This window comes from Lobosporangium transversale, assembly GCF_002105155.1.
Source record: "Lobosporangium transversale strain NRRL 3116 chromosome Unknown BCR41scaffold_17, whole genome shotgun sequence".
Classification (NCBI taxonomy): Eukaryota; Fungi; Mortierellomycota; class Mortierellomycetes; order Mortierellales; family Mortierellaceae; genus Lobosporangium; species Lobosporangium transversale.
Genome location: NW_019028995.1, coordinates 1 through 811,349, shown reverse-complemented (window position 1 = coordinate 811,349; position 811,349 = coordinate 1). Strand labels below are relative to the sequence as shown.

At 41.7% G+C, this 811,349-nt stretch overlaps 241 protein-coding genes and 5 non-coding genes across 246 annotated transcripts; 112 read left to right on the top strand and 134 right to left on the bottom strand.

Moving 5' to 3' along the window:
* Window positions 1–1,104: 1,104 nt before the first annotated feature.
* BCR41DRAFT_57780 (hypothetical protein) lies at window positions 1,105–2,353 on the top strand. The gene is made up of 5 exons (XM_022030917.1): window positions 1,105–1,398; window positions 1,511–1,580; window positions 1,683–1,734; window positions 1,833–1,926; window positions 2,074–2,353. The coding sequence occupies exons 1-5, from the start codon at window positions 1,219–1,221 to the stop codon at window positions 2,257–2,259; spliced, it is 582 nt and encodes a 193-aa protein (XP_021881791.1). The 5' UTR covers window positions 1,105–1,218; the 3' UTR covers window positions 2,260–2,353.
* A 433-nt stretch (window positions 2,354–2,786) lies between these two features.
* On the top strand, window positions 2,787–5,029 carry BCR41DRAFT_57806 (hypothetical protein). The gene is made up of 3 exons (XM_022030918.1): window positions 2,787–3,027; window positions 3,180–4,304; window positions 4,431–5,029. Exons 1-3 carry the CDS (start codon window positions 2,839–2,841, stop codon window positions 4,860–4,862), a joined length of 1,746 nt encoding a protein of 581 aa, XP_021881790.1. The 5' UTR covers window positions 2,787–2,838; the 3' UTR covers window positions 4,863–5,029.
* Window positions 5,030–5,114: 85 nt separating this feature from the next.
* BCR41DRAFT_353292 (hypothetical protein) lies at window positions 5,115–7,497 on the bottom strand. Its single transcript, XM_022024116.1, has 8 exons — window positions 7,306–7,497; window positions 6,918–7,074; window positions 6,654–6,748; window positions 6,400–6,491; window positions 6,154–6,252; window positions 5,915–5,983; window positions 5,628–5,814; window positions 5,115–5,496 (listed from the first exon to the last, which is right to left on the bottom strand). The coding sequence occupies exons 1-8, from the start codon at window positions 7,438–7,440 to the stop codon at window positions 5,161–5,163; spliced, it is 1,170 nt and encodes a 389-aa protein (XP_021881789.1). The 5' UTR covers window positions 7,441–7,497; the 3' UTR covers window positions 5,115–5,160.
* Window positions 7,498–7,802: 305 nt separating this feature from the next.
* Window positions 7,803–9,245, bottom strand: BCR41DRAFT_305432 (ribosomal protein S5 domain 2-type protein; the record flags this gene model as incomplete). The annotated part of the gene is made up of 6 exons (XM_022020793.1): window positions 7,803–8,028; window positions 8,145–8,227; window positions 8,354–8,491; window positions 8,595–8,697; window positions 8,817–8,936; window positions 9,085–9,245. The coding sequence occupies 6 exons, from the start codon at window positions 9,243–9,245 to the stop codon at window positions 7,803–7,805; spliced, it is 831 nt and encodes a 276-aa protein (XP_021881788.1).
* Window positions 9,246–9,865: 620 nt separating this feature from the next.
* BCR41DRAFT_322422 (beta-1,4-mannosyl-glyco protein 4-beta-N-acetylglucosaminyltransferase-like protein) lies at window positions 9,866–11,121 on the top strand. The gene is made up of 2 exons (XM_022021470.1): window positions 9,866–10,652; window positions 10,736–11,121. Exons 1-2 carry the CDS (start codon window positions 9,881–9,883, stop codon window positions 11,089–11,091), a joined length of 1,128 nt encoding a protein of 375 aa, XP_021881787.1. The 5' UTR covers window positions 9,866–9,880; the 3' UTR covers window positions 11,092–11,121.
* A 720-nt stretch (window positions 11,122–11,841) lies between these two features.
* On the bottom strand, window positions 11,842–12,700 carry BCR41DRAFT_353288 (hypothetical protein). The gene has a single exon (XM_022024115.1). It carries the CDS (start codon window positions 12,619–12,621, stop codon window positions 11,953–11,955), a length of 669 nt encoding a protein of 222 aa, XP_021881786.1. The 5' UTR covers window positions 12,622–12,700; the 3' UTR covers window positions 11,842–11,952.
* Window positions 12,701–12,857: 157 nt separating this feature from the next.
* Window positions 12,858–16,382, bottom strand: BCR41DRAFT_386386 (hypothetical protein; the record flags this gene model as incomplete). Its single annotated transcript, XM_022027786.1, has 10 exons — window positions 16,068–16,382; window positions 15,750–15,954; window positions 15,609–15,638; window positions 15,456–15,523; window positions 15,236–15,373; window positions 14,880–15,133; window positions 14,537–14,783; window positions 14,338–14,453; window positions 14,026–14,229; window positions 12,858–13,928 (listed from the first exon to the last, which is right to left on the bottom strand). Exons 1-10 carry the CDS (start codon window positions 16,240–16,242, stop codon window positions 12,858–12,860), a joined length of 2,508 nt encoding a protein of 835 aa, XP_021881785.1. The 5' UTR covers window positions 16,243–16,382.
* A 48-nt stretch (window positions 16,383–16,430) lies between these two features.
* On the bottom strand, window positions 16,431–18,232 carry BCR41DRAFT_353286 (endoplasmic reticulum-golgi intermediate compartment protein 3-like protein). The gene is made up of 6 exons (XM_022024114.1): window positions 18,068–18,232; window positions 17,815–17,973; window positions 17,610–17,726; window positions 17,342–17,508; window positions 16,798–17,230; window positions 16,431–16,706 (listed from the first exon to the last, which is right to left on the bottom strand). Exons 1-6 carry the CDS (start codon window positions 18,159–18,161, stop codon window positions 16,513–16,515), a joined length of 1,164 nt encoding a protein of 387 aa, XP_021881784.1. The 5' UTR covers window positions 18,162–18,232; the 3' UTR covers window positions 16,431–16,512.
* A 493-nt stretch (window positions 18,233–18,725) lies between these two features.
* BCR41DRAFT_353284 (malignant T cell amplified sequence 1) lies at window positions 18,726–19,514 on the top strand. The gene is made up of 4 exons (XM_022024113.1): window positions 18,726–18,767; window positions 18,858–18,955; window positions 19,085–19,289; window positions 19,385–19,514. The coding sequence occupies exons 1-4, from the start codon at window positions 18,733–18,735 to the stop codon at window positions 19,464–19,466; spliced, it is 420 nt and encodes a 139-aa protein (XP_021881783.1). The 5' UTR covers window positions 18,726–18,732; the 3' UTR covers window positions 19,467–19,514.
* A 399-nt stretch (window positions 19,515–19,913) lies between these two features.
* On the bottom strand, window positions 19,914–22,316 carry BCR41DRAFT_57586 (hypothetical protein). The gene is made up of 5 exons (XM_022030916.1): window positions 22,177–22,316; window positions 21,978–22,089; window positions 21,631–21,885; window positions 21,290–21,519; window positions 19,914–21,185 (listed from the first exon to the last, which is right to left on the bottom strand). Exons 1-5 carry the CDS (start codon window positions 22,197–22,199, stop codon window positions 20,003–20,005), a joined length of 1,803 nt encoding a protein of 600 aa, XP_021881782.1. The 5' UTR covers window positions 22,200–22,316; the 3' UTR covers window positions 19,914–20,002.
* Window positions 22,317–23,202: 886 nt separating this feature from the next.
* On the top strand, window positions 23,203–23,879 carry BCR41DRAFT_353281 (hypothetical protein). The gene has a single exon (XM_022024112.1). The coding sequence runs from the start codon at window positions 23,256–23,258 to the stop codon at window positions 23,871–23,873; it is 618 nt and encodes a 205-aa protein (XP_021881781.1). The 5' UTR covers window positions 23,203–23,255; the 3' UTR covers window positions 23,874–23,879.
* Window positions 23,880–23,902: 23 nt separating this feature from the next.
* On the bottom strand, window positions 23,903–25,218 carry BCR41DRAFT_353279 (hypothetical protein). The gene is made up of 2 exons (XM_022024111.1): window positions 25,058–25,218; window positions 23,903–24,941 (listed from the first exon to the last, which is right to left on the bottom strand). Exon 2 carries the CDS (start codon window positions 24,900–24,902, stop codon window positions 24,027–24,029), a length of 876 nt encoding a protein of 291 aa, XP_021881780.1. The 5' UTR covers window positions 24,903–24,941; window positions 25,058–25,218; the 3' UTR covers window positions 23,903–24,026.
* A 373-nt stretch (window positions 25,219–25,591) lies between these two features.
* On the bottom strand, window positions 25,592–26,044 carry BCR41DRAFT_353277 (hypothetical protein). The gene has a single exon (XM_022024110.1). The coding sequence runs from the start codon at window positions 26,030–26,032 to the stop codon at window positions 25,781–25,783; it is 252 nt and encodes an 83-aa protein (XP_021881779.1). The 5' UTR covers window positions 26,033–26,044; the 3' UTR covers window positions 25,592–25,780.
* Window positions 26,045–30,674: 4,630 nt separating this feature from the next.
* On the top strand, window positions 30,675–31,895 carry BCR41DRAFT_396113 (hypothetical protein; the record flags this gene model as incomplete). The annotated part of the gene is made up of 4 exons (XM_022028783.1): window positions 30,675–30,940; window positions 31,084–31,144; window positions 31,255–31,268; window positions 31,376–31,895. The coding sequence occupies 4 exons, from the start codon at window positions 30,675–30,677 to the stop codon at window positions 31,893–31,895; spliced, it is 861 nt and encodes a 286-aa protein (XP_021881778.1).
* Window positions 31,896–33,672: 1,777 nt separating this feature from the next.
* On the top strand, window positions 33,673–34,389 carry BCR41DRAFT_396112 (hypothetical protein; the record flags this gene model as incomplete). The annotated part of the gene is made up of 2 exons (XM_022028782.1): window positions 33,673–33,791; window positions 33,876–34,389. The coding sequence occupies 2 exons, from the start codon at window positions 33,673–33,675 to the stop codon at window positions 34,387–34,389; spliced, it is 633 nt and encodes a 210-aa protein (XP_021881777.1).
* A 1,015-nt stretch (window positions 34,390–35,404) lies between these two features.
* Window positions 35,405–36,271, top strand: BCR41DRAFT_336304 (ETC complex I subunit conserved region-domain-containing protein). The gene is made up of 3 exons (XM_022022027.1): window positions 35,405–35,491; window positions 35,696–35,970; window positions 36,074–36,271. Exons 1-3 carry the CDS (start codon window positions 35,450–35,452, stop codon window positions 36,138–36,140), a joined length of 384 nt encoding a protein of 127 aa, XP_021881776.1. The 5' UTR covers window positions 35,405–35,449; the 3' UTR covers window positions 36,141–36,271.
* Window positions 36,272–36,303: 32 nt separating this feature from the next.
* BCR41DRAFT_353270 (Golgi pH regulator-like protein) lies at window positions 36,304–38,809 on the bottom strand. Its single transcript, XM_022024109.1, has 10 exons — window positions 38,454–38,809; window positions 38,243–38,343; window positions 38,067–38,162; window positions 37,868–37,988; window positions 37,658–37,775; window positions 37,479–37,551; window positions 37,305–37,393; window positions 37,130–37,222; window positions 36,681–37,045; window positions 36,304–36,588 (listed from the first exon to the last, which is right to left on the bottom strand). The coding sequence occupies exons 1-10, from the start codon at window positions 38,744–38,746 to the stop codon at window positions 36,354–36,356; spliced, it is 1,584 nt and encodes a 527-aa protein (XP_021881775.1). The 5' UTR covers window positions 38,747–38,809; the 3' UTR covers window positions 36,304–36,353.
* Window positions 38,810–39,435: 626 nt separating this feature from the next.
* Window positions 39,436–41,078, top strand: BCR41DRAFT_370588 (nucleoside phosphatase GDA1/CD39; the record flags this gene model as incomplete). Its single annotated transcript, XM_022026546.1, has 3 exons — window positions 39,436–39,553; window positions 39,637–40,101; window positions 40,207–41,078. The coding sequence occupies 3 exons, from the start codon at window positions 39,436–39,438 to the stop codon at window positions 41,076–41,078; spliced, it is 1,455 nt and encodes a 484-aa protein (XP_021881774.1).
* Window positions 41,079–41,492: 414 nt separating this feature from the next.
* On the bottom strand, window positions 41,493–41,870 carry BCR41DRAFT_396108 (hypothetical protein; the record flags this gene model as incomplete). The annotated part of the gene is made up of 1 exon (XM_022028781.1): window positions 41,493–41,870. The coding sequence occupies one exon, from the start codon at window positions 41,868–41,870 to the stop codon at window positions 41,493–41,495; it is 378 nt and encodes a 125-aa protein (XP_021881773.1).
* Window positions 41,871–42,349: 479 nt separating this feature from the next.
* BCR41DRAFT_421999 (major facilitator superfamily domain-containing protein) lies at window positions 42,350–44,417 on the top strand. Its single transcript, XM_022030094.1, has 3 exons — window positions 42,350–43,001; window positions 43,124–43,791; window positions 43,903–44,417. The coding sequence occupies exons 1-3, from the start codon at window positions 42,466–42,468 to the stop codon at window positions 44,244–44,246; spliced, it is 1,548 nt and encodes a 515-aa protein (XP_021881772.1). The 5' UTR covers window positions 42,350–42,465; the 3' UTR covers window positions 44,247–44,417.
* Window positions 44,418–44,550: 133 nt separating this feature from the next.
* Window positions 44,551–46,922, top strand: BCR41DRAFT_353264 (P-loop containing nucleoside triphosphate hydrolase protein). The gene is made up of 7 exons (XM_022024108.1): window positions 44,551–44,864; window positions 44,963–45,040; window positions 45,151–45,390; window positions 45,492–45,850; window positions 46,010–46,249; window positions 46,373–46,645; window positions 46,740–46,922. The coding sequence occupies exons 1-7, from the start codon at window positions 44,607–44,609 to the stop codon at window positions 46,825–46,827; spliced, it is 1,536 nt and encodes a 511-aa protein (XP_021881771.1). The 5' UTR covers window positions 44,551–44,606; the 3' UTR covers window positions 46,828–46,922.
* A 142-nt stretch (window positions 46,923–47,064) lies between these two features.
* On the top strand, window positions 47,065–51,179 carry BCR41DRAFT_421997 (Retinoic acid induced 16-like protein-domain-containing protein). The gene is made up of 2 exons (XM_022030093.1): window positions 47,065–47,354; window positions 47,561–51,179. Exons 1-2 carry the CDS (start codon window positions 47,244–47,246, stop codon window positions 51,146–51,148), a joined length of 3,699 nt encoding a protein of 1,232 aa, XP_021881770.1. The 5' UTR covers window positions 47,065–47,243; the 3' UTR covers window positions 51,149–51,179.
* Window positions 51,180–51,281: 102 nt separating this feature from the next.
* On the bottom strand, window positions 51,282–52,882 carry BCR41DRAFT_305343 (cytoplasmic protein; the record flags this gene model as incomplete). Its single annotated transcript, XM_022020788.1, has 4 exons — window positions 51,282–51,428; window positions 51,522–52,515; window positions 52,618–52,645; window positions 52,756–52,882. 4 exons carry the CDS (start codon window positions 52,880–52,882, stop codon window positions 51,282–51,284), a joined length of 1,296 nt encoding a protein of 431 aa, XP_021881769.1.
* A 321-nt stretch (window positions 52,883–53,203) lies between these two features.
* BCR41DRAFT_353261 (GDP-fucose protein O-fucosyltransferase-domain-containing protein) lies at window positions 53,204–55,010 on the bottom strand. The gene has a single exon (XM_022024107.1). The coding sequence runs from the start codon at window positions 54,900–54,902 to the stop codon at window positions 53,304–53,306; it is 1,599 nt and encodes a 532-aa protein (XP_021881768.1). The 5' UTR covers window positions 54,903–55,010; the 3' UTR covers window positions 53,204–53,303.
* Window positions 55,011–58,302: 3,292 nt separating this feature from the next.
* On the top strand, window positions 58,303–58,849 carry BCR41DRAFT_386374 (hypothetical protein). Its single transcript, XM_022027785.1, has one exon. It carries the CDS (start codon window positions 58,353–58,355, stop codon window positions 58,746–58,748), a length of 396 nt encoding a protein of 131 aa, XP_021881767.1. The 5' UTR covers window positions 58,303–58,352; the 3' UTR covers window positions 58,749–58,849.
* Window positions 58,850–73,829: 14,980 nt separating this feature from the next.
* Window positions 73,830–76,519, top strand: BCR41DRAFT_386373 (hypothetical protein; the record flags this gene model as incomplete). Its single annotated transcript, XM_022027784.1, has 2 exons — window positions 73,830–75,867; window positions 76,491–76,519. Exons 1-2 carry the CDS (start codon window positions 73,842–73,844, stop codon window positions 76,517–76,519), a joined length of 2,055 nt encoding a protein of 684 aa, XP_021881766.1. The 5' UTR covers window positions 73,830–73,841.
* A 114-nt stretch (window positions 76,520–76,633) lies between these two features.
* BCR41DRAFT_353247 (P-loop containing nucleoside triphosphate hydrolase protein) lies at window positions 76,634–80,092 on the bottom strand. The gene is made up of 6 exons (XM_022024106.1): window positions 79,550–80,092; window positions 79,377–79,454; window positions 79,026–79,265; window positions 78,560–78,918; window positions 77,959–78,471; window positions 76,634–77,846 (listed from the first exon to the last, which is right to left on the bottom strand). Exons 1-6 carry the CDS (start codon window positions 79,787–79,789, stop codon window positions 76,748–76,750), a joined length of 2,529 nt encoding a protein of 842 aa, XP_021881765.1. The 5' UTR covers window positions 79,790–80,092; the 3' UTR covers window positions 76,634–76,747.
* On the bottom strand, window positions 80,047–80,894 carry BCR41DRAFT_396097 (hypothetical protein; the record flags this gene model as incomplete). Its single annotated transcript, XM_022028780.1, has 5 exons — window positions 80,047–80,113; window positions 80,213–80,337; window positions 80,439–80,518; window positions 80,645–80,726; window positions 80,868–80,894. 5 exons carry the CDS (start codon window positions 80,892–80,894, stop codon window positions 80,047–80,049), a joined length of 381 nt encoding a protein of 126 aa, XP_021881764.1.
* Window positions 80,895–81,038: 144 nt separating this feature from the next.
* BCR41DRAFT_396096 (dolichol-phosphate mannosyltransferase subunit 3) lies at window positions 81,039–81,543 on the top strand (the record flags this gene model as incomplete). Its single annotated transcript, XM_022028779.1, has 3 exons — window positions 81,039–81,161; window positions 81,297–81,404; window positions 81,493–81,543. 3 exons carry the CDS (start codon window positions 81,039–81,041, stop codon window positions 81,541–81,543), a joined length of 282 nt encoding a protein of 93 aa, XP_021881763.1.
* Window positions 81,544–81,909: 366 nt separating this feature from the next.
* On the bottom strand, window positions 81,910–82,521 carry BCR41DRAFT_353241 (dolichol phosphate-mannose biosynthesis regulatory). Its single transcript, XM_022024105.1, has 3 exons — window positions 82,432–82,521; window positions 82,195–82,284; window positions 81,910–82,101 (listed from the first exon to the last, which is right to left on the bottom strand). Exons 1-3 carry the CDS (start codon window positions 82,432–82,434, stop codon window positions 81,937–81,939), a joined length of 258 nt encoding a protein of 85 aa, XP_021881762.1. The 5' UTR covers window positions 82,435–82,521; the 3' UTR covers window positions 81,910–81,936.
* Window positions 82,522–83,184: 663 nt separating this feature from the next.
* On the top strand, window positions 83,185–83,421 carry BCR41DRAFT_305145 (hypothetical protein; the record flags this gene model as incomplete). The annotated part of the gene is made up of 1 exon (XM_022020779.1): window positions 83,185–83,421. The coding sequence occupies one exon, from the start codon at window positions 83,185–83,187 to the stop codon at window positions 83,419–83,421; it is 237 nt and encodes a 78-aa protein (XP_021881761.1).
* Window positions 83,422–83,742: 321 nt separating this feature from the next.
* On the bottom strand, window positions 83,743–84,384 carry BCR41DRAFT_396093 (hypothetical protein; the record flags this gene model as incomplete). Its single annotated transcript, XM_022028778.1, has 2 exons — window positions 83,743–83,783; window positions 84,144–84,384. The coding sequence occupies 2 exons, from the start codon at window positions 84,382–84,384 to the stop codon at window positions 83,743–83,745; spliced, it is 282 nt and encodes a 93-aa protein (XP_021881760.1).
* Window positions 84,385–86,709: 2,325 nt separating this feature from the next.
* Window positions 86,710–88,767, top strand: BCR41DRAFT_370580 (cation efflux family-domain-containing protein; the record flags this gene model as incomplete). Its single annotated transcript, XM_022026545.1, has 3 exons — window positions 86,710–87,226; window positions 87,339–87,579; window positions 87,696–88,767. The coding sequence occupies 3 exons, from the start codon at window positions 86,710–86,712 to the stop codon at window positions 88,765–88,767; spliced, it is 1,830 nt and encodes a 609-aa protein (XP_021881759.1).
* Window positions 88,768–89,022: 255 nt separating this feature from the next.
* BCR41DRAFT_57032 (hypothetical protein) lies at window positions 89,023–92,240 on the bottom strand. The gene has a single exon (XM_022030915.1). It carries the CDS (start codon window positions 91,988–91,990, stop codon window positions 89,108–89,110), a length of 2,883 nt encoding a protein of 960 aa, XP_021881758.1. The 5' UTR covers window positions 91,991–92,240; the 3' UTR covers window positions 89,023–89,107.
* Window positions 92,241–94,046: 1,806 nt separating this feature from the next.
* Window positions 94,047–96,118, top strand: BCR41DRAFT_353238 (hypothetical protein). Its single transcript, XM_022024104.1, has 3 exons — window positions 94,047–94,254; window positions 94,346–94,523; window positions 94,649–96,118. Exons 1-3 carry the CDS (start codon window positions 94,131–94,133, stop codon window positions 96,000–96,002), a joined length of 1,656 nt encoding a protein of 551 aa, XP_021881757.1. The 5' UTR covers window positions 94,047–94,130; the 3' UTR covers window positions 96,003–96,118.
* BCR41DRAFT_353234 (hypothetical protein) lies at window positions 96,009–97,052 on the bottom strand. Its single transcript, XM_022024103.1, has 3 exons — window positions 96,953–97,052; window positions 96,732–96,850; window positions 96,009–96,639 (listed from the first exon to the last, which is right to left on the bottom strand). The coding sequence occupies exons 1-3, from the start codon at window positions 97,041–97,043 to the stop codon at window positions 96,163–96,165; spliced, it is 687 nt and encodes a 228-aa protein (XP_021881756.1). The 5' UTR covers window positions 97,044–97,052; the 3' UTR covers window positions 96,009–96,162.
* A 116-nt stretch (window positions 97,053–97,168) lies between these two features.
* Window positions 97,169–99,359, top strand: BCR41DRAFT_380919 (hypothetical protein; the record flags this gene model as incomplete). Its single annotated transcript, XM_022027283.1, has 9 exons — window positions 97,169–97,245; window positions 97,381–97,438; window positions 97,552–97,723; window positions 97,840–97,986; window positions 98,117–98,226; window positions 98,390–98,556; window positions 98,749–98,893; window positions 99,051–99,190; window positions 99,319–99,359. The coding sequence occupies exons 1-9, from the start codon at window positions 97,227–97,229 to the stop codon at window positions 99,357–99,359; spliced, it is 999 nt and encodes a 332-aa protein (XP_021881755.1). The 5' UTR covers window positions 97,169–97,226.
* An 891-nt stretch (window positions 99,360–100,250) lies between these two features.
* Window positions 100,251–101,318, bottom strand: BCR41DRAFT_336277 (Sedlin, N-terminal conserved region-domain-containing protein). Its single transcript, XM_022022026.1, has 4 exons — window positions 101,026–101,318; window positions 100,828–100,913; window positions 100,526–100,673; window positions 100,251–100,359 (listed from the first exon to the last, which is right to left on the bottom strand). Exons 1-4 carry the CDS (start codon window positions 101,215–101,217, stop codon window positions 100,267–100,269), a joined length of 519 nt encoding a protein of 172 aa, XP_021881754.1. The 5' UTR covers window positions 101,218–101,318; the 3' UTR covers window positions 100,251–100,266.
* Window positions 101,319–108,318: 7,000 nt separating this feature from the next.
* Window positions 108,319–110,037, top strand: BCR41DRAFT_421979 (ribonuclease H2, subunit B). The gene is made up of 6 exons (XM_022030092.1): window positions 108,319–108,404; window positions 108,495–108,548; window positions 108,688–108,792; window positions 108,910–109,272; window positions 109,409–109,490; window positions 109,648–110,037. The coding sequence occupies exons 1-6, from the start codon at window positions 108,362–108,364 to the stop codon at window positions 109,853–109,855; spliced, it is 855 nt and encodes a 284-aa protein (XP_021881753.1). The 5' UTR covers window positions 108,319–108,361; the 3' UTR covers window positions 109,856–110,037.
* Window positions 109,935–113,315, bottom strand: BCR41DRAFT_353224 (kinase-like domain-containing protein). The gene is made up of 9 exons (XM_022024102.1): window positions 112,904–113,315; window positions 112,580–112,690; window positions 112,297–112,450; window positions 111,968–112,156; window positions 111,782–111,846; window positions 111,407–111,666; window positions 111,173–111,277; window positions 110,910–111,091; window positions 109,935–110,784 (listed from the first exon to the last, which is right to left on the bottom strand). Exons 1-9 carry the CDS (start codon window positions 113,116–113,118, stop codon window positions 110,068–110,070), a joined length of 1,998 nt encoding a protein of 665 aa, XP_021881752.1. The 5' UTR covers window positions 113,119–113,315; the 3' UTR covers window positions 109,935–110,067.
* A 1,363-nt stretch (window positions 113,316–114,678) lies between these two features.
* On the top strand, window positions 114,679–115,429 carry BCR41DRAFT_353223 (hypothetical protein). The gene has a single exon (XM_022024101.1). It carries the CDS (start codon window positions 114,717–114,719, stop codon window positions 115,086–115,088), a length of 372 nt encoding a protein of 123 aa, XP_021881751.1. The 5' UTR covers window positions 114,679–114,716; the 3' UTR covers window positions 115,089–115,429.
* Window positions 115,430–117,549: 2,120 nt separating this feature from the next.
* Window positions 117,550–118,744, bottom strand: BCR41DRAFT_353222 (hypothetical protein). The gene is made up of 2 exons (XM_022024100.1): window positions 117,856–118,744; window positions 117,550–117,707 (listed from the first exon to the last, which is right to left on the bottom strand). Exons 1-2 carry the CDS (start codon window positions 118,679–118,681, stop codon window positions 117,646–117,648), a joined length of 888 nt encoding a protein of 295 aa, XP_021881750.1. The 5' UTR covers window positions 118,682–118,744; the 3' UTR covers window positions 117,550–117,645.
* A 201-nt stretch (window positions 118,745–118,945) lies between these two features.
* BCR41DRAFT_386364 (hypothetical protein) lies at window positions 118,946–119,935 on the top strand. Its single transcript, XM_022027783.1, has 2 exons — window positions 118,946–119,056; window positions 119,148–119,935. Coding segments are annotated over exons 1-2 (759 nt in total). The 5' UTR covers window positions 118,946–119,054; the 3' UTR covers window positions 119,905–119,935.
* A 1,781-nt stretch (window positions 119,936–121,716) lies between these two features.
* Window positions 121,717–122,602, top strand: BCR41DRAFT_405645 (hypothetical protein). The gene has a single exon (XM_022029384.1). It carries the CDS (start codon window positions 121,788–121,790, stop codon window positions 122,355–122,357), a length of 570 nt encoding a protein of 189 aa, XP_021881748.1. The 5' UTR covers window positions 121,717–121,787; the 3' UTR covers window positions 122,358–122,602.
* Window positions 122,603–122,704: 102 nt separating this feature from the next.
* On the bottom strand, window positions 122,705–125,769 carry BCR41DRAFT_322369 (hypothetical protein). Its single transcript, XM_022021469.1, has 3 exons — window positions 124,804–125,769; window positions 123,303–124,703; window positions 122,705–122,942 (listed from the first exon to the last, which is right to left on the bottom strand). The coding sequence occupies exons 1-3, from the start codon at window positions 125,763–125,765 to the stop codon at window positions 122,864–122,866; spliced, it is 2,442 nt and encodes an 813-aa protein (XP_021881747.1). The 5' UTR covers window positions 125,766–125,769; the 3' UTR covers window positions 122,705–122,863.
* A 2,514-nt stretch (window positions 125,770–128,283) lies between these two features.
* Window positions 128,284–128,354, bottom strand: BCR41DRAFT_t66. The gene has a single exon. It is a non-coding gene; the product is annotated as a tRNA-Gly (tRNA).
* Window positions 128,355–132,515: 4,161 nt separating this feature from the next.
* On the top strand, window positions 132,516–132,596 carry BCR41DRAFT_t67. Its single transcript has one exon. It is a non-coding gene; the product is annotated as a tRNA-Ser (tRNA).
* Window positions 132,597–133,908: 1,312 nt separating this feature from the next.
* On the top strand, window positions 133,909–135,026 carry BCR41DRAFT_370570 (hypothetical protein; the record flags this gene model as incomplete). Its single annotated transcript, XM_022026544.1, has 2 exons — window positions 133,909–134,358; window positions 134,940–135,026. The coding sequence occupies 2 exons, from the start codon at window positions 133,909–133,911 to the stop codon at window positions 135,024–135,026; spliced, it is 537 nt and encodes a 178-aa protein (XP_021881746.1).
* Window positions 135,027–137,269: 2,243 nt separating this feature from the next.
* Window positions 137,270–139,413, top strand: BCR41DRAFT_353215 (hypothetical protein). Its single transcript, XM_022024099.1, has 7 exons — window positions 137,270–137,464; window positions 137,601–137,761; window positions 137,854–137,934; window positions 138,060–138,409; window positions 138,511–138,675; window positions 138,765–138,984; window positions 139,126–139,413. Exons 1-7 carry the CDS (start codon window positions 137,360–137,362, stop codon window positions 139,313–139,315), a joined length of 1,272 nt encoding a protein of 423 aa, XP_021881745.1. The 5' UTR covers window positions 137,270–137,359; the 3' UTR covers window positions 139,316–139,413.
* Window positions 139,414–139,496: 83 nt separating this feature from the next.
* Window positions 139,497–141,552, top strand: BCR41DRAFT_353214 (hypothetical protein). The gene has a single exon (XM_022024098.1). It carries the CDS (start codon window positions 139,593–139,595, stop codon window positions 141,531–141,533), a length of 1,941 nt encoding a protein of 646 aa, XP_021881744.1. The 5' UTR covers window positions 139,497–139,592; the 3' UTR covers window positions 141,534–141,552.
* Window positions 141,553–144,136: 2,584 nt separating this feature from the next.
* BCR41DRAFT_336263 (RNA polymerase I-specific transcription initiation factor RRN3-domain-containing protein) lies at window positions 144,137–147,453 on the bottom strand (the record flags this gene model as incomplete). The annotated part of the gene is made up of 5 exons (XM_022022025.1): window positions 146,976–147,453; window positions 146,219–146,504; window positions 145,811–146,082; window positions 144,790–145,671; window positions 144,137–144,658 (listed from the first exon to the last, which is right to left on the bottom strand). The coding sequence occupies exons 1-5, from the start codon at window positions 147,279–147,281 to the stop codon at window positions 144,137–144,139; spliced, it is 2,268 nt and encodes a 755-aa protein (XP_021881743.1). The 5' UTR covers window positions 147,282–147,453.
* Window positions 147,454–147,651: 198 nt separating this feature from the next.
* Window positions 147,652–149,014, top strand: BCR41DRAFT_56677 (hypothetical protein). Its single transcript, XM_022030913.1, has 4 exons — window positions 147,652–147,783; window positions 147,946–148,001; window positions 148,114–148,213; window positions 148,328–149,014. The coding sequence occupies exons 1-4, from the start codon at window positions 147,718–147,720 to the stop codon at window positions 148,949–148,951; spliced, it is 846 nt and encodes a 281-aa protein (XP_021881742.1). The 5' UTR covers window positions 147,652–147,717; the 3' UTR covers window positions 148,952–149,014.
* Window positions 149,015–153,295: 4,281 nt separating this feature from the next.
* On the bottom strand, window positions 153,296–154,884 carry BCR41DRAFT_56704 (hypothetical protein). The gene is made up of 2 exons (XM_022030914.1): window positions 154,534–154,884; window positions 153,296–153,957 (listed from the first exon to the last, which is right to left on the bottom strand). Exons 1-2 carry the CDS (start codon window positions 154,717–154,719, stop codon window positions 153,490–153,492), a joined length of 654 nt encoding a protein of 217 aa, XP_021881741.1. The 5' UTR covers window positions 154,720–154,884; the 3' UTR covers window positions 153,296–153,489.
* Window positions 154,885–155,408: 524 nt separating this feature from the next.
* BCR41DRAFT_353207 (hypothetical protein) lies at window positions 155,409–156,059 on the bottom strand. Its single transcript, XM_022024097.1, has 2 exons — window positions 155,965–156,059; window positions 155,409–155,830 (listed from the first exon to the last, which is right to left on the bottom strand). Exons 1-2 carry the CDS (start codon window positions 155,998–156,000, stop codon window positions 155,423–155,425), a joined length of 444 nt encoding a protein of 147 aa, XP_021881740.1. The 5' UTR covers window positions 156,001–156,059; the 3' UTR covers window positions 155,409–155,422.
* A 439-nt stretch (window positions 156,060–156,498) lies between these two features.
* BCR41DRAFT_353206 (hypothetical protein) lies at window positions 156,499–157,577 on the bottom strand. The gene has a single exon (XM_022024096.1). The coding sequence runs from the start codon at window positions 157,185–157,187 to the stop codon at window positions 156,603–156,605; it is 585 nt and encodes a 194-aa protein (XP_021881739.1). The 5' UTR covers window positions 157,188–157,577; the 3' UTR covers window positions 156,499–156,602.
* Window positions 157,578–159,389: 1,812 nt separating this feature from the next.
* BCR41DRAFT_322359 (arginine-tRNA-protein transferase) lies at window positions 159,390–162,837 on the bottom strand (the record flags this gene model as incomplete). Its single annotated transcript, XM_022021468.1, has 9 exons — window positions 159,390–159,689; window positions 159,809–160,399; window positions 160,518–160,850; window positions 160,948–161,085; window positions 161,225–161,606; window positions 161,730–161,753; window positions 162,068–162,106; window positions 162,233–162,267; window positions 162,717–162,837. Coding segments are annotated over 9 exons (1,762 nt in total), but the record flags the coding sequence as incomplete, so codon positions are not given.
* Window positions 162,838–163,235: 398 nt separating this feature from the next.
* On the bottom strand, window positions 163,236–165,080 carry BCR41DRAFT_370562 (hypothetical protein; the record flags this gene model as incomplete). The annotated part of the gene is made up of 2 exons (XM_022026543.1): window positions 163,236–163,258; window positions 163,775–165,080. The coding sequence occupies 2 exons, from the start codon at window positions 165,078–165,080 to the stop codon at window positions 163,236–163,238; spliced, it is 1,329 nt and encodes a 442-aa protein (XP_021881737.1).
* Window positions 165,081–175,870: 10,790 nt separating this feature from the next.
* On the top strand, window positions 175,871–176,452 carry BCR41DRAFT_56571 (hypothetical protein). Its single transcript, XM_022030911.1, has one exon. The coding sequence runs from the start codon at window positions 176,017–176,019 to the stop codon at window positions 176,362–176,364; it is 348 nt and encodes a 115-aa protein (XP_021881736.1). The 5' UTR covers window positions 175,871–176,016; the 3' UTR covers window positions 176,365–176,452.
* Window positions 176,453–180,104, top strand: BCR41DRAFT_56572 (hypothetical protein). The gene is made up of 5 exons (XM_022030912.1): window positions 176,453–176,911; window positions 177,045–178,137; window positions 178,312–178,916; window positions 178,995–179,665; window positions 179,819–180,104. The coding sequence occupies exons 1-5, from the start codon at window positions 176,540–176,542 to the stop codon at window positions 180,057–180,059; spliced, it is 2,982 nt and encodes a 993-aa protein (XP_021881735.1). The 5' UTR covers window positions 176,453–176,539; the 3' UTR covers window positions 180,060–180,104.
* Window positions 180,088–180,799, bottom strand: BCR41DRAFT_353199 (mitochondrial ATP synthase g subunit-domain-containing protein). The gene is made up of 2 exons (XM_022024095.1): window positions 180,682–180,799; window positions 180,088–180,441 (listed from the first exon to the last, which is right to left on the bottom strand). The coding sequence occupies exons 1-2, from the start codon at window positions 180,710–180,712 to the stop codon at window positions 180,149–180,151; spliced, it is 324 nt and encodes a 107-aa protein (XP_021881734.1). The 5' UTR covers window positions 180,713–180,799; the 3' UTR covers window positions 180,088–180,148.
* A 627-nt stretch (window positions 180,800–181,426) lies between these two features.
* On the top strand, window positions 181,427–185,173 carry BCR41DRAFT_386352 (hypothetical protein). The gene is made up of 4 exons (XM_022027782.1): window positions 181,427–182,156; window positions 182,344–182,453; window positions 182,575–182,695; window positions 182,848–185,173. The coding sequence occupies exons 1-4, from the start codon at window positions 181,709–181,711 to the stop codon at window positions 185,046–185,048; spliced, it is 2,880 nt and encodes a 959-aa protein (XP_021881733.1). The 5' UTR covers window positions 181,427–181,708; the 3' UTR covers window positions 185,049–185,173.
* A 68-nt stretch (window positions 185,174–185,241) lies between these two features.
* Window positions 185,242–188,049, bottom strand: BCR41DRAFT_353196 (lysine-specific permease). Its single transcript, XM_022024094.1, has 3 exons — window positions 187,568–188,049; window positions 186,832–187,044; window positions 185,242–186,610 (listed from the first exon to the last, which is right to left on the bottom strand). Exons 1-3 carry the CDS (start codon window positions 187,752–187,754, stop codon window positions 185,337–185,339), a joined length of 1,674 nt encoding a protein of 557 aa, XP_021881732.1. The 5' UTR covers window positions 187,755–188,049; the 3' UTR covers window positions 185,242–185,336.
* A 2,258-nt stretch (window positions 188,050–190,307) lies between these two features.
* On the bottom strand, window positions 190,308–192,276 carry BCR41DRAFT_322350 (PLC-like phosphodiesterase). Its single transcript, XM_022021467.1, has 6 exons — window positions 191,880–192,276; window positions 191,667–191,743; window positions 191,517–191,570; window positions 191,264–191,409; window positions 191,016–191,118; window positions 190,308–190,870 (listed from the first exon to the last, which is right to left on the bottom strand). Exons 1-6 carry the CDS (start codon window positions 192,172–192,174, stop codon window positions 190,472–190,474), a joined length of 1,074 nt encoding a protein of 357 aa, XP_021881731.1. The 5' UTR covers window positions 192,175–192,276; the 3' UTR covers window positions 190,308–190,471.
* A 3,071-nt stretch (window positions 192,277–195,347) lies between these two features.
* BCR41DRAFT_353189 (hypothetical protein) lies at window positions 195,348–198,720 on the top strand. Its single transcript, XM_022024093.1, has 4 exons — window positions 195,348–195,471; window positions 195,572–196,426; window positions 197,033–198,318; window positions 198,445–198,720. The coding sequence occupies exons 2-4, from the start codon at window positions 195,622–195,624 to the stop codon at window positions 198,472–198,474; spliced, it is 2,121 nt and encodes a 706-aa protein (XP_021881730.1). The 5' UTR covers window positions 195,348–195,471; window positions 195,572–195,621; the 3' UTR covers window positions 198,475–198,720.
* A 354-nt stretch (window positions 198,721–199,074) lies between these two features.
* BCR41DRAFT_353187 (hypothetical protein) lies at window positions 199,075–199,646 on the top strand. The gene has a single exon (XM_022024092.1). It carries the CDS (start codon window positions 199,138–199,140, stop codon window positions 199,609–199,611), a length of 474 nt encoding a protein of 157 aa, XP_021881729.1. The 5' UTR covers window positions 199,075–199,137; the 3' UTR covers window positions 199,612–199,646.
* Window positions 199,647–199,870: 224 nt separating this feature from the next.
* BCR41DRAFT_386347 (RNA polymerase III RPC4-domain-containing protein) lies at window positions 199,871–202,334 on the bottom strand. The gene is made up of 7 exons (XM_022027781.1): window positions 201,997–202,334; window positions 201,842–201,888; window positions 201,653–201,704; window positions 201,409–201,532; window positions 200,894–201,223; window positions 200,711–200,772; window positions 199,871–200,592 (listed from the first exon to the last, which is right to left on the bottom strand). Exons 1-7 carry the CDS (start codon window positions 202,210–202,212, stop codon window positions 199,915–199,917), a joined length of 1,509 nt encoding a protein of 502 aa, XP_021881728.1. The 5' UTR covers window positions 202,213–202,334; the 3' UTR covers window positions 199,871–199,914.
* A 252-nt stretch (window positions 202,335–202,586) lies between these two features.
* On the top strand, window positions 202,587–204,461 carry BCR41DRAFT_353185 (hypothetical protein). Its single transcript, XM_022024091.1, has 5 exons — window positions 202,587–202,833; window positions 202,958–203,095; window positions 203,198–203,271; window positions 203,374–203,680; window positions 203,803–204,461. The coding sequence occupies exons 1-5, from the start codon at window positions 202,660–202,662 to the stop codon at window positions 204,136–204,138; spliced, it is 1,029 nt and encodes a 342-aa protein (XP_021881727.1). The 5' UTR covers window positions 202,587–202,659; the 3' UTR covers window positions 204,139–204,461.
* A 2,349-nt stretch (window positions 204,462–206,810) lies between these two features.
* Window positions 206,811–208,806, top strand: BCR41DRAFT_56339 (hypothetical protein). The gene has a single exon (XM_022030910.1). The coding sequence runs from the start codon at window positions 207,019–207,021 to the stop codon at window positions 208,384–208,386; it is 1,368 nt and encodes a 455-aa protein (XP_021881726.1). The 5' UTR covers window positions 206,811–207,018; the 3' UTR covers window positions 208,387–208,806.
* Window positions 208,807–209,117: 311 nt separating this feature from the next.
* BCR41DRAFT_353178 (40S ribosomal protein S14) lies at window positions 209,118–210,083 on the bottom strand. The gene is made up of 3 exons (XM_022024090.1): window positions 210,056–210,083; window positions 209,331–209,715; window positions 209,118–209,208 (listed from the first exon to the last, which is right to left on the bottom strand). The coding sequence occupies exons 1-3, from the start codon at window positions 210,056–210,058 to the stop codon at window positions 209,141–209,143; spliced, it is 456 nt and encodes a 151-aa protein (XP_021881725.1). The 5' UTR covers window positions 210,059–210,083; the 3' UTR covers window positions 209,118–209,140.
* Window positions 210,084–210,195: 112 nt separating this feature from the next.
* On the bottom strand, window positions 210,196–211,957 carry BCR41DRAFT_336238 (nucleophile aminohydrolase). The gene is made up of 7 exons (XM_022022024.1): window positions 211,790–211,957; window positions 211,550–211,632; window positions 211,328–211,451; window positions 211,076–211,177; window positions 210,838–210,981; window positions 210,468–210,713; window positions 210,196–210,370 (listed from the first exon to the last, which is right to left on the bottom strand). The coding sequence occupies exons 1-7, from the start codon at window positions 211,808–211,810 to the stop codon at window positions 210,332–210,334; spliced, it is 759 nt and encodes a 252-aa protein (XP_021881724.1). The 5' UTR covers window positions 211,811–211,957; the 3' UTR covers window positions 210,196–210,331.
* A 1,190-nt stretch (window positions 211,958–213,147) lies between these two features.
* BCR41DRAFT_353175 (actin interacting protein 3-domain-containing protein) lies at window positions 213,148–216,619 on the bottom strand. Its single transcript, XM_022024089.1, has 5 exons — window positions 216,389–216,619; window positions 216,113–216,294; window positions 214,957–216,014; window positions 214,609–214,857; window positions 213,148–214,511 (listed from the first exon to the last, which is right to left on the bottom strand). The coding sequence occupies exons 1-5, from the start codon at window positions 216,494–216,496 to the stop codon at window positions 213,262–213,264; spliced, it is 2,847 nt and encodes a 948-aa protein (XP_021881723.1). The 5' UTR covers window positions 216,497–216,619; the 3' UTR covers window positions 213,148–213,261.
* Window positions 216,620–218,980: 2,361 nt separating this feature from the next.
* On the bottom strand, window positions 218,981–219,865 carry BCR41DRAFT_370550 (hypothetical protein; the record flags this gene model as incomplete). Its single annotated transcript, XM_022026542.1, has 1 exon — window positions 218,981–219,865. One exon carries the CDS (start codon window positions 219,863–219,865, stop codon window positions 218,981–218,983), a length of 885 nt encoding a protein of 294 aa, XP_021881722.1.
* Window positions 219,866–220,613: 748 nt separating this feature from the next.
* On the bottom strand, window positions 220,614–223,619 carry BCR41DRAFT_370549 (WD40-repeat-containing domain protein; the record flags this gene model as incomplete). Its single annotated transcript, XM_022026541.1, has 10 exons — window positions 220,614–220,711; window positions 220,807–220,939; window positions 221,037–221,513; window positions 221,623–221,731; window positions 221,840–221,941; window positions 222,058–222,120; window positions 222,245–222,435; window positions 222,531–223,155; window positions 223,258–223,399; window positions 223,472–223,619. 10 exons carry the CDS (start codon window positions 223,617–223,619, stop codon window positions 220,614–220,616), a joined length of 2,088 nt encoding a protein of 695 aa, XP_021881721.1.
* Window positions 223,620–224,259: 640 nt separating this feature from the next.
* BCR41DRAFT_396054 (hypothetical protein) lies at window positions 224,260–224,590 on the top strand (the record flags this gene model as incomplete). Its single annotated transcript, XM_022028777.1, has 2 exons — window positions 224,260–224,301; window positions 224,420–224,590. 2 exons carry the CDS (start codon window positions 224,260–224,262, stop codon window positions 224,588–224,590), a joined length of 213 nt encoding a protein of 70 aa, XP_021881720.1.
* A 687-nt stretch (window positions 224,591–225,277) lies between these two features.
* BCR41DRAFT_353171 (hypothetical protein) lies at window positions 225,278–227,123 on the bottom strand. The gene has a single exon (XM_022024088.1). It carries the CDS (start codon window positions 227,114–227,116, stop codon window positions 225,344–225,346), a length of 1,773 nt encoding a protein of 590 aa, XP_021881719.1. The 5' UTR covers window positions 227,117–227,123; the 3' UTR covers window positions 225,278–225,343.
* Window positions 227,124–227,195: 72 nt separating this feature from the next.
* BCR41DRAFT_386341 (hypothetical protein) lies at window positions 227,196–228,783 on the bottom strand. Its single transcript, XM_022027780.1, has 5 exons — window positions 228,748–228,783; window positions 228,100–228,291; window positions 227,860–228,015; window positions 227,618–227,779; window positions 227,196–227,490 (listed from the first exon to the last, which is right to left on the bottom strand). Exons 1-5 carry the CDS (start codon window positions 228,748–228,750, stop codon window positions 227,206–227,208), a joined length of 798 nt encoding a protein of 265 aa, XP_021881718.1. The 5' UTR covers window positions 228,751–228,783; the 3' UTR covers window positions 227,196–227,205.
* Window positions 228,784–230,114: 1,331 nt separating this feature from the next.
* On the top strand, window positions 230,115–231,556 carry BCR41DRAFT_56129 (hypothetical protein). The gene is made up of 4 exons (XM_022030909.1): window positions 230,115–230,209; window positions 230,336–230,975; window positions 231,088–231,158; window positions 231,266–231,556. Exons 2-4 carry the CDS (start codon window positions 230,420–230,422, stop codon window positions 231,443–231,445), a joined length of 807 nt encoding a protein of 268 aa, XP_021881717.1. The 5' UTR covers window positions 230,115–230,209; window positions 230,336–230,419; the 3' UTR covers window positions 231,446–231,556.
* A 1,466-nt stretch (window positions 231,557–233,022) lies between these two features.
* BCR41DRAFT_56122 (hypothetical protein) lies at window positions 233,023–233,766 on the bottom strand. Its single transcript, XM_022030908.1, has 2 exons — window positions 233,697–233,766; window positions 233,023–233,582 (listed from the first exon to the last, which is right to left on the bottom strand). The coding sequence occupies exons 1-2, from the start codon at window positions 233,703–233,705 to the stop codon at window positions 233,253–233,255; spliced, it is 339 nt and encodes a 112-aa protein (XP_021881716.1). The 5' UTR covers window positions 233,706–233,766; the 3' UTR covers window positions 233,023–233,252.
* Window positions 233,767–234,727: 961 nt separating this feature from the next.
* Window positions 234,728–235,866, top strand: BCR41DRAFT_353168 (hypothetical protein). The gene is made up of 4 exons (XM_022024087.1): window positions 234,728–234,972; window positions 235,071–235,395; window positions 235,508–235,695; window positions 235,800–235,866. The coding sequence occupies exons 1-4, from the start codon at window positions 234,912–234,914 to the stop codon at window positions 235,850–235,852; spliced, it is 627 nt and encodes a 208-aa protein (XP_021881715.1). The 5' UTR covers window positions 234,728–234,911; the 3' UTR covers window positions 235,853–235,866.
* A 60-nt stretch (window positions 235,867–235,926) lies between these two features.
* BCR41DRAFT_336226 (hypothetical protein) lies at window positions 235,927–238,713 on the bottom strand (the record flags this gene model as incomplete). Its single annotated transcript, XM_022022023.1, has 8 exons — window positions 238,467–238,713; window positions 238,291–238,325; window positions 238,087–238,156; window positions 237,788–237,972; window positions 237,634–237,706; window positions 237,049–237,559; window positions 236,465–236,928; window positions 235,927–236,302 (listed from the first exon to the last, which is right to left on the bottom strand). The coding sequence occupies exons 1-8, from the start codon at window positions 238,598–238,600 to the stop codon at window positions 235,927–235,929; spliced, it is 1,848 nt and encodes a 615-aa protein (XP_021881714.1). The 5' UTR covers window positions 238,601–238,713.
* A 3,799-nt stretch (window positions 238,714–242,512) lies between these two features.
* Window positions 242,513–242,743, top strand: BCR41DRAFT_305333 (Homeodomain-like protein; the record flags this gene model as incomplete). The annotated part of the gene is made up of 1 exon (XM_022020787.1): window positions 242,513–242,743. A coding segment is annotated over one exon (231 nt), but the record flags the coding sequence as incomplete, so codon positions are not given.
* A 469-nt stretch (window positions 242,744–243,212) lies between these two features.
* BCR41DRAFT_56041 (hypothetical protein) lies at window positions 243,213–247,965 on the top strand. The gene is made up of 3 exons (XM_022030907.1): window positions 243,213–245,828; window positions 245,940–247,673; window positions 247,926–247,965. The coding sequence occupies exons 1-2, from the start codon at window positions 243,420–243,422 to the stop codon at window positions 247,551–247,553; spliced, it is 4,023 nt and encodes a 1,340-aa protein (XP_021881712.1). The 5' UTR covers window positions 243,213–243,419; the 3' UTR covers window positions 247,554–247,673; window positions 247,926–247,965.
* A 100-nt stretch (window positions 247,966–248,065) lies between these two features.
* Window positions 248,066–249,794, bottom strand: BCR41DRAFT_386336 (inositol monophosphatase). The gene is made up of 5 exons (XM_022027779.1): window positions 249,553–249,794; window positions 249,318–249,422; window positions 249,105–249,189; window positions 248,666–249,015; window positions 248,066–248,589 (listed from the first exon to the last, which is right to left on the bottom strand). Exons 1-5 carry the CDS (start codon window positions 249,774–249,776, stop codon window positions 248,358–248,360), a joined length of 996 nt encoding a protein of 331 aa, XP_021881711.1. The 5' UTR covers window positions 249,777–249,794; the 3' UTR covers window positions 248,066–248,357.
* A 173-nt stretch (window positions 249,795–249,967) lies between these two features.
* Window positions 249,968–251,465, bottom strand: BCR41DRAFT_353162 (hypothetical protein). The gene is made up of 6 exons (XM_022024086.1): window positions 251,238–251,465; window positions 250,949–251,185; window positions 250,742–250,856; window positions 250,556–250,682; window positions 250,348–250,497; window positions 249,968–250,263 (listed from the first exon to the last, which is right to left on the bottom strand). The coding sequence occupies exons 1-6, from the start codon at window positions 251,437–251,439 to the stop codon at window positions 249,994–249,996; spliced, it is 1,101 nt and encodes a 366-aa protein (XP_021881710.1). The 5' UTR covers window positions 251,440–251,465; the 3' UTR covers window positions 249,968–249,993.
* A 6,765-nt stretch (window positions 251,466–258,230) lies between these two features.
* BCR41DRAFT_370541 (hypothetical protein) lies at window positions 258,231–259,844 on the top strand (the record flags this gene model as incomplete). The annotated part of the gene is made up of 2 exons (XM_022026540.1): window positions 258,231–258,281; window positions 258,393–259,844. The coding sequence occupies 2 exons, from the start codon at window positions 258,231–258,233 to the stop codon at window positions 259,842–259,844; spliced, it is 1,503 nt and encodes a 500-aa protein (XP_021881709.1).
* Window positions 259,845–259,907: 63 nt separating this feature from the next.
* On the top strand, window positions 259,908–262,283 carry BCR41DRAFT_353153 (hypothetical protein). The gene is made up of 10 exons (XM_022024085.1): window positions 259,908–260,072; window positions 260,185–260,228; window positions 260,327–260,384; window positions 260,519–260,586; window positions 260,711–260,855; window positions 261,056–261,244; window positions 261,406–261,441; window positions 261,533–261,616; window positions 261,694–261,765; window positions 262,045–262,283. Exons 1-10 carry the CDS (start codon window positions 259,994–259,996, stop codon window positions 262,161–262,163), a joined length of 894 nt encoding a protein of 297 aa, XP_021881708.1. The 5' UTR covers window positions 259,908–259,993; the 3' UTR covers window positions 262,164–262,283.
* Window positions 262,284–265,551: 3,268 nt separating this feature from the next.
* Window positions 265,552–266,928, top strand: BCR41DRAFT_353152 (hypothetical protein; the record flags this gene model as incomplete). Its single annotated transcript, XM_022024084.1, has 3 exons — window positions 265,552–266,192; window positions 266,295–266,510; window positions 266,732–266,928. The coding sequence occupies exons 1-3, from the start codon at window positions 265,839–265,841 to the stop codon at window positions 266,924–266,926; spliced, it is 765 nt and encodes a 254-aa protein (XP_021881707.1). The 5' UTR covers window positions 265,552–265,838.
* Window positions 266,929–267,747: 819 nt separating this feature from the next.
* On the top strand, window positions 267,748–269,235 carry BCR41DRAFT_353150 (hypothetical protein). The gene has a single exon (XM_022024083.1). It carries the CDS (start codon window positions 268,171–268,173, stop codon window positions 269,146–269,148), a length of 978 nt encoding a protein of 325 aa, XP_021881706.1. The 5' UTR covers window positions 267,748–268,170; the 3' UTR covers window positions 269,149–269,235.
* A 477-nt stretch (window positions 269,236–269,712) lies between these two features.
* BCR41DRAFT_55850 (hypothetical protein) lies at window positions 269,713–274,985 on the top strand. The gene is made up of 2 exons (XM_022030906.1): window positions 269,713–269,732; window positions 269,839–274,985. Exon 2 carries the CDS (start codon window positions 269,906–269,908, stop codon window positions 274,841–274,843), a length of 4,938 nt encoding a protein of 1,645 aa, XP_021881705.1. The 5' UTR covers window positions 269,713–269,732; window positions 269,839–269,905; the 3' UTR covers window positions 274,844–274,985.
* A 283-nt stretch (window positions 274,986–275,268) lies between these two features.
* BCR41DRAFT_386330 (hypothetical protein) lies at window positions 275,269–275,774 on the top strand (the record flags this gene model as incomplete). The annotated part of the gene is made up of 1 exon (XM_022027778.1): window positions 275,269–275,774. A coding segment is annotated over one exon (483 nt), but the record flags the coding sequence as incomplete, so codon positions are not given.
* A 2,681-nt stretch (window positions 275,775–278,455) lies between these two features.
* Window positions 278,456–281,829, top strand: BCR41DRAFT_55839 (hypothetical protein). The gene is made up of 2 exons (XM_022030905.1): window positions 278,456–281,624; window positions 281,727–281,829. The coding sequence occupies exons 1-2, from the start codon at window positions 278,619–278,621 to the stop codon at window positions 281,769–281,771; spliced, it is 3,051 nt and encodes a 1,016-aa protein (XP_021881703.1). The 5' UTR covers window positions 278,456–278,618; the 3' UTR covers window positions 281,772–281,829.
* Window positions 281,830–282,011: 182 nt separating this feature from the next.
* Window positions 282,012–282,576, bottom strand: BCR41DRAFT_353146 (hypothetical protein). Its single transcript, XM_022024082.1, has one exon. It carries the CDS (start codon window positions 282,508–282,510, stop codon window positions 282,049–282,051), a length of 462 nt encoding a protein of 153 aa, XP_021881702.1. The 5' UTR covers window positions 282,511–282,576; the 3' UTR covers window positions 282,012–282,048.
* A 3,225-nt stretch (window positions 282,577–285,801) lies between these two features.
* Window positions 285,802–290,299, top strand: BCR41DRAFT_286576 (P-loop containing nucleoside triphosphate hydrolase protein; the record flags this gene model as incomplete). Its single annotated transcript, XM_022020285.1, has 6 exons — window positions 285,802–285,962; window positions 286,095–286,477; window positions 286,594–287,348; window positions 287,421–288,388; window positions 288,421–289,737; window positions 289,852–290,299. Coding segments are annotated over 6 exons (4,032 nt in total), but the record flags the coding sequence as incomplete, so codon positions are not given.
* A 337-nt stretch (window positions 290,300–290,636) lies between these two features.
* On the bottom strand, window positions 290,637–291,545 carry BCR41DRAFT_377690 (calcineurin subunit B; the record flags this gene model as incomplete). Its single annotated transcript, XM_022027119.1, has 3 exons — window positions 290,637–290,872; window positions 291,010–291,246; window positions 291,527–291,545. 3 exons carry the CDS (start codon window positions 291,543–291,545, stop codon window positions 290,637–290,639), a joined length of 492 nt encoding a protein of 163 aa, XP_021881700.1.
* Window positions 291,546–291,858: 313 nt separating this feature from the next.
* BCR41DRAFT_353142 (acetyl-coenzyme A transporter 1-domain-containing protein) lies at window positions 291,859–294,116 on the bottom strand (the record flags this gene model as incomplete). Its single annotated transcript, XM_022024081.1, has 6 exons — window positions 292,979–294,116; window positions 292,735–292,874; window positions 292,538–292,613; window positions 292,256–292,367; window positions 291,999–292,160; window positions 291,859–291,904 (listed from the first exon to the last, which is right to left on the bottom strand). Exons 1-6 carry the CDS (start codon window positions 293,729–293,731, stop codon window positions 291,861–291,863), a joined length of 1,287 nt encoding a protein of 428 aa, XP_021881699.1. The 5' UTR covers window positions 293,732–294,116.
* Window positions 294,117–297,809: 3,693 nt separating this feature from the next.
* BCR41DRAFT_353125 (hypothetical protein) lies at window positions 297,810–299,252 on the bottom strand. Its single transcript, XM_022024080.1, has one exon. It carries the CDS (start codon window positions 298,874–298,876, stop codon window positions 297,851–297,853), a length of 1,026 nt encoding a protein of 341 aa, XP_021881698.1. The 5' UTR covers window positions 298,877–299,252; the 3' UTR covers window positions 297,810–297,850.
* A 1,190-nt stretch (window positions 299,253–300,442) lies between these two features.
* On the bottom strand, window positions 300,443–300,737 carry BCR41DRAFT_353124 (hypothetical protein; the record flags this gene model as incomplete). The annotated part of the gene is made up of 2 exons (XM_022024079.1): window positions 300,570–300,737; window positions 300,443–300,547 (listed from the first exon to the last, which is right to left on the bottom strand). Coding segments are annotated over exons 1-2 (188 nt in total), but the record flags the coding sequence as incomplete, so codon positions are not given.
* Window positions 300,738–300,848: 111 nt separating this feature from the next.
* On the bottom strand, window positions 300,849–302,909 carry BCR41DRAFT_353123 (hypothetical protein). Its single transcript, XM_022024078.1, has one exon. The coding sequence runs from the start codon at window positions 302,493–302,495 to the stop codon at window positions 300,972–300,974; it is 1,524 nt and encodes a 507-aa protein (XP_021881696.1). The 5' UTR covers window positions 302,496–302,909; the 3' UTR covers window positions 300,849–300,971.
* Window positions 302,910–303,896: 987 nt separating this feature from the next.
* On the top strand, window positions 303,897–305,212 carry BCR41DRAFT_55612 (hypothetical protein). The gene is made up of 4 exons (XM_022030903.1): window positions 303,897–304,313; window positions 304,485–304,874; window positions 304,991–305,055; window positions 305,168–305,212. Exons 1-3 carry the CDS (start codon window positions 304,225–304,227, stop codon window positions 304,995–304,997), a joined length of 486 nt encoding a protein of 161 aa, XP_021881695.1. The 5' UTR covers window positions 303,897–304,224; the 3' UTR covers window positions 304,998–305,055; window positions 305,168–305,212.
* A 61-nt stretch (window positions 305,213–305,273) lies between these two features.
* Window positions 305,274–307,217, top strand: BCR41DRAFT_55647 (hypothetical protein). The gene is made up of 9 exons (XM_022030904.1): window positions 305,274–305,368; window positions 305,470–305,634; window positions 305,728–305,847; window positions 305,939–306,058; window positions 306,142–306,270; window positions 306,376–306,522; window positions 306,611–306,787; window positions 306,876–307,036; window positions 307,118–307,217. The coding sequence occupies exons 2-9, from the start codon at window positions 305,621–305,623 to the stop codon at window positions 307,123–307,125; spliced, it is 876 nt and encodes a 291-aa protein (XP_021881694.1). The 5' UTR covers window positions 305,274–305,368; window positions 305,470–305,620; the 3' UTR covers window positions 307,126–307,217.
* A 362-nt stretch (window positions 307,218–307,579) lies between these two features.
* On the bottom strand, window positions 307,580–310,032 carry BCR41DRAFT_353118 (Alpha/Beta hydrolase protein). The gene is made up of 8 exons (XM_022024077.1): window positions 309,693–310,032; window positions 309,502–309,599; window positions 308,925–309,402; window positions 308,569–308,820; window positions 308,332–308,457; window positions 307,993–308,195; window positions 307,754–307,864; window positions 307,580–307,648 (listed from the first exon to the last, which is right to left on the bottom strand). The coding sequence occupies exons 1-8, from the start codon at window positions 309,984–309,986 to the stop codon at window positions 307,585–307,587; spliced, it is 1,626 nt and encodes a 541-aa protein (XP_021881693.1). The 5' UTR covers window positions 309,987–310,032; the 3' UTR covers window positions 307,580–307,584.
* Window positions 310,033–310,155: 123 nt separating this feature from the next.
* On the bottom strand, window positions 310,156–311,417 carry BCR41DRAFT_353114 (emp24/gp25L/p24 family/GOLD-domain-containing protein). Its single transcript, XM_022024076.1, has 6 exons — window positions 311,216–311,417; window positions 311,018–311,100; window positions 310,805–310,942; window positions 310,628–310,697; window positions 310,470–310,540; window positions 310,156–310,365 (listed from the first exon to the last, which is right to left on the bottom strand). Exons 1-6 carry the CDS (start codon window positions 311,358–311,360, stop codon window positions 310,216–310,218), a joined length of 657 nt encoding a protein of 218 aa, XP_021881692.1. The 5' UTR covers window positions 311,361–311,417; the 3' UTR covers window positions 310,156–310,215.
* A 3,729-nt stretch (window positions 311,418–315,146) lies between these two features.
* On the bottom strand, window positions 315,147–317,711 carry BCR41DRAFT_353110 (mitogen-activated protein kinase HOG1). The gene is made up of 11 exons (XM_022024075.1): window positions 317,621–317,711; window positions 317,132–317,468; window positions 317,002–317,045; window positions 316,734–316,833; window positions 316,487–316,534; window positions 316,336–316,377; window positions 316,134–316,248; window positions 315,958–316,029; window positions 315,759–315,838; window positions 315,539–315,617; window positions 315,147–315,446 (listed from the first exon to the last, which is right to left on the bottom strand). The coding sequence occupies exons 2-11, from the start codon at window positions 317,210–317,212 to the stop codon at window positions 315,184–315,186; spliced, it is 924 nt and encodes a 307-aa protein (XP_021881691.1). The 5' UTR covers window positions 317,213–317,468; window positions 317,621–317,711; the 3' UTR covers window positions 315,147–315,183.
* Window positions 317,712–318,336: 625 nt separating this feature from the next.
* Window positions 318,337–320,442, bottom strand: BCR41DRAFT_386321 (kinase-like domain-containing protein; the record flags this gene model as incomplete). Its single annotated transcript, XM_022027777.1, has 2 exons — window positions 318,337–319,188; window positions 319,291–320,442. 2 exons carry the CDS (start codon window positions 320,440–320,442, stop codon window positions 318,337–318,339), a joined length of 2,004 nt encoding a protein of 667 aa, XP_021881690.1.
* A 1,226-nt stretch (window positions 320,443–321,668) lies between these two features.
* On the top strand, window positions 321,669–323,063 carry BCR41DRAFT_336205 (armadillo-type protein). The gene is made up of 5 exons (XM_022022022.1): window positions 321,669–321,817; window positions 321,928–322,084; window positions 322,192–322,319; window positions 322,427–322,607; window positions 322,707–323,063. The coding sequence occupies exons 1-5, from the start codon at window positions 321,701–321,703 to the stop codon at window positions 323,018–323,020; spliced, it is 897 nt and encodes a 298-aa protein (XP_021881689.1). The 5' UTR covers window positions 321,669–321,700; the 3' UTR covers window positions 323,021–323,063.
* A 106-nt stretch (window positions 323,064–323,169) lies between these two features.
* BCR41DRAFT_305385 (XPA protein C-terminus-domain-containing protein) lies at window positions 323,170–324,031 on the bottom strand (the record flags this gene model as incomplete). Its single annotated transcript, XM_022020790.1, has 2 exons — window positions 323,170–323,729; window positions 323,836–324,031. The coding sequence occupies 2 exons, from the start codon at window positions 324,029–324,031 to the stop codon at window positions 323,170–323,172; spliced, it is 756 nt and encodes a 251-aa protein (XP_021881688.1).
* A 2,381-nt stretch (window positions 324,032–326,412) lies between these two features.
* Window positions 326,413–328,774, top strand: BCR41DRAFT_55382 (G protein alpha subunit). Its single transcript, XM_022030902.1, has 9 exons — window positions 326,413–326,799; window positions 327,034–327,379; window positions 327,478–327,606; window positions 327,728–327,857; window positions 327,980–328,133; window positions 328,232–328,316; window positions 328,422–328,449; window positions 328,602–328,606; window positions 328,698–328,774. Exons 1-9 carry the CDS (start codon window positions 326,682–326,684, stop codon window positions 328,762–328,764), a joined length of 1,062 nt encoding a protein of 353 aa, XP_021881687.1. The 5' UTR covers window positions 326,413–326,681; the 3' UTR covers window positions 328,765–328,774.
* A 1,627-nt stretch (window positions 328,775–330,401) lies between these two features.
* Window positions 330,402–330,935, bottom strand: BCR41DRAFT_396024 (hypothetical protein; the record flags this gene model as incomplete). Its single annotated transcript, XM_022028776.1, has 3 exons — window positions 330,402–330,519; window positions 330,652–330,684; window positions 330,838–330,935. The coding sequence occupies 3 exons, from the start codon at window positions 330,933–330,935 to the stop codon at window positions 330,402–330,404; spliced, it is 249 nt and encodes an 82-aa protein (XP_021881686.1).
* A 556-nt stretch (window positions 330,936–331,491) lies between these two features.
* BCR41DRAFT_421926 (hypothetical protein) lies at window positions 331,492–332,913 on the bottom strand. Its single transcript, XM_022030091.1, has 2 exons — window positions 332,341–332,913; window positions 331,492–331,969 (listed from the first exon to the last, which is right to left on the bottom strand). The coding sequence occupies exons 1-2, from the start codon at window positions 332,818–332,820 to the stop codon at window positions 331,544–331,546; spliced, it is 906 nt and encodes a 301-aa protein (XP_021881685.1). The 5' UTR covers window positions 332,821–332,913; the 3' UTR covers window positions 331,492–331,543.
* Window positions 332,914–333,580: 667 nt separating this feature from the next.
* On the bottom strand, window positions 333,581–334,286 carry BCR41DRAFT_353104 (hypothetical protein). The gene has a single exon (XM_022024074.1). It carries the CDS (start codon window positions 334,211–334,213, stop codon window positions 333,662–333,664), a length of 552 nt encoding a protein of 183 aa, XP_021881684.1. The 5' UTR covers window positions 334,214–334,286; the 3' UTR covers window positions 333,581–333,661.
* A 1,446-nt stretch (window positions 334,287–335,732) lies between these two features.
* Window positions 335,733–339,580, bottom strand: BCR41DRAFT_386315 (armadillo-type protein). Its single transcript, XM_022027776.1, has 4 exons — window positions 339,020–339,580; window positions 338,870–338,927; window positions 338,666–338,734; window positions 335,733–338,414 (listed from the first exon to the last, which is right to left on the bottom strand). Exons 1-4 carry the CDS (start codon window positions 339,415–339,417, stop codon window positions 335,844–335,846), a joined length of 3,096 nt encoding a protein of 1,031 aa, XP_021881683.1. The 5' UTR covers window positions 339,418–339,580; the 3' UTR covers window positions 335,733–335,843.
* A 1,531-nt stretch (window positions 339,581–341,111) lies between these two features.
* BCR41DRAFT_353097 (serine hydroxymethyltransferase) lies at window positions 341,112–342,872 on the top strand. The gene has a single exon (XM_022024073.1). It carries the CDS (start codon window positions 341,332–341,334, stop codon window positions 342,643–342,645), a length of 1,314 nt encoding a protein of 437 aa, XP_021881682.1. The 5' UTR covers window positions 341,112–341,331; the 3' UTR covers window positions 342,646–342,872.
* A 160-nt stretch (window positions 342,873–343,032) lies between these two features.
* Window positions 343,033–344,354, bottom strand: BCR41DRAFT_377683 (P-loop containing nucleoside triphosphate hydrolase protein; the record flags this gene model as incomplete). The annotated part of the gene is made up of 5 exons (XM_022027118.1): window positions 343,033–343,562; window positions 343,662–343,737; window positions 343,872–343,949; window positions 344,067–344,200; window positions 344,300–344,354. The coding sequence occupies 5 exons, from the start codon at window positions 344,352–344,354 to the stop codon at window positions 343,033–343,035; spliced, it is 873 nt and encodes a 290-aa protein (XP_021881681.1).
* A 2,568-nt stretch (window positions 344,355–346,922) lies between these two features.
* Window positions 346,923–348,672, top strand: BCR41DRAFT_377682 (serine/threonine-protein kinase 25-like protein; the record flags this gene model as incomplete). Its single annotated transcript, XM_022027117.1, has 7 exons — window positions 346,923–346,999; window positions 347,391–347,560; window positions 347,644–347,681; window positions 347,786–347,936; window positions 348,043–348,110; window positions 348,196–348,429; window positions 348,529–348,672. The coding sequence occupies 7 exons, from the start codon at window positions 346,923–346,925 to the stop codon at window positions 348,670–348,672; spliced, it is 882 nt and encodes a 293-aa protein (XP_021881680.1).
* A 223-nt stretch (window positions 348,673–348,895) lies between these two features.
* BCR41DRAFT_55147 (hypothetical protein) lies at window positions 348,896–350,247 on the top strand. The gene is made up of 4 exons (XM_022030901.1): window positions 348,896–349,030; window positions 349,138–349,208; window positions 349,301–349,427; window positions 349,514–350,247. Exons 1-4 carry the CDS (start codon window positions 348,998–349,000, stop codon window positions 349,952–349,954), a joined length of 672 nt encoding a protein of 223 aa, XP_021881679.1. The 5' UTR covers window positions 348,896–348,997; the 3' UTR covers window positions 349,955–350,247.
* A 306-nt stretch (window positions 350,248–350,553) lies between these two features.
* Window positions 350,554–352,738, top strand: BCR41DRAFT_353089 (WD40-repeat-containing domain protein). Its single transcript, XM_022024072.1, has 5 exons — window positions 350,554–350,683; window positions 350,833–351,194; window positions 351,305–351,455; window positions 351,565–352,410; window positions 352,521–352,738. Exons 1-5 carry the CDS (start codon window positions 350,594–350,596, stop codon window positions 352,638–352,640), a joined length of 1,569 nt encoding a protein of 522 aa, XP_021881678.1. The 5' UTR covers window positions 350,554–350,593; the 3' UTR covers window positions 352,641–352,738.
* Window positions 352,739–352,912: 174 nt separating this feature from the next.
* BCR41DRAFT_396016 (P-loop containing nucleoside triphosphate hydrolase protein) lies at window positions 352,913–358,135 on the bottom strand (the record flags this gene model as incomplete). Its single annotated transcript, XM_022028775.1, has 5 exons — window positions 352,913–355,885; window positions 355,980–357,327; window positions 357,412–357,649; window positions 357,753–357,885; window positions 357,995–358,135. The coding sequence occupies 5 exons, from the start codon at window positions 358,133–358,135 to the stop codon at window positions 352,913–352,915; spliced, it is 4,833 nt and encodes a 1,610-aa protein (XP_021881677.1).
* Window positions 358,136–359,914: 1,779 nt separating this feature from the next.
* On the bottom strand, window positions 359,915–361,425 carry BCR41DRAFT_353083 (B-cell receptor-associated protein 31-like-domain-containing protein). The gene is made up of 7 exons (XM_022024071.1): window positions 361,297–361,425; window positions 361,154–361,177; window positions 360,946–361,043; window positions 360,761–360,783; window positions 360,529–360,643; window positions 360,306–360,414; window positions 359,915–360,201 (listed from the first exon to the last, which is right to left on the bottom strand). The coding sequence occupies exons 1-7, from the start codon at window positions 361,339–361,341 to the stop codon at window positions 359,965–359,967; spliced, it is 651 nt and encodes a 216-aa protein (XP_021881676.1). The 5' UTR covers window positions 361,342–361,425; the 3' UTR covers window positions 359,915–359,964.
* A 271-nt stretch (window positions 361,426–361,696) lies between these two features.
* On the top strand, window positions 361,697–363,512 carry BCR41DRAFT_353081 (Yippee/Mis18). The gene is made up of 4 exons (XM_022024070.1): window positions 361,697–362,224; window positions 362,470–362,513; window positions 362,648–362,756; window positions 363,010–363,512. Exons 1-4 carry the CDS (start codon window positions 362,117–362,119, stop codon window positions 363,091–363,093), a joined length of 345 nt encoding a protein of 114 aa, XP_021881675.1. The 5' UTR covers window positions 361,697–362,116; the 3' UTR covers window positions 363,094–363,512.
* Window positions 363,513–363,638: 126 nt separating this feature from the next.
* On the bottom strand, window positions 363,639–365,181 carry BCR41DRAFT_386308 (SNARE domain-containing protein; the record flags this gene model as incomplete). Its single annotated transcript, XM_022027775.1, has 5 exons — window positions 364,891–365,181; window positions 364,735–364,781; window positions 364,310–364,589; window positions 363,923–364,190; window positions 363,639–363,796 (listed from the first exon to the last, which is right to left on the bottom strand). The coding sequence occupies exons 1-5, from the start codon at window positions 365,123–365,125 to the stop codon at window positions 363,640–363,642; spliced, it is 987 nt and encodes a 328-aa protein (XP_021881674.1). The 5' UTR covers window positions 365,126–365,181.
* Window positions 365,182–366,122: 941 nt separating this feature from the next.
* BCR41DRAFT_353075 (oligomeric golgi complex component, COG2-domain-containing protein) lies at window positions 366,123–369,642 on the bottom strand. The gene is made up of 10 exons (XM_022024069.1): window positions 369,527–369,642; window positions 369,249–369,424; window positions 368,905–369,060; window positions 368,591–368,784; window positions 368,397–368,514; window positions 368,096–368,302; window positions 367,517–368,006; window positions 367,218–367,402; window positions 366,365–367,117; window positions 366,123–366,267 (listed from the first exon to the last, which is right to left on the bottom strand). The coding sequence occupies exons 1-10, from the start codon at window positions 369,627–369,629 to the stop codon at window positions 366,163–366,165; spliced, it is 2,487 nt and encodes an 828-aa protein (XP_021881673.1). The 5' UTR covers window positions 369,630–369,642; the 3' UTR covers window positions 366,123–366,162.
* A 52-nt stretch (window positions 369,643–369,694) lies between these two features.
* BCR41DRAFT_353072 (Alpha/Beta hydrolase protein) lies at window positions 369,695–371,650 on the bottom strand. Its single transcript, XM_022024068.1, has 5 exons — window positions 370,928–371,650; window positions 370,628–370,748; window positions 370,438–370,523; window positions 370,252–370,342; window positions 369,695–370,133 (listed from the first exon to the last, which is right to left on the bottom strand). The coding sequence occupies exons 1-5, from the start codon at window positions 371,424–371,426 to the stop codon at window positions 369,740–369,742; spliced, it is 1,191 nt and encodes a 396-aa protein (XP_021881672.1). The 5' UTR covers window positions 371,427–371,650; the 3' UTR covers window positions 369,695–369,739.
* On the top strand, window positions 371,471–372,239 carry BCR41DRAFT_353071 (hypothetical protein). The gene is made up of 2 exons (XM_022024067.1): window positions 371,471–371,787; window positions 371,883–372,239. The coding sequence occupies exons 1-2, from the start codon at window positions 371,529–371,531 to the stop codon at window positions 372,164–372,166; spliced, it is 543 nt and encodes a 180-aa protein (XP_021881671.1). The 5' UTR covers window positions 371,471–371,528; the 3' UTR covers window positions 372,167–372,239.
* Window positions 372,181–374,730, bottom strand: BCR41DRAFT_380893 (tubulin, alpha, ubiquitous). Its single transcript, XM_022027282.1, has 6 exons — window positions 374,289–374,730; window positions 374,156–374,171; window positions 373,956–374,029; window positions 373,687–373,775; window positions 373,505–373,562; window positions 372,181–373,402 (listed from the first exon to the last, which is right to left on the bottom strand). Exons 1-6 carry the CDS (start codon window positions 374,303–374,305, stop codon window positions 372,304–372,306), a joined length of 1,353 nt encoding a protein of 450 aa, XP_021881670.1. The 5' UTR covers window positions 374,306–374,730; the 3' UTR covers window positions 372,181–372,303.
* On the bottom strand, window positions 374,104–375,943 carry BCR41DRAFT_54648 (hypothetical protein). Its single transcript, XM_022030900.1, has 6 exons — window position 375,943; window positions 375,210–375,853; window positions 375,061–375,114; window positions 374,829–374,945; window positions 374,289–374,730; window positions 374,104–374,171 (listed from the first exon to the last, which is right to left on the bottom strand). The coding sequence occupies exons 2-5, from the start codon at window positions 375,743–375,745 to the stop codon at window positions 374,577–374,579; spliced, it is 861 nt and encodes a 286-aa protein (XP_021881669.1). The 5' UTR covers window positions 375,746–375,853; window position 375,943; the 3' UTR covers window positions 374,104–374,171; window positions 374,289–374,576.
* A 497-nt stretch (window positions 375,944–376,440) lies between these two features.
* BCR41DRAFT_353067 (Translin) lies at window positions 376,441–377,891 on the top strand. Its single transcript, XM_022024066.1, has 6 exons — window positions 376,441–376,540; window positions 376,617–376,719; window positions 376,806–377,018; window positions 377,147–377,235; window positions 377,339–377,482; window positions 377,571–377,891. The coding sequence occupies exons 1-6, from the start codon at window positions 376,478–376,480 to the stop codon at window positions 377,685–377,687; spliced, it is 729 nt and encodes a 242-aa protein (XP_021881668.1). The 5' UTR covers window positions 376,441–376,477; the 3' UTR covers window positions 377,688–377,891.
* Window positions 377,742–378,710, bottom strand: BCR41DRAFT_396009 (HotDog domain-containing protein; the record flags this gene model as incomplete). Its single annotated transcript, XM_022028774.1, has 6 exons — window positions 377,742–377,894; window positions 378,003–378,055; window positions 378,148–378,253; window positions 378,328–378,393; window positions 378,527–378,575; window positions 378,679–378,710. 6 exons carry the CDS (start codon window positions 378,708–378,710, stop codon window positions 377,742–377,744), a joined length of 459 nt encoding a protein of 152 aa, XP_021881667.1.
* A 490-nt stretch (window positions 378,711–379,200) lies between these two features.
* BCR41DRAFT_305418 (PIG-P protein) lies at window positions 379,201–379,511 on the bottom strand (the record flags this gene model as incomplete). Its single annotated transcript, XM_022020792.1, has 2 exons — window positions 379,201–379,327; window positions 379,426–379,511. Coding segments are annotated over 2 exons (213 nt in total), but the record flags the coding sequence as incomplete, so codon positions are not given.
* Window positions 379,512–382,784: 3,273 nt separating this feature from the next.
* BCR41DRAFT_353060 (hypothetical protein) lies at window positions 382,785–384,056 on the bottom strand. The gene has a single exon (XM_022024065.1). It carries the CDS (start codon window positions 383,974–383,976, stop codon window positions 382,873–382,875), a length of 1,104 nt encoding a protein of 367 aa, XP_021881665.1. The 5' UTR covers window positions 383,977–384,056; the 3' UTR covers window positions 382,785–382,872.
* Window positions 384,057–384,141: 85 nt separating this feature from the next.
* BCR41DRAFT_305237 (P-loop containing nucleoside triphosphate hydrolase protein) lies at window positions 384,142–385,663 on the bottom strand (the record flags this gene model as incomplete). Its single annotated transcript, XM_022020782.1, has 6 exons — window positions 384,142–384,364; window positions 384,480–384,894; window positions 384,995–385,044; window positions 385,137–385,207; window positions 385,304–385,388; window positions 385,491–385,663. The coding sequence occupies 6 exons, from the start codon at window positions 385,661–385,663 to the stop codon at window positions 384,142–384,144; spliced, it is 1,017 nt and encodes a 338-aa protein (XP_021881664.1).
* A 1,745-nt stretch (window positions 385,664–387,408) lies between these two features.
* BCR41DRAFT_353056 (microsomal signal peptidase 12 kDa subunit-domain-containing protein) lies at window positions 387,409–388,184 on the top strand. Its single transcript, XM_022024064.1, has 4 exons — window positions 387,409–387,487; window positions 387,629–387,688; window positions 387,799–387,885; window positions 387,966–388,184. Exons 1-4 carry the CDS (start codon window positions 387,470–387,472, stop codon window positions 388,098–388,100), a joined length of 300 nt encoding a protein of 99 aa, XP_021881663.1. The 5' UTR covers window positions 387,409–387,469; the 3' UTR covers window positions 388,101–388,184.
* A 376-nt stretch (window positions 388,185–388,560) lies between these two features.
* Window positions 388,561–391,187, bottom strand: BCR41DRAFT_54507 (armadillo-type protein). Its single transcript, XM_022030899.1, has 4 exons — window positions 390,818–391,187; window positions 390,542–390,695; window positions 388,729–390,451; window positions 388,561–388,616 (listed from the first exon to the last, which is right to left on the bottom strand). The coding sequence occupies exons 1-4, from the start codon at window positions 391,116–391,118 to the stop codon at window positions 388,605–388,607; spliced, it is 2,190 nt and encodes a 729-aa protein (XP_021881662.1). The 5' UTR covers window positions 391,119–391,187; the 3' UTR covers window positions 388,561–388,604.
* Window positions 391,188–408,184: 16,997 nt separating this feature from the next.
* On the top strand, window positions 408,185–408,257 carry BCR41DRAFT_t68. The gene has a single exon. It is a non-coding gene; the product is annotated as a tRNA-Arg (tRNA).
* Window positions 408,258–408,541: 284 nt separating this feature from the next.
* On the top strand, window positions 408,542–409,851 carry BCR41DRAFT_54385 (hypothetical protein). The gene is made up of 2 exons (XM_022030898.1): window positions 408,542–409,639; window positions 409,838–409,851. Exon 1 carries the CDS (start codon window positions 408,675–408,677, stop codon window positions 409,434–409,436), a length of 762 nt encoding a protein of 253 aa, XP_021881661.1. The 5' UTR covers window positions 408,542–408,674; the 3' UTR covers window positions 409,437–409,639; window positions 409,838–409,851.
* On the top strand, window positions 409,607–412,887 carry BCR41DRAFT_54381 (hypothetical protein). The gene is made up of 6 exons (XM_022030897.1): window positions 409,607–411,660; window positions 411,769–411,894; window positions 412,003–412,105; window positions 412,194–412,341; window positions 412,425–412,595; window positions 412,704–412,887. The coding sequence occupies exons 1-6, from the start codon at window positions 409,776–409,778 to the stop codon at window positions 412,830–412,832; spliced, it is 2,562 nt and encodes an 853-aa protein (XP_021881660.1). The 5' UTR covers window positions 409,607–409,775; the 3' UTR covers window positions 412,833–412,887.
* Window positions 412,888–413,144: 257 nt separating this feature from the next.
* Window positions 413,145–413,789, bottom strand: BCR41DRAFT_421907 (hypothetical protein; the record flags this gene model as incomplete). Its single annotated transcript, XM_022030090.1, has 1 exon — window positions 413,145–413,789. One exon carries the CDS (start codon window positions 413,787–413,789, stop codon window positions 413,145–413,147), a length of 645 nt encoding a protein of 214 aa, XP_021881659.1.
* A 1,883-nt stretch (window positions 413,790–415,672) lies between these two features.
* Window positions 415,673–417,092, bottom strand: BCR41DRAFT_353031 (Ctr copper transporter family-domain-containing protein). Its single transcript, XM_022024063.1, has one exon. It carries the CDS (start codon window positions 416,990–416,992, stop codon window positions 415,775–415,777), a length of 1,218 nt encoding a protein of 405 aa, XP_021881658.1. The 5' UTR covers window positions 416,993–417,092; the 3' UTR covers window positions 415,673–415,774.
* A 454-nt stretch (window positions 417,093–417,546) lies between these two features.
* On the top strand, window positions 417,547–419,515 carry BCR41DRAFT_54260 (hypothetical protein). The gene is made up of 2 exons (XM_022030896.1): window positions 417,547–418,468; window positions 419,387–419,515. The coding sequence occupies exons 1-2, from the start codon at window positions 417,834–417,836 to the stop codon at window positions 419,427–419,429; spliced, it is 678 nt and encodes a 225-aa protein (XP_021881657.1). The 5' UTR covers window positions 417,547–417,833; the 3' UTR covers window positions 419,430–419,515.
* A 58-nt stretch (window positions 419,516–419,573) lies between these two features.
* Window positions 419,574–421,412, top strand: BCR41DRAFT_353028 (histidine kinase-like ATPase). The gene is made up of 2 exons (XM_022024062.1): window positions 419,574–420,298; window positions 420,405–421,412. Exons 1-2 carry the CDS (start codon window positions 420,007–420,009, stop codon window positions 421,403–421,405), a joined length of 1,293 nt encoding a protein of 430 aa, XP_021881656.1. The 5' UTR covers window positions 419,574–420,006; the 3' UTR covers window positions 421,406–421,412.
* A 161-nt stretch (window positions 421,413–421,573) lies between these two features.
* BCR41DRAFT_336149 (hypothetical protein) lies at window positions 421,574–423,489 on the bottom strand. The gene is made up of 2 exons (XM_022022021.1): window positions 423,042–423,489; window positions 421,574–422,950 (listed from the first exon to the last, which is right to left on the bottom strand). The coding sequence occupies exons 1-2, from the start codon at window positions 423,139–423,141 to the stop codon at window positions 421,758–421,760; spliced, it is 1,293 nt and encodes a 430-aa protein (XP_021881655.1). The 5' UTR covers window positions 423,142–423,489; the 3' UTR covers window positions 421,574–421,757.
* Window positions 423,490–424,551: 1,062 nt separating this feature from the next.
* Window positions 424,552–426,886, top strand: BCR41DRAFT_421902 (hypothetical protein). Its single transcript, XM_022030089.1, has 3 exons — window positions 424,552–424,871; window positions 424,965–426,656; window positions 426,756–426,886. The coding sequence occupies exons 1-3, from the start codon at window positions 424,772–424,774 to the stop codon at window positions 426,773–426,775; spliced, it is 1,812 nt and encodes a 603-aa protein (XP_021881654.1). The 5' UTR covers window positions 424,552–424,771; the 3' UTR covers window positions 426,776–426,886.
* Window positions 426,887–429,648: 2,762 nt separating this feature from the next.
* Window positions 429,649–429,721, bottom strand: BCR41DRAFT_t65. The gene has a single exon. It is a non-coding gene; the product is annotated as a tRNA-Thr (tRNA).
* Window positions 429,722–442,100: 12,379 nt separating this feature from the next.
* Window positions 442,101–443,605, top strand: BCR41DRAFT_353007 (hypothetical protein). The gene is made up of 2 exons (XM_022024061.1): window positions 442,101–443,227; window positions 443,310–443,605. The coding sequence occupies exons 1-2, from the start codon at window positions 442,127–442,129 to the stop codon at window positions 443,577–443,579; spliced, it is 1,371 nt and encodes a 456-aa protein (XP_021881653.1). The 5' UTR covers window positions 442,101–442,126; the 3' UTR covers window positions 443,580–443,605.
* A 402-nt stretch (window positions 443,606–444,007) lies between these two features.
* On the top strand, window positions 444,008–445,697 carry BCR41DRAFT_353005 (hypothetical protein). The gene is made up of 6 exons (XM_022024060.1): window positions 444,008–444,104; window positions 444,229–444,316; window positions 444,465–444,797; window positions 444,917–444,976; window positions 445,079–445,435; window positions 445,517–445,697. Exons 1-6 carry the CDS (start codon window positions 444,057–444,059, stop codon window positions 445,624–445,626), a joined length of 996 nt encoding a protein of 331 aa, XP_021881652.1. The 5' UTR covers window positions 444,008–444,056; the 3' UTR covers window positions 445,627–445,697.
* BCR41DRAFT_54130 (hypothetical protein) lies at window positions 445,624–446,581 on the top strand. Its single transcript, XM_022030895.1, has 3 exons — window positions 445,624–445,658; window positions 445,800–446,384; window positions 446,462–446,581. Exons 2-3 carry the CDS (start codon window positions 445,916–445,918, stop codon window positions 446,473–446,475), a joined length of 483 nt encoding a protein of 160 aa, XP_021881651.1. The 5' UTR covers window positions 445,624–445,658; window positions 445,800–445,915; the 3' UTR covers window positions 446,476–446,581.
* Window positions 446,582–446,744: 163 nt separating this feature from the next.
* Window positions 446,745–448,393, top strand: BCR41DRAFT_305368 (triose-phosphate transporter family-domain-containing protein; the record flags this gene model as incomplete). Its single annotated transcript, XM_022020789.1, has 5 exons — window positions 446,745–446,947; window positions 447,081–447,169; window positions 447,247–447,400; window positions 447,481–447,826; window positions 447,932–448,393. Coding segments are annotated over 5 exons (1,254 nt in total), but the record flags the coding sequence as incomplete, so codon positions are not given.
* A 325-nt stretch (window positions 448,394–448,718) lies between these two features.
* BCR41DRAFT_370499 (hypothetical protein) lies at window positions 448,719–450,634 on the top strand (the record flags this gene model as incomplete). Its single annotated transcript, XM_022026539.1, has 5 exons — window positions 448,719–449,599; window positions 449,718–449,861; window positions 449,993–450,096; window positions 450,180–450,339; window positions 450,433–450,634. 5 exons carry the CDS (start codon window positions 448,719–448,721, stop codon window positions 450,632–450,634), a joined length of 1,491 nt encoding a protein of 496 aa, XP_021881649.1.
* Window positions 450,635–451,031: 397 nt separating this feature from the next.
* BCR41DRAFT_353001 (hypothetical protein) lies at window positions 451,032–451,734 on the top strand. Its single transcript, XM_022024059.1, has one exon. It carries the CDS (start codon window positions 451,192–451,194, stop codon window positions 451,411–451,413), a length of 222 nt encoding a protein of 73 aa, XP_021881648.1. The 5' UTR covers window positions 451,032–451,191; the 3' UTR covers window positions 451,414–451,734.
* Window positions 451,438–452,715, top strand: BCR41DRAFT_370498 (Dymeclin; the record flags this gene model as incomplete). The annotated part of the gene is made up of 5 exons (XM_022026538.1): window positions 451,438–451,551; window positions 451,642–451,755; window positions 451,868–452,038; window positions 452,132–452,575; window positions 452,662–452,715. The coding sequence occupies 5 exons, from the start codon at window positions 451,438–451,440 to the stop codon at window positions 452,713–452,715; spliced, it is 897 nt and encodes a 298-aa protein (XP_021881647.1).
* Window positions 452,716–454,159: 1,444 nt separating this feature from the next.
* Window positions 454,160–455,956, bottom strand: BCR41DRAFT_352999 (peptidase S8/S53 domain-containing protein). The gene is made up of 3 exons (XM_022024058.1): window positions 455,395–455,956; window positions 454,999–455,277; window positions 454,160–454,862 (listed from the first exon to the last, which is right to left on the bottom strand). Exons 1-3 carry the CDS (start codon window positions 455,916–455,918, stop codon window positions 454,169–454,171), a joined length of 1,497 nt encoding a protein of 498 aa, XP_021881646.1. The 5' UTR covers window positions 455,919–455,956; the 3' UTR covers window positions 454,160–454,168.
* A 4,655-nt stretch (window positions 455,957–460,611) lies between these two features.
* On the top strand, window positions 460,612–463,098 carry BCR41DRAFT_395989 (protein-tyrosine phosphatase-like protein; the record flags this gene model as incomplete). The annotated part of the gene is made up of 3 exons (XM_022028773.1): window positions 460,612–461,215; window positions 461,389–461,819; window positions 461,953–463,098. The coding sequence occupies 3 exons, from the start codon at window positions 460,612–460,614 to the stop codon at window positions 463,096–463,098; spliced, it is 2,181 nt and encodes a 726-aa protein (XP_021881645.1).
* Window positions 463,099–470,427: 7,329 nt separating this feature from the next.
* Window positions 470,428–470,891, top strand: BCR41DRAFT_336136 (hypothetical protein; the record flags this gene model as incomplete). The annotated part of the gene is made up of 1 exon (XM_022022020.1): window positions 470,428–470,891. A coding segment is annotated over one exon (462 nt), but the record flags the coding sequence as incomplete, so codon positions are not given.
* A 97-nt stretch (window positions 470,892–470,988) lies between these two features.
* Window positions 470,989–472,161, top strand: BCR41DRAFT_352996 (hypothetical protein). The gene is made up of 2 exons (XM_022024057.1): window positions 470,989–471,428; window positions 471,546–472,161. Exons 1-2 carry the CDS (start codon window positions 471,061–471,063, stop codon window positions 472,081–472,083), a joined length of 906 nt encoding a protein of 301 aa, XP_021881643.1. The 5' UTR covers window positions 470,989–471,060; the 3' UTR covers window positions 472,084–472,161.
* A 1,617-nt stretch (window positions 472,162–473,778) lies between these two features.
* BCR41DRAFT_370495 (hypothetical protein) lies at window positions 473,779–474,608 on the top strand (the record flags this gene model as incomplete). Its single annotated transcript, XM_022026537.1, has 2 exons — window positions 473,779–474,453; window positions 474,561–474,608. The coding sequence occupies 2 exons, from the start codon at window positions 473,779–473,781 to the stop codon at window positions 474,606–474,608; spliced, it is 723 nt and encodes a 240-aa protein (XP_021881642.1).
* Window positions 474,609–477,053: 2,445 nt separating this feature from the next.
* BCR41DRAFT_386289 (hypothetical protein) lies at window positions 477,054–477,893 on the top strand (the record flags this gene model as incomplete). The annotated part of the gene is made up of 1 exon (XM_022027774.1): window positions 477,054–477,893. Exon 1 carries the CDS (start codon window positions 477,192–477,194, stop codon window positions 477,891–477,893), a length of 702 nt encoding a protein of 233 aa, XP_021881641.1. The 5' UTR covers window positions 477,054–477,191.
* Window positions 477,894–481,499: 3,606 nt separating this feature from the next.
* BCR41DRAFT_305167 (glycoside hydrolase superfamily) lies at window positions 481,500–482,997 on the top strand (the record flags this gene model as incomplete). The annotated part of the gene is made up of 4 exons (XM_022020781.1): window positions 481,500–481,738; window positions 481,866–482,578; window positions 482,675–482,758; window positions 482,870–482,997. 4 exons carry the CDS (start codon window positions 481,500–481,502, stop codon window positions 482,995–482,997), a joined length of 1,164 nt encoding a protein of 387 aa, XP_021881640.1.
* On the bottom strand, window positions 482,898–485,748 carry BCR41DRAFT_421891 (PP-loop family-domain-containing protein). The gene is made up of 4 exons (XM_022030088.1): window positions 485,131–485,748; window positions 484,629–484,999; window positions 484,292–484,514; window positions 482,898–484,167 (listed from the first exon to the last, which is right to left on the bottom strand). Exons 1-4 carry the CDS (start codon window positions 485,534–485,536, stop codon window positions 483,119–483,121), a joined length of 2,049 nt encoding a protein of 682 aa, XP_021881639.1. The 5' UTR covers window positions 485,537–485,748; the 3' UTR covers window positions 482,898–483,118.
* An 878-nt stretch (window positions 485,749–486,626) lies between these two features.
* Window positions 486,627–487,141, top strand: BCR41DRAFT_395983 (hypothetical protein; the record flags this gene model as incomplete). Its single annotated transcript, XM_022028772.1, has 2 exons — window positions 486,627–486,865; window positions 487,132–487,141. 2 exons carry the CDS (start codon window positions 486,627–486,629, stop codon window positions 487,139–487,141), a joined length of 249 nt encoding a protein of 82 aa, XP_021881638.1.
* A 509-nt stretch (window positions 487,142–487,650) lies between these two features.
* BCR41DRAFT_421889 (translation protein SH3-like domain-containing protein) lies at window positions 487,651–488,907 on the bottom strand. Its single transcript, XM_022030087.1, has 4 exons — window positions 488,702–488,907; window positions 488,325–488,420; window positions 488,039–488,148; window positions 487,651–487,928 (listed from the first exon to the last, which is right to left on the bottom strand). The coding sequence occupies exons 1-4, from the start codon at window positions 488,822–488,824 to the stop codon at window positions 487,661–487,663; spliced, it is 597 nt and encodes a 198-aa protein (XP_021881637.1). The 5' UTR covers window positions 488,825–488,907; the 3' UTR covers window positions 487,651–487,660.
* On the top strand, window positions 488,700–489,896 carry BCR41DRAFT_352987 (mitochondrial ribosomal protein L37-domain-containing protein). The gene is made up of 2 exons (XM_022024056.1): window positions 488,700–489,192; window positions 489,479–489,896. The coding sequence occupies exons 1-2, from the start codon at window positions 489,060–489,062 to the stop codon at window positions 489,718–489,720; spliced, it is 375 nt and encodes a 124-aa protein (XP_021881636.1). The 5' UTR covers window positions 488,700–489,059; the 3' UTR covers window positions 489,721–489,896.
* An 87-nt stretch (window positions 489,897–489,983) lies between these two features.
* BCR41DRAFT_421887 (kinase-like domain-containing protein) lies at window positions 489,984–491,797 on the bottom strand. Its single transcript, XM_022030086.1, has 4 exons — window positions 491,717–491,797; window positions 491,341–491,601; window positions 490,671–491,210; window positions 489,984–490,586 (listed from the first exon to the last, which is right to left on the bottom strand). Exons 2-4 carry the CDS (start codon window positions 491,558–491,560, stop codon window positions 490,048–490,050), a joined length of 1,299 nt encoding a protein of 432 aa, XP_021881635.1. The 5' UTR covers window positions 491,561–491,601; window positions 491,717–491,797; the 3' UTR covers window positions 489,984–490,047.
* Window positions 491,798–493,367: 1,570 nt separating this feature from the next.
* BCR41DRAFT_352983 (UNC-50 family-domain-containing protein) lies at window positions 493,368–495,173 on the bottom strand. The gene is made up of 7 exons (XM_022024055.1): window positions 494,714–495,173; window positions 494,562–494,608; window positions 494,401–494,426; window positions 494,213–494,278; window positions 493,993–494,113; window positions 493,614–493,858; window positions 493,368–493,513 (listed from the first exon to the last, which is right to left on the bottom strand). The coding sequence occupies exons 1-7, from the start codon at window positions 495,011–495,013 to the stop codon at window positions 493,386–493,388; spliced, it is 933 nt and encodes a 310-aa protein (XP_021881634.1). The 5' UTR covers window positions 495,014–495,173; the 3' UTR covers window positions 493,368–493,385.
* A 245-nt stretch (window positions 495,174–495,418) lies between these two features.
* Window positions 495,419–496,992, bottom strand: BCR41DRAFT_352982 (hypothetical protein). The gene has a single exon (XM_022024054.1). It carries the CDS (start codon window positions 496,617–496,619, stop codon window positions 495,468–495,470), a length of 1,152 nt encoding a protein of 383 aa, XP_021881633.1. The 5' UTR covers window positions 496,620–496,992; the 3' UTR covers window positions 495,419–495,467.
* Window positions 496,993–498,701: 1,709 nt separating this feature from the next.
* On the bottom strand, window positions 498,702–500,877 carry BCR41DRAFT_352981 (hypothetical protein). The gene has a single exon (XM_022024053.1). It carries the CDS (start codon window positions 500,763–500,765, stop codon window positions 498,735–498,737), a length of 2,031 nt encoding a protein of 676 aa, XP_021881632.1. The 5' UTR covers window positions 500,766–500,877; the 3' UTR covers window positions 498,702–498,734.
* Window positions 500,878–500,988: 111 nt separating this feature from the next.
* On the bottom strand, window positions 500,989–502,695 carry BCR41DRAFT_352979 (CDP-alcohol phosphatidyltransferase-domain-containing protein). The gene is made up of 6 exons (XM_022024052.1): window positions 502,556–502,695; window positions 502,202–502,336; window positions 502,029–502,068; window positions 501,599–501,712; window positions 501,367–501,448; window positions 500,989–501,250 (listed from the first exon to the last, which is right to left on the bottom strand). Exons 1-6 carry the CDS (start codon window positions 502,647–502,649, stop codon window positions 501,017–501,019), a joined length of 699 nt encoding a protein of 232 aa, XP_021881631.1. The 5' UTR covers window positions 502,650–502,695; the 3' UTR covers window positions 500,989–501,016.
* A 196-nt stretch (window positions 502,696–502,891) lies between these two features.
* BCR41DRAFT_395975 (Gryzun, putative trafficking through golgi-domain-containing protein) lies at window positions 502,892–508,372 on the top strand (the record flags this gene model as incomplete). The annotated part of the gene is made up of 13 exons (XM_022028771.1): window positions 502,892–503,493; window positions 503,589–503,653; window positions 503,741–503,861; window positions 503,947–504,328; window positions 504,408–504,869; window positions 504,986–505,218; window positions 505,313–505,458; window positions 505,547–505,681; window positions 505,793–506,211; window positions 506,306–506,541; window positions 506,623–507,657; window positions 507,775–507,872; window positions 507,960–508,372. The coding sequence occupies 13 exons, from the start codon at window positions 502,892–502,894 to the stop codon at window positions 508,370–508,372; spliced, it is 4,347 nt and encodes a 1,448-aa protein (XP_021881630.1).
* Window positions 508,373–510,524: 2,152 nt separating this feature from the next.
* Window positions 510,525–513,532, top strand: BCR41DRAFT_352974 (tryptophan synthase beta subunit-like PLP-dependent enzyme). The gene is made up of 7 exons (XM_022024051.1): window positions 510,525–510,653; window positions 510,845–511,008; window positions 511,136–511,368; window positions 511,462–511,751; window positions 511,843–511,911; window positions 512,018–512,064; window positions 512,147–513,532. Exons 1-7 carry the CDS (start codon window positions 510,608–510,610, stop codon window positions 513,380–513,382), a joined length of 2,085 nt encoding a protein of 694 aa, XP_021881629.1. The 5' UTR covers window positions 510,525–510,607; the 3' UTR covers window positions 513,383–513,532.
* A 6,410-nt stretch (window positions 513,533–519,942) lies between these two features.
* BCR41DRAFT_305324 (kinase-like domain-containing protein) lies at window positions 519,943–521,512 on the top strand (the record flags this gene model as incomplete). Its single annotated transcript, XM_022020785.1, has 3 exons — window positions 519,943–520,392; window positions 520,742–520,856; window positions 521,040–521,512. The coding sequence occupies 3 exons, from the start codon at window positions 519,943–519,945 to the stop codon at window positions 521,510–521,512; spliced, it is 1,038 nt and encodes a 345-aa protein (XP_021881628.1).
* Window positions 521,513–523,432: 1,920 nt separating this feature from the next.
* Window positions 523,433–527,518, bottom strand: BCR41DRAFT_395971 (hypothetical protein; the record flags this gene model as incomplete). The annotated part of the gene is made up of 4 exons (XM_022028770.1): window positions 523,433–524,914; window positions 525,017–525,532; window positions 525,724–525,908; window positions 525,985–527,518. The coding sequence occupies 4 exons, from the start codon at window positions 527,516–527,518 to the stop codon at window positions 523,433–523,435; spliced, it is 3,717 nt and encodes a 1,238-aa protein (XP_021881627.1).
* Window positions 527,519–533,687: 6,169 nt separating this feature from the next.
* BCR41DRAFT_352969 (hypothetical protein) lies at window positions 533,688–535,936 on the bottom strand. The gene is made up of 3 exons (XM_022024050.1): window positions 535,310–535,936; window positions 534,410–534,620; window positions 533,688–534,241 (listed from the first exon to the last, which is right to left on the bottom strand). Exons 1-3 carry the CDS (start codon window positions 535,509–535,511, stop codon window positions 533,761–533,763), a joined length of 894 nt encoding a protein of 297 aa, XP_021881626.1. The 5' UTR covers window positions 535,512–535,936; the 3' UTR covers window positions 533,688–533,760.
* A 126-nt stretch (window positions 535,937–536,062) lies between these two features.
* On the bottom strand, window positions 536,063–538,961 carry BCR41DRAFT_352968 (hypothetical protein). Its single transcript, XM_022024049.1, has 6 exons — window positions 538,477–538,961; window positions 538,298–538,376; window positions 537,932–538,047; window positions 537,660–537,755; window positions 537,348–537,531; window positions 536,063–537,226 (listed from the first exon to the last, which is right to left on the bottom strand). Exons 1-6 carry the CDS (start codon window positions 538,819–538,821, stop codon window positions 536,193–536,195), a joined length of 1,854 nt encoding a protein of 617 aa, XP_021881625.1. The 5' UTR covers window positions 538,822–538,961; the 3' UTR covers window positions 536,063–536,192.
* Window positions 538,962–544,778: 5,817 nt separating this feature from the next.
* Window positions 544,779–546,386, top strand: BCR41DRAFT_395968 (hypothetical protein; the record flags this gene model as incomplete). Its single annotated transcript, XM_022028769.1, has 2 exons — window positions 544,779–544,839; window positions 545,212–546,386. 2 exons carry the CDS (start codon window positions 544,779–544,781, stop codon window positions 546,384–546,386), a joined length of 1,236 nt encoding a protein of 411 aa, XP_021881624.1.
* Window positions 546,387–546,786: 400 nt separating this feature from the next.
* On the bottom strand, window positions 546,787–549,671 carry BCR41DRAFT_336109 (armadillo-type protein). Its single transcript, XM_022022019.1, has 8 exons — window positions 549,320–549,671; window positions 549,073–549,224; window positions 548,782–548,963; window positions 548,610–548,676; window positions 548,240–548,476; window positions 547,986–548,100; window positions 547,301–547,884; window positions 546,787–547,205 (listed from the first exon to the last, which is right to left on the bottom strand). The coding sequence occupies exons 1-8, from the start codon at window positions 549,480–549,482 to the stop codon at window positions 546,945–546,947; spliced, it is 1,761 nt and encodes a 586-aa protein (XP_021881623.1). The 5' UTR covers window positions 549,483–549,671; the 3' UTR covers window positions 546,787–546,944.
* Window positions 549,672–551,118: 1,447 nt separating this feature from the next.
* On the top strand, window positions 551,119–554,536 carry BCR41DRAFT_352962 (kinase-like domain-containing protein). Its single transcript, XM_022024048.1, has 9 exons — window positions 551,119–551,472; window positions 551,613–551,686; window positions 552,173–552,417; window positions 552,523–552,740; window positions 552,837–552,997; window positions 553,116–553,201; window positions 553,330–553,516; window positions 553,623–553,890; window positions 554,030–554,536. The coding sequence occupies exons 1-9, from the start codon at window positions 551,373–551,375 to the stop codon at window positions 554,308–554,310; spliced, it is 1,620 nt and encodes a 539-aa protein (XP_021881622.1). The 5' UTR covers window positions 551,119–551,372; the 3' UTR covers window positions 554,311–554,536.
* Window positions 554,537–555,489: 953 nt separating this feature from the next.
* BCR41DRAFT_386270 (hypothetical protein) lies at window positions 555,490–557,067 on the top strand. The gene is made up of 3 exons (XM_022027773.1): window positions 555,490–555,703; window positions 555,795–556,821; window positions 556,904–557,067. Exons 1-3 carry the CDS (start codon window positions 555,601–555,603, stop codon window positions 557,016–557,018), a joined length of 1,245 nt encoding a protein of 414 aa, XP_021881621.1. The 5' UTR covers window positions 555,490–555,600; the 3' UTR covers window positions 557,019–557,067.
* A 114-nt stretch (window positions 557,068–557,181) lies between these two features.
* BCR41DRAFT_395964 (major facilitator superfamily domain-containing protein) lies at window positions 557,182–559,382 on the top strand (the record flags this gene model as incomplete). Its single annotated transcript, XM_022028768.1, has 4 exons — window positions 557,182–557,801; window positions 557,935–558,689; window positions 558,794–559,058; window positions 559,169–559,382. 4 exons carry the CDS (start codon window positions 557,182–557,184, stop codon window positions 559,380–559,382), a joined length of 1,854 nt encoding a protein of 617 aa, XP_021881620.1.
* A 2,173-nt stretch (window positions 559,383–561,555) lies between these two features.
* BCR41DRAFT_53291 (hypothetical protein) lies at window positions 561,556–562,017 on the top strand. The gene has a single exon (XM_022030894.1). It carries the CDS (start codon window positions 561,591–561,593, stop codon window positions 561,861–561,863), a length of 273 nt encoding a protein of 90 aa, XP_021881619.1. The 5' UTR covers window positions 561,556–561,590; the 3' UTR covers window positions 561,864–562,017.
* Window positions 562,018–566,860: 4,843 nt separating this feature from the next.
* On the top strand, window positions 566,861–568,749 carry BCR41DRAFT_352956 (hypothetical protein). Its single transcript, XM_022024047.1, has one exon. The coding sequence runs from the start codon at window positions 567,129–567,131 to the stop codon at window positions 568,725–568,727; it is 1,599 nt and encodes a 532-aa protein (XP_021881618.1). The 5' UTR covers window positions 566,861–567,128; the 3' UTR covers window positions 568,728–568,749.
* A 2,126-nt stretch (window positions 568,750–570,875) lies between these two features.
* On the bottom strand, window positions 570,876–571,361 carry BCR41DRAFT_289305 (protein-tyrosine phosphatase-like protein; the record flags this gene model as incomplete). Its single annotated transcript, XM_022020327.1, has 1 exon — window positions 570,876–571,361. A coding segment is annotated over one exon (486 nt), but the record flags the coding sequence as incomplete, so codon positions are not given.
* A 3,889-nt stretch (window positions 571,362–575,250) lies between these two features.
* On the bottom strand, window positions 575,251–576,152 carry BCR41DRAFT_352952 (hypothetical protein). The gene has a single exon (XM_022024046.1). It carries the CDS (start codon window positions 575,926–575,928, stop codon window positions 575,332–575,334), a length of 597 nt encoding a protein of 198 aa, XP_021881616.1. The 5' UTR covers window positions 575,929–576,152; the 3' UTR covers window positions 575,251–575,331.
* A 1,084-nt stretch (window positions 576,153–577,236) lies between these two features.
* Window positions 577,237–579,684, top strand: BCR41DRAFT_336100 (T-complex protein 1 subunit alpha). Its single transcript, XM_022022018.1, has 6 exons — window positions 577,237–577,370; window positions 577,546–577,631; window positions 577,718–578,055; window positions 578,211–578,519; window positions 578,648–579,140; window positions 579,245–579,684. Exons 1-6 carry the CDS (start codon window positions 577,292–577,294, stop codon window positions 579,596–579,598), a joined length of 1,659 nt encoding a protein of 552 aa, XP_021881615.1. The 5' UTR covers window positions 577,237–577,291; the 3' UTR covers window positions 579,599–579,684.
* Window positions 579,685–580,100: 416 nt separating this feature from the next.
* On the bottom strand, window positions 580,101–580,973 carry BCR41DRAFT_53163 (hypothetical protein). Its single transcript, XM_022030893.1, has 2 exons — window positions 580,889–580,973; window positions 580,101–580,770 (listed from the first exon to the last, which is right to left on the bottom strand). The coding sequence occupies exon 2, from the start codon at window positions 580,716–580,718 to the stop codon at window positions 580,359–580,361; it is 360 nt and encodes a 119-aa protein (XP_021881614.1). The 5' UTR covers window positions 580,719–580,770; window positions 580,889–580,973; the 3' UTR covers window positions 580,101–580,358.
* On the bottom strand, window positions 580,546–581,882 carry BCR41DRAFT_53156 (hypothetical protein). The gene is made up of 4 exons (XM_022030892.1): window positions 581,809–581,882; window positions 581,515–581,579; window positions 580,891–581,415; window positions 580,546–580,770 (listed from the first exon to the last, which is right to left on the bottom strand). Exons 2-4 carry the CDS (start codon window positions 581,554–581,556, stop codon window positions 580,729–580,731), a joined length of 609 nt encoding a protein of 202 aa, XP_021881613.1. The 5' UTR covers window positions 581,557–581,579; window positions 581,809–581,882; the 3' UTR covers window positions 580,546–580,728.
* A 323-nt stretch (window positions 581,883–582,205) lies between these two features.
* On the bottom strand, window positions 582,206–584,728 carry BCR41DRAFT_395958 (Carboxylesterase family-domain-containing protein; the record flags this gene model as incomplete). Its single annotated transcript, XM_022028767.1, has 4 exons — window positions 582,206–583,493; window positions 583,600–584,083; window positions 584,213–584,329; window positions 584,473–584,728. 4 exons carry the CDS (start codon window positions 584,726–584,728, stop codon window positions 582,206–582,208), a joined length of 2,145 nt encoding a protein of 714 aa, XP_021881612.1.
* Window positions 584,729–587,489: 2,761 nt separating this feature from the next.
* Window positions 587,490–589,026, top strand: BCR41DRAFT_305303 (Carboxylesterase; the record flags this gene model as incomplete). Its single annotated transcript, XM_022020784.1, has 2 exons — window positions 587,490–587,629; window positions 587,739–589,026. The coding sequence occupies 2 exons, from the start codon at window positions 587,490–587,492 to the stop codon at window positions 589,024–589,026; spliced, it is 1,428 nt and encodes a 475-aa protein (XP_021881611.1).
* Window positions 589,027–589,334: 308 nt separating this feature from the next.
* Window positions 589,335–592,200, bottom strand: BCR41DRAFT_421865 (Oxidoreductase, molybdopterin-binding domain-containing protein). Its single transcript, XM_022030085.1, has 8 exons — window positions 591,610–592,200; window positions 591,425–591,505; window positions 590,868–591,034; window positions 590,691–590,724; window positions 590,441–590,575; window positions 590,311–590,340; window positions 589,610–589,931; window positions 589,335–589,480 (listed from the first exon to the last, which is right to left on the bottom strand). The coding sequence occupies exons 1-8, from the start codon at window positions 592,027–592,029 to the stop codon at window positions 589,365–589,367; spliced, it is 1,305 nt and encodes a 434-aa protein (XP_021881610.1). The 5' UTR covers window positions 592,030–592,200; the 3' UTR covers window positions 589,335–589,364.
* A 1,496-nt stretch (window positions 592,201–593,696) lies between these two features.
* On the top strand, window positions 593,697–596,488 carry BCR41DRAFT_421864 (Oxidoreductase, molybdopterin-binding domain-containing protein). The gene is made up of 8 exons (XM_022030084.1): window positions 593,697–594,287; window positions 594,392–594,472; window positions 594,863–595,029; window positions 595,172–595,205; window positions 595,321–595,455; window positions 595,555–595,584; window positions 595,892–596,213; window positions 596,343–596,488. The coding sequence occupies exons 1-8, from the start codon at window positions 593,868–593,870 to the stop codon at window positions 596,456–596,458; spliced, it is 1,305 nt and encodes a 434-aa protein (XP_021881609.1). The 5' UTR covers window positions 593,697–593,867; the 3' UTR covers window positions 596,459–596,488.
* Window positions 596,489–597,113: 625 nt separating this feature from the next.
* Window positions 597,114–599,993, bottom strand: BCR41DRAFT_421863 (Carboxylesterase family-domain-containing protein). Its single transcript, XM_022030083.1, has 4 exons — window positions 599,605–599,993; window positions 599,264–599,380; window positions 598,622–599,114; window positions 597,114–598,535 (listed from the first exon to the last, which is right to left on the bottom strand). The coding sequence occupies exons 1-4, from the start codon at window positions 599,879–599,881 to the stop codon at window positions 597,248–597,250; spliced, it is 2,175 nt and encodes a 724-aa protein (XP_021881608.1). The 5' UTR covers window positions 599,882–599,993; the 3' UTR covers window positions 597,114–597,247.
* Window positions 599,994–605,396: 5,403 nt separating this feature from the next.
* BCR41DRAFT_352944 (hypothetical protein) lies at window positions 605,397–607,397 on the top strand. Its single transcript, XM_022024045.1, has 3 exons — window positions 605,397–605,677; window positions 605,844–605,976; window positions 606,121–607,397. Exons 1-3 carry the CDS (start codon window positions 605,482–605,484, stop codon window positions 607,268–607,270), a joined length of 1,479 nt encoding a protein of 492 aa, XP_021881607.1. The 5' UTR covers window positions 605,397–605,481; the 3' UTR covers window positions 607,271–607,397.
* A 69-nt stretch (window positions 607,398–607,466) lies between these two features.
* On the top strand, window positions 607,467–609,577 carry BCR41DRAFT_352943 (HAD-like domain-containing protein). Its single transcript, XM_022024044.1, has 8 exons — window positions 607,467–607,674; window positions 607,819–607,868; window positions 607,974–608,064; window positions 608,164–608,388; window positions 608,504–608,612; window positions 608,748–608,908; window positions 609,007–609,145; window positions 609,245–609,577. Exons 1-8 carry the CDS (start codon window positions 607,516–607,518, stop codon window positions 609,442–609,444), a joined length of 1,134 nt encoding a protein of 377 aa, XP_021881606.1. The 5' UTR covers window positions 607,467–607,515; the 3' UTR covers window positions 609,445–609,577.
* Window positions 609,578–610,016: 439 nt separating this feature from the next.
* Window positions 610,017–611,297, bottom strand: BCR41DRAFT_305275 (Mechanosensitive ion channel-domain-containing protein; the record flags this gene model as incomplete). Its single annotated transcript, XM_022020783.1, has 3 exons — window positions 610,017–610,291; window positions 610,399–610,582; window positions 610,680–611,297. 3 exons carry the CDS (start codon window positions 611,295–611,297, stop codon window positions 610,017–610,019), a joined length of 1,077 nt encoding a protein of 358 aa, XP_021881605.1.
* Window positions 611,298–625,598: 14,301 nt separating this feature from the next.
* Window positions 625,599–627,022, bottom strand: BCR41DRAFT_322183 (PQ loop repeat-domain-containing protein). The gene is made up of 3 exons (XM_022021466.1): window positions 626,668–627,022; window positions 626,397–626,555; window positions 625,599–626,307 (listed from the first exon to the last, which is right to left on the bottom strand). Exons 1-3 carry the CDS (start codon window positions 626,857–626,859, stop codon window positions 625,657–625,659), a joined length of 1,002 nt encoding a protein of 333 aa, XP_021881604.1. The 5' UTR covers window positions 626,860–627,022; the 3' UTR covers window positions 625,599–625,656.
* A 919-nt stretch (window positions 627,023–627,941) lies between these two features.
* BCR41DRAFT_305434 (ribosomal protein S5 domain 2-type protein) lies at window positions 627,942–628,521 on the top strand (the record flags this gene model as incomplete). The annotated part of the gene is made up of 2 exons (XM_022020794.1): window positions 627,942–628,179; window positions 628,301–628,521. The coding sequence occupies 2 exons, from the start codon at window positions 627,942–627,944 to the stop codon at window positions 628,519–628,521; spliced, it is 459 nt and encodes a 152-aa protein (XP_021881603.1).
* Window positions 628,522–628,930: 409 nt separating this feature from the next.
* BCR41DRAFT_395945 (hypothetical protein) lies at window positions 628,931–632,426 on the bottom strand (the record flags this gene model as incomplete). The annotated part of the gene is made up of 8 exons (XM_022028766.1): window positions 628,931–629,201; window positions 629,359–629,515; window positions 630,194–630,536; window positions 630,648–630,716; window positions 630,810–631,170; window positions 631,274–631,421; window positions 631,517–631,575; window positions 631,687–632,426. 8 exons carry the CDS (start codon window positions 632,424–632,426, stop codon window positions 628,931–628,933), a joined length of 2,148 nt encoding a protein of 715 aa, XP_021881602.1.
* An 859-nt stretch (window positions 632,427–633,285) lies between these two features.
* BCR41DRAFT_322178 (hypothetical protein) lies at window positions 633,286–635,685 on the bottom strand. Its single transcript, XM_022021465.1, has 4 exons — window positions 635,397–635,685; window positions 635,018–635,255; window positions 633,680–634,709; window positions 633,286–633,567 (listed from the first exon to the last, which is right to left on the bottom strand). The coding sequence occupies exons 1-4, from the start codon at window positions 635,654–635,656 to the stop codon at window positions 633,536–633,538; spliced, it is 1,560 nt and encodes a 519-aa protein (XP_021881601.1). The 5' UTR covers window positions 635,657–635,685; the 3' UTR covers window positions 633,286–633,535.
* A 793-nt stretch (window positions 635,686–636,478) lies between these two features.
* BCR41DRAFT_352924 (peroxisomal biogenesis factor 11) lies at window positions 636,479–638,190 on the bottom strand. The gene is made up of 3 exons (XM_022024043.1): window positions 637,951–638,190; window positions 637,219–637,345; window positions 636,479–637,141 (listed from the first exon to the last, which is right to left on the bottom strand). The coding sequence occupies exons 1-3, from the start codon at window positions 638,122–638,124 to the stop codon at window positions 636,603–636,605; spliced, it is 840 nt and encodes a 279-aa protein (XP_021881600.1). The 5' UTR covers window positions 638,125–638,190; the 3' UTR covers window positions 636,479–636,602.
* Window positions 638,191–638,415: 225 nt separating this feature from the next.
* On the bottom strand, window positions 638,416–640,407 carry BCR41DRAFT_370458 (hypothetical protein; the record flags this gene model as incomplete). The annotated part of the gene is made up of 2 exons (XM_022026536.1): window positions 638,416–638,869; window positions 638,963–640,407. The coding sequence occupies 2 exons, from the start codon at window positions 640,405–640,407 to the stop codon at window positions 638,416–638,418; spliced, it is 1,899 nt and encodes a 632-aa protein (XP_021881599.1).
* A 3,183-nt stretch (window positions 640,408–643,590) lies between these two features.
* BCR41DRAFT_377662 (Mg2+ transporter protein cora-like protein) lies at window positions 643,591–645,019 on the bottom strand (the record flags this gene model as incomplete). Its single annotated transcript, XM_022027116.1, has 4 exons — window positions 643,591–644,006; window positions 644,104–644,315; window positions 644,446–644,699; window positions 644,840–645,019. The coding sequence occupies 4 exons, from the start codon at window positions 645,017–645,019 to the stop codon at window positions 643,591–643,593; spliced, it is 1,062 nt and encodes a 353-aa protein (XP_021881598.1).
* A 1,156-nt stretch (window positions 645,020–646,175) lies between these two features.
* BCR41DRAFT_336071 (hypothetical protein) lies at window positions 646,176–650,312 on the top strand. The gene is made up of 4 exons (XM_022022017.1): window positions 646,176–646,358; window positions 646,476–646,622; window positions 646,725–647,805; window positions 647,914–650,312. The coding sequence occupies exons 1-4, from the start codon at window positions 646,269–646,271 to the stop codon at window positions 650,235–650,237; spliced, it is 3,642 nt and encodes a 1,213-aa protein (XP_021881597.1). The 5' UTR covers window positions 646,176–646,268; the 3' UTR covers window positions 650,238–650,312.
* A 25-nt stretch (window positions 650,313–650,337) lies between these two features.
* Window positions 650,338–652,400, bottom strand: BCR41DRAFT_352918 (nucleotide-diphospho-sugar transferase). Its single transcript, XM_022024042.1, has one exon. It carries the CDS (start codon window positions 652,343–652,345, stop codon window positions 650,570–650,572), a length of 1,776 nt encoding a protein of 591 aa, XP_021881596.1. The 5' UTR covers window positions 652,346–652,400; the 3' UTR covers window positions 650,338–650,569.
* Window positions 652,401–657,648: 5,248 nt separating this feature from the next.
* BCR41DRAFT_370454 (Tetraspanin family-domain-containing protein) lies at window positions 657,649–658,796 on the top strand (the record flags this gene model as incomplete). Its single annotated transcript, XM_022026535.1, has 4 exons — window positions 657,649–657,868; window positions 657,999–658,049; window positions 658,166–658,404; window positions 658,539–658,796. The coding sequence occupies 4 exons, from the start codon at window positions 657,649–657,651 to the stop codon at window positions 658,794–658,796; spliced, it is 768 nt and encodes a 255-aa protein (XP_021881595.1).
* Window positions 658,797–659,098: 302 nt separating this feature from the next.
* Window positions 659,099–660,907, bottom strand: BCR41DRAFT_421851 (hypothetical protein; the record flags this gene model as incomplete). Its single annotated transcript, XM_022030082.1, has 1 exon — window positions 659,099–660,907. The coding sequence occupies one exon, from the start codon at window positions 660,905–660,907 to the stop codon at window positions 659,099–659,101; it is 1,809 nt and encodes a 602-aa protein (XP_021881594.1).
* A 2,467-nt stretch (window positions 660,908–663,374) lies between these two features.
* Window positions 663,375–664,185, bottom strand: BCR41DRAFT_52805 (hypothetical protein; the record flags this gene model as incomplete). Its single annotated transcript, XM_022030891.1, has 1 exon — window positions 663,375–664,185. A coding segment is annotated over one exon (714 nt), but the record flags the coding sequence as incomplete, so codon positions are not given.
* A 2,085-nt stretch (window positions 664,186–666,270) lies between these two features.
* On the top strand, window positions 666,271–669,266 carry BCR41DRAFT_322162 (glucose inhibited division protein A-domain-containing protein). The gene is made up of 6 exons (XM_022021464.1): window positions 666,271–666,718; window positions 666,817–667,149; window positions 667,258–668,347; window positions 668,471–668,677; window positions 668,770–668,830; window positions 668,931–669,266. Exons 1-6 carry the CDS (start codon window positions 666,379–666,381, stop codon window positions 669,093–669,095), a joined length of 2,196 nt encoding a protein of 731 aa, XP_021881592.1. The 5' UTR covers window positions 666,271–666,378; the 3' UTR covers window positions 669,096–669,266.
* Window positions 669,267–669,708: 442 nt separating this feature from the next.
* BCR41DRAFT_352909 (hypothetical protein) lies at window positions 669,709–672,133 on the top strand. Its single transcript, XM_022024041.1, has 7 exons — window positions 669,709–669,900; window positions 670,130–670,359; window positions 670,536–670,713; window positions 670,818–670,974; window positions 671,071–671,128; window positions 671,254–671,528; window positions 671,660–672,133. Exons 1-7 carry the CDS (start codon window positions 669,808–669,810, stop codon window positions 671,947–671,949), a joined length of 1,281 nt encoding a protein of 426 aa, XP_021881591.1. The 5' UTR covers window positions 669,709–669,807; the 3' UTR covers window positions 671,950–672,133.
* Window positions 672,134–676,336: 4,203 nt separating this feature from the next.
* BCR41DRAFT_380874 (SNF2 family N-terminal domain-domain-containing protein) lies at window positions 676,337–683,427 on the bottom strand. The gene is made up of 5 exons (XM_022027281.1): window positions 683,376–683,427; window positions 681,354–683,284; window positions 680,611–681,249; window positions 677,086–680,516; window positions 676,337–676,981 (listed from the first exon to the last, which is right to left on the bottom strand). Exons 2-5 carry the CDS (start codon window positions 683,103–683,105, stop codon window positions 676,351–676,353), a joined length of 6,453 nt encoding a protein of 2,150 aa, XP_021881590.1. The 5' UTR covers window positions 683,106–683,284; window positions 683,376–683,427; the 3' UTR covers window positions 676,337–676,350.
* Window positions 683,428–683,767: 340 nt separating this feature from the next.
* BCR41DRAFT_352904 (hypothetical protein) lies at window positions 683,768–686,877 on the bottom strand. The gene is made up of 11 exons (XM_022024040.1): window positions 686,338–686,877; window positions 686,172–686,233; window positions 686,039–686,077; window positions 685,928–685,948; window positions 685,677–685,816; window positions 685,372–685,578; window positions 685,194–685,258; window positions 685,029–685,101; window positions 684,608–684,925; window positions 684,235–684,491; window positions 683,768–684,142 (listed from the first exon to the last, which is right to left on the bottom strand). The coding sequence occupies exons 1-11, from the start codon at window positions 686,830–686,832 to the stop codon at window positions 683,828–683,830; spliced, it is 1,992 nt and encodes a 663-aa protein (XP_021881589.1). The 5' UTR covers window positions 686,833–686,877; the 3' UTR covers window positions 683,768–683,827.
* A 1,719-nt stretch (window positions 686,878–688,596) lies between these two features.
* On the top strand, window positions 688,597–689,903 carry BCR41DRAFT_352903 (hypothetical protein). Its single transcript, XM_022024039.1, has one exon. It carries the CDS (start codon window positions 689,069–689,071, stop codon window positions 689,885–689,887), a length of 819 nt encoding a protein of 272 aa, XP_021881588.1. The 5' UTR covers window positions 688,597–689,068; the 3' UTR covers window positions 689,888–689,903.
* A 519-nt stretch (window positions 689,904–690,422) lies between these two features.
* Window positions 690,423–691,935, bottom strand: BCR41DRAFT_336053 (3,4-dihydroxy-2-butanone 4-phosphate synthase; the record flags this gene model as incomplete). The annotated part of the gene is made up of 3 exons (XM_022022016.1): window positions 691,736–691,935; window positions 691,491–691,608; window positions 690,423–690,897 (listed from the first exon to the last, which is right to left on the bottom strand). The coding sequence occupies exons 1-3, from the start codon at window positions 691,794–691,796 to the stop codon at window positions 690,423–690,425; spliced, it is 654 nt and encodes a 217-aa protein (XP_021881587.1). The 5' UTR covers window positions 691,797–691,935.
* Window positions 691,936–692,069: 134 nt separating this feature from the next.
* Window positions 692,070–696,283, bottom strand: BCR41DRAFT_352901 (hypothetical protein). The gene is made up of 12 exons (XM_022024038.1): window positions 696,088–696,283; window positions 695,931–695,980; window positions 695,707–695,818; window positions 695,484–695,614; window positions 695,305–695,394; window positions 695,162–695,206; window positions 694,866–695,065; window positions 694,410–694,721; window positions 692,978–694,319; window positions 692,701–692,842; window positions 692,529–692,607; window positions 692,070–692,428 (listed from the first exon to the last, which is right to left on the bottom strand). Exons 2-12 carry the CDS (start codon window positions 695,968–695,970, stop codon window positions 692,309–692,311), a joined length of 2,613 nt encoding a protein of 870 aa, XP_021881586.1. The 5' UTR covers window positions 695,971–695,980; window positions 696,088–696,283; the 3' UTR covers window positions 692,070–692,308.
* Window positions 696,284–706,043: 9,760 nt separating this feature from the next.
* Window positions 706,044–708,342, top strand: BCR41DRAFT_370444 (hypothetical protein; the record flags this gene model as incomplete). The annotated part of the gene is made up of 2 exons (XM_022026534.1): window positions 706,044–706,837; window positions 706,950–708,342. The coding sequence occupies 2 exons, from the start codon at window positions 706,044–706,046 to the stop codon at window positions 708,340–708,342; spliced, it is 2,187 nt and encodes a 728-aa protein (XP_021881585.1).
* Window positions 708,343–708,794: 452 nt separating this feature from the next.
* BCR41DRAFT_352897 (histone acetylation protein-domain-containing protein) lies at window positions 708,795–711,057 on the top strand. Its single transcript, XM_022024037.1, has one exon. The coding sequence runs from the start codon at window positions 708,820–708,822 to the stop codon at window positions 711,031–711,033; it is 2,214 nt and encodes a 737-aa protein (XP_021881584.1). The 5' UTR covers window positions 708,795–708,819; the 3' UTR covers window positions 711,034–711,057.
* Window positions 711,058–711,233: 176 nt separating this feature from the next.
* BCR41DRAFT_370442 (hypothetical protein) lies at window positions 711,234–713,236 on the bottom strand (the record flags this gene model as incomplete). The annotated part of the gene is made up of 4 exons (XM_022026533.1): window positions 711,234–711,366; window positions 711,479–712,352; window positions 712,460–712,886; window positions 713,072–713,236. 4 exons carry the CDS (start codon window positions 713,234–713,236, stop codon window positions 711,234–711,236), a joined length of 1,599 nt encoding a protein of 532 aa, XP_021881583.1.
* A 1,042-nt stretch (window positions 713,237–714,278) lies between these two features.
* Window positions 714,279–718,836, bottom strand: BCR41DRAFT_352894 (rab-GTPase-TBC domain-domain-containing protein). Its single transcript, XM_022024036.1, has 4 exons — window positions 718,368–718,836; window positions 717,254–717,621; window positions 716,558–717,154; window positions 714,279–716,383 (listed from the first exon to the last, which is right to left on the bottom strand). The coding sequence occupies exons 1-4, from the start codon at window positions 718,693–718,695 to the stop codon at window positions 714,383–714,385; spliced, it is 3,294 nt and encodes a 1,097-aa protein (XP_021881582.1). The 5' UTR covers window positions 718,696–718,836; the 3' UTR covers window positions 714,279–714,382.
* A 3,202-nt stretch (window positions 718,837–722,038) lies between these two features.
* BCR41DRAFT_336045 (hypothetical protein) lies at window positions 722,039–724,315 on the bottom strand (the record flags this gene model as incomplete). The annotated part of the gene is made up of 9 exons (XM_022022015.1): window positions 724,287–724,315; window positions 724,059–724,087; window positions 723,840–723,908; window positions 723,646–723,747; window positions 723,383–723,503; window positions 723,140–723,266; window positions 722,849–723,036; window positions 722,579–722,692; window positions 722,039–722,470 (listed from the first exon to the last, which is right to left on the bottom strand). The coding sequence occupies exons 1-9, from the start codon at window positions 724,290–724,292 to the stop codon at window positions 722,039–722,041; spliced, it is 1,188 nt and encodes a 395-aa protein (XP_021881581.1). The 5' UTR covers window positions 724,293–724,315.
* A 171-nt stretch (window positions 724,316–724,486) lies between these two features.
* Window positions 724,487–726,294, bottom strand: BCR41DRAFT_352891 (alkaline phytoceramidase family protein). The gene is made up of 2 exons (XM_022024035.1): window positions 725,984–726,294; window positions 724,487–725,296 (listed from the first exon to the last, which is right to left on the bottom strand). Exons 1-2 carry the CDS (start codon window positions 726,078–726,080, stop codon window positions 724,560–724,562), a joined length of 834 nt encoding a protein of 277 aa, XP_021881580.1. The 5' UTR covers window positions 726,081–726,294; the 3' UTR covers window positions 724,487–724,559.
* Window positions 726,295–727,334: 1,040 nt separating this feature from the next.
* On the bottom strand, window positions 727,335–729,496 carry BCR41DRAFT_352890 (biotin synthase-like protein). Its single transcript, XM_022024034.1, has 4 exons — window positions 729,158–729,496; window positions 728,315–728,601; window positions 727,595–728,157; window positions 727,335–727,495 (listed from the first exon to the last, which is right to left on the bottom strand). The coding sequence occupies exons 1-4, from the start codon at window positions 729,437–729,439 to the stop codon at window positions 727,398–727,400; spliced, it is 1,230 nt and encodes a 409-aa protein (XP_021881579.1). The 5' UTR covers window positions 729,440–729,496; the 3' UTR covers window positions 727,335–727,397.
* Window positions 729,497–730,215: 719 nt separating this feature from the next.
* On the bottom strand, window positions 730,216–732,469 carry BCR41DRAFT_352887 (PAXNEB protein-domain-containing protein). The gene is made up of 3 exons (XM_022024033.1): window positions 731,844–732,469; window positions 731,275–731,735; window positions 730,216–731,177 (listed from the first exon to the last, which is right to left on the bottom strand). Exons 1-3 carry the CDS (start codon window positions 732,352–732,354, stop codon window positions 730,272–730,274), a joined length of 1,878 nt encoding a protein of 625 aa, XP_021881578.1. The 5' UTR covers window positions 732,355–732,469; the 3' UTR covers window positions 730,216–730,271.
* BCR41DRAFT_352881 (hypothetical protein) lies at window positions 732,469–735,932 on the bottom strand. Its single transcript, XM_022024032.1, has 3 exons — window positions 734,114–735,932; window positions 733,435–734,012; window positions 732,469–733,349 (listed from the first exon to the last, which is right to left on the bottom strand). The coding sequence occupies exons 1-3, from the start codon at window positions 735,618–735,620 to the stop codon at window positions 732,564–732,566; spliced, it is 2,871 nt and encodes a 956-aa protein (XP_021881577.1). The 5' UTR covers window positions 735,621–735,932; the 3' UTR covers window positions 732,469–732,563.
* Window positions 735,933–736,096: 164 nt separating this feature from the next.
* Window positions 736,097–737,705, bottom strand: BCR41DRAFT_352876 (P-loop containing nucleoside triphosphate hydrolase protein). Its single transcript, XM_022024031.1, has 4 exons — window positions 737,615–737,705; window positions 737,397–737,471; window positions 736,781–736,898; window positions 736,097–736,658 (listed from the first exon to the last, which is right to left on the bottom strand). Exons 1-4 carry the CDS (start codon window positions 737,646–737,648, stop codon window positions 736,247–736,249), a joined length of 639 nt encoding a protein of 212 aa, XP_021881576.1. The 5' UTR covers window positions 737,649–737,705; the 3' UTR covers window positions 736,097–736,246.
* Window positions 737,706–738,427: 722 nt separating this feature from the next.
* BCR41DRAFT_305416 (hypothetical protein) lies at window positions 738,428–738,732 on the top strand (the record flags this gene model as incomplete). Its single annotated transcript, XM_022020791.1, has 2 exons — window positions 738,428–738,492; window positions 738,582–738,732. Coding segments are annotated over 2 exons (216 nt in total), but the record flags the coding sequence as incomplete, so codon positions are not given.
* Window positions 738,733–738,819: 87 nt separating this feature from the next.
* BCR41DRAFT_370434 (hypothetical protein) lies at window positions 738,820–740,884 on the top strand (the record flags this gene model as incomplete). Its single annotated transcript, XM_022026532.1, has 2 exons — window positions 738,820–738,850; window positions 738,948–740,884. The coding sequence occupies 2 exons, from the start codon at window positions 738,820–738,822 to the stop codon at window positions 740,882–740,884; spliced, it is 1,968 nt and encodes a 655-aa protein (XP_021881574.1).
* Window positions 740,885–741,491: 607 nt separating this feature from the next.
* BCR41DRAFT_352874 (hypothetical protein) lies at window positions 741,492–742,096 on the top strand. Its single transcript, XM_022024030.1, has one exon. The coding sequence runs from the start codon at window positions 741,573–741,575 to the stop codon at window positions 741,981–741,983; it is 411 nt and encodes a 136-aa protein (XP_021881573.1). The 5' UTR covers window positions 741,492–741,572; the 3' UTR covers window positions 741,984–742,096.
* Window positions 742,097–742,965: 869 nt separating this feature from the next.
* On the top strand, window positions 742,966–744,887 carry BCR41DRAFT_52249 (hypothetical protein). The gene is made up of 4 exons (XM_022030890.1): window positions 742,966–743,495; window positions 743,670–744,028; window positions 744,171–744,282; window positions 744,395–744,887. The coding sequence occupies exons 1-4, from the start codon at window positions 743,129–743,131 to the stop codon at window positions 744,715–744,717; spliced, it is 1,161 nt and encodes a 386-aa protein (XP_021881572.1). The 5' UTR covers window positions 742,966–743,128; the 3' UTR covers window positions 744,718–744,887.
* Window positions 744,888–745,859: 972 nt separating this feature from the next.
* BCR41DRAFT_t64 lies at window positions 745,860–745,931 on the bottom strand. Its single transcript has one exon. It is a non-coding gene; the product is annotated as a tRNA-Asp (tRNA).
* Window positions 745,932–748,146: 2,215 nt separating this feature from the next.
* Window positions 748,147–751,577, bottom strand: BCR41DRAFT_405432 (ABC transporter transmembrane region 2-domain-containing protein; the record flags this gene model as incomplete). Its single annotated transcript, XM_022029383.1, has 12 exons — window positions 748,147–748,624; window positions 748,743–749,025; window positions 749,139–749,453; window positions 749,593–749,658; window positions 749,751–749,785; window positions 749,884–749,981; window positions 750,094–750,227; window positions 750,331–750,416; window positions 750,508–750,701; window positions 750,792–750,872; window positions 750,980–751,094; window positions 751,258–751,577. The coding sequence occupies 12 exons, from the start codon at window positions 751,575–751,577 to the stop codon at window positions 748,264–748,266; spliced, it is 2,088 nt and encodes a 695-aa protein (XP_021881571.1). The 3' UTR covers window positions 748,147–748,263.
* A 554-nt stretch (window positions 751,578–752,131) lies between these two features.
* On the bottom strand, window positions 752,132–753,299 carry BCR41DRAFT_305159 (eukaryotic porin/Tom40; the record flags this gene model as incomplete). The annotated part of the gene is made up of 2 exons (XM_022020780.1): window positions 752,132–752,899; window positions 753,177–753,299. The coding sequence occupies 2 exons, from the start codon at window positions 753,297–753,299 to the stop codon at window positions 752,132–752,134; spliced, it is 891 nt and encodes a 296-aa protein (XP_021881570.1).
* An 849-nt stretch (window positions 753,300–754,148) lies between these two features.
* Window positions 754,149–756,304, bottom strand: BCR41DRAFT_352865 (UEV domain-domain-containing protein). Its single transcript, XM_022024029.1, has 8 exons — window positions 756,203–756,304; window positions 755,969–756,056; window positions 755,567–755,805; window positions 755,291–755,428; window positions 754,867–755,151; window positions 754,630–754,763; window positions 754,428–754,530; window positions 754,149–754,294 (listed from the first exon to the last, which is right to left on the bottom strand). The coding sequence occupies exons 1-8, from the start codon at window positions 756,251–756,253 to the stop codon at window positions 754,214–754,216; spliced, it is 1,119 nt and encodes a 372-aa protein (XP_021881569.1). The 5' UTR covers window positions 756,254–756,304; the 3' UTR covers window positions 754,149–754,213.
* A 188-nt stretch (window positions 756,305–756,492) lies between these two features.
* On the top strand, window positions 756,493–757,484 carry BCR41DRAFT_352864 (Endoribonuclease L-PSP/chorismate mutase-like protein). The gene is made up of 5 exons (XM_022024028.1): window positions 756,493–756,709; window positions 756,821–756,898; window positions 756,978–757,077; window positions 757,180–757,251; window positions 757,367–757,484. Exons 1-5 carry the CDS (start codon window positions 756,570–756,572, stop codon window positions 757,415–757,417), a joined length of 441 nt encoding a protein of 146 aa, XP_021881568.1. The 5' UTR covers window positions 756,493–756,569; the 3' UTR covers window positions 757,418–757,484.
* BCR41DRAFT_352861 (zinc knuckle-domain-containing protein) lies at window positions 757,440–758,644 on the bottom strand. Its single transcript, XM_022024027.1, has 3 exons — window positions 758,388–758,644; window positions 758,211–758,276; window positions 757,440–758,116 (listed from the first exon to the last, which is right to left on the bottom strand). The coding sequence occupies exons 1-3, from the start codon at window positions 758,609–758,611 to the stop codon at window positions 757,498–757,500; spliced, it is 909 nt and encodes a 302-aa protein (XP_021881567.1). The 5' UTR covers window positions 758,612–758,644; the 3' UTR covers window positions 757,440–757,497.
* A 204-nt stretch (window positions 758,645–758,848) lies between these two features.
* On the bottom strand, window positions 758,849–760,452 carry BCR41DRAFT_352860 (hypothetical protein; the record flags this gene model as incomplete). Its single annotated transcript, XM_022024026.1, has 3 exons — window positions 758,849–759,144; window positions 759,231–760,298; window positions 760,450–760,452. The coding sequence occupies 3 exons, from the start codon at window positions 760,450–760,452 to the stop codon at window positions 758,875–758,877; spliced, it is 1,341 nt and encodes a 446-aa protein (XP_021881566.1). The 3' UTR covers window positions 758,849–758,874.
* Window positions 760,453–761,828: 1,376 nt separating this feature from the next.
* On the top strand, window positions 761,829–762,532 carry BCR41DRAFT_352856 (hypothetical protein). Its single transcript, XM_022024025.1, has 2 exons — window positions 761,829–762,223; window positions 762,251–762,532. Exons 1-2 carry the CDS (start codon window positions 762,107–762,109, stop codon window positions 762,308–762,310), a joined length of 177 nt encoding a protein of 58 aa, XP_021881565.1. The 5' UTR covers window positions 761,829–762,106; the 3' UTR covers window positions 762,311–762,532.
* A 4,402-nt stretch (window positions 762,533–766,934) lies between these two features.
* BCR41DRAFT_352842 (hypothetical protein) lies at window positions 766,935–768,387 on the bottom strand. The gene is given in 2 exon segments (XM_022024024.1): window positions 766,935–768,275; window positions 768,286–768,387. 1 exon segment carries the CDS (start codon window positions 767,999–768,001, stop codon window positions 766,976–766,978), a length of 1,026 nt encoding a protein of 341 aa, XP_021881564.1. The 5' UTR covers window positions 768,002–768,275; window positions 768,286–768,387; the 3' UTR covers window positions 766,935–766,975.
* A 908-nt stretch (window positions 768,388–769,295) lies between these two features.
* BCR41DRAFT_352841 (hypothetical protein) lies at window positions 769,296–769,889 on the bottom strand. Its single transcript, XM_022024023.1, has one exon. It carries the CDS (start codon window positions 769,802–769,804, stop codon window positions 769,592–769,594), a length of 213 nt encoding a protein of 70 aa, XP_021881563.1. The 5' UTR covers window positions 769,805–769,889; the 3' UTR covers window positions 769,296–769,591.
* Window positions 769,890–774,414: 4,525 nt separating this feature from the next.
* BCR41DRAFT_395911 (hypothetical protein) lies at window positions 774,415–775,043 on the top strand (the record flags this gene model as incomplete). The annotated part of the gene is made up of 2 exons (XM_022028765.1): window positions 774,415–774,926; window positions 775,016–775,043. 2 exons carry the CDS (start codon window positions 774,415–774,417, stop codon window positions 775,041–775,043), a joined length of 540 nt encoding a protein of 179 aa, XP_021881562.1.
* A 137-nt stretch (window positions 775,044–775,180) lies between these two features.
* On the bottom strand, window positions 775,181–775,940 carry BCR41DRAFT_395910 (hypothetical protein; the record flags this gene model as incomplete). Its single annotated transcript, XM_022028764.1, has 3 exons — window positions 775,181–775,435; window positions 775,527–775,670; window positions 775,764–775,940. The coding sequence occupies 3 exons, from the start codon at window positions 775,938–775,940 to the stop codon at window positions 775,181–775,183; spliced, it is 576 nt and encodes a 191-aa protein (XP_021881561.1).
* Window positions 775,941–775,950: 10 nt separating this feature from the next.
* BCR41DRAFT_51927 (hypothetical protein) lies at window positions 775,951–779,315 on the bottom strand. The gene is made up of 3 exons (XM_022030889.1): window positions 778,792–779,315; window positions 776,250–778,679; window positions 775,951–776,135 (listed from the first exon to the last, which is right to left on the bottom strand). Exons 1-3 carry the CDS (start codon window positions 779,114–779,116, stop codon window positions 776,071–776,073), a joined length of 2,820 nt encoding a protein of 939 aa, XP_021881560.1. The 5' UTR covers window positions 779,117–779,315; the 3' UTR covers window positions 775,951–776,070.
* An 88-nt stretch (window positions 779,316–779,403) lies between these two features.
* Window positions 779,404–781,124, bottom strand: BCR41DRAFT_352836 (hypothetical protein). The gene is made up of 4 exons (XM_022024022.1): window positions 780,849–781,124; window positions 780,519–780,700; window positions 780,182–780,396; window positions 779,404–779,997 (listed from the first exon to the last, which is right to left on the bottom strand). Exons 1-4 carry the CDS (start codon window positions 781,099–781,101, stop codon window positions 779,460–779,462), a joined length of 1,188 nt encoding a protein of 395 aa, XP_021881559.1. The 5' UTR covers window positions 781,102–781,124; the 3' UTR covers window positions 779,404–779,459.
* A 1,909-nt stretch (window positions 781,125–783,033) lies between these two features.
* BCR41DRAFT_305325 (PLC-like phosphodiesterase) lies at window positions 783,034–786,496 on the top strand (the record flags this gene model as incomplete). Its single annotated transcript, XM_022020786.1, has 7 exons — window positions 783,034–783,409; window positions 783,529–784,362; window positions 784,494–784,548; window positions 784,645–784,949; window positions 785,068–785,403; window positions 785,530–785,669; window positions 785,783–786,496. The coding sequence occupies 7 exons, from the start codon at window positions 783,034–783,036 to the stop codon at window positions 786,494–786,496; spliced, it is 2,760 nt and encodes a 919-aa protein (XP_021881558.1).
* A 42-nt stretch (window positions 786,497–786,538) lies between these two features.
* BCR41DRAFT_352831 (hypothetical protein) lies at window positions 786,539–790,065 on the bottom strand. Its single transcript, XM_022024021.1, has 12 exons — window positions 789,884–790,065; window positions 789,702–789,733; window positions 789,531–789,615; window positions 789,071–789,355; window positions 788,860–788,977; window positions 788,436–788,773; window positions 788,095–788,334; window positions 787,910–787,999; window positions 787,576–787,818; window positions 787,321–787,452; window positions 787,045–787,240; window positions 786,539–786,946 (listed from the first exon to the last, which is right to left on the bottom strand). Exons 1-12 carry the CDS (start codon window positions 790,027–790,029, stop codon window positions 786,731–786,733), a joined length of 2,121 nt encoding a protein of 706 aa, XP_021881557.1. The 5' UTR covers window positions 790,030–790,065; the 3' UTR covers window positions 786,539–786,730.
* A 1,446-nt stretch (window positions 790,066–791,511) lies between these two features.
* Window positions 791,512–794,557, bottom strand: BCR41DRAFT_352830 (mitochondrial carrier domain-containing protein). Its single transcript, XM_022024020.1, has 4 exons — window positions 794,091–794,557; window positions 792,836–793,587; window positions 792,535–792,737; window positions 791,512–792,426 (listed from the first exon to the last, which is right to left on the bottom strand). The coding sequence occupies exons 1-4, from the start codon at window positions 794,327–794,329 to the stop codon at window positions 791,605–791,607; spliced, it is 2,016 nt and encodes a 671-aa protein (XP_021881556.1). The 5' UTR covers window positions 794,330–794,557; the 3' UTR covers window positions 791,512–791,604.
* An 820-nt stretch (window positions 794,558–795,377) lies between these two features.
* Window positions 795,378–798,026, top strand: BCR41DRAFT_352826 (beta-tubulin). The gene is made up of 4 exons (XM_022024019.1): window positions 795,378–795,988; window positions 796,775–797,024; window positions 797,170–797,631; window positions 797,742–798,026. The coding sequence occupies exons 1-4, from the start codon at window positions 795,467–795,469 to the stop codon at window positions 797,849–797,851; spliced, it is 1,344 nt and encodes a 447-aa protein (XP_021881555.1). The 5' UTR covers window positions 795,378–795,466; the 3' UTR covers window positions 797,852–798,026.
* Window positions 798,027–798,157: 131 nt separating this feature from the next.
* On the bottom strand, window positions 798,158–800,623 carry BCR41DRAFT_352825 (septin). The gene is made up of 7 exons (XM_022024018.1): window positions 800,390–800,623; window positions 800,147–800,278; window positions 799,246–799,580; window positions 799,055–799,150; window positions 798,856–798,955; window positions 798,616–798,763; window positions 798,158–798,514 (listed from the first exon to the last, which is right to left on the bottom strand). Exons 1-7 carry the CDS (start codon window positions 800,493–800,495, stop codon window positions 798,286–798,288), a joined length of 1,146 nt encoding a protein of 381 aa, XP_021881554.1. The 5' UTR covers window positions 800,496–800,623; the 3' UTR covers window positions 798,158–798,285.
* Window positions 800,624–801,116: 493 nt separating this feature from the next.
* BCR41DRAFT_352824 (DnaK-type molecular chaperone bipA) lies at window positions 801,117–803,755 on the bottom strand. The gene is made up of 2 exons (XM_022024017.1): window positions 803,534–803,755; window positions 801,117–803,143 (listed from the first exon to the last, which is right to left on the bottom strand). The coding sequence occupies exons 1-2, from the start codon at window positions 803,658–803,660 to the stop codon at window positions 801,279–801,281; spliced, it is 1,992 nt and encodes a 663-aa protein (XP_021881553.1). The 5' UTR covers window positions 803,661–803,755; the 3' UTR covers window positions 801,117–801,278.
* A 3,547-nt stretch (window positions 803,756–807,302) lies between these two features.
* BCR41DRAFT_322099 (3-oxoacid CoA transferase 1) lies at window positions 807,303–809,870 on the bottom strand. Its single transcript, XM_022021463.1, has 5 exons — window positions 809,663–809,870; window positions 809,121–809,435; window positions 808,793–808,964; window positions 808,331–808,569; window positions 807,303–808,197 (listed from the first exon to the last, which is right to left on the bottom strand). Exons 1-5 carry the CDS (start codon window positions 809,735–809,737, stop codon window positions 807,364–807,366), a joined length of 1,635 nt encoding a protein of 544 aa, XP_021881552.1. The 5' UTR covers window positions 809,738–809,870; the 3' UTR covers window positions 807,303–807,363.
* A 759-nt stretch (window positions 809,871–810,629) lies between these two features.
* BCR41DRAFT_395898 (hypothetical protein) lies at window positions 810,630–811,290 on the bottom strand (the record flags this gene model as incomplete). Its single annotated transcript, XM_022028763.1, has 2 exons — window positions 810,630–811,119; window positions 811,193–811,290. The coding sequence occupies 2 exons, from the start codon at window positions 811,288–811,290 to the stop codon at window positions 810,630–810,632; spliced, it is 588 nt and encodes a 195-aa protein (XP_021881551.1).
* Window positions 811,291–811,349: the final 59 nt, after the last annotated feature.

Below are 811,349 nucleotides of genomic sequence, written 5' to 3'. Positions count from 1 at the left end.
AGAGGAAGAGCAACGTACAGCCATACTCAAACTCTTATCAGCAAATAAGGATTCCTCTGTTGCCAATTTAATTCCTTCAGTAACCACACCAATAGAGACTGCTCAAGAATTGACTTCTGTATCCGATACTGGATCAAAATCACCGCCATCCAAGAGATTAATGATCCAAACAATGACCATGCCCATCCCTTTCAAGTCATTGACGTCATTGTCATCGCCTGCTCTTAGTCCTGGAATTCATACAAAGCCGTCGAGCAATGAAGGATTACTTTTTACCGCCCAATCCGCTCAAGAGACCGCTGTTCGCAGCAGAGGTGAAGAATCGTTTCATGTAAAAGTAGTATTAGTTATTATCATGATGATTATGGCGTATAATTGTGATATGATCGATGTCTTTGATGTAAAAATTATATTCAGAGCACATCTCACAAACTATGGCAATTTGCAGGATAGTAATGAAAAAAAAAAAAAAAAAAAAAAAAAAGAAAAAAGAAAAAAAGAAACAAGGATCAAGATGTAGTTGTTCCTTTTATTTTTTAATTTTTAATTTTTAATTTTTATATTATTATTATTATTATTATTATTATTATTATTATTATTATTATTATTATTATTATTATTATTATTATTATTATTATTATTATTATTATTATTATTATTATTATTATTATTATTATTATTATTATTATTGTTATTGGTATTATTATTAGTATTGTTTATGACTCTCTAAAGTCGATTGGTCATAGCAACGAACAATGAAGATGATTTGATATATGTCCTGAGTGTTGAAGGGGAATTGGTTGGGTTAGAAACACTAGGACACGTAGAAAACAACCACTTCGAAGGTTCATTGTCTTGAATACCGTCGATTGAAGAGAGCATTGCAATCAAGCCTTATATTTTGAAACCATTTTTTTTCTCAAATCCACTGGCAAATGTTGGCTCATGATCCCAAGGAGTTACGCCAACATTCACCTGCATGTTTGAAGGCCCTTACTTGTGATATTTATACATTTCAATCACCCTACTAAAGCCCGAAAAAAAAAAAAAAAAAAAAAAGAGGGATTGTGGCAGGACAGAAAAGAAGAAATTCATTTCACAATATAAACTTTTGACTGACCAAAGAAAACATTTTTTTTCTTCCTTATTCATCATTTACACACATTTTGCCGTTCATGTTTACGATTCTGTTGTTTGCACTTTCTGGGTTACTCTTCTATGGGAAGTGTAGTTGGTTCTGCAAGTACAACAGCAACCGTTGACGAGCCCCATAAGCCACGATTTAGGCTTACAGAGGAAGACCTAGCAGTATTGGAGACTTCTTTCAAATCCAGTGCATATCCAGAAAAGACTGTCAAAATTGAGCTTGCAGGGCGTGTTGGATGCACAGAGAAGCAGGTATTAATTTCTTTATTAAGCTTCCAGTAAGATAAATTATAGAGGGAAGAGAGATAGGAGAATTTGCTCATTGCTGATGCCCATCATTATCTATCTTTCTGCATTCTGGTAGATTGCGAATTGGTTTGATCGCCGACGCATTGCTGAAAGGAAGGGAAAACCGCTCTACAAGAGCCTCTCAGGTAATCATTTCTTGTTCCATTTTTAAATCAATAAATATGTATTTTTCTTCGTATTTGTCGTGACATTCATATTGATCGGCTTTTCTTCCTCTTCTTCTTCAGTGGAGCAAAGTAGTCATAATCATACACCAAGTCCGCCTCCCTCGACGTCAAGGTAGTTAAGCTAGATAGTTGATATTAATTGACATCAGAGATGAGAGATTTATCAACTGCTTCATATACTGACCATTTCGTCGAATATATTCAAAATAGTGATGATGAAGATCCAGCGGATGGCGTCTTAGGAACTGCAGCTGCACATACAGTCAAGGATAATGTTGTTATACCCAGCAATACAGGGCCTCAGGTAGTGATCTATATTCAATTTTAATTACTAATGAATATTGAAGAGTGGTCGCCCGCATCAAGGCAATAAGGACATGTAATTTACTCTTCTTTTAATGGTTTGTTTATGAATTAAATACCAAAAAAAAAAAAAAAAAAAAAAAAAAAGCCGCTCTCCCACACAACTGTAGCGCTCAAACTTGCCCGTCTCACACAGGGGAATATGATCCGTAAGCCGGAGAATGTTCTAGGCATTGTTGAACTGATGAAAGTCGCGTCAGATTATAAAGGTCGTTTATACATTTTGAATGCGCTCTTATCCTCTAGAAGAGTCACGCCTGTTGTCAACGAGTAAGTTTCTTATGTTTAACATTATTATTTGCTTAGCATTTCAAGGAATCTGTAAACGGTGTGTCAGAAAAGTTGCTTGATACATCAATATAAAATATTGACCATGGTTATTCCAAAAAAAAAAAAAAAAAAAAAAAAATACAAATAATAGATTTGTACGCTCGAATGGACATGCTTTCCTGAGTGACTGGATGCGTGAAGTGCAAGAAGGATCTCATCCCTCCGAGTACTCTGATTTGCTCACCAAAGCTATCGATATCTTGGATGATCTCCCGTTAGGCATAAAAGATTTTACTATTCATGATTTAGGCAAGGTGATGAATCGGATTGCACAAAACAAAAAACAGAATATTGAGCAAGGTAAGAAGTGAAAATAAAATAAATGTAAAAAAAAAAGAATTTATTGAGCGATAAGTTTAGTACTTACAGACATTTTGCAAGGACGATGACAACATCAAACCAAGAAAACAATGGCCAAAGAAGAAAAAAAAAAAAAAAAAAAAAAAAAAACCCCCCCCCCCCCGTGTTTGTAAAGTAGCAATAAATTGGCCCAGTGCATTAATGATATTGAATATATAATTCTATGGTGTTTTCAAAAAAAACAAAAGACATAGCAGATCAGGCTTCCAAAGTTGTAAAGAAATGGAAGAAATTAGTTGCAGAAGATGGCCGAGCAGGCTCTTCCAATCCACCCAGCAAGCATGATGGGGACAAAAAAAGCAAGAAACGATCTAGGAGTGACGAGGAAGAAACACGTCCTAGTGTCCGAGATGTAAGCCTGCCATTCCACAGCTGTCAAAAATCATGAGTGATAACATTTTGGTTCACAAGTTGTGGGTCCATGAAGAACATTTATTAACCCTACTTATATTAATTTTTATGGTTATATTTTTATGATTGTTACTATTCTTTTGTTATGATCAGACCCCAGATCTTCCTCTTCCAAAATTCAACAAAAGTAAAGTAGTACCTCCTGTGGATACGATCAAAAAGAGCAGCGTGACGAGCAATGCCAGCTTCTTTGATCAACTCAGAGGCGACTCAGGCATGTCAAATCGATCAGCAGCAGCAGCACACTCTGCCAAGACTTCTTCATCAGCAAGTAGCATGCCGTCAAACAAACCAACGCCATCCTCAATCACGCTCAAACTAAAAGGAGAGACTGCTACAAGCACAGCTACAAGCACAGCTACAAGCACAGCTACAACTATAGAAATTAGCACACCCCAATCTACGACTCCGACCGTGTCAACCATAGTTGTCCCTATTAAACAGGATTCGCCACCCCCAGCGCTCGAAAATCCTGCATCTCCTATAGTAACCAAATCAAGCTCGTCTTCGATCTCAACGACACCGGAGGTGGCTATTGAATCATCCTCACCTGATTCTCCACCGAAGAAAAATAAGGTCAGACGTGTCACATGGAAAGCTGACTGGGAATTAGTTTCAGTTCGACTTATTGAGCCACGTGGAGAGATCCAAGAGCACAGTGAATCAGAATATGATCAGGAGGAGTTTAATAACGATGAACAAGGGGGTGGTTTTGAGTATGAGTCGGCCATTGAAGGTATCTCTTCCTCTTATAGTTCATCTCATCATTCCCAATATGGTCATGAGCAGACTCGTCCACAGTTCGAGATGCCTACACAAATTGTGGATGCGCTTATCCGAGGCGATCTTTGGCGAGCTCCTCCAATGCTCAAACTTGAAATTTTTGGGTATCCAGAAAGAGGCTTTAAGAGTACAGAAAAGGTAGTGCAGGAGGCAAGGGAAGCGGAGACACTTTCTGCAAACTATCTTCAACTTGCTTATATCCCTCCATCACCAGCAGAGCCAGATGAGGATCCAGAGACCGTAAGGCAGACAGGATCAGGGGTAGGGTTGGTGTCTGGATTAGGGGTCAGCTCTCAAGCATCTACATCGTCATTGACATCATCTTTGTTGACTGCAACTCCTGCTGCTGCTGCTCTGCTCAACAACAACACTGCCGCAGTCCTAGCAGCTCTAACAGCAACAGTTGCAGCAGCTGTATCCAAGCCCAATGCTACGGTAATAAGTATTTCTATTATATCACTTGAAGCGCCAGTTTAATGGCAAGGGAATCTTTTTTTTTTTTTTTTTTTTTTTTTTCCCTCTATGCTAATATTTAATATCGTTATATTATTGTTTTTATAGGACACGGCAAGTCATGGCTATGGGTCATTATATGGTACGGCATTTAACGCCCAGCAACAGCAACAACAGCAACAACAGCAACAACAACAACAACAACAGGAACATGCTGGTTATAATCAACTGTATCACCAGCAGTATCAACAGCCTCAACAAGCTCAGGTAAATCCTCTTGGAGCTATGTTCACTAATGAGGCTGTTGAGCGTACTCAACAGCTCTTAGCAATGCTTCAGCAAACCACACAGCAGCAGCAGCAGCAGACCCAAATCCAGGCCCCTGTACAACAGCTATCACAACAGCAATTAGCTTATCAACAGCAGCAAGCTTACTACGCTGCGTATCAACAGCTGTATCAACAGCAACAGCAACAGCAACAGCAACAGCAGCCAGCATTTGATTTCGCTGCGTTTATGCAAAACTATCAACCAAAGTGATAATGGTAGGCGCAACACGCCTCATTGAAATTTGAAGAGACTATAGTCTACATTTTTGCTTTCTTATTTTCTCTCGTCCTCATGTATTTTACCTGAACTGTCCTTCTAGCATTACGTTATACAATAAAAAAATAAAATAAAATAAAAATTACATTACACATGAGAATATTGTGCTAGACATTACAGAACCCAATCTTCTTTATCTTCTTTTTGGAACTTCAAGACTATTTTTTTTTTTTTTTTTTTTTTTTACTCAAACTCATCCGCAATTCTTCTGCTGTGTCCTGTAGTCAGTCATCTATTGTCTTTCGATTTCTAGTTTAAGAGAAAAGAACACGAAGGGTTTATAATCCTTGTCGTTATATCCAGCGATAGTCTCTTCGGTGTGGTCATCTCCATGGTGAACATGACCGGCTCTGCTCGAAGGAGATCCTCCCAAATGACCATATTGTGCTGTTAGAATATCCAAAATCTTTTGATCTTGCTTGGGTTTTGGCTTGATCGTAAAACCAACAAAATCTGGAGGCAAGCCATATCGAAGTACCGATTCGACAAATACGCGAAGCGACTTCAAATGGGTCCATGCCTGGAATACCTCACCAAAATTTGTCTTGGCTAAGCGCAAGATGGTCGCCTGCATAGAGGAAAGAAAGGAAGAAAAAGGAATTCCAATTAGTGAATATTATAATTAAAAAAAAAAAAAAAAAAAAAAAAAAAATCGATGCATAAAAGATGTCGCTTGATAATGCTGTTGCGAGTGCCTACCCAGAGCTCCTTCTCAGATGCATCCACTTCCTCTAATTCGCGCCTTTGCTCCTCAATGGCATCCGGACTGTACTTGAAATCACGAACAATGAATCTCTCCTCTCGGCATTTATTGGTAAAATCTTCCGCAATACGCCTAAATAGAGTCACGGTAAACAGCCCATATTCATCATCTTCTGCGATTTTCCTAAAGATAATATTTTAGTCGAATCAAATAACAATAATAATCAGTCCCAAGTTGTATCTTTATAAGCAAGTTTTGAAAGTTAAGAGTGCAGTTGACTTACTGAGATGACCGAGGAACAACCATCTGTGTGAGTCTTTCGTATTTGTTTTGCCAGTCTTTATAAAGTGTCCTGAGTGACAGAAGATTGATGAAGACATTTTTTTATAAAAAAAAAAAAAAAAAAAAAAAAAAAAAAAAAATCGTAGCATTGGGCCTAGCTGTTAGCATTGTGATATCCGCTAAAAGTTGAAATGTGAAGTAACATTCAATATTTGCTTACAGCAACAACCATGATCGTACTTTGGGACAGCGACAATAAGTGTCTCTAAGTATTCCGAATCCAAAATTACATGCTCCTTCTTAACAAAGGGAACAATGTTTCTTGATGCCAGATTACCACTAAGATCGTCGTCACCCCCCAAAAAAATAAAAAAATAAAAAAAAAAAAAAGCATAATAAGAGAACATCAGTATTTCTCCAAATACATACCATCTTTAGTCATTAAGTACAAGTTACAATACAAAAAAGAGTATTTTTTTTTCTTACACCTCTCGCCTTTGAATTCCTTGCAAGTTGCCTTTGACCACACTATAGTTGGCCATCTTGTTCTTCATCAGGGTATCAATCTGAGCAACCTCCTATTAGCTCAAAAGTATATTATACATTTCTCGTCAGTAATCAACGAGAAAAAAAAAAAAAAAAAAGGATTATACAATATTTGATTCCAGTAGGCCTTTATGAAAGGTACGAAAAACATAAGTGTATATTTTTGCCAGGTTGTTTTGCTCATGCTCACGTACGTTGTTCAACAGCTCCGCTAGTTCAGGCAAAGACTTGTCGGTACGATATTTCATTGTGTTCCATTGGAAAGTCTTGAGATAATTGACAATTGTCTCTGCAATATCAAAAAAAAAAAAAAAAAAAAAAAAAAAAATCAGGACTTTGGTTTTTATAGCTCTACAAGGCCACTCATGTAGATTTTTTCGTTATGAGAAGATGGGAAGCTTTAACGTTGTCTATCATAATCGTTTTTATTTCCCCTCATATAAAAATGCTTTACTTACTCTCGTTGACAGAAAGGCTGCCTGCCAGCTTTGTCGCAGCCTCAGGTCCAAGAAGTGAACGGATAATGTCTACAAGCTTGTTGGCGGATGACTCGAATGCAGTATCCTGCTTAGCTAGGTCTTCAGATAACAGCACAAGTGCGTCCAACGTTCCAATCTAATATTGGTCAAGTATAAATTGTGCCAGGAACAAGAGAAAAAAAAAAAAGTAGTGACGCGTTGAGATACTGAAAATCCTATATGACCAATGGTGTTGGCACGAATTCTCTTTTTGTATGGTCTCTTTTTTTTTTTTTTTTCTTTTCTTTCTTGTTTCCTTTTCTTCAGTTGTCCTATTGTCCTGTTTCAATAAGAAAGGAAAGTGTGTGAAATGAAAACTACAACACACCTTAAATTCTGGAATGGGCAAGGGTGAGACCTCGCTGAGGTCATTCTGGCTACTCGCGATTTTCGCCTTGAAGTTTTGAAAAGTTACTGTGCGATTACCCTCGCCAGGGATAGACACGAACCAGTATTCGGGCATATTTATATGTAAAATTGTTTTAGGTGAGGGGAAAAAGGAAAGCGAAGAGAGAAGGAGAGAAAATAAAGGAATCAAAAGTCAGAAGTGAGATGAGCAACCTTCATGAAACGAATGGCGTGTGACTGGCAGCTGTCTGGTCAGCGGAGTCAAGTTCGATCCCCTAGCGTCTATCGAAATCACTTCATTTTTATTAAAATTACTTGCTGTATTTGTGTTTGTACAGAATATGTCATGCTTATCACTTTCTCACTCATTTCCTAGCAGCTTGCCTTGTAGGGCATCAAGTTAATAAGAAATGGACGAGATCAGATCACTATTCCGAGTTTTATAGTGATAAAGACATAAAAAGAAGTAGAAAAAACTTACCGCTTTTTGGCATCTGCTGCTAATGCTGCCTCAATTTGAGCAGTAATCTCTGCAACCTTAATAACAGCGATTTTTGAGCACTGTATAATCTGATCCAGCTCCATTGGGATACCTCCAGCCTTAGATAATGCACATACTTCTTTATGCACGTTCAGTGTGATTGTCATGTCACCTTCCTTGATTTGTTCTTCTAAATGTGTTGGATCAACAATGACATGGTTTCTAATCATAATGCAAAAGATATATACGAAAGTCAACAAACAAAAATCATGAGAATGGAAAATAGCTTGAAGAGTAATGAAATCATAATCCCAAAAGCAGAGGACTTTTTTGCGTACCCGTTATCAAAGAATGCGAATGTAACACAGATCGGGATATGGTGAATACTGAGAGGCACAGGATTTCGTTGCTCCAATGTATGCTAAAACAGTTTATAAATATCAAAATAGTTGTTTTCTCCTGCTTTAGCTGTCGATTTTTTTTTTTTAAAAAAAAAAAAAAAAAAAAAAACCATAGAAGCAGTAAAAAAAAGTCTCCTGAGCCTTACAATGGTGACATCTTCGCCTACAACTGTCACGTCTGGCCTCCTGAAATGTTGTAATGCAGTGATCGCAGCAATGCAGGCAGCATCGACAAGGTTTCCGTCATGATCCAAAAAGTGAATATCTACACGGATCGACCAGACCTGTTTTAAGCAATAAGTAAATCAACAGTGTCCTTAGTCCTTCACTCATCGCTGTTGAAAACTCATTAAAGCTACCTTTTTTCCTTAAACCTGTCATATATACCTTCTCGCCTGCCACTATGCACAAGCCTTCTGTATCCAATGCTCTGCTTCTCTTCATTGCCTTTTCTATTAAGCGACTCACAAGCACTTCTTCGTCTGTTTGTCTAATAGACCAGTGTTATTAAAAAAGTTGCTATTGCGTTAGGCGTCATTATAATGTGGTAACAATCAGCAGTGCTATTTGTGCTCCAATGTAAGCCAAGTGCGCAATTTTAAGGTTTACCTGCCGACCTCAAATGCAGGTGAGGCCATCGGTGAAAGCTCTGTGTTGAACATGAGGAATCCTTCTGTCGGTTTATCAGGGAAAGGTCTAATCACCTCACACGATACCTTTGCGAGAACCCTGTCCAAAGGATAAAGAAGAAAGAATTAAAAACTAAGTCGACCCATGTCTTTTATTTTTCTCCCTTCCTTCTTTCTTTAGTCTCTAAGGCCTTCGCCTTCGGTTTGAATTTGAGTTTGGATCGAGAGAGAAAAAGTACGAAACGAACCTAGTGTTGCCTAACTGGACTTCAACCGCACCATAGTCTGCACCAAACGAAAGGCGTAATGTCCTGAAGTCGTAAAAGTTGCGTCCATCGATGCGTGCTCCGTCCCTTAATGCTGCCAAAACGAACTCCCGTTCGTTTGTTGATGGTTCCAGCTCCTTCATACCGAATGCTGCTCAATGCGGATGTGAGAAAGAAAAAAGATCAACCATTCTTGAAAGCATATTGATAGTTGCAAGCCACAAAACGAATAAGTTGGTCAATGCGCACGTGGCGTAAACTTGAAAAAGGAGCCATTTTACACGCAGGGATTAAAACTGGAACAATGGGACAATGCAACTGTTATACAATCACAGTCCAAAAAGAAGTCGATACATCACTTTGGCAACTCGTTGTCTCCTCACGATATATACTTTGTCACTATTGCATTTTATATTACTGTTATGATTCCTGAAACGAACCTGCATACCGATCAATGCTTTATCCCAACTCCAGTTAACAAAAAAAAGAATGAAATTGGAGCTTCCTAGGCTTTTGCTTAATATTGCAAGAGAGGAAGAGAGGAGGCGGCGACTCATTTCCCGTTTTCAATGGGCTGACTGCGTGGACTAAAGTCACTAGTTTTCTCTTTTCTTTTCCTCTCTTTCCTCACTTACCTTTCTCTATACCTTCACTCCCACCTTCCTTTCTAGTCTTTCCTGCCCCTATCAAAGGCAACCCTATTTCACATCAAAAAGTATCCGCCATGGGGCTCACTACTACAGTGTTAGCTACGCGGTATACTCGCAGACAGATCCTAATGGCAACCTTGATGCTTTGTATCTTCAGTATATCCATCACTTTTTTCGCCTTTCCATATCTTGTTGTCGATTTTGGATACCTTGTTCGCCCCATTTGGGACAAATCTCTATCCAAATGGGACCAGATCATTGTCCATTATTATGCTCCTGGCATGTCCATGAAAGAGCGCTGTGAAGCTCATGGATGGGTCTTGGCCGAACCTGTAGTACCCACAGCAACAATACCAAAAACACGTATTGTCTATGATGCCGTTGTCTTTAGTCAAGAGCTGGACATGCTTGAAATCCGAATAAACGAACTTTGGGATGTGGTTGATAAGTTCTTGATCCTTGAATCCAATTCAACATTCACAGGCTTACCCAAGCAGGAAGTTTTCAAGCAAAATAGAGATCGCTTCGCGTTTGCAGAATCCAAGATCGTTTACAAGTCCATCCCTCTTTACCCATTAAAACCTGACCAATTACCCTGGGTCAATGAAGGGAGGATGAGAGGCGAGATGACCTTGTTCTTGCAAGAAACTGGCGTTCAAGATGGGGATCTCGTCATCTTTGCAGATGTGGATGAGATCCAGGCTCGCCACACTATCGAGTTGATCAAATCATGCGAAGGAGTGCCTGACGATCTCCATTTTCAACTCAGAAACTTCCTTTACAGTTATGAATTCCCTGTCAATGACGAAGGAAACTGGCGCTCAAGCATTCACAAATGGAGTCATGGCAAAACCCGTTATATGCATGGACAATCTTCTACTATCCTTTTGAGCGATGCAGGTAAAAAAAAAAAAAAAAAAAAATAGTGAATGATTGGCATGATATTGACTGATGCTGAGTGGGTTATTTATCGTTTTCGTTAGGTTCGCATTGCTCCTTCTGCTTTCGAACCATTGAGGAATTCCGATTCAAGATGAAGGCGTACTCCCATGCAGATAGAGTCCGTTACAGCTATATGATGGAGCCTGAATGGATCCAACAAGTCATTTGCGAGGGCAAGGATCTGTTTGGTATGTTCCCAGAAGCCTATTCCTTCCGGGAACTGTTCAGTCGACTGGGAGCCATGCTTAAATCCACTTCTGCTGTCTATTTACCGAAATATGTCCTCGAACATCGAGAACGATTCAAATTTCTCCTTCCTGGAGGATGCATTCGTGAAGGCCCACTTAAAGAACAACCCCAGCTACAGCAATATCAACAAGAACAGCAACAAGAGTAAATACATAACTAATAGAAATAATATGTCTAAAACAACTATTCTTGTCCCAATTTATGAATAATTCAGGTTCAGATAAAGAAATCAGGAACAGGCTATTGTTTGTTGCAGCCAACAGCCTTGGGCTGAAAGTGGCGTTGATAAACTTAAATTTTTTTCGAAGGTCTCAACTTTCGACTTACAAAATCCCATACAGATTACACATAAAAAGTTCTTCGACAAATATCTCGACTTCATCCAAGTAAGGTATGGCGGCGATGTTAGTGTTAAGATAGAAAGGTCCACAAGGGAATATTACGAATACAACACTTATAAGCAGCAAATCCTATAAGAATGATATCGGAGCAAGAATGGCCTTTTAAATGGATTTTTGATTACGTTGATTAGTCAGATTTAAATGAATAGGTTTCTCGATTAATAGCGAGGTTGTTGAGGATGTCCAAAGCCATGACCCAGTTTCAGGCAGTATCCCAGGTGGAAGGGCAGTTCTACAACTAAAGGATTTTGAAATATGCACCAGCTGTCATTAAAGCACTTTGTCACTTCAGTACAGTCCGGGCTTGCAAACGGGCTCTGTTATAAGTCTGAGACCATGATTGGCGTAGAGGGCACTCCAATTCAGAGGCGTTCGTTGAGTGTGTGAGACTCGATAGGCTGAGTATTGAACAGAGTCATTTTCACGTACAGCTGATGGTTCAAGTACATCCATGCCTTATTACCATAAAAAAGGGAGCCTCTCTTATTTTATGGAAATTCACGGAGGATTACTTTTTTTTTATTATTTCGTTCAATATGAAACATGGCTGCCATCGGCGTCAAGTAATCAACTATCGTTTGACTTTGCCATGATGGTGCATAGTAACGCTAGTAGTGACCTTTCCAACCCTTGCCCCATCCCTTGCCCCATCCCTTGCGATACAAAGAATGCTCAATCTCGTCATGATCTCCTACATGAGTATCATAGTCCGCCATATTTGTGTCCGATGAGGCTTCATTCGCCGCGATATCCTCTCGTTTGTAGTAACGTCCACGACCACCACCATAGTAACCTCCACCATAGTAGCCTCCGCCATATCGACCTCCATAATGACCTCCTCCATACCGATACAGCTCATGGGCATTGTCTTTGCCGTCATCGATATGCTCGAGTGAGGCTACATCTTCATTCGCATCTGCAGCAGCAACATTGATGTCTGAGAAACCTTCGTTTGATGTGATGTCGCCGCGCCGGTAGTAACGTCCACGGCCATATCCGCCTCTATAGTAACCTCCTCCTCGATAGCGGCCACCATAGTAACGGTAGAGGCCGTGCGCGTCATCAGAGTCCTCGGCCAAATCAACATCTTGTGCATTAGTTGTTGCAGTAGTTAATGTATAAACGCTAGTGCTGGCCAGGTCGCGCTTATGGCAGTGTCCATTATGAATGTGGCACTTCTCTGTAGAGACGGTCTCAGCAGCAGCAGCGGGCGCTGCTGAAGCAGACCCAGAAATAAGGACCAATAGACCGATCCAGGCAAAGAAGCGATGATGCATAGTAGGCAATTCAAAAGGGACTGTCTGTGATTCTGTTGAAGGGTGCTTTGAAAGAGAGAGAGGGGCGGTTTGAAGTAATATTTAAAAGCCTTGATTTGTTTTTTCAACAGCGCGTTTTTATATACTTCTTGAACGGTGACATTTGAAAAGTAATGTATGAAGCTTTTTATTATAAATTTTTTACTTTACATCATACTCGCATTTAAGCAATAGGAATGTAATTTATATTTAGTTATTTATTTACTATTCTGATGGGTGGTAATAAGCACATCCATCAATTGATCGATCTTTGATTCAATTTGGTTCATGTGTATCCACATCTCTTCAAAGCGTGTTTCCATTAATTGAACTAACTCCTGTGTTCCCTCATATTGCTGGTCTTGTGACTGATATTGATGATGTATCCCATTCATATTGTCTCCGATCGACGCTGACATATCCTCACCTCCTATCTCATTCCGATATGATGGTAAAATACCCTGAGATGTGCTTGCCAAAGTCGCGTCTGCTCCATAGCGCGGTTGACAATTTACTGGCATACTGCTTCGTCGGCGCGTGCGCCTAGTTGCCATCTTAATGGGTGCTGGTGAATAATATGAATACTGTGGTTGATCTAAAACATCTTTGCTTTCACTTCTCATCACTGGAGTTATAGAGTTTGTTGCCATCATTGAGTTTATCATATTTGGGTCTCCAAATCGCCGCATGTTTTCCATGAAAGGTGACGAAGCTTGTGCATTTGCTGCAAGTTCCCGTGTGTTGAGCTGATCAAGTTGCTGTTGATGGTATTGAGATACTGAGCTAGGCATAAAAGCACGAGTTGATGCGTTTTGGAAAGGATCCGTCATAGGATCACTAACATCTAATGGAGAGATCGCATCTCCACGCGTTGATTCTACATTAGATGCCTTAAACCCTCCATCATGCGCTCCTTCTTCTTGTCTCCGCTTCGCGGCGCTTCCAGATATTGCCATACTATCTGTTCGGGCTAGCTCAGATATGGAACCATAAGAAGCTTGATGACCAATCCACCCTGGCCGGACGGAGGAGGACTGGCCCTTTTTCTTGATTGCCAAAGTTTCGAAGACCCATATGCAGACCAACTCAGGGAAATAGAAGAAGCGCAAAAGAACACGACTGACTTTGCCAACTACTTCCGGAGGATAAAGGAGACTGCAGGGCCAGATTACAATGCTAGCTAAAATATTGAAGGGCGGCTGGAACTCATATAGGGCATCTGATTTGACTTCTTCCATAACCTTGACTGAAAACAGAAACATAAACTCTTCTTTCGCATTGGCGCTAACCTGATGATTGAACAAAAGAAAGAGAAAATACTGTTAACTATAGATACCTAGACGAACTTCCTTCGCAATACTGTATCTGAGCGTTATAGTTATTTACCTCTGCAAATGTTTGCGAGAAAATAGAAATCAAAAGAGTATAAAGCATGAGGACTGATATTGCTACGAAGAGGACCATAAGAGGAGCCCCAAACCTTTCTGAAAGCTCGGATGCTTGCTCGAAACCCAGAAATGCCGACCCAAAGAACACTTGGAGCAGTAGCCATGCAATTTCTCCATAGCTCTGTGTGTTGTCATGGAGAGCCTAGCATTATATGGATGAACGCGTAGAGTTAGTGAAATGATTCTTCAATGTAGAGTAGTAACGCTACGAGCCTACATTATGATTTCACCTAGTAGTGACAAGACTTACATAAAATGCTTGCTGGAACCCAACGTAGAATATAAAAGAGAGTGCTAGGAACAGTGTCGCATCGATAAGCATCTGTCTCAGAACAATGAGCATTGTTCCAAAAAACTTGTAATGATCTAAAAGAAGTGTCGAGTCAGTTCCCTGTTTGTTGTGGATATATCACCCTTACGGGCCCTTTGAAATATATGAATAAACTTACCAAGAGCCGCAAAGAGTCTTGGCCAAAGCAAGATTGAATTGCAGGCCAAAAAGTCGTAGGCAAAATATGTCAATTCAATAGATCCATTGAAGAACGTAGTGATCCGCAAAATAATAAATACCAAGAAGATAATGTAGATTGGCACGTCAAACAGGTTCCAGACGGTCTCAAAGTAAAATGATGGTCCAGAGTCTTTGAGCTGAACAAGCTCATCCAAAGTTAATGAAAGTGCCCATAGGTCCATAATCTAGTTTATACGATGCATGTCAATAGAAATTATTTCCTATTACACATCTATCTGACAGCAACAAAATGACGTCTTCAGTTTATCTTAATCTCTTACCATCTCCATGGCTGTGAGCTCTGGTTTTTTTGCAAAAGTGACGAATGTGTACACGATGATGAACACTGAGGAAGAAACCATTTGGAAAGTTGTCTTGTACCTCGGCACTCGTAGTCTTGAGAGCCTGAGAAACTTTATGTCACTTGAGTAATAGACAGTGACCGTCCTGATCTCGGATGGAGATGCATTATGACATGACTGTGGATTATCGATTGCGTTTGAAAAAAAAACGATCTCTCCTAGCCAGATTTGGTCTATTCCCGATGATCAAACAGACTTGAGTCAACCGACAATGACACTTTTATCCGGCTTCCATTTTGAATCTTTAAAATACAAAAGAATCGAGATAGGCCTACTTATGATTTCTTGTACTAAGGGATGCGAAAGAAAGTGCTTTGCTTTTCCAGAGATTGCGACCTCGAGTGCACTCATCGGCTCTGTTGAAGGCTCGCCATCGAAATGCGGCAGGTATAATCTAAATCGAGTGTCCTTTCCTAAAACAGCATTGTTATAGTGAGCTCTTAAAGCAAATATGGTGTATTGTGGCTCCTTTCCTTAATGCAATACAATTCTTACTTTTCACAGGCGAAAAGTCATAGGTTAACACGTCGATAAGCTGGCGCATTGAAAAGGCTTTGAGAATCCTATAAAAAGGTGCCTTAGCACTTAGTATAATCCATATCAAGGCCAAAATCGGAAGCTTTTCACTCACGTTAAATTCATTCTTACTTGATTGCTACTATCTCGCATGCATGCGCTCTATTTCAAAAGTATAGCACAAAGAAAATATCAGTTGCATTCACTATGGCTTCTGAAGCAGGTTACGTCTTCATTTAAAGTTCAATTTTAGGTCATATTAATGTGTTATACCTGGTCTCGTTTACCCGTGCATTAGCAATATCACTCTCAGCGTCCTTGAGAAACTGCCAGCGATTGAGTAAGAAGGCATACACCGCAGCTGTCTCTCTCCTTTCTTCACGGTATCTCCTGACTATGGGTAACAATAGTGCAAGATAGATTTCTGGAGATCCGAGTTCATCACGAGTGAGAGACGTGTCTAGAGCATTGACGATGGCTAAACAAATTGTGTGCACGTATAGTACAGATTTTTTAAAAAAGCGAATGTTATCAGCCTTTAATGCTCTTGTTTCCCAAGTTTTCGTCTCTAATGTCTCTATTTGTCATTACCATATCGTGCTTCTCTCACCAATGGTGTGACGGGTGCGGTCGGGAATGGTCGTGGTGATCCATTGTTATCATAACCATGAAAGTGTGCAAGCAGTGGTCTATCCTCGTTATGGATCTCTGGGGAATGGAATGGATTATGGCTATTTGGTGAACTTTTGAAGTGAAGCGACACCATGAGTATCTCCTCTCGGAGGAAGTTAATGAGACAATAGGAATGTGTAATGTAGAAAGGGGAAGAAGATTTGCGGTTAGCACGACAAACAGAAAAAGGTAAGAGTTGGAATGAGGAAAGGAATGGATGGAATGCAAAAAAAGAAAAAAAGCGGAGGTGAAGTCAATAGAGCACAGACATTATTTGTTTGTGTTTGAGTGATGTGCGTCTGTCATCATCTTTTTTTATTGAATTGCCAATGCCAGCTGGATTATTGTAATTAAAGTTTTCTGACTACAGGGCCTTGCCAAGTTCCATCTTTCGCTTTAATGTCCTTTCTGCTCGCCAAATCGCACCGTCAATGATGCTTGCCACCGTGAAAATACCTCCAACAATAGCACACACTCCCGTCAAAAACGATGTAAACGACTTGCGCTCCTCAACTTGAACTACCATCATGGGTGAGATATCAAAATTGAAGAATACACCTAAAAAAAATAAAAAATAAAAAAATAAAAAAATTAAAAAAGCTTCATCTACGATACATTTCCGTTTAGTTTATTGTTCCCCGATGCTTACCAGGCAATCCGTTTGGCTGATGAACACGACCATGCTCATCTTTATAATGCAGGTTTCGATTGAACTGAGTAACAGAATATTGATTCGTCCTAACAGGAGGCTTGTTCATGTAATGGTGCGTAGTACCAACAACTTTGATATAGTACTGGAACATGTATAGCCCCTCTGCACCATCAACATGCTGATCATCCAAAGGGTTCTGAACATTGGGGACATGTTGTCCAAATGTCAAACGCCGGATGTGATGCGAAAAGTCGAGTCCATGTTCGAGGTATTGCTGAATATCATGCACATGCATATTGGCATTCTGGAATGAACGACCAGGTGCAATATGAAAATTTCCTGTGACCTTATTAACAGTAAGCATACCATGCACTCTGCATCCTTGATTCGCCTGTTCCTTCATCTTTTCCATGTAGCCCTCGCGAACACACTACAGTGACAAGGGAGGGCACCATGAGAAAAAACACTCAAATCCATAGGAACAGATCCACAGTCGCTGATTTAAAAGGCCCTTGATAAAAAATTGTATTCAACGCCTTACCTGCTCAATGCCTTCAGGATGATTGAATGACCATCCAGAGCGAACATATGCCTGTCTGACATCTTCACACGTGTTACAGCACCCACTCTCTGGCCTTGCAGCCCCTCCACAATCTCCACAGTAATTTTCGCCAACTTCCTTTGGGTCAGGTCCCGTATTGCCCAAATCTAAAATTCGTAAATTAATGGATGAATTCAATAACATTAGCAAAAAGGGTTTAAGGTGACTAAACTCAAAAAAAAAAAAAGTAGCCATAAGTCATCCTTACTTTGCGACCTTTCACGTTTAATTTCAGTGCCATCAGGTGCTAGTTGGACTTTGTAAACAGAATGTGTGATATCGCTTTGGTGCTCTCCTGCAACGTCCATGACGTCCAGCGTCAAGACTACAATGTATTTAAACTTTAGCCTCAAACATATGCAAGAGAAAATGAGCCAGTGGCAGATACTACACAATCAAAAGAATGGCCTTACTGTAACAAGGGATCTTTGGGAATGTGATATCAAAGTCGATAGACATCTTCTCCTTCCGACCACCATCTACGATTAAGGAAGATTCTATACGAACAGATCTGTAGTCGAGGAATTCTCCAATTAATAATACGAGGATGATGAATGCACTCAGAAAGGTGACTAGATGAAATAGAAAATCGCACCAAACAGTTAGCATGAGTATGTCATCTGCCCAAGGAATTTGACACTACCCAGCATCTCTTTTTTTTAATACCTGCAGCACCAGTCGATGTCTTGACTCTAAAATCATCAAGCGTTTTGGCATAGGCATCAAAGCTCTTGAAGCGGCTCAGCGACGATTTCACCATCTTCGGGATTCGCCACTTGTAGCGCGGATGAAAAGAGAGGGATTGAAGAGGATGGGAAAGCTTGTTACACGGATGGAACAGAATCTCTTCCCTACAAGAGCTTAAAAAAAAAGCGAATTTTTGAGACTTGACTTGTGGAAGATTCAATTGTCGCATGGGCTATTGTAATAATAATAAAAATAAAAAGGAATCATCAAGGAAACACAGCAGAGCAGGAAAACACCATGTTTAAAAAGTATGCGCAAACAGAAATGCAACAAAGAAAAAAAAAAAAGGATTTGTCGAAAGCATGGGAAAAACATCATAGCTTTCCTCTAATTCTGTGCTAGTGTGCTACGTCTGAATTAGTGTCCCACCAAAGGTGCCGGTTGCACAGTAAAGCTGCAGTAACAAATATCAAAACTGATACAAAAAAATCTCTCCTTTGTCAACATCATCAAACACTTGTAGGTTCAATATCAAAGAAGATGTCACAGGACATACACAGGTCAAGTCCTCAGTCCAGCGCGGTATTCGTGCAAAGATCCTGGAGCAATACAAAGATGGTATCGAAGGAATCATTGACGATGTCATGCCAAAGAAGTCACCATTGATCTTGATGAAATGGTAGAATATCTTTACCTTATTTTCTGTATTCTGAAAACACCACGCTATCTATAATTTAATGTTAACTTTTTTTTTTTTTTTTTTTTAAAGCCATGAACATATCAACCTGATCGTCATGAACAATGAGGTTCTATTCTTTAACCACTTTGATGGACCATACTATCCAACCCTAAAATTGCTTCATAAATGTAAAGAGGAAAATACTGCATCAAAGGAAAAGATGACGATATGAAAATTATGAGCACAGAAACAAGGCAAGACTGATTATATTATACGTTAACAAATATCTTTGCTGAATGATAAACTGCTGTCGTTAGATCCGAACATGTTACCAAGGTTGCAGGTGGATCGTGGTGCAATTAAATTTGTTATAGGAGGCGCTAACATCATGTGTCCAGGATTGACTTCAAAAGGCGCTAGAATGGACGTTTCAGTACCTGCAGATACCGTTGTCGCAATTACAGCCGAGGGCAAGAATGAGATTTTGGCTGTTGGAACCACGAAAATGTCGACTGACGACATGTAAGTGTTGCTCAAGTGATAATTGTGCAACATTTTTATAATTGAATACTTTTACTGATGAGCCTTTTTATGAATGCTTATTACTGCAATGTTAGCAAACGCATCAACAAAGGCATTGGTGTCGAGACGGTGCATTACCTGAATGACCATTTGTGGAAGACAGTGGTGGATCTCTAAGATAAACAGCGTCGTAACATGGAATAAAATATTTAGCTTATACAGTCCATATTCTTTCAAATATTGTTCAAAAACCATATCTTAACCCTAATTTTATAGCAATCGTTGCTGGTTTTTTTTTTTTAACTATTTATGCTAACTTTTTTTTGACACCAGAATGTCATTCTCCTGGGTCAGATCAACTTGGTGTTTCGAGCACGTCCATCAAAGGCTCAGAATACTCAGTTTCATGGACTTTTTGCTCATTCTCTGAGCATACCGCTGGGTTCCTTCTCTTACGCTCGTTTATATGAACGCTGGTAGATTTTCTAAAGATGTGTTTGACTTCCTCTTGTAACGTTACTTTTCTTGACAGCATTTTATTTTCTATTCGGGTTCATTAATAAAATATACTTGTTTTTGACAACCAAGTCTGCGAAGAAATGTGCAGCATTGGGTAGTTGATGAGATACAGGGGCTGCTCCAGAATGATAAAGGCATATCCTTTGCAGCAAAGGAGTCTGGTGATATTATAATGAGTACAGCTAGTTTCAACCCTATACCCCTTGCTTTCGTTTCTTGTTCCCTCCAGTTAGCGCATCGACCGTCTTCTTTGCGGTATCCATATGTAGCATCCCTACCAACATTGGCCACATGAATACAGCTTCGAAACGCTCTGCCAACTCTATGTATTCTGGGCTTCGCTGCTCTTCTACAGAAAGAGGTAGCGTCTTCAATGGATAGATTTTAGTTGCTTTTGTCTCTCTCACATGCTTCAGCCTGAATCGATAATCCGAGTGCTCCCCTTGCTGAATCAATCGCGAAAAAGCATCTATGGTCGCTAAACAGGGCGGCACAGGTCGGACTTTGCCCGGCCGCAGTACGGATGCGGGATCTGGAACTTTGTTTCTACTTGTATAGTTAAAATCAGGTTCTGGCTCATCCATATGATTCTTCATCAACTGCGTTGACGACATGACTGGGATGCCGATATTGAAGACATGTTCGATGGGATCTAGATATTGTCCCCAGAGAGTATTCCACATATTATAGATGTAGCATTGTCCTTCAAGGAACTGTTCATAGTCTAACTGCATAGTAGCGTCCTGTTGCCGAACAATCTTTATCTTCTCCAAGTCCATTTGTCTTTGTAGGTGTTCATCAAATCTTTTCTTTCTTCTAATTTGCTCTGCAAGTCTTCTGATGACTGCCATGTCTTCCTCGGTATCCGGTAGTTGGGAAATTGTTGTCCGACCTTTTCGACGGTTCGCAGACCAATAATTATTCTCTCTACAAGCGTGCCTGTAACGTCGTGCGCACTGATTGTCGGTTCGTCCGTCCATCTTGGAGGCGATTAGAGCCCATTTTCCTTCACCATGTATTTTGACTAGGTCCAGTAGCCGTTCAACTTCTTCTGGGGTCCAGGCTCCAGATTTGATGCTTGGCGCGAGTACATTCATATATCTTTCTCGACACTGAACATCTGTCCGTCCTGGAACATGCTGCTGAATCTTAATCCAGCGGTTTTCCCCATACACAGCCAATGCTGCCCTGAGAGCACCATCCTCATCCTTCTGCCAGCGTCCACGTCGAATACTTGGGTTTAAACACTTTGTCCAGTGATGCATACATTGAACTGCCGTACGATCCTCAAAACAGTAGGATACCTGTTCCCAACTTTGTTCACCTAGGACTTGAACTACCTCCATTAATAGAGCGTCTTCTTCCTTTGTCCATGTCCTATACGATATAAAGCATAAAGCATCATTGAATTTATGTCTGTCTGAGTGTCTGTTTTTTTTTTTTTTTTTTTTTTTTTTTTCATAGTAACAGACATAACATACTCTTGTGATATGGCTCTTGTCATTCGTGACTGGTATTTCTTGAAGCACTCGGCACCTGTTCGATTCGTATCAAGATCTAGCGCAATCTGAATCCAATTACGCTCCTGGTGCTTCTTTGCTAGTTTGACCATCTTTTCGAGCTCATATCTGGTCCAATCATCCTTATTGATACCTGGATGGTCATGTCCTGTCCACCGAATAAGACATTCTGACGGCGATCTAGTTTCAACCTACTCGAGTGCAGGGAACAGCTCTCTATAAGCTCTTTTGCTATCTATGTTATTATGTAATCGAGTGGCCATATTGCCTGTCTTAAAAAATGAAAAGAGTTCATTACTTACGAACCGCTGTGAAATGCGTATCCAGTCGAGCCCCTTGGTATTTAGCATCATATCTAAATCCGGTGCCTTATCTAGTGATTGTATGCCAGCAATATCTCCATCTGCTAGAAACTTTTCAAACAGTATCCGTTTATTCTCCGATATTACGCCTGTCTTAAGGCTCATACGTTCCTGCTGCGTCCATTTTCTGGGTTTTACATTCGGAATAACGGGTCGTTTCTTTTGCAATAGCACATCTTCGTTATCCGGTGGTGCCTATCAGAGTAAATCAATTATGGAAAACATGAATATCTATTCCTTGGCCTTTGGTCATTTGGTTTATCTCTTAGAGGCTTTGTTTCCAATACCTCGCCATTCTGGTCAATAAAGTAAGGAGGACCTAGCCGACTTTTGCTTGATTCTAGGATCAGTGGCGCTTGTTCGTCTTCTCTGAGTCTGTTTGAGACTTCCTGGAGCTGTCTCTAAAGTGTCAGCATTTTAGGTATGTCAGTTAGTCTTTAAAAAGTAGTTGCACCTGAAACAATGAGCTCTGGTTGAAATCCATACTTTGAGCTTTTTATTCCTGACATAAGCTTCCTCAACTCTTTCTAAATGATGTTTCAATGCCCTTTGGAAACTTCTGTTAATCTCAAGGGACTTTGTCGACTGTTCCCGGATCAGACTAGTTAGCTCGACTCTTTCTTCTGGACTTAATGTCTTTGGATGAGGCTCTTCTGTGCTATCCTCCGTGGGTGGTGGAGAATCACCACCTTGTTGCTGGTCATGGTCTAGTATCATTTTGGCCCTAGATGATCGAGATGATCTTAGGCTACCTGACGATCCAGGAGTAGATTTTTTAGGCACAACAGCCCGAGCCTTTGGGGAAGATGCCGGTACAGTTTTTTTGAGTATATTGGGAAGCATAATCTGCCCAGATAATGATGCTTGGATCCCAGTTTGAGACTCATCCAGGTATCCTGTTGGATCCTCGGCATTGGAAGACATAGGTATTTGGTCTGATGCTCGAGGAAAAACAGCGGTAGGCTCTGATTGCCTTTTCAAGGCTTGGTCCTGATACTGGGCGTGTAGTTGCTCTGCGGTTACAACTTTTGCATGACCAACCGCTTCACGGACACTTAAATGCATACTCTGAAGTTTGTTGGCCTGTGCTTTCGTAGGCAGGATGTCATCTATAGACAGGTTCTGGCTGCGAAGAAGTGACTCTAGTTCACCTTCATCATCAATTACATCATCATTGTCGCTCTCATCGCTGAAGAGGTCCTCCATGTCTAATGAATGAGTCATGGTTGAAGTCTCTAAACTATCCTGCACTACGAGTTCTTGTTCCTGTTCTTGCTCCTGCTCCTGTTCTTGTCCTTGCTCCTCCTCTGAACCGTTTGACCGCACTAAAGAACGTTTGAAGCCCATTATTTGCAGTATGAGAAGTTTCGGTGATCATGAGTCTAACATTAACCCTTCGGCCAGAGTGAGATCTCAATTTTAAGCATTTGCCCAAGGCAAAGCTTAGTGGCTTTTTTCTTGGCGGCGAATTCGTCACCTCCACACAGAGGCCAATGCATACACCATCGTATCCTTTTTTTGACTTCCATCCCAACCAAGTTAAAAAAAAAAATAGAAATAGCAAAATGGAAACAGAGTATCTTGATGAAGTTAATAGGGAGCTGCGGACAATCGAACGCTTCTTCCAGAAGTATTACGGCCCTGCTTTGTCAAGCTTGTCAAGCGTCTATACTCCGGAACTACTGCCTCTACTTCACCCAGAGAGTGTTCTGGCTGGCCATCAAGTAGGTTCTGCCTTTACCCATACAACCCAATCAACCTCGAGCCCTATTAGCAACGATAGCCGCCTTGAGAATGAGATATTGGGAGAAGAACGCCTTGTCGAAAACCTAAGGGCAAGATATATGCAATTAAAGGCTGTTCAGGATCAGCTTCATCTTGAGCTGACTCGTCTGCGTATCTGGAGCCTCACTAAGCAAACCTCAGAATCCCATCAACCACCTTTTACTGATACTGTGGCAGCTACAATTGCTGCTGCTGCTCCTGCTTCCAGCCCTACTGAAGTGAGAAGCAAGGAAAAGAAAAGTTGTACCCAAGTATACCGAAGGGTTTGCAATTTATCCTTTTTAATCAATGCTATTCTAATGGCCTACATTATAAACCAGATATTATCAAATGCACTCCCGTTGCAACAGTCCTCTGAAGGTTCGCACAGGCAGAGATACGCTTGGCCAAGACATTAAAAAAAAAAAAAAAAAAAAAAAATTGTCCAATATTATTATACTACGTTTGATAGCACTTTGTTTAAATAAATGATGATAGGAGTTCCTTTTATACTATTTTTCAGAGATCTTGACTCGGCATCTCGGCATCAGTTGATACAGCTTCTAACTAGATCATTGTGATGGCTCTGCTTGCTGTACACTCAACGTGCTTTTCGTCGTAGTAATCTTGGCAGCACCCTTGCCCTTAGATTTTACACTTTGACTCCTCTTCACGCTCGCAGTTGTACTAACACTCACAATACTACTATTACTTGTGTTTGCACTCGATTTAGATAGCTTCTTCTTACGCCGCAGTCGCACTACTTCCACCTCAGAAGCGAATTGGGTTGATAGATTTTTGGATGCTTCGTCGTCTTGCGCTGTTGATGAAATCTGTGGAAAGCGGTCGACTCTCTCAGATAATTGCTGTTGCTGGACATCGGAATCATTTCCACCTGTTAGTGACGACGTTGGAGAATTAGCAAAATCTCTGCCTGGCGAGGCAGCAGTAGCTGTGGTGCGTCCTAAGAGAAGTGGGGAAAAGTGGGGTGATATTGAAAGCGGTGGAGATTCTGACCTATTTGACGATCGCATAGTAGAAATAACCGGAAACGCTGGTTTTGCAGGCAAGGGAAAAGGCAAGCCTGCTGAGGGTGGAGGAGGAGAAGGTGGAGGAAGACGAGCCGCCGAACTACTAGCATTAATGTCGAGTTCCAAAGATTTGGATCCTGTGCTCCCAAGCAATGCTAACGGATGATCCTGACTCTGAGCATTAGCCATTAATGGGGATATGGGCTTTGATGGTGACGATGATGAACCAGACCATTGGGGATGTGATGATGTTGACGTTGATGTATGTACTGCTGCCACCGCCTGATCGTATGCTTGTTCCTTCGCTCTAACGACCTTCATTTTAGCCGCTTGCTTCTCTCGCCCTATAATAACTTGATCAACCCGGCGTTGGAGTTTTCTGGACAGAATTGTAGTTGAGGTAATCATGTTCTTCATAGCTGTCAGTTTGGCGATATAGTGAGGCAATCTCGCAAACTATTTATTTCAGATGGAATGTTTAATATTTTAATATCCGTGGATTCAAGGATCCTAAATATTTTTTTTTTAAAAAAAAAAAAAAAAAAAAAAAAAAAAAAAAAAAAAAAACTAACAGTATCATGGGCTTTATCGAGTTCTGTTTGCGTCAAGTCAAGCTCTGAGGATAATTGTGCGACATTGCTTTGAAGGATGGTTTGACCCTGTCTGTGCCATTAAATGTATTAGGAAAAGTCCATTTACATATTTCTCCATCACCATTCGAATGATCTTATAACTTACGTCAGATCTTTAAGCTGACACTCAAGGGTGCTAACAAGAGGCCCAAGCTTCTCAAGTATTGCTTGACTGAAAAGGTGCTCCGCGGGTTCATTCATCGCAAAGTAATTGTAATTGACAACAGTTTAAATATGTATTGAACAATTTTTTTTTTTTTTTTTTTTTTTTTTTGCTTTGTCTATAAACAATATGAAATCACATGAAATTCTGCATTGTGCGAATCCTTCTAATCCTATTCCCTGACGTTTTAGTGGTTAGCGTTTGAGGGCTTTGGATTGCTCAGGATAGTCTCTTGCAAAGACTAGCTGTGAATTGGCGGCCTCACGGAAACCGAGCGCGCTCGTCAACTCTGCCTCTGTCCTAGCCATGTCAATCGACTTATTGAAAAACTCAATAGCTCGCTCAATCTTTCCTTGTTGCAAAAAGAGCTGTCCAAGTGTGGCGATTGCAACATCACACTCAGGATCAGCTATGATGACATATGAAGAGAAAAAAACTCGTTGATCAGATACTCTCATAAGAAGTGGATTTAAGAAACGAGCCCAATCATTCAAGATCAGCTATGAGAATAACCTACCTTCCAGCGACTGAAGACACAGACGCTCTGCACCAGCTGGATCTTGCTTCCATTGGAATACAAGGAGAGCCTTATTGATGTATGGAAGAGGGTTTGAAGGCTTCAATTTGATCGCCTTGTCAAAGCGCTCATATGCCTGATCAAACTGCTGTTGATCCAGTAGCAACTCTCCGTAGTAGTTGTTAACATCGCCAGATTCAGGGAAATCCTTGAGAGCTTTTTTGAAAATATTCATGGCTTCTGTGATGTTTCCGAGCTTGTACTGGGCAACACCATACTGAATGTGAGAGAACACAAACTTGGGTTCGAGCTCAATGGATTTGATATAATCCTTAGCAGCATTGTCGTACTCTCCAGTGATGAAGTAAACCTGACCGCTATAAAACATCACCAATTAAAGTTACCCAATGCTATTAGTGAAAACTTCTGGAACCCCCATGGCGAAGCCTGAATAGGTTGTGCGTATAAAACATACCGATGGTAATAGATATTGGGATCCTCAGCATCAATTGAAATGGCGGTCTCGAACTCCTTGAAGGTCTTTGCGGCCTCACCCTGTTCCATAAAAATGCTGCCACGCTTAATGTAAGTCTGAACATAGTTAGGGTCCAACTCAATCGCCTTGTCGAAATCAACCATTGCCTTCTTGCCATCGCCCATCAAAAAGGTGAATGTTCCGCGCATGTTGAGAGCTTTGGCCATGTGAGTAGTGTCGAGCTCAATAGCCTTATTATATGCTTCCATAGCTTTTTGATATTCTCTTTGCCCGAGATAGTATTGTGCCAATTCAAATTGCGCGTCGCCAGTCTCCTCAGATGCGGGCTTACTTTCAGGAAGATTTGTCTTCCTGAACGAGTCCAGATAAGCAGACATAAATGTCTTTGAAGGAAGACGCTCCTCACGAGTCTTTAAGATTTCTTTTGCTTTGACATCGGCTACTTTCTTCAAGTTGCGTTCCATGGACTGAGCGAACGACTCGTTCTTGAATCCATCCAAAATACAAAGGGCTGTAAAGTCGTGCATAGCCTCCTGGTGTTTGCCAGTATTTTCATATGCATGAGCACGTCGTCCAAGTGCCTAGCGGAAGATTATGAAGTGACTAGTGAGCAATTCCATTTATCACTCCACTATAAAATAAAGAATAAAAAAAAAAAAAAAAAAAAACTAGTTGATAATGCATGAAAATCACAAATACAATTATGTTCCTATACCTTGACATAGGTGGGCTTCATCTTCAGCGCCAAGGTAGCATCTTCAATAACCTTGTCGAATTTTCCGATGATAGAATAGCAGGCAGCACGGTTACTATAGAAGACAGGATCGGGATTAAAGGCAATCGCCTGAGAGTAGAGTCGAATAGCTTCATCCCATTTCTTGGCCGAGTACATGCTGTTGCCGCGAGTTTTCAATGTGTTCGCATGCTCCAAGCGTTTCTATGAACGACATAAAAAAGAGTGTGAGCGTTTACCTAGTATGTCAACAGGAACAGGAACAGATAGATCTTAAGGCGATTCGGGATATCACGGCTGTTGCTTTATTTTACCGTCTCAGAAAGTCCGGCAATAGTTTCGGCGCTCATTGTCTCTACATTCTCGTCAGATTCCTTGGTAGCCTCCTTGGCTTTCTCAGACGCAGAGCTGTCAGCTTTTTTTTTTTTTTTTTTTTTTTTTTTTTTAATTCATGCAGATCGAGTTAGATCGATAATTCCATGACCATGTTTTTATCTGCTGAACAATACGATTGTTGTGTGAATAATAACAGGTGAATGATATTGAACACAACAACTACAACAACCCGCTACCTTTTTCCTGAGACATGGAAGTGTCCTTGTTTGCAGCTGATTTTTTCTTATTTTTTTTCTTCTTATTCTTTGATTTTGAAGACTTTGGTTCGTCTGCCTCATCTGTAGAGGGAGACCGAGTAAGGTAGTAAATGCCAGCACCAGCAATCAAAGAGACAGAAGCGAGTGCGGCATAGAACTTCCAGTCTTTCTCCTGAATAAACTTTTGAATGGCGCTCGGTCCATTTGTGCCAGAGACAGGCACAGGAGCTGGTACCTTGGCAGGAAGAGTATGTGTAGAAGACATGGGTGGCAAAGGAAAATGAGAAATAGACTGAAAAGAGGAGAAGGGGTGAATGAAATGGCAGAATGAAAAACAGATCAGAGACCGATTTGATTTCTTTCCCCAAAGGTTATTCGAAAAAGGGAAGAAAAGGGACAGCCGGGTGTGTGTAAAAATGTATGCATGTGTGCCGTGCGCAGGTTTTTCTTACAAAAAACAAAAGTGTAACGTCACAGAAAATTGTGGAACGCCTCTCGTCGATTACATTTCTCAGATCTGCTACTGAGTCTTACATTTCCTTCAGTGTGCGCTTTCTTTTTTATCTACTACATGTTATACGTCCCAGCTTCTTTCATAGAACCAAAAATTCTTCCTCGCCTCTTCTTTTTTTCCCCTCTTTAGCTCTCACCACATTCAGCCCGCGCAGTAAAGCCGGTGAGATAAAGCTCTTGAGAAAGGGACCTAAGTCGAACTTACGTACTTGTCCTGATGTTCAATATGTGACATTTTGAACATTGAAGCCGTCGTAGGTCCTTGACACCAGATACATGTGCTTGTAAGGGATCTTATGTCGGACATAATCGGGCATGAACATGACTGAAGAAGGCGCCACTCTACATCCGCGAAAGCGTAGTACTCTACTCTGGAATCCGCGGACGACTTTACCACGAACTGTAAGGATAGAAGAATGATTAAACTTCATCCATATACAATCAGCCTTATCAAGTTGTCAATCTCCGACACATACCTCTCTTTCGATCAACTTTTCGCATACCATGGCCCTTGCGTTCGCGGGATTTTCTGCCATTGCACTCGCCAGTCTTTCTTGGTCGTACTGAGAAAGCGTCGCGGGTTGTATTCCATTTTTGACCTTGAAATACAGTGTCCTGAAGTTCTGATCAATAGACCCCTGCAATTCGTAGATTAGGAAATCAATTCGTAAATCGCGTTTTCCTTCCAACGCATGTGCCTTCAAACCTTGAAACAAGATGCCAGAAGGTTGTTTGTATCTACGTGCTGGTAGTCCTATTAAATGAACTAGAGTGTCAGAAATATGGATTCCTAGGTTAGTACTATAAATGCCAAAGAAATTTCTCTCTCAATAAAGTCTTCATTTTTCACCCATATTTCATCTTGCTGCCCATCTTTGCTTTTCCCCTTTTCACAAAAAGCCTTGACTTCTGGTAACTTAGTTCCTGAGCCCACAGAACCAATGCCGGTATTTCGATCTACTCGATACGTTTTTTATTGAACTGAAGAGCTGGGACGCTAATAATGAGTGCATACCATAGGAGTAAATAAAAAATTTAGAAAAAATTGCAAAACCGTGTATATATCAAACTGTATCATCACGATGCAATACGTCCTTCTTTCACTTGCCACCACTCCTGTTCTTCCATCTCCTCCCCCCAGCCTACTTCTGTCCACATCACTCCGCTTTCTATTGATCTGTAAATTCAAGGGCAAAAGATCAGGTAGAAGGATACAGGAGACGGAAATAAACAGAACTTACAAATTTTTTGTGGGTGTGCCGGTACCCAAATACTTGTGTTTAGCGTCGTGCGCGCTTTGCAGCCAGAGCAGGCGACTCTTCCGTGGATTTGTACTTTGTAGGTCTCTCTTGCCTCTCAATTTGAGCAAGACCGATTCTTGCGATGAAAACAAAAAAAAAAAAAAAACGCCGCGATGCAAAATGTGTTTCTACATGTGCAGAAACCGAAGAGACACTTCAGCTGTTTATTCAATAGCCTGGTGCATGGGTGCATGTTCGTGTACACACAGCTGATAGTGATTGATGGACAAAAAAGGAAACAAGATCTGCAAAAAAAAAAATTCTCGGCCCCATTCCATGCATGTACCGCCAAATATTTTCGCGATGCAAGAAGGCATGTGCAGACAACAACAACTGTTTGCTCGCATACATTTTTTTTTTTTTTCACCGTTGGTGTGCCTGTATGTCTTTTAAACTTTCTGTCTGGCCGCTTAACACAAGGAACCCCCAGAAAAAAAATACCTCGCATGATCGGTGCCAAGTCCGAAAACAACAAAAATGTACATGCCGTGCATGGAAGATAGGGCTTGACACTATGACTACTGTTATGCGGACTCACCGAAATCAACTTGTGATCACAACTGCTACTCATGCTCTGTTGTCAAGAACTTGAAAAGGGATACAAAACCCTTCTTGCTCTCATAATTGCTCGCATCCTCTTAATACTTTCTTTCGCTGTAAATGTCCATTATATCTGAACCACACACAGGCATTTCACCATTCACTCCAACATATATATATGTATCACCTTGGGTATGATACGTTGGTGTGGTTCCTTCTGGTTTCAACAGGCCCAAACTCTATTAGCAGTGTTTACCAACCCAGATATATCAAGGGAGCGCAAGAAGACGAGGAAGCAAATGATGTGACAAATCAAGTCTCGCCGAGTTGTAAGGAAAAGATCAAGTTAGTCAAGCTCTATGGTGTGGTAGAATGAATCAACTCAGATTGCACTCCTTTCAAGTCGAGACTACGGCGGCGAATATTATCACTGTTATATTACACCAGTCAATAAATAAACGATACAATGGGCCCCAAGCGGACGCTAAGGTCATGCGAAAGTCTTCATGAGCTTTTTATTTGCACAAATAAAGAAGCCAGGATAGCTCCATGACAATTTAGTTTTCGGTCATTTATTTCGACATCGAAATAAAATTTCAAGACAATGCCCATGGATTGCTGGATTTTAAGCCCATTTATAGCTAGCCTACGATGAAGTAGGTTTAGCCTTTCAAGTCATTAAGAAAGTTAGATACCTGAGTATGTCTGAAGTAATCATCGATCGGATGCCTTCCAACTTTTTGAACGACGACACAGACAAATCCAGTTTCCCAAATGTGACTAGGCTAAGCTTTGTTGATGTCAAAATACTTGATTCTGAACATTATACACAATCGTATTGCCTCGGGATGTTGGCCAGGAGATGTCCAGGATTACGTTCACTGTATTTTAATGATATCATTGAGAAAAGCAGGTTTAAGCGGCAAACACATATTGATTTCTACAAATCAGCATTCCTTCGTCGTCCGTACGCGCTGACGAGTGTATCAGATTTATGCCTCCCAACTTTGGGAATAGAGGATGGGGATATGGCGGCGCTTCTCAGTCAGATGACTGAACTAAAACGGCTAGACGCTCCATATTGTAATTTCGGTCCACTCTCTATTCGAGACTACTAGCAGATGAACACAAGAATTTGGAGGATGGACTGCACCATATTGACCCATATAGCGTATACGATAATTTAAATTACCACTCACGTGGGGCAGATGATATCTTTCAGTACATAAGATATCGTCTGCCCAGAAATAAGAACCCTCTCTTTGTCCTATTGAACTCTAGTTCCATATTACATAGTAAGTTATATCAATTAGGTTAAAACATTGCATGGACGTATAGTACAAAAGAGAAGGGATCGGAGACTCTGCGATACAATTGAGGTTCTGCGATTGTATCACTACAGCGAAGAGGCTGATGGTACTGTTCAAGCGATCTTGTCTAATTGTCCACGTTTGAAGGAACTGATAGGATCTAAAATCACAGTGACAGAAATCGTCAAAGGAGTAGAATGGGTTAGCACTAACCTCATTCTTTTGGCCATCCAGCTTGAAGCTGATGTTGAGAGATGCACGTTGGAAGGCATGGAGAAGCAGCGTATTGTGTTTAGACAGCTAGGCAGGTTGACCCGATTACAGAAACTTGCTTTGACAGGGGCATACACATACTATTATGATAATGGAACATTAGACTTGACGTTAAGAGCAGGTCTGGATGAATTAGTCAATTTGAAGCAGTTGTCAGAATTCCCAAATGATCGCCGCCAGTTTATGGAATATGGAGATGCCACATGGATTATATACAATTGGCCAAGTATTTCTGAGCTGAATGGCCTTGTGAATTGCGAGGATTCGAAGGATGAAGTAGCTGACTTACTCCGTTCGCACCATATTGCGTTATCCGATTCTTCTTACCAAAAGGAATAAAATGCAAGCTATCTATGATTTTACAGTCTGGTTTAGGGGACATGGCTCTTAAAGATGCGCCTTTTAATGGATGACTTTCTTACTAACAACAATCTTGTGGATATGGTACTGTTAAGGGAAAACAAAAGGCACCTTCATAACTCAGGCGACGCATAGAGAATGGAAACAAGTGGTGCTCTTCTATAGATACTCCAGCTCCATATATTAACATTCCTTCTTACCTCCTGTAAATATGAGTTGTCGCTACATCTCTGATTGCTTCAAAGATTCCTCCGAAGATTTTTTGTTTATAAGGAGTCTTTTGTTGCATAATAATAAATACGGCTATTCGACGCAGCTTTTCTTTCTGTTTCTTTAAAGTCAAGAATGAAATGATTTGAGCGGTGGTCTGAATGGTAGATCGCTGTCTCCATAGTTCCAGAGGAAAAATAAATACGAAAGCTCTACTACAGTCGAAAGTGGTTTTTACGACCAAATTCATAGTGAAATCGGTCGTAAAATGGATGAATTGACCTCCACAAAAGATGTATTTTAAAACGTGCCACGTATATTGGCGTACATCAACTTTATGCTGATATATCTCCCTCATGACAGTACTCAAGTGGTGTCATAATATCGTTTGGATTTCTTCCAGTTCGTGTTTAATGTATGCTTTACCCTTCTTGGAAGAGAGGAAAGGGGGGAGGGGGCTTCAGTTTTACGGCTCATGCCTTCGCCTCAAGCGAGAATGGCTGCGTCTTTTGTTCATAATCTTTTTGATCATGGTGTTAATTGCCTGAATAAAGAGTGAAGACATATTTTGTTATGTGCACCAATATATGTGATTTTAAATTTCACGTTTTAAAGGATATCTTTTGTGGAGGTCAATTCAGTCATTTTTACAACCGATTTCATAATGGATTTGGTTATAAAAACCACTTTCGAATGCAATTGATGCATTTTTTCTAAATTGTTCATCAGCTCAATCCGTGTATGCGCTCCAAAAAAAAAAAAAAAAAAAAAAAAAGTAAGAAACACGAGCCATGGCCAAGGCCTACTCACTTAGTTTATCCCTTGGACTGTAAACCAGGCAAATTTGCCCATTTACCTTCCATCAACTCTGTGATTTCTACTTACAGAAAACAACCATCTATTACATGCCAAGGAAGAAAAATAAAACAGCAAAAACTATATATCAAGCTATATCATCACGATGCACTGGCTCGGACATAACGTCGTGGTACAACCGAGCTCGAGTTGAACAAAATCTAAACCATAACGATGTAGGCAGAATTGCGTATGCCATACGCCTGAATGAATTTGTTTTTGAGGATTGTCATCTATATTCTAATGTGGCTTTCTTCTTACGCTTCTCGTTCGCTACTACAGCCTGTTGTCCGGCATCCTGCACTTTTGCGACAAACACCACGACTTTGACAAGAAGCGATGGCGTCGATCAGAATGAATGCCTTAGTTCTGTCTATACTTCAGAGGAAGAGGACATAAGGAGAGCAAGCAGTTTCTAGCCAATAGCACTGCTGGGTGGAGGTACGTCTATATTTTTGGGACTTCATAATAGCTGCATTCTTTTTTGTAAAGGATTTTCAGACAGTAGAACCTGCATTCACACCTTTATATAGGCTTTACGCTCTCTGGCCTTTGATGAGATGTGGCTGGCTGAGAAGGAGGACCGCGATCCCAAACCCATCTCGACATTGAGCTTAATGAGAGAAGTCTTGAGTTCTTTCGACCATTGCCAGGAGGAAGCGATAGCACCTATTTTTTTGTAGGACTGAACATGTTTCGAAAGTTTAACAACCGGAGGATTTCATGGTCCGAGATGAGTTGGACGGTGTTGATTGTTGTACCTCTGCTTGAGGAGTTCTTGTCCGTCCAGCATGAGATCATGTTTAACTGGTAAGCATAAACGTGCAGCAAAGGGTGTTTATTATGGGATAGCTAGCTTCATTGAAATCTTATTTTATTTGACTCCTCCAATAGCGTGAACTCTAGCTCATCAGCCGGGAGTGCCAGAAGAGCCCAAGGAGGGCAGAGTTATTTGCCTAGTCGCCCTGATGTGATTGGACTTGCGGCCGAGGGTCAATCCGAGGTGTTCTATAGCGAGATTAAGCTGGAGAAGGCCACTGCAGAATCCCAGAACATCGATCGTCTATGGCTAGCCATTTTTTACAAGGATGCATTGGATTTATATGGGGGGACTGCCATTCCTCCAGTAGTATCATTCCAGGTCATCGGGAAGCAAGTGGCGATCTTTGCGATGAGTAAACAATACGACCCTGCACTGCAAGTTGTCGTCGTTTTCGCTGCCCGTGACTCTAGGGAAGCTAGATCTACACGAAGACGTTTTCTTTTCACTTTCCAAGTGCAGACATTAATTAAGACGACACCCGAAATGCTGACCAGGAAACGGTCAAAGCCTATCGCCATTCAAGGTATCCCCACTATGACGACTCCTGATAGAATGGAAATCATGGTGACAGGTGACAGTAAGTAGAAGACCGAGATCTGCTCTATTTGAATAAGATTTTATAGTTAAGTAGCTACTTCAAAGTCCCAATAAACACGAAATGGAAGTGTAAATCACCGTTATTCATACTTGAACCTTCCAACCTCGAAGCTGAAGCCTTGAGGTCCTCATGCTCAGGACAATGATGCAAGGCTGTATCTGAAAAAGCCTAATATAGTCAAGCTGACGTGGATCTAATCGTTTATGAATATGTCAAAAAAAAACTTGAAGAAACTCGAAAAGTCTGTAACGTTACACCGAGAGACGCCAAGAACGCGATAACTAATAATTAAAGAAAAAGAGTCGCTCTTAAAGCGATATCGACAACACATCTCCCGCTAGGAGGCACGTTGCGACTGTGCTAAGTCCAGTGATTGTACACACACGCCTTCCATGGTCCTCGCTAAAACGGACTACAGTTGGTTGATGATGCGGCTCCTTCAAAGGAAGAGGCCCATCACCCGCACGTACAACCAACGCTCTTTATCCACAGCGAATACTAAATATCCGAATGTGGTGAGTTCACAACCACACATTTCCTTCAGCCCAGATTGATGATTCGTCTTAAATTGTGGGCGAGCTTACCTCAATAGCCTCCATACTTTCTCAATTCTTGTTGTCCAGGTAAATATGTTTACACCAATTCGGTTACACTACGACTTTTAGAATAACCTTGACACCGTCTTTAAGTGCTCTTAAGAGAGATCCTGTTGCCTTAAGTAGCCGCTCGGAATCAACACTAGCCTCCATGATGATGCGCCAGAGCATCAAATCATCGCTCAATGTGTCATAACGCACTGTTTTTTTTTTTTGCCATTGCCTCTTTGAGCTGCATTCGAGGCTGGTTCATTAATAATGCGGTTTGAAATACAAGGCGATATCCCACTGAAGGAAGATCAATCCATCGCGAAGGCTGCAGGTATTTCTGCTTTATCACGTGACTGAGCTTAGTGAAGCAGCTTCAGCCAAAATAACTTTTGTTGAAGGCGTTAAGGCATTAGGAGTAGAAATACACATCTCTTCATTCCTCCCATCATTGATCCTCACCATGTTCGCAACTAGACGTCTGCTAAGCGCCGTGACCAAGAAGGTACAGCTCACAGCTGCCAGATTGCTAGTTTGTCAGAAAACTTTGGCTTGCAGCAACACGCATTGTATTTAAAAAAAAGACAAAGGATAAATCACCCGAACTCTGCAGATCTCGGAGACTCGTTCCGAAATGTATGATGCATTTTTGTATATCATAATTTGCAACATCTAATCTAATTCACAACGTTTATAATGACAATGATAGACTACTGGTCTCTATGGTTTGCCTGTTCATCCTGATCCTCGTCCTCACCTCATCACCATTTATAATGATACCCTTAAGACCTTGGAAAAGTTTCCTGATCATGCTGTCTATCGTCAAGCTACCACTGCACTGACCACCCACCGCTTGAATATTGTTCAGAGTATTGAAGATATTGCCAAGATCGAGGAGGCTTTAGACGCTGGCCAGATCGAAGAGGTTGTTGTTCAAGCCGTGGAAGAGCTCAAGTTGGCGGACAAGATGCTCGAGTGGAGGCCGTAAGTGCGACTATCGAAATACATTAAAAAAAAAAAAGCCAGCCACATGTAGCCTACCAACTTGTTACTAATATGTCACTTGTCTTGCACTCTTATAATATAGTTGGGAGCCATTAGAGACTCCTGTACCAAAAGACCAGTGGAACTACAAGTACAGCGAGCACAATTAATATATGAATCAGACAAACAGGGAAGAGAGAAATACGATTATGTTACAGAGAGAAAAATAACACGAGTGCATTTTTAGAGCAACATTAGGACAGTATGATAAATTCAATACACATCATGTCTTATTATACTTCTACCCTGTAAGCATCTACTATCTTGCGAATGGTTGATGTTATTTTTGTTATTTGCTATTTTAATTCAAATTTATTCTACAATCAAGATCCACGCGAGCGCCATTGCGCCGTCAAAGATATACTGTAACGTGAATCTGAGGATTTAGCGGACTGGAAATCGTGAGATTTGGAAAGACGATAATCAGAAATATCATGCTCAATCATAAGCTCAAAGGTGGGATCTTTAGCAAGAACATTACTGCTACCACTAGCCTTGTGCACAAAATATAAGAAAGCCATGCTGACTATTCCACTAATAAGGAAAATAACATCAAACCTATTAGGCCCAAAAAAAAAAAAAAAAAAAAAAAAAGTTAGCAATGGAATCAATGTAATCCTGCAACCAAAAGTATATATGTATAAATATACCATCGGTGATAAAAATCAAATTCCAGAGCGCCAAGTGAATCGGAAATGATGGACCTGTACTCGATAGGGAGACTCTGGCGCATGGTAAGAACAGAGCTCAAGAAATAAAGGCCCATAATATGTGCCAAGAATAAAATGATATTGTTGGAAGAGATATGTCTTGAAAAGGCACGAAAAAACTTGGATAGCACCTGCAACAGTCCACGTATTGATAGAAAGATCATGAGTCCAACAAAAAAGAAACTGAGTTGCTGCGACCAAAACCGTACATCAATCTTCATATTAGTGTACGAAATAAACTTGCTGATAACAGCAGTGATAGGATCTGTTGACCCAGCTCTACTGAACAAAGTGTTTATGAGCGCCTACATTGTGTAAAATAATCTGAATGTTAATTGAACTGACAGTATACCAAGCACAAAAAAAAAAAAAAGGTAAGTGCAAATTACCATCGCCAGTTTATAGACGCAGTAAATTGAGAAAATATAACCCAGGAGGTTACTATATTTGCCTTGCCATGTTTTTGAATACTCTAATCGCGCCTGGAGAATACAGAAAACAAATTAGATATTTTGCAACAAACTGGGAGTTATAAAAAGGACCCAAAGACAGTATTGTTCGGACCTTTTCGACATATAGGTCATCAATATCCAGGAACAATTGCCTAGATATTCCTTCCAGGGCAGCCAGTTCCTGTTTCAGACCCTGCAGATCTGGAGACAAGTAGAAAGTCAATATGACGTTACAGACCATAAGCAGAACAATAAAGGTTATAAATGTTAATCAATCACATCTTACCCTCCATTCCAGAACTGCCCGAAACGGTACCGAAAATCTTGCGTACAAAGCCTCCAACTTTGGACGCGTTTGGCTATACCGGAAGAGTTGGCAGATATTGTTTCAATGAAGACTTATTCATGTTATTACATATACGTTGACCAACAGCTATTACCAACTACTTCTTATGGTTGACTCACATCAAGTGCTCCAAGCCTAGTCTCCTGGAGCATAATTTGCTTCTTTTTCCTTGCAATCATCTCCAGGGTTTGCATACACTTTTTTTCTGCAAGTTGGATATCGACATCCGTGACTTGACTAGATTTTTGACAAATTGAAACAGTATGTGGATTATAAGCTCTTTGTCAATAAATTTGGTTTGAATCTCTTAATGTTCGTGGTATAATTACCGTAAAAAGAAAAACAAGTTTGAATACGGGCCATTGACAGCTCCAAATCCAGAGAGGATGGCGCTTATTGTCACTCCGATAATTCCAACCCGCGACATCCCCCATTCCATAGAGAATATTCCTAAGGAAGTATTATACTTGTAAGCGCGTGTAATCTATAGATCATCATGCCAATGACCGATCAAATACGTTCGCTAACCTGGAGTAGGGAACCCATTCCCGACCTTGATAAAGAGGTAAAAGTATATTGACCATATGGCAGCTGCGATTGGCAGCGCTTTTTGAGTTGATATCCCTAAAACGCATGCTCAGTAGATGTCAGCATCGGGAATATGGCTGAATCCTGATCAAGACATGGCTAATATTTTAACTAACCTGTATTCTGCACAATGAGGACGCATTGATAGTACGGAATGATCACAATGACAAGTCCTAGCATGGCATACAAAATGAGCCTCCAAAAATACCAGCGGGATCTATTTGGTTATATGAGTACAGACCGATTGAAATTTGTAAATAATGTTTCCTTTCTTTTAGCCTCATCTTGTCCATCAATCCATGGACATTTCAATGACAGAGAGCATACTCGCGACTGAACATTCCGAGGATTTCGAGAATAATGAGCTCAAAAAGCAGACAGCTCCAAGTCAATGTGAGTGCAAACACAACTTGAACGAGCATGCCACCTTGCCACCATTTTTGCTTGCGCCTGTATGTACTTGTGGGGAAGACTGAAAGAAGGAATTCCTGGTCGGAACTGTTGGAAGCATAGTCACGCACAAGACCCTGAACGAGAAACTGCCATGCGAGTGAGAAGAACAAGACCTGTGAACCTAGAAGGAGCAAGGCTTCAAAAATGGAGCCAACAGAGAGTTTCATGGATGAGAGTACATGGTGCAAATGAAGAACCAAAACCTACAAAATGTTTATTAAATAATCCAGTCGTAGGTGTTACAAATGCTCGAATCCATATTGACAAGTATCACCACCAACCTTTAGTGTCAGCAACAAAGTACATGTGCGGTTCTATTGATAGACATGCCCGTCACAGCAAAAAAAAAAAAAAAAAAAAAAAAAAGATAGCACCATCGCTTATTTGTTTCATCAGTCTCATGTCCTGGACTGTCGGTGGACGAAATCCATCATTACCATCTTTCATCTCAACATCAAATCGCTTCTCTAATTCATCAAAAGAGAACCACACATCATCCGCAGCAGATCCAGTTGCTTCATCACAGATACAGCTCAGCCAGAAACAACACACCTTGTTGACCAGCAAGCCAGGCAACAGTGCGACTTCTGTTCAACCAATTGACCGGATATCATCCGAAGCTAATTGGCAACAGCAACAGCAACAGCAACAGCAACAGCAACAGCAGCGGATCAGAGAATCTTCAAAGCTGTCCAGACGGAATTCTTTCAAGCTCGCCAAGAGAATAAGTTCTAGTTCGCTGCTTCCGTCCAACTATACCAATAGAAAAAAAAACTTATCTTCCTCTTCTGCGCAGAGAAAGCCCCTCTCTTGGTTGTCCATCTGCTCATACGTAATGGTCTTGAGAGATCAAATTATGGCACGTAAAGGTTATTGGCTCCGCAATGGTGCAATTCTGGCCTTTTGTCTGACTTTATTCTTCTTCGTCATGCTTCCTCGAAGACAAACCAACACCCACGACGATAGTGCTATCGGTACGTATGGAATGCCTCAAGATAAAAAGATTCAGGGGTACAATTTTCCAGCTATTAATTAATTTTGATTCTTAAAATCTTAGACTCTTTGCATGATAAGGCTTTGGCAACGTGGCCTGCAGATATCACATCAGAACACTGCACACTTCCTCATCCAGGACGACCTCTAATTCAATATGTGCTCATGATCGACGCAGGATCATCAGGATCACGTATTCATGCCTACAAGTTCAACTACTGTAAAGCAACGCCTGAGCTAGAGAGTGAGCTTTTTGAGCAACTCAAGCCTGGTTTGTCATCTTATGATGAGGATGCAGAAGGTGCTGCAAGAAGCTTGGACCCTTTACTCGAGTCTGCTCTTAAGGCTGTGCCCAAGTATTTGTATAAGAGCACACCTATTGCAGTTAAAGCTACAGCTGGACTAAGGCTCTTGGGTGAGGCCAAATCCACAAATATCCTAACAGCTGTTCGCAGGAGATTAGAGACTCAATACCCATTCCCTATTATTAAGGAGCAAGGTGTTGCCGTTATGGAGGGATCTGATGAAGGTTAGTTTGAGGCAATTCAATATCAGGAGTTATAATACGGCTTTTTTTTTTTTTTTTTTTTTTAAAAAAAACTCTTCTTTATTGATAATTGCATTTCTATGATAGGCGTATATGCATGGGTTACTGTAAACTATCTTCTGCGAAGAATCAGTTCGCTCGAAAAGAGCCCAACTGTCGCAGTCATGGATCTAGGTGGAGCTTCTACGCAGATTGTTTTTGAGCCCAAGTTGATCAATGGACATTCTATTGCGCAGGGTAACCACCGTGTGTCCAAAAGCTTCAATGGAAACGGCTATGTTTTATTCCAGCATTCGTACCTTGGCTATGGACTCAATGAGGCTCGACGACAGATTCACCGCTTCGTCGTCGAGAACCCCATCCCCAACGTTCATAACATCAACCTGGAACAGTATGAGTATCTTCATCCCTGCATGCCTGTCCACACACGTATAACATGGGATTATGATGGCAATGATGTCACACTAATTGGAGTTTCAGATCCCGCTGGAGAATGCAGGCGCGTTGTGGAGGCTATCTTTTACAAAAACAAGGCTTGTAACCAGAGTCCATGCTCCTTCAATGGTGTTTATCAGCCATCGCTCACTACATCTTTCGATTCCGACATTTATGCATTCTCATACATTTTTGACCGAGTCGCACCTTTCCGTCTCGGAAGCGACACTCCAACGCAGGACATGACCTTGGGAGAACTTGCAGAGTTGACCGATCGTGTATGTGTAGCGGATGAGAATGATTTTGAGGAGTTTGAGAATATTGCAGAAGCCAAGAAGGAGCTTGGTGAAGTTGCAGAAATGTGCATGGATCTGAGCTACATCTATGGGTTACTTGGATATGGCTATGGCATCTCTAAGGAGCGTAAAATCAATTTGGCCAAGAAAATCCGAGATTATGAGACAGGCTGGTGTTTGGGTGCTAGTATTGAGGTTCTACAAGATCGCTGGTTTGTTGGCGCATAGACTTCTTGACATTTAATGACCTTTGATAAAGATAGATTGATTCTCTAAGTGGAGACTCCCTTTTGTGAATAAACGATAACCTAATTATTTCTAAAACCTCTTTAGCCTCCACCATCAGTGGTGCTTAAGTATAAATCATTGGTATCATAAGTCGCCGATGATCTCTGGTAATCAGTATATTGTAGTACATTTTGTAAAAAGCAATAATATCCATGGTTCTTGTTCGCGATCCTTTACAAGCGCAAGCATTAAAAGTACATAGAACATGTATCCTTTAATTAATCAATTTGACCGTGAATTGCTATTTGAGTTCTACCATCTTTATTGCGTTGCTTCACTTATGTATTTGGTTGATCCTCCATAAGTACGCTATTGCTGCCTGCGTATGTCGCGGTCATAAGGGTCTATCATAGGTCATCTGTTGACATCGGGAATACAATAAAGACACCACTTATTATGTCTGATCAGAGCATGAGGAGCATGGCCATAAATAGCGCATTCGCAGGCCGAATCAGAACAGTCGTTATAGTCGGTCGGTAATAGATTGACTATGGGCTTGACTGTCGTGACAGGAACGATGTCTGTTATGGGAGCAAATGTTGTGTGTGAGGTGATCACAACAGCATTCTTCGCGGGCTTGATGTCACCGACATTAAGACTATGCCTCAGCGAGGGCTCATGTCTAGCTCGGTGGTGAAGGATGGGTGTTGCGGCTGCAGTGAACACGAATGTGCTCAGAATATCGAAGAGAAGAATTGCTTTAGCAGTTATTATTGAAGGGAAAAACGGCATGATGCTGAATGGTTGAAAAAAGTGTTAATGAAATAGTTGTGCAGTAGTAAAGAATGAGTTTATATGGTATCCTATGGCAAATCCAATTTAACAAACTTTGTGTTTGATATCAGATACCAGTAAGAAACCACTTCCGACGGAGCATTGGCGCCAAGGATTTAGCTGATCGTCTAGTGAGTGATCCTCGTCCTTCTGGTGGTGATGAGGGATGATATGATAGAAGAATGGGCTTGATGGCTTTGCACCACTTAGAAATAGGCACACGTGTGCACGTCGAGTTTTTGTTCATGTAGTTCATGTAGTTCATGTAGTTCATGTACAGTACATGTAGTTCATGAGTGCATTCCGGTGGCACAGACAAAAAAAAACTGGAGACAGATATTTTGCGGGGTTAAAATATGCTCCCCACAGCAGCAATTATTCTTTTGCGGGCAAAACATTGTCATGAAATTTATAGTCACCAGCATGCTTTTTTTTACTTCTTTTTCTTTTTGTTGCTTTCTACATTCATTCCACATTCATTATTCTCTAAATTCCTCTTTACTTTCCAAGTCTTTTTTTACCCTGCTGCCCATTTGTGTAATGAAACAGGTGTATGATGTTGTTCACCAAAACTAATATCACCAACACCACCAAGGCTCCCAAATGGGTTATCCTAGTCGTATTTTGTCTCGCCCAGTTTATTGATGTCGCCAACCTGTCCGCTGTCAACATTTCCTTGCCGACTATCAAGACAGAGCTCCACTTCTCGGAGAACCAGCTGCCATGGATTGTCAATGCATTCACATTGACCTTTGGAACTTTTTTGTTGATTGGTGGCAAACTTGGTGACAAGTATGGCCATAAGCGCTTCTTCTTAATAGGCCTCCTTTGGTTCTCGGTCTGGTCCTTGGTCTGTGGTCTGAGCCAGAGCGTCATACTTTTATGTATCGCCCGTGCGATGCAAGGGTTAGGCGCTGCTGCTACCATCCCCAATGCCTTGGCACTGATTCAATTCACTTACACCGAAGAAGTGGAGAAATCGAGGGCACTCGCTGTGTTCTCAAGCAGCGGAGCATTAGGGTTCGGCATTGGTTTGGTTTTGGGTGGTGTCTTTACAGCGACCATCGGCTGGAAATATATTTTCTACATGTAAAAAATTCTACCATATCACTCCAAACACCACAACATCAGCTCGCTATTGCTCATGGTCTTCATTGCTACAGTACAAGAATTAACACAGCAGAACTTCTTACTTTATCTATTAACAATAGATCAGCTATTATGGGCGTATTGGTTGCTGTGGTCGCATTTTTTGTGATTCCAGAGTCTAGTCCTGAACTACGTGCCAATGTCAAATTAGATATTGCTGGTGCCATCACTATTACTGTCGCTTTGCTTGCCATTGTCTATGGCATCTCCGATGGCCGTTGGTCGTCTGTTCCTGTGATTATCTCCCTTGTTTTGGGCATACTTCTATTGCTTGCCTTTGTTTGGATTGAAAAGAAGGTTGTCTCGCCCATGCTTCCCATGTCAATCTTCCGTACCCGTATGTTTTCTGCGATGTTAGTTGTGGGGGCACTGTACCAGACTTGGTATTTAGTTTATAACTTATACTGCACCCTCATCTTCCAGGAGGTGATGGGCTATGGAGCCTTGAACACCGCGTATGCATTCTTCCCTCTGGCTTTCCCAGGATTAATTTTAAACCCTTTAGCTGGTCATCTGATTCCGAAGGTTGGGGCCAAACCCTTGCTGATGCTAGGAACTGGATGTATGGCAATCTCTGCCGCGCTGTTTGCAGTCGCAGATGCCGATACAGGATATTGGCCTTTGCCATTTCCCTCAATGTGTATTGGCGAAATTGGTATTGCAATGACATATACCTCCGCCATGGTAGCGGCCCTGACTATGGCTAAGTCTGGCGAGCATGGGCTTAATAGTATGTAAACTATTTGGGCTTTTGGATGGTTGCTGAGTTTAATCCTGTATTATAACCTGACATCTGAATATTTCCCTTTATTTATTGTACATGCTTTCTTGTCTATTCAAGGCGCCGTATTCTCGGTGGCTATGCAGGCTGGTTCTGGTGTCGGGCTCGCCATAACTAACGCGATTTCTGAAGCTGTCATCAACTCAACGGGAAGTCATCTTAAAGGCTATCAAGTTGGTTTATGGGTGGGATTTGCCGTTACGTTACTTTGCGTCCTGATTACCTTAGTATTTGTCCCCTCGAAGGCAACACTAGAAAGGAAAAGATTGGCTAGGGCAGAGGCTGCTTCTGAGAGGGAAAGAGTCGAGGATGGTGAAAATATAGAAGGCTATAGAAACGACATCGAGCAATCGCCGGGGAAAGAGAAAAAGGATCCTATGCTCGAGACGTCTTTCCAGGTCTAAACTGGGGTTAGGGATGATATGTTTTTTCAGGAAACTTTGTTGGCATGAAGACTTTTTAAGGTCCACATGAACGCGAGTTTCCTTTTTCTCATCCCTAGTCTCCTTTGTACTTTATCATGTATTTGTATTAGTGTTCTCCTCGTTCACACACTGTATAAAATATAATTTGATCCACAAAAAAACCACTTCAAATGATGTTATTGTCACGAAATTGTGGCTTGCGAAATTTGTGACGTTCAACGTAAACTCATTCTTTATCATTTATCACTTGCCAAAAAAGAAGCTTCCTTCTTCATTTTTGTCCCTTCCCCTTTTTCCTCACTTTTTATTTTTTTATATTTCTGCTTAAAAGAGCCGACCATGTCTGATGAACGCGTAGGAAACTGGGTGAAAAGAGAAAACGTCTTTTCTCAGGACCCCCTTTCGTGGGCCTCGGAACAAAGGGTGTACGAATGGCATCCAAGCTACACTTTGGGAAATGCTCCAAGCGATCCTGCCCTTGAGGAGGAGCTATTTTCTGAAGAAAGCAGAGTAAATTCAGGAATAAACTTCAAAAATTATGCGCATATGAAAATCTCGATTAAGGACGGGCCGCCGGATTTATTGCCACTTCAGACTGTTAGTAATTATGCGGATGTATCATGTTTGTTAGAGCTTCACACGGTGTATCCTCTTTCTTTCTTTGACCACTAGATTTTTCTAAACCCATTATACAGTTTAATGATGCTAGCCTGCATCCAATAATCGCGGAAAATGTCGACAGGATGAGATATAGTGAACCAACTCCAGTGCAGGTAAAAAAAAAAAAAAAAAAAAAAAAAGCTTAAGCAATCATTTATTTTTTGCCAGGTCATTCATATCTGTGACTAAACGTTATTACATGCCCTCATATACTGCTGGATAGAAAAGCGCCATTCCCATAATCCTTCAAGGATATGATATCATGGCTTGTGCTCAAACTGGCTCCGGTAAAACAGCCACTTTTTTAATTCCTATTATCTCCAACCTTGTATCTAAATTCGAACGAGGTCGCTTAAACATCATCCGACCCCAGTCAAGAATGCCATTCAAATCATCACCTTTACTCCTGGTAATATTGCCAACCCGTGAGCTGGCTATTCAAATATTCAAAGAAGCACGAAGAGTAAGTTGTACAATCCTCAAAGCTTGCTATCGGCCCCTTACGATGAAAACGTGACAGAAGAAATAAGAAAAGTAAGTTTAATCTTTCACCTGTTTAAACAGTTCACCTACAGGACGCCATTGCGTCCCGTAGTAATCTACGGTGGGGCAGAGCCTCGGGTCCAAAGGGAACAAGTCGCCAAAGGCGCTGATATACTCATTGCCACGCCTGGTCGACTAAAGGATATGATGGAAAGAGGCATCATTTCATTAAGTCATGTCCGTCATGTTGTTCTGGATGAGGCTGACAGAATGCTAGATATGGGATTTGAACCCCAAATCCGTGCTATCATCCAAGCTTCCGATCTCCCACGAGACGAAAGCCTTCAAACATTAATGTTTAGTGCAACATTCCCCAGACAGATCCAAAAGCTCGCATGGGATTTTCTGAAACACAATTGCTGCAGGATCAGAGTTGGACGGTACGGTTGCTTGATAAGTTTGACATCTTACTCTTCTTTCTTTGCTTGAGCTGACCTGATGAACTTTTCGTACTTTTTATTTTTTATTTTATTTTATTTTATTTTATTTTATTTTATTTTATTTTATTTTATTTTATTTTATTTTTTTGTATTGATTAGTATTGGAGGCACAACGAGCGACATTACTCAACGTATCATTAAGCTTCACGAATATCAAAAGAAAGAAGAATTGGAACATATTCTTCTAACTTTCCCTCCTGCAAGAACAATGATATTTGTCGAAACAAAACGGACAGCTGATAATCTCGATGACTATTTGTACAACAAAAAATTTCCAACGTGTTCCATCCATGGAGATCGTACCCAAAAAGAGCGAGAACTTTCGCTTAAGGCGTTCAAGTAAGAATTATTATATACGGAGCGTCTATATCCATACCTCATGCATATCGAATAAGATGTTGCAGAGTCATAATTGCTGACACTACTTCCGATGCTTTTTTTTTACCGTCTATAAAACTGTAGGGAAGGCAAAAGCCCTATCCTTATCGCCACAGCAGTAGCATCTCGCGGACTAGATATAAAGGATGTTATGCATGTTATCAATTACGACCTCTGTAACGATATCGACGAATATGTTCACAGGATCGGGCGCACAGCCCGTGTTGGGAACCAAGGGCTCGCTACATCATTCTATACAAGTTACAACGAGCCCTTGGCACCCCAACTTACCAAGCTCTTGATTGAATGCAAACAGGAAGTTCCAGACTTCTTGAGAGATTTCATCAATCCAAACACGTAAGTATACAGGATAGTGCATTTACTTGGCTGGATATTTGTTCACATCCAACTAACCAACCCAACCTTCTGCTTACTGAATTTGTATTCACAGAACATATGAAACGGAGGACTTTATTGATGAACCCACCACTTCAAATGCTGACTTTCATGGTACCTGGGATAAAAATCCTAATTGGTGATGACTGTCTTTTGAGTCGCCTAGTCATTCAACATATCTGCATCATTGAAGGCTACCCTGCTGAATAAAAAATAAAGAAAAGCTAGTGTTTCTGTGTGTATGACACCACCACTGTCTGATTTCCTCTGCCCTCTGCAACGCGTGGATGTCATCTGAAGGCATAGCCAAGTGTGTGTGACATTGTGACTTCCTTAAGAGCGTGCGAAATGAAATTGAACCTGGGCACTTTATTTCTCATCTTCCATCTTCTAAAGCTCCATAAAAGTCTTCAATTGCTCGCACCATCTCTACATAAAAGGGAATAAGAACAAGAGAAAAGAAACGAGAGGGCAAGACGGAAAGGCCGCTTCTCAATCTTTTTTGTTTGTTAGTTTGTCTGTAGTCATTTCCTTATTTGCATTCGACAATACCATCGCCATGGAGACGAACGTTTGGGCCAAGCTGTACTCTGTCATGGCAACGCACAAGGTGCAGCCAAACAGTACGACGCCACAGATACGATTCGGCAAATGCTGGAAAGCGGTCCAGGTACGTGCTCTTCCCCTCTTTCTTTTTTTTTTTTTTTTTTTTTTTTTTTAAAAAAAAAAAGGGACTTATCAATAAAACGAGAAGCGTTGTCGTAGAGGCTGCAAACTATTTCATTATTATTTTATCCTGTAATACTGGGGTCAACGCTTATTGATTTTTTTTCTCATACTCCATGTAATAAATATTTCTTCTTTTCTCCACTTCAGAATGGATTCTCCACACCTGCGAAGCGTAGTCTTCACGTTCAACAAACAGAGATCCCGATGCGGTTAAAGAACATGGTAGATCTTCTTGTAGGCGAAGAGTCAGGCCTAGGTGATGCAGGGGCAACAGGCCCTTGCATGGAATATCTGCTCAAGCATGATGTCCTTGCCGTGCTAGTCAATAATTCAGAAGGCGATCAACCTAAAGGTATCATGGGTGAGACCATCAGAACCATTGCATCCATGATCAACCTATTGGATGACCGGTTTCTAGTCCACAATGCGGTCCACAAACCCACTGTCAAATTGCTGCGGACATGCGCGTCAGGAACTGAACCACAGGGCGAGAGTTATCATGAAGACTTGATCGAGCTCATGTACAACATTTGCTCTAAAATCCATGGATATCCCGAGCTCCTTAACATCTTTTTCCATGACAAGCAATGGCTCACCGTCCCTCAGAGAGTTGCTGCAAGGCGGATTCAAAAAAACCTGGAGACAATGGAAATGCTAAAAAATTTACGAGTATCTACTAGTGAAGGTTCATCAGAGGAAGAGCTAAAAACAAAAGAACATGAGGTGTCATCTTTAGACCAGGAATCAGCAATCGGGCGAGGAAAGGGATCCCCAAAGTCATCAATAACATCCACAGAAAACACGCATGCTATTCCCCAAGTGGCCCCAACCCCTAAGAGTGATTATGAATTTCTTTTATTCACTTACCTCTCGAAGTTTGTACATCGTGAAGGCAAAGGTGGTGATTTTGCAAGGACTGGTCTACTCTTCATCATGGAGCTCGCCACTGGGTCATTGGGAGAGTATATCATGGAGACAGACTTCACCTCATTTTTGAGCGCAGGCGTTGGAGCTTCATATTCTCAGCTGCCACGTAAGCTGCTTGTCCGAGGTGGTCCCAACATCATTAATAGCATGGTTGGCACTCTAAACGATCGCATGCCGCCAACGGAATCGGCCCTATCCAGGAGAGCCGATATTGAAGTGTCTACCTCAACTGACTTTCAATCCAGACTGGATGCCTTCTTGAAGCTTCTTGAATTCTGTCAAGATATCATGATGCGCTGCCCCAATAGTGAAATAGTGAAATCACTCCTAGTCACATTCAAGGCAGTTTTTCTAGAAAACATTTTGTTTCCATCTATCATGGAATGCTCCGATATGGATGGCAGCTCTGTTGCCGTAATAAGCTATATTGATTTGATTCTTCAGGTACTGGAGCACGAGGCTTTGGTTGATTTGGTTCTTGGGTTCCTGATGTCGTCTGAGGACGATGACAATCGTGCCAAGGCCACTCCACAAAATTTGGACGATGCCTTTGCCGAGGTGCAGAATCTACAAAAAACATCACCCTATTTCACTGCCACCAACCGTTTTACACTTAAGGATCTGATCCTGTCGCGTCTCAAATCCCGATCTCAGCCAACTGTCATTGCAACATTGAAGCTCTTAAACACCCTCATCACTCGCCACTGCAAATATTCACTCAAGTTGCTCAGCATTCAACTAGATAACAAGGCTACATCCTTCCGTGACTTACCAGGTCAGTCGAACTTGCAGGATACAGAGCTGCCGCTTATCAACCACCATATCCACGAACTTGATCTCTTTTACGCCCTCATCTCTACTATCAACCCTCGCAATACTTCTGAAGTTTTCTGCAATGGATATGAATCGTATCTGCGGGATGCTGAGGCTGCAATCGAGATGCATCAATGCTTTTTGAGGAGCAAAGAGATTGATGGTAGTGAGGTGACTCCTGGTCAAATGTCTGCTCTGGAGCACAAGAAACTTCGGCGTCGCAGTATGAAATATGGACAAAAGATGGACCTTCCTGATGATTTGTCCGGAGAGGCTTTCATTCGTGACAAAGAAAAGAATGTGGAGAGCAAGGCAGTATTTGACAGCTGTGATAAACCCAAATCACGCCCTGCACCTATGCATCGCCTTCTTCCCACAGATCCCCTGCTGCAGATCTTACTAGGAATCCTGTCACACTTTTTCGCCCATAGCGTGGAATTGAATCTGGCTCTGACTGGTGTCATTACCTCCCTGGCTGTGTGTCCATACCGATCATTGGAAGGTTGGCTTTTGTTCAAGAGTTCTGATGTGAGGGAAATAAGAGAGAGTGAAATGTTTACCACGGATCCCAGCGCTCAAGGAGAGACCCCTACAGGAACTCAGTTCGAACTTGGTGATTCGGAGGACGAAGACACGCTACCTTCGTATCTGGCTCGAAACAACAGTACTAAATTCAATAAAGCCAGTGCTGAAGCTACATTCCAAGCTGAGGAAGCTTCTAGCGTCACTCCCTTCAAGTCATTCCCTCCTTTCTTCACCATGCTCAAGACATTGACACAGCAAGTTGACTACTATCGCAGTGAAATCGATGGGTTTGATGATTTCTTAACAGATCGACGTCGCACCTTACTGGTCGCAACAGAGCTCAACAGCGCAATCCACAGTCCAGGACTGGCGGACCCGTATCCCGCCACGGACTACTATCAGCAATCTCACCCGAGTGCCCCCTTTGGATCTAACGAATCTTTTGTCAACAAGGCCGCAGGGAGCGGAATTAGGTCAGGAGCAGGGACTCCAAATATGCCAACAGGATCACCAAACAACATGGCTGGATTCATGAGTCCACGTTTCACAGGATCATCAAACGTGCATAACATTATGCCTCGCACCAGCAGTCTTCCGCTGCATGAAGCAGCGCAGGCTTCATCGTCTCATCCACTTAATACTACTCGACCAAGAAAGAGCAGTTCACCAGTCAGTCTGATGTCGTCGCCCTCCAACATGTCCTTTTTAGACCCCTCTAGCGCTAAGTGGACAATGGGAAAGCCTTCTAACAATGTTACATCCAGTAGTAGTATAAACACAAGCAACAGTACTTTGTTCCAGGGCAGAGCAGACTCAGATATGCAACACGGGGGCAGTGCATCTACCACAGCATTGCCAATCCCAACCCATCCATCACGAGCAACAACAGTATACTCTGCTTCAGCATCCTCATACTCGTCCTCTGTCCAATCATCAACTTCCACGCGAAATACAATGGCTAGTGGAATGGTGGGTGTTACTGGCGAGGCGGTCACATCAGTAGCAGGCACTCAGCCTTCGTCATGGGGATCTTTCGGATCGAAACCCAATCCTGTCCCTAACCCCATACTCCTCAAAACCATGGAAACTATGATGATAAAGCCTCTGTTCCCAGATGGGTTTGTGAATGACTCGGACAGCGAGGCCGAAGAAATGGATGAACTAAGTGAGGAAGGCGACAATACTGAGGATGGTGCTACTGTAACAACGGAAGATGGAAGTAGCTCAAAGAGTTCAAAACGTCCGAGTCGTAAGACGCGTGATCCATCAACCAGCTCCATTGGCATTGATACAGCTGATTCTCAGCAGCAGCAGCAGCAGCAGCAGCAACAGAGCGCCCATCGTAAAAAGACTGTGACATTGGGTCAGCTACTGACAAATGTGGTGATCCTGGAAGAAGTGGTCAAGGAAGTTGTGGCAGTTGCGCAGGTGCGTAGAGGTCTGGGTGTGGATAAGGTGCGATTTTTGTAGATCAAGACAGAACAACAACATCCAGAACAGGAAAAATAAAAAAAAATAAAATAAAAAAAAAATAAAAAAAAAATAAAAAAAAAAAAAAAAACTGTAAAGTGCTATCAACTATGTTGTAAGAAATAATAATGCTTCATTTCTTCTTACTAGTGACATTAAATTTGAAGTAAATTACATCGCCATCCTCAATAACATAGTCTTTGCCCTTGGAATAATATTTGCCGGCCCCTCTAACTGCAGCCTCAGAACCTAGTTCTTCCAAATCCTCCATTTTCATAACCTGTTACGATGGAAGATGCAGCTTTGGTGTTAAAAATAAATGCTTTGCCTGGAAATTGGCTTTGGCTTTTTCTTTTTTTTTTATCAAATTTACCTCGGCCATGATGAACCCACGTTCGAAATCACTATGGATGACGCCAGCGGCCTGCGGAGCCAAAGTATTTTTTCTGATGGTCCAAGCTCGAACTTCATCTGATCCGGCAGTGAAGAACTGTTGTAGGTTCAAAGCTTCTCTGCCTCGGACGATGATCTCTGGAAGAGCTGAGACAATAGTAGCGCCGGCTTGGGCAGAGGCGTCGTCCAGGACTGTCTGTTTGTCTTGGGGTGAATCGTTGAACAAAGATAATTGGTTTTCGAACGATCCAGAGAACGGGATTACCAGATCACCAGGATGATGCTGATCAACCCACTCTCGGACTCTTTGGATCGATTGATGCGATCCCTTATGTAGGTTAAGGTAGTCATGTTCGCTGATATTGACGAGATAGATCATTGGTTTGGCTGTCAGGAGATACAGTTGATTGATGACCTCAATCTCCTTGTTTGTCCAATCTCCTGTTCGGATGTCCTTACCCTGGTTAGCCACCCAATCCAGCAACTTTTCAATCACAAAGAAGTCATCTCGTTTCTTTCTTTCGACTACAGATCCCGCAGTTCCAGATGGTCCTAAACGTGTCGCGGCTGGCCTATATTCTTGAAGGACCTTTTCTAACCAATCGATATCCTTCAACAATAATTCATCGTGAATAGTTTCCAAATCTCGAACAGGATCGACGGATCCATCAACATGAGTCACTCCAGGGTCTTCGAAACCTCGGCAGAGATGAAACAACGCATCAACAGACCGAACATGATTCAAGAATGCATTCCCGAGCCCTTCACCTTGAGCAGCGCCTCGGACAAGACCCGCAATGTCAATGACAGTTAAATAAGCCGGTGTTTCTTTTTGTGGTTTGAAATGGCTCACAAGCCATGCAAATCGTTTATCTGGTACCACTACACGAGCTTCTGATGGGTCGATAGTGCAGAATGGGAAATTCTCGGCAGGTACAGCACTGTTTGTTAAAGCATTGAAGAACGTCGATTTCCTGACAGTAATAATTACAGTAGCAAATCAGAAACATGTCTTGTGAGGTCGCATTACTTTATATATATATTTTTCCTCTTTTTGCTTTTTCTTCCTCCTTTACCCGATATTAGGTACTCCAAGGATCCCGACTAGTAATATAAAACAACACATCAATCAATAAATGCTCTATTAATGCACTGATTATACTTCATCTCCTTTCCCTATATTGTAATAAAATGCTTAGTGTTCCCTCACTTACTTTTCAAATTATTGGAAGGTCTACCTAGAAGTGCCTTTTCTTCTACAGGGGACGATCCTTTCTTGGAAGCCAGTTTTGCATAATAAAGATGCGTGGAAGTTGTAAAAAACAGCAGTCTTTGCCCCATCAACATATGACGTCGCAAAATTGATCCATGTCCTGATTCTGAGCTTAGTCGCAGTCCCGACCGCAGTCCCGGTCCTATAGAATGATGTGCTCGGCTACAGTTCACTGGCCAGATCCTGAGGGCCTCTCCAAATACTGTTTTAATACTTAAAGATGACATTTCTAATAACATGTAGTTGTATCAAAAGAAACTGTCGAAGTGAAGAAAAGAAAAAAAAAAAAAAAAAAAAAAAAAAAGCTATTCCAAAGCCACAAAAACATGATTCCGAGACGATTTTTTAAGACTGAAAACTTTTTTTTGGCAAGAAAGGGCATACAAAGATAGAGGTCGGTATTCATTTCATTTAGAGTTATCGTAAAAAAAAAAGTCTATATGCTGGCTAAAAATAAAAAAATGTATATATGTGTAGATAATAGCTATTTTACATGTACTCAACTTCACGACCGTGCCAATCTCTCTGTCTGAGTGCACCCACTCGTGAGAATGTGCTCATTTGGATACCAACAAGAGCCTGTGCATGTGCCATAAAAACTTGATCGACCATCATAGGCCCAAAGACACCCAGTTTCTCGGCCGTGCCCATCTGGTCATGATCCAGATATCGCCATCCAAGATCTGAAAACTTCTTAAGTTCCTCTGGTCTCCTTTCATTCGTTGCTACAAAGACCGGTAGAATCTTGGAGAGCTCCATAGTCGGATTGAGTCTCTTTTGAACTTCATCAATCCGTTCTGCAATCTGCTCTGTCGACGGCAAGCAATGAACCATCCTAGGACCTTGGAAATTACCCTCACAGTAGGCTGCAAAATCGCCTCGTCGTACATGGATCGCCAAGTAGCGGTATTCTTCTGACTGAACAAGCTCCTTGGTCTCAGGATCGATCGCTGGATCTGGCTTGACTATATTTTTGCTCAAGAAATCTCGTACATGTGATTCGAGTTCTTCAGTGAAATACAAGTGTTGGCCAAAATGCTCCCATTCTGACTTGTCCTTGACTACAATCTTGTAAGTGTTTGAAATGCAGAGGTACTTTTCATCCGAACGTGGTTTCAGAAGCGAGGTAACAGCTTCTAGCCTGGTGACGTCCTGTTCCAGAGGAGAGAGCGTCAAATTGAATTTCCACTGTTTCAAAAACCCCTTGGCTGTGAAATCGATCGTTCGTTTCGAGCCAAAGCCGCAAGTGATCCCGCACTGCAATTGGTTTAGCTCGGCAATCTCTACATCCCTCAATTCATGGAATTCAATCACTTTGATCCCCGTCTTCTCTGTGAATTTTTTCAAGTCCAAGAACTTTGACCAGGGCTGATTCTGTTTGGATTTGTCGTGGGAGGAGGCAGTGATGGGTGGAAGAATCAAGGTCCGGTCTAAAGCCCTTGCAACCTCCATTCCACGAAGCATACCATAAAATTGGTTTGTGATGCCTGCATAGGGTAGATAGGTCAAGTATTTTGTCGAGTCTTGCTTGTTGAATGTTTCCTCAAAGGGTACGGCTGGGGCCATATTTTCTACTTCCTCATCTTCTTCTGTAGTGTTGGTGCTACCATTGTTGAGAACGTCTGATAGTGGGCTCTGTGATGAATCATTGGACGTTTCATTAGAAGGGAATTGGTTCTGCTGCTGTTGTTGCTCCTGTTGTTTATCAACTATGTTATTATCAACTGGGCGAGGTAATGCTGCGCGGGGTCGACCATGGCTCATATAGGGATTGCTGTCCTCTTCTTGACTGATATAGATATTATCTGATTCCTTATCTGATCTCCAGCGAGATCTTATAACAGCAGGACAACCTTCTGATGATGATGAGGATGAGGATGATACTTGGCAGGATAACGAGTCGGATGTGGCTTGATTGAAAGGCGAAGTAGTGGTGATATGAAGGATAAGCATGGACCCAGAGGAGACAAGAAGGATGAGTGAGAAAAGGAACAAGATACGACGTTGACCATGACAACGTCTCCCTGAGGATGGATACTTGGCAGGTAACCCAAGTGTATACTTCGATGTTTTTGGTGAGGAAGTCATATCTTCTCTCTCGATGGATGGATGGATGTATATATGCGTGAAGTGAGAAGTGGAAGATTAGAATGAGAGGAAGGATAAATGGTGAATTAAATTTATGAATGAATGAATGAATGAATGAATGAAAAGAAGGAAAAAAAAAAAAACTGAATCATGGACTAAATATGCGATCTATTTCAGGAACACAAACGCTGTAGACCCTCTTCCTACCACTCACATTCCACTTAGACTCCTCAAATACATGAATGATAAAAAAAGAGTAGGTATAGAAAAATCATGCAGAAAGGGGTCCGAACTTTTTTTTTTTTTTTAGTCTAAGACTATCTAAGCGATGAATTCATTGTTGATCACGATGATGTTACCTTTATCTTCCCTTCCTTCATCCATATCGTTTGTTCATCGTCCATACATACGCACCGGACTGTCACTGTCATTCCTCGGAGTGAATATCCATCATTGACAATCTTGCCTAATCAAGTCAAGCCAAAAAGTAAGGAGAATGTGTTACAAGTTTTTGAAATTAATGAAATGTAATTTCTGTGTCCAGAAGAAAAAGGGGCAAACGGGATAGCCAATGGTACGCCAGTTTTATATCTTTTTGCCCCTTGCACAAGGCAAAAAATACCTCTCTTCCTGTCATGTAATGTACAGTTTATGTACGGCTGTACAGGTGGACTCGTAACACATCTTACACATCTGCTCCAGACCAGATAAACATGAACATGTATACAACGTTACCCAGAGCCAGGTGCAAGCACAACAAAAAGCCATTTTACTGCCTTTTTCTTTTTTCACACATCTTCCCCAACATTGCTTTCTTTCTTTCATCATCCTTTCATTTCATTGCTATCTTATCTACGTAAGTAAGCGTCATCGGAATGTTAATATTTGCAATTATTTGGTAGAGAGCCTGGGGACAACGATAAAAAATATTATCATACCCTTGTCCTTCGGAGGCTATTTGGATGATATGTGAAAGACCATTGGAAATTACCAGTTGCTACAGAAGACAGAGCTGACTTTCCTCTTGTCTGCCGCCGTGGAAAATCCTTCGCACTGGAAAATCTTGACCCAACTTCCTCTTTTTGAATCTACCAATCACTTAAACAGGCTCAACGACTCATGAACGATATAGATCCAACATCATAATGAACAGGCAGGACAGGACAGATTGACAAGATGTACCTGTATTTGGAGTCCCGAGTTGCAGCAAGACTCAATCAATGGTCGAGATACTCTGTCTTCGTTGAAATTTCCATTTCAACACATCAAATAAGGATTTGCTCTGACGGTCTCAGCAAACTTATCGAGCTCATTGATGTAAAAGTATCAGATGAAAAGGTTCGAAACTGCCCACAGCTTCTACAAGAGATGTGGCTCCATTACTCTTCCTCTCTCGGGTCTTGATCTTCAATTACTGTTACGGGTACCTGGCTGCCGCCAAACGATTTCAAGCGCAGGCCGCGCCATACTTCAGATTTGTCAAAGATGTATTCTTGGCACTATTTAGAAAACTAGATGACCAGCTGCAACAACATATGCAACCACGTCGCAACAATTTGATGAGAGAGCTCGTTGGAATTCAGAATAAGATCGTCAAACATCCGGGACAGTTTTCATCATGTTCCTCTATTGGGAACGTTGAAGCAATTCCTCGGTCCCTTTATTTGTTTCAGCGGCGAAACGAGCGATGCTATCATCAAACGATGCATCTGTACATGGAAACATGTAGGAAGCCATGGTGCCATCAATTTTCGTGGAAACATTTAAGGGTCGCCTTTTTTTCTTGACCGCCTCCTGCCTAAGCTGCCAAACAATTACCTTCCTGGGTGTCTCAAGGGTGAGATAACGACGGTAGAATACAATGAGCATGAGCAACTTGGAAATACATATAGGGACATCGCAACCCATAAATTCATGGAAGTATATTTCAATGCTAATTCAAAGCAAGGAAACAACAGCGTTCTTCCGTTTTACTTTCTATCGCCATATACCTTGGCCTAGATATCATCTTTACTGTTCGCATTAACGAGCAAATCTATCTCATTTTTGTGTAGGCAAGAAGCTTCTCATCTTATCCGCATTATGCTTTTTTTTTTTTTTTTTTTTTCTACACGCCGTCCGACTCCAATTAGAATTGTTGTATTAAGGGAGCAGGAGAGACATCACTTGTACTAGGGGCTATACTGTCCAGGAAAACTGATGAGGAGCACTAATATGAACAATCAAAAAAAAAAAAAAAAAAAAGATACAGCTACCAAGCTTTAGAATCACTGTCTTCCAGGAGCCTATATCAGTGTGAAATTATTTACCCAGCAGAAGTGATTAGTTACCAAGCGATGTGCCCAAGTCCTGACTTAAAGATTGAAGGGACTCAAAGAGTTGCCATCGATGTCGACAACGGCTTTGTACAAATCTTTCCTCATCATCCATGTCAAGACCCTCAATAAACTGAAAAAATTCATGGGACGAGCAGATACTGAACAAGATAAAAAAAAATAGTAAGAAAGCAAGGCCAACATGATACGACTAAAAACTAATCTGGAATAATCTGTTCAACAAATAAACTGTATTTTACTTATGAAAAAAAAAAAACTTCAGTACGTATGTTAAGTACATCAGTATAGGTTACTGTTATATAGAGTCCTCGCCAGAAAGTCATGAACAAATATATTTGTCACGTTTTTATATTGAATAGAATACTTCCATTTTTGGACATCAAGAATTTTGAGAATTTTTTTTTTTTTTCTATTGTATCTAATTCAAAAAAATATGTGCTTTTCAAGCTTCGTACGTAAAATTATGTTTTTGCAAATATTAATTCAAATTGAGTACTTTAAAAATATATTTGTTCATGACTTTCTGGCGAGAACTCTACGTTACCTTTGAAAACCTTTAGATCTAGAATGATGGTAGAATTAAACGTATAAAAATTTGCATCATCAAGGGTAGAAGCGGCGTTGCTTTTTGATCCATCGATGTCGCCTCTTTAGCTCCTTTCAGTAAATCCCAGTGCATTGTTGAAAGCTCGCACTTTTAAACTTATGGTTTTTAAGGGAGAGATCTGAAGGGATTTTGAAGGGCTACAGAATCATGATGCATTAAATTCATGGTTAGAAGGCTCTAAAGGTTTGAGTCGGTTCCCGTGTTCCTTTCTCGCTTGTGATTTTGCGTATAATCGCGCTTTTTGTAGGCAACAGCCACGAATACCAACCAATAGAAATTCATAAGCGAACACGATAATCGAGAAAGGAACGCGGCTAATTATATCGAGGGCGAGGGATCGAGGGCGAGGGATCAAGGGCTGAGAAAAAGCCAGTAGGAAAAGATTGAGAGTGATCCTCGACTATTCGAGTATAAATATGTATCCCATGAGCTTCTTTTTCTTTTTTTATTGTTATCACCCAAGCTCACCTCCATCGGATTTCTAAACTGCCCTAGTACTTTAAAACAATGAAAGTCATAAAGTTCTGCTCCACCAACATCAAGGCTTGCAACTGGACCCTCCTCAAGTATGTCATCCCAATGGCTGCTATTGCTACAGTTGTGCTGGCTGCAGGAGCAGCCCGACCATTCGTCACTGTAGTGGACCGACCATTCGTTACTGTAGTGGACCGACCATTCGTCACTGTAGCGGCAGGAGCTGACCCTGTTCTAGAACCAAAAGGCAAATCTGCTCTCGACTTTCAATGTCCCGTACCGCATGGATTCTTCAAAAACCCAAAAGATTGTCGAACCTATTATCAGTGCATATGGGGCACTACTCACCTGAGAGAGTGTCCTATTCACCTTCATTGGGACGATAACATTAAACGATGCGGCAATCCAGAACATGCTGGATGTGACTAACATGGACTCCTCACTTTAGTCATTACAGCCACAAGGCCACATAGACTATCAAATAAACATCATCATAGCAGGGATAAAATGGCTTATAGCAGCTTAGCGTTCATAGCGACGTTGCTTTTTGATCCTTTGTTGTCTGTCCCATCACCCATACAAATGCAGAATTCTAGTCATCAAAAGTCATTCAATGATTTCGGAATTTCGACATTCTCATTCCTTTCTCCAATTTGATCTTGCTTGTCGACAATGAAACTTACGTAGTGAATTCGACCATCGACAATGTCACTAATACTACAATGTTAATGAGCTCCTGTCGCTAATTGAAAATTTAGATGAATGCCAATTATTGACATCTCATTGAATGACATTTGAAGAAAATCAGAACTTTGCTTTATTGTTTTTTTTTTTCTGTTCTTCAGTAATGTACGACCTCCTTTCTTGCGATGAAGCTCCTCTACCCTTCGTGGCATACTTTCATATAGCCCATGAAGGAAGTCAGGTGGAATAGTTGTCCTGATATCCTGTAGTCTTTCCATAGTTCATCTAGATCCTTGGCACCTTCTCATATCCCTTGAGCCAATGATCCATGTAGGCCCATACATTCTCGATAGGGTTGAGGTCAGGAGAATTCGGAGGCCACTCCAAAGTGGTAATGTGTGACTTAATGAAGAACTCTTTAACCATCCTACTCGTATGAACACCTGCATTGTCCTGCTGAAAAATTAACTTTTCAGGGTCCTGGCCATATCACTTCCACGAGCCGAGGACATAATCTTGTAGAACATTAACATATAAAGAGGAATCAACCGTGACAGGGATCCTGCAACCATCGCCAACACCATGATAAGTGATACAGCCCCACCACATAAGTTTGTTATGCGCTCCCCTTGATCTCTCTCTAACATCCCGATCTTCTAAAGTCCTGTGGCCGGGTCGCCTATATTGTGTTCTTCCTCCTAAGGACCCCAGCCTTTCAAAAAGCTTTTCGTCCGAGAACATCACTCGCTTCCAGTCATCAACAGTTCAGTCAAGGTGATTGAGGGCAATATTCTTCTTTTTCGCAATCTGCATTTTTGTCAGCCTAGGCTTGAATGGGCGGACATAGTTTTTCAAACCCTCTGATTTTACATAACGTCGGGCAGTCTCTATACTGACATGCACTCCATGGCTCGATCTGATGTATTGTTGAACTGCTAGAATGGATCTAAGTTTCCCCGTATCAACCTCGCGTGCAATTATCCTCTTGGTAGCAGGGGAAACCAATGAGGGTCTGCCCATTCTGGGTTTAGGAATATTGTCCTTGACGTCTCTCCTGATCCTTATTGCCGATGAAATAGAGATACCAAGTTGCCTTGCCACTTCGCTTGTAGACTTCCCTTGTCGAAGTAAGGCCTGAGCATGTTGTACTTTTCCCATAGAAAGCCTCCTCATAATGAATACTAAGCGATGTGGAATGTTAATTGTAAGTAGAGGTGTATGAAGATATAGCTGAAGGTAACCTTGGTAGAAAAAAGAGAAGTGAAAAAGCATTTTTTGCAATCAATATTCAGAATCATCAGTAGTCATTCAATAGACAGGTCAAATTGAAATTGGTTTTATTTCACAATGAAGTCATAATTAGGAATGAGACATGAAAGTAATCATGAGGTGTGGGGAACAAATGCACTACTCCAAATGTATTAGCCACATGCTAGATGAGAATGAAGAAAAGGAATGAGAATGTTAAAAATTCAAAATCATTGAATGACTTTTGATGACCACTGTAAGTACAAAGATTTTGGATAGACAAATAGGTAGATAGAAGAGTAAGTGAGAATAAGATATGGGTCTATACACTATCAAGTATCTATTTGTCTACCTTGGAAACGATACGGGTCCATTCTGTAGTCCCATGTTGTAGGTAATGGCGTGTATTTTGTCACGTGGCTCTGCGTGCTGTGAAATGTGGAACACTGAAAGTTAATCTTATCATGTTCAAAAGAGGATATATTATATACGTTCCTTAGCTATTTCCCATGCAACGCCAGTATTTTTTACTGTACCTGGCATGTCATGGATGCATGGTAATGGAAGTATGGCTGTTCTAGGAAGTACTGCTTTCTTCAGGCATCTTATCCACAATAGTGACATAATGATACAGCATCACCAGCATACAATGCAACAAAGCAAGGACGAAAATGTATCGTGCTGCTTCCCATACAGCAAATGCGCTTCTCCTTCAAACATTTGATGCAATGATTATCTGCGCATGGGAGCTTAGCCTAAGATGTGATGATCTAAATGAAACCGCGCAGGGCCTATCCACAAATGAGCTGAAAGGCTATCCGAGGAGCAAGTGAATAAGCGATCTCAGTTTAACGGGATCCTTTTTAGCAATGCTACTCTACATTGAGTTTTTACCTACCACCAAGCTAAGAATTTTGGGCACATTGGGGAGCCTTGGTATGAATCACTATTATTTGTCAAGCTAGAGGGACAAAGAATTACATGCAGAAGCTCTTGCATCTTCATTGCAACTTCAATCACGCCTGAACTGAGCAGATATTTCATGCTGTCATGACTTCATGGCTAGTGGGCGCTCCTGACCAGAAAATCCGCTGGATACCTACAAATCTTCCCCAAGGGTATAAAACAAAAGCGCCTGCCTGGGAGGGCTAGGTAAATCAATGTCAGTCAACATTTACTTGCTCGGACGAAATGAGGATCAGATGGGGGCTATCGTTCACGTGGGATAGAAACTAAAATAGGAACGTAAATGACGCGACGGAGGTTAGCGAGGCTGAACTATGGAACATTGAGGAGTATTTGCAACAAAGAAGGCGCCTTTTTTTTTTTTTTTTTTTTTTTTTTTTTGGTAACGACAGAATGTCAGTACGAGGATTGTAGAATCGAGGATCGGGTTTTTATTTTTTACGCCCTCTCTAATCACAGGACGCAAAATAAAAACCCGATCGCTAGCTTTTGTCCTGCAACAGCTAATTGCAGAACTTTAGACATATTCTACCTGTAGCCGTTGAGGTCGATCTCGGATAAACGGAGCCTCTAGTACTAACTTTAAGAAGCAATAATTGTAAGTCTATCAACGTCACTAGATAAAAGTATATAATTGCATCATTAACTGTTGCAGTACTTGCGAAGCTTGTTCCTTGGGTGGCTGGCGATCACTGGTCCGCCGCCTCTTTGACACAATGTCTGCGTTCAAGCTCGCTATGGCTTTCTACAAGGCTGGTGCACGCTCAAGCTTAAAAAGCGCACGACTTGTAGCAGAAAATAAATACATTCTGGCACCATAATATCAACTCTCTTGCTGCCAAGCTTCTTGAACGGATTACCCAACATGACAGCGCATTGATCGTACGATAGAGATATGTCACCGACCTTGTCGTTGAACGTATTGTCACTCCATTGCTTGTGATATACGCTCTTGTTCGCCATACTCCGTGTCGCATAGCGTCTGTACTGAATTTTGCATCAACCATCTCCGCGTCTTATGTAGCCTCCAGTGATGGCGGGAACTAACGCATGTCCAAATCACGATTGTAGTAGCAGCGCCCAATATTTCCTGTACCCTGTTCCATTCACAGATATTCATTGATATTACATCCTATGCCTGCCATCCCGGTTGACATACAAGCACCGATGTTGCTGCTTTTTCTCCCATAATTCCACTTGTTAGAATCATAAGCAACGACTATGTCGTAGTCTAATATATATCCGAGATAGTTATTAGCGGTCGGTTCGCTCATAAAAAACTAACTATCGTATATACACTACAATAATTTATAGAGATAGATTGCATTGTTGAAAGTTGTTGAAGGTCTTCAAAAGGCTGTTAGTTTATGAAAATAGGCTCGTACAATATTTGTAATTTGATAATGCAATGTTGCAACTGATCACACAGATCATTTCTCTCCTCTCTCCGGTTTACCTTGTCTTTTCGATTGTCATCTATCTTCTCAAATAACTGGATATTCTTCATCGCGGATTGGCTGCTGCTACGAGATCCAACAAAGTCACGATTGAGTTGACCCCTGCAAATAGTATTAATCGTGAAGTGGTTCCCATGTATTTATTCACAGTATTTGTCTTGTTGCAGTATCGTACAAGTTCAATCGGAAGCTGAATCTCAAGGACATGTTGAGTCAAATCTTTTAACTTATCCAAATACATTTCCAGATGCATGGTGTCGCTCTTCCTGGGGAAACCCTTACTTGTCTGTGCAGGGAATGCCAAAATGCTCTCTTTGGGGTTTTCAGGGATAGAAAAACAGATGAAGCGGTATAAATACAATTTACTGTTATTATTTTTATTATTATAGTGCTCCTGGAATTAGACGCGAATATTGTTACCTTGCTTGCCTGAGTGGGAAAAAGATTGCTTTTCTCAATTGGAATTGTGTCGATCGCCTATTGTCAGTTATAGATGAATGCTGAATCTGTTGGATATCATCAAACGTAACCTCAACCGCACTCACTGTTGTCCTATTGCTGCTCTCCATCTAATCAAGTCTATCGCCGAATGAAACCAATAACTGAACTTGCATTGATTCGGTGCACAGAATTGACAACCATGTAGTTCTCTTTAAATACTACGTTGATGTGTCGTACCTGTATTAACTCAGTCTGTTGAGGAAAATTGCTTTAAAAGGTGGAAAGTACTTAAATGTGGACGTCTCCCGATCGAAGACTAGAGGACATGTTGCTCGCATGATCTTAATTTGGATGCAGCAGAAAAAAAAAAAAACATCGATATTTTTTTTATGTGGCCACATCGAGAAGAGATGAAGGGATGATGCAATGTTGGTTGCTCATGCAATCAAAAGTATGTTTGTGCCTGCATGTTACTGCAGATTGGAAATGAAGTTGGGCAGGATACAATAGACCACACATATACGCATGCGCAGACATGCATACGCGCACACGCATTCTCTTTCCTTTCCTTTCCTTTCCTTTCCTTTCCTTTCCTTTCCTTCCCTTTCCTTTCCTTTCCTTTCCTTTCCTTTCCTTTCCTTTGCCTTTTCCTTTGTCTTCTTTTGCCTTTTCCATTCCTATTCCCATTCCTCACCCCTTTCTCTTTCCTCTTTTTCTTTTTATTTTTGTCGCTCCGACTGCTTGGGAAAAAGAGATGCAAGTGGCTGCAAACGCGTATTAAACAATAATAATATGATAATTAATAATTAAAGAACAGCTCATGATAGATGGACTTTTTTTTTTTTTTTTTTTTGATGGGGAGAAGAATGGTATACGAATGGTTGTGCAAAGTTTATATTTTTTTAGAGTGGTACAAATATGATTGACTGAGTGATACACGATGCAAACATGCATGCACGCGTGTTTGTACACTTCAATTGGTGCGATGATGACCCATGAAATCTCCTACTGTACTTTGATTGTCAATTGCCATGCACTATTGCGTTGCATCATTTATATTATGTACCGCCTCTCTCTCTTTCTCTCAAACTAATTGAACTCTGGAATTTCCCTTTTATTTTTTTCAAAGATTTCAAACTTCCTCCTTCTCTTCTTCTTGTAACAACCAATTTTTTATGATGTTGGAAACATTTACTTGAATGCTCCCTCTTCTCCGACTTTGATAAATTATTGTAAATAAATAGCGCCTTTTCCATAGATGAATAAAAAATTAGTTAAGCGGCATACATTTCGAGGTACTTGATGATAAGGAAAAGAAAATATCTATATACTTAGTCTAAAATGTAAAAAGTCAGTATAAAAAAAAAAAAATAATAATAAAAGTTGAAGTATTCAATCCGGCTCACAAACTCGTACAACTGTACTCACTTACACTTTTATTTCAATATGGTGGCCCAAGCTTGATGGGCTTTTATAGTGCAAACTCCAATCACAATGGACATCGTAACGCCCTTCTGCTGGTTTTTTACCTTTTTTTTCTTTTTTTCTTTTTTTTTTTTTTTTTTTTTTTTTTTGAAGTTGGTATAGACTATGAATACATATAAATGTGTAAATGTGTGTATATATTTGCTTTTTTTTTTTTTTAATTGCTCCTTTCACTCAATTTTTTTTTTTTTTTTTTTTTTGTAAAGAGTAGTAGCTCTTATAGCATGTAGATGATCGGTTGAAAGAGCTCTTTCGCTCCAAAAAAATAAAAAAAAAACTAGTTTTTTTTTTTGTCCTAACATTGGCTTCTTAAACGCAAAAATCGATTTCAGTTCACACCTTTTTGGCAAAAAATATCAAGTGCACGCGCCCATCAAGTATAACGTGAATATATATATATACATTAGAGCAATTTTTTTTTTTTTTTTTTTTTTTTTTTTTGCTCCTGATGAATAGATTGTTTATTGCTTTGCGGAAGAAAAAAAAGAAGAGGAAGAGAGAGAGAGAGAAAAAGAATCTAGATTGAATCATGACAAGTGTAAAAAAGAAAGAAGAAAAAAAAGAATAGCCCATAAACCGGAATTGAAAAATAACAATAATAATAATATATAATAATTAAGAATAACTAGGCGACAACGTAGTTAACCAACTTTTAAAACCTTTAACGTTATCATTGATTGTCCTCATACCTTCCTCCCATTGCGTGTTTTTATTTTATTTTATTTTATTTTATTTTATTTTATTTTGTAGGTGAATCCAACACAAAGACACGACTGTACCTAAGATATTTGTTGCATGCTCTTTGTATATAACATTCAAAGGTTGTTGCAGCTTGACGAAGCCTTGAGGATTCGGCTTTGTAAAATAATAATATTTATAATAATAAAATGCAGCTGTAGTTTGATTTCTTTGTTTTAGTAAGCTTATGTAAATGTTGAAATATTTGAAATCATTAACGTGAATACGACTATCCAATTTATCGTCTCATTTGTAAAAAAAAAAATATTTCAATTTCATTTTCAAGAAAGGAAACGTTCTTTTCCCGCCAGTTTGATTAATTTATCCATTATGCCTTCCCTCTCCTTCCTCCGTTCCCCTTTCTCCTCCCTCCCTTTCTCTCTTTTTTTTTTTTTTTTTTTGTTGTTGTTGTTGTTGTTCAGACAACAATCCTTGCAAAAATGAGAAACCGTTTGTTCAATAGATGGTGTTGTGATGCATGGGTGTGTGCTTTGTGACTAGATTGAGAATGTTTGTTTTGTGTTTGTTTATTTTATGTATGGCATGGGAATCAACAATCAAAATGGTCGAATAAGGCGTTGAAAAAATAAAAAATAAAATAGTGGCAATAACACAAGGAAAGGATGTGTTTCGACATCTGCAATGTTTGTGAGACCATGCAATCCCATTTACAACTTGGTGTCCTCCTCCCTCTCTCTCCTTCTTCTTCTTCCTGGCTCTACCCTTATCTTGTGGCCCATGGGTCCATGGCGATTACACACACCCCTGAAAGACCCATTAACTGTATCTACCTTCTGTACCCCAATGCACTCAATGCACCCAATGCACCCAAAGAGCGGGAAAAGAAAAAAGCAACAGTGAAGGTGAATGGAGAGCAATGACCAACCATGCGCTTGTAACACTGTATGACAAGAAGGCACAATTGTTATGGTATGCCAAATACTCCGCGGATCTTTCACTAATGCATGCAGGATTTTTTTTTTTTTTTTTTTTTTTTTTGCTGGACTCTTATATGCAGGACTCTGACTTGAAAGTCATGCATGATCAGCACAGAGAATGCCATGGGTTTGCCATTAAGACAGTGGAATTCAAAAAGAGTAAAAGCACAGCATGGCAAAGTTTGATGTGGGTACTTTGAAAATAAAATAAAAAATAAAAATAAAAGTTAAAAAAAAAAAAAAAAATACATTGATGGACGTATAAATGTAATGAGGGTGGTGCACCGTGAAGGGATCGGGTGCGTTTTCGGCTATGATTTCAATCCAAAAAGATAAAATGAAGTAAAAAATAAAAATAAAAAAAAAAAGCTCAGTAGAGCCATGTTCTCAAAACAATAAAAAAAAAAAAAAAAAAAAAAAAAAAAAAAACCAATGCCGAGTGCCCGGTTCTGCCATTCTGGTGCATCAATTATAACAAGTTTTGTCTAAATATATGAAAGGTCACCAGACACGCGCCAAAGCTCCTGCCAATTAGAAAAGTATAAACAAATGAAAGTCTACATTATATATAACTCTATAGATGGAGGCGATAGAAAGGAACTCAAATTATATGTAGAAAACAACACTCGACTCGTCTCAATGCAATGTGCGTTGCCCAGAAAAGGTCCGTGATTGGTCAAGCGCCCACTTCGTCAATGAATAGGAAAAAAAAAAAAAAAAAAATGCTACGACCCCATGCTCATCAATCAATGGTCCTTACACAGAAAATCTCAGCAAAAGTACTATCACTGATCCTCCAAAACGAAAGAGATACCTGCAAGAAACCACACAATTCATTCATCCACTCATTTATTTATTTCTCTTTAGTTTTTTTTTTTAACACGATGACTAATAACTGAATCCTTGAAGCATTCAGTTATACACATTTATTGATATTGATGTAATGTTAAATATACACAAGAAAAAATGTTTGCAGAAGCCTGTCTCGACTCGCTATTGGACTATCATAACTGAATTGGCGGGAAAAAATAAGTACAAGCCGGTTTATAAAACTACGGGAAAGCAAATTAAGGAGACTAACACTTCATTTTGGCAAACCCAAGTGTCCAGACATGAGGCAAGAAAAAAAAGAAAAAAGACATCCAACGAATGAGAGGAAGAAGAGGAAGGAGGAAGGATCGTCTAAACGACGGCAACATTGATCACGCAAAAGTGCCTTGGCCTTCATATTGAATATAAACTTGCATCATCTTTTTTACTAACCTCCTGAAAAAACGGCGAGAGAGAGAAAGAGAGAGGGAAAAAAAAAAAAAAAAAAAAAAAAAGAGCTGGCTCGCCAACAAAGAGCGAGCGAATACATGCACTTGGGCTTTTCTCTTTTTTCTTTTTTGCTCTTTTAACTCTCATGTCTGATTGAGCAAAAAAAGAAAAAAGCCCTTCACCATTCCTGAATGCAGTGCTACTTGGCTCTATAATTTTTGTATCAATCTATTCTATCTTTAAGTCCAAGATCTTCGACGACAGAACAAAAAAAAAGGCCTCGTTCAAGCTCTCATCCATCTATCTACCTATGCCTATGCGTTAAAATTTCCATCTGGCGTTTACTTCATGGCTCATTCCCAGTTCTCGGATTTGAGAGCATGAACTGTCCTATTTTTTGTATTTTTTCTACGCGTGATCCAGTCATTCATTGGTCTTCTCTTCCCCTAGTATCCTAGTATCCTCCCACTATTTCCGATGCTTTGCTTGTGCATTGCTTATGCTTAGTTAGGCATTCGCTCTTGAAGCCTCCTTTCAGCCCCCATCTCCTCCCCTCCATCATCTCCTTAATCCTCATTAATGAGCAAGTAAAATAACAGGCATAAAAGTGAAAAACAAAAAATAAAACAAAATGGCTCGATCATTTCTCCTCAAGGATGTTGTGAAAAGGTTAGGCTAGGATGAAAACAAGCACGCGCATAATAAGAATTACTTCATTAAAAAAAATTACACGTTTACAATTTGATCTCGACTGTTAAAAAGAAGAGGCGATGCATTAAATAAAAGTATAAATTTGTTAATCATGATGGATAATAATTGAAGAACATCAATCCTTTGCCAGAGAGATGACACGCGGAGTCCCACATGGTAAGGATATCATCCATTCGCGTGCATTTTCTTACTTTTTAGCCTTTCATGCAAATAAAATGGTTGGAGATGTTTTTTTCTTTCTTTTTCTCTCTTTTTTTTTAAAAAAAAAAAAGGTGGAAGGAAAGAGGAAGAAGGACTAACTTTGATTATAGGAGATTGAAAGAACTGGGAATAAGGTCTTTTGTTTGTTCCCGCCAATTTTATTTCACCCGCAATATTTCTTAACGAAATTGACCTCTAGTGTAACAAACATGAAGAAGACCCACCAATTGGCGATATGGTTCCCTTTCCATATTTCCAACCTCTTCACCAAAACGGAGAATACAAGTTCTGAAGATAGGAAGCCTTTGTCCTTTTTTTTGACGCCACAGAAGACTGGAAGAGGTCATTAGTCAAACCTTCAAACCTATTCTGTTTTTAATTAATCCTAACCTGGCTGCCCGATTTTTTTTTTTTTCGAACTTATTAACTTTTATCTGAAGTAAATGAACATAGTTTGCAAAAGGACGCACTTGCCTACCACTAGCGTTTTTTATCCAAAGTTATTTTTCTTCCTCTCCTTTAAAATTATTCTTAAGAATACGGACAACAACACAACAAGCAACAAATAAATAAAAAATGGACAAAAAGGTGGAGTGAAAATCTCGTCAACACGAACTTTTTTTTTTTTTTTACTTCATTGATCTGACTCATTTTTCAACCCATACCGAAACATGGAAAAATCTTTCAGTACGCTCAGGCCATTTCCAATGTGTCAACGTGTTTGTTCTTTTTTTACTCCCTGATTGTTATGATACAACGAAGAAAGAACAAGTACAACTCATTTTTTATTTTTATTTTTTTATTTTTTTGGCGGGAGGATGTAGATAGTTATCCCGCTGTTTGGTAAGCTTTTTTTTTTTTTTTTTTTTTTTTTTTTTTGGAAAGGAATGATTTAGACAATCTGATTTTTATCCGGAAATGGAAGCAGAAAAAACGTGGTATCTGTAACCTTTTTTTTTCCGTATCTATTGGATATGCTTCACTTGGTGTAACAGGTTCAGCAAATTCTTTCAAAGTTCGTGTAAAGATCATGCGGATGACAACACTAGGCATAACCTTAGCATATCCTAAACATGCCTGTTACGGTTCAGACCACCATTGTCATAGTCTAATCCAATAGCGTGAGACTAAGCCTGACGAGCCTGCGTGCTTTTCAAGCCGACGAGAGAACGGAGAAGAGGAAGGGGGATGGAAGGAGGTGAGGGGGAAGTAAGTGCCTGTGGTGAAGGGAGCCTTCACCAACTTTATCAAAAAAAAAAAAAAAAAAAAAAAAAATTCGGCAATCGTGCAGGTTCATGGCGGCACAAACGAATGGCCCCTGTATATACACATTCTTTATACCTGAACCGCTCTTTTTTTTTTTGAAATGCAAACATAAAAAAAGGCATTGCATGATCCGTTTTACGAGCCAAGCATTTTTTTTTTTCTGATCGCTGTTTAGTTTACTGCATGGGGCAATCACCCTGCATTCTCGAGACATCCCCGACAATGACCACGATCAACGTACACAGAGCAAAAAAAAAAAAAAAAAAAACTTGAAGAATCTCCGCATTTTTTTTTCTAATTGTTTGTCTTTTTCTATTTACAATTATCTGCTACTGAACCATCAGTAATCTAACTGAGTCACTGCGCCTGCGGTTATAATTTTTCTCTTTTTTTTTTTTTTTTTTGTTATTGTTATTGTTATTGTTATTGTCATTGTTGTCATGTTTTAAAATATTGTTTTGCTGCTGTTTTGTTGATCCTGGCTGAGTAAAAAAAAGAAAAAAAACACACAATTACGATTGTTGGTGCACGGCGCAAAAAAAAAAAAAAAAAAAAAAAAAAACTCATGCATCTCACCTTATTTTTGGACATAAAAGCTTTCTTGAGCCATGCATCCATTACAAATGACGGATGTTTCAACCGCCCAAACCTTTATATTTTATCTTTACACGTTTTTTTTTTTTTTTTGTTTTTATCTAATAAATTATAAAGCAAGAATAACGGCGGGAAGTTAAGATTACGTGACTAGTTTGCAGCCGGAATGAATCACAAGAAAAGTGAACGAAGGCAAATGTGGGGAAGAAAAGGTCAGTGACTTTGTTGGGAAGAAGGGAGGAATATACATGTACTTGTATATCATAATAAAAATAACAGAGTATAGATTTGCGTAAAATAAAATAAAATAAAATAAAATAAAAGGAATGAGTGCTGGTTTCCCAATGTGCGCTTTGCAACGGACTAAATTCAATTATGGATATGTATATATAAATATACTTTATCCGCTCTGCAACCCTTTGCCGCCCTTTTTCCTATTCTTCCTCTATCCTTTTGTCAAAGGCAAAATAAACAATATTATATACACATGCATGACAATTGTTTAGTTTTTAGTTCAAGTACTTATATAACATTATTGTTATAATATATATGACTATGCTAATGACTACAAACTCTTTTGATACTCTCTCGCTCTCTTCAAGACTTTTTTTTTTTTTTTTTTTTTTTCTCACTGCTCATTTTGTCCATGACATTCCTCTATAATGCTCGCGCAATCTATTCAATCTTTAGTAGGCCGAGCGTATTATTTGTATTTAAATATATGAATAAAATGGTTTTATATTTAAAAATGTAATAATATTGGTTTGGATTGAAGGGGGTTGCAAGTATATAAAAATATATTTCAATTTACATTTGGTTGCCTAAAGGAGGTTGGTATTCAATAGAAAAGTAAATGGTCCTTTTTTTAACACTTTACCCCTGTTAAATGAGTGCATGTATAAAGTTTTTTCTGTGTTTATTTATGACATGCCATGTCAATTTGACGGGAGTAATGGAGAAGCATATGCAATATATATATTCATAAATATATATCTGTCTATTCTATCTATTCCATATATCTAGTTGAATTCTTTACTCTTCTCTTTTCTCTTTATTCTTTGCTGCTTACTTTTTTTACTTTTATTTTTTATGACCATGCTCCGTGTATAAGATCTGCCGTCGAATTGAAACAGATTCTCACTTTTCTGTTTTTCAATACCACATATTGGAACGCACAAATAAAAGAGGACGACATCTTTGGTCGAGACAAAGGTTATTCACGTCCATTCTCGGTCAGCAATTGTGAGTGGATTGACATCTGGCTCGTTTCACATTTGCGGCGTACCTGAATTGACATCTAAATAGAAAGGAATGGGAATGAGAAAACGAGATTGGATGGACAATAGATTAAAAAAAAAAAAAAAAAAAAAACTATTGCCATTGTGATGGTCAATTTGTCTGCTGAGTATTATTTTATAAGGATTAATCTGGAGTGGATCCAGTTTAAAGATTTCATGACCCACTACAAGTTTTTTTTTTGTCAATCGCTAGTTAAAGATGGCCCAGATTTTTTTTTGTCGCCAACTTTCCCTTTTCTTTTTCTCCCACCTCAACTACACTCTTCTCCCCTTGCTCTTCTCTATCCGTCTATCTTGCTCTATTTACCGACGAGCTCCTTCCCGTAAACTGTGAATAGAGCGCACTATCAGTTTTTTTTTACCAAAAAATAAAAGATAAAAAGAAAGAAAGAAAAAGAATATAATAGGTGCTCGTTGTCCGTTATCCTCTCACTATTGTACACACAAACATCCCATTGCGTTGGCACACAATCACCCATGCGCACATGCAGAGAAGCACCTTCTGTCCATCCTTATTCATTCTTTTCCCACACCAACACCAGCGCTTTATTCAAGTTTATTATTCAGTTTTTTTTTTAAATGTTCATTAGAATCAATTGAATAAAAATTGAATAAAACTAACTGAAGTAAGCATTCATCTTTTACAATACTCAATCAATACCCTCTCCTTATTTTGCTCAACGAACGCTGGAGCCTCTTTCCTCTGAGTATTCTTTCTCTTTTATGCCTTTTATTGGTGATCCCTCTCTTCACTATAAAAAGTCTTGCCATTGTGCAAAAAAATCTTTTGGCACCTCTAATCCTTTCCTTTCAATCTCTCTTGTCTCCCATCTGTGATCCCTGCAAAGGTATTTTTTGATTTTTGTCATTTACTTTTGCCTCTTCTCAACTGGGCGAGGACCATTATCCGCTTCATACCCACTCAACCATTATCTACCCATCCTTATCGTCATCCTTGTCCCCCCCCCCCCCCCATTCATCATACAAAGACAATTCCACACTTTTATTCACTACTCAAACACGGAACCCACTTCTATTTTCACACTCACACAAGCGACCAAACAGTTTTATATTCATGCCCCCATCCTTTCTTTGAATATCCAGGCAAATAAGATTTTGTCACGCACTGTGAACACAGAAAATAAGGATGGGAACACAAAAAAAAAAAAAAAAAAAAGCATAGTGTCCAGAGTGTCGGTTGAGACTTCCAAAGATTTTTTTTGCAATCAAGGAAGTGTTTCCCTTGGATGGAGACGCGGATTTGGATGTTAGTCGGACACTAACGTTCATGACTCTGATTTTTATTTATTTCATTTTATTTATTTAATAATGTATGTTTTTCTTAATACAGCCATCAAGCAAGTCAACTAGCCAGTGACCAGCCCCCCCGCGTTTGACCGAGATTGCAATAACAGCCATTACGAACTCCTCATCACTAAACAACCAAACAAGTTCAAACGAGACAGAGAAGAACCCAGCCTCTTCAGCTCGATAGATATCATCATCTATCACATCATTATCTTTCTACCATTCACCCATATTAATAACAAGAACAGTTGTCAACCAATCCAACGCGTTGCACACCTAATTGTCGATTTTCTTTTTTTTTTTTTCTTCCTCTCCTTCACTCATTCAATCACAAGACATTTCACACTCCAGCATTTTTATTTTTTTTTTTATTTTTTTGCTCTTCTCCTTTTACTTCGCCTCTTTCGGAGCACCGTTACGGCTTGCCTTACGTTGCACCCACATCACCGCCAATCATCATTTCCACCAGTATCACAAGCGACAGGCAAGGCAGTAACAATAGCAACAACAACAACAACAACAACAATCTCATTAATCATATATTAGAATGATCTTATTGTTATTATAATATACCTTTTCTCCTCTATCCCATTGCATAATACAAATCTCACACACTTCCAACCTCTCCTCGCTTTTCTCTTTAACAAGCAATTGCTATTCATCCTTTCATTTATCCTAATTAGTCCATATCCCCGGCCCAAAAACGGTTGAACTCAAAAAGAAAAAAAACGGCTCTATCCTCTTTCCACGTTTATTTTTTTATTTTTTATTTTTTATTTTTTATTTTTATTTTTTGCAGTGTACTACCGCTCTTTCTTCTTTAATTCCCTGCATCAATTTGTACGACTCAATCTAAAAACACAACGGTCTTTTTTTTTTTTTTTTTTTTTTTTTACCTCCAAAATCCCTTTCCGTCCTACAATCACCATGAGTAGTACATCTAAATCTACAGCCATTTCCACCACATCCAGTTCCTCACATTCTTTAGCAACTCCACCTTATACTGATCCACATACACACGGTACATTATCGTCATTGGATGATCTCAGAGAGACCATGTCTGCATTTGATGATCTTGGGTTCAATCTCCCAGAACCATTTAGTCCTAATTCTCATGATCAACAATCACAACTTCCAAGCTCTCTCTTCCATCCTTCGTCGCCTTCATCGTCATCTTGCGCAGCCGACCTGATTTCGTGTGATTTCCCTTCTCAAGGTGATCACAAAGATGAAAACAACCTGGCGACTATGGAATTGTTTTCAGAACAAGGATTTGATTTTAACCTGGCTGCTACTGAGCTCTCTGGCCCTTCATCTACAGCATCCGCTGTTGATTCGTTACAAACAAACGGTGGATCAATGTTTGATGACTTCACGTTCCATGAAAGTTCGTTGGAATCAACATCAACATCAACATCAGTATCTGCATCAGATCTTAAAACTGGTCCTAGCGACATTAATACTCAGCCCTCGATTTCAGAATTTGTGGACATCAACTCCACAACCTCAGGTTCTCCATCTCCTACGCGCTCTTCCACACCGTCTTCATCCATCCCTCCTTCGCCTTCAACACCATCAACCCCCTCATATGAGGATGCCATCGTCCCAGTTGTCGCTTGCTTCAACTGCAAGCGATCCCATATCAAGTGTGACCATGGAAGACCATGCCAGAACTGTCTCAAGCATCCCTCCAAGGCTTCGACCTGTCGTGATGCAGTTCCAAAACCTCGAGGACGACCCAAGGGTGGTAGCAAGACCGCTGTGAGTGATGCAGCAATGATAGCAGCCAGGCTTCAACATCAAGGGTATCAACCCCTCTCTGGAAATTCCTTCCTTCCTCTTCATGGCCAACCAGAGCAGCCATACCGACCCCGAGCCATGTCATTCCCCCATATTTCTCCGGCTCAACAGGGAGGATATCCTGCTACGACGATGCTGCCTCAGCATGAGCATCAACAACGAGAGCTACTCTTGCAGCACCAAGAGCAATATCAACGCTCACAATTCCCTCAGTTATCGGGTCCATCTCTTGAATATCGTTCTCATCATCCTCATCAAGCAGGCCATTCACTTTCGCCCCCCCATTGGAGCCACAGTGCCCCTCCTACTCCAGGTGTCCCAGAGATGTCTGGTCCGTCCATGGGTGTTGTTGAGACTGGGCATCCAACCAGCGCTGGTCCGCAACTGATGTCTTCAGACGGATATAACAACGCCCTAGGGCTTGATGCATATGAATATGAGCAGCTTCAAAAGCATCGCCAGCAGCATCAACAGCATCAAGAGATGGAGAAACAACGCAATGGGGTTGCACAAGAGGTACCTATCCCACATGATGTCGCAATGGCTCACTCTCTGAGCGATCACTACAGCAACTCCAGAGCATCGATCCGGCATTTCCATACAGAGCACCATGAGCTACTGCAGATGCAGCGACGACAGCATCAATATCAGAGACCACGCCCACACCCAGGTCATAGTCTCACACTGATGATCCCAAGCATCACAAACGGTCGATTGGTGCCAGCAGGTACCACAGTCTCTAATCCTGCTACGCCTGCTTCTTCCTTTCCGGTCTCCCCAGGGTTCCCACAGTCACCAACAGCGATGCTTCAGCCTCCGCCGCTCTCACCAGCACAGTCGATTCAGTCTCCAACACAACCTTATCATTCCCTTCATCCTCATCATCATCCTCATCACCATCCCCATCAACAACAACAACATCATCACCATCCTCATCATCATGTACTTCATCCACTTCAGGCCCAGAAGCCTTCATATACCCATACGCCCATGTCTCCCATGTCTCCCATGTCTCATGGCCCTGTGATGCCCAACGATGCCACTGCCAATGTTGGTATCAGTCTGGCCCAACTTAAGGAACAAGAACTAAAGATCCAACAGGATTTGGAGATGCATGAAAAACAGAGTCTGCAAAAGCAACAAGAGCTCGTCCGTATCAAGATGCAGTTGCAACAACAACAACAACAGTTACATTTGCAGCATCACCAATACCAACAACAACAACACCATCATCATCACCACCACCATCATCATCAGCTGGTAATGCAACAGCAGCATGAGAAGCAAAATCGACTTCGGGGTCCTCGCCGGTCCTCGCTTCAACTTGGTGTGACTCCAGTAGGAGCTTTGACTCCCATGACACCTCCGACACCTTTGACAAGCATATCTGAACCATTGTCACCTATATGCGATGTAGATATGATGTGAATGGGAAGTGACTGATATACATATTGCACAAATATACATGTATAAAGAAAAAACAAAAAAAAAAAAAAAAAAAAAAAAAAAATAGATAGACTTTCATATTTTTTATTTCATTAATTACTGTCATAGACATTTTTTTTTTTTCTTTTTCTTTTTTGTTCTATACCACTTTTCATCCTTTCTTTTCTTTTCTTTTTTTTTTTTTTTTTTTTTTTTTTTCTTGCTGTTATTCTTTACTATTATTTTATTTTTATTTAAATTCATAATTTTCTTTTTTTTTGCTTTTATCATTTTGACACAGAGCTTAAATAAAAACGTTAATCTAATATATAAAAAATAAAAAATATATAGTCAATCAGATTGTATCACATCACTTGTAAAGAAAAGCGCTTACTGCTGTGTTGCCCAACATTTCAAATCGGAGCCGATATTTGTTACACACATTCAGGATGTGTGAAGAATGGACTAAATAATTAAATAAACAATTAGCAATATGGCAATGATATCGGTTTATTTGCAGTCTAAAAAGAAAGAAAAGAAGAAAAAGAAAGCATAGCTATTACGATGGACTATGTAGTATATCAAATATCGAACCAAATTCATCACATTTAATTCCATCCGAGGGCAAGTGCTTGCGCTCGCGCATCCCAGTCACTTGTGCGCATTTCTTGGCGATATCCCGTAGGAGCCTTTAACCATGCATTATCTCCAAATCCCTCCTGCGTCTCCTTTGATGGCGAAACAGGTTCTTTGAATGGCTTATTTGTCGAGCTAAATGAAGCAGGATAGTCATCTCTGCTATGCCTGTCATCGCGTGGAGCCCAATTATTGTTTGATGGCGTTGCGCCTTGTGTAGGCTGACTGTCATGATTGGTTCCATTCGAGTAACGATTGTTGATTGATGCCTTTTCAAAGGAAGGCACCAAATCATCAAGTGGATCCATATTACGACCTCCTGTTCCTGTTCTTTGGGAAGAATTATATTCATTGCCCGCATCTGAATTACGATTCCCTGGTCCTGCTCTCTGGAGAGGTGAATGATGACTATCCATACTCGAGAGACGGTCCCCTAATCCTGCTCTCTGAGGGGATTTGTATCCATTATCTGCATCTGAGTAACGATCCCCCAACCCTGCTCTCTGAGAAGATGAATATTGACTGTCCATACTCGAGAGACGATCCCCTAATCCTGCTCTCTGGGGAGATTTGTAACCATTATCCACATCTGAATAACGGTCCCCCAGCTCCGCTCTCTGGGAAGACGGGTATTGACTGTCCATATTCGAGAGACGATCTCCTAATCCTGCTCTTTGGGGAGATTTGTAACCATTATCCACATCTGAATAACGATCCCCCAGCTCCGCTCTCTGGGAAGATGGGTATTGGCTGTCCACATTCGAGAAGCGACCCCCTGATCCTGCCTTTTGGGAAGGGCCATATTCATTATCTGCTTCTGAGTAACGATCCCCTAATCCCATTTTCTGGGAAGATGAGTACTGATTATCTGTGCCTGAATAGCGATCTCCTAACCCTGCTTTCTGGTAAGATGGGGACTGGTTGTTTGATTCTGAATAGGAAGACTGATATCTATCATGTACGCCCGCGCCGTTATGAGTGTCATGGCCGTTATAACTCTGATGATTCTGTTGTTGTTCCAACTTTAATGTATCATACGTATCTGGGTCCACAAAGTCATTTTCCTCAGATCTATTGACAAAAGAAGGGGGGGGGAGGAAGAGGAAATGTTGTTGTTGTTTTATATATCTGTTAAGCGGACCAAAAAAAAAAAAAAAAAAAAAAAACACGACGTTAAACTTACGATTCTTCCGTAATATACGGCTGCAGGAACTCCGGGACCTCCTGCTCACATTCAATTAGCAGCTTCACCAGATGTGGCGCAATCACATAGTTTCTATCAGTATAGAAGGTCGTAGCAAGACCTGGGTTACCAGCACGAGCTGTGCGACCAATGCGATGCACATAGTCATCGATATCATCACAGAGGTCATAGTTGATAACATGTAGCACGTTTTTGATGTCTAGGCCACGTGCTGCAATGGACGTCGCAATGAGAATAGGGCTCCTGCCTGATTTAAACGCTTCTAAAGCTTGTTCTCGCTCCCGCTGACTTCGGTCACCATGAAGTGAAATACAAGGGAATTTTTGGTTGTAAAGAATGTCGTCCAGATAATCAGCCATGCGTTTCGATCCAACAAAGATCAATGTGCGTGATGGTGGCTGCGAGTATAAAAGATCGACAAGCGTCTGCTCTTTATCGAGCTCATCCACTTTAATGACCTTTTGCAAGATATTCGTTGTGGTGCCTCCAATCCTTCAAAAGAAAATAAGAAAAGATAAAACCTTAGTGCATTCGAAAATAATCAGGTACAGGAGTGACTTTAAACGGCCATGAATAATACCTTCCCATCCGAAGTCTGCAATAATCCTCTTTCATAAAGTCACGCGCCAAGACTTGGATTTGAGATGGGAAAGTGGCGCTGAACATCATCATGTGCAGAGTCTCATCTCGAGGGAGATCGGAGTTGCATAAGATTTCTCGAATAGTTGTTTCGAAGCCCATATCCAGAATTCTATCTGCCTCATCCAATATTAATTGCCTGACTTTATCAAGAGCCACCATACCTCGCTCCATAGCGTCTACAAGTCGACCAGGTGTGGCAATCAAGAGGTCGCATCCTTGTAATAGTTGTTCTCTTTGAATTCGCAAGTCCGCACCACCATAAATGACTACCGGACGAATACGGCTCATGTATGTGAACTATAAAAAAAAAAAAAAAAATCAAGACCAAAGACTAAAAGATATATAATAAAATGTGGCATTAAAAAAAAAAGTGGAGGTTTTGGGAGCCTAAATGAACAACTTACTCGTCTTGCTTCATCGAATATCTGTATGCCAAGCTCACGTGTTGGAAGAAGAATTAAAGCTTGAGGCGAAGCTTTGGTCCATCGTGCTCCAGGACGAGGGCGTGTTGGTGAACTTGAACGAGCAATCTTTGAAAGGATTTTTGACAACACCGGGAGTAAAAAAGCAGCAGTCTTTCCCGAACCTGTCTGAGAACAGGCCAGGAGATCGTAACCTGCCATTAACAATGGAATTGCATTTTTCTACATTATATGTTTGAATGTAAAAACCAGTTGAGCAAATTTTAGCTTTTTTTTTTTTTTTTTTTTTTTCATCTCACAAAAAAAAAGGAAAAGCCTCTTCTTTCAACTTGCCTGGATAGGCGTTGGAGCTACATATTTCATCCGCCGGATATTATCCATAATAGTTGGATGAAGCCCTGCTTCCTCAAACTAGAATAGCATTCGACAATACAAAGTAAAGTTTGATGGGTAAGCGACTAGTTTTTTTTTCTTTTTTCTTGGCGCAGTAGATTTCCAATTCATACACTAGAGATAGGAGTATGCCTATCTGGGCCACCCTTGCGGCGCACGCTAATCCTGCTGTATTTATCGAAATGAACCCCAGCTTGGACACGCCTATCATCGCCAAATAGCTCTGTTTCAAGTTCAAGGTCAATGGGTGCAGAGCCTTCAGTGAACTCCTCCTTCCATTCATAAACAGGCTTTTGGCATGCCCAAAGACCATTATAGTCCTCAATCTTAGGAGGATCCTCTGGTCGAAACATTATAATGAGTAAATTGTAAGACACGAAAATGAGTGGTGGGAATAGGTTTTGTTGAGTTTGTTTAATTAGCAAAAATAAAAAGAAAAAAATAGAAAGAAATAAAGAGGGCGCCTTTGTATGTTTGTTTGTGTGGGAAATACTAAGAGTCTGAATGTGCACAATGAGTGTTGCTGACAAGGCGCAACAATAAAAAAAATGGTCAGTTTCTCTCTCTTTTTTTTTTTAATTAGTGACTGTTAATTACAAGACCTTTTAAGTTAGAGTCCGCGAGTCAAATTCAGGTAGGTGACGGTGGAATCAGTCGTAATGAGACCAATTGTTATCCTAACAAATTTTGGGAAATATTCACGTTCAATTTTCATCTGTCAAGAATCAAGTTAATACCACACTCTATCATCAGAATGTGGATAACACTAAACGTACTTTGATTTCGCTGCATCTTTCAGTCGCAGGTCCTGTTCCTGTTGTAGAGCATCGAACAAAAACTCCATTTTGGCAACTGACCATTCCTCGGATGTATGCGCGGGTAAAATCATGTATTGGAGGCCCTGCAAAAAAAAAAAAAAAAAAAAAAAAAAGTTCAATCCTATTTTGCCCCAAGTTCAGAAGCTGCTTCCTCTAAGCCTCTTTTTTTTTCTTTCTTTTTTACATTATCAGGATGCGTTCCTTCAATTAAGCATCTTCCAAGCAAGGGCGCTTTAATAACATGCACGTTCTCGAAATCCTTGGCTAACAGTTGCATTCATAAAAAGTATCCCGATTCATATGATCGAAAAAAAAAAGTTAATTTCATTCGAGTTTGCTCAAGATAATACATGATTGTCAAACAAACTTTGGACAGATTTTTTTGTTTACCCTGAGTAAGATCTAGATAAATCTGGAGCAACTGTTCAGCGTGATCCGGAAACGATAAACATTCTTCTCTTATTTCATGAAACTGTTTTACAAGTGGAAGAAATGCAAACGTTCATATTAGTACAGTAGGAAGGCTCGAACTTTTAGTTTCCAAGTTCTATAGGAAAACTAACTACATGTCATCAACATGTCATGAGGGTAACTAAATTATTCTCCCCCGTACCTTTGGATGCAATGCAAGGCACTCCATGATTCTTTGCCAAAAAGATTTGAATCTTTTTAATTATTTTATATAAATTATATCACATGACCAACCAAGGATTGCTGGCTTTTGCTTTCATTTAGTTCATTGACATCCCTTTTTTTTTTTAACATTCAACCATCACATCAAATCATGACTCGCGCAACTGAGGCTGCTACCTTCTTTGGTATCACCGCGGCTATATACTTTGCCCTGTTATTCCAGTGGCTTCCCATTACCCTGCCCAAGACCGTTCAGGAATTCACTCTCCCTGTTGTACGACAAAAAAAAAAAAAGACAGCCCCCCCTGTCATCATTTCTCTTTTCAATGCAGGCTAGAATAATGAAACATACGACGCGCTCAAATTCATAAACCAATATTTCTTTAATCCCATGTATCGTATTAAATAGCTTCCTTGGTGGGCGCTGGTCACCTTCGGCGCTTACAGCCTTGGTAACATTGGATATCATGTCCTGACTTTCCGTGATTGTCCTGAAGCCTATGTTGAGCTACAAACGGTATGTTTCTTTAGAGGCAGCATGACACTTTTTAAATTTTCAATTTAAGATCCATCCCTAACGCCACCTTAATTTCCTATCAACACAGCAAATTTCGCAAGCTCAGAATGATTTGAGGAGCAAAGGCGTCACAATTTGAACTCCCATTTACCATGCAATGTCTTTTTTTCCTGTCATATAATAAAAAAAAAATAAAAATAAAAAAGTTTACATTCCAATTTTTTTTTTTGTCTGAACGGCAAGAATGTCTTTAGTGTAAATTATATCGCAAATATACAGAAAATAAAGTGAATGAAAGCAGATAAGATCCAGAATCATCTGGCAAGGATCCTTTTTTTCTTCATTTTTTTGTTGATGGATGTGTGCCGGAAAAAAAAAAAAAAAAAAACCAAATGTATCTTCTGATCCAGGCTGTGGCTGTAACTGCGGCTGTAGTTGTAGTTGGAGTTGTAGTTGCAGCTGCTACAGCCCAATTCCAATTGTGGTTTGTCTCTCTCATTTTTATCTTTATTCTGATTTTTTTTTTTTTTCTTTAGGCTGCCTTTTTCTCAACCTTCTTCTTGCTCTTGATCATAACCATGGAGAGGAAAGTCAAGACAACTGTCAATCCAAAGACTAAGAGCACACAGGGAATACGGATTGCATATTCGCGTGGAGGGAAATAATCATGAAGGAAGTAGGTCTCATCGACAAAAGGCTAAAATTGCAAAAAAAACAAAGTTAATTTAATCGATCGATCAATCATTAGATAAAGGATACAAAGGTATCAGATCGTTTCTCTAATATTTACCATGACAATCGCCCAAAGGGTATAATAGACAAAGACAACGGTACTGAAAGTCAAGAGGGACGCACCCACGATTTTATCCTGTCCACTAGCCTAGCGTGTAAAATAGATCGCGTTCCAATAAAAAAAAATAAAAAAATATTGTTACTGAATGAACTAAATGAATGCTGCCTGCTTTCCTGAGCTACGGGTGTGGTCAAGAGATGATTGTAATGTTCGTTTATCCCTCCTGAAGCATACCATGGCGACTGTTGGATGATGTAATATCGAATAAAGAAACGAAGTAGGAATGGATGAAAAAATAGAAATGGAGATGGTCCATTAATAAAGTAATGGAACTCTCATGAGACAGTCCCATAAATGAGTGTCAAAAAATTACTTCCATACTAAGAAAAAGCCACAGAAGACAGAGAGAGCCGCTGTCCAGTGTTCGGGTTTTTTTGTGCCGCTCTACGGATGGTCAAAGACATTCATCAATCAAACTTTTAAAAGCTTTAACACGTACACTTCACATACTTCACTATGGCCACCACTGCTGACAGCTGGGAGTACCCTACTCACCGTAAATTCGACAATGTCGTCCCTCTTACTGAAGTTGACCCTAATGACAAGGCCGGTAAGAATCTTTCTCATTCCTTACTACGCCCTGATCACAGATATTTCGGCATTTAGGATGTTTTTTTCAAACCACAAATTGGTTGACACGCAGTTCATTCAGTAATATCGTCCCTATCAACATTCGGAACACTTTATGTTACTGCATTGTACATAATAATAACCAACTAGGAATTGGGATGAAAATTTATAGAATGGAATCAGGACCATCAGTCAGCATTAGCGTTGGTCCGAAATATCAACACTATGGACCACAAATTACCGGCTTTAAGCTCGGAATAGGTTTAGACCAAGATTAAGGCTGCAATTCATCATATGGAACACAATATCACATCTTTTTCTATCTTGGGATATTTAATAATCACTCACAACAATATTATGAACAATTATTTCATAGCTGTTCTCCGCTCGCGCGCTCTTGCTGTCCGCGAATCCTGGATCAATGCCATGGAGGGCCGTATCATTCAAAAGGAATTGAAGAAGTGTCATCGTGCTGAGGGCGTTAACCACTACCAAAACTGCCGTCACCTCGTTGAACTGTACATGAATGCTCTCAAGGAGAAACGTGTCGAGGGATGGAGAAAGGTTGAGAAGCACCATGAGGAGTCTGCATAAAAAAAAAAAAAAAAAAAAAAAAAAGGGAAGAATAAACAAAAAGAAAGATAGAAAGATGATATTCTACGGAAACAACTAAATAGAAGACCAACCTTGTGTCGAATGAAGAAACTCCTTCCAAAGTATTTTCTCGATTTTTTTTTTTCTTTCTTTTTTATTCATCAATTTATCACTTCCTGTTATTCAAAAGAACTGGTCGATTTCAAAAGATGCGGACAAAATTATTTGATTAAACGAGCAGTAGAAGCTAGTGGCAATAATGCACTACATAACCACGCCATAAACTTACAACATGGGACTACAGAAGGACCCATATCGTTTCTAAGGAAGACAGACATAGATACTTGGTAATATCCATTTACCTAGAAACAAAAAAACACCGCATGCATGTAGTGTATGGGCCCATATTTTATTCTCACACTCTTCTATTTACCTATTTGTCTATCCAAAGCCTTTGTACTTAGTACTAGAATTCTGCACTTGTATGGATGATGGGGCAGAGCGATAAAGGATCAAAAAGTAATGAACACTTGGCTGCTATAAGCCATTTTACCCCTGTTATGCTGATGTTTATTTGGTAGTCTGTGTGGCCTTGTGGCTTTGATGACCAGGGTGGAAGTGGCATCCAGCATGTTCTGGATAGTCGCATCGCTTAATGTTATCGTTCCAATGAAGGTTATTAGGGCACAATTTCAGGTATGGAATGCCTCAAAAGCACTTACAATAGGTACGACAGTCCCTTGGGTTTCTGAAGAATCCACTCGATGCGGGACATAGAAAGTGGTGAGTGAATTCGCCTTTTGGTTCTAGATGAGCGTCAGTCCCTGCCGCTACAGTGGCGAGAGGTCGGGTTGCTTCTGTAGCCAGGACAGCTGTAGCAATAGCAGCCATTGGGATGGCATACTTGAGGAGAGTCCAGTTGCAAGCCTTGATGTTGGTAGAGCAGAGCTTTATGACTTTCATTGTTTTCAAGTACTAGGGCAGTTTAGAAATCCGATGGAGGTGAACTTGGATGATAACAATAAAAAAAGAAAAAGAAGCCCATGGGGGTACATATTTATACCCGAATAAGCCAAGGATCACTCTCAATCTCTTCCTACTGGCTTTCTCATCCCTTTTCTCATCCCTCGATATATTATTATACCCTTCAAGTAGGGTTGGGAACCGACTCAAACCTTTAGAGCCTTCTAACCATGAATTTAATGCATCATGATTCTGTAGCCCTTCAAAATCCCTTCAGCTCTCTTCCTTAAAAACTATTAGTTTAAATGGTCGGCTCTTTCCTCGTGATATAAACATGGATAAAACTTTGACTGCAACAGCAAACGATAACAGAATGCCACACAAATACTTGGATAGTAAATATATGAAAATGATTAAAGCCTCGGTTATTTTACTACTGCCAAAAAATAGAATAAAATTTAGAAATAAAGACAAAGTAAACTACATGAAAGAAGAAGATTATTTGGCAACCACAGCATTGGATGGAGGACCAACAGATAGGTAGGTTTAAAACCCGCTGTAGTGGACGTGAAGTTGAAGAGGCGATAGAATAACCGAAAACCAAAAGGCATTGTGTCTATATAAACTGTGACCAAAGGGTAGATTACCTTTGCCTTCGCGCAGGTCGTTCGCTTTCGCCAAGGTCATCAAGGTTCCTGCTACGTTGACAAAACCGAAATATTGAATATGGAGCTCTTCCTTTATTGCTTGGACATGTACTTTGGTTGTATCCTGGGTGATCGCAAATGCAACATGCCTTCGTTTTAGAGACGCTACAGTGACATGCATCTAGTCGCAGATTTTTTTTAGAAAAAAAAAAGGCTGAGAGGGGCGCCAGTTAACATCCCAATAAAGGATCAAAAACAAAAAATAGCGCTGCTATCCTCTTCATCTGTCATTTCTCTTTGGCAGGACAGAGTGATTTAGAACGCGGATCCAGGACTCGGCTCCGGTCCGGTCCCGTTCATATCGCCAGTTCTGTATCAACCCCAGCAAAGTTGATGTTCAGAGATGTAAACAAACGTGGGTTGGTCGAGACACGAGAGAGAGTACGCTTGATTTTATGATAAATCTGACTTAAAATCAAGCGTGGAGTGTATATAAACACATACAAACATGTATATAGACTTTTCCACTGGAAAGAGTTTATAGTAATTGTTAATAGGCGAATCTCTTGTCTCATGACACGGTTTGTACCTGGGATCCCATCAGTATCCAATTCTGCGCTTGTGAATATGCAACGGGTCCATAACAAATGTAAACAAACAATTTGTTTTTTTTCCCATCAATTGCATCAATTGCATCCACCCATGAATATGAAAAGGCCGTTTTGACCATTGTACAACTAGTAGAATATCACTCCCTAATGGATCACAATGTATGACAAAGCTATTGGCATTTCCCACAGTTTTTCACTTTGAAGGTTAAATTTTTTTTTTTCTTTGTTTACACGCGTAACTGCTGGCCACAACTGCAACCATTCTGAATAAAAAAAAAAAAAAAAAAAAAAAAAGAAGTTGTTCTTTTATAAAGCAAACAAGGTCATATATCTAACGAATATAATGAAGAACTGAAAAAAGTCCTGGAAGAAGAAAAAAAAAAAAATCGATGGCGGTGATGGTAGCAGAGAGAGAGAACATGGGGATCATCAACACAAACCAGTAGTGCCATGTACATGTTTGTCTGTTTGTGCACGGGCATTTTAACTTTGTGTTTAATTCAGCAGAAGTTCATGTCAAGGCCCTGAGTGGTCACCTGCGTCTGAACAAATCGTCTCTACGTCTCTAGTGGCGAATGGCGCATTGTTTCTATTCTTGTAACCCAAATGCCATGTGCATGTGTTTACTTGAAAAAGGGTGGTTTGTCTTTTTATTTTTTTATTTTATGCGTACTGTGTATTTTTACTTTTGTGAGCAATTGAAAGGGGTCCTTCTCCCTTCCCGATGCACCATCAGCATCTTTCTGTTCTCTGCTCTTCTTCTTTTTGTTCTCTTTTTTTTTCCTTCATTCTCCATCGGATCATCCTCTTTCCTTCATTCTCATTCCTATACCTTTTACCCTCTCCACTCTCCTTTTTTTTTTTTTTTTTTTTTTTTTTTTCTTACAATAAAAACTTTTCATTCATTGCTTATTTGACTAGTCATCTTATTCTTGAACTCTCCAAAAGAAGAATTTTTTTTTTTTTTTTTAAAAATAGTTTTGATCTTCAAACTCCCCTCCTTCTCTTCCCTCCTTCCTTTCCCTTCCTTCCCCCTTCTCTCTACTTACTAGATGGTGAACCATGCCATGGCTCATGAAGATGATGAGCCGTTGTTACCACTGATGGACCACGACAACACCAGTATTGGTCGCACCAAGGTTTCTTCAGCACAGCACGATTCACAACATCAGGAGGATGATATTGTAAAGTTTTCAAAGTTATCTGGATCAACTGTAAATGATTCTATCATGTCAACATCTTCAGGACCTGAGGATGAACGCTTGGAACACCACCACCATCATCATAGCCACCTTCGCAGCCATACTTCACACTCACATGTACATAAGGATATAGGAAAATCATCAATGTCAACAGAGGATCATCACCATCATCATCACCACCAAGATGATGCTGCTTTTTTTCACGATACGGATGAAGAGGATGAACCTTCATTATTACAATTGCAAAAGAAAACAGAAAGGGACCAAAGACGTCTTAAAATTGCAGTTGCCCTGTGCGGTACTTTTTTCATCATTGAGCTCTTGGGTGCATTGTGGTCAGATTCATTAGCTCTTCTTAGTGATTCTTTCCATCTCTTATCTGGTAAGAAAAAAAAAGAAAAAAAAAATCCAGCAATTTTTTTTAAGGTGGACAATGCATACTAATAAACTTCTTTCTATTTTATCTTCTTTTTAATCACCTATCATCATAATAGACATTGTATCATTTGCGATCTCATTGGCAGCCATCTATCTCTCTCACCGTCCCTCAACTGCTGTACATACATTTGGATATCATCGAGCAGAAGTATTAGGTGCACTTTTCTCCATCTTCTTGATCTGGGGCTTGACATTAGCGCTGGTTGTTGAAGCATACGATCGAATCAGGAACCCAATTAATATTAATGGCAAGACCATGGCTATTATTGCAGGCTTAGGCGTCTTTGTGAACATCATGTAAACCACCATTCCCTCATTTGTCCTTCCTTACAACATGGATGAATGATAGAAAGGAAAAAAAATACTGATTAATATTGTTTTTTTTTTTTTTTTTTTTTTTTTTGCGCTTATAGTTTGATGTTCGTATTAGGCGGACATCACCATCACCATGGAGACGATCATGAGCATGGACACTCGCATGGATTTGGACATAGCCATACACATCAAGGGCATGTACCTCTTCAAGCTGTAGGAGAGCACGATCATGATTTGGATCCCCTCACTCACAAATCACACTCACATCATGAGCATGATCATGATCACAGCCATAGCCATAGCCACGACCACGGCCACTCCAATCATCATCACCACGTCAATCTAAATATCACTGCAGCAACACTCCATGTCTTGGGTGATCTTTTATCATCCATTGGCGTCCTTATCTCATCGCTTTTCATCACCTTCTTTCCAGATTGGACCTATCTGGATCCGATCTGTACATTTGTCTTCTCAATCCTCGTGATCGGAACCACTTTGGGTGTCTTTAAGCGATCAGTCTCTATTTTGATGGAGAGTGTACCCCGAGGCATGGATTCTGAAGAGATCAAAGAGGCCATCTGTGATGTTCCTGGAGTTTTGGAAGTCAAGACGTTATATGTATGGTCCTTGACTATTGGACAGGCTGCTCTTGCTGGTGAAATTTATTTACAACCAGAGATCAAGGACCTACGAAAAGCTGCTGCTATTGTCACTACTGTACGGAGGATGATCAAGAAACGATATGGGATTAAGAAATGTACTATCCAAGTAGCATTGTACACACAGAGGGCCTCATCATCATCGCTTGCGAAACACGGTACTGTCACTGCCACTGCTACTGGCATTCATAATGGTGACAATAGTAGTGGCAGTGCTCATTCAACGACTAATTTGCCGGCAAAGCATGACCATGATATTATTTTTTCAATCGAAGATGAGGATGAGGATAATAACAATAACAACAACCCCTTTACTCATCCTGGTGATTCAGAAAACAAGCATCTTTATACGCACTCACATGTCTTTTCACACGAAACTACACGTGCAGGGACACCTCTAAGTCAATATCGCAACAATCGTCACAAGCTCGACAATGGCGATGATGAGAGTGAAACAGAAATGGAACAGGAAACACCCCTACGTACAGAGTCTACTCGATGGTCTTGAGTTTCAGTCTTTTTAAATATTACTTTTTTTTTTTTCTTTTTTTCTTTATCATTGATCATCATAATAAATACTATTACGAAATAGAATAACAAGGGCAGGGTTTATAAATACAGATTTGTTGTTTTGCACTTGGATAACGTAGAATCAAAATAATAATAATAACGGACGAAAAGAAATAAGGCATATGTGAATAGAAAGCATTAGGTGACAAGAGAAGAAGAAGAAGGGAAAAAAAAAAAAAAAAAAAAAAAAAGTCAAGGTATATGAAATTAAGTAAAAGAGGAAAAAAAAAAAAAGAAAAAAGAATGAGAATAAGAATAGTGGTTGGAAGGTAAACAGATTACTTGAATAGACTCGTAAGCTTTTGAATCAGATTACGGTGCTCCTTGCCTCCACCATGATTGCCATTCGCGCCTCCTGACCCGTGTCCAGGGCCATTATGGAACGGGCCATAGAAACTCTGGCTGTGAAGTTGGTTGTATCCATAGCTGCCTGTACCATACAGGGTTCCTTCTTTCAACGTTACTTCAGGTCGAGATAACACCTGTAGACAGTCATTGTGGCCCAGGTCCTTCGCTAATGTCAATGCTTGAAGTAATACCTTGGGTGTAATCACATAGATTGGGTTTGAGCCTCCCACCATATTAGGATTAGCACTGGCATTGGTGAACGAGCCCACATGACCACTGCCACCTGGGAGTGTTGCCAACTTTGGAGACCCTACACTGTCTGCTGCATTGGCACGTTGGCTCATGTATCCAACCAAGGCTGCTGACCCCGGGGAAGATTGAGCTGAGGACGGTGAAGGGATTGATGGTGGTGTTCCAGGACCACCTACGCCATTTCCTGCAAACGGCATAGGCACAGATGCTCCATGTGGTATATTAGGGATATTGATGTTGGTACTACTGCCATTGTTGGTAGTAAAAGACGATGCAGATGAATGATGCAGAAATGAGTGTTGAGGCCCGAAAAAAGACTGCGAAGACTGTGTTGAAGATGGAGAAGGCGACGGTGAAGATGATGTTGCTGCTGCTGTTGCTGCAAAGCTAGTTGGGGCATAATAGAATTTGAGTAGTAGTCTAACCAAATGGACTTTATCATCATTCACTGCTTCCCATAAAGGATCGTTGAAATAGCTAGTCGTAGTGGCTAGAGCTGTGAGCGCGTTGTTATTGGTGTTGCCATTCGTAATGGCTCCAACTCCATCCATCTGTCCTAATCCTATGCTCTGTCGCCGATCTCTGCCCCAAATCAAGTGGGGATTTGCTCCATAAGCCATCAAAATTTCAACCTCTGCCCAAAGTTCGCGTTCGACTGCGATCGATAGCGGTATAACTCTTTTGTCATTTGCGACACAATTGACATCTGCCTTATTCTCACACAAGAGATGAACAACTTCTTCTGCTAATGTATCACCTTTGGTCATGAACAGCAACACAACGTGCAAAACCGATAGGCCGCGTTCATCGTGCACATTCGGATCTGCTCCCTGAATAAGCAGCTGCTGCGCTGCCTTCCATGAGCGGAAGCGCACCGCCGTATAAAGTGGACTGATAGGAGATCCATGTTCTAGACGAATATCTGGTGCATTCAGTAGAAAAACAAGACTGGCTTGTGAGTGTGCAATGATCGCCAGGTGCAACAACGAGTTTCCGTTTGCATCCACAATATTAGGATCGCCCTTCTGAGCTAAATATAACTGAAGAATTGCATCCTGGGCTGGCCTATCCTGAAGAGCCCGTATGACTTGTTCTTCCGTCACTGTAGGTGACGTTGCTCCATTATTGTTGTTGCTATTACTGCTATTGTTGTTGTTTCCATTCCGCTTTCCATCATTTAAGCTCTGAATACTAGTACGATTAGGGTGGGGATTAGTGCGTGAAGATTCTGTTCCTGAGAGTGGTGATCTCGCTGAAATGATGGGGGGCGATGCTCGATGGCTTTGTCCAGGAGCAAAAGGCGAAGATGTGGGTGACCCTGGTAGTTTGATGGTGGAAGTTGAACTATTTATACTGCTGCCATTGGTATGGTACTGTAAAAGATGACCACTTGAGTTTTGGTGACTATACAAAGCGTTATAAGGGCCCGTGCTGCCGTTACTTTCTTCTCGTTGTCGAGAAAGTTTAATGAGACCAATGTCTTGTGCCGTTGGAACAAGAGGGGAGCTTCCATGCCTCTGTTTTGACGGAGAAGAAACTGAAGCAGCAACAGCTCCTGCTAATGTTGCCCCTCCTGATGCTGCGGCCAAAGACTCCAAGACAATGGCAGTGACAGGCTTAGCAACGGAAGCTGGGAACGCACCCACTGCAATGACAACTCCTGCATGATCGATCTGCTCCCCGAGGACCCAGCCGTCATCAAAGACATGAATGAGTCGCACTTGATTTCCTGGTCGAAGCGTCAATTCATCCTGAGCTGTGGCATTGAAAGGATGGACGATGCTTAATCGGCCACCTGGTTCTGTTCCTGGTATTGTTCCTGAACGAGCAGCCACTCTGGTAGCAGGGACATAACATTGACTTTCTAAAGAGCAATACTGTAAAGGAAAGAAACCATGCCGTGCGCTTGTCCGTTTATCAGGCCTCATGACTGAGCCTAAACACCATAGATCATCGAATTCACGGCTAACTAACAGAATATCACCCTTTTTGAACGAAAGTTCATCATGCTCTCGTGCAATGTAGTCCCACCAGGCATAGTACTGAGCTACATATTGAAAAGAGGATGGCCTTCCATTGATCTTTGGACTTGAACTAGTGTTGTTCATTTTGGCATGCAGCTGTAAAGGAGGTGGGAGTGGAGTTGACGGCGAATAAGTAGCATTTTGACGGGACGTTGGATCTATGTTCTTTTGGCTAGCGTTGTAAGAGTCTGCAAGGTTGGTATAGGATGAGTTGGGAGAATAACTGGTGGTTGAAGCGGAGGTGACTGGGGCTAAAGCCAGGTTTGATGATGACGATGCTGGACTTTGAGTTGTTGGGAGAGCAGAAGTAGACAAGTTTTTATGTCGAAAGAGTCCAAAAGGCGTTGTTTCCTGACTGAGTGGTGACCGTGCGGATGGCTGATGAACGTTGTAAAACGGAACAGGCGTCGTACTGGATGCTGGTGAATTGCCCACAGTCCCAATATTAGCATTGTTTGCAGAGCTGCTACCTGTGCCACTTGAAGTTGATACTGGTAACCGAGGCCGCTGTGGTTGCATCTGTGGACTGGGTATCATGCTTAGCTTTTTTGTTTATGACTCAGTGTGGCCGAGTGATTAAAAGGTGCGTGAAAAGAGAGAAGAAGAAATAAAAAAATAAAAAAAAGGAGTAGAAGGGTGCTTTGATCTGCTTGACCTTTTCAGTCGTAGGTCAAATAGTGCGTTGGTGAAGGTGGTTATCCACGTCGAGCAACGAGGCTCATGGCTGGAGAGACAATATGGCCTAATTGCTTATGTCTCCCCTATTTTGCAATGATGATCCTGTATGCACTTGGGGATGTCCTTGAACTTTTTGTCACACTCTCAACTGCTTCTGTTGATTCCTGGTCCGATGCTCTATGCCACTGTTAGCCTATGTCTTTGTGTTGTTGATGTGATAAGCGTCAGCAATATTTAGTCCTTGCGCGGAAGATCAAGTCTAGTAGAAGGACTAGCGGAAATGGGGATGAAAGGCTAGAAGGAATGATAAACGGTCCAAAACAACAATAATATTAATAATTGCAGTTTTGTGAGTGTGAGATGCAGATATTGTGTTTACATAACCCGTATGACATGGTTGTCTAACCATTTCTCGACAAATGGTGTCTCTCCCTCGCACAAGCACACACACTCACGATAGACATGTCAGCCAATGGCTCAATCACCCTCCTTTTTTTTATATGTCCGCGTCGTCATAGCAACCACTAATTGGCAGTTGTCAGTTGACAAAGTTCGGTCTTCACTGAGAGCAAACAAGAAAGGGGGGATAGAGAGAAATACCATGGCAGAAAAGGAGAGGGTTACAAGAAAAGGGGATTATAATAGCAATTACATAAAAAAAAATTAAAAATGAGGAGAGAAGGAAAGGAAGAGAAGGGACATGCGATGAAAAAGGCTTCATTGCCATCGAAAGAATAAAGAGTGTATGTGTGTGCATTGTGTGATTATAATTTTTTCTGTTCCATTGCTTTTAAATTGTTTTTTATTATTATTACCAGCTGTGATTTATTTTCTTTTTTAAGCGTTGAGGCAGAAGAGCAAAGAATGAGAGGCAGAAATAGAGCGATGGAGGCTGAGGCTAATGAAGACAAAGAATGAATAAATAAGAATAGGTAGTGAGGAAAGAGAAGGAATGAGCAATGTAGAGTAATGTGATTGGCAAGGATCGTTAAGAAAACGCTGTGAGAGAAAGTGTGTGTATGAGTGAGTGAGAATGAGTGAGAATGAGAATGAAAATGAGAATGAGAATGAGAGAGAAAGAGAATGACAGTAGAGAGAGAGCAAGAGAAAGAAATGAGGAAGGAGCATGCAAAGAGATGAGGGGGTAAGGAAGGGGAAAGGAGAAAAAAAAGGAACAAGAACAAGGAGCAAGAGCAAAAAAAAAAAAAAAAAAAAAAAAAAAGAGCCAGAGTTGAGCTGGTTTTGAGGGTTGTTGTGTTCGATAGGATAGAAACAAACAAAATGTAATTACTACAGCGGAATGGCCATGGCCCACAGTCCTCTTTTTACCTTTACATCTTTGTTGGATGTGGTCAAGAGCCAACATGTCAGCTCTTGCTTACTTGCTTTTCATTCCTGTCTCCCTGGATTTGGAAGAGGAGTGTGCCTTTTTCCGATTTCTCTGTATCCACAACCATAACCAAAACCGTTGAAAATGAAAAATGGCCTGATCTCATGATACCATGTTTACAAACATGTGCAAAAGTCCAACATCTGGGATTGCCACTCAACCAAGGTCGACTTTCGATCAAACCAAAACATAAAATGACATCAAAATGTTTCCTCATATCTATTCTCGTCCTCTTTGATCACCCATCCAGGAAACAGCAAAGCGTTTGACACTAGTACGTACCAATTACTACGAGATTATGTACCAATTTCGAATACTAATAGAATCTTAATGTACATCGTTTTCTATGTTTGCCACTTCCGGACATGACACACAATAGGTAATAAGCCGGATGAGCATTTTATTCGTGGCCAAGATACGTCCACAGGGCGCGTCTTCCTGAATGATTTAAAAAAAGAAAAAAGCTCATGTGGCTTTGAATAAAAGAGTTAGACGGCGGCGCGGTTGTTTAAGCTCTTTTCCTTTTTTTATTCATTATACATATTCTTAAAAAAAAAAGCTCTCAGCAAAGCCAAGTTATTCCTCGTTAATCTCTTCCACTGCACCATTATGTCGGGTCAGATCTGTACCTTCTTCCAACAAGGAAGATGTAAATTTGGTGACCAATGCCGAAACATTCATCAAACAGGAACACGATTTGGAGGCGGTTTTACAAACAACAATTCTTTTAGCGGTAAGCTTCTTCCTCTATTCACACTTTCTGATTCCTTTTAATGAACGACAGAATCTTACTCATATGTAACTCTTTTTTGTCCCTTTAACAGCCTTGAGCGGAAATAGCGGTGGAGGCGGTTTTGGTAGTGGCGGTGGCGGTTTTGGACAACAGCAGAAATTTGGTAGCGGTGGCGGATTTGGTAACAACCGAAATTCCGCTTTTGGGACCGCTGCCGGTGGTAATGCCGCGGGAACAAATACGGCAGGAACTAAAAAGATTGCTTTCGAGTAAGTATACAAAAGCAACCTTAAATATTTTATTCCATGAGCAACAATGGAAATATGTTTTTTTTTTTTTTTTTTCTAATACCCTCTCAATTCCTATTTCTATCTTTTCGAAACGCCTTGATTAGTGCAAATACAATCCTCAACGATCTTATGAATGACAGGCCTATACATCAATTTTCGTCTTATGGTCCAGGAAAAGAGGAACCCAACTTGATCCCTGGAAAGGATTTGCAACCAGAGGAACTTCGGCTGATGTACTACGAAGCTCAGAACCCAGCATTACCGCCAGCGACAGGAGATTACTCTGGTCTCATGGCAGCTGCTACAGCAGCCGGAACAGGGCCGGCGGGGATGCAGAATGCATTCATGCAAAAGCTTCAACAATTGACCGTGAGCATGGATCAAGAAATCCAAAAGATTGCCAAAGACCCACAAGGCGCCTACAATTATTTTATGAATAATATTCGGCCTAGTGGAGGCGGCACCTTGCCTTCCACTTCAACCTCAGTCTCAACCTCAGGAGCTGGAAATAACGCATTTGGAGCTGGCGCTGGCGCTGGAACCGGGACGTCCGTATTTGGTCAGCCTTCAGCGTTTGGCCAAAATTCTGCTTTTGGACAAACATCAACATTAGGACAAAATTCGGCGTTTGGTCAGACATCAACCTTGGGTCAAAATTCAGCGTTTGGCCAGACATCAACGTTAGGTCAAAATTCGGCGTTTGGTCAACCCTCTGCATTGGGACAAACCTCTGCCTTTGGTCAACCATCGTCCTTGGGGCAGAGCTCTGTATTTGGTCAAACATCAACTCTGGGACAACAGAACTCTGCATTCGGCCAGACATCAACTTTGGGAGCAGGAACAGGGCAGAATTCTTTTGCCGCGGCAGGAAACTTAAGCAGTGCATTTGGCACTGGTGGGAATAGCGGTGGATTTGCAGGAGCGACAGGTCAGAGTGTCTTTGGTACAGGAGGAAATGCGTTTGGAACACCCTCTGCACCACAGACTACAGCCAGTGGCTTTGGGACTGGATCAGGATTCGGTCAGCAGTCAGCCTTTGGAAACGGTGGAGCTGCACCAACAAGCAGCCCATTTAGTGGATCGGGTTCCTTGGGAGCTTCCCAACAACAACAGCAGCAGCAGCAGCAGCAACAGTCTCAAAATGCTTTTAGCCAAGGAGGCAATAGCGTGTTTGGAAATTCTGGCAACTTTAATGCATTTGGACAGTCGGCACTAGGTCAAAGTCAAGGCCAAGGCCAAGGAGGGGCTTTTGGAGTAAACGCTGGCAATTCCGGTTCTACAAAAAAGGAAAAAGAATCAACAGTGAATGATAGCACACTCAAAATGGTCCAGGCAACAGGGATTAAATTCTCTGTCAAGGGTGAACCATTAACCCCAGAAGAAGTTGCTGCATACAGGGCGCCAGCTTTTGAGCTTAAGTGCATTCCAGAACAAGAGCCACCCGTCGAGCTGCGGTGAAAATCGCTATCAACAACTGTTTTATTTTTATTTTTGCTTCGCTTTCTCCAAAATTCTGCATATTCTCTTTTTACACCATTGTATTGTACATATTATCCCCCAATAAAAGACAAAAAAAAACAACAAATAAAGTAACAATAAAATAAAGCGAATTGGCGTATTAGTTGTCTTCTTTGGGATCGAGTTCTGTTCCAACAACAAAGAAATTGCCCTTTACTCGCTTGGGTCTCTTGAGTAACATGTCTCGTCTTGTCAAAAGTTCTTGTTCATTCTCTTCATCGTTATGTGCATTGTGTGACCCATGCGGGTGGAGGCTCTCTGATGTTGATGATACCGGTGACGGGCGGAGCCGTAAGCCCACGCCATCATCAACCAAAGACCTCAAGTTCTCAACAGGAGTGGTTTGATTATGTTGGGATCCATCGGTGGATCGGATATAGTTTAAAAAGTTACGCATCCGTCTCACATCTCTCTCAAGACGTTTCAACTCCTTTGGATCCTGAGGTTTACAGAGATGAGCGAGTTTCAAAAGTCGATCGATAGTCTCTGGTGTGATGTCGTTGCTATGATCATCGGTCGTGTTGAATGCATCGCGTTTTTCCATGAGAGTTTTAAGGGACCAAGAAGGAGTTGAAGGCTAGATATTTTAATAAAAATAACAATGTTTTAGTAATCATACACAAGGTTTTTTATTTTATTTTTTTTGAATACGATGAAGAAAGCACTTACGAGCTCAGGACATTCAGGCTCATTAGATACAGAAGCATCACTCTTCCCATCTGCGCATGAATATGAGCGTTGTTGCTGTTGTTGTTGCTGTTGCCTTCCCAGAGATACTGTCACCCCTGCTAAACGTTGTAATACATAATGATAAAATCTTTTGTTAATGGCGTGCTGGATCAGTTTTTATTACATTATTATTATTTCTAAGGTCGTTTAGAGCGCCATACCAAAGTGGACATGGCGCGTAGTACCAAGAGTCCTGGTGATGGGAATGCTGTAGAATGAGCCTGTCCTGGCAAAAATCCCTATTCTGCGCATGCTTTTTCCGGAGGAAAAAAAATAAAAATAAAATGGTTAATTGAGGGCTCGATGCAGCAATCACTTCTGGTCAAAGTTGTGACTGTATTACATCCACAAAGAGAGGAAATTGTTAAAAAGCTTTCAATTTTGCCACTTCTTTTTCTTACCTTTGCTCAAGACGCCAACGTTACAATATTCAACATGGAACACATTACTGAAGGTCAGGAAGAAAAAGAGAGAAAAAAAAAAAAAAAAAAAAAAGTTAAATCACATGGCAATCTCTACATGTGGGAATTATCATTTGAATTCATAGTCTTACGCGTCATGTCGTGTCTATCTTGATTTCGCTATGCAGATGAGGCCGCACTCTATGACCGCCAGATTCGCCTATGGGGACTTGAAGCTCAACATAGGTAAATAATAATAACAATAATAAAGATTACTGGTTACTGTCGAATATTTATTTATTAATCTATTAATTTTTATTTCTGATCCAAATTTCGCTTGTTTAATAAAATCTGATAAGGATGAGAAACGCATCCATCTTGATCGTAGGGATTCGTGGCTTAAGCAACGAGGTCTGCAAGAATATTATCTTGGCTGGTGTAGGATCAATCACATTGCTGGACCATGAAATTGTAACAGAGGAAGATCTTGGCGCTCAATTTTTAATTCGTCAAGAAGACATTGGCCGTAATGTGAGTTTATTATTATTATTATGTGTCTATTTCATTTGCTGTTCTGATCAGATTATTTTAAATGCTGCTCTATTGTATTTAATACGAACCTTTTTTTTTCCCTCCCTTATTATTAGCGAGCAGACGCAGCAGCAGAGAGAGCAAGGCTTCTTAATCCTAGAGTGAAAGTGATAGTGGATCAGGATGACATTGCTCAGAAAGCGGATAATTTTTTTACAGAATTCAATATTGTGTGTCTCACAGGATGTAGTCCTAAGCAGATGGTATGATGAATGTGTTGCTAATACTTCTTTTTTTTTTTTTTTTTTTTTTTTTTTTTCTTATTTTTGTGATGATAATGTTTAATAACATTTACTTATTTATTACTATTACTACTAATACTTAAACCCATAGATCCATATTGATCATGTGTGTAGAAAGTCAAACATTGGATTGTATATTGCGGACGTGCATGGATTTTTTGGATATATTTTTTGTGATCTAACACATCATGAATACTGCGAGTATGTAAAGTTCAATGTTTTGTTTGCTTATTGCCGTTATTTCTCTTCAGACAATAAGAAATACATTTTATTAGAATCCGCATTCAGTTAAGGGTTTTTGTTGATTGATATCTTTATTATTATTATTTCTTCTTTCCTTCCCTATTACATCAATGAACAACAGAGAATCGCAAGAGCCAGCGTCAGAGAAGCGAAAAGAAGCAGAAACTGTTATTAGCAAGAGGAGTCAGGATTATGATAGCTTATTGGACACAATGGAAGCATCATGGGGCAATCCTAAACCAAAAGCATTGCGACGAAAAGTATCTCCACTGCTTTTTGCCATTCAAAGTAAAGAATTAAAAGTGGATACAGAAGCAAATATCTTTCAGATCCAAAAAAAAAAAAAAAAAAAAAAAAAAAAAAAAAAAAAAAGTGTCGGATCAAAATATCAAATGTCGCTCGGGTAATGAAAAGGAAGAAGATACTAATGAATTATCTGCACTCTTTTTTTTTCTTTTTTTTTCATCCCCTGGTCTATAGCGCTATGGTTGTTCCGACAGGAAAACGGAGGTAAACTACCTCAAAGCACCAGTCAGGAAGATTTGGATGCCATGTTTAGGATAAGAGACGAGAGACTCAAATCTGCACAGGTGGACGGAGCCTTTTTGGACAATGAACTGATTCAGTACGTTTCTTTTCTTTTAAGTTCCATTATTATCAACATTACTATTTCTTAAAAAAAAAAAAAAAAAAAAAAACGTATTTATATAAAGAGAAAAAGCGATGGATTTGTTTATTGATTTTCTTTATTTTATTTTTCCTCAAATGTTCCTTCTCCCAAGGACACTTGTCAGTACTGTCTCTGCGGAGATCTCTCCTGTTTGTGCGATCGTCGGAGGATTTCTTGCCCAAGATATCCTGAAGACACTTTCTGGCAAGGATGCTCCTCTACTCAACTATTTTCTCTATAACGGCTTGCAAGGTAAATTATACATAAGAAACGAAAAACAGTATAGAATAATGGACGGATCCATGTCTTCCTTCCTATTAGGGTTCTTTACAACCGTATTAATTTATTTTATTCTATTTTATTTTATTTTTTATTATTAGGAAGCGGATTGGTACATCATGTTCAAAAAGCTAATAAATAAATAAATAAATAAATAATAATAATAATAAATATGGCTATAACCATGCTATTTTCTTGATTTTGGAAAGAAAACTGTTGTGTCCTTTGTTGCTGTTGATTATTTTAACTTTTTGTACTCAACATTGATTTCCGTTGATCAGGAAGAGCAGCAATGGCATAGGCTACTCCATTAGAGATCAAGCTCAGCCCAGTCGAATAATTAGATATGTAAAAAAAAAAAAAAAAAAAAAAAAAAAAAAAAAAAAAAAAAACATGGAAAAATTGCGACGATATAGAGCGGAATGTGGGCGTAGGACTAACGAAGAAGGAGTAAATGATAATCTTTGGAGAAAAGATATGGATCCAGGGGGTGATGGTGGATTGGATTCTGAGCTTGCCTTTGTGCTGGAAGGCTTGAGTTTGAAAAGTAGATCAGAATATTCAAGAGTCTATTTGAACTTTTTTTTTTTTTCTTTGTTAGTGAAGAATGAAGAACGTGTGCTGAATTCACCCCATCTGCGGTGAGAGCGACGTTTAATCATTTACTGAAAAAAAACTTCTTACGATATGCTGTTCCAGTGGCCTGTGCTCAGACTTTTCGGAGTGTCAAGACCTGGTTGTGGTACGTCTACAAGACTACGGTTGTTCCGATGGCTTCTGCTGTTGCTATTGTTATTATTGAAGTACTTCTGCTAATGACTGTCATTGCTCTATTATCGATGTTTGAGCATATTGCATCTGTCTCCCACATAACATACCCATTACAAGTCCTCGTTGCTGTCGCTGCTTTTTTTAATTAAAAGGCAAAACAAGAAAAAGATCTAATCATATTAAACACTTACTATGCAAATCTCACCTGGATTCAGGACGATTTTTTTTTATACTATTATTATTTATTTTTAATTATTTATTTGCTCCATCTCTGCTTTCTAAAGACATCTCTTTGCACTAAGTCTTACTTTTGCATCGAATGCCGGTGAACTGATGATACTGTTGGGCTCGTAAAAAGGATTCAATAAAGTCTTGTTTTAAAAAATACAATAAAGCAAATAAAAAAAAAATACCTGATTAGCGACCAGTTCTTTTTAGCACATCAATCCCCCTTATTCACATTGAAAATCCTAGAATGCAAAGTTAAAAAAAAAATAAAATAAAATAAAATAAAAAAAAAAAAATGTACTTGCTTACTTTGATGTACAGCTCATAACAATCATTGAAAAAGTTTCGAATAGATTCTTCACTCTTGGCATCATGTAATAACAGTAGTTTGATGTTTCCTGCAGTGAGATATGCAGAGATGAACCGCTCATTAAACTTGTCGATTGACTTGAGATACCTATTTGTTGCATGTTTTTGCGATCCCCCAAAAAACACAAAGAATGAGTAAGTAACTCTACAGGCCCTTTTTTTTTTTTTTTTTTTTTTTTTTTTGAGAATTCCCATTATATCACATCATGTCATTTCATGTTCAAACTAGCTTTTGGACATACATTTGGTTGGTGCTCCATTGAATATCTTCAATCATATCCAGTGCTGAGTGGGCAATAAATTGATTCAAGTGGCGAAATTCTTCTTTCTTGTGAAGGAAAGTGTCAAGAAAAAAATAAATAAATAAAAAGTTAAAGAATAAGTATCGAGCATCATTGTTGGATCGTGATAAACCTGATATAATCCTTTTCTTTCCTTACTTTAGCTTCCGGAATACCAGATGTTCCTGAAGATGACCGTGCAGTGGTAACTGAGACAAATTCTGCTTCGTAGATGGGATTGTCTTTGGTACCAATCATTACAAAGTAACATGTCGGTGTGTTGCCATAGCCAAGGGCTGGATTCCCGATGCCAGAACCGCCGCTACTTGACGAAGAATGTGTTGCGTTCATGTGATGTGATTCTACTGTGCCTCAATGTACTTTCTCTGTGTTCTAACCGCTTTTCTCCTGCTCTGGTTTTAATAAAAAGACGCTCCTTGACTGACGTAAGAGTTTGGTTTTGAAGCGTGTTACACCACACGCTGGGGGATTTATAAAAAACGAACTTCACTGTCTCTCTACTCACGTGGTGAACATGAAATGATATGTGCAAAACTGCACTCGCTACAGGCACTGTATTTGAACTGGTAGTCTTTGATCGACCTACTTGATACCATTGTCGTCACCAACGACGCTTCTTTCCTCGATCTCTCTTCCTCTGCAGCTGTCCCTATCTGTTGGTCTTGGTAAGGATCTACTAGATCGGAGGCTGCCTTGGGCTTGGATGACCGCTTATGGTGAGGAGCTTGCTCACGTTTAGCTATAGCTCCACGTTCCACCAGGAGCTTCTTGTTGACTCCATTCAGCTCAGATACGTCTCGAATGCATGCATTATGAGCATAGAGAACTGTTTGTCTCGTGCTCCACTTCAAGTGATAAAGACATTGATCCTCCTCCTGTACAATTCGCCACATCCGAACAGAAGCATCTTGAGATCCTATTGCCAACGAGTAACCATCTGCGGAGACATTCCATACAAGCGCTGTAGCATATCCACCCACAGATGGAATAACAGATAAGCATTGGCCTGACTTTGAGTCCCACAATTGTACTGTCATGTCTTCACTACTTGAGGCAATGTACTTGCCATCTGGCGAGTAAGCAATTCCTGTAATTAAATCGGTGTGTCCTTCCAGTGTATATAATACTGCTCCTGATTCCGTATCCACCACACTAAACCGCCTTTTATTACCCCCGACAGCCATCTGTTGTCCACATGGGGAAAATTCTATCCACTCTTGTCCCCATTCGAATTTTGTTTTGTAACAAGGCTCCCCCGTCTCTGCGTTCCGTACATTCAGCGCCATGTCATGTATAAATACTATCTTCTGGCTGTCAGGCGTATATATGATATAGGTACTACCCCTCGCTCTGCTCTCAATCTCATACAAGAGATTCCCAGATTGAGCTATCCAAACTCTGATCCTACCACCTCTGTCACGCAAAGCAATCTGATGGGCATTAGGTGAGAATACTACACGGATGACTTCTCTACCTTGGCCTTGTAGAGTACGGATAAGTTGCCCTGTTGCCGTGTCCCAAACACTCACGTCTCCTGATTTGTGCCCACAGGCGATTTGGTGGTCAATGGGCGAGAAACAAAAGACGTAGACTTCATCATTCTGTTTATCTCGCAATTCCAAAGCGTGGATGACTTGACCTGTTTGAGTATCCCAAAGGTAAACACACGGAGTACCATGCCGCGTGGCAAGTAATCGGCCATCAGGTGAATAAATAACGTCGAATGCTGCTCCCTCGTGTCTTTGTAGAAGATGTATAGGCCGCCCTGTTCGTATGTCCCACACACGCACTGTACCATCTTCACTGCATGTGGCTAACTGCTGTCTATCCGGCGAGCCCCTGATGCAACTGACCGGCTTCGTGTGGCCATATGAATCATGGCTAGATTGCCGTGCTTGGGTTTCCCAAAGACGTATCGTGCCATCATCACTGAAGGATGCAATCTGCTGACTATCTGGTGAGTATGACACCCAATTTATGTACTCGGAATGACCATAGAAAGCATTGATAAGTTGTCCTGATCGCGCGTCCCAAAGACGCACTGTGCCGTCGCAGCCACAGGTGGCTATCTGCTCTCCGTTTGGTGAATATTTTAGATCCTTGATTGCATCAGAATGTCCCTCAAGAGTATGAATAACTTTTCCTGTCTGCATATCCCAAAGAAATGCTTTTAAATCGGTGAACGAAGCGGCAAACTTTCCGTTGGGTGAATATTGGATTCCTTCGACATAGTTATGATGCTTTAAGACCCGCTTCTTTTGACCAGATTCAACATCCCACACACGTAGTGATTCAGATATGCAGCGAGAGATAATTTCTTGACCAGTAGGTGAATACACAACTTGTACAACTCGGGATTTATGGCCCTCCAACACCAGTATCTGTTGCCCTGATGTCAAATCCCATACCCGCAATGTCTTGTCAGAGCCACCGGCTGCGATCTTTTTTCCGTCTGGTGAGTACGCCACGCTTCTCACACCACCAGTGTGACCTTCTAATGTGTGCTGAAGCACACCAGAACGTGCATTCCACACACGTACTGTCTTATCATCACTGGCGGAGGCGAGATGATGACCATCTGGTGAGTATATTATGCAATAAATCCAACTTGTATGACCCATTAAGCTGTGAACCAATGTTCCTGATGTTGTATCACAAACTAAGATTGTATGCTGATCATTCCAGGAGGCAATGTATCGACCGTCTGGTGAGTATATAAGCGTGTAGACTTCATCATCGTCACACAGAGTCAAGAGCTTTTCCCATGTCGATGTGTCATAGACAACGACCAAGCCACTCTTGATAGCTGCAGTGAGCGTCTTGCCATCAGGGGAATACGATCCTCGGCATACTACATCATTTTCTCTAAGAAGTGGCCATTCACCAAAATGTACACCTGTCATATCTGCTTCACATAAGTCCGCCTCACGAAGCCAACATTTCCGAAGATCGACCTTCCTCAGATCCGCTCCTTGTAACTGAGCATATTCGAATATACCGTGACTAATATTTGCACCAGGGATCTGGATGCCTCGCAAGTCTGCCCCGATAAACGACTCTCCTGCTTGAACCAAGATTGTCATCGCATTAGCTGCTGCTATCCGCCACTTGCCATCACTTTTCGAAAGCTCCACATAATCATACAGCTGCTGTTTGAATAAAGGTTCAAGACGGACGCGATCTTCCAGAAATTGTAGGATAGATGTCTCGTTTACAAAGCTCCTCCATACCAAAGGCGAATTCTCATCTGGTAGGGTCGAATCAATATTTTGTTCATCTCCCCCCATCTCAATAGCTCCAAAACTATATATTGAGCTGATGCTTTGTCTACGCGGAGTTGAAGTCGGTGTCTTTGCTTCTTCACCACTTGCGGAGGCGTCCATTGCTTTTTGCGGTTCGAAGATTGCCCGCGCCAGACTATACTCCAGAAGAGAGTGGTGAATAAAGTGGTGCTGATTGCCTGTACGAGCGAGCGGGGAAGCCTCGCGTAGAAGGTATCTTTTGTTGCCTCTGCTAAAGTACTCTTCCTTCCACGTGCCCTTGTCTTTAAATGGGGAGTAGTCCACCACTGGATTGCCATCTTGGTGCCTGTATATTGCTATAGCTAGCTCTGCCAAGTATCTGATTCCATTCTGCGCAAATCCCTCATCTGTCAGGATTCGAAACATCCTCCTGTCCTCTAGTCCTATTGTCTCACCCAATCTCTTTTTCCCCCGCTCGAACCACAACTCCACAAATTGATCAAATAGCGAGACACGCTTGACCTGCGTGTTGGAGATATCTTTGCTTGGATCTACCATTCGTGGTAGAACTTCCAGCGCTAACGACAGCAAGAAAGGGTTCCTCACGAGCTCATGTAGGCTGGGTACCATCTTGAGTGCACGCTGGTAGTTCTCAACTGGCCACAGTGGATCCACGGCGGCAACATATTGTTTGATATATTCATCGATCTGGATCTCAGAGAAAGGTAAAATTGTGAGCTCTTGAAATAATCCAGAGTCTGCTTGGTGGTTGCGGTCTATCGGTCGGAAGCGATCTCGATAATCCAACCCAAGATACTCACTGCGACAACTAATCACCATTTGAGCCGTCCACTGCCCAGGCTGGTTAAGCTGATTGGTCACATACAAATTGTTGGTTTGCAGGCTCTCATCGTATCCATCACAAATCAAAACGAATGACCGATTCATCTTTAACTCCTTTATCTGTGAATCAGTAAAATCATATCTTCGCAGGTGCTTTGCGACCAAATCCTTCTCTGGATTATCAATGGTTGCCAGATTGATAAGCAATGGAATCCGGCCATGCCTTTTTTGGTACGCTTCCCATAAGATGCACTCGAGGGTCTGGTTGAACGTCGACTTGCCTGCTCCTGAAGTGCCTTGGATGAGCAACACTCCCTGGCCGCTGACTAAACACTCCTTTGCCTTGTCCATCAGCAAAAACACTTTATCATCACATGCTTGGCGACTCGCTTTGGCGTATTGTTGGATGTAAAACCTCCTGTCATCTTCGTCCTTCGTCCGCTGCCGCTTTAATAAACGCAGGCTCTTTTCGACATCAGGTATCTTCTGCACGCGGTTGAGCAATGATGGAAATGCAGATGGAGGTGGTGTGATAATATAGGGACACTGAAGCAGTGGTTCTCCGAAACAGCTTCTGTATAGTTCTTGCTTTTCAAGGCTTCCATCCACCTCCAGACGGTTTAAAAGGGCTTTTGCAGCTAGAAAGAAATAAAATAACGGGAATGTAGAGCAATAGGATTAATAATCACATGTTGAGTGCTCACCATCCTAAAGCACACACACAGAAAAAAGAAAAATGGCCGACCTGATAGACCTCCCATTGGCAACGAAGCTAGTTTCCTAAGGAGGTTTATGACCCACTGCTTGATGTGCACATGAAAGCCCCACTCCCAATCATTCTTATAAATCTCACCCAGAAAAGCAATCGCATCCTGACGGATATCCATAACCCACCGTTGATCGGCTCCAATTTGTCCAAGCCGCTGGCATAGTCCCCACTGGAATGCTGGATCCATTCGACATGGCGCTTCACACAAAAGAGCTTTGAACTTGGTGAGCTCCCCTGCCTGGAGTAGTGCATCAGCTCCATGTAGTGTAGGATACCATGCTGTCTTGCGATCAAAACTGAGGCCTTCTTCCAAACACTGCTTGAATATCACGCCACTTTCGTAAAGTGGAAGATGTATACCGACAACGCCAATCGTCGACGGAAGCCCCTTCTGGATGTTGCCTAATTCATCCATGAAAGCGTTCATATCCCAACCTTTGACTGCGCTTGCCATTCCAAACAATCCTCGAGATACTGCTGATGTCCGCCTGAGCATTGATTGTGCTGTTGTTTCATCGTTTGGGATATACAGCAGAGCTTGAGAGGCATAAGCTGCTTGATAGACTAGATGAGGATCTGAGCTGGCTTTCAACCCCTTGAGGTATGCAGCGAGTGGTTCATGGAGTTGTTCCCGCTTAAGGCCCTTGATCTGGTTGTTGACCATTGCATCAAGAACATGTGAGACTGTAGCAGTTAAATTATAGAGATGGCTGTCAGATTGGTTGTGAGTTTCCTGCAAGCGAGAACTGAGAACATTAAGGATTGAAACAAGGTCATCCGAGTCGAGATATCCAAGTGGAGCGCGCTGCATCAACTGAGCCAGCCCTTCCAATAAATGAGTCTCTAGCATGATACTCTGGCTGATCCCATTGACTAGAGCCATGAGTAGTGTCCTATACTGATCATGGCTGAGGGTTGGAGCCAGAGACACGGCTTCAGCGACAGTGGCCCTGGTCTTGACTCCGTCATTAATGAACAATGTAATCATATCCGATGCAATGTTATGTAATCGCTCTTGCTCATCATGATCGTTTGATCTGGCCAAAGCCCACTCTTGCTCATGATCATCGAGATCTTTTGTTGGGACAGGCGCCGTAGGAAGCAGACTAAGACAATGTACAAGCTGCTGAACATCGTTCAGATGGGCATCAACGTTTGGTAAGACGTATTTGATAACCACATGAGGTACGTTATAGTTGAATATATCTTTTGGAATAGTTGCAGTGCCTTGAATTGTTGCGCCTCTTGCTAGTTCAGCTACCTCCCTAGATCGATTACTACTGCTACTACTACTATTATTATTATTGGTATTGATGGCGATGTCCTTATTCCTATTGCTATCGATGCTATCGATACTGTTCCTGCTGCTGCTGATGTCGCTCATGCCGCTGATATTGCTAATGTTGCTGGTGTTGCTGCTGATAGAAAAGTCAAAAGACAATGCCCTTTGGCGGGTGATGTTGCTTCCATTGATGTATCCCCATTCTTCAGCTGCTCTATCACGTATCTGAGCATCACCTGAGAGACCCAACTGCTCAAACAAGCGAGCGAGATCATAGAAGGCTGAAGCAATGTCTTGGCGCAGAGCCATATCCTCGTTAGAAAATGGAAAAGTTGATGAAGTGAGGACCTTTCTTGCAGATCGTTGAATTCGAGATAGCACAGAATCTGCATCGAGACAAAGCTCCATCACTACCTCATCATCATCATTTATTTTGCGAGTGCCTTCCATGTAGATATCGAAGAGTTTCAGAGCCTTCGCTGGAGAGAGTATACCCCGTGATGAGGCACGCTTGGTACCAAACTTGGTACCAAACATTGTTTGTTGCTCTTTTCTTTTTATTGATTTCAGCAAAAGAAGACGAATAACACTTATTAGCATTGATGATATGGACAGAAAAATGCAATTGAGAGTTCCAAGTGTATGTTTACAGGTACCTGTTTGAACAAAATATTAAATTTGAGGGCGAAAGATGAGAGCAAGTATGAATGTTATTGTGGCAAAAAGTAAAAGAAAGTGAAAAAGAAAGGGAGAATATTTAGAAACGAGACTAGATAATAAATACCCGCCATGTCCCCCCTTAAGAAATGCATGTAATTGCCCAAAAAAAAAAAAGAAAGAAAGTACATGTCATGTTGATCCTAGGATTTTTCGCTCTATAGCCATACCATGGTAATATCTATTTATTTATTTATTTATTTTGAGAAAACTATTCACTTGAGCTGTGTAGACACGCCCACCATTTCTTATGAGATTCCATGTAGTAGGTTTGCCTGATCGATTTCTATTAAATGTAGTTAAGAAGAGGTTTTTTTTTTTCAATAAAAGTATACATATACCAACATCTCTCATCCTTAAATCGCTTAATAAAGCTCAATGATGCGTATGTATTATGGTTATTACTATTATAATTACTAAGAAGTTTGTCTTGTTGCTTGTTGAGCTTACCTCGCAAATCAAGTTTGTTCTCTTTTTTTTCTGAACACCCCTTAAAAAGTCTTTTTGCTGTTAAACAAATCATTCAAGGGTCGTTGCACGCTACTTTTTTTTTTTTTTTTTTTTGCCACTCTACAATTTATTCTACCATCTTTTAAAAAAAAAAAAAAAAAGTCATTCACCATGTCAGTAGAAATGCAACAGAGGATCTGTATAGGTCCCAAAGGTAGACACAGAAGAAGAATAAGCAATAATAATAAAAAAGATAAATAAAAGTAATATTTTAAAAAGCACCTCAACTCATATTGTTTTTTAGTATCACAGAACTCAGAGAATCCTATCAGCATACTCCTCCCAAATCCTAGTTCCGGTAATTCATCTCATAGATCATCGCACTGAACTGCCAAAGAAAAGGAGAAGGGAGAGATCAATATAATTGATCAGTTTATTTAACTCTTTTTTTTTTTTTTTTCTGTTAAAAAAAAAAAAAAAAATCCTGGACTAAATAGGGCTTCCATCTCGATACATCATTCAAGAAGGTCGGCTCTTTGAAATGCAAGTAGTTGATACGGAAGGCTTACGGTCATGGTTTGTTGGAGATACAGTTCAATCAGGTACCTTTTTTTAATAATTTTATTTTATCGCGCAAAATGCTTAATAAATATGAGTATAAAGATTAAATAAAAATAAAAATCACCATTTTGTTTAATGTATTTGTGTATAAATATTAGATGGATCATTATACATTACCACACCAATCGACCCTGTCTTCATGTTCATCCCCATTCTAGATATAATGCGTCAAAAAACCATTGATTCGGAAGGTCGATTTTTGACCATTGATACCATTTTTGAAAGCGATCAGTATACTTCTTTAAGACACCTTTCACAACTTCACAAAATTGAGCTCTCTCTGGCTTTGGTCTGTGAAGTACGCGGATCAAGCATAATGAAGACATTTAGATTAGATGATGATAAGACTATGAAATGGTTGAAACAGAAAGTAGAATTAATAGTCAACAAGTTTGAATCTGTCCCTGCCTTGGTCGAATCAATTGCCTATACAGAATCATTGCCTGAAGTTTGCAGAAAAGGTTAGGATGTGATGGAGCCTAGGAGGGCCGACTTTCCTCTTTTTTTAACCTTATAGCCTTGACGCGGCAAGGCCATGCCTTTTAAGTTAGCGGACTAAATTTTTTTTTATCTCGACGTATTCTTTTCTGTAATTAGAGGCTATTGTACAGTCTGCCCTGAGACTTGTATCCGCATACTTGTCAGACAGCTGGGACGCCAAATTAGCTGCTGAATATCAGTAAGTAACAAGTATAAATCATTCAAAGACAACGATAGGAGTGATCTGAATGATCCGACGCTATCTCTATAGTTGCATTGCAATGCATTGCGCTAGGTACCATCTCACTCAATAACTCATAATTAATCTTAAACGTAAAAAAACCGTGCTCCTATAGATTTCCTGAACTTGATAAAATGCAGAGTAGGACTCAGCTACTATCGATTTCCGACTTTGGCAAGCGATCTGGAATGGATTTAGATGAAGACTTTAAAGCAGACAAGGAGATAAAAAAGCCGAAAATGTCTGTTGGACAGAAAAAATTGGCCAAGGCTAGCGCAGGAATGAAACCCATCTCCAGTTTCTTTGCCAAGAAAACCGCGTAGAGCATTTATAAAATAGATTCCCATTGTTCGTGGCGAGGGGTTTGCTGACTTGCTAGTTTGGTTTCGTCTGTGTACAATACAAATGCTGTCGAGTTTTTATTGCAATGAATCAACTAAATGTTCATATCATGATGATGAATGACGGAACTTTTAGGAAATGTCAAACAAACTACCTCGTGATTATAGGATTGATACAATGGAACACGGATAGGCTATGGGTCATGTTGATCGGCCTTTAGTCTCTTGTTTGACTGGTCATCGTTCTCTGACGCTGATATTCTTCGTGAAGGCTTTAGCGCATTTGTATTTGCATTTGGGTCGGCATCAGCTTTGGCGTTAGTGTCGACCGTTTGCTCATTCTCATGAACGCTATTCATACTAGCCTCTATCATGCTATAATCTCTTTGACTTGCTTTATGACTTCCGTTAAAGCTCTCCTGGGCGCTCACGAATGATCGATCACTATCATTGCCCGCAACAGCATCGGTAGTCCCAGTATCCGATTCGGCATCGCCTGCGGTCTTTTTCAAACGGCTTCCCTCCTGGACTGAAAGATCCTCTGAACCATTTTCACACTCTCCCTCGCTATCTGTATCCATGCCAGTGTCTCGAACCATACCCTCCTGAGAGAAGAATCCAATGCCCGATCCGTTGTAGTTTTTGTCCATGGATTGCATGCTATAGTCGCGATCTGTCTCTTGCAAATACTCATGTGGCTTGAGCTCTGGCGATTCTACAGGTTCTTGTTGCTCATCTTCTTCAGGTAAATCCGGAATATTCTGACTAAAGGGAGTAGGCTGCGAATAGCCAATCCGTACTCCGCGCTGCATTGCTCTATCAGCCCTCTCTGTCATAACACGCGAAAATAGTTGGTTAACTTGAGGCATAGGTTCTGTCCTCGCTTCTGATGGCATTGTTCCTGCATCATCCTATTTTTACACAGAAAAAAGCAAAAAAAAAAAAAAAAAAAAAAAAAGTAAATAAATAAGCATTTTTGATGAATTTCCTTCTAGATCACAAGTCTGTGATTCCTAACAAGGGTCGTTTATATTACCTCCATTGTCATCCAAACATGGTTGAGCGCCTCATCCACAGTAAGTCTATCATCGGTACTTTGTGCCAGCAATCCTTGAACCAAATCAACTGCTTCGTCGCTGACTTCGTCCCAGTATGGCGAGGGGAACGTATACATACTTTGTAAGACTTGAACCCTTAGCTTTGGTGGGGCTAGGTCATCTACGGGCAGGAAAAAAAAAATCTTATCAGTTACTATGCTTTATGAACCAAAACATCGCAACTTAATATATTATTACATACCACTGAATGGAGGGAAGCCACACAAGCAGATGTAGAGAACTACACCCAGGCTCCACATATCGACTCCCTTGCCATACTCCCCATTTCTGATGACTTCAGGGGCCACTGAGTAAAAGATAAATAGTAAACAAGAAAAAAAAAAAAAAAAAAATCAATTTTTGATACCATTGATGACTAATTATCCAGAACAGACCATAACAGAGGCCAAATGTTTGTCGAGAGCCAAGTAGGTACCATAGCTGGGAGTGCCGCAGACAGTGTTGAAGAAAACCCGTTCCCCAATCATCTTGGCAAGACCGAAATCAGAAATCTTGACAATCATAGCCTCCTTGTCCATCACAAGGATATTCTCTGGCTTCAGATCACGATGAACAACACCTCGATCGTGCAAATATTTCACCCCCTCGAGAACCTGCCGGAATATATGTCGGGTTTCGCTCTCTGTGAACTTTTGTTTATCGATGATCTGATCAAACAACTCTCCATCGGGTGCACTATAAAACATTAACCATACAAGTAGAAGCCATAGTTTGAGAATTGGCCCTATATCCTTGGTCTGCATTGGTATAACCTACTTTTTGTAAGAAAAACCTCTATCATCAAACGTACAGCTCTGTCACTACATAATAAAAGGCTGGCTCGTTGAAGACCTGACAAACTCTCAAAAGATTTTTCTAAGGTAAAAAAAAAAAAAAGATTCCAAGACAAAACGTTAGCCATCAGTATCTGGTAGGCGATATGGTACAATAAATTATTAAAATCATTTTCCTTTCATCTCTCGTATATATGCCATACATGGTCAATACTCATGAGGATTCCGATTTCCCTTTCCAAGCTAGCTTCCACTTTGGCGTTGAAACTCTCATTCTTTTTAACGATCTTGACAGCATAGACAACTCCTGATTTTCTGTTTGTTGCCTTGAAGACCGTTGCGAAATTTCCTGAGCCTAATTGAGGTCCGCGCTCATATTGACTATCAAATGTCTATGAAACATTATTACAAAAAAGGGGAGGAGAAAAAAAATAAACAATTAGTCATTAGACGAAATGTGGAGTTGGAGTAGAGTTATTGGTGTTTATGAATGATCTCTTTGTTTCTCTATTTTTTTTTTTCTTTCTCTTACTAGGTCATCTGCTGGTTCTCCTTCGATAAAAATGAAGCGGCTCCGATCTTTAGAATTGCGCATTTCATGCAGATAATTGACCTTGTCTTTATGTTTGAGTTGCACTCTTCTATTGACCCCGACTTTTACTCCATTAATAAATGTTCCATTGGAACTAATGTGAATTCGATAGTGTCCAACGGAAAAATCAAGGCATCGAGTTTTAGTGGTCTTTTTCATCTTTCGAGTCTCTCGCTCAATCTTCAGAGTTTTGAAGAATAAAGAAATATATAAATGTATTTACCTGAAATCTTTCAAAAAAACGCGTTCGACAGGTCTCTTCAACGCTGGATCGTGGACCATCTCCTTATAAATAAGGAAATGACGACCACTGACCAAAGGACTACCGGGAATACTGAAAGAGATATATATACATATGTGGTTGCCAGAGTGTAATTGGATTTGGAGCATTAGAGTATCAGAACACCGTTAACGAGAATAGCCAGGTTGAAGAGAAAGCAAAGCGAAATTGTGTTTCATCCCCACATTAGGAATGTAAATGAATGGTACTCATTTCTTTTTCCCACTCTTCCACGAGAGAATGTGATTCCATTCCGATAATACCTACACAAAGTCGCAGTCGTGTCGACGGCCAAAGACATATCCTCCTACACCAGACTCGCCGTCATTCCCTTCTTTGGTGAACTGGATGATGTGCTTTGTGCCATCTTTTTCGTACTCAAATGAACCCCAGCATCGCGGTTTCTCTTGTTTCACAGGTAATGAGCTTGTGTTGAGAGCCTTTGTTGAGGCTGTAGCTGGATGGGATCCTGATTCCGACATGGATGTAGCAGAGGATGTGAAAGAATGAGAATCTGAACTGGGTTTATACCGAGAGTTGCAGGGCCAGCTCAAGAAAAAAATAAAAAGTTGGAACCGAACTGAATCAGACTAAGAAAAATAAAAAATAAAAAGATTTCGACAGTTGAAGAATTAAATAAATAACTATTGGTCAAAGGACTGGAGCTATTTTGTAAGGGCCATGGAGCGAAAAATAATAATAATAATAATAATAATAATAAAGCGCGTTGTGTATTTTGTGTGTTTTGTCTGGTAAACTATCCCTCTTTTCTATGCTGATTGTGTAAGGTTGCATGAAGTTTTGTTTTGGTGGCAAATGAGGGTCATTCTTCCTTGATGTTGTGTATATGCATGAATAGTATACATGTCCATTTCAAGTCCTTGATACTCCTCATTTCATAGAAACTCCATTATATGTGTACATCCTTCATGCCATCCATATCAAGCCAATATTATCCTGTGCACTAGCAACTAGATTGAACGTTACCGAAGCTCCACTGTTCACCATCCACTATATAAAGTACAACAAGTTTACATTAACAACATTACTTCTGCCTCCTCCCTTTCTCCTCTACTTTTTTTCTCCCGCTTTTCCTCCCCCTGCCTTCGATCACATCGTCACATCATGCTACCCAAGTCGTGGCGGCTATTTTAGTTTGGCTGTCCCAACCACAAAGTCTCAATTGAGTTTGCTCTGGTGGCAAACCAAACAAACTCTCTCCTATTTTATTCACACAAAGTTTATCGTAACGGGAGGACCTTACTGTGACGAACTAAAGTTCATCACGCTGCTGAAATGGGCATGCTACAGGAACTGGGACAATCAACACAGCAGATCGAGATGGTTAAAAATATTCAGAACACAGTCATGTTGTCCCTGAAAAAAAAAAATGCATCCAATCTAAATGGATGTGTTTTGCCACCACATCATAAAGTGTAGATAGGAACTTTCTTTCTTCCCCCTACTACACCCCGGTAAATACGCCTGTCACGAAAAGGGAGGTTAGTGGATGTTGCGTAGCTTTAAGGAATTTGAAGGGGCACTGCCTGTCGAGATCATCCGAATAACGACAACTACATCAACTCTTGCATAGGCGATAAAAACAATCGTTACTCAATTGCGCTAAACGCAATCTGCACTAAGGTTGCAGCCTATGTGTTCAGACTCAGTCGGAATACTTTCAACGGGATGTTTCTGTGGACACAAAGAAAGATGCTGAATATTGCTTCCCTACTGGTTCAAGTATCAATTGCTGTGCTGCATTTCTTTTGCTCTCACAGAAAAAGTGGCTGCGCATTGCAATTGTTGTCTCTAGAAACCACGAGAACCTAGAAGAAACATTTTTCCAAAGGACTGCTTCGGTGGCAAAGCATTTTTTTTTTCCTTCTTGTAAAAGAGATGCCTCCACCAGAAGCATGGGATCCTCCTCCTCTTCTCTTTTCTTTTTTTTTCACAATCTTAAAACAGTTCATCGATCTCTGCCCCTTTTGATTGATCCTTGTTCTGCTTAAAAAAAAAAAAAAAAAAAAAATTCAAAACAGTTTTCTTTTTTTTTTTTTTTGCTAATTATTCAACAATCATGGATTCCGATTGGTGCCTCTTCTGCGAAAAACATGTCATGGATCTCGGCGCTGTATACTGCTCCAAAGAATGTTCACGAATGGACAAACTCATGTCAGTTGCCAACAAGCCTTCGATTCAGCCTTCGATCTCTTCGTTGTCGTCCTCATCGTTGTCCTTCAAACGCTTTGCTCAATCATCAATGACTGTTACTTATCCCTCCATGTATCGGTCCTCGACATTGGTGCCCACCTCTATGTCGAGCCGTGGTGGCATCAGCAAGACTGGATACACACCTGTCCCTGCCCCAGCAGTAGCAACTACTGCCAACCGTTGCCTACCTCATAATCGCAGTGGTCGTCGTCAACCCTTGGCTCTTCACGATCTATAATGGCTTCAGCAATTGCTGTAAGCTTTTTCATGTCCTTTTGCCTTCCTCACTCCCAATCTTATGATGTTATAAAAAAAAGAAGAAAAATTAAGAAAAAACGTGTACACCCTCGATCTGCCAGAATAAGCTTTCTTTGTTCTTTTATGAGCCATCGTGAATCGTACACTGCCTTTCTCCCCCTTTGAAAGGAGCCTTGCCGAACCCACCCAAGCTATGGTCGTACCGATCCAGTTATTCTGGACGCCGGCCACTTGTCGTCAAGTAAAACATTTCCCCTCTACTCTTTCGTCCGCCTTACTTTTTAAATAAGAAATAAAGATAAAGGATTTTTTATTTATAAACTTGTCATGTCCTCACGCATTGGCCATGTCAGCTGCCATTTCATTTGTACATGTATTTTGTCAAAGTTTGTGCTGTGCTCCAAGAAAGAAAGCTCATTAGACCCGACAAAGTGGAGGATGCCATTATTATTCTTATAGATTTTGATCAAGAGATCACTTTAGGAATCATACCCTTTTACTAACATTATTCATTTTCTACAGGGACGTTGCTTGTAAACCTACATCCATTGATCCGTATTGGATTAATCTAGGCTCGTTCCCATCCCTCTTCACTTTATAAAGGTGACAGGAAATTCCATTTCCTTTTTGAGTCACCTAAAGTGAAGGGGCTGGGAAAAAATCTTCGCTTATTAGCTGGTAGCTCAAAAAGGAAATAAATAATGCACTTGAGGGAATATTCTTCCGTATATGCAAGGGACAGAACTAGTGGCTGTATTTTTTATAAGTATTTATACTTATAAAAAATTCATGCACAATAATAATTTTTTTTTTTTTTTTTTTTTTTTTTTAATATCGCGTTCCACCTCCAATCCCCTTCACAGTCTGAGTCCTGAGCTCAAGGTGAATATTCTATTCACAATTGCTGCATGCCATAGTTTTCTAGCAAAAAAAATAAAAAATAAAAAAAGTCTTTGTTTATTTTTGTAACATATTGTGATATTGTTTCATAAACCTGAATGGGCTTGACTTCTTAACCTCACTTAATCGCTTCCCTTCCGCTTCTCTTTCGCACTTCTCTTTCTCGCTTCCCTTCCGCTTCTCTTTCTCGCTTCTCGGCTTACCTCTCTCAAACACTTATCTCTTCACTTCCTACACTCCACCCCTCTACAAACAACTTACGATGAATCCTAGCAACACTCCTTCGCTGGTCGACCATAGGAGTTACATTGGCTTGTGCGTTTTACGTCGCCCGAATCGGTAACATCAATTACCGGTTGGACCTTTATAAACGACGACATTTTAACGGAACTCGCCAATCTCCTTATCAATTTAAATAAGGACATCGATAGTGCGTGCCAGCCTGAAATGCAACCGCAGCTCCAAAAGAAGGAGTCCCATATTGGCCGGAATGGCCGTGTTCAAAAACCACGGCCTACCGCAAAGCCAAAGATCGCGTTCCATAATATGACCTCTTTTGACTTCTCCAAACGTGGAAACCCCAATGGCAGCTAACATAGTGTCATCTGTCCCAATTGATTGTTGAAACATTTTAGTTTGTAATAAAGCGTACTAAATCTCAGAAATCTATCAGGAAAAAGCTTAAAAAAAAAAAATTAAAAAATTAAAAAGTTAAAAAATTAAGCATAGCAATCGCGATCCTTCTTTGAGTCTAATCTCAAACCGTTTCTGTGCCTGGAATGCGTGCCTCATTCCTCAATAAAAGGGAAAGTTGTTGCATATTTCAATATGCAATAATAATGGTCCGACTAAAAAACTGATCGATAAAAAATAAAAATAGCGGTAGAAACCAGTGGCAATAATGCGTCACACTAAGACGCGACAAATCGCTGACATGCGAAACCATGTTGTATTATTACAGATAGATATGTAGCTATCTGATACAAGTCTCTCTACCAGAAATGAATAAAATAATCCATGGGTGTGGTGTGTGGACCCACGTCTTATTCTCACTTACTTTTTGACAGTCTACTATCTATCCTAAATATTTTTCAGCGACAACGCACTGGATTGTGGAGTAAATGATGACCTGTGGCCAATTTTCACTTCACTCTTTTTGTGCTTCAAGGGAAGAGTCCGTTTAACATCCACCCAGTTGCAAGAAAATTTGTCAATAGTCTGGCTAGTGACAGCCAAGAAACAACATTGTTTTTTGATCTTTTGATGTCGGATCTTCCTACTAAAACTGAAGCAGAGTTCAGCAAGCGTCGGATTGTTCCCCCACAAATAGGGAAGATGAGTTGGGCTTAGACTGTCGTGATACAAATAGGTTTATTGCAAGAGGAAGTGAAGTAGTTTACAGCCAAAACAACTCATGCAGGACAAAAGAAAGTTGGCTCCGAACCGCTTGTTTGGCAAACTCCAAAACAAGCTCTGATATTAAGTAACCGTTATCTTTAATAAAACGCCTGTATCCCATGAAAGGGGCAAACATGAGAGAAGTCCATGTCCGCAAAACACAGATTTTTTATATTAATAAAAAAAAAAAGAAAACTAACGAGTTAGTCGAACTCTCCTAAAATCATCCATGCTTGGCCTCAGGTGCGGTCATTTTTTTTTAGTTCGCTTAATATGGCGCTTTGCATTCTCTTCATCTCAGCTGTGCAGATCACAAGTAGACATGGCAAAGCACATTAGGCAAAAATAACATTAAAAAAATTAAAAAAATAAAAAATAAAAAGTACAGATATCAGAAAGCTTGTTCTCTGTTGTTCTCAACTGAATCGAATTGATATCAACTAACTTACAGATACCCTCTTCTAGTGCTCTTAGACGAGATGCAGTTTCACTACCACACTTGCTGGGGGTTTCAGAACGCCCTGGTGGAGCCACGCGGGGTGCCAAGTCCATTCCATCTAATATACGCTTCTGTTTTCGCGACAGGAGCTCATCCGAACAGGGGGTGACAGAGCGACTTGCCCAGGGTTGGACTGTGAACTGTAGCTCTTCTGAGGTGAGATCTGGCGAGACAGCTTCCGTGATGTGATCTAACTGAGGAGAAAATGGGTCTGGAGGAGAAGAGGATGTCTTGCTAGGATCTGGGGGAGGAGAGGATATCTCACTGGGATCTGGTAGAACAGAGGATGCCTCGCTGGAATACGTTGGATTAAGGAGTTTTGTGGATATGACGATCGGGTTCGAGTCGAGATAATGGTGGTTCCGGCTCTGGTGGTCAGGCAGTAACGCAAACGAGGCGTTTTTTGGACCTTTTTTTTTCTTCGTCAACATTTCTTCAATCATCGTATGGCACGCATGGCATTTGTGGACATGCCGAGAAAACCCTGGTTGCCCAATTTCATCACATCCTTCCCCGGGCGGTTTGAACATGCCATTGTCTGTCAGTGTAGCAATGTAGACGATGCACAGCTTGTTGCCAAAAAGTGGTTTGATGTAAATGTTGGCGGTTGCAGAGGAAGAATGGCTTTCTTTACCATCGTAAGAAGGAGGGGCTGCTCCATGCGTGATAGCCGTGATAGCCGTGATAGCCGTGATAGCCTTGAGTTTTTTTTGTTTAGCTTTAGGCATCCCAAAACTTGATGTGGATGAGAAGGTGAGAGAGTGAATTTCTTTCATGTTGGCCTTTTTTAAATTTTAAATTTTAATTTCTAGACTCTTTCAAATACAAATGGTTTACTTTACAAAATTCTTATAGTTGAAAGGATTAGCCTTCTGGTTAAAAAAGTTGCGTGCGTATACCCAACTTTTTTACACCAGTAGTTTTGAGAAAAGCGGTACGTACCCAACACTCTTACACCACTTTAGTCCGTCGGTTGATTTTTTTGCACGTCCACTAATATCTTTATGTGAACTTTTTTTTTATATTATTCTCTTGACCAGTTAACTTGGCCAGCAAAAATCGAAACTTTGTCATCGGCTCCAGAAGAGAAATATGGGGCCCAGGCTAGAAACAGAAAAAAAAAATTTTTTTTCTTAGAAACCATTTCGCATGTTGTAACAGTATATAGCCTTAAGCCTATAAAAAGGCTTGTTTTAATATTTATAATAAAATCACCTTTTGTCTTCACTACCTATTACACATGTCTTCCACTAACAACATCGTTTCTTCTTCCTCTGCAGTTAGCACTAGCAGGAAACGTACTCGTGACGAAGTAGAGAGCACTCCCAACGTTAACGAGGTGTCATCGAGTACTCAATCCGATCCAAACGAGTACCGTGGCAGGCTAGTGCCTTTCAAACCAGTGTCCACGGAAAACCTGTTAAGTGTATATAGTAAACTTTTCCTGGATCCGTACCAGTGTTCAATCCGCGGGCGGTCTGACCCTTTGCCAGCCGAGTATCAGGACGGGGATGAAGTCTATCCTCGAGAATGGTTGGTACTCGAGGGTCAAGAGGCAAGGACACCCAAGGGCCACGTGCTAAAGCGTGAAGGCTTCACGCTATTCCGTCTGCATGAGCCATCGTTGTTCAAGCAGTTGGAGAAGCTCAAGCTTCGGCTGGTCTCGGAGGAGGATTGGGAGACCGCCAAAAAAGCAAGGGCTACTCTGCAACAACAACATAGAGTGGCTGAGGCGCCTGTGGTTGCAAGCACCACAGAGTCAATGCAGGAGTTGGCAGCTAGGGGTCTGCGCAAGGTTTTCACTGAGCTGACCGCTGTTGGCGTGGAAGCGCCTCATAGTAAACGCTTGGAGGAAAGGGCAGCTCTATGGATAGAGCTATATAAGACGGTTGTGCCAGCCAAGCATCCTGTCGATCAAGAGGAGACTGCTAGCGAGCCAAACAGTTCTCCTCGTCATAGTAAGAGAGCTCGAACATCCGTAGAGCCATCTACAAAATAGTATTTTTTTTCATCGACATTAATAAAAGTGCAATTTGACAGAGTTAGAGGTCACACTCAGGCACCAGAGTTTTGAAGCATAAAAAAATATATTTGTGGTATCGATCGACTGAAACAACTCACTACTTGAATTGAATCAGGTTTGGCACATGAATTTTTCCACCTTACGCTCAGTGGAAGAAGAGGCTTTCAAAAGATCGGCCTTGCTTTCAGTGTCAATGGCTCAACTCTGAAGATAAAATAAAGCTAAGCTACAAGTATTTAAGTAAATGCAACCAGTGTAAAGTCTGTATGTATAAATGGTTAATGAGAGATGCCTGTCCCTTTAATATTACAGACAATGTTAATAGAGCACAAGGTATCCTTTCCATAACCTAAACCCCACTACTCCTGTGGACAAGATAAAGGAGAGTCCAGCTGGCGTAAGCAATATAAGAGGTCCAACGAAAACCCAGCTACCCGAGTATGTCCGCAATATGGACCATCCGGCGCAGTATACCGTGTATGGTATTGCTAAGCAACATGGCGACCTCGAAATCGAGTTATAACCAATTTCCGCTGAGAAATAAAATCCTTAATTATTATTTATTATTTTTTTATATACTATAAAATGTAATTATTTTATGACAATGGGGGACTCATGTAGTGCGTGTAAAGGTGCTGAAGGCTGAAGGTTTGAGCCTAGTGACGAATGCAAGCTTGGGAAAGGATCACTCACAAACTCGTCTATTGCTGTAAGCTTTAATGACTAGAAAAAAGAGAGGACTTCAGTAGAGTTGAATTAGGTCGTTGGACATGTAATCGGAAAATGAGGAAAAGAGGTGCATTGGGTGAGAACGTTAGGTGTCTGCTGGAAACATGACTGAAGGTATAAAGCGCATTAACTGAAGCGTTAGCCGAGATGTTAAAAAAAGAGTGTACCATATCAAAAAAAAAAAAAAAAAAAAGGTGTAAAAAAAGGTGTAAAAAAAGGCGTAAAAAGGCGTAGGTGTAAAAAAAGGCGTAGGTGTAAAAAAAGGTGTAAAAAAAAGGTGCAACAAAAAAAGGGGTGAAGCTGAGAGTGTTAGAAGCACATCGTTTTTATTAAAAAAAAAAAAAAAAAAAAAAAAAAAAAAAACAATAATGTGTAAACAACACGCATTCGCAAGATCATACACGCATTCAAACATGGATTGACGAGTGTCGTATAAACTGGGGGCACCTTCATCTGACCTATTGGACCCATAGCTAAGTTTAACGCCAAGGTTTTTTATCTTTGTATGAGTGGGCTTTCCTCGGCCCTGTCTCTTCGCAACCATCGGAGTGAGTCGCACGATGGATCCCGCGGACGAATTCTACCCTCAAGTGTGAATGCTACGACCACTCTGTCCAGACCCACAGGTCACTGAAGGACCATCTCCTTAAGTGTCCAATGGTCAGCAAACTCGTGTTCCCGCGGCCGTGTTCGTGGTGCAAGGAGCCGATGAAGATGACAGAGAAAGCGAAGAAACAAAACTCCTTGAAAGACGTTGCGGCTCTTGCGAGCCACTCCCTCAAATGCGAATCATGGCCGGTTAGCGTGTCTCAGGAGGACTGGCGTTTATTTGAGATGGAGCTTATCGACAACGTGAAGCATGTTGCTAGTGCTGAATTTGCCAAGAATATGTTTATGTCAATATCGATAAAGTTAATGGACGGCGAGAAGCTGTTTGGTTTTGCGCTTGCTCCCCGAGCCTATATACTTAAGAAAGAAGGGAAGTCGCCTTGGTGAGCCCTTTGAACCATCAACAAGAAAGGACACTGGAGGACGCGGACTTGGAGATGGCTCTGAAGCCTCAGCCTTACGGTCGGCTGGTGAAGCTGGAGGAGTACGAGCTGGCGAAGGATAACGACTAGTTTTGGCACATGCCGTTCTTAGGTAACAGCGAGCAGGTGGCAAGGAAGTTGCAGAGCTGTCTGATCCAGTCTGGTAACGACGTTATCATGTGTCTTAAGGTGGAGGTGTACAGCCGTCTTCAGTCCGAGGACCCCCATGCCGATGCATTCGTGGCTTTTCCAGGTAGCAAGGTGGTCAAGGTCGCCAGTCAGTTGTTCAATCGTACCAGCCAGCTGATGATTGGAACAACCGCATGGAGTGCTCTAGTGACGATGGGAGTTGTGCTGACGAGTGGCAAAGTTATTGTGGGGCCACATAACATCGTTTTCAATCCTCACAGTGAGTCGCACATATGGCTCAAGAAGGTAGTGAGGAATACCTGTACAACAATGTGGAGCGTCAGACGCGGTCCAACTTTGACGAAGAGGCCACGTACGGCAAGCACGCTGCCGTACATCCTCAGTTTAAATCGCCCTTCACCAGTCCAGTGCTGTTGGCGACTTTGTGGCATTTCAAGCATCAGCAGAAGGGATGGTCAGGCCTCAAGCTTGCTGCCTATATTTTCTACGAACTCTACAGTGACAAGGGCGTTGTGCTGAAGAAGCAGGTGGAGGATTACTTGGCCCTGATTCCGCATGCCAAGCAAGGTAATGGCGGGATTTACAAAAATCTGGAGCAATTGGTCAAAGTCATGAAGGCGGAAGAGACAAGGCCTGTCTCGGCGGAGGTTGATAAAAAGCTGAGCGGTCTTGCAGACAAAATACAAACAGAACTGACTCGTATCAACACCGGTACTATCACAGTCAACGTTGAGGCGCAGCTAAAGAGAATACTACAACCGTGAAAGACGTATGAGTAATTTTATCATCATCAACGCGGAGTCCTTTACATTTTTTTTCATATCAGATTATGTCTCCCTCCCGCCATGCTTCTATATTATCTTTCTGCGATTTTTATTAAATGACGACAAAGACGATATTTATACAATAAATAAGACTAAATGGGTGAAGATAAAAGAACCATTATGAAAAAGAAGGAACCTAGTCTACACTGAATTATATACAATAGAATGGTATTACAATAAACTACAATGTGATGAACATGATTAGGACAATAGATTGCAATATGATACAGACAATAATAAATTACAAAATGATACAGTAGAAGTGGTACTTGAGATGATACAGGCTGGGACGACAAAAGTGCGAAGGTTCTCACAAGGCTTATGCTGATGAGGATGATATTGGAGCAAAGAATAAGAGCAGAGAAAGGACCAGAAATGAGAACATAATTGGAGCTGGAGACAGGGCAGGGGACGAGGTATAAATGCGGGAGGATTGATCCTTGCTCCTGTACAGAGTAAGCTTCTATGTGAAGCTACTGTCTGGATTCAAAGAAAATGGACCTCCATGACGGGGACATTGCACTATTCCCTAAATGCCTCATCTAGGTCAGAGAAGTCGTATTCATCATCTGCTATCACATCTAAATCTGGGCTATCGTATCCATCTGTCTGCATGTTTTCAGGGAAACAGGAGGTAATATACGACTCCACCTGTTGATCTTCTATCGCAAGGCTTGCGAGAACAGTCGCCATGTCTTCGGTACTATTTCGTTCGGAAATGTGCTTAACAATGTTTTGGAAGCGTCCTGCTACCAGCTTTTCAAAGCCTTCGCAATACAAATCTGTGGTAATCGGAATATGGCTGCTGCCCAGACAGGAACCTCTGCCAAGAATATTATAGTCACGAAGATGAGCTACAATTCTTATGATATCTTCATCGACAGAAACTGGTGAGTGTCGAGTACTGTTGGGAATCATGTTGTACTGTGACTCGAGCACCGACTTGAGCTTCGAAAACAGACGAATGTTGGTAGATATTGAATTGGCCAATGTCTCCCAGGACATATTGCTTTCCTTCGCTGCATGAATGACTTTTGTCAGCAGGTTATTGTGCTCTTGGTACAAATCCGCAGGGATCCACCCATTCTCCTTGCCCTTCGTATTTATCAGCAAGGAGGACAAAATAGCCTTCCTCCGTTGTGCAGACCAGCCGTAGTGGATCCCATATGTCAAACGCAAGAGCTCGCCTGCATAGTTTTTCATTCCTCCAGCTTGAAACATGACGGTTATCGTTCCCAGCACATCTTGGATGCGTCCGATGTCCCCAGCCTTTATGGCTGCACCCAATTCGATATAAACAAGAGCATCCCTGATAAACAAAGCCGCGTTTGCATTCGCACTGCCGCTTTCCTCGGCGATCTGATGTGCGTTGCGCAACCACTTTTGTATGACAGCGTCGACCCCTTCGCAAACTTTGCCTAAAATATTGTCCGACTTGCCATAGTTCTCTAGCCTGCACTCATAAGCCTGCATGTCGCTGATATTTAGCCCAAACTCAACTTCCCATAGCCGTCTTACCATTGCATCGAAAGTATGCCTTATCAGTTCGTCTGCGGCGTGAAAGTTGGATGTATCACGGCCAAGTCGCTTTCGCCCCAGCATGGATATAATAAAACCCAGAGACCCTGGTGATGAAAAGGACCCATAATGAGTACGAAGGATTGTACCACAGAGAACCATTTGGAGGTGAAAGAGCTGTATCACAGGAATCGCCCATTGCATTCGATCGAAACTTGTTCTATCTTCTCTGCGTAGTTCTTGCAAGGATGCTATTCTGGATATGGTAAGCTGATCCCCCGCAACTATAACTTTTGTATAGTCGGTGAACCACTCTTCAGGCAGCTGAAGCGTGTCTCTCATTATTGTCTCAAGGATCTCAATGTTGCCTGATATAGTTGATTGATCGATCTTCAACGCAGGCAACGGGTATGTTTTTGTCTCCTTTACTTCAAGGGGCTCTATTGAAGGGGCATCCATCGAGCAGCCGTAGGTGGTGAAATGCCGCTGAAGAACGTCGATCAAATGGAACCGAGTGACATCTCTACGGCATTATCAGAACGATTAGCTAAAAAAAAAAAAAAAAAAAAAAAAAAGGTAGACTGATTATGCACTTCAGTCGTGTTTTTGTGTCTGTGCCTCACCTTGAGTGCAATTGCCTTGGAATAAGGGTGCAAATGGAGATGGGAAGTACATCTTGATCTTGATCTGGCCCAATATCCTCGCCGAGCACGATGGTCGCGGTGGTCCCATTATCGAAGGAGTCTAAGTTATTGCTGCGCTGGTCATATTTCCGATTGGCCATATTAATGTTATCATACAGCAAGTACCATGGGCGCTTCCTAACTTGGGAACGAACCTCCTGAAGAGAATTCCTTGTTAACGATCTGAGGGCTGTGCAGATCGTCATATGTGACACCGATAGACCACTCACAGCGAGCAAATTTATCACACGCTTTGGACATCCCGAGGCATGCAGATGAAGTCCCATCATCATTTGCAAGTAGTTCGACTTCTGGGAACAGAGTTTCACCAACATGCTAACGATAGTGACACGAATTGCTGGTGCTTTTTCAATGGAGTAAGGGTTGACCGATGTCAAATTGGAGATGATTTTGAAGAGCAGGGGTGCTGATTCCAACTTCTTATTTAAATTTAATGAAAATTCCTGGACCACCTTGGGGGACAAATTCTTGGCTGGAAGCCTCAGGTCATCGGCCTTGGTGAGCTCCTCGAGTTCACGTTTTGCGCCATCAACGACAATGTCTGCTGCAGCCCGACCGAGATCGTCGTATGCCTTATTATGAGCCTTTTCGGATTCCAATTGCGATTTCCACGTCTCGACTATGGAAGCAGGACCGCTATTAGCATAAAATCTCCTGACGCTTCCTTGGACGACCCTATGGCGCGATTCAAATACATCTGATAGGAATTGACGTAACGATATTTTTTTTTCCTCTACCAGCACTTTAAAAATATCGACCAAGTAATCATCATTGGAAGGATAGATGGAGGGAGTTTCGCCGATAATTTCCAGCTCCTCCTGCTGTTCCGATGTAGGCGTTGGGGTTTCTCCTTCTTCCAATGCTTTCCACATCTGGCGCATTGTGCTAGAGATGAGGGGCATGAAGAGATATGTGGAGGATAGACGTGAGATTTGAGGACACATTGACATTTGACACTAACATTGGTTCCGTTTTAGCAATAGTATACATACATGTTTCTCAGCGGCTCAGGAACCGATGGGGTAGCCTGGTTAGGTGTGCGATAGCTCTTAGGAAGCTTGATAGGTTTGAAATTACGAAATTTGATAGAATCCATCGTAAGTTGTTTGTAGAGGGGTGGAGTGTAGGAAGTGAAGAGATAAGTGTTTGAGAGAGGTAAGCCGAGAAGCGAGAAAGAGAAGCGGAAGGGAAGCGAGAAAGAGAAGTGCGAAAGAGAAGCGGAAGGGAAGCGATTAAGTGAGGTTAAGAAGTCAAGCCCATTCAGGTTTATGAAACAATATCACAATATGTTACAAAAATAAACAAAGACTTTTTTTATTTTTTATTTTTTTTGCTAGAAAACTATGGCATGCAGCAATTGTGAATAGAATATTCACCTTGAGCTCAGGACTCAGACTGTGAAGGGGATTGGAGGTGGAACGCGATATTAAAAAAAAAAAAAAAAAAAAAAAAAAAATTATTATTGTGCATGAATTTTTTATAAGTATAAATACTTATAAAAAATACAGCCACTAGTTCTGTCCCTTGCATATACGGAAGAATATTCCCTCAAGTGCATTATTTATTTCCTTTTTGAGCTACCAGCTAATAAGCGAAGATTTTTTCCCAGCCCCTTCACTTTAGGTGACTCAAAAAGGAAATGGAATTTCCTGTCACCTTTATAAAGTGAAGAGGGATGGGAACGAGCCTAGGATTAATCTATTTGGCAGCCCATACCAAATATAGTAATTTTTGCCTCTATTTGGCTGCCTACTTCTGGGGCTGCCACTTAACTTCGCACTCTTGGGTGGCAGCTGGGCTGCCAAATACATTGCTTTTTTTTTTTTTTTTTTTTTTTTTTTTTGATAACAGGGTCATAACATCAGTGGTAAAACAAGCAGCGTTCTGTGGATACATTGCCTTGCATAGCTAATTCCGCCGGAGGTACTAAGGGCAGCGGCGATGACATCTTCACAAAACAGCCTTCAATGTACACGGTTAGAGAATGATTTATTGAAGACGTCTAGGTAGCAGGTGAGACGCGTTTGCTCCGAGCGAAAACCTCTCATAGGCAATGATCTCCAAATGGCACCTCCAAAACTGTATGAGCGACCTACTTTAAATTAATAAAACTCCCGTCTTCTACGTCATAGTTATGTGTAGTCTTGTCTCATTTAGAAAACTAATGACTTTTTTTTTTTTTTTTCAAGTATGAAAAAAAAAAAAAAAAAAATAGTTAGAGGCCAAATAACGCTGGGTAGGCTGCCAAGTAAATAATGAATGTTATTTGGCAACTGGGCTGCCAAAGAGGAATTAAGGAAAAATGCACCCCCCCGTCAGAATAAAATTTTGACCCCCGGTTGAGAATTCCCTTGACCCCCCCGTCAACATTTCTCTTTCCGGAATTCTCATCCCCCCGTCAACATTCTGGAGCTGATTTTCAAAAAAAAAAAAAAAAAAAAAAGAGTACTACATCCTATGATTTCCACACAACTAGTACAGTATTTTAATCTTAACCTCTATTAATTGTAAAGATGGTTTAGGATCGCCAAGCGTTGACGCTGAATAATAATGCAATGTTTTTTTGTCTTTTTCTTTTAAGACTATGTTGGACGCATGTGGTGTATGTTAAGTTGCCGAGGGTTCTGAACCTGATGAATACGAATCTAGGAAGAGATCATTCATCAAGGAACTGATCCACTGATCTACTGTCATGCTTTGATGGCAAGATACAAAGTAAGAGAGGATCAATGGTGTCGAACTAAATAGCTAGTTAGATCTAGGTATAACCAAGAACAGAAAATCTTCTCTTAAAAACAGCTTCAAAATGTTGACGGGGGGGTAAGGATTCCCACAATTAAGATGGTTGACGGGGGGGTAAAGATTTACATTTTGAAAATCTTTACGGGGGGTGTACCGGAATTCTGACGGGGGGACAGGGGTAAGAATTCCGAAAAAATGAATGTTGACGGGTCAAGGGAATTCTCAACCGGGGCTCAGAATTTTATTCTGACGGGGGGGTGCATTTTTCCTTAATTCGCCAAAGAGAGTCTTGAAAGTTGACTACATTTGGCAATGGGCTGCCAAATAGATTAATCCATCCGTATTTTCATTAAAATAAAATAAAATAAAATCCTGCATGTGCTTCACTCGTTGCTCTGTAGAATGGCGCACGCTTCTGCCTCGGTCGCACGCCTCGATCCTTCTCCTTGGCGATGGTTTTTCTACAGTGCGACTTCCAAATCAATTCCGTAGCCTGCTCAAGGTAGTCAACGAACTTGTGAATCACTTCACACGCAATAGATCGCACTATAGAAACACAGAGGACGACATTCGTTGATCAAACTAAGCGGTGTAATACCTCTGTTGAGATCGCTTTTTTTATCTTCAATAACGAGGACCTGTATAAGCTTTACAAAATGAAAGTGCCGGGACTCGAACCCGGTTCTCAGGCTTGGAAGGCCGGAATGATACCCATATACTACACTTTCTTGATTTGTTAGCCATGACGTGGAAAGATCTGTCAATGATCCCAAAGATTGACAGAAAATGAACAAAATGATAATAAAAAGTTGGACGAAGTGCCAAAAGATAAATTCATAAATGGACAAAGTGCCAATCGTCAGGGCACCCCCCTGTCTAGCCCAGGGGCCGGGTTCGAGTCCTGGTTAAGGCACATAAAGTGAAGCAAACATGTGCCAGGTCAGGGATTTGCTTGAGTTTTTATACTTTCTCTCCGAGACAGCCTAGTGTTCTCCGCTAAGGCTAAGATCGTGGGTGCACTACCCTAAGTCGCCTGGCTGGCCACATGTCTTAGGTTTATATTCCACCCCCCAGCCGAACCAGCGGTACATCTGGCAGCACATCCCCCCATCCACCCACTTGACTAGGACAGCGATGATCACAAAGTTTGACGGAGTCCAAAGTAGAAATTTCAGACCAATCCCGCAAGATTTGGGTCCACATGCCAGTGGATTTGATCGAATAGAAAAAAATTAAAAGTCGTCCTTAGCTAGAGTCGGCACGCCAGCCTCCGCGGCTTTTCACGGGCGCAACAGGCCACATCGGAAGGATGGACTTCGAGTACCGATCACGGTGTACATTGGTAGAGAAAAACATGGATACGAATTGGCTCTTCACAGCCATCCCGTGCGAACTTTGAGAGTTTCGCTTGTTTCATAGTTGAGGGCGATATCATTACTTTAGAGTGAGATTATGAAATAAAATTCCTCACCTCTGTGGGTTCTTGTTAACAGGAAAAAAAAAAAAAAAAAAAAAGAAAAAAAATAAATGGACAAAGTGCCAAAGCGAGCTATGGGATATCAACATAACGGAGCATAATGACATGTACTGCCATGCAAAGTTCAACGGTGTACCAGCGGAAGATGACTTAAGGCAGATCCTTAAGTTACAGTCAACAACTCGTACACATCACACGTGGATCGCTCAGAACAGGACGCAGGAGCATGTTAAGGATTGAGGGCCAGAGAGAGAGGTGTAGACCCACCAAGGACAAAAGAGCCAACTTTTACTGCGGCAGAGGAGGACTACATTTGGAAAACTCTGGAGATGCATATCGATGGTGTGCGAGAAGTACGACGCCATGGTGATAGGAACGGCGATGATGAGGAAGAGAGAGAGCACGCACCAGATTGGTCTGTGCAGGACATTTACCATGGACTTACGCCCAAGTCCATTGCTCAGAGTTGGAAAGTTGGCTTCAAGACAACAACAAGGATAGCTACATATATGGCAGGGCGCTTCGTCAAGGCCATAGAAGAATTCGGTCGTACAGAAATCTGGAACAAACGGTGTAAAGTTACTGTTGAATGGGAAAAGGCTCGTGGAATCACTGCTATGAGCAAACGCGCTAGAGGACGCAACTGTGTTGGGGAGCACAGACGTAGTAGCAATGATTTCCTTGTCCCTTCCCTCAGACAAAGACAGAAGCTGAATGTAAAAGAGATCTACAAGATCGCGGATGACCGAGTCCGGGACATTTACCTTGGGAAAGCCAAACTGGACGTGATGGAGCGGCTAGGTGGAATGAAGTTTTTGATGACTATGGATAGCGGATAATTTGTCGCGTTGCGCAACAGGCCACGTCGGAAAGGTGGACTTTGAGTACCAACCACGGCGGTCAGGGTTTATGAAATCATGGATACAGCGGCTCTTGTCGTTTGTGCAGTAATAGCTGTTTATTGACTATAGTTTCTGGAGCATTTTGTTCATAGAATGTAGAAAATAAATCCCATGACCCTGAGGGTCCTTGTTATCAAAAAAAAAAAAAAAAAAAAAAAAAAATGGACAAAGTGCCAAAGGAGGATAATCTGACAAATAGATCACTAAAGGATCATAAATCAACAATGATAGTCCTAGAGAATGCTGCAAAATAGCATCAAAAGTGAAAAGAGGGATCCTTAATAAATACTGATAAGAACGAGCTTGACTTAGTAAAACTACAAATAATAATAAAAGTCGCTCACCTGCAAAATAGCATCAAAAGTGAAAAGAGGGATGCTGTTTTGCAAAGAAGCCAAAGTGATTTAAATACTAGGATTGATAAAGGAAATAATGATAAAAGTACTGAATGATGATGGAAATAATGAAGAAGAGGATACGTAAATAGCAGATTTACGACAGCCATTGTCCTAAATCGAGGCAACTTAAGCTCACGTCCTATAACAAGTTACGTCATGGTAGGTAGAACCAGGTATACCTATAGCGGTACCGTCAAACCCACCCCGTCCTGCCTGGACGTGAGCTCAGGCACCCGATCCTCCTCGCTATAATAAATAGTGGACTCTCCTTCCCTGAAGTGTTCCTTACCTTTATCTTGGGCGGTTGTCCGAATCCTGTATGGATCTAAGTGCCTAAGTATATTTTATATCTATCAATCATTCTTTTTAAAAACAGGTCCCTCGTTTACACCTGTAGCCGACAACGTGATTTGGGGCTCTTTGGAAGCGATGTTCAAGGGCGTCAGAGAGATTCGACATGCAAGCACTCTGTTTGGTGAGGAAGATGTGGATATGGGACGGAGGAACGAGGGTGAGGATGCCTACTGGACTGTCCAAGACTTGTACCACGGTTTGGTGCCAAAGGAGCTGATACAAAAATGTAAGACGATCTTCAGAACCACAGCATCGATCTCAAGGTACATTGTTTGCCGCTTTGTCAAGTCAATCGAGGAACTCGGCAGGACTGAAATCTGGAACAGACGCTGCAAAGTCACCGTCAACTGGGAAAGAGACAATGGTATCACCTCTGTGAGCAAACGCGCCAGGGGACGCAACTGTGTTGGGAGGCACAGACGTAGCAGAGGTGAATTCTTTGGCTCTCACCAGGGACAACGACGAACAGCAGATGTGAAGGCGATCAGGACTGAGGCAGACCGGCGAGTGGCGGCAAGCTACCGGCAGCAGGTGGAATTGGCGATTATGGAGCGCCTGGAAAGCTGTAAATTTTTGATGATTGAGGACAGCGGCTAAAGGATGACCTTCGCGCGCAACAGGTCAAGTAGGGAGTAGAGCCGTGCCACAGGTCCTCTGGGACCAAGGAAGTCTACTCAATGCTGACGTGGTTTATGAACAGGATGTAGTACTGTGGCAGTATGACGATGCGGCTTCGGTCGATTATTGGATACCGCTTTATTTGCGACCCCAGTAATGGGGCAACCCATTTATAGAGCTAACATCTAAATAAATCCTACATGACCTCATGGGTCCTTGTTATCAAAAAAAAAAAAAAAAAAAAAAAAAAAACACAGCGAGACGCAAATACAGGGAACACACTGAAATGTTGTACCATGATAAAGGTCTTTATTAGTTTATGATATAATACTATACAAGTAACTAGTGCTGAGATGAATGAGGCTGCATATACCTGATGTTGTACCAAGGCGGTCATCCGAATCCAAGTAGTCACCCAAGATCCAAAGAATTGAGCAATATCCAGAAGTTGGCGAAACGCGCATTGATATCGATGGAAACATCTTTGAAATATATTTAAAAAAAGTATGCAGTTTGAGGTAGTGAGGGGGTTGATCTTGTAGTTTTAAACACGTTGATCCAATATAGTTGGACAGGTAGCTCGAGAATGGCGGTACATGGCTCACTCCACTTCCACATCCAAGCCAAGATATTAAAGTTCAATTGCCATAACTATGATTCAGGATCTCTTATTTTAGATATCTATGATTGCCGCAGCATGCTTTATCGAAACTCTATTTGTTTTTAAAAAAGAATGATTTTTTTTTTTGATAACAAGGACCCACGAGGTCATGTAGGATTTATTTAGATGTTAGCTCTATAAATGGGTTGCCCCATTACTGGGGTCGCAAATAAAGCGGTATCCAATAATCGACCGAAGCCGCATCGTCATACTGCCACAGTACTACATCCTGTTCATAAACCACGTCAGCATTGAGTAGACTTCCTTGGTCCCAGAGGACCTGTGGCACGGCTCTACTCCCTACTTGGCCTGTTGTAGGAATCGCTGAAGCTCAGATTTAAAAATACGTGGCTTTTACCTTTAGGAATGTGGCTTTGGTGGCTATTATGGCGTCACATGGTTGTAGAGAATCAAAATTTACCAAATACAAGTGCTTTAGAAAAGGCGGACCAATCAGAGTACACCTTTGAGCTCCAAATGTCAGCTTGGCCGAGTGGTTAAGGCGTATGACTTGAAATCATATGGGATCTCCCGCGCAGGTTCAAACCCTGCAGCTGACGACACTTTTGCTTCTCATGGAAATCAAATTATCACTTCAATGGGCCCCCTCATTACCATTACCCTTTGATCCTCTCCATCCTCAGGAGGTATTTTTTGGGGCTGCCAAATAATGTTTTGCAAAACTAATTTGAAACGGTTGATCGGCCACACACTACACCCAGTGCTCCTATTCGAACTGAAACTTTGTCAATTATAATGTTTCAGATTAAAATAATAAATATCAATTGACAAAGTTTCAGTTCGAATAGGATCATTGACTACACCTTGTTGCACCCATCATATAATTACAAATATTAGTATTTGTCAGAAAGAGTAAAACTCATATGAATAAGTTGCGCTTCGATGCCTGTTAGCAGCTTCGGATGGAGCGACGACAATTGGGTTCGAAATGAGTGACTTTGCTTACAGCACCAAGGTATCAACATGTCCATAAAGAAACACTCCGTTATAATTTTTTTTTTATTTCCACGGGAGGAACAGTGTGTATGGGACCGTGCAAATACTTTTTTTATGAGGATGCTATTTGGCAGCTGGGCTACCAAAGAGAGTGATCATTTTTGGTAATGGGCTGCTAAATAATATTTGGCAGCTCGGTTGCCAAATAGATTAATCCTTTTTTTGGAAAAAGATATTTGTACGGCCCGTGCAATTAACTTTATCCATATAGATAATAAAGAGAACCAGATTTAATCAGATCTTAAAACGTATTCCGTGCCCCATATTTCTGTTTGCATCTAACATTGTCACTCTATCACGCACTCCATCGTTTTTATTTTAGACATTCACCCCTTCAGGACAGTGTTCACGAGTTGTTCATGACTGAAGAAAAGGTGTTTCACGAAAGTGACTGGGCGTCACAAAACCTGGTTACGGATACAGGATGGTCGCGAATATCTATGCCATATTCAGCGCAACTGAGCACTATTAAGAGCTGGATTAGGAGGAGCGTTTGGGACAGATAAAAAACACCGCGTCCTCTAAATGTATAGATGTAATCGCTGACATTCGAGGAAGACAGCTGCGGGTGTTGACCGTCGCGGCAAAAAGGAGGTACTGAATATGAAGATTTCTTGTTCTTTTTCTTACGCGTCAAAACCTCAATCATTCATTGGTCAATTAGATCTGATAATCATGCCATCGCCTTTTCATGGAAAGAAATCTCAATGCTGAAGAGAAAAAGATCGAAACAAGCACTTGTCCCGCTAGTCTTCTACCCTTACTCTCAGCCGCTTTTTACCACCTTTTGCACAAAAAACACTTCCAACGCTTTACACATACACTTTTGCCAAGCTCCTAACACTTATTTCCACAATGTCTTCCAAAGCTATTTCCGCTGCTCAGAATAAGAGCAAAAGTCACGCTATTCAGGAGAAGGGTGTAAACCATGCCACTCTTGATTATTCGCTAACCAGCGGTGGGGAGAGTAATGGAAGTGAGGAGGAACGTGGACGTAAGAGGGGTCTCAAGCTCAGGAGGGATCCCATACTCAGTTTGGGTCCTTATGTTGATCCTGCCTATGAGCAGTTCAATCGACACTGCCGTATGCTAGAGAAGGAGCTAGGGAATATATCTCGATCCTCTTCTTTGGAGATCGGTCCTTCCGCTCACACCATTTCTTCCAGTGCCACCGACACTGTGCTCGGTCGAAGGAGCCGAGGCGAGAGCAATGATGAAGAGGTTGAACCTTCGAGGCGTCGTCAGCGCATTAGCAAGACGATGCAGGAACACCTTGAGGACACTGTCGAGGCCCTCTGCGAGCGGGTGAAAGATGGTGCGCATGAAGCATACCATCAATTCGCTATGCGGTTTGATAGGGATGTCCGAGTTTACGGGGTTCGTGGCGATAACGACATGGTCATCTCGATGCTCCAGGCAACCATGAACGACCATACATTGCACACCATGGTGCCAATGCTACAAAATTATAAAAAACAATACGTCACATCATTCACCCACATATCAGACTTCATAAAAATTTTGGGTGATCTACAGAGTCCACGAAACCTAATAACACCGGTGTCCTCTGATGCCATCGAGGATATACCTCGTCAGTCCGGTTCCATGCGGTATACTCGAAATAAGCAAAGAGATAGCCCCATGAGCAAACCCGCCCCTGGTGAAGAGTCAAACAACAAACGATTCTTTGATTGTCAGCAGTGCGGAAGAAACACTACACACAACACAGAAGTTCATAAGCAATGCTTCAAATGCAAAATGAGAGGCCATGTAGCCTCAGAATGCACACGAAAAACTGGTGAATACCTTACTCAGCCTGCAATCAGCTCGTTGACAATTAAACCTCTAGCTTACATAATGTATCATGTTGTTCCTTCTCTTCATAGACAACATTGGAAACCGCACACACACAAGGCCATAATCCCTCTACGATGAAAAACAAGGATCATGACAATATTCAAGAATATGCCTAAACCATTCAATATGCAAGCGAAATTGCTAGAACATGGCTTTGAACGACACAGCATTTCGCCCAATTTTTCAGAGCATTCCTTGCAGCAGGACGTAAGCTAACATAAATAGGCTCTCTTTCATATCTGGTTGTGGAGCATTAGTTCCTCGAATAAAGCACCTTTACCTTACCCTTAGATCCTCCAGATAATCCCCCAGAATACTACCTTGACTTTCGCACAATAAATTGTTTACTTTATCTGAATGCATAAATATTTACACCAAACCGTCATGTTCTCCCAAGATGCTTATTGATACTCAATCAAGGATTGCTATGGAAACAATAATAGACGCAAATGAGCTACTATTGCGTGATCAATGCATCACCGCTATATTAGAGTCTGCGCCAGTCATTGTACCTTATCGTATCACAATTTCATCTTTATCAATGTCGAATGCTACTCTTAATAATGATGTCCATACATTAGCCAGACCTCATCTCAATCATGGAAAGACTAACAAAAGGATCGTTGTTTATGTCAATTTTGAAGGATACAGGAGCCAGTGTCGCCTGCATCCGTAAAAATATTGCTCGTAAGCATAATAAATGTATTACTTCTGTACAAGGCGTCATTACTCTAGCTGAAGCCTAACTGTCCCCTGTATAGGCTTAGTTGAAAATGTAGAACTCGCCTGGGGTAATAGAGTAGTATCCGTGACAATTGAAGTTATCAATAGATCGTACTCTTCCATTACAGGCATGGATCTATTCTACCAACTTGGATTCGGGCTTTCTGGATGTCATAGCCACTTATTTGTGGAGTAGACATTTTGATCTGTACACAGATCATCGTGCATTAATGTCTATTCATTCTTAATCAGATATGAATGCCATGATGACAAACTGACAAGATCTAATCTTACGTTATTAATTTACAGTACACTACCGGGCAGGGGCACTCAAAATGTATTGCCCGATGCCTTGTCTCGATCATTCCTACACGCATGACTAAGCGTTGTATACGCATCATGAACCTATACTAGCATAAATTCATGCTATACAAAATTCTGATAAACAAAGAGAACTTGTACCTAAAGAAAAACGACAAGATACCATGTATTGCGTTCGTAAAATGGGCCATATCATTACTAACGCTATGGTAAAATCTATCCACGCTGAAGACAAAACCTGGCAAAAGATTGCACCGATTATATTAAAAGATGTCATGCATGCCAACGGATGAATATTGCTAGAAAAGGATATTATCCACTAAAAGCTATTCATGCGCAATTACCAGGTGAACATGCGATAGACATAACTGACTATTCACAGTCTCTGAATAAAGCAACTCTTATTTGCTGATTATCGTTGGTGCTTACACTCGTTTTGTATTGCTTGGTGCCATACTTGATAAGCCCACTCTTACAGTTGCAACTGTGCTGTTTAAGCAATTTTCAGACATTGAATTTCCACGGGTCATTCAATCCGATAATGGTAAAGAATTTGTCAATCAGTTAGTGGAAGCTATGGCCTCACTAATATTTATCGCTCGCCGTTTAATCACTCCATACCACCCGCGAGGTAATGGTGTTGTTGAGAACCACGTAAAAACTATTTGTCAAATGAACAGAAAACAAATCAGGCATGATAGTAAACACTGATAATCACGTTCCATTTGTTCAACTAAGTGTCAATACTCGAATTGTGAGCCCTCATAACTCCTCATCCTTTTCTTTATTTTTTGCACGAGAAGCAAATGGCTTCAGGTTAGCAGAGGGCCTTGATATCTTGATAGCCGTCCGTGTAGTTATTTATTTTATCTCCTTTGCCTTAATCTTAGGCATGCCTGTGCCACGTTAATTGACTCCATTTACTTCGGCATGAGCTTAGCTAAGGCAGCTTGTAGCTGTATGATGAAGGATGTCAAGGAGAAAGGCCACTCTCTGTTGAATTTATTTTTGTTTAAAAATAAAAATGAAATAAAGTCTTTTATGGTTTATATGATCCCTCACCAGTTAGTAAGTCTGCCACGAGGCAGACCGAGATTTACTGATGGCCGTGATCTGGTGTTGTTGATAAAGCAGTCTCTGGCCAGGCCTAGTGAACTGGTAGGCAGGGCAGTGTGAGCAGTAAATTCGATAGGATCAAAGATCGTCAGGGCTTCCAGAGGTTGCGAGGGAGGTCCACGTGATTCGTATGGCAATTTTTTAGAATACAACGACTCAATCAAGCCTATATGAGCCAATCATTTTATATCAACTATCACTTGTAACAGACTAGACAACGCGGCATTGCTTTGATTACCGCAGTAGAAAGACAATTTTCAAACAGCATCTTGCATCATCAGCATCCATCATGGTTGACACGGAGACAATTAATGAAAATGAGCGCTGGGCTGGGGTTTACAAGCTTCTTGATAGGAATAGTCTGATTCACCCTGAATTTGAGCCTCAGGAAGAGGTAAATTGCTATTGCCACTAAGTTTTCATGGACACTTGCTCATGCAAAAAAAGGACCCATGTGAGGTTAAACATCATTCTTTCTACTTTTGCCTCACTGACTTTTTCTCTATGCCTGTACTATATTTCCATGATAGATTAAGGAATTCATCAAAAGCTGCAAGATTCTGGTTATTGGTGCTGGAGGCCTTGGTTGTGAAATCCTGAAGAACCTGGCTCTATCTGGATTCTGTGATATTCATGTCATTGATATGGACACAATCGATGTCTCAAACTTGAATCGCCAGTTTCTCTTTCGGTAAAACATAAGCCTGATATATATTCCTGACTTCAACACTCCGACATGTCAATATGTCAACAACATTAATACCTCGTCTTTTTTTTTTTTAGACGCGCAGATGTGGGGAAGCCCAAAGCTGTTACAGCAGCTGCCTTTGTTAATAAACGAGTTCAGGGTGTAACTGTCACACCGTAAGGTTTTGTATTGGGCTTGTATTAAGAGTCTCATCGCCACAAAAAAAAAGAAAGCATTTACATTTGTGAGCTATATTCTTATCTGTCTAATACGATCCTGCACTGGGGTATCACGGTTTTAGTCATTACTGCAAAATTCAAGACAAGGACGAGAATTTTTACCAAGAGTTTGCTCTCATTATTTGTGGCCTTGATTCTATTGAAGCCAGGCGCTGGATCAATGCGACACTTGTGGGCATGCGTGATGAAGATGACCCAGACACAATCAAGCCGTTGATTGATGGCGGAACGGAAGGATTTAAGGGTCAAGCCCGTGTTATTCTCCCTGGGATTACTTCTTGTTACGAATGTTCCATGGACATGCTGAGCAAGCCCACAGGCTTCCCTCTTTGTACCATCGCCAATACACCTCGCCTGCCAGAACATTGTATCGAGTGGGCATCTGTTCTGGAGTGGCCAAACAAGCATGGAGGTAGAAGGACCTGCTTTCCATCAAACTGATCATGGCTTTATGGCAAATGGCAGATGTTCCTAATTGATTTCGTATTTGCTATTATCATCTCATATATATAGACCGTAAGATGGACACGGACGACCCAAAGGATATCCAATGGTTGTATGAAACAGCTCTTGCGCGTGCGAAGCAGTATAATATCCAGGGCGTCACATATAGCTTGACGCAGGGTGTGGTCAAGAACATTATTCCGGCTATTGCCGCAACCAACGCCATTATTGCTGGTATAAAAGTTGATTGCTTATACATGTCAAAGGATTATATTTATGGAAGCCTTGTCTTAAAACACAATATATTTTTGACAATATCATAGCATCATGCTGCAACGAAGCTCTCAAGATTGCGACAACTTGTGCAAAGAATTTGAACAATTACATGATGTACAGTGGAAATGATAGCGTTTATACTTATACCTTCGAGCACCAGCGTAAGGAGGACTGTCCTGTGTGCAGTAATTCTGCTACAAAACTCGACTTCAAAGGCGACAAGACCCTGGAGGAATTCATGGATTATCTTAAGGAGAAGCCAGACATGTAAGCTCCTCTTTTTTTTTTTTTTTTTTTTTTTTTTTTGTTTTCGGATCATTTTATTGTAATTCATATCAATGAAAAGGAAAAAAAAAATGCTTTAACCTTTTCTTTGTCGTTCTCACGCGTTTCGGGATTTCCTTATAGACAACTGAAAAAACCAAGCTTCACACTTGGAGGCAAACTTTTGTATATGCAAGCGCCTAAGCAATTGGAAGAGACAACACGACCTAATCTCGCCAAACCTCTCAAGGAACTATTTGCTAGTGGAGACGAAATCACCATTACAGACGCAACTCTTCCTTTCAGTCTGCAAGCCATTGTCTCATTCTTGTAAAAAAAAAAAGGATATTGCAGTCAGTCTAAATAAGTAGAAAAATAAAACATGTAAAGCGCATTTACTGCTCCTTAGAAGGAAAGCAAATGCAAACGCACAAACAGTAATAATATGTCTTGTACTACCATCAATCCCAAATATATCATATGCTTCGGCTGCCACTTTTGTATTTCCTGGCCTACATGCTTTTCAATCCTGTTCCATGTAACTCTTTCTCCATTGCTTTCCATCACCCATCCTACCTCAATTGACAACACATGCAGCAGGAAAACATTCAATGCATCAACATCTAACTGACGACCAACTGCACCCTCTAATTTATAGTCCCTCGGTACATAATGGTGCCTCTTCCTCTTTCGATTTACAAGTGAACGGCGGTAACTCTGGTACTAATTCTGGTTCTGCCGCTGATACGGGTTCTAATCTCGACTTCAATGCTCAGTATCATGATAATGGCCCAACCCTCGAACCCCCACCACCTTATGAACAGTCCTTATCAACAGCCCACGCGCCACTATCCCTGCCAAATCCTACATCTTCTAATCCGTACTTGCGCAATAATAGCCGAACACCAACGGCTCCTCCGCAGGAATTGCAGCATCATGGCCACATCTTTGAACCCACAGCAGCGTCTCAATATCCTCCCTCAGCCCCACCATTGACACTGATAGCTGCCACTTCTGGACGACCAGGACCCACTCATTCTGGAGAGACGATGAGCCTTATCAATGACACAACAGATGATCAACTATCAAACACATTCACCTCTACATTGCCTGTATCGCAGGGCAAAGGACCCGCTCATCGCCGACTCGCACGAGATCTCATTGAGAATGGAGAAGATACGGCTTCAAGGGGACAAACAGCTACATCTACCTCCTCCACGCACTCGGTTTCTTCATCTCTCCATCATCAACATCAGGTACGCAGCCGCTTCGGAGTTCAAAGTGCATCCACACAAGATCTGAGGATCACCAAGCGCCTAGAGCATAAACAGGAGACCGTTAGACACACAGCCTCTGCGCCTGAATTATATCAACAGCGTCCATTATCTTCACAGATGCCATCAGCTATGTTACCCATTATTCCTTTATCGCAGTCTGTAATCCCAGCACCTCCACCTAGATTGCTGCAATTTCGTTCTAGAGACCCAAGTACAGTCCCAGCATGTCCTTTCCTCCTCTGCCAAAAGCCGATTGCGTATACAAAGACGCGTCGAGAGCGTGGCGTAACTGTCTGGATCGTTTGCGGCCTGCTCTTCCTTTGTAATACATATTGGACTACTCAAGTGATTTTGTCCCAATTCTCTGGCTCCACTCAGGGTCGAGTCTTATCTGAGGAAACACTTGCAGCATCTTCAGCTTCGGGTTTCTCGGCCCGCAAAGAGGCGACTCATTGGCTGAAAGGATTCTTGGGCATGAAGACTTATCGGTACAAGGATCCGATACTCAGAAGCCAGCAGCGACATGTTTGGGGAGTGAGGCGGCCCACTGTTGCTACAATGGGTGTTGTGCAGGACGAGCAGAGTTTATTAGGGATGATTTTTAATTTTTCAATGATGGCATTGATGGCGATTATACGATGGTGGCTCTGCCTAGCGCCGCTACTTTTCCGACCTCTGTTTGACACTGTTCACAGCTGTCCACACCCACATCCATACCCATATCCTGAAGAGATCGAGGAAGAACGGCGCCAACTTGAAGAAGCGGAGGATAGTTTAGTTGTCGCTCCACTGGAACACCGGCAATCACAGTCAAGCTTTCAACCCTCTGAGCGGCCCCCTGGAGATGGAAATAGTCAAGCTCACGAGAAAGCAGAGCCACTTGGTCGACAGCAACCACATGGAGTGGGCGATTTTGTCTCAACATCAACATCAGAGTCAGCAACACTTCCCATATCTGTAGATCAACTATTTTTAGAAGGAACACAGGGTCGTCAAGAGGATAAGCAACCAAATCAACAGGATATGTCAGCTAAAATGACACAAGCTGAAGCCAAGACTAGGACGAAGACCAAGTCTAAGAAGAATAAATTGTCTTGGTGGAAGAAACGAGCAATTAGGAAGGCACAAGAGCGTCGACAACGTATCATCAAGGAGTCACAGGACATTGGTCGGTACAGCCTTCTGTACGAGCTTGGAGCATTTTTGATGATGGACAAGTGGAAGCATATAGTGTTTTCTTCAGACAATGTCGTTCCTGATTCAGATGAGGATTAAATCCCCTTTTCATTTCCCTTTCCTTTTTTTTTTTTTTTTATTTTTATTTTTTATTTTTATTTATCCTGGCTGGGTTGAGCACTAATTAGCTAATGTAGAGCTCTTAGCAAGCCAATAAATATTAATATCCAACATATATGATAATTTGTTGTTGAGCGGGTTTCTGAACGAATAGGCATGGGTCAAGGCAATAACTGTAGTAATTATCGTCCCTACTCGTCAATCCTTCCTCCTTGTTATACTCCTTAAACTCTTCTTTTCATTGCTCTCGATCAGCTGCTATCCGATCAAAATCAGAATCATATTAATGCTGTATATGTAATAGCCTTATGGCACATAAACGAAGAAAGAGGGAGCGTACGGTCATCCTAGTTCGTCATAGTATCATACCAGGCCTTTGACTGCACGTGCACTCGCATTCATTCTTAAACAAATATCCGATAGAGCGTCAACTTACAGCGATTGAAAAGCCGACTATTATTGAGAAACTGACCCCTCCAGTGATAAAGAAACGTGCGATGACAAAGAAAGGTTAGTTACTTAAGATGGGAAGGCCATAGGGTGAGGAACTTGGATAGTAAGGGAAGCGGATCAAAAAAAGACGACAGGTACATATTTGACTGTTGATGACCGGTATGTCATTTGATTAATGCAGTGATTGTACAGATCCGTAGCTGTACGATAGTGCATAATAGAGATAATAAAGTACTCGCGGCAGAGATGATGCCACACCGTAGAGTTTTAAGCGAGCCATCGAGTAAGACAGCATTGAGTTTTAGTAAGGCTATGAAGGAGGCAAGAACGAAAGTGAGGAAAAAAAAAAAAAAAAAAGCAAGTTCATACAGATACGCAGAAAGTGTTTATTCACTTTCGTCAATAAAAGGGCAAAACACATCAGCATGTCCGACTGTAGGGTATTATGGGTTGATTATGATCGTTTTGCCATTAGTCTATTAATCTACTTTTTTCTGAATACTATACCACGACGGAGTACTCCAGAGACTTTAGGTCGATATCCACAATCCTCCACGTGTTTAAAAAAAGAAAAAAAGCAAGCAAAATTGTGGAAATTGTGGAAATTGGTCATGATATTGCTTTTCTCTAACGGCTTTTCCTCCAAGGCAGTGTTTTACTTGAGTGCCAAGCAAGATTTGCCCAGTATTTAATGACAGTACGGGTGATCATTAAATGAATGATCGTTTCCCATTCAATGGGATTTCACATGATCATTTTTAAATGATCACTCAGGCGACTCGACAACCGGGACTCGTTTGAGAGCGGAACTGCAGCAACGGTCATTATCATTTAGCGTTGCTGTAGAAGAAGAGCGAAACAATGATCTCGCTCACCCGCCTCGTGTGAAGGAGCTATCACCTACGCCAGCGAACGAAAAGCACCATCGAGAGACAATGGTGCTCCGTTCTACAGCGAAAGCTTGCACGTTTACAAATATTATATCGATGTTTGTCCCTTCAAAATCGGAAGTCGATACTTCCGATTAAAAGACTCTTCTATTGCCACCAATGCACATCAACCAAGCCATGGTTGATGGAAATAAGGAGGTCCTGGAGACTATTATGGAACATGCACTAGCTCTGACCACAGCAACCACACAGCATTCGAGACTTTATTCGAAAAGGTTTGCAAGGTCTGGTGAAGACGAGAATAGAGGGCTGTATAATTCATATGGATGGAGCTTCATAGTCCTGATAGGAGGCTAAACTCATGTATTCTTGTGGAAAAAATAAAGTTGCTTGGAACTCCACCATATCACTACGAACTGCGCCCAATCGAGATAATGGGGTGTGGTCAAGAATATGGTAGTCTATAACGCCAGAAGATCGATGAGTGCTGATGAACTCATGAGGATACCGACAGGATCGACGTAGCTGTGCCGGCATCTTAGTTCGCTACGTGTTTTGCTTGAGCCCACCGATGACGGAGATGATACCTGAAGTATTCTAAGAGTCGAGGGAGATCAAAAGTTGTTTTTATTATTGTTAGGCAGGTGCCTTATATTAAGCTCCGTGGTGAGCGTCATCAAATATTCTGATCTTATGAATAAAGAATATATGCGCCCTTTTGGGTGCATTTCCAATTAACAATATCGACGATGATGACTATCTCATACATTTTTAAATCCTAATTACTCCAGTTATAAGTTGCATGGATATGGATGTACAGAGAACCCGGTCTTTCGTGGTAATACATTTGCAAAAGGCATTGGGGGTAAGACTGAGATCTTTTGACGGAAGGGTCAAAGTGTTGCAAGCCAGTAACACATCTCTTCCTCAAAAACAAGTCTCGCTTGCCGATACTGCAGCGGAATCTGTAACGGATCCATGCACAAGAGATCTTGTTTATCAAATGGGATGACAACATCCCTATCCATAGCTTGTTAATCAATACTTTTTCATTAGCTTTCTGTTATTCTTTTTTTTTTTTTTTTTTTTTTTTTTTTTTTATTTTTTTTTCTTATTGATCCGCGTGACCTTTATGGTCTTTGTTACCATCAGGTCAAGTGAGGTGCTGATTGAATAGAGTAGACACCAAGCTTTTTCTTTTTCTTTTTCTTTTTCTTATTATTTTATATTTTATTAATATTATTTTTTGGACGCCAAATTCGAAGTCATTCCTTGTACCAAGAAGTGTGCAGGGCTTGGACTAATGCTCATGGCCATGATAGAATTTTTCATCGTTGCCTCATCTTCCTCGTCTTCGTCTTCTTCTTCCTCAATATCCTCTCGAGGGCTGTGGCGTCCAACAAAATTTAATTCATCCTCTTCTTCTTCTCCTTCCTCCTCTTCCTCCTCTTCCTCCTCTTCTTCATCATCATCATCTTCATCATCCTCCCACTCCTGATAAATACCGTTCATAAATGTTGCACTCTGACGCAGGCGATATGGATCAAATGGGAAAAATGTCTCCAGTTCCTGAGGAAGTATGCCTCCATTCACCTGCCCATTCGCATTGGCTCCATTGCTATCACTTCCTGGAATCGATGCTGGACTATATCTGCGGTGAATAAAGGTTTTCTTATTTTGTTCAAGAATAGGATAAACATACATAAAATCAAGATTGTTGGAAATCCTTGCGAATTGCTTCACAACATTGCCAGAGCAGATCTATTTTTTTTTTTTTTTTTTTTTTTTTATAAAAAAAAGTGCCATGGATTAGTAGAAAGGCAAATCAAAACAGATCGATATCTGATAAAAAAGTGAATACATTTTTATACTCGGGGGAGGGGGTTTAATACCTTTAAAGGATTCAGCCGACTTGTAATGATTCTTTGTAGGGACGCTAATCCAGAGTGCCACTGACGCGTCGCCGACAACTCTGAATTTGGTCCGGGGGCACCATCCATGCTACCAACAATCATCCCCGCGCTATCGAAATCATCCCTGTTGTTCAGCTGCTTTGACCCTCCAATGACCAAAACCTTCCATCGGAAGCAGAAAATATACATCAAGGCCTGGACAACGGCATAGAACACCGCATGACGCTCTGGATCAGGAACAACATTCGATCCAGTGTCCACTTCCTCTATTGTCCCAAGAGCAAACCCACCCAACATGTCAACCACCATCCCAACCTGCCGTAAATCCAAATATTTTGCTCTAGCTACAAATGACGACATGTACGCTGCAGCAGCAACACGTATCACTTGCGGTTGAGACTTGTCCAAAATTTGTTGTCCGAGTGCGCCCAGGAAATAATCAGAGAACTGAGGCGAGAGCGAAATACAATAAAAGAGTAAAAATTGCGTATGCCTCGATTTGAATGTCTGAAGGATCGTCTTCATAAAGATTGACAGAAGAACCAAAAACAGTTCTTGAATCGGTAATGGTACTTCTCCATTCATAGCCGTGAGATCTTGACAACTATTGACATATTGCTCAAGATAGGAGAAAACCAAGAAGAGCATTCCATCTAGCTTTTGGGTCATATCCTTGATATTGAGTACTGCTACTTCTGCTCCAGATTCAGAGTCTGAATCCGATCCACTATCTGACCCTGAATCATCATCGTCATCATCGCTCTCTTCTTCATCCTCGTTGGCTTTATCATTCATATCGAAGTCGTAAACCACCTCCGTATCTGAATCCTCCAATTCCTCCAACTCGACTTGAATCTCCACCTACAAAAAAAATAAAAAGCAAATGCAGTCGTGGAAATGTATCTTGTTAGATATTGGTTACATTCGCATTAAGAATTATCTGTAAGCAAATCTACAAAATGCTGGATGAAACAAAAGCAAAAAATAAAAAGATGCTTACATCTACTTGGATTATTCGATCAATGACTACGCCTAAAACCTGAGTCCGAAGAACCGGTGCGTATTCAAGCACTTTGAGAATATTCTTGACATATGTCACATGAGCATTGATGGATTCGCGCTTATGAGGAAACTCGGCCGCGAGAAGAGGAAAGAGGGTCGTGGAGCCAGTGGGTATAAGATTGAGAATGTACTTCAGTGCTTGATGAACTCGATCGTATTGACGCTCACGTGAAATATCCAGTGTATTGTCAGAGGGCGAAACCTTGTAACCTGTCAATTTTTTAATGAAACGGAACAACTTTCTTTAGAGGACGAGGGAGACGGAGGAGCTGAGGTAACATGTAGGTTGTCAAACAAAGATAGCAAGAGGCTAACACGTTCATATAAACTGTCATATAAAACGTACGAGTAGTAAGCCTTTTCACCAACATAGATTGCACCGGGACCACGTAAACCGCATGGGCCGATACAGCATTGCCCAGGAAAGAGAGGTAATGCTGAACAAAGTTGTCATCTTGTACTATCCAATCAATTTGCAACATGGCATCAATCAATGAAATACATGACTTGTCCAGCAATGAAATGCACTGTGACATCGCTTGAATCCATTGTAGAAGCTTTGCTGGAGTACGTGGCACCGGTTTAGATACTGTAAGCTGGGCAATGAGTTCCTCATAAGGAATAGGGTTTCCCTGTAAAAAAAAAAAAAAAAAAAAGGACAAGAACGCTATTAGATAGCTGACAATGGAGTGAACACAGCGAAAGATCAAGGTCACAAAAATAAAATAATAGTAATAATAAATATAACAGCAACAACAACAGAGCTCCATCTATGTCTGCAACGAACAAATAACTCTGTATTATCCTCAAAGGGACTTTGAGCATGCTGTAGTGTCTCACATACTACGGATCGAGAATATAGAGGGTTTCTATGCCATTGGAATTCAATTGAGCAGTGCTCAGCTCTATAGCAGAGAACAAGAGACCAGAAGAGCACGAGCAAAAAAGGCACATACAGAAGAAAGGAATGTATTCATATATGATTTTTTTTGTTTTGTTTTGTTTTTTTTTTTCTTTCTTTTTCAAAGTAATAATAATAAAAAAGAGTACAATTGGTGGCAAAATACATCCATTGCATTTGACACACTATTTATTCTACGTACTTGTTTCTTTTCCCGAATAGAGCTGCTGATATAGGCCGTCATCATCACCTGACTCTGGCGTTGTCGTTCAAAGTCAGCAACTTGTTCAGTTGTAACCATGGAGGCCGAGGCCGCCACAGGCGTTGAAATGGATCTCTGCATGGGTGGATTAGTATTCACGTGAACATCCGATCCGCTAGAACGTTTATGGTGTTTCGGCCTTGTTGGTGATGAGGTAATATCAGCAGGAATAGTTGAAACAAGAGTAGGGGCAAATGCAACCTTGGACGGTGCAACGGTGGTCGAAAGGGAATTTGAGACGGGCATGTGAGCGGACAAAGAAAAAATTGTTGTTCTTATGAGCGAAAGAGAGGACAGGGTGGCGGGGTCGTTGATAACTGCGGCTCAAGTTGTGTAAATGCGATTGCGAATAGGCAAGGATAAACAAGGGAGGAAGAGAGGGATGCCGCAGTGAATGGAATAAAAGGGAGACTAAGCTGGCGCAGAAGAACAATTTATGAAAGTGTTGTTTGAGCATTAAAAAAAAAAAAAAAAAGCGTGGCTTAGCTAAAACAGTCGTCCTTAATGGAAAACATCCAAATTTGTGCACGGACCAAGATCAAAATACCCTTAATGTCAATTGTTCCATTTGGCGTTTTAGTTCGGAGGGGAGGTCATCTTTTTTTCTTTTCGCGACATCAAACAAAAACGCATTCAATTACTCTCTATAAAAACACAGATCTTAAACACCGATCCAGTCATCATGTTGCAACAACAACCTCCACGTCCGCTTATTGCTGAAATTGAGCAGCTTAAACGTTCTGTTGATGTATGAACCCTACGAAAAAAAAAATAGAAAAATAGAAGCCTCCATCACCACTATCACAACGATAGCAATGAGAACAACATGAGCACTTTTATCGTGACCTTTTGACCTTTTGACCTTTTGACCTTTCGACCTTTTTTTTTTGTTACACCTGTTTATCTATAGAGCATAAATTTACAAACCGCAGAGATGCTCAAGAATCTAGAAAACTTGCGACATATGTGAGTGAACCTAGACTTTTTTTTTTTTTTTTTTTTTTTTATATTAAAAAAATGGCTGCACATACCCATTCCTTACCCATTCCTTACCCTTATTATAACACAATTTGATTAGTGGTGCAGACCACATAGCTCTTCCATCAACACAGCAAGAAAAACTCGATCTAGAATGGGAGTATTTTGAGACCGTATGCGACCAAGTTTTCTTTATCCTAGTATGTTTAATTATCACTGTGTTGGGACCGAACGATTTTATTCTCTCTCTCTTTCCTTTGACTAACTTTCATACTCCTCCTCCTTCTCCTCCTCCTCCTTTAATGTATCTAAAGGAAAATGCTAAATACAAACTTCGACGACAGCAGGACGCTCTTTCTTTACAACTGAACCCACCACTATCAGCACCAGCACCAGCACCAGTAACAGCACCATTACCTCCTTCTCTTCCACTCCAGGAAACGCCCGCTGCTCCAAATTTTACGGATCCATCGATCACTACTCTAGAAATCAATCCCTCGACATCAACAACAGTTACTTCAGCCCCTATTACAACAACAACTACTACCATCACTGCTACCAACACTAATGCTAATGCTAATGCTAATGCTAATGCTAATGCTAATGCTAATATCACCACTAACACTAACGCCGACACTACATCGACCACAGTCCAATCTAGTACATCGCCATTTATTGCAGCTATACAACAACAGCCACTTGACTTGGAAATGTTGAGTCCACCCAATATGTTTGATATTAATGCAAACACAAACAGAATATCTACAGCACCACTCTTGTCCTCTACCCCTATTGTAAACGAATCAGACAGGTCTATTATGGATGACGATGTATTAGCTTCACAAGAAAATAAGCTACAGGACACTATGCTTGACTTGGGGGACATTGGTAGCCTGGGTGACAATTTAGGAGATATGGATGACATGATCAACTTTTGAAGTTTTCTCATCGTTAAATGGATCCATCATTATATGCTTTTTATAAATTATTATCGGTTATTCAAGATTTTGTCAAGGAAGCGAGCGTGTGCTCCACTTAGAGCTTTTATTCATTTATTTCTTTCTTACAAAAGTCTTGGATTCTGCTGAACCGATTGAGGAGCATAATGAAACGCTTCAAAATTCATATTTCCATTCGATTGATGAAGTTTTGGATACCGAGAATACGCCAACGCATTATTGAGTGCTATAATGCCAGGCGACAAAGGCTGATGATGATTCTCAGCTCCAGTAATAGGTTCTGTTGCATTATGATCGATATCTGTATTTGCTTTCATTGGCTCTGCAATGGTTGTTGCAGGCACAAGACCACTCCTAGAGGCATTAGCATCCCTCACATTGTTCGTGGATGAGGTAATGGAGGACGACGCTGGTCCAGCAGCTAATGACATGTGTGAGAAGGAAGCGAACTCTGAATGCGGGTTCGATGTTCCGTATGGGCTAATAGCATAAGTAGACGATGGCATGTCATAGGGCTCATTATGCAGCCGAGTGTTTGAATGGTCAATAGACTCTCCGCCAGTGTACCATAATGCATCGCCAATATTACCATCTTCACGATCATTAACTTGCGCGGAAGTAGGTTTCAGTTGGACGAAATTCCCATTGATCATACTATCACGGGCGCTAGGGTTTGAACCTGAGACAAAATTGGACAATAAGGAGTGATTTGCGCTTGGCGAACTGAGAAGGTGCCCTACAAATGGTTGCATATGAGCATCCTGGTTGATAGGGGCTGTCATTAAAGAAGCGCCTGACTGTTGCGTTTGATATAAAAGTTTGTCAAACTCATATTGGTGATTTGGATTCCATTGATGATATTCACCGTTGATTGCCTTCCTCATGGTTAAAGGACTACCTTTCTGAGATGGCGAGGAAGACCATGACTGGCTTAAAGCGGAAATATCTTGGGTAAACGAGCCATATCCCCACAGACTCGCCATTGGGTTACGACTGGCAGATCCTGAATGACTCCTTCCTTCACCAACGGCTATCGAAGGCCGTCCAGTATTCTTTGCTAACGAGCCATTTGGTTCCGCAACTGAGAGCTCTGCAAAGGTATCCTGAAGCTCGTCGGGTTCTAAAGCCCCTGTCATTGCCAGCACATCTTTAATCATGCCTTCGTTAACGTCACCAACATCCATATCCATATCCATCTGACTGTGTAAGAGCATGTCATTCATACTTGCTGCTAACAAAGCATGCGACGGGGATCCGATACCCAGAGTAACAGCAATTTGTGAGGGAGAGGCGAGAGCATGCGAGCTGATATCAGTCACGAAATTAGTTCCGGGTTGAATATTTGATCCCCAAAAAGCATCCTGCACCCTGGACAAGTCCTGATGAGATCCGGACTGAGTATCCATTGCAACCGGTGTGATGATAGAGCTATTTGAATGCGATCCCCAAGATTCTTTTGTCTCTAAAAATCCAGGGTCGCCAAAACCCGTAACGGTCATAGATACATGATGAGTACTCTCAAGTGAAGAGATTGTATTGGTTATTGGGTCAACGTCGGGCTGTAATGGTAATGATGCAGCACTTATCCTTTGAGCGTCAAAATTGTCATGAGGAGTATTAGCCACGTGTGCAGTGGTCGTTGATGATGTCGTGGGTAGGTTTTGAGAAGATGTAGATTTATATGAGTATGGTGCTCTTATGGGCGGTGTTGGTGGAACGGTGCGTGGAGTTAAGAAAGGCATCACTTCAGCTAGCTTTGTATGGTCGATGGGAGTCTGTGGTGGTAAAAGTGAGTCCTTGTTGAGTTGAGAGTCCTTGATAGAATCCTTGGCTGTCGCTGTAGCATGTGTCGAGGGTCGTTGCAGAACTTGCGTTGGTACTGATCTCATTGGGACATATGAAACTGCAGCTGGACGTTGGAGAATCTGGACTGGGTGTGTTACAGATGTTTTGGGTGTTTGAGCGCTGCTGGAGTTTTGTTTAGTGGCTCCTGTTGGAGCATCTGACAAAGTCTGTCGTGACGCTGATGATTTGGACATTGATGGAGTTGATTGAGACTGGGCAGGTTGGGTAGGCTGAACATTCGATGTTTTAGTCGTAGTTGTAGCCTTCGGTAGCTCTTGTTTTTTCGTCGATGGCGTTACACTAGCTGGCTCTGATGTCTTTGCAGCTGCTTTCTTTGCAGCCAATTCTGCGGCCGCTCTTTCATTTTCATCCTCTGAATCATCTGCAAGCGGCGCGCCACTTGTCAGCAACTCGATAGCCTCTTCGAATTTTCCTTCTGTTTGAATTAGAGCCTTCCTTGAATCGCGTACTGGGAAGCCCATGTCTGCCATCCTGGCAACCACCAATTGCGATGGTCGATAGCTCGTTTTAGCTTTTGGATGCTTTGAAGTTGATGTCTTAGTTGCGGGTGCCACCGTAGATGGTATGGTTACCCCTGATGCAGATGTGCTCGGAACAGCTCTTGGTGTAGCAGGAGCGGAAATAATTGTAGATGATGAAGGTTTTGATATCATCGGCGTGTTGGACATTGTCGGTGCTGGTGTTGGGGATTTAGCAAGAATAGATTGTTGGCTAGTTGCCTGGTTTAAGGGCGCCTTAAGCGGCGGTGAAAGCTGAGCGATTACAGGCGAGCTGATAGGTGAAAGTGAAGCAGATTTTGTAGAGACATTCTGAGCTGCCACTGAAAGTGCCTTGGTAGAGGATGTCTCCTTGGAGGTAGAAGCTCCTGTGTCGGCATTACCCTTGCCCTTTTTCTTTTTCTTCTTTTTACTACTTCCACTTGCATGATGGCCATGTGGGTCATTGGCCAATGCCTTTAGTCGTTCCAACTCCTTCTCTTCTTCTTCGCGCCTTCTCTGATCAGCTTCGAGTTTCTCCTCTTGTTTCCGACGAGCAACACGATCCTTCTCAGCTTCCTCTCTTGCTAACTCCTCATCTTTCTTCCGTTGCTCCTCCAGTAAGGCGTCCTTCTGTTTTTGAGCTTCTTTGATGGCGGCTAATGCCTTTTGAATGTGATGCAAGGTTGCGCGGTACTTTTGCGCTTTTGCCTTGGAGGATTTTTCGCGATCAAGTCCAGCTTTAGCAAGTGCCTCTGGCGTCTGTCCTTGAGCATCCGCGGATGTTACCCTTGCATTATGCTGTAAAAGTAGAGCTACCAATTCGCTATTTCCGTTCTGGGCTGCATAATGAATTGCTGCTTTTCCTGTGGGTGGACTAGTTCTGTCGATGTGATACGGCACTTTTTCCAATATAAATTTGCAGACAGCAAAAGAGGCCCCGTTTGAAGCTGCAGCAGCGTGAAGCGGCATTCGTCCTTCAGAGTCAAGGTCTTCGAGAGAAGCACCTACAGACAAGAAGCAATGAAGCGTCAATTATTCTGATAGCTCTATTGTACAGCATCATGACACAATAAGGACATACCTTTGTTGACAAAATATTCTACCAAATCAAGACATCCTACACGGGCTGCAGTATGTAGTAGAGTTTCTTGCATGCCGTTTGTTTTGATAGTACCAGAATTGGTACCAGATTCTGAAATGTCTTCCCATCCTGAAAGGCGCACAGCCGCTAGTGTGCTAAACCGAGGAAGTCCTGGTATTGCAGCAGACTCTTCAGGTGATGCTTCCACCATTCTCTTGACAAGATCAACTTGGGCCTTTGAAGTGATTGCAAATAGAAATGACCGCGCTCCCTGGTCGGTTTCGACTGTTGTAATGAGTATTGTTTAATCAACGGAAATTAAAATAAGCATTCAGGCCTCATCCATATGCGTTTTTTTTTTTTTTTTTTTTTTTTGAACCATCATCACTCTCAATGGCCAATCAACGATAATAAACGTCAACGGAGGGATGATTTGCTTACGGGCTTCTCGCTTTTTGCGCAATTCAAGTTCTGCCTGCTCTTTCCGCCGTTTTTCTTCCTGTTCCCGCTTTCGGCGTGCTTCATCCTCTAGTCGTAGTCTTTGAAGTAGCTGTATCCGCACTGAGATGAGTGATGGCAACAATACGTATATTATTGTCAGTAGCTATGACTATTTTTTCTCTTTTTTTTTTGTTACCGGTGTTGTTGCTTCTTGCTTCGTCTTTTTCAGAAATAAGAGTAGCTCCATTCAGATAACATTCTACTCCAAAGTTTCTCACCTTCTTCCTGTTTCCGTTTCTGGGCTTCATGAAGTTGCCTTTTTTTGAAGCATTCATTCAACAATTTTTTCTCGGTCCTGGCTTGGAAAATGGCTGCAGACAAGTTGCCTGCCCCATAATGATGTGAGTATCCGTCTAATACATCATTTCCAATATCATCCTCGTCTTCGTAGTCATCATCATCCTCGTCTAAACTATCTCCTTCTTCTTCCTCTTCATCGACGTCCTCATCATCATCATCGTCATCGTCATCGTCATCGTCATCATCATCAAAATCTTCATCGTCCAGATCCCGATCATCTTCGTCCTCATCGTCCTCAACATTGAAATCGTCTTCATCAGGTTCATCTTCATAACTATCATCAGGAAAGCCTAAAGAATTTTGATCCTTATGATCAAATCCACAGCCACATTGTTCATTTTGCCTAGTAGCTTGTTGTTGTTGATGTTGTTGTTGCTGCTGCTGGTGTTGCTGTTGACGTGGATGTCCCAATTGTTGCTCAAGCTTATCAGCGAGGCTGGCTGCAAAATTTGATACGATGAATGACTGGTCTGATAGAACCTCCCTAATTTTAGGTTCTGAAACGGGAACAAATGATGAAAATAGGGAAGGTCACTCAGTTCTATGGAAGTCCAATAACATTGTTTCATAGTGATTAATGACTTTCTTTTTTTTTTACCCTTTTTATCACGCTGTACTCTTGTGTAGAGCTCTATCAACGCTTCTGGGGATGGCCAGACAATATGTTCCTTGCCTGAGCTGAATACCAACTCCTTTGTATTGTTTTCATCCGCCGCAAATGTACCGTTTGCATGATTCGTTAGTGCTGTCGCAATTCTCTAAAGGGAAGTATAAAAAATCATGGGTTAATTAATATTAATACATGGCTGCAAAAAAAAAAAAAAAAAAAAAAAAAAAAGGTAATGGTGTAAAGCGGATAATATCGTTGTGTCCTGTCAAAGCATCCCTTTGTCTTTTATAATGTTATAGCCGCAATGGTATGGAGGGAAAAAAAAAAAAAAAAAAGAAAGTCAAGTCCAAGTACGTGCCTGAATACTTTAGTGGATTTCCTCTGTGATAATGGTAATAAAAAGCTTGCCAATTCCATATATCAATAAAGTCAATTCTCAAGTTAGCCCAAAGTCTTGATGTTGGTCGGTTTAAACGTCCATGGGATATATTATGTGGCTATTTAGCAAAGTGATTTGATCAATGTCCTGACTTCCGTGCTCCTTGTTCTACTCCTCCATACGATTCTCGTTGTATTTCTTTTTTTTTTTTTTTTTATTCCTGAGAGATCCATGATTATAATGTACAATTCCAGTTCTCAAAAAAAAAAAAAAAAAAAAAAAAAAGAATTCCAAGGGTCAACAGGACAGCGAATGGATCGAAAAAGTGAGGAAACATTGTTATACCTTGGCATATTCACGACAAAAAGCATGAATGGAATCGTCCTTGTCCTTTTGTGGGTCGTTTGATGAAAGGTTTTCTGTTGAAGGTGTGTTGTCTACTACTACAGAACCAGCTGCGGTTGTTGTGCTAGGTGGACCAGAAGGAGTGATCGCGGACATGACAGAAGTTGAGTTCCTCTGTGTTGACATGAGATCACGAATCTGCTTGTTTGAACGGCGAGAGTTTAAAAAAAAAAAAAAAAAAAATTGAAGCTTATAATGTATTCGCGATATTCGCGATAGAGGAAAGCTTCAAGTCAAAAATGCACCAGAGTCTCGAGGACTGAAAACAGAAGAAGCAGGTGAGAAAAAAATGTGAGTGTCAAATATAAAAAAAGATAATCATAAAAAAAAAAAAAAGGGCGAAGGGCTTTACTCCTTCTTCCACTTCTTCCAGGAACGTTCAGACATGACCCCTTAAACCAATCAATTGTTTGTTTAAAAAGAGTCCTGCGTTTATCCTTTCCTTGTAAAAATAAAAAGCCAGATCAATTGTTTATAAATATGTGCTGTGATGGTGTAACAAGAGAGGAATGAAGCTTACTGTTTATTTAAATAGTATACATCTACCAAGGCTTTTTTTTTTTTTTTTTATTTTTATTTTTATTTTTTATTTTTATTTTTTATTTTTAAAAAAAATACGGATCTACACACCTCAAGGATTGTGGTGATCTTTGTTTCTGCAAACGAAAGAAGAGATTGACTACATTTATTCGATAATTCTTGCTTTTGACAAATGATATACATTTATTATTCTAATACTGAGAGTGTTGTTACAATTGTTTTTGACATGCCTAACATGTTTACATATCTTTATCCTTTTTTTTTTTTTTTTTTTTTTTTCTTCTACTTTTTAAGTAGACATGATCATGTCGAAAGCAATCTTGCCAGTCAAACCCAAGAGTCCGAGGTCACCAATGTGACCAAAGGCACCCCACTGACGCTTGGCTGGATCGCCACTGGTGTATCCGTAGCTGTAGGCGACACGTCCGGCGCACCACACTAATCCCAATCCGGCAGAGGCAACAGGGTAACGAAGTCCAGCAATGAGGAGCGTCACCAAGTAAGAGCCGAAGCCCTCAAGTGTGTTCTGATGCACGCGCTGCTTGCAGTTAAAGATCTGCTTCTTCCTGTCCTTCTTGGCCTCCACCTCATCCGCATACATCTGAGGAAGAGGAACACCTGCAACCTTGCGGTATGCTCCGACCTTGAACCCAAAACCTGTGACTAGAACACTCGAAAGGACGGAGACGGCGAGAGTCTAATATAAGATATTCCCATGTCAACATAAAGAACATTTATGAAGATCATAAGATAGTATAAAGGCATATTAGCATTGATATTCCTATTTATCGCAAAGAGGATAATAAAGGCTTTGTGGAATTTTTCACATACATATCCGTATTCGGGAGCGATGACGAGAGTAACCATGATGTGTTGGATAGTTTTTTGTGTGTGTGGTTTCTTTGTGGTTGTAGTTGAAGGATTTTTTAAAAATGGAGGAGGGGGAGGAATGGGTTATTAAATACTTTTTTTTTTTTTTTTTTCTTTTCCGTCCAGATTCGATCCGATCTTAATGACAGGAAGGATACGTAGTTCAATGTACATGTACTGATCTTCCCATACAGAAACCGGATCTAAAAGAGGCATAGGATAGGCCCCAATTACCCAATAACAAAGCGACTAGTCATCTTTTAAACAACAAAGTTGGCTCTCTTAAAAAATTTTTTTTTGCTGACGAATTGTTCGTCAACTGCCAACGCGTCCTCTATTTTTCCATCGATCACTTTTTTTTTTTTTTTTTTTTTTTTTCGCCCAACTGGCTAACATAGTTTCATAAGCCACACTTAGTACAGTAGTTGGTCTGTTCCATCATATTTAAAAATAAACCAGATATTATTATTATTATTATTATTATTATTATTATTACATCTCTTGTAACTTTATTCATGGTATTGACAAGGAAGTATATCACAAAAAACTATTGAATCATTCAGATCATACTAAAAATTCTCGACTCTTCAGTGGAAAGTTCACGACGATCCAGTGTTCATCTTTTCATCATCAGAAAACTGGGACGAACTCAGAGAGCGAGGCATGGCAGGTGATCGAACAGTGCCACTGCCATTAGTATTGGTATGGTGCAATAGACAAGGATTCGAGACAGATGTCTTTCGGTTATACGAAGGTTTAGTTGGGACATCAGCATCCGTATTCGCACTTGGATTCATATTTGCAGTCGGATTTGCACTCGTATCTGCGCTTGGAATCTTTGCAGGGTCTGTTCCATGGTGTGCTTGGTGTGACTGATGTGAACGTTCTGTGGGTGTCGCACCCAGTGAAAAATAGAAGCCTTCGTTTCCCTTGCCGGATGCAGGCAAACCGCTGCTGCGGTATTGTTCATAATTCTTTGTGTTGCTGTGGCTGTCACCATGACCAGAGCCATGAAGATGACGTCCCATATCCTTTTCGAGACCTGAGGATGCTCGACGCAAATGAGCGTTGGCTTCAGAGCCATATCCTTGGCAAACACCCTCATGTGGGAAATGAGATGAATTTTTAGGAAGAGGAGACTCTGATCGAGCGTCACGTCCGTATGCTTCTGCATAAAAATCCATATTGATATATGTTGATAGAATGTGTGTGAAAAGAAGAAAAGATGCGATGTGATGTGAGTGGGAAAATATGAAAAGATAAATAGGCTGAAAGGAGAGTGATTAATTTTTTATTGATGCAATCACTGGGTATCAGTGCACTTTATGCGATTTTTTTTTTCCCCTTTTGCGTTTGATTTGCAATAACTTTTAGGAAAAAAAATTCTTGAAGAACAGACCAGTAAGATCTTGGGAAAAGAGGACTCGTGCCCTTTTCAACCAAGAACTCCCTACACCACTGAGAAGACTTTACTGATTTATCAGGGTTGATTGCCTCAATAGGAGATTTGTCTCCTGCGGTTTGATTCCAACCCTCCGACCCGATTCCCAATATCCGGACAAGACAAAAAAAAAAAAATCCCTTCAGTTATTTATCACAAGGTCATCATTCTATCGCTTCTTTTCCACCCTCATTGTTATCGAATTGCAAACATGCTTGCTTGTTCAGTCATGGAACAGGTAGTCAGATGATGTGTAATGGAACCAAAAAAAAAAAAAAAGAAAGAAAGGACGGTATACAGGAAGTTGCAGCTCTTGTTGCAAAAGAGAGATGTATAGATAAAGCAAGGCCAAGGAACAGTAGCAGCAGTAATAAAAAAAGAATTAATCATTATGGCCAGAGGGTCTTATTACAAAGAATCTTTAGACTTTCGGGCAAATGATCAAAGACTCCCAGTTTGTTATAAGATCCATCAATAGCCATAAATAATAGACTTTTTCCCTTTTTTTATTACTCTGCCATCAATCCTTATTACCAACTACCTCTCTCAAAGAGCATGTGCGTTACCTATCCTGTCCTTCTAAATATCCTTCTTTTCTTTTGGTTCATCGACACAGTCATTAGCAAGAGGTTCACGTTTCTGATCTTCAAATGCAAAGACCGTTGCGCCTTCGATTATCAATGAAGTAGGAACATCATGATGCGAATTCAAACATGCCTTTCCATTTTTACATCATTAGGGAGGTTTTTTTTTTTTTCCTTGGAAACAAAAAAAAAAACTCTTCGTGGTTCTTCCTCTCCTTCCTTCTCTTCAAGCTACATACCAACTCTTTGTTATTAAGCTCTTAGTCCAAAATTATAACAATAATAAACAGTAGATATAAAGGAAAATAAAAAAATAAAAAGCAAAAACGGGTATTAGACCGCTTTATAAAAGGCGCGATATCTCCATCCGATTGAAAACTTTTCTGGTGCCACATTGTTTCTTCTTCTCGGCATCATTTGCTAGTTGTCGTCATTGGCGCAAACATCGATTATAGTCGGAAAAACCCAGTTATTGTCGTTATTATTATCATTATTTTTTTCCCTTTCCCTTCGTCTACTAGGATAGGATTTAAGAGGATGACAAAGGGGAGAGGATGGGGAGTAGAAGGAGAAGTCATATGAATAAAGAGAGAGAGAGAGAGAGAGATACTCCCTTACACTCCTGTCAGATTTCTGTTCGACTCTCATCGGCCCTTGACCTCATAAGAGGTTAATATGGACACTCGTCATTGTGTGAGAGGTTATCATCAACCAGGAGAGGCAAAGACAGCATCAAAATAGAGAAACAATGAAAAATAATAGCCGTGGGCATCACATCGCAGGATCGTATTACAGAATGAAAGGAAACAGGAAATTGAATATATCAGATTCACGATAATCCATTTTTTTATTGATTGAAGAATTATATTGATGGTCAGAAATGAGGTTGAATCAAGTCTTTATACATCGCTCGGTGGAAATCACAGCCACATCTCAAAATGTGGCTGATTGCGTAAAAAAAGAGGCTCCAGAACTTTATCCAGTTCTCAATAACACAGGCTTGCTTGAATGCTACAGCTTCGAGCATGCTAAAGGCAATCCTGTCGCTAACAGCCGACATGGTAGCATTGAAAATCCCACAAATCATCCTACAGGAGCTCTTGTGCTGTACCTATACAAAAATGGCTATGCTATCCTACCCAACTTTTTATTATTCTTCATAGATGCCTTTAAATTTTGATATTGGTGGATGAAGAAGATAGACCATCGAAAAATCGATAACAGGTAATAGCCTGATAAAGGTGAAAAGTAATAGTTTAAGGAATAGTATATACGCAGAGTAAACATGACTGACAACGTTTAGATAAACAACATCCACAAGAGACTCATTTGTCTTTTATTAAAAGCAATATTATGCTATACTACGAACTTGGGATCTGTGTAGAGGGTATAATTATCCTTGGATCAATGGTTAGCTGTTTAGCTGCTGCTGCTATTGTTGTTATTGTTGTTATTGTTGTTGTTGCTTTTCCTAATCTATTAGAAAGCTCCTCGATGCTTGTTCTGCTGTTCTTGTCGATTTGTTGTCTCCATTCGTCCAGATCGAAGCTCATTATCAAAATCTACTGGACAAAAATAAGCATTTTAGGAGCCAAGGCGGGGCCAATAGCGGCATAATACTCGCGCATTGCTTTTTTATCCTTTTTGAAAACTTCTGAATCCTATTATTTTAAAAAAGAAAATAAAAAGTCAGTTTTTTTTTTTTTTTTTTTTTTTTTTTTTTTTTTTTTTTTTAAATTCAGAATATTGGTAATGACATGAATAATGATGATCCTATTACCGTAAGTATCATCGCCTTGTCACCCTGAAAGACGACAAGCTGCGACAGATCTTGGTCCGTGACATCATCAGGATCCATCATTCCTGGAGGTGGCATAGAGGACGACGACGGCGGTGGTGTGAGCGAAAGTCGTTTACCACTACGCATATATTCTAATAAAGAAGGTGATCCCCCATCCTGGTAAGGCCTCTTGCGCTTACAATTGCCTTCTCCCTCATCGTTGCTTCCTGAATTTGAACCCGAGGATGTGCCTAAATCCGATCTCGATTTAGTCCTAGACTCATCCTGAATTCCTAGCTTCTGCACATCCTCAGATACATCAGTCTCCATACGACAACAGGACGACTCTGTCATTTCCACTTCAGGTAAAAGCTGTTGCTGTTGCTGCTGTTGCTGCTGTTGTTGTTGTTGCCCTTGACAATTCTTTGATTTTTCACGCTCTCTTTTCTCTGCAGCCCTCATCTCTGCAGCCATTGTGATCAAGAGTCCTTTTACTCTTGGGTTAAAAAGTTCAGAATTGCTGAATGGAAAATATCTTTTTGACTGCAAGAGATAGATACATTTTTCAAATGGTACCCAACCATATGTCTCCTATTCATCCCAAGGAAAAAAAAAAAAAAAAAAAAAAGTTAATAAACAATGTGGATACTTTGCCCTTCACATTCCAATATACAATATACTATGCAAATGTTGTTCATAGGGTGCATACAGGGTCCAAAAGGTAAGATGGGTGGTAAAGAGCCTTATAATGAGTCTTTGGTGCTGACGACACATAGTGTCCCATTGTATAATACTCCATGTCCTGAAAGCCTGGGATCATTTTGATCTCCTGAACCAAAGCAATCTCCCGTAATGTACTGTATTTCCCCAAAGACAGACTGGACAGTGTTGGATCATAGTAAAAGTATCCAGATGAAACACAACGCGGTAATATGTCCAAGACCGATACAGCAATTAGTTTGTCATCAACATAGTAGCACTGATGGAATGTTCCGTAACCAACCAATCCGAGACGATCGTGCTGTGGAGTTTTGATCTCGGCCTAGAAACGAAGAAATTGAAATACGTATATTAGCCCAAACGTGAGAAGATATTAGTGTTTTTAAGCATTACTATGTAGTACGGAAAGCACATCTTACCACAAGAGGTGTACGCGTCGCATTGCTGTCAAAGGCCTCTCGTGAGAGCATAGATGAAGGAACCTGATGAATCACTTGCTGATAATGGCAATAAAGGTCATACTTTTCTTGTGTAAACGTCGCAGGTTCCAAAACAACCTTTAATAATAATAACAAAATAAAATAAAATAAAATAAACAGCGTGTTAGATAGTGCCTTGAAGGAGCCAATGTACTATTTTAACTCTCCAAATCATAATATCATACAAAGATCTCTTAATATATATATATTTACTAACCTTAAACCGCTTCCAATCTATTTCCCCGGCATTACGCATCCGATCCACATCTGCGGCATAGATACTTTGAAGAAAGTCCGCAGGCTCACCATGGCCACCACCATTGCTGCCTTTGACGCTGATTGGGGGAGTGCTTGATTTCCGGCGAAGACCATGACCATGATGGAGTGAGGGACTTCGTTGGGTAGAAGTAGAAGGAGTAGTAGCAGTGGTAGGCTCTGGACTGGGACTGTGGCTGTGTTCATCATTTAAGCTTGCATCTTCTCGAGCAACACTTTCGCGAGAGATCTTCAATGGAACGTATTGATTCTTGATGTAGCGATTAAGTCTAGCAACTGCACGTCGCTGACCCTTGGAAGGAGTAAATTCAGACGTATTAACACTTTTGTAGGAGGAACGAAATTAATCAAAGGTGGAGGGAAGATTTTCAGAGTTAAATTTAGAAATGCGGTAATTGCGGGCGCGTACAAAATATTTCGCAAATCCTTTTGGGCGAAAAACTTACCGAATTGTGTACTGTCGACAACAACTAGACAAGCACAAAGGAAATAAAAGAGCATTTAGAAGAGAAAAAAAAAAAGAGTGGGGAATAACCAATGTCAATGAAAGACAAAAGGATTTTGCTTTGAATGGGGAAAAGACAATTGTTTCGAAAATGAAAATATAATTTCCAACATGTGGCGGATCTCTCCTAATAATTGGATCATATTGATCTATTTCCTCCATGTAAGCCCAAAAGAGTGTGTGTATGGTCATGTCATATTTTATTTCATGGCCCCTCCCTTCCCCCCTAACAAGTGGACCGGACCAACCTCACTAACAAATAGAATCTGTTGGACCTACCTATCTCTTAGATTAGGCTTATACAGATACAGACCAAACCTAATAGAAAGATATAGAAGGAGGGTTTTGGTTAAAGATTTGTTATGGGCTTTCTCTGGTGATATTCTTCTCTCATCCTTCTCTTCATGGCATAGTAATCTCTCTTTTTTTTTTAGTATACAATACCTTCTCCAACCTTGGTCTAGTAGTTCTTGATAATCCTATAATAATAATAATAATAATAATAATAATATAAATAAAAAGGTCAGAATAAGATAGCAGACATGAACAGACATTAACAGGTCCATATCCCATGTTGAAAAGTTTTAACAAGACACCCACTGCTGTGTTTCTTTTCCCGACATTACACCCATTACAACATGCTCAAAATTTCCTCTCTTCCTCCCCCCCTTTTTTTTAAGAAATGAATGGTCACGAAATAAAAGTGTGCGCGTTTGCTTCGCCGTGGAGAGAATGAATGTTAGAAGACATGGACAAGTTGAAACGCGTACTCATGGTATTGCATGCGTAAGTTATACCCACTCTTCCCATCCCTCCCCTTCACCCACTAAAAGAGAAAGAAAAGTAGTAGTAAGAGTAGAAGGACTACTAAGAGTAGTCGTAGTAGTAGTGTAGTAAGCAACAGGTAGTAAAGTACAAGTAAAAGTACCTTGCACGTCAGCTTGTAGGCGAATGCACCATACACATGAGCCGAGTTTTCACTTCCACAGTAACCACATGAAGCAATGGTGAACCCAACGGGTTTGATGATGCTGTAAGTTTCTGACATTTCTTTTTTTTTTTTTTTTTTTTTTTTTTTTCTTTTTTTTTTTTCTCTTATTACTTTTTATCGTATGGAATATGTATGTGAATATGTTGGGCGTAGTGTAGTAAACCGTTGATAAATAGGCTGATGGATTGTTATATAAAGTATCGGAAGAGAAACGTCAACGAGCAAATTGCTAATGTTAATGCTTAGTAGTAAGTATTGTAAGGTATGTGTCTGTGTGTGAGTGTGTGAACAAAAAAAAAAAGGGTCGAAGGGAAAAAGAAAAAAGTACCCATGTTCTCTACACTTTGTCTTCTTGGTATGAGAGAAAGGATGGAGTCTGTGGAACAAATTCGTTAATTCAATCACATGATTTTATTTGACTTTTTTTTTCTTATTACATTCCATTTTTTTTTTTTTTTATTCGGAAAAAGTTAATGGCTCTACCAAAATATAAGGAAAGGAAAAAAAAAAAAAAAAAAAAAAAAAAAGGGATTCCCCCATTTAAGGGTAAAAAGCATGGCGCTGCATCGCAGGGTGTGGATTCACCTGTGTATGCGGAGTCTCTGAGAGATGTTGTGTCTGATGTGAATATGAATGTGGATGTGATCCTCGTCGATGCAACATCTGTTCCTGTTGTTCTTGTTGCTGGCGTTGAAACACCTCCCGTTTATGCTCTTGTAGTTGCTGGATCTCATACGCATTTAGCCTAACTGGACTGGTTGCTAAGGGTGAATGCAACTGTGATGGGAGTGAGCCAAACATACTACTGGTCGCCGTTGGTTGACCGCTACTGACCCCTCGAAGAAGTCGGTCAGAGTTATGGCTCCCATAGACAGGGATCGGCTGCGAATGTGCCACCGCCGCTTGAACCTCAAACATGGCCCCGGATGAAGAGATTGTCGGTCTTCTCGATAATGGCATAGACTTGAGCTCAGGCACAGTTGGAGAAGTATTACCCCAAGAATAAGGAGACGAAGGAACAGGGGATGGATGGCCAGGGCTTAATCGCTGAAAATCCACCGCGGAGGGTGAATGGCCCTCAGGGGTGGAATAGCGTGTCTGTGGATGCGAAACCGCGCGTTGGTGGAATTGAGACATCTGTGGATGCTGTGGTTGAGCATGCTGATAAGGATGATAGTGCAATGAATGCTGCTGAAGTGTGTCCGGTCGTTGTTGCTGGTGCTGTGGCTGTGGCTGTGGCTGTGGCTGATGTTGATGTTGATGTTGGTGTTGCTGCTGAGACTGTAAGATACAGGGCGATGGCTCATGTGGATCATGAACAAACGAGATGTGCGGGAATGACATGGCTCGCTGGCGGTATAACTGTGAATGCTCAGATACACCACGCATGTACTGATATGGGCCTGGCACTAAATGGAAACCTGAGTACTGATGAGGATGGTGTAGATGATACACGCCCCTGTTGCTGCCGACCGTTGCCTCGGCTGCGGCTGCCTTGCTACCACCCTTTGGGCGTCCTCTAGGCTTTGGAACAGCGTCTTGACAGCTCGAAGCCTTGGAAGGGTGCTTGAGACAGTTCTGACAAGGCCGTCCATGGTCACACTTGATATGGGACTTTTTACAGCTAGCACATGCCACTACAGGCGTCATGATATCATCGTACGAAGGGGATGTCGGTGAGGGTGGATTAGAGGATGGAGGGGTGGAGGAAGGAGAGGGAGAAGGAGCGTCGATCATATTGGCCAGCGTAGGTGTGTTTAAGCTGAGATTCAATGTAGATCCTTTGTTTGTGTTCATGTCTGTGTTCATGTCTGTGCTCAGGGATAGAGTCTCTGGGATGTGCTCAAAATCGGAGACAACCTGAGACATTGTAGACCCAGGCGTAGGGATCGGGAAGACAGATTGACCACGACATGTTTCTAGCGGTGATGGTTGACAGGGACCGGGCACACTGCCGAGTGACGTTGAGGAGCTGACAAAGTCAAGGTTCAACTCGTGGGGTGAAAAGATTTCTTTCAACTCCACTTGAGATGGATGTGATTGAAATGACCCAAATCGTTCACTGAGATCAAGCGGGGATGTCAGTGTGGATGAAGGTGACGCGGACGAGAAGATGGGCGTTAGATGTTCTTGCTTGAGAGTATTATAAGGAGAAGTCAAACCAAGTCCCAGACCATGTAGGGCTGCCATTGTGGTATCCAATCCGTCAAGTGGGCCTTGTTGCTGAGCAACAGCATATGAAAGAGTTACTGATGGGGCCATGGATGTAGGTGTGGATTCGAGGACGATTGTATTACTCATAATTGCCTCTGGGATGAACGATGAAGCCGATTGAAGGTGTTGGTACTGCTGAAAAGTATTGATGCTATTGTCAGGGATGGTTTGTGTGTTGAATGTAAGGGTTTGAGTGTTGACACTATTTTTACTATTATCAGTGAAGAGAGGGAACGATGACGATGTATTTGGAGACAAATCCGAGCCGATGTCCTGTTCCCAATTCATAAAAGTTTGATCAAAAGCTTTAGTCTCCAGAGGACTTTGCTGTTCCCAGAGAGGATCAGCAAATGGATCTATTTGGAGGTTGGGATAGAGTGAAGCTGACTGTTGTGAAGAAAAGAAAAAGGCAGGCGGGAGCAAGTAGTAATTATGCTGTTGCTGTTGCTGTTGCTCTGCAAACTGACTAGAATTTGATTGAAAAGCGAGATCTGACTGATGTACAGAGGTATTGAAGAGATACTGAGATGGAGGAGTAATAACCAGTTCGATGTCAGAAAAAAAGTCAGAGTCGGTGTGGTTGTTGTGGTTATGAAGAAGATCGATTTGTCGCGTCTTTTGGTATTGGTGTTGTTCTACAGAAGGGTCAGGCTGTGGATGAATGATAGAAGGATGGATGGGAGAGTATAAGAAGGAGTGGTGTTGTTCCGGGGTGGCTATGGTCTGGAAAGTGCCGATGAGGGTCTTGTGATCACTCTCCTGAGCGGTACTTTGGTCGCGAGGGTTTTCTTGAGAAAGGCACGGGTTGAGGTATTCTGTGGCAGGGCCAGAGATGTCTTGTTTACACTCGAGGTGATGAGTATGACTGGTAGTGCTACAGTAGCGGATATTAGGATCTTTATTGATCGTAGGGTATGGCTGAAGCTGCTGGGAGGACCAGAAGGAGGATGAAAAGAAGAAGAAAAGGATCAGTAAAACATGCTGAATCTAAAAAAACCTGTATGATATGTATGTGGTGTACAACTGACAAGGAGGGGATTTCTCTTGAAACTTTTTTAAAAAAGCAGTAGCAAGTCAAGTCGACGCTATGCTTCACGTTGTTTTTGTTTGTTTTTGTTCCAGAGAGTTTTTTTAAAAGAAGGTTGATGGGGAGTGAGAAGGAGGGACAGCGCAAGTACCTTTGCCAGAAACACAGAATGAGAGCGGAAAATATAAAAAGATAAAGTAAATAAAGATATGGAGAAGGCTAGTAGAGAGAGAGAGAGAGAGAGAGAGTAGAGGAAGTAGGGGAAGTAGAAGAACGAAGGGAATTGTGGTCCTTTTTATATTTCTGAGATGAGCTTTAAGAAAAATAAGCTGTTGAAGTGTCAATGGGTAAAGAGCCGATTGGATTGAGCTGCTGCTTACTTCAGGTTTTGACGTTGCGGAATAAAAAAGTTTTTTTTTCCTTCTTTAATGAAGGAATAGAGGAAAATAGAAACGAGAATTGGAAAGAGGAAGGGATTTTCAACTCAAGGAAAGATTTGCATTTAAGGTAACGGTATAACAGCTCACTTGAATAAGCAGCTTTTTTTTTTTTTTTTTTTTTGTGAATAAAACAAGTGTAAACAATACAGACAGATGGAATTGAGAAGCAAAAAAAGTGACAAAGACAGAAGCGGTTAGGAAGGTAATGAATGAGACTCGATACCCTCTCTCTCTATCTTTTTATACGATTTTTCTTGTTCTTTCTTGATCGCCCATTCTACAGGGTACCGTCACTGTGAATGGTCCAAATAACCATGACCACGATCATCCTCCCCAGGCCATGATGACTCAACGGTGTGCTTGCCAAGATCATTCAATGAATTTTCCTTACCAATGATCCCCATCGACTTTTTAAAAATTAAAGAGGCCTAGCAATTTCATCAGCACCCTCCATGCATGTTGACTTGAACATCATTAATGGAGTATCCTTGGCATGTGTCCCACACAAGGGGCAGAACGCTTAGTGAGAGAATAAAGAATCATTGTTGCCATTTTGTGCTTTTTTTTTTTGTGAAACACTGCTACCCCCCGCCAAAATCCGGACGTCGAAATGTTTGTGTAAATGAATAGAGACACCCAACCCAACCCTTGGATTCTTTTTTTTTTTTTTTTTTTTTTTCAATTGAATTGACAGGAATGTTATTATTCAGAATAAACTTTTTGAAGTGAAAGGGAAGTCGACAGAACCTATTCAACTGTAACCAATTGACTCAAAGGGCTCAATTGAATATATTATATATAATATGCATATATATATATATATATATATACATTATATATTTTACAGATTTTACATATTATACGTACAATATATTCATGTATAATATATATTCCATATTTCCAATAATACAACTCAATTGAATATTATAAATTATATAGAAGATGGCGGCAAGAAGTCTCCTCGTAATCATTTTACTTTTGCATGAGCTGAATTGAATCAATCTCTTCAATTTTCTTCTCAATTCTCTCATATCTCATATTCAAGTGTATTCAGGGCTAGAGAAGAAGATAAAAGACAGATAGATTGCACTCATCCTTTGGCTTATATTCTAGTGTACGTATCAAGAGACTCCGTTTATTCCTTCTTGGCCACTCCTTTGAGTCCTTCGATCTTTTTTTTGTGTGACACGTTACAATGTTTCTCTTCAATATTCTATAATACTTCATTAAATATCATCTCAGCAACCATGATCCCCTTTGTTACTCATTGTAATAAAAATAATAATAATAATAAAAAAAATGGCATGAACAATTGCACAGAATAATATCAGATTATAAATGAAATAAATGAAAATGAATAGAGGAGTAATAGTAAATAAAAACGTATACGAATGTAACATTTTTTTCCTTCTCTTTGTGCTATAGTAATCATGAATAAAGCGTTCATGGAAGATGCATTAAAGGGATTCCAATGTACATGTATATTGTGTGTGTTCTGTGGTGAGTCAGAATTGAATCAACCATTCAATTGACACGTTTAAAATAAAATATGAAACTGAATTGGTCACAAGACACATCCACCCTAATCAACATATTCATCTTGAACATGTGTCATGATATACCGACCTTCATCTTCATTGCAGATGTCTCGTGAACAATTTTTCCATCGCTACTGCTGCCACTGCTGCTGCTGCCACTGCTGCTGCTGCCACCTTCGCTCTTGGGCATTGCTGTATGTCTTATGACTCAACAGCTAGTAGTTACCTTGAGGAGGGTAATGAATAAAAAAAAAACAATTAAAGAACATTTAGCCAATCTATAATACACTACAAGCACATGGAAGATCGGGTCACTCAGCAATGCTAAGATAAAAAAAAAAAAAAAAAAAAAAAAAAAAAGGTATTGGGTCCTAGCGTTCAAAGTGGGCGAAGCAACTAAACGAGGAAAAAAAAAAAAAAAAATCTGAGGGACGTGCTTGGATGGGATGAGTAGCGTTTGCATAGTAAAGTCTAGGTTGCCTTCGCAAGAAGCTTTTTTTTTTTTTTTTTTTTTTTTTTTCAATAACGATTGTGAGACTTCAACGTCTAGTGTAAATGTCAAGGAAATCTGTCAACCATTCCTTCCCAGCATTAAAAAATATAAATTGAAATAAAAAACCAGATGTTCGGAAAACAGCTCTACCAAAGCCGGTATAAACACGATAAATGAAAAAAAATCAAATGAAGACCCGATAAAAGTATATGATTGGTGAAACCCTTGTACCCTGCCTGAACGCATAATTAATGCTACAGGCTGTTATCATATTTATTTGTTCATCGAGCCACGCGTATCGTTTTTTTTTTTTTTTTCATGGTTCACCCCTGAATGGCCCTCCATTTAAACGGGCAAATTAAAAATAATCGACTGTATGTGACGGCCTGGACGAATAAAATTGCTTTGCAGATCGCGTTTTTTGAAGGCATACAAAGACATACACAGCACATGGAATGGGCTTTGGCAAGAGTAAGGGCGTTTTTTTTTTTTTTTTTTTTTTTTAGAAATGAACTCACATTTTCTGTGTCCATTTTTCGCTTGCTGATATTGTTGTTGTTTGTTAAAAGTGTGACAAACATAGACGAACTTACCTTTGTCACTCGGGTCACCGAGAGATCGGGACTGTTGTATGTCAGCTTTTTTTCCTTTTTTTTTAATAACACTGTTTTATTCGTCCAACAGTGAAAAAATAAAAAATAAAAATAAAGCGCCGTGCAACTACAACTTGGGTACATGTACTTTGGTCAATCAAGATGGTTTATGCGGGAAGTCGCCCCCAGTCAAAACGGGACTTTCATTAAGAAAAAAAAAAAAAAAAAAACTTTAGAGCACAGGAAGAAAAATAAAAAAAAAAAGGTTAAAGGATTATAAAGGTCGGTGTTGGAGAGAGCCAAAAAAAAAAGAAAAAGGAAAAAAAAAAGAAAAGGTCTCTAGGAAGAATGTGCGACTTGAACAACTGAGGCTGTTTATTCCTTATCTTGATTCATTACCTGACCCATGTCTAAAATAAACCCAATGTTTCTCCCTATGGTTCAGCACCCTGTAATCCCAAAGAGATTCTATTCTTCTCTCAAGCATCAGTGAACTAAACAATGATTAAAGCAATAATATTTGGGTCAATATAACCATCTTTCATCAGTGATAAATGAATTGGGCTACTCTTAAAGTGGTATTGCTTTGTGAAGAAAGGAAAAGGGGATAAGGGTAGCCCAAGGTTTTTTCTATGCAATTTTTCCACCCTCTCCCTTTCATCAGGAACAGTCCCCATAGCCTTGATGGGATATGAAGAAGGAAAAGCCTTGCATTATTACTCTTTATTTAGACAGACCTTTGTCCACGGTTACATTGCCATAGCAAAACAAAAAGCTTTGTTTATTATTTGCTCTGTGCAAACCGTTCCAACTTGCATTAATGCTGCGGACTAGCAGACATGTTGTGGACATAATCATGCGATACCCTTTTTTGTAAGATAACAAGATAGCGATAAATAGATAGTTCATGGGAGGAAACGGAGTAATCGAACAGAAGCGACTGTGCGTTCCCGCCAATTTTATGCGTGTTTTTTTTTTTTTGAGTCGCATAAAAAAACTCTCACGCCTTTGTACCAAAAAAATAAAATAAAAAATAAACCCTAGGAAGATCTTTTGTTTACAATGGCTTTTCTGGATTTTGACTGGTTCTGGTCCTAATAGAGTAAAAAAAAAAGGAGCAGCCCCCCTCCTCCTTCTCCATCTGTTCTGTTTATGTTTACATTAGGGTCGTTGACTAAAAAAAAAAAATCCCTCTTCTTGTTCCTTCCTTCTCTTCAACATGGTCAAGGACCTATTTCACAGGGACGAATCATCAACGTGCCCTGAGCATGGATCGCTCACAACGTTGTTTTTACATGCTATAGTTGCTGTATGCTTTGCTGTTCATGCTCTTGATTCATGCAAAAAAAAGCGTTAATAACTGTTATCCTGTAGTTCTTCTTTCTTCGGCGAGTTTTTATGAATGGAAAGAATAAATAGGGAAGGGTGGGAGTAAAGTAGGGAGACGAAGGACGTTTGGAGCCGTTAATACTTTAAGGAAAGGGAAAAGGGCAATGTTACAGTAACGTGGCCGATCAAAAAAAAAAAAAAAAAAAAAAAAAAAAAAAGCCCTTTTGTTGTTTTTCTTTTCTTTCATTTTTTTTTTTTTTTTTTTTTTTTTTCCTGCTCAATTGAAGCTTATCCTAGAAGAGTGCAGGGTTGCCGAAAAATCAAGGTCTTTCGTTTTTTCCCAAAAATCAGATCATGCATAATACAAATGTAAGGTGGATTCAAATGCTTCTTGTACATGTAGTTCTTTGCCGGAGGTGGTGACCCTTGCATTGACTGAAATAAAGTAATCCAATAAAACAAAAAGACCAAAGTTTAACCCCAAGGGTAGTATTGCAATTTCATACACTAAAATCCATCCTGTATTCATCCTTCCCAGCCCCAGACTTGCATTGTTATGCTTTGTATTTTTATACTCTATTTATTAAGCGGCTTCCTTCAACAAATACCGTCAAAAAAAAAAAAAAAAAAAAAAAGGTCTATGTTAATATATCATGCACATACATTCTGCTATTGAGAAATAAATAAAGCAATTGGGCAATTAAACAAGAAAAAAAAAAAAAAAAAAAGAGTTTTCATTCGATAGTTAGCATAAAGATTATACTACAGAAAAGAAAAAACACTTCAAGGGAGAATAGAAGGTTTCCTTCTTAAGAACAGCTTAAAAGTCAAGTGTAGAAAGTGTTACTATTATACTGACGCGTATTTTTATATATAAAGAAAAGAAAAAGGCCCCGTACTAAATTGATCTAAATAAAATGAGATGGGAACTGACCAAGGGGAAAAAGAGGGATGGATTGGGTCACAGTGGCTGATACCCTAGACGCCATCCTCCAAAGATGCTTATCTGGTGCGGTGCAACTGGGAAATGTAAAAATTATTGGTGGCAGTGACTTGTTTGTTTTTTCCGCACTCGTCATGCGAACTAAACAAATTGATACGCGACAAATTATATAATTGGTTCATCATTGGGAGAGGATAGGGAATCCGCAGCTGATCATACTGTACTCCTCAGCTCTTCCTTTCTCCCACTCTTCTTCCCATCTTATTTATCATTCATTGCTGCATAAAAACAAGGCTCCACTCTTGCTTGGGAGACATATACTAAGAGAAGCAAGTATTTTATTTATTCTATTCTATTTTATTTTTTTTAGAAAACAAAAAAAAAAAAAAAAAACTTCGAACCCGAGTCTAGCCCAAGGTTGATTTTCAAAGACTAAATCTGGGGATCGATGTCATTAAAAAAATAAAAAAAAAAATCGCAAAAGTCTTTTTTTTTTTAACTTTACTAACATAAGCAGATTCCAAAGTGGATTGAGCAAGTATGACTAAGAAGAATAAAAATATGAATAAAAATAATAGGGATAATAGTAATACCAATAATAATAATAATAATAATAAAAGAGAACTTTAGGACCGTTGCAACTAGTCAGAGAGGCTGTAGAATGTAAATGGACCTGTGATCGTCCATCTCAAAAAAAAAAAAAGAAAAGTATTAAGCATAGACCCATATCTCTTTGGTTGTACAAGAATTGAGAGCCACTCGAGTCCGCATGATGGTCATGTTACACACCGATAAAACTGATATTCCCAGCTTGGAAGATTAAATAAGCAATTTTTCTTCTTCCCTCCACATAAACAACACACCAATATCTACATTTATATATATATATATACATATACACGCACATGTTTAAACATATCAAAACACCCATATACCACCTTTTTTTTTTTTTTTTTTGCTCCGCGCTTGCATATGTACTGAGCATTTTCTTTTTTCTTTTTTTTTTTCCTTCTTCCGCCCTTGTTTCTCTGCCTTGTTCTGGAAGGCCTCGATACCGTTTACGGTCTAATGCTTGCTGTTCCACTACAGCCTTTTCATTTGATGTTAAAAAAGGATTGAGCTTTCATACGCTGCAGATTCAGAGCCGAAATGAAAAACAGCATTGGGGAGAAGAAAAGAGGAGGGGTGACAGGGGGTAAAGGGAGAGGGGGGGAATGCAAATGAAGTCATGGGATCGATTGAATGCAATTTTAAAGGAAATGGGAAATGGGAATTTGGAATTGAAAGGGGTAATGCATTCGTCTTTTCTTTTTTTTTTTTTTTTTTTTTTTTTTTCAAACTTATACATGTACTCAAAATCATTTTGCATTAAGTGTTGTCGCACAGAGGAAATGTCGCTGCAGGATGATAGATAGTCAATAAACGTAAATTTCTTTTTTTTAAACCATCGTATTCAAATATTCAATTGTCAATATTCATTACCATATTGTATTGTCATATTCCTTCCCTCCTATACCTGTACATGTAGTAGGGTCAGCACGCTGGAAAGAGGGTAAGCATTCATCTTGCATTATGAGCAAAATTTTTTTTTGTCCGACATGCATCTCAAAAAAAAAAGGATGTTCTTTCTTCTCTTGTGTTACATTCACAACCAAGAATTTGGGAAATCATTACCCTTTTTTTATTTTTTTACTTTTATATTTTTTAGAGAGCCGCTTGAAAGAGCATGAAACTATCAAAAGGTTGAATAACCCGTTATTAAAAATACTTTACCCATACATAATGAGCATGAATGAAAGAAGGAAAAGAAGAAAAAAAGAAGGGAGGAGACGATTCTACTTTCTCCTATTCTCTTTTTTTTCAGGTGAGCCGAACTATCATCGATTCAGTCGAAATATTTCATTGCTTACTACAGACAAAAGAATGGACAAACCAATCCTTTTTTCTTATTCTTTATAAATTTATTGCAATTACACTGCTCTATTGCACTGTAATTATGCCTCACCATTCTACTAATACTTCACCAATTGACTTGAACTACGCCGTTGTATTTATACTACACTAATCTAATTATTCCATTGATAATCAATTCTCGAAGCTCTCTCAACATTTAAATCCATTAAGCCCAACCCTTCCTTTTTTTTCGTAAGCGTCTGAGTTGTACTTGATCTTTAGGTTGTCCGTTAGTCATATCTCGATAATAATAGTAATAAATCATGTGTTCCTTGTAGCCGACTAGTTTCAGCTTCAACCGGATGAAAAAAATAGCGCCGTAAGGGATACAGGCTCTTTGTTGATGACAAGCAACGCCTATCTTACAAAGCGGCAAAAAGGGCGGAGGAAAAAGCTCCTATGATATCTAGTATTGAATATCCTCAAAACCATCAAAGACCTTTTTGTTTTTGTTTTTGTTTTCTGTTTTTTTTAGTAGCAGGAAGCTTACCTTAGAAGATATTCACTTATTTGTATATATTTAAAATTGCTTCTAATGATATATACCCAATGGCAGGCGACTACCATAATGACGAATAGATGGCAAAACAGTAGAAGACATGCATTTAGTGGTTCTCTCTCCATTTTAACGGGAGTTCTTTTTTTACATGGTCTCCCCCTAATATTGCTTTTATTAGCAATGAGGTGCCTTCTATCGTCGGCGTACAGTAGCATCCATTTATAACATCAAATACAATTCACGCAGAGGAGGTTGACCTATTCGTCTAGGCTTTTTTTTTTTTTTTTTTTTTTTAAAAAAAAAAAAGCTCCCCCCCCCTTCTTGTATTTGATCATACCTTATATTTGTTTTTTATTTTTAAAAATAAAAGCGCCTAGGGTGTATTATATCAACAAGTAACGTCTTCGACCTTCTCTTTTTCCTAAGGCCTAGGTACTCATTAAAGAAGTAGCAAATAAATGATATTAGACATTAAGCTTGTTTTAATCTTTATTTTTTACGACCTGACACAAAGATATTTTATAAACGTACGTGATACGCGTATATTCTTGTGTAACCATCAATCGTTTCAGGGAAATGAATGAGCAAAACCCATAATGTTCAAGAGCTCACGTTACTTGTTGACGACAATAAATTTTCTGTTATAGAAAACCAAAATTGTTATGTATATCCTTGTCATTGTGTCCAAAACCATCACAGATGGGTAGAAATAGAAAGAGGAGAGAGAGAGGGGGGGTAGGGACAAAAGGGGCGTCCATTCTCGTGATTATTGAGAAGCTGTCTCCTGTAGTGTGGTGCATACATACACTGATTGCCATTATTTCGCATGCCCAACAGCATCTACACTCATATAATGAACCAATCAGGACAAATGGAATTATGAAAACTACTGTTTCTGATAACGTGATCATGTCCAACAGGTCAGTTAATCTATTAAAATATAGGAAATGTAGGTGGCTGGCACTTGCTCGTGCCCCCTCTCCAATATTACCTCAAGGTCATTTATGGTCAAAGAGGTGCTCCAGGCACAAGGCTATAATCAAATAAGAGGGCGCATTTGTTTATTACCATGCAGTGAGGGCCTTTAGACTCGTTAATAGTTAGCCCTTGCTTCATTCCATATCGACAAATTGAAGCCTAATGGCACAATCATTAGAGGTTCACTTTAAATAATTTCAGCTACAAGAGCTTGGAATCATTTCCACAGCAAATCCTTTGAGCTAAGCAATATCACGTTAAAGATATAACGCTCTATATGGAAGATTGCTCACCACTTTTTTTTTTTTTTTTTTTTTTTTTTTTTCATTAGTTGTGCTTTTCAAGATTCCTTACAAAAGTTTTCTTCTTTCTTTCTATCTCTTCTTCCTAAACTGTCATCCATTTAAAGACGACAAGAATCCATAAATGAACGAACATATCATCCGCCAAGCTAGCGGGTATCAGACAGTTTAACTTATGAGCATGCGACAGTTTCTATAGAATCTATCTTCTACAGGATTCAGAATGACCTAGAAGCCTCCTCGGTGGCTCATTTATTTTTATTTTTATCAACCAAACGCCTATACATCCTGCATGGTCGTTCCTATCCTTGTTGAGACCCTGATTATAATTCATATTTAGGAGTACGTTACTCCTGCTTCTCAATTAGTTAGACCAGCCAGTTTACGTCGGATATATGACAGATCGTCTACTAAGATAAAAAAAAAACTACACTGTCAGTGTCAAGACAACTTCCTCGGTAGAAATCTATGTGATATTCTCCACCACATCTTCGTTCAGATGATGAGGACCGAGGCAAAGCTCAGGATTATGTGGAAGAAGCGTTGCCAGAAGATCCAGGCAGATCAAATAAGCAAGGTGACGGCATTGGTGCACTATCAGGCAAGACACCAATCGCCGATTTGGAAGCAGTTGATCCTCTCCTTTTTTTTTTTTTTTTTTTTTCCTCCTTCAACACCATTTTGGCATATTTAATTAGGGCTTTGTATTCCTTAAGGGGGAGAGAGCCAGACAATTTATTTTGAATACAAAATAATTGAGAACGTGGTTCAAGAAAGTTCACAGCAGTTTGAGATTTGGCGAATACGAGCCGTGCCGCAATTGTTGATTTAGCCACACCCTCATCGTCACATTTACTGCAATTACAAAAAAAATATAGTATAAACATGGCATTGACAGGTTGTAGATGGTTTCTCTTCTGCGTAATGGATGTGTGCTGTGCTTTTGACTCATTTTAATGTCATCATTTTTATTTGGGGTGCCGCCTTTATTTTTTCCCCTCATCATCTGTTCGTGTTTTTTTTTGTTTGTTTGTCCGTTAGTTGGTTGTTGTTTTGCTCACTTAACTTTACTTGCTCACCTCTCCCCTCTCACTTTTACTCTCACTCTCACACCTCTCACTCATTCACCCTCACTCTTACTCTCACCCTCACTCTCACCCTCACTCTCACTCTTACTCTCCCGCCATCTTACATCCCTCATCTTTTTTACCTTCATCACCCTTCGCCAACTCTCCCACTTCCTCCAGGAACGATACACACAGTACTTATGGCCTGACCCTCTTCCCTTCCAATTCCTTTCGCCTTTGCCTTAAGACTCACATTCCATACACGAAACGACCCCATTTTGCTTGTTGAGTTGCAATTCTTTGCTTACGGTCCACAGTTTGCACTCATTTCGGCATCTGCTTCATTTTTTGGCCATCTGAAGCATTTCTTTCTTTCTTTTTTTTATGACATCCGTGGGTTTACATCACTTGGATTCCTCTCTACCATCATCAGCTCCAACTGCTCGGTCAGTGTCAGTGCTTGCTGGAAAGCACACTCAACCGTACTATATATCTTCCAGCGACCACACACACGGGCATTACAATACAGGATCGAGTTCAATGATGGCACCTGATCAAACCCGACCTCGGTCTGCATCTAGCAGTTCAAAAGCGCTTCTAACCAGAGCCTTGGTGGAAGCCCAGTCTGCCGTCCAACTCGACAATGCCAATGATATCCCTGCAGCGCTTGAGGCATATAACCGTGCTGTAGCCTTATTAAGCAAGGTCATGGATGCTAGCTCTTCACCAGAAGAACAGGAACGCTTAAGGACGATTGTAGGTTGGCTTTCCGTTATTGTGTCTATCATTGGCGCCCATGCCAAGCCCTAAAGTAAATAGGATTGTTGTTTGAGAACAGTAAAAACTAATTTCCCATTTTTATTGTATTTCTCAATATATTCATATACAGCACGATTCGTATTTATTCAGAATTCATCTCCTATCAACCCCGCCAGCCCCAGCGGCGGCTCCTACCACGCCATATCCTCAGCACAACACCCCACCGATACCGCAACCTCCTCAGCAACCTCTCCCGCCCGCACCACGCCAAACAACTCCATTACGCTCTGCTGGCATTTCATCATCTTCTTTAGGTTCTTCGTCCAGTAGCAGCTCCTCTCAGCACCACATAGAGGATTCAGATAACACTACAAGATCTAGCTCCGCTGCAAAGGTACCTCCTCCGCGTCGCATCAGGAAACATGTACCTGTTCCTCTTCACCCATCTTCGATGGCGAATTCGGGTATTCATCCCCCCTTGGAACCTCGCACACCACGCCAGCGTTCAGATTCAACATCTGCCAGTGAGCATGGTACATCTTCTGGACATACCCGACACCATACACGATCACACACAGGAGGATCAACCCCTCGCATGACAGGAGATCTTGTTTACGCAGCAGAACAGCTTCAGATCCAGGCTCAACAGCGTCTGTTAGGCCCTTCAAAGATCAGGAGTCGAGATCATCTCGGTGTTCCAATGTATTCAGCCCCGACGGTACCTTTACCACCTACACCGACAGCTCTTGGCCCACCACCCTCTACCCCTCCACCTGTACCAGTGTTTTCACAGGGGCAGGGATCTACAATGTCGACTCCTACCCATTCAAATCCTCCAACACCCAATATGCCTGGAAACCAAACCTTCCTTACATCTTTGCCTTCTTCACCGCCGCCCAAAACATCCCTTCCACCTGGACCTCCGAACATAATTTCACCTCCAGGATCCCCTGCCAACACTTCTCGAAGGATTTCCCCTTTGGTTCCAGCTTCAACTCTATCAGGACAACAGTTACAGTCAAGTCAACGCTCGCTCCTTTCACCATCAGAGAACTCGCCAGATGATGAAAAGACACATGGGGCAATTCTCAGCAGATTCTATGACGATGATCTTGTCTCAGATGAATGGCTCCCTAACCTATCTTCAAGTAGCTTTTCAACAGCAGAAGTATTAGATCATTCTTCAGAAGACCCGTACCCTCGTGAACGAGTTAGTTCGAAGGGTAGGTTATTTAATCAAAATTTAGTTATACAGTTTGTTATTATTATTATTATTATTATTATTATTATTATTATTATTATTATTATTATTATTATTATTTTTTTGCAATTAACTTTTTTTTTATTTTTATTTTTATTTTTATTTTAATTTTTCTTAATTGATGGTTCCAAATTAGGATCTTATACTTTGAACCAAGTAGAGCAGATTAGATCTAAATCAGCACAAAGTCTCAACACAGTACAGGAGGTACATAAAGCAGGAGGAGATACATTGTCATCTCAACAACGACAACAAATATCACAGCATCAGAGATCATTTTCCCAGTCTTCAAATCTCTCAGCTCATCAATCAACAGCATCGCAATCGAGATCGCCTCTGTATAATGTTCAACAAGCAGCTTCATCCATCAGCTCACTACATGCTCTCGAAAGCGCCACCAACAAACGGATCTCTGATTCTTCTCGTTCGTTGAAGGAAGGTAGCCCATTAGCGCGATCCTCTGGGGGCTCTGGCGTCACAAACGGAGTAGGAGCTGGCAGCTCATCTTCCTCACTTTCATCCTTACCAGGACAATCTTCAGTTACGCGACCAGCAGTCCTCCAACATCAACATAGTAGCTCCAAGCTGAGTACAACGCTCTCCAATTCTACCTCAGCCTCACCAACGCTCGATAAGACGTGGAGCCCTAGTCTGAATGGCAGTACTCATAACCATGGTTCCTCAGGAGGCATGACTCTGTATGATGTGATTTCTGATGATCCATTCGCGGGAATGAGCTTTGTAAGCTAAAGTGTGAGGATTTGATTATCTTATTTTTGTAGAGTAAAGTGAGCTTGTATTTTAACCAGTCTTTTGCAGCCTCTTCCACCTCCTTTTGTAGAGCCTCCACCCACAGATCCACATCTACGTTGTTTTTGGCTTATGCGCAAACTGGAGCAGACCATGACAACAGGCGGGTTCCTTACCAAGCGCATGTATGTTCCACGTGCTATCTGGTATCAGTCCTTGGTTCGCCTACCTGCAGCAGGCATTAAAATAGAAGCTTGTCGAACTCTGTATGATCGCTTTGACGAGATGGCCAAACAGTCACAAAATGGGACATTGAACCTATTGGTGGAGGGCGGGCCCGAGGTGGATGCTGAGCGGATGGCGATCCTTAAAGAACTTGAAAGCTTGGAGGCAACGGCGCATAGTGTCCAGTCCAAACTGAGTAAGAAGCTGTCATTCATCAATCGACCAGGCAAAAATGGACTCAACCTCACTATTACAACAAACCAGGGTTATCAGGAAGATATGCAAGGCCCTGTAACGGGTGGAACAGCGAGTCTGTATGGGGCAGCGAGTCTTTATGGCACGGACAGCTATAATTGGGGGAATGGAGATGAGCCGCCTATGCCAAATTCTGAAAAGACTAGCAAGAAAGGAGGTGTGTCCGTGGGCGGAAGCACTGCAGACGCTGGTTCTGGTGGACTGAAAAGTCAATGGAAGAGTTTATCAAAGACCTTTCAAAAAATTGGAAACGATAAAGTGTAAGTTTTTTTTTTTTTTTTTTTTTTTTTTTTTTTCTTCTTCTTCTTCTTCTTCTTCTTCTTCTTCTTCTTGTTTTCTTCAGTAATATTATATCAAGACTAATTCGCTTTGCGGTATATAATTATCGTTTTGTTCTGTCTTATTTTTAATAGGGAGGACACATCAGCTTATACGGAGAATGTTGTCCACCTTTTCCAGTCAAGTTATATTCTGGAGTCCATGTTACGTCATTACAACGCCCATTCACATTATCATGTTCATCTCCAGATTGTAAACCGGTTACGTCGTCTATGCGACGTTCTAAGTCAAGTGATTTGTGCCTTTGTGGTTCGCGACCTTGGCGAGCTGATGGGCAAATACGTAAAACGCGTTGGAGCCTGGGTAGCTGATTAGAGTTTTAATAGAAATTATAAAAAAAAAAACCAGCCATTCTTTTTTTTTTTATTGTAACAATAGTCTTAGTCTGAGGTAAAGAACGCTGATTAATGATGATGGGTGTCGGCGCTCTTGACGTTATAGCCAATGAGGTTCCTACGTCCAATGATCTCGCCCAACATAAAAAAGGTGTATGCTTCAGCAGCGACCAAACCAGCTCTCACGTATTGATCCTTTGAGATATTCTTCCAGGTGTTGAGATTACGAGCATTCCAGATAAACTTGAGAGTAGCATCTTTAGCAGCCTCGATCTGAGCTCCTGAAGGAGGAGCCATTCCTTCACGGATATAGACTTGCTTCGCGATCTGAGCCGCTACTTTGGTGTTATACAAAAGAGGGCCTACGCGCAAAGCAGAAGCAAGGAAAAATAAAAAATAAAAAATGAGAACCTCTTTCGTGAACAATTCACCTCCATGGTAAGAAAAAGATGATTGGTGCCGTGGGTTTTTGCCCTGTACGAAGCTTGGATAATGTTTTGACTTGTTCCTTGAATGAAGTACTATAGAGACACGTTTTTTTTTTTTTTTTTTTTTTTTGCAATGCTGTCGTAGATTTATAAGTATCCAGGATGGATGATTACCATAGAGTTTAGAGACGATGGATGAGTTCATGGTGGGAATCTAATCGGGTTGAAGAGTCAATATAGAGCTGCCTTGAGGATGAACGTGTCAGTAATAAAAAAAAAAGAGAAGTAGAATGTGAATTGGACTGTGTTTTTAACTCTTTCCCTAATTTCTTATATATTTTATGGCCCCCACTTTGGGATGCCAGGTTAGTGACTGTCTTTTTTAGAATATAAAACGATCCGTTGCTTACCAATTTTATATTTTTCTTCTGCAGTTGTCCTTGTCCTTGGAACACTTGGTGTTAAACTAGGTGAGTAGCTGTTCTTTGTAATGAGAGAGTGGTCTCCAATGGGTGGGCACAGAGCAAACAAAAGGGAAGGGTAATGTATCCTTTCCTTTGCACGAGATAAGCCGGTCAATGGACGAGAGCCTGGGGACGGGCTCCATGTCTTTCGACGACTACTTGTGCTGATATTCATTCGACTAAATGAACTCTAATAGTTTGTTGAGAAAGGAAGAAGAGCCATCTGAATAAACATTTTGTGTATTATTGTATGTGCATGTTATGTGGCATGTCCACGTTAGCTCGTTAGTCGTCAGTAACACATCATCATTCACATATTTGTTTATAAATAATTCACCATGTGGTATAGAATGAACACTCCAAATGATAAGTGGCCAATGTGAGGACTGCACGCAAAAAAATAAAAATAAAAAAATTGACTGCGCCTGTGTGTGTGTGTGTCTCTCTCTCTTCTAATCATGTTCTTTTTTTGCCTTTTACTCTAATCATCCACCATCACCATTCGTCTTTCACCATTCTTTTCTTACTTTCCTTTCTTGTTTTCTTTCAGCTTGAAATATTGTTATAGTCGGAGAATAATCAACCGTTATTTGGAGTGAAAAAGTGAAAATACAGGCAACAAAAAAATAAAAAAAAAAATTCTTCATTTTTTTGTTGCCCTGTTTTTCCTTTTCGCAAACTTCATCACTCTCATCTTCTCTCATCCCGCTTTATCATCGCCTCACACTCTTTCAACCATGACGGTTCAGGAGATGTTGCAGAAACTACTTCATCCGCCACCACTGGCTGTCGTTGTCCTAATTGTGTCATTCATCGTCTTGTTACCTCAAAAACATAAACAATGGATCTCCAAGTCAATGGCGTCTATACTAGTATTCGATTTAATGATGCTCATGGAGACACTACCTATACCAATACAGACGCAGGAAGGATTTGTCTTCTTCAAAGCTCGTATCCTGGACCCATTGACTAGAATTCTCTTGGGTTGGGAAAGCGACGATAACGACACCAGGGGTCAATCAGTTTCAGGAGCTGATCGAGCCTTCACATCATCGTCGTTATTGTTTCCCTTACTTCCGGAACACTTTAATGCCACCAGATCTCACTCATCCGATAGGTCAAAGATCACTAGCCGAGCTCAGTTGCAACAGCTTCGTCAGGGCAACACAAATACATCTACACAAGGTAAAAATAATGTTATTCGTAAAATTTTGAATTCCCAACTGATGATTTTTTGTTTTGCTTTTTGTTTGTTTACTACAAAGTAACAAACACTCTGGTTCATTCGGGGCGCAGTGCTACTCTTCTTTTGACCACTTTGCTCCATAACAAGGACAGTAATAACAAGGGCAATACACTCTGATAAATATAGGTTTATTTGCTGCTCTTGAAGATACAAAGATCTCCACAACCCCCTCGTTTCCTTATGTCTATGGTCTTGTCAATACCGGAAATTCTTGTTTTTTAAATTCCGTGTTGCAGGTAAAAAGAAAAAGATCAATTACGTCTGGTGTCAAAAAAATATCAAAGGAGTCAAGCTGCCTCTCTCAAAAAAGATTTATTAATATTTCGGAATCATTTTATAATCTCCGTATTCATTTAGGCCCTTTCTGCCCTAACAATTCTACCACAGTATTTGGAATCTATCTTGAGCCGCTCAGATGGATTACACTTGGAGGATGATGAAGTCCAAGTAACCGAGGCATTGCTAGATACCGTAGAAGGTAAAAAAAAAAAAAAAAAAAAATTACAAGACTTTGGTTAAGAATATATGAGTTGAGACGTCTCTTTTTTCAATGTAGCCCATATATGTTGACGATGCTCTTTTATCCTTTATGTTTTTTAATGTTGCTTGATCTTAATATCTCGGCTTTAGCATTGCAAAAACCACTTGGCTCCCACCAATCTTTCCGACCAAGAGCCATTGTGTCAGCTCTAGAGGAATCACGTGCCAAGGATTCAAAGTCATCTCGGTATCATATCATGAATCGGGAACAGCAGGATGCACAGGAACTGTTCCAAATCATCTCGAGTGCCTTGAGCTCTGAGGAGATGACCATTCAGAGGCTTCAGGCTACTCGCCCTTTATTGAATCTGGACTTTTTGAAGAAGCTTATTCGGCTTGGACGTGATCAAAATGAGCATCAGCTCAGGAAGCAGGATTCAAACCCAATGATTGGGATGTTAGCTAGTCGACTATCGTGTGTACAATGCGGCTATACAGAGGCAGTTCGACACTTCACATTTGACAACCTTTCCTTATCGTTACCTTCGTCTCACTCTTGTAGTATCGAGGACTGCCTCAGGCAATATATTAATCTTGAATCTCTTCACGATGTGATTTGTCGCAAGTGCTCCTTACTTGCTACACTTACAAGGACCATAAATGAGATCAAGCGACTGGACAGTCAATTGCCCAGCCCGTTCAAGAATGTATCTCGACAGTTGGATCGAAGTAGCTATACCGACATCTCATCAGAGGACGATAGCAATGACTTGTATTCAGAAAGTGACGAAGGATCGATCATGGATGACTCTGACGATGATATAGTGATGTCAAAAGTGACACCGAGAACCTTTCAATCAGATAAGACCATGGCGACAACAATATCCAAGTTGAAACATCAAAAAACAGTCTTAGAGGATGCTCTCAAGTCAGACGTGGAGAGACCTCTCCCGGACATTAAGCTTTTAAAAGTGGTTTCTCGCCATTGCACCAAACAGGTCATGATTGCCAAGCCGCCACCAGTATTATGTCTTCATTTTATTCGCTCTCAGTACTCCGACTATGGGACTGTATCAAAGAACAGTTGTCAAGTTCGTTTTCCCGAGTATCTAGATATATCTGCATTCTGCACAACAGGCGTTCTCTTGACGCATCCAACGTTGCCCTTGTCCATCTCGGACCAAGATTTGGAGAGGATGGGTTATGATTGGGATAGACCCGTGGCAAAGACCAAACAACAATCGAAGCAGACAAAGCAAGGACATAATCATCAGCAATCACAACCACAGCAACAACAGTCTTCACATAAACATACAAGGGTCATATACAAGCTGCAGTCGATTGTTGTCCACTATGGCGGGCACTCATACGGTCATTTTATTGCATACCGTCGGAAACCTGAAAACATGTTGTCCAAGATTGGTACTGTAGGCCTTGGGTTGGAATCTATGAAGGCATCAAGGGCTGGGTCATTTCATGGCGGCAGTGGAGTGGAAGATTGGTTCAGAGTGTCGGATGAAATGGTCGAATCTGTAACGCTGGATCATGTTCTGAGATCAAACCCTTATATGTGCTTATATGAAAGAGTGGAACTGCCAGAAGACAGGATAGAAAAGGTTTCAGGGACGGTAACTTCGAGTCTATCATTGCAAGCTGTAGAACTTGGTCTCCGGAAACTTTTGTTGCGTAATCTCAAGTCTTATGAAGACGGCAGCAGGACGGCAGCTAAGGAAATGGAAGAAAGTCAGCAGGATCTTTTAGGGTTGCTACTGGACCCAAATCAAGTCGATCTGACAACTATTACAGAAAAAAAATATGCTAGCCTGTTCAGAGAACAACCTAAAGCCATATCGGCATTATCACGGATGGGGCGTTCTGGGTATGATGAGGACATGTCAGATATGGACAGCGTTCAGTCCTATGACGAAGACCGAGCTTGGAGGTCTTTTGTATCGTCACCAAACTCAACCATGCCACCGTCACCAAACACAGGCTCATCCGATTCTTCAGCGGCCTCATCTTCATTCGCATCTCCCATTTTAAAGCAACGCAAAAACAAAAACAAAAAGAATAAGACTTCATCATCAATGTCTACTTCACGGACCCAGTCGATTGTTATTCCGGACCTGGATTTGGCGTTCAATGTTATTGAGGACTCTATACCATCACCACACTCGTCACTCTCCACACCTATCAATATGCCAAAATCCACAAGTCCAGCAATATCTTTCAACACCACAACAAAAAGTGATTTATCATTACCATCAAGTTCTCCAAGGACACACGCATCATCAACAGCAATTTTGCATTCACATTCTTCATCAAAGGCACGAACTCGCAGAAAGAATTAGCCAATCCTACCTTTTGTATTGAATTATATCAAAAAGCAACATTTGAGAAGGAGGAGGATGGAGGCCTCATAGTAATAAAAAAAAACAAAAAGCCTCGATTCTTGGATTTTATTAGTCACTGCAACAATTATAGCATTTCTCCGTGCATAAACGTTTGACTTTTTTTTTTTTTTTTTTTTTAATTTTTTTTCCTCTTTGCTCTATCGCACTATGAATTCATGAAAATGAGTGGATAGGAAAAGAAATAATGATGACATTTATACTTTTTATTGTTTACTATTATTTTATTTAAAAGATCGAAGCGAGCACTCGACGGAATTTGTTGGGTTTTTTCTGATTACATTCAGACTCACTGTCCATGATTGGAGGGGCAGTTTCCAAGAAGCTGCGACCGGTGTCGAGATCTACATCAACCAATTTAAGGATCTTTGTCTTTGCCCAGAACTTGTTTCCGAAATAGAGAATGACAACAAAGGGTAGGGTCACGTATGCGGACAAGAAGGCTTTTACATTAAAAGGGGTGAATGCAGTGTATCCTTGACCAAACAAGATAATTAAGCAGATCACGATGGTATAGATGGGACCAAATGGGTATAGACGAGAGACAAAGGGAAGATCCTGGAGAGAACGGCCTTGGGCCTTGTAAGCCATTCGGAAACGAATGTGGCAGAATGCAATACCGAGCCAAGCAATGAATCCCGTGGTGGAGGCAAGAGCCAGGAGCCAATTGTAGGCTTCACCTTGACCGATCTGACGAAGCGAGACAATGAAGGCTAAGCATCCAACCAGGGCAGTGGCAAGGACACAGTAGACGGGCACGCCCCAACGATTGACATAGCCCAAGAACTTGGGTGCATTTCCTTCCTTGGATAAAGTGTGGAGTGCACGGGAAGAGGCATACAAGCCCGAGTTACCGGCCGAGAGAACAGCGACCAAGATGATGGCGTTCATAATATCACCACCGACAGAGATTCCAGCTTGAACAAAGACGCGGGTGAAGGGCGAGGATTTGATATCGCCTTTTTCGTTAGCAAGAGACTCGTCATCATAAGGGATTGTCATGCCAATGATTAAGATGGTGAGGATATAGAACATAATAATACGCCAAAAGACCTGTCGAATCGCACGGGGTACATTCTTGCGGGGGTTCTTGGTTTCACCCGCAGCGATACCCACAAGTTCTGCTCCTTGGAAAGAGAAGCCGGCGTTCAAGAAGATGGAGAACAGAGCCATGAATCCATTATGGAAAGGGTCCATGTTAAAGACCTGAGGTCCTGGCTTGGGTGCACCTTCGATCGGCGTGCCCACTGCTCCACCAATATAGAGGAAGCCGACAATGATGAAGACGACCACTGCAAGGACTTTGATCAGACTGAGCCAATATTCAGTCTCACCATAGGCTTTTACGGAGCTGAGATTGAGGGTGGTGAGTATGACAATAAAGACAAGAGCCCATACCCAGCCTGGGCATGTTTCAGGCGGAATCCAATATGAGATGATGAGAGATGACGCCACTAACTCTGTAGCTAAAGTGACAGACCAAGAAAACCAGTAAACCCAACCTGTAGAAGGAAAGGAAAAAATAAAAAAAAAAAAAAAAAAAAAAAAGGTTAGAAATGGTGATGTATGACACAGAAAGGTTGATCAAAATACGTAAAGGTTCACAAGAAGTTCATAATCTATTCTCCGAAATAGAGAATGAGCTAAATGTGGAAGGACATTTCTTATTCTACTAAAAATCCGAAGGAATAAGAATATAAACATAACATTGAAAGCGACTTACCAAGCATGAATCCAAGGGCAGGGTCAAAGAAGCGAGTACCATACGCATTGATTGATCCAGTGATGGGAAGATATGTCGCCATCTCACCAAGTGAGGACATGAAGCAATAGACCATAGTACCAATGAGTGTGTAGGCAACCTGTGAGAAGCCAGGACCAGCTGTGGCGATTGATGAGCCTGATGCAAGGAAGAGTCCTGTGCCGATAGTTCCTCCTAAAAAAGTAGTAACAACAATGGCAATAATAACCAAATAAAGATTGAAATGTGAGATGAAATCATACTTTATTAGGTTGAGTCGTGGACGATCCCAAAGAAGAGGGGGAGGGAAGGAGGAAAAGGAGGAATAGATCCTAGCTGCCCGCTTATAGTTATTGTAGCGTAAGCCTAGTACATCTTATTTAATATGTTGACCAGGTGGGGAAAAAACTTTTCGCATAACGGTGCTATTTTTTTTTTTTTTTTTTTTTTTTTTGGCCGTTTTGATTTTTGACATGTATTGATTAATTGAGGCCGACATTCTGATTTTCAAGTTTGTTTGGAAAGTGACAGGGCAATTGTCTGCAAATATGGGCAGTTTTAAAAACGGAGTAAAGAGAAAAGGGTCGAATGTTGGTGGTGTAACAGCAACGGCAGGTTTTTGTAATTTGTCTTGTATGTTTTCTCTTTTGTTGGTTAACGCTATGCTTCTTGAAACGACGGTTTCAATCGTGATTTCATGAAAAAGAAGGAAACTTACCAAGTGAGATCATGGTCAAGTGCCGCGCTTGCAAGTTACGCTGAAGACCTTGTCCAACCTCGCCTGCAATAGGGCCGCTGAAGTCGGCAGAGTCCTGAAGTGACGACGCATCATTCTTTTCTTTTCCTTCCTCAATGCAAGACTCCTTGTCTCCTCCATATGTGATGATATCATCTCTGTTCATCATCTTTGTGATGACTTTAGAGATCTTTATATTAGCTTGTATGAATAAGGAAATGGACTGAAAGCACAGAAGAGACCAGAGATAAAGACAAAAGAAGGACAAAGAGAGAAGGAGAAAGACAAAGAGAAGGAGAGGAAAGAATGTGTATATGTGTTTGTGTGTATGTATGTGTGTATGTATGTGTAGATGGAGAGCAGAATGAAAATCGATATAAAAGGGCAAAAGGGTATATGTAAACAAGCGTGCGAAAGAAGATCGAAAAGGGAAAGCAAAAGAGGGTGAAAAAGAGAAACAAATAAACAAACAAGCAATAAATCGGGAACATGGATGTATACAAAAAATATTTATTTGTTAATGGCCCATAGATGTGTATTCATCCATTGCCCTAATATGTATTTACAACACGAATATATATACAACGTACATGTACCCTACAGTTCTAGGCTGCAAGACCAATCGGAGCAAATCGTAAAAACGTATGGACTTGCATCCAGACAGCGAATCTCTTTTTTGCATAAAAAAAAAAAGTGAAAGCGGAGAAAGTTGAGTACAAACTCTCTTCACTTTTTTTCTACCTCGTTCACATAATTGCCCAAGTGGATGTTTTCCCAATCAAGCTTACATGTCATTTAAGCTGTCTCCTAGCTCCGATCCGTTTATAGCTCACACTTTAAATTGTCCTTCGCGTATCTTCCAATATCTTCACTCAATTGTTCTTTATATTTTATTTTATTTTTTGATAGAAGACACTAACACTAGACTATGAATATGGCTATGCATGGATCCCAGATAAAATGAACAAGATTTATACTAAATGCGGTCGAATCTGATTTTTATAGGCGGTCCTTAAGCAAAACGCATACATATATTCTTAACTTCAACCGTTGTATTCTAAAATATTCGTTGCTGCTGCATGACATACCAGTGCCCATTACACCCTTTTAGGCTACACAGATACGCACCAGGCCTCTAAAGATGAATACGCACAAGTTTACTCCAATAAAGCACATCCACTACATAGCCTCCATCTTGTATTCAATGGCTCATGACGTCGCTCGCTGCGGAGAATCTATTCTGTTTTCTCAGGAAGTATGAAGCATGAGGACAAAGTTAAAAGGCATTGTATTTGCAAATGTTTAGGTAGAATGTAAGAATAAAGTGAAGATCAAGAGCAAGGGCCACAAGAGAAACTATATGAATACACAAATGTAGCTCCAGTATGGAGACACTATTATAAAGTGTAATATCCTTATCCTAGCAACTTTTTGATGGCTGTCTGATATGATGAATAAGCTTATTGCACTCGGCTTTGTTCGCGTTTTTTAGTGCATTCAAGGCAGCATTGCGTTCTGGAACACCCAGAGTTGGGGATGGAGCTGTTGTTAACGGGATCAAGCGTTTTTCTTTTAGATGTTCATTTGTAACGTTGACCAATGCCTGCGCTTGAAAGAGTCGAAAAGGGATTCCTGATCTAAATCCAACCCCTTTAGACCATGTCGCAGTTTGGGCCAGCTGTCATGTTCACGGAAACATGTAACGCAATATACAAGGCTGGCGAAATGTCTTATTTGGTACATGCATCCAAGCTTCTTTTGTCATACACAATACATTTAAGCTCTTTTGACATCGATTGTCCTCCTGAAGCTCCAACTTCCGTCTCAACACCATCGGTTTCAACTATGTCATAGACCATACCATGTTAGGAAAATAGAAACATTGACAATATTAAATACACTCATCCTCATATTGACCTGAACTAGACCACTCCAATAGACCGCTGCGTCTTCTGCACGCTTCAGGTCCTCTTCCTGCGTCTCCAAAGTATAAAATCTCTTAAGTACATGTACCTCATTTGTAATTTTCTTTGTTTCCTGGGTAGTCAAATAATAATCTAGAACGATGAACTATTCCAAATCTCGTTAGAACAATAATGATTCACTGAAGATGTTCAACGAAAACGCGTCTAGGCAAAGATTTGGCACTATCTAGTATCTAGTTGAAAATGAACAAATCCTGTTAAAGATCTTCAAGCCTCCATACTTTCTGAATAGATAATAATATCCGGATGCTACCAGGGATAAACAGGTCATCATATGCCCAAATACCAATAGGTCTATTAAAAAACCATGTCTTTTTTTTTTTTTTTTTTTTTTTTTTTTCAGCTTTACGTATATGAAAACACGATGAAACGATGTCCGATCTTTTGAAACCAGGCCTTGAAATATAGCTATGGCTAGTAGCTACCGTTGATGCCGCGGGTTATGAAGAGAAACGATGTATGAGAGTGTTTTGTATATTCTAACACTGAAAGATAGAGATTAAAGGATGTCATCAATGAGACAGTTAATATTACCATCGACATGTTCAAAATAGTGGTTAACCATATACGCAAACTGGAAAGATAATGACCATTCTTGTTGCAACTTTTTCAGCATAAACATGGGTCAAAAAAAAAAAAAAAAAAAAAAAAAAAAAACTCAACTGTGCACACACACAATAAAAGGCCATTGTCAGGTCTCATTTCAACATCTTAAATGTGTTGTAGGATAAATTAAACGGGATATTTATTGAATATTATTATTACCAACTACCGTTACGACCCAGAGTTAAGATAAATAAATAAATAAAAAGACTTGCCCAATTAGAAGAGAGCAACAATAACTACAACTACAAAATAAAAAAGGTGAATAGTCTACGTATGCGTGTGAAGTATTATTAAATTAAAAAGCCATCATAGCAATACCCCCCGCCAAAGCAACTACAGTCATGGCTCCAATGTTGGTATACCTTCGTCCTAGAGCTTCATTCTTGGACCCTGATTCTGAGCCACTTCCCGACCCTGATCCAGCTCCAGACCCACCCGTTACTCCCTTCTGGGTGGGCTCTTGGCGGTTCCACTTGACTCCATTGATTTGGGCTAATGCCTGCATAACTGATCCCTTTTGATAGAAATCCACAGCAATAAAGCTAGGGATCTGCTTAAATGTCTTCTGACAGTCATTGATGTGGCTCGTCAGATCAGCACTGTTCGTTTGATTTGCAGCACCCGGTTGAGGTATGCTAATGGATTCGCCACCCAATTCGAATTGTCCATAAATAAAGTGGTTCAGGACGTACATCTTTTTCATCATCAAACAGATCGAATGAGAAGCAAAGCATAAAAAATAAAAAAATAAAAATTAGAGATGGGTTTGTTATACTTGATACTTGAATCAAGAAACTTTTGGCTCTAGAACATAATCTATGTCAAGATCACCATCGTACCTGTTTGCGCTGATCCTTAGGGCGATCAATGGTACAAGGATAAGGGCTATCTTTAGTAACGTGCCATGGAGTCTCGAAAATAAAATTGTACTCTGCCATTAACCTAAAATAAATACGTAAAAACATGATCGAGAGGAAAAAGATAATTAGATTCTACACCCTTTCGCTATTATATATTACAGTTATTATATGATGAAGTGGGAAAAACAACTAGAATTTTATATGGATGTATCTCTGGTGCACTATACCATGGAACAGAGGCATCAGCGCCTTTATCAAGAAAAGTAACCAAACGCTTTCCACTCGAAATCATCTGGGCAAGCGTAGGCCATGCAGTGGTACCAGCAGTCTGAGCATGAGAATACTTGTCCATTCCTGCGGCAGTGTAGGCGGCCTATAGGATAGAGTGGATAAAAATAATAAAGAGCAACAGAGCACATGAATGTCTAGAATAAAGGAAAAAATTAAACCCTCCATTGAACGCATTTGAAAAAATCATACCCGAAATTGAGCAGGCTTCAAGTTGCCAGCGTTCTCCCAAAGAATTGTAATGACCTAGAAGGACAAAGACGCGTTAACCAATTATGTACTTGTCAACAAACTCGATCAAGTTTGCATTATAGTCTATCCCGAAAGGGGGTGGGGACATACCTCATTAGGGTTCTCGTCCATAAAAGTTTTGATCTGTCCCAAAACCTTAGAAAGTGGACCAGCATTTAGCATATCGCCTGTTTTTTTTTTTTTTTTTTTTTTTTAAAAAAAAAAAAAAAGAAAAAACTGTCAGTAATGGATTCAAAGTGAAGGTAGAGAAGGAAAGAGAAAAAAAAAGAAATCTTTAAAGTAGATAAAGCTGAAGGTCATTACAGGAAGTGTGGCACAGCTGAATGTCGTTTGGACTGTTGGGGGTCGTAGGATAGCCGTCTAACATGAAGGCGCGGATGCCATCCTTCAACTGAGTGGGAATGTCGTTATCCTGGTTAGTAGCTAATGACCCTGGTGGTGTATATGCATAGGCATTGTGAGTAGTGGCGTATGCGACCTTGTCATAGGTCTTGCCACACAGTTCTGCATAGCCATTGCAAAGCTGTTGTGCCTCCGAACGGACCACTAATGTGGACACAAGTAGAACACTTAAAGGGAGAGCAATAAAGGATCGCATGAGCTTAATATACTTGGGTGGATGAAGCAAAAGTGAATTAATGTAATGAGTCGAATGAATTGTGGTTTAAAAAAAAAAAAAACAAAACAAATGATGTTAATGGTGAGGGGTTAGATGAAAGATGGGAGACATGGTGTAAAATTAATACCACTATAAATAGATTAATAAAATGAAAGAAAATAAGGTTTGTTCGTGTAACCAGCAACAGTCTGATCTTTTGGTACCTGCGCACATCAGTTTCAATAATGAACAAAGGAGTTGCCGAACGTGGGAGCGCGTTGCTGGAGCCATTAAATGAAAGTCCAATAGGGAGGAGGAAAAAAACATCACTAAAACCAAAGCTCTTGCTCCACTTTTTTTCTTTTGTCCAAAACTCTTTCTATTATCACGCACGTAGGACATAGTCGGGACTTCAAGAATTTGTCTTTGTTTTATTGAAAAAGTACACCATGTAATATAAAACATTTTGACTGGATATCGCACGACTCAATAGCCTTGCAGGGCTTTGTAAGCTCCTGCTGATCGCCATATCTCTCATGATTCTCGGTTTGTTTGCTTGTTTTTTGTTTTTGCAACGAAAGTAATGTGGCTGATACTGCAACATAGTGGCGCCCTGTTCTTTTAACCACATGCTCAACACATTCATACGTATTGTGGAGGATTTCTTGCATGTTAAAATATTGTGGCTCCCTCATACCCACGGCTAACAAGAAACACTCTTCTTCAAGGCTCAATAGACCTTGGGACCTTTTCACTTGAGACATTTGATTCCTACCAAGACATATGCTTTTCCATCTGCGTTGTGTTTCAAGACCGAATCCTTAAGAGAGTAACGAGCCGTATCCTTGATCTCTCGCTCCACGGATGGATCGGACACCCCACTTGATTGGGCAGTTTACTCCTTAAACTCCTTTTCCTTCAACTCTTCTTACTTTAATCGATTCTGTGTAGCTTATAAATTCAAAAATCCAGGTTATAGTAAGAAGCATGCTCTGTAGCTCAAAGACTGATCCCTCCATGAATGTAACTGAAAACATCCTGATGATTCATGAAAATAAGATCTGTTTGGCATAGTTGGAAGAGTTCTACTCCGTATGAAAGCCTTCCTTCTTGATTCAATTTGTCCTATACTTCTTGGTAATCTTTCTGGCTGGACTGACCTACCAGCCCCGAGGAGAAATAGATTCATAAGGTTGGCTTTTAACACAAGTTCACCTTGTAGCGTGTTGGATGCACATACTTTGACCTCAGGACGGAAGAGATGATGGCTGATGGCAATAGAAAACAGTGGCGATATGAGTGTAATAAAGAGTTTGAGATATGATACGTTAGCATATCAAGACTTTAAGCTTTAGGCTTTAGGTTGGCTAGTTTATTTTTTTTAAGAAGTTCAACTTGGGTAGTATCTATCGCGACATTCATGATGTGTATGAATGTAAAAACAACGAATGGATTCTATTATCGTTTAATACTTTAAAAATATATATTTTAGTTTCGCGACCAAATGAGCTGAATTCGTAGTATCATTAGGGCTTCATGTAATTATTTTATGTATGTATTTACCTATTTTTGTGAGCAAAGATCACGTAGATAGAGCTACAAAAAAATTCTGGGATGCTTCAGCTGGATGGCTGTGCAGGCTTGAGTCTTTCAAAGGTCTGAATACTTTACTAATTTACATAATATGTGATACATCTGTGTTACCATTCAAAAAGTAAGCGTCGTGTGTATATTTTTTATACACACACATGTATAAATATATACATTTATAGTGAACCCACTGTCATGGCATTCGAGGTTACATTTTTTTACTGGCAAAAGTTTAAAATGTCGGGGTCGCTGCTCCAGGGTTTATCTGTGAGAGCATCCAATCGTAACGCATCACCTGTAAGGTTACAATTACACCAGCACATGCATATATATTTTTATACATGGAATACGTATATTAAGGGAGAAGAGGAGAAGGAATGTTTGACATCCTTTTTTTCATTTTTTCATTTTATGGATCTACATTTGGATCAATAATCCTCAATAGAACATGACCATGGGGAAAAGTATGGAGAATGTGAGAGTAAAAAGGGATAAGGAGCCTTTTCAGAGAAGGATAAGCATGTACAGTAGAAGGATGCGTATTTCATAAGATTAAGGAGGATTAGAAAGAAAAAGTTAGAGCGACAGGAGCTGGCGGCTGCGGGGCTCACAAATTTTTAAGCAATTAAGCTAAGGTTGATCCAATCGTGCCAAGCTCCAACAATGTCGTGTTGGTCGAAGCGACCAAGATTGAAGGATACATTAAGGACTGGAGATATTTCATGAGCTGCAATAAAGAGGACATCTGTGAGTAAACTATAACTTTTTATTTTTTATTTTTTTATTTTTTTTATTGCCGATGAGATGGGACACAGTACCTCTTTTAATGTCATTTCTTATGGCCTTCCTCGCCTTGTCCGTTGCAACGAAGCTTGAAGCAGAAAGGGATGAGGGAATATTAACTTATGACATATAAAAAAAAGGTTAGACAAAATACCGGGTCCAGTTGGAAGTCCATCAATGACAAAATAGCCTAGAAAAGTAGCCCAGAGAATGAATATGAAAGCATATGATGATTTGTCCATACCTTTCTACGATTATTTTATTTTTTATTTATTTTAGACCAACCAGATTACATTAAACGTACTATTTAACCGGTATTTCATTCCATTGAGTCAATAAAAAAGCTCCAAGACGTGGATTTGGAATCAGGTCTTCTGGATGATTTCTTTTCTACTGAGTAAGTAGGGAAATGGGCTGGTTTGGCGATGTCAGTGGCGATGTCAATGGCGATGGGTAGAGGGGCGGTGTCAAGGTCATTGGTCAATGGTCAATTGTTAATGGGGGGAGTATGATCGTACCGATGGGTTTTTTACATCATACAAACAGTAAAATCTATTCTTATATTTCTAATATTCTATGTCAACTAAATCATGTAAAAATTGGTCCCTGTTGTCTTTAATAAAAAGAGGTCCTTACCTCTTAGCTCTTCTTCCTCTTTCTTCTACGATCTGCATCTTCACTTCCCTTCTTCTCTTCCCTTCCCTTCCTTTCCTTTCCTTTCCTTTCCCTTCCCTCCCCTCCCCTCCCCTTCCCTTCCATCCTCTTCTTCATTCATTCATTCATTCTTTTTTATCTGTCTCTGTCTCTGTCTCTGTCTCTGTCTTTGTCTTTGTCTTTGTGTTTTTTTTTATCTCTATCTCCCATCCTTTTTTTATTGTCTTGTCTTTGTTTCTCTTGCCTTTTGCTTTTTTAACACTATAGCAGGTAAAGATATCCCCTCTATCTCTTCTGTATCTTGTTTGGCATTGTTATTAAATATGTATCTTTACTTAGCCCTTATTTCTCTTTCTTTTTCTAATAGCAGTTCTTTCATTCACAATTTTTTATCGATCGGCAAAGCAGTTTTTTACAGCAATGTCCTCAATATCACAGCAGAGGTGTCCTACACCAGTACACCCCTCCACATCCTCACAGCATCTGACTCCACATACCCACTCTCATACAACATACTCTTATACCTCTTCCATTTCCTCTGCACCGTCAAGGCCATCTTCTCCAGCCTCTATGCTCTCCTCCACTTCAGCTGTCCTTACACCACCACAATCACCCAAACCATTTCAACTCAAGACATTTGCAAATATTCCAGGTTCACCACCTCCCTCCACTAGCCATTTCACCAATAACAGCAGTAGCGCTGTGATTACATTAGCATCCCAAAACACTTCTCCTATTGCTCCAGAGTTCCCTAGCTCAGTAACTGCTGTCTCGAGCAATGCATCACTTGCATCGTTGCTCACCCAACCCGTTACCAGGATTGTTTTGATGTTGACAGTTGTACAAAGCTTGATCGCATTAGCTGGACATTTTCCAGATCACTGCTCAGACCCTTCGCATGTTCTCCATGCAGCTCAGTATCCTGCACTGGTGGCGTCGCCTTTTATCGTTCCGCTATCATCAACACTCTTGAGCTCAGCTCAACAGACCATCGGCACGTCTTTACTATTAGGAATGTCGAACATCATCTCGTTTGCACTGTTCGAGGAGCGTCTGACAACAGTCTTTAACGGTAATGGCACTAGAATCTTCCGCAATCTCTTTCTGGTGATTACGATCCTTGTACTGGCACTGCGACAACTTTTGGGCTTTTTGTTCTCCAGAGCACTGGGCTGGCAATTTCCTCAACTGTTTTTCAGTGATTCGATGTATGAATGTAATCTTGGTAAGTCATAATTCTTTCATTCATTAGCTATTCTTCATTCAAATGTGTACCGAACAGGGGAAAGGATCTAGATCAGATCAGCTTTGCGGTTTATTATGATTATTGGTGTTGCAGTGATTTTTTGTTTCAATTTGTCCCTTTTGAACAACCTCATGCTCAATCATCCCAACTTGTTGGCCAGATTTGACATGCTGCCTCACAATTCTGGCAATGAGGTGCAAATGCGGACAAAGATTCAACTGTCAAGTTAGTTGGTGGCAGTGCGAGAGAGGGGGCATCTATGCTCATGGCTGTGTTGCCCAACCTCTGGGAAAGGCAAGCGTTTATTTTTATTTTAAGCTAATAGCAGCACAACTGCACGGACAATTTTTTCGCTTATTCTTGTGCATTCACACCGCCACAAAGAAACAAAAAAAGAAGCATGTCATATCCAAATGTCAACATGAGATGACAAGTGACATCAGTATCTCTGCACTTTGTCGCATGTGAGGCCATTGAAGTTGGATTTGACCTGACATCCATATGATATCGTGTTCTTCGAGCTTCTTTTGTCAATCTTCATATGGACGTTGCACTAATTATTTCTTCCGTATATTTACATTTTAGGATTGGCACCGTTCCTGTTTGCATTGTTGGTCGTGCAAGCACTCTTTCCTCACAATTCGACTGTCGACGTCAATAGGACATCTATCCGGAACATCCGTCGAATATATATCCAAGTTGTCCTTTGCCTCCTCAATGTGATTCCAAAGACTATTGTATGGTGGGCTGGCAGTGGTCTTATTGTCGGATTTGTTGTCGCTCTTGTGATTTCTTACCAACGTAGGATGGGTCGATGGGGAGGCAAAGTAAAGACCTCAGCGTTTGAAAAGGAGCAATGGGAAGACTCCGACCCGATCGTGAATGTTTGCGAAGAGGAGCAATTGTTTATGACCCTGACCAAGGAAGCTGATAGCGAATTTTTGGTTGTACAACCAGCAACTGCATCATACAATGATGTCACCCCTTCAGGAGGATCATCTGTCAGAAGAAAATCTGTCTTGTTCACCTTCTGGAAAGCCATCACCTACATTGTTCCTATGATCATTTTGCTTTTTGTGGTCCTTATCGGATGTAATCAACTTCATACCTACAAGCCTGATGTCACAAGCCAACAACTGAACACAGCTATCGAACCCCAGATACCCTATTTGCTCACCCTTGTCTTGATGACTGCACCTCGCAGAAATGGTGTTGCCTACATCAAGGAAACATTGACATCATATCTAGACAATTTCCCAGAAGAGTATGTGGATCCTTTGTATTCTCGAATCCAAATTGTTGTCTACACTCACTTCACAGACTTTGAAGCATACGATCAAGCCAAGGGCTATTTCGATACTATCCCAAAGGCACGCAAACATGTCAAATGGGTCAGAGAAGAGGGATCTGAAAAGAGCCAACGCAAGCATCTCATCAGCGCAATCCGCAAAATTGGAACATCAGAGGATACAGTCTATCTGGGCATTATGGAGGATGACTTTCCGTTCTGTAAGAATGGCTGGCAAGAAATGCTCAACATCCTGTATGAAGCCAACAGACAGGTGCCCGATCACTGTGGCGCTTTTATTGCGACTGGAGGTAGTGGCTTGATTTTTAAGCGATCAGTCGCTTTGGCAGCGACGTTCATTCTCGAAAACGATGTTCTAGAACATGAGCGTGGCGGAATTGCTTCTCCTCCAGACGTTACACTTCAGAACTGTATGCTGGGCAAGCATGACTATTGCTCCAGCTGTGCAGGTACTATAGTCATCAGCAAGGCTCTCTTGCAAGGCCATCTCGGATATAATTCCTCCACTAGCGGCGAAGGCTATCATAAGAGTCAATTTCAGTGTGGCTGGAGACATCCTTTTGTAAGTATAGTAGTGTGATGAGTATAGAGTTTGTTAAAACGACTCTACATTCGTTGTATGCACGAACCAGGCTCTATCTAACACTGTGCTTGCTATTTTTTTTTTTTTTTTTTTTTTTTTTTTTAGAATGGTTTGCCCGTCGTTCACGCTCTCTAAGTCCATTCGTGCAGAGACCTATTCTTTTTTTCTTTTCTTTTTTATATTCAACATATCCCAGTACCTTAATAATTACTTCTATTCCTGTATTTTTATCCGTAAACCCCGTAATTTCCATTTCGACTATAGCTCTTTGCCTACTATAGATAGATGAATCGAACTATTGTGATACCATACCCTTTTCCAAATTGTCTCTTCCCTGCTCATGAATGTATATATAATATCAAAAAAAAAAAAAGTTCAGCATAATTTCCATAAATATAATATCTCTCAAACACAGACCTTTCTTCAAAGATTATGGATTTGTTTATGATTTCATTGGTTGATTGCTTGTCAAATCACGAGCGAAAAATAAAAGAGGTTCTTATTGACAGGCTTTCCAGATACCAAATATGCACAACGTGACAATGAAGTTGATCTAATAGGATTCCTGATTATGCGTATATGGGGACTATAAGGATATCCTACATCTTTCAGACACTGGCACCATGTCTGCATTTTGTTTCAGCCTCCTTTTTACTCTTACTGAAAATTCACCGCTAAAATGAAATCACTTCGTCACAACCAGCCACATTAATTTTTTTTTTTTCTTTTTCCCAGCGCACAACCTCAATGACTTTTTTTTTTCCTTCTCTTCCTCCCTTATAGATACCGGATACCATCATGTCAGGCAGATCAACAGCACCAGGAGTAGGAGTAGGAGGACCTTCGTCATCGACTCATCACATTCACAGTGCAACTATGCCTTCTCCTTCATCCACTCTGCCCTTGTTACAGGCTCCACCTGGGAAACGGATTGCATTACCTGTTCGAGTTGAGCCCAAGGTCTTCTTTGCAAACGAACGCACGTTTCTTTCATGGCTCAACTTTACAGTCATCTTGGGGACACTTGCGATCGGTCTATTGAATTTCGGTGATAAGATTGGACGTATCTCTGCAGGCGTCTTCATCTTGGTCTCCATTATCGTGATGATCTACGCATTGGCCACTTTTCATTGGAGAGCAAACCGGATTCGAATGAGGGAGCCAGGCCCATACGACGATCGATTCGGCCCTACAGTTCTCTGTCTCATCATCCTGGTTTCTGTTCTGTTCAATTTTGGATTGAGATTTGCAAATGACAAAGGCTTGTTTTGAAGCTTCTTTCTTAAGAAAAAGAAAGTACCTTTTAGCCTTATGGTTTTTTTTTTTTTTTTTTTTTTTTTTTTTTCCTTCCTCTCTTTGTCAATACGTCAAGTGCGTTAGCTTTGGTTTTGAGATAATAATAATAATAATAATAATAATCTGAAAAATATATGTCTATATTAAAAAAAAAAAAAAAAAATGGAAACAAAAGATCGATGTGGAAATTCTTATCTCAGCAGCCAACTGTTTTTTTTTTTTTTTTTTTTTTTCTGTTTGGCAAAATAGAAAGAGAAAGAGAGATTAGGACTGTAATGTCTATACATCCGATGCTTCCAAACCGCTCAAAAGGTGTGTTAGGTTAGGGACACAGATTAAACGTTTATCAACTGTTCCCATCACGAATGCCTGCTTGTTAGCCGAATCGACCACAACCACATCCTGCAAAAATGAGCAGTCTGCACCTGAAGATACATCCATCACAATGTCTCCGATCTGCATCTTGACCTTGCCAGACTTATAGATTAATAAACGTCCAATCTTTCCCTCTTGCTGTAGATGGCTTTCTGTTACTTCTTCCTTTTCGACAGGGTTTGATCCGTTAAGAGTATTGCCACCACCAGTTGTTGTTGACACTTTCGGTTTAGCACGCTGGCCTACCGGCGCTGAGGATGATGACGACGACATTAAGGCTCCTCCAGGAATTGGGATCCCAATTTTACTCTCAGACTGCTCGGTCTTGATTTGAGATAGATCTGTATTGTCTGCAATCAAAGTGGATCGATCCACATCCATAGGCTCGGCCTTTACAGCTAAAAGACCATCTTCAGAGTCTTCAGTCTTCTCAACGTTGTCCGGTGTACTATATGATGATCTTTCAGGAGATGAAACTGAAGAAGAGATGACAGAAGACATGGGAATATCGGTCACAACCCGAGGTTTGAATGCAGGCATTACACTAGGAAATTGGAAGAAAAACAGCCTATCCGTTTCAAACTGAACGAGAGGGAAAAAAAAAAAGGACGCATTGAAGTAATTCAAATATTAGTCAGTAGATTGTGTGGTCGTAAATGTAAATCGAACTAGGCCAACAGAATAAATACAAAGCACTTACTGAAGGCAAAAGATCTCGGGCTGGACCTTCAATTTTAGGCTTGATGTCTTCATCGTCACCATCTGTATCAAGTGACATCGATTAAATCCAGTGTGTAAATCATTAGCAGATACATAAATATCTAATTACAACGTAGTAACCATAAAAAGGACACAAAGTCCAAAGTTGCTAATTTGACTTTACCATATACACCTTGGTTATTGCCCTCAAAAGTCTTGGTATGGCCAAGTTCTGTCTTGGTCTTTTGCTCCAACTCCTGTTCCTTCATCTTATCTTCTTTGGTTCCTGTTGTAACACCCGATTTAGTTTCATCTTTAGGGCTTTCCAATCCTGTTGGCGCTGAGGCATCTGTTGCTGTCGATCCAAACTTCATATCTACAGCTGCAGCACCGTAATATTCCCGATCTTCACCAGACAATCCTTCGCCTTGCTCTACTTTGACCGCCTGAACACCTGTGTAGCTCGAATGCGCACCACTGGTGCCTCCTCCTGAGGCAACAACCCTTGAACGGGCTAATGCAATTTTGAAGATTATTTTTATTTTTATTTTTATTTTAAAAAAAATAAAGTAAAATAAAATAAAAGTTTGGGATCAGTTGTAGGTCACCATGAAGTTCATAAGAAAACACAAAAAAAAAACTCGGTGCTTTTGAGGAAGATGACGAAGGGTAATGACGTGACTCTCAATATTTGCTTACCGAATGCTGCTGGACCAAGTGAAAAAGGTCCAGATGCCGTTGCAGCAACATCTTCGAAGCGACCACGTCCACGTCCACGTCCTCTTCCACTACCCCTCTCTCCACGTTCTCCACGTCCACGAGACTATTTTTTTTTTAAAAAAAAAAAAAAAAAAAAAAAAAAAAAAAAAAGTGAGCAATGTCGCCATGCCGTAATATTCTCAGGTAAGGGTATCGTTCCGCCGTAGCATTTTTCTTTCTTTACCGATCCTCCTGCTTCTGACCCGGCTCTAGCTTCTTCAAGTAACGAAGGTGCACTATTCAAGTACAAAAAAAAAAAGAGAGATCGAAATCAATATCGTGGCCAAGTTCACAGTTTGAATGTAAATATCATATAATGCTATCCTATTGAAATTAAGGATTAACATAGACAAAGATCCTTAACGAGACATACACATCTTTTTTGTTACGTTTTGTAGGAATAGTTGGTGCAAATTTCATCTAGCAAAAGCAAAAGGTAAAAAAAAAGTAAGAATCCCAGCTGATCTATCCAGTTCATTTCGAAGAGGGAGACACAAACTATAATGTATCCTTCCACCGATTCATTACTTTCATGGTCCCGCCACGGGTGGAAGCAGAAGATCCGATAGCGCCCCCGCGCCCTCCACGAAGAGATGATAAACGCCCTGCTGGTGTAGCTGTAGGTGTATGGATGGACCCGATACTTCCTAGCGCTGATGTTGTCCCTGAAGCTCCTGCGCCCCGACCAACAGGAGTACCTGGGCGTGGATTATTGGTGCTTGAGCTTCCAGTATCTTCAGACATTATTATCGATAAAAGAATTATATAAAATAGAATAAAAAAGGAGGCTGTAGTAGAAAAGATGGCCTGTATGGTTCCTGTAGAGTTGGAAGAGGCAGAATAGGAGACAAAGAGACAAATGTCAATGTCAAAAGAATGTCAAAATGCTTCAAGTCTCCATTGCACTTTTTTTTTGTTGTGATGCTGACTGCTAATTTCCCTGTGTGACAGGCCGATCAATGAGTCTGAACGTCTTATTGAGTTTCAGCTTCCACTGAATATTGGTCAGGGGCTGCTCGGAAGTCAGATGTGCATAGGCATTAAAGACACATCTGACCGTTTCACCAAGGTTAAATAGGGGTGAAAGTGTTGTCAAGGGAAAGCTGCCCATCTTTTGATTTCATTCTTTTCTTTTCTTCATTCTCCTTGATATCTACCACCATCTACTTTTTACAGGCTGTAATAGCAGAAATGTGGATCCATTCAATAAATACCACTCTATATGAACTTGCAATAACTCCACCATCTTCACCAAATCTCCAAATACAGCCACAAATAGAGCACTGTAAAGCCCGACGGAACAATCATCAATTATCCCTCTCAATCATTGTCCTAATTGGAGTAGTAATCTCCTATCTGCCCCAGGTAATTTCACCAACCCACGACAACTCAAGCGCTGACAATAATAATAATAATAATAAAAAACGAGCAATTTCGGTGTCTTGCATCCACCTTTATTAACAGTACTTTATATATTAATACATCTTAGCATCACAGGATTATCCGCAAGGGCAGCAGCGATGGCTTCAGTTCATGGTTCCTGCTCCTCGGCTGTCTATCAACATGTTGGTCTTTCTTCAATATCCTCATTCTGCAATGGCGTAGGATTCGGTGCTGCAAAGTTGTTGTAAAAACATCTGCTGTCAAAAATGAATCAATAGTAGAGGGCACATGGCCGCCTAGCAACTGCTGAATAGAACCACCTCTCCTTCGTCATCCTGTATATTAGAGCACAAGTCTTTGCTTAGAGAATACACTAGGAGTGGCACAGCTCTTTGTTCAGTTTGTATTGTTCACACTCATGTAAGAGGATCATTCTTTTTTATTACTATTATTATCATTATTAATATGACTTTGATAACTATTTTGTCTTTGACATTCAGATATTCCTTAATGACCAGATAGATTTATCCTATACATGATCTATTTCCCACCCTATAAGAAAGTCAACGCCTTTGTCCATAAGATGCGTCTGTTTTGTCTACCTTCACGTTCTCTTGCTTGGACAGTTTCGATACTCTTCTCAAAGATTATTTTCGGAAACATTGCTGTATCCACATTCTTTACTATCATCATCCTGGCAGCTGTAGATCACGACCAGGAACATCACAGTGCTTGGACGTTATTGTGGGTAGGGTTCTTGGGTGTCATGAGCGCTTTGCTGACCATGATCCAGTATTTACCCCAGATCATCGAGACATATCTCCGGAAGGTATGCGCTCTATAACCCCTGGAAAACTATACATCTTAGACGGCATGCAAACCATGACTTTTTCAGCTAACTATATTTATTATACGCTGTGGTTCAAAAAAAAAAAAAAAAAAAAAAAATAGTCAGTTGGCGCTCTCAGTATTCCCATGTTGTTGATGCAGACACCTGGCTCCATCCTGTTGACTGTCTCTCTGGCATTAAGTCCTGGTGCAAATTGGTCAACTTGGCTTCCTTATGCGATTGCTTCGTTTTTCCAATCCATGCTTCTAGTTTTGTGTCTTGTCTTTTTCATCAGAGCTAAAAAACGAGGTGTTAGTTCCTTTCATAGTCCGGAGACTGCACCATTGCTTGTAACTCGAGGAGCAACACAAATGTATGGCGGTGATAGTTCTGAAGAACATGGATTAGCAGGGACAAAGAAGCCAAGTCTTATAGCTCAGGACCAAAATCAATCCTAATAATTATATCCTATCCAAAGGCGTTCTTGATGGATGGTTCGTTGATAATATTTAACGATGGCCATTGGCCGTATTTTCAAAAAGGGGGATTTAGATAAACTTCAATTGCCACTTCTTTCCGAACAACACCCTTGTTTTGATCTGGCCAACAATGAATCCATTGGGAACACCACCCCCGTTTGGTTCTATTTAGTTCTTATTGGCTCTTTATCCTCTGTGATAGTTGACAGCTATCGTCAGGACTCGTCTCGAATATGCCTCGCGAGAGGTCTAAGTGATCATTTTAGTTTTGATTTATTTTGGGGAATAACGAGGCCAAATAAATTCATGCTCATACAACAGCGTCCCACGTCGCGTATCCTCTTCTTTGACCCCCTTTCCTTCCCCTCTCCCTTGGCCACAAAAATACATTCAGCATAAGCATTGACATTAATGCATCATTCATCCAGATATTATCCACAAATGTTGTCTCACAAACACTTCTTCGATCAGGCTTGTGGCTACAGCTAATATAAAAACCATATTTCAGAGCGTCCTTGCAGGCCAGGATAACAAATGAAGAAGGATAGGAGTTTAGGACTCAAATAGAAACATGGATCCTGTATCAAGGCGAGAAGAAACGTTTATATATGGAAGAATAGATAGTAAGAATGAGCAGTTGCATGGAAACTCTTTCAATCTTCTCTTCCCCCCTCTTTTCCAAAAATGCCTGAAATGTAATGTTCAGTCCTCTCCCATTCGCTTTCTACTTTCTCGCTTCCAAATTTCTGCTTCTATCAAAAACTGGCGACCTGCCCAATGTCAATATCAGCATTGCTTTTCCAAGGGACAAAAAACCACCTCCGTCTTTAAAAAGAGTTTAATATCGCGCTTACTTTGACCTTGAGCCAATTCCCTTTCTTTCTTTCTTTCTTTCTTTCTTTCTTTCTTTGCTCCTTTTCCCTTTTCTCCCTTTCTTCTCCTCTTTCTACCTCTCATCCTCTCTCTTTCCTTTTCTATTTCTTTCGTTTATTCTACTTTTTCTTCTTTGACTTTGACTTTCTATTTCCCTGTTGGTTAGTCTCATCTTTTGTTGTTCTCATTGATTAAGCTTTACTCCACCATTGCCCTAGGTCCATCATCAGAATAACTAATACTCAATAACCAGCAAGTAACTTTCATCATTACAATAAACAGTATAGACTTTATTTTATCTGCATATATCCTTATAATATCGACAACTCTTCCTATTCTTACTGTTTCTTATCCTTCCAATCAAAAAAAAAAAAAAAAAAAAAAAAGAGCCATGCTGGCACTCCAACAGCCAGCCAATGGCGCCTCAGCAGTGCTTCGCCAGTCTCAAACAGACCTTCATACCAACCACATCAACCACACATCTGAACAGCAACATCAATTTCAACAAATCCAGTGCCAGCAACAACATCAACACCAGCGACAGCAACAGCAACAAACTTTGGATATACAGTTTCAGTCTTTGAATAAGTCCTCCCAAAACTCATTTCAAATGCATTTGCAGGAGCAACAGCTTCAAGCGCATTTGCAATTACAGCAGCAATGTTCTGTTATACCTCAAGAGAAGTCAGAGTCCCCGTGGGCTGTTGGTGATTTTCCGCCATTGCCGAGGTAAAGAAGAGTCATTTAGATAGATAAAGTAACCTGGTAGACAAAATGACAAGAGCATGTGGGTAAAAAAAAAGCCATTAGCTCATGTATGCGTCGCAGGACCTGCAACTGGGCGAAAGGGGGCGGAGGTTTATTCAAAATGAGTACGGTCACAGTGAGTGTGGTGCGACGTTTAGAAAGAGCAGTCCATCATTCTGCACTCTGTATCTTTGCAACGAGTTATCCACATTAGGACTCAAAGTAAGCGGTTATGGTGTGGAAGCTCAGCCCAGAGTCTTTCAACAGAACCCTGGGCCGGGTTCCATGGGTATTTTATGTCAATGTTGAGTTGACTGTTGGCGCCCTTGCTTCTTATTTTGTCGTTCACAAAAAGTGTCATACTATTTCTTCACCAATCACCCCTTTTTCCATGACTCCTGTTATTCCATCCATGTATCGTGTTGCCTTTTGGTATTTATCACCCCTGAGGAGGACAAAAAGCTCTAACAATTGTTCTAGAAGGCAAAAAAAAAAAAAAAAAAAAAAAAAAGAGGAAAGAAAGAGTAAGAAAAGATGGAGAGGAGTTTGTAATATGTTCGAGAAGAGCACAATAATTTATTCATTTGTGGGATTTTTACACGACGATGGCGTTGCTAAAAAAAGTTCTTGAATAACTTGACCTTTTACTAGTAATTATCCTGGTCAATCGACTGTCAGCCAAACTGCAATGAGCCAGCCATTCGGCTCTGTCTACCCTCCGCATCAGCAACAGCAAATCCAACTTGAGCCTCATAATATGCATAATCAGATAAATTTTATACAACAGCAGCAGCAACAGCATCAACAGAATCAGAACCAGCATGCACAATTTCAGGGTCTTGAGGATGGACAAGGAATAATGAGCCCATCCATACCGTCGTCTTTGTTAGACTTGCCTATCGGTGCGCATGGACAGTATTTCCATAACTTAAACCAGGAGGATTTAACAGGAGGGTTTGACAATAATCGCTGGAACGACTTCAACAGAGGCCCTCCCACTTCACGGATGGATTTGTTCCGAATTGCCTCTCCTCCAATCACCCCTTCAGGAGCGATGGTCCGCTCGCTCAGCCCCCACAACAACTATGGGATGAACAACACTATCAAACGACCCCTACAATGGCCTATGGATGCCCGTGCCCCAGTCCTACCCTTTTCCAGGCAAACAACCGCATTATCACAATCTTCTAAAGGTATGCACCTGTGGCCTTGCCACTTTGGCTTTTGTTTACCACGAATATGAGCACGGACCATGTTGTTGATGCTTTTCGTCCATCTATTATAGCATCAAATCTACAGCACATCCCATGTAAATTCTTCAAAAGTGGAGCATGCACTGCAGGCAAGAATTGCTTGTTTTCTCATAGTAGGGATCCGATGTCTGAGAATTATGTCTGTAAATACTTCCTGAAAGGCAACTGCAAGTTTGGGGCCAAATGCTCTCTGTCACATTCATTCTTGGCGCTGGATCGTAAGTCATCTGCACTCTTTCCGGGTGGAACAAACAGCAATAGTACTGCCAATGTAACTTATAACTTGGGAAACCGATCACGACTTGAGAGGAGAGCATCTAGTGGTGCTATTCTCAACAATAATGTATGGTCATCACCACCTGAACTTCTTTCTCCGCCTCGCAGGACGCTGCCTCACCAACAGCACCATTTTCATCCACTGCAATATCAACAACAGCACGTCTTACAACTAAATAGCAATAATGTTGAATTTACTTTGGGACGATCTTCTAGCCAGCAGGGAGGAGGAGGGGGGATAGGGTTTTCGAAACCTACAACATCGGAAAATCTAAGAGGCACATTTTACATGAATACACCTCAGGATATGCTTGGGAACAGCGGCTCTCCATTCTCCGAAGACGAGTTTTCTTGTCAAGATCACAGTAGCGACCGCACCTCAGGCGCAAACCCCCTAAATCCTTTCGAAAGTCGCGTTCGACAGCATCTAGCAGCACCTTTGCCTATCCGCCAGCGATCATTACCGAACATATTCCGGTTAACACCTTTATTAAATGATACTGGGAACGCAGTTGCAACATCTGCAGCATTACCAACATCTCCATTTTATCAACCTGGTAACAAGGCTCTATTCTTGTCAGTTTCGTGTGAGTCAACGGATATGTCAAGTGTATCCTCGTCACCGTCGCCTTTAAGATTACATTCGATCCCAGAGTTACATGACCTTTACATCAGTAGTAACGGAGAAAGCGTTGCTGGCGGAGAAGCCATGCGGCGACGCGGCAGTTATGCAGGAGTATTACAGCAACAGCAGCAACAGCAACAGCAGCAACAGCAACAGCAGCAACAGGCAGCCGAGACTGATTACTCTGATTCTGAAGACGATATGAACATGGACCAGGGGTTTTTGCCCTCATCTTTAAATGATTTACTGACAACAAACGAGAGGCAGCGACGAGAGAGCAGACAGGAAGATACTGTTGATGCTATCCTCTCCAGTAAACTTCCGTCCTCTGACTTGGGGTTGCAAAAGAAGGAAGATTTTTATCTCAACTTTGGCACCTCATCTTCTGGTATACTCCTTTACTTCATACATTTTTTCCCCTCCCTTCCGTATCATGAACCGTGTCGAGTCTAATTATCATCATTTCTTTCCACTTATTATCATAGATATACCTCATGGAGCTTTTGAAGATGCGGCGGCACTATCTTCAGTTAATCTCAGTCCAGGGACTGGAGACAAGCTTCAAATGCAAAGGCCATATTATAAAGGAGGGAGCAGTACGCCCGATCCATTTTGCCCCTTCCCACATGATGCAGAAGATCAGGTTCAATTCTTGATGGATGATGACACGATCGCTTCATCAGAAGCAGACACGATTATCAAATTAAAGAGAGCGTTGACGACTTCAAGTCTGGACAAGCACAATGATGAAATAGAATCCATGAACTTTTTGTCTCTAACCATCACTGAATAGACTATCTTGCTGTTTCACTTTTTCTTTTCTCCCTCTTTTCTGAAAATGAACGCAGTATCAACAGCACAAAGAGAAAAATAAAATAAAATCATAGTACATTTTTAAACATGGAAGTTTTGTATAGTGTAAAGAGGGGTATCTGTCTCATGTGTTTTGGCTGACGATTTAATTTAAAGACCTTGAATATAAGAAGACTCCTACAGCTTGCAAGTTCCTTGAACAAAATCCAATTCTCTTGAATCAACTCCTGACAAAAAAAATTATATAAATTCGGGCAAAAGCTAGGAGCGAAGGAGGAAAGGCCACAAGACTCTCGTTGCCAAAACATTTTTTTTCTCCCGACCAGAATGTAAAAAAAAAAGAGAAAAAGAGATCTTTTCCTTTTGACCTTTTTTTTTTTTTTTTTTTTTTTTTTTACAAACGACGACCACGACGACCACCCTTCTTGCGAGTGGAATCGGTGGGAGTAGGGGTGACATCCTCTATAAATTGGTTGAGAATTTATAGAGGAAGGAGGTGCATAAGTTATTTTTGAGTACTAAAAAGAGGACTCAAAAACAAACAAATGGACGTCCGACATGTAGATTTTATTTATATTGCTTACCGATACGACCAATCTTCATGCCAGCACGAGCGAGAGCACGAAGAGCAGCTTGGGCACCAGGACCAGGTGTCTTGGAGCGGTTACCACCGGTGGCACGGAGCTTGATGTGGAGAGCAGTGACTCCGACTTCCTTGCACTTGGCAGCAACATCCTGAGCAGCTAACATGGCAGCATAAGGTGAGGCCTCATCACGGTCAGCCTTGACCTTCATCCCTCCAGTCACACGGGAAATAGTTTCACGACCAGTCAAATCTGTGATATGGACAAAGGTATCGTTGAACGAGGCGAAGATATGAGCAACACCAAAAACTTCCTCGTCACCACGGACCTGGGGACCGAGCGAGATGTTCTCCTGAACCTTTGGGGCAGATTTGGCCTTCTTGGACTATTTTATCAAGTGATGTATTATTCCTGGTTAATAAATGCGTCTGTAATATAAATACGAGTCGTGGCGACAAAGAGTGCTTTAAAGATCCTTCCTGTTGAGCTTATAGTCAATGCCCTTTTTTTAATAATGAATCTGATCACCCAGCCAGCCACATTCCAAATCTTTAAAAACGATCAATGCTGAAAAAAGAATATAAAAGTGAATAGTATGAGATGCCGATTTCATTAATAGTCCAATACTAATATCGTGAACAAATGGTTGGATGGATGATTGTTTGGTTGACTGGATGGATGCAGGCGATAGACAAGGCGGATTTACATCTGAAGTAATTACTTGCCATTTTGCTGAATTATTGAGAGAAAAAGGAAGTCTCAATTAACTCACAGTAATTAATTTTCTATCCATTTTTGACGCCACAATCATTTATATCGAATTGAGGGGCGTACAAAATATCTTTTAAAAACGTATATGTGTTATGAAAATGATACTTTTAAAATTTATTAGCCATCTGGATACAACGAAACTGTTCTTTCTCATGCTATCCATGCACTTTCAGGGGTTTTTTTTTCTTTTTCTTTTTCTTTTCGGTGTTTCCCCACAAAGCACGGTCTGTTTAATCTTCATCCATGTCGTCGTCATCGTCTAGGGCGGCCTATATCACGAGGAAGTCAAGAAAAAAGCGTAAAATGAGTAAAGTAGACATCTAGGATGTTTGCCATAAAAGAAAAGCGGATAAAATCATAAAGTACCTTTGCCAACTGCTCAGCCTCATCCGCAATCTCTTTAGGCACAAATTGGTGCAGACCTTTAGATTCTTCGCAAACCCAGCTCAGCTCAAGCTCAAACACCTTGTCTTTTGCGTCACCATGCACATTATAAATGATACGTGCAGCATGCTTCACAGCCTCACGACAAGTCATTTCTTCAAGATTCAGCTTCTCAATTTCGGTCTTGGCAACCTGGCGACCCTTTCCAATAGCTGTTCCGTGATAACCCTACAATTCAATTTCATAAGCATAAACAACAACAGCGAAAAAAAGAAGGAGTTAGAAAGTGAAGATGAGGCCAACAGATGAATACAATAATGCAATCTGAATAATTATAATAAAAGGAACGTACCCAGTAAAGACCTGAAGGTTCCACCATGTAAAGCTTTGGTCCAGTATTATCCATTGTTGCAATGATTGTGCTGCTTCCAAAGGGGCGCACGCTTGAGTACAAGGTATATGCGGCAACGTAATCGCCTACACGCATTGCAATGTCCTATATATATATATATATATATAATCAGAACTACTAATTTATTTTGAAAATGTAACATCTTATTCCAGGAAAAAAAAACTCCATTAGCGCTTACGGGCCCGTTAATGGGACGTTTGTAGATGTCTCTCCATGCTTGTGCTTCCTCACGAGCACGCTTGACAATATGACGTCCATCTGCCAAGAGACCAGCAGTGGCCTATTCATTAATTGCGACAAAGAAAAAGGAATATTTTCAATCTTAATCAATAATTCGCTATGTGTAAAAAAAACCTTCTTTTTTCGCTCGATAAGACCATTTTATATACTCGCTTAACGGTAATAACATTAATAATAAAAAGAAACTTACAATTCCGATGTGACGATCCACGTTCTGGATACGACGATTGGCGCCAGGAACAAGGAGTTTGGATTGAATCAGTTTCTCCACTGCCAAAACAACACCATCTTTGACACGGATACCGATTGCAGTTCTTATGGTGTTAAAAAAGATATATTTAGTGAGACAGGTTCGTGAGTTGATACCGTGAGCGGTTGTTGAAGAAGTAGAGAAAAAGAAAAAAAAGCCTACCCGCTGTTCTCGACAGCTTTGCCAGCATATTCGACTTGAAAGACTCGGCCATCCGGCGAATATGTTGAAACAGATACATCGTACTGTAGGATAGATAGATAGAAAAAAAATAAAAAAAAAAAAAAAAAAAAAAAAAAAGAGAGAGATGTTCACTGAAACTGCATTAGATATGATGCAGGGGGTTTTCCTTTTTTTTTTTTTTTTGCAATTTTGTGCACTCTGTTTACATGTCTCCATTACCCCTGTGCCAATGGAACTCATGGTTGAATGTGAATTTTGCTCTTTCTATGTACTAGTCTATTATGTGGTTGTGTATAAAGAGTAGGAATAAAGAAAAGGGACAGGTGCGTAAAGAGATGAATTAAAAGTTTGGTTTTGCCGCGTTTGCATGCAAAAAAATAAAGCAGAGCGTGTCAAAGGAATTGCGTGGACTCTAATACGCGTCCGCTCTCTGGATTAGACATCAGCATAACTTTAGCTCAAACTGCGTTACCAAAAATCCTTAAAACACTACAAAATTTGTGGCTCGTGACCATATAAAATTTGGAAAAGTTTATTTGCCACATCAAATACACCAGCTCGAGGGCTGTCAGAAGTATTTTCAAATACGCCGTCTATTTGCTCGAAATAAGATATTTTATTATTATTATTTTTTTAAACACTCTCCCTGGATCTTCGCATCCAGCTTGAAGAAGGGGTAGGTCCCTCAATTTATTTCTTTTGGGTTGTGAAATCCGCCAAGGGATACTCGAAATCCGTCATTTCTGGAGTCGCATTTCTGATGTGTCAATAGCCAAGTTTGAAATCCCCAATAATTTTGCGATTTGTAAAACTATACAATGTCTAGTAGACTATTCATATCAAGAAGCTTTACATTTCAGGCGTATTTTGATTGTGTTATTAACCGTATATCTTCCAGACTTGTATTGCCTTTCATTGTCTCTCCAAAGGAAAGACTTGATTTCTAGTATCTTATGCAGGAGATATCGGTTTATGACGCCAAGGTTATAAGATAGAAATGAGTCGGAGAGAAGGCAGATGAGATACAGGGGATCGAGAAAGTCTTTGAGAATACCCATAACTTGTACGCCATCAGTTGTTCTTGTCCTTGTGATTGCTACACATTACTCTATGACCCTAATATATTCTCTATTCATGATAGCTGCATGATGTTGACCATTTCAAGGCAACTTGACCAGAAAATGTCGGAGATTACTTGTATCTCGTTTTGGCGCCATGTTTAGGTTTTTCTACATTTGATATAGATTTTTTTTTTTTTTTTTTTTTTTTTCCGATATGGGGGTGTTGGCGTCTATTGTGGCTAAAGCTGATATACAAACCATTGAGACTTTATTCGGTACATTATTACAGACTAGCAGTAGCAGAACGGACAGATCGGTGGAGTGCAACAAATGACCAGTGGAGCTACTAGTTTGTTTGAATGTGCAGCAAACGACCACAAACCCATGCACGCTAGCTCTAGATGCCTAGATACATCCACCCACCAAACCGAAAGTAGTCCTTAGAATCGACATGGTAGGGGGTGAACGGAGTAGAGATGATAACAATAATGAAGGTATATAACAAAGGGTTTAGTGGTGACAGCTTTTTCTATTATCCCATTACCGCCTATTTCTATTTCTTAATAAATACCAAATCCTACAAACTTCAAGGACGTTTACATTTTTAATTAAAGAATGCAGACGCATCGTTTAACTGTCATCTTCCACTTTCTCCTCAATAGCCTCGACAGCAGTGCTACCTTTAATGATCCCGGGCACTGCATTATCAACCCCTTCTGCTTTATCCTTGCTGAACATTGCTTTCAAATTCTCATGGTCCCTTTGTTGTCTCTGCCGCTCAATTTCCATTGCTCCACCTGTCTTTCTCAACTTGCTGGCCCCAACAAATGTTGTCAATTCCTGCTCAAACTCATCAATCTTATTGGATAGCTCAATATGTCTCAGCTTCTCCATCTGCGCCATTGCCTTCAGACGCTTTTCCGAGTCGGGTTCAATTAATTTAACTTCTTCCATAACTGTCTTTAGCCCTTCAAAGTTTTCATCTAAAGGCGCAGGTTGGAACACAATGCCCCCATTTCCATTACCGCTAATGCTATTTCTAGCCTGAAGCGCCATAACCTTCTTCAGATTATCTAGCGTTTGGAGTAAAGATATCCTATCTTCTTTGATATCCTCCAGCAATGCCTCTTGCTCCTTCAAAAACATTTGCTCTTTTACAATCGTTTGCAGCTCGGCTTCCCATGTTTTCTTCCAAGAAGGCCTTAACGTATGTATATAGTCTGAGAGCTTCACGATGTCTTTTTCAATCTCCTCACACTGCTTATCTACGAACACCATCGAGCTGTCACTCGGCCGTCCACGTCTCTGTACGATGTTGATTTTCATGTCTTCCACAACATCCTGAAGGTCTTCGATCTTATTGGTCAGATCTTCCGATTTTTTGTCTAATTTGATTTTTCCAGACTCAATAAACTGTCTCGAGGATACTGGAGACTCCTGCGCGTGCTTACGCAGTTGGCTTGTATAACTTGCTAGGCTTCCAAGTGTGGATTTTGTTTCGTTCTGGAGTTCTGTATAGAGTTGTCGAACAACTCCAAGATCCCTTCGCAATGTTTGTATTTCATCGTAGTATGGCCTGAGATCCACAGCCTTGATCTTATTTAACTGCTCGGAGCTGGGTGTTGACATGTCGCCCTTATTCTTGGTAATGGCTTTATTAACTAAAGAGCGGAACATCTGAGAATTATTATCAGATCCACTTGGGGGCAGGTTTCGATCAAGTGTATTGTTGATCGCGGCAGCAGCAGCAGCAGATGCGGCCGCTGCTGCTGCCTTTTGGCGTGCCTGCTCCATGGCCTCTTGTGTTTTTTTGATGTCATGTAGCTCCTTTGCAAGAGCTGCAAAGCCCTGGTCCATTTTTCGCTGAATATTCTCCAGATCTAATTCAAAGAGTTTTCATGTTAGTACAGCCTACAGTTTGTTTTCCAAAGTATAATACGCTTTAATTTTATCTTTTCATTTTTTTTTATCACTTACCATCAACGTTTAATGACAGGAATGCGTTTTGTTTTACGTCAGCTAAGGACTCTAGCTCGTAATGAATGTTGGTTTGAGGGTCTTTAACGTAAATGGCGGGGAAATCATCCTGTCCGGGATTGTATTGAAACTTTTCCATGAAAAGCATTCTCAGTCCTGAATGTGTGAGTTCTTCTTCGAGTTTGGCCTTCTTGACACTCTTCCCAACCTGAAGGAAGAGCGTGAGGCCAGTCTCTTCTGGTTCTATGGCTAGAGAATATAATATAATGATCAAAAATCATTAATCTGTACATTATCATCTTCATGCCTATAGGTATGGATGTAAACCGATTATTTGTAGTAACTTACGAGCTGGCTTCAAATCTTTTGACAATACAGGCTCTGGAATGGTAATTTCTTCAGAAGGACTAACCATGGTTGATAAGGGCTCTGTTGGGGTATGAGGCACGTCAGATAATTTAGGAGCATCAGGCGCACTTGGTGTGAACGGCATTGCAGGGTGAGGATGATGATTGGTTTCCCCTGAAGATGATGGCCCTAATGGTTCAGGAGCCAGAGACATAAGGCCCATGTTACTCATATTCGCCTCCACATTTGGGTTCAAGAATCCAGGGATTGCTGGGAACTGATCAATTGTAGGCGTTGGTAAGATTGACATTTGGCTCTGTAGTATAGCTAGGCGAGGGTCTGCAAGTGGAGAGGGTGCCATAGGAACGTTCATAGAGTTTGCGTAAGTGGGATATGTGGCCATCATATTCGAGTCCGATACGGGATGCTGTCGACGTGGCATAGGAGGCGCTGGTGTATTTTCTTCTACCAATCTTGAAAACCGCTGCGATTGGCGTCTAGAAGAGGCACGTCGAGTAATGGCATCGCTTTTGCGAAGCGAGGCCAAGGTTTCCGCATGTGAATGTTCATTCATGCGTTGTTGAGAACTAGGCGGTACAGTGAGCGTTAAAGTAGGTGAAGGAGCTGCAGCTGCAATAGTGGAGACGGGTTGATTCTGATCGGAAGCTGAAAAATAACGATAGTCTGAGCCTTTTCCTTCTAGCTGCAATGTTGAAGGCGGTTCTATAGGTCTTCCCATCCCAATCTGAGGCTGCTGCTTGGGTTGAGTGACGCTGATTCTTGTCCTGTGAGCGTTTGATGTCGATGCAGCAGCTGTTGTTGTGGCTCCAGGCGGAGGTGGAGGTGGCGGCTGTTGTGGCGGCGGAGTTTGTAGTCGAATTGCCCTAGCTTCATATTGTTCTCGATAGAGGTTTTGTTTAAGGCGAAGGCCTTGGAGCAGATTGATGATGACCTCCTTAATTTTTGGTAAGTACTTGTCTAATGATGTAGGGGACGGTTCTTCTCCAAGAGCAGTTTCCAGATAGTTCCGCAAATTGTCAGGAATATGTGCTAGCTCGCTATCGAATGTAGAAAAAAAAAAATGGTATTAAGCATAAGTGGGTAGTCTGTAAATATAAGGGGATGACTGATTTTCGACTCTGCTAAAAATACCCACCTTGTATCAATGCCTACTTCGTGGAAAGATTGACTGGCAAGGTTAAATTGTGTCGCAAGCTGAACAAATATGTCGGAAACCTGGTCCTCTGACGCTTTGCGATTTGCCCACAGTGTCAGTCCGTCAAGCAACTGCTTTGTTGCCATTAGCAGTTTGGTGACAGTTGCTTCAATTGGATTCACCTAGATTAAATCAAGGAATGCATTGTTGTCAAGTCGCGCACATCTTTGCCGAGTATTTCTTGCTATTAATCTGCAACAAGTTGTGCCATGTTACGTTCTGGTCGCTCTTTCTCCGTCGTGTGTTCTGACCCGTTGGCACAGGAAGATGCTGTGGTTCTCCTTGGTCAGAGGGGCGACCAGTGTGCTCATGGATGACATTCATATATTGATGGGGAATGAATAATGAGAACGAACAGGAGATTTTGGGAACACCTCGCAGGTAGGCTGGGGAAAAGAGGAAAAGAGGAAAAGACGAATATAATGGGGTCTTAAAAAGAAAGAAGAGAGAAGAGAGGAGAGGAATGAAAATATATGCATATAATTAATTGTAAGTTTGCTTTGTCAGATGTCGCTCTCACGCGCATTCCATCCGAGCACTGCCCAGCCCATCAATCTATCGTACAGGTTTATTCTAAGGCAAAAATGAAGAGAGGGCATAAACTAGAAACCTATTTGAAAAAGCTCAGGATTTTATGCGTTTCCGTGGAGGCTCGCCTGGCAGATCACTCACATCACTTTCTTCCTCTGTACCTCGAGGTCGGAGCAGATCTTGAGGTCCTCGGCCTGATCCTTGAAGCTGAATCGGGACTTGCTGCTGCTGTGGCTGTGATTGTGGCTGTTGCAACAACTGCAACCTTTGTTGCTGCTGCTGCTCATGTAATTGCTGAAGTTGTTGCGAAAATGAAGAGTTCATTTCAAGGCCGTGTATCCTTACTTCTTCATTCAAAAGACTCAAATGTATCGGTGATGATGTTGCATGTGAAACAGGTCCTGAAAACACAGGTGAGCTGTTTGCTCCAGGGATAGGTGTTCCTGTCACAGTATTTGTTCCGGCCAGCGTATTCATATTTAGGGCTGCTGTCACTGCTGCCTCTGTGCTGGCATCCACCTGCGCTTGAATCTGGGCCTGGGCTTGCGCCCGAGCACGTGCTGCATTTGCTAATGTTTGCTCCAAGTTATTGCTACCACTATTACCATTTGGGTGAGTATGACCAACCACGATCTGCGTTCCATTAGAATCCAAAGTATGTACTCCATGGCCACTCCCACTATTAATATTGCCTCCCCCTAGGCTTCCTCCTGAGCCCGCGATACCGGCAGCTGACGCACTTAGTGACCGATGATGATTAGATGCAGCATGGTTTGGTTGTCTATTCTGCTGTAGAAAACTATTTTGGTGGTGATGAATGGTTACGTCTCCAGACATAGGCAAGTGTGCGATGCCAGCGTTTCGAAGCGTTGGTTGGGATGTAAGTAGTGGAGAGGCAGTGGCAGACAAAGGATGTGATGATGTTGGTGTAGACGGCGCAGTTGAATTACTAGATGCTGCTATAACATGGGCGCTTGATGTTGAATGCGGCGAGACAACCGTCGGAATAGCAGTTGATACTTGGTTTACTAAAGGCTGGCTGGGTATCATATTTGCTGAGGAGTCAGTCAGCTGCACTGGGTTCACATTTGAGCCCTGCCGACTGTGGCTTTTATGCATATTGTCGCCTGTCCGGCCCCCGTGTATGTTCCCTGCCTCCGTTCTATGCAGGTGCATTATTTCAGGGGCCGACGAAGGCGCTGGCGCCAATCCATGAGCAACTGCGTCCATGGCTGATGAGCCAGCACCAGCGGCAGCTAAGTTGTGATGACGAGGAAATGTCTGCTGAGATGGATGCGGCTGTGGTTGTGGTTGTGGTTGCGGCTGTGGCTGTGGTTGTGATTGTGATTGTGGCTGCTGAGTTGGTGGGTTAGGATTGTAATTGGCTGGTAAATTCCCAACTACATCTGCTATGGCTGCTGCAGTAGCTGCGGCGCTTGCTTCAGCATCAGCGTTTCGTCCACTTACAATGGACGGAATTTGAAATGTCTGTTGGGTAATTTGTATTACTTCCATGAACGCCTTCATAATATCCTGTCGAAGCCCCCATGGCATATGCTCCACCTGCGTTTTCAGATCATCCCAAGTGATTTCACTTCTACCCATGCTTTGCAGAGATTGATGAACTTCGTGGCTACCAGGTCCAAGTGCAGAGATCACGTCATCTGAGAGGGGCACTAATGCGTTGCGGGAGGGCTCGAGTCCTGATAATGATACTTCTGGTATGTCTGGAACTCGATTAGATGCGATTAGTGGACCTTGGGGAATGAAGCCTGACATTCCATAAGTAGCAACCGTTGTAGTGTCTTCTGTTTCGTTTCTATCGACCGCTGCCTTTGAAGAAGAGCCCTTGTTGTTTGGTGCGTTGGATCGATTAGCCCCTGCTGTTGACTTGGACCGTCCACCTATAGAGTTAGCTCCAGTGCGTGATCGTGATGACTGCGAACGCGAACTGGATGAAGACAAGCTGCTTTTTTGATCTGCTGATGATACAATTTTGGACTCTTTAATGGATAGTTTCGATGGTCCTGTGGGTTCATCGTCAGGTAAAGGCTGGAGAGGATGATTATGCTCCAAATGTACTTTTGTGAAGCGGCCGCGCTTGCCATCTCGATTTCCACGCTTTTTGGAGAATCCTACTGAGATCATCCATGGACAGCCACATCGCTTCGTTCGTATGCTATTATCAGCTGGAGTTTTTGATGATCCATGATAGGATCCTTGCCTCTCACACGCTAAATCTTTCTGTGATTCATAAAAGTGACTCGTGTTAGAAGTTTATAAGAAAAAAGGGAATCTTGTTCCGTTAATTGAGCAGTAACTAGAACTTGCCTGTACGACGACACCATTCTTGTCTTTGGTTGTGCGTTTCACAATAACAACGGTATTGGCGCTCCGCGCATAACGTTCTGCAGCCTGCTGCGCAGCTTCCAATGAATCAAACTCCTGCTCTCTATTTGGAACAATAATATCTTGAAGCGGAGCATCCTCTATGTTCGACTGGATCACAGTTTGCTGTTGCTGCTGATGATGTTGTATATGTCCTTGCTCTTGATCGTGCAATTCTTTCAATTGCCGCTGATGTTCCTCATGCTGCTGTTGTTGAAGGATCAAGAATTGATGCTGTTGCTGTTGCTGTGTTTGCTGTTGAGTTTGGGGTTGATGCTGTAGTAATTGACTAGCGGGTCCTGAAATACCTGATAAATGACCCAGGCTAAGTCCAAAAGTCCCTGTAGGGACCTGAACGCTCGTATTTCCATTCAGAGAATTAGTCTCTATACCTCGAGAAGATGCAGCGACAGCATTCCCATTGCTAACCCCGTTGGCAGCTGTGGCTGTCAAATGTTGAGATGACCCTTGGTCATGTACAGATATGGGGTGATGGACATGGTGGTGATGCAATGGCTGTGGTTGTGGCTGTTGTGGTTGTTGTTGTTGTTGAGATGATGGCGGTGGGGGACGTGAAAGAGCCTGGTTTTGTGTTGTTTGGGTGAGCGTACTTAGAATATCATCTGACGTCATGCCTGAATGTTGTGTCTTGACAGATCTTCCTCCTCCATTCCCTGGAAGGTTGACTACTGTCGCCAATACGCCTGTTGCTCCATTACCATTGTTGATGCTCGCTAAAATGCGATCGCTATCGTTCATATCATGGTCTGCCATATTTAACTATGAATTGGCGTTGTATATCGTGCACTGTAGGCAATTAGAGATATTATAAGGGGTGGCGACTGGACTGTGCCTAGTTAGATTGATACTGAAAAGAGTCGCAGGCCTACCAACAGAAGGTCATCATTAGCGAAAAAGTGGATCAACAAGAAAGCATGATGGTTTAATATATGGATTCATGAATAGCTCGGTCTGCAGCAGGTGTCGGTTCTATCGTCACTTTATATCAAAAAATAAAATAAAAACACAAAACACAAGACAATGGCAGAAATAAAATAAAAATCATTGGGGCTCTGTTGCACGACATCAATTCTGATCATTAACAGGAAAATCGTGGCGCATCTTTTCTTCTTAATCATGCTGGCATTTGTCTAGAGGAAAGACGAGTTGGGATGGTAAGCTATAACTTACCTCGCAGGAATCCCTCTGCAGCTTCCGGGGGTGGGGGGTTGCCGTGCCAATAATTGCTAGCCTCGCGATGAACTTGCTCGCGTGATAAATGAGTGTGTATTGCGTGAAGGTTAATGTATAAAGCTAATTTTCTTTTCGAGTATTCCAGTTCGAAATCAATGTTAGCAAATGTACAAAGAAAAGTGCTTGGGAATTAGATAGAGTAAAGTCAATAAATGGCTAAGCCACACTCGTTCATCGATGTCATTGATGTCATAAAAAACTAGGTGTAATTTATTAATTATTATGAGCATGGTTCGTCATCGACATGGGAACTATCATGCTCGTTAGACTAATCCTGTGTAGATTCATAGCTCCATATGCGAGCACGGGTATCTCCTGATCCTGTTGCAAAGTAAGTTCCTGCTGGACTTAATGCAACAGAGATTACTACAGGTATTTCAAAAATTAGGTCAATTGCATTACATAATAAATACCTTACCTAACCTTAAATATCGAGTGAAACTTTTTGAAAAAAATCTTACCAGAGTTCTTGTGGCCCTGTAGCATAAACTGAACAGCTGTTGTGTTGGGATCCCAGAATTGAACCCCCCGGTCCTTGGATCCAGAAACAACCCATCTACCGTCAGGCGATACAGCAACTGAGAGCACGAAATCCTTTTGATGCGCAATAATAAAGATAACAAAATAATAATAATTAGAGAATAAAACATTTCAATTGAACATCAAACTAGAGAAAAAAACGAAGAGATACCTTATGTCCATTAAATGTTGCCTTGCATATGCTTCCACGCGATCCATTGGGGCCGCCTCGTCCACTGAGGTTAAGGTCCCACGAACGTAGTGTACGGTCTAAACTTCCTGAAACAAGGGTCTTGCCATCAGGCGCGAACGCCACGCTGTAGACAGAGTCCTTGTGACCTTCTAATTTATCAAGTAACTGTCCAGTGTGTGTATCCCAGACTCGGACCATCTTATCCAGAGAGCCAGCGGCGACAAGGCGACCATCTGGGGAAATGGCCACCGAGGTCACTCCTGCATCCTTCAGATCAACATCGCCCATTGTCAAAATATGTAGGCATTTCCCTGTATCCATGTCCCAAACACGAGCAGTTTGATCACCAGAACCAGATACGATAATCCTTCCATCTCTAGAGAAATCCAGAGAATAAATGTCTTGTTCATGCCCTTTTAAGACCATGCGGATCTTCTTACGGCCAATTTCCCAGATCTGTAGACATTTTTGAAGCGCAAAAATACTATTTAGTATTAAAAAAGTTTTGGCCCAAATACGCAATCGCTCATGGCCCTAAAAAAAACCCAAGGAGCAAATGGCTTACTCTTATCTGTTTATCTTCTGCGCCAGTGGCAAGGTATTTGCCATCAGGACTGAAGCAGACTGATCGAATATAGAGATCATCGTTACCTACGGTATCGTCTGCTAAGATGCTGTGACCAACAGGATCGAGTTATATAGCGTATATAACGAGCATCAGTCCACATGTCTTGTATGGCCAATCGCTATTCAGAAATGCTTCTACAAATCAGTTTACTTACCACACAGTCTGACCAGTGACAATGTCATAGATTTGAGCACTGCGATTACAGCCAGTAGCAAGGTATTTCCCATCCGCACTGAATCGAACACAGCAAACGACACTAACGACAGTATAACAGAATAAAATTATATAGGTATCCGGGTAAGGCTGTGAAATGTATGAATTACAGTTGCTCTCCATTCATTATTGTATGCAAGCGAGATATAACACACGAACCTTGAGTGCTCCATCGTATGATGAAGATCGACTTTGAGCAGCTGTGGCACTTTAGGATTCGAACTATAATTGACAAACAAAACATCAGCGGCGCAAATAATAATTGGGTATTTGAGATGATTACAAAAAAGCGTGCTATGCATACTCTGCAAAGTGAAAGACGGTTATAGCGGATCAAAAAGCTTACATTGCAAACCAATCAGGCCCTTCACGTTTCAACTGTGGCGGTACATTATCAGGATCATCGCTCCAATTCGATGATCCTGAAGCTCTCCCAGTTCGTGCTACAGTAGTGGGAGTAGAGGAAGCGCCTGTCTTACGCTTGTTGGATGCTGGCGACGACTGTGGCTCCTCTTTGGTTGATGTATAAGGCCCGCTCTAAAAGGATGAGGGAGGTACAAGAACATTGTCAGTATCGATGCTGCTTCAATGATCACAACTCGGTATTGCCTTCATAAAATTAATAAACGTACCTTTCCAGGCTTAGAAGATTGTTTTGAGCCAAGAGGGGCAGGTGTATTATAAGACCCAATCCCAGGGGGGATTTGGCTATTTGGGTTTGCATGAGGGCCAGGGGACATGTTGCCATACATGCTACCAGGGGCACCAGGCGAAGGAACATCGCTCTCTGTTTTGAAGCGTGGTCCGTCGCTCTCTGTTTTAAATCGTTTAGATGGTGCTTGGCCAGACTGTGGTGGCAATCCGCTATTCCCATTCATGTAAGGAGAATGAGGTGCAGGACCTCCTTGTGACATTCCAGGCCCACCAGGTCCACCATATGAATGTTGCTGGATATGTTGCTGATGATGTTGCTGCTGTTGAGGAACTTGTTGCATATGTTGCTGTTGAGATGAAGGAGGTTGTTGGCTGGGATGGTGCTGTGGATGTTGCTGTTGTTGCGATGGCTCGGCCATCTGAGGAGGGGCAACTAGGCCAGGACCGCCAGGACCACCATTAATGATTCCCCCGAAAAGATTCGATTGGCCTTGCCCAATAGTAGGTGGTGGTGGTTGATTATGCGGATGGGGATGTGGGGGCTGAACAGTGCCACCACGTTGCTCGACCTCACGTCGTAATCTAACAACTTCTTCTTCCCACCTAGCAACAAGAAAAAAATTTGTCAAGACAATGGGAAATCAGTTGGCATTAACATGCCACAATCAGCATGCATTATTCTATTCTTGTAGACGGTGTTCTCACATGTGATATTGAGCTTTCATCGCTTCATGTTTTCTTTCTAGCTCATAAAGCGTTCGTCGAAAGGCATCCATCTCCTGGATTTGACTGTTAACTAGCAAGATCGACAGCAAGAATGCAGGTTGATTAAAATGTCTCTGCTTTTCTATCATTTGATTACAACGATTAAAGCTAGCAATTAAAAAAAAAAAAAAAAAAAAAAAAAAAAAAAGCTTACTCTTCTGCTCATAGTCATCCCTTTGTACCTTGGCAACTATGACTTCATGGTTGAGATTCTCAAACTCCTGCTTGATCATATCAAGCCACTCTGGCACCCCGGTGCTACGTCCAGGAACCATAGGACGATGGTTGTATATTCCAGACATTGTTGACACTCTTTTTGGAACCAATCTAATTCAAGTCTTACAGTTGAAACGTGTTAGTTGCCAACTGACAGAGTCATCATGCCGACTACAGATTCTTTCCCTTCATTTTTCTTTTCTTTTTTTTTTTTTTTTTTTTTTTTTTGAACACGACGCGCAAGGGCGCATGCACGGACTTTTTTTTTGTTGTTGTTGTTGTCGTTATTGTGAGCGGTTCAAGTGGGGATGACAAAAGACACGTCTCATATCAATTTTTAAAGAGCAGCGGCAAGTGACAGGGGGTGAGAGCACACGTTTATGTTGTTTTGACAATGCTTTTGCTTGTTTGCGCACGGAAGAAAATAGACGCACACACTCGCGCACACACACTCACAAAAAAAGAAAAGCTTGGACGTATTGATATTTGCGCCGAGACAAGAAGTCTACGTAGATAGATCTGAGTCTACAATGAAAGATAATGGTACTGTGTTGGAGACTCACCTTGAGAAAACTATGCTGAAATGTATCCTGTTGGAAAGTCAATATTGTTGAAATATGAAGGAAATGTGTTAATAAAATGTAAAAATTGCTCTAATAAACAAGATGAATATCTAATAAAAAAATATAAAAAAAAAAAGAATAAGGCAGAAACAAAATAATCCAAATGACGAATATAGGGAATATAGGAGCAGATCGAGCAATCGCTGTAAGAGTAAACAATGGAATGAAAAGGAGGGGTGCGTGTGAGTGAATGTGTGAGAAAATAAAATAGAAAAGTAAGCAATCGTACTTTTAATTTAGGACGAGGAAGATGGTGAGAAAAGGATGAGGATAAGGATGAGGATAAGGATGAAGATAAGGATGAAGATAAGGATGAAGATGAGGATAAGGATGAGGATAAGGATGAGGATGAGGATGAAGATGAGGATGAGGATGAGGATGAGGATGAGGATGAGGATAAGGATGAGAATGAGGATGAGGATGAGGATGGATAAGGATAAGGACAGGAAGAGGGAGAAGAACAAATGACAAAAAAAAGGTTGTAGCAGAGGGTGCGTGTGTCAAGGAAAAGAAAGTGGACGCACAGTCGCAAACTTCCCCCCTCTTTTCTTGTACTCGGCTCATTCACACTCCACACAACTGAAAAATGTCGTCCATGCACACGTTGCTGGAAAAGATTAGCACGTCTACTCACAACATTAAACCATTGATCATTCATATCCAGATATGCACCCTCCCCACCAATACTCATGATCTTCATAATTGAGCTCAACAGATCGTAGCAGACTTCATCTTGTTTATCAGCCCAACTTACATCATATTGGTAAACCATTAGTCTTTAATCTGTGGCTGAGCCTCGTTTCTTTCTCTCTCTTATTCTCTCTCTTATTCTCTCTCTCTTTTTTCGTTTACTCTTCTTCCCTCTATTTGATCCCTCTCATTGGCCGATTCATGTGTATCGAGCAAGATCATCCTCTGTGCTCGCATTGGATACAAGGATCTTTTTTAAACTAATAGACAACATGTGGCAATGAGATGCGAGATGAGCTCAATTTCCGATTGCAGCAAGCAATTGGATAACTGACAGCGTATTGAAAAAGGACGAGAGCCCATTTCATCAGACAAATATTCTTTGCAGTCTCGAAACAAAATTTTTTGTTCGTGTGATCGGTGACTACCTCTGGAGATTGACTTTAATGTTATTGTCTATAGAATATGACAATGCCCTTGCTCACACTCAACAGATTTCACCCCCAATATATCCTCGGAGTACTCTCAATTTTCGTGTGGCAAACAACGCAATGTGTATGGTTACGGATACATCGATCACACATTGCTAGATGGAAACAAGGAGCAACCGCTCGTTGAAGAATCCCCTCTTTGCAAACTCGACAAGTCAACGTAGGATTATCGAGGCCATCCTCGTGCAGACCCCTCGAGTAATCTTGAAGGCGACCACATGAGTCTTGCCACCTTTTTAGTCGCAATTCCAGTTGCTTTAGTTCATCCAAGGTAATTGTATCACCTGTTACTAGCGAATCGCTTCGGTCTTCCAGTTGCTTCACTAGAGCATCCAATGCCATCGACTGATCAAAAGTGTGAATGGGTAATGAGGCCTTCATCCGGGGAGCATTTATCCTTTCTATACATCCGGTCCCATCATATATTAACCCAGCAGGCAATGCAAGGGGTTTTAATGTACACGGTGCGAAAGACTCGTGATTAGCTGGTTGATCCCATCCCTCTCCACCATCATCGGACTCCTGCTCGCTCTCTGACTCCTGTTTCATAGGATCCCCAACATTTAGAGAGTCGTTATCGTGCAGTGGCCTATCTAATTCATCTTCAGAGTTGGATTCTTTGTCCGCTTCAATACTGACAGTCACCTCTTTTTTAATATCATCACCAGGCTGAGCATTGTGATGCGAAGCTAACGTATGAATGGGATCCAGCGGCTGCCACCGAAGCCATTTCCCCGCATTCAACACTCGACTGCAGCCTCTCTTACCATCCTCGAGGCGATATGCACAAAAATATGAAATCGCTGAATCATGTCCTCCAGGATGCGATAGCGAACATTTCATAGGCCTGCCACAGAAGCATGCTGGTGCTCCTCCTGATGGGGAGCTTCTACGATAACATACTTTCTCTCTCCAATGAGTCCATCGGCCTATCGTTTGGGCATGTGCATCACACTTTGTCTCTTCTGCCATCCTTATAAGCTGATCGTGCATATCTCGATGCTTAAATACAAGCCCGTGGTGCTTTCGAGCACATACCCGGTCTCTCTGTAGCAAGGCCAAGGCCTTTTTTTCTGAAGAAAGCGAATGCTGCCTATTGTCACGTGTGGGGTCCCAGGCAAGGTCCTTGAATGCCTCCCAAATAGAGGCATGCATATGAAAACCACATACTAATTTTTGATGCTTGTGCTTGGGTGGTAGTGAAAGTGTAATGTTCTGAAGTTTCCACTCTATGAATAGCTGATCGAATGTACTGCTTGTGTTATGGTTTTTGATGGTGGTATTGGTATTATTGGTATTGTTATTGTCATTATTATAATTTCCATTTGTGCTCCTGTTGGTTGGACGCTTTTGTAAAAATATTTCCCAGCTGGACGCCAATTCTTCATTCGTATGAGCCGCAAGGTCCTTAATGATTTCATTCACCTCTTTAAAAACAGGAGACCTATCATGTTCTCCTGCAGATAATGATCGCGTATAAGTATTCCTGCTAGCCGTATTAGCTGGTGATGCAGGCGAATGCGCCGATACTGGAGAAGATTGTACAGTAGATGTAGTTGAGCTGTTGCTTGTGGTATCCTGTTGCGCAGCTGGAGACGAAACCAAAACATGGCGCTCCAGCCACAGGTTCAAGTTGGTATAGTGACATTCATAAACAATGCCCTCAAGTTCAGTATAGATGACTGTTGATGGTTTTCGACAAAAGCAATGGGGCGGATTCGCTTTGCCTGAAGTAGATGTCATAGTTTTGGAAGGCATGAATGTGCGATGTGGATTCATGGAGTTTAAATGCAACGTGTGTTTGAGCTTAATACATAGCAATTTTTAATATCCGTAATTTAGTCACGTTTTCCTACTGGTTTTAAGTTCTATAAGATGTAGACAGTAGGCTCGTACTCGTCCTCGACATATTCTGGCAAATCATGGTATCCGTACTGTCCATCATAGGTATCCTCAGCTGTGTATTGTGGTAGTCCCCCATCCGTATTCACCTCTGCCATCAAGGAAACTCCCGAGCCCTCATCCTCAAATTGTTTCTCGTTCTTAAAGAACCGCGACTCCTCGTCTGTCTGTTGGCTTTGTTCATTCTCCTCAGTTTGCTCCAAGACAGTCAGATACTTGAAGAGAATAGACAACAAGAAAACACCTGTGAACTAGATATAAGAAGAAATAAAATAGAATTCTATATCAGTATCAGATTATAATTACTATAGTCAAGCGCTTTTTTTTTTTTTTTTTTTTTTTTTTGAAAGTTTGCATCATGTATCAACTGCCCTTTACTTGTATTAAACGTATGCAGAGGATATAGAGACTAAGGCCTCGAAGCCGGTGGCCAAAGTGTCTCTGTAAAATCTCAAGACATGGCGACAAGTGAGAATCTGATTCTTGTAACATCATCCTGACTGCACGATCCTCCTGTGTACGGAAGCCTTGGCAGTGAAACTAACAAGGTTTTCAATCCATGTAATCAGTAAAGTGGACACATGTCAAATCTTTTAAAATGCTCTTGTCTCCACTTTTACCTCTCTTTGAAGATCCCAAATAGTACCCTTATCCATATCGTAAGCTTTATCCCATGAATTCTCTAATGTTTCCTCGACCCAAGGAGACCCTGACATAAAGCTGATAGTAGCATGGCCAACTTGAATGGCAATGAAGCACAACACCAACACAAAGTACTAAATAAAGCAGGGGCATTAAAGTTAAGCGAAAGAAAGATATCTGTGTTGTTATCTTGGACAATTGCACTTGACTTTACTTACAAGATTCATGAGTCGAGTGCACCCTTTGGCAATACCACAGAGGCCCATGATGGAGACTAGGACGACACCAATACTCATGAGGTCAACGCCGATTGAGAGTGTTGGAATCAGAATTATATCATGAGGATGCATTGCTTTGATATTTTGCTTCTGGGTCTGCAGAATCTGGGTTAACAAAACCAATGCTGGGATCTAATAAGTGGAAAGTTTTCTTTTAGAGGTTAGAGCTTGCGGGAAAGGAATGTAAGACAAAAAGCAAAAAATAAAAATAAAAATAAAAATTAAAAAAGTGCGTTGAAGGAAAGTAAAAAAGTCAAGAGTGTTCTTGTGAATGGAATGGAGAGCATTATATCAGCAATGTCAATGATACACATTTTCAATCAGTTCACGCGGTGTACTTTTGATCTCTCTGGTCAAGAAGCTTTTTTTCCCCCTCTCTGAAGAATTGTATCGAAAAGAATAGTTAAAGAAAGGTGGATTCCCCAACTTTATATATCACCCAAATATTCGTTTAATTCCTGCCTCTGATATGATGGGCGAAAAAACAGCCATGTCGCAAGCGCTCAAAAATGATGTATTAACACGAAGAATGACAGATGTTTTCAAGCTCGGACACAGTATGGTGGCGAGAAAGAGCGTTTTACATGCCATAGTTATAACAAATACTAATGGGGCAAAGCACCATTGCAGTGTCCTTGAAGGTAGCTCATACAACTTCTCTTGTCGTAACCGTTCCATAGATTCACATGAATACTCGATTAACAAAGGACGCGTCTTCATATTCATCCTGCACCGTGATGAGTACATCTTTTTTTTTTTTTTTTTAAAAAAAAAAATCCTTTGAAATAGAAAAGTTGTCTGAGATCGGTATCTATTAAGCTGTATGTATGAAATATTTAAAAGAGTGCGTGTGTGGGTGTGTAGCGCGGAAGAGCCGAGGCAAAAATGTTAATAAAATAAATAAAAAGGGAACGGAAATTCAAAAACAACGTGTGTCAGATGGATGAGAAAACTAAGTGAAGAAAAGAAGTGAGAGAGGAAAAGGATAACACTTGTCGACATTACCGGACAGATCATAAATGCCAACCCCTCTAAGTGTGAACTGGAATTGATTCGCTTTTTGTTTTGTGTTTTCAATAGCTCCAAGACAAACAATAATAATATAAAGAATCGGAAGCGAGATAGGCGTTGTCTTTACGTTGAGCCACAATGTCTGTTTAATGCTAAATGTAATATGGGATCTTGTTCAGCCCTCACTCAGACAAAATGGTGCAAAATATGGTCCTCAATTAAATAAAGATTTAGCATATCAAATTGATCATGGTTTAACCACTCCACTTATACTTCAAAGCGTCGCTATGAGTTCCAAAGCATTCAACTTCGATTAACAATGTCGTCCGTGCGAAAGATTTGATTGGGACGACATTCCTCAATAAATACATGCGCACAGACATGTGACACGCAAATTTGATGGATTGAAATGCATGAGCATCAGTCTTTCTCCATCATCTTTATTGCATCCTCCGTCTACAGCAACGTTTCTGTTAGAACCCATCCACCCTCGCTTGTCTCTCGGGACTCGGTCTCTGCCATCTCTTACCCATGTTCAATACGCTGCTTAAAAAGGCTTCCGAGTCCTCATTTGCAGCCTTGGCCAGTGAAGCCTTGGAAGCCCGACCAGGGTCACCTGCAACAAACAGGCGCCCACCTGGTTCACCCTTGGCGGTTCAGCAACAGCAACAAAATTTAGCTGGCAACCCAGCACGGAAGGCAAGCTCAATAATAAAATTTATAATAGTAGCAATTTCTTTAAAGAGAACTACTGCTTTTGCATACCTACAACACATTTATATACACTAAATATCTATACTCACTATTATTTAGCCAAAGAACCCAAATACGAGGTCAAACGCGCCAAAGTATGGGCTACCATAGGTTTTATGGGTTGAAGCGATAATATCAAAATCTCAATACTAATTTGAATTTAATCTCAAACATTCCCAGTCCACACTCTAGTAACGCACAACTTGCTTCGCAATTGGATGAAGCACACAATGACATTGAAACATTTCAAAAGTTGCTTCAGAAAACCAATCAGGAAAAATCCGAGGCAAGTGTCTATGGAATAAGGAACACGGTTCTGTACTTCTCACCAAAGGGTAAACAATCCATTGGACTATAAACGAAAACTGATGGCATTCTATCATACTAATCATGTTATTTTTATCTGAAACAGATCGAAAAGGCAGCAGAACAGCTCAAGGAAGAAAATGAGGCGTTAAATGAAGAGCTGCAAGAGGCTAGGCAGGTTATTAAAGCAATGAGGGCATCTCTTGAAGAAAAGGCTACAGGGGAGTTTCTATCACCCAAACTAGATGGAGAGAAGGATTCCTTTAATGTGATGGAAGGACACTCATCACCGATAACTACTAGATTAGAAGACCCGCTTGGTGTAGTTTCAATTGATCAAACTGAAGAGAAGGACCTACCGAGGAAAAAGGTGTCAGATGCAGCTTCTTTCACACTCAAACAGACAGGAGGAGAGCAGGCAGGTGACGTAGTTGTTTTACAGGCTAATTCATCAGGTACAGATGCGTTGGATGAAGCGCTCAAAGATCTGATGCAACAGCTTGAAGCTAAAACAAAGCAATGTGAGCAGTTACAAAACGAACTGGGCCAACGAACTGCCGAACTAAGCAAACAAAAGTCAGATCATGACGAGAAGATGAAAAAGATGAAGGCGATCTTTGCGGCTGCCAACAAGAATCTGAATGAATATCGACAATCAATAGCAGCGAAAGACGAAGAAATTGCAGAACTGAAAACTAAATTGGAGAACCAGCAGTCTTCAGAATCCCAAACCGTGGAGCAAACCCGTACGTGTTGACAAAGTAGAGCATGTTATTTGCCAAACTGCCAAATGAATGCAATGTCTTGCTATTATAGCATTCTAAAGCTAATGATTTATTACATTGCTTGTCAAAACAGAGGCGATCCAGGAATTAGAGGCAGAACTTAAGAGCCAATCAGAAGTGGCTGCAATAAAATTGCAGCAAATGGTAAGAAGAAAAAATAAAAAAGGTGAGAGTTGATAATTAATCACCATAGGATTCTCTACTATCTCTGATGCTTTTTTTTAAAAAATAAATATAAAAATAACTACCAGGAGAGTAAAAATCGCCAAGTGAATACACAGCTTGAGAAGCTCAAAACGGAGTATCAGCAGTACAAGCAGCGAGCAAATTTATTACTTCAACAACAACGTGAATCCGTCCAGACAGATGATGTAGGCAGATTGAAAGAATTGCAGGAGCAGTTGGACAATCTTACAAAAGACAACAGGTAAGAGAGTTTACGACTATTGACTATTAGGGAGTATATGTGGAACAGACAACTGATATGCGCATAAAAAATTACCTGGACTTTTCAGATCGATTGCAAAAGAACTTCAAGAGTCAGAGGGACGAAGATTAGCACAGGAGAATGAACTACAAGTAGTTCTGGATCAGATAGCCAGCTTAGAGTCGTCCATTGAGATAAGTCGTCGTCAAGAACGCCAGCATGCACGTCAATTGAAGGATCTAGAGCGGTCACTTAAGGATGCGCAACTGGAACGCGAAGCCGCTGAATCGCGCCTCGCCTCTTTGCAAGAGCTCAGAGCAGTAGAAACACAGAGCTTGAGGCAAGAAATAGGTGGCAATACAAAATATATTGAGGAGCGTCTCACCAAGAAAGAAGAAGAGAACGCAGAGCTACATAGGATCATTGATCGACAGAGCGATGAGCTGACGGCCGCAAAACAGGAGATCCAGACGCTGAGGGACCTTGTTAGCAATCCTGAAATAGGCAATAATGGTACCAACAGCAATGATGCCAGCGTAGTTACATCGCCCAACGTTGAGCAAGATGGTAAAAGTCAAGGACAACAGCTCTTGATTTCAACAGCATTTGGTCCACGGTCTTCATTCTCGCTTAATGAGCAGGAATCACCCATATCTAGAGCTTCGTCATCTCTTTCTCTTCCAGCAGAGAGGGCACCAGTATACTGTACGTTGAGATCATTACGCCATGATGTTTTAAATAGTATAAATACTATTTTTTTTTTTTTTTTTTTTTTTTGGTGACCATGCTAAGACTACGTGTTGGCATTACCCTCTTGTAGCAACGCTATCGGATCTCTTGGCCGCAAAGCCCTTAGTGGATAGATCTCCATTTAGTGATACCACAGCAGGCCTTGGAGCAACAACTCCAATGTCTACTACGAAGGAAAGAGAATACCAGATCAAGCTTCAGCACTTGACTGAATTACTGAATGAGAGCGAAGCAAATCATCAACGACTACTTGATCAAGAGAAGGTATATGTATTCTGTTTACTTGAATCTTTTCCCATATGTACAACAGTTGTTCAAAGGTTTTGAGTCAGATATCGATATCTTGTTTTCTTTTGCATCCGGTTGAGCTAAAGCGTTTTGATTTTTTGATACTTGATAGGTTCTAAAGGAGGAAATTCGTAACCTCGATAGGGCAGAAAGACGACAGAATCTTAGTGTTGATTATCTTAAGAACATTGTCCTCAAATTCCTTGAAACCAATGATCGCGAGCCTTTGCTCCCAGTCCTTACAACAGTTCTGCAGCTTTCGCCGGCCGAGGTTGCCTCGTTACGTAAAAAGACAGCTCCGCCGTCTGCGTCATCTCTAGTTTTAGGAAGTCTGTTTGGTGGAGGAGGCCATTAAACTTATAATGTGTTTAAGTCGCGTGAGTGAATAATGTCTTGATTAGGTTCCTTTGAATGAAAGGCGTAAAATCTATCAAGTTATCTTTGAATCATTTAACCTTTCCGTTGTTTGTACCAGCAGGAGCCCCTGCTGACATGTGACTTAAAGGTCTATGAGATATACAAACTGCAGTTAAAAAAAAGGGAACGTTAGATAACGTTCCAAATCGAGAGCGGATCATGGACCTTACAAGGAGGTTCTGGGCGGGAGCAAACAACTTTAGAGTTTGAGAGAGAGTATGAGAGATAGATGGTTGTTTAACTAAGTGTAATGTTTTAATTGTACAAAAGTTTTGCGACGCGTGCAATCATATGCACTATATAAAGATATCATTAAGTACAAATAGAGAACGTGTGTTCAAAGAATTAGTTGCGATCTACTTCATGCTTAGCAGTCTTTCAATCGCTGGAGAAGGAGGTGCTCTAGAGGACTCATTGGGTATTGCTTGGCCAGAAGGAGTTGAATCAGTCAAAGTGCCTGGAGTGACAGGCACATTTTCCTTCTCATGCGCTAAAGGAGCGAACGACTGAGAATTAAGTGGCTGACTGGATGACACCGATGTCATTGGTTGCTGTTGACCTGACATGTCTATATTGGTCTCATTCCTGATAGGGGCTGTAGGAGCGACAGTGGTTGCAACATCCTTATTTGATCCAATTGAAAGTGTCCTTGGAAGGAAACTCCGTGTACGAGCAAAGATATTACGCTGGAGGTACGAAGGCAAAATGGGACCGCGGGTCTGATAAACATAAATGCGCCAGGCAATAAAGGCTATGACAATGACAAGCAATGGTATCAGCCATGCTAAAAGAGTAGTTACTTCAGACATAGGTACAGTAGGGAAAGCGTGCTGGAATAGGACGTAATTGAGATGGTAGATCAGAACAAAAAGTGTGAAAAAAAAAAAAAAAAAAAATCGAAGGAGATGGGGTATTGCGCCTCTTTAATCATGATCGCTATTAAGGTATCGATGGGGTCGTGTGTTTTATTGAATGGGGGGAGGGATTAAAAAAAATCCCTCGTGCTCGATGTGTGCTTAAAGCACTCAGTTTCTGAGTTGTAATCCAAACAAACTATGGACATGACGCACAGTGGCCAAAATTTGAGCGTCCCAAATCATTTCTAAAAACCTACGGAACAACGAAGCTCCAGTAAGGAAAAGATTTCCCTTGTCGTAGCCTCCAAACATTACGCACAGTAAAGTTGACCACGAGACCTAACATGCGTTCGTTGAGAAAGCATCCAAAGCATCCTTAGAAAGACTGAAACCAAGGGAGCTGAAAAGAATCTTCATCATCAAAAGACTTTGTCTTGCCAAGAATTGCTGGAAATAGTCCGCAAAAAAGAAAAAATGGCGTAAAGACTGCATTGATGTTCGGTCTGTCCAGAAAACAGCGCACGGATCACATGGTTGATGACAATAAAATGGTCTTTTTTTTTAGTGCCAATCTGTGAACAGAGAATGCTTGTAAATGTTTATCTTGCGAATGTGTTACTCAAACTGCAACAATCATGATGGTCCTTGAGCAGAGACTTTTTTTTTTTTTTTTTTTTTTTTTTTTTTCGATAACAAGGATTCTCGAGATCATGGGGTTCATTTTCTACAAAATGCCTAGAGACCATAGACAGTAAACAGTTATTACTGCACAAACGGCAGAATCGTTGTATCCAATATTCCATAAACCCTGACCACCGTGACTGGTACTCAAGGTCTACCTTTCCAACGTGGAATTCAATATATTCCATGTTGCTTTTTTTTTTTTTTTTTTTTTTTTTTTACAGGAAAAGCTATGTTTGGACTACGTTAGACGCGTGACAAAAATGGGTCAACCATGGTCTAGGTGACCGAGAATCATGATCGCGATGGCGATGAATTTAAGCCATTGCGCCCAGTGACTGCGAGCTCTTCTCACATACTTTTCGATAGTTGTGAAACGTGGCGCGCCATGCTTCATCATCTCTGCATCACTGATCTTTTTCTGTTAATTCCTTCATCCTTCAAGGCAATAAACCCTTCTCTCTAAATAATACACAAATGTCTGTATTTGACAATCAGGAATACGAATCCGTCCTTTTAGTGATCCGAGAATGTTATGGTCTCTTTTATTGATATTTTAGCGTGAAACCAAATTTGGGCTTGTTCTTCCTCGCTTATTTTTAAAAAAACCTATTGTTCCTTCATGAACATATTTAGTTTACAAGATCCCTCCATTATCTTCTAGCCGTGGTTATAAAGCTCAAGAATGGAATCTCGAAGGAGATCCTCTCTGGAAAGGACGTCTTCGCATCATTACTCAGGGTAAAAAGTGTTTTATCCGGCTAGAGGACGGGAAAACCGGGGAATTGTTTGCCACGTGTCCCTATGAGGAAAATAAGGGCTGTGTAGAAAGTGTCACAGATTCAAGTCGCTACTTTGTCTTGAGGATTGAGGACCAAGGACGACACGCATTCATTGGCCTCGGATTCTTAGATCGTAGTGAGGCTTTTGATTTTAACGTGGCACTCCAAGATCATTTCAAGTAAGGCGACTCACTCCTTGTGGAATTATTAGTATTCAATAGGGTATCAATGCCGTGCGAGGACACTTTCTATTATAAATTAACCTTTCTCTCCTTCTTCCTGGATTAACAGACAACTAAGAGCTGAGGAGAAAGCAGAAGAATTGAAAAAGTCTGGAGCACAGCAACCAAGATTGGATTTTTCGCTTAAAGAAGGACAAACGTTGAGCTTAACAATCGCTGGCGGCTCAGGGGCTGGATCTGGATCATCAGCGCGTCGTAATCGACCACCAAGAACTGCAGCAACTAATCAAGATGGTGGTGAGTGATGAATCAAAATTGTTTTATGTATGAATGTTCCAGTGCTATGTTGGGCGTCATGATCCTGAACTGTATATTTTCTTTTCATTTGGATTTTAAAATAGAACTTCCTCCATTACTTCCACCCCCTCCACCACCAGGAAGAAGAAGAGATTAGGTTGTTGCAATGAATAAATAGTTATACAAATAACAACTTTTATTCAAAAAAAAAAAAAAAAAAAAAAAACAGAATTATAATCTGGGAGTAAAAGCTGAAGGAACATTGGATCTTTGAGAGGCCCTAGCGTCACTCAATCCAAATAACATCATCTTATCATCCTCATATCTAGTTTCATGACATAAGACTACAATCTGATACTTGAGTTTTTGATCCAAGCCCTCGCACCACCTCTGAGCAGTGATACGGTCAATATCTGCCTCCTTTGAGGCAAGTTTGTTGAGCCTATCTGCTCTTGCTCTGTCCTCAGACCAAAGAGCATGCTGACATAACAGTGCGCCAGAGATGACATCGGCCATTGCAAACGTCAAGCCGCGTGCTGAGGCTTCAAGCAAATTGCGCGTTTCCAGTGTTGCATAGGTTGTAAAGTGATTAGAGATCAACTGGAGGCTAGACTCGAGACTTTGTGCCGACTTTGCCCATAAAGACTGTTCCTTCAAGGGGAGGATAATGCTTCGGACCGTCTATGGAGGCGAGATTCACAAAACAACGCATATAAAACAGAGGATGGGAATTAATAAGCCTTAGAAGAAAGGTTTACTACATTATTACGATTTAGTAAGTTTTTTTTTTTTTTTTTTTTTTTTTTTTTTTACAATGACTGTTACCTCTGTGTAAAGTTTTAAAGCATCACCTCCCGTTTCAGCCATTACACGAAGAACATCCAGCGAAAGGACGTTGGTAGTTCCTTCCCAAATCGTATTTACCAAGATATCTCTCATGGCACGTCCGAGACCCGTTTCCTCCATATAGCCTTGGCCACCAAAACACTCCATTGCCTCCTGAGACATTGCAAACGCATTCTTGGCAGCCCAGACTTTCAAAATAGGAGTTAAGAGACGCAGGAGCGGAATATCACGTTCCTTGACTTGTGGAAGGTTGTTGTCAAGTGATTCATTGCGACCCAGCATCGCGACACAATAAAAGACAAACTGGATAGTGGCACGATATTGCATCTCCATACTAGCCAATGTGGCCAAATGCAATGGTTGATCCTTCAATAGAGCACCAAAGACCTAGGAATAGAATTGTTGATCAAAACACTCTTCAGTATTGAAGATGATTGCTAATTCAGGATATGGCATGTACATTTTGTACACTTTGCTTTTCTTTTCTTTAAAAAAGCGATGAAATACCTCTCGTCGACGCGCATATTCTTTGGCCATTAATACGAATCTCTGCATGGCAGCAGCGCAACCCATGCCGCAATAGATACGGGTGATATTCAAAATGGCAGAAATGTTTTTGACGCCACGATACATATCACCGACTTGTTGAGCAACCATACCATCTAACTCCAGCTCAGCAGTAGGCAAGGCCTTAGTCCCGACTTTGTCTTTCAACCGATGAATACGAACACCATTCAGTTTACCATCCTCATTCCGGACATTAGCAAGGTATAGTGATAGGCCTTTACTTCCGCTACGCATAGAGGAAGTCCCGTCTGCAGCTTTAGGATCATGAGTACGAGCGAGGAGCATGGTCACATCCGCATCAGTAGCACTGGAAAACCATTTAAAGCCGGAAATAGACCAACGTTGACGTTTTTCGTCCCAAACTGCCTGAGTTTCTGTGCGCCCGACATCGCTTCCTCCTGGACGTTCCGTCATCCACTGCCCGCTAGTGATGAATATCTTAGGGTCGCGGCTGTGAGAAAAAAGAAAAGGTAAGTCGATAATATTCACTAAAGATATATGATGTTAGGTTTTTACAAATATTACCTAATCAGACGTGTAAAAACTTGATCTTTCATCTCCTGAGTCCCATTAACCTCAATGACACGTGCGCAACCGTCTACCAAAAAAGGCGATCAAGGTCAATCACTCAATAGAATAACATACTTCATTTTTTTTTCTTTTGCATTAACATCCTTACCAGTCATGGCGATGGGACAGCTGTAAAGACCGGCGCCAGATGTCCATAGCATCAGTTTGGCCATCTGGTAAATTCGAGAATATTGGCCATATACGCGCTCATACGCGATTGCAACGACTCCTTCACGAGCCGCAATTTCTTTTTGTTTGATCCAAGCCTCCGTAACCAAGAGCTCGTCGACACGTCTAAAGCAATGAACCAGAGCATCAACAAGCTACATCAATAAAGTCCAAAAAGAATAGCTGATAGAAGAGTAAATAAAATAAGAATAGCAGGAATGATATAATCAATGGATGTACCTGCACCAAGAGTCATATTGACGAAGTCTTGGTTGGTCTCCCTCCATCCGGATAGTGAGTGTTACCCCCTCTATACAAATCAAAGAAAATGTTGCAATATAGAAAGACATTTAAATATATGAAAAGTTGTGGAGTACAACCTTATCCTAGCGCGTGTCCAACAATTTTGTGGAGAAACAAGTAAAACAGTGCGGGCAAACTCACCAGTGTTGGCCCATTCACAAATGTTAATAAGATCTCTTTAAATTGATTTTTTTTTTTTTTTTTTTTTTTTTTTTTGGTAAAAAGGTAATATTAGGAAAAAAAGGTAATATTAGGAAAAAAACGCACGCACTGTAAATCATTGAGTTAATGATACAGCATATGCCATAAACACTCACGGAGTAATCTCGTTCAATATGTCTTTGGGTAAGTATCTCTCCAGGATAGACACCATAACTGGGTCCTCTAGAAAAGTGTTCCGGACTTCTGGAACATCCTGCTTAAAGCCTGTGTCTGCAGTAGCAAAGAGCATGATGCCGCTTAATTACTTATATATGTTGTTTTGAGGTGTTTTAAGGAAGTAGAGTGCTTGAGGGGAACGAGGATGAATGAATGGATGAATGAATGAATGAATGAATGAATGAATGAATGAATGAATGAATGAATGAATGAATGAATGAACAACAATGGCATTTGGATTAACAAACGCTAATAAATAGAATTCTGCCGACCGAACCGACTTTCAATTTTTAGACACCCAGTTCCTGGCATTCGAATATACACATGGTGTGCCACAGGAGTTGGGCTTTCATTCGAGCATTGTCGCGTCAAGCACCAAAATAACTTTACTTCTTTACAGGCTGATTAACTAAGAACATGCCCTAAAACCACGTATTGTTCCTTTACTCCTTGAAGCTTATTCATATTAATGAAGTAAAAGCACGTTATGATTGAAAAGTATCTGAGTTGGCAATGACGGTCAGTGTGATACAAGCTCTGTGGCCGGCTTCGTCTGTATCTGCATAAAGAATCAGACATATCAGTACGCACTTTCATCATACTCAACACTTCACTTTGCATTCTCGATCTTCCTAAGTCCATCATTAGTCGCCGCTAATTTCCACCACTTTTCTCCAGAGAGACGATCGCTTTCACTGAACATAAAACAAATCAAGTTCATCCAAGATGATCAAAGAAGTCTTGCTTTGCTCAATGCCAACAGCTATCATGCTATTCGTATCATAGCTCACTTCGTACTGGATCGTTTTCATCGCTTTCAGACATTTTATCCTATCTGTTTATTACTACTGCAGCGTTACATTTGATGCCCAAAGTAGTATCAAGATTGCAGGGCTTGGATTTGCGAAGCAGCTAACAGTTATGAGACTGTGCGCATGTTTTGTGGAGTGTCCGATTATCTGGTGCCAGAGACACTTATATCGCAGATATGATAAGTCAGCAGGTTAACAGGGTCTTCATCTTTAAGGTGTTGACGGAATATCTATCACTTTTCATGACGGTTTGTTCAAAGTGTGTTATGGGATTACAGATGTAGCAATGCATACCACAAGTGACTGCTGAAGTAACTGTTGATAAATGGCCGAACTAAGCGCCATGAGAACTTGTAGGATGGCTGCATGGTACTCAGTATCCTGCATGGCTTGATGTCATTTGAAGATCGCAATGCCCATTTTGCCTGGTGTCTAGTGGGATTACGGTTCCAGCTGTAAGCTTTCCATATTAAGCATGCTTTCATGAGCATAGAGCGAGTTTATATCGTGCGTTTTATAGACTTTAATGCTTGTCTAGAGGCGAATGAAGACGAGTATGGGGAAAAGTCACTTTGTGGTGAGGAGAACAGTTGAACATTTGGGCCTTCCAAATCTAATTCTTCATTCAAGAACAGTGACCAACTTGAAGGCGCGGGTACTGAAGACGAACAAAACAAGTTTTCAGGAAGACGGATTAGAGCGAAATGAATGGTCAGTCATCTCTCTTTTTTGTTTCCCCTGCACTCTTTGTTCATTTCCTCGGCTCTTGTTCGTGTGCGAAGCCATAGACATCTTTACAATCTCCTGTCCCCCGCCCTCTTTTTTTTTTTTTTTTTTTTTTTTTTTAAATACTGCTATACTCTATTTTCCACTCCACATCAATGGTTTGCCAATAAAAGAAAACCCTTTCACATGTCGACCAGGAGGGGCCATTATGCATGTTGCAGCAATGTCATGGGAAAAAAAGAAAAAATAGGCCTTTGTATTCAGGGAAAACAGTGAACCAATATAACTCCACCCATTTTTTCGACTTGGCCCGTTCACATTAGAGTTTCATTACTCTTATTAGTAACATAATTTCAGACGACAATAACTATCCTTTGTTCATGGATTTCCCACAAATCTATCGGTCAATCCATCTCTCAACATCGGCGACGATGACAAGCAATATCAATAGTATTAGCGACATGGCTATCAAAAAAGACTGTTTTAAGGAACGAGGCTGTGATTTGGTTTGATGGGAGAGAGCCATGCAAATTCAAACGAGTATCAAAGATGTCAGGGCGTCCATGTGTGTCTGTTGACATTTGTTTTTTGCATGGGCCACAAAAAAAAGTGTGCTACTGTAACAGCCGGAACGAGAACCACAGGAAGGGGTTAGGACACCTGTCCTCTTTTTGAAAAAAGAAATGGGCTGCAGACCAATCAGACATAGGGACACAGGAAAACAAGCATATAGGAATACAGGAAAAATAAGTTTCTTCCTCTAAAGCCCCTTGTCCTGTGTGTTCTCTCTCTCTTTTTTTTTTTTTTTTTTTTTTGCACAACAATCAACCTTGAAATCAATGAAAACTGTTCAGGCAGTTACCCAGAATCACGCGTGTTCCCGATTAATGTCTCTTTCTCATCTTACCCCTGGATCGCTGTTTATGCTCCCTATCGCGCATCTCTCTTTCATCCACATTGCTGGAAACGCTGGAACTCCTCGCTCGTGCCAAATAACAAAGCACATTGACCATTCATTTGCCTTGAAGGAATTCAACGGAACCGGGGAGTTTTTTTTTCAGTACCACTCTCTTCCATTCATTCGATGGTATATGTATATATTTTCCACATTTATTGTGTATGATGGTTTGATGCCTACTATTGTTCTTGTGGCACATTCTTTGCTCACAAAACGCAACTTCGATGGCCTTCTTTTCTATTTCTTACAATCTTTTGGCCTCATTATTTTCCTTTCCTTTCCTTTCCTTTCCTTTCTTGCCTTTTTTTTTTTTTTTTTTTTTTTTTTTTCAACTGACCATTGTAATTGTAATTTGCGATTCACTTTGATTTCTTGTTTCACAATCTGCTCACGGACTTCGCCTCAAGCACTGTGACACTTAGTGCCCTGAAGGTTGTTCTTGGGATCAAGTTCCAGAAACTCTTGTAAGTCATGATATCCATTTACCGTTTGTTGTTTCAAATCTCCTTTATGGGCTGAATACATGCCCTGGCTCAGTTCAGGCCAAGCACCACATCATAACCACATTCATCTATTGTACTGCGGCTGGCATCGCTTTTTTTTTTTTTTTTCTTTTTCTTCCAGTGGCCAATGCCATGTTTGCAATTTGTCTCTTTCTTAAATGTATCCCACACACACAAAATTCAGACTTGACTTTCGGAAGCAGCATGCATATTTTGTACTCCCTGCAATGGCTGTGAGAACGAGTGTTTGTGTCTGTGTGAAAGAAAAGAGAATATATTCTTGACATTTAGACCAACACACAAACAAATAAACAGACTAACAGAAAGATAATAATACGCATATATGGGTTGATAGATTGAACAACTGGTTGCACCTCCTCTTATGGCCGCTCAATGCTCAATCACTCAATTTTATTAACACAGACATTCAGATCATGCAAGCACGTTCCATAGCATCCAAAAACACAAGTGGGTACTCTGTCCTCTTTCACCGTAGCGCTCTTCCTCTTTTTCCCTTTCCTTCACCCTCCTCCCTCTCTCTCGCTCTCCATTCTCTTTCTTCCACATCCTTACCATCGTCCTTTTTTGTTGTTCAAGTACCATTCATTCACTCTTTTGTCTCTTGCTAACAGACACGTCTAAATCCACTATAGCATTGGAGAGCATTGCTTTTGTTGTTTTTATCTTTTTCATCATTTTTCATATCTCGTTAGTTCGTTCAGTGGGCTGATTATTATCACCTCATCTGTATTTTCCCTCTCTCGGTCTGGCGGGTTTTTTTATATCATTGTCAGAGCTGCGTATCTGCTCCTATTGAGCGACCTGTATCTCAGAACGCCTGTCAGAGTGTCTGTGATAACTATTCACACAGATCACTTTCCTTTGGAAACTTTCCTGTCTAGTGTAACCAGGATTGCTCAAGGATCATTCTACTACAATAAAGTTTTGGTACTGGTACTTGACAGCTCAAAAGCATGACAAAGTCTATGGAGATCGAAAATCAGTCTCTACATGGTGAACTTCGAACTGCCTTCTACAATCCACATGAGGTCAAGCGGCGGCGACGGACCTCTAAGAGCCAGTTCAAGATTCTAGAAAAGGCTTTTATTGAAAATCCGAAACCAGATGCTAGCACCCGCCGACATCTTGCTCAAAGACTATCCATGAGTCCACGAGGGATCCAGGTTTGGTTCCAGAATAGGAGAGCAAAAAATAAGCAGGCCAACGTTATTGCCGGCACCATTACAGCCACCATTGCTAATAGCAATACCCTCAAGAAAAAGAATGGCACTGAGAAGGGCATCATCTTACAAAATGTGTCTAATGCTCAAGATCGTTCCAATAGTATTCAGATGGATGAACTGCCATCACCAAAATCACCACTCAGTTCATCCAATCAAGCCCAAGAGACAACAGAAGGTAGCTCTACCGCAATCCATAGAAAGGATGAATCATTCAAAAATCTCGACACTCCCGTAAGCGGCCATGTGCGGACAAGCTTATCAGCTGTTGCAAATCCTTCGCTTATATTCATTCAGCAGAGCAAAGAATTGACTTTGACTAGGGGTTCAGATCAAGCTGGATGCTCGGAAGATGAAAGGCTCTGGACCCCACTATCAACATGGAAACGAGTCGCGCAATGTGATCAAGTGCTCGGTAAGAAACCTCCATTGCCACCAGTGCTCGAGCCACAACGTGAAACTGCTTCAGTAATGCAAGACAGCTTGCCGTTACATAGCAGGGACGACTGTCGCATTACGCCAGCTGCCATCCATCTCAAGGTGGAGGACTCACACGATGCTCTGTCCCTGAACCTAGGTAACTGCCAAACAGACGAGGCGATAATGTGCCAAAGCTTCCTTGCTTATATTCGAGCGGCAATCTGATGCAGCCATGACACTATTTATAGATAATAGGTCACATCACAGCATAGTACCACATGCTCCACCAACTAATCAACCCTTCAGCTCAAATTCTCGGCGACCACCAATGTCGGGCTTGATCCGTCGCATGTCTATGCCAGCTTCGCTCAAAGACAATGAGGCATCCGACTTGAATGAAATGAGTGCGTGTTGTTCTATTTTTCCAACACAAGGCCCTCAGCTCTCGCGCCTTGATACGTCCTCACAGCTTCATGCCGATCCCGAGATGCAGTGCATGAGCCTCCATTCTATCTCATCAGAGGAATTAACGCCGAACAAGGGCCACAAAGTTAGTAGCCCGGGTGAGATGCTCGTTGAGCGAAAACAGACACAGTCGTGTTCATATGCGAGTGCTCGAACATATCCATTACCACGTCAGATTTCTATTCATGCCACAAACGAACTTCACCCGAACCAAAGCGCCGAAAGGCTGGAAGTCATGCCCTCAGCAGACATTCACAGCCTACCTCCACACGATGTGGGACTTCAGGGGACGACCGGAGCTATTCGCAGGCGAAGAAGGAGTAGTACTGGCAAAGCCATTATTAGTACAACTGTTGCTGAGGCATCTTCGAAACAAACCACTACCCAATTTGGTCTTACTAGGGACATTACACACACTATGGCTGCTCCCCAAATAGATTATATACCAGCTTTGTCGCCAAATACCAGGGATTCATCGATGCTACCTCCCAAAATGGAGACGGTTCCTAGTTCCAAGCAGCTAATACAGCCCTTGAGGCCCGAAAGCAATGCAAATTCAGTGGAAAGTTGCACAAACAACAGCCATATGCTCCAACAGTCACTGCAAGGCGAGCATCAAAGTAACTCTAGACGCGCACTTGAGGTGGCTGCTGCTTTGGCTTCAGCTGGCCCTTCTCGGAGCCACCCGTATTTGAAACGAACAGGAAGCACCAAACAGCAAGAATATGATATCCTAGGTATCGGTAGAGGGGCCGCTTCCGAGCCAATGAACTCAGCTTCCAACCCAGACGAGGTTGTACCGCCAATTGACGCCAAGGGACGCAGGCGTTCATCTCTGAAGACAGCCAAGGGCAGATCCCACCCAGGGGCGCGTGTTCAGTTTGATTTGGAACAATCTACGTCCCAAACATACTCTTTAAGTGGAAACGATGACTTTCAGCACCAGCGAGGCCAGCAGAAGGAGCGCTATATAAATCAGATGTTTAACAATGCCGGTAGACATTCACGGCACCAGTGGGACAGTAATCTAGAATTTAGCCTGGCTGAAGCCAAAACCATGCAGGCAGCCTTATTCAGCAATCAGGGACACGGGGCGGCGAAAACGCAAGACTTACATAACATTCATGCACAGTCATTGCCAGTGTCTTTCGATGTGCCTGTCTCCGAACGACCCTGCACCGGCAACACAGGCAATTACAATGATAGCAGTGATATGCAAATGTGTCTAGTACAAAACCATGCTACATCCTTTTCAGTGGGAGAAGAGAAGGCAAATAGGGTTGAGGACGGGCAACAATCACAATCTGCAGCTCGCCGTAACTCTTGCCCGCCCGATTTCATTGAGTGCTTCAGTAAGGATCTGCAGATTAGTACAGCACATTCCTCTTGCGTGCACAATAGTTCTCAGACTAACGTTGCACTAATGGCCTCAGAAGGTCAAAAGTTGGCTCAATTTCAAGGCCAAATCTATTTTCAATCACAAAGCCCTGCATTTGGACGCCTACAGCAACCTGTATTACAAGCACAAGGAAGCATGGTAGCTTCTTATCAACCACACCAGTTCCAGGAACAGCACCAGTTAAACCAACTGCATGATAGTGCTCATCCGCTGCAGCAAAATCAACAAATGTATACTTCCCTTGACGCCGACACGCGTAATCCAGTTCAACATGTCAGCCCCGATCTACTCATTCCTGGTCAATCTATGCCGCCTGACGGCCTCACTGCTGAGATGATGAGTGAAATTCATCATCACCAACAAATATTAGTGACTCCGTCTACAATACAAGGGCCATCGACGTCCTTGGAGCTCGCATTCCCTGATAGGTATTCATTATCCCTTTCAAGGCAAGATCTACATATCTATCAATCAGAAATGGGCGCTGCTGCTCCTAGGGAGGCCACTGGAAATAGGATAGACAGCTCTAAGGCTGATCGAGGAGCCTCATCTAGTTTGCGTAGCGCACGGTCCTCAGAACAGATGCAACAGCAACAACAACCACTGCACCACCATCCTCTGTTATCAGATTCTTTTCCACTACCACAAATACAAACACCAAGAATGTTAGCGCAGCTTCAGCATCAAATAGAGCATGCTGCATGGTCAAGGGCTATTCCAGGGGCTAATGCTCAGAGACCAGGCCCTCGGCTTTCACAGCCTATATTCTCACACAACGTAGGTCTTCCCCCATCTTACTAGTTTTTTTTTTTTTTTTTTTTTTTTTTTACTTTTTTTCGCATCCATTCACTGAATTTCATCATATGAATGCCGTGTCTTTTTTATTAGCAAACTATGATTAGACGTTATTCAGAACCAGGGAGTGTCCCGAAGAACCTTGCGGATACCGTCTTATTGCAACAAGACTCAACCCCGCAGGTTAGCTACGCGTCATCGCTATGGAATCCTATGGTTGGCAACCCACAACAGCAGCAACAGCAGCAACAGCAGCAGCAGCAGGGTTCTCAGTATCAACAACAATGGCAACGGGCAGCAGCCTTAGGCCCATTGGATTGTCCTGAAGACGCCGCCGTACATCTGAAGGGTTTAGAGCTCCCATTGTCGCAGTCATTACACCCGCTCGACGCATCGACATCTAACAATGGCCCTGGCGCCTCATCATCTGCACCATTGCAAGCTACAGCCATCACCCCACCGCAAACATCAACGCTATCTTTAGATGACTCAAAGGCAATCATTACCATGCCTTCCACAGCTTACAGGCTATCAGACGCCTCAGCTACTTCCCCTTCATCTCAATCACCATCACCGTTAGTATCGACAGCGCAGAGTAACAATAATCCAACACGACCTCAAACGTGTATCTGTACTGCAACAATGCCATCCATAACCCTTGTAAGACACACTATCAACACATCTGCTACGGAGTGTGGTCACCTTCCAAGCCCAGAACAATCTCCATCAGCTGCCTCAATTCCAGCTCCTTCTGCCATGGATATGGTCTTGGTCAGCCAAGTGCATGAAGCACCCTCGCTGATACGTGCTCATAGTCTGGATTCGCTTATGTGGCAACAAAACACACGAGAGGTTTTGACAAGGTTTGAAGAAAACGGGGCGCCATCGACGTTGCGCAGGCATTCTGAAGGGCCTTACCCCACATTATTTCCTATTGGTGATGATATACGGTCGCAAGCGCACCAAGCTATTGCACATTCACAACAAAATCGAAAGCGACAGCAGCAGTCACATCTCGATCTACTTCCGCCAATATCCCCTCCCGTGCCATTGCCCAGTCATCCTTTCCAGTCTAGGTGTGGACCTTCTACTGAACAGCAGATACAAGAGCTGTATCAACAGCAACATTACGTTCAACAATCGCATACGTCGCTAGCGTGGGTATCTTCTTTTGGGCTACCAACGTTGTTGCAGTCTTTACCATCGCTGAATCCAGCTCAGCCACTGCCTTCACCAGATCGGAGTGCTATAAATACATCGATGCTTAATCTGAAAACACAACAGATGGAGTGCCATGATTCGTTTTCAACACCAACTCCTGACGTGCAAGAATGCATCATGGGAGGTCCGGGGCATACGGCTATTAACCGCTTTGCAGTATCACAGGAGGAGCAGTGCCAGCAGCTACAGCAGTTGCAGCGGCCGGAAGACGCCCAATCCCTCAATAAATCATGTCAGAAAGCTCACTTTCCGCACGAGAATATACAGCAGCTGCCAGCACACGCGATCCTTCCACCTTTTCCGATGGAAGCAACATTCAATCACCAAGTGACCGGAGTATCAACCATATCACCTCCTAAGGACTCTAGAGCTCTTGAAGAATATAAACATCGAATGTTTATCCTGGAGCACCAACGATTGCAACAACGGCAGGAACAGCTGAAGGGGGAAAGATTGGCAGAGTCCTCAGATTCTGTAATGGAGTAATATTAAATGCCCCTTATGTGGGTGGCACAATAAATAAGCCACATTTTAGAAAGATAAAAGAAAGCTTGGTGTTTATTTTCTTTTTTTTATTCCTTTCCACTCAACATCCTAGCCCTTATGGTAAGTTTTTTTCCCCCTCTTTCCCCTCCTAATCCCCTTTGTATTCTTTTTTATCCGTTACGAGTATGAATGATGTTATATAAACAACGAATTTCTTCACCTGAAAGACCATGTGGAGCATTTTTGACAGAGCTTTTTAACCCTGACTTACTCTTACGAAAAAACGATTCTTGAATGATCTTGCAATGAGCGATCTACTTTTTGATTAATCAAACTAATTTCATTTTTTTTTTTTTTTTTTTTGTCGATCAGTTTTCGTAAATAGGAAATAAAGTACATTGGGCTGTATCCCGAGTTTTTTTTTTTTTTTTTTTTTTTGTGGTGATTTTTAAACTATTGGTTGTTGCATGTATGTTTTCCCCAAAAGGATGAAAAAAAAAAAAAAAAAAAAAAAGGCAAATGAATGATGGGCATGATGGTATAATGGATCCAAGATGATGCTTTCTCTTTACTATTTCTGGTACCTCTTATCTCAACGGCGTCCCCGTCGAGGCTTTAGTCTCTTCCGCGACGTTCGTAATGGTCATAACTTTGACTAAACTGATTGGATCCATCATCATCGACATCAACCTTTTTTTTTCTTTTTTTTTTCTGTAGCTTTTATATGCTTTGAAATAATGAAATAAAAGATTTGAACCGCTCTAAATACTTTTTTGATAATGTTGCATGTAAAAGATTTAAGTTTTACTTGCGAGGTAACTCAAGGTCTTCAACAATGGACCAAACTTCTTGTATAATTTTCTGTTGAGCTTTGTATGAAGCCTCAGGAGAGGTGTCGCCATCTTCACCACAGCATCCGCGGACAACTAAGAATCGACGACCCGTCAAAAGCTGGCCATCAGATACCTCCCGACCGCACCCATCTACCACGATACCACCAGCCTCGCGAACAATAATGATTCCAGCACATACGTCCCTAATAAGTTGAATTAAGTAATGAGTCAGCGTTCTTTTTTTTATTTTTATTTTTATTTTTATTTTTTATGACTTACCACTCCCAGCATCCAATCTCCCAGTACACGTCCATCTGTCCTTGGGCAATAGTCATCATGTCCATAGCTGCACTGCCTAGACAGCGAATACCGTGAGCATGTCCCACTGCGCGACCAGGCGCCAGATCCGAAGGATCTTTTGCAGAGAGATTACGCAAAGATTTGACCTTTGAATCAATGATTTCAGTTTTGCGCTCTGATCCGTATTCACCTGCGATCAAAGCCACGGAAAGTGAAGGGAGTGGTGGCGGAGGGTAAGGGTACGACAGAGGTAGGCGTCGACCTTGTGTACGGGGGTTCTCATCAATCTTGGAAAGATACGCTCCTTGACCCTTTGCAGCTGTGAACAACTATAAAAAAGTAAGAAGGGCAAAAGTAAGACATTGGACATGTTATGATTACGAAAATACAAAAAAAAAAAAAAAAAACGTTACTTTACTTGATTCAAAATAGGATTATAAATAACTCCTACAACTGGCTCCTTGTTGATGGCCAAGCCGATCGAGATTGCGACAAAAGGGAATCTGAAAGGACACAGCCAACCACGAAAAAAGAAGAAAATGTTCTGTAAGTTCTAAAAACGAGCGTAAAACTCATAAATAGCCTAAATGTATGATATGTTCAAGTGAGCTTTTTTTTTTTTGTTCCTTACCCATGTACAAAATTAGTGGTACCATCAATAGGATCAACGATCCAAGTAGGAGCATCGGTCAAGCTGCAATTCTCGCCTGCAGCAACAGTTTCCTCACCAATAAATCTGTAGTTTTAATTATATAAAAAAAGGCGTTCGATTTGAGATTACCAAGTTGTAAAGCTTTTGATTTTGAAAACATTCCTTTCTAGGCTGTATTATCCTTTAAGTTGTTAAGCAAAAGGAGACGGCTTACGAGTGAGTCTTCATCTTTTCTGTAATTTCAGCGCGGACCAATTTCTCGACCCTTTGGTCCCACAGTGTGACCAGGTCCGCTGTGTTGCCCACCTTGACAAGATGCTCGGTGCGCTCTGGCGTGAAACGCGAATTGAATCCTTCAAGGATGACAGGGCCTGCCAACTTGGCAAGGTGAATGGCGAACTCCAAGTAATTGTCGAGATCAGCTGTCGTATAGTTCATGATGGTGATGGTTTTGTAGAGAAGAAAGGAAAAAAAAAAAAAAAAAAAAAAATCTCACGACACGTAGACGACACATGTATTCTGTATCTGTTGATCTGTACGGTTTTTAAAGTTAGTCCAGAAATTCAGGGGCAAAAGATTAGAGAGGATACAGGAGACGAAAATAAACAGAACTTACAAATTTTTTGTGGGTGTGCCGGCACCCAAATACTTGTGTCTAGCGTCGTGCGCGCTTTGCAGCCGGAGCAGGCGACTCTTCCGTGGGCTTGTACTTTGCAGGCCTCTCTTGCCTCTCAATTTGAGCAAGACCGATTTTTGCGATGTTTTCCGCCCCTACTGCGTCACGGTCGAAGAATACCTTACATGTCCGGCAATATTTAGAGCGAGGATACACCGTCTCTAAAAAGCTATCACAGAGGGGTCGGGGACAGCGGGCGCTGGTGTAAAATTCGTGCACTCCTACAGCGAAGTGTCCTCGTGCTTTGACCTAAGCGTTTCAAATGGTCAGTCGTTTATTAGCAAAGGTTCTATGGCTTTCCAGCTTTTCTTACTTTTTTAAAAAAAGCCATACCTGTGTGACAAGATGTCTCGTTATAGCAGTGTGCTTGCTGGGAACTCCTTTACTACTTTCAAAGGACCCTAGGCCGACGACAAGTACTCCTTTTTCCCCGAGCATCTTCAACACTCGCTGTACCACGTAGTCGAACGTAGCTCGTTGAGCCTTTCGTAGGTCCCATTTTTTTCAGGTGCCATCTGGACTCGTAGAACTCTTGAAGCACATCCAAATTCTTTGATCCTATCTGTGTCTGGGACTCCTCGTTCATCCATTGAAAGTACTCATTGTACGTATCCCTTCCAAACACAGGGATGGCGCTCTCAACCTCAATCATTCCTTTTTCACGCTTCCTTTTGTTCAATAGGTGATTGAAGCGGAGGACGGGGAGGTACAAGAACCTGCTTCTCACCTTACCGTTTGCCGCAAGTTAGGGTTGTGAGGATACAGGGAGGAAAACGTAAAGGCGTTAACAATACCAGGATCGCATCCGACGATAGTTGTGGTGTTTGCGGATGGGCACCGCCCTGGTTGTTGAATGTGAGCTCAACGTTTTCAAGCAGTTTGGAGCTCCTCTTCCAGTTTATGTTTGCTAAGTTTTCATCTGTCAGGTCTTCACCGGCTGCCTTTGAACACGTCGTGCTGAGAAATCCCTGAGAAAGCTCCAGTTCTTGGCTGGGGTCTTCTTCATCTACGTCAGACTGCTGCTGTTTCTTCGTCTGGGTTGTGTCATAGGCAAGTAGATTCAGAACTAGACCGTTGGTAGAAATCGTTCCTTTGAGTTTGAACCGAGTTAGATCTTTGTCCTGTGACTGCAGGGATACTTTGTCTCGATATCCAAGAATCATGCGATCGCCTCCAATGTCACAAAAGAGAGCCTGAATCAAAACCCCTTTTGCTCCCTGTACACTCAAACATTGCAGTCTTGGAAGGATTGTCGAGAGGCAGAATACGCTCCAGCAGCTGCTTGGTATCTTCGTTCGCCCAGAGGACGTCAACTAGGGCGTGTTCAGACAGATACACATACCTGGGTGACCAGGAGGACGTAGGAAAGTCTGAGTATTTTTTCACTTTTTTGTTCTCCCGCAAAAAAAACTCAATGTCGCTCATATCTTCGTTTGTTTTCTCGACATTAAACTAGAAAAAAAAAAAAAAAAAAAAAAAAGAGTCTGAATAAAGAGCATTTGATTGCAGAATATACATGAAAATACCCTACACAAGCTATACCATTGCGTTCCTGTAGTGCTGCCTTAATGATATCTGTACTTGGCCCATTAGTAGCTCTGACGCTCTTGGAAATGAGATCTTTTTGGGATCAAAGCCTTGCACGTCCCCCAATGTGATGTCTATTTCCTTTATTGGGGAAAGTTCAGTGATGGCCTTGAAATGTTCATAAGCGAGGAGGTAATGGGGCGTTTCTACGCCTTTCCTTGTTTTTTTGTCCTCGCGTAAGCTGAATTGGGGCCACCTTGACCACTTAAAAGAAGGGTGGCGAGACGGAAGGAGTAGTCATTGCTATCCAAGGCCTCGTCCAGTGCCTTTTTCCTCGACCTTGCTGCCCCTGGTAACCGCATAATCCTCTCAATGTCCAAGGCAATCGCCCAGTATGCATAGCGGCGTAGTCGGTTGAGGACAACAACTGCCCCTCGGGTCTGGCTTACAATACTATCCCTTTCATCTGCGTCCAGTTCGCCTTTCCTTGCCATGGAGGCCTTAAGGGACCCAATTGTTAAGGCCTTGATAGGGTACTTACTGCTGTAGCTGTGATCATCCTTCGTAGCATCCTTCAAGTTCCTAATTGGTGCACCTTCTTTTTTAGCCCTGTGAGGCTTCTTGCCTTTATGCTTCCGCTTTTGTTTTTTCTGTTGCTTCTTTTTTGCCTTTTTCCGACGTGGTGGATGCTTAAGGCCCGGCCTATCGTGCTGACGGCAGTTACTGATATCAACTGTGCGCCCATTCAATATGCTCGCCTTGTCAGAAAAGATGGGCCGGAACTGGTTCCTATGTGACCCTTTCGCTATATAGAATGATGGTGTGTCTCTACATTATCCAAGAAAGGGACTAACGATTAGTATTGGGGACGTATGGTTTCAAGGCCAAAACTATAGCTTGAGCTTTCTTACGTTCTGCGGCGCTGCGCTCGCCTTTGCTGAGCCATTCTATGGCGAAGATCCTTTCCATTGAGTAGACGCTGCTTGAAGTTATCGAACTCATTGTTCGATGGTAACGCTTGGGCCGACGTTTGATGGCCGGAAGTAAAAATGCGGAGAGCTACACTGAAACGGCCTTCCTCAGAGGCTACGTTCCTTCCCAACACCTTATTAGCTTCCCCGAGGTAATCTTGAAGTATTTTATTGTAGGTCTTGTTCCACGCAACCTTTCGAACTAATCGAAGATTATTAACCGGGCCTAACGTCTCGAGGTTCCTTGAGTAGTCATTGCCTGCGATGGCACAGAATAACACCAGATGCGCGTGTGTTGGCAGTCTTAGTGCTTGGATAACGTTGTCTACGTCGTAAACCCCAAACTTCCGTCTACGGTGTGGAAGGGGTCGCACTAGGAAGCAGACTCGTTCGTACGCAAAAAAATCAGAGTCTTGGGATATCACGATCCTATCATTCTCCTCATCATGGCACCCTATGCATGGGTCCGCTTCATATGCACACAGACAGACATCGAAGACAGAACTAAGGCCTGTTGCCAGCTGATCCTTGTCCTGGACGCTCAGGGTGTGGACTTCTCGAAGACCCTTCTGGATGCGCCTCATGACTTGAGGACGAGTCCATACCCCACTCCGAGAATTTCTCTCGAAGGTGCTCATATTGTTCTCCAAAGCGTCCATATTTTTTTGTCTTATGGCTTGCCGTTCTGTCCTTGCTTTTTCTTTCTCAGTACAAGGTTCCCCATCAACATGTATAGTCAGGTTGTCCGTTGTGAAAAGATCCTTTATCTCGAGTGCCAGGGACCTTCCTACATCAATGATGGTTTCGTTTTTCATCTTTGCATGGACGACTCTGCGGAGGATGTCGTAATAGAACGTACCGAGGAGATCTAAATGAACAGAATGGTCAGGATTTGCCGCCAAGAAAGTGCCCACGTCAGTTTCCGAAGGTAAAACCCCGCGAGCCGCAACCAGTTTGAAGAAGGACTTCAGCCCCATGGTCAATATCTAAGCGAAGGAGAAAGAAAAAAGGAAAAATGGTGGCGATGAAAAGAAATGAAAAAGAAAAAGAAAAGAGCGACAAAGGTATAAAAGGATGAGCTTTTTTATGGTTTAAAGATCCAAAATGAATAGATAAAGAATATTGAGGAAAAGATACAGGAACAAGTGGCAGTGGGACTTTGGAGTGAGCGAGCGGGAAAGGAGGAAGACAATGATTCCTTTTTATATCCTAGATTGATGATGAATTTTATCATTGTCTCATGTAGGTTTGATATCGATCCTTTGCTTCACAGGCCATATCAATCTTTATTCAGTTCCTTTGTTTGGCTTGGGGTTTTGTCCAAGTCAATAGCAGAGATCGACAAATAAATACAAGCTCTCGCATGAACGGCAGATTGGAAACAATAGCATTGAGATACCGAAAAAATCATCTCTATATACAGCATACACTGTTGATGTCGATCCTTTGTTATACAATTTTTTTTCAGTTTCTTTTTGCATTGGCCTTTGCTTTGTGAGGAATTTAATGAATAAAAAAAATATTATAGTGTTAAACAAGGGTAGTAAATACGTTGACAGATTTGACTCGGTGTGTAGGAACTGGTTTTGAAACAGGTGATTACATCCTTGTCAAAGGTAACAACTAAAGAAAAAAAAAGTCTTTTTATCATAGAATGGGTTTAGATGTCGCTCTTTGCCCCAACAGCTCCAGTACTATTGCGTTAAAGCAGAGATATTCGTTGGCTCTCAGGTTCCGGCATCAATGGTGGAGATAGGGGTGATGTAGTTGCATGCGCTTATTGCTTGTAGTAAGAACTATCTAAGTACCTTTCCTTACTAGACGACGCCCTGTTAATGGTGATATTGTGCAGCGCCTTGTGGAAGGAGGGAGAGCAGAAGCGAGATTAATACCGACGCGTTTGATCCTCTCCTAGGAGTATTTTTGATTATGGAGTGATCGCCAAAATAAAGTTTGTTCATTTCTTCTGCTTTATGCATGTACAGAAACAAAAGTTATTCGTGCACACAGTGGTTGACGAACAAAAAAGGAAAAAGATTTGCCAAATATTTTCGGAACAAAGCCCGCGATGAAAGAAGGCATGTGCAGACAACAAATAAACACAGCAACTGTTTGCTCACATTCATTTTTTTCACCGTTGTGTCTGTAAAGTCCTCGTCAAAAAGTCGTCGACTAAAATATTTTTCACATTTTTAAATTGAATAAAATCCCTCCGTTTTTAGACGAAAAAAAACGTACAAACTCAAAATTTTAATTTTTACGAGAACTATCCTCTACTAAACCAAACATGTTTCCAGTATCTGGTGCAAGGTCCTCGATCTCAGATTCCATTATTACAGCCCCAGCTTGCTCTTGGTTTACTACTCTATCGAGTTCTAGGTCCCATTCACTGCTGTCGAGTCTAATCTCCTCGCTAATGTCCTCAATTGTCTCCTGTTCATCATTGATCTCTTGGTAATGCCTCTCGTCCGCCTCATCCAACATTCCTTGGACACGTCTTCCTCGTTATAGTATTTCATACCAATTTTCACAGACTTTTTCCATACAGAATAAAATATTCTATCCGGAATCTAAGAAAACAAGCTGAGAAGCCTTTTCTTCAGCAAAAGGGCTGTCATTGTCGTCCTTGCTCTCGACGCAATAATGTTTTTAACGACGGCCCGAATTTTCTCCATAGGCTGAAGTTCGCAGTGATATGGTGGAGTCTTGAGAATTTCATGGCCACCATTCTCTTGGGCGATTTTACTGACAGAGAAATACGACTCGTCAGGAAGGGCTTTGATCAACTCCATAAGATCGTCTTTATTCGCCGCTTTTCCATTTTCCTAGGTTGGAATAGCAATACCCTTGTTGGTGAGCCACTCTTTGATAGTTGCCACAGTGTCGCTCTTGGTTGGTACTTTGTTTTTCTTATGGAAATGATATGAAGCACCATCAAGATGGATTTGGCAAGGCCCCAGTCCCATCTCATTGAGGTTCTCACAAAGTCGCTTAAAAATACTATCAAATAAATTGGCGTTGAAATTCCCATGATAGTCGTGACCTGTTGCTACAACTCCTGCACTCTTGATCTCTTCGGGCACATCGTTCCACAACTCTGCCTCCCGTTCTTGGCCCTTCTTTGACTGAGGCTTTGGCCCTTTGGATGGCCAGATATATACACTATCCTTCACGAATTTGCCCTCAACTTTTTTGTTGAGTTCATCGTAATACACAACGAATGCCGCAAAGATAACTATTATTGGCTTTCTTCCCGCATCGTTTACGACACCACCACTACTTTTCACCCAACGTCTTGCTGCAGCATGATCGATGTGACAATAAGACTCGTCTAAAAAAACTTCTGGCATTTTAGGAACCCAATTGCCGTCCACAAGTTTTAGATTACTGAGGCGACGCTTGAGGTATGTTGTTCGGAACGCGACATTTTTCTTGGAGTCATGCAAGCAATGTTGTCGGATTCCTTTACCCCAATATAAACCCATTTTGCGAAGATCACGAGTGATTGACCTTGCTAATCTATCGATCCCAAAGTCATCCTTTAGTTGGTTGGCAACCATAGAGGCCGAATTAGGGGCTCCGCACTTGACTATGACAGCCATGATTTTTGAGGTTACATCCTGATCAATTTCTTTTTTTGGGCGTCCAGTTCTTCCACGTCTGGTTCTCTCATGTCTAGCTTTACCGCGGTCTTTGAACTCGAGGACACCTGTGGTAGCAAATTTAATTGCTGTCAAACATGCATCTCTCCCTACACCCATTAAAATTGCCAAGTTGTTCGCTCTGTCTGGCGTCTGCATAAACCACTGTCAAACTTCTAATGGCCCCTCGGTAATAGCCTTGAATGTCCGAGCCATCATAACGTATTCGTTATGTATAATGGTCGCCTTATTACGGGATAATTCACCAATGTCCTGCTGAAGCTCTACAGCTTGTCCATTTGACAAGAATGGATTTGGATCAGCAGCATCGGGAAGCTGCTCTTTTGAAGGAGATCCCTTGGATCTGTTCTTAGGTGGGGTATTCCAATGATATTGTGTGGGAGATCTAGTGGAGGTGACATTGAATTTGGAGGGCGATTGTCGACATCTTCGGGGTGGAGTTGTGCGTGTTCCTAGAAACGTTAGATCGGTATCACTTAGATCATTATACATATCACTCAGATCATTATATGAGGGGTGACTATCGTATCAATAGGGAAAGACATTTGACTATTTCTTGGAGAATGAGTGAATGTGAATGAGGGTAATGAAGGTCTGCTTCGTTGGTCAGTTTCAGATTCATAAAAAAACAACGGTTTCCAATTCAGTCAAAAAATTATATGGATGAGGGAAGTCTTTGTACGTAAATCTCTGTTTTTCCGGTTTTTAATTCAAATTGAGTATTTTAAAAATATATTAGTCGACGACTTTTTGGCGAGGACTCTATCTCTTCTAAGCTTTCTGTCTGGCCGTTTAACACAAGGAACCCTCAGAAAAAGAAATACCTCGCATGATTGGTGCCAGGTCTGAAAACAACAATAATGCAATGCTGTACTGGAAGGTAGGGTCTAGAAACTATACCATTGATCACAACTGCTACTCATGCTCTCTTGCCAAGGACTTGAACAGGCATACCAACCCCTTCTTCCTTGCTCTCATAACCGCTCACATCCTTTCGATGCATTCTTTCGCCGTTTATGTCCACTACATCTGAACACACAGTTCACCACTCACTCCAACAGAGATATTTGTATCACCTTGGGTATGATATGTTGCTGTGGCTCCCTCTGGTTTCAACAGGCCCAACAAACTCTATTAGCAGTGCTTACCAACCCAGATATATCAAGGGAACGCAAGAAGACGAGCAAGCAAACGATGTGACAAATCAAGTCTTGCCGGGCTGTACAGGAAAAGATCAAGTTAGTCAAGCTCTATGGTGTGGTAGAATGAATCAACTCAGATTGCACTCCTTTCAAGTCGAGACTACGGCGGCGAATATTATCACTGTTATATTACATCAGTCAATAAATAAACGATACAATGAGCCCCCAAGCGGACGCTAAGGTCATGCGAAAGTCTTCATGAGTTTTTTATTTGCACAAATAAAGAAGCCAGGATAGCTCCATGACAATTTAGTTTTCGGTCATTTATTTCGACATCAAAATAAAATTTCAAGACAATGCCCATGGATTGCTGGATTTTAAACCCATTTATAATGGCAAATTTGCCCTTGTGACGGACGAAGGGATAAACTAATTTGGTGGCGCAGGGTTTTTCTTCTCTTTTCTCATTTCATCCAGCAGCTAATGAAAAAAAAAAAAAAATGAATGAGAAAAAACAAGAACCCTTCTTACCGACAGCAGAGAGGCTAGAAAAACCTCTAAATCCCTTTGCTTGCAGAGCAATTAGTCATGATAACAACCGGCTTCGCAAAGGGCTTTTGAAGCTTGGACTGTTGACCGTGGTAGCCATTTATCTTTTCGCATCTATATCTAATAAGCACCATAGTCACCATGGCCACCATAGAGAGCATCTGACAAGGAAATTCAAGTTTGAAAAGCATATGCAATCAGATGTCGATCAACTCGTTGCAGGTAGCTTGGAATCGAAGTATGTAAAGCTTTTCTTTTTTTTTATCTGGGCTTTATGACGAAATGCAATGCAGAATTTTGGCTGACCTTCTCACTTTATATTCCTTTGAATTCATACTAGTATTTTATGGGATCGTTTGGCCGAAATGACAGACACCTTTGGCCCACGCATCACTGGATCAGATGCGTTAGAAAAAGTAAGTATTATTATTTTGACTAACAGCATCAATAGCATCATTTGACTGAGCATGCCAATAATTCTTGTAGTTGCTACAGCTAATTTGGCCATTGACATGCATTGGTTGTAGTCCATTGATTGGGTTATACGGAAACTCAAGGCGGACAATTTGTCTGTCACAACAGAGGAAGTAGTCGTTGATTACTGGCAACGTCACCAAGAGTCACTTCATTTTCTGTCACCTACCCGTGGCCCTGTTCCGATGCATATCCTTGGTCTTGGGTATAGCGTATCTACGCCTGATCCTATTAACGGCCTCGAAGCAGAGGTTATTGTTGTGCATTCCAAGGATGAGCTGGAGCAGTTGGGTCAAAGAGACGAAGTACGTGGCAAAATTGTCCTCTGGAATAACCCCTTTACTTCTTATACTGAGAATGCTCTCTACAGAGCGTTCGGCGCTGTTTGGGCACAAGGACATGGGGCTGTTGCATCTTTGGTGCGATCTGTCACGCCATTCTCACTACAGACACCTCATACAGGCGTTGCTGAGATTGCGAGGATCCCTATGGCTGCTATCAGTGTTGAAGATGCTGATTTGCTTGAACGTTCGCTTAACCGCCACAAGCAGGATCCAGAGACATTTCCTGAATGGCCCAAAGTCAAATTAATCATGGGAGCATCAACAGAGCTCGAGTCCAAGATCTCAAGGAATATCATTATCGAATTAAAAGGAAGAGAGAAGCCAGAAGAGATTGTGGTCGTTGGTGGACATATTGATAGCTGGGATGTTGGGAGTGGGGCTGTGGATGATGGTGCCGGCTGTTTCATTGCTTGGGAAACTCTGCGTCAATTGAGCCGGCTGGAGAGGCCGCCTCGAAGAACGGTACGAGTAGTGTTCTGGACTGCAGAGGAGAACACATCTGCAGGAGGTGTGGTCTATGCAAGAAATCATCCTGAAAAAGATTCAAGTCGTCATGTATTTGCATTTGAATCAGATACAGGTGTCTTTGATCCTTACGGCATCTCATTTGCACCAGGCACAGCCAAGGACGGCAAAAAGCGCGACTCGGCCGAATTTTTGACGGCTGCTGGAGAGTATTTTATGGGACGGCGTGAGGATCTTGGATACCCTGGGGCTGGTCGACATGTCCTACCCAATCCATTTGGAGCTGACATTGAACCTCTTTGCAAACGAGGAGTTGCTTGTGCGGAGTTTGTCCCCGCCGATCCTTTCCCCCTTCCTTATTCAACTTCCCCATATGCCATCAAATATGGCACTGGAAACCGCCATCATGAGGATGACATGCAGAGCATGGTAAAAGATCATAACAATGGCAAGGAGTACAATCCTTTCCACAACTACGACTATCAAAATAACAATAGCAAAAAGCACCACCATCATCGCAGTAGGAGCAGCAATATCCATGATAAATATCGTCGACCTGTAGACACTGGCTATTTTTATTACCACCATTCAGAGGCAGACTCAATGGGGGCCTTCACACCTGACCAATTGAAGCGTTCTGCTGCAGTCATGGCTATCTGGACGTACATTGCCGCGGAAAGTCCAATTGAGTTCTGAGTTTTAGAATACAATAAAAAGAAACTTTTTTTATTTCTGTGCATCTTTCATTCTTTACCTCTTGATGCATTTACTTTAAAATCATTTCCCACGGATTTCATTTTATTCAATTTCATCCCATTAACAACAAAGCTTGCAATCTATCAATCATGCATGTCCTTGTCACCGGCGCTTCAGGTCTTCTTGGCCGTGCAGTCGTAGTTGAGTATAAGAATGCAGGACATGAAGGTCAGAATAAACTAAGGCACAATCCAATTTATAGAAAGAATAAAAACTCGCCTGGAGTTAAAGTGGACTCACAAGTCGAATAATAATATCACGCTAAAAAAAAAAATAATAGTCATTGGATTGGCGCACTCTCGTGTCAGGGACGACCTTAAGAAGGTGTGGGATAAAAAAAAAAAAAAAAAAAAAAAAAAAACTAGGTACGATGATTACTTTTATCAGCTATTTTAACTCTCGCTATTCCTTTTGCTCCACAGCTTGACTTGGAGGACGCTGCTGCTGTCACAGCCTTCATTGAGGAGCACAAGCCCGATGGTAAAGTAGAGATGATGCTGATTAATATAATCTTTTCTTTAGGTGGAATGAAAGGAAAAAAGGGGAATGACACGCGTCTTTTTTTAAGATCAATATTCTAATGGCTCAACCATATCATATGAATTTGACTTTAGTTGTTGTTCATTGTGCTGCTGAGCGTCGGCCTGATGTTGTTGAGAAAGATCCCAGCGGAGCGCAAAAAGTACGTCAGAAGAATTTTTATAGGCTTATCGTAGTGTTATTTGTGTCTGAAGGTTGAGTACATGTGCAGTATAACGGAGCAACCTCGTTACGGTCACTGAATTTGTTTTTGTTATCATGTTTAGCTCAATGTCCAAGCTCCTGGTTTATTGGCGGATCTGACCAATGACCGTGGTATTCTGATGATCTACATCTCGACGGACTATGTTTTCGATGGCACTTCTCCACCTTATGATGTTACTGACAAGCCCAATCCACTCAACACCTACGGTATACGCAGCTTTTTTTTTTTTTTTTTTTTTTTTTTAATGCTTTACTTTGTTTTGCTTGGGATTATTATGCAAGAGTTCATACGACTTCAATATGGAGTTTATGAAGGGAGAGCAGAGGAGTTTGAACAAACTTGGTGGTATTAACTTTGCTATACTAACGTTACTGCTGATGTTGCCGTAACTGTTAATGGATATTAGGTCGCACTAAATATGAAGGGGAAGTTGAGGTTAAGAACAGGAATTCTTCTGCAATTATCCTTCGAGTCCCTATCCTGTATGGGCCAACTGAATACAACAGTGAGTCTGCGGTCAATACCCTAATTGACAGCGTTACAAGCAGCAAGCAAATTAGTATGGATCACTACGCAATTCGGTATCCAACCTATGGTAAGGATTCTGGTGGTGTGGTAAATATGCATCTTGCATGTCATGGGACTCACACATGCATATAAAAAAGAGCTGCAAAGGAGTGAGAGTCTACGCACCTTCACTTGTATACTTGACTTTCAAATTGATTTTTTTTTTTTTTTCCTTCTTGTGTGACAAAGTTTATGATGTAGCGCGAGTGATCAAGGACCTTTCAGGTAGATTGGGACTTTTATGTAGATTATAGAAGCATATTCTTACTATATGCCAGAAAGGATCGAGGTTTGCGACTAACAGCTTTTTTAACAGTTAAGGTTCGCTTGGAGAAAGTTTTCATTTCTGGAGTCCTGCACTTTTCGGCACAGGAGAAGTATACGAAATATGAGATTTGCGGTGAGTGAATTTTAAATCTTTATTATGCTTTCAGTATTTCTTTTTTATTAAATGTGCCTTGATTTACCTATTCTTAGAGGTCATTGCCAAGATCCTAGGAGCCAACTTGGATCATTTGAAGATCGTAGACAGCGAACCAAAGGATAGCAGTACGTAAATTTAGCTTTGTTATTGTTGCTATGACTATGAGATGCCATTGATTCATCTGAATACATTGTAAATATTGCTTGCAGAGCATACATCTTCACCTCTCTTTTTTTGAGCCTGTAGTGTTCATCTAATGTGGAGATGTGGATATGTGGAATACCAATTTATATACCAAACCGTTGCACCTGTAACTTTTTTTTTTTTTTTTTTTTTTTTTTTTTTGGGTGTGTATATTGACGATTTTTTTTCTCTTCTCTTCTATGTTTCTCTGATTATGATAGCTATGAGGCCTTATGATTGCCATCTTACTAATAGGTGTCTTGAGGGTGTTGGGATCAATACCCAGTTCATGAAGCTTGCGGACTGGTTGCAAGAATGGCTGACGAAGAATCACCCATAGATTAAAGCTTATTGAGACATATGACAGTCTCACTTGCACTGACAAATATGAATAAGGAACAATTTTTTGTAGTAAATGGGTTTTTGACCGTTTTTTAATAAGGAATCGAAGAGCCCACTTTCTCATGTCAGACAAATGTGTACATTTATTTCATGAATGTTTTCAACAAAAGGAAGAGCAAAGTGGAGGGTATGAATGATAACCATTTACATGTATTCATTTCATGGTAAAAAAAAAAAGACGCGAACGTGCCAAATGGCGGCGCAGAAGGATTCAATGTAAAAAAAATTTTCACAGCCAGGCACAAAGAAATGAAATGAACACAAACACAGCCGAGATGGAGGTATCAAGAGCTTGGTTAATTCATCTTCACACTAGCGACAATTTTCACCTTATTTAGCCTCCTTTCTCTCTTTTACTTCATTTCCCATCTTCATTCTCCCTCTCTCTCTCTCTCTCTCTCTCTCTCTCTCTCTCTCTCTCTCTCTCTCTCTTTTTATATTTTATTTTTTATTTTTGTTTTCTCTTGACTGAGACAGCGGCAGCATTTACATATATTTCATTTACTCACTCAGGGGTCTTTTTTTTAAAGGATATTCTCTCTCTCCCTCTCTCTCCACTCCATCGTCTTCATTGAATCTTTCATTCTCAAAACCGCAAACACAACTCATTCATTATGACACGAGACACTGAACAACAGGGCACCGACCTTGACTTTGAGCAGATGATGGGCGAACTTGCTGCCATGAAGACAGACTTGGCGAATAGAGTAAGAGAATTTTTTTTATTTATTAAAATGGTGTTTGATTGTGTTACGGGGGTGTTAAATAGAATTGAGCTGTTGACAATGATTGTGGTCCAAGATTGAAAAGATTTTGAAGGATGGAAGAAGACAGAGATTGATAGACAGAGAGCTGATGTGGTCAACAAGGCATTTTGCTCTTCCCAAATGCTTCTTTATTTTTATAAAGATGGGTCAACGGATAAACATAACGGCCTAGGTGAGGAGATTCTGTGTGTGGATCAAATGAAAAAAAAAAAAAAAAAAAAAAAAAAAAAAAAAAGTTAATCTATTGGATCCCATTCCCGCCTGCTATCAATCACTTCAATGACCTTTATTGTCCTCTTAAATATATGTCTTGCTCCGTAACAAAGAATAAAAGTTTCTATTAGTATTGACACCGCCCTTTACTTGGTTTCTTATTTCGTAGCAAGCAAATCGCGCTACACGGCCATCTGCTCCTCGAACTGCAGCTGCACCTCATGACGGTGAACCTCGTCGTACACGGACACGAAGGGCACAAACTGAGCCTCGTTCGGATCATGCTCTTTCCACAGAAGCAGCTGTTGCTCAAAGCCCGCCTGTCATTGTAAGCTCAAGTCAAGCACTCTCATTTAGTGCTATATCGCCTACACTTCAGGAGTCTGGTGTGCAAGATGATGGCCATGCTAAGCTGCAGGCGCATCTGCAGATATTACGCCGGGATCAAAGCCAACAAAATTTGAGCAGCAGTCTGATGCAAAAAGGAGTGGAGAGCAGTCAATCAGAAGTGAAAATTGTTGCTGCCATTTTAGGCCCTTCAGGAAACAAAGTCGATAGCAACACCAATTCAATCATACAGGTAGTCAGTAACAGCGAAAATGACAGCACATTTGGAGTGAGCAGTCTTGGCCGCAGCGAAAGTCGTCGGAATCCCGCTGCACCTTTGCCACCAAAATCTGCTCAGCGATCGCGATCCATTTCCCAAGGCTCGACACGGTTATCCAAGACGCTTTATAACGAAAATGGCGAGGTCCTGCATGAAATAGACAACTATCCAGAAAATTTGACTGCCTCACCACAGGAGATTTCAGCACCCACCTTTGGGTCCAATGGCACATCAAAAACGGTGCGCCCTTTTCAAACATCTTCATCAACACCAGCCTCAAATGGCCAAATGACCCAAGGATTACCCCGTTTGCCTACCCGCTCGAACAGTAGAAGCCAACCCAAGCAATCTTCCCCATCATCAAGCCCATCTTCAACTTTTGAACAGACTGCTCATCAGAACTCATCACACGGCTCACAGACACCTATTGCTCCTCCCAGATCAAGATCTGGATCCAGACCTTTGAGTCGCTCCAATACATTTAATAAGTCAGATATTATTCATGAGCACGGTAGTCAATTCATCGGCACATCTACTATTGCCGAGGATTATGAAACGGATTTTACATCATCACCATCATCATCAGCTCAGGTAAAGGCATCATCGATAACTTCGACAGAAGAAGCCGCTCAGCGAGGAGAAGCCGCCCACGGTGCTGAACATATACGAAAGAAAAGCTCAAACAACACTTTGAGACGTCAAGTGGATGAGTCTTCCATTCACTTCTCTGAGTCTTCAATCCCTACTAGCTCCTCCTCAACTTCTAATCGTCAAGAGCAGCCTTCTACATTTGGAGAAAATGATCAAGGAGTTCGGCCTATTCTTCGCAAACAGAAATCCACTGACCCAGCTTTGCTGTATCATCAGTACCAACAGGGACCGAATACGATCAATGATAAACCCTCCAGTCATCATGCCTCTGAGAGACGGCCTACTCATGATCGAAGCCAATCCATTGGAGATCCACAGCACACTCTGGAGCGTGGTAGATCACAACGGCAGGAAGAGTCGTCCTCTAAAGGCGGGATGTTCAAATGGGTTCGTTCTCGCAGTAAATCTAAAGACGCCTCTGTCTCTCGTCATGCTCAAGAAACCGTAAGCTATATCTGCTGACTTGACTTCAAGATACATATGATCAAAGCAAAAAAGAAAAAGGCTAATTAACTTTTTATGTACTCTCCACCGATGAAAAAAAAAAAAAAAAAAAAAAAAAAAAAAACAGCCTTCTTACCCGGAATATAACCCTGCTCTGATTCCAAGTCGCAGTCCCAGCTCTGCTGGTCAGCGAGCCAAGTCACTTCCTAGAAAGCCATCCAACCAAAACCTTCATACTAACAATGACAACTGGCCTCCATATCCGGCTGGTGCGCTTAATGGGGCGCCTGGAACGCCCGGAACATCAGGAGCGCCAGGTTTACTACCTCAGCTCAGTAGATCGGCATCAAAACTTGGTGCTACTTCATCGTCCTCTCAAGAACCTTCTGGGTCCAATACTTCACTCAACGTTAGCACAAATACGAACACAACCCATCATGATAAGATGATTCGAGGCATGGGTATGGGAAGCACGCCAGTTGCTCCGTCCGTTCTACTTACGCCTCAACCTTCGTTCCAGACAACGCCAAATGCAAATGCCCAATCTGCTGCAGCAGGTGGAATGAGGAATTTGGCTCTGGCTATTATGAAGCAAGACAATGGGATTTCTGGTGCAAGCGAGCTACAAATGCAGCAGCGGCACCAGCAACTTCAGCAGGCTCAAATCTTACATATCCAGCATCAGCAACAACGGCTGGCTGCAACAATAGGCCATACAACGTCACCGCCAGGTACACCTACTAGCCCTAAGCAAATCAGTGCGCCACAGAGTAGTTTATCTTCCTCAGCATCTGCCTCAACATCAACAGCTGGAGCCACAGTAAATGCACAAACACAGCGTTTGGTTGCCACGCGCATCTACATTCAAACCGAAACTGATTTCAAGTCAGTCAACCTTGCACCAAACTCTACTGCTCTGGATGTCCTGCATATGCTGGAGCAGCGGGGCAGTTTTGGCGAGCGGGGAGACCCTCGTCATCATGACCGATGGACTATCTTTGAATACTCTAAAGAATTCATGATCGAACGTCCATTGCGCGATTTTGAAGTTGTATTAGACATTATGAAAGTTTGGGAGACTGATAAAGATAACAAGTTCATCTGTAAGAGCTTCCCCGCGCGAGATGAGCTGACAGCAAAAGAGGTTTTACGCTTGGTTGGGCCGGGTCAAGAGAGCTTTGTACGGCCCCATGGCTGGGTTCATTTAGAAACAAAAAAGAACAAGTGGGTCAAGCGATATCTGCATATCACGGATACGGCCGTCTATCATTCCAAAGATAACAAGGTAATAAGCGGGCTGATGCAATGAGAACAGAGTCCTTCATGAACGAATTAATTGATTTGATCTGACAAACATAAACCTTCTTCCCCGGTCTACTTGATATAGTTCAACGGAGAGAGTATGCTTTGCATGCTTCGCAATTTCGACGTGTATGCCGTACAAGTTCCACGCAAGAAAGCACCTACGAAGTTTGGATTTGCACTCAAGTCATCCGATAGCATTCATATGTTTGAGACACCAGAAGACGACTATATTCACTACATTTGTACAGAATCGGGTGAGTCGCTTCGAGAATGGTTGGTAGGTCTTCGTGCAGCTAAGGTAGGAGATATGATCTGACGACAAGCGCATGGTGGACATTGTCTTTTTTTTTTTTTTTTTTTTTTTTTGTTTACTTTATTTTATTAAAGAGGGAAAAAAAAAAAAAAAAAAAAAAAAAAAGTACTCATAAATATTCAAGGGTGTGTTTATAGATTGTCAATTTGCAACATTGATCTTTCTAACGACTTTGTACTATTTTACTTTGGTTCTTTTTCATGTAGGGAATATTCATGTATCATGCAAACCCGGAGATGGTGCGTGAAGGACAAAAGCATGCAGTAGAGCTGATGTCATCAGGAAACCAGGATGGATCAATGCGAGGGAACCTTACAGAGGAGCAGGTGAGCATGGCAGAGGCGAAGCTTGCTGGATTGGGCTTGTCTTTGAACGGCAACTTGTCAAATAGATTGCGCTAGATACTTTTTCATTTCTCTATTTTTTTTTTTTATTTTTTTTTTACGTCTTTTTGCCTTTCGCAGAAAAGGATCTAAAGAATGACAATAACATTATGAAGACAGACCAGATCCAGAGCCAAAACAAAGGCAATTTGACATTATGTCGCTTGTTTATGAGCACTTGGAACATGAAAGGATCTAAAAAAGGACAATCTATGGAGGATGATCATAAGATGCAATCATGCATGATGACTTGATCTTATTGAAGAAAAACAATCTTAATTTGCTTAACGTTGCATTCCTTGGGATAGATATTGGAGTTGGGCTATGCTGACGGTAAGACGGTACAGGGGATGGTAAACAGGCAGGGAGGCAGAAAAATTCAAGGGGGTTGAAATCCATCATCGAAAGTACAAAAGACGAGTGACCAAGTGAATATGGATTTGACAAAGCATTCTTTCTTTTTCCCCATCTAAACGTTCTATGTTTCCTTCTAATTGTACTTCTCAGCCATCACTTTTTAGTCATCTTGCTACAGAAATCTCTCCTTTTTTATTTCCTCTCTCTCACTCCCTATTGTCGCTCTACACTCCTGCTGCTCTACAGGCTCTTCTCTGCTCATGTCTATTCTATTCTAGCGCTCGTTGATGCTGATGCACACAAGTGCGATGTTTGTCTTGGAAACTACATGATATTTATTCAGCTCAACCTCTCTTTACTTTCTGACTACTTTTGAATCCTCCCTTCTCTCTTCCCCTTTCATCTTCTGTTTTCCTCTTCTCACAACCCTTATCCCTTCTCTCTTCTACCTCCAATAGCTCACCATTCAACAAACACAATCACAACCATTGACATCTATTACGAGCATATCCTCAACAGGTCTTGAATCCCCTATCTCTACTGCTATTAGTGGTACTTCTGCCTCTACGCTCTTGTCAATATCCTTGGCCACTACGGCTTCATTTATTGAGGAGAACGATTCTTCTGTGTTACCTATTGTGCATTCAATTTCAACTTCAACATCAACATCAGATTCGGCTCATTTCGCTGCTAACTCTGCAGGCTTTGCGCACACTCACTCTGGCCCAGCAGACAAAAGCCAAACTAATAATAGCAGCGCAGGATTTCCAATTGCATCAAATATTAACACGAACACAACCTCGGGCCCGCGTTTAGACTCCAGCACAGGCACAGGCACAGGCACAGATATAGTCAATAAGACATATTCAAAAACAGGCCCAATCGGAGCCAAGATCACCCAGACCATGCCATCAAGTAATAACAATAATGGCTCTAACACGACTACAGGAGGTTCTGCTAATTCAAAGCACCCCTTTATGGTAGGAAGTTTGCTCCAGCAACGGGTTGAAGCCGAGAAGCAAGAGATTGAAAACATGAAGCAGCAGCTAAAAATGCGAGAACAAGCTGGTGTCATTGGCGCTTTGCGTGGTGCTGTGGGTTCATCTGGGATAACAAACGAAAGCACGACTAGTTTGAATTATTCTCCGGGATATGTTCAACAGCAACAGTTGCAGCAACAGCAGAACCAACATCAGCAGCAGCTGTTACAACAGCATCAGCTTCAAATGCAACAACTTCAACAGCAACAGTCTGGGCCTAGATTTGGTGGTCCAGGAACCCTGATCGAAAAGGGAGAGGCTCGTACGGCGCAGTTGCTAGAAAGGTCCAAAAGTGCAGGTACGGGACTGATGCGCCCCTCAGCGCATAGTTCCAAGTCAGGCTATCAGAAGACACGGTCCAAGAGCCGAGGCGCTCCTGAGGATCGCGTACCGCTTGGAGGCAATGCCTCGCCACATTCTCAATCTCCTAAACTGCCTTCCTATTCCAACGGTGGCGCGCAACCAGTGCCACAAGGCCCCCTACTGCAGTTCGAGGATCCTAATGCTATGATTCAGCCGGGATTGTTGCTCTCAAGGGCAAAGTCCGCAAAACCAGCACTGAATAGCGGAAATAAAAATTCGGGCACAGGCAGCCAAAACTCTAACGGGAGCTCCAAAAGTAGGCAAGTTACTGGAGGTGAAGCTTTGTCGAGTCATGGCAATCGGCCTCGAATCAAACCCTTAATCGATCTGAGGAACCATAACACAGGCCAGGATGTCATCAAACCAGGGTTGCTTACGAACAGCAGCTCGAATAGCAGTAGCAATAATACGCAGGTTAGCTCATACTCACAGTCAGCAAAGTCACCACAAAGGCGTAACAAGCCCTTGCTGGAATTTTAGGCTCAGAATATTTAGTCCTGTTGCCACCAAAAATATCCTGCCTTTTAAGGGTTATAATATATTACCAAAAACAATAATAAAAGCCACACTCAAACCATTTACGCATCAAATGCAAAAATGGGTTTTGCTCCATGTACAGGGCAGCTTGGTTGTTCGCATTCAAATGCGACATCCCTTGTATGATATTGCAAATCAGCATTCAAAAAAAATAGCTTCCAGTTGTTGTTTCCCAGCAACTAAATGAGTAGTCACAATTGTTTAGAACAAGGATTTGACTTATCAAAAAAAGAAAAAGTTTCATTCTTCGCAATTGCATTTTTGCAAGGTAGAGTTGGGAAATTCACAAATAAATGGGGCAACAACGACAACGGTAACAATAATACGGAACAGCCTAATTTCATTCTGACACCATTTGTCGCCGTTACTCTCGCGTCTCTCTCTTTACACAGTTGGTTTTTAGACATTTCCACGAAATAATTAAATCATTTTAAATGTCATAGCATGCAATAATTAAAAAAGCGATCATCTATTTTGTACGCCAATATCGAGAACTCGAATTCAGCCAACCTCGTATACTATTGGAGGTATGCTTCGGTGTCCTTACTACATTTGTGTTAAGGCTCAAGGTGATTTTTCTTTTTCAGGGAACTAATAAATGCTTATAACTATGTCTTTATTGATCTAGAATAGATTGGATTTTGAACAATCGAACGATCACTGGCCTAGCTTCCGGGACATTAACACTTATCGCTACTGGATGCCCCTCCTAAGTCGGGTACTGCGCCCGGCAACCAAGCGCAAGTCGCCTATCCGAAAACAGGGGCCTTCATCGACCTATTTATTATCACCTTTTATGTCCCCAAAGGCGTCTACATTGCATACCTATTCAGATGTTTCTGCTACTCGCTCGCGGAGATCAATTGGACATTGTGTTCCCAGTAGTTGCCATCACTTGAATCAAGAATTGATGTTACATCTTCGACTATCTCGCCTTTCCCGAACACCACAATCACACTTTCAAAAAACACACATTGCAACATTCTCAGACCTCTATCCTATTTTTCGATTAATACTTGAATCAAGAAGTCATGTTGATCAACAATCATATCAACTACGCTCCAAAGGATCAGGCGCGACTTGTTTATTGCAAAGTAACAACAATCTCCGTGTAAAAGCCTGTAGGAGATCTTCAACAACCTTTACTCTGCCCAAAAATAGCTGCCAACTAATATCAGGACGAATCTACTCCAGGGAACGCAATATATCATCTCACACGCATACCTCACATTCATTACCACTTCCCTCTTCCGCAACCTCAATACAATACGACTCATCATTTCGAAAAGAAACACGATCAATAATACAGTCTGGTCGTAATCGGTCGTATACACCATGTCGGTCTATTTCTCATCAGCATAGCATGAGGACTTTAGAGGATGTCACGGATTTACGGATACCTGAAGAGTTTCTCCCAATTGACTCTTCTCATCAGATCGTCATTCCTCCTTCGCCAACCACCTTCAAAAACTGGGTTGTCTCCCAAATTTCATGTGTTCGTGATCTATTCCAGAAACAGAGCTATATGCAGGCGCTAGTTGTAATTGATAAAGCCAAAGAGCATGAGTATATGAAGGGGTTTAGTACCAATCCATCTTTGGCGTCCAACGTGACCCTTCGCCATTTACAGGATCTTCATCTTGTAGAATACTGCTGTCGTCTCGTATGTGCGCATGAAGCGACAATAGGCAATATTGACATTGTCGAAACAATGACCTATCTCAACTCGGTTTGTCTAGAGCCAATAAAGAAGCTACAGACACGGGGAATGACAGACTATAGGACAACATTTCAATTATCTCATGATCCCTTGATTGATTACACTCTGGCTGTTTTAACTAGGAGCTGGAACCGACTTTTTGCGGAACGAGAGAATGAAAATCTACCTCTTCAGGAGTTGTCAGCTGATCAGGCTGCGTTGGCGTCAACTTCTTTACCTTTTCTTAAGGCTCTCATAGTTCGTCGGCTCTTTCCTTCAAGCACCTCTATTCTAGAAGATCCCTCAGCAGTTAATGAGCCTAGAGCAAACCCACGTAGGGCCACTCTTGAGATTTGTCTGGCGTCTAACGATCGAATGAGCGCAATGCAATGTATTTGGCTGTGGGAGAGACGGGATCGAGAAGACTGGTTGTGTCTTTGGAGTCAAATAGAAACTCGACAGTGGCTATTCACGCAATTTCTTCAGGACAATAGGCCAGATTGGGTTATAGACTTGTTTAGGTTAGCTTCACGTGCTACAGGAAGACCTCAATCATGGATCCAAGATCTTCTCGATATAACGTCCTCACTATTGCCTCCTGAATCATCTTTCATCGGTATTCGGACACTGAGAGAAATTTTGCGGTTGTCAGAGATGGATGCCACTGCCTTTTCCAAAAAGAAGCAGTTTTATAACTTGGATTCGTGGAAGCGCCCAGATCAAATACGCTCGTGGTTATCAGGACTTCAAGAGTTAACTCTTGTATTTAGCAGCCACAAATATTCGACAGAAGTGCATTTGTGGCGTGAAATAGCAATGACAGGCGTCCTCTTGAATACTTTGGAAAAAGATGATATCGCTCGCTCCATCAATCCAATGGCTCTAATGACCGATGGCTTGTCCAATTCGCTTTTACAACACCATCTCACAAACAGTATCCCAAGCCCGCCTTTAGATCCTGGAGTTTATAGCGACTCTCTGACAGAACTACTGGAAGAGAAATCTGCCATTGGAACGAATACTTCGACGCTAGGTGAAGACTTTGCTTTGTTCAAGGGATTCTCACATCAAAACGCGGTGGATGCGCCTTTGTTGCTTAAGCAAACCATCCGAGACCTCATGTCACACTGTCAGCCTGATAAGACATCTACTGAGTCAATTTTGAACACCTATAAGATATTTCTTCATGATATTGCTCACCATGCTGCCTTTCGACTGGGGAATCTGGGTCTGTTATCTCAAGTCATGGAACTTAGGTTCCAAGCGCTATATGGCGATGCGAATTGGAAGAAAACAATCGCTCTAGTAAGGACTGAGGGTACAAAGGTTGTTAGCCGTCAGCATCGAGCTCAAGGCCCACACAATTTGGAGATGGTCGCCATGGATGAAGTTCGCGAGTTTGTGACGAAACACATGGGACCTACACTTGCAAAGATATGCGCTTTCAAGACCATGGCTTCAGAATCGTCTATGAAGAGCTGGGATGGGCAGCTTTCGGACTGGGTTATGGCCATAGCCAACACTTCTGTTACTGCAGGATCTATGGCAACAATCATAAAATGGAAAAGACCTCTTGAACCGGGCCATCACGCCTTCAGCTGCGTTTTGACTTCGCTTTTAGACAGTCATGAGCTTGATTTGGCAGCTAGCCTTTACACGCATGCCTATGGACCCCTACACACTTGTGAATCCAAATCTTTGAAAAGCACGTTGCTCACAACAGGAAAGCTTAGAATGTTGATTCAGGCGCTCGCGACATCAGAGAAGGATCCTAGACACCTGGAGCAAGCGCAATGGATTTTTGACCGACATTTGGAGCTCGAAAGTGCCCAGTTAGAGTCTAAAAATGAACTCAGTCAGTGCTCATCGGTAGACATCCACATCGTGACAGAGCTTGCCGGTGCCTGGTTCAGGCGTGCAGAGTTTTCCAAAGCCCGCCATGTAATGGAGATTATGTGGAAGCAAAGTATCCAGCCCAACATGGTCTTTTACAACACGTTACTCAAGTCACTATTGGATCTTACACCACAGTCAAGGGCTGGAAGACGATCAATGGCAAGCGGAAAGCAACACGGAATGCGTGATCTTGGTCGAAATATGATGGTACGGCAGTTGATAAAATCGAAGAATCAGGATGTGAGTTTTCCAAGCCTTGGGTCGAATTATGTGCGTTCGGAACTAGACGATGGATGGGATCTTTTTCAAAGCGTTATCCATAAAGCGTTGGAAGCACCATCAAAAAATGCTATTGAACCAACTGTTGGTCTTGACGCCATGTCTGTAGTTAAGAACCTTATCTCTCAATCTAGTCCTCTTTCGTCATTTGATGAGGGTCGGTTAGATATTGGTGAGAGAACATACAAGGGTGAATTTCGTCCTGATGCATATACATTCTCCATTCTTCTTGGAGCATTTGCACTAAGAGGCGAGATCGAGCCTATGTCCGAACTGTTTGTCGAGATGAAACAACTCAAAATAGAGCCGGACGCTGTAGTTTGTAGTATTCTAGCGAACGCCTTTGCCAAAAAAGGGGATCTCAAAGCGGTAGGTCGCGTAACTCAGGAGGCCAGGAATCGTAACATGGATCCTGGATTGTATCTTACCAATATGGTCTTGGACAGCCTTGTCGAATCAGGAGTCTCTGCCCAAAGATTACGTGAAGCACTGGATAGCACGATCGCAGGAATACAGAGACTTGATACGGAGATGTTGGATCTGGATTCCGAAATAGAAATACCTGTTCATAGGCCTAGTAACATCCATTCTCTGCGAGGACAGCAACAGGGGCATAACCGAAACTATGATCGGGGAGCGATGCGTTCAGAACAAACTGTTGCTGTAAATCATGGGATTGATGGGGTTACTCTCACGACGTTGATCAAATATCATACCCGTCAAAACGACTTACGCTCAGCTCAGGAAATACTCCAGCTCATGTTTCAGGCTGGGTATGTTCCGGATACACGCGCGTACATCCTTCTTTTGGCAGCAAGCATCCGAACGCGGGATATCTTTTCTGGCCTGTCAACGATACGAGCAATGAGGACACAAACCAAGGAATTTCCGGATGCTAAGGCCTGGAAAGGATTATTACGGTGTGCTCTGGACTTGGAAACGAGCGAATTGTTCCTAGTGCGGAAGAGGCAGCAACAGCAACAGGGACAAGACACGGTCCCGAGCTGGATCTCCGGATTGCTGTCCAATCCTGATGTCACTGATAGCCATGTGATGCACTCAAGGGGTCAATTTTTAGTCTTTGTGTTGAAAGAGCTTGAAGTTGTGCTTAATGAGATTAATAGAGCTCAAATGGATGCTGCTTTCGATATGAGTAAGATCCCGGTTGTCATTCCAACAAAGAGACGAGTGAGCCCTGCTGCTGACTACCTTTGGAAAATCTTAACCACATCCTGGATATCAGTAGGAGAAGACCAGAACAAGAACAAAGACATGTCGATAGATTCACGGCCAAAGGATGGAGATCAGCGTATCTTAAATCCTGAGGTTAAGGGCAAAAATGGGCTCTTACGTCGTCTGTTTAATCATCTCCTTCGAGAGCCAAATAGGACTATTAAAAGCGACGATGTCATTCAGCAGAGTGAAGGTGAAGGTGAAAGTGACGTTGAGACCGAGGTCGGGAAGAGAAATGGAAATGAGCAGAAACAAAGTTCTCAAGGCCATAATCTCCGTGAACCCCGTCGTCATCGTCGTTGTTGTGATAATCCTGATCAGCACTGGTATGCAGGGCTTACTGTCGAAAGTATTGAATCGATTGAGCAACGTTGTGAGCATGCCATCTGGCTTGTGCGATTGGTTGAAGGATCAGGGATTGAACTTGGATCACAATGGAAATGGAGTGTAGTTGGACGAAAAATTCGGGCGCTGACGGGACGCGAACCGGCAGCGGTCAAGAAGCAACTCAATCGCCATGGATACGATTGATGTGGCTGTTAATAGATATATATCGTATGTAGTAATTTTTTTTAAGATATAGCTCCGAAGCTGAGATGTCTCTTTTGTACTTTTGTACATCTTTTTTATTCCTACAACTTGTACCACCAGACTAAATATTAAAATAAAGGCACACACGCATCGCATGCATGCATATAATTAAAATAATTTAAAGTGATGAATTAACGGTTATTCAATTGTGGAATAACCTTTGTTTTTGTGGACATGAAGCCAAGTTGAATTGCTTGGCTAATAGATCACGGCCATTAGGTCTCTTCTAGCAGTCTACTGGTGTATTGAATAGGCAGGATTAGAAAAAAAAAAAAAAAAAAAAAAAAAAGAGAAAAAATCAGGGCATTTTGCATGAAATAGTGAGCAAAGTATATAGAAGAGTGAGCAAAGCTTGTTTGTTTGCTCATCATCATCCTGCACATCCTCACCATCAACATCTCATCTTCCTCCTCCTCCTCCTTCTTCTCCCTCTCATCTCTCTCATCTCTCTCATCTTTCTCATCTTTCTCATCTTTCTCACCTCTCATCTCCCTTTTTTATTTTTATTTTTTCTTTTTCATCTGTCTTTTTCACACCTAATATATCCTTCTTTTCACACATTTATTCTATTCACAGTACACACAGTACACATAATACAAACCATTTGGTGCGTTCGTTTCCACATTTCTTCACTCTCTCTATTTCTCTCTTGGTACTTCCGCTTTACTTCAGTATCTTCGTCGTCATTTCTCCACTCTTTTCCTATCTCTAGTGTAAAGAGGTTCAGCCAGAGATTTAGACCTAAATCGATCAATATCCTCCGAAGTTACAATTATAGACACCTTTTCATTTATTTGGTCATTCTACTTGCCGCTTTTTCTGACCATCTCACTTCATCACTCCTTTAACTTTATCGGAGGATTTCCAAGTGCCAACAAAGCTATTAGTCTATAGCCCATTGTGTCTCCTACACAGCACATTGACCCTTGAAAATATCTCTGTTATTTTATTTCACACTCACTCCTGTGGGCGGGCATGAGCACCTCTTTCTCACGTTCTCTTTATCACATTCATGCTCTTCCCTTTCACTCTTCCCTTTCCTTTTACAGACTTATTAAAGCTAATATTACACGTTTTATTCCGGCTTCAAATGCTATTTAGGATTAGAAATAAGAGACAGGACTTCTTTTATATAATACTGTCAATTAACAGATTAATCCACTCAGTGATTTCAACTATAAGGTATTGTGTTGCAATTGCTCAGTCAGCATTCATTTTTAATATTCGCACCCTTCCTTCTCTTCAACCCCTGAATTGGGATGAAAAAGCGCGCAACGTGGCTATAAAAAATTCTATTTGTTTCATTTGTTTCACCAATTGCCAAGGTGCATTAAAATTTTTTTTTTTTTTTTTTTTTTTTTTTTTCGGTGAAAACACAATTTAGACATTTAATCTCCGCATGGCTTCAAGACTTGGTGGTGTGAATGGACTGGCATCCTCACTACGCTCAGCAGTGACCACGTCCTCAGACATGAACAACACCAGCCAATATAATAACCATAATAGCCATGCAGGTCAACGGGGGCAATATCAGCGAGATATGGATGCAACAGTACCTGACTCAGATTATAGTACAGATGAAGAAGATTATACCTCTTATATTCAAGAACAGGAACAGCACTTTCGCAAGGGGACAACACAATCATCTGGCGACAGCAACTATGGTCATAACAATAATAATTATAATAATAACACCAGTAGTGCATCCAATCTCCGTCAAATACTTCGCGACGAAGATGAAGATCAAGAAATGTACGATGCCAATAATAACAATAACATGAACCTGGATAACAGCACCAATAATCAAATCGTAGATGCTCGTCAGAATGAAATTCTAGGAGATGAAGAGGACGAATTTGATGAGGATGAAGAAGACGAAGACATGGAAGACGAGGATGATGATCGGTCTGAGACAATGTCGTTAACTGAGGATGACATTGATTTCAACCTTGTCTACGCATTCCACACATTTGTGGCGACACAAGAAGGTCAAGCCTCAGTTGTTCGGAATGATTCTTTAATGCTTTTGGAAGACACAAATGTCTACTGGTGGCTAGTACGCGTCCTAAAGACAGGTGTTATTGGATATATTCCTGCTGAGAATATCGAGGTAAATAAGAAAAAAAATGACTAATAGTATTTCAAATTTAGTTAAAATACCCAATTGACTAATGTCTAATTGACTATATATGTGTAATGCAGACACCCTTTGAGCGCCTTGCAAGATTAAACAAGCATAGGAATGTAGGTTTGTCTGCTCCTTCACCAGAATGGGGCACATTTGATGAACATGTTCGACCACTCAGTCCAAATACACTCGCAGCGAGATCCTTCAACAGGCGGTCTGTCATCTTTACGCAACAAAACGAATATTTTGGTGCGAGCGAAAACGAATGGGGTTCGGATGAAGATGGCGAAGGTGATGAAGATGATGACTTAGGATCGTATTATGAAGAAGATGAAGGAGAAGAATACGATGACCATGATGACCATGACCAAGGCGGACAATCAGGTGGCAAGACGGCATTACAAATCGAAGCAGAGAGAGTTGAGCAAGAAATTTTACAGGAACATAAACAACAACAGCAACAGCAACAACATCATCAATCGAGGACATCATCAAAGAATCAGGGTCCTTACGGCATGGAGGACTCCGATGGGGAAGAGGATGATGAAGAAGCGATCGTAACTAATAAACATCGCAGACCTCTTTTGGATGATGATGACCTCGTGTTCAGTGATGAGCCTCGCAAAATTTCATTGACACCATCCATCGCACAGGATGATGTAAGTGCAGCAAGGATGCAGGGACCCCTTGGTAAAGCAAAGAAGCTTCGTTTGGCTGACGATGATTCAACCACTGCTTCCCATGATGACGAGGAGCGCCTTCAAGCTCAACAACAACTTCGGGATCGCAATGAAGCTAAACTGGCCGCAATTCTAGGTGAGAAAGAGCAAGCAGGAAATGGCGGCTCTCGAACAACACCGAAGGACGATGAGCCAACAGAAACTGTTAAAAAACCGGGCAAATTTAAAAGCTTATTCGGAGTGGGCAAGAGCTCAAAGGACAAGGAGAAGGAGAAGGAGAAAGAAAAGGAGAAGGAGCGTAAAGAAAAAGAGCGCTTAGAGAAAGAACGTCTTAACAAAGGCAACAACGGTATTAAGGGACCTCTATCTCCAGGCGGAAATAGTATCAACAGTATGAATAGTGGGAATAACATTGGCAACCCCAACGGTACTGCCAGAGCGAGGACCGGTTCGAATGGCTCTGTGACCTCGCTTGGTGCCGGCTCTAGTGCGCCCTTGTCACCTACATCACAAACTGAAAATGGGGATATACCACAGCAGGAAATCATCACTCTGCGAGTATATCCAGGTAACGTCGACTTTGGTGCCTCTATGTATAAGACTGTCATAGTCAACCCCACAACTACAGCAGCAGAAGTTGCCAACCAAGCTGTCGTGAAGTTCAGGCTAGCACCAGATGGCGTTGCTTCCACCACTGATTTTTTCCTTACCGTTCGTGGTGTGGATGGAGGTATGTGATATTATTTTTTTGAAAAAAAAAAAAAAAAAAAAAAAAAAAAAAAAAGTCATCTCTTATTTTGGCGGTGTATACTGCGTATTGTCAACATATTAATGGCTTTATTTCCCCACTTCTTGACTCTCTACGATCTATAAAGATGAAAATGTACTCTTGCCTTCCGATAAAGTCATGGCCATCTACCAATCTCTCACATCACACCTGACTACGCCCCTGCCTCCCAACCATCGCCTCTCCATCTCCTCTGTTTCATCTATGCTGTCTGTGAACTCTACTAGTTCCCAGCTTTCGATCTCGACACCCACAAGCCCCAGTTCGGTTCGTCGGGTAGGATCTGGGAAAACTGACCCACATCAGCGATCCATTCGCTTCTTACTCAACAAAAAAATTCGTCGCACGGGATCTGGATCCTCCATCCCTGGAACGCCCACAACTCCAACGACTCCAACAACACCTATGTCACCCATGCATCAGCAAGATGATATTTTCTGGGTCAAGGTGGTTTGCTTAGGACAGGAACTTCCAGAAACGATGACTATAATTGATGGTATGCCGACTGCGTTAGAGAAAACAGAGCCACGAGCGCAGGGTCAGATAAGGGCCTCAAAGATAGAACACTGGTTGCCAATGCAATCAACATCGAACGCTGGAGATGTTGTATTCAAAGCACTAGAAAGGATAGCCATCCGTGCCGGTGTTGTTGATGGTGTTCCGGAGCATATTATTGCTGCAAAAAGAAGCGCCATTCAAGACGGTATTGTCATCGAATATCAGTTGGGTCTGCGATTGAACACCCAGTCGTCCCGAAGGGCAAAGCAAGGAGATGAAGTCCCTTTACCGCCCCAGATGTCCTTAATTCGATGCTTTGAGGAACACCAATTGACTCCCGTGCGTCGTTCACCTAAAGCAGATGTAGCATCGATGCCACCAGCGCCAGACTATGTGTTCTATTTACGCAAGTCGGCCAAGTCGCTTGAAGCAGAGTTGGACTATGCCGATCAGCAACAAAAACAACAACAACTTCAGGCACAGCAATCGCATCAAGATCGGGAGCAATCAAAAAGAGGCCTTGCTCCTTTACAGGCTCAAGCATTGCATTCCTCTACTGCTAACGACTCACCAAGGAGTCCCTCTCAGTCAAGCCCTACCGGCATATCCAGTATACGATCCCTCCGCAATCCACGAAGTATTGAAGATATTAATAGAGTTGAGCCAGGATCGCCAGGAATGGGACCTTATCAGACTTCACGCACGACTCCTGATCATCATGTCGTAGGGGGTCGAAACAGATCTGCTAGTGTTAGTCAAAGTTCACGTCCTGGACAAATAGCATCACCAATTCCATCCAACATTTCTGGCACTGAGTATGATAATACCTCGCGCTCATCCACACCCGAAAGACCATTACGTGCAGAGCGGACGGATCGCCAACCGGCCATGCAACAGCAGAGAGCCATGTCTCCCTCGATGACGCACGGGCCATCACCGCTATCTTTAGCATCCCTTACATCACAGGATAACAATAATGGTGCTGTGGCAATGAACAAAGATGCTTTACAGAACCAGCGACTTGATTCGAAAATTGGGCCTGTCAGTATCAAAAAGAATTCCACGCAGGGCACGGATATTGTACTCAATAAGGGTGTGATCAGATCATCGCGTCTCATGAACTCAAAGAAGTATCGCTATTCATTTATTCCTGAAGGAGGGGATGAGGTGGACATCTCGGAGATTATTGAAGACATTCTTGGCGAGGAAGACGACTACGGTGACGCAGACGATGATGACAAAATCAACAGAGGCATTGAGCAAGATCACTTCGGCATTGAAGGAGATGTGGCTTCTAGTCGGTCCCCAATACGACCAATTCCGAGTGGAACCAGTGATCGGGGCAATACCATGGCATCGGCAGCTCGAGACCGTTTGGAGGTTCTGGCAGGTTCCACTCGTGGAAGCAATACATTGATGAGGCTGGAGAGAGTACTGGCAGGGGATGATGAGAAGAGATCCACATCTGCACAGCCTAGGATAGATTCCCCGCCTAGATCTCAGTCACAACAACAGGCGAAGCATATTGCCAACAAGCGTGATAGTGATGTCGAGATTCAAGTTGCATCTGTGACATCCCTGCACACTCGATCAGCGTCGCCAATTGTTTCAGAGCAACCGCCTTCTGCAAGAGCTTTCGCCAACGCCTCCGACGCTTCTGCTCCTGGATCGCCTCGTTCACTCCGGCCGACATCACCGTTTGGAACTACAGCCAAGCCTACGCTCTTATCTGGCACTAATTCTTCACCATTAAAAGAAGGTAGTATAACCGCGGACTTGGAGGCTTCAACCGCCCAGCGGTCATTCTCCCCAATTCCACGGCGATTGCAATCTCCCTCGCCGGCGGCGCTAAAACAGCAACAACTGTCTCAAGGGAACTCATCGCCCAGGTCATCGTCGCCTAATCAACGTCCAGATTCGCCTTCTTCGGGAGGAGGACGCTCAAGTCCTGGTATGGCCCCATCAAGGTTAAATCCCGATGGCTCAGTCTCTCCATCTTTTAATACGAACAGGAATCGGTCTGTAAGCGCCAGTGCTGTCACTGAAGCCCAAACACCGTCACGTCTTGCGCAGCAATTAGGAAGCCCTAACATCAAGAATATTGGAACAGCGAGCTTAAACAGCAGTGGCAAGGAATGGCTTTTGTCTTCAGATTACAATGCTGGTATGCAGGACTTATTGACACTTGTCCGAGCTGGGCGATCAAGCTCCGTAAGTTCACTTTCAGGACCACCTATGCATCATTTTCGTGGAACGAGTCCACTGATTGGCAAGGATGGGAAAGTGGTGACACTTCCGTCAACAATTAAGGCCTCGTTGATCAATGGCAGTGCACTCAATCGTAATCGATCCCCGTCATTACCACAATTATATGAATATTCGGATACCCAGCAACATGACAAACAACTACACAGCAAAGATAACATACTGCTATCATTATATGACAACAAACACCCTAATGACAACAATAATACCAACAGTTATGACCGATATAGAAACGATGAACAAACGAGGATGATGTTGATGATGCTGAATGAGTTGACGCTTAAAGATGTTCAGCGGGAGTGCCACCCAGATGTGTATGAGTGCTGGAAAGATGTGGATGCTGACCTTGATCGAGTGGAAAGGGTAAGCAAGCTTTATATATATATAGTGAGAGCATTGATAATCATGTTTTCTCCTTTCTAATTGCTTCTTTTTTATTATTATTATTTTTTTAATGCACTCTAGGAGCTTGACGAATTGCTGGTCACTGTCAAGGCATCAGCCCTGTGAATAAAAGGCCTAAGATTTCATATTAAAAAGATTAAAAAATAAATGAAAATGGTTATTGTACTCAAGTTATTGTGGACATCTATTTTTTATGATCGTATTGATTTTAGTATTTCAGTACCAGTATCACATACTCGTACTGCGTACCAAAATAACAAAAATGCCATTTTTCCACAAACAATCAATCAAGCATGCACTGATTCTAAGCACTCACATTAAAGATACATTGATACTAAAAACACGCCCGCACAAATCATATGTAGTGATACTACTACTTGTTTTATGCAATACTATTATTCTCCAATAGTTCCACTCTTTGCAGATGCTGTGATCGTGTTGCCCGCACTCCCAGTTGCTGCATGGCCACATAGTACTGCTCTTGAGGCAGCTTAGTGAGGCAAGTCTGAAGAAAGTGGTAGGACCTTGTAATAAACCACCCTTTCTTGATGTTACTTGGGACCTTGACTACAATTCTTTTAGCTTGCCTCTCCAGCTGACTATTGCAGCCCTCACATGTTGGCAACCTTCCCTTATTGGTAACGACGTCGGTGAGAACACTGAATGGATAGTTTTGCTGTGCTTTCTGTGGCTGCTTAATACAATCCACCTTTGGATCTTCTTTAGAGCTTCCGTGGCTCTCAATTGAATCCTCTTCAGAGCTTCCGTGGCTGGCATCAACATGTGGCGCCTCAGTTCTGCTCTTTTCAAAGAGGACAATAAAATATTCAACCTCATTTTGCATTGGATTTGTGCGAGCCACATTTTAGTATCATGGAAAGAAGATCTTAGTATCACTTTCCATGGGGTTTGTGCGGGTAAGTTTTAGGTTAGTATCACTTGCATGAATGTCAACTCTTGTGTTAGTATCACTTGCATCTTTGTTTATGAATGTCTAGTATCACTTCTATGTGCTCTCAAAAAAAAAAATGGGCGCTCGGGGCGGGGATGGAAATAATACTAATATGCATTTACGGGGTTCATCTCCCAAAGTGCCTGAGTGCTCCATATACGCATATTCGCGTTCTCAGGATCCATAGAACCAGATACTCTATAGTAAAGTCCCTCATTTCGGCCCCAAACGTGTTGAAACTTCTAGAGTCGATAAAGCAGCCGAAAATATATCTTTCAAAACAGGAAATTGTATTTTTGGGTAAAAATTGAAAATGTTTATATTCAAAAGTTTGAGAACTAGGGCATCTTGAAGTCAAGGTTTCTACGGAAATTGTCTAGCTTTTAGACAAAATATTGCAGAACCATCAGAATATTTCCAAAACTGACCAAACTTTCCAAAAAGTAAGAATATGTAGTGCATAATATAATGTACTAAGGGACCATACGTGTTCTTATAAAAGGAATCCGAAGTTCCTTAATGAATAAAACCGAAAAATCCCTAAAAAATGATATATTTCTCTCTTCAGCTATAAGTAAAGTCTATGAAAAATGCTTGGATTTTGGAAAACTAAGACTCTATACAAAGCTATGTAACGTATCTATCATATACTATGTGGAAAAGCGCTTTGATGTATTTTTGAGGGAAAGGCAGACACTTTGGCTTGACATTGAACCTCATTTCGACCATTTTATAACCTTTAAACGGCAATAATTCCATAAATACTTCAAGGATTAAGATCAAAAAATCCTTGCTTTGTAAGTACCAAAGCCTTATATCCCCCGATACCTCATCCATTTTTTCTATAATCGATATACATCCAGCAATAGCCTATTTTACTATTTGCGATAATCTAGCTGTCGAAGTCTTGTAAGTCCATTTTTTTACATTAGTTTTGTGCGGCAAACTTAATTTCTAATTTTAGACCAGGAGAGAAAAGTGGTTTTTTGTATTATTTGCAGCTTGTTGCTCTTTTTTGTTGGTCCTTCTCAATTATAAGATTTTTGTTAAGTAAACCATTTATATTTGAAGGAGAGCGACAAGCTCCCTCGTTTTTGGATAGGTCTGTTCGGACGTTTACTTGGTTCTGATCATTATAGCAAGTATAAATAGTTCGGTTAATACCGTCCTCAGTTAGTTTGTATATACAATTTGTTTATGTGTGAAGAATTCGACAACAGGTAGGTTTTGTGAACACTTTGCAATTGTGGAAAGGGGTTTGTATGTTTGCTAGACATCTTTCCCGTGACATGCATCTAAAGAGTGACAAGAAAATCAGCCACGCACTGAAGTACTAAATTCTCCAACATTAGTACGCAGGAGTACTAAAATCAATAAATTTTTCCAACTTTAGTACTCAACTCTAGTACTAATACTAGTATGTCATACTAGTCCTGAAATACTAAAATCTGTACACTCATTTTTTATTATGCAGAAATTATCATTACTGCAATCTTGTGGAACGTTGTCCTGGACGAGCATACGAAAAGCACAAAGTCATTGAGATTTAGCGAAGTGTTGTGTCTAAACTTTTTTTTTGCGCAGATAAAGTAAATATATATATATATTACTATGGAATAAAACTTTATTACAAAAGGGTGGTAGGTATATTTGATAATCGAAAAAGAAAAAAAAAAAATTAATATCAGGACCCGTGTGAAAATTAAAAGTGCAATAGGCTTTGCACTATCCGAACTGAAAATAAGCTTCAAAATGCATCTGCTCATACCAAAAAAAAAATAAAGTTGACCAAATTGTTAGTCAAATATGGAAATTCATCCACAAAGCATTGTGCCAGAAACCGCAAAGAACCAATCGAGGACACCGAAAAGACGTCTGTATGGTTGTAGAGGAGAGAAAAGTAAAAATGACGCGTGCTTGTGTGCGCGAATGGTATGCCACAGCAAAGAAAATAAAAATAAAAATAAAAAATGGCTGTGCCACCAAAAGTTTTTATTTATATACTACACATTTCCGCTGGTTACACCAGGAATAGACAAATGCAACACATAATATGTTGTAAACATCAAGATGCTTTTTTTGTTTGTACTCTTGCCATTGAGGCAAGCTTGATGGGAAAGAGCGTACACCGTCAATCAAATTTGACATTCGAATAAAGTCCAATATAAAAGGAAAAGTGAGAAAATTTGGCTCTTCAACCCTCCCTTTCTTGCCTCTTGACTCCCATCTCTCTGCTCTTTCTCTCCTTCTTCCCATCCATCTTTATTCACCCTTAGCCCTTCTAACCTATCCATTAAAGAAATAAGCAAGGGATTGGCTTCCCAATTCCCATGATGGTCCCCTCAATAACAGAGTAGATATAAATTTAAAGACCATTTGCTTGTCATTGCTGTGGCCATTCTGCTTTATTGCGAACCTGTCTTGGTTGCTTCTTTCGCCTTGCTAACCTTCTGTCCATGCACGTGCTTAGCCACTAGAGTGCTCTCGCTGGTTTATTCTGCTGCTTCAGCACTAGCCATACTTTATCTTTCTAAGAAGCCTGTCCATTTAGATCAATATGAGGCTTTGAGAGACCATACCATTGAAGAGCATGAGGAGGCTGTTCAGGCTCGCTCTCGACAGACTGATGCGAACCTGTCTCTTGGATCTACAATTGTTGAAAATTACATTCAAGTTCAGTATCATGCTCAGCGTAATTCGGGCTTGAGCATCAATCTTGCTCGTCTTGGCCTGACCTTCTTTCAGTTGGGCCTCATGTTGTTTTCCATTGTGCTCTTGCACACCACCTCAAACGGTATCAGCTTAGAACCCCACGACATTGACCAAGCTGCAGACCAAGATGGCCAACAGCGCTCCCTGAACGAACTAATCCAAGTCTTGGCCTGGTTATACGCCCTTATACTCGTATTCGTTCATGTTCTCAAGCCTGCAGTCTCTCATCAATTCCTGATTCGATTTCAGCTTGATTTCTACTATCTGTTTCAAATGATTTTGGCCTCGATTCACCTCTACTCAGCCAACATCTTCATGCTGCCTTTATCCGAGTGGCCCCTATGGTTGAAGCTTGATATCGTTAATTGGTTTACAGATCTGCTCTTGATTTGGATCTCACTGGTCACTCGTCCCTTCCAAACATTTGTACCTGCGTCCAAGTTGAAGCCTGGCGAAATTCCGAGGATCGAATCCCCAGAATACTCGTCCTCCATCTATTCGCAGTTGACGTTCGCCTGGATTAATCCCCTGATTTATCTCGGATTCAAAAGACCTATTCAGGATATTGATCTTCCGAACCTTGAAGAAACCGATTTCTCTTGGTTCTCGATTCATCAATACAAAAAGATAAAGTGAGTCTGTGATCATGTTGATACGGTCTACCTAAGCAGAATATTACCTGAGCTGAGCTAACTATGATGTACCACTTTTTTTTTTTTTTTTTTTTTCTCCAATAAATCAAGGGGGGAAACTTTCACAAAAAGACTTTTGCGCTCGGTTGCTTGGGAATTATTTATCCAGTTCCTTTGGGCTCTTCCATGGTGCTTCCTCGTCAACGCCTCTCCTTACTGCATGAACAAGATTATCAAATATATCGAGTGCAAAACTTGTGGTCCCCCAACGACAAGCGAATATAGTTGGGTCTTTGGTCTCTTGATTGCCTCGATCTCGGAATCGCTAACTATGCAAGCTGCGTTGCATAAAGGCAGGCGTCTTTTTGTTCATATAGCATCTATTTGTAATGCCGAAGTATTTTCCAAGGCTCTAAGGCGCAAAGATATATCCTCATCTGCTACATCTGACAAAAGTGAAGGCAGTGGTGAAAACAAGGGAAAAGACAAGAGTGAAAGTAGTCTGAATATCTCCAGTAAGGCTTTTTTTTTTTTTTTTTTTTTTTTTTGAATGTGGCTCGTAAATTCTAACTGGGTACCAGAACTCATTCTATGCCTTCTTTCTACACGTCTCTCTATAATATATTAACAGACTTGGTTGCTGTTGATATCAGGAAGCTTGAATATCCTTTCGGCTACGTCTTCTACATATACGGTTTCCCCATCCAGTTCATCATTGCAGGATTTCAACTCTATAATCTCCTCGGAAATGCTGCTCTGGTCGGCATTGTATTCATGATTATCTCGTATCCCATTCCTGCTAAGCTTTATGCTATGATCATGAAGATTTTCAAAGACATTATGGACACTAAGGATGAACGTATGGATGCCTTGAATGAGATGTTGTCCGCCATCCGTATCGTCAAGTTCTTTAGCTGGGAAGCCAAATTTGAGGAGAAGATCATCAGTGCTCGAGAAAAAGAGCTCAAACGCACCAAGGACTCGTACAAAAAGGTTATCCTCACCGACATTGTATGGATGATCATGTCGCTTTTAAATATTGTGGTGGTCTTGACAGCCTACATAAAACTGTTTGGCAACGAGATTACAGCGTCTGCAATGTTTACGACCTTGGCTCTATTCAACATTATGCGCACTTCCCTCAATACTCTGCCATGGACTATCAAGTCTATGATGCAGGCATTGGTCAGTTTGGATCGCATCAACAAATTCCTTTCAGAAGAAGAGCTTGTGAGGGATATTACCGTCACCAAATTGGGCCCTAAAGCCCACATTACACCATCTCATCCCACTATCGGATTCGTCAATGCCTCGTATATTTGGCCTAGCAAGGAGAATGCCCAAATTGAGAACAAAAAGTTTGAGAAAAAGAATTGGTTCCAAAAAGTCAAGAATGTAGTTTCAAAGAGGTCCCAACCAGTAACTGAACCAGTCGCAGAACCACAAATTGTCCAAGAGCGATTCAAGCTCAAGAACCTCTCTGTGGCGTTCCCTGTTGGTCAACTATCGCTGGTTGTTGGCCCGACCGGCAGCGGCAAGTCAGCATTGCTCCTTGCTCTTCTTGGGGAATTGGAACGCTTGGAAGGAAGCATGTACCTACCTCGTTTGGACTATAACAAGGATAACGAGCACGGTTCTGGCATTGCTTATGTTTCTCAAACTGCTTGGCTCCAAAACTCGACAATTCGTGATAACATTCTCTTCGGCAAGGAATTTGATCAAGAGCGATACGACGCTGTGATCGAAGGTTGTGCACTTGTTACTGATGTTGAGATTTTGGAAGCGGGTGATAAGACTGAGATTGGAGAGCAGGGTATTACGCTTTCAGGAGGTCAGAAACAGCGTGTCGCTCTTGCTCGCGCAATCTATTCGGATGCCAGTGTCCTCCTTCTTGACGATTGTCTCTCTGCAGTTGACAGCCACACAGGCAAGTATTTGTTCCAAACCTTAACTGGACCTCTGTTGGAAGGTCGCACTGTCATCATGGCCACACATCAGGTTCAATTGACTCTCAGCGCCGCCAGCCTTGTTATTGTACTAAATAAGGGCGAGATCGTAGGCTCCGGTGCGCCTGAGGAGGCTGTTCGTAATAAGTGGATCGACACTGTTGCGCTTGCTGTGCCTGCTTCCGATGCAAACAGTGAAATTAGCACGCTGGATGGTGAAGACAAAGGCAAGGACAAGAAGAAGGGAGGAAAGGAAAAGATTAGTATCAGGCTTACGGAAGATGAGAAAAAAGCTGAGGGCGCTGTGGCATGGAAGGTCTACAAAATATATTTTATTGCCTCGGGAGGCATGATTTTCTGGGCGAGCCTTGTCCTCATGTTCTTTGCCCGCCAGTTTATAGATATTGGCCAAAATTCATGGCTCGCTAACTGGGCCAACAAAATGGCAGAGACAACTGGCTCATTTGTTATAAAGGATTTGTTATAAAGGCTTTCCAGACTTTTACACCAAGTGTGATTGCCCTCTCCGTCTATACCGCCTTTTCTCCTATGGACGACAACAAGAAGTATGGCACTCTCACCATGAGGCTTTTCGGTCAAGGCACTCCTGAGACTATCAATATGGACTATTACCTTGGTATCTATGTTTTATTGAGCTTAACTGGGATAGTCTTTGGTGCCATGATCGGATATTATGTTGCCATGGGAGGCCTCACCGCATCACGAACGCTTCACCAGCAGCTCCTCCGCAAGATCACACGTGCCAAGGTTCGTTTCTTCGACACCACTCCTATTGGTCGGATCATCAACCGGTTTAGTTCAGACATGTCAACCATTGACGACGAAGTCAGTAATAACCTCCAGGGACTGTTCTCATGCTTTGTCACGATTGTTGGTATCATTTTCATCATTTCATTCAATATGCCCCTTTTCTTAGTGGCAGGAATATTTATCATTGCAATCTATCTGCTCATTGGAATATACTATATCGGTATCAGCAGAGATCTCAAACGCTTGAACTCCAACTCCAAATCACCGATCCTCAACCATTTCAACGAAACGCTGACAGGGCTGGCTACAATACGCGCCTATGGTTTTGAGAAGCGGTTCTTATCCACTAACTTGGTCAATTTAGATAATAACAACCGTACGTTCCTCCTACTGTGGGTTACAAACCGCTGGCTGCACTGGCGGGTGGATATTGCAGGCGCATCGGTTGCATTCATCACTGGGATATTGGTTCTCCAGAATTGGGGCCAGATTGAGCCTGGTTGGGCTGCATTAAGTATGACATACTCCTTAATGTTTACAGGCACAATCGTTTGGGTTATTCGTATCTATGCCATGAGCGAGATGAACTTGAACTCTGTTGAGCGCGTTGTTGAGTACATGGACTTGGAGGAAGAGCCTCCAGCAATCATTGAAGGGTCACGTCCACCTCCATCCTGGCCTCATGCAGGTGAAATTGTAGTCAGTCATTTGACCATGCGATATGCACCAGAAGCACCCGACGTACTCAAGGATGTTTCATTTACTATCAATGCAGGCGAGAAAGTTGGTGTAGTTGGTCGCACTGGGTCTGGCAAATCAACCTTGGCCATCAGTTTGTTCCGTTTCATGGACCCCGTCAAAGGTACGATCAACATCGACGGCATTGATATCTGCAAGATTGGTCTTCACGACCTGCGTTCCAATCTCACCATCATTCCTCAAGACCCAATTCTCTTCAAGGGTACACTTCGTTCCAACTTGGATCCATTTGGTGAACATGAGGATCGTGAGTTGTGGGAGGCATTAAGGCGTAGCCATCTGATTCCAGAGAGCAAGCCGTCATCTGCCTTACCCAGCAAACGCAATAGCCTTGAAATGATACCTACTACTACTGCTATTATCGCCTCTGCCGCACCCTCGTCCTACAATGAAGCCGCAATTGGATCATCCAGTAAGAACAAGTTGTCAGTTAGCTCGATTAAGGGTAGCAACACTGGAGGATCTGAAACCGTGGATCCATTCAAGATTACACTTGATACGCCAGTAAAAGAAAACGGATCAAATTTCTCTCAAGGTCAGCGCCAGATGATCGCACTAGCTCGTGCGTTGGTCCGCCAGTCCAAGGTCATTGTAATGGATGAAGCCACAGCTAGTGTGGATTTTGAGACAGATCTCAAGATCCAGACTACAATTCGACAAGAGATGGTAGGTGCGACAATTATCACGATCGCGCACCGTATACGAACCATTGCAGATTTTGACCGAGTCCTAGTGATGGATGCAGGCGAACTCGTAGAATTTGATAGACCATTCACATTGATGACTCGGGAAGATAGCTTGTTCCGAGCCATGTGTGAGCGTTCATCTGAGTTTGATGCCTTAATAGCAATCGCGAAAGAAAAAGAACGTAGAGATAGGGGAACTAGACATGCTTAAACCTGATATTACAAAGAAAAATGAACAAGACATAGACTATTGATAATAAAGACACTTTGGAGCATTAAGTCCATTTATACACATGGCAGGAAGTGGCATTCGTATTGGTGATTGCCATTTAAGAGTAGATTGAACCTGGCCCATAATAATCAAGCTCTATTAATTTTTATGCTTTAAGAGTTTTTAAAAAAATCGTAGACATCTCGACACTTATAAAAAACGTCTGTATAAACGTATTTCATTTTTGCCGCTGTTGTTATTGTTGTTATTTATCTTTCTAGATAGAAATTTATACATACTTTTAGAAACTCTCTAGAGTCATCTGATTAGCAATGTCAGTGTTCTCCACAGCGCCACAAAACTCCTCAAAGGAAATCTTGCCATCCATGTCTTTGTCCGCCTCCATGATGGTCTTGTCCACAATTTGCTGTAGTTGGTTATCTTGAAGATTAGTTCCGACCATCATCTTGAGGACTAGAAAGAGCTCACCGTTCGAAATGAATCCATCTCTGTCCATGTCATAAACCTTGAATGCAACTATTACATGTATATACACATTAAAAAAAAGAAAAGAAAAAAAAAGAGTTAAAAATAGCTCACATCAAATGTCTTTCAATTCCATACGAGAAAAGAAAATCAAATGCAAAAAGGAAAAAAAATGAATATCATCTTACACCGCAATTTCTCGATCTTGTTGCCTCGACTGCTAAAGGCACTCAATCCAGCAATAAACTCTTTAAAATCAACATCGCCGCCACCGTCCTCATCCATGATAGCGATCAAACGTGAGGCAAGAGGATTGGTCGCAATCTGAGGAATCGCCAAAAACTCTTCCTTATCAATAGATCCTGACCCATCCTTGTCTAGTTTCATAAAGCGCTTATACAAACGTTGGATCTCCTCTGCCGTAACTAATGTAACAAAAAAAAAAGAAAAAAAGAAAGAAAGAAAAAGAAATAAGTGTTTGCTACTTTTACATCAGTACGGAAAGGCGTAAGATATTGGTGAAGCATTAAAATAGTCGTTCTGTGGATACTCATTCGATATGAACCTGTATTATTCATAGTAAAGAGTTTGATTCTGGGCATAGCCTTCAGTGTCGAATGAATCTGAAGCGCCTCCGCCTCCACAACACCGCACTTTCTTTCTTTTTTTTCCCTCTCAATCAATGAACCTGTACATGAGACTTACAGTTCGAGTCCCTAACCATCTCCTCCAGGGGCTGTGATACACCTTGTCCCATGTTGTATAAATATTATGTTTTCCTGTTTTATTTCCCTGGCGAAGTGGAATAAGAGCCCTTGAATAGAGTAGCCTTGTTCAGATGTGATGAAAGGATGAAAGATGAGAACTGAGAGGAATGCACACATAACATGCTTACAATGCATGTCCCGTGGGCTTTTCTTGTGCTTGTGGAGCTTTTAGTCACGTGCCTACACATCCCTGCATATATTTTTTTTTTTTGACCTAAGATTCTGGATGTAGTGATTGGTGCTCACATCTTTTTATTGTGTAAAAGAGAGCTCTAGTTTTCTTCTTTTGGTAACTTCCAAAGTTTAGGATTCAAGGCTAGAGTATCAAAACAGAAAAAGGAAGTTAGATTTGTTCTTTTTAAGAATATTAAAAAGAGTAATTGATATGTTAAAAAATGTTTCCTACTTACATTCCAAATAACGAATTGTTGGTGCAATGTAAAGCACAAGTAGTATAGCGCCAGTCATTACGCAGACCGTGCTCACGAAGTAATAGCCATCTTGCTCGATCAGGCAATTGCCTCCAAGCTGCTGACACAGCCCTTTACCAGGTTCAGAAGCACAAGAGAATTCTGCTCAAAACACATAAAGATGGGAGTGAATACTTTCAGACATTAATAAATGTTATATTGATAAGACGGAAATGGCTTTTTGACTAACACTTTACCTTCGCCTTCAGCGTTCATAACAGAGCATCTTGATACCGTGAAGTAGTCAACAGCCTCAAGAACAAAGAACCGAGGCCAAGTTCCACCGAAATTGCTTAGAGTGTTAAGAAGCTTTTATGATCAAATTTTCAAGTATATTGCAATAACATTTATAATAATGACAAAGGTAGCAATATGGCGAAAGAGTAAATACATGATTTAAGATTGTGGATTATTTATATAATGAGATACTACTACAACAGACAATAATCAGAAGATAAAATATTGTCGCTGCTTCTTACCGTCATATAGGTTCCCCCGATCACAGGATCTGCGATGACTGTCATAAATGCCCCCATGCTTACAAATGCCACCGTGCTTTCAAAATCAACACAAGAAATAGTTTTTAGTAAGTAATGCATGAAGAGCAAAGTAGCATTGTAAGTATGTGCTCAATTGCCTGCTAAGTTTGCTGTCTAAAACATCTCCATCTTTTTACCTTGTAAAGGACGTTGTTACAGTTGTGGCAAGGACAATGTAAAAATAAGCAGGTGTGACAATCCCATCCTCAGGAAAAGAAGAAACAATCAACATGGCGATAACACAACAGACCAAGTGTGCGCAGTATGCCCATAGCCACTAAAAATGAACGCCATCGGATCAAATACGATCAGCAAGAGCCTCTTGCTTAGGAGACACATTGGGTTTCTCAAGTTATTAATCTACAAACAAAAAACCTATACCGGTCTAAGTGGCCGTGATCCTGAACTCCACCTCACAGCGTAGTAACCAAAGATAATTTGGAATGGAAAGTCGATAAGCACGGCCAATGCCAAATCCTCTTTGCCAAATCCCCTTTCCAGTAATTTTAAGGCTGTTACCGCTCCATTTGCGATGAACCCAATCTTTGCGGTTAGTAGAATAATCATATATGATTTCATATGGGGTAGTTGAATAATCCTGAGGATAACCTTGTACACCGATTTGATACTAAATTCATTCTGATCTGTCTGGGGACGCTCCTCCTTTTTTAAAAAGATAAGCCATAGCGTGATCGTAAAATACATCATAGACCAGAATTTGAGATATCCGCCAAGAGGTACCAAGCCAACATCTTGAGGTTCCGATCGAAAATACTTGTTACTGAATTCGGGAGAATTGAATGCCAGAAAAACAGTGAAGGACAAAAAGTAGCCCGAATTAAGACCAATCGTTTGAGCGGTCGACGCATATGACACATTGTTCTTGGATAATAACGTTAATGCCCATCCATCTACAGCAATATCCTGAGTGGCGGAGAAAAATATCAGAACAAAGAACACTGCGGTAAGTGTGCCTATTGCAATTTGATCCTGTTCTAGCCACTCATCAATGTTGGTCCCCAACCAAAAAAACATAAACCCTGTCAACAATTGAATAGGAACAATCCATGATTTGCGCCGGCCTAGCTCCTTGCTATAAACTGCGTCGACAATCGGAGACCAGAGGAATTTCATGCTGTAAGGGTAATGTGCGAGGGAAAAAACCCCAATCTGCGAGTAACTAATCTTAGCCTTGAGCAAGAATGGGACGCTGCCAAAGGCCAATCCTACTGGTACACCCTGTAAAAGATCTACTCGAAATAATAGCAATAGCAGCAATAAACACCGATGACTTTAGCTGTCTTACTTGATGCGATGGTAGCTCATTATATGCTAGAACAGGATAATCATAACAAGAGAGAGAAAAGACCTGACTATGTTATCCTTTACATAATACCACTAATAATAAAAAATTCCAGCTGTCCTTGGTTGACATGGGTAAAGTAGTAGTAGTAGCGTCTTTTTCGTCCATGGCCAACGAAGCATGAAGTGGTGTACAGTCCTCTGGGGCGGGTGAAGGCGACCCTCTCCGAGTCATCATCAGTTCTTCGCGTTCTTCATCCCCTAATAGGGTCTCCCCTCTTGATTTGCGCACCCACATTTGAAAAGAATATGCGACAAATACAGATGAAAACGACGGTCCTGGCCGCAGCTCCTCTCTCCAGGAGTATTGACTGACAGTGTTGCGAGTGTGTACAGCTTTTCTTTTTTTTATTATTTATTTATTTATCCGTTTGTACTTGACCTGATGGATAGTTACGCCCGCTGTGGGCTTGGCTAATTATGATGAATATCAGAGAGGTAGCGGACGTGAATGAGTTACAAGGAAGTAATCCCATTGGTTTTTCCCTTTTAGAAAAAACATCGGATGCACCTTCTGAGAAAAAGAGATTCGATCCTCTTATAATTCCAAGGCTACAAAATTCGAATGATGAGCACGTCTTCCGTATCCTTTGAGGCCAGTTGACTAGTGGGTTTGAACCTAAGCTTAATAGTTGTATGCTTTGAGTCAGGAATTTGTGGCAAGAGACGAGGAAAGACTACGTAAATACTAACGCAAATGCTCTTCACAGCCACAGCTAGTCAAAATGCTCTCTGTATGCCAAGATGCTTTGAAAGTCATACTCTTCTTTATTACAATATGTGATCAGAAATAGTAATCTATACAATATATATAGTCCGTCCCATTAAAAAACGAGACATTCCATCTATTGTAAAAAGAAGAAATGTATTAGAACACAGAAATAAATAAATAAATTAACCAAGAAAAAAAAGTACTATCAAGCCAATACTTTAAGACGAAGGCCTTTCTGGACCTAGTCATGTTTGTAGTAGATTGTGTCCTACTGTTGTTGCCGGCTTGTCTCTCCCCCTCCTCCTGGACCCAGCAAAGGTCCTTTCGGTGGTCTTGATCCCTCTACTCCTCCTCCTTCATCTGAAAATTTTCTTTTTGTGGGTCTGCTACTACTACCACCACTGCCACCACTGCCACCACTACCTCCACCGCCGCCACTACCGCTAGAAGCTTGGCCTTGAGTTCCTCCGTCCGGCGGCATATATTTTGCAGGTCGTTTTTGCTCTCTTATCTGCGACTCACAGACCCTTGCGATGTTCTCAGCACCAACAGCATCTCGATCAAAGTATGCTTTACAATTTCGACAGTACTTGGATCGAAAAGGAACATTCTCCAATATACTGTCACAGTGAGGCCGTGGACACTTGGCAGATGTATAGTATTCATGACAACCTACAATGGGGTAGTCTAGAGATTTTGCCTGTTCGAGCCAGATTTAATACTCGTTAAAAAAAGACTCAAAAATTAAATGTCATTGATCAAGGGAATTTTTTTTTTTTTTTTTTTTTTTTTTACCTTTTCAACAAGCTTCTTCATCAATATCCCATGCTTCGATACTTGTCCTCGGTTTGTCTTGAATGATCCTAGTCCAATACAGATCACCGCATTCGTATTGGCATCTCTTCTTCTTCCATTGCTTCCGCCCGCAAGCTTCAGAATTGCCTTGATCACATAATCAACGCATCCGTTCTGTGCTTTTCTAATATCCCAGCTATTCCGAACAAACCACCCGTCATTATAGAAATCGACAAGCGCCCTATATATAGTCTCCCTATTGTCGTCACTGGTCCCAGATCCACTGCTACTACTGGCCTCAACTCCACTACCAGAGAAACTACCTCCAGTACTTGATGGAGCTTGATTTAGCGGCAAGCTCATATAAGCGAAATACTGTGTTAAAGTAGGCCTTGAGAATGACGGAATATTGCTTTCAATCTCTGTAATTCCTCTTCTAAGCTTTCGCCTCTCTAGCTCGCCCTGAAACTTCTTGGATGGTTTGTAAAGGTACGCTCTAGAAATCCGGAGGATCTCACGTTCGTTAGGTTTCCTTGGATCCAACTTTGCAATTGTCATCGAGTACCTCTCGCCTGGATCGATCCCAATGATAATGGTACTTTCGGGGGGAGGGCATGCTGCCTGGGTGTCATATTTAACTTCTACATTCTCGAGGAGACAGGATCTCTGCTTCCAGTTGATCTCACGCCGGGGACTGGGACTCACCGGGAACAGTGGATTTGTGCTCGATGTACCTTCTTCAGCTGCTTCTTCTCCCTCTTCGCCATCTAAGAATGGTTCATCAACTTCCAGCAAGTCAATATCGCTGATGCCCAGCAAGATATCGTCATCTTCATTTCCGTCGTCGTCTCCATCATCACCACCATCACCTGCACCATGGCCTGAAGACGAGGATCCCTGCTGAGCACTTGAAGAAGCCTGGACCGCTTAAGATCTTTGAGTATCCGAAGGTTGGGCAGCTTGCGAACCTCTACCTCTTTTTTGCTTCGATGTGTCATAGGCAAGAAGTGTTAGGGTAAGGCCGTTTGTAAAGAACGATGTCCGTAGTTTCCTTCTAGGACCATCATCAGATTGCAGTCCAACGTCCTTGTATCCTTTCAAGGAAAACAGCTCCTGCAACAATATCCCCTTGTGGTTAAGGATCTTGTCCTCTGCAGCCCCCTTGGTACTCATGTTTAGTTCTAACAATTGGGCTATTTCCTCTCGAACTGTTGGGTTAGACCATAATATATCCAGGAGACAGGCTTCCGTTAGGCAAAGAGACCGAGGCGAGAAAGCAGACGTAGGGAAATCCAGATATTTTTTGGCAGTTGCATTTTGCTCAAAAAAGAATTGGATGGAACTTCTTCCATCGCCTGGAATATCTATGTCAAACTAGACATTATATTGAAGAAATGATTAGGAACATTTCTATAAACATATTATAAGATAACCTCAAAATATTATAATATTATATTTACCTGCGCATTCCGATAGTGAGACCTTAGCGCTGCTTGAACAGGGACCATGACCATCCGAGACGACCTGCTGATCACCAAATCGGGATAGATCTGGTTTAAAGGACCAAGCCCTGCCTTTGCATAGAAGTTTTCGTATGCTTTGAGCTGGGACGGCTTGGCTACGTTCCCTTCGCCTTTTTTCTTCACTTCCCTGCTATACCTAGATAATGGACTCATCACTCCGTGATACAACAACGCAGCAAGGCCGTAAATAAAGTTCCTGCTATCAAGAACTTCATCTAGGAGTTGTGGGAGATCAGCTGGATTGGATGGCCCAGTGGTAAGCAGGTTATCGATCCACAAGGCGCAGGCCCAGAAAGCTCGAATCCGTGCCTCATTCAACATTTTAATAAATGATTGAATGAGCCCTTGGATTGTTGCAGCAAGTTGCTCGGGATTGAGATTGGGATCGGAAGTAGAGTCCAGCTTGGCAACTACACATGTCTTTAACGTGCCCAGAGTTAATGCAACAGTGGGGTGGGCCCTCTTCAACCGTCGGTCCTCGGCAGTAGCCTCCTTCACTTTCCTGGTCTTATCAGTCTTTCTGATATACTTGGCCTTCCCTTTGTTCTTCTTTTTTTTCTTCTTTTCCTCCTTAACCTCCTCTTCTTTGTCATCCTCTTTTTTTTCCTTTTCCTTTTTTTTGGGGGACTTTCTTTGACGGCTGGAGCTGACGGGACGGTCGTGTTGTTTGCAGTTGGTCAGGTCATATTTCTTAGGGGAAAGTTCCTTTTTCTGGGTAGGGAAAACAGGCCGATAGCGATTCGGCTTTGCGCGTTTAGGGATATAGAATCTAATTAGGAACAACAATGTCAAGGGTTAGATGACTTTTTTTTTTTTTTTTTTTTTTTGTATATGCTTTGGAAAATGTTCATTTGAAGGAGCTTACCTGGGTTGAGGTTGATTATTTTTATTCTGGTACCTAGCAGATATCGCAGTCCTCATTCTATCATGGTAATGAAGGAATCTTTCAGCGGTTGGTTGCTGCGAGGCCTGGGTTTGGATCCCACCAAAGAAAACATTAATTGAATGGTCAAACTGGCCTTCTGCAGGAGTTCGACGGCTACGGGCATGGACCTCACGAACATATGATACCGTCAACTTTTCGGCATCAGTGTCAGTGAGCGCGGAGATAATCTCAGCATTTGTAGCAAGACCAAAGGTTGGGATATTTGGGGTGTAATCGTTATCGGATATAATGCCATAGACCAGGAGTTGACTGTTCCTTGAAAACCCAAGGGCCTGCAGGACCTCTTGTTTCTCATAGAGTGCAAACATGTGATGGCGACGAGGGATTGGACGAAGAACTCTTTTTATAGAAGGATAGATGAGAAGGTCAGAGTCCCCAGACACAGCGATACTGGTTGGTGTACATTTGGCGGCAATACACACATCAGCCTCATTTCTACAATGGCAAATCACAAAGTTATTGTATCGACCGAATGGCGCCGCGAGCTCCCTCTTCTCGTTATGACTGAATGTGAAGAGCTGTCGAAGATTCTTTTTAATGGCAATCATATGGCTTCGAGATTCCCATTTGCCTTCATTGGACTTGGTTTCCATGTTGGCTATGAGCGTATCGAGTTTTGCATCCGCTGCTGTACGCTTAGCATCTCGGTCCCTATAGGCACGCGTTTTTTCTTCGCAGCGAGGCCCATCAATGTGTATCGTCACTGTGGCAAGAGGACCAAAGATCTTTCGAATGATACTAGCCATAGCATGGCCGCAGGCAGTGAAAGAACTCTGCCAGCTGAATCTCCTTAGGATGATATTATGTATATCGCTGTGGAAAGTGCCAAGCAGATCCAGCTCAAAAGATGAATGGGGTTCAGCAGCAAGCTCATGTACATCAATCTCCTTTGGTGGCAGGTCTCTCCTTGAAAGGTATGAATAGAGTCCTTTAATACCCATCTAGAGAAAGTATAGTGTAAAACAGTGCAAGCAATGTTGGTTTAAGCGGCTAAAGATTGAAGCTGAAGTTGTTAGAGTAGAGATAGTTTACCTTTAAGAAAGCAAAAAGTTATGATCTGTGAGGGGATGAGGGTGTAAGAGTACGGGTGAGAGCGCGAAAGCAATGTCGTTGTAAAATGAGAGAGAGAGAGAGGGAAAAAGAGAAGGAGGCAGGACGTATTTATAGGTGTATGAAAGAGAACGAAACAAAAGGCTGATGAATTTGGAACAACTCGAAACAATAAGATTCTCAGCGACAGGTTTTAACTTTTTGGATTTCGAGTATTGTTTACAGCTCTTCTCCAATCATCTACATTTACCAAATCAAGCCTTCGCCATGACAATCAACAAGAAATAAAAAAAACAGACTTCCTTACGTCCCCCCTCGGTATGTGTATCTGTCTGAACACGTCCTAACTGACATCCTCTCGACAATCCTTCCAAGACTGCAGTGTTTGAATGTGTACAGGGAACAAAAGAAGTCTAGATACAGGCTCTCTTTGTGACATTGAAGGAGATCGCATGTTTCATGGCTATCGAGACAAGGTACCCCTACAGGCACAAGACAAAGGTATAACTCGGTTCAAACTCAAAGGAACGATATTACCAGTGGCCTTGTTCTGAATCCACTTGCCTATGACACAGTCCAGACGAAGAGACAGCAGCAATCTAACGTAGATGAAGAAGATCTCAGCCAGGAATTGAAACTTTCTCAAGGATTCCTTAACACGGCGTGTTTTAAAGGCAGCCGGTGAAGGCCTGATAGATGAAGACTACGCAAACATAAGCTGGAAGAGGGGCCCCAAACTTCTTGAAAACGTTGGACTCATATTCCATGAGCCAGGGCGATGCTCATTTGCAAATACCACAACTACCGTCTAATGCGATCCTGGTATTGTTAATGCCCTTACGTTTTGTTCGCTAGACCGTCACAACCCTGACCTGCGTCAAACGGTGAAGGTGAGAAGTAGGCTCGTCAACAGCCTGTGTGCCTTATATGCGTTGCACCGATGCTCACTGATAGATTGGGAGGAAAGACACCAAGCCGGCAACAACAATAGGATATGATCAGTTGCATATTTCACAGTACACGTGTTACATGAAAATTTATAATACAGACATACTAACAGCTCTATGCCCCATGGTGTGGTGCCCGAGACAAACTTGCAGTTTTATTTTGATACAAATTTGGATAAATGCCCCATGGATGTGATGTGTGAATCCACATCCTATTCTCACTTCTGCTCCCTGGTTACTACTTGTCTGTCTAAAATTTTTCATGAGCTACTACAAACATGACTAGGTCGGGAAAGGCCTTCGTCTTGAAAAAGTTGTAAGTATTAGCTTGACAGTGCTTTCTTGACTAATCTCTTTATTTCTATGCTTGGTCTAGATGATGTTTTTTGATGGGGAGGACTATTTAGACAACATATAGACCCCACATGTCTTAATCTATAATGAATTGGTTTGGTGGTATTGTTGTAAAAAATAGGTATATCTTCGCTTAAGGGACAGGAAGATAGACACAAGCAGTAAAAGGCAGGACAAAGGGTGTCAACAAGATTAACAAGAGAAAATAGAGTCAAATAACCTTGACTACAAACAGCACCATAGAATGTCAAAAGATGGGAGCTTTATAGGTGAGCTCACAAACTGAGTTACCGGAAGACAAATGCTTGTTGTGAAAAGGGGAAAAAGATAAATGGCAAGATGAACTGCGGATGAAGAATAAGACATGTGGGGAAAACTGAAGACTTTATTAAGAAGGAAGTTTCTTTGGCTTTTATACTCGGTAGTTTCTAGGTGAGGCGGACCCGCCTATGACTACAAAATAAACTGAAATTAATTTTAATGACCAGTCACACCACTTGCAATAACAAGCGAGTCAATTGGCTGCCAATACATTTAAGAGTATTCAAAAAATATAAGGGATCGCGACAAATGGAACGGGCTATACTTTATTTTCTTTTTTTTTTGATTTTTTGTTTCCGAGTAATTGTTGGCAAGTTATGATATTTATATACAGACTTTAGTTTTGAAAAGGTACGTTTAGCTCTTAAAGCGCACCTTGTGAAATCCAGAATCTTCGCGTAACAGCCTCATATCGGTCAATGACCTTTCCACCATTTGGGAACTCCCATCCTTCCATACCAAGCCTGTTACTGCCTGAACGTCCAGAAGGTAAAACCATGTACATATCAGATCCTCTATATTGTCCCAGAGCCGGAATCTTGGAGTCGTCCACTTTGACCTCAACAACCACCATACGTACACGGAGACGATAGAACGCCGGCGGAACGCGATCCTGAATACTAAGGTACTGAAACATGGTCTCTGCAGGAATGTCCCTTGCCAATACAGAGATTGTTTCCAATGTCTGGTCCAATACCAGCTCAACCATCACCTTGGCCAAAAATGTTGATTTAAGAGTGATCGAAGGAAGTTGCTGTTGAGATGACGGCTGACCCTGATTGATCTTGCTTCCTGCACTGGCTAACATCTGTGCCTGGCGTGTGTATTCCATCAGCTCTACGACACGTGCAGGGATCTTCCATTCAAGGGTATATGGTGTCAGTGTGTAAACCTTCTGGTGCAATCCAAATGTATGCTCTAGATCAAGTGGACGAACTGTGTTGGGGTATTCTTCTCTCATTTCCTCTGGTAAAAATTGGTATCCATGCTCTGCATTTGCGCCAATATAATAATCATCGTCATTAATGTCATGATGCGAGCCTGCAGTGCCTGACCTCATATCACGTGCGTGAGCCCTATCATTGACATTTTCCGCCACATCCTTTGGATCTGCTACACCTCTAGCCTTTCTTCGCGCTCTAGAAGAAATGCTGATGTCTGATCTCCGCACCACTGTTGAGAATGCATCACCCGATATATTAGACATTGATCGACCATAACTAGCACTCTTAGCTGAGATATTTTCTAGTGACGGAGTTTCGTTCCGCTGCTGCTGACCTTCATAAGGAGGTAATGAAGCAGACGAAGCAGTGATTGTGCCCGTGACCTGCTCTTGACTCCGACCACGATACAACTCCAAAATTAAAACAAACGATACTCCTTCGGGCAAGCTGACAGGCACCCTAACTTGTGCAGAACCTCGCTTGAATGGAATAAACCGTTTGAGCGAGTGGATCTTGCGGTTTGTTCTTGCGTCCATGAGAACGATGTCGACAGTTGTGTCGTCGGGTAGACTTTTGATATACTTGCGGGACCATCGAACAGTTTGATAAGAGCCAGTCTGCCAGACTGAATGCGAGTCTGGTAAGAGCAATAAGGGTGTATTGGGTATCGAGGAAGAGGACGAGGAAGATAACTCTGTGCTTTTCTCGGAAGCACGCTTTCTAAGCGACTTTGCAATTGGGGTCGAAGGAGAGGATCTTTTTGTACTAAGTGCTCTTTTGCGTGCGATGGGTGCAAATTGCTCAGAATGGTGCTGTCTGTGTTGGCGATTATGAGCCGCTGCAACGGCCGTAGAACGATAGGCTGTCGAGGAAACTCCAGTAAGGAATGTGAGTGCAGCCGTCAAGCTGAGACTGAACAATATAATGGGATGATGCAGCTTCATTATTATTGGAATGTGTTTGGTGAATAAGGAAGAAATGAATAAAAAGGAGATGCTGTCGTGAATGAATGGGTGAATGAATGAGCGAGTAAATTAGAATAAAGATTGCGAGAAAATGAATCCGCTGAAGGACATTAGAGTGCCACGAGGCTAGATAAAGATATTCTAATGGAAACGTAGAAAAATATAGAAAATCGTAAAAAAAAAAGAAAGAAAAATGATGTTGATGATGACATATAGTCACCCAGTTTTTAAACGTAGCAAAGTGTTGACATGAAAGGTTGAAAGGAGAAGGAAAGAAGGTGAAGAAGAGAAGGGAAGAAAGGTGCAATGTCAATTGCAAGGGATGGGTGTGATAGTGGTAAAAGGGTGGAAGGATGGAGGGAGTAAGAGAAGGGAGAAAAGGAATGAAGAGTGAAAGAAAGAAGTTTTTTTTTTTTTTTTTTGATTTACTTCCCTCTTCCAACGTCCCAGTTGGGCGCAGATGTAAATAACTATAAAAAAACTTCCTTTGTCCCTGTCACATATTTTTCTGGAAAGTAGAGATGGTAAAACTTCAAACATGCCATGCCACCAACTGCTGTTTCTGTATAAACAAATGTCCACTTGCACAGACATTGGTCTAATTGCTCATGAAAATGCACTTTGCTGCATGCAAGTACAAGACCAGAAGTCTCTCTCTTTTTTTATTTCGAGCCATGGTCCAGGCCCTAAGGGAGGCGCAGTCTCTCCTTTTCATTAATGTGCAACGGTCCGAAGGGTTTGACTTAACAGCTTACACAAATATTGGAAAACGGTGGCAAAACAAATAAACTATTATATCTTTTTAAAGCCCATTGAGTTGTCCAATAGACGGATGTAAATATCTATTTTGCATTATACTTGATCTACATTCGACTCATTCACAATCTATTTAACCAACGCTTTGTATAGCTTTCAAGAAGATACCTCACTACTGTTTTCGCTTTCATTGTAATATGAGTTGTAGTTGACTATTGCCGTCAACACAGGGTTCATTAATACTATACACTTTTTCCTTTGTCCAAGTCCATTATTTCTTAATTACCTCTACCATCACTGTAAATAATTGTTTTTCAATACTGAAATTGAACATGATGTGTTGAGCACTTGTCTCGCCGACCTCTGAAGAGTCGAAAGGTAAGGATAAAAACAAAACATTGCAATTAATGCTCTGTGACCCAAAAATTTATTACATTTTTAATAACAATGATGAGACAGTCTTTCACCCCCCTTTTTCCCAAACAATTAACAGACGCATATGATGTACATGTATATAAAGGTATATGTATGCTGAATACATGTATCATATTGTATATACCATGGTGTATATTCACAACTACGCATGGCATTAGTTCCTGAAATGCTTTTTTTTTTGTTCATCAAGCCATAATCATAATGCCTGATGAGTATAAAATGGGTTAAGCATCATGTTGAGCACACTTAATTTCTGATTCGAGTACATGTACCATATTGGTTCCTCTCAAGAAAATGTCTCTTCTGTGCTGGTATCCACGTGATATACACTGCGTAATCTCATTTTCAAGAATGCTAAAAATATTAAATAATAAAAATTACATCTTTTTTTTTCTCTCCTCTTCATATCAAAATTTTCCTTTTTACCCGACCCTCTCTTTTCCATAAAGTTCCCCCCCCCAAAAAAAATCATCTAAAAGGAGGGTTAGACTAGTTCACTTCACTCCAAAGGATCCCTATGGCTGAGTCGCCTATCTCCAAATGCAAAAGTTGCGGTCTTGAAGGACACTTACGAAAGTCATCCAAGCTGTGCCCAAACCACAATATGTAAGAAGGGGTGATAACTCTCCCAGTTCACAATTCAACTTGTTTCATAATAGTAACAGCGTCACACGTAGCTCCTGAAAACCCAGCCATCAAGCAATTAAACCTTCAATATCCATCGAGCATTCTGACATAAATTAATATCGCACTATCTTCTTCTCCCTCTCCTATTAGGACCCCCGAATCGACCGAAATTGTCCCAAATCCCTCGGTCAATACCAAGTCTACCCCAATATGTGCGGCCTGCGGCGGAACCGGCCACCGACGAAGTAGTCACACCGACTGTCCTCGCAACCGCGTCAACTTGGCAAGCGAGACTTTGCCTTCTAATGGCACCAATCATGATCCAGTGGATAAGAAAGCAAAAGTACAAAACTCTGCTGCTACTCCATCGTCTGTATCACAACTCGAGACCAAGCCTGCCTCTACAACAGCACCTGACTCTGATTCCGCATCCACTCCTGTAACTGCCTTAACAAATGTCAAATGCGCTACTTGCGGTGAAAATGGCCATCGACGTATGAGTCATCGGGATTGCCCCAAAAACCCACAAAACATTGCAAGGTTAGAAAGCACTTCCATGGACGATGCATTAGCCCATTGACCCATTATACCAAAATTCTTCTAACTAGGATTGCTTGCTATCAACTATCAACCCCTCAACCTCTCACAGACGACAGCAACTAGAAAATGATTCTACCGAAGCTGAAACAGATACTGCAGATACCGCAGATTCCATTAAAAAGTATTGTTTGCATGCTTAAAGACCATTACTTGATCGGTATCTCGAGATTCAGGGCCACTCAATCTTATTTTATTTTACTTTATTAATGTTTACTTACTCTCGGGAATGGTAGCAAAAAAACAGGACCATCTTATGTAAAGGCTACCACTACTAAAGAACCTCACGACATTGAGAGCCTTACACCAGAACAATTGGCCAACAATACTATTACACCAGAAACCCGACCTTCTGGAACTGCAATCATATGTGCCTCGTGTGGAGAAGCTGGTCACCAACGCAAAAGCCATAAAGACTGCAAATTGAACAAAAGAATGTAAGGGTTTATCCTGTTCATATTCGCTTTCTAAGTGCTCGAGCCTATAGCATTTTTCGCAGCAATATTAATGATACCTTACGCTGTCATAGTTCAAATAGATCTGAGAGTCCACAGACCTCTCCTAATACTCATGTTGTTACTACCAGCAATAATTCAGAATCTGATGACGCTACAGTCTTCGATTCCTCAGCAATATGTGTCTCCTGTGGATTAGTCGGTCACCGACGGAAGAGCAACAAAGCATGTCCAATGAATACTAAAAGGTGAGTCTTTCCCTTCTCTTTTTTTTTTATGTCTTTAGGTATTCTTAATGATAAATTTGAAGTGCCTAATACTCTGTGATTTTCGTCTGTCAGGCTCTCACAGTCTGAAAACCCTATACCTGAACAATCTACAGCAACATGCTCTTCATGCGGGGAGGTCGGTCACCGGCGGAAGAGCTATCGCAATTGTCCCATGAACTCCAAGGCTGAAATGTGAATATTTTGTTTTACCTTGGAATCCTTCTAGTTCCGCGCATGTATACTCGAATCAAAATCTAACGAATTATTTGATGCGCACTTGTAGACGAGTAGAAACAGTGAGAAATAACACAGCGACCACAAATCCCGCCAAAGTATGTGCGTCCTGTGGAAATCCTGGCCATCGACGCAAATCTCACGCTGATTGCCCAAATAACCCCAGCCGGTACTTATAAAATGCTCTCTCTTCTATATAAGGCGAAAGACGATATTGGTTTCCAATCTTTAATGCTATACTTCTCTCAACAGGCCAGTAGGGCCAGTAGGACCAGCAAACAGTGCTATAGCGAACAAAACTTCTACTATGACCTGCGTGTCATGTGGAGAAATTGGTCACAGGCGCAAAAGCAACAAAGCATGCAAATTAAACCATAAAAGGTATCTTAATACGTATATATATACAATGTATTATCAGGGGGAAAGTCAATGGAGCTATTAGTAAACTTATGTAAATCTCACTGATATATTAATCTGCCATCATAGACCCTTAGGCGTTGAGAATGATTCTTCGGCCACCGGCTCTGCATCCACAGCTTCTGTTATCAATGACACTGCGGAAAAATGTGCCACATGTGGAGAGACAGGCCATAGACGCAAAAGTCATATAGCATGCAAATTTAATCCTAGGAGGCAAGTTTATATCAATTCGATTCTATATGTGGGTTCATGAAGGATGTTGACTGAAAAACTCATCTGTCGTTTTGTTCATATGTTGTAGACCTCAACTTTCAGAATCTAGCATGACTACTAAGGTTGTTGAAACTGACAATTCCGTCTCTAGTGAGTCGTCTGCTAGTGAACCTTCGGTTAGTGGCTCCGAAGAGAAATGCTTTTCTTGCGGAGAGATCGGCCATAGACGGAAAAGTCATAAAGACTGCAAGTTAAATTCTAAGAGGTAGGTTATATATTGATCGTTGTCAATCGAAACCATGATATCAGAGAAATAAAAGTTAGTGCCATTTTTTTTTTCTTAAAAAAAATAGGCTTCAAAGTCAAGAACCCGATTCCGCTGCCAAGCACTCAACGGGTCAAAACTTGAACGAGGGTAGCTCAGTAGAGAAATGCATTTCCTGTGGAGAGCTTGGACACCAACGGAAGAGCAACAAGGCATGCAAACTAAATCCCAAACGGCAAGTGAGCAACGGTGCGCTTTCATTGAACGTTTGACTTTGTGATAAAGGTACCGAAAATTAATCAAAGAAATGCTTTGTCTCTATTAATACAGGGCATTGAATCCTGTACCAGAAGCCGTAGTTGACAGTCCTACAGATAAAGCTTCCATGGAGACCACAGAGATTTGCGTCTCTTGCGGAGAGCCCGGTCATCGAAGGAAGAGTCATCGTGGTTGTCGACTGAATCCCAAACGGTGAGTTTTTTTTTTTTTTTTTTAGGGGGGAAGGGAGTTTGGAGTTGGAGTTGGACTGAACTGGCCCGACCTGGCTCGAGTCGAATAGAAAATAGCTAATGTTAACTCTGTATTTCTGTCTATTTTTAGACTGAAAACCTGAGATACGATTTCGACATAGAGAAAGTAGCCAGCAAGCTATGCTGAGTCTCATCGTAACTATAGATCAGACGTTCTCGCTCAATTGTGTATGTGTTTCCATCATATTACATTTTTAAAAATAAATATGTCAGTGGAGCAATGATCCATTTGTCTTGTCTAGAACTGTTATTATTAATAACTCTTGACTATGATTTTAGCTGCATTGGTGGTTCATAACGAAGGTAGAGTTCACCTTTAAAATGGTCATGTCTTTTTTTAAAAAAAAAAAAAAAAAAAAAAAAGTGAATGTAGGCTCGCGTTTTTTTGAAATACAAAACATTTATCCTTCGATTAAAACACGTATGATGACTATACCTGATACCACGGGGCGGTCGAGAGAGCTCGAAGTGATGGAGTGCTTCTGCTACTGTATATCCTTGCTCTTCAATCAAGAAGCAACAGATAAAAAATCCTGTTCGATTGAACCTGAAAATTTTGGCGATTCAAATTCGTGATACCAAAAAATCATTAGACAAGTGGGTAACTATTTTTTTTTTTTTTTTTTTTTTCGATCAACTTCCTTTTCCGAACCTATGCCTGTCATTTAAGCTTACCCATAGTGACAATGCACAGCGATGTCTACGCCTGGCTTTTCTTTCCAGCAAGATTTGCAGTGAGATATGAAGCGCTCGACATCAGCTTTAGAAGGTGGAATTTTGCTTATGGTCGGAAGCTTGGTGTACGTGATTGATGTTGCTTCAAAATCTGTTGTTCGGTACGGTGGTTCGTCTTTCGAGATATCTACGATGAAGCCCACCTGAGCAATTTAAAAAATAATAATAATAATAATAATAATAATAATAATAATAATAATAATAATAATAATAATAATAAATATCTATATCATGTATATCGCTTGATTTCTAACCAAAAGAAAAGAGGATGAAGTTTACTTCGGGATGTCTGGCTAAGAAGGCAGAAGGAGAGTGATCGGGGTCTGTCTGTCGCAAGACCTTCATTGCTCTGAATTTTCCGGATCTTCTACCAATAGGTGACGATATAGCCGGTGTATTCATCCACTAGATAGTTCACCAATGATTACAGCGTCAAGTCTAGGATCAAACCATTGCAGGGAGTTACAACGACATATGGATATTTTTTCGTATATAAACAAACTATTGGTCATCAACCTTTTCTGTGTTTTTTAAACTCCATTTGTTCTCTTTCTGACATTTTCGGGTGATCTGCCAGGAAGGATCCATTGTCGTCATGCCACAGTCCTTAATTAGAAAATTACTGATAATTGGTGTAACAAGCTCCCATTTCTCCAACATCACTTGATGTCCTGCCTTTGGAATAATGAAAGGAAGTTTTATCCGCTCATTGGTATCTTGACACCATCTGAAGATCTGCTCCACGTTGGCAATAGGGCAAACTCGGTCCTACAAAAATCAAAGAATGATAATACTTAATTACCAGACTTTGAGTTCTAAAAAGTCATACAGTCATACTCTCGAAGAAGATATAAACACAATCAATCCGTTACATCGTCTCCCGCCATTAGCAACAATGGGCATTGAATCCGCCGAAAATCATCAGGGGTTGGCCATCGTGCGCCTAGAAGGATTCTCCTCAAGACAAATGTCCTAGAGGCTTTGTTCCATCTAAATTGTTTTCGTCGCAGATCTTCCCCTGCGCTCGTATGAAGCAACCTGTTCACACTTTTAGAATGAATACCTCCTATCCTATCAAGTCTTCTTGCAAGATCAATCGCCCAATCCGGCGTTCGCCGGAGCTGTTCGCGAGCCTTAAGCTCGTGATCTGTGATCATTGCTTTGGGGGCAATCATAACCATTGCTTTAATGGAGTTGTAGAGTGCTTCAGAAGTTTCTAGGCGTGAGTAGAGGTGTGTTCCAACCCCGCAGCCATACGAATGACAGATCAGGACTGTGTCTTGGCTCTTGTAACGTTGTAGTAAGGTGACAATGTCTTCTACATAGGCATCTGTGGTATAATGCTTATAACTGTGCAACGAAAAAATAAAATAAATAGTAATAGCGTGAGCGAAGGCAGCAATATTATATGTCTGCAATTGCCTTGAATAGACAAGTTCGCAACTTTACCTATCCGGAACATCGCTTGCGCCGTATCCACACATATCAACAGCAAGAATATGCGTGCTATGGCTAAAATACTCGATTTGTCTCTCAAACTGCTCAAGCTATTTTTAAAAGGAAAAGAGAGAGTTTTTACTTTGATCAGTAAACTGATTCGAAGCCAGTTTGATACGAAGTCGAAAGGAGTTTTTTTTTACCTGCCCCCCAACACCGTGTATAAAAACTAACAGTGGCACTTTAGACCCAAGTTCATGAGGAATATGAACTATCCTTAATTGCTTTCCATTCACTTTGACGAATTGGAAATGGTCGACAAGAACTGGACTAGTTGGTGATGGCTCCAAGGCCCTTTGCTTCTGACGCTGTCGAGCTTCTAGCAATTGAAATGCCTTGTAGCCGAGGTAGAGTGCTAAAGCGGTTGAGAGTACTGCAGCAGGGAAGGTTGTAAATCGTGACAAACGTGAGGTCACATTGGACGTATTCAGAGACATGATTCTTTTGCAATTCAATGATGGTGATGGAACAAGAGAATAAGAAGAGGAAGAAAGAGATAGAGAGAAAGGCCCGTGCAAATTGTCCTGATATATGCCAAAATACATTTAGCAATTGGTCTTTCGTACAACCAAGACTTTATCATTTATGTCATTTCTTAATGTTAAGGTCTTTATTTTATTTGACATTAATAAAAGAGTAGCAACTTTTTTTTTCTTTTTTAACCTTCTAGATCATCTTTCGGGCCTCAAAGAAGCCGCGGAGGTGACGCATCTGCCAAGCAGCAGTGATTGCCAAGATAATCAACTGGACAATCGTCCAGGAAACCGTATGTCCATTGGCAGCCTCACTTACATTACGGAAATCCATCTCATGTTCCTGTGGTCGTTCACCATAACAAATATTATTATTAATTGGACATGCAGATGAAAAGAAAAAATAAACTAATAAATAAAAATATATACAATGACACAAAATCTTACACGATGGAACGACTGCTCGCGTCTAATGTCGCCGACCTTGTTGTTCAATTCACGGACACGCTGAGCCAAATCTAAGGATCATCAACGTGGCGCATATCCATTGTCAGAATTTTATGACCATCGTAAAAAATAACAATAATAATAATAAAGACTATTACCGCTCAATTGATTCTCAGGTGTATCCGTGTCATCCAGAATATCAGAAATGTCCATGTCAAATGTGACCCTCTATCGACCAAAAAAAAAAAAAAAAAAAAAAAAAAGTAAACCATTTGGATTCCTCCGAACTCTCAGTCAATTCAAATATTGTCAGCTATTGACTATTCGCACGTTACAATTTTTTGAGTACTGAACCATCCAGCAGCCGAAGTCTGTAGACAAATTGCATGCTCTCCAGACTCGGCCGAAGTAAACGTAAACTTGCCCTTTGAAGGCAACTTTTGGTTATACATCCTAGTACCCGACGATATCTCCTAAAATTTTTAAGCAAAGTCCGATGAGTATCGCTGTGAAGAAAAAAAATTCTTCGGCACAATATAAAAACTTACATTGACAAATACTTCGATCAAAACGTCCTTGTTCAAGACAAACTTTTTTGCTTCCTCGCTCCATTCCTCAGCAGTGTAATCAGCTAAAAGAAGTTCGAATATAGCGTATTTATACAAAAAAAGGAAAAAAAAAAAAAAAAAATCAACTATAGATATCTATTTGTTTGATCAATTTTCCAGGCTTTTCAGATGTCTCACCTGTCACCATAGTCTCTTTGGGTAATTCCTCTGTGAAGCACTTTTGCTCGGAACCCTCGAGATAAAAGTACAATCCAAATACACATGGCAAGATACTAAGCAACACCAAAAGACCAATGCTCCAGCGCGCGACGTTAATAGCCATCTTTGATGAAAGAAAATGTCAAAAAGTGATGGAAAAAATTAAAGATGGAACGAAACGTCCAAGTAGAGACAACAATCGCCTCTGTCGTTGACACGGAGTAGTACAATCTCGGCTCAAAGACAAAGAGGTCAGCTGATTTATTGCTTTTTGCAGCTAGTTTGTTCAGGCGCTTGAACACCTCTCACTGTCTTAGGTCTGTACTGAGTCTTGTATATATCCTTCAATGCACACCTTTTTTGCCTGTTATATGCCATACGGCCCAGCTCCTTCCACAGAGCCATAAGCTCTTCTTCACACCCTTTGAATGCTTTGGATAGTGGCTTCTTCCCTCTCTCTTCTTTTTTTCCCTCTCTTTAGCTCTCATCACATTCGGCTCGCGCAATAAAGTTGTCGAGATAAATCTCTCTCGAGAGGACCTTAGGTTGGAGCCTACGCGCTTGTCCTAATGTTTAATGCGCGAAAGAGCAGCGGCATGTTGACCATCGAAGCCGTCGTAGATCCTTGACACCAGATACATGTGCTTGCAAGGGATCTTCTGTCGGACATAGTCGGGGCATGAACATGACTGAAGAAGGCCCCTCTACACGTCCATGGCAACGGAGTACTCTACTCCAGATATTTCGGGCGACTTTACCGCGAACTTTGAGGAGCGAAAGAACGATTAGAACCTATCCATATACAACCAAACTTGTGAAATTCTCGATTTTCGACACATACCTCTCTGCAGAAGGAAGCTTGGAGGAACACTTTTCGCCTCTGGCTCAACCTGTAAATCATGGGATGTTAGTTATGGTATAAGCAAATGCAACAACGCCCAACACCTGCTGAGACGATCATTACCAACTGGAACCTCTCTCCACTCGACCTCAATTCATTCTTTATATATTTTCAGCCATAGTAACTGGAAACCATTGACTTCATCAAGTAGTGCTTGTTAGGGTCCATGGGAGGAGCGACTCTGAATTGTATTAAGGTTTTATGCTTCTGATGCTATACATCGGATCATAGTAAGTAATGAGAGCGAAAGAAAGATCTTCGTTAAACATGTCTGCTAACAGTAACACCCATATCAAGACGCGTCTTCACAGAAGACCTTCAATATAAAAGCTCGATGGATTTACACCCAAAAGCCTCTAAAGACATCTAATAATATACTTTGCATCATTCCTGTGGATTCCGGGTGCTATGAAGCAGTTCCTGTGGACTTCACTACTAGGGATGGTTATTCTAGATTATTTAGATTTTATTTGTTATTTTATTGATGAGCATTGGGGAGGGTGCCTAACACTTGGAACGAAGGGAGCGTCAATGCAAAGACTTGTGTTCTTTGGCCCACCATTCTTCTCACGGGTATCCTTGGCATTTTGGGTGTAGTAGCAGTAATATCCCGTTCTGCACGCTAAAGTAGAGCCAGAAGCAGATGAGTTGGTGTTCACTCCGTTCAGCGGAAATCACCAGTGACTTTCGCTAGGTGATATCCCTGTTGTACCAGTGGTGGTGCGTATCAGTGTCATCGATGTTCTGTGAATCATATTAAACTATGTACTGCTTTATGATTACTATGACGAAAAGTTTGCGCCACTGGCACACCATAGCACCACTGGCGTGCAAGTACATTGATATCACTTCAAGCTATCTGTCATGAAATATGAGTTTTTATGATCGCGGATTGTGTACCTTGAGGTCATCTATTATGGGAGTCAGCAGTGTCCATGGCACCCCAATGTTTATGCCTGCAAGCACATTCAGGTGGTGTGGGTCGACGAACAGAGGATTGGCAGAAACAAGGAAAACTAGGTTATGGCCCGAAGAGCTAAGAACGGCATCAGAATAGCCCTGGTTTGCCAGATCGAGTCTCTTCCCGAAATCTTCAGATGTAATCTATCACATGATTGAGGATACCCCACCTCCGTAAGAGCGCACATTTACGGGTATTTTACCACGCATCCAAGCTTTGATTGACATACTCAGCGGTCACAAGCTGTTAAGTGGGAAATGGTTACTGCATTGGCCAAAGTTAAGCACCATGGGAACAGCAGGAGAATCGAAAAAATTACAATTGACAGATCAAAAATCAAAAATGGTACCATGTCTCACAAATGTGTGCTTGGGTCCACATCTTGGTATCACTAACTTTCTGATCAACAGACTGGTTTAGCTATGAAACCCTTCACACATCCATTTTTTCTTATTTCCCTCCTACTTCATTGTCCCGCCTTCATCACTCTTCTTCCGTCGATTCCACTGATACAATACAGCCGCTGCAATAGTATAATCCGATTCCCACAGCAATGGATATCAATGGCCTGGCCTTTCCTGAAAAAGAGGGACTATGAGCCCATTCTCCGCCCTAAACTCCATCACTACAGCACGTGTCAATGTATTGGGGGCTTTTTTCGCTCTTATCGCCCATACATATTCTTCTCATGCAGCGGGTAAAGCTCATTTAACAGTCGAACAGCAAGTACTGAAGCTTGGCCCTAATGAGACCCTAAGCTCTTTGTTTTGGCGGTGCCCCTTGTATCGAAAAAACAAGAAACAACGAATCACCGTTTGTGCCAACGAGAATTTTTTTTAAATATTGCACGCAGGGCGATGGAGACTCTGAACAGCCAAATAAAGAATAGCCTTCGCGCACGGAAACACCACTTTGTAGCAGTCGTCAAGAATTTGAAGCGAGCCTTCTACTGACCTACGGAATCAAAGTTGCTCTTGTTAAATATTAAAAACGAAAAGGATGGAATGCGACTATATGCCGTACCGAAGCGGACATCCAGACAGTGCGAGATTACCAGCCATACGACGTTGTCAGTAAGCGAGAGAGCGATCTGTTGATGTATGATAAAATCACTATGATTTAAAGACTAGTTACAAGAGATTTGATTTTTGTATGATTTTTTTTTTTTTTTTTTTTTTTTTGGCAGATGCTGAAGAGATGCTGGAGAGCTGTGTTTTACACAAAAACAAGGAGAACGAGATGTTCATTCGTTCCATAAACGTGTTTATACATCGTAGTCAAACACGGTTGGAGCTTGATCCATCTGTCCAAGCCTCAGAGTCGGCACTCGAGAATAGCCCACCATCAGTCTGGGGAAATGGCTGCAACATTGATGAATATTATAAGGTGTTTGAGGAAGCAAAAGAATCACTTTACGGGTTCTACAAAATATATTGGAGATATCAATAGGACGTTAAGAAAGCTCGTGATACGGGATTTGAGAAAACCACCAATCGTCTGCTCAAGTTAATCAGGAGAAAGACAGGATGTTGCCAAAAAAGAGTTGGATTCGGCCAATTCTCCTCAAGCACGAAGCTGTCTCCCCTCCATGGAACATCTCTCTCGTATTCCGTGCAGAAGGTAAACGTGGTGTTTGGCCGCTTTTTAATATGTCTAAAGATTTCAATTACACCAAATTGGCTTTTTATAAAATGATCTCGTAAAGACCTGCCTCCTCCCGCTCAATTCTTCTTCCTCCCTTCTCTTCAGCTCTCGCTGCTGTAGTTGCCGTAGCAAATATGGTGAGAATAAGTTCATAATTTGATCGTCGCATTAGAATATGCATATCGAAAGAATTATAATGAAATGCATTTCCCAACGTACTCTCGTGATGCCAGAGACCAAGCTCTTTTAATTTAGCTTAAGGATGGGAGAGGGTTTAACTGAGCAAAAAAAAAGAATAAAAAAGCTTGCGACTATTTTTGGTCGCACTTCAAGATAAAGGATATATAACATTTGTTGTTGTCATTTATTGTATGTGTGGAGCCGAAGCATATTTGAAAGGAAAAAACGTCAAAAAAAAAAAAAAAAACAATGCCTCATATTTTAATAGCCAGCAGGTTGCTGTTGCTCAAGGTTTGGTTGGTTCTCGTCCACATGGTGGAAATCTAAGATCTCGCTATACATCATGACCTTCCATGTATCCACAGGCAAGTCCGCGTCGTTAAAAGACCAGTCAAAGACCTCGGCAGCAACGGGCTCATCATCAGGATCATGGTATGGCTCAAGGTATTTGTGATAAAGGGCATCACCCGCCGTAATACGCTTCTTGGGGTCAAAAATCAACATCCTTTCGAGCAGATCCAGTGCTAAAAACAAAGATGACAAGATGTACTGATCAGTCATCAATCGTTGATTAACCATTCGTGATCATGACACATAGGTTAGCAAGTGTACATACCGAGTGGGTCCGAGTTTGGAAACTTTGTTGTTAATGGGATCTTCTCTCTCTTGGGAAGCGACTGGACAAATCGAAGGGTCTAAAATAGATTCAAATAGTGGTTAGTATCCGCTATTTTTTTTTTTTTTTTTTTTTTTAAAAAAAAAAAAAAAAAAAAAAAAAAAAAAGGCCTCGTTATCAGCCTTTAGCCTTTAAGCCGAGAAACTGCCTCATAACATACATTTTCGCTTCCAATAGTCTTGATAACATCATCTGGGGGCGTGCCGAGGAGCTCAGTAATGATTGAGAACTGATTGACATCTATCCATAGCCAAGTCAAATAATAAACCGTAGTTAGAAATGAAACCATGACATTCTTGCTAAAGAACCATTGAAACTTGTCAACTTCTTATGTTTGTAGATTTATAAGATTGACTTACGATCCTTTCCAGGGAATAGAGGTTTACCCTCCAACATTTCAGCAAAAATGCATCCTACGCTCCAAATATCAACTAAGAAAAAAAAAGAGAAACACACAGGAAGATGCTGTCAGTGACACAAAATAACTTGTACAAGGACTGCTCCAACTGCAAAAAAATAGAACTGAATCACTTACCAGCAACATCATATTTCTGCCAAGTAAGCATAATCTCAGGGGCACGATAATAGCGAGTGGAGACATAGCCTGTCATCTGAGGATCTTGAATACGTGCCAATCCGAAGTCACAAATCTACATTTGATGTAAACCAATGTTGGTCATTTCTCAGCTGAAATAACTTCTATACGCAAGTCATAAAGAAATTGCCATTATCCGTACCTTGAGATCGCAGTTCTCATTGACCAAAATATTGCTTGGTTTCTAATCGCCGAAGGAGATACTCGGATGTTTGTTGAGTGATAATGGTTGATGGAAAAAAAAAAAAAAAAAAAAAAAAAAAAAAATCTTCCTTTTTAATAAATACACTTACCAAGTCACGATGAACAACACCAGCCGAGTGAAGGTATTTGAGGCCGCGCTACAGTCATTCCCAGGCCACATTGGTAGAGATAGAAAGAAAGAAAGAAAGAGAGAGAGAGAGAAAGTAAAGAGGTTGCCAACCATCAGAGATTAAACTTGTAAAAAAAATTTTACACCTCATCTAGTGACGAATCCCTTGCACAGTTGCTCGGGGTCACTACAGAATATCGTAATAAAGTAATGAGGACTGAACATACCAAGATCTGATACAAAAAGTACTGAATGAACTGCTTGTCAAGGGGACGCGAGGTCAGCAGACGATGCAAATCTGTTCCAAGCAATTCCGTAACAAAGTAGCTGCAAGGCGAAATTCCATTAATGTTAATAAGATGACCTAATGCCCAATGCTGGCATTTTTTCAGGTGTATTAAAGGATTGGCTCAAAAAAAGAAAAAGGGTTTTTTTTTTTTTTTTTTTTTTTTTTTTTTCGATATGGTTTAAGGTCTTGTCATCTTTTTCACTTACATGTCCTCCAGCGGCGAAATAAAGATATCACTCAAGCTAATAATCTGTTGTTAAGAAAAACATCAGCGTTATTTTTCAATTGATTCCTCTCAACCCACTGCAGAGTAAATGCAAAACGAAAATGTCTTACATTTTCGTGTTTGAGGTGCTTCAACAGCTTCAGTTCTCTGTATGTGCGCTTTGACAAAACCGGAGTGCTGAAGGGCTTCATGATCTTCTTGATAGCCACAGGCTGGCCTGTTAACTCGTCCTTAGCAGAGCTAACATTATTAAGATCATTACAATGATAAGAAAAAGTGAGAATGTGAGAAATCCAACGCGCCGGTCATGACAAGTTAGAAATGGTTGGGTTGTCTCAGTGGCACTGTCCTTTGTTTCTTGTCAAAGAACATCCAGACGATTCGAGATTCGAAAATTACCAAACAAGACCGAAGGCGCCCATGCCCACAGGTTGAAGATCGACATAGCTATTAACCACGTACAAAGAGCATCATATTGAAATTACTAAGTCAATGAGTTCATTTCGAGGTGTTGAATTACAATAGCATCTTGATGATTCTGCGGAACATTTAATAATAATAAAAAGAGTGTGTGAAAGTATGAAAGAGAATGCACCTACCGAGTTGTGACCTCGAAGACAGTTCCAAAGATGGAGAGTTTTGCGAATTGAGCCATGGTGGGATGAATGCAAGATTTAAAGAAAGAGCTTGAAAAAAGGTAAAAAAAAAAAAAAAAAGGAGGGATGAGAATATCCCAGTTGTAGAGATAAAGAAGGAAAGACAGGAAGAAAGAAATAGAGAAAAAAAGGGTGACCCTTTTTTACCTTCTTTCTCTGAATGTGAATGCTTCAACTAGCAAACATAATCTCAGCTCCACCTATCTGAGCGCAGGAGGACTAGGTCAGGAACGGACATCCACTAAAGAGACGACCTGTTGAGCAACCGCGAAATAAACAATAAACCGTTGATAAGAAAGACAAACTCCAAACGCTGATGCCATGATGCATTTTTGCTTTCTTTTTCACCCTCCCTTCCTCTTTTTTTTTTAGTCTCGCATCATTGAATGGCTTACATCATGATGTCATCGTCAACGCATTAATTTTGAAATGCCGCCCCCCGCTGATGTGTGCGTCCATGTGTACATGTGCCTGTGCCAATGCGTGTGTGCGAATCGGCTGGGCATGCACTTTTATAATATTTAAATGTTAATGTCTAGAGCACTATGTAAAGAAAAAGGGAGATATGTCACTGCTGTAGGTCATTATTCTACACGCGACTTAACATTCCATACGGGATCTACAAAGTATCTCGATGGCGACTGCATTTTCAGGGTAACCTACTCTATCCCCCAGGCAACTGGCGGCACCATGCTCATTGGAGTGGCTGATAAAGCAGCCTTTGTTGAATTCAGGTGCTCTGATATCCTGCTCTTCTCAGCCTCAGGTGTCACTGAAAGCGGACTGTCAGCATTCACAGCCATACCCACACATGTAGTCGCGCCCATAGTCGATGACTTTGTTGTGCGTAATAATAACGATGATGACGCATTGCCCCAAAACGGACTACTTGCAACTCGATCAATATCCCACCTCTTTTCAATATCATTAACCATCCCTTGTAGAAGCTCGCTAAAGTCTCTTCCCCCAAACTCTGCAATCTTCCCCCAATTTAGACCGTGGCTAATCACCTTGGATAATACAGATCCCGTGGCTAGCTCATACAATACAGCACCCAGGCTGTAAATATCGCTCTTGATATAGTCACATGTGCGATGCCCACCAACGCGTCGGGCCTCGGGACTTGCGTAGTCTTGGGTCCCAAAGAATTGGTTCTCGGGCAACTCATGCTTTTGGCTACAAAGCCCAAAGTCACACAAAAGACCTTGGCCGTCACGGAAGAGGATGTTGGCTGGCTTGATATCTTTGTGGCTGTATCCCTTCGAATGAAGAACTTGCAGTCCTAAGACGACTGTCCTCATAATAGTTTGGATCTCTTGGACGCTGAAAACCGTGCCTAGACAACAAGATGGTGATGGTGGTTGCTGACCCAAGTCCCTGTTCGTACGACGATCAATAGTATCCCTACAACGTGTACGTAGCATCTCTGCAAGGTCCCCTTCAGCTTTCTGAAAGACCAAGTAATGGTGCTTGTTGGTGGTAATGATATCCAACAGCGGCACAATACCTGTCTAATGATTCAAAATGTAAACGCGAAATTATGATCACAAAATTAGCCAAAGCAAGGATTGCAGTCTAGCTACATCTCCACATAGATTTACTCATATATTTACCAAATCACGGAACAGCCTGCAAACTCTCATCTCTCTCTGGACCAAGCCCAACTTCTCAATTTCACCAGGAAGCTTCCGCGTAATTTTCTTGATGGCTACTTCTTCTTTTCCATAGATATGCTTGCCTTGATAGACAATACCGAAATTACCCTTACCCAGTTTCTTGGCAGTATTGTATTCAAAGATGGCAATTGTCTTGATCTTTGTTGCAAATAGCTTGCCGGAGCGGGATACTCTTGACGCGATTACTTGCTCCTGAACTGTTGGGGCCTGCTTAAAGCTGCTCTTTTTATCCGTTATCTTCGTAGAGGGTAGCATCATTGACTGCGCAAGATTGCTATCAATATTACCTGACCCGTCCGCTTCAATATCTGTATTGTGTGAGAACTCGGTCAAGGACGAAGTAGAAGACCTGAGTCGATCCTGTGGTGGCTGTAATGGCAATGACGTGCTCTCCATCGAAATGCTAGGTATCTGGATTGAGACTTCATCTTCAGACATTGATGCCTGAGCCCCAAATACCTCATATGTTTTTTCAGAAGGAGAGGAGAGTCGCCTATCTAAGCATGTCGTGACTAGCGGCGAATCCGGTATATCTGTGGCGGAAATCTTTGTACTAGCATTCAATGATTTATTAGAGCCCAACGATCCTTGGCAATCCTGACCTCCTCCTCGCTTTTCCAGAAACTGTGAGCCAGTGTAAGTCGCGTGGTAAGCAATATGCCCGACAGTGGTGCTGTCAGGATGCTGGATGTTCATGCCCGTAGACTGGTCATGGCGCCATCTTTTGGCAATAGCCTCGGCATCAGTTGAAGGTAAATTAATTGTAGGTAAATCAGTCGTAGGCGTGTGGAAGGTGCTTTCAACCGTGTGTCCAGTCATTGTCCGTGCATCTGCATTGATAGTCCTCTTACCCAGCCTCAGTATGGTGTTTTCATCGTCTGCCGTTTCTATCATGTCGACCGAGTTAATAGCCGGGGTGAATCTAATACTCATTCTTTCTTTAGATTGATGAATAGGTCCAGAGCCAGTCACTTTCTCAATAAACTCAACGTCCTCATCGTATTTTCCATGGCCCATTCCCTTCTTCTCCGGGTGGCGCTCAATGTCCTCTTCTACGTCAGAGTCCTCATCATCTTCCTTGGGCCTCATATCTACGATTCTACAATACTCGTTCAAATCGATCGGTTGTTTGACTGGTAGCATATTAATCATCGATTCCAAGTCTAGCACGCCAGGCGAGTAAGGTGAAAATGGACCTAGAGCTAGTGTTGGTGCCACATCAGCTTCATCTTGCCTGGCATGAACACGCTCTTTCCTAGGATTAATCAAAAACTGGGTGGTCTGAAATATATCCTCTTCCTTGACAAAAGTCTGCTCCCGGAAGTTCATACGCGCGATAGGCCCAATCTGAAGCTGCGAAAGAGTTGGTAAGTCTGGTTGCTTTGTTAAGGTTGGAAGACTACTGCTGCCGGCTACACCATGACTTGGTTGGGCCTTTGGATGTAGAGACCTATTGCCATCTTCATCACCGACACCGATGGCGGTAATAGTTGTGGATGTCGCTTGATCTTTCGAGACATTCCTCGAGAGAAGCGACAGCTCAGGTAGTATATATGGCTCCTTAGTTATAGTTGGTTCGATTATCATGCTCACTGACCGACCACAGTTTAAGTCTGAAGCCGAATGACCAGATAGGTGTAATAACGAGAATTTGGAAAAGGAAGTAATCAGTTGGCTGACGGCTTTCTTTGCTGTGGTCTTTTTTGTTGGTCCATTTTTGAGGACTGTATCAGCTGTGAGGATATTATTGAGAGTACTGGTGCTTTGGTCGGAGCTATACCGACTGCCTGGTGTGAAATTGTAGGGGACGATATCGTCGTGTTTATCACGGATCGCGCTGCCTCTTCCAACTCTTCCAAATGAAGCGCATCTAAGGAACGGGCTAGAGATCTTCTTCAAGCGATGAGGCAGGTTGGAGTCAGATAACATGCTCGTTGAGCCATTCATGGACGCCAAAGAGAGATTGAGTATTAACGCCAACTGAGCTAGGGATGTTAACAAAAAATAAAAGACCAGTTGGATGTTGGGTGTTTATGCGAAATGTTGTGCTTGTTTGTATACTTTCAAAGAAAGATGCAGGATATTGGGACAGGGAGGTAAAGGTTCCTTCCAATCCGTGTTTTCTTTTCATGTCATCTTCCTCCAGGGTACAGAACAATTCCTTGTTACACAGACAGCATGCATGTCACTCTGCACCATCTTCCCAGCTGCAGTGTAGAAAGGAATATAACGTCTGAATTTGTGACAGTGTTATTCCAGAAGTCAATAAAAGCTTAATTTTCCATTCATTTCCATTTCATTCCTCATTTGTTTTTGAAAAAATTGCTTCCACATTCTCACATACGACATGTCTCAACAACAAAAATCCTTGAATGAATTACTCAAATGGTCTATCATTAACCAGGCCACCGAGAAGGAAGATGCTTCTGCTGAAGGCGCTCCAAAGAAGCCCGCTGAAAAAATTGTATGGTTTTGATCAAATATTTATTATAGAATTGAGTCAAGTGTTGCACTCCAGCATGGTTACTTAGATTGCCACTCTTCTCATTTATCCGTACAACTTAAAAAAAATAGGATCCGGGGATCATCGACGCCATCCTTGGCAGAAGCGACTCCCAAATGATGCTTGAAGCTCTACAAGTGATAAAGAATCCTCAGGCGACCAATGATGAGAAGGAATTGGCATGGGAGGACTTCGAGATGTTGATTCAACAGATCGATAATGCCTCAAGTAGGTCTCCTTATATCAGTATTTCGTTGGATGTGCTAGTTATGGATAATCGAAGCCCTTAAAGAGCTATAAATACTAACAACCGAGAACTCTTTGAATATTTACAGATATTGAGAATATGAAAATGTGGCCACCAATCCTGGAGGAATTGAAAAACAGTAATCCAAAATTCAGAGAGCAGGCTGCTTGGGTTTGCGGGACAGCTACCCAGAATAATCCCAAGGCACAGGCAGCTGTAAGTACTGTATAAATCAATGATCACCTTGGCTACATGCGACATTGGGACAAAAGCTGAGTAGTATCTAATAACTTTTTTTTTTTATTCTTAAACGTTATGAATAGTTCTTGAAGGAAAATGGCCTAGCAGCAGTGATTGGATTGTTATCAGACCCAGAGATCTACATCCGTGCCAAAGCCATTTACGCTTTATCCGGTGCAATCAAGCATTTTGAACCTGCGTTGGAAGAATTTAAGAATCAGGATGGCTTCAAGACATTGGTAACGCTTCTGAATACTGAATCAGGTAAGTAGTGTCACACAAGACGAAAAACATATAACACGCACTGTAACAGATAGGGAGACCGGATACTGAAAGCTCTTCGTTTTACATTCTTTCAATCAGATCTTTCCTTACTTCGCAAGACCGTATTCTTAATCAACACACTCCTAATTCAGGACCCTACCTGTAGCAAACAGCTAGCACAGCTGCAGCTCATCCATGCACTAGACACAATTTTGAAGCAGCATATGGAAGATGAGGACATGGTTGAAAAGACGCTAGTGACACTTAGGACGTTCTTCAATGTTTCCTCAAGCCCTATCCATCCTGCGACCCTTGCACTCATTCGTCCGAAGGTTTTGGAGGCAAAAGAGAAATATGGGAGCCTTATTTTGGATTCAGAAGCATGGGCGGATCTCGAGAAGAGAACTGCCTAAACTATTTTATGCATACAATAAAAACATTTTAATGATTGTTTACTCCCTAAACTATGCCAATTTCATTATCTCATGCTTTTCTATTATAAAACCAGAGTTATCTTATTGCTGCCTGAATTATTAAATTTTATTTACAAATACACCTAAAATTAAAATTCTTCACACTCAACTTGAATACCACATTCAATGCAAGTCTGGACCGAAGCCCCCGACTCTGGATCTACTAGAGCTGTTCCAAAACTATGCGTATGAACTTTTACTCTTTGCTGCGCCTTCTTGTCCTGCCAAACTGACGTTCTTGTTTTGTTCCGCAAGTCTCGAAGCTCCTTTTTGAACTTGATCTCTTTCCTGGCTTCTTTGTCTCGCTCTCGTCTTTCGAACTCACGATCTAATCCTTCAGGTCCCCCCCATTTTTTGAATGCAAACTCTTCAACTTGGCAACGAAGATACAGCATCATATTGTTCCATGTTGCTTTCTTAGGATTCGGTCTCTCCCAATGTGGAAATAGCTCTGTGTCTCGTAGTTCCGGATCCGTCAAAAGATAGTCCAAGCGGCACTCTGTCTTTGTCAAAAGTGAATATTTTTCGGGTTGAGCATCTCGGCAGCCGACGCAGACAGGGACATGAAAATGTTGTAACAACTGAAAATCAACATCGACTGAAGTGCAGTCTTGGCATTCAAAGTTATCTTCAGCTCCAAGAAATATTGCTACAAAAAAAATTAAAAAAAAAAAAAAAAAAAAATTAAAATACAAAAATACTAATTATAAAGAAAAAAAAAAAAAAAGACGAAAAGCGAAGCGAATAAGGCTTACATGGGTCTGGAGGAGCCTTGGTCGGTTGCCACTTGCGTTTCCTGTTGTTCTCGGTTTCCGTATCTCCTCCTGCGCCAACAGTATCCTTTTCATCTAACTCTTGAATAAAACCCGCCTTTGTATCCTTCATTGATGACAAATCATAATCATAGAATTTAGTCCACGCATTCTTAGGCAGTGGTTCGACTGCTTCCATAGCCTTGTGAATCAGATTGGCATTTTCCTCGATAATCTTTGAGGTTGATATGACATGCGATGATATACTACTGTTCTTCTCGCCGGTTGTGAGGAACCCTCCACCCTCAACATCATCGCCGAACTCATAGGCTATAGCGCGTTCTGACTCAAGTTTTCGTTGATACTTCGCCCTCCGTTCAAGCGCTGCCTGTCGGTTCCTTTCGATTTTAGCTTGGACTTCTAGTGGCAGTTCGCTTTTGGCAACAGGCCTTCCTACTGTTTCCTCATGGCTGACAGTAGGTGTGATTGATGACTGAGACGAGTGTGAGACTATTTTGGATGTCGGAGCAGTTATAGACGAACTTTGTGGCGTCTCTTTAACTTCAGCTTCATCATTCGTTGCTGTCGCTTTGGTGGCATTGGTCTCTTGATCTCTCATTGCTTCAATGCTCCCAATGCTAGCGGTATAAATATATCAAAATTGGTGGCGCTAAATGTCAAGAAACTGAAATATGCAGACAAAGAGGCAAAACCTCTTGACTGTTATCGGGATGGAAAAAAGCTATATGCACATGTCACGTGAATTCCGAAACAAAAAAAAAAAATTTAAAAAAGGAGACATTTCAAGCCGTTGAGAATAGGCCTGTTCCATGTTATTTTTTTTTTTTTTTTTTTTTTGGATGTTCAGCAGTTTGCTCAACCATTTGCTACCTGTTGGTTACTGTAGATTAGGGGGACGGAAAACAGAAACGGAAACGGAAACGGAAGCGGAAACGGAAACGGAAACGGAAAAATGGAAACGAGAAAGGGAAAGATTATATACTCAAGTCAATGAATGATATGGTGAATCACCTGGCACAATCTAGATCGCTGCACTTAATAGATCGATTTTTGCTTGTTGACGGAATACAACATCTTGTTAACCGAGGCGGTACGAATAGAGCAATAGTATGAACAACCTGAGCATTGGCCATGCTTTACGCTTTTTTTTTTTTTTTTTTTTTAATAAGAGGTACTTATCTTTGGAGTGTCGAAAAGACATCAAGAAGTAAAAGAGCTTGTTACCTTAAGCAACTTTGTCTATATGGTCTTAACTTTGTTTTTAGAGCTCTCTGCTCTGCATCAACTGTTTTCTCATAAACAGCCCTCAGTGTGCCTATCCGACCATAGTGTTATTACATATAAAAAAAATTTGTAGACATGGGTGTTTCCAAGTCGTTTTTTATTCAAGAATACAAAATCAAATATCTATTCCTAATAGATCAATCATGAATGTAAAGAATCTAGAAGGGACACCTATCTGGTTCAAATGGCATTTGGACAGGACTTAAGGGTCGAGCTTTTTGATCCTTAATTCATTTCTTGAAAAAATGCATTGATTAGAGAGGAATGAAAGTGGAACTGTGACTTAAAGTAAAGGATAAGCAAAAGTAATAAGGAAATTATGAAGTGAAGTTTTGTAAGTTTTTTAACAGCAACAATACAGTAATAATAACAAGAATAAATAGTGAACGTAATGTCCCATGCAGTGGCCACCCGACCAGGATGGGAGCAGGCAAGAGCATCTATCCATTGTCCAAACAAAAAATTTTTTTTGACTCAATTGTCCTCCATCTTTTTATATTGCAAATAATGGATACAAGAGGAGGGATTTTTTTTTTTTGCTCTCTCACCTTTTTGTGTCTCTTGTGTGTCTCTTTGCATCGTCTCTCCTTTTACCTGTTCACGACGTGCTCGCAATAGAACGCCTCCCTTTTCTTCTTTTTTTTTTTTTTTTTTTTTTTTTTTTTCCTCTCTCTTTTTCTGCAGAACATCCATTAAAGAAAATATATCATTCATTAATACACAATTGCCGCCCAACATCTTTCTCTGTCTGTTTTTATTTATTCTCTTTGACACTCTAATTCATTTCTCATTTTATCCTACCATCTCATCCTATCCCATCCCATCATCCTTTTTGTCTGTTTCTATTCATCCTACTCGCACTCTCATCACCTTCTTTCTCTCGCTCTCACTCTCTCACTCTCTCTCCCTCTCTTTTCTCTCTTTGGCTCCATCTCCTTTTCTTCCTCCCTTCCTCGCCCTTCTCTCAAACATTTACGCACACACACATACATTCACACACATTTAACATACACACCAATAACACCTGTCATCGTACATTACATTCAATTCGAGCTGCCTTTTGTTTTCCTTCCTCTTACACTTGTATTTGATGCCTCAACTCTAGTTGAACCTCGTCTGGTCTATCAAACCAAGTTAAACAGCAGCAGTCCTCTCGCAAAAGCACACACATTTGCTCCATTGCTTTTTATTTTTATTTTTATTTTTTTGCATACAATTGTTTATAATCAATCCTACATTGCCATCTAGCCGACAATACTCCATCCATTAGTCACCCATACATTTCAAAGAAGGGCTGTTAGAAATATATTCGCTTTTATATCGTCGTCAGCCAACATCTGTTAAATATCTTTGACAATCTCTCTGTCAACGCTAGTTTCGTATTTTAAAAAAACCAATCCTGGCTTGGACCGGCGCGCCTTTCTGCTCCTACCACGCTTTTGCTCGCCGTTCCAATCGATAATACCACGCGCTAGTCCACTGTTGTTTTTTACATCTACACTTTCGCCCATATTAAAACTCTCACACAGCACTAACTTCCAACCATGGGACTCTGTCTTTCTGCAGAGGAAAAGGAGCAGAAGGAGATCAGTCAAACTATTGATCGAGGACTGGAAGAAGATAATAGGCGACTTAAAAAAGAGTGTAAAATCCTGTTACTAGGTAAGCAAGTGTTACCAACTCGTGTATCCCCCCATTCGCCCTTTTCCTTGTACTTCTACTTTTTTTTTTTTTTTTTTTTTTTTTTTTGGTATCTTTTCATGAATTTCATGCATCCTTTCGTTTCTTCACATCTCCCTCTCGTATTCCATCCCCCCTTTTCTCGAGATACGACAATATGAAAAGCAAAACGTAACGCTCGACGGCCACTTGCATGATTTTTGTCTGACTTTATAGGGAGTGGAGAGTCTGGCAAATCCACTATTGTGAAGCAAATGAAGGTTATTCATCAAGGTGGCTATAGTACAGAAGAATTAGCAACTTATAAGTTGACTGTATACAAAAACTTGGTTGACTCTGCACAGTCATTGGTATTGGCAATGGAAAAACTACGACTGGAGCCCGCTTTGCCCGAGAACAGAGCCAATGCCGACCGTATTCTGGACTATCGAGTGGAGGCAGACCCTTACTTTATTTTAAGTCCTGATATTGTCAACGCTATCGATTCTTTATACCACGATCCCATTACGGCTATTTGCATGGAGCGATCGAGTGAATTCTACATTATGGACTCTGCACCCTAGTAAGCTCAAAAAAAAAAAAAAAAAAAAAAAAAAAAAGTGACTGCATTTCGAATTGAGATGTTTTTGACTTACAACATGGTTTGTGTTGGTGACATAGTTTCTTTAGCCAAGTACGGCGTCTGGGAGCAGAAGACTATACACCCAGTGTACAAGATGTTCTCAGAGCGCGCTCCAAGACGACAGGCATCTCAGAAACGAGGTTTAATATGGGGCAGCTTAGCATACAGTACGTCGTTATTGCAAATCTATCTCTTCACCAAGTAGCGGCATTTGGGCATCATAGTATAGGTACCATGCATCTTTTCTTGTTTCTCACTCTATATTGTATTCATACCATATGGTTCTAGCATGTTTGACGTCGGTGGGCAGCGCTCAGAGCGAAAAAAATGGATTCATTGTTTTGAGGCTGTTACATCTATCATTTTTTGTGTGGCGTTGAGTGAATATGATCAAGTGCTGCTGGAGGAGTCTGGTCAGGTAAAATAGCAACTGTTCATTATATTTCTCATTTCTAATTTCAAGAATACGTCCGTATGGTGAGTTCTGGTGACTTTGCCGTGTTCTCATCAGCATGCTTGATCATGATTTTCTGTGCACAGAACCGAATGGCCGAAAGTCTTGTGCTTTTCGAATCAGTCATCAATAGCCGCTGGTTCTTGCGGACGTCAATCATTCTGTTCATGAATAAGATTGATCTATTCGCAGCCAAACTTCCTAAAGTACCATTGGAGAGATATTTTTCGGATTACACAGGTAAGTGCTAGTGGGTGGCGCCCCATGATGTATCGAAAATGGTCGATTGATAGTATGATTAAACTCAGAGTGCCTTACCTTGGGTTTGGATTGTCTAGGTGGCCCGGACATCAGTAAAGCAGCAAAATACATCCTATGGCGATTCACGCAAACAAATCGAGCACGACTTCATATATACCCACAGTAAGCATGCAATAATTATTGAATGCTTTCTGTCTTAGCAATTTGTCTATACCATTGGGATTAATTCTTGTACCAATTTTTCATGTCATTTTTTTTTCCTTTCAGCATGACGCAAGCTACCGACACCTTGAATGTGAGCCATATATCCATGATGCTCTTAATGATGATTACTAAAAAAAAAAAAAAAAAAAAAAAAAGACTTTGACCTCTTCCACTAACATCAAGTTCATCTTTCTATCCTCCTCCTCTCTTATTTCATAATTTAATCTATATCAATCCATATAGATCCGGTATGTCCAAGGGCGCTGGCAACGGCGAATTTTAAGCAGTGACGTGATTCATTGTTGATTAACATTATAATTCTCTCTGATTGATTTCTAGACTCGTTTTCGCTGCCGTCAAAGAAACGATTTTACAGAACGCCTTGAAGGACAGCGGTATCCTGTAAAACGGAGAAGCCTAAGCCCTTCACATCCGGGTTCTTCTATTTATTTTGGTTTCGTGCGCAGCGTCCTGATGGGCTGTGTCTATTATGAGAGCATGTGAGCAAGGAGATCCCAATGCAGCGGCACAAAAGACAGGCTTCGTTTTTTTTTTTTTTTTTTTTTTTTTTTTTTTTTCCCTTCCTTTTCCTTTCCTTTTCCTTTCCTTTTCCTTTGAGTCCTAGAGTTGCTCAATATCACCAGGAAGCTTACAGTATTTCGTCAAAGAACATCTTTACAACGTTACGTATGTTGAGATGAAAAGTGGAAAAACCTGCTGTAACAGAATTTTTTTTTAATTTTTTATATTTATTATTGTTGTTATCATTGTTGTCACTGTTATTATTGTTCAATACTCATTGCTACGTCCCACACGCTGCCTTTATGGCTCTTTTGGGCTTTGTTCCTTGCTTATATTCTAGCCTCTCCTATTTTTCTCTCACTTCTACAATATCCTGACCCTTTTTTCAAACATTGTCGCGCTCTAATTCACAAATATTTCCTTTTAGTCTAGCCTATCTTTTTGCCTCTGTTAGTTATATTTATGTCCCTAATCATGTAATATTGCTTGAGATTATCATTTTGCCTCCATCTGTCAACGTGTTCTGTCTGACATTTATTTTAGTTTATAATATTTTTCAAACAGCCTGGTTGAGCTACCCCTTTTCCGTTTATGGACAAAAAGTACTGTATTCCAAAAACCAATAAATACAGACAAATGATTACTCATGTACTAGGCTCACGGTATAGGCACGCAGACAAAAAAATTACCCGGGCGAAGTTTTTATGAGATCAACACGTAATCGTGTCATCTGAGCTCGGTATATTTGGCTGGAAACATTGAAGAACTTTTGGAGCTGTAATATATTTTGCTATTACCACTTTACAGCATCGTTTTCTGCTGCCCTCAGAATTAAATATCATCGCGTCTTTTGTCCACGAACACGACCATGTTCACAAAGCAGTTGAACACAACGGCGCAAGCACGCGACACACATGCATATATATATTTATTCATATATCATACTTATACTCTTAAGACTCGATTACATGTAGCAATTATTCCACCAATCTCTTCACTAAAGGCGCAAACCTCAAGTATAAACCTATACAAAATTTATAGTAAAATTCTTGTTCAAGTATGATCGATGAAGTCGAGGACCTCCAGTCAGCGTAAAAAAAAACACTCGGACGGGGACTAGAAATCTAGGCAGCCTATTTAAAGACTTGGAGGAAGGGGAAAAGGAGAGCCGTAGTTAGTGATCTTTGAGATTAATCAGAAGGGGTGTAAAAAAATAAGAAATACTCATACTTCTTTTCCTTAACCTTTTGCAGCATGAAATTAGATTGGGTTCATATTTGATATTTGGTAATCATAGCATGAAGTTCAAGCTTCTCGATATCCTTCTCCTGATATTCAGACATCTATGCATAGATATTCGGACAAGACAAGGCATGTATTTTTTTTTATGTGAAATTGTAAATTGTTGCCTTAGAATAGTTAACGCCTTGATGCTGTTGCTTTTGCCCCTCCATACAAAGGCGATTCCAGGCCACGCTTCAGTTTCAGTCGGGCGATACCACGACCTATCGACGGCAGATGTCACTGAAACTGAGGCAGCATATCGGGGTTCTTTAAAGTAACGGGCACCTCCATTTTATGCTGAGCTACAATAATGGTATAGCAGCGCTGAGGCGTAGCGTGCGGTCTTGCGTTGACCCTACGAATATTTATGGGATCTAAAGACAGGATTAAGATATCAGGATGTGCAGGTAGAATGAGTTTCGACTGTGTCGTGCAGCGTGTTTTTGAGGATGAACATGGAGGGAGAGCTGAGCACCTCTATGGTTACTCTGGATTCGTTTGACAGCGTGAGATCAAAGGACTGTCAGAAGTATAAATTTCGAGTTCGAGGTCAGCGATAGAACAAAACTGGACTTGACAATTTGTCGTGTCAAGCGTCGAATGACACGAAAAAGGCTCTTAATTGAGCCATCCCTTCAATGTTTGTTCACATGAACCCCTTGAAATTTTTTACCCAGGCGAGCTTTGACCAAGACTCTTGAGGGAGGTCGTTTGATTTCTATAGTCGAATCTCAATTTGGAACGTGTTGGACCCATCAATGAAACCGTCATGATTGAACTGGAAGAAATATCATTCAAGCACTACACATCCTACTCAATCCCTAAAAGATCTGCAATAATCATCTTCATCTCCATTCGTTGGTATTTCAAAACCCTTTGAAAGACATCCTGTTCCACAATATCCAGTGTCTTGTTTTCAGTTTTTATTTATTTATTTCACAAATAACACAACATTAGTATCAAGTATTCAAAAGAAAAATAAGAAATATACAGGGTTCAGAGGAGTAGGGAGAGGGACATCTTGTCTTACTATAAAAAAAAGTACATGCGTACATTTGAGATGAATGTGAACCAAACAAAGGCTAGGGAGCTAAAAAGAATCAAAGCACAAGGCATCCACAGCTTTGCTTCTTTCTCCTTATCAACTTTTTTTTTTTTTTTTTTTTTTTTTCTTTGGAAGGAACGAGATCTAGTTAGTCTCTGTCGCTCTCTTCCTCTCTTTGTTGTTGTTGTTGTTTTTTTTTTTTTTTTAAGGCACTCATATGCGTGTGTATGTCCTTTGTTTCTGTGCGAAAAAAAAAAAAAAAAAAAAAAAAAAAGCCTTCCCCTTTTTTGTTGTAGACATACAAAAAAAAAAGACCAAGGGAAGAGGTTTCCTATTAGTCCAGCATTTGTCCGTTCAGAATCATACTCCTCATTGGGCTGCTGGACCGAGAATGTTTGTCCTGGCATGAAGGTTTCAGATGACTATCAGCATTCTTGTGGATGCTTCCTGCGTAACTGTCCACAGCAATGGTTTTAACATCGTGGTCAGGTGCATGTGCAAACATGCTTTGCTCCCCATGAATGTGATGGCCACTCTTGTTCGACTGAAGACCACCCAAATTCGTAGGGCCTGCATCATTTCTGTCAAAAGGATGACCAGCGGATCTGCCCGTTGTCGAGAATTTACGAAACAATCCTCCAGCACCACTACCGCTACTAGTACCAGTATTAGTAGCACTAGAATTCGTGATATCATTTATGGAAGTTGGAGGCGACCCACTTCCAAAGAAACTACTGGCTCTTCGACCTCGTTCAGAAGTCTAAGTATACAAAGTACACAGGTGTAGTAAGGGTAAAAAGGACGCAATGTTAGATGGTTGGAAACCCTTCTGCATTAATATTTTGGTATTTTATTACTGGTGGCAACCGTCAAACGATAGGAAAACAAAAAAAAGAAAAAAAAGAAAATAGGGCAACATGCCAAGTGCCACCGTCGTCATGTAGTGGTCATCATCAAACGACTCGCATTTGTGTATTGAACCCTACACTCAGAGGAAAAGCTTTGGCCTTTCCTCCAAATACATGTGCTTTTCTTTTACTCCCCCAATAAGCTTGCTTCGACCCTCACACATAAACATCATGTCTTTTTTTTTTTTTTTTTTTTTTTTTTATTTGTTCCTAATGCCATTACCTGAGAATTGACGCCACCATTTGTAGTGGTTGGAGACCCAACAAACTGATTGAGTTGATTGAAACTAGTTGAAAACCTTCTGTGTAAAACAGGAACAGACTGAGATGAAGGGATAGTCGTCGAAGATGCTCCTGAAGGCGATGAAACTGATGTTGGTGAGGCCAAGGGTGCGCCAAAGGCGGCAGCAGAGAATGGTGTGGTGGCGGTTCCTACGGACGAACTTAAAAAGCCATAGTTCGGATTTGCGATAATAGACGAGCCCGTGAATGCTCGAGGTGAGGTTGCAGCTCTTGAAATTGAGGTTGAAAACGATCGCTGACGAGGAATGGAAATCGAGAGAGGAGTCGATACTGAGGCAGCGGAGGTAGAGTTATTAAAGGAAGAGGTAGGGGACATAGGAGGCATGGCAGTTGAAACCATGTCTCCTTTGTACTGATGATTAAAGGAGCCTGACACGGAGTTTGCACGTTGATGGGACATGTGAACAAGAAGGCAATGGACAGAAAAGGAGAGAAGTTTAAAAAAATTCTAAGGATAAGGAACGATATGAAAAGAAAAGAGGTAGAAGAAGGGAAGGAAGGGAAGGAAAAGAAGGAAACAAAGGAAAACGGACATTTTCCTTCTTTTTATCAGCAGCACGCGTGAGAGAGATAAGGGCGTGTGCAACGTTTGTTGTTGCAAGTGAAGTCCTTTCCATCCACTAGATTTAGAGACTTTGAGTCTTAGCTGTAAACAAAATAGTTGCATTGGAGAGAGTCTGACAAAACTTTCTCCATCAACAAAACCTCCACTTCGTACACCTTAGTCCCTGTCCTTGAGGGACCTTCTCCACACTTTATCAACCAATTGGACAAACAAACACAAAAAAAAAACAAATATCAACTTGTTTACCAACATAGAGACAAAAACACTCTACTTTTATTAATAGCTTCCTCGTGAAGGGAGTGTTCCTATTATATATACAATAGATGATTTTGTCAACTATAAAAATGTGTCTTTTTTTTTTTGGCCATTCAAATGGGAATCCATTCAAGATGAGACTTTGAACATGCAACCTCATGCCAATAAATGATCTTTCAAAGGTCAAAACAAGTTGTACATACTTCTTTTGCCTCTCAGCTCTGTCATGTCTTTAGTTTTTTTTTTTTTTTTTTTTTTTTTTTTTTTTTTCTTAAAAACCATAACTAATTGACATTCAAGATGAACATTTCGTAGTGCATGCAAGATGAAATGAATTTTTTTTTTTACAACTGAGGATCAATTAGGTTTTATTTTTTTATATTACAAGTAGCTACAATATTATAAGTTCGTAGAAGAGGATTTAGAGTCCTGCAAGGGCGGCAAGGCCAACGGCGGCGATCGAGAGAACATAGGGCATGTTCAATTGAACACCAGAGCTGGGCTTAGTGGTGCTGGGAGCGGGGTTACCAGTGGAAGAAGGCTTGCCTCCGGATGGAGATCCAGAGGGGGAAGCGTTGCACTTGAGAATAGGGCCCAAGGGAGCGAGCTGACCATTGGCCTCATCGACTTGGGAGGAATTGCAGGCAGGGGCAGGGGTAGTGCCGGTAAAGCAGCTACCAGCAGGGCCAGTGCCATCAGGTTTGAAGGCAGTTGTCGACCAGGAGCAAACACAAGCCTTAGTGTCGGGCTTCTGGATGGCAGCGATGATGGCAGGGACGTTGACCTCGTTATTACCAGCAAAAGCATTGGTGAGCTCAGTGAAGTCTTCCTTGCTGAGCTTGGCGCAGGTTGTATCTTTTGCGAAAGAGCCGAAAACGCACTGGGTGCAGGAGTTGTTGGCAAAGCCCTGAGCCTGAACAGTGCTGGCGGCAGCAACGGCGACGGCGACGATGGCAAGAGTCTTGAACTGCATGTTGAGTGTAATAAGTTTGGAGAGAAAGGGAGATGTATGTGAAGAGAAAAGAGTGATGAGGAGCTGAGAGGACATGGAGGTATTTATATAAACATTCCGAGGTAACAAGATGGATTTATGGGCTGTTTTTGATCGAGTTGGCTAATAGGATTATGCACAAGGCAGGGTTAGATCAAACCGTAACAACTTTGTGAAAGTTAGCCGATAGCTCTCATCTCTCATCAGAGGTAAGCAAAGCAAGTGCTGAACTACATGTACTTTTTTTTTTTTTTTTTTTTTTTGAGAGCAATTTTTTTTTTTTAGCCAATCGTGATTGCACTGACCGTCTCTTGTGGAATGCACTGTTGCTGTAAAGTAAAAAGTTTGAATGAGTGAAAAAATAACCGCCATTCTCATTGATGTTACACTGGTGATTTTCTAAGAGGGGGATGGTGAGAAGCTATGCTACTAATATAGCATATTTGTATATGTATATAAATATGACAAAAGACATTCAGTCCTTCCCTTGATTAATAACAAAACAATAACGCGACTTATTGACTGCAAACACATGGAGTGATTATGGATGCAAATATTAAACCGCATTCAATATTGATGCATTTGTGCAACCGAACCATAGTTATCGTAATGATATATCATTAAAATTTTATTTTAAGTTTCGTAATCATGTGTGGACATGTGGGGGATCTTCTCTTTGATAGCTTGGTGCCAACATCTCCATCTCCACCTACTGGCCTGCCTACGCATTCGATCTCCACGCACTTTTTTTTATTTTCAACTCAAAGAGTGCTATATTATAATGGTATTAATATGAAGAATATGGTTTTTTATTTATTGATATCGTTGCTAGGTCGCTTTCTTGTATCGCAATTCAGAAGATCTTACATGTGCTCCATACGGTTTCTTGTGACCAATGCTCCAGTGCTGTGGCTCGATCCATGGCGCTATTTATTAGTATCACAAACTTTTTGTTTAAAAGTGCTTGTCTAACGGTAGCCTGTTGCTCAAGGCATGTTTCACAAGAAATTTATTGGCTAACGGAATGGTGGCCTGATTTTTTCCTTCAAATTTGAGCGTTGCAACTGCAAGGTTCCCGTTCACATATGCCATTCAATCAATTTTCACTGCAGTCTCCAGTCGTCATTGAATTTCGTGTCACATTCGTCGAGCTCGTAATACAGATTATGAAGAATAATGCCGCGAACTAATAAAGATATTCATTAGCATAATAGCAAGGCCATTGCCCGCACAGAGGATGATATCGCCAATTTCATTTGGTCATGATACCTTATATTTTTAATCTAAAAACGATGATTGAGTTGTTCTGGTGGCATTTCACTACGTGACGGACTTGCAACAATACTCGCAACAAGCGAGCCAATTGGCTGCCAATACACTCGAAAGTATTCAAAAAATATAAGGTATCATGACCAAATGAAACGGGCTATAATTGCTGTGCAAATGTTTTTAAAGCAGCTCAAGGAAACATCATTTACAATTCTTTTTTTTTTTTTTTTTTGAAATATATTTCAGAAAATGACTATTATCAATAAGAAAAGAGGAGGATATCTACAAACAGGTCAATGCAAGAGGGGATGAGAAACAGTGTAAAGGGGATAAGTGATAGAGCTTAGAAGTCCTCTTCAGAATCAGAGACCTCCTCGCCACGCTTTTTGGCAGCAGCACGACGCTTCTGCTTATCCTTAAGCTCCTTGCGCGAGAGCTTGCGAGTAGACTTGATCTTCTCAACGTTTCCAAAGGCATCAACCTTGGTCTCCTCCTCCTTCATAACAATCTTCTCCAAATTCTTCTGGGTGTAGTTATTGCCAGTGACAGTAAGTTGACCAGCATTGACAGACCACTTCTCAACACAGACGGTATCAGTGAACTCGCGGTTGTGGGAAATAATGACAACTCCACCGCCAAACTCCTTGATAGCAGCAGAGAGAGCTCCAAGAGAGTCGCGATCCAAGTAGTTGGTAGGCTCGTCGAGAACCAGTAGATGAGGGTTCAACCACATGGCAGCGGCGAGAACAACCTTAACCTTCTGACCACCAGACAAACCGCGGATGCGGTTGTGGGTAGCGAACTCAGCATCGAGACCAAGATCACCCAAGTGCTTCTCGACCTCAACAGCAGTCAAAGAGCGAGTCCAAGCACCAGCCTTGGCAGCCTCCTTATCGTCGAAGGCCTGAAGAACCTTATCAAAGCCCCATTCCTCGAGCTTCTCACGAGGAATCCATGCGTTATCCTCGTAGGAGCGACCGACGAACTGAACCTCGTACTCGAACGAGCGCTTAGCCTTACGACGACCATAAAGATCCTCGATCTGAAGCTTCTCCATCTTCTCGTTAATCTCCCACTGAATGAACTTCTTCATCTGAGCCTCCTCCTCGGGTGAGATCTGACGAGTAGCTTTGTTGTTCATCTCACGATCCTCTCCATACTGGTAACGCCAGCGGATATACTCGTTAGGGGTCTTGTCCAAGTGTTGTTCGACGTGATGGAAAGCGTGCTGGGCAACATAAGCAACACGAACGTTGGGGTGCTTGGTAACCGTACCACCGGAGGGAATAGTCTCGCCAGTCAAGACCTTGATGAGAGTCGACTTTCCTGCACCGTTGGGTCCAACGACAGCAACACGAGAGTTAAGCGACACTTGGCAAGACATGTTGGTGATGGTCAACTTTGTGCTGCCGGGGTAAGCGAAATCAATGTTCTGGAGCTTGACAAGGGCCTTATCCTTGGACTTGACACCATCCAAGAAACCGGGCTCGGGGAGCTTGAAGGCAATGGGAGAAGCAGACAACTCATAGTAGGACTTGCCCTGAGGGTACTGCTCAACGAACTTGGACAAGTTACCCTTGTACTTCTTGAGCTTACGGTTCTCATAATGAATAATGCCAGTGCAGACAGAATCCAAGAAACCAGAGTCATGAGAAACGATCATGGAGGTGACATTGGTAAGAGAGGTAAGGTAGTTCTGCAACCAGGCGACATTGGTAACATCCAAGTGGTTGGTAGGCTCGTCCAACAACAAAATATCGGCGTTCATCAACATAGCACGGGCCAACTCCAACTTCATCTTCCAGCCACCAGAGAGAGATCCAACAGCTTGCTCTTGCTTCTCCTTGTCGAAGCCAACAGACTCGAGCATATCGACAACAGCCTTCTTATCAAGGTTCTTGATGTTCTCGTCATTAAAGATGAAGGTAATGACGGGAAGATCAGCTTCCTCGGCCTGGAGGTTGTGCTCGACAAAGACGGTGCGAAGTTCATCAGGCGAGGGGAAGCCCTCGAGTTGGCCCTCAGCAATGGCACGCATGAGAGTCGACTTTCCGACACCGTTGGGTCCGCAAAGACCGTAACGCTGACCACGGCGGAGATTGAGACGGGTCTTGTTCAACAAGATCATACCACCATAAGCAAGAGAGAACTCGCAATCGCAGAGAAGCTCACCCTCCTCAACATCAGCAGCAGCAGCGTTGGAAAGAGCGTTCTTGGCATCGTAGTCAACATAGAAAGCATTGATATCTTCAGCAAAACCAGTAACCTCAGACTCGGAGGCAAGGACAGTGAGGTAAGGAACGATAGAAGAAATCCAAGCATCCTTCTCAAAGTTGCGAGAAGCAATCAATTCAGCACAGAGAGTTGAGATGTAAGCAAGGACGACGGAAGAGAAGGAGTCATCCTTGATGAAGGTAGCCTTGGCCTTGAGGGTCTCAAGTACCTGAGCAGAGGTAACAGTGTAGGCAATGGTGACGACCTGGTCCTTGGAACCGGGCTCTCCACCGCCGACACGGACCAAAGTGGCACGAGCACGCTCAGCGACTTTGCGAAGTTCGGGGGAGGCAGCAATCTCAATCATACGGTCCAAACCAGGCAAGAGCTTGGGCAAGAACTGTTGGGCGTGAGCGGGGTTCTCAACAAGTTTGCACATGTTGTCGATAATAACAGCGGTCTGACGCTGAATGGAGGGGGTGCGCTCTGCAAGACCACGAACCAAAAGAGGGCACATGATAGCAAGAGTTGGTTCCTCAACAGTGGTGACGAAGGTAGTAGCAGCAAGCTGGTGAATGCACTCAGCTGCTTCTTCGGGACGGTTGATACATCCGACCAAGTAAGGGATGGAGGAGATCAAATCAGGGTTGCCAACAACGTTGAAGCAGTCTGTAGTAGTCTTAGTGGCCTGCTCACGGACCTAAAAGGACAAGTAAATCCAATTTGGGAAAACAATGTAAAAGTTAGACACCAGTGATCTTCACCGCTTATTTGACATAGATGTGATGATTTTAGACAATAGTCATTGTCATGCCCATAATAGTACAAGAGTACATGTAGTTGAGCTCCACTATATTGTCAGATGGTTCCAACAGTCCATATCGGATGGGCGTTTCAGGTTTCAGTGGTCTGTGTGCATTCTGATGGGACACACACAAAAAAAAATCTTACCTCAGGTTTGGAATCCCACATTGCCTCGCTGATGATAGGAATGATATCAGAGAGAGCTGCAGAGATTTGCTATAAACACACAAAATAAACCATCGAGAAAGAATGCAGGAATGCGGTAAGAACATTTGTGTTCCTTCAACGTTTGTCTGTGCTTGTCTCCTTGTGCCCTGAAATCACAGATATTTTGAAGATCTGTGCGCTTACCTGTGGAGCAGTCTGAGTCAAACCAGACAAGATGTCCAAAGCACCAATCTTAGATTGCCTAAACATGGTGTTCGAAATAAGTAGAATGCTTAGTTCTACCCAACAAGGCTCCTCAAAATACGACGATCTTTGATCTTAAACAAAGCTTACCACTTCGATTCCTTAATAGCATGGAAAATGACAGGCAACAAGAGTCGGACAGCATATCTGGTAGGAAGAGCCATGATAGCCTTTGAGGCAACCCCAGCAGCCTGACGAACGGGAACCATCTTGTCCGAGTAGAGCTCAAAGACCTTTGGCATCTGAGGAATCAAGAAAGGCTCACCAGCTTGACCGAAAGCATTGGCTAGGGAGCCAAGAGCAAGAAGAGCGCCCTCACGGTGGGGAACGGACTTCTTGTTCTCGAGAAGGGGTGAAAGGCTCTCGATGATTCCGATAGACTTGATAAGCCCTTCAGACTTGGCAAAGGCAGCAAGAGCATCGGCAGCAACCTGACGCTGGTCAGTGTTCTCAGCCTTGACGATAGCATCAATAAGGGGAGCTGACATTTTGATATAAGGGGTTCTGGGTGAATACCGGGAAGGGAGAAAAGGGGAATATTAGTTTGGCAAAAGAATGGAAGGGTGCGGATCGAAATGGATATAGAGGGAATGCGGAGGTAATGCCAGATCCCAGCAGGTATTGATGCGGGTGAAGGGGAGAAAGAAAGGGAAAGAGCAAGATGATCCCCGAAGACCTCGTCTTTTTAAAGGGGCCGTTCAAAATGGCCAGTCACACAAATAAGGAAAATTTTTTCTCGAGCGGACAACAAAAAAAAGTGGCTATTTCTAACACAATGTGAACGAACATTGGTGCGTGCTTTTGAATATTTGCCATGAATGGTTAATATTATTAGTCCAAGGCAAGACTAAGACCATTCTTTTTACAATCCATGGCGGATCGGCAAGGATAAAAGATGGCATCAAAAATTAGAATACAGCTGAATAAGTGCATGACCCTGCGTGACAATCACGCACAGAGCACATCCATGCCTTCCGAAAAAAAATAATAATAATCAGAGAGCATGTTTTTCTCAGCGTTGAAACTGTAATCTTTAATTGCTCTACTAAAAAAAGAACTCAATTAAAATCGTTAAAAGTAATCAGACAAGAGAAAGTTGAAGAGAAGAACCATTTTAGGAGAAGTAAAAAGAGAGGGCACCTAACTCGTATAGGACTGTTTTCTGCATCTATCCCTTGTCTCTCGGATGTTACTGGAGCCATTCAGCTTATTAACGATGATCCCAATGATGTCGGTACCTTAACCTGTTCCCCTATCGCCTAAAGCGGGCATTTTTTTAATGTACACGTACAAAGTGCATGCGAAGAGCTAGATACGTACAATTTCTCACAAGCCAATCATATCGAACGATGACCGATAGGGACTGCCTCTTTCTACCAAAACAACAAAAATAAAAAACACAAGCAGTAGCCAAACAAAATGCTTTCCAAAGAGTCACTATGAATGAATTGAGAAGATGAAAGTCCATTAAGGTTAAAGACACCCCGCACTTTTTTCGTCTGCGATTTGCCTTATTTAACTTGCCTGCAAAAACATTTTTCTTCTTTCTCTTCTCTTCTCTTTTCTCTTCCCTTTTGTTTTTCACCATCCTTCACCTTCCTCTTCGTTCCTTATTATACTTTTCCTCACCTCATTCTTTGCGACAAAGGTAAATATACTCATGCCATACGTTCAAGATGCCTCGATATTTTTCCCGCCATCGTGGTTTTCCTTCATGAGTACCTGAGTTTATCAAGGGAAAAGGACATATAGCACGCGATGTGTGATCCCCAGTACCAATGCAGCTCGATTGATTCTTAAGAAAAGGATTAATGTGGGTTTTATCGTTCACACATCGCTCGCCCTCCCGCGAATATCTGCCCGCATGTGTCAGGAGGAGTCATCATGGTTATATGTGGCGTCCCATCCGTTTTTTAATTCTTCTCCTTCAGCTCGCGAGTCCTGTCTCTGAGCCAGCAAGATGATCACTTTCCCTGAACATTTGTTGTTTATTCTATAAATGATCTTTCCCACGTTTCCTCTATCTCCTTTTCCTTTCTGGATATACACCCTTGCTTGCTAGGAGCATGCATTCAGCACCCAAGATATCGCGCAATGTGACTTTTTTTTTTTTTTTTTTTTTGACATAGTTTGCTAATTCTTTTATATTCATTCAATAGATACCAATACAAAAATGGCCAAAGTTGACGCCTGGAACGCTAGCATGAACACTCCTCTCGAGCAGGAGGATCCAGAAATCTTCAACTTGATTCAGAAGGAGAAGTACCGCCAATTCTCAGGACTTGAATTGATCGCTTCTGAGGTAAGTCTTGTGCATCAGACAGGAATAATATATATAAAAGAGAGGGAAGACGTGAAGGGTAGAAGGAAATTGGTCACATAAGTGCAAAGTTTAAAAGTAAATGCTTTATATGATATACAACTTTGTCAAACAGAACTTTACCTCTCAGGCTGTCATGGAGGCCAACGGATCTCCCTTGACCAACAAGTACTCAGAAGGTCTTCCCGGTGCCCGTTACTATGGTGGTAATGAGTACATTGATCAGATCGAGGAGCTGTGCCGCAAGCGTGCCCTTGACGCTTTTGGTCTCTCGGCTGAAGAGTGGGGAGTCAATGTCCAGCCTTACTCTGGAAGCACTGCCAACTTTGCTGCCTTGACTGCCATGATCCAGCCTCAGGACCGCATTATGGGTCTTGACCTCCCCTCTGGTGGTCACTTGACTCACGGCTATCAAACTGCCAAGAAGAAGATCTCAGCCACTTCGATTTACTTTCAATCGATGCCATACCAAGTTAATTCTACTACTGGCCTTATTGATTTGGACAGACTTGAGGAGAATGCCAAGCTCTTCCGTCCCAAAGTACTTATCTGTGGTGCTTCTGCTTACCCTCGTGAGTGGGATTACGCCCGTTTCCGCAAGATTGCTGACCAGCATGGCGCCTACCTCATGTGCGACATGGCCCATATTTCGGGTCTTATTGCCGGCCAAGAGGCTGAGTCGCCCTTCAAGTACTGCGATGTCGTCACCACCACCACCCACAAGACCCTCCGCGGTCCTCGTGCTGGTCTGATCTTCTTCCGCAAGAACAAGGATGCTAAAGTTGAGAAGGGCGAGGACCTTGAAAGCCGAGTTAACCAAGCTGTGTTCCCTTCCATTCAGGGTGGCCCTCACAACAACACCATTGCTGCAATTGCTGTCGCTCTCAAGCAGGCTGCAAGCCCCGAATTCAAGCAATATGCTAAGCAGGTCATTGCCAACTCCAAAGCTCTTGCTGCTACCCTTCTCAAACATGGATACAAGATTATCACAGATGGTTCTGATAACCACTTGATTCTCTGGGATCTTCGCCCAAACAAGCTTACCGGATCCAAGGTTGAGCGAATCTGCGACATGGTCTCAATCACGCTCAACAAGAACTCTGTCTGCGGAGATGTTTCTGCTGTTACCCCTGGTGGCGTTCGTCTCGGTGCTTCTGCATTGACTTCGCGTTCCTTCAAGGAGGACGACTTTGTCAAGGTCGGTGAGTTCCTTCACCGTACTGTTCAGATCGCCCTTACTGTCCAGACCAAGGCTGGCAGCAAGTTGATGAAAGACTTTGTTGCAGCTTTGGAGGGTAACGAGGAGATTGCTCAGCTCCGCAAAGAAGTTGAGGCCTTCGCCACTAGCTTCCCCTTCCCTGGCTTTGATCCTTCCAACCTTACTCCCAACCACTAAAGAGGCGGTCAGTTTATATAGGCCTTGCCTCGATCGTCTTGAGTTCCTAACACAGAATGGTTTATTTCTTATTATTACTATTGACAAGTTTTGATAAGAGGCGTATGCTCAACCATTCCCCTTTTCAATTCCTTTATCGCTTTTTCACTTTTTTACATTTTATTTTCTGTGTTATCAAGACGTGCATATTATCTTTTATCTCAAAAAAAAAAAAAAAAAAAAAAAAAGTCACATAGTCTTTGTTATTTTTTTTCATAGCGATCCTCGATGTGGTTATGGTTGGTTACTGCCACGACCGTTTCGACTGTATTATAGTCCCAAGCATCAGTTACCGATATTCAACATTATCAAATAAAAATAATGAAGATAAAAAAATATTGTATCACTCTATCCTCTTATACCTGCACCGAATTCACGATTCCATTCTTCATAGGCCTGCAGGCTTTGTGGGCTAACAGAAGGACGGATCGTTTTTAATGCCTGAACAAAATCCTGGTATAGGATTGGCCGCACTTGATCTGCAGGCGTTTCAAGCAATGTTTCCCCTAATGACCGTAATGGTCCCAAGGCTGCATCCTTGGCCAGGGCCGTCAAATCAGATCCAGAATATCCTTCAGTTTGCATCACAAGTTGCTGCATCTCTTTAGCTGAAATATGGTAGTCCTGTCCACTTAAAAGTTTTGTCAATAGTCCACAACGTGTTTCCGACTCTGGCAGAGGGATATAAATACGCTTTACAAATCGTCTCCTTGCAGCTTCGTCAAGCTCCTGGGGTCTGTTAGTAGCGCCCATTACGAGAACACGGTCGTCAGAATTGGAGCCTGTGCCATCGAACTGTAATAAAAACTCTGTCTTGAGCCTTCTACTGGCTTCATGCTCACTTTCGGAACGCTCAGTCAGTATAGAGTCAACTTCATCTGTTGCAAGGCAAAAAAAAAAAAAAAGTAGACGGTATTAGATTCTGTATCATGATGATCGATGCTCAACTACAAAGTACTTCTATATTGCCGACTAACCAATGAAAATGACAGATGGTTGAAGTTCTCGGGCGATGGCAAAGAGTGTCCTGACTAATTTTTCTGATTCTCCCACCTTTTTTTATTTTTATTTTAAGAAAAAAAAAAGAGAGAGGATTAAGTAAGTACTCATGTTAGGTAAAGCAAGAGCACGATATGTAGTTAGTCAGTGAATTCTGGATACTTTTCATTAATATTGTACAGGCTTACAAACTTAGATGTGAGTGAGCTGGCACTGATGGAAAAGAACGTTGCTTTAGACTCCTGTGCTACTGCTTTGGCGAGCATCTAAAAAAAAATAAAAAAAAATAAAAGAAATAAAAAAATAAAAATAAAAAAAGGCGTTTGTAAGTCTGATAAAAAATTCACGAGATAGTAATTATATGTCAAGGTTGAAGACATTACTGTCTTGCCGGTGCCAGGAGGTCCAAATAATAATACTCCCTTGGCTGGCGCTCTCAATCCTGTAAAAAGTTCCGGACGTAGCGCGGGTAAAATAACAATCTCCTTGAGTGCTTGTTTTGCAAACGAGAGACCAGCTGGTTTTTTTATAAAAAAAAGGAGATACAAGGTGGATTGTCATTAGACTGATAAGTAAAACGATTATCAGAGATGTTCAGCGTTGAATGCTTTCGTACCAATGTCGTCCCAGGTTACTGCGGCACCATCGATCATGACCTCATTAAGGATCATGTTTGCGAGTTTGGTATCAATATTCTTCAGCCGCGAAATTTTACTCTTTGTGTCTGCGAGGACTGAGGACTGTCCTGTCATTGTTGTGCCTCCTCCCGTGCCTCCTGCGGCTACTGTAGCAGGCCGTTTGCGCCCCCCTGTTATCATTCCTGACCGTGTTGATATCCCCCCTCGAGATGAAGAGTTGTGTGAGATGGAGCTCCGATTAGATAGGCTATTAGAGGCCGAGGCTCCTCCACTTGAGCTACCCGAAATTGAACGTCTGTAGGAGGTCGACTTTGATGCTGTTACAACATTGAACACTGGCTCATCGTTCATGGGATTTGTACTAGTAGTGGAGGCTTTTCTGGGCGGTGTTGGTGATGATTGAGATGATAAATTGACTTGAGGTACGTAGTTACTTCGCTCGATTGATGATACTGGCATACTTTCTCCTCGGGTGATGGCTGATCCAACTGCCTGTATCACGCTTGAGACTGCCGAGGAAAGATATGGCTTTTGAGCGCTTGTTTGTTTGTTATCAGTGATTGGTCGAATACTTGTGCTGTTTGTGGCTGTTCTACCCATGCGTTGTTCCAAGTATTCGACGCGAGCTTCAACTGCTTGTAAATTCTCACGCATCTTGGGTCCTAGCACTTCGGACTGTTGAAACTCTGCGTCGGTGAGATAACGGATTCTGAGAGCATCCTTCAGTACTTGAATCCCTTGTTTGTAGTAGTCAAGCGCATCTGCATAATTGCCATTGCCATCATGGGTCAATGCAGTGTCTATTAAATGATACGCTTCATTGTGTTTGAGCTTCTGCTGTGCTAATGCAGTTGCTCCGGTTGAAGGCATAGGTAATGATATCTTAGTGTTGTCTCGATTCTGTGGTAAGGTGAATATACTGCCAGGCTGTTGTCTCGATTTTAGTTTCTTTGTTATATGAGCTGGAGTTATTGCGGAATAAAGGCGACCTGAATTCCTATTGATGTTTTGATGCTTTTCAGACTTTTCAATTTTACTATGGCAGGATCGAAGAGCGAGAATAGAGAAAAATAACAGAGCAAAGACAGCTGCAACAAGGATAGAATGTTCTGTAGTGGCCAGGACTGGGTTGTTGCTGATGGTAGCCACAGAAAAGAATGGCAAAGTTATTTGCTGCCGCTCCTGTGAAGTATTAATGTTGATGCCAATAAAAGATGGAAAGGACTTGAAAGGACTCTGATGGATCCAAATCCGCAATGAGTCAATGACAGCAGGGTGTTCGCAGTGTGAAGGCTCTGGCATTCAGGTGATGATGGAGGCCGTCTTTTGTTCCTGAAAACAAAAGTAAAATCATGTTGAGCGTAACCTCAAACGGTATTCAATGTGTGGCTGGTTCAAAGAAAAAAACGTGTCCCATTTACAGCAATTCCGGACACGAAAATCTACTTTTAAAACGCGATATTACTTGGATGATGCTTTTTGTTGACCTTTAAGCTCAGCTCCAGTCTTCTTTAACCCTGTCTTTTTTTATGTCTAGACTTGGCACTCTGCTGTCCGTTGCTCTGTCATTATTGCTTGATAGTTTATTATTTTAAAAGAACACCAACCCCCTATTTTCCACGACCCGTGGAGAATGGTGACCAAATGACGAGAGAGTAAAAATAAAGAAAACGCGTGACAAGCATCCGAAAGAGAGAAGCTTCTAACAGCCCCTTTGTGCCAGCAACCGTATTTGTATAAAGTATAAACAGACGGCTCAGCATTTTTTTTTTGAAAAGCATCATTGCAAAACAGTCAGTCGGCACATCTGTTTGGATTTATGGATATGTCTCTTGATATCTCTTATTTAGAGGATGACCTATTTAGCCTGTCGTCGCAATTGTTCGTCTACTTTGACAATATCTTGGCTTCAAGAAGTCCTGGATTTTACTGTATAGATGTATGTTTTTTTTTGCGAAAGTGGATGGCGTAGATGGTGTCCTCTCTCCCCCCTTTTTTTCATGTACTCATCTGCTCGTCATTAATTTCTTGTTGTGGCCCAACTCGAGCTGATCATTGAAGCCAGGTGTTTGAAAACATTGTTATTTTCTTTGTTACTTCTTTGCTTTCTTTTCTTCCTTTTAACATCTTATCTCTTACATAGTTGTTTTATTCCCTTTTCCCCATCCATTGCATTATTCCCCGTTCACCTGCACTTTACTTGCTCCTCGATATTTCGTCCTGAGTACCTACATCGTCCTTTCTCAAGGCTGCTTCGAGCCCCCCTTCTTTCACACATCGGTCACTTTTCTTACCAAGCAATCATCCATATCCATACCCTCTCTGTCCCTTCATCTAGTATTATCTGTCGAAGTTGCAGCTATCTACCCTCAACAAACACCAGCTTCCTCTCTTCCCAAGACAAGTTAACTCCTCACCTTCAGCTCTTTCATACTATAATCTCATCGTTAACTCGTCTTTAATCTCAAGTTTGCCAAAATGGTACAAAGTTGGTTTTGGACAGCTTAGAAGGAGTTTAAATTGAAAGCATGCAAGCTAATCTCGCTTTTAGTGATAGAGAAAAAGACTAATACCATCTCTCCTTTGACTTCATGATTATAGATGCGGTCCGACCCTGATGAAGAGTATACTCTTCTCGAGAAAATTGGAACGGGTTCTTTTGGCACTGTTTATAAGGCGTAGGTGAAATCACATTCCTTCTCATCTCACTTCCTTTAGACCTTCATGTCTGCGATATGTGGGCTCGGCCAATTTTATTTTATGGCATCGCCTCATGCTTCTCCACCCCCTTTTATCCTCCCCCTTGGCGTACAAAGTTGTGCATGATAGTGCTTCGAGCCCCTGATTATTATTATTTTTCCACGAGTTGTGCATGCATTCTATTGAAAAAAATCATCTGCGACAATTGTTGGTCATTGGCTTTTAATGATTAGTAGCAGGGACCGGATTGCTTTTGAATCACACTTGCCCTTTGCTCTAGTAATATGGTGTGATATTGAGTAATTTTCCGACGAGAAACCGTTATCTTGATACAATGCGTTCTAAAAGTACACTTATTTCATGCAATAGTATCCATAATGTAACTAAGGAAGTCGTTGCGATCAAACAAATTAATCTCGAAGACTCAGAGGAGGATATTAGCGAAATCCAACAAGAGATTGCACTGCTTTCCCAATGCGATTCAGACTTCATCACCAAATATTATGGTAGCTGTGTCAAGGGTTTTAAGTTATGGATCGGTAAGCAGTCCTTGCACAAGTCAGCTCCGAGGTTAAACTTTTTCTCATTTACTAATGCCCGATCTTTCTTGTATCTCTTATAGTAATGGAATATCTGGCTGGAGGGTCATGCCTTGATCTGGTAAGAATCCAGGCAGCGAATGCTCATAGAATTGTACAACAGCTTTAATGACTATGGATCTCTGATCGGAACCTTCTGTTACCAATTTTTTTTTTATTACCTAGCTCAAACCAGGACCATTCAGCGAAGATCATGTGGCAATTGTATTGAGAGAGCTACTACTAGGCCTTGAGTATCTTCATGCAGAGGGCAAGATCCATAGAGACATTAAGGCTGCTAATGTTTTGCTCTCTGGTGCTGGAGACGTTAAATTAGGTAAGTACAAGAGCGTCTACTCTGTGTACCCTACACAGATTATATATCAGAATATTAACCTTTGTGCTTTGAACCAACACGTCTACTTCATCTTTATAAACCGTAGCTGATTTCGGAGTTGCCGCCCAGCTATCACATCAAAAGAGTAAACGTAACACGTTTGTCGGTACACCAGTAAGCAATTTTTATTGTCAGAAAGATACGACTATTACATTACTAGCATATTAGTCCCTTACACATCTGCTTTTTATTTTTCTAGTTTTGGATGGCTCCGGAAGTTATCAGGCAAGCAGGATATGACTCTAAAGCGGATATTTGGTCGTTAGGTATCACTGCAATTGAACTTGCGAAAGGGGAGCCGCCTCTCGCAGAGTACCATCCTATGCGTGTCCTATTCTTAATTCCAAAAGCAAAGCCTCCATCATTGGAAGGTGATTTCTCAAGAGCCTTCAAGGAATTTGTGGAACTCTGCTTGATCAAGAATCCTAAAGATGTAGGTCCTTAAAAGCATATTAAGATGAATACATATCAATGAGAAATTTATTTGTTTAGCTCTTTTTTTTTTTTTTTTTTTTTTTTGACATATTTGTAGCGACCGACTGCCAAGGACTTGCTGAAGCATCGATTTATAAAGATGGCAAAACGCAAGAGTGATCTTCAGGAACTGGTGGAGAGATATGATGTCTGGAAACTCGCTGCTCATCAACGCGCCGCTTCATCATTGACAAAGACGTAGGTGAACGCTCTCATACTCTAATATGGCACCCAGCTATGCAGTGAGTAGGAGCTCAGTACTTACTAAATTAAAACTGATTCTCTTATTAGATTCAGCACCTTTAACACGAATGACGAGGATCTGCCTTGGGACTTTGGGACGGTTCGTATCCCAGGATTGGCTTCTACTACTTCAACAGTTCGCAGGGTACCAGTCAGTCACTCCACTATTCGCCCATCAGTAAGTATTTCTGTCGATTATTTTGAGTTGTAAGCGCAAGAACAAGAAGAGCAGCGGCACATATACAACTTTTTTCTTTACTCTGTACTAGAAACCTGGAAATGATATGGGTAGCGTGGTAAATTTAGCTAACCTAAAGGTAATGCAGCTGATGTCGGTTCTATATGCTGCTCAGGTATTCCCCAGCATATTGATACTTAACAGAATCCATCATTTTGAACCTGACCACCTTTATTGAACCTATAGATCGATAGCTTAACCAATCTAACGTCGCAGGCGGACAAGCCTGGGCCTGGTGATATGACAATAGAAGACGGGTACGTCCATATCTTACTTTTGCTATATGAGTGAGACACAGGTATCATTAAATATTGACTTAATTCCATTTATTATTAACCGCTATTCATAGGTTCGAGACTATCAAAGCTGCGCCAGGGACCAAGAAAGCTATAAGCGAAGATACATTTGAAGCTAGCCCTCAAGCACAAGCAGGTAGACAGCTGTCAAGAGTCGCCCTCTTACCCGTCTTGAAAAATGTATGTATATTTGATTCAGGGTCTGATCTATTTATTCGAAGTGTCGGCTTGTTTTAACATTGATTTTATTTATTATCCACGTTTAGCTAAAGAGCGGCGAGCATAGTGCAGAAGACCTTGAAGCTCTCAGTGTTCTTGAGCATGGCATCTCAGACCTCAACGACATCAATCCTTCACTCCTTCTTGCTTTCTTCACGCAGGCAATGACGCAGATAAAGGAGAATAGCGACTTAATGAAGCAAATGGAAACACATGGTGGGGCGGCTGTGGCTGATGCCATTGGGGCTCTAGCTAATGGGAAGGGGCTCTCGTGCGAAGAAGGTGAATCTACGTCTTTATCGTCAACAGCAGGTTCAGACTCCTCAGACATAACAGCAGTCGAGTCAGAAAAAAAGCCTTCCGAAGCTACCAAGACAGCCGAAGAACCAGTACCAGAGGTCCGAAGTAGCCCAGCAAGTCCAGTAGCAGAGGCATTGTATGCTCGTTGGATCGAGCATCTGCGATCCAAATGGCCAATTGTCGCATGAATCTATGGCAGCGAAGATCCCAAAAATCAAAGTTCATAAGAGAGTGAAGGATAGCGCGATTCTTGTTTATTATCGTGCTCTCCCCAAGCATTCTTTTTTTTCTCTTTTTTATGTAATTTTGACATTTTCATGTATAGGGCTTTAGCCGCTTCGCAACGCCATCCATTTATTTTTTTTTTATGCAGTGATTTGGGACACTGCTCTTTAACGCTTTGAGGAGAGCATGTAGAAAACTAGCTCAATTTTTTCGGGAATGTTTAATAAAGTACTTAATAAACTTTACTTCTTTGAGGGATGTCCGTTACTTTGCAAAGCTGGGTTGTCTCGTTTCTAGGGACTTTTCTTTATAAAGGCTTATCCAAGCTGCATTCGGCCAGCCTGTCAAGCTATCGTATGGCGCTGAGTGAGCGAAAACGGGAACAATCAGTACTACACTTTCTGTGCCTTTTATACGACCTGCTAACATCCACACATGGCCTGGTAATTGTTGCCACCAATATGAATATGCACGTGGCTATATTTATTATTGTGGCTTTTGTCTCTCCCTCACTCCTTTTTTTTTTTTTAGTGCCTCCATTTATAGTCATTAAGGCCTTCAACTTTCTAGACATTTTTCACTTCCATAAAAACATCGTCGTCATGGTTGAAAAGAAGAAAAAAGACCCCATCTTGGCCCTCGTGCCCAAATATTCACGAGGGGACAGCAATGCAGCGCTTGAAGGAGTCAATGTATGCTCTTTATACTACTTGTGGCTGACTTCAGGGAATTTATGAATATTGCGCTAGAGCTAAGTGTGGGCATGTTTTGAATACCTATGTCTTTACTACTTACTCTAATACATTTTATTTCTTATTTTTTATATTATATATACTATTAGGGCATACAAGATAAGAAGCTTAAAGGATCAATTAAGCGCCGAGAGAAACAATTCAAAGAAGCAGCCTACAAGGCTGCTTCGTCCGAGATACTGTTGACAGAAGAGGCAGGATTTTTGGAAGCAGAAGGCATTGAAAAGACATATCAACTTTCCCAACGTGCGCTCCGCAAAGAAGTGGACATTGCAACTACACATAAAATGTTTTCATTGAATTTGAAGTTTGGACCGTACTCGCTTGATTATACCCGAAACGGACGCCATCTCCTTATCGGTGGCCGGAAAGGACATGTTGCGGCATTTGACTGGCAGGCAGGAAAGCTCGCCTGTGAACTTCAACTTAAGGAGACAATACGAGATGTCAAGTAGGTTCTTTTTGAAAGACAAGAAACAAAAAGAGAAAAATACACTCTAACATTTGACTGTTCATCATATTACATTTAATATAACAAAATAATATACACGATGGTATTAGATGGCTGCATAATGAAACTATGTTCGCAGTAGCGCAGAAGAAATATGTTTACATTTATGACAAGTCAGGCATGGAGATCCACTGCTTGCGAGACCATATCGAAATCAACAAGCTTGATTTCTTGCCTTATCATTTCTTACTCACAACAATCGTACGTTGGACATCGTGTTTTTCTCTTCTACTTCATTTGCAATCCAGGATCCGGGAAGACGGGCTTATTCAATAATTTTTTTTTTCTATTGTTTATTCTTCTTTTTAAGGGAAACTCTGGATATCTTAAATACCAGGATACATCAACAGGAAAACTTGTGGCAGAACATCGCACCAAGCTTGGAAAGTGTGATGTTATGACTCAAAACCCCAGCAATGCCATTATACATTTGGGGCACGGAAACGGCACAGTTACACTCTGGTCTCCTAATATGTCTACACCTCTTGTCAAAATGCAATGTCATCGAGGACCCATCACCGCCATGGCAATAGGCCATTCAGGCACTTACATGGCCACTGCAGGTTTGGATGGTCAACTTAAACTTTGGGATCTCAGGAGTTATAAAGCTGTTCAGGAATATTTTACTCCATCACCTGCATCGTCACTTTCTATCTCTCAGCGTGGCTTGCTGGCGGTTGGTTTTGGTCCCCATGTGAGCATCTGGAAGGACCCCTTTAGAACCAAGCAGGTATCGCCTTATATGAATCATTTGCAGCCAGCTTCGGCCGTGCATGATGTAGAGTTTGTGCCATTTGAGGATGTACTTGGATTTGGTCATCGCAGTGGTATCGGCAGCATTATCGTTCCAGGATCTGGAGAGCCCAACTTTGATGCATTAGAGGCCAATCCATTCCAGACAAAAAAGCAACGGCAAGAAATGGAGGTGCACTCACTGCTGGAGAAAATTCAGCCTGAGATGATTACTCTGGATGTCGATATGGTTGGAAAAATGGACAAAGCCCCTATTCAAATCTTGAACAAGGAGAAGAAGGAGGCATGGGAAGCTGCTCATCCAGAAGAGGCTAAGGAGCTCAAGTTCAAGGCTCGCGGCAAGAACTCTTCTTCACGTCGCCATCTGCGCAAGAAAGCAAAGAATGTTATCGATCAGAAAAAGGTGAGAGAAAGCAGATAAAGCCTGTTCGTCTATTCCTCTGTTTGCTTGTTCTCATTTTAGTTTTCAAATGCTGATGGCATTTTTTTTTTTTTTTTTTTTTTTTTTTTTAGGTCGAGCTATTGGAGAGGATCGAGAAAGACAAGAAAGAGCGCGCGAAGAGGAGAATGGGCAATCCAGACGAACCTGTCACAGCTTTGGATCGTTTTACAGGCAAACGGAGGAAAATGTAATCCTACAAGATGCTATCCTATTCTATTATTGTTTTATCGTCCTTCATCTCTTCTGCATTTACATTCTGATAATTTTAAATAAAGTCATAGAATCATAGCTTAGAAAATTGTTAGCATATTTATATTTATTTTTAAATTACAAAACACTGGTGAATCAATGTCTTAGTTTCTCCTTTCTTTGAAGGCAATGGACGAAATGAATAAAGATACAAAAGCGGTTGCAGGAGGAAATAGAAAGGGAAAAACTGGGAAAGAAAGAAAACAGATACTCATTATACAACAACCAAATGCATCAGTGATTTCAAGCGACTCAAATTGACCAACCAAGGAGGTAGGTAGCGTTCGCCATCAAGATCAACGTCGCGGATCTCAGGAGTTTCAAATGATCCAGCGTCCTCCAATGAGATCGCATCCAACATCAATGTATCGTTCTTCTCGTTGGCCGCAACGCGCATGGCGATCGCCTTAATCAGCTCTGGACTCACAGGAACCTCATAATCAGCAATCATGTAGTTCTGGACCAATTTCTGCACCTGTGTAGGCGTCAGCATCCAGCAAACATCATAAATAATCTCAATATCACTATGCGATGCCTTCTTGAGCTGTAACAACTTTGTTGCCTGCATCAGATGCTCCAATTGCAATGTACCCTCAGGGAGATCGTGACCCTTGCACCACTCCTCAATGCGCGTGATGTTGTATTGAATCTGCATGGCACGCTTCCATGTGCAGAAGTTGCGACGCATCAACAGATCGTTGAATCCTGTAACGCCAACCATTTTGAGGAGCTCAGTCATGACCTGGCGAACCACACTGTGTTCGACATAGTAGCAGCTCATAGCCTTCCAAATCTTGTTGAACAGCATCAACAAGTCATCCATGCTGAAGCTGGGACCGGAGCCCATAAGCTTGTTAAAGAAACGTCCAGAGTCACTGGTGATAAAGCCGGGAAGTGCTTGACTTTCGATAATGGCGGGAATAATCATCTTATTAAGTTGCTTCTTGAGCGACTTCATCCAGACGTGGAAGATGTTGTATTCAAGGCATTCCAATTCGTATTTGACTGTTGATACCAGCTGTTCGTACTCAGCCCAGTCATAATGCTCACCACAGCGAGCGACGAGTTCCTCACGAGTAATTTCTTGTTCGCTAATGCAGATATAAGATAAGAGCTCGTGCACGTTCGAAAGCCAGTAGGCGCAGGGAATGATGGTATCGTCTCCAACAATTGCCATGGACTGCTGCTGAACGGCTTGCATCACGTTGATCATGAGGCGTTCCGACTCCTTGATGTAGCCATATCTCCACATCTGCGTGGTCAAGAGGCCAATCATATGAGCGGGGAACATAATCTCCTTGATCAATGGCAAATTTGAAAGACTGGGTGAAGGAATCTTCATATTCTTGATTAAACCATTCAAAACTTCTTCCTGAAGTCCTTCCTCATCCTCTAAGATATGCATAATCTCAACCTCGGGTTGTTCGACCATACTGTGAATGCTTGGACGTGAGCGATTAATGCGTCTGGACCAGTCGTCGCCTGACATAGTCTTAGCGGTGCGACTATGGTTGTCAAGGTTGTCAAAGACACTGTTTGTTGTCTTTTGAGGCCTGAAAAGAACGCCATTCTCAAGCGAAGCAATGTCAGGTGTGCTGTTGCTGCGGTGGCGACCAATAATCTTAGGAGCAAGATTATTTGAGTGAGGAATAGGAGGGAACGCTGTAACGATCTTGTGCGGGGTATCCTTGGTGAACGAGTATGAGTTTTCGTACTTGTCAATTGTATCTTGAGCAAGATGATTGTGGGTTGGGGGGGTGGTGTGAGTCTGGGCATGCCCGCTAGTGGGTGCAGCCATTACTTTGGATGAGACTGGGAAACTAGACGTGTCGCGTCCGGTGGCCTTCGACAGTTGAGCCAACTGTTCGCGGACGTATTGGTTCTCACGTCTGAGTGCTGTGACTGTTTCGGAATCCTCTGGCTTGGCCTTTGCTTGAGCGGCCAGCTTTTGAATTTCTTCCTTGGTCTTTGCAAGGGATTCTGTAAGTTTGCTGATTTCTTGATCAAGCGTCCTCACCTTCTCGACCGATGCGTTGTACTTGGACTCAAGCTCAACGTTTGCTGCCTTGAGTGTTTCGAACTCGTTCTTGGGTACTGTCGGATTCTCAGCAGCAAGGGCGAGCTCCCTCGCACTGGTTTGCTGTGACAGTTCATACTTCTCTTTCCACAATCGGACTTGGTTCTCAAGACTCGCTACCTGGGCATCAAATGATTTGTTCTGTTGGTTCGCCAAGTCCAAGGCACGCGTCAACTCTACTACCTTTCCTTCGAGACGGTATGATACCTCCTTCAAATGGTTCACAGAACGAGCCTCTGCCTTGAGCTCCAGAAGAGCCTTGCGAGCCCTGCTACGGCGGATACAAGACTGCACCAGAATGATAGCGCGAATTTCCTTCTTGTGGTGGGCACGAGCCTGAATACCGCGCCAGACTTGCTGAATCATGGTCGCGGCGTTAGTCTCGCGCATCTTCTGGAAGGCGAGGCGAGCATGCTTAGCACGAATAGCGCATTGGATACGAAGAATGTGGTTGCGGGTTTCAACATACTTCTTGCGCTGAACATAACCACGCAGGAACGTCTGGAGCATAATGGCAGAACGTTCTTCGCGAAGCTTTCGGGCCTCTTTTTGAGCAATGATTCTGCGAGCAAATGCCTGAATCTTGATCGCGGCATTGCGCTGGCGATGATATTTCTTTTGGCAGACGAAGCGGCGCAAATTCTTCTGGATCAATGTTGCATAGGCATTCAGTTTGTCAGTACGGAGTTTCTCCATATATGCCAACAGACCAGCGCGGAAGAAAATCTTGGTAAGGCCGACTTGGTATTTATCAGCTTCCTTAATAGTTGCCTCAAGAATGGCAGAACACATTTTTTGGGTGTCAAAGCCCCAGTGTTCAGAGTTGACAAGCATATAGTAGCGCTCCACAAACTCAGGGAAGGACCAGCGAGAAGGATAGCCAGCACAACTGATACGGATTGTTTCCAAGACACCGCAGGCTCTTAACTGACCAAGCACCATGGGAGCATCAAACGCCCATGGCTGCTTAGCCTCGTTGGGTTTGAGACAACGGATGTAATGTACATTAGTGGAGTTGATAGTATCCATAAGCTGGATGAGTGAACCCTTGAAGATGGAGCCGAGGGTTGGCTTTCTGTTGATGACACTCTTACGCTTATCTTCAGTCAACTATTCAGTAGGGCAAGGTGAGACAAAAAAAAAAATTAGTAAAAGATAAGCTATCATTCGAGTGTAGTGTTAAGGTTAAACACATTATACTTACACTTCCTCCAGCGCCAAGAGTAGCACTAGTCATAAGAACCTCCTCCAAGAGTTCGTTTTCAGAGTTCTTGATGAGATTTAGCAATTCGTCAGGGAGAGTATCGCGATTCTTCTCGAGGAAACCTTCACAATCATATGTGACATCGTGGGCGTAATGTGAGATTGTGAATGCCGTATTGGAGAAGCGAGGCTTGGTGAACCACTTCTTATGCTTTTCAGTGCCAAGCTGAGTAAAGAGTTTGTTGCACCAGCTCTGATCTGAACCAGCAGGCAAACGACTCTCCTCATCAAGGAGTGAAAGAACTCCCAATTTGCCCTCAATCATCTCAATACAAGGTTGGTTATCACTAAATTCGATAAACTTCCAATCAATCTTTTCGCGGACGTACTCCTCTTGTTCCAGCTTGAAGACGTGTTGATTGAACTCCTGTTGAAGCTTCTCATTGGCATAGTTAATACAGAACTGCTCGAACGAGTTCTTCTTGAAATGTTCAAAACCATAGATATCCAACACGCCAATGAAGGAATGAATCCTGCTCGCAACGGCCTCGCTTGAAAGACTGGAGTTGATGTTATTGACGAGCCAGTCAAACAGGGATGAGTAGATGTATTTGGCCACAGAGTCGCGAACGATTAAACTCTGATCAACTTTCAAGCTGGAGACAATCTTTTCAGAGCGTGTCGTAATCTGCTTCTTGACAAGCCATTTTTTGAACTCGCTTAGAGGAATACCAAGGATGCGAGTAGCGGTAATCAAGGAAGGATCGTCTTCTGAAATAACGGCTTCATTTCTGCCTGTGACCTGAATGTTACCGATGTGAAGAAGGGCAGCTAACAGACGGAAGATATCCCATTGAGACTGGACTGAAATTCCAATCGTCGAAAGTGCACGCTGGGTGATTTCGAATTCAGCGGCATCATCCACACCATTAATGGTCTGAACACCGCCTTGCTTGAGATAATGGAATTGTGGAATAGACTGGAGGTCAAGCTCCTTCTTCTCTGATGGTGGCGCACCAGCGACAAGTTGATAGAAGATATGGTAGTTTCGCTCATGCTCTGGCTGATAGACAAGACGAGATCGCTCAAGAAGATAGGTCCTAATCTTCGCTCCAATAATATTACGCTCTTTGTCGAATTGGATCTCTGTGAATTTTCCGAAGCGGGACGAGTTATCGTTACGGGTAGTCTTAGCGTTACCAAAGGCTTCCATGATAGGGTTGGTAGCCAGGATCTGCTCTTCCGTTTCACTCATGCCAGTCTTAGAGGAATCTGTACCACGCTCGCTATCGTCTGCTGTGGCAAAGTAGCGCATGATAAACTTGGCGCTGACAGTCTTACCAGCACCACTATTTCGGAAACAACATAAAACTGATTAATACATTCGTACTAAGAAAAATTGTAATATACAATGAAAATGGAATTTGTCTTACCTCTCTCCAGAGACGACAATGGTCTGATTCTTCTCATCACGAATCATGCATCGGTATGCATCCTCCGCAATTGCAAACAAATGAGGTTCCAGTTCACCACGTCTCCTGCCTGAGTAGGCCTGGATGATATCTTGAGTGTAGAGGTTGACCCGAGCGAAAGGATTTGCAGCAATAAGGACGATTCCAGAGTACGTATAGATGTTGCAATGCGAGTAGCGAGTTCTAATGTTGCTCAGGACTGTGGTGGTTGCATAGATGAGCAAAACAAGATTACTAATCAACTCATTCTCAATTAAGCACGCATCACAAAATATACTTTTTCTAGTGGAAAGCGCACATACCGGCAGGTTCGTTGAGATATGAAAGGTTCGTAAGATCCTCTGTACCCTCAAGGAGTGGAGGATTACGCATGGGAGGGAGGTCAGCACCATTAGTTTGCTGAATCTTGGCCAGCGTTGATGAGAAGGAATGTTCCTTTATTATTGATTACATCAAAGAGAGATGTAAATTAATGAGGATATAGTCAAGGTATAAACTTTGTCCAGTATGTTTTATTCAATAAAACTATGCTTCCGAAAATTACCTTTCCATTATCATCCACAAACTTTAGAGTGACCTTGCCATCAGGAGTTTCCTCTTTGGTGGTGAGGGCAGCGCTGATCCAGCCCTCCTTATCGTCTGTGAACCAGCAGTTTGTGCCCTTGACATAAGCATCCAACGACATATTTTAATAAAAATAATGGTCTATAGATGGATGTATCGAAAGTTCAAAATTAGTCACTGCTATCATATGTGAAGCTATGCCGTTCTCAAGTGACAAAAGAATTAGAAAGAAGACGCTAGTAGGGTAAACATCTTGGGAAAAGAATAAACTGACTAGCCACGGGTTACAGCCAGATCAACAGGATCACAAGAAATCAGTGGTCCCTTCTGGTATCAGCTCTATTCATCAGTTTGTACAGGACTCTCAATCGCATGAAAACCACATTTTTAATGTGCATAAAAACACACCATGCACCCCTGCCACTAGTCATGTTCCCTGCCCTTTGACAGGAGTTGGTCATTTCCAAAACGTAGACATGGAATGGATATTGTATAGTATGACAAATGGGAACATAAAGAAATGGGCATTATTAATTCCCCTATTATTATCATTATGTACTCCTGGTACTCGTCCCAAAAAAGACATAGAAGGTGGTAAGGAAAACTTTCAAGATATTACTTTCATGAATGATATACAAAAAAAAAAAAAAAAAAAAAAAAAAGAGTAACTTCCATAATAGATTAAGAATCTTTTTACTCCATCACTTTCTAACATCCGAAATTCATTCTGTCTTGGTAGTCCATGAAATGCCAAGTACCGTTACTTCAACTGCTGATGAGCCTACTAACAGAGAAATCTCAGTCTCACAAATTTACTTCTTATAAACTCTCAGAGAGAAGTGCTCAAATAAATAAGCAGTGGCCTATTGTTCTTCAATGCTGCAGCGCACAAGCATCACTTCCACGTTTTTTTTTATCTGTTCAAAATGTTTTTCCCTTGTCCTTCCAATTAAAGAATAATGTTAATGTTATTCCGATCGCGATGTCATACCTATATTCTTGAAAACACTTCAGGAAAGAGGGTAGTGGTCTGACTCCTTGTCTCACTTGAATGTCGAGATGATGATCGACAGCGAACTAATTCGACAGGAATCACCGACCAATAAAAAATATAATAAAATAACAATAAATAAAATAAAATAAGGGAACACACACCAGGGGCTGACTACAATTGCTATAACTGTGTCTTTCTGATGGTGAGATGGTGAGATGATGAATGATGAGTGATGGTGAAGAAGGAGGGGATGAAGAGTGAAGGGTGAAGAGGAAAAAAAAAAAAAAAAAAAAAAAAAAAAAAAAGGCTAACTGGAAAGCTTTTTTTTACCCGTTTGTGGTGAACCTGTAGTATGCACTATACACTAACCGTTTGCGGGATCTTTTTTTTTGGCTTGTCTAGTTTGTATACCAGTGTAATTGGTTTACACCGTGTGATAGGAGGTCCCCCTCAAAATCCAAACAGGCGGGAGATGTTTATGTGTTTGTGGATGCGTGAATATCTCTCCATCTCTGTTCCTGACCCCTATTCTTTGAATATGCTTCCTCCTTCTTTTCGTACGAATCAAAGTGGCGAACTGAGCCCTGACCGTTGAAACAAAAAATTTGGTTTCAAGGCGTGTAAAATAACTGAATGAGTCTGTACGTGAATTGTCACGTATTGCTACAGTAGCTGCAAAGCTTATTTTGTCCAACTTATTTCCCGTTGTAGTCACGGACACACACACAAAAAAAAGGCTTGTAAACATTTCAGGTAATATTCAGTCAAATTTTTCATGGCGAATTGTTCACAATAACCAATTCAACCTGGACATTGTATTTGCAATATACAGTTGTACCAGGTTACACAAATAGTCAGCAGATAAAAGCAATACATGTAGAAAAAACCACGCATGAGGATATCGATGTAGACTTTGCTAAGTTTACTTTAGTAAAAAGGTTTATGATGCAAACTGTTCAAATATCTTTTTTCAATTCAGATTTTGTGCCTAAGAGCTTCATTTCCATGGCATTATTCTCGTCCGCCATGCGGAGATATTCTTTCTGCTGTTGTGTGGCTTGCTTTTGCAGGTTCTCAAGGTCACGTTTGGCTCCTGCATGGCTAGCAACAATTTCAGACAGATCCTTGATCTCCTTTTTCAGCTTGGTCTCAGACTCGAGCACGCGCTCGTACTCCTTACTTTGCTGAGAAGCCTAGTAAGCACAATTTGATTCATTTTTACAAGTAAGAGTGAGTTTATAAATGATAAACTTCATTGGTAAAGAATGTGTCATAATAGAGGGCATCAGCTCATTACCTGCTTCTTGATAACCTCCATCTTCTCCTCGCTCTTAAGAAGATCCAGGATCAAGAAGAATGTCCGGTTCAAAATGAGTGACAAGAACAGCGTGAATCCGGTAAGATACCTAGCCGAGGTTAAATAAAATACAAAAGTGACATATTAGACATCACGTAACGAAATCACTCAACAAAGGCTCTACTAATAAGTAACGGTCATCTACTAGGATACAAATAATTACATATTTCGCTGAGCATAGAAGCGACGGGCAGCGACATTAGTTTCCGCCCCATGGCCATGGTGCGGATAAGTGTTTTCCTTGATTTCCTCAACCTTAATGACACGGTTCAAAGAATCTATCATCGTGACAGTGATTCAGAAGGACAAATGACATAAGATATACACAACTACATACAAGCCTGAAACTAAGGCAACCATCACTATTTCTGAAGTTCAAACACCGAGCTAAATACCGATGAAAAGAATGAAGACAAAGCTATGTTCAACCAAGGAAGAACGCGGGAAAAATAAATAGATAAATAAAATAGAAAATAAAATAAAATAAAATAAAATAAAAAGTCAATGGCATTAGATTAATAAGTTTACATATCATACATCATACATTGGAATAATTGAGAGTTATAAACCTATTTCCTACATGAAAACAATTTTCATCACATATTGGACGCTTCCCATGAATGGAGACTCAGCGAGAAACTTGAGTAGCCCTCTTCTCCACTTAAATGGCAAAGGCAGCTATTATCCAAACCAAATAGAAACGCGTAAAGCAGTATATTAGTCTCTTATAATAAAACAAATAGATCCCATGCCGCTTGGAGCAGTTCATGGAATGGCAACTAACTTACAATCAGAAAGATGAAAACGACCATCTATAAATGAGTACATTCCAACAAAGAGACAAAACGGTTGAATCAGTTTGATTGCTTGTTCGATTAAGATAGGTCAAGAAAGAAGCGATAAATATAATAAAACTAGACAGCAGACTTGCCTCGGTCATTAACAAAGTAAAAACCATAGTATATGGCAGCGACATGGTGCAATGAGTTGAATGTAGAAAAAAGTTGAAGAATAATTGTAGTTAATTGAAGTAAAGCAGGAAGAAAAGAGGGGAATAGAGCGAAAGCAAAGAAGTAACCGAAACTCGATGACTTCATAATTTTCAGTAGCAGACTGACTGTTCTGTTTCAGTCGATCTGGATACAGGATTAGGACATTCTGCCGCCTGAAATGCATGTATGGTGGGTGCACTTTGGGGATCAGCAAACAGGATATGAATGTTCGGCCAATCCTTCACAGGATCACGTTAACCATGCTTGCTTCGCCACCCGTGACTTTTTTCTGCTTTTTTTGACCTTTGACACATACACACGATACTTTCCTCTTTGTTACTCCCCTCCTTTCTTCTTGCCCTTGACCCCGTCATAACTCTGTCAGCTGGGCGACTTTGCTCCATAGCCTCAGACCATCTTCTCCCGCATACCACTCGCTACTCTGCCCAACCCACTCCTTCAACCCTGATAGCGGAAAAAGAACACACGTCAAACAAAAGAACGAAACTTGATACCCTTGCTCCTTTTTCTTCAAATACAGCATACAGCGTATCCCGACCTCGATTTTCTTATACTTTACCATCCTTTACTGAACCACATTTTATTATCGCAGCCCTTTCAGAAACTACAAAACATTTTTTTTTGTCCGGAGGAGTTTAGACAAATAGAAGGAAAAGACCTCTACGAAAGCCCTCTGACACTTTTCGTGAGCCCTCCCTCGGAATACCCACGCCGCTCGTTACTATCCCTTCTTTTCCAATGGGAATTGTATACAAGAACTATCTGCACGTGGAAAGCGGAGGAAAGATCCTTGTTTGCAACTCGTGCAAGACACACTTTGCCACATACGATCACATCCTTGACAGAGTAAGTCGGTATCTTTTTTTATTTTGTATATTTTACTAGATAGTTGTGATGGGCCGTCAATTTTACTATATGTGTTGTAACAATACGAGGAGTGGAGATGCTCCTGTGTTGGGAATAAAATTAAGTTCGGGAGAATGATTTAATGAGTAAAAAAAGGCACGAGGAATATACTTATTGACCAGTATTTCTTTATTTTTCTTTCTTCCCTTCCTCTGACATTCTATTGTTGTTACTTGCATCTGTAGCGTTTTTACGGCCAATACGGAAAGGCGTACCTTTTCTCGAATGTGTAATTAAAGCTTCTACTGATGATTCGAAGCCTCAATGTGGGCGGCGTGTGTTCTATTGACTGACTGCTCTTTTTGTTGGGCTAATTCACTTCCCTTTCTCTTTCCTATCTGTCTGACTTTGACAACCAAATAGGATTAATGTCTATGCAGGCGAAGCGGAAGATAGGAAAATGAGGACAGGGTTACATACTGTCCAGGACATCCACTGTGCTGAATGCTCAACTGTTGTGGGGTGGAAATACGTAAGTTCTTAACTTCTATGGACCTTCCTTTCAGGGTTGAAGTCAAAAGAAGGAACAGCCTTTTTTCGTGATTGGAAGATGAAATTAAATAATTTCAGAGTTGTGACTAGTTCGCTCACTCTCACCACCATGTAATCTATAATACAATTTTAATAGGCGGAGAGGACCACTGACTCTAACTTTATTTTCCCATTTTCTTCTGTGTGTGCTATTCCCAATCAACTTTCCACACCTCCTACATTAATGTCAATAGCTTGTAGCATATGAGACTGACCAACGTTACAAGGAGGGGCGTTTCATCCTCGAAAGAACCCTGCTGGATTACATTCAAATGTAAAATACGCTTCCCATGGAGCGTTCCTACATTGTAGCTGCTAAGTGGATATTTGACATTCCCCTCCTCACTTCTCAGTTAACCCAATTTTTTTTAGAGCCGCATGATTGCCAAGAGTCCGCACAATTGTTTAGTTCTTTCGGTCCAAGGGGTAGTCAATACTTTTCTTCTTTTCATCATTTTCGTCACCTTGATTTTACATAGACTCTTTCTGTTCGATTTTTGTTCCGACATGACAGCAGCAATACATTCGCATTCACTTATCTACTAAGAATCAAACAAACAAAATAGGAAAGGCTCTAGAAAGGCGAAATGGATAAATGGATAAGAAATTTGCCTTTCCTATGATATGTCTTTAGCAATTAGATTGCTGTTAATCTTACCTGCATCTACTGCTACCAAAACAATCACACATCACAGAGCTTCTTCACTTCTAAAGAGGCAATAAAAAATAAAATAAAAATAAAAATAAAAAAATAAAAATAAAAAGCGCAATTCTCCCAACAGCTGTGGCCAATGCCAAGAGGCTTATTCAAAAATCAATATTTATTACGACAGGACTGACAATGTAACAGCAGATGAAATCAAGACCGCAAAGACCTTGACCATGAGCCAACGATTGGATGAGACATAACTGTAATACTTCAATAACTCTGTCTGAGCTCCTGACACATTTGACTCAATATCATCCGTGTTGGCATCAATCCTTTCATCGTCAGAAAAAGAAAAAAAAAAAAAAAAAAAAAAAGTCAAAAAGCGTCCTTTATATTCTCAAACTTTTTGTGCATACGAGCTGTTTGTTGAAAACAGTGTTTGTCGAACTTATTTTTACCTTTGAACCATATCTCTTTGCTCCGACACCATCTGCGCAAGTTGTTGAAAAATACCACCGAGTTCCTGAAGCGTGGACTCGATCGACTCCACAGCTGCTGATCGACTCTGAAGATAGTCGTTGCTTGAGTCGACCAGCTGAGCTTGTTCCTGAACTTGCTGTTGATGAAGTGTCTGTGATGGCGTTGTCAAATCCAGTGAAAGTATGTCTTTGGGTGGTTCGGTGCTAGACGTTGCACGTCGATCAAAGTTATACAAAGGAGAATCACCTAAAGTAAAAAAAAGAACCCCAGATATATATCAGATACCCATATTCATTGTTCAGCTGTAGATACTATACAATAGAAAATGGACTATATGGACAAAACAGCTAACACTATGTCCTTACTAGCAAAGGTATTGCTCTGCTGTTGCGTCGTAAACATAAATTGCTCTCGTCGATCTTTAGAAGCCTTCATATTCTCAGTACGAAGCTCTAGGACATCCTTAAACGTTGAAGTCTGTGCTGCTAATTGTGATTGGAGCATTACTACAGCATTTGAGTGGTGCTCCATGGCTTGTCGGCAGCTGTTGCTCGCCTTGTGAGTTTGCTCCTTGACATAGCTCTGTAGCTGTGCAATCTGTTTGTTGAGCTTGGCTATATCCTGCTTAACAATGTAGATGAGTTCCTAACAAATATGAGAGCAAAAAAATTCATATAAGGTTGGTATCAAGAGTATTTAGGATATTAACACATAAAACATTATTGATTAGGTTGCAAAAAAAAAAAAAAAAAAAAAAAAGGGAGAGAAAATAACCAAATGTTCAGCCTACTGTAATTTCAACAGGTCTATCATCAAACAAAGTCCTGCGCTTGGCAACTGTTCACATGTAGCCCAATAAATTCATAATTCGTCAGTTTGCTATCCTATTATCAAGTTCAAGCATAAAGTAATCGCCATAATGATGTGCTCTTTTAAGGATGATTACGTTTCGCCAGCTTTTGAAGCTTCATAGACATTGCCTGCAAATCTTTCTTGATGATCGAGGCCATTAGGGTGAATTCTGGCTGTTGTCTTTTTGAGCCATGAGCGCCTGAGGAAAGTGACAATGATTTCTGTTGTTCAATTGGCGAGAGCAGTCTGCGCTTATCCAATGGCAGATGAGGCTGAGCTCTAGACAGTAGCGACTCGACTGTCGAAAAGAATTCTGCGGTGCGATCCATGTCTGACGTGTAAGAGAGAGAGAAACAAGGATATGATAGAAATCTGGAGGTGTAAGAATGAGAGCAATGGTTTGGATGGGTTGAACAAAATGGCTCTTTGTGACTCGGCTTGCTTTGGCCATGTGTTAGCAGGTGATTAATGTCTCCGCCATCCTGTGGGCCATTTTGTGAATTTACCACTTTGGGCGAAGTTCAAAATTATAAATATTTCAGATTTCTCAGACCGTATCAAGCAACTGACTCCATACGCTCTTAACAGCCTTAAACAATAAAACTAAGGCATTATCATCTATCCGAGGAATGATCTGACTACATCCGCCAAACCATCCACGGATTCCACGTCCAAGTTCTTGCATGGAAGCGAGAAAGCCCTCGCAACGATTAACATCATATGATCCGTATTGCAAGTTTGGTGGTTACACTCATGAATGAATAATTCCATTGTCGTTAAGAGCCAGGACAGATAAAAACTAATTGATTTTCGTCAGCATCCATGATATTAGGTCTGGAGCACGCCGAATCGACCTTTCAACCAATTAGCGAACCTCTGCTTGCAGATGCGTCTTGTGCCCCATATCACAGAGCTTTATTTGATTTTCTTTCAACTATGCAATAGCTTTGACGTAAATATACATCATGATTATTGCTAAAGTCGACTATTGCGCTTGCGCTTAAAGTTTGTAATATTGGGATGGACACCGTCCAAGGTATCCTGGAAATTAAAAAGAAGTAATAAGGATACAACTGTAATGGAAAGTTAACCCTCATATCTAACACAAGCTTCGTGACCCAGGCAATCAATAAGTTGATCTAGAACAAATGTACTCATCTTGCAGGAGCCGAGGTCGTAGAGGCAAACTTTTCGAGAGTTGTTCAGTAGAATTCAGCTGCTTGACTTAATCATATATATCATCCAGAGAAAGAGGTTCTATTTACCATTAACCGCGACTAACTGCGTTCTCAATTTAAATTTTTGTAAGAGATAAACTATTTCACTATGCTGTATCATATTTCAGCTCCTGTTTATTATTTATAATCTACTGTTTACTAGAATTTTTGAGTAAACTTTCATAGGGCTGTACATTGGCTCGAAGGTCTAGAAAGGGCTGAAACGTTTGTGGGTCGATATCAAACTTTATCAGCTGCATTAAATAAAAGAATGAAATAATTATGAGGGTTATGAAATCTTAATGTCATTAACATAAATAAAAAATAATATAAAATAAAATTAAAACTTGCCTCGTTTCGATAACATTCCACATCCAATACAAATTGTAATCTCAGTTTATCGCTTGTAGACATATTAGGGTCAGCTTCGGATGTGCTCGTTGAAAAGATATTGGGCAATACTGGTGTTCTTGACATAATACCCCCTCGGGATTTAGCTGCTGCCTTCAGTTTGTTGGTTGCTTCCTCTGAGAGCTTAATATCAAGCAAGCGCTCTGCTAAAATGGCGCTATATTGGTTCGTAGTGGTGACAATAACCTCTTTAGCCCATGCATCTCTAGATTTGTTATTAAGGACTGCGCCAGATCCTGAAATATATCTTGAAAGCGGTGCCAAAACCAATGGGACAAATTGAGAAGGCTCACGAGGAACCCCTTCACTTGCTCGGACATTGATACTTTTAACACTAGCTAATGTATCAACGCAGTGCCTTGTAATGAGATCTGTGATCCGCTGTTGTACTGTGGGTACATCACGCCGAATAGCTTCTAAGCTTTGATTAAAGGATGCCGTTAAGGTCGGTTCATCCGCGATTGAGACTGGTAATTTTGGTCGAATATCCTGATCAAAAATCCCCCTGACACGAGTAACTACATGGTCAATGTCATTGACAATCATGGAAAGTTGCTGTAGCGTTGTTTCTTCAAGAGATGCTCGGCTAGCAGAGCTTGGAGGTCGAAGAAGCCCCCCTGCAGAGGGCATTGTGCGAGTTTGCTGCCAGCTCGTGCTACCACCTGACCCAGGAGCTGGCGATGATGATCTTGACTAAGAACAAAAGAGAAAAAAGAAAAAAATTAGTACAACTAGCATTAGTGGATATCGATGAAAACTACATAGATGATGCATCCCATTATACTATTCATGCCTGAACCGGTTTATCCTTCGGTGTGTCAAGGTCCTTGGCTAGATTAATAGATATCCATATGGAGTATCTTGCCAAAAGTTGCAAAGTAAATCTCCAGAATCTATGTGCTATTCCGTAGATAAACACATTCGAAGACCAGCATCGCTCGATGGCATGAATAATAGCAACGCTTGCCGGAAGATGTACTATTTTTGACAATTATCAAATACTCTGTTAGGTATATGCGCATTTCGATTTGTAGGATATCTTATCAGTACATTCTACTGCTACCTCGAAAAATATCCTTGTTAATACATTACCATTGTTACTGGAATACCGCTGACTGTTATCAGCTGTCATTTGGAGCACATCCTCTACCGGTAAAGATATTTCTCGAAACCGAAGCTGGAAGTATGCTGGAAGCTGCCACCGCTTCATGAATGCCTGATAATTAGCTTGTGACCTTAGCCGTGCTAGTGATTTGTGGGTCCCACACAACTCTTCGATTTTTGAGACAAAGTCCATAGTATCTGTATAGTTACGATGAAATTCATCTGGTATCCCAGGCAATAGGATCTGAGGGATATTTTTAAGAATAGACTGAGTAGTGATGCCCCATATGCAATTGACAGGAATGTCAAAATTTGTCCCTTTGAGCTCCTTTTGCGTGATATAAAGTAAGGTGCTGCAGTGAGAGTCAATAAAAGTGAGAATTTGATTGTATATTATAGTAAGTGGTCTCTGCTGATTTTGACCAGACTTGGCATGTTGGTTACGTGACGAATCCGTGAGAGCTGCCCGAGTGATGGTCTACAAGCAAAAAAAAGGTGTTTCTGTATTAATATGGCTGTTCTAAGCGTTATATCATTCAGGATAATGAAATCTGGCCCAATATAAACCTTGCTAATGAATGGGACAAGAAGCTCTTCAGTAATGACTTTCTCAGCCTCTGCCGTCTGATCAATCAATGCATAAGTTCTGAGGCACTGCGACATCGATTCATTTTTGATCAACATCCCTCCTTCGTCTCGATGGCTAGACTTAATGCATGAACGCAAGACAGTCGAGAGATTTTCACTCATAGTCTCTTTGATCCTGGCTAAACGCTATAACAATAAGTAAGGCAAAGCAGACAATCAATCAACAGATTAATTACGTAAATACCATAGAATGATCATGCTTTATAACTGCTCAATTTACCCAATCGATACTAGTAACAAAAGGTAGGTCGGCTCCTTTGCTAACAAGATATTGCAGCTTATTATACTCGATTGCTACACGTTCCAAGCGCTTTGCCACACTTATGCTATCGCTAGGACTATAACGTATTAGAGTTAGTGATTCGATTGTGCATCGTTCCGAGCATGGTATTCCACTTTGTTACTATTCAATACCTTCCGCTGCCATCTCTAAGTACTACACTGCCTTCAGAGGTGCTCGAGATCTGCAAAAGTCCTTCAACTTTAGCAACAGATTCAGATATATTGACCAATAATTGAAGACTAGCTTTTCTCTCCCGAATCTCAGTACGATGCTGAAGTTTTTGCTGTAAACTATCGATTACTGATTGAAAGTTAGATCTAACAATCTACTCGAATAAATTTCAATGATGGAAACAGTAATAACTTGTAATTAGGCATGGCATATGACATATGTATCTGTGTACATAAACACATAGAGATGGCTCCGCAAATTAAATACAGCATACGATAGTATCTCCTTTCATTCGATCTAGCGGTTTCCGAAGGTCCTCCATCATACGATCCACGCCATTGAGATTGGTTGAAAGATTAATAAAATCAGCATAGTCACTGTTGATTAACTCAATGAGCTCTGTTTTCAGCTCTTTCATATGAGAAATGAGCTATTCCATTAGATATAGCATATGATTATTATCATAAGAAAGAGGATAAAAGCGAAAGTTGTCAATTAAGATGAAATACCGTCCATATCTTCGTACCGAATAAACGCGAACTAAAGTCTTATAATAATGACTTTGTTTGTTTATGATGGTTACAATCTCATGATATATAGTATGTACTCCTTACATACCTGAGATTTGAGTTCCTCAAGAGGTAGATGTCGGCGTGCGGACAGAAACTCGTCAGTGTCAAAGTCTGGAGCAATGAGTGCCGCTCGGTCGATGCCAATAGTCAATGAAAAATCACTTCCAGAAGCTGAAGCGCCTTGGCTCTGCTGGGGACGGTTGCTGCTGCCACTATTCTTAGCTGCAGCCTGAATTTGTGAGTTGAGGGTATGGATGAATGCAGAGTTGGCGGTTGTGGAGTCAATGCTCAGATGAGCTGGCTTCTTCCCATGTGTCACATTACCTACTGCATTCCCATTGGTTGTAATAGGTGTACTCAAAGGGAACTGGTCTGCAGTGTTGCGACTGCTCCTGATGTTGTCAGCTACTCCTGTGGATGCTACCATCTCTTGACTTCTGAACGGCAAGGCGTGTACAATCCTGAACTAAGAGAATATTGGATTTTCTTTTTATCGCGAACAGAGCAGTCACTTTTTATTTAATTAATTTTAAGATTTTAAGGAAGGAAAGGTCGCGGTGGGAGTACAAGGCGTTCGTTTCTTTTCCAAAACGCGACCAACTCATGAGCCATACGATCAGGCTCGTCCTCTTGTATTGCGTGTCCTGAATTTGGGAATACAAGCATTTGAAATTTGCCTTGCATTTGAGCGATCGTCATGTCTTTATCTAGTCGATCTGTACCTGCAAGGACTAGCAGCCTTCCTGCTTTCGCTGATAAAAACTTCTGGGTCAATCCAGTAAACCACTCCTTCCAATATTGCTCCGATGCTGCCAAATCTGTACGCCAGATGTAACATGGATTTTCTACTGTTGAATCTTTAGATAAAATGACTAAAGATGGACATGAGACTCGTGCCGATTCGACATTACGTACCGTCCCTGATTTTACTCTATATTAAGCCAACAAGGATGGCAAAATTTGTCGCAACAAGGTAATCTTGTAAATTCAAGAAGAGAAACCAGCAGCATGCACTTTTTAGATTGACTATATGAAATAGCTCCACTCACCCCCATTGAACAACCTTATCAAGAGATCGGAACATGTTTGGTCGCTTCTCCAGCCATCCATTCATATTAGCCAATGTCTCAATAGCTACACCTGAACCACCCAAGCCAAAATAAGCATAAATAAGTTACTGTGACAAGGAAGTACAGACATTAAATCATTGAACTGAAGACAAGAAAAAAGTAAACCTTCGACAATATCAAGGACTGCAACACCGATTAGGTTTGGGATCATGCCACGGGATGCTGCCTCTGAGACGACAGCTCCACCCATACTATATTCATTTCGAGGTAAGTTGGCTTTCAATATTAGCTTAATGCCACCTGTATCAGCTACTTACATACAATGCACTGCCCTCAGATTAAAGAGAGAATATACCTGTGTCCGACAAGAATGATTTCCGGGGGATGATCCCCATATACAGCGTGAATAACATTTTTGAGGTCTTTGGCCAATCGATCTAAAGAAAGGTTGTTGTCATCGCTAGACATAGTCTCACCTTTTTTTTTTTTTTTTTTTTTTTTGGAAAAGAAGCAATATGAGTATTAATCTACGTGAAGTCATATTGTATATAAATGATGCAGACCAAACTCAATGGAGCCAATAACAAGTATATTGGTCCTCTCCTTGTAGAATAAAGGGAAAAGATCTGATTGCTATTGTGTATCATCTTCGTACCATGGCCACGACAATCAAAGCTCAGAACACTTGCATCCTTATTCACAATATTCTTAATTTCCTTCGCTGTCAAAGCAAACGACAGTGCACTAAGACCAGCACCATGATGCATGACAAATACAGGAGCTCCAGAGTTTCCATGAGTCTCATAGATATTGAATGTAATTTCAGCTTCCTCTGCTCTGTCTCCAGGTACTGTTAGATATCTTTTGTTTTCAAAGTATTCGTTCCAAGCTAAAGGCGCATATCGATCGGATAGGCTATAGTTAGCGGATCGATTCATTTTGAATGGGTGAACTGCTGTTAATGAACTGAAGCTATTGTGCAAGATATCGTCACTAGACTCGTCGTCGTCGTCTCCAAAGTGAGGTGGTAGAGGTGGAGGCCTTGATTTGTACATATTTCGGAGCATCTCGTTCGCCATTACAATATTCACAATGCCTAATGTAAATATGTTCTCTTCAATTGAAGAGCAGGAACGAAAAAAATGAAGTGCCATGGTTGTTCGCCAAATTTACAGACGCAGCAGTCACCTTACAGAGACTCATTTATTCTAAGAAACACAATGAAACGGAAGTACAGCGCATGATGTGCAAAGAGGATGGATCCAATTGCGGACGATTCAAGATCAAGATCAAGTAGTCCTGAGTCGGATGCAACTACCATATCTTGTCCTAATTCGCCTAACAACAGACCGCATAGACCTGCACTGGACGATTCAGAAGTGACAGAAGAGTTGACCTTGATCCTAGAAGAGCTACAAAATGTACTCGAATATATTGACCAAGGAATGATTCTCCAGAGCTTCAATACGCTCAGTAGACTAACTGATATGGCTGTCACCAACTGTGAGAAGCTGGGTAAATCTCATACTCATTTCATTCACTCTTTTCTTTTCACTACAAATCGTTGTCAATTGAATGTACCGTATTTTTATGTGTAAATATATTAAAAGACTTAGTGTCGGACAAAGGCCCAATGAATCAAAAAACAAGATTTTGGACAGCACTCAATAACTGCTGGCTCTTCGCTTTTTCGCACTACAACAACGCACGCTCTGAGGATCAATGTTTGCGAGAACCTCATTTACACTATTTGTATGATAATGTCAAGGCTTGGGCTGATACACTTGAAAAGTATGGCCTTGTCAATTATGAGCTTGGTCTATGGGAGCAGGACATATTAGAAGCAATTGAGTGTTGCTTGATCAACACCTTTGCAGTGACACCCACACCTTAATCACTAATCATAATACTGAATAGACTATCATTTTTATATTTTATTAGAAGTTCACACAATTAATGCAAAATAGGAATTAAAGTTAATGATCATCCACATCTTGCGAAAATTATAAAGCATCAGCTATTTGAGACTACTTAGTACTCCTCAGCAGGCTCTGCCTCATCCTGCATAGAATCAGAGGAGACCTCCTCATAATCCTTCTCCAAAGCAGCCAAATCCTCACGGGCCTCAGAGAACTCACCCTCCTCCATACCTTCTCCAACATACCAGTGGACGAAGGCACGCTTGGCGTACATAAGATCAAACTTGTGGTCGAGGCGGTTCCAGGCCTCAGCGATGGCAGTGGTGTTGGAAAGCATGCAGACAGCGCGCTTGACCTTGGCAACCTCGCCGCCGGGGACAACGCTAGGAGCTTGATCATTGACACCAACCTTGAAGCCAGTAGGGCACCAGTCGACGAACTGAATAGTGCGCTTCGTCTTAATGTTGGCGATAGCTGCAGTCACATCCTTAGGGATGACATCTCCACGGTACAACAAGCAGCATGCCATGTACTTGCCGTTCTTAGGGTCGCACTTAACCATCTGGTTGGAGGTCTCGAAGCAAGCCGAAGTGATCTCTTGGACAGAGAGTTGCTCATGGAAAGCCTTCTTAGCCGACAAAATCGGGGCATAAGTGACCAAGGGGAAGTGAATACGGGGGTAAGGAACCAAGTTGGTCTGGAACTCAGTCAAATCGACATTGAGGGAGCCGACGAAACGCAAGGAGGCAGTAATGGACGAAACAACCTGGGCAATCATGCGGTTGAGATGAGTGTACGAAGGACGAGCGACATCCAAGTTCTTACGGCAGATGTCGTAAATAGCCTCGTTATCGACCATGAAGGCGCAGTCGGTGTGCTCAAGAGTGGTATGGGTCGTCAAAATGGAGTTATAAGGCTCAACAACGGAAGTGGCCATCTCGGGTGCAGGATAGACAGCAAATTCGAGTTTAGACTTCTTGCCATAATCAACAGAGAGGCGCTCTAAGAGCAAGGCACCAAAACCAGATCCCGTACCGCCACCGAAGGAGTGGAAGACCAAGAAGCCCTGCAGACCTGTACAGGCATCAGCAAGCTTGCGGACACGGTCAAGAACAGAGTCTACAAGCTCCTTGCCAATAGTGTAATGACCACGAGCGTAGTTGTTGGCGGCGTCTTCCTTTCCGCTGATCAATTGCTCAGGATGGAAGAGACTGAAAAAAATAAGGATCAATCATTGTTAGTTACAAGTTAGGTGACACAAGAATGCATGCTTAATGTATGAATATTGTGTGTATTTGCTAAATTCCACTTACGAACGGTAAGTACCACGTCTAACCTCATCGACAACAGTCTCCTCAAGATCAACGAAAACTAAGTTGTTCACAAAAAAAAAAAAAAAAAAAAAAGATGAATAATGGGCTCATCGCTCTTTTTAACTCTCCGTGTCATTCTCTCAAAGTATTTTTCAGCCTAACAAAAGACATTTAGAGCTTACTGGCACGCGGGACGTGCTTGCCAGCACCAGTCTCAGAGAAGAAGGTGCTTGAAGATGAGTCGAACTGGGAAGATTGCTTATCTGAGGCACTATAGAAAACAGAATGAGCGACAAATAGGATAACTAAGAATGTTAGTAAGAATAATCTAACAAAGACCACTGACCATTGATAAAGTCAAATGCAAGTGAGCCAAAAAAAAAAAAAAAAAAAAAAAAATCTTTCTTCATTTGACTTGCTTGCGCCAAAATATGTTTAGATGAATACTTACACGGTACCATCAGGGGTAATACCGTGCTCTAAACAGTAGAGCTCCCAACAGGCGTTACCGATTTGAATACCGGCCTAGAGGCAAATCAGTTCAGTAGTAGAATAGATGATGTATTTCAGTTAATCTCATCATCTCTTAGAATCTTCATGTTCGAATAAAAAAAAAGTGCGGTAATGAATTCAACATTAGATTTTACTCACCTGTCCGACATGGATACTGATGAAAAAGAAATGTATTGCATGGAAAAAGCAAGGGAAGATGGTCAACAGGCCATTCCGTTATAATCATTAAAACCACAGGACAATATTAATAAACATAGGCATATTTATATACCTAATAACTTCACGCATGATTACTAAAGTTTAAGGGAAGTAAGGGTGTTGTAGGTTTGTGTGAACAAGGCGAGAGAGAATATAGGAATATAGGAGCCGGTCTGGTAGAGTCGTGTTAGGGGACTAAAGGAAACCGATGAAGAAAAACTACAACACAAGCGCGCCTTTTATTGTCGGCCGTGTAACCAATAGAATGAGAAAAGGCAAGCCACACCAGCAAATGGTATAAATAATCAGTTGATGCGCTGCTTGAAGTGTTGGAGCACATGTATAAATTTAGTGCACTTGTCTAATCGTTTATTTTCCGTCGAAGGAAGATATTCTCAGAGCCAACATTTATAATGTGAAGCTGAGGATGATTATCGGAGAGCAGGCTTTTCTTTTCTCCATCCATTGCAGTAACAATACGAGTTAGATAATCCACAGCTTGCTCTGACCTTCGACTAACAAAGAAAAAAAGTTGTATTTGAATGTTTTGTTTTGCGAGAGGATGAGACATCTGTTGCTGAAGTATATCAGGATGATATTATGAAGCATATACCTGCAACTCGGCGCCTTGGTTCCAAAATTTGATGATTCTTGTCCAGGAGTTGTACCTTTCAGAGCAGTATGCGCAGCATTGTTACTAACGACACCAGATAGCTCCTCATCTGAATCACTATGTCGGTAGAAAAAAATATATAATACATATTTTATCAGTATGAGGCCAGATGAAGATAGTCAGCTCAATAGCTGCCGGATATATGCACTCCAAACATCTATCAAGCACTTGCGAGTTTCCGAAGAAGGCGTCATCCAATCTAGTGTCTTTCATTGCTGGAGATGGCCTGCTGATATTTGAGATAACAACATAACATCAGACTTTAGTGGAGCATTACAAGTCAGGATTAACTAGATTTTTTTAATACAACACTCTTCTTGCCTCTTAATTCCCCGAATAGTGCTTGGTAAGCGTCTCTTTTTTGGAACTGATTGGGGTGACGTTTTGGGTAGCAAAGATGCGGAAATCGATTGTAGTGAGGGACTTGTATGGGACCTATGTGCCGAAGGGTTCTCTATATTTGATCGTGTCTGCCATCTATCCAAGTGACCTCCCTCCGAGGGCCCAAATCTATCATAATCACTAAGCGGAGAAGCATTTTCACGCTCCATTTGACTTTGCTTCGATAGTAAACTGAGTGTCTGTGTCTGCTCCATTTCCTGACTCTCTCTCGATTCAGGCATAGAGAGCTGCGTATCCTTGAGTGTGGATGGCCTAAATGAATGCTCCAACGAGGTAATTGGCAAGTCTGCAATCCCTTCCTCTGGCTGATGGAGATGCTTGGAAGGTGATGTCAGCGATAGTACCTTGGAGCTTTTGAAGGCATCAATTCCTACAGCCAAATTTCTACTAAAAGTTGCTGAGTCTACAAAGCAAAAGTGCTGAGCCAAATGTTTGCTATGTAGTAAGTAAAGCATAGGCGCGCTACCACGTAGTGAACACACTTCACATACCCCAACGTTCAAGTGCAGGAAAAGTTTGTTTATAACGCGTTAGAGATAAGCGTCTCCTGCCTTTAACAGAATCTATGAAGTATAGTGGCGCGGGGACATCTGATGGTTAGGTTAAAGGTCCCCTCCGCTGCTAATGAAGTCGTCTTATTTCTACTATATACCTTCTATCCAGTCTGGCCGAAGGATTTTCATTGTTGGCTTGACTCTGAAGAGTAACCCAGAAAAACATATCAGAATGTGGTTTAATGGTATGAGCAGGAGTATGAACGTTTATGATATATATGAACTATTACAGCACATACCTATCTGAGTTGGAGAGCGACCGATCATTCATGAAAGCAATATCGGCTTCTGCCAGCTCCTTTTCTTCGCCACCATTATTTTCTGTAAGAAATCGAAATTCGAATACCTATCAGTCCAGACGCAGCAATAACTTAAGTAACTTTAGAAACTACAATAGTTCTTTATCTTGCTGTGCCTTTACTCCAAGTACTTCTGTATGAAGCAAGCTCAGGTGAAAACCAAGCGCTGTATCCGCTAAACATGAGAACAAGAATGAGATGTATGAGCTGCCCTACGAATGAATGGCTTCTTCCATTGAAAAGAATTGCACATAGTCTAATTTGAACAGTCACTGAATGTTTAATGTTGTCCGATTTCGACAGGTCTCTTCTTCTTTTCTCTCAGAAACGAAGAATGTCGGACGTGGTGGATCTTAGATTTTTCGATGCAATCCAGACCTCCATGGAGGCAGAAGCTGTAAGAACACGATCCGTTTATGACAAAATGTGAAAAGAAATTACATTCGTCTCATACGAACGCGCATAAAATATAGGCTACTAAGGATAACATCCGTACAGCAGTTCGCGAACTAGACAGGACTAACAGGAACATTACAGCTGTTCTGAACAGGGTTCACTCTAGTCCCAGAGAGCAAGGTAGCAGCCAGATATTACTTTAGGAGAAGTCTATGCATAAGTCTGCCCCGTTTAGTAACAACAGCTTGATTCATTTTTTTCCATAGTTCCAGCTCTATGTGCGCAAGCCCGTATTCATTTTGGAGACATCCAGACTCATATTCAGGAAGTCGCCAAGATAGTTCCTGTCAACCAATATTACAAATACAACAGCTTGTGGTCAGGACCAATGCAACAAGCTTGCTTCCTTGCCACATTGACGATGTACCTGGAGCATGAGCGCCTGATCACGGTTGAAGAGCTTGAAGGATTTTTTGGTGGTAAGTCCTAACAAGATGAGAGTGTTATCAGGCGCAACCAATTACTATCCTTCTCTCATATTTTCATCATAGTACAATAAGCATTTATTAATTACCCCTATGTGCTTATCATGATCGCGCCTTGACAGTCAAAGTTGATCTCAATAACGACATTTCCAGATTTGAAATTTCGATCGAAGAATTCCTCCATGGTATTGTCTCGCTTACAAATGAGCTTGTATGTTTATGAGATTCAACTGTAATAAACATATGATCCAAAAAAAAAAAAAAAAAAAAAAAAAAAAAAAGATTGGCTAATCGTATACAGTTTCTGGCTGTAGTCTCGTTTAGCGGTGAACGCTGTAACAGCCGGTGATTTTACTCGTCCAATACGTATCGGGAAATTTCTAAAGGAGCTTTACAGCGGATTCCAGTTGCTGAACTTGAAAAACGACTCGCTTCGTAAGCGATTTGATGGTATCAAGGTTTGTATCACGACTTTAATTGAGAGATTTTCTTATTTTATTTTAACATCTATAAATATATCTAATGCTTTACTACAATTCTATTTAGTATGATATCAAGAAGGTTGAGGAAATCATTTATGATCTGACGGTACGAAAGCTTCTTGTGATCAACATGGAGGCAGTGCAGGGAACCCCCAATGTTGAACAGGAAATGCGAACATAAAATGGATCATATTGGACTCCAAAACACTCTGGTCCCAGAGCGTTTTTAATATTCTCATTCCTCGCCATCCATTTTCTTCTGCGCATTGGCTTTATGGGCGATTCGCACGAACTTGGTGTGGCGACCAAGGGCAATAACCTTTTCATCCACTGTGATCTCTACATCTGTGTACGCAAGAGAACCTCCAACTTTGTGACATCGAGAAATCTATAAAATCGATTAAATATAATATATGTATGTGTGAATAAAAGTAAAAAAAAAAAAAAAAAAAAAAAAAGGACAAATATCAACAAGCATGGCGATACGTCAATTTACAATGGACAAAGTATCCCCAAGCTTGGCACCGGAAACGAATGAAACATTGAGATCTACATTGGAACCCAAGCATTTGTTAGTCATTAAGCATTATTTCCAAGCATGCTACCGCGTTTCATTTTAACCACAAAACAGGATATCACACCTGTAGAAATACCGGTAGCGTGCATATCACTTGCAGCAATGGCTAGTGAACCCCCCACATCAACGATGGTGCTGAGGAGACCGCCGTGACAACCACCGAGTCGGTTCTAAAGATTGAGAAGTGCAATGGCCAATGAGTAAACCCCTTTGAATAGATGAAAAACTTTTATGTGTCTCTTACCAGGTGTTGAGAAGCAACGTTGAGCTCTGCTACACAGGTCCCTTTCGATGCGGAGATCAATCTGAGCTACAAGGATCATCACCAAATTAAAACCAAACATGTTACTCACATAAGAATCAGGCTTACATGCCAACTACTAAATAAACCATTACCAAGGGGGCTTTGTTTCATTCTTTTTTTGCTGAAGCATGAGACTTACGCTAGAAAGCGTGTGGGCTTCGAAGCCCTCTTTTTTCAGAAAATTGGTCCTGAAATTAAGTATTGGTTATTATTCAGTATAATATATTTATACCAATCTAGATGTTACCTATTTGTCTATTTTTTAGAAAAACTCCTAGTTTTTATGCTTACCAAACCTTCTGGACATGCTTTAAGGTGGGCATAATTATGGAATAAAGTAAAAAGATATGGAGAAGGGAAATAAATTACAATTGAATGAATGGAATGATCAAAAAAAAAAAAAAGATCAGGTGTAAAATTCCCACGACTCACGTGATAAGCGCTTTGTAACTAAGAATGGTTCACATCTCGGAAGGATCATCCCAGTCACTTAAGTTTGTATCATCAAAGTAGGACTCTTCATATTCACATTCGTCGACATCATCCGCTTCACCATCCTCCTCTTCATCCGAGATACCCTCGATGTGTTGGTATAGGCATGCATTAACCATTCCAATAGGTATATCCATTAAATCTGGCACAAAATCGTCAGTCAACGAGGACGCAGCGTTCATGGTCTGGAATTGATTTGCATGTTCATCTAAAGGAATATGCGTATTTATATAGTAGAGTAGCAATAATAAGAATATTTTGCAAATACCAATAATTAATAAAAAAAAAAAAAATACAGATCAAAACTGATCATTAGAAAACCTACGCACCTGTGATAGTATTAAATGAATCAAATGGCGCTGTATTGTATAGGTTGATCGCAAAGAAGGCTATGTAAAGATATATAATCAGTACAAACAACCAAATGGGAAGTGCTAATGACCAATACCTAGCGGTAGCTCAAAAATGTTAGTGAGCAGTATGCACCTACTGACATGATTGAGTATCGATTTTTTCACTTTAGACAGAAACTCCTATGTAACCTACTTGCTGGGGTAATATGTTATACCCATTGAATCTAAGACTTCTTTTGGCAAGTATGCCCAACCCAAATACATTGCTATAACACAATGACAGCAATGACAAAAAGAAATAAGAAATCTTAGAAATAATGATATAGGGAGCTCGAGAAGTGGAGACCCGTGTCAATTAATGAATGCCTCAAACTACCATATCTAACATATCAATATCACGAGATCACTTATTACCATAGGTAATTGCGGAAACTAAGTATAATACAAATCCATAATACTCATACGTTGGAGTCTTCGTAAGAGTTGTTGGCAGTGAATCATCTGGTGGGGCAGAATACACATCAGGTGGTCTTTACAATATCGGTATAATATATTAAAACAGTCAGCTGTGATGCTCTGATAAATAAAGGGAGCATTGGATGACAAAAGAGCACTTACTGAATCTGTCCACTCAATGCCCGCGTGTGCTGAAATGTGGATTTAAACATAGGACCTGGTTTTTTAGATAAGAAGCTACTATATGATGCTGTCCGTTTCATACTATCGAAGAGATATTTGATACGAAATAATAATGGATATTAAGGCTCTTTTGCTGACTGGATATCTGCGCGGATCAAATGAATCCATGGATGTTCTGATGTTATTTTAGAACACCGTCCGGATATGCCCCCAAAATGTCAGCAGTAGAAGCTAGCTACAATTTTCTTTACCTAGCGGCCTCCATAGAGTTAGGGAACTCCGAGTCATCCCATTGGACAAAGGCTGTGGATCGATTAGAAACCAAGTTCAAGCTAGGATTCTGCACATATGACAAAGTGTGCTGGTTATACTGGTGTGCAAAATAGGATGTCGGCTTTGATCTTCGTTGAAGACCAGAAGAGCCATGCACGCCCTCATGCTGGAATGATGAGCTAGATGAAGTGTTGAGTCCTGGCCCAGTAGTCGAGCTGTGTGTGTCCATGGCAATGCGTAGATTCCGTTTTCTTGGTTGCTACCAAACCAGGAATCAAAACCTTTTACCAAAAAACACGCCACAGGATTGTCCTTTCAAATATAAAGGGTTTAATTAACAATATTACTGTAATTGAGGAAACCAATTAAAATTCGAGCCGCTCGATTTGCCATTAGCACCCTGGTTATCATACCACTGGATATCATTGCCTTTCTCTACCACAATAGCTTCTTCAAGTCTAGCCATGACTGTGCCATAAACATCAGGATTGTTTTCTACAGGATTGACGAGGTGCTTCATAGGTGCTGTAAAAGTTCAACTATATGAGGAAAGCCGCAGTATAATGTAGCGTGTAAGGATGGTCAATTATTAACAAAAACTCATTAGTTGAAGAATGGGCACTGTAGCACGTCGAGAATATGAAAGCCATTTTTGTCTCACTTATAACTTGTGAGGGGAAGGCCAATGTCTTCGGCCACTGCTGCCTTGGGTGCTTTCAGGCACTACTGAGGAAGCCCTTCACAACCTGGTTGCTGCAATGGGCTTGAACTCTTTGAGTTGCATTTGAGATTACATATGTACAGGGCACTCCTTACCGATGCTATCGGCGGGATGCGCGGCTTTGAATTGCTGATCAGCTCCTATGGCCTCCTTAAGATTACCTTTGGACGCTTCTTCTGTTCTTCTACTCGAGTTTCATCCTTATATGGTCCGGTTCTTTCTAATTGGCCCTGGCAGCCTTCTTTTTAGCGCGTTTTCTTTTCGGTACACTCTTTGGTGGGGTAATGGCGGCAATGCGATGGTTCAGCGATGATTTTGTGTAGCATCAGCTCTCTCGTGGCCATAGAGCATCTCTCTTCTGTTACAAGCTGCTAGAACCTATTCGTTTTTACCCCCGTGGGATATCGCGAGCGGCTCCGCCCTCTGTTTAGATATCAAAGATGGCTATTTGGTTATCATCGTGTACACATTCATAGTTGTGATCGCTCAGTATACTAGCTGCCACGATTCTTGCGCTTACTTATCGCCGCGCTGTGGCAACAGGCTTTAGCATCATCAATACCTATAATGAATAACTCAAACGTGGAATTTGAAATGAGCGTTTTTATCGCAGTTATCTCACTACATGCGAAGTATATACCGAGGCTTAGGAGTGCACTTCAGGAGCACCTCCATTTTTATTCGTAAGGTCGGAACGTTGTGCGACGGTGATAGCGGCCTTAATAAACACTGCTACCTGGCAACAATGGTAAAAAACCTTTTTGAGCTCTTTGACTACAAATCTCAGAAAGCAACTCATTCGCAGAGCAAGAACGAGCCTCAAGACCTTGTCCGATACATTGTACTTTGCATACGATGCCGATAGCCCTCTAGCGTAGCCTTGATATAACTAGAGGGCTTTGCGAATAGTCTCACGGTTTCTAGTGAGAGCACCGCCTCGAATATTGCTACTATGGTCGTTGTCGCTCATTACAAAGAGTAGCAGGAAACGTTAGGAGGATGGGTTTCTGCATTTACAAGGCTTCATTTCTTCAATAACTGAGAACGAGTTTCGTTGGTGTGATAGAAACCGTATGGGCGTTGCGGTATTAGCGTAGGCGAATTGTCCGTGATAATGACTTTCTGCATGAGGGCCTCTGAATACCCATTGCACGCATCTGATCCTGTCGCGCCTGCAGGTTGTGAGCAACGGCCCAAGTCCCTCAAACAGCTACCCGTTGTTGCCTCGAATAAGAGCATAGATACTCTCAAGCCCTGGTAGATACGACACACAACAGAGCGGATTGTCCAAGTGCCACTCCCTTTTTTTTTCATATAATCCACTGCATCCTCAGGTGCAACCACGTGTTTTGTTTATGTCGTTTGCCGCAGTCCATGGAATCTCATTTCTTCTTCACTGGGTGTCCATAGCGCTTGCGGAAGGTCTCAATCGGAGAGTCTTTTAAAAAATCCTGATAAGCCCATGCTGTAATTAAAAATAAAAAAAAATAAAAAAAAAAAAAAAAAAAAGTTGAAAAAGGAAGCACTTGCTTCTATGTTTATTTACAGGAGACGGAAGCGAGAAGATGAAGATTAGTAGATGCGCAGAGAAGTGGGGGCAAGTGAAAGATGGATGCTGTACATCGTTCTGTTATCACTGATATAGTGATTTTGCTGATTTTACTTGGAAATGCGAACGCATCCATCTAAAAAAAAAAAAAAAAAAAAAAAAAGGTATTGAATAGGTCGAATACTGGCAGTGTTACTATGCATTAGAGCATCAGTGGCGTTGTACAAGGCAGTCAGAAGCCAATAACCGGCGGTTTTCTACGCTGCTTATCTGGTGGGCTTGATGAAAATGAATCCTCCTACCTACACAAGTAAATCTGCCCACTTAACGGTTTAAGGCATATGCTTCAAAACCTTCTTGTATTCAAATGGTCAATTTTTATTACGTTTTATTGTTTTATAGGATTTATGATTTGGTAATACAAAACCATTTTGCCTTGCATATTACCTGCATTAAACTCACGTATGCCCGCGCAATGCTTTTAATTTATGTGACATGGCTACAATTGTAATCAGCTTTTCGTCTACAATTTCGTCCAGTTCACTGATGTATTTCATGAACGACTCCTTGTTGACTGAATACCCTGTGCTCTGAGCATGAGCTGGTGACGACATCCCTAAGGTAACATTTGCCAACAGCTTAGTCTCTCGCTTCGTAAGGTCGCCACACTCCCGTAGCTGATTACGATGTTCAATCAGAAAGTCATTCATCTCCGCAACCGTCCAGTCTCGATCAGCATTCCCATTGCCGTTTACAATCGATGGCGCCGTAATTTTGGGAGAAGTAGGCGAGGCCATGATATAGTTGTTAAGGTCATTATTACCAGTTATTGAACTCATAGGTCCATTGTTGGATGGCATAGATGACTGATACCCAAGCTTAGTGTTGATCGGAGAGTGCTTAATAGGATTTGGAGAAGAAGAGGCCATTCCTGAACTGACAGTATGACCACTTCCCTTCTGGCTGACATAATCATTTGGGACTCCAGGGCTCATGACAACGTCAGACGGACTTGACTTTACTTCGCGAGATTTATTCCCCAATTGCGGAGAGGTATTGTTGGTATTATTACGACTGGAGTGGCTGGATTGTGAATGGCGATGTTGTAGTGTCGGAATGCCAGACGCAGATCCTGACGACTGAGAACTCCTTGGCATAGGTAGCCTACTAAAGGCTTCCGATTTGCGGGTCTTTACAATCTGTGGCTGTTGCGCATCACGTTCCCTCTCACGCAAAGATTTTGAGATTGATTCACGAGATCGCTCGCCTTCTGAGGATTGTGGCTGTTGCTGTTGAAAGAACCGCTGTTGTTGAAGATGGCTCTGATTAAGTTCTGTCTGTCCGCTATGCCTTGAGGTTGGATCTTCAAGCTCGTGGTCGTAACTGCTTGTAGCCAATGCATGATGCGACATCTCTTCCTGATCTAACAGCAGATCTGGGAATTCCTCATCCTCTAGTAAGTCTATCGTCACATCCGCTACATTTTCGCCTTCGGACGATAAGTAATCATCGTCATACACATTCGCTTCTAACTCTTCACCATATCCCTCGACATCGTCCATGTACTCTTCTTGTGCCGAGTTCGTGTCATGCTCCTGTATTAAACCCTTCGCACCACTTTCTGCTTTCAGCTCCTTTACACTATAAAGTTCAAACAATAGATGTGTACGTGTTGTCAGATTGACACTATTAAAATAAGAGTTATAGAATCACAACGCCAAGTCTCCCTACCGGTCAGCATAGCGAAGAGTATTAAGCGTGTGCTCACTATTGGAGTTATTTGGAGAAATAGTAGCAACCATGCAGGTCCTTGAATTGCCGACAAACGAGTCTTTGAGGACCTGAGTGAGCTTACTTTGACGGAATGGTGTATGCTTCTTGTCTTGGTCTAGAGCTCGAATACATTCCTTAAGAGCCAGTAAGCTCTTGTTGATTTCGGCACCCTCCATTCTGTTATGTGCGAAGAAAACATAACTGTGGTGAGCCAGTGTATGTATATATGTATATATGTATGTATGCATGTATATGTATAAATAAACACGATAGTATTGAACGGATCACGTACCTGGTCTTGACATCCGTTTCACCACGATCTGCTCCTCTTTCACTTCCAGCTAGGTCAATAAAGCTTAGCTTGCCTTCCACAGATTTGTTGGCTCTGTTTTTGAGTACGATCTGCATAATGGCATGTGACCGTGAAGAATCAGCATTGGCGTTGGTACTGCCTGTACTTCGAACATTGTTTCCATACTCAAAGACTTGCATCAGTCCTTGCACATTGACGATCTCATATTCCTTCAATCCTGAAATCACAACGTTACTCTTGCCATCCTCACGAGGATTTAATCGCTTGCGATTATTAAGTAGGTCGTACAAATGTCCTTGATAAATCTCATAGAAACCAATATAGGCTGATAAATGAGAGTGCTCCGGCTTACGTAGCATAATGAAAATATCACGCGCAGCCAGAACGTAAAGGCCTAGTAATGAAATGATGTAAAACAGAAAGCGGTTCACCAGTCTGCTTAACTTATATCCAAATGCTACCCTTCTTTTTTCAGTCCAGGTACTATTTCTTACCTTGTTTGTCATCCAGCATCGTGAATGTTTTTCCACTCCCTGTTTGCCCACTATCGAGTCGGTATTTATACTAATCGTTAGCTCTGATGTTTGGACAAAGTCGTGGAGGGATTAATACATGCAATATGGCCTGGCTGCTTACTATGCAAAACACGTTGCTTTCCCGCCCTCGAACAGGTACTGGACAAGAGGATAGGCTGTTCTTCTATACACCTAGGACGGTAGGGAGCAGGATACATTAGCTCATCTTTCATCAAAAATTTCTGCTAATCCATGGACATCGATGACTATAAATACTAGGCAACTTACATCTTCGTTTGTCGCGTCAGAGTCAAAGACATCATCAAATATAAAATTGTGCCGCTCAATATACTTGGTCATATCTACACGAACCCTATAAAATGGATGGTGTGTGCGAGAGAATAAGAGTTAGTACAAAGATCTGGTTTTATCGATCATAAATAAATAGAAGCTGAAAAATAAAACGCAGACATACTTTGGTTCATCAACAGCCAATTGGCACCCCAAGACTGTGGCCATGTCCTTCTCTCCTTTGTTAATTTCCTTGCTATTAAGTGGCCGCTTGCGAACACACACTCGAATTTTAGCGGTCATATCACTGGCAGTGGAGCTAGAGGCATTTCGACCCAGTGCTTTGGCGCGAGCCATCCCTGTTGGGACGGAGTATGCATCTAGGCCGCGTTGCTTGGACTCTAGCACAGGAATAGGGTCCTCCTCGTCCTCGGAAGCTTCCTTAAAATTTCTTCCATCAAATGTCTGTTGTGGTTGAATATGATGGTGATATTGTTGCTGCTGGTATTGTATTTGTGATTGTTGCTGATACTGTTGCTGATACTGTTGCTGATGAAACTGCTGCATCTGTTGTTGGTGGCGTAACTGTTGCTGTGTAGGGTCATCCTGGTGCAGCTGTTGCTGTGCTGAAGAACCCATAGAATTAGACATAGTTCTGGAATGGCCCATAGCCGACGAGTTTAGTGCGTTAGCGGTAGCTGTTCCTGATCGGCGGCCAACGGAGGCCCTGGGATCAGATTGCTTTGCGGTAGTATCGCTCATAGAATGACTACCAAAGCCTCGTGTAACGCCAGTCATACCATAACCGGATCCATCTAAAACATTTACTGCTCCAGAAGGCGCATGTGATGAAAAGGTTGTTGGTGAATGCGAAAGTGAGGGAGCAGAAGATAATGAGGGCGTAGAAATGACTCCCGATATGTCTGGGTATTCTGCTTTGATGGTTTGAATAAGCTGAAAAAGTCTTCTCCGATCCTCCATGCTTGTTACGCCCACTGAGTTATAATCTTGCATAGACAGCTATCGAGGTGTCAAACAGTTAGACAGTGAGGGTAAAAGGCATTAAAAGAGAACTTATCAAGTCGATCGAATTTCAGGCACATTACGATTTAGAGTAATATGATGCAGGATAGAGAAAAAGGCATGTCTGCAGGGCACTCTCGCTTACCTGGACAAGGTTGTCAAGCTGTGTAATTCCGCGCGTTGAAAAGCTAAAATCATGTGAATAGAAAAATGAACAAGGTCAACAAAATACACCATCGTTCATTTTTGGAATATGTATAGCAATCTATTCAGAGTAAAGTCTCTATCTGAACGCATTCATGGTCAAATCCATTGCTCAAAGTAATGTCACATTTAGAAACCTGAATACCAAACATTTAATGGTAATGTTTGTAGAATGCAGAAAGTGTGCACCAATTGTGTGAATGTGAATGTGAAAGTGAATATGTGGCATGCTTGGTCTGTGGTATGCCTATATTGAATGATTTTCTTTTACCTTGGGTAAAAGTGCTCCAGTCCGGAGCGACGAAGCATCTCCAACAGCAAAGAAGTAGACATGACTAAGTTTGAGCTTAAACGGAGAGTAATGGAGAATAAACAGATAGGACGTTTGAGGTAATATTAAAAAAAAAAAAAAAAGTAGTCTATAAGAAAACCAGCGTAAAGCACAAAGTAAAAGAGAGACAGAGAAGGGAAGAGAAAGAGAAAGAGAGAGAGAGAAGAGATAGAGAAGAGAGAGTGAGAGTGAGAGAAAGAAGGAGAGAAAGATGCAAAGAGAATGGAGAAAAAAAAAAAAGAATAAAAAAAAAAAGACAGAGCCGAATGCAAGCTTAATAAAGAGCAAGTGAATGAGTGAATGAGTGAATGAGTGAATGAGTGAATGAGTGAATGAGTGAATGTGTATGTTGGCGAGAGAGCAAGTGAGCGAGTAAGTGAGCGAGTAAGTGAGCTGGTAATGAGCAAGAGAATGGATGCCAGGCGGGTGCGAAAGGAACAGCGTGAAATGATATTCGAATAGCACAACAGTAGCTAAAATTACGATTAGTTAGGATATAAAGCCGGCAATTAGAAACGTAATTTTAGCGGAATTTGAGTTGTATCTGTACTCATGTTCATGTTGCTTCAGGTCATCACTTCATTCCCTACACTTCTTCCATTACCATGATCGAATATCATATTGTATGTCATTAAAAAAGCTAAAGAAAGATCTTTCCATTTTTTTATAATAAAGAACCATTTTATGTCTTATTTTTTATTATTTTTTGTTATTTTATTGGTTTGTCCTCGTAATCTATTAACAAAACTTTTTTTTAAAAAAAGGATTTTCAAGGTCAAAACCTTGCGGAACAAATCACCCAGGGTGTCATCTCAGCATTTGGTGTAAGTCTAATACGGAAGACTAAAAGAGACTGGAAATCGCTAACACGATACCATTAGCTTTTTCGGTCCCTCTTTAATAAGAATAAAATATCCTCCACACCACTAATTAGGCAATCGGGTTCATAGTCGGTATTTTGCTTCAGGATATTCGCGTGTCGCTGTACATTTTTTCTGCGGGCGTGATTCTGACCGCTTTGGTAGGAGACGATGCAAATACACAAGCTTTGAAACTCCATAAACCTTTTAGATGTTAAACTTTAATCATTTCATTTTGTAGCTCGTGATTCCTGCCTGGCCATATCTCAACAGGAACCCCATCAAATGGCTGCCTAGCAGAGAGAAGACAGCAATTACTGTGTCAAAAGAACATGAGACATCTACTTCAGAGGATATCAAAGAAAAATTGTCATGAACAGCTCTCTGCATTTTATTACAAAGGTCTACAACTTCTAGTTATTATAACGACAATACTACATAAATATCCGAGAAATGTCTACATTGAGATATTTCCATTTTTTTGTATATATTACTTTGGTTCAGGAATGCTAAATATTACACGATATAGAAGGGGGAAATATTAATAAGGTTGAACCTCCTCAGGACATGAACTTGCGCTTCTTGCTGTCCTTGTCTTGCTTGCTATTCTTTTTACGCCCACCATCGTCAGACTTGGATTTCTTGGATTTCTTCTTTTTGGTTGCATCGATGGCATCCAAAACTGACCCGAGATCCTTAGACACCTTCTTCTTCTTTTTTGGAGCCTCCACTTCTTCATCTTCCGACTTTGTCTCTTCATTCTCGGATATTGTGATCATATCAGTATCTTGATTGTCGTCTTTACTCTTTTTGGCGGCATTCTCGTTATGCAATCGTTTCTTGAACAACTTGTCAATTTCATCCGACTTGTACTTCTCCTTTAGCGGATTCTCTTCATCATCCTCAATTAGTAACTATAAATTGGTGGGAAATTACTTAATATTTTTTTTTTAAAAAAAAAAAAAAAAAAAAAAAGATGGCGACAATGCAATGTGACATATTACCTTATTGGGGTCTTCAGAACTCTTCTTAGATTTCTTTTTCTTCTTCTCAGTTACAGTCTTGACCCCAGCAATGCCGCCTCCGAAACCAAGATCCGCCATCTTTGGATTAGGTGCAGGAAGCTCTGCAGTTGAACTGCCCGCAGCAGTTTGCTTACCCTGAACAGTCGCCAACACAGCATCTCCGAGGATATCCTTGAACATATCCCTTTTGCGTTCAATACCCTTCTCTCGTTCCAACCACTCCTCCTTCTTGCGCTTGAACTGGTCGATCTTGCAGTTGCGAAGGATGAATTTCCCATGAAAGCTCTGCGATAGTTCTAGCTCGTGCTCCAGCAACTCGGTGGCAATCTTCTCTTTCATATCTATGTCTGAAACTGCCCAGCATTTGTCAACTGTATGGCCACCATACCGATCCAAAGCCATAGAATGGTATTTACCCAAGAATGACTTCAAAATCTTTCTTTTGATTTTGAGATTCAATGTAGGTGACGTCAGGAACGCCTCAATGACGTGCGAGCCTACGGGATCCATGGTCCATGCATACATCAAGTCGTCCTTTTGAGCAAAATAGCTATCAACTACAATTTTGCTATGTTCCTCTGGGTACTGGAGTAGGAGCTGTAAAACAACGGCGCCTTGGGGATGGAACTTAGGCTTGATCGACTCCTGTTGTTTCCGACGCTCCATCAGTGCCTCATAAGTCTCCATATGCAGGACTACATGGATAAATTCTTTACGCTCCACTGGTGTGTTGGTATGAAAGGCAGTGCAGAGCCCCTTGATCACCTCCTTATGGCACGCACCCACGTTTTTACACGCCTCAACAACTGCTCGAATGACGCCTGGACGACCATATTTCAAAAAGCTTTCGAACTCTGGCAGTACCTCCTCGACCATCATCTCTAGCTGAATCGACGTCTTAGCATGAACGAAGAGCTGCTGAATTACATAGTTGGCTATAGGATGAAAAGAGAGCTTAACTAAACGACCGCGAAAGTATAATATATAGAATTTTTGGAACAACGTTGGTGAAGCGACTTGTACGATCTTCTCCAGCAGATGGGATCCGACTTGGTCTCTAAGCAAAGTTTCAACATAGGCATCACGATCGTCATTTTTGTGCCCAGATTCCTCTTCGTGAGTGATATCTATTAGCAACTTGTCTACAAGCTGATCCTTTGCCATCTCATTGTCTTTAGCGAGGACCTCCAATAGCAGCTGTAACACAGGGTTAGCCACCTGATGGACAGCAAGGGAGCGAACAACCGAATCGCTGAGCCCATTCATCATAGTCGAAGTAATAGTACGTAACATTTCCTTGAACGAAGGTGGGACAAGACGAGTAGGCCGGAACACGCCCATATTATTAGTCTTGCTATTGTTAGCATCGTTATACTTTGCAGATTTCTTACTCCTGATATTGCCCTTTCCAGTGCCATCGTCACCAACAGTACGTCCTGAAAGCACATGAAGAATAACACGAATGATATGGGAGGCAAACGGATCAGAAATCAAGGAAGTAAATTCTTCTTGAGTCTGAGTGCACATATTTAAGATCATATCTTGTGCGCTGAGCAAGACGCCATCTTCCTGAGGCACTTCGTGTTCTTCCTTAGATTTGATATCATTGCTTTTGACTTCTCTCTCAACCGCATCTGCACACAATGTGATTAGTGTCTGGCAAACATGAGATGCGAACCGGTGTGTAAATAGTTTCAAAAAGCTATAGTGTAAATAGTGTAGGTGTTGGTCACTATGCTGTCAATTGAAACATTCGTCTGTAGTACATGATTCTCTTGTCTGAAAGACATACTTTCCATTAAACTTGTCGAAAAACACACGAAGTTGAAAGTCGTTTGATGCTCTTAATAATTTCTCAAGAACCAAAGAGCAGGAATGGTCGGTCGCAAGGACTAATTCCTTCCCTTGCACTTCTGTGTATACATTTTCCAAGAAAAGCTGTTGCTCTGTGTTGCAATGATATAAAGGAATAATAGGCATCAAGTAGTCAAAAATGTCGGTAAATGCAAAGTTTCAAATGTCTCTCAATCAACAGAAAATATGGAAAAGTAATTATTCATGTATTTACCCTGTGCAGTCTCAAAATTGAGTTCGTCTATGGTTTGCTCAACGCCCTTAAAGTACTGTTGAACGTCCGGATCAATGAAACCAAAGATGGCAGCAGCGTCGATCTGTTCTTTACGGTCAGGACGAATCGATCCGCCATTGTTTTCAGCATCCTTCACGTTGCGATCGTAGGTAGTTTGATGTGCGCGCTGAAACTTTTTATTATCATTTGACTCGGCTTCATACTTGGGTTTGCCTTTATCCTTATCTCCTTTGTTTTTCTTTCCACGTGAACCACGCACTCGTTTCTCAGCAACAGCCATGGATTGTATATTAAATGAAAGTAGGAAGTATGAGAGTAAGAAAGAAAATGAAAAGTAAATGAACTGAATGTAGGTAGTTAAAAAAAAAAAAAAAGCTTTGTTTGTATATATTTTCAAGCTGGTAGTCACAATAGTGGAATTAAGGACTCTAATTCCTATCCTTTTTATATTTTAAGTATGGAATTCATTTACTCCTAATTTTCACTCCCCTTGGTGTGAAGTTGTGACCCGATGATAGATTCGACTTCAAAGGACTCATCACTTGAAGCATCAAGTGCCTGTGTGACTAATTTGAGTTGCTCAGGGGCATAGTTGCGTAATAGCTGACTATTAGTGGCATCTAATAAAGTATAGCTACCGCTCTCTGCTCTGGCCATGACTTTGTATAGTTCATGATATTTAGGTGCAAGCTTGCCTTCCGTGATGGATCCCTCGTCACAGCAAATGACCCTAGAGGGAAATCGGTGGGTGTGATTAAATTTAGAGATCATCTTACGTTGTGTGTCTGCACTCTTTTCAGCTATGTCTGGATAAACCAAATTGGTTAAATAATCCAATCGCTCATTAAGCTCCTCGTCAGACAAAGGATGAGACTCAGCAGACGAAAACCCGCAAAGGATCTGCCATGAAATAAGGAGAATGGAGTAAACCCATGTAAACTGGCGGCCTTGACATCTAATTGAAGTTGAATTATGGGCTGATATTTGTCCCACGCTTCATCGTGACCTTCAAGCTGTTTCTGGATATTATTATCCTTGAGGGCTTGAACAAGCCGTTCTGCTACATCATTTGACCTGGGATGGTATGGAGTGGATAGTTTGTGACCTACCTTCAGCTTTTCATTCATGAGCTTGGAAAGACCATTGATAAATTCAGTGCCGTTGTCGCTATGGATGATCTTGGGGAAACCAATCATGTAAAATAATTAGAACAGTCGTACAGCAACAGTACTGGGCTCCTCATTCGGTAGTGCCTCTAGGATGACGAATCTTGTACAAGCGTCTATCAGCACTAACGCGAAATTGTCGCCCCATCGATAACTGATAGAGAACTGCATCAATGCCCGCATTAGGAGCATCTGTTGCGACATAGAATGGTGCCTTGAAGTCCGGAAATGATAATACTGGTGCGGTGGCAATGAGATTCCTTATTGCATCGAAGCTTCTTCTATGTAGATCATTTAGCTTGAATGTATCTCCTGCATTACGCAGCTAATTGAGAGGGGCAGTGACAGTGCTATAGAGAGGAATGTACTCTCTAAAATAATTGAAGGGACCAAGATATCGTTGAATCATCTTATTTTAGAATATACCCATGTTCGCACATTGGCTATTTTTTCTGTGTTGACGCTCCTACCATGTTCATTAGACAAAAACTCAATAACGTCACTTCTGTACTCAGGAACTTACTCTTTTCTCAATCAATGATGAGCTTTGCTTCGGTCAGTCTGCTTAAAATGATCTTGACATGCACAGGATGCTCATCTATTATTCTTGAGAAAATAATAATATCATCTACATAGACTCCACAATAATGATCACTAATAGTTGAGACAATCCTCTCTGGGAGATGCTGGTGAGAGGTTTAAGGGTATTGCTTGTCATTGTATGTAAAAGCTGTGAGTGGCTGACTCTGCTTAGCTACAGGCATGTGGTGATACGCCTGAGAAAGATCAATGGCAGAAAAGTATTTATGACCAGCTATCTTTTGTTGAACCTCAATGACTAAAGGTAGAAGAAAGTTGTCAGTACCCATTAGTTACCTATTCAGTGTCTTTAGATCAAGACATACTCTATACTTTATGATATTGCCTTCTAGATCCCTTCTAGCTGCCATCGTAAGAGAGCTATTGTACGAATTATCCTTTGGATCAAGTATATTAACCCCTGGATCCCGCCATTTCTGCACTGCTTTGCCGGCTTCAATCTGTGCATGAAATGGTTGAGATAACACAGCCAGGTTTGTACAATATGAGATTGGGTCGACATAGGCATTTGCCTGGAGACATGGCTCAATTGCATCTAAGAAATTCATCTATTGCCCATTGTGATGTTTCTTTAGAAATCACAGTGGATTTCTCATCATTTGGAACCTAAGGAAAATCTCCTAAAATCGCTTGGGGTTGAGCTATTCCGGTAACAGCAAAACTAAATCGGCTAAAAAGATTCATGTCAATGATGAAATCGTAGTACTCTATGTCCATGATATATAGCTGATCCTCAATTACATGATAACCACTTTGTCACACGTAATGACACTTGCAGTGTCCATGCCCTTTCTGATCATGGCGAATTAGACAATTCATCATATATAATATTGAAATTGCCTGCTACATCTAATGCGATAAGAGATATAGTAGTACCCTGATCTGGCAGGGTTGTACATGGTTGCCCCATGATATAAATAGGAAAGGCTATGCGATTGTCACCCTTTGTAGGGCCTTTGGATGCATACACATCGTTACCATTAAGGTTGGAAAATGAAGAATATTTTGAAAATAACATACTTTCGTCTTTATTGTCACTAAAATCAGCTAAAATGAGTGTCATCTATAATGCGAGAGAAAGCCCCAACTGTTTTGTTGAAGCTATTTACCTCACTCATGACTTTGAAGTTACCATTGCCTGGATTGGGTCGGCTCTTCGAGACATCCTCCTTTTCATCCATCTTTTTGTACCAGCATTGGCGAGGATCATGTTTTTTCTGTATCTCTTTACAAAGTTTGGTATAAGTATATGGCTTGAATGACAGCTTTTGCTTCTTGCTGCCGTCATCGCCTCTTAAGCCATGTACGTGAGCACACTTGTTTTTAGAACTTCGTCTCTCGACTTGTTCCATCTTTCCATGCTGAAACATCTTGTCGGCAGCAGGTTCGCCACCGGACCTCTTGATTATTCTCAGACTATGGTTGATTTTTGCACCTGGCCACGCGCCTAGAAGCAACTGGAGGTACTCCAAATATCTCATGATGGAACCTACGTTCCGGAAGGACTTGTATTTAGATTTAATGGCCTGATAATCAACATCTGACAAGCAATATGCTATGCGGCCTGGTGACTCTATCAACGGTAAAACCCGTGCCGCGAAGCCAGGGATGGCCTCTCCGCTCTTGAGACGTACCTCTAGTTACTCGATCATAAGATCGGGTTGGATTTTGTCAAACTCTAGAATCCTGTAATCACAATCCTTGACACGATCCCAAGTCATTTCAGATTGAGGGAACTTTTGGATTCACTCTTCGTAATTCAGCATTGTCCTGTCTACCTTGCTTAAAGATATAAGCATATATGTATATCCAGGCCACCTTATGGAAGAGGATTCCTGAAAGGCTGCGTCGATAAAAAGATTGGAAGGTTTTAAGAAAGCACCTGACTTTCCTTGCCAAGTCTTTCATCATTTCCTCCCGCAGGGTCCTTGAATTTCGAGCCACTGATCTGGCTATAGTCTACTTCTTTGGGTTTTGAGTCAAGTGGAGTATACTACAACTTGAAATGCTGGTAGACTAAAAGGCATTCTTTACTCAGAACTACTCCACTTAACGTGAAAACTCGTGTCCATACGGCCTTGATACCGCTGATGGTTCAAGTGGGCCAATTGGTCTAGAACCACCGTCCTGAAGGGCCAGATCACGCTTCATGTACTTGGTCTCTGCCACTAGTGAAACGATATCAGTCTCCAAACTGTCCCAAATTTCCTGTTTCTTGCCCTAGAGCCTCGTCAGCATATTGAATTTGAGGTTGAAGTCTATGTTGACACTCCTGATTATGTTGCTTACCTTGTGATACCTGGATGCAAGCAACAGCCTGACTGAAAGAAGTGTCTTCAGTCTTACTTCATTGTTCCTTAGTACCACAACTAAATCATCTTGATCTAACTCCATGTCTACATCCTCGAAAATCCGTCACAGCCCTGGCCTTAAATATCAATCAAGGCCATGAGCCTATGCACTTCCTGTACTCTATCCCGCAAATCAGGATTTTCATCAGCGACAGCTTGATTTTCATGCTGACTGAAAAATTATAGACAGACAGGTAGTAATCAGAACAAAAGTAAGTGAGAATCAGATGTGGGAACACACATCACATCCATGGGCTATTTATTCAAAATCGTATCTAAATGTAACTACAAGTTTGTCTACGGGCACCATACATAGAGTAGCCATGGTGCAAACGTGTATAATCACCACGTCCCTTCTATGCTCGTACCGCGCGAGTTTTTATGATATACAGTCATTTGTGTATTATTTTGTATATGAAACACATATTAATTTTTATGTAACCCGTGTACTGTGAAATATGCAACACTGACCTAGCTGTCGTGGACTGTGAGCTCCCTCTGAGTGAGAGCATTGGATTCTGAGGAATTATCGGATCTAAGAATTAAATCCTGCTCTCGAGAGTGATTGTCCTGAGTGATGACAGCCTTTTCAACTGAGGAAGAGTCATAGCCCGAAAAAGCTGGATGGATGTATATATGTGCTGATGTTTTCGGAAATATTGCTTTCTCTTAAACTTATCTACTTCCTTAAAAATGAAGTATTTTCTGAAACATTGACTCAAGGAGATCAAGAAGTTGTTTTTATTATTGTTGCCAAGTGGGGGCTTTTTATTAAGGTCCCGCCATGACCGCTATACAATGCTCTGACCTTATGAATAAAAATGGAAGGGCCCCTGAGGTGTACTCCCAAACCTCGGTACGTAACAGTCTGTGCTTAAAATCGCACGCACCCCACTGATGGATGGGAATCCTTGTAAATCTACGTCCCGATCTGGGCTGGCCTATCTCAGATTCATGTTCTTGTGGCCCTTCTTGTATTCGGTAGTGGCTTCATGGCCCCAGCGGTCTATGCGTGACAGAGCCTCCTCCCAAATGTTACTGTGGGTCTCACCAAGGTCTACAGCCGCACAGACACAGCAAACTCGATCTGGATAAAGAAGGAGTTGTCTAGCTTACATGACATTGGGGGTAGGTAGTATACCATGCAGCTTCTTGACATGGTGCCATCTGACTGCAGTACCCTTGGCATTACTGTAAAAAGAGTGCACAGGGCGTTTATTATATTAATTTATTTATTTATTTTTTCGTGTTAACAAGAACCCACAGAGGTGAGGAATTTTATTCATAATCTCGCTCTAAATTAATGATATCGCCCTCAACTATGAAACAAGCGAAACTCTCAAAGTTCGCACGGTATGGCTGTGAAGAGCCAATTCGTATCCATGATTTCTCTACCAATGTACACCGTGATCGGTACTCAAAGTCCATCCTTCCGATGTGGCCTGTTGCGCCCGTGAAAAGCCGCGGAGGCTGGCGTGCCGACTCTAGCTAAGGACGACTTTTAATTTTTTTCTATTCGATCAAATCCACTGGCATGTGGACCCAAATCTTGCGGGATTGGTCTGAAATTTCTACTTTGGACTCCGTCAAACTTTGTGATCATCGCTGTCCTAGTCAAGTGGGTGGATGGGGGGATGTGCTGCCAGATGTACCGCTGGTTCGGCTGGGGGGTGGAATATATACCTAAGACGTGTGGCCAGCCAGGCGACTTAGGGTAGTGCACCCACGATCTTAGCCTTAGCGGAGAATTTTTTTTTTTTTTTTTTTTTTTGATAACAAGGACCCACGAGGTCATGTAGGATTTATTTAGATGTTAGCTCTATAAATGGGTTGCCCCATTACTGGGGTCGCAAATAAAGCGGTATCCAATAATCGACCGAAGCCGCATCGTCATACTGCCACAGTACTACATCCTGTTCATAAACCACGTCAGCATTGAGTAGACTTCCTTGGTCCCAGAGGACCTGTGGCACGGTTCTACTCCCTACTTGGCCTGTTGTGCGCGAAGGTCATCCTTTAGCCGCTGTCCTCAATCATCAAAAATTTACAGCTTTCCAGGCGCTCCATAATCGCCAATTCCACCTGCTGCCGGTAGCTTGCCGCCACTCGCCGGTCTGCCTCAGTCCTGATCGCCTTCACATCTGCTGTTCGTCGTTGTCCCTGGTGAGAGCCAAAGAATTCACCTCTGCTACGTCTGTGCCTCCCAACACAGTTGCGTCCCCTGGCGCGTTTGCTCGCAGAGGTGATACCATTGTCTCTTTCCCAGTTGACGGTGACTTTGCAGCGTCTGTTCCAGATTTCAGTCCTGCCGAGTTCCGCGATTGACTTGACAAAGCGGCAAACAATGTACCTTGAGATCGATGCTGTGGTTCTGAAGATCGTCTTCCATTTTTGTATCAGTTCCTTCGGCACCAAACCGTGGTACAAGTCTTGGACAGTCCAGTGGGCATCCTCACCCTCGTTCCTCCGTCCCATATCCACGTCTTCCTCACCAAACAGAGTGCTTGCATGTCGGATCTCTCTGACGCCCTTGAACATCGCTTCCAAAGAGCCCCAAATCACGTTGTCGGCTACAGGTGTAAACGAGGGACCTCCTTTATTCAGGTTTGGCTCCTGTGTTTTCCCTTGTTTGTCTTCCCAGAGCTTCTTCTCCTTCACTAATGCTCTTTTGCCATCCTTCGTGATGAGTTCTATGGCCTGCTTCCAACCTTTCAATTGCTCGTCCAGTGTCATGGGACATCGCCAGAGGTGTTCTATGTCCTCCTGCTCCTGTTCACACACCCTGCAGATGTCAGTCTCATACAGGTCCGGTCGCCACTGCCTCATATAAGTGAGTGTAGAAAGCATACCATGGACCTTTTTTATTCTGTGCGCTCTCTTGTGACAATCTGCTGGGCTGGTGAAGAGGCCTCTAGGCGTGTTGCCATCGTGAAGAATATGCAGGCTTGCTTTCCATTCTACTTCTCGCCAGTCTGCAATATAATTCCTGACTCTGTTCTGAGACGCCCACAAGTAATGTGTTCTCACTGCTGATTGGAGCTTTAGCAGGTGTCTAAGACCATCCTCCACCACCTCGTTCTCGAAAATAGCGTGACAGCGCAGATCGTTGTGTTCCAGTCCTTTGATTGTCCACATTTCGCTAAAATGAGCATCTTTGGCGGCTTGGTCTGCCCTTATATTGCCTCTATTCCCAGCATGGCCCTTGATCCATTTCACAGTTACCTTCCCGCCCTGCTTAAAGAGCGCTCTCGAAATGGCTGCCCACCACACTGCGTACTTGGATCGCAATCGCTGCCGTTCAGTGCTTGCTTCTCGCTTTTGAGCAAGGTCCTTGAACTGAACCACTACCGCCATGTTGTCTATGTAGACAGTCGTTGGAACGTTACGGGGACTGACTAGGATGGCTGCGTACAGTCCTACTAGCTCTGCCTTGGTGGATGAAGCATACCCATCGACTCTACCTGAAACTACATTTGAGAAGCTTTCTGGGCCTATCTGAGCCACCACTCCGAAAGCCATCCGCGCCGCCCTTCTTCCTGCCTCTTCAAGGGACCCATCGGAGTAAAGTGTTAGCTGACTCATCGTTGATAGTTTCTCTCTTTGACGCAGTATATTGTCCATGTCAACCTGTGGGATCTCTACACCTAGGCACTCAGAGGAGCCAAACCACCAATGATGACCCTCTGGGATTTTATTATTCCTTGTTCTTGAGGAGTCCATCTCTTCTTGCGCTTTCGTCCTGAGCCTCCTATCGAGAGCTTGTTCATCGAGTTCATGGCGTCCACGTATCTTGTTTCGCTCTTGTGCTCTACGTCTTGCTCGGTTGAAAGCCGCTCGCCGTCGCTGTTCTCTTCTTCCTTGTTCATCGAGCCTTTGAAACCTAGCCTGTAACCGTAGGCGTTCTTGACGGCGAGCTCTTTCGATAGCCTTCGAGTGTGCGGCTTCTTGCTTGGCTTGCACCCACTGTTCACGTCGCCACACTCTCCTTCTCTCCGCCTCTTCTTTTTTCCTCTCTTGCTCTATTTTTCTTAGCAACCATTGCTCCCTCTTCCCTCTTTCCAAACGGTCGCGAAATTGAAACATTTTCCTTCCTTGAGGATCTTTCCACAGCCTATGCCTCTCGTTAGCTTCGCGCTCTTTTTCTCTCAAACGCTCTCTTTTTTCAAAATTTTCTCGCAAGTATTCTTTTTGGAGTTCGCGATCAGACTCAGTGTATCCTTCATACTCCTGCATACCCTCTTGTATGTAACACTGTGCTCTTCTTTCTCTTTCCTCCCGCTGTTCTACACTTAGGGGATCAAGTGGCTCTCTGGGGTCTTCTTCCACGTCACTGAGGTAACTTATATATCCAACGTCATCATCCTCATCATCCTCAGTGGGCTGCTCCTCCAACATATTGTCTTCTGTGAGTAGTTCATCTGCTCTCTCATTGTTTTCAGCCTCATTTAGCTGTTGGAGCTCCCTTAAATCTCTCTCTTCCTCTTCGTCTAGTCTCTGAAGAATGTTCTTTTTGTCTCTACACCATACTTCGATAAAGTTGTGTGTGTAAAGGGACTCATGAAGGGCATTTTGAACATTGTGGGACCATGCTGGAGATGCCTTAACCAGGACTCGAACCCGGCCCCTGGGCTAGACAGGGGGGTGCCCTGACGAGTATATATGTGCCCTGACGAGTATACTTTTTTTTTTTTTTTTGATAACAAGGACCCTCAGGGTCATGGGATTTATTTTCTACACTCTATGAACAAAATGCTCCAGAAACTATAGTCAATAAACAGCTATTACTGCACAAACGACAAGAGCCGCTGTATCCATGATTTCATAAACCCTGACCGCCGTGGTTGGTACTCAAAGTCCACCTTTCCGACGTGGCCTGTTGCGCAACGCGACAAATTATCCGCTATCCATAGTCATCAAAAACTTCATTCCACCTAGCCGCTCCATCACGTCCAGTTTGGTTTTCCCAAGGTAACTGTCCCGGACTCGGTCATCCGCGATCTTGTAGATCTCTTTTACATTCAGCTTCTGTCTTTGTCTGAGGGAAGGGACAAGGAAATCATTGCTACTACGTCTGTGCTCCCCAACACAGTTGCGTCCTCTAGCGCGTTTGCTCATAGCAGTGATTCCACGAGCCTTTTCCCATTCAACGGTGACTTTACACCGTTTGTTCCAGATTTCTGTACGACCGAATTCCTCTATGGCCTTGACGAAGCGCCCTGCCATATATGTAGCTATCCTTGTTGTTGTCTTGAAGCCAACTTTCCAACTCTGAGCAATGGACTTGGGCGTAAGTCAATGGTAAATGTCCTGCACAGACCAATCTGGTGTGTGCTCTCTCTCTTCCTCATCACCGTCGTTCCTATCACCATGGCGTCGTACTTCTCGCACACCATCGATATGCATCTCCAGAGTTTTCCAAATGTAGTCCTCCTCTGCCGCAGTAAAAGTTGGCTCTTTTGTCCTTGGTGGGTCTACACCTCTCTCTGGCCCTTTGTGCTTGCTCCTGCACTGCTTTCAACGCTTTCCTTCATGTCCTCTCCCCTATCACATTCACATTTTGGATTATCTCCTTCCACTTCTCGGCCTGAGTCCCCATCGTCCTTGGACATCTCCAGATGTGCGATGTGTCTTCATCCTCTGTCCCACACACTCTGCAGTTGCCGTCTTCATAAAAGTCTGGCCTCCAGTGTCTCATATATGACTGTGTAGGCAACATTCCATGGAGTTTCTTGATCCTGTGCGCTCGCTTTTGGCAGTCCGCTGGGCTGGTGAAGAGTCCTTTCGGTAGGTTGCTATCATGAACAATGTTCATAGTAGCTCGCCAATCAATTTTTGTCCAATCCTTAACATGCTCCTGCGTCCTGTTCTGAGCGATCCACGTGTGATGTGTACGAGTTGTTGACTGTAACTTAAGGATCTGCCTTAAGTCATCTTCCGCTGGTACACCGTTGAACTTTGCATGGCAGTACATGTCATTATGCTCCGTTATGTTGATATCCCATAGCTCGCCATAATGTCCATGTTTTGCTGCTTCGTCCGCTTCTTCGTTCCCTCTGTTGCCGGCATGTCCTTTGACCCACTCGACCGTGACTTCCGATCCTTGTTGAATAAATGCGTTGTGTATAGCTGCCCACCATACTGCATACGGTGATCTAATACGTTGTCGCAACGTGCTATCCACTCTGCCTCGGACCAATGCTCGGAATTGAGTCACAACTGCGCTGTTATCAAGTCGGATTGTCATAGGTCTGTTTCGTGGGCTGATAAGTATTCCTGCCAACAAACCAGCTAGCTCTGCCTTTGTCGAGGATGCGTTGCCTGCTACTCTACCAGATAGCGCAGTGTAAAACTCACCCTCTTGTGTCTGGACTACCACACCAAATGCCATACTTACTCTTTCAGTGCCAATATCTTTGAGAGATCCATCCGTATAAATGACATTACCCGGCTGGGTATTGTACCGTTCCCTTTGGCGTTGGATTTTCTCCTCGGTATTGGCACTAATGATAACTCCATTTGTGTCCCTGGCTAGGCCTCTGTTGACTTCAGGGATCACTTTTAGGCACGGTGTCTCGTTGGAATCCAGGTCGACTTTTGCTCTCCTTAGCAGAGCTTGCTCGCTCAGACCCTCATATCTCCTTGTGTTCTGGGTCCGGCGTCTCCTCGCTTCTTCGCGGGCTCGCATGCGTTCACCATGCCTTCGCTCTCGGTCCTGGTGGCGTTCTGCTCTTCTGACTATGGCATCTAACTTTGCTCTTTGTCGCCTAAGATTATGTTCTCTGGTTGCTCTGCGCGCCTCTTTCATAACAGCTTCTCGTCTCTTTTTCCGCTCCTTCTGTTGATCTAGAATCCACTTAATTCCAATTGGTGGCTCAACAGCTTGATTAGCCGGTGATACTGTCAAGGTTCTGTTCGCTGCCTCATGCTTTATGAATTGGTTGAGTGCACGAATCGCTTCTCGATCTTCGTCTTCTGTATCCCCGTCTACCGAGCTGACATAACTACTGTCGCTGTTGCTGTCATCATCACTGACGTCTAAAAGTGCCAGTTTCCTCCTGTTCCATTCTCTTGCATGCCTACCCACATAATCGTTGTCGAAGCAAAAGTTTTGAAGTTGGTTGAACCAGAATGGCGAAACTTTAGGCCCTCCGTAACGGGTCCTGAATGCGTGCCATGAGATCATGTCCTCCTTATCATCCGTAAGTATTTGATCCACAAAGTATACCATACGCTTGGTGAGCGCCTTCCATACGTGTGGTAATTCTCCGTTTAGCCATTTCCATGTCGAGAGAGCGTTGTGTGGGAGACCAAATTCGGCTGCGATCGATAGGTCGAAAGTAATGTTACGATTCTTCATTTCTTCACAAACATTCGATATAAAGTTGTGGCGATACTTTTTGACACGATGTGGCTCCAAAGTTGGCGAGACTTCCATCTTATTCCTGTGCTGCAGCATCAGTACTCGTGTCCGACATATCCGTCCCATTACATTGCTGTCATTAAGTCGAAGCGCCAGGGTAGATATTTGTTCTTCCGCTTGAGCGTTCGCCAAGTCTTTGATGGCATACAATCTATTGTGGTTCATAATGCTGTTTGGCGTAGTTGATGGCATACGTGCTTTCCGCTTACACAGTGACATATACTTACCAGTCATCTTCTGTAGGAACGTTGGTGGCAACATTTGGGCCGAAATCCTATACAGCACCTTTGGGATGAGCACATTATTGACAATATACGTTGTCTGCCGATCTGTCAGGGCTTTGGACCGGAGAATGTTACAGGTCGTTTCTATTTCCTGCTCCACTATTTGCTGTGTTGCTGTTGGATTTCCTGTTGCTGTGACCCAAACACCAAGAATCCGTACCGATTCATTCTTTTCCACTGGTCGGATCTCTTCTGTAGGTGTCCCAAATTTCAGCGTGCTCCTCCTATCCTGCTTGCTGTTGATACAGATGACCTGCGTTTTCTTGGCGTTCACTTCCACCCCGTTAAGAATGAAGAATGTCGTTGCAATGTCAAGTATCTCCTGCATATGTGCTTTGGAGTCCGATATCCATGTAGTATCATCCACGAAAGCAAGGCCAGCAACTGATGGTGTCCCTCTTGGTCCCTCTAGACTATATCCAGTGCTACTGTCTATAATTTCACACAGGAGTGCATCATATGCTATTCTCCATAAAAGCGGACATTCCACTCCACCTTGATCCAAACCGCACTCTGGATGATACTCGTCAGTTGGTCCGTATTCAGTAATCACCCTGTTCACTTTGGAAATGGCGATGTTTTCACATAGGCGTATGAACTGTTCAGGGACCTGGAGCCGTCTTAGTCCGCGAGAAAGCATCCCATCGGGGGCGCAGTTGACAGAGTCGAAACACCGTTTCATGTCTTGGAACACAATCCACTGTTCTTTCTTGAACTCTCTTGCGTCTTCCATTGCCGCTTGCAGGATATGGATTGGATCCTTAGTGGTAGTACCTTTAAGAACAGAGAAGTTTGGTCCTCGTAGAATATCGTGCCTGGCCATGATCGCGCTTAACCTATTTGTTATTACTGCAAACATTATTTTCCGTGCGTGCTCCAACAAAGCTATCGGCCTTACCTCTGCCATGTTTCCTGACCATTCTGGAGCTTTTGGTATGCAATAGAGGAGCCCCGTCTTCCAATCCTTGGGGACGTCTTCTTGCACGATAGTGGCACTTATGATTTGGAAGAGGATAAAGAGCCCCTGCGGTCCTTGGTGTTGGATCATTTCGTTCGTAATGCCTGACACACCAGCTGCCTTGTTTTTGGGTGCATCCAGGACCACAGCTGAAAACTCATTTCTGCTTGGTGGATCCATCAGACCGTCGTACCATTCACTCTTGATCCACCTCTGAGGGCTATATTGCTTCTGCCATCTCGAACCCGGCTCTAGCGGTTTTGACGGCCTACGTCCGTGCCACTTGTCGAACCATGCCCGTACCTTCTCTTTAACTTGCTGTGGCTCTAGAATATTCACTGTGACACCGCCTTCGTCGTCCTGAATCCGGTCTATTGTCACTTTACCTCCGCCACGTCCCAGCACTTTGTCTATCATTTTCCCTGTTGCCGACTTCAACTCTCCACAGCGTTTCTCTATCAGGCCATTCATCGTCCTTGTCTTTTCCAGCTTCCTTGTCGCCTGTAAAAATGATATTGACTCTGTCCATCTGTGCTTTACTCCTCTTACCCAATCTTTCCATACATCGTCGCTATCCTTCGTGTCCGGTATAGTAGTGAGGCCTTCGATCTCCCCTTGTCCTTGCAGCCTCAACCACTCAGCATTCTTATTAAATTTTTTCTGCTGCTCTACCAGTGTTGTCCATCTTGCGTCTCTTTGTACTGTTGATAATCCTCTGCGGGTTTGATTTGCCAATTTTTTAATTTTAGCGAGATCACGTATGAGGTGGCGGAGACACAATTCTTGTTCTGGCTTCACTCCAGACCGACCAACCACTCTTCCTGGCAAGTTTTCTTTGGCGCTTTCTATGAGCAGCTTTGAATACCATTTCCATGCAAGGTCAATGTCGATTCTTTGAAGGTCTTCTGGCGTCAAGAGATCCTTTTCATCGTCGTTCTGGGCTCTCCGTAGGCCCATTGTAGAAGATTCACTGCCGTCTCCAATTCTTATATTCACACCGTTCTCAAAATTCTCCCAATCGTCGTTGCTGGCATCGCGAAGTAAGAATTTGTAGCCCTTGGGTTTTTTGTAAATGATGTGATGAAGTGGTTGTTGAATAAGGCGGTGCAGTGTCATTTCTAGAGTGACCATTTTGTGGTCTGACGCCACAATACCATCCAATGATTTGTGTTTGACCCTGAGAAGCCTATCCGTGAATACACTAGATACAAAGATCATGTCTATACGGCTCGTATTCTGGCAGGTATAGTCTTCACGAAGAGGGTGTTGAGCGCGGAAAACATCATGAAGTGGCTGCGTCTCCATCCATTGAAGTAGTGCCGATTCTGGTCTTATACTCGTTGCGTTCTCTCGTCGTCGATCGAGCCGGGGGTTCCTAGTAGCATTGAAATCCCCAAGAATGATTATACCCCTCCCTTCTTCTCTCGCGTCGTTATATTCTTTTTGTATCCATTTAGTAATTACTTCTGCTTCATCTTCCCTTCCGCTTGGTAGGTAGCAGTTAATTACTCTGATTTTAAATCCCCCAGGAAAGTTGAAATCTCTCGCTTGGCCTCTGCTCCCACAAGATGAAGTTCTCGCAGCGTACTGGAACCAATGCTGAGCGATCAAAAGCCCAACCCCTGTTCCCTGTGTTGCACCTTCTTTACCACTCACCCACCACATTTTATATTTAGTTTGTTTCAAATTTCTTGCCATTTTACTCCCTCCAACATGCATGTTGGTTTCTTGGAGTGCTATCATATCTAAATCTTTCATATCACCATATTCACATAACGCTTCTATTTTCCCAGCTTCTAACGCACCCCGTATGTTAAATGATCCAAATTTAATAGCATTGCTATTAGATCTAGTACTGTCCTGTCTATTTTGAGTGCTTGCATTACTCATTATGGACTAGTGGTTTTGGCGGCAATCCACTTGAGGTTGATTTCTCTTCTTTTCTACTTTTTTCCTTACTACCTGCTCCGTTTGCTATGAGAGCCATAATCCCTGCTAGGGACTCGTTAGTAGGAGGCATGCCTGGAAAAGCAGCTGACTTACCTTTGTTTTTGGGCACGTTCCTGTGGAACTCTCCACTCAGTCCTGCTGCCTTCAGGTGCTCGGCTGCGAAGTCCATTCCAAGATGTTGGCTCATCATTCCTATTAACATTTGGATTAGTAGACTGTTTTGAGCACGTAGTTGTTGTTGCTCTTCCTGTAGGCGTTCCACTGTATCTACCAGTTGCTGGATTTTCTTATCGACTGCACCAGTGTTGCTGTTCTTTCCTATGACGTTTGTTTGACCAGAACTTTGGATATTGGTTTTTTCTTCCTGTGCCTTCTGTTGGTTGCTTTGAGTAACACTTCCACTCTTTCCCGTGGCGGCTTTGGCGTATGAGAGTTGTGGTACAACTTTCAGTGCTCCTCCCTTTTGGTATTCCTTGACAGCTTTGATGTGCTGCTTTGTCTCCTGGAGTGCAATGAATACCTCGCATTCCCTCATGATGTGTCCTGGTTTGTGGCATTGTCGGCATCGTTTGTCGTCCTTATCACCCCAGAAAGTCTCAATGCCCCCGATTTTGACTGGTTTAGTCATAGTTTCCGCCATTGCTTCTGCAGAGGGGAAATACACGAATGCTTCTCGTTGATATTGCCATTTCTTCCCGTCTTTTGAAAAATAGCGTGGCACTTTGACGAAATTCGCTTGCTTTTCTCCAAGGAGAGGCTCCAAGTCCTTGTCTGTCGTTCCAAAAGGGAGACCTGAGATTTTTGCGACGTGTGTCAATGTCCACTCGACTCGTTCATTGCCGATTTTGCGGATGCGCGCGAGTTCTTTTCCAATGAAGACGTGCTCCCGGTTGGCCAATTTGAATTTTGTGACGTCCTCAACATTGTTATAAACTACTGCTGCGGTGATCTTGACTCCCTTGGAGCATGGGCGGGTTGCAATCTTTTCAATAGTACCGAACTGCAGCATTGCTGACTTGATAAGGAATTCCGGAGTCCTAGGAGCAATACCATAAACCTCCACTGTGCGTTCCAGTTCACGTTCACGGGTGTCGGTATTCATTTCAAAAAACAATGGGACTTCGTGTTCATTTCCGTCTTCATCTTTGTGTGTAGCAGTCATTTCCAGGAGCGCTGTCAGGGATGGTTGATCCTCAACAGCAACACGGAAAGCAGTATATCCATTGACTTTGACCTTGTGTGGTCCTTCTGTGCAATAGATGGCAGCATCCAACAAGACTGTTTCCAGGTCTTTCTTTTTTTCGGCAACCGTTGTTCCATAAAGGTCCTCGAGGAAGACGCCGGCCGCCTTCAGCCTATCCTTGGTGCGTCTCACTTCCTGCCATTCTGTGACTCCCACAGTGGCCATTGCGTCATCGTCTTCGTCCATTGCGTCCTGTTCTTGTGTAGCTGCACGCAAGCCATTTGCACCCAGGCTGCGGTTATACGAGGGACGGCTCTTAGAGCCCGTTCCCTCGTCAACGCGGCTCCCGCTCGCCTCTATGCCGCTTGCGGGACCGACTTCTTGGTTGTTGGGCTGTCTTTGAGATCCGATTCCGCTATTTGGATTTTTTTTTTTTTCCTGTTAACAAGAACCCACAGAGGTGAGGAATTTTATTTCATAATCTCGCTCTAAAGTAATGATATCGCCCTCAACTATGAAACAAGCGAAACTCTCAAAGTTCGCACGGGATGGCTGTGAAGAGCCAATTCGTATCCATGTTTTTCTCTACCAATGTACACCGTGATCGGTACTCGAAGTCCATCCTTCCGATGTGGCCTGTTGCGCCCGTGAAAAGCTGCGGAGGCTGGCGTGCCGACTCTAGCTAAGGACGACTTTTTTAATTTTTTCTATTAGATCAAATCCACTGGCATGTGGACCCAAATCTTGCGGAATTGGTCTGAAATTTCTATTTTGGACTCCGTCAAACTTTGTGATCATCGCTGTCCTAGTCAAGTGGGTGGATGGGGGGATGTGCTGCCAGATGTACCGCTGGTTCGGCTGGGGGGTGGAATATATACCTAAGACATGTGGCCAGCCAGGCGACTTAGGGTAGTGCACCCACGATCTTAGCCTTAGCGGAGAACACTAGGCTGTCTCGGAGAGAAAGTATAAAAACTCAAGCAAATCCCTGACCTGGCACATGTTTGCTTCACTTTATGTGCCTTAACCAGGACTCGAACCCGGCCCCTGGGCTAGACAGGGGGGTGCCCTGACGAGTATACTACTCAGCCAATCCGATTCCGCTATTTGGAATGCGAGCTCTTTTCGAATGAGGGACATTTCTGTCCAAATTGGGTGGATCATGTTGCTGATTTTTTCCTAATGCAGGTTCCATGATGAGTGATGTCGTTGGCACTCTTGTGCGCTAACAGGGGGTGTGGAAGGGGTGTGTATAGAGAGGGAATGTGTAAATGTAGCGTATCCGATGGTGTACGGAGAAGAGTTTTGGTGCCCTGACGAGTATACTACCTAATGTATGGAAGCCACTATATCCAAACACAATACTACTGGATATAATGATAACACAAGGTAATTAGATTTTAAGGAGATCCAAAACTATGCGCAGGACACCTTGCCCGGCTAGCTCAATCGGTAGAGCATCAGACTTCTAATCTGAAGGTTGCGGGTTCGATCCCCGCGTTGGGCTAATACCTGTATCCGGTATGATATTTTTTTCTCTATTTTTGAGAGCAAAAAGTATTCCTGGACACCCTGGACACGGAGTAACATGGTTCTTTTCTTGAATTGCAACTAAAGTCAAATCGATAGATAGGGCATATCTGCTACATCTGCAGTCACTCGTATGGTTCCTGTTGTTTGTCAGGGCACGAATAACATTACTTGATAATGAAACATCATTTGAATTGAGCTCTCTCATATGCAGTAAGTAGAACATTAAATATATATTTCTATTTTTTTTTTTGGCATTCACTTCCTTTCGTCTCTCATTTCTCACCTTAGCTCTTAGACCAGTGCAGACAACCATTACGTTGCATGCTTGTAACTTTGTGCATCATCTTCCATTACAAGTACTGCCTCCTATCCTCGTCTACTTTCCACTGCGATGCATAATGGCTACTTAGGTGGTTGGCCTCCACGGGTCCCCACTTCGCCTGATACTACCACCATGTCCGATCCTTTAGCTGGACCACAGTCTTCTTGCACAACTTCCCTTGCTGGCCGTTCTCCTACTTCTATTTCTTCTTCTTCTAATAAAAATAACTTACCTAATCCAACGGATACAATCAACAGTCAACCAGATGGTATATGTTGTGTCCAGCAGAATTCTGGAACAGCTAAAGCTAAAGCTACGCTCCAGCCTACACCTACAGAAACCATTGAACCATCAATATCGGATACAGTACGGCCCCATGCTAAAAGGCAGCTCTCTCGGTCTTTCTCTGCAACTTTGATTAAAACTGATCCTATAACCTTGCGGAATACGGTATCAGGAGGCTTACTAAGTTCGCCCATCTCGGTCCCGCCTGGTGCATTCCACCCTTATTGCAGCGCCTCATTCTTACCAAGTACGATTCGCCCTCACGCACAATCAACACCGCCATCAGGTGGTATTACTACACCTTCCTCTGTAGATGCTATCGCGAGACATAACTTTGCATCAGGAACAATATCTGAAAGTCCTACTGTGCCTCCTGCTCTCTCTGGCAATAATAATGGCAGTCAAATGAAGAGATCACAGTCTCCGGAGCTTATGCGACCTCTTTATCATTCTTTTTCAAATGTGAGCATGATGCCGCCACCACGCTCTATATCTTTTGCGGGAACCTCTAGCCGACCTGTCTATTTCATCAGTGCCGTTCGCTAAGTTACCTGCAGATATCAATAACAGCCCACCCCTGTTTACGACAAACACGCGAAAAGGTCAAATAGTAGGAAATAAAACACCTAAGAAAGGGATCAAAAACAGGTTTAGAAAGCTTCGAAGAAAACAAGGATCGAGTTCGCGTGATAATGGTGGAGTAAATGCCTTCATCACAAGTGGAGAAAGTGACTCGGAGGCTACATTTGGTAAGAATCACAAAGGTGTATGGATCTATGGATGTGGTTTTGAGAGAAGGGTTTGTGGAAATATGCAAGTATGAGTGGGAGTTTTATGTTTAAACAATTAGATCTTCCTAAACATAAGCTAAGGAAAGCATGATTGATGAATTTCCCTCTAGAACCTGAATCAGATCTCATATCTAATGTTGGAGGCATCACACATAGATTTCCATCAGCACCAGAAAGCAAAAAAGCCTCATTGTCTACACGCTCGAAACTAAAGTATACCGACTCTGGTCTCCCACCACAACTCCCACCACGAAACGGCCCCAGCAGCATTATAACTCACTTCAACAATGGGCAAGGCCCAGTAACGCAAGGTAAAGGCGGTAGCTTGTCTGGATCAGAGCAAGGGCACGAAAATAATAAAGCAGTACGTTTATTATTAAAGAGCGTGGGCTTCTCAAATCAGCATTCAACTGCGCCCCTCTCAACCGCACCATCTGCTCGAGATCTGCATGGGACTCAAAACGGTGTCATGAAACCAATACAAACTCGTAGTACATTCCCCTTATTTGGAGACTTCCTTTCGGGAGATGATCAACCCTCGACTTCCAAAGGCTTCAAGCTGAAGGGTTCAGGGCGGCGTAAGAGGCGCTTCACAAAAAAAACTCACTCTGTTGCCACCGGAATGTTTACTCCTTTCGCGACAGCTGCTACAGATGACGAAGACTCATCAACATCCCGGTCGAGCCGTCACCGTCACCATCATGGGTTTCTCCATAGCTTCCACCACCGCCATCGTAGTCGGTCTGTCGGAGAAGAAGTTCGCCATCAGATACCGGTGACCTGGTGCCTGGAAGCACTCATTTCGCCTGCACTAAAGGAAGCACGTCAGGCGAACCCAGATCCAAACTTGCTCTTGGTGGAATTAGAACCATTACCAACTAGCTTTGTCAATGCCTTTGCAACGCTATCCGCGTCCAAAACTCGTTTCCAATCGCAAACGTACCAACAGCAACATCATCCATATACTCAAATACAACAAGGCCCTTTGGCACCACATGTCATACCATTTTCTATCTACAGTACACCTATTGGTACGCTCACTAATTACGAGCCTCAATCAATGCCTCAGCAGTCGAGAGCGAATGGCCTGGACATCATAGGGACAAAATCTTTTCTTTTCAGATCTTATGAAAACTCAAAGTTCCAAGGATACTATATATTTCGAGTTCTGGGCAAAAATGTCGAATATAAAAAGCTATCCTTGAAATTGGAGCCTGCATGTGCACAATATTTTCGGGAGGCATATGTGACCTACCGTGCATTAGAGAAAAAAGCAAAAACATTAAGAGAAGAACAAGAACAGAGCCGGATTGCCTCTTTCTGGCCGAATGATGGAGGTCAAGATGATACGTCTGAACAACTAGAAACCGGAATTTTAAGCACTGCCCTCTCTAAGCCAACAAAAGAGTCTGTTCGACTGAGCGGCAGTGAACGAGACAAGCAAAATCTAGGAGAAAAGATCGTCAAATCTGCATTAGCTTGGGATCAGACGCGCATGACAAGCTCAGGAACCCTAAGTGAAAGTCCCATAGCTTCCCCTGTTGGGATATCTTCTGGACGGGCACTTGGGTATTTGGATCAGCGGTACAGCCCCATAAGCAGCAGTAATTTGTTTCTCAGAGGCATTGCAGGAACACCTGATCGGTCTAGAAGCGATCCTACAGAACACCATGAGCCACCATTTTCAGTCCGACAGATAAGTAATAACAACAACAATAATTTATCCAAGACAATACCGTACTCTGCACAGCTCCTCAGCAGGAAATGGTCGTGGACAAGCGTTAAGGAGCAGCAGCGACTGGAACAGCTACAGCTACAGACAGCCGAAATTGCCAAATGGAAAGAGATGGAGCGAAAATATCGCGAGGAATTTCGACAAGCAACATTTGGCCTGGAGCTCTATCTTGGTGAAATTGCCCGTGGGCTCGAATACGAAAAATTCGATACCGCAGTTGATGTGTCCATTATGAATGATAATCGTAAGTATTTTTTAATAATATAAAACACGACAAGCGATGGGTGTCCATGAAAATTCCTTAGCTGTTGACACCACATATAATTTCTTTCTTTTTTTTGTAATTTCATAGATGCCACAGCGATATTTTCTATGCTCAATGGTGATAGGACTAACATTATGTGCCTCGAGTCCCCTTCCGTTAAGCTGAAGTGCGAATTTATAAACTGGATTGCCATAAGTGTCATGGACCACGGAGGTATGGTTAATAGCATTCAAGGAATCAATGGCGGCTGAAAAATATTTATGTAGTTGCGTTGCTAATCTTATTCCCTTTTTACATTGCTGCTATTTTTTGACGCTTTAGACGTGGAGAGCGACCATACTATTGATTCATCCAAGCCACATGGAGGGATAGGCTTTGATGCATTTATGGATTCCAAGAAACACCAGTCCGAAAACATCTCTGAGTATGCGACGGAACATGTAGAGTGTCCCTTATCAATACTTTATTTTTATCACAAATTTATTTACTCCTTTATTTCGCGATAAAACTAGGGATATGGATTTGTTGATTGATATGATTGATCTCCGTCTGGCACAACAAGAAGGCAAACTTCAAGCAAGCTATGCAAATATCCAGAACGTATCACAGCAGATTGATATGTGTCTCGATAAGTTGAATAAATTGGATGATGGTGCTAAAGTGAGTACATTTGCAAGTCTTATATAATTGAATGCCGTGACTATGAATGAATAATCATTTTTACTGTACAATATGTGTATTAGAAATTGATGACCGCTATGCTACGAGCGATCGATAATCAAGAGATTCAGTTAGCCCTTAGGCCATCACCTTCCACTGGCAAGACGTTAGCCGAAACTGTAGACGCGAAGCTCAAGGATGTTAACGAGAGAATTGTGCTCTGCACGAAGATCATGGGCGCTGCACGCTTTAATGTAGGTCTCTCTTTTTTTTCCGAAGCTTCGCTTTATCTGCTCTATGCAGGGACACTAACTGCTTTTTTTTTTTTTTTTTTTTTTTTTAAAAAAAAAAAAAAAAAAAAGCTGAATCGGCTTCGAGACGAAATCGGATTGGAACAGCGTTCAATTCGTCTGCTCCGTAAATACAAGATCATTATTGCAGCATTCATTTTGATTTTTTTCCTCTGGCTTCTATACTATTCACCGTCTTGACCTGCAGTTCTGTGTCATATGTGATAAATAAATTGTGGTACGCAAGGAGAAAATAAATATTATCGCATTCAGATGAGTACCAAACTTTGAATGGCAACCAGGTTTGTATTATTACCATTGTTATTATTAACTGTATTACGTTCAAGGTGTGAGCATTATGGATAATAGAAGCGTTGTATATGAAGCAGCGCCATATAGTCTATGATAGGATGTATAATGCGTTCTCCTTCTCGTCCTCTTCCTTTCTTCTCCACTCGCTGCCTGTTTATCTTCGCATGGTATATAGGTAAGGCTTTTTTTATTTTATTTTTCTTAAATAAGAGCGACCAAGAAGGCACCAGAGCTGATAAGAGCGACGCGGCCGAAGTTCAAGCTCTGGAAGGCGGCGACAGCAGCACTAGGCTTGCTGCTAGCGGAAGGGGAAGCACCTCCAGGGCCAGTGGTAGTTGTGGAATTGGAAAGAGTAATAACGGCTGCAGGGAAACCATCAGTCTTTCCGTTGGCGTCAGGGACGCTGGTCCAGTTGTTCCATTCGTTATTGACGCAATGCTGGTAGACCTTCCAGTAGAGAGGGCCTTCCTGAGTTGGTAACTTGAACTGCAATCCGAAATCTTCGTACATGTTATCTTGGATTAGACCATTGGACCAGGTAATAGAACCAACGGTGGTATTGATGGTGCCCGTAGGTGTGGTGATGGGGGTATCGAGAGGTACCATGGAAATGGTAGTATTCCAAGGATAGAGAGGGCGGGGCTTAACTGAGGAAACACCCTTGGGGATTTCGACAATGACCAGGTTTGTAGCATTACCATCACAACCATGAGGGACACGAAAACTAGTCTGAAAGTAGGACCCTGAGACAGCAGCTGAGGGGTTGGCAGTAACATGGGCTTCGGCCAACGGGGTGGCGAAGAGGATAGTTGAGATGGCAGCAGAGGCGACAGCAACGAACTTCATGGTTGAAAAAAACTGATGTGATGTATTACAGTAAAGAGATATAGAAGACGGATATATGACTGAGGAAGTGGTAGCAAAATGTGGCACGACAGTAAAGAAAGAGAAAGCGGGAGAGGGACCATTTTATACTGAATCTATTGACGATGATGCTTTTTGCGATAGTAACTAATTCTTGCATCTTCATTCCTTATCTAGTGCTGATAACCTTGGGAAAAATATATTAGTGGCCTTGTTGCTTCTGGATTGGCTCAAGCTCTACAACAAGAGTTTCTAAAGTGCTACATGTATTTGTTTTTGAATGTATAGGGCAACGGAAAACAAATAGAAGGCACGTTGTTTGTTTGTGTCAACGTCAAAATTGTGTACCTCAAAGGAGACAAGGATTTGTCTCTTTGTCAAACCTTAAATAATACATTTACTCAGTCTGTCAACTCTCTTTATCAACTTGACAAATATAAACTATTGACACGGCCATGGTAGTACCTGAAAGTCCTCCTCCTTCCTCTACCCCTGTCTGCCAAAATTGGCCCTATACTTTATTTTGTTGTTCGAGCAACTCTTATAACTGTCGTTAGTGAATTCATATCGATACGTCCATAAGAGACAGATCAATAACTTGAACAATAACACCAATAGATCTCCTTCACACAGCTGACCATACAGTAAAAAGAAATTTTAATCGATGCGGGGTTTACCATTAAGGATGTCATTTCATCAAAAGGAAAGTAGAAAAAAGAAAAACATCACAAAAAGCCTGTACATGTATGGGTTAAGGTACTGATGGGCGGTCGGTCCCGAGTCAGCGTTTTGACAGGTACATGAATATTCTTTTAAAGTTTGTCAAAAGTAAGTCAAAAATTAACCTATTGTGTTGTCTGGAAGATTCTTCCGCCATACAAGTACAAGTACATGTATAATATTTTTATGTGCATGTACACGAACATGCTTACTGACTCGGGATAGGTATTTGACTTCCTTGACATTGTACTTTAACATTCTTTATAGATTGCTCTCTGGCTTAATCAGATCTCCCTTGGTTTAATGGGCCATCTATCTAAAAAGTTAATAGAATTATCAGAGCTAAACAGGGAAATCCTTACAACAGATAGAAGGAAACATGCCATGATATATATATACATACGTGATAGGATGAACGACACTATTCAATTGCATATATCCCTAATAAAATCTAGAGGGTGTTTTAATCAATGGCCGTGTGATATCTTCGTGATATCTTCTCAAACAGTAAAGACAAAATGCGAGATGGCCTTGTAAAGAAATAAAATAAGTCAGTTCACTATGGATACGATGGATATACACAAATATATTCATTATACACGTGTCTTATTTCATCAATGATTGATCCATTTTAGTATCTAGTGCTAGAAGAAAGGAGTCATCTACGTTAATTTTGGCGAATACATTCATATTTTACAGTTTTGTCATTGTTGTCAAAGGCTGTAAAAAAAAAGAAAAAATACTTTCCAAGCCTTCTCTTGAGTTCAACACATGTGTTCAATGGAATTCATGTCAGGGGACTGTGGTGGCCGGTTACGAACGTTATTTATTTTTTAATGAAGCTTTGTTCGTTTAGTCCTTTATTCCAATCCAGTTCGCTCTGAACATGCAGTAAAAGCGGAGGAAATAAAGAAGGTAAAATTTTTGCTAATTTTGATATGCACTGTATATTATTGTAAATGTCCTATTAGCATGCAATCCAGAACTACGCCAAGGTAACGGATAGTGGTAAATGTACGGCAGTCTGGACTACCCTCACGTTCTTCATATTGGAAAATAAGACGCATGCATACATGTATTTGATTTGTCCGACAGTATGAATCAAAGCGTAATAGGTGGTTTTATCCGACTCAGAGGTCATAATATAGAAAGGTAAGACATGCACTTTATTTTTATTTTGATATTGAATATGACATTTATTTACATTCGGATTATAGTGGAGCTTACGAAGAAAGTAAGATGTGCTTTTAACCGCAGCCAGCACAACCAGTTCCACTGGCAGCATTGGCGTTGGATTTGATCATAACTACTGAACGTTGCCTTGAAAAGACTACTGAGCCAACGGTTAGGCTGAGAATGACGGCAAAGAACAAAGGCACATTAAAGGTCATAGTAACTAGCATGAGTGCATATCCAAGTGTAGTTTCGATAAAAGTCAGCACAGCACGGAACATGTTTTGCTTTGCCTCCTTCAGCGTCCAAGGTTGGCGCCAGATATGCATCCATTGGAGGAGGATTGGATTGGAACGCGAGCCTTTGCTAGAAGCCAAAGGAATGGAAGAATCCGACTTTGAAACTTCTTCACTTTCGGCTATATACTCCTCCGCCCATTGGGCCTCGAGGCAGTTATGGTAGGTCTGAACAGTCTGGAAAAAAAGTGTGAGGAAGAAGAGTGCAAACCAAGTACCAATGTACTGGCTCTGATTTCGAGGAACCCACTTCTCAAATAAGACATAATCCGAGAAGCCTAAATGGAAGTACATACGCATGGCAGGCGGGTTCATATCAGGACTACCGACACCAGCAGCGCAGTATTCGGAATCCTGGAAGTTGAGAACTGAGGCAGTATCAGAAGAAGAGGAACACATGGATTTCCAAGCAGCACACTGGTGCATGTCTGGCATGGCCTTGCACAGGATCGCATAAGTACCGAGGGTATCACAATCAGCCGCATAGGTATCGGGCTTGGGTTTGGGGCATCGCTCACAACCGGCCATATCCATCTCTGTGCAAATGTCAATGACGAGAGCTGAGGCATTCTTGGTGGTCGGGAACGCCGAGATCATGGGGGCCTTCTTGCAGATAGCAGGCCGAGCGGCCAAGGTCTGATTCACGGCAGCGCCACAGAGAGCAACATAATTCTTACAGTCGCGCATGTTAGGCATATCCAAGGCACAGATGTCTGCCAATACTGAGAAAGGTGTGCACCACTGATCAGCCTTGGAAGCAGCCTGACATGATTTATAGAGCGAGCAACCAGGCATGTATGGCATTTGGGTGCAGAGGCCATCTAGATCAGCTTTGATTGTCGCCTCCGGCAGCTCAAAGGAAGCGCAAGAAGGATCGGAAGGTGTAATTAGACAATCGACACTCTGTGCCTGGACATGATGGGTAATAGAGAGTGTTCCAAGAAGAAACAACAACGCCAAGTGGGGGCTGGTTCTAAGGAATGATAAGGCTTTCATTCCTTACTATTCTTTTTAAAGGGAGTGAATTAAATGAACAAGAATTTGGGTTCAAAGAGAATTCGAAAAGGACTTGGTTTTATACCGCCAAAAAAAAAAAAAAAAAAAAAAAAAAAGTGGAATGATCTTGAATGTCAAAAACGCCACGAAAGAGATGTACAGATGAATAAGCAATGAGAACAACAGGAATAACTACAACTATTAAAGAAGAAAATAGAAAAAGACAGGGAAATCTAGGGGGAATAGAAAGAGTATTATATAATATATGTAAATAAAGAGACAGGAATAACGCAGTGAAGGAAAAAAGAAAGGGGGGAATAAAGGAAGAAGAAGAAAATGTCAAAATAATGACAGTTGAACAACTGAGAGATGGATGCATGCCGGTTTCACCTGTCAAAAAGAGTGCGTCCACAAAAATAAACAGGCTGATGTTTGTCAAAATGGAACATCAGGAAAATTGAGGACCCAGGAAAACGAGTACCTCTTCGGTATGTCAAACATTCAACTGTCATTTTTTTTTTTCATATGTTGTATATACTCACTCCAATTCAATAAAAGCAAATTATCACACCAAGAATGAGAGCATTTTTGCGACTTTTAACAGAAGCCCACACCACCTGTCAAATCCATCAAGATATTAAACACCCCTTGACATTCATCTATGTCTGTCATCTTGAGAGCAAATATTAAACCAAGGATTTCGGTATAAAAGTGTCGTCCTCCTCCATTCCATGACCACTTCAGCATTTTTCTCTATTTTCATTCATCTCTTCCTTTCTTTTGCACAAGATCTAACAACAACTCACCAACCATAACCCAAAACAAACGAAACAAGTGAAAGATGCGCTCCTCTTTGCTCTTCGCCGTTGCCTCAGTCTTCGTCGCCTCCGCTACTGCTCATGATGGTCATCCTCACGATCCCCCAGCCACTGCTCCTTCTGGCTGCTTGGCTACTCCCACTGATGCCGTATGTTCAACATTTGTTGTACCAAATGCAACCATTACGGATGCTATCAAGGAGATCTGTGCTATCAACTCGTTCTTGCCTGGATGCTCACTCAACGCTGCCTGCACAGCTGATTCTAAGCTGAGTACCACCTATTGTGCACCAATGACTATCTTGGCCTCGCTCTGCATCCCAACGGAGGATGCAGTTCTCACTGGTACTGTTTGCTCAAAGAGCTACTCTATATTTTGTGCCGCCAACTCTCTCATTCCTGCATGTAAAGGTCAGCCTGCATTCCCCGGTCTTCCTTCTGGTAAGACCGTGACTGGAACTGTTTATTCTATCTGTCAGGAGATGCCCATGATGACCGATTGTAAGATTTGCCCCACGCCTGAAGCATCCGGCTACAGCAATTGTGACGAAGTTAAGGCATGGAAGGGATTGTGCCTCGATATGCCTGACATGAAGCAGTGCCCTTCTTACAATACTATGTGCTCCAATACCAAGTTTGCACCTTTCTGCGACCTCAAGTATGTTGCACCCAACCCTGGCAACGGCACTGGAACCACTACAGTACCTTCTAAACCCACTTCCACCAGTGATCACTCTGACCATGGCAAAGGCTTCAACAGCGATGCCGGTATAGTCGCTAACTCTTTTGTCAAGACGTTGGTCCTGGCAACTGCAGTCGGTGTTTCTGCATTCCTCTTCTAAAATCAATCACCGTCTCCATATTATTCCTTTAATAGTATATACTTTCCCCCTTCGCTTTTGTAATATATAAATCTGCGCACTCGCGTATAATCATTATAAACGCTTAATCTGATTAACTGTTGGTTGAAAAAGAGTAAAGAGTTGCCTGATACCCCACAGATGTCTCACTGGTTCCGGTTCCTTCTATTCGGCTGGAAACATTTTATTCATTTTTCTTTCTTTCTTCCGTAGCCTTCGCTTCCGCTGTCTCAGTCACTTCAATCTTCTCTTGCTTACATTTGGCGCTTCGTTACTTCGGCCGAAATTTCGCATCTTCTCTTTATCGCCTTTTTCTTTTTCTTCCAACCTAGCTTGGCTCAATCCTTTGTCTCTCGTGCAATGTTCATGATTATCTTTTCCTCTCTCTCTTATTCGTCCTCCAACCCTTCGCCACCGAATGGTATTCGCGTTTATCACTCCTTAGCCCTACTTTAGACGGACACAACACAGACTTACATTTACACACACTCTCTCTTTCTCTCTTCTATAACAATCCAAAAAAAAAAAAAAAAACTTAATGCCTATGAATAAAACTCAGGCTGCTCTTATCATTAAACTGTGTCGCTTCAAAGCGACTCGATTGTCTGTAAGGGCTTCTTCCTTGAGTATAACAATATCCCTACGCATTTAGTTTCTAACGAATCTATTTTGTTCAATCTTTTTTTTTTTTTTTTTTTTTTTTTGTTTGATATAAGCTCAAACAAATATACACACTTGGACGGTAATGAGAGGAAGTAAAAAGACAAAGAAAGAATCTCACTGTTCTGACTTTTTGTCTTGAAGCAAATACTCATATGACTTGTTCTGTTCATTAGACATGTCCTCGCGTCAAATAATCAAGACGCGTTGGTCATCCCTGCAGTGTTCTTACATCGAGAACTCCCTATCCGTCTGTCGCATGCCCTCAGCATGTTGAACTCAAAACTGCTGGGGACTAATATGTCAGAGATGCCGACCTTTCAGAACATCGCCAGGTCCTACTTGGAAGACATTAGGTTTGTTCCTTCAATGTATTTTATGCACTTGTTTGCCTTAATTTTTAGAAAAAGAATTGGATCGGGAAGGGAAAGATACTGCAGAGTGGAAGAAAAAAAAGATGATCTCATACAACAGAGCAGTAGGACAAGGAATACCAGCCGAATGACCATCTTTTATTACTATTAGGAGTAACTGATCCAGTTTTCCACGTTCAGTCCTTTAAGCTTTACTAAAACCGCTCTAACATACTTTTACACCTCCTGTTTTACTTGCTGATGAACTATATGAATTCATCGGTGACATACCCACAAATGATATTATTAGCCTTTTGGTCCAGATGCCGAAGCCATCAAGCCCTCAGCTAGAGAAAGAGTTTACAATGTTGCTCCGAGACCTAGGCCATCGACACAAAATCAAGATGTTGGCTCTCAGTCAGGGTTTCAAAGAGTTTACGAAGTCTCTCCAAGCTCAGTTCACAGATTATCGAGATGACGCTACCTCGACTAAAGCTAGTCTGCAATCAACTACTGATAATAAAAGGTTGCTCATTGATCCACAAATGGACAGGGATATCCAGGCCTATTTCGATAGATTTTATTCCATCAACCTTAGTACTCAACTTTTAATTGGTAAGGATATGTTTATTGTTTATTTTTTGTAGGGTCTGATTCAAAATTCCAAGTTCCTATGTGACATCATGACTGTAAATTAACTGGCTCCTTTTCATTTACGAAGGTGAGCAACTTGCGCTCCGCGATCACGAGTTAAACTTAGCGCAGCGTGTGAATCTGCTCTCGACCTCACAGCGTGCTATCAAGGATGCTCAACGTGTTTGTTCCGTACACTATGGACAACCGGCGCCATCCGTCTTGATCCAGACGTTTAACCCAGACATCACCATGACTTATGTGGATGATTTTCTCCATCGAACCATCTTTGAGCTTCTCAAGAATGCCATGAGAGCAACTTGTGAGACACATTTGAGCAAGGATGGGAACCCAATTTCGCTTGGAATGTCTAAGCTATCAAGTCTTGGTACTAGCTCAAAACTACCGCCCATCACACTGGCACTAGTTGACGGTAGTGAGGATGTGACAATCAAGATCACAGATCAAGGCGGCGGGATAGCCTTGTCACAATTAGACAAGATCTGGAGCTATATGCACTTTGCCACTTCAGTCACACCAAAGGCTGAAAATGAACGACTTGGGAATGAACAGGGAGTAGGTATGTTGCTTACAGATCCAAATTCTAACGCACTCGCGAGCGGATTGGCCGATGAGACCAAAGGCTACTTGAACCTTCCTCTGAGTCGATCTGGGCATGGTCTGCCTCTATCACGATTGATCGCTCGATATTTTGGTGGAGACCTATCTCTAGTCTCGATGGAAGGATATGGCACAAGTTCGTATCTGTCGCTGTACAGAGATGATAACCACCTGGAAAACTTTCCGGAGATGGATGAAGAGGTGCTGGGAAACATTGACATCTTCGTGAATAAGCTATTGGATGAATATCCCATAGACCTTGACAAGACCTATGCCGATGTCGCCAAGATCAGCCCCAAGGAGTTATCTCAGCCCCAGGTTAAATCATTGGCCATGAAACAAGTGCCGTCTCAAATGTCCTCGAAAAGGGTGCTAGATCTGAGAGAGAGTAACAACGCCAGTGACTCCAAGGTGCCCTTGAATATTTTCATCCCTACTCGTAGCGAGGCGTCTTCATCCATTATATGATTTGAACTACCTTTTAGCAAAAAAAAAAAAAAAATACGTAATAGAGTAGCGTAAATATAAAACGGTGTACTATACTAAAAAGAAATGACAACAATAGCAATAAACCATGGTATTTATTCGTTAAAAAAAAAAAAAAAAAAAAAAAAAAAAAAAAGGAAAAAAAAGAAAGGATATTGGATTGAAAAAGAAATCAAATAGATATTGATTGACAAATATGGGCTATATTACAATGAAACATGGCGATAATGCTACAAGTGATCTATCTGAAAATAGAGCCACTAAAAAAAAAAGTAAAGGTGAAGGAGGAGTGAGAGAGAAAAGTTCACTGTTACTGGTTTGCTACGTGTAAGCTTTACCGGCTACATGGGACCGGATAAATGTGAGGGATGTCCTGCAACCGCTGATCATCCAGTCCAGAGCCAATGACACTTCCACCATTAGTCTCATTTCTTTGATTCACAAGTCTCATCTCAAGTCTGCTGGCCTTCTCTTGCAGCATACGATTCTGGCGCTCCAAATGCTTGATGAAATCGACAGCCTTGAATAAAATCGTTGATTTGGAGCTGTTGACATCCTTGAGATCTGGAATGATGTCGGTCATATCTTTGAATCCATTACGAATTGTATTTCGACGCTTCTGCTCGGAGGCAATATGGTTGGCACGTTTCTCCTCCTCTGTCAACAACTCCTTATAAGGCTTACGCTTTGCCGTAGCCGGAGCTGTGATTGTCGTAACAGTATCTGAGACTGATCCATCCGAGACTGATGTGTTTCTCTCTCGCCTGTTTTCCACCAACTCTCGTCGTGCTCGTGAAGGTGAAGAGACCAAGGTGGGCGAGGTAGATGATGCGGGATGTTCGTCCTCATCCCGTTTATTCTTCTTCGGATTGGAAGATCCATTGGTTGGATTGTTGGTATTGATTATACTAGGATTGCTGTTGCTATTAAGTGAGAGTTTTGAAAGTTGCTGGATTGGTGTCGAAATTTTGCTGGATTCTTGGTTGATAGAGGCTGTCCGTCTTGCCTCTGCGCTCTTGGTTGGCTTTCGCTTACTAGGGTTGGTATAGGCAGATGAAGAGGAAGGAGACGCGGGTGAAGCTGGGGATTCAACGCCATCGACAGCACCATTATAGCTAAAATGAGAAGGAAAAGAATGCGAACCACTAAAACTAGATTGGGATGAAGGCGAGACCAACTCGAAATCCATAGTGCTGGCATTCATCATACTCTGGGTTGAGCCAAGAGATGATGATGACGATGAAGAGGAAGAGATAGAGCCTCCGGTGAGAAAGGAGGAGCTGCTGTTGCTGCTGTTTTCAAGATTGAACCCGTTGGGCATGGTTTCGGAGGTGAAGAGAGGCAGATTGGGAAGATTAGGTATTGAGCTCGGGTCAAAAGTGAAGTCCTGGTCGACGACCAAGGTATCGAGGAACTCTGAAAAGTAGCGCTGTTCAGAAGGGTTGAAGAGCGACATGGATGGGTCGCTTGTCAATGTAGATGGAGAAGCGGGCAGGTTGAGAAAATCCTGATTTGACAGTTTAAAATCTAGAAGTGGGCATGAAGGGAAAAAGTAAGTTAGTACAGTTTACATCACGAAAATGTACCCATTTATGGAGCATTAGCATAAGCTACTTACCATCATAAGGAAGAGACTCGCCAAAGAGGCCATGACTGGGCGGAGCAAAGTTCAAAGGGGATGGCGGTCTGAACCCTGAATCGGTATTAAACATGTTCATGGTTGCACGTTATGGCTGGATGCGGAGAACTGATTCAGGTGTCAAGAGAGAAAAGGAATAGAGAAAAGGGTGCGTGAGAGAGAAAGAGGGAAAATTTTGGTGTATTTGAATGTGTGGGACTATATTATGAATGTTTTGTGTAAAAACGTGTTTGTCTGTTGTGGAGAAAGGGGAAAGTTTGTGTACGGAAGAGAAGGGAAAGTGATGTGGAGATGGCACAAAAGAAATGGATTAGACAGAGACCGAAGGAAAATAATGAGTATTTAAATAAATGAACTGATCTGAAGGAAAGAAAGAAGAAAGGAAGGAGATGATGGATGATGTGATGGATGAAGAGAAAGAAAATGTGCCTCATAAGAAAATATTTAAAAAAGAGGCGTGAAGGCTGGGGAAAAGAGTTTTTTAGTACTAACTCAGGCCAGCCAAAGGAGAGGTCGAGTGACCAGAACTGTCCTCCATCTTCTTGACCTTGACGGGAAAGAGGACAAACAGTCTCCACTTCTTTCGATGAGCCAAGTGATTGGCTACTGGAGCAGCCTCATGGACTTATAATCTACTATTTTATTTTTTGTCTTTGTAAGAAATTTTATAAAAATAAAACTGTTTAACTCGAAAATATAACATGTACACAAATGCATGTATTCAGCATAGTTTTGGATCGCTGGATTACAGGAGAACATGTTCAGGGACAAAAACGCGTGGTATAAAAAGCTTATTGGAACTTTCTTCTTGTGATGGAATGGAGTATGGAGAAGAGAAGTAAAGAGAGAGGAGCATCGATGCATATAGCATATTCTATATTATTCACATTACCTACTTGGCAAGACTCTCCAGCCTGGGTCTGAAATTCCAAAAAAGCCACATTTCAAAGCATAGTTGCCCAGAAGTGGTTGTGTTGAAAAGTAATGGACGCATTTGTGCATAGGTCCCTGCTGGCTACTATCCACTTTTAATATTATTATATATATACGTAAAGAATGACAAATGAGAGCCATTCGAATCTTCCTCTGTACCCCCATCTTCCGCGTGGTGTTTTTTCCGCCAGCTGCAAACAACAAGTATACATGTCGCACATATTGATTTGCTCGTAAATGGATTTCCAATACGCAAAACAGGGTTCTAACACCTATATTTTACATAGATATATATATTTGTATATTTATTGTGAACAAATATGTATTCATGTATACAAATACTTTAAAAAGGACAGAATCTGTCGTTGTCGAATATCATTGGATAATTGACAACAGGCTCTCTAACCTTTACTCCACATGGAGAATATCCCTTAATTGCAAGCGAAGAAAGCTATCCTCCAGAAATGCGCCCAGCGTGACTGACACATTGAGTTGCGCACGCTCTTTTTTTGTTTTTCGGCAGATTGATTTCATGATGGTAATTACTTCCTTCCATGGCTCTTATTTAGTTAATCAGGTCAAAATTCGATAATCAGTCTTCTCTATTAATATAAGAATTTCATTATTCAATTTATTATTATTGTCTGTCAACGCTCCAGTTCTAGTCCGAAGGAGCCAGCATCAGGACGAGGGACAACTCTCCATTTGCTCCATTCCATTGCTCACTATATTACTTTCTACTTATTTGTGCTCGGTTCGATTGTTTTGTCTCAGAAATGACCTCGACAATGCGGCCACTACCACAACTCCGCATCATTCAACAGCAATTTGATCGCAAGGACAAAAGGCTGTACTCTAGTACAGTCAATTCTTCAGGTGAAATATATACTACAGCGAACATTTTTTCCTTTCATTTTGCAGTCTACAATCATTGACAATTGAAGTCCCCTAAACATAATGCTACAATAGACGAGGATGCAGACAGTCGCAAAACACTTGGGACTCGATATTCGGACTCCGCCAGTAGTAATCACACCTCATCATCTGAACCATCAGCAAAAGTAAGAAGAAAACCTGGCCGCAAGCCTAATCCTGCATCGCCTGCGGTGCGGAAGGAGCAAAATAGAGCCGCTCAGCGTGCGTTTCGTGACCGTAAAGAGAGGCATCTTCAGGAAATGGAAGCAATGATTAAAGACCTTCAAGAAAAGAACTCTCAAATGAATATGCGGATTCAACAGGACACTCAACAGTTTAAAACTACTGTCGAATCGCTTCAAAGCGAGAACTACTATCTGCGCCATGTTGTCTTTTCGTTTGAAACGACATTACATAAAGGTGGAAATATGGCGATATTGCAGGAAGTCAAGGCTGAGTTCTATCGTCGTCATTACGACAGACATGCGCGGAAACAGCTTTCAGACACAATATCGTCGAGCCAGGAGCAACGGACACCAATGCCCACAACACCATCGATATTCCTTCCTAATGGCCATCTCCCTCTCCAAGTCTTAGCAGAGGAATCGCAGCAGCTATTGCATCAAAAGGTTGTCAGCGCTCCGGTTACAGCGCCAGTATCTCCTGATTCTGTTTCCCCTCCTTCTACTTCAACTACTGCTATTATACCAACTTCTTTGCCATCGAGTCCCAAATCCACCATTTCTGCTACTCTTCCAACTACGTCCCCTACCAACTCTGCCTTCGAAAATATCTCTTCCTACTCTTCATCTCCTGTATCAACAAGAACTGTCTCCTCAACCTTAATGAATGAACCTGTGGATCAAGCAATGGATCCAGACAACGCTACATTATTCCCCATCAATGATGGTATCCTTTGTAACGAACCGTCATTGGTTTGTATGCTAGAACCTGACGACGGGAAGTCCGTTAGATCTATTACAACCTGCGAGCCGCCTGTAGCATCACGACTATTTTTCACAGAGGCAGGAACATACCTAGCAAAGAGAGCAACAGAGTATACAAAACATGCGTCCGTTTTTGATGAACTTCAGTCATCCCTTTTCCCTCCTGGCACTCTTCAATCGATTATCCGTACTGATTTGGCAACCCCTCAGGAAATCGTGAATGATGTTCCTCTTTTGGAACAACTTCATGATCATTTCAATCACCATCGTCGTCCTCCACTTCCACTTAGAGATCCCGTCATCGCGCCCGCTCAAGCCACAATCACTTACTGCACTACTGCAATAGATGCTGGCTCTCCTACTGATCCAACCTCGATCTTGGATGAGGACGGCAATGAATTTGACATGGCTACACCCACACTGGGGCTGGATGACGGCTTGAAGCAGAATGTTATCCCGAGCAAGCGGCTGCAACTTGAGATCCAGGTACTTGCTTCGGCACCACCTGTAGTAGATCCCAATATTGATCCCAAGGTCTATGCTCTCCCACATGACAGCAGAATTGATTTGATTCCATGTCCGAGATTAAGGGCGCAGATGATTTTGCATCAAAAAAGTTTTGATGTTGAAGATCTATGCAGAGTTTTAATCAATGGAGCAAGGTGCCATGGCCACCCACTCGATCCTCACAGTTGGGAGTTACCTGAAGAGTTTTTTAATCGATATGGTTTTCTTTTGGGGGAGGAAATGTTACGCCACAGGAACAAGGTTTGGCCAAAAAAAGATGAGCCTCTTCCAGGTAATAACACTACACTGTTCAGACATCTGACAGATTTCTACACTTGACAAGTAGTTATTCATTTCTAAACCTTTTTTTTTTTCTGCTGTTGTTGCACAGAGACTTCTAAGGCGCACTGAAATCGAAGACTATAATACCATGATTCTACTGTGTTTTTATTACTGTAATTTTATAAATTTATGCAGTCCATTATGTAGCGATAACGACATAATAAAGAATTTTAACAAGGCATTTCTAAAAAGAATAGGATGAAGTTATTTGTACGGGATCTTTATTTCATCTACAAGCGGCAACGTGTATCCTACATGATTCTAGCTTTTTATTTCGAAGGAAATAAGCGAAGGTGAATCTAGAGTAGAGGGGAGTCTGGAATTATTTTACTGTTGGAAGTTGCAGCGCCGTGGGAGCTGCGATACTTATCGCGCTCTGTTGCATATTTCATAGTATGCAATATTATGGCCTAGCTAGAAAAAAATTAAGAAAAATACTAATGCGCTAAAAAGATTAACAGTAGAAATTAGTGGCAATAACGCGCCACACAAAGACGCGATAAATCTTTGATATGAAATTTTTAGAACGAACCTATGTCATCCTACAGATAGATACGTAGTTACCTGGTATAAGTCCCTCTAGCAGAAAATGAATAAATACCCCATGGGTGTGGTGTGTGGACCCATATCTTATTCTCACTTACTTTTCTACTGCTTACCATCTATCTACAAAATATTTTTCACGCTCTATTCCGCTCTACAGTCACCCGAAATAAAGTCTGGTCAAAGTGGGTTATTTATTATTTTTTTATTTTAAATCTCTGACAAACAGCTCATTTGTGACATACAAAAATACTTCACCAATCAAGATGGAAATTTAGGCTTTTATTAATGAGGCCAATGTGGATAATCACTGAGGTTTGTGGGCAGTACATGCTGAGGGAAAACGGCAAGAAATAGGATTGAAGACAGTGCTTCTCTTCATAACCATTTCAAAATTTTATTTTTTTGACCAAACTTTCTTTCAGGTGATTGTACAATATGAAGCTAGTCCCTAGACGCAATGAGCATCTACATGTGCTGCTGAGTATGCGACACTGCGTGCTAAAGACGATGATAGTAAGCCTGGAATGTAATGAGACAAAAATAAGGATCTTTATCAACGCAACAGAAAAGAGTATTTATACCTCTTTTCCATCACTATAAGTCACGGCTATGCTATTAAAGTATTTTAGCTATTTAGATAGAGGGATATAGGTAATTGTGGCACGATCGGCTTTGAGTGCGAACTGTTACCAACTATCAGAATATAAGTTCTCTCGGGTTACAAACGGGTGAAAGGATAGACTGCCCACAAAATAAACTGAGGTCTACCCATTGTATTTTGGTGAATTTGGTAAACAAAATTTAGTACCGAGGGCATTTGAGCTCTTAATAAAGAAGGACAGTGATAAGGACATAGAAGAAAGAGAAAAGAAAGAGAGTAGTAGTACGGCGCGCTATGCATCGTAGCAATGAGTATGATCGTTTATATATATACCGAAACAAACTACACATTAGAGGTCCCTAATTACTGAACTCATCGTTATATGCTTAATAGCGTACGGAACACTAGAGATGTATGCAAGCGCTAAATGAAAGAAAGCATCAGGGAACCATCCACAACCTATAAGAATACGACCAACAAAAGTGCAAAGTAAAGCGGCATAGTATATTCCAATTATAGATAAATCGTTTGTAATCCTTTATTTAGTCTCAGAATCGCATAAAGAATATCAACATCTATTCTGGGCTACGTACGACTTTGATAAGATAAATATTCTGGGCTACGTACGACTTTGATAAGATAAATATTCTGGGCTACGTACGACTTTGATAAGATAAATATTCTGGGCTACGTACGACTTTGATAAGATAAATATTCTGGGCTACGTACGACTTTGATAAGATAAATATTCTGGGCTACGTACGACTTTGATAAGATAAATATTCTGGGCTACGTACGACTTTGATAAGATAAATATTCTGGGCTACGTACGACTTTGATAAGATAAATATTCTGGGCTACGTACGACTTTGATAAGATAAATATTCTGGGCTACGTACGACTTTGATAAGATAAATATTCTGGTCAATATTTGATGCTTGGGTATCGAGCTTGTGCCGTGGAAGGCTTCCTGGTAGTGGTATTAAAGACTGAAATAAAGACTCCGTACAAATCTCTTTTCCAAAGAATATGTGGGTAGTGTAAAAGAAACGCCACAAGACAATGGTTAACGCTTCGGAAATGAAATAGAAAGAGCGCCAACTTCTTGGTGACAAAAAGGTATGGATTAATCTATTTGGCAGCCCAGTTGCCAAACATTATTTGGCAGCCCATACCAAATATAGTAATTTTTGCCTCTATTTGGCAGCCTACTTCTGGGGGCTGCCACTTAACTTCGCACTCTTGGGTGGCAGCTGGGCTGCCAAATACATTACTTTTTTTTTTTTTTTTTTTTTTTTTTTTTGATAAACAGGGTCATAACATCAGTGGTAAAACAAGCAGCGTTCTGTGGATACATTGCCTTGCACAGCTAATGCCGCCGGAGGTACTAAGGGCAGCGGCGATGACATCTTCACAAAACAGCCTTCAATGTACACGGTTAGGGAATGGTTTATTGAAGACGTCTAGGTAGTAGGTGAGACGCGTTTGCTCCGAGCGAAAACCTCTCATAGGCATTGATCTCCAAATGGCACCTCCAAAACTGTATGAGCGACCTACTTGAAAAAAAAAAAATAAAAATAAAAATAAATAAATAGTTAGAGGCCAAATAGCCCTGGGTAGGCTGCCAAGTAAATAATGAATGTTATTTGGCAACTGGGCTGCCAAAGAGAGTCTTGAAAGTTGATTATATTTGGCAATGGGCTGCCAAATAATATTTAGCAACTAGGCTGCCAAATAATATTTAGCAACTAGGCTGTCAAATAGATTAATCCAAAAGGTATTTCTAGATCTAAGTTGCCCCAACTCGGAGTTGAACCGAGGACCTTCCCATTACGAGTGGGACGCTATAACCACTAAGCCATAAGGGCAATAACCAGCAATAACCAAGGACGTCATTGGAGTGGTCAGCTGATTAATAAAAAAAGATCATGGGTGAACCCTTGGCGTAGCCAAAAGCTTCTGTGAGATTGAGGACGTCATGTATGGACCAGGGCAACGGGGTCAAAGGACGTCATGTATGGACCAGGGCAACGGGGTCAAAGGACATCAGGCCCAATGGCTGAGTAGTATACTCGTCAGGGCACCCTCCTGTCTAGCCCAGGGGTCGGGTTCGAGTCCTGGTTAAGGCACATAAAGTGAAGCAAACATGTGCCAGGTCAGGGATTTGCTTGAGTTTTTATAAAACTCTTCTCCGTACACCATCGGATACGCTACATTTACACATTCCCTCTCTATACACACCCCTTCCACACCCCCTGTTAGCGCACAAGAGTGCCAACGACATCACTCATCATGGAACCTGCATTAGGAAAAAATCAGCAACATGATCCACCCAATTTGGACAGAAATGTCCCTCATTCGAAAAGAGCTCGCATTCCAAATAGCGGAATCGGATCTCAAAGACAGCCCAACAACCAAGAAGTCGGTCCCGCAAGCGGCATAGAGGCGAGCGGGAGCCGCGTTGACGAGGGAACGGGCTCTAAGAGCCGTCCCTCGTATAACCGCAGCCTGGGTGCAAATGGCTTGCGTGCAGCTACACAAGAACAGGACGCAATGGACGAAGACGATGACGCAATGGCCACTGTGGGAGTCACAGAATGGCAGGAAGTGAGACGCACCAAGGATAGGCTGAAGGCGGCCGGCGTCTTCCTCGAGGACCTTTATGGAACAACGGTTGCCGAAAAAAAGAAAGACCTGGAAACAGTCTTGTTGGATGCTGCCATCTATTGCACAGAAGGACCACACAAGGTCAAAGTCAATGGATATACTGCTTTCCGTGTTGCTGTTGAGGATCAACCATCCCTGACAGCGCTCCTGGAAATGACTGCTACACACAAAGATGAAGACGGAAATGAACACGAAGTCCCATTGTTTTTTGAAATGAATACCGACACCCGTGAACGTGAACTGGAACGCACAGTGGAGGTTTATGGTATTGCTCCTAGGACTCCGGAATTCCTTATCAAGTCAGCAATGCTGCAGTTCGGTACTATTGAAAAGATTGCAACCCGCCCATGCTCCAAGGGAGTCAAGATCACCGCAGCAGTAGTTTATAACAATGTTGAGGACGTCACAAAATTCAAATTGGCCAACCGGGAGCACGTCTTCATTGGAAAAGAACTCGCGCGCATCCGCAAAATCGGCAATGAACGAGTCGAGTGGACATTGACACACGTCGCAAAAATCTCAGGTCTCCCTTTTGGAACGACAGACAAGGACTTGGAGCCTCTCCTTGGAGAAAAGCAAGCGAATTTCGTCAAAGTGCCACGCTATTTTTCAAAAGACGGGAAGAAATGGCAATATCAACGAGAAGCATTCGTGTATTTCCCCTCTGCAGAAGCAATGGCGGAAACTATGACTAAACCAGTCAAAATCGGGGGCATTGAGACTTTCTGGGGTGATAAGGACGACAAACGATGCCGACAATGCCACAAACCAGGACACATCATGAGGGAATGCGAGGTATTCATTGCACTCCAGGAGACAAAGCAGCACATCAAAGCTGTCAAGGAATACCAAAAGGGAGGAGCACTGAAAGTTGTACCACAACTCTCATACGCCAAAGCCGCCACGGGAAAGAGTGGAAGTGTTACTCAAAGCAACCAACAGAAGGCACAGGAAGAAAAAACCAATATCCAAAGTTCTGGTCAAACAAACGTCATAGGAAAGAACAGCAACACTGGTGCAGTCGATAAGAAAATCCAGCAACTGGTAGATACAGTGGAACGCCTACAGGAAGAGCAACAACAACTACGTGCTCAAAACAGTCTACTAATCCAAATGTTAATAGGAATGATGAGCCAACATCTTGGAATGGACTTCGCAGCCGAGCACCTGAAGGCAGCAGGACTGAGTGGAGAGTTCCACAGGAACGTGCCCAAAAACAAAGGTAAGTCAGCTGCTTTTCCAGGCATGCCTCCTACTAACGAGTCCCTAGCAGGGATTATGGCTCTCATAGCAAACGGAGCAGGTAGTAAGGAAAAAAGTAGAAAAGAAGAGAAATCAACCTCAAGTGGATTGCCGCCAAAACCACTAGTCCATAATGAGTAATGCAAGCACTCAAAATAGACAGGACAGTACTAGATCTAATAGCAATGCTATTAAATTTGGATCATTTAACATACGGGGTGCGTTAGAAGCTGGGAAAATAGAAGCGTTATGTGAATATGGTGATATGAAAGATTTAGATATGATAGCACTCCAAGAAACCAACATGCATGTTGGAGGGAGTAAAATGGCAAGAAATTTGAAACAAACTAAATATAAAATGTGGTGGGTGAGTGGTAAAGAAGGTGCAACACAGGGAACAGGGGTTGGGCTTTTGATCGCTCAGCATTGGTTCCAGTACGCTGCGAGAACTTCATCTTGTGGGAGCAGAGGCCAAGCGAGAGATTTCAACTTTCCTGGGGGATTTAAAATCAGAGTAATTAACTGCTACCTACCAAGCGGAAGGGAAGATGAAGCAGAAGTAATTACTAAATGGATACAAAAAGAATATAACGACGCGAGAGAAGAAGGGAGGGGTATAATCATTCTTGGGGATTTCAATGCTACTAGGAACCCCCGGCTCGATCGACGACGAGAGAACGCAACGAGTATAAGACCAGAATCGGCACTACTTCAATGGATGGAGACGCAGCCACTTCATGATGTTTTCCGCGCTCAACACCCTCTTCGTGAAGACTATACCTGCCAGAATACGAGCCGTATAGACATGATCTTTGTATCTAGTGTATTCACGGATAGGCTTCTCAGGGTCAAACACAAATCATTGGATGGTATTGTGGCGTCAGACCACAAAATGGTCACTCTAGAAATGACACTGCACCGCCTTATTCAACAACCACTTCATCACATCATTTACAAAAAACCCAAGGGCTACAAATTCTTACTTCGCGATGCCAGCAACGACGATTGGGAGAATTTTGAGAACGGTGTGAATATAAGAATTGGAGACGGCAGTGAATCTTCTACAATGGGCCTACGGAGAGCCCAGAACGACGATGAAAAGGATCTCTTGACGCCAGAAGACCTTCAAAGAATCGACATTGACCTTGCATGGAAATGGTATTCAAAGCTGCTCATAGAAAGCGCCAAAGAAAACTTGCCAGGAAGAGTGGTTGGTCGGTCTGGAGTGAAGCCAGAACAAGAATTGTGTCTCCGCCACCTCATACGTGATCTCGCTAAAATTAAAAAATTGGCAAATCAAACCCGCAGAGGATTATCAACAGTACAAAGAGACGCAAGATGGACAACACTGGTAGAGCAGCAGAAAAAATTTAATAAGAATGCTGAGTGGTTGAGGCTGCAAGGACAAGGGGAGATCGAAGGCCTCACTACTATACCGGACACGAAGGATAGCGACGATGTATGGAAAGATTGGGTAAGAGGAGTAAAGCACAGATGGACAGAGTCAATATCATTTTTACAGGCGACAAGGAAGCTGGAAAAGACAAGGACGATGAATGGCCTGATAGAGAAACGCTGTGGAGAGTTGAAGTCGGCAACAGGGAAAATGATAGACAAAGTGCTGGGACGTGGCGGAGGTAAAGTGACAATAGACCGGATTCAGGACGACGAAGGCGGTGTCACAGTGAATATTCTAGAGCCACAGCAAGTTAAAGAGAAGGTACGGGCATGGTTCGACAAGTGGCACGGACGTAGGCCGTCAAAACCGCTAGAGCCGGGTTCGAGATGGCAGAAGCAATATAGCCCTCAGAGGTGGATCAAGAGTGAATGGTACGACGGTCTGATGGATCCACCAAGCAGAAATGAGTTTTCAGCTGTGGTCCTGGATGCACCCAAAAACAAGGCAGCTGGTGTGTCAGGCATTACGAACGAAATGATCCAACACCAAGGACCGCAGGGGCTCTTTATCCTCTTCCAAATCATAAGTGCCACTATCGTGCAAGAAGACGTCCCCAAGGATTGGAAGACGGGGCTCCTCTATTGCATACCAAAAGCTCCAGAATGGTCAGGAAACATGGCAGAGGTAAGGCCGATAGCTTTGTTGGAGCACGCACGGAAAATAATGTTTGCAGTAATAACAAATAGGTTAAGCGCGATCATGGCCAGGCACGATATTCTACGAGGACCAAACTTCTCTGTTCTTAAAGGTACTACCACTAAGGATCCAATCCATATCCTGCAAGCGGCAATGGAAGACGCAAGAGAGTTCAAGAAAGAACAGTGGATTGTGTTCCAAGACATGAAACGGTGTTTCGACTCTGTCAACTGCGCCCCCGATGGGATGCTTTCTCGCGGACTAAGACGGCTCCAGGTCCCTGAACAGTTCATACGCCTATGTGAAAACATCGCCATTTCCAAAGTGAACAGGGTGATTACTGAATACGGACCAACTGACGAGTATCATCCAGAGTGCGGTTTGGATCAAGGTGGAGTGGAATGTCCGCTTTTATGGAGAATAGCATATGATGCACTCCTGTGTGAAATTATAGACAGTAGCACTGGATATAGTCTAGAGGGACCAAGAGGGACACCATCAGTTGCTGGCCTTGCTTTCGTGGATGATACTACATGGATATCGGACTCCAAAGCACATATGCAGGAGATACTTGACATTGCAACGACATTCTTCATTCTTAACGGGGTGGAAGTGAACGCCAAGAAAACGCAGGTCATCTGTATCAACAGCAAGCAGGATAGGAGGAGCACGCTGAAATTTGGGACACCTACAGAAGAGATCCGACCAGTGGAAAAGAATGAATCGGTACGGATTCTTGGTGTTTGGGTCACAGCAACAGGAAATCCAACAGCAACACAGCAAATAGTGGAGCAGGAAATAGAAACGACCTGTAACATTCTCCGGTCCAAAGCCCTGACAGATCGGCAGACAACGTATATTGTCAATAATGTGCTCATCCCAAAGGTGCTGTATAGGATTTCGGCCCAAATGTTGCCACCAACGTTCCTACAGAAGATGACTGGTAAGTATATGTCACTGTGTAAGCGGAAAGCACGTATGCCATCAACTACGCCAAACAGCATTATGAACCACAATAGATTGTATGCCATCAAAGACTTGGCGAACGCTCAAGCGGAAGAACAAATATCTACCCTGGCGCTTCGACTTAATGACAGCAATGTAATGGGACGGATATGTCGGACACGAGTACTGATGCTGCAGCACAGGAATAAGATGGAAGTCTCGCCAACTTTGGAGCCACATCGTGTCAAAAAGTATCGCCACAACTTTATATCGAATGTTTGTGAAGAAATGAAGAATCGTAACATTACTTTCGACCTATCGATCGCAGCCGAATTTGGTCTCCCACACAACGCTCTCTCGACATGGAAATGGCTAAACGGAGAATTACCACACGTATGGAAGGCGCTCACCAAGCGTATGGTATACTTTGTGGATCAAATACTTACGGATGATAAGGAGGACATGATCTCATGGCACGCATTCAGGACCCGTTACGGAGGGCCTAAAGTTTCGCCATTCTGGTTCAACCAACTTCAAAACTTTTGCTTCGACAACGATTATGTGGGTAGGCATGCAAGAGAATGGAACAGGAGGAAACTGGCACTCTTAGACGTCAGTGATGATGACAGCAACAGCGACAGTAGTTATGTCAGCTCGGTAGACGGGGATACAGAAGACGAAGATCGAGAAGCGATTCGTGCACTCAACCAATTCATAAAGCATGAGGCAGCGAACAGAACCTTGACAGTATCACCGGCTAATCAAGCTGTTGAGCCACCAATTGGAATTAAGTGGATTCTAGATCAACAGAAGGAGCGGAAAAAGAGACGAGAAGCTGTTATGAAAGAGGCGCGCAGAGCAACCAGAGAACATAATCTTAGGCGACAAAGAGCAAAGTTAGATGCCATAGTCAGAAGAGCAGAACGCCACCAGGACCGAGAGCGAAGGCATGGTGAACGCATGCGAGCCCGCGAAGAAGCGAGGAGACGCCGGACCCAGAACACAAGGAGATATGAGGGTCTGAGCGAGCAAGCTCTGCTAAGGAGAGCAAAAGTCGACCTGGATTCCAACGAGACACCGTGCCTAAAAGTGATCCCTGAAGTCAACAGAGGCCTAGCCAGGGACACAAATGGAGTTATCATTAGTGCCAATACCGAGGAGAAAATCCAACGCCAAAGGGAACGGTACAATACCCAGCCGGGTAATGTCATTTATACGGATGGATCTCTCAAAGATATTGGCACTGAAAGAGTAAGTATGGCATTTGGTGTGGTAGTCCAGACACAAGAGGGTGAGTTTTACACTGCGCTATCTGGTAGAGTAGCAGGCAACGCATCCTCGACAAAGGCAGAGCTAGCTGGTTTGTTGGCAGGAATACTTATCAGCCCACGAAACAGACCTATGACAATCCGACTTGATAACAGCGCAGTTGTGACTCAATTCCGAGCATTGGTCCGAGGCAGAGTGGATAGCACGTTGCGACAACGTATTAGATCACCGTATGCAGTATGGTGGGCAGCTATACACAACGCATTTATTCAACAAGGATCGGAAGTCACGGTCGAGTGGGTCAAAGGACATGCCGGCAACAGAGGGAACGAAGAAGCGGACGAAGCAGCAAAACATGGACATTATGGCGAGCTATGGGATATCAACATAACGGAGCATAATGACATGTACTGCCATGCAAAGTTCAACGGTGTACCAGCGGAAGATGACTTAAGGCAGATCCTTAAGTTACAGTCAACAACTCGTACACATCACACGTGGATCGCTCAGAACAGGACGCAGGAGCATGTTAAGGATTGGACAAAAATTGATTGGCGAGCTACTATGAACATTGTTCATGATAGCAACCTACCGAAAGGACTCTTCACCAGCCCAGCGGACTGCCAAAAGCGAGCGCACAGGATCAAGAAACTCCATGGAATGTTGCCTACACAGTCATATATGAGACACTGGAGGCCAGACTTTTATGAAGACGGCAACTGCAGAGTGTGTGGGACAGAGGATGAAGACACATCGCACATCTGGAGATGTCCAAGGACGATGGGGACTCAGGCCGAGAAGTGGAAGGAGATAATCCAAAATGTGAATGTGATAGGGGAGAGGACATGAAGGAAAGCGTTGAAAGCAGTGCAGGAGCAAGCACAAAGGGCCAGAGAGAGGTGTAGACCCACCAAGGACAAAAGAGCCAACTTTTACTGCGGCAGAGGAGGACTACATTTGGAAAACTCTGGAGATGCATATCGATGGTGTGCGAGAAGTACGACGCCATGGTGATAGGAACGACGGTGATGAGGAAGAGAGAGAGCACACACCAGATTGGTCTGTGCAGGACATTTACCATTGACTTACGCCCAAGTCCATTGCTCAGAGTTGGAAAGTTGGCTTCAAGACAACAACAAGGATAGCTACATATATGGCAGGGCGCTTCGTCAAGGCCATAGAGGAATTCGGTCGTACAGAAATCTGGAACAAACGGTGTAAAGTCACCGTTGAATGGGAAAAGGCTCGTGGAATCACTGCTATGAGCAAACGCGCTAGAGGACGCAACTGTGTTGGGGAGCACAGACGTAGTAGCAATGATTTCCTTGTCCCTTCCCTCAGACAAAGACAGAAGCTGAATGTAAAAGAGATCTACAAGATCGCGGATGACCGAGTCCGGGACAGTTACCTTGGGAAAACCAAACTGGACGTGATGGAGCGGCTAGGTGGAATGAAGTTTTTGATGACTATGGATAGCGGATAATTTGTCGCGTTGCGCAACAGGCCACGTCGGAAAGGTGGACTTTGAGTACCAACCACGGCGGTCAGGGTTTATGAAATCATGGATACAGCGGCTCTTGTCGTTTGTGCAGTAATAGCTGTTTATTGACTATAGTTTCTGGAGCATTTTGTTCATAGAGTGTAGAAAATAAATCCCATGACCCTGAGGGTCCTTGTTATCAAAAAAAAAAAAAAAAAAAAAAAAAAAAAAGGAAGTCGAGCGATAGCTGCGCGGGACGATCCTGAAAGAACGGCTGAACGCTGGACGAAACAGACATAAATCCCCACCATCTACGTTAGTATTATCCCTTCATCCATAACAAGGGCAAATTTACCATTATAAATGGGCTTAAAATCCAGGAACTATCCTGGCTTCTTTATTTGTGCAAATAAAAAAACTCATGAAAACTTTCGCATGACTCTAGCATCCGCTTGGGAGCCCATTGTATCGTTTATTTATTGACTGGTGTAATATAGCAATGGTAATATTCGCCGCCGTAGTCTCGACTTGAAAGCAGTGCAATCTGAGTTGATTCATTCTACCGCACCATGAAGCTTGACTAACTTGATCTTTTCCTGTACAACTCGGCGAGACCTGATTTTTCACATCGTTTGCTTCCTCGTCTTCTTGCGTTCCTTTGATATATCTGGGTTGGTAAGCACTGCTAATAGAGTTTGTTGGGCCTGTTGAAACTGGAGGGAACCACACCAACGTATCATACCCAAGGTGATATATGTAATGGTGAAGTGCCTATGTGTGATTCAAATGTAATGGACATTTACGGCGAAAGTATTGAAAGGATGTGAGGGATTATGAGAACAAGGAAGAAGAGGTTTGTGTCCCTTTTCAAGCCCTTGGCAACAGAGCATGAGTAGCAGTTGTGATCACAAGTTGATTTCGGTGAGTCTGCATAACAATGGTCATAGTGTCAAGGCCCTATCTTCCATGCACGGCATGTGCATTATTATTATTGTTTTCAGACCTGGCACCAACCATGGGAAGTATTTTTTTTCTGGCGTGGGGGGTTCCTAGTGTTATACGACCAGACAGAAAACTTAATAGACGTACAAGCACGCCAAGAGTGAATAGAAAAAAATATTATACGTGAGTAAACTGGAGGATACTGATCAAGCAATCAAACAGTTGACGTGCTTCTTTGTTGTCTGTACATGCCTTTTATTGTTTCGAAAATATTTGGCGGTACATGCATGGGATGAGACGAGAGTTTCCTTTTGTTAATCAATCACTATCAGTCGTGTGTACATGAACATGCACCAGGCTATTGAATAAACAGCTAAAGCATCTCTTTGGTTTTTGCACGCATAGAAACACATTTTGCATCGCGGCGTTTTTTTTTTGTTTTCTAGGCAACTTCAAAACACAAGCGCTTTCCAATGGAGCCTCCAGAAGAAATAAACAAACTATTTTGGTGGCCACTCCGCAATCATCCCATGGTTATAACAATCTCAAGGAAAGAAACTCAAACGCGTCGGTATTAATCTCGCTTCTGTAATTCTATATTCATATAATTTGGCGATTGGTATCAACCATCAAATTCGCACATACACACACCAAACGACCGCCAAAAACCACCACTCTCGCTTCTGCTCTCCCTCCATCCACAAGGCGCTGCGCAATATCACCATTAACAAGGCATCGTCCAGTAAGAAAGGGTGCTTAGATAGCTTTTACTCCAAGCAATAAGCGCATGCAACTACATCACTCCTATCTCCGCCATTGATGCCGAAACCTGAGAGCCAACGAATATCTCTGCTTTAACACAATAGTACTGGGGCTGTTGGAGCAAAGAGCGACATCTGAACCCATTCTTTGATAAAAAAGACTTTTTTTTCTCTTGTTGTTACCTTTGACAAGGATGTAATCACCTGTTTCAAAACCAGTTCCTACACACCGAGTCAAATCTGTCAACGTATTTACTACCCTTGTTTAATACTATAATTTTTTTTTTTATTCATTAAATTCCTCACAAAGCAAGGGCCAATGCAAAAAGAAACTGAAAAAAAATTGTATAACAAAGGATCGACATCAACACTGTATGCTGTATATGGAGATAATTTTTTTGAATGCTCACTTTGGTATCTCAGTGCTATTGTTTCCGATCTGCCATTCATGCGAGAGCTTGTATTTATTTGTCGATCTCTACTATTGACTTGGACAAAACCCCAATCCAAACAAAGGAACTGAATAAAAATTGATGTGGCCTGTGAAGCAAAGGATCGATATCAAAACTATATGAGACAATGATAAAACTCATCATCAATCCAGGATATAAAAAGGGATCATTGTCTTCCTCCTTTCCCACTCGCTCGCTCCAAAGTCCCATCCCTTTTACCACTGCTACTTGTTCCTGTATCTTTTCCTCAATATTCTTTATCTATTCACTTTGGATCTTTAAACCATAAAAAAGCTCATCCATTTATACCTTTGTCGCTCTTTTTTTTTCTTTTTCATTTCTTTTCATCACCACCATCTTTCCTTTTTTCTTTCTCCTTCGCTTAGATATTGATCATGGGGCTGAAGTTCTTCTTCAAACTGGTTGCGGATCGCGGGGTTTACCTTCGGAAACTGACGTGGGCACTTTCTTGGCGGCAAATCCTGACCATTCTGTTCATGTAGATCTCCTCGGTACGTTCTATTACAACATCCACCGTAGAGACGTCCATGCAAAGATGAAAAGCAAATCCATCATTGATGTAGGAAGGTCCCTGACGCTCGAGATAAAGGATCTTTTTAAAACGGACAATCTGACTATACATATTGATGGGAGGCCTTGTAATGAGAAAGAAAAAGCAAGAACAGAACGGCAAGCCATAAGACAAAAAAATATGGATGCTTTGGAGAACGATATGAACGCCTTCGGGAGAAATTCTCAGAGTGGGGTATGGACTCGTCCTCAAGTCATAAGGCGCATCCAGAAGGGTCTTCGAGAAGTCCACACCCTCAAGGATCAGCTGGCAATAGGCCTTGGCTCTGTCTTCGATGTCTGTCTGTGTACATATGAAGCGGACCCATGCATAGGGTGCCATAATGAGGAGAATGATAGGATCGTGATATCCCAAGACTCTGATTTTTTTGCGTACGAACGAGTCTGCATCCTAGTGCGACCCCCTCCACACCGTAGACAGAAGTTTGGGGTTTACGATGTAGATAACGTTATCCAAGCACTAAGCCTGCCATCACACGAATATCTGGTGTTATTCTGTGCCATCGCAGGCAATGATTACTCAAGGAACCTCGAGACGTTGGGCCCGATTAATAATCCTCAATTAATTCAAAAGGTTGCGTGGAGCAGAAACTACAATAAGATGCTTCGAGATTACCTAAGGGAAGCTAGTAAGATGTTGGGAAGGAACGCAGCCTCTGAAGAAGGCCGTTTCAGAGTAGCTCTCCGTGTTTTTACTTCCGGCCATCAAACGTCGGCCCGAGCGTTACCATCGAACAATGAGTTCGATAACTTCAAGCAGTGTCTACTCAAAGGAAAGGAACTTCGTCATAGAATGGCTCAGCAAAGGCGAACGCAGCGCCGCAGAACGTAAGAAAGCTCAAGCTATAGTTTTGGTCTGAAACCAAACGTCCCCAATACTAATCGTTAGTCCCTTTCTTGGATAGTGTAGAGACGCACCATCATTCTATATAGCGAAAGGGTCACATAGAAACCAGTACCGGCCCATCTTTTCTGACAAGCCGAGCATATTGAATGAGCGCACAGTTGATATCAGTAACTGCCGTCAGCACGATAGGCCGGGCCTTAGGCATCCACCACGTCGGAAAAAGGCAAAAAAGAGCAACAGAAAAAACAAAAGCGGAAGCACAAAGGCAAGAAGCTCCACAGGGGTAAAAAAAGAAGGTGCACCAATTAGGAACTTGAAGGATGCTACGAAGGTTGATCACAGCTACAGTAGTAAGCATCCTATCAAGGCCTTAACAATTGGACCCCTCAAGGCTTCCATGGCAAGGAAAGGCAGACTGGACGCAGATGAAAGGGATAATATTGCAAGCCAGATCCGAGGGGCAGTTGCTGTCCGCAGCCGACTACGCCGCTATGCATACTCGGCGATTGCCTTGGACATTGAGAGGATCATGCGGCTACCAGGGGTAGCAAGGTCGAGGAAAAAGGCACTGGACGAGGTCTTGGATAGCACTAACTATTCCTTCTGTCTCGCCACCCTTCTTTTAAGTGGCCAAGGTGGCCCCCTATTCAGCTTACGCGAGGGCAGAAAAACAAGGAAGGGCGGTAGAAACGCCCACTATATCCTCGCTTATGAACATTTCAAGGCCACCACTGAACTTTCCCCAATAAAGGAAATAGACATCACATTGGGGGACGTGCAAGGCTTGATCCCAAAAAGATCTCATTTCCAAGAGCGTCAGAGCTACTAATGGGCCAAGTACAGACATCATTAAGGCAGCACTACAGGAACGCAATGGTATAACCTTGTGTAGGTTATTTTCATGCATATTCTGCAATCAAATGCTCTATATTCAGACTCTTTTATTTTTTTCTAGTTTGATGTCCAGAAAACAAACGAAGATATGAGCGACATTGAGTTTTTTTTGCGGGAGAACAAAAAAGTGAAAAAATACTCAGACTTTCCTACGCCCCCCTGGTCACCCAGGTATGTGTATCTGTCTGAACACGCCCTAGTTGACGTCCTCTGGGCGAACGAAGATACCAAGCAGCTGCTGGAGCGCATTCTGCCTCTCAATAATGCTTCCAAGACTGCAATGTATGAGTGTGTACAGGGAACAAAAGGGGTTTTGATACAGGCTCTCTTTTGTGACATTGGAGGTGATCGCATGGTTCATGGATATCGAGACAAAGTATTCCTACAGTCACAAGACAAAGATATAACTCGGTTCAAACTCAAAGAAACGATTTCTACCAACGGTCTAGTTCTGAATCTACTTGCCTATGACACAACCCAGACGAAGAGACAGCAGCAGTCTGACGTAGATGAAGAAGACCCCAGCCAAGAACTGGAGTTTTCTCAGGGATTTCTCAACACGACGTGTTCAAAGGCAGCCGGTGAAGACCTGACAGATGAAGACTATGCAAACATAAACTGGAAGAGGAGCTCCAAGCTGCTTGAAAACGTTGAGCTCACATTCAACAAGCCAGGGCGATGCCCATCCGCAAACACCACAACTATCGTCGGATGTGATCCTGGTATTGTTAACGCCCTTACGTTTTCCTCGCTGGACCCTCACAACCCTAACTTGCGGCAAACGGTGAAGGTAAGAAGCAGGTTCTTGTACCTCCCCGTCCTCCGCTTCAATCACCTGTTGAACAAAAGGAAGCGTGAAAAAGGAATGATTGAGGTTGAGAGCGCCATCCCCTGTGTTTGGAAGGGATGCGTACAACGAGTACTTTCAATGGATGAACGAAGAATCCCAGACACAGACAGGATCAAAGAATTTGGATGTGCTTCAAGAGTTCTACGAGTCCAGATGGCACCTAAAAAAAAAAAATGGGACTTACGAAAGGCTCAACGAGCTACGTTCGACTATGCGGTGCAGCGAGTATTGAAGATGCTCGGGGAAAAAGGAGTGCTTGTCGTCGGCTTAGGGTCCTTTGAAAGTAGTAAGGGAGTTCCCAGCAAGCACACTACTATAACGAGACACCTTGTCACACAGGTATGACTTTTTTAAAAAAGTAAAAAAAGCTGGAAAGCCATAGAACCTTTGCTAATAAACGACTGCCATTTGAAACGCTTAGGTCAAAGCACGAGGACACTTCACTGTAGGGGCGCACGAATTTTACACCAGCGCCCGCTGTCCCCGACCCCTCTGCGATAGCTTTTTAGAGGCTGTGTACCCTTGCTCTAAATATTGCCGCGCATGTAAGGTATTCTTCGACCGTGACGCAGTAGGGGCGGAAAACATCGCAAGAATCGGTCTTGCTCAAATTGAGAGGCAAGAGAGACCTGCAAAGTGCAAACCCTCGGAAGAGTCGTCTGCTCCGGGTGCAAAGCGCGCACGACGCTAGACACAAGTATTTGGGTGCCGGCACACCCACAAAAAAATTTGTAAGTTCTGTTTATTTTCGTCTGTATCCTTTCTACCTAATCTTTTGCCCTTGAATTTCTGGACTAACTTTAAAAACCGTACAGATCAACAGATAACATCATCCCATGACTCTGAGGGTCCTTGTAATTAAAAAAAAGTCTACAGACAATATTGTCTATACTCGATAATGAAAGGCGCTTAATGACTCAATAAGTCATAGGTATTTCTTAATCCCTGGAGATCCCTGTTATTAAAAAAATAAAATAAAGTACAGTGCGAAAGAGTGGCAATTAATGCTTTATATGTGAAAAAAGAGAAATATTAAATTTGCATGGCGTGCGTGGGATTTAATGGATGTGGCGTATTTGAGAGTTGGTTTTTTAATTGGAATTCACGCACCTTGCAATGTTTCTATTTCAGACTCATTCCTCCACTCTGTTCTGCATTCGCGTTCACGATGTTCCGATTGATCAGCCCTTTCAAATCTAGTATTCGTGCCTTTTCAGTATGTTAATATTTCTATTTGCTTGCATATGAGCTTCCTTATGGCCAATGTTCAAAGGGAATTCAGATACAATGATTGGAGAGATTCAATTAAAACAATTATCCTTTGCTATGCTTTCCTGTAGAGGCAATCTTACTCGACTTCTAGTAAGCCAGCGGGCGGTTCCAGCAAGTTGCTGACTGTTGGCCTTCCTCTTGGTGTCGCTGCTGCAGGTAGGTCGTCTGTCTCCTTCCTCTTTCTCTCTTTTTTTTATATCCATATGACTCTCTCTTCCCACCATGACTATTCATCAAGATGACAAATAGCGAAGATCTTAGTTCTACTTGTTATCATGATTTTTTAACATAATTTCCAATGTAGCCGCGTATATGTATTATGGTGACAAGTTGGGAGGCGCATCTACTACCGCTCCCACAGTAGAAGATGAGGCTACAAAGAAGGGCCCTGTTTCCTCTGCTTTGGATCCTAACGCCTTTGTTGACTTCAAGTTGAAGAGTGTGCAAAAGTTGACTCCAAACACCAGTCGCTTTACATTTGAGCTGGAGGAGAACCAGAAGTTGGGTTTGGATGTAGCATCCTGTGTTGTTACCAAGTTTATCAAAGAAGATGGCAAGCCTATTATTCGTCCTTACACTCCTACCTCTGATTCTGATCGTACTGGTTCATTCGACTTTGTCATCAAGCGTTATGAAGGTATGTGTTTTTTTGATAGAAATGTTTCTCACGGAAAATATCAGTCTGACTTAATTGGTACCTGTCTGTCATGACACAAACTAAAAATTTCTTCATGTCGTAAATGCTACATGTAACAGGAGGTCCAATGTCATCTCACATCCATAGCATGAAACCCGGTGACACCCTGTCTGTCAAGGGTCAGTATCGATTATTACTTTTAAGAATCTTTTTTTTTTGTTATTATGTTGGCGCCATATTGAGTAGATTTGTGTATACGTAACTTGTGCGTGCGACGCTAGGTCCTATCAGCAAGTATCCTCTCAAAGCTAACCAGCATGAGACTGTCACCTTGATCGCTGGTGGTTCCGGTATCACACCCATGATTCAGATCATCGGTGGACTCCTCAAAGATAAGGCAGATAAAACTAAGATTAACCTTATCTTCGCTAATGTCACTCCAGAAGACATTATTCTCAAGGATGAGATTGATGCCTTTGCTAAGGCCCATCCAGACCGCTTCAAGGTTACCTACGTCGTTGATAAACCCGTAGAGGGATGGACTGGCCCTACTGGATACGTTACTGCTGAGCTAATCAAGAAGTACAACCCTGAGATCGGACAGGGCAACACCAAGGTGTTTGTCTGTGGACCACCACGTAAGTTTGATCCTTCCTTGTTTAAACTGTTAGCAAAACTAGGATTTGCGTGTTAATTAATTTCGACATGTCTGTTATTAGCTATGATGAAGTCTGTCAGTGGACCTAAAGGCCCTAACTTCACCCAAGGTGATGTTGATGGTGCCTTGAAGGAGCTTGGATTAACTAATGACCATGTCTTCAAGTTCTAGAGAAGGAAAGGGATAGTCAGTGCATGAAAAGAGTAATAAAAATGTACCAACAGTTGATACACATCATAAAAGCGCGTTTAATAGATCATTTTGTTTATGTGATTGCTTGTCACTTGTTGTGTATCCTTCCTCTGCTTACTTGCCTTTTCTCTTGTTTTCATCCATCACACCAGATACATCGCATCGCATCTTCGTGACATCATTTGTGTAGATCAGTTTACTTTAATGTCCACAACCCTCAGTTATTGAGGAATAATTAGCTTATGAGGGCGAACACCCTTTTGACATCATGACAGATTCGAGTATAAATCTAATAGCTCAGACAGGCTACAACACTGAAACCACAGCAACTCGTATAGAAGGTAGTTCTCCAGGACAGGATGCTCCTAATAGACCAAAGTTATCAGCCCGTACAACTACGGGGTTTATACAAGAGCATGAGCGACTCCGCAGAAACAGCTTATCTAATTCAGAAAGTCATAGCAGCGACGATGGGATCGAATGGGACACTTCGGCATACTATTCGTCCGAACACGATTCTGAACAGGACAGTGGTGGGTATGATGGCTATAGTACTGACGCAGGGGATGATGATCGAGAGAGCACATATGAGGATCAAGACACTCGACATCTTTTGGCTACTTCAAAAAACGCTTGCCTAGGAGGGATGGGTATGGGGATGCGTGTGGGCGAGACCGGTACAGGAACCACGATTGGTCTCGATCTTGAGTGTGATTATCGACAACATTATCGTTCGGGTAAGAATATGAGTGGCGGAGACGACGACGATTATGATGTACTGCCTTTGACAAGAGTTAGTAACGATCCACGGCAGTCAAGGACCAGTAGAAGTGAGTCTGAAAGACAACAAGCAGGGAAAAGACTAAGGAAGAAAAGCCACCGGAATCGAAGTCGCGGGTTAATGCATACCGCGGTACCAGTGATGATGCTAACAGAGCAGGAGAAATTGATAGCAAAGAAGCAGCTTAGGATCAAGCTGTTCTGGAGCGCTTTCTATATTGTTGCATGGTATGTTTCCTTTTTTTAGGCGATGATATTTTTGGGAAAAATAACATATGTCGCTTCATTACATTCTGTCATGCTAACATGCTTTGCGCTTACTGGTTTTGACTAGGTATGGCTGCTCGACTTCTCTATCATTCTACAACAAATGGTTGTTCTCACCCAACCACTACAGTTTCCGATTTCCACTCTTTACAACGTGCCTGCACATGGTGACGCAATTTTTGTTATCTTCTATCACATTATCAATGATACCGTCTCTACGGCCGCAAGCAGCACCATCAGCGAAAGACTTTGGGTAACGCATTCCTGCGTGTATTTATAAGTGTTTTTATTTTTATTTTTTAAAAAAGGGAAGCAGTTTAAAAACTGACAACTGAAACTGGCATGATAATTGGTCCTCTCTTGCTTTTTTCCTCATTCAACTCTAGAACAAAGATCATGCCATGTGCTTTGGCATCTGGGCTAGACATTGGGCTCAGCAACAATAGCTTAAAGTCGATTACTCTTGCCTTTTATAGTATGTATGCAACTGATGACAGAAGTTCTTCAAGATAACGACGATAATAGGGAAACCTAACTTTTTTCTTGTGTTAGCCATGTGCAAATCTTCATCGCTTGCTTTCGTACTGTTGTTTGCATTTTTATTTAAGCTTGAGAGGCCAACTTGGGCCCTAGCAGGAGTCATTGGCGTTATATCCATTGGGCTTTTCATGATGGTTATGTCCGAGGTGAATTTCGTGCTTGCCGGGTAAGTTTATATCTCAAGTCATGGCTTTTATGCTTAAATACATATGCTATATTGATCATGGCTTCTTTTTCTTGCTTTAGATTCATCCAAGTCATGCTGGCTTCAGTCTTGGGTGGATTAAGGTGGTCTTTAACACAGCTATTGTTGGAGCGAACAAACACGAAATCTGGAAGTTTAGCCAATCCAATTTCAACCATCTTTTTCCTATCACCAATCATGGGAATATGCCTTTTCATCGTGGCTGGGGTATTTGAGGGCTATACCAACATATTCAGTTCCGAGTTTTTCCAAACTGTTGATTCAGGCTTAAGGACATTAGGCTTATTGCTCTTAGGAGGCATATTTGCGTTCAGCATGGTATTGGCAGAGTTCAACTTAATTGCCCGGACAAGCGTAGTGTCATTATCTGTGCTAGGGATTATCAAGGTAAATAGATGCCATTGATTTAAACCTTTTTAAAATGGCTGCTATATGGGCTTTCTTTGATATTAATCATTAAAGCTTTGTATATATTTTCATGTGGGCTAATAGGAGGTCATAACAATCATCATATCTTCTTTGGTGTTTGATGATAAACTCACGGTTGTCAACATTCTTGGACTTTTCATTACACTTTCAGGAATTGGATTCTATCACTTTATGAAATTGCGCGAACTCAAAGCAAAAGCCAGAAAAACCGCCAAGGAAATCGCGAGCCTAAACATTGCCACTTCTGTAAATAGTTTGAATGGAGGTGGAGCTGATCTGGCGGCAGTCCATAGCCGTCGTAGGAAGCGGCAGTCTAAAGGCATGCATCATCGCGGTAAGTCCAAGCTAGACCGGCCTATTGGTGGAGAGGTCCTCTTGGATGATGAAGCAGCAATAGAAATGGTAGGAGAATCGAGCAGTAATCTCCTAGCAGATGAGGCAATAGAGATAGATTCGTCAGATACGCATAGAATGAGCACTGATCTCTTGTTGGAAGACATGGACGCCTCTGTCACTTCAAAATAAATGAAGAGTATAATTGGAAGGATATGGGACAAATAAGTGGAGGCAGCACAAGAGTGAGTAAATAGTACGTCTGTTCCACACAATAAGTGTTTGTTGTACATGCATTTTTAATCAAATTAAATTCTATGAATAGACACGTAACAGACAGACACGAAAGAGACGTGGAGGTGTGTGGGAGAACCAGAGAATGTGTCAATGAGAGGAGTCATGCATTTCGTTTCATTTTTTTTTTTTTTTTTTTTTTTCTTCACCCATTCTCCTTTCCTTCAAACAATATAAACATCGACGATCGCGCATATTCTGCTGGTACGGTTAATGCGTCGGAATGACTACGACTTCTGGCCTTGCTCGGTCATCTTCACCCTCATCGGCTTTTGAGTCTGCTGCTGCACTTGCACCCATCGCTCAGATACATCAGCACAGCCAAGAACACGCCGCACTCCCACTTCATCGCCTCGAAAGCAGCAGTGGTATCCTTTTATCTTCAACTCAAAAGCCAAACACGACTGCAACTTCTACCGTTGGGACTCATACATCAGGATACGATATTGCTCTTGTTCACCATCGTAACAGTGTTGAATATCGCGCAGGCTACAACAGTCCATTCGTATCGGATTTGCCAGCCAGTGACAATAATACTTATACCGGACGACCTGTCCTTGACTCTAGTCGTCGTTATTCCAGCGGACAAGGCAGCATTCATCCAAGCCCATTCATTGAGGGATCTGCTACTATTGCAAGCAGGCGACAAGCCAAACTTGGTGGACAGATACCAACACTTGCACCAACACTCGAGACCCCAGCTTCCTCAGCTATTAGGAATTCGAATAGCAGTATAAACGCAGCTGCGGCCGATTTTCATTCGTCATTCGATCAAGATTTTCAGCATCACCCACACCCTCAAAGCAGCCACGGAGCATTTGGCTCAGGGCCACATTCACCTGCATATTCGATCTCGTCCTTATCTGGGATTATCCCAGGCTCGGCATCTATATCCAGCATCGCTAGCACTGCACAGACAAAGCCCCCGGCATTAGAGCACAAACATCCGATCACTATCAAGGAGTTTGAGAATATCCTTATTCTAGGACCAGCACAACAGGTCGCCATCAAAACACTTTGCTCACCAAGGATTTTGAGCAGGATTGACACCATTGGCTGGTATTCCATACTTGGTGCGCAGAAATTTCCCACAATCAATTCTAGGTAAGCAAAAAAAAAAAAAAAAAAAAAAAAATATGACCACGATCAGTCATGATGTCAATTGACTACAATGAGCTTAAAATTTGGTAACAGCCATTGTCGTATTTGAAACTAACTATAGTCAGGACGCATACGATATCGAGATGGCAACTACGTATGCAGCAATTGAGTTTGGTTCCAACAATCCACAGACCCAAAACTTCAATACACTTGTATTGCAACTAATTTCGCAACTAAAGCTTATCAAAGATCAGGACTACAAAGGGTATTGACTAAGGGCCAGAGGCCAATTGCACATATTTCAAGTGTGAATTTCCACTCTTATCCATTTGCATTGCATATAGAGTCATGCCTAGTTTTATTTACCACTCTCATGTGCTTCATACTTTATTGCAGTGATATACCCAATCATGCCTACAACGCCTTGTTTTTGACGCGGATCTTTTTAAATCACTTCATTTCGCATTTGTCATCAACGGAAATGGTCGCTTTCTTTGAAGGTTAGCAGGATGTAGTTACTTATCAACTTTGGATATTTGAATCCCTATTCAGATAACTAAACAACATAGCATGTTGTCATTAGGATCAAATCTTTCAGTTGAAGCCCAGCAGGAGGCATTGGGCATAGTTTCTTTCAAAGGATGTAAAATCGGAGTGGACCAGACTTTGGTTTCCGATCCTAGATCGTATGCGGAGCAATTAATTCAAGAAGTTCTAGGAATTATTCTGAATTTAGATGCGGGGTAAGTTAACATGAAATATCAATAGACGAAAGAAAAAAGGCTTTGTAAATAAACCGTGCATGGGCTAAATATGCAACATTTCCCACAAATTAGGTCTACCTCATCTGCATATGAATTCTACGAGGAGACGCTCAATTTGATGATTGTGATGTCATCAACCCAACTTCAATTGACTAGTGCAGAGCCAAATGAGAAAAACTATTTTTTGAACCTCGTACTCCAGAACTTTAGGTCAGCACATGTCTGTGGGAGTTATTCAGAGGCTTACTACCGCGTTAGTGAAGAGGAAGACTGACAGACTTCATCCTTTTTTCCCCGATGCATTCAGCCACCTAGCGGACCAATTAACTTTAAGGTTATTGTGGAATTTCACTGACCAGAGACCAAGCCCGCCTTTGACAGGAAGTCTTGTATATAATGCATACAATTATTTATTTTCGAAGACAGGAACATCGCCATCATCAGAGGCACATCCGATCGCAGACAGGAGTGTCCTACTTCTGCTGCTTTTGCACTCTCAAGCAAAAGGCCATCCTGGTTGGGAAGCATTTAAAAGATCGATTCAGAATATTCGGGATGAACGAGGTGATTGCGAGGTTCTGAGATAAGAAAGTCGTTCTTTTTTAATATAAATAATATTTTGTTCGTTGGTTGATTTTTTTTTTTTTTTTTTTTTTTTAGGGTCAATGACGGATGATTCGAAGGACTCCAGTATATTTATTTCATTCCGCAAGATTTTTCATATCATATGCCAGTATGGTTTTGTTCCAATTAAACATGCGCCCCCTTTCCTGCTTGGATACTCCCTTTTAGACTTCATTTGCTATTTTTTAAACTATTAACACTATTAACATGAGTGTTGCCATACTTTATCTAATCTGTAGACAAATTCATTGTGAAGAAGTCTGTTTATTATTGCATGTGTTGCTTGTTGAGAGCACGTATTTTAGGACATACGTCTTGTCACGAACAGATCCAGAAACGCTCGTAAGTGGGTTGGGGACGACCAGACCGTTGTGTTATCACCGAATGCATAATCCGGATTTTAACACCAGTTGTCTTTCTTCCGGATGAGTACAGTATCTTCCCATCTTACGTATGGTTTATGAGGGTGTCGAAGGCAGAACAAACTATTCTCAAGTCTATGTTCTGTTAGTTATCATGCTTTTGTTCAGCCAAGATGAAGTCTTTAACGACAATATCCAAAAAATCGTAAGCCGAGTGTATGAGGCTGTATGAAACGATAAAATGATATAGGCCATATTTTGCTTGCTATAGCTCTTATACCATCCTGTTTTCTAGACAATGACGTACCAGCCTTGGTTTACTGAAAGGTTGCTAAAGTCTATCTCGCTTGGTGGCCTAGCTGTTGCTATCGTCATTCGAACTATCCAGTACAACCTAGCGCAGCACAAGGTACCAATCATCCTATGTGGTTCCAATCCATGCTCCTCTTTTGAATGTATGAAAGGAAAGAGGGCTTTATTGCTTACATTATCCTCGTTATCTCTCCTTTTTTTTACTCTAGGATGTTTACTTTCATACTAATTCATTAGCAATCTTAGCCAATATGTCCAACTCATTACAGGACATGCATCCATACGTCTCTCAGAGACTTGTAACTTTATTTGACATGATCGCACGAAGATACCAAAAGCTGGCAACCAAGCAAACGCTATTAGATGAGAACATCGACAAGGTATGTCGACACTATTATACAAGCTATTGAAGGTTGAATGGTCTCGTTTGGAGTGTTGTTCCTAATTTTCATTGCTTACTTGCTCACGTACAGAACGCCGATGTAATTATCTATGGGGACATGGTCACACTCGTCCTCGAAATCATAAATTCTACTCTGACGCACAAGCTCAAGGCAAATCCTCAGCTTGTTTATTCATTGCTTCACAAGCAGGAGATGTTTACGTATTTCCGAAATGATTTGAAGTTTAAAGACCTCATTTACAACATTGAACAAGCTGTTAATTACTTTCAACAAAAGGTATCCGAGGCAAATATCAAAGCACCAACGCCTGAGGAGGTGGCTCAGGTGATTCATACGGCTTCTAGGACGTGGCCACCTAATCTTATGAAGGTATATCCAGACATTAAGTTTGAGTATGAGGAACAAGAACAGTCAAACGATTTCTTCTGTCCTTATGTATGGTCGCTCCTATACAGGAACATGTTTGTACATTGGGACGAGGAAAAAGCTAGGATTTTACATGAATATAGAACAGTAAGTTCGTTTATATTTATTAGTACTTCTGCTACACTAGGAACATCTGTACGTTATTTACTATTGCTTTGCCTTATTTTTCTTAGGCGGTGGGCGACGAGCATGCTTTTGATGGCATGCTCATCGGGAACCAGGCATAGCATTCACTTAATGCTGTAGTGATTATAGCAGAATAAAAGAAGCGCATGGACAAACAGACGAACAATCAGACAAATAAGCAATATATATATATATATTCGCACAGTTACTACTGTCATTGTTTGATAAAGAGTATAGCCTGTTTTGGCTTACGCGCATTATGTACTCCAAATGAATAGAGCAAATTTACATAGAGCACTAACTTTGACGTGTCGTCGCTTTCACTAATCATCTTATTTTTTATCTTTTATCATAATTAAACTTTGATGTAAATTGTAAATTAACAGATATGATCATTTTGGAAAAAAAGCATTGTAGGCTCAACGGTGCTTGGTGATGATGGTAGACTGTTAGCATAAGAGGACAGGTCTTTGTCATTGGTAGTAGTAAGCTCAAGAATAACTGGAGTCTAAAGTGATAAAAAAAAAAAAAAGATAAAGAAATAGGCAGCCTTTTATACAAATACGAAGAGGACCGCGGCAAGCCTTCCTCTCTTCCTTCTTCCTTCATGTGGTAAAATGCTAGAGTCTCTTGCTAAACTAGGTTTACTTTTCAAGGTTGCTGAATATAGAAAAAGAAGTAGAAGCCTAGATAGTGAATAGGGCTTCGTTATGAGCATACTCAAAACCCTAGTGAGGGACAGGGTATGATGAAGCATATCTTAAAATAGCAAGACAGTGTATGCTGTAATAAATGTTATTGTTATGCTCAATTTGCTCCCGTGCTTGTGTCTTGTTGAATAGCTAGACGACACTCTTTGTTAAGTTCCAATAAAACTCTTACTTTGGCGCGTCAGCAAAGTGCTGTAACTTATATAAGGATCGCGGTACAAGTAGAACAAACAGTAATGCTGTATCAACATCTGTCTCTAACAGTCCATTCATCATTTGTATTGTGAATAAATGCTTGTACTTCTGTCCACTCAGCAAATAGTAGGGAAAAAAAGAGGACTCCTTCCTCCATGGTGTGGAGCGAAAACGCCAAGCAGATAGGTAATTGCTTTCACAGGGAAGCGAATAGGAAGCTCATTTTATCTCTATATTTTATGTTTGGAAGCGTGCATAAAAAGCCATGACTTGTTTCCTATTTTTGTTGTCTTCCAAAAACTCGTCTCATTAACATCTTTATCTACTTTCCTCTTCCTATAACTCAAAGGTGAGCATACCAAGTTTTTTTTTTTTTTTTTTTTTTTTTGAACACGTACCATCATGTTAAACATGTACAGCCTCCACCAGTTGCTATATCACGTAAATTGGAGATTTTTTAAGGAAAAGGAATCAAATAACTTGCTCCTGCTCTCTCTCTTTTTTGTTGTTGTAATGAAGTTGTTCATATGCATACTAATATTTTTACAAGTGTGCCAGATATGAAAAATATTCTTACAGGGGTTTCTACTGTATTTATTAAATATATAAATGATTACAAGAAATAGAAAGAAGTAAGAAGGGCCTATAATCAGAGAGCACAGATGAATAAGCAAATTAGTCCTAAGAGTATATTTTTGAATAACTGATGACTTGCTAACTTTGTTGGTGCAAAAGAAACAATGGTCATTGGTGGGTCCTCAATATCCGTGCTATTGCTTCCATTAGGAGTCATTGAGTCAACATATAGAAGTTTCCTTGCAAGGACTTTCCCATGGAATTTCAGAGTATCATATTCTGTAATCTCTGATAAAATTGATGGTGACAAAGACGAATTGTGAGAGAGTCTCGTGCCAGCAACAGTCGATTGACCGTTTAGGCTGAAACTTGTCCCTGACTTCAAAATCATTTTTGCCAGTGTCCTAACGGGGATGTTATCCTTAGGTGATTCTGAAAGGAGTAAAGCCATCAAACCAGCGACATGAGGAGAGGCCATTGATGTTCCACTTTGAACATGATTGGCAGAATTAGACCCAGTCCAGGCCGAGAGAATATTCGTACCCGGTGCATAAATAGCAACACATGGGCCCCAATTAGAAAAATGAGCAACTGTGTCATCTTGGTCCGTTGCACCAACTGTTACAGCCCCAGGTGTAGATGCTGGTGAGAATTGGCATGCGTCCTTACTATCATTTCCGGCTGCGATTGAGAAATGTATACCAAGCTTCATAGCTTCTTGAATGGCTATATTGGTAAGTTCATTATATTCGGCGCCTAATGACAGGCTTTTCAAACATTTTGAAAGGAAGCAAGGATGATTAATAGATGATTTGGGTAGAGAAGAAGAGCTACATTTTTGTTGTTATTATAGAATGAATAGTGAGTATAGGGATACAAAAGGATTCGATCGAATAGGCATACTTTATGACTGATCGAGCACTTGCTCCTTGTGATAGATGCTGTTTGACAACCCATTCAATCGCAGAAAGAACGTTTGAAAGCCTCCCAGAGCCAGCATTATCTAAAGCCTTCAAGGACACAACTCGAGCCTTTTTAGCCACGCCAAATGTTGTTCCTGCGGCAACTGCGGCGACAAAGGTTCCGTGCCCATTCCTGTCTGATTGGTCGTCTGTGCCTGGTACGAAGGTTGGTCCATGCTGTGCTCGTCCCTCGAAATCCTTGTGCTCAATATTGACCCCGCTTTTGCATCAGTAAAGAAAGAATAATATTGTAAAATATGTTAATTTTTTTTTTTTTTTTTTTTTTTTTTTTTAAAAAAAATAAAAATAAACAATGAGGATTGAAAAATTTCTTTACGTATCAATGATATAGATAGTGACATTCTGTCCGGCACTGGCAGGATAATGATAGAGGCCATCGAGCCTGTCATTTCTCTGATCAATCCTGTCTAATCCCCAGTTCGGAGGATACTTTTGTACTCGTCCATACATTTGAACAGATAAGTCTGGTATTACGTATTTGATATGATGCACGTGCCTTTGTTTATGGATACGTACTGCTGTCTTTGGATCTAACGTCGTTGAATACCACACCAAGTTGCCCACAGAAGCAGGTTTGATCTTCAGTCTGGTGTATGCATCGCGTTCAGCTCGATCTCTATTGTCCTTGATATCGACAATGGCCCTGAACCATGCTGGATGTTGCTGCGAGTTCACAGCGGACCCTTTTTTTATTACACTGTGGTCTGCATTGTAGTCACATTTACCCCTGGAAATAGCAGAAGAAGGATAAGGGTGTGCTTCAGGAAGAGGGCCTGGGACCGGACTGGAGGTAAGACTATCCTTTGAGAGAATGGTATCTGGCGCAGAGGAGTGCATCATGACGATGTATCTACATGCGGAGATGTGGTCTACTGGGCAAAAGTCCTCTTCTGAGACAAAAATAAGGACATGGTTCAAGCACAGGAAATATAATTTCATGAGCTTTACAACACTAGAAAGAAGATTGTATCCAGCATGAATACCATTAAATTATTTGACATAGCACAACGCTGCATAGACAGTGGCATACTTTGGAGAGGAAAGGCTCTTATGCCTGTAACAATCAGATATAAAAAGGCAATAATATTAAAGATGTAATGAGTGTAGCAGTAGTAGCCGACCATGTTGAATCAGAGAATGAGTTGAAATGAATAAAGAGATCTAATGCTCCATCACAATCAAGGAATTAATATGATCTACCTTGCTGTGACTTTGGATGAAAGTAAGCATGGCAGCAACAGGATAAAGAGATGTTAGTAAAAGATAGTAATGTCCTTGTGTTGTTCAAGTCGTGTGGCCCTGGTCTTAAATCGCGATTTGAACTTGGCACTTACTGGAACAGCACCGACTATAGTTTTATAAATCAGTCTCAATAAAAATAGAAAGAAAAAGGCTATTCATCCATTACGCACATCGCAGACTGTTTCTCTTTCTTGCTTCTTACTTTTTTATGTTTGTATTTGGCATAGAAAAGTATTCAGCGTTCCTGAGAGAAATTTCATCTGCGTGGATTCTCTTTCTTGCTGTGTTTGTAGCCCCTTGTGGAATGTTGTGTTTGGTACACGCTGTTTATTGCTTTTTACTGCGAACTTATGAGGTAAAGAAAGAGTCTGCATAAGATTAGTTTGTTCTGCTCAAGGTTTTTGTAAGCATGGCGTATTTCACAAGACTTCGGAACTTGTTCCAATATGGTTTTCAATTTTGCGAGTCATACTCACCGAGACAAGGCACCGAGAAAGCTGTACCAGAGGGTTTTTTGTTTATTGGTTAGAATGCCTTGGACCAATTAAGCCATGGCTACACTTGTGAATCGTGTGTATAAATATTGATGAGTATCGTACGAATAGTTTTTATTACAATTTCATTAGGATGGGATATGACTTTGGCCAGGAAAAAGAGTAAGGGGTAAAAGTAGGCTCTTGGCAAAGCATAGTCTACAGCTGTGTCATATACTCACCACTACACATTATTGTCGACGGTTGCCACAAGTTTGCTCTTTTGGTTATTCTCATTGGCCTAGTATCAGACGCGTGAAATATAGACATCTACATTTCGTCCTTACGAATAACAAACAACGATAAAAACGAATTCTCGCCCCTGTTGCATGCTCGCTCCTTTTTTTTTTTTTTTTTTTTTTTGATCGTATACAAATGCTCACTAACGCATTCTTGTGGATGATCGCCTCTATTCTTTGTCACTCTCTTTGCTTACTATGCTCTTTTCTTCTAATTCTTGGTTTCCTTTTTGCTCTCTCTACCCCTTTCTACTCTATCTCCTTCTTCACTCTTCAGCGCCACATATCGTAGACTCATTCTCCTCTATTAGGGCTGGCTACCAGCACTCCATCGCGTTGCATCGCTCCACCTCACCCTATCTACGCCTTGATTTGTCTTGTCTTTGAAATATAATAACGCTCATTTCCATTCCTATCCCACCTTACCCTACTTTGCTCCATCACCCATTCGATCCTTCCAGTTTAATGACAATAGTGCCTTCGCGTGGCCCAAGTACCTCAACAAATAGTGTCACAATAGGCACAGCCTTATTACTAATAGCACCATCTTCACGTTTATTAATTCCGCCTTTCACGGGATCCCTCGCTGGCAAGGGTGTTATTTACTGAAGCCTATAAAGAAGAACTCCATGGAGTTGTCTCTAACGAGTCCACGACATCCTGAGGCGGTACATATGCTCAACGAGTGGCAAGAAAAATTAAAATATCGTCTATGTTTGAGGGTCATGGAGAAGACTTGTGCTGAAGGTCGATCAAGAACAAAGGTAGTTTAAAGTAACAACGCAGATTAGCTCGTATGAGAAATTTTTATCAGGCGCCCTCTCGCAGTTTCCTGGGGCAATATCACTCCACAGATCTATCCATGGTAGGAGCACCAGTATTAATCACCTCGAAACAGAAGCTAATATAGTATGCAAAATGCGGATACCAACCTATTAGATTCCACAGCTAGGTGCTATCCAGACGCACTTGGCTTACGCAGGAGGGACCTAGCCATAAGAGCAATATCTATTTGGTCGAGTGTTAGTGGAATGAAAAAGAGGAGTATTCACTAACACAAGTGGACGGCATGACTTAGTAGTACGCTATAAACAAGGACACCATTTCCGTGAGTGAAAGAAAAGAAGATATACTTTATAATCTGCATTACCACTTTTTTTTACTTTTTTTTTTTTTTTTTTTTTTTCGGTAATAAAATTCAGGAATACGATATATTTAGCACTTGCAGCTTTCGCATAGCCTTTGATGCACTGAAAAATTCCGAGAAATAAATAACTACATTATTGTATGGTCAGGGGCGTTCACAGCTTGGTTGAAATATTTTATGATTTAATCCGCTTTGGCAAGATTGTATTAACGCAATATGTCAGAAAAATGAATTTTTCATGCAATGTTGAATCGAAAATAGTGTATTGTAAGGATATCGCTCTCTGGCTGAAGCACTACTAGCTTAATATGATAGATATGCTACAGCACATGCAGATCAAAGGAGGATGATGAAGTGGAAACTAGCGAATGGGAATATGAGTAGTCTACTGATTATGATTCTCGTGAGATATGAATATGTAGACTAATTAGAGAAAGCATTTGATGTTAATGTCAGGCCAGGGTAGTGATATTCTTTTGATCAAGCGCAATCGGCGTCATCATGCCTTGATCGTGCACCGGAGTTAATTCAATCTAAGGAAAAGAAAATTGCGCTAGAGATGACGCCTTCCTGTTCAGAAGAAAAAGGAACGCGTAATAGGAGAGAGGAGCGAGGAGAGAAGAGAGAGGAGGGCATGATGACAGATGCAGAGCCCTAGATTATGAAAAGTAATGTGGTGAAACCTAAAAAAAGTAAAAAAAAAAAGACATGTATATATATATATATATATATATTATTATGTCCGTATCACATATGAAGGGAGACTAGTCAAGTAACTATCTAAATTCTAGCAATCAGGTTTTATGGCAGCGACTTCGGGCATGATGTCAATTGTCGGCCCCTTGTTGCGATTTTGCCCTATTGAATAATTCCAACTTTGACGAGTTTTGCTGATTTGTGCATCATTTCCTGTGTACTTAGCGCTAAAATGTCTGAAAAAAAATAATCATCAATGGATCTGGAACTTTATGTCTAATAAACAAGTACATATACACATATAATGTTTATGACGACTATGAAATATGTGTGTTGACTAGTCTAACTTTTTAAGTGTCCTGAGGTTATGCATCCATGACGCATTGACCCATTTAACAAAAGTTTTCTTTAGGAATATAATGTTCCCTTTTCTGGATCCCTGTTTTCTTCCAACAAAAAAAGTAAAAGAGTATCAAGATCCATCTTTAGTCTAATCAAATCACACTAGTCTCACGATCCTAATGCGAAATCGCGTACAGCACATGGTCGAAGGCTAAAAAGATTAATAAACACAGCTGTTGTCTTCACTAGCAAGCTCAATCTGTAGTAAACCAACCAATCCGGATATTATTTATTTCCGCATGTATTTTCTGTGATGTATGGAACTTCTTTTTATCCTCAAAATGAACGGCCTCAATCATTTCAGACTTAGCAGTGCCAAAAATACAAATGCAACATGTGCAATGACGTACATCAAGAACGTCGCAAATTCATTCTTAGTTTTTTGACTCATGTGCCTACTCTTTTTTCTTTCCTCTCAACATATAAATATTTCTTATCCTTCCTTTTGAAAGAGAATTCTCTTTTTCATTCTCAAGTGAACAGTTGCTGTTATACATTTTACCAAATAAGTCATCACCAGCTTCATCTTTTTTAATTTTATAATTTTATTTTATTTTTTCTTTAAAAGGCACAATTAGACAATTGAATAATTAAATAATTAAACAATTAGACAATTAAAGATCTCCATCTGGGATATCTTTTATTGCTTGTGTCACTTGCTGAGTGAACCTTGTGTCCACAGTTGATCTGCGACACTCCGCCTTTCATTTGTCTGCACCCTTGTCTATATCTTTATCCATATCTGTGTTGAATCCACTCCTACTTCGCCTGCAAATTTCCTTACACTGACACCCAATCTCCTTTTTTACACACTGTGCAGTCATTTTCTTTTTCATTATCATTATCATTGCCACATTTCAGTATCAATTTCAAACATCAACATTGGTATCAACAGGGTCGAGATCACCCTTATTCTCGGTCTTAAGAGCAACAATTATTAGCTGCAGCTTCTCTCCCTTAACAACAGCGTCATTACCACCTGTTCAGTATCTCCTAATTACATTCCTGATCTTGCCTACCTAAACCAAACCACAACCAAATATCGAGCAGACTACATCGCACCATCCATCCAGATCGACAATTCATACCATCACCACACTCCCTCTTGAATAATCAGTCAACACTCTGCATAGATTATTCTCGTTTGAAAATTGAAAGCTTTTTCTCGTAGTACCTCGCCTTCCTTCAACTTCATCTGCAGCTGTGACAATACCTTGTGGCTCTAGGGATTATTCAACCAAGTACCGAAGTCAGTTACATCTAGCTACTCAAATATGCCACCAGTGACACAAATCAATAACATCACGTCTGGTCCGCTTTGGGAGCCATATCCCAAAGGATCAACTATGGAGCGCAGAGGTTCGTGGCACAAATCCACTCAATCTCAAAATATCCAATTCAACTCTTCCCCTCTCTCGTCTCTCAGACTGCCACTGGCTTCAACATCATCTCTCCCATCCACACCATCAGCGTCAACAAAACCGCCCACTCTTGAAGATCTTGAGATCGAAGAGATGAGCACCGATAGGGTCTCAGAGCTAGTTAAAAGGTCCATCAATAGTCGTAATGGTGATAGGAACATTGTTCTGCTACTGGACATGCGACCGCTTACCTGCTATGCTACGTCCACTATCAAATCTGCCATCAATGTGAGTGTGCCCAATGTGTTATTGAAGCGTCCCATGTACTCTCTTAAGATGGTGATGGAGCAGTTAAGGACGGAGAGGGAGGTTGAAGCTTTCTCGAATTGGAGAAAGTTCTCCAACATTGTGGTATTTGATGCTACGGGGACACTACCCGTCAAGGGATCGCCCATTTTTTGCATTATTCAGAAGTTTCGCCAGGAAGGCTGTTCAGCCAAAATGGCCTTTATTCATGGTAAGCAATAAGCAACAAGTAATAGGCAAGAGGTGATAGTATTCTATATAGAGTAAATATATATCATGATTTCACTTCTTACTATGAGCACTGATTTCTATTCAAGGGTATCAAGTTCCTTTTATTTATTACAACTGGACTGACATATCCTTATGATCATTCTATTCGTATAGGAGGATATAATGCATTTGCTCATAGCCATGCATCTCTGTGCTATGGTGCAAACCAACAAGGGATGCTTGATGTATCAAACAAAGGTCAAGAACAGGAGGGATCCAACCCGAATTCAGTCAGCGAGACAAAAAAATCCTCAACTAACGTACGCAGTCGCCTACATCTTGGTTCACTGCCCGAGATTATGGCCAAGCCAAATACCGGTGAGACCTCCGTGTGCCAGACACCCATGATGGAGAATCCCAATATCAACCCCCTTTTTGAGAGTGTCCGTCTAGCAATGGGCCTCAATACAAGCATCACGGAAGAAGTTGCTGTCCGCCTCCCACTTGGATTTACAGCCGACAGTCTTCAAGGCCAACTCCCCTCTTGGCTAGATGAGGCCATTCATCCTGACAAAGGCAAGTCTAGATTGGCCAAATGCTTTCAGGTAAGACTACAGAAGACTATATAAAGTTTAGATGATAGTTTTATTAAATCAATCTACCTCAAAGGAACTCAAAGAATGGTTGTATTCACATCTTCTCTCGTGCAACCACCATGACGGCGATTTCTCTGTTTAGAAAATCGAGGGTAGTGAGAAGAAGAGGCTTGCTCTGCTGATGGCGCCCCAGGAAATGACATCTAATAAGGAGACAAAACTCAGTATTTCTGCCGGATTGGAGAAAGGGTTGAAGAACCGGTATAACCATATCTGGCCCTTTGATCAGACACGAGTTAAGATCAAGGAGTGCCAGGACGAGGAAGATGATTATATTAATGCCTCGTTCCTAAACTCTCCCTTCGGAAACAAATCATACATTGCAACTCAAGCACCATTACCATCGACATTTCAAGACTTTTGGAAGATAGTCTGGGAGCAAGGGTCACAAGTTGTTGTCATGCTCACACGCGAATTCGAGATGGGCAGGATTAAGTGTCATCAGTACTGGCCATCATCAGAGCATCCGATCATGGATCTTGGCCTCTTGGAGGTCAAATTTATTAACGAGCGTCGTCTCGATGGCTTCAATGACACAATCTTGGTACGTCAGATGTGTTTGAGACATCGCAATCGCGACCATACTCAGGAAGAGAAGGCAAGGTCGTCAACGCGGATAATCACCCAGATTCAATACACTGGCTGGCCAGATTTTGGCGTCCCGGAGACGCCAATGGATGTACTCAGGGTGATTTACCTTGCGAACAGCTACAACAATGATGTCCAAGCATTGGCGGGCCCGATGGTGATACATTGTTCCGCGGGGTGTGGAAGGACTGGAGCCTTTTGCACTATTGACTCTGTACTTTCTGGATTCAAGCAACAGTCCTCCGAAGTGCTTGGTATTGCGCGAACTTCATCAGACTTATCTCATCCCCGTGGTATTCACAACAATGCTTACGCTTTAAATACCATCGGACGAGCCCCTACGCAGAGTGAGTGGCTGGGGGGCTCGACAATTGATGCAGTTTATGCGACCGTAAACAGGTTCCGAGAGCAGCGACTTTCGATGGTTCAGTGTTTGCGTCAATATGTGTTCTGCTATGAGGCTATTGTTTGGCAATTGGTGATTGAGCGTGATGGTTGTGGGGAAACGTTGGTGTCGCCTTCCAAAGGTGCCATTGTGTCTCAGGCACCATGTTCTTCGTCATTACGATCCATGTCGTCGGGCCCTGCCAAGTTCTCTAAAGAAGATACATATTCACCAACAACATCATACTTTAGCTGAATAAAGTAAACAAAAAAGACAAAAAAAACTGTATTGGTCTCTGCGCACAAACCTTTCTCTCATGCTATTCTTGTACACAAGCTGAAGAATAAAATCCTCATCCTTTTGCTTTTGACGGATGGAACTAACCACAAAAGATGTCTTTCTCTTTTTCTCCTACTACTGCAGTTTGGCTGGTTTATGTAGCACTTAATTATATGTCCTTTCTATTCTTGTCTGACTCTCTTGACACCTTATTGTCTTCATCTTATTTTACTCATGTTTCTCCTTAGCATCGCATCCCTTGGCATTATAGACTAGCTCATCCAACGTGTATTGCGATTGCCACCATGTGTCAGCATGTTTATAATGTAAAAGAAAGCTCCAGTCTTTTGTGGAGCACTTTCGCACAAACTCATGTTGGCCATATTTTATTTTACATAAAAATGCTCCTCCTAGAATACCCTTGCTCTCCTACAAACACTCACCCCTTTCCTTGTTCTTGAAAGGATGATTGCCGCTTTTTTTTTTTTTTTTTTTTTTTTTTTTTTTTCTGCGTAGCGTCCCTGGTTTTGAGGCTGGACCATCTACCCCTCTGTTTCTTTTCTCACTCTCTCTTTTTTTTTTTTGTCTAGAGTTCCTTCTTTGGCTGGTACTTATCTCTTTCTCTTCTACCTCCCCTCCTCCGCCCTTTCAATCCTGCTTCCACATATTCCTTTACATCCACATATTGCATGGACTTGCTCGTCCTTCAGTAACAGCCTCTAATTCCCACATCAATAGCAGGGGTGAAGACACTTGGGTCTGCATACTTGTTTCAAACCCTAACATACTAACACCTACAACGTCAATAACTTCATAAACATAGTCCACAATCCCATTCAGTGCCTTCAAATATCCCTCCTTTCATTTATTTTGTGCTTTCTTTCCTTCTTTTTAACTCCATCCTTTTACTTTATGCAAACTTGACCAAGTTTAAGTCATTATACTCTCTCTTCATTACGATCAAAAGTCCTATAATTGCTCAAGGCGGATATTTAGTCAAGCTTTTTTTTTTTTTTTTTTTTTTTATTTTTTTATTTTTTTATTGCTTCTATTCACGGCTATTTAAGAAAGACAGTGCCCATATCCATAACCCAAGCTCGAACACGGCGTACGATCTAGCCTCAACTCTTCAAAATTTGTTTCATCATCAGTAAATTGACCTGGTGGCAACATTTTTCTACGAGTAGCAGACACGAGAACCTGTGGAAAAATAAAGCCATCGACGTAAGAACAGTTCGATAGTAATGGGATCTGATGATTCAGAAACGCGCTATAGAACGGATGTTGCACATAATAGCTTAGCCTTGAGGCAGTCCTTCCAGGAACCGATATTGATTCCCATCAGCCTTGCTAAGGTAAAAGAAAAGAAATATACGCGAATGTTTGTCGTATCTCATCTTGTGTCAATCCACATTACTGAGTTTCTTTATGATCTACGCGATACGCGACACGCGACTCTTAAATAAAATGTGTTACTGGAAACATGCCTCAGGAATATGTCAAGTAGTTGTCTACATGAACAAAGGAAGGAACAAAGGATAGTGAAAGAGTAAAAAAAGACAGCACAACGCTTACATGTAAAGATTATCTTGCCATCTACTACATCTACTTGCTCTGCAAGCATTGAATAATCGCATTTCTACAAAAAAATGATCATCCTTTTCGCATTGCTGTCTTAATACTCAATGCTCTGCTTTTTTATTTCTTTGTAGACCAATCCCCAACTGTCTTTGAATGTGAATGCGCTGAAGTGGGATGTAAGCGCTTCCATATTTTCGTGTGCTTGCTTTACTTTTTTGCCAGCCATTTCTGAAGAGAGATACTACGTTTCTCTTTCTCTCTGTCTCTCTCCTCTCTCCGTTCTTTAGCAAAATTGTTTGCCATGAGCATTAACAATGAATGATCATTGAAAGGAATGGGTTTTCTTCTGTCAGCATTTCCCACAAACATTCCCATTTCATCCATCTAACTTACTAAGTTGATCCCTTTTTTTTTGTGGCCTGTGTTCTGTGTTCTGTGTTCTGTGTTCCTTGTGCTCCTTTTTTTTTTTTGGCCCCTGATTTTTGTCTCCCCTTTCTTTGTCTACACTGCTGCGCTTGCTTTGTTCTTTGAAATTTCTGGACACTGAACATGTTATTACATTGCTCTTGCTGACATAACAAATGTATTCAAGCCAGGGTCTGCTGCAAGATCTTTCACAAAATCTGTCCAGTCAGACGCTGACGAGGATTCACCACACTCCCCACCCATGGCCTGGTCAAGAGAAGGTACGACCGAAGAGCTTTCAAAATATCAGGAGCTACAGATGCAGCAGCAGATTGACGGCCAGCATCGTCTTCAGCCACAGCGGTGCGGAGCTTCATTAGTCGAGTCGGTCCTGGATGTTAAGCCTGGACCAGGGCCTAGCTTACTATTGCAAGGTGGCACCCAAGGAGCAGAGCCGGAATCATCACCAGTGTCAATGTCGACACCAACACCAGCACTATCATCATCGATGACACTTTCTAATAGGGGATTATATATTGGTTATTTGAAGGGGCATGCTCAGCGTGCAGAGTCGGAGCACTCTTGTGGGGAGCAGACAAAACATAGACCTTCCTCTTCGGGACAGACCTTGCTTTCATCGCGCACGTCTAAGACAAGTCGGTTCAAAGAGATGACAGCCAAGTCAGCAGAGGGAGAACAGCACCACAAACTGGGCTTGTCAGTATCACCTGCTTCTGCCTCTTATAGCAATCGTACGATCTCGCTGACTGAAAATAGTGCTGGTCAATATCAGCGATATAGTGCTTCAGCACCTGAATTGATGAAAGCTCCTTGCCATTGTTCCTTATATCAACAACAGGAGAAACCTGTCACTGCCACAACAGCTTCAATACAGCCTCATCGCTATGAGCAATCTGGCAGCAACCGAAGCGGGAGTAGTGAACCTATGCCCATTTATACAGGATCCTTGGGACTAAGTGATGATGTTCCATCCCCTGCTCCCTCTCCTCCAACTTCAGGACGATCATGTACCCATATGGCGATGAGTGGCCTATCGCCCATTAGCTCGCCAAGTAACCCATCGTTTTTGGTCATGGACTACTATTCACTATTATCCATCTCACCCGACTCTTCCAATAGATCGCCTGGTACAAGAGCTAAATCCGCGCGGAAGAACCTACATGATGGCATGCCTAGGTTAAAGCCATCGTCTCAGGATGGGAGTACAAGTATAAGTTCACCTTGCGCTCATCCTATTATTACAGGGTTCCAATGCCAAGTACACGATCCCGGAGAGAGTGGCTATAAAAAAAGTTTATCTCGAACTAACACAACCATGGCCACAACAACAGCAACAACAACGACAATGACATCGATGACACCTTTTCATTTTCATACTCAAGCGCCTTTATTCACCTCTCCTCCGTCTCCTTCCTCCCCGCCATACCCGCCATTATATCCAGAATCAATCTTTCGGTCAAAATCTGACAAGGATACCTCGCCGTCTCTCTCACCATTTCTCTTCAGCAAACATTCTTTTAGCCCACCCAAGCAGACGTCACCATCTGGCGCATCAGCCTCTGCTTCACCGCCCATGCGGCCTGGCACCTTACATACTCACCAAAGGCTACATCAGAGCACCATTAATAGCTCGGTAGAGCTCTCCCTTAGCTCGCGTATCTCCAACACAGACTTCCCTCGCCTAGCGCCACCTGCTGTCCTTATAGAGTCACCTACTATGGAGTCGCTTAGAGCCATAGCTGAAGTCCCAGCAAGGACAACACATCAGCAAGCTAGCAGCAGCCCATGTTTACTCTCCCCTATTCTCATTTCACCACCAACCACCAGTATGTCGTCTTCATCGTTTACAGCGGCTTCTTTCAGCTTCTCTCCCTCTTCAGGATCATCCGAGCAGCAGCCGCTCTCAGTCGGAAGTCAGCTTGATACTGCCGCAACCCTTCCCCTGAGTCCATCGCGTGAAAAAGATAGTTCTCACCGCTCTATGCTTTCCAGTCTTGAGGAAAATGGTAACTATCCATAATCAAAATAGTATTCTGATTGGCGTCAACGATGTATTTCTGAGAACTGATGTGTTATTTTGCCACCAACATATAGAATTCGAAATATGGGCAATTAATGATGAAATCCAGGGTCACGTTATTCGAGCTTTCTCGACATTACAGTATGCATCCACTCAATTGTCTGAAGAGCCTCAAAGAGACACACCACAAAGCTTGCCATCATCGTCTGCTTCAAGTCAACATCTACAAAGCGCCTCATTATTAGTGTCGGATAGTAATAAATGGCGACACTGGCAAAGGCATGGGGCATTTACCAGCGGAAGGTTTATTAATAGAGAGGTGCCTAGTACCAATCACACAGAGGATGAAAGTGATGCTGAAAACATTGTTAATACCCGAGGAACAGCAAAAATAGACGGTGTTTCAGGGCTTGTTTTGCGGCGCAGTCGATCAGCACCAATTTTAAACTTTGGCCAACTTTCTTGTAAGTTACTGTGGCAAAAGAATTTGGGCTTTAAAATTAATTACTAGGTGCCCAGCACTAACAGCAAGCTGTTGAACTGTTTCATAATGGTTGAGGTCTTTAGATGCTGATGTACTGAAAGCGCCTACCAAGGCAACCCCGGCCCCACCCGTATCCGCCATAGGTAACATAGCCACACCGTCAATCATGACTGCTACGACTAGCATTCACCAGCCAACTTCACCAGTTTCATCTTCTTCGCCATCAATGCGCGGCTCGTTCTGTAGTAGAGTGATAACAGATGAAGCTGACCACAACGTAAAGTCAGTCATGCTCCTTACCTCTAGTCGGTCCATGAAATCACTTAAACAACGCAGTCTGTTGAGCAGCAAGAGCGAGAGCAACCTGCAAGTTAAGGTAGATGGAAACAGCATGTCGGAGACTATGAAATCTCTCTCACCGTCACTCAATGCTGGTGGTTCAGCTACGGAAACTAGCACGGACGAAGAGATATCCAAGGGCTCGAGGGCCGCACCACTATCAGGTGATCAGAAATGTGATGACTTGGTCGCAAAATTGGATCAAACTGACCTTCTCGACATCCCGATGCGAAACGATTTGGTAATTACCAGCAATGAAATATTCGACCGGAAGCGTGAGGGCATGATGTCTGTAATAGCAGGTAGCTCCGCTGAATCGGCTGTTGGCCATGGAGGCGATATACCTGAGATGTCGCCATTACGCCTAAAGGCCATTGGGGAGGCTGGAGAGCCGATATTATTACCGAACTTGGGAGCCATTTCACAGAATATCGCTTCATTGGGTATGCCAAGACTGCAGCCTGAGTTGGGTCCGGCGCCAGAGGTGCATTCGGGCTCACTGACGAGCTCTAGCTCTGACTCTAGAATATCTCATTCACCGACTTGTGAGGCTTCTGTGTCCTACAATATACGTATTGGTGTGGATAGAATTAGTGATGGCGATATAGTAAGGAGTACGACGGAGCTGGAAGAAGAGATACCGTCAATACTTGATCAAGCTGGGCCTACTTCTGGGTTTAGATTTCGAGAAAAGTTCACATCCCAGGAGCAGCCAGAACATAGCCATATCCATGGCCAAGAGCAAAACGGTAGTGAAAGCATACAAAGCAGGATCGTAGGAGCATTTAAATCACGCAGGAAACGAGTCAATAGCTCTGGCGGCAAGAAGCTTGGGTTTAATGCGGCCAGCTTGCACAGCCTCGATAATAGTCCTCAGCAGCAACAGTTATCTCAAGCCTCTTCACTCCAGCTGCTGGCAAAGAGTATTAAGTCTCATACTAACATTATAGCTACAATGGTCTCGGAAGGCTCTTTAAGCTACGTTATTCCTCCATTTTACTTTCCAATGGGAAAGCCTCTAGCTGCTGCCAAGCGCCGCCAGCGAATTCACAATGCTGTGGTGAGTAAAGTGTGGCATTGTGTTAGAAGTTCATTGCATGAATGACGGTAGTAAAAGTAGACAGTATTTTGTAGATAACATCATTTTTCTTCCCGTAGAATAAGGCAAAAGAAATTTTCATTGCATCTGAGGATGAATCATTGGCAGAAGAGGCTTTTGTGACCATCACTGTGCAGTGTTGTGGACTACCGCGCTATCTGAATCGAGCCTTGTTCCGTAGAGTCGACCTAACAGGTAGTGGTTATGTTCACTTCCGCGAATTTGAGCGTGTCTGGGAATCGCTCGCGGAAACATGTCCCGACGAGACATCGATGGTATATTTTCTTTATTTTTGGCGTCATTTGCCTGGGCCTCTTAAAAACGGGAACGCGTTTAACAAACTCCTTGCTACCTGCTTATGAAATGTCTAGATTTTCATGATCTTAAAGCAGTCCAATGTCAAGTTTTTAACCCCTACTGATTTTGAGGTGGTACTTCAGGATCTAATTTTGTACCATCCTGGGCTTGAGTTTCTTTCTGGGAATACTGTTTTCCAGGAACGCTATCGTATGTAGACACACTCTTCCCCCTCCCTCCTCTTTTTTGTCAATGCTCCCAACAGCTGTTATTCACATTTGCTTCATACTCATTTTAGTGGAAACGGTCATCACTCGTATATTTTACGACGCCAACCGTCGACATGGTAAAATGTCACTCTTCGACTTACGCCGCTCAAATTTTGACAAAACGTTGCGAAAGCTCGAGAGCAGTGATTTGAACCAAACGGAAGATTGCTTTTCATATAAGCATTTTTACGTAATCTATTGCAAGTTTTGGGAGCTGGATCAAGACCACGATTTGGTTTTAGATGAACAGGACCTAATGGGGTATTCGGGAGGTGCTATATCTTCAAAGATAATCCGTAGAGTCATGCAAGGGTATGGAAATGAGATGGGAATATTTATGGTGAATGACCAACAAGGTCTACTACTGCGGCAGCAACAGCAGCAGAATCAGGACCAACAGCAGATAGCTCAGCATGAAGCTCTACAAAAAGAGCAACAGGCCCCCGAAGGAGATTTAGAGGATGTAATTACTCCGAGTTTGGACAGCGCAGTCCCCACTGTAGTGTTCGATGTAGATGTAGAAGTAGATTTTGTTGATTTCCAAGATAGTGAGCCTAAAGCTTTGAAGCGATCTATATCTATGGATCTATCTTCTATTAAGCTTATGGATACAACAGAAGTATTAGCCATTGTCGGCACAGCCTCATCCAAAGAACCTCAAGCAGTGTCTAGTAGCGGACCACCGCTCGAAAACGCCTCAACAGCCATAGCGTCAAAGGCAGCTATGATGAACCCGCAACGAACAATGCTTACAGGCCCTGGGAGCCAATGCCAACCCCAAGGTTATCGCATGACCTACAAAGGCTTCATCTGGTTTCTTCTAGCCGAAACTGACAAACAAACAGTTACATCCATCGAGTATTGGTTTCGGTGTATGGATATTGACGGAGATGGCATTCTTACCGTTTTTGAGCTCGAACAACTCTTTCAAGAGCAAGTCGCCAGGATGGACATATTAGGCATGGAGCCGTTTGGCTTCGAGGATGCCATCTGCCAAATGCAGGATCTAGTCAATCCGAAGGAGGCGGGACTGGTTCGACTATTAGACCTTAAGCGGTGTGGACAAGCTGGGCCTTTCATCGACCTATTTTGCAACGTTGTAAGATGGAGGTCTTTTGAGGCACATCAACATCAAATCAGGATGAAACAGCAGCAGATTGCTATGCAGCGGGCCGCGGATTCTGCATGGGAAGGAGCAGCGCTTGGCGAGGATCTATATAATGATGGTGATGAAGGTGAAGGTGATGACGACATATACGCCGATCTAGATAATGAATATAGCGAGGGGGAGGAGGAGGAGGAGGAAGAGGAGGAAGGGGAGGATGATAGTAACAGCGATAGTATAAATATTGGAAGCTTTACCAGGACACCACGAGTAGCCACGCTTGCATCCGAAAAAGGATTGAGTTTTAGCTCGCTGGATATGAGTTCTGATAGTAGAGGTAACATTGGTCTTGGTCTCGACGTCAGTCTTGCCGTTCAAGTAGTAGCTGATGCTACCACGACCCTAAATAATTCTAATTATACCGGTCAGTCTGGAAGCCATTTTGATGGAAGTACGAGCGCCAACATGAATATCCATATAGCTGCTGGTAGAGGAGAAATGGAGCCAATGATCTCTAACACTCATATTGACCTAGGAGGCGCTGTTGAGATAACTGAAGTAGCTATCGAGGCAGCGCATATCAGGAAACGAACAAAGCAGAAACGTCGCAAAAGGCAGCAAGCAATGATGCACAACGCTTTGACCGAGGAAGAACGCAAGGAGAAGGCGTTATTAGCGACCATTAGGTTTGTTATGAATAATGGATCTACTTCATTCATCAGATGATCCCCATATTGAAAATTATAATAGTAGCACTAATCTGCCTTTCATTTCTCATGCGCAACGCTGGATCACATAAATAGAGAGTCGCCATGGATTGCCTATGTTGAACTGGAATATGAAAAGCTTGTTACCATTGAGAAGCCACAGAGAAGGATAGGTTGGGAGCGATCGGAAGAGGAAGATGATGACGACGAAGAGATAGATGACGACGAAGAGATAGATGATGACGAAGAGATAGATGATGACGAAGAAGATGTGGAGGAGGATGTAGTGATGAAAGAGAGCCATGAACTTATTGTCAATACCAACGAGATTGCTGCAGCAGCTGCAGCAGAGGGTACCCGAATACAACAAATTCATCAGGCCGGATATATCCAACAAGTCCAGCTACTTCGACAATTTCAACAGTTTCAGCAATTCCAGCATATCCAACAAATCCAACAGCGACAATCACAATTACAGTCGGGGTATATTCAGCAGCTCCAGAGCCAGCACCAGCAGATGGAGATAGAGGTGGAGATGCAGTACAGTCTCAAATATGGGATGATGGTCTCTGGGTTTGAGACTGAGGAGGAGCTTGAGCGGATCTCGATTGAATCTACAAGTAGAGGAGACTAGGTGTGAGCTACCTTGCAAGTGGATGAGAATAAGAACAATCGAACTTTAGCTACTGTTGCAGTCATTACTGTCACCAGGGCCGTTGTGGCCAAGGCCGCTATTGGTACCAGCCCTTTTTGAGGAACAGCAATAATAATAAAAACAGACAAACATCTATTATGCAATGAATAAGATGGATGTATTAATAAGAGCCTCCATTCAGTCACTATGAATACTGGAAATCAGCATAATGTGTAGGAATAGCTGAACATGTATCATGCTGGCTAATAAAACGGATGCATGCAATCATTGTCGAAAGTGGAAAGTGCTGCTTCACTTGCAGCAGTGCAACGTTGGAAGCGATACTATTCCAGTTCCGGAGGATGAGAGATCCAGCGCTAGATTTTGTTCACTTAATACTCGCCATGGTAAGGATTTTAAGGGCAGTCTCCTTGCTAAGTAAAAGTATATAATATACATAGCATGCAATAAAGAACAATTCACAGCTGCTAGCAAGGTAGCAACTACGGGTTGGGAAATGAGGCGCTGTCAATGCAATGGGAGATAACCAGAAGGATGAAGACAACGATCATTGCTTGCCATGCTAGGTACACCTAATTGAGCAGTATTAGATGCACTATTGCCGTGTTTCAAATAAGGAAGCGAGAGGTAGTTGTGCTTCTCAAAAAGCATCAATTGCAGTGAAGCACGGCGCCTTTTTCATGTCCAAAGCCATAAGAGACTGAATACTGGCAAGTACGCGGTCCCACAAGTATATTATTTCCTTAGACCTTATACAGGAAAACACTGTCGGCCATGCCACCATGATTCTCCTTTCTTCCAATCTGAAGACCTCATAGAGCCTGCCTCCTGATCCTAGAATGAGAAAAGAAAAAACTCGTTGCATCGTTGCATTTGTTACACCGTGGCCTATTATGATGAATGAGTAATACTCTATTATATCTGCCTCTCTTTCTCTCAGTTTTTTGTCTTTGGAACAGCCCTTGTTCGCTACTTATTTTCTCTAGATCCTCATTTGGCTCCTTTTACTCCTTGTCTCCTTTTTTTTGCATTTTCTCCTTTCTTCTCAAACGTTTTTGAAGAAATGGGCTGGATTATATTTAGGTCTCAGTTTTAGGATTATAGGGATGGAAAGCACAGGAAACGAGAAAAGACGAATCATTGTTTGCCCATTCCAGGAAAGTTATGCCTATTGTCGTTTGTAACTAGACGAATATGTTAAAAAGAACGTTAGTTTCGCTCGGATACATTTGGATATTTCGCCTGTCTATAAAAAAAAAGTCATGTTCAAACTCGATCTACACTTATGATGAGACTCCTACTTTTGGATTTCCTTTTTTTTTTTTTTTTTTTTTTTTTCTTTTTGGCCCCTTCTACCTTCCCTACCCATCTTTCTTGAGCCTCCCCCTCCTCCTCCGACTCTTACTTTCGCTCACCCTTGTTTGCTGGATTGCAATTAAGACAGCAGGGATAACAACGAGGAGAAAACCGATTCACATAATATTTGTGATTGGCTCTCCCATTTCGCAAAAATTAATACATTAGTTTGATGCCAACAGCAACAAGAAAAAGGTATAAAAAGGAAAGGAAAGTTTTTATATTTCATCCTTACCGTTTCTTTGTGATCACTGCCTGGATTTCCTGCTCGTCTACTACGCTTCATCTTATTATAGCACGCAAGTACTTGTCTAGATCATGCTCGTCTCTACCGCAACCTATACCACTATCCTAGCTTCAGCGTTGGTCCTCTTCGCTTCATCGAACTTGACCCCAGCAGCCGAGGCACACTCTTGGATGGACTGTGTCAACTGGAAGTTCCACAGTCGAACCAATCCCGACTTTTCGGATAAAGGAGGATACTGTCGTGGCTATGCCCGTAGATACCCAAAGGACCTAAACTTTGGCACGTTGGACGATGCCAGTCCTTCGCGCCACTATCAACAAGCTGGTAATCCCAATACCGCTTTGCCTTGCTCGGATCGCAGACATGGTAAAGATATAGGCTCGGATGAAACAATGGGAGACCCAGTCTCGAGTGCCTATGGCGGCAAATATGGAGAAATGGCAACGATACGATCTGGAGAGACACTCTGCGTCCGCTGGCCGGCTAAAAACCACGCAGAAGGCAACGAAGACAATACAATTGTTCAGATCAACTTGATCAAGTCTCGCAACAGCCAAGACGCGACGCAGGCAGAGTTGCTCCGAAATACTATTGCCAGATTGCCGTACAAGAACTGTAGTCGTGGATCCGGCACGGATAAAAAGCCCTGTGGGGGATGCTTCAAGATGCCGGCGCGTTCACCAGGGCTATACCTCCTTCAATGGAGGTGGATGCTTAATCCTGGTGAATGGTACACTAGTTGTGCTGTAAGCTATAATATGATAATGGTTATTAATGCTGGTTGTTTTGGATGGTTCTTATTCCTAATATGTCGTTATTGATACTTACGCGATATTTTCTTTTTTCATTTTAGGACATCCAAATTGAGGATGACAAACGTGGAAATAAGCGTCGCCTCTGAACCTGGCTGAAGAACATAAACTGAAGTAACAATGAAAAAAAAAAAAAAAAAAAAAAAAAAACTTCAATCTAAGAATAAATACAATATCATCTTATCTGACCACCATTGTTGTTCCAAAGGTAGCCAATGAAGAAGTAAAGTAGAAGCATGGGTGTTCAATCACACTATCATAGACTAATAATGAAAGGAAGTAGTTAGCCAAGTTGAATAACATGACAACTTTGGCTTATTATCTTAGAGCCAGGGCCATACATGTCCCATCCTCTGTTCCCACACTTTCTTTCTTCACGTCCTGGCTCACTATCAAGAAGATGCAGATCCATTTGGTAGCAGAGCAGATTTTATTTTATTCACTTCTATTATTAAGGGTAGTTTCTGGATTGTCGCATTATTTGGCAATAAGAGAAGACTACCTTTATGGTCCTGACTCGATGGGTAATGAAATTAAACCAAGGGTCCTAGGATTTCTAGAACTATAACGCGTCAGAGATGATCCTCTGTTTCACAAGGAGCACGAAGGAAGATGAGTTATTGTGACCGTTTGGTAGGTTCGATCACTGCTCAATAGAATCAGATTTTTATTTTTAGTTCACTTTGCTGTGAAATGCATGCGCGCGTATCGGCCCCGACGTTATTGACTACAACAAGGGTGAAAGCATGAATCTGAATCTATAAATATATATAAAAGGCCACAGATAGTATATATATATAGAGATGTAAAGTTGCTATACATTTTATATGCCGAAATGCATTACCATTGCAGCTCCTTATTTCCTTTGCCTGGAGCTTTGTTCGAGCTTCAAAATACAGCACCCTAATTATATATATTCTTAATCCATGTGGGAGTGCGAATTAAGCTCCCGCTGTTACTTTATTCAATGTAAAGTTTTATCATGTCCTCCCAGAAACAAGTCTACAAAGTCTAGGCAAATCGCCATGTTCTTCCACCTCTTTGTTTCCCACTTCATCCAACATATTCGCTGCAATGTTGAAATGAGCCTCATTGTTTATTTTATCTAAGAAAAAGAAAAAGAAAAAAAAGGGTGTTCTTCTAGATGGGCCGAATCATGACATACTTTAATTAATTAATGAACGCTTTGGCTGTTATTTCCGCTTCGTGTTCTTCCTCCATACTATAAAATATATATATACATTGTAAACACGATAGGACGAGAAAAAAAAAACTCGTAGGAATGCATGAATAGACTGCAAAATCAAAATTGGAGTTGTTTTTAATAAAGGCAGATGTATCTTGCTTCCATTGCTATACAGTACATAAATGACTACTGTCTTGAGAGGAAAAAAGACAAAAATCCTACCAGCATTCATAGGTTCCGTCATACGGTCTTATAGAAAGCAAGTATATGAATAAAATGAATTCCCATCATTGGTGTTCTGGAAAAGAAAGAAGTTCACAAACTCGTTGGAGGGATAGAGTTTTTTATTTTGCTTGTTTGTTTGCATAAAACGGTTTCTGTAAGCAACTTGTGCTCAAATAAAGCATATCTTGTTTGAGCACCTGTAAATGATAACAAAAAAGGCCTAGACTGCTAGATTAGAATTGATCAGCTGTCCCAGAGTTGACAGAAATGGACAGAGATTATTGTAGAGAGGGCAAGGGATGAAAATCAAGATTGAATTGGTGACACGATTAAAAATCTGGATGATGAAACGGAACTGCACAGCAAGGAACATCATGGATGTTGTAGCATACACAGACACATTGCCATTTATCCCACAAATGCCATGGGTTTTTAATCTATGAGCTGTAAACCTATGCTACATGTACATTCAAGTAGAGTTTTATGCGAGTGAAAGGAAGTGTTATATATTCAGTCCTTGCTTTTTGCTAATAAAAGTCAGTATAATCGTAATATGTTCCAATCAAGGTCGGCAACTCCTAGTGCTCATTCTGAAGAAACAAAAAACTACAAACCGAAAAAGTAAAAATAAACAGCTTTTTTGCGGAAGTCACGACGATTTCATTTCTTGCCAAAATGGAAATAGAAAGCCTAAGGCGCCAAAGCTCACTTAATCTTGGTTCAGGAGACAGCTACTCCCAGTGGCTCATATTATACTGCCTGTCAATGCATGCGACCTAAAATGAGACTACCTTCCATATGAGCAAAAGAAAGGGAGGAAGTAAAAAACAAAAGCACAAAAGACTATTCGAAAAACTTACAAGGTTTGTTGAACATTCCAGATCAGATAGGTGTATGTGTACATGTGTTGTACCCTAGTGCCATAATGCTGAACCGGTCAATTCATAACAGCTTTTAAGCGTTATTTTTGTCAACCACAAGACCACCAGAAAAAAAGATATTCACATTTATCCCCCAGGATTATCAGTATTGTAGACTTTATTATAAATATTGAAGACTTCCTCCACCCTAAGACTTTTTTTTTTTTTTTTTTTTTTTTTTCTCTTGCTCCTCGTCTTTTCCTCTTCTCAACTTGCTTCTGCATTGTTTACTCCCCCCACGCTACACTACCTAGCATCTAACCCCTATCCTTCCTTCCTTACTCAAACCTTCTCTATACCCCGTGTAAAACAGCTTTCATTTTCATTTAATCATTTTCATCATGGTCCTCAAGTCTTCCTTCACCTTCCTTCTTGTCGCCACTATGGCGGTTTTCTCTTCCTATACTCCTCAGGCCGAGGCCCATTCTTGGGCTGACTGCATTGACTGGAGGTTTAAGAACCAGAACCCCAGATCCAAGAAATTGGACTTTTCCAGCAGTCGAGGCTACTGCATGGGATATCCCCGCCGTTTCCCTAAAGACAAGGAATTTGGCTCCCTGGATGTCGCCTGGCCTTCACGCCACTACCAGCAAACCCACAGTAACCCCGCCCCCAACAGGGCTATTGCCTGCTCTGACAGGAAGCACGGTGTCGAGGTGGGTTCGGATGAGACCCGTGCTCGCCGCCCTCAGGATGCCTACGGTGGTAGATACGGTCGTATGACCGTGACCTCCGTCGGCAAGAGGCTGTGTGTCCGCTGGCCTTCTAAGAACCACGCCAAGAAGAATGAACCTAACAATATGGTCCAGATTAACTTGGCGCCCAGAGCTGGTCTGGAGCTGAACCAGCAGGAATTGCTTAAGAACACTGTTGCTCTCTTGCCTTACAAGAACTGCAATCCCGGTAGGAACGAGGATCGTCGTACTTGCGGTGGATGCTTCGATGTTCCTAAGCGCCGTCCTGGTATCTATCAGTTGCAATGGCGCTGGATGTTGAACAAGAATGAATGGTACACTTCTTGCGCTGATATCCAGATCCAGTAAAAACTCGTACATTGTCCTTTGCCAAGAATGGATTGCCTGTCCTCATTACTAAAATAGAATTAGAATTATAAATAAATAAATAAAAACTAGAAATGGATTCATTTGTCTGTGCGTTATGTTTAAAGATAGCAAAGTAAAATAAGATGGCGGTTTGACAACCCATCTTCTACGCTTTTTTTTTTTTTTTTTTTTTTTTTTTTTTTAAAAAAAAAAAAAACAATGATAATGCGACATCCATAATATTATGAATCCAATGAATTCAATGAAATGCAAGAACGCGTTGAATTGTTTAAATACTTGTATCTTTCAATATCAGGTGTTCTTATCTTGACCGAGTTTATTCCAACGTATATCGTTTCGGAAATTGCAAGCACGCTTGGGCGTAACAGCAACGCAGTCCAAGGAGAAGAAGCGAGCGCTTCGTCCAATATTATATACTTCTTGTAGACCTATGCTTCTCATCTAGAAGAGTACAGAAACTCTATGCCCTGGGCATCTTCGATTGATATTCTGTAAAGGGAAAAATTCGCCTCCATAGGGTTGATGGACAGTTTGCTATGAAAAGGTATGAAAGCTCGATAGAGGAATGTGATGGCTTCAAAAGCGCTTCCATCATCGTGGCGTAGCATTGATTTAGAGAATCTATTAGAGATGGTGAGAGCCAGGTAAAAAAAATGGAGTGGAAACGAGTAGCAAGATCCTCACCTTCAGATGCGCGAAATGTATCCGTAGCTGTCGAGATGAAAGACACTTTGGGCTTTAATTTTAGCACGTGTTAATGTGAGTGACATGTTGTGCTGTGCCTACATTTTGTTTAATCTTAATTGTTATGCAGGATCTCTAATACTCGAACCAATTGCCCATGATCAAAGTTCCCAGGGAAGAAACAATAGCGTCAGCACAGCCATTGGTAACGCTGAACAAAAAGAAAAAGGCAAGCATTGGGTCCTTGCGATGTCTGTTGGACATGGGCTTCTCTATAGCAAAATGAGCCCCCATATTTATCCCAGTTACAATTAAAAAATGTGAATCAAAGAATCATATGGGGAAGCACAAACTGTTAGATTAAAGAGGTGAGCCCTCAAGGAATCTTTTGTCCCCACGCAGCACCCCAATGAGCCGGACAACGTTTTGCCATCCAAATCTTATTGGCTCACAATTATTGATAGACATTAGCGTAGATAAAGAAAAAAAAGGAAAAAAGAAAGATCAAGAGTCTTAAAAGTTGATAAAGACAACGATAAGTCTTGAACATCACTTTGTCTCTTGACATTTTGGAGATTTGAACTTACAAATATATTCTCATCATCATGACAACATTGTGTTGAGTTCAACCTCAGATAAAAATGGGTCCAACAAAATTGTGGCACACTGTCAAGATAACACAAGTACAAATTTGACACATTTGTATTTGCAAAACATTTGAATCAGCTATTTTTTAGAGGTAATTGTTTATTGTGTTTTCAAAAGTGTTAATGACGAAACAGCGAGAGAGAGCATCGATGTATAAAGTGACGGGATGTTGATGTGAGGTGAAATATTTAGATAAAAATTATAGATATTTCTAAAGTTGCTAATCGTTGACAAGCAAAATATGCATTACATCGTTCATTTGCGAGTGACGCTCATTAATTTGTCCAGTTCCTGCATAAGATTAAGGCACGTTTGTTCTGATTTGCTGCGTATGCAGCTTGTTCATGAGTCTAAATGTGCAGCCTTGTTTATCTTGTTTTTGGTAATGCTTTTCACCATGTCGTCGATGTTATGGATGAGATCCTAACGATGCCTGCTAATGGACAAGAAATGGAATCATTGAACAAACAATCAAAAGCCTCAGCTTTTCTTATTGATGTCGGTACTATCTTGCAAGCCAAGATTTATTAATCAATCTGGCCTCTCACCTTTTCTGAGAACAAAAAAGTGAGCTTCAACAATATTTTATTTAGTTCATTTGGATGGCTGTCCCTGTTTCTACGTCGCATGTTACACATTTTCAGACATCTTTTTCTCTTAATTTAGTCATCATTATTTTCTTTCGACAATTCTTTATCATTCTTTCTCATCTCCTGCCTTTCCTAAGGTATTTTCTTTACCATTTCTTCTCACCTTACTTGTCCATTGACCTTTATGCCTTCATTCTCTAGCATTCTGTCCTCATATCGTCGCTGAACATTTCTTCCTAATAACATCTCCTTTTTTTCTGTGCATCATTAATTAATAAACCAAGGGACGTGCTCATCTATTTCCCTTCCCAATCTTTCTCCTTTAGTCATGAAACCAACAGAAGTTGACACATCTCTGAGAAAACCCTCGTCTAGCCTAAAAGCAATCTCAAAGCCTACATCATCCACATTGCCCATAGATAATGTATCTTCCTCCAGTTCAAGCGACAACCCTAGAGATCCATCATCATTACCAAAAAATAGCGGACAATTAAAAGTACCTGCTTTCAATAATTCACTTGATTCCTCGGATCATTATTCACGTTTTGAAGAAGGAAGCCATAGAAGAAATGTTGTACCTACAACACCAGAGGAAGAGATGGTGTTTGATAGGGGCTTACTGTTCACGTCACGTCATCGACCATCAACCCGATCAGACTCTATCAACGTTATTTCGAGCGCGCCAATACCGTCGTTGGCACCACTCAGCCAGGACGCTTCAGAACCAGGACTATCAACGGTAGTGAACATGGCCGAAAAGAATATCTCAGAAGCGCCAGCAGCAGTTGTGGCAGAGCGAGGAAGTGGAGGAGACCCACGCGAATTTCGTTCGGCACCAATCTTTATGTCCAATACCCATCATTCTTCAGCTATACATCCAATCTCTGCATCGCTAGCCTCTTCACATCTCTCCCCATCAAGGTCCTCACCACCAAACGCTTCTGCGACCACGCAAGCCTCTGCTATGTCCTCACAACAGCAACAGCAGTATCTCCCGCCTTTAGGTCCTAACAATCCCTTATCTCAGCATCAACTCACTCCTCGATACTCAACCCCAGGGACCCTCCGGCCAGATTCGGTGTGTTTTTATCCCGACAGTTCCCCTGTCATGGCACCCAATGTCCTTGCGGCAGTCGATGCAAGGTTAAGGGCGTCTTCAAGTCAACAATCCTTAACTCAGCGATCCTCTGCTCCTTCACTACGCCAACCACGTTCGCAGCAACAGTTGGAAAGTTCGCAGCAACAGTTGGAAAGCGCAACAACGTCGCATAACAATGGCTCTGGAAGGGGCTCAAGGGCCTCTAGTGTTGCGCCAGTTTTGACTCATTTATCTGTCCTGCAAAGTTCAGAAGGGATCACCAGCCGCGAGCAGTTGTACGATGTCTTGAATGGGGACGATGAAGACGAAATCAATACTACTACCGACACTAAGCATCTAGAGAAGCCCAAGCCCGTATTTATTCAACCAGGTCGTCGTTCCCTAAAGTCGTCACGTCGAAACTCCAACACTTCATCATTTGCGAGTAGTAGTAGTGCCCTCGATATTGAGCTGAATGCCAAAGGCGAGCGACTCTTAGCTGCTTCTTCGCCACGGCCTATGCAGGTCAAAGCTCATGATGGATCCATCCGCAGCTCAAAGAAGATGGAATTGGTATCAGCTGCAATGGTTACAAAAGAGCACAACAAGGAGAGCTATAACTCTGCTGAAACAGAATTTTCAAATCCTTCCTCATCCATACTCTTTGAGAAGAGCGAGTGGCTTAAGCGCAAGAACAGGGCAAGTCGTAAATGGCGCGGCATCTGCTGTGTGGTTGGACTCCTAGCCTTCATCGCTGTCATTGCAGGTATTGTTCTTGGATTTATCACACGAAAGGGCAAAGTCGATGGTCTAGCTCCCCCATTGTATGTGAACCTCGTCCTATGTCTTGTTTCCGTTATGTTTCTTTTTCTTTTTTTTTTTTTTTTTTTTTTTTTTCAAAATAAAAGGAGATATACTGACAATGTTTTTTGTTTCGGCCTTGGCATCTAGGGATCCGGACAGGCCCACGAATACAATGCCTCCTATTACACAGTTTACACCCAATCCGAACTTGCGCAAGTCGTTCTATGGCCTTGATTACAATCCCGCAAAATCACTCATGCCCTGGTGCGGTGTCACGCTCCAGAATGTAGTTGATGACATAATCATCATGTCGCAGTTGACAAACCGCATTCGCCTATATGGTATGGACTGTCAGCAAGCTGATTTGACCTTCCAGGCCATCAACGCATTAAACCTCAATAAGACCATGAAAGTAGTTTTGACACTCTGGGTTGACAACAATACTGGAACGGTGGAACGTCAATACAATACCCTTTTCAAGGTTCTGGATACTTATGGTACTGACATGGTCCAGGGTATCAGTGTGGGGAATGAGGTATTGTTCCGAAAGGATATGGATCTGACCGCACTATCAAATCTGATGACTGATGTTCGCAACACTGTCAAGAGCCGCTATGGCAAGTCCATCCCAATCTTTACATCTGAGATTGGAAACAATTTGAACTCGGAGTTGGCAGCAGTCTCCGACGAGCTTTCTGGTAACTTGCATCCTTACTTTGCAGGCACTGCTGTCTCGGAAGCTGCCAACTGGACCATCCAGCAATATAACGATGTTATACTAGGGAACCCAACAAAGACTGGCCTCAAAGGTGCTATCTCGGAGGTTGGTTGGCCTTCCGCACCTGCCAGCGCAATATACCGTAAGAATTCTTTTTTTTTTTTTTTTTTTTTTGGTCCCTAATCATAAGGTTCATACTGACAGCACACTTTTCTTTCTTTCTATACCCTCCTTCTAGAAACTTATGCTGTCCCTGGCGTGGCCAATCTGCAAACCATGATCGACACATTTATTTGTGAAGCCAACCAACAAGGCATTCCATGTAAGTCTTATTGTTTATTCTCTCTTATCTTTTGGTACAACTTGTCGATACGGTCTAATAACTCTCTTGACTTTATGATGCTTTTTTTTTATTTTTTTATTGACATTTTAGATTATTGGTTCGAATATAAGGATGAGCCATGGAAGAACGATCCCAAGGTTCCTGTCGAACCCTATTGGGGTCTTTTTGACAAGGACGGGAACCTCAAGATCAAGATACCCGACTGTATAGCTCCATAAAGTTAATAAATACCGTCCGATCCCCTATACTCTCCTCTATATACTATATATGCACTCTTACTCCCTCTTTCATTCATTATTAATATTGTTTTCAAATAAAGGTGTTTCTTTTTGTCTACATCTACTTCAACATTTTACTGAATGCCTCTTTTAAACAAGCCATATCTGGTCCGTCCACTGGGTGCTTGGATTTGAAGTAACTTTGGATGGCAAATGGCGAAGCCTTCATATGAAGGCCCAGGGTGGGTAAGGACAAAAACATCTGGCTTCTTGGCTCAGCCCCGGTATCGCCGCTGTTGCCTTCTAGGTAAACAACAGGGACAGTAAACCGACAGCTGCCTGGTACAGCCGTCATCCATGTATGGAGATCTATCGTCTTTGATTGCTCCAGCTGGCCGGATGCTTCTAGTTTTTGAATAATTGATGCATCCTCCTGACGCATCGGCTTTATGTATATCCGACCCCTTGATGGAGCATTGGGAACGCTTCTAAAGCTACTGCTTTGTATCTTGAGGAAAAAACGTTGATCCCAAAGCAGGTTAACTTCATTGCTCTGTTTACTCTCATCAAAGAAAATGTCTCTCTTAGCTTCTTCATTATCGCCCCCTATCGAAAATGCTATCGTAACGGCTTTTCGATCGGCACGGGACATTGGTTGCCGAGCAAGGGTCCAGTAATCAGGGAGGCCCTTTGTGCTTCTTGGTGGGGAGAATTGCACGCCTGCTAAATTGATGGGCGGAAGTGACATTGCTTCAGAATGACTGTCAGTCATGGCTATGGCGAACTTTGATGATATATCTTGTTGTCGGGCAGCAGATGAACGATTGGAAGCGCGCTTCTTTTTCTGTATAGACTTTGTTGAGCTATCACAGACGCTTTTCATACGAGTTGCTTCAAAATAAGAGCCAATAACAGAATAAGGTTTTTTCAGTTGCTTCAACAACATCTGCACATCTTCGGAACGGGGAGCGTGGTCTTTACAGTTCACCCAGTGTATTAAATAGGAGACAAGGCGCATGGCCACATGATTCTGGGATCTCTCCAACCATTCCACTTTTGTAGGAATCGATGTACTTCTTATAGCATCCTCTGAAGTGCTGGTCGCCTGCAATTTTACATAGCAGACACCATTTGCAGAATCAAAGAAGATGTTCCGTAACCATGGTCTCACTAATATTGATAGAGCAGAAAATATGACTAGGTCATTTTCTATTATAATGATGATATGGTAATTATGATAATGAAATAATAATAATAGTAATAAATAATTACTCTGGAATCACATAGATGTTACCTTGATCCCAGGCCGCTCGCCGATGTTGATCCATCCTTGCACGGAATTCCAACCAAGCCTTCGATGATAAAGGACTCAGCTCCGAGTTTGGGTCCTTCTCGACACACGCATCTATGTCCTGCTGAAAATGCCGGATGACATTCCGTTGATAATCCAATGACTTGTTCGAAGGGTCCTCAACCCATCGGGTTCCTGCTTCATTACATGTTGCCTTCAGGCGGTCCTGAAAGATATAAATGATATAAAATGATATAAATTAGAAACTCTAGTCCTATGATGGTTGATTCCTGTCTTTTCCGTCTATTCAACGGTCATTCCTTTGTTTTCAATTAATTACTTTCGTAGCTTTTAAAAGTGGTCTGATGATTTGGATATTTAAACCTTCTGGTACGTTTACAACGCTTAAAGGGGTATCTTCTTGGATCCCTGCAAGGCCATCAATGCCACTAGCTCTTGCGAACCGAAAGATGACAGTCTCAACCTGATCACCAGAATGGTGACCCACAAACAAATCTCTGACTCCAAGTTCGTGACACTTTTGAGCAATGACCCTATATCGTTCCTCGCGCGCTCTAGTCTCGAGGTGAACTTTACTAGGTCTATTAAGCTGGTAAATCTCATCATTATCATCATTCTGATGGTTTTGGTTCTGGCCACTGTTTTTGTCTTTGGCAATCCAATCCAACGTAAGTACATGCGGGGTGACATCTGGATATCGTTCAACAGTTTAGCTTTCAGTATAAAATAATAATAATAGTAATTATAACAATAGTCATAGTAACAACAATAGGTTCACAGATTTCCTTTCTGGTCAAATCCAGTGTACCATAACAACATACTCAGTCTTTGCACCTGTTGTGCAACAAAGGCAGCCTCTTCAGAACTGCCATCTCTTAGTTTGTGGTCGACAATTAAGGCATGTAGCTTTGTAGGGACAGTATGAAGCTGTTGTTGTTTAGTTCTATCTTGTGTAGGATAATAATGTTTTGCCAACAGTGTTACAAGAGCCATACTATCAACACCACCAGAGACAGCTATAGCAATGTTGTGGTCCTTGGACTCTAGACGAGATTGATGAATGTCAGTGGGATTCTGATCCATGGAATGACTTTTATGTCTTTCATTGTTTGGTAGACCTTGCTCCAAGCATGAAGCAATGCTGTTTTGTCGACTGTATAATGGGGAGAGCCATCTTGCAAACTCTTTGGCAGTGATGGCTAGTGCTGTGCTTTTGGACAGTGTCATTTTGCTTGTTGTCCTGTTTAAAAAAACAAAAATACATGTAGAAAATGTATAAATATGAAGGTCGCGTTTATACTGTAGATTCGTGATTGACACAACAATTTTTTGTATTCTGTATCTGTATCCTATGCGGAGCACAGGGGGTCTGTCGATCGAATGATGACAACAGGGCTGGTTATTAATGTCGACTGCTTCTGCTGTGTTATATAATATTGTTGCTATCGTTGTCATTGTTGGGGTTGATGGCGTTATTAATATTGCTATTGTTATTGTTATTGTTATGGCTTAAGTTGAACCGCATTGATATTATACGTATATATATATTTGTAGTAGATGTGATAAGTCGGGGCTATAAAATATCCTTGAACGTTTGAAGGCTGTCCCCACAGATCAACGTATTTTCTCCATTCCCCACATTTCCGCCTGTGCCCCATCCTCAAAGTCTTTTTGGACCCACTTTCTTTATTGTCTGTCTGTTCACATAAAATTGATAAGACAATCATTCACATCTCCAAGAATGCAATTGCAAAAGCGAACCCTTGTAGTTGATATAGGCAGGGTGATTTCCTTTTTCTCCTTTCTCTTTCTCTCCTTTCCCCCTCTCTCTTCCTCCTTATCATCATAAAAATAAAATAAAAAGTCCGTCGACCACTTACTGTCTTGGACCACTTACATAACAACGTGGGCAGAACAAGAGCCGATTTAATTGTGGAACGACTTGCTCATCACTGGCCTTCCACATCAACGAATGGAGTGGCCTGCGATGTTGTTTGATTTGCTTGGCGCTATTTATGGAATATTATAGAGCATGTACGCGAAGACTCGATGCGCAGAGCCGTACATGAAAATCTTGTTCATGGATTATGACTACTGGTGTAAATTCCTTTTTGCGTTGCGTTATCATGTTGAAAATATATCTCCGCTAAAAAAAAAAAAAAAAAAAAAAAAAATCTTGAAGGGCTATAAAAAGCAGCGCATCTCTTCTCTTTCCTTCTGACGATTTACTCGGTTTCTGAAAAGATCTATAACAACCACATCCTTTCTCTATTATCCTCTTCCCTCTCATCCTTACATTAAAATCAAATACATAGCCATGTTGCCTTCAATCCGCGCTGTTACTCCCAAGGCCTTTGTTGCCCGTCGATTCATCTCTCAGTCCTCAAAGGCAAATGCCGCTGCTTCGATCGCACAGAATGCCATGCCCGCAACTGCTAATGGCTCAAGGACTGCCAAGGCCGCTGCCTATACCGTTCTCGGAGGCGGTATCGTCGTTGCAGGTGCTGCTGTTCTCTTGAAGGACGAGGTCGTCTACTGGACCCCAAATGTCCGCAAGTAAAGCAAATCGATTGTCGGACTGATCGATCAAATCAAGCAGGATTTCCGAGCCATTTTTCAAGGCTGATCAGCACAATGGACAATTGTGCCTATACCCCCTCTTTTCTCTCTTTTTCACTCCGTGCTGTCACTTTTTTTCTTTTTCTTGTTCATGGAAGCATTTTTATTGTTCAAACACTTCATTGCATAGTATCCTTTATTGCCCTGGATCATAGTATTTTGCCCATAACGTTCAGTTTAGAGTATTCACATTATACACATAGAAGACATTAAAAAAAGCCTTAAATGCAGGTGTCACAATTTTTTTTTTTTTTTTCTAGTGACTCACGAATGTCATGTAGACATGTGCAGAGAATTACCCTATTAAGTGTCACACCTGCACATGCTTATGTTCATGCTTATGGAGCAATATCCATCTCTTTTTTGTTCTCCCATGCATGCTCACTGCATGCTCACTAACATTCCGTGCAGCAGTTGAAGCGAGTTATTCACAGATCTAACTCTACACGATCTCTGTGTTCTTTTTTTATTTATTTATTTATTCTCAACCGGTTAATTTTTGTGCTTGTGTACAAATATGAAAAATCTTTTTTTTTTTTATAGACGACCAAATCAACATTCCAGTTGTCTGTTCTCTATCACCAGTCGCCAAATACCTGTTGTCTTCGCCTGTTGTCTCAATCGTGAAATAATAAATGCTCTAAATCCCTTCCTCCTAATATGTTATACCGTGAATTACTTCTAAATTTTTTAAAGTCTTGGTTCTTTTTTTTTTTTTTTTTCTATTCTTTTTTAACGATGCTTGGAATATGGGTTCCTGAGCTCATCGAGGATACTACTACTAGGGAACGGTGGAATATTAATGTCAGGAATAAAGGTCACTTCTCTAGCGAGCTGAGGAGATGTATCCTTTGGACTTTCTACGCGCTCCAACTTGTATTTAGCAATATCAGCTTTTGGCTTTGGAATCTCCAGCTCCGTGCCAACCACAAAGCGCTTACGCTCCGACTTTCCACTGATAGGATCAATAACTGCGCGATAATGGGTTCTGACAGGTTGTCTATTTATCATCATAAAAAAAAAAAGTGTTGTAAGAGTCGGACCACAATGATTTTTTTTATTTATTTTTTAGTTACATGGATGTTAAAAGAAAACGTGATGTGAATTTACCTTGTTTGAGGGTCAATCAATGATACGTTTGAAACATGGATAGGTGCCTCCAATTGAACCCTTGTCGTCTTTGTAGGATCTCCGGGCTGGGGACGAATATGCTTTGTAACCTATATATGTATATATATATATAACCAGTAGGATTCAGGAGCAATTGTGTCGATGACCTTGGTCAGTTTTTCTGAAAATGCATCCAATCGGCGTTCTTAACCCTTCGCTCTCTATATCTAGGCAAATCTGTTGTTGTTTTTTTTTTTTTTTTTTTTTTTTAATGCTCCTTCCGTACCATGTTTTTTTCCGTGATCAATAACGAGTTCAAACTCCTGAGAACTTTCTTAACAACTCCAGTTTTGCCCTTTTCTTTTCCGTTGGTGATGAAGACCTAACAGTCGTATAGAAAGTATCATTATCGAAATGAATAATATAGTTAATAATGAGATCAATGGATTTGTGATAGTATGTTTTCATACCACAGTCTCACGCATTAGGACTCAATGTCAATATGTTGATCCCGTTGCTCAAAAAAAAAAAAAAAAAAAAAACTTCAAGGCATAGGAAAGAGAGTATGTTGCTGTCTGTCTCTCTAATTAAACAGGGTTGTACACCAAGTAAAATTTGCAAGGCCTTCTTTGGTCCCCTCCCTTGTCCTGAATATTCATTTACCTCGTCTCCTCGGACGATTCTCCACATCTTGATCTGATCCTTTGGTGCCACATATTTGGCTCTGGTGGGCTGGAGCTTAGTGTTGATCAGACGACGCATATTAGAGACTAGTGAAGGCTGCATGGTGGCGATTTGTTGTCAGAGCCTAGTCTAGACGGATTGAATGGATGGAGGAAAAAAAGGACGGACAACCAACAGTTTCTCCCTTCCACCCCGAAACTCACACGACTGAGCCTGTAAAGGCAGAGGGTTTGTTTTCATCTGCTGTTCACCAAGCCACACGAAGCAGGCAAACCAACCTTCCCGCTCATCTCACAATCTCCACTTTCTCACTGATTCCCTCATAAAAAAACACGCTATGCTCTTGTCCATGTCAACGATGGCCTCATCAGCCATCAGAACTGCATCAAAACAATGTCAAGTCCGTTGGATTCAGGTTTCGGATCGTGCGCTCAATGTCAAGGGAGAATCCAGTTCTGCTGCACCAAAAGGTATTGACCCCCAAGCAAAAAAAATTGATCTTTTTTTTTTTTTTTTTTTTTTTTTTTTGTTTCTTTTTGTTCGTAATCAGCCTCTCAATAGCTATAGTGTTGTAGTGTACAAATATCAGGTCTATTTCAGCGCAGGATTTTTGTCTCTTTTCAAAAGCTCTCAAGGACTTTGCCTAATACTCTTTCAGACTGACACTGTTCAGTTTTGATCATATCAATTGATTTAATCCAAGAGACAGTCAGTTAATATTTTCAACCAATTTTCAACACCTCAATCTGTACTTAGCTAAGCGCACCGTTATCTCCAGTGCGCCCGAAGGCGCGGTGCTCAAGGGCATTAACTACATGAAGGATGGCAAGGATCCAACCGCTCTTGCAGACAGTGCCTATCCTGAGTGGCTGTGGGACATTATCGATCCTGAAGTTCGGGCCGCCAGACTCGCTGATCCCCTGGACAAGAAGCATCATAAAGAAGTCAGGAGACAGAAAATCAAGGCTGACAACTTCATTCGTGACAGGAAAACGTAATCAATTGGAGTATCGCCCTGTCCTTGTCATCATTGTTTGGGGCTGGAGACATTTCGTATCATACCTGAGGACATGTCGAGTCAGAGTACGCCAAGGAAGTGTGGGATTTATGGGTCAATCGACAATGCAGTACAACAATTTGGCATCTTTTTAGAGAGCATGCAATAAAGCTCGTGTAATATATATATTATTGAACCTTTATCCAACCAGAATTATATATATGTTGTTGTTGTTGCTGGTTTTTTTTTTTTTTTTTTTTTTTTGTAACTGGCATGTGAGGGTATCCTAAACTAAAACGACGAAATAATAGGAGGCTATTTGCATTTTTTACGAATCCTTAATATCCAAGTTTGCTGTGGCTTTTTCAAGACCTTCTGTTTCGCCATCCTCGTCTTCCTCAGTCGTACTCAAGCCAAGACCCTTACTAGACAGAACTGCAACATTCACGATATCATGGAAGCTCAATGTACTTGAAGGGCGACCCTTACCGCCAATCATAGTGACTTCTTGCTGGCTTGCCATATCCTCACCCGAACCAAACGATGAGTCTGAAGAGTTGGCGTTGATCTTTCGAATCAAACCCACTGCACGAACAGCCTTCTTGAAAGTAGAGCGAGCATTGAAGTTCTTGCGCATTCCAGGCATAAGATTGACGCTGTCGGTAGGCGAGACAGGTGTCACCATGTCCTGCTCCAACACGGTACGGAACCAGGGATGGCTCAGAGCGAGAGTGGCTGTTGGCCTCTTATCAGCAGGGACCAAAAGTGAATCGATAAAGTTTTTGGCAAGATCGGAAATATCCTTCCAATATTCCTCTTCATACTCGTATTGTCCCGAAATAATGTTTTCGAACAATGAAGGTTGATCTAATTATGGATGAGAAGGCTGCTTTTAGCACAATGCTGTATTATTTAAGACTGAAGTAAAAATATAACGAAAAGGTAGCTTACCATCTCCCCAGAATGGGGTGTATCCGCAAAGCAGTGTATAAGCAATGACTCCAATACTCCACATATCAACTGGCTTGCCGTGTCCAATTTGTTCCAGAACCTCGGGAGCTACATATCCGGGCGTACCACAAGCAGTCATCAACACGTCGTTGCCTCCCGTCAGAACCTTACTCAATCCAAAATCCGTAATCATTAAACGCGCATTCTCGGACTTGTCTGCGAACAACAAGTTCTCGGGTTTCAAGTCTCTGTGGACAATACCCATTTTGTGCAAGTATTCCACACCTGATAGAATTTCGTAAACTAAGCGAGCAGCATCTCCTTCAGTGTAGAAACCCTTCTGCAAAAGTTGATCAAAGAGCTCTCCACCCTCCGCAAGATCTGTGATCAAATAGACGGCATCATCAGTCTCAAATAACTCGAGCAAGGAAACGCAATTGGGATGACGAACTTTGGACAAGATTGAGATCTCAGTCTCCAGCATAGCGGCTTTTCCCTGAAGTGTCTTCTTGAGGATAATCTTCAGTGCGAACTTTTTACCTATTTTTTTTTTTTTTTTTTTTACACAAAATCAAAAGGAAATGAATGGTCCATTGCACACAGGAACACAAACTAAAATTGCATGACAAATAAAAAAAAAAAAAAGAAATATTGAAATTGAGGCAGTTACCAGTCGATTTCTCTACAATCTCCTTCACCGTGGCAAAAGTGCCTACACCCAAGACCTTGTCTGAGACGGTGTAGAGCTCCAAAAGCTCGGGATGCATTTTGGGTCCTTTTTGCTCCTGCTCGCGCCTCTGCTGCGCTGCTGCTTCTGCTGCTGCCTTCTCGACAGCCGCGTTGTCATGCTCATGGCCATGGTTCTTGATCTTGTCGATAATTTTCATCATCTTGAGGGAGATTATTATTCTTTCAGTTTAATGATTAAGGCCTAGGAATCAAAAAAAAAAAAAAAAAAAAAAAAAAGGAACCATGTATGAGCTTATTACCGTTATTGCTCGTTCGACTGTTAGGAAGAAACAGGGGATACGAAGAATGAGTTTTACTATTGGTTCCAAGCTTGTGCTGCCTGTGAACCTTCCGTGTTGCCTCGAAAGCATTCACTATTTCTTTTTGCTTTAAAAACTACTGCTGTTGTAGGTTGGCCATGCCGCGAAAAGACTTTTAACAGTTGAATAGATTGATGATATTTATGAATAATCCACTCACCTTGCTTGTTCTAAATTAGCTAAGAAAGAGATGAACAAAAAAAAAATAATAATGAGTGAATAAATGAATGAGTGAATGAATGAATGCCAATTGTCTTGACTTTGGCCATTATCATCCGCCCTCTTTTTTTTTTTTGGACACTGGATTTGGTTGGTTGCACAAGTTTCTTTTTTATTTTGTTTTGGCGTCACGAACCTGTTGGATCTTGGTTGATTTCAAGAGATGAAGAAAGAAAAAAAAAAAAAAAAAAAAAAAAAAAGAAAAAGGAAAAGAAAGAATAACAGTAGAATAGAGGAAGGAAGAAGGAAAAAAGAAAAAAACGCAGGGGAGGCGGGGCTATTGTGCCTTTCTCAGCTCGGCACGTTTTTTTTCCAAATGTCAATGGCTGTGTCAATTATTTATTTTGGGCTGAAAACTCAAAAAAAAGCTTTTTGACAACTCCAAAAATTCATGACAATCTGAATGCCCATGCACATTCAATAATGCTCTCACTATCACGTTGTGCTCCTACTCTGCCAACCAGAATCATTAACCATGCATTTCTAAAACTGGGTTTGAACGTCTTGTCTTTGGATGGGTATCTACATCTTTCACAAGCTTTCACTCTTTGGAAACTGGGATTTGAGGATTGCTGAGCCATTTTGAATCGATGGCGATGATGGGGACGATGATTGTATGGCTTCATGATATATAGTTTTTATTCTCCCTTGGAGCCAATATTAAGTATTAGCTTGAACGGAGCATCTTCCTTCCTCCATGCTTATGTCATGCTCAGAGCATTAAAAGCTAGTCTGCACATGAAGAGCACACGGGACAGCACGCTGTGTCTTGGTAAATTGTATCGACATATTTTTTATAAACCCCAGGTCTACTATTAGGTTTTAATCTGTGTGATGAGCGTTACAAATGAAGCTTATGAAGCTTCTGCTTGTAGACCAAGAGACAGTCAAGAGACATGCAGCAAGGAAGGAAGATGGTTAGGAGGAAAGACAATGCAGTATGAAGAGTAGAAAGGGGAAAGTTTGGTGGCCTCCAGATAAGAACAACTAGTGGCTCTATTCCTCTCACTGCTTGAACATGTACTGTGTACGTACTCATGGAAATAGGGAAGGAGTTTTGTGGACCATACTGCGACAAAATACGCACAGACATACAACATAACATAATGGTACACACTGTTTATCGGTAAAGAAGCCGCCAAACGCTGTTTGAATTGACTGAGAAAAGCTAGTTGACAACAAGGTTATTGAATCCTTGGAGCGAATTCTGCCCAATAATTACACTCGCATATGTGCTTGAGGACATTTCATATTTGACAAGCCTAAAGTCGAGACACCAGACGAGAAAAATAAAATAAAAAAAATAAAAAAGCGTACAATAATTGCTTTTATTCCCTAATGTAATTGTCTTGATGTACACGGCTATATTTACCACCTTTCCAACCCCTGGCGACATGCGTTTCTGGTGAGAAATAAAAAAAAAAACCCCCCCCCCCCCTCTCGATAGCTATCCAAAGTATAATGTCAAAACTTTGGCGCTGATATTGACGCCAAGGATCAATACTATAACATAAAAGATAACAAAGATCGTAATGGGGTATAAGAACATCTCCGGGTGCCTAACAAATGGAAGAGCTATAATATATATACATAAAAGTCAGTATCACGGCATTCATACTCCATATAAAAACGAAATCAGCCAATAATAATAATACATTTCTGTCCGTTATCTTACCATTATAGCCCAAGAATGTAATATAGCAGTAGTAAACAATCGCGGTCAGATAAAGAGTATTGCCAAGTAAACTACATATCCAGAAATCCTTGAGCAGAACTTTCATGAACACCATTTGGATGATGTACAAGAGTGCAATCACAGGCATGAACGCATTGCAATGAATATCGAAGGCATATTGCCATTCAACCGTTTGGTCAGTTGAGTAAACGCTTACTCGTGTGAGGAAGCGGTTGGCGATTGTCCTTTATGAACAGATATTGCAAGGAGAAAACAATAATGGTTGTTATTAGAAGATATATTGAAGTTTAGGATCTTTCTATAAAATTTAACAAAGTATACCTACAAATTGGGCTAATAAGTTGAAAATAATACTTACCAGCAAATCGTTGCAACAATAAGTCCGATGACCACGAAATCTACAAAGACCATATAAAGCATCATGCGAAGGATACCCATCATTCCGTGTCCATAAACTAAACCCCATGCGATAGCGGAGCCTATGAAACACTCGTTAGACCAATTTTCTAACGCTACCACGTAAATATCCTTCAAGTTTATCGATATAATCATCTTTAGCTTCATGCAGCGCAACTTACATCCCAATATCCCTGAAAGAATCACCATGAATGCTGGATCATCCCGTGCCCATTGATTCTTAGTTTCTGCATGAAAACAAATAAATATTGATAAAATCCTTAGTTCAATGATGATCCTGCGCTACGCAACTGCTGTCTCCAAATAACATATAGAATCAAGGATATAAAAAAACAAACTATTGCCCTACGTTTGTGATAATGAATATTGCGATATCTATTATCGTAAAAACAACAGATCAATTTGATGGTAAGGAATATATTGTCAATTCAACGTTCTTTTTTTTTTTTTTTTTTTTTTTTTTTTTTTTAAAAAAAAAAAAAAAAAAAAAACTACAAAGCAGTAACTTACACTATCCTTGGTGATATACAGAGATAAACCATTTGCCATAATGCAAACTACAAGAATTATCAATTGAGTCAGCAGAATGGCAAGAAAGTAAAGAGATTAGTTATTCTTTCTTCCGTCCGGAACCAAAAAGCTCATATCTGATCCCATTTTACCTGAAAATCCATATGTGGAAAACGAAACAATCTCCTTAGGAACAAAGGTACAAAACCTGAAATACCTCCAGATCCATGGGGTCGTCCTCCGTGGTGAATTCTTCCGCTGCTGGAACTGTTGCTAGCGCTACTCATGCCACCAAATCCATATCCACTTCCTGCATCTGCTTTCCTTCCACCGTAAGCATCGTATGCACTTGGTATGCCAATCGTTGGCCCTCCTTGTGTAGGAAAATAGGATGCATTCTGTTGTGTTGGTGTGTTCCTTCCAGGCGTGGAGTTGAGCGGTAGAATAGTCATTGAGCGAGCCTTGTAAAATTAAATCAATGTTCTAAGCACTCTTTTTTAGACGGTAGAATATAACAAATAATAGGCGGGTGATGCAATTCGATGGCTTTAGTAAATGAGCTGTGAAGCGATGCAAGACTGTCCTGTCTTTTTTTTTTTTTTTTTTTTTTTTTTAAAAAAAAACTAAATGATTTTGATGGTGCAGATAAAAAATAAAAATGTTTCCTGCCTGCAAAAGCCTTTTCCCCTTGATAAAACAAACAATGGATATTACATTAAATATTTAAAACATTACATCACCAAAAACAATCGGACCCTACACCATTAACACCATTAACAGCAGAATTCCTGTATGAGAAACCTCAATGATGCTCGCATTGTGATCAACGATTATATTTGCACATTTGATGTATACAAGTCACGTGCAATGGCAACACAGGCCTTTTTTTATTCCAACAAAATATTTCTAGTAACGGCCACCACCACCATATCTGCCATGCCCACCAAAGTCCAGCTCTGAAGGCTCAGCACCATAGTTATCCATTGTATTGGAGTTTTGATGGCGAGATGAAGTGGTCCGTGCGACAGGCGCTGGCGAAGTTGGATGGTGTTGATAGCCATCGTATCCACCGTGGTCATAGAAACCATCATTGCGGTGATCATAGCCGCCACTGTACTGATTATTATCATACTGATTATGACCATAGTATTGATCTTGTCGCACCTTGCCAGAATGCATGTTGTTATATCCAACAGGCTCTGCATAGTATTGGTCATCATACCCACGGCCACCTCCACCTCCACCTCCACCTCCACCATTGTAATCAAACGGCGAAGGAGCATAATCACTTCCATGGGCATTGGGTCGGCTAGAGAATGGATAGTTTTCTACAGGCTTTGACGAGCCATTACGGTCGGCCATGCCATAATCAACCTCCCCAAACATCTCTGCAGGTACACCACTGCGTTGACGACGTCTCTTCCAACGAACTAGAGCAAATACGACTGCAAATGCAGCAACTGATCCAACGGCAATGCCTGCATATTTGAGCGTATTTTGCAAACTACTATCCTTGGGGTCTTTACACTCGTTAGTAGTGCCGGGGATGCCCCGTCCTGCGCAAATTCTTTGGCCCTCTACATCGGTGCAGAGTGAGAATGCCAGGGGGCAATCTGCGCTGGTCACACAAGTCAGAGCTGGACTAGATTGGCAGACATAAGCAAACTGCTGGCACGTACCCGCTGTGCCATTTGTCGCTGCACACACAAGGCCTTCAGCACATGTAGAAGAGTTTACGCAGGTATCACTGTTGCTTGGGATGGGTAAACTTGTTGTTGTGGTTGGGAGTGCGCTTTGAGTGTTTGTGGACAATCGATTCGCCGAGCTGGCTACAGTCGTCGTCTTTTGAGCAGGAGTCGTATGGGTTTGCGTAGGAGGATTGTTGGTGACAGGTACGGTTGTCGTGGTTGTGGTCGCTCTGGCTGATGTCGTGGTAGCAGGGTGGTTAGAAGAAGGTAAAAGGGAAGAGATACTTTGACCATGGACATCAGACGGCAGCGCAGCCAAGAGGAACGCAGCATATAAGGTCAGAAACGTGGTTGCTTTTGACAACTTCATAGTCGAATGTCAGTCCTCTTTTTTTTTTATGCTTCAATAAAATTAGACGTCAAGTGTGGTAAGACAGAGGTGATGCAGATGAGACGATTCTTTTCTTTTTTTGCTGAAGTAATGAATCGAAATATGACAATGAGATGATGACAAGGTTAAAGTAAACAGGGGGAAATCGTTAACGGGAAAGAGATGAAGATATACTGGAGCGATGGAGAGAGTATGTCACAAGGAAATTTGCAGGCTGGAAGGCAGAAGAGCAGCAACAAATGACGGGCGGTAGAGGAGGAAGGGAAGGAGGAAGGTCTAGGTAGAAGGAAGGATAGGATGGTAGAAGGAAGGACAGGGCGTGGGGAGGGGAAGAGGGCTCGAAAGAGTAAAGAAGGAAAAGAGGAAAAAAAAAAAAAAAGAAAAATGGCAAAGAGCAACTTGGGCCAGACCTGTCCGAACGAGTTCATCCACAGCTCTTGGTTACACAACTTCTCAACTTCTTCCTGCTCTCTGGCCTTGATCAATCGCATTTGTCGTTCTCGTTTATCGCATGGATCTTTTTTGTTCGAAGGTTCATTTATACTATTCCCGGTTTGCTCGTGCTCTGAGAAATATCTGGGTAGACAACCGACCAGGGTCCCTTTGTTTTGTCCATTGTTACTCATAGACTAAGGCCAACTTTGTATGTAAAAAACCAACCAACTCCTGCTCTTTTTTTCTTTTTTCTTTTTTTTATCCCAAAGAAAAAGGGTATGCCTTGAATGAACGCCCAAATGAATATGCTGTCTTATTTACCCGCTGGATGGTTAGAAGAAAGGACAAATCGCACTGTGTGCTTACTTACTTGCTTATTTGTTTGTCGGGTTGAATAGCTCTCAAAAAAAAAAAAAAAAAAGCAGCGAGGCACACAGACAGGTACAAATGAATTATCAAGGTTTGAGGTGCACTAAGCATGCCACTACATGTACTCATGTGGAGGGGCTGAAACTAAGCATAACAGTCGGATAAGGAACCTTTTCCTTCATTTTCCTTTTAACATTGTAATTCACACACACTCTATCAACTCTAGGGAGCCTTCAAAGATTTTATGTACTTTATTACCAATATGGTAGTTGAAGTACAAAATACAAACGAATAGGTGTGAATGAGTTAGCAATACCAAACTATGGTATAGATATGCTGAAATATTGAAAGATGCTTTCTATGAAGCCTATCTTTTTTGCAACCATGCCTTCTGGAGGACGAGTTTCATCGCCAACTTCCTTTTAGTTCGTTGATAAACATGTACCATTGTTCTCCGTAAAACCCTTCATCACCGTGTGTTTAGCATCGTCATCTGCATCCTTATAGAGCTGGATAAAAAGCTGTGCAAAATGCTGGTTGTCCCCTCTATTACCATCAATCTTCTCCCCATCCTTGACTTCTTCATTTTCTAATTCAATGCTTTGAAATAGAATTAAAAAAAAGTCAATTTAGCAGGCCGTTTACTCCTCACTGGAGCAAGCTTTCATTACAATTTATCTTTTACGAAGCTGAGCCTTCGCTTCCACAGTGACATATGCTGTCGGCTTCTCTTTGATCAGTGCTCTATCTTTTCTAAACTTTTGGTATGTAGTAGACCCTCAGAAATAGTTCAGTAAGACGAAAAAAAAAAAAAAAAAAAAAAAAAAAAAAAAGAGGATAAAGCGTAAGCGTAAGTGATTCAATGGTACACATGCTTTTAAAAGAAAAGGCTGTCTTTAGTGCTCTTTAACACTCTCGGATATGGCAGACCATGTTTGTAAGCCACGATGGCGTTGCCATACTTCTACTTTGCCTTCATCCATGGGCTGTGCTTTTATTGATTTTTTTATTTATTTTTCTACTTTCTACAATATTCCAATATGTACTTCAGCTATCTACCGCACAAGAGGATGCCGAGGAAATCAAGCGCCGCTAGCGTTAATTGCTGTAAATGGGTAGAGGGATGGAGATGAAGGAGGGTAATTAGGTAAAGGAGGGTAATAAATATGAATAGTACAGCAACAACAATAGCAATGCAACAACATAAACAAAAAGAAGAAAGAAGTAACTTTTTTTTTAAAAAAAAAAAAAAAAAAGGGTAAGAATATCAAATTATGCAAACTATGCAGATTACACTGCAATGTTAATGACAGCACCTTCGGGAGTCGAGTCCCAGAAATCAAAAAGTGCTTCTTTGGGTAGAGATCGGAATCCGATCGTCTTGCTGACAGGGCCATAGTTCCTGAACATGAATTTAAGCGCTCGCTGTCGTAGGCCGATCTGACCACTCAGCCCCGCTCGATGATAAATCCTTGATACTGTCCCGATGTCAATCTGCTGATGAAGAGCCGAGCTACAGAGCTGGACGAGACGCTTCATTACATACATGCTTCCCATCACTAGAAGGTCGGCGATCGTGTCCGTTGGCACGCCTTCAATCGAATCTGTATATAGATAGTCAACAAATGCCTTGACAGTTTCATATGGTTCTGGAAGGGTCAATGTGCTTGTTTGAGCCTCCAGCATACCCGACTGAACCATGCTGGCAAAATGAGGCCACCTAGCCATCAAGATCAGCTTATGACACATGATGGGCTCCTGCATTGGACTTGTTGCACGACTGGAAGATGGTGTCTGACGCTGTGACCGGGTTCTTTGGTGCGAAATCATAGGATGGCTATCAATCATCATGTCATGATCGCCGCTGCTGTCTGAAGGGGCATAGTATCCGTTAAAGGAGCCGACACTGTGTATCGCTGCATTTGATTGGGCATCTGTGCCTGTGCAGATGATTCGAAAGTCGGCCAGCGACATTTGATCGTGCAATAGCCGTCCAAGTTCATTTCCTATCGTCACAGGCGGCTCCAGAAAGGATCCATATTCTCTTAAGTCAATTGTAAGCACTTGCTTGAAATATTCATCAGAGTCATTGACGTCGCCAATGAGATAGAACTGTTCCCCATCCCTTGCCATCGAAAAGTAATGCCATGTGTGATTTTCGCCCAAAACCTTCCAGTCATCATGCTTTGTCCATTGAAAACAATCTAGGTTCAATGTCCAAATCCCCCCTGTGAATTTCTGAAGCTCGTAGCGCACACCTTGAGATATGACGACAACGAGGTAATTGCCGCACACCTGTGAATATTGCTGAGCAGCAACATTGGGCGCAATTTCATTTGATACATTAATCTTTGTGACTTGATTTGTTTCCAGATCCATATAAGCAATCACTCCTGTACGATCCATCTCTTCATTGTATCCACCATATGCAAACAGCTTCTGTCGATAAACAAACAGAGTATGCGTGTGCCTCGGGACAAAATCAATGGGTTCCTCCCATTCCCATGTCAAAAGATTCAGACAAAGTAGCTCCTGTGACACTCCCTCTTCTAGGCAACCACCGGAAATATAGAGTTTGTTGTCCATGATGGTTGCCGCATGCTTTGCCCTCCCAACAGGGATGGAGCCACTCGTAACAGGTGTTTCCCATGTGAGTGTCCTTACGTGAAGGACATGAACATCATTACAGAACTGGTTGCGCTCGTCGCTGCCTCCAAAGATCACGATGCGATCATCACCCCAAAGAATAGCAGAGTGGTCGTTTCGTTTCGAAGGAGGTTCACCTTTGGTATAGATTAATTTCTCCCATGACATCGTATCGATGTCTAGACGATAGAGATCATTATTGACCGCATCTGTGTATTGGTGAAATCCTCCAAAAACGTAAAGTCGTAAACGGTCTTGTTCGTCTTGACGACTCTGGCTACGATAATGACCCTGGTTACTGCCAGTCTGTCCTTTGATGGTCGGGTTACTTACTGTGTTCGATCTATCATTGCCCTCCTGGCCAGTGCTGGCGTAAAAGTTATCCTGGCGTGAAACGGTCACAGAAGCACTGATGCAAGTAATAGACGCATTAACGATGCAGGTCATGCGATCGCCCTGTGTTGGTCGAGGAACGATTGATGTATCGAGAGTTGAGCTACTGTGGGCTTGAAAGTTATATGGACCATAGCTAGGGGTTGCATTCTGCAGCAAATGACTGGTGGAGGGCGAGGAGCCATGGTTTGAGGGCATTGCATGAAATGAATGTTGGTGGGCTAAGGTAGAGCTGGTATAAACTTGACTAGGGAGCTGCGCAGGCGATACCGTTCGACGCATGAGGACAGAGGCAAAGAAATGAATTCGCCTGAATAAATGGAAGCAAAGAGAATAGTATAACGAGCAAATGTGTGGGCGAGAGTGAGTGGGTTAATAAAGCACTGTTTTTTATTATTCAAACAAAGAGCAGAGACACAAAAGGCAAGCTGTCAGGGTAGAAAGGAACTGCATGATGTGATCACGTGCACTTGATCAAAAAAGAAATATTTATTTTCATATAAATACACATTAAAAAAAAAACGTTGGGATGTCTAATTCTTCTTGGCTTGCTTGCGCTCCTCAATGTCAATCTGAGCTAGGTTTTTAGCTGCATTGGCAAACTGGATACAGTTAATGATTTGCTTTCCAGCACAGACAGGTCCTGTCAAGGCAGCCAATGTGTAGAGAACAATCTTGCCAAGGGTTGAAGTCTGGAATCCGAATGAGAGGAGATACAAAACCACAAAAAAGAGCTCATTGGCGAAGCAGAAAGCAAAAAGAACATTCTATCCCATTCAAACGAGAACAATAGGACACATGAATTAGATAACTTAATAGGCGCATTGAACGTAAAAATAAAACACTGCACAAGCAAAGCATTGCACAAGCTCTAGAGCTTTACATTGTTGCTGTAGTAGGCGCGAAGAATGAAGTTGCTTGACTCTGAAATCTTTTTATGACTGCTGGCTCCAGAGGTCAGTGAGCTATTTAAATAAGCAAAAAATAATTGGAACAAGTCAATGAATAAACCCACGAGAACGCCTTTAAATTTGCCTCAAACATATACCATTTGTGAATCATATGAAGCAAAAACATAATAAATAAATTAAGCAGGTTTGGGATAAAATCCTCACCTGTACATATGCATGTAATGACTGCTCACATCCAGAGCAATCAGAAACTGGAAAATTAGGGCATAGCTGGAGTAAGCTGAGGCAAGATAGCATAAAAGACAGGCAGTCGTGCATCTATTTTGAAATATAAAAAAAAAAAAAAAATGGAAATCACGTTGTTTTTGATCGATCAGCTTCAAGAAAGCATTTTGGTAAATGAAGGTGGAGAAATTAACTACGTGAATACGTTCACACGCGATACAAACAAGTGAAAAGGACTTTTATGAACAAGGCCTATCTAAGGCCTCGCAGCACAAAACATCAAAAGATGAAAGCTAATAGGCATCATGGGAAGCAGACCCCTCATTGTAGCCATGGACATTAGAAGCGCCACAAGCTGAACATCGACGGTGAAATGCCATTTAATATTTTTCAAGTTTCTGTTGCATACCTGTCAGTGACCATGTCGAGGACTGCTCCAAACTTGCTGCCTAAAGTAAATGAGCCAACCGATTGTTCCATTGTGTGCAAGTCAGCAATACATTAAAAATAAATAGAACCTTGTGCCCAAATCAAATATTTAAAAGCACACGGCTATCGGCTTCCTGAGATAAAAAGACTTACATTGGTTATAATACCTTGCAGCCTGTCCATCAACAGCATCCAGTAGACAAGAGATCGAATACATGAGCATGCATGTTTTTGGGTGTACTGGCATGTAGTATAACGAAAATGCTGCAAGGATAATACGGGAATACCCTGGAGACAAGAGTGGTGTGAAAGTGGATGAACAAAAAATTTCATCAGTGACTTGATCATCACCGCTACCACTAGACTACGAATTACTCTCACACAAGAAGGTCCTGACACTTTTTTGTAGTTGCTGTTGTTGTCATGGTTGTTGTTGTTAAAACATCTGCTACTGCCTCATCGAGGACAACAGAGACGAATGTATAGATCAGCTGTCTTGTCACCTACCAATCAGGTTAGGGATGAAGAGAAAGACATTCTCGTCTGCAGGTGTAGCCTTTGAGGAAACCTCTGTGGCTCCCTTTGTGTTTTTTGCAGGCATTTCTAAGAGACTATGGGAGGAGTGCAAATGAACGGATGAAGACAAGACAGGGGTAAGAAAAGTTGTGCAAGGCAAGAAAAGACTTTTTAGAGCTACATATCACGTGCTAATAAATGTTAAACACAAATGCCAACCCGACCACTTCAACACTTCATCAACGTGAGTCCCTCAATTGTTGGCTACTTACGTCCCTTTTTCCCCTTTATTGAATTCAGACACTGGAAAGGACTTTAACACGACTCATGGAAACTTATCCTCCAGAGTTCGTCATTCATCTTCAGCCGACCTTGGTCGTCACTGGCTTGACCACAACTGAGGACGCGTCTCATCAGAATAGAACAGGCAGTCAATCACATGTTAGCGTTGATACTCCACCACCACCACCACCCAGACATGTAACTGCCTCAGGATTAGAAGCACAAAAGGCTGCGCTACTACAGGCAATGTTGTCAAGGAACAATGTAACATATTGGGATAATACAAAAGGGCTTGCAGGATCTTTATTTTATGTCGTACCAGAGCACCGAAGCTACATCTTACCTCCAACACGGAAATCCTTGCAGCAAACAGGCCAGCAACATCTCCAACCTTCCTTATCCCCTTCCTCCCCTTCTTCGCCACTATACCCGGACGGACTTATCAGTCCCCTTTGGATCAGACGGCATCGTGATCAGATACCCTCCGTTTTCGTCGCAGTCGTGGACCTTTGGGATCGCGAGTCAATTGTTGATTTTAGTGAAGGCAACCACCAGCGTGTATTCTCAGATAAAGGGCCCTTGGGCGTAGTTGACCCTTTAGAACGTGAGCATGACACAGTACTGGCACAGGAACTACTAGAGCGTCGGTAAGTGTAAATGCATCTTTCTTTAATCACATAGAGACAACAATACAATAGATCAGCTATCAGTGATTGCTAATCTACTCACATGATGCCTCTAGAAAAGCTGCTCAGGAACGTCTGGTGAAGTTCGCGGTCGTCATTTTATTGCAGCGATCACACATGGGTATGCCATTATGCACAGAAGCAGTCTCTACTTATTACTTTTTTCCACCAAAGAAATGTCTTAACTCTTAATCCGTCGACCAAATAGAGGACCCTTCCATCGAGGATCGCCTGAACTTTGTGCGCAAATCTGCAGGGCTTGATATTAAGAATTCATTCTACGTGCTTCAGCCAAGTAGTAGCCAAGAAATTTCGGACTTTGCAGTCAAGTAAGGCCAGTAATGACCATGAAAACCCTGATGAAGCAAGTATCTTGTCCTTAATATATACTAATACCATAACTCTTGTCTATAGTCTTCAGAGGTCACAATATGAAGGCTCTATGAGCTATTACAAGGAGCAAGTCAAGAGACACAAAAAGAAAAAATCAAACCTGCCATCAACAACTGCGAGTGTAAAGCCGCCTCAGCAAATTGCTGGGGGCTCCCAGCAGCAGCCGCCGCATCAAGGCCTTTCAGTTCAGGGATGGATGTTGCGTTATGATTTTAAGATGGGAATGTTCTCGGAATGCAAACAAGATATCGATAATGCTGTCAAACACTACGAGTCAGCTTATGGGCTATTGATTGACATGTTTGCAGTCACCTCCACTATAACCCCGGGAGCGCCAGGCTTGCAGGCCCGTACAAAGCGATGGGCGGAAGCCAAGGTCCTGGCTGACTGTTTGTGCCTCAAGGTAAAGATACCAGAACGTGTTCGTCTACGTCAATGTCAGCAATGTTTTTGCAGCCAGTAACATTTTTTGTTGGTGCTAGATCTGTAAATTTCATCTTTATCTCGATGCTCCCTCAACAGCGCTCTTCACTTTTCGACGCCATCTGATTGTGTTCAAGGCTTTTTCCGAAAGTTGGCGTATGGGAGATGATTCCTTCGAGTATTGGGCATGGCTTGGAAAACAATACAAAGTATTCGGCGACCTGATCGATATAGGAACCAAGTTAGGCTTTAAGCTGCCGGTTCCTTCACCCAGCAGTATCGTTTATGGCTCATTTGCTGGAATGGCAGAAGGCGCGAAAGACCTCAACAAGTTTTCTGGGATCAATCTTGGCAGCAGCACAGTCGGGTTTGGTATAGGACCTAGCGGCGATGCGTTTGTGTACAATGGTAATGTGGGGGCCGGCCGTGGCGGAGGGACGCATGGCCCTGGCGCAGGAATCAATCCTATGCTGATTCTCCAACACGCTGGATATTTTTACCATCAAGCTGCCAATTGTAGTGTACAAAGGCGTCTTCGCTTTGAAATCGCTGAAGAGGCAAGTAGTATGAGATTTCACAACTTAAAGCTTTGGTATATACGTCTATGATGCTAATGGCCATACGGTTATTTCATCAGGCTTATCCGGACAGTAATGTGGCTCCGATTCCAACGACCAGTAAGCCGTTTCCACCAACACTTCAGTCTATGAATGCTGAGCGAGCCATCGACCATTTGGCATTAACTATTGAGCTGTTGACTAAGAGCTACGAACAATTTAAGAGATACAAAGCTGGCCGCATGACGTTGTTTTTAGCCTCAGAGATCGCTGGCACTTATTATTCGGCAGGAAGGTTTGAAATGGCCTTGAAGTAAGTTAGCTTATACATTTACAAAACTAGGAATGTATCTGAGAAGGTGTTTATTGTACTTATTTTTTGTAAATTGATATAAAAAAAAAAACAGATTCTTCGAAAGAATTGGAAAGACATACCGCAAGGAAGGCTGGAACTTAATTTTGACTTCAATCTTGAAGTGGTCTGTTCAGTGTGCCAAGGAATTAGGGTACTGGGAGAATGTAGTCGAGTATTTGATCGAGATGATGAGTCCAGGTAATGGTGATAGTACTTTGAGCCTGCACCAGCTGATACATGCTGATTAGTGAAGTATGCAGCTCCTGATGAACATTCATACCTATAGATATGCCATCAACGGATGAAAAGCGAAATACTATCTTTGAAGAATTAGTTAGCATTATCTATACAGGAGACCATCCCGCTAATGCTATGGTGCACAGGCCTTTAGTACTCAATATGCATCATTACAATCCGTTTGGTATGTTTGTTTTTCATTGCCATGCTAATTCTCCTGTTAATCGTTTCATATCCCTCTTAAGTAGATAATGCAGAGTTAACTTTTATGGAATATAAATTTCTTAAATTATAGTTACTTGTGAGGTCCAGTTCCAAAGACAACAAGCGTTTGTTTCTTCAGAGAGTAGATTCCAAGTACAAATTTCAACACAAGGTGGAGAAGGCGCATTGCCCAGCCCGTTCAGAATATCTTTTGTTCACGTGGAATTTTCTGATGAGGCCCTCAACCATCACTTTGTGGATACTCGGTCTCATACATCTGCCACAGCGCCTGAGAACGCTAGCAGAATATTGCAGACGAAGGATCGGACCGGGAAGAGTATTGAATGGGTTGACTGCGCTCAGTGTACATGGGAACACATCGATAGTATCAATAGTGGCAGTGGAAGTGCATCAGCTATGGGCGCGTGGAAGAAAGTTGTGGACCTAGACATTCGCCCATCTGAGACCAAAGTCTTCGAAGGTGCCATCGCTCCTACCAAGGAGCAGGTGGTAAAGGCAAGTCTATAATCTGTTTTGATAGAAGAAGAAAAAGTCAGTGAATGTTCCTAACTCAGCACCAATTTTGCATCTGGAACTGACGTAGGTAGTTAAAGTGACATTGGGCATTATCACTAAGCATTGGAACGTGTCTCTTGAGTATCCATCTCTGGAAATGGCGCTAGAGCAGGACCCAAGCCTCTCACAATCCCAGCCTATGCCTCCGCGAAGAGAATTACCTAGCCGTCAATGGCTTGACGTTCAAATGCCTACGGCTGATATTCCCCTTGGGATGCGCTTTAAGAACCTAGATAAGGGAATACGACGTGCAGCAGCACTTCGGTATGATATGCACCGTTACGCTCTTCATACGCTTTGTGCGTTAAATTGGATACTGACCTTTCCTTTATGCGTCTCTCTTAGCATTGTACCAAGAGAATCAAAAGTTGAGATCAAGGCCTTGTTCAAGTCACCGGCGTATTTAGATGAGTACTTCCCTATTAAGATCAAAGTACGGAACGGAGAAGCATATGCTGTAGCAATGGAAATGGACGTAGAGCTTCGGCCTATCGATCCTACAATTGAGTCTTTAGATAGTATTGTTCTGGATCCTTATGTCGCGGCCGCTCAGCCATTTTCTGCTGACAGGACTCAAGCTTCGTCAACATTAAACCGAATTTCCCTTACGCCCTCGGATATGTCGCATGAAATGAAAAGTCAAGAAATGAGAGAAATAGATGTAGGAGCTTGGGCGGAACGCACTGTCTTCGTAAGAGCCTTGGAAATCCCGACACCTAGAACCATCCTCTGCAAAGTTCGGTATGAGCTTTCACTGGATAAGGAAAATAACAAGACATGGACAGAAAAGCGGTACTCTTTTAGGGTTCTCTTTATTCCGCCCTTTGATGCCGAAGCCAGCTATACCCAACTACCCGTTCAGACGCTAGGAAACAATAGTTCCAATTCCCAAGGCAGGCATAAAAACCTACCGCCCATCTTGGAGCCTAATCGAATGGATGAGAAACATGAGACGATCCTGATCCCAGCCTTGACTCATAAAGAGACATATCTTATGTCGACACGCATCAATAATGAAGGTTCATGGCCAGTAGAGGTCAAAGAAGTCACGCTCGTGACGAATTCGACAGTGGAAAGTGCATTGGATGGGGCTGTTAAAGAGTCTGTTACGAACGGACTCTCTAGAAGCCTTAGTATCGGTCGTGCTAGAGAGCGAAAAAAGAGTTTACAGGAAGTGGGCGTATATGTGGATCTATTAGAATGCGGGCCTTCTAGTATTGAACAACTGACCTCTAATGATAAGGACAAGAATGGCTCTGTCCAACGCTGGAGACCAGGCAATATACAGACGCTCAATCATCTGATCCAGATTACGGCTGCTGATTTAGAACTAGCGCCTGAGCAGATCAATGTTGGTTTCTTACAGATCTCTTGGCGAAGGTCAGTAATAGAGCTGACATGTTCTTCAGGAGCGATGACATAATGTGTAAGGGTAAAAGGAATGAAGCACATTCTAACAGCCTAACCTTTTATATCCCTGGTCGTGGGACACTTTAGATGGGAAGACGAGGTCATTAAGAATGTGCCATACACAACCACTAATGTTCCTTTGCAACCACTGACTCTACCAAAGGCAGAAGTTTACATGACCGTGGGTATGTCTTTTGTATGTGCTTGAAATCTTCCTCGATGCAATACAGGCTTTATTTTATTCATTCATCTTAACTCTCTTTCAATCTTAGATTTGCCTAAGCATGCTCGGGTCAATAAGCCATTCACAGTCCGATATGTGGTCCATAATCCTACGAATAGGCTACATGAGCTCTCTATGTCAATCGAGTCTTCAGAAGGCATGGTCTATGCCGGCACCATGCAAACTGCTATCAAACTGCTTCCTTATGCAACGCATCCAATCCAGATGAGCTGCTACCCGCTCAGTGCAGGATTGACCAAACTTCCGCGTGTCAAACTGGTGGTTAACAAGCGGAAACTGTCTGGTAGACGAGGCAGGCCTGCGCCACTCACGCCGCAGCAGGAGCAGTCCTCACAAGAAGAGATGTTAGTCAAGATCAGGGACGCAACGAGGACTAGCGAAACTGTTGGTGCTAGTGCTGTTTCAATTTTTGTGAAGCCCGAAATGGGACTGATGAAATAAAAGCCTACTACGCATAAACACTATACTTACAATTTATATTATACTCAATTTAATTCCATTAAACAGTGAAGAAAGCCATGTTATGAAGGGTTGGTCTGACCGCATCGACCGCATCGCCTCAGTATCATCGGCTTTGTTCAAAGATTAAAATAATAATGTGTCATTGTTTTGTAAGTTTTTCTCGTATTTTCTTTTACTTTCCGCCGTGTCGCCCATCAGGCTGATCAGGCAATGTCGGCTGAGCACTGACATCATCATTATCGATATGTGCAGTATTGTCCAAAGTCGATGATGGCATGTGTCGTTGATTTTCCATAAAACCTGAGCATCGCTATCCATTTCCCTTTTTTTTTTTTTAACTCCTTCATTTTTGGCATATCACCATCTATTATTCGCTATTATTATTCACCCATTCACTCTTCTAGTTTCCGAGAGCGTCTTTTTTTTTTTTTTTTTTTTTTTAAAACAAGGTAAAGGAAGCTAAATCAACGTATGTTTCTAGCTAGGCTTATCCATAGTGCAAATTGACGACAATGACGCTGATATTCTTTTTTTTTTTTTTTTTTTTTTTTTTAGCACATCCAATAATGACAGACATTAAGCATCCAGCCTCCTCACCATCCATGGTATCAATGCCTGCAACTTTTAATTTCTCTAGTGCATCGTCGCCATACAGCACCGTATCAGCAAAATCTCCTCTTGGTCGACCCACTAAGACAGCTAAGCTCTCATCAGATCGAAAGCCATACTCTTCCAAGACGCTTCCTAGTCGTCACCGACTTAGCCTGCCCGTTATGCCAACGCTCTGTGAAGATGAGCTCGTTGAGACTATATCAAATCCAGGCGCTTTCCGTAAACTTGAGCTACCAACAAGATCACGCATGGTACATTTTTCTCCACGTAAGTAAAACATGGCAGCGCTTTTTTTTTTTTTTTTTTTTTTTTTTTTGCTCTTTATAATAGTTGGTAACTAACCATATCCTGAAATTACGCTACAGCTGATAACAAGACTGATGACAAATCACCCTGCTTACCCCGCACGCCATATCCTATGACTCGTGAGGAAGAAGATCAATTTTTTCAATTATCCTTCACCAGGGTCTGAAGGCCGTCATTTGCCAAGCTAGTCAAAGTTAGTCATTCGTTGGCATGTGCTCAAGGCATGACTATTGATCACCACCAAATCCTTGTATATAGCCTGTAATATTTAAATAAACATTAACACCATAGCATTTAAAATAATAATAGCAGAGATAAATATGCTTATATATTTTCCGACGTAGTTAAAGGCATTAGCTAGTGAGTCATGTAGCATCAAGAATGGATGCAACAAGCAATAGCAGGTTGCAGTGCTTGCAACCTGGAGAATACACTAGTTTAACCTTTATATCATTCGTAAATGCTTGGACGTATAGATGCAATTCAGTCGAAAGTGGTTTTTATAGACAAAGACATAGTGAATTTGTCTATAAAAACGAATGAATTGACCTCCATAAAAGATGTATTTTATAACATGAGAATTAAAGCCACATTTATATATATTGGTGCACACAATATAAACGAAAATATATTATTCTTCATTCAATATGAACACCATGGCTAAAAAAAATTGTAACAAAAGGCATTGACCGTTCTCGGATGAAGTGAAGACAGATTTAGAAAGCTGAAGCCTGCGCCCCACCCTTTGTTCTCTTCCAAGAAGGATAAAACACCAAACAGAATTCGCCGGCTGCGCTATTTTGACCTCTTGAATACCGGCACGTTGGAAGAAAATTAGCATGAACTGTTTTGTGTCATGAGCACCAATATGTATGATTTTAATTTTCACGTTTTAAAATACATATTTCGTGGAGGTCAATTCACTTATTCTTATAGACAAACTCATTATGGCTTTGTCTATAAAAACCGCTTTCGGCTGTACAGCCAAATATTTTATATTGGCGCCTCAACTTAAAACACTTTTTGTCCCACTTTTTGGCATCTTGTTCTAAGGTCGATTGCGCCCCATCAGTGCGTCAATAAATGGACAAAATCTTTTAAGGTTGGGGCGAATATAAAGAATTTGAAATTAACTCTGTCTGTTGTGTATTGTATTTCTCAGCCACTTAAAATTGATCGATGGCGCTATGATGTGACTCAATCTTAGAACAGTACACCGTATTTATACTCTTTGCTTCCTTCCAACCTCCTCCTCAAACACACTTCTCGACCTTCCACTCATCAAACACAATCATAATGTCTGCACATCTGCGTCAAGTCTTTAGTGATTGCAAAGACCAAAGTAAGCGACTACAGCTATCCCTTTCTTTCAATTGAAGGGTGTGAAAAGTTGCACAAGACTTGATACAGAAGAGAAAACACAACAACTCGGAAAGCTTTTTTTTTTTTTCTTTTCCTTTCCCTACAAGACAATGAACCATTCTCATTAAACTCGTTGTTAAACGCAATTTTACTTCATTTCATTTCAAATAGAGCGTCCTGCTTTTGTAGCATTCATCACTGCTGGATATCCACACCCTAGTGAAACGGTTGATATCATGCTCGCAATGGAGAGAGGTGGTGTAGATATCATTGAGCTTGGTGTTCCATTCACCGATCCGCTCGCTGATGGCCCCACTATTCAGGAGTCTAGTCAGGTATGAGCCTATAAATGCTTAACAAAAAAGAATCGACCACAAAAAATAAAGCTCCTATAAACAGGATGAAGGCAAATCTACAACGATAATTAACCTCATTACTGATCCAATGCACCATGGCTTTTAGGTTGCTTTGGGACATAAAGTCGATATCCCAATGTGTTTGAACATGGTCAGGGAAGCAAGAGCCAAAGGCTTGAAGACCCCTATTGTCTTCATGGGATATTACAATCCTATTCGTTGCTATGGTGAAGAGAGGATTGTACGGGACTGCAAAGATGTTGGTGTTAATGGTTTCATTGTTGTCGAATTACCTCCTGAGGAGAGTGCTATCTTCCGTGGCTATTGTAAACAATACGGGTATGTCTCACGTATCTATTACTAAAGTGATTCAGAATGTTTTACATGACAAAGCATTGATAAATGGTATCTGTTTCCGATCACTGTAAAAAGTTTGTCATATGTACCTCTGGTTGCTCCTTCCACATCCGACACACGTATTGGCCATCTGGTCCAGGTAGCAGACAGCTTCATCTACGTTCTCTCCAAGCTCGGAGTCACTGGTGCCTCTGCCACTGTTAATTCCGAACTCCCAAACCTTGTCTCGCGCATTCGCCGTCACACCAATATGCCATTGGCTGTCGGATTTGGTGTTTCTAACCGAGAGCAGTTCCATACTGTTGGAACCTATGCCGATGGCGTTGTTATTGGAAGTAAAATCGTCACAGTTCTCCGCGACTCAGGTAAGTTTATCTGCTATCATTGAATACAAAGATCGCTTATCTATTCGTTAATCTTTTCTTTATACTAATTTCTAAAACTACTTGATATTAGCTCCGGGAACTGGTGCAGATGCTGTATATAACTATGTTAAGGATGTGTGTGATCGCACTGGTGCACCTGGTAATGATGCCTTCATTTGTATCGATATTATTATACATTTTTTGAATACATGGTTGTGTAATTGTACGAAGAGAGAAACTAATTCTTTATTGTCCATACGCTTTAGATCGACAAATTGTCCATGAAGAATCTCATCTTCCACTCAATTATACTGTATGACATTCAAAAAAAAAAAAAAGCTAATTGTCTGTTACTTTAATGTATTACTAACAACTTGTACTTTTTTGATGGATAGCACTCTCACTTGTTAGACCCTCGCTTTGGAGAATTTGGTGGGCAGTATGTCCCTGAAGCCCTGGTTGATTGTTTAAGTGAGTTAGAGGCCGCATATGTTGAGGCCAAGAAAGATCCATCTTTCTGGGAGGAATTCAGGTCTTACTATCCATACATAGGTAGACGCTCAAACCTGACGCTCGCTGATCGATTAACTGAGAAGATTGGAGGCGCAAGAATCTGGTTGAAGCGTGAGGATTTGAACCATACTGGATCACACAAGATCAACAATACTATTGGGCAGATCTTGTTGGCTAAGAGACTGGGAAAGAAGAGAATCATTGCAGAGACTGGTGCTGGTCAGCATGGTGTCGCCACCGCAACTGTATGCGCCAAGTTTGGTTTGGAGTGTGTCGTATATATGGGTGCTGATGATTGTCGACGCCAAGCCCTGAACGTCTTCAGAATGCGCATCTTGGGCGCCACAGTCATTCCTGTCTCTTCTGGTGCAAAGACCCTCAAAGATGCCATCAACGAGGCAATGAGAGACTGGGTCTCCAACGTCACCAGCACACACTACTTGGTCGGCTCTGCCATCGGACCCCATCCTTTCCCTACCATTGTGCGTGATTTCCAATCTGTTATTGGTACTGAAGCAAGAGAGCAAATGCTGGAACAGGCTGGTCGCTTACCTGATGCTGTCGTTGCTTGTGTTGGAGGGGGCAGCAACGCTATTGGTCTTTTCTACCCCTTTATTGAGGACAAGACTGTTCAGATGATTGGTGCTGAAGCTGGTGGGTCTGGCACTCATACTGAAGAACATTCTGCTACTTTGGCTGCTGGAACCGTTGGTGTCTTCCACGGAACTAGAACCTACTTGCTTCAAGACGATACTACCGGTCAGATCAAGGAAACACACTCGATCTCTGCAGGTCTGGACTACCCTGGTGTCGGACCTGAACACGCTTGGTTGAAGGACACTGGCCGAGCCAAGTACATCCCTGTGGACGATAGCCAATGTTTGATCGGATTCCGCTATCTCTGCCAGACAGAAGGAATTATCCCTGCACTTGAGTCATCCCATGCACTCTATGCTGCCATTGAGACTGCTAAGGAGCTGGGCCCCGGCAAGGATGTCCTTGTTACTGTGTCGGGACGTGGCGATAAGGATGTCGAGTCTGTTGCCAAAGCTCTTCCAAAGCTAGGACCCATCATTGGATGGAACCTTGAACTTCCAAAGATCTCTGATAATTATTAAAATTTTGGTATTGTGGCGCAGCTATGCACGTGACAATACGATTAGAACGCGTAGTTTGTTGTGGCACGATCATTAAGTCTTGGGAATAATTTTAATTGTCGCGTCGATGAGCTCTTTAGCAAATATGTGTAATCAAATATGATCAAAAAGATATTTATTGCCATATGCCATAGATGTTTTTTTTCTGGTGTTGAGAACGTTGTGGGAAGATTTTTTAAAAAATTTACTGTGAATGTATAACATTTGTGAAGTCATTCGAAGTGGACAATGCCTTGGCTCTTGAATGGTCTCTTATTACGAGATAACTTTTTTAAGGAGGATCATGGGCAAGGGGGAATGCAAGAGCAGCTTTGTACAATTGTTATAGAGGTAGATGCGTTCTGGACTAAACACAACATGCGTCAACAGTGAAGCGATAGGATGAGGCATAATATATAGATATTTGGTAGGTATTGAAATATAAAAAAAAAAAAAAAATGAGCACCAACTTTGTTCCCTTTTTTTATATTTGTTTACTATCTATACATGAGTATACATAATAGAACAAAAAGTTTTGGTGGAATGAAAAGACTGCGACACTGCGATTTTGGACTGGATCTGGATATGCAATTAAATAACATTCAGGAAGGAATTGTTTGTATAAATGTTTACAAACACTTCATGTTCATGTACTTCCATTTCAATGACCAATGCAGGAGTCAGAATGTTTACAATTGAACGATGGTCAATAAGAAAATAAAAAAAAAATAAAAAATAAAAAATAAAAAGAGGGGGGCAGACATTTGTCAACAACTTTTTCCGCCCCTCCGTCTCCTCTTCTTGTGTCAACAAGAAACTTGCACGAATCAGAACAAAAGATCTCGCTCTCTCGCTTGCTTTTCTGTCTCCTTTTCTATTTTACATAATTTCAGTTCATGCGCAAGATTCTGATGAAAAGGAAAATGCCATTCTCTTCGCCTTGTACAGGGGAAAAGCAGCTTTTGGGTTTTTTTTTTTTTTTTTTTTTTTTTTTTTTACCACAAACAATGGGACAATTGGTTCTTCCAAAGGCTTTGACTATGTTCCCACCTATAAAGAACTGTATACCGATAGGTGCAACAGCCCGGTATTACGAGAAAACCTACACTCCAGCCTCGTAAAAATGCCTCAATCCTCCATGTATTTGTCTGACAGGAGCAAAGGGAAAAAAAAAAAATGGTCCAAGTGGTCAATGATTATTCTAGGTACTAAATAATGGTATATACCAGCATAAACTCACTTGATATGAGAAGCCGAAATATCAAATGTCAAATGTAAAATATTCAGAGGGGTGAATATTCATCCAATTTCCATTTTCCGTACAACGGTTAAGAAGGTAGGTTCTACGGATTGAGTTAATTCGTCATTCTTTTTTGTCTCCTTGACCGTTGTAGAAGCTTAGTAACAAGTTGGCCTTCTAACAAGTTTGACCGACTCTAACCAGCTATGCTCTCTCTCTATGTTTTCCTGGTTTTTTTTTTTACGGTCTATAATTCAGGTATTAGCGAACTAGTGTGTTTGTATTTTGAGATGAACGAAGGGGAGGGGGAGCATTTGGATGGTGTTGTTTGGGCGTAACGTAAGATGTGGTTTTAAAAAAATAAAAATAAAAATGTTGTCATTCTCAACGGTCCACTATGAGTTTGGACACTGAAGAGAGAGAGCAACCTTCCAAGGATTCAGTCCTTCCCCCCCTTGTCCCTTGTCCCTTTTTTTTTTTTTTTTTTTTTTTTCTTTGTAATGTCGGTGTATAAGTTGATCTTTAAAAAAAAATAAAAAAAATAAAAAAAAACAAAAAACAAAAAACCAAGATATAAACTGCGATTATCCAATAGGTGTAGTTGGGATAGATTCTTTGTTAGGAGCTCTTAGTTAATATCTTATATCAAGACGGGGAGAGAAGGGGGAGGGAGTGGGAGTGGGAGTGGGAGTGGGAAAGGTGAATTGAAGGGAACTACTGACTGTTAAGAATGAATGAAAGTAAAAAAAAAAAAAAAAAAAAAAAGGAACCGTTTTTGGGGGGTTTGAGGGGTGGACAGAAGTTAGCAAAAAAATAAAATAAAAAGAAGTTTCTTAAAAAAAAAATAAAAAAAAAAAAAATGATGCTGCGCTTTTAAGGAAAAAGAAAAAAAAAAAAAAAAAAAAAAAAAAGACGTTGACGATCTCAAACTGAAGCGTGTATCTCGGACATGATCAGATGTTGAAAATCATTCAGGCGTAAATGCTCGTTGAAGAGAGACGAGATGATATTCGTCTCTTCTCTCATGACGTAAATACTTGCGAGGATACGAAGCAGTAAAAAAAAAAAAAAAAAGGCAGAAGGCGGTGGTACTACAGAGCCACAACAAGACGCGTCTGAAAAACTCACCAGATTGTCCGTGCATAGTCGAAGAACAAATAAAGTTTAATGAGACCTATCCTCACCTCTATCTCTTGGCGGCATCTGATTACTTTCGAGTTGACCAACTTGGCTCGTGTTCAACATCATAAATCCGCAACAGGTTACGCGCGGCCGTTGTTCCACCACATCGCCGTTGGTTGGTTCATGCCTGGCCCCTATTGTTCACCCAAAGGCATATTGTGCCATTTGAAATGTATAAGGTCTCCGTTTTTTTTTTTAAAAAAAAGTAATGAAGCTATGGATGATTTTTGGTAAAGATAGCGCCTCAAATACACGTCAATGCCATAAAGATTACTATTGTTGGCTTTTTTCTGTATCGGATCTGACATCAATTTGGACATCTATAGAATATAATGAATGGTTCGCACAGGCCTTGTTGGCGTTCCTTCGCTAGCCTTTTTTTTTTTTTTTTTGTTTTCACTGGCCTATTCTAGCATATTTCTAGCAGGTTCTCGGACTTAGCAGTTTGCTAAACCTGCTTTAGGCTAATTTAAGGAGACGTAGTTGAGAATAAGTTTCCCAAGCCTATGGGCCAGGAGATATTAATGAATTCATTCGTGCAATCCCTTTTATTCGTTGTGGAAATTTTATACTCCTCTGATCTGCCAAGAGACAGCAGTGGAAACTTGAAGCCTCCTGGTCGATGTTAACTTTTCAGATAGGAGAAAATGTCAAGAGCTTTTTTTTTTTTTTTTTTTTTTTTTTTGACGGCATATTCCGCCATGCTTTTAGACTCCTCATTGTGGGTCCGAGGAAATAAGGGGTGATTAAACAGCTCATAAATTGGAAGATGAGATATTGGCAAAGTTGAATTGTACTTTATTCAATCAGTCTGTTCTTTCAGTACTTTGAGTGTATTCATTCATACATGTACAGAGAAAGATGCAGACAGTTCATGCTTCCGACCTTTAAGTTGATACCAAAATTCCTGCCTTAGCAATAATGCAAAAAAAAAAAAAAAAAAAAAACTGAATAACCAATATTTAATATAATCATAATCAATATAAGGCATTAAAATAAAATAGAATAGTAATGGTAATGGTAATTCAGTTATTCTTTATTTATTTTGTATTCCTTGTTGGTTACTCATGAGATCCTCAAGTTTGTCTCATTCAATTGTCTGCAAGATTTTTTTAGATTACCACCGGCGCAAAACCAATAAAGCAAAGGAAATAGTAAAAAGCATTGACAACGATTATATATACTCTGTTCCTTGACCCCGATATTCGATCCGTGGTTTCGAAGTATAAAAAGGTACCGATCATCACATCAACTTCTCTTCTATTGTCCGCTTGACATTTATCCTATCCTATCTGATATTGATCTCGATTTCAGTCTCAGTTCTTCACCTTCTCAAATCTTTGTTCAGTAGAACCAATTGTTTGCCCTGTTCCTGGACCCTCTATTTCTTTCTTCTGCACGTGCCGCAGTTTGAGGTACATTCCCTGTTTATATACCTTTATGGGTGTCGTGCTTTGTATTTTCCTCCACTCCAGATACGCCCATTGATTGAATGTTATTACAGTGTGGGAACATGCATGTGGATTTGACAGTCATCTCGAGAGAAAAAAAAAAAAAACTCTTTCCTTGATATCAACATGCAGAATATAATTACAGATGACTTCTGTTCACCATTCCTAATCTATCCTCATGTCTACTTCTTTATGGTCTGATGTCTTTGCACACGTTGTTTGTTTTCAATGTTATGCAGCTGAACACAAATACCCCACACCCTGATCAGAGCCTCCGTGCATAGCTATTGAAGGTAAAGGAGTGATGTGCTCAGAAGTGAACCCATGGCGTAACCATACTATGCAAAAGAGCGGGAGTGGTAATCATGGGTATGAGGCTCTCCCTTACAGAAAGTCATTTCCACAACCCTTGGAGGAAGCAAAGTGTGAGATTTCATTTTGTTCTATTTCAAATTTTATTTTTTTTATTCATCTCTTAAAACGTTCGCTGCGCTACCTTAATGAAACAATGAAAACATTAAAAAAAAAATTAGTCCGACAACTTTGTAAAAGTAACAGTTGCGCACCTTCCTGTGATGTGAACCACGAATTGGGTTTTCGACATCTCAGGTAATCCTCGCACTGGCCTCGAACTCCATTTTTGTGCACTATGACACATATCATCTTCTGGTACATCACTTGGAATCCACGCTTCTCCACACGCATCAAAGCCTGTCCAATATATCTTCACTATTATTCTAGGAGTTTGAAGGTGTCCTTCTATGGCGTTCGACACTGCTGCACTTGGCACCTTTAGTCACACTGAATTTCCCTTCCATTTCAGCAAAGCTGGATATCGCCATTAATATCTGTCGCGAGCACTCAAGCTCGTGTTAATCAAATATGTAAAGTCTATCCGTTAGGCAAAAAGGGAAGGGGAGAAGGGGAGAAGGAGAATTGTGTGAATGCGTGCATGGTAGACAGCTGTGTGTCTGATCTCTGTATTCCAAACATTCCACTTTTCTTGCCTTTTTTTTTTTTTTTTTTTAATACAAGGCATATAAAGTATTGTTCATAAAAGGCAAAATACTAAAGGATGGAAGGCATTCAGCAACTTCAACCCCTCACAGTCTTTTTCCTTTCTCTGTTGATACTACGCCCTTGAAAATCCTCTCTCCCCTTGATTTTCAACAACAAAGAAATAGCTATACCTTTTCTACAATAAGCATTTTCTAGTTTCTTGCATCGGCGTGGTGACCCTGGCCATTTGAGACAAATCATCCATTCCCAATGCTTTTGCAGTTTCTTGTTATGCTTACGATCCGTGGTTGATACCTTTTTTTCTAATCTGCCTTTCTCATCCTTATTGTTTTTTTTTTAAGCATAGCAGACACAAACAGACTGGGATTTATTTGTCCTAGCCCTTTGTTCACACGAACGGATACAAGCCTTTCTTTTTTTTAGTCTAAGTTGATATCACCCAGCAGTAAACGAACTTTTTGCTTGCAGGCAGCAAACTAGTCCAAGTTCGATATAGACATTCAATTGGATCATCCATCTTTCCTAGTGATCACATACACAAACATCCAAGAACGCGTTATAGTCTTAAAAAAAAAATAATAATAATAATAAGAACCGCGGGAATCGATTTGCTCACAACTCGCGCTGATTCATTTTCCCTCACCTCACCCCAGCTACAAAAGAACGATAACAAACAAAGCACAAAGCACAATAGTGAAAAGCACAAAAGCAAACAAACAAACAAACAAAGCACAAGGCGCCCACCTTTTACAATCTTCAACACCTCCCGTCTTCTCTGTGGTCATTCAGTTTCTATTCAAAAACACTACATTGCCTAACCAAAGACATGTAAGTAACAGTAATATGTATATATATATATATATATATAAATATATATATATAAAACAAAGCTTTTATATACCACAGAGTATGAGCAGAGGACCCTTCCGACAAAACCTTCTTTCTCTTTCTTTTCGTCTGCAAAGACTCCCTTGACACATACTAATACATACATACAGTACATACACTCTATACCCACATACACACCTATCAAAAGAGATTCTCACCACCAAATGTTTACACGTTCAAACAGCATAAAATATTCAACACTCAATTCAATCCATTCATACATAGAAGCACGTACACATCGCTTTTCTTGTCACCATTTCATCAACGACTATATAGATCCAGCTTTTAAACCCTCATTTCTTTTTCTCTTTTCTTTCCTCTCTCCTTTCAGTTGAAGACAGCCTATCTATCGATCTATCCCTCTTTGCTCTCTCTCTCTTTTTTTTATTTTTTTTATTTTTTTTATTTTTTTTTTTATTTTTTTTTATTGAAGAACTTAATATACCCTCTTCTTGTTAACATAACACGACTCTCATTTCTTTACTCAACTCCTTCCTCAGTTAAAGCAGAAGTAGCACTAAGTCACAGCCTCCCTCCATTGTCATTGAACTTTATTAACTTGCCTATCGCCAACCACCGACAATTGCAACAACTACACACGGGCGCTACAACGTTCACAGCGAATCAAAATACTGTTAATATTTGAGTGTTTCTCGCACACTCTTCTCCCCTCAACCAATTCCAGCATATCCATGCTTGGTGAAATCAACGCCTCAGCAACATCTTCCCCATTGACCCAACAACTTTTTCATTATCAACTGATGAGTCCCTTACAACAAGCCTGTGTTACCATCCCACAGCTACCTCAGGCTATCGACGGTGGTCGATTGATCTTACAGGACATGCTCGGTGTTGGTGCCTATGGTTCTGTATACAGAGCTGTCGACACCCAATCAGGCCAGAGTTATGCTGTTAAGAGTCTAAACAAGACGGGGCTGGACTCGAGGCAACGTGCATTCCAGAGCCACGAGGCAAAACTTCATGCCCTCGTCTCCGGTCACCCAAATATTGTCACACTCCACAGGATTATTGAAGAGAATGATCATCTCTATATGGTGCTTGACTGTGGAGTAGAAGGTGACCTGTTTTATACCATCACAGAACGTGGAGGTTTTATTGGGAACACTTCAGTTATCAAGGCAATCTTTGTCCAAATTGCTAGTGCTGTCATGCATTGCCATGAAAACGGTGTTTATCATCGCGATCTAAAGGTAAAAAAAAAAAAAAAAAAAAAAAAAAAAGAGAACTCTGTTACATACCCAAGAATGCTCCCTCTACCTATGCCCCTTCCCAACTTTTACTTCCCTACCCTCTGTATCCAGGCAACTCTTTTTGGGTCGCCCCTTCCCTTGGCCTAGCCCACGCTCTCCCTTCTGGGTTATTCAGCACACGCGTAATTGGACTGCTTCACTCCCACCTACTAAAACCGGCCAATGAGATGAAGACTCACACCATAATTAACTTACAATCAGCATAAAAAAAAAAAAAAAAAAAAAAATCTGATTGAAGACTAATTTTTTTTTTTTTTAAATATTTTATTTTTAAATGTACAAACTCTAGCCTGAAAATATTATTATGTTTGGTCAATGTACGAAATTGATTGACTTTGGTCTAGCAACGACAGAAAAGACCTCAAATGAATTTGGATGTGGCTCCACATTCTATTTGTCCCCAGGTAAGATAAAGAGACCAGGGGTTGTGACCTGTGTACTACGTGGATATTTCGGATATGTTTCACGGGGACATTTAAAATGAACAAAAGAGAACGATGGATTTAGCATTGGGAAGATTAGCATTAACGAAAAAAAAAAAAAAAAAAAAAAAATGTCTTGCATTTAAAAAATCTGTGTCCTATTAGAATGTCAAGGGGGTTATGTTGAGACGGTCAAATCTTATGATAGTGCAGCCAACGATGTATGGTCCCTTGGCGTGATCTTGATTAACCTAGTCTTTGGCAGGAACCCATGGAAGCAAGCCTGTCCTAGGGATGAGACATTCTCGGCTTATGTCCTCAATAATGACTTTTTGCAAACTATTCTACCCATGTCGCCCGAGCTGAATGAGATCATCAAGTCCGTATTTTGTCTCAATCCAAAGAAGCGTATCACTTTGTCTGAGCTAGTCAAGCGCGTACAAGCCTGCAGTACTTTCACGACGCCTGAATTCCTTGCCTTCTCCAGCGCCTCTGCAGATGCTTCTGAAACAATGGATGAAGCTGCTGTAAGAGGAGTAGCGGGTTCAGATATAAGACAGGCTGCAAGGCAGAATGACAAGCTCTATAACAATGGTGATAAAGAAGATTCTGGAGTTGATTTGCGATCACTGGCATAGGATGTTGATGCGTACTTTTATTTTTTATTTTTTTTTTCCTCCTTTGTCCCTTGGCTTTTGGCCTGAGCGAGATAATTGGAAAAAAAAAAAAAAAAAAAAAAAAAGACAACAACAAGAATGAACCTGGATTGTCAAAGCGGAACATGCACACATCTGTGCAACAGGCGAAAAAAAAAAAAAAAAAAAAAGGTTCAAATTCTTAACTATTCTATCATGTCGAAGGTACCCAGACCAGGTATCCTCCCATTCCTATCCTATCATTTTGCATTCGCTTGTTCCATACACCATTCGTTGTATTCATACCCTTTTTTTTTTTTTTTTTTTTCTCCTTTTAAGTTTTACTGCGATATTGTCCTACTGTATTGTTACATTTATATATATATATCTTCATACTTTTTATCTTTTTTTTTTTCTTTCTTTTTTTTTTTTCTCTATTCTATTCACTTCAAGGAAGGAGAAAAAAAAAAAAAAAAAAAAAACACTTGTACAAATACATTTTTATTAAAACAAAACATTTATTTCATAAATGTATATATATACATAACATAACATACATACATTTTTAATGACTCTTTCTATGGCTCGTGCCACAATATTATCGATCGTCAAACAATGAAGGCCAGGAAAGTAATATGTGGGAGGGAAAAAAAAAAAAAAAAAAAAAAAAAAAAAAAAAACTTTTGTGAAAAATAAATTTACGACTGGGTCTACAATCCAGGATAAACAATTTTTTTTTAATTGTATAGATATTATTTGTTATTGTTCCTTAATAAAAAAAAAAAAAAATGTTTCTCTAAGATTTACAGATCCATAGATCAAGTTAAAAAAAAAAAATATTGAACATGTATCAATAGGTTCAAAAAGAAAAAAAAAAAAAAAAAAAAAAAGTCCGAGCGTCCGGGCTGGGAGAACTGACCCAAACCTTGACACATTGGGCACATTGGGCACATTGGAGGACTCTTTAGCCCAAATCGCTCGCCCCGCATAAATAAAGAAAAAAAAAAAAAAAAAAGGAGGAGGATGACTTTATGTGTTACTGGATACAGCTTTGTTCTCAAAGGTCTGGGAGCTCGTGATTCACGCTTTTTTTTTTTTTTTTTTTTTTTTTTAAAAAAAAAAAAAAAAAAGCAGGAACTGTAGGAGCTGCTCGCTTAACACTTTTAACCTTTTGTATCAATCACAACTTATGCATCAATACCCTCATTTCTGAACAGTTTGGAAAGGATCAGGAGAAAAAGCAAGCTTTAGACCAGGAAAAGCAAGCTTCAGATGAGGAAACAAGAAAAAAAAAACTGCGATGTTGATGAGTTTTCTCTGTCATTCTCTCAGGGGAGAAAGATTTCCTTCCTTGAACGCCTTTAGTACTTAAACAAGGCACTAGTGGTGGTGAATCAACTATTTGAGCTCTACGCATGATAGGTAATAATATGCACTATACAGATATATATATATATATATATATATATATTTGGTATATATATATATACTTGATGGACACAATGCTCTTTCTGGTCTAGTCTAGATCAAATTGATAGAAATGATACGATGTGGTCTTTTTCTTTTTTTTTTTTCTTTTTTTCTTTGACCACTGGGTGGTGCAGAGATGATAAACTTGTTGATCTATGAGATTCACGTAATTTTCGTTACTTTATTCAGTTTCATTCATAAGATTTTAATGTATTTCATTACAAGTCGTTAAAAAAGCAATCATCTCGAGCAGTTCTGTTACCCAGTCTGCAAAACTCATAAAAAAGTAGGGGTTCTTTTTTTTTTTTTTTTTTTTTTTTTTCCTCGTTGCTGTTGTTGTGTTTTCCGCGGCAGTATCGTATTGGTTGTGTTTGTCTTTTTTTTATTCCAGTCGCGTTTTTTTTTTTTTTTTTTTTTTTGTGTGCGTGTTGCTTCTCGTTCGTACCCTTCATACTAGGGCTCCACCATGGATGAATCTTCATCGCCGTTTACCTGTTGATCTAGGTGTGATTGCTGCCTAGGCTTTTGCTGCTGATGCTGCTCTTGTTCATGCTGCTGAAGGCTCGGCAGCATAGACACCTCCGCTGTCGTTATCGGATCATCATTAGAGTTTGTAAGGGGTTCGTTCACTATTATGCCCTTCTGTGACAGGGACGACTGCAAGCTCTTGATTCCCATTCGAACTTCTTCTACCCTATCATGATCTTCAGCTCGGCCCATACCATCGACATCGTCACTATTCGTATAGACACCACCTCTAGGCCTCTCGCCTCGACTCTCCCTACGAAATGCACGGGGTCTGGGGACTGGGTACTCATATATAGCATCATTCACCTCGTACGATGGATTCCTAGGCCTAAAATGACGCGCATCTGGCTCCATATGACGTGTTTCACCTGTTAGAGGCCCTCTTTCCTTTAATATCCTTGATCCTTCAGATGCCAAGGATGCTCTCTGTCCGTCATCTTCCAGTTCGTCTTGTTCAGCAAGTGTGAAGGTTCCATGTGCGCGCTGCTGCTTGTGCTGGAACGAGACTTGCTGTCTTAGATCATGCACATGCTCATTTTCCTCTTCTTCCATAGCCGCGGTATCTGCCTCGCGATCACAACTATTGCCTTTATGCTCCTGATGTCCAGCATCATGGCTTTGGGCAGGTGCTCTAGAGGTACGCTCCCGCACACCTCGATCTTCATCCCCAGACATCTCCATGTCTTCTTCCGATGGAGAGAATGGCTCGACAGAGTTAAACAGCAGAGCTGAGCCTGCTCCTCCGAGGCGACTCTTTCCGGGATCAGGCAAAGGGGGTGCTTGAAGGTCGGATGCATAGGTGGTTTCTTGCTCAGACTGACAATGCAAGGAGTATTGACCTAGACTAGGGCTACTAACTATTTTACGTGATTGGGCTCGACTATCAGAGCTAGGGAGGGGCGAAGGAGGATTCGCGCCTGCCCCTTGGCGAGAATCTGACGATCCATTACCAGCACTACTATTGATACTAATAGTGAGCGGCTGCTTGGAGGCAAGGGGCGATAGCATCGAGTGCTGGGGTGGGGGGCTACCGATACGACTCATTAGACTATCGCTGATATGTCCCTCTCTCTTGGGACTCTGGCCGAAGATGGGAGGGGGAGATGAAGAAGGTGAATGATGTCTCTGCTGCTGGGGTGAAGAGCTCATCCGCCCAAAAGTGAACTGCTCTTCGCTCTTAAGAGGTGGGGACGTAGGCTGCTGATGTAGCAGAGAAAATGACCCAAACGACGCCGTAAGTGGAGTGGATGTCATTCGCTTCAGGGTACCACTGGCTACAGTGGACTGCCCAGGTGTAGGCGAAATGGGCGAAGATGATGCCTCATCGCCCCCGATGCCTCCAATGTCGTTCGGTCGTCTGAATTCTGGTAGGTCAGGAACCTCATCCATTGAAAGACGACCACTTGCCTAAATTTCAAGATTTTGCCACATCAAAAAAGTCGTGTTAATATAAAAATATTGGACAAGAAGCATGTTCGTGCACACTTGGATGATATTCCATCTACTTACGACTAGGCCAGCCCAGTCCATATACATTTTGATCGTCAGCTCCAGATGATAGTCCTCCGCCAATACTACACAACCCCACGGGTGTTTACGGCACCTACTTCCATACTTGGTCTGCAACTGCTGTGCATACTCGACTACTTCCGAGAACTGGACAGTAGTCTTGTTATTGCCATTGCCGCTATTTGAAATATGTTGTGGCACCGGAGGAATAGTGCCTGAGACAGCTGGGCTAGTTATAGGCGACGACACCACTCCGTTTGCCCTCCGGTGACGCTGGCTAGTTACAGAGGAGTTTCCTGTCGCTCCTCGGCTAGCAGGAGAGGTTGAACCTATTGATGAAATGGATCCTGGAGGCGAAAGTCGGCTCTGAAGATATGCGTCTGAGCTACCCCAGCGGAAATGGCCACCAGCCTCATTCTCACGAGGGCCGGGAGATGGTGTTGTGACAGGATACTCTCGATGGCTCGATTCGCTTTGTCGTTGATACAAATGGGCATCAGAAGGCATAGGATCCAACTTTTTCAAGCAAAGAGTATAAAAAAAAAAAAAAAATTAGTAATAATAATAGTTTTGTTCGCCTTTCGTCAACAGCATATTCCTTCTGTCCGTACCCTATATTTCGAAATAAGCTTTTTTTTTTTTTTTTTTTTTTTTTTTTTTTGGACGTGTGCTTATGCGTGTGTGTGGTAGCTTAAGCGTTGACTTACCGCTGATCCTTTGACTTGAATACGCAAGGTACCTGTGGAAGCATGTCGCTTCAACGCTACGCGCTCTCGGTGATCCTCATCCATATCTTCAAGGGTATCGACATCCAGCTCATCAGCGTCTCTTGTGCCACGTTCATGGTCTTCAAGTCCATCGCCTTCGAGGCTCGTTGGGGATACGAGTCGAGCTAAGCTCGTAGGAATATTTATAAAAGATTAGCATTAGAAAAAAAAAAAATCCAAGTCCAACAATATGTTTCCTACCTGCTCGTTCAGAATTAAGCTCATATCTCTTCCGTTTGACATTGGACCCATTCGACATTGATGGTGGTGATTGCTGTGCAAGCTGAATCTCTGAGCTTGACATTGGCGAGCTTGTTGTACTTGTAGAGGTGACTGGAGAAACCTCGCTTAGGGTATGGGAATGGCCTTTGTATCGTGTTTGAGGTGTATCAACAATTGAACGATCCTCCTGCATGTGGTGCGATGGTAGCTGTACAGGGGCTGAGTGAAAAGACGAGGCCCTACTGGACTCGTGAGGAGCTTGAGGTTGAGGCCGCTCAGAATATAAATGGTGCTGTTGCCTCTGGCTGTGTGATGGGGGTGGAGGGTCTTCATATTGGTTTTGATGTTTCTTCGATCCGACAGTGAACGAGGCAGAGTAGCTCTGTTGTTGTTGGTAGTGGTGGTGGTGGTGGTGCTGCTGCTGCTGAGAGTAGTGTGGCGATGGATTCGAGCTGCTGGTGATTGATAAGCTTGCAATCTTGGATGTATCGATAGGCGCGGATGTAGAGGGACGGATATGATGGCTTGGATGGTATCCAAAATTGCCACCAGCACCACCATTGCTCTCAATAGGAACTGGATGCAGTGTGAGTTCTTTCAACAACGCCACGACTTGTTCGTCATACCGGACATCGTCCCATGCAAAGCCCAGGTTTTCTTGATGCTTCTTGAGTCCATTAACGTACCAATGAAGATTGCTGGATTTGATCCTCTTGGACTGGTGATGTAAATACTTTAGAATGGCTTCCTTTGAGATTGGGTACAGCGTTCCATCTGGATTCAGCAAGTTAAGCTCCTCTGCAATTTTAGAATATGTTCGCCAGGCAGTTGCGTATGGATCTTTCCTCTTTGGAGGAGCCGTTCCTGCTGCATTTCCTGTTTGCTTCATTCCTGGGGCTGCACTTACAGTAACGGGAGCGGAGCGATGTCCCGCTGCTGGAAGATGACCTGCAGAAGCACTATGGTGTAAGCGTGGTTGATACGACTGCTGATAGTGTGAAGATGAGCCAGGCGTCGTGTATTGTGGATATGGATGGGAGGGTGAGTTGGAAGAAAAGGAACGCGAGTGAGGGCGTCGTGTGAAGGATGGATCAGAGGATTGAATAACAGGTATATTAGCAGGGTAGCGGCCTGGAAGATGCTGTGATTGATCATCAGTCTTGGATGAAGGTGAATGTAGATGATGATGCTGAGATGTATGGGACCGAGACTGGGATGATTGGTATGGTGGTTGCGAATGGTTCTGCTGTCGCTCTTGATCATGCCCATGATGTGGCTGCTGCTGCTGAGAACGCATGCTTTGTTGATGAGAACTGGATGGCCGGTACTGAATGCTTTGTCCGTCTTGTGGAGGGTTCATCGGTCTTTGATATGAAGAGGGTGCTTCTTGATCCATGTACTCGCGCTGGTACTGTTGTTGCTGGTTTTGATATTGATGATGCTGCTGTTGGTGATGTTGATGTTGCTGTGGTGATGACTGCTGTTCATGATATGAGTGTGGATGAGCATGCATCGTTGAGGCGTGACTATTGGATCGATTCATTTTGCAGACTTTTGTTTTTTTTCTTTTTGTGTTGATGTGTTGATCAAGTAGATAATAAGCAATAAGTTGAATGTTTTGTTCATGGCAACATGTAAACACATGTACAAAGTGAAGGTTAATGCAAGTGTGTCAATGATGGGTTCGTGTTTCAGGGGTTCTCAAAAAAAAAAAAAAAAAAAAGATGGATGGATATGGATGGATATGGATGGCGAATACAAAAATGTATAAATAATTTACACAAAAGAGTGGTCTGGACAAAATTTGTTTACAATTATTTCATCAATTTAATGAGCCAGTATCAATGAGATGCGCCATATAAAAAACCATTACAAGTAACGTTGAGAATAAGGCGATGGAAGATTAGAGGGAGAGAGCAAGACGAGCAGGAATGTGACAAGTTGTGTGAAGAGAAGGTATAGACATGAGGCTCTCTGCATTTTGTTTGGTGACAGGACTAGATTGGTCATTTCATTTACCTGGAATTGGGAGGAGAGTACTCAAATGGACGTGGACTCTGGTGAGCGGGTATAATGCGAATGTTTCTATTGAGAGAGAGAAAGAAAAGAGGAACAATCCAATCGATCGTTAGATAGGACTAAAAAGGAAGCAATAATAAAAAGAGAAATGGATGTCAAATGAATGAATGGGCAAAGTGTGGGAGAGGTAGAGAAATGAAGAGAGAGGAAGAGGGAGGGGAGAGCTGTTGGCGTAGGATATTACAATAAAAAAAAAGTAGATCTGTTGTACTCCTAAAATGTGACAAATGATGGTAATGAACCATCGCAATTGAGCTGCTTAAGAAATGCACAAAGCGCTATGGCTCTGTAAGGAACATCATAATGCAATTAATATAATCGCTGATTACAATTTTTCCGTTGAACCCTGATCTGAGATCCCAGACTCAAAAATTATGGTTGTCTGGTTTTTCTCTCCTCTCTCTCTGGTGTTCAAGCATTTTTTTTTTTTTTCCTTTTGCACCCCTGCATGTTACTTTTTTCCTTTTTTTATAGGCAGACTTTCATGATCAGAGAATAAACAACGAAGAAAGGGGCCTTGTCCTTTTTTTTATATTTATCTCATTGTTGCATCAGATCAAAGTATCAACAGACAAAAGCATCATGCATCATTCTCCTAAATTAATTCTTCACGTATAGCACAAAAGATAACAAAAGAATGAATGAATGATGGAGATGAAGATGGATACCTTCTCTCTGACGACAACATTTGAAAATGAGAAAAGATAGAGAAGGTTGATTTACACGCCTATTCATTGGATTGTCGTACACCAACATTTTAAAATGCATAAGCACAGAATCGGTTTTTTTTTTTTTTTTTTCCTTTTTTCTTTAAGCATGAAGCTTTGAGTATCCCATTGTCTGGACCAATGCTCACGAGTAGGCAATCAATGGTTACCATTTAGATAAATTGCAATTATCTGATCCTTTTCATCAAGCATATATATATATATTAAAGCACCTTTTTTTTTTTTTTTTTTTTTTTCTTTCAAATTCGGAAGAAGGTTAATTGTTTCAAGGTAATAATTTCAATGCCAATAATAATTAGATTCTGTTTGTTGGGCAAACAAAAAAAAAACATTGCATTTAACGTTTTTGTCACTTCCCCATTCTATCCACTCTATTTCCCATTATCTTTTCACTCCACAAAAAAAAAAAAAAAAAAAAAATGAAAACAGAGGGGAAATGGATAATCAACATGACCCGCTCTTTCTTTTTTTTTTTTTCTGATCTCGAGATAAATGGTGCCCCTCTTTGTACTCATCCAGAATCATATGAATGAAGATGTACTGATATTCATTCCTACCTGGATTGATCGATTTCCCTCCAGTCGATTGCTGTTGTGTAGTCCAGTAAGAGGTCAATGATTATAGTGTCAAAAAGAAAAAAAAAAGACAGTTGTACCAGAGGGGAATGGATTAAAAAGAACCGAACAAGTGCTGAGTGAAGAACTACTGTAGAGGGATTCTATTAAGTATTAAAACATCTAGGAATTAATATTGGGGGGGGGGGGGGGAGAGGCTAGGATAGATTATTAGTTCTGATGGATTTGGAGTTGAGGATTAGATGGTCTTCCTGAAGCCGAGGAGGATAGGAGGATAGGAGGATAGGAAGGTGGAGCGTGTATCGGAGGAAGAGGAGGTAAGAAACTCGAGTCCAAAGAGGAGTCAGAGAAGAGATAATGTGTGAGATGGATGAATATAGTGGACGTTGATTGAATAGGGAAAAGAAATAGGAGGAAAAGGTAGAAAAGGTTAGCGAAGAAAAGAAGGGAAAAAAGAGCAGAAAAGACCAGAGCGCAAAGACAGAGGAAAAGAACGATTCAAAGAGCAATCTCCAGTGCTCATTTACAGCCCGTCAGTTAAAAAAGCTCCTTTTCGTGTGTGTAAATGTGTATGTGTGTGTATTTCTTTTTACAGTGCCCCACTCCCAAATAATAATAATAATAATAATAATAATGACAACGATAATGATAATGACAATGATAATGATAATGATAATGATAAAAACAATAGTATAAAATAATAAAATTACAATAATAATAATTAGATACATTTTAACATCTTTAATTCAATACTTTAATTTGATTCTCAGAGGTGACGTGCAAAACCGCGTCTCCCTCTTGCAACTCAATTATTCACAACAACATTTAAGACAACATGGTCGTGCACCTTCCCAAAAAATGGCTTCATAAACAAAAGGTAGCAAACCAAACATTATTCAATAATTATATATTTATCTGTATGTATATGTTGTATAAGTGTAAAAGTATATGCCAAGGTTATACTTTTTTTTTTTTTTGATGGGAGCATATCGATCATTGATGCGCTTTCTTCAAAGTACAACTTTATGTCGTACATGTGTGGCAGGACGAGGCAAAATGAATAAGCCTGTATAAATGGATGAATGCCCCAATGGGCAAGTGGAGCATGTCTATACAAACTGATACAAACACAAACAAAAGTTTCGATCGCAACATCTATTTGATGGTCTATCAAGAGAATAGAAGAAAGTGAGGGGAATAGGTTACTATCTCTCCTCTGTAATGCACGCCGTTAATATTTTGTTCATACCGTGGATCATGCCTATTGTTTACTGGGTGCTTCAGCAAGAAGACATTCATGAGAGAGTTTTATCAACAACAGAACTCTGTGTTTGTAATGAAAAAGATTTATAGGTCGTATATACACTGTGAGAGCAAGGCCAAATGTTTAAACAAATGCAATGGTGCAGTAAGTTTCCTCCGAAGAAAATAAAGAAAAAGTTTAATCGCAATTTAGGTAAGGCAGTTCCTTTCATCCACCATGTTTTTATATAATATTATACATATATATATATATATTAAAAAAATAAAATAAAATAAAAAATAAAAAAAGGACCCTCACTTGAAATGTATACATGCCGTAGTATATCCATGTACCTAAATGTTTCCATCTGTCGTTGAGTTGAGGTATTCCATATTCTCCCACATTTTGAAGACAGAGATTGTGTACTATAAAAAAAAAAAAAAAAGATCATTTTTTATTTTTTACTCAATATTTTATAATTTTTTACACTTGGGAGGTTCAACATTAGTAGCACAGCAAGAGCCAATTGATTGAGTTTTGGAGGCGAATTTTTTTTTTTTTTTTTACAATTGTCAGTTGTATACGAACATGTGTGTTGAAAATGAAAAAGGCAATGGAAAACAAGGGATGTGGCCTGATATTGTGTTTTTTAAAGTAAGAGTTGATTGAGTAGGTCCTGAGAGCCGGTGCTCAATTCATTTGCTGATCGAGAGAGGGGAAGAGAAAAATGCATGAAAACATTAACATTTATTGTTCATAATATTGTACACAAAAAAAAAAAATAAATAATAAAAACCTACTGTTTACTATAAATCCTTATTGTTGATAGCGCCCAATTTCACGTCTACATCCGTTTATTGGAAAACGTTTTACAAATGTCTACATGTGTTTTTCTTTTTCCTTTCTTTTTTTTTTTTTTTTTTTTTTTGTGATGAGAACAGAAAGCTTTGGCGCGCTTTCTTTGGCAGATCAAAAGGTACTTTTAGGTGCCTTGAGAGGAGCAAAAATATTAAATTCTGATCTTTCTTTTTTTTAATTTATCTTGGTACCCAAGTACGAGCTCCAAGACTGATATATACATGTGCAGCCTTGTCAATAAGGGATTGTGCGCGCTACATGATCGAATCTATCTATCTCATGATTACAAAGACTGCGGGATAAACTATTAATAACAAAAAAATATGTGAAAAGAATCCAAGGTTGTCCACAAATGTTCTGATTTGTATCCTCAAGCCGATGTCTCTTGCGAAATGGAAAAAAAGACAAAGAGAGAAGCGTGTGTGTGCATGTGTGTGAAAAACGAGAGGGAGAGAGAAAGACACAAAGGAAATCGAATAATCGAATACAGAACTTTTTTTTTTTTAATTTTTTTTATTGTATTTATTGTATTTGAGCATTAATTAAAAAAGATTTTGTTGTTTAAAGCATTAGCTAATATTTAATTTTGGTGTATTATTCATCAATCGAAGCCACACTGAAAAGAAAACGCGCGCCACAACAAAAAGGTTTTCTGGACGCGTGCGTGGGATTCTTGCTAGGATGCATAGAATTGTGGCTCACATGCATATCCGAACATTTACACTTCATTTTCTTCTTTTAACCAAATAAGCACAAAGGAACGGAGAGAGAAAACAAGGAAAGAGACAAAAGTTTTTCATAAAATAATGTCCGGAACATGAAGTATCGGGATGCTCTATAACCCTTGTAAAAATCCCCATAACATCAATCATATTAAATAAACGAAGTCGTTAGAGCATGAAAGGAGATGATTCCATGCCCCTGTGCCATATTTCTCTAAAGTATACGCGATTACACCACACGGACCAAACGTACATTTCCGATGACATGTATTCATCAACAATAACAACAATGCTGTTTGTTTGTCACTATCAATAATACACATTTATACAAATAAGAAACCAGTGTTTTCAAGCATATATCCCGCCATTGAACCTTGGGTAGGATAGATGATGGCAAGGGAGAATTAAGCTAAAAAAGCAAATGTAAAATGTAAAATAAACTTAATAGAAAGAAAGAAGACCATTAACTCTGGTTCGGAGCCTTGATGCTCAAGTCTCTCTCTCTCAAAAAAAAAACCGGTGCACAACACAATACTTTATTTTATTCTTTTTTTTTTTTTATCTCGCAAAACAAACATTCTTGCCTATGTCTGCGGCATACTATCCATAGGATGTAGTAAATATATCCCATGACTTTGAGAGTCCTTTTGTCATCAAAAAAATAAAATAAAAAATAAAATCTTTATTCTTGCTTAGTGATCGTGTTACCATTATGGCTCAAGAACTACAAACAAGCAAAATACCCATTCCTCCACATGCAGCAACTGCGCTTATGAATGAGTGCTCTGTTCAGTATAGATATATATGTCTATACATTCTCAGAAACACAACTTTTAAAAAAAAAAAAAAAAAAAAAAAACATTATCCTGTATATATCCAAATATTTGCATTATCTAAATATACCAACAGAAGTTTGTTCTGCACTTTTTGAAGTCTTCTTTTTCTTTCGCGCTCTCTCACATGCAAACAGCTCAAAAGAAAACAAAATGAACAGAATAAATTCTGCTGTACTTACAGATCAGCAATGAATATGTTATACATTTATTATTTTTAACCTATTCAGTATACCGTACATGTACTGAACATGTAGACCACCATTGTTTTTGGCAAATCAGCAAGGAAAAAGTGTGGCTCAAGATGCAAACCACTAAATGGGGTCGCTTACTGTTGGCTCCAAACAACATCTCACTTAGGGATTGTTAGTATAGGATATATTATATATGTATTATACCTGCTTGCCACGATTTCGAGGGCAGGCCTGTAGATCAACGAAGAGCCCTTGATTAGACATCAATTAGTGAATACTATGGAATTTTTCAGTTCTGCGATCACTGTCTAAATGCATATATAAAATACCATTGCTTTCTCCTCCCTTCTTCATGGAGTGTCACTCTGTCGCAAAATGAAAATAAGGATGATGGTAATAACAACAGTAAAAGACAAACTGTGTACATTGCTCTTCTTTGTTATTTTTTTTTTTTTTTGGTTATAACAAGCTGCTTTGTTTAATAATATTGTCAAAAACATCTTTCTTCTTTATGTCTAGGCGTTTACTTGGAGCCAAGGCTAGGGAAGACCTCCTGGTCGTCAACATTGACGGCAGTACCACGGGAACCACCACGACGAGGAACCGGAGAGTTGTTGCCGCCACGGGCACCACGAGAACCACGGGCACCGCGGTCACCACCACGGCCACCACGGAAGCCGCCGCGGGGGGAAGAGGACTGTTCACGAGAAGGCTCAGTGTAGCGGATGTCAATGTCAGTGAACAAAACCTTGCCCTCCTTCTTACCCTTACGGGTCTTGGGTTCAGAGCCCTTGCCCATCTTGATAAAGTCTTCAGCCTCCTCGACCTCAAGGACACGGGCATCTTTCCATTGAGAGTCATCAGCACCGGCATTGGCGGCACGGGTCTGGGGAAGGGAGAGCTTGACAGACTTAGCAGCCTTCTCGGCCAAGTAGTCATCAAGAGTCTTGACAACGACCTCTGGCTCAACGGGCTCGGGCTCAGCAACAGGAGTCTCGGCGACCCTTGTTGCATAAAAGAGAAGAAAAAAAAAATCAAAAATTAGACAATATCCTAAAAGAAAATGATGATTTTGAAAACTTTCCAAGATTCGTCTTCAAACGTTCGTAATTGCATTGACGAATAATTGTTAGGAAGCGTGATCCTGAACTTCCCCTAATCAGTGAACTTACAAAGCGGCGTCCTTCTCAGCCTCGAGGGAGGACTCAGTGGGATCACCTAAGCGGTTGTTCTCCTTGTTCTCGCTATCGACGATACCGGTACCGGAGTGGCGGTCAAAACCACCGTGGCGACCGCCGCGGGAAGGACGTGGGCCGCGGTTACGGGGAGTGGTGCCATCGCGAGGTGCACGGTCAACGCGGTCGAAGCGGGGTCCGCGAGGAGCTTAATGGGCGGTTTTAAAAAATACAATAAAAAAAGCGGATCAATATTAATCACTTATAGCTCTGGTGTGGTTAATACGAATATCAACCGGAAACCAGCTGAAAAGCCCACTACTATGCCATTCCTGAATTCCTGGTTATATACTCAGGTAAGCATCAATTGACGAGACATCTTTAAAAGAAAGTGCTTGATAGCAATTGAGCAAATCTATCTCATCCTGATATCCATGCGCTGAAATGATTGGAGTTGATGCATTAATGTCCTGCTTGCCTCAAAATACAACCAAAAGGGCACTAAGTATCAACTGATAATGACTACTTTATAGATGAAGCGCTGTTAAGGGAACGACAACTCTTCTCTTTATACACCCTTTAGTGCTCCGGATTTTTTTTTTGCATCGCAAATAAGCTGATCCTAAATGAATGGAGACACAAACTTCTGTCCAGACGGATCGACAGCTAGAGATCAAAGGTTCCACCTAAGATGTTTATACATCTGTTGTATTTTTCAGCTGTCCCGGGTTGATGGTGTCGATTAAGGCCCGAAGTACTTTGTTCGTAGGTGCAATGGTGAATAACGTGTTTCTTTTTTCCTCAGTAACTTTGCATCCATCAATTCCTGAAAGTTGGACTGATGGAGCCCTCCTGAAACACGAGCTGAAAACTTTCCTGACAATTGCGTTTGCTTACCACGGTCATCGCCGTCTCTGGGCTTGCCACCACGGGCACCATCCTTGCGAGGAGCCTTGTTGTCAGCAGTCCTGGCGGCGCCAGCAGCGGGCTTGGCAGCGGGCTTGGCAGCAGACTTGACTTCCTTCTTGACGGCGGGGACCTGGATCTCCTGATCCTGAGCGTCGTCGTTGAGAAGGTCAAAGATATTTGTAGACGCCATTGCCTGTTGAAAAGGTCGTAAGCGAGAGTGGATGTAGAGCAATCGAGATTCGAGATGTTAATTACTAACTGTTCATTTCCCTTTAGTTCCCTTTCCTCAAAAAATAATAAATATAAAAAATAAAAAATAAAAAGGTGCTCCAGTCAGCCACTGTGTCCCAATAATAGCTAATTCAGTATCCATGGATCCAAATGGATGATGATTTGCGTGCCATATTTAAATACTGGCTCAGGATGTCTCCTAGGAATAATGGATGAATCCCGTAATGATGATGGATGCCTGAATGATAGCAATGGATGTATTGGGTCAGCAGCCACTAGCTTGGTGGATGTGATTGGCTGGAATACTGTTACAGTCGCTAAATGAATAGTCCACGCCTATTCAATCGGTGGACATACAGTTTGGGCGCGCACCTTTAATGAAAATTTCGAGAGGGAAAAGCACACATTTCTCAAAGAAACCGGGATCAAATACTGTGAATATAGTTTCGTCACATGATCTTAAATCATGCAACCAAAAAGGTCCTTTTTTTAAATAAATAATTTATTATACGATCGTTATTATAAATGATGAGGTGGTGTGAATGAATGAATGAATAATGAAGAAAGACTGATGGAATGAACAAGTTGCCAAAGATATATATTAAATGCGTACTGGTCATAAGGATAATGCAAAGTTATTTTAGATATGGCCGTCAATACGAATGGTAGGAACATACTCAGGGCTCCACATGGACTCTTCAATCACTCCCTTCAGACTGACGCCCTGACGCAAGTGAGCACGAGCCAGTCCTTGCTCATATGCAACTTCGCAAACTTTAGCAGCAACTTCCTTTGAGACCTCTCGAAGGGCCCCAACACCAGGGAAGAGGACTCCGCTCTTAAGCTGGTCCTCCGAAGCCATGTTGGCAATCGTAATTGCAGTCTCCAAGAACATCTTACTTGTGACACGACTGGCGCGCGAGACAGTAATTCCAAGACCGAGACCGGGGAAAGACATGGCATTGTTGATTTGGTTAACCTTGCGAATCTTGCCCTTATATTCAACATCCTTGAAGGGACTTCCACTGGCGAAGATGGCGCGACCGTCTGTCCACTTGAATGCTTCCTCAGCAGAACACTCAGATTGGTGAGTTGGGTTCGAGAGAGGGAAGACAACGGGCTTTTCAACGCCCTCAGCCATAGCACGGATAGCGCCCTCAGTGAAAACACCACGAGCTCCGCTAAGGCCGAGGATAACTGTGGGTTTGATTGCCTTGACAACATCCTCAAGACCCATGCGATCCTTCATATCCCTCTTAAGATAGCACAGCTGACGTTCATCCAGATTAGCACGATCACCCAATCCAAATGGAAGAGGCGTCGTGCCGTCTGTGGAGCCAATATGAGGATTACCAAGGAGACCGTGCTGATCCAGCATCCAGATCCTACTGTAAGCTTCTTCACGGGATTTTACTTTGCCTTGTTCGACCATACAGTCGATGATACCCTCGCAGACACCAACACCAGCGCTACCAGCACCAACACAGATAATTCGCTCTTCGTTCAAGGCATTGATGGGCTTTCCACGAGCCTTCAATGCCGCCAAGACGCCAGCCAGGGCGACAGCAGAGGTTGACTGAATGTCATCGTTGAAGCAGCAGATGTGGTTCTGGTATTTATGGAGAAGGTTGTAAGCGTGAGGATACTTGAAATCCTCAAATTGAATAAGAGCATCTAAGTTTTTCGTAATATCAGTTTACAATGATTAGCCGAGACTGATGAGGAAAGAGCGCTTCAAATGAATGACAATGAGTTCCAAATTAATTTGTATATATGCTAAGAGCCGATCACTTACTAGGATATCTGTTCTGGATGGCATGGACCCACTCGTCAACAAAGGAATAGTATTCTTCTCCTTCCAAACGGCGGTGGCCCATTCCAAGATAGAGTGGATCGTTCAGGAGCTCTTCATTATTCGTTCCAACATCAAGAACAACAGGTAGAATTGATGTAGGACGAATACCACCACCAGCGACATACTATTGAGAACAAAAATCACAAAACAGAAACAGACTTCAAGTCAGATAAAAGCAAATGAACAATAGCTATCGCAGATCCCGGTAGCCCGCTTCGCGCACAAATAGCTTTACAAATGAAGAATCATTACCAATGAAAGTTTTCCGATGGGGATCTGCATGCCATTGGCACCCAAATCACCCAAGCCCAACACGCGAGATCCATCTGTAACAACAATCACATCGACCTGGAACATCATGGAGTAAATAGAGGGTGAGATGTTAGCCATTAAATTGATCAGTGCTCTTTAATTTTTTTTTTTTTTTTTTTTTTTTTTTTTCATTTTTGAGCACAGGGCACAAAACAGAAGTCGTCAAGATGCTTTGATCGATTAAACACATGTCATGTTGCAAATATTCATACCTGATCGTGAGGCCAGTTGTGAACCATAGCAGCCATCTGGCCACGGTCAAGAGTACTAAAGTACATTCCTCTTGCGCGACGATAAATGGAATGGAATCGCTGGCAAGCCTCTCCAACTAGTTTTCAAGAGTTAACCATACCATGAATAAGTAAATGAGTCTTTTTTTTTTATTTTATTGGCGTGATCATATCGAGGAAAAAAAGAAACCAAGATGCGGCATTAAAAAAAAAAAAAAAAAAGTTGCTCTAAATGTCATGTTTACTCTTGTCCATGCGCTTTTTTATTTATTTATTATTTTTTTTTCACTCCAACACTCTTGCTAACAGATCAAACACCTACCCTCCATTCCATTCATATTTGCTTACCTGTTGGTGTATAAATAACTTGAGAAAGTTCCTCCAGATTATCGATCAAGAGACGGTAATAAAGTGTTTCATTACGATCCTGTTTAACCAAGGGAAAGGGGGACAGGTGAATCAGATTTGTGTCATGACTCCTATGCGTCCATTAGTAATTAACGGCCAGTGTCATCTGATCTGCCTACCTGAAGTGCCGTCATGAAAATGAACTTTTCAAGCGGTGTCCGGCACTCACGCAAATTACGGATGATACGTTGAAGTTGCTTGTCCATCTCCTGTGTCCTTGGAGGAACAAGGCCACGAATGCCGAGACGCTCACGTTCTGAGAGAGAGAAAGCAGTGCCCTTGGAGAGCAATGGATCGTGGATGACATCCATGCCATGTTTTGTCGTGGTTTGAACCATAGTCTCCATGCGCAAATCAGGAAAAGCCAAGGTCGTAAGGGCACGTCTGCTATAATCCCTTACTTGTCTAGTGACATATCGTTGTGTCGTGGTGTGAACAGTCTTGAGAACAGGATTCCTCAACATTGTGATAAACTTATTGTTTGCTGTGAACGAAGGCGAGAGATTTCGGAATGGAGCAGAAGAATTGAAAAGAATGAGAAGAGCCGAGAGGAATGAGATGGAGATGAGGGCCTAAGAAGAAATAGTTGATGAAGGAATGAAAGAGAGAGAAAAAGAGCGAGGGACATTGGTGTGGAGCGATATTTATTTGAATAGATCGAGCCTCCCCAACGTTGTTTGGCTCAGCATTTGCGCTATTGAATAGATTGAATAAACAATAGCCAGCATCACATTATCATCGCAATTAAAGCTCTTTCTCATCGTCGGAAGGATCAGGGCGAGATGGCCGCTTTGAACAGAAAAGAGAGGGCATGTACCCAGGTTCGCTGAAGCTTATATCAATCGCGGTCTACTGTTCAATGCCCGATCTCCGCTAGCAATATTCGCTTTTATCTTGTTTCCCAACTTTCAACGATGATAACGCCTCGTTTCATCTTGCAAAAAGTAATCATGTCTGAGTGCTATTTTAGCATCAACTCATCTTTGCCCGACAATAGACAACAGTTGACATGATGCAGTAAGACGTTAATCATTATATATACTATCGGGTTACAGTCCAGTCAATTCACCACTATGTCATCTATAAAGAAATACCATCCTTTTAACTGGTTCCTGAACAACACTTGCTATTGGTCTACCAATATGGATTTGATAAGTCTGAGGACTATTTTGAACGAATAGCTCTCTCGTTTTCTCTTGCTATAACCGAGCTATTGGCCAGTGCTTATTATGAAGTAGCTTGGTTCTACCCCACATTGACGCGTGTGTTGCTAATTTCCCCACGTTCTCGCACATCAAAACAATAAACATCACGTATGGCTCGTAGTGATTGATCCAAACACATGAATGTCAGTATCGGAGCCACGCGAGATCCGCTTCCCAGCCTTCCCCCACATTCCAAAATCGCTAAAAGAGGCAAATCGTTCCTGAAAAGAAAGGAGGATGCCGTTGTCTTGTCTTTGGTAGGCTGGTAGGCCTCATAGTGCTCCTTTCCACTTGAACGGACGGAAAAGCTTATCATCTTGCGATGAGGAGTTGTTGTGGCAGAGGCTCTCTTTTTTTTTTTTTTTTTTTTTTTTTCGTCTTCCCCGGTTGACCGCAGTGGATCGCCGTTCAATTATCGTAATCTAGTCGATACTCGGACCATCCAGCCATTGCCTCAATCATAATACATGAAGTGCAGCCAAGTGATGGGTCGGAAATTCCACTATGCTTTGAGCTATTTATTTACAGTATAAACATAATGACAATCTGTGGAGAAAGACGGAAGCTTCTATTCCACACCCACATTGCAACCTTTGTCAGCGACTGTGCTCACCTACAGACAAGTACATGCCGTTTCTGTGTCAATTTTGTTCATTCTCATAAACTTTGCCCGTCCTATTTGAAAGACAAAAAAGCCCGCACCCCGAACACACTATACTTGGCCGCTCTTTTAAATTTGATAACGCGGGAGACATCCATACTAAATCTAAAGTTTGAACTCCATAACATATACATGTACTGTATATAAATATATATAAATATAAAAAGTATATACAGTGGAATCTCGATAATTGTACACTTTTGTACAATTTTCGAATTTGCTATATTTCTCGGTTATTGATTGGCTAAGAAGCCCACAATTCATGAAAAACTATTCTAAAAATCCTCTGCTGATTCCTCTACTCCAGTTGAGTGTGGGTTTTTTTGAATACTTTTTTTTAAAAGAGTAAGGCTCTTAGCCAACCAATGGCCTAGAAATATATCAAATTTGAAATTTGTACAAAAGTGTACAATTATCGAGATTCCACTGTATGATGCTTTCTCAGCGGACAGCAAGTGCAAATGAAAGAGATAAAAAGCAAGACGACCAAATGAAATTCTCCATCGATTTCCGTTGTAGACTTCTGAAGGATCGTGGACCAACATGAAAGCCATTGCCACATTAGACCAGACTATAGTAAAATTCATAGATGGAATTCATGGATACGATCCAGCATCATCAGGCTCTAGGTTATTAGAACTTGAGGTAGCTCTTTACTTTCGTCAATGTATCAGTGTGAAAGATGTTACTTCGTTAACATGTAGATATCGTTTATACGGCCATGATCTTGGTATGAGAGAAGTTCATGTACATGTACTGTTCAAAACATTTATAATCTCTCGAGAGTCTGCCTACTTAACCTTCCTGATTTTTGTTGCCCTGATTTGTTGGCTAATTTTACCTTCTTCGTCTGTTTTCGGAACACTTTTGATAACCAACAAACTAACGCTCAATATCAAATTTAGGGAATAGTTTAAGGAAAAAAAAAAAAAATGGACTGGAGAGCCTGAGAGAGGGCTTTAGCGTCAACTGAAGATAGATATACATAGTATGCTTACCAATAGCCCGCTAAAAACTTTGTAGTTTGATAGTTCTCAGCTAGGAACACATGAATGCCAAATAGGTCATAACTTTGCCATCCTTGGTAAACGGCACCAGAAGGTTTAAAAAAAGAAAAAGAAAAGTATATATTGAATAGGTTCAATCACTTCATACATGTTGCGGCCAATCTACCAGTGACGATTGTGTAGAACAAGTTCAATAAAGTGCAGCATGGCTTGGATCTCGGTTTGTATTATCCTTGCCTTTTTATTATAGCAGTCATCTTTTATGTCCACGTTATAGAACAACTTCCGGACTAGTGGCCCTTTTCGCCCTAATACGGCGCGCTTCGCCTGTATATTCAAGACGTTTGTCAGATTACAATATTTCGGGCATCCAAGTTCGAATGAGAACATCGATCGTGGCAACTAGCGTCAGAACAGGGAATGCGTATATTTCCTCTCCAGTTCATTGTATTCACTGAAGTGCTCGTTCAACTGTGCCTTTTTCTATCCTAGCCATTTTGGACATTAAAGTCTAAAAAAAAAAAAAAAAAAAAAATAAGAAAGAAAGAAAGGTCAGAGCAGTGCTATTTACAAGGGCATGGGCCACTGCGGTATAAGAAGTTTTGTGCGGGTTATGTCTCAATGTCTCCAAGAGGATTGCGTAAGGCTTCATCGAGATGCTGGGATATCTGAAAGGTTCTGCACCACCACTAATCATGATTTTTGATACTTCTTGATATGCACCTTGATACATGTGTATGACTCTTAGAAATCACGTAGATATTCTGTAGCCCTTTGTTTATGTGTCGCATAACTAGACAGGACACCCATACACCTTTGGTGGATCTACACTCCACGATCATCAGATCAATGTCCTTTCTTTATATAGGCTTGGTCCATTTGCTCTGATCTTTGATGTCGAGCCCTCGCTTTTTCTTCGCTCAATGATCCGTCCTCGTGTGTTGTCATGAGGCTGTTGCCAAAAAGATCCTTCATCTCAATGGCTAGACGCCTCTGACGTCTTGGATACTTGCTCATTTTCCTTAGTTTCTGCAATGCTAGTGCTAACACCGTACAAGCGTGTCCAGTAAACTAATGTGAACAAGCACCTTGGGACCACTCTGCGAAAATGTTGAGATGTCGATGAGCTCTGATGCGACTCTTCGATCAAACGTTGTATCGTGAAAACTATTGAGGCCCATCCTCTAAGCGTGGTACACATTCAAGGGTACAGGTGGGTAAATTACCCATTACTTTTATGCCTCATGGACTTTAGTAAACAGAGCAATGCTCACCCACTGAACCCAGGCTGCATTTTGAATCCAAAAGGGTTTGGTTCTGCCGAGAACCGATGACTATAAAGCGAGGGATGGATGGTTAAGGAAAGCAGTGGATGGGCTTTTAAGTGATTGTACTCAACCTATTTGTACGAACAGCATTGTGATGGCTTTATTAGCATATGCCGCTACCAAGACGAGGCGGAGCGGAAGGGCTGCCGGCGGCAAAGAATATATAGTCCTCATCTTTTGCCCAGTAGGGGGCTATAGTAGGACCTTGAATTGGACAAATTTTCATTGGGAAAGCTGCCATGAAGAACGAAGACACGTAACAAACGAAGCAGGAAAACAGAGCTTTCAATCTAAGCGTGTTATGAAATGCTGAGGTTAAGTTCGATAGATCAGAAAGTACCGTCCTGTAGCGACGACGATCATAACCGGCTCTGGCTTGGTCAACGTGTAAGTGAACCGGCCTCCTATCAAGATATCCAATAGGAAAGGGACATTATTTCCCAGAAGACGGAAAGCTTTATTTCCAAAAGCTTGGGAATATGTAACAATTGGAGGCTCAAACCCATTTAAACAAGGTTTCGAGAGGGCTCCAAAAAACATTATCACAATCAAAATTTACATGCCATCGGTATAATATCACACTTCTATGTTTCCGCCTTTACACCACACGATTGCAGTGATAGATATTAGGTGAGTTGGATGGGGTTTTAATGGAAAGTATATTTCGATAGGTACGGAGTGCCTGACTTTCTTCCACCCTTTCAAAGCTATATCACATTGTGCATGGTAACTTTTTTCTTTTTTTTTTGTGTTCGCTTCAAATATTGCAAGAAACAGCCAAGAAACTAGTCGACATTTCATTCTTATTGATTAATTGTTAATTGTTAGTAGTCTAGTTATTCCCTGTCTAAAAATGTCTAAATAGGCACAGACTAACAGACAAAGAGACATTAGAATAAATGAGCACGGCAAACTAAAACATTAAAAGATAAATAAAATGTGATAATCTTTGTCTGGCATGAAATGGAGAGAGAAACTTTTGTTCACTATTGGAAGAGATGGTTGTGGTAAAATGATCAAGATGAAAAAGGTCTGAATGATATACATGTATCCATGTTTGAGCGAATAAGAACAACAACGAAGTCCTGAGGTGTTGTTTATGTGTGTGTGACGGATTTCAAGGTGAGGGAAAAAACTTATTAAAGGCTCTCATGAATGATTAGAAAAATAAAAGTAAAAATAAAAATAAAATGAGAAGCACTAATTTGATTTGTGTTCAAGTTATATTCATGTACAACTTCGGGGGTGCTTTTGCTTTTGGCACCCACGAACACTTGACAGTCAGGGCGAAAGTGGGAAAAAAGAAAGAGAGCAAGGTAAGAGAGAGAAGAAAGAGTACCGTACTGTTCTGTAGTAAGTACATGGAATCCATGCCTATGGCCATCTGGTAAATGGTAGTGGGTCAGACGAAGCGTGCCTGATTTTTGCATGACATGCCTTGACTGTTGTGTTGATTTTTTTTTTTTTTTTTTTTAGGTCGCCAGCATTGCTGAAGTTGTTTCTTTGTGCCTTCCTTCTTTTCTGGTTCCCCTCACCCCCTTCCCAGCTAACTGCCCCGTCCGTTGCGAACCCACGCATCCCCTTCCTCTCCGCTGTCTACCCTCCCCCACCTTTCCCTCCCTTCCTATCCTCCATCCTCCATCCTCCATCCTCCATCCTCCATCCTCCATCCTCCATCCTCCATCCTCCATCCTTCATCCTCCATCCTCCATCCGTTCATCTCCATCAGCTCATTTCTCTTCCTAATTTCCATTAATCCACCACTTAGTCTTCGGCATTCCCCCCAATGCATAGTGAAAACTCCAACCATAACAACCAACATCAATCCATTACACGTCCTTAACATAAATAATCTAGCAGAAAGAAAAAAAAGAGAAGAAAAGACGGAATCAAAGCACACTAACATACCCATCCTACAACATGTAAGCAGCTTACATGCAATTTACTTGCTTGAATGTCTTTTAAGCTTCAGAATCCCAACAACGATTTGAATCCATAAACAATTTTCTTCTCTCTGCACCATTACATTTGTTCAGCTTCCTCTCTCTCTCCCTCTCTCTCTCTTTCTTTCTGCAACAGTCAGTTCAGGAACCTTTATTAAAACTAACGAGATCACACTTGAATTTTGTTTGTATTCTGTCGCGATTAGATAATATTCAAATATTCAAACTAAAAAAAAAAAACGCCTACTGCCCGATAAAAGTAATCATCAATTTTACAATGAGAATTTCTTGGGCAATCCAGACAGTGGCCCTGTTTTACCTGGCTACATCCCACGGAGGTAAGCATTGATATACAATTACAAAATATATTAATATAAAAATTAGCACATCTTCCCAGCTGGCTCTCTTCTTATTCCGTGCAAACCGAAAGGTGATGCTATTTATTCGTCTACAAAGTCAGCCATGCGTGCAGGAACTTTGTCGCTGGGAATAGCTTATGCGACATAACATCCTCCAGAGGGAATGTTCCTGTTTAACATTAACTTTTCGTGCAGAGGAAAAAAAAAAAAACGGTTTTTAAGGGGTCATGCATCAATCTATGCATAACATTAAAAATGGTCATGGTTATTTTGAAAGCTAAAAGGGAGGCTAGTTCTTTTTTTGTTTCGCTCTAATTAACTCTTCATAATGCATACTATTGAAATTCATAGCTTCGGCCGACCGTTCTATCAATATCATCAAGAAAGACTTGACAATTAAACCTCAGCAACCCAACTATCAATCCGATGTCTATTTTTTCAAGAGAGTTCTCGACGTGACAGAGGAGCAGGACCGTTACTCATCACATTCCAACAATGTTAAGCTCTTTGCGCGAGCCGTCGGCGATGATGAGGTTGGGGTCCAGCACCGTCAGCCTAGCCGCCCTAACCATGGCAGACACCGTGGTAGAAATCCCCACCGCGGCAGAAATCCCCATCGCGGCAGGAATCCTCATCGCGGTAGGAATCCCCATCGCGGTAGGAATCCCCATCACGGTAGGAACCCCAGGCCCAAGCCCAAGCCCAAGCCCAAGCCCACGAGACCCAGTGATCCGAAACCCAGACCAACACAGAGGCCTAAACCCAGTCCCAAACCCAGTCCTTCGCCTACGCTCAGACCCAGACCACCTACTCGAAGACCCACCACCGTGCGCACAACGACGACAACTGCTACTGTCCCTACCTCCACCTCTGCTCCAGTTGCTCCAGTTGCTCCAGTCGCCCCAGTCGCCCCAGTTCCCCCAGTTGCTCCAACCGTTCCATTTGCCCCTCCTAGCAACAACAACCCTGATAACGTGCAGGGTAATCCACCAGGTGTTGTTGATCCTACGACTTCTCCTCAGCCAAATTCTGACCTGGCTGCGGGAGTTACTAGCACTACAATGTCTGGTGATTCTGGCTCCTCGCTGGGCGCCATCCTTGGTGCTGTCGTTGCTTCTGTAGCTCTTGCAGGCCTCGTTGCTCTTGGTGTTTACCGACGCCGTGAGAAACGTCGCACCATTGAGGAGCAGCCCATGTCTGGCGCTCCCGAATTGGATGAGGCCCCTCGTACAGCGTTTAGGCATGAGTCCTTCATGGCACTGGTGAAGGATGCTGCTCAGGGCTTCTATGCTCCTGGAACAGCCGCTCCTAGCGCTGGTTCTGGTCCTTCGCCTCTTGCAACCGTCAGTGCTGGCGCTGGCGCTGCAGCCTTGTCACGCCAGTCTAGTACCAGCTCTCAGAACAGTCAACACTTGGGCACAACCAAGAATTCTTTGAATGGTGCTATGCCCCCTTCGTCTGTCCTCCCTCCTTTGGCTCATCTCGCAGATGGACGTCCCTCAGAGTTTAGCAATGTTCCCCTTTAGCTGCGCTCCTATCATGCCATAGTCCATCTATCATCTTGCTGCTCTTTGCTCTCTTTCAGAGAAAGGGTCTCTTAAATAATGCAGTAAAAAAAAAAAAAAAAAAAAAAAAAAAGAATCCATTTTTGATATCTCACTACAATCAGATTTATAAAACAATAACTCTTTGGCCAATTGGACTAAACATTTATTCTTGTAAAAAAGCTGCGATTGATGCTTGACATCAATGCTCTGCGCATAATCCTGAAAATCCAAAATAGCCTTATGATCTTGCGTGGTTTGTGGTTTTGTGGTTTTGTTATGTATCAAGCTCTCCCTTTATTGTGTGGGAATAATATGCGCTCCTAAACGATGTCTAAATCTACATCTTGCTACTCTTTTTTTTTTTTTTTTTTTTTTTTTTCTTTATTTAATTGTTGATAAAGCTTGGTTGTTTTGTTTTGAAAAATTTTGAACCCTGATAACCCTGAACCCTGATAAAAGCAAAAACGACATTCCATGCCCATGTTTAAAAAATATGCCTCCTTTTTACTTTCTTGATCGTTACTTCGCCCTTCATAGCTATTGTGCAGAGAAGAGCGCCTTCTGAGAGAAAAAGCGGACATCGTTGTCAGGATCCTCGCTGAGTTTAACCAAGGCTGGTTTGAGTTGCTGTTCAACCAGAGGTTTCGTGTCTGGATTCTGCGAAAGCACAGGGATAAGGGCCTCTATGGATTTAGCAACGTTGAAGCGAATGTTGGGAATAGGATCTGACACCAAATTCGTAACAGTTGGCAAGATATAGTCGCGGATCACTTCTGGTGTTACGGCTGATGCCATCGCCTAATTTAATCAAGAAAAAAATAAAAATAAAAATAAAATGAGAAAGTGGCCATGGAAAATAGCAAAATAATGAAGTGGTTGGGTTGCAAGCCTACCGTAATAGCAAAGATGGTGGTCATTCTATATAAGTAATTGGGATGCGTCCCCATTGCAAGGACTTTAGGAATGATGGCATGTTCTGCCCACTCTACGCCAAAAACCTCTGTGAGCTTCCTCAGGTTAACTGTAGCAGCATCTCGGATTGAAAAGACACTGTCGCCCAGCCATGACATGCATAGTGCTCCCAGCTTCTCGTCAAAAAATTGGACGCCCAATTGCGTGGCCAAAAGTGGTATGTAGTCAATGATTGCCAGACGCACGCGCCATTGTTTGTCCTCTGCCAACTCCACAATAGCGGGTAAAAGAGATTGAGATAAGAGCTCGATTCCAATGACCTGGTTCACGGTCTCAAGCTTGGAAATGATGTTGAGTCGTACATCCGGGAATTCATCCTTTAGTAACTGAAGGAACAAGGGCAACAAATGCTCTGTCGTCGCCTCTTTGCCGAGAATGGGCGCCAAACCGCTAATCTGCATCGCCAAGGCTGCACGGACATGTTGTGAGGTGTCTGTCACAAGGTCCTTGACGCAAGGCAAGATATAGTTCAAAATAGTGTCCTGGTCCACCAATTTAGCGAATCCTGAAAACACGGCATCAAATCATGAATTAGAGACATTTTCTAGTTTTCCATAGTACTGAGCAAACAAATAGTCTGATTCTTTATATTTTTTATAAACTCACCAGGGACTTGTCCAGAAGCAGCTGTGCGGACCTCTGCCTCATTATCCTTTAATAAACGGACGAAAGCCACAACCAAGTCTTCACGTGTAATCTCCTGTCCTACAGCAGTACTCAGCTATAGGCAGCATTCCAACATGTAGGATAAATACTTTGGTGTTAGCATGACCGTTGAGCGCCAATATTCACATCACTACCCATGGTTATCAGCAGCCGTCCATGTCGATACAAGAGTGTGATCAAGCCATTCTTTTTACCTTGACAAAGTTGTCAGCGATCATGTAGCGAACTCTCCACGATTTATCTGCAACCATAGTCTTGAGCGTTTGCAGAAAGTAGACCTTGCATTCTTCAGGCGAGAGTTGCTCTGCAATAGCAACAAGATCGGTCACTGTCAGCAGACGTACTGAGTCCTGTTCGTCCTGTGCCAATTTATTGAAGAGAGGAATGATGTCCGAAATAAGATGTTCCTTGCTGAGTTTTTTGGAGAATGTCTGGAATTTAGGAAGAAATATATGAAAAGAAAAGAAAGAATTAAATACAGTTGATCATAAAGATAAATAGCTAGAAATCGTAGATAAATACATGACCAAAACGATGCCAATTATTTTCGAGAATAGCTCTTACCCCAAGATGTGTGGCCGCCGCTCGACGAACCATGGGTGTATCATCCATGCAAAGCTGGCTGAAAGCCCTGTTTATAAGGAAAGCAAACCATGATAAACAATAGTTGGTGCGTTAGACTTGAAATCGCAATACTATGCTGTGTTACGATAACTAAAACTATGAAGTTTCTTACTTGCGCATCTCTTCTTGGTGGGCTGACGAAACCAATGGATAACCACATGCATAGAGACCAGTTGCAGAGGTGCGACTCGTAAACCAATCACCCGAAGTAAGACGTTTAAGCAAAGGAATATAGTATTGCTCCAACTGGGCCTGGGTTAACAATGGACAGATCTTATTCAGTGACTCAACCGCCTAGCCATACACACGAAAGAAAAGTCATAGCGCATCCAGGTTAACATCGCTTCAATATCTTTATGAACACAGAGCGCTGAGTGTTGGCAATGCAGGGCACTATTAGTACCTTGTCGCGAACCATTGTTTCCTCAACTGCAGCAAGATTCTCCAGGGGCTGCAACAAAATATGAGCATATTGCGCCCCTCCAATGTACTCTACAAAGTCACCAAGCTCCCCAGCCAAAGCTAGCAAAACTTCATCCTCGTCATCGATAGATTCTGAAGGCAAAATTCAAACGAGATGTTAAAAAAAAGGAAGCGTGAGCTTAATTCAAACCAATGCTCTTTTTTAGATCCTCTTTTTTTTTTTGTACCATCTAGGAAAGGGATCAATTCCTCTCGAGCACGCTGTGGACCGAGTGCCAGGGCGATGGTATTCAGTCTTTTGATAGCATTCAAACGAAGATTGACATCGTCGTGACGCAGTTCATCTATCAAGATCGCGATAGGATAGAGTTCTTCGCTTTCAGGATTCATAGATGTAAAGAGTAAGCGAGAAAATACAGATGAGGAAGATTAAATAGGAGCAAAGTAGTAAAAAAAAAAGAGAGACAGAGAAGGGGGGAGGGACAGGAAGAGGTGGATAGAGACAAATGAGATGGTGTCTAGTTGTTTGTACGGTATTTTTCTTGTGGGAGTTAATCAAACGAATGAAATGTGGATGAGTATTTAACAAACAATTTTACAAATGTCAGAACAGACGACTCTGCTGGCGCGTGTAGTTAGGATATAACTTTTTTTTTGATTGTGACGACAGCAGTGCACAGACCAGGAAGGATCTATTTCCCGACATGATTAGAATAGCACTGCTTAAGGCGCTAGCACTCGCGCTTTTGGTAGGTCTCTGAATATCTAGCTGTTCCCAGATGTGGATCCTATCCTTTTCCAGAGCTTGAAGACATTGTAGGTCGCTTTTGTTGAACAGTACCACTGGAGAATACCCTATTGCATGTCTTGGCAGAGATTTGTATTGTTGAAGCTTGGAGATTAAAGCAAGTGCTCATCGGTGAGACATAGCTTAGGCATATAAACTCATTCATGCCGACTACGACAAGCTTAAAGAACATGCCCTGGATATTAGCTTTGATAACCTTTTGCAAGCATCCTATACGATGGAGCTTTGCCTCCAACTTTCAAATAAACTATGGAGTATTCAATCTATTTTCCTACACCCATGTACTTCGGTCATGTAGAAATCCTAGGTAGTAGGCCTCTGACTCTTGTCTGACTTCCGACAGCCGTGAGTAATCCGGAAGCAAAAATTCGGATCCTTTTTTCATGAATCGCCTTGCCACATCTACCAAAGTCCAGTTCGGTTCCTTTGTGTATCTTTGATCCAGGCTTGAGCCTCTCAATCTCTAACTTAAATAGCTTTATTATCGGCGATAGAGCCAGTAGTCTACGCCGGTTTCCGCTGACCCTGTTTAATCAGACAAACTCCACGGTTGTTATGTCCACCCTTGTATTCTTCAACGCCAATGTAACAAGCATTGTAATGATAGCAATGATGAAGTTAACTTTCAATTGCTTCTTGATCTCAGCGAATAGTGGTCTTCATATCTTATCTTTAAAAGCTACGCGTGTCAAAGCTGGGATTCTAATTCTCTTGCTTATCATATGTGTCTTGTTTCTCCAGCACCGCCTTTGTCTGTCGCATGAATGTCAAGGTCAGAGTCATTTAAACTTATGAGCTACTTCTGAAAGACATATGCGGGGGATATCCCCGTAAAGACCATTGCATATCAGTGAAGTGGTTCAATGCTTGGATACCTTTTACTATTCCCATGAGAGGCTGAATGGACACCAAACTCCTTATCTTCTTTCAATCTTCGATATTTTCCAATGATTACCTGTCAAAGTCAACAATGTTGTGTGTATAAATGTTTTTTATTTGATTTTTTTTCTAAATGGAACAGACACAGGAATAGCAGACTAGGAGCGAGTGTAATGACCCATGGAGAGTTGGCTTCGTTTGTCAGGTCTGTCAGTGTTTGAGCTTGTCAAAAGTAAGGATCAGTGGTGCATATGAGGTGCAACAGTAGAAAGAAGAGCGCCCATTTTTTGGTGTATTTATTTCATTTGTCTTTGAGATCCTGTTTTTTCTATTCCACGTCCACCTTCTCCGGAACGAGAAAGAGAAAAAAAGCTCTTTTCATCACCTTTCTTATCTCCTTTGCTTTATACTTCTTAAAAAAAACGCCACTTTTATCCACTACTTCTGCCACTACGACGGTCTTTCTCGTTTCTGTGCCATCCCCCACGTCTACTCACGCACGCATCTGTTATCCCATTAGTGTTTGCAATTAATCCTTTATTTTTTCCGCGCGTTCATACATCGCCTATTCTACACACATCATCATTACCAATATGCCAGATCCGGTCATGAACATAAGAGGCTATCAGAGTGGCTCTGGTGAATCAGATCATCCCCATGACGATGATCATGAACGAAACTATTCTCCATTCTGTACGTTTCTATTTTTCTCAAATCTGGATTGCACTTATTGCAATTCGATCTCGTATATTACTTTTTTGAAGGATAATACACTCGCCACTTTACAATACCATGCATGTATTAACGCCGCTATTTTCAATGTCTCATGCTAGCCGAGTACATTGATCATTCCAAACATGATCCTGAAAAGGTGGTCGAAGAGAGCCCAAACGGAAGATATGCTAAGGTAACATATGAGGAATAAAATAGGATCATGAAAAACTGGAGAGAAGGAGAAAAAAGAAAGAAAAGAAAAAAGAAAGAGAAAAAATATAAAATAGAATAAAAATAAAGAAAAAATAGAGTAAGGAGGGACGGAGACAACATTATCTGTGTGTGAAGTAGGCGCCATTTTGTTGGGATGGTGCCGCGGTTAGCAATAAGTTTATGTCAAAGTCAAAGACTATGGCTTCTATCGACCATGTTTAGCCTTTTTTCTTGGCGAACAGCAGATGGGATGGATGAGGAGAAAATGCCGCACTTGTTAAATATCTTGCAAGCCAACTCCCATGTTGTGAAGAAAAAATCCCTCATGTGAAGCCCAAAAAACAAAGTTTAATTGTCGCACGGCTTGCAAACACCCTCTCACGACACAGACCAAGTTTAATGGACTGGACTCGACCTGGTTGTAAAATCTTTTATTAATTTAACCTTTCTGGTTTTATGCAAATAGCTCAACTCCGTATTGGGCAAAGGAGCTTACAAGATTGTATACAAAGGCATTGATCGTGAAGAGGGCTACGAGGTAGCATGGAACTGCTTCCAGACCACCAGACAAGAATATGCAGAGCTATCACAAGAAGTTGAAATTCTCAAGCGTGTTCGACATCCAAACATTATCAACTTTCATGACTGTTGGTATAGCAATACTGAGTTTATCTTCATCACTGAGCTCATGACTTCGGGCACCCTTAGAGAGTAAGGAAGTCGCTCACAACGCCCTGAAGAAGATGGTCAGTCATTTGAGAGCATTGTTAATGAAATCTTTTGACTCAAATCGTCCATGTCTACTACTTTTCCTAGATATATCCGCAAGCTGCAGCATCCTAATGTCAAAGTTATCAAACGATGGTGTAGACAAATTCTTAAAGGCCTCATTTATCTTCATTCGTACGACCCACCAATTATTCATCGTGATATCAAATGTGACAACATCTTCATCAACGGCGCTCATGGTGAAGTCAAGATTGGTGACATGGGGACGGCGAAAATGAAGATTGGCAAAAAATACACAGTCATTGGTATTGTCGATGTTTCGTTTCTTGCAGCCTGATTATTACTGGGATGCATTATTCGGCTTAACTCTTTTGAACCGTAAATATTGCGATCAAACATAGGCACACCTGAGTTCATGGCGCCAGAGATGTATGAAGAAAAGGGATACAGTGAAAAAGTTGACATCTATGCTTTTGGCATGTGCTTGCTCGAAATGGTCACAGGCGAGTATCCTTATGGCGAATGCAAAAACGCTGCCCAAATTTACAAAAAAGTCATCCAGGTATCGTAAGATGAGCTGCCAGTTTGTCACAGGCGTGTTTTGCATTAGCAGTTGTAGCTAATATGACTAAATGGACAAGTCTTCATATCCAATCTCTTTCCCTGCTCATTTCTAACAGGGCCTTAAACCCGATTGCCTCGCCACTGTTACGGATCTCGAAGTGCTAAGCTTGATCAATCATTGCATAGCTCCTGAACAGGAAAGGTAGATAGACTGTAGAAACACGCACCACACACACTGTGCTGTTAAACTTTTCAAAGTCCTTGGCAAGGTTAATATTATATTGGATTCGACTTCTTAACTTGTTGACCCTTTGCATGCTATGTGTCTAGATATTCTGCGCAGGAAGCTATCGAAGATCCCTTTTTAGCGGTAGAGCCCGAAGTTGTGGTCTTGACAACGAACGAGGCCAAGAACCATTTGACATTGCAGGTTGTATTCAAGGGTATGGACAAGCTATCGGTGAAGTTTGAGTTCAATGCTGACACAGACACGGCAGAGGAAGTGGTCAACGAAATGGTGAGAAACATATATGACATATATGCAACATAGCGAAGCTTGTGATATAGGTCATGCTCTATTTAAGATGGCTCATATGGCCCGTATACTTTTGTTTGGATATTAGATCGAAGAGCAGGTCCTTCCTCAGCAATATCAGAGGCTGATCACTCATGACATCAATAGGATATTACGCGAGCTGGCAGGACCAAATGACAAAAAGGACATTTCAGGGCACCATGTACCGAATTCACCCCTGATGTTACACAATAATCAGTCGCAGGGAGCTATCTCGCCCATCACTCTTGACGCTACCAACCCTATAGTTCAACCAGGCTTGAGTCGTAGGAATTCAAATCCTGACTACAGCGGTGACGTAGAGCTTCCCTTCAAAGGTAAAGTCCTTTTCCTCCTGCATTCTCTCACACATTTTAGTACATTGGTTTTATTTATCTGGTTCGTGTACACTTGTATAATATATATTTATCTTTTTGCTTTTTGCTTTTTGCTTTTTTTTATTTTTATTTTTTTTAGAATATTTACCGGATACACCCATTGAAGAACTTGTCCAAGACACTGCAATGGCATACCACCGTGGGCCAGACAAAGCAAATGAATGGCTCGCCAAGCTGAAGAATCAGGATATCATGACAGTAGGTGACCTTAAGGACTTGCAGGACTCTGACTGGGCTGGATTTGGATTGACGGTTTTTGCGTCTAGAGCACTCAGGAACAGATTATTTGGTAGAAACGTTAAACGTCCTGGTGCAATGACAAGATCTTTAAGCCATGGTCTCGATGATGGAAGCAGTTGAGAATGTGATTAAGCCAGGCGACTTTCGAGTACCGTTTGCTGTGTAGATACGTTTACAATGCCATTTTAGATCCCCTTTGTCACCCACTACTTAGTATTTCATTTTTCCATTTCGAAATGGGAGTTGTTTGGCTGTCTTTCGTTCAGATTAATCTCCACTCCTTAGACACTTATTATATTGTATATGCAGGCCGTAAAACAAAAAAGAAAGGCATGATAGAATGAAGCGTCATAACATTGCACGCAAATTTATCCATGTCAAGAATATCCAGACACTTTGAGCAGTGTGGAATGAGGCTACAGTCGTACACCACCTCATCTTTGTATATTGATTACAGATAATGTGTCGCTGACCTTCCTTGTTCACACTCCATACACCTGTCCCACTCGACACGCTTTTGTAGCGCTACTATCCTCCTGTGAGTGTGAGTTGATCCTCGGATGGTTTCAATAGCATGTTGCGACATCGATCCACAGGTTCGTCGAGTCACAAATTAATTAGAGAACTGAAGAGCCACAATGTCATCTCCGGTATTGTAGCCTCAGCTTTGGGTGAAATGATCACCTATCAGCGTTTATCTTTCATGTCAAAGGATTTGCGTTCAGTTGTCATCACTCTATCGGACTATGACCAATAAGCGTTGGTGGTGGGAATCCAGGAAGGTCAGGAGAGCCTAGCATGACCCTTGTGGGGGGCAGCGGGTCCAGAGAAAGGGGCGTAGTGGTAGACCAAAGTGTTGAGGAGATGCCGCGTCTACTTGAAGTACGCGAGATTGATTGATAAGGATAGAGTAAAGGCACACAACCTGACCCTAATCGGACCAAAGTTGACAATCAAGAGTGACTATGTCCCTTGTTGGTCTATTGCTTTGTCCGAAAGACGCATACAGCAAGTACAAGCATACTACAGTCTGCTCTCAAGAAGCGGGTCAAAATGGCCCGCTTGCCAAAAATAGGGGGTGACATCGGTCAGGTTGGCCACCAACGACTAATGTAGCTTTCTTGGTATTCAAAATTTGGTCATTAAAAATAAGGGGTGAACAAAGGAAGCTTACATTACGTTCAAGCTGTAATTTGGTCATTAAAAAAAAAAAATAGGGGGGTTGGCATCGGTCACGGTCACGGCCGCCATGACATGATGAAGGCCTCTTTCTTTTTTTTTTTTTCAAACACTTCAACACAACTTTTTGTTTTTCCATTTCCTCCTATAGTTTTCATATTTAGAAGTCTGCCTTGACAAAGAAAAAAAGAAAAATAGCATTCATATATCTCTGCATTATATCCCGAAACCATGGTTTCCTTTCGAAACATCTTTCTGAGCGAAACTCAGCGGCAAGTCGAAGCTGAGGCACGAAACATTGGATTGGCTCACACTATCCGGGATCTCATCACTGGTAAAAAAAAATAAAATAAAATAAAAATGACGAGGCTTGAGAATGTAGACTAACTTACTACTCTATCACTTATTCTTGACCTTTTTTATAGGTGCTAATCATGAGATCCACGTTGATAGCTATCAAAAGAAAAAGGCTGTTAAAGCGCTTCAGAAGGCGAAACCAGCCCAAGTGAATGAATTGATTACAATCTTGAAGGCGATGCCAGATCCAACCGTTGGAGAGTTCAAGACAGTACACAATCGGGAGCACAGCAAGCAGCAACAGCATTCTATTCAAGATAATGCTACAAGGATGAAGATAGCTATCGATTCTTCTGATCATGGCGAATCAAGTTTAAACGACAAAGCGAATCAAAAAGTGGACAACACAAATAACGCCAGCTCTGAGTCCGAACTAGCGCCTGATGTGAATCAGCAACCTGCATCAGAACCAGAGTCGGATGTAATAAAGGCACCATCATCTTGGTGGGCGATCTCATTTTCTTCGCTTATGACAGCATTTGCATCATCTACGTCTCCTAAGGAGCAGCCTTCTGTAAGAACGACTACGACAACTATCACAACCATCACCATGGCTGAAGAAGACACAGAGCAAAAAGAGAGAGATGAAGTAAAACCTCCAGTAGAAGGATCATCCACAGATTCTACAACGAAAACAACGGCACAAACTGGAAGTACAGACAGTGCAGAAAGCACAAAAAATACAGAAAACATTGAAAGCAACAGCAAAAAGGGAACGGTGACCAAGACAACAACATCTTCCACTACTATCGCTACCAATGCAACAGCAGACAAGACAACTCTTGTTTCAACCATTAATTCCATTAAGCAGCAAGTTCTAGCATTGACCAAAGCGCCCCCAAACGATGTCATCAGCGCTTATACTTATTGGTGGGGTTACGAGATTTATGTGCCTCACAATTGCATGGCTAAACTACAACGAGTCACCAACACAAGTCAGATCTTTTTCGGGTTCCTAAGTGGAGCCGTATCCGGAATTCCAGGATTGGCCGCTCTAGTTCCCCTTTCGAGAATCATCTCTGCATGGGTTGGGTTTCAATGGGCGTTGATTCAAGCAGAAGATCTTGGAAAGGGCGTTGTATTATCAGCTACATGGTAAAAAAAAAAAAAAAAAAAGGTTATGCTCATCATTGCAAGCAATGGTATTAAACGTTGCTTATCATATTAATATTGTTAGGGTACTCCCGGTGGCATTGGCGCCAAGATCGTGGGATTATCTAGGAACAGAGGATGTCCCAGCACCAGCAGGAAATCCGGTCACTAAGAAGCAGAAGCAGATCAAAGCTGCATAAGATCGATAAACTTGTATATACCACTATTATTCCTAAAGGACTGTATCCCTGAATAAACTAATTGAAAAGACATTTACCTTGCACTGCCAAACTCATTGCTTTTTTTTTTTTCTTTCTGCTTACATGAATACATCCAGTTGATATTTTCCCTTTTTCTTTTTACATGAGCAATATATTCCACCATGAGGCAAGACCACTTTGGAGCGAGGGATCATCAGATATAATCTTGGAAGCGAATCCAACATCACAACCCTGTGGCCTAGCTCGTCATGCCTCACAAGATTCCTTCTCATCAACTCCTTTTCCCCATAATGCAGCAATTCTCACTTCATCCGCCAACACTAATGGAGGGAATGGACAGATTCGATGGGCGATGCTCGCCGCAGCATGTCTCGTCATGTTTGGCAATTATTATGCCTTTGATAATCCGGCCTCATTGAATCAGCCACTACAGGAATACATGCAAATGACAGACGAGATTTATGCCTATTTTCTCAACATCCTTTACACTGCCTATTCCCTACCAAATATTGTCTTGCCTTGGTTGGGTGGCTATGCCGCAGACAAGTTTGGTCATAGGCGGCTTCTTCTCTCACTGTCCGCAACAGTAGCATTCGGCCACTTTGTAGTATGTCTTGGGGTTGAGAAGAGAAATGTTCCCGCCATAATCCTAGGAAGGGTGCTCTTTGGCGCTGGCGAGAGTTTGGCGGTTACACAATCTGCTATCACTGTCAAGTACTTTCGAGGAAAGGAGTTAGCGATGGCGTTGGGATTTAACCTTTGGTATGTTTTTTTTTCTTTATCTAATGAACCATGCGCTTGCCATGCACATTAACATTTATCATAAAAACTAATGGGTTTCCTAGGGGAGGAAAAAAAATGTTTTTTGATGAATCCATAAAAATATTTGAAATAGTGTTGCTCGACTAGGGAGCGTTTTGAATGATGTGCTTACACCATATATTTGGTCAAAGTCTTCAGTCCCTGCAGCATTCTGGGGTGGATTTGTCTCCTGCGTGCTATCGTTCATGACAGCGTGCGTGTTAGTGTTACTTGATTATCGTTTTGAATCGACTATTGCTACAGGATTCATGCGTGTGCCAACAACTTATCCCAGCAATATAAGGCTATCTCATGATTCAGTGCTGCTGACAAGAGAGCGCAGCAGTAACGCCAGTGTAAATCCAATGTCCAGAAGACACTATGATCCTCTAACTCATAGCATTGGAACCAAATCATCCATAGACGAAACAATAAATATGGCAGTATTACATACATCAGGAAGGACAATCAGGGGCAGCTCAGAAGGATATGCTCGAGAGCAGGTTACAGAATATACTATGGTAGATCCAGAAGAACCGGATACCAAGGAATTAGCTTGTAGGGCACGTGAGAGTGTGGAGCTCGGATCTGATAATCAGGATGATTCGGATACAGAGGAAGAAGTAGCAAAACTAGCATCATCCTCTGAAACGGAGGATCCCAATCGGAATGGTAGAGTCTCTCCCTTCTCACAATGCTTAGCAATTATGGTGGCAGCCAGTAACTATACTCAGTCCTTTTGGACATTGTTTGCAATGACATTTTTACTTGTTGGTGTTCAAGTGCCGTTCAACAGTATCCACGCAGGATTTCTGCAGATGCGCTGGTATCACAATGATCCCCAAAAAGGTAGTTCACTATTAAGTTTTTTAATATTCTTATTCTTTTTTAATCCTACAAGGCAAGCAGTGTCCAGTAAGGTCTAACACATGCTTCGTTACTGATTTTCTTAGCCGCTCAAATCATGACAGTCCCAGATCTGTTGTCAGCGATCCTTGTACTTCCTGTTGGCTACTTTGTTGATCACTATGGACAAAAATCATGGTTGTTTATGCTCTGCGGCCTTATCATCGGATTTTCACATTTCGTGCTTGGCATCATTCCCATCGTGACGCCCGTACCAGCGTTGATGGCTTTGGGTATCTCCTCGGCCATTGGTGCCATTTTCACAAGTGCCATCCCTGCCTTGGTTAAGAGCCATCAGATGGCGACAGCTTAGTAAGTAGAGGGGACGATCAGTATAACCAAGGCTTTTTTTAGTTAAAAAAAAAAAAAAAACTATAAATACGGATGAATATTAATATGATAATCCTCTCATCTGGTCATAGTGGGATCTCGGTATCGTCAATGAATCTCGCGTTTTCAGTATTTCCATTGATCGTGGCAAAGCTAATGACCGTGGATCCGTCTATTTACACATACGTTGAGATTTTCTTTTCATGTTGCGGATTCGGTGGGTTTTTCTTGGCCATTCGATTGCGATGCCTTGATATTTACGGGGATCTGGACCGCAGAGAGATTGACAACAAGGCTAACATGTAGAAAGTATATATATTGATAAAGATATCACCTGTTTTGTATTTATTTGAAATATCTAGATGCAGAATTAAAAATCTATAGATCTAGTCAGAGTTGATACTATTGCTTTCTTTCTTTTTGTTTTGTTTTGTTATTGCCTCTTGGCATATAACGCAGATCTCATTATTCTGTAGAGCGAACTTGTATATAAGATTACCAAAAAGCAATATCAAATATGTTATAGTCATTGTCTTATTCATAGTGCCATTAGATTTGGTAACACTGAATCCACTTATCATAAAATATCTTCATAAATGTCTTGTCTAATTGATGAAGCTCAATGTCGGACCCTCAGTTGACAAAAGCATGAACGCCGCCGCATAGTTTATTGGAGGGTCGCCGCCACATGCAGTAATACAAGTATATGGAGACATCTATTCTGTCTGTCTTTTTTTTTTTTTTTTTTTTTTTTTTTTGCAAAAGCACATCCTAGTCTGCTTTTTCGTTGACGAAAATTTATCCATTTCGATGGCGTTACAAGAGATGAAGAATGTATGGAAAGAAAACAAGGTTGACCAGATATCTCCGCACAAAGTGTTGGTTGTTCTTTTTTTTTTTTTTTTTTTTTTTTTGTTTGCTGGATTGAATCCGCGGAGAAGCTGGGCTATAGAAGGATTTTCTGTTTACAAACACATATAAAATATATATATATATATATATATAATACATATATTGAGTTGAAACTTTATTCAGTCTTCGAGTTTATATTTATATGCGCCACAAAATGAGGAATTGAGTTTTTTTTATTTTATTTGACATTGTTTAACTCCGCCACGTCAAGGTTACATTTTTAATTTTATATATAAACTGAACTTTTTTAAACTTCAGTGAATGACGACAATGTTGAGATGGAGATCCAAACACCAGATGATATGAAAAAAAGACAAAAAAAAAAAAAAAAAGAAAAAGAAAAAGAAAAAAGCATCAAATTTTCAAAGGTATACATATATATATATATATATATATATCTCTTTCTAGTTTCCTTATAAAAGCACTTTTTTCTCTAAAAAAAAAAGAAAGACTTCACATGGTATTTGACAACTATTTTATTTCTTATTGTATATTACAAAAAGAAGCTTCAATTCTAGTAGCAAGTAACGAAACAGTAAGCTTCACATGAATATGAGGAGTTGACATCCTGTGCTGTGTCCAATAAATCAAGGAGGGGGGAGGGTTTTTTATTCTTGTGACTGAACAGAAAGTAGGGAAAAAAAAAGAAAAAAAAAAAAAAAAAAAAACTCGGATCCATGATCCTTTTCTCTGTTATTGGACAAAAGAAACATCTGCTCATCGGCTAAATACTTTTCGAAGTTTCCAATTGCTCCGGATTACCTGAAGAAGTGAGTGCTGTATATATGAAGGAACGTGCGCATGGAGAAATTTCTTGATTGACCTTCTTTTTTAAAGAATTGTTGGTTAAAATCAAATCTCCGCCAACGGGAAGACGGGAAAAAAAAAAAAAAAAAAAAAAAAAAAAGCACGATCCATAATCCGTAAACAATGATGCATGATGAACAAGCAATTGTAACACATTGTTCAAGTTTTTTTTTAAAAAATCGTTGCCCAATTCAGTAGGACTGAATTGATTAAAATGAAAGAGATTAATATTCCAATCGCTCGGAACTCCTATTTAGCCATTCAGCCGAATTTTTTGTGTTACAATCAAAAAGGCCTACATTTCTATTGAAAAAGAAAAAAAAATGATACATTGACCTTTTTTGTTCCCCCTTTTCAAAAAGTAAAGAAGGAAAAAAAAAGAGTATCATGTTCTTCTGTCCTAACGACAAGGTAGGAGGAGAGAAAGAAGATGCTGCATGCTTTTGGAGATAGCATACATCTATATGCCTGCATAAACCCGATCTATGCATGGTTGAAGGATGTTTGTATCCTGCACGCTGTCCTCAATCGCTCGTTAGCCCTTGTAAACACAGGCACAAAAAAAAAGAGCTAAAAATCATTTTTGCCAACAGTAATGTTTAAGACGTAAGAAGGAAGGTATGTATAGAGAAGGAAGCAGAATGTTTAGCACATAATTGTTCTGTAAAAAAAAATAAAATAAAATAAAAAATAAAGAAATAAAAAAAACCTCTTTCAGGTCCTTGCACCAAGGTAAAACAAGAGGAAAAAAAAAAAAAAAGTGGGATTTTATACTTTTTCATTGTTTATACGCTTATGGCTTTGAGGGAGGCGATGCAACACCACAAGTCCAAAAGACCAACAATCACATATATATTTCAACTGTACACCAGAATACTTTTTACTTTGCTTATCTCACCTTTCACTGAACTTTCTCCTTTGCTCTTGTCTCACCTGTGTGGAATGTGCACAAGTTGTTACAAACACTGTTATATGTGCAAACTTTGCATTCGAATGAAACTCGTGCCACTGTGGTATGTGGCATGTGGTATGTGGCATGTGGCATGTGGCATGTGGCGCGTGCACTAAATGATTGTTATACCAAATCACAGGGAAACTCTTTCTTTTTTTTTCCTTTTTGCTGAGCCTGCTTTTGTTTATGATCCAAAGCGTTGGTTTGAGTGATTGTCGTTACGGCTTGCGAAGATCAATCAACTCTATAACCAAGAGTATCAGGGTTTATGAAGAGATGGTGGCTCTTATTCTGGTTCTTACCATGGATTCAAGTTACTCCTAAAATATAAACAACGAGAGGGCTAGGCTCCTCTTCCTGCCCTCTCACCTTGAGAGAGGACGAAGGAGCATTGCTCTTCTTTGGATCATGCAGCTCCTCATCAATGATAGCAGTAGCTCTTTTTTTTTTCTGTCAGTAAGATTAGGATATAATATCATCAAATGCTTATTAGCCTTTCCTTCTTCAGTTGATACTCGGCACAAATAGATTGGATTGAAATAGACATACCATTATTTTGCATTACTGCTATCTCTCTTTCTCTCCCTCTATTATGTCACTTTATCAAGCTCCTTTACACATACATATAAAGATCCTGTTACCTAAAAAGCATGCATACATGATATACAACCCCCCTATGGGAACATTAATCCCTGGATCTACAGTCAGATTACAGTATACCAAGTTTAAAAGGCTAATTTGACGTCATGAGCGGATCCACATTGTGAGGATATCTTTATTATATAACATTGCAATCGCAGAAGACTGCATTGCATGCTGCATAACCTGCACATACTTGCAGCACTATGACGCAGAAAAAAAAAGTATCCATTCTCGACTGCATATCCCCTAAAGTTCTTAACGTTTTTTTTTAAAGCTATGTTTATCTAAACATTATCTAACCAAGCTTGCTGTTCATCCCCAAGTAGTCCCGAGTTTTTTTTTTTTTTTACTGTAACGAAAGAATGAGTAAAAATACATGTCAAAGTTAAATGCGATGCCATGAATCCCTTTACCTTCCCTTCCTTTTTTTGAAGATTAGCTATGGAAGAGGGAGAGGGAGAGTTAAGGAAGTGTATTTAAGAGAAATCCAAGAGCTGCTGAGGAATGAGATAGTGCAGGGAGGGAAAGAGAAAAAAAGACAGAGAGATAAAGATTGACACCAGAAGCCGGTCATTAACTGCACACTTTTTTTTTTTTTTTTTTTTAACCCGGATCCATCATAAACAAAAATAAAAAGTACGTGTTTGATGCAATGCCCAGATTAGATCCCCGACTAGCATGCGTCATGCAGCAAGTGTGACAAGGCATATAAATAAAATAGAATAACAGATTCAATTCAAAGTAAAGTTTAAAGTTCAGACCAGTCCAGAATTCCAAAAAAAAAAAAATTTAAGGCACTGACGCGTGGCCGAAATGCCCGCTCAACTTATTTTTAAACCAAAAATCAAATAAACAAAGCGGGAATGCATTGACGCCTGTGACGCATCAAAAGACACTAGCTGAGAATGAAAAAAAAAAAAAAAAAAAAAAAAAAGGCAAGGATTTTTTTTTGTTGTTTGAGCTCAGCTTTGTCTGTGAGATTCAATCCATGTTCATATGAGTGTAACCAAAACAGAAGCAATTGAGCAATTGAGGAAAACTCCACACATGAATGTTAGACCAGGGGATGGAAAGCCTAATGTAAACTGCTCTTCCCTTTCTCTTTTCTCCTTCCTCTCTCCTAACCTCGTCTCACCTTCAGGTATATATGTACAGTCGAGATAACATCAAGTGCTATGGCATACTGTACGACCAAAGAAGAAGCAAATAGGAGAGGGAGAGACCTTACATGATAGAGATGGAAAGATAAGGGCAAGAAGTTATGAGCAGTATATAATATTACTTTCAATTGGATCAAGCTGTATACAATGTTGTTGACGTTTTCTTTTCTTTTTTACTTTGACCAAGGAGAAGTATTCAAGATCTAACAAAGGAATGCTTCTACATGGTTACTTTAGTATGGGAGAAAGAACCCCGAATTTAGATAACGCACACGGCATTATACATATTTAATATAAATAGTTATATAATTATATATAGTTAAAGATCGACTAGTCATCTGTTCAATGCATGGCTGAGAGCAGTGTTAGACCGAAAGTCCAAAACTCTGAAAGTACGGAAATTGGGGCGGATGTGGCTAGTACGTATGCAAATGTATTCTTCATAGGGGGGCTGTGACCCTCTATGCAATATGTGGACCAGGAAATTGTATACTAACCAAATTCTCCTGTCGGACATTCAATTAACATCAGTGCATCAGTAAAAAAAAATTTTCCTTAGTGCTCCTGATCAGTGTTTAACTCCTTTTTTGTGCTGTAGGATCATAACAAAGCCGATTTGAAGGTAACACAAAAAAGAAGCAAACAGATTATTTACACACTTTGTATGAATGGACTAATATGGACGTGTAAAAAAAAAAAAAAAAAAGGGCCAATGTGTGATAGATCTGTAAACATTCCTGACACGATTACTTCCTTTTACCTTGATCAGTGCGCCAATCTTCTCCCGCGGAACTGTGGTATTGTTGCACCCTTCTTTGTGGCACAGAATATCTGGTCCTTATGATTGGATCCACAGACATTTTTCTCTAGACATTTCCGTCCAATGTGATACGGTACATGCATACTCATTTATACACAGAAAAAAAGAACCATTGATACTCTCGTGGACACCCTGTATCTTCCGATCACACGCATACCGATCTTTTTTCCTTATAGATTACTTGATCGATTTTCCCATCTTCATAACTCACATGGATCCATCATGCCCCTCTCAAGGGAGATGCAGGATGTATTCCATGTGATAAGCTAGAAAACCAATGTGCTGATCATACGAAGGGTCTCCTATGGATTTGCCTATCTGCCAACCTTTTTTTTTAAGCTAATCAAGGAACAAGATATGCTCAGCTTTAACCGTCCTCACTTTCCCTTTCTCCTTTCCTCTGAATGCTGTATGTATGACTATCATATGCATTATCTTTCCTCATAGCCATGCTCTATTCTAGATGCAGCAACAGATCAAATAACTTTCGTATTGTGAATAAAAACGAATGAAAAACATGTTGATAAGGCGTGATGCAGCTATGGATCTAGTAGAGGAATCAAAAAAAAAAAAAAAAAAAAAAAAAGAGAAATGAATTTAGATAAAGAATGCATGGAGTTTCTTTGCCATTCCATTAATCATGTTTGTTTTTGTTTAAATGAAAAGACGTTACGCGTCTTCTTCTTTCCCCTTGTGGGTCTCATTCATTTTTTTTTTTTTTTTTTTTTTTTTTTCATGACCATTCCCCTAATCATGCTGCCGAGTTCTTTCCGCTTCCTTTTCATTCGTTCTTTTCATAATGATCTGGGCACCTCAATTTCTTTTTCCTTTCCTTTTCTGTCCCCATGATTCCTTAATTTCTGGGACTTTCTAAAGCCTTCGTGTGGACGTATCGTTTTTTGTGGATCAGGGACAAACTTCGAAAGTAAATGGACCAACGAAAGAGAAATGAAGCATGATCTGCATGCTTGAAATGAACCAAGGTTTCCTAGGGGAAGGAAAAAGGCATTAATCTTCCTTTATCACACATGTCGCCTGCACATGATTGGTGCTTGAGATGCCAACGAAGAATGCTTCTGTTGTTGTGACCCGCCTCCCTTTTTTTTTTTTTTTTTTTTTTTTTTTTTTCTTCCCGCTCGGCGGTAAATTATTATTATTAATATCCAATGCTATTTTTTGTGGCCAAGTCATCATCAACTGATCATTTTCGGATTATTGGAGATTAGAAATTGAACCTGTGAATGAGGCACAGTCTATGCATCAGATGGAATGTTATTTTTTTTATCCTGCAGAATAGTAATTTCTAGATGAATAATAATGACATCTCTTGGCTTTATTTTTTTTAATTATGCTTAATTCATGTGTCCCATGACAAAAAGAATGAAGTAGCTAGCTGTAATGATAAATCGAGCCAAAATACTCGTACATTCGCGACTCATAAGGATAGGGATAGACTAGCATACAACAAGGAAAAGAAATAAAATTGTTTCCGATCATTCGCATGATCTTGTAGTGCTAATAGCAATAGCTATAAGCGGATGAGGTGACACTGGTGTGAATGCCAAGAAAGGAAGCTACTGCCACTAATCTCCTTTTTATGGCATAGTCCAGACGGATTGTTGTACAAAAAAAAAGGGAACCAGTGAAACGTTGGGATGAACGGACGTTGACAGAACAGACTAAAAAAAAAAGTACACGGATTGACCAAAACTACATAAGCGCGGAAGGGCTTGAGAGAAGGAGAGTGCATCCGATCGAGATGATAGTCCCTTTTTTTTAATCTCCATTACCGTAATAACAGAAACACAGCTACTTTGGTAACGACAACCAACCAGCGAGCAACATATGCAAGGTGCAAAACGAATGGCCTTGTGGTTTAATCAGCCACGCAAGGGAGGAGATCAATGTTTTCGCAGTTTTGGTTTGCACACCCTGCTGTTGCACACAAGAGGGGAATTTATTTTTTTACTTTGACCATGATCCTGTCCCGGAATGAATAGGAGTGAATAGGGATGCATTTGAATAGAAATGTTATTGAATCAGAGGAATTTATAATATTGACAAGTCATTGTGTCTCCTTTAAAAATATGTTAGTAATATATCCTTAATAATACAATTTTTGAATAAGTAATTGAAACAAATGCATTCTGACATAGTGGTTTGCTTCTAAAAAAAAAATAAAAAAATAAACAAATAAACAAATAAACAATCCAGTGAGTTTGAAAGTATATTCATCTTGTACAGAAAATTTTTATATATAAACTCAGGATGTGCCCACATTTTTTTATTTCTCTTCAGCATTTCTTTCTACAACAACAACAACTTTTTTACTAACTAACTAACAAACTACAGCTTACTAGTGCAGCCAAGCAAAATACATTCAAACCAACTCTACATCCAACATTGAAATCCATCCACTCCTTATTCTCTTCCGCTCTCTCTCTCTTGCACCTCCCATTACTCTACCGCGCTTCAAACTTTTTTTTTTTTTTTTTTTTTTTGTGATCTATTTGTTTCAAGATACAAGGTACAGATGGAAGACTCTGCCACCGTCTAATTTGAAGTCACTTCTTCCCGAGCTGTGCCTGATTTTCCTTTTTCGGGCCAATGTCTTACTCAGCCATTCACTTCAACTCACTCAACTTCACCTTTCCTCTTTTGAATACATGATTATTAGCAACATAACGCATTAGGTCTTAAACTCTTCGTCTATTATACCCCTTTTATTGTACCACAGTCTGGATAAGAAGCACAAAGTCATGCTACAGAGTGTTATGGTGTACCAGAACAACAACGATTTCTTCCACATGCAGCCCTCGATGCTCGACGACAACATGACCAAGCTCATCAACTCTGATCAAGTCGAGAACTACATCGCCTCCGCATCAACATCCCCTGTCCAAGGCTACGTCATGGCCCCTTCATTCCCTCAACAGCAGCACCAGAACCAGCGCCAGCATCAGCTCCAGCAATACCCTGTATCTTCTATCGTTTCTCATAGCGCTCCTTCTTCGCCACCCTATGCCATCATCAAGACAGAAGAGATTCCACAGCAACCCAACATGGACTATCTCCAATTATTCCCAAACACATTCGATCTCTCATCTCCATCATCGTCCTCGGTACAGCAGGACCAACATATTCTTCCTTCACAGCGCTCTCAAACGATGCATTATGCAGATACGACTCTCTTTCAACAACAACGCCAGCGCCACCAACGCCAACAACAGAAGCATCACGAGCAATTGAGGATGCAACAGTTGCAGCAGCAGATGTTGTATGAGACCAGCCATTCCACAACTACCAGCATGGCCATTCCAGCCACATCTTCAATGATGTCCTCTATCATCTCTGCCGACACCTCTAGCTCTTCTCTCTTTGCACCCTCTGCCATCACCACTTCCTCACCCTTCTTCAACCCTTCTACCCTTGCACATGACGACTCCTTCTCACGTCAAAACACATATACTCCTTCTGCACACCCTGCAGCACCCAAGCGTAAGCTCGAGCGTCAACCCTCGCCGCAACACTCGGTCGACGCTGCAGCTGCCGTCGTCAACAGCAGCGCCATCTCCTCTGAAGACGCCACTGCATTTGTGACGATGAAGAAAACTTCCGCGGCGACAGCCAACTTGGCGGGTAGGCCCTCGACCAGCTCTCGCCTGGATAAAGTCAAGACCACCCGCTCAACCAAAGTTACAAAGTCATCCACTCTTTCTTCCTCTCCCTCCTTCAACCCCGACATGATCGAATCAGAGACCAAAGCCCACTCTCCCAAGAAGATTGCTAAAAAGATTGCTGATTCTCGCGAATCCTCTGAACAGCCAGAGACTAATGCCACCATCACCACTACCACTAGTGCTACTAACGAAACCACCACCCGCGCACCCAGCCACACCGGTAATGTGACTCACCCACGTCGCGCCGCTCAGAACCGCGCGGCCCAGAGAACGTTCCGCAACCGACGCAAGGCCTACATCAAGGAGCTGGAACAGAAGGTGAATGAGATTGACCGCACCCGCGAGATGATGGAGGCCATTCACCTCGAGAACCAGGAAGTCCGACGAAGACTCCAGATTATCGAGAGCTTTGCCAGCCAGAATGGTCTTTCAATGCCCACTTTCCCACCATTGGTGCCCTTCTCTATCACTAGCAACGAGTTTGCAGTCAATGTAACTGATATGACTGGAAATGGAAACGGAAATATCAGCAGCAGCAGCAGCAACGGAATTATGATTATGAACAACAACAACAATAACCTTATGGGAGGCATGATGTTGAGCAGTAACGATGAAGATGATGAGGATGATATGAGCGACTCTTTCTTGCCCTCCAACAATAACTATCAACATGTTTAAAAAAAAAAAAAAAAAAAAAAAACTTGAATATTTATTCATTACCACCACTTTGTTCTCAAATTTTATATTCTTTCCCCCTCTCCTCCGTCCTCTCTCTCTCTACTTTTGTATATAGAATAGTACAGTTTTTACATATACCAAAACCTCAAAAAAAAAAAAAGAAATTTGACATTTTCCCCACCTTTTTTTTTTTTTTTTTTTTTTTTTTCTCCTTCATATACCACTGCCTTCTGTTTATTGCTCTCTTCAAGTCGTTTGTATATAGCAAAAAAAAAAAAAAAAAAAAAAAAAACAAACTCTTTTTCTTCTCCTCCCGAATCCCTGATATCGAGTAAATAAATCAATAAAAAAAAAGCCAACAGAAATACTTGTGTTGTGTAGTGATTTTTTTTTTTTTTTTTTTTTGACCATGTACAAAAAGAACGTGCAGTTTGTAATAACAGACTTTTATGAAATCAGCCCAAGCGTGTAACGCGTTCTAGCCCAGTCCACACTCAATCTTGCGAATAAAAAAAAAAAAAATAGTTGCTATTGATCGTTATGTATTTGAGTATTGTTACAATATGATAATAGATAGTTTATTCGTGTTTCTCAAGGGCATGTCATTTCATTTCATTCACTTCATGATAAGAAAAAAAAAAGAAAAAAAAAAAAAGCTAAATCTTATGTACATCTCAGTTGCCAATATTTAAGAGGCTTCTGCTAATTAAATGGTTTGTATGTGTGTTGTTGGCGCTATTAATGGATAGATAATAAATGCTTAAGGGGAAGGAGGGAAGAGTAGAAATAAATGGCTTTGTTCATTAAAAGACCTTTTGCATGTAGCAAGCAGTGTGTTTCCTACCCTCGCTACCTCCTCTATGCAAAGAGGGCTTGATAAAATTCACCAAGTGACCTTGTTCCATGGCGTGCAGGTGTATAGGGTCTTGGAGAAAAAATAATGTCCGCCCCCTTAGTTTTGGATTTGGATGGAGTGATAGTCAGAGTAGAAGCAGTAGAAGTAGCAGTGTTTACAGCTACATCAGTTGAGATTGGAGGAGAGATCGGTGAGGCCGGTGTAGGTGATGCATCAGCGTTTCTGCGCATGTCCAAGCAAGTTATCCGGGATGATGAAGAAGAAGAGGAGCAGGAGGTAGACGCTGTCTCCGTCACGGTATGTAGGGCTTTCAGCCCAGACCAAAGAGCATGCATCCTCCTTTTCCTCTTCGGTTCTGCCATTATCAATCGCTCTTGGTCTTGCTGCTGACGCACGTGGTGGTGGTCATGTTGATCGTCATGGTTCACAACCGCAGTGTCTTGTGAGGAAGACATGGACAAGATTGGCAAAAATGACCACGTTCCAGAATTCCTTGGCGAATGCACCCTATCACCGTCATGATCATCTGAAAGTACATCCTCATCATCGCAAGCAGTAAAGTACGTTGCTGTGGATGAAGATGTGGATGAGATCGAGTGTCGTGGGCATGCCTCAAAAGACAAAACCGAGGATGCAGACGAGCACGTCGAGGAGCACGAGAGTGATGGTACCATAAAAGATGACTGAAACAATGGTGTCGGCGGTACCATCTCAACATCGCAAGAGAGCGTCGCTTCCAAGCTATGTGTTGTGAAATTCTCAGCAGTTGGCGTCTTGGGCAACATCATAGTCTCCTCATCCTCGTCCTCTTCTGCAGCAAAGCCGACAGTTTCTGAGGTCATGGAGGTCGTAAGAGGCGAACTCTGATACCGTGGCCGGGAATGATCCATCATCCAAGAGACTTGGGTCAGACCCAAATGACCTCGACGTGGTGAGAGTGGCTTCGGTTGTCCCAGTCTGCTCGGACCTTGAAAGGGCTTTGTGTTCGGATGATCATCACTTCCATTGTCAGGTGTCAGTGGGCGTTTACAAAACTCTTGCCTCATAGGTGTTGCAGGAGGCAAACTGGAGTCAGTCATAGCTACCCAGGGGTTTGGCATATGTGATGCAGTCAATGATACATCCGACGGTGGTGGAAGTGAACTTAAGGATACTCCGGTAGCATTGGAGGCAGAGAAAGCGGCAGAAAACGGATAGGGTGGTTCATCATCATCCAACTGAGAGCTCCACGAGTTCCTACTCCGAACAGAGGCTGTATCTGATGTGGAATCCAAAGCAGATGTAGTGCTGCTTGGGTTCTTTAGTCTTTTCTCATATTCTGCAAGTTGATACATCAGACTCATGTTGGGTGAGATGACACCTGAGCGTTGCTTCACAAAGTCGTATGCCTCAGTGAGTCCCATGTTCAGGGATCGCATGACATAAGCAATCACGAGGCTGGCTGACCGTGATACCCCCAATTGACAGTGCACCAATGCCTTGCCTTGACCATTGTTGCAGGCTAGAGATTCATCAATCAGTTCAAATGCCTTTGGAAAGTCATTGAGAAGGTTTTTTTGGTGATGACTCCAGGAGAGACTCCTATAAGTAATACCACCACGGACGGTTGCTTCCTCAGTCGTGACTGAGTAGGCCGATGAAGAATCCTCTCGTGCGATTTCGATAGCCACGTTCAGTACAAACGTAATGCCCAGTCTCCGAAGTGTCTTGGTATCAGTAGCGTTATGTTCCGCTCCTAGATAGAGATTGGGGAGTACACAGACAGGTTCTGTAGTGTATGGTGAGGCAGCGCCACATTCTAGGCTATAGTCTGAGAAGTAGGCTGAAATCGACCGATGGTTGCTGGTGGCTGGCAGTGGCAGCCGTGGGGCTGGGAGAGCATCGTCAAGAAGCAGCTGACTATGCCGTTTTGAAGTCGGTGCTGGGATGCTTGACAATTTAGGGGAAGAGGCTGTTGTGGAAGGTGTAGTTAGGGAAGCGGACAATAATGGGGCGGGTGTGAAGGGTCTGCGAGTTGAAAAAGACGAGGATGGTGTTGGTGGGACCATAGAAAGGCTAATACCGTTGTTCTTTTTGACTACTGTGGTGTCAAGGTTGCTAGCACTGTTGCTATTGCTACAATTACTGGCGGCGATAGTATGGCTCGATGATGAAACTTTCAGAGACAGTTGTTTGGTATTACGAATCTTCTTGATGTCGTGGGCTGGCCGTGGCAAGTGTAGAGGAGGTGACAAAGGTGTGGAAGGCATAGAATATGAGGGTTGATGCGGCTCGCCCGAGGCTGAGCAGAGGCTATGAGATGGCATGATGGTGGATGTGGGTGTAGATGTGGACGATGTTGTTGAGGAAGCAATTGGGACAGACAAAGATGACTATGAGAAAGAATAAGATGATAGGTTTCTTTTGTTAATTTGGTATCGTTCACAACGGATATTGAAATGGAAGCTTGTTTGGATTCATTTACAAACAGATAGACAGACATTAACAAGGAAGAATGAAAGAAAGCAAGAAAGAGACAACGCGTAGTGCGAACGGACACATTCGGAGCCCTTTTATATTAGGACTAAAATAACATCACCTCATTTAAGAGTGTTCAGGGACAGGTAGAGTTTTACAAACAAAAACACAGACAAACGAACAACAACAAACAAACAATCCATCGATGAAATTAATCAAACACAATAGGAGTTTTTTTTATAAAAAGGAAATCACATCTCGTTTTTGATTGTTTGTTTGATCCTTGAAGTCTGTATGTTGGAAAAGGATGTAAAAGGATAATTCGCTTTTATGTCGCTCTCACACTCTCACTCTCACTCTCATAAGTGCTTCTACAGTAACATGGTGTCGGAGAGTTGATCCATTGACGGAAATAAGGCTCGAGGAGTCATTTATTGAATAGTTTGAAGAATGCAGTAACAAGTAAAGGCTCACCAAAGAGAAAGAGGAGTCCTATGCAAGGGTCGAGTGAGGGTTAAGAGCCAAACAGGGGTGGAGGGAAAGAGAAGAAATAGTCGTCCTAGTCCATCCATGACATATACCTCATATTGAGCACACAATCATAAACCTATTGAACGCCCATCGATAAAAAAAAAACCCCCCCTCCTTTCTAACTCTTCAGTCTGATGGTCATACAGCAAATATGGTAAGGTAGCATCTTATTGCCTGTCCATAATAAAACGTAGTGTATTTCTGCTCCAGCTCAACAAGATCAATTAAAAAAAAAAAAGAGCCCCCGAAGATATTACAAATATAATAAGCATAATAGTAATGATATCCCCTCTGAGATGAGGATTGGCCGTGTTTTTTAAAAAAAAAATCCTTACCACTGGGTATACATGATGGAGATGAGAGAAAGAGAGAGCAGAGCAGAGAAAAAGGGGGAAAGGGAAAGGGAAAGGGAAAGGGAAAGGGAAAGGGGAAAGGGAAAGGGAAAAAGGGAAAAAGGGAAAGAGCGTTTGACGTGTCTGTTTTTTTTTTTTTTTACATTTTATAAGGGTTGGAAAGAAGTAGCCAACCCAAGCCAGCGGACATCAACATCCATTTCTCCCGCGCTTCATGTCCAGATAAATACAGTAAAGAAAAGCAAACCCATACTCGCTTCTTTCATTATAATTATTGTTACTTTGTATAGTGCTTTCACTTTTTTGGTGCATACATTTAACATTTACTTGACGTCAAGAGTGATGATAGGTGTAAATCTGATCAGGGGAGTTGGACGTAAAATATTGTTCACATGCACAAAATAATAATAATAATAATAATAATAATAATAATAATAATAATAATAATAATAATAATAATAATAATAATAATAATAATAATAATAATAATAATAATAATAATAATAATAATAATAATAATAATAATAATAATAATAATAATAATAATAATAATAATAACAAAAATGACTGAAAGCATTTAATCAATAGCTCAGAATAGATAAGACCCAGTTTGGAGCCTTTAAACTGGGTCAAAAAGTAAAAAAAGATTGTTAGAAATAATGATGAATCAAGGGCAAATAGCCATGTTGTTACACTGTTGATTTAAATAGCTTAGTTGGTCGCTTTGACCAAAAAAAAATGTGATGTTTACGATGAATTGCATAGCGCCAGATGGGACACAAACTTTTTAGTGCAAAATTTGGTGCACAAGCGTAATTAAATAAAATTCACCGAAGAAAGAGTGCGTGGAACATCAAGGGGAAAAGGGCACAAGCGATGTGCATGATGCAATTGACACTAGGGGCAAATAAGTATATCAGGCATTGAGGTGTGCAAACCACATCATTAAGAAAAGAGGGAGAAATAAAAAAAGGAGGGGGGAAGTAGCTTGTCTCCATGCAGCTGATCTCTATTCCTTTTTTAGACTGTCTGCATGTGGGATGTTACGTAGTAACGGTGATAGCGACGATAACAATGATGGTCATAGAGCCAATAAAAAAAGGTGTAAGACCTACCAAAGACAGACTCGCTGCGAAATGTTTGTTCCTGTGGGTGAATGCAAGGGTGCAGAAGATTGGATTGGGAGCCGAGCAGAACTCACAAGAGCTGGTGAAGTGAATCTGTCTCGAAGGCTATGGTGGTTGTGTAATATGCCAGGTTGTTGGTAAGGGTCAGAGCTATGGATATAAGTGTATGTGCGTAAGTGTGTATGTATGGACGGGATAGGGAAAGTGAACTGTGGAGTCAAGATGGTGAATGAGATTGAATATGAGATTGAATGTGAATGTGAATGTGAATGTGAATGTGTGTGATCAGATTGTGCTTGTTCGATCGAGTCGATAAGAAGGGAAGGAGAAGAGGGAAGGAGGGGAAGAAGGAAGCGTTCACTTTTTCCCTTGTTCGCTTCGGATAGAGATGGATGACAAGTAGTAAGTACTTCCTCTTCTATGAATAACACAAAAAATATTTTTGTTAATTGACCTTCTTTCCTCTCATGGTCTAATATCAATAATGACCTGCATGTAATAAATAATAAAGTATAACATGTATATATCGCCAATTTTATTTGGTCACGATACCTTATATTTTAATCTAAAAACGATGATTGAATTGTTCTGGTGGCATCTCACTACGTGACGGACTTGCAACAATACTCGTAACAAGCGAGCTAATTGGCTGCCAATACACTCGAAAGTATTCAAAAAATATAAGGTATCGCGACCAAATGAAACGGGCTATATATAATAATGCTAAGTTGGGCGCCACGCGGGAAATTGCATTTTTTGATATCCAGTCCAAACGTAATTAAATTTTATTCATCTTTTATTTTTTTGTCCTCCAATCAGATTCATCTCATTCAAATTAAAAAAAACCAGTCCTACATTTAATAACAGTCCTGTGATTTGGTGGCCTTCTCCCCCTATAAATATCTTTGTTTAATTTGAAGAAAATTTTTCTTTCATTGAGTACAGCAATGTGCTCGTTGTTGGTTGTGAGATTCCTAGCGGCATCTCTAGACCAGATCGATGCTCTTCTTACTCGGTATATGATTTGTGTGATTCTTTTTTCTTATATCGAGAGGTAGCCAAGCCTTTCTCACACAAACACCTTTTTTTTTTAAAAAAAATTTTCAAATGGGAAAGGGAGAATGGTAAAGTCAAGTGTGTAGCATAATTGTAATACACATGATTGATTTTACATCGTTTTTTTTTTGTCAATCGATTTTATTTTCCATTTGTAAATGTCCTGCATCCATAAAAACAATATCTCAAAGGCATCCTCCAAACTAAGCACCATTGCTAAGAAGTTATGATCGGCAAATAAATCTGGAAGCAATGCGTTGCAAGGATGCAAAAGCCACACTATGGCCATGCTTCCGATCTTGTTTGGTTTTCAGGGTTATAGAAGTAGCAGCAGCAGAAGAACCAGGGTCGCTGACAGTGACGGAGAGAATATGCTTTTCTTTGCAGAAGAATACATCATCCTCACTTAAGAAACCACTATCCTTGCGGTCATGACGGGTCTTATCGTCTAGCCGTACCTTCATGGGGCGACCTATCACGTAAACAGGGCGGATCATCGACGTATCCCATCGTCTTTTGACATTCCCGTTTTCTTTATCTTCCTCTTCTTCATACGCCTTCATGGCGCCGTAATTTTTATCGACTCCTATAGACGGGTTGTCATCAAGCTCTAAAAAGCAGATCATATCATGGTCATTCTGCTTAGCAGACTCCGTGAAAACTCTTTCCCGCCTCGCCTCTTCTTTGTTATATCCGTCTATTCTTTTGCAAAAGAAAGCCTCAGCCTGATTTCTAAATGGAAAGGAGCATGGGGTCTCACAGTGTGCTTCTGTCTTGAAAGATGGAGAAGCACAGGGTTCCAACAAATTATGTGAGATCATGTCTGGGATTTCACCAAGCTTGAGCTGAATTTCCCAAAGGTTTGAGTAGCTATAGGGACTCGCATCGGGTTCGTCCTCGAGTGTGACATAGGAGCCGTATGAGTTGACCTGAGAGGACAGTGAACGGAAATGAAGACTAGTAGAGCTGCTCCAACTAGGTGCGTTGCCGCCATTGGCATGGAAGTTGACCCAATAGTCTGAGCGCAATTTGTTGTTATTGTCTGAGTGCGTGCATTTGAGAAAGCAAGATGTTTGAGCAAATGTAAAAGTATCAAATGCATAGCAAGAGTTTGATCAGAGCAGAGTGATACCTGGATACATTTTTTTTGTTGTTTTTGTCGTTTCTGTACATAGTTCAATGATGGATGTATGGTTTGTCCTTATCAGTTGAGCCCAGTGAGAGTGGCTGTCGTCAAGAAAAGGGAAGCGACCACTATTATTATTATTATTAATTTTTTTTTTAAAAAAAAAAAAAAAGAAGAGTAGCCTCTTGTAAAGAGTATTTATTGCAAATGTCCAAGTGTTCACTTCTTTTGTACAAAATATCCTTTATGTATGCCTAGAGAAACAAGAGTTGGTACATGTAATGTAGGTTTGTTCTACAGGTTTGCCTGCCCCATCAGTGTGGATGTGGTTTTAAGCATAACATTGCCATTGTATAACTTCTCATTCATGCGCAGAACAAAAAAAAAAAAAAAAAAGCACAACCGCATCAAACACAAGCTCGCCCAAAATGCCTAAATGCACTCCACGCAATTGTCTATGTCTTTGCTTTCGTGTCATTGCATTTTATAGAAGGCTTTTGATGAGGTGTAAGAAAATAAAATGTGGTTCTGCTACCTCAGTTTTTCCTTTCTTTTATTATTGTTTTATTTTTTTTGCAGATAATCCAATTGACCAAGAAAGCGGTGGATTCTAAAACAAGAAGAGATCATCCCTAAACCTCTGTCACTACAGTTGAAGGTCGAATACAAAGAGTTTGGACTGCCCTCCAATCTAGGATACATTGCGCTTTTCTTTACTGCTTTTTTTTCTCCAGTGAAAGTGTGATTCAGGGTTCTTTATCCACTCCAACCTGTCATTTCCTTTTTATCTAGAGTGCATAAATATTCATAGCGCGAAACCACGAGTGGGACTTTTTTTTTTTTACAACGTGTCGTTTTCGCGTGCGCGGAACTGTCGTGTTTGTTGAATCCGCCTACGGATTTCTCATTGGTTGTCACTGAGTGACAATAACCCTTAATAAATCGTCAATGCTTCTTCTGCCTTCTATGAGTTCAGTGCATGGTTTAAAGTATTGTGAGGCAACGACATTAGCTTTCATTCTTCAACTCATCCATCGAGCCATATTAAACATCATATCATGTATGCAGCACAGCAGAGCGCCAGTTTGTTCCTTGGAGGAGAGCGCACCACAGGACAGAACATCAGGGATCAGAATGGTATTGATTATACTTTGAAGCTTTTTTTTTTTTGTTCGAACCAGAGCTGTCGACGAGGAAACATGCTGTAGATACGACGTGATGCCATACATTCAACCCCACTATTGCCTGCCTTATAATGTGCGTTACGACTGACTCTCTAATTTTTTTTTATACAATTACGCGCTCATGTTAGTCCTTGCTACGTCCTCGATTGCCAACATTGTCAAGTCATCTCTTGGACCCGTTGGTCTGGACAAAATGATTGTCAATGAAATTGGAGTAGGGAATTTTTTTTCTTTTTTTCATCCTTTTCTTTAAGTTGAAGAAAGCCGTCAATTGCTAAAAATAGATTCTTTATCTGTTAGGATGTTACTATCACTAATGACGGAGCCACCATCCTCAACATGCTGGAAGTGGAGCACCCTGCAGGGAAGATTCTTGTCGAGTTGGCTCAACAACAGGATAAGGAGGTGGGTGATGGTACCACATCGGTTGTAATCATTGCTGCCGAACTCTTGAAAAGAGCCAATGAGCTTGTCAAGAACAAGATTCACCCCACTACCATCATTACTGGATACAGATTGGCATCAAAGGAGGCATGCAAGTTCATTGCTGATCAAATGTCGATCAAGGTTGAGGCCCTTGGACGCGATTGTCTTGTCAATGCTGCAAAGACTAGTATGTCCAGCAAAATCATTGGGTCGTAAGTCGGAAAAGTTATTTTATTTTATTTTTTTGAAATTCCCAAAGGAAGAAGGGAATGCTGCTGGGAAAATCCGGGTTGCTTGAAGTTTATGATAAGTGGTCTGAAAATGAAGTTTTTTTTTCTTGCTTATTCAACCATGTTCATAACATTAGCCATGATGAATTCTTCTCAAATATGGCTGTGGATGCTATGTTGGCCGTTAAGACGACAAACAGTCGTGGTGAACACAAATATCCTGTTAAGGCTGTCAACGTATTGAAGGCTCATGGAAGGAGTGCAACCGAGTCTATGTTTGTCAAGGGGTATGCCCTCAACTGCACAGTTGCCAGTCAGGCAATGAAAACCAAAGTTACCAATGCCAAGATCGCTTGCTTAGATATCAACCTTCAAAAAGTTCGCATGAACTTGGGAGTACATATTCAAGTAGATGATCCTGATAAGCTTGAGGATATTCGCAAGAGGTAAACAAAAAAAAAAAATCTTCATGCTGGCTTCCAGAACCTGACAAAGAAAAAGATTACAATTAAGGGAAGAAGAATGTTACCAACGATTGCCTTTTTTCTATCTATTTATACTATCAACTGATCAGGGAAAGTGATATTACTACGGAGCGTATCAAAAAGATCCTTGCTACAGGAGCCAATGTTATTTTAACGACAAAGGGGATCGATGACATGTGCTTAAAATTGTTTATTGAGGCTGGCGCCATGGCTGTTCGTCGCTGTAAGAAGGAAGATCTTCGTCGCATTGCCAAAGCTACCGGCGCCACCTTGATCTCAACGCTGGCAAACTTGGAAGGTGAGGAGACATATGATGCTTCCTACCTGGGACATGCAGAGGAGGTTGTTCAGGAGAGGATCTCGGATGATGAGTGCATCTTGATCAAGGGTACCAAGGCTCAGTCGTCCGCATCGATTATTCTCCGTGGTGCAAATGACTTTATGTTGGATGAAATGGAACGCTCGCTACATGATTCGCTCTGCGTTGTAAAAAGGACATTGGAGAGTGGAAGTGTCGTTCCCGGAGGCGGTGCAGTGGAGACTGCATTGAACATTTATCTTGAGAATTTTGCAACTACTCTGGTTAGTAATGTCTGGAGCGAATTTTCTTTGTTTTCATTGACGCACATTCGTAAGCTACACTAAGTGTTTAACACCGTTTTCTTTCGCTGACAATATGCATATAGGGCTCGCGTGAACAACTAGCTATTGCAGAGTTTGCTAGCGCCTTGCTTGTGATCCCCAAGACGTTAGCAGTCAATGCTGCCAAGGATTCCACGGATTTGGTGGCCACACTTCGTGTCTACCATAATGCCTCTCAGAACGATAAGGCGCGCCAGGGCTTGAAGTGGTATGGTCTAGACTTGATTAAGGGAGAGCTCCGTGATAATGTTCATGCTGGGGTTCTTGAGCCAACATTGTCCAAAGTCCGAGCGCTGCGGTCGGCTACAGAGACTGCACTATCCATTCTACGTATTGATGACATGATCACAGTAGCACCTGAGCAAAGAGGAGAGCAGGATGATGGCCATGGACATTAAAAATCATAGACATTTATTACATGGACTTTTTAACGGTAGAAAAAAAAAAAAAAGTGTTTTTCCCCTCTTTGTTATGTATTTTCGACTAAAAGATACCGATTTTTTTTAATGAGATGGTTTAGTACGAAGTGAGCAATAAGACAAAGTGAGAGTTTAGCTATTAATAACGGGGGGGGGGGAAGATGGATACGACCTTGTTATCGGTTTGGTTCATGGATCTGATAATTGAAAGAGATATTGCGAGTGCTATGCCGTTGTTGCTGTGGATCATGTTGTTCCGAACATTAAATTGGAATGATACATTGGTAGAAGGATCATGCAGAACATTGGAGTTATGGCTGGTGTTTCCTGCCTTTTCAAGGGCTGTACTGAACCCGCTTGAGTTGGGTAAATCGCATGTCGTCGTCGGCTAGTTCTGAGCACCACGAGCCGCTCTGATCACTAGCACAGAGACAGCTTATGCCCTGGAGTTTCGTCTGAATAGAGGACATAATTATTAAAATGCTGCTCAAATTGCTTTATTAATACCATAGTCCCTTTGCTTCCCAAAAATATGTGACACCTTTTATTTTTATGTCCTTTACAGTACTATCTAGAGAAGGAGGAGTAAATATATTTGATGTTGCTGTCGTATTGTGCTGACGACCCATGGATGTGTGATAGTATGCAGAAACAAACCGAATAGAAAGGCTACAAAAAAAAAAATTATTATATGGGGCAGTAATAACGGAGACAGCACGATCATAATACTTCGCATAGCTCATTCCGTGCGCTGCTTCTTGGCTGCATGGGGCTCCAGCTCATCCATCTTTTTACGGAGATCCTCATATTCCTTCTTAAGTCTCTCATGTTCCTTACTGAGGCCTTCAAAAGTCGCTTCCGAGACGCTTTTCTCTAAAATGTAACCGTTCATCTCCGCCCTAGTTGCATCCAACAGCTCCTTCTCTGCAGCAAGGCGTTCATTCTCTGCAAGGATCGTTTGAATATACTTGACCGCCTGTCTCAGAATTGAACCCTTATTTTTATCGCAGTTAGGCACTGCCTTGGCGATTTCATTGATGCCCTCGTTAATAGTTTCTCGGCGTCTACGCTCTACTTCCTTGTGGTTATCGCGGCGCATTTTGTGCCATTCATCTGATCCTGGAACAGGCTTGGCAGGCGGTGCTTGCGGACTATAAGTCAAAGATCAACAGATAGGTCATACCACATTAATATAAAGCTTTGTATATAGAAAGCTACACCAAATACGTCGCCATTTCTCCAGCAGTTTGGATCAACTGTATAGCTTACACCGATACTGATGTGATAGGAACGGTAGCCAAGGTGCTTCCAGTATCCACAGCAACACTAGCAATTTGCTGCAGCACTTCATCTTGGTCTACTACTACCTGCGCGGCGGTTTGTTCTGATGCTTGAGTCCGGCCCTCTTGTTGCTGTGCCTGCAATTTCTGCTCCTGTCGATACTGCTCTGCAATGCGCTGAAGTTCTTCGCGTCCGTTTAGTTGTTCTGTGATGGTGGTTGTAGTGGTGGTCCCGCTAGTAGTTGCAGTAGTATTAGCAGTAGTGGTATTCTCATTTACTTCTGTACTAGTAAGGGTAGTAGAGGTTGTTGCGCCAACATCAATGGCAGAGACATTCCCTGAAGACGCTACTCCAGCACCGGTAGTAACTGGCGTTTCTACTGCAGCAGCGAGCGCAGATGCCGCAGCGGCGGCCTTGGCCGCAGCCTCTTCCCTATCGTGCTGGGCAATGGCTGCAGAGAAAGACTCTACAAAAGCCCTGTCATTATCTCCGCTAACACTTGCTATCGAGTCAGTCTTGGTATAATTATAAAAGTGAGATTTTGAATCATGCTTTGCTGCTCTTGAAGGGAGCAACAGTTTTCGATTGTTGATATAGTTAATTTGGGCCCCTACCAGAGTTTTAATTGCTTCTTGAACTTCCTGGTTTGTCGCCATAGCAACTAACGTCTAGTCAGAGACTATTTCAAAGATATATCAGAGGGAAAAGATAAAGTGATTGCTTAATATCTAATTTTTTTTTTTTTTTTTTTTTTGAAGTGTTGCCATTTTCTTTTTCTTTTTTTTTTCTGAGATGTTATTCCATGCTAACGACCAGAAAAAAAAAAAAAAAAAAAAATGAACGAAGCGCGTCATTTCTCCTGTCCATCAAGCAGTTATGTCACTTTGGTTCTTTGGAACAAGACTTACGATGCTGTCTGCCCTTTTAGTTTGCTCTTGTATCCAAAAAGAGAAAAATGGTTATTCCTATTGTCCTATTGTCGAAAGGAAGAGCAAAGAAAGAAGAGAGAATGAAAAAAGCCCCGTGATGTTGCAGTTTCCTCCCGTGACAAAGTATATCTAAGCCACTTCCATTCATCAGCCCGGTGGCACTGCACACACAATTGTAACCATTTTAACAACATTGGTCTATCAACACCCATCAACGGCAGAAAGAACGGCAAATAGCATCAAATTTATTTATAGTCTACTTCTTGTACCGTTGCAACACGTGTCGACCTTCATTTTACTTTAAATTGTTTTGCTATGTTATCTGTTAGGGCCCTGATACTTTAACTATGAGTCTGATAAATCGTTCGGCGCTTGTTCATGGCGTATTGTCGGAGATCCTGAGCCAGAAATCATATAAAAACTCTGTATCAAACCAGGTGCAGACATCATTAAACGCCTTCCGTGACACTATACTCGTTATATTCAGTTCAAGAACTGGATCGGTGCCGTCATATGGTATCCATTGCACACTGGTAACATCTGGATTAGTAGCCTCAAACCCTTGAATGTCTGGTTTGGGATTGGGATCTCCGGTCTTGGCAAATGCTGTGAACCGATCCACAACCTGGCGGGCGAATCGCGCATCATCTCCCTTTTGTGAATGTCCTGGGACAGAAGCACCACTCGCAAACACAGGTTGGATATCACTACCATGACAGACACGACCTGTGTTTACTGAACAATAGGTACAACCAACAAAAGGAAAGTTGCGACCATAATTGAATCGGGCTTTGTATATCTTCTTGTTCTTGGCGATTTGACGGCTGAGATAGCGAAGAGGACAGAAAAAGAAATATTGGGCTCCAGCATAGTTGACCAGATTACGAGCCCCGTCTGGGTCATTGGGGTCAGGTTGAAAGTACTCTGACTTCAAGAGCTTGTCAGCTCGGCTGGTATCAAAGAAGAGGTCCAGAGTCACTGACGCATTCTTTGGATCGATGACTTTGGGGAAGTGATGGGGAATAAACCGACCGACCTCATCCTTAGTACTGCTCCACATGATATTGGCCTTGGTATTGTACTTGCCTGTCTTGACCAGCTGTGAGAACTCTGCGGGGATTAGTTGACCATCAATCGTAGGTCGCTGCACAAGGATTTCAGTAGCCCATTTGTTTTCTGCAAGCATCCTTGAATTGGCAACGATCTGCGCTTTTATGATTTTTTCCATGCTTCTGGAACGAGCACAGTTCAGATCCGTGACACCGCAACCGAGAGCCTCCATGAAGTAGTTAGTGACTCGTGCAGATGTCAAAGGAAGATCAAATGGGATATTGATGGGATCACTTTGGGCGATGATACTCTGATAGAGCCCCCAGGTGGAGGGAGCTGAAAGCAAGGCACGGATACTAGTCGCACCTGAACTCTCACCAAAGACTGTCAGTCGATTGGGATCTCCTCCAAACGATGCAATATTCTTTTTCACCCATTGGAGAGCTAAAATTTGGTCACGAAAAGCTTGGTTACCAGGGATGGATGACCTCGGCCATACATCCTCATTCTCCAAAAAACCAAGTAAACCAAGACGATAGTTGAAGGTGATAACAACAACTCCTCCACGAGAGACCATGTTACCAGGCTCAAATACGGCTGTCGAACCAGAAAAGCTATAATGCCATATAAAAAATGGTTGGTTGTTAGACATCAATACCACTGATTGAGGCAAACTAGCTACAACAGTTATAGTAAGCAAGCAGGATAATAAATGTTTACCTGGTATAACTCCCGCCATGGATATAGAACATCACTGGCAACAAAGGTTCGTTAGGGCCCTTTAAACTAGGAGTATAAACATTCAAATATAGGCAGTCCTCACTTTCTGGGGCTTCGTTTTCGAGATAGCTAATGATTTTAGGGGTAATTCCTGTAGTTTGAGGACAAACACTCTTGTAGCGGATTGCATCCCAAGTTTGCTTGAAGGGAGCTTTGGCGACAGGAGCGGCAAATCGCAGATCTCCGACAGGTGGCTCAGCATAAGGGATTCCCAAGAATCGGAATGCATTCTGGTCACGCCAACCTTGGATGGAACCTATAGGTGTGTTGACCCTGATTTGACGGGAAGTATCTTTTGAAAAGTGCTTACAGCGCTTTACGCTGTTGAAGCAGACCGTGGGTAGTTGTGTAGTGCATGGAATCCAATCAGTTCTCCCTGTGTTTCTATTGACTGCCAAACAGTTGTCCACCACACCGGGCATAGCTGTGTATAGTTCCCAGAAACCACAGTAGTGGATGGAAATACAACGAAGTAAGAATGTATATGAAAGCATATCGCACGATAATACAAAGAACTTTTTCAGCATTGATTTGAATCGTTGATTAGATCTACCATTATAAATCCAGAACTGAGAGAAAGCAGACGCTTCCTTCTGCGCAGGTGCATTCTTCTTCAGCAACGAAACTAGACTGTTGGCACCAACTGTTCCAGGGACGAAAATGTATCCACCTAAATAAATGAAGCAACAAATAAATTAGGCTAAAATGAAAAATAAGCTGCTCGGGTTGCTCTGTAGGGCATGCGTCGTGATAAACGCAGCAGCAGATTTTTTTTATTATTATCATTACCAATCGCCACTTATATAAACATACTATCACCCATAGACGCGCAGGCTTCCATGCCATCATAGTATCCTCTTGGCTTTGAAAGTAATAGGAATGCATGCTTGGCTGTGGAAGAGTCGACATCATTTTCCAGAAGCAGATGGGCCCCACCAATGTCGCTCGCTAGAGGTCCTGCTAAAAACGGAGCATGACCTACGGTTGGTGCTGCAGCATCTGAGACTCGAAAGTGAGATGCTACTAGGCATAGAGCTAAAGTTGCGGATGTTGATCTTAGCATAAACATAATGTTGAAGTTACTGTTGCTCTTGTAGTAATTTATAGCCGCCAGTACAGCGGAAGCAGGGAATGAAAGAAGATTCGTTGGGTGTGCCAAAAGGGAAAAGCTTGGTGCTTTTCGTAACAAATAGGTTTGGGTAAGAGGAAAGAGGGAAAGAAAAAAGAGAAAAAAACTCTTCAAAATAGCAAGACAGGGCTGTCATGAGGGTGCTTTAAAAGACACTAGGAAAAAAATGAGAGAAGAGGTGCCCATAGTACCAAAGGCAGTTATGGGGGCAAGAGATTGACCAAAGCTTGCAGCATAAAGCAGTAAATACAGCAGAAGAAGCCTAAGGCACTGAAGCAGTAGCAACGGGGAAATTATGACAGCTTAAATCACGGATCTATCAGTAACGACAAAAACAGAGTGCTATGTTGGCAAGCGCCCTCTGCAGTAGGTATATTGTAACAACCATTACAATGATATATATAGGGCCTGGATATACAACGTGCGTTTGGAGTATCTGTCGAAGATTAATGTTCATGGGAATGAGGTTACTGCTAGATCCGGTAACGGGGCGATAGCTAAATCTGGTTCTACCCGGATGACTCTGTGATAAACATTGGTATAGACAGTTAACATCGCATCTGGTGTGGCCATGCCTATCTAGAACCAAGACTTTAAAGATACCATTCATGGACTTATGGACCTATGGAAGAGTAGCAGAGTACGTACCATCAGCATACGCCGGATTCTGTGACTTATTTGCGGAAACCCACATTACTCCCAGGAATATATTTATCAATGTATTCGTAGCCGTTACCCGTCTGTAGCTTCATTGCCGGCGTGTTCCGCATGGTCACGCGCCTATTGGGCTCTAGTTCCCCTTCCCTTCACACACTGTAGGATTGTTAGGCTACTGCCCGCCATTGTGCGCCAGCGCCATTCAGCTGTTTATGGCTGCTAGTGCTGGACTAACAAGTTGCAATTGTCTACGGCACCGCTATTGCCTATGAATACATTGATGAATGTACTCCTGGGAGTAATGTGGGTTTCCGCAAATAAGTCACAGAATCCGGCGTATGCTGATGGTACGTACTCTGCTACTCTTCCATAGGTCCATAAGTCCATGAATGGTATCTTTAAAGTCTTGGTTCTAGATAGGCATGGCCACACCAGATGCGATGTTAACTGTCTATACCAATGTTTACCACAGAGTCATCCGAGTAGAACTGGATTTCGGTATCGTCGCGTTGCTAGATCTAGAAGAAGCCTGTATGCCTCTTATTTTCTTTAGTATCAATAATTTTCAATGCTCCAAGAGTATGCTCAATATATCCAGCTCCTATACTTGAACCATCGAAAAGGCCGCCACAGGTGTGCCTACATGCAAAAGGTTCGCGCTGCCGCGCTTTCCTCGCCGGACTTAGTAATCCCTGCTGCCTTTACACTTTCTATTACTGCTGCAGTAACACATGGTGCTCCCTCTGTTGCTCCATTTGCCTTGGTGTTTCAAGCTTCGTTCGTCTCTTTTGCTCACGCAACTGCCTCTTGCATTACAAGCATCTCTCCTGTCATTTATTGCCTAAAGTCTTTTGGAACGCTCTCTTAACAAACCCGTATTACAATTTCGCGGAAGGATATAGTCGCCTCTCTCCCGCAACGCGTCATCCACGCGACCACTCCGTGGCCTTTTTTTTTCTTCCGCTCTCTTATCTCCATTGTTAAAGAGCATCAAGTTCTCTTCCCTATCCTACACAGTAAATCCTCATATACTCCCTCGGTCCACTGCACAAGCGATCCGAAAACACTTACAAGCTTATGATTTTACTCAAACCAACGTCCACAGGTCTAGCTACATGGCTAGCAGCTATTTGTTTTCAGGTTTCGAGTGCTGCACCGACGCCTCCTAGGCCATCACCACCATCCGTAAAATTTGCTCTGCTCCCAAATGCTCCTCTAGCAAGCGATATTGGCGGAGCCCATCTGCTCTTGAAGAATGACGCTGACTCTTCCACAGCCAAGCCTGCATTCTTGTTGCTTTCAAAACCCAGAGGATATCATGGTGGCATGAAAGCCTGCTGGTCCATAGGCGATGGTATGCCTATATGCATGGTTAATAAGCGATGATTATTGGTAATGATCATACATATACCTAACTGTTAATTACTTTACTTATTTAGGTGGATACATCTTCATCCCTGGGACAGCTGGCGCCAACAGCCTAGTCTCATTGTTGAAGAGGAATGCGCCTGCGCAAATGGAAGTGTCTAATTCCTCTCAATTCTGGGTTTACAACGGTAATGTACTGATTAGATCTGGATTAGATCTGGATTAGATCTGAGCAACGATCCAAATCGATACTAAAGAAGTTATTTGGATTTCCACTTTTTCCTTATTTCCCACTCATTCATCTCATTTTCACTGTTGGGAATTGTACACAGCTTTTCCCGGTGTACTGGGAAAATGCTTGGCAGTCAATAAGGAAACTGAGGGAACTGATTGGATTCCATGCGATACACAACTACCCACGGTCTGCTTCAACAGCGTGATGCGTCGTATACGTTTGTTTGATGATGTTTCTCGCCAAATCAAGGTCAACACGCCTGTAGGTCCCATCCAAGGTTGGCATGATCAGAATGCATTCCGGTTCTTGGGAATCCCTTATGCTGAGCCACCTGTCGGAGATCTACGATTTGCCGCCCCTGTCGCCAAAGCTCCCTTCAAGCAAACTTGGGATGCAATCCGCTACAAGAACATTTGCCCCCAAAGCTCAGGGTTCCTCGCTATGATCAAGAGCTACCTTGAAAACGGAGCGGGGGAAAGTGAGGATTGTCTTAATTTGAATGTTTATACTCCTAGTTTAAAGGGCCCTAATGAACCTTTGTTGCCAGTAATGCTTTATATCCATGGAGGGGGATTTATTGAGTAAAGCTTTATCCTGTTTGTTTATTGCTTACTGTAGCCATCGTTAGTAGTTTGCCTCATCTAGTGACATTGGTGTCTAACAACCATCATTTTCTATATGGCATTATAGCTTTTCTGGTTCGGCCATCATATTTGAGCCCGGTAACATGGTCTCTCGTGGAGGAGTCGTTGTTGTTACTATCAACTATCGTCTTGGTTTACTTGGTTTTTTGGAGAATGAGGATGTATGGCCGAGGTCATCCATCCCTGGTAACCAAGCTATCCGCGACCAGATCTTGGCTCTCCAATGGGTGAAAAAGAATATTGCATCGTTTGGAGGAGATCCCAATCGAGTGACAGTCTTTGGTGAGAGTGCAGGTGCGACTAGTATCCGTGCCTTGCTTTCAGCTCCCTCTGCCTGGAAACTCTATCAGGGTATCATCGCCCAAAGTGATCCCATCGACATCCCATTCAATCCCCCCTCATCGGCTGCGGAGAATACCAACTACTTCATGAATGTTCTTGGCTGTAATGCTACAGATATAACCTGCGTCCGTTCCAAACCTACATCTGATATAGTAGAAGCACAGATCGCTACTAATAAGAAGGCGCTTGAAGAGCGCAAATGGAGCACTGAGGCTCTTATCCAGCGTCCTACAGTCGATGGCCAACTGATCCCCGCGGAGTTCTCACAGCTGGTCAAGACAGGCAAATACAACACCAAGGCCAATATCATGTGGAGCACCACCAAGGATGAGGCTGGTCTCTTTATTCCTCGCTACTTTCCTGAACCAGTCCCTCCAGCCAATGCATCATCGGCTTTGGAATGTGTCTTTGAGTCTGACCGAGCTGCCAAGCTCTTGGCCTCAAAGTACTTCCAACTCGACCCCAACGATCCGGATGCAGTTCGTAATCTTTTCACTCGTACTGGAACCCAATATTACTTTTTCTGTCCTCTTCGCTACATTAGTAATCAAATTGCCAAGAACAAGAAGATATACAAATTCCGGTTCAATCGTGGTCGTGATACTCCTTTTGCCACTGCCAGTTATTGTTCATCGAGCACAGGTCGTGTCTGTCATGCTGCAGACATTCAAAGCACGTTTGCGAGTGGTGCTGCATTCCCAGGCTATGTACAAGAAGGAGACGATGCTCGCTTCGCTCGCCAGGTTGTAGATCGATTCACAGCATTTGCTAAGACCGGAGACCCCAATCCCAAATCAGATCTCCAAGGGTTTGAGGCCACTAATCCAGATGTGACTAAAGTGAACTGGATACCATACGACGATACCCACCCGGTCCTTGAACTGAATCTTAAAAGCTCAATGTCGAGGAATTCGGAGAAAAATGTCTGTACCTGGCTTGAAACAGAGTTTTTATTTGATTTCTGGCTCAGAATCTCCGGCAATATGCCATGAATAAGCGTTGAAAGGAATACCAAAGCCATAATCAGGACATTAGGGTGCGAGCAATCCTATTACTAATGAACATTTAATAATCAAGCAAATAAAATAAGGGCTGATGTCAGACACAAAAGTATTGCGAAAAGCACCAGGGAATGAAATGACATATCCGCAGCGGTGGAACAGACCGATGGGAAATGGTCTATCTTATTTGCCAACTTGCGTGTGAATATAAACAATATGGGCATTAGGGTTGCTTCGCCCAACTTTGTAGCTTGTACTTGGAATGTCTTTATTTATTATGACATGATAGGCACAAATCACTCTACTTTGTTTTTCTCACTCTTTCCTTTTTACATATTGGACTGTGGCATTTGAGTTACATTGGAAACACGGAACCATGCGTTGTTCATAACTCCTCTGTAATTCCAAACTGGGAACTCTGGCTGCATATTACCGCTTGAATCGTCTATTGAAGTCAATAAAAAGCGTGATGAAGATGAAGAAAGAGTGATGTTAACATTTTCTTTTGCCTTATTGAGCAACTGTCAGAATACAGGGAGACAACTTGTTTTTTCTTTTCTTGAGCTGGCCTTACACGCACGAACAACGAGCTCCGACGTAGTATGGAGCTTGAGCACTTTCTTCTCCCATAAGGCCCAAGACCAATACATCCCACTGATCTTGTCAGGAGTCTGCTCGAGCTTATCGACTGCTTCCCATGTCTTACCGCCATCAATAGACAGTTCTACTCGATAGATGGCACGTCCACCACCCGCAATGGCGTAACCTTTAATAGTGATGGCTTTTGATGAGCAGATGATTTCCTTGTCCATCGGTGTGCAAATGACACACTGGACATTCATTTCTCCTAATGAAGGCGCCAGGTCCCAGGCGCTGTCCACGTTTGATGCGTCCACCTAAGGAATCAAGAGAGCAAACAACCGAGCAAACAACCGAGCAAACAACCGAGCAAACAACCGAGCAAACAACCGAGCAAACAACCGAGCAAACAACCGAGCAAACAACCGAGCAAACAACCGAGCAAACAACCGAGCAAACAACCGAGCAAACAACCGAGCAAACAACCGAGCAAACAACCGAGCAAACAACCGAGCAAACAACCGAGCAAACAACCGAGCAAATGGAGAAATAGACAAGCGATTGGGGTCGCAAAATAAGTGATATATGATGACGGATTAAGATACAGTTAGAGACAGAGGGCTTATTAAGGATTAACATTAGTCCAGGATTAACATTAGTCCAGGATCGCCTTGAAAGTCATTAAAAAAAGCTTACCCATGGAGGAAGAATCTTATAATCTAGTTTCTACAAAAAAAAAAAAAAAAAAAAAAAAAAAAGAGAGGATAAATCTCTTTTTTTGCTTCTTAACAGTGCATGCCTGATCTATTGAGTTTGTGTGTTGTACCTGAAAGAAGGAATTTGATTCTTGTGGTTGCACAACAATCTTTTGGAGAAACTTGACTGAGCGAGCGCCAATGTAGCCTGGAACGATGACTCGGAGTGGAAATCCATGGTCGCGAGTCAGTGGCTTACCGTTCATCTGCAAAGCAGATTAGCATAAAATAAACCGTAATAAACGTGTTAGCTTACTATGTAAGCGCCTATCAAGTTGAACATCATAAAATTTGTATGTATGACAATTGTATATATTTTACCTCATATGCGAGAATGACGTCTCCTAATGGATCCCTTGTTAAGGAAAAAAAAAAAAAAAAAAAAAAAAAACAAATTAGGAACACTTCCCCCTTCGCTTTGTTAACTTCGTTTCCAATGCGTATCTTCTCAAATGTTTCCATGTCCCACGGAGGACATGGTTGTTTCAATCGACATACATGGCCTTACGTAGGGGGATAGAGCTACCGTAGCAAACATCCTCCTTAACATGGTCGTCTGCTTCAAAGGAGACGTGGTAGTTTCGGATCATCTCATGATGAAGGTCTTCTGGTACACCAGCGACATTCCGAAGGATATCGCACAGACGAGGACCAGCCCAAACAGCCTATTAATGGGTGAGAAGGAAAGATTAGTACGATCTCCACATATTTTATAAGTCGTAGTATTTCCTTTATTCTCTCAGGAATGGCTTTTGTACGTAAATTGTGATACATAAACAATAGTGGGAAGAATCAAAAAGGGAACAAATAACAATAGACAGACGAAAGATGGAAGGGGTGGTCATGCGCCCTGTGGGGAGCAAATAAAATAAGGTTATGTCGTCAGATGGCGAAAAGCAAAAATAAAAAAGTATGACAGTGTGGCAAATGAGGAGCAATTATTAAAATAGCATTGTATTTCTCCACTTCGCTCTTTGTCATATTGTCCAAAGACAATATCTATTCGATTGGGAAATAAAACAGAGGAAGGACCATCAAGGTTAAAAGCTACCTACATTTGATATTGTGCCAGCCTTCCAAATGACTCCTTTGACCTCCTTGACTTGTGCAAGGCCCTCTCGACGATTTCCTGCGCACTGAGCATAGAGAAAAGAAAAAGGAGAAATGGCAGGCAAAATCAGTGATTTCTCTCGCTTGTTTCTTAAAGATGATATACAAGAGATATACGCGAGAGACTTACCTGCAGAGAAGCTGTAATAGTGGCCTTAGGCCACTTGTTCATGATATCATCCATGGTCAAAACTTTCCATTCAACAATATCCATTGGCGCTGCTGTTAGTCCATTTCGATTGCTCTGGTTCTGTCTCTGGACTCCAATGTAAATTCGATGGTCTTGCAGTCGAATGTCCGGGATAGGACCATGATTCCTCTTGAAGAACACATCCGTCGGAGTGATGTGACCAGAGTTGATAAGGAGAGGAAGATGAGGCTCAGCATTGAATGGTTTAGGTGCATGAACCAGGTAGTTAGAGAGGATCCGAGGCGGGTCCTGTGAATAATCCAGATCGCATAGCTCCTTTTTGCAATGCTCTGGAGGCTGGATGTGAATATGCTCTTGTTGGTGTGTTGTGCTGCTGGTGAAATCTGGGCGAAATTCCATGGTGAATTCCAGACCGTGTAACAGACGTGAAACAAAGGACTATTAAACTGTGAGTAGTGATAGAATTAAAGCAATTGAAGTAGCAGTAATACGAGAGTTAATGTGTATACAAGGTAAAGTAAACTGGAGAACGAAATGAAGGAATGTCGAGAATGTTGAGATGAATGAGATGTGGAATGGGAATGTAATAGTTTAGAACCACACACTCAGTCTATTTGCATTTGCATATTTTTATACACATCCGTCCTTTTGCCTTCATCCTTTGCTCTTCAGTCTCAACCCACGCAATGGGCAGAATATTGTATCGCGGACTGCCCTATAAAGTTGGCACAACTTGCCAGCTTGGAGGTCCATGAACTGTCGCGAGTAAAATATAGAAGTAAGAGATGTAAGGATAGTATTAGGATTGTATATTCGTGACTAAGATCTGCGTCAGACATGGTCCAGAAGGTTATTGGCAGAGGTATCAGAGTGGCAGCTCAGAAGCTCGTTTACCTGACTTGGGCGACTGGTAACTGGTTGAATCCGGTCAGGTATCGACACTTATGGATTTGAATGCCTAATCCGTGTCAGAAGATAATCAAGAGCACGTAGCTACTTCCCGACCGTCCAATATCTACTAGAAGCAAGTTGCTAACACAAAATCACTTAACGCTAATGGCACCAAGCTTCGAAAGGCTTTTTGGTGGAGGGATTATTATGTGGATACTAGGCACATTGCATTCTTCACTGACCTAAACCCGCCAGTAAAAAACACAAGGTATCCCTATTGGTGTTTGACATTGACATGGAAACTGACGATGTGATGGGGACCCGGGGAGTAAAGCCCCCAGTCTCCCGCTGATTCTCCCCTATATGCTTTACTTATAGTTATGAAGACTCTTACTTTTTGAATCCTTTCATACCATACGTACGCATGACACAAAGGAGTGGTGATCTTGCTCTTCCTCAATGTACCATTTCAACATAATAAGCGTAGTGGTGTTTCCGCTTTCGAATGAACCCCGATTATTGAGCCGTTGGCTGAACTTTATCTGATTAATGAGATACAACCAATTTCGTCTTTAAGCTAACATTGGTGGACTTGGCTATGCTCTTTCTGGATAATAAAGCCTGTCATCGCCTAGATACAGTAGGATTTAGCATTACAAAGTGCAATTCGTTAACACCCAGTATACTTCCAAATCAATTAAGGTCTCTGATATTGGAGCTGTCCAGTTTTTGGCGTTCATAAGAGTTTCTTTTTAATTTTTTTGAAATAGACAGATTGCCAGTTTTATGGCGCCTTTGCCCAGGTCACAGGAAGGATTGGTTTCATTTTCGGCAGCCTGTGCCGATGCGTTGGCGCGCTAGAGGATATTGTCTTTTTGCGATTATTGCCAGCGAAGGAAGAAGAGGGAAGGTGGTAAACAATAATGTGGAAGTAAACGAAGTAACAATGGAGAGAAAAGAGAACAAGACCAAGCTGGACTGATGAAGGATATTATGGTAGCATCATTGGCAAGTTGTGCCAACTTTATAGGGCAGTCCGCGATACAATATTCTGCCCATTGCGTGGGTTGAGACTGAAGAGCAAAGGATGAAGGCAAAAGGACGGATGTGTATAAAAATATGCAAATGCAAATAGACTGAGTGTGTGGTTCTAAACTATTACATTCCCATTCCACATCTCATTCATCTCAACATTCTCGACATTCCTTCATTTCGTTCTCCAGTTTACTTTACCTTGTATACACATTAACTCTCGTATTACTGCTACTTCAATTGCTTTAATTCTATCACTACTCACAGTTTAATAGTCCTTTGTTTCACGTCTGTTACACGGTCTGGAATTCACCATGGAATTTCGCCCAGATTTCACCAGCAGCACAACACACCAACAAGAGCATATTCACATCCAGCCTCCAGAGCATTGCAAAAAGGAGCTATGCGATCTGGATTATTCACAGGACCCGCCTCGGATCCTCTCTAACTACCTGGTTCATGCACCTAAACCATTCAATGCTGAGCCTCATCTTCCTCTCCTTATCAACTCTGGTCACATCACTCCGACGGATGTGTTCTTCAAGAGGAATCATGGTCCTATCCCGGACATTCGACTGCAAGACCATCGAATTTACATTGGAGTCCAGAGACAGAACCAGAGCAATCGAAATGGACTAACAGCAGCGCCAATGGATATTGTTGAATGGAAAGTTTTGACCATGGATGATATCATGAACAAGTGGCCTAAGGCCACTATTACAGCTTCTCTGCAGGTAAGTCTCTCGCGTATATCTCTTGTATATCATCTTTAAGAAACAAGCGAGAGAAATCACTGATTTTGCCTGCCATTTCTCCTTTTTCTTTTCTCTATGCTCAGTGCGCAGGAAATCGTCGAGAGGGCCTTGCACAAGTCAAGGAGGTCAAAGGAGTCATTTGGAAGGCTGGCACAATATCAAATGTAGGTAGCTTTTAACCTTGATGGTCCTTCCTCTGTTTTATTTCCCAATCGAATAGATATTGTCTTTGGACAATATGACAAAGAGCGAAGTGGAGAAATACAATGCTATTTTAATAATTGCTCCTCATTTGCCACACTGTCATACTTTTTTATTTTTGCTTTTCGCCATCTGACGACATAACCTTATTTTATTTGCTCCCCACAGGGCGCATGACCACCCCTTCCATCTTTCGTCTGTCTATTGTTATTTGTTCCCTTTTTGATTCTTCCCACTATTGTTTATGTATCACAATTTACGTACAAAAGCCATTCCTGAGAGAATAAAGGAAATACTACGACTTATAAAATATGTGGAGATCGTACTAATCTTTCCTTCTCACCCATTAATAGGCTGTTTGGGCTGGTCCTCGTCTGTGCGATATCCTTCGGAATGTCGCTGGTGTACCAGAAGACCTTCATCATGAGATGATCCGAAACTACCACGTCTCCTTTGAAGCAGACGACCATGTTAAGGAGGATGTTTGCTACGGTAGCTCTATCCCCCTACGTAAGGCCATGTATGTCGATTGAAACAACCATGTCCTCCGTGGGACATGGAAACATTTGAGAAGATACGCATTGGAAACGAAGTTAACAAAGCGAAGGGGGAAGTGTTCCTAATTTGTTTTTTTTTTTTTTTTTTTTTTTTTCCTTAACAAGGGATCCATTAGGAGACGTCATTCTCGCATATGAGGTAAAATATATACAATTGTCATACATACAAATTTTATGATGTTCAACTTGATAGGCGCTTACATAGTAAGCTAACACGTTTATTACGGTTTATTTTATGCTAATCTGCTTTGCAGATGAACGGTAAGCCACTGACTCGCGACCATGGATTTCCACTCCGAGTCATCGTTCCAGGCTACATTGGCGCTCGCTCAGTCAAGTTTCTCCAAAAGATTGTTGTGCAACCACAAGAATCAAATTCCTTCTTTCAGGTACAACACACAAACTCAATAGATCAGGCATGCACTGTTAAGAAGCAAAAAAAGAGATTTATCCTCTCTTTTTTTTTTTTTTTTTTTTTTTTTTTGTAGAAACTAGATTATAAGATTCTTCCTCCATGGGTAAGCTTTTTTTAATGACTTTCAAGGCGATCCTGGACTAATGTTAATCCTGGACTAATGTTAATCCTTAATAAGCCCTCTGTCTCTAACTGTATCTTAATCCGTCATCATATATCACTTATTTTGCGACCCCAATCGCTTGTCTATTTCTCCATTTGCTCGGTTGTTTGCTCGGTTGTTTGCTCGGTTGTTTGCTCGGTTGTTTGCTCGGTTGTTTGCTCGGTTGTTTGCTCGGTTGTTTGCTCGGTTGTTTGCTCGGTTGTTTGCTCGGTTGTTTGCTCGGTTGTTTGCTCTCTTGATTCCTTAGGTGGACGCATCAAACGTGGACAGCGCCTGGGACCTGGCGCCTTCATTAGGAGAAATGAATGTCCAGTGTGTCATTTGCACACCGATGGACAAGGAAATCATCTGCTCATCAAAAGCCATCACTATTAAAGGTTACGCCATTGCGGGTGGTGGACGTGCCATCTATCGAGTAGAACTGTCTATTGATGGCGGTAAGACATGGGAAGCAGTCGATAAGCTCGAGCAGACTCCTGACAAGATCAGTGGGATGTATTGGTCTTGGGCCTTATGGGAGAAGAAAGTGCTCAAGCTCCATACTACGTCGGAGCTCGTTGTTCGTGCGTGTAAGGCCAGCTCAAGAAAAGAAAAAACAAGTTGTCTCCCTGTATTCTGACAGTTGCTCAATAAGGCAAAAGAAAATGTTAACATCACTCTTTCTTCATCTTCATCACGCTTTTTATTGACTTCAATAGACGATTCAAGCGGTAATATGCAGCCAGAGTTCCCAGTTTGGAATTACAGAGGAGTTATGAACAACGCATGGTTCCGTGTTTCCAATGTAACTCAAATGCCACAGTCCAATATGTAAAAAGGAAAGAGTGAGAAAAACAAAGTAGAGTGATTTGTGCCTATCATGTCATAATAAATAAAGACATTCCAAGTACAAGCTACAAAGTTGGGCGAAGCAACCCTAATGCCCATATTGTTTATGGATTAACCACTTCTATTCGGCAAACCTTTGCAGTTTTTTTTTTGTTTTTTTTTTTTTTTTTTGCTAGACGACCAGCTTCTCGAGAAGCAATACATCTGTACTTAACAGCTTTATTGCTGCCATCCTCCTACAACATAAAATCCCTCCAATAGCTTTAAGCAGCTAAATCAAAGTCATTACTATCTATCAATTATGCTGACATGACTTTTAGGTACATTATGTGCTATTTTGCTATTACAAAAACCCGGAAGGGTCATGAAATTTATTAATATGAGCTTTACAACAAGTATCATAGGCTTCCCTTAATAGCAATGGAGAGTATCATTGGCAGTCACAGCGCCATCGAAGGAACTGCAGTGACACTTACCGCAGAATAAGTACTAAAGCAAGAGAAGAAGGGAAGAAATCGTCCTAATATCTGACCAAAGGCTTTAATGAATCTCCTAGCTATCACTTTTTACGACGATTGCATAAAGCCATGATGCGCGGCTTTATATTATCAACAGTTTAATAGACAGTTTGCATCCGGGCTATGAACTAAAAAAATATTTACAACTAGATAAGGGGGTATTGCTCCAAGACTATAAAGGTAGGCTGACGGGCAGGGAGATGGAAAGGAGGCATGTTTGCGTAAGAATATACTATGGTCTAGCATTCGACAAATATTTAAGGCGCATTACCGGGAATCTTAATCCAAAAATCATATAGAAAGGTTGTGTCAGCCCAGCTGCAGACATCGTTCTCCAGGTTCTGCGACATTGAGCTCTTAACATTCAGCTCAAGGATTGGATTGGCGTCATCATAAGGTGTCCAATTTACGCTGGTCACATCTGGATTAGATGCCTCAACACCTTGAATATCCGGTTTGGGATTGGGGTCTCCGGTCTTAGCAAATGCTGTGAATCGATCCACAGCCTGGCGGGCGAACCGCGCATCGTCTCCTTTTTGTGAAAATCCTGGGATGGAAGCACCGCTCGCAAACACAGGTTGAATATCAGCGGAATGGCAAACGCGACCTGTGCTCGATGAACAATAGCCCTCACCAACAAGAGGAGTATCACGACCACGGTTGAATCGGAGATTGTATACCTTTTTGTTCTTGGTCATCTGACGGCTGAGGTAGCGAAGGGGACAGAAAAAGTAATATTGGGTTCCAGCACGAGTGAAAAGATTACGAACTGCGTCCGAATCGTTGGGGTCGAGTTGGAAGTACTCTGAGCCTAAGATCGTTGCAGCTCGGTTGGTATCAAAAAAAAGCTCTAAAGCCGCTGACGCATTGGCTACAGGGACTGGATTAGGGAAGTACTGAGGAACAAAGAGACCAGCCTCATCCTTGGTACTGGTCCACATGACATTAGCCTTGGTGTTGTATTTGCCTGTCTTGACCAGTTGCGAGAACTCGGCAGGGATAAGTTGACCATCAATCGTAGGTCGCTGCACAAGGGCCCAAGTAGTCCATTTGTCATCTACAAGTGCCTTTGCATTGGCAATGGTCTGCGCCTCCAAGACTTGATCCACAGATTTGGAACGAGCGCAAACTAGATCCGTAACACCGCAGCCGAGAGCCTCCATGAAGTAGCTGGTGATCTGCGCAGCCGACGAAGGAAGCTTGAATGGGATGTTGATGGGGTCACTCTGGGCGATGACACTCTGATAAAGCCCCCAAGTAGAGGAAGCTGAAAGTAAGGCACGGATACTAGTCGCACCTGCACTCTCACCAAAGACTGTCACTCGATTGGGATCTCCTCCAAACGATGCAATATTCTGTTTCACCCATTGGAGAGCCAAGATCTGGTCGCGGAAAGCTTGGTTACCAGGGATGGACGACCTCGACCATGCGGCTTCATTTTCCATCCAACCGAGCATACCGAGACGATAGTTAATAGTAACAACAACGACTCCTCCACGAGAGACCATGTTACCGGGCTCAAAAATGATCACCGAGCCAGAATAACTATTGTATCATGTAGAAGAGGGTTCACTATTAATGAGGCTACCTAACACTAATAGCCACAGTGGAAATGAAGGATTAATACTTACGTAGTAAATCCTCCTCCGTGGAGGTAGAACATCACTGGCAACAAAGGTTCATTAGGGCCCTTTAAACTAGGAGTATAAACATTCAAATTAAGACAATCCTCACTTTCTCCCGCTCCGTTTTCAAGGTAGCTGAGAAGCATAGGAATAAATCCTGCAGATTGAGTGGTTTGAGGACAAACGCCCTTGTAGCGGATTGCATCCCAAGTTTGCTTGAAGGGAGCTTTGGCGACAGGAGCGGCAAATCGTAGATCTCCGACAGGTGGCTCAGCATAAGGGATTCCCAAGAACCGGAATGCATTCTGATCACGCCAACCTTGGATGGGGCCTACAGGCGTATTGACCTTGATTTGACGAGAAGCATCATCAAATAAGAGTACACGACGCATCACGCTGTTGAAGCAGACTGTGGGTAGTTGTGTATCACATGGAATCCAGTCAGTTTTTCCAGTTTGCTTATTGATTGCCAAGCAGTTGTCCAGCACACCGGGTATGCCTGTTAACCCCAATAATCAAAGCAAAAAAGATTTGAATAAATAATAAATAAAATAAAATAAAAGATAAACATCATTAACAACTATCGCGGGAAAACATCTCAAGCGGGACAAACATGAGTTATTGATTATGTCATAACCAATACAATACCGTTGTAGACCCAGAATTGTGAGTAAGCAGATACCTCCACCTGCGCAGGCGCATTCTTCTTCAGTAATGATACTAGGCTGTTGGCACCAGCTGTCCCGGGGATGAAGATGTATCCACCTATAGGAATAGAAAGTGATTATTAGGTAAAAAATCGAGCCATCAAGGCATGGACCATGTATTACGTATGACAAAAAAATACACGTGTGAATCTTTTGATTAACGCACAATTTGCACAACAATGATCCTTTTACTCTACATTTGCTGTGCGCCTTTTGACAGAAAGTGAGCCCTCACCACAATCACTACTAGCCATCACTCATTAACCATGCAAATAGACATACCGTCGCCCATGGACAAGCAGGCTTTCATGCCATCATAGTATCCTCTTGGCTTTGAAAGCAATAGGAATGCATGTTTGGCTGTGGAAGAGTCGACATCGTTCTCCATAAGCAGATGGGCTCCGCTAATGTCGCTCGCCAAAGGCGCCGTTGAAAGCAGAGCACGCTTTACAGGCGGCGATGCTGCTGTAGGAGGCGTCGGCGCAGCATCCAAAACTTGAAAGTGAGCAACTGCAAGCCATACGGCTAGGGCTGTGGACACTGGTTTGAGCAAAACCATAATGTTGTTGCTTTTCTTCTCGCTTGATTAAAGACTATTGAGGTAGGATAAGGCTTGAGGCTGCTATCGAGCAAAAAGACAAAAACGGGGAGATGAGAGAGTAGGCCGCTTGTGCAGTGAATGAGAAGACTGGCAGGGGCACCGAGAAAATTTGATGTCCTTTTATACAAATAACGCTAGGCAAAAGGGCGGAGAAAAAAGTGAACGAAGGCATTGTAATGGGCCTGAGCATTGCATCTGACATACCGAGTCAAATATTCGGAGTCGTTCAATCCGGTTTCTGTTTTTGCATGTGTATGTAATACATAATGCATATCCTTTCCACAAGAGCCATTGAATCATATCTATTATTCTCAATAGATTGTGTTGATCTTGAAAGATGTTGATGTGAATAAATATCATATCAAATGAAATACACAAAGAGGGTTGAATATGTATATACAGTTTGTGTGAATGTGGGAATGTGTGTTTATTCTTGCCGAGATGACTCTAGATCCTGCAAGGGAATGCCCTTCTGACTCGTCTTCCGAAATGAATGGAGTCATTGGCAAAAAAAAAAAAAAAAAAAAAAAAAAGTAAATAAAAAAGTAAACGAAGGAGTCGATCGGTTCGAATAAAAATAAAGACAAAGGGGCTAGGGGATGGAAGGAGGTCATAACAACAAAAGTGAGTTCAGGAACCAAGAAGCAAGAAACAGAACAAAAATAAAATCAGAATGTGCGCGAGCATGTGCTATCCCTATCTATGTGCAACGGCTAATGCAGCGTATTCATCATTACATGTGTACTGTGAGTTTGATGTCGCATACAGCACTGAATCAATGTAAGGAGGAAGACGTTAATGCAGCCTATGTATTGAAACTAGTGCGATCTGTTTCCTACTTTACAAGCAAACTCAAGCATTTTCTTTGGTGCTCTTTTTTTACAATGCTAGCATTGCCTCAAAAAAATGTGGGGGACACCATGGTTGTACGAATGTACACGTATGCCAAAAACGGTACAGATGGATCAAGTTTTCTCTCTAGTTTGGAAAAGCATGGACAATGGACAATGGACATGGATAATGGGCCGTACATTTTGCCCTCTGTTTGTAAGCATTTGTCTTTGAGATCAATTTTGCCATCAAAGATCAAGGCGCTTTTTCCTTTCAACTCCTCACGGAAGAATGATGACTAGAATATGATCTTTTAAAACAACATGGACTCGTCTGTTGGACCTTCAATTGGAAGGAAAGAAGAAATGTACCCTTTTGAGATGAATATATGTCTCATGATGTATGCGTGTGTTTGTGTGAATTTATCAATATGGTTGCTCCCTTATTTGTTATTGCCATTCCAGAGTATGGTAAGAAACTATTGATGTCATCTGACCCCACAGAGAATGCCGTTTGCATATAAATTGTGTGAAGAAACAGGGAGAAAAGGTGTCAGAGCGCGTTTGTTTGTTTATTTGAAATGTGCATGTGTTGTCACCTGCATGCCTTTGTTGGCCCTTTTTTGATTTGCTCAGCCGAATAGATGTCGTTATTTGCCAGACGAGCTTTTTGTTTGCTGTTTTGTTGGTTCCTTTTTAGGTACTAATAACATGGAACAAGACAATTTGCAGACAAATGTCCAACCCAACAACCTTTTTGACCCCAAAAAAACCGGTATATGTGTTCCACTACCACTTCGGCTATTTATTTGTCATCAGCGGATGTAGAAGGGCCATAATTTATACAGATCCAAATTCTCTGCTCGTTCTTATTCTTCGTATGTCAACTTTATTTTTTTTTCCTCGCAACTTGGGAAGCAACGTCATCAAGAATGATAGTGATATAATATAGAACCTATCCACGCCCTGTTACAGTGCTCTTAGTAAGGGAAACAAACTATGCTAAATAAAAAGGATCGAATCGAATGCAAAAACACCTGGTAGGTTTCAAATCGAGAAGGAATGTGAATGATGCGATGTAGGACCATGTGTAAAGACAATCGTTTATCGGACTGATTGTCTGCCTAGCGATGACCATCGGCCAATTTTGTTTACTTTCTTTGTATGAGCCATCCTCGACCTGCAGCTTCGAAGAAATGGGTCATTTCGAGAGTTCGATTTCATGTATTGTTCAGAAAGATGATTGGGATTTGTTTACCAGAGTAAGCAGTATTCGGAGTTGAGCAATTGGCAAATAAGCAATTATTCCGAGATATCGCGTCGATAGATCAACAAGCATACGCTTTGGTATCCCTTACTTTCATGTCCTATTCAGTAAGGACATTTCCTTTGGATACAGGGCTCGGATATATTTTTTGTAAGCTGCCACCAAGTTGTTCATGCTCGCTATTAATCTTCACTTTGCGCACTAGCCTTCATACCTTATCGGTTCTATGTTTATGGGATACTGTAAGCTATATGCAGGATGCTGAAGGCCACTACCAATAAACCCATTCATACAAGCGCACATATTTGAATTGAGATGTAACCCTTGGCTATACAGACTCTTTATAATAAATAATAAACATCTCACTGGTGGCCAATGTCTTGCTGGAATTTTATCTCCTGCACGCATTCGATGGCGTAAGCGCCACCTCCCCGCATTTTTGCGTCGCCGATATCTCTTTTCATCGGTGGAATTATATCATCCGTGTTTAACTCCTTGGCCCCACTCACCATGTCATGCATAGTTAGTGCAAACAACAACCTTTTATTCAGGTACCGATCATCTTTTTATTTATTGCCGATAACGTTGATATTGTTTCCTTGGTCGTACAAAGTCATGCCTACGCTAGCGCCTGAACTACATCGTAACATTTGCATGGCTTGTGTGCTACAATATTCTGGAGCGGGGGAAGAAAAAATACATTTTTTCTTGTATGCCTTGTATGCTCCTCTCTTTGTGCATGAGGCGCAAGAATCCGTCAATTTCGGTTCAGTTTTTACTTGAATCCTTTAGCGTTAATCCATTGATAGTGGGAGCCGGAATGTCAAATTTCATAAAAGCATACACATGGACTATGCTGCTGTTCCATCTGAGCGTACTGCACTACAATCGTCTCCTGTGACCTTGGGAATAGAGCACATGCGCTATTCATTTAGATTGGACAACAAGACAGCTTCTACGCATCATTTCCTAGAACAATACACGTAGATATTCCTTGACATCTTATACACACAACCCCAATCTCCTTTCACGTTTGTCGCCACGATTTTTTTCTTTGTATACCTTGGCCCAAAGAAAGAGCGCGGCTATCAGTGTTTATTTATTGTTGTCATTGAATTCAACAGTGAGTTTAGATAGCTTTACTAGCCGTGGAAATCTTACAGTATACATTGCTTGGTAATGATTCTGCCATATTCAATCAGCTCGTTTTTTTTTTTTTTTTTTTTTTTGATATACTTATATATGTAAGAGCAGAGTGTTGCCCTGCGGTAAGAAGGGTAGTACTTCCAAGGTTAAGCCTATCAATGTAAAACATACATGTTTGTACCAAAGTCGCCAAATAAATCCTACATATTTCACTGCCTTTATCCAATGCTACACCGCATACATGATGACAGAAGCACAGCTATTTTCCCTGGCCAGGCCTGAGAGCGCAATCCTGGACACAGCAGGGTTCCTCCTCCATCATTGAAAAAAAAAAAAAAAAGCAAAACTATACATTTTTGTGCTGGCATTCATTGTACAAAATATCCTTGTCCACTTGTCCTCCGGCATGAATTTTTTATTTTTTGATTTGCTTTATTAATGCCCCGTAACAACTTCTAATCGCCAAACCTGTAAAAAATCTAGGCTCGTCACCAGTCAGAGAGGGAAGCTTGCGTGAGAAGTGTCTGCAAGGCGGCCACAAATTGCCTCAATAGGCAATTTCGCTTGCAGCGCGTTCGTTCGCACCTGAGCTTCCACCTCAGACTGGTGACGAGCCTATAAAAAATACGTATGGTCCCTTGTTGCTCACCCTTGTGTCAAGATTTAATATTATACACAGCTAGTTCACTTTTTGCTAGAATCTAAGATTGATGTCAATAGACAATACAATGGATGGCTTCAATTGCATTTTAATATCAAGGACTAAAAAGGATGGAATGGAGAGGGAAAAAGAGATCAAGCCTCTAATCATCCCTTTGTTTTGATTGCAAATCTCTTTACCATTTAGTCGTCCCATAGGCAAGCAAAAAGCCTTCCAGGTGTCCGCTTCCTCTCTCCAGTGTATAGCTCTCGCAAGTGATGTTCTGCGTGTTTAAAGAAAATTGCTTCAAATCGTGTCAAAGAGGAAGGTCATATTCAACGATTAAAACGTGCGTGAGTGGGATGCAAAAAAAAAAAAGTCTTTTTTTTTTTTTTTTTTTTTTTTTTTTCATTGGATGGCTGGTTTGCTAGCCTGAAAAGTAGGCAATTATCACGATTTTATTGTTGCCTCTATTAGTGTTGTCATTTTGTCACCAGTATAGCACAACTCGTCCTAGTAATGATCCATAGCTCGCTCTATAACAGCGTAAGCTTGGGGACGATGATAGTTGCAGATTCATTCGTCCGTATGCTTTGATATATCATTTTCAAGCAAACGCTTTATAGTTTGATTGAAGGATACCCCTTGCAACCTAACAAAACCCTTACACTACAAATGGTTGGGACCGAGTAGCCGAGATCCAAACCCATCCCATAAATACCCATGTTCTAGTGCCAGCCACAAATGCCTATCTTCTGATACCACGTTTTGGTAATTCCATAAGAGCCATTCAAATGTCTTTTGAGAATAAAATTATATGAACTTAAAAGGTATTCAAACACCACTTTTTGTACCACAGAAAAAAATATCAGCAAAGTTGCACAGCCTTGATACACCTGTCTGTGGAGCATTTTTTTAGCGGCGTCAGGATTGGGGGGTAACCAGCCTAAGGATACAGTGGAGAGCTGCATGAATAGGTTACCAGAAAGGATTCTATTAGTGCAATCTTACGAACATGGATGGTATTCTTGGATTCTATCGTCACGTGCAGGACCCCACGGCTAGCCTATAAAGCAAGCACAGACTCATCGAGTGCAAATTTGCAATAGCTTGAAAATACCCGGCTTCAATAATCATAACAAGAACCGCTTCTCGCATCTACATCTACCTAATCCAATTATGCGCAGGTGAGGGCTCTCACAGGAATCTTTGGTAAATCGGCTAGTGGACAGTGGCCCAGTCGTTCTGCGACAACGCACGAACTGGGTTGCACAGAGGTTGCCTCCTTGTTTGGTCCTTGCAAGCCCGAGCATTCTGTCCCAGTAGCCAATCATTGGCGGACAACGCGAAAGAGGCTTATTAGCTGGATGTAGAAGTTTTTGTACGTGTGAGAATATGCTCCTTGTGCTGCTCCCTTCAAATGAAAACTGCGGCTAAAATAGACTTTACGTACACTGGCTGTTCCAACCTAAGCGTTGTTCCATATTCCCAAATCAAAAAAGGGATAAACGAAATGGATCACGAATAAGGGCTTCTCCCACTCAGCGCGCTTGTTAAAAAGGCCTAGTATTTGGCTTTTTTTTTTTTCTTCTCATCTCTTCTCTCATTCAGTTCCTCATCCATTCCTTCCTTCCTCTTTCACTTCTCGACTATTCATACCCTTATCATATCAACTATGCGTCTTTCTGCTGCTGTTGCTCTTGTCGGTCTCGCTGCCACCTCCATGATGGCTGGTGTTCGTGCCGAAGAGACTCCCAAGGCGTCTGATGTCCTCGACCTTGGTGCTAAGAACTTCTCTGACACCATCAAAGAAAACAAGCTCATCCTCGTCGAGTTCTATGCCCCTTGGTGTGGGCACTGCAAGGCTCTCGGTACGTGTTAGCCTTTGCCCTTTTCCCATTGTATTTTACATTTTACTTCCCGCGTCAGTTTTAGAAGCGAGCTACGCTCGTGGAAACAGAAGAAAGCTGACGCATTTCAACATTTATTCATTGCATCCTCACCACCTGCTTTTATTTTTCGCTTCACTCCACTTAGCTCCTGAGTACGAGATCGCTGCCACTCAGCTCAAGGAGGTTGGCATCCCAGTTGCCAAGGTTGACTGCACTGTTGAGACTGACGTCTGCAAGGATCACGGTGTCCAAGGTTACCCTACTATTATGGTGTTCAGGTAAACCATCAACTTTTGACAATTTTATGATGACAGGAGCCTATTTGAAGCGGCAGCGTTTGTTTTTTAGATCTCAACAATACTAACAAGTTCGTACGCACATCCTTGGTGTGTTTCTTGCTTTAATCTATTTAATCCTATTAGGGATGGACAGCCTACCAGCTACGGTGGACCTCGCAAGGCTGATGGCCTCGTGTCTTTCATGAAGAAGAAATCGCTTCCTGCAGTCTCTGAGATCACTACCGACAAGCTTGCTGAGTTTTCTACTTCTGATAAGGTTGTTATCGTCGGTGTTCTCCCCAAGGACTCTAAGAAGCGAGCCACTTTGGAGAAGGTTGCTAAAGCCTACAGCGATGATTTCATCTTCGGTGTCATCGAGGAAAATCCCGATATTAAGGGTGAAGGCATTGTGCTCTACAAGAAGTTTGACGAAGGCAAGAACCTTTTGGAAGGTGACTTCACTGAAGAGTCTCTGACAGAATTCATCAAGACTTACAGTGTTCCTATCATGGACGAGATTGGACCCGACAACTACGCCAGTTACATGGAATCTGGCCTTCCTCTTGCCTATTACTTCTTCTCCAACGAGGAGCAGCGCACCAAGTACAGCGCAGATCTCGAGGCTGTTGCCAAGGAGTTGAAGGGCAAGATGAACTTTGTTTACATTGATGCCACCAAGTTTGGTGCCCACGCTGTCAACTTGAATCTCAAGGAGTCCTGGCCCGCTTTTGGTATCCAGAACGTCGATAGTGGCGCCAAGTTTCCCTTGGATCAGGAAAGTGAACTTTCAGTTGAGAATATCAAGACCTTGGCTCAGGGTGTTCTGGATGGTTCTGTCAAGCCCTCCATCAAGTCCGAGCCCATCCCAGAGAAGAATGACGAGCCTGTCAAAGTTGTCGTTGCCAACAATTACAAGGACATTGTTGAAGATCTTGACAAGGATGTCTTGATTGAGTTCTACGCCCCTTGGTGCGGTCACTGCAAGAACTTGGCCCCCATTTACGAGAAGATTGGCAAGCATTACGAGGGCTCCAACATCGTGATTGCCAAGTTTGATGCCACTGCTAACGACCTTCCCGTAGATACTCCTTTCCAGATTCAAGGTTTCCCCACCATCAAGTTCCGTAAGGCTGGAAGCACTGACTACATTGACTACGACGGTAATCGCAGCGAGGAGGACATTGTCAGCTTTATTACTAATAATGCTGTCCACAAGGTCGACGTCAAGGTTGAGGAGCAGAAGTCCGCTCCTGCGGAGCCCGAGACTGAGGATATTGAGCATGACGAGTTGTAAACACGCCAAATAGCACAACACACCATTGCCCTTTTTTGTTTTTTACATTTGCAGATTGGCACTCTCTTGTATAATATCGACATTCCGAGAATAAACTAAATTATTAAAATATAATTGATGTTCAGGGACAGACAGTCACCATGTGGTCACCATTAATGACGGCTGTATTACATTCTCCTTTCTTAATTGCACTCTCATTCTTTCTACAAAGGCTCGAACTTTTTAACTTCCTTTAGTAGTGCAATATGATTTCACGGATTCCCATTCGTGCATTCACCTCGAACGCATTCAGGACAAGATTAGAATGCACTCGCCTCTTACACACACAGGCTAATGTCAACCCTAGTGTTGTTCCTCAGGCGCATTATAATGTCGTCTTAGACATTGATGGTGTTCTCATCAAGGTGAGTACATTTATACCAATTTTTTTAATACCTTTTATAGAAGAAATGTGGGTGTGTATCACCAATGTAGAAACCCCTAACTGTTGTACAACTTGACATTTCAACGGCATTCAACACTATGTTATCCGCTTAATACTACAATAGGGCAAACAAGTTCTACCACAGACTCACCGTGCCTTAGAGTTGTTGAAACTGTAAGTCTCCATTCATTGGATAAAAAGAAATGTGATCAGAGGACATCACACAATCGATTCTTTATAAACATGAATTGACATGAAAATAATGGACCGAGCTTTTAGCAATAACGTGCCCCATATCTTTCTGACTAACGGCGGAGGGCTTAAGGAACACGACAAGGCCGAACAGCTTAGCAAGAAGATTGGTGTCCACGTAAGTAGAATTATTTTTACTAGATGACGTGAAAACAAAAACTAAATATAACACTGTGACTAACTTTACTTTGCCCAAATTTTATGGCGATAAATCAAGATCTCACCCAAGCAACTGATCCTTTCTCACTCACCAATGCGTGCACTTGTATCACAATTCGAGAGCAAGAATATACTAGTCGTGGGGGGCAACGGATCGGATTGTCGACATGTTGCAGAGTACTATGGATTTAAACACATTGTGACTCCCGAGGAAGTTCATACTGTCTATCCATCTGTGTCTCCTAGTTCCGCAATTGAGGCACGATCCGTACCTTTACCAGAGGTAATGAATGTAACAAAATTTTGACCAGTGAGGCGGAATCGAGCTCTTTTTTTTTTTTTTTTCCTTTTCTCGATGATTTGCTTAACTTTAAGGTCTTCGCCTATTACCCCTTTAGAAATACCTTCAAAATGTACATCGGCCTGTAGAAGCAATTATGGTTTTTCATGATTCGGTAGATTGGGGGAGAGATCTACAAGTTATGTTGGACGCTCTGGTCTCAAAAGGCATGCATACACCCTTTTCTTTTTAAAAATATGAGTAGCTTCCTAAGCTTACTCTGTCTTTGTGATGCTAAATGACTAAACTTTTTGTTTTTGTTCGTTTTTTGTTATTGCCATTTACTTAATTACGTTTCCAAGACGGGTGCTTGACTTCCCACAAGACATTGGCCGAACTTCACACAACCAAGCAAAGTGTTCCACTCTTTTTTTCTAACTCAGATCTGGTCTGGAGCAACGAATTCCCTAATCCAAGATTTGCTCAGGGTACTTTTAGAACATGCCTAGAAAGGATATATGAGGTATACGATGTTACATATGAACTTGACAAGTTATTCGAAATATTAATGAAATATCGAAATGTCTAAAGTACTTTTTTATTTTATTTTTTCATTGAAAGGATATGACAGGACACAAATTGGAGTACACATTATTTGGTAAACCCATGCCTTCGACATATCAGTATGCAGAGTCTGTCCTCAACCAGCTCACGCTGGTTCATATGTCCACTGGAAAGCCCTATCCAAGAACGATTTATGGTAAAAAACACATAAAATAACATGAACATAGTCTTTAGATGATTTTTTAAAAATGTATACACACTTACTACTCTATATATTTTTTAAATACACGGATAGCTATCGGAGACAACCCATATGCAGATATTGCGGGCGCAAATGGATATGGATGGCAATCTGTACTAGTCAGGACAGGTGTATTCAGGCCAGAAGGTGAAGAAAACCATCATATCCACCCTGCTACAGCAGTTGTAGATGATGTTGAAGACGCAGTGCGGTGGATTATTTCTAGAGAAATGAGGAAGGAACACCCTTTCTAAACCCAATCAAAAGGTGATGAAACCAATGTTCAACTAGAGACAACCCGGAATATTCATAGATTCATATAGACTGATGATATTTTTTAGACTAGACTAAGACTCATAATAATCGATGATCTATTTACGAAAGTTCGCCATCTAACAATTGCTTTTTATTGTCAAAAAGGAATCACTGGTAAATATTAGTAAATGTTATTCGCTTTCAGTAAAATTATCAGAGGCAGTTTCTATGCTATGTACAACAATGAAATGGAGAGAGAAATTGGAATCCAATGTTCTATTATCACTAGATTCTTTTTACTCGCCTCCCCCTCCTTCAGCAGGCCTATTAAATGTTGGGCGGCGGTACAAACGAGCAACTTGCTCAGATGAACACTGTCTTATAGGCGAGTTTGTTCCGAGAGTGATTTGGTCCTCTGCACCCGCGTTTGATCGCTCTAGCTCTTCACCCTGGTAAACTTCGACGCGCTGGGGCACTGCATAGTACTTGATACCAATTGCCTCGACAGCTTCCTTCAGCGCGTAATTGAACTAAAAGTGGGAGATAAAGATCATTTGTATGATGTTATTAGTCAAAAAATAAAAAAGTAAGCCAAAAATAATCTTGAAATGATAAAAAAAAATAACTTAAGACATACAGCTGTACGGCGTGCCCAACGGCGACCAGAGTCTTGCCAGTTACCCTTGTGCTCGATACACATACTGATCTTGAGCTTAGCATCCATTTCCTGAATCTGGATCTCGAGATCCGGCAAAAAGTCCTTACTCTCTCTGATCAAGTAATCACGCATTCTTGCACGCAACTCAAGGATCTTGGACTGAGGTGTGTAGCAATCGATATTGAGGACTATAGAGGATAAGAAAAAGATTCAAAAGTCAGAATGAGCAAATTATTTTAGAAAAAAAAAATGGAAAGAAGAAACTTCAATAAGAGTATGCATGAGAAGTACTTACCAATTTTATCGGTCATGTTTGGTGAACGACGAACATTATGAATGGGCTTTTGGCTAATAATGTTGTTAGGGAAGTACATTCGCTTGCCGTCCCAGGTTACAAATGTTGTGCTATTAAGTCCGACCTCACGGACATACATGTCATATCCATCAATGCAGACCAGATCGCCGGAATCGTAAGGATGCTATATTGTATGAGAGTTGAAAAACAAACACGAGAGCAGATCAGAGACGTTTCCCGCACTGATGATTCGGCGCAAATTAACACATGATAATTCTTACCGTGATGAATAAAAAGACAATGTTCTCAAACAAAATCTTGAGCGAGTTTCCGAACACAAAGCTGAGTGCAACCAAGAATGAACCGATCGACAACATGTTCTTAACAATATCCTTGCCAAAGATAGAAAGGACAATCAGTAGCCAAATCACAGCAACAATGGTCAAGAAGATGATATCTAACTTGCCCACTGCCTGTGATAAATCACGAAGAGACGTATGCAAATCCTTTCGTTCCTTGTAAACATAAAATATCTTCTCCTTCATCTCGCTCTTGGAAATGTCGCCGTTACTATCCTTGTCAAAGATCATAAACGCGCGCTTGGCTTCTTCTTCATCATCAAAGTAAGGATAGAAATCTTGGACTATCAATTCATCAGTGTTATTCTGAAGGTTGTAAAATAATGTCTTGGCCAGCCGTTTAGCATTTGCGGTTGACCCGATATCCTTGGCGGGCGAGGATTTGTTGGCGAGCGCGATGCCATGGAGGCGTCGATTAATCCCGCGGAAAATATTCTCGTTGGGCTTATTACGGTGGCTGCGAGGTTGATGACTGTAGCGATTATTCGAAATTAAGATCGAGTTGCGACTACTGCCATTCGTTTCCGTAGGACTTGTCATAGGTGTGCTACTCAGGATCATTGCCTCCGTCATCTTTTGCAACATTTCATTAGGAGTATCTGAGAGAATCTCTGCTTCATTACTATCAGTCGTATGATTGCTGTTGCTATTGCTTTTGTTTCTACTTGTATGGAATCCGGTGTTGTTGCTACTGAATGTGTTGCCGTTACCGCTTCCTGGAGCTGCCTCCATGCTGTTGGATCGGGAGGGGTATCCAGACCGGTATCCGCTAGGAAAGTTGTAATCTCCAATATTATCAGCCGTGTTATGACGACTGTGGGTGGGGCGGACCTTCTTGATATTCTTCTTGGAGGTGCTCAATCGATCCAAAACAGAGAGCGCGTACTTGTTCTCTGCAATACGATCTGCATATGCAATCTGATGGAAATTGGTTGAGATCATGTGCAACAGGATCTTCTCGGCGAATACCAATGCACAACCTGCGACAATAGAACCCAGAACCTCAATGAAGATGGGGTTAAGTTTTTCGTCTGCGCGTGAGTATGGTGATTTGGACAAAAATGCGAAGGATCCAATGGCCCAGCATGACGCCAACAGAAACTTGAAGTACTTTTTGGTGGCAACAAAGATCTTTGATTCAGTGAGTAAGCATGAAAAAGAGGAATGAATGTTATTAGGTTATTAAGAACGAAGGTTTTGGTTCATGATATCGGTTTTGCAGGGTCACACGTGCTACGATAATATTCAACTACTATTTTTAATCCAACTCACCAGCAGTCGGGACCTGAGGTTTTCTAGACGGAGACTACTAATAAATGAAGAGAAACGGACAACGACTACTGGAACAATATCGATACCCCAATTTGTTAAAAAGACGATGCCCCACATGAACGAAAGCCACACAAAGATCAATGTGATGATCGTTTTGGGAACAGCAGGATGCAGCATGGTTGCGTCATCCGGGCCTGGCAGTGGAGGATCATCTGACATCATAAAGGTGACCAAAATGGCTGGCAGAGCAAGAATAGGGCATCCGATCAATATCATGATCACCATTCTTAAGAATGGCGACAGCCTTCTCCAATTGGACTGCTTCTTCTCTTTTGATTTTTTAATAACTTGGCCGCTTTCATCAATATTGATGTCTTCATCCCAGTCAAAGTCAGACTCATCGCTGTTCATGGCCTGTCTGGGAGGCACAAAGTCATTCATGGCAGCCTCATCTTGCTTCATTATCCGCTCCATATCGATTTTAGTGGACCCAGGCAAAGATGGTGCATTGGATGGACCAAAAGAAGACGGAGTGCTATGAGAGTTGAGTGTGTTTGAAAAAGAGAGTGGTGGTACCATCCCGCCTTGGGCGAGGGCGGGCCGTGTGTATGCCCCTGAGACCTTTGGTTCTGTCTGCAGGGTATCATGTTCAGAGACAGGTGGGAGAGGAGCTCGGGCTCCACTGTTTAAAGGGTCATTAGGAGCGACAGGTGGAGGATAGCTGGCTATCATTGGTATATCTAGTGAACAGACGAGAAAAGAAGAAAGAGAAATTGAGGAAGTAGGAGAAGAGACAAAGGATTTAAAAGCGTAGGCTAGTCAGCATTCTGTTAGCTCCTTCCAATGGCCTTTTCTTCGGTGCCTTGTGGTGTCTTTATCGCACTAGTGTGTTCTAGGACAGAGACTAGGCGGGTACTTGTTCGAGCACAGAGCTTAAAAATCCTTTTTCGTCAGACAATCAGCGCCCATGCCAATTGGAATCTGGTCAAAGAATTATGAGCCGCATGCAAGCGTGGGGGAAAGTGAAAGAGAAATGTGAACCTGTTCATTTTACAATAATAGAAACGACTGTGGTCGTGGTGGTTGATCATGTTGCTTTTCAGCACTGTCTATATCTTTTGTCTTTTCTGTCTTTTTTGATCTGGGTCACCTCACGCATGGTCGTCTGGCTAAACACTGTCGTGCTAGTGCATTTTTTTCCCCAATGTTTGTTGTGGAAATGGACGATCTTTGCACGACACCCAGCCGTTCCTGAAAATGTCACATACCTTTTTGACGTTTGAATTTCATGATTTGAAACAATTATTTATTGACGAATAGAGAAGATTAAGAGTAAATTTTTATGTCTCGATGTCATGCAACCAGGCACCGTGTTGGAAAGCCTCGACAAATATGTAGGAGAGGTTTTTGTACCAGTGAAATGTCGCTATGCAGACACGGTGGAAGAAAATCAAATTCCGGATTCAATTATAAAAAGAATAAAAGATAAAAAGAGAGAGAGAGAGAAAATCGTATTATGTTCAGGGGATTTATTGCAGGCTCATACAATGAACTGAAGCATGAGTCATTTGATTCTGTTCGTTGTGGTGAATGATGGATAGGAATGAGATTCGTTCAAAAGAAAAGAGTGAAAAAAAAGGGTGCAGAGAATAGTATAATATATATATACCAACGTTGATATAAGTTGAGTCCACAGAGGATAGGTATCCCGGAACCCGGACCATTGTAGCCAATGACTCCATGAGAGCAGATGTCTGATTGTAACCGCAAATGTTATTGCCATCATTGGCTAGTGTCATCTCCCTCTAAATAATGGGTAGGGGGAAAGGCACAGAGGAGCTCAGTTCGCGGACATAGTGGTGACAAAACTGTTGATGTCCAAAAAAAAGTACTTCTTCGCAAATGTCTTTATTCCTTTGTCTCGCTGACAGGGATATGTTATGCTATAGATCATCGACACAAGTGAACAAGCGTTATTCACATCCATTAAAGAAAAAAAAATACTCGGAGCATTGAAGAGAATTTCCCCTAATTTTCAATAAGGCTTTTAAGTTTTATTAGGTCAACGCTTAGTGCCATTTGTAAAATTGTAAGCGTGCTCCTTTTTGAACAAGTAAGATAGGGCTTTTTGCTTGTGCAACAGGTCATATAAACCTTCAATCATTCCTTCTGGTATCCATCAACTTGAAGTGTCCTGCGTTCATATTTGAATGGCATGATCCATATACACTTTTCACGAGCATCACTTGTAAAAATACTCCCATTTTTAAAGCGACTCATCACCATCAGAGGATTGAAATTATGTGTCAAAATCTGTATTGATAAGAGCCATGATGTCATTTTTAGAGTATGGTGGATACTGTTTACCCCTTGACATTGAAAACTTAAAATAAAGGTTGAGTTTCATTTTACCAGAGTTATAGAGCTTGGTTTTCGGTCACAGAATGGTAGGAGTCCATATTATAGCCCGTTTCATTTGGTCACGATACCTTATATTTTTTAAATTGATTGAATAGACTCAAGCGAAAATTGAATTGTATTGAATAGCAACTCTAAATCCGATGTCGTTCGCTACTTGCAAGCTTGGCTCGCTGTCCTCTATTTGCACGCCGAGCGACGGAAGAGGTCAGTGGCTTTGACGTTGAATAACTGTTATGCGTCACTATGTTTTGCTTCCTTACCTTCACTCTAGCTCTCACGCAACACAATCAAACATGATGATCGTCAAATTCACAGAGTTCCATCAAGTAAGTAATAGACTATCTTTTTTTTATCATTTACCTGCGCTTCCTAATTATTTGTGAGTAATCTCTGGTTTCTTACGATGAATAGACGCGGAATCTTTCGATCCAATGAGAACATCGCAGCTTCCTTCTCCCTTTTCTTTTTTTTGACCTTGGAGGTCGTTACAAGGAGACGCCAGATGTTCTGCTGATTCGAACTGGCCACTACCCATAGTGGGGAAACTTTTTGAGCAGGTCTTTGACCTTGTGCAAAAGTTTCAGCCCTCCGGTTTTAAAAAGATTCTGTCAAGCATCTGAGTCTTTTCTTTTTTTTATATTTTCTTTTTCTTTTTCTATGGCTGCTGAGGGATATACGAAGGGACGCCGGATGCTCTGCTGATTCGAACTGGCCACTACCCATAGTGGGGAAACTTTTTGAGCAGGTCTTTGACCTTGTGCAAAAGTTTCAGCCCTCCGGTTTTAAAAAGATTCTGTCAAGCATCTGAGTCTTTTCTTTTTTTTATATTTTCTTTTTCTTTTTCTATGGCTGCTGAGGGATATACGAAGAGACGCCAGACATCTCACTGATTCGTTAACTGCCCACTATTTATAGTGATGGAAACTCTTGGTCTTTGACCCTGGTTTCAGCAACCCAGTCGTATCGAATCTCAAGGGTTCTGGCTCTATTTCTTTTTTTTTTCTATTTTTTTTTCCCCCTCCAAGACATGGTTCCGCCTTGGTTCTTGCTATCTCCTGCCAGCTCGCCAGGTCTGACCACAAGTTGCCGTCTGTTCTCCGTCGCGGAAAATGGATAATATGATTATTTTTTTGCATGGTATTACAAACGCAAGGCCTTTATTCAAACCTACAACATGCAACTCGACATCGAGACCAATTTTAACCATCATATATACTCTGAAGTAATATTAGGCCAACCAAGATTTTACCCATTCGCACACTCGGATTCTTAGCAGCTGTCGGGCCGCGGTTTTTGTCGAGGCGTGGATGAGGATATCGTGGGCAAGACTCTCAACAATGTTTATATTTCGTTGGAATAACAAAAAGCATCAAGCATTAAAGTCGAATAACAAAAAGCACCAATCATTATACTCGAATTGCGCAACAAGAATTATCAGGCAATAAAGCTGCATATTTTCGATAAACCCTTAATATTTATTTATATATATCATGTATTATGCAAAACTTGACTGCAATTATGCCAGCTAATGGCACACATGTCTGCGTGATCATGGTAAGAAAGGCTATATCTTCTGTATGCCATCGATAGCGTTTTCTTCACAAAGCTGCTGAAGTATTCAATTTCTTGCTGTTGTAGATCTCGATCATTAGACTAGGTCATACACTGAAGGCCTAACATTAGTGACGGCTATGGCGGGGTTCAATAAAGGGCTCCCTCTTGACAACAAATAATAAACAACTTTTTATCTTCCTTCACATTCCAGCAAAATTTTTACAATGTCTTCAGCACAATTTTCTTTAATCCCCAAAGAACTTAGTGCGGAACAGGCAAGCCGGAGAAGCGAGTCTTTTATTTATGAAGAGTCCAACCAATCCATGTTTTCTCAAGAACATGAGAATGATAATCCCTTCCTCATCAGCATGGATGAAGGTGGTCTTCATGCACCGCCACGACTTAGTAAGACAACCGTAGCGGAGGAGGAATACCGCCTAATCGCACATATCTACGCAAAGCTCAGCAATGCGCCGCCAGAGTTTCAAAAATGGATGAGACAATCGTTTGGCATGAAAGAGTGTGTGCAGATGGCTAAGCTTACCGGGGTAAATGCACATTCCTGTCTAGCAGCTATCAACTACTCAAGGACAGGGGTATTGAAGTTGCCCAACAAGGGTGTGGGACGTGGCCGTAAAGCACAAGCAAAAGATAAAGTGCTCCAGGGACATATCACGGATATCATCAGGAGAACTAATCTGGGAGGTATCCCGAATACACTTGGACGAGTGGTGAATGAGCTCAGAAATGAGCATGGTATCAGGACGTCAAGGTCAACAGTTCATCGATACCTACATGCAAGTAACTTTTACTGGGGAAAGGGGGTTCGAAGGAACTTTATGCACGATGCACCTCACATTGTGCAATACCGACTGAAATACCTCACAGAGCGTTTCAAGAACCTGGTGGAGCTTGACGATGGTTTAATCCCTATGATGCCAGAGGTATTTCTTGATGAGTCCTATTGTCACCTGGACCATTCCTCAAAAAATCGATGGGTAGAACGGGACGGAGGCATTGTGTGTGAATCATCTCGGCAACCACTTCTCGTCATGTTCGCTGCATTTGTCATCTATTACGACCGTGACGAACAGAAGGTGGTGGGGAAGTTTGTTGAGAACAGTGTTCACATCTGGGCGGCGAACAGCAAGGCATCTCTTCAGGGAAACGCCGATCATATGCAGCCCAATAGTCAGATTCTTGCAAATGATCATGACTATCATGGTCATTTTAACCACGAGGTGTTCGAAGAGCTGTTTACGACGGTTTGCCAAAGTCTGGTAAAGATGAATCTCGGTCCTTGTAAAATACACATGGATGGTGCCAGGTACCATTTCCATTGCCCTGATAGGAAGCCAACGGCCGCCAATAAGAAATCGGAGATAATGGAATGGCTTATATCTCATCAATTTGGAATTCCACCCGGTTCTAACGGTGATCGAACGCCAAGCAAGTCAGAACTACTTGCTTATATAAGGACCCTTGATTACCAGCCACGGTACACGGTCTGGGACATCGCATTAGAGAATGGGGGCCACTGGATTATTAGGACACCTCCTTATCATTGCGAACCCCAGCCCATTGAATTAATCTGGGGCGTTATAAAAAACAGCGTAGCTTACATGATATCCGGATCGATGGCTGCCGATCAACTTATCCAGATGCTGAAGGAAGTCTTCCGAAATGTTCAAGTTAAAACTTTCGTTTCTGCCTGGAAAAAAACCCTTAGTTTTGCCTACAGATACATGCAGGAAATTCGTGGCCAGACATTCGAGACGGCCGAGGTGCAGGAAGAGTTGGAACAAATTTTTCATTCGATTGATTTTTCCGAGGCCACATTCAACAGGCTTTTTGGGATTGGTGCTGCCAGAGGCCGATACAATGTCTTAATTGAGCCCATGGAAGATGGTGATATTGGTGATGAAGTTGATGAAGTTGAAGAAGACGTTGATCTTATCCCGACATCTCGATCCTTGGCTCCTGATGAATTGGAGGAAGACGATAATTCAATGCCGGCTTCACCTTCAGCCCGTTTTTACCGCCACTAAGTTAATAAAAAGCATGTGCTGGTGGTCCACCTCAGTCTTAAAGCATTGATTTCCTACTCTGTTGATTCCATCCATGTTGCTTATTCATTTAGCACAGTCGTTACAAATGTTCCTGATTTCATCTGGTAAGCTTGGTCCACTTATTCCCAGAGGCGGGGCATTGTCTCATGTTGCACAAAGGAGTTAGGAGTTATATTTTTGTCGCTTTCACAGATAAAAAGAGGTCTCTGAACTTCTTCGCAATACTAATAAACCTCTTCACAAAACTCTTCACAAAGCTTCACACAAAACTTCTTCACAAACCTCATAAATACCTCACCAAACAAAAATGGCCACCAGCACAATTTTTCAGAAGCCTCAAAAGGTCAAGGTTGACTTGGATACTATGATATCTCAACTTCCAATTGGCAAATGGCCAAGCCCAAAAGATCTTACCCTTTTCCATTTCGTCGAATGGGCCGTCAAGGAATACGGCGTGGATCGTGAAGCTAGCAGTTTCAGCAAAATTATCAGTGAGATCAGGAGGGCGGCGCGACCAAGAAGAGATGACTCAGTCCTGATCATCATTTACAAGGAGAACTTACGTGCCTTACTAAAAGGCATAAAAAAAACAAACATCAACAATTACCTGAAAGTATGTGTCGAATAATTTAACGTTGAACCAATGTTTACTTCCATTATGATCCAATATTAATAAAAATAATAACAACTAGCCCGACGAGTCTGACAAGACTAACAAGTCTGACGCGGATGAGCCTATCAACCACCTCACTGGGGAAGGCGAGAGGAGTAGTCAGGTCACCGATAGGTTGGTCTTAAACGGAGGTTTCGATGTATCTTCTCCCCTCATGGAGGTACGAGAAGAACTCATTAAACTTGAGGAAGAGCGCCAGGGAACGCTCCTCTCTCCACATGATATTCTGTGAGTGCTTTTTACTACCATTTATTTCATTGCTTGAGAACACACCGAAGGCCGTGACGCTGATACAGTTCTTACTGTGTTTTCTAGCTCCATAAACTTCATTTTCACAAAAGAGTTTATGGAAAAATATTTTTCAAAGGCGGGGCGTCGTAAACTCAAGCGCTTTTTCAAGGTTACAGAGACCAGTGTAGCCTTGAGTGAGCAGGATTTGGATTTTTCCAAATTCTGCGTGGAGAAAGCAAAGGCGTCGAACTCTGCTTCCGAGTATCGCGCCTTTCTTGAAAAGGGTCAGGAAGGAGCAAGTGAAATGCTCAAGAGCATTTTCACCAAACTTGGCGAGGACGAGATGTTTTGGGAGTCGCCTGGCAAAATAAAAAAAAACGAGGCGACGTACAGCGCGCTCTACGTCAGGCCCTACATCTGCGCCATCGCATCGACTTTGGGATACTGGTGAGTAGTAGATCTGTCAGTTCTTTGTTCTTCATTCATTTCTGCAGGATATTCACATGTTATTTCTTCACTCTTGGTATAACACGTCTCCGCTTTCAGCGATAGCAGAATCCCAACGGAGAAATACTATACGGAGCGCTTTAGACCAGATAACCTGGTTATGGTCGACGGCCTGCCTCTACTCGTAGTGGAGGTGAAGCCCCCAGGAACCTCTAAAAAGCTCCTTGATAGAGATTTCAGGAAGTTACTTTCTGAAATGAAGCTGGCACTAGATCTCTTGTTCGCCAAGGGTGTAAAAGACCCAACGGTCCTGGGTCTGCTTGTCCAAGGTATGTTACACTCTTGTATATTTTTACGATCCATGAAACCTAAACGGAGACAGTGGTGCTAATTCACGCTTTAGATGGTCAAATGGAAATCTTCGTGATGACCCTAGATTACGAAGCCGTTTATATCCCCAGATTATTGGGCAAGGTCAAAGTGCCCAAGGGCAGGAAGAGCCTTAGCGTGGTTGCGGAAGCAGTGCCAATTCTGGAGACTACAAAGACAGCTTACTTGAAAGCCAAGGAAGCTGTCGGGGAGCGCGTGAGGGTTACAGACGAGGTGAAACATACATGGGTGAGGCCATCTTTTTACCTCCAGATCAATAGAAAGCGCAAGAGATCAGAATAAATTGCTTCATTTAGGATTGTTTATTGTGTTATTCGACTTTAATGCTTGATGCTTTTTGTTATTCCAACGAAATATAAACATTGTTGAGAGTCTTGCCCACGATATCCTCATCCACGCCTCGACAAAAACCGCGGCCCGACAGCTGCTAAGAATCCGAGTGTGCGAATGGGTAAAATCTTGGTTGGCCTAATATTACTTCAGAGTATATATGATGGTTAAAATTGGTCTCGATGTCGAGTTGCATGTTGTAGGTTTGAATAAAGGCCTTGCGTTTGTAATACCATGCAAAAAAATAATCATATTATCCATTTTCCGCGACGGAGAACAGACGGCAACTTGTGGTCAGACCTGGCGAGCTGGCAGGAGATAGCAAGAACCAAGGCGGAACCATGTCTTGGAGGGGGAAAAAAAAATAGAAAAAAAAAAGAAATAGAGCCAGAACCCTTGAGATTCGATACGACTGGGTTGCTGAAACCAGGGTCAAAGACCAAGAGTTTCCATCACTATAAATAGTGGGCAGTTAACGAATCAGTGAGATGTCTGGCGTCTCTTCGTATATCCCTCAGCAGCCATAGAAAAAGAAAAAGAAAATATAAAAAAAAGAAAAGACTCAGATGCTTGACAGAATCTTTTTAAAACCGGAGGGCTGAAACTTTTGCACAAGGTCAAAGACCTGCTCAAAAAGTTTCCCCACTATGGGTAGTGGCCAGTTCGAATCAGCAGAGCATCCGGCGTCCCTTCGTATATCCCTCAGCAGCCATAGAAAAAGAAAAAGAAAATATAAAAAAAAGAAAAGACTCAGATGCTTGACAGAATCTTTTTAAAACCGGAGGGCTGAAACTTTTGCACAAGGTCAAAGACCTGCTCAAAAAGTTTCCCCACTATGGGTAGTGGCCAGTTCGAATCAGCAGAACATCTGGCGTCTCCTTGTAACGACCTCCAAGGTCAAAAAAAAGAAAAGGGAGAAGGAAGCTGCGATGTTCTCATTGGATCGAAAGATTCCGCGTCTATTCATCGTAAGAAACCAGAGATTACTCACAAATAATTAGGAAGCGCAGGTAAATGATAAAAAAAAGATAGTCTATTACTTACTTGATGGAACTCTGTGAATTTGACGATCATCATGTTTGATTGTGTTGCGTGAGAGCTAGAGTGAAGGTAAGGAAGCAAAACATAGTGACGCATAACAGTTATTCAACGTCAAAGCCACTGACCTCTTCCGTCGCTCGGCGTGCAAATAGAGGACAGCGAGCCAAGCTTGCAAGTAGCGAACGACATCGGATTTAGAGTTGCTATTCAATACAATTCAATTTTCGCTTGAGTCTATTCAATCAATTTAAAAAATATAAGGTATCGTGACCAAATGAAACGGGCTATATTATATTTTATCGATCCCAAGAATTGGTGATGATCTGAAAGACTTTTCTATTTTGCATATCACTGCGGTTTGCCGGAGCAGATTGATTTAAGGTGCCCAAATTACTGCATCTGGAAGAGCCCATTTTCATCAAACTAGAATTTTATGTCTTTTGCACCAAATGTTTGTCTAACACTTTGACAAAGCATAAAAAACACCTTTCCATCGGCATCATCATAGCCAAAATGCTTATTGCCATCTTAAATAAAAAGAGTGGAGCAGCTGGTAGTCGAAACCAGTGCCTCTCCCATGCGAAGGGAGCGCTCTACCAAATGAGCTACAGCCCCGAACCTACGGCAAAAGCCTTCAAAAGGCATTTTTTTTTGAAGATCATTGATCTAGAGATTATATGGTTTAACAAAGGATTTCCCCGGATCCCAGGCGCCTTTGAGCAGTAGTTTACCACTCGTCAACGACAGGCCAGGTTCAGTTGAGGTAAAGTGAATCCGTGGTCATAGTAACAATACTGGCAGTGTGTTTGCTGATGACCCTGAGGGTCCTTGTTATCAAAAAAAAAAAAAAAAAAAAAAAAGCCAACTTTTACTGCGGCAGAAGAGGACTACATTTGGGGAACTCTGGAGATGCATATCGATGCCCAGGGGCCGGGTTCGAGTCCTGGTTAAGGCACATAAAGTGAAACAAACATGTGCCAGGTCAGGGATTTGCTTGAGTTTTTATACTTTCTCTCCGAGACAGCCTAGTGTTCTCCGCTAAGGCTAAGATCGTGGGTGCACTACCCTAAGTCGCCTGGCTGGCCACATGTCTTAGGTATATATTCCACCCCCCAGCCGAACCAGCGGTACATCTGGCAGCACATCCCCCCATCCACCCACTTGACTAGGACAGCGATGATCACAAAGTTTGACGGAGTCCAAAGTAGAAATTTCAGACCAATCCCGCAAGATTTGGGTCCACATGCCAGTGGATTTGATCGAATAGAAAAAAATTAAAAGTCGTCCTTAGCTAGAGTCGGCACGCCAGCCTCCGCGGCTTTTCACGGGCGCAACAGGCCACATCGGAAGGATGGACTTCGAGTACCGATCACGGTGTACATTGGTAGAGAAAAACATGGATACGAATTGGCTCTTCACAGCCATCCCGTGCGAACTTTGAGAGTTTCGCTTGTTTCATAGTTGAGGGCGATATCATTACTTTAGAGCGAGATTATGAAATAAAATTCCTCACCTCTGTGGGTTCTTGTTAACAGGAAAAAAAAAAAATGGAGATGCATATCGATGATGTGCGAGAAGTACGACGCCATGGTGATAGGAACGGCGATGATGAGGAAGAGAGAGAGCACACACCAGATTGGTTTGTGCAGGACATTTACCATGGACTTACGCCCAAGTCCATTGCTCAGAGTTGGAAAGTTGGCTTCAAGACAACAACAAGGATAGCTACATATATGGCAGGGCGCTTCGTCAAGGCCATAGAGGAATTCGGTCGTACAGAAATCTGGAACAAACGGTGTAAAGTCACCGTTGAATGGGAAAAGGCTCGCGGAATCACTGCTATGAGCAAACGCGCTAGAGGACGCAACTGTGTTGGGGAGCACAGACGTAGTAGCAATGATTTCCTTGTCCCTTCCCTCAGACAAAGACAGAAGCTGAATGTAAAAGAGATCTACAAGATCGCGGATGACCGAGTCCGGGACAGTTACCTTGGGAAAACCAAACTAGACGTGATGGAGCGGCTGGGTGGAATGAAGTTTTTGATAACTATGGATAGCGGATAATTTGTCACGTTGCGCGTAACAGGCCACATCGGTAAGGTGGATTTTGAGTACCAACCACGGCGGTCAGCGTTTATGAAATCATGAATGCAGCGGCTCTTGCCGTTTGCGCAGTAATATCTGTTTATTGACTATAGTTTCTGGAGCATTTTGTTCATAGAGTGTAAAAAATAAATCCCATGACCCTGGGCCTTGTTATCAAGAAAAAATAATAATAATAATCATGGATATTATAACTACGATATTGTCTCCCAAGAAAGTAGTTGGAATTACTTTTCAGTATACTACCTTGGTTAAATAGAAGTTTGGTCTGTCAAAGGCACACTACAGAGTTTTCTCTATCATTGACAGTTTTACAGCCTTCATCATTTCGGAGATGCTTAGGCTGAGGAACAAATTTTGACTACACTTCTACGACCCATTTGATGAGGGCCTAATTGATTATGCCATGACTGTTAGACGAAGCAGAGCATCGTCTTCCTGTGTCTTCAAGACATACACCTCCATTAGGTGCTCAGTACATGCAATGCAGTTCATATACTGGACGTGGTGTTGACATTTACTGGCTATCAATTGGTTACAACAAGCGCTATGCAAGGGCGACATGTGCCAGCTCAATGGAGTCATTACCGGCAACGACAAAGTTCTTGTACCTTGGTCTATCTTAAGGTTGCATCTTGGGATTAAGAAATCAACTCGGCATTGGTATAGAGACTTAACAGAGGCAATACGTGAGGTACACGACGTCCGCACCGGATATATCAATAACAGTGCCTGTGTGAGTATGATTTTACGCACCAGTTTGTCAACAGCTTGCATCAGGTAATGATCATCAAGTGCCACCTACCACTTACGACTCCAATGCTGACAGTGATGCTGAAGGACGCGTCACTAGAGGGCCCACTACGATGTCAGCTATTAGTGGCAGCAGACAAGTTCATGAGTAAAGAATTACAACAGAGAAAGCACCAATAATGGCGCAGCAATTGTCTGGTGGTATGTGCCTGGATGTAAAAAATAAAAAAAGTCTGGCCATGAAAAAATATAACCCCATTGCCTCCTTCAATTGGAGCACACGCAGTTTTGCGTACAGGCTTGCTCATGCTCCTAATCGCGAATAGGCCTTTAGCAAACGTTACCGAGGCATTGCGCTGCTTAGTTTGATCGGCAAATGGGGTCCTTTGTTCTGCACAACACGTTCAATCGCCTACCACATGATCCACAAACTCTCTGGTTACTTTGAGCAGCAGGTTACAGTGTTGATCTAAAAGCGATATGAAACTGAGCCACAAACGTGCGCCATATATACAAATTGGAGCGATGGATATACTTTATGATAGTTGATGTTTTTTACCCTTGAGCAATAAAGCACCGTGATAGGTATCGCCTAGGATCTTCGCTTGGCTCTGCCCGCCACAGACAGGGTTTTGTTGTCTAGCTTATTAGAATTGCGGTAATTGACAATCACAGGAAGGATGAGGTGATTCTTTTCTTTCACTGTGTGCTTTTGCGTCAACACAACGATGGGCTGTGGCAATAGTCGCGCAACACCTGGAAGGGGCCTACCAATGAGGCATAACTAGGCCTATGGGCACTGTAAAGCGGCCCATTTCAGTGAATGGGACGCATTCTATGCAAGTTTGTTTTTCAGTTTTATAGTGTTGAATGGCTAAGAAGACATGACATGAAAATAAAAGGTCGAGGGCAAATTTTCATGCGGTTCTCCGCTACTAACAAAAAACTAAAAGTTATATTCAGTTCCGGATGAACGTGAACATCTATCAAAAAGACAAATTTCTATGGAGTTAAAAATCTTCAACTTTGCATTTTTCTGGCTAAAAAAGTCTTTATCGTTAGAATTTTCTGAAGGTCCACCTCTTTTCTTGATGGAAACATGATTTTGGGAAGCTCCTTGCTATCATATACCATTTATACCGATAGTGGAGGGACTGAGAGATCATCACGGTCAGTTTATCCTTGGTTGGGAAGGCTAAGGATTATTTCCTTAATTAATTCCAGCTGTAGCTTCAGGTTAGGGCGCGAAGCAGTAGGAAGCAAATGTAAAGAGGAGAGCAATTTTTTAGTAATGTTCAATGGATCATTGAAGGCTAAAAGTATAATAAATGAAACCCTTCAAGCTGGGGGTCGCAGTGTTCACATGAACATGGGGGTTTACGATTTCATAGAAATCTACAGTACAGGAGTGCCGAATCCTTCCTGTAGCCAACACAGTGACAGACATAATACCAAGATATAGATCCATAATACTTTAGGGCATTTAGATATAGGGCTTAAAGTAGAAAAAATTTCGTGTGGCCGATTGTTTTAGGAAATAATATTATACAATTGCTATGGTACAAGTAGGAACTCAAGAAGAAGAAACCGAGGAAGAGAAGAGAAGAAAAAAGGCTTTAGTGCTGAGACGAAGATAAACTCAAGCCAGTGCCCTCTATCCCCATTTCCAAGTCTCTCATGCTCGCAGGCCGAGACGTAGTCGACCCATTTTTCATCCTGCTTTGGTGATTCTGAGTGCTCAGATAATTTCTGTGAATGGGTAACAGCAATGCCTTTTGTTTGCCCTCATATCTCCTGCAGTTGATGCCATTGTTATTGTTATTACCATTGTTCTCGGCCATAGACAATGGTGCATAAAAGTCTTCACGATTTCTGTAAAAAATGTAGTGTTGAGTTATAAAGACTAAGTCGAATAAGATGCTCAATAATCCAAGGCCAAACTTGACAGGATCACCCGAGATTCCTGACCAGTCACCAGATAGAGCAGCATCCAGGATCAATTGTGTGATACTGAGGACGCCTCCTGTAAAGTCTAGTAAGACGTTGTGAACGCTCCATCCAACTGTGGACTGGGCGGAATAATTGAGATAAACTTGAGGACAGTACTTAATAAAGCTGATGCCGAGTTTGATGTAGCTGAGATAGTAAAGCAAATCAATCCACTGAGATGATCGTATGGTAACGGAGTAAAGAACAATAAGCACACCAGATGTCGAGATGATCACGAGGAGCTTAGCAGGATTGGATATCTTCTGACTCTCATTGCGCTAAATAAGCAATTATTGAGACATGTGTTTTTTAGACCTTTGTTTTGTTTGTGATAGCGACATAATAGTATAGTTTGTTTTCTACATACCTTGTAGATGAATGTCTGAAAGAGAGTCAAAGAAGAAAGGATGAGAGCATGGACAGCAAAAAAGACGTCGTTGGCGCGAACCAAATTATCCTGCCCACCATTACGTTTCCTGTATTCTTCTTGGACCTCTGAGCTGAAGAAAAAGGTGAGATTGAAGATCTAATCGAGATTGAATTCAGGCAACATGCAGCGGTGGTATTGTGAGAGATGTGTCCTATTGAGAGCCATAAAAATGTGGGAGGCAGTAAAATAACATTCCCCAGTAACATACCGAATAACACAAGAAACCAAATACATTGAGGTAAATGAAGTCCAAAGACAATCCTTGCACGGACTTTCGTCTGTAATTTAGAATGGCTTGTGGATAAAAAGAGGCAGACCAGGCAATGAAATAAGCCCAGCCAATGAAATGAGAAATTAAGGATCCGAACCCTTGAGAGGAAGCGGTGTCAATGGTATTCATTATGTATGTGGAAGAAAAGAAAGTGTGAAATTAAAGGGTCAGTCAATGGTTCTATTTGTGTTTCTTCGTCGAGAACAGGTATGATTTGCAGAAAATGTAGGACAGCAGGGAAGAGGAGAGGAAAGAAGGCGATGCTAAAAATGAATCGTGAAGGAGAGAGAAGAGCGTCTTTGAGAAAAGTATCCTCGCGACATGGATTTGTCAGTTGGGCGAAGGCCAACTGCTCAATCACGCCATCTCTGTTTGGAAATCAAAATTATGACAAAATTGGACCTAGAAGGAGGGCACATGGTACCACGTGACCAATCCAAGGAGTGGCTTTCATCAACGCAAGTAAACAGTGGCAAACAACTGTCTTCAACCTTTCGGGTTTAGCCTGATTCCTTTGTGAAGCATTGGAAGTCAAATTCATATTCTTTTTTTATCTCATTTATTTTCTGACTACTCCACTCCACTCCACTCAAGACGAGGTTGAACGCTGAGCAAAGGATAATAATAGTTTCTACATGGCATCTACAGGGTTGTGGCAGCGTTGCGTCGCTGCATCCACTTTGGGAGCAGTAGCCTCCGTCAGGAATGGCAAGTTACACCAGCAACAAACTGTAGCAACTAACTTTGGTTCATTGGAATGTTTTACTCAGAGCTACGCACACAAATCCTAACAAAGTGGAATCCTGACAAAAAAAAAGAAAAAAAAGGTTTTCTAACTCTTGATTTTTTGTTTGATCCAACATGCTACAGTTATTAACAGATCATTTGCGACCACAGCAGTAGTTACTATGGCTCGTCAGCGCTCCGCAGTTCCTAATGTCGCCCGTGTTCCAGGACTGGATAGCCCTGCAGACCTGCACGATCTGGCTCAGATTCACCCTCTATTAGATCATTACCCTCGCAAGATGGATCAAAACGGCAACTTGGATCTGGAAACACCACGTCTGTGGCCATCAAATCCACCTCTGGATGACATGCTCAAATCTCAAGCAGACGATGATGTGGACGAGGCTTCACTTCCTCATGGCTTATCCAAAGACGATCTCAGAAAGTTTTTGAAGCGTGCATTGGTGGTTAAGCGCACATCTAATATGACTACTGCAGGCAAAGTCCCCAGTATGTATGCATTAGTTGTCGTCGGAAATGGTCAGGGCATTGCTGGATATGGCGAGGGCAAAGATGATGAGGCTGCCAGGGCTGTCAGGAAAGCTACCAATAGGGCCATGAGAAACTTGGTGGCCTTTGATCGCTATGATGATAGAACCATCTATCATGATATCGATCACAAATTCCACGCCACTAAGATCCAGTTCCGATCGCGTCCACCAGGTACATGATAATAAACCGTGCTGCACTGCTTATGAAAAGGGGACTGTGGTCAGCTCTGATATCCATTGTTTCTAATGTATGGTCCAATTATATTTCTCTCTTTATCATTACATCTTTTTAGGTTTTGGTAACCGCTGCAACCATTATATTCACGAAATTTGTTCATGTATTGGGATCCTGGATATTAGCGCCAAAGTCTGGGGCTCCCGTAATCCTATGAACGTCATTAAGGCGACTTTTGAGGCTCTTAGTCAGAAGCAGAAGTTACCCGAAGATATTGCCCGCGCGCGTGGCAAGCGTGTTGTTGATGTGCAGCACACCTATTATGGTGCTAGCGAGTAAACTCTTTCATATCTTGAGATCATAAGGAAGGGAAGCTGAAGCATGGATTAAACAGGATAAATGGATCATCATTTGTATAATATCTTATAGAGGTGCAGAGGAGGAAAGATCAGTAAAAGGCACATTTGTTTCTCCTCTTCCTTAACGAACGCTTTTTTTTTTTTTTTTTTTTTTTTTTATGTATTAATTCCTTTATAGCAGTAGTAAAGTGTTCTGCTCGATTGTTTATAATGCACTTGTTTTAAGAATATGGACTACTGGCCTTTCCTTTCTCCTATTCTTTCTCTTCATTCTCCCCTTTTACTTTTGCCTTTTCAACTTTCACAGTCTACATCCGGCATCTAAGAGCTGAACCTTGAGCTCTACATTTGAATCCCATTTTAATACACTGTTACCATTGCTTTTATTATTATGAAGTTGAAGGTGTAAAGATAGGCGGAGATACAATAGAAGAAGCAGTGACGGAGATGTCCTGCAGGGACGAAGATAAAGGAGTGATGGCAGCAATGGTTGGGGCTAGATCTTTAAGTCTGATAGCCCTGATAATTGGAATTTGCGCGGTTGCGGTCATCACTGATGTTGTCATCGCCATCTTGTCGGTCGCTGGAGTGGTTATTGCGAATGATCCTGCATTTATCATCATTGTAGGGACCGTAGATTTCTCTAGACGCGACTTTTCTCTTCCGAGATTAAGAAATGCAGCCCAAGGTGGCTGGCTTTTTTTTAACTGCCCCTAGATCATGTCATCCTCGTGCATATCTTCCTTCTGTAACGTCTTGGTTTGTCCTTCATTCTCTGTTGCTATCTTTTTGTTCTTCGATCGTTTTGGTCTCAAACTGAAGCCCATAGAGCTGGTAATATTCTAGGAATAACCCTTCTTTTAACCCAGTCAAGTGTCGTTCTAGTTCAGTGACCTTGGCTTTGAGAGTTGAATTTCCGACAGGAAATTTCTTGGCATTGATATTGGCATATTGCTTCAAGTTAGCATTTGTACCTGCAATTAGAGTTGACAGAAGTGGATATTGTCGAAATATCGCCTAGTGTTGTTATTTTATGCAAATATTCGAGCCTCTGATGCTCGAAAGTTTTTGTGGAGAAACGAATGTTGTTTCGCTATGGATACTGTTGTTGTAAAGGTAGTTCTTTTTATCATTCCCATTTCTAATTTTGTAATCAATGATACCAGATATCGCGAGGCGAAAAAGGTATTGTGAACTTATTTTTTGGCTCCATGGCACGTTGGGACGCTTTTGAAACATAAACTTTGGGTCACAAGATCAAATAAAAAAAAAAAAAAAATTGGCTCTACGACATAATGTTGGTGAGACATGAAAGAGATAGAGGCCCTTGCAGGGTAGTAATGCAAGCTCGTTGGATATCGTAAGGGTTTTTTTTTTTTTTTTTTTTTTTTTTTTTTAAAAAAAGATATTTTGATCGATATTATGCATTGAACCAAAAACAATAGAATAAAGGGAAGGCATTTAGTATCAAGTAGGAGGTATATCTTTGTGTCAGAGACGATCTTTAAAAAAAAGCGTTCTGCAAAAATAAATTTGTTTTTGTTGTCAACTATCTTTCCATTGGTATCTTCATCGACTTTCTACCACTAACTCGTTCTCCCCTCTTCATGATACAAATCTCAAGTCAACTAACTCAAGTTTGCCTTCATCACAGATCTGATCCATTGATGGATATGTAACTCCAATCATGCTTCTCCGACGACGGTCTCTCTTGGCTGACATTACTTCATTTCTCCTTTGAATATTTTCCCTATATTGATCCAATGCGCCTTCGAAACGTACGATCCATTCATCATATAAAAAGGCAGAGTCCGTGAACGCATAAAGCTTGTAATCCATATCTGTCAAATCAAATTCAGAAGCATTCGACATGTTCACGCCGTCTGAAGCGATTATCAATGAGAAACAGTTGGAGCTCACATCGACCTTGTCATAATCAGGAGGTTGCACGTCCAGTATATGGGCCAATCGAATCACAGCAATAGGATCGCGTTTCTGTTTTTGAAAGTCCCAAAGAGGATAAATTAATGTTCGGCTGTCGCTTATGAAAAAAAAAAAAAAAAAAAAAAAAAAAATAGTTCAAGTAAACCTAGTCAGCATTTTTACCAACTGATACTCCGCATCATAGAGCTTAAACGCGCTTCCTTGAAGAACCGCCCAATATCTCTTCCAAGACTGCATGTCGTTCAAAGAAAGATTGATGTTGTATTAGGAGCAATGTATTACAAACAATATAATCGCCATACATAGAAGCTCTCTTCCACTTACACCCATGCGCGACCCCCTGGTCATGACAGTCAAGTCACCTTCGTAGAGACAATCAGTCTCCCATCTCCTATCTTCGATCGGCTCTTGTAAGACATGAACACCAATCATGATCACTATCTCATAATCGGCTTTTTCCTTGTAGTGAACCTTGATTCCAGTAGGTTGGCTGCCCTCCGTAGAGACCACACGTTGCAATTTGTAGGTTCGGATGGATTTCTCCATGGACTCCAAAGGAAGAGATAAAGTTAGCCGGCCAAGATGCACGGTTTGTGTGCTGGAGAATCCAGCCATTGTGCCGAATTTAGTCGCCACAGGTGTACCCTTCACCTCAAGCTCGAGTTGGAATGGCTTATCTACATCACTGCAATAGAGTAATAAAGGACATATCGGTTCGGTTAGAATACCGTTCTATGAAGAATAATGTAATTAAAAAAAAAAAAAAAAAAAAAAAAAAAAAAAAGTACAATAAGAAGACTTCGTTCATGGTAGCAGTGTTGCCTGGGCTATCTTTAAAAGACCTTGAAGGGTGAGACATACGCTCCACACTGCCGATTCGCAGAATGCACTCGATGTCATGGATCTTTGAGCTCGCTCTGTTGGAGACCTGCATCACTACGTGTTCAACAAATATTAAAAGAACATCGGTGTCATATTCATCTTCCATGTTCAGCTGATATCGAACATAAATGGAGGAAAGAGGCGCTTACGCTTGACAAGAACAAGGCCAGTAGCTTCGTTGAGATTGTTGTATCCTGTCTTTGCAAAACTAGAGATTGTTTGCAATAAATGACACAACACAGAAGAGTGAGTTTTTTTTTTTTTTTTTTTTTTTTTTTTTTAAAAAAAAAAAACATAGACAGAGCAATCAAGTACCTACCTCAGCCTAGATGTTATGAGGTCATCTCTGCTATGAATAAGATGTCCCTCCATTGTATCCCAAGCTCTCCCTGACTTGAGTACGTTGTTGAATTGTGAAAGTCGCAGTTGTTGTGTAGATGCAGATCTCTTGTTATTCCCTTGGTTCAAACAGTCTCTCACCCATACTTGCCTATCCGGTGAGAACTGGTCTATAGAAGCGACTGACACAGGGCAATGGACCAGTGCAGGCTCTTCACTCAAGTCTGGGAAAATACGACCATGACTACCACCTCCACCTACTCCATGGTTACTCCCAAATACCCCAGGGCTCAATGGGCTTCTGAGAAAACTGCTTGCGCGGCTACGTCTGCCAAGAGATTGAGATTGAAATTGTTGTTGACTACATCCTGCTAATCCAAGATTACTGCCGTTTGAGGAGGTAAACGAATGATTATCATCATATGAGGTTTTACTGATAGTAGAGAGTGAGAAGTTGTGAAGCGAAACACAATCAGAGGCAGAGTTTGATCGGCTTTTGGAAGAAAAGCGATCGCTGCTGCCGCTATAATCCTTCAAACTGTTAGGCGTCCCTATAGTTAGCGCCGGCAAACCCGAGGGCTTTTTCTTGCCGATTATGCCCTGATCTTCGCCATTACCAATCGTTACTGGCTTCTTTGTCTTTTTGTTAAGATAATTGACAGGTACGACCAACGCCTCTTGCAGGTCCTTACTAAAGCGTTTGAAGGTATCGTTCTGCATGATGCCCTTTTCACTTTGGAGGGAGCAATCAAATCTGCGAAAATGAAAGTGTCCGATACCGGTATATTGAGATGACCTACAAGACTGAGCGCAGTTGAGGTAGGCAATAGTGAGCGAAAAGGAGAAAAGGATAGGGTATAATGTAGACGAAGCGACAGTAAATGGTAGGGGAAAAGATGAAGAAGTGATATTCAAAAAATAATTTCGAATGCCAAGGGTATATCAAATACCAAAAAAAAAAAAAAAAAAAAAAAAAAAAAAAAAGAAGAAAAGAAGAATAACAAGAATAAAATGAATATCAAAAGGACTTTGGTCGATTTGCGTTTATTCAATGATCGATCGAACAAAAGAGCAGACAAAGAAATGAATGAACAATGCAATATAAACTCATACCATATTTCGTTCTCATCCATCCTGATATGGCTCCTTCCTTTCCATGCCGTGCAGAAGAGACCTAAGGCAAAAGAAAAAAGAAAAAAGGAAACCACGACATAAGCTTCGGCATTTCGGTTTGAGTGGGAGAAAATGATAGCATCAGCACGATAGAGCAATATGCAAAAGAACGACATGATAGAGAGCGTGTCTACAGAACATCTACATGCACTGATGTCGTTACAAAGCTTAGATATGCAGCTTTATTCTACTATGGATATATTGCTTTAATAACCGTATATTCTCTAGACTCCCTCAAAAATAAGCAGCGACCGTTAGACCCGTTGTATTGGATTGAAATGAAAACTTGAAAATGGTAGCTATTTCTATGTTTTTATTATTATTATTATTATTTTATTTCTTAGATACTGACAAAACCATGCGTTTAGAATGATATAATTCAGGACATGCAAAAATATTAGATATACCTGCATATTGGGATATTTCAGGAATGAGGAAGTTGCGAGCCCAGCAATGCCCTACCTTGGAGGCAGTTTAGTCCCAGTATCCGTCTGAATTACAATAATTGTGGCTTATAAGTATACCAATCTACTCTGGACAACACACTGCAAACATCGCAGCTCTAAAAAACATGCATAAGTGCTGGTCCTTAGAAAACACTGCTACCTATATTATTACTGCTATTGTTGTTTTAGCACGCGAGGAATAGATAGTCATTATAATTTGGTGTCTTGACGTCCCAATCCATCTAAAGTGGTCGAACAAAATAAAATTAATTATTGTATTAGTCAGAAACCACTGTTGAGTAAAAATCGTATTATCACACACCAAGAGAAAAAAACAGCGAGTTGAATTGATACCTGACAAACGGGGTCGTGGAGGCCCGCTTACACTTAGCGATCGTCCGTTGGCTGTACTATCCCCTGATGGTCCTCCATTCACGCTTCCCTTCAACCCTGGCTGGTTCCCACCCACAGCCCCAGCGGGTGATCCAGGGGGCGGCGGAGGGCCTGGATGATGCCGAAGGTTTTGTTGCTCCAGTAGTAAATAGTGCATCTGCATCCGAAGGCCATGACAAACAGCCCGCAGACTCTGAACCTCCTCCTGTATCCGCATGCTCTCTGTCATGATGGCCATGTTCTGCTTAAGCTCCAGTGAGGCTAGGCCAGCCGTAAGCGTCTCTATCTCTGACCGGATGCGCTCGTTCTCCGAGATCAATAGCTCGTGGGCCTCTGCAGCATTCCCAGGCGTCATAACGCCACCCGCTCCAGCGCCGCTGGACATCATGGACTCGGCTCCGATACTGTTGTTCCTGTTCATAGTACTTGCTCTTTGCCTTTCCATTTCCATCTCATTATCAACACCATTAACACTAACTAGATCATACGACTCACGCCTATCTATCCGTGGTGAAAATTGAGGCCGGTGTTGGTACTGGTGGTAGTTCATATCCATGAATCCTCCAAGCGTCCCAAAGGAGATTCCGCCGCCACTATTGTTAATATTTGAGCCTGCAGCCTGTTCTTGCTCCTGTTCCGCGATCAGCTGGAGCGACTCTTGAATCTGCCCAACCTGGTCGCGCAGTTGTTGTACCTGCGGTCTCAAGTCGTGAAAAATCCCTCTCAGATGTTGATTTTCCTGTTCTAGTGCCTCCATTTTTGACTTTGATAATTCTAAAAACCCGCGAATAGCTTCATAAGGGCATTGAGGAATGTGGATTGCTTCCAAATCAAATCGAGGGCCTTTCCATGGACAGCCGAATTCTGAAAGCGTGCAGGGAATGATTTGTTGTGGACATGTTTTAATATGCTCCAGATGTCGAAGTCGTGCCCGAGTTGTTTCGCAATGTGGACAGGTCACACTCTCGGCTGGGCAAGTCTTGTGGTGCTCCTATTTATCAATATACAAATACACATTGAGTAGGCAAAAGGCTGCAGGTCCAAGCAATGTAGTCCAACTGATGCTAGAATATCAATAACAACAACAGCCCACAAAAAAAGGTAGTCCCCACCATTCATTCGCCCTTTGTTTGTATTTATCTTTTTTTTTTTTTTTTTTTAAATAAAAAAAATACTTACTGAGAGTTGCGATTTCATGACCTTTGTATTGCACATCAAACAATCTACTCGTTTATAAGGACAGCTTTCCATATGCTCTGAGAGATCTTTCTTAAGTATTTTTTTACGACACTCTTCCACACGACATAATGTTCCAATGTAAACGCAGTCATCCTTGAGATGCTGACCAATCTGGATCCTTTGGCAAGTGTGATTGCAGCCAAGTTCTTTGTGTGGACAATACACCAACAGTTCGTCACAAATTCTAGACAGTGCAATCACTTCATACAACATTGCAGGATCAATCTTTGTTCGGCAGAGAGGACAGCCATTACGGACTTCTAGCGCTTGGAGAATACAGGCACGGCAAAATGTGTGCCTTTGTGGCCGTATGGTTTGTATTATGATGCCTGAACGTTAATATATGGCTGCCGTGTGAAAAATAAAAAGATGTAAAATTTTTTTTGTTTGTGTAGGATAAAAAGCCAAACAAGATGAAAAGATGGGATGTCTAACTTACCCACAGGGCGCACTAACAGGCTCTGTGAAGTACTCGCAGCAGACAGAGCACTGGAGACTAGTCTGCGTGGGCTCGACATACTGAAGACCGCGCGGATCATACAGAGCCTCTTCTGTCAACGTGGCCGAAAAAGATATTGGCAGGTCTTTCGTTTCATTGTAGTTGGTAGTATTGCTACTACCGCTGTTGTTGTTGCTACTGCCGTTATTGCTGCTATCGATGTTACTATTGTTCCTGTACACACTGCCGGTTGCTGCCATGGTGAAGTGGAATTGAAGTAGAATGTTTGTTCATGCAAAGAGATGCCATTAGGAAAATAAGAATAAAACGAACATTCGGCCCATCGAAGCCGAGCAGTCACTGAGTTTTCTTTTGATTTTGTTTTAATTGCTTAATTCAACAAATGTCCTAATATCCTTGTTCACTTTACCACGTGACGAAACTGCATGAAAGAACTCATATCGATCTTTTATTGCTTTGAACCATTTTGAGATGTTCTATAGAAACATAAGACATATCACAGCACTGGTATGCTTTGCATCGCGTTTCTTTTGTGATCACTCTAGATACCAATTCTCAAACGCGTTGGTACTTCTATTATTACGACATCACACATTTATTGTGGTTTAGTGTACCATGTTGTATTCCATTTGCATGCTTTTGTAGACTGGTGCCCACTATCAAACTCACACAAATATACACACGCACACACCAAGCGAACTAAACCCCCTTCTCTCTCTTCTGCTCTCTCATCCATCCACGAGGCGCTGTACAAGATCATCAGCAAGGAGAGGATGATTAAATGGCTTTCACTCCAAGCAATAAACACAACCAATAGCGTCCCCCTATCCCCCCATTGATGCCAGGATCAGTGTGCCAACGAATGTCTCTGCTTTAACGCAAATGAACTAGAGCTGTTGCGGCAAAGAGCAACATCTGAATCCATTCTCTGATTAACAAAAAAAAAGGGTCTTTTTCGTTGTTATTGCTTGACAAGGATTTAATCACCTTCTGTTTCAAAACCAGTTCCTACACATCTTTACTGTTTTCTATCAACCAAGCAAAATACTGAAATTTCTAACAGGGCAAGAGCCGACCGTGGCGGAGCCACGGGGTTGCGGTTCATTATTCTTTATATATATTTTTACATGCTGCAACTTGTTTTAGTCCCCATCATCCACCACTTGCTATCATTTGCAAAATATCTTAGGACGACTTCCAGGCAACATAGAATTGAGCCAACGCTGCAATCCCTCCAAAGATACCGACACCAACATCAGGGAAGCTGCTCTTCTCCAAACTCCAATGGACTGTTAAGGGCAAATATCCAGTGTTGATCACAGTATTAATCAAAATACCCTTCTTCTCTGCCTTTAATGCCGCTAATTCCCTCTTATACTCTGTCTTGTCCACAGGCTCGCCTGTCTCCCTGGCCTTGGCATCAGCAGCCTTGATGTTTGCACGAGTTGACTGTAGGCGAACCTTATACAGACGGTACTCCTCCGCCAAGTGTGCAAATTGTAACACAACATAGGCTGCCCAGAAGCGGCAGGACCAGATTGCGATCTTGTTGGTCTTTTCCATCGAAATCGGGATCACTTCATGTGCTCCCAGCCAATAAATGTGTTCGAGAGGATAATAAATTAAGTTGCAAATGTTTTGAAGGCGGTCAATAAGCAAGAGCAAAGGGCTAGAGGAAGGTGTGCTGTCGACATATTGCATCCACTGAATCAATGGCAAGAGACCTGAAACAATAAAAAAAAAAGAAATGTCAGCTTATTTAGCTTATATGAGGGAAGAAAAAAAAAAAAAAAAGACGAACCATAGTAACGGAGAAGGACACGGAAGTCCGAAATGGGTCCAGACAGGTTCTTGATACGCTGAGCTGTTGATTCACGACCACGTTTCAAAAAGTACCAAACAAAGATTTTGGAAAAGTATTGTACAACCTAAAGACAAAAGCTTATTGATGTTGAGTGCTACAATTCTAAAGCCTTTTCATCGTTGCTCCTGAGTAAGAGACTGAGAAAGTGAAGGGAAAACGAGCAACATATGCTGGATGGGTCGGGGAAACACGGTTGCCTTTTTTTTGTTAAGGTCATATAATAACGAGAACAAAAAATGCAAAAGAGCTGAAAGTGATTAATTTGCCCGCAAATTTATATTTATCAAGGAAAGATCACAGCCACTCTTCCAACATTGGGATCAGTTTAGTATGACCAGTCATCATGTGCAGTTAACAACAGATACAACTGTGGTATGATGATTTATCAATCACTTTTTTTTTTTTTTTTTCCCAGCAGCTACTGAGTATCGATATGCGTCGAAATTTGAATATCTTCCTCTCCAAGTATGCTATCCTGACTGTGCTTATAGTCACTCAAGTTCCTGTTCAAATGTGCTTAGGCAACCTGCTTTCATGGTCTGTGCAAATGACGCAAACTCTATCCACTTTCTTCCTCTCTCTCTCTCTCTTTTTTTCCTTTGCCAATAGATGATCGTCTGGGATGTATATTTGTATTGATGAAATAATGTATGTAAATATGCACTGTACCATGAGGGTCTTATCGGTGCCTCGAACTTGATTCAAGAAACGGACTGTGTGGTCAAGAGTCTCGCTTTTCGGAAACAATTTCCCGAGCGCAAGGATCGAGGGTGATTCTTTTCGAAGAACTGGAGTGTGAACCTGTTCAGCCGAGTCGACCTCTTGTTTAGATGCAGCTACCATTGTTCAATGTATTATTTTTTTTATTAAATGAATCTGTAATGAATAAGTTGGTGTCAGTGATGTGTGGGGAAGAAAGAAGGAAAAAAAGTGAAATTGGTCGGAGGTTCACTGGTGGACCAACTTCTCCGGCCGAATCAGGATAATGGCCGACACGTGAGAATGCATACAAATGTCAAATGCCAATTCTCTTCGCTTGGCACAGTTACGCTCAGATCAGTCTTATCTTTATTTTACTGTCTTTATTAAGGCAAATCATACAACTAAGGCATGAAATCCAGACATGAGCTCACTTCATGGATGAGATGCGACAGTTGTAGTTGTCGGCTGTATCATGGAGACATTATCATTAGCAATCATAATGCTGCTATTATTGTTATTGTTACTATTGATGTTGCTGCCATTGTTATCAGCCACCGTTGTCATGGTAGCAGTCGTTTGCGCGCTGCTCATGCTGTCTTGACCGTTTGGCCCTTGAGCTTGTTGTGTTGATGAAACTGACGGATGAATGTTGTTGAATTGGGCAGAGGTATTCATCGTTACAACCCCAACTTTGTACTCCAGAAATCGCTTCTGGAGTTCAGGGCACAGCTCCACAAGTACACGACGGGTAGAAAAGCGGTAGAGTGTTGCCATATCTGTTACCAGCAGGCACTGTTTGATCTCGAGGACTGCCAAGTTTGGACAAAGCTGCATCAACGCACGGACTGATGCACTTGTCAGCATGGGACAACTATTGAGCGAGATGCTAAATGAATATAGAAAAATATCGATTAGATAAATATTCATCTTAACTCAATTCATATAACAACATTATTGCTAAAGTAAATAAGAGTTATACCGGTGAAGGCCAGAGCGTGAGTAACGTGCAATGTCAATAACTGCATCGTCTGTCATAGCACACCCTGCCAATCCTAAGGTGTTCAAGTTTGTGTTCTTCGCAATCTCCACGATGCTTTTTCCTGTCACTTTTGAAGCCGCACTCACTCGTCCTACGTTCAAGTGCCAGAGCTCAGAACAATGTCTCGCTACCAGAACTAGCGATTCATCCGACACATTTGAACATGCACGCAAATCCAAGTGTTTCATTCGAGGGCAATGTAACGCAATCTGACTTATCCCTTGATCCGTCACTTTAGCACATCCGGGCATCAGCAATTGCTGAAGTCTTGGACAGTTTTCAGCTATGGCCGCCACAGTCACATCCGTCAGTTTCTCACATATGTAAAATTCCAGAATCTGAAGATTATGGAACCAGCTAGTCAGAGGCATGATATCCTGATCTTCAATCAACTTCAGCTTGTGCAACACAATCTTCTTAACTGCCATAGCTCGCTCGTGAAGGCGCCTTTGCATCGCTTCAGGAGCCATGATTGATTCTGTTAGCTGATGCTTCTGTCTATATTGGATGCTTTCGTGTCTCTGCCGTCTATGGGTGCCCTGCTGCTGCCGTATACGATCCTTATCATCAATCTCTGTTAGCTGGATTTGTTGTTGTTGTACCGAGTAATTGGTCTTCTCTGGACTTACTCCTCCTTTTCCCTCTGTCCGCTTCAATAGATCGATAAAACATCCCAATTTGGTAGGGGTTTTGAATCGAATCTCGTGCCACAATGTCTTCTGTGCAACCAAGTACCATTGTTTTGAGACCAGCATACAGTTATAGATCTCGCGCTGTGAATATTCCTCTTGTGGAGTAAAATCCACCACAAACTGGAAAATAAGATGCAAAATCTCTGGTAGTTGAATCGGTGAAAGGCGATGAAGATGCTCTTGTTGCTGTTCGATCAAAGGCGACGACACATGATCAACCATACTGTCACTATTATTTTTAAGCAACAGACTATTGTCCCCGTCTGAAAGTAAACCTTGACAACGGAGTTGATGCAGATGTTGTAGACGTCGGACTGTCTGACGTTTCATGCTCTTTTCCTCACGATGGCGATGAAGCTCCAATTCCATCTCTGTAGTTAACATGGCGTCGTGGGTCGCATAATAGTTATTTTGGCTTTCTTGGTCTTGTTCTTTATCGGAATAATCATGGTCATACTCGTGTTCATTATTATTTTCATCACCAAGAACCGCATCCAGATCCATCTTTCCGCCATCACCTTCGTACTCTTCTTCATCATTCCCTTCATTTGGCTTTTCAGACAGATGGAGGTTGATATCTGTTAAATTAACCGCAGTTTCTTGTGATTTAGTTGAAAATGCAGACCCACGACGAGAATAGGAGCCACTGGCGCTGACACCGACAACTGCCATAGACTTGAAAAAACGTTTCATGATGTCATGTTGATGATTAACGGTCGGAGACGACATATACCCATGGCCCGTAAAGTGCTGTCGATATTGCTGATGGTTTGTAGTGAAACCGGGATGCTTGCTGTTCCTCCCAAGGTCATAGTGGATGCTTTCTCCTCCAATACTGCTGGTCACAGAGGATCGCCTGCTTCCTGTTCTCTCAGTAGATACACTACTACTGTTTCTGCTACTGCTGTTGTGATCGGAGGCATAGCCTCGACGGATACCTTTGGTACTATGACTATCGCGACTGCAAATGCTCACGGTGGATGAAGCAGAGACGGTGTTATTGCTACGCTTCTTTTGCTGCCGAAGCGAGGAGTATTTAGAATGATTTGATTGCTGCTCTTGTGGGCGGGACGAATCAAATGTAGCTGTCATCATTGGTCTCCTCCTGTTGCTAGTACTGGTACTGTTGGCGTTGCGTTCGTATTCCTCACACGACTCACTTTCATCTGTCTGGGTCTCAGATTCTAGTTGACTCTTATCGCCAATTGGATGCATGGGAGAGGATGGTGCAGATGCAGTACAACAGATGGGTCGCTCCAAAGGATGAACTTTGTTGAGGCGTGGGTTATAGGTTTGATGATGCTGAAGGGTGTTGTTGTTATTGCTGCCCACAAAAGCCTTGAAAATCCGTTTGAAGAACGAAGGTGATGGACTAGTCATTGGCGTTGTGGCAGATTGTGTGCAGTTATGGACGTAGCTGTGGTTGTGGTTATGCCTGTTGTGGTAGTGGTGAGCATGACAGCCATGGTAACAGCATTTGGACGAATGCCCACGATCACTTGGGGAAGACAGCGACGATTGCGATGATAAGGGCGATGTAATGGCTGAAGCAGAGCTTGTTTGGATAGAAAAATGACGACGATGGCTCTTGCTGGTCGTAGTAGGTGCTGGTGACGAGTGGCAATAGCGGTCGCAACGATGATGACACTCAGCTAATGTGGGTGCCTTGGTGTGTGTTCTGTAACTGTGTATGCTGCCGTTACTACTACTAGAACTGTTGCTGCTGTTGTCTTCAGGATCAACAGCAGTCCGGATGGAAGCGTTGGCGGTCGCCATTGTTTCAGATGGGTTTATTATTATTGTTATTATTGTTTTGGAATAGTGCAATAGAGACAGAGACTGAAGAAACGCAATTTGAGTATTGTCAAGGGTACGATTTAAAAAGAATAAAAATGTGTCGTAAACAATGAATCGATAGCGATGTGGCAGATGGCCTGAAAAAAAAGAAAAAAGAAAAGATACGATCAACTCGAGTATGAATACACCATCGATTATTGCCGTAATAGCTGTGGTTTGTGTCTATACGCCAGAGGAGGAGAGATTGTTAGTCATAAAAAAATAAAAAAAAACGTGTGGAGTTCTTTCTATTGACAAAGAATAGGCAAAGGAACTCAAACATGAAAAAGAGGAGCGTAAAAATAAAAGTAAAATAGCAAAGGGGAAGGAAAAGAGAATGATCAATATCAGCGAGAAAAGAGAGGGGAGAGTGATGTGAGAAGAATGGCATTATGTGTTTCGCCCCGTGTGTCTGGTTCACACTGAAAGGAACGATCAAACAAAACACACAAAAAAAAGGCATTGCCAGTTTGGTATACAACAGTGCAGATTCACTGATTCTGACAAACGTTTTCATAATACCAAAAGGAAAATTAGCTCCAAATTGAGAAATAGAGAAGCAAGGTGATGAAATGGTTGCACAATTTCATTAAAAAGGCGCACGGACGGGGAAGTCATGTCATGGAAGGAAAGATCAGATGATGCTCTCTTTTAGCGTATATTACCAGGGTAGGATCCGTCAGAAATAGATGAGGGCAATAGTGTGATTACGTTGACAGTTGAAATAAATGAATATAGGGAAAGAATGAAGGAAGGGGAAGGAAGGGAAGGAAGAGGAAGAGGAGGAAGAGGAGAGAAGGAAGGGGAAGAGAGGAAGAACAGGAAGAGGGGAACAAAGAGGGGGTGAGAGAAAGAGGGGAAGGACGGATATAAAGGCACAAATGATACGACTGACAGTAACATGTCTATTCTATCCACAAGGATGTAAACCCCGAAAAGTGTCATCTGCCTGTCTTCACCCTGACTGTCCACTGAACACACCATGTGTGATTTAATGAGTAAGGTCTCTTGCTTTCCTTTCTGTTTTACGCGGGAAAAAGAAAAAGAGCATCGCCTGCGAAACACAGCTAATGCGAAGCCAGACTAATGATGCGTGTATGTCCTAGAAAGTATGATGACCAACTGAACCAACTACAGCAACAAGAATAAACAATAAGTTGCCCTTACTGATATCCGATATCCGCTCAATTAACAAAGCATACAGCACAAGGACGATTCAATTAACACATCAATGATCTAACCGTTGGTAATCACTGCTCCATTTCAAGATTCCTTCAATAGGTGCAATAAAAAAAATTGAGCTTCTCAGGACATCCTTATAATGCCCTGGGTAAGGCTATAGGTGTCTCCCTCTTCATGGATTTTGTAGCAGGAATTCATGAGATAGAAAGAGTGCCAATCAATGATAGTTGTATGACTTCTTGGACAACATTGCTGAGTACACATAAAAGGCAGCCATTCTGGTAGTCGGGCTGCTCTGTGTTGAGGGCTTATGAAATGATGTACAAAGAGTAAAAGGAGTGCATTGTGGAATGATTAGGAATAAATATCGTAATTTTGTAGAGGATAGGCACATTCGCACCCGACAAAATGTGGTCCCGATTCATTCGGAACAACGCCTTCAATTGTAAAGACATGATCAATCGTTCTGGGGCCAACCATAAACAAACCAACAGGTTCAAGAAAAAAAAAAAAAAAAAAAAAAAAGGGAGAGTGCTCGCTATCGGCGCGGTATTCATCGTGTTTGCCTGTGGATAAATATATTCATGGTCATGTGCAGGCACTTGAACATGGACAAAGCACATGCACAGACTTTTTTTCGTATTCTCGTTGCTTAATTATGAACCCGTTTTCATATGAAGAGAGGGCTATTATCCACCATGACAGAGCCTCAGTGATGATGGAAATACAGGTATTTGACCTTTATGAAATGATCTAAGCGAGTACATGATGACCGGTAACGATGACAATAATGGTGATAGAGATATCTTCTAAATAGGTCTGCTTTCTAGTTGTTTCGTGGCAAGCTCTTTCTGTTTATCAGGTCGTTCCTTTGGCCAGTTGCTTCAGCTTACGTGAGCAAAACGTAAAGACCATCATACTGATGCCCAGTGCAGTTGTGCCTACGATAGCGAATGCATGAGGATTCGTTTCTAAGTAATTATGTAGGTTCATTCCATACAAACTGGCAATGATTGCACCACTAGACATGCCCAGCGTGCCCATTGCGATCCTGAGCTCAAACAGTAGCAGTTGGTTCCTGGTCGCGCCCAAGATCACATTCACAATCTCCTCTGTCGACTGCATCTGTTGCTTCACAATCGCCACCGTGTTAGCAATTTCCTCAACCTGCTTCAAATATGACTCAAGCAGAATCTCAATCTCCTCATGAGAATCCACCGTCCTTGGATGGCCAAGCTTCTTTTCAGTCAGGTACATATTGGCCAGGTCCTCATCTATATATCAGAACAGCACCATAGACAAAACAAATGCAGTCAGCGAACAATAAGAGATCCCGACAATGACCGTTTGGTCATGCAGTAATTCGCTTACCTTGATCCAGGACCTCAACGAAGACATCCCGTATTAACAGTGTCTTGGATTCAAACTGAGACAGTTTCTTTGAATATTGCAGAAGTTCTTTCAGCTTATTCTGGTCGATGCTTTCTTCTAATTGAGCTAAGAGATTGGTTACAAAATGAACAAGGACCTCCATCTCTGACTGTAGTGAAGACAATACTGAAATAAAGATGGCTTCCAGTGCTCTAAAAAGGTTTTTTTTAAGAAAAATAATTATAGTAGATGATAATGTGAAGGCAATGCGACGGTTAATCAATGACTCTCTTCTTATTCACGTTAGTAGCTATCAGCCTTTGCAGGAAGCTGGTTACATACCTGAATTCAAAAGGAAGGCCACCTGCAGCACTTGTGCTCATTCTCAATTTCTCCTCGAGATCGTAGATAAAGATGGATTGGTTGTAGCTGTCCGTAGATCCAAAAGAGTCAAACAGAACTACAAGGTCAGCCTTGATAAGTGCTCGAATGTGACCCACATTCACTAGAATAGCTTCGGGACGGACAAGGATGACAGGGATTTGATTATTGAAACTGCTGTCAATCTTGCGCAGGTCTCGGGCGTGCAGTCCATGCTGTGAATTGGCCATAAATAATTTTGTCAGACAGAGATATTATCTTTTCTGCGATCCATGCATTAAATCATTGTGCAACATACCCGAAGTTGCAGTGGATGATCAAACGTTTTTCATTGCGGCATATTTGAATGGTTTACCTTTTGACAGAGATCACTTTTCAGGAACTCGCCGGCAGTGGTCTTGACGTTACCTTTGTGGTCAAACTCAGTGCACCGCAGCTTGATCTCATTCTTGATAGTATGGTGAGGGACAGCGGCCAAAGATCGTTGAAGACGTGCAACAGGATCGGCAGCAGTACCAGAGACGGTTCCCTTCATCGCTTGCGTAGGTTTGGTAGGCATAGTAGCCAAGGATCGTGACTCGGATGTGGCTGCTGAAGGTAATGAGCGGAACGGACGGCGCCATGTTTGTAAAGAGTCGACGGTTGTGATAACGTTGCTACTGTTACTGCCGCCACTGATGCTGCCACCGGATGAAGATGAAGAGTAAAGAGAAGGAGAGTAAGTGTGGTATCTAGAAAGTTGTGTTGTCGCTGTCTTTAAGCAACGAGAAAACTGTGGTTGCTGATGTAGACGGAATGTATATCCGAAGAGGACTGTGGATTTGTTGTTCAAGCCAGTATTCCGAGAATAGAAAGACTGCCTGGAGGGATTTCCATTTTGAACCATAGCAGTCCAAAAGGAGGATAGCCACCAACTGAGCGGATCAGATGCACGGCAATCATTGCTCGTTTTCATTGTAGGACTGTTGCTTCTATTACGGCCATTAATATGTCTATTGCCTTGGCTAGTCCTGCCAGGTGATAAACATGTTAAAGGAAATAAAGGAGGCCATGACGACTTCGACGACTTTTGTAAGGACTTTGCATTTGTCATTGTAACAGAGTGATTGTCTAACAACATGCTTCTCGAAAAGATCATCCACGGCTCTCTGCCTGTGGTTGCTCGTTCTTTTATGAGGATGATCTCGGGTTGTATCCTTGGTACAGTGCCCGTCCGTCCATTGCTGATAGTGGATAAGTATGAAAGATGGCACTTCTGCTGAGGTTGTTGGCGATGTTGTTGCTTCAGTGCTTGTATGAATATAGCGTTAGTTGTGGTAGTTATTGCTGAAGAAGGCTGTTGCAGGCGGCAACGAAAGACACATTGCATCTCTCTTGAAGAATGTCAGTCAGAACCGAGAATAGAAAAAGAGAAAGAGGAAGGGAAAAGAGAGTTCCTCCGAATGAGAGAAGCTTCCGGCGGCAGTGAAAGAAAAAAAAGAAATGAGGGAAGAGGTAGAGGTAGAGGCATATTCGATATCTGTTGTCCTTAAGACATGTCAATTGTTCAGCGAAATCAGAACTCCGCTCAAGTGTTGTTCCTGTTTCAGTCTGTAAAAAAAGTCAGTCTCATACTCTTCTGTTGTTCAGACAGCCTAATAAACAGTCAAGCCACTTTTTTTTTTTTTTTTTTTTTTTTTTAACGAGTTGCAAGCAGTCAAACCAAGGGTGGGCAATTGGCATCGCATTCAATTCTTTTTTTTATTGTTCGCCTGCCTCATCCTGTTGTTTCATTCGTTTCCAAAATGGATACACCTCAAAAGGCACATCGCGCCAAATCCTCGGGCGCCAAGGTGAACAAGCACAAGAAGAATGCCGAAAAGAACAACCCAAAGGTAGCAATAATAAGGCAGTAATGTATTATGGTAAAAATGAAAATTCAACCTATAGTCCTGGCTCAGGTTAACCATGGCTCATTGTCCAAACCATATTGTTATGCATATGATAATTAGGCCTTTGGTTTTTTGTCAGGAAGGAAAGCAGAAAAGGCTGCTCGCCGCAATTTAGACAGGGATCAGACAAGGCTTCATGTGCCCCTTGTGGATCGTACACCCATGGAGGCGCCTCCTGTTGTGGTTGCGGTTGTTGGACCTCCTGGGGTAAGCGGAATAATTGGTTGGCTTTTGGATAATGTAATAGCAGAATTATTCATCTTTTGACTAACGATTTTTTTTTTTTTTTTTTTTTTTTTTTTTTGACAGACTGGAAAGACCACCTTGATTAAATCACTTGTTAAGAGATACACGAAGCACTCACTTACTGAAATCAAAGGACCCATCACCGTTATTAGTGGCAAAAAGCGTCGTCTCACTTTCATTGAATGCAATAACGATCTCAACAGCATGATTGATGTTGCCAAGGTCGCGGACTTGATTCTTTTGTTGATTGATGCATCCTTTGGTCTCGAGATGGAAACATTCGAGTTCCTCAACATTTTGCAAACTCATGGATTTCCCAAGATTATGGGTGTCCTTACACATTTGGATCGCTTCAAGAATAACAAGACACTCAAGACAACCAAAAAGAAGCTAAAGCATCGTTTTTGGACAGAGATTTATCAAGGCGCCAAATTATTTTATCTTTCAGGAGTGATTAACGGCCGTTACCCTAACCAAGAAATTTTGAATCTTTCCAGATTTATTTCTGTCATGAAGTTCCGACCTCTTATCTGGAGAAACACACATCCTTATATGATTGCAGACCGTGTTGAAGACTTGACTGACCCAGAGATGATTCGCCAGAATCCAACTTGCGACCGCACCGTCACTCTTTATGGATACTTGAGGGGGACTAACATGAAATCTGGTATGAGAATTCACATTCCAGGAGTTGGAGATCACTACATGGACGATGTAAGCATTTTAGCGGACCCATGTCCTTTACCCGACAAAGTCAGAAAGCGCTTGGATGAGAAACAAAAGCTAATCTATGCGCCAATGTCAGACGTTGGAGGAATCATGTATGATAAGGATGCTGTTTACATTAATGTTCCAGGATCGTTCACTAAAAAGAGTCAAATTGTCAAAAGCACTGTTGGTACTGGCAATGGTTCAGGAGATGAGCAGCAAGGAGAAGAAGATGAAGAGTCAGATTATGAAAGGGGTCAAGGAGAGCGAATGGTCATGAATCTACAGGATGCTCAGGGCACTCTTGCCAGCCAACTTGAAGAGAGCGAGCTTCGTATCTTTGCTGACTCTGCACCAATGCGTGCTGCAGATGTAGAGGAGGCTGAATATGAAGAGAGTGATAGTGGCGATGAAGAGACCTTCAATGGAAGGCAGAGTAAGTTGAGTGAACAAACAAGTGAACAAACAAAAGTTACTCTATATCAAAAGTTACTCTATATCAAAAGTGTATCATTACTAATATAAATTTCATTTCATATTACAGGACTACGTGAACAAAAGGAAACTGATAACGATGGGCGTATCCGCCGCCGTGCTATATTTGGGGATGAGGATGATGATATTGAAATGGAGGGTGACAATGATGATGAGGAGAACGACGATGACGATGATGACGACGACGACGATGAAGATGAAGAAATGGAAGATAATGAAGAAGAAGAAGAAGAAGAAGAAGAAGAAGAAGAAGAAGAAGGTTATGGATCAGCCAATAGCCGTCGGAAATATATGTCTAAATATGAAGCCAAACACAAAATGGGTAAGAAAAACGATTCGGACTCTGATGGCGAGGAGGACATTGCATTTGCAGAGAGCGATAGTGACCTTGGCGACCTTTCTGACGAATATGAAGAGGAAGACGATAGCACCTTACGGTGGAAGGATGATCTAATGACCAAGGCTGAAGTCATATATCATTCGAAACGTCGCCCCAATCTGATGCGTCTTATCTATGGTGAACGCAAATTTACTCCGGAGCAGATTGCACAAGGCGACATTGAGGAGGCACCTTTGAAATTAAAAAGTGATGAGGGTGATGAAGAATCCGACGAAGGCTTTGGTACTGGGCCAGGCACAGGCCCAGAGGATGAGAGCGATGACGACGACAACTTTTTAACACTCAAGAAGGAAGAATCGGACACAGCGCTTGCACAAATGATCGACTCATGCAAAGTAACTTTGAAGTTTACCGACTTGGAGGAGTGGGATAATGAGGAGATCAAAGAGTCTATTCGAAACCGATTCATCACTGGCTCTTTAGATGTCCCAGGAGCTGCGACAAACGGTGAAGGGGATAAAGATGAGGCTTTTGGTGATTTTGAGGATCTAGAGAGTGGTGAGAAGGTCGAAGGCATAGCAAGTGAGGAGTCAAGTAAAAAGCCCTTGAGTGAGAAGTCATATGACGAAATGACCCGTGATGAGATTGCGACCAAGAAGGAGGAGCTCAAAAAGAAATTTGAGGCCGAGTATGGTGATGAAGAAGAAGAGAAGAAGGATTTTTACGATGAGATCAAGGGTGACATGGCAAAGCAGCAACAAATCAATGAGGCTGAGTTTGAAGATGATGACCCTTTGACGCGAGCGATGGTTGAAGGCTTCCGCCCTGGCACTTATGTTCGTGTTCTTCTCAAGGATATGCCTTGTGAATTCATTCAGCACTTCCAGCCCGAATATCCTATCATCATGGGAGGCTTACTCCCCGCGGAAGAGAATTTTGGATTCATCCAGGTCCGTATCAAAAAACATCGTTGGCACAAAAAGATTCTCAAGACCAATGATCCTTTGATCTTTTCGCTCGGCTGGCGTCGTATCCAAACTATGCCCATTTACTCGCTCAATGATGGAACTCGTAATAGAATGCTCAAATACACTCCGGAGCACATGCATTGTCTCGCTACAATCTATGGTCCTATTCATCCTCCTAATACTGGCTTCTGTTGTGTACAGAGTGTCTCTGAAAACACGTCAGCGTTCAGGATTTCAGCCACAGGAGTGGTCCTTGATATTGATCATTCGGTTGAGATTGTCAAGAAACTTAAGTTGACAGGTCATCCATACAAAATCCATAAGAACACTGCATTCATCAAGGATATGTTTACTTCTGCCCTTGAGGTCGCCAAGTTCGAAGGAGCCAACATCCGCACAGTCTCTGGAATCCGTGGTCAGGTCAAGAAGGCCCTTCAGAAACCTGATGGCCACTTCCGTGCCACATTCGAGGACAAGATTTTGATGTCAGACATTGTGTTCCTGCGTGCGTGGTACCCTATCAAACCCAAGAAGTTTTGTAATCCTGTCACATCGTTGCTTCTTGCCAAAAAGAATCAGTGGCAAGGAATGCGGCTCACAGGTCAAGTCCGACATGCCATGTCATTGTCAGTCCCACAACTCCATGATTCTGTCTATAGACCTGTAGAGAGAATGACACGTCGGTTCAACACTCTCAAGGTCCCCAAGGCCATCCGTGCCAACCTTCCTTTCGCTTCTAAACCAAAGCTGTTAGCACCACAGAAACGACCAGGATTACTCCAGCGTCGTGCAGTGATGCTGGAACCTGAGGAGAAGAAGATTTACACATTGATGCAGCAGATTCATACGCTCAAGCGCGATAAGGATCGTAAGAGGGCCGAGAAGGAGAAGGAGAGAAAGATTGCTTACGATAAGAAGAAAGCCAAAGAGACTGCCAACTATGAAAATCGTATTAAACGCGAACGCAAAGAGGTATTCCGAACACAGGGCAAGGAACAAAAGCGTCAGGCGCTTAAAGAAGCAGGTGGACGGAGGCCGAAGAAGCACAAAGCCTCTGATGACTAACAAAACATAGAATCTTTCATCTATTCTCTATTTCAAGCAATTTCGTAAAATATATAAACGCGCATCTTTCAGCATAGTCATTACCAGAATTTTTTTTATGCATCATTTGTATGAGTATGCCTTTAATGAATATTGCAATCTAGTTGTTCTGGTAAGCTGATTTTTATGGGGTATTGATGCAGGCTTGCAAAAAAAATAAAATAAAAAAAAATAAAATAAAAAAAGGTTGTTGAATAGCGGTAGTGGGCTCGGAGATGAAATTAGGGGAAAATTATGATGCAGATAGTTATGAGAATAATAAAAAAATACGGCCAGAGAAAAACGTTTTAGAATTACAAATATCCAGGCCGTACTGATGGACTCTGAGCAGCTGAGGTATCAACATTGGTACTACTGCTGGTGTTGTTATTGTAGTAGTTGTTTCTTCCGTGACCAATAGTTCCTCCACGGCCATATTGATCGATGTGTTCAAAGTTGTCGTAGTACTGGCCATATCCATGGTTGCTGCTGCTGCCGTCATTAACACCCAAGCCCGCGTCGGATTGTGCAAAGTATTGAGCCAGCTCATCGTCTTGATTGTACTCGTACACATCTGGATCGGCTTCATCACGGGGGTTACGACTTGCTTGTACTTGCCGCGCTTGACGCTGTTGTGCTTGGCTGAAATGACGGATGAGCTCAGCGCTTCCAGGCGATTCAGGCCTTGGGATCTCGCCTGCGAATGGCCTTGAAGGGGTACTATGTTGCTCTTCGTAGGCAGTCGCAGCTGCAGCTGCGGCCGCAGCGTTAAGAGCAGCCTGCTCTGCATCGTAGATGCCCTTCTCCTGTTGCTGATCCATTGCTTGCTGTTGTTTCTCCTTCTCTTGCGCGATCTCAGCAGGCGTTTGATCAATACCGGCACGAGTTCCCCATCCGACCTCATGCAAAGTAAAGAGGGCATAGATCTTCATGATAGCGAAATAATAACCAAAAAGCAAGAAGGCTGGGACCCAGATGATATCTTGAGGCCGCTTGAATAAGTGAGGCAACAGCTTGATAATGCGAGTCATCATCAGCCAGACAATATACGAGATGGCAATATCCCAGATCGGCAAATGAAACTTGCCCTGGCAGGCCATCACAATGACAGAGATAGGGCCTGAGAGTAGAGTGATGGGGTTGAAAACCTTGTCGATCATTGTGAAGGCCACATAGGGGTGTCGGCTCCAAATGCGTCGCTCCATGAACATAGATCGGAAATCAGAACGCCAAGTATTTCGGGTCCATCTCAGCACTTGCTTCACAAATCTCCAGTTGTTCTTGAAGGTTGATAACAATTCGGCTTCCTTACAAACTTGAATATAAGTGTTCCAGCCATGATAGACCATCCAACGGGTTAAGAACTTGTCATCGCCCGAGTTAAGAGGATACTTGCCTAACCAGAAATCGTGTGTGAATTCATATTGAAATTGAGGATCCTGGAGGATACATGTCCTATATGCCGCTGTACGACCAGACAGACAACAAACACCGCCGTCGATATGAGTCGAAGCTGCAATTTCAATATTACGGATTGTGAGACGGAACCCAGCCAAGACTTCCCAGACGGTCTGATATCGTCCCACAGATTTTACAATCTGAGATGTACCCACACCTCCCATGTTGGGATCCTCGAAACAAGCCAGGATATATTCTAAACATTGAGGTCCCCAGATAGCATCGTCATCTGCAAAGACGATGATCTCACTGGTCGTATTCCTGATTCCTTCTACCATTTGCAATCGTTTATTGGCCTTGGGGACCGTCAGAACCCTGATCCTGGTAGGATCGACGGAATTGGCTAGCTCCTGAAGTGCGTCCTTCATTTTAGTTTCAGTAATGATGATGATCTCCTTGGGGTTATTGGCCAACCATGAATGTGCTGCTTCCTTGAACTCTTCTCCTGCATCGATCGTGGGGACAATGATGGTTACGTCGTATTCGGGTCTGTAAGTTGGATTTTGTTTGGGCATCATGGGTCGATAAAAGAACCAAGCCAATAGCTTGATTATGAACCAGAGATAGCGATAGAATCCAACTACACCCAGCGGTATAAAGACCGGGAATAGGTCTTTGGTCAAATACAACATTTTTCTTTTCTTTTCTTTCTTTCTTTCTCTCTTTTTTTTTTTTTTTTTTTTTTTTGGTGTGTAGGGTGACGAAAAAATAAATTAGGAAGAGCTGTCTTTCTATTTACTAATTAGAGAATACAGGAGGACAAAATGGGACGAGTTATAGTATTTGGTTGCTTTTGTTGTTGTCCGATGCCTAAATTATTTCGAGCAGGTGAGGGAATGGATGGACAGAAATGGATATTGTGCCTGGATGAGCAAGTGATTGGACTCTATTCAGCGAGACAGATAGTGATATCAAAGAGAAGGAACGTATGAGGGAATGTGGATGAGAGTGAGGGACGGAGAGTGAAGGAGTAAAAAGAAGAGGATGGTGGAGAATTGAGAGTGTAGGCAAAAGAAAGGAGAAAAGAGAGAGAGAAAAGGAAGAAAGAAAGGAAGAAAGAAAGATAGATAAGAGCAGTGTAGTGAAGGACAAAAAAGGATGGAGTGGGGGGAAAGGATGAGAAAGACGGAGGTGTGCCTAAAAAATATATAAATATATACCTGAGAATTAATTTAAAATTATAATTGAACAAAAATGTATTGAGTAATAAATATATAACAATAGAATAGAATTAAAAATAAAAAACGCGCTTTTTGTTTAAGCAACTGAAACAAATAAAAACGACTTTTGGGTGGAAAGTGTCAATGGTAAATAAACATAATGAAGGTTGACTGAGAATACACTATGGAAGGACACTTTTGATGATTTGGCGTGTTCGAAAACAAAAAAAAAAAAAACGATGGATAAAAAGAGATAGACTCTCAACGATGCACCAGGGAATGAAAATTTATAAAGAATAAGAAAGAGAAAGAGAAAGAGAGATATATAGCAAAGTAGGATGAAGAAGGAAGGCCAATTGTTTGAAGAGACATGTGTGGACATAAAGCTACAAAAAGCGATCTAGGAAGGTTGGGATGAGACAAGTAAAGACCATTCCTTTTTCTTTTTTTTTTTTTGGACAATTGAGTGTCTCCGCTGAGCTCACAAACTTTTTTAGTTCCCTCATCCGCATCTGCATAGAGTATATCTTTATCGCTAGTCCAAAGGTCAAAATACATTGCTCATTCACTCGCTGCTATTGAACCCCCATCATATTACTACAACTGAGTCTGATAATGGCAGTAAGAGGTGAAGTAGTGATCTCCAACCTCATAAAAATAGACATATCTCTTCCTTCTTTTAAATCCCTTTTTTTTTTTTTGTCTGTTGAAAGCTGCATGGATCGATGGCAACCGTACACTCCTACGATCCCCTGCTTCTCACTCCTCTCTCCCCGCTAAAAACAAAAGAGAAATAAAATAAAAAGTGGATGATCAATGCCTATTCTTATACCCATATAAAACCGACTCTTTTATTGAAAAGAAAAAGAAAAGGTTCCAATAAGCAATTCGCTTGTCCTTAATCCACGCGTGTCACGATATATCCAAATCATTGGACGCACCAACATGGAGTCTTTTTGTCCATTCCATTAACTCATGACAGGTTCTCGTGACCTTACTTTCAAGATCAGGCCACATGTCACGCAGGAAAACCAGATAACATCTGAATGTAACGAAGTAAAAGCATAATATATATATTCTAGGAAAGGGGCAATAAGGGCAGCCATGAGGAGAGGGAGAAAGGAGGAAGGCAGAAGAGGAGAGGAGGGAAAGTAATGAGAGCCTGGAATATCTGTGCGCTTCATGGCAGCTATTTTTTCCTTCAAGAGCCAGAAGGGTATCAATATGATTATATATAATTTCCTTGGGTCTATTTTTTAATATTACTCCTTCTGCCCATTTTCCACTAGCTCGCTCTCAGGCCTTTGCTTGTCCGGATCAATCTCTTTCCCTTAATCGTCATTCTATTATTTGTGGCCAGTTGTGGAAGTATGTGGAACTGATTAAGAGCCGTGGATAATAAAAACCACACATACACCCTCACACTTGCACGCAATACTCAAATATAACAAAAATACAGGAGGAGTGGGGGCGAGCGTATGGGTGCCATGTAAGATAGACTATGTATCCTTTTTTTTAATTTTAAAACGAAAAGGTACTAACTTTTAATCTCATTAAAAAATTTGTAGCCATGAATAATAAGTTTGGATCCTTCGCTCATTCTTCGTCCTATGAAAAGCAAGGAGCAATTTGTGCCGTTTTTTACAATCTTTGTTGGGTTGAAAACAAACTGGTGTTCAGTTCACGGAACCATATGGAAGTCCTAAAAACGTGCAAGACTGATAAGTCCGTGTTGCATCATAAAATTAGCAGAACAAAAATGCATTCGTGCACGCACACTTGTCCTCAAAGTAATTTTTTATGAGCCCTGCATGTTGCCTTTAGATTTTTTTTTTTCTTTTTTTTAAGACATGAAAGAATGATCACCCAACTCCCACCTCGTTGATTGTATACATGCATATCATGATGGCAAGCGTTAAAACGTCAGGTGTGCAGAAAAGCCAGCAGATGGGCCTCCGAATGTTCAAACAGAGCATGTGGACCATTTCCTTCTTTGATCCGCATCTTGGGACATATCAAATGATCGCGAGCATGGCAGACAAAAAGAAAGGGGAGCGTTAAAACTTAAAAGGTCATGCTTTGGATAGTCATAACCAAAATGGCTGCAGTTGAATGATCATTATCAGTCTTCACATCTTTTTGTCTAATATTAAAAAGCAATAAATTGCGGGCATTGAAAAAGGTATCTAAATCATGAACTGAAATAAACCAGGGGCCATCATTGGAAACCCCTAAAGAATATGAATATAAAAAAATGTAAGTTCTGAATTGATGCAAGGCCATTCATTTGACCTCAAGGAGATGCGGATTTTCTTTTTTTAGGATACGATCTGTCTCTCATATATATATATATATATGCTGTGTATGTCTTGAGCGAAGAGATATAAATATAAAAAGTTCATAGTTACTATCAACCTACTGTTGCCTACTACAAGACAAATCCAAAATAGCTGTCCTAGTAATCGGCAAGAATGGAATCAATTTGGCAAAGGCCATGAGATAGAAGGTACATAATAGAAAATTGATATTATATATATATATATATATATATATATACATTTATGTCAACCGTGAATAGCCCAATGGGGAATATGAATTGAATAAATTTATTTTCCGCTCTTATTAAATTGTCCATGAATTAGAATGTAACAAAAGCTGTTCCTGAATAAACAAAAAAGATCCAAAAGAACATATTAAATGAGGGCATGTACACATTTTACGGCAAATTGGGACGACTGAGTTATCTTCCCCCTGTGGGTGATGTGGCCATGCGGGCGATTGTTCTGTTGTTCTTATTGTTAATCTTGCTGTTCTTATTGTTAATCTTGCTGTTCTTAAATGGATATCCTCTTCTCTTCCTCTCCTTCTCTTTCATAATCACTCAACCTTTCTTCTTGACCTGGAATCCTCGCTTAGAAAACCCTCGACCCTCGACCCTCGGCCCTCAACCTTCTTACTCCTTCACTTGGCTTAGTTCTGCCCTACCAATTTAGATCAGTACACACTTTCAAGTGCACAACCGACTCTCTTACCGTCAAACATATTTCCACACCTCCCTACTCCTTTTCACAAACGCATAAACCTTCGTTCTCTCTGCCATATCATCCCACAGCACTATTCTTGATCGTTTTTCTCTTTATTCGCCCCTACTCCGTGTCTTTCCTTTTTCTTTTCACCCCTGCCTCAAGAAAAGGAGAAAACCACTCTTCTGTCTAACATTTACATCCAATTCAGCTGTAAGGATCTAAGGAACCTCCTATCAACTGGTTGACTCTCTCAGCTCACGTCTAATTGAAACGGACAATAAGGCTTATCACCATTTTCTGGAACCCTTATAAACTTTCGTCATCGCCGACACCATCTATTACAAAAAAGGAATATTCAGAACAAAATGTCATACAGTCCAGTCAATGTTGACAGCAGAGGTAATAGTCCTGTGCCATCTAGCTATCGATCAAATATGCAGCAACAACATCATGGCTATAATCAAAATAGGTAATGATAAAACATCGTGAACTCCCCCCCCCTTTTGTTTGTTGAAATTGGGAACTATTTATCGGCAGCGCTACAATAGGCAATTCGTAGCTTCCCACCCAAGTCAACAATTAAAATTGAAAGAGGCAAACGCACCCGTTGTGACCAGGATAATTGGAAAGACAAAGGGATGGAGCGAGAGGATGGGAGTGAAAGCGAAAGGATCTCCTAGTTACTCGCAGAGTGGTTCACACAAGCATGAATCCATTTGCATCATGCAGAGTATATTGCTTTCAGGAGCCAAATATGCCTGTTTTGACAACCATGATTGTATTTATAGCCGGAAATTCAGCAATATCCACGTTAGCAACAATAGTAAAAAAAAATAGTAGCTATAATAATGAGGCAACCAAGTAGAAATAGACTTCAGTGTTAACCTGTAATGGCCGAGAAGGGATGGAGGTCAAATCCGAATGAGGACAATACCAAAACTATAGTTGCCAGTTTACAGGAGACATACAAGAAAAGAAGGAGTGTGTCCTCTTTAATGGTTTTAATGATCACCACCTGAACTTAGCTTGGCACGATGTCTTGGCGACCGATATCCAATTCTGCACTGTGGATTATCAGAATCCTGATTGCTTAGTTGGCTGACCCTTTTTTTTTTTTTTTTTTTTTTTTTTTTTTTCTCCTCACTTGCATCTTTCTTATTTTTTCTCTTATTTCTCTATTGTCTCTTTACTTTACACTTTGAAAACGCAACGGCATCACTACATTATTCCGATAATTCTCATCTTTTATCTTCCATATCATTGTGCCGCTGCTTCGCCTTTATTTTCTTGACCTTCTTCTCATTCTTTCTCACCCGCCTTCTCTCTCTTTTTTTTTATTTTTTCAGCTCTAAGGACAGATCGCCTTTTCTACAGAATAAATCCTACGGAATTGCCGTGGATCAAGATCCGCTAGCGAGCCCACCTACTAGGAATCCCTTTGAAGAACCCGCTTCTTCTTTCATCAATCAAGATCAACTAAACCCGCAGCAGCGCCCATCGTCTCAGTACATGCATTTACAGCCACAGCCTTACGTGCCATACGACAAGGATCACAATCAACTATCAATCTCTTCCGGATATCAGCCTTCATCCCATTTTACCTCCACTATGAGGCCCCAACACGGACAGCACGGACATCATGGACAGCACGGAACAGGAACAGGAGCAGGAACGTCATCATCATCAGCATCATATGATGGTCGCCAAGATATGAATAGCTCGCATCGATCATCAGCCCATAATCTAGCCATGGCAGATCGTAATTACAACTTGACGCAGAACGACACCACCTTAGAGGGACTAGCAGAACGGTGGCAGGCATATCAGGCCTGGTGGGCAAAGCAATATAAGGAGCAACCATTCTATCGTCTTTGGACTCGTTCAAAATGGATCCTCTTCTTTTCTGCAGTGCTCCTTCTGGGTTACTCTGCAGCTGCATTCACATTCTCGCTTGGATATGTGCTTGGACGTACGTTTGCTTGAACTAGAGGCATTTTTTTCTCTTTCTTCTAATTTCGGATGCTGTACACAGTAATCGGGAACAGTAAATAGATCTAGTTGCTAACCATTTCACGTGTTTTATTTGGGATCTTTATTAGGTTTTGAGCACTCTGCAGTTGTCCTGGAATTTCATAAAAACATTGTCTACAGTAATTTTTTTTTTTTTTTGCTTCACTTCAAAGGAACAATTGATTTCTTAGCAATACGGATGCATTAGTAATATTCAACCATATCATGTCTTTTTTTTTTTTTTTTTTTTTTTTAGTCACATTGGCGGGATCGAGTTTTGGCATTCTCAGTGCGTTGATTGGATTCGTGGGTATTTTTAGAGAAAACAGGAGGCTGCTGTCATTGTATAATATCATGTTGTGGATTGTCTTCTCGCTCTACATCTCGGTCGGATACATAGCATTCAGACGCGCCAAGAACCACCTTCGTGCTCGTCTGAGGGACGAATGGTTGAACGCATACACACGCGAGCAGCGTCTGCTGGTCCAGCGCAGCGTAAGCACAACCGCTTTTTTTTTTTTTTTTTTTTTTTTCTGCTCTGTCCTTATTTGGCCTCGTCTTATTTCCTTTTTTATGGTGTTATGGTGTTGTACTTACATTTATGTCCCTACTATGTTAAAAAAAAATAGTTAAAGTGCTGTGGATATCAGAGTCCTACTTGGTATGGCGAATACGACATGCGCTGCTTTCCTATGATTAACTTGCCAGGATGCCAGCACAAGTACAGTGTGTATGAAGCCGACCTGTTGCACACCTGTTGGACTTTCAGCTTTATTTTGGCTCCTTTCCAGTTATTTGTTATGATTGCTACACTCTTGTGCTCCAACCATGTCGATGGCATGTTCCGCTCAGGACGACCTGGCTTGAAGAGCTTCAAGGAGCAATAAAAAACAAAACAACAACAAAAAGACCAGCACTCGATTATTCATCTTCTTATCTATCCAACTATTCCTTCATTTCATCATTTCCTCATTTTTTTATTTTAGTTGCTAATCTTGCATTATGATTAGAAACATAGTGAATTTTTCTTCTTTCCTTTACTTAGACATGTAACAATTTAAGCATTAGTAATAAAACACTCGCGCATAAGCGATGATGGCCATGTGAGGACATTAAAGAGTTGCTCTTTTACTTCATCCCGAAACATCGGCAAGCCCCGTTGTTTGTACTATTTATTTACGTATCGTGTCTAGGGGCCTACCGGATTAGGAGCATCGTTGTTGCCTCGCCCAGGCGGCAACAGGGACATCCTACCATCAGGATAGACAATGGCGTGAATGTCGACCGGGATTGGGATCACAGTGGGGTTCCTGCTTGAGGCTGGGGGGAAAAGTCCACTAGGTCTAGTGAACGTTGCTGGTGTTGGGTTATTGCTACCATCCATTCCTCCTGGTCTCCATGCTGCCTTTAGTTCACCTATTGGAATATCACGTTTGGCTAATTTCTCGCAGCTGCAGGTAGCAAGACTGTTATATGAACGCTTAGACTTTGTCTTAATGGTATCATGGTAACAAGCCTGTGAATAATCACCGCCTTGGCTGGCTGCAGCAACATTCGCATCAGCCTTCCATTCTGGTTGGATGAAGTACTTGCTTCGTCTGCTCTCCGAATCTTCACCATGCCCATGGCCATTATAGTCTTTTGGCCAATCAGTCTCAGATGCTTGGTTTGGAATACCGTACTTGCTCCAGTCACCATCAAAATCCTGGCCAAATACACTATTAAACTCAAATTTGGAACTACTGGGGGACGATGATAGCAAATGATAGGAGCCGGAAGGCCAAGGCGAGCCGAAATCAAAACCAATCCCAGTATTTGTAGCACCATTAGCGGCTCCAACACTACCTAACCCACTCAAAAATGTAGCAGTGGATAGTGGCCAAGATAGTCCGGAAGCTAAGGATGATGACTGTGGCTGTGGCTGTGGCTGTGGCTGTGGCTGTGGCCAAGGTGGCAGCCAGGGAGACGATGAGGGCATTTCTCCAGCGCCCGTACCAAACGCAGAAGCGAAATTGAAATTCGGGCCAAAGGCTCCAGAGCCTGATCCAGAGAACCCAGTGGCAGCGCGCTTCTTATGCCTGGGAGACGCCCTTCCAATTCCCCCTTCTGTATTGGGGCTGGTGCCAATGCTGGAGCTAGAAGGCGAACCTGCGATAGGACCAGAATGGGGTCGATAAGGAGTCCCAAGGGAGGGAAGATACATTCCAGATTGCGAAACAAAGTCTTGCTTAGAATCCATCTGTCGATCAGATACAGGGAAAAGAGGATAGTAGGTTTTACCATCGCTACATCGCAGAAGCCCTTTGGTAGCACCATCTTCGGAACAAGTGACACGGAAACGGCCTCCTTTGGTACTGGTGCCAGTGGTACCTTCGTTATCGCCATCATCCTTTGTAACTGCGGCTGTGACGCGCTCGTTTGGAACCGAGTGTTGTCGCTGCTGCTGGTCCTCGCCAGTGGATAGGTCTTGGTCTAATTGAACGCCACCAGTATGCTGCTGAAGCGGCCGAAATAGCTGGGGTTCTTGCTGCGGCTGCTGTTGCTGCCTGGGCTGAGTCAAAGGGCCAACGGTAGACCTTGAATGGATTGTGGTTAAGATAGGTGAGATAGTTCCGGCTCCAGACTCTTCATTTTCTAGAAGCTCAGTTAAGTGAGTAGATGGATGGCCTAGATTCGGATGTCGGGCTTCAATATCAACCATCTGAAAGGGCGAGGATACGCCAACCTCAGCAGAAGCAGCAGTAGCTGTACCGTCGCAGAAATCAGTGGGCCCTGACGCAAAAGGATATGGGATATCGAAGGCTCCGACTGTCGGTAAGGATGCACTCCTTCCGGTTAAAAGCTGTAGATCGGGTTCAGCATCAATTGTAGCACCAGTGCCAACCCCGGCACCAGCGGTGACAGTGGTTGGGATCGCTTGCACTAGATACGTGCTTTCGAAGAACAGAGCTGAAACAAGGAGGATTGAAAATGAGATGCTCAATAGATGACGCATCATGGAGGTATAGGATGAGGGCAAGAGTATCTCTGATGTGTAATGAATATTTTAAGTATCAGTGTGTGCACCTAGGACGATTGAGAAGATTGGCGTCAATAAACTATTTCATGGATAAGTGGGTACCGTCGTATTCAAGGGTGCTTCATTTTATACATGTTTGTTTGTTTTATTGTGATATGAAGCTATTAAAGAGATCACTAGAATAGAGCTGATCGACCTACAAATGTGTAGATAACTCTAAACGCATATTGTTCATTATTCGTTGGCACTACGCAAATGGTAGTTGATATTGCCCGTATACAAAAAGATGGCATGCTTTGTTTAATAAGATCATTGATGGTTGGCTGACAATTTTAATTGATTATTTGCCATCTCAGTCTAGTCATTGAGGCTTTGACCAATTCATAGAATCATTTTGGCTAGTCCGGTACGTGTTTCTTTCTACACAGAGTTTCAGTTAGACTATATTCATCTGCAGGCTGGGCCCTTAAAAACACTTATTTTAAAGTATATATATAGTCCGTTTCATTTGGTCGCGATCCCTTATATTTTTGAATACTCTCAAGTATATATATTGGCAGCCAATTAACTCGCTTGCTCCAAGTTCGTCAGGCAGTGAGACGTCGCTAAGACCAGTTCAATTATCGTTTTTAGATAAAAGATTATGGGATCGCGACCAAATGAAATGGGCGATATTAGGGGAGGCTGTCTTTCACCTGAATGCAGTATATTCACGAACCTTTTTTTTTTTTTTTTTTCCACAATTTCCGATATTTTCCATGTTAATTGAGCCGTTCCGGCTCCTGAATCATCCGACAAAAAGAAAATTGACAGTTTGACACGTGAATCAAGCAGCATGCTTATACCCCAGTTTCTTCCAAAATGGGACAACACCAACCACGGACACACAAAAAAAAAAAAGGCTGTTTAATTTGTTATAAACATTAAATCCAATCTCTTGTTTTGAAAAAAAAAAAATGCAAGCGCAGTCTTACGAAACGACAGAAGGTAAGACATGCAATTACAAATGTATTCCCATTCTCTTCTCTCCCCTTGTCCTCGCCCTTAAAAGCACGGAATCTGTAAAAAAAAAAAAAAAAAAAAAAAAAAAGGGTACATGTACCAACTGAAGTGTATAACCATGCATGTATGCTTTTTTTTGTGTACTCCAAGGTAAAATCAAAGAAGAATAGGACAGGGGAACGGTGTTCTAAAGAGACTATACATGTAGAAAAACAAGGACCCAGGACTTTTTTTTTGGCTCTTCTATCAGATGTAATTACACAATAGGTCTACCTCTGCAGTTCAATACAAAAAAAAAACAAAAAAAAAAAAAAAAAAAAATACGAACAAGGCATACAGAAACGTGTTTGAGGCGTAGGGCATTACTCTCTATATAGTTTGCTTGTCCTTTCTGTAAATGTACCCACTGGTTTGGCTGGTCTACGCCTTGCCTTGTTTTTTTTACCATCTTGTGGTTTTACAGCACGAAACAGATGGTATGGAATGGAAATGAGTTTGCTCCGTAGAACAAAGGTGGGTTGGATTGTGTTAAAAAATAAAGGCAACCGATTCCGTTTTATTCCATACTTTTCTTTTCGTCCATATATACATGTACATGCCTTCGCCCTTTCATCTTTCTGTGGTACTAGATTAGACTGACAGTGCATGAATCAAAAGTATATAAAATATTTATATTTTTATACATGTAAATCCAAACTCAGATGTCGTGATCGTGCGGTCAATAAATAGTTTATTTTTCTTCCCACGGGGGAATATTAAACCAAAGTACGTGTACAATAGGGTAAGCTAAGAACTGCAAATTCATAACATCAGAATGACAAAAAAGCTTGGACCATGACGCTATTTCCTTCATTCTTGCTTGTAGTAAATATAGTTGACTACATGTTGGGGTAGCCAAGGTGAAAGGAAGGGAGAGTGGAGTGGAGTGGAGTATCGTTTTAGACAGCCTACAATGTGTTTTGCTCTTTTTTTTTTTTTTTTTTTTTTTTTTTTTTTTTTTGGATGCTCCGTGGGTACAGAAAATAAAATTGCGATCACCATAAATTCCTGCACTCTAATTGGCCACCGCAACTCTATGACAGAGAGCCATCTCTTTTTTAAAAAAACATGTCATGATTATTCACAGCCAAACGAAACCATTGAACGCGTAGGTGCTTTATGAATTATAGGGAATTCTTTATTACAATTTTAATGGAATGCTACAAATGCTTGAATCAACATTTTTTTTTTTTACTTTTTTTAATGTGTATGATATCGCCAGTCGATCTTCAAAATATCTGGATGCAAAAAAAAGATACAAATGATGTTGGATGTGCAGAAAGAGTAGGGAGTGGATTGTCTGAATAACTATTCAAGACAAAAAAAATGGACTTCAAGTTATATGGGAGCTCGGGCTTAGCCGGTTCAATGCAAGAGTAAATGAGGAAAAAAGAAAGGGGAGCTATGAATAGAATAAGGAAAATGGCAGAGCTAGGCTGGCTTTATCATGGATTTTTTTTCTTGTACAGTTTTTTTTCTGATCGGTAGCAAAGTTTAAACGCTTAAAGTAACCGAACCATTTGGCGGCCATCCTTGGTTATCAGAGAGTCAGCGTTGTAAAGCTTCTCGTATTCGGCATAGGCTCCCTCGATAAAAGGATGGTCCTTCAGATGGATGTCTCTGGCCCGAGTGACAACAGGGACTGCAGACTCGAACTTGGTTTGGTGAGGGAAGAAGAATTGTTGAGACTGACGACGGGAGCGAGCGGCAGCAGCAGCGACATCGACTTCATCGGCTTCAGAACCAAACGAATCAAAGCTGCCAGCAGAGGAAACGGAGGTCGACAGCATAGGAGGAGTCGTGGGGGCATCGCCGGTATCGACAGTCTTTGCAGGGATGTTGATTGCCAAGGGAAAAGCTGCTGGCTCGGTCTTGCTGTTGTTAGAGAAGGCACCAGAGGCAACCAAGGCAGGAGCAGTAGTGATAGCAGGAGTCATTGTGAAAGAAAAGTTGGTATGTGTATTGAAGGGAAAAAGCTTGATGGAGGGAAAGCTGTAAAAAGGGATGTGAAATATTTTTTTTTTGGAAAAGAGAAGAGAACACGGTTTGTGAAAAAAGAGGAAGGGGACCCTTTTATATTTCGGTTGCTGCGCGGGTTCATTGCACAAAAGGGATATAAAAGGCGAAATGCGGGGGAAACTGCTTAAACAATATCCAGTCACTCTCTGACTTGCAAGAATGTATATATATATACTATTGCATGTGGTCTTCCCTCCCGTCTGATGCGTTTCTATAAAATGCACAAACATTGTCCAGCTTTTTTGTTCTATTCTTTGCAGGGCCTCGTCTTTTTTTATTTTACTCCTTACTAAATTGTATTAAATACAGGACTGTATATGTATATGCCCACATCATTCGAACCAATCATTGTTCAGAAAATACGATCGAGGGAATCCAAAGCAAAAAATTCGTATTATATTCTTCGGGTTGCCTCAACTATACATTGGCATCCCTTCCACACTGATTAACGAGCTGGGATAGAGAGCGATAGGAATACATGTCCACATATAACAATGAGGTGGGTTCAACAAAGTGGCCACATGCCCTTCATGTTTCGTCTCGGGTGAGTGTCTAAAAGAGGTTCATGATGTTTCACTTGGTGAAAGTGGGCCATTTGCAAGATTTCAGAACAGACTGATAAGAAGTAACGAGGTCAATTAATAAAGATAACAAATAGCTCCCTCTTTCTTTCGGGACAAGTTGGACTTACAAGCCCATTGTTGTGATAGTTGAACTTGTAAAAACGAGCTTGATTATCAATCGATCAAAAAACCTTTTTTTTTTTTTTTTGCTTCACGCATCATCCTGTAGAGTCGTCATCATCATGATAATACAAACAATGTGATAGATCTCTTTCTAAACCCTTTTTTTTTTTAACCAGTTAGCCGAGTCGCGAGCGATATGAGTAGTATAAAACTATTGTCATCTGATCATCTCGGATCTGTCCACTTTTTGTGTCGTGTAGACGAAGGGCTTAGGAAAAAAAAAGGGCGATTTGTTCGGCGTATGTCATGTACCACAATGGGAAGAAAATCAATAAACGCAAGATCTCAGATTAGAAGAAAGAGAAGCAAATACACAAAATCTATGTATAATTGAGGTCAATAATAGACATCATTTCTAATCACCTCATTGATTTGTTGCCCTGTGTTGCAAGATTCGAGCGCGAAGACCCCCCCTTTTTTGATCGATTTGTTCGTTGGGAAGGAGAATGAATGACCACAAGCCTTCATCCCTACGCACCTCTCTTGAAGTAATGGTGTGTTTGTTTGCATGAACCTATAGTTACATTTATAATATGTGGGATAGAACATGTGTCAAAGTAATATCTATTCTAAACATGGTTTCGAATGCATAATGAATTAGGGTGAGAAACCAACTTTTCGAATTGTGTATAATTTGAACCATTTGCATGTGTATTCAGGAAAATATACCTTTCTTCATCCACCCTTCACAGTTTGTCTCCGTTGTTGATGGTTGGTGTCTTTTCTTTTAACGAAGATAGATGATTTTACTCAGTATCTGTCATAGCTAGGCGCATTTAGAGCCTCTTCTCTGCATCTGCACCGCTCAGCCCTCTATGAAGTGCTGTAAATTACAGAGCGTAGAAAAAGGCCATTATTCATTCAACCTACACATCCATCAAGCAATTGGTAAGCAAAAAAAAAAAAAAAAAAAACTCAAAGAGTACGATGGTTTCGGACTGAGGTTTGAGTTATCAATGGATATTTCGAACTATTCATGACTTATACACATGTAGCAGAGTCCTTTATCCAGGCATTTAAAGATATTTAAGCAAGATAGACCCGAATCGCATCAAACTATACATCCTGTTTTTATCAGTCGATTTTATAATGCCATGCTCCTATGATACTACTTTCGGACCTTGACAAGGCCCTGCCGATAGATATGCTGTTACCCGAGTATAAGAGCAAGTGTTAAAACCGAACTATCTTACTCGTTCAAACGATCCTTAGTTAGGTTCCTATCGGTAAATGAGGCAACATGGCTTCTCATCGGCTTGGATAATCTTAAGCACTCCAAGAGCGGTAAAATCCTAAGAGGTAGTCATCAATAAATTTGCTTTATCTGGTTCACATAGTCAGTGGATGTTTCCCAAGCAAGTCTGTTTATAACAAGTCTGTTTCTACCTGACTTTGAAAAAGGGAGTTTGATGCCAGTCAATTTGGTTAGGAGTATATAGTGAGTCAATATTAGGAAGGCGGCACTTGAGGATCCTGCGAGTTTTAACATCAAAATAAATTCTACAAAGGAGTGAAAACAAATAATTAAAGCCACTCTTCTGTTCAAACAACTTCCAAATCAATTGGAGACTTCTACAGCCAAATAGTGCAACATCATTCAACAATCATTTCCTTTCAGGCAGTCATTGCTTGATCAATTCACCAATGTTCAGGATTTCAAAGAGACTATTGATAGTTAGTCACAACACTATCACAGTGTCAGGGCCCTGCAGAAATACATTCTCGACACTTGTCAACAGGAAGGCTTGTAGTGTCAGGCCTTTGCAGCGCACAGTCTTCGCATCAAGTACATACGCACCCTATACTATTTCTGGACAATACCGATCTGTTACTTTAGCGGCTTCTCAGGCTCTCCTTCCTGTTCCTGAGACTTCGTACGATGTAATTGTTGTTGGAGGCGGACATGCCGGATCTGAGGCTTGTGCTGCAGCTGCTAGGACTGGTGCAAAGACATTGTTACTTACACAGAAGCTAGATACGATCGGTATGTTTTTTTCCTCTTCCATTAATATGTATTGTGATTGTCTCTGCATTTCTTGTGATTCTGTTGTTTCTGATAAATTAAGTTGATCATTCCAATAGGTGAAATGTCGTGTAACCCATCATTTGGTGGCGTGGGTAAGGGCGTTCTTGTGCGAGAGATTGATGCTCTGGATGGACTCTGCGGTAGGATCTCCGACTTGGCAGGCGTACAATTCAGAATCTTAAATAGATCAAAGGGACCAGCTGTACATGGACCACGTGCACAGATTGACCGTAAATTATACAAGAAGCACATGCAAAAGACCTTGTACGAATATCCAAATTTGACTATCAAGGCTGGATCGGTATCAGATATTGTGCTTGGAGCAGAGATCTTGCCTCCCACGCCTGGGCAGAATAACGTTCAAGGAGAAATCAAAGGCATTAAGCTTGGTAAGGAATGGTTCAGTACACTAATACTTCGCTTTGGCTGATAGTATTTGATCCAATAAAACAACATTTTAACCTCCCATCACGCTTTTTATTTTTTCGAAATAATAGAGTCTGGCGAGGTGATCTATGCACCTAAGATAGTAATTACTACAGGAACATTTTTAAGAGGAGAAATTCATATTGGATTAGAGACATATCCTGCTGGCCGTATCAATGAAGAGGCTTCTATTGGACTATCTGACTCTCTTGCTCAGGCTGGTTTTGTGCTCTCGCGACTTAAAACTGGAACACCTCCTAGATTGGATGGCAAGACAATTAACTACACTGGGCTGACGCCTCAACATGGAGATGTGCAGCCTACGCCTTTCTCGTATCTCAATACAGAGGTCGCCAACGCTCACAACCAACTGATATGTTATCAAACCAGCACAAACCCAAAAACACATGAGATCATCCGCAACAACCTTCATAAATCGATTCACATCCGCGAGACTGTTAAGGGACCTCGCTACTGCCCCTCGATTGAGTCCAAGATCATGAGATTCGCAACAAAGGAAGCTCATACAATCTGGCTGGAGCCTGAAGGTTATGATACAGATGTTGTTTATCCCAATGGTATTTCGATGACCCTTCCAGAGAAAGAGCAGATTGATATGTTGAGAACAATCAAAGGACTCGAGAACGTGACGGTGTTGCGTTGTGGATACGGAGTTGAATATGATTACGTAGATCCCCGTGAGCTTCAGCGCACCCTGGAAACTCGCCGCATTCGTGGACTATACTTGGCGGGACAAATCAACGGAACGACGGGATATGAAGAGGCAGCAGCCCAGGGTATTTTAGCAGGCATCAATGCTGGTTTAGCATCACAATCGAAAGCGCCATTGATTCTCACGCGTGCGGACGCTTATATCGGAGTTCTGGTAGATGATTTGATAACAAAAGGAGTGGAAGAGCCCTACAGAGTATTCACATCACGATCAGAGTACCGTTTGACTTTGCGTGCAGACAATGCGGACTTGAGATTGACACGCAAGGGTTATGAGGCTGGGTGCGTTACAGAATATCGCTGGAAAGTATATCAGCAGATGGAGGATGAGATGAGTAAGGGAATGGAGCTTATGAGTGAATTCAAGCTGTCTCCTGCCAAATGGGCAGAATATGGGTTCGGCAAGAGTGATGATGGCATCAAGCGAAGGTAAGCAGACATGTCGGGGCCTGCATAATGATGTCATGCGAAAGCTCTGGACTGTAGCTCCTCTCTTACACCAACAAATGATTTTAAAACGATTCTACAATTCCATATAAATGGCATGCATAGTGCGATCGAGATACTGGGATTCCCCAACGTCAAAATGCAGGACTTTTATGAAGCGATTCCTGAGCTCAAGGGAATTAATCCGGCGGTACAAAACAAGATTGCAGTTGAAGGAGCATATTCGGTCTACCTGCGTCGTCAAGGTGCAGAAGTCATGGCCTTTATGCGTGATGAATCAATGGAGATTCCTATAAATCTCGATTATTCTCTGTAAGTTTTTGTGAATATACTTGAGGTCCAAACCATTACATTCTATGTTCAATTTAAGATACTGATAGTTTTTAATAACATGTTGTCTGTAGCATCCCTAATCTGTCAAATGAGAATCGCTCTAAGCTTGAGCGCATCCGTCCTGCTACCTTGGTATGTGCGTTAACGGGCTTGATTTGACAATTATAAAATTATATAGTCAGTCATTCTCATAACATTCTCTTCGCTTTTTTTGTTCTGGTATGTTCGGTAGGGTGCTGCAAAACGCATTGAAGGCATGACACCTACCAGTATCCTAGAGTTGCTAAAGTGGGTACAGCGGACGAAACGGCCTGCGACCACAATCACTGGAGAAGCCATCCGTACAGGTAGCAGGAAGGATCGTCTGCGTCAGAAAATGCTGGCGAAAGAGTTTTAAGGATTTACTTATTGTCCAAAAGGCGTCGTTTTTGCGCTGTATTATACACTCTCCATTTACAGCCGTATACATCTGACTACTTTCTGTATCAATTGCGATTCTCAACATGTACACTATATTTACCACATCCATTATATACATTATATACATCATTTTTTAATTCAGTAAATCAAATCATGGTCCATGGTGGCCATCACTATGGAATCTGCACTTTTAGATGTTGAATGAATTCAAAAAAAAGAAGAAAGCAAAGATGAAATTGTATCCTTTATAAAAATATCTATTAGGGTGTGATATTCAAAAGCAAAAAAAAGAGAGGAGGATCAACATGGGTGTATCTATACTCCTGTAGAACAAAAAGACGGGGAGTTGAGGAACCAAAAGACCGAGTGTGTGATTGTGTGTGACATGAGAGGAGAAGGAGGATGATGAGAAGAGCGCGGGCGAGGTTTGTTGAACTGCAAAACGAATCAAATGAAAATGAGCCAAATTTATCCATCATATCCCGAACTGACTGGAGTGGAGTAAAAACAATTGCGCGAGTCAGAGCGTGGAAAAAAAGATTTTTTTGAATTCTGACTCGGTGGAATGAAATCAGTCTCCTTTGTTAATTCCTTGCCCCATCCTCTTCCTTTCTGTTTATTCACTTCTGCATCCTTTCTCGTACTCATCCGCATTACACTAGCCGTCATTAAGAATACACATACACGCTATGTCAAATTTCAATATTGCTTCCAAGGCTCTGTTTGCTTATTCTGTCGCAAGCAGTAGCGTACGTCCACTAGTCAGGAGTTCTGCCGCAATGGTAAAATAATAAGTAACAGCAAATAACCAATGATATTCTTCATGAGGACCAATATGGCAACAATAGGAAGGCAAACAGATTGAATCGTTACACTCTACCGACTCTACACCACTACGTATCTTTATACAACAATATTTTTTATATTTGTGTGTAGAGTTTTTAAGCAAAACAGCAATTAAAAAAAGACGTCCGCTCATGGTCATTTTCTTTGCTTATCTCCTCGCTTTAGACGATCCGCACTTATAATGCCACAGTCGTCAAAGATAAGCCTACTGCCACATCATCAGATCTGGTCAAGAAATCAAAATTTACAGACAAATTTGCCAACGGACCCAGCTTTGAAGACTTTGTGGGAGGAGGGAACCAGAAGCTATCTGTGGAAGAGGCGCTGGAGCTTAAAGAGACTGTTGTAAATCAAGCACAAGCAGTATCATCAGGAAAACCAGCAAAGCGTTCATTGTAAGTAGTTTCAATGAGCGCAAAAAAAAAGGCCACACAGATCGGAAATGAGCATTTTCTTGTTAGTGGCTTTTTTTTTTTTTTTCTTTTTTTTCTTTTTTTCCTGGCTCTGTCGTAAGGGAAACGCAATGGCACTAATGCACTAGTTGGGTCGCATTTCTTTCCCTCCTGGATAGAAAGCAGCGTTTGCCTGAATGGCTCAAGACACCTATTCCTGCAGGAAAGAACTACACACAGATCAAGAAGAACCTTAGAGAGCTTAATCTTCACACAGTTTGTGAGGAGGCCAAATGCCCCAACATCTCGGACTGCTGGGGCGGAGGAGAGCATCAAACTGCTACCGCCACCATTATGGTACTTATGCGACATTTTTTTAAACCATTTTTTGATTTCCCTATTGTTTTCAAGGATTCCAACTCATCTTGGCTATTACACCGGTTTGCCTTTTTTAATTCTAGCTCATGGGAGATGAATGCACTCGTGGATGCCGTTTCTGTTCCGTCAAAACGAGTAAGACGCCCAAACCTTTGGATATCCATGAGCCGGAAAACACAGCTGAGGCCATTTCAAGGTGGGGCCTGGATTACGTTGTCTTGACCTCAGTTGACCGTGATGGTAAGTGTTGCAAGGAAAGAAAGCGCTCAAGATGACAGAACTACAGGAACTGTTCCGTCTTGCTGACTCTGAATTCATTTACCTTTTTTTGGATAGATCTTGCGGATGGTGGCTCAGCTCATTTCGCAGAGACTATTATGAAACTGAAGCAAAAGTACGTATTAGTTGAAAATATCCGGAAATATCAGCTAAAAAAAAAAAAAAAAAAAAAAAAAAAAAAAGTTGTGATAGCAGCTCTGATATATCTTGTATAACCCCATTCTCCCCTATTATTCACAGGGCTCCCCATATCTTGGTCGAGTGCTTGACTGGTGATTTCCAAGGAGACATGGAGTGCGTTGCCCGTGTTGCAACCTCTGGACTAGATGTATACGCTCACAACATCGAGACTGTCGAAGCCCTCTCTTCATATGTCCGCGATCCCCGTGCAAAATTCAGACAGTCGATTGCTGTTCTCGCCCATGCAAAGAAAGTTAAACCTACATTGCTGACTAAGACCAGTATGATGTTGGGATGCGGCGAGACTGAGGCAGAAGTTATCCACGCTATGGATGGTATGTACAATGTTATCTTTTTTTTTTTTTTTTTTTTTTTTTTTTAATGCAATCAGCACATATGGGTCCTGAAGATCTTTTATTAACACTACTCCTCATTTCTTTCATTATGTGGAAATCCGCATACATAGAACTGCGCAAGGCGGATGTAGACGTGTTGACTTTAGGCCAGTATATGCGACCCACAAAGAAGCATATGCGCGTGCATGAGTATGTTAAACCTGAGACGTTTGAAAAGTACCAGAAACTGGGTGAAGAGCGTGGATTCAAATATGTCGCCTCAGGACCATTGGTGCGATCCTCGTACAAGGCAGGAGAGTTTTACATCAGCAATATTTTAAAGAAAGAGAGAGAGTTGGGAGCCCCTGTGGTGGGGAATGATGCCGTTGTTAGGCTTTCCGATGCGGGTCTTCGTGTTTGAAGCAATTTAGTTTAACAAAAACGAAAACAAAGATGCCCAGTTACTCTCACTTAGTTACTCTTAGTCTTCATATTTGCATTGTATACTTTTCTAGATTAGTATTTTCTTTAAGCACTCTTCCTTGTTCATGCTGCACCATTTTATTATTTTTATTCGCCATCACTGTAAACCATACCAATAAATAAATTGCTTTAATAATGAACGTTTTTTTTTTTTAATCTTTATTATGTTCATCTCCATCTCTGTGCCTCCATTTCTTTGTATCTTTTATTTATTTATTTTTTTCAGATTAAAGAGGAGCCAAGATTGACAAAGCAGCTACGAGTCTAAAGCTGAACAATTTCTTTTGCGTGGTGCTGCTATCTTGGGTATTCTTGCTGTTGGTATCATTGTTCAAACGAGGCATTGACTGTGCTTCATTACTGGCTGTAGTCTAAGAGGCGGAAGCAACACTCTTTTGCTATGGTTGTATCCAGCGGCACCAAAGGATGTTGTCCTTCTTATAAGGAATCTTGTCATTTGTGCAATCATCAAGACGGACCATGTCATAGCCGTGGGCCTGGATAACATTGACGACTTTTGGTAAACCAGCAAAAACGCCTGTGCTATAGGTACCCGTCTGTTTTAAGAACATGGTATTGGAGGCCTCTGCAATTTGACCCGGAGTGGCTGCAGTGTTGTACTTGTAGTCGTATTCATCCATGTTGAACCCCACTAAAGAGTAACCCATGAATTTGACCAGGCTGAGTAATTGAGTATCTTTGAGATTGGATTCATGTACTTTGGGTAGGCTCCGATGAGACCTTGGATCGTTCTTGATAGACGATAGGTCATGTCGATCAAGTGACCATCCATATAGGCACAGTGATAGACATCGGTTTACTACATATATTGCAACTAAGTTGCGTTTGCAAAGAAAGTGACCTTCCCTTGCCCTTCATGAGGGGTTTCCAGCATTGTCATTGTTGCTTCTGGGACTCCCTGTCTATTTCTATTTAAAAAAAAAAAAAAAAAAAAAAAAAGTTTTAGTTAAATCTCCATTATCCTTGCTATAATTATTTTTTTTTTTTTTTTTTTTTTACACTCGAATGTTAGAGCAACTTAGTCTGGTGTGTGGGAAGAAGTCGGAAGTCGCCAAAAGTAATAGTCCAGGGCTGGTGGAAGGCGCTGCTCTAGTACTTGAGCTACCATTATTACTAGCAGCAGCGGCAGGAACCTGTGTCAAAGCCATCAATGGCATGGCTACAATACATTTAACTGGTGTTAACATATTTTATTTATTTTAAAATAAAAATTACATCAAAGACAAAATTGAGATCAGGGCAGAATTAAATGATCTACAAGAATCTATTAGTGACAAGAAGGAATAGGGAATCCCAAGGAGGTAAACATCGGGTAGTATACCTTCAAATCAAGAGCAGTGGCAATGAGAAATACATCATGCCTATCGGGCCGGCTGTCATCTTATATCATCAATTCTCAGTACTTAGTACCGTAGTTAGCAACACTTATTACACTTGATCTTAGCCAAAAAGCTAGAGCGGGTAGTTAGCAACACTTATTAAAGATCTCTCTTTATTTTGCGTTGCTACGCTTCGTCATTAAGGTTAATCCAATTCACGTCCTAATTATCATTTATTCGAAATCATTTACGTAATGTTTGTAAGCTATAGTTACTGGAATCAGTCAGTAACGAATATGGGTACAAACCTGTAAAAACTTTGAAACATATGCCCAAGTGAAGAAGAGAAAAAGAAGAAAAATAATAATAGCAGCGATAATACAAAGAAATGAATAATACAACTAGAAATACATAAATATATATGGTAAGCAACCAACTATTTTGGAAAGATCACATCACTCTGGACAAACTTCTGTAATAGAGGAGGATCAGGCATGTCTGTGCTGTGGGGTTCTGTCTTGTTGAGCTGGTCTTGAAATTCTATTAACAGTGACTACATATTTGACATGTTTAAGAAATAAGAATAAAATGAAGACATTCTAAGACATAGATATAAAGTATCGTACCTTGACATGACCTGTTCCAGACACATCAGTTATTGACCTTGGCAGAAAGCTTTCTGCTGCTGTGTGGAGGACATACAGGCCATCATCCGGATTCATGGTCATCACAAACATATTGAGTTGGAATCCAAATACCTGGATGCATATCACCATTGGTTTGAGAACTCCCTTTGATATCTGGGAGTTTATCTCATCCTTTGCCATCCTAGTGAGTTTCCAGAAATCATGGATTCTTATGCACTCCCGACGATCCTTCTCAGGGGGCTTGACTTCACCCAAAATACCTACTACCTCTGAGTTAAAAATATTTGAGAGGGCTCAACATGGTGCCTCAACGAAGAAATCTGGTCGAACGCCCTTTTCCTGTCCTGACTTAGAAGCGTTTCCAGAATCGTGTTCAATATTATAAAATGTGAGAAAGCTGCTTCTTTGTCCAAACACAACATCTAGAAAACATTGTAGACGAGTCAAGATGAAGCCCATTTCTCCATGCTCGTTATGGGCCTGAAAACTGGTTGGAAGTATCTCCATGCTATTTATAAATTTAGAGGGGCGGTATTAAGACATAGGCAAGTCAATGTACCAAGTAATCTGTTTTCAACTTGACTTACAGTCGCTGCCAGATCCTCACTACCCGTTTCATTTCGATACTGCCTCCGTACAGCGCCTATATACTGTCCATCAATTGCTCCTCCGATTGCAGACTCTGTAATATTGCTTGTACCTTGAGAGTGAGGAGCTGCAGGTCGTCATGAGGGGTAGGGGAGTACACAGATCGCAAAGAGCCAAGATACGACATATGTTCCTGGCTGGATAGGCCCAATGACGCTTGATCAGCTCACCATATCCCGTTCAATGACCTAGTTCATGTCAAAGATAAATAACAATAATAGTAATGATAGTGATGATAATGATAATGATAATAGTAGACTTACAAAGCCTCAGGAAGCAGCGAAGAAATATCACGACCAGGCAGCACAAGCTTTGCAGCATTTATCTGGAATTTTTTAAATCTTTGTCGCAAACTAGAAGTCGAATCTGATGAAGTGGATAATTCTTAATGTGCCACTGCATGTATAACAAAAGCTTGCTTTTTTCGCTTGCTTGGTGTCGCTGACCGCTTCCGTTTCTCTCTTTGTACTTCGCTTACCAGGATGGTGTTAGTATCGGTGGTGGTAGTAGTCTCAGAGGTATTATTGGAGGTAGTGCCAGAGATGCTTCTCAAAGCCTCAATATCACTAGAGTATGGCGAACCTGAGCTAGAAGGACTTGGCTGGACATTGGCACCACCACCATCCTCGCCATTCTCGCCATTTTGAGGACCAGCAGGCGTTGGCATGCTGCCTTCCCCTATGGTAATTGCAGGGGATCCTAGAGTAATAGTCAGCAAAATATGGTCACCCATGACATCTAAAATAAATAATTCATTGTACCATACTATCGGCAGCTTCATTTGACCAACTTGCCACCATTTTTTTTGTTAGTAAAGGGGCGCTCTCTGCGTAGTCTGTCCATTGAGGGGAATCACTGTCCTTGAATTTCTTCATAAATTTGTTCCACTCTACAGCAACCTCAGCAGGCTGTATGATCGCACGGCTCGCCCTAAAGAGCACAAAGCCTTTTGGGTCTGCATCCTCAGCTTCCCTAGATAGAAAGTAGCCTGATCCCCTTGCCCATTTTGTAAGGACTTTAGAAAGGGGAACGTTAGTGGACATCCTGTACTTGCCTAGAGATATAATAAACTAAGATAAAAATGCAATGGTTAGCAAAAGCATTCGATGCTACATGGAGTAGAATGAGCACCCGCTAGCAAGGACAACACAGCGCTATTGTGCGGTAGAGCCATGTCGGTCACCGGCTAGTATATAGGTATTTCAGGCCACACTGTACCTCACACAACGAGCCATATGATACAGCATGCTTCCTCCCAAAAAACCTATATATAACAGCCTTTACTCATCCCAGAAAGAACAAGCACCCTGCCAGAAGGGCAACACAGCGCTATTGTGTGGTAGGACCGTGTTGGTCACCGGCTAATATACAGGTATTTCAGGCCACACTGTACCTCACACAACGAGACGAATGATACAGCATGTTATTCTAGAAAAGGCCCGTATACAACAGCCTATACTCATAAGACAACATATTTGCTTCCATTACCTTTTATGAAGCTGAAAATAGAATGAGTGTTAGAAGTAGATAACAAGAAACAAAGAAGTTGGAACTAAGGAAGAAGAATAAATGAGAGGATTGATGTGCGTAAACGAAAGGGTAGATGTAATTAATAATGCAAAGAGGAATGATTCAATGATTGGGAGTGGACGCGTTATTTTATATTTATTTACGTTAGCAGTCGAATTTTCCTCGCTTACGTAATTAAATTAAAAAAGACGCGCCAAAGCCAACATAATGGCCATACTCGCGTTCCATAAACCGTAGCATGTATTCGTCTACGTGTCCTATCTCAATAACCTCTCCTTCCTCCTCTCCCTCTCCATCAGGCTGTGTTGATGCGCCAGTTAGGAATTGAACCTTGGCCACACTTGTCTCTTTAAATATTGATTTTTCCTCAATATTCTTAGCACTAGATGCTTTAAACTCCTTAGGGTTGCTGACAGTATTAGGAGTGGCTCCGGCTTCTGAAAAGTCTCCTTGATCAACACCTTCCATCTCATGTTTAGCCTGTTGCATAGCCAATACATCGTTCTCATCCTCGGCAGCGGCCAGTGCCTGTTCAAGATCTGCTCCATGTACCGTCGAAAGATCGCGAGGTTCACCATTTGCTTGTATCGGACCCAGGTCGCCAATTTTAGCAAGGTCTTCTTCGCCCAACATATCACGCCAGTCCATTTTTTGGAAATAATCTGTTGTGAACCCTCCTTCTTGGATCACAACATTATCGAGCATACGCTTTTGGTTTGCCTTCTTTAACATATTTTCCTCAATCGTAAACTCGCTGACAAACCGATAAATATGAACATCTCTTGTCTGTCCAATACGATGGCATCTATTCATGTCAATAAAACCATGTAGTTTTAATAGTCGTAAGCTTCAATACGAATTTGGTGGAGTAAAAGGTTATTCTTTTCCTAAAAGAACATTGCTTCATACCTGTCTTGACATTGACGATCCATCGATGGGTTCCAGTCAGAATCATAAAAGATGACAGTGTCAGCACCTGTAAGGTTGATGCCTACTCCGCCCGATCGTGTAGACAAAATGAATACTAAAATTTTTGGATCAGAGTTGAATCGATCGGTCAAATGCTGTCGATTCTCCACCTTTGTTGCTCCATCCAATCGTAGGTACCGATGTCCATGAATGTTCAGAAAAATTTCCAGAATGTCTAGGACTTTAGTCATCTGTGTGAAGATCAATGCACGATGCCCTCCGGATTTCAATTCCCGAAGAAGACTGTCCAACTTTTGAAGCTTGCCACAATCGAATTGAAGTAATCGCTTGTCAGGGAACTGAACTTGAAGGCATGATGCCACTGGGTGGAAAAGTTGGATTGCCTGTTGACAGATAGTCTCTAGAATGGTCGGCTGAGGATTTACATGGATTGGTGCCCAAGAATAATCCCGTACTATGACCGCCGGTGTGACGAATGCAAAGCGTTTAATCGTTTCTTCATTTTGGTGGAATCGGGCTTCGCTCGTAAGAACTGCCTGAGCAATAGCATTCGTATAATCAAGATATTGGCGCGGATCCGAGACTTGCTGTAAAATGTTGAAGCATCCTCTAGCACTTTTGACTGGTTGGTGGCACATATCAAGCAAGCTGGATCCAAACATGACCTGTGTGTGACATCGATTTGTGTTGACATATGCCAGTTGTTCCCACCGTTGCTTACTTGCCAGTAATTGTCGATGCCGCCTCAAACTAGAATACTGCCGAACATCTTGGTATTGAGTCCCGATTGTCAACGACTTTGATTGAACTATAGAAAATTCGTGGGCTCTCTTTAAGAACAGTGGTGTAGCGTTGAGCTCCTCATACGATTCTAGGTCCATTTTCGACAATCGTTCCTCTTTGTTGGTAAAAACCAGCCCCAAAAAATCAAGATTGATAGATTCTCTGGCCTTATCAATTTCTGAAAACATCCTGCGGCGAACCAAAAACTCGGTGATTTCATAGGACGCAGTGGCAGAAGGCATAGCAAAGGATGTGACGATTGGCCGTACTTCAAATAGATCCGGATGATTACAGACCTTGCGAAGTTGCATCAGGCAATTAATGATGCTCAAGAAGTTTCCTGACGCTAATGTCTCACGGGTCTTCGCTCGGCTCATGAAGTCATCATACAAGAAACGTTGACGCTTCGAAAGCCGACAGTACACAATGTGTTCATACTTGGCTGGCATCTGTGCTTCTACATCTGACTTGAGGCGACGAAGCAGATATGGTCGAAGAACAGTATGCAATCGGGCAATCGCTGCCTTTGAATCTTCATCCTGTTGTTCATTGCCTTCTATCATGCGATCAACAGGATGTGAGAACCATTCTTGGAATTCCTTTTGATTTGCAAACCCTACTGGCATGGTCTGGGACACACCATTAGGCATAAGGAAGTACAAAAGCGACCATAGCTCCATAAGATTATTTTGCAGTGGCGTTCCTGTCAACAAGAGTCTCCTGGCAGAATTAAAGTTGAGAAGCGTCTGCCACCGTTGGGATCGAAAGTTTTTGATGTTGTGTGCCTCATCCAAAATTAAATATTGCCATGCTTTACGTCGGAATACCGCCTGATCTTGGACTACCAATTGGTATGACGTTATGCAGACATGGAACGCATTTTCACGGGACCAGCCAACACGCTTCTCCTTGCGCTCCCTTGGGCTTCCATAATAAGTCATGATTTTGAAACCAGGGCACCACTTCTTAAATTCCATCTCCCAATTAAGCATGACGCTAGTAGGTACGACAATCAAATGAGGGCCCCATACACCATGCTCGCATGCTAGATGTGCCAGGAGAGCAATTGTCTGCATCGTCTTTCCAAGACCCATCTCATCTGCCAGGATACCATTGAGACCGTTAGCATAAAGATTCGCCAACCAATCCATCCCGACGTGTTGGTATTCTCGCAGTTGATGACGCAAAAGGAAAGGAATTTTGGTCTTGACATTAGCTCCGGTCGTGAATGTGTCAATCTCAGTGCTTTTGGGAGGAGTTTCAGGGCTCAACAAAGGGAGCATGTCACCGAGGCAAAGTTCATCATCAGTCCCGTAAATTGATATTGTCCTATTATCATCATACTCCGTATCTGTATCTGTAAACTCACTACTGGGCCGTGTAGGAAACTTTCGACTGTGGGCAACATCCTGCAACGTAACAACATATCGAGGATCAGCTGACCGAGCTCTCTGGTGCAAGCTCATGATGTTTTCCTCGTACTCGGAATCAGAATCGTAATAAGAGTCCGAATATTCTGAACTCTCGGCTTCGTAGTCGTATTTGTCCAGAAGATCCTCAATTGGCATATCCTTCTCTTGCATCAGGATAGCAAGCTCCTCTGGATCAGAGAGGTCTTCTTCCTCCTCTTCTTCCATTGTACGTTCGTCATCTACTTCATCAAAAGGATTAAACGGTAATGGTGGACCCTTATATAGTTCCGAGAGCGAAAGCCGCCTACGTTTCGAAGAATGAAGACGTTGTGCTGTTGACATAGAGTTACTGGCTGCTTTGAGGTCCTCTGGAAGAGACTTGGCAATCTCCATTGAGGATATAATTCTTCCTTCCTCAGACTCCAGCCTTGGGTTGAAAAGAGCGCTTGATAATCCCTCAAAGCCTTGACTATCATTATTGTCCCCCACTTTCCGTTTCCTTTCCTCAGAGTTAATCCGTATGTCCATAGAAGTATCTAACAGAGCACCATTTAGAGCTCCGAGCGATCCAGACTCAGCATCCACCTCAACCTTGACAATAGGCTCCATAGCTTCTTCAGACTTGTTATCATCTTTTTCGCCTCCTATTTCTTCTATTGATATTGCCGCTTCAACTACTTCGTCTGTGTCCATGTTATTACCGTTATTATCTTGCTCATCGTCATCATCGCTCTCCTCACCTCCAGAAAGTTGATAGCCATACTGTTTCAAGAGCTCTTCTATGGGAATATCCATCTCTGCTTGCAGACCTGAAATTTCTGCTTCATCATCTTCACTCCCAGACTCTTCGTTCGCAAGCGTAGTCTCGTCGTCAACATCTGCCTCTTTAACAAAATATTCAGCGTCTCCAGTATCCAGCTCGGCGTCTGAAGATACAGCAGATGGTGCTACAGATGATCGCCGACTAGTAGCATCTGTCACGGGCGGTGTTGAGGGTAGATCGCTGAGGACATCAGACGTAGCTAGAGCATCCGATGCATGACCCGGCGTGCCTGGTGTCCCCGGTGTCCTCGGCGTTCCTGATAAGCTCATGTTTAAAGTACTATGTTGAACGCCCAGGATTTGCGTAGAATGCTCCAAGATGAGATTCAAATGTCGCTTCCCGGCTTCTTCTTGCTCTTCCTTCAATAAGGCCTTGTGCCGGGCTTTAATAATCTATGTTCGATATTGACATTGACAACGTCCAATATAAGTATCATGAGATAAAAAAAAAAAAAAAAAAAAAAAAAAAAGCTAAAGCAGTACTTACTCCCTCAACGTAGCGCCATTTCTTTTTAACTTCGCCTGCAGTCAATTTGGCCAATTTTCGCAGTCTCTTTTCTTCGAGCCTTTGGTCTCTTTCGCTTTTGCCATGAAGTTGCTCAAAGTGTCGAGTGATCATCTTACTGACCTTGCGTGCGCGTGCCATCTGTAACCTTCCTTCCTCCTTGATCAACCGAGAGGAAGTCATGATGTGCTCCATGAGCCAGTTGTAGTGGAGCTTGGGGACCTCAGGATCCACAAAGGGTTTTGGTGGTTTCTCTCCTAGCCTACCTTCAGCCTTCAAGGCGTCGATACGATCCAGGAGCTTTGCGTTGGATGCGGCGCGTTTATCTGCCTCTTGTGGCGTGACCTCTTCATCATCTACGTATACAAACGAGTTTAAATAATCTTCGAAACTTTGAAGTTGCAGAGGTAGGTTGCGATGCAGACCATGCCGAATCAAATCCGATGCAAAAGGAATATCTCCTCTACGTGGGAGAGCCACTTCAACATTCTTCTGAAGCATGTCCACGAACATCTCGCGTTGCTCCGTAGCACTCTTCCGTGTCGATATTCTGTCTGCATGCAACTGAACATTCGATACAAGATCTGGCACTTGCGACCACAGCTCAAAGTTTCGAAGAAACTATTAAATACAATTATGCATTAATTTTATGCGTTAGATGCAAATGAAATGGATTTATGAATGCTGTCAGGAATAAACAGATCCTCTATGTATATATAACTTACGCGTAACATCCTGTCACTGTGATCCATTTTAATTTTTACTGGGTCGTATGTCAAAGTAGTTGTATAAGTTTCCAAATGATATAGCTCACGCACCAAGCTATCATGGTGATCGATAACCTCGTGCAACTTGACCTCCCACTCTGTAATTTTTGCTTGTCGCGCCCTATCCAACGGTGTTAAAGGTTTAGGAGGCTCCATAGCTTCAACTGTTGATGCTCTGTTCCTGTTCACGGCTTGAATATGGCCAGGGATTATATTCTGAGTGTTGCGTCTTTTGCGAGGCGTGAATCCAGACTCCATAATGCGATCATTAGTACCTGTCGAGTCATCATCATACTCTGCGTCACTCTTACTGTAGCGTTTTCGAGACCTGGATCCAGGTGTTGTGAATGGTGTAACAACTTGCGGATGACTATGATGCCTCCAGGAAGTTGAAGCAGATGCTGGAGCATTGTTTCCATCAGAGTTCTTTGGCGGGCGACCAGGGCCGCGTTTAGGGATGATGGTCGGCTCATTACTGGAAGATGTGTCAGATTTGGATGGTGATACTGAGGTATTAGAGCGGACGCTGACAGCTGTACTATGATTTGGCCTAACTGCGGTTGGTGATACAGGCTTGGATTTTGCTCGAGATAAGGTTGTCGAAAAGGTTGGATTTGATGCAGCCTTTACTAGCTGTGGGTTACGTGGAGGACGACCAGGACCACGCTTTGCGGGGATGTTTGGGGGCGGTAAGAATGAGACTGCATTAGCTGATCCAGTTGAACGCTGCGTTAAGTTCAGTGTATTATTGGCTGGACGTCCTGGTCCTCGCTTCTTAGGCTGATCCCCTGTTTGCTGATCTATCGCATGTTGCTGCTGCTGTAGTAATTGCTGTTGGTTTGCAGGCGTCAATTTTGCACCTTTATCTCCAGTTGATGTTATAAGGCCAGTTGGGTGAAGGAATTTTCCAGGGGGCCGGATGATGCGCTTTGACGTGCGTTGAGTGATTGTTTTAAACGGCTCAGCAGGCTCGAAATGTGCATGTGCAGACATGGACGTAGGCTGTGCAGTCTTCTGGTTTAATTTCCCAGAGTCTTCCTTTGAACGAGGTGGGTCTGTAATAGATGAGACAGTTGTGATACGCGTGCTTCTCCTTGGCCGACTATTGAGATCAGACGATTTTTCCCGGATTCCAGTCGCAGTCTGCGTTCGTGCGGGACGTCCTGGGCCCCGCTTAGGAGGGGTGACAGTCTCTGACAAGCCAGCTGGTTCTGAAGATCCATGTCCATTTGTAAATATTATCTGATCGTCAGGTATGGTCTCTCGTTGAGCTCCTTCCTCTGAGATGCGCTGTGATGGCACTGTATCGAACCCTAGTCCCACAGCTTCCTCTGGATGATTAGAGTTAGGTCCAGAAACAGATGTCAGCGTTGGCGGTGAATTATCACTTCCGGTACTCCCACTATTGTTAGTCTTTAGGTCGTCGTCATTGCTGAGGAAACTGGGATGATCAGATTCCATGGGCAACAACGACAAGCTTGCAGCCGTTAAGGTAGCGACATGAGATGGTGGCGTTGACAAAGACTGATCCAGAGTATGAGTGGACGGATCTAAGCGGTTGTGTTGAATGTCACTCAAAGCAGAAGAATGCGAAGAAGAGGAAGACTGTGTCTCATACTTTGTGTTGGCGAGGGAAGACGACGGCAGCCTTTCTGTGGTCTCAGACCCGGTCTCGTGTGGTGATGCAGAACGGCTAGCTTCCAAGGACATGAAGAGGCTATCTAGGTCTTAGTGTGTGCATCAATGTCGCACGTCTATATTGAAGTAGCAGAGAAGGGATTAATCGCAGCAAGATAAGGAGCGACAGTGATGAAGAGCAAAAACGAAGAATGAAAAGAAAAAAAAGGTTTACTTTAATGGATCTTGAAAAGCGATTGTGTGAGAGTTTTCTAATCACAAGAAAGGACAGAAAAGAAACAGCCACAAATAAAAAGATTTATACGTGCTTTCAATACGTGTATCCATCCTTTTGTAATTTACCTTTCTGCTCTCGCCTGTCGATGTTGTCCATTATACTATCTGTTGCCTTGAAGGTGCTCCTATAAGGATAGCAATAGATAGAGAGGGGAGAGAACACGGTGTCACATATAAGACACTAAGACACTGAGACATGTGAACTACCTAGTGGATGTGTATCTACCTTTCATACTCCTTTCGGATTCAGATGACTGGAGCAAGAAGGACAGGCTGGCACTGTCTGTGAAAAGTAGACATTGCTGCTGACGCGTATTTTTCTCTTTTTTCTTTTTTTCTTTTTTTTTTTTTTTAAAAAAAAAAAGATATAAAGCGAAAAACTACAATGATTTCGCTAAAGTCTCAGAGATACCAAGATAAAACCAAGGCTGAGTTGTAGCAAGAGGTTCTAATTTACTCACGACTGTATGTTTTTATTAATTTTATATTTATTACATATCGTTTAGGCCTCTTTTCCTCTAGAATTTGCTAATGTCACGTCCAAAGAGGGCTTGCTTTGACCAATCTAGCAAGAGGAGCAGACGTGTTCTAGTTGACACTTGCTCGCTAAAATAGACAGAACGCCAGAGGTATTCGGACCCAATACCACTATACACATACCCTCTGCCCCAATCCAGTACGGCATCGTTGCCTCCGATGTACGCGAGCGACCCACGATGCTTGTAGACGAAGTGCGGCAGGTTTGCTACAGCAACATGATCATTCTCAATTGAATGAAGTGTATTGATTCTCTCGCCGACGAACTTGCCTTGTTGATTGGCAACCTGAGCGGTCTGTTAATTAAAAAGAAGTGAAGGTTAGAAGATATCGGTAACTGAAAAAAGTAGAATATTCAGAATACAGGTCTATAATCACAAGGACATACAGCTGGTAAAGCAGTACATTGCTTTTCTGCATCAACGAGGAATGCTCGGATCTCGTCCAAATCTAGTGTGCCACTCTGATCTTTATCGTATTTTTTAAAGACCTCATCCAATTGTCCTAGGAAAACTTTGAGAATCTGATGTTTAGCAATAATTTTGTCGGCTAGGTCCTGGAACTCTTCGTAGCTTAAAACATTGTCTCCATTCTTGTCGTTTTCACGGAGGATCTGCATCACCTTCTCGACAAAGTGAGGTTGAGCTAGCGATATTGAAAAATGATTCTTTCTGCTTAGTACTTCAAATTTCTACTATTTCTGCCTAACATTGATTCACAAATAACTTGCATAGTGCAGAAATGGTTTATCAACAGCTTACGAATAGTTGCGCAGTCACCAATAGCATAAACTGTTTCCTCTGGCGTTCCGATGACGCGCATGTAGCCATCAGTTTCGATCGCATGCTTGTTCTTTTGCGTGCCGTCTGGGAGTTTCGTCACAAGTCCTTTGATTAGTGGTGTCATGCCTACACCAGTCGACCACAAGCAGACTCCAAATGGAACCTCGAACTCTTTTCCAGTGGCTTTTTCTTTATACCGGACGGATGTGGGGTTGACCTTGACAACGCGAGCATTGGTAACAACGTTGATATTCTCGCGCTTGAATTTCGCTTCTGTCATTTCACTGATCTTCAAGTCTAGAGTATGAACGAAAGGGAATCGTATACTGGCTTAATATTTGATTCTATAGATTTGGTTTCCTTCCTCAAGTGTGTATCCAGAAAGTAAGGAATATAATACCATAAGTATTCAAGATATGTCCAGCGCTTTGAATGATGTTGACCTGGACCTCTTCAGGAGGGATAGCTGGAAACTATATGATATTATACAGTATAAAATCAGACTAATGAAGCCATAGTAATTAAAAGCTATTACAACATTCCAATGTCCCCCAGCTCTACTTACGTATCCAACAAGATCCTCCTGTAAGTAATCATATAGTTCGGCCGCAAACTCAACTCCAGTAGGGCCTACGAAATTGAAAGATCATTAAAAAAAAAAAAAAAAAAAAAAAAAAAAAAAAAGAGCTGGCTTTAGCAAGAGATATTTTATTTCTTGCTCCAAAAACATGTTTTTTACTTACCACCTCCGCAAATGACAAAGCTAAGCAACTGACGCCGTTCCTCATCCGACGTCGTTGGCAGGCTAGCTTTCTCAAAGTTCTCCATGACTTTCCTCCTGATATCACGCGCATCCGTGATTGATTTGAGGAAGTTACAGTGCTCCAGTCCTTCTACACCATGCGTCATGGACTCTGAGCCTACGGCAATGACCAATTTGTCATAAGGAACTAAGAGAACAGGATAAGGCCCTTGATGAGTACTTGGAGCAATATGGGATTATAGTTTTATTGAGACATCTAAGCTCGGTAAAAGGATCATTGCTTACCATAGAATCTGCGCCCTTCGCTATCATTGACTCCTGAAACCTCTACCAGCTGGTTTTCAAAGTCGACATCTTCTGCGCGTCCTTCGAGGTAGTAACCCCCGAGTCGCGACAGGAGTCTCCTAACAGGCTCGATCAGAGACCTTGAAGCAGGAATAAACATGTGAACAACTCAGTATTTCCTAATGCGCTGGCTTCCAGCTCATAATGCAACATTTCCTTGAAAAAATAGCAGATCGATGAGATGTACTGACCTAAGCTCCAGTGTACCAACACTATTATCCAAACACACATGCAAAGAAAGGATGATTAATTGGCCAGTTGCTTTTTATATATATATACAAAACTGTTTTGTTGTATCTTACGTTGCGCTCGGTAACAAAGGAGTAAAGAGAAAATAGTTTCTAAAAACCATCAATCAAGGTGAGTCCTAGGTATTAATTACGCTGAGATGCAAGACGACGACATTCTGAACACAATAAAGAAAAGAGTTCTTACGTTGGTGAAATGACTGTGACATGAAATTTTTTGGGATCCAATTGTTTGATGACTGAGACAGCCTATTTTTACACCAACAATCAATCGCGTCAGCAGCTATGAGAGTAATCAAGTTTTTCATATCTGACTTTTGCTGTGAACATATCGACTTTGTAGATATTCTTACGCCCCACCCACTTCCAAGAATGACCAGCCTCTGGCGTGGATCATTCTCATGGATCTCTTCAGCTTTCAGGATGCTGCCACGGCAGCCGTGGGTCATGACTAGATTCTTTGGCCCACCAATGACGTAACGAGGGCGCTTTTGGTGCAAGTCATCGCCCTTAATCATAAACAGCTCATCGTATGCGTACGATGCCAACGTGCCGGCTACGGGAATCCCTACAACCGTGATGAGCAATGCACGGCCAGCGCGATACAGCCGTGAGCGTTTTGGCTTGGGTTGTGGAGGAGAAGGTGATGATAACGTCGCCGGTGAAGACAGCTTAGTAGATGTTGTTGAGAAGGAAGCCGTTGGCTGTCTTGGTTTGGACGTGGCGGATGTCCTAATTGCAGTAGGCAACCTCCTGTGGTCAAAGAATGGTAACTGTTGGCGCATAGGGGTTGCGGCCCTTGAGAAAATACGCAAAGGTCGTCCTTGAGGATGAATGAGTCTGAGCATGCCAAGAGAACGTGTCGAAATGAGGAATGAGATGGAAAAAAAAAAAAAAAAAAAAAACAAAGAGAGATGTAAGTTGAAAAAAAAAAAAAAAAAAAAAAAAAAAAATTTTGTTATTCCCCTTGAATATTTTTATGCAAGATGGAACACACTGATATATTCCATGTTGATGACGCTAGCGTGATTAACTAACCCAATAACCAAGAGGAAATGGATCAGAGAGCGGGAAATCCAAAAGGTAGACCGCGTCTAACTACAAATTCATACGCGAGGAGTCGCATGTAGGCCTCGCAGTTATGCCAACTGAAATATATAATATAAAATCCCAAGGCATCAACTTCAATGGCTCTCAAAACTATCATATCTACTAGAGACGCGTATTCATTTTTTTGAGATATATGCTGATATATAAATTTAATTAATCTTTCAATTCAGCTCAATTTAGCAAGATTGTGCGAGAATAAACTGTTAACCCCACAAAGAGTATGTAACCTTTCATGCTCTTCCCTCAATCCTTGCCTGCGATGCCGTTGTCTCTCCTTAAAGCATGGCCATCCCTGACACTTGCAGGGCTTATTTAAATCTCTATCCCTGCCGAGGTCTCATCTGATTTGACAGATCGGCATCTGAAATTTGTTCTTTGAGTGCGTGCCGGAAATTTTATTTCGTCAAATAGACTTACACTCTGTGGCCTTCAGAAAGAACTTGAAAAGTGGACAGAGCAAATAAGGGAGATTGGCGTTACACACAAATCCCCTGGTCCTAGACCTGTTCTATCTGGCTTATCTCTATTTGTCCTATCTCTGGTCTAGTCTATCTTTTGTGAGAGTATACTTGCGCAGTGAGTGAAAAGTGTCGATAATCTGTTGATTTGATAAAAATGTCCTCTTTTTCAGTCCACAACAACAATAACAACAACAGCAAAAAATTGTTTTAACATCTTACCTTCAACCCATCAAGTAGCAACCTCACTGTTGAAGATGGCTTTGGTTTCTGTGTGGTAGTGGCCATGGAGACACTATCAAAGGATCTGCCAAAAAAAAAAAAAAAAAAAAAAAGATGGAGATGGAGATACAAAGCGAACCAATAGGAATTTAGAGATGGATCCGAGCCATTTTTTTTTAAGGCTTGACTAGCTAGTGTGCATATAAAAAGCTCTCCTTCCTGTCCTCTTCTCTCTTCTCTCTTCTTCTCTTCTCTTCTCTTCACTTTACCTCAACTTTTCTCCTCCCTTTCCAATTCTTTTTCTTACTCTAGAACACTACCTCCCTTGACATTTTAAAGCCTACTTATTTTTTAGTTTTATTATATTTTATTATTATTATTATTATTATTATTATTATTCATAACCATTACCTTTGACTATTATCGCCAAGATGTCGTCCATCATTGTTTAAACGTTTTTCTCTCCTCGCGCGCCTTCTCTCAGTGAAAAAATACTCTCTACTCTCAGTGAAAACTACTCTACTCTCATCTCAATCTCATCTCAATTAATCTCTCAAATCTCAATATCTCGTCTTGTTATCAAAATGGCTTCCTCTTGCCCCCCCTCTCACTCAAGTGCTACTACCAAGAACCGTAATAGATCAGAATCAAAAACATCTGCCGATAGACACAGACCATTCCCACAACCGTCGTAAAAGAAAAATCCGTCTTTGAATTTACCCTTTCCTTCTCGTTTTGAGCTAAAATACTTTATATCCCAGAAAAGAAAAAAAGAATCCAAAAAATGACCACGACGAACAACTTCCACAGTACTCTCAACGTTGTTGGCACAACAGCCGAACGTTTGATGAAGTCTGCAGACTCTCTTGATTTTGCCCTCCAAGGTAAGAAAAATTAAAGTTTCTTTGTCATACCTCAATGACAGATATGAGTAATCGGACTGCGTTTTTTAAAATAAGTTCTGCCACGTCAACCAATCATATTAAATCTAGGCGCAAACAAGAAGAGCAACACAGGCGTCACTGTCAACAACAGAGGCTTCCTTGACTTTGGTGGCTTCGACAGTATCTTCTCGGGAGCAGGCGACCTCTCTGCCGCTCTCTTTGATGACTGGCTTGAGAACGACCTTCAGCAGGTTGGCTTTGTGAGCCAGGACGAGCCTCTATGCTCTTCGTCCTCAGACTCTGATCCTAATAACAGCCCACGTCTTTCCAACGAGAGCGACTCACCCGTCGTCGGATTTGATTCTATCGCCTCTTCAGAGTTGATTCAATCCACCGGAAATGATACGCCGATGGCTTTGTTCCCTGAGGCTCAAGCTTCAGCCCCTAGTTCAACTCCAGTCCAGCAGCAGCCCTCAATGCTTTCATTTGCTCCTGCAACTGTTACGCCCATGTTGCCATTGACGCCAGAGGCTGTTCAGCAAGCTGCCGCAGCGTTGAACATCCCTTGGAGCAAATCATTGGAGACGGCTGTCTTGGCCCAGTCCTTGTTGGCTTCCATCCCTCTGGCTCTTCAGATGCCATTGAAGCCTGCGACTGTCAATCCCTTGAGTCCTCCAGCGACTCAGGCCCCTTCACCGAAGCCAACCGAGAGGGCTTTGTCGCCTGCATCTGTTGCACCTGCCAGCCCTGCTGCCTTGGAACGTGCCTCCTCCACTACTCCTTCGTCGCCTCCAACCCCTCGAATGTCGCTTTCGATTTTGAGCAGCACTCAGACACCTGTTCCTGGTACTAGCTCTGTCAAGGCTACGACCTATAAGAGCGCTTACCGCTCCACTTCGCTTCCTCGTAGCAGCTTGAAGCGCGATCGTGTCATCGAAGAGCCTCCTTCGGTTTTGGAAGGCAAGGATCTCGCTGAGATGGATGAAGTGGCGCTGAAACGTGCCAAGAATACTGATGCGGCCCGCCGTTCACGCCACAAGAAGTTGGTTAGAATGGAAGGTTTGGAGCAGCGTGTGGCTGAATTGGAGGTCGAGAACTCGATGTTTGAGGCCAAGCTGAACGAAGTCGAGCTCGAACGTTCCTTGTTGGCAGACAAGGATCAGATGCAACAGGCCCGCATTCAGGAGTTGGAAAAAATGCTTGCAGCTTTGAGAGAAAAGTTGTACTAGTCAAAATGCAACCTCCTTTTTTTATTATTATTATTACTATCATTTTTGTCTTTGTCATCCTCATTTTCATCAGTAATAAAAGTCTTTCTGCTTTCTTTTTACATTGTTCCAATGAATAAAAAATTGTCCAAGGGATAAGTTAGAAAATTAACTGAAAAGGGCGGAGTAATTTATCCGAACGTTTGCAAATTTTGTATAAGATGGTCATGCGGAAGTAACCATGGGATTTTGTGTATTTTTTGTCTGTTCAGCATTCACATCCGTGGGCATGTAAAGGACATGGTGGATTCGATTATCACGGAAAAAATAGATTACTTTTAGGAAACTATATAAGCTTAAATCGGATACAGCTTACACTGCAAACTGACCGATTAAAAACATTATAATGATATACTTTAAAACAGAATTTGAAAGTAATGATCTTCTATTCTCGGAATATTAAAACTATTCTATAAAATGGGTTGACAGAGAAAAGAGAATTAAATATATTTGCTTTGTTGGCTGGTAAACAATTTTTTTTTTTTTTTTTTTTTTTTTAAAAATCATCCCCAATCAAGCCATACTCCAGGCGGTATTTGATGAGATCTGCGATGGTGATCAACTTGATGCCATGCTCCTTCGCAAAATTGTAACAGTCGTCCCGGCGAGCCATTGAACCATCACGATCATTGACTAGTTCACAGATGACGGCCACGGGTTGTAGCTTTGCGAGCTTGCAGAGATCAACTGAGGCCTCGGTGTGCCCAAAACGGCGGATCGTGCCACCCTCCGCATAGCGGAGAGGCAGGATATGTCCAGGCCTGTTAAAGTCACAAGCAGTCTTTGTGGGATCGGCCAACGAGCGAGCCGTTAGTGCGCGGCCATGAGCCGAAATGCCTGTGGTCGTGCCATGAGCATAGTCGACCGAGATCGTGTAGGCTGTCTTCATGAGCTCTTGATTATTAGGAACCATCAAAGGCAGATCCAGTTCCTTGAGCCTTGAGGGTGCCGTGGGCACACAAACGTATCCACTTTTTTTTTTTTTTTTTTTTTTTTTCCAGCAATAAAAAAAAAAAAGAAATGTCACTGTCAGTTTGATGCAAACTTTCCTGCCCCTTAGAAAAAATGTACTCTTTTTTTTCCGTTTGCGATCTCAAGGGAAAACACAGCGAACAGTGCAACAGCGCCACGAGATATTCATGCAAAACATGCTTATCCAAGGTTTTTTTTTCTCTGTGCGTAGCAATGCTTTAAAGCCTAGACGATGGCATGTCAAAGAATCGTCTTGAGACATCCGCGGACCAAAATTTATAACTCGTACACTGTATGTTGTACTGTTAACCTTATTGCTCCACCCGACCTTTTGAATATATATGTAACAGTCGATTATTTATCCTCTTTCTATTTGCTTCGACGATGATATTCTGACAGCTTCTACCGGTCTTTTATTTTTTTTCCTCCTTTCCCTTATTCATTCTCCCTGTAGATTTCAGGTAATTCCTTTTATTCACATGAAATAAGTTGTAAGAATTCATTTTGGTTTTTTTCCCTCCCTCTTGTTAAACTTTCGGAATCAGTATGAGTCAAAAAAAAAAAAAAAAAAAAAAAAAGATTATTCATGTACCTGGAGTGACGGATTAAGAAAGCCATTTGCTCTGTTGTCACTTTCTCGGCAGCGATAATAAGATCTCCTTCATTCTCTCGGTCTTCATTATCCACTGCAATGACAAATTTTCCCTCGGCTATTTTTTTTAAAAACAAATAAAGAGCATTGTAAAACATCAATGTTAGAAGTATAACTAGCAATTAGCTTAGACATAGGCATTGTTATACTCATCAGGTTGCCTGTTCTAATCATGACAGACGTACCAAAATCCTTAATAGCATCTTCGACAGAGTCGAAACGGACATGTGACATTTCTTGAACCATCGTTTGTTGAAAGTAAAACGTATATTTATCGATGTCTTAGACACTTGAATTTTATTCGGCTGTCGCAATATGATGAAGTGAGTATGAAATGAAGAAAGAAGAAGAGGAAGTAAAAAGTGAAGAAGGGAAGAAAAAGAGGAGAGAAGATTGGAATTCATCTGAAGAATATACCCAATGGGTCAATTATTATGCAGTCTTCTCGCGCAAATCTGATGAAGTGTTCGGCAATTGGGCAGACACAGCGCAAAAAAAAAAAAAAAAGAAAAAAAGAGTGGCTTCTATGCAAGAATAAATATAACAAAATAGGAAATAGGCTGAAATGACAAATCGTGCAAGCTTTGCTGACAATTAATTTAAAGTTATTACAAATAACTCTTGTCTAAAGTTCGCTTTAAATGCGAAAACACATTCGCATTCACGCAGAAGTACATTTATGGCATCTCATAAGAAGAATGAAAGAACTAAAATACAGAAAACAAACAGCGGAAAAGGGAAAGGGCGGTTCTTCTGAGTTACCGCCGTAAGCGTACAAAGAAGGCATTGTGACACATTACGCTGTCCTGAGGCAGGTACTCCTTATAAAAGTTAATCAAGAATTGCTCCGGCTTAAACCCGAATTTCTGATACATGATCTAAATACATCAAAAGCAACATTCAGTAATATATCACAAAACAAAAATAAAAAAACACGAAGGATGCGTATCTAGCATAGAGGTCCAAAAAAAAACTCACCATCGCCGGATTGTTTGCGCTCACATGTAGAGTGATATCTTTGCCTTCGGAGGCTTGCATGAGATGATACAACATAAACCTGCATTACAAAGTGCGTGAAAAAGGTTAGTACAACCACGAAGAAAACTTGGAATAAGCTACTACATCTGAAAACACATTCACAAGTACTTACTGCCCAATGCCTGCCTTTTCCCAACCTGCTGATACAACAACATATGTAATATATCCCTCTGGGGTCATAAAAGCACAACCGACCACAAGGCGCTTGTAAAGAACAACAACTGAGTATTCTGGGTATTGCAGCGCTTCTGTCACTTTTTTTTTTTTTTTTTTTTTTTTTTTTTCAGGATTGAAGATTAAGATGGAACAGTCAGACAATCTTTTGCCACAACCTTAGCGTATTTCTCATCTCTCAATTGGCAATATTTCTTCTCTCTTCAATAACTTACTGTCGATGCCAGGCCAAAATCGTCGGCAGAGGGTCTCATTGACTTGAGTTAGGTGCTCCCTTCTGAAGTAGCAATAATCAATTGGTGCGCGAGTCTGTGAAGAAAACGCTGATTCTTTGCTGTGACCTATATCATCATTTATGTCCATCCACCCATGATCCAAATCCTCCTCTCTTTTCCGCTTCGCTCCAGCCTTAAGACTCGTGGGACCCAAACTCGCTCTCGGAACTTTTGAAGGCCGTCCTTGCCGTGCTTTAATTTCGTCCAAAACATCCATCATTACCGATCGAGATTCATAATCCCTCCAAATAAAATCTTTGAGAACTTTGCCAGAAAAAGGACTTCTCCATAAGGGCTCCCATGGCTTCCGAGTATTGCATTCCACGGGCTGACCCAGTAATCGAGATGCAAACGAATTAGCGTAAGGTGTATGATTGATTTTTTGGATCTTTTCCCGAAACTCTTCCTCGCGCAATCTCCGCAGCTCATATGGGTCCGGTGGGATATGCTTTGATAGTTGGCTCAAGTCGAATGGTGAAATCAGATGCTGTCGCATAAAAGTTTCGATATTAAATAAAGGCAGATGTAAAAAGGCTTTCAGTCGTTTAAGATGCAGCTTGCGCTTGAATCTAGCGGCTACCGTTGGTAAAGCTTTTGTTTTTGAAGCGTCTTCCAGCATCTGTAGCACATGCCATTCCTGCTGCCGCTGAACCTGCTGAAGAGTTAAAGCTAATAGATCTTTGGCTGTGGGTTCTGTCAACGATAAGTTTTCAAGAGAGGCCACTGATTGAGAGAATGCGCCTGAATCAGTACTTGAAGTATGAAGTTCGTTCAAAGATGTGGTTTTGGATTTTGGTTTAGCTCTTGTTTTAGTCTTCATTCCTGATTTTGAAGAGACCAAAGCTTTCGTCATAGCATCAATATGAGCCTGCGAGAACTTTTTGCCTCCACTTGGCGGCGAAACATAGGTTACATCGACATCGTCTGCTAATGACACATTCTTCTTTGGCTTCCGTAGGTGATCGAACGGCGATATAGGATCTTTCAGCGAACTTTTTGTTCGCCCATATTTCCCCCCTGATATTGGTGGTGCAATGGAGTTGCTTTGTGTTGATGAGCCCTTCCTTGGAGCCGATATATGACTGAAACGCTTTCCATTTGTATGCCTTGTCATCTGCATACTATCAGAATTCGATCCATCGTCCGAGTCAATATCGCTTGCATCAGTAGAGTCATTATCCTCATCCTGGCCTTCATCCAATATATCAGATATGTCCTGAGGAAAATGTCGTTCATCTGTAAATCTCTTCATGGGCTCAGCCTTGATCTCTGCGATGGAGGACTACCATTTGTATCACGATATCAATAAAATCACTTGTTAGATGCGTGCTAGCAGATGATACGACTGAACTAATGAAATAGAATAAAATACCTTTCTTCTCTTTTTCTTCCCGCCTACTGACATCGCGCCAAGACTGTTCACCCTATTAATTAATCTTCCTGACGAATTCTCGTCAATGAGATCCGTCAGGCGGAAAATTTCTTCGAGATGTATTGGACCTGTGGAAAAATCAAGTCCTGAAGGATTGAAGTGATGATGGATACATGCGGGAATCCCGTGTAAATGTACCACAGGCCGAACCTCTTTTTCTTCATCCGATTTCCAAAATAGATCATCGTCGCTTGAGTCGGTATCACCAGCCGAAGAAAGCGAAGATCCAGAAGTCAATGAGAATTGTCGACTCTATCGACAATTAAGAAAAATCAAGGAAAAAAAAAAAAAAAAAAAAAAAACCGTGTTGATTGTCCTTGGGTTAGATCGTAGTTTATTGATCAAGTACTTTCAATTGGTAAGGGGGCAGGAACACAATTAAATCTAAGGCTCTACCTTGATCCTCGTGGTTGGCGCAGTTGATTCGGGCCTGGGTTTTGCTGAAGTATGGAAGTCATCATCAGACGAAGTCTCATCGAATTTTGTCTTCTTTCTTGATGGGGAGCCTTTCGCCCGTACTCTCTTCTCTTTGCTTTTCAAACTAGTGTGCCGAGGATTTCCAAGCTTCTGAGAGGCTTTGTTCTTCGGCTTCAGCTCTGAAATGAATGGTCCATAAGGGATTATCTATAGAATTAGCTTCTTTTATCTACAATATGAAACATTATCAGAACAAGGATGAGTCCAGTACTTACTTCTATTCCTATCTGGTGGAGCCTTCTCGATCAGTGTCCACCATCCTAAACAAAAAAACAAAAAAAAACACTGTTAGCGACTTTCGTTCTCTGTGAAGTTATAGCTCATATTCTAAGTGTCTCTTAGTCTACTGGATAGATACCTGATGCTCCTTTTATTTCCACTCCAGAATGAAAAATATGGTTTTGAACAGACAAAACACTAGCTACCGTATTATTCCATGTGGGTGTTTCTAAATTATGAAAAGAAAAAAAAAATGTATTAGAACTTTAAGCTTATCAGCTTCATTAGACTTCCAGCGCTTATAAAGCTTGTACGTACGTTCTTTATCTGGAAGAAGATACGACCAATAATCATCAATAAACTTGCAAATCTCCTCTTTCCAGCGAAAATACTGTTGCTCTGGATGTGCGTCCATCAAGTTGTAAAGTACCAAATGTACTAAAATCACCCTAAAAAAAGATATCCATAGTGCCGTTCAGTGGTATGATAAACACTTATTGATGGTAACTTCAGAGCATCAGCCTAATTTAAGCCTGCTTACCAGCTCAGAACGGCCCTCTCGAAAAATTCTGGACCCTGTGTGCAGACAGAGCATTCAAACTTGAAGAACTCGTCTCCCTTGAGCAATGGTTTTGGAAGACAGGAGACACAACCTGATTATAAGCAAGAACATTGAAGACTATAAGCATCCTTTAAAAAGACCTACTTATAAATAAGCCCGATTCGGATGCAAGCATACAAACGTGAGACCTAGTTTTAACTTACCCGAATGAAAAAGTTGACCGCACTTTTGACATGGTAGCATTGGTTCGTCACTATTCACAACCAATGCACAATTTGCATCACAAGAGCCATTAGAACTCTAGCAGTAAGTAAAGCGGAACATGGCATGGAAAGATGTCGAAAGCGAAGTAGCACCTACTCTCTTTTGCTCTCTCCACAGTAGCAGTAGACATCTTCGGTGTTACTCTTATGATCAGGGCTCCAATGTAACTCGTCTAGCTGCGATGCACATTGAGAACAGTCATGCTCCTGTTTTAGAGATTTGCGTTTCTTTTTTTTTCTTCCAATGTCAAAGGGCAAAAGAACGCCAATAGTCTCATTTTTGTCCGCTCAATGTAATTCCAATGTAATTTATTGTCAACAAGACGGAGACAATGCATTTTTTCCTGTTCAATTCACTCGCTTACAGTGTAGTTCACTAGCATCAGCTGACGTAGTAAATAAAAAACACGCCTCTTCTCTCAAGATTACCTCGTATGGAAATTCTTTCACGGGCTTCCCGCCATGGCGCGATGCTTGTGCTGCCATTTCTTGCAGTGAATGCCAAACACACGCGATGGAGTTCCTTTGATGTGGTGAAATAAGTGAACAATTTGAAGAACAAAACAATATCTGTAATAGTCAAAAAATACGTGGAAAGCAGTCATGTCACGTTTTTAGACGCGTCTCTTTAAAGAATTGTAATTCATTTCTAGAGAACAAGCACAGAGCATGTTTCTCCTACTTCTGACGCCCATGAAAATGAACACAATCACATCTACGATTTATGCGTTGTACCAGAAACAGATCTTTCATTTACAAGAAATTCATGCACCAGTCTCGGAGATGTGAGCCTACCTCTCTCTGACAGTTTCCTCCATGTTTCTCTCTGTCTGTATGTTTTTTTTTTTTTTTTTTTTTTTTTTTTTTCTTTCAATCGAGAACCTATAGAAGTGCAGGCCTTATACTTTGCCTTTGACATTAAACGCTCAGGTTGCACAAAGTGCAAGTGCAACAGTATGAACAATATGCACATTTACACACATGTTGTGGATAAATTAAATAAAGTAAAAGGGCTGGATGAACAGTGTTCACAACAAACAATAATGAGACTTTGTGCAAATCTTTTTTTGTTTTTAAGCCGCAATGCAAATCATGATTAAAGAACCAATTGCAGCAGAGACGAGTCTATAATTATGGGGACAAAACAGGGAACGATTTTGATCGTCGTTCCACAGTCCTTCCTTTTCCGATAACGCAAAAGCAACCAATCAAGTGGATAGTGAGCTATGGCAAAAGGAAGGTTAAAGCACGTGGACTCATGGGAAGTAACTTTTTCTTGGTAGCCACCTCGAAACTTTAGATGTAATATTCAAAATACTCCGGAATAAATATATATATAATAACAATAATTTTATTTATAGTGTAGTTCATGAGGAAAGAACTGTCAATAATGACAATGAACTCTCAGAGCAAATGTTCATGCATAAGTTAAGGTGTGCATCTTTGTTTTTTTTTTGATCAATAATTTAACCTTTGGGCTGTAGCGTTCTACCCTCCCGCAAAAGAACTAGACTCCACCCTATTGGGGTGCAGAAGGAATAAAATAAAAAACCCCATAACGACCACAGCAATAACAAGGTTTGTAAACAGTAATATTTATACATGTACAGCGCTCTATTGGACTTTTTGACTTACTCCTTCATCTTTTCATTGAATTATGCTCTTAATATTGACAAGGAACAATCATTACTTTGATATTTGTCTTTACTATGTTATAATAAATCCTTCACAGAACGATAAGAAGAGATCAAATATACGGTATATATATATTGTATATATATTTTATTGCGTATAATATAGATTGATTGTCTTTTTTTTTTTATCTTCTATCTCTTCTTATTCGTTCTCTCAACATACTACAAGCTTGGGATTCCTTAATGTCACCATAAACAGAGTACAAAACAAAAAGATATAAGGTGAGAATCGAACCCTCTTTTTGTCAATCTCTCGTTGTTTGATTCTGCAAGCATAAACCTACTTGGTATTCTGTATTCACCAAGAGACAGAGGAAAAGAAGCGGACGACAGGGTATGGCTTTTTATCGTAGTGTTTGTGTGTACGCAGGGACCGACTCAATTGCCCAGTTAGACTTTCTTTGTCTTCCCTCCAAGATAAGGTAAACTTTAATCCGATGATAGAGCCACAAAAAAAGTAAATACGTCTACTTTACACACCACATTTCAAGATCAAGACTGAAAAAAAGCCCTTTCCAGGTTGACGTTTCTTTTAGGTAAGTTCCGATATATGAGAATGCGCCATGAGCAATACAGGGTCGCAATAGTAGATAAGCAGCCGATGTTTTTTTTTTTCTTCACGTTAATTCTTTGCATCCTCGGAATGACAAAAGAGAAGGCAGTTTTTAGCACCCTTTCAAACCCCAAGGGAGCCGGCGTATCATCTTGAATGGGATCAAGTGGAATGTAAAGAAAAACAAAGGAACTGCGACAATATCTCTTAGGACATTGATTTAATTCAACAATTAACTTAGCTTAAGATCATCTTTCGCATTTTAAATGACTAAGAGTGTTTATGTATTTACGAATTTATTGTCATGAATAAAGTACTCTTTGCTTGTATTTCATTCTCAGTTCTGTCGCACAGCTTTTTTTCCGGAGTTTGGTTTACTTTGCAAAAGTGTCAGAACTCACCTGGATATGAATCTTTAGGTCACAAATGAATGAATATATTATATATAATTTGCGTATGTATACACCAAAAAAAAAAAAAAAAAAAAAATTGAGAGCGAGAAGACATCTTAGATCGCCTGATAGCAAAGAAAGAAGGTCGAGGTTGCTAAGATGATCACTAACCATGATATATATATATATATACGGATAGCTAGACTAGCCTCTCTTCCACCCAATTTTTTTTTGTTATAATATATATGTTACTGGTTAAAAAAAATTGCTATTCATTGCATGCAAATGCCATTCAGCAAACAACAATGTCTATCAATCTAGTAATGCAGATCTATTGGGGAAAGGAACACTATAGGTGAAAAACCTATAATTTCATATGTGCTCCGGATACAGGAGCTGCTGATGGGCCACCCTGTTCGAGGTTGTTTCCCAGGAGATGAGCGAGATATGTTGTCATTCTTGTTGGACCCTCTTTCGCTACGCCTGCTATTTCTCCGCCTTTTTTTATATTATAATGCCGAGGTAAAAAAAATGAAATTATGGGAAGGCGTATATAGTTATAACAACATCCGTAATTTCGGCCACGCCATATTCATAAGTGAGGTGCAGGGCTACTCTTAATATATAGATGTTTACATGGCGCCATGGATTGGATCCAAATAGCGTATCCCCTGCTGTGTTCGTCTTAAGATAAAAAAAAGGGCGCGAGGAAAAACTGTTTGTTGACTGGATAAACCCTGGCGGTGTAAGAAATACTGCAACCATATTATACATTTATTATATATATACTGTATATATATATGATTTATTCATGCACCAAATTTTAATCTTTGCAGTCAATAATAGAATTGAAAAAGGCGCCGTCATGGAGATTTGGGGCCCTGCAACTAAAAAAAAAAAAAAAAAAAAGATGGGTGATGATGGAGATTGAATAGGAGAATTCGTCATTTCTTAATAAAATTATATTATATATTAATACAAATATACATGTATATAATTGATAAAGACACAAAAAATTTAAAAGACGTGGTATTCAAATCACGGAATGACAGCGACTGGTTAGAAATGAAGAGTACAAGGTTAGTGGGTACCATCTCCATTCAGACAGACATCTGAACATGCAGATAAACAATGAGCAATTATATATGCAAAAAATATAATAGCCCCACAAGCATTCGATTACACATGATAGCTAAAATGAATATTCATATCCACATTAGGATTAAAACAACCCAAAGAGCAGAAGGAACATTAAGAAGTTGCTACAGTTATTGCTAGGCTTTTCATTCCCTTCACAGTTTTCCATTCGTATTGATTGAGATGCACATAGAAGAGCATTGAAGGAAAAAAAAAATTGATCAGTGATTAGTGATAACACTATTCTCAATCAAACCGTCCCTTGTAGTATGTAGGAATTGAGATCCTTGTGATGCCAAAACAGATAACTTCAAGCCAATGCTGTAGAAACTAAACAAAACGGACTCAACTTGAGCTATGCTTCCGAAGCACCGTGATGATAGAATAATTGTGCGGAATAGAAAATCATGTGGAGAGAGGGCACATGGAGAGCAGCTCCGGTTATAGGATCTACAGACTGTACTTGATGAGAAAAGTGAATGAGAAACAGTAGCGGACATTTAGAATTAATAATATTATCACCAAGAAACGCATGTCACATCTTCTGGACAGAGGTGGCAATGCTTACATTCGAAGAGGTCATGGCATGATGTTTGTACAAGAGTAGAGATACAGAACGTGGAGACGTTGGAGCATGAAAATCTTTTTCATGACAAATGAGTGAGCAGAATGCACAATGATTCTTTATGCATTCTCATGATAAGTCGAAGAAAGATTAGAAAAGACGATAATCGCTGCGAAGAACTCAATTTGCTATAAAAAAAACTTCATTGCCATCGGGATACCAGATGCAGTCGGTTGACTGGCATCTCTTGCGCAAGGCATCATCTACATATCCAATCTATGCACTTGCCATACCAAACCATCACACATAACATTAACCTCCACTCTAAAATGCTTGCAGAGTATTCTCCCTTTTTACTTGATGTGATGGAACCATTCATTTCTGTCAAGCCGTGTCCAACCATAATTAACTTTATCTTACAGCTCTCTTTGTTGGCTCTCGGCTTTCTGTTAGTTCATCAAACCATTTTATTCAGTCCATTCATCCATTTATTCTGTATTGGAACATTGTATGAAAGAGGAATACAACTGGATGGTTGCCATAGTCTTTTCTCGGCTCTCCTTTCATTTTGCTTTGGGGGTAAGAAAATAAAAAATTTGAAGGGGGTTGTTTGTGTTTGTTTGATAATGCGAGCTGCGGCTGTTCTTTGGAGCAGAACCAAAAGAGCGTGAGGACCATGCGCTCCTGTTCATTTTTCTCTCGTTTTATCATGTAGCGCAGAAATAGAGCATAAAATGGTCCCAACATTTCCACTCGATTCCTCCACCTCGAGATTGAATCATTTGGTATAAATCGACCTATTCACAGAATATAAAATATATAAAAAATAACATGTATCACCATATGTATCAATGCATGCACGACTTGGTTTCTATACCCAAACAACTCACAAGGTGCACACTGAGGCGAATTGCAGTATATCTGTATAAATGTAGTATCCTCCAATGATGCATTATGGAGGCCTACAGCCTACGATTGATGCCTGTTATTAATTTAATGCGGGACATGTATGCTCTAACTGAATTTTCTCACAAAGAGCCTTGTTAACAAGATGCAAAGGATACATATTAAAAGAAATAGAGCTATTACCAACCTAACGCTTAGAGAAAGACTCTTGGTTGCTCTTTCCTGCAAATGTGTCGCTATCGATGAAGAGACATCGCTTCAGTTGAAAACTGCGAGATTCCTTTACAATACTTCTGTAAATATATACATATACTGTTGCTTAAGAATATAGCTAAAAAAAAAAAGGAATTCATTCTATTGCTCAGAAACGACTGTCGTACAGTCCCAACTGCATTTGAACTTGTGCCATCCATTTTACTTTGACTTATTTGGGTTTTGTTCATAATCTTCTTCTGCGCCCATAGGCCAGATAAATACAGGATATGTAGGAATCTGGATGATCTCCCGGTAAAATTAAATTGGCGCGATTGCTCTGTGGGAAAAAGGGGGAACCTGGAAGATCTTTCGCCTTGCTCCACTGTGGCCTAGTTTGTTTTTTTTTTTTTTTTTTTTTTTTTTTTTTTTACCTTGGTCAGCATTAAGTTGTTTTTGCTTTTTTACTATCGCTTTTTTGTTTATTTATTGTTAGACTTGTAGTTGAGATCAGTAACTGCCTGCTTTTTTTTTTTTTTTTTTTTTTTTTTTTTTTTTAGATTCTTTATCCTAAAAGTATGTACAATACAGCAGGGTGCCAGAGTATGAGCCTGGCCTCTGAACAGTATTGCTATTCTTTATCAAGGTTTATATCCAGAATTGTCCTATTCTCTAGCTCGACTACCGAAACCCACAGCCAAAATAAGCCCCAACGGAGGATATGGAAGAGTATTCTCTATGACAAGACGCATTGTTATCAAAGCGGTCAAAATTCAAAACTCTGATATACTATTTGGTTGCTTGGGTGACTATTTCCGGGATATCAGTTAGGCTGCCGAGCTTGCATAAAGACACAGCTCAAGATATACAGTGTATTGTCTATTGAAGTCTTTTTTATCATTCAAATTGAGCTTATATATATGATATGGATGCTAAGCCCTGCGGGTTTCATTGTATGCACTATCCCTGGATGCTGTTACATGTTTGGACTAGGATCGTGAACAAGCCCATCAAGCTAAGCACAGACAATTGTATTGAGACAGGATAGCATTTCGCTTGCTGAAGTTAAACATTAATAATCCGAGCAAGGTCAGTTGAGCACCATGCTCCTTGTGCCATAAGGAAAGTTAGCGGGTCAGATATCGGGTCTAAATATTTATACACCTGTGTTTATGTTTGTGAATGTGACTTTCCATGAATGCTAAACATGACATGACTGTAGCGCTTGGAGAAAGTGGCCATATTAACCAAATAAACTCTTATTCCGCGCCGCGGCTCATGGCAAGGAAAGTAAGAAATACTTTAATTAAACTATGCCCTTTTTTCGTTCACTGTAATTACCCTAATGCTCCTGATGGACAGAGTATATATATAGTAGCATCTTGTACTTATCATTTATGAGGAAAAGTGATGGAAAGGTAGAACCGGGTGAGTGCAAAAGAAAAAAAAAGAGGCATCAAGAGAAGTTTTTTTTTTTTTTTTTTTTTTACTTTAAATGGCGGCACAATAAATTCCTTGACTTTGATTAAGCATTAACATCGTGTATGCTACGCGTAGTCATGCTCATACCTTTTAGCTTGACTTAAGCTGTATCAATAGGTCTAAAAAATAAATAAGATAAAATAAAATTAAATAAAAAAGGTGAAGAAAGTCGAACGACTATGGCAGCTAAGGATAATAGGTGTCTGCTTGGAAACATGGACACAAACTAAGATTATATTCCTTAAACCATCTGAAACTGCCCATCTCAGGGAATATAAAAGGAATTTTATTCGCATTTTTTGAAACGATTGGACTGGAGAGAGCGGCGAGTAGGAATGAGCAAATGGAACGGAGAATCATGTCAGAATCTATCGTTGCTGGCGCGTAGTCCATAGAAAACCATTACACCCACCTTCTATCAGCTTGCAGTTGTCGATCTTCAGATGTTTAATTCTGTTTTAGCTGTAATCAATGTGGCAACGCTGAACTGAACCCAGGTTGCCTCAAACCTGCACAATGAGGTAAAAGGATTCCAGGAGAGGGTTTGGAGGATGAGGGTGGGAGCGATCTCGAGGAGAAAAGATTGACTATCCACCAAGCAGTAAGAGATGGAATGAGAAAAAGTCCAATTGCTTCAGATATATAAAAACTGTTCCTGTCATTCTGATAAGTCCCATATAATGCTGTAATGCGATGCATTCATTATGCCTTGGGAACTGCTATAAGAGTGCTTTCCAGGAAGGAGTCGCATCTTTCTCAGCAATAAAATAAGTGCAAGTGTACAAGCGGTCTTCTATGGATCCTTAACCACTGAGAAGACGATGAATAAATCTTTATGGCAAGCTTTGAATCAGATTAGGGTCCTGTTGCAGATTTAAAAAAAAAAAAAGTTTTCTTATTTTCATGTTACTGCACACCATCGTTTGTACTTTTTTTTTTTTTTTTTTCTGAGTAGTAACACTTATCCTTTGGGATATTTCAAGTGGATATTTCAAGTGGTAAGCTCATTCACCCCTTTTTAGGATCATAGGTGTGTGCAGTAACATGAATAAGAGTAAGAGGGGAGAGAAACTGGATGCACAAACACAAACAAACAACTCAACTCCACTGCTCTTCGAGGTGAGGACCCTCTCTTTTGCTCCCTCCATTCATTTACACACCGAACACCTTTATTTTACATTCAATTCAGTGCAGATTCATTGAATTATTTACACATCTTTTTCGCCCATATTCACTATTGGACTTGACAAACCAGCATCTATGGAAAGATGGTAGCATTGCTGTACGCAGTTGAGAGGTAGGATGGCCTGCAGGGTTTCGCAAGACAACCTAATTCCTGTCGATGTTTTAACCTCATTTTCTACGAGATGATCAAAGATAGCTCATCCTTCAATGGCAACGGCAAAGCCAAGAAGGTGTATGCGTAAATGAGGATGGTGTATCCGTTTGCTTAAATGGAAGAATTTTGAATAAAAATAAACGAAGCCGTTACCCATTACGGATGTACGTAACCCTGCACGGAGAAGGGACCGACTTGTGAATGTGTCCTGCAAGGATACATATTTCTTTAGTTTATAGAACAGGATTGAATATGCTATCCTTTATTCAGTTGGTATTTTAAAATAAAATAAAAAATAAGAATGCTCTTTTGCTTTGCTATTGCTTCAGAATACTTTATCAAGGTATCAAAACAATGTGTAGAATAAATATTTATATAAAATGAGTGTTTGTATTCTCGACCCTTTTTCCCTTTTTCTTTCTTTCTCCATCCGCACATCCTTTATCTCTTTTCCGTTCTTTTCTTCATCTCTTATGGCTTTTGTTCACTGTCTTGTCCTATTCTGATATCACCCCCTCAAACACACATACCCATCCACTACCCACTGCTCACTGTTTGCTTGCCCTTTGCCATTCGACCCAATCCTCATTCCACACTTCCCTGTCCTGTCTTTTGTAAAGCTACTTTAGGCCACCTTCCTTCTTCCCTTTCTCCCTAGAATAGCCTGTTCCAACTTGAACAACTTCTCTTTTACCTCCTGCACGCGTCTCTTCCCGCTTTTCATATCACAATCACAATTTGCGCCAGCTCTATCCGTAAATGTAAGGCAGACAGTGCAATAACTACTTTGTCGGCGAAGGAGAGCTTTTTTTTTGTCAAGCTTCTCGAGTCTTTCTATGTCTTATCAAGACTCTTTTACCAAACAATAACCAATATATAAATATATAATCAATCATCTCATGTCACTCTTCACCGTTTATTATTGTTGTATTTCTCTTTTTATCATTCTTTTACCCCTTTTATTGATTTGTCCAGCGAGTTAACTGTTGCAACTGTTTTACGTCTGCAACGACGCAAAAGTAGAAGAGAACAGCAATGTATATATTTATATTTTATTTTTTTAATTCACCAAGTCGAACGAGCTCAATTTTTTTTTTTTTTTTTTCCTTGGTCGTTGCCATTTGCCTGCACATTTACTAAACCGGTGATTTGGTTGATTTATATTTTACAATAATTGAGAATGAATTACATTTTTGTTCGATTTAACGTTAATCCAGAAAAGTCATCCTCTTTAAGTTAACTTATTTATTTTTGTCTGAGCTCAAAAGGACAAACAACTGGACTCTCTGCATCTGCACCCTGTCCTAAAGAACCACTATGGTCACCGTTACTGCCATGGCTCTCCCATAGCCATGTACTAGTCTCAGACCTAGTCCCTCTTCCTCCCCTTACCCACCCTTTTTTTTTTTTTCTTTTTTCTTTTTTCTTTTTTCTGCTCCGCTCACTCCTATACAAACATGTCCGAATGTAGTCTATTAAAGAAGGGACAAAATATGGTATTGACGTTGAGATGCATGCGGGTGCGTTGACGGAGTATGTCTTTTTTAGACATGCATTAATTTTTTCGGGAAATCCCTTTCATCATTGTTGGCCTACTTCCGCCAATCTTTCTTTAGTACCCTCATCGCAATTTCCAGCTGGAGTATACTGCTGTGCAGGTTCCAGTTGGTCAAACAGGGGCCCATTGCTCTCATTTTCCAGTGCTTAACTTTAGTCTGAACTGTTCTTCTGATACAGTCACAATAGGACCTTTGTCTGCCTTTTCGCGAATCGCCTTGTATTCTTCCCAGGTCATGCCAAGCACAGCTTCCCTCTCTACTCTTCCAACATCCTCTTATTCTCACTCCTTTTACGATCATACCCAACCCTCGGCCCGTCCCAGCTCCCAGCCACATTCCTCCACATTTCCCTCAAGTCAAATGGACTTTTCTGAAGCAGACTCGGCTCTTCACCAACAGTCAAAGCGTCTTGCCGGACTATCTATTACGAACGCTACTGGAGCTAAAGTCAGTATCCTCAACGACAATTCAGCTGAAATCAATACACCATCCGAACAACAGCCCGTGCCTCACTCACCATTTTCTCCGTCTCTTCGCTCGCAAGAGACAGCTAGTCGACAGAGACACACTTCAAACGAACGCCCACATCCCATGCAACGCTTTCAATCCTACCCAGGTCATCGTCAAGAAGAGACTCATGATCAGGACCATTCAGAGAGCAGCTATACCGGACGATCGTCATCCCTTACTAACGCATCTACACCCATCTATTCCAGTGGTGAACTGACGTCCTCAAAGTCATCCTCAAAGCCCCTAGCAATATCGTCACAACGCAGTCGGAGTCTCAGTAGCGGCTCTACACTATCCCCAAGGATTTCCGCAGCCTCTTCCAGCCCTTCCGCCTCTGTATCGTCACCAACGCATCCATTCTTTTCACGATCTTACTCTGAGGAAAATCAGTCAGATGACTCGGAATCGAATCGAAAACCGTCAGATCCCAACTCTACCAACGCATCTGGGTCCCCTGTTGCTGCAAAGCGCAAATATATGTGTTCGCACCCTGGTTGCCATAAGTGCTTCACCACGAGGTACAGTGTTTCAGCCTTGCCCATTTGCGATATTTCGATAATGCACACATGCGAATATAGACTTATCCTTTTTTTTTTTTTTTTTTTTTTTTCCTTATTGGTAATTATATAGCGGACACCTTGCTCGGCATAATAGGATTCATACTGGAGAACGAAACTTTCCGTGTCTTATGCCTGGATGTCCCAGCAAGTTTTCTCGTCAAGATAACATGATGCAACATTATCGTACTCATATTTCACCTAAATCACGTCGTTGTCCTATTAAAAAGGAGATTCTGACTGTAGGCGTCAGTGGCAACAGCTCTCAAGAGAACTTGGTTCATACTGGCCGTGAGCACAGCCCAGTGATAGGCTATCATGGAGCTGACTATGATCAACATCATCATGTCTCCAAGATGAACGGGTCACGTCAAGGTTCTCGACAAAACTCGCCTCCGCGCTTCAATCCTCTCGACCGCAATAACGGCATTGAATTTAATGGACGCAATCATATGGATGTAAACTACAATGTTGGCAGTGGTACTGTTGGCCTAAGACATAAAAAATCGGGCGTCATTCAAGCCTATCAACACCACACACCTATGCCTCACTTCGACGTGCATGCCGTGTCGTCAATGTCGCAGTCACAGAATGAAGGCCATGGACAAGCTGCTGGTCACCCTATTGCTACCTCTCAAGGAGCCATGCCATCACCTCTAACCCCAACGATGTCAGCGACATTCGTGAACCACAGCCAGCACCAAGCCGCATACACCCCAGCCGCTCCATATCCTTTGGCTACTCGTCATCAGGACATGCATACATCCTACAATCATAGTCACGATATCGATATCTCCAAGCCTGCTCTTAAGTACCATCGGTCCGATGTCCTTGCCTCTCCCAGATCGCCTATGACGCAGGACGTCGAGCGCATGGAGGGAGTTACACCATCATTGGAGGATCGCAACCGGCACTACTATCATCAAGCTTACTACAGCCAACAGCCACATCCGGAACAATCTTATCATCAACACCATAGCAACTCATCACATGCTGGTCATGCTCAGGCGGCTCAACCTCACGATGATTACCAACACAATTCGTCTGCTCATGCTCATGAAAGGTTGACTCACGAAAACAGATACCTTAGTAATCGCCTGAATGCTGCTATGCCACCTTCGCCCCAGTCGACACCGCATACACCAACAAAGTATCGCTTTGATCCTATTCAAGACTGTTTACAGCAAGATAGGCACCAGTACCGTGAACATCGCGAATCACATTATGAGCCTCAGCCACGCCTTACATCTCAGTATCAAGGCACATCAATGGAGGATGAGGACATGTCGTCTACGACACGTTTGTCCATCATGTCTTCAGCCTCATCCATGACCTCTACCTCTTCGGCTTCTTCGGTCTCTTTACCTGCAAAGGCACATAATGCAGATAAACAGCGTAACCAAGAAACAGAGGAGGAAATGTCTGGGCTTGCACATTTGGCTCAGATCGTCACGACCTATGGTTGAAAAGAATAGGTGGTGAGTAGTCTGGATGAGCTACTTGCCTGTGATGAGAAAGGAACGTTCGTATACCACTGCTTCTTTAATTGTTTTCCCTTTTATCTCATCGCTCGATATGCCTGTACAGTTCTTCTTGGCTTGGTTACATCTTGTTTTAACAGCAAGGACAAAAAAAAATTATGGCATGTAACATCTGTGATTCACTATAGAATTTGTATTTTTTTTTTTTTTTTTTTTTTTTTCTGTTCATAGTAATTATATTGTTAATATATCTTTAACGCACCTTTAGTTTGTTTATCGCGTTAAATTGCTTCTATTTGTCAATTTGGTCATTCGAATCAGAAAAAACGCGTATTCCGTAACCAATAGATTTGTTGCGCAGAGTGGCTTTGATACCAACGCTTGTGCCACCAAAGAAAAAAAAAAAAAAAAAAATTAGACGTGATTCGGCAATCCTTCGTCAACCTCTTTTAGATTCAAGAAATGACATCCATTAATGTCATTGGTGAAGATCCAGTGCTCAAGTCCATTGCACAAGAGCTCATTATTTCTTTCCAAGGCCAAGTAAAAAGAGTTCCTTTGAACTACAATAAGAGTAATGATAAGCCTAATGAAGAGCAGTCCTATCAGAGGCAAGACCTTTTTTATCCATATGAGTTTCAGCTGTTCAGTTTTTTAACTCGACCCACGACGTGCAAGAAGCTTTTTCCACCCCATGTCCAAAAAAAGCGCCACCAGAGTATTACAGTGCAAGAGAGGTTGATTCTTTTGTCAATTGGACCAAAAGCGGAAACGAAGGAGAACAAGGGTGCCCTGAATCATGGCCACCAAGTCCTTGACCAGAAAAGATACATGGAGCAGGAAAAAGAGCATGAACCAAGTACAGAAGGAATAGATGCACCTGTACTTGTTGCGGGCCTAGAGGTGCTTGAATACCTACTCACGCCGATGACTACTGCTGATATTAGTAGTAGTAGCGCTAAGAGCCACAGCTCGAACGAGTGTCCACTCGAACGTATCATTTATATTGCCAAGGTAGATACCTCTGGTTGCTGGCCTCTGCCTAAAGTCGACACACGAGGGCTTAAGAGTCCCACACACGCTTTAGTCCGAGGCTACTTGAACGCAATGCGATCCAACACTATCATCACCACCGCGTTCACTAAAGGTTCTACTTGTATCTCTCATCTTCACCATCAATCGTCATCAGCTGTAGCCGCAGCGAAACTTTCCTCTATGGCTATCTCATCCGAAAAGAAAAAGGAAAATGGGCAGAGAAGTGATAAAGAGGACAGTTGTGGGGATGCAACAGGCGACTCTAGCCCGTTGTCAAATGACGAAGAACAAAAGCTGCAACAACAACAACAACAACAACAAGAAGAAGAAGAAGAAGGGTTTGAGCTACCATTACTAGTATCCACCCCACACAAAACTTCGCTTTATGTCTTTGCGCGTGCTCAACCTCAGTACCTCTTTGCAGAATCTGCTCAAAATACTGGGAAACGCGTTCTGGATGATCGCGGTTTGGTCCGCTGGTGGAAAAATTTGTTGACAACTATCTACAGTCAACAAATTCCCGTCAATGACAGTAAATGTAAAAGGAAACAACAGGCATGGTGGTATATCCCAGGGATGGAGACGGAACGTCAAGCATCGAGCATCATCCGATTCTCACCTTTATCCTCAATAAGCCTATCGACTACGACGACATTCCATTGGACATATGGCTACCCTGATAGAAATTCCAAGGAGATGGCATACTCTTTGATCCCACAGTTCCCTGACGACCCAAAGTCTAGGCTAATGCAATCTGCTTCATGTTCTGGCGGAGCTGTTGATATCAACACGTTTTGGGAGCTGGTAGCTATTGGAGAAGAAAGCGGTGCTGGGAAAATTACGGGCTTTTTCCGCATAGTGGAAGAAGGAAACATAGAAGAAGATGAAGAAGAAGGGGAAAAAGAAGGAGAAACAAATGAACAGAAAGCAAAGGGAGAGGAGGGACAAAAACTGACTGGAGCGGTCGAGGAAGAGCCAAAAGGATCCAAAAGTACATCTGTATCTCATGAAACAACAGCAGAAACAACGGTAGCAGCAGGGATAGAAACCGTTATTTCACCTGCGCAAGGTTCATCAGAATCATACACAAAGGTCATCAACTATCTACTGAGCTTAGACTTTTCGACTCTGGAGAAGTCTAAAAACTCTACTAGACAGTGGATGAACCGCTTCAATAGCTGGACTCGAAAGCTTCAAGAAAAACGACAACAACAACAAGAAGAGAACCATTCTACATTGCTACCTTCATGGATTCAGACTACAAGTCTCACCATATTCTTACAGCATGTGAACGAGATAGTCGTAAGCAACCAGTCGCAGTCCACCAGTTCCACCAGTTCCATCAATGCTTCATCTTCTGCGCCTACTGTGAACATTCTTGGAGCTGGATTGATCAAGCCCAAAGTCCCGGAGTTTGCATCTGTATCGTCTTCGGGACAGGCTCCAACGGTCAATGTTTTGAATGCTAGTTTTATCAAACGTAAGACGCCTGTAGTCAATAATTTGAGCTCTAGTCTAATTAAACGGAAAGAACCGAGCACAGCATCTATATCTACGTCTACAGTAACACTAGCACCTGCCTCCGTAGTGCAGGATTCAGGCCTCACTAAGAAGCAAAAGACAGATTGTGGAAAGCCGTAATAGAGTTGCTAGAAAATATGCTCGTGTTATATATATATTATATATGTATTTTTTTTTATTTTCTGTTGTACAATGTAGAATAATAATAAAAAGAATAAATGACATACACAGTATATATATAAACGTTGCTCCTTTGAAACGTAGCTTCAACAACTAAAAAAATAAAAAAAAAAAATAAAAAAAAAAAGAGAAGGCAGACTTTAAATTCGAAGCTCGTCCAAGTTCTCATCAATCTGCTTGAGCTTCAAAAATACATCACAGCCATATCCCTGCAGCGAGACTAGTTGCATATCACCACCAAAGTATTGTGCATATATCTTTGTCAATGGTAACCTATTATTATAGGAAGGAAAAAAAGGGGGCGGTATTAATAAATATTGCTTGAAAATAAAGAATGCAGCCAAAAAAAAAAAAAAAAAAAAAAAAAAAAAAACTACAAGCTTACCCAAATCCAAGCCCAGCAATAGGACCACCCAAACCAGCCTGCATCGCAAGTCGACTGACTCCCTTAAAGATACTATCCACACCATAGGGTGTATCACCTCCAGCATCCATGGAATTCGCTGTATCGTTCTCGTTCTTAACAGTTGTGAATGAATAATCAAAAATTGAATCGAAATATTCTCGTGGTATTCCTCCACCATGGTCCCTGATCCTAATTGTGATTTCGTGCTCTCCCTGAGCGATAGTCACTTCCACAGGTGGGTGTCCAAATTCATTAGGTCGTCTTGTGATATCCTGATCATCATCCTGGTTGATAATTACGGCGCTGTTGCTGCGCTTTTCATGATGAGAGCCCGCTGCTGATGATGAAAAGAGAGGCTGGTGCTGGGTGCCATGAGGGCTAATAGCGGATCTGCCAATCTTTTGCGAATGCTCCACGGTAGCTCGGACAGCATTCTTGAGCAACTCGCAGAGGATATATTCGAGATGAACTGGAACATAGGTGAACGTTGCATCTGTCTGTCCATTAATTACAACCTCAGGACTCGATCCATAGTTGACATCACATAGATCCTGGACAAAGGAGGCGCATGTTTTGATCAAATCTGCAGGTCGAAGCTCTGTATGAACCACTCCCACAACATCCGAGTGACGACGGGGTACAGCCTCTAATAAGGATTGTGATGATGTAGACATCCTTTCTCCGGAGGCATTCTGAATATCACTGTTGGTCTTTTCTTCGTTATAATCTCGTTGCTCTCTGAGCGAAATTACCTGTTCAGCAATCAAGCGAATACCAATACGAGCTTGAATAATTCCATCTAAATACTTTTTAATCGCTTCCTTTTCCATATACTTTTTGCATTCCAAGAAACCTAAATAACGTAATTTGGAAAACAATAAAGATATGTCAAAAAGTGAAGTAAACGTGAGAAAATAGCAGACAAATCGCCTCCAATAGATGCGCATGTCCATTCGTTACCTTGAGAAAGCATAGGAATAACATCGGCGTGAGATGCTACAAGGCCTTGCAACAGATTTGCAAACCGATCAAGATCCTCTTTATTCTTAATTTGCTGTGGACTTGCTGTAATAGTTTGAAAAGAGTCATAGTACAACTTGTAGACTCGTTTGATATAGGGATTTGTTCCCACGATGAAAGGAAGCTTCTGAGTTTCTTTGATCAGTCGCGCCAATCGAACTGGTAACTCCTTACGTGCATACCGTGCTACATCCAAATTGATAGCAAGGTCTTTAGCCGCTTCTTCATCTCGTCGTTGCTGGGCTGATGCTGCTGTTGCTGTTGGTGTTGATGTTGACAAAGGTGGAGATGATGATGTTGTTAATCCTGACCGTCCTAGTCCTAAAAGAGCTTTGAGTGTGACTGTCTGAATGTCTTGATTTGCATACTAAGATGTCATTAAAGGTCAGCGAGAAAATGAATTGGTTAGTCCAGTTGAAAACCTATTGCCCATCTAGTGCAAGCAATATAAACTTCAAAGTGGCTTCTTTCATGAAGTATAAAGAATATAGTAGAAAGAAAGAAAAGGGTAAAAGTCACTGCTTCAATAAATGTATTTAAGATTTACTATACCTGAGTCACCTTATCATCATAGAATGAAACTATATCGTCCATTTCACGCTGCTCGGATTGTGAGAAGAAACTCCTCCGAGCTGAGGCCATGGCTTTGAGGTATATGGGGTCTGTTGCCTGTAGAAGACGAGAGGCAGTCGCTATCACTCCAGTATCTCTTCTCATGATGGCGTTAGTACTAGGCCGGGAATGATATCCGTGGGTTGGAGCTTGTGTCAAAAGACGATGCTCTTCAAGATGTTGACTATTATGATTAGCCTTAACCAAGTGGCTGCTAGTCTTATTTCTGTTGCTAACACTATTTGCCTGTCGAGTAGTTACATGTAGGGTCCGCCTCATAGGCGCTATCACCGCTATTGATGCTGTTGTGACCTGGCATCTTGAGTATTTTTGCTGTTGTGATGCGTGGCACACAAGCAATGTAGGAGATCCCGAGTCTGATGAGACTTTTATAAGACGACGGATGATGGCGGTATGCATCATTGAGCTACAAAACTTGCGCTGTTCACAATTCCTTGTGTGGTGACTACTTTTTATGATGGGAAGGTATAGTAGAGATGTGGATGAATGCAAAAGAAGACTAATGAAGGCTTTTTGGGTGCGGACGAATACAAAAAAAAAAAATAAAAAATAAAAAATGAAAGAGCTTTTTGAGTCACGACCCCGTGGGAGAATGACAAGATTCAGTCCCAACGACTCCCCAAGATGAATTCTGAGGATAATCACCTGACTGACGACAAATCTTCCGTTTTGATGCAGACATCAGGTCAGCACTAAGCAGGAGGAGAGAAGCAGGACTCTCCCGGCCTCACCAATCTGTCCCTGGTTCCCAACACCAACATAGCTGATTTTGTTCTCGATGAACGATGAACTGGTACTTTATCAAAAATTATTCGTTTTATTTCATTAGATGAGTGGGAGACCTCTGGGAGGTACTGAAATATTACACACACTTCTGAACGTAAAAAAAAATCAGCGGACCCCGCTCTTACTATTCATATGTATTCCATGATGAATGCAAATGTCCTCCGAAAGTGTGCTGAATAAGAGCTGATATTCATAACAGCCATTGGTACCTTTACTTTTTTTATTTTTTATTTTTTATTTTTTATTTTTTATTTATTTTATAATTATTATTTTTGTGTGGGTGGATGTTGAATGTACAGGATCAAAAAAAAAAAAAAAAAAAAAAAGATTTAGAATATTAGTCTATGGCAAGTGTATAAAAAGCTATAATAAAGGTGTTTCCACACGCAAATGTTATCTAAAAGGTGTAGGGAGTGAGCAGCAATACATGTATACATAAAAAGACTATGAAGTTTCTGACCGACGGAAGGTCAACGCGCCAAGGATACTGTTACGATGTGATGCACTTCTTTTCAGTTTGGCAGTGTCTGAATCTATGGCAACCGTAAACTTGCGTGTACCAAAGTTTGCGGGGGCACTGGGGACAACACCTACACTAGCAGCCTTCTCGCTAGGCCAGCCTTTACGAACCATCGCTGGAGGTCGCGCAGAGGACATCGACTCACGACCGTTGCTATTGGTATGGATCGAGCTCTGTCCATCACTACTACCGCGACGGGCTAACGAGTCACCAGGCTCGTGGTTAGATGGGGACATTACCTCAGGTGTCTCTGACAGAGACATCATCTGCGTTGATGCTTTTGGTGAAGGGGGTCCATTACGAGAGGTCATAAGGCTCATCATTGCGACATCATTCATAGACTTGCGGAGGGTGCGGCCACGACCCAGGCTGGCTGTTGAAGCTGCAAATGCAGCATTCATCTCCAACTCTTTGACCTTTTCCTGCAATGATTGGCGCTCGACTTGGCCTTCCAGCCACAGACGCTTGGTCTCCTCGAACTGCTGACGCATCACATTCAATTCCTTCTCGAACTGATCGCGTTCGTGGCGAATAGAGTCAATCTCCATAGTCATGTTCATCTTGGTGGTCTGGAGTACCATCTGCTGTTCCTGGAGCATCACCACAGCCTCTTTCGAATCCATAAGAATGTTTTGTATATGTTGTGTCTTGGCCTTTTGTGACTCGACTTCATTCATAGCCTCCATTACCGAGACCTTGGCATGAACAAGCTCGGTTGTGACCTGCGACAGTTCACGCTCTGTCATGGCCAGACGGTTAGCAAGGTTGTGTTGGCTAACATTCAACGATGACATAGGGGAATACTTCATCTCCTCGCCAAAGATCTCTTCATCCTGTGAATGTCTTGACCAGCTCATTTTACCGTCCTCATGGGTGATCGTTCGTGGAGACGACATTGCAACCGATGAGGTCTCATCGCTGTTACTCATCACCGAGGGTGAAATAGCACTCATCATGGAGGCGCGATTTTGCTGCCGCTCCATATCTAGCAATCTCTTACGCAAGCCTTCGATCTCCTCAAGGTACTGAGTCTTCTCCAGCTTGGCCATCACTAAACCCTCAGTGACCTCAGCATGGTCCTTCTGCAAAACGGACAGTGCCTTCGCCAGATCCTGGATCTGCTCAAGTAGCATGGCATCTGAGCCTGCAGAGATGAAGGACTGAGAGGCACTGCTTGCTGGCTCTACAATCTCATCACTGCTACTATTGGCGTTGCTACTGTTACCGCTGAAGAGTAAACTAGCTGACGAGCCAAATGAGGCCGCAATCGAGAGCCTACTGGCGCCGCGGCTCAACTTGGTCTTGATCTCCTTGTTTATTGAAGGCTCTGGGGTCTTGTTGCTACCTGAATCGCTCGATTTTACCGATCCAAATCGGTCCTTGAATCGCTTGCTAGTCTCTACTCCTGCTCGCTTTTGCTGATCCTCTAGTTCTGAGACATAGGCCACAGCAAGTGCATCCATCTTATCCTTGGAAATCTCACTGGAAAGAGCCATAGCATCCTTAATGACCTCTCCTGCATTGTCCTCGTAGATATCGTACAGTTTTGTGGATAGAACGTCCAACAAATCCTCGAAATCCTGTAGTTGCATCAGCTTCTCTTCATTCTTTTTCATGAATGCAACAGCAACACGCATAATAGTCTCAGGAGCCCCTTCCGAAAACACAACATCATACACCCGGAGAACCAGTGGCAAGGGGTAGGTATAGGCAAACAGCGAGAGGAACCACTGTGAAGCATACATAGCTACCTGAATCGAGTGGAATGAAAGATGGGCATGAAGCATAGGCAAATGCTCGGAAAGAAGTGCAGAAAACTGGTAGAGGCGAAGCTGGAGTCCTTCCATATTCAGTGTAAACATGGTTCGCATGTCATATGTCTCCATCAAGCGGACGAAAACACAGAATGCCTCTCTCTCGTCCATCTAGAATAGATATTTATCATTCACCACATATGACAAGAATGAAATGATGTGAGAAACACAATTAGCGGACAAACACAGCATTTTGAAGTAACAGCAAAGACGCTCATGCATTATAAACTTTTAGAAAAGAGAGAGGGAGGAAAAAAAAAAAAAAAAAAAAAAAAAAGGACTTACATTCATAAGTAGTGGTCCAACCAAGAAACCAAGACCTTGGCAATATCCAACATGAGGATCATAGAGAGAATAGGCTTTGAGAACATTGCGAAGACTCTCCTGACCCTTTCCGCCTTCCTCTTTAAACATGTCAACTTGAGGGAAAGTCCTGGCGAGGTCGCGTTGGATGATACGTTCATAAGGCGAATGCTCCTTTAAGAGTTGAGTATACATTGTCTCAAGGTAGGTTGAGGAGGCCTGTGACATGGATTGCCAAATCAGTCCACGGAGCTTTGATGGCAAACCCTGTCGCACACGCGCTGCCAAAAGATGTGGTAATTTACTTGCTACTGCATTATAATCCTGAACAAGCATACCCCAGAACTCCCAGTCAATCTCCTCATCGCCCTCCTGGTGCTCCATAATGTTGGAGCCCGACGACATGGGAGCAATAGTCCCTGAGTTGGGGCTATTGAGTGCTGTCGAGTCGGTAATGAGTTTTTGGAGTGTAGTGAGATTTCCTTTGAGGACGTTGGATTCGATGCAGACGGCTTTGGGATCCGTATCAAGCAATCCATTCTGTCTCTCTAGTCTTGCCAAAAGGAATGCTGTGGACTCCTGGATATTTCCAGAGGAAAAAAAAGAAAAAAGAAAAAAAAGTTAGGGTTGCGGATATTGACTAGGGATCTGTCAACTATTAATGAAATGTGTATTTACCTGTGGAAGTAGAAGATTATTTTGTTCTTCCAACTTGTGAAGGATGTTGGGATCGACTGTACTCTCTGAAAGATCAGAACGGGAACTGTGACCACCTTTGAGCTTCGCAAAATGGTTCTTGGGTTGAGGAAGCAAGAATCCCAGGGTGGTACTTCTGTTCAATCTGGCTCTATCAGCAGCGGAAGAGCCCTGGAGGAAAGAGGAGGAGGCAGCGAGGTGACCACTGGCCTTACCATCAAGCCCTTTAGTGAGTGACTCTGAGGAGGCAACAGCATTATCAAGGATATCGTCCAGCATTCTCTTAAATGCAGCAACGTGATCTTCTTCTTCTAATGCAGACTTTGCATCCACTGATGATTTTGAAAGAGCTAGTCAAGTGAACAAATGCAATAAGTAAAGAGTCCGAAGGAGTTAGAACGCGTAATGAATTTCAGCCACGCGTAGTTTAGGTTCAGTTGTGTCTCAGTCTCGGTCTCAGTCTCGTCAGACTGGTGCCTGAAAATGTATAAATCTGTTCCTGAAAAAGACCTGAGGCCTTTGCATTTTCCCTTCTCTCTTCTGCCCATATCTGTCCATTTGTGTCCACCTTCAGTGCTGATCAACGAATGCAGCAGAACTTTGCTTTTTGTTTTTGTTATGGTTAACAGATGAGTCAGATGAAAAGGAGTAAGCTTAGATCAGAAAGGATCTTTTTTTCCCGAGTTGGGTCACTCACGATCGGTTGCTGCATGCTCAAAAGCTCATCATTAGCACATGCTACCATCCCAAAAATAAAATTGTTGCCTAATCCATTCATTTCATTCTCCATTCTGAAGAGAGCCTCTCACACTGACTTATGATTTGCAAGGTTGGTACTGAATAGTAGACATCAACTCGTCTAGTAAACACAAACACCTCTGAACTGAATGGACGGCAACCAACCGTCCCAACTGTCAATTCACAGCAGTTGGAATCCAATAGCGAGAAATATGCACATGCATATTTTTTTAAAAAAAAAAAAAAAAAAAAAACGAGGTTCGTGCCCTGTTTGTGTGTTTGTGGAACAGATTTCGGAAGTTCCGAAAGGAATGCAAATTTGCTCAGAACAAAAAAAAAAAAAAAAAAAAAAACTTACAAGACGAAGAATATGAAGAACGAGGCAGCGGTGTGATGAAAGAGATCCGCTTTATGGAGGAAATGGTAGAAGCGGGGGTAGAGGTGGAAATATCATTGGAATTAGATGTAGAAGTGGTAGAAGTAGTGGAAGTAGTAGTGGAAGTAGTAGAAGTTGGAGTTGTGGCAGCCATGGTAGTTGCAGCAATTTCAACTTGAGTCTCAGTTTCGGTTTCAGAAGAAGAGATAGAATCAGATGAAGGCGTGGTATCCATGACAGAAGGCGTGGGCGCGAGTGAGGACGGAGACTCGGTTGCCAATTCAAGTCCTAACTCTGTGGTCTCTGTCATGGTGATAGGGTATATGGACAACAATATCCAATTTCAACAGGGACGTGATTTAAGACGTTAAACTAAAATAATAAAAAATGAAAAAGGGTCTGTTGAGAGGAAAAAGAGAAACGACTTCAAATGCAGATGAAAGTGAATGAGTTGAATGAGGAAGAAGAAGAAGGAAAAAAAAAAAAAAAAAAAAAAAAAAAAAAAAAAAAAAGGAAAAGCGACGAAGAGGAGTGCAATACAAAAAAAAAAAAAAAAAAAAAAGAAAGAAAGCTCACAAAAAAAAGTAAAAAATTGAGATGTGGGTAACCCGTCATCTCTTTTGACGATGAATATTTTACAAGCAAAAGGAAAAGAAACGACTGGACATTTGTGCAGGCTCTCAGAGCACCTTGGTTTCTTTGTTGTTAAAAAAAGCTCTTTTTTTTTTTTTTTTTTTCTCCCGATACCCTTTGTCACTTTCATCGCAATGTGCAGGTCCACTGAACTAGGAGCATCTGCATGCGACCATCAGCAAAACAACGCGAGCTCTATTGCCAGGGCCATGATCATGTCATCTTATTAGCCACTATCACCTATTACTGTAGTTATTTTGGTCCGTTGTCCCTCCTTTTCCTGGAATCAAGATCTTCTAGTCCGATACAGTGAAATATATATATATATCATCCAGTCAACGGAGAGAAAGAAACCAAATAAAAAAATAAAATATATAATAGACTAGAATTATTACAACAGCAACAGCAACAACACCAACAAGAGCAATACCAATGGTCCTAAACATCAAACAATACTAGAAAGCGTTTAAACAAAATCTTCAAGCAGTAAATGAAGAACAAAATCCCTTAATGCTGTGAACGTTTAGAAGAGAAGGCGTTAAAAGAGTGAATGCATGCCACAAATGCAGGAATGTGGTATACATGTATATTGACAAGTATACAAATTCTGTGAGTAGAGATGCATGTCTCTAGGTTTCATCTTTCCCATCCCTGCTATTTTATCCCCCTTCTCTCTCTCCTTTCCACTTTATCTCTCCCCTGTCCGTCATCGCTCTTTGCTCACTTGAATGCATCCACCCCTTGGGCCTACATGTCGTTTTTTTTTTTTTTTTTTTTTTTTTTTTTTATCCTTGGCTTTGTATTTAGCCTTTTTATGGCTCATTATATATAGTTTGTATCTATTGTCTAGGGACAAAAAGGGTAGGCCACTGATCCAATAGCCGTGGAGATTGATAGAAAGAGAAATGAAGAAAAATAAATAAATAAATAAAAAAAGATCAGGGCACTATACACTCACAAGCATAAATTGCATAAAAAAAAGATAATGAACATTTTTATCCTTCAAAGCTGGGGAACCCAATTCAGACTGGAAGGAACTCAATTCGATTATTTCTCTGTGTATAAACATGTAATGTTTGACAATGGTAAACTAAAGAGAACACAGGTCTAATTATCGATAAATGAACAAAGTGAAATGAAATATGAAAATTGTGCAACATGTTGCAAGAACATTAAAAGCGCCCGAGGCAAAAATGATTTAAAAATTAATGTTATGTTTATTATCATATTCTCCCAAATGCATGGTGTGTCAACACTTAACAGTAAGGGAACAAAACATGACGCGAGAGATGATGCATTGACTTTTCTTACGAGCACACAGAATAAAGATGAGAAAGAAAAGAGTGGTAACACAAGGCAAATCCGTTTGTCCTCCAAGAAAGAAAAAAACGTGGCACGAACGCAATTAGGACAGGGATTGTATTCAGTCAATCATTCACTAACCGTCATTCGATATCTGATCTTTTAGATTACATTGTCGGACTTCAGTCCCTACCACTTTTTTTTTTTTTCTTTCTTTCTTTCTTTCTTTCTTGAAGAGGGCTGTTGTCAAGCTTTGATCTTCTACCTTTCACTATCAGTATATACCCCTTACATCCATCTAACCTTCTCTCTCCGTTTGAAGGCTTTTGTTGTCGTGTAAATCATGCTAATATCAAAAAAAGAAAAAAGAACCTTTTCGTTCTTTTTTTTTTTTTTTTTTTTTTATACATGTATCTCTTTCCTTATGGTGAAGAATGATATTACCATATATTGCATATTGATCATATACTTACTTATTCTCACAAAAATAATACGCGCAAGGTATGATGATTTGAACGTAAATTCCAAAAAAAAAAAAAAAAAAAAAAAAAAAAAAGGAAATTTGGTGCAGATAGAAATGCAGTGAATTAAAAAGATAATGATAAGATGATATGTAGGGAGTAAAGATTTTTGAATGATAAATAAATGGGACCTATTGGTTTGAAGGATCGCTCGGCATTAATAACCAAAGAAGAGAAAGAGGGATAGTGATAATAAAGTGTTACCGGTGGCTCAGAGGCTTTAGCAGAGAGCAAGGATTGTTGGGTTAGTGAACGGGTATTTGGGCGGGGTTTGAGTTGATCTCGTTTGAAATAGATTAGCTGTAATTAATTTGACTTTGTGAAAACTATACTACATCCATTGGTGTAAATGGGGTTCAAATTGTACAAGAAAGGGACTGCAACCAGAGCCCAAGAGGAAAGGAGATGGAGTAAGGAAGAGGTATAAAGAGGAAAAGTAAGGAACAGAAACCTTCATGTTCATCAGGAACAAGTCAAGTAAAAAATAAAAATAAAAAATAAAAAAAAGAGACAGACGTAAGTAGATAAATGCAAGATGTCGAGTATCAAAACATGTTTACTGAAAAGAGAAAAGGAACAGGAGCAACAACTGCCTCTTTCTCTCTCTCTCTCTCTCTCTCTCTCTCTCTCTCTCTCTCTCTCTCTTTCTCATTCTGGATATCAGCTCCAAAAGCCGGAGCATGCAAGACGACACGGAAACAATAAATAGAAAAAGATGTGGCCGGATGGGTATCTGGCTCCTGGCATCACTTGGAATCTAGATTCCCTTCCTCCTAACCATAGAGAGATAAATAGACGCGACGCAACAGGGAGGTCGAAGCTGATTGGCCTGGGTCCAGATCGTCATAGAAGAGCATGCACTTCCCTAAAGACGAGCTTGCACCCTTCTTTGTGCATCTGCTACAAAGTTGTGTAGTGTTGCGTCTAGTGTCCCAAAAAGCACGACAATGAAACATGTATAACAAATACAGGACATCCATTTATCTATTCCATATTCCACTCCAATGTATCAGACTGTGCCATCAAATCAGAGTTGGTTTCTTTTTTTTCAAAATGTAATACTCGTCAACATACTTTAATTTTCTAGACATAATAATCCGTCCTTCTACAAAAAAGAAAGCATCAACAAGGCCAAAACAGAATGTCGATTACAGAGGAGTGCTTTATTGTTTAACAATACTTGTAGAAAAAAAAAAATCAACCATGTCCATACATGCCGTTATGTTGTTGTTGCTGTTGCTGTTGCTGTTGTTGTTGCATCAGTTGATTCTCCATCTCTCGTCTTGTACGCTCTGCCCTCTTAAGTTCAAACACCTGGTCCATTGCCTCTTTGAAGCACTGTACATTGTAGTCGATCAATCCTTGCTTCTCAAATGTCTCTGCCCTCAACAAACAGATCAAAGCTAGGTACTTGTTCACCTCCCGCAAGTACAGCACCGTGCCATTACCCATCTTGATCACAGAGAAAGCCTCATGGTTTCCACTTGTTTGCTGTGTTGGTTGGTTATTCAGTGACCCCGCACGACTACTGATACTAGCAACAGCCTGTGAGCTTGAATCATTGCCACTGATCTGTTGGTGATTGTTGCCCTGTCTTCCGTTCGAACTCTCATAGTCATTATGACCATCCTGTTGCTGTGTCCAATCATCGTGTGCATCATGTTGATCCTCAAGATATCCTTGACTCTTGGCTCCAATAGCCGCTCGTCCGTATATAGATGAAATATCAATAATCACATCAATCATATCGCTACAAATCTCATAAGACTGGGAGTCCACAGGTGATGAGTCTGTAGCAATGTAAATTTTGGAGATCACATCAAACAAAAATGCCTTTTCAATCCCTGAATTCTATTTTTTTTTTTTTTTTTTTTTTTTTTTGACAAAAAAAAAAAAAAGGCGTACAATTAAAAAGAGGTTTAGTGTCTGCAATTTTTCATTATATGCATATACTTTCTAAAAAAAAAAAAAAAAAAAAAAAAAAAAATTCATGAAAAATATGCATACCGCACAGAGAATGTTTAATAGGTTTTCGAGGGTGGGTAACTGTGGGATGAGTTTCTGGATAACTTTAGAGAATGCCTCAAAGATCGAATGGTCGTAAATGGACGTCAAGTAAAATGCCAATTGGACATTCTCCAGGCCAGCATCAGCCAATTCATCTGTTGTCGTCTGTTGAATATCTCTTTGTGTATCTAAATGTCATGAAGAAAAAAAAAAAAAAAAAAAAAAAAAGCTATTTAGATGTAGCCCACACCTACATCATGATTTTTAACAGACAAAAGCTTGACCTCTCACCAATTTTGTAATCTTCGGATAGACCATCAACTTTGTGGATAAAGACTTCAAATGTAATGCTGGGGTTGACACGGTAGGCTGCTACAACAGTCGCATGTAGCTTTGCCAATGCTTCCATATAGTCGTCCTGTTTAAAAAGAGAGGTACATGTTAGCAAATCAACGTTTCATGTGAGCCTCTCATAACGCAAGTAAAAAACGGTTGTAGCAACTATCCAGAAAGCTCAGGAAGTTTCCAGCATACTTGAGAGTCAATAACGAAAACCAATGCGCCAACTTCCCCAAAGATAGCTGTTGTATCGAAAGTAGGGTCGAAAAAGTCCATTTGGCCAGGAAAATCCCAAACTTGAAAGTCTATGAATGAACTAAAAAAAAAAAAAAAAAAAAAAAAAAAAAAGACGCCCCACGTTGGTCAACACTATTGTGTTTCTAGATCCAAGGTATCAAAAAGAGGGAAAAAAAAAAAAAAAAAAAAAAAAAAAAGGCGTGTTGATATTGTTAACGTACTGAATATTGTCCTTATTGATCTTTGAGGTGCTTTCCAAGAACAAAGTTTCTGTAGGTGACATCTTGTGGAAAACGACGCGTTGGATACTCGACTTTCCACTCCTAAGTACGAATTAACTTTCAATTAATAAAGAGATAGTCTAACATCCCATTAAATACAGTTCAAAAAAAGAGAGTATGATAAGATGACATACCGCCTTAATCCCATCAGCATAAGTCTTGGCCGCGACTCGCGATCCTCATCTGCCAAATCATCACCATAGCTATTTGAACACACGTATCGGTTATTAATAAGATCAGGGTATAAACCCAATATGAAAAGTAAATTGAACCCAGAACATGAGGCTTGACAAGGGATAAACTTGATAATAAACTCCCACTCTTCTCTAAACAATATCAAAATGTCTACTCACATTGGGTCGTTATCGCCATAATCAGAATACTGAAAATTGATTGAATAAGGAAACCAAGTAAAAAAAGATAGAAATGAAACAGTGAGCAAGCATAGTTTGTTCTGAGGGCCGAAATCAATGACAATAACAAATGGGGTGCCTCAGTCTTGAGGATGAAGAGTATAGGAAAAAAAAAAAAAAAAAAAAAAAGAAAAAAAAAAAAAAGTATAAATGACATCAACCACATACCGACATGGTCGTGTTTTTTTTTTTTTTTTTTTTTTTTTCTTCTTTTTTCTTTTTGGTTCTTTGAAACTATTGGATTGAGGTTATCCTAGAGGAGAATGAGCGTGATAGCGGAGGTAAATGCGCGTGCAGTGCAATTTGAAGGATGAATGGAAAGCAGAAAGATGGAGCTACAGAAACTGTCCCATGGTCCTGAATTTTTTTTTTTTAAAGTTGGTCCCGTGACAAGCCACATTTTTATTAAATCATACAACATTTAACATGGCGCCTGGTTTTTTAGTCAAACTTGCTGTACTTGACCACCACATACGGCAAAACACCCCACTTCCACTCCATTGATGGCTTACGGCCCAAGTTCTCTGCCCGCTGATAGCAGACCAACAACGTGACTAGATAGGAGCTCAACGAAGCACCCACATGCCAGATTGCATGTAACTGTGGGTTCACTGGCAAACTCTGCATTATATCACACATACGAAAGTCAATATTCCAGAAAATATACGATACGAGTGCTGTCATGGCCGTAAGGACCCACAACCGCTTAATGGACAAGTCCTGGATGCTTCCATAAATCTTAATGATATGAGACATCACCACCAGGACTACAAATGCAAACGATGACTGAAAGACGATAAACTCGAGCAAATGATTCTCGGGGCCTGCAATGAGCATCACCACAGTCGTTAAGAGACCATAGAGTGCAATACTGATTGGAAACCATGTCCCATAACGACGATAAGATCGATCTTCGATGCAGCAGTAAGCGAGGGATAGGATCGAATAGACCATCGGTAACTCATCCAACATTTGCAAAGGAAACAACAGTGTGCCATGGAATGCAATTGATCCGAGCCCAACAACCGCAATTGATCCAAATGTAATCAAGAACCGCTTCTCGAAGCTTGAATGGAGATATACGCCCACAAGTCCGACCAGGATCATGGAGAAAGACGAAATCGAGTTGAAGAACTCGGCCACATAGAAGCTGACATCATAATTGCTCTCACACCAATCTATTTCAAACAATCATCCAAGAAAGAGGAGCAAGCAGGTTATGGATGATGCGCTTTGTGGTAGGCTCCCTATATACATGTATATGTTTATGCAAGTGTACTCCGCCCCTTGCCCCCCAGCCCTGTCCTTACTCTTGCTCCTGGCCCTACCCCTCCCCTGCCCCCGCTCCCATTTCTCCTTTATAAAAAAAAAAAAAAAAAATAGAAGGAGCCATCTCAGCAACATGAAAGCTTGTTATTAAAAGTAAACGGGCTTTGAGAGTATGTCTGATCCCACATTGCCATTATCAATCTTATTTCGTTTAATATGTCCCAAGCCAATCCTGCGTTCCCTAGGAGCAATGACATTTTCACGCTTTTTTTTTTTTTTTTTTCGTGGTTGTTCCTGTTCCTTATTCAAACTGGAATTATTTTTTATGATCGCGCGCGCACTTACCAACTATAAAAAAAAAAAAAAAAAAAAAGGAAAAATAGGGGGAAGGTCATTCATGTTAGCGAATTTAGTCATTCAACTTTCACACTTACTCATGAGTTCATGCTGTGTAAAAACATTCATTCATTTCATTTTGGTGACAACGTTCATGGACAGAGTTCAAGTGTTATCAGGGCGAAGCAATCGAAAGTCTCTTTGTGAAACCCTCTGATGTACAAAATTTTCTTTTTTGAACAAAATCATTAGAGACGAACCTGAAGATGTAGGTGGACCCCAATAACCAACTGGTAGTAAGGAGTTCCCCCAAGTTGAATTGAGATAGGAATTATATTCAGGCGAGGACGTGATCATTCCTGTAAGGTAAAACAAAGATCAATAAAATAAAATGAATCAAAGAGGCGACTCTTTGTAATGAGAGCTAAAGGCAAACTGAAAAGAGACGGTGAGGAACAAGAGGAAGGCGAAGAAAGAGGAAGATAATATATTGATAATGGTAATGATAGGAATAACTGTGATGATGAGGAGAATAGCGATGAGGAAGTGAGAAAACTTTGTTTGAATGATGTGCCAAGAAAAAAAAAAAAAAAAAAAAGAAAAAAAAAGGCGATGGTGGATCAATGTCCTTTAATAATACCACGGCGTATTGATCTCATGGCCCACGATTCATGGTTCATGGGTCATGGCCCATTGTCCGAGGCTCTGTTTACCTGTGCCCTTGTCATATCCCGCCGCTGATCAGGCACATTCAACTCATGCGCACAACTTTTAGGAAATAAATTTCTAATTTCATGCTATTCCCGCTGCATTTCTCCACAAATAATTATAAATTATAGACGATCTCCGCAGTCGAAGGCGCGATAAAGTATCCGCTATTTGCTTTCAATGGAGTCGATGAAGCGAAGCACTGGAGTGAAAAGGAGCCATCCTAGTTTGTATGATGTTTGTTCAGAATAGCATGGGTCATCCATTGACCCGTGCACTATAATAATCAATGGTGGAAAAACTATGCAGCCTGTCTTTAATCTTGTCCTCCATTGTTTTTTATTCCCTCAAAGAATATAAGGTAAAAATAAAAAATAAGAAATAAGAAATAAGAAATAAAAATAAAATAAAAATAAAATAAAAAATAAAAAATGAAGGCCCCATTTAAACCCCTCATGGATCTGGTCCTAGCTCAGGATAATATTTCCTTTTTGTACAGGTACATTCCCTCCACCTTGCTTTTTGAGATGTAAAAGAAAGCGCAGCCATTGTCGCTTGTGAGAGCACAAGCAAAAAATAATTAGCAAATGTGAGAGCAAAACAAATTTATCGCAGCGTTGACGTAGGATCAAACCCTAATGTTTTTCCTTATGGCTCCAAGTCAAGGCTCTAGGACAACAGCACACGAAGTCCACATGTCCCTTCCGTCATTCGTTTCTCCGAGCAAACAAATTTAGTAATCTCTTCCCTTCTCGCATCCCAATCGTACTCAGTTGCTCTTCTTAACAGAAGGTTGGTTACCTGCATACCACGTTTTTTTTTTTTTTTTTTTTTTTTTTTTTTTTTTCCACAATTAATAATATATATAAATATATAATGTATACTATATAATAAATATATATTTGCTGCTTTATTTTATTTTTATAATCTTCTACACTTTCAATCTATCAACCTGTCCACCAAAGCTTATGCATGGGAATGGCTTCCGCAGCATTCCTTCTTCTCATTCACCTCCGAGTCAGCAGCAAGATCGACCTTGAAGCTGGCCGCCTTTGGCACCAAACCTATAAAAAAAATACAATGTATATGGCTATTAATGAGGATCATAGGAATTAAAGCCACATCATACTAGGAAAGTAATAAAATTACAACAACATCCTTACCGAGGGTTTCAAACATCTGCTGATCGGCATTGAACTCATTGTTGGGTGTTGTCAAGAGTTTATCTCCAGTGAAGATTGAATTAGCACCAGCCATGAAGCAGAGAGCCTGTTCAGGCTGTGTGAAACGAACTCTTCCAGCTGAGAGACGGATCATAGTCTTGGGCATGACAATGCGAGCGGTGGCAATCATACGAACCATATCCCAGACCTTGACAGGCTCCTGTTTCTCTAATGGTGTGCCCTCGACAGCCAAAAGTGCATTTACAGGAACACTTTCAGGATGTGAAGGCATGGTTGAGAGCGTATGAAGCATTCCTACACGATCTGTGTCTGTCTCTCCAAGGCCAATGATGCCTCCAGAGCATACAGAAATGCCGGCTTCACGGACCTTGGAGATAGTCTCAAGACGCTCATCATAAGAACGAGTTGTGATGATCTTGGGGTAATACTCTCTTGAGGTGTCGAGGTTGTGGTTGTATGCAGTCAGTCCGGCCTCTTTCAATTGGTTTGCCTGATCATCGTTCAACATACCCAATGTACAGCACACCTCCATGTCCATAGCTCTGTATGACACATACATTTTTTTTAAAAAAAATAAATAAAATAAAAAATTAAATAAAAAAATTGGGATTAACTTTACAGCATCCGAGACAGCCAATCTAAAAAAAAAAAAAAAAAAAAAAAAAAAAGGACGAGATAGTCTAATGGGTATACTGTTACCTGATCTCCTTGACAAATCCAACAATCTTCTTAAAGTTACTCTTGCGTCCAGCCAAATCTCTCCAAGCAGCGCCCATGCAAAAACGTGTTGATCCTGCAGCCTTGGCAGCACGGGCGGCCTTGAGGACTTCGTCCGTGTCAAGCATCTTTTGAGCCTTGACAGAGGTAGAGTAGCTTGAAGACTGTGGGCAGTACTTGCAATCCTCGCTGCATCCTCCTGTCTTGATACTCAAAAGAGTGCATTGCTGCACAGCCAAGGGATCAAAGTGTAGGCGATGGACATTAGCCTACACACAAATGTTGGAATTGTATCATTGAGACAAACATGTTAGTATGTACAATTCTTTCTTTAGAATGTCATATCATATATAAATAGATAATGAGACAAGTAGCAGTGGCCAAATCCGAGGCAGAGTGTTGATAGAATCGATAGCAATAGGTTTGACGGGAGAATCGGAAGCATATGTGAAGTTATAGATCAGAAAAAAAACCCCGTCAAAATTGATATTTGATGGGGCAATTGATAAAAAAATGTAGGGTGACTGATCCTCAGTATGCTCTGCTCTCTCCTTAATCGCGTGAAACGCGTAAGCACAAATCTTTTTTCTCTGCTCCCAAGAGAGGAAATTAAATATCTTCCCCAGATCTTCCCTTAGGAAGAATGGATGCAAAGTATAAAAAAATAAAAGAAGATATAAAAAAGGAAAAGACAGGGTCGCAGTATTTGACGGTTCGGCTTTCTATACACACTTTGAAGTGACAAAAAAAAAAAAAAAAAAAAAAAAAAAAAAATCAAAGTATCAATTGAATAATACCGAAGTAGAGCTTGTTTCGGTAACTTACTCCATGATAAAGCAATTCCATAATGGGTGAATGGTAAATGGCTTCAATCTCTTCCTTCTTCCAATCATAACGTAATTCGCCATGAGCATTCATCGCAGCAGCAGAAAGTTCGCGTCCATAGACCATCTGCTTCTGAGCCCTGGGACTCTCGTCAATCGTTGCGAATTTAGTAGGTGTAGAAGCAACGGTGTAAGAAGCGCGACTCAGCTGAAGGGCAGCATTCTTTGCAGAAGAGATCTTGATGGCTCTAGAGGACAAGGAGCGTAATGAGACAAATGACATTGTGTCTGTTAGATTATGTTGTGCGTGAGAGAAAAGAGAGTGGAGAGGATAAAGAAGTGGAGGAGAAAAAAACTGACGAGTTAAATCATACCATCAATATCATACCAGTAAAAAAAAAAAAAAAAAAAAAAAGCTAGAATGATATTTCGGGACCTCAAAAAATGAGGGGCAGAAGATTAAAAAATTATTCCTCTCACACACCATATACACCCAACAGCCTCTTGGTGATCTAATTATTGAAAATTGAAAATGTAAATCTCTTACTCATCTCGCACCTCATACACACAAACAAACAGGAAGAAGAGCAGTATCAAAAATCACTTTTCTTATAATACAATATCTCAATTTTCAATTTTTTTTTTTACAGTGGTTGGTTTTATTCGGTTGTCAGATCCGAACTTTATTCTCCTGGGTCTCGATTCACTCCTACATGTATCGTGTCTTTTACAATGCATCCGATCTATCACCACTAGATCAAAATTTATACATGTACCAAAGACCTCAAAGAGAAAGGCTCGGATAGTATCCTTGGCGATGCAAGGGTAATGACGCACTGGCATACAAAGAACTACATGTGTTCATATTGATTCCCATCATTCACAGAGTCCGAAGTTAAAGCCACTCGCCTTTTTGCTCAACTAACCCCGCATCCCCGCATTCATTCTCCAATCTCGTTGAAATTATTCTCACGGTTAGTCTGTATAATAATTCAAATTTTATTTTTACTTTTTTTTTTTTTTTTTTTTTTTTTTTTTTTTCACAAGATCTGTTAAATCCTTGCTGGTTCTTGCTTGAACTGGAAATACAGATCATTTGCTCATCTGCCTTTCTCTTAGAAATCAAGTAAACTACTATTGGATGTTGTTACTTTTCCCGACAGAGATCCATGGCCGTGTCCATGTCCATGAACATGTTGATGTCCACTGCTATCAGGTCCTTCTGTGCTGCAGCTTGAAGTGACCGCTCCTTGGATCCCAACCGGAGGAAGCCCCATCATTTTACGTGCCATTCCGCTTGCTCCTGGTACAGAATGTATATCAACCTTTCCACGGGCATTAATAGTATTATTATTATTATTATTGCTGCTACTACTACTGCTCCCGCTATTGTTGCTATTGACATTACTTCCACCTAATGGCTTCCTAAGAGATCCGGATGATGCCCCAACATCTCGCCTAGAAAATGAGGATGGTGTTGAGGATGAAGTAGCACTGGATCCTGTCTTTCGATCTGATAACGATCCCGCAGATGACGATGGTTCCGCTGACGTTCTCCTCTGTCCCACACCGCCTTCGGGGGGCAAATGGAACGTCTCAATAGTGAACCGCTTTCTTCGCACCTTGAATCCCAAGTTATTGACTCCTTTACTCGAGCCTCCACTGCGTCCACTCCCTCCACTTTGTCCACCCGAGCCCTTAGCAGAGCCATTGAGCAGAACTGATAGCTTCGTGGAGGAAGAAACTAGAGCATTGAGAACAGGAACTTTGTGTACATGAAATAGACCATGATAATCCGATGCCGCTGATGATGCATTGGTTAAAGCACCCGCAAAAGACTCAATCCGAACAGAAGCATCACAGAGCTGCTCGAGACGATGAATGTATGGCGAAGTGGTGGAGCCATCCGTAGCATGTCTCTGATCAACAGTGCCATACAGATGTGCAGGGATCGTAATAACCGCAGCACCAAAACTAAACCGTAAAAGGCCACGCAAAGCATGCAAAAACTTGTAAAGATCCTGGAGAATCATATAAGAAAGAAATGGTTAGTTTCATACATGAGCCAAATGAAGGCTATATTTTTTTTCTTTTTTTTTTTAGAATGCTTAAATATACCTGTGGTGTTTTACTTCTCCAGCTTGGAGATGCAATCGAGTTGATTCCAATCCTGCAAACATGTCGCCCGGATAGATTGACAGCTCCAGGCGCTGGCAATGGCGCCAAGGGGTCCTTGACAAGCGTAGTACTGAATCCTCCATTGACGACTGTCTCTCTAATCTTGTCAAGCACATTTCGATACAAATCAGGCTGATTACTGACTATTTCGGCAGCTGATGGATTATCATCCTCATTTTCATTTTCACTATCGTCCAGATCACTCCCTGCTATTTCCTGGTTATTGACGCTGATATGTCTTAATAGATCTCCAGAATCAATCAGCGTCGTGTCGGCGGTCTCCAATGCCCTAGCTGAAATGCGTGTCGTGAGATCAAACTGTTCACAAAACGGGATTTGGTTTGGCGTTGGGACAGACCCATCTGAAGAGGATGGCTCTTTGTTAACACGCGACGATATGACTAGTAATATAATAATTGCTCCATAGTTTGAGTGTTAGGCTGTTGATTTAACTTTTTTTTTTTTTTTTTTTTTTTTTTTTTTCCCCCATTTCTAAATAGTGAAAATACCTGGCAGAGAGCGGCCATCAACCCCGCTTTCAAACTTTTTTAATCCGCTATATCTCCATGCGATCTTAAGTCTTCCTTGCTCTGAATCTTCGTCATCTTCATCCTCAGCAGATGCTCCTGATTTTTTAACCCTGCGGTTGTCCCCCTTCGCCTCATTGTCATCACGACTATCAACTCCTTGCTGCACCTGGCTTGAGGAACTCTCCTCACCGGCGATCCCCATCAATGACCTCATTATTGCCTCTGGACGCTCATCACCGCTCACAACCACGCATTTGTCGCCAGCCACGACTCCTTGTCTTAAAAAATATTTGAGTAGTAATTGGCCGTAGGATGTCTGGCGATCCTCTTGGACCAGGAGGATTGTCCCTAAAGGAAGTCCTCCCCCAAGAATATCATCTAACGAAGGAATCCCAGTCGAAATAAGAACTTGTCCATTATAGGCAGAAAGACGGCAGCCCGCTGGAAGACTGGTTTGAGCTGACGGCACACGCTTCTTGAAAGAGCTCATATTTTAGCTATTAACAACCCTCCGCTTATAATCGTAAATGTATTCACAGGCTTTTTTTATTATTGTTATTTTGCCTTTTGAATGTCCAGATGGATACATTAGCAATGAATGAGAATGTAAGAATGGCAGAGTGATCGCGGTTTTGTTGTTTCATCCCACCGTCACACCGTTCAGACTGCGCCACTGTGCATAATTAAATTATGTATATACTAATTGTTCTGTCCATTCTTCTTTGCACGACTGCGCTTGCCTACTGCTCTCCCACGACCCCTTCGTGAGTCATGCATACTAACGTGAACAGGCTCTGGCTCTACTTCATATGGAAAGGTGCCTAGGATTTGGTCTGGAGTGCCGACCCACTGCAGCTGCAGGTCGTCGTCATTTAACCCTGCTCCTCCAGCTCCACTGATGTCTGTGTTATTCTCGTTCAATAGCTGTGGCGAGCTTTGGTGAGCTGCATGTAGATCATATTGGCCTTTTGATACAGCTGTTCCTCCCTTAGTGACCCCCTTATTCTCTTTAATAGAGTCATGCGATAGATTAGACTCATCGAATCCCTCCTCTACCGCCTTGTAGATATTGGCGTTAATATCAGACCTCTTATGTCCCAGGATATACTGGCCTGGCCTAAGTTGTATTAACTTTCCGATGACATAATGGATTGATCGCATATTAGGCTTAATCCAATCTTGAATTTCACGCTCTTGCACGCGCAATGTACTTGCATCCACAATCGATATCGCAGGCAAGTCACTAAACGTTGCGCCTAACGGATTCTCTGGATTTGAGCTATGTGCTGAGTCAATGCTCTTTGGGTCCATATACCGTACAAATTGGTTTTTAGAAACATCTACGCGTCCTAGAGCGACAAGCCGATCATCACGAATCCATGTTGCCATCCACCAACCGGCCATAGTTGATTTACTTGGAAGAGACAGGCCAATCTCTGGCGCATAATCTAAAATAGATTTAAGGACTACCTGCCTACATGGCGCCTGCAAATTAATGGATGGACAAGAATGTTAGGAAGATGACAAAGAAAAGGAGGAAAAGTGCACATGTGTACAGGGGCTATCTTACTGTATTATCGAGATATCCGTGGATGCGGCTTCGGATCAGGATTCTCGTATCTCCAAATGTCCAAAGTGAATAGTCAAATCCGTCATTGGCATATTCATCGGAAGAAACTGCACCAGCCTGACTCCCCAAAACACCCTCTTCCTCATCATCAATATCCATGTTCATATCCTTATCCTCATCTTTATCCTTATTTTCATCTTTATCCTCTCTCCCCGTCATCATCTTTGAATGATTTTGCTCTGCATCCCCAGCGTTAGCAGGGTTTTTAAGTGATCCTTTGTCTGCCTGTTGGGACGAGATAGGAGGCGTCGATTCACTATGATCCAGTGGCACTGTGGGCCCATGCTCTAAAGCTATTTTTCCAGCATTCTCGCTGCGATCCTGTTCTGAAGAAGTTGAAGAGGGAAGTGTGATATGCTCCTTCAGAGGTGATGAAAGAATAGCAGCGTCTGTTGATGAAGTAGCTATCAAAGAAAGCTTTTTAAGTGCACCGTTGTAAAATGCTTGGGTCATCTCTAACGCTGACATCCGTTTGCGAATCAATGGCTTGTCGACATAAACCCGCTTCTGCATCACTCCTAATTACAAAAAAAAACACTGCCAGTATTAATCAACGAATGACCCATTGCCCCTGCAAGGGTACAGAAAGCCCTTACGACATTATTAGGTTCCCCACTACCTTCGTGATCTTCCTCGAGTACAACTTTCACAGGGATCTCCCATTCGGACGCAAGGCTAGGCAAGGTCTCCGCCAGTGTCACTAATGCACTTGCAGCAAATGCAATATGGATATTTTGCTCCTTGACAAAGTGCTTAATGGTTGGATCCTTGGATACTGATGGTGCAGGAGATGTGCTTGGTAGGTGGATGCGTCTGTTATCCCGCAGTCCATTCGATGCTTTTTGGGAAGTCGACGACTCTCCAGACTGACTCCAATACCGGCCATTGATATCAATTGACTTTTCATATGGTACTCCATTCTCATCTGTAGGCCAGATTGGCTTTGCTAAAGAAACTGGGCAAACTTTCCCTGTCCTCTTCAAAAGCCCGCGAGGGTGTGGTTCTTCTACTGAATTGCTCTGTGGTTTGTCCAGCCCTCCTGGTGGCGCGATCACATTTGCCTTTTTCCTGCTCAAAGTAGGCTCCTTCACTGAAGGTACACCAGGAAGCCGCAACCCAATGGACTGAATAAAGTCGTAGCGTCGAGGATATTCTTCTAGTACTCTCCTCCTTGCACGTAGGAACTTTGTCTCCAATGCAGCCTGGATAGCCACATTTGAATAGCTAGCGATCCTGGCCCTCACGGTCTCAGCGTTCCATTGACGCACACTCTGCCGCTCTTGATTCACCCTCTCTTGTAGAGAAGTCCAGAGCTCTCGATCTTCCGATCCTAATTGCAATACACCCCCATGCTTATGCAATCCACGGATAATACTATCATACATTATGTACCGGCAGTGTTCCTCGCGTGTCAAAGTCGAACGGTGTTCGTGTGAATAAATACATGGGTGGTAAAACCGATCCTTAGGAGGCAACATTTGTAAAAGCCCTGGCTGCTCTGGTTGCTGTGGTTTTTGCTGTTGAAATTCACTATTAGCTTGTTTTGGATCAGTACTGTGGAAAACCGAGGCAATCTCAGGAACGTATGACGAGACAGACGCCATCAAATCAATAATGTCAAATTTGCCTGTGGTTGAGGCCACTAACTCCGAAGAAGATGTAATCTTTTGATCTGGCCCATTATCTATCTTTAGAGTGGAGCCCGTTGGCTTAGTCGTATTGCTATACAATATGCCTTCGTTCGATATTGATGGCCTTATCCACTTTGAAGCCCTCTGCTTCTTTGTGGAAGTGTCACCCTCAACATCAGTGTGTGGCATGGGTCTAGATGGTTGTATCTCTTGAAACTGACGCTTCTTTTGTATAAACTGCTCAGTTAATCTCCCTATGCCGCCAACCGAAAGTTTGTTATAATGCTCTTCACTGAAAAATACTTTAGCATGCGAAGTTGAAACAGTGGCTTCGTTTACGGTTCCAGGCATTGGTTCGCTAGTATCTCCTGGTAGCTTTAGATCCTGAATTATGTTGATACCATTAGTAATACTTTGATCATCTTGACTACCAGAGCCCGCTAATTCAACCTGCGAACCCTTGTTGCTGTGTTTGTCCATGGTTTCATTCGCCATATTGCCTATTGTTTGCGTATCCGCACTGTCTTGCTCCGTTGCGACAAAAGGTTGATCAGATTGCAATTGTGATGCTCCATTAGAGTCGTGATCAACGTGCTCGACCTGATCTACATGGCCTGATTCATTTTTCTCGGATTGCGATTCATTCTTATAATCATGGCTGTTTTCATTATTGCTATTGTCGGCTGCATCAATAGAGCTCAAGGCCTCATGGGATATCTTTGAACCATTTTTGCGATTAGCACGCGTGCGGCCCTGTCCTCGACCTCGCACCCGACCTCGTGTTGTAGCAGATGATTTTGTGGTGACTGAAGCGTTCGTTGTGGATGTTGTTGTAGCAACAGTGCTCGAACGACGGGTGACCCTTCTCTCCATGCGGACCTTATTATTATTATTATTACTATTATTATTATTGAGAATAAAGGAATAGTTCTCAAAAATATACGAATAATAAAACTATAGAAATCTTTAATGTGGCTTATGGCCCATATAATGGGCAAAGTTGTCGAAAAAGCTACATTTTATTGGCGAACATACGAAAGGAAGAGAACTTTGTGAACGCAAACGAATGAAGGGATATGGAAAAAGCGTTAAAAAGAATAGCTATAATCGCCTAAATTTTTTTACAGGTCATCGTCTTCCTCAGGGAGAGGCATCTGTGCAGCACTGTCCAATTCCTGCTTGTACTGTTGCATAAGGGTAGCATCGACTGCAACCTCAGCGGGAGCCAAAGCAGGGGAGGCTACAAACTCCAGTGAATGGTGACCGGAAAGCTTACGAGCCAACCAGAGGAAAGGCTTCTCAAAGTTGTAGTTGCTCTTGGCCGAGATATCATAGTACTGAAGAGACTTCTTGCGGTGGAAATCAATAGCTTTGGGCTTGACCTTGCGCTCCTTGATATCGACCTTGTTACCGCAGAGAACAATGGGGATGTTCTCACAGACACGAACGAGATCACGGTGCCAGTTAGGGACGTTCTTGTATGTAATTCTGGAGGTGAGATCGAACATGATAATACCACATTGTCCATTGATACTGCATAAAAAAAGAAAGAAGATTGACGCCGCGCATCTGTGTTAAGTTTACCATTACTGTCACAATTAAATATACGCGGCAAGCTTACGACATAGTAGCGTCTCAATGAATGAATCACATACTAGTAACCATCACGAAGACCACCAAACTTCTCTTGTCCAGCAGTGTCCCAGGTGTTGAAGATAATCTCACCAAAGTTAGTGCTGAATCTCAAAGGATGGACCTCGACACCCAATGTGGCTATTCAAAAAGAAGGTCAAAAAAGGCATATTAGCACCAAGTTCTGTTTCCTTTACACAAAAAAACTGAACTGGTTTCGACGACATATATTGACATTGGCTGCTGAATGGAAAGACTGACGGTTCAGCAAATGCCATGTTAAACATTGGAACACTGTCGATAAATATCGTGATCTGTGTTGACTGTGATACAAATATCATGAAGATCCAATCGTTTAAGCTGCTATATGGTGTAGCAGCAGCTTAAATGGGAACAAACAGACCATAATAAAAGATAAAAAAGACATGCAATATTGAGGGATACTCTTGAAATTCCAAAGTGATGACCAGCTTTTATGTATTAATGCGCTGTAACTGAGTAAACGGTGAATTCCTGCTAATTCTGCCAATATCGCGTCATCCAGCAGAATATAACAATAGTAATTTAGACCGATCAAAATAATTCCACAGATGGAGAATGTGCGGAAAAGAGTGGTTAACAATTGTAGTGAGTCTTTACCGATGTACTTCTTCTCAAATTCGCCAGTCAAATGGCGCTTAACGAAGGTAGTCTTTCCCGTACCGCCATCACCAACTAACAAAGAGTCATAACAAATAGAAAATAAAAATCAGAATGTGGTTAAGTTGGATCCGACAGTTAAAGAAGCAATGCTCGTTCTGCTTAAAAACTGATTTCCTTGATCCTAGAATAAAAACGAAGATTGAATAATTATTTACCGAGGACGAGCTTAAAAGTAGGAGTCTCAGCCATGTCTAGTATTTGTAGGAAAGGGATATGGTAGGGAAAGAGAGAGAGAGAAAGAATGTGGTTGAGGTTGGAAACAAAAAGAAATCGGGCCAAATACGTCACTGTACATTAAAAACAGCATTTGTAACTTGAGACAGCCATGGGTTTTACCTCTAGTCTCAGGCCTTTATCCTGGGAAGAATGATGATTCATCCATTGGCTGCGCACAGCCCCATATGCCATCATTTTATTGCGCCCACACCATGTTCCAACTATGAATATTATGAGCCCTGTGTTCCATCTACTATAACTTTTTTACAGCACTATCGCCACGAGTACTGGCACTAGTAGCTTATATCCAAAGTAACTTGATCGAGGTTTTTCTGGTCAAATGTTTATTTTGTTTTATTCTTTTGCAAATCAGCACCATCCACTTGCATGCATATTTATTCCATCAACCTTTTGCTACTTTATTAGTCATCCAAAACATTTGTAACCAATTACGTGCGAACAATCCTCTTCCTTCTTCTGATCCTTCGCCGATGCTGATTCATTAGCTCTTGGTACCCAAGCGTCTGCTTTTTTTCAACAAACATCTGCATTGCCCACACATACAACTTGATTACTGTCATTGATTCAGCATAATCCTCAGCTTTCTCTTTTCCTTCCATCTAATTGTTTTCCTTATAACGGTCCTTAGTCATGGTATTCGTTAACGGTCAAAAGTTTGCATGGTAAAACTTTAATACCCCTTATTACAGCAATGTTTGTTCGCTTTATGGTCCTCCTAATTAGATGCATGTCTTTCCCCTGTTTTACATAGTGCTACATGCATCAAGGGACATCGTTCAACAACATGCAATCATGAGTATGAACAAAAGTGTATTAAGAAGTCATTTGTCGTCAAGATCAGACTCTAAACGTGCCACTTATAGCAACAGCTATTTCGTTTCATAGTGAACGACCATTACACGAGGTTAAAAAGAAAGGTCGTCCTTCAACTCAGTGCCTCCATTGCAAAGAGCTACGCAAGGCAAAGCAAGTCAGCGTTCGTTGCCTTTGTGGCAAAGAAGATGGTATGCTTAAATACAATAGGGATTTGATATAAGATTATGCGAAAAATATATACTAGCTTGTCTTTAACTCTGTTGGCGTAACTTGTAACTCTGCTATAGAATCCTCTCGGGCTGCTTCCATGGAAGATGAAGGTTTAAGTATCACAGGAGGTAAAGCGATTGTTCATCATATCCCAAACTACTAATTAAATATATGGATGGATATACCCTTATACAACCTCTATTTATGGTTTTACATAACATACAGGCAACTGTGGGTGTCTTGAAGGTTCAGTCTGCACCTGTTGTCGAGACCGTGCGGGACACGTAGTTTCAAAACCCGGTAAAAATTCGACTCGGCACGCAATATTCAAGAGCTACCCTGAATTAAAACATCAACGTGGCCCAGCTTTACTTGATCTTGGAAAATCTGAAAAGGCTCTCCTTCCAAAGGATGATTCCCCTTTGACATATCTCCAGACTTTCTCAGGGATGCATATGGCACAGAGTCCAGATGGGAGTGTGAGTTCAAACTCAAGACTCAATGGCACTTTTGGTGGAATGGAAATATCCAATAACGATCCAGTTAAACTTTCGACGATGTTGGGCACAGAATTACCGGGTCGCGACCATTCACCTTTAGCTCCCTCGACTTTGGGCGGAGATCAACAGAATGAACCACATTTAAATCTTTGTTCGGACCATATGAGCTCCTCCAATGGCGATAGCAGTCACTATAACAACCTCCCGACATCAGACCTGTATTTTCCACAGACTCTGGTGAACCAATCACTCGAAAAAATTGCAGATGATAATGATTTGACTGCCTATGAGGACACCATTGGCACAAGATCAATGTCTATGGACATTCTACCAACTGAGGATCCTACTTCTTTCTACACAACCCTTCGTGGCTTCAGCGCCTCACTGCCTTCGATGGCTATGCAGTCAATGCTAACGACTGAAATGTCGGCATCAACCACAAAAAAGTCATGCTGTAATAATGTTCTTGAGACTACTACTTCTTCACCAGCACTGTCGGTCGCACTTCAGTCCACTTCTATTAACAGGAGCGATGAATGCACAAATGAAAGAGAAAACAACGGCTGTGGTTGCGCCATTTCGCCCAACATGTGTTGCTGCGGTGAGATGTGTGCTTGCCCTGGATGCCTTGCCTACCCTAATAACCATGCTCTTCTCACAGCACCCAGCTCATCAGGCCTATACTCAAACGATACCATGGTCGGCAGTAGCTCTGTTTACAAAAATATCAGTGACTCTCGCAATATCACTTCGACCCAGCCTGCATCGACTGACCGGAAAAGTCCATGTTGCAGCTCTGGCAACCCCAATACAGCCCGTATAAACACTAGTACCGGCACGCAACATGCGCTCAACCTGAGCCAAGCCTTGAGCCTTATTGAAGCAAACAGTCAAATTGCCTCAAGTATAATAGACAGCAGCGCAAGAGAAGCTTTGAGACAAGGATTGGGTATGATGAGTCAAAATGGCATGGAGCCAGTTAAGCTACAACATCCAACTTTGCTCAGCGACAACGGTATTTTGATATGTGGCTGCGGTTGTGGACGTCCTACGGTAGATTGTTCAGATTGCTTCCGAGATATGTGCGAGTTTGTGGGAGAATCTCATGCAAGAATGCTGAAGGAGGAGCTTGAATTTGAGCTGGCTATGAATCGAAATGACGGGTTCCTGGCGGATCTGAACATGAGCCTGAACATGAATATGAACATGGAGTTGAACATGGAGTTGAACATGGAGTTGAATCCTGATGCAACGCAAGCCGAAGTAAGGCCCACCGAGGCCTCATCAACGTATATTCATGTCTCTCGAGGAGAGAACCAACAACAATCAAGAAGAGAACAAGGACAAGGACAACAAGGACAAGATCATTTACAAGTAGATCGACCTCACTTACCAGATTCGTTTACTGAAAATCAAAACGAAGCAACTCATTGGCAGCAAACTGAAGAACAACAACAGCGTCAGCTCGAATTGCTGGAACAGGAACATCGATTGAGGCTTCGGTTAATGGAGCAAGAGCAGATGCAACTTTCTCAACTGCGGCCAACTTCTGCACTGAATCAGCTTCAATTGGACTTCTTGGATGATGAAGACTGGAGCTTTGTAGACGAGATTAGAATGGACGGCCCTGAACTAACGCTGCCAGGGACCCTGAAATCATGATTTAATCACAATAATGGTCTAATGGTCTATACAGCCTTGAATTAAACGCATTAGGATGCCTTGTCATATGTATTTATTCATATGATTGTTTTTATTTTTAGAAAAATATGGATCCAATGCTTTTTTTGCCCTGAGGCGCGTTATTTTTCATTAGTCTACTGATCTAGTCTACGTGTAATCTGGGCCTTTGATAGACTAAAACTCATGAAATTCCCTGTCATTATTTCACGTACACGTACGACGCATAAGAAGGGAAGGAATAAAGGGACATCAGAACACACTAGTTTAAATACTTCCTTGGATGCAATATTTCTTAGCGCATGTCCGAAATTACACCAAGTACATACCCCCTGCTGCATCCATCGTTCTGTAGCGTCTGTTCCGTTGCTCTGTATATGCTATTCTACTAGACCGTATTTTTTTGGAGTATCTGTAGGAACTCGTCCTAGCGTGAATTGCTTACACCTGGGACCCTAGAAACAACCATAATCTAGTTCTTGTGCTCGATAGCACGATGAAATGATGCCTTTCTTTGCCCCAAATGACAAGCACATATAAAAAGTCAGAACTCCCTCCACTTTTTTTTTATTTTTCAGATCATACAGCATTCACAACATTATACTCTCCAAACACTTATACATTCAACACCTAAAATCTATAACGCGACGAAAAATTCATAACTAGCAACATGAAATCCTTGTCGACCACTCTCTGCCTTGTTTTGGCTTCTGCCGTCCTAGCTTTGGCTCTAGTGACTGCTGCACCCCCCAATGCCGTCACTACCACTGCTGATGTTATTACCACAACTGAGGCTGGTGATATTCCCGAGCCCACCTCCTCTGTTTCTGAGGGCGATGGTGGTGTAACCCCTACGACCGGGCCCGTACTCCCTCCTGTGCCCTCTGCTGGCACTAGTGGTGTCGTTGTTCCTCCCGTCCCATCTGCTCCTATCGGCACTACTGGTGGTGCTGGATCATCTACTGTGAGTGCACCCATTGCAACTGGCACAAAGCCCTCGAGCGCTCAGTCCTTTACATCGCAGGCTTCGGCTCTGCTTGTGGTTACAGGAGCAGCAACTGCCATTATTGTCGGCTTTTAGACAAAAAAAATAAAGTAGAATACCCTCCATTTTGTTCAAAAGCATAAACCACCCCCTTTCTCTTCCCTAATGGACTTCTTTAGTTTAATTGAGAAATTAATAAATAAATTAACAGTGCTCTAACAGCTTTATGGTGATGCGGATAACAAAAATATTGAATTTTGCGCAGCTACTACTCACTGTGGCAAACAATTGGAGCATTCGAAAAAACGATGTCAACAAAAAGATCATTTGGCATTCCTCAAGAAATATACATAAGTTTCTCCATAGTGGTAGAGAGAAAGGGACAGAAACAAAGAAGCATTGTTCATGACTGGTGTTGGAGGATGCTATCTGATACCTGCTGGACAACTGAATCCAAGAAGCAATCTAGAACCCGAAGAACCGAGCATCACCTGGGAATTTGAGCAATATTTAAAAGGGCAAGCTATTTCTACGACTGATTACCTACAAATGCATTAACAAAAAGAAGCAACCGAACATTATCAAAGATATTTTAACTTTACAAACGATCAAAGCCTATGTTAGCCCGAGACGGTCCAGCCAAACACCCTTGCTCTATATCTGAGGTGGCTAAATGCATTATCTATTCAGATGCCCGTTCTTCTGGGCTGCAATATTGCTTAGTCTTAAAAAAAAAAAAAAAAAAAAAAAAAAAAAAGAGCTCATGCGTGAACTTGCTCGTGTCCAGCTGCCTAATGTTTTCCAAAAATATACAAATGCACTTTACACAACAGAGCCATCAAGAGTTTACCCGAAGTCAACGTTTCTATAGACCAAAGGCATATGGATGAATTCATTTTTAACACTTGCCAATAAACGGCGCATTATTAGCCATGAACGGTTGCTTATCATCATCAACAGCAACTAACAATGGCCATTGTTTCGAGCAAGACGAGCATAATAAAAAGAGAGAACCCAGCAGTTTGTCCCTCTTATTTCTTCCATATTTATTTCCTTTGCTCTTCTCCTTTCCCCTCATACGCTCAACTATACGACCGATAGGATTAACGACATTATATCACAAAGCCTCGCTTTTATCCTTCCTCTCCCTGCCTCCTTAAGATTTGCTAATCCATTTCCTTGGCCAATAACCATCTCAAACATCATTAATCTTCAATAGCGCCTAATACTCCCCTTTAATAATGGTCAAGGTTCTTTCTACTTTCGCCATCCTGTCCCTCTCTCTCTCCTTGGCCTTAGGTCATGGCCATTACAATCTTGAAAAGCGTGCTGTAGCTAAATGTAGTACTACTTACAAGCCAGTGGCCGTCAACGCATATCCAGCCTTGGACTGTACACCTTTCATTCAGGACCCTCAGGTTCAGGCTTGGCTCAAGTTGGTCGATTTCTCAAAAGTCCCTGTTTTCCCGCCATCCAAGAACGGTGTCTGCCCCACAGATTTGACTACGATCCCAAAGGATCAATGTTGGTGGACATGCCAAAAGTGTGAAGCCCCTGGTGATATCACAAGCTGTCCTAAGACTGGAACATGGGGCCTAACTTACGATGGTAAGTTTTTTTTGTTATTAATTTTGCAAGAAAAAGTAATTTTATGAGTGTGTATACATTGTGGCTATTTGCAATCATTGCAGCACAAAAAGTCTTGTCTTCCCATTACAATACACATTATATATAATCATACTCATCACGCGTTTTCAACCATTGATATCAACATACATGTAGATGGCCCCTCGCCTGACTCGCCCCGCCTGTATGACAACCTCCTGGCCCATAACCAAAAAGCGACTCTCTTTATCGTCGGGTCTCGCGCCATCAGCTTCCCCAACACTCTGAAGCGCGCCTATCAAGAAGGTCATCAAATTGCTATCCATACTTGGTCTCACCCTTCCATGACCAGTTTAACAAATGAGCAGATCGTTGCAGAACTCAAATGGACTGAGAAGGCCATTTTTGATACCATCGGAGCAACTCCACTCTATTGGCGTCCACCTTATGGTGATGTCGACAACCGTGTCCGCAGCATTGCAACCCAGCTTGGCTTTAAGACGTCTATTTGGACCCAGGGTTTTGATACTGATGATGTAAATTCCGATACATGGGTGTATTTTTAAATTCTTGATCATTTGGAGTTCATTTCTTGATATCTAACTTGGACACACCTATTTTTTTTTTTGTTGTTGTTGGATTATTACCCCTGCTTTTCCCCTGTCATAAAAAAAATAGTGGAACATTCCTGGAGGCACCGCTACCTCACAGTCAGTTGTCGACACCTTTAAGGCATGGCTGACCAAGATTCCCACCATGAGCACCGGTTTCATTGTTTTGGAACACGACTGTAAGTTTATTCATATCTTTATACTTTTCCTCTGTTGCTGTTGCTGTCGGCCTTGTTTATTTTATAAGAGGCTAACAAGCTTCTCACTGGTCCTCCAATAAACAATTCGCAGTATTTGCTCAAGAAGTAGACGTCTCTGTCAATGGTATCTTGCCTATTGCGTATTCGACCAAAGGTTTAGTGATGCAGCCTATTGCTCAATGCTTGGGTGATGGTAAGCCCTATAAGGAAGGAGTTGGTTCCTTCGTATTGCTTCCTGGCTCAAATGGGACCAATAGTAATGACAATGGCAGTGGCAGTGGTGGCAGCAACGTCACTGAACCCGCCGCCAATAATGGAAACAAAAATCCAAATGCTGCTATTTTTGCAAGCCCATCATCAGCCCTGGTGGCTGGCATTAGTATGACCGTTGCAACCCTTGTAGCCTTTTATTAAGTATATTGATTAATTAATAGAAAATGAGGATTAACACGTAGATGGATGGTTGATCACTCGTTAAAAAAAAAAACTCGGGCCATGACCCTCTAATGAAATTACGTAAAAAAAACTCGGGCCATAACTCGCTAATGAAACCACGTAAAAAAAAGGCTGTGGCTGGTCGTATAACCTTCCAAGATCGCTACTTGATACCTTGGTTTAGCAATATAGCTGGTAACTACGTACTCTGCATCTGCATCTGCACCTGTATCGGAACCATGCTCACGTACTCGTTCGAATGTCAGAAGGAAATAGCAGGAAGACTATCTTTTTTTAACATTCGGTCGATGACAACTGGTTACTGAGCAATTTTTCCGGTTCGAGTCTGTATAAACAGACGAAAAATCAAGGGAAAAGATATTTGTACGACCTTACTTTCTTTCGGGTGACTGTAGAGCGGAATAGAGCGTGAAATATATTTTGTAGATAGTAAGCAGTCGAAAAGTAAGTGAGAATAAGATATGGGTCCACACGCCACACCCATGGGTATTTATTCATTTCTGGTAGAACTTGTACCAGGTAGCTACGTATCTATCTGTAAGATGACATTGGTTCATTCTAAAAACTTCATATCAAAGATTTATCGCGTCCATGTGTGGTGCATTATTGTCACTAATTTCTACCGCTAATCTTTTTAGCGCATTAATGTTTTTTACTCCTAGCTAGGCCATTATAATATTGCATACTGTGAAATATGCAACAGAGCGCGATGAGTATCGCAGCTCCCACGGCGTTACAACTTCCAGTAGTAATAATTCCAGACTCCTCTCTACTCTAGACTCATCTTTGATTATTTCCTTCGAAATAAAAAGCTAGAATCATGTAGTCTGTAGATACATATTGCCGCTTGTAGATGAAATAAAGACCCCGGAGCAGTGTAAATAAGGTGTGTACGGGGCAGAGCAGAAAATTTATTTGCACGGGGGCCGTACAAATAACTTCATCCAATAAACTAATAAAGACCCCGTGCAAAAATCTTCACCCATGTTTCAAATGCTCCTCGATTACGTAGCGTTCCTGCATCTAGTCTCCGTTTCATTGAAGGTGGGTTGTTAACACAATTTCTCATCAACAAAAAAAGTGTCAGATTCTAAAAGAAACTCTTTGGCCGGGAATTGAACCCGGGTCTTCCGCGTGACAGGCGGAGATACTGACCACTATACTACCAAAGACGATCACATGAGTGTGACGTGGAAAGATCTGTCAATGATCCTGACGTGGAAAGATCCGTCAATAATCCCAAAGATTGACAGAAAATGAACAAAATGATAATAAAAAATTGGACGAAGTGCCAAAAGATAAATTCATAAATGGACAAAGTGCCAAAGGAAGATAATCTGACAAATAGATCACTAAAGGATCATAAATCAACAATGATAGTCCTGGAGAATGCTGCAAAATAGCATCAAAAGTGAAAAGAGGGATCTTTAATAAATACTGATAAGAACGAGCTTGACTTAGTAGTTTTGGGCAAAGCCCAATGGCTGAGTAGTATACTCGTCAGGGCACCCTCCTGTCTAGCCCAGGGGCCGGGTTCGAGTCCTGGTTAAGGCACATAAAGTGAAGCAAACATGTGCCAGGTCAGGGATTTGCTTGAGTTTTTATACTTTCTCTCCGAGACAGCCTAGTGTTCTCCGCTACTTTTACTGCGGCAGAGGAGGACTACATTTGGAAAACTCTAGAGATGCATATCGATGGTGTGCGAGAAGTACGACGCCATGGTGATAGGAACGACGGTGATGAGGAAGAGAGAGAGCACACACCAGAGTGGTCTGTGCAGGACATTTACCATGGACTTACGCCCAAGTCCATTGCTCAGAGTTGGAAAGTTGGCTTCAAGACAACAACAAGGATAGCTACATATATGGCAGGGCGCTTCGTCAAGGCCATAGAGGAATTCGGTCGTACAGAAATCTGGAACAAACGGTGTAAAGTCACCGTTGAATGGGAAAAGGCTCGCGGAATCACTGCTATGAGCAAACGCGCTAGAGGACGCAACTGTGTTGGGGAGCACAGACGTAGTAGCAATGATTTCCTTGTCCCTTCCCTCAGACAAAGACAGAAGCTGAATGTAAAAGAGATCTACAAGATCGCGGATGACCGAGTCCGGGACATTTACCTTGGGAAAGCCAAACTGGACGTGATGGAGCGGCTAGGTGGAATGAAGTTTTTGATGACTATGGATAGCGGATAATTTGTCGCGTTGCGCAACAGGCCACGTCGGAAAGGTGGACTTTGAGTACCAACCACGGCGGCCAAGGTTTATGAAATCATGGATACAGCGGCTCTTGTCGTTTGTACAGTAATAGCTGTTTATTGACTATAGTTTCTGGAGCATTTTGTTCACAGAGTGTAGAAAATAAATCCCATGACCCTGAGGGTCCTTGTTATCAAAAAAAAAAAAAAAAAAAAAAAAAAAAAAAAAACGAGCTTGACTTAGTAAAACTACAAATAATAATAAAAGTCGCTCACCTGCAAAATAGCATCAAAAGTGAAAAGAGGGATGCTGTTTTGCAAAGAAGCCAAAGTGATTTAAATACTAGGATTGATAAAGGAAATAATGATAAAAGTACTGAATGATGATGGAAATAATGAAGAAGAGGATACGTAAATAGCAGATTTACGACAAGTGACGAGTGCTTTAGCCAGATTAAGAAGACAATAAATTGAAACACGTGACTAAAGGGTGCTTGTGTATTTTGCTTAAAAAAAAAAAAAAAAAAAATTGAGTGGGCGTTTGTTTTGTTACCTGAGGGTCCTTGTTATCAAAAAAAAAAGAAAAAAAAAAAAATGGGCGTTTGTTTTGTTGGTCTGTGCAGGGCATTTATCATGGACTTACGCCCAAGTCCATTGCTCAGAGTTGGAAAGTTGGCTTCAAGACAACAACAAGGATAGCAACATATATGGCAGGGCGCTTTGTCAAGGCCATAGAAGAATTCGGCCGTACAGAAATCTGGAACAAACGGTGTAAAGTCACCTTTGAATAGGAAAAGGCTCGTGGAATCACTGCTATGAGCAAACGCGCTAGAGGACGCAACTGTGTTGGGGAGCACAGACGTAGTAGCAATGATTTCCTTGTCCCTTCCCTCAGACAAAGACAGAAGCTGAATGTAAAAGAGATCTACAAGATCGCGGATGACCAAGTCCGGGACAGTTACCTTGGGAAAACCAAACTGGACGTGATGGAGCGGCTAGGTGGAATGAAGGTTTTGATAACTATGGATGACGGATATTTTGTCGCGTTGCGCAACAGGTCGGAAAGGCGGACTTTAGGTATCAACTACGACGGTCAGGGTTTATGAAACCATGGATGCAGCCGCTTTCGACGTTTGTGTAGTATAACTTTTTATTGACTATAGTTTCTGGAGCATTTTGTTCATAGAGTGTAGATAATAAGTCCCATGGTCCTGCAGGCCCTGGTTATCAAATATTTGTATTTGATAGTTTTATTTTATTTATGGATGGATGACCCACCCTCACTTCACAATAATTTCAATTGCCTATTTACACACTATTTTCTGTATCAGCATCATCGCCATCCCTATCTTCCTCACCAAGCTTCCTGATCTTTTTAGATTTCCCATGGCCAAAGCCAAAAGCGGTTTGCTGGATGTCTTCCTTGCCGAGTTTTCGGAATTGATAGTTACCTTCCCCATCGAACCGAAGCAGGTACTCGTGGTAGCGGATTAGCGATGGACGATGTGAGACCGTGAACAGAGTGATGCCAGACTGTCGCGCGTGTTCATACATGATTCCTTCGACATCAATGCTGACTGCAGACGTGCACTCATCCAAGATAGCAAACTGAGGACGATGATAGAACAGTCGAGCCATTGCTACACGCTGCTTCTCACCACCGGAAAGACTATGTATTGATTGGGTTAATGTTATAATTAATAGGGATGACAGGGAGATGAATTGGAATACTTCAAGCCTTCGATCTATATAGCATGATTTTCCGTAATGAAGCAGGGAAAACTTACACGTCAGCCCAGTCTTGAACAGAGTCCCATCCACCTTCGCGATCAATCAAGTATCCGAGGTGAACAACGCTTAAAAGCTCAAACAACTTCGCATCCGTGAATCCTTTAGCAAGCGCCTGCTGCTTAGTATCAGGGTAAATCACCTGGTCACGGAAGGTTCCTAACGCCAGGTAAGGTTTTTGTGGGACGTAGAACAACTTGGAGGGATGGGGCTTCGTTACTGTACCACCAAACAATGGCCAGAGGTCGCCCAAAATACGGAACAGCGACGATTTTCCACAGCCTGGTTTGATTCAAAGAAAGAGAGAAAGGAGAAAAGAGGGTTAGCACCCAATATACGAAAAGTTCCACAAATTGCACCAAGTTTCCTTAACTGTTGAATCAAGAATAAAATACCATTCGGTCCGGCAATAATGACATCTGTCCCTTTAGTGACCTTGAATGACAATTCCTTCACCAAGACATCGTTGTTGGGTGTCACGATGGGCACCTTCTCAAAAATAATAACGCCATCCTGCGTAATGACCTTGCCCTTCAAGTCATTTGTATCGACACTTTGGCTCTGTGACGATGAGGTGTCATTCTTTGCTATCATGGTTCGTTCATATCGGCCCTTTTTGATATCATCTAAGACATCAAAGAGTTCTGAGACGCGCGACGTATATCCTGCAAACCGCGTAAGATCACGGCCAGCAAGGATCAGACGGCCGACTGCCTGCGAAAGATTTACGAGGTATCCGGCTAGATTTTTCACAAGGATTGTTGATGTTGTCAGCAAAAAAAAAAAAAAAAAAAAAAAAAAAAAGTATGTTTCAAGTATTGCTATCCTAATGTAAATTGAAAGTCTTACAGTTTCGAGAATAATCCTCAACAATTTTGGTAGGGTCAGCCGAAACACGGCCCATATGCTCCGTAGCTATCGGTTATTGAAAATTGTGCAGGCGAAGTTAGCAAAAGCCGAATTTAACATATTTAGTGGTGTTAGAAGGGCCAATAAATGGTGTATACCATAAGCAGGATCAAAGACGGGTCGCGCCAGTAAACTATATGACATGCAAAAAAGAAAGGGGAGAATTAGACTCAAATTAATAGTCATTAATCCCATGAGTACTAATAGCATAGTCAGCAATCATCTACGTACTAATAGGCAGTCATAGTCGCGCAGTACTTGACAAGTACTGAATCCAGGATACCATTAGCGAAGCGCATTGTGTAGACCTTTTTGACATGACGCGAAATCTAATCCAGGTTATCCAGGTTATGTTTCAAGTAATGTCATACGAAAAATTAGGAAAAGAAAACCATATTGTGTAAGTTATCGTCATAACGGCCGCCCTCTTAATATTGTTACCTTATCAAACGCGTTATTGACACCGTCCTTTTCACGTGCAGCGCCATTGTAGAATGCAATCTCCTCAGAATGAGTAATGATACGCGAATGGGCAAAGCGGAAGTCACCTTCAAGCTTTTGTTCCAAAGCGGTATCTAATAGATGGTAATAATAAAGATTAATGTCCAATATGGCGTGGAATAATGTTCATTGACCGCTTCGGTGCACGTTGACGTAAATATTAGATTCGTTCCTTACATTTGCCGAATGGCGGGGAGAGAGCACGAAGGACCACGCCTGAGAGGAAGAAATATCCAATCATGTAAAATGGAGCCTCTCCACCACTAGAGCGGGATAATTAGGAGTAAATGATTAGCAGATGTCCAGCCCTGTAGATACCACTATAGTCCAATTGCTAACAAGATAACCACATACATAGCCTCTCCTAGTTTGTAGGCGAACAGGACAATGTCAACCAAAGGTTTGGCGATATCCGAGTACAGATGACTGAGGTTATCTGCAAACTTGTCAATGTCCTGTGTAAGTAGCTGGTCTGCATTCTGAATGCGATTGTCGATGTTGGAGACCTTGTAAAACGTGATTCCATCCAAGTATTGATTATGTGCAAACTATACCATGCATTTAAAAAACAAGATGAGATATGTCGGTATTACATTATGAAAAATCGCATAAATGTTCAGCGCTTGGGCGTCACGAACCTTTGTCAAACGTTCTCTGAAAGAGAGGGCCAAGGCGCTAATCGTGAACTTGAGCGAGTTATTTACGATGCTCATGGGCCACTAGAATAATAACAGCGTGTGCGTGTACCAACGGTTAAAATTTCATAATGCCAAAAAAAAAAAAAAAAACGTTTTGTTTCAGATAAAACATATTTCAGAGTTCATACCATCATGAGACCAAACTCAATCATTGCTTTGGCTATGAACCTTTTACGATCGCGAGACACAATAGCTTTGACAACTGAACCATTGAGTCCTGAAAACCAGACATCTAACCATGTTCTATCATGGTTTGTGGTGAAGGAAGGAAGCGCTTTAGTATAAACGCGATGTAGAGTGAAGAGACAATAAATCTTACAGTGCTGTATTCATATTCAAATGGGCTTAAAATGTTGAGTGGTTGTCGAGCACATATTGGCGATAATGTTGACATTGAATTGTTTACCTAGCAATCAAGATGGTAGCAAGGGCAGCTAAGAGTCCTGCTTCTCTACTAGCCAAGCCTGGGATACAAATGGGGAGTAATTTTTTGAGTTGCTCCACAAAGTGTCTATCGACTCCGACCCGACGAGGTTTGTTACCGGCAGAGCTGTCACTAGTACTGCCAGTGGCTGTGCCAGCAGCAGCACGCTGTTGACGAGCACGCCGCTTAGCACGAGTCTGCTGGCGGCGAACAAGGATATAGGCGAGGAGAATGGAGAGGCCAGCAAGGGAAGACCTTGACTTGCGATGTAGGCCCAATGGCAGGCTTACAACAGGAGCCATGTGCAAAATCAAATAAATGAATTCAGCGAGAAACAGAGGAATGAGAGTCGAGGAGACAGAAAGGTGTCAAATCCAACTCAGCCGAAGTTAAAGAAGAAAGTCATCAAGTCATCTGGCCATCCAGTCATCTTTGAAAGGAAGCCACCAGTCGCGAAAAAAAGACTTGACCATTTTGTGGGGTTGGATTTTCTGTGTTCGGCTCAAGAACAATCTGCATCAATGCGATTTACTAATTTATTTGTTAACCAGCGAATCCTTGGATGGACCGCAATTTGTGTTTTTCCACTACTCGAAGCCTCCTTACACCCCAGTGCCCATTTTAATACAAATCCCGGTCTTTGACAGCCAAAGTAGCGGTGAACTAACACCTAGACCAAAGGACTAGCCAATCAGCCAGCACAATCCTTTTTCTCGTTGGAGAAACACTTTCAACATACACTCTGATTTGCTTCAAGTTCAGCCTCAAAATCGATTTATTTTTTTTTATACACATTAGAAGGATGAAGAAGAAAGAAAAGGGTTGAAAAACAACAGGTAACTTATTTAACTAGCATTTATGCCTCAAAGACAAAAGAAAGGCCAATCTTGTGGGCGCCCTGGTCCAACTTGGTGGTATCAAAGAGCCCAGCAACAGAGACCTTGACACCCTTACGGAGAGCCTGAGTATATCCGAGACCGAGAACACCAGCGTTATTGACCTTGGCCTTGACAAAAGCATCGCGATCGAGGTAGTACTTGGCACCAACCTCGAGGGCAACGGGTGCCTTGTGGTTGTGGGCTTTCTCGGCAGCGGGAGCAACCTTGGAGTCCCAAGTAGCCTTGGCACCAGCCTCGAGATCAGCGTTGATGCGGTGGTAGTACGAAGCCGAGAAGACCTTAAACGAATTGTGGGCATGGAGAGCGACAGAGTACTCAGGGGCGGTGTAACCAGCAGCGGCGGCGAAGCGGGTGATGTAGGAACCGCCGACGTCGTAGGAGACATCACCTCCAACAAGGAAGCCATCACGGGCAACGACAGCATCACCAGTGAAAGTGGGGCCCTTGAAAAGATCGAGGTAGGCACGGGTGTTGAAACCGAGCTGCTTATATTGGACACCAACCTTAGCACTCTTCTTGCCTTCAGAGGGAAGGAAGCCACCAGTGATGTCGAGCTTCAAACCCTTGGCGACCTTGTTCTCAAGCTCGATCTGGGTGGTGAGAAGGTTGCTGGTGGTCCAGGACTCAGTCACAGTCAAACCATTCTTGTAGTCAACATACTTAGTCTTGAGCTCACCATTAATGTGGCCAGACTTGTTGTCTTGGTTGCCGAGAACGTTAAAGGTCTGTTGGTTGTAGCGTTTCAGTGACAATCGTTATCGACGGTGCAGGTCCCGAAAAGACGCGATTTGAATGTCCACATTTGGAAAAATTGAATATCATTGGCACGGAAAATGTCGTCATTCACGTAAATGCCAATAGCAGAGTTTGAAACAAGGAAAAAGGGACAACAAAGATGTAAAATAGAGAGCTGTCAATGATCAGGATTCAAAGCGATTGCATATAAACTCCCGAGATAACTGTTACTTAAGAAGATTTGAAAAAACATGGCGATGGACATACAACACCGTTGGGGGCGATGGTCTTGAGCTCAAGCTTGGTTTGTCCAACGGGGAAATCCTTTCCGAGAAGGTCATTGGCGGACTTGCCGAGATCAGCAAAAGGGACGGGAACGAGGGTGGCCATTTTGAGATATCTAATAGATAAGATAGCCGCCAGTACGGTCAATTATCTTCTTGATATTAAGTTGCCCAAGCAGTTATAGCCTTTGTTCGTAATCCCACATATCAATTGATTTTTTTTTTTTTTTTTTTTTTTTTTCATTATTCAGTATTATCCCAGTTTCGTAAGCTTTCTATACACATGTCCCTGGCGAGTCAATAACACAAGACCCAAATGTTCAAAGACGCGTGGAGAATCGTATTCTTATAATTCATTGAATGAGACAGATTATGTGAAAAATTCATTTTTTGCAGTAATTCATTTGTACCATTCTGTCAATCAGAGGTACATGACAAAATGCATAGATGGATGAGAGGTTTATGCTCATGGAATGGGTTTTACATTTCGCTGTGTATTCTCATATTTCCTTTTGATGTAGTATTTTTATGGATGATTATCGGTCAAGCACTTGCACTCTTGTAAAATTTTCATCATCCCATGTATGATCATCACCATATTCTTATTTTAGTGTATCCACAAAAAAAAAAAGAAAGGGCAGAAAAGAGAAGGAGTAGGATAGAGCTTACCTGAGGTAGATTTGAGGAGGAAGAGGAAGAGCGAGGTGAGTACAATAAGAAGAAGAAAAAGGAAGAAACCCAGAAACCCGTTTAAAAAAAAAAAGAGTCCGTTGAGCAGAAGAACCCCGTGGAAAAAAAAAACCAACGTCACTTTTGTGCATGATTTAAAGGGTCAAATATTCACATCTGTTTTCCAGAAGGCAATAATAAGAAGGCATAGTCAAAATATAGGAAGGATTCGCGTGTTGTATTGTGGTCGAATCAATCCTCAAGCGACGCATATAATTATTGGGAAAACATTTCACGCCTTTGTAAACTTGGCAAAGTAGGCTTTTTTGTTTTTTAATAGTTTATCTTTCATTATACTTGTCCAAGCTGCGCTTTGACTTTTTTGATAAGCGCTTTTTTCATGAATTGCTCTCTTGACAAGTTTCGGAGATGCTGTAGTCAATAAGTCATATTCGATGAATAAGTCATATTCGATGAATAAAAAAAAAAAAAGAAAAGCCAGCATTAGCAAAGAAAGTAGCCGAGCCAAATAAGCAATTAACGACCAATGTTTATTTCCATGTACCTTCATATAAGCTTTCAAATCAACCTTATCCTGACTAAGAGCTTTGCTTAAGTAGTAGATAGTGTCCTCTATTGCGATTTCCTCTGCTACCAATTCAAATAACCTGTAAAAGAGTATTGATTAGTATTGAAGGTGCTTAATAGCTAGATCCTCAAAGTGTTCAAAGAAAAAAAAAAAATTGACAGTGCAAATATTAACATACTGATTATGCACAACGCTACTGCCACAGATAATTTCATCCACTGGTTCTTCCGGCCATGTCCGTATCTGCTCAATCTTGGTATCCAACTGTTCAATTGACCTTGTAAGCGTTGAAATGTTGTATTGAATTTTGTTCTACAAACAGTAACAATAAAAGCATTCAAGTTGTCAAAAAAAAAAAAAAAAAAAAAAAGGCTCTTTGCCAAACCACATTCAAAAACGGCGTAAGTTCTCTTACATTCAGATCCCTGAGACTTTGGAGTTCAGTTTTGGTCCTAGTCTCGGCATCATTGAGTTGTTTGTTTACAGTGACAATGTTTTGCATTTCTCGTGACGATGTCGAATGAAATTCCATCAATGCAGCCTGAAGTTTAGTATACAATTGAGCTTGCTGGGGCGTAAGTTGCTGAGAAGATCCGAATGAACTAGAACCCGAGTATCGGTTATTCTGAGCTGACGGAGATGTAGTAATAGAGCTGTTGGCTCTAGGAGAGTATGATAAAATGGGTGGAGCTGGCTTGAGCTACATTCGGTAATATCGTACAAATCATAGTGATAAAACAAAGTGTTAAAAGTAAAGAAGCGATCAAGAACAGTGTTCAGTCTTCTGAATCCTCATTTCAGCGTGTCAAGGAACAAGGAGCCAGATTTCAATGTTTTACCGATGTTGGTGAGGGGTAGGCCCCAAGAGTTGGGCTGGATTGCGGTTGTTGCTGAGTTGATACATTAGATTTTGAATATACAGGCGGATCAAGTGAAAAGACTTTTTGCATGATGCCGATGAGTTCCACAAGATTCGACTATTTAAGAGTTCAAAGCGCACAAAGAAAAAGCCAATGATAGAATGACGATTTTGGCGTCCAAGTCGGTATTAGTTAATCGATGAGTGGTATGATGGCTGTGTGATCTGATCAAAGGTATATAGTATTTGGACATACATCACTCTTGTTGCTCCAATATGCGAGGTATGGGTGATAACATCGTCCGCTAATGTCGACATGTTTCCCTGCCCTGACTAGCATCAATGCTGTTGGTGTGACGAAGACTATGGGCGCTACAGAAGGATACGAGGTCGGGAGCCAGAAGGCTACAGGGATGTTGTAGGTGGCAGATTGGTACACGATAGGGATTGTGCCAACAAGGGAGAGCAATAGCTGGGATCGTCCATTGTCATGGGCTATGGCAGTATTAAAAAGTATTCACAGATATCGAGTCCTGATTAATCTCATGTATCTTGCCCGATAGAACTAATAAAAAAACAAGGACATGTCAAGCAAAGCTGCGATCCGCCAGTACGCTTGACAAATAGGACAAAAGACTGCACAGGATCCATGGCATACTATAAGTGTCTGCATGTGGCACGAGAAAATTTTGGAATCGTCGCAGAACTGCCTCTACGTCGGCATACATGCGCTCCTTGTGTTGATACTACAAAAGAATCGCGACAAGAACATTTATTGAAGAATACAAGAGTAAGTTAATGGTACCAGTCGACCTGAAGGAAATGAAGGAATCTCTTAACGAACAGATGGGATTGCTCAGAGACATTTCATTGTTCAACCCATAAGTCATACCCCGATGGTCTGAAGCACATGCTGCAACCACTCTGCAATTTCTGGGTCCATTCGAGGAGTTCGTTGTTGAGTCAGATAAGCAGGAGGGATTTTTAAAAAAAGAAAAAAAAAAAAAAAAAAAAAAAAAAGAAAAAGGGAAAGGAGACGTAATGAAGAAGTGTGGCAATTAAGAGTCGAAGGATGATGCAACTTTGCTTTGTGTTTGAATGTTGTATGTCGAGTGGCGTTTTAAAAGTTAGGAGGAATGGCCTACACACGCCCCTCTGACTATGATTATGATAATGATGCATGTCTAATGAGCTGTTTATATCCATAAACTTTTCTTTTTCACACGATCAATTCAGCTTCATTACCAGTTCATTCCTTCATGTCTTCTTCTAACTCTTCTAATGGAGAGGCTGTCATCCTCAAAGACCGTGCTCAGGCCTTGGCTCATTACCCTCATGCTCGCACCGTCAACGGCATGATCTACGTTTCCGGCATCTCCTCCCGACGACTCGATAATACGTAATAAGAGACATATAATTATCGGCCAATTCAATTCTTAAAAGTTTTTTTTTTTTTTTTTTTTTTTTTAACTTGAGTGGGTTGTTATGTTATTGTTGCATGGATATTTAGATATGAGGGTGTTACAGAGAGTGCAGATGGTACTTTTGAACTCGATATCAAGGCGCAAACCAAGGCCGTCATTGAAAAGTAAGCAGTGTGATTAACTCTATGGTATTCCTTTGGGGCTCAATTGCCTTTATCTGATCCTTTTTTCTCTTTTCTGTAGCATCAATGTAATTCTTCAATCGAAGGGCGCATCTCTGAAAAATATTGTCGATATGACCGTCTTTCTTACAAATATGAAGGATTATGGTGCAATGAACGAGGCAAGTAATCAAAAATCAATCAATCCAACCAAACTATTGTTGCGTTATTGTCTGTATCCACAATTGTCTATCAAGGCTAACAATGGTCTATGGATTCTCTAGGTTTATAACCAGTATTTTGATGCAGAAGCAGGTCCTTCGAGAACGTGTGTCGGTGTGCTCTCTCTACCTTCTGTAAGGACAATTGCTTGCTTTCAGTGGGACTTTGCTCATTTTCATAAAAAGAATGGCAGCGCATAATTGTAGTTGTATTAATACGTGCTTGTATCTATTTCACTCGATTGTCCAGCCCAAGCTTCTCATCGAAATTAAGGCCATAGCTTTGGCTCCTACAAATTAATCTCAGAAAAACATACATCGAACATTTGAATGTTTAAAAGTAAAAGAAAACAAAACTCTTAAATAGGAAAAACCCAATCACTAGTCCCTATTATATGCCACCTTCTTTCCAGATCGCTTCTGGCTCTCCTCATCTGAAGAATGATTAACTTGTATAGTACGCTTCTCCCTAGTTGTCAAAGTAGGGCTACGGCCACGACTCCTACTGCGACTGAAGCTGCGGGATCCGCCTCTGCTTCTGTCTCGATCTCTCCCACGACTAGGGCTACGACTTCTGCTCCTACTCTGGCTTCTTTGTAATGTGCGTCCGCGTGGATGGTCTGGAGAGATACTCCTGCTTTTACTACGACGAGGGGTGTAAGAGTCATTTTTCTTCGCTCTTGAATGTCTGTCCTGACTCCTACTCCGACTTGCAATTCCTCCATGGCTTCTGCTCATACCTCTACTGATTCTCCTACTCCTGCTGCTACTCCTACTCCTACTCCTACTCCTACTTCTACTCCCGCTATTGCTACTTATGCTTCTGCTCCTTGAAAGGGACCTCGATAGGGAGCGAGTGTATGATCGAGATTGAGAGGATGATACTGATGAGGAGCGTGAGGAGCGTGAGGAGCCTGAGTAAGACCTTGAACTAGATCTAGACGAGCTAGAAGATGATCTACTGCTACTTCTATCACTCTCGCTTGAGGAAGTCTCAGATCTATGAATAACACACAAAAAAAAGGGACGAAATCGTATGAGTAAAGAAGCGCAACTACTAGGGTGCGCGCGTGCATTGATGGTAAATACTTTACCTTGACTTGTGATCATTCTTCTTCCTTCTCTCTTTGTCATCTAGGATTTTGGCAGCTAAACCCTTCCTGTGATCGATTTACAAGCCAAGAACGCCGGTGCAATGGTTAATACATATATTCCTTCTGCTAGTATTGGCGGAAAGAACTTTTTGTAATGTGATGAAATTCTGATATTACCTCTTTGGCAAAAACTCCTCTGGGACTTCAACTTCAATCCTCTTGATAGGCTTCTTGAGCTGCTGAGTTCTAGTGGGACGTGGTTTGTAAACTCTCTCAGCTTTGCAGTCATAGGTGTAATGACCGAATTCAAGACACTTTTGGCACTGCTGTGTCGCTGGCGCCTTGGCACGCAATGCTGTAGCAGAGAACTTGGGTCCGGTAGTGCGGTTGTATTTGTGCATCTTTTCGAGATGAGAGAAATGGCAGTTCGCATAGGCTGACAGATTGAAAGGTCACCATTAAAAAAAAAAAAAAAATTGGAAAGGAGGTCCGGAGTGGCTTAGAATAATTTTTTTTATTCATGGAAATATCTGTTGATCTGTACGGTTTTTAAAGTTAGTCCAGAAATTCGGGGGCAAAAGATTAGAGAGGATGGATACAGGAGACGAAAATAAACAGAACTTACAAATTTTTTGTGGGTGTGCCGGCACCCAAATACTTGTGTCTAGCGTCGTGCGCGCTTTGCAGCCGGAGCAGGCGACTCTTCCGTGGGCTTGTACTTTGCAGGTCTCTCTTGTCTCTCAATTTGAGTAAGACCGATTCTTGCGATGTTTTCCGCCCCTACTGCGTCACGGTCGAAGAATACCTTACATGCCCGGCAATATTTAGAGCGAGGGTACACCGTCTCTAAAAAGCTATCACAGAGGGTTCGGGGACAGCGGGCGCTGGTGTAAAATTCGTGCGCTCCTACAGCGAAGTGTCCTCGCGCTTTGACCTAAGTGTTTCAAATGGCAGTCATTTATTAGCAAGGGTTCTATGGCTTTCCAGCTTTTCTTGCTTTTTTTTAAAAAAAAGCCATACCTGTGTGACAAGGTGTCTCGTTATAGCAGTGTGCTTGCTGGGAACTCCTTTACTACTTTCAAAGGACCCTAGGCCGACGACAAGCACTCCTTTATCCCCAAGCATCTTCAACACTCGCTGTACTGCGTAGTCGAACGTAGCTCGTTGAGCCTTTCGTAGGTCCCATTTTTTTTTCAGATGCCATCTGGATTCGTAGAACTCTTGAAGCACATCCAAATTCGTTGATCCTGTCTGTGTCTGAGACTCCCCGTTCATCCATTGAAAGTACTCATTATACGTGTCCCTTCCAAACACAGGGATGGCGCTCTCAACCTCAATCATTCCTTTTTCACGCTTCCTTTTGTTCAACAGGTGATTGAAGCGGAGGACGGGGAGGTACAAGAACCTGCTTCTCACCTTTACCGTTTGCTGCAAGTTAGGGTTGTGAGGGTCCAGCGAGGAAAACGTAAGGGCGTTAACAATACCAGGATCACATCCGACGATAGTTGTGGTGTTTGCGGATGGGCATCGCCCTGGTTTGTTGAATGTGAGCTCAACGTTTTCAAGCAGCTTGGAGCTCCTCTTCCAGTTTATGTTTGCATAGTCTTCATCTGTCAGGTCTTCACCGGCTGCCTTTGAACACGTCGTGTTGAGAAATCCCTGAGAAAACTCCAGTTCTTGGCTGGGGTCTTCTTCATCTACGTCAGACTGCTGCTGTCTCTTCGTCTGGGTTGTGTCATAGGCAAGTAGATTCAGAACTAGACCGTTGGTAGAAATCGTTCCTTTGAGTTTGAACCGAGTTAGATCTTTGTCCTGTGACTGCAGGGATACTTTGTCTTGATATCCACGAACCATGCGATCACCTCCAATGTCACAAAAGAGAGCCTGTATCAAAACCCCTTTTGTTCCCTGTACACACTCATACATTGCAGTCTTGGAAGGGTTATTGAGAGGCAGAATACGCTCCAGCAGCTGCTTGGTATCTTCGTTCGCCCAGAGGATGTCAACTAGGGCGTGTTCAGACAGATACACATACCCGGGTGACCAAGGGGACGTAGGAAAGTCTGAGTATTTTTTCACTTTTTTGTTCTCTCGCAAAAAAAAACTCAATGTCGCTCATATCTTCGTTTGTTTTCTCGACATCAAACTAGAAAAAAAAAATAAAAAAAAAAATAAAAGGTGTGAATAAAGAGCATTTGATTGCAGAATATGCATGAAAATACCCCTACACAAGCTATACCATTGCGTTCCTGTAGTGCTGCCTTAATGATGTCTGTACTTGGCCCATTAGTAAGTCTGACGCTCTTGGAAATGCGATCTTTTTGGGATCAAAGCCTTGGACGTCCCCCAATGTGATGTCTATTTCCTTTATTGGAGAAAGTTCAGTGGTGGCCTTGAAATGTTCATAAGCGAGGAGATAATGGGGCGTTTCTACCGCCTTTCCTTGTTTTTTTGCCCTCGCGTAAGCTGAATTGGGGCCACCTTGACCACTCAAAAGAAGGGTGGTGAGACGGAAGGAATAATCATTGCTATCCAAGACCTCGTCCAGTGCCTTTTTCCTCGACTTTGCTGCCCCTGGTAACCGCATGATCCTCTCAATGTCCAAGGCAATCGCCCAGTATGCATAGCGGCGTAGTCGGTTGAGGACAACAACTGCCCCTCGGATCTGGCTTGCAATACTATCCCTTTCATCTGCGTCCAGTCCGCCTTTCCTTGCCATGGAGGCCTTAAGGGACCCAATTGTTAAGGCCTTGATAGGGTGCTTACTGCTGTAGCTGTGATCAACCTTCGTAGCATCCTTCAAGTTCTTAATTGGTGCACCTTCTTTTTTAGCCCTGTGGGGCTTCTTGCCTTTGTGCTTCCGCTTTTGTTTTTTCTGTTGCTTCTTTTTTGCCTTTCTCCGACGTGGATGCCTAAGGCCCGGCCTATCGTGCTGACGGCAGTTACTGATATCAACTGTGCGCCCATTCAATATACTCGGCTTGTCAGAAAAGATGGGCCGGAACTGGTTCCTATGTGACCCTTCCGCTATATAGAATGATGGTACGCCTCTACATTATTCAAGAAAGGGACTAACGATTAGTATTGGGGACGTCTGGTTTCAAGGCCAAAAACTATAGCTTGAGCTTTCTTACGTTCTGCGGCGCTGCGCTCGCCTTTGCTGAGCCATTCTATGGCGAAGATCCTTTCTATTGAGTAGACGCTGCTTGAAGTTATCGAACTCATTGTTCGATGGTAACACTTGGGCCGACGTTTGATGGCCGGAAGTAAAAATGCGGAGAGCTACACTGAAACGGCCTTCCTCAGAGGCTACGTTCCTTCCCAACACCTTACTAGCTTCCCTTAGGTAGCCCCGAAGCATTTTATTATACTTCTCGTTCCACGCAACCTTTCGAATTAATCGAAGATTAGTAATCAGGCCTAACGTCTCGAGGTTCCTTGAGTAGTCATTGCCTGCGATGGCACAGAATAACACCAGATGCGCGTGTGTTGGCAGTCTTAGTGCTTGGATAACGCTGTCTACGGTGCGGAAGGGGTGGCACTAGGAAGCAGACTCGTTCGTACGCAAAAAAATCAGAGTCTTGGGATATCACGATCCTATCATTCTCCTCATCATGGCATCCTATGCATAGGTCCGCTTCATATGCACACAGACAGACATCGAAGACAGAACTAAGGCCTGTTGCCAGCTGATCCTTGTCCTGGACGCTCAGGGTGTGGACTTCTCGAAGACCCTTCTGGATGCGCCTCATGACTTGAGGACGAGTCCATACCTCACTCCGAGAATTTCTCTCGAAGGTGCTCATATTGTTCTCCAAAGCGTTCATATTTTTTTGTCTTATGGCTTGCCGTTCTGTCCTTGCCTTTTCTTTCTCAGTACAAGGTTCCCCATCAATATGTATAGTCAGGTTGTCCGTTGTGAAAAGATCCTTTATCTCGAGTGCCAGGGACCTTCCTACATCAATGATGGTTTCGTTTTTCATCTTTGCATGGACGACTCTGCGGAGGATGTCGTAATAGAACGTACCTAGGAGATCTAGATGAACAGAATGGTCAGGATTTGCCGCCAAGAAAGTGCCCACGCCAGTTTCCGAAGGTAAAACCCCGCGACCCGCAACCAGTTTGAAGAAGGACTTCAGCCCCATGGTCAATATCTAAGCGAAAAGAGAAAGAAAAAAAGGAAAAATGGTGGTGATGAAAAGAAATGAAAAAGAAAAAAAAAAGAGCGACAAAAGTATAAAAGGATGAGCTTTTTTATGGTGTAAAGATTCAAAGCGAATAGATAAAGAATATTGAGGGAAAGATACAGGAACAAGTGGCAGTGGTAAAAGGGATGGGACTTTGAAGGAGGAAGACAATGATCCCTTTTTATATCCTGGATTGATGATGAGTTTTATCATTGTCTCATATAGTTTTGATATCGATCCTTTGCTTCACAGGCCACATCAATCTTTATTCAGTTCCTTTGTTTGGATTGGGGTTTTGTCCCAGTCAATAGCAGAGATTGAGAAATAAATACAAGCTCTCGCTTGAACGACAGATTGGTAACAATAGTATTGAGATACCAAAGTAAGCATTCGAAAAAATATGTACAGTATCGATGTCGATCCTTTGTTACACAATTTTTTTTTTTTCAGTTTCTTTTGTTTGCACTGGCTCTTGTTTTGTGCTTTGTGAGGAATTTAATGAATAAAAGAAGATTTATAATTTTGAACAGGGGTAATAAATGCACTGACAGATATTATATCCTTGTCAAAGGTAACAACTAAAGAAAAAAAAAGTCTTTTTTATTAGAGAATGGCTTCATATGATGCTCTTTGCTCCAACAACCCAGTACTATTGCGTTAAAGCAGAGATATTCGTTGGCTCTCAGGTTCCAGCATCAATGGCGGAGATAGGTGATGTGCTTATTGCTTGGAGTAAAAGCTAGCTAAGCACCCTTTCTTACTGGACGGTGCCTTGTTAATGGTGATATTGCGCAGCGCCTTGTGGATGGAGGGAGAGCAGAAGCGAGAGTGGTGGTTTTTGGCGGTCGTTTGGCGTGTGTATGTGCGAACTTGATAGTTGATACCAATCGCCAAAATATATGCATTTAGAATTACAGAAGCGAGATTAATACCGACACGTTTCATCCTTTCCTAGGGATTGTTATAACCATGGCATGATTGTGGAGTGGCCGCCAAAATAAAGTTTGTTTATTTCTTCTGGAGGCACCAATGGAAAACGCTTGCTTTCAAGTCGATATCGCCAATTTCATTTGGTCATGATACCTTATATTTTTAATCTAAAAACGATGATTGAATTGTTCTGGTGGCATTTCACTACGTGACGGACTTGCAACAATACTCGCAACAAGCGAGCCAATTGGCTGCCAATACACTCGAAAGTATTCAAAAAATATAAGGTATCATGACCAAATGAAACGGGCTATACTATGGCGAATATTATCACTTCTATTACACCAGTCAATAAATAAACAACACAATGGGCCCCCCAAGAGGATGCTAGTGTCATGCGAAAGCCTTCAAGAATTTTTTATTGGCACAGATAAAGAGGCCAGGATAGCTCCATGACAGTTTAGTTTTCGGTCATTTATTTCGACATCAAAATAAAATTTCAAGGCAATGCCCATGAATTGCTGGATTTTAAGCCCATTTATAATGGCAAATTTGCCAGGTTGACGGTTTAAAGGATAGTCCATCATTAAAAACGAGACATTCCATCTATTGTAAAAAGAAGAAATGTATTAGAACACAGAAATAAATAAATAAATAAATTAACCAAGAAAAAAAAGTATTATCAAGCCAATACTTACAATTTTTTTAAGACGGAGGCCTTTCTGGACCTAGTCATGTTTGTAGTAGATTGTGTCCTACTGCTGTTGCCGGCTTGTCTCTCCCCTCCCTTCTGGACCCAGCAAAGGTCCTTTCGGTGGTCTTGATCCCTCTACTCCTCCCCCTCCTTCATCTGAAAATTTCCTTTTTGTGGTTCTGCTACTACCACCACCACTGCCACCGCTACCTCCACCGCCGCCACTACCGCTAGAAGCTTGGCCTTGAGTTCCTCCGTCCGGCGGCATATATTTGCAGGTCGTTTTTGCTCTCTTATCTGCGACTCACAGACCCTTGCGATGTTCTCAGCACCAACAGCATCTCGATCAAAGTATGCTTTACAATTTCGACAGTACTTGGATCGAAAAGGAACATTCTCCAATATACTGTCGCAGTGAGGCCGTGGACACTTGGCAGATGTGTAGTATTCATGACAACCTGCAATGGGGTAGCCTAGAGATTTTGCCTGTTCGAGCCAGATTTAATACTCGTTAAAAAAAAGACTCAAAAATTAAATGTCATTGATCAAAGGATTTTTTTTTACCTTTTCAACAAGCTTCTTCATCAATATCCCATGCTTCGATACTTGTCCTCGGTTTGTCTTGAATGATCCTAGTCCAATACAGATCATCGTATTCGTATTGGCATCTCTTCTTCTTCCATTGCTTCCGCCCGCAAGCTTCAGAATTGCCTTGATCACATAATCAACGCATCCGTTCTGTGCTTTTCTATTATCCCAGCTATTCCGAACAAACCACCCGTCATTATAGAAATCGACAAGCGCCCTATATATAGTCTCCCTATTGTCGTCACTGGTCCCAGATCCACTGCTACTACTGGCCTCAACTCCACTGTTACTACCAGTCCCTGCTCCACTGCTACTACTGGCCCCAACCCCACTACCAGAGAAACTACCTCCAGTACTTGATGGAGCTTGATTTGGCGGCAAGCTCATATAAGCGAAATACTGTGTTAAAGTAGGCCTTGAGAATGACGGAATATTGCTTTCAATCTCTGTAATTCCTCTTCTAAGCTTTCGCCTCTCTAGCTCGCCCTGAAACTTCTTGGATGGTTTGTAAAGGCACGCTCTAGAATTCCGGAGGATCTCACGTTCGTTAGGTTTCCTTGGATCCAACTTTGCAATTGTCATCGAGTACCTCTCGCCTGGATCGATCCCAATGATAATGGTGCTTTCGGGGGGAGGGCATGCTGCCTGGGTGTCATATTTAACTTCTACATTCTCGAGGAGACGGGATCTCTGCTTCCAGTTGATCTCACGCCGGGGACTGGGACTCACCGGGGACAGTGGATTTGTGCTCGATGTACCTTCTTCAGCTGCTTCTTCTCCCTCGTCGCCATCTAAGAATGGTTCATCAACTTCCAGCAAGTCAATATCGCTGATACCCAGCAAGATATCGTCATCTTCATTTCCGTCGTCGTCTCCATCATCACCACCATCGCCTGCACCATGGCCTGAAGACGAGGATCCCTGCTGAGCACTTGAAGAAGCCTGGACTGCTTGAGATCTTTGAGTATCCGAAGGTTGGGCAGCTTGCGAACCTCTACCTCTTTTTTGCTTCGATGTGTCATAGGCAAGAAGTGTTAGGGTAAGGCCGTTTGTAAAGAACGATGTCCGTAGTTTCCTTCTAGGGCCATCATCAGATTGCAGTCCAACGTCCTTGTATCCTTTCAAGGAAAACAGCTCCTGCAACAATATCCCCTTGTGGTTAAGGATCTTGTCCTCTGCAGCCCCCTTGGTACTCATATTTAGTTCCAACAATTGGACTATTTCCTCTCGAACTGTTGGGTTAGACCATAATATATCCAGGAGACTGGCTTCCGTTAGGCAGAGAGACCGAGGCGAGAAAGCAGACGTAGGGAAATCCAGATATTTTTTGGCAGTTGCATTTTGCTCAAAAAAGAATTGGATGGAACTTCTTCCATCGCCTGGAATATCTATGTCAAACTAGACATTATATTGAAGAAATGATTAGGAACATTTCTATAAACATATTATAAGATAACCTCAAAATATTATAATATTATATTTACCTGCGCATTCCGATAGTGAGACCTTAGCGCTGCTTGAACAGGATCTGGTTTAAAGGACCAAGCCCTGTCTTTGCATAGAAGTATTCGTATGCTTTGAGCTGGGACGGCTTGGCTACGTTCCCTTCGCCTTTTTTCTTCACTTCCCTGCTATACCTAGATAATGGACTCATCACTCCGTGATACAACAACGCAGCAAGGCCGTAAATAAAGTCCCTGCTATCAAGAACTTCATCTAGGAGTTGTGGGAGATCAGCTGGATTGGATGGCCCAGTGGTAAGCAGGTTATCGATCCACAAGGCGCAGGCCCAGAAAGCTCGAATCCGCACCTCATTCAACATTTTAATAAATGATTGAATGAGCCCCTGAATTGTTGCAGCAAGTTGCTCGGGATTGAGATTGGGATCGGAAGTAGAGTCCAGCTTGGCAACTACACATGTCTTTAACGTGCCCAGAGTTAATGCAACAGTGGGGTGGGCCCTCTTCAACCGTCGGTCCTCGGCAGTAGCCTCCTTCACTTTCCTGGTTTCATCAGTCTTTCTGATATACTTGGCCTTCCCTTTGTTCTTCTTTTTTTTCTTCTTTTCCTCCTTAACCTCCTCTTCTTTCTCATCCTCTTTTTTTCCTTTTCCTTTTTTTTGGGGGACTTTCTTTGACGGCTGGAGCTGACGGGACGGTCGTGTTGTTTGCAGTTGGTCAGGTCATTTTTCTTAGGGGAAAGTTCCTTTTTCTGGGTAGGGAAAACAGGCCGATAGCGATCCGGCTTTGCGCGTTTAGGGATATAGAATCTAATTAGGAACAACAATGTCAAGGGTTAGATGACTTTTTTTTTTTTTTTTTTTTTTTTTTTTGTATATGCTTTGGAAAATGTTCATTTGAAGGAGCTTACCTGGGTTGAGGTTGATTATTTTTATTCTGGTACCTAGCAGATATCGCAGTCCTCATTCTATCATGGTAATGAAGGAATCTTTCAGCGGTTGCTTGCTGCGAGGTCTGGGTTTGGATCCCACCAAAGAAAACATTAATTGAATGGTCAAACTGGCCTTCTGCAGGAGTTCGACGGCTACGGGCATGGACCTCACGAACATATGATACCGTCAACTTTTCGGCATCAGTGTCAGTGAGCGCAGAGATAATCTCAGCATTTGTAGCAAGACCAAAGGTTGGGATATTTGGGGTGTAATCGTAATCGGATATAATGCCATAGACCAAGAGTTGACTGTTCCTTGAAAACCCAAGGGCTTGCAGGACCTCTTGTTTCTCATAGAGTGCAAACATGTGATGGCGACGAGGGATTGGACGAAGAACTCTTTTTATAGAAGGATAGATGAGAAGGTCAGAGTCCCCAGACACAGCGATACTGGTTGGTGTACATTTGGCGGCAATACACACATCAGCCTCATTTCTACAATGGCAAATCACAAAGTTATTGTATCGACCGAATGGCGCCGCGAGCTCCCTCTTCTCGTTATGACTGAATGTGAAGAGCTGTCGAAGATTCTTTTTAATGGCAATCATATGGCTTCGAGATTCCCATTTGCCTTCATTGGACTTGGTTTCCATGTTGGCTATGAGCGTATCGAGTTTTGCATCCGCTGCTGTACGCTTAGCATCTCGGTCCCTATAGGCGCGCGTTTTTTCTTCGCAGCGAGGCCCATCAATGTGTATCGTCACTGTGGCAAGAGGACCAAAGATCTTTCGAATGATACTAGCCATAGCATGGCCGCAGGCAGTGAAAGAACTCTGCCGGCTGAATCTCCTTAGGATGATATTATGTATATCGCTGTGGAAAGTGCCAAGCAGATCCAGCTCAAAAGATGAATGGGGTTCAGCAGCAAGCTCATGTACATCAATCTCCTTTGGTGGCAGGTCTCTCCTTGAAAGGTATGAATAGAGTCCTTTAATACCCATCTAGAGAAAGTATAGTGTAAAACAGTGCAAGCAATGTTGGTTTAAGCGGCTAAAGATTGAAGCTGAAGTTGTTAGAGTAGAGATAGTTTACCTTTAAGAAAGCAAAAAGTTATGATCTGTGAGGGGATGAGGGTGTAAGAGTACGGGTGAGAGCACGAAAGCAATGTCGTTGTAAAATGAGAGAGAGAGAGAGGGAAAAGAGAAGGAGGCAGGACGTATTTATAGGTGTATGAAAGAGAACGAAACAAAAGGCTGATGAATTTGGAACAACTCGCATTTAAACTAAAAAACAAGATTCTCAGCGACAAAGTTTTAACTTTTTGGATTTCGAGTATTGTTTACAGCTCTTCTCCGATCATCTACATTTACCAAATCAAGCCTTCGCCATGACAATCAACAAGAAATAAAAAAATAAAAATAAAAAATAAAAAATAAAACAGACTTCCTTACGTCCCCCCTCGGTATGTGTATCTGTCTGAACACGTCCTAACTGACATCCTCTCGACAATCCTTCCAAGGCTGCAGTGTTTGAATGTGTACAGGGAACAAAAGAAGTCTAGATACAGGCTCTCTTTGTGACATTGAAGGAGATCGCATGTTTCATGGCTATCGAGACAAGGTACCCCTACAGGCACAAGACAAAGGTATAACTCGGTTCAAACTCAAAGGAACGATATTACCAATGGCCTTGTTCTGAATCCACTTGCCTATGACACAGTCCAGACGAAGAGACAGCAGCAGTCTGACGTAGATGAAGAAGATCTCAGCCAGGAATTGAAACTTTCTCAAGGATTCCTTAACACGGCGTGTTTTAAAGGCAGCCGGTGATGGCCTGATAGATGAAGACTACGCAAACATAAGCTGGAAGAGGGGCCCCAAACTTCTTGGAAATGTTGGACTCATATTCCATGAGCCAGGGCGATGCTCATTTGCAAATACCACAACTACCGTCTAATGCGATCCTGGTATTGTTAATGCCCTTACGTTTTCTTCGCTAGACCGTCACAACCCTGACCTGCGTCAAACGGCGAAGGTGAGAAGTAGGCTCGTCAACAGCCTGTGTGCCTTATATGCGTTGCACCAATGCTCACTGATAGATTGGGAGGAAAGACACCAAGCCGGCAACAACAATAGGATATGATCAGTTGCATATTTCACAGTACACGTGTTACATGAAAATTTATAATACAGACATACTAACAGCTCTATGCCCCATGGTGCCCGAGACAAACTTGCAGTTTTATTTTGATACAAATTTGGATAAATGCCCCATGGATGTGATGTGTGAACCCACATCCTATTCTCACTTCTGCTCCCTGGTTACTATTTGTCTGTCTAAAATTTTTCATGAGCTACTACAAGCATGACTAGGTCGGGAAAGGCCTTCGTCTTGAAAAAGTTGTAAGTATTAGCTTGACAGTGCTTTCTTGACTAATCTCTTTATTTCTATGCTTGGTCTAGATGGTGTTTTTTTATGGGGAAGACTATTTAGACAACATATAGACCCCACATATCTTAATCATAATAAATTGGTTTGGTGGCATTGTTGTAAAAAATATCTTTGCTTAAGGGACAGAAAGATAGACACAATCAGGAAAAGGCAGGACAAAGAGTGTCAACAAGATTGACAAGAGAAAATAGAGTCAAATAACCTTGACTACAAACAGCGCCATAGAATGTCAAAAGAAAAGATGGGAGCTTTATAGGTGAGCTCACAAACTGAGTTACCGGAAGATAAATGCTTGTTGTGAAAAGGGGAAAAAGATAAATGGCAAGATGAACTGCAGGTGAAGAATAAGACATATGGGGAAAACTGAAGACTTTATTAAGAAGGAAGTTTCTTTGGCTTTTATACTCGGTAGTTTCTAGGTGAGGCGGACCCGCCTATGACTACAAAGGCTTTGCGCAAAGATTCCTTTAGGCTGGTTCGACAGATTAGTAGATTCAAAATAAACTGAAATTAATTTTAATGACCAGCCACACCACTTGCAATAACAAGTGAGTCAATTGGTTGCCAATACATTTAAGAGTATTCAAAAAATATAAGGGATCGCGACCAAATGGAACGGGCTGTACCATATAGTTCATCGCGACGCGTTTTACATCTGCTATATATTTCATAAATGTTTATAAATAATAGATTCTTTTGATATGGCCCAATGATGCTCAATGAAAGAACCTAACAGTGCTGCTTCGCTTGAAATATTTCTAGTATCACTTAAAGTATGCAGTCTACGATAATATGAGGTTATATGTTAATGAAAGTAACACGCTAGTCATTTATCCAAACCCACTGTCAGTTCTGTAAAAGGGTGTTGATCTTTATGTCAGTGTCGTATAAACCCAAAATAATCGCCCTAAAGGCCTCCCGCGAAAAATAACAGCGGCAACGACAGTAGCAATAATAGAAGATTTATGAGTGATTAGGTCAAGAAATGGAAGAGTTTTGCGCGGTTTAAGGATAGTTGATATTCTATAGTTAACCTAATATAAAGCCTCTCTATCGAAAAGGACTTGATTCTAGAAAGACTTCTGTATATTATCATGCCTGCTTAAAGACTGGTATCTTTTTTTCGTTTCTTGTTTGTCAATGCACAGGCCCTGGATGAGTATTGAGTAAGCAAACATGACGGGTTTTTCCGTCCAGCTCCTTATTATCCTAAAAAGGAGTCAACGGAGGATTTTTTTTTTTTTTTTTTTCCTTCTTTTCGAATCATCGGATAATGAATACAAAATAGTTTGTTAGGCCAAGGAAGTGAATGAATTAGGGAGCAGGGAGGGAACAATAGAGATTAAAGCTTCGAAAAAAAAAAAAAAAAAAAAAAAAAAAAAAAAAAGATCCATTCGCTTCAAGGCGTATGAGCAATAAAAAGCATCCATGTCATTTATTCCTTAAAAGCTTAGTATGCAAGGTTTGGAGCCAACCTTGATGCCTTGGCGGAGGAAATAGGAGGCCATGGACAGCACAGTACATGGTAAATATAGCGTTGAAGGCATGGAAGGATCCCTTAACCCAGACGCGATCCAGATAACAGATCTTTCCTTCTTTTCTTTTCTTTTCTTTTGGCAATGTTCTGTTCGAAATAGACTTTACCGACCAATTTTGAAACGCGATAAAGGAATATCGATGAAGAGCTGTGATGGCCACTGCATTGGGGAAATATTAGATGAAAGGAGCCAAGAGGTGGACCAATTGGCTTGTATAATGGATATACAACCCCCTTGGGCGCATCGCGTCGTAAACTGCCTCTCCTCAACCCTGGCCGCAGAATTATAATAAAAAAAGAGCATATATGACTCGCTTGAATTGATATCAGCGTCAGCGGCAAAAGGCAACTACGGGCCCAAACAGATGCATCGTTTATCATGCTCCTATGCAAATTCCAATTTGCCTTTGTTATACAAATGTCTTCCTGTGACTTCAAGGTACTAGGCCCGAACACAACTCATAAAGCATTTTGCTCCGTACCTGGATTTCTCTCTTTCTTTCTTTTTTTTTCTTTCTTTCTTTTTTATTTTTTGCCATTGCCCCCTGCATGCTTGTATAATTTCGGGGCGAAGAGGGGAGGGGCCGGCGCAAGTGAGGAGTTACCGAGCTTTTTTATTTATTTATTTTATTTTTTTTATACAGCGATTATGTACAATATAGAGGACAAAGAAACATGCGCATCAAGGGGGGTGGAAAGAGAGCGGAAGGGAGGATTGAATAGACTAAGTGGTTTGCCGACAATCGTCGACTAGGCTCGGACTGGGGCACCTGGTAAAATCAGAGTTATAGTATATCTTCGCCTCATGAAAGTCATTGCATCTGTACCGCTGAACATTCAGGTCTATGCTTTTCTAAATCTGAAGTAGGGTGGTAAAACGCTAGTAATAGTATCAGTGATGGTAACAGGAATTACAAGAGAAACGATCTAACCACATTAACTTTGTCTGCATCAATGACCATTACCATAGGTAGCTAAAGGTAACATAAAATAGGGATAAAAGGGTCTACAAGAATCTTGTCATACAAGAGGCTCACCGAGGGAAAAAAAAAAAATTATAAATGTGTATTCCTCAATTGAAAAAAAAAAAAAAAAAGGGGGTTAAGGTGGTTAAAATATAAAAATGTGAACATGATCCAGTAACGGCGACTGCTTTAAGGAGAGTGGAATAAGGATGCAATTGGAAAAGAAGAGGAAATGGAGAAGGAAGAGGAGGAGATTGATAATCTGATACTGAGTCGAATCACGTCCTTCGCCCTTTCTAGTCAGAGAAAGCAAAAGAAAAGAGAAGGTGAGAGTAAAGCAAAGAAGCAAGTATCAAAAGAACCAGTTGAAGGTTGTTGTAAGCAAAGAGGGTGGAGAAGGAAAGGAAGAGGATGATGGAATGAGCTATAGAGACTGCAATGGCTTTTCAATGGTTATTGAGCAACTTGCGCAAATGCGACAAAGTCTAAACCTAATGTAAAGTTCTAACCTTTGAATGTCTGCACTTTTGTAGTATGTAGTATTGTATATAGTTCCTTGTGTAGTGTAGTTCTTCGATTTCTAACCGTTATCGTTTGTTGTTTTGTTTGTACGACCAACGCATTACATCTACAAGATGTACATTTTCATCCCTGAGATCTGAAAATAAAATGCGAAAATAAAAATGTTTGTAATGCTTTTGTTGCTTTGTGCACCCTCATTATGTCTTTTTTTTTTTTTTTTTTTTTTTTTGTATTCGCGCACAGAGCACACCTTTGATTACCTGACCTGTTAGATTTCTCCATTGATCCCTCCATCCGTCCGTTAACGGAGTGTAAACCAACCTGAGATCCATTCATTTACTCTTGCCTTTGCTCTCTTTAACCCTTTCCCTCTCTTCCCCTCCCCTCTATCGCTTATGCTTAGTCCGAACTACATCATCCTAAAGTGTATCATCCATGATCTGTTTAGCGACATTTTCTTTCCCTCATTTTGTCCCTCTGCCACTATTGTTAAATTATTCTAGCCATTAAACATCATTAAGCATTAAGCAGTGTTAGTCTTTATTTTTTTATATTTTTTTCTTGCCTTCTCCTCTGCATTGTAAGGAAGTGTATAGTCTTTTTTCTCTCATTTTTTTCCCTTTCCCCCTCTTTTTTGCCTTCTTCATTTCCGGTGTAGTAAGTAGTTCTATTTAATAGAAAGTAAACAAAATTATAATTTGCTCCCTATTTTATGATTACGGCGTGCTTCCCCTCGTTTTCTGCGATCTATTCATCAATTACCTATCACTTTCAGCCATCACTGTATAGACGCTCCATAGCCCAAGGACATAACGGCAGTTTGAATATCCCTCTATGCAGCTGTACAACATACAGGGATCTGGCCAAGTTGCAATGAGCATCAAGTAAAACAGTATATTTTTTTTGATCGCCAACCACCGGCAGAAAAGATAGAGAGGCGATTGATCTAATAGTTCAGGTACAGCTCAACGTATTCGAATCAAGGGTTGGATCTTTTGTGTCGGGTATCCACTTTTCTGATATAAATATTATGTCCTCATCGTGCCTCATTTCTCAAATTCTTATTTCCTTTATATCTTCACTTTACTTTGGTTATTCGTTGGCAGGTTATCATCATCAGCATAAGTCCTTTTACTGACAAGAAAAAAGAGAAAAAAAGCACTATTCACTTCCTTCTGCATATAACAATCTCGTTCTCACAACTCGCATTTACTTATTATTTTATTTTCCCTTCTCCCCCCCCCCTTTGAGCAATCTGCGACTTGTGCATTCAAAAGAATATCTGTCTGTTAGGTAAAGCAGAGCAAAACACTTCTTTTCCTATTCCTATTCCTCCTGCCTAATTTCTGCCCTTACTCTTTGGTATCGCTATAATTATTACTACTGTTAAAGTTATTGTTATTATTTTCTATAATTCACCCCCTGAGCGAACCGCAAAGATCCCATCTTCGATCGATGCCTTGCCAGATCTGAAGAGACAATCAAATTGGGCTCCAAACCCCATCATGTAGCCTTGTAGTCTTTCCTAGGATTTTTTTTTTTTTTTTTTTTTTTTGCATATTGCTCTAGACCCCTTCAGACATAACTCCTCGTGCTCTTTTACAGCATAGATACATATAGATAGTCTCTACATCACATCCAATATATCGTTGCTGGATCAAACTTCTAATCGTCTCTCCCTAACATTCCATCCTACTGGTTTTTTTCTATTTCCATTATTGCTCTATAAACAGATCTCAAGTAGCTAAGGCAGAACCAGAGCACTCTATATCAAGCAGTATATTACTTCTCAAGAACCATCTCTTCTTTTATATAGAAGGTAATCGGTAGTTTGTGAATGAGAAAAAAAAAAACAAAAAACAGAACAAAACATAAGATTAACTTTATCGATCGTCAACGCGAAAGGATCTCTAACATCTTACCTTTTCTCTGTAAAAAAATGAATTTTTACTACACACCAGGCTCAATCTTTGCTACCATGGACTCGTCTTGTACCCCCTCCAATATGCTTGTTTATAACAACCATCAACTCCTCCAAACTCGTGACACGTCTCTTTTTGAGGATTCAGATTCAGAGTCTTCTTATTCTGGTACTAACTTACCCTCCGTGGCAGTGGATGTTCATGGCAACCCCATTGTAGGCTCGAATGCAATGCAACTGCAGCAACAGCAGCAGAAGCAGTATCAACAGACCCACAATGATCAGCCTATCACCTATCATTATTTCTGTAATTTCCCTACATGCGATTATCACAGTGCCCGCTCTGATCCAGTGAAGCGCCACAGAGACACACACTATCCTGACTATAAACCTTACATCTGCAATTACTGCCAATCAAGCTCCGCGAGACGTGATTCCACAAGAGAACACTGCTTGAAGCAACATAAGGATGACTCTGAAAATGCGTTCAGATATGACGCCTCGATTCCTAAGCCGGAAGGGTGGATCGCGTATGAACCGAAGCGTGCACCATGGCCCCCCATCCTTAACTAGTGAAGAATTTTTTTTTTTTTTTTTTTTTTTTTTTTAAACATTATAGATCAGCATTCCCAAAGTACCCACATTAAATAAATGTATTAGGTCAATTAAGTCTTCATTATCAACCTTTGTAAGACAAGCAATCATAAAACCTTAATATTTATTTATTTATCCACTTTACACCATTCTCAACGGTATATAAATATGTGCTGTTAAATGTGCTGTTTTAAGCAGTCGGTATACTATAATTCTTGAACTCTCTATAGCTCGGATGTGCATAAATAGATACGATTCGCTGATTGATTAAACACTGGGTAAGCCATTCGTGGGATAGCTTAGGGACAGGGGTATTGACCTTGCAATAGTTCTCGTGAGACGAGAGGTTATAGAATATAATGTAGTTACAGTCCTGTGGGCCACTCTTAGGCGTCACAGCTTTCACCTTGGCACCTGCCAACTTGAGTGTAGTTTTTGTGTCCTCCTAGAGCCAAGAGCAAAAGCAAAAAAACCTTAGTAGGCAGATCGGACCTATATCATAATACAGCTCAGTATAGCGGACAGGGAAAAGTTACCTTGAATGCAAAGGAACCACAAAGACCGATCACTAAACCACAAAATATCCCTCGATTATGGGGAGGTGTGCTTGAGACGATAGTTTCGAGTTCTTCAGACATTCCAGTCGGGAGGAGATACGGCTGATATGACAATACTTGATGCTATGAACAGCGAAAAAGGCAATTGCCATGGCTTGAGTATCTTTGAAATGATATAATAGACACAGCAATAGCTATTGATCTAATAGAACTTACCGCTTCATAACAGCTATCGATCCAGCGATTGGAAAGACGAGGGACGCCCAAAGCCAAAGCCTGAACATACTTTGAGGTTTTAATGTTTTTCATTGCAATAAGAAGCAGGTTTGCTGGTAGCTCAGCACGTGGGGTGTCTACAAAAGCCCCAAAGCCCTCCAAGACGGTGCCACCCATTTTGTTAATTTTCTTTGTAAGCTCTTTCTCTAATTGAAGTAATGTTCGAAAGATAGATTGATAACATAGATAAGTTGTGTGCCCCATGCTGTTGTTTATCCTTATAGTTAAAAACAATGTAATCAGTAATCTAACCCGCAGCTCGTTTCTGACCGAAACTCACTGACAGAACAAAATAAAAACCCTTGAACAGATCTATAACAGCGCAAGGCAGCGAATCAGTAAAAAAAAAAAAAAAAAGAAGGATGCTCAATTAGTATTCAGATCTTAGAGCAATACGAGGAATCCAAAGCTAATATCGCAGCATGCCTTGTGTTCTACGACTTGGGGTCTGTGGTCCAGCTTGTGGGGTTGCTTTCTTGCCACGGCGGCTTGGGGTAGATGGTCCTGCATCATCCCTTCCCAGTTGTGCTATGCTCTTGCCTTTACGCGGAGTACCAGGTGGAGTCGACGATGAAGTCGAGGGTTCGGTCTCGCTTGAAAGCCCAACACTTTCTTCATCCCATTCTATCATATTATCTGCATCTTCAAGCTGGCTCTGCGTCATACTGATTTGATGTAGCCGAACAGTGGCTTCGAGATCGTCGCCATATCGGACATCAACACGCGCCTCTTCGATTTCCTCTGGATTTATCTGAAAACCTTCAACTGTAGCGGGATATTCCTTGCTTTCTTTAATGTTGACAGTCACATTAACACCAAGCTTGAGCATGAGAGGCCTCATATCTGAACTTTTGCACTCCTGCTCGTAATTATCTATAAAACGAACGATATGCTTGTTCTCAGATTTCTTTTGGATTACTCTGCCCGCATAATAGGATTTAGATCTAGATTTTTGCCAAAGAGCCCAAACTGCCGCGTTGGCCTTATATGCGCGCAAAACCTCAGTAGCTGAGGAGCGAAGTCGTCGCATGGTCGGCGTGGTAGTGGATCCAGACGCTTGAGAGGCACTTCTCCGACGAAGATCACGCGTTTGGATTGTTCTAGTTGTGGGGAGCTTGCGAGATGATCTGGATCCTCTTGGGCTCCCTTTTTTCCCAGGGCTAGAAGGTCCTTCATCTTCTGATTGGGAACTATGCCCATGCCGGGACCCTAGAGGAAATAAGTCCTCCTCCTCCTCCTGCCCCTTCTCTTCTTCCTCTCCATGGGGGAGAGAAAAGATCTCCTGAGATGGGGAGCGCGACCGCTGATTACGATCTTTGCTCGATGAATCATAGGGATCTGAGCTCCAGAATTCCTCATCGCCTACAGATGTAGTCACTTGAACAGCATTTGCCTCAACGGATCTGATTCTTCGGCGTTTTGGTACGGCAGAGAAGACGGGCTCGACTCCGGTCTCTTGGGATGCAGCTGATCTCAGGCGTGAAAGGATTGGATCCTGCGACGATTGTGACGTATCACTAGATTGCGAGGAAGGCAGCGCCTGTGCGTCAGTCGTTTCGGAAGGTGTGGATCGATCAGAGCGACTTCGGCGTGGAGAAGGCAGCTTAGTTGTCGGTCGAGAACGTGGTGACTTTGAGGGACGGACATTAAAAGACCTCTGCACCTGTTGGCTAGCAGACTCCGGTATTTCCTGTGTCTCCAGTACAGATTCCACAGAATGTTCGGCAGAGTTATTTTGAGGGGTAATATTAGTATTAACATCTGCGCTTTTCTCTTTTTGGTTCGTCGTTGAAGAAACCGATACTGTAGTAGAGGTTGTCGTAACTGAAACGCGTTGAGATCGTGATGACAGTGACCGCGACTGTACAGAGTGATCACTTTGGGCTATCGACTGTGACATATTAAGGTCAAGTCGGTTATCCAATGTCGATCGGCTAGCCTCGTCATCATCACTGCTCAAGAATTCGTAATTTTGTTCAGTCGAGTCCAGCGACGTATTTACATGGGATCCTTTAGTCCTTCTGTCGCCACGCTTTTTGTGCTTAGCAGGCGGTGGCGGCGGTTCCTTTGCACTAAGGATATCTTGCGAAGCCAGGTCTTGAGTATCGCCTTCCAATTTAACAGAAACCGATTCTGGGTTGCAAAAATCTTGAGTTGCGTTTGTATCACCTTGCACTTCAACGAAGGCCGCTTCCACTTCCTCTGATGAAATGTCATCACCAAAGCCCAGCTGCGTGCTGTCATCAGGGATCTTTAAGGCATCATCACCTAAGCCCTGCTGCGTGTTGTCATCAGAGATCTTTAAGACATCATCTTCTGGGATTGTAGAGATTGGTCTGACAGAGCTCGGGCCTTGGTCTTGACTTTGAGTTTCGATTAATGCTACGGATACTTGTCGATGTCGATGCTGAACCGAGGCCGAAATAATCCTCGTAGGGGAGAGCTGAGATGATGAAGATGAAGGGTTTTGATCCGAGTCCGAGACTGTCGATTTTTGAGAGGGGACGGCAGGAATGGGTGTACGTCGAGGAGTGGACGTTTCTGCATTCGTGAAACTGATGTCAGAAGCTTGTGAGTCTGACGTGCGACTGTTGCTTGAACCACTGGTGTTTGTACCAAAACTATTGTTTGCCTTGCTACTTCCTGATTCGTCCGACGCATTGAAGATATGGGAAACCTCAGAATGAACAAAGCTCATTTCTTGTGTATTATCGTGGCCAGATGCGCTGCCCTCTTGAACGGAAAGCAGGTCCATCGACTGGGACTCAGCCTCATGGTGATATTGAGTGTATCGCGCAGGCCTTGTCTCGCCTCGTACCGAGCCGCTGGTAGATGACTTTTGACTGAGCTGATGCCCTGTAGTATTAAATTTAGTGAGTATTTAATAAGCTATAGGTATCTATCAATGTAAAACGTGGGTGCGACATGATGAAAAAAATACATCGGTATTGAATTGAGTTCAGCTTACCTGCAGTATATTCTACTGGTGAATCATCTAAATAAGGCGTCTCTGTAATAGAGTGACTTTGTTGTGCGCTTCCACTGCTTTCACTACCACTATTCTGTCCATGTTGAAGGGTAGGCAGGTGCGAAAGTCTGTCATCATTTTGTGAGACCTGGCCCGATGGCTTGAGAATGCCTATATCGCTGTTGCTAGAAGCCTTACGAGTAGTGCCTGGATGAGGCGAAGGTACAGGAGGAGCAGGCATGCCTGATGGTCCAGGAGTAAGAAACTCTGCAGGGAGAATGGGTGGACTCTTAGATGCACTCTTTCTTTTTGGCGGCGACGTCATGATGGAAACTGCAATGAATGTGTCGATGTTAAAGGCAATAATAAATGATTATTTGGGGCAATTTGGTATTTCAAAGATGAAATACAGTCAGATTGATTGGAATAGAGTGATGACGATGACAAACAGTCGTTCAGTTGACGGGAACGGACAGGTGCAGAAGCGTCGCCTTTCGTTGACCATTGAAAAAAAAAAAAAAATCTTTGTTTATACTTGAATTGGTGGCAAAACAATTACCAAAAATGTGCACCCCTGTATTTCTGTATTTGACAAAGTGAGGCACAGCCACAGCGTACAATTGACCTTCATTTGAAAATGTAACAATACAATACAAAATGCATCTATCCTAATCGTCGCGAGTACGGATTTTCTTACGGTCATGGCCGCGACCCCCACGCCCTCCACGACCACCACGGCCACCGCGGCCTCCACGGCGGGAGTTGTCGCGTGAGGCCATGTTAGCTTCCCAGGCTTTCTTCTCATCTAAAAACTTCTGTGCTTCCTCCTCTGTGGCAGCCGTAATCTCAGGCTTGATTCCGTTGAACTCAAAGTTCTTACTCTGCAAGTCAGCAACAACTTTTGCAGCATCCAAATCTTCACTCTTGATCTGGACTTCTACCACATTAGAATCTCTAGGCCAATGTACGTATCCAAAACGGAAATGTTCCTTGAGACTGTCTTTAATCTCCTTGAGGCCAGCATTTTCACCAGCAGTGAGACCAGACAACTTGATGACTTTGTTTTTGACATCATCAATTGTTTCTGGTTTCTCTTCTTCCCTTGGCCTCTTCTTGCTGTCAGAGAATCCTTTGTTTTGAGAGCGGGTCCTGATCTCGCTGGGATCTAGTCCAAGTTCCTTTGCTTTCATTTCGCAATAAGCAGCCCTATCACATGATACCATAATTACATTTAGTTAGTTATACATCACTAGAGTTTTTTGCTAACAGTATGCTGGACTGAGAAAAGTCGAGGCATTTGACACACTGCTCTGAAAGAAAGAGTTCTGCACTAGAATGAAAATCACGACTACATGGCTACATAAGCCTAATAAAAAGCCATCAAGCTTACTTTGTCATGACGAGCAACTCCTTTCCATTGTATTCCAATTTGGTTGAAGCGACCTTGTTAGCCTCATCCAATGTGGCATATTCAACGAAAACGGACCCCTTGAAGACATTGGTTTCAGCATTGCGTCTCATGCGCACCTGCTTTACATCACCTAGGGATGCAAAGTACTCCTCCAATTCCAATTGAAGGGAAGGAGTTTCTTCACCAAATCCTTTCTAAAGGGTTTTCAGAAATTGAAGTGCTAGAAGTTAACTATAATACCGAGTGCGGTCCATAACCATATACGTCCTTACATATGTGATTCTCTAATAAAAAAATAAAAAATAAAAAAACCTACAGCATAAATGCTTCTCTGGAAATGGTCCTTGGATGGAACGAAGGATGCCTTGCGACGAACCTTTTCGCCATCTTCGCTGACCTCTAACAATTCCTTTGACTCACGAAGTGCCTCTACAATCAATGCCATGTCCTTGAAGTCACGCATCCTCTTAAAGGACGCAATGCGCGAGATAGGGATGTCTAATACCAATATACAGAAAATGAGAAAGACGTTGGAGTTATACAATAAATAAGCATCCAACTCTAATCCTTCGTACAAAAAAAGACTGGATTTAGAAGTATGACCATAAATGCCCTACGCTGCTAGAGCAAGTCAAAGGGTACATACAGCCATCCTTAGCTTTCCGGACGAGCTCGGTCATAAATTTGTCCTGAGGAAGATTTGAGTCACTGAAATAAAACTCGACTTGCTTAAGAATCTTGGCCTTCTCATTGCTCCTCAAGTCAGTGGCATCGCTTGCATTCTCATTAATTTTGGAGCCGTCTGTAGTCTCAGTCTCTGGAGCGACAGTTTCGGAAACGGGCGTCGGAGCTGGTGCTGCGACCTCAGCGACAGGGGTCTCAGCAATCTGATTGGACATTATGTGATAGTGTGAGAGGACTGTAGCAAATGAGAAGTGGGAGTTTTTTTTTTTATGCTGAACTACAAAACAATGCGCCACCTCCCACGTGACTTAAACCATTCGGAGGCTGTGTTTACCTTGTACAATATTAATAGATTTATCTCATTTTTCCGTCCTCACCTTAAACCTCTCATTTCTCGCATCATTGACACAAAAAGACATGGCAGGAAAAAGAGAGAAAAGTCACATAAGACATAGAATCAAGAGGCAACAAGAGCTCGTTGATGACTTTACTTTGTTTTATCTTGGTCTAGGCGCATTGTTATGAAAAAAAATTGCTCTGCGAGGTTGAGATATCTTTAGATGGCAAATGTAGCAATAGAGCCGTAGTAATATATTCATTTGTTATTTGATGACCCAGGGTTGTTTTTGTTGTTATTGCTGAAGGTTTTGAATGTTATGGATACATGAATGTCAATCAATCCAGCATGCTGTTGGAATCGTGCCCAAATACTGTAGGTGAAAAATGAAAAATGAGGGAAACAAAAAGTTTTGGAGTTCTGACTTGTGGATCTACGGCTTGCTATTGACCAGCCGGTGCGCCTTTTGTGAGCTTTTTTTGTCTCCTTTCTTTATTCCATTTGCCCATTGTTTTTCCTTTCTTCCCATTCATTTACTTTGTTTTCATCCTCCTTGCTTGCAGCTCGACTGCTTTCACTTTCATTCTAACGACCTCCTTGCTTTATTGCCGTAGTTCTAAGAATTAAAAAAAGGACGCGTCCACATAAGCTTTTTCATCCACATCCACAGACCTTGACAGAGTACAGAACACACGGAATACACAGAACACAGAACACAGAACACAAAACACAGAATACAGAACACGCGCGCACAGGCAGAGCACAGCACACAGGTAGGGACATTTCACACATCTTAAAACTAACACTACAACAAATGCATCCACATCCTAGCACTGGAAATGTTGATTGCATCATTTTCCACTGCAACAGCACTTTACTCAATTCTCTTTCTGTTATCTGTTCCTTTCATTTAGATCTTAGTCTCTTATTCTTTTGGTTTTACCAAACAATTCAGCCCTGTATATAGAAAGAAATCCATTGTAACAGCTATCAGCATCCGTCTTGCCTCGGAATGTTTAACAAGATTAAACGGGCTATCTCTAACTGGGGCGAGGATTCTCCAAACTCTCAGTCCTCGCCTCAGCTTCGGCCTGCCAGCTCTTTGGGTAAGAAGGAAGCAGGCCTTAAATCAAAAAACTCCTATCGTAACACTCTTCCTGCCCGCTTCCGCAATTCGATCTATAAACAGTCATCGCCTCCATCTTCAGAGGTTTTGCCACTTCCGCCTCCAAAGGATGGCGCTTATCTTCCAACGTTTGTGCAACCTGAAGAGCTTAATAAAGTGCCCGAGCCAAGTCAAGGCTCGAATACAGCGGATAGTGCCGAATTGGCTCTAGCTTCGACCCCAAAATCACTCTTTATTCGGCGCACTTCAAGCTTTCAGGAGTCTAAAATCTCAAATGAGAGCACTCACCAAGGGCGAGATGAAGATATCATCATCTTCTCTTCAACTTTGCCGGTAACAATCGCAAAGTCAGCATCGGCCAGAATACCCCGCCCTACTAGTCTTCACAAGGGCTCGCCTGATCAAGCAGGTCAACCTTCTTCTCTAAGTTCGATGAACCAGGACTCATCGGTGGTCCAATGGCCTAGAGGCGGTGCATCATCTGCTGCAAATCGTTCACAAGAACACTTCCTCAGGACTCATCGTCGGACGTCCACGGGTTCTGATGCATCATTTAAGGATCTACAGACTAACATGGCGACCACACCACCGATCAACACTGCATCAATAGGGCGTCCTTCTTTGGATCGTCAATTCTCACGATCAAGTGTGGCAAGCGCCACTACCACAACCTCTGTTTCAAATATGAACTATATTGAACCACAATCCAACTCGCAATCTCTTCATCGCAAGGTTGCCTCTGAAGTCACTGCAGATAGCAGTACATCTGTAGATTCTCTTGCAGCAGCTGCTGCTAATGGTAGTCATGGAAACTCGAGTTGTGTTTCTATTTCTACCTCTAGCCAAAAGCCATCGCTTCCGCATACTCACGAGCCAAAGAGGGAGGAGGTTACCAAAGTTACCTCAAGTGACTCTGCCTCCACGTTAGCTACTGTTAGACAGCTCGCTACTACTGGAACCAAAATGCTCAAAATTTCAGCCAAGAAGCAACACTCACGTCTGTTCAAGCTGGATATTGAGCAAGGCAGGATTTTGTGGGATTCGAGGAAATTTGGGCGTAGTAAGTATTCTTGTCATTGCCTAACGAGATCAAATAAGGAAGTGTGTATTTTTATTATTATTCATTGTCGGATCTCTCACCATCGATCTATGTATCATTTTTGTTTGTTCATCAAATAGTCAATGTAGAGCAAATTAAAGAGCTTCGAAAAGGAAAGGCGGCCCGAATGTATCGCGAGCAATTGCGAGTCCAACCAGAACACGAGGAGCGCTGGCTGACCATTATCTATTCTGCCATGGGGAAGTATAAGGCTTTGCATTTAGTTGCACCCACAAAGGACACATACGAAGACTGGATTATGGCCGTCGAGCGGATGTGGTCAGTCAAGCGCGAGGTCACAGAGGGTCTTCCACAGTTACAGCGAAAGACTAACCAGTGGCTGAAAGAACACTGGATGGACGCAGATAAAAATGTAGATTCGAAGCTGGGATATGAGGAGATCGTTCGCCTGTGTCACCGCCTAAATGTTAACTTTTCGAGAAAAGAAATTCGCGTACGTTTTGATCAGGCGGACGAAAAGAAGAAAGGCTACCTGGACTTTGCAGATTTCACACATTTTGTAAAGCTCTTGAAAGAACGCAGAGAGATCAGTGCATTGTTCAACTCGATTACCAAGAGTGATTCAATGGCACTCGATGAGTTCACCAACTTCATTATCAACACCCAAAAATCCCATTTAAATGAAGATGAGATCAAAGAAATTTATGGAAAGCACGTTGACAAGACGCTTGAGAAGTTCACGGTCGATTCACTGTCGAGTTTTTTGGTCTCAGCTGACAACCCTGTCATTGCACCCAAGCATGCTCAGGTCCATCAAGACATGTCTCAGACCCTATCGAGTTATTATATCAGCAGTTCTCATAACACATATTTACTAGGTCATCAATTAACTGGAGTTTCATCTATCGAAGGCTATATTAGGGCTTTACAGAGCGGATGTCGTTGTGTCGAATGTAAGGAATATTGAGAGGGATGAGTAAAAAAAGGGAGCGAGATAAAGCAGCGGTTTACTTGCTGAATCTAAGCGATTCTACTAATTTTTTTTTATTTTATATTTTATATTTTATATTTTTTTTATAAATAGTGGACTGTTGGGATGGTTCAGATGGTCAGCCTGTTATTTATCATGGCCGCACACTGTATGTTTACAAGGCTAATGGCTCATATTTTGTATTTTCTGCTGATTTTATGAAAGTTGGCTCACAAGAATATTTATATTTTGTTGCTGAAATTAGCACTTCAAAAATTCTATTTCGAGATGTCATTGAAGCTATCTCAACATATGCTTTCGTCAATTCACCTTATCCGCTAATTCTATCGCTTGAGCTCCACTGCGATCTAGAACAGCAAGATATAATGGCGAACATCATGAAGACTAAGTTAGGAAGCTGGCTGGTGGTTGCACCTCTAGATTCAAATGGTGTCAACCTTCCGAGTCCTGATGAGCTCAAATTTAAGATTCTTGTAAAGAGCAAAGTCCTGCCCCCAGATGCGATCACCCAAGAATACTCTACTGACACAGAATCTGAGTCTGACCGAGGTTTGTTTGTTTTTTTTTTTTTTTTTTTTTTTTTTTTTTTTTTAAAAGTAGCGTTGAATATAACTCATTTAAAGATACCAGGTCTAATTTGAGTTCATTTGTGTAATATTCTTAATAGAGAGTGAGAGCGACTCTGATGGTGTGAAGCAAAAAAAGACAAAGACGAAAAAGGTCCGAATCGCTAAGGCACTGAGCGAAATCTCGATTTATTGTCAATCTCGTCATTTCCCTGGCTTTACACACGAAGGATGTTCACCTTTCAAGATCATATCCTTTTCAGAACGGGTCTCTTTGCGCCATTGCAAACAGTCACTGCAGGAATATATCAACATGAATAAGACCCATTTGACACGTGTTTATCCAGCAGGCTTCAGGATCAATTCTACAAACTATGACCCTCATCATCACTGGGCTGCTGGTGCTCAAGTTGTGGCATTGAATTATCAGAACCATGGTAAGTTATTAATCAAGTTAGATATTCAGAAATTATATACTCTATGGTTTTTCAATCTAATTTTTTTTTCCTTCTTTCTTTTTTTTTTGTATGGATATACTGTGTTTGCGCATATATTATTATAAGACCGAGGAATGCAGATGAATAGCGCCATGTTTACTATGAATGGACATTGCGGTTATGTTTTGAAGCCGTCACCACTACGTCTTGGTCCAGGAGAGATTTGTAATCACGATAAAGCCCCAACCTTTGTCAAGTCACATCCAGTTGAAATTACACTGGAGGTAAACTTTAATCCTTGTATTTTCCTGCGAGCGTTGTTCACCCTATTTGATCTCGTAGCAACAGTCTTTTCTGATATACATTGTGCAATATCTAGGTGATCTCCGCTCAGCAACTACCAAGACCTAATGAAGCACAGTCAGGTGATGTGATTGATCCTCTGTGCGAGGTAGAGCTATTAGTCCCTGGGCAACCAACTGTCAAGTACAAGACACGTCATGTGAGTGATAATGGCTTCAATCCTGTATGGCAAGAAACCTTCAAGTTCCGTGTCGATTACGAGCATCATGAGCTTGTATTCTTTCGCTTTGTGGTTCAAGATGAAGACATCAAATTTTCTGATTTGATTGCGTCTTATTGCATCTCATTGGACTGCCTGCAAGAAGGTTACCGCCATATCCAGCTTCATGACCCTTCAGGGGATCCTTATTTGTATAGCACATTGTTCATCAAAGTATCTATCGAGCCTATCGGCGTGAGCGGCTATCTGGCTCACGTTGCTGCAGCTACAGCATCAGCAGTTGCATCAAATTTGTCTTCACTCCCATCAAAGATCACTGGGAGGAAGTGCAATTCGATTGGATCAAATGAGCCCAGATCGTCGACAGAATCAAGTCATGAAGAAGAACTGACATCTGACGGTCGTAACTCGACTCCCATGATAAATACCACAGCTGGGAAGGAAACGTTGGAATCCGTTTCTCAGCGCCCATTACCCCTTTTGCCACAGCACTCCGTTTCTCCTTCTTCTGCTCACTCTCCACAGCTGACAGAACTTCCACCGCTACCTCCTACACCACCGCCAAAGTAAAACGCTCGTATGCGTTTTATTCTTTACACCAACTTAGAGTTATAGCTTTTTGTTTTATTGTTTTATTGTAGCAGTTTTCTATACTTGCTATTGTTTCATCATACCCATCCGTAACCAACTCGAGACAGCATAAAAGAGTGGGTTTACCTCTGATATAGATATCACATCTATTATTGAGACTCAATAGGCATGAATCATTCTAAACATCTAGACATTATGGAATGATTCCATTTGTTACTTTTTTAAATTGTTTTCTCGTTCAAACGCCCGAACTGTCTTGTCAATCGTATCAAATTGCCATGACCATGAAGTGTTATATAGGAATGGTCGTAGATCGAATCGGTTATCATCTGGGCTATAAGACTCTGCATGGTATGCTGGGGTCAATGTTGTCATTTTATGGCGGTTGATTGAATAGTAGAAGAAAAAGCGCTTGACTTTGGCTGCAACCTGATTCGATGAAGAAAAAGGGCCAGATTTAGTAAATTCAGTATCAGATAAAATACCAACAAGGAAGGTTAAATTAAGGCCGCCACTAGAAGTAATACCTCGGCAACTTCCATCTTATCGTTCCAAAGATGCACCAACTTCGTAAACATACTGTATGGTCCACATTTGTCCACCTTGCGCAGACGACCAAATTCCGTTAATTCATCATAAGTCATACCCATGTCAGCTTCATCCTCCTGGGCATAAGTCTCTGTAATTGGTTCTAGCTCTGCAGTAGGGGTTGCAGCCAAGAAACTGAGGAAAAAAAAAAATCTATGTGAGTTGAGATGCTGTAAATAGAACATTGGTTTTGCATCAACTTAAGAAATTTTTACTCTGCAAGAATGGGCATCTCGAAAGCCAGTTCAGCATAGGCAATAAACCGACGCAAGTCTGATTTGCCAATACCACCGACGGGATTGATGTCTGCACTAGAGCAATCGTATTTGGTGAAGTAACCTCGTAAGCTAGGAGCCAAACCCACAGATACCATAAATATTTGGTTAGCAGCAGTGAGCAGAAAACTTGTCTTAATCTTTATGACGTTTTTTCGTCCTTTTCTGCTCTGATTTTCTTCAGTTTCACTGTACCATTCATCCACATTTGCACTTCCAAGTACAAGTAAGGATCCATTGCGACCACGAACCCACGGTAACAGCTGTGCCAATAGATAGGCGAGGACCATGCGGATTCTTGCCTGGATGTTCTGCAGGGCTAGATTCTCGACATTTGATCCACCGTGTGCACGGAAAGCAGGAGTTTTGCCTGTCACTAGAGTAAAGAGAACCTGAAGCGCTGTGACGACAGTGTCCATGTTAAGATCTATATGGTAGCTGTTTGGCAAAAGAGTATAATCCGTTTTTAGTTCGTCTCAAATTATTATTATTCATTTATCGAAAAGTAGTAAAGTCAGGGAATGATTACCTCCCAATGGTTTCAGCCAGCTGTTTAGCTCTTTTTCTGGTCTCATCGGATGAGTTCTTCGTTCCCATATAGCAAGTATGGAAGATACGACTAAAAAAGGGAAAAATAAATAAATAAATAAAATGAGATAAGTTAAAGTTTTCAAAAGGTAGGATGAAATCACTAGTTCAATCGTTTATATTTACCTTGCAAACTCCTGAGGATCTTTGGGGATGTAACCGTGCTCAGCACTTTCCCCAGTCACCTGCCTTGCGTCCGCAATCGTTTGTTGATCTCCTTTGGCGCACGACTTGACAACAAGGCGACACATGGATGCAACAATAGTAGCTGTCGCACAGCTGTCGATGCCTCCACTAAGCGGAAGGAAAAACCCACTGGCCTTGGAACGGCGAAGATAATCCCATAACCAACAGGCAGGGCCCAAGCTATTACAGAAGAAGGTAATATATTAATAAAAGCTGTTAGTCTAAGGGAAAATAAGGCTCAAACGATATTCTGCATGTAAATTTTATGCCATATCACTTACCTAATCTCTTCTTCGGGAGTGTGATAAAAGATAGTTTTAACAGTGGTTGGTTGAATGGCAGGGTTACCCTCAAGATGCCCGTCGGATAATGCCATATTAGCTCCGATTCTCTTAAAGCTAGGGGTGGTGGAGGCTTGGATCCCCCTACTAGAGCTGGATCTGAAGGTGCGCACATCCTCTAGATCAATTGTAGCTGTAACGACTTCTACATCTCCAATTGAGAACTGAGTTCCTTGAGCAACTACTTCTCCATTGACGATGATCATAGCACATCCGTCATAATAGATACGGTCACCATCACATCCCCGTTGGTTAGAATACAGGTAAATCCCTCCACACTAATGAATAAAAGGCATTTTAGTAATCAATAAATTTAACGGCGCCAGTGATCGCATGTTCATGTGTACACTGTCATTTTCTATACCTTTAAAGTAGCTTCTCTAATAAGATCGATGCGTCTACGTAGCTTACGCAGCTCATGATGACTGCTACTACTATTGATGATGATCTCGACTCCATCCAGAGAGAGTCCAATATGAGGGCTATTAAAATCCGAGGATTTTGGAGTCAGCCTATCTGTGTTGTAAAAAAGCAATGTGCATTCCAACCTTATACTTTTCAATCAAAAATTATACCTATTAGGGGTGAACATCTCCTCGCACACTTCTACGCCAATACACGAATCGTACGTTGCGATGACAGCATCACCCATTGGAACGGTGACTTGGCCAGTAATCTTTTGGATCATTCGAGGCAGATAGTGCTCTTCAGTGATGTGGCGTTTGGCCCAAGGTGTAAACCAGCGTAACTCTCGGTAGTTTCCATCGTTTGCCATAAACATCTTGGGTCTGATCAGCAGAATTTTACAGTTAAAGATGAGAATCCTGCAATTGTACTTTACATTCTTATGAATAACTGGCCTGATACGGAATATAATACAAAAAAAAAAAAAAAAAAAAAAAAAAAAAAGTTCAGATTACTAATTAATGTATAGTCCAACTTCTTGCTTCTCATGTGAATGTTGCTATTGATTTTTTTTTTTTTTTTTTTTTTTTTTTTTTTTTTTGCTTGAAATGATGAGTTCGCGACCCTTACATGCCGATATCCAAGAGTATCTCTTTCGCTTCTTTAGAGCTCAAGATCTGACCAAGGGCTTCCCATGAATGCAAATATGTGTCCCCTAGAAAATACCAAGCAATTAGTGAGCTTTCGTCCGATCATACTACTTGTCAGCTTTTATACACGATCTGATCCCTGTATTCCTACCTTCTAAGAAGTGATCTGCACACCCGTACCCACTATTTTCGCCATGTCGATCGATAGAGAAGATACAGAGTTAAGTCTCCTAATTTCGATCAAAGAGATCAAATTCCATTCTCTTCCTACACCTTTTTTTTTTTTTTTTTTTTTTTTTTTTCGCGACTTCTTAACTCTTCTTTATATCTTACGTGATCTCCAGCTCTGGGCCGATACGTAGTGTGGCGCCACGCTCCTTTGCTACCCGGATACTTTCAAGTATCCTAGCAACGTTTCCTTTGAAGTCCAGAGCCCACTGGTTGAGCGAGCATGTTGCAACTGTAATGAGATGACCCATGGCGTTAAGTGGAATTAAAATGTCAACAAAGAGTTGCATCAGAGAAATTTTTTTTTGTTATAAACCTAATTATTATTTATTACGTCAGAAAGGTGTGTAATAATTCAATACGTCCACCAGAGGTCAACCACTAATCTCATAACAAATCTAAAAGGAGTAGAACTACGGGCAGGACAAACATCAATCATTGTTGTTGAAGGTTTACTGCGTGCGCAATATTCACTATGCGGTACTGCGCAATATTCACTATGCGGTACTGCGCAATATTCACCCTGTCATGAACTTCTTTATCACGAGCGTGCTTTAAACGGGCAGCAGTTGAAACATTATGAGAATAAATAAAACCACAGACAAGACAAACATCACACATGGCCTAGAAAAATGAAACCACAAGCATGACAATCACATGAGCAACTTTAACGAACATCACTGATATCACGCGCCGAAGCCTTCCTAAAGTACATTCGTAAGCACTTTTTTTTTGACAACCACGACGCGAGCATGATGCCTTTGCTAATCGGATGGCATGGGCTCGTTTTGGGGTAATGGAAACGAAGTGCTCTGGTATGAAAAAAAAAGAAGTCTAATTCAAAGCCTAGTACAGAAATATGCTTCGTTTTCAGAGGATCACAGAGAGAAGGAAATGAAACAATGGCTTCCAAAATAGTCTCATTTCATTTGGGGTTTCACATTTCATAAACGACAATCACGCAAATACTCCAAAGCGCGATACACCATTTCATTTTTATAGTACATTTGAAATGCACCTGTCAGAAGGCTGACCTATTTCGAATGTATAGATGAACGTTTCAAACAAATGTGCTTCCCTCAAATAACCAAAAAATGTCTAAGTTTGAAACCCCTATTATAAATGCAAGAGATTCGCTCAAGATCCAACTCCCACAGACCCATAATGCCCAAAAGCGTGCCTGCGACTAGTCGGACGCTGAGAGGATGCAGCACAATATAGACCTCAATGTATTGTCCATTCATGGGTATATCAGATCGCTGCCGTCCAACGAAAGTCTTCAAGCGGCAAACCGTCCATCGCATACATGAGTGATCCGGGAAGTGTGCTCATGCCTCCGAGTGCTGTTCCTTCGGAAGATCAGGCAATGATATCCAGGAAACGCAAGTTTGCAGCAATTGCAGCACTAACAAAGCGTCTTGCCGCTTCCGTGGAAAATAATACTAATGCTTATGATGCAGTCTTGGGCAAACTAGAAGAAGCCATCGTTGAAGCAAAAGACAATGCTTGCATCAGAGATCTCGTGAAGGGTATGCATAAGAGTAGTCCGGAAGCTGCTTAGAGGGCGAAAGAAAATAGTAGAGGTTTATTCTAGTTTGTATTTCCCCATTAGTAATAAAAGACATGTACGCGAATCCAATCAGACATGAAAGCAATGCATAAGTTTGTATACGTAGAATAGGTCTATGACACTTTTTTTTTTTAAAAAAAAAAAAAAAAAAAAAAAAAAAAAAGCCGTTTGTGTAGATGGATAAAGTCCATGCCTCGTTGCCTTTTGATTGAAAAGCTTTTCAGGTGTGTCTTTTTTTTTAAGAGTGAAAAGTATTTTATGAACTAGTTGCACCAGCAATTTTGGTGTTAGGGGGTACTATTCCAAACTTGTAGTGAACGTCTAGAAGGATTTTAAGCGCGTTCTTGGATTGCAAGTAGCTCAGGTCATCCGGATGCGTAGAGTCAACCCGCGTCAGAGCTTGCTGTGTCGCCTCCTTCTCTCCACCAAAGGGGAATGCACGTTGAAGGACTTCATAGACCATCAAGGTGGTACCAAACTGAGGTGACGAGCGAAAGATTCGTGCAGGCCCTCCTTTAAAGAAAGCACGGAAGCCTTCTTCTCTGAAAATCTTGCGCGCTGCATCCATTATACCATTGTATGTGCTTTGGCCCTTCTTGGCCTCGACTTGCAAGCGCGTTTTGATGACATCCGCTGGCGTTGTGAAGTAAGCAGCAGGCATACCAGCAACAGCGCCTGATGTTAACAACTCTCCAATTGACAGACGGTGATCAGGCCCTTCTTTGAAGACGTCTTTCTTCAAGTGAGCATACACGGGGAAATAAATTGCAGAGAAAGGAATGTCACGGAGCAAGCAAGCGCTGGCGCCTTTGTAAAGTCCTACAAGGCCTAGTGTTCGTACAATGGTGATGGCACCAGGTCGAGGGGTACCAAGATCCATAGACTTAACCATCTCACCTGCAACCTGCAGACGGATTTTGACAATCTCCAACGGATTTGTGAACACCACTTGTGAACCTCCTGCAACACCTCCAGCAATCAGCTCATCCGTAAATGAAATCTTTCCATCCTTGTCTGAAAGAAATTTTCGCACAAGATCGTTCATTGTAAGCTTAATGGCCTTTTCTGGAGCCACACCCTATAATTTTCAATAATCCAAAAAAATGCGAGTAATGAGACGAAATCCGGCTTATTCATGATTGTGTAAAAGTAAAAAAAAAAAAAAAAAAAAAAAAAAAAAACTTACAACTAATTGTGGCCCAAGACCACGGTACAATCCCAGAACGCCTTCATTTTTGATGACTTTCTTGAAGCAATCAATACTGTTCTTATACAAAAGTTCGCCAACAACCTTAGATCGCTGGTTCTGCATTCGTGTTTTTACGAGATCGATGGGGTAAACCACGGTTGCCCCTACAGCACCACTGATAGATCCAAGCAAAAATGCATCTAGAATTAGAGTAACAAAATAAAATAAGTTAAGGACCTGATGGACAAAGTAAGTCAAGATATGGTTCTTGAATAGCAATAACGAAGTTAACACATACAAGAGCCTAGAAGGATTTCGTGAATAGCGCCGTGTTTAGGTTCTGGGATGGAAGGATGGGTAACAGGAAGTGCGTGTTCCCATTTTGCCTCCAATAAGCGGAAAAAGTCCCTGAGCGTCAATTTGCCTGAAGGGTTTTCTAGCCCTGCAAAATGAAAGATGATGTCGGCTTCCATAGGTGTAAACAGTGAGAAGCGCGTCTCTTTTGAGGCGGTATTCAGAAAATCAGCTTTAGTGATAGTGCCGTCTTTACTATTCTCGATCGCCTTGCGGACCACGCGCTCAACCATGTCCATTTCACGAATTACATTGTAAAAGGCCATGACGTTTGCAAACGACACCTTGTTCCCTGAGTAAAGATTGCATAAGGTTGGAAGGTTATCGAGAACATGTTCTGAGAGTTTGTGGCCAGCGATGTCGATCACCACTTTCTTGAATTGATCGGGTGTGATATAGCCAGTCTCTTCATTGTCGTAGTATCGGAATTCCTGGCGTAGACGTTCTGCTTGAAGGCCCTTTAAGAGTTGCGTAAACTCCTTGTACGGCATATCATGTGGGCTGTCTTTGCTTCCTGCATAGAGCCGGAGCCATTCGCAATCGAAATCAAAAGGAATCGCATCCTTTCCAATATTGGCAGTTAAGATTTGCTTGAACTGATCTCGTGTGATGGCACCGGTACCCGCAGTATCAAAAAGTCGAAAGGCGATTTCGTATTCTGCATCCGGTAGAGATAATAAGTTTTCAAATACAACACTTTTTTTTTTTTTTTTTTTTTTTTTTTTAAACAAGATAAAGCGTGTGAGAAGTCGTTTTAGTGACCATCATGTTAAAGTAGTAGTGGATATACGATATGATGACAGAGTCGGACAATGATTTCCATCACATAATGCTATTATTCCTCTTTTTCCCTCAGTTCGTCATTGTCAAGCGCGACTGCAGTGAGTACCGTAGACAGTTTAGTTTGATTTGCTCTCTCAAGTTACAAAAGAAGGCCTTTCTGGTGCTGCTACACGCTCTGTCGTACATGCAAGGTTGTTTGGCTCGTTTCCTGTTTCCTTTCTCCGTTGTAGTTCTTTTTTTTTTTTTTTTTTTTTTTTTTTTAGCTGCTTGGTGTTCATGCGAAGACAGGTTAATGTCAAACTTAATAAGCGATGGAAGGGTCCTGTTTACTCTGAGCCTTTAAATAATGCAGTAGTTCTCTTGGTTGATCATGACGTGTCCGCTGATGCCATTGATAAAGATGCCGAGAAACTTACAAATCTGACAAAGATAGGAGACCATGTCTAGATTGATCTGCCACATTGAACAGGACGGCATATTGCGATCGTTGCAACCGCTTGTAATCTTCGCCCGGGGCGATAGCGTTGACAAAATCATCGCTGGTCATGAATTTTTCGCCATTCTTTTCAACAGACGCAAACCGATTAAAGATGCGCTTGTAACGCTCAATGGATTCTTCGTTCGAGCTGCTTGACGACATAATCGACGAGACCATGGCTGAATGGTTTATATGAGCCTAATGTGATTGCTTGTATAATATCGATGGATTTAATAAATGGTGGATAATATAGCACAAGCTTTGTGATTCTAAAGGCTAGATACTGATCGCAAAAGAGTAAATTTTCCCATAGCTCTGAATTCTATCAGCGTTACTGTTATATCCATTCAGCCTCTTAATGCAAAAGCAGACATGAGTAGTATGAAATAAGTCTTTTTTTTTTTTTCTTTAGTTTGATGATGTATGCTGAATCTCATTCAACTACAATAGCTTGGTGAAAATGTTGAATGAAATTGAGGGTCATGTCAGAATTCACATTGATTTTGTTCATATTTCAAAAAAGATCCTGAAAGTCTTCCCCAGATGTGACACCAAAAGTTCTAGGTTATTAATAGCATGTCCTTACCAGGTTACAGGGAGGAAGAAAAAAGAGAGTGAAGAAGTAGTCGAAAAGAGGCGAGACAGAGTAAAGAAAGAATGGTGAAGTGCATGTGGGTAAAGTATTTTTACATTTTTAGACTATTTGTGCCCTTCACGTCTCGTTCCTGACCTCAATATTTCTATTTTTCAGGTCCCATCGATTGGACTTTCCAAGCCTATTCACTGGCGGCATCCTGACACAATGTCTGAGATACCCACATATCCAGGTAGCTGTATACTCCTGATGTGTGTCATTGATATCTAGAAAGACAAGCTGTAGGATTGGAAAAGCGCAAAGAAAAGAAAAAAGAAAAGAGGTATCGACTTGTATGTGGCGTTAAAACTGTAACATTGGAGAGCATCTGACTAGCCCATGACCTCGTTAGTAAGATGATAAAGAACACTCGAAGATCTAGTCGGTATCGGGACTTTACGATCTTCACCCGTGTCTTCTATGGTTCTTTGACGATGCGCTGGTTACACACACAGCACTTTGCACGTGCGCAATACATAGCACGTGTGGTATCCAATATGATCGTATAAACTACAGCGCGAACCTTCTCTACTCAGTTGTTTATGTATTTTTTTTTCGTGTTGAGCTTTTTCTGTCTAATCTTCATCATCTTTTTTTTTTTTTTACTTTTTATACTTTGACCCTCTACATCCCCATCATCCATCTTTCTCCTCTCATCCAACACTACATTATAATTCATCATGCGTGAGATTGTGCACTTGCAAACCGGTCAATGCGGTAACCAAATTGGAGGCAAGTTCTGGGAGGTTATCAGTGAAGAACATGGCATCGACCCCAGTGGTGTCTACAACGGCGACTCTGACCTTCAACTCGAGCGCATCAATGTCTACTACAACGAGGCTACTGGTGGAAAGTACGTCCCCCGTGCTGTTCTCGTCGACTTGGAGCCCGGTACCATCGATGCCGTCCGTGCCGGTCCCTTTGGTCAGCTTTTCCGCCCCGATAACTACATTTTTGGTCAGAGTGGTGCAGGTAACAACTGGGCCAAGGGTCACTATACAGAGGGTGCCGAGCTAGTTGACTCAGTCCTTGATGTTGTCCGCAAGGAGGCTGAATCTTGCGACTGCCTGCAGGGTTTCCAAATCACACACTCTCTTGGAGGTGGCACTGGTGCCGGTATGGGTACCCTTCTGATCTCGAAGATTCGTGAGGAGTACCCTGATCGCATGATGTGCACATTCTCAGTCATGCCTTCACCTAAGGTAAATGATTCCTCATTTCAAATTTCTTTGTGGACGCTCTAGACAATCGCCCGATCATTTTGCATCCTTTCATTCTTCTATTAGTTTTTTTTTTTTTTTTTTTTTTTACTTGATTGGGTTTATTTCGGCGTGTATGCTTTTAGTTTTTTATGGTTAACCTGTCTCCTGATTTGCATGATATTCAAACCCCTGGACACCCAATAGTAACAGAGTGGGAAGTCTTTTTTTTATATCTTACTTTATACGAGTTTGATGTGTGATTGCCTTTACTTCTTATTTTTGTCTCCGACTTGGTAAACGATATTTTTTTTTAGGTGGGAGATTAGGGGAGGGAAGGGAGGGATGCAGTTGAGAGCTTCTAAAGTTGGAGAGTGACTCTAGAAGCTTATTGGGTATTGCTATTTTATTTTTTTTGGAGATGGACCATTCAACTTTTGAGGACTTTAGTGGCTAGAAACTTGTCCTTTTTCGTCCTGCATGTAAAGCAACATAGTCATAGATGGTGCTCTACTACATTGCATTAGTCGTTAGTTGCTTTAACTTGGTGTTACCTATGCTCTTATTAAGAGAATGAGTCCAAGTATCCCGCTAGTTAACTTGAGGAGGGTGAACCCTATTTGGCACCTGGTGCTCTAATCTTTGTATTGGTTATTTGGTTATCTTTTATTTTATTTTTCTTTGTACAGTTGCCATGTATCTTCTAATACTCATCAGATGTAGTGGGACAACCAGATTCCACGCCAACTCAAACTAAAAATGTATGTCGTAATTATTCACATTTTCTAGGTTTCTGACACAGTCGTCGAGCCCTACAACGCCACCCTGTCTGTCCACCAGTTGGTTGAGAACTCTGACGAGACATTCTGTATCGATAACGAAGCTTTGTATGATATCTGCTTCCGCACTCTCAAACTCACTGCTCCCAGCTATGGCGATCTCAACCATTTGGTCTCTGTTGTCATGAGTGGTATCACCACCTCTCTCCGCTTCCCTGGTCAGCTCAATGCTGATTTGAGAAAGCTGGCTGTCAACCTGGGTAAGTATCATGCTTTAATTATTGCAAACACAAAGTAATGAGGATCTACAGGGCATCGATGAGGCCCCAATGGCAAGGAATAAGAATATGGGGAGAAATTACTAATAGTGACTGGCTTAAACTGTTGTCTAACTGAAATACTTAGTCCCCTTCCCTCGTCTGCACTTCTTCATGGTTGGCTTCGCCCCCTTGACTGCCAATAACTCGCAGTCATTCCGTGCCTTGACTGTTCCCGAATTGACCCAGCAGATGTTCGATGCCAAGAACATGATGGCTGCCTCTGACCCCCGCCACGGACGTTATTTGACCGTTGCTGCCATGTTCCGTGGACGTATGTCGACCAAGGAAGTTGATGAACAGATGCTTAACGTCCAGTCCAAGAATAGCTCATACTTTGTTGAGTGGATCCCTAATAATGTCAAGACCGCTGTCTGCGACATTCCTCCTCGTGGTCTCAAGATGTCGGTAACCTTCATTGGTAACTCTACTGCCATTCAGGAGTTGTTCAAGCGTATTTCCGAGCAGTTCACTGCCATGTTCCGTCGCAAGGCTTTCTTGCATTGGTACACTGGCGAGGGCATGGACGAGATGGAATTTACTGAAGCTGGTACGTTACTCAAAACGGTTTTATACGTAACACAAACATAAACATAAAAAATGTGGAAGGAACATCAATCAATGTATTAATTCTTTTTCTTCTTTAATGTGATTAAATAGAATCTAACATGAATGACTTGGTCTCTGAGTACCAGCAGTACCAGGACGCCACTGTCGAAGATGATGATGTCGAGTATGAGGATGACATTGCCCAAGATATGGATATCTAAAGCACTAGATTCTTTTAAAGTACTTTTCCTTTTTTTCTTTTCCTTTTTCTACGCCTAATTGAAGTTCAACACAGATTTTTATATCCTTCTATCATCCCTTCTCGTAAGAGAATTAAGCAAAGAAACTAAAACAGAAGCAGATGATGAAAAAAAGATGATACTGCATGTCAACCACATGCTTGTTTGTTTGTTTGTTTGTTTGTTTGGTTAAGAGACATGTTTCTACAAAAAAGAAAAAACGTTGCACCATTCAGGGACTGGTCCATCTTTTTTTTTTTTATAATTAGAGCTCTTTTTTGAGCTGCAGGTGCCTAAAAAAAACTTTTATTAGAAGTGCATGATTATGGTGAATAGAATATACTTTGTTTATAAATTATACGGATCGGATATCATTAAGAAACGGGGGCAAAAAGGATATAACAATTTCTCCCTGTCTACTTGCGCTTAGGAGAAAGACCAGCTTGCATTGCCTCCAACTCAGCTTCCAGGGCTTTGATGTGTGAGTGTTCGGCCTCTAAATCCTTGTTGAGGCGGTCACGCTCAGCAATGAGCTGTTGTTCCCACGAACGGAACCGATTTTCCTCCAGACGGACTTGTTCTGTGAACCGCTTACGGAGGGCCTCCTCCTCCTCTTTCCACTTAGGATTGGTCACAGTCTTGGCCCTAAAAAAAAAAATTAGTCTTTTTCTTTTTTCTCGACACTTCATCCAAGCAAAAGATAATGAAAAAGAAAGAAAAAAAAAAAATAGAAATAATGATCATACTTTGGCTCTCCAATTTTACGAGTTTCCATCTGAGTATTACGATAATTCTCATAGTGAACCTCCTCGGTCGAACTAATTAGATCCAACATGTTAGTACGGATAAGTAGCTGTCGCAACTTTTTAAAATCGCAGTGGTCCTCATTCTCGACTATTGAGTGAAGGAATATTAAAGGTATGATATTAGGATCAGAAAATATGCGAGACAATCTGCCTTCCCCCTGGTATATCCATAAATCATACCTTCTGCAACTCCCCAAGAGTACTGACGACCCTTTACAGTACGACCATCCATAGTGACAACGTCTTCAGTACTACCAATGATGGAAAAAGGCAGAGCAGCCTACAAAACGACAGGACATATTCTGAGGTTAGTCAGCAATACAACTATTTTTTTTCACTGTAATATAAGTGGTTCACGTTGAGCTCAACTCCTAAATACCATAATGCTCATGTTGCGCTTGGTGCTGGCCTCATCATCGCTCTCGAGAGGGAAGGTGTAGCAAGAAATGTTTTGAGCAGCGATGACCTCCAAGATCTAAATGATAAGAAAGACATTAACAGTGTCTAGTAAATACTCTCAGTTCTAAACTGAACAAAGGTATATCATCTAGAAAGAACACAATATCGTACCCGTTTCTTGAACTTGTGCAAGTCAGTAGGTGTCAAGGTATCGGCTTTGGCAATGACAGGGATGAGATTGACACGTGTTCCCAGACGCTTCATTATTTCAATGTCTAAAGGTTTCAAGGTATGTCCGGTGGGTCGAATGAAGTATAGACAGCAATGAACACGCATGTCGCTCAGCTCATGACGCTTGGGCTGCTGTTCCTGGCGCATGTATGACTCGTGTTGATCATCAATAAAATCTACAATAGGCATCCAGCTATCACGATTGTTGGTATAGTCTCCAAATCCTGGAGTGTCGATTACAGACAATTTGACATTGAACTGCTTCTCTTCCAGCTCTAATATAACAGTAGAAAATGCAAATGTCATGAGTATTACTTGCCTATTTTTGTTATTGTTGTTGCTTATTATCATTATAGGAAGCACGATAATGGATTATTGGCTCCAAACATCTTCTAGTGCATATTGTCTTTTTGCTCTACTTTGTCAGCCAGTGCCGTTTTTGCAGTAGTAGATTTGAGTAGAGCCAGTGACAACCAACAAGAGATTTTTTTTTTCCTCTTTGTGAGCCATCACTGAAATATAAAAATAGAGGATTTAACAAATTTGAACAGGTGCACCAAGTAAAAAAGGACTAATAAAAAATGCTCTTCAAGAAACTAAAAAAGAATAAAAATCCAAAAGCAAAAAAACAAGGTCCACAGGAACGCGTCAACGTATACTGTAGTAAGAGGAGAGGAGCCTTTTTTTTTCTTTGGAGGGGAAGAGTATCAAACCCGACTGATGCCAATTAAAGTCGAGCTGTGTCCTGTGTTTTGCAATGCCCCCGTCGATGCTTTTGATCCTGAAGTCAAACTCAAATTTCAAGCAAAAAAAAAAAAAGAAAAAAAAAAAGACTATTTACCAGCACGAATGATCTCAATCTCGACAGTCTTTTCAGTCGACTTGTTGAAACGACGCTTATAGGTCTTGGGAGTTTTAATTGTGGTGGTGAAAAGAGTATTGATAAAAGTAGTTTTACCAAGACCAGACTCTCCTAAGAATCAGATTAGAAGGCCACAACAGCTTATTAGAGAACTGATGTATATCATAGTCACCGCCCTTGATAACAGCAAACAAGTTTTATCATTGTTATCTTGACATGTACCGCAAACCATCAAGGTGAAGCTGGCACCATTCTTGGCGACAATTTTATGACGTTGGTTGGGGAGGTTGGCAATGCCGATACCGGTTCCGATCTGGACTGGTGCCATGTTTTGTTTCAAGTACTGAGATATGTGTGTATGGAGATGTGGAAATGTGAAAGTTGTAGGCGAGTTTTGTAATTCAAGACGATGGAAGAGAAGATTAAAAAAAAAAAGAATGGAAAAGGGATGCAAAAAAAAAAAAGAAGAAAGAAAGAAAGATGCACCATGTGGGTAGAATGCAGACCTGCTCTTTGGCTCAATGCTCAAATGCAAGCATTTACAGAAAGGAAAATGCATTAATGAGACATAATTAAACTACGCTTTCTCCAATAGCAAACACGTTAAATCGTATTCAAGATAAGCAGTTTGGCTTGATTACTGATCCCGCGGCAAACAGGGGAATTTTGTTTTGTATACTTGTAAATCTATACTTGATTATGATCATTTTCATACCAACCCGCAAGACGTGAGATCAGTCATGGCTGGCTAGTCTATGGACAGCAGGGAGGGCCATCATGATGCCTGTGACCGAAGGAGAAAACAACCAGAACAGAGGTACCTGTAAAGTCTCCTCTAGTTCAGAAACAGATTCCAGTAAGAGAAATGTAGTAAAAACATATATATACATGAATGTATTTATGTATTTATAATGTTCTGTCGATCTGGAAGTGGACTTAGGCTTTTTCATGTAGTTTCAAGGCTATGGTTTATTTCAAAAAGATTTTTTTTCTTTACTTTATTGGGGATTTGATTACTGTACAAGCAGAAAAAAAAAAGAATGAGCTGGCAAAAATATTATTTTACGATAAAGAAAAAAGAATCTGCCCGAGGGGAGAGAATGCATTTTTTTTAAAGCTCGTCGTGCGAAGGCATCTCCTCACTAGGAGGAGTGCCGGAGCCGCCGGAGGAGCCGTAGAGCTTAGAGGTGATGGGGTTAACAATGGCCTCAATCTCCTCCTTCTTCTCATCAAGCTCCTCCTTAGTGGCAGAGGCACCCTCGGACTCAAGCCACGAGATCTTGGTGGCAATGGCATCCAAGATGGTCTTCTTATCATCAGCGTCAATCTTAGCTCCCAACTGAGAGTCATCAGTGACCTGGTTCTTGACAGAGTAAAGGTAGTTCTCGAGAACGTTCTTGGCTTCAACACGTTCCTTGATTGCCTGATCCTCGCTGGCAAACTGCTCAGCCTCCTTGATCATGCGTTCAATTTCCTCGTCAGAAAGGCGGCCCTTGTCGTTAGTGATGGTGATGCTCTCAGTCTTGCCAGTGCCCTTGTCAGAGGCAGAGACACGCAAGATACCGTTGGCATCAATCTCAAAAGTGACCTCGATCTGAGGAACACCACGAGGAGCTGGGGGAATGTTGGTCAGCTCAAACTTGCCGAGCTGGTTATTGTCCTTAGTCATACCACGCTCTCCCTCAAAGACCTGAATCAAAACAGTCTGCTGATTGTCGGCGGCGGTAGAGAAAATTTGAGACTTCTTGGTAGGGATACCAGTGTTGCGGGGAATAAGCTTGGTCATAACACCTCCAGTGGTTTCAATTCCGAGGGTCAACGGGTTGACATCCAAAAGAAGGACGGAATCAGCGGCAGACTCACCAGAGAGGACACCACCCTGAACAGCGGCACCATAAGCGACAGCTTCATCAGGATTAATACCCTTGGATGCCTTCTTACCACCAAAGAAGTCCTCAATAAGAGAGATGACCTTGGGGATACGAGTAGAACCACCAACGAGGACAATGTCATGAATATCGCTCTTTTCGAGGCCGGCATCCTTGAGGACTTGCTCGACAGGCTTGATTGTGTTCTTGAACAAATCCATGTTGAGCTCCTCAAACTTGGCGCGGGTCAAGGTCTCGGAAAAGTCATTACCTTCATGGAAAGAATCAATCTCAATACGGACAGACATCTGGGAAGAAAGAGTGCGCTTGGCCTTCTCAACCTCACGCTTGAGCTTGCCCATGGTCTTGAGATCCTTGGTGATATCCTTGCCGTTCTTCTTCTTGTATTGCTTGACAAAGTGATCAATAACACGCTGGTCGAAATCCTCTCCTCCCAAGTGAGTGTCACCAGACGTGGCGAGAACTTCAAAGACACCGTCGTCGATCGACAAAAGAGAGACATCAAAAGTACCACCACCAAGATCATAGACGAGAATAGTGCGCTCACCATCCTTCTTGTCCAAACCGTAAGCGATTGCGGCGGCGGTGGGTTCGTTGACAATACGGAGGACGTTCAAGCCAGCAATAGCACCGGCATCCTTAGTAGCCTGACGCTGAGCGTCGTTGAAGTAGGCGGGGACAGTGACGACGGCGTGGGTAACCTTCTTGGAAAGGAAGGCTTCGGCAATCTCCTTCATCTTGCCCAAAACCATAGCGGAAATCTCCTCAGGCGTGAAGGTCTTTGGCTCTCCTTTGACCTCGACCTGGATGACAGGAGCGCCACCTTTGCTCTTGACTTTGAATGGGAAGTGCTTAATATCATTCTGGACATCCTTATCATCGAAACGGCGACCAATCAGACGTTTGGCATCAAAAATTGTGTTGGTGGGGTTGGCAGCGTACTGATTCTTGGCGGCATCTCCGACAAGACGCTCGTCCTCAGTGAATGCGACATAGGAGGGAGTGATACGATGACCTTGATCATTGGCGATAATTTCAACGCGTCCATTCTTGTAGACGCCGACACAGGAGTAGGTGGTTCCAAGATCTATTTGGTTAATTATAAAAAACAAGCGACAGGCAAAAACAAGAGAGGCGGTTGTTAGTGATGAATTTTCGATTCAAGGAAGGGGGAGATTGAAAATGAACGCAATCGAGGCATTTGCAGAATAGTTGCTCTGCGCTCTTTAACCCACTCCATAGCCACTGAGTATCAGATCATAGTAAAAAAGGGAAAAATATGTAACTGATCTTGCTGCTACTGCTCCTATGAGAAGGGCTTCTCCACGAATCTGTCCTCGATATTATTGCGGTAGTTGATCGCCTTCATTTTTCTTTCTTTATAATACACGCTGGATCTGTTCAAGACAGCTTTGTACAGACTTTTTTTGCATGATCACACGGGTAAAAGTGTGTGAGAGATAGTATATTGACTTACCGATACCAATGACAGTGCCATAGGACTCGCGGGTCTCGTCAGCATCGGCTTTGACGGTCGTAATAGCGACCATGCAGACCAATGCCACAGTGACCAGAGCGAGAACGCTCTTGATGAACTTTGACATGAGTTGGAGTCGTAAGAGATGAGGATGGAAGATGAGGTGAAGAAAGGAGGGAAAGAACAGAAGTGGTGGAGACTGATGATGAGGAAAAAAAAAAAAGAAAGAAAGAAAAAGAGAGAGAAGGGAGAATATATATAGGCTGGTTTGTTGTAACCAGAGAAGGAAGAAAGCCAGGCTTTGCCAGCAAACAAAGCGCGTTTAAGCTTTTTTGTACGTGCTCTGGGACACAGAAGGCCATAGAACACAGTCCAATACAGAAATAAATTCAAGAAACAGGGAGACCTGATATGGCAACACCTGATTGGCTACTACATAGCACTGTTGACGTGTCAACATGCAATTTATCACTGCAAAGAAAGCCTCCAGAATGTTACACGTATCCAACCTTGAAAGAAAATAAAAAAAAAATAAAGCATCCAATGGCAATACTGCGATCTGGGGGACAATTTTCGCTCAAGTAAAAAAAGAAAGTCACCAATGATCATGCTCCAACAAACCAACTTAATGCTGATCCGTGAAATAGCTTGGATCGAAAGGGCTCTTCTAAAGGCGAAGCATATCTCCTCTTTTACGATGAAATGGGATGCAGATACAATTTCATTTTACATGTACTAATGTCACATTTCTTGTCCTTTAGACAAGGTTTTCTCCATTACATCTTGGAAAGCTGCTGAAAGCTGAAGGATCAGAAAAAGCAAAGCTAGCAAAATGACACACGTTCATGTAGAGTTGTCCCTATGGCTGGATGTTGATTTTCATTTGTATTTCAATCCCCGAAGCCTGTCACCAAATATACATATATATATACAAATGCAAATATACAGTAATAGAGATGATCAGACTGCATTTATTTTGGCGAATAGGAAAAAAAATAAAGAACTAATTACAACCGCCATGCAATGATACTATGAACATGAAACTAATGATTAAAATTCTAATAGGCCGCTGTTTAATCAACCTCCTCCATCTCGGAAGCCTCTACAACATCTTGAGACTCAAGAGCTGGCATATCTGCAGTAGAAGCCTCTTCCTCATCATCATCAATAGCCAAGCCCAGCTTGATCATTCGGTTGATTCTGTCTGCAAAGACATCAGTCTTATCGATACTGAAGCCAGAAACAATGAGGGCAACATCGTACATCAACAAGGTTAAATCCTTGACGGTCTTGTCATTCTTGTCGGCATCGACTTTGGCCTTAAGAGTCTTAATAATCGAATTCTTGGGATTCAGCTCCAAAGACTTCTTGGAAGCCATATAGGAAGACATAGAGGAGTCACGGAGAGCTTGGGCCTTCATGATACGCTCCATGTTTGAGGACCAACCGAAAGCACCAGTGACGAGAACGCAAGGTGATTCAGAGATGCGGTTGGAAATCAAGACCTTCTCAACTCTGTCACCCAAGATCTCCTTGATTTGTGTGCAGAGACCTTCGTACGACTTCTCTTCGGCTTCGCGAGCCTTCTTCTCCTCCTCATCCTCCTCAAGCTCAAGTCCTTCCTTAGTGACAGAAACCAGCTTCTTGCCATCGTATTCCTTAAGTTGGGTTACAGCGTACTCATCAATAGGGTCGACCATGAAGAGGACCTCAAAGCCTTTCTTTTTCAAGACCTCAATGAAAGGTGAGTTCTCAACAGCAGTGCGAGACTCACCAGTGATGTAGTAAATATTCTTCTGCTTCTCGGGCATGCGAGTGACATAGTCCTTGAGTGATGTCATCTCGTCGCTCGACTTTGTGGAGTGATAACGGAGCAAATCAGCGAGCTTAGCACGGTTCTGAGAGTCCTCATGGATGCCCAACTTGATGTTCTTAGAGAAGGCTTCGTAGAATTTAGCAAACTGCTCCTTATCCTCAGCAATCTCAGCAAACATCTCGAGACATTTCTTAACAAGATTCTTGCGGATGACCTTGAGAATCTTGTTCTGCTGAAGCATCTCACGGGAAATATTCAGGGGCAGATCCTCAGAGTCCACGATACCCTTAATAAAGTTCAGCCACTCAGGGATAAGGTCCTCGCAATCATCCATAATGAAGACACGGCGGACGTACAGCTTAATGTTGTTGCGCTTCTTCTTGGTCTCGAACATGTCAAAAGGAGCACGGCTGGGGACGAACAAAATGGCACGGAACTCGAGCTGACCTTCAATGGCAAAGTGCTTGACAGCCATATGATCGGCCCAGTCATTTGTTAATGACTTGTAGAAGGTGGCATACTCCTCGTTGGTGATATCCTCGGGATTGCGGGTCCAGAGGGGTTTGGTCTTGTTGAGCTCCTCATTCTCAATCTTCTTCTCCTTGATAGTCTTCTTCTTCTTTTCCTTCTTCTCATCTTCGTCTTCAATCTCCTCGATTTTAGAATCGCTCTCCTTGACCTCCTCTTCTTCATCGTCCTCAACCTCCTTCTCGGTTTCCTTCTCAACAGCAAGTTGAATTGGATATCCGATAAACTCGGAGTGTTTCTTGATAATCTCTTTAATCCTCTTCTCCTCGAGGTACTCGAGCTGATCCTCCTTCATGAAGAGACGCATCTCTGTACCGCGACCAAGAGGAGGATTGACAGTGTCACGGGTGATGGTGAAGGAACCGCCGGCAGCCGACTCCCAAATGTATTGCTCGTCATCATTATGCTTCGAGATGACCTGGACCTTCTCAGCCACCAAGTAGGCTGAGTAGAAACCGACACCGAACTGACCAATCATGGAGATATCGGCACCACTGCTAAGGGCCTCCATGAAAGCCTTAGTACCAGACTTGGCGATAGTACCAAGGTTGTTGACGAGATCAGCCTTGGTCATACCAATACCAGTATCGCGGATCGAGAGGATCTTGTTCTCCTTGTCAGGAGTGATGCGAATGAAAAGCTCCTTCTCTGAATCAAGCTTGGAAGGGTCAGTCAAGGCTTCATAGCGGATCTTATCGAGGGCATCGGATGCGTTCGAGACCAGCTCACGCAGAAAGACCTCCTTGTTCGAGTAGAAAGTGTTGATGATCAGGCTCATCAACTGAGAGATCTCAGCCTATATAATTTAACAAGCGAAAAGTAATGGTCTGGATCAATAATCACATCATTGCTTTTTACTGTTATCGAGCACTCAAGGGCTTGAGGCCAATGGTAAATAAGGAGGTGGGTGTCCTACCTGGAATGAAAATGTTTCGGTCGACATGGTTATATATATGAAAGTTGACTGTGTTGTTTATGGGTGTGAATTGAGCAGAAATGATTCCTTTTCACTTTCAAAGTGGAATGAGAGCGTGAGAGATGAGTGGGGTGTAATGCAGTCTGTCTGCGAGAAAAGGTAGGGAAAAGAAAGGAAAGAAAAGTGATGAAAAAAGAGAAGTGAAGAAAAGCTATTTATCTATTCCCAGCAGTTGAAGTGTCAGAATTTATGAGTGGGCGAAGACACTTTTTTTTCGATCTCCTTCTAAAACATTGGTCTCTCTGTCCACAAAATTCTACATTCTTTTTTCTGTTGTTTTCGATTGTGTTCCATCAAGTTTCCATTATGTTCTGTTGCGCTCCCCCTTGATGCACGCTTGCCTTATTTTCTTTTAGTGCACAGCCTTTTTTCCTTTCTTTTCCTTATAGTCCTCAGCACGGCCTGATTGGTCAGGAGAATTCATCCTGTTGTCTCAACATCTTACAAGCCTGGAATAATAATAAATTGTGTTTATATTTTTTTACAAAAGGAGAGTGGGATGCTATTTGTCTAGTTCTGGATGAGGTCGGGGGAGATCGTAAATTTGGCACCTGTTCCACGCTTCACATCGTCCAATGAAACATCCGCCATCAACTCGGTCAATACAAGGTTGCCATCCTTGACATCAAACACACACAGGTCTGTGATAATTCTATCAACACAACCAACGCCAGTCAGAGGTAATGTACATTCTTCTAGGATCTTATGCTTGCCGCCCTTTGCCAGATGCTCCATCGTCACGACAACACGGGTACCGGGACTGGCGACTAGATCCATGGCCCCTCCCATTCCTTTGACCATCTTTCGGGGGATGATCCAGTTGGCCAAATCACCCTTGGCCGACACCTGCAATGCTCCCAAAATAGTCAAATCTACGTGTGATCCTCTAATCATTGCAAACGAATCATCACTTGAGAAGAGTGAGGCGCCAGGTAGAAGTGTGATAGTTTCCTTTCCAGCGTTGATCAGATCAGGATCCTGTTCACCAGGCTTGGGGAAGGGACCAAAACCAAGGATACCGTTCTCGCTTTGCAAGTGGACAGCAACGCCCTTCTTGAGGTAGTTGGACGCAAGCATGGGCATACCAATACCCAAGTTGACATACATGCCGTTCTTGAACTCCTTAGCGGCACGGCGAACGATCTTCTCACGACGACGAGCAGCTTCATCCCTTTCATCAACCACAGGAGAGGTATTGGTAACGCCGACAGGTTTGTCCTCAGTCAAGGTGAGACGTTCAATCCTCTTTTCATAGTTCTTACCCTGGATGATGCGCTTTACGAAGATGCCAGGCAAGTGAATGTCCTCGGGTCTGAGAGAACCAACGGGAACGATTTCCTCGACCTAGTTTGATAACCAACAGGAAAGGCCATTCTCATCTGTTATAATTTGCTCAGCTTGCGTCGTCCTTCGTAAAGTTCATATTGTACCATCTACTCTGACCGTTTTTTTTTTTTTTTTTTTTTTTTTTTTTTACCTCGGCAATGCAATTCTTGGAACCCTTCGCCATGACCGGATTGAAGTTCATAGCAGATCCCTTAAAGATTAGGTTTCCATAGGCATCACCCTTCCAGGCTTTGACCAATGAGTAGTCTCCAACGATGGCCTCTTCCATAATATACTTGCGGCCATTAAATTCGCGCACTTCTCTAGGCTTGCTGCGGATCAAAGGCTTGCCATCCGGACTATACTTGATTGTGAGCTCACCAGTTTGAACTATTAGAGTCCCAATCCCGTAAGTTAGAATAAAGAGAACAGATAGATGAGTTATTGAAGCAAGTCTGATGAATAAAGCCATTATCATTTCTCATGAATCTCAGTGCAGTCAAGTGAAGGTAAAGAGAGAGATTGTGTTCTCATGCTGCAGTGCCCCGACCGAGCAAAGATAGAACGCTATACATCTAAAACCCTAAAGTGATGATTGACCTTGTGTGCATACCTTCAGTTCCATAAGCAGTAGGAGTGAAGAAAGCTGGGATACCAGCACCGCCAGCACGAACACGCTCTGCTAGAGTACCCTGAGGAGTCAACTCAACCTCGAGCTCTCCAGAGAGGTACTGGCGCTCAAACTCCTTGTTCTCGCCTACATAACTGCTGATCATGCGTTTGATCTATACGAAGATATGATTGAACAAGACAGAATACGGAGTACAGATATGCTGTTAGATTATTTCACTTTACAGAGACATTTACATCGTTTTCACATTCCACATTACGAGACTGTTGTGGGGAAAAGTAGTAGCTGAAATATTTATACGAGTTCATACCTGTTTGGTACGCAGGAGCTGTCCCAATCCAAAATCATCCACGCCAGCATTGTTAGAAACTACAATCAAGTCCTTACAGTCTGAAGCACGCTTCTTCAATGCTGCGATCAAATTCTCTGGAATACCGCAGAGTCCGAATCCTCCAACCATCAGAGTCGAACCTGAAGGGATATCCTTGACAGCTTCCTCCGCTGAAGGATAAACTTTGCTCAAGTTCTCGACCAGCTCATCATCAGCAGCTGCCTGCTTATAGACGGGGCGGAATATAGAGAATTGGCGGCCGATTGTGGTAGTGAAGGCAGTAATGGTCACCTTCTAAACTCAATAAAAAAAAAAATAAAAAATAAAAAAATAAAAAAAAAAAACGTCAGCGTGGTGCACGAAAGGTGTAACATGAGGAATATGAGAAGTGTAGGAAAAAACGACATCTTCATGGGCCAATGTTGAATGAGTTATTTTCAGTGTCAATTGTGCTCTGTTGTTGACAATGTAGGTTGATGAGGAAGATGAGGGTTTTCCACAGACGCCGTGTTGTCCCTTACTTTTCTGTTTCCAAAAGAAAAGACTTTTCGAAACAAGTTACAGAATGTGGATATCTGACCCGTGGGAATAAACATGTAACAAACGTTAAAGGAGAAAATTTAATGAATACCTTTGCAACACCACGGCGTGCTTGTTGAAGAACAATAGTCAAGGTCATGGGCACAGAAGGGGAGGGAGGAGGTATTAGAGCGAACAAGAGTAGGGAATAGGGAGTGAAAAGAAGTGATGGACAAGTGCAAGCAAAGAAAAAGGTTTAAATAGTAAATAGGTATGGATGTGGAGTCGTGTCTGTTCTCTGGAGAAATATGCGCTCGTGAGCAATTGTTTTGTTTTTTCCTTCCGCAGGGCCCACATAAACCCCTTATGGATTTTCTCCTCTTTCCCTTCGCATCCACTTTCATTGAATCAGAAAGGGCGACAGACAAACAGAAATGGAAACTAAAATAAGCATTTATAAGCCTTTTGAAAGTTTGTTCTTGAAGGACCTGTGTACATGTACAAATGTTTTATCTTCGGAAGCGCCCTTTCTAGAATAACAGCAACGCTAGACCGAGATCTTGACTATTGAGTAACTACCTGTCGAACACAATTGATTCGCCCATCCATCCATCTGCCCACTCAATTTTGATGCCATATCAATAGTTGCTCATTAATAAAAACATATAGCAACGATTTATTATCGATTAAACTCGAGTATAGATGCAAAAATAGTATTTTCCCACGTTGTTCACTCTATCTTGACTATAATTGATCACAGATGGCCAATGTTCATCATCATCATTATCGTCAATTTTTTTTTTTTTTTTTTTTTTTTGTTTGCTAGTTCTTTTTGAGGTTAATAATTACAACTATTGATACAGGAATAGGAATGAGCAACAATCACTGAGCAAAAAAAAAAAAAAGAAAAGGAGATGGGATAAAAAAAAAGAAGCAATAGTAATAGAAAACATTGTAATATTGTGTTCTCTAGATGGCCATGGCTGGAGATTCCTGTTGCTGTTGCTGATCCAGCATCATGGAAGGATGTTGCTGCTGCTTCGCCCGACGATTCAGTAATGTAGCATGGTTGATATTTAACTCAAACCCAGCTCGACGGCGACGGGTTGTCGATGTCGTCGAGGCCGAGCTTGCGGTTGAAGTTGAGGTCGAGTTACTAATAGTAGGATGCGGTTTTGATCCACTTGGCCCAACTTGGTTATTGCCACGTACGGCGTGTGGTTGCTGTTGAGCTGGTATCGAGTGTCCTGCCTGTTGCTGTTGCTTCAAATACTTTTGGTGATGTTCCGCTGCAATTTCACCTTGTGCCTTCTGATATTCTTGCTGTTGTTGTTGGAGTAGCAATTTCAGTTCTTGAGCTTTTTGTTCATCCACTCTTTCCTTGACATTCGATTCTTCTTGAACATTATTAATATCGATCTGAGCGTTATTCAATTTCGAAATGACTGCCTCATCATCGCTCGAGATCGAGCCAGTTGTATCAGAATATGATGACCGCTCCTCCTCTTCATCCTCCTCATTTCAACTGGGACATGAATGCCTGACGCTGACGGCTCGTTGTGTTGAGGGCATCAACAGGATGAAGATTTGAGAATTGCGGTGCGTGGCGACGACGTGACTCTTCTTCCATACGGTGAACAGCATTAGAGACATCAAAGACTTCCTTGAGGCCGATTCCAGGCGAAAGAG

Excerpts from the sequence above, each read along its gene's own strand:
- BCR41DRAFT_57780 (XM_022030917.1), top strand. The coding sequence starts at position 1,219 with ATGGGAAGTGTAGTTGGTTCTGCAAGTACAACAGCAACCGTTGACGAG. Across the intron at positions 1,399-1,510 it reads TTGGATGCACAGAGAAGCAG|ATTGCGAATTGGTTTGATCG; the intron begins GTATTAATTTCT and ends GCATTCTGGTAG. Across the intron at positions 1,581-1,682 it reads GCTCTACAAGAGCCTCTCAG|TGGAGCAAAGTAGTCATAAT; the intron begins GTAATCATTTCT and ends CTTCTTCTTCAG.
- BCR41DRAFT_57806 (XM_022030918.1), top strand. The coding sequence starts at position 2,839 with ATGGTGTTTTCAAAAAAAACAAAAGACATAGCAGATCAGGCTTCCAAA. Across the intron at positions 3,028-3,179 it reads CACGTCCTAGTGTCCGAGAT|ACCCCAGATCTTCCTCTTCC; the intron begins GTAAGCCTGCCA and ends TGTTATGATCAG. Across the intron at positions 4,305-4,430 it reads TATCCAAGCCCAATGCTACG|GACACGGCAAGTCATGGCTA; the intron begins GTAATAAGTATT and ends TTGTTTTTATAG.
- BCR41DRAFT_353292 (XM_022024116.1), bottom strand. The coding sequence starts at position 7,440 with ATGCCCGAATACTGGTTCGTGTCTATCCCTGGCGAGGGTAATCGCACA. Across the intron at positions 5,984-6,153 it reads CTTATTGTCGCTGTCCCAAA|GACACTTTATAAAGACTGGC; the intron begins GTACGATCATGG and ends TCTGTCACTCAG. Across the intron at positions 5,815-5,914 it reads GTTGTTCCTCGGTCATCTCA|GAAAATCGCAGAAGATGATG; the intron begins GTAAGTCAACTG and ends TATTATCTTTAG.
- BCR41DRAFT_322422 (XM_022021470.1), top strand. The coding sequence starts at position 9,881 with ATGGCAACCTTGATGCTTTGTATCTTCAGTATATCCATCACTTTTTTC. Across the intron at positions 10,653-10,735 it reads TATCCTTTTGAGCGATGCAG|GTTCGCATTGCTCCTTCTGC; the intron begins GTAAAAAAAAAA and ends CGTTTTCGTTAG.
- BCR41DRAFT_353288 (XM_022024115.1), bottom strand. The coding sequence starts at position 12,621 with ATGCATCATCGCTTCTTTGCCTGGATCGGTCTATTGGTCCTTATTTCT.
- BCR41DRAFT_353286 (XM_022024114.1), bottom strand. The coding sequence starts at position 18,161 with ATGGTGAAATCGTCGCTGAGCCGCTTCAAGAGCTTTGATGCCTATGCC. Across the intron at positions 17,727-17,814 it reads CCCAAAGATCCCTTGTTACA|TCTTGACGCTGGACGTCATG; the intron begins GTAAGGCCATTC and ends AATACATTGTAG. Across the intron at positions 16,707-16,797 it reads TCAGCCAAACGGATTGCCTG|GTGTATTCTTCAATTTTGAT; the intron begins GTAAGCATCGGG and ends TATTTTTTTTAG.
- BCR41DRAFT_353284 (XM_022024113.1), top strand. The coding sequence starts at position 18,733 with ATGCCAAAGAAGTCACCATTGATCTTGATGAAATG. Across the intron at positions 18,768-18,857 it reads CCATTGATCTTGATGAAATG|CCATGAACATATCAACCTGA; the intron begins GTAGAATATCTT and ends TTTTTTTTAAAG. Across the intron at positions 19,290-19,384 it reads AAAATGTCGACTGACGACAT|CAAACGCATCAACAAAGGCA; the intron begins GTAAGTGTTGCT and ends CTGCAATGTTAG.
- BCR41DRAFT_57586 (XM_022030916.1), bottom strand. The coding sequence starts at position 22,199 with ATGTCAGGAATAAAAAGCTCAAA. Across the intron at positions 21,886-21,977 it reads TTATTGACCAGAATGGCGAG|GCACCACCGGATAACGAAGA; the intron begins GTATTGGAAACA and ends TTACTCTGATAG. Across the intron at positions 21,186-21,289 it reads ACAAGAGCCATATCACAAGA|GACATGGACAAAGGAAGAAG; the intron begins GTATGTTATGTC and ends TATATCGTATAG.
- BCR41DRAFT_353281 (XM_022024112.1), top strand. The coding sequence starts at position 23,256 with ATGGAAACAGAGTATCTTGATGAAGTTAATAGGGAGCTGCGGACAATC.
- BCR41DRAFT_353279 (XM_022024111.1), bottom strand. The coding sequence starts at position 24,902 with ATGAAGAACATGATTACCTCAACTACAATTCTGTCCAGAAAACTCCAA.
- BCR41DRAFT_353277 (XM_022024110.1), bottom strand. The coding sequence starts at position 26,032 with ATGAATATTTTCAAAAAAGCTCTCAAGGATTTCCCTGAATCTGGCGAT.
- BCR41DRAFT_336304 (XM_022022027.1), top strand. The coding sequence starts at position 35,450 with ATGTTCGCAACTAGACGTCTGCTAAGCGCCGTGACCAAGAAG. Across the intron at positions 35,492-35,695 it reads TAAGCGCCGTGACCAAGAAG|ACTACTGGTCTCTATGGTTT; the intron begins GTACAGCTCACA and ends TGACAATGATAG. Across the intron at positions 35,971-36,073 it reads AAGATGCTCGAGTGGAGGCC|TTGGGAGCCATTAGAGACTC; the intron begins GTAAGTGCGACT and ends CTTATAATATAG.
- BCR41DRAFT_353270 (XM_022024109.1), bottom strand. The coding sequence starts at position 38,746 with ATGAAACTCTCTGTTGGCTCCATTTTTGAAGCCTTGCTCCTTCTAGGT. Across the intron at positions 37,223-37,304 it reads ATGACCTATATGTCGAAAAG|GCGCGATTAGAGTATTCAAA; the intron begins GTCCGAACAATA and ends TGTATTCTCCAG. Across the intron at positions 36,589-36,680 it reads TTTGATTTTTATCACCGATG|GTTTGATGTTATTTTCCTTA; the intron begins GTATATTTATAC and ends TGGGCCTAATAG.
- BCR41DRAFT_421999 (XM_022030094.1), top strand. The coding sequence starts at position 42,466 with ATGATGTTGTTCACCAAAACTAATATCACCAACACCACCAAGGCTCCC. Across the intron at positions 43,002-43,123 it reads TGGAAATATATTTTCTACAT|ATCAGCTATTATGGGCGTAT; the intron begins GTAAAAAATTCT and ends TATTAACAATAG. Across the intron at positions 43,792-43,902 it reads TGGCGAGCATGGGCTTAATA|GCGCCGTATTCTCGGTGGCT; the intron begins GTATGTAAACTA and ends TGTCTATTCAAG.
- BCR41DRAFT_353264 (XM_022024108.1), top strand. The coding sequence starts at position 44,607 with ATGTCTGATGAACGCGTAGGAAACTGGGTGAAAAGAGAAAACGTCTTT. Across the intron at positions 44,865-44,962 it reads ATTTATTGCCACTTCAGACT|TTTAATGATGCTAGCCTGCA; the intron begins GTTAGTAATTAT and ends CCCATTATACAG. Across the intron at positions 45,041-45,150 it reads GTGAACCAACTCCAGTGCAG|AAAAGCGCCATTCCCATAAT; the intron begins GTAAAAAAAAAA and ends ACTGCTGGATAG.
- BCR41DRAFT_421997 (XM_022030093.1), top strand. The coding sequence starts at position 47,244 with ATGGAGACGAACGTTTGGGCCAAGCTGTACTCTGTCATGGCAACGCAC. Across the intron at positions 47,355-47,560 it reads AATGCTGGAAAGCGGTCCAG|AATGGATTCTCCACACCTGC; the intron begins GTACGTGCTCTT and ends TCTCCACTTCAG.
- BCR41DRAFT_353261 (XM_022024107.1), bottom strand. The coding sequence starts at position 54,902 with ATGACTTCCTCACCAAAAACATCGAAGTATACACTTGGGTTACCTGCC.
- BCR41DRAFT_386374 (XM_022027785.1), top strand. The coding sequence starts at position 58,353 with ATGAAAGTCATAAAGTTCTGCTCCACCAACATCAAGGCTTGCAACTGG.
- BCR41DRAFT_353247 (XM_022024106.1), bottom strand. The coding sequence starts at position 79,789 with ATGTTTCGACCAGAGGATCCTCCTAAGATTGAGGACTATAATGGTCTT. Across the intron at positions 79,455-79,549 it reads GGCATACTCCTATCTCTAGT|TTTGAGGAAGCAGGGCTTCA; the intron begins GTATGAATTGGA and ends ATGCTATTCTAG. Across the intron at positions 77,847-77,958 it reads CCGTATATTACGGAAGAATC|ATCTGAGGAAAATGACTTTG; the intron begins GTAAGTTTAACG and ends TTTTGTCAATAG.
- BCR41DRAFT_353241 (XM_022024105.1), bottom strand. Across the intron at positions 82,102-82,194 it reads CCCTTTGGGCGATTGTCATG|CCTTTTGTCGATGAGACCTA; the intron begins GTAAATATTAGA and ends TTGCAATTTTAG.
- BCR41DRAFT_57032 (XM_022030915.1), bottom strand. The coding sequence starts at position 91,990 with ATGATACCCAGTCCACAGATGCAACCACAGCGGCCTCGGTTACCAGTA.
- BCR41DRAFT_353238 (XM_022024104.1), top strand. The coding sequence starts at position 94,131 with ATGTCGGGTCAGATCTGTACCTTCTTCCAACAAGGAAGATGTAAATTT. Across the intron at positions 94,255-94,345 it reads AAACAACAATTCTTTTAGCG|CCTTGAGCGGAAATAGCGGT; the intron begins GTAAGCTTCTTC and ends TCCCTTTAACAG. Across the intron at positions 94,524-94,648 it reads ACTAAAAAGATTGCTTTCGA|TGCAAATACAATCCTCAACG; the intron begins GTAAGTATACAA and ends CGCCTTGATTAG.
- BCR41DRAFT_353234 (XM_022024103.1), bottom strand. The coding sequence starts at position 97,043 with ATGCGCAGAATAGGGATTTTTGCCAGGACAGGCTCATTCTACAGCATT. Across the intron at positions 96,851-96,952 it reads TACGCGCCATGTCCACTTTG|CAGGGGTGACAGTATCTCTG; the intron begins GTATGGCGCTCT and ends TACAACGTTTAG. Across the intron at positions 96,640-96,731 it reads AGCCTGAATGTCCTGAGCTC|CCTTCAACTCCTTCTTGGTC; the intron begins GTAAGTGCTTTC and ends TAAAATATCTAG.
- BCR41DRAFT_336277 (XM_022022026.1), bottom strand. The coding sequence starts at position 101,217 with ATGAACGCAACACATTCTTCGTCAAGTAGCGGCGGTTCTGGCATCGGG. Across the intron at positions 100,914-101,025 it reads CTGGTATTCCGGAAGCTAAA|AAAGAAGAATTTCGCCACTT; the intron begins GTAAGGAAAGAA and ends TTCCTTCACAAG. Across the intron at positions 100,360-100,525 it reads GTTATGAGCTGTACATCAAA|ACTTTATTGAATCCTTTTTA; the intron begins GTAAGCAAGTAC and ends TTTTAAAACAAG.
- BCR41DRAFT_421979 (XM_022030092.1), top strand. The coding sequence starts at position 108,362 with ATGTCAGTAGAAATGCAACAGAGGATCTGTATAGGTCCCAAAG. Across the intron at positions 108,793-108,909 it reads TGGAGATACAGTTCAATCAG|ATGGATCATTATACATTACC; the intron begins GTACCTTTTTTT and ends TATAAATATTAG. Across the intron at positions 109,273-109,408 it reads GCCTGAAGTTTGCAGAAAAG|AGGCTATTGTACAGTCTGCC; the intron begins GTTAGGATGTGA and ends TTCTGTAATTAG.
- BCR41DRAFT_353224 (XM_022024102.1), bottom strand. The coding sequence starts at position 113,118 with ATGTCGGAATCAGGATCCCATCCAGCTACAGCCTCAACAAAGGCTCTC. Across the intron at positions 112,157-112,296 it reads GAGAACCAGCAGATGACCTA|ACATTTGATAGTCAATATGA; the intron begins GTAAGAGAAAGA and ends AATGTTTCATAG. Across the intron at positions 110,785-110,909 it reads ATGTTTGGATGACAATGGAG|GATGATGCAGGAACAATGCC; the intron begins GTAATATAAACG and ends GTGTAAAAATAG.
- BCR41DRAFT_353223 (XM_022024101.1), top strand. The coding sequence starts at position 114,717 with ATGGATTCCGATTGGTGCCTCTTCTGCGAAAAACATGTCATGGATCTC.
- BCR41DRAFT_353222 (XM_022024100.1), bottom strand. The coding sequence starts at position 118,681 with ATGAAAGAAATTCACTCTCTCACCTTCTCATCCACATCAAGTTTTGGG. Across the intron at positions 117,708-117,855 it reads AGCACTAGAAGAGGGTATCT|CTGAGATGAAGAGAATGCAA; the intron begins GTAAGTTAGTTG and ends TGATCTGCACAG.
- BCR41DRAFT_405645 (XM_022029384.1), top strand. The coding sequence starts at position 121,788 with ATGCCGTTCTTAGGTAACAGCGAGCAGGTGGCAAGGAAGTTGCAGAGC.
- BCR41DRAFT_322369 (XM_022021469.1), bottom strand. The coding sequence starts at position 125,765 with ATGCGCCAGATGTGGAAAGCATTGGAAGAAGGAGAAACCCCAACGCCT. Across the intron at positions 124,704-124,803 it reads CCAAGGCAATTGCACTCAAG|AGATGTCACTCGGTTCCATT; the intron begins GTGAGGCACAGA and ends ATAATGCCGTAG. Across the intron at positions 122,943-123,302 it reads GATCAACAGGTGGAGTCGTA|TATCATCTCAAGTACCACTT; the intron begins TATTACCTCCTG and ends CGTCCCAGCCTG.
- BCR41DRAFT_353215 (XM_022024099.1), top strand. The coding sequence starts at position 137,360 with ATGGTTGACACGGAGACAATTAATGAAAATGAGCGCTGGGCTGGGGTT. Across the intron at positions 137,465-137,600 it reads AATTTGAGCCTCAGGAAGAG|ATTAAGGAATTCATCAAAAG; the intron begins GTAAATTGCTAT and ends TTTCCATGATAG. Across the intron at positions 138,676-138,764 it reads AACCAACGCCATTATTGCTG|CATCATGCTGCAACGAAGCT; the intron begins GTATAAAAGTTG and ends ACAATATCATAG.
- BCR41DRAFT_353214 (XM_022024098.1), top strand. The coding sequence starts at position 139,593 with ATGCATCAACATCTAACTGACGACCAACTGCACCCTCTAATTTATAGT.
- BCR41DRAFT_56677 (XM_022030913.1), top strand. The coding sequence starts at position 147,718 with ATGTTGCAACAACAACCTCCACGTCCGCTTATTGCTGAAATTGAGCAG. Across the intron at positions 147,784-147,945 it reads AGCTTAAACGTTCTGTTGAT|AGCATAAATTTACAAACCGC; the intron begins GTATGAACCCTA and ends GTTTATCTATAG. Across the intron at positions 148,002-148,113 it reads CTAGAAAACTTGCGACATAT|TGGTGCAGACCACATAGCTC; the intron begins GTGAGTGAACCT and ends CAATTTGATTAG.
- BCR41DRAFT_56704 (XM_022030914.1), bottom strand. The coding sequence starts at position 154,719 with ATGTCAACACAGAGGAACTCAACTTCTGTCATGTCCGCGATCACTCCT. Across the intron at positions 153,958-154,533 it reads TTTGTCGTGAATATGCCAAG|AGAATTGCGACAGCACTAAC; the intron begins GTATAACAATGT and ends ACTTCCCTTTAG.
- BCR41DRAFT_353207 (XM_022024097.1), bottom strand. The coding sequence starts at position 156,000 with ATGGTTACTCTCGTCATCGCTCCCGAATACGGATAT. Across the intron at positions 155,831-155,964 it reads TCGCTCCCGAATACGGATAT|ACTCTCGCCGTCTCCGTCCT; the intron begins GTATGTGAAAAA and ends ATCTTATATTAG.
- BCR41DRAFT_353206 (XM_022024096.1), bottom strand. The coding sequence starts at position 157,187 with ATGGATTTTTATGCAGAAGCATACGGACGTGACGCTCGATCAGAGTCT.
- BCR41DRAFT_56571 (XM_022030911.1), top strand. The coding sequence starts at position 176,017 with ATGTGTGCTGTGCTTTTGACTCATTTTAATGTCATCATTTTTATTTGG.
- BCR41DRAFT_56572 (XM_022030912.1), top strand. The coding sequence starts at position 176,540 with ATGACATCCGTGGGTTTACATCACTTGGATTCCTCTCTACCATCATCA. Across the intron at positions 178,917-178,994 it reads CATTCGCGGGAATGAGCTTT|CCTCTTCCACCTCCTTTTGT; the intron begins GTAAGCTAAAGT and ends AGTCTTTTGCAG. Across the intron at positions 179,666-179,818 it reads AAAATTGGAAACGATAAAGT|GGAGGACACATCAGCTTATA; the intron begins GTAAGTTTTTTT and ends TATTTTTAATAG.
- BCR41DRAFT_353199 (XM_022024095.1), bottom strand. The coding sequence starts at position 180,712 with ATGAACTCATCCATCGTCTCTAAACTCTATG. Across the intron at positions 180,442-180,681 it reads CATCGTCTCTAAACTCTATG|GCCCTCTTTTGTATAACACC; the intron begins GTAATCATCCAT and ends CTTTGCGCGTAG.
- BCR41DRAFT_386352 (XM_022027782.1), top strand. The coding sequence starts at position 181,709 with ATGACGGTTCAGGAGATGTTGCAGAAACTACTTCATCCGCCACCACTG. Across the intron at positions 182,454-182,574 it reads TTTTAAATTCCGTGTTGCAG|GCCCTTTCTGCCCTAACAAT; the intron begins GTAAAAAGAAAA and ends GTATTCATTTAG. Across the intron at positions 182,696-182,847 it reads ATTGCTAGATACCGTAGAAG|CATTGCAAAAACCACTTGGC; the intron begins GTAAAAAAAAAA and ends TCTCGGCTTTAG.
- BCR41DRAFT_353196 (XM_022024094.1), bottom strand. The coding sequence starts at position 187,754 with ATGATGAACAGAGATGATATCATCACATATGGAGGAGACAAGGAGTCT. Across the intron at positions 187,045-187,567 it reads CTTGACCATGATCTCACTTG|GAGGAACTATCGGCACAGGA; the intron begins GTAAGTTTCCTT and ends CTACTTTTTTAG. Across the intron at positions 186,611-186,831 it reads TGCCCTTGGATTCATGCTTG|GTTGGGTTTACTGGTTTTCT; the intron begins GTAAGTCGCTTT and ends TTCCTTCTACAG.
- BCR41DRAFT_322350 (XM_022021467.1), bottom strand. The coding sequence starts at position 192,174 with ATGCGATCCTTTATTGCTCTCCCTTTAAGTGTTCTACTTGTGTCCACA. Across the intron at positions 191,410-191,516 it reads TGAAGCCTGCTCAATTTCGG|GCCGCCTACACTGCCGCAGG; the intron begins GTATGATTTTTT and ends TCTATCCTATAG. Across the intron at positions 191,119-191,263 it reads GCTGATGCCTCTGTTCCATG|GTTAATGGCAGAGTACAATT; the intron begins GTATAGTGCACC and ends TATTTATTTTAG.
- BCR41DRAFT_353189 (XM_022024093.1), top strand. The coding sequence starts at position 195,622 with ATGTCCTCAATATCACAGCAGAGGTGTCCTACACCAGTACACCCCTCC. Across the intron at positions 196,427-197,032 it reads GATGTATGAATGTAATCTTG|GATTGGCACCGTTCCTGTTT; the intron begins GTAAGTCATAAT and ends TTTACATTTTAG. Across the intron at positions 198,319-198,444 it reads GTGGCTGGAGACATCCTTTT|AATGGTTTGCCCGTCGTTCA; the intron begins GTAAGTATAGTA and ends TTTTTTTTTTAG.
- BCR41DRAFT_353187 (XM_022024092.1), top strand. The coding sequence starts at position 199,138 with ATGTCAGGCAGATCAACAGCACCAGGAGTAGGAGTAGGAGGACCTTCG.
- BCR41DRAFT_386347 (XM_022027781.1), bottom strand. The coding sequence starts at position 202,212 with ATGTCTGAAGATACTGGAAGCTCAAGCACCAATAATCCACGCCCAGGT. Across the intron at positions 201,224-201,408 it reads ACTTGGTCCAGCAGCATTCG|CCCGTTCAAGGGTTGTTGCC; the intron begins GTAAGCAAATAT and ends AAATTGCATTAG. Across the intron at positions 200,773-200,893 it reads CAATAACCAAGGTGTATATG|ATGGTGACGATGAAGACATC; the intron begins GTAAAGTCAAAT and ends CACTTGATACAG.
- BCR41DRAFT_353185 (XM_022024091.1), top strand. The coding sequence starts at position 202,660 with ATGTGGATCCATTCAATAAATACCACTCTATATGAACTTGCAATAACT. Across the intron at positions 202,834-202,957 it reads TAATCTCCTATCTGCCCCAG|CATCACAGGATTATCCGCAA; the intron begins GTAATTTCACCA and ends AATACATCTTAG. Across the intron at positions 203,272-203,373 it reads TTTGTATTGTTCACACTCAT|ATTTATCCTATACATGATCT; the intron begins GTAAGAGGATCA and ends ATGACCAGATAG.
- BCR41DRAFT_56339 (XM_022030910.1), top strand. The coding sequence starts at position 207,019 with ATGAGCACGGACCATGTTGTTGATGCTTTTCGTCCATCTATTATAGCA.
- BCR41DRAFT_353178 (XM_022024090.1), bottom strand. Across the intron at positions 209,209-209,330 it reads CATGAAGATTGGTCGTATCG|AGGATGTCACCCCTACTCCC; the intron begins GTAAGCAATATA and ends ACCAATTTATAG.
- BCR41DRAFT_336238 (XM_022022024.1), bottom strand. The coding sequence starts at position 211,810 with ATGAGTTCCATTGGCACAGGG. Across the intron at positions 211,633-211,789 it reads TGAGTTCCATTGGCACAGGG|TACGATGTATCTGTTTCAAC; the intron begins GTAATGGAGACA and ends TCTATCCTACAG. Across the intron at positions 210,714-210,837 it reads AACCTTCAGGTCTTTACTGG|GGTTATCACGGAACAGCTAT; the intron begins GTACGTTCCTTT and ends ATTGAATTGTAG.
- BCR41DRAFT_353175 (XM_022024089.1), bottom strand. The coding sequence starts at position 216,496 with ATGAATGTCATCCATGAGCACACTGGTCGCCCCTCTGACCAAGGAGAA. Across the intron at positions 216,295-216,388 it reads GGAGAAAGAGCGACCAGAAC|GTGAATCCAATTGAAGCAAC; the intron begins GTAACATGGCAC and ends GATTTAATCTAG. Across the intron at positions 214,512-214,608 it reads CCTGTCATTAAACGTTGATG|ATCTGGAGAATATTCAGCGA; the intron begins GTAAGTGATAAA and ends TCTTTGAATTAG.
- BCR41DRAFT_353171 (XM_022024088.1), bottom strand. The coding sequence starts at position 227,116 with ATGAATCCACATCGCACATTCATGCCTTCCAAAACTATGACATCTACT.
- BCR41DRAFT_386341 (XM_022027780.1), bottom strand. Across the intron at positions 228,016-228,099 it reads GCACTCGACTCATGAATCTT|TACTTTGTGTTGGTGTTGTG; the intron begins GTAAGTAAAGTC and ends TGCTTTATTTAG. Across the intron at positions 227,780-227,859 it reads TTTGGGATCTTCAAAGAGAG|TTTCACTGCCAAGGCTTCCG; the intron begins GTAAAAGTGGAG and ends AAACCTTGTTAG.
- BCR41DRAFT_56129 (XM_022030909.1), top strand. The coding sequence starts at position 230,420 with ATGAGGGCATCTCTTGAAGAAAAGGCTACAGGGGAGTTTCTATCACCC. Across the intron at positions 230,976-231,087 it reads CCAAACCGTGGAGCAAACCC|AGGCGATCCAGGAATTAGAG; the intron begins GTACGTGTTGAC and ends TTGTCAAAACAG. Across the intron at positions 231,159-231,265 it reads CAATAAAATTGCAGCAAATG|GAGAGTAAAAATCGCCAAGT; the intron begins GTAAGAAGAAAA and ends AATAACTACCAG.
- BCR41DRAFT_353168 (XM_022024087.1), top strand. The coding sequence starts at position 234,912 with ATGTCTGTATTTGACAATCAGGAATACGAATCCGTCCTTTTAGTGATC. Across the intron at positions 234,973-235,070 it reads AGTGATCCGAGAATGTTATG|TTTACAAGATCCCTCCATTA; the intron begins GTCTCTTTTATT and ends GAACATATTTAG. Across the intron at positions 235,396-235,507 it reads GCACTCCAAGATCATTTCAA|ACAACTAAGAGCTGAGGAGA; the intron begins GTAAGGCGACTC and ends CTGGATTAACAG.
- BCR41DRAFT_56041 (XM_022030907.1), top strand. The coding sequence starts at position 243,420 with ATGACACTATTTATAGATAATAGGTCACATCACAGCATAGTACCACAT. Across the intron at positions 245,829-245,939 it reads AGCCTATATTCTCACACAAC|CAAACTATGATTAGACGTTA; the intron begins GTAGGTCTTCCC and ends CTTTTTTATTAG.
- BCR41DRAFT_386336 (XM_022027779.1), bottom strand. The coding sequence starts at position 249,776 with ATGAACTATACGACAGCTGATCTCGACAATTACTTGGAGTTCGCCATT. Across the intron at positions 249,190-249,317 it reads ACCACTAATTTTGTACATGG|ATTCCCTTTTGTCGCAATCT; the intron begins GTAAGGAACAAA and ends GTGTCCTTTCAG. Across the intron at positions 249,016-249,104 it reads ATAATCCTATTTTGAATCAA|TTGTTCACAGCTGCAAAGGG; the intron begins GTAAAGTAACGT and ends ACTTTTTTATAG.
- BCR41DRAFT_353162 (XM_022024086.1), bottom strand. The coding sequence starts at position 251,439 with ATGAGCGACATTGAGTTTTTTTTGCGGGAGAACAAAAAAGTGAAAAAA. Across the intron at positions 251,186-251,237 it reads CAAGACTGCAATGTTTGAGT|GCGATCGCATGATTCTTGGA; the intron begins GTACAGGGAGCA and ends GTGACATTGGAG. Across the intron at positions 250,264-250,347 it reads CGAGACATCTTGTCACACAG|GTCAAAGCACGAGGACACTT; the intron begins GTATGGCTTTTT and ends TGAAACGCTTAG.
- BCR41DRAFT_353153 (XM_022024085.1), top strand. The coding sequence starts at position 259,994 with ATGCATGTCCTTGTCACCGGCGCTTCAGGTCTTCTTGGCCGTGCAGTC. Across the intron at positions 260,587-260,710 it reads ATCCCAGCGGAGCGCAAAAA|CTCAATGTCCAAGCTCCTGG; the intron begins GTACGTCAGAAG and ends TATCATGTTTAG. Across the intron at positions 261,245-261,405 it reads AATTCGGTATCCAACCTATG|TTTATGATGTAGCGCGAGTG; the intron begins GTAAGGATTCTG and ends TGTGTGACAAAG.
- BCR41DRAFT_353150 (XM_022024083.1), top strand. The coding sequence starts at position 268,171 with ATGCCATCAAGTAATAACAATAATGGCTCTAACACGACTACAGGAGGT.
- BCR41DRAFT_55850 (XM_022030906.1), top strand. The coding sequence starts at position 269,906 with ATGCCCCTCCTAAGTCGGGTACTGCGCCCGGCAACCAAGCGCAAGTCG.
- BCR41DRAFT_55839 (XM_022030905.1), top strand. The coding sequence starts at position 278,619 with ATGGCCATCTACCAATCTCTCACATCACACCTGACTACGCCCCTGCCT. Across the intron at positions 281,625-281,726 it reads ACCTTGATCGAGTGGAAAGG|GAGCTTGACGAATTGCTGGT; the intron begins GTAAGCAAGCTT and ends AATGCACTCTAG.
- BCR41DRAFT_353146 (XM_022024082.1), bottom strand. The coding sequence starts at position 282,510 with ATGCAAAATGAGGTTGAATATTTTATTGTCCTCTTTGAAAAGAGCAGA.
- BCR41DRAFT_353125 (XM_022024080.1), bottom strand. The coding sequence starts at position 298,876 with ATGGGTATTAAAGGACTCTATTCATACCTTTCAAGGAGAGACCTGCCA.
- BCR41DRAFT_353123 (XM_022024078.1), bottom strand. The coding sequence starts at position 302,495 with ATGAAGCTGCATCATCCCATTATATTGTTCAGTCTCAGCTTGACGGCT.
- BCR41DRAFT_55612 (XM_022030903.1), top strand. The coding sequence starts at position 304,225 with ATGGCTGAGTCGCCTATCTCCAAATGCAAAAGTTGCGGTCTTGAAGGA. Across the intron at positions 304,314-304,484 it reads CTGTGCCCAAACCACAATAT|GACCCCCGAATCGACCGAAA; the intron begins GTAAGAAGGGGT and ends CTCTCCTATTAG.
- BCR41DRAFT_55647 (XM_022030904.1), top strand. Across the intron at positions 305,848-305,938 it reads ATGAACTCCAAGGCTGAAAT|ACGAGTAGAAACAGTGAGAA; the intron begins GTGAATATTTTG and ends GCGCACTTGTAG. Across the intron at positions 306,059-306,141 it reads TGCCCAAATAACCCCAGCCG|GCCAGTAGGGCCAGTAGGAC; the intron begins GTACTTATAAAA and ends TTCTCTCAACAG.
- BCR41DRAFT_353118 (XM_022024077.1), bottom strand. The coding sequence starts at position 309,986 with ATGTCTCTGAATACGTCCAATGTGACCTCACGTTTGTCACGATTTACA. Across the intron at positions 309,403-309,501 it reads GCAAGCGATGTTCCGGATAG|TTATAAGCATTATACCACAG; the intron begins GTAAAGTTGCGA and ends TTCGTTGCACAG. Across the intron at positions 307,649-307,753 it reads CGACCGCCCCGTGGTATCAG|ACATGACCATTTTAAAGGTG; the intron begins GTATAGTCATCA and ends TTTTAAAAAAAG.
- BCR41DRAFT_353114 (XM_022024076.1), bottom strand. The coding sequence starts at position 311,360 with ATGGCTATTAACGTCGCGCGCTGGAGCATTGGTCTTTTGGTGTTGCTT. Across the intron at positions 311,101-311,215 it reads CAAAGAGACTATGGTGACAG|CTGATTACACTGCTGAGGAA; the intron begins GTGAGACATCTG and ends AACTTCTTTTAG. Across the intron at positions 310,698-310,804 it reads GGTTCAGTACTCAAAAAATT|AGGGTCACATTTGACATGGA; the intron begins GTAACGTGCGAA and ends TTTGGTCGATAG.
- BCR41DRAFT_353110 (XM_022024075.1), bottom strand. The coding sequence starts at position 317,212 with ATGAAGCCCTTCAGCACTCCGGTTTTGTCAAAGCGCACATACAGAGAA. Across the intron at positions 316,535-316,733 it reads ACTTTTTGTATCAGATCTTG|CGCGGCCTCAAATACCTTCA; the intron begins GTATGTTCAGTC and ends GAATGACTGTAG. Across the intron at positions 315,618-315,758 it reads AGACTATTGGAAGCGAAAAT|ACCCTTCGATTTGTCCAGTC; the intron begins GTATGTTATGAG and ends AATCTATTTTAG.
- BCR41DRAFT_336205 (XM_022022022.1), top strand. The coding sequence starts at position 321,701 with ATGTCTCAACAACAAAAATCCTTGAATGAATTACTCAAATGGTCTATC. Across the intron at positions 322,320-322,426 it reads ATCCCAAGGCACAGGCAGCT|TTCTTGAAGGAAAATGGCCT; the intron begins GTAAGTACTGTA and ends CGTTATGAATAG. Across the intron at positions 322,608-322,706 it reads GCTTCTGAATACTGAATCAG|ATCTTTCCTTACTTCGCAAG; the intron begins GTAAGTAGTGTC and ends TCTTTCAATCAG.
- BCR41DRAFT_55382 (XM_022030902.1), top strand. The coding sequence starts at position 326,682 with ATGGGACTCTGTCTTTCTGCAGAGGAAAAGGAGCAGAAGGAGATCAGT. Across the intron at positions 326,800-327,033 it reads GTGTAAAATCCTGTTACTAG|GGAGTGGAGAGTCTGGCAAA; the intron begins GTAAGCAAGTGT and ends CTGACTTTATAG. Across the intron at positions 328,134-328,231 it reads ATATTTTTCGGATTACACAG|GTGGCCCGGACATCAGTAAA; the intron begins GTAAGTGCTAGT and ends TGGATTGTCTAG.
- BCR41DRAFT_421926 (XM_022030091.1), bottom strand. The coding sequence starts at position 332,820 with ATGTCCCATCAACGTGCAAACTCCGTGTCAGGCTCCTTTAATCATCAG. Across the intron at positions 331,970-332,340 it reads ATGGTGGCGTCAATTCTCAG|ACTTCTGAACGAGGTCGAAG; the intron begins GTAATGGCATTA and ends TTGTATACTTAG.
- BCR41DRAFT_353104 (XM_022024074.1), bottom strand. The coding sequence starts at position 334,213 with ATGCAGTTCAAGACTCTTGCCATCGTCGCCGTCGCCGTTGCTGCCGCC.
- BCR41DRAFT_386315 (XM_022027776.1), bottom strand. The coding sequence starts at position 339,417 with ATGTCAGCTCCCCTTATTGATGCTATCGTCAAGGCTGAGAACACTGAC. Across the intron at positions 338,928-339,019 it reads GCTATTAAGGAATCGAAGTG|GCAATCTAAGATTGGTGCTT; the intron begins GTAAGCTTTGTT and ends CACCATGTTTAG. Across the intron at positions 338,415-338,665 it reads TGTGGGATTCCAAACCTGAG|GTCCGTGAGCAGGCCACTAA; the intron begins GTAAGATTTTTT and ends TTGTCCTTTTAG.
- BCR41DRAFT_353097 (XM_022024073.1), top strand. The coding sequence starts at position 341,332 with ATGCTTTATATGATATACAACTTTGTCAAACAGAACTTTACCTCTCAG.
- BCR41DRAFT_55147 (XM_022030901.1), top strand. The coding sequence starts at position 348,998 with ATGGGTAGCGTGGTAAATTTAGCTAACCTAAAG. Across the intron at positions 349,209-349,300 it reads GATATGACAATAGAAGACGG|GTTCGAGACTATCAAAGCTG; the intron begins GTACGTCCATAT and ends CGCTATTCATAG. Across the intron at positions 349,428-349,513 it reads TCTTACCCGTCTTGAAAAAT|CTAAAGAGCGGCGAGCATAG; the intron begins GTATGTATATTT and ends ATCCACGTTTAG.
- BCR41DRAFT_353089 (XM_022024072.1), top strand. The coding sequence starts at position 350,594 with ATGGTTGAAAAGAAGAAAAAAGACCCCATCTTGGCCCTCGTGCCCAAA. Across the intron at positions 350,684-350,832 it reads CAGCGCTTGAAGGAGTCAAT|GGCATACAAGATAAGAAGCT; the intron begins GTATGCTCTTTA and ends ATATACTATTAG. Across the intron at positions 351,456-351,564 it reads ATTTCTTACTCACAACAATC|GGAAACTCTGGATATCTTAA; the intron begins GTACGTTGGACA and ends CTTCTTTTTAAG.
- BCR41DRAFT_353083 (XM_022024071.1), bottom strand. The coding sequence starts at position 361,341 with ATGTCGCTGCCATATACTATGGTTTTTACTTTGTTAATGACCGAG. Across the intron at positions 361,044-361,153 it reads TCGTTTTCATCTTTCTGATT|CTGCCTTTGCCATTTAAGTG; the intron begins GTAAGTTAGTTG and ends TTTGGATAATAG. Across the intron at positions 360,202-360,305 it reads TGGAGGTTATCAAGAAGCAG|GCTTCTCAGCAAAGTAAGGA; the intron begins GTAATGAGCTGA and ends TGTGCTTACTAG.
- BCR41DRAFT_353081 (XM_022024070.1), top strand. The coding sequence starts at position 362,117 with ATGGGAATTGTATACAAGAACTATCTGCACGTGGAAAGCGGAGGAAAG. Across the intron at positions 362,514-362,647 it reads GCGTACCTTTTCTCGAATGT|GATTAATGTCTATGCAGGCG; the intron begins GTAATTAAAGCT and ends ACAACCAAATAG. Across the intron at positions 362,757-363,009 it reads CTGTTGTGGGGTGGAAATAC|CTTGTAGCATATGAGACTGA; the intron begins GTAAGTTCTTAA and ends TAATGTCAATAG.
- BCR41DRAFT_353075 (XM_022024069.1), bottom strand. The coding sequence starts at position 369,629 with ATGGTAGCATCCACAGGAGTAGCTGACAACATCAGGAGCAGTCGCAAC. Across the intron at positions 369,425-369,526 it reads AACCAATGGGAATGCAGTAG|CTAAGAATAGTGGCAGCAGC; the intron begins GTAATGTGACAC and ends TTCAGGCTGCAG. Across the intron at positions 368,303-368,396 it reads TTGTTACTAGTATCGATTGG|CGTTTAGCCAGGATCAAAGA; the intron begins GTAAATTGAGCA and ends TTATTGTTATAG.
- BCR41DRAFT_353072 (XM_022024068.1), bottom strand. The coding sequence starts at position 371,426 with ATGGCACTTCATTTTTTTCGTTCCTGCTCTTCAATTGAAGAGAACATA. Across the intron at positions 370,749-370,927 it reads CTTTGATTGTCGTGGCCATG|GTGAGACTATGTCTAGCGAT; the intron begins GTACGAAGATGA and ends AAAAAAAAAAAG. Across the intron at positions 370,134-370,251 it reads GATAAGGTTGTTCAATGGGG|AGTAAAATCAGGGACGGTAC; the intron begins GTGAGTGGAGCT and ends GGCTTAATATAG.
- BCR41DRAFT_353071 (XM_022024067.1), top strand. The coding sequence starts at position 371,529 with ATGGATCCAATTGCGGACGATTCAAGATCAAGATCAAGTAGTCCTGAG. Across the intron at positions 371,788-371,882 it reads CACCAACTGTGAGAAGCTGG|ACTTAGTGTCGGACAAAGGC; the intron begins GTAAATCTCATA and ends ATATATTAAAAG.
- BCR41DRAFT_380893 (XM_022027282.1), bottom strand. Across the intron at positions 373,776-373,955 it reads ATTACCCCTGATGGTACCGT|TGCCTCAGATAAGCAATCTT; the intron begins GTAAGTATTCAT and ends TGTTTTCTATAG. Across the intron at positions 373,403-373,504 it reads AGACGTGGTACTTACCGTTC|TCTCTTCCATCCTGAGCAAT; the intron begins GTAAGTGGAATT and ends TATTTTTTTCAG.
- BCR41DRAFT_54648 (XM_022030900.1), bottom strand. The coding sequence starts at position 375,745 with ATGCTTTACTTACTACATAGCAAACATTTGGCTCAGCACTTTTGCTTT. Across the intron at positions 375,115-375,209 it reads ACTATTCGGGGAATTAAGAG|GCCATCTCCAGCAATGAAAG; the intron begins GCAAGAAGAGTG and ends AAATATCAGCAG. Across the intron at positions 374,946-375,060 it reads GACGCCTTCTTCGGAAACTC|TGATTCAGATGAGGAGCTAT; the intron begins GCAAGTGCTTGA and ends CTACCGACATAG.
- BCR41DRAFT_353067 (XM_022024066.1), top strand. The coding sequence starts at position 376,478 with ATGTCGGACGTGGTGGATCTTAGATTTTTCGATGCAATCCAGACCTCC. Across the intron at positions 376,720-376,805 it reads CTCTAGTCCCAGAGAGCAAG|TTCCAGCTCTATGTGCGCAA; the intron begins GTAGCAGCCAGA and ends TTTTTTCCATAG. Across the intron at positions 377,483-377,570 it reads AGCGATTTGATGGTATCAAG|TATGATATCAAGAAGGTTGA; the intron begins GTTTGTATCACG and ends AATTCTATTTAG.
- BCR41DRAFT_353060 (XM_022024065.1), bottom strand. The coding sequence starts at position 383,976 with ATGGACGATGTCGAGGGATATGGTGAAGAGTTAGAAGCGAATGTGTAT.
- BCR41DRAFT_353056 (XM_022024064.1), top strand. Across the intron at positions 387,689-387,798 it reads GTGTCATCTCAGCATTTGGT|GCAATCGGGTTCATAGTCGG; the intron begins GTAAGTCTAATA and ends ACCACTAATTAG. Across the intron at positions 387,886-387,965 it reads GCGTGATTCTGACCGCTTTG|CTCGTGATTCCTGCCTGGCC; the intron begins GTAGGAGACGAT and ends TTCATTTTGTAG.
- BCR41DRAFT_54507 (XM_022030899.1), bottom strand. The coding sequence starts at position 391,118 with ATGGCTGTTGCTGAGAAACGAGTGCGTGGTTCACGTGGAAAGAAAAAC. Across the intron at positions 390,696-390,817 it reads CAATTTTGAGACTGCACAGG|AGCAACAGCTTTTCTTGGAA; the intron begins GTAAATACATGA and ends ATTGCAACACAG. Across the intron at positions 390,452-390,541 it reads TTCGACAAGTTTAATGGAAA|CTTTTTGAAACTATTTACAC; the intron begins GTATGTCTTTCA and ends TTTACACTATAG.
- BCR41DRAFT_54385 (XM_022030898.1), top strand. The coding sequence starts at position 408,675 with ATGCATAATGGCTACTTAGGTGGTTGGCCTCCACGGGTCCCCACTTCG.
- BCR41DRAFT_54381 (XM_022030897.1), top strand. The coding sequence starts at position 409,776 with ATGAATTTCCCTCTAGAACCTGAATCAGATCTCATATCTAATGTTGGA. Across the intron at positions 412,342-412,424 it reads AATTGGATGATGGTGCTAAA|AAATTGATGACCGCTATGCT; the intron begins GTGAGTACATTT and ends TATGTGTATTAG. Across the intron at positions 412,596-412,703 it reads TGGGCGCTGCACGCTTTAAT|CTGAATCGGCTTCGAGACGA; the intron begins GTAGGTCTCTCT and ends AAAAAAAAAAAG.
- BCR41DRAFT_353031 (XM_022024063.1), bottom strand. The coding sequence starts at position 416,992 with ATGAAAGCCTTATCATTCCTTAGAACCAGCCCCCACTTGGCGTTGTTG.
- BCR41DRAFT_54260 (XM_022030896.1), top strand. The coding sequence starts at position 417,834 with ATGCGCTCCTCTTTGCTCTTCGCCGTTGCCTCAGTCTTCGTCGCCTCC. Across the intron at positions 418,469-419,386 it reads GCACCTTTCTGCGACCTCAA|CTCAAACAAATATACACACT; the intron begins GTATGTTGCACC and ends GTTTGATATAAG.
- BCR41DRAFT_353028 (XM_022024062.1), top strand. The coding sequence starts at position 420,007 with ATGCCGAAGCCATCAAGCCCTCAGCTAGAGAAAGAGTTTACAATGTTG. Across the intron at positions 420,299-420,404 it reads TAGTACTCAACTTTTAATTG|GTGAGCAACTTGCGCTCCGC; the intron begins GTAAGGATATGT and ends TCATTTACGAAG.
- BCR41DRAFT_336149 (XM_022022021.1), bottom strand. The coding sequence starts at position 423,141 with ATGAACATGTTTAATACCGATTCAGGGTTCAGACCGCCATCCCCTTTG. Across the intron at positions 422,951-423,041 it reads CGAGTCTCTTCCTTATGATG|ATTTTAAACTGTCAAATCAG; the intron begins GTAAGTAGCTTA and ends GCCCACTTCTAG.
- BCR41DRAFT_421902 (XM_022030089.1), top strand. The coding sequence starts at position 424,772 with ATGACCTCGACAATGCGGCCACTACCACAACTCCGCATCATTCAACAG. Across the intron at positions 424,872-424,964 it reads TAGTACAGTCAATTCTTCAG|ACGAGGATGCAGACAGTCGC; the intron begins GTGAAATATATA and ends ATGCTACAATAG. Across the intron at positions 426,657-426,755 it reads AAAAGATGAGCCTCTTCCAG|AGACTTCTAAGGCGCACTGA; the intron begins GTAATAACACTA and ends GTTGTTGCACAG.
- BCR41DRAFT_353007 (XM_022024061.1), top strand. The coding sequence starts at position 442,127 with ATGAGCGACATTGAGTTTTTTTTGCGGGAGAACAAAAAAGTGAAAAAA. Across the intron at positions 443,228-443,309 it reads CGAGACACCTTGTCACACAG|GTCAAAGCACGAGGACACTT; the intron begins GTATGACTTTTT and ends TGAAACGCTTAG.
- BCR41DRAFT_353005 (XM_022024060.1), top strand. The coding sequence starts at position 444,057 with ATGTTCCGATTGATCAGCCCTTTCAAATCTAGTATTCGTGCCTTTTCA. Across the intron at positions 444,105-444,228 it reads CTAGTATTCGTGCCTTTTCA|AGGCAATCTTACTCGACTTC; the intron begins GTATGTTAATAT and ends GCTTTCCTGTAG. Across the intron at positions 445,436-445,516 it reads GTTTGTCTGTGGACCACCAC|CTATGATGAAGTCTGTCAGT; the intron begins GTAAGTTTGATC and ends GTCTGTTATTAG.
- BCR41DRAFT_54130 (XM_022030895.1), top strand. The coding sequence starts at position 445,916 with ATGACAGATTCGAGTATAAATCTAATAGCTCAGACAGGCTACAACACT.
- BCR41DRAFT_353001 (XM_022024059.1), top strand. The coding sequence starts at position 451,192 with ATGAGTGTTGCCATACTTTATCTAATCTGTAGACAAATTCATTGTGAA.
- BCR41DRAFT_352999 (XM_022024058.1), bottom strand. The coding sequence starts at position 455,918 with ATGATGCACTCCTCTGCGCCAGATACCATTCTCTCAAAGGATAGTCTT. Across the intron at positions 455,278-455,394 it reads ACTATCTATATCATTGATAC|CGGGGTCAATATTGAGCACA; the intron begins GTAAAGAAATTT and ends CTGATGCAAAAG. Across the intron at positions 454,863-454,998 it reads AGTGCTCGATCAGTCATAAA|CCTGTCATTAGGCGCCGAAT; the intron begins GTATGCCTATTC and ends ATGTTTGAAAAG.
- BCR41DRAFT_352996 (XM_022024057.1), top strand. The coding sequence starts at position 471,061 with ATGAGTTCTGATAGTAGAGGTAACATTGGTCTTGGTCTCGACGTCAGT. Across the intron at positions 471,429-471,545 it reads GCGTTATTAGCGACCATTAG|AGAGTCGCCATGGATTGCCT; the intron begins GTTTGTTATGAA and ends TCACATAAATAG.
- BCR41DRAFT_421891 (XM_022030088.1), bottom strand. The coding sequence starts at position 485,536 with ATGACACTGTCCAAAAGCACAGCACTAGCCATCACTGCCAAAGAGTTT. Across the intron at positions 484,515-484,628 it reads CACTTTTAAAAGCTACGAAA|GACCGCCTGAAGGCAACATG; the intron begins GTAATTAATTGA and ends TATATCTTTCAG. Across the intron at positions 484,168-484,291 it reads GCGAGCGGCCTGGGATCAAG|TGAGACCATGGTTACGGAAC; the intron begins GTAACATCTATG and ends TATCAATATTAG.
- BCR41DRAFT_421889 (XM_022030087.1), bottom strand. The coding sequence starts at position 488,824 with ATGCAGCCTTCACTAGTCTCTAATATGCGTCGTCTGATCAACACTAAG. Across the intron at positions 488,421-488,701 it reads GAATCGTCCGAGGAGACGAG|GTCTTCATCACCAACGGAAA; the intron begins GTAAATGAATAT and ends TACGACTGTTAG. Across the intron at positions 488,149-488,324 it reads TGATCACGGAAAAAAACATG|GTTACAAAGCATATTCGTCC; the intron begins GTACGGAAGGAG and ends ATACATATATAG.
- BCR41DRAFT_352987 (XM_022024056.1), top strand. The coding sequence starts at position 489,060 with ATGCTCTTGTCCATGTCAACGATGGCCTCATCAGCCATCAGAACTGCA. Across the intron at positions 489,193-489,478 it reads CAGTTCTGCTGCACCAAAAG|CTAAGCGCACCGTTATCTCC; the intron begins GTATTGACCCCC and ends ATCTGTACTTAG.
- BCR41DRAFT_421887 (XM_022030086.1), bottom strand. The coding sequence starts at position 491,560 with ATGATGAAAATTATCGACAAGATCAAGAACCATGGCCATGAGCATGAC. Across the intron at positions 491,211-491,340 it reads GATTGTAGAGAAATCGACTG|GTAAAAAGTTCGCACTGAAG; the intron begins GTAACTGCCTCA and ends AAAAAAAAATAG. Across the intron at positions 490,587-490,670 it reads CACCCCATTCTGGGGAGATG|ATCAACCTTCATTGTTCGAA; the intron begins GTAAGCTACCTT and ends ATCCATAATTAG.
- BCR41DRAFT_352983 (XM_022024055.1), bottom strand. The coding sequence starts at position 495,013 with ATGACTATTCTACCGCTCAACTCCACGCCTGGAAGGAACACACCAACA. Across the intron at positions 494,427-494,561 it reads TGTATATCACCAAGGATAGT|ATATCGCAATATTCATTATC; the intron begins GTAAGTTACTGC and ends TTACGATAATAG. Across the intron at positions 494,114-494,212 it reads TCTTTCAGGGATATTGGGAT|GCTCCGCTATCGCATGGGGT; the intron begins GTAAGTTGCGCT and ends AGTGTTTCATAG.
- BCR41DRAFT_352982 (XM_022024054.1), bottom strand. The coding sequence starts at position 496,619 with ATGAAGTTGTCAAAAGCAACCACGTTTCTGACCTTATATGCTGCGTTC.
- BCR41DRAFT_352981 (XM_022024053.1), bottom strand. The coding sequence starts at position 500,765 with ATGCGTCGAACGGTATCGCCTGCGCAGCTCCCTAGTCAAGTTTATACC.
- BCR41DRAFT_352979 (XM_022024052.1), bottom strand. The coding sequence starts at position 502,649 with ATGCCTGCAAAAAACACAAAGGGAGCCACAGAGGTTTCCTCAAAGGCT. Across the intron at positions 502,069-502,201 it reads TGCAAGGTATTATAACCAAT|GCAGCAAGTTTGGAGCAGTC; the intron begins GTAAGTCTTTTT and ends CATTTACTTTAG. Across the intron at positions 501,251-501,366 it reads GCGCCTACTACAGCAACAAT|AATGTTCTTTTTGCTTTCTG; the intron begins GTAAAGCTCTAG and ends TGAATGGGATAG.
- BCR41DRAFT_352974 (XM_022024051.1), top strand. The coding sequence starts at position 510,608 with ATGTCTGCACATCTGCGTCAAGTCTTTAGTGATTGCAAAGACCAAA. Across the intron at positions 511,369-511,461 it reads GGCTATTGTAAACAATACGG|TTTGTCATATGTACCTCTGG; the intron begins GTATGTCTCACG and ends CACTGTAAAAAG. Across the intron at positions 511,912-512,017 it reads TGATCGCACTGGTGCACCTG|ATCGACAAATTGTCCATGAA; the intron begins GTAATGATGCCT and ends CATACGCTTTAG.
- BCR41DRAFT_352969 (XM_022024050.1), bottom strand. The coding sequence starts at position 535,511 with ATGGCGTCTACAAATATCTTTGACCTTCTCAACGACGACGCTCAGGAT. Across the intron at positions 534,621-535,309 it reads CAGAGACGGCGATGACCGTG|CTCCTCGCGGACCCCGCTTC; the intron begins GTAAGCAAACGC and ends CCGCCCATTAAG. Across the intron at positions 534,242-534,409 it reads GCTGAGAAGGACGCCGCTTT|GGTCGCCGAGACTCCTGTTG; the intron begins GTAAGTTCACTG and ends TTATGCAACAAG.
- BCR41DRAFT_352968 (XM_022024049.1), bottom strand. The coding sequence starts at position 538,821 with ATGTTGAGGAATCCTGTTCTCAAGACTGTTCACACCACGACACAACGA. Across the intron at positions 538,377-538,476 it reads TTTTCATGACGGCACTTCAG|GATCGTAATGAAACACTTTA; the intron begins GTAGGCAGATCA and ends TTGGTTAAACAG. Across the intron at positions 537,756-537,931 it reads ACAACTGGCCTCACGATCAG|GTCGATGTGATTGTTGTTAC; the intron begins GTATGAATATTT and ends ATGATGTTCCAG.
- BCR41DRAFT_336109 (XM_022022019.1), bottom strand. The coding sequence starts at position 549,482 with ATGAATCCTGAAAGCGAAGAACTCTATCCTATCGCGATCTTGATAGAT. Across the intron at positions 549,225-549,319 it reads ATTGATCCCTTTCCTAGATG|AATCTATCGATGACGAGGAT; the intron begins GTACAAAAAAAA and ends TTTTGCCTTCAG. Across the intron at positions 548,477-548,609 it reads CGGCGGCCACACATCTTGGG|ACATTCTCCAAAAAACTCAG; the intron begins GTAAGAGCTATT and ends CCTAAATTCCAG.
- BCR41DRAFT_352962 (XM_022024048.1), top strand. The coding sequence starts at position 551,373 with ATGCCAGATCCGGTCATGAACATAAGAGGCTATCAGAGTGGCTCTGGT. Across the intron at positions 552,741-552,836 it reads CAAAAAATACACAGTCATTG|GCACACCTGAGTTCATGGCG; the intron begins GTATTGTCGATG and ends GATCAAACATAG. Across the intron at positions 553,202-553,329 it reads ATAGCTCCTGAACAGGAAAG|ATATTCTGCGCAGGAAGCTA; the intron begins GTAGATAGACTG and ends CTATGTGTCTAG.
- BCR41DRAFT_386270 (XM_022027773.1), top strand. The coding sequence starts at position 555,601 with ATGGTTTCCTTTCGAAACATCTTTCTGAGCGAAACTCAGCGGCAAGTC. Across the intron at positions 555,704-555,794 it reads TATCCGGGATCTCATCACTG|GTGCTAATCATGAGATCCAC; the intron begins GTAAAAAAAAAT and ends CCTTTTTTATAG. Across the intron at positions 556,822-556,903 it reads GTTGTATTATCAGCTACATG|GGTACTCCCGGTGGCATTGG; the intron begins GTAAAAAAAAAA and ends TAATATTGTTAG.
- BCR41DRAFT_53291 (XM_022030894.1), top strand. The coding sequence starts at position 561,591 with ATGGCTTTGAGGGAGGCGATGCAACACCACAAGTCCAAAAGACCAACA.
- BCR41DRAFT_352956 (XM_022024047.1), top strand. The coding sequence starts at position 567,129 with ATGCTACAGAGTGTTATGGTGTACCAGAACAACAACGATTTCTTCCAC.
- BCR41DRAFT_352952 (XM_022024046.1), bottom strand. The coding sequence starts at position 575,928 with ATGATCTCACATAATTTGTTGGAACCCTGTGCTTCTCCATCTTTCAAG.
- BCR41DRAFT_336100 (XM_022022018.1), top strand. The coding sequence starts at position 577,292 with ATGTATGCAGCACAGCAGAGCGCCAGTTTGTTCCTTGGAGGAGAGCGC. Across the intron at positions 578,520-578,647 it reads CTTGAGGATATTCGCAAGAG|GGAAAGTGATATTACTACGG; the intron begins GTAAACAAAAAA and ends TCAACTGATCAG. Across the intron at positions 579,141-579,244 it reads AGAATTTTGCAACTACTCTG|GGCTCGCGTGAACAACTAGC; the intron begins GTTAGTAATGTC and ends ATATGCATATAG.
- BCR41DRAFT_53163 (XM_022030893.1), bottom strand. The coding sequence starts at position 580,718 with ATGCGCCGCGATAACCACAAGGAAGTAGAGCGTAGACGCCGAGAAACT.
- BCR41DRAFT_53156 (XM_022030892.1), bottom strand. The coding sequence starts at position 581,556 with ATGGCGACAAACCAGGAAGTTCAAGAAGCAATTAAAACTCTG. Across the intron at positions 581,416-581,514 it reads AAGAAGCAATTAAAACTCTG|ACTGACTCGATAGCAAGTGT; the intron begins GTAGGGGCCCAA and ends AATTATACCAAG. Across the intron at positions 580,771-580,890 it reads TTCCTATCACATCAGTATCG|TCCGCAAGCACCGCCTGCCA; the intron begins GTGTAAGCTATA and ends TTTGACTTATAG.
- BCR41DRAFT_421865 (XM_022030085.1), bottom strand. The coding sequence starts at position 592,029 with ATGGAATTTCGCCCAGATTTCACCAGCAGCACAACACACCAACAAGAG. Across the intron at positions 591,035-591,424 it reads AGGCTGGCACAATATCAAAT|GCTGTTTGGGCTGGTCCTCG; the intron begins GTAGGTAGCTTT and ends ACCCATTAATAG. Across the intron at positions 590,576-590,690 it reads ACGTCATTCTCGCATATGAG|ATGAACGGTAAGCCACTGAC; the intron begins GTAAAATATATA and ends TCTGCTTTGCAG.
- BCR41DRAFT_421864 (XM_022030084.1), top strand. The coding sequence starts at position 593,868 with ATGGAATTTCGCCCAGATTTCACCAGCAGCACAACACACCAACAAGAG. Across the intron at positions 594,473-594,862 it reads AGGCTGGCACAATATCAAAT|GCTGTTTGGGCTGGTCCTCG; the intron begins GTAGGTAGCTTT and ends ACCCATTAATAG. Across the intron at positions 596,214-596,342 it reads GGAGCTCGTTGTTCGTGCGT|ACGATTCAAGCGGTAATATG; the intron begins GTAAGGCCAGCT and ends TGACTTCAATAG.
- BCR41DRAFT_421863 (XM_022030083.1), bottom strand. The coding sequence starts at position 599,881 with ATGGTTTTGCTCAAACCAGTGTCCACAGCCCTAGCCGTATGGCTTGCA. Across the intron at positions 599,115-599,263 it reads ACAATTCTGGGTCTACAACG|GCATACCCGGTGTGCTGGAC; the intron begins GTATTGTATTGG and ends TGGGGTTAACAG. Across the intron at positions 598,536-598,621 it reads CACGGAGGAGGATTTACTAC|TTATTCTGGCTCGGTGATCA; the intron begins GTAAGTATTAAT and ends ATGATACAATAG.
- BCR41DRAFT_352944 (XM_022024045.1), top strand. The coding sequence starts at position 605,482 with ATGCGTCTTTCTGCTGCTGTTGCTCTTGTCGGTCTCGCTGCCACCTCC. Across the intron at positions 605,678-605,843 it reads TGGGCACTGCAAGGCTCTCG|CTCCTGAGTACGAGATCGCT; the intron begins GTACGTGTTAGC and ends CACTCCACTTAG. Across the intron at positions 605,977-606,120 it reads CCTACTATTATGGTGTTCAG|GGATGGACAGCCTACCAGCT; the intron begins GTAAACCATCAA and ends TAATCCTATTAG.
- BCR41DRAFT_352943 (XM_022024044.1), top strand. The coding sequence starts at position 607,516 with ATGATTTCACGGATTCCCATTCGTGCATTCACCTCGAACGCATTCAGG. Across the intron at positions 607,869-607,973 it reads GCCTTAGAGTTGTTGAAACT|CAATAACGTGCCCCATATCT; the intron begins GTAAGTCTCCAT and ends CCGAGCTTTTAG. Across the intron at positions 609,146-609,244 it reads CTATCCAAGAACGATTTATG|CTATCGGAGACAACCCATAT; the intron begins GTAAAAAACACA and ends ATACACGGATAG.
- BCR41DRAFT_322183 (XM_022021466.1), bottom strand. The coding sequence starts at position 626,859 with ATGAATACCATTGACACCGCTTCCTCTCAAGGGTTCGGATCCTTAATT. Across the intron at positions 626,556-626,667 it reads TTGGTTTCTTGTGTTATTCG|ATCTTCAATCTCACCTTTTT; the intron begins GTATGTTACTGG and ends AATCTCGATTAG. Across the intron at positions 626,308-626,396 it reads TTCAGACATTCATCTACAAG|CGCAATGAGAGTCAGAAGAT; the intron begins GTATGTAGAAAA and ends TTGCTTATTTAG.
- BCR41DRAFT_322178 (XM_022021465.1), bottom strand. The coding sequence starts at position 635,656 with ATGGCAGCAACCGGCAGTGTGTACAGGAACAATAGTAACATCGATAGC. Across the intron at positions 634,710-635,017 it reads ACATTGGAACATTATGTCGT|GAGCACCACAAGACTTGCCC; the intron begins GTGGAAGAGTGT and ends ATTGATAAATAG. Across the intron at positions 633,568-633,679 it reads TCCACGACCCCGTTTGTCAG|ATGGATTGGGACGTCAAGAC; the intron begins GTATCAATTCAA and ends CGACCACTTTAG.
- BCR41DRAFT_352924 (XM_022024043.1), bottom strand. The coding sequence starts at position 638,124 with ATGGTAGCTGCATCTAAACAAGAGGTCGACTCGGCTGAACAGGTTCAC. Across the intron at positions 637,346-637,950 it reads GCACCGATAAGACCCTCATG|GTTGTACAATACTTTTCCAA; the intron begins GTACAGTGCATA and ends TTTTGTCTTTAG. Across the intron at positions 637,142-637,218 it reads TGTCCTTCTCCGTTACTATG|GTCTCTTGCCATTGATTCAG; the intron begins GTTCGTCTTTTT and ends TTATTGTTTCAG.
- BCR41DRAFT_336071 (XM_022022017.1), top strand. The coding sequence starts at position 646,269 with ATGGATACACCTCAAAAGGCACATCGCGCCAAATCCTCGGGCGCCAAG. Across the intron at positions 646,359-646,475 it reads CCGAAAAGAACAACCCAAAG|GCCTTTGGTTTTTTGTCAGG; the intron begins GTAGCAATAATA and ends TATGATAATTAG. Across the intron at positions 646,623-646,724 it reads CGGTTGTTGGACCTCCTGGG|ACTGGAAAGACCACCTTGAT; the intron begins GTAAGCGGAATA and ends TTTTTTTGACAG.
- BCR41DRAFT_352918 (XM_022024042.1), bottom strand. The coding sequence starts at position 652,345 with ATGTTGTATTTGACCAAAGACCTATTCCCGGTCTTTATACCGCTGGGT.
- BCR41DRAFT_322162 (XM_022021464.1), top strand. The coding sequence starts at position 666,379 with ATGTTCAGGATTTCAAAGAGACTATTGATAGTTAGTCACAACACTATC. Across the intron at positions 668,678-668,769 it reads ATAAATCTCGATTATTCTCT|CATCCCTAATCTGTCAAATG; the intron begins GTAAGTTTTTGT and ends TGTTGTCTGTAG. Across the intron at positions 668,831-668,930 it reads GCATCCGTCCTGCTACCTTG|GGTGCTGCAAAACGCATTGA; the intron begins GTATGTGCGTTA and ends TATGTTCGGTAG.
- BCR41DRAFT_352909 (XM_022024041.1), top strand. The coding sequence starts at position 669,808 with ATGTCAAATTTCAATATTGCTTCCAAGGCTCTGTTTGCTTATTCTGTC. Across the intron at positions 670,360-670,535 it reads AAACCAGCAAAGCGTTCATT|AAAGCAGCGTTTGCCTGAAT; the intron begins GTAAGTAGTTTC and ends CCTCCTGGATAG. Across the intron at positions 671,529-671,659 it reads AGTTATCCACGCTATGGATG|AACTGCGCAAGGCGGATGTA; the intron begins GTATGTACAATG and ends CCGCATACATAG.
- BCR41DRAFT_380874 (XM_022027281.1), bottom strand. The coding sequence starts at position 683,105 with ATGTCCTTGGAAGCTAGCCGTTCTGCATCACCACACGAGACCGGGTCT. Across the intron at positions 680,517-680,610 it reads AATGGCGCTACGTTGAGGGA|ATTATTAAAGCCCGGCACAA; the intron begins GTAAGTACTGCT and ends TATCGAACATAG. Across the intron at positions 676,982-677,085 it reads GATCGTCAATGTCAAGACAG|ATGCCATCGTATTGGACAGA; the intron begins GTATGAAGCAAT and ends TGACATGAATAG.
- BCR41DRAFT_352904 (XM_022024040.1), bottom strand. The coding sequence starts at position 686,832 with ATGCTCAGACTCATTCATCCTCAAGGACGACCTTTGCGTATTTTCTCA. Across the intron at positions 686,078-686,171 it reads GTCACAGTCATTTCACCAAC|AAACTATTTTCTCTTTACTC; the intron begins GTAAGAACTCTT and ends GATGGTTTTTAG. Across the intron at positions 685,102-685,193 it reads AGGAGGATCTTGTTGGATAC|TTTCCAGCTATCCCTCCTGA; the intron begins GTAAGTAGAGCT and ends AATATCATATAG.
- BCR41DRAFT_352903 (XM_022024039.1), top strand. The coding sequence starts at position 689,069 with ATGGCTTTGTTCCCTGAGGCTCAAGCTTCAGCCCCTAGTTCAACTCCA.
- BCR41DRAFT_352901 (XM_022024038.1), bottom strand. The coding sequence starts at position 695,970 with ATGCTACCATGTCAAAAGTGCGGTCAACTTTTTCATTCGG. Across the intron at positions 695,395-695,483 it reads TCTTCTTCCAGATAAAGAAC|AAACACCCACATGGAATAAT; the intron begins GTACGTACAAGC and ends TTCATAATTTAG. Across the intron at positions 692,843-692,977 it reads ATTTTGGCCTGGCATCGACA|TGACAGAAGCGCTGCAATAC; the intron begins GTAAGTTATTGA and ends AAAAAAAAAAAG.
- BCR41DRAFT_352897 (XM_022024037.1), top strand. The coding sequence starts at position 708,820 with ATGACATCCATTAATGTCATTGGTGAAGATCCAGTGCTCAAGTCCATT.
- BCR41DRAFT_352894 (XM_022024036.1), bottom strand. The coding sequence starts at position 718,695 with ATGACAGAGACCACAGAGTTAGGACTTGAATTGGCAACCGAGTCTCCG. Across the intron at positions 717,622-718,367 it reads TTCTTCATATTCTTCGTCTT|CTCTTTCAAAATCATCAGTG; the intron begins GTAAGTTTTTTT and ends TCACTTGACTAG. Across the intron at positions 716,384-716,557 it reads TTGGACCACTACTTATGAAT|ATGGACGAGAGAGAGGCATT; the intron begins GTAAGTCCTTTT and ends TATCTATTCTAG.
- BCR41DRAFT_352891 (XM_022024035.1), bottom strand. The coding sequence starts at position 726,080 with ATGATCACGTCCTCGCCTGAATATAATTCCTATCTCAATTCAACTTGG. Across the intron at positions 725,297-725,983 it reads GGGTCCACCTACATCTTCAG|ATTGGTGTGAGAGCAATTAT; the intron begins GTTCGTCTCTAA and ends TGTTTGAAATAG.
- BCR41DRAFT_352890 (XM_022024034.1), bottom strand. The coding sequence starts at position 729,439 with ATGTCATTTGTCTCATTACGCTCCTTGTCCTCTAGAGCCATCAAGATC. Across the intron at positions 728,158-728,314 it reads GGATTTGTCAAGGAGATCAG|AGCTATGGACATGGAGGTGT; the intron begins GTAACAGTATAC and ends TGTGTCATACAG. Across the intron at positions 727,496-727,594 it reads GCAGATGTTTGAAACCCTCG|GTTTGGTGCCAAAGGCGGCC; the intron begins GTAAGGATGTTG and ends TTTTTTTTATAG.
- BCR41DRAFT_352887 (XM_022024033.1), bottom strand. The coding sequence starts at position 732,354 with ATGAGCTCTTTCAAGAAGCGTGTGCCGTCAGCTCAAACCAGTCTTCCA. Across the intron at positions 731,736-731,843 it reads TGATGGCCGCTCTCTGCCAG|TCATATCGTCGCGTGTTAAC; the intron begins GTATTTTCACTA and ends TTATATTACTAG. Across the intron at positions 731,178-731,274 it reads GGAGAAGTAAAACACCACAG|GATCTTTACAAGTTTTTGCA; the intron begins GTATATTTAAGC and ends ATGATTCTCCAG.
- BCR41DRAFT_352881 (XM_022024032.1), bottom strand. The coding sequence starts at position 735,620 with ATGGCGAATGAAACCATGGACAAACACAGCAACAAGGGTTCGCAGGTT. Across the intron at positions 734,013-734,113 it reads ACTCGAGGAAGATCACGAAG|GAGTGATGCAGAAGCGGGTT; the intron begins GTAGTGGGGAAC and ends TTTTGTAATTAG. Across the intron at positions 733,350-733,434 it reads ACGGATATCTCGATAATACA|GCGCCATGTAGGCAGGTAGT; the intron begins GTAAGATAGCCC and ends ATTAATTTGCAG.
- BCR41DRAFT_352876 (XM_022024031.1), bottom strand. The coding sequence starts at position 737,648 with ATGGCTGAGACTCCTACTTTTAAGCTCGTCCTCG. Across the intron at positions 736,899-737,396 it reads ATTTGAGAAGAAGTACATCG|CCACATTGGGTGTCGAGGTC; the intron begins GTAAAGACTCAC and ends CTTTTTGAATAG. Across the intron at positions 736,659-736,780 it reads GGTCTTCGTGATGGTTACTA|TATCAATGGACAATGTGGTA; the intron begins GTATGTGATTCA and ends TTTTTTATGCAG.
- BCR41DRAFT_352874 (XM_022024030.1), top strand. The coding sequence starts at position 741,573 with ATGAAATCCTTGTCGACCACTCTCTGCCTTGTTTTGGCTTCTGCCGTC.
- BCR41DRAFT_52249 (XM_022030890.1), top strand. The coding sequence starts at position 743,129 with ATGGTCAAGGTTCTTTCTACTTTCGCCATCCTGTCCCTCTCTCTCTCC. Across the intron at positions 744,029-744,170 it reads AGGGTTTTGATACTGATGAT|TGGAACATTCCTGGAGGCAC; the intron begins GTAAATTCCGAT and ends TAAAAAAAATAG. Across the intron at positions 744,283-744,394 it reads CATTGTTTTGGAACACGACT|TATTTGCTCAAGAAGTAGAC; the intron begins GTAAGTTTATTC and ends AACAATTCGCAG.
- BCR41DRAFT_352865 (XM_022024029.1), bottom strand. The coding sequence starts at position 756,253 with ATGGACCCAGAAATTGCAGAGTGGTTGCAGCATGTGCTTCAGACCATC. Across the intron at positions 755,806-755,968 it reads GCCACATGCAGACACTTATA|CCCATGACAATGGACGATCC; the intron begins GTATGCCATGGA and ends ATACTGCCATAG. Across the intron at positions 755,429-755,566 it reads ATTGGAGCAACAAGAGTGAT|TCGAATCTTGTGGAACTCAT; the intron begins GTATGTCCAAAT and ends ACTCTTAAATAG.
- BCR41DRAFT_352864 (XM_022024028.1), top strand. The coding sequence starts at position 756,570 with ATGTCTTCTTCTAACTCTTCTAATGGAGAGGCTGTCATCCTCAAAGAC. Across the intron at positions 756,710-756,820 it reads TCCCGACGACTCGATAATAC|ATATGAGGGTGTTACAGAGA; the intron begins GTAATAAGAGAC and ends ATGGATATTTAG. Across the intron at positions 757,252-757,366 it reads GTGTGCTCTCTCTACCTTCT|CCCAAGCTTCTCATCGAAAT; the intron begins GTAAGGACAATT and ends TCGATTGTCCAG.
- BCR41DRAFT_352861 (XM_022024027.1), bottom strand. The coding sequence starts at position 758,611 with ATGCACAAATACAACCGCACTACCGGACCCAAGTTCTCTGCTACAGCA. Across the intron at positions 758,277-758,387 it reads GAGGAGTTTTTGCCAAAGAG|GAAGGGTTTAGCTGCCAAAA; the intron begins GTAATATCAGAA and ends AATCGATCACAG. Across the intron at positions 758,117-758,210 it reads AAGAATGATCACAAGTCAAG|ATCTGAGACTTCCTCAAGCG; the intron begins GTAAAGTATTTA and ends TGTTATTCATAG.
- BCR41DRAFT_352856 (XM_022024025.1), top strand. The coding sequence starts at position 762,107 with ATGTATAGTCAGGTTGTCCGTTGTGAAAAGATCCTTTATCTCGAGTGC. Across the intron at positions 762,224-762,250 it reads ACGACTCTGCGGAGGATGTC|ATGAACAGAATGGTCAGGAT; the intron begins GTAATAGAACGT and ends TAGGAGATCTAG.
- BCR41DRAFT_352842 (XM_022024024.1), bottom strand. The coding sequence starts at position 768,001 with ATGGGTATTAAAGGACTCTATTCATACCTTTCAAGGAGAGACCTGCCA.
- BCR41DRAFT_352841 (XM_022024023.1), bottom strand. The coding sequence starts at position 769,804 with ATGTCTTATTCTTCACCTGCAGTTCATCTTGCCATTTATCTTTTTCCC.
- BCR41DRAFT_51927 (XM_022030889.1), bottom strand. The coding sequence starts at position 779,116 with ATGACGTCGCCGCCAAAAAGAAAGAGTGCATCTAAGAGTCCACCCATT. Across the intron at positions 778,680-778,791 it reads ACCAGTAGAATATACTGCAG|GGCATCAGCTCAGTCAAAAG; the intron begins GTAAGCTGAACT and ends TTAATACTACAG. Across the intron at positions 776,136-776,249 it reads CCCAAGTCGTAGAACACAAG|ATCTGTTCAAGGGTTTTTAT; the intron begins GCATGCTGCGAT and ends GCGCTGTTATAG.
- BCR41DRAFT_352836 (XM_022024022.1), bottom strand. The coding sequence starts at position 781,101 with ATGTCCAATCAGATTGCTGAGACCCCTGTCGCTGAGGTCGCAGCACCA. Across the intron at positions 780,397-780,518 it reads TCCAGAGAAGCATTTATGCT|AAAGGATTTGGTGAAGAAAC; the intron begins GTAGGTTTTTTT and ends AAAACCCTTTAG. Across the intron at positions 779,998-780,181 it reads GAGTTGCTCGTCATGACAAA|GGCTGCTTATTGCGAAATGA; the intron begins GTAAGCTTGATG and ends ATCATGTGATAG.
- BCR41DRAFT_352831 (XM_022024021.1), bottom strand. The coding sequence starts at position 790,029 with ATGGGTCATCTCATTACAGTTGCAACATGCTCGCTCAACCAGTGGGCT. Across the intron at positions 789,734-789,883 it reads GGCCCAGAGCTGGAGATCAC|TGGGTACGGGTGTGCAGATC; the intron begins GTAAGATATAAA and ends TGGCGAAAATAG. Across the intron at positions 789,616-789,701 it reads TGCAGATCACTTCTTAGAAG|GGGACACATATTTGCATTCA; the intron begins GTAGGAATACAG and ends GGTATTTTCTAG.
- BCR41DRAFT_352830 (XM_022024020.1), bottom strand. The coding sequence starts at position 794,329 with ATGGTCTCGTCGATTATGTCGTCAAGCAGCTCGAACGAAGAATCCATT. Across the intron at positions 793,588-794,090 it reads CTCCTATCTTTGTCAGATTT|TGTTGTATTTGAAAACTTAT; the intron begins GTAAGTTTCTCG and ends AAAAAAAAAAAG. Across the intron at positions 792,738-792,835 it reads CGAAATCCTTCTAGGCTCTT|ATGCATTTTTGCTTGGATCT; the intron begins GTATGTGTTAAC and ends CTCTAATTCTAG.
- BCR41DRAFT_352826 (XM_022024019.1), top strand. The coding sequence starts at position 795,467 with ATGCGTGAGATTGTGCACTTGCAAACCGGTCAATGCGGTAACCAAATT. Across the intron at positions 797,025-797,169 it reads AAAGCTGGCTGTCAACCTGG|TCCCCTTCCCTCGTCTGCAC; the intron begins GTAAGTATCATG and ends TGAAATACTTAG. Across the intron at positions 797,632-797,741 it reads GATGGAATTTACTGAAGCTG|AATCTAACATGAATGACTTG; the intron begins GTACGTTACTCA and ends GTGATTAAATAG.
- BCR41DRAFT_352825 (XM_022024018.1), bottom strand. The coding sequence starts at position 800,495 with ATGGCACCAGTCCAGATCGGAACCGGTATCGGCATTGCCAACCTCCCC. Across the intron at positions 798,956-799,054 it reads AGCGCAACATGAGCATTATG|GCTGCTCTGCCTTTTTCCAT; the intron begins GTATTTAGGAGT and ends GTCGTTTTGTAG. Across the intron at positions 798,764-798,855 it reads CTCTTGGGGAGTTGCAGAAG|TCGAGAATGAGGACCACTGC; the intron begins GTATGATTTATG and ends TTCACTCAATAG.
- BCR41DRAFT_352824 (XM_022024017.1), bottom strand. The coding sequence starts at position 803,660 with ATGTCAAAGTTCATCAAGAGCGTTCTCGCTCTGGTCACTGTGGCATTG. Across the intron at positions 803,144-803,533 it reads TGGCACTGTCATTGGTATCG|ATCTTGGAACCACCTACTCC; the intron begins GTAAGTCAATAT and ends TTAACCAAATAG.
- BCR41DRAFT_322099 (XM_022021463.1), bottom strand. The coding sequence starts at position 809,737 with ATGTTTATTCCCACGGGTCAGATATCCACATTCTGTAACTTGTTTCGA. Across the intron at positions 808,570-808,792 it reads TACTGCTTATGGAACTGAAG|TTCAAACTGGTGAGCTCACA; the intron begins GTATGCACACAA and ends GGACTCTAATAG. Across the intron at positions 808,198-808,330 it reads CCAAGAATTGCATTGCCGAG|GTCGAGGAAATCGTTCCCGT; the intron begins GTAAAAAAAAAA and ends TTATCAAACTAG.